Source organism: Lucilia sericata, unplaced genomic scaffold (assembly GCF_015586225.1).
Source record: "Lucilia sericata isolate MDLA Ls3-8-SP2 unplaced genomic scaffold, ASM1558622v1 Contig000006F_arrow, whole genome shotgun sequence".
Classification (NCBI taxonomy): Eukaryota; Metazoa; Arthropoda; class Insecta; order Diptera; family Calliphoridae; genus Lucilia; species Lucilia sericata.
This window is the reverse complement of record NW_023994047.1, coordinates 217,501-1,187,500: the sequence shown is the minus strand read 5'-3', so window position 1 is coordinate 1,187,500 and position 970,000 is coordinate 217,501. Positions and strand designations below refer to the sequence as shown.

Genomic DNA, 970,000 nt, shown 5'->3' with positions numbered 1-970,000 from the left:
AATAGTTTCAGTTTAATGTTTACACAGTTTGTGTATGAAAAAAGGGGTCCTCTTGACACACACACACATACGCTTGCTGTTACATAGATTTTTGTTCAACATTTTCTTTTAATTTTCTTTTTTTTTTTGCCATATATTCTTCTATTTTGGCTTTAATAGCATCTATAAGAGATAAAAACTGTTTCAGTTGCTGTTTCTTTTTAACAACCAGAACCATTTAACATTGTACGCCAGTAATAGCAGCAAAAGTACTAAACAGTAGTAGTAATTCTTGTTTATTTCTTTCTAGTTATTTTTTTTTTTCATACCAAAAGTATGTTTAGCATTTAACCCAAATTCTTATAAAGAGTAAAAGTAATATTTTTTCAAAGTCAAAACTAAGCAAATTTTACACGCACACTTACTATCCTTAACCAAGACCTATAAAATTATAATAAATTTAAATTAAATGTTTATAGTTAAAGCTATAATTTTGCAAATACTGTTAGCAATAAAACAGAACGTGTTTTAAAATATAAATATATATGTTAAGACGTATGATTAATATTTAATAATCCAACATTTAAATAAGTATACGCCGGGGTTGACCTTTTAACAAATTTGTTTTTAATAGTTGTTAACATTGTTGTTAAATAAGTTTATCTTTGGTTTTATACCTCTTGGCAAATGTTGTTTACTTTTGTGATTTTAGTCAAGTTTATATAACCTAAATTTATATTTACTGCTTTCTAAAGTTTCTTTACTTCTTGTATGTTCATTCTTTTAGGTTGTTTTTGCAGTTTTCGTTTTTTTTTTTTGTTGTACACATAATTGAAAATTAACGAAAACAATTTAAATTCAGACACGAAATAATACTAACAATAAAAATAAAAATAACAAACATTCACCCAAAAGACTCACACTTATAATAACACAAATACCCACTCATACTTACAAAAGCATACTCAACGCTAGAACTACTACTGCTACAACACAAACAAAAATATAAATGAAAATGAAAATACTTTCATGCCCTTTAAATACAATTGATGAGTATTGTAAACCAGAAAAAGCATTTGTAAATGAGTTTGTTAAAAGGTTACACGGGAGTTTACATGAGTTTTACACACATCTATACACACACACACACATACTAAAAATTTTATACGATTACAACAATAACACTATGAACACTACAACAACTACGTGTTAAATGTTAACATAAAAGTATTTAACATAAATAGTATGTGTAACTAAACAGTGGAGAGCAAAAAGAAATGGACACAAATGCCAAAGAGAGATTTTTTTTAAATTGCTTTAAAATGCAGATTAAAAAGTTGAAGAACGAAATTGTAGCTGAAAGTTCCTTGCCATCTGCACCACCTGGCTACTTGCTATGCCATTTGTACAATCTGATAAACCAGATCTGAAGTTCCTAAATTATCAATTATGGCCTGTTTTAAAGCATAGAACCTGTAATATTCCTCAGCCAACTTTGACATCGATATGCTTAATTAAACAAAATGTCGTATACAACCTTATTCTAATAAATAACTTGATTTTTATCATTTGATGTCATCGACTCTACAAACATTTTTTGAACATAACTGTTTATTTTTCCACAATTTATAAATATGTAGATTTATCTATCTATCTACAATCTATGTATGTATGTATATTAGTTAGAAATTATCTTAGTATTTGTGTTTTTTTTTCTTCTCTGTATTAGTATAGTTGCAACTTAAAATGTTACAATATTGAGGTCATAAAAAATGATGTCGCTTCTACTTAAACTCTCAGTGAACAAACAACTACACAAACATACATATTTAAACAATTACACATATACATATGCATGTATATTCACATTTATAGATCTTCCACTAACTAGATAAATTCCGAAATTTTACAAATGTAACCAACTTAAGTGGGTTATATAAGAACAGGTAATATAAGAAGATTACAAAAGTTTACATATTTTAAAAAATAATGTAAATTTAAAGAATTTTTATTAATAAAAACAGCATAGAGAATTTTTTTTATTTTACATAAAAGGCTTAAGTTTTTGTAATACCAATCATAAACTAATTCTCTTATATCTCACATTTCAATTTAGCTGGTCACATTTTTTTTCATTATCGCAATAACACACTTACACATACATATATTTACTGAAGTCTATAAACTAAATTGTATATCTATCTTAAACCCTGCATATATGAGCTCTTGTTACTTTATCTCAAAATATTCTATGGCAACATCTAAATTTCCTACTCTAAAGGGTGAAAGAAAGATAGAAAAAAAGTCATAAAAACAGTAGAAACCTACAAGAAAAAAACTATATTTACCCTCAAACACTTGAAGGTATTAGTATGAACACATATACACATTCTGGCACATACTTGCACACACATGTGTGAGTTGTATGAGGTTAGTAATGAAAAGGCTTCAAGTGAAAGGCATCAACAACCAAAAAGATGTGTGTTAGAAGAGAGAAAAAGAAAGAAAACTAAAGACAAAAATTAAAGAAAATAAGTTCAAAGTCGCATAATGATTACTATTCAAGTCGCACCTTGGCTTAACTTACAATTTTCTTCTTGATTCTTATGACTATTTTCCTACAACTTGTACTATTATAGAATTATATATATATTTTTTTTTGTAGGAGCTGTAATATTTTTTCCTACTATTTTTGCTACTTGAAGTTTTTAACATTTAAGAGTCTAAAGACAAGAGTTCTTTATGTCACATATGTATGTGAAGGTAGTTGTGTGCAAGTGTACTAAGGTAAAGTTGTGGTAGTGATGTGTTACAAAGTATACGACATTTATTCATGTTTTATATACATAGTTCAGTTTCTAATGTTTTTTGCTTTAGCTTTTCCTTTAGTTTCATTTCAATAAAACTCTTTTATTTGTAAAAAGCTAAAGGTTTTTATGGCACAGTAGGCGTTCTTTCATTCTGTTTTTTCTTTCCTTTCCTTTCGCTTTTTTGTTTTGTTTGTTTTTGGCCTGCTGTTCGTTCGAAATTTTAAATTATTGCAGCATAAAATCAAAAGTTTTTTACCTTCAAAAGAACGTACACTAACGACAGCAGCAAGAAGTTCATACACTGTCATGTGTAACTAAACTACAAACATGGATAATTTTTAATGCAGCCGCATCAAAAAGCAAACACTCACTCACACATATGCTAAGAAATATCTAAACTCTGTTAGAGTTTATTTAGCTTTAAGATAGTTGTGAAATTTACACAAAAAAAGAGGGTAAATCTATGTTGTTGCTTACAATTTGGATTTTAAATTATTTATGCATAAAATTGTGGAATAAGTTTGTCAAGAGAAGTTTTATAATTTTTACAAATTAGAAAATATTTTTGCTGTAATTTTTAATTAAAATACTACAAATATAAGAGAATTTTTTATTTTGAATTATTTAGACAATTTTTTAAATTAAATGTACAATAAACTAATTATAAATTTTACACCAATCCGCTTTAAATTGCTTTTTTAACTTGTTTGATTTTAACAGACAGACGGACATGTCTTAATAGACTCTGCTATCTATAAGGGTCCAGAGTATTTATTTACCTCATAGGTCGGAAAATTATATTGTGGAAATTACAAACGAAATGACGATCTTGTATATACCCTTCTCACGAAGTTGAAGGGTATAAAAAGTACCAAACTGTATGTACTCAAATTAGGTCCTTTTAAGGCTTAGATGACCAAGTATGATATAGAATATTTCTTTGATAAATTTGAAAAAAATTAAATAACGCTTTGGGTGCCCCGGTAGGCTAGTTGGTAGTGTGCTAGCCTGTCAGTCGGGGGTTTCAGAAAATTGATTTCAATAGACACGAATGTCGAGTGCTTAACGTGAACACCTGCCTTGACGGTGGTCTTTTTCATCCACTGTGTAGTCTAGAGACGGTCTACTACGTGCCCTTAATCCTTTTATGAAGAACTCAGGTGGCAATTTTTGTACATGGCTGAGCCGGTCCAAGTACAAGCACTTTGCTGAAGAACTACAGCCATCTAATCTCATGCCATAGTAGCCCCGTCGCGGAATGACAGGCTGCATGAGATCAATCCCAATGCAAGCCCCGACAAAGAAAAAGCAATCACTGGTCTAAAGTCAATAGTCATCAGGAGAAATCAATTTTCCGGTATACCATCAACTAATGACCCATTCCAGTGCGTTCCTTAACCTCTTAAAGCCCGCACAATCACACTATTAAGATGGCCAATAAATCAGGATATGTAAGATAATGTGACAAAGGATGTAGAAATTTACAAAGTCAATTCGAACCCAATAATTGCCCCGACAAGTTGAATGGTGGACCTCAATCATAAGTCGCGTAGCTTGAAACAATATGAATCCTGTTAAAATGGCCACAGCACCAAGAACTTCCCCGAAGTAAAAGGTCTACTAAGTCAGTACTAGTCTCCTGTCGGGCAGTGGAGTCTTTCCCGATCGTCCACCAATTACATCAGTTCCATTCTCAGACCATAAAGAACGATCTACGGAATGACAGGCAACTACCAAGTGTCAACCTAAAAATTTCCCAACCTATACTGGCGCCCTACTACGCGAAGAGTAAGAGATACTCAACAGGTTCAGGAATCCAGCATAAGTTGCTCACCCAGTGACATCTGTTGAGATGGCAACAGCACTGGAGTGAAAATCCAGACATATTTGACGTTTGGATATATCAGTCCTTAAACCAACATTCTCTCCCCGCGAATTTGGGTATAAACCACAGCCACTACGTGGATCCCGAAGCAATATCAACCAACTGACCAGCCAACAAGTTCTGCGGGCAACTGGCCACCCGTAGTGCCAGATTATATGGTACTCTGGTTAGAGCCCATGTCAAATCATTCCAAGGAAAGGCCAAGGATACATTTGATCATCCCTAGAGGTGTTGGTAGCACCTCTTTTCCCCGGGATATTGCAATAACATCAAGGTGGAGATTTCACCAAGGTAACATGCCCCCGGGGGGATTTCAACAGACAGACGGACATGGCTTAATCTACTTCGCTATCTATAAGGGTCCAGAATTTAACATATATGTATACTTTATAGGCCAATTATATAATATTATTTTTTATGTCAGAAATACTTTTTTTTGTAAAAAAGTATCAAAAAAGTTACGATTTTTATACACTAAACGCATTTCCAAAAAGTACCAAATTTGTTATGAAATTTTATTTCCTTCTTTGCAGCTTTGATGAAAGTTTTAATCATTAAACCAAATTTAACATTTTTGCAGAAGAAAATTAAGTTTTAATATAAAGGGTGTAGGAACTATAAAATTAAGCAGAAATTTATCAAGCTATTTGGCACCAAATTTTAAATTCCCAGGACTAAAAACAAACAATTTTTCTTAGATTGAGAAAAGAAGGCCTAAATTTCCATGCTATAAAACACAAAATTCAAAAAGATATTTTTTATGACTAAATTTGCTTTACCTTCAATATCCTACAAATATAAAAATAACCCAATAGATAAAATATGTATATCTAAAAATATATTTTACAATTTAAGGTAAAATAAGCATTTTTTTTGAAGACCAACAACAAAAAAATCAATTTGGCACTTAAACGTTGTCTTAACTTTTTTAAAGAAAAACATGTAAAAAAGCAACATACTCCGATTTCAAGGTACATAAAAGTTTGATGTTTTCTTGTTGGTTTTTTTCCCTTGATTTTAACAGTCCATGTGAGTGTTTTATTTCAGTTTTTGTTTGTGTTATTCTTATTCAAAATCAATCAATATATTCCCCTTTTTTTAAGTGTCCTTCTTCCGGTTTTATTTCATACTTTTTTTATATGCTTCTCTTTTTATCTGCTTACTGTGCTAACTCTGTTTTGTTTTTTTTTTTCTTACAAGACGTTTTTACGATTTTCAAGAGTTCTGTTGTTATCTTTTGTTAAACGGCAAAAAAAAGGAAAAAACCAACCAGAAAACAAAAATTTGGTAAAGGAATCAAGTTTAGTATGTAATACCAAAGCTTCAAATCAATTTTATGTTTTATATATGCAACGAGTGTAACCACAACAATGGCATATTTAACTGCTTAAAAAATATGTGTTATGTATGAAAAAAAATCTGAAAATAAAAAAATCCTGCTAACAACAAAAGCTCAAAAATAGTGAAAAAATTGTTACTATGTATGAATTTCCATGTATCTTTCAATTTTGTTTTCTTTTTTTTAAGCCACATTTGTAGTCTTTGATGTTTAAACTGTGATATGGTTACCAATATTAAGGACTACAGTATTACACTATTTTCTGCATAGTTTTTTTTTTTTTTTTTTTTTTTTTGATATTTACACACTAGCAGGAGGTGTACAAAGTATAAGAAGTATTGATGAAGCCTGACTGGCTGATTGGCTGACAGGATGGTTTGCCTGACTGCAGGAGAGCTGATAGCAAGCTGTTAACGTTGTCGCTCAACCAGCAAATGTATGAAGTGCTGCCCGGAATTATTAACCATAAATGCTACTATACCATACACTACTACAGTTACAGTGTATGTAGTTTAAAATATACATAGATATTCACACGCACACACACATATAAAATAGATTCCTGCAGTTCGGGATGTTTGTCTCGAACTAAACTTCTAAACGAAAGAGTTCTTATAGAGTTTATGCTATGAATTTGAACCTTGTCATCCTAATCGGGACAGGTAAAGTAATGTCTATGTAAGCATGTTAAAAACGACCGAAATTTTTTGTTTATGATTAAATTTAAAAGATTTTACTACTATACTATTTAGATTACTTGGAGACACAAAAGTGATGACCCTTTCTTTTCTGCATTAAAACAAAAATATAAAAATTCTAGGCTACCATGTACATATTTAGTCTCCTGAAGTAACGGGTTACATTGAAGTCTTTGTAAAACTGCTTGGTATGAGAAAGTATGTCTGTTTAAGTATACTTTTACGTGCCAATTTATATCCGTCCGCTCGTTTTTTGTTATATTTTTTTAAATATTAAAGAACGTATAAATAAAGTATTGTGAGGTAGTAAAATACATGATTACTTTTTTTTCTTCATTTTTCAACATATAATGTTTCTCTACTTACAAAAAAAAATTCTAAAAAGTCGAAAAAGAAATATAACAATGTAAGTGCAACATTTATGATGTGTTATGCCAAGCATCATTATACACACACACGCAGACAACAGCTATTTTTCAAAAATTAAAGTTAAAAACCAATTTTTTTAAAAAGCTAGTGATTTTATTTTTCTACTTTAAAAAAGGGGAAGCAAATAAGTACCCACAAGTAACAGTATCATTTGCTAACCATTAAGAACAAAAATCGATTTCTGGCTGTATATTTTTTTTTTCATATTTTTTTGTAAAAAAAAAACTTAAATACGAATCACAAGTCTGAGCACGTGTAAATGACAGTGCGCTCATATCACTGGCAGTCAACAAACCAACCATATGATAAGAAATAATAACACAAGTAAAAAAAATGAAAAAGAAACAAAGTTAAAAAAGTATATACAAGAGGAAAATAATGGTAATGAAAAAGACTTTTAAGTTTAATTAAGTCTTTTAATCTTGAGTTGCTTTTTTTAAATCCAACAAACAAACAAATAATCTTATTTTTGCTGTACAGGAAGCTACCCACCTAAAAGTAGGCTACTATTTGTGAGGCTGTTTCTTATAAGTTTGGGGAGAGGGATTGGTTTAGATCAGTGGTAGTTAATAAGAGAAAGTTAAAAATTAGTTAGCCAAACAAATAATTTTATTTCTGCTGAATAAAAAAAAAGTAATCTCCTCAAAGTAGGCTGCAGTTATTGAGGTAATTCCTCTTCAGTTAGGTGAGCAAGATAAGCATAGTTAGTTTGAAAGAGAAAGCTTTAAATGATGTTGAAATTTAAACGGCAATGTATTGGTAGATATTTCCTATCAACTAATTTCGTTTTGTATTTGTGTAAAAATTCGTTTGGCCGTACCCTATGTTTATGTTTGGTTCATTTTACTTTAAATTTTCTCCGCTAAAGAGCGCAAAATATCTTTAAGTAAATTTATTGCTTTAAAGTTTATGTCTTACTGGACATAATTTTGAAGGCAATTTGCCTTAACTTTTATGTTAAATTGTTTAAAATTTTATAAAAATTTTCAGAATTTCTATCATGCTAAGTTCTTGGAGCTTGTTAAATAATGTAATTTCTTTATTTGGTAAGCTAGTAGGTGGCCTCTTTTTTCAATAACAAATAATGATGTCAAATAATATTTTTTTGTACAAATTATTACAGGTTGTGAACTATATTCTCACTTATAAGTTGTCAGTGTCTGTTATTATTGTCAAATATTTATTGAAAACTTGTTTGTATCTATTGTTTAAATTTGACCTTTTTTTTATTAACATGTGCCTTTTATTTTAGAATTTATGACACTTAATGGTTTTGAGGTGGGTTTGATTTAAACTGGCAACATATGGTGTCTGTGTATAAGAGGTTTGGTTAAAATTTAATTTTAATTTAAAAGATGTAAATATAAAGTTTTTACAGATATTTATACCCTACACCACTTTAGTAGGGAGGGTATATTGGGTTTGTGCTGATGTTTGTAACGCACTATAATATTGGTCTTATATCCACCTTAAAGTATACCAATCGGCTTAGAATCATTTTCCGAGTCGTTGAAATTTGGTACATGAACTTCCATTATCCCAGGGTCGAATCCTATTGAAAATGGTTAGAATCGGTTCATTTTTTCACCGAGCCTCCATACAAATGAACCCCAGAATAGGGCTTTTAAACCTTGTAATCAAACTACAGGTCGCAATTTTGAAGATAATTAAATAAAATTTGGCACATGATCTTCTATTGTACCAGAGACGAAGCCTATTAAAATTGTTTAACATCGGACTATTATTTCACCTAGCCCCCATACAACTGAACCCCCCGAATAGGGCTTTTAAGCTCATAATTATGTTTAATATACTCGTATCTCTACAAAAAGCTGCACAATCAAGTCCTAGCCCTAATGGCTAGCCTTGATGACCCGTATGAATTTTGTATTAATAGGGCCTCCTTTGACCCTAGCCCCTTTGGAAATACCCCTTCAAAATATGAGTTAAATGTCCATGATTTGCTTAAAAAGACTAACGTAGCGATAAAATTCAGCATAAATACATTTTTGTAACCGTAAATCCACCTACTAAATTTTATGAGGATCCGTTCATATTTCCCCCAAGCTCCATATAAAGCCTATTTCAGAAAATTAGGTTTTCAACAAAAAATGGCTTAAGTATATCTGAGGCAATGTACAATTCAACTTCATATTTTATACTCATAACTAGTGTAGGTCGGCCTCGCTTGACTATAATTTCTTACTTTTTTAAATTTAGTTTTTAAAATTAAAAATGAACTAAGGCAAATGAGAAATTTTGAGCCATTAAAATCAAAATCTGTGGAGTCTAAACGAGATCTCTCTATTAAGCTCATCTGCTATTCCTAACTACATTAAATACCACCCTCACATGCTTCCTGTTGAACGGTTTTGTTTTGTTTTCATTTTTTAAATCAAGTAAATGACACGTTGCGGCAAAACAAAAAATAATCTTACAAATCGTGTGTAAAATTTTAAATAGTAACAACAAGTGAAGAAAAAACATACGCACACACACACAAATACAGACAACTGAAAGCTCAATATCAGTACAATATTAAAAAAGCATTAGATATTTTTATGTTGCCTTTTGTAATTATTAACAGAACATGCTAAACACGTCAAATCTTTTAATGAGTCTGTAAATAATGTTCGAAACACATGTAATGTAATTACATTAACAAAAAAATTTAAAACATACATAAAAAGTTAAACATTTTTTTTAACAAATCATTTGCTAAGCTCTCATAAATCAATTAAATGTTTTAAAAGAAAATAAAAATAATGATTGATTGCTGGCGCATACAAAAAAAGATAAAATTTTAAATAATAAAAAAAACTTTAAACTTACCTTAAGAAAAATTAATGAATTTACAACGTTTGAAGAAATGGAAACAACAAACAACAAATTATTGTAGATTTGCTGCAAAGAAAGAAAAAGAAAACAAAACAGGAAATGAAACAAAAATTCATTTACAAAATATTTTTGTATGCAACTGTATAAATGAGAGTAATGTCATGATGACTTGATTTTCAATACATTTGTATAGTACAAGAAAAACAACATGGAAAATCTTAAATTCAATTGCATTTACAACATGAAAATGGGCATGATGTTGATGATGATGATGAAATTGCTACTCAATTGAAGATAAAACAAAATCAAGCAAACGTACTTCAAAATGGCAACTCAAAATAAGGAAACAAAAAACTAGAAAAAAATGCTTAAGGAAAATTAGAAAAAAAAGGAAAAAAAATTTGCAATCTATATAAGTAAAACCAAATACACATAAGAGAGAAGAAGCGACAGACTAAAATAGACACAAAGAAGTAGAAGAAGCAGAAAAAAATACAAGAAAATTGAATGACTTGCCAACATGGTGAAGACAGCAATGATGAAGTGCAATAAGAAACCAAACGATCAATATACAGACAGTAATAGTTATGGATAGATATAGTCAACACACTTACAAACTCATACACACCACACATACAAACTGAAGTACTCTACTAAAACTGGTTTTACAAAATTATATACAGACAAGTAGTATGTATTTGTACATATGTAAACTCTTAGGTCTATGTTCATATGTTTACTTGCTGTGATTCTGTGTTTTAATTCTGAATAGATATTAAGTCAAAAATACACCCTGGCAAAGGATAAATGTGAAGCCCAAGAGATATGAAGAGAAAAAAAACTGAAAACATGAATTAAGCACTTAATAGCCTTTATAAACTCATACTTACTAGTGTCTTAAAAGCCTCTTATTTTTTTGGACAATTTTTTGTTCTTCTGACTAGCTGTCTTTTGGCCAGCCACTGCGTTAATCCTTGTATACATCATTTTCAACCATTTCTTTGCTTTTTTTCTTGTTAGATTTGGTCAATTATTTTTATTGCTTTCTTGGCAGTCTGTATTATTTTTTGTGTTTTCTCTAGAAACACATTATTATGTATTGTTAATCAATTTTGTTTTAAGGCATTTTTTCCCATCAAACTTATTTGACATGACAAATATTCTAATTTTTCTTAATATTAAATTAAAATGACAAAATTTAATAATACAAAAGATTACACGTAAAATCTAAGATTAGCAGCAAGCAAGATTTATTTCGCTAACAAACATAAGCAGCTTGGAAACAGAATTTAGTATAAATAGATTTTAAATAAGTTAAGAAGACATTTTTGTGCAAAAACCAAATGCTTTTTAATGTTATTAAAAATAGAATATATTAAAAAGTTTGAAGCGTATGAGTGATATTTTCATCTCTAATGGGAATAATTAAATAATAATCATACGCAGTGTGTGTGTGTGTGTGCTTTCATTATAACATGATGTAACGTGTTTCCTTAAGATTTAAATTCATTTAATAGAAATTCAGTGTAAGCTAAAATATAAAGATTCTATTTGTGTTTGTGACACATACACAATAGAGGCAAGCAATGTCCGTCTGTCTTTATAACTTTTGAAATCAACTTCATGTTAGCCTTAGTTAAAGCCACCAACACAATGTATAAGGTATAGAGATTTTTTAAAACAATTTTTTTATTTCATTCCAAAACTTTTTAAAATTTGCTTAATTTTTATACATAGTCGAAAATTAACTACATATTTACTTTAATTTTCGTTTCATATTTACACACCTCTCTGTTAACGGCCATTAAACAATTACTCTAAAATCAATAAATCTCTACTCTGTATTTAAAATAAAAAATTAATACTTTTTCCCAGGCAATACAAATAATTTTTTTTTTGTGAGGTTAAACCAAAATGATGATGATGATTGCTTTCATACGTTTTATTTTTTTTATATTTTCATCAATACACATATCAATTTGGTTAAGTTTTGATCGCCTACATTATGTTTTGGTTAGATTTCGATCGAATTCGTGTTTTTTTTATTATTTTATTTTATATTTTTTTGCTTTTGGTCAAAGTGGTTTATGGGTAAATGAATATAGTATCAGGGTATATGTATGTATAGCAACAAATTGAACATAATGATTACAAATCCAGAAATGAATAAAAAAAAATAACGAAAATTGCCAGCCAGCCAGTCAAGTCAGTCACTCACTCAGTCAGGAAAAAAATTAAAAAAATAAGTCTGTAATAGCATTAAAACTGTATGAAAATACTTCTACTACATACAAATAAACATACAACTCAACAAAGTTGTTCATTGTATGATTTCATTGTACTCATATATTGAATCAATTCCATACATCATCAATGTTTTATAACAATAACAACGAAACGAAAAAAAAAAAACAAACGCAATGAAAGAAAATTGAGGAAAATCAAGGAATATAAAAGAGGAAAATCGTCTGACTAGTACAGTATATGAATGAACTATAAGTCCATAAACAATTTCATTTTTTGGAGTATTTTGTAAAAGAGTACATGAGGGCATGGTCAAACAAAAGGGATTTAACACGGACATTCACATTTTACGTTAATAAAAATGGCAGCAACACGAGTAAAATAATATAAACAAGCATTTCTTTGCAAATAATACTGCAGATTTACGAACTCTTACACAGACACATGCACACTCACAGGATGTTATAACACACACACCTAATATACAGTTAAACAAACAATTGCAAACATTCAAACACTCACAACCCTTCATACTCATAGACACTAATAATGCTCACTTACACACACTCTGTTGTTACACAATAAGCGTAAGAGAAGAAAAACTGGATTACACACATACAATTTATGATTGTTCTTTTTATTTTGCTGTCTGTGGCTTTAACAACAAAAAAGAGTTAAAGTAAACGCTTACTCATATATACGCAGTTTTACACTCGACCCACAGTGGAGGAATTTAGAAAGAAAAAATAATTTTGGAAATTTTAAACAATTGTTGGGATTGTAATAAAATTTCAACTGCCTAGAGAGAAAATGTTAACGGGTTTATGTTTTGAACTTTATCCCATAGATACCCAATCTGGTAGGAAGGAAATTGTTTACCATTTTTGTATAAAAAAGTTCTTATTTTCTAAAAAAATTCTTAACAATAGATCTTATCCATATGTGAAATTAATTGAGAATATATGGTAAATTTCACTGAAATCGGAACAACTGGAAATCGGATATTACACATATAATTCACACCACTGTGCCCTGTTCATTTTATATGAAGGCATGTTTTGGTATTGGTTTCGATTCAAATCGAAACGTAACGAATATTTTGTGCTTATTTTTAATAATATTGATGATGCGGCTGTATGTTTATAGGTTTATATATTTTTGTGTGTAAATTTTAAATGTTTTGTTTGTTTTTATATATGTGAATGCTAAAAAATTAACAACATTGCTGATGGTATCGAATTTGTAGGTCTGTCTGCCTTACTGTTTGCTATACAGAATATATATGTGTGTGTGTTATATACCGCATATTGAGCGCTAAATGACCTTAATTTGTTTCAAAAACCACGCATTTGATATGCAAACTACAGGAATATAGAGTAAGAGCAAAAGGTTGAGAGGTAGTAACTGTATAGCAGTCAATGGAAACAACAAAACTCCATACAGCTAGCAATGTGTAATACATGGACATGAACACGGTCATGCGGTCAAGTCTGTGTGTAAAATTTTAACCATACAACATGTACAATAAGAGTTGACGAAATTTTTAACGTTATTAAGTTTTTATTTTGTTTCTTGTTGTTTTTATTTTTTTTTTTTTTTTGGTAAATTAATATTAATAAAGAAATTAAATGGTAATAAACATTTAACAAATTGCCATAAAAATAACTGTAATAAAAGTAGTATTAAATAAGAGAAAAATGGTATAATATTAAATTCAAATTAATTTACTACAAATTAAAGAAAAAATATTGGAGCAGAAATTATTAAAAAAACACTTTTCACATTTCCTAAAGAAAGGCCTTTTATCCATAAAAAATATTAAAAAATAATTATAAATTTATACAAAACTCTAAAGAGTTTATATAACAAAACAACTTGTTGCAATTTTGTATTATTTCAGTTTAGTACACTTCAATCTCCATATGAATATAAACTATAGAGAGAGTTTTAAAAGTCTTTAAGTGTTTTAAATGAAATACACAAAGGATCTTGCAAAAACTTTTCATTTTGTCATATTTTTTTTTACATTATTTACTTGCAAACATACATACATATGTATTATTGTTGTTATTATTTTTTCTGTAAAACAATTCTTCTCTATTTTTTTGTTTATTTATAGTTTTTTTTCTGCAGTTGTATGTATTAAAATGTTACCAGAGGCAAGCATACTAAATCAACATAAAGTTCTTGTAAACAGAGACGGAATTGAAGATGTTCTTTTGTCATATAAATCAAATATATATTTTTTTTTTAGTTTTTCCATGTAATTGAAAGGCTAAGAGACAAAAAGTTTTTAAGTCAAGAAACTGAAAATCTCATTAATTTTTCTCTGCACTCAAAACAATTTAAATGGTTTAGGGATAAGGGGAAAAAAACTGAATATAAGATTTTACATTTGTTAAATCTTGTTTTAAAAATGAAAGAAAACATCTAACGATCTTAACGGAATCCTATGACTTAACACGTTTTTGCACTAAGCAAATAATTCAAATAAAGTGAATATTTTAAAGTTAAATAAAACTAATTTGAAAGTAATATTTGGTTTAATAATAAATTTAAAATATTTTTTCTTCTTACTGTCAAAAGTGTCACCTTTAAAGTATCTTGTTTAAGCAGGAAAAAAGTACATTTAAAATTTAACAAAATTCCTTAATATTTAAGGTTTGTTTTTATACCTTTCTTTAATGTATCCCTGAAGGCTACAATATTTTATTTTTAAATAAGAGTTTATAACCTCTTAACAGATGAGGAAATTTGCAAAAAGTAACATTTTTATAAGGTACCAATCTTGGAGTTGTGGAAATGCTGAATATGTTAAATTACACTTTAAAATTTAAAATTTTTGTAGAAAATTATTGTATGCGATTTACAGCAAAAAAGCTTAAATTTTCTTTAAATAAAAAGTTAAAATTGTTCTTTACTGAAAATGAGTTTAACAGCAAAAAAAAATCATTTTAAATTTTCCTTTTGGAAAAAGATTTCAGCAATTTCGCTGTTAATTACTTTACATTAAATTAAAATATATTTAAATAATTTACACAATTTAAATACAAAAATCTGTTTAAATTCCATAAAATTTAAGTTCAAACATTTCGCTTGCATAATCACTTAAAACGTATGAGTGTTATTTATGTAAACCAAATTAAATATAACTCATACGCAACATATGTTAAAAATTCAAGTTATGTAATCATTCCTAAACAAAGGAATTAGAGATAAATTTAAACAAATTTTATATGTTTAAAAATTAATTAAAATCTTTTATTTATTAAAAAATTTAGACAATGTAGATTTGTATGTTTAAAAAAAAAGGAACGCAATGTGTTAAAATTGTCACCATTATTCAAGGAATGTTTTGTTCTATGCTTTTTGACAAGGTTTTTTTTTTTTTTGGTAGTAGACAAAAAAAGGAATAATAAATTTTTATTTTAAATTAAAATCTAGTTTTTTTATTAGAAAAAAAAACAAACTGTCCCCACTACGCATCTGCTGTCTACATAAATTTTGTTAGTTTTTTTTTTTTTGTTTCAACAAATTCTAAACAATGCATATAAATTTTAAAATTTTTTTCTCTAGCACACTTCCTGTCTGAGAATTAAACAAATTTTCCATTTTTTTGTTGAGCAAAGCTTTGTTGTATTTGTATTTGATAAAAAATTCTGCATGCGTGTGCTTGTCGGTATGTGTGCTGTAGAGCATGTTATTGTTTTCTTTTGTGATTGCAATTGTATTGCATTGGTTTCTTGTGTATGCTTTGGCTTTTTCCGATTTTTTTTCTTTATATTTTTTTTATTGTTTTTTTTTTTGTTTCAGCTACAGCTTGACTGTTTTCAATTCTGTTGCTTCGTAAGTAAACAAACTTGTAAATATGAATCTTTAAACTCTTTTGCAAAATTCCCTTTGGCTTTTGAATGCCCACACTTGTAGAAACGAAGAAAGTAGAAAAGCAAGAAATAAAGGAAATGAAAATAAAAACAAAATAAATCAACTTTGTTAGTTTATAAAACACATATACATACATATATTCAGTTGCAGTATACCCCCTTAACATGGCAACCTTTCACAGTTGTTTAGTTTTTATTTCAATACTTTATTTATAAGAAATCTACACTTTTTAGTCGCTGTTGCTATTGTTTATAATGCTTCTTCAGCTGGTGTTGACGACAACAATGATGTTGATGCTGACGAGCTGCAGTATGATATTGTTTTTATTTTAATGTTATTATTTATTTATTTTCTTTGTTTGTTTTTCATGCTTTCTATTTACCTTATTGTTTGCCAACGTTAAATTCAACCACTTCCGGTTTTTAGTATTTGCTTTAAACATCTTTTTGTATGGTTAAGACAGGGTATGTATGTTTTATTTTAATAGATGATGTTGGGAATAGATAATGGTTCCTTGATCTTGGTTTATTGTTTTTGTCTCTCCTTGCTTTGGATTCTTGCCAACTAATGTGTATTTACATTGGTGGCTTCAACTTTCTTTTATATACAATTTATTTACTTCTTACAGTTATTTTAGTTTATTGTTGTTATTCTATATAAAATGAATTAAAAATAAAGCAATTGTTTCTGCGGATTTTTTGTGTAGTAGTCTCATTACTTAACTCTAGATTCAAGTTATTATTTTTTAAAAGTGCAAAGGCAACTCACCAGCACATACAACCACACCATGGGTGATAAAAACAATAACATAAAAAAGCAATTTCAACTAGTCATTTTATAGTTTTAAAGGTAGTAGCAGCAGTAGTAGTAGTAGATACAGCAGTTTTTAGACAACGTTTTTTTAGTTACCCTATCTCCCTAGGTATGTATGTGCGTTTTAGTTTGTAGTGGTTTATTATGATTGAAAATCTTTTTATTTGCTGTATCAGCAACAGATTTCCCATTGCGCGTCAGTAACATAGTTACCGCAATGTGGTATCATTAGTATGCGTTTATTTATTTTTTTTAAGCGGATTCATTTAAAAAATTCATCATTTCTGTACATTTTTCTGCGTTTTTTGTTTGTTTTTTTTTTATACTTTTCTCTAACTACCTTTTTTATTTTGTTTAAAAAAACAATGTCCATTTTTATTACTTTTTCTTTTTTACCCTATAAGTGGAGTGTTAAGTATTTTAATTGGATACAAAATACACAAACCCACTTCAATAAAATTTAAATTTTCATTTTCACCGAAGGGAAAATTGCTATCGAAAACCTGTCATGAACAATTCATTTAGAATTATCTATAGACAAGACAACAGTCTAGTCTATAGCCAGGACTATAGTCTAGTCTATAGCCTTGCCTAGTCAAGACTATAGTCTAGTCTATAGTCAAGACTATAGTCCAGTCTATAGTTAAGTCTATAGTCTAGTCTATAGTCAAGACTATAGTCTATTCTATAGTCATGACTATAGTCTAGTCTATAGGCAAGACTATGGTCTAGCGAATACTATAGTCTCGTCAATACTATAGCCTAATCTATAGTCAAGAAATAAAATCTAGTCTATAGTCTAGTCTATAGTCAAGACTATAGTCTAGTCTATAGTCATGACTAAAGTCTAGTCCATAATCAAGACTATAGTCTAGTCTATAGTCAAGACTATAGTCCAGTCTATAGTCAAGACTATAGTCCAGTCTATAGTCAAGACTATAGTCTAGTCTATAGTCAAGACTATAGTCCAGTCTATAGTCAAGGCTATAGTCCAGTCTATAGTCAAGACTATAGGCTAGTCTATACTCAAGACTATAGTCTAGTCTATACTCAAGACTATAGTCTAGTCTATACTCAAGACTATAGTCTAGTCTATAGTCAAGACTATAGTCTAGTCCATAGTCAAGACTATAGTCCAGTCTACAGTGAAGACTATTGTCTAGTCTATAGTCAAGACTACAGTCTAGTCTATAGTCGATACTATAGTCTATAGTTAAGTCTATAGTCTAGTCTATAGTCAAGACTTTAGTCTATTCTATAGTCAAGACTTTAGTCTATTCTATAGTCAAGACTATAGTCTAGTGAATACTATAGTCTAGTCTATAGTCAATGCTATAGCCTAGTCTATAGTCAAGAAATAAAGTCTAGTCTACAGTCTAGTCTAGTCTATAGTCATGACTAAAGTCTAGTTCTTGCCTATAGTCAAGACTATAGACTAGTCTATAGTCAAGGCTATAGTGTAGTCTATAGTCAAGACAATAGTCTAGTATATAGTCAAGACTATAGTCTATAGTCAAAACTATAGTCTAGTCTATAGTCAAAACTATAGTCTAGTCTATAGTCAAAACTATAGTCTAGTCTATGGTCAAGACTATAGTCTAGTCTATAGTCAAGACTATGGTCTAGTCTATAGTCAAGTCTATAGTCAAGACTATAGTCTAGTCTATAGTCAATACTATAGTCTATAGTGAAGACTATAATCTATTCTATAGTCAAGACTATAGTCTAGTCTATAGTCAAGACTATAGTTTATGGTCTATAGTCAAGACTAGTTATATAGTCTTATCTATACCCAACACTATGATCTTATCTTTAGCCAAGACTATGTTCTTATTTAAAACTAAAGTTTTAGTCTGGACTATATTCAAATCTATAGACGGGACTAAGTCTAGACATTAGTCTTGACTGTAGTCTTGACCATAGTCTAGTCTCGACTATAGTCTCCGCTATATGTATATTCTCTAGCCACTTGACACAATAGTTTTGACACACAATTCCACAGTTTTTAACAAAATTTTGGAAAACTTTTATATATATTTTTTGTCATTTGCACAAACAAAAAATTCGTATTTGTCACAACTTTTTAATTTGACATATACTTAAGTAGCGCAAGTGAAAAAAAACAATTTTCCTACTTAATGAAGCGCTGATGGAATATATTTCATATTCTCTTTGAACTTCAAGCAGTACATATGAAAAAGTAAATAAATTTTTTTTTGTTAAATATTGCTTCAAATGATGATGTGTTTGTGTGTATATTTATATAACTTGTCATTTACATGCTCAAGATGAAGAGAGAGAGAAAAAAAAGCTTAAATTGCATTTTTTTATCTGTCATACTTGACCAACGAGAAAATTAATAAAATGGAAAAAATGCGAGTAGTGAATATTTTTAAAATTAATTTTCACATAATGACAAAAAAAGGAAGTCAAGGTAATAAAAAAATTACACTTGGTCATCATTATACAGTTAAGAAGATTTTTTTTAATAAAAATTTATGTTTACTAGCTAATTTGTTATGTTCGTAATTTGACTAAAATAATTCAATTATGGCATTTAAGACTTCTTTTTTGTTAAGAAGAGGTTTTATTTTAAAATTTTTAAATGGCAAAAAATTAATACGTTTTTTGTTACTGCTATTTTCAATTACAATTTCAATTTGTTTCATTTTAATGCGTATTTTTTTCAATGTTAATAAATTTAATTTAAGCTTATTGTTTGTGTCAGTTTTTAGTTATTTTTTCTTTGTGTTTTTTACTATAAACGCCAGCAGTAGCTTCAAACCCTAATACATAGTTATGACTTTCTACTCAAAATATCAAAAAGACAATTGCAGAAATTTATACATAAAAATATATATTTATACTGCAAAAACATGAAAGGTCTGGCAGTTACTCCTGTTGCTGTGGTTTTTTACATATTGAATTTTATTCCATATCAATTCTATTTCATATTCCATTCTGTTTTATTTTATTCTTTTTTTTTTTTTCCCAGCAATACCGTCGTTTTCTGTCATGAATAATGCATAAAGTTTTACTAGAGAAGATTTTATGTAGCACCTTTTGCTTTTAGAAGGTTTTAGTGCGAACCAAAAACTTGATATAGATTACGAGGTTTTTTTTTCTCTCTATATATATTTATAACTAGGGAAAACAATTGTGTTATTAAGTGAATATTTTTTTTATATTTGTTAAATCCCCCTTAAAATGTCATAATCAAACTCAGCAAATTCGTATCAAAGAATTGCACACCATCATATTACTCATATGACTTAAGTGTATGTTTGTTGTTAACAAATTGTTTATGCAAATTTATTTATATGTCGTGTAACAAAAAAGGGGTTTGTTTTTCGGCTATAAATTATTTTAATTTTAATAAAACAAAACAAATTCTTTGACAAATTAAATACAACATTTTAATAAAGAGACAATTTGTTCTTAACAAAATTTAGTTGAATTTAATTTATTTTAAGTAGCAAACTTCTATTGCTTAAAAATTTAAATTTATTTAATCTCTTTAAACATAATTCACAGTAAGTCAGTTAGACAGTCCTTTTGTTGTTACGATGTCTTTAATAAAAAAGGCCTTATCTTATATTTCAAATCATCAAATACAAATTATACTCTTACTCTATACTTAAAGTCGGTTTAACTTTATACGAAAAAAAATATCAAATAAGAAAAAGAAAATCTTAAACTAATTCTCAGCAAATGTCTGAGAAAGTAATGAAGAGAAAAAAGAGTAAAATATATGGTTAGAGTTAAACAGATTTGGTTAAATGCTTCGTTAAGTCATTAAACTTAAATTTCAACTTGACGCGTACTCATACTCAAAATGAAACACACATACTCACACACTTTCATCGACACCAAACTCATGTGCATTCCTACATACTAATCATACACATGTTTGTATGAATAAAAGGAGAAATGTAATGAAAAAAATCTTTAAAATTTTTTAAAAACTTAAAAGGGTTGTTTGATAAATTTTGGTTAAAAATTCTAAGGCTGAGTTTTAAAGTTCTCTCTGAAGGAAGAGTTTAAAATTTGTATTAAATTTTCAAACACTTAGTTTAGAATAGACAATGATCAAAAAATACTGTTGATTTTGTAAAGTACAGTTTTTAAAGAAAATACCGGGTTTTAAGTATTTTTTTGTTGTACTTACTTAATAGGGTTTTAGATAAGTATGTATATTGAAATTTAACTCAAGAGACGAGGAATACTGTCCATTTAAATAGCACAGGTGATCACTGGCTTAAACTTATGCTGTAAATTAATTAATCACATTTGATTGAGGATGAGTTGAAAAAAAAAACAGAAAACTTTTCACAGGACTCAATAATTGTGAAGCCAATCGTGTAGAATTTTTGTGAAATTCATATGAATGTATCAATACTCACACAAACAAACAAAAAAACACATACACACATCCATGAAAAAATAACAAACATAACACATCGACATTTTAAATATTTTTAAACTCATCAACATCATACATAGTCATCATTAACATTAAAGGCATTTTTGTAACTGTTTTAAGCATTGACTGAATGACTGCTGCTACTGCTGCTGTTACTACTGTTACTAAGAATTCAACTGTGTGATAAAGTGTGATTGTGTATGTGTGTGTATGAGTATTTTTAAGCAGAAAATATCATAGTATTATGATGTCGGTTATTCTTTGGCAGTATCAAAACAGCCTCAGTTATCTATATATCTACTTACCTAACAAACAAACAGACAGACCGACCGACAGACTCACCAACTGAGAGACCAGTCAAACAGCCAACCTACCAAAACCACCTACTAACCAATCTTTCTATGTTCTATCTATTGTATACTATATCTATCTTACTACACAAATAACAGACGAAACGAGTCGAGTCAAGCCAACAACAACATACTAATGTCATGACACTTGACATAATTTCATTATGTCTCTTCTAAAACACATATGGAAATTTGAGTGGATGTTTGTACATGTTATATGTACGTACTTACACACATGCACAACAGTATGGTTAATGTGTGTATTTGTGTGAATGTTTGTGTGTGTAGGGGGTATATTTAAATATTTTATTAACTCATTTTAACGGTTGTATAGTTAAGCATCTCAACATATGAATTTTTTCCTGTTTTTTTTTTCTCCTCAGTTAATACAAACATTAGATTTCTAAGATTTTGCTTCCTAGGGGTTTTTTCTACAATCTAGGGGATTTCATATATCGTTGTTTTAAGCGCATAAAACTTACAGACTTGCAAACAAACAAACTGAAAAAGCGGTGTTAGTGGTAGTAGTCAAACTACATACATTGTCGTAACAGACTCTTGACATTTTATGAATCCTTGTAGGACTATCAAAATGGGAAATGATTGTTAAAGGATATTTGAGCTGCAAAAATAACAAACAACGAAATTCTTGCCTCTTTATCCTTTAAACATTTTATAAGCGGGATACTGAGTGTTGTAAGACCTCACAAGCAGGCAGCACTAGATAAAATGGTAGCAAAATTTTCGTCGTTATAGTTGTGTTTTTTTATGGATTTTTATGTTGTCATTGTTCATTTGTTTGTTTATCATTGAAAAGTCGTTAGTCAACAATTTACTGTGTGCCATCATGTTAATTTCATCTAAAACGCACAGCGAGTATTGAAAATGTAATTTGACAGTTAAAGCATGTTTGTTTCAAACCCAACAACAGAAATTCAAATTTCAGAGTTTAACTAGGAAAAGTATCTATGTTGTAAGTGAATATTTGTGTGTTTAATCTAGACTACAGCATCTAGCCAAAATCTTATTTACCATTAGTCTCACTTTCTATTAAATACGCTCGTAAAATGTTTTAGTAAATGAACGATGTTTTTAGTGAAATATTGTGATTTTTTTTCTCATTTCTTGTTTTCTATAATGAAATGGTTTGGCAATCAATCAAAAAATATATTAAAAAAGTACATGTAGGCTAAAATGATTGTGTGTGCATAAATTTATGTGTATATGTCAACAAATTGACATGTCAATAGGTTCAGTTTCTCTTGTTGTTTAATCATAAATATAGATTCATTCACTGACTTACTAACAAAACTGTGTTGTATAGTACACTTATATAATTATGTTTATCTATATATATGAATGTTTGTCAGCATGTATTTTGGAGGGGGTCTATTTTTATTTGTGCTATAAATAACTGCATGAATATGACTTTTTTCACATTGTTTTAAGGTTTCATGTAGAGAAAGATATTATATTGTATTTTTTATATTATTTTATTATTCTTTTTATATAAATATATAAAAGTAATAAAATGTTTCAAATATTTGGTTAACACGAATTTTATCTACCTTAAATGGAAAAAGTTAAAGTAACCTAAAAACAATATTGATTCGATTTAAAAAATAAATAGCTAATTAATGTATTAATGGTGTAATAAATAAATTTAAAGCCATTAGTGATTGGACTAAATATAAAGTGAAATTTTCATTTTACATAAATCAAATATGCCCTGTTTTTTTTTTCTGCATTGAACTGAACTAGATCTGTGAATGTTTTTTTTTTCAGTTTTTGAACTAAAACTGAGCTAGAACTGAACTAGAACTGAACTAGAACTGAACTAGAACTGAACTAGAACTGAACTAGAACTGAACTAGAACTGAACTAGAACTGAACTAGAACTGAACTAGAACTGAACTACTAGAACTGAACTAGAACTGAACTAGAACTGAACTAGAACTGAACTAGAACTGAACTAGAACTGAACTAGAACTGAACTAGAACTGAACTAGAACTGAACTAGAACTGAACTAGAACTGAACTAGAACTGAACTAGAACTGAACTAGAACTGAACTAGAACTGAACTAGAACTGAACTAGAACTGAACTAGAACTGAACTAGAACTGAACTAGAACTGAACTAGAACATGAACTAGAACTGAACTAGAACTGAACTAGAACTGAACTAGAAACTGAACTAGAACTGAACTAGAACTGAACTAGAACTGAACTAGAACCTGAACTAGAACTGAACACTAGAACTGAAACTAGAACTGAACTAGAACTGAACTAGAACTGAACTAGAACTGACTAGAACTGAACTAGAACTGAACTAGAAACTGAACTAGAACTGAACTAGAACTGAACTAGAACTGAACTAACTGAACTAGAACTGAACTAGAACTGAACTAGAACTGAACTAGAACTGAACTAGCTGAACTAGAACTGAACTAGAACTGAACTAGAACTGAACTAGAACTGAACTAGAACTGAACTAGAACTGAACTAGAACTGAACTAGAACTGAACTAGAACTGAACTAGAACTGAACTAGAACTGAACTAGAACTGAACTAGAACTGAACTAGAACTGAACTAGAACTGAACTAGAACTGAACTAAACTGAACTAGAACTGAACTAGAACTGAACTAGAACTGAACTAGAACTGAACTAGAACTGAACTAGAACTGAACTAGAACTGAACTAGAACTGAACTAGAACTGAACTAGAACTGAACTAGAACTGAACTAGAACTGAACTAGAACTGAACTAGAACTGAACTAGAACTGAACTAGAACTGAACTAGAACTGAACTAGAACTGAACTAGAACTGAACTAGAACTGAACTAGAACTGAACTAGAACTGAACTAGAACTGAACTAGAACTGAACTAGAACTGAACTAGAACTGAACTAGAACTGAACTAGAACTGAACTAGAGAACTGACTAGAACTGAACTAGAACTGAACTAGAACTGAACTAGAACTGAACTAGAATGAACTAGAATGAACTAGAACTGAACTAGAACTGAACTAGAACTGAACTAGAAACTGAACTAGACTGAACTAGAACTGAACTAGAACTGAACTAGAACTGAACTAGAACTGAACTAGAACTGAGCTAGAACTGAACTAGAACTGAACTATATTGAACTAGAACTGAACTAGAACTGAACTAATTTTTTAATTTAAAAAAACACTATACAATTTTGAAATATGTATGTACATATGTATGTATGATCATGAGTTCAAAACAAAATATTAAATACAGTCAAAAAACAAAGTAGTTTTATTTCTATCCGAAAATTTTATCACAATTGCAACAAATTTAAGTGAAATATTTTATCTCTCTAAACCAAATTATATAAAAACTGTATATTTATTGCGATTAAAAATAAACTACAAATATAAATTCAATTTTCTATTGTGTTGACTTAATGCTTGATATTTATTAGTATAAGTTCTTGTTTGGGAAACGAAAAATATACAAATAAAAAAATATTAAAATGATAACCATAAACTCATATAATAATGTTATAAGAGTTGCCAGGAGAGTTGGATTTCAGAAAAGAGAATATTGTTTACTTCAACTCTATCGTATTTACAACAATATTCATTTAATTGTAATTTAAAACTTTAGCTTTAATGTACAGTTTTTCCAATAACAATTGCAAACAAAATTAATTAACTTTGGGCATGAATATCAGTAACATGTTACGTATGAGTGATATTTAATATAAATAATATATAATATATTAATTATACGTTGTTGAAAAAATTGCATACAAATTTTTATTTAGAAAGACGACCTTGCGATAATATAAAAAATATAATTTTAAACTAAGCTTCTAATAACACCAAACATAGAAAACTGAGGAAACTAACAAGTACTTGAAAGTGTGTGTTTTTTTCTATCAAAGGTTTTCTATGGAATTTTCTATGATGGCAACACTTAAGAATTGTAGGTAAGAAATAAAAAAAAACAAAGCTTTATAGTAGAAGTACTCATGGTAGCATTAGTGGTAGTAGCTGTACAAGTTGTAGTTCTTTTCTTTTTGTTTGTCAGCAAGCAGCAACCAGAGAGTTAATACAATTTAAGCACACATACATAAAACTAACAATCTATTAGATGTAGGTTAGAAAGTGTGCGTACCAAAGATACAATATTTGTTTATATTTATGTTGAGTTATTTGGTTAGAACATACACACACAAACAAACCTACACTTTTTTCTTTTAAAACAAACACTTAGTTTTACTGACATTTTTTCTTTTTATAAGTTTTTTTTTTCTTCTCGTTCGTAGTTTTAATACATAAACCTTCAGCATTTGAGATATTTATAAGAAATGTTCTAAAATTTGTGTACATAAGTTTATGTATCTAAGTGTGTCTATGTCATGCATATATCTTTTTTATATGTGCTATAAAAACAACAAAAAAAAATACATATAAACAACTGTGATACTTTGCATTATGTTCTACGCTAAGTGTCCTTGAAGTACAAACAAAAAATAAAAATCAAGAAATAAAAACAAATTTTAAAAATAGTGCCAGTCTAAGTCATAGAAATAGTGGTGCTAGTAGTAGTAAGTAGCAGTAGTTGATTGTAATATTTTTGTAGTTTTTACTGGGTATTTGGTGGTGGCTGTAATCATAGATTGTCTTGCGGTTGTATTGTTTTCTTAGTAGTAAAAATGTCGCCATATTGTAGCTGTAGTTTAGTTTTGTTAAGTTACGTTACGTTTTGTGTTGGTGCATTAACTCCTAAACAAACAACTGTAGTACATTTTTTTATAAATGTAGCATATACAGTACATATTTATGTACAAGAGGCGTGTAAAACTGCTAAAGATTTATAGTGAATCTCTACATTTGTCTTCTATTCCCTTTTTACCACCAATATAAAATATACAGACTTACACTTTATATACAATGAATTGCAAAATAGGGGGTACCTTAAATAGAGAACAAATTTTGGTGAAATTTTTTTAGTTCTGTTTTACTTCAGTTCTAGTTCAGTCCTAGTTAAGTTCTTGTTCAGTTCTAGTTCAGTTCTTGTTCAGTTCTAGTTCAGTTCTAGTTCAGTTCTAGTTCAGTTCTAGTTCAGTTCTAGTTCAGTTCTAGTTCAGTTCTAGTTCAGTTCTAGTTCAGTTCAAGTTAGTTCTAGTTCAGTTCTAGTTCAGTTCTAGTTCAGTTCTAGTTCAGTTCTAGTTCAGTTCTAGTTCAGTTCTAGTTCAGTTCTAGTTCAGTTCTAATTCAGTTCTAGTTCAGTTATACCTTTGTTTTCAGGATTACCCTGATACTGTTCTATTTACAAATATAAAGACATTACAACCTACTAAACTTATGTGGTAAAGTCATAGCTATTTTGTATATGTATGTGTTTTAGTATTTTAGCAAACATGTAGAAAATAAATAAATTTATTTTGTTATATATTTTTGGTTTTTTAGAATTTTCGTATAATATTAAAATAATTTCAAATTCAACACAAGAAATTGTTTATGCGACATTTGCTTTTACTTTTTTTATACGCTCCTTTTGTAAAATTTTTTCTTCTTGTTCATTGTAAATCGACAAATAGTTACAAACCCATAGGATAAGTAGTGGTACGAAATAATAATCAAACAAAGGGAACAGCAAAGAAAAAAAGAAACTTTTGACCTTTTTATTTATAAACTTGAATTTCGACACATTTAAGTGGATTCAAAATAGAGAAAAGTTTTTCATAATTTTTTTTTTCAACATCTTTGAAATGCTTTCTTTAACTTTCATTTTTTGGTTAACAAAATGATATATTATCTAGCATAAAGAATAAAAAGCAAAAATGTTACGCTTAACAATTTCTTAAATTATAAAAGATTTTTCATTAAATAGAAAAAATACAAATAAAGGCAAAAATAAATGAAAAAAGAGCAGTAGCATTGAAAAAATCCAAACAGCAATAAGCAACGGAATGACAACTAAATTTAACACTTTTCATTTTAAGTTATTTATGTTGGCTGTTTCCACAAAGAAATTACACACATATATTATATGAACACATACAGCTGATATAAATAAATAATATTTTAAGTTTTCTCTACAGTTAGTGGCTTAGAGACTGCTCTTAGTAAGAGTCCCAGTCATTCAGTCAGTTAGTATGTGCGTGTTATAAGTTTGTCTATCTCTCTAGCTGTGTTTAATTTCCGTTTCCATCATTTATTGCCAATAATCATCATCAGCAACATGATTACTGTCGTCTCAGCTAAAGTTGTAGAGTTTGCCTGGTTGTACTCTAGAGTCGTCAGCATCATCCTCATCGTCTGCAACAGCATCGTCATTATTATCATCATCATTGAGTAATGAGTTAAGTATTTATGGTTTATTTCAACAAAAACGACAATCGATTTCCTTTCAATTCATTTTTATTACGCACACACAACAACACAGTCACTACTTACGTTACACTTTCATACATAAATTCAGACTTGTCATGAAACTATGCTAAAACCTTTGTATTGGTTTTGTAGTTGTTGTCGCTATATATATTTTTTTTTTCGATAATACAAAAGCTAATAAATTTCCTTTACTAAGCAAAAAAAAAAAAATAACAATAAACTACCCAACTGGAAATTAAGTACTAGAGACAATTTCACAAAAAAATAATCGATTCATTAGTTTAAAGGACACCCAGATGAAAATCAAGTAACTCCCGGTCAGAATATATAACCCTAGAACCAGAAAAATTATGACAAGGAGCTGATAGTTTTCCAACCACATTTACCTAAAAAGTTGAAAAATTCAGGACATTACCATAAGGCTTTTCCGGGACAAGGGCAACCAACTTTTGAATTATAATTCCAATTGAACCAATGCAAATTCCCCATTGGGTTTTAATTTATGCACCAATATTATTACAGTATATGTATATAACAACATAGCAACAATTTGAATTTTCACAATAAATTGAAAAACAAATAGCACAAGACTATAAACCAAATAAATAGATTTTCGAAAACTCAAATGCTTAAAATGGAATTTTTTCGCCATTATGTACTTGTTTCAAGTTAAACAGATAATTAAGATTTTAACTGAATGCAGTGATGGTTTTTAAATGAGTGTTCAATAAATAAGCAATTTACTTACCTTAAAAGTAAGCGATGCATTGATTAGCTGGTTGTTAAATGTCTTAAGGGTGTTGAAAAATTCGGATATAATGAGTTGAAATATTTGGAAATAGACATTTTGAAGAATATTTGTTTTTGCTATAATACGATTTAATCTGCAGATTGATATTTAGTGTATTTTTGATTAAGTAGCTGAAAAAGGTAAAAACACTATAAGATTGTTGTGAAATTATTAGAAGTTTTAACAGAGTTTCCTTACTAATCAAAAACTTTTGCTTCCGAAAAGGTGATTTTAAAAAAGTTTAAATTTATATCAGTTATACATATACAATTTTGCAGAGAAAATCTTCCTTTCTGAACAACCATTGGCAATCTTTACCTCTTTTTAAAATAATATTTTTATTTTTGAAATATTACTTAAAATAGTACTCTATAGTCTAGTCTATAGTCTAGTATAGTCTAGTCTATAGTCAATAGTCTAGTCTATAGTCTAGTCTATAGTCTAGTCTAGTATAGTCTATAGTCTAGTCTAGTATAGACTAGTCTATAGTCTAGTCTATAGTCTAGTCTATAGTCTAGTCTATAGTCTAGTCTATAGTCTAGTCTATAGTCTAGTCTATAGTCTAGTCTATAGTCTAGTCTATAGTCTAGTCTATAGTCTAGTCTATAGTCTAGTCTATAGTCTAGTCTATAGTCTAGTCTATAGTCTAGTCTATAGTCTAGTCTATAGTCTAGTCTATAGTCTAGTCTAGTCTAGTCTATAGTCTAGTCTATAGTCTAGTCTATAGTCTAGTCTATAGTCTAGTCTATAGTCTAGTCTATAGTCTAGTCTATAGTCTAGTCTATAGTCTAGTCTATAGTCTAGTCTATAGTCTAGTCTATAGTCTAGTCTATAGTCTAGTCTATAATCTAGTCTATAGTCTAGTCTATAGTCTAGTCTATAGTCTAGTCTATAGACTAGTCTAGTCTAGTCTAGTCTATAGTTTAGTCTATAGTCTAGTCTATAGTCTAGTCTATAGTCTAGTCTATAGTCTAGTCTATAGTCTAGTCTATAGTCTAGTCTATAGTCTAGTCTATAGTCTAGTCTATAGTCCAGTCTATAGTCCAGTCTATAGTCTAGGCTATAGTCTAGTCCATAGTCTAGTCTATAGTCTAGTCTATAGTCTAGTCTATAGTTTAGTCTAGTAGTATAGTCTAGTCTATAGTCTAGTCTATAGTCTAGTCTATAGTCTAGTCTATAGTCTAGTCTATAGTCTAGTCTATAGTCTAGTCTATAGTCTAGTCTATAGTCTAGTCTATAGTCCAGTCTATAGTCTAGGCTATAGTCTAGTCCATAGTCTAGTCTATAGTCTAGTCTATAGTCTAGTCTATAGTTTAGTCTACAGTTTAGTCTATAGTTTAGTCTATAGTCTAGTCTATAGTCTAGTCTATAGTCTAGTCTCTAGTCTAGTCTATAGTCTAGTCTATAGTCTAGTCTATAGTCTAGTCTATAGTCTAGTCTATAGTCTAGTCTATAGTCTAGTCTATAGTCTAGTCTATAGTCTAGTCTATAGTCTAGTCTATAGTCTAGTCTATAGTCTAGTCTATAGTCTAGTCTATAGTCTAGTCTATAGTCTAGTCTATAGTCTAGTCTATAGTCTAGTCTATAGTCTAGTCTATAGTCTAGTCTATAGTCTAGTCTATAGTCTAGTCTATAGTCTAGTCTATAGTCTAGTCTATAGTCTAGTCTATAGTCTAGTCTATAGTCTAGTCTATAGTCTAGTCTATAGTCTAGTCTATAGTCTAGTCTATACTCTAGTCTATGGTCTAGTCTATACTCTAGTCTATGGTCTAGTCTATAGTCTAGTCTATGGTCTAGTCTATAGTCTAGTCTATACTCTAGTCTATAGTCTAGTTTATAGTTTAGTCTATAGTCTAGTCTATAGTCTAGTTAATAGTTTAGTCTATAATCTAGTTTACAGTTTAGTCTATAGTCTAGTCTATATTCTAGTCTATAATCTATACTATAGTCTAGTCTAAAGTCTTGTCAAATCTATAGTATAGTCTAAAGTGTAGCCTATACGTATAGTATCTATATTGCAGTCTATAGTCTAGTCTTTAGTCCAGTCTATAGTATAATCTATAGTCTAATCTATATTCTAGTATATAGTCTAGTCTATAGTCTAGTCTATAGTCTGGACTATATCTAGTCTATAGTCTATTCAATAGTCTAATGTATAGTTTAAGCCATAGTCTAGGTATACTACACTATATTCAAATACAAATTTGAAATGGAAAAAGTATTTAAGATTAAAAATAAAACTTAGTTTTGAAAAAAAAGCATTAATTGTTTCTCAGACAATATGTTGTTTAAAATTTGTTTTTTTAATTAGTATGAAAACACTGCTAATAATGCCAACAAATTAATAATTTTAAAATATTAGTAAATAATTAAACTAAGTTTTATAAAAAAATATATAAAATGTTTCATTTGACAAATTTAAAAAACAAAATTTTAGTAAAGAAAAGTATTTAATGAAGAAAAATGTTCTCTTTAACACAGCAAAGTCTTCAGCCTCTAAAACTTTTCCTAGTAAATTAACAAACAAAAAAATAATAATAATAAAATTCAGACGAAATTATAAATATGTTTTAATTCATAGAAAGTTTTCAAAGTTCTGCTCCATTTGACTAGAATGTTTGCCAAGTCATTTTTTTACATATAATTAAACTTGTCATGACATTTCTGGGCAATAATTTATGATACCACCTTCATTTTCTCTGTAAATATTATAGTGTTTAATATTTAAAAAGAAATAAATTTATTCTTTTGTTAGAAAAAGAAAAAAAAAGCGCGTGTTTTTCGTTTGTTTTTTAAAGGAGTAGGGGGTTCATGGACCATTAAATTTTATTTTTTATATATATTTTTTTCAACAAAAATGCAAATACATATGATGAAGTGATCGTCATAGGCAGTTTTGACAGTATGGCTTTGAGCATGATCAATGACCGCAAGTTATCTGCTTTAAATAAATTTAAAAAAGTGGTGTATGAACCGCCTTCTACATCACGTGATTTTTTTAAATTTTATTTACTGATTTCTTTGATAGTTTTTTTAAATTGAACATAAATTTTGCTTTTATTCCCAAGTGTCCTTGAGATCGTAATGTATCCATTCCTTACCCTAAATTATATTCCATTTTGTTATGTAGTTTTGAAGTAGTTTCAAATTGTTGCAAACCAATTATTACTTTTCAAATAAAAAAGTCGTTTTTATATATTTTTTTAATTTAAAATTTAATTTTATTTTGTTTTTTTTTTCGTCTTTTTTTTCATTTTACTTATTAATTAGTTTTTTTGTTTCAGTTGTTGTAGTAAGTCCATTTTTGTTTTGTTTACTTCTTAATGTTGCCAATTTTTTTGTATGCATTTGATTTTTTTTTACCAAAAAAGTTTTGCTTTTCTTGCAAAATTTTACAAATATATTGTAAATTTAGTTGTCTGTGTTAAATTTTTAAGGTTTTTAATTTTTATGATTATTTTGTTTGGTGTCGTTTTAAATTTGGTTTTGGTCTGGCTTTTAAAATGTTTTTAGACATTTTTTGTTGTTTTTTCTTTTGCTGTAGTCTGTTGTCAAATTTCAACAACACAATTTTGTATTATTATTATTTTTTTCTATGGCAACATACCTACTTATGATTTAAGATTTATTGAAGTAATTAAAAATTACAATTAGATTATTATTATTATTTTATAATTTATGCTACTTTTTTACTTGTTTGTTTTTGTTCGCTAAAGATATTTAAATATCTTATGATAAAATTTTGTTTGTCTGTGTGTGTTTGTGGTTTTATTAGTGATATTGTGTTGTGTGTGTTTTTATACAATTATTATATTTATGTTTTAAGCATATTTTGCTTAGTTGTCCTTAAAGAGAATTGGCTAAAAAGTTTTGTTCTCTTATGTATTTTAATTACATACATATTTCATTATTTTATTATTATGATGATTTTTACTTTATTATTTATTATTTTTTTAACTAGTATAGTGTGGTATTTTTTGTAGTTATTCGTTTTTTTTTTAATTTATTTTCATTGTATGTTTGTTTATTTTTTTAATATTGTGGCAAAAATTTTTAATTTTATTACATTTTTATATTTTTTAAGGAATTTATTTATTTACTTGACTAATTTTACAAACTGTATGCATAAAATTTATTTAAATGTGTGAGTATGTATGCCTTTGATTTACATTATGTAGCTGTGTGTGTGTGTATATGAGTGTTATTAAATGCTTTAAGGTTTATGTATTTTACAAATGAATTTTAAAATTTGTGGGAAATAATAATAAATTAATTAAATTATTTTAAAGATTTATTTCTCTTCTGCTTATACAAGTTAAAATGTCATGTGTCTATATATAGAGAGAAGTTTTTTTATAAATTGACAGCAAATAATTTTAAAAATTTGTTTACTTGCAAAATAGTTTTTTTAAGAAAAACTTTATTTGAAGCGACCATGTTTGGGTAGAAAATTGTTCATGTTTATCCTAATGTCACACATGTATGTCAGTTGTTATGTGTGCAAGAGCGTGTGTGTAAACTAATATTTATTGCCTGTATTGACAAATCGTAGCACGCATCACATATTTAAGTTTAATTCGTGCTAGAAAACAAACATTAATTCTTGCGAGAGAAAACACATTATAGCTCACTTGTCACTTAGAAAACATTTATATCCACATTTATATCCTACTCCTGTTTTACTTTTTTTTATTATTTTTCCGGCTTAATGTTCTTTTCTCTACATCTTTCCTTTTTGAGTTTCAATCATATATGCTATTCATTCGTATGCACCATAAGTCACCAACAACAGCAGCATACATACAAATCTATATTTTATGTTCTTTAAACAGTTGAAATCCAGGGGTAAAAAAAAAAATAAATAACATGCATCAGATACTAAATACTTCTAGATACAGTACAACCAGATTATGATGGACTTAAGAGGGGTTTAAAGAAGTTTAGGATAAAATGTTTCAAAACTTCATTTAAAATTGTTGTAAGAATCTTGTAAAAACAAAGTTTATTTTAATAACTAAATTGTGGTTGAAGGTCAAAAATCCGTGTTTTGTGAAAAAAAAATTGATTTTTATCGATTCGAAAATAGTCTATATAGGGAAAGATTACAATATTGAAAAGAAATCGAGAATGAATAAAGAATCGATTCAAAGAGAGAACTGATTCTTTGATTTATATATTTATCTATAAATAAATAATGGAGAATGAGTAGAGAATCGATTCGAAGATATGAATCGATTCGAAAATTCTCGATAAAGAAGGATTGGATTTCAAAATTCATTATAAATCAAAAATAAATTTCAAAATTCATTAGAAATCAAAAATAAATTTCAAAATTTATTAGAAAATTCCCTGCAAATAGAGAATAAAGTCTATATAAGGAAAGATTTAAATATTGAAAAGGAATCAAGAATGAATAAAGAATCGATTCGAAGAGATAATTGATTCTTTGATTTGATTAATTATCTATAAATAAATAATCGAGAATGAGTAGAGAATCGATTCAAAGATATGAATCGGTTCGAAAATTCTCGTTAAAGAAGGATTGGATTTCAAAATTCATTATAAATCAAAAATAAATTTAAAATTTTTCTAAAAATAGAAAATTTATAAAGATTTAAATATTGGAATGGAATCGAGAATAAGAGAATTGATTCTTTGATTTGATTAATTATCTATAAATAAATAATCGAGAATGAGTAGAGAATTGATTCGAAGATATGAATCGATTCGAAAATTCTCGATAAAGAAGGATTGGATTTCAAAATTCATTATAAATCAAAAATAATATAATTTTCTATAAATAGAAAATTCCCTGCAAATAGAGAATAGAGTCTATATAGGGAAAGATTTATATATTGGAAGGGAATCGAGAATGAATAACGAATCGATTCGAAGAGAGAATTGATCCTTTGATTTGATTAATTATCTATAAATAAATAATCGAGAATGAGTAGAGAATCGATTCATAGATATGAATCGGTTTGAAAATTCTCGTTAAAGAAGGATTGGATTTCAAAATTCATTATAAATAAAAAAATAAATTCCAAAATTTTCTATAAATAGAAAATTTAACCCTGGAAATAGAGAATTAATCGAATGTTCTCCATTAGTAGAGAATTTATTCGATTAATCGATTCGTTATTTAAAATTTTGAAAATTCTCTTAATAATAAACATTTAAAAAAAATCCTTTTCGGCAAAAATCTATTATAAAAGTAATTCACAAATCGATTTTTTTTGCCGATCTGTATGAGAGAGAGAATAATCCTTAAATATTGTGATATTGTATCACTAAACTGAACTATATATTTTTTCCCGACTTTCTGCAAAACGTCATCTAAACAATTTTGAAATCTATTATTTACTACATTATAAAATAATTGTATAAAAAAATACAAATAAACAAAACTATAATAACTAACAAAAACTAAACAAAATTTAAACCTATAGGGACCTGGGAAAATTTGCCAAGTAGTTTTCATTTTAAGCAAGTTATACTGTATTGTTTTGCCACTACTGTTGATGTTGCACAAAAAATACAAAAAACAAAAATGCCACTACATGAAAATGAAAACTAAAAAAATGCCAAAGAGAAAAAAAAAACTATAAAATAAAACAAAAGTTGTTATGACTTGGTTGGTATTGTAGCAAACATCTCACTTTCATATTGTCATTATATTTTGTTTTTATTTTCTCGTCCTTTTTTTAACAAATACTCTCAGACATACACACACACACACAGATGCTTATGCTGCAACATACTCATACATAAAATAAAATTGGAACACTTTAAACCACAATTCACTTGCGGTAATATTCATTTTTTTATTTTTGTTTGTTTGGTTGCACTCACACTCACACAGACATATTCTGCATAAGTCGGTGTTGAAGAAATTTATATGTGAGCGAATGCATACCCACATATACATACTTTTATAAAAGAAAATTGGATTTTTTTAAATAAACTTTTCTTTACTAAAATTTTGTTGTAGTTTATTTTTAAAGTGCAGAAACTAGCACGAGTGTAAATTTTGCTATTGTTACAACCCAGCAAATTTGCAAGTATACTGTTGCCGTATTAGAATATTGTTTGGCAATAATGCAAAAATTTCGTTGGGTTTTAGCAGAGCAAGTGTTAGTAACAGTTGAGACAATGTTTATCTGAATTGTCATACATTGTTTAGAAGTGTGACAATAAAATGTTGGCAATTAGTGAAATGATTTTTGTCATAAGAGAAGTTTGTTTTCTTACCAATTGTTTTTTTATTGTTGCAACAATTAAGGTCGCTAAGACAATAAACTGCTGTTGGTTGTTGTTGACAGCGTCGCGCTATTGTGGCTGTTGTGTGGTTTTGCTTGTTTTTGTTTGTTTTTTTTCCGCCAAGTTTCTTGTTTTTTTTTTCTACAAATTGCACTCAAATGCATCGTTTTGTTGCAAAACAATATCATTTCCTTTTCTTTTGTTTCGCAAAGATTTGCTATTTTTATTGTTACTTTTCTTCGCCTTTTTTGCAATTGACCAATTAGAAATTATAAATGAAATTAAAATTGCAATCTCCCGGGTAACATAAAATCAAAAGCATGAAAATAATCTAAAAAATAAAAATAAACAGAAAAAAGTTAAATTAAATGAAAATGAAAATTGACATTATGTTGATTGTTTTTTTATGAGTAAATTTACATTAATTAGTATTTAAATATTTACAGATTTTTCTAAAATTTAATAAATATGTTTTTCAACAGTTAAGGGAAACAGTTAAAAGTTGTAAAAATTTGATTTATAACTTCCATCCTGCATTAGGAAAGAGAGTATTTTATACAGATCGAAAAAGGATTTTAAAAGAATAAAAGTAATATTTTCCATTTCTATTCAGTTTAAAGAATTGCCTTAACTGTTGAAAACATATTATTTCTTATGTCTTTTAATTTTTTCTTAAATTTCCTTAATTTGTTAGTATTTTATATAATTTATAGTTAATGAAGATATTTAAATTATTTTTTTACACTTACATACAAATATTTTTTCTTTTTTTTTTTTTTTTTGTAAAATTTTATTTAACACTAACACTAAATTTCAGTTTTAAGAATTGTTTGGTTGGTTTTCTGTTTGTTTTTGTAATATCAAGGAAGTTGTTGTTTTGCATTTAAATTTCTATTTAATTTACACTCGTATCACATCACCCGGTGTGGATTTTGTCTTTAGATCACTTAAGCTGCCATCTAAAGAAGTGCGTTCACTGCCAGAACCGGCGGCCGCATCATGATCTTCATTATTTTGTGTGCTACCGCTGAGAGTAAAGACATCATCGCCAGTGGTATCGCCTAACAAACCACTAAGTGTGGGTCATCTTAATGATTCACGTCACATAAAAACATCTCCACCACCACCCACACCAATGCCCGTCGTTGATTTGCGTGGTGTTGTCGGCACTCCATGGGGACAGGTGGAGCCCACCGTTGTGGCCGCACTGCTAGAGGTGGGTGGTGGTATCATGCCTTTTGATTCATCTTCAAAAGTAACCATTTTCTCCCTGGGTTTCATTATGATTTGCACCTGTTGTGGTGGCGGTGGACCGCATAGTAAAGTTTGTGGCGGCCCCAATTGTAGGCCATGTGGCAGTTGCATGCCCGTATTTTGTATAGTAGGTGAACATCTTCGGGGTGGTGGAAGAGCCAAATCACCGACGCCCGACAGATTAAACTCACTTATGCTGCGTGGCACAAAATACTCAATATGATGTTCTGGTATACCCGTTGATCTTCTTATGGGGGTATTGCGCTGGAAATTTGAATTCATGCCTCGTCTGGGCAATGAGTTGTATTGGGAGAAGGTATGGGCTGGTCCAAAGAACATGGTTTGATGCTGGCCCATGGCATTGTTGCCAGCTAAGCTGCCTGCTAGCAGGTCAGCTGTAGGTCGTTGTCAAGAGGATTTGGGCGTCACTGACACCGACACCAGTGAGACATCATCGGTCTGGGGCATAACATGATCCTGTACACTAAAACGTCTCAGCCACATGACCAATTCAGTTTGTATTAAACTAAAACACATGGCCACCACAGCCATGCCTATCAGTATATAGGCCGAGGCCAAATATAAAGTCAAATTGCCGGCAGGCGTAAGCTCTCCAAAGCCAATGGTACCCAAAGAAGTGAAGCAAAAGTACAAGGCCTCCAAAACAGTCCAATTTTGCATTTTGTGAAAAAGTAATGCACCTGATGTTATGTAGCAAATCAAAACCATAACACATATGGAAATGGGCACACTCGGTGAACCCGTTGCCTGATACTGATGTTTACTTAATGAGCCATATTGATGTGTGGCCAACATTTTGCCACTGGCATAATGTTTATTACTGGGATTGTTGTGACTTTTAATGTCGTTCGCATGTTTCTTGTTCGAACCACCGCCACCTCCTGATGTGACAGCTGAATTTGAATTGCCACCACCGTTAACACCTCCACCGCCACCACCACTACTGCTGCCACTGCTAATGGCGCTTTTCGAACGAGCCTTGCGAAATAAACAGCGCATACCAGCTGATAAACCCTCTCCCATGGCCGAAAGATAAAGCAAAACAATGGGTATACCAAATAGAGCATAAATTAAAGCAGCTATACGGCCCCATTGGGTTCTTGGTGAAATGCCACCGTAACCTAAAAAAAAGAGTCAAAAAAATAGAAATATTTAGTACACAAAGCTTTAAATTTACGCTTCATCAAGAATTAATGTTGATTGAAAATCAAATACTAATTAAGTATGTAAGTAGAAAGAGTGTCACTCGTAAGTGTAATTGTAAATTGTATGCATATGTGTGTTTGTGTGTGTCATTGTGTGCGTTAAAAGTATCTTTCTTTGTATGGCTTATGTGTGTTGTTTCTAATTTCCTTTCATCATCTTTTGTCATCATATTGTTGGTTGCTAGTTGTAACTGTTGTTGTTCTTGGTGTTGGTGGGTACACAAATTTGATTCTTGAAATCAATGTCATGAAAGTAGGTACATACGTGTATGTGTGTGTGTTAAAATATCTTTGTAAAATTCATTCATTGCCATACTTCTTATACGCAAATTACTCGAACCACAACAATGGCTTAAATGTTAGTCTTGTAATTTGTGGTTACAGCCATGTGTTAATGTCTAGTGTCATCAAGCTCACACACAGACATACACATTTACTTACAATTTTACATATTTATTCATATAATATCCCCTACTTTTAAGCACAATATTATTATTTTATATATTACAAATATAGAGATGAATTAGTAGTAATTTTAAAAGTTTTGATTCATGATTATTATACCAGTCATTACAAAAGATCGAAATATTACTCCCAAAAGAATATGTTTTCCGTTCTTTATAAAGCTTAAACGCAATCTATCTTAACGTACTTCCCAGTGCGATAATTTCGAAAAATATAAAAAATCGGTTAATTCTAGTTAGTCCCAGGTCCCAAAAAAGTTCTCATATTAGGAATTGTGCAATGCAATGACTTTGAAAATATATCATATAATTATCCCCAAACTTATGAAAGTACTATGTATAATACCAATATATTTACATAAGTAGATGTGTGTATAAATCAAGCATGTGTACGTGTCTAGGTTTGTGAGTATGTGTGATAATGAGAAGAGTGTTATAAGTTGCCTGTTTTGTGGCGGTATGATTGTAGACAGTTTTGTTTTGTTTGTTAGTGGCTGCTTGGTGTTGGTTGGCTGTTTCAATGGCCTTAAGCCTGTGGTCAATTTAAGCTTAATTCACAGTGAGTGTTGGGACATGGTATACATTTTACAACATTTACACCATCAGACAACTGGTTAAGCTAAAGGGCGTTCTCACTTAACCCTTTAGCGGAAAGTAGTAATTATTTTTAAATAAACAACAAATTAAATATTTAACAGTTTATGAATTCTTCCAATATTTTTATGTCAAATGTAATTTTATATCACATTTTATTATATTTTTATCTGTACCCTTTTCTGTATATTTCAAACAAATGGGTTAAGTAATAAAATTACTTCCCTTTAACCAAAACTCTTGGACTTGTAGCAGACAGATAGACGGACATGTAGACAATCTATACACGTAGCTGTGTTTAGCAAGTGTTGTGAATTGTGGAATTAAAAGTTTTGTACTTGAGGCATTTACAGTCTAATAGCCTTTAATGGCTTGCTAATAAAAAACATATAAAAATAAAATGAAACACTATACCAATCAAATAAATGCATGAAGATGTGGATGCTGCAGGAAACTCTAAAAGGGAAAAGGAAAAGGGACAATAAACGAATTTGCCGCCATAAGCAGTCTAGGATATTATACATACATATTTATACATATAAATATTGATACTTTTTGTAGCTAGTATGTAATGTTGCTGTATGCTGACAATTTACCAACTCTTTTACATTTCTTTACTTTAAGTAATTTCATTTCGTTTAACGTTTTTCTCCTTTTTTTTTTCTTTTTTGAGAGCAGACCACAAAAAGTTACGACAGTTTTTTTCCGGTCCTCAATGGTAGCTGGCGGTGTAAACTTTTAATGTGGAAACTTTTATAATTGAGTAAAAATTGTAAAATTTTACAACAGACTCTAATAAAACTACCAAAATGAATGTTTAACTCTCACTCTCTTACGCTCACTCCCTACATACATACATATGTACATATAAACAGCTAGGAACCATATAGACGTATGACCAACACCAAAAAAAGATTGTATAAAAAGTCTTTATTACTCTCTACACACATCAATACGTTTGTGGTTTTTTTTGTTAAAAAAAGATGTGAAAAAACGAAAGGAAAAAGACTATAAAAATTTACAGTTAAAAATTTAACTGTAATTTTACATCAATGTATGAGTTTTATGAATATATAGTATGTATAAATACATCTTTAAAAAAGTAACTACTAACTTTTCACTTCCTTAAATAAGAATAAATATTTCAGTTTTTTTTTTTTGTTTTAATACCAACACAAAAACAAATATGTTTTTCTACATATACCATTCCCTTAAAGCAAATTTGAAAGTGTATATGTTGCAAATGTATGCTTACATTTTTGTTGTATTATGTGTAAATATGTAAGAATTCATTCAGTATATGTATGGGTGGGTGTAAAATATTTTCTTTATATATTTTTTTTGTTATAAAATGCAAATTAAACATTCTGTATTGGTTCAACGTAAAATGAATTTATAAAATTAACTTGACCTTTTGGCTGTGCTCTCAGTACAAGACCACACGTACGTAAATAACATACAACAAATGGGTAACAACGATATTTGTACTTGCTGATGTTGTTGTTGCTGTCATGAGTAAATTTAATGAAGTGTAATATTACATTTAATTTACAACATGTTACTTATAAATAATTATTTAACATAGTAAAGGAACACATATACATACACATGGGTAAAAAAAGCCACAGAGAAAAGGAAAAAGGTCAAAAACTTACATCCTCAAGGTATTTAACATTGGTTAGATGTTATTAACATTTTAGTTTAAGAATATGCAAATTTATTTATAGCTTTTTATTGTGTTTTTTAGATTTTAGTTGCAATGAATGCAATTTTACAAAGTCAACAAATATTTATTAATCCCGAGTTAAAAGAGCAAGAGTGTGGCAGTTTTAATTAGGTAGTGGGAAACAAAGTTATCATTGGATGTTAACTGAAAGGGAGGTGATAAACATAATTCACATAAAGCATTTATGCCACTGAAATTAAATTTTTTTATAAATGAATTGCAAACAATAATTTTGTTCTAAAATTATTAACTTGATTAAGGCGTATGAGTGTCATGAATGCTTCATAAGAATAATCACATATTAATCATACGCAGTGTATGTTTGTTGGAATATTTTAGTTATAGAGAGGACTTTTTTTGTTGAACTGAACTAGAACTGAACTAGAACTGAACTAGAACTGAACTAGAACTGAACTAGAACTGAACTAGAACTGAACTAGAACTAGAACTGAACTAGAACTGAACTAGAACTGAACTAGAACTGAACTAGAACTGAACTAGAACTGAACTAGAACTGAACTAGAACTGAACTAGAACTAAACTAGAACTGAACTAGAACTGAACTAGAACTGAACTAGAACTGAACTAGAACTGAACTAGAACTGAACTAGAACTGAACTAGAACTGAACTAGAACTGAACTAGAACTGAACTAGAACTGAACTAGAACTGAACTAGAACTGAACTAGAACTGAACTAGAACTGAACTAGAACTGAACTAGAACTGAACTAGAACTGAACTAGAACTGAACTAGAACTGAACTAGAACTGAACTAGAACTGAACTAGAACTGAACTAGAACTGAACTAGCACTAAACTGTGCTTAATTTGCACTTGGACTGAACTTTAGTCAAAAAAAAAAAACTTTTAGGTGAAAAATGTTTATAAAAAAGTATAATATATATACAAAAATTATTTTTTCTTAATAAAAATAAAAATTTAATTGAAACATTTGACTTTCAACTTAATATCCTTTAACACAATTTATAGGGTACATTAAAAACGAGCCATTTTCAGTAAAATATAAATCTATACATAAATCTAAATTATGCCAAAAATGTTTAACATTAAATGCAGTGTTATGGGCCTATAAAATTCAAAAATTATTTCTATTAATTTGCATATATTATTAACAATAAATGGTTAAAATAAGCAAATTGTTTCAGCGCATTTCTGCCGTTAAAATTATATATTATCGAAAATGAGAGAAAATAATATATAATAAAAATTAAATAAAAAAATTAATTAAAAAATAAAAATGAAAAATAATTGGTTTTACAACAAAACACTTATAGTAGGTATAAAAGCATATATTTATTTATATAATGAGTATATATTTATGCAACAAACATTTGCCACACACATAAATATACATATTTAAACGAAAAATAGCTACAAAACAACAATGAATATTAAATGAGCAAATTAACAGTTTAATTCAGAAAAAAAGATCAACCAAATAAACTGTCTGACAGCAACAAAAACAACAAGAAAGCAACATATTAACAACAATATTAACAACAAAAAGAAAACCACAAATCAAAATATAAATATGCGTAAAAAAGGTCAATAAAAATAAAACAAAAAAAGATTCTGCGAATTATTAACAACAAGACACAAATTGTTGCTGTTTTAATAAAAACAACAACAATGTCAACAATAAAAAAGAAAAGCGAAAAAAGAAAATTGTATAATGAACAATACCCCGCTGAAACAATACTTTTTACTTGACTTTTTTTTATGACATTATTAAAAATTGATATTGACTGTAATAATAGACACGCACAGGCATGCACAAACACGCAGCACTCAATCACATATTTACAGCATATGTATATGGTACATGTATGCAAGTAATCATATTTCACTTGTCATGAATACTTATATGGAAACACATATACACACAAGCCTATATACTATTAAATTGTATGTATATGTTATCATAAATAAAATATAATCAAAGACAATTGTCAAATATGATGAAAAATGTTTACATCACACAAACATATAAATATTAAAATTGAAGGCTATATAAAGATTCAAATTTATGTACAATTTACACACACATATACCCACTTACATATCCATACATACATAGCAATAAATGCTTTAACAAACACTGCCTCAAATTGCCTTTTTACTCATTTATATCATCAATATAAGCATGAACACAATTGTTATTTTCAATGTTCCCATGTACCCAACAGATACAAAGATAAATGACATTCAATTTTGTCTCTTTTTTTTTTTTTTTTTAAACAACTTTTTTGTTTTTGTATCCCTAGTACCAAGTTTTTGTATGCAGTACACTTTGGACAAAATTACTTTTATTGTATAAATATGATGAAAGATAAAATCTGACTTTGTCTACCAAAATTTAGAGAGAATATTTGATCAAATACAAATTTATACATATTTATGAGATTTTAGTTATGAGTTAAGGATTAGCAAAAAAGGAAAGGATACTAAAAAGGCAAGTGTTCTTTCTATTTACTAAAAATTTTTAAATAGTTTAACAAAATTTTTGTTCAAAGGATTGTAGTCAACGGAAGTGTGTAACAAGATCAGCAATTAAGCATAGGAGCTAGTACTAAGTCGTATAAGTAGAAGAGATTCTATAAAAACGTAACTAGTAAAGTCATCGGAGAAAAATCTGAAAGAGAGGAACTAGCCAATTCAACAATCTATTGCCCATTCTATAGAGTAGACTATTGACTAGTCCTTGAACTTGTCTACACAGAGAGAAAAAAATATACACGCCTCAAAATCCATTGTCAATAGTGAGCTTACCACGCTTGTTAACTTTTAGACAACGCATGTGCATAAACTTGAGATTGCGACAACTAATTGTTGCAATGTTGACAACGTTGTGTGGTCAACATTACATGTTGTTGCTATATGTATGTATGTATATACTTGACAACGGATGTTATTTAAAAATCTGGTGACATGTATGTATTTTGAGAATACGTTGAAATAAATAGAGACATATTAAGACTTATTTGAAAATTTCATGAAATGTAGATCTACACTTTTAAAAATTTCTGCTTATTGCCTTGTAATAAAGTAATTTTGTATTCAAAACAAAAATATTTACTTTACAAACTTTTTTCCTTAGTGTAAAACACAAACTTTACTAACTAACATGATGATTTTATACACATACTTTCTCACAAGGCTTTTTTGTACTCGAAACTTGACAGTGTCACTTGTTTATGCCAAATATATATAAGGATATATATGTATGTATGTAGATGTTTTCAAGAAAGGGAAATATTTATGGCTAGAGATTTATAAGTCTATAGTCATACCTCATTCATAAACACATATTCTCAGATTCAGAATCTTATGTTCGTTCAAATATATTTAACATAAAGTGTGAACTCAGTTGGTATAACAAACATACTTATAGAAACACACATGACTATATACACATGTAAGTATGTATGTATATACTATATAGTATTTGTCATTGGATCATACACATGCTGTGCATATTTATGATGACAGTGGTCATTTAGTCAGAATTTATATAAAAATCAATGAATATGGGCTGTACAATATTCTATAGATTAAACACATACATACAAACACTCACACTCTGAAATCCCTCTTAAACTTCCACATCTATAACCATACATTATCTTTACTATTTTGGCTTTAAATAAAATAATAAAAAATAATAAAAACAAAGTGGCAAAAAAGGAAGAGGAAGTGTAAATAAACAACAGATGTTGTCAATGTATTTGCGAAAGTATGTATGTATAGTTGTAAGAATATTTTTTGTGTGTTGTGTTTATAAAGACAAATTTGAAACCAGGCCTTTGTTTTTTCTCCATTTGTCCCTCTTTTTTTTGTTTTTTTTTTTTTTTCTATGCCAATATAAGGAAATCAGCCTGATTGTTAAAGGAAAAATTGAGAATTGAACAGCAAAAAAAAAACGAAAAAAGAATAACAAGTAAAACTTGTCAACTTTTTAAATAATAAATCCGAAACACATGCTGCAACATTATACAACTACACACACACATTCAAAAAATATTTGTTACATTTTAGAAACTTCAGAGCGAAAAAAAATACCAACTCAATGTAGAAAAAAAATTCAATATGTGTGTTAACCAAGTAAAAGTGTTATATTCCAGTTAAGCTAATTTATATTGTAGCCAAGTTTTTGCCCTTGTTTGAATATAATAACAAAAAAATTGAGTTTTTGCTACACAATGGAATTATGAAAAACATCATAAATATATTACAGTGGAGAAAAGGATTAATATGCATAAAAAAATATTTTGTAAGAATTTTAAGAGGAGTGAACAAAAAAGGTTTCAACAAAAGCATTTTGTTTATTAAGCTTGTCTTTTGAAAATAAAAAAAAAAAATTGTATTATGCAAAATCATCTGTGAACAAAATGTAAATTTTTTTGTAGTGTAGAGAGAAAGGGGGGGGGGTGCATCAGACACCTCCCTTTTTCATTTAGCAGTTATGATCTATAACATCTTTATTATCAAGAATTTTAATGGTTTCACGAAGCTTTTGTTTTTGAAATTGATTCATTTATCAAATCAACTTATCTCAATAATGAGACTAATGATCTCCTTTTTCCGAAACAGAAATTTGTGGCCTCCTAGGTTAGTGTTTTAGTCTGGTAGACCGGAGAAAGTGGATTCGATTCCCAGTTAAGGCACTGGCAAAGGAGCGCACAACAAGCCTGGTTACATTACCATTTATAAAAGATGTAAGAAATTATAGTCGGGCGAGGCCAATCATATAATACCCTACACCTGTTACAAAAATAAAATGTGATTTAGTTTTCATAATAAAGCATTTAAGTTGAATTGTACCTTGTCTCAGATATACTTAAGCCATTTATTGTTGAATAAAATTGTGGACATTTAAGTCAAATTTTGAAGGGAACTTTGTATAGGGGTTATGGTCAAATGAGACCCTATAATTTTGAAGGGGGCTTTGTATAGGGGCTATGGTCAAATGAGACCCCATAATTATAAAATTAATGAGTAATAATGGCTATAACTTGGTTTTGCAGCCTTTTGTCGAGGTACGATTATAATAAACATAATTATGAACTAGAGAGCCGGGTTCAGTTGTATGTAGGGTGATCGAGTCGATTTTTCAACCGGTTTTAAAACCGGTTTTTTCTGCTTTACCAGTGTCGGTTTTTTCTAAATGTTGATTTTTCGAATATCGAATAACCCGGTTTTTTCACTTTTTAAAAACCGGTTTCGAATACTTTTATTTGCTTTGTAATCAAAGATTATTTAAATGAAAGTTTGAAGTAAATAATACAGCCCGTTTAAATTTTAAAAATATTCGAGTCCAGGAACTAGGATATATTTTTCTAAAGCACCTTTGGTTAAACTTTTTTGATTTTCCTAATTAATTAAAAAAATTTATTTGTAAAATTGATAACTGTTTAATAAAATTTTATTAATCTTAAGATTATATTCCAATTACAATAATTAATTTACCGCTGAAATATTATGGAAGTGTTGGAATGCCTATGAAAATTTCCTAAAAGGGCTTTAGAATAAGCTAGGATTACATTATGTTTAACAGAAGTGTCCACTTTTTTTCCTATTTTTTTTTTATATTAAAGAAATAATGTAAATCAGACGACTAGATCTAAAGTTATAATCTGTTAAACTGTTAAAAATCATTTCGGGCCATGTTTTATTAATCAAATTTAAACATAAACATTAATTTCTTCAAATTAACATATATTTTTTTATTTATTATGAAAAACCGGTTAACCGGTTTTTTCTGAATTTGAAAAATATCAACCGGTTTTTTTGAAATGTCAACTATTCGAACTATTCGAAAACCGGTTTTTGGAAAATGTCGAATAATCGATCACCCTAGTTGTATGGGAGCTAGGTTCAGTTGTATGGGAGCTAGGTGAAATCATGGACTGATGTTAACCATTTTCAATAGGCTTCGTCTCCCGTATCATAGAAGATCATGTTCCAAATTTCATTGAATTATCTTCAAAATTGTGACCTGTAGTTTGATTACAAGGTTTACATGGACGGACAGACTTACGGACAGACAGACAGACGGACATAGCTAAGTCGACTCAGAAAATGATTCTAAGCCAATTGGTATACTTTAAGGTGGATATAGGATAAGCCAATTGGTATACTTTAAGGTGGATATAGGACCAATATCATTGTGCGTTACAAACATCAGCACAAACCTAATATACCTTCCCCACTAAAGTATTGTAGGGTATAAAAATTATCACCAAGTGGGACTCGAACTCGAGCCTGAAGAATATTCCATAACTAAAATATTTTTTCTTTAATAAAATTTTGGAAATAACATAAAAAATTTTAATTTCTATATGGAAATCGGTAATATTTTAATTTAAAAAAAATTGTATTTAAAATTCATAGCTGCAGCATGTATAGCTCTCCTTTAACTTATTTCAAAACATTTGATTAGATAATGGAAAAATTATTGTAACCAAATGTAATTATATTTCAAAATTTATTTTTAAATATTCTTATCTTATTTTCTTTCTCTTTCAGAGTTTATTGACAGTTTTATTTAAATCTGTCTGTGGCGAAACAATTTCCAAATACCACCACAACAATTCTGCCGTCGATTTCCAAGCATCACTGTCACATTGTTTTATGTCAATGTATGTTTATTTTTTTTTAATAAAAAAACGATACATTTTTTTATACAAATACCAGGCATGTCTTTAGATTTATATAATATAATATAAAGACGAAAAAAAGGAAAAAAAAGAAAATTTGTTTTCTTTACGCTTATTTTTAGGTCAGTAAGCCCGGCGACGAGACAAAGTTTATAACACTGTCAGTATAATTGGCCGTTTGCCTTAAAGCCTAAAAAAAGGAAAGCTACAAAAACATCACAAAATTCGACAGCAAATGTTTATTAAAATAACAAAATATAAACCATTAAATAAATAGCTGAATCGATGGCTAAATAAATGTATAAACAATATTTGTGAGTGGAATATATCTGTAACCGCCTGCTAAAGCTAAAATAAACTTTAAAATACACACAAATAAAAACAGCCTTGAATTTTATATATATAAATATAAATAAAATAAATAAATAAAAACAAGCAGAAATGAAAATAAATAACAAAACAAATCATTTAAATGTTCATAAATTTCTAGATAAAAAAATAAATAATTTTTTATTACTTTATAGTCACGCATAGCAGTTTAAAAATAGTTTCAATTCAATTAAATACAATTTAATATAATATTTTATTTAGAGAGATTTTTATACAATTTTATTATTAAGAAGACATGTTATTTATTATGGCATTTATTTGATACCAGCATTAACAATATTTTTAATTAATATAAAATAAATAATTTGCTTAAACAAAAAATAAACCAACAAACTCAAAATAAATATTAATAAGCTGGAGCTTTGTAAATTATTTAAAATAGCAAGTGTTTGTTGGCTTAAGCAACAAAAACCATATTATAAAACAAACAAATATGTAGAGAGAAATAAACAAATAATAATTAAATGAAATTTGTAAATTATTTCGTAAAAATCGTTAACAAATTGCCCATTATTTTAAATTAAATTTAGATAAATTAAAATAAAAACAGCAGAAAAACTTTAACAATTATGTGGTGACAAACTTGCCTAAATAATGTACAAAAGTAATTTAGTAAATAAATTATAATAATTGTTACAACATTAACACAATAATAGTTATATGTATATACACACATATGTACAATATACATATGTACATACATACATATGTATGTATATTGTTTATTGTTTATAGAAAAGAACAACAAACACACTGTTAGTGACAAGGGATTAAATTGTTAAATTAATTTTACTCTATTTAAAACAGCCAGGAATAATAAAAAAATTTATATGTGGGGCTATCAAATGCTATTTTTCACATTAGTTTAACAATTATAAAAAAATTAAAAAAAAATTGGGTCATTAAATTTCAATCCTTTAGAAAGAATTCGAATTTGTGTGGAAAAAAAGTTGAAAACAAATTAATGTCCTTTAAACTTAAGCAACATATTTTAAACAATTAAAACAAGTAAGAATTTATAGTCGGGCATGGTCGACCGACCATATGATACCCTACACCAATGATTATATTAAAATTTTTTAGTACTTTTTAATAAAATTTTTACCTTAATTCAGAAATATTTCAACAATGACAAAAAGGGGATTTTCTAAATGAGGGGTTATAGGGGGGGGGGCAGATTGTTAATATGGTCCTATGCTTAAAAATGTTGATACGTCTACATCATCAGTTATTTATGCAGAATATCATTGTGATATTCTCAAGTCAAGTTATTTTCTGAAGGGGACTTTGTATTGTAATGGGGCCCGATCTTTACGAAAATCAACAGTATAATTAAGATTAATAAAAAACAAAGTTTTGCCGATTTTTGAAGTAATACAAGAACATTTAACATATTTATGAGCTCAAAAGCCCTATTCGGGGGCTACGGTTGTATGGAGGCTATACGAAATAATGGACCAATTTTAACCATTTTTTATAGGCTTCGTCCTTGTGTCAAAAGAACAATTTGTGCCAAATTTGATCAAATTATCTTAAAAATTGCGCACAAGGTTTACAAGGACACACAGACGGATAGACAGACAGACAGTCAGACAGACAGACAGACAGACAGACAAACAGACAGACGGACAGACATAGATGGGTGTAGGACTAATATTTTTGGGTGATACAAACATCAGCACAAACGCACACTATACTGGTGTAGGGTATAAATATATTTTTAAAAACTTCATTTAAATTTTCTATAATTATGTTTTAAGCGGATACCACAGTCATCTTCAACCTTATACATATAAATTTATTTTGATCGCAAATGAGATTTATTTGATTCCGAAAGGTATAATTTGCCCCAAAATGGGCAAATCTACTGTCTAGTTAATGGACTAGTCTATTGGTATATTGGTTAATATGTTGTCCAGTCTATGTACTAGTCTATAAATAAATTATGATGGACTAATGTATTGTTAAATATAATATGGACTTGTCTCTTGAACTAGCCTATGGACTTATATATGTACTACTTTATGGTAAAGTTTATGAACTAGTCTTTTAGCTATCCTATCGACTAATCTCTAAGCCAGTTTATTGTAGTCTATAGACCACATCTATTGAGAAGTCTATAGGCCAGTTTATAGACTAGTATACCAACGTGTTCATAAACTAGTATTTTAACTATTCTATTGACTAATCTATAAACCAGTCTTTAGCTGTAGTCTAGTAACTAGTCTAAGACTTATTTCCTGACTCCCCTATATACTAGTCTACGAAGTCGTCTCTTGTTTATGAACTGATCTATATATCAATCTATAGACTAGTTTATAGTCAAATAGAATAAATAATAGATAAATATTGTCTAGTATATACACCTCTTTATTAAATAGTCAATATACTGTCCAACTAAATGACCACAGTTCAAAACAATGCGTTGTCTCTTTAACTTAAGCTACTATATACCTTTTACTTTATAATATTTTAATTCCTAAAATTTTAATAGTTTAACTAACACTATATCAAACTCTTATGTAATCTTATAATACAAATGTTTATTTAAATTTGACATAATTTTCGGCAATTTGTTAAACATGTAGTTATATATATAATTTACTTAAATTAAAGCTTGTTTTCTCTTTAAAATTTTTATGTTTAAATTACCAATAAGAGATTGTTATAATTGTATTTATTGTAAGTAGTGGTTTGTGTTCAATGTGTAGCAATATAATTTGCATATAACAAATACTTATATAGAAATTACGCAAATACATATGTATGATTATAAAATATTATACTAAGGAATACTAAAGTATATATTGATAAATTTAACATGGAAATTGCCTATATCCTTTTTGAGTTTTTTTTTTGTGCTCTCTGCCAAACATTAAAAGCATCCTATAAACACATTAACAATGTTTAATAAACATTAGCTGGCAACCAACAAACATAGTTAAACAACAAAGTATTTTGCCATAGACTACTAATACTAAAGCTTAAACATTACCTAGATTTTACCGTTATACAAACATCCATACTAGTAAATGTTGTACAGTATGCATATTTAGATATAAAGATATGTAGGTATATGAACCAAGTGTTGTAAAGGAAAATAGCCGACAATTTGAAATAATATACATGGATTTTATATAACTACATACAGCTATTAGTTGGATACGTTAGCAGTCAAGTCCTGTATACATTGAACGTCAACACCAACATTAACATTTACAAAAATACCTATTGTTTGCAACCTTAACACTAAGTACGGATGGCTCAATATAAATTTATAAAAAAATATCTAATTATTCAGCTTGTACTAAATGTACAGGGGATGTGAGAAAAATTCTCTAAAAATTATTGAAATTAATAAAGAAAGTCTATATTTTATAAGACAAGTAAGGAATTTTTGATCAAAGAAGGACCGATTCCTGGTACCTTGACTTATATCCTTCTAAGATTTATTTTAAATTTTATAGAAATTAACAGTTTTAAAAGTCTTCGATCAATCGTTTTGGTTGTCTTTTTCATTAAAGTATAAAGACCACAATAAAAGCAAATGTAGATTTTGATCATTAATTTGCCTCTGAACCTTTTACATATACATATGTTTTAACACACAACCCACGTATATTAATCCAAATATGTAGATATTTTTGCATAAGTTTTGTATGTTAATTTGTAAAATCACACAATACACATACATTTCTATTATGATTGTTATTATTATTTGTGATTTTCCACAAAATGAGAACACATAGATACAAATACACATACCGACTGTAATTATTTGAATACATTCATACATACATACATACATATGTATATAGAAGTTACAAAATATACAGAAAAAAACCTATCATTTGATACTTGAATATTTACATATACAGTTACATGTAAATTTAAATTTACAACTATTTTACTCAGCAATGCATTAATGAAACAATGCCATTACTTAAGATAAGATTGGATTATTATTGTGTATAATAATAATATGTAAAAGAAATAATAATAATAAATGATGATTATAATGATGAAGATGTTGTTGCTGATGATGATAATGACGATCTTCATAAAGACAATGACAATGGTAATCACAATTACAATTATAATGACGTTGTTGTTGTAAGTATATAAGAATATATGTATGTATGTATGTATACAATTGTATCTATCTGTATTGCTGGCATTGTCATTTGCTGTGTTAACTATTTAGCATTTGGTAATAAGCACAACAGCAGCAGTAAGAAGAAAATAAGAAAATTTATGAAGATTTTTATGTTGGTAACAAACCGAAAAACAAGAAAATTTTTATCACATTCATATAAACGTACTCTCGCAGTATACACAATTACACTTTTGACATCCTGTTAAAAATTGTGTACATGTATCAATCTGTGTATATATGAAGTGAACATGTGTATGTGTGTTCGTGAATAAGTGTGTGCGTGTTTGTGCAAAATCAGTGTTAAATATGTAGCAGGAAAATTTTTGGGAAATTACATACACAAATGACAATATTGTAATGTGTTATTTTCATTGTTGTTTGCCATTATCAACACTTGTAAGACGATGTGCCAGTTGTTTTGGTAATGTATGTATGTCACTAGTGTGAGCATTGTTTTCTATTTCATAAGCAGCAGCGGGGTTGGTTAATTAAGGACAAATGTACTTATGGTGATCATTTAAATCAAAAAGGATGACAGATTTTGCTTTTTAATATTGATTTTTAGGATAATTTGTTTATTTTTTAAAGCTAAGGAATTACTAACAGTTTTAGCTGGGGGTTCATTGACCAATTTCTTGGAATTCTGCCAAAGTTGTCTGTGAAATTCTAATTTTATTTACTGTTTATTGTTTGATCTTTTTTAAGATTATAGTTTTCAGTAAAAGTGGCTCATTAACCCCAGGATGCATGCTATATTATATGATTTTCTAATTCATAGGGAGCAGGGTTGGTTAATTAAGGACAAATGTACTTATGGTGATCATTTAAATCGCAAGAGATGACAAATTCTCCTTTTTAAATTTTATTGTTTGGATAATTTTTTTGTTTTTTAAAGCTAAGGAATTACTAATAGTTTTAGCAAGGGGATTATTGACCAATTTCTTGGAATTTTGTAAAAGTGGTCTATGAAATCCTAATTTTATTTACTGTTTGATCTTTTTTAAGATTATAGTTTTCAGTAAAATTGGCTCATTTACCCCAGGGTGCATGTTATATTATATTATTTTCTAATTCATAGAGAGCAGGGTTATGTTGATCATTTAAATCACAAGAGATGACAGACTATACTTCTTAAAGTTTATTTTTAGGATAATTTTTTAATTTTTTAAGCAAAGGAATTACTAATAGTTTTAGCAGGGGGATCATTGACCAATTTCTTGGAATTCTGCCAAAATGGTCTATGAAATCCTAATTTTATTTTCTGTTTATTGTTTAATCTTTTTTAAGATTACAGTTTTCAGTAAATTGGCTCATTCACCCCATGGTGCATGTTATATAATATGATTTATCAGCTTACTAATTTGAATTCTATGTCTAAAAAGACAAATTTTTGAAAGGGGATCATGGACCACTTCTTCAAATACTTTAATTATTCCGAATTACTCAAGTTGTCTTTTTGGGCTAACTAAGAAAGCAAATTTTGATCACTTTGTTTTAAATTGTAAAAAGTGGCATGTGAACTTAAATAGAAATTGTAAAACAAAATAAAGATTTTGCTTTTGAATAAAAGTGGCTTCAGTAACCCAGAGGTATTTACTTTATTATATGATTTATTAGCTTTCTAATTACAGTGTCTTATGTTCCCTAATAACTCAAGTTATCTCTTGTTTTGTTATCTTTATGTCTTAAAAAAAACAATGAGTGAAACCCCCCCATTTAACAACCCTGTCGTTATAAACATTATGGCATTTATTTGGAAAATTATATAAGTAATTTCTACAAGTATATATACATATATGAACCCACATACCTTCTTAATTTACATTATAACAACAAAAATGAAAAATAATAAAAACAGTCAACGATTTCCTCTCTAACAACACAAAATAATGCTACAAAAATAAGCGAAAAACATACTAGACTTTTTAATTTAAATAAATATTTGTTTGCTGTTATTACTGCGCTGAAGAGGAAAAATATCTAAAAGATTGTTTATTTTTCTAAATAAATACATATGCACAAATACAACAATACACACTAAATGCTATAAAAAGCCTATAAGTAAGTGTATGTGTACAGAGTGTTTAAGTGTAAATGTATGCGTAGGCATTAATGACAGGAAAATCCGTTTTGATAAACATAACCATTGAGAAAAAGAATATGAAGATATTGTTCTTGGTTGGTTGTAATATGGAAAAAAATCAAGAAAATCGTTAAAAACAATACCATAATTTAAATACAATTCTAATGTTTACAACGCATGCAGTCTTGGTACAATTTCAAATTCTATAAATGAAAACAAAAGTATGTGTAGCTGTGAACAAAAACAAATTTGTTTATATTTGTATGAATGCTAGAGTATTTGACTGTGATAAACTTTTAACCTTCAGCAACCATTATATGGCTTTTCAATTGTCATAAATATTGTACTAAATATCAATAAATGTATTCGTTTATATTTGTTTTTTAACAGTCTAGTGTCGCTTTCTTACCATTTGAGAGTATATGTTTATATGTCAGGGTATTTGGTTGAGTTGCTTTTTTTTATTTTTTATAAATTGAAAGTGTAAATTATTGCTTCAATATTTTCTGTTTCTGCTTTTTTTACGAAAATGACTTTAGAATTGTTTTTTATCTTTGTTAAAATCACATAAAAATTTTGAGATTCTTTTTTTATATATATGAGTATTTTTGTCGTTCTTGTCGTTGTTAAAGAAAACAATAAATATTGTTTAAAATACATTTTAGACTTTTTTCTAATGAATTTATTTCAGTTTTATTTTTTCTTTAGCAGCAGACACACATACGTATGAGTGTCATTTAAATGTTATTTAGACAAAAAATATTACTCATACGTCTGGGGTAGGCTGGTTTTAACACATGAAATATTTCATTGATTTAAAATGTATTATATTTGGTTGAAGATGGGATTGGATATTAAATGGATTTGTTGGTCTTTTGTTAAAAAATAACACACATACATATACACACAAATAATAAGTGCAAATAAAAATAGCAAATTTAAGTGGAAATTCAAACAATAGTATTTTTTTGGCTTTGTAATTTGATTAGTTTATTTGATTTTTAACAAAATGAACACATTTATTGTTATTTGAAATCAATCTTCTTAATGAAATGTTTCTTTTATAGATAAAAACTAGACAAGAAGTGATAATTTTGGATTTAGTTAAAAGATTTTTATTTTTAAATTTTTTAAAAATCTATTTTTAATAGACAATAAAAAAAGTTTGTAGAAATACCTTTTGTATCTAATTTAAACCAACTGTTAATGAGATTAAATATACATGTATTCCTCAATGAAACTACTTCTTTATCTTGTTGAAAACTGTAACATTTTGTAAAAATGTATGCATGATTCTCATCATTTTACAGTGGGGGAAATGTTGAAACTGAAGAAAAACAAATTTGCAAACAGTGAAGAGTAAGTATTGTCTAGTTTAAATTTTATATTTAAAACTCATTATCCCTCAGGCTGCGATTCTGGAAATCCTCAAAGTAGGTCAACTCTGGTATCTAAAAAATTGGTTCCTCTTTTCTTACAAATTCTTTTTTTTTATATCGACAACACATTTTTTCAGTCTTAAAAAATAATTATAAAACTATAGCATTACTAAAGCAAAAGTTATAAAAATTTAAAGTTAAAAAAGTTTTTTAAATTTTGTAAATAGTTTATTAATTACACATTTATTTTGACACTCACACCACTGTTCATCATTAATATTCCTTTATCGACTTATAAACTACACCCATAATTACTGAGAATTGATTTGATTTCCATTGGAGTAAAGCAACTATAGTACATTTCATGACTATAATACAGGAGTTTTTAAATCCTAAAATCTCTCAACAAGTATAAAATGCATCATGCTAAATAACGAGCTATAAAAACAAGCAATTCATTTCAAAATTAATGTCTTTTCAAGACACATTTCTTTCATAAAAAAATAAACTGCAATTTTGACTACAAAGTTTTTTTTTTATTTCACTTCAACTTTTAAATGTTTCTTTTAGCACCTTTGCTTAATCGACTGTTGAAAATAACTGCATGTAGCAAAAGAAAAAGAAGAAATGCCACACAATTATAACATTTGCAACTACTACAGGCAACATTTAAACGTACAAATATATTCAAACTGGAAAAAAAGCACTTAATCTATATTCAATAAATTATCATTTCATTTCATGTATTATAGATAGACGGACAGAGACAGAGTAATAACAGGCAGTATAAGTGGTTGGTTGGGTGGGTGTGCAGTGGTTAGTAAAACTATGCTTGTAGTATTGTTGGCTTCATAGTGTTGTATAATATGGTGCCTGGTTTTAGTACTCTTGATAATGTGGTAATAAATTATAACTATGAATATTCCCATTTCAAGTTTTTTTTTTGCTATTTTTAGAAAATTGCAATTACTATTGAATGAATTTTGGTAGTATATCTATTTTTTTTTTTTTTTTTGATAACTGACATTAACAAAGTTGGAAAATCAAATAATAATAACAAATCGTTTTACACTTACTTAAAGGTCATTTGTAAAGTTCCTCAAAAAAAAAAAAATCTTCGATATTGTCATTTACAGGGACATGCGAGTTTAGAAAAAAAAATCCTTCAATTTCTCTTAAATTGTAATAAATGATAATTACAGTTATACAAAAGAAATAATTATAATTAATTTCGTATAAATTTTTTTAGAATTTTTTTTCTATTACCCATAAATATTTGTACCATTTAGTGCTGGCTATTAGCATTATTATTATTATTATAATGTGGGCGGTGTGGTATGTCTGTTGGTAACCAGAAAATTATTTTTAGATTTGTAGCCTTAAAATCCATATGTATTTGACAGCTTTGTCTATCGTAGAGCTACTGGAAAATACTCAACAATTCGCTCATTCTTTAATACATACAACAGTTTTTTCTTTCTTGTTCCTCTACAGCCAAAAGATGAATGAATTGCCACAGCCTGTCAAGCCATGATGTGCGAGTGCGGTAAGGGATATTGGAATTAGGTTAAGAATGATAATGATGTTTATTTGTTTGAGCTGTTAAACTCAATCAATTACAAAGCAATTTGTACAAAAGATGACGTGGAAAATGATAAAAAATCATGTTGTATTGTTGTTGTGTTTTTTTTGTGAGTGAATGAAATCCACACTGTTTAACATTAACTTACGCTCGAAATATATGTTTGTATGTATATTTTTTATGGAAATTCTAGACAGCTTGCTATGTAATGGAAAAAATAAAAATCTCAGGTCATCTCAAATGTACGGAAAACTCAATGAAAATTATATTTAGCAAACGAAAATATAAGAAAAACAAATATTAACATGGCTGCCAGAAATCGTATTAGCAACAGTCTTATTATAATCATTTCCAACCAGTTACCGACAACCTTAACAAAATCATACTCCCTCACTCTTTTCCTGACAAACATATTTATCCCCATATTGATATAACATTCTACTCAAGAAATATAAAATCCTTACACACGCACAAAAACAACACAGCTAAACATAATAATTTTATAAATCAGGAAAGCAAGAAAAAATATAAAGAAGGAAAATAACCTGACAGCTAGCATACCCATCAAGTGGACGTGGGCTGTTAAGGAAGTATTTTTAGAAACTACCTTCCCGTAAGTTGGACTATAGAGTGAAATTTTTAATGATCAGGTTTAGACATTAGAAGTAACTGTAATTGATTAGTTAAAAATGACAATTTAATTGCAATTTAAGTATTACTTATCAAATTAAACTTACTTGTAATTATAATGGAAATATGTACTAACAATTACAATTACTATTAATTGTATTTGTTTTTACATTCCAATTACAATTATTTTAACTGTAATTTGTAGTTCTCAATTATAATTACTTAAATTGTAATGGAATTACCAATTACTATTAATTGTATTTGTTTTAACGTTCCAATTACAATGATTTTAACTATAATTTATAGTTCTCAATTATAATTACTTAAATTGTAATTGAATTACAATTATTTTAAATGTAATTCAATTACAATTACTTAAATTCTAATGCAATTACAATTACTTAAATTGTAATGCAATAACAATAATTTAAATTGAAGTACAATAACAATTACTTAAATTGTAATGCAATTACTTTAATTGTAATTTTTAATGATTACTATTACATTGGCAAGTACATTTAGGAGTAATTGTTAACGATTAGTTTCGAAAATTTACCAATTACTATAAATTGTATTTGTTATCACATTCCAATTACAATTATTTTAACTGTAATTTATATTTCTCAATTATAATTACTTAAATTGTTATCGAATTACCAATTACTATTAATTGTATTTGTTATTACATTTCAAATACAATTATTTTAACTGTAATTTATAGTTCTCAATTATAATTACTTTAATTGTAATACAATTACAATTACTTTAATTCTAATTGATAAAACTATTTGAAAGTAATCATTATACATATTTTTAATGATTGCTCTTACATTGGCAATTACATTTAAGAGTTAGTTGTAAACGATTCGTTTTCCATTGCAATTACTTGTAATTGTATTATTACCAAGCCTGGTAAGGATCCTGCATTTCAGATTACTTATACCACTACTTGAACATATTTTATTTCTAGAAAAAAACACAATTTTATATTATTGATCTTGAGATTTTATCTCCAAATTTCTTAAACAACCCTCCAACAGCTTATTGTCTTAACTATATACAATTTTTGTCTTTATACTTTAAGTGTATTTTTGTATTTCGTTACACTTAGATAGATTTGATTTGTCTATGAGTGTATGTGTAATAAATGTTAGAATGTATGCACGTTTACATGTATGTATATTTGCTATAATATAAAATAAAGTTACTAATCTTTAAATGAAATGATAAATGTTCCATACACTTCAACTCTGCGTAAAGATTTAAGATGGAACAAAATCAACAGCATAAAATAACAAATAAATGTGGAGTGAAAAAAAGAGGAAATGTTTGAATTGTCTGTGACATGTTAAAGATAATTTTTGTGGGATTTTTTACGATTAGTTCTATTTTTTTTTTTTTTGCTCTTTCTTGTCATTTTCATTTTTATTATACCATAAGAGGTTTTTAGTATTGCATAGAAATCCTATTTTTTCTAATCTTCCTCCCCAAGACATAAAAATAAATGTCAATTCCTTAACAACCAAAAACAATTTAATTTAATTAGTTTTATTTGCTTTTGCCACAATTTGTTTGATATCTTTTTTAATATCAAGACAAACGAAGGCATACAAAAAGATAATTACTTTATATTTTATCTCTTAAGCAAAAACAATTTTATAAAAAAAAAAAAACATTAATTCTTGATCCTGTTAATGATTTTTTATTTTTCAATTCTTAAGTCTTTTGTCATTTTATTACAAGTAATATTAACAATTAATGTAATACACTCCCTCTCAAGCGTAGAAAATAAGTAATGGAAAAAACATTAAATAAATTAATCACTTTGTTATAAATTATTATAGTCATATAAATTATCATTGTATTTCCTTATAAAAGGAAATAATTAATATCACTCATACGCAGTGTTATTCACCAACAATTCATTCATTCACTCATTCATTTATTTATTCATTCATTAGCTTACACACTTACACACACACACAAGAAAATTTATTTATACACAGACTGACTGGCAAGTAATTTAAGAGAGATACAAAAACAATAATAACAAGAGCAAAAAAAAAATCATAAAATAAAAACAACAACAACTATCATGAATATAAATCTTTAGATGGTGTGTTGTGGTTTATTGAATAGAGAGTATGTCTGTAACAGATTAATTAAAGGAAACTATATTATCTCTGTCTGTCTATACATAAGCCAGAGAAAAAGGACCCAAAACATACAAATATATGTAATACGTACATATAGTGTGTGAGGATTATTTATATCTGTCATATTTGCTCGGTCTGCTGTATTAAAGCCAATTAATTATAGTTTTAAAAAATGTTTTATTTTTTGCTAACAAAAATTTAAGTAAAATAGCTACATATTTGTTATTTTTAAACAGACTTTTGTTATTTTCTTAAACAATTCATTTTTGTTTTATTAAGACTTTTGTTAAGACTTTTATCTGCTGCTAAGTAAGTAAAGTGATTAGTTTTTCTTTTCATAAATGTTTTTCTCTTTTTAAAATATGTATATAAATAAATTTTATTTTAAACATGTTTAATACAGCCATAAATTTGTGAAACAAAAAAAAAAAAAAAACATCATTACATAATTAGTTTTTAAGTTTATAAATAACAAGCTATTGTACTTGTTGATAAAATAATCTTTGAGGTAAAATGTCTAATAAAATGCAAACTGTTGGTTAGACAAAAAAAATTATAAAATTTTCTTAATGAATGTCTCATAAACCAAATTAAAATAAATGACTATTTTCAGAATTTTTAAATATTGTGATAACTGATTTAATAAATTTAATAATCTGTTTAAGATATATAAGTCAACTATTACAAACTACAGACTTTCATTGTTATTATTACTGTTATTAAACTTTTGTTTTTATGACAAATTTTTACCCTACAACACGTCTGAGAAATTCTGAATAAAAGCACTTGTCTTCAAATGATTTATTAAAAAACATACTGTTATTTCTTCTATTGTCTGCACTGTACATCATGGTAATTAAACTTTCTGTTAGGTTTAGGTTTAGAAAGGTTATGTACCATAAAAATATACAAATCCACTCGTAGACCATAAGGACGATCGTGATTCCCTTCAAAGAGTGAAGGTTCAAAATTAGAGAAACAAAAAACACTACAAGAAAACCCAGAAAGAAAAAAGAAGATAGGGAACAGGATAGAAATAATAATCAAGTGCCCTAAAGACTGAAGAGATGAGAGAGAAAATCTTTGTCTCCCTATAAAGCCCAGTAGAAGAAGTGACTAATTCCCTTGACAAAACCTAGTAAACTGAGAGGGTCAAGAACCACAATATCCCCCATTTCGTCATGGTACCTATTCTCTAGCCATTTCAGCCTGAGATCCTGTATCCTAGGAGAGTATGCTCGATCGACTCTATTTTCCTCCTCATCCTCGCATCCGACCTGCAATAGTCCACTTACTGACAAAGGCCTTATCTGAGCAGTGTCCCGTTAGCATCCCTATCAGAATACTTAGACTGCATCTATCCAGTCCTATAAGTATTTTGGTAGCAACCATATCAAGTTTTGGCCATAGGGCCTTTCTCCGATCTACTATTCCAGGACTGGTTTATGATGTCACGGAATCTTTCGAATATCAACCTATATTACAAATAGCTAGTTTTACCATCCCTTCGTCCGCAATCTCATTACCATGCACATTGCAGTGCCCCAGCACTCAACACAGTCTAATGACAAACAGTCTCACAATGTCCCTAAGGGCATAACTACAATCTACAACCAGGCGCGAATGTACCGTAAGAAAAGGCAATGCTTTGAGAGCAGCTTGACTATCAACATACTATAAATTGTCATAACTGACCCCGGATCGATATGATTCCGTATCAGTTCTGTTGCTTTCCAGATTGCTAGGATCTCTGCTTGGAAGATACTACATTTGTCAGGGAGTCTGAAGGACCGTTTTATGTTGATATCAGCGATATAGACACCGGCACCCGTGCCGTTCACCATCTTGGACCCATCAGTGAAAACTGCACGCCCATCAAACTACTTTTTGTTACTATGACGAAAATCTAGTTTAAATTACTTAGCAGGGAAATAAGTTATATAAACGTAGTCTTCTTATACATTCTATACTTAATGTGTGCCCTGTACGTTATAGTAATTAAACTTTTTGTTACTATGACGAAATGAGTTTGCAGGGAAATTAATTTCATAACTTATATAAACGTAGTCTTCTTATATATTCTACACTTAAACCTTATTCTACACTTAGCTTATTCTTCTATTGTATTCACTGTACGTTATAGTAATTAAACTTTTTGTTACTATGACGAAAATCTAGTTTAAATGTAATGTAACTTAAAAAAAAAGTATATATATAAGTAAAAGTATTCTACTTATATATTCTACACTTAAACCTTATTCTACACTAAATTAAAATGTTTGTTACTATGACGAAAATTTTGTTTAAATGAGTTTGCAGAGAAATTAGTTTCATAACTTATATAAACGTAGTCTTCTTATATATTCTACACATAAACCTTATTATACACTTATATAGGTTATTATTCTATTGTATTCACTGTACGTTATAGTAATTACACTTTTTGTTACTATGACGAAAATCTAGTTTAAATGAGTTAACAGGGAAATTAGTTTAATAACTTATATAAACGTTAGCTTACTCTTCTATTGTATTCACTGTACGCAATTAAACTTTTTGTCACTATGACGAAAATCTAGTTTAAATGAGTATTAGTTTAATAACTTATATAAACGTAGTCTTATTATATATTCTACACTTAAATCTTATTCTACACTTAAATCTTATTCTACACTTAAATAGCTTATTCTATTATTGTCTCCACTGTACATCATAGTAGTTAAACTTTTTGTTACTATGACGAAAATCTAATTTAAATGAGTTAGCAGGGAAATTAGTTTCATAACTTATATAAACGTAGACTTATAAATTCTACACCTAAACCTTATTCTACACTTAGCTTACTCTTCTATTGTATTCCCTATACGTAATTAAACTTTTTGTCACTATAACGAAAATCTAGCTTAAATGAGTAGGCATTTATTTTACACTTAAACCTTTTAAAACGTATTTGTATTTATTTATATACAAAACCAAAATCTCTTGATATTCTTTAACATACTTTTAAATATTATATTAATAATAATAATCGAAAATCCCTATGACATTAGTAAGCATATTTCCTGATTGACATAAAACAATTTCTCTAAAGCCAGCAAGCAGCACATACAAAATTATTTACAATTTTCCACAGTCACATGCCAAGTAAAAATCAGTCAGTAAGTCTACCTTGGCAAAAAGTGATTTTATTTATAGCTTGTTAATGTTGATTTGTAGTTGAATTTCATAATAAAAAAATTGTATACCAAAGAATTATTTGTTAATCTGTCACGTTTTTTAAATACAACGCGAAAATATTTTCAAAAATTCAATAAATAATAACCGACAAAAAAAACAACTGTAAAACTCATATACCTGACTAAAACCTTACATAAATAAAGTTTAACATTTGAGACAGCAGCTCAAAATATAAAGACTAAAGATTTGTAAGCCAACCACGTAGCTATGGTACACAGAAGTCTAAGGTAGTAAAATGTGTACTTTTTTTCTCTTGATTAGAAAAAATTGTAGACAAAAGATTTATTGATAGCTATCATTAAATAATTTGACATTTGGTAATATGTGCAGTAGATTGTGTTATAAAAATTATTAATGAAAATTGTTTAGAAAGTTTTTTTTTTATGGCTTAAATTGTGTTTATCACAATCTAGGAAAACAATTTCATAGTTGATTGAAAAACTAGAGAAAAAAATCATTTTTTAAGAAAGAAAACTTACCTATCGTAGTTATTAAAGTCAGTGAATATAAAAATGCTGAAGCATAAGTCCATTTATGAGTGGGCGGATTCATTTGAACTCCAGGCTGATGAATTTTTGATTGACGCACTGAACGTAATAAAGTATCCTAAACAATAACAAAAAAAAGAATGAGAAATAAGAATAGAATAGAAATAGATAAAGCCAAACAGAATGAGCACCAAACCAGCAGCACAACAAACAGAATATAAATTCAATTTTAAATGCATCGCAAAACGGAAATAAAAATCATCAATATCACGTACTAGATAACTCAAAATGTTTGTATTAAAAAAAAAAAAACTACATACATGTTGAAAGTATATCTTTAGTATATGTAGTGCTGTTGGTTGTGTGGGTGGTGAGTGCATGAGTTTTTAATATAACTAAAACCAAAACTAACCTGAAAATGTTGCACTTCCTGAGCAGCCAAACGTGTCCAATTCTCTTTGTATAATATATTCAAATCTTCAGTAATCGACCACAAACGATCAACCGTTCTAAAAATACAGAAATGAAAAAAAAATATATATTGTATATAAAGCAAACAATAATGCATTTATAGATACTTGTATATATAGATACAGATATATAATACAGATACACAAATTGTGGCTTTAGGTTTTTTTTAGTTTTTTCTATTGCAATTCATTGTTTGTTTTTCGTTTTTTGCTTGCAATTGTTTGCAATATATAAATATAAACGTAAGAAAGATATAAATAAATTTAAATTCAAATTTGAGTGCAATCAAATGTAAATTCAAATACATACATATAACAACAACAATATGGCAAAATAATGAGTTTTTTTTTTGTGTTTCTCCCCTTACTACAATACTTTTAAAATATTACAAATTCTTAAACAAATATGCAAAATGCTCTTTAACAAATCAAATTTGCACAATTTTTAAAAAATTGACTTTTAAATTTGTGTTTTATAAGTAAATAATTTCAGTAAATATTAGTTAAATTTTATCTTTGAATGCACAAAGAAAAAAATTTACATAACAAATTAAAAGTTATTTAGTATAAATATTTAATCAGCATGATTGTTGACTTTGTACACCTTCATTTTTCAAAATATATGAAATATATAAAAAAAAAAATTAAAATTCAAACTAAAAGTCATCATCATATAGAACAGATTTGATTGGAATATTTATAAAACCATAAGAGAGGGAAACCAGATAAAACCAGTTTGAATATTGCGGTAGAGTTTATGTATAAAAATATAAAATAAAAATTTGCAATTTGTGGGTGTGTGGGTGAGTGAGTGGGAGTTTAAAAGTAATGGCATTATGCAAATAGTTAACATAACATGGACATATTTAGTCAATGTTTTTGAATACACACAAATTTATATATTGTCTATAATAAAGAATTATATTTAGCATACCCTACAAGGGACCTGTGTTAGCAGAGAAAAAAGTAAATAAATTAGATTTTTTGGTTTAGTCAAATTATTAATTAGAGGTAGACAAAAAATAGGGTAAAAATAACAAAAATATAAAAACTTTATAGACTTTGCTTTAAAAAGGTGGTACTTGAGAATAACAGCAATGAACTTGGAAAGCAAATAGCTTTAAAAAGCAACTGCAAAGTGTGGAAGACATTAAAAGAAGTTTGAAGTACTTCTAACAGGATTAGAGAGCAATAAACTTAAAAAAGACTATTTTGGAAAAACATCAAAAGATGATTGAAGTATGTATTTGTTAAACAAAACTAATGTTTGTGAACTAAATTGTAAGTTACAAACTATCATTTAATAATAACTGTAGGGTATTAACAATTCAATAAGCATGTCAAAAAGAATTTGTGTATTTATTTGTATAGGAAAATGTTCAATTGTTTCTGAATGTGTAATCAAAAGTACACACATACAATATGTATATAAAATCAGTAAATGTATATCCATGTATATGTATTGGTATGCAAATAGTTGTGTCATATGAATTTAAATGTACTCTCGTATTTAACTTAAATGTTTATATTGTTTAGTAATGCAAATTTATTGCACATTTTGTTGCTGTTATTATTATTGTTTTCTCTTGTTTTATTAAACAAATATACACATACACACACACACATACATACATAACCAACAGCAGCAGCTTTACAAATGTAAATAACAAAATGCAAAAGAAAACACATGATGAAATCAGGAATACAAATATTCTTGCAACAAAACCTAAGAAATATTGCAAAAAACAAAAAAGACAACACAAGTCAATGTTGAAAAGCAAATGAACAAAAAATGAAATAAATCTTCTTCAAAGTTACTTCCTTATGGAACTAAAAAAAAACATTTACAATTTTGTAGAAAAAAATAAGAAAAAAATAAAAAGTTTTCAAAACATGATGTATTCATTCTTATAGGCAACGCTTAAATAAAAAATATATAAATATAAAGGTAAAGGAAGTGGGTGGAAAAAAAACTAGTAAATATAATAGACTGTAAGTCTATAAAGTACTTAAGGTTTTAAGTTTTCAATTATTATATAAATACTCAGACAAATAGACTTAACGTGATTCGCTAGTAATAGAGTTAAGCAAAATTGCATGATGGAAAACATTTTAAACTGACAGCAGTTAATCTTACTAGACTAGGAGTTTAAATTCTAACAAACACCAGCAAGAGCATAATGTTTGATGGAAAATAAAAGTTTTGGAGAAAACTATAATAACTTTTTAAATTGTCGGCCCTAGAAGCATTATAATAAAAAATGGCTTTTTTGGTGGGAAATGAAATTAATTATAAATACTTGTGTTTAATACAGCGCGTTTAAAGAAAAAATTGACTTTCTTCTACAAAAAACAACTAGCAAATAGTGTTTAATTGAAGTTCTTTTCTGCATTTTCGTTCTACTATGCATTTTCAGCAGAAAATAAAGACCTCTTTGGTTTATACATAAAAGATCCCTATTCTGTGGACTAGTCAATTAACTAGACTATTCCATTGATAATTTAATTGAATAGTCAATTAAGTATGGACTCGTCTATTGACTTGTTTATAAACTATTCTATTGACAATTCTATGGATTAGTTGATTGAATGTACTATGAAGTAGTCTATGCGGCAGTCTATGCTCTAGTCTATGGACTAATCTAAGAACCACTGAGGCAGTGTATGGTCTAGTCTAGTATATTGACATAACTGTGTACTAGTCTATGATACAGTCTATGGTCTAGTCTAAGGACTACTCTAAGAACCTGTCTATTCTATGAATTAAACTACTTAGTAGTTTATAGACTAGTATACTTAATAACTTATGGACTAGGCTATTTTCTTAACTATATATCTACTGACTATTCGATGGAATTATTCTATGGACTAATCTAAGAACCACTGACTAGTCTATTGACTAGACTATGGACAAGTCTATGAGGTAGTCTATGGTCTAGTCTATGCCCTACTCTAAGAACCACTGACTAGTCTTTTGATAAAACTATGGACTAATATATGAGGCAGTGTACGGTCTAGTCTATGGACTAATCTAAAAACCACTGACTAGTGTATTAACAAGACTACGGACTAGTCTATGAAGCAGAGTTTGGTCTAGTCTATGAACAACTGACTACTATACTGACTATTCTATTGATAAGACTGTGGACTAATATATGAGGCAGTGTACGGTCTAGTCTATGGACTAATCTAAAAACCACTGACTAGTGTATCGACAAGACTATGAACTAGTCTATGATACAGTCCATGGTCTAGACTAAGCACTACTCTTAGAACCTGACTATTCTATGAACCAAGCTATGGACTAGTTATTTAATAGTTTAGACTAATATAGACTAATATACTTAGCAATTGACGAACTGGGCTATTGGCTTAACTATAAACTACTCAACTGACTATTTGATGGTCTTATATATTGACTAGTCTATAGACTAATCTATAGAGTAGTCTATTGACTTTTTCTTGGACTATTTTGTTGATTAGACCCTGGATTACTATATTGACTATTCTATTAAGAGGTCTATCGGTTAATTCAATGATTAATTCTCTCTGAACAACATATTACTATAAAGATAAAATTGCTATTAAAGACAATTATAAAAACTATTTTTAAATATGAATTTTAAAAACATTAATCTTATTTAAAAATAAATAAATCCTTAACATTTTTCTGAGAATAATTCTACTTTTTCAAATAAATTGTATAAAAATGTACATGCAACCCTACCACTACAATAAAAATATATTGCTATTGACTTTTTAGTTGTAATTTAAATAAAAATAATAATATATTCCTTTTCCACTCAAGATGCAAACAATATGTTTAGATTATTTTAGGTTTTCTTGCAACGTATTTTTGTGGCAAAACAAAGAGAGAAAAAAATAGGAAAAACCAAAGAAAACCATTAAAATTGAAAGAATTGTATTGAGAGTATTCTGCAATGAATTTAAATGAAAATGACATTTAGCAACAATTCGTTGCAAGTAAGTAAAAGGACAAATCTATAAACAAAATTTCTTTAGCATACAAGAGTACAATTGTTATATTTTATATACAAAAAAACTGCATTTGTCAACACAAAAGTAGTGGAGAGAAAAAAAAAAAGAACTTACAGAATGCAACCACATAGCCTCACACATACATATGTACGAACCACTTTTTTGGGAACAAAAAGAAAACTATCAAAAAAATATAAAATACGAAAAAAAATTAAAATTTTTTTAACAAATAAAATAAAGAACAAGAAGAACACAGCGCAGCCCATAGTATGAACAATGTTCATAAAACTGAACTGAAAAGTTGGAGGAATCAGAAAAAACGAACTGAACAAAAATATATGTATGTAACTCCATATGTCTGGCTGCTATGTCTGTGGCAGTTGCATGTGTATATAAATTTAAAATAAATACAAACTTTATGTTTGTGTATAAAAGGATACATGTATGTACGGGTTTGTGGTACATTATTCAATATATAAATATTCTGTGTATGTATATTAAAGAAACACAAGTGTATAAACATACAAATATATTTTATAACATGTTTTGTACAAATGTATGTATATACGTTTATGTATGGATGGGGATTTAAATCTATGCAAAATTTCATTATATAAATACAGCCTGGGTAGACAGAAAAACAGACGTATGGACGGACGTTTATTCTAGTATGTATATAGAAATCTATATTAAATCTTGTATATGTGTGTATTCAGTTGTACCAAAAATTGAGATGCTCAAAATATAGATAAAGCTGGCCTACAATTTATATTGTGCAAAATTCCATTACAAAAAATTTTTTGTTAAACATTTACCACATTAAAATTGGATACATTAGGGAGATTCAGTTTTCAGTTGATATATATATATATAGGTGTCTTGAGAATATTAAATGGAAACCGAAATGAAGAATTGTATTTAAAATAATTTTATATTAATTTAAGTGAAATCCCTAAAGAAATTTCACAGATTCTCAGGGCAGGTGAAAAAATTTATAAAGGGAAAAGGTTTATATGCACGAACATTAAGCGATTTTTGGTTACTTGCTTTAAAACAGTGATACACAAAGAGCTCTCTTTTTTAGCTATATTGTTCTTGCTTACACGCCTAAGTATACACGCCTAAAACAGTTTGAGGTCTAATTTGGAACTTCCTCCCCACTACTACTACTCAAAACCGGTTTCCGAAGAGAGTATTAAAAAAACTCGCTGGCTGGTGTTAGTGATACCCAAAGAGCTCTCTTTTAGCTATATTGTTCTTGCTTACTCGCCTAAGTATACATATTGTATATAAAACATAAATAAACTCAGTTTGAGTTCTAATTACCGGTGGCCTAAGAGAGTATTAAAAAAGCTCTCTGACTAGTGTTATTTGCTAAAAGTGGGAGCAAGAGTACTATTTGTCAAGCCCGGTTTTAAAAGATTAAATGCGAAAAGTATTGCCAGCAACCCGAATTGCTAAATAGTCCATGCTTAAGATACATTTTTTTTAGAATACCCCCTAATATTCTACATTTGAAAATAGTAATATTTAACTATTATTTATTTAAATACATTTCGCATTTCAAAAAAGAAAAATATATAAAACTAATTTTGGCACCCAACACTAAAGAGGACAACATCTCAGCAGTACCACAATTAACTTTAGATTAAACACTACTATGTAAAAAGGCATTTTATCTCCCCTTGGCTAACCACAGATTCTCTAACAAAACTAAGTAACCATTGGTATTGTAACTAGATCTCTTAAGTATTTGTGTGTGTTTTTTTTTGCTAGTTTGTTGTTGGTCTGTTTGTGTTTTTACTTCAATTAAATTCCTGTACATTTTACTTTTGACTATTAAAATATTACAAGTTTGTTGTTATTCTTTTTTAGTGTTAAAAATATTTCTTTATTCCAGTAAAAAAAAAAGAAAAACAACAACATATTATTAAGTAGTAGTAAATTACAGAATATATTTGCCAAATACATGCACTTGTAAATACATAGTTCTGTTTTATACCTGCAGTACGTGGAGACCTTATCTCTAAAATACTTAGGAACACAAAGGCAAATGAATTCATTACCAAGCATCCCAACTCCAACAAATTATATACAAATATACCAACTAAGTAGTTGGATCGTTGGATACATTGAACACCTATAAAACTACTAGGATTACTCTATTGTCCTTTTTATTAGATTTTATTACTGTATGTAGTTGTTTATTTGTTTTTTTTAGATTTAACCATAGTTTTTTTTTAGAATATCTTTAGTAATTTCAAAAAGTACAAGCACAAGATTTAGAAATATACCAACAAAATATTAAAAAGAAAAATACACTTTGTACTCACTTATGCATGAATGTGTCCCCTCTCTCTCTCTCTCTGTACGTATGTTTGTATGAGAGGATATGCAAGTATTATTTATTTATATATGTGTATGTATACGTGTGACTGTATTGCACACAGGATAATCCACAATATACAAAAATTACAAGAGATACTAGTGGTTGTTCTAACTGCACATTTTTGTACTCATTGCAGAAGGTCAAATAAGTTCCTTTTAACTTGAGTAACAACAACAGAAACATCAACAACTGAACAGAGAAACGGAAATAATAATGAAAAAGAAAACTCCTTGTACATATTCATGAAATTAAATCAAAAATAAAAGGAAATTGAAGAACGGAAGTTACAGTGGTCGACTGGTTTAGGCTAGTTTAATGGTAATTTGTTTTTCAGTTAAATAAAATGGTCATTTAAATAATTATTTTTAAGGAGAATACAAAAGTTTAGAAATAATGTAATATTAAGACATTCCAATACTTGGAAATATAATAATAGAAATTGACCAAGGGGGAATGCAACTTGTTGTTTTGTGATAGAAATTTACCAGATTATACTCTTTGTAAGCCAATTATTGGAGACTTTAGTTTCATGAAAGAGAAAACAACTAAATGAAACCAGTTATGGGCAAACATATTACATTTATAACTTTGTAAGGACGAATGTACTTCCCAGTGATATAAATCAAAAGATCTCTTCCACACAGGACCTTCAGAAGACCTTTTAAGTTATTCTTACAAATAAGAATGTCTTAGCTTATTGCCTAACTCGTCTTCAAAGACTCTCAAATCACTAAACATTTTACTTTCGTAAAATGCACGAAATTTTCATATTATGCATGAAATTTTCGTAAATATTATGAAAAAAAATAGTTACGAATATGGGTAAAAAATTCACTAAATTAGGAATTAAGGAAAAAATAAATATTCCCCTTGTCAGGAAAAAAAAGCTTAACTACAACTACTTTCTATATTTCTATACCGCCACTAATAAGGAAAAACGATGTCATTTTAACAACCAGCCAGTACACAACAATTTTATGTATGTATGAATTTATTTCATATTATGATGAACAATAACACAAGAGTTGAGAGTTAGAATAAAAAAACACACAAAAACGACTTGGATATATAATTGTGTTTTATGAATAAAGACAAGATATATTTAGTTTAGTTTATACCAGGGAGTGCACAACAAAGTGGTTTGGATATGGGTTCAAAAAAAATACAAATATAAATATAAATAAATAAATAAATAAATACAAGAATAGAAATGAGTAAGTAGTATATAGAGTACGTTATAATAAGTGTGTGTACTCAGGCATTGTCATTTTTTTATTTTTTAGTTTATTTTTAGTTTTATGTTGTTCTTATGCCATGTTGGAGACATTTTAATCATGCACATCACTTATTTCTACTAACAGAGTTTGTTTGTTTGTTTGTGTGTAAACGAAATGCAAAATAATAATAAAAACAACAACAACAGCAACAAAAAGAAAATCCAACGATCCAACCAACATTATGACAACTAACAATGATGTACGAGTATTACATTCTGCAGACACATTTTCATGTAATATTCATTTGTTTTGCTTATTTGTCTTTGCAAAAGTCCAGCTCCTAAGTATTGTTATACTATATAGTACTTGAAATTTTTGTACATCGTCATCAGTATCATCCGCAGTAGCAGCAGCAGCAGTATTTCTCTTTATTATGTCTAAATACGAACTCTATGCTGAAGTTATTAGGTTTTATTTATTAAATTAAATACAGCTACAAAATTTCTACAAATGTATGAAAGTACCCTGCAATTCTAGATGTTTGCAGGGAACTAAATATTAAGTCCAACTATATAAAAGTGTATATGAAGTGTATGAAACTCTACCAAAATTTAATCCAAAATTCGATTTTTTGGCTGAAAACATAAAAATCCATTTTCGGGCTACACTAGAAGAGCTAGGGCCAAAACGTTGAAAATCTGTGATCACTTGTATTTCCCACATAAATTCGATTTTTTGCCTGAAAACATAAAAGTCCATTTTCTGGCTAAACTAGAAGAGCTAGGGCCAAAACGATGAAAATCTGTGATCACTTTTATTTCTTACCAAAATTCGATTTTTTGGCTGATAACATAAAAGTCCATTTTCTGGCTAAACTAGAAGATCTAGGGCCAAAACAATGAAAATCTGTGATCACTTGTATTTCTTACCAAATTTCGATTTTTTGGCTGAAAACATAAAAGTCCATTTTCTGGCTAAACTAGAAGAGCTAGGGCCAAAACGATGAAAATCTGTGATCACTTTTATTTCTTACCAAAATTCGATTTTTTGGCTGAAAACATAAAAGTCCATTTTCTGGCTAAACTAGAAGATCTAGGGCCAAAACAATGAAAATCTGTGATCACTTGTATTTCTTACCAAATTTCGATTTTTTGGCTGAAAACATAAAAGTCCATTTTCTGGCTAAACTAGAAGAGCTAGGGCCAAAACGATGAAAATCTGTGATCACTTTTATTTCTTACCAAAATTCGATTTTTTGGCTGAAAACATAAAAGTCCATTTTCTGGCTAAACTATAAAAGCTAGGGCCAAAAGGATGAAAATCTGTGATCACTTTTACTTCCTACCAAAATTCGATTTTTTAACTGAAAACATAAAAATCCATTTTCTGGCTAAACTAGAAGAGCTAGGGCCAAAACAATGAAAATCTGTGATCACTTTTATTTTAGATTTTTTGGCTGAAAACATAAAAGTCCATTTTCTGGCTAAACTACAAGAGCTAGGGCCAAAACAATGAAAATCTGTGATCACTTTTATTTCCTACCAAATTTAGATTTTTTGGCTGAAAACATAAAAGTCCTTTTTCTGGCTAAACTAGAAGAGCTAGGGCCAAAACAATGAAAATCTGTGATCACTTGTATTTCCTACCAAAATTCGATTTTTTGGCTGAAAACATAAAAGTCCATTTTCTGGCTAAACTAGAAGAGCTAGGGCCAAAACAATGAAAATCTGTGATCACTTTTATTTCTTACCAAAATTCGATTTTTTGGCTGAAAACACAAAAGTTCATTTTCTGGCTAATCTAGAAGAGCTAAGGCCAAAACGATGAAAATCTGTGATCACTTTCTTACCAAAATTCGATTTTTTTGGATGAAAACATAAAAGTACATTTTCTGGCTAAACTAGAAGAGCTAGGGCCAAAACAATGAAAATCTGTGATCACTTTTATTTCTTACCAAAATTCGATTTTTTGCCTGAAAACATAAAAGTCCATTTTCTGGCTAAACTAGAAGAGCTAGGGCCAAAACAATAAAAATCTGTAATCACTTGTATTTCCCACATAAATTCGATTTTTTGGCTGAAAACATAAAAGTCCATTTTCTGGCTAAACTAGAAGAGCTAGGGCCAAAACGATGAAAATCTGTGATCACTTGTATTTCCTACCAAAATTCGATTTTTTGGCTGAAAACATAAAAGTACATTTTCTGGCTAAACTAGAAGAGCTAGGGCCAAAAGGCTAAAAATCTGTGATCACTTGTATTTCCTACCAAAATTCGATTTTTTGGCTGGAAACATAAAAGTCCATTTTCTGGCTAAACTAGAAGAGCTAGGGCCAAAACAATGAAAATCTGTGATCACTTGTATTTCCTACCAAAATTCGATTTTTTGGCTGAAAACATAAAAGTCCATTTTCTGGCTAAACTACAAGAGCTAGGGCCAAAACGATGAAAATCTGTGATCACTTGTATTTCCTACCAAAATTCGATTTTTTGTCTAGAAACATAAAAGTCCATTTTCTGGCTAAACTAGAAGAGCTAGGGCCAAAACAATGAAAATCTGTGATCACTTGTATCTCCTACCAAAATTCGGTTTTTTGGCTGAAAACATAAAAGTCCATTTTCTGGCTAAACTAGAAGAGCTAGGGCCGAAACAATGAAAATCTGTGATCACTTGTATTTCCTACCAAAATTCGGTTTTTTGGCTAAAAACATAAAAGTCCATTTTCTGGCTAAACTAGAAGAGCTAGGGCCAAAACAATGAAAATCTGTGATCACTTGTATTTCCTACCAAATTTCGGTTTTTTGGCTGAAAACATAAAAGTCCATTTTCTGGCTAAACTAGAAGAGCTAGGGCCAAAACGATGAAAATCTGTGATCACTTGTATTTCCTACCAAATTTCGGTTTTTTGGCTGAAAACATAAAAGTCCATTTTCTGGCTAAACTAGAAGAGCTAGGGCCAAAACAATGAAAATCTGTGATCACTTGTCCATTTTCTGGCTAAACTACAAGAGCTAGGGCCAAAACGATGAAAATCTGTGATCACTTGTATTTCCTACCAAAATTCGATTTTTTGCCTGAAAACATAAAAGTCCATTTTCTGGCTAAACAAGAAGAGCTAGGGCCAAAACAATGAAAATCTGTGATCACTTGTATTTCCTACCAAAATTCGATTTTTTGGCTGAAAACATAAAAGTCCTTTTTCTGGCTAAACTAGAAGAGCTAGGGCCAAAACAATGAAAATCTGTGATCACTTGTATTTCCCACATAAATTTGATTTTTTGGCTGAAAACATAAAAGTCCATTTTCTGGCTAAACTAGAAGAGCTATGGCCAAAACAATGAAAATCTGTGATCAATTGTATTTCCTACCAAAATTCGCTTTTTGGCTGAAAACATAAAATTCCATTTTCTGACTAAACTAGAACAGCTAGGGCCAAAACGATGAAAATCTGTGATCACTTGTATTTCCTACCAAATTTCGGTTTTTTGGCTGAAAACATAAAAGTCCATTTTCTGGCTAAACTAGAAGAGCTAGGGCCAAATCTGTGATCACTTTTATTTCCTACCAAAATTCGATTTTTTGGCTGAAAACATAAAAGTACATTTTCTGGCTAAACTAGAAGAGCTAGGGCCAAAACGATGAAAATCTGTGATCACTTGTATTTCCTACCAAAATTCGATTTTTTGGCTGAAAACATAAAAGTACATTTTCTGGCTAAACTAGAAGAGCTAGGGCCAAAAGGCTAAAAATCTGTGATCACTTGTATTTCCTACCAAAATTCGATTTTTTGGCTGGAAACATAAAAGTCCATTTTCTGGCTAAACTAGAAGAGCTAGGGCCAAAACAATGAAAATCTGCGATCACTTGTATTTCCTACAAAAATTCGATAACGATGAAAATCTGTGATCAATTGTATTTCCTACCAAAATTCGATTTTTTGGCTGAAAACATAAAAGTCCATTTTCTGGCTAAACTAGAAGAGCTAGGGCCAAAACAATGAAAATCTGTGATCACTTGTATCTCCTACCAAAATTCGGTTTTTTGCCTGAAAACATAAAAGTCCATTTTCTGGCTAAACTAGAAGAGCTAGGGCCAAAACAATGAAAATCTGTGATCACTTGTATTTCCTACCAAATTTCGGTTTTTTGGCTGAAAACATAAAAGTCCATTTTCTGGCTAAACTAGAAGAGCTAGGGCCAAAACAATGAAAATCTGTGATCAATTGTCCATTTTCTGGCTAAACTACAAGAGCTAGGGCCAAAACGATGAAAATCTGTGATCACTTGTATTTCCTACCAAAATTCGATTTTTTGCCTGAAAACATAAAAGTCCATTTTCTGGCTAAACAAGAAGAGCTAGGGCCAAAACAATGAAAATCTGTGATCACTTGTATTTCCTACCAAAATTCGATTTTTTGGCTGAAAACATAAAAGTCCTTTTTCTGGCTAAACTAGAAGAGCTAGGGCCAAAACAATGAAAATCTGTGATCACTTGTATTTCCCACATAAATTTGATTTTTTGGCTGAAAACATAAAAGTCCATTTTCTGGCTAAACTAGAAGAGCTAGGGCCAAAACAATGAAAATCTGTGATCAATTGTCCATTTTCTGGCTAAACTACAAGAGCTAGGGCCAAAACGATGAAAATCTGTGATCACTTGTATTTCCTACCAAAATTCGATTTTTTGCCTGAAAACATAAAAGTCCATTTTCTGGCTAAACAAGAAGAGCTAGGGCCAAAACAATGAAAATCTGTGATCACTTGTATTTCCTACCAAAATTCGATTTTTTGGCTGAAAACATAAAAGTCCTTTTTCTGGCTAAACTAGAAGAGCTAGGGCCAAAACAATGAAAATCTGTGATCACTTGTATTTCCCACATAAATTTGATTTTTTGGCTGAAAACATAAAAGTCCATTTTCTGGCTAAACTAGAAGAGCTAGGGCCAAAACAATGAAAATCTGTGATCAATTGTCCATTTTCTGGCTAAACTACAAGAGCTAGGGCCAAAACGATGAAAATCTGTGATCACTTGTATTTCCTACCAAAATTCGATTTTTTGCCTGAAAACATAAAAGTCCATTTTCTGGCTAAACAAGAAGAGCTAGGGCCAAAACAATGAAAATCTGTGATCACTTGTATTTCCTACCAAATTTCGGTTTTTTGGCTGAAAACATAAAAGTCCATTTTCTGGCTAAACTAGAAGAGCTAGGGCCAAAACAATGAAAATCTGTGATCAATTGTCCATTTTCTGGCTAAACTACAAGAGCTAGGGCCAAAACGATGAAAATCTGTGATCACTTGTATTTCCTACCAAAATTCGATTTTTTGCCTGAAAACATAAAAGTCCATTTTCTGGCTAAACAAGAAGAGCTAGGGCCAAAACAATGAAAATCTGTGATCACTTGTATTTCCTACCAAAATTCGATTTTTTGGCTGAAAACATAAAAGTCCTTTTTCTGGCTAAACAAGAAGAGCTAGGGCCAAAACAATGAAAATCTGTGATCACTTGTATTTCCCACATAAATTTGATTTTTTGGCTGAAAACATAAAAGTCCATTTTCTGGCTAAACTAGAAGAGCTAGGGCCAAAACAATGAAAATCTGTGATCACTTGTATTTCCTACCAAAATTCGCTTTTTGGCTGAAAACATAAAATTCCATTTTCTGACTAAACTAGAAGAGCTAGGGCCAAAACGATGAAAATCTGTGATCACTTGTATTTCCTACCAAATTTCGGTTTTTTGGCTGAAAACATAAAAGTCCATTTTCTGGCTAAACTAGAAGAGCTAGGGCCAAATCTGTGATCACTTTTATTTCCTACCAAAATTCGATTTTTTGGCTGAAAACATAAAAGTACATTTTCTGGCTAAACTAGAAGAGCTAGGGCCAAAAGGCTAAAAATCTGTGATCACTTGTATTCCCTACCAAAATTCGATTTTTTGGCTGGAAACATAAAAGTCCATTTTCTGGCTAAACTAGAAGAGCTAGGGCCAAAACAATGAAAATCTGCGATCACTTGTATTTCCTACAAAAATTCGATAACGATGAAAATCTGTGATCAATTGTATTTCCTACCAAAATTCGATCTTTTGGCTGAAAACATAAAAGTCCATTTTCTGGCTAAATTAGAAGAGCTAGGACCAAAACAATGAAAATCTGTGATCACTTGACTATATGTTAATGTTAAATATATAATGAGGTTTGTGATCACTTGTATTTCCTACCAAAATTCGATTTTTTGGCTGAAAACATAAAAGTCCATTTTCTGGCTAAACTACAAGAGCTAGGGCCAAAACGATGAAAATCTGTGATCACTTGTATTTCCTACCAAAATTCGGTTTTTTGGCTGAAAACATAAAAGTCCATTTTCTGGCTAAACTAGAAGAGCTAGGGCCAAAACAATGAAAATCTGTGATCACTAGTATTTCCTACCAAAATTCGGTTTTTTGGCTGAAAACATAAAAGTCCATTTTCTGGCTAAACTAGAAGAGCTAGGGCCAAAACAATGAAAATCTGTGATCACTAGTATTTCCTACCAAAATTCGGTTTTTTGGCTGAAAACATAAAAGTCCATTTTCTGGCTAAACTACAAGAGCTAGGGCCAAAACGATGAAAATCTGTGATCACTTGACTATATGTTAATGTTAAATGTAAATATATAATGAGGTTTGTGATCACTTGTATTTCCTACCAAAATTCGATTTTTTGGCTGAAAACATAAAAGTCCATTTTCTGGCTAAACTACAAGAGCTAGGGCCAAAACGATAAAAATCTGTGATCACTTGTATTTCCTACCAAAATTCGATTTTTTGGCTGAAAACATAAAAGTCCATTTTCTGGCTAAACTACAAGAGCTAGGGCCAAAACGATGAAAATCTGTGATCACTTGTATTTCCTACCAAAATTCGGTTTTTTGGCTGAAAACATAAAAGTCCATTTTCTGGCTAAACTACAAGAGCTAGGGCCAAAACAATGAAAATCTGTGATCACTAGTATTTCCTACCAAAATTCGGTTTTTTGGCTGAAAACATAAAAGTCCATTTTCTGGCTAAACTACAAGAGCTAGGGCCAAAACGATGAAAATCTGTGATCACTTGTATTTCCTACCAAAATTCGGTTTTTTGGCTGAAAACATAAAAGTCCATTTTCTGGCTAAACTAGAAGAGCTAGGGCCAAAACAATGAAAATCTGTGATCACTAGTATTTCCTACCAAAATTCGGTTTTTTTGGCTGAAAACATAAAAGTACATTTTCTGGCTAAACTAGAAGAGCTAGGGCCAAAACGTAAAAAATCTGTGATCACTTGTATTTCCTACCAAAATTCGATTTTTTGGCTGGAAACATAAAAGTACATTTTCTGGCTAAACTAGAAGAGCTAGGGCCAAAACAATGAAAATCTGTGATCACTTGTATTTCCTACCAAAATTCGATTTTTTGGCTGAAAACATAAAAGTACATTTTCTGGCTAAACTAGAAGAGCTAGGGCCAAAACGATGAAAATCTGTGATCACTTGTATTTCCTACCAAAATTCGATTTTTTGGCTGGAAACATAAAAGTCAATTTTCTGGCTAAACTAGAAGAGCTAGGGCCAAAACAATGAAAATCTGTGATCACTTGTATTTCCTACCAAAATTCGATTTTTTGGCTGAAAACATAAAAGTCCATTTTCTGGCTAAACTACAAGAGCTAGGGCCAAAACGATGAAAATCTGTGATCACTTGTATTTCCTACCAAAATTCGGTTTTTTGGCTGAAAACATAAAAGTCCATTTTCTGGCTAAACTAGAAGAGCTAGGGCCAAAACAATGAAAATCTGTGATCACTTGTATTTCCTACCAAAATTCGATTTTTTGGCTGAAAACATAAAAGTCCATTTTCTGGCTAAACTACAAGAGCTAGGGCCAAAACGATGAAAATCTGTGATCACTTGTATTTCCTACCAAAATTCGGTTTTTTGGCTGGAAACATAAAAGTCCATTTTCTGACTAAACTAGAAGAGCTAGGGCCAAAACAATGAAAATCTGTGATCACTTGTATTTCCTACCAAAATTCGATTTTTTGGCTGAAAACATAAAAGTCCATTTTCTGGCTAAACTACAAGAGCTAGGGCCAAAACGATGAAAATCTGTGATCACTTGTATTTCCTACCAAAATTCGGTTTTTTGGCTGAAAACATAAAAGTCCATTTTCTGGCTAAACTAGAAGAGCTAGGGCCAAAACAATGAAAATCTGTGATCACTAGTATTTCCTACCAAAATTCGGCTTTTTGGCTGAAAACATAAAAGTACATTTTCTGGCTAAACTAGAAGAGCTAGGGCCAAAACGTAAAAAATCTGTGATCACTTGTATTTCCTACCAAAATTCGATTTTTTGGCTGGAAACATAAAAGTACATTTTCTGGCTAAACTAGAAGAGCTAGGGCCAAAACAATGAAAATCTGTGATCACTTGTATTTCCTACCAAAATTCGATTTTTTGGCTGAAAACATAAAAGTACATTTTCTGGCTAAACTAGAAGAGCTAGGGCCAAAACGATGAAAATCTGTGATCACTTGTATTTCCTACAAAAATTCGATTTTTTGGCTGGAAACATAAAAGTCAATTTTCTGGCTAAACTAGAAGAGCTAGGGCCAAAACAATGAAAATCTGTGATCACTTGTATTTCCTACCAAAATTCGATTTTTTGGCTGAAAACATAAAAGTCCATTTTCTGGCTAAACTACAAGAGCTAGGGCCAAAACGATGAAAATCTGTGATCACTTGTATTTCCTACCAAAATTCGGTTTTTTGGCTGAAAACATAAAAGTCCATTTTCTGGCTAAACTAGAAGAGCTAGGGCCAAAACAATGAAAATCTGTGATCACTTGTATTTCCTACCAAAATTCGATTTTTTGGCTGAAAACATAAAAGTACATTTTCTGGCTAAACTAGAAGAGCTAGGGCCAAAACGATGAAAATCTGTGATCACTTGTATTTCCTACCAAAATTCGATTTTTTGGCTGGAAACATAAAAGTCCATTTTCTGGCTAAACTAGAAGAGCTAGGGCCAAAACAATGAAAATCTGTGATCACTTGTATTTCCTACCAAAATTCGATTTTTTGGCTGAAAACATAAAAGTCCATTTTCTGGCTAAACTACAAGAGCTAGGGCCAAAACGATGAAAATCTGTGATCACTTGTATTTCCTACCAAAATTCGGTTTTTTGGCTGGAAACATAAAAGTCCATTTTCTGACTAAACTAGAAGAGCTAGGGCCAAAACAATGAAAATCTGTGATCACTTGTATTTCCTACCAAAATTCGATTTTTTGGCTGAAAACATAAAAGTCCATTTTCTGGCTAAACTACAAGAGCTAGGGCCAAAACGATGAAAATCTGTGATCACTTGTATTTCCTACCAAAATTCGGTTTTTTGGCTGAAAACATAAAAGTCCATTTTCTGGCTAAACTAGAAGAGCTAGGGCCAAAACAATGAAAATCTGTGATCACTAGTATTTCCAACCAAAATTCGGTTTTTTGGCTGAAAACATAAAAGTCCATTTTCTGGCTAAACTAGAAGAGCTAGGGCCAAAACGTAAAAAATCTGTGATCACTTGTATTTCCTACCAAAATTCGATTTTTTGGCTGGAAACATAAAAGTACATTTTCTGGCTAAACTAGAAGAGCTAGGGCCAAAACAATGAAAATCTGTGATCACTAGTATTTCCTACCAAAATTCGATTTTTTGGCTGAAAACATAAAAGTACATTTTCTGGCTAAACTAGAAGAGCTAGGGCCAAAACGATGAAAATCTGTGATCACTTGTATTTCCTACAAAAATTCGATTTTTTGGCTGGAAACATAAAAGTACATTTTCTGGCTAAACTAGAAGAGCTAGGGCCAAAACAATGAAAATCTGTGATCACTTGTATTTCCTACCAAAATTCGATTTTTTGGCTGAAAACATAAAAGTCCATTTTCTGGCTAAACTACAAGAGCTAGGGCCAAAACGATGAAAATCTGTGATCACTTGTATTTCCTACAAAAATTCGATTTTTTGGCTGAAAACATAAAAGTCAATTTTCTGGCTAAACTAGAAGAGCTAGGGCCAAAACAATGAAAATCTGTGATCACTTGTATTTCCTACCAAAATTCGATTTTTTGGCTGAAAACATAAAAGTCCATTTTCTGGCTAAACTACAAGAGCTAGGGCCAAAACGATGAAAATCTGTGATCACTTGTATTTCCTACCAAAATTCGGTTTTTTGGCTGGAAACATAAAAGTCCATTTTCTGGCTAAACTAGAAGAGCTAGGGCCAAAACAATGAAAATCTGTGATCACTTGTATTTCCTACCAAAATTCGATTTTTTGGCTGAAAACATAAAAGTCCATTTTCTGGCTAAACTACAAGAGCTAGGGCCAAAACGATGAAAATCTGTGATCACTTGTATTTCCTACCAAAATTCGGTTTTTTGGCTGGAAACATAAAAGTCCATTTTCTGGCTAAACTAGAAGAGCTAGGGCCAAAACAATGAAAATCTGTGATCACTTGTATTTCCTACCAAAATTCGATTTTTTGGCTGAAAACATAAAAGTCCATTTTCTGGCTAAACTACAAGAGCTAGGGCCAAAACGATGAAAATCTGTGATCACTTGTATTTCCTACCAAAATTCGGTTTTTTGGCTGGAAACATAAAAGTCCATTTTCTGGCTAAACTAGAAGAGCTAGGGCCAAAACAATGAAAATCTGTGATCACTAGTATTTCCTACCAAAATTCGGTTTTTTGGCTGAAAACATAAAAGTCCATTTTCTGGCTAAACTAGAAGAGCTAGGGCCAAAACGATGAAAATCTGTGATCACTTGTATTTCCTACCAAAATTCGATTTTTTGGCTGAAAACATAAAAGTCCATTTTCTGGCTAAACTAGAAGAGCTAGGGCCAAAACAATGAAAATCTGTGATCACTTGTATTTCCTACCAAAATTCGATTTTTTGGCTGAAAACATAAAAGTCCATTTTCTGGCTAAACTACAAGAGCTAGGGCCAAAACGATGAAAATCTGTGATCACTTGTATTTCCTACCAAAATTCGGTTTTTTGGCTGAAAACATAAAAGTCCATTTTCTGGCTAAACTAGAAGAGCTAGGGCCAAAACAATGAAAATCTGTGATCACTTGTACTTCCTACCAAAATTCGGTTTTTTGGCTGAAAACATAAAAGTCCATTTTCTGGCTAAACTAGAAGAGCTAGGGCCAAAACAATGAAAATCTGTGATCACTTGTATTTCCTACCAAAATTCGGGTTTTTGGCTAAAAACATAAAAGTCCATTTTCTGGCTAAACTAGAAGAGCTAGGGCCAAAACAATGAAAATCTGTGATCACTTGTACTTCCTACCAAATTTCGGTTTTTTGGCTGAAAACATAAAAGTCCATTTTCTGGCTAAACTAGAAGAGCTAGGGCCAAAACAATGAAAATCTGTGATCACTTGTATTTCCTACCAAATTTCGGTTTTTTGGCTGAAAACATAAAAGTCCATTTTCTGGATAATCTAGAAGAGCTAGGGCCAAAACGATGAAAATCTGTGATCACTTGTCCATTTCTGGCCAAACTACAAGAGCTAGGGCCAAAACGATGAAAATCTGTGATCACTTGTATTTCCTACCAAAATTCGATTTTTTGGCTGAAAACATAAAAGTCCTTTTTCTGGCTAAACTAGAAGAGCTAGGGCCAAAACAATGAAAATCTGTGATCACTTGTATTTCCTACCAAAATTCGGTTTTTGGCTGAAAACATAAAATTCCATTTTCTGACTAAACTAGAAGAGCTAGGGCCAAAACGATGAAAATCTGTGATCACTTGTATTTCCTACCAAATTTCGGTTTTTTGGCTGAAAACATAAAAGTCCATTTTCTGGCTAAACTAGAAGAGCTAGGGCCAAATCTGTGATCACTTTTATTTCCTACCAAAATTCGATTTTTTGGCTGAAAACATAAAAGTACATTTTCTGGCTAAACTAGAAGAGCTAGGGCCAAAACGATGAAAATCTGTGATCACTTGTATTTCCTACCAAAATTCGATTTTTTGGCTGAAAACATAAAAGTACATTTTCTGGCTAAACTAGAAGAGCTAGGGCCAAAAGGCTAAAAATCTGTGATCACTTGTATTTCCTACCAAAATTCGATTTTTTGGCTGGAAACATAAAAGTCCATTTTCTGGCTAAACTAGAAGAGCTAGGGCCAAACTTGTATTTCCTACAAAAATTCGATTTTTTGGCTGAAAACATAAAAGTCCATTTGGCTAAACTACAAGAGCTAGGGCCAAAACGATGAAAATCTGTGATCAATTGTATTTCCTACCAAAATTCGATTTTTTGGCTGAAAACATAAAAGTCCATTTTCTGGCTAAATTAGAAGAGCTAGGACCAAAACAATGAAAATCTGTGATCACTTGTATTTCCTACCAAAATTCGATTTTTTGGCTGAAAACATAAAAGTCCATTTTCTGGCTAAACTACAAGAGCTAGGGCCAAAACGATGAAAATCTGTGATCACTTGTATTTCCTACCAAAATTCGGTTTTTTGGCTGAAAACATAAAAGTCCATTTTCTGGCTAAACTAGAAGAGCTAGAGCCAAAACAATGAAAATCTGTGATCACTAGTATTTCCTACCAAAATTCGGTTTTTTGGCTGAAAACATAAAAGTCCATTTTCTGCCTAAACTAGAAGAGCTAGGGCCAAAACAATGAAAATCTGTGATCACTTGTATTTCCTACCAAAATTTCGTTTTTTTGGCTGAAAACATAAAAGTCCATTTTCTGGCTAAACTAGAAGAGCTAGTGGCCCAAACAATGAAAATCTGTGATCACTTGTATTTCCTACCGAAATTGGATTTTTTGGCTGAAAACATAAAAGTCCTTTTTCTGGCTAAACTAAAAGAGCTAGGGCCAAAACAATGAAAATCTGTCATCACTTGTATTTCCCACATAAATTCGATTTTTTGGCTGAAAACATAAAAGTCCATTTTTTGGCTAAACTAGAAGAGCTAGGGCCAAAACAATGAAAATCTGTGATCACTTGTATTTCCTACCAAAATTCGATTTTTTGGCTGAAAACATAAAAGTCTATTTTCTGGCTAAACTAGAAAAGCTAGGGCCAAAACGATGAAAATCTGTGATCACTTGTATTTCTTACCAAAATTCGATTTTTTGGCTGAAAACATAAAAGTCATTTTTCTGACTAAACTAGAAGAGCTAGGGCCAAAACAATGAAAATCTGTGATCACTTGTATTTCCTGCCAAAATTCGATTTTTTGGCTGAAAACATAAAAGTCCATTTTCTGGCTAAACTACAAGAGCTAGGGCCAAAACGATGAAAATCTGTGATCACTTGTATTTCCTACCAAAATTCGGTTTTTTGGCTGAAAACATAAAAGTCCATTTTCTGGCTAAACTAGAAGAGCTAGGGCCAAAACAATGAAAATCTGTGATCACTAGTATTTCCTACCAAAATTCGGCTTTTTGGCTGAAAACATAAAAGTCCATTTTCCGGCTAAACTAGAAGAGCTAGGGCCAAAACAATGAAAATCTGTGATCACTTGTAGTTCCTACCAAATTTCGTTTTTTTGGCTGAAAACATAAAAGTCCATTTTCTGGCTAAACTAGAAGAGCTAGGGCCAAAACAATGAAAATCTGTGATCACTTGTATTTCCTACTTGTATTTCCTACAAAAATTCGATTTTTTGGCTGAAAACATAAAAGTCCTTTTTCTGGCTAAACTAGAAGAGCTAGGGCCAAAACGATGAAAATCTGTGATCACTTATATTTTCTACCAAAATTCGGTTTTTTGGCTGAAAACATAAAAGTCCATTTTCTGGCTAAACTAGAAGAGCTAGGGCCAAAACGATGAAAATCTGTGATCACTTGTATTTCCTACAAAAATTCGATTTTTTGGCTGAAAACATGAAAGTCTATTTTCTGGCTAAACTAGAAGAGCTAGGGCCAAAACGATGAAAATTTGTGATCACTTGTATTTCCTACCAAAATTCGATTTTTTGCCTGAAAACATAAAAGTCGATTTTCTGGCTAAACTAGAAGAGCTAGGGCCAAAACAATGAAAATCTGTGATCACTTGTATTTCCTACCAAAATTCGATTTTTTGCCTAAAAACATAAAAGTCCATTTTCTGGCTAAACTAGAAGAGCTAGGGCCAAAACAATGAAAATCTGTGATCACTTGTATTTCCTACAAAAATTCGATTTTTTGGCTGAAAACATAAAAGTCCATTTTCTGGCTAAACTACAAGAGCTAGGGCCAAAACGAAGAAAATCTGTGATCACTTGTATTTCCTACCAAAATTCGATTTTTTGGCTGAAGACATAAAAGTCCTTTTTCTGGCTAATCTAGAAGAGCTAGGGACAAAACGATGAAAATCTGTGATCACTTGTATTTCCTACCAAAATTCGATTTTTTGGCTGAAAACATAAAAGTCCATTTTCTGGCTAAACTAGAAGAGCTAGGGCCAAAACAATGAAAATCTGTCATCACTTGTATTTCCCACATAAATTCGATTTTTTGGCTGAAAACATAAAAGTCCATTTTCTGGCTAAACTAGAAGAGCTAGGGCCAAAACAATGAAAATCTGTGATCACTTGTATTTCCTACCAAAATTCGATTTTTTGGCTGAAAACATAAAAGTCCATTTTCTGGCTAAACTACAAGAGCTAGGGCCAAAACGATGAAAATCTGTGATCACTTGTATTTCCTACCAAAATTCGGTTTTTTGGCTGAAAACATAAAAGTCCATTTTCTGGCTAAACTAGAAGAGCTAGGGCCAAAACAATGAAAATCTGTGATCACTTGTATTTCCTACCAAAATTCGGTTTTTTGGCTGAAAACATAAAAGTCCATTTTCTGGCTAAACTAGAAGAGCTAGGGCCAAAACAATGAAAATCTGTGATCACTTGTATTTCCTACCGAAATTCGGTTTTTTGGCTGAAAACATAAAAGTCCATTTTCTGGCTAATCTAGAAGAGCTAGGGCCAAAACGATGAAAATCTGTGATCACTTGTATTTCCTGCCAAAATTCGATTTTTTGCCTGAAAACATAAAAGTCCATTTTCTGGCTAAACTGGAAGAGCTAGGGCCAAAACAATGAAAATCTGTGATCACTTGTATTTCCTACCAAAATTCGATTTTTTGGCTGAAAACATAAAAGTCCTTTTTCTGGCTAATCTAGAAGAGCTAGGGCCAAAACGATGAAAATCTGTGATCATTTGTATTTCCTACCAAAATTCGATTTTTTGCCTGAAAACATAAAAGTCCATTTTCTGGCTAAACTAGAAGAGCTAGGGCCAAAACAATGAAAATCTGTATTCACTTTTATTTTCGATTTTTTGGCTGAAAACATAAAAGTCCATTTCTAGCTAAACTAGAAGAGCTAGGGCCAAAACAATGAAAATCTGTGATCACTTGTATTTCCTACAAAAATTCGATTTTTTGGCTGAAAACATTAAAGTCCATTTTCTGGCTAAACTAGAAGAGCTAGGGCCAAAACAATGAAAATCTGTGATCACTTGTATTTCCTACCAAAATTCGATTTTTTTGGCTGAAAACATAAAAGTCCATTTTCTGGCTAAACTGGAAGAGCTAGGGCCAAAACAATGAAAATCTGTGATCACTTGTATTTCCTACCAAAATTTGATTTTTTGGCTGAAAACATAAAAGTCCATTTTCTGGCTAAACTAGAAAAGCTAGGTCCAAAACAATGAAAATCTCTCATCACTTGTATTTCCTACATAAATTCGATTTTTTGGCTGAAAACATAAAAGTCCATTTTCTGGCTAAACTAGAAGAGCTAGGGCCAAAACAATGAAAATCTGTGATCACTTGTATTTTTTACCAAAATTCGATTTTTTGGCTGAAAACATAAAAGTCAATTTTCTGGCTAATCTAGAAGAGCTAGGACGAAAAGGCTAAAAATCTGTGATCATTTGTATTTCCTACATAAATTCGATTTTTTGGCTGAAAACATAAATGTCCATTTTCTGGCTAAACTAGAAGAGCTAGGGCCAAAACAATTAAAATCTGTGATCACTTGTAATTCCTACCAAAATTCGATTTTTTGGCTGCAAAAGATACATATAAGTTCATTTTCTGGCTAATCTAGAAGAGCTAGGGCCAAATGGCTAAAAATCTGTGATCACTTGTATTTCCTACCAAAATTCGATTTTTTGGGTGAAAACATAAAAGTCCATTTTCTGGCTAAACTGGAAGAGCTAGGGCCAAAACAATGAAAATATGTGATCACTTTTATTTCTTACCAAAATTCGATGTTTTGGCTGAAAACATAAATGTCCATTTTCTGGCTAATCTAGAAGAGCTAGGACCAAAAGGCTAAAAATCTGTGATCACTTTTTTTTACCAAATTTCAATTTTTTGGCAAACTACAATTTTGCAATAGATTACTTCTCTCTCTATTATCTAGGGTCACTCAAGACTCAAAGTTGACTACCTTCTAGATTACTTAGGCTCTTCCACTCAAAACATATACAATAAATTTTAGTCAATCATAAAGATAGACATTTGAAGAAAAATCTCGTATAAAACTGCTGGGTTTTTACAGCTGTATGGTTTTTATTCTCATCTCTCACACACACTGACATTTTGTATCTTTATTTAAGATTCATTTTATATGTAAAAAAGGATTAAAGAGTAATATTTTAGCACAACCAACAATATTAAAAACAAAAATAGGGTGCTGTAACAGTTCGGTGGTAGTATGTTATATTCTTAGCAGAGAGCACAACAGGCCCGATAGTGGCCTGAAAATGTTCAGCGAGTTTTAGTTCTTTCAACTTTTTTATCGTACAAAAGTCCTACTGCTACATTTTTAAACCTCACTATATATTTATTTGTACAATTTAAATGCATTCGGACATTTGTTTCCTAAAAAGTTTTATTACTTTTTTAATCTTATTTTTGTTTTAGTTGTTTTTCTAGTTTGTGCCAGTTTTAATTTACCAACTAAATTACAACTTTATTTCCGTAAAAACTACACAGATACTATTTGTCAAGCTAAATATTTACATTATCTCTTTCTCTGTCTCCTTTAATACTTTTGACACCTTTAATTTATTTATATGTATCTTTTACAGGCAACATTGAAGTTTTTATATCAAATCCATTAAAGTATTTATTACAAAAATAAAATTTTAATAGAGCAAATAAAAAAAAACGAAAGAAAAACTTTTTCCACGTGTTAGTGTTAATGATTAGGAACTTCACAAACACATATTGAATTTAAATAATTATAGTTTAATTAATACTAATTGAAAATAATATAAAAATTTGCATACGTGTCTTTGGAAAAAAAAGTGTTATACATTTAAGATAATAAAATTAAGTATTTTTTATCAGCATATTGTTGACAAATATCGATTTAGCAAGTGTATGTCTGACTAACTGCTTTTTTGTATTTATTTTAATAAAATTAATTGAATTTATTTTTTAATTTTTTTAATTGTTGCCTTTTGTTTAAATACTGGAAATTATAAGTATTTATATGTTTAAACATATTTATAAAAAATGCAATAGTAATTATTTATTTCCTAAACAAATAAATACAAACAAAATAAACCTAAAATATTTGTTAGTAATACACTAAAAGAAATATTTAAAGTTGTTTTTCTCTTAATTCTTTTCAACTATAATTCAGACTATGGACTTGGCCTGGACTATTGACTAGACTATAGTTTAGTTCATGTACTAATCTATTTTCTAGTATATTGACCCATCAGTTCTATCTAACCTATTGACTAATTAATGGAATAGATTGGAATAGTCGGAAGGACATTATATATATTTCGAAACAAAAACACTCTTGTAAACAAGTTTTACTTCCTCCTCTAAATATGTTCTTTTCCTAACTGAACCTTTTCCAATACCAAGAACTAATTACCCAATTAGTTCTTTATCAGTTATCTCTTCTATATCTAAATTTAATAACTATTATCCTTAATGTGTATTCTCACTGAAACCAATTAGATCAATTTAAGATAAATATTTTAAAAATAATTGAAATTCTATAAAAAAAAAGTAATATAATTGCAAACAGAGAAAGGAAAAAAAAACGAGTTTTAGTTTAAACATGCCACAAAAATGCCATAAATTCTATAATAGTTAATCAACATATTTATTTAATTATTAATTATGATTGTTTAATGAACCCAATAATCTTTTTAATGACATATTTTTTTTTTGTTGATTTTTTTAATTTACCAGTTATTATTATTAACAATAACATATTTATAAATGACAAAAATAAACAAATATTTAACGGATTATAAAAGTTTAATATTAAATTTAAACAAATGAGAATAATAAGTGTTTAATAAGTAAAACAAACAAAGTAATACAAAATCCTTTATGTTAACAAATTATATTTAACTTTTAACTTAAGATTTTTAAACAAATTTCTTTTAAGTTTTGCTTTTTATAATTTCTTGTTACTTTTAATAATTAACCTTAGTTAATTAAAATAGGGTCTTAAAACTAATAACACTTGAAGAAAAGCAAGTAATTTTTAGAAATTTAAATATTTGTTTATTTATTTTTGTTACAAACAAACTACTTACCTCGATCTTATTTCCGCATTGGCTAACTCGTTACGGGGATATGGTTTCGAAGCCGCTACAGCCGTCTCTAAAGAACTAGTGTCATCAAGTTCTCCTTCAAGCGTAACAAATATTATAGAACCCATGGCGGTGTATAGAAGAACTAATATTAAAACTCCTTTAGCAAAAAAAGGACCAAACGAAAAATAAACCATAAAAAGAAAAACAACAAGAAAAAGGTTAGTTTTATTTTTATACTAAAAAATGCTGAACATTTAAAACAGCATTTTATAAAACAAAAGTTATATTATGTAATTTCTAATAGTCACTAAGCGTGTTAATTTCTCAACATACCTGTGGCCGATATGCAATGTGATTTTGGTGCCTTGTGGCAGCCGCACAGACCTGTATTGCCCGTATTTGCCTGATTGTGATGATCACGCTGTTTTTCACTTTTCGCCGGCGTCGAGAAACACATCGATGAGTTTGTCGCACTGTTGGCATTATTTGCCGCTAGAGAGCCAGCATTTGTTTGTGGACCGCCAATAAATGCCGTTATTGGCAAGGGTGGTTTTTTATTCATAATCACCGTTTCAAAATGCTAACAAAAATTTAGCTGAGGTTAATTTTGGCGTTAAAGGGGGCGCACACGTTTATATGTATGATTGATGTTTTATAAAAAATTTATTGTTTAAATTATTAACTCTCTTCTGCAATTTATCATGATGAGGCAGGCAAAATAACGTAAGCTCGCTGTATGATTAAGGCGATTTCGTTTTGAGGCTTAGGGTTTAATGTGAAAAATAAATTAGAATTTATATGTGTGTTTCTTTTTGAATATTTCGTAGCCAATTTATTTTATTTGTATACAAAAAAAGGAGCAAAATTCCCTTATAGCAATTTCCTTTTGCAAACCGGAAGCTGAAAATAAACAATAATAACAAATTGTTATAAAATAATAATAAATATAAAGTGTAATAGCCAAACATAAAGAGAAAAAGGAAGTAAAAGGAATTTCCACAAGAATAGCAACAAAAAAGAGTGAAGAACAACTAATGGCCAACAATATGTAAATGTATTGTAAATTGAAAATATTATTAAATACAACTATACTGTATGGTTGTGTGTGTGTGCTTGAGAGAGTAGCGGTAAAACCCACAATCCTGGCAAATACATCAAAACACAACACAAATGTCAAAGTATTTATGTGTGCATGTGTGATTTTATTAGTGTTTGTGGTTTAATAGTAGCAGTGCTTTGAGCGTATGTCATTCAAACAAATCGTATAAATACAAACATTTTCCTGGCATTTATAATTTCAATGAGTACAATTGCTAAATGTGAACATTGTAATAATCACACTAGAGTGTCACTCTCTCTCTCTCTTACATACACATGTACACATGTTTATACTTTCATTCATGTTTATACTTTCATTCAGAGCTGGTAATCTGTTTTTCTTATCACATTCCAATAAACAAAAGGTCTATATAGTCTAGTCTATAGTCTAGTCTATAGTCTAGTCTATAGTCTAGTCTATAGTCTAGTCTATAGTCTAGTCTATAGTCTAGTCTATAGTCTAGTCTATAGTCTAGTCTAAGTCTAGTCTATAGTCTAGTCTATAGTCTAGTCTATAGTCTAGTCTATAGTCTAGTCTATAGTCTAGTCTATAGTCCTAGTCTATAGTCTAGTCTATTTAGTCTAGTCTATAGTCTAGTCTATAGTCTAGTCTATAGTCTAGTCTAGTCTAGTCTATAGTCTATCTATAGTCTAGGGTCTATAGTCTAGTCCTATAGTCCTAGTCGAGTCTAGTCTATAGTCTAGTCTATAGTCTAGTCTATAGTCTAGTCTATAGTCTAGTCTATAGGTCTAGGTCTATAGTCTAGTCTATAGTTCTAGTCTATAGATCTAGTCGATAGTCCTAGTCTATAGTCTAGTCTATAGTCCTAGTCTATAGTCTAGTCTATAGGGCTAGTCTATAGTCTAGGCAATTGTCTAGTCTATCGTCAGTCTATAGTCCTAGTCTATAGTCTAGGTCTATAGTCTAGTCTATAGTCTAGTCTATAGTCTAGTCTATAGTCCTAGTCTATAGTCTAGGTCTATAGTCTAGTCTATAGTCTAGTCTATAGTCTAGTCTATAGTCTAGTCTATAGTCTAGTCTATAGTCCTAGTCTATAGTCTAGTCTATAGTCTAGTCTATAGTCTAGTCTATAGTCTAGTCTCTAGTCTAGTCTATAGTCTAGTCTATAGTCTAGTCTATAGTCTAGTCTATAGTCTAGTCTAGTCTATAGTCTAGTCTAGTCTATAGTCTAGTCTATAGTCTAGTCTATAGTCTAGTCTATAGTCTAGTCTATAGTCTAGTCTATAGTCTAGTCTAGTCTATAGTCTAGTCTAGTCTAGTCTATAGTCTAGTCTATAGTCGTCTAGTCTATAGTCTAGTCTATAGTCTAGTCTATAGTCTAGTCTATAGTCTAGTCTATAGTCTAGTCTATAGTCTAGTCTATAGTCTAGTCTATAGTCTAGTCTATAGTCTAGTCTATAGTCTAGTCTATAGTCTAGTCTATAGTCTAGTCTATAGTCTAGTCTACAGTCTAGTCTATAGTCTAGTCTATAGTCTAGTCTATAGTCTAGTCTATAGTCTAGTCTAGTCTAGTCTATAGTCTAGTCTAGTCTATAGTCTAGTCTAGTCTATAGTCTAGTCTATAGTCTAGTCTATAGTCTAGTCTATAGTCTAGTCTATAGTCTAGTCTATAGTCTAGTCTATAGTCTAGTCTATAGTCTAGTCTATAGTCTAGCCTATAGTCTAGTCTATAGTCTAGTCTATAGTCTAGTCTATAGTCTAGTCTATAGTCTAGTCTATAGTCTAGCCTATAGTCTAGTCTATAGTCTAGTCTATAGTCTAGTCTATAGTCTAGTCTATAGTCTAGTCTATAGTCTAGTCTATAGTCTAGCCTATAGTCTAGTCTATAGTCTAGTCTATAGTCTAGTCTATAGTCTAGCCTATAGTCTAGTCTATAGTATAGTCTATAGTCTAGTCTATAGTCTAGTCTATAGTCTAGTCTATAGTCTAGTCTATAGTCTAGTCTATAGTCTAGTCTATAGTCTAGTCTATAGTCTAGTCTATAGTCTAGTCTATAGTCTAGTCTATAGTCTAGTCTAGTCTATAGTCTAGTCTAGTCTATAGTCTAGTCTATAGTCTAGTCTATCTATAGTCTAGTCTATGTCAGTCTATAGTCTAGTCTAGACTCTAGTCTATAGTCTAGCCTTATAGTCTAGTCTATAAGTCTAGTCTATAGTCTAGTCTATAGTCTAGTCTATAGTCTAGTCTATAGTCTAGTCTATAGTCTAGTCTATAGTCCTAGTCTATAGTCTAGTCTATAGTCTAGTCTATAGTCTAGTCTATAGTCTAGTCTATAGTCCTAGTCTATAGTCTAGTCTATAGTCCTAGTCTATAGTCTAGTCTATAGTCTAGTCTATAGTCTAGTCTATAGTCTAGTCTATAGTCTAGTCTATAGTCTAGTCGATAGTCTAGTCTATAGTCTAGAGTCTATAGTCTAGTCTATAGTCTAGTCTATAGTCTAGTCTATAGTCTAGTCTATAGGCTAGTCCTATAGTCTAGTCTATAGTCTAGTCTATAGTCTAGTCTATAGTCTAGTCTATAGTCTAGTCTATAGTCTAGTCTATAGTCTAGGCTATAGTCTAGTCTATAGTCTAGTCTATAGTCTAGTCTATAGTCTAGTCTATAGTCTAGTCTATAGTCTAGTCTATAGTCTAGTCTATAGTCTAGTCTATAGTCTAGTCTATAGTCTAGTCTATAGTCTATAGTCTAGTCTATAGTCTAGTCTATAGTCTAGTCTATAGTCTAGTCTATAGTCTATAGTCTAGTCTATAGTCTAGTCTATAGTCTAGTCTATAGTCTAGTCTATAGTCTAGTCTATAGTCTAGTCTATAGTCTAGTCTATAGTCTAGTCTATAGTCTAGTCTATAGTCTAGTCTATAGTCTAGTCTATAGTCTAGTCTATAGTCTAGTCTAGTCTATAGTCTAGTCTAGTCTATAGTCTAGTCTAGTCTATAGTCTAGTCTAGTCTAGTCTATAGTCTAGTCTATAGTCTAGTCTATAGTCTAGTCTATAGTCTAGTCTATAGTCTAGTCTATAGTCTAGTCTATAGTCTAGTCTATAGTCTAGTCTATAGTCTAGTCTATAGTCTAGTCTATAGTCTAGTCTATAGTCTAGTCTATAGTCTAGTCTATAGTCTAGTCTATAGTCTAGTCATAGTCTAGTCTATAGTCTAGTCTATAGTCTAGTCTATAGTCTAGTCATAGTCTAGTCTATAGTCTAGTCTATAGTCTAGTCTATAGTCTAGTCTATAGTCTAGTCTATAGTCTAGTCTATAGTCTAGTCTATAGTCTAGTCTATAGTCTAGTCTATAGTCTAGTCTATAGTCTAGTCTATAGTCTAGTCTATAGTCTAGTCTATAGTCTAGTCTATAGTCTAGTCTATAGTCTAGTCTATAGTCTAGTCTATAGTCTAGTCTATAGTCTAGTCTATAGTCTAGTCTATAGTCTAGTCTATAGTCTAGTCTATAGTCTAGTCTATAGTCTAGTCTATAGTCTAGTCTATAGTCTAGTCTATAGTCTAGTCTATAGTCTAGTCTATAGTCTAGTCTATAGTCTAGTCTATAGTCTAGTCTATAGTCTAGTCTATAGTCTAGTCTATAGTCTAGTCTATAGTCTAGTCTAGTCTATAGTCTAGTCTATAGTCTAGTCTATAGTCTAGTCTATAGTCTAGTCTATAGTCTAGTCTATAGTCTAGTCTATAGTCTAGTCTATAGTCTAGTCTATAGTCTAGTCTATAGTCTAGTCTATAGTCTAGTCTATAGTCTAGTCTATAGTCTAGTCTATAGTCTAGTCTATAGTCTAGTCTATAGTCTAGTCTATAGTCTAGTCTATAGTCTAGTCCAGGGGTCGGCAAACTTTTGAGTCGGAAGAGCCAAAATTTACAGTTTACAAAACATATGTTTTAAAAGAGCCACAAAATTTTAGTTTATTAAAACTTTAAAAATCTTCATATTAAATCCAAAAAGCCCTAAGTTACAAAAAAATCAAAATCGACTTTTTGATTGATTATGACGCACCGTATCAAAATACATGTTCCTGCTAAATTTTACACTCCTACAATTAAAATCAGCGTCCCTATCAAAGAAATTCTAAAAGGTTATGTTCTAAAATTACCTTAAAATTCATGAAAAATTAAAATTTTAACTTCGAAACTGTGAAATGTTATAAATTGGCATCAAATAAAACAAAAATGGCACTTTTAGCGAATCCTTGTAATATAGAGATTATTTTAACAGTTTTAGAATTTTTTCAAAGAAAAATTCCAATTTCCGAAAATCTATGAAAACAAAGAAGCGGCAATCAAGATAAAGTTTTTTTTATGCATACAGAAATTATTTTGTGATGTATTGCAGACATCGAACCATATTTTACAAACCCCAATATAAGGTCCTTTTCAGAAAATGACTAACGATCATAATTGACTTAACAGTAGCAATATTTCAACAAAATTCAAAATAAACAACTTTTATAAGGACCAATATCTATCTTCCAAATCACCACTAGAAAATTACCCTATCGCTCTTAAGTGACTTAATAATAGCAGTAAGCGACGAAATTTGACACAAACAAGTTTTATAAGAACAAAATTTCTCGACCAAATTTTAAGAGGATCCGAACATAATTGACCAATCCCCTTTTATAAGGTCTACTTCGGAAAATGACTCTAACGCTCATAACTGATTTAATAATCCATATTAGTATAGCGACGCAATTCGACACAAACAAGTATTATAGGAAGAAAAATCTCTCTCCAAAATTGTTTAATGATCAGTTCATTGTTGACCATACCCGCATATAAATTATTCTTCAGAAAATGACTTTAACACTCATAACAGGCTTAATAATACCAGCATAGTTGTGAAATTCGTCATAAACAAATTTATAGAAACAAAAATATCTGTACCAATTTTAATAAGATGGGTTCCGAATTGATACTACCAAACAAAACCCAATATTGAAGTTTTCAAATAGACCAAGTTTTTAGTATTTAACTGTATCCAAACTCTCCACATTATTAATTAATTAATTAATTACGATACTTTCAATTTCCAAAACATATGTTAGATAAGATTTACATCTTATCTAATGGCACTTCGTAGGAGCTTTCATGATGCCCCATTCGTTTATAGTGAACTTTTCAATTAAAAATTTAAAGAATTAAACATTTTCTTACAATACTAACTTATATGGCTTTAGAAAGTTTCACAAACGACTCTAAACATTCATTTGTTAGTTGGCTTTTTACCTAACTCTATCAACTGACTTTTAAACTTTGACAATTTTCCATAACCAAAGCTTTACTTTTTAAATTGATCAACTGCATTTCTAGAGATCCAGTACCAATTCCAAATGGCACAATGGTAAATAAAAGCAAGGAAATTACTGAAAACTAATTGCTTTGTTTTCGTTCTTTCTCGCCCAAAAAGAATTTGCTTTATTTTGCTTACGTACAAAACTATTAAACAAAGATGAAAAGTTGTGTATATTGTAGAAACGTTTGCGAATTGTTTTGTTAGTTTTAACAAACACTGCTCGTTAATCGATTCAGAAAGATTTTAAAATATATAAATATTTGTTTATAAAATAAGAAAGTGTTTATGAAACTAAAGAGCCACAGCTTCACATCTAAAGAGCCGCATTTGGCTCGCGAGCCGTAGTTTGCCGACCACTGGTCTAGTCTATAGTCTAGTCTATAGTCTAGTCTATAGTCTAGTCTATAGTCTAGTCTATAGCCTAGTCTATAGTCTAGTCTATAGTCTAGTCTATAGTCTAGTCTAGTCTATAGTCTAGTCTATAGTCTAGTCTATAGTCTAGTCTATAGTCTAGTCTATAGTCTAGTCTATAGTCTAGTCTATAGTCTAGTCTATAGTCTAGTCTATAGTCTAGTCTATAGTCTAGTCTATAGTCTAGTCTATAGTCTAGTCTATAGTCTAGTCTATAGTCTAGTCTATAGTCTAGTCTATAGTCTAGTCTATAGTCTAGTCTATAGTCTAGTCCACATTATCATTTCTATATTCTAGTCTATATTAATATGAAAATAAGTTCATCATGGATTTTGTTATTAAAATGTCTGTAATTGGAAACATTATTACCCATCACTGTTCCATAGACAAATGCACCCACAACCTAGATTGTGTATATTTTTATTTCACGTTCTGTTTTTTTGCGTTTTTCATATGGTTTTTCTACAATGTTCAGTGTCTCATTTTCCCTGTGTTTACTTTCTACATGTCAATAAAACGTCACATGTCACTTGAGTGCTAAAACAACAACAAAAACAAACTGTTACCATTACAATATGTGTGGTGTCTCTATAACTGCGACCAAAATGTTTTTCAATGACACCAAATCCCCACCAAAACTTTATTTACTCAGACTGTCGATTACCTGTTGGCCAAAAAGTGAAAGGGTGTAATAGAGGTGGAACCATAAGGTAATAAATATGTACTCCTCTATGTGTTTTGGTAAAAACAAACAATCTTGAGGAAAATTGCTAAATGTTTTGTACAATGGCATCAAGGGGTAAGAGAGTGTGGCAATGGTAGAGAGTAAGTTGTTTGTTTATGTAGTAGTTAATTTTATTCACTGACACCACTATTTGACTACAAACCTAATGGAAATGTGAGTTTTAAATAATAAATGATATGGGTTATAGCAGCAACAGCTTTATACGAGTAATTAGAAACAGACTTTTGGGATTGGGATAGATTTTGGTTGTTTTTTTTTGTGTAGTTTAGGGTGTTAAATACTAAGTATTTAATTGCTTTTGTTAATTGAAATAAATATTATTTTCTATTTAATATTGCAAAGACCTTTTTAGGCTTGATAATAACACTTAAGAAATAGAAGGTTTAATTATTGAGTCGTATACATTGTGAAGTAATAAGAAACTGAAGTCTCGTACACCTTTGCGGCGGTTTCTAATTGCTGCTAAAATATTAATTTAGCTTACTGTTAATTACTTAATATTTGTAGTAATATTAAAAACTATAAATAGTTTATATGATAAAATAAAATAGGGCGAAAAATTTTTAAAGCCAAATTTCGCCTAAATAAATTTTGCCTAAACACCTGTTTTATTTCTAAAAAACGCAATTAAAGAAATACATTTAGAATGTTTATCATCGTTTAAAGTTTTGTGTTATTGCAAATTAACAAAATCGATTAAGCAGAAAAATGTTATAACCCAAAGCAAAATTAAAACAGCAATTATTATTTAGAAAAATATTACTCATACCACCCGCAGTGCAATTCCTAAACATTGTATGTCAGAAAAAATAATTAAAGAATATGAAAAAAATATTTATTTTTCTTTTTCTCTCGAAAAAAAACCTTTAGAAATCAAAATGTTTTGTTTAACTTTCTCATGAAAAATAAATTAAACAAATCAAGTCCGCGGGTTTTCCATGCAACACACAACTCAAACCTTCAAACAGCCCACAAAACAACAGGGATAACAAATTGAATGTTGTTTAAAAATTAAAGAACTCAAAAAAAAAAATCATAGAAAAAAACTAAATATCAAAAGGAAACTCAGAAAACAAAATAAAAACAAAAAAAAACTTTTTTATCAGGCACCCACAACATGCAAGTACTTATACAGGGGTAAAAACATTTTATCTGTGGCAAAGGAATACGCAGTGAAGTAACTGTAAACATTTCAATTGTTTGCAACAGATTCTCAAGCTTTTGATTTTAGCGACCCACAAAGATAAAAAACTCACCCACATACAGGCAGCAATGACACCTGAGGCAGTTACGTTTAAAGGTAGCTTTATCTCCAAGTTTTCTAGAAAAAAATAAAACGAACAAAAAATATAACCCAGCAAAATATTTCTAAATTGTTTTCAATCAATAAAGTTATATATATTATAGAATTTTTCTCTATCTCTCTCAACACCGCTTAGGAACTGCTGCTGAGAAAAAAAGAAGATAAAGATTACATTTCAAAAATTTATACTGTAAAAATAGTTTAAACAACATGTCTGTGTGCTAAAAACAGCTAGCAACTGCAAAACCAAATTAAAAAAAAATGTATCAAGATTTTTCTAGGGAAAGAAAAATACTTTTGTAGCCACACATCACACGTTATTTTCAGAACGTGATATGTAGCAGTTGAATGGATGGTATAAATACTATTTTTCTCTTTACGTTTGTGTTTATTTTTTTACTGTTGCTGTTGCCATATGAAATTGTAAAAGTAAATGACAAGAAGAATACAATATCATTCACCACACTATTTACAGTGTTTGTTGAAAGAGTTAAGATAATTACGATAAAAGCTTTATTTTATTTTCAATCAATATATACATACATAAGTACCAGGCCAAAGTATAAAACTGATTCTTTGTCCTAGCAACTTTTGATCATGCAATAACAATCAAAGTTTGCAATACTCTAGCAGGGATATACAAATGTACTACAACGAAAATACTCAATTTGTCTAAAACAGCGAAAAGCAATGAGCTCTCAAATGTGCACTCTCTTTACGCTTATGTATGCTCACACATCTATAAATGTAAACACATTTATAAAATAAACAAAACCAGTTAGAGAACTAATTCATTACTCTTTGCCTTTCCCTGCTCTAAATATTCGTCTGGGAGAGTTTATCTCAATCACTTATCAAGAAATAACTAGCGTACAGACGAATTAATGTCGAGTGCTTTACGTGAACACCTACCGTGTTGGCCTATTTCACGGTGGTCTTTTTCAACCATTGGGAGAGCTTTTGTAATGACCCACAAGTATCACTTGTATAAGATACCTTTCACCCATCACCATTCAATCCTACATACTTCTCATTTATCCGACACACTCATAAGAGAACTACATACGACAGACTCACTCTTAGGTATATGCGGGCGGATGAGTTCCGTATACCCCTACATTCATCCTTTATCATATACAATTAACACCAACTCATTTCCCACGTTTGGCCCAACAGTATCTCCTCTATGGGGTATCTGTTGTCAATTGGCAACAGCACCCAAATTATCCCGAAATATATATTTCACCGAGCATCAATCTTTTAACCGCAACTTACTCTTCCTGCGAATTTGGGTTTAAACCACAGCCACTACGTGGATCCCGAAGGAACCTCAACCAACTGACCAGCCAGGACAAGTCCTGCGGGCAACTGGCCACCAGATTATGTGGTTCTCTGGTTAGACCCCAAGTCAAATCATTCCAAGGACTAGCCGAGGAGTAAAATGCATCACCAGTTTATAGTCCCGGCAGACTAGAGGTAATGGAAGCACCTCTTTACCCCGGGATTGCAATACATCAAGATGAGGGTCTTTCATCAAGGAAACAAGGCCCGGGGGGGGGGGTTTCTCATACAGAGTATTAGACAAAGTGGTTGCTTTGGATTATCTCCCTATTTTTAAAGTAAAAATTCTGTCATCGAATCGCTAAGATTTCTCTCACTTATCAAGCACTAATCGGCAAATAATTCTCCTACTATTGGGCAACGTGGTTGTTTTGGGTTATCTTCCTTATTTTCACTTTTGTTAAGTTTTTCCTATCCAATCACTAACAAATTCCTTAAATTGATTTTTAATCATGGACCTTCATATGATCATTAAAAGTTTTTGGTTTGTTTATAGTAGAGGTCTATATTTTCACTTTTGATTCATATGCTATTGAGTTTTTCTCAATTAATTATATCATAAAGTTTTTTCTCAAAAATCTAAGCAAAATGAGATGAATTTTGCTGCAAAGAGAAAACTATGATTTAAAAGAACAATATAGCAAAAGAGTAACATACATTTTGCTGCTAAGAGCAAAATATGTTGTCTGTAATCGGTAAAAAACTAACAGTACGAACACTTTTCTATACAACTGTTTCCCAAAGTATGTACATATGTATTAATAAAAAATGAGAAAATATTTAACAATTTTTTTGTTGTTGTTGTTTTGTTTTCTTCTTTTAATTAAGATTTTTGCTGTCCCAAACATACATTCATGCATAAAAGTATGTTTTTATATAAATTTTTAATTTTTTTCTTTTTCTTGCTTTAAGTAACAAAAACTAAACCGATAAATATGTATATCTGTAATACATAACACAGAAAAGTATGTAATCGAGTAGTATTATCGTATACCCTACAAACACACATTATTTATTTCACAAGATTTATCAGACCTTCATCAAGCTTTAACAACAACTATCAGCACAAATAATCTTAATAACACCCTCTTCAGCTGCTGGTTTCTTTTAAACACTTAATCACACTTTAGTTTTCGAAAAGAAAACAAACAGATTCAGAGTAGTAGCAAACATTAGCAAAAATTATATCTACACATCTGTTTAATATTGACTAAAAAATTTCAAAGAATTTTCTTGGTAAAATTTTCTGTAAAGGTTTGTTAGAAGGTGTTCAGAGAAAGATAAATTTTAAGAAATAAAAAAAAACCCTTAGATGAAAGGCCACAGTCATGTTTATTTTCCAAGCATTAAAAGATTTTCTAACTCGTAAGTGTAAAGGATTTAATAATACTAAGCTGCAGTTGATAAATAGTTGTTGTTATGGGTGATTGTGTGCAGGATTCTTAAAACTTGTTCTCCTTCAAAATTTTCTTTTCATAAAGTCATTATACACATACCAAAAACGAAACAAAAAAAGTTTTATATAAAAAATAATCTAACCATTTTTCTTTAGTTTTGTTTAGTAGTACGCACGTGTTTTTTTTTTAATATTGACCTCAAGATATGTATCTAATCAGATAAAATTTTATGTTTTCGTATCTTATAAATTTTCTGTTGTTTTTTTTTTTCTATATTTTCTTTATCTTGTACGTTTTTTAGAAGAACATGTAAAAATTCTTGGTTATTCATATTTAATTCTGTATAGTCCAGAGTATGTTAAAGTTTAAGTTTGTTTGCATGTGTTTCTATTATATAAAAAAACCTGGCCAACTGTATTTTAAGTTAAAAGTGAACGAAGAGAAAACACAAAAAGTTAAAATTTTTGGTCAATATTTAATATGTTGATTTGGGTTTAAGTGTGGATAGGTGGGTGTTTATGTTTGAAACGTTTATACCCCGTAAACATTTGAACATTAAGTAAACAAACAAACAATCCAGATTATACCTTATTATGCATGAACATTACACTCTTATTATAAATTTAGCTTGAAAAAAATGTGTTTAACATTTAAATGTCAACATTTTTGTTTAAATAAGAAAGCTTTCTGTTAAAATTACTTTCTTTCTTTAAGTACACTTTTCAAGAATTTAAAATTTAATAATAATAGTACTTTCCGGCAAACCAATATCCATCCTTACTCTTGACAAAAAAAACCTTTCTAGCAAATAATGCTTTATCTTAGCTTGTCAAAGCAAAATCCAAAATGAGTGTGTAGGTGGTGGTGTGGAAGGTAGGACAAATTGTTGTAGCATCTATTCTGCATTTTTGTAGAATTTTTAAGCTTTTAACTAGCAAAATGTCATAGTGTCAAATATGACTGTGTGGTAAATAATACAATAAAAAACTTTCATCTTTGACAGATACGAAATAAATAAATGTCAAATATGTATAAACAAACATAATGTTGAAATATGTACTTAATTTTAAATATAAATAATGCTTTTGCAATGACAAATAATAAAAAGTAAAAAAATTATAATTAATTTTTTTTCAATTCAAACTTAATGAAATAAAAACCTTAAGCAAAAACTACTATTAAAGTTAACCAAGGTTTACCATATACATTCTCCATTAAAAAATCGATTATAAATCTTTATTAAATTTAATGTAAAATTGTTTTTGCGATACGACAATTAGAACTCATTTATTTGATTAAACCAGAGTCTCTGGTAGGAATTAAACCCATAACCCCCATACTGATAGACTAACGGGGTAAATTAAGAATTATTTTTTTATTGACATCAAAGTGTTTATAATTTTTTAATAACATCCGTTGTCAAAGTATATACATATGTACGACAACAATATTCGTTGTCGAAATCTAAATTTTATACACATCCGTTGTCTATATGTTAACAAACGTGGTAAGCTCTCTATTGACAACGGATAGTTTGTCAATAGTGAGCTTACCACGTTTGTTAACGTTTAGACAACGGATGTGTATAAAATTTAGATTTTGACAACGAATTGTTACAATGTTGTCAACATTACATAGTGTTGTCGTACGTATGTCTATACTTTGACAACGGATGTTATTGAAAAAATAAAACCAGTTTGGTGTCAATTTAGTACCAGGCGTGTATATTTCTTTTTTCCTCTGTGTAGAGTCCTATCATAGAAAATAATTCTATTGCCCCTAAACAAGATATTTAAAACCCGCTCCTGCCAATATCAACAACATCAGTTATTTATTCTTCAACACAATTCTTTTTTTGTCAATTCCTTAGAAGAGAAGAATTGACAATCATTTCTATTCTCATTTTGTATTTTTTTCATCTTGGAAATATTTAAATGTTTACTAGGTTTTAGCTTATACAACACACTTATATGCATTTATCCAACATACATACATAAAGGAAAAAAAACGAAAATCCATAATAAAAATAAAAAATAAACCCAAAATTGAAGTAAAATGGGATACAAAAAGGAACAAAAAAAAAAAGAATACTGAGAAGAAAAACGAAATGATGTATGCTATTAAGAAGGTATGAATCGTGTGTGGCAGTAGAAGCAACATCAGCAGTGGTGCACAATGGTACGAGTGATATGGTTTTAATATTATGTAGAATTATAAAGGCCAAAACACGTCGTGCATACAAAATTCAATCACTTTTTTCTTGACTGTACTTGAACTTAAGTTTTTTTTTTAACATTTAACAAAAAATAGTAGATGTATTTTGGGGAAAAATACATACATAAACATACATCTACATATGAAAGCATGTGTGCGTATGAAAGAGTGAGATAGTTAGATGTATTAAACTGTATATGAGGTACAATTGCTTAAAACATGGAATATCCAACAAAATGAATGTGAAAAAAAGGAAATATTTAGAAGAATAATATTGAAAATGTGGTTTGAATTTCATTTTATATTTAATAACAAAAAACACAACAACAATAAGAAACAAGTTTATTTATTTTTATCTTAAAACTAAGTTTATTTTATTTGATTTCATTTTTTTTTATTATAAAGTATATATTTCAATAAATGTACCTAAGTAAGTATGTGTTAGTAGTTAAAATTTGATATAGTATGTTTGTATTTGTATGGCTAAAATACATAAGTATGTTTTTATATTTGTTAAAGTATTATCATTTAAAAGTTTTATGTAGTTTTAGTTTATCATTCTCCTATAAAGCAATGAAATCTAGTTTCTTCTCTTTATTTTCTCAATACCGATTTCTTTTCTACTTTGTTTAGCTTTGCTTCAAATGTTATTTTTTCTATATAAAAGTTAAATCAAACGTAAATGATAGATTGACAGCTTGATTAAAAAATATATAAAATAACAACAAAACAATCATTGGTAACTGAACTTTAGCATATGAATTTATAATACAATTTTGGTAATAAAACTAAAAAATTATAAATAAATAAATAAATGCGTCAATATGAATAATGCAAACAGTTTTTAAAATTGGAATAATTTAACAACAAAAATTGCTATATTTGGTTGTCTTATTTATGAACGTAGATAGAATGTTCATATGTATTTTAAGGTTATGTCAATTAAAAAAACAAATAAATTTTAAAACAATTATGTATGTATGTTTATTTAAATATATGTGCATATGTATGTATAGGTGCATAAATAAATATTCAATGCTATCTAGACAAGTAGAATGAGTTATGTACAAAAAGTAGAACAAAAACCAGTTGGAAATAGACTAGACTATAGACTATACTATAGACTAGACTATAGACTAGACTATAGACTAGACTATAGACTAGACTATAGACTAGACTATAGACTAGACTATAGACTAGACTATAGACTAGACTATAGACTAGACTATAGACTAGACTATAGACTAGACTATAGACTAGACTATAGACTAGACTATAGACTAGACTATAGACTAGACTATAGACTAGACTATAGGCTAGATTATAGACTAGACTATAGACTAGACTATAGTCTAGTCTATAGACTAGACTATAGACTAGACTATACTATAGACTAGACTATAGACTAGACTATACTATAGACTAGACTATACTATAGACTAGACTATAGACTAGACTATAGACTAGACTATAGACTAGACTATAGACTAGACTATAGACTAGACTATAGACTAGACTATAGACTAGACTATAGACTAGACTATAGACTAGACTATAGACTAGACTATAGACTAGACTATAGACTAGACTATAGACTAGACTATAGACTAGACTATAGACTAGACTATAGACTAGACTATAGACTAGACTATAGACTAGACTATAGACTAGACTATAGACTAGACTATAGACTAGACTATAGACTAGACTATAGACTAGACTATAGACTAGACTATAGACTAGACTATAGACTAGACTATAGACTAGACTATAGACTAGACTATAGACTAGACTATAGACTAGACTATAGACTAGACTATAGACTAGACTATAGACTAGACTATAGACTAGACTATAGACTAGACTATAGACTAGACTATAGACTAGACTATAGACTAGACTATAGACTAGACTATAGACTAGACTATAGACTAGACTATAGACTAGACTATAGACTAGACTATAGACTAGACTATAGACTAGACTATAGACTAGACTATAGACTAGACTATAGACTAGACTATAGACTAGACTATAGACTAGACTATAGACTAGACTATAGACTAGACTATAGACTAGACTATAGACTAGACTATAGACTAGACTATAGACTAGACTATAGACTAGACTATAGACTAGACTATAGACTAGACTATAGACTAGACTATAGACTAGACTATAGACTAGACTATAGACTAGACTATAGACTAGACTATAGACTAGACTATAGACTAGACTATAGACTAGACTATAGACTAGACTATAGACTAAACTATAGACTAGACTATAGACTAGACTATAGACTAGACTATAGACTAGACTATAGACTAGACTATAGACTAGACAATAGACTAGACTATAGACTAGACTATAGACTAGACTATAGACTAGACTATAGACTAGACTATAGACTAGACTATAGACTAGACTATAGACTAGACTATAGACTAGACTATAGACTAGACTATAGACTAGACTATAGACTAGACTATAGACTAGACTATAGACTAGACTATAGACTAGACTATAGACTAGACTATAGACTAGACTATAGACTAGACTATAGACTAGACTATAGACTAGACTATAGACTAGACTATAGACTAGACTATAGACTAGACTACAGACTAGACTAGACTATAGACTAGACAATAGACTAGACTATAGAATAGACTATAGACTAGACTATAGACTAGACTATAGACTAGACTATAGACTAGACTATAGACTAAACTATAGACTATACTATAGACTATACTATAGACTATACTATAGACTATTATTGAATTAATTTTAAATAGTGTATAACCTATAGCCATGAGTATACACTTGAATTTATTATTTCGTCAGACCATAGACTAGACTATAGACTAGTATAGATTAAATTTTAACTCATTAATAACCTATTGCCTCGAGTAAACACTTCAATTTTCCATTTGGTTATTAATGTTAAATTATAAATACGTACAAAATACCATAAACAGCAGCGCAACAACAACATTTATGGTTAAAGATTATCATTTAATTTCATTATAATCATGAAGAATCATTATTTAACATAATATGTTTTTCAGATTTATAGGATTAAATTGCATAAAAAATATATATATAACGAAACAAAATAAACCCAATCAACAACATCATCATCATTGTCATGCTCATCAAACATTCATATACAGATACTTATATGCAAACATATTTATTTAGCATATGGAAAATCATTTTATATATATAAAAAAAAGAAATCATTTTTGTCAATGATAAAAATCATAAATTATACACACACACTTAAACATAAACTTGTGTATTTTATATTATATAAATACATTATATGTTTGCCGGACTTTTGTTTTAATTTAGTTGTTTAACATAGAAAATATTTGTTGTGACCATTTAAATTTCAACATAATCTCCCCGTATATAAACATAACAATAATAATAAATTATTAATTTAATTATATAATTGTATTGTGCAATTGCACTTATACATATGTATATGTATATGTGTGTGTATAAGGGTCAACAAAAATTTATAGTTTTATGCCAGCGAAATCAAAATCATCATCAGCATCAGTATCATTATGAACAGCATTTTGACAACACGCAATAATTTTATAGAAATTTCAACAACTAATTAATACATTTAGAATGCAATACTACAAAATACGAACTTTTTAGCAGTAAAATACATTAGATTTTGTGGTAGAAATCAGTGAAAATCTAATTACTGCTGGTTTAGCTGATAATTAAATAAATAAATAAATAAATTTTGGGAAATTTCGAATTCAAATGTTACTCAGCAGCGATTGAAAATAATATATTTTTTAAATAACAAAAGTTATGTTAAGTTTGGAAGTACTTTTTGGCACAAAGTACTTTTTGAAAATTTAAGGAAATTTTACTAAAAAATTAAGCTTTTATAAAAACCCTAAGTTTAAATAACAATAGTACCTTTTTTCATAAATTAGGTATATTTAAGTATCATTTTAATCTTTTTTTTGTAATATAATATTACTGCTTGAATAGTCTTTAGCTTCTCCTTTTTTTTGGGTTTAATTGAAAAACTGATCTGTATTATGTTTGTTTTTTTAAGGTTCATTATAAAGTTTCGTGCCACGATTTTCCTTTTTAAATGTTTTATTTGTTTCCTTGTCTATGGTGTTAATGGTTAAATATTACCAGCTATTTTCCAGCTTATTTTCATGCTTTATTTATTTGTTTTATTCTCATTTATTTGTTTAACAGTTGTTTTATTCTTTCCTTTTTAACAAATAACTAGATACAATTACTTGTAACTCTTGCCTTCGTTTTTTACACATAAAATTCTTTTTTCATTTCCTGTTTGCAGTTGTGTGTGTGTGTTTTTTATTTGGTTTTGACTAATTACCACTTGGTTTTTTACAGTTTTTCTACTTTATTTTTGTTGTTTAGAGCTTTTGTTGTAGGAATTACAATGGAAATGGAATGAGGCGTGAATTTCTTAGTAATTATATTTTAATTATTTATCTTGCAAATGTAGAAAAAATAAGCTAAGAAAAAACTGCTTAGTCTGGGAAAAATGACGCTAGTATAAAAAGGAATTAAATACAGGAAACATATTGTAGATGTATAAATAAATATTTCTTTTTAATTTGTATAATTAAACCTACAGCAACTTATATTCATACCGAAGAATTTTAATATGTTTACAAAACTCTTCAGAAAAAAGGCGTGTGATTAATATTTAATTAACATTGTTAAGTATACGTATGTATATGTTGAAAGATTCATGCATAACCTTGCTTTAGGTTTTTTTTTAACAATTTTCTGTATTTTATTTTAATTAATGTATAATAATTTGCTGCTCTTTTTATGTATTTATTTAATAAAAATGAAACACTGCTGGCAATACTTGTGATTTATATTAATTGTTGTAAATACTTGAGTAAAAATAAATGAAAATCATGGAATTTATTGTTTTTTAATAGCAATATAATAATTTTATATAATTTAGTGAATTAATGGATTATTGTTAAAAGGCTAAAAGAAATAATTATATTTTAATAGAAACTATTATGCAGTAATATTTGATGAAGTCTTATTATGCGATTACGGCAAATATTTAATTAACAGTTTTTAATTGTTTAATACACAAGTCATACAATACAATCGGCATGATTTAAGTTAAATATCATTGTATTAGTAAACTATTAAATCAAAAATTATTGAAATTTAATTGTTTATGGATTTGAGAATATTTTGTAGGCTTCTTAAATACAATTTGCTACCATAACCCCAGCTGATCAATAACCTTTAACAAAAATCACCTGTTTTTTTTAAAATCAAAGGTCATGAACCATTTATAGAACAAATGTTTAAAAGTCTTTACATTTTCATTTAAATCAACAACTAAGTAAAAGTTTTTTTGCAATAAAATGGCAACAAAAATAAACGAAATTTTTAAACAATATAACAAAATTTTGCAAATTAATGTTAATCATACGTCTGAGTAGACACTTTGTTAAATTAATTAATGAATAAGACTTTTGAAATTTATGCAAAATTTAAAATGTTTATAAAATACTTTTACAGTGTCATATCTCTCCATAAAATACAAATTATTTTATAGTTAATAAATAATACAAAAGGTAAAAGAACTTAAATTTTAAATGTTATAAAGTAACAAGTAACAACAACTTGTTATTTTATACATCTAATGTATGTCTATATTACAATATTATTTTCTAACTTTAACTAATTTAATAAAAACATTTTATATTGTTTTATAAATACATACATATAATACATACTTCCTGCCACTACTCTCGTCTCATCAACAACATTACAGAGAAAAAGTATGAAAACTAAATACTGTAAAAGGGGGTAAAATTGTTAAGACTTTTTCGAACTTTGGCAATTATTAACGCTAAAATAAGCGTCAAAAACTTTTATATTGTTGGTAGGAAATTAACATTTCAATACAAAACACCAGGGAGTAAAATATTTTAAGAAGGAGGATACTGATGCTGAGGATTACTCTTTCCTTAAATAAAAATAACTGATAACTGAAATATTTAAGTATAAAATTTTCACAAACTATCGATGCTTAAATAAAATAATACAATTTCTTTTGTAAATTATACAACAACAGCATAATGTTGGAAAAAGCTTTTAAACAGTAAAGGCTCCTTACAAAAGAACTTGTTTGGAAGACAATTTTAGCTTTTATTTAACTTAAGTTGCTACTGTTATATAAAGTGCCTTTAGTTATATTTAAGTACTGAAAATAAATACAACAAATATTTTTATAAAAAACCAAAAACAAAAAAAACACTACATGTGTACAGTAAAAAGAGTATTGTTTAAGTTAACAACAAAATTTTGGATTATCTTGGCGAAAACAAAAAAAAAATCAAAGTAAAAAAAGAAACATCACAGTGATGATGTCTTATAGCTGCAGGGTCTATTGATAATAAATAATTTCACTGAGATTTCTTTCTCCATTGAAACTTTAACATTAAATGTTAAATATTTAACAAAGCAGCAGCAAAGGCTGAAGTATTATTTTTAAATTCAAACATTTGTACAACTTTTTAAGCTCTTTTGTTTAAATACACAAGAACAAAACAACAAAGTAAAGTAGCAACATTGAGTTTAATCTAATCAACAAATAAATCGCAGTTAATTAAAATTATATTCTTTGTATTCTATATTAATAATTTAATTAGTAATCAGGGATATTAAATTTAAAGTGAATTTTGTGTCTTTATAGACTTACTATACAAAAAATACTATGAAGTAAAGTTTGTGGCAGGAAAGAGGGGGGAGGGAGGTGGAGTTGACATTCCCATACTTTTGTTGGTAGAAAGTAAAACAATTACCAAGAATTAGTTTTGTTTGGTGTTGTTTACACAGCTGGTGACTAGAAAATATTGTCTAAGTTATTTCTGGTTGTAAATGATGTTGTAATGGATAAAAATACAAGAATTTTAGCACAGTTTATTGTGTAGGAGGAAAAGTGTAAAAAGAAAATAAAGTATAGGATATAACGAGCCAATGGTGGTCATAAAATGTTGTATAACTTAAAGATACAAGACCTCAGTTATATAATTTAGATCCTTCAATTTGGAAACTATTTTGAAGGTGCAAATTTCCTTACACTTATTTAAATCAGGAACCGGCTTTAAATTTAATAAATTAAAATCGTTAATATATTTACTTAAGCTTGTCTTCCTTAGAACAGTTATTATATTTAAACAATTCCTCAAATTAAAGATATTACAATTAAAAAAAATCTTCGTTATGGCAACCAACGAGTTTGTTGTACCTTTATCTTCACAAAAAGAAAGTAAAAAAAAAAACAATTAAAAACAGTTACTTTTTTTCCTGATTAACAATATAATGTTGATGAAATTACAGCAAGATGCAGGAATACATTTACATGACAACAATTTAAATAAGAAATTAATTTAAAATTACAAATGATTCCACCCTAGAAACACTCACTTACACCAAGGATTTCAACAGCTTTTAGGTAAAGAAAACATACGAAAAAAATGCAGTTTCTTTTACGTTTTATGTTTATTATTGTTTCCTTTGACCAAAGTTGTATATTTTATTATTAAATTTTTTTTACAATTTACACTATGTGGCGTACATGGCGTTTGTTATTATTATTTCGCACGATAACTTTTCATTAGGTTTTGTTTCCTTTACTTTCATGTGTTTTTGCTTTTTGTTAACAAACGTAAGAAAGAAAATTACACTACATAAAAAGAAGTACGTGAAATAAACTCGAAGCTGCAAGAAAAAAACAACAACAACTATTTGTGTGGCATGGCCACAAGTATGAAATGCGGAAAAAAAAAACCAAAGGGGGAATATAATAATAGAAACTACAATGGAAACACATACATAGGACAACAAACTGGGTTACTTGGTTAGTTATAGCAACTATAGAATTTACAATAATTTACAGTACACTTTGAATAAAGAAAATATAAAAATAATTTGAAAAAAAATTACAGACAAGTCGTTCATGTTCGTGTCTTTTAAAAAACAACACAAAATATGTACTTTTCTTCGCACAAGCAAACAAATAAATATATACACACTTAGAAAAGTCGTCAAAACATAACAGTAATGAGAATAATGACACCTAGATAACAATAATAATACAAATACAAACACAAACATACTCCTCATGTTGATGCACGCGCAGACATAAATAACAGTATAATGACAGCAACAACAACTCGACCAACCATTTCTATTTATAACAACGCAACACTGCAGAGAATAACAGCAACCAACAACAATATAAAACCTACTGTTATGACAACAAAGTAACTTCTTTGTAGTCTTTTTCATATCCTTTTTAACTAAACAATGTCATTTAGTCTCTTCTCCATAATATGTATATGAAAAGCAAAATAAATATAAATGTATGTATGTTTAAGATGTACAATTTGAAGTATGTACTACTTACTCATAATAGACAGACTTATAGTGCTGGTTGCACTGGTTGCATGCATACAACAACTATACCATCAACAACAAAAACAAACAGTAAACATCAGAGGTACTCACAACAAAAACTCTCATAAATGTCATATCATAAAATAAAAGAAAAAATGCCCAAAATGTTCATACAAACAGTTTCCAGCCTTAAGTTATATGTTGCAATATTTTTTTGGTAGTTATATTTGTTTCTCTTATAATTGGTTGCAGTGTTATAAATATTTACATGGCGAAGAAAATTTTAATAATTATATTGTATAAATATAACATGGCATCAAAGTTTTGCAAATAACGGTCAAAACCTACAAGAATTAAAGAGAAGAGAGAGAAAATGAAAAATAAAAGAACACTCAATAACAATTTTATTTAATCCCATGTTACAAAAAAAACCGGCAAATAAATACAAAACAGCTGCAAAAAAGAAACGAGTGGAGAAATATGACAAACGAAAGAAATTATTTAAAAAAGAAAATAAAGTAAATAATAATTAAATTTTTAAAAGTCATATCAAAAATAAGGTAAATTTGGAAGTCAGCATTGCATTCGTTCTTTATATCAACTGCAGTGTTTAAATATTTTTAGAAATCTCACTTAAAATCGTTATACAGGAACGTTATCGTGTAGTGATCTGGTGATTTTAGATGCTAGTGGTAGAAGCTGCACAGCAGTATTAACCTGTGGTTTCAGTATCTCAGAAATGTCTTATGTAAAGCTAAATCTTAAATCCTTTTCTGCTGCTTAATAGACTTCAATGAAAATTTTTTTCTCAAATGAGTTGAACGATTGTTTTATGTAATCTGTGCATACCCTAAATAATGCAGATAATTTTTCTTGTTAAAACTACATTATAACTGCTGTATTATTAAAGTTTTTACAACAATATAAAATCACAGAATGACAACCTTTTCTAATTTTCTAAATACAATATAAAAAAACAAACAAAAAATCTAATCTTGACAATACTTTGGACATAATTGCTTCAGGCATATCTCTGTGCATACAAAGAATGAGGAACTATTCTTTCAATGACTTTAGATAAATTTAACTTTCAAAAGTACACCGTAAAATCTAATTTGATGGAGTATTATATGATCAATTTTTAAAGTTAAAGTCATAGAAATCTTTTATACAAAAGATATTTTTGCGTCGCCTTTTGCTTACACAAATTAGTGAAAAAGTTATGAAATATTGGTTTCCATCATATTGATTAACGTGATGTTAATACAACATCTGTAGGTCATCACTTTTATGTCCAAAGTTCTTACAATTTCTCAATATTATTTTTTTCTTATCCTTTTAAGAGTAATCAATTAATGATATCAATTTGTTAAAATAAATTTTCTTAAACTTGTCCAATAAACTTTCAAAATTAGTCAGTTGGTCATGTTAAGTTTTATATCTCTTGTTAGTATTATCACCAATGTCCAAAATTCTTTTAATACAAAGGCATGTCAATGTTATATATATTTTTTTTAAAGAACTTCAAGATGTACAAGATTAAGCAAACTGTCTTTAATAACAACAGACACACGCACATAAATGAAAAAAAAGTAGAAAATTATACGGGATAGACAAACTACAAAAGGTTGGCCACAAAATACTTACAGAAAAAAAACGAAACAAAAGACTACAACAACACTGACAGTAATTGCCATCCCACAGATAACAAAGACTTTTTTACACTATCAAACTATAGTCAGTCAAAAATCTGTTTTATTTTTATCTTTTATTCCTTTTTCTATTGTTTTGAGAAAATATTTCCACTAAATTTCCTTAACCTAATTCTATTGCTAGAGTTTACTGTTTTCTTTGAGTGTAAATTTCTTCACAAACTTGAAATTGTTTTCTTATTTGTAAATTAGTATAGTCAAGCTAGAAGGTGCAAAGTCTTTTTTTTTTTTTTTGTGTGTTAGAAACAAGAGAAGACAGTTTTCTATACCATATCAATTGAAAAAAAGCAATTTTCTTTATATTGATTGAATTTCATGTTGACCTTATAGGAATAACAAGAAAAAATAAGAATTACAAGAAAAATAATCTATATTGATGTTATATTTATACATATAATGGATATTGACTAAAAGAAGTTTATTAATTAAAAATAACAAAAAAGTTAAACAAATAGAACATATATATAAATAAATATTACTCTCTAGTTTAAATTTAAGCCAATGAATTGTAAATTTCAATTCAATTAAATAAGAATATTTATTTTTAAATACATAAATTTAAGTTTTTAATTATTCAAAAAAAATTCTTGGTTTTCACTTTTAATAGACTTTATACATATATTTATTTGTCATACAATCATGGTCGTCGAACAGAAATAAGCCTACAAAATTTACTTGTCTAGAATGATAACAACACTTAATATTATTGAATCTGAAGCTGTGGCATGTAAATTAAAAGATTGTCGTTCGCGTTGCAAGAAATTTGTTCAATTGGAAATTGAAATGATAAAAAGACATAAAATGGGAAATGAAACATAAAAACAAGAACAACACATTCACTCGCTCATTCATTCACTCACTTACTCAAACAAAAGCCATAAAATATAAAACAAGTAAAACAAATTTCACTAGTATTTATTATTGTTTTTGTTTTTTGCTCCCATTTATTCTTATTTTCCTTTTCTTTCTCTATCTGTCTTTTGTGTTGTTGTGCTGGTGTCTTTATGTTATAATGCATTATTACAATGTTAATGATCCATGAACCCACCGAAACGAGCATTCAACCAACGAAGCAAGCAACCAAACAACCAACCAACCGCCCGACCGACTGTCATAAGTAGTTACAGTCAAACAAAGACAAAACAGGAAGAGGTTTTTACACAAATTTTAAACTAATAGTAATGGAAGTTTGGTAAATATTCGCCTTTTTTCGTTTTTTGGTTCTTCCATGTCGTTTGCTAGCCTCTGTTCCTTAAATATTCGCCTTTTTTCGTTTTTTGCTTCTTCCATGTCGTTTGCTAGCCTCTGTTCTTTATTAAATCGTTGATCTTCTACAGCATTACAGTTTTATATTCCCATTATTAGGGCGTTTTATCAACGAATGTAAATGTAGCTTATCTCCAAAAATTTTTTCTTTTTATTTCTGTTTACAGCAATTCTTTACATACAATAATGTATGAAAATACAGCTTTTACGATCAGCATACAAATACTTTCTGCAATTTTTTTTCTTTTTATTTCATTTTACAGCAATCCTTAAAACTTACTTTACCGAATCACTTCACAAAAAACATATAACTTTTTTATAAAACTTGTTCGTGTACAATCTTTCCAATTTCACTTGAATAACATACAAATTGATGTCAATAATAATGATGATGTTGATTTGGTTGGGTATTATTTATATATTTTTTTCCATTTCTTCATTCTTTTCTTTTTAGTGCATAAAAAGACGCAATAACAGTCTTACACAAGAAAAAACATTACTTAATTGAATTTTTCAATTTAAAATAATTATTAAAAAAGTACTACTATTAAAAACAAACCAACTAATGAGATGAGAATGAGATTTTAACAAAACGACTATTTAAGTAGACAACTATTAAGAAAATGCCACTTAATATTTTTATAGCTGTATCAAATTTAAATTCTTCAAGGCTACAGTGAAAAAATCTCTGCTTTCAATTGTGCAAATTTATAACTACTCTGATTACGCATTCCGTACACAGCGAAAGCAAGTAAAATCTATAATTTATAAATTTTAAATTAATTTATGAAAAATAGGCACAATATCATTGAATATTATGCTAAATTAAACATTTTTTCAACTCCCTTCATTTCACTACATTGTTGTGACCATTCACCAATGAATACTCTAATGAACGGCATTAGATGATAATGATGATGTTGTTTTACTGGTGATGATAATAATGAGTTAAACTAATTGTATTCCATTCTAATAAATGTTTTCTATTTATGAGGCTGTCACTAAATACACACATTTATGTAGTTTAAATTACAGCTCAAAAGCGAAAGTGTAGCAAGAGAAAAAAACGTAACAGCAAGCAGCAACAAACTAAAAACAAAATTCATATAGTGATGGCAGCTGTTTAATAGAAGCAGCACTGTGCAGCAGGTCTCAATGGAGCAAAAAACAATTACTATAATGCACATTGTAGTAATCTATAGATAAATTTATATCTATATATATAGGCACAAATATTATAGTACATTCTCATTTAACAGTTGGTACAGTGTTGAATAAAACTTTCTAAGGAAAACTAAATGGTTTGTTGTCAGTAATTACAGAGCAATTTTTTCTTTTAAATACTTTTTTAGATTAGATAAGAGTAGATTTACATGGATTTTACGATTAGTAACTTTTTGATATCTGTGAACTAAAATTTACTTAGAACAATTTTTTATTACACTGTAAATACGTTTGTATATCTAAGCAACCAATACTAAATATTGTGAAAATATGGAATTATTTTGACCAAAGACAAAAGATGTTAATTAATTCATAAGTTGCTTTGTGATTAAGTATGTATGGGTTAATCAATTAGAGATAATGTCATATTAAGTGGCATTAACTAGAACTTTGTGTTGCAGACTTTTAGGGTAAAATTAATTTTCGACAGAGTGTTAATTAAACCTAAGGAAACTTAATGGAACATCACGACAAAATATATTTGTGTTAAATTAACTACAAGGTTTTACTTTAAAAATATTAATTTCCTTTTAGGAAATTTTCCAAGAAAGATTTATGCATTAAAAATTAAAAATATACCCCCACACAGACACAATTACTTTATACATTTTCTAAATTTATGGCAACATTTTATTGTTGTTATTTTTCGTTAGAGCACTTACTTCAAGGTTGGCTATAATTATTCTTGACAATGTCAAGTGCACAGCCACTATCTAACAACACTAACCTTCTAACAATTATTGTCAGTCTTTCTGGCCAACAGCATTTAGTCATGTCACAATTTTGTCAAACAGCTGAATATTAAATAAAATGATTTAATTAAATGCGAGTATAAAGACAAGAAGTTAAAAAAAGTATACTTAATGCTGAGAAGAATTTAATTAAGTTTAAGACACACAAATTTTTAAAAATACAACATTTGTTGCCAAAAAGAATAAACAAAGAACTGTTTTTTATTAGATGTTCTGGGAAAAAATTATAGAAAACCTACAAAAAAAAATAATAAAATAAAAACCTTTTTCTCATGATTAAGTGTTGGAAAGAAAAATGTATTTAAATTTTTAGTAGAAACGTTTTATTTGCATTAATTAACCAGCTGTTTGTTCCTCAAGACGGAATTAAAAGAAAAAGGAATACATAAACATAATTCTGTTATATAACATGACGTGACATGATGAGTTATTGAAAATTTTAACATTTTTATAAATTCATAAAAATTGCAAAAGTATTTAAAAATAGCTCACTGCTTAACGTTGTTGCGTTGATATAAAATTATAATATCATTTTATGTACAATTTTAAATCACAAATGTAGTCCTTAAAAGCTTTTCAGGGATACATTTGATAGCACGTGTTGAAATTGTTTTGTTGCAAATAGAAAGTGTGCACAAATTTTTTTAAGAAATCTTAAGTTAATTTTTTAAGAATTTTCTAACAATGTGAGATATATGAAAAGTTAGTGTATGAGTTATACAACAACAAAAATTACTCATACGACTCGTAATTTTCTAAAATTAGAGAGAATAAAAATACTTGTTTTTCTCACTTCAAATCAATTCTTAAATATAACATTTAATATATTTGCAATACCTTTGAGAGTACATACCGCAAGTTTAAGAGAATACAATAAATTCAAAAGGGACCCAGCCAATGAAAAAACATTCAATTTATATGATTGGAAATCATAAAATATGTCACCTTTAAAATAGTTTCGGTCCTAAACTTTTTTTAATATTTTCCATTTCATTATTTACACAAATTATAGAACTTTTAGTCATGTTATTACTCTTTTTTTAATAAATTGCTTTTCATTTTCAATTTGAACCTTTTAAGCAATAACAAAATAAAAATTTCATACCTTTGTGTTATCAACAAATTAACACTCAAACGAATTTTTTATTGTATAACCAACAAAAACATAAATGTGACCTGTAATAAAGCTAAATCAGCTAATAATAATATAGATTTACTTTTTTATTTTGATATTTTCCCATCAAATTATAGAAATTCAAAATTAGTTTGAAACCCAAAAACACATTTGTGAATACGAACCTATTTAAAAATCAAACTGTTAGATGAAAAAGCTAATAAAAATCTAACATAAAAATTGCTTGATTATCGTTGACTGATAGGTAACAAAGTTTATAAGCATTAAGATTTACGATATTGTTAAAAAATTAATAAATTTTAATTTTATTGACAAAACTTTCAACGTCAGGCACACGCATAAATTTACATCTTAACGAGCTCATTGAATACAATACATATTACCTCCTGTGCTATTTGCTTTAGCTCAATACTATATATTGTTCCTTTCTTCGTTACTGCCAAACAACTTCCAATCCAGCTGAGGTTTTGTGTTGATATCTTCATAATGAGCTGCTATTAAATTAGCTCCATTGACAGGAGAAACATTGAAAAGGTAGCCAACCAACCAGCCAGCCATGGACTATTACTACTACTACTCATATGTTTGAATACGTGTATATGGACAACATAACAAGATTTCAGAGTGGAAAAATGAACAGAAAAAAAGAAACTTCCCATTTGCCAGCTTAATATAGGAAGGAAAATAAAAATTTATTACATTTAGCACTACTGCAGGACCTTAAGGCTTAAGCCTAAGTGTATGTGTATAATAGAAATATGAACAAAAAAAAAACAAAGCAAAGCAAAAACCCCAAAGTCTGAACTCTTTTTATACCATTAAAACCAACTAGTAAATGATGTCCCATAAGATTTACTTAAAGTACCATAAACATTTTGATTCTTACACGTACACATTTGAGGTTAAAATTAGGAGTTGAAACTAACACATACATAACTAACTACATTAACATGTATACATACACACATATACTACATACAATATAATCATTTGTGAGGGTTTAAAATGCTAAAATAGCAATAAATGTAAAACCAAACGATAAAACATACTTATGTATATGAATACACACGTTTACACTAGCTACACTTCTAACAATGTTTACGTATGACTATGGTAGTGTGAATGTCAACTTTCCAAACTTAGTCTTAGGTCGGACGGTCTCTTTCGTTTTTTGCTTGTTTTCTATTTGTCCTTTAGGAAATGATGACGATTTTTAGATGGGTTTCCTATGATTTTGGTTTTTTTATTGTTTGTAAAAAAGGTAATTTTGTTATGGTTGCTTTTATGTTTGTAACAAGGCTTTCACTGTGAAAACTGTTTAAAATTCAAATTTGAAAATTTTCAAATATTCGAAAAAGGTTGTTTTTATTGCCAAAGTTATTGTTACATGTTTGTTATCCAGCCTACACTCGCTCAGCTTAGTTTAGCAGTTTTTTTGTGTGTTGTCTATGTGTTTGTTTGTTATGTTGTTGGTCTTGCTTCGTTTTTGTATTATTTTCAATCTGTTTTTTTCTAATTTCAATCATACATGAGCTCCAAAACCATGACTGTAACGTACAAATACAACCTAATATCATCAAGCAATCACTATTAATGCTGCCTGCACATAACAATGAAGAACATACACACACACACATAGTACGAGGGCAAACTGAGAAGTCTTTTAATAACTTTTTTAAGTTTTAAGTAAAGTCGCAATTTGTTATGTATTTTCATAATTTGTTTTAGGTATTGTTGATGGTTTATAAATACGAGGGTTCATCTTTAGTGGATTTTTTCTAGTTGAAATACTTCTTGAGTTTTTTCTGATTGACCTCGTTAATGACAAACATAAAACAAAGCTATTTTTGTTGTTATTTTTTGAAAGTGTGCGAGTGTCTGTGTGTGTTTTTCAGCTACACGTCTGTTGACAGATAATCCTAGTCATATGACTAAACAGGTTTTATGCCATAAATTTTGGTTGTATGTCTATATTTTGACGTTTTTCTTTCTGCCAGTTTTTTTGTAATTTGCATTTAATTTTATTTCATATATATTTTATAGGGAAAAGTTTATTTTCGTGCTCAACTACACACACTCACAAACACTCGTAAACATTTCACCAAAAAAATCGCATAAAAAAAGATACAGGCAATATTTCAATTCCTTTGAGCGCCATCAGTTTTACATTGAACACCAACTGATTTCTAACATGGTGAGGTTAGAAAGGGGAGCCTAAAAGTAGGCTAAATTTATACTCATACATACGTACAGATGTGCGAATATTGCTGTGTGTGTTCATATACATATGAAATGGATAAGGTCTAATTCATGTATGTTTTTGGAAATAAACTGAAAATAGACAAGGGAAGAGGAGAATTCTGCCACATAAAAGTAATGCGGTTATATGCCCAACATACACAAACACATATTCACACACTCGCATAGACAATACTATATGTGCGAGTAAAGTGGAACATCAAATGTCAAAAGTTTAATTTACAACGTTTTGTGGCAAATATGCAATTGAAAGCAGGAAGTATGTGTTAAGAATTGAATTTGCCAAAATTGTGTGAATATATGTATGTATGTATGAATGCATACATAAATATGCATGTGTGAGTTTTTGTGCATACATACATATGTATGTGTATGTATTTGGAATAAAAAAGTCATAAAGTCTGCAATATATTTGTTTAAGAAACTTGTGAGATTTTGTAGTTTTCAATGCAATTAAGTTACCTACACTTCCCTTTCCCCCCACTGACAGCCATTGACTTTCTCTTCGGTTTGTTAGCTAGCTAGTTAGTTAGTCAGAATCTTGTTAAACCGAACAAAATTTAGGAAAAATAAATAATTTGAAAATTATTATATTATGTATGTATACATGTGTATGTAAGTTTTATATGAGTTACAGGATTTTGTTAATAAATGCCTGGGACTATATACTATGAAAAAGTTTAAATATAGTATAACGGATATTGAGAATGTTAATGGATACAGTTTTTTTTTTTTTTTTGTGTTAGGTTCTCTTGTAAAATTGATTACTCTCATAACCGGAGGCAATTTTTCTACATTTTACTGGTACACATGTATAGAATGCATGTATGTGTGTATTTTTTTAATTTTTCGGTCTTATCAAATTTAATTTAAAAGTACTTTATAAATTTTAAATAAATATCCTACATGAACACAACATACATAAACATGTTTAGCTTTTCTATCAATCAAATATGTGTTCATATGTATGTACAATAGAAGGGCTTCAATTGTAGGGAGATGAGAGAAAAGATAAATGACATTATTGAGTTAACTTAACAACGTTATACATCAAATAAATTATTAATATATTTTATTTACGATTAAATCCAAACTTCAATATGCAATCCCCTTTAGCTTGGCTAAAGTAAAGCTAAAGATAATATCAAAACCACTATTATCAAATGACAACTGAAGTCATAGCAGCGAAAAAGGCTTCATGTCCCTGTGCAAAAACATTAAAGTAAAGACACAAGTGGCAAGGTTAAAGAAAAATCTTATATGTTGATCTACCATATTATCAATATGATCTTAAAAATAACTCAAAAAATAAAGCTTTACAACAATGTGTATTAACAAACTGAGAAGGAAAAAAGAGGAAAAAGATAATTGAGTCAAATATAAATTCAGTTTTATACCAATATAATCAACCTTTCAAAGCATCGACAACTTTTTCAACAACCCTCCTAATATGTACATGTGTTTAGGTTCCACTTATAATATTATTATATTGTACACACATAATAATTCTTCCAGTTAAGAGAATTTTAAATAAAATATAAAAATTTTCTTAGAAATAAGGTAAGCAGAAGAAATTGAACATATAGAAAGAATTGAAAGCAAACTAATTCTTTCAACACACAATGTGACCATTTATAAAGAGAAGGAAAAACTTATCTTTTCTGAGAAAAAAAAAACAACCACATTTTTATATTGCGTATTCTAAGATTTTCCATAAAAAACGTACAGAATATACATGCAAAAATTTTAATATTATAAAACTATTAGTTTCATATTATATGGTTGTAGTTTTAGTTTGACTTTATTTCATAATTTCAGAGTAAAAGAAGTGTTAAATACATGTTAATTGTCTATTTTTCTTATGAATAATAACACCTAGTCAAAATATTTTCTCGTTCTCATTAGTTTTTATGTAAATTTATATAAATAGCTGCAATTATGCTTAAAAGCAAGTTTTTAGTTCATACCACTCGTACTACACCACGTATACTTAATAATTATATTTTTTATACGAAGTCGTATTCATCATACGCCAAGTGTTACTAATGCAAAAGTTACTTGCTGAACAGTCGTAATTATGCATAGTGGGAATTAACATTACTATTTTAAAGCAGACTAAGTGAAAATTTATTTCATTCAAGACACGAAATAAACATAATTTTAAAGAATTTGGCAGAACTAATTAGAAATTTTAATGAATAATAAGGAATTTTATTCAATGCAGACATAGTTGAATGACACAATTTTGAAAAAAAAAATCTTTATAGTCAGATTCGAATTTTTCGGTTGAAATGGATTTTTTTTCTTACAGTCATAACTTATACAAAGGAAAGTGTTATAACCGGAAATTTTTGTGTTTTGCTTTAGTATTGAAGTTAAAGGAAAATCCTGTTATAAAGGCATTAAAACTTGAAGCTTTATTTGGTGTAATAAAGATTAAATATCTTTAATAATTACGTTAAGGTTTAAATCGATCAGTGACAAGTTATCACTCCTACCAAAGTACTGCAAATTTTCATGTCCAATTCAAGACCCTTGGATTTAGAAAGGTTTAAAATCTATTATACTATGCGTCTTAGATAAGAACGAAAGTTTTCATTAAAAATTTTATGAAAATGTATATTTAAAAAATGTAACTAATCTCTTTAATTTCAAATAAACATTTAACTATTAAATATTTTTCAAAACTTTAATTGAAATGCCAAAACATGTTTTTCCAACTTTGCAAAATTTTAACAAAAGCAAACAAATCTCTATTAAACTGTACTAGATTTGTTCTCTGGTTTTCCTTTTCTCTATAATTAACTACTTTTTCTGGCAGAACTCAATTAAAACTTTATTTAAAGATAAATTATTATGAAAAATATTTCATTTGAAACCAAAGTCATTAAATGCACTCTACACCACGATGATAAATGTTAAAATTAACTAATACAACAACACTGTTCATAAAACATAAATATCAAAAAAAAAATATTTATAAATTGAAAGAAATAAAAACAACAAACTCTAGTCTTTAAAGCCAAACTATAAGACTCTAAAATAAAGGATAATTAAGAAAAACGAAACCTCAATTAAATAAGGTGGGTGTGTAAGGGATCTAATAAATCTTCACACACACACACACTCTCACTGCATAAAATCCAAGAAAACCAAGAACAACAGCAAAATAAATAAAACTTAAAATAAATTAAAAAACAAAACTTATACTGATTGTACAAGTAGTACTTACCTACAAAATGAATGGCGGTGACACAAATCGCAAAATCTACGAAAACAAAAGTAGCAGCAGCAGTGACAGCAGTGGCAGCAGCAAAGGCAGTGCCAACAACATTTATATTATGCGAGTAATACGAATGAATGCTGAAGATGTGGAATTATAAACGAACACAATTTTTACACATACATATTTTATTTTCTGTTTTCTTTCACTCTTTTTATATTTGTTTTCGGGTTTTATCTTAAACTTTTTGTTTTGCTTAAATAGTTGTTGCTATATTTTGTATTTATTCTAGTTAGTAGTGATGTTGTTGGTGTCGTTATCAGTCTACTTTAACTATGGCTTATACACTCTACCTGTGCGTAAGTTAAATGAATTTATTAAAGGATTTTGGTTTGGGAAGCAATGACAGCTATGATAACAGTAAATGGTATGCGGTGATAACAAACAGTCCGTAAAACCATCCCACAAAAAAATACATAATTAACTTTTGTTGTTTTATTTCTCTCTACAATTTGTTTTTGTGTTATAATTTATTTAAATGTTGTTATTTTTATTTTATTCTTTTGCTTATTTAGCCTCTTCTTTTACTTATGTTGTTGATTTATGGTGATGCTGTTGTTGTTTTTGTTAAAATATATATTTTTTTTCCTGTTCTCTCTGTTAAAATTCTCACTTACACTTACAAGCATATAACATTCTATTGACTTTTACAAGTAAAAAATTTACACAAACTCACAACATTTTTGTCTATTCATGCCACGAACGAAAAGAAAAGTCCTTTTTTTCTTTTGTTTTTTTAACACTCTGTGATTTGAGGCAGAGCTTTAAAGCGTAAAATATTCTTAATTATTTGTAAAAGATTTGAACAGACAAATTTTCTTTCTTTTTAATTATTTATTTAAAATTAGTTTGCAGCATTTTTTTATTTCATTATTTGCTTTATTATTTAAAAAATAATTTGTTTTCTTTGTATAGTACTAATTTGTTTAAATTCTCGTTTGTCTCATAATTGAAATCAATTTTGTTTGTATCTGGTTTTTCCTTTGGGGTGGTGTCACACAAAAGCCACTCACTCACATTTCCTTTACGAAAATACGCACAGACACACATGAATTCCTATACAGAATTCTTGCTCGAAATACCGATACAGCATGATTCTTTTGATTAACCGTTTTCTTTACCAACAAACTAAATAAACAATCAATCGATTTTAAATGAATTTATTACTAATAAAAACAAAAAAATATGTGTCTACCAACAAATTGGTAGTATTTTCTTTTTATTAATCCTTTGGATGGTTTAATCCATTACAAGTGACTTGTTATAGTAATGGAGCATATAAAATTGCAATTAATGACTTTTTTTCTTGACACATACACTCAGTTTCCGTTCGTTTGTTGGTCCAGCAAAGTTGAATGAAAGTATACGACTAAGTAAATGATGCTTTAACTGCCAAGCATGTTAACAGCATAGAGTCGGCTTGTATGTGTTTAAAAATACAGATACGAGAAAATGGAGCAAAATGTAGACTTGTCAAGAAACAGTTGAAATTAAAAGAAAATAAAAGAGCAAATTTTGTTAAATAACGGTCTATAAAAAAATTCCAGTCTACAAAGACGTATACTTAATATTAATAATGATTTCATAACATTTAGCTTTTGAATATATCAGAAATAACAAAGTAAATAAAAAACACAACTTTTTAAATGTTAAAACAAATAATGTCTTAAATATGGAGAAGATATTAAACCATTAACGTAATCATTATAATTAGTTATATTTTAGTAAAATTTAATTTAAATTACTTTCAAGAAATTAATTTGTTTTTGTAATATTCATATGGCATCTCTGTTAAAAGTGTCATTTCTCTTGTTTTCGTTTTTCCCTTTTTGACATCTGCTTGCAAATAGCCAAAACAGCTGTTACTACCTTTTGCCGTACATTTGTTTTGTTTACATTTTGCTATAAATACAATTTTTGTGTATATTTATTTGCAGAAAAAAAACAACACATTTCATTTGTTATTTATAAATTTAGCACATTAGCATAAAAAAGTACGAGAGAATGACAGCGCCAAGTGTTTTATGAGGTACGTGCGCATCACTTCATCACAGGTAAATATGATAGAATGCTAGTTTGATTTGATTTGTTGCCAGGAAAACAAGTGCTTTTTGTGCAAGACCAAATACATAACATCACTACTAAATGCCTTCTCATAGAATATTTTCCAAATCTTTAATACAATCCTACGAGTCTTTAAATTTTAAACCAACCAAGGACTTTCGTAAGGATGTAGTAAAAATGAAAACGCAAACGAATAAAACTATTAAACGCGGTGATCGCATTTTGACGGAAAAACCTTTTGCTTTTGTGTTGAAATCAAAATATCGCAAAGAAAGATGTGACAACTGTTTAAGCAGGTTAGTTTTACAATAAAAAATAACATTTAAAAAATGATTAACAAATTTTTGTTTAAAATTAGTACCAAAGTTTTGAAATGTTCCAACTGCCATTATGTTTACTATTGCAATCGTGCCTGCCAAATGGAGGCCTGGCCTTTACATAAAATCGAATGTCCATTCCTTAAACGCATTTATCCCCGTACCGTACCAGATGCAGCCCGTATGTTGTGCAAGTTGATAATAAAATTAAATAATGGTGGTGACTTGGAGAAAGGTTATTATACAGAAACTTGCTTCAGGAAATTTAGAGATTTAATGTCGCGTAAGTTTATGTTTTTTTATTTCTTAAAAAATAATTAAATGAAGAACATGTCTTTCTGTAGATTATCAAGAAATCAAAAATGATCCAAAACGTATGGAACACTTGGAATCTTTGTATGCTATATTGTGTGAAATGATGCAGGACAGTGTTATTGTGCCAAATCAAATGGAGTTATTGACCATTTATGGACGGGTAATTATTTAAGTCGCATCTAGAATATTCCTTTGTTTGTTGTCTATAAGCTAAAAAGGTACATATACCCTACAATTTGGGAGAAGTATGTTAGACTATTTGATCAGAAAGTAAACTTACTTTAGAGGGATTAAGGAAAAAGCTTTTAACTCCAAAATACTAATTCTACGTTAGTATTAGAAAGCATGGGATGAAAGTTGCAAGATTTCTGTACAAACTTTTTTCTAGCATATTTTGCCGCATTTTCTGCTCCATTTCTCATCAATTAAGATTTTGATATTCCTATATTTTATGAAAATAGAGTTTCCTTTGGAAGCCTAACAATACAATTATTTTTTTCTTAAAAATGAGAATTGTAATTCCATACAAGCTTAAATAATTTGTAATCAGTTTTTGCTATTACTAAAAAGTAGAACTATATGTATATCTCAAACTTTTCATACAGAAAGGGTGAATGAAAATCTATCATAAACGATCATATTGATCGCCTTCTAGAATAATATTAATGCTATTAATTTTATTAATAATACACAAAATACTACAAGTGTATTACGCATTCTGTTTGTGTTTTTTATACAAATTTGGCAATTGGCCAATATTATTTTTTCCTCAAAAAATATAGACAGAATTTTCGATTTCACTTTCGTTTTGTTTATTTTTATACATGTATGTTTGAAAATAGATTGGTTAAAGACCAAGCCCCTTGCTGACACTTAGCATAGTGATGCGGCGCTAATTACAACTTGTTTTCACAATGTAGTTTTTCCTAATATCTTGTTAGTTTAATTAAATTTGTATTGTTTTGTAATTTTGTATTTAGCTGGTAACAAATGGTTTCAACATACTCGATGCTGAAATGAATTCAATTGCCACCGCCATCTTTTTGGGTGTTTCGGTAACCGATCACAGCTGCAAACCAAATGCAGTGGCCACATTTGAAGGTACTACATTGCATATACATGCTACCGAAGAAATGGAATGTTTGGATTGGTCAAAAGTATATTTATTTTTAGTTTTATATTGTGACACAAATCAAATTTATTTTTGATATTTTTAGATTTTCATTAGCTATATTGATTTGCTAAATACCCCCGAGCATAGGCGTAGAGATTTGAAGGATAATTATTATTTCTTGTGCATTTGCAGTAAATGTATAAATGATCAAGAAGCTGTGGAAATGGAATCGGCTTGTTGTATTAATAAGAAATGTAATGCTGCCGTAGATATAAACTTAAATAACTGTACAGAATGTGGTACGGGTATAATACCTAGACACCGCAATACTTTCAAGGAAGTTATGACTTTAACTAAGCAGGAGCTAGAAAGTATGAAAGATGTGGCTTGTAAGTTTAGTTTTTTAACTTTTAAATTATGCATTTGTTAAATCATTTATATTTAACTTTAGACTTGGATGTTTGCAAGGTGTTAATGAAAAAGCAGCAAGAAGTTCTTCATCCTTTAAATGTATGGCATATAAAAACCTTGGATGCTGCCTTTGAGGCGGCTATAGATGTGGGCAAATGGCCCGAAGCTTTGGAATATGGCAAAAAGTTGCTGCCGGGTTTTCGGTAAGTAATCTACTTTACAAATTATTTCAAAATATAAAATTTTTAATCTATATTTATAGCAAATATTATGGCAGTTGGAATCCTTTATTGGGTTTACTTTATCTAAAATTGGCAAAAATCCAATTACATGAGTCATGGCTTAAAGAAGCATTGGAAAATTTTGCGGAAGCTCGCAAAATTCTAGAAGTAACACATGGTCGTGATCATTCGTTAATACAAACACAATTGAAACCGCTGATGTTGCAAGCCATGGCTGAAAGTTCGGATTAGATAACATTAATAATGTTAATATTAATTTATAGTTGCTAAGTATTAGTTATAGTTTTATGTTTACACTATTTACATGTTAGAATTTAATTCATGAAATAAAAGTTTGAAATAATTAAGAAAATTCGAGTATGGAACAATTGTTGAAGCCATTTACTTCTGCTTACTATAACATTTTGGTAAGTAGGTCAAATTTAACACTTCTTTATGAGTAATAGGTTTCCCGACAAGAATAAGAGAACAACACTAACATTAAATAACACAATTCAAGCGAAAGGATTCCACTAGAATTTTACTTTGATTTGACTCTTTGGACTTTTCCAGTGAAGCTAATGTACACCAATAAACCCACTCCTTGCTTACGTAATAAAGCCGGCTATATAGCAAAAACTTAAGGGGCGGTTAAAAAAGCTGTGGATAACAAAGTCATGTCTAGAATGTGAACCAACTACAAAACCTACTTAATTTATTGTAGAAATCATCCAGGTTTAAACAAAATTTTAAAAGAATCCATCTTATCACAATTTTACTTTTTATATCTTAAATATTTATGACTTACATATAATACAGCTTGAAGGAAATCTGCAGCAGTTTACTTTTTTCATAATTATCACATTTTTCTATCGCCACAGTTTACTTTTTTCATAATTATTAAACTTTTGTATCATTTTTCACTTTAAATATTAAATTTTCATTTCAAATGTTAACATTTCTTTAGCACTGATCACCACCTTGTAGAAAATAAAATATAACGGGATTTTTTAACAACCACGCCATTTTAATTGATAAGGAATAACAAACTGACAGCTCTACAGCATTGCCAGCTCTCAATATTTTATTCCTTTCACTAACAGTATTGCTAACTACTCTTTATATAAAGCCGTTAAAGTTAAGCAAACCATTGAAATAGTCCTAATTAATAATTAACCAAACTAATTTTATTACCTTTATCAATATTTTTTGAATCTAGAATGTAAGTAATTTTCTAAACTTATTACAAATTGTTACTTTGCGGTAATTTGTTAAGCTGATTAATTTTAACGGTAATTTTTTAACAAATCCGCCATCGTTTTGAAAGGTTGGCATTACTGTTTCACTGTTTATTATTTCTACAAATACAGAGTTGTTATATCTCATGTTTACGCAAAAATGACGTGTGTTGTTGTTGCACACTTTTGTGCAAATTCTAAATTTTATTGCATTCCTAAGTTGTTTTCTTAAAATATGTTTTTAATTTTAAAACTTTTCTTATTAACAACGATTTTAACACTTCTTCACCATGTTGACGGCTTGTTTGATCCCGTCTCGATAGGTATAGCAGCAGGAGTAGGACTTGGAGCTTTTAAATTTGATTTTCTTAAAGATCAAACCTACTGTCGTATGGCAGAATGCTGTAATGAACGTAGTATACCGGCTGATATTATGGGACTAAAAGATGAGCTTTCCAATACTTTATTTGGCCAGCATATAGTACAAAAGCAGCTAATACCCGCATTGGAAGCACATTTTAATGGTAAACGTAACTCCCGCAAACCATTGGTGATAAGTTTTCACGGTACCCCTGGTACAGGGAAAAACTTTGTTGCCGATCAAATAGCTAAAAAGCTATATGAAAAAGGTTTAGAAAGTAAATTTGTTCACAAATATATGGGCCGCTCAGATTTTCCGGTAGCCCAGGATGCCAAGTTATATACGGAACGCATAAATCGTGAAGTGCGTGAAGGCCTTAAGGCTTGTCCGCGTTCCTTATTCATATTCGATGAGGTTGACAAAATGCCAGCCGGTGTTTTTGAATCGCTAACATCCCTGGTGGACTACAATGCATTTGTCGATGGTCAAGATACTACCCAAGCAATATTTATATTTTTATCAAACACTGCCGGCGTTTACATATCGGACAAGTTGGGTCAACTTATAAGGAGTGGCATATTAAGAGAAGATACTAAATTGGGCCACTTTGAACAGATTTTAGAAAAGGCTGCCTACAATCTGGAGGGTGGCCTTAAGAAAACTAGCCTTATAGAGGCCCATGTGATAGATCACTTTATACCATTTTTACCTCTAGAGAAATCGCATGTCTATAAATGTATAGAGCAAGAATATAAGCGTTGGAATGCTATTCCTAAAGAGGGTGCCATAGAGTAAGTTTTTAATTAGCAGAAACGTTGACATACTTTACTTAATTGCTCTCTTATTTATTGCAGGAATATAATCAATGATTCTATTACATATGATCGCACCAATGGCATATTTGCCACTTCTGGCTGTAAGAAGCTAGATAAAAAGGTAGCTGTGGAAGTTATGTCCACTTGAAAAAAGAAAAATCATTGCTTAACTTAATTTTTTTTACTTTTCTTGTATTTATATAGTTTACTAAGTTTAATAAAGAAAAATTTACAAGTTATAAACGAGTTTCACTTTTACCAGGGATTCTGCCACTTAAGACGAGAATCTCTCTTCAACAAATCTGTATCCAGACGTTTGGGATCATTTTCAAATGATTCCAAAGCTTGTACCCTCTCCTCTACTGGACCAATTTCTTTGGTTACTATACATTCACCATTGGCTTTGACCACAGTGTGTTTAATGTCATTCTCTGTGGGCTCTCCATGGGGAAATGAAATGGGTGTAACTTTAATAAGATGTTTGATTTTCCATAAACGGGCATTTATTTCGGGAATATTTTTTACCACAGTAAAATCACCTTGTTTACCATCCAAACCAAATTCTTTAAGTAAATGTTTCTCCCAATAGGGATTGCCTTTAACGGGCTTAATACGTTGTACTCTGAAAAGTTTAGCAGGTTCTACAGGTGGATCCTGGTGGTTGGGATTTCTGTAAAGATAAAAATAAATTTTATAATCTGTAAAGTATATTTATACATGTGTGGATTTATTTACCTGGGATAGTAAATAATATTTCCATATCTCTGGCCATCTTTGTAAAGATATTTTTTGTTATGTTTACCATAGTGGCGCACAGTTTGTGCCCACACATTATCCGCAGTGGATAATAAAATTTTAAAAGACATAACTTTAATTTATATTAATTTACAATTTAAAAACTATAACTAATTTTTAACAAAATTCCTTCGTACGAGGAAAAGGTTATGAAAGCGAACAACAAAAAAAATCAAACAGCTGTTTGAGACACAGAGAGAGAGGCATGTTTAGTAAGCATAATAGAATTACAACAGCGTTGCTCAAAAGGTAGTATATATTTTATTTTCAGCAAATTTTTATTATTTTTTTTTTTTTTTGATTTTTTTATATTAAACATAATCAAAATAAATAAATAAATAAGAATTAAATTAAGAATTTTATATAATAACATTTCAATTACCAATATATATCACAAGTTATTAATATGTAGTAAATGGGAGGAGTTTTGCCGCCATTTTTTCCTCTGTACAAATAGATTTTTTATCTTTCACGCTATTGGTTATTTTTTTTTACATAGAAATCATCCCCAGGATGGTGATTCCTTCCTATTAGTTGTGTATAAAAGGATGCTGTTGCATAGTTGGAAGATAACAGTTTCTTATTAGAACTTGTGAAGTGCATATCTCAGAATTATTTTCAAATTAACTTTAATTTTAATAAAAACTATTTTTAAGGAATATTATTAGCAGGAATAATTGAAAAAGGTGAGATATTTATTTGTTTTTAAGGATTATTAACATGAAAAATTAGTGTCATTCGCGGATATGCGATTTAATATAATATTTATTGAATAATAAAAATACATTTTAAAAAATACAGAAAATTTTTTTAAATTTTAATTAATTGCAATAACTCAATTAAATGTAATATAGTATAGTAATATTTTCTTATTCAAAAGTTTTTAACCGATTTTAATAATTTTCATCCAGTTAATCCTTTATGGTGAATATCGTATTATTTAAATAAGTGATTTATTAATTATTTTCTAGCATCAATTCGGATCGAATCCATTTAGAATTTTTCTATTTGGATATTGATAACGAAATTTTTTATGTTGCAATAAATTTCAATATTTTTATACTCAAAAATTTGCCACAGATGTCAAAATTTTGGGAGAAATCAAATCAAATTAAATATAAAATTTTTATTGCAAATTGAAAAACGTGATTTTCACAAATTATGGTTTTTACTTTCTGTTCATATCTACGACAAGGTGTTAAAGTGCACAACTGAAATCCCAATAAATAAAGGGTTGTAATAATATTTACACAAACATTACAATACAATAAATATAATTCGAACAGTAAATAACCCCTTAAGTGTATAAATAATAACAATAAACATACAAATAATACATTTTTATGCCATTGGCATATGTTGGAAAAACAAAAAGCAAAATTTCTTTATAGAAATGAAAATTCCCACATAAGATTTAAACACAAATTAAGTGGGCGTTTAAGGGGTTACAGAATTAAAATAAATACGAAAACAAAAGCCTACTAAAGTAAACAATTTTTAGCTAAATTTTTAACACCCTTTTCTATTTTTCCTTTCAGAAACCACAACAATACTGCCAAGACATGGTGTACGACATGACGCATATGGTGCCGTCGCAAAATATAGCCTTGGGCCGTTACTATTTGCAAGATTTGAATAATTTAAATAATAATGTCGAGAATGAAGATTATGCCGATTTTGATTTTGATAAAAGATATCAGGCTCGTATGGATTGCGAAACGCCTATTAGTCCTCAATCGAGCAGCAGCAGTAGACCTGCTCCACCACCTACGCCAGCTCCTAGGCGACGTACCACGCCCATTACACATTTAGATCCAGCCGAATTAGTGGGTTTGTCTCGAGAAGAAAGACGTCGCCGTAGACGTGCTACTTTAAAGTATCGTACTGCTCATGCTACTAGAGAACGTATACGCGTAGAAGCTTTTAATGTTTCTTTCGCGGAACTACGTAAGTTATTACCAACTTTGCCGCCTGACAAGAAATTGTCCAAAATAGAAATTTTGAAATTGGCTATATGTTATATTGCTTATTTGAATCATGTTTTAGAAACTCCATAAAAAGTTCGCTTGAGATCGAAGATAAATTCAAATGTTGCAAATTGAAGTTTTATCAAAATGAAACAATTTCCAAAGGTTTTACTTTATCCGTTTAAAGTCTGAGAACTTAGGATTTCAACATAACTAACCACATCAATTCAAAAATACTATCATTATCGTTTTATTAGATATGATTCCGTACTTTTTAGTTGTCCTGGTTTCAGACAGAAATAGTTAGAACTTATCAGAGAAAAAAATATATATTTTGAAATTTTGAGTGCGGGAACGATTTACTGAAAAACCTGAAATACTGGCGAGAACCGGAATATAATTTTTCTCAAAACCCACATTTATAAAATAATTATATTATCCTAATTAAGCCAAAAAATACTTTTGTTTTTATGCAAAGAGCAGTCAAATTATTAAATAAGTTAAATTTTAAGCATTTAAATAAAACATAATAAACATATTATTATTTTAACTCTATGTGATATGTGTATAATAAATTTAATATTAATAAAACAAAAAATTAAAGTAAAAATCTAAATTTAAAAATTGTGTTTCCTTTATCTAAAGGGTCTCAGTTGGCTTTTAGCTTTCTTATAACAAAATTGTTTAAGTAAGATTATTTAACACATGTGTCCTGTGGTCTATCTAAATAATGGATGCTGTTTAAAACATGCGCATTACCAGTAGACAAATATCTTTGTAAACTCCCACTAATACAGGGTATTAAGTAGTCTAATATTTCAATTTAATATTTAAATATTTCGAATTCTTATAACCAAGGTAATTTTAGTTTGTTTGTAGCTATTTGTTTCCAGAATTCCAATAAACACAAATCGGTTTTATTAACTGGTAACCTTGGGCAACATTTAACAGAAATTCCTTTAAAAGTTTTTAAAATGTCTGGCTGGCTACTGGTAATAACTAAACAGTTGTTGTCTTATTAAGTTCGGGTTTTTTTGTAGTGTATCTATTTTTTTTTCGAAAATTTTCAGTGTGTTTTTAAAATTATAAAACTAAACATAAACAAAATTTTCAAGAATTATTAAAAAAATAATAAATTAACTGCAAATTTTAGCTATGGCTTATAATTTTAGTGCAAATCAGGTATATATTTGCTGAAAATCTTTGTGTATATAACAGCAGTGAAATTTTTGCTAAGAACCCTGTTTAAATTCATTTTCATTTATATATAATATATGTATATACACATTTATGTACATACATACAAATATATAAGAAACGTATATAACCAAAAGCTATTAAACCAGTTCTTCGTTGTAAGGATGGCCGCATTTTTTTCCGACACGGGTTCCCGGACTAAAATTTAACGTCAGTTAGATTTAGACACTAATGAATTAAATAAGTCTTATCCAAACAAAATCGATATGTTTTGGGCACCTCTAATGTACATACATACATGTATAGAATATGTGATGTAGTAAAATATCAGGTGAAAATATCTAAAATATGGGAAAAGAAGTCATAAGTATTAAAAAAAGTTATAATATCATTATGTCTGGTTTAATCTATACAATCGATATATTTTTATGACTGTTTAATGTTTATTTACGTTGCCAATTATAGTTCTATAAACTTTGAACTTTCCTTAAACAGTTACAATTAATTTACTATATATTTTTTGCTTGTTTATAGATAAGTCATTTTGGTAATATACCCTACGTCTACAAAAAGGTGGATCTTAATTATGAACAGCGACTAAAAATGCAAGCAAAAAGGCAATAAAAACAATAGGATTATGCCGACTTTCTCACTACTAAATATCGTTTGAAGATCTCACAATGTATTGATATATATTCTTCACTTGTCTATCTGTACATATCCATTGTGAAGGATTGAAAAAAAAATACAAAATGTTCTCCATTCTAAAATAAGAAAAAACAAAATAGGTGGAACTGGTCGAATATTCTCTTGTTTGCTTAAATTTTGTAAACAAAATTTTAGGTTAAATGATTATTATTCTTACTCTGACGCTTGCGGTTTTCAGACAACTTTGTAAATAAAATCTACAGAAATTAATCAATTTTCGTAATCAATCAACTCAAGAAGTACTGATCCTAATGGGACAAAAACATATATTTCAGATGTCGGAAGGAATTTCTGTGATGTTAGCTGTAAATTTTTGTCAATCACGTTTAAACTTCTGAACCGATTACATTTTAATTTTGGCTCGTATTTAGCGCCTTACAAGTAAAGTGCTAGAGGCCATATTAGGGCATACTCGGCCCAGCTAGTTTTGCATTAAATATAAGGACTATTGAACCAAATATGCCTACTATTTCCAAACAATATATAAAACAATTTAATATAAACAATCAAAATAAGAAAAAAATTTGCATGGCAACGTAAACAAAATATGGAGACCCACGCACATCAAAACTATCAAAATTCCTTAGTCAGGATATACAAATTATTCGAATAACTTTAATACACATGCATACTTGTATAAAAACATATGGGTAAATATTGTGCTGGTACTAAATTAGTTGTCAAAAATATTTAAATACAAATTGGGTCAAATATTTACAGTTACATTAATGTAAACGATTTTTGCCAATCTTTAGATTTAGTAAGAAAAACGCCGGTAAAAGGATAACACATACTTTCGTCAAGCAAAAGCCATAGCAAATTAATGCCCAAAAAAACATTAAGTTAATATCAAAACAATTGAATTGACATCTGTTTTTAACGGGTCAGGACAAGAACTGCATTGTCCAGAGTAAGAGTAGCATTAAATTACTTGGTTTATATCATTTTATAAGTTTTGCAAGTGTTATAAAACTAGGATTATTTGATTGTTACAAGTGGTTTTAGTTTTTTTTTCGTTTGAAGATGATTTTAAGGATACACGTGTTAATACAATTGAATTTATCTTATACTACTAAACAAGGGGTGTTTGAAGGGTGTGTGTCGGTGTGTGAAAATTTAATCCTTGTTATGGAGGGCTGACTTGACTGGTTTTTGTGTTTGTTGTAAATAATCCTCTATTTGAATGTTTGTTGATAAATGTTACCCCAGAGATTTGACATTATAATCATTGACAAAAGGACACTGCTGAGCGAGAAAGAAGACTCATCAAATAGATAAAATTTTTAAACATTAGTTCAATTAAACAACAAGTAGTGAATTCTATTGCTGTATGAAATTTGCTAATTGAGTTTAAAATCAATTTAAATTACATACACTTGCAGTTTAAGGGACTAGTTAAAACGGTTAAATATAGCTGTTAAATCTTCACATCTTGAGAAACTCTGTTAAAGAGATAAGTCGTGTGTAATTGCCGTGTAAATTTAATTATTTCCTAAATGGAAAATGTGTGAATTTAAATGTTTTGGGTTTGGGGTGGCTGTTGTGTAATTTTAATACAAATTTGACTCGTGTTTAGGCGCGTGCCATTGTGGTTTTACACATTGTATTCAATCAAATTTGTTGTGAAAATGTCATCAAGTTCGGTAGTTGTTGCTGGAAATAACAATAAGAAATTATGTAACGTTTGCTTACAGATGATCGAGTATCAAATTTCTTATCATTTGCATATGAAAATTGAAAAACATTCTGGCAAACAAATACACAAATTATGAAAACAGTGGGAAAACAATTATTGTGGTTTTCTGGACATTACCCAACATTAAAATGTAATTTGAAAAATATAAAAACTATTTCTAAATATACATATCGAGGGACTATATCTGTCATTTTCATGAAAATGAGATTTTGATGGCAAAATATTCAGCAAACTATCCCGCATCAGTGATAAAAATTTCAAAGAAAAAAAAATATTTTTTGGCAATTTTATAGCTTTTTTTTAATTTCTCTATCTTAAAAAAAGAAAAATTCTGAATGCAAAACTCTCTATCTTATCCAAAAATTGCTTCAAACTCTATCCCTTTGGATGATTTTCTGTTGCAAAACAAATCTTCTTAATAATTTGGACATGCTGAACACAAATCCGTCAAAATATTTAAAATTGGTCTAATAGTTTTTGAGATATCGCTCATTATGATACTAATTAAATCAATTTTATTGTCGTGTTTAACCATATAACTTTGATTTTGGACGAAAACATTATAATCTGTTGCTTTTTCAACAATTTGGTTTATTTTCCTCCATTAAATTGTATAAAATATAATATTTATTGATTTTAATTCAAATAAAAATTTTATATTTCCATGAAAAACTCTCTATCTGTTGGTTGAATGAATATTTTCGTAGAAAAATAATGATATAAAATGATATAAAATTTAAAATTCTTTTTATATAAGGGTTTAGTATATGGTCGTAGAAATATATTGTAGAAGAAAAAATTTAAAAATCTTCACTAACTAGCGAAATAAACAGTTTTTTTGCTCTCCTGAAAACTTGTATTATTTTAGATAGGGACTATTGAATATAGTCCCTCGATATATTTTTCTAAAATTTATGTTATTTAATTCAAATATGTACTAGATTTTGCAATTTTAAGAATCAAGAAATTTTTTATAAAGTAACGAAGATTTATATAAAAACAAGTTTCGAACAAAAAGTAAATTTAACTTTAATGCCTAAAAATTGTATATTTGTTTTAGATAGTTACTACTCTAAGAAAACTACGACAGATGTAAAACTAAGCTTTTTGTCAAGCCTCTATATAAATCCTCTAAAAATCAAGTTGACTTTTTAAGTGATAAATGATATTAGGGATTAAAATATAAAAAAATAAATAGTACAAGTATAAATGGTAAATTGAATAAATAGCTACAATTGTTCATTTTTTTGAAAAGTAAACAAAGCTTAAATGGTATTAATTCAAATAGTTTTTTACACATGTTCTTTAAAAAACGAAAAAAATACAACAAGAATTACAGCATGTAATTGTCTAATGCCTAGACATACTGCAAAGTTATTTCAATAGTTAGGGATGTTTACCCATCCGCAAATTTCCGTAACCATTGCCTAGTGTACAGACAAGGGGTGTTTTGTTTTATTTGTTTTTTAACAATTTGTACAGGAGGCTTATTATGATATAAATTATGGTATTAAAGAAACAGGTTGTAATACATTTCCTTTTTTCTATTATTATTTTTTAACAGTTTGATTCCGTTTATAAACCCAAAGGTTTAAATAATTGGGAATTGCCCAAATGGTATCCGCCCAGACCACGTCAACGCAAAGGTTCCACTAAAATAATAGCCAATGATGGAGGCCATTTATTGGATGCTACAAAAAAGTAGGTCGATTTTAAATTATTTTTGATTATTTTTTAACTAAAAATTATATTTATTTAGAAATGATCAAAATCCTTGGGGAAATTTTCGCAATACTTATCAATTGCCGGATAAAATAAATCGCAAATTTGTGGAAAATTATAATAAATGTTTGGTAAAGAAAGATAAATGGTCTAATTTTGCTCGGGACACTAATAGCTGTGATATTGATAATAATGATGATTTTGGTATATCAGGCAAAGGTTTAACATGTCCCACGAAATGCGAAACAACTCAAGAGATTTTAAGTTTTGATGCAAATCGTAATAAACGTTTGCTTTCAGGTGGAAATAAGGAGGTATTTAGTGGTATAAATTATTTTAATTATAAGTTAATATTAAATATTTTTTTATTTGTATTTTTAAGAAAACAAAATTCTATTGCACCTGCAAACCCTGTCGGGATAGTATTAAATCGTAGTGAATAACTGAAATATGTAGAATTAACCATAAATTCAAGATATTGCAACAAAAATCGATAAAAATACTTTTATATTTGGCACTGAAATATTTTTAATTAGAGTTTGTTAAGAATTCATCAACTATCTATATAATAAACAGATCAAGTTATTGACTCGGATAAGAACTCGAAATGTTTAGTTGTTGTCCCGTAGATTTCATAAATTAAATAACATCAAAATACTCCAATAAACTTTGAACTGTTAGTGCCAATATGGGCAATATGGGACTTCTTATTTAAATGAAACTTTAAAATTCTTGTACTAAAAAAAGAACTTATAAATATTTCCTTTTTAACAGTAATAATCTTTTTCATTTATATTTAGCCTTTAGATTTGGAATATATACCCGGCGATTTTACGGATTATAAACAACAACATCCCACAAGAGATTTCTTATTAGAAGACAAATATAAACGAGATCGTAATATAGAAACAGATTTGAAATTAAATAAAAACTATTTAGGCGATCATGGGTGTAAACTGGGAGAATGTGAACCGCCGCCCATAAAACTAACACCTTTACTGCCACAAACATCAGCTTTGGTGACTTCAGATTTATCACCCAAATTAAGAGATTTAGATTTATCCGATAAATATAATTTTGAAACAAACGACGATTATTTGAGCAAGGATACAAACAAAATGTTTGGTTCTCATTCCATTACCGAAAAGCCAAATGAACGTTGCCCTTCGCCGGTGGTGCCAGCATATGCCAACTTTGAATTGGCCAAACGTATGCACTCAAATAATCTAGATCACCAACCTTTGCCTGATTGTGTGGCCGATTTGGCATTTCGTAAGCTGCAGATTACTGGTGCTAACCCGGGTTTGGCCTTGGACATAGAACCTATAGCTACAGGTGTAGGGGTTAAAACACACAATGCTGGTCCCACGCATTGCACTAAAATGAAAGTTTATCGTCCTAAAACTAGTGGAGTAGTGCCTCGAGCCTATAATGGTAATAATACTAGATCTTATTCGGCCACTCCTGCGGATAAGAAAATGGGAGCTATGGATTTGGCCATTTGCTGGGATTATAAACCACCTTATGAACCAGCTAGACCTAAGCATATAGACGGCTCTAATGACTCTGCTGGACCAGCTGTGTTTACTTATGTAAAAACTCCTCGCGATGATGCCGCCTTATTAAATACCGGTCGTTCTGCCGGGGTCTTTACTAATACTCTAGGAGAAACTGGTTTCTTTGATAAAGATATTTTAAGACGTAAGACTGATTTTGCGGGTAGAAAAATAGCTACAGATGATTTTACAGCAGATATTGATAACTGTCCAACTTTTCCACGAGCCCGCAGTGTTTCCCGGGACAGTAGTGCGTGTCATAGATTACCTCAAACACGTTTCTCTAAACAATATAAATCAACACCTGATATAATGGCAGACCATGAATACAAATCTTTAAGACAGAAATATCTGGGAGCCGATTGTGAATTTCCCATGACGACTGGAGAAACAGGTTGCAAGCGTTCAGGCTTTTTAAGAAAAGCTCGCTCCAGATTGTGCCATAAAATAGCGCCGGAAATGGATTTCTGTACCCGTACCTGCCCACCTCAGAGAATGAATTGCAGTAAGGCCGCATTTCGTGCCGGAGTACCCAGATATAATGCCGCCGGTAATTTTATTAGTTCCGACAGTGGCTGCAGCATGGGCAGCAATCATTCCCAAAGAGTTTTGGTGGTGCCCAGACCGCGTAACCCCTACTCCAAGCGTAACTATGACATTGATACTCTAGTGCCACCATTTCGTAGTTATGCAGGAGGTGCCGGGGAGGGAGGTTATCCCGAACATTGGCGTTTAGCTAGTGTTTACCAACATGCTTACAAACCTCTAGAATGTCGCAGAAAACCTTTATTGCAAACAGTTTACAAGTAAAACTACAAAAATTACTAACAAATACAAAAAAAGTGCAAATTGAATTTTTTATAATTAAAATATATATTAAAGACCATATAATAAATGTATTCGAAAATGTTTGCAAACTTAATAATAATAAAAAATAAAGTGCAATATTTGCAATTTAAACTTAATAAATCTTTGGGTGCATAAAAACATAAAACTTAATTTATAAAATAAAAAGTAGAACCAGTAAATAAATAATGTAAGTAAAAAAGTAACCAATTATTAAAAAACTGTGTTAATTACTTATTAAAATCATATTCCTCATGTTTTTTATGAAAAACAGATTTCATTAAATGATTGCGTACTTCTCGAGTTGATTTCCTTATACTGTTTCTGAGATTATGTTTCTTTTCATTGGTTAAATCTTCTATTTTTAAATATTCAGTTTCTAATGCCTCCGATTTAAGTTTCATGGTTCTTTCTGTTCCATCTATTATAGAAATTTCACATTCCTTTGTTACAGGCTCTTCATCCTGTACATTCTTAGCGGGTTTTCGACGTAAGCTATGGCGTATAGCATTCATTAATCCGTGTTTTTCATGTTCTGGTTTTTCGTCCAAATCTTTTTCTGTTTCTTTTTGTTGCTGGCCATTAGGATGCATAAGTTTTCTTATAGATTTTCGTATGATATTTTTAACAGTCATGGACTTTTTGTTATTATCATCTGCATCTCCAGATTTATCCGATTTTTCAGATTTATTAGTTTCCAAAGATTCTCTACTTACCGTTAGTTTGGGCTCAGCTGGCTTAGTGTAAGCTCTTACAAATGGTGCTGGTGTTTTAAAATCAAAAGAATCTTCAGCATCCTCCTGATCTTCCTCTGAACAGCCATATAAATCATCAAGATTTTCAATTTCAATTACCTCAGCTGTTTCAGTTCTTTGAAATTGTTGACTTAAGTCATAAAGAAATGGATTAGTTTCTTTTACTTCTGTAACCTTTTGTTCTTCCTTTTGTACTATAACATTAACTTCAATATGATGCTCAGTTTTTGTATTGGCTTCTTCAATTATTTCCTCATTTTCACCATCTTCCGATATACCACTTAGTTTTTGGGTAAATTTGGATCTTTTTTCTGTATCAACTATTTGTATTTGATAATTAGTATCTGGCGGTGAAAGCAATAACTCTTCTTCCGTTACACCATTTTTACGTAATTTTGCTTCATTGATACTGTTCTCCAATTCCAGTTGATAGCGATCTAATTCTTTGCCTATGTCCATGGTAGTTTCTTCTCCTATGGAACCTAATGAAACTTTTGCTTTTGGTACGGGAGAAAATACCAATTTCTCAGCCAGTAATTTGCTGGGTGTTAGTTGCGAGATGGAAATGTCCTTAAAATCGATGCGACAGCCCACTGTGGGCACAAAAGGCAAACCAAGTTTTAATTTACAAGGCTTAGGAGTTGAGAGACCATGTTGGTGTCCAGTTTCCGAAGGTATTTCGAAAGGGTTTAGGGATTTGATATCTTGATCTGGTAACTCACGATGCACCTCAAAAGGATTGCGTATAGCCGAAGCATCTTGTATTTTTAAATTCAAAGCTGGATTGGAAAAACAATTGGAGGCTTTATTTGGTGTAATTTCTCGTACCACCTTTGGAATAAAATAAATACAGGAAATTTAATAAATAACTATGTACCTATATTAAAAATATATATTTATTTTTACCTCATAAGGATTGAATTGTTTTTCTGGTAATTCCAAATTCAAAGCAGGATTTTCAAAACAAGCTGTGGCTTCAGCCTGGCGTTTTTTCTTTTTTGGTGGTTTACGCAGCACCTCATAAGGATTTTGGGGTACATTATCAGCTTCCTCAGGCCTTCTAGCCAATTCAGCTATTGATTTTACTTCTAAACCAACATTTGGATATACTAAGGCATTTTCTTTGTTTGTTTTTAATTGCAGACGCCGTTTGCCCAAAATTTTTTTAGGTGTTGAACTAAAGGCTTCATTTGTAAAACAGGAAGTAGCGGCAGCTGTAGTTTTTAATGCATTTTGTTGTTCTTGTAATTCGCATTTATCAAAATGTCTTTTACGCTTCCGTGAAGGTGTTAAATCCAATTCGGCTGTATTATTTAAGATGTCTAAAGCAGCCATTATTTAATACTTTAATAATTTATATATAATTAACACTTTTTTATTAAAATATATTAATTTATTTCACTAGCAGAGGCAAATTACAACACAGTATAAAATAAACAACTTCAGGGGTAATTTTCATTTAAAAATGGCGGTTGATAATAATTTCATTATCTAGAGTTGCATTTTATTTTACTACTAAAACACAGTCAAGGCGAATTCACATAAGGTGGTGTTATTCAATCAGCTGATTATTTTTCTTCACTTGACTGGTTAAACAATTAATTCCAAATTATATATATATATATATTAAAATTGTTTTAAAAAATTCAAAAAATATCCAAACTTAACACGTTCTTCGTTTGTTACAAATTGTTTGAAGTGCTACCAGAGAAAAACTTGAAGTAAATGTTCTCGTTGCTAGAAAATTGGGATTTGCATTTTATTTTACTACTAAACCACAGTTGATAATTTAGTATGTTTGTTTTAGTGCTTACTAAACACAGCTCATTGAGAATGACAAAAACTCTTTTTTTTTCATGACACATTGTTCTCTTCTATTTTCCACAGCTTTGTTGTAAGGAATTTTTTGTTTTAATTTTTGTTATTTTAGTAAAACATTTCAAAAAAATTATGTTTTAAATCTACAATTACAACAAAGGTTCTGTTAACTAATTTGGACTATAGTGTTTAGAAATGCCCTAGCAACAATTTATACAATAATTTAAGCAAAGTTTTTGTTCCGCCTCACATATGTTAACAAACGTGTATAACTGCACTTCCAACTTGTGTAAGATTTCGTTTGATAAAAGAAAATAACATAAAAGAGAAAACAAGAAAACATTGACATTGAAAATTTTCTTAACCATAGAGCAACGTGTTTAGGCATGAACGAAATACCAGCTCCTTTAGCAGCAACATCGAGTACTTCAGTCAACAATATGGATCGTAGACACTCTTCAAACTCTTTGTTTTCATTGAGCAACATTGCTACGGAACCACCAATGCTGACACCCGAAGAGGAGGAAACAGAGAAGAAACATTTAGAAAAGATTGTATCAGCTCTAAGGTTATATCGGTATGTAACATAACCAATTGATCCGAATTTCCGCTTTAGATATTGATAACAAATGAAATTTATAAATTGTAGCAAATTTTCTCTATCAAGAGTAAATAAAACCGAATGGAATTTAAATCAATTACCCAAAAGACATCAGAAAATGTTGACAAAATATCGCCAACATTTGAACACTTTAAGAGATTGTATAGACAAAAATCAAGAAGTTATCAGTGAAATGCTGAGTGAAAATCCTTTAAGAGATGCCTCCATGAGCAGCAATAGAAAATCGGATGAACATGCTGCAAAAATACGACACATTGATATGGAAAACGTAAGTTAGATTTCATATTCTATTTAACTATCTACTTCAAAATATTTTGTCGGAGGAAGTGTCCCCTTGTCCAGTCAGTTGTATTTAAAAGTTTATGTACATATAGTATATGTTTGTGTGAACGTTTGTAGTTTATTTGAAACTTATTGTTGAAACATTTTTGTTTCTTTCCTCTGTGTGTGTGGGAAAACAAATCATTGTTGATCTGATTTCCCTACATATTGACACTTGTGCTTCTGACACAGTCTGATGAGAATGTTGAACATTTTCACATTTTAAAGGCTCAATCTACACTGAAAGCCATTGCCCGTGACTGGAGCGAGGAAGGGGCTGAGGAGCGTAAACAATCGTATCAACCGATTATCGAAGCCATTGAACATTATTTCGACCCCAAGGAGTGGTAAGTGAGAAAACGTTTGAAACTTACCTTAATTATTAATTTCCTTGTAATGATTACTTTCTTATTGCAGCAATGTGGATCAAGTGAAAATTCTAGTGCCTGGTTGTGGTTTGGGTAGATTATCCTACGAGCTGGCTTGTCGCGGTTACGAGTGCGAGGCCAATGAGTTTTCCTACTTCATGTTGATAGCCTCCAACTTTGTCTTGAACAACTGCTCTCGTGAGAACATGTACACTTTACATCCTTGGGTACATCAACATGACAATAATTTACGCCGATCTGATCAAGTGGCTGCTGTACGTTTTCCCGATGTTTGCCCTTTGAAGAACAGACCAACTGGTATACTATCTGTAGTAGCCGGAGACTTTTTGGAGGTACATTTTTTTTTATTTTCATCTAACTGAAGTTACTTAAACATCTTATCGTTTTAGGTTTACAAAACTCCTGATACGTATAATTGTGTGGCCACTTGTTTCTTTATAGACTGCGCTAATAATGTGGTAGACTTTATAGAAACTATTTATGACATCTTAGTTCCTGGTGGTATTTGGATTAATTTGGGACCTCTTCTATACCACTTTAGTGATATACAAAATGAGGAAAGTATTGAGCCTACATTTGAGGACATTATGATGGTAATCAATGGTGTGGGATTTGAGGTTTTGAGCTCAAAAACCGGAGTACGTACAAAATATGCCCAGAATCCTCAATCCATGTTGAAGAGCGAGTATGAAAGTCTATTTTGGATATGCCGCAAACCTTTGCACAGACCCGGCAATGATGATGTTAATGAAGATGATGATGAGGTGGATGATCATGAAAATGGTTATAGCTTTCCGGGTGGTTTTCAGGGTTCATTTCCCTTGAAGTAGAAAAACCATTCTTTCCAAAAAAGGGCTTCAAAAGATGAATTGCTTTTCATTTCCTGATGTATGTTATGTGAATTTTTCATTTAATTTTTTTATTTTCTTTTTATTTTTAATGTTAACTTGATTTTTTTAACGACTTCCAAGGAAATGTATTGGAAATCATGTTGTTAATAAGACAAATGAATTTTTAATTTTTAGATGCAACTAGAATAAGTGATAAAAAATTATATAAATAAAGACTTTATATTAAAAAAGAGCACATGTAAAAATATTCACTTGTTTTTTTAATTTTCCCCGCAGTTGGAGTTTAGAAATTGCACAAATAATTGAGGCACTTTGTCCAAAGAACTAGAGGTAGCATGGTGGTGTTTACTATAGTTGAGAAACTGCCTGCGCAGTCTATTTAGTTGTATAGCATTCATATTGGCCGGTACTTGAACCTTGATTTCACTATTTTTAACAGGTACTGGACCCATGACGCCAATTTTACGAGCAGCCAATACATTACCCACAATTTCCTGAGTTAAACGATCCAGTTCGAACAAGTAATTAGTAGAACTTAGAGGAGGCTGTAAAAGTAGAAACAATTATGTATATAGCTTTAATTGGTTGTAGTTTTTGTGGAGAACATACATTTTGTGTTGACTGATTAGGAGGCAAAGGTTTAGATTCAAATAAAGCACTAAATATGGCCTCAAATTCTAAATTATCATCTGGGAAAGAGACAAATAAGGGACTATCCCATCTACAATTCCCGTGAGGCTCTTCGAAACGCATACATAAGCCTTCAAATATCTCCTGACTATAAGGAATATTTGAGTTGTCCAATTTAGAAACATCATCCACTTTGGCCAGATCCAACACTTCTTCACCACTTCTCTGTTGATTAAATTCCCATGCTCGCTGTTTTTGTATGCCACAAAACAAGGTGCACTGAGTACTTCTGGCCGCTTTGGTGGCACAAAACAATTCATAACGATAACCTGTCCATAAGAACCAATAAGAATTTCCATTGATCATAAATCATCTGTTAGACAACTAACTTACCCTTAATATAATTGCCAGCATCTAGTATTACTACACTTTCTTTATCCAGCAACCTTAAAGCTTCCGACTTCAAATCACTCCTGACCACCTTTTCCTTTTGGGAATCGGCAAAATAAACATTTTTATGAAACCCCGCCTTGGGTATGGCTTTATTCTCTGAAATGTGATGCACTCGTTTCCCCTTTTCTTCAAAGAATTTCTGCAATTCCAAAGCTCTTTTGGTTTTACCACTTGCTGGATAACCCGAAATAACTATTAAAGGCATTCTTTTTTTATTTAAAAAATTATACACAAAGTTATAAAATTTGTGCGCGTCTAGTAAGCTAAAATGTGTTTTTGTTTATAAAAAGGCGAATTTATAAAGGTGATTGTTTGAATCATAATTTTCTTTTTTTTATAAAGAGTGGTTTTAGGACCACCAAGCCATAATTAAGGCACTCACTAGTCCGCAAGGACAGACCTCTCAATCTTCTCTTCCACTTCAATTTCTCTTCTATGACTTAATCCTAAACTATCTTCTACTATCCTCTACCCTCTTTCTTTTTATATTTTATTATCTTTACAGGTATCACAAAGGGACCAACAGGACCCAAGTGTGCGTCTTTGCAGCCTGAATACCTAACCTAACCTAACCTTGACAGTTCAGATGTTGTGCAGTTTATATAAAAAACTCATCAGCTGTGTATTGAGAGCTAAATGCTGCCACCTTGCATGAATTCTTTGTCTTGCAAAGAAATGTCATCAACAGCTGGTTTTTAGTACTAAAATTTAGCACAACTGTATAAACAAAAGATTTTAGTACGTAACTTTACCCTTTTTTGGTCAAAATTTGTACACGGGAAAATTTTCCCCCAATAAACAACACCAACAGCGGGGTTTTATGTTTTGTTTTTGGTATTTTGATTTTGTTGATATGTTAATGTTGATTTTTCGGAGATTTCAATTATAAACAAATTAAAGTATTTCCACCCTAAACATGTCGGATAGAAGAAGGCGCTACAGAAAGCCCAAGGTATTTTTAATGTATTTATAATATCAACAATCCATTGAACTTTTAATCTTCTCTTTAGGATGACAAACGTGCAATGGGTTTGAGTTCTCAGTTTAAAGAGTTGGAAGTGCAACCTAAGATATTGTTGAAAACCAAAACCGAAACTCCAGCAAGCGCTGAAGTAGCCTCTTCTTCATCTTATGCTAATGCCGAACAACATGTTTCTGTGCAGGTGCCACAGAAAACGATCATTTTCCAAAAGGCCAATATCAGTCCCGCTTCCAGCCCCAATACCACACGTGAAACGTCAGCAGGTTCCAATGAAATTACTATACCACCTAATATAGTGGAACCCGTATATCAGATGACACGACCAGCAACAGTGATTTCATCTACCGGCTCCATAAATGGTGGTGCTAAAAAGCTGCTTATGAAATCCAATACCGACTTTCTAGTTATAGGTGTAGTGGGTACTCAGGGAGTGGGTAAATCTACGATTTTAAATTTGCTAGCCAATGAGCAAATAGATTATAATTATTATGAAAAAGTGTTTGTAGAAGAGGATTCCATATTTCCCACCAAATTAAAGCTGAATAAATGTTCGGCCCGTTCACGCACCGAGTCTACTCATATGTTTATTACCTCCGATCGCATGATTCTGTTGGATACTCCTCCCGTGCTATCGAATGCTTATAAGAAAGATATGACCAATAATGAATTGGAGGATTTGGGCAGTATTATTTGCTTAATGTCAGTTTGCCATTTATTGCTGGTGGTGCAGGATGATTATTTTAATTTAAGCTTTTTAAATTTACTACGCTTTGGCGAACTTATGAAACCCTCACAGGATGTTAAGCCTTTTCTACACGATTACTTTCCCAATATTCTGTTTGTGAAGAATAAAGCTAAACGTTTGGATTTTACTCCTGCCTCCCAGGCCATACAGGAACAAATGTACAAGGCCTTCTTTAAGGATTCTCAACTGCGCATTTATAAGGGACAAATCACTGAGCATCATATAATGCAACAGCAATTGCTACAAATGCAAAATCGTAAAAAGAATCGTATTAGCGAAGTGGAAACAAAAATTAATAGTTTCCTTATGCCGGAGGTAAAAAATCCTTCAGCCACTACGTATCACGATTCTTTGGAGAAGGTTATAAAACAATTTCGCAGTTTAGTGTTTATGACACCGCGCAATCCCATGTACTCGGGAGCCACTGAATTAACTGAAGAAATGTGGTTTGATTGGTTGACCAAAGTGTCCCAGGATAATCATAACTTTTTCTTTAACACTTATGAGGATATACAACGTAAACATTTGGATGTGGGTGTCACTTGTGAAAAGTCCACTGGTTCAGGCTTGAATGCTGGCTCAAGTAGTTCTAAGGATATTGTAGAAAATTGGAGAGAATAAAGGGAAAATTTCGTAAAACAAAAAATGAAATTGTTTATTTAACTACCCCAAAAACTAAAGAATCAGTAAAAATATTTGGAATTTGCAGGTCTGGATTAAAAAGGAAAATATGGAAGGTATTGTGCTATTGAAACAAACGGAAAGTGAATTAATTTGAATGAAAAATACCATTTTTTAGGAAAATCATTCGGAACCTCAGCAAAACTGTAAGTAAACTACAAATTATTATTTAAAATAAAACAACATAGATTTTTATGATTTTTTTAAATTAGATTTTTGTTTATTTTTAGTTTTTGTTCGTCTTCCAGTTCGTCGTTATTTCTTTTTTATATTTTAATATTATTTTAACATATTTGTTTTTATTTTATAATTAATTTTAAATTTCATTATCGTTATACATAGATCATCAGTGTATGTATTTATGTATGTTGTCGGTTGTTTGGTTGTAATTGTTATTTAATTGTAAAATGAAAAATAATTTCTTGCCGTTGCTTCTTCTTTAACGTTAAACTTAATAACTAAATACAGCTTAATGCCATCGTTTTCATTAAAATGCAATTTATTTCTTTCAATCATTCATTATAAATATTTCACTCGAACAGGCAAACAATCATTAAATAATTGCTGCCTGTTGTATGCATCAATATTTGAATATGAATGGTAAATGTAAATATTTAACTACAGTTTCGGTTTTATTTTTCTTTTTATTTAATTAAATTTTTTTTTCTTACTCTGTTGTTTTATGCAGGGGAAATTGTGCATTTGAAACTATTTTTTTTTTTTTTTCGTTAATCTGAGGAAAAAGGTTTTAGGGATCAAGGTTTTGTTTGATATATAGTAAGAGTTTTTGTTTTATTTTTAGTGTTAACAAATTTACAAATAGTTACAAAAACATAAATTTGAATATTTTTTCTTTAAATATAGAGGTTTGGGTTTTTTAAGTTTTATTTTTGGAATACATATATGAGAATTTTAATAGTTTAACTAGAGTTTTTTTTTCTTTTGTTTGTTAAAATTGTTTAATATTTGTTGTGGTTTTTTATGTTTAATATATTTTTCTTTAACTATTAACTATGTATATAAATGTGTGTGTGTGTGTTTTCAGTTGTTTTGTATATGAAATTATTTTGAAAAAAGTTTTGTAAAGTAATTTTTCATTACGGTTTCTGTTTAAAAAGTTTATTTTTTTTGTAATATTTTGTCTTTTCTTTTCTTTTAATTTAAATTTATTTTTTGTGAAATTTTGTTTTATAATTAAATTGAATCACTAACAAGAATGGGAGTTTTATAAACATTTTTAATGGCTATACTCAATCAGCTACAGAATTTTATTTATATGATTTTTGTTGTTGTTTGTTTGTTTTACTAAAATTTTCATTTCATTTGTCTTTCGTTTTTTTTTTTATTTTTGTTTATAATTATTTTGATCTAAAATGTTAATCTTCGAATATCTTTTTTTTAAATTTAATTTAACAACTAATATATCTACTATTTTGTTTTTTTTTTTTCAGTTGTGTGGTTTTTGTTTATTTAATTTAATATAATAAATTATTAAATTTATTTAATTATTTGGTTATTTTCTGTTTAAATTTCTTTTCATTTTATTATTTTGAGGAGGGTTGTCTTAAAAATAATTCTTCTTTCGGTCTTAAATTCGACTTAAGGCTAAATTTTTATGTATTTTATGTTGTATGCATGTTAGATGTATGAAAAACCTTTTGATATCAGGTTCAGTTATCATTGTCTATATGTTATGATGTTTTCTTGTTTTAAACAATTTGAGTTTTACTTTTTGCTAAAAGAAAAACTCAATTTGTGACTATTTTTTTCTGTTTTTTTGTTAGTTTTGTGTATTTTTTTCTTAAATAAAAACAATTTATATAATAATAATTATGTACAGTTGTTTTAAATATCTAAAAAATTATATAATACAAAATAATAGTTTAGCAAAAAATAGGAAATTTGTTTGTTTTTAATAATAAATACAATATAAAAATGAATACACGCAGGAAATTTTCAAATCATATGAATGAAAAAATATCAAAATAAAATTATTTGTGAAGTTTTGTTTTAAAGCTAAATTTACTCTATTTAGTTTTATTAAAGAATTGTACATATTTTTAATTTAAATAGATTAAACTTAGCTTTATTAGTTTCAAATAAATGCTATTGTTTGATTAATTATTTTACTTGATTGCTGGAATGTTTAGGTTTCCAATAAAATTTATTGTTTTGGCTTAAGATTTTCTTTTTAAATTTAATATTCGTTGCCTTTTTTAAACTATATAAAAAATGTTGTATTTTAATTTTATAGACCAAATCTATTTTAAAATTTATAGTTTATTTATAAAAAAAAATTAAATATGAATTTGCATTTTGTTATTTAGATATTCTCAACAGTCTGTCTAACAAGAAAATTAACAAAAAATCTGATTTAAAAATAACGATAAAAGTTTAAAAATTAGTTAAAAATTGCGTTTTGAACAATTTTATCACTTTTTGTTTAAATTCTAAGAAATATTTTAATTGTACTCTGATTTTTAATGAAAATTGCAAACAATTTGTTATAATTGTTTATAGTTTTAGTTATAAACCAAATTTTATTTCCAATTCTTTTGTCTCATCTCTTGTTAAACCGACCATTAGTAGGTATTTTGTGTTTTTTACTCAAATCTTGAAAATTGTTAATTAATACTCTATTAATTTTGTTTTTTTTTTTTTTGTCTACGTTTACATAATTATTTGCATCTGCACAGCAGAAAAATATTACTAACAAATATTTATTACAATGTTTTTATGTTTTTTTATTAGTTATTTTACACATATTTATGTATGTAAATATTTATATACGTAGTTTATACTATAATGTATATAAATATTAAATTTAAACTATGTTTTTTTATATAAAATGTTAACGCAGTGGATTATTATCTAATAAACTACATAATTGTGACTTTTATCTTCAAGTGTAGAATGAGATTTCGAGAGAAAGAGTTAGAGTTAGAGAGTAATAATGTTAATGTATGTATGTTTGGTTTTTTATATATTTTATATAAATTTGTTTTAAGGATCAAGAGAGTACAAGAGTTTAAAATACGTTTTTTTTAGATTTAGAGTGTGAGATAGAGAGAGTTAGGAAAGGGTTAAAGGTTACAAGAAAGAGTATTTTTTTGTATAAACGTTTGTGCTTTTTCCTTTAAAATAAAGTTTTTGAAATAATACAAAAAAAGGACTATAAATTATTTACAAAAACCGGTTAAATAAAAAAAGTATAAAATTAATATTTATATTTATTTTATTTAAAGTTTCAGACCGGTCATGAAATTTAAGATTTTGTAAAAACCACAACAACATTTACTTCAATTCAAAGGTTTTGCATTATATTCCTTAAAGTAAGACTCAGACCTTGTTTTAAATTTTGATGAATCCTTTTTTTCGAAAAAGGTTTCAATTGTTGTTGTAGTTTTTAAATATAATAAATGCATTTTTTGTTAAAAAGACCTGAATTATTGCTTAGACTTTTTTCTTTTTTTAATTTTTACTTGTGTTTTTCTTGTGGTAATACGTACAAAATTGTATTTTATTTTTAAAAATGTGTCTCCTAAACATGTTTTTGCATGTCTTAAAGTGTTTTAGTATGTTTTCTATGTTTCTGTGTATGAGAGAGTGTCTATGAAAAGGATGTTTCTTTAAGGATTTTTTGTTTATAAATATGAATGTATGTTTGTAAGCAAATGTTTTTTTTTTGTATAATAAATATGTATGTATGTAGTATTTAGTAGTATATGTTACGAGTTAATGTTAATGTTATTTTGTAAATTGTTTATAATACGTATTTGTTTAAATGTATGTTGTATTTGTAATTGTATTTTGATTGATTAAATATTAAATATAACTTTTGATGTTGTTTGTTTTGTTTGTTGGTTTATAGACGTCACAAAAATTTTGTTTTATTTTGACATTTCGCAACGGTATTCATAATAATAATTACTTGTTAATTTAAACGCTTTGAATTTCCTTTTCGTTTTTGATTTTTGCTAATTTTTTCTTCTTATAATAATATAAAAAACTAATAAATAAAGTTTAAAAAAGGAATACAACTTATTTTTTTATAAAAAAAAAGTAATAACAAAAATTATTTCTTTTTTGTTTTGAGATTAAGCAATTTGCAATAACGGACTTAATACAATTATCAAATCCAAGGTATTTCTAGAGAGCATTAGAGAGTAAGTTTGGTTGAGAAGAAATCATTGTTCAAGTATTTTGAATGCAACAGAATATTTGTCTCTTGGTTTGTTAAAAAAATTTGTTAAATTATAGAAAGTAGAGGGGAAAAAACTTTGGTTTATCCCATAGTTCTTTCAGGCGTTAATTTTCTCTTTATTATTACATTTTTTGGGTTATAATTTATGGTTTCTTTTGTATCTCTTGTCTGTAGTTTGGAGAGTGCTTTGGTGTTGTAATGAAACAATTGAGCAGTGAGTAAGTTTTTGTTTTCGTTTTAGTTTTGAAGTGAAGTGAAAGTGTGTGATGAGAGTCACAATTTAAACTCCACTGTTGCCACTACAACTGATTTGTTTTCTTACTATAATGATATAATAAAACCTAAACGCTTTTGATCAAAATGATTTAGTAATAATAAGTAATAAAAAACATACCCTATAATACAAATACAAATATTTTGTTTCACAGCTTTAGAGCAAATTTCAATTAATTTTTAGTATAAGTAACATTAAAACTACTAGGCGGAACTAACGGTGCCAATTATGCCAACATAATTAGTTACAATTAAATAAAGCAACAAATCCACAGCTGGTCTCCTTAAAATTATCATTATTATTACAAATCCGCTCCTTTTGCCGCCACCACTTTGGTTACCTTTTACCAGTCACCACCGCCATACTCTGGGCAAATTCGATCGATCGCATTATGAATGAATGTCATTCAAAATTGCCAGCTGTTAGTAGGGTGTTTTTACCACGTTGCCACATAGATGGTTTGCACCCGTTTGGGTGTGGGTGACCCCTCGGTAGTGGGGCTAAATTTTTATGACGTCTCTAAAAATCATACTTTAAATGTTTTTTCACGGCGTTGCTGTTGCCGATGTTGTTGTTGTTGCATCTGTTGTTGCTGGTGATGGTTGTGATGATGCGTTATGCCACCATTGCCCACATTCCCACTGAAGGCATGACTCATGGCTAAGGAGGTATCATCGCATGCATAGCTGGATATGCGATGATCACTGCGACTGCGCTCACGATCATGCGTACGCTCTCCACGATGGTGATCAGCGCTGCTGACCACTAAGCCGCCATTGCGTGCTTGCTTTAGATTGGTGGCATTTTGCGATTGGGATCTTCGATTGCCCAAACGTTTTAGCTCATAATCACGAGCATCGGCCACATCAAATGTGGCAGACCTTTGTTGATGTTTCGTTGATGTTGAGGAGTTGCCGGTAGAGAGGTGAGATTGCCTGGAACCTTGATGGTGAGGCGTTTGGGGCTCATATGCTCCAGGACAATATTCGTCGTATTCGTGGTCTTCGCACTTGTTGGCATTATATGAGGCGGATACCGCCGATTCTCGAGGTTCTCTGCCGCTCGACGAGGAACGTTGGTGTTTCTTGGGCGGCAGAGGTATGGGTGCTACGCATGAACTATTGCCCATTGCTGCGGCAGAGGCATTCGATGTTGTGGAACACTTTGTGCGTCTCACGACATCAACACCACCGCCACAGCAGGCGCATTCCTACAATTCGGTCACCGAATACATGTCATTGTTGGCTTGAGAACCGCCACGTTTTAGCGAGCGATAGTACATCTGTTGTTGATGGGCCTCGACTAACAATTGTTGCTGATGTTGTTGCTTTGTTAAGATGGTTGAATGGTAGTTGTTGTTTGGCGTGGTCGCTGCAGGATGGCGTTGATGATAGCTAGATGGCTGTGAGGTTTCATAAGAATGTTGCTTTTTGACTGAAATGGAATGTTGATCCATATAGGCGGCATTTGAACGTGCATTATCCAAGGTCTCGGAACGTCGTGAACGTTCATGTTTCTCTCGATCGCGATCCCGGTCGCGTTCTCTCTGTCTTTCTCTATCACGTTCACGATCTCTTTCCTGTTCGTAATTGCTCGTGGCCACCTGTTGGTGGCGTAAACTATTCGATTTGGGAGGTAGAGTCTGCATTTGTTGGATATTCGAGTTGTGCTCACGAGATTTGTGACGATTTTTAGGTGGTAGACTAGGTGGTTGCAATTGGATTTGAGGCTGAGTTTGGTTCAATTGATTCAGTTGCTGCTGTGAAGTGGTTTGAGTTTGTGCTGGTAGTTGCAGTTTCTGCTGTTGTGGTCTTTGGAGCGAACGATACTGGTTTAGGTTGGCTGCACACAGGGGCTGGGGTGATATTTTGGATTGCTGGACGGGCGGAGGAGCTGGTTGTGGCTGATTTTGGTGTGTAGGTATTTCGGGTAAAGGTTGATTAACGATTGAATTTGGATTTAGAGAGCGGGGTAGTTGTGGAGGTGGCGCAGGGGCGGCTACTGGTTGTGGAGGTAGAGGTCGTGATGCAACGGAGGGTATGGTTTGTGGTGGTGGTAAAGGAGGAGGAGGTTCATTCTGCTGCTGTTGTATTTGTTGCTGTAATTGTTGTTGCTGCTGTTGTTGTTGTTGTTGATAACTGGAACTCTCGATACTGTAGACCGCAGAAGGTGGCAGAATGTGTGTTGTCGGTGGATGATGCTGAACTGGCAATGGTCGCTGAACTGTAGGTGTTACTGTTACTGGTTGTATCTCTTGTAATTGATATTGCTGAGGCTGCTGTTGTTGCTGCTGCTGCTGAATTTGTAATTGCATTTGTAATTGTTCTTTGGCATATGAACTGCCTACACCCGTAGTGCCCGGTATTTCGGTAAAAGTATTCTTGGGCTTTGGCGGCGGCAGAGGTGGAGGCGGTGGCTGAGTTGCCTGAGGCACTAGCATTTCAGTAGTATTAGCCACGTATGATTGAGGTATGCAATCCGGCTGAGGACAATAGTCTTTGGATACGGTTGAAATTGAAGGAGTCTTGGCACTACGCAAATTAGGAGAAGGACTAGTACCCTTCAAGGATCCTCCATAGCGACCACCATGTGGTCGCCCTAAAGTAGCACACTTATTGGCCGTAGCAGCAGCTAGCACGCTCAGATTATTATTGCCCCTTACCGCTTTCGGACCTATGCTAATATATTTGGGATCGAAACGATTAAAGCTATTGTTGGTAACATCACGTGGATCTTTATCATCATCCAGATCCAGGCCATTGCCAGTTGATCTGCAAACCGTATTCGAAGTTTGGGCGGATAATACAGAACGTAGCGAAGAACCAGCTGAACGCGGTAGAGTGGCTGAGGCAAACATACTTTTAATTGAATTTCTTCCAATACCATTGGAGGCGGTAATGCTATTAAGTCGTATACTGCTATTGCCTGCATTAGAGCTGCAGGCAAGCGAATCTCAGTAAAAATCGTTGGCTTCCAAAGTCTTACATTGTTTGCTAAGTGTGGCATATTTGCCGTTATTAGGACCAGGCATATAGCTGGGTTGCTGATGCGAAGGCAGTCGCCCTAAGGTATGATGGCCCGAGGATCTAAAGGCAGAAAAAAAAACATGTAACAAATTAAAGATTATAAACAGTTGGGGGTACATATTAATTAATGTGTGGTAATGTTTGGATAAATATGATTGACATACATTTTAGATTTTATATAACAAGATTTAAATATTTGTATATACAAACTTTTATAATTGATTTTATTAAAGTGCAGATATTTAGTTATAGGTGAACCAAATTAAAAACATAAATTTAAATTGAAATAAACCTTATTTAACAAACAAATAAACCCGTTTGTGTTCCCCCAAACTAGGCCACATTATTGCAAATAAACTTCTTTTTTAGTTCTCATATAACTTTTTTATGGGAACATAAGGTGCTGTTCCTAATGTGAAATGAAGTACAAAATGTTTTTATGGTTTTTGTTGTAATTTTTTATATTTATTGAATGAATATCGATAAGTTTTCTTAGGGAGCTCATAATATGGTATGGTTTAAAGAAAGTGAAAGTTAAATGTATTAAGAACAGTTTTCCAGGGAAAATATAAAAGCAAATATTGGAGAGTATAAAAATAGGCAGATCAAGAGAAAGACAATAAGTTATATGAAAAATTTTGAAGTATATACTTTTAACTAATGCAAGGTAAGTGATTGATTGATTGGTTTATGGAATGTGCAACAACTTCCATATGTTTGCTATAATTTTGATCTTTACTGTTTATCTGTAGTATGACCTGTTTATTTACATTTGTTCAATAAACACTATTTACGCTTTTAAAACTAGGAACATTTCAATTTCAGCGTTAATCAAATGAAAACTTTATATATATTTCTAGGAGTTGTTAACAATTGGCATGAACTAGTTTATGGACTAACAAAAAATAAGGAAACTATGTTAACCAGGACTTGATGGCCCAGCAAAAATAACTGTTTAATAAAGGGAATAAATAGAACACAAAGTTTGGAGAGCAAATAATGTTTAATACAACACCGACTATGTATTGTCTATCTATTTATAAATTAAACATAAAAAATTAAAGTTTATACATAAAAAAATTAACTTTAATAAATTGTTATTTTACTTGTTTAACATTTATCTAGAATATTTTTTAAAATTTTAAAGGAAACACAAATATTTACAGATTTAAACATGTATGTATGTATAAACAAACAAAAGTTTTGTAAAATTTGAAAAATAAAAACAAACATGCTAAATACGTATGTATATAAAATAATTTTATAACTTCTGTAAAATTATAAAACTTTTTAATTTTAAATGAAACCTTTTACATGTTTTTTTAAATAATTATTTAAAACTCTATTTTAATAATTAAGTAACGTATAACAACAAAAAATAACAACTGTCATTTCCTTTTCTCACTTGTCCAACATTTTAGAACACTTGACAGTTTACTTTCGTTTTTTAGAACATTTAATCAGTTTAAGCGCATTTTTCACACGGTTCGGTAGTAAATTTTTAATGTCTTAGAAAATTAATTGTTTTGTCTAGAAATAATAGTGCAAAGTAAAATATTTTTGCAGAAAAATGTTAATGAAGTTTTGCTTAATATTTGTATATAAAAATATGTTTGGAAAAGTTTAAATTAATATGTTAAAAAAGTGTGTAAAGTTATTAAAAATTTGTTTGTCCATCACTCGCCAATCGTTGTTTTAATGCAGTCACCTGTTGTTGTTGTTTTGTATAAAATGCAAGTAGTTTTGTTGTTGCGTTTGAGTGTGTTGCAAAAAATAAAAAAAGAGCAAAAGAAGAGCATGAAAAAGCAAAGCTCTCATTATGGCCTGTTGTTATTGTTGTTTATTTTAGTGTTTTGTTTTGGTAAAAAGTCAGTTTTATGAAATAATAGAAAAGAGTTCTTTATGTTAAAAAGTTTCTAATTTAAAAATAAATAAGTTTAATTTAAGAAAATAATCTCAATAAGTTTTAATTTGAAAATATAATAATGAAATCAAAAAGAGTAATAGCACATGTCTATGCTTTTAAATGGCCTGTTATAATTTATTTAAGCGTTTTATAAAAAAGTTGTTTTATGTAAAAAAGTCAATTACAAAATATAATATTAATTAATGTGATTCAAAACAAAATCTGCAATAAAACATAAACGGAAAGGGAAGAGATAAATGTAAGTAATTTTCTTTTTTATTTCTCTTAAATTTGTTTTTGCAAAATTAGATTTATCTTTCTATAAACAGTGCAGGAACCTTAATAGAAAATAGGCCCCAGTTTTATTTTGAAATAGTACGAAGCCTTTTAGTTATAATACATATGTACATTTGGGAAAATACTGTAATAAATTGTATTTCAACTGGTTTAGTATTTATGAAAATAAGATTTTAATATTTCAAAGGAAATACAAACATAAATAAATTTTGTAAATTTTTAAATTAAAAGCAACCATGTTAATTAAGTACCTATTTGAAAGACAAATACTTTAAAAATAGTTTAAAAACCTCAAACTTTACATCAAACTATTTAACAGTTTATTAGTCCAAACCTTATTTACATAACAAAATAACGTTTAACAACAAAAAATAACAACTGTCATTTCCTTTTCTCACTTGTCCAACATTTTAGAACACTTGACAGTTTACTTTCGTTTTTTAGAACATTTAATCAGTTTAAGCGCATTTTTCACACGGTTCGGTAGTAAATTTTTAATGTCTTAGAAAATTAATTGTTTTGTCTAGAAATAATAGTGTAAAGTAAAATATTTTTGCAGAAAAATGTTAATGAAGTTTTGCTTAATATTTGTATATAAAAATATGTTTGGAAAAGTTTAAATTAATATGTTAAAAAAGTGTGTAAAGTTATTAAAAATTTGTTTGTCCATCACTCGCCAATCGTTGTTTTAATGCAGTCACCTGTTGTTGTTGTTTCGTATAAAATGCAAGTAGTTTTGTTGTTGCAAAAAATAAAAAGAAGAACATGAAAAAGCAAAGCTCTCATTATGGCCTGTTGTTATTGTTGTTTATTTTAGTGTTTTGTTTTGGTAAAAAGTCAGTTTTATGAAATAATAGAAAAGAGTTCTTTATGTTAAAAAGTTTCTAATTTAAAAATGAATAAGTTTAATTAAAGAAAATAATCTCAATAAGTTTTAATTTGAAAATATTATAATGAAATCAAAAAGAGTAATAGCAGATGTCTATGCTTCTAAATGGCCTGTTATAATTTATTTTAGAGTTTTATAAAAAAGTGGTTTTATGTAATAAAGTCAATTACAAAATATAATATTAATTAATGTGATTCAAAACAAAATCTGCAAAAAACAAAAACGGAAAGGGAAGTGATAAATGTAAGTAATTTTTTTTTTATTTCTCTTAAAATTGTTTTTGCAAAATTAGATTTATATGTATTTCTATAAACAGTGCAGGCACCTTAATAGAAAATAGGCCTAAGTTTTATTTTGAAATAGTACGAAGCCTTTTAGTTATAATACATACATTTGGGAAAATACTTTAATAAATTGTATTTCAACTGGTTTAGTACTTATAAAAAATAGATTTTAATATTTCAAAGGAAATACAAACATAAATAAATTTTGTAAATTTTTAAATTAAAAGCAACCATTTTAATTAAGTACCTATTTGAAAGACAAATACTTTAAAAATAGTTTCAAAACCTCAAACTTTACATCAAACCATTTAACAGTTTTACAAATATTAGTCCAAACCTTATTTACATATCAAAGTAACGTTTAACAACAAAAAATAACAAATGTCATTTTCTTTTCTCACTTGTCCAATATTTTAGAACACTTGACAGTTTACTTTCGTTTTTTAGAACATTTAATCAGTTTAAGCGCTTTTTTCACACGGTTCGGTATTAAATTGTTAATGTCTTAGAAAATTAATTGTTTTGTCTAGAAATAATAGTGTAAAGTAAAATATTTTTGCAGAAAAATGTTAATAAAGTGTTGCTTAATATTTGTATATAAAAATATTTTTGGAAAAGTTGAAATTAATATGTTAAAAAAGTGTGTAAAGTTGTTAAAAATTTGTTCGCCCATCACTCGTCAATCGTTGTTTTAATGCAGTCACCTGTTGTTGTTGTTTTGTATAAAATGCAAGTAGTTTTGTTGTTGCGTTTGAGTGTGTTGCAAAAAATAAAAAAGAGCAAAAGAAGAGCATGAAAAAGCAAAGCTCTCATTATGGCCTGTTGTTATTGTTGTTTATTTTAGTGTTTTGTTTTGGAAAAAAGTCAATTTTATGAAATAATAGAAAAGAGTTCTTTATGTTGAAAAGTTTGTAAGTTAAAAATAAAGAAGTTTAATTAAAGAAAATAATCTCAATAAGTCTTTATTTGAAAATATAATAATGAAATCAAAAAGAGTAATAGCAGATGTCTATGCATTTAAATGGCCTGTTATAATTTATTTTAGTGTTTTATAAAAAGTTGTTTTATGTCAAAAATGTCAATTACAAAATATAATATTAATTAATGTGATTCAAAACTATTCAATGAAATATGTATAAACGGAAAGGGAAATGATATTTGTAAGTAATTTTGTTGTTATTTCTCTTAAATTTGTTTTTGCAAAGTTTGATTTTTTCCTATCAGTGCTGCCAGATTAATAGAAAAAAGTCCCCACAGAAATGAAAATAAATATTATGGTTTCTCTTAAATTTGTTTTTGCAAATACATACTATGTAAGAAATGTAGCTAGGAAATAATAAACAAAAAAGGGGCAATTTACAATTTTCTTTAAATTATTCAAATTTTTAAATTAAAAATAAAAATTTTAAAGTTGTTTATTGATTTTATAAAAGGCGACTACAATTTTATAGAAAACTTTTAGGCTTTAGAAATACATATTTCTAAATTAATAAATTATAAAATTTTTGCTCTGCTCCACTTTCCTATCACTTGTGACTTTTCCTAACGACTATTTTTAGGGTCATATTAATGTATCATATGTATATGTTAGCATTTGTTAAATAATACATAAATATTCGCCAGTTTGTTTTAAATTTCCCTTTTTAAACTCTACTCCTTTTTTTGCATGTACATATGTATATGTACATACATATGTATGTATATATGTAAATAGTGCAAATTCTGTTATGTTTGTGCTTGTATGAGTGCAAAATATCCTAGTGACATTTATATACATATACATATGAATATCCATATACTTTTTATATCTCCCCCCAGATCTGTTAGCAATACATGTGTATGTATGTATCTACTATTGGTGTTAAATAAATATAAATTTATCAACTTTAAATACAAATATTTCCATATAAATATAAAAATTAATTGAGCGTATTTATACAAAAATAAAAATATAAATGTATTAACATTGTTTTAAAATCATATTTTAACAATTATGCAATTATGAGTAAAAAAAATTGTATGATGTAGCATTTAATGTTTAAAGGCACTTCTTTTGGTCAAGCAGTTTTTAAGTGTGAAACTTTGTTAAAGCTGCTCTTTTTTAGAAATTAAAATGATAAAAAAATTATTAAAAATTAAAGCAATAAAATAACTGAAAATGTGTGGTCTTAATAAAAATATGAATCTTAAGCAGTTTTGCTTAAGTGTTTGTATTAAATTGGTGAAACAAATGTTTACAGAGCTTTAAATTAAAAGCTTTAGTTTCTTAAGTAGTTGCCTCCGTTTTTGTAAATATTTAAAAAATATCCTTTTATATTTATAATATTATACCTAGATAGCTTGTTTAGGACACTGGTCCAAACTTAAAACACATCGACCTTGCTAGTGTTTGTATATAGGAAAAATTATTCAGAAATATGCGTGTAGAGAAAAAAATGTGAAAAATTAAATTAAAAAAAAAAAATAAAATAAAAAAAAAATTAATAAAAGCCATGCCTTGTGCCATGCACCACAACATCATAACCTGGCGGTGGTGAGGGTGATAATTTGCCACTACCAGCCGCACCACCACCACTATGTAGTGTGTTAGTTTTATGATGATTGTTGTATGATGCCAACCCTGTTCTCAATCCATTGGCGGCACCATTGCTGCGTGTGCCACCCAAGGTGCCACTATGGCCTACGGCCACGCCATGGGTCTGCTGATGATGTAAAAGGGTACGATTTATAGTGCCCGTATGATGGACTGGTGCTGTGGGTGATATATTTGCACTGGGTGCATTAGAGGGGAATAAAGGTGCTGTTTCGGATTTATCGGCATCCACAGAGGGTCTATAATTATCATAAGAATATAAAATTAATGAAGAATGTAATGCAAGACAGTTTATTTTAAAGACCAAACCAAGTACCTTCGTTTGCTTAAATAGATCCAGGCATGTGAATCGGCATAGACGAGTATGGTAAAGAGAAAAGATGTCAACAGGCCGGCTACCATCATCAGACTTAAACCCAAAAGACCGCCACCACAAAGACCTCTTAAAGCCTCTGAATAGTGGCGATCTATGGCACGTCTATCTAAAGTTGCTGATAATACGGTGAGATTACGTTTCGTTTCCTCTAAATCATTATCCATGGACTCTAATGTTTTGTGTACATCTATACGTGGATAAGTTTCTTGGCTCATTCTAATAAGGGAGTTTAAAAATGTTAAAGAGAATTTTATATTTACATATTACTTAGTATGAAGGAACGTGTGCATTATGCATACGCTTGAGTAAAATCAAAAGTTGCTGTGTATTTTGTCTGCTATTTACCTTTGTATTAAATAAACTGATTCACGAGCACGTTCCACCAGATCACGTGATTCATTCAGGCGTAAAATGAAGCGATTGCGTAAGGTGCCACAGTTAAGGAAGTAAACATAAGGACTCCGCTATATAGGATAAACAAAAGATTTTTAAATTTTACCTTAATAGTGAGGAGTAGATAAAGTTATTTTAAATTGTAAGTTAGCAAATTTAAATGAACAAACAAAATGGGCGTCAGTAACGTTTTTTTGCTGTTTTGTTCTTTTCTTGTTTACCACTCTCTAGCGGGAGTAGCGAAGGGAGGAGACCCATATATTATCATTTTCTGTCATTTCGTTGCAATCTAATGGCTTAACAAGAAAATGCAATTTGACAATGAATATTATCAGCCACATCAAGTGGCCTGTTTTGTTTGGAAAAATGGACGCCGCGTACTGGTATGTTATGGAATAATAGTAGCCAACAAAAAACCCCAAATATAGAAGAAAAAAGAGAACACCAAACTTTGTTTTGTTCGTAGTTTTGAAAATCAAATAAAACTACAAAAGTTTTAAACGACATTTGTTCCGTTTGCAATATGGTGGTTTAATTTATTGGCTAAAAGCCAAGTCTGTCTGTCGGCCGGTCTATGTGTGGTATTTTATTTTTTTATCCATTTTATCTTGTACAACTACTGCCAAGAAACAAACAAAAACTGAACTAAATCTAATTTTTTCTTTTGCAAAGTTAGAAAACTGAAGACCAAAGAAACTTAATACAATTTGTTGACAGATATTTATATAAAACGGTTAGTAAGTTGTCACCGGCTATTGTTTATATAGTCTATGAGTTCAATATAATATATAGCAAATGCTTAATTATTTGCTTACCATTCCCACCTGACGACACATGTACTCATGTGGACGCATACAAAAGTCACCAGCGGCTACAGCCGATGCCAGATAAACGCCCGCCAATAACCAGCAAATAATTATACAAAATAGACCAGCTACACTAAAGAATATCAAGGCACAGCGAGAACGACGTGCCACGCCTATTACCAAAACGGTACACAGCAGTAGTAAAAGCGTAAGGAAACCTAAAGTTGCAGGCCATCGTATCGATTCATAAAGTTCACCCAACTGCAAGAGATAAAGAATATTAAATTAAAATTATGCATTTACGCAATTTAAATAAAACTGTATTTAACTTACATGTAATAAACCCATTAGGGAGGTATCATTTTCACTGCCTTTGGTTTTCATAAAATATAGCACCATGTTATCGAGACTGGTAACAGCACGTGAGGTATTTTCGCGCACTAGACCACACGTTTCAATTAACAACATTACAGCAGTTTGATTATATTGTACTTTTTCTATTTGTGCTTCGAGTCTATGTTGGTTCATTTTAGTTTCGAGATCATGTTTTATGGCTTCAGTCTGTAATGTAAAAAAAAAAAAAAAAGAAATAAGTTTTATTAAGCTGTTTTAATAAAGTTTAAAATAATTTAAGAAAATTTAAAATATTTCGACGTATTAAATACCTCTTTTAAATACTTTATTAATGTATGCTTCACTATCGTTCTTTAAGTGAACGATTTTCATAAATTCAATTATTATTATTTTGAGGTTGTATATTAAATAATATGTAAATATGTGTAGAGATAAGAATTAAGACATAATTAAATTTACTAAATCATTAAAATTATCTTGAAATTTTGTTTAAAAGCATGGTGAATGTGTATTTCTTACACTCTTACACTTAATGAAACCGTTAGTTTAAAAATTACCCGGCAGTTTTAGAAGTAGTCGTTACTACTTTGTTACACTGCTTGATTAGTTCCTTTAAACATTTTATGTGGACTTTATAATGCAATGAGGAAATCAATCTTCACTTTAGCGTCCCAAGTAATTTGGCGCGAAATCAATTGTCACTTTAGTGTTCCCAAGTAATCAGTAGATAAGCAATTTAAACTTTTTTCGGTCGTTTGTAAAGGAAGAAATAGTTTTAAAGTTAAATTTCTCTTATTATGAACGTGTCATAATTTCTAACAGCCTGCTAAGTATGCAGGGTATTTGCAGCTGTATATGTGTATGTATGTGAGTGTAGGTGTATGTGCTGAAAAAACTGTCTATGTTAACTTTACCTGTCAGCTTCAGAACTTTTATGTTGTTCAAAGACTTCAGTCTTCAACTACTGTAAATATGAGTGTTTGTAACTTGTAGGTATAAAGTTTTTAATAACGATGCATTTAAGCTGTTATTAAGTTCATGTTCATAATTTTTTTCCTTCATTTCTCATATACACTGCATGTATGTGTTATATACTAATAGAACATACAGTTAAAGTTAAAAGTAAACTAACGCTTAAATGTTTTAAACTTTCCATTCTAATAAATGCACCTGTAAAATCCTTTGTTTCTTGACAATTTCGCTTTAAATTGATTTAATAAGTGTCTGTCAAATTTCACTTTAAACAAATTATCTTGACAGACATTAATTATTGTCACAAACTGTATGTTTTTAAAACATCTAACAGAACGGGCTGTCATATTAAATTTTCCGTTGTAATAATTATAGACTAAAGTTAACAGATGATTTGTAAAGAGAACTAACGAGGAAAAAAACTCAAAACTGAAAAGCTATTAAGGTAAAGCCATAAACTATAATGAACCTTTTCCTTCCAAAAAAAAGAAAGGAGTTAGTTATGGCATGGTTGGATACTACATAGTAGCAAAAAAGTTACTAAATTATTTTTGAACTTTTTAAACTTAAATTATATGGCAAATAGCTGTATTTTCGTTAACAATGAACACTTTAACAATTTCATTTAAACGTTAATTGTATTAAAATGCACTTTTCACAACAACAACAACAAAATAGAACATTCACAACACAACTGGCGGTTTCTGTTTTATCTCAATTGATGTTCTAATTAGAACTTATCTATAAAATTGGTCTGTATCTTGTTGTAACGTTGGATAACACATTGCAACAACTGCTGCCATTTAACAAAGAGACATCTAAAAGTGTCCTACACATTGAAAACGCTTACAACACCAAAGCATTTTCAAAACCAACCGTAGCCCAACATTGCGCCAAATACAAATTAGAATGTTAAACTTGTTGTTGTTTGGAAAACATTTTAAATGAGGAGAAATTAGTTTGTGTTTAGAAATTAAAATGAATAAATTCTTGAAATATTTTAACAAAATTTTAATAGGTTTTAAAGTGTTGCATAAAGTGAACTAATTGGTAAAGAGATAATTAAGAGTCTAGAGGTTGTTTTGACATGCAGACTTGTTTTATAAACGATATATTACTAAATTTCTTCTAAGCAATGCTAAAGTTATATTGTAGTCATTACAAAGTATGTGAAACAGTTACAAAACAAATTTTTTAAATATTTTAACAAACTTTATTAACTTTCTTGTCCCTACATTTAGTTAATCCTCAATTTCATTTATTTTCTTTTAATTGAATTAACTCTTTTAAGTTTGAAATGAAAACCTTATTTCATTGAGTTACTTTTTTTTTGTAAAAAAAAACTGAAAATGACACCAACTACTTTTACAACAGCATTTAGGACATTGACTTTAGAAACAAATTCGGAACGTTTCACTATTTTTCTGTTTTTGTGCATTTTTTTTTCATTCTCATTGCGAACAATTCAATACCAAAGGGAAGCGAATGTTACTGCCATCACAGTTGAACACAAAAAAGTTATCAATTGCCAAAACTATATTGTGCAAACTATAATCAAGCTTACGGTTGTTAATACAGGGTTAAGCTAAAAATAGAAATTTCAATTTCAAATACTTTGAAATTTCAAGTGGGCGAGATACCACGCCCTTATAACAGCTGGACACCTCAAATATTTTGCGAGTAACTTTACTGTTATTAGAAATATTTATGAAAAATATGGGCGAAACACCAATAATGGGCGTGGCACCAAACACAAAGTAAGAAGAAAATTCGTATAAAAATTTTGTTAGAGTAACATTATTTTGAATACTCTATACAACCTCTCCTGTAAAGTTAATACCAAAAACTAGAAAGCTTTAATAGAATGGCGAAGTACACTGGGTATAGCTAAAGCTTATATTTAAACTTTTTATACACCCTGTTTTTAACATAAATAGGGTGAAACTATATCGAGAGGGTGCCTCTAGTGCTGTGTACATACAGTGATTTAAAAAGGAAATGAATTAACAGAAGAAAAAAATAGGGAAAACTACTAACTTGCCAACAGTTAGAATCCAACATCTAACGGTCACAATTAAATCCTTTCCAGAAAAGTATATAGCGTCAGTTTTAACGCCATTGAAAAATTCAACTCAAAAATAGTAATAAAGAAAAAGTTTTTTTTTTAAATGTGACATTACTTTTATGTTACAATAATATACACATAATATATTTTTCTCAACTCAGTTTATAGAAATGTTTAGACATGATTGCAAAAGAAGAACTAAAGAAAAGAATAGGAAAAACTTTGTTAAGGCAAAGTACGTTCCTTGCTAATTACTTCTATCGTCAATAAAAGTTTATACTTTTGTTTGCAAACTTTTAGTTTATATTACTTTTTTTTATAACAACTTTTTCTCTAACTCTTTCTCTCCTTCTTTCTTCAGACTTTATATTTAAAATTTTATTAGAATCTTTTTATTTTTTTGAAACATTTAAATCATTTTGCTGCTAAAGCAACAGTATTATGGAAAATATATGCATTTAAAGGTGGACTAACTATTACAATTACAATGCAAGTCTGTTAGGATTTAAGTAAAGAAAAAGTTTTTGCCACTATTTGTTTTGCTAACTTTTTGGACAAAATTGTTTTAAAACAAATCCTTTTACATAATTCTTTTCTACAAATGTCCACCTTTTTTGCTGTTGTTGTTGTTGTCAAATGTTTGTAGCAAAAACTAAAACAAACGAAACGAAATTAATATTCAACCCTTTTTAGCATTAACATTAAAAGGTTTAGCATATGAATCATTTAAAGTTATGAATACATACATAGATATGTGTGTATATATACGAATACATATGTAATTTTTTTTTATGAATTTCATAAAAAAGAAGTTGTCTTTGAGCAAAGTCCTTTGATTTAACTGTTTGACAAATTTGTAGAGAATTTACTTAAAAAGTAGTAAGTAGCAAAGTAGAGGGAGAAATTTAAAGTGTTCTCTGTCTCAATCTAAAATATAAAAGGGAAGATAAAAAACTATCTTCAAAATATAATTTAAGCGGTTGTGTTCTTATACATACTTTAACTATGAAATATGAACCAGTAGCCCTTGACTATTGTGCATTAAAACAGAAAAAATCTCTTGACAATAACAATTACCGATGTATTATTTTACTATATATTGAAAGTTAACTTTGATTTCAGATTTCTTTTCAAAAACTGTCTCAGCAATCTTCTTGTTTAAACATGAATTAATAAGTAATTAAAAATATCACTCATACCACCCGCAACACTTTGACTATTGTGAATTAAAATATAACAAAAGACTTGCTGATGGTTTTAAGTTGAAAATTTGTCTGATTTTCTCTTGATGAAGATAACAGTGACATATGAATTATTGTTTTAACTAGAAATTTATATATAATTTAAAAAATTACTCATACCACCTGAAGTCCTTAAAAATTGTGAATTAAAACTTAATAAATTAGCTTATTAAAAGAATTACTAAGAGATATTAAAGTTGATAGTAAACTTTTGCTTCAAAATTACTACCATTTTCTTTTAAATAAAACAAAATTGTGAATAAATTAACTTATTCACTAAAACTATCATAAAAAAAGTAATTAAATTCCTTCAAATATATAACTTCCCACAAAAAAATATTTATAAAAAACCTTTCCAATTAAATCCTAAAATCTTAAAACTCTAATGTCATATGTTATTAAGAAATCTAATTGCAAAACCTCAACCACTCTACAAATAAGTGAAAGAAGAGACCTACTTACTAGGTTTTCTAATCAAAAGATTTCCTTATACTTATGTACATCCCAAAAATATTATCGTTTATTTTTTAATGAGTGGATATGTATAGAAAACTTTCTAAACTTTTATATTGACAGTACGTTGTACTAATTTTTTGTAAATTAAACACATACACTAACACATGAACTCTTATATACATACATATGTATGTATGTATGTTTGTACATAGAAACATTTGTAGGTTTTTGTTTTTCTTCATTGTGCTCTTTCTAAAAGGAAAGTAAAATTTGTAAAGATTTTCATCATTCAACAAAATTAAAGAAAACAAACATTACTCCTAAGAGTCCTATAAGAACTGTAGAAGCAACCCAACCAAAACAGCTCTTTTGAATTCACATGAAGCCAATTTACTAAAACAGACAAATGTTCATTTAAAACTACATAGATACCTTTAGAAATATGTACTTATATGTAGTACATACCTATACATTAGAAACTAGAAAATGAAAACATACATATATGTAGATTTAAGTACATATAAGTAAACACATGCACTTCTCTGGTTAAACAATAATAATAGTAGTTGTAGTAGTAGCAAAATCAGCAGCAATATGTAGTAGTAGCTGAATTAGTATTAGTAGTAGTTTCTCCCCTTTAAACAATATGAAAAGGAAAATCCTTATAAAGTTGTCGTACTTTAACTAAAGAAACGGATGTAAGCTAAAGGTTTCTTTTCTATTTTTTTGTTGCTGTCTTTGCTTTTTCTTTTCTTTACTTTGTTTTTTCGTGAATATGTTTATATTATAAAGAAGTTTAATAAATTTTAAATGTTTTTCCCACTTTGCTGTCAAGAAGAGGATATACAAATTTAGCTATATATGCTCGTATTGCTCTTCAAAACTCATAGATATTGTGGGAATTAAAGCATTTAATTCAATTGTTTTTAAGTGTTTGCTGTTAGTTTTCATTAAAGTTAGTTTTTGCTGCAAGTTATTTGCTTAAGCTTGAGAATAGTAAATTAAAAGAAAATTTAACCTGCTTTTGGCTAAAAAAAACAATTGTTATATATCTTGTTGTTAAGATTAAGGGAAATAGAAAAGTTGTGAAAATTTTTTAAATTTGAAATATAATATCTTCATTTTCATTTGATTACGGCAAAAGTTCTAAAAGCTCTTTTGGTGCTGTAATTTAAAAACATTTGGTCCTTCGGATCGAGTGCTTTATTACTAATGATAATAGTTTGATATATATTATAAAATTATATAATTTCTTTATAGAAAATGAATAACTCCTTAAAAAAGATAAAGTAAAAAAAATTTATAAATTATTTTTAAATTATTAAAGTTTTTCCTTTATACTGTTACAAAAAATAATATTAACTTATTTATATTAAAAAAAAAACTTCTAATTACACAAATTACATTACTTCAGCAGAAAATCTGCAATTAGGTCCTTCGAAACTTAAGAATTCTTTAAAATCTACGAAAAGTGTGACCTCCTAAAGGAGTAATTATACATACTCCTTTAGGAGCTAAGTCTTTATAAGTAAATATTGCTTTATATGTACATATTCAGGCTAAAAAAAACTACATGAAAAAGAAATAATTTTCATAACTATTGTTATACACAGAAAAGTGTGACATATTATGCCAGCCCAAAAGTATGCTAAGAGCGTGCAAAAACTCAACTTGCTACATTGAAATAAGAGTATGCAAGTGTATATGTGTGTGTGTGATTGTGCAACGGAATATAAAAGTGTATGTATGCCAAATATGAATAAATCCAGAAAATGCAAACACATTCAAACAATACTAACATCTTTTAAATGTTTTTTTTTATAATATTTTCCATTTTTTTAGATTTTTTAATATTAAAACAAAAAACTCACATACGTATATAAATATGTATACATATGTATATGTACATATGTATGTATATTTATTTGTATGTATTTTTTATATGTATGTTAAAAAAATACCTTAAATATAAAACTTTTTCGTCATGTTTCCTTTTGTTTAGTAAATAATAACAACATAAAGTTGTAACTGCTTTAAAAATAAGTTTTAAAAAAGATTTTCTAAATTGTATAGAATATGCATAAATTTGCACAAACTTAAAAAAAAGTTAACTAAATTTAAAATTTTTCAAATTTCATAGAAAATCATTTAACTTTTTTATTATATTTCTCTAGGGTCCTTATCTTTTTATATATATTTTTTTTGCACTATTTTAACTGATTTAAATTCAAAGATTTTACTGCTCTCTGTTAGTTTTTTATTTAATAGTACTTCTTTTTAAGTTTTCTCTTACTTTTTTTGTTTACCTTTTTACCACTTCGTTTAAGAAGTTTGTAATGCATTTTTGTTAAAATTAAACTTCCTAGTTATTTCTTTTTTTTATTATTATTATTTTAATATTTACATTTATTGCATTTTTCGTGTTACTACTGGTCGTTGGCACAAATATCCTGCGTGCTGTTTTTTTTTTCTTACTTTTCTTCTGTAGCTTTTCTCTTTCTTTTTATAGGATTTTTTTTAATAAACTCACACAGTAGTTTTGTATAGTGTAAAAGGAGTAAAAAGAAGTGAGAGGATTGCATGTATAAAAAAAAAAGAATGAATGAAAGCAAGAAGCCCACAAGGCAAAGAAGTTTTTGTGTTCGTATGTGTGTGTAAGCTTTGATGGCCTCAATGAATATGTCGCCTGCATTGCAAGGACTTTATAAAATTCCACATATACAAAAACCAGAATCTGTTTTAACATGCCGGTTTTATGTGTGTGTGGGACAGATTTTTTTTGTTCCTTTCTTCAACTCTTATGGATTTCTTTTAAAGTGTAGTATATACCTTTGGAAATACATAGTAAATAAATATATGCATGTGCATGCATAAAGGAAATCATTTCAATACTTTACTTAGATTTTTTTCTAATAAAGAAAACACACAGAGAGATTGAGAGAAAGGACACATTTAAATAAGTATTTGTATTAATACGCCTACACTATATGTTTTCTTTAACTGTAAATTCTAGAAGTTTCCGGATATACACCTCTTATAATAAGTAGAACATAACTATTATTTTCAACAATATTCTTAAGATTTTTATATCCTACAATTACCTCCTATCGGCTCAGAGTCACTTTATAAGGCGATTAATCTATGCCCGTCTGTCCATCTGTGTGTAAACCTTGTGCGCATATTCCAGGACGCAATTTTCACTATGAAATTCGGTACATACTTTTCTCTTGGCCCATAGACGAAACCTATTGAAAATGGTTGAAGACGGTCCATTATTTCACCTAGCCCCACTACAACTGTAACCCCCGAATAGAACTATTGAGTTCATAATTTTGTTTTCGACAATATTCTTATAATTTGTATACCCTACACCCACCTTAAAGAATACCTATCGGCTCAGAATCACTTTCTGAGGCGATTAATCTAAGCCCGACTGTGTGTCCATGTAAATCCTTTGCGCATGCTCCAGGTCGTAATTTTCAGGATGGAATTCGGCATATACTTTTCTTTTAGCTCATGGACCTTTTGAACCTATTGAAAATGGTTGAAGTCGGTACATTATTTTACCTAGCCGCCCTACAGAACTATTGAGTTCATAATTATGTTTAATGTTCTAGTATCTCTACAAAATATTACTGCCGATTTTCTTCACGATCGTTTGATCCTACACAGAGGGAAAAAAAGTATACACGCCTGGTACCAAATTGACAACAAATTTTTCAATAACATCCGTTGCACATCTGTTGTCTAAAACTTAACATGTGTGGTAAGCTCAAAATCCGTTGTCAATAATGAGCTTACCATGTTTGTTAACAACGGATGTGCATAAAATTTAGATTGCGACAATGTTGACAACGTTGCGTGGTCAACATTAAATGTTGTTGTTGTATGTATATACTTGACAATGAATGTTATTGAAAAATTTAGTGTCAATTTGATACCAGGCGTGTATATTTTTTCCCTCTGTGTAGTTCTCATACAAAGTCCCCTTCAGAAAATGTCTTGAAGGAAAATAATTCACTTATAAACTCTAGTATTATAATGAAATTCTTGATAAAGTAAACGTAAATCCCTCTACCAGGTTTCTTCTTTGAATTTCTGTAATAAAAAAATACAACTTTATTTCATATTTTTTTTCAAATTTTATAGATTTAAGCATTCCAATTAAATTTAATTTACAAAATTAATATGAAAATTGCTTATAAAAATTAATCTATATAACTTTTAGTTTGAATTTAAAGCCTGAAAATATTTTACAAAATATTTCAATTATAAATCCTGTGCATAATATTAAAAAAAAGCTTTTCTACCTCTACTATACCAGCATAATAAGACTTTCATATTTTCCAAACTATTAAGAGACAGTTGAATAAATACACCAGTGGTAAAGTAAAAAATATATATTAAAAAACTATTGCAAAATATTCAACACAGAATTTTTTTTTAATAAAAAATATTCTCTATAAAAAGAGCTGGTGGTCATACTTATTTGTTATATAAATACTACATAAAAAATTTATTGATTTTTGTTTATTATTACTTGTTTTACTTTTTTTCAATACTATAAAACATACCTGTCGTTTTAAGCTCAATACAAGTCCTTCCACTTGTTTGCCGGAACTGAATGCTTGTAATAAACCATTATGGAAATCATCGTTGCCATAGAGACCTGTAATATATAAATAAAAAAAATCTATTAAAATATTTCTGATAAAAAAAAAACAAACTAAAAAATTAAACATAAAATTAGTGATAACAAGAGAGTAGATAAAAAAAGCCGACTTTAATACCACCAATGAAGTATCAATTGACCCTTTTTTGTTAATTGAATTTGTTGGGTAAAGTCAATGATCTCAGTCTATGGCTATGGCCATATAATCAATATTAAAATTGAAATTATATGCAGCTAAAAAATAGCACTATTAAACGAAAAACAACAAAGCAATCAGCCAATTCTGTTGAAGCCCTATGCTTACAATACAGATCAAAGTAGAAAGGAATGCAAGAAATTGAGAGAGAAAATAAAAACGTTGGCCCTTTTTTATACAGTCAATTATCATAAAATGTTCTTCAGACACAAGGCGATACAAAATACTGCAAGAAATTGCAATACATATTAAATATGTATGCATTTTCCATTTATATTATTAAAAATAATTGGTATAAACCAGAGGTTGGCATAAAGAGTATTTGTCTTACTCAGCAGACAGGACACGGTTATGTTAAAAGCAAAAAGATTTTTGTGATTTTTGTTTTTAAAGTTTTTTTTTTTTTTTTTTTTTTTGAAATGACTCAGTCCCTGTTGGCTTTGAAAGCCGATCACAGAAAATTTTAAATCTTTGCTGGTTAGTTTTTATTGCTGTTGTGTCTTACTCTTTGTTGGTCCTTGTTTGTTTCCTATATTGTGAGTCAGTGTCTTGGAAATGAGCAAATTATGCGCTTAAATTCTTAACAATCAAACATTTTACTAGATTGTATTACAACAATTATAAAAACAAACTTACATTGTATTCATTCATTTCTTTATTTATTTGTCTATATACATTTATCTATGTATGTAGGTGGGTCTGTTACGAAGAACTCTTACTACCAGTCATCACCCATCATACTCTTAGTGTTGTTAGTGAAATTAAACCACAAATACAAGACGCGAATAAAAAAAATATTACAATTTGTAGAAAACTGAAATAGGGTCGGAAATTGAATTATTTTCCCGCATAGTGAAGTCAGTCCAAACAAAACAAATAAACAAACAAAATATAATAATAATGGAACAGAACAGACAAACAAACAACCAAGCAGTTAGGCAAGGCTAGCACCCAAGCAAACCATACGGTACAGTCAGTCAGTCAGCTTGCTTGTTTGCCTGCATCTATAGACCCAACCAAGCGTTCACTCTGTTGGCATCCTTTTATTTTTTATATAATTTTTTTTTGTATGTCACTTAAGCCCTTAATCCTTAAAATAATTGTATTTTACAATAAAAAAGCACACATACAAAAAACCATTCTCAAAAATATAAAAAATGAAATAATAACAAGAAGACAACGACGACGACGACACACTAACAAGAAGATAAAAAAAAAATATTATTATTTTTTTAAACAACATTTGGAACAGTTGACAAAATGAAATGAAAACAGACAAACTAGGGAAGAAGAGAGGGAGAGCGGCAGAGCAATGGAAAAAACGAATGAAATTGTAGCAATTGTAGCATACAGAACTGATTATAATAAGTCAGTGACAGGACAACATTCGTAGTCCATAATGTTTACACGGTAGATATGACAATAATAAGTCGTCTACTCCTACAATAACTACAGTCTGATGTGGTATGCTGGCTCACTCACCCACAGATTTTAAATTACAATGTTATTTATTGGTGGCATAAGCGAAATGCATTCATTCATTGTCTGTAAAGATGTTATTAAACCTTTAGTAGGGGTGAGAAATTGGATGCAACTTTGCTCTAGAAGCATTTTTACTTAGAGAGATCATTAGATAAGCATAGAATGATAATTTTGACTATTAAGCTTTCGTTTAAACTTAAAGGGGAGGGTATAACTCCTTCTTGATAAACTCCCACTGATCTTGTATGAAGCGAGATCAGATTGATTGAGAACTATTCTTACTTAGATAGATCATTAGGCAAAAAATTTTGTTTAAACCTAATCGGGGCGGGTCTATAGGATTTATATCGGCTTCTTAATATATTACCACTGAACTTGCATGCACCAAGATCACAATGTTCATCATCAAAGGACGTTAATTCGAAAAATCTTTGGTTTAGAAGTATTCTTACTTTAGCCAAGCATACAAAGATCATTTTTACTGTACAGTTTTCCTTTAAATTCTTCTTAATATACTCTCACTGATCTTGTATGCAGCAAGATCGCTATGTTGATTATCAAAGGGCGTTAATTCGAAAAATCTTTGATTTAGAAGTACTCTTACTTAGACAAAGCTTTAATTAAGTACACAATGGTCTTATTAACTATATACACTCTGTTTAAAACTAATTGAGCCGGGTCTACAGGATTTATATCCCTTCTGGATCTCACTGATCTGAAAGTTGATCATCTAAGAAAGTTAATTATGTCTTTCTGTCTCAGGGATCTACTTTACTAGTTTGAACTTTTTTTGCTCCTACCGACTTTTAAGGGTTTAAATATAAATCTGTGTTTTTTCACTTTAATCTTTATGTCCATACAAGTCTTGTATTTACTTTGTAAAAAAGAAGAAAAATATTTCTTTTTGTTTTACTTTTTATTTTCAATTATAAATCTTTGCATTTGTTTCTTTACTCTTCTCTCGTTTTGTTGGTGTTTTTTGTCTTTTTGTTTTCTTGTATAGTACTTACCCAAACCTATGGCAGCACATGTCATCAATGTAATAATCACCAAAGAACAACTTTGACATCTTTGTGCGCTGGGTTTTCGTTGCTTACGGTCACAGCAGCGTGTGAGCAGATATAATAGTAAGCCAAACAGTGATAATATTAATAAACCGGCGGGAATTGAAGCCAAAATGCCCAGACTCTGCAATTAAAATAAATAACAAAAAAAAAAAAGAAAATAAGTTTTTTAATATGCAAATTTATATAAAAAAAGTCATAAAACAAGTGTTTAAAATTAATTAAAAATAAAAATACGATTATTTTAAAAAAATCAATATAAATTATTTTAAGTTAAATTCTCATAATATACTTTTAAGGCTACAAAATCTAAATCATTTATTTACTCTAAGATTTACAACAACCCACACATGAAATTCATTAAATTTGTTTTAATTTGAAAATTACCCTTGCGTAATGAATTGCAATTTAAGCAGACATACTCATACACACACATGTCTAAGCGCATTTGGCCTCCTAAAGCTGTTTTTGACAAACAATAGTAAATGTCAAACACAACAAAATTTTCACAATTTCTGAAACCGGAAATAGTATTTTTTCGTTAATGCTATTAAATTTTGTTGTTGTTGTGTAAACACTCTTCATACCCTTATAAAGAGCAATGAAAGATTTCAATGAATATAATAAAGGGTTTTAATGTAATTTACGAATTTAAAGTCTTTTTTTCTGAATTTGAATTTTATTTCACATTAAATGAAGCAGTAACTTGAGTCTTAATATAGAGTTGAAGGAGGACAATACAAATAACACATCAACACATCTTTTTTTAGCAATAAATACAATAACTAAATAAGTAAATATATACATTTCTATTATATTATACTTATTTACTGGTACATAAAGTGAAGAGCAAGTATCTATCTAACCAAATAGATATTTTCCAACATTTAAGAACAACAACAACATGCACATTATAAATGTTTATTATAATATAATGTGGAAAAATGATTGTAAATAGAATTATCATAATGTCATGGAGTAGCTACTTATGATGATAGTTGAAGTATAGATATATAGAGATGATGACGATATTGATGATGATTGTTTAGAAGAAGAATGTCAAGAAAACATATACATGAAAATAAACCTGAACTGTTTCTTTATACTTTATACTTGTATCTTGTTCGGTTTGGTTGCTACTCATAGTTGTTGTCCATGCATCAGTGCTCAGGATTTTTACAACTAAATCACGTACGTACGAAAACAACAAGAACAACAAGAAAAATCGTTGTAGATGTGTAAAAACAACTTATGAGTGTAACGTGTAGAGTGCAAAAGTTTAAATGCAAAAATTTATTGGTGTGGGAAAAATTCATTTCTGTAGGAGTTTTACTTTAAATCTTCGCACTAACCAGATTGCATTAAGAAATCTTGACAATTATCTCCAAAATTCTTAGAAAAATATTCTTAGTTTTTAGTCTATAGTCTAGTCTAGTCTATAGTCTAGTCTATAGTCTAGCCTATAGTCTAGTCTATAGTCTAGTCTATAGTCTAGTCTATAGTCTAGTCTATAGTCTAGTCTATAGTCTAGTCTATAGTCTAGTCTATAGTCTAGTCTATAGTCTAGCCTATAGTCTAGTCTATAGTCTAGTCTATAGTCTAGTCTATAGTCTAGTCTATAGTCTAGTCTATAGTTTAGTCTCTAGTTTTGTCTATAGTCTAGTCTATAGTCTAGTCTATAGTCTAGTCTATAGTCTAGTCTATAGTCTAGTCTATAGTCTAGTCTATAGTTTAGTCTATAGTCTAGTCTATAGTCTAGTCTATAGTCTAGTCTATAGTCTAGTCTAGTCTATAGTCTAGTCTAGTCTATAGTCTAGTCTAGTCTAGTCTATAGTCTAGTCTATAGTCTAGTCTAGTTTAGTTTATAGTCTAGTCTAGTCTATAGTAGTCTATAGTCTAGTCTATAGTCTAGTCTAAGTCTAGTCTATAGTCTAGTCTATAGTCTAGTCTATAGTCTAGTCTATAGTCTAGTCTATAGTTAGTCTATAGTCTAGTCTAAGTTCTAGTCTATAGTCTAGTCTATAGTCTAGTCTATAGTCTAGTCTATAGTCTAGTCTATAGTCTAGTCTATAGTCTAGTCTATAGTCTAGTCTATAGTCTAGTCTATAGTCTAGTCTATAGTCTAGTCTATAGTCTAGTCTATAGTCTAGTCTATAGTCTAGTCTATAGTCTAGTCTCTAGCTCTAGTCTATAGTCTAGTCTATAGTCTAGTCTATAGTCTAGTCTATAGTCTAGTCTATAGTCTAGTCTATAGTCTAGTCTATAGTCTAGTCTATAGTCTAGTCTATAGTCTAGTCTATAGTCTAGTTCTATAGTCTAGTCTATAGTCTAGTCTATAGTCTAGTCTATAGTCTAGTCTATAGTCTAGTCTATAGTCTAGTCTATAGTCTAGTCTATAGTCTAGTCTATAGTCTAGTCTATAGTCTAGTCTATAGTCTAGTCTATAGTCTAGTCTATAGTCTAGTCTATAGTCTAGTCTATAGTCTAGTCTATAGTCTAGTCTATAGTCTAGTCTATAGTTTAGTCTATAGTCTAGTCTATAGTCTAGTCTATAGTCTAGTCTATAGTCTAGTCTATAGTCTAGTCTATAGTCTAGTCTATAGTCTAGTCTATAGTCTAGTCTATAGTCTAGTCTATAGTCTAGTCTATAGTCTAGTCTATAGTCTAGTCTATAGTCTAGTCTATAGTCTAGTCTATATTCTAGTCTACAGTCTAGTTTATAGTTTAGTCTATAGTCTAGTCTATAGTCTAGTCTATAGTCTAGTCTATAGTCTAGTCTATTCTATAGTCTAGTCTATAGTCTCGTCTAGTCTATAGTCTAGTCTACGTTCTAGTCTATAGTGTAGCCTTTATGCTAGTCTAAAGTTATAAGTTAGTAGTGTTCTAAAATTTTAATTTTTCATGTCTGTAGCAGAAATTGCTCTTGCACCTACCTAATACATATATTTGGAGTGCTGGTACATATAATAATATTTTTATACGAAGTACTTTCATCTTTGTATGCTAGAGTCTGTCTGTCTTTTTGTCCGTCCATTTGTACTTTTGTACAAAAAAACTAAACTAAAATTGAAACTACAACTTCATACAACTTGTATTTACTTAACACGAATAAAAGTTCAATTGTTTGCGATTTTCCTTTTTATTTCAACATTATTCTGTTTGCAACACACACACTCAAAGAACACAATAACCGACTCCATTATACTCTACACTTTCTATGGTGTGAAAGTGAAGTAAATTGCATAGAGCGATGAATGAATGGATGAATGAGCAGTAGTGGGTGGAGTTTTAAAAGCAACCTGCTTTTATATGGATATTAATACAACAACAACAAAAAGTTGAAAATGAAAGAAAATAAACTATAAATACACAAGTTACATGTTTTACAATTTTAATTTAAATTTAACCAAGAACATAAAAGAGGAAATGCATAAACTACCGTATTGACATTATACAGGCGGGCAGCAAGTCAGCACTATAAAAAAAAGTTTTGCTATAGAACGGAAATAAAAATGACGTGCTTTGAATTCATGTAGTTATTCATGAACTATTCTCAATATAATTATTCTAAAGAAAATAATTATTTTTAACTTTTACAAAAATGAAATTCTTGGAAAAGTATTTAGCAAGATTTTCTTGTTGTTATTGTTTAAGAAAACTAAAAGAAATTAACCAAAATAATTTTTAGTATTTTGCTTTTCTGGTTTTTAAGTTTATGATTTCTAGTTTACGTCTTTAGCTTTCTGCTTGTTTTTTTTATGGGAAATCTGCAGTCTGTCTGTCAGTCATTTGTTACACATATGGTTCTTAATTTACTTAAGCATATTGTTTGTCGACTGAACTTCTGCCCCAACATTTAACATTGATTTTGTTTTTTGTAAGAGTGAGAGTATATGTTGGTTTCATACATGTGTATACTCCAGTTTTTTTTTTATAGTGGAGTTTATTTGTTTGAATATTTTTTTTTTCGAAAATATTTCGGTTGCCAACAAGTTATTTTGGTTTGTTTCTTTAAAGGTTGCCACATTTGATGGAAAAAATTAATATTTAAAATCTAAAATTTATAGGATATAACCGGTTTTGACTTGCTAAAAGACTAGCTACATAATAGTACAACGAACTACAGACAAGTAACCGCTTGTGATTACAAATTAATTTTAAAGAATTTAAGCCTATTAGAATATTTCAACTTTTTGAAATTTTCTTGATTTCTTAAAGCCACTTGGCTACCCTGTAGTTTTTGGATACTCGAATCACTATTGAACACTTGTAGACTAGTGCCTTTGTACAACACAATAATTTTGTTATACTTTTTGTTTGTACTGTTTTCCTTTTTATTGTTTCTTTTTTTGTTCAACAAAAAAATATAAAACAATTGCCATTTATATTCCAGCTTTCAATTGGGATTTACGATACATTTTGTTTTTGTTGTTTTACAGTTCCTTTCTTTTTCATTCAAATAAATCATGATACTGGTAAATTGTAGCATGTTGCAATAATACTACAACCACTTTTAACCTGAGATATGCAAAAAAGCATATTTTTCTTTAACATAAAATATTAAAAAGAAAACACTTGTACCATAAACAGATTTCTTTAAAAAATTAATGGATATTTTGAAATATATATTTTAAATATTATTATGATTTGTATATATAATTCCAATTTTTAAATGAATTTTAATTAAAATGAACAAAACTAGAAATCAATTGCCAAATACATATAAACATATTTATGCCACACACACACACAAATATAGTTTCGATTTTGTAGTTATGTTCTTGCCTTAAATAAATAATGTTTAGCCCAAAACTTTTGCAGCAATTTATCACATGTCAAAAATGTTTACAATAACTTTTCAATGTGTCAATAATACTGTCAACAATTGACAAGGCTGCAATTGTATTATTTAATAGAATCTTTAATACAAATTGCATTTAGAAATGTTATAACTTGTATTACGATAAAAATAGATTTTTTGAAACATAAGAAATTTTCTTAAATACATAACAAAAAATAACTTCTCAAGAACTCAATGACATAGGAACGAATGATCTCTTCAGTTTTGTGTTAAACTAGGAATGCATTCACTTCTTTGGAAGGCTTTAAACATCACTACCAAAGTTGTTAAAACAAGCACAGTAGTAATTAAGTCATTCTTAGCCAAGTAGTTCACTTTTTTTTGGTCAAAGTTATGCAAGTTTAGCATAAAATATTTTTTCTTTTTCTTAAAATTTTTCTCAGTGTATTTGTTTTAAAAGTTTTATTTTTTTATTAAAATTCATAGAAACTAATTTTTTTAAATTGTTCTGCTGTTTTGACATTGTCACTAATTACATTTGATTTTATGAGTAATTAAGTTTCTCAGTCATTTGTAAATGTAAAATTTTTTTCTAAATCCAGATTTAGATAAACTAGTACTTAAAACAAGACTGTATAGACACTGTACAGAAGAGAGAAAAATATTAGTTGAAGCTCGTTTAGTGGTTGTCACATGGAAATGAGACTCATCTAAAGACTACTCATATCACGTTAGACTTTGTGTAGGGTGTAGGCAAATAAATGAACTCTCTGTTAATGCCGACCACTAATCTGATTCTAGCTGCATACATACATTATTAGAAGTAGCTCAAGTAGTGGTTGCCATGGACTTACGTTACCCATATTATGAGCTTTGTTAACGTGGTAGTTCACTACACGCGAACTGTCAAGTAAAGTCGAAGAGACTTCGTTTTAACCGGACCACTTCACTCGTCAGATATATATTATTGCATAGTATTAGATCCAGCCTGTAGCTGTGAAAAATCTCAGGATATCATCAAGCTTAGATCCAGATATCTCACTAAGGTTGGATATTAAGTACCTGCCAAAAAAACAATTTCTCTTAACGGCTAGAGCTGGACATTCACAGAGAAGATGGAAGATCATTTCTTCCTTTCCCTGTCTTTGTAACTGCCTCGATATATCCCGCCAACTTCGGTTTATAAAGTGTATTGTATTGTATTGTGTGTTTCTAGGTTATTCCACCTATTTTCAGCCTTTTGAAGAAAGTATCTGAGGATACTGCTCTTGATAAAACCTAATGGAGTCGCTACTGAAAAGGCGTTAGAAATATCAAGAGCAGAGGACCCAAACAAGGGTAATGTCAGACAGGCGACCAAGTCTTGTCAGATCCTTCTTGCATTGTCTAACTAATAGGGAATAGGTAATATAATGCGAACTCGGGCGGAAGGTAAAAAATGGCTCCCATATTTTTTCATTTAAACTTTTAAACTGTAATCAGTTATATAACTAGTTCTTTGTTAATTTGTTAAGACTAGAATTAGTTGAAATCGTTAGTTTACTTTCAATTATGACTCAAAAAAAACAGTGAGTTCTTTCCCTAAGTAAGCATTGAGAACTGTAATCTGTCATATCTCCAAGTAAACAGTTAAGTAACTAGTTCTTTGTTAGTTTGTTAAGTCTAGAATTGGTTGAAATCGTTAGTTTAATTTCCATTAAGACTCAGAAAAAACAGTGAATTCTTTCGCTAAGTGAGCATTAAGGACTGTATTCAGTCATATCTCCTAGTAAACTGTTAAGTAACTAGTTCTTTGTTAGTTTGTTAAGTCTAGCAATGTTTGAAATCGTTAGTTCCCTTTCCATTATGCTTCTTCATTTAAACCATTAGAGCCACAATGAGTTATTTCGTAATCAGTCATATCTCCAAGTAACTAGTTATATAACTAGTTCTTTGTTAAGACTATGACTCAGAACTTGAGAACAGTAATCAGTCATATCCCTATGTAACCAGTTAAGTAACTAGTTCTTTGTTAGTTTGTTAAGTCTAGAATTGGTTGAAAACGTTAGTTTACTTTCCATTATGCTTCTCCATTTAAACTATTAGAGCCACAATGAGTTATTTCAGTTAAATCACTAGATCTTTAATAATTTGTTTAAACTAGAATCAATTAACTAAATGACTAGTTCTTGGTTAGTTTTGATCACTTTAGAATTTAGATTAATGTTTTATAAAAATAACCTGCTATTTCCGGAATTTAAACTGTTGGAGCTATAGTTCCTATCCTTAGTAACCACTTATGTAACTAGTTGATAGTTAGTTGCCAGTCTCTCATAGCTATGATTATATGTTAAAGAAGACACTTTTTAGTTTCTTTTTAAAAACATTTAGAACTAAAATCAGTTCAGCTTCATTTCCTCTTCAACTTTGAATAAGGTTTTGTAAAAAGGAAATACATTTCTTTAACAAGTCTAATTAAAGTTACACAGTTAGCTAATTTATTCAAGTACTTTTCTAATTAAGTTCTTTATTTTTTTAATTTCACAATTCTAAAATGTGCTACTTATTTCATCATAACTTTTCTTTCTATAAAGTAAAGATACTCAAGAGCTTGATAATCTAATAAACCGTTTGTTGGAGATTTTTTTTTATAATTTGTACTCATCTTCTAGGGCTATATAGTGGATAGTCTTTTAAATATGTAAGATGTTGTTTCTATGATTTGTGTTTGTTTTTTTATTATTACATTAACAATTTGTATTTGTTAAATTTATACAATTTTATAATTGTTTAATATTCAACAGCATATGGAAAATAGTTGAACTAACTAAAACCATAAATGGATGCGAGTGAATAAACTAAATATGTAGTTTACAAGCCATGTTCACAGCTTTATGCTAAAGGAAGGGGGAAGGGTATAGCAACAGAAACATTAATAAAAATTATGTTCATTTGCAATGTCAATGAACATACATACTCGGTTAAACATATATATTACCATATTTGTTTTTACATATGTTTTTTGTTGTTGTTGTTGTAGTATATATTATGGCCTTTTGCTTGTACAATGTGTCAATTTAAGGCTTTAATATGACTAAACTCCAACATATTTTTTTTGCTTTAGTTTATTTCTATAATTGTATGTATATTTAGTATATTTTGCGGCTTTAGCGGAGATTTTTTTTTTCATTATAGATTTAAAATAATATAAATATTTTATATTTGTTTTAAAAAAAAAGTTTTATACTTAATACAAATATACATATAATATGTATATATGGTGGTTTTTTCTTATATAGCTTAAACAATTTGTTTAAAAATATATTGTACATGTTGAATGTGATTTGAGTTTATAAAGTTTATATAATAAAACAAGAACTGTTACGCCCACCCTTAGTCGGGGATTTATTTTTTTTTTTAATTTTAAAAACAATTAATTCTCAGTGATATTAATTATATTTGATTTGTACATTTAAATGGTATTTTTTTTACAGTTGATACTATGTACTCACCAAAAAAAAAAAAAAAAAATATTATGTATTTTAAAAATTTGTTTAAAATAATGTTCATAATTTGTTTTTTTTTAATAAAAACTTGTTAATTAATTGCTTCATCTATACACAAACCTTATAACAACTTAACTAATTAAGTATTCTTCCCTTTTAGCAATACAATAAATATAATTTCTGTTATCATTTCTAATAAACCAACTACTTTTCCAAGTACTTATTCATTCTGACCAACTATAGCACTTTTTTTTTTCTAATTGCCACTCAAAAGAGCAAAGTAAAATTTCCCTATATAAATAAATCTAATTGGAATGTAGAACTTTGTTGCTGCTGTGTTGTTGTTTCTATGCCTTGAAAAATTATTAATTCCAGTTAGTAAAAATCATAAAAAAATATTAATCTCAATATTTGTTTAAGTTTTTTTTTTTGCCTTAATTTTTTTTCCTATGCAGTTTTGCATACGAGTAAAATGTAGTAGTATTAGTAGTAGTTTAAAAGTGCTGAATCTTCAATTTAGCTTTAGTCTTATTTAACTACATTCTCTTTGCTTCTGTAAGCAATTTAGTTGGGATTAAAAGAAACTAAAGTTTGGTTAGTAAGAAAGAAAGGCAAAAAAAATGTTTGTTAAAACTATATGAGAAATTGCAATATATGGAAAGAAATTTTTAATAAACGCATACAGTTACATATACTAAGATACTTGCTATACCCAGTGTGCTTTGCTACCCTAAAGTCTATACAAATAAGAAGCCCACGATTTTTGAAAATTCTATCTCTAACAGTTTTCAAGATATATGAATTAGTGTTTTTAATTAATATGGGAGGAGCCAATTTATTACCCAAATATTCACATGGATGTCAAACGTTTTCGTGCACAATTTTAGAATTTTAGCTCTAATAGTTTCACAGATAAACGATTTTTTTAATGTAATTCACTTGGGGGGGTGCTAATCCTCCCTTATGAAAGTACGCCCATTTGCTTTCAAATGTTCACCTAAATGTTAAAGTTTTTCGTACAAAATATTAGGATTCTGGATGCAATAGTTTCCTAGTTAAACGAATTTTTGCACTTAATTCATATGGGAGGTACCACGCCTCTAAACTCAAGTCCGCCTATTTATTACCCAAATATTCACTTGCATGTCAAAGTTGTTTGAACAAAATTTTACAATATTACCTCTAATAGTTTCTAAGATAAACGAACAAGGCCCCCTGTTGCAAGTCCGCCCATTTTCCTCATAAATATTCACATCGATGTTAAAGGTCTTCGTGCAAAATTTTAAGATTCTATCTCAAATAGTTTATCAGATAAACGAATTTTAAAATTTAATTCATATGGGAGGTGCCACGCCTCCTGTTTCTAGTACTCTTATTTTATGTTGATACTAAAGCACCTTCGAAAAAAATAGAGGTCTCTAGCTATTATATTTCCTCAGATATATCAATTTAAGATGTATTTTATATGGGAAGTGCCACGCCCACTGCAGCAATGCTGCCCATTTTATTTCCATGCATTCATATGGATGTCAAAGTTGTTCATAGTTAGTGTGAATTTTGAAGTAAAAAGTAGCCTATAGTTCCTTCCAGATGGAAAATTTCAGAAAAATCGTTCAGGCCGCTTAGCTGTCTATAAAGTCCAAACAAACATACATACATATAAACATATATACAAACACACATTCATTTTTATATACTTATATAGATAGATACCTTCAAGCATTGAATTCTTTAAACAATTTTGCAAGGATAAATCAATTTTTTTATCTAAGGAAAAAATAATATAAATTCGTATGCTTACAGCACACTTGTGGACAGAAAATTAGTTGTAAAAATTTTTATTTGTATTCAAGCACGTTCTTTATTGGCTAATATTCTTATGAGAGTATTTTTTTCTTTTCTAAAGAACTTAGAAAATGTTTTTTGATCCAACATTTAATACCTTTAAACTATGTTCCAGTAATCGGTTTTATAAAACTGTATTAACACTCATACTTGTACACCCAAATGATGTTACAATTAGGTCGTTTGGAATATAAAAACTAAATGGTATATAATCAGGCCAAATTAAGAATATAAAATTATTCTTTTGATTTGTAAAACTTCATATGGAATTTGTTTTTAGTAAAAACAACACAAAAACATTAAAGTCAAGTGTTCATTTTAATGCTGTAATAACAATTTGCCAAAGTTAACTTTGGCGGATATTTGCGTGATTAAAATTATTAATTCTATAGTTTTTGAAATAAAAATTTACATAAGAAATGTACAAAATAGTAGTCGAAAGATCATAAAGAATGTCTAAGTAAATTAAAGTTTAATAACGTTTTAACAAAAATATTTTTGTAGTTAAAACTAACGTTTTAAAACTAACGTTTGAACGTTGTTGCAATGTTAACAACGCAACGTTGTCAACATTGTAACAATTCGTTGTCGAAATCTAAATTTTATACACATTCGTTGTCTAAATGTTAACAAACGTAGTAAGCTCACTATTGGCAACGGATTGTTTGTCAATAGTGAGCTTAACACGTTTGTTAACATTTAGACAACGGATGTGTATAAAATTTAGTTTTCAACAACGAATTGTTGCAATGTTGTCAACATTACATAGTGTTGTCGCACGTATGTATATACTTTGACAACGAATGTTATTGAAGAATTATAAACAGTTTGATGTCAATTTGGTACCAGGCGAGTATATTTCTTTTTCCCTCTATGTATTGCTGAAATTAAAGACTTTAATATATTCTATTAAACAAAAAGTTTTGATACACTTTTTTTTAATCTTGCAGTAACTATTGAAAACTTTGAAACTTAAAGCTTTAAATATCCATTAAAAGTTATTTTTTAGAGAATTTTTCTTTTATACTTTTTTCACATTTAAATAAACTCAAATGACATAAACTGTCATTAAGAAATGAAATAAAAGTTTAAAAAAAGAGAGCAAAATAAACCGTAATTTAAAACGTTTTGTACGTTGAACTATAAAAAAAATTTAACTGTAATTTGTTGACTTTATTATGGCTTTATTTGCAGCAGCAGCAGTAAACAAAACTTCTTGCTACATACTTTTCAAGTTTTAGTTAAATTAAGCTCGAAATGTAAACAAAATTTAAAACAAAAAAAAAACTTATTTAAAAATTTTTTTTGTTTATTTACCAGCAAATAGTTAGCAAGACTGTTGAAAACAAGTTTTTGTTTTATTTGGGATTTTAAGGTTTGTTTTTTTTTCGTGTGCTTTCTTTTTTTTTGGATTTTGTTTTTATATGATTTTCTGGGCTTTAAAATAAACACAACAAACTTCAAATGCTGCAGCAAGATTTTTTTCTACGTCTTTTTTTTTTTTTTTTGGAGCTGTTTATATGTCCCACAGAGAGTGTGGTTGGTGTTGGCTTGTGGTTGCTTGTTAAAGTCATTTGGTATTTGGTACATTTGCTTCTTAACTTCAGATCAAATATCTTAGAAAAAGAAAACTTTACCAAAAAAGAGTTAAGAGGAAAAACTAAAAAAAACTCAATCAGGTTTCTATTTAGTTACTGTTAGTTACTCACACTTATGCTTAGATCCATAGTTTACCCATACATATTTGTGCATATTGGTGTATGGGGCAGATTAAACTAATCTTTTACGAGACACCACACAAAGATGATTAATTATATTTTCGAGTAGTTGTTTATAAAAATTAAGTTGGTATTAATTTATTGCTGGCGTTTCTTTCTTTCTGTCTCTATCTTAAATTCATATAATTTTAATTAATAAATCATGGGTGATTAAAAAAAAATTGGTGGCTTACCGGCAGCTGTTTGCTATTAAAATCAATTTTTATATTTTCTATTAGTTTGCGCACAATTTTTTTAATCTTAAATGCAGTGATTTTATTAAAATTCCAAAGATTTGTAAAAACTTGAATAAGTTTGAGAAAACTTTTAAAAATTTCTCACTGGTTCCTTATCTAATTCTAATCTATAATCTAGTCTATAGTATATTACATAGCCTAGTCTAACCTCTAGTCTATTGTATAGTTCAGCCTATAGTCTAGTCTATAGTCTAGTCTATAGTCTAGTCTATAGTCTAGTCTATAGTCTAGTAGTCTAGTCTATAGTCTAGTCTATAGTCTAGTCTATAGTCTAGTCTATAGTCTAGTCTATAGTCTAGTCTATAGTCTAGTCTATAGTCTAGTCTATAGTCTAGTCTATAGTCTAGACTATAGTCTAGTTTATAGTCTAGTCTATAGTCTAGTCTATAGTCTAGTCTATAGTCTAGTCTATAGTCTAGTCTATAGTCTAGTCTATAGTCTAGTTTATAGTCTAGTCTATAGTCTAGTCTATAGTCTAGTCTATAGTCTAGTCTATAGTCTAGTCTATAGTCTAGTCTATAGTCTAGTCTATAGTCTAGTCTATAGTCTAGTCTATAGTCTAGTCTATAGTCTAGTCTATAGTCTAGTCTATAGTCTAGTCTATAGTCTAGTCTATAGTCTAGTCTATAGTCTAGTCTTTAGTCTAGTCTATAGTCTTGTCAATAGTCTAGTCTATAGTTTAGTCTCTAGTTTTTTCTCTAGTTTTTTCTCTAGTTTAGTCTATAGTCTACTCTATAATCTAGTCTATTTTCAAATTTATAGTCTAGTCTATACTCTACTTCATAGTATAGTCTAAAGCCTTGTCCTAGTAGAATATTTGCAAATTATTTTAATTATTAAAATTTAATTTCTTATCCCTTAAAATTTCAATTACTCAATTAAAATCCCGTTGACTTCGTAGACAGTTTTAAATCCATTTTAAATTCTTACCCCTTAAAATTCAATTATTCTACTCTTTTTTCTGGATTTACTAAAACCATTTAATTTGCTTACGAAGATTAAATGCAATTTTTTAGAAACCATTTAATATTGGATTCTCTTTTATTATCTGCTGCAAAATCTTGCTGTCAAAATACCTACTGGAAAACAAAACTGCAATGGCAGGAATTTACTACTACAACGGCAGACAAACAACAACACAAAAAATACCAATGAATACAAATACAGAAAACAAAATGATTCATAAAAAAAAAACAAAGAATAAAAATGGAACAAAATATTTTTTGTTTCAAAAAAAGGTCCTAAAAACGCCGACACATCTGTTCCCTGTTTATGTGTGCATATTCAGATAAACATCACCAGCAATGCCCGCAGCATGCAGCAGTAGCAGCAACAGCAAACCAACAACAGACGTTCGCCTGGCCGGCAAGTCCAACTGGTATTGTTGCATATTGTTTCTATTCATGGGTAGTTTTTTTTTTTTAATTTTTTTGTTTATTTTTTCCATTTTCCATATTGTTGTGGTAAAGTTTTGTTGTAGTTGCATGATCACAAATCCCCCAAAAGGCAGTTACTAACAAAATGTATGCAAAGTTCGCAGGGAGTAATGGATTTTTTCACTTTTGTTTTAAAGGGATTTCCTTTTAACGTTTATGTATTTGTTTGTTTAACTTTTTTGTTTTTACTATATTGTGGGTTTTATTTGTTTTACGCTACAGTGTTACCTTTGGTGGTGTTACTACTGTAGGTAACATTTAGAAAGATTTAGCTAAATTGTTTATTTTTTAAGAATATTATTATATGGAAGTGATAATTGTATAGTAATTACAATCTCACTTTGAATAAATTGTTTCCCATGAGGAGTTTCTTTAGAAACTATAAGGCAAATAATGTTTAAAATCATTTCTCTGGATCAGTGCTAGACAGAGAATTCTCTGACTTATTACATACATACATATATTGATATGCATGTGTGAGAGTAACTTTGAAAGTGAGAGAACAATAGAGCTTGTAAAAGAGTTTATTTCGTATTCATGCTTAGGTGATGTTTAATTTCTCTCTGCAATGCTTAAGTGACTATAAGTGTAGCAACATTGATTTTGATTGGAGTTTAGTTCAAATATAGCTCATTTGAAATTCGTCCTATGCATCCTATTAACATTTCAATATATTTATTTATTTATTTTTCCATTTCAATACCAACCGATTCGCTATTTGAAACAGATGCATACCAAAACTAAATTCTAAATGTATGTATGAGAAAAGTAAATAAAACTTGAAAAATGGTGGAAGAGGAGGCAAAACTGAATTATTTGATTTATTTATTACTCTTTTAGGTATAGGGTGTTTTTTAATGATAAATTCTATATTTTGTTTTAATATGAATTCTAAAACCAAAATTGTAATAAAAACTGCAAATGTTAAATATTTATTTATTTATTGCACAGCACACACCGGCCAAACGTAGCTAACTGCTAATGGGAATTTGACTCACAAAAAAAAAAAAAAAAAAAAAATTTCAAATACAAAATGGGGAGTTCTTATAGAACATCAGACACTACTTAATGTCTTGAATGAAAAAGAAATCCCTTTAGAATTGTAAGCATCATGGTAAAATTCCCATATGGCACGCACGTGTTGTATATAAACTAGCAAATACTCATATAATAAACTACCGAATACCAGCTAAAACAATAAAAGTAAAAAACCATAATCATCATTATCTTGATCATCAAAAACAATCGTATATAGATAAACAAAAGAATGAAATTTTACGCATCATAGAAATAAAGAATGGATTTAAATGAGAAATGTAAAAGGTACATTTTGGCAATTGGAATTTTTTGGGTACTAAAAAATCTATTAGGTACTTTTATGTAGATTCTACAAACTGCATTTGTCTCTGGTAGGTCATTTTGTGCAAGAAAATTAGCAAATATGTATGACTGAAAGAAAACCATAAAAAGAAACGGAAATGGAAACTTAACACAAACACCTACACATACTCACTAACCCATACTCAATCCTAATGCTCTGTAAACGGTTTTATTTGTGCAAGATTTTTTTTATTTTATTAATAATTCATAATTTAAATATTTTCCTTACTTATGTATATCTATATGTAAATGTTTATTCTTTTAGTAGTTACAATATTTTTTTTTTGTTTAAATACAAAATTTCATACATTTTGTACCAAGTCATACTCAGTCACGCGTTCTCAGTAGAAGAATAATAAAACAAAAAAATATTTTTTTAAAATGCAAATCACGTTGCTGAAAACGTACAACATACAAAAACCATAAACCAAAAATTGAATCACAATTGGAAATTGAGAGAAGTATGAAATTGGAAAATATACACTTCCATGAATAAAAAGTTTATATAATAGTACGAACTTCTTTTTGTGATTTTTTTTAATATTTTTTTTTAACAAAAAGTATGCATATATACCAATTTAAGATCGATTCCATTCATTCATTTTGTTGTTTAAACACTTATGTCAGAAAATATTATAAATAAAACAAAAAATATTGTCTATAAACAGTCATATACATTCATAAATATGTATGTATGTATGCACGTACAGAGGGAATATGTTTATTTATCATTTAGCTTATTTTGACAGAATATTGGTAAATGTTTAATAATTCTCTTTTTTTTTGTTATTGTAGCTGTTATTTATGCACAAACGTTTGCATTTAATGCTATATAATTATAGTATTTATTTACTTTTTATATTTATTTTTATTGATAATTTTGCTGCATTATTGCAAAACTGTTGAATCAACGTATATTTCATTAGCTTGAAGTGCAAAAGTAGTTTTTTCAATAAATTTTGTAAACAAACAATTGTGGGTAATTTTTACGATTTTTTCGATTATAAACACTCCTCTTTTGACTAAAGTCTCTTGATTTTTTTCTATAGCTCCTTGTATAAACTTTGGGTCTAGAGTTCTCTATAGTCTCTCGATTATAGAATTTTCTATAGTTGGTCGATTATAGATAAACTCTTATGAAACTAGTCTTGTTTTTTCTCTTGTATAGTCTTTTGGATAAAAACTATTCGATAGTCACTCGACTATGGACTTTTCTAACTCTCACTAGCCTATGGTCTATTCTATAGTCAAGTCTATAGCCTAGTCTATAGTCTATTCTATAGTATATAGCCTAGTCTAGTCTATAATCCATAGTCTTGTTTATAGTCTAGTCTATAGTCTAGTCTATAGTCTAGTCTATAGTCTAGTCTATAGTCTAGTCTATAGTCTAGTCTATAGTCTAGTCTATAGTCTAGTCTATAGTCTAGTCTATAGTATAGTCTATAGTCTAATCTATAGCCTAGTCTATAGTTAAGTCTATCTAAGTCTAGTCTATAGTTTAATCTTTAGTCTAGTTTATAGTCTAATTTATAGTCTAGTCTATTGTGTAATCTATAGTCTAGTCTATAGTTAAGCCTATAGTCTAGTCTACAGTCTAATCTTTAGTTTAGTTTATAGTTAAGTCTATAGTTTAGTCTATAGTCTAGTCTGTAGTCTGGTCTATAGCCTAGTCTATAGTCTAGTTTATAGTCTAGCCTATAGTCTAGTCTATAGTCTAGTCTATAGCTAGTCTATAGCTATTCTATAGTCTAGTCTATAGTCTAATCTGTAGTCCAGTCTATATTCTAGTCTACAGTTTAATCTATAGTCTAGTCTATAGTTTAGTCTACAGTTTAATCTATAGTCTAGTTTATAGTCTAGTCTATTGTCTAGTCTATAGTCTAGTCTATAGTCTAGTTTATAGTCTAGTGTGTAGTCTAGTCTATAGTCTAGCCTATAGTCTAGTCTATAGTCTTGTCTATAGTCTAGTCTATAGTCTAGTCTATGGGCTAGTCTATAGTCTAGTCTATAGTCTAGTCTATGGCCTAGTCTATAGTCTAGTCTATAGTCTAGTCTATAGTATAGTCTATAGTCTAGTCTATAGTCTAGTTTATAGTCCAGTCTATAGTCTAGTCTGTAGTCTAGTCTATAGTCTAGTCTGTGGTTTTGTCTACAGTCCAGTCCATAGTCTATAGTCTAGTGTAGAGTCTTATATATAGTCTAGTCTATAGTATAGTCTAGTCTACAGTCTAGTATATAGTCTATTCTATAGTTTAGTCTATTCTATAGTCTTGTCTATAGGTTAGTATATTATAAAGTTTAGTCTATAGTCCACTTTATAGTATATTTTATAGTTTAGTTTATAGTATAGTCTATAGTCTAGTCAATAGTGTAGTCTATAGTCTAATCTATATTCTACTCTATACTCTATTCTATAGTCTACAGTTTAGTCTATATTCTAGTCTATAGTATATATTCTAGTCTATGGTCTAGTCTAATCTATAATCTCTACTATATACTTTTCTATCCTATCTCTGATATGAAAGTCTTTCGACTGCAGACCTTTAGTATATCGCCTATTAAAGACTCTATAACTCTTCCCATAAAGTGAATAGTTAAAATTAAAATACCAAAGTGTTGAATGCCATAATTAAATATGGAAAAATTTTATGAAGATGATTTATTTTATTTTTGTTTATTTATCTGTATTTATGCATATAAAGTCTTCTTACTGTCTACATTCCTTATTAAGTCTATAATAAATAAAATATTATTTTAATAATTTTATACGCATTATTGAAGTTGTAAGCAAGTTTTATGTGTTTAAACTTGAGGCACACAATACAGCAAATAAGGAGAAAAATAGACAGACGAACAGAGTTAGGTAAGGACTGACGGATAGACAGACAAAATAGCTAGATAAATAACTGCATTTACAACACAACAAATACTTAATAAAAGTAACTTCAAAAGGAAATTGATTTAAGTAAAGATTTTTTTATTATACATAGCAAACGGAAATGTTAGTAAATAAATAATTTTAATTTCAAAATGCATATATGCATAAATGTATACAAAAAGCAAATAGTATTTAAAACATATTTACCTAAATAAATCTAGGTAGTTTAAAATTATTACAAATATATGTACATATGTATGTATATACATTTAGTTGTGTATTACATTAGGGATTTTGTTTATAACAGCAGCAGCAGATGTTTTATAGTGTGATTGCTATTAAAGTTTTGTGTAATTATTTATTTTTATTTTAAGTGTTTGTGTGTATTTATAAAATTTTTGGGTTTTTTTGTTTGGTTTTGGGTTTTATTGTCTCTCTAATATCAATGACACTTTTGACATTATAAAATGTCAATGAACAGCTGATATTGACATTTTACAAGTAGTTTAAAGAAACCAAATAGAAACAAGACCAAAACAAAAACCTATAAAAGTGTAAATTTACATGGAGATAAAACACAAAAATAGATGGTAAATTCTCCGCTATACTAACTATGAGGTGTAGTGTAATGTAATAAAAATTATAACTGACAGTTGTGGAAAACTTTAGTAACAAGGCAAGTTGCATACATTGTTGTCATATACCTTAGGGTTTAGCTAATAACAAATAGTTTTTATTTTAAAATAATTTTTGTTTAACATTAAAATTCTTTTATTTGAAATGCTATTTTTACGAGCCATAAAATTAAGTTTCTTTTTTTTATTGGTTTAAATAACCTTTAGTTTAAATTGTGTTATAAATATTAAGAGCAATGATAATTAAACCATTAAAACATCATCATTGATTTCATAAAAAATTAAGCCATTAATCTTTGACAAGTTGTTTTCAGAATTTTTTTTTAAGAAACCCTCTTTCTTGTCTGTAAAAAAAAAAGTTCAAGTTCAAAAACATTTTTAAATTGTTATAAATACTTTTAGTAAAATATAGTATAGTTCTATTGTAGGTGGGCGTTAAAATCTATACTAGAGAAAGAATATAAAAATGTTTTTTTTTAACTTTTAGTTTGTGTGTCTTGAACACAACAAAACATGTCTGGTCTGTCTATCTTTCTCACCTACATAGTAAATTGTTTAACAACATCTTTATGTAAAAGTGACTTTTAGTTGTGTTTTCTGAAAAAATATAAAAAATAGTGATTTTAGAATTTGTGTGTGTGTGTATGTCTGAATGTGTTTCGTAGTACATCTCCTTTAAATTTTATACTAGTCTTTTTTATGGCAATAGCAGCATAAATTCTATATTTTATTTTATATTTTTTTTTTCAAAAAATATTATTAATCAATTTTAAAATTGTATGCAGTCTAGCCTCGTTTAAAAATACGCCACATGTCACCATGTCTCTGTACATATGTATATATGTATGTTTATAGTTGTGGCATGTAAATGTCTATTTTTGTGAAATCAAAAAATTTAATTCAATTTATTTCAATTATTATTTTAACGAGACTTTATTCATTTACTATATTTATTAAATCAAATTAAATTAGATTTCCAGTGCTATTTGTCAGTTTTGTTTCTGTGGAGAATACAAAAACATTCGATTTGTATGGAATGGTTTAGGTAAAATAGACTAAAAGATGAGCTATAATTCGACACATGTATTAGCATAATGTGCAATGACGAATTGCTAAAAACCTTAACATTTAACTGACTATTTCAAACAGTGAACATATATGCGTTAAATAAGCTTTTTATAATAAAATATGCAAGAATATGCTTTTATTAGAAAAGAACTTCCATGTAATGTTTAACAGTTGCAGTCTCTTTTCTTGAGTATATGGCGGCTCTCTTTCCTTTTCAGCGTTTAGCTTCTTCTTTCGAGTTGGTAGAGGCTTATTTCAAACACCCTTTTCTTCGAGGTTGTTGTTGTAACAGCAACAAGAGTCGTTGTTGCTGACTCGACAAACCCAGGTCGTTGTTCTTTGAACTCCGAGTCGCTCCGGCACAACGAATAATGCTTATTTCTCTTCCCTTTTCAGAGTCTAGCTTCTTCTTTCGGATTGGTAGAGGCTTTCTTAGAGGTTGTTTAATAGCGACTTGTGTAAATTCAGTGTTGCTGAGTTTACAATCCTTGAACGAGTCGTTGAGGTTGCTAAGTTCAACCTTCTAGCACATCCTTCTCGTTCAACTCCCGCCATGGAGGAAAGGGTACTCAGGACTCCTTTAAAATGTCCTGGAATTAACCGATTACGATCTTTAGGAGCATCTTCTTCAACTTTCTCCTTTGTACCACAGATAACCGATCTACTTAATCCTTGTTTTGATTAGGCATTGTTATTATCAACTGAGGATTCAGTAAGGGAACCATCAGCCGTATTAAACGGTTGAGGTTGCTCAGTTCACCCTTCTAGCACATCCTTCTCGTTCAACTCCCGCCATGTATGAAAGGGTACTCAGGACTCCTTTAAAATTTCCTGGAATTAACCGATTACTATTTTCAGGAGCATCTTCTTCAACTTTCTCCTCTGTACCTCAGATAGCCGATCTATCTTATCCTTGTTGTGATTAGGAACCTAATAGAAATTACTTCTCGTTCAACTCCTACCATGGAGGAAAGGGTACTCACAACCCTAGAAGTCTGTGGTTCATCCTATCGTTATGACCTAGCCAAAACTTCCAAGAGGGCAAAAATATGCTCTTAAAGTTAAAATAAGCAAAAATATGCACTAACAATTATTGCCAAATTTACTAAATTTAAAGACACATTAATCCAATAACTTACTATAAAATTTAATGGCATATTTCCGGTTTCTCTGCTTATCATTTAAAGTTTATTGCACTGCCACTCAAAACTACCCGCATTTTAAAAAACAATTAATCTAAAGATTTGAGTGTAGAATGTACACAAATATGTATATGTTTAGATGTTTATAAAGACTTATGGTCCACATATCCAACATCTAATCAGGAACAAAGTCCTCTATTGTCATAACAACATGCTGGTGATTAAGCAGCAAATTGAAATGCATAAAAACAAGAACATTTGATTACAACAAAATGAACACACATACCACAACTCTAAATGTCTTAATAATTAAATAGAAAAAGCAACAATAATATAAATACAAATCTAATTATAAAACAGAAATTTGTAAAAAAAATTTACTTAATGCAAATGGCAAATACTTAAATACTTTTCAAAGTTCAATTAGTTTTTTTTGTAATAAAATTAGAAATTTGTTTAAATTTATAATGGGAAACCAAGTGAAATACTTATTTAAATAGTTAATGCAAAATTAAATAAACTTTTGTATACTTTACTTTCAAAACTTTATAACTTTTTATTACTTTTTACCACTTAAACAAAAAAAAAAAAAAAAAACTTATAATTAAATAGCTTGCATAAATGTTTTTTGCCAGTAATTATTTTTTATCTGATGTTAATATATTTTTTTATTAAACAAATTTTAAATTTTTCCATTAAAAAGCTTAAAATTTTATACTAAAACATGTGCGTGTTTTAAACAGCCACCAACAAAAAATCGTGTGTGCTACATAGCAGTGACCAGTTAGCCAGTTGAGTTGATCCGTCTCTACTTTTTTTAATTATAAAAACTTGATCCTAATAGACATGCTTTTAATTAGTGAAATTTTCAACATAAATAGAGATTTCAAGTGTCAATTTCAGACTCAATACACACACACATACACATTTTCATATCCCCTCTTTGGCTGCACTCATTTTGTTGAGAGCTTAGACTTATTTGGCTTAGATTTAGTGGATATATACATATACGAAAAATTATTTGATGCAATTTGGCTACAAAGTTTTAAATTTCACACCTCCCTCTTTTTATTTGGTATATGGCAAATAAAATTAAAGCCGATTAGACGATTTGTAACCACAACTATTTGAAACTAATGATAAGTGTGTTTCGACACTTTTGGGGTTTCCCTGAGTCATTCATTTATACATTTATTCATACGTTTAGTTTTTAGTAATTTTCTGTTGAAAATGTTCACTGACTAAACTAGATTTAGTTTAAAATGCAGAAAATATATGTATATATTTAAACACACAGGGCAAAACAATAATTAAAATAGTTTTTTCATGAAATTAAATTAAATTCCTATAATGTATTGCAAAGAGTCTTAAATAAATTAAAAGGGATTAGTGCATTAACTTGTTTAGCCACTAAATCAAAATATTTTAAATATCATTATATAAAAGTTTAAATTTTAGAAAATTTTAAACGATAATTAAATTTTATATTTTTGTTTAGAAAATAAACAAAATGATTAAACTCTGTGTGACTTATACAGGTTTTCCCCTAAGCGTTTTATTTCTCTAGTTTAAAACAGTGATAAGCAAGGAGATCTCATATGAGCTTTCTTACTCTCTTGCTTTCACAAATGCATATGCTCAGAGGTCTCATTTGTCAGTTTCTGCCTATCCCTGATCCTAGTCAAGGTGAAGTCGGCTGAAGTAAGAATAAATCCTATATCTGCAGTTCAAAAGGACTTCGCCTTATAAAATTTCTCAGACAACTTCCTCTCTTCGCCTAGCACCATAAAACATTTAAGAAAACCCAAATCACTATTTACTTTTTTCAATTGTAACATAAAACTAAATGTCACCGTTTTTTAATTCAAACCTTAACTCACAGCCTCAAATGATCCTTATTGTCTCGTCTATATGAGTCATGGTCTGTGTGCCTAAAGAAACTAAAAATAAACACTCTAGTAGACATTTTAAAGGAAATACTTATGTTTTTAACATTCCTTTTGTCTTAATTGCTATTAATTTTACGCTTCATAACATCCATACACTCTAAGGGCAGCAGCTGTTGTCTGCAGTTGTATTGCGCCGGCGCAGATGCCCAAGATGTTTTTAACATGTCTACGTGTCTGTTGTTGGTTTGACTGTCTCTCTGGATGCTGAGTAATGTTGTCATGCCGTTACAAATTGGCTACAGTTTTTATTTCTTTGAACTAAATTTTCAAACTATAATTTCACTTTAATTTGACAAGCCTTGTCAAAAAGACCCTTGGCATTTGTTTTATTTTTAGTCAATATTTGACCCGGCAACAGCACCCTTTAATAAAAACTATCTTTAATTCGTTTTCTTTTGTCAAATGATTAGTATTCCTTTTTATTTTCATTAAAGCTCTTTTCGAAAATAAGCTTATATTCAGTTTAAAAACCATGATTATTTCTTTTATCACTTCTGGGGAAAAGCTATGATGTATATTAAGCTTTTAATTGTAATATGTTTTTCTGTGGAAAAAGCTTTTTAGCAAAAAAGTATAAAATCAACCAGTTTCTTTGCAAAAAAAACTTTTCGAGAAAATTTAAATAAGAAAAAAATTCAGTAAAAAGCTTCTCTAGTAAAAAAGTATGTTAGGAAGAAATCTGTCAGAAAGTTTTTAGTAAAAAGCTTTATATTAAACATTTTAGTAAGAAAGCTGTCAGTGGAAATTTTTTTAAAAGGTTTTATTTAAAAGCTTTATATTAAAAAGATTTCACTAAAAAGCTTTATATTAAAAATTTGTATTGTAAAAGGTTATTTTGCGGGAAAAGCTTTTTTTGTAAAAAAGTTATTATAAAAATTTCTTGGTAAAAGCTTTTGTCGAGAAAACTTAAAGGGTGAAACATTCAGAAAAAGTATTATCTAGTGAAAAAATATGTTAGTAAAAAAGCTGTCAGTGAAAAAACTTTTAGTAAAAATATTTATATTAAAAAGCTTTTAGTAAAAGCTTTATATTGAAAAATTTTATGATAAAAGCTTTTTACTAAAAAAAGCTTTTTACAACAAGTTTTTTATTCACTAGTAGTATCTTAATAAAAAGCTTTGTATTTGAAAGCTTCATATTAAATATTTTAATTCTAATAGGTTTTTCTGTGGAAAAAGCTTTTTTGTAAACAAATTATAAAAATTTCTTTGTAAATTTCAGAAAAAGACTTGTCTAGTGAAACAATATTTTAGTAAAAAAGCTTTTATCAAAAAAATATTATATTAAAAAGCTTTTAGTAAAAGTTTTAAATTAAAAAAGCTTATTATAAAAAGCTTTATATTAAAAAGGGCTTTTTTAAAAAACTCTTTATTCAGTACTAGTATCTTTAATTATAATATTTTGTGAAAAGCTTTTAAGTGAAGAAGGTTTTTGAAAGAAAATTTTTATAGTAAAAAGTTTTTTTGCTATTTCCGCTTATTACCACAGAATTCTTATACAATACCATTAAATACCATAAAAATTTGTTTGCAACATAGTTTCGAAAAGAAGAAATTTATATTATTGAAAGATAGCAAACAATCAATACATTATTTAACATACTGTCAACACTTAGTATCTATTTAAACATTAATAACAAAATAACCATTAGAAACAAATCATTCTTTTCAGTTTACATACATGCATTCATGCACTTTCCATTATCGACATGTAATTCGTTAAATATGACAACTGAAGAAAAAATTAAAAAAAAAACATAAATGAAATGAACCTAAATGTGTGATAAAAAATAAGGCAAAATGTCACTATCGTTTAAGTGTATTTATCAGTAAATTACGTTCATAAATATGAAAACAATACGACCTACAATATGTACACAATGTGTCAGAAAAGTGCATATGTTTTCTTTTGAGTGATTACAACTTAAACATCTTCAACACTGCAGTACAGAGCAGGGTAGCACAACAATAATAATGGTTGGTTACAATTTTTTTTTTCTTTAGAACTTTTGAAAAGAAACCGAGGGAAACACAGAGAGAGTGAGAAAAAACATAAAGTGCAAACAAAGAAAATAATCATGAAATATGGTAAAGGAATTCAATACAATATACTAAACAAATATACATACGATATTTGTCTGTATATTTAATTTATATTTGTGGTCTACATACATACAGAGTAGATATACTTTATCTAACCAGCATATCAGTCATTCTTCATTCATTCTTTTACTCATTCCATTTAGTGTTTAATATTTATTTGAATTTTTGTATATAAGAAATTTGTTGTTTTTCTACAATGAAAGTTTAAACGAGTCCATAGTGTATCATAATATAGGGCGGTGGCGGCATTTACAAAAAAAAAAAAAACAACATCAAGACAAAAACCCAGTAAAAGCTACAAAAAAATATGAATTTAAAAATTTTACAACAAAAAAAAAAAAAAAAAAAAAAAACACTTGAAATTCATAAATGCATATATAAGGCGTTTGTTATCTAAACATATTTTCTTTCAACTTGCATATGTATACATTTCTGGAGGAACTCTTTACAAATTCCCTAGTCTAGTCTGTAATATGAATACATGTTTAATTTGAGAAAAGAGCTCTTAAAAAGTCAAACCAATATTGTCAGATACCGGTTTTGCTATTAACATTATGTTGTTTTGAAGCTTGCTTAGTAAGCACTTTAAATTATAAGTGGGTGTTTTTATAAAAAAACGAAATTAAATGAAAAATGTTTGAAGGCAAAATTTTGAAATTTGATAATTTTCCTATAAAAGTGAAAGTAGTTTATTCTTTTTCTTTTTTTAACCTAAAATGATGTATAAAAAATATTATTATAAATTGTTAATTAATCAACAACAATACCTAACCACCACCTACTTAACCTCAGCAGCACTCACTACTCCTCCTCTTCATATTTTGTAACAGATGTAGAGAAGAAAAATTGGTTTATAAACAAAAATATTTTGACAGTTTGTGTGTTTATTATTAATTTTTTGGTTTTGATTTGAAATAAATTTGAAATATTTTCCACTTAGGTTGATATATGAATTTTGAAATATTTGAAAACTTGCCACACTTTATAAGAAAGAGAATCTATTTTTAAACGAATTTTTATATTAAGAAAATTTTTTATTTAATTTTATTTCTCCATATATTAATATACACATGTCAACAAATTTTGAATCCCGAGGCCAAAGTATCCGCTGAATCCGTATCTGGCCTCAAAATTTCTCCAACAGATCTGGGATTCGAGATATCATGTCCATTTTTGGCCTTTTATGACATATTATAATAGCGCTAAGACTACTCTGATATATCTTCTTTTTTCTTCGAGATATCTTCCCTTACAGCTTGAAAACTCATGGTTTTCAGTATGATCATTAATATAACAATGAAAATTTTCGTAATTATTTTACTATTACAATTGTGTGTAATCTATCTTTAAATGGGCGGGGTCACAAAGTGGGCGTTGCACCTTTTATTATGGACTATTTCAATAAATATTTAACTAATGTATTAAAAAGCAGAGCAAAAATCAAATAATTAATTATTAGTTTATTCTGAATAAAAATGGGCGGGATCTGAGTAGTGGGCGTAGCATTTGCTATTAAAATTAAACCTTTTAATTAATTTGTAGACTGAATCGTGTCTCAAAATTGTAAACGAGTGATTTCATTTTTAAAATAAATTAAAATAGTGGGCGTGGCATTTTCTACAAAAATAAATAGTTATTATAGAAAATTTAGAAATGTTTAACTGTTAAATAGGTATTTCATCGTTTTGACTACATCCTTTGCAATCGAAATAAAAATGGACGGAATATATAATTCATTATTACTTTATTCTTAATGAAAATGGGCGGGATCATTTATTAAAATGAATCCTTTTAATTAATATCTATAATAAATTGTATCCCAAAATAGTAAACGAGTAATTTTATTTAATTTAATTTTCATAAAAATGAGAGGAATTAATATAGTGGGCGTGACACTTGCTACAAAACTAAATAGTTATTATGGAATATTTCGAAATATTTAACTGTTAAATAGAGATTTTTTAACAGTATTTTTATGTCTTGCCTACTTCTTCTGCAATCGAAATAAAAATGGGCGGAATATATAGTGGGTGTGGTGTTTAACTTAAAAATTAACTATTTTATCCTTTAAAATAATGAGTCATATTAAAATAATGTGCACTACAACTATCTTTTTGATTTTTACCGCAATATGTTGTTATTAAAATAATAAGCGGCATCAAAATAGTGGGCGTGGCGTCTACATTAACGGAAACTAGAGGGCAGACCATTTTAGTGGTTTCACAATAACAACATATCAAGTTTATTTTTAAAGTTGGCAGAATAGACTTTCAGATGGTATAAAACATTTGAGGTCAGATTCGGATTCAGCACAGTTCAATCCTTTAGAAAAGTATAATTTGTTCTCGGGATTTTTACTTTTTTTTTCAAATTTTGACGACTTGTTTAATTTAATTGCATCCGAAGATATAAACTTTTACAAATAACATTCGCGTAGATGTAACGCCTCTTTCTTTTTTTTATTTACATGAATGTATATTAAGTGGCATCATTAAATGTAGGTTGCAAGAACAAGTCTTTGCAGCATAAATGTAACAACATTTTAAACTAAACATATGTACAAAAATGAAACTAGGCGTTCAATTTTTTTGCGTTCAATAAACAATAATAACTAATGCCAGCAATATTTTCCATGAATTAATTTATATGAAATCCGATTATTGTATTGATGTATTTATGAATATGTTGCATGTACATATACATCATGTTTTTAACGTACAAAACTACATTAATGTACATATATAAAACATATTTGTAGTTATTTGTAAATCCCTTAGTACAAATTATGTAAATTGACATAATAGTTAAGAAGGCAAAAACAAAAAAAAAAAACTGGCATATTGAAAAGATTTTCGCATATTTTATATAAACATTCAGGTCATGCAACTAGGTCAACCATCTACAATATACATACATACAAACAAACAAAAAAAACTAGTAAAGATGCAACATAACAACCATATCTACCATACTTACATACGTAAATAGTATATTTATCTATCTATAGTTTTCTAGTACACAAAATCATAATGATTGAGATGTTGTAAAAACGCTGAGAGGGTAATGGTTGGTGGTTTGTATTGGTTAGTCTCCAGAGGACATATGGTAGCGGAGAAATATAAAAAGCCGCAAATATGTTGATGAAGATGCAAAAATGAAGGAACAGAAAACTAGTGAACAGCATTAGCAACAACGTCAACATAATCAACAAAGAAATTTGTTACTTTAAGTGTAATACATAAGTTGCAAATTTGTTGGCATTCATTTGAGGCTAAACTGGAACTGTTTATGCACACTACAACCTACTATTCTCAATAATTTTATACTGCAACTTTTCATTTTAATTCCCATATGATCTTTTTAAGAAAATTGAGGTCAAAAAACAGGCTGTAGAGTAAATAATTAGGTGAAGTCTATATGAATTTAAATTTAAAGAGTTTTTATGGGTTTTATTAAAGGACAAAGTGGTTTATTAGAGTTTAAAATCTTCAAAATCTATGGAAATTTATTATAAAAATTTTCCACCTTGATCTTAAAAAATGGAATAGGTACCCATGTGATCATATAATCAGTTATTTTTTGCAACTTCTATAAAAATGAAAATATAGAAATTTTTGAAATTATTACAATTATGTGTATTTTGTATTTATATAGTGGGCGTGACACTTGCTACAAAACTAAATAGTTATTATGGAATATTAATAAATGCTTATATTTTTTCAACAGTATTTAACCGTTTTAACAACATTTTCAATAATGTAAATAAAAATGGGCGGAATTAAAATAGTGGGCGTGGCATTGTCTACAAAACTAAATAGTTATTAAAGAATATTTCTAAATGCTTATATTTTTCAATAATATTTAACCGTTTTGACTACATTTTCAGTAATAGAAATACATATGGGCGAAATATATAAAAATGGGCGGGGTCTGAATAGTGGGCGTAAAATATTTTATTAAAATGAATTCTTTTAATTAATATCTAGAATAAATCGTGTCTTAAAATTGTAAATGAGTAATTTCATTTTAAATTATTTTTAATAAAAATGGGCCTAATTAAAATAGTGGGCGTGTCACTTGCTACAAAACTAAATATTTCTAAATGTTTAATTTTTTCAACAGAATTTAACAGTTTTTACTACATTTTCAGCAATTGAAATAAAAATGGGCGAAATATATAAAAATGGGCGGGGTCTGAATAGTGGGCGTAAAATCTTTTATTAAAATTAATTCTTTTAATTAATATAGTCAATAAATAGTGTAATAAAATTGTAAACGAGTAATTTCATTTTACATTTTACTTTATTTTTAATAAAAATGGGCATAATTAAAATAGTGGGCGTGGCACTTGCTACAAAACAAAATAGTTATTAAGGAATATTTTTAAATGTTTATATTTTTTCAACAGTATTTAACAGTTTTTACTACATTTTCAGTAATAGAAATAAAAATGGGCGGAATATATAGTAGGTGTTACTTTTTCCTCGGAAAAAAACACTCTTTTATTCTTAAATTCTTATTTTTACCGCAATATATTAGGTTCAGAGAAGTGGGCGTGATGCCTAAATTATACAAAAATTGGCTAATTAAGGCATCAAGTTTTTTTAATTTAATGATGCCAGATCATTAAGTTCGACCACTGTGGAAAGTAAACTTTTTGGTGCAGCAGTATGTCATTTTTAACAGATCAAAAGTAGTTTATTGAATATTGACTACATAACTTTAAAAGCCTTGGCTTACTAAAACATTTTAACACACACACACATGGACGTACTCACAATTTTAAGACCCTGCGGTATTTTAAGGAGTCAATGTATCCTTTTAGTTAATATTTAAACCAAATCTTTAATTTAAATGACAAGTATTGGCAGAGAGTAAATGAATTACTCAAATAAGTATCCCTAAAGGTACATAATGACACCACGAACTGTCGGCATATGTAAATTCCTATTTGTATATGTATTCATTACACATCACTATCCTCGTCATCATCATCATCATCATGGAAAAGTTATCATCAATTTTATATTGTTGTTGTCAGTAGATGTTGCTGTTGTTGTTGTGTGAACACTCATCAGTTTGGTCAACAACAAAAATTTTAATGTAGAGTATATATTTCAGTTTTATGTACATGTGTACTACTTTTTTTTTGTTATTCCTTGTTTTCTTTTGATTCTCAATTTATCCTTCTAAAAACTACTCGTACAACTACATACTACTATTACAGCTACAACTACTGATGACGTTTTCTACATTTAAGTAATTTGTTGATGTTACAGTTAAAGCCGTAGTGAGAGGGAGAGTGAGTGGTTTGAAATGAAAACGAGTTGAAAAACGAAAAAAAAACACAACAAGGTTCATTCAGTTTGGTTTTTTTGCAGGATTACCAGCATACATAATAAAAACAACTACAACAATATTAACAATAACAAAAAAACACTATTAAAAACGGCAATAATGGAAATGTTGAAATATATTTTTGTTGTGAGTTTTTGCTGGTGTTGTTGTTAGTTTTGTTATTTTTAGTATTCAAACCAATGACGTGCAATTTAGTGCAAAAACTAGGACAATCAATGGCAAGGATGTCTCTGACGTTTTCGTTAAACACAAAAATGTATGATTTTGCTTTTACTTGCTTTGTTGTTGTTCGTTTGTTGCACTTAAATGCTGCTGAATTAAAATAAACTTCGCTACTTCGGCTACATTTATGGGCTTTTACGTCATAATACAACAGCAATGCAAACCTAGGCCTGCACTTAAATATGGCATAAGAGTAAGTATAGGCGTGGTATGGTGTGGTGTTGCTAATTGAGTGCTTGAAGAGCGCATAACAAAAAAAAAGAAGAATGCCACAAATGACTAACGACCTAAGTAATTGAAGAAATTGCAGACTCAAATAATAAAGAAAAAATTCTTTTAGAAACATTGTTTAATAACAATAACTTTTATTAAGTTTAATTGAACTAAAAAGGTTTTGCTATAAATCTAAATAGAATAGAAATTTTGCTACATTTTTGTAATTTAAGGATAATGTGACAAAGTACATGTTAACCTAGAAAAAAATATTGCTACAATTATGTGTGTAAAGATACCTGTTATGACATTATTTGCATTTTTCTTGAGTGTTTTTTGTTGTAACACTTATGATTGAGGTGTGATTTATAACACAATTCAAGGACTTGTTTTTAAAATGACAAACAATTGTCATACTGATATAGTACATTTCAACGCATACAACTATCCAAACACACACACACATTTGCAACTGTAGTTATTATTGTTGTTGCCTTTATGCCGGCGAGGACATGTCTAAATAGGCAAAAGGAAGTCACTGAGGGGCACTTGAAACAGAGAAAGTCAGCAAAAGATATATGTACCTACATATGTATATGTTTGTACTTGTCACTAGTTTGTTAGAGACGGAAAAATTGTATCCAGTGGCTTTGTATAAGGAATAATAACTGTTACATTATAGCTGTTTTATACTACTACAACTACTATGTATATATAGGATGTAACCACTATACTACTGTCTTAGTGTGTAAAGATAAAAATAAAACTGAAAAAAAAAACAAATGCAAATGAATTTGTCACATTGAAGCGTAAACGTCTTAAATTTTGAAATACTGCATAAATCATAAATCATCACAGCAGGTACTGAGTGTTGTTATAGCTTAAGAAAATATTTAACCTAAACTCAGCAATGTAAATGTCAAAACAAATACATATACCTCTGTTTAATTTCTAAAAACTGTATGCATTATTAATAAACATTTTCTCTTATGTTAAAAATTCAAGGCTAAATTTTTAACACTTATATAAAATATTTACTTTAAAATCTAATTTCTTCTTCTTTTAATTTTATCAACTCGTTTTTTGTGAAATGTAAACATGAGTTTTTATTTAGAAAATATTTTTTTAAAACTATTTGTTTGTTATTTGTTGCAAAAGTTATTGTATCTTCTTTTCTACATACTTGGAAAAGTTTTATCAAATTGTCAACAAAAACTGTTAGAGTAATATTTATTTTTTTAGTTGAATAACGGGTCATTATTGTTTATGTTAACCAGATAAGAATATTTTAAGAAATTAGTTTAAACCAAAAAATTGTTTAATTTATCAAAATCAAATGGGAAAATTTTCTTCAAAATTATTCATTCACAACAGCAAAGCAAAGAGAAAAAACTAGGATTAAAACAAGGCCTTGCGGAACAGGGATCTCAGTCCACAATTACGGCTTCGAAATTGTTACAGATTGTTTCTCTTGATTTCCATTAGATTGTCTAATGGCTGCACTGTTACTCAGGCTGAAATTGATTTAATCACAAGGATCAGCTGAGAACTAAATCTCGAGACAGTTTTGCATATTTCATGACTCGAATAGCGAAAGTCGAAATGCATACACTCCCTGTCATAATTTATTAAGTGATTAACACGTCGATCAGTGAACGAAATTGTTTCGCAACTGATTATTGATCTTGTCCTATCTGACTCAATGATGACTACAGAATCCTTCAAGGTGAAATAACAGCGATCGGATCTAACAGGGATATCATAATTTATACCGATAGTCAAGCTGCTATTAAATCTCTAATTGGTGTGTTTTCCACATCTAGAATGCCGGACGTCTCTCAACGAGAGACATTCGAGACATTGACCCTAATTTGGGTCAAGGGATACGGGAGTTCGTATGACAAAAATATTGCTGACACCTTTGCAATAGCTGGCACCACTCTTAGCGGACTGGGTATAGATCAGTTCTGCGGTTTTCCACTTCTTGTAATAAAGAGGCAAATTATTGAAAACAGCTCCTCTATTGCTCATGACCGATGGTTGCGTGAACACACGTGCTCATTAGGTAGAGGGCTTTGGCCACATATATTTCCATGCAGGTCTAAACATCTCCTTGGACTCCAAAGACCACAACTAGGTAAGCAGGTATCGATTGTCATTGGGGAGTGTAAACCATTCTAGACGTATTGATCTTCCGATCTATGATTTCTGTAGGACATTATTGAAAACTGCTCCTCTATTGCTCGTAACCGATGGTTGCGTGAACACACGTGCTCATTAGCTAGAGCGCTTTGGCCACATATATTTCCATGCAGGTCTAAACATCTCCTTGGACTCCAAAGACCACAAGTAGGTAAGCAGGTATCGATTGTTACTGGTATCTGTAAATTTTAAACCATGCTAGACGCATTGGTCTTCCGTTCTATGATATCAGTAGGAGTTGTAAAAATGCTTCTCTGTAATTGTCCTGCCTTGGCAGAGACCCGAATTCGGCGATATATCCGAATTGTCGAATATGCAAATCTTAGGATTATGGCAAAGATCAACAAATACAACAATGAACAATTTTAAATTTTGTCATAGAAATTTGAAAATTATTTTATTAATTCAATTCTTCGCTGGGTTATCGATTTCGTTAAAAAAATTTTGCTGTAGCAGTTTAGTTAAGTTAGAAAGAAAAGATGTGGGCATGTGAATGCAAACACTTGAATGTTGATACATAAAACTTTATTTTCTTCTACTTTTGTGCAAAACTTTGAAAATTCTTATCACAACAGCAAAAGAAAAACGTAACAACTAGGGTGATCGACTCGATTTTTCAACCGGTTTTAAAACCGGTTTTTTCTGCTTTACCAGTGTCGGTTTTTTCTAAATGTTGATTTTTCGAATATCGAATAACCCGGTTTTTTCACTTTTTAAAAACCGGTTTCGAATACTTTTATTTGCTTTGTATTCAAAGATTATTTAAATGAAATTTTGAAGTAAATAATACAGCCCGTTTAAAAATATTCGAGTCCAGGAACTAGGATATATTTTTCTAAAGCACCATTGGTTAAACTTTTTTGATTTTCCTAATTAATTAAAAAAATTTATTTGTAAAATTGATAACTGTTTAATAAAATTTTATTAATCTTAAGATTATATTCCAATTACAATAATTAATTTACCGCTGAAATATTATGGAAGTGTTGGAATGCCTATGAAAATTTCCTAAAAGGGCTTTAGAATAAGCTAGGATTACATAGTACCTTATGTTTAACAGAAGTGTCCACTTTTTTTCCTAATTTTTTTTTATATTAAAGAAATAATGTAAATCAGACGACTAGATCTAAAGTTATAATCTGTTAAACTGTTAAAAATCATTTCGGGCCATGTTTTATTAATCAAATTTAATCATAAACATTAATTTCTTCAAATTAACATATATTTTTTTATTTATTATGAAAAACCGGTTAACCGGTTTTTTCTGAATTTGAAAAATATCAACCGGTTTTTTTGAAATGTCAACTATTCGAACTATTCGAAAACCGGTTTTTGGAAAATGTCGAATAATCGATCACCCTAGTAACAACATTGTAGACAATTGCTTTAAATTTCAGAAAGAAAAAAAAGATGGCAAAAACAAGAGACAAGAAAAAATCTCAGACAAAAAACAACAGACACTATGCAGTTTTTTCAGCAAAAAAATAAACAGATAAAAAGTTTTTTTTGCTTAAACAGCTTTAATTTTAAACAAACAACTCTAAAGGAGCCAAGTGACACAATCATATCGAGAAAAAAACATAAACTTAATTAGTTGTCCTAATTTAAGGCAAAAACAAAAATGACAACAATTCACTCACCTCTAGATAAACATCGCTGTCCGGATTGAAGGTGTCATTAACCCGTTGAAATGTGTAGTTCACATGCGGTATCGAGTGTAAAATTCTAACAAGTATGCTGGGCTGCTCCATTATGATATTTTCTTTTATATTTTTTACGCTATTATTTTTATTATTTTTTTATTATTACACTTTTTTTGTGTGTTTCTTTTACTTTTTAGCTTTTTTTAATTTTTGTGTCTAGTTGATGTTGTTGTTGTTGCTATTTGGCTTGGAACAAGGTGAACAAAGAGGTTAAGTATGATTCCTGTTTGGGGGGGGGGTTGGTTGGTTGCTGTTTCAAGAAGTACTTGGCTAAAGTACTTGTAGTTGTTGTTGTATGTGTGTGAGTTTTTGTATTTCTATTTAAAATAAAACTCACTCACCAGAAAAAAAACTCTAATACACGCACACTTGCTCTCACTTGTTTTATTTTTGTTTTAAGTTTTCTTTAGTTTTATGTTCTTGTCATTTTCCTTTTTTATTCCTTTTTTTCGCTCGTTTATCTTTTATTTGTTTCGAAACTCTTTTTATGTTGTTTATAGGGAGAGTTGTAACTGTAAATATAGAAGAAGCTTAGATTATGTGGGAGCGTTTGACAAACGCCACAACGTTGTAGGAGGTGGTGGTGTTGCTGCTGTTGGCGTCGTTGTTGGTGGTGTGAAGAAACATTTGAAGAAACAGCAGCAGCAGCAAAGACAATCTCAACATCAACAATATAAAACTTTAATAATATCTCCTCTATGTATAACAACAATGATTACGACTTTTGACGTCACATACACATGCATACACATACATACACATGAACTTCTAAAGAGCTTAACATACACTCATACAAAGCCAGGCTACCAGCCTGCCAGCCAGTCAGTCATGTCCTTTAAGAATTGATTTTATTTTTATATATTTTTTTTATATTCTCTTCTATTTTCCCTTTTCATGTGTGTCTTTGTATCTCTCAGTTTTATTTTATCTTTAATTTGTTGTTGTTGTATACACACTTTTTTGTGTTTATTAAATATTAATTGACTGACAAAATGTTTTTGTTTTATTTTTATAAAATTATTTGCGTTTTACTTTACAGCTTTTGTTGTAGTATATAATTATTTTTTATTTGTTTAATATTTCACTTTTGTTTTCGTTACAAAAAAATGCACTTTTTGTTGTTGTATTTGTTTTAATTTCTTTTAAATGTTGCTGTTCTTGTTGTTGTTATTACTACACATAGAGACGACACACTCAGTCTTATACACTTTATTTACACCTTGTTTTTATGTAACATTTAATCCACCCTAGAGATGAGTATGAGATTTTTGATGATGATGATGAAGGAGGATGATGATGAAAAACAAAATGATGTTGGTGATGATGATGATGTTGAAGATTTTGTTATGGGTATGAAGAATGCTACACAAAAAAAGATCAGTTCAGGGTATAACTATAACGTTTAAATACTATTAGTAAGTATTCCCTTCACCCTGCCTGCCTAACTAACAGCAGTAGTTGCCTGCCTGTTTGTCTTCTTTACTTTTTCGTCCTCGTTGTTTTTGGTCCTCGTAGCTGCTGTGCTAGATTTTCACTTTCGTTTTCACACCCAAAAATATGTACTTATACAACCAACATACATTATTGTTAAGCTCGTAGCTCGAGCAAACAACCGACCGACCGTCATACAGGCATACATACCATTATCTACATACACACATTTACAACTATTTAAAAAAATTCACACACAGACACACAAAACTCTTTTACACGCACTATTTCGTTTAATATTTTTTCTATTTGTAATTTTCAATCATTTAATTTATATATAAATATTATTTACTTTATATATTGTATGATAATTTAATTGCATTTTATCGATTTTTTTTATTCTATTATTTTTCCACTTTTGATTAATATTTTCTTTTGCAATATTTTTTATTTGAATTTGTGTTTCCTTTTTTTATTTTCCTTCCAAAACTACACTCGCGTTTAACCGTGCACGATGTTCTTTCCTTCGCGTATACGTGCGTTTTGCTTACATTTCACTCAAACTGTAATAGACGACATTGCAGTGATGGTTGTTGAGAGCAAGAACGAGAGCGAGAGAGAGTGCAAAAAGAGCGAGCCAGCAAATGATAAGACATTGTGTAATTCACCATACTTTTTTGACAATCATTGTGTTGTATCTCTCTTCTGGCTGTTGAGTTTAGTAGCAATTACTTGTTATCCCGTTAAACGAAGGATACAAATGTTTGTGTGTGTGTTCAAGGCGAATTTGTAGTATTTCAGGATTGCCAAGTTTTTAAAAGTTTAGTAATTACTGTAAAATAAAAGAAAGAGTAATTTAGTGGTTTTGTAATGTAAGTTAATTAAGTTTAAACAAAGTTTGATACCAAATTATGATTTGTTATATTGATTGAATCTTGCCTTAATTTAATCTAGATATTTTAAAATTGACTTTGCAATAATAATGTGTTTAATTCATAGGCCAATTGATATAAATTAGGAGATTTATGATCTTCCAAGTATGAGATCGTATACATATATAATAAAGACTTTATTTCTGTATCTCTGTAGAACTGCTGTCCAGTCTCCGGTTTTTACAATTAAAGGTCCCACTTTCCATTCGCATTAAGGGGCAGTTTGTCAAATTCATATATTGAAGATCTGACAGGTGCGAAGAAGTAAATATATGAGAGATCATTACAGTTCTTGTCGGTAGTACGGCGTCACGTCGTCTCTCTAATAAGTTTCTGAGTATTAATATAACATTTAATCATAAGAGTATGAGACATTTAATCATAAGAGTAATGAGATCATATAACCAATGTGAACAATTCAGATATCGTTCCGGATCTCTGGAGAGTTGTAGTATAGTAGTATAGTCAGACCTGATGGTCTGACAATAAAAGAGCAGATTGTCTGGCAAATAGGGACGCATGGGGCCCTTTTATTGGGCCGCAACCATTTTTTGCTATATTCAAAGGATACATTAGGGAAAAATGCGATACTTATGTTAAATCCAAATTTCTCCGCCACTGGTCAATATCAGGACTCAGACAGGCAAAACGCTAACAAAGGGTAAATTCCAAAAGATATTGTCGCTTAGCAAGAGTGACCTAAGATTACTAACGGGATTTTATACCAGACACTGTGGACTTAGATGCCATTCTTGGTAACAATGTGACGAGGTTATGTAGATTTTATCAACTGCAGGATGAAACCTCCGAACATGTATTTTGTGACTGTCATCTACTATGGCCTTTTAGAGGGAGTATTCTGGGAGGCGCATTTTTATCGCTTAATGAAATATTCAATCTCTCACTGACATTAAGATTCATACGAGAACACAAAGGACCTTAACACAGGTCACAGTGCTTTATGGCCATCTCAATCAAACAAAAAGCCAAATAATATCTGTATCTTCAAGTATCTTTAAAATTGAAGGCTCTGATTCTAATTCGTTATAAATTCAAAACGTAATCTCTCTTATCGGTCTTACAAATATTTCAAAAAATTAAGACTCTTTCTGAAATTTGTTGGAAGTTCAAAGGAACATAGTCCCTTTTTAATCTGTTAATACAGTTTTCAAACTTAAAATAAGCATAAATTAGGAAATGATCTGATACTTCAGTACGAAAAACTATTCACGTTCTGCTAGGCTAGTTTGAGTTCATTAGGCTGAGACCTGTGGTTTAAATATTCTCTATAAAGGGTTTGGTTTTGTATTTTTACATAGGCAATTAAATTTAATAATGCGGTTTTAAATATAAATTTACATTATAATTATTAAACAAAGAAAAAAATCATCTCATATAGGAATTTAAGTCCTTGCGTTCTAAAGAATTTTTAAATTATGAAATCTTTTACAAATTAATTACTTTGCGAATTAACTTTTTACCCATAACCAATAATATTAATTCAACAATCTTGAAGTAAAATAAAAACCTCCATTGTTCATTTCAAAAAAAAAAAAAAAATATTTTAATATCAATAAATTGAATTTCAAACTAGTTTTTTATAATGAGTGTTTGTTATTATGGTGTAATAAGAATGACAACAACAAATACAGAAATAGCAATGACAACAAAAAATATAAAAAACAATTTATGGACAGGGTTATATTTAGAAAGAGACGATTACTCAATGCAAACTGCAATTCTGGTAAAAAAAAAACATAAATTATATGAAATTTGATAGGTGAGCTTAAACAAACGAAAAAAAAAAATTAAAAATAAATTATTTACACCTTTATTTGTTTTAAGCTAAGTGTATAAAAAACTGTGTAATATGAAACTTTTGGTTAACAAAACCATAAATAAAAAAATAAGTATGATGACCTGTGTTGGTAATAATTAAAGCAGCAAAAACCAAATACGGTAATCAAATTACAAATTTAAAAATAAAAGACAAAAATTTTGATTTGGGCATATTTGCGAAAAAAAATCCAAATTATGCTTCAAAAGAAACAAGATTTTTAAATCTTAAATCTTAGTGTAATTTTAAATTCTACTTAAAATTGGCAACACTTTTTTTTTGCCAAACCAAACTCCCCTCTAAACTTTCCCATGCAATTAAACAATTAAAGTTGAAAGTTTTATATATTTTTTCAAATCCTGTCGGCTTGATTAAATAAGAATCATCATCCGGTTGTGAAATTTTTAATGTTTAATAGTTTTTTATTATTATTTTAATTAAGCTTGCTTGCTTTGTAATTTCTTTGATTTTATCCGACTTTTAAATTCATGTTTTCTTTTGTGTTTGATTCCTTTATTGTCTGCTTCTTCTTGTTTTTTATATTCTATACACTAAAAGGTATATTTTAGTTGTTGTTGTAGACTCTAAATGAAAACATTACAATAATACCAATTCTACTACTAACAAACGCTCAAATGAACCCCACAAGAAAAAAACACCATCATTACTCAGAGATACACCTATACAAACAAAGATTTTTCACAAAATTTACCATCACTTTATTGTTTTTGTTCTTTTTTTGTTATTTACTCACTTTTTTCACTTAAATTTGCCGTAAAAACAGCTTGTTTTTTTTCTTCAATTACACCCACTCTTTGAGCAGATTTTTTGTGGTTTTAACTTAATATTTTAAAGCAATTTTTTAAATAATTTTATAGTTTTAATTTATATGTTAAGTTTAATAACAATTTTTTAAAATATTTATTGTTTTTTCAAATACAATTTGTTTGTTTTCGTTATAAATTTTGCGCAGTTTATTCGTTTCCCGTTATTCGTGCGTCCGCGGCGACAGTTGCTGTGATACTGATTTAGTAATAAGCGAAGTAGTTAATGCAACACTAAACCGGCGAATTCACTTAAAAATGGTGCAGCCATATTGTTTTTACCGTAATAGGCGTTTTTCTTTGTTTAATCACTTCCATAAAGTTGAGGTGTGGCAACGCTGTTTTTGTGTTGACAAAGAAACTTACCACTTTGCAGAAATACTAAAGGAACATATTCATTTTTTTGTTAAAATGCTATGATTTCCAATAATTTTGACATATTATCGTGTGAGGTAAATAAAACGTTTCCCAAATTTACCAAATTTGTGGTGAGTTTTGTTATCTATCATAATACAATTCGCCACAGATTTCACCTTGTATAGTTACACCTTGACATCTTATAATAAACAAAAATAAAATTCCCTAACTTTAACCTCCCCACTTTAACACACTTCTTCTTGTAGTTGATGTCCCTGCTTAATACAGCAGTATAGTAACTAGTTCAATGTTGCCAGACCAAAAATGTTTGCCTATAGCCAAGTTTTACACCTTATAGTTTATTTTCAAAACAAGGTTGTATTTCTCTTAGTTAAATCTAAACTAATTTAATTTAATTTTTATTAAACTTTTTCTTTTAATATAAAAATGTCACTTTATACAAAAAAACATTTCGTTTTACAACAACTTAAATTTCGGGATAGGCACTGCCTATTAAACTCTTGCCACGATAACGCCACGAATAGGTTACAACACCAAATTTATTATTACCCAAAGAAACGGGGCAAGTGCGATCAGGTCTCAACTTAAAGCACACCGTATACAAAGCCAATTCCAATTCGGGTGAGGTGCCAATAAACAAAGTATTGACTGGTTTATTTAAACCATTATGGGTAAAGCGTACCTTCATGACTTTGCCTTTCTGCAAAGAGTAAACAGCTCATAAGTCATAACATATTAAAATAAAAATATTCGATTGCTTACCGTTCCCAAATCCAATTGGTTAAGATAACCCTTGTAATCTAAGTGACCCGCCTTTTCCTCATCATGGAAATACACCCAGTTGTGTAGACCAATAATAGTGCCGTTCTTGACTTCATTAACAAAAACATGTTCAAAACCGGAGCTACCAATTTTACCGCTACCACGGGAATATTGAGTAAACCATAATTCTTTAACCAAATCACGGTGGGTCTTGGGATCGGGAGAAACAATACCTTTAAAAAAATAAACAGTGGTTAAAAATGTATTTTAGTAAACATTCTACATTCTTACCCTTTTGCTGCAGGAACAACATGGCTTGTCTCATGACATTGGTGGCCATGACAGCATCAACAAAATCATTTTCCTCTTTACGTTCTATGGGGGTAACATGCTCATTCACCAAAGTATCCTCTTCATAGTTATTGAATAATAAACGCATTTTGGCAATAGTGGGTGAATCTAAAGCTTTAGGGTCAACATCTAAAAGTCTTTGGAAAGAAAAATGAAAATTGTATACTGAATTCCGACCTTCTTAATTAAATCCAACTTACGGTTGTGGTGCCTCATCGGTGCTATCAATGGATCTTGTCTTGCCTTGAGCGTTAACAGTAACCAAGTTCAATTGGCTGTTGACTTCCTTAGTGTAGAGGGTTTCAGTTAGGGAACGAATTTCATCATCAGAAGCCAAATTATTGCCTTGATTTTCAAAACCAGGACGTACGGTGGTAGTGGTGCCGGTATGGGGAACAAACGATACACCACCAGTGGAACCACCAGAGCCAGCCACAGGAGACTTGGGAGTGGGTGAGCGTACGGTTGTAGTTACAGAGCTGCTGGGTACATTAGCTGGTGTGGGCAATGGCTTATTCCAGGCTGAAGGTGATGAAGGATTCAAGGGGGAAGAGGGTGTGGGAGTGGGGGATTTAGGTACAGGCAAGGCGGGAAAATCTTCTTTTACGGAAGGTCTGCGTGGAGCTGGCAAAGAAGGAAACTGGTCTTTGTTGCTGGGTTGAGGAGAAGCAGGCTTTTTCGAATCAAAACCACCACGTAAATCGAAATCCAATTGTTGAGGGCGGGGTGTAGTGGTAGTAGTTGTGGTAGTAGAACTTGTAGAAGTTGACGTGGAAGTGGAGGTCGGGGCGGGTGTTGTCATGGGAGCTAAACCAGAGCCGGGTTTTCCTCCCTGTTGAGGACGAGCATTAAATCCACCACCATAACTTAAATCCAAACCGGAGGGCTGAGACTTGGGTGGATGATAAGGAGCAAATCCGGGAGGCATATTAGGTTGTGCACCAGGTCTGGGTAAATTGGGTTGACCACCAGGTCCATTTTGATTATTGGGCATATTATTAAAGTATTGCTGCACAGGAGGTTTCACAGTGGTAGACAAAACACCACCTACAGGATGTGGTTGTGGCCATTGTGGTGGATTAGGCTGTCCGGCACCGAAAGGTGTATTATGTGTGGTGGAGCTAGCAGCGTTATTAGCATTATTATTAGCCTGAGGCCACTGAGGAGGACCGGCACCAAAAGGCGAGGAAGAGGGCGTATCAGGACGAGGACCCAAAGGCACTAGGGGAGCATTAGATATAACTAATGGTGGAGGCTTATTACTGCCGGCGGACACAGTGGGTATATTTAATGGTGGAGGCTTTTGATTGTTACTAGAGGGCTGGGGTACATTAGCATTTTGTGTTGGTTTGGCGGTGGTAACTTCTAATAGGGGATCTACAGTGGTTTGAGAAGAACCTCCAAACCATTTTTTAAACCAAGATCTTTTGGTAGTAGGCTCCTCGGGAGGTGCTGGTGTTATTTCTACTTCAGTTTTATAAGAAGCTGTAGATAATAAAATTTTCAATAATTTGTGTTTTTTTAATAGAAAAATAAACATTTCTTAGAATATAGAATATGAATATAAATGATAAGAATTAGGGTCATTTATTAAGCAGGGGTAATTATGTATTTTATATATTTTATTATAAGTATATTATTTCAGCTGTTTTGTTTGTTATTTTTTTGGGAATGTTCCAAAGTTATTGTGAAACTTACCTGAAATTTCGCACTGAATCACACATAAAACCACCAACAACACTAAGGTTGTTAATTTTGAAGACTTCAATAACATTTTTTAATGTTTTTTTTTTTCGTTTCTTTTATTTTAATAATTCATAGAGACAAGTAATGACGTTCACGTTTATTTTGTTTACCAGACAAGAGACGTTGTTAATGCGGCAAATGTTTTACTCAAACTAAAATCAAGTTCAGTCTTCTCACACTGTCATTCCGACTTCAAGTGATTACTGAAAATAATTTAATGTTGATCTCATTTAATGTTTGTGTGTATGTAGCTGCTATTTGAATTAAGGCGGTAAATTTAGTTTATCTATGAGAATAAAGGCAGACTATGGACGTGACCATAAAGTATATAGTAGAAACTATAGACTGAGCTCTAGACAGGTTATTAGTAAACGATGCTATTAGCAAACTATAGTTGGGACTATAGACAGATTTCACTCGGGACTAGAATGACTATATTGTCTTTCTAAAGTATTGATTAGTATTACTCTAGTCCTGAGTATAGGTGAGAATAAAGGCAGACTATGGACGTGACCATAAAGTATATAGTAGAAACTATAGACTGAGCTGTAGACAGGTTATTAGTAAACGATGATATTAGAAAACTATAGTTGGGGCTATAGACAGATTTCACTCGGGACTAGAATGACTATATAGTCTTTCTAAAGTATTGATTAGTATTTCTCTAGTCCTGAGAGAAATCTGTCTATATTCCCTACTATAGCTTGCTAATAGCCTCGTCTATTTATAATCTGTTTACAGCTTTGTCTAGAGGATATAGCCGAGATTATAAATAGACTATAGTCAGCACTACAGACAAATTGATGTTGATATTACAGTAAAAGTATTATCGAGACTAAAGACATAAATAATCTGCATTTATTCCAAGCAGATTATTTAGTCTGCGAACCTATAAAAATCAAAGCCTATTCCGCTTATAGGGAGTATAGAGTAATTACCACTGATCGGATGTCCGCACATGTGGGATCAACTTGAATTATAAAATACCGATGTTATTGTTTGTGTAGGGTATTTAAAATTCGTCATTGCCCAACATTTATTTTTTTATTTCAACTACTATACTGTACATATTTAGTAAGATCTTTATAGTTGTTGTTGTCTTTTCTAAACCAGTTTTATACCATAGGGAATTTACTAACGATCAAAAGTGTAAGCAGCGGTAGTAAGAAAGAAAGGGAGCGATTGAGAGAGAAGTATAATGCACAGGTGTAGGTGTTTATGCTAATAACAGGGAAGTTATATTTCAAAAACCGTTATGTTATTTACGTGTCCCGAATTACTTCTCGTTTTGAGCAAGTTGGCAACCCTATTGTTGGTTGTTTTGTTTTTTAGAAATATCTTATCATTTATATTTAAAAAGATGCTCTCTTTTAGGGTCATAAAGTGACAAAAATCTTTTTTTTTTTATATGAAATTCAATTAAAGTGGCATTTTTCTTTTTAAATACTTTAAAACAAAAAAAATATTTAAATGTAAATATAAATTTTTATACTCATTCATTGGATTTTTTGTGTACGATGTCTGCAGTGATGTAATGTAGATCAATTAAATGATCTACAATGAGAAAACACAACGATCTTTATTGATAATGACTTATAGAGTGATCTTTTGCTGTAATTGTTGAAAATAAAACAATTGCGAATTTTAGATTTTCATAATGATTTTTATTAAAGTGATTGATTTTATACTTTTTTGTTAAAGTTTTTTTTTTGTTTTGTTTTTAATTTAATGATCATTTTAGTTTCTTGTAATTTTTTTTTAAAGATTTGTGGTTTTCAGTTTGACATGATCTGTTTAAATAAATTATTTGTCACACTATTTATTTAAAGTTTTTTTTTTTAAGAGAATTTGTTATTTTTTAATAATTTTCATTTGTCTTTGGTGCGATCGATCCAAAATCAAGCCATCAAACTTTTATCAATTAATAAGAATTAGTTATTGTATTACATGCAGTATATTTTTTATTGTTTTAAATGTTGGTTTTAATTTATTTTAATAATTTTAATAACAAATTAAATGCTGTTTTTTTAAAGAAATTATAAATTTAAATTAACTTTCAATGCATGATTTTTTTTCCAATAAATTCCATTTTTTATAAGAAAGTTGTTTAAGTTTTTTTATGACAACAACAATTTTTTTAATTTTTGCTAAATTTTATGAACTACTAACACTTTTAAGAGCTTTAATTTTCTCTTGTTCTCTTTGTTTAATTAAAAGCATATTTTATATGCTTTTACAAAAAATTCTATGGTTGTTCTCAATATTTATAATTTCTCTTTTAATGTTGCTCCTGATAACTAACAGTAGCATATTTTATAAATATGCCACATATTTTATAAATATGCCACACATTTTCTTTATTTATTTACCTCTTCCTGTTGAAATTTTCCAAATCCTTTTCTCTAGTCATGTTTGGTAGTATGATTTTTTTTTGTTTCGTTTGTGGATAATGTTAATTTTTAATATAATTTATTTATTTGAATATGATTTAATACTAGACACTTAAATTTCTTTGTTTCATATGTATGTTGAAATAATTATTTATTTTTATATAATTTTAATTAAGTAAAGTATGTTTTTTTTTTGTTTTGTTAAAATGTTTATTGTTACTATTACTTTACAATACTTTTTTTCTTTTAATAATCGTTAATTTTTTTTTAATATTTTATTAATTTATTTTTTATATCCATTTTTTTATTGTATAGTTTTAAAATTGTTTTATTTTTTTTTTAAGTCTTGTGTAAATAAATAAAGGCTTTTGGTAGTTACATTTTGTTTGACTGGAGGGTAGTAAATATTATAAAATAAATTTAGGTTTAGCATAGTTCCATAGATAGTTAAAGTTTGTTTGTTGTTGTTGTATTTGTTATAAATTGTTGTAACTAAAAAACAGAAACCTTTGGTTTTTCTTTATACATTCAAATACTTTTTTATAGTTTGTGTGTGTTTTTTTTCTAACATCAGACAATAATCATAATTAAAAAAATTTGTTTCCAAAATTAAAGTGCATTTTTTTACATTTATTTTAAACTAGAGTTGTCTGTAAATTGTACCTGAAAAGAATTTTATTATTAGATTTGTTTGTTTTTTTTTTTAAATATTATTTCAAGAAAGCAGTTCAATCTAATTTAGGAGCAGGAAGACAGAGAAATTTTTATATATGGGTGTAAGTTTTAAGCTTAAGGGGTAGATTAATGTAAACACAATGTAAGCGTTAAAAGACAGCATAAAATGTAATTAAAAACGTATAAAACCTAATCGATTAGATTATATATAAATGATTCCTCAGCTCTATCGCTTAATCTGCCATTGATAATCATATCCCAAAAAAGTTCTTTAAAATTGCAGATCATCATATGATCGTCAATTACACAAATTTGCTAACGTTTTTAACTCAATATCTTTGCATTTATATGAGAAATATTTAGTTTGTAAGTTCAACGATCATTGATCCAGTAAGACCAACGGAAGAGTACGCAAAACTGCTCTTACATTATAACGATTAAGACTATTCGACATCCGCTATTCCTTGATCGAATGCAGAGTGTCTAATGATCGTCAACTATACAAAATTGTTATCTCTTGAACTCAATATCGTTGCCTTTATGAGAGAAATATTTATGTAGTTTGTAAGATCACCGATTATCGGTCCAGTGAGACCAACATTATTACGATTGAGACTTTTGGACATTCCCTATTCCTTGAGCGAATGTTCGTAATGTTAAATGTATTCTCGAAGAAACAAGATTTCTGTGCAGAAATTTATTTCTAAAAAGTTCATACTTTATACGGGCCATATGCGAGAGTTCTTATTATCGTGTTGCAGATTGATCCTCATGAGAGTGACATCTAAATGGTTTTATAAAGAAACTTGGTTTTTTGTGAACTTTCTAATGATCAGTGTTTGACAATCTAATGATCAGTGTTTGATAATCGTAAATATCAAATACATATATAACTGATGATCATGAATTATACTCAATGTAGATCACAATTACATACCGAAAACTAGCGAAAGGTGTTGGCGACTATTCAGTCATACTCTCTTTAAAAGACATAAATAAATGAGTCCAACCTTGCCGATCCTATAAACAGTTTTGGGAGGTCTTCAAGAATTTGGTACTGGAATCACGATAAACCTCTGTTGCTGTTTTGCCGATGGCTTCTTTACATATTTGTAATGTTCCGTTTCTCACTGGCCTAAATAATTGATACTGGCAAAGAGCTCTCTTGTTCGTTTGATTTCACACGTACGTAAGATAAGAGAGCTCATTTGTAGAGCAAGAGAATGAATCACATTTCATCACACATTCACACTATTCATGCATATTCTCTTTAAAAGTCTGGAACAAAACAGTTCAACATTTTCGCATTTCAACAACAATCTTATAAAAATTGTTGGGAGATCTTCAAGAATAGGGCTTTGAAATATAAGAAGAATAAGCTTCTGTTATGTATATATGATATCAAATTCTGCCGATGGCTGCTCTATATATTTTGAACGTAAAGAAAAAGAGGTTCTGCAGTCAATGTGAGAATCGATAGAAATAGGCAAAGAGTTCTGTTGTTCGTTAGCTCGCACACTTACGTGGGATAAGCGAGCTAATTTGGCGCTCTTTGCCGTTTGCTGCCTTATATCACACTCGTTTAAAGAAAGATATTTTTCATCAGAGATAGGCAATGGATTATAAACTTAGAGAGCATATTTTTTACTCTCTTCTTAAGTCTACGAAATAAACCAATTCCCACTCATTAAATAGACAATTTTATTTTTCTCTTGCTTGTCTTCCAACACTTGCATTTTAGTCTTCAGAATCTAACCCCTTAGACTTATTAAAAAAGGACTGTTTTCTGGCTCTTTCGTGAGAGAGCGAGTTTTAGTAATTATCATTTCAATTGAGATTGCCTTCTTTGTTCTCTCTTTACTTGGACTATCCATAAATTTAAGGCTTTATTAAAATGTTTTGTATTTTATATTTGTTCTTAGCCCACCACTAGGGTAAATATACTTTTTTGGTCCATATTTTAGGATTTTTATTTATTTACCATAATTGTACCTACTACATGATTAAATATACAGTAAATATGTATATATTTAAATACGTTTTTTATATATATATATATAGTATTATTAATAATTTTTTGTTGTTGTTTTATTTAGAAATAACAAACATACAGGTAATATAACTAACTATGTATATAATTTGTATATTATGTATTTTTGTATATAAGTAATGAGTGTGGGTGTGTATTAGTGATAGAGAGAGACATACACCGTTAGAAAGAGAGTTCGAGCGTTTTAGGGTGTTTAGGGGCAAAGATGTAGTTATTAAATGGTTTGTTAATTATTTGCGCTTTTTTGTTAAATTTTTACTAAGGTAGGTAGTTTTAGGTAGTAATTCGTACTCTTTCTAGTATTTACTTAGTTTTAGTTTATTAATAGTCAAATTCAATTTGAATTCTATTAATAATGTTTTTTAATGTTTTTTATTTATGTAAATGTTTGGGTGTAGATTTAAGTGCTTTTGTTTTATTTTAGTTAATTAGTTATTATTGTTTTAACTATTTTAGTAATTTTTGCTCTTTCTAAAAGTTTTCTTTTTATTTTAATACGTTTAAGTAGGTATAATATCAATTCTCAGTGTTATATTGTGGGTAAATTTATTTTGTAATTTTCTTTCTCACTTATATTTAAATTTTTAATTAAATTTTTAATTACAAATGAAGTTTTAGGTCTATGTCTTTTAAAAAATGGGGAAGTGATGTAATTGACTGACGCTAGTATCATTAATAGAATTGCATTTTTTTTGGTAGAGTAAATTAGTTAGAAAATATTAAACTTTTTAAAAAAAACCTTAGGAAATTGGAAATGTTTTGAAATTTAAAATACAACTCTATTTAGAATTTAATATTAATTTTTTTATTTAAGGGATTTTTTGTTTTATCTCTCTTTTTTTGGTAATATATGTATAAATTCAAGCTTTAAGTCTTTTAGTTTTAGTTTAAACCAGAAAAAATAAATATTTTTTTTTAACCAAAAAAATAGTTTTCTAAAATTTTAGGGTTTAACTTTGTTATTTAGTAATTATTTCTAGTTTTTTTTTTTGTAGTTAATGGTAATTTATTTATATTTTTAAGATTTCTAACTTTAAATCGTCTTATTTTTTTTTTGTGTGTTTTTAAACGAAAAGTTTTTTATGTTCTAACTACTTTTACATCTAATAAAGACATTTAATGTTTTATTTTCTGTTAATAATTTGTTTAATAATTAATTAGATTTGCACATACGTTTTAATAACTTTTATTATTTTTATATATATATATATATTTAAACACCTTTTATTTAATATTAAAGAGACAAAAATTATTTTCTTTTTTAAGGTGGTATTTAGGTTTTACAGCAACCAAGTTCCAGCTTGGTAAAAATTTTCATTTATATATTTTTTTAATTTAATATTAGTAAATTTTTAATAATTTTATTTAAATGTTAATTAAAATTTCGTTTTACGGGTTTTTCAAGTTGTCACCGGAAAAGCCAGTAGTAGTTTGCCGTATAAAATGTGTAACAATGATTTGTTTTCAACACTTTTCAAGAAAATAATAAATAGACAAAATAAATTATAAAACAAAAGTTTATTAAAAAAAAATTATTCATATTTCTAAAATCCAATTTGTGCGCTTGTTTTTTAACTGATATAGAGCAATCTAATTATAAACTTGTATGGTTGAGCCGAATTTTATAGGAAAATTTTAATAAAATGAAATAATATACAGGGCGAGAATCACTTCAAAGCTGAAATTCAATATTTAAATAGATTTAAAAAAAAAACCTTTCCACATTTTCCATAAAAAAAACTTCAATAAAAACCCAAAAAATAAATCACACAAAATTCTTACTGGTTTGTAGGACTTTTCAAGTTTATTCTTAATATCGTTAAGATTTGATATCAGTTGCAATATATATAATTTCTTTTTTTTTGTTTAAATATTATTAAATTTAACTTACACACAAAAATGCAATAAGGTTTATTAATTAAATTAATAAAAAAATTAATAAACTGAAATTAAAACTAAATAAAAAGGACTGGTCTTCTTATTACATTCTTACGTATATAAGTTAAAACTAAAATTAATCTAAATAAATTGCACAAATTATAAGTTTATAAACAAATAAAAATTCAAACTACAATAAAAAAAATAACTAAATTTTGGGAATTTTTAAATTATAAAAGTGATGTGTGTAAAAAATGTGTTAATTTCCATAATATCTAGGATTATTTAGTTTAGTTATTTTAATTATTATTATTTTTTTAATACCACATTGACTACAATTAATAATAAAACTTATTTACAACATACATTATAGGATTGTTTTGAATTTGTAATGGATTGTGTTTGATTTACTAAAAACATTTCATAATTTTTTTTTTCTTTATACTTTTCATCCTTCAAAGGCTTTAAATGGTTCCTTTATAGGTTTGACTAAAATTTGTTTTAATTTTTGTATTACATTCTTTCTTTACTCTACTGTTGGGGGGTTTGCTAAAATGAATGAATGATGATCTTCTGCTGTGTGTTAGCTAAAAAATGCAAATGGATCATGTTTAGTTTATTTGTATATTATTGGCTTCATTATTGATGTTGTCATCATTGTCTTCTTCGTTATTATCATCGTTTTACACATTTTCCGGCTCTGGCAATTTCCGCTCACAACAGTGACACACCAAAGCGCTTAATCTTTGGCCCAAAGCCGACCACATTGTCATCGATATTGATGAGGAGACATTGCAGCTGGACGTTTGTACGCCCGTTGTCGCTGCAGTCACCGACGGCAGACGGTGTTCTTGTTGTTGCTGCTGCAGCAGTGCTGCAAAGGCTCCATTCGAGGAGTTTGTGGTCGTCTCTGAGCTCCCGCGTTGTCAAATTTTCGGCGGTTCGGCCGACGATGAATTACTGGGCATACCCAAATCAATACTTAAACTGGGTTCAGCCTCCACTAGATTTGCAGGTGTTAAAGCTGTCGTTAGTCCGCCGGTACCTATTAGTATAGTATCGCTGGCATCTACACTGCCGATACGTATGGGTGGTGGCATACAGGTGGGCATATCACTACCAGCCCCACTACTACTGTGAAGCGTGTTGTTGCTGTTGTTTTCATCTCCAGTGGCTGTGCCATCATGGCGTGAAGACTTGCGACTGCTGTCGCCTCCACCGCCACTGCTGCTGCTATAGCGGGGATTGCTGCGATTGCAGGGCACATCCAAACTATAAGCTCGATGACGCCCTGCAGCTATTAATTCTTGTTGGTGGGAAACATGTTTCTGCCTTAGACCGGGTGATTGCAAATTATTGGAGATGGTACAACACATGGCGGTTGGTTTACCCGTTAGCGGATCTATATATGTGGTGCTGGTGTCCACTATACCGCCATGGCCACCATTGTTATTGCGTACCGAACAAGGGCTGCTGCGTGTGCTGCTGAAACGTTTGGAATTCTTGTCGAAAGAAAAACTAAAATAGTCCGAAAATTGCTTAAGACGTGCTTTCCACGAACTCTTAGAAGCGGCGGGATTATCTGTGGCACTAGAGCCCACTCCATTTTGTCCATTACTGCCAACAGCGGCTGCTGCAGCTGCCGCCGCGGCAGCGGCACAACAGTGCTGACGCGACTGTGGCAGCTGCGTAGGAGATATGTTGCCATTGGAGAAAGACGTAATGCACATGATGTTTTGTTGAGTGACTGGGGCAGTGGTGTTGGTTGTAGAGTGTGATGCAACCCCTTGGCTAGCAGCGGTGGTTGCATGCAGTGAGGTTACAGTACTAGTGCTGGCACCTTCACTATTTGGCACAATTTGGGAAGTATTTAGCTGCATCGAACCAATTCCCACTCGACCCGTAGCTATGGCCGAGGCTTGAGAAACTGTAACAATTCCAGTGGCATTCATGTTCATGTCCTCCACCACACGACAATTGACTGAGGACACCTCTAAACTGCCACGATTATGGCGATTATAAAAGACATTGCTGTCGGAAATGACCTGTTGCAAACCATCCGATAAACGACGATTATTTGTGCTGTATTGATCTAGACTAACGGCTCGATTAGAGCCAAAATTACTGCGATTGGAGTGGTAGCCATGTATGTTGCCATAAGAGTTGCGTATTCTTTGCCCACTGCCACTGCTGCACATTTCTCCAATCATGGAGGGTCTTTTCTCTCGCGACGATTTACGTGAGGCGGATGATTTGGAACGATTGCTGGTGCCTTCGGTATCTACCTTAAACTTGGAAGTTTTCTCGGCCACCTGCCAAACAAAAAACAAAGAATCAGTATATGTTGTTTTTATGCAGGAACAGTTTAACTTACATCTACTTCAGTGGCAGTCTCAGAATCACCACTCTCACTGCCCTCGGGTAAATCGTGTAATTCGGCTGGCATGCCACCAGGCTCATCTACCGAAGTACGTGAGGCTGATTTTTGGGAGGGTATACTCCGGCGGGACTTCACACTAATGCCCGATTGAGAACGTGGCATTTGGGGTGAAATACTGCCGCCAGAGTTGCCAGCACCCGAAGTACCGACATTAGTACCCCCACCACCGGACGAACCGCCGGTGGTACTAGTAGAGGCGGCATTAGCATCAGAACCGCCACTATTATTCTCGGAAGCCACGGCGGAGTTATTATCGGCCACCGATTTGCGCGACTTGTTTTGAGCATCATTTAAACGTCTAAGGAAAGCAAGAAAATGTTAGTATTTAAGTTGCAAATTATGGCTTGTATTTATATTACCTATAATAGTCTAGAGCTACACGTACAGGAACTATAATAAAATCGATCAGTTCGGGCACTAGTTCACCCAATGCTTCAAATAGCGGCAATAGCACTAAACCTATAAAACGTACTTGCGAACCAGGCCGGCTAACCTTGTCGGGATCCATAAAGGGTGTAACGGGTAGTCCCTCTGATTTCTCGGCCGCACTTTGGGCAAAAAACTCCTGCAGTAAACGATCCAGCCAAGGTTCGGCCACATCCATGGGACGAGCCTCATTCGAAATATCCGCTACTTTAATGAGAATCATGCAAAGCTAAAGGAAAAAAGTTGTAGATAAATGTTTTCTCTATAGTAAAAATCTCTTAACTTACTAAATTAATATGAGCGCGATTGGAATAGTCGAACACAGGCGTGATTTCCTTGAATTGGGTTAAGATCTCATTGTGACGTGCCATGTCGGTGGCCAAAATGCAACGTATAATGCCTTCACGTATTTGGCTGCAAGAAAAAACATGTTTTAAATCATTATTAATCCCTTAAATTCAGGTCATGTGTTTACAATGCGTAATAGTTTTGCCAGCTAAATTTTGAGTGGAAAATTATAGTTGCATCTGGATTTGTTCGTTTTTTTGATGGATTTTCTTATTTTGCAACGGATATGAGTCATTTTATACTTAAACGCCAGTAATAACATGTTTAAGTACAATAATACTAAGAGAAAAAAAAATTAAAAAAACTAAATGTTTAAATGGAAGAATGCAAAACTCAAGAAGCAGCTGCATGTTTTCTGCTAAAAAAGGTTGCTATTTAAAACAAAGGGAAGTGTTGCTAATGAAAGGATATGCAAAAAATTATTTTAATTTCTAGCTATAATTAAATAAGAGCCCTTTCTAAATATATATTATTAATTTAAGTTCGGGATTACTAGTTCTTAGAGACCTTTGAAAGTTGTCACACCTTCCCTTTCTATAACAATTGTATGATTTCTAACATACTTCATGGTTATTTATGCCCTTTCTCCCACTTTATAAGATTCTTAAAAAATTGCTTAAGAAAAGGAAATTAATTTGTTTAAGCTGCAAATTCAAAATCATTTGTAATTTTTTCTCTGTAGTATGCCCAACTCTCCACTTATTTATGGCTAAACCAGCACAAAACATATTGCCAGTTTACACCTTAAAGGTATACAGCGATAATGTTGCAACACCGCAGTAACTACAACTACACTACGAAACTATAGCAGCAAAAAAAAAAACAGAAAAATTGTAATAGAAAAGGAAAGAATAAAGGCAGAACTGCCAGATAAAATCCCATGCATAAAATATTTCACCGTCTATTGTTTTAGAACTCAGTTCAAACAGTACTATACTTTTTATAAATGTAAAATGTATGTATGTATATGTAGTTGTTGACGGTGTTGCACGTTCTCCTTATTGTTTAGTGTATGGTGTGTGAAAGCGTGTAATTTGTTGTGCGTCACTGACTGTGAACTGTGAATGGTGGTGTAAAAGGAGAAGGGGTTTGTTGGTATCCCCCTAAATAGAGAGTTAATATACATTTACACCGACATACATATATCCTTATGTAGGTGAGTGTTATACCCAGAAAACTTTATTAACATTTCCGTTTAATGTTTTTTTTTTTTCTGTTACCGCTGCATGTTATTGTATTTTTTTATTACTGCCATTTTTTAAGCTGTTACTAGTGTTGTAGGTGCGTTGAGAAGAAAACTATATTGTGTATTTTACAATCGGTTGTCACGCTTCTTATACAGACCTTAATATTCTTAGTTTTTAAGAAAAGCAGTAACTGTGGTATTAGCTAAGCATTCACAATAGTCCAGGTTATTGTCTCGACTATAGTCTGGATTATTATCTGGACTATAGTCTTTACTATAGTCTTAACTATTGTCTTGACTATAATCTTGACTATAGTCTCTACTATAATCATGACTATTGTCTTGACTATAGTCTTTACTATAATCATGACTATTGCCTTGACTATAGTCTTTACTATAGTCTTGGCTATAGTCTTTACTATAGTCTTAACTATAGTCTTGACTATAGTATTGACTATAGTCTTGACTATAGTATTGACTATAGTCTTGACTGTAGTATTGACTATAGTCTTGACTATAGTCTTGACTTTAGTGTTGACTATAGTCTTGACTTTAGTATTGACTATAGTCTTGACTATAGTACTAACTATAGCCTTGACTATAGTCTGGACTATAGTCTTGACTATAGTATTGACTATAATCTTGATTATAATCTTGACTATAGGCTTGACTATAGTCTTTACTATAGTCTCTACTATAGTCTACAATAGTCTTGACTATAGTCTTTACTATAGTCTATAGTCTTGACTATAGTCAAGACTATAGTCTTGACTATAATCTTGGCTATAGGCTTGATTATAGTCTTTACTATAATCATGACTATAGTCTTTACTATAGTCTTGACTATAGTCTTAAAGTCTATAGTATTGGCTATAGTCTTATAGTCCATAGTATGGACTATAGACTACAGTCTACACTGAAATCCAGTCTAGAATCTTGAGTAAGATCCAGACTATAGTTATCACTATAATCTAGATGATAATCTGGCCTATAGTACGGACTATAGTCTATACCATAGTTAGACCATAGACAAGACTATAACCATAAATTTATAGTCTTGTCTAGAGTCTGGACGATACTTTTGAATAAAACTTTTTATTGTCGTAACTTTTTCAAACATCTTTGTGTAACTAGTATACCAACTAACTTGATGTAGTGTTTCTGAAAGAAAAAAACTATACTGCTTATAGTTTTTAGTTATATGAAGTATAAACGAACTACACTATATTATTAAGTACATAATACTCGAGTAAAAATGTGTGGTAATTTTGGGAAACATATACATATAAAAAAACAACGTATGTTTCAAATATAACACTTGAGTTAGACATTGGGTGTCTTGAGTTGCTGGTAGTATTTGGCAAAATGAAACAACAACCGGCATTAGAAAAAACTAAAGGTTTAAAGTTTAGTTTTTGTGCAAAAAAAAAAATATGGTAGAAAATATAAAATATTTATAGAAAAAAACAAAAACAAGAAAAATCAACTGCAAGGAGCAGGTTTTATATACTAGAGTAAACATACGTTTATGTATGTTTACTTGTATTTGAAAACTTCCTTTAAAAAAAGTTTATTTTATCTACATACATATGTATGCATATGCTAGTATGTATGTATATTTTTTGTTATTTATTTAAATAATATAATTTTCTTCTAATAGGATTTCTTTTCATATTTTAGCTAGAATTATTAGAAAAACCTCTTATACATACAAGCAGCACTTGCATAAAAAGCTGTATGTAAATGAATCTGTTTTCTCTCTATGTACTCCAATTAAACAGGCAATTAAATTTTAAATTAAGCAAGTTTTACACAAGAAATTAACACTTTACTCTCGTTACACTTAAATAAGGATTTTGTACTTTTTCGTAGAGTGTGTAGTTTTATAAGTTACTTAAAAGCTTGTTAAATAAATAAAATTTTATATAATTATATTTTCTTCTATAAAATATTTTGCAATTTTTCTACGTTATATTTTTTTTTTTTTTCTTATTTATACTTAATTTTTTCATTTCCTTTAAAGCTTTTGATGTTGGATTTTCTTTACAAAATATATATATATATAAAAAAAACGTAAAAGTGCTCATTTAATCTTAATAACAACATGTTTTATGGGGTTTTTTCCTTTCTTTCTTATTTTTTTTCACTTTTCTTAATCAAAAGAGTCTACTCGTTTTCGTTCTTCTTACAATTAAAATAACTGAAACATGCCTGTACTTGGCAAAAAAAAAAACATTTCAAAACATGTTACAAGGGATTTGTTTTATTATAAAAATTATAAATACTTATTATAATTAAGCTGTAGTAAAATGTATATGAAAGTATTAAGAATGTTTTGTTTTTTTCTCCTTTTTTTACACTCTTTTGCAAGAAAATGTAAAGCAGGCATTTAATAAGTAATTGTTAAGAAACATAAAAGATTAAAGACGTCAATTGCCAACTAAATAACAACCTTAACCCTATAATGTGACAAGATTTTTTTCTTTCTGTACTTAAAAGCGTATTTTTAAATTTAAACTTAAATTTTCTTAATTCATTAGATAAAACTTCTTAATAGATTTTAGTGAAAATTTTACATTTAAAGAAAGTTTCTAAATGTATAACACTATAGCTCTATTAACAATAAAAAAGTAGCTTTTTGTTCTCTTATTTCAAATCCCTTTTTACTCCACTTTTATTTGCATTTTCTACTTCCGCCTTATACAAAAACATAAATGTTAAATAAAAACTCTATTCCTATGTCTGTTGTCGTCGTCATCATCGTCATTATTTCCATCAACTCGTCTTTAGCATGTTAAATGAAAATAATTTAGACAAATGATATGAATGGAAACTAAATCATTCGCCATGGGTATTAATTAGCGTCATGATGCATACTCATGAGAAGGAACAAGAAGAACGATTATTTGTTATTATGTATTTTTTTTAGTCTGAAGCTGAAATGTAAAAGGTTCTAACTGAAAGTTTTTAAATTTTACGAGGAAATCAAAAAGTGTAACACAGGTCGGCAATTTTTTAACCCAGGGACCAAAGTATACTTTTCTAAAGAATTGAACGGCATGAAGAATTTCCATCATATCTGGGATTCGAGAGATCCCATTGAAAAAAACTGTATTTTTGGATCTTTTGAGATGTTATAATAGCGTCATCTGAAAGTTCATTCTTTCAGCTTTGAAATATATGCTTAACATCTAACATATATATCTTCCTTCTTCTTCGAGATATCTTAATTTAAAGCTTTAGATTCAATGCGGCTCAATCCTTTAGAAACATATAACTTGGTCTTAGGATTTCGACTTTTTTGTCGGCCTGTGTATTTTTTTTTAAATTTTTTGTTTATTAGGTTCTTTTTCATGTTATCTGACACTACGTATGTGATTTAGTACTTATTTTTAATAGTTTTTATACCCTACATCACTACAGTGTGAACTTTTTATACTTTTGTGCTGATGATTGTAACACAAAACCTCAGTCGTTATACAATAATTTTTGGTGTCGTTTATGCTATGGGCGTCCGTCTGTCCTTCTCCTATTCATATAAAAACGTTTTAAACTTTAGCTCACAGAGAAACCCTATTAATTGTGTTTTAAGTCCGTTAACTTTAGCTCAAAGACAAACCCTATTGATTGTGGTTAAAGTCCGTTAACGGTTTCACATAGTTCCCATACAAATATTCCCCCGAAATTGCAGTAAATCGCGATATAATTCGAGGAAGATCGTTCCATATCCCCATATTAACCCTCTTTCAGAAACAAGTTTTTTTTTCTTTCTATAGCAGATGTAGGGTAACATAAAAACGGTGACGACCAACTACTTGTTTTTATAATACAGTAATATGTGTCTTTTAAGAATTAAAAGTTGAAATAAATTATGAAAGTATGTGACATAAATACAATGACAGCAAAAAGAAAAGAAGACAAAAAATCATAAAAAAAGGATTATAATAGTTAAAGATAAGAATAAAACATGTGAATTATAGAGATAATAAAATGAATTTTTGAAACAATTAGAGATAGTTTAAGGATTATCCGACACTTTCAAGTCATATTTCAATCTGTTAAAAAAATAGATTTTAAACAAAGCTACTTTTAAATAAACAATATTTAATAAATTAAATAATACTGTAAAATGTATGTAGGTAACTTTATATACCCTATTTTCTTAAGCCTATTAATCAAACACCTTTATAAATATAATGCTTTGAATAAATCCTATTAACTTTTAATAAGATTATGAAAAATAATCTGTTATAAGTATTAAAAATTTATTTCAAGTTCAGAGTTTTATTAGCAAAAAAAAAATTAAAGGGAAATCTATATATGAAATAACAACAAATTCAATGAAATAATATATTCCATATATAACTAGGCCTTCTAGAACTAAAGTTATTGGTAATAAACTAAAAAAAAAGCCCATTAAACACGCAAAGTATGCCAATACATAGATATGTATAAAAACATGTAAACATGTGTGTAAGTGTGTACGCAAATTGGCTTATAGAAGCATACTAAGCTTATTACTAACTTACACACACACACACACACTCCTTTCTTTACTATCAGTCCTTCACATGAACACACATACAATACAAACAAACTGTTGCTAACACATATACTTAGGCTGAATACAACAATACAGGCTTAAGTCTGTTTTTCCTCTTTTATATTCCAAGAGATAAAAAATTTTGTATGTACGTATGTATTTGAAAGCATGAGTGTTTGTGTATTTGTATACATTATGACTATAAGTGTCTGTATGTTAGTAAAGTGCCGTGATTTTGTCTATAGAAGATTTTATTTTCATGTTCTTTTTTTCTCTTTCTACATTCCAGGACTAACGCTACAAACTGGGAAGGCTGGCTTTAGTCTTATACCCTTTAAATTCTCGCTTAAGGTATCTTCAGGTAAGGGTTCTTCTTTCTGTTACTTTTTATTTATTTAAGTATGAATATGTATGCTAAGAATCACACAATCTTTAATGTATGTATGTTATTGTTGTTGTTGCAGTCTTATAAAATTGAACGAATGTATGTATATTTTACTAGCACTATTTTTCACATTTCTTGTGCTAGTGCCTTTTTATCTGTTTGCATTTCTGTTTGCAATTTTAATAGAAAATGTGAAGAACGTCGTGTATAGTGGAACAAAGAGGAAATGACTTACAATTTTATCATCAGCTAGAGTTTAATATAATTTAAGGTGTAATTGTGTATCAGGTTGCGCAAATATAACAGGATGTATGTATATGATTTTTGTAATACAAACAATATATAGTAGTTTGTTTTAACATTTAAAGAGTTTATGTGATTTTTTTTTCAGTGGTATTAATTTTAAATTAATTTTGTTAAAGCATACAAAATTATATAAAATATTCTACAAGAAAAAATTGTGTCTTTGCTGCAAGTCTGCATAATAAAAAAGTTGAAAAAATATACAAAAATTCCCCTAAATTGCTTGTAATCATATTGGTTTTTAACCATTTTCAAACTTGACTACCTTTGCGTATACTTAATATTAATTGAAATTCATACAAAAAATATTAAGTATACGCTTGGTTTAACCCAAGATTACCCCTTAAATCAAACATATTAAGTTAAATCTCTATTAAAGCTAAAATAAAGTTTATTTTCGATAAAGATTCTTACTAGTTTTAAACCCTCTTCAAAGAAAAATGTCCCAAACTTTTTTTTTCTTCTGTAAGTAAGAAACCCCTTTTATTTCCGGCAAGATTTATCCAACTAAATATTTTTTGAATTTCTCTTCTTCAGTTTGCATTTTACAGTCACGCTTGTTTTGTCAAAGTATAAGTGTAATACGTAAAGGACTTAAGAAAAATTATTCATGTTTGAAAAGGCAGGTTGGTGGGTCAGGGTGGTGATGGATGGTCAGTTGGGTGTATGGTGAAAGAGTAGCAATTTAAATTAACAGCATTATACTTTGCACTACAGCTTTGAAAATGCACTAATATTTGAGAATTTTCTTCAATAAAAAGTGTGATTTGAAATTGAAAAAACTCTAAGAACTTTTTAAAGAAACTTATTAAAAGCAATAGATTTAAGAATTATATTGTAATTCTTTAAAACTTGTCAACCAAACAGAACAAATCAAGACAATTTCGGTTACCCTGGTCTGAAGTGACTTGTATCCCACAGAGCGTTCTGCAGCGTTCAAAACAAATAGGAATCGGAAGGAACAAGTACTCACCTATAAAGCAGTTAAGGCAATACTTTCTAATCTGTTCTTTCTAAATAGTCCAAATTCTGTTGGATGCATCCTGCTGCTGGAGTTTCTGAAGCTTAATACCATTTAGTATCTTTTGAAAAGTACCTTTTAAAGAATTTAAATGTTACATAAAAAGTACTCTTGGCAGCAAATGCCTTAATAAATTATTCCTAAAAAAGATAAAAACTATAAAAAAAACTATCCCCAAACTATCACAACTGCTATCTATAAACTGTCCTTTTTCATGGTCCTATGACATTTAAGGAAATTAAACATGTGTTTTTATAGGATTCTCAAAAATTAATTGACAGTTTTCATAACATACAGCAACAATATTTGGTTTCTATAACAGAAAACCAGAAGAAAAAAACTACTACAACAGCAGTTTGCAAAAAAAAAGAAGAAGAGAAAAACAACAAACTTGAACTAGTTACTGACCAACTTTATAAAGACTTTGGCTAAAGCATCCTACAACAATAAAACAAAAACAATAAACACACAAAAACCATATAGGAAACCTCAAACAATTTAAGCAAACAATATGTTTTAACTCTGAAGCACAAGCACACACACACATACACATACATGGATGCAGGAATACATATTTTACAACCCTGCAGTTTCTTGTGTCATATAACTTTACTTATTAAGATATAGTGAGGGAAAAGCTTAAAGTTACTACTCTTTAGTTTACCCAGGTACAAAAAAGTGGCAAATAGATTACCAGAAGACAAAAAGGGACTAATGTTTTCCTCTGCACATTGCAAATAGTTCAAAGATATCATAGGATCCTTTGAAACTATTGTACTCTTTGCACTGCAAACAGGAAATCAATCGTCCCTTTGGCGGCCTAAGTAAGTTAAAAGAATTCATTGACTCCTTGTAAAACTGAAGGGTTCAAAATAAATACATACGTTTAAAGACTTTATACATACATAAATTTGATTTTTAAAAGTCGTAATTTAGGGTGACCAAAGGAAATTTTAAACAAACTCAATTTTTAAGATAAAAAATTTTTTTAAGAGACTAAAAGAAGAGTCTTAAGTTTGATTTAAAAAAAAATCCCAAAAATGTCTATATTGTTTATATTAATTTTACAAGTCATGGCAACTCTTTTTTTGCAAACCTTTATAGATGCTGTTGACATGTTTTTGTTTTTTTTGTTTTCTAAAATTTATAAGAGAACTTGAATAAATTTTTAATTTATAAAACAGAACACCACAACAATAGCAACAACAACAACAATTTTACTTTAACGCTTATCTATAAATTTTCATATAAAAAAATACGTTTTTTAATCAAATCAAAAGAGCATAGAATACAATATAACAAGAGATTCAATAATATATTTTTATAGATTCTATTTAAATTTGCTCATCTTTGATTTCCCCATAAAGTCTTATCAGTTTGAATTTAAAAAAAATATGTAAACTAATTACTCTCTCTACAAAAAAAAGAAAAAACTTTGCAAAATAAAAACTTAAATTCAATCAGTTGTTTTAATCAATTCGTAAAGTCGTCATGTTGTTGAAAACGCGTCTGCCATCAATACAATTTTTACTCTACGCCCTTCTAATAATCTTTGTAAAAATCATTAAAGCTAAACATTCAGCTGACCAGCTACAATGTGACTCTGCATTTTGGTCAAATATACAAAGACAAACGGAGCTATATGTTGATGTAGATGAAAAACCTTGTGATGACTTTTGGAAATATGCTTGCGGTAATTGGCGTGCCTCTTCCCAGTTAAGATTTGCCAAACCCACGGATACTTTGGCCACCATTAAGGCGTCCAATAAATATTTGCTGTTGCAATATTTTGAGGAAATGGAAAAGGGCAGGCAAATCAATGACACCGCTAAGGGAGTAGCTACTTTTTATAAATCTTGTCTGGATAAAAGAGCTTTTAAATCTAAAGCTCAAGATGAACAAGCCATAAGGGTGTATACTGATATTTTAAAAAATATTACCAGCAATTGGCCCATTCTGCAGAGAAACTTTAGTGTAAACAATGTGGACAAATTATTCAATTGGGAACAAGTGGCAGCAGAAATGCGTAGATATGGTGCCCAGGCTTTAATGAGCAGTAAAATACAACCCAATTGGCAAAATTCTCAACAATTAATATTCTATATAATGCCTCCCTCTTTTGAGCTGCTCAAGGCTCGACAATCGGATACTAAAGTGGATGAGGAATCAGAATTTTTTTATAAGCGTTATATAAAACTCTTAATGATGGATTTGGGTGTACGAGTAAGAAAAGCCAATCAAATTGCTGAGGAAATTATAGAATTTGAAAAATCATTAATGCAATTGGTCAATAATGAGCGTTCGGTGGTTTTGAAAGAGCCTCAAACCTTAGCTTCCTTAGCTGCTGAAATACCTGACATAGATCTTTTGAAATATTTCAATACTTTAATGCAGGATTTTAAATTACCTGACAACTATCAAGACTCTCTACTAATAGTAGCTGATCAGCAGTATTTAAAACAATTGTCTCGTTTCCTTACAAAATCTAGTGCTGAAATTATAGCCAAATATTTTTTAGTGCAATTCTTGGCCAATTTTCAAGTAAATCTTCATGAAGAGTATAGTTTTATCAAGCAAAAAGAGGAATGTTTAATGCAACTCAATGATTTCATGCCTTCCGAGTTGTCTCATTTGTTCCTGCAACTGCGTCATGGTAATGCTGAGGAATTTTTGCAGCAAACCGAGCAGCATTTAAGCAAAATCTTTGATAATCTTAAGCAGCAATTTGAGAAACTTTTAAATTCCTCAGTGGTATTTGAAAGAGATCCAGCCACCAAGATCGTAAGCAGAGAGAAATTGAGAGCCATGAAATTACTCTTACCCACTTTGGAATTAAGTACAAGAGAACAATTTGTAATGGGAGATAATTATGATGTTAATTTGATCAATTTATCTAAATGGAAAACTACACAACAGTTAAACAAAACTATACCCCATATGGTAAAGGAGGTAAGTTCCCTAAAAGTGGAAACAAAGCTGTCTTTAACTTCTTTATATAGAGACCAATCCTATGGACCCTTAGATATCAATGCCTATTATCGCTTAAAGAAAAATGCCATAGAAATACCTTTGGGTATTCTGCAGTCACCTTTATATGATCAGTGTTTAAAACCAGCCCAAATCTATGGTGGTTTGGCCTATATATTGGCCCATGAAATATTACATGGTTTTGACTATGATGGTCTGAATTATGACAAATTGGGTAATGTGGCCAATGCCTGGGGTGTTAAGGCCATTATTAAGTTTGGCGTTAGATCCAATTGTTATCTCAATGAACGTTACGATAATGGTCATGTTACGATCAATGAAAATATAGCCGATTCTGAGGGTTTACGTTTAGCTTTGGAAACGTTTCTAGAAAGTGAAATGGATGAGTCTTTCGATCAGGAGGATTTGAAATTGTTTTTCCTAAGCTTTGCACAAACCTGGTGTGGCAACAGCAGTAGTGATACCACACAAATACATTTACATGCCAGTCATCGGGAGAGAGTTAATAATGTTTTGGGCAACTTTATGGAATTTGCTGATGTTTATAAATGTCGTCCGGGGAATAATATGCATCCTGAGGAAAAGTGCAGAATATGGTAGTGATAATAATTATAAAAAATACTTTTTATATATGTGATTTATTTAACCCTTAAACGCTACTCATGGAACAAAAGTGTCCTTGTAAATGTAAAGCTTGAAAAAATATCGTTATGGCTATTTTGATCTTGACAAAATATAATTAAAAAGTTCTTTAATATTAGTTTCAATCTTGAAGTACCGGTTAAGGGTTAAAAGTTAAAAAATATTTTAGCTTTACTAATTAATTATGTTTATGTAATGTTAATGTTGCAAAAAAATTTAAAATAAAAAAGTTTATACATTATTAAGATTAATGAGTTTTAATTTAAGTAATTTTTGTTTTACTTTAAAACAACAACAATAACAACATTACATCAGCAGCTCTTTTTTTTGTAAACTGAAAACCCACGAGCCTCAAACCCAAAGCTAAAGAAATACACTCACTTGAGAATAAATAAGCACAAAAAGAGACATAAACTGTCATAAAAGAAATTGAAATATTTTGAAATGTTTTTATTTATATTTTTCTCCCCCTATCCCCACAAATCAAGCAATTTTCCTCATAATATTATTTTGTTGCAAAAAAAGAAAAACTTTTTTTAAACTGAATTTTCAACGCAATGGCTTGATGGTTTACAACAAAACCAAATTGAAAGAAAACAAAAAAAAAACGTTACTCGATGCTGTTAAAGTCATCATGCAATGGCAGTCAGTTCCTTAAGGATTTGCACTTGGCGAATAGCATTTTTCAGAGAGAGAGAAAGAAAATATGAGGCAAACACAAGATGATGTACAAGATACCCGACACATTGTAATCATACTAAATAAAGTCAGCAACATTTACACCCACCCATACATGAATTTACTTTTCCTCTTTCCCTTTCTGATGCACACACACACTTACAATTTAAATAAAAAAACACTTTCAATTAAAAAGATTAAATTACTTCTACAAATAACTGGTTCTCTTATAGTTTGTATGTTTGTCTCTCTGACTATCTGCTTGTTTGTCTTTCTGTCTGTTTGAAATGATAATAAAATAGATAGTGTTGATGGCTTAACTACGCAAAAATAAAATAGTAATAAGAAAAGAAATGAAATATTTTTATAATAAGATAAAAATACAATTTATAAGGGAATTCATTGCTTGTTAAGTAATTTCTAAAGAAATTAAACCATATTTTTAGGGGCTTTATAGGGAGTTCTACAATTTTGATTTATAACTTTATTCCTACTAAAGCGATTTTACTGATTTTGAGAGACAAGCTTTCCAGAGTAGTTACAAATACTCATGATCAATTTCATTAAATTTACTTTTGTATCTTGGTAGTGAGCTTGATTTAAAAAAAAATAGAAATATATGTATTCCAAAATTCCTTAAAATTCCTTTCCTTAATTTAACCCATTTACATATTTATTACTTTATAACAAAATAAATTAATATGTGTATATGTGCTCTGGTTTAATAAAATATTTCATTACTTTATCTCACTATATCTCTCTCTTTCAAAATATGAATATTCAAAAATTTCAAAACCAAAAACCACAATTTGCTATATTTAAACATAAAATAATGAACTTAAGACAAGACAAGTAAATAATACAAGTGGCAGCTGTAGTAATTTTCGGTAACAAAACTCATTTTTGACATTTAAATTTGTAAATTTGCAAGTGTTTATTGCAAAGTATTGAGGTTATGTTGTGTATGTATATGTATGCAAAAAAACACACACATATTTAAAAGGAGATTTATATATTCATTAGACCAAAAGAATATATAGCCTAAAACCATCATTTAGAAATTGTCATAAACAAATTCTGTTTTCTACAATTGCTTTAATATTAATTATTTAGATTTTATTTTCGATTATAAACGTAAATAACTAAACTAAATAAACAGGAGTGTGTAGATATTTATATGAAACATATACATGTGTATAGTTGTTAAAGTAAACCCAGCAAACATTTTGGTTTGAGATTGCTTTGAAACTACAACTTTCTTAGAAGAGATCATAATGGGAAACGAACCCCCATTCTCTACAGTCATAAACTTTAAAATGTTTGATACCAAAATTTTATAATAAGATTTTCTTTTAAATGTTAAATACGTCAATTTTTTCTATAGTTAAATTATTTCATGTTTGTTGGGTTTTTCTCTATTTCAAAACCCTTTTTATGTCTGTTAATGTTTATTTAACTTGTCGAAAATTCATGTTCTGATAACATTTAACAATTTCTAGGAATTTTGTAAACTTTAAAATCTTGAAGATAATATATAATTTATAAAATTTCTATGAATAGAATTTGCAAAATTAAATAAAATGTGTATCAGAGAAAAGTTCACTTACAAAATTATACATTAAAAGTCATTTTAAAGATTTTAAAATAAACCAATTTTGAAGTTTACTGAAAATGGAAATAGAATTCTAGAAAATTTAATAGAATAATTTGTACAGACGAGAAAAAGTAGACACTACAAAAATTATAGACGCAACAGTGAACTATTAGATTCCTAAAACTCAACTTTAGAACTGAAAACTAAACAACTGAACTTGAACTGAACTAGAACTGAACTAGAACTGAACTAGAACTGAACTAGAACTGAACTAGAACTGAACTAGAACTGAACTAGAACTGAACTAGAACTGAACTAGAACTGAACTAGAACTAGAACTGAACTAGAACTGAACTAGAACTGAACTAGAACTGAACTAGAACTGAACTAGAACTGAACTAGAACTGAACTAGAACTGAACTAGAACTGAACTAGAACTGAACTAGAACTGAACTAGAACTGAACTAGAACTGAACTAGAACTGAACTAGAACTGAACTAGAACTGAACTAGAACTGAACTAGAACTGAACTAGAACTGAACTAGAACTGAACTAGAACTGAACTAGAACTGAACTAGAACTGAACTAGAACTGAACTAGAACTGAACTAGAACTGAACTAGAACTGAACTAGAACTGAACTAGAACTGAACTAGAACTGAACTAGAACTGAACTAGAACTGAACTAGAACTGAACTAGAACTGAACTAGAACTGAACTAGAACTGAACTGAACTAGAACTGAACTAGAACTGAACTAGAACTGAACTAGAACTGAACTAGAACTGAACTAGAACTCAACTAGAACTCAACTAGAACTCAACTAGAACTCAACTAGAAACTGAACTAAACTAGAACTGAACTAGAACTGAACTAGAACTGAACTAGAACTGAACTAGAACTGAACTAGAACTGAACTAGAACTGAAAGAACTGAACTAGAACTGAACTAGAATGAACTAGAACTGAACTAGAACTGAACTAGAACTGAACTAGAACTCAACTAGAACTCAACTAGAACCAACTAGAACTGAACTAGAACTGAACTAGAACTGAACTAGAACTGAACTAGAACTGAACTAGAACTGAACTAGAACTGAACTAGAACTGAACTAGAACTGAACTAGAACTGAACTAGAACTGAACTAGAACTGAACTAGAACTGAACTAGAACTGAACTAGAACTGAACTAGAACTGAACTAGAACTGAACTAGAACTGAACTAGAACTGAACTAGAACTGACTAGAACTGAACTAGAACTGAACTAGAACTGAACTAGAACTGAACTAGAACTGAACTAGAACTGAACTAGAACTGAACTAGAACTGAACTAGAACTGAACTAGAACTGAACTAGAACTGAACTAGAACTGAACTAGAACTGAACTAGAACTGAACTAGAACTGAACTAGAACTGAACTAGAACTGAACTAGAAACTGAACTAGAACTGAACTAGAACTGAACTAGAACTGAACTAGAACTGAACTAGAACTGAACTAGAACTGAACTAGAACTGAACTAGAACTGAACTAGAACTGAACTAGAACTGAACTAGAACTGAACTAGAACTGAACTAGAACTGAACTAGAACTGAACTAGAACTGAACTAGAACTGAACTAGAACTGAACTAGAACTGAACTAGAACTGAACTAGAACTGAACTAGAACTGAACTAGAACTGAACTAGAACTGAACTAGAACTGAACTAGAACTGAACTAGAACTGACTAGACTGAACTAGAACTGAACTAGAACCTGAACTAGAACTGAACTAGAACTGAACTAGAACTGAACTAGAACTGAACTAGAACTGAACTAGAACTGAACTAGAACTGAACTAGAACTGAACTAGAACTGAACTAGAACTGAACTAGAACTGAACTAGAACTGAACTAGAACTGAACTAAACTAGAACTGAACTAGAACTGAACTAGAACTGAACTAGAACTGAACTAGAACTGAACTAGAACTGAACTAGAACTGAACTAGAACTGAACTAGAACTGAACTAGAACTGAACTAGAACTGAACTAGAACTGAACTAGAACTGAACTAGAACTGAACTAGAACTGAACTAGAACTGAATTAGAACTGAACTAGAACTGAACTAGAACTGAACTAGAACTGAACTAGAACTGAACTAGAACTGAACTAGAACTGAACTAGAACTGAACTAGAACTGAACTAGAACTGAACTAGAACTGAACTAGAACTGAACTAGAACTAGAACTGAACTAGAACTGAACTTGAACTGAACTAAAATTGAACTAGAACTGAATTAGAACTGAACTAGAACTGAACTAGAACTGAACTAGAATAAAAATAGAATTGAATTATAACAAACAATTTCTCACTCTAACTCTCTCTGTGCCTAATCTTCTTCTAGATCTGAACTATAACTGTCAACTCTCTGTGTCTAAGTTTCTTCGTAATTGGAAATTATTGTTTATAATTAATGTTAATTAAACATTTTAGCAATAAAATCTCCTAAAAATATGCTACAAATCAAAAAAATTCCATAAATTAACTCTATATAAATAAATGAGTAGATTTATTTAAGTGTAATTAGAAATTAGAGAGAAATAATAAAAATATTTCTCATTAAAATATTATTTTAGATAAATAAATTTCTAAAAGTTATTGCTACTGGTGTTTTTTGTATAAAATTTAGTTAGTAAGTGTAATGATTATTTATGAGTTTTATTATATTTAATAAACATTTAAACGTATGTACATACAATTATAAATATTATACACTTAAAATTTACACACTCTACTACCCTTAAGGAAAGATAATCAGGGAGGCCAGTGGTAAAACTTAAACTTTTTTCAAAACTCTAAAGGATTTAATAAAAAAACTAAATGTTACTTTTCAGTAAATTAATACAACATTTTTAAATAAAAACTAAAACATTTTTTAAATTAATTATTTTAATAAAATTTAAAACCTGGTAACCTTTTTTTCTGTGCAAAAAAAAAGTAATAAACTTTTAGTTGCTTGATTTTATACGAGTACCACTTAGACATTATGTGTGTTTTTTCTGTTTTTTTTCCACAAAACTCTAGTATAAAAGTTTTCCTTGTTGAAAATTGAGCTGAACAACAGAATGCATACAAATATTTTTCTTGTTCAGTAAAATAAACCATAAAATAAATGTAATTCTTTTCCTTCGTAGTCTTTTTTCCACATTTAATGTTTTTTTCATAAAATTTTTTTGTGTTTAACTTACTTGAATGCTTCTCTACTAAAGTTTCTAAAAATATTACAGTCTGGATGTTCCAATAAACGAAATGCTATCGAGCAATGATGATTTTCTAAAGGCGATATGTCGTTATAGCTGGAATAAAGATAAAATATATATTAGTAGAAGAAAATTTATATTGAAAAATGTTAAGTTAAATAAAGTTATTCTTTTTATTTTTATAAAAATGATTTATCAATGTGTGTAAGTGAAAATATGTTTTGTTGTGGGAAAAAATTCTTTTAATATAGGAATTGTAGTTATATATAGAAAATGCATTAAAAATAAACATATATTTTGCAGTCAGTAGAGATACATTAAATAATATAATGTAATTTTTTATAGTTTCTTTTGAATTCTATTTAGAAATTTCTTAGAAAAATTCTCCTCTTATTACGATATAGCAAATCGAGACTAGTGACTAGACTAAAAACTAGACTATAGACCAGACTATAGGCTAGACCATAGACTAGACTATAGACTAGACTATAGACCAGACTATAGGCAAGACCATAGAATAGACTATAGACTAGACTATGGACTAGACTATAGATTAGACTATAGACTAGACTATAGACTATACTATAGACTAGACTATAGACTAGACTATAGACTAGACTATAGACTAGACTATAGACTAGATTATAGACTAGACTATAGACTAGACTATAGACTAGACTATAGACTAGACTATAGACTATACTATAGACTAGACTATAGACTAGACTATAGACTAGACTATAGACTAGACTATAGACTAGACTATAGACTAGACTATAGACTAGACTATAGACTAGACTATAGACTAGACTATAGACTAGACTATAGACTAGACTATAGACTAGACTATAGACTAGACTATAGACTAGACTATAGACTAGACTATAGACTAGACTATAGACTATACTATAGACTAGACTATAGACTAGACTATAGACTAGACTATAGACTAGACTATAGACTAGACTATAGACTAGACTATAGACTAGACTATAGACTAGACTATAGACTAGACTATAGACTAGACTATAGACTAGACTATAGACTAGACTATAGACTAGACTATAGACTAGACTATAGACTAGACTATAGACTAGACTATAGACTAGACTATAGACTAGACTATAGACTAGACTATAGACTAGACTATAGACTAGACTATAGACTAGACTATAGACTAGACTATAGACTAGACTATAGACTAGACTAGACTAGACTATAGACTAGACTATAGACTAGACTATAGACTAGACTATAGACTAGACTATAGACTAGACTATAGACTAGACTATAGACTAGACTATAGACTAGACTATAGACTAGACTATAGACTAGACTATAGACTGGACTATAGACTAGACTATAGACTAGACTATAGACTAGTCTGTAGACTAGATTATAGACTAGACTAGACTATAGTCTGTGGGCTTTACTACAGCTCAGTTTGGTATTAAAATATTTTGTAACTATCTATTGTTATTTGTTTCAAAATAAATCAAAAACCTGTTATTTTTAATATCAACACAACACGAGAAAAAAATCAATACATTTACTGTCAATCGATAAATGTAAAACGAATACACATCCATCAATCAGTATAAAGTTAATGTAAACGAGAGGGAGAGATTGTTTACATACAAGGATATACACTTAAAAATGTGTATGTATAGCGGCAACCAAAAGTGACAAAACATTTCAATTTGCAATGCTTTAAGTCATATAAAGACAATATGTGTACTTTTGTGTCATTTTCAACTTTCTCACATGAACTTTTCCCCAAATCATGCACTTGAACTCGAACTCAAGCAGACAAACTGTATTATAAAGTATCTAACAGATACACCAACACTTATGCATGTATGTACATAAGTATGGCACAACAAACATTGGTAATTAAAATGATTTTCCATACACTTATTGGGAATTTAAAGTGAAAACTAATGGACATACACTCAGTCATATATGATTGGCAGTAGTATAGTAATACTTGTCCCTTTTACAGTCCTTTACACTCTCTTTAGAGTATGTTTCACTTACACACACACATTTATAGTTACTACATCCTATTCCATGCTTACCGTAAAGCCAATTCTGTACGAGCATTTATTTGATAAATATTGTTGTAGCCAGGATGATCGAGATCATGACAAATACAGGATACCAACAAAATTAGACACTCCAAATCACCCAAACGTTGTAATAAATTGGCCTGACGTGTTATGCCATACATCTGCAAAAGAAAGAAAGAACAACAAATATATTCATGTAACTTAAGTATAAATGATTAAGTTAAAAACTGGGTAAGAAAAAATAAAAATTTCAAATTCAATTTATTTTGTGTAACTAAAATATTTATGTGAATAACAAGACTTTAAATCGCTAAGAATATAAAATACCAGCTGTTGTTTTTAAGGGGTTTTGTTTATTTTTCCTAACACTCTTACCCTTCAATACGATTTGTCTTGCTTTTTTTACTTCTTCTTCTGTTTCTGTCTGGGTATGTATTTTTTTTACCCAGAAAAAAGTATTAAAAATTATTACTAGTCCAAAATCCTTTTGATAAACAAAAATACAAAAAATTGTCAAAGTTTTGTTTTGTTTTTTATTGCTTTTTTTCTCCTTTAACTTTATTTGGTTTGTAGTGTGTTGTATTTATGTTGATTTTTTGTCTTTATATGTTTTAAATATTTGAAGCAATAAATTTGATAAGAAAATTGGGAAATTTTATTGAAAATATGAAGATTTTAGATCTTAAAACTTTTGGTTCTTCTAAGATTTTTATCCTTCTTTATTCGAATCTCAACACAAGTTTAACAAAAAACTGAGTAAAACATATTGAGTTTTCTTTTGAGTGAAACATTTTTCTGATCAGTTTTTTTTTGAAATCATGAAAATGCTAGTTTTATCAATTGTTTACATTGTTGACAAAATGTAAACAATTCAAAAACCTTATTTATAAAAAAAAATTCTTTACATTTTTACTTTACTTTGTAAACATTAGTTGAACTATAAAATAATCAATTGTTTACATTGTTGACATTATATTCAACTTCAATGTGAAATTTTTTCAAAATTTTACTTTTATGAACCTTATTATATACAAAATGTAAAAAATTCAAAACATAATTTGTTTAAAAAAATACTCTTTACTTTGTTGACATTAAATAAATAGATTTTCTTATGAAATTTAATTGTTTTTTGTAATAAAAATTGTCTTTTAAAATAATTTTTACATTTTTGACATTATGTAAACAATTGAATGAATTGAATATTATAAGTTATGTATTGGATTGTTGTTAGTGTTAAAATTGTCTTTTAATGTAATTAATACAGTGTTTACGTTATGTATACAATATGGCTTTTAAAGTAATTAACATTGTTGACATTAGGTATATAATCAAAAAACTTAATTATTTTTTTTAAATTTTTTAAGATTTAAACTAAAATTAAAAATTTACACAAAGATTTACATTGTTGACATTATGTAAACAATTGAGTTTAAGGAGTTTGATAAAGAAAACTAAATAAAATTAAGAAAATTTCAAACATAAACACAATTTTACTCATATTTTACCAAAAAATTACATTGTTGACATTATGTAAACAATTAAATAAATTTAATTTTAGAAGTTTTTGCATTTTTTTAGTATTAAAATTGTCTTTTAGAGCAATTATTACATTTTTTACATTATGTAAACAATTGAATTTAAGGTTTTTATTTGTGAAAATTGTTATTTGTGAAAAAATTGGCTTTTAAAGTAATTATTACATAGTTTACATAATGTAAACAATTGAATTAAAGGATTTTCAAACAGAGAATTTCTCTAAAATTTGCTAAAAATAATTTGACAAACTAAATTTACGCACATTATCCCCTTTAGAACTGACCTAAAATCACACAATCATTGAGTATGTTCATGTACTTACCAACACAGACAAAGATAAACAAACACATACAGACAATAATTCTGTATTTACTCAAAAACTTTATATGAAAAAAATCTTGCCATTTTTTTTTTTTTTTTTTGCTGTTAACTTCCATCAATATGATACGAAAATAAATTTTGTAAAAGAAGAATAAGAGAAGAAATGAAAAAAAAGCGAAATTCGATCAAGAATAATTTGAAGGATTTCTACAGAAATTGAAACGTAACTTAAGCTTGTTAAAAGTCTGTGGAGAAAACGTTTTCTTGTTATCTTTTTCTTTCTTTTTTTTTTGCTATTTTATTGATGAAAAGTTTTTTAACTGTCAACAATTTACTACAACTTGATTTCTTTTGATTTGCTAAAGTTTTTTTTTTTATTTTTTTTCGCAATGCAATTTTTTTCTTTTTGTTTCTTAACAAAAATAAAATTTCTCACTATGGTAACAGCAGCTATCATTGCAATATGTATTTATGCATTGAGTATGGAGAGTAAAATGACAGGAAATTACAAACATGAGTTTCTTTATTTCTTTCTTAGTTAGTTTTATAAATAAATATATATTTATCTTAAAAGTTGGTGGCAATAATACGACGAACGAAATGTCTCTAGAGTTTAAGTTTAACAATTTAAAGTTATTTTTTTTAGCACCGTAGTGAAATAATAAGTTTTCTTTTTTAAGTATAAATTGGCTTTTTTTCTTAAATTATATGCATCAAGTGTTTAACAAGAAACAAAAAGAAAATTATTATAAATGTTGCAAAATAGAGACAAAATGGGAATTAAGTTGTTACAAAAAACAACATTTATAAAATAAAGTTTTTGAAAGAAATGCATTCACTGTTTTGGTGGTAAAACTAAAGATTTTAAACATTTGACTGGTTTATGTAAAAATTTACATTGTTGACCAGAGGTAAGCAATGTACAGAGTATAGAATTTTTGATGCGGATTAATTATGTTAGGAATTTATTTACTTTTAATGGTTTTTGACAGTATATGGCAATTTTTTACATTGTTGACATTATGTAAATAATGGTCAAGAACTAATTTTTATTAAATAACTTTGCTATACTAAACAATATTGGATTTTATAGTATTTCTTTAATTGTTTATATTGTTTACATTATGTAAACGAGGAAATAAACGCGTTTAAAACTAAAATTAAAAAAAAAAATCGTGTAAAAAACGTAAAATAAGTTAATTTTTCAATAGTTTTTGTAAAAATTTACATTGTTGACCTGAGGTAAACAATGTACAGAGTATAGAATTTTTGATGAAGTTTAGTTAAGTTAGGAATTTTTTCTTTTTTTATGATTTTTGACATTATATGGCAATTTTATACATTGTTGACTTTATGTAAATAATGGTCAAGAACAAATTTTTATTAAATAACTTTGCATATACTAAACAATATTGGATTTTATAGTATTTCTTTGATTATTTACATTGTTTACATTATGTAAACTATGAAATAAACGAATTTAAAACTAACATTAAAAAAAATCGTGTAAAAGAACGTAAAATAAACTAATTTTCTTAATAGTTTACATTGTTGACATTATGTTACTAATTGTCTAAACAAAATTTTTGTTAAAAACCATTGAAAACATTAACGAAAATTATGTTTTCATTAGTATTATAGAAATTTTTACATTGTTTACCTTAATGTAAACAATTTAATAAACACATTTTAAAGTAACATTTTTAACAATTTATTAAAGTTTTATCAACAAAATTATTTTCTAAATAGTTTACACTGTTGACATTGTGTAAATAATAGCCAAATTTTTTACACCTTTTTATTTTATCAAATTAGTGTTAATAGTTTGAATTAAAAAGATTTTTTTTAATTTTTTCATTGTTTACATCATGTAAACAATTAAACATTTTTAATTTTTACACAATAACTTTAATATTTTTTGGCAAAATAATAATTTTGATTAAGTTTATTAATTATTTACATTGTTGACATTATGTAAATAATGTAAATTTTATGTTAATTCTTGAAATTTATAAGAAAAATGTTTAAATAAAATTGTTTTCTTTTTGCTTACTTTGTTGACATCATGTAAATAATGTAAAGAATGTATAATTTGCTTGGATATTTTGCAGAAATCATTATGTTTTGAGGTTTTGAGTAAGTTTATTAATTATTTACATTGTTGACATTATGTAAACAATGTAAATTTTATGTAAAAGCTTGAAATTTATGAAAAAAATGTTTAAGTAAAATAGTTTTTTAGTTGTTTACCTTGTTGACATCATGTAAATAATGTAAAGAATGTAACGTTTGTTTGGAAATTTTGGAGAAATCGTCATGTTTAAGTTTTAATCTAAAATATATTTAAGTAAAATGGATTTTATCGTTGTTGACATCGTGTAAACATTGTAAAGAATGTTAGGTTTGCTTGAACATTTTACAGAAATCTCATCTCTTTTATTCTCTTAAAATCCACACGAAATCATATGCAAGTTTTTTTTTTAATTTTGCAAATTATGTCCCCCTGTTCTGTTCTGTTGCCCTTGTAACTACTAACATCTGCCATTTTGTGGAGTTGTCTGTCTAACTGTTTTACCTGCAACCCAACAAAGTAACAAATTTTATTTAAATTTCTTTTTCAATGTATTCGTTTTTACTCTGTTGGTCCTGTTTGTTGATTTTCCTATTATTGTTTGACTTAAGCATAAATCTGTACTCTTTTAGCCTATTTGCATGCAGATGGAAAATTAGCATTAACAACAACAACAACAACACAAACACAAGCATTAATAACCGAGGCTAATGTAAATGTGTACCTAACATCTATTTAAAACTAGTAGAACGTTTGTGTATTTTTTTGGCCTTTTTTATATGAAACTGTAAATGTGCATTCGATGGTTTGGCCACGAATTGTGGTTTACTAGTTTGCCTTAAATCCTTAAATCTAGTAAGCAGATACAACGAAAAAAATAAACAAACCGACGAGAAAGAGACACCATTACTAAAACAACCGTAAGTTATGTATAGGAGTAAACAAACACACAAGCAAATACAAACAAAATATGCATGATGATGTCCTGTAGCATTTAATGCAAAATATTTTTTCCACATTGTTACAGTTTTCATATACAACATCCACAATACACAGTATGCTGCTCAGTGTTGTATACAATTGATGACTCTTGGCCATATACTGGTCTTGGTTGCAAACAAGCAGCTGTATATGACTTTATGGTCCTGCAATTTTAATTTTATTAAGCCTTTTTTTTTTTGCTAAGTGAGTGTGTATGTGTATGTGCCTCTTGCTTAAAATATTTTGAGGCAAATTTTAGTTGTACTAGTACAATCTATAATCGATAGATTATTTTAATATAATTGAATTGGCAGCATAATGTGTTTATCGTTTAGTGATTCACATTAAGTGCTGTCAGGTCTATAACTTGAAAAGCGAAAATTGAAAAAAAACAAAGATTATGAATAATAAATTTTATGGAGAAAAGAGCATAATTGATGTTGGATTAAAAGGCAATCTAAATGATATGGTTTTAAGGTTAGAGTAATAAATGTGTAAAGTTATTATTTAAAGGAACTAAATTTGTCTGTCTTTCTCACCTTGTAAAAGTTTGCCTGCTAACAGTATATTTAACCCATAAATGTCGGTATATTTTTTATTTTTCTAGGTTAGGTTAGGTTTTTTTGTAAGTTAGATATTTTTCTCCAACTTTCTTTAGCTTAAGGTGTCCTTTACAACAACAACAACAACACAAAAACTGCCTTAACTGATGACAGTTCATTTACTTGTTTTCTAAATAAAAACACTGTCAATGCATCATTATAAAATGACACAAAAACCACATAATAAAATAGTATAATAGATAAAATAAATTACACTTAAAGAAAAAGTTTCAGAATTTAAATATTAAAACAAAAACTAAATTAAAAACTTTTTTATATTTTTTAATATTTTTCAAAAATATAATATATATAAAACCTTGTTGAGCTCATTATTTTATCTAGCTCATTAATATGATAATTTCTTTCAGTGTTTTTGTTTTATATATAAATTCTTTGCACTTAAGCTGCTTTAACCATCATGTATTCATTTGTAGATTCATACATTCATTCATTCAGAGACACCACTCGTAACCAGTTTACATTTACACACATTATTAAGCCAGTTTTCTTCTCATAACTAGGTCGAATATGCTAAAAGGATACTTAAGTCTTTGGGGCCTGCCAGTACTTTCTTTCAGTTTTATTATTATTATCTTTTTTTGCTTTTTGTATTTTTGTTAAAAACATGATTATGATGGCGTTGTAGTGGCTAAAAAATGACGATGATGATGATGATGTCGTTGACGACGACATCAACATTTTTATTTTTTTATTTAAATGTATGAAGAAAAAAAATATAGAACATAAAATACTTGTGCTAAATTTGTTGTACATGAAGTGCATGTACAAATGCATTTGTGTATGTAAAATATTTTTAATGACAAAATTTAAAAAAAACTATACAAATGAGATAATTTTTGGAAATTTTAGTATTTAAAATCAATTTGAAAGTGAGATTTTAGGAAATTTTTCTTAAATTCTCTAATAGATTTTAATAATTTTTGTAATTTATTACACATTTGACCTCATGTAATTAATTGCCCAAATGTAAGTTTTTTGTTAAAAACTTTAAAATCTTATGATTTCTGTAATTATATAATAGTTTCTTATATATTTACATTGTTGACATAGTGTAAACAATTGAATTAATTTAGTTTTATAGGAAATTTTACTAATATTTTGCGTAAATTCTTATAGAAAACATATATTTGTATATTTTACATTGTTGACATAATGTAAACAATTGAATTAAAAGGTTTTCAAAGTAAATTTTAATAAAATTAAATTTATCGATTTAAAATAAAAATTTTTCTTAACTTTCTTAACATTGTTGACATAAACAAAGTCAAAAATTACTTTTCGGTTAAAATATTTAATCTCTTTTATAACTTGGCGATTTTGTGACAGTTTTTTTACATTATTTACATTTTCTTAACTTTCTTAACATTGTTGACATAATGTAAACAAAGTCAAAAATTACTTTTCGGTTAAAATATTTAATCTCTCTTATAACTTGGAGATTTTGTGACAGTTTTTTTTACATTATTTACATTACTTTTCGGTTAAAATATTTAATCTCTTTTATAACTTGGAGATTTTGTGACAGTTTTTTTTACATTATTTACATTGTGTAAACTATTAAATTAATAAATTTTTTTTTTCAGGTTTTTGTTTAAATTTTGTAACTTTGTGACATTTTTTACTATATTTTACATTGTTGACATAATGTAAACAATTACATTTCATAGATTTTTAATTGAAACTGTAACTACTGTAAAATTTTTAAAATTTCTTTTGCAGGTTTTTGTTTAAATTTTGTAACTTTGTGACATTTGTTACTATATTTTACATTGTTGACATGATGTAAACAATTACATTTCATAGTTTTTGCATTGAAACTGTAACTATTCGATGCTAATTAACATAATTTCCATATTTTTTACACTGTTGATATGGTGTAAACATTGGAAAAAAGTGCTTTTGTTTAATCATTGCATTATTTACATTGTGTAAACAATTAAATTAATAAAAATTTTAAGCCCTCTTTTTCTGTTTTTTGTTTAAATTTTTTAAATTTTGTGACATTTTTACTTTATTTTACATTGTTGACATTATGTATGCAATTGATTTTTTATAGTTTTTTTTGCTTTAAAACATTGAACTCCAATGAAAATTAAAATAATTTCCATATTTTTTACATTGTTGACTTGGTGTAAACAATAAAAAAAATCCAGTAATTTGTTTCGAACTGTGTGTAAACAATTGAAATTTAGGGTTTTTAGAGTAAAATCTTCAAATATAAGTTAGAGAAATGTTAATAAAACTTATATTTAAATAGTTTACATTGTTGACATTATGTAAACAATTAGAAAAAGTAAATTTTTAGTAGAAAATTGTAAAATTATTTTCTAATTTTCTAATAGTTTACTTTATAGATCTCATGTAAACAACTGATTTTAAAGGTAAAATTGTTGACATGTTGTAAACAATGAAAAATTTCAGTAATTTGTTTCAGACTGTGTGTAAACAATTGAAATTTAGGGTTTTTAGAGTAAAATCTTCAAATATAAGTTAGAGAAATGTTAACAAAACTTATATTTCAATAGTTTACATTATTGACATTAGGTAAACAATTAAAAAAAGAAAATTTTTAGTAGAAATTGTAATTTTTTTTTTCTAATTTTCTAAAAGTTTACTTTATAGACCTCATGTAAAGAACTGATTTTAAAGGTAAAATTGTTGACTTGGTGTAAACAATAAAAAAATTCCAGTAATTTGTTTCGAACTGTGTGTAAACAATTGAAATTTAAGGCTTTTAGAGTAAAATCTTCAAATATAAGTTAGAAAATGTAAATTAAACTTATATTTCAATAGTTTATATTGTTGACATTATGTAAACAATTTCAAAAAGGCAACATTTAGTAGAAATTTCAAGTTTTTGTTCTATTTTTGTCATTATATTTTACATTATAGACCTCATGTAAACAACTGATTTTCCGGGAAAAAATTTAACTTTTAATGGGAAATTTTACATTTTATGAAAATGGTAATTGAATTTATTACTTTTAATTAAGGGAAAAAATATATTTTGTTTTTTTTTTTCAATTTTTTTTTTATTAAAAACTTAAAAGGAAATGTATATTTAATATATGTACATATGTATGTAACTGTCTTTATACTTCAATATACATATACAACATTTGTATTCAAAGGTAACAAAGTACAAATACATATACAAAAATTGTCATCATATTAATGAACATTTTTGACAAATAAGCCGGAAGCCAAAAACATGTTAAATACAGCAACCAGTCAACCAAACCAAACTGAATCGAACCAAACGAACCCATCAATACCAATAGCATTGCCTTATTGAAATATGAGCCAATGATACAGAGGCTTAACAAATACCCAGAAATGTAATTGTTCGAGTATGATGATGGTGATATTAACCTAAAGCACCGACTAACAAACTGGGCTAAGAGATTTTGTGGTTTTTGTCTATTGAATTAACAGATACATATATTTAAACATTATTTAACATTAAACTCAAATCTTACAAAATTTGTATAAAGTAACAACTTTGTGTTACAGGTTAGCTATTTAATTTAACTTTTTTTTTACTTCTATTCTCTTTATATTTTAATTTTCCATTAGCTATCAGGTTGCTTTTATGTAAAAAAAATCAATATAAATAAGTAGAGAGTGTGTGTGTGTGTATACTTCCTTATTAACTAAATTTCAATTTCATAAGTGAAATTGAAAGGTTTTGCTTTATTCATTAGAAAACAGGAAATATAATAAGCATCAACACACAAATAAGGTTTCTTTTATACATTAACATTAAATTTAAATAATGATTAAAAAGCTTTAAACTTACCATTTGCGCCACACAAAAACAATGACGAAAATTGTGAAACGGCACCTCATTATAGTGTTTGTACACCTCGTACAGCCATTCACGCAAAGTATCGATGGGTAGATTAAATTTCTCTATAAAACCTAATTCGATAAACATAGTTTGCATTAGGTGTATGATATCGGCATCACCCCAATCATAGGAATCGAAGGCGGGAAAACGTAAAGCATGACGCACCTCTTCCGAAAAATTGGTATCGCAAATTTCCAAAAAACGTTTCTTAACCTCCTGATGCTTTGGTAAACTACTTTTACGATGCGGTGGACCCATGGGACGTTTAGAAAGACCTAAAAATTTTTAAAATTAGAAAAAATATTAATAAAATAGTTATTTCTTAAAATTATTTACAATTCATTAAATACACAACAGAAATACTGGAAAAGTTAACTTAAACTTTATTAGTTTTAAAATCAAAGATAAGAGTAGCAGTTTGTTGTTTACAAAAAAATATATATTAAACGGAAATACTAAGGCCAATTGATAACGGAAATTAAATTTGTATGCCACACTGCTCAACGGTATACAGCATACTTTTAGTCTGTAGTAGACTCAACTCTAAAACAACAAACTTACACATATACAGACAAATAAGGTAAATTACCTTTAAATAAACCAGCTTAGACTGATTGAATTTCCTAACACGACAACACAAACTCAACATTTTCTCTACTTACTAACTAATTTTAGTTAAAAGGTAAAAATTTTTTTCTTACTAATTAAATCAATGCATAAACGTAGCAAGTTTAATGGTTAATGGGTTTCATTACTATATATGTATATAAATAAAATAAAGATTACAATGTAGCAACTACAAACGTTTGGTTAGTAATTAGTAACTCCCTACACTGATGCAACAGTTTTTTGTTTTAATTTTAATTTAAGCTAATACATATAAGGTGATTGCTCTCTTAGAGCTCTCTTAAAAAACAAAGAATACAAGAAAACCATAATAAATATAATGAAAGAGATAGATAGAGAAGAATTTAATACAGTAATGTATACTTGTATACAAAATAAAGCCACATTAAAATATAAATTGTTGCAGCTGTTTCAGTCAAATGTTGATGATGCAAGTCATTACCTTAAACCAGCTTAAAAACCCTGAATAAACAAAGTGCCAAGTAGGGGGAAGAGATGAAAGGGAGTGGGGGGAAAAATAAACAAAAGTATAAAAGAAAAACCTTCATTACATTACTTATTGTTAGCATGAAGAGTATGCATACAAAAAACAACACAAACACTATGTTGCAATAATGTACAAAAATAAAATGTGGAAAAATTTTATACAAAAAGTTGCTTGCAACAGCTCCTCAGATCATTAAATTTGCATGAAGCAAACAAAGAAAGAATAAAATGAAACTTCACTTCACACCACTTAAGCAACTCCTACATTGTCTTAAGGACAACCAAATGGTAAAAACAGACAACAGCAACAACAACTACAATAACATATTAAAAAGAAAATATTTATAATAAAGTATCAAAGCCAACCATGTTTATTACATGAAAAGTATGAAAGCAAAACACCTTGGGTGTAAAGTGTTAAATGTGTAAAAGAGAAAAAAGAAAGTGTTAAGACTTTACAAAACAATTTAATTTTATATTTTTTATCGGCTTTAAGCAACCTCAACATACATTCTCCCCTATTCCCTGTCAACCAGTGATTATGTTTGTGTTCATTCTTAGACACCTGCCATGTACATACAGCCAACAACAACAACAACAACAATCAATTTCAAAGTTCATTTTCCTACAGCTTCTTTGCAACACATCACATCAATTCAGTTGAGTTCAGTTTTTTGTTGTTGTATTAAGTTCAATTCACTTCACCATCAAAAAAAAAAAAAACGGTTGCTTTAATTTTGAAAAGTAGAAAACTGCAGACCATTGAAGTAGAAAAGTTACGTGCTTTACAGTTTTCAATCGTCTAAGAAAATATTTTGAATGTTTTGTTAATAGTATATCTCATGCTGGCGCACACTGCCACTAATGCCCAGATAATCATTTATTCTTCCTTGTAGTTAATAGGTTTTAGTAATTCGTTGCTGGAATCAAGATCAAACGCAGTATTTTATTTTTTGTTTCCCTTGACTGAAGATGCGTAGGTGGACTGTAAAGTTTTTAGACTTAAAATCAAAGTCTCAAAAAATTAGAATCTTATACCCTACACCACTATAGTGGACCCAAAAATATTGGTCCTACAGAGACCTTAAAGCTCAGAATCCCTTTCTTAGTAGATTAAGCTATGTCTGTCTGTCTGTCCGTCCATCTGTCCATGCAAACCTTGTGCACACTCTACAATTTTCAATATAATTTAATGAAATTTGGCCCATGCTTTTCTTTTGACCCAAGGACGAAGGTTAAAATCGGTGCATTATTTCGTATAGCCCCTATACAACCGAATAGGGCTTTTGAGCTCAAACATTTGTTAAATGTTCTTGTATCACTTCAAAAGTCGACAAAACTTAATTTTATATAAGACTTAATATCACTGCGGATTTTCGTAATGATCGGGCCTCAGTGGATCATATACCCCATACAAAGTTTCCATTCAGAAAATGACTTCATGGTCAAAATTTCTATGAAAAAGTACTTTCAAGTAAAGCATCAAGGTATCTTCTTATCCTTTTTGAAAATAAATTTTTGTTAAATAAATTAACAAAGTACAAAAGCTCAAAAGTACCTTTTCCAAAAACTAACTAAAAGTAACTTTTCTGAAAAGTACTTTTGTGTTAATTATGCTAAAAATACTTAATTTTATGCATTTTTCCATGAACAAATTAATTTTAGTAAAAAATTAATGAAAAAGTAAATTTTTCCAAAAAGTACTTTTTTGAATTTATAATAAAAAGTCTCCTTAAAATAATGTGTATCGGAAAATGTACAAAATAATGATTTACCATAGAAAAATATGAATAATTTCCTAACAAAACTTCTCAAACATACCACCCACTTTGAAGAGCAGCATCATACACACATACATGAACATTAAAAGCAATCGACTGGGATTTTATTTACGAGATATTAGATAAAAAACCTTAACATAATGTACGAGTATTTGCTGCTGCCCTAAAAGATGTATTAGAATGTTTTTTTTTTCTTCATTCCAGGATGTCTTATCCTTATATACACTCATGAATTATCAGCAGAAACAAAAAAGAAAAATTTCATTAAAATTATTGGAATTGTTTTTTTTTTGTTGGATAGTAAAGTTTAGCTAACGGAAATCGAAAATAAAAGAACACAGGAAATGTTCATAAAATATATAAAGGATTTATTTAAGAAGAAGAAAAAAAAACAAACGCAATGAGGTAGAACAAAGTAATAGGCAAATACATGGTTAAAGCCAAATATAATGAGAAAAAAATCTATTTGTATAGCTTCATTAAAGGATTTTAGGTAACTTTTAACAAAATTTATATTACATAATACCTGAGAAATTTAATTCTATTATAACTTCATTAGAAAAGCATGTTTATTTTATTATATGTTAATTTTACTGACACTTTTCTTTATTTAAGGTTTTTGTTATCAAACTTTATTGTTTGGCTTTCAATTGTATTTAATTTCTATTATAGCTCTAATAAAAGTAGGATTATTTTAATTGTTTGTTATAAATAAATTTAATTTTATACAAAATTTTCAATTAAATGGTTATTTGCTTTTGTCAACTCAAATTAAACAAAAGATCTACACTAACACCTACACTTTTATTCAACTAAACACAGGCATAAAATAACTGTTAAGCTAGCATTAATGAAAATTAATTTTAAAGACTCGTTAAAGGAAAACTTACAAAGAAAGTTTTAAATAAATATCTTTATTTTAATCTTTTTTGATTTAATACTTTTTTGTTGCTTTATTTTGTGTGTTACATAAAATTCAAATTAAAAACAATTTAATACGCGTGTTTTGTGGGCCCAAGATGTTTACCTAAATAGAAAATACAAAAGATGTTGTTTACCAAATCAGACATTAAATAGCACAGTTGAAAGATGAAAAGTGTTTTTGTGGAAGGCAGCCAGCCTTCTTCTTCTTCTTCTTTCTGGGGCCTGATTTACATGGAAATTTAGACATGCCAGTAATTAAGTTACTGAAATGCTGATAATCGCTTTGACAGCCAGTTATATTTGGACAATGGTATTAGTGAGAATTAACTTTGTGGCAAAAATAAATTTTAAATAAGTTGTGGAAATTTAATAGAGTAAGTTTAAGTTTGTGGTTAAAGGGAAGTAAAGGATAGTTGAAAAGTTTAAAGCATTTACAAATAAAATGTTTAAAATGTGTAAAATTCTTTAAAGCAAATAATACCTTAAGATGACTTTTTAAGTATTAAAAGATTTAATTTTCGAGATTTTATTTCAAGTAAACGTATACTTGTTATTTAATTGCAAACAATTTAATATTACGTATACGTAACCTTTTACATGTAAAAGCACATATAGAAGTATTATTGCCTACTTTTAGGTGTTGTAGTTTAATCATTATTTCTTAACGTATACTTAATATGGAATTGACAAGAATTAAATATTAAGTATACGACAGAAAATTATTGTTATCTTTAAAGCAGAAACTGGTGAAAATGGTGTAATTAATATTAAAAATTAATAAAATAAATTGAAAATTTTGTTATTTGTTAACAAAACCAATATAATTTAATTTGTTTGCCTAAATTTTAACATAAATTTTCTTAACATTCCAAAAGCTTTCTTTAATAGAAATAAACTTAGTTGTTGGAAATATTACTTTTCTTAAAGTTAATTGATTATATTTGTTTAATTTTACTTTATCTATATTATTCTCTCTAAAAGTGTTATTTTATAGGTCACTTTAACAAAAAAAATTCAAAAATTTTAAGCTGACAAAAATAGGTTAATTCCAACAACTTAATAAATCAACTCACACAAAAACTTATTTACTTATAGTATAGTACAGTACAGTTGCTTAAGCTTAACACACCGTTTCAGCTAAAATCTATGCAGATTTGTGTCACAGAAAAACCAACTGTTGACATAGACCAAAAAAGCTATTAAACAAACTTTTATTTGTTTTTCAAAAAAAAGAAAACAACTCAAAAAAGTCTCTTACAAATCCCCAAAGGCCGGTTGTATAAACAAAATATAAGCAAAAAATTCTACTAAAAATAATTTGAAAATTTACTAGAATTTAAAAGACTACTTGGCAAAGCACAAAATGCTAAGAAAAACTAAATTAATTTAAGAAAAAAAAACTGACAGCTTTGTTGAAATTTCAATTATTTAATGTTAATGTAATATTTCACTTATTTAGCTTTCTTATTTTGAAAACTATAATGACAAGTTTAAACGGCCATAACTAGTTAATAATGTATAAATATTTAATTACTTTCTTTGCATCAGCTATATTTAATACATGTAAGACTTAAGGAAACAAACACACACAATGGTGTTACCAACAATTGACAGTTAATAATCACTAAAATCCTTTAAGTAAAACACAATTAATTACTGCTAGTATGACCACTGAATATGAACTGTTGTGTGGGAGCTTTTTCTCAAAAGCCTTTATTGTTAGTAATTTGTGGCTTTTAAGACTTAAACCTTTTCTGTTTGGGTTATTATTAATTATTGTTGAAGTTTATTTATGACATGTCTTCACTGAACAAGCTAATTGTTAAACCAAACTTGTGTTTTTAAGTAGTTAATATCAAGTTAAATAAGCAGAACGAATAGATAGTGTTTGAATAGCATAATATTTGTTTAGGTCGAAAATGATAAATATTAGAGAAACGTATGAGTGTGGAGAAATTATGAGAATTTAAATAACACTCATACGCCTGGTGGAATTTAATAGAAACATTTTAAGCAACTTGAATGGAACAACAGAATTCGACATTTTTTTTATAAAAACTTTAATTAGTTAGTTTTAAAAGAAGGATGTATGTTACATCAGTTCCAAAAAATGATAAATTTTAGAGAAACGTATGAGTGCTGAGAAATAATGATAATTTAAAAAACACTCATAGGCCTGGTGGAATTTAATAGAAAAATTTTAAGCAACTTGAATGAAACCTTAGAATTTGAAAATTTTTTCATAAAAACTTTAATTAGTTGTTTTAAAAGGATTAGATACGAATGCTAGAAAAACGTATGAGTGCTGAGAAATTATGATTATTTAAATAACACTCATACGCCTATTGGAATTTAATAGAAAAATTTTAACTTGAATGGTACCACAGAATTCGAAAATTTGTCCATAAAAATTTTAATTAGTTATTTTAAAAGAAGGATGTTAAAGAATGATAAATTTTAGAGAAACGTATGAGTGCTGAGAAATTTTGATAATTTAAATAACACTCATACGCCTATAATGGATTGGAACCACAGAATTCGAAAAGTTTTCAATATAAACTTTAATTAGTTATTATGAAAGGAGTATGTATGTTACATCAGATACGAAAAAATGTTCCTAGGCCACTCTCGGGCCTGTTGTGCTTTCCTGTGCCAGAGTCTCTGATAGGAATCGAAAGAAATTGTATACAATATTTTGAAATACACATTTGTAGCTTCTTTAACAAATAAATTTTAAAATTTATATAATCTTTTTTACCTTTTAACATATTATTTTACATAAAAAAGGTTTTATTTTTTTAATTTAATTTATCTTATTTTAACACATTTCTATCTACAAAAGGGTGTCATATATTACTTCTTAGAACTGGGGAAAATGGTTTACAAATAATTTGTTATAATTAAAAACATTTTATTTTTTTGCCAAGTTTTAATCTTTTTATGAACGTTTTGCATTTAAAAACAAAAACCAGAGATATAATTAATTATTAAACAACAACTTTTAATATTTTTTTTCTCTAACATTTACACAAAGTTATAATAATGTGTGTTTTAAATGAAAATGCTTTACTCATTGAAGAAGTGAAATATTAAGAGAAAAGCAAAAACACATAAACAATGTTTTTTTTTGTAAAGGTGTAAATGTTTGTGGTGTATACACAAACACATAAATAACAGTTATAAATGCATTTGTTTTCATACTCCCTAAACAATAAGATGAGTGGAAGAGATAGAGAGTAAAGAAAAACTAAAAAAATATACATATAGAAATGATGAGCATGATTATATAGACAATAATAAGTATACATGATGATGATGATGATGTTGTTGTTGTTGCCAACTCAGAAAAACCCCCTTAGAGCGTAAATTAATTAATTAATGGATTGTAATTAATTATGAAGCTTTACTGTGGTATTTTATTTACTTTTCTTTATACTTGTTTTATTGCTTAAAATAACAACAACTTAAAGCACTACTGATAAAAGTACTTATTTAAGGGTTATAACAATGTAAACTCTTCTTTCCCTTTATAAAACTTACTTAAAGTTCTCTTGCTCTTTTTTTTATTATAACTTGTAAGTACACTGGCTTTTTTATGTTTTTCCCTTTCCTGTTTATGTGTTTCCTGTATTAATTTATGCCTGTTAAAGTAGTTTAACGGTTGTATTTTTTTGATATGTTTATGTTGGTGTGAGTTTGACAAAACTATTGTAATTAACTAATAAATAAATGTTTTAATAAACATTTAATTAAGTTGTTGTTGTTATTAGGCTATATTTAATATAATACCTATAACAAAAACAAAAAAACTTAATAAAACAAATTATGTATAATTAAAATTGATTAAGCCACAAATAAGATATTAAACAAAATATTCACCATTTGTTAAAGCAACATATAAACAATAAGGCTTATTATCTTTTTAAATGAAGTTAATAATAAAATGGAAAATTTATGATATTTAACCTTTAGTATAACAAGCTACTGCCAACAAATAAAGACATTAAATATTACTTGTACTATTAGCAGTAATCAATATTCCTTAAGGCTATAACAAGGCTGCATATTTTATACAGAATCTTTTTAAATATTTTACTGTTATTGTACTGTTATTTTTCCCCAAACATAAACAAACGCCTACATAAAAATAAACGTTAAAGAAAAAATCATAAAAATATTCAATTTGAAAATTTAAAAACAGCTTAATATAAACATTTAATTATATTGTTTATTAAATTAAAACTTTTTTTTAAGACCAAAATATTTTTATTCAATATTTTAACACATTTTTTTCTCTAAAGACTTTTTTTATAGACCAAAAGAAAATATGTTAAATTTTATTACTAAACATATAGAAACAGCTAAAAAGAAAGGATAAATAATGAGCCTTTGTGTTGCTGTTAAACATTGAAAAAAGAATGTTTAAGAAAAACTTTAGATGTTGTTTTCTTCGGTTAAACATTCTTTTTAATATAAACCTTGTTATCTCACGTACTTTTTTAAAACAAACTCTTGGAAAAAAGCGTTACCGACAGACAGACAGACAGACATCTACATAGACAGCATGTTAGACAAACAATGTAGAACAAAAATGTTTTAAGATTTGGTTTCGTTTACTTATTTATTTATTTTGTGTTCTACAAAACAAAAAGAAATGAAAAACAAAACAAAAAACAATCTTATAGAAATAAAAGAAAAATGCTTGACATCCTTAAACGTTCACATAAAGTAGAAAAATAGTAGGAAAAAAGTGAAAAAAAAACTTTAGAAAATGACTTGTTAACACAGACCTACTTGCAATCATATACACAAATGTACAAATCGGAAACATACACATACATACTCAATATAACCTACATTTAAATAGCTTTAGTGTATTTTTCAGTTGACGGTGGTGTTAATGGTGGTGGTGGTGGTGTGAAAAGTATAGCAATACAATAAACTGATTGTATAAATTTCATAACAATAAGACATGACATAATTTCATTTACATACAAATATTCCTACACAACATACATTTACAAACTCACACTTACACACAGGAGTTTTATAGTCAGCCTCTGTAGACGTGTTAATGTTGTTATTATTACTTGCATGTATGTATGTTGGTAAGTATTTGTATGTATTGAGTATACTTGTATTTGAGTATTTGTATTTAATTTATAATCATATTTAACCTTAATATTGTTTGACTAAAATACATATACATACATATCCTAATACAACATATTTGCATAAAATCTATAATTATATAGATAAAATAAGAGCCTTAGTTTAAAAAAGGGACTAACTAGAGTTTTTCCTTTAAGCCATAATGAAAACAAAGAAATTTAAAATTTTACTTTTTGGAACTAAAACTCCCTCATACTTATTGAAGCCAGTAAAAGCTGGCTTTTTGTCAATAATTTTTTTTAACAATTGCAAATAAGCTGTTTAACACTTTAGCTTTGTCTCATTTATATTTGTCTAAAAGCCTACGGAAAATCCTATTTTATTACTTATATTATCAATTGACAAATAATAAGAGCAAATAAAAGAGAAACTAAGTGGGGGAGAATGTTAAGGGAACAATACTCAACAGCAGCCTCAATACCCTGTTATACATATGATAATAATATAATAATAATATGAAATTGCTATTTATAGGTTGGCTGTATTTTTCAACAAAAATTATTCAATTAGTAAAGCTGTTAATAAGTATATTTTAAGGTTTAAATTCAATTTAACAAAAATAAGTATAAAATTTGTACTTATAACAAAATAGAGCAGAGATAGTGAAACAAATTTTTGAAATAAAGTCTTTTTCATTTAAGCTTTGATTGGTTTAAGAAATCGTAAGAAAAAGTAAGCAGAGAATTTGGAAAAAGTTCCACGATTAAAGCTTTTTTTATAAATTTTTAGCTTTGATTTGTCCAAGAAAGCTTGCGCAAAATGTCGGAGAAAATTAGTAAAGATATGAAAGAAATTTATGAAATAAAGCTTTTTCCATTTAAGCTTTGATTTGTTTAAGAAATCTTAAGCTTTATTTTTTAACAAAATATTTACAATTTGAAACAAATTCAATATTTTTGTTGAAAATTCCTTTACGAATTAACATAAGGCTAAAGAAAGCTTTATCAAAAGCTTTAGAATTACTCTTAAATTTTTACATTTGAAAAGAAGCTTTATTTTCAAATAATATTAAAAAACTCTTAAAGGTTTCTGTAGAAAAACTTTATTTTGAATAATTCTCAATATAACATCGTTTCGAGTAAGTTTTTGTGAAATGTTTCAGAGAAATAGAAAAAATTAAGCGTATAAAGCTTTTTTCAAAATTTAAGATGTAAAGAATTCTTTTTCTTACATTTGAATAAAGCTTTATTCAATTCAATTAATATTAAATTATTCTTAAAGCTTTGTGTATATGAAAAGTTCTATTTTTTTACAATTTGTAATATAAGTTCGATTATAATAAATACAATGAAGCTATGAAGAATGTTTTATTTTAAAAACGAGTAAAAGCTATTTTTATTACATAAAGGCTTCTTTATATTCCAAAAAGCTTTCTTTTTATAAATATTCCCAATTTAAAACGAGTTCAACATTTCTGTAAGAAGTTTCTTTAGGAAATAACGCTAATGATAAAGAAAGCTTCGTTTCCACGACAATTGGATCTTCGCTCTGGAACGACCCGAGTCATACTAGGCCAAAGATTGTCAACCCAGCGACAGCTATATCAACCGAAAGTTTAAACATTTGTGTGAGTTTCTATATCAAAAGCTACTAAGTAATCGTAAATCTTTACATTCAAGATATCTAGCATGTCAGCTGAGGGATAGGTGTATTAAGTTAGAATATTTTGACTCACTGTTTCTAAATATCGTATATTCAACAAAATCGTTAAAGAAAATTATGACTTTCATTTTTTTAGGAATTCCTATGGAAGAGTGATCAATTAGTATCAAAACTACTTGAACTCAAAATCAACTTTATTTATTATACATTTATACTACTTGATGCACAGCTTGAATCCAATTGCATTAAATTTTCATTTCAATCAATTAATTAAAAAACATTTATTTGTAAAACAATAAACAATTTAATTACTTTCTACACAATTATAGCCGTTAGTTATTTTCAGTTAAATACTATATAAATGTGCAAAACTAAAACTAAACTGCTGCAATGTTTATTTAAATTTTAATTAAAGCGTCATTATAACTGCAAGTGAAAAAAAATCAAGTGGAAATTAAATAAGTCAAATTCCAATAATTATTAGGTTAATAGCGAAAATTATCAACTTTCTAGATAAAGTTTTAAACACCCAACCCACTGGTTGTCTTAGAAATTTTATTAAAAAGCTAAATTTTTAAGCAGCTTATACAATTTTGTATAATTTTAAATTAACAATAGTTTATAAGCTTTAAATAACAACAATAAACTTAATGTTTGTGGTGGTTATGTGTTTTAGAGTAGTAAATTAATTTAAAACAAATAACAAACATATTTAAAGGAAACCAACTAATTAAGTTTTTTGAAAAAAGGGTTATTTTAAAACAAATTTTAATTTCCAGATTAAAACAAACTCTACCCCTTTTTATTCTAAATATATAAACATTTTTGTGTCTCTTTTCTTGTTCTTAATCTAAAATGAACAATTTTGTTTAAACAAAATGCCTTAAGTGTTAAAATTTGCGGTTGACATATGTATGATTATATTTTTTTCTTCTTTCACATAATGCGAAAAACTCATTTGTTTTAAAAGAAATTAAATGTTTTATGGTTTCTTGTTAAAGAAAAAATTTTGTTCCTCATAAAAAGCTGTTGCCTTTAAATATTTAATGTTAAACAAAGATCAAACTTGTGGTTTAAATGTATATATAAAACATTTGAACATATTTCCTTCAAGTCTATGTTCCAAAGAAAAAAAATTAAAAGAATTTTAACAATTTTATTTAAATTTCACTCAAGAAGAAACTTTAGCATACAAACAACACGCTCAAACAAACTTATGTGAATATTTCATATTATTTAGAGGTTGTTGTTTATCAAAAGGAATCTTTAGAAATACAAAATATAAATGAATATTTAATTTTTAATTACGCTTAGCAACTGTTACTAATGAGCAGCAGAGAGTAAATTTTCTAATAATTGTGTAAAAAATACCACAGGAAATGTCTTATTTAAATTAAAGGAAGACGACATATGTGTAAACATATTTAAAACAGAGCAATAGAAACAGAAAGAGAAAGAGAGAGTGGAGAAGAAAAAAGCTAATTGTAAATAAACATTAAAATGCTAATTTCAACAAAAGTTTAGATTTCAATTTTAAAAAAAGAAAACAAAAACTTAAAACAAGTTCATATAATTTATGACTTTTTATTAAAAGTAATTTCTTTTGCTTCCTCTTCTACTAATAAGTATAAATGTATGTGTGTATTTATATATTATTTTCTTGTTTGTAGTTGTTTTGTTTTTATGCGAAAACTTACTATTGATTTCCTTGTGCGTTAACTTACCTGAAACAAAAAAAGTATTTAAAAGAAAAAAATGAAACAGAAATAAAAAAACAAACAGAATTTTTATTAAATCAGTGAAGTTTTACTACAGGATTAAGAGAAAATACACACACATACACATTAAACACCAACTAACTAATACTGGCGCGAACAAAAGAACACTACATGCATACAACGATTTATGTATTTTGCAAGAAAAAGGGGATTTAGAAAATTCACACAAAAACACCATTTAAATATTTTAAAAACTATGAAAACATTAAATATATATACAAATTAATAAAAGTAGAGAATGAGTATAAATCCAAACAAAAGGATTTTTATATACATAAAACAAAGAACTAAAAACAATAAAATTTTAAATAAAAATCTAATAACATAAAAACTTTAAATAAATATTTTTTAAAATATTTACAACTTTTTATCAAGTAATGTTACAATCTATCATTTGGTATATAGTCTAGTTTATAGTCTAGTCTATAGTCTAGTCTATAGTCTAGTCTATAGTCTAGTCTATAGTCTAGTCTATAGTCTAGTCTATAGTCTAGTCTATAGTCTAGTCTATAGTCTAGTCTATAGTCTAGTCTATAGTCTAGTCTATAGTCTAGTCTATAGTCTAGTCTATAGTCTAGTCTATAGTCTAGTCTATAGTCTAGTCTATAGTCTAGTCTATAGTCTAGTCTATAGTCTAGTCTATAGTCTAGTCTATAGTCTAGTCTATAGTCTAGTCTATAGTCTAGTCTATAGTCTAGTCTATAGTCTAGTCTATAGTCTAGTCTATAGTCTAGTCTAGTCTAGTCTAGTCTATAGTCTAGTCTATAGTCTAGTCTATAGTCTAGTCTATAGTCTAGTCTATAGTCTAGTCTATAGTCTAGTCTATAGTCTAGTCTATAGTCTAGTCTATAGTCTAGTCTATAGTCTAGTCTATAGTCTAGTCTATAGTCTAGTCTATAGTCTAGTCTATAGTCTAGTCTATAGTCTAGTCTATAGTCTAGTCTATAGTCTAGTCTATAGTCTAGTCTATAGTCTAGTCTATAGTCTAGTCTATAGTCTAGTCTATAGTCTAGTCTATAGTCTAGTCTATAGTCTAGTCTATAGTCTAGTCTATAGTCTAGTCTATAGTCTAGTCTATAGTCTAGTCTATAGTCTAGTCTATAGTCTAGTCTATAGTCTAGTCTATAGTCTAGTCTATAGTCTAGTCTATAGTCTAGTCTATAGTCTAGTCTATAGTCTAGTCTATAGTCTAGTCTATAGTCTAGTCTATAGTCTAGTCTATAGTCTAGTCTATAGTCTAGTCTATAGTCTAGTTCTATAGTCTAGTCTATAGTCTAGTCTATAGTCTAGTCTATAGTCTAGTCTATAGTCTAGTCTATAGTCTAGTCTATAGTTCTAGTCTATAGTCTAGTCTATAGGTCTAGTCTATAGTTCTAGTCATAGTCTAGTCTAGTTAAGTCATAGGTCTAGTCTATAGTCTAGTTCTATTAGTCTAGTCTATAGTCTAAGTCTATAGTCTAGTTCTATAGTCTAGTCCTATAGTCTAGTCTATTAGTCTAGGTCTATAGTCTAGTCTATAGTCTAGTCTATAGGTCTAGTCTATAGTCTAGCTATAGTAGTCTATAGTCTAGTCTATAGTCTAGTCTATAGTCTAGGTATATAGTCTAGTCTAGTAGTCTAGTCTATAGTCTAGTCTATAGTCTAGTCTATAGTCTAGTCTATAGTCTAGTCTTATAGTTCTAGTCTATAGTCTAGTCTATAGTCTATGTCTATAGTCTAGTCTATAGTCTAGTCTATAGTCTAGTCTATAGTCATTAGTCTTTATAGTCTAGTCTATAGTCTAGTCTATAGTCCTAGTCTATATTCTAGTCTATAGTCTAGTTCTATAGTCTAGTCATAGTATAGTCTAGTTAGTCTATAGTCTAGTCTATATCTAGTCTAGTCTATAGTCTAGTCTATAGTCTAGTCTATAGTCTAGTCTAGTCTAGTCTATAGTCTAGTCTATAGTCTAGTCTATAGTCTAGTCTATAGTCTAGTCTATAGTCTAGTCTATAGTCTAGTCTATAGTCTAGTCTATAGTCTAGTCTAGTCTAGTCTATAGTCTATAGTCTAGTCTATAGTCTAGTCTATAGTCTAGTCTATAGTCTAGTCTATAGTCTAGTCTATAGTCTAGTCTATAGTCTAGTCTATAGTCTAGTCTAGTCTATAGTCTAGTCTATAGTCTAGTCTATAGTCTAGTCTATAGTCTAGTCTATAGTCTAGTCTATAGTCTAGTCTATAGTCTAGTCTATAGTCTAGTCTATAGTCTAGTCTATAGTCTAGTCTATAGTCTAGTCTATAGTCTAGTCTATAGTCTAGTCTATAGTCTAGTCTATAGTCTAGTCTATAGTCTAGTCTATAGTCTAGTCTATAGTCTAGTCTATAGTCTAGTCTATAGTCTAGTCTATAGTCTAGTCTATAGTCTAGTCTATAGTCTAGTCTATAGTCTAGTCTATACTAGTCTAGTCTATAGTCTAGTCTGTAGTCTAGTCTATAGTCTAGTCTTTAGTCTAGTCTATAGTCTAGTCTATAGTCTAGTCTATAGTCTAGTCTATAGTTCCTAGTCTATAGTTATGTCTAGTCTAGTCTATAGTCTAGTCTATAGTCAAGTCTATAGTCTAGTCTATAGTCTAGTCTATAGTCTAGTCTATAGTCTAGTCTATAGTCTAGTCTATAGTCAAGTCTATAGTCCTAGTCTATAGTCTAGGTCTATAGTCTAGTCTATAGTCTAGTCTATAGTCTAATCTATAGTCTAGTCTATAGTCTAGCCTATAGTCTACTCTATAGTCTAGTCTATAGTCTAGTCTATAGTCTAGTCTATAGTCTAGTCTATAGTCTAGTCATAGTCTAGTCTATGTCTAGTCTATAGTCTATGTCTATAGTCTAGTCTATAGTCTAGTCTTAGTCTAGTCTTTAGTCTAGTCTATAGTCTAGTCTATAGTCTAGGTCATAGTCTAGTCTATAGTCTAGTCTATAGTCTAGGCTATAGTCTAGTCTATAGTCTCGTCTATGAGTCTAGTCTATAGTCTAGTCTATAGTCTAGTCTATAGTCTAGTCTATAGTCTAGTCTATAGTCTAGTCTATAGTCTAGTCTATAAGTCTAGTTCTATAGTCTAGTCTATAGTCTAGTCTATAGTCTAGTCTATAGTCTAGTCTATAGTCTAGTCTATAGTCTAGGTCTTAGTCTAGTCTATAGTCTAGTCTATAGTCTAGTCTATAGTCTAGTCTATAGTCTAGTCTATAGTCTAGTCTAATCTAGTCTATAGTCTAGTATAGTCTAGTCTATAGTCTAGTCTATAGTCTAGTCTATAGTCTAGTCTATAGTCTAGTCTATCGTCTAGTCTATAGTATAGTCTATAGTCTAGCCTATAGTCTAGTTCTAGTTAGTCTATAGTCTAGTCTATAGTCTAGTCTATAGTCTAGTCTATAGTTAGTCTATAGTCTAGTCTATAGTCTAGTCTATAGTCTAGTCTATAGTCTAGTCTATAGTCTAGTCTGTAGTCTAGTCTGTAGTCTAGTCTAGTCTAGTCTATAGTCTAGTCTAGTAGTCTAGTCTATAGTCTAGTCTATAGTCTAGTCTAGTCTAGTCTAGTCTATAGTCTATAGTCTAGTCTATAGTCAAGTCTATAGTCTAGTCTATAGTCTAGTCTATAGTCTAGTCTATAGTCTAGTCTATAGTCAAGTCTATAGTCTAGTCTATAGTCTAGTCTATAGTCTAGTCTATAGTCTAGTCTATAGTCTAGTCTATAGTCTAGTCTATAGTCTAGTCTATAGTCTAGTCTATAGTCTAGTCTATAGTCTAGCCTATAGTCTAGTCTATAGTCTAGTCTATAGTCTAGTCTATAGTCTAGTCTATAGTCTAGTCTATAGTCTAGTCTATAGTCTAGTCTATAGTCTAGTCTATAGTCTAGTCTATAGTCTAGTCTATAGTCTAGTCTAGTCTATAGTCTAGTCTGTAGTCTAGTCTATAGTCTAGTCTTTAGTCTAGTCTATAGTCTAGTCTATAGTCTAGTCTATAGTCTAGTCTATAGTCTAGTCTATAGTCTAGTCTATAGTCTAGTCTAGTCTAGTCTATAGTCTAGTCTATAGTCAAGTCTATAGTCTAGTCTATAGTCTAGTCTATAGTCTAGTCTATAGTCTAGTCTATAGTCAAGTCTATAGTCTAGTCTATAGTCTAGTCTATAGTCTAGTCTATAGTCTAGTCTATAGTCTAATCTATAGTCTAGTCTATAGTCTAGCCTATAGTCTACTCTATAGTCTAGTCTATAGTCTAGTCTATAGTCTACTCTATAGTCTACTCTATAGTCTAGTCTATAGTCTAGTTTATAGTACAGTCTATAGTCTAATCTATTGTCTAGTCTATAGTTTAGTATAGTTAAGAGTCTAGTCTATAGTTTAGTATAGTTAATAGTCTAGTCTATATTATATTCTATAGTCTAGTCTATAGTATATTCTATAGTCTAGTATATAGTCTTGTCTATAGTATTGTCTAAGTCTTGGCTATGGTCTAGCTTATGTCCGATCTAGTCTATATTCTGATAAAGATTTAGTACCATTTGCTATACTTTAGTGAAGAAACTAATTTCTCTTTGAAAATAGTTCCCGCGAAATTCAGCTTTAAACGATGTTGGTTTTTTAGAAATTAACTTTAATATTATATTCATAACCATATACATATACGTTTGAGGTTATCTCACCATTTATATAACTTTACTAGCTTTTTTAAATAACTAATTTTCTTAGAAATTATAACTTTGACATTGTCAGCAAATTTTCCCAACTTGTAACCTTATTAAAATAGCAAAAAAACTTATGAAGTTATGCTCTTTATCTTCAGTATTACCCATAGTTGTTACTAAATAGTGCTAGTAGTTTACTTACTAAAATACAACTTTTTACATAAAAATCTCTCTTCACTCCCCTTCTCTGCCACTGGCTAGCAACGGAAAACTTATAAATTCTCAGAAACTTTACATAAAAAGCTATGATAAAAATGTGTACGCTCATATGATGAAACCTCTCAATAAATCAATAGTAATAACAACAATTAAAGTAAGATTCCGGGAAAAATATCACAAAGTGGAGGAAAAGGAAAACAGATAAATGATGCTACAACAAGGCTTATTAGGGCTTTAAAAAAGAGCTTGCATTAAAAAAAAAGAAGAAAATTTTCCATGAAATTTTGCTAAAATTTCATTAGTATGTGTACATGTCAATAAATGACACCTCATTTACTTTTTAAATAAAACACACACATCTTACATTCTGACAAGGAGTGAGAGTGAGAAGCATAAATTTTATATGGTTGTTAAATAAGAATCAAAAACCTTCACCTTTAGTAGTAGTGACAAAATCTAACTGACTGGCATATTAATATTGTCAATAACAGCTGATTCCAAAATACAACAACACTTAACTACAAAAGGTACGTGTAAGGATATGTTTTTATATAAATTCTAACAATAACCCAGCAAGCATTTTACTAAGAATTTCAATATATAAGTAATTTTTGTAATATTTGCTTTGCAATACAAAATGCCAGCTGTATTAAATACCTACATACATACACTTACTTGTGTGTGCTTTCATAACAAACCATTTTTATATACAGTGCATACTTTTAGGCACTCTATATGACTATAAACACTCTGCAGGAGCATTTCTGTGTTTATTTTTTTGTTCCTTTTCTTCTCTTGTTGTTACAGTAGAAATCTTCTCTCCCTTTTTAAATCTAACAAAGCTTTAACAACCTCATTACAAATTCAAAACCATCATTGCTGTTTTTTTTCTTTCTTTTTTGAAGTGTGGTGTGATGCGGCATGTTGTAACACAATACTGTATGCTTTACTTTTTCTTTTGGTGTATATAAAATACATTTACACTTGAATGATGTTTTAGTTTGTCATATATAAATAACAAAAATAACTTGAATGTTAGTATAAATATGTATAAATTTATATGTAAAAATACACACATTCTCATAGTGAACTGAAAAAAAATAAAAATAATCATAAAAGTACATAAGAATACTAGTAAGAAGCGTAGAATGTATGTTTAGCAACATACTTTACTTAATAAAGTCGTTACTATGGTAGTAAAAACTTTGTTTTCCGTTTCCCTACTTGTGTTATTTTAATGACACAAACTCTTACACAATACAAGACATGAATTTATTTATAGGGAAAATAAAATTAATGTTACACAGCTTCTAGTGAAGCGTAGTATTTTATCACAAAAACAAAAAAAAAACTAATGGAAAATGAGTAGATTAATATTATTGTTTGATTGTTAATTGAAAAGATATGATAAAAAGCAAAAACATTTGGGTAATTTTGTACAAACAACAAATTGCCAAAGATGAGGACAAAATAACTAACTCATTAATTTTCTGCATATAACTTTTTTAGAATATTTGACAATAAAATAACAAATGAATTGAAAAACTAGAAAATTAATTAATTTCTAAAAAATGTAACAAACTTATGACAAGTTTCTAAATTATTAAAAACATCAAAGGTCACTATAGATAAGAGCAAAGACTGCCAGACTACGTAGGTTAGACTATAAACTATGAACTACAGAATAAACTAGAATACACTAAATACTACGATATATACTAGACTATAGACTAGACTATAGACTAGACTATAGACAAAACTATAGACTAGACTATAGACTAGACTATAGACTAGACTATAGACTACACTATAGACTACACTATAGAATAGACTATAGACTACAATATAGACTAGACTATAGACTAGACTATAAACTAGACTATAAACTAGACTATAGACTAGACTATAGACTAAACTATAGACTAGACTATAGACTAGACTATAGACTAGACTATAGACTAGACTATAGACTAGACTATAGACTAGACTATAGACTAGACTATAGACTAGACTATAGACTAGACTATAGACTAGACTATAGACTAGACTATAGACTAGACTATAGACTAGACTATAGACTAGACTATAGACTAGACTATAGACTAGACTATAGACTAGACTATAGACTAGACTATAGACTAGACTATAGACTAGACTATAGACTAGACTATAGACTAGACTATAGACTAGACTATAGACTAGACTATAGACTAGACTATAGACTAGACTATAGACTAGACTATAGACTAGACTATAGACTAGACTATAGACTAGACTATAGACTAGACTATAGACTAGACTATAGACTAGACTATAGACTAGACTATAGACTAGACTATAGACTAGACTATAGACTAGACTATAGACTAGACTATAGACTAGACTATAGACTAGACTATAGACTAGACTATAGACTAGACTATAGACTAGACTATGGACTAGACTATAGACTAGACTATAGACTAGACTATAGACTAGACTATAGACTAGACTATTGACTATAGACTATAGACTATAGACTATAGACTAGACTATAGACTAGACTATTGACTAGACTATAGACTAGACTATAGACTAGACTAGACTAGACTATAGACTAGACTATAGACTACATTATAGACTACATTATAGACTAGACTATAGACTAGACTGTAGACTAGACTATAGACTAGACTATTGACTAGACTATAGACTAGACTATAGACTAGACTATAGACTAGACTACAAACTAGACTAAAGACTAGACTATAGACTAGACTACATACTAGACTATAGACTAAACTATAGACTAGACTATAGACTAGACTAAAGACTTGACTATTGACGCGAGCCTTCAGTTAAAACATTTTCATTATTTGTATTTAGAATATTTTCTTTAATTTTGTAACTAATACCAAATTTATCAAAAATTTTTCCTACATAATCATAAATCTTTATCAAAATTGCTAAATTTTTATGAACATTGCATTGGTATTTTATGTCAGTGTTAACAAAGGTTTAAAAACAAAGCAAAACGTACACATTTTATAACCCAAATAAAAACCGAACTATTTAATCTTAATAAAAATCTATATTTATAATGTTTTTTGACTAAACAGTGGGCAACGAACTAAAGACAACAATAAATAATTATCAAAAAAGTATAAAATATTGTATACCATTTTAAAGGTTCAACTGTAAATATTCATTTGATATACATATTTTATTATAACTTATGGTCACAGATGTATTAGTATATTTATTACATATAACAAATGTACAAACATGTTAAAGTTTTTCTTATTTTTTTCATGCAAGAAAATAGAGAGTTATACGCACACTTAAACAGACATGTATGAATGTAATTGTAGCTTATTTATAAGAACGTGAATGTATAGATACTAACAACTGAGACAATTTATCCGTTTATTTATACACTTGTGTGACAAAAAACAAAAAGAATAAATGACAAGACAAGTGTGGTTATACATTATATTTTTTACACTCTCCTCCAATGACAGACAGTGTGTGTAGTAACCCGTACTTGTATGTGCCAACGAACGTTTACAATTGTGGTAATAACATTTATACCAACAATCAGCAGTTACCAGTAACAAAAAATGAAATGAATGATTTAATATGTTACAAGTTTTAAAAACAATCAAGAACAAAAATCTTTGCAAAGAGTTCTGCTTTCATTCTACGAACTAGGATACAAAATATGTACAGGAAAAATTTATATTCAAGTCATTTAAGAGGGGGTTAAAGTAGTATCTTTTTACAAAATAAATATTTAAGCAAAATTTCTACATAAATTCCATTAGCTATAACAAATATTTTGTGCTACACATATACATAGAAACGTTTAAGGAAAATTTCATTTAAAAAAGGGGTTAAAGAGATATAGAGAAGGGGTTAAAGAGATATTTAAACCCTTATAAATTATGATAAGTGAAATGAAGGAATAATACAGTTTTGTGTAAGCATAAGTAAATAAATAGAAACGTGTAAAGATCTATTAGATTAACAAGCAGAGATTTAAAAGCTCATTAAGTTAAATAATTTATAGCTTTTTAAATTACTTACACAAAACAAACATAAATTCTTAGATAGAAGTTAAACCCAACAAGCAAAATGTTTAACATTTATGAAAAATTTAATTTTTATAAATAAAGGTAAAAAGCAACAACAAAATCTATTAACTCCATTTCTAAAACTATGCTTATATTATATATTATCAAACTACATATTATGATACCGACTACTAAAAAAAATATTTATTTTTTTATTTTTTTACAGACTTAACCTATTTCCCTTCAGAGCTTTTCATTTGTAAGTTTATCTTTTTATTTCTTTACTGATCAGTTAATTAAGTAAATAAGATTTTATTACTATAATAAAATTGTAAAAGCTAATAAACATTATTTTTTTTTTAGCTAAAAGCTATTGAAATTCCTTTTGATTAGCATAATAATAAGGCTTAGGCTTCATAAGCCAAATATTTGTTGGTAATAAAACTAACTTAATTAAACTTATAATAAAATCCATAAACGTTTAGCTGAAAGGAATTTAAATAGAGATAATAATTTGCGAAAATAGAAAAAAAAATAACATAAAACAAACTATTTTTAATAAATTAAACCAACAACTATTTGATTGAACAGAAAATTACAAACATACTTTAGCAAAATTGCTAAGGATACAGTGAAACTTTAATTTACATAAAATTTTCTAACACTCAGTTGTGAATATATATTTTAGAATTTATATTTTTGTAGTTGCAATAATCTAGGTTTAACTGTACTGTATTTGTAAAGTATTTCCGTCCACTAATGTACATAAAGTTGTAAAAACAATTACAAAATTATGCGCTATTTATAAAAAATGCAAAAAATAATTACCAAATCAAATAATACTTTAGTTTTAAAATTAACAATGAAAAGAGAAAAACAACAAATCGGTGGCACTATAAAAAAGGTAATAAACTTTATTTATTGTCGTGATTGACTAGACTATAGACTAGACTATAGACTAGACTATAGACTAGACTATAGACTTGACTATAGACTAGACTATAGACTAGACTATAGACTAGACTATAGACTAGACTATAGACTAGACTATAGACTAGACTATAGACTAGACTATAGACTAGACTATAGACTAGACTATAGACTAGACTATAGACTAGACTATAGACTAGACTATAGACTAGACTATAGACTAGACTATAGACTAGACTATAGACTAGACTATAGACTAGACTATAGACTAGACTATAGACTTGACTATAGACTAGACTATAGACTAGACTATAGACTAGACTATAGACTAGACTATAGACTAGACTATAGACTAGACTATAGACTTGACTATAGACTAGACTATAGACTAGATTATAGACTAGACTATAGACTAGACTATAGACTAGACTATAGACTAGACTATAGCCTAGACTATAGACTAGACTATAGACTAGACTATAGACTAGACTATAGACTAGACTATAGACTAGACTATAGACTAGACTATAGACTAGATTATAGACTAGACTATAGACTAGACTATAGACTAGACTATAGACTAGACTATAGGCTAGACTAAAGACTAGACAATAGATTAGCACTTGTTATATCTCACACTTTAAAATCACAATAATATGCAAAAAAAGTTTTCATCTGTTACATGTAATAAAATAAATATATATTCCCATCAAAAACTATAGAGTACTCATCACCGGCCACACATGATTCCATTGTTATGAATTTTTTTCTACTCAAAACGGAATCTATTCGACGTCATTGTATTTTATGGCCGAAGAGCTAATAAATACTAAAAGCACTAAAAATAGCAATAATATTTCTGTAGACAATCCATCACTACTGCAAACATGCTAAATACGGAAATATTAGGAGGGAACAAATTAAAAATATTTTAATAGCCAATGCAAAGTATTAGGAGAGTAGATCTAACGAGATGAAGAAAAAAATCTTTAAAAAGGACTTTAGAATTCTAAAACCAAAAAAGATTTATTTTTATAAGAAAAGTAATAACTTTTTTGGGGCTTTCCTAATACACATACATTGAAGCATATACACTTTTATAAAAATACACATACATATACAAACAGCCATAGAAAATTATGCAATATACAGGACTATAAAAAACGTTAAAATGTTTGCTACATATTACGGTTATAAAAGTTTAAAACCATAAAATATTGACAGTCATTAAATGAGACACGAAATAAGAATAATTGAGATAGAATGAAATAGAATTTAAAAAATATAGAAAAATATAATACAACAATTTAACACATTGATTGAAAAGGACTTAAACAGCAGAAATGTCCTAGACACGCCCATTTTTTGGGAGTGGAAATTTATATTAAAAAAAAAAAACAAAATATTCTATAAGGTTTTAAATAAAAAAATTATGGTTACGTCCACTTTAAGAAAGGGGCTGAACCAACTTTTATACATATTTAATTCAATATTATTTTTTTGCACAGTTGTATTACAAAAAACACAATTTTTAATACAACTACAATTAATGTCAAATTAAAAGTTTTACAACATCAAAAATAGTAGTTGAATAGAAAAAAAAAAAAAAAAAACTTCAAAATATTTAACAAACTAAACTACTTAACAAATCTTATATAATATACAAAAAATTTTACATAATTTGTAAATAAAACTTCTTAAAAATGTTACTTACATAACCAATTCATGCGTTCGGTATATTCGACTTTACGCTTAAGATCCTTGACCAGAGCACGAAAGTCTTCATCGTTGAAATGACACTGTATAATGGTGTTATTTAATTGAACAATACTGTACTCGTTGTTGCCATTGGTTTGAGTTGTTGCACCTCCAACGCCTCCACCCACACCCACACCACCACCAACAGCTGCACTATTTGTAGTCGTTGTGACAGAACCATTACCACCTCCACCACCAGCACTAGCATTTGCGCTTAAATTACGCAAATCTGTACTGCCATAGAGAGCGGGATTACTGTTGCCCAAACCGGCATCCACATTGCCACATGATTTACTTAGTATTAAAGTCTGACGATTGGCTATAGAATTGGCTGCTAATAAATGCTCACCGGCGGCTCCACAACTGCCGCGGTGCAAGGGAAATTTTGTGCAATTATTATTTTTTAAAGTAATCTGCAGTTGATTACTTAAGGGTTGACCCGGATGGGAGGGTGTACAATCGCTGGCACGACGACGTTTTAGATTCTCATCCCCCGGTATGGGCTGGAGAAATGCAGTACTACTGCGCTGCTGTTGCGGCTGACTAGAAGTTGTAATATTTGCATTGTATATATGATTACCTTTGGTAAGTCTATCCGAGCTTTCACTGCCTGTAACACCAATAACGCCCACACCACCGCCACCTCCCTCGTCCTCGTTATCCTGTTGTAATAGACGCTCAACACTGCTGCTGGTAGTCTTGCTGCTCATTATGATCAAATGATTGCGTGGTAACTTGGACGTACCACCCACTGCCCCAGCACTGCTGCGCCTACTACGTCTGCGTCGTATTACGGTGACCTTATTGCGGCGATCTTCATACAATTGTATTAAGAGATCTTCTAGTAAGAAAGTTGAAGCTGTGGTTGTGACCGATGTAGATGATTTGCGACGCACTGTGCCGGTTACCGAATCGTCTTCGAATGAACTTTCCGTTTGGGGCAGGCAACAATAACTACTGGCTATGGAACTGGCTGGTGTAAGACTACGTACTGAGGAAGTGCCGCCGGCCGAGCGCAATTTTAAATTCTCACTTTTGGCCAATTCACGTTCGGGATCCACTATCGAGTGCTTAAGTAAGATTTCCTGTAATAAACGTTTCTGTTTGGCCGGACTATAGGGATTTACCAGCTTAAAGTCACCATAGATTTTGGCAAGAAAACGCACGCGCGAAGCAATATAACCGATCTTGCGCAAAAGACGCACATCGGAGTTAATGTGACAACGTGGGGCCGAATTGGCGGTGGTACGTTTCTGGCGTCTCAGACAAGGTGCTCCCACTGCAGGCGCTGCTGCCGCCGCCGAGGAGGAAGATGTAGATGTTGTGCTAGTAGTAGAGGGTCGTGAACGTATCTCGTAGTCGGTGTCACTGCTCGATTCGGAGGGACAACTGAAGCCGTCCTCTTCGTCGTCTTCTAAGGTGGCAGCGCGGGCATGGATTGGTGGGTTATCTAGGGGTAATGATGAAGCTGCTGCTGTTGCGCCTGTGGCTGCTACTCCTGTCTCCGTGGCAATTTCAGCGACGTTCGTCGTTGTTGGTGGTGGCTGAGGGCTGCTACGGCAGCTACTGTCCTTGTACATTTATGTTTATGGGAAACGTGGGGGCGTGTCAAAAGGACAGCGTTTTGCTAAACACACACACACTCACACTCAACAGCACCAGCAACAACAACAAACCCAGCTAACGTTTGTTATTTTTTTTTCCTCTGTTGTTGTATTATTTTAATTTATTTGGTGAAATTAAATTTCCTCTATAAACTGTCATTTAGTGCACTAGTAAATCTGCCATACATAAGCCTAAAATGATAAACAAATTTAAATTAAATTAAAAATTGTTTTAAAAATTTAAAAAAAAGTAAATATGAGTGAAAAAACAACAACACAGTGATGACTGATATTAATAGGAGACAAAAACTAATAATTTAATTTATTTAGCGTTTTATTTTTTTGGTATTATTTTATATAAAATTTCCTGTTTTCCTCGTTGGTAATTATTTTTATTTTCCAGCAAAGACAACAACAAACAATATTCGTCATACCAAAATTCAATACACATGACTAAATAAATGCGTTATTAAATATATATTGAAAAAACGCCAACAACAAGAACAAAAATATACTCATTTTATTTATACAATTCAATACGTAATAACCGATGATTGAGTATTTTAATTGGAAATAAAAATAAAACTTTATTGCGGAATTTCACGTCACAACAAATGTTTGTGATGCAAACAGAAAAGAAGCGAGAGAGAGAGGGAGTGAAAAGGGAGTCAGTAATATGACTCAATGTTTGTTCGGTGAGTTTGTTTTGTTTTGTTTTTATTTCAGTGCTAATTGATTTATTAGCTAAACACACAAACCTGGCCACAACGACAAAACGACACAACCACATTGAATTTGTTTTGTATGATTTTTATTTTTGTTCTTCCTATTTTTTTGTTTGTTTGCTGAATAATTTAAAGGCAAATATTTTCATTGGACAATTTGCCAAAGCAAATTAATTAAATATTTGTTTTTATGAAAAAAAAAAATCTATATCAAAAGAAAAATTCCATTTCCTGAGAAAGAAGAAGAAAAAAGAAAAAAACTTCATTGAATATTCTTAGTGTTGTAATAGAAGTAGTTAATAATTCTGAGGTTATAAGCAATAACAGACTTATTCAAAAATTTTACTTTTTACAAATATAAGAAAAAATTCTACATGTTAAAACAATATTTTGTGTTTAGTTTATAAATCGAGTTAGGTGGTTATAACTTATGACCATCAAATTATTGCTTAGAATGTTTTCATAAACAAAATTCAACTTTACTTTAATTAAAAAATTCTTTAAAAATTAAACATTTACCAGAATTTGAAAAAAGTTGATTTTGTAATAATTTGTTCAGTTTACTAGCACAAACAGTGAAACCTTTATAAGCTAAACTTAAAGTGTTTTCCTCAAATCTATGACTAGTTAAAGTAAAGGTTTCTAGTAAACGTAAGCTTGATAAAGGTTTACTAACATTTGTATTATAAAGGTTTTACTGTTTTTTGTAAAGTACTTAGAATTTTTAATAGTTCAAAGGAAAGTGGAAAAAATAAATACATATTTATGTTATTTACAGTAAAACGATATTGCAAGAGTACAAATAATAACCACAAAAGCTATTAGGTATTATATTGACAATAAAAGCCCTTCACATAAAAATGTGGTTGCAGGACTCTAATGTTTTGGGTCGCATAGCGTCAGTTCAAATGTGAAATGTTAAACAAATTATAAAAGCATCAAGAATTTATACAACTTTTTGGTTTATAACATCATTTGTCGAACAGATTTGTTTGGTCTTCGATAATTACAGGGACTTCAGCTCGCCAGATTATTTTCCTTAAATATGGGCCATATTTTGCTTATAAATGATATTTTCATAGATAACAGAAAGTCTATATAGGTTTGTATGTAAATTTTCAAAGTTCTCAATATGTTTTTTTTTAATTTTTTTACATTTCAATTAACGTAATCAAACTTTGTTTAAATAAATACAAACATATTTTAAAAAAGAATCCTTCAACCCAATACATTCACATATTTTATGAACGTACATACATACATATAAACTGTAACTATAAGCTGCTCAACATTTCCACAAAAATAAAAACAAGTAGATTAACTCTTTTTTTGTTTTCTTTATTACTCTACAAATAAACTTTAAAATAATTTCTCTGTGTGTGTATATACACACAAACTGCAGCTGTGTTGTGCAGCCATCAATTGTCATTGCTATATGTCAGTGTTGAAATCAATACAATTTTGCAGGAGAAAAAAAAAACAAAAATGAAAACATAAAATTGAAAATACAATTCCATAGATAGACCACAGTACCACACATCACACATCATCAATGTTGCTGTCAACATCGTCGCCATCATACACAACACCCCTTTTCAACATTGTCATGCTGGTGTTGCACATCAACACATATAGTTGTCCTGTGTATAGGTATCGCCTTTTAATGTTTCAATATTGTCTACAGTTACACATTTCATAAATTTATATATAATACAAATTCTCTCCAAGTAAACTTTTCTTTGAGTGCAAACACTGAAAAAAATGCTTAAGTAAAAGATGAAAATTGTTTGTTATTTCTCAATTACCACAGATCCATGAGGAAAATATTACTGTGTATATTTTAAATCCTTTTCATTTAGTTTTGTTAAATTGTTTACTTCATTATATAGTCATAGCATTTTTTTGTTTCAGTGTAATAATTCATAAAATAAAATTGTTTTTACCACAATACTCGTTTTTCTGTGTTTTTTTTTTTTAATTTTTTGAAATATGACAATACATCTGTGTACAATACATAAATACTTTTATTGTTAATGGCAGTCAAAAGTGTATGAGAGTGTGTGTTTCTGTGTGGCATACAATTCGTTAGTTATTTATGTTAAAAATGTTGGAAAAAAATATCCTTTTACTAAAATTGAAAAATAATATTAAATTAAAAGCAGCGAGCAACAAAAAAAAAAAACACAAGTAAATCAATTTGAGTCAGACAATGTACACGAGGGCAGATAATATACACATGTAGCTGAAATTAATGTAAAAAAATTTTTGAAATTTGAATATAAATGTTCATTTTTTTGTTTACATAATATCAATAATGTAAAGATAAGAAAAATATTTGTGTATCATTACTTTTTTGTTTACCATTAAAAAGTTTTCATTTAAATCCCAAATTGAGATTGTTTACATAATGTCAACAATGTAAACAATTAGATAAATTGAATAAAATCATAGCTTTTTAAACAATTTTCAAATATTTGTAATAAAAATAACATTTTGGCTATTATTTACATAATGTCAACAATGTAAATTATGTAAAGAAACACCATAAATCATTTCATTAACATATTTTTTAACCTGTACACTTTAAATTGTTTACATATTGACAACAAAGTAAAATATTGTTTCATAAATTAAGTTTTAGTTCATTTCTTAATTTAAAAACAATGTAAACAATAAGAAAAAATCATCTAAAACCATAATTTTGTAAACAATTTGTAATGTTTCTTAATAAAAGTTACTTTGGCAATTATTTACATAATGTCAACAATGCAAAATACATAAATAATAATCACTAATTCATTATTTGAGATTAGTTTTTAAAACTTTTCGATTAATATAACATATTAAGAATTGTTTACATAATGTCAATAATGTAAACAATTAGAAAATTGATTTTATCTTATTATTTATTAGTTTATTTGTCAATATATCTCGTTTACAACCAATAGTACAATTATTTACATTATGTCAACAATGTAAACAATTAAAAAAATTATAGAAAACCCTTATTTTCTGCAAAATGATTAAAAATTTATCATAAAAATTAGTTTTTGGCAATTGTTTACCTAATGTCAACAATGTAAATTATGCAAAAAACTATTATTTTACATTAATTTTTGAAACTTTTTGTTTTATATTACATTCTTTGAATTATTTACATAATGTCAAAAACGAAAACAATTACCAAAAATCATACAAATGCCTCTTAATTTCATTTAATTTATTTTATATTTAAAATAATATTTTTTCAAATTTTATTTTGTTGCCTTGAAGTCAATAATGTAAATTTTTCTAGAAAGTAAACAAATTTCAAGAAATACCCTTTTCTATGCTTCCACATGTTATTTACAAATTTTAAGCTAGAATTTTTTATAATTTACATTTTGTAAAATATGTAAAAAGATCAAAGAAAATGTTAAAGCAAATCTCATTGCGAATATAAAAAATAAAATCCTAATAAATTATAACTTAAAATCCTAAAAGCTGATATTATCTCAAACTCAAAAATCTAATTTAATTTTAATTACATTTCCAAGTACAAGTGTAAGTACTCTTATAAATATGTATGTAAATCACACTTATATTGATTAAAAATCAACATAAAAATAATGTTTCCTTTCCTTCGCTGCCACTCTCATTATGACATAAAATTATCACTGTTAAAATAATATTTTTGAGACTTTTATTTAAACTGTCATACAAGAAAAAAAAAGAACGAAGAAACTAAACTAAAATAATAATCATTATCACCATGGCTGCTCAATCTAATTAAGTAACTTTATAATAAAGCTTTACAATTCTTAACACAACAACAATGACACCTCCCTGTCATTCTGTTTCTCTTGCCTAAAACTGAAATTTAAGGAAAATCAAAATGTGTAAATTAATATGTAGGAGTATGAATAGATGTAGTAAGTTATTAAATTGGTTTTTGTTAAATTAATGAATGAATGTAAAGATGAACACATTAAGATCACAGCATTTTTGATAAGAACAGAAAACCACAAAGTATAAACTTATATATAGAGTATAAGTAAATGTCTTGTAAACAAAGTAAAATCTGGGTAATAATTTTACAATCATGTTAAATACCACCTTAACTGAAATTGTTAATTAGTTTTTTTCCTTTGTTGCTATCATATATTTGTGTTATTTTTGTAACTGTAATAGTATTTATTCCATATACATATTAGATTTTTACTGCTCTTGGCTTCATTAGTATGAATATGAAGGCATTTGGTTGAAATCTTTAAAAAAAAAGGAAACTTCAAACGTTGTAACCTTCTTCAAAACGACACTTCAAGTAGTAGGCAAAAAGTATTGAGGCAGTACTTCTCTTTCCTTTTGCAGTAAATATGAAGTGTAGATGAAATCAGGTTAAAAGCAATTATTAAGTTTATAATTTTATTTTCTATTTTCTAGGTAAGGAAATACTAAGAAATATTTAAGAAAAAAATCTGATTATTTATTATACAACATACAGCTCTTACACATTTATACAACATTTGAAAATATTTTATTTAAAGTTAAATGTTTTATAAATTTTAGGAAATATTTAGATAGATAGATAGATAGATAGATAGATAGATAGTAGATACACATACAGCTCTTACACATTTATACAACATTTGAAAATATTTTATTTAAAGTTAAATGTTTTATAATTTTAGGAATATTTAGATAGATAGATAGATAGTATAGATAGATAGATAGCTCGAGATAGATCGATCTCTCGCTCGCTCGCTCGCTCGCTCGATATAGCTCGCTCGATAGATCGCTCGCTAGATCGCTCGCTCGCTCGATCGCTCCTAGCTCGCTCGCTCGCTCGATCGCTCGCTCTCTCGCTCGCTCCTCGCTCGCTCGCTCTCTCGCTCTCCTCGCTCTCTCGCTCGCTCGCTCGCTGCTCGCTCGCTCGCTCGCTCGCTCGCTCGCTCGCTCGCTCTCTCGCTCGCTCCGCTCGCTCGCTCGCTCTCTCGCTCGCTCGCTCGCTCGCTCGCTCGCTCGCTCGCTCGATCGCTGCTCGCTAGATCCTAGCTCGCTCGCTCGCTCGCTGCTCTCGCTCGACTGCTAGTCGATCGCTAGCTCGCTCGTGTCGCTCTCTCCTCGCTCTAGCTAGCTCGCTGCTCGCTCGTCGATCGCTCGCTCTAGCTCGCTGTCCTCGCTGCTCGCTCGCTCGTGCTCGCTCGCTCGCTAGCTGCTGCCTACTAGCTCGCTCGTTCGTCGCTAGATGCTGCTAGTCGTCGATAGCTAGATGCTAGATAGATAGATAGATCGATAGATAGCTAGTCGATAGACGCACAGACGGACATACCGACAGAAATACAGGCGGCTGGACAGACATACAGACGGATGGACAGACATACAGACGGGATGGGCAGACAGACATAGTAGAATTTGACTTTTGTTTTATTTTAAATTCTACATTTTCTGTATGCTGTTTATACTTTAATATGCATTTGTTCATTCTAACCAAACCCTAAATTCTTGGTTGCATCATCTTTATATAATATTAATTTTCTTAATTTATTTGAAAAATTTTTATTTAAAATTTCACCCAAATATGATTTCATACTAAGCTCTTAAATTTTATATTCTTATTGAAATTACTATTTTTATTTTATTTTTTTTTCACAACAAAAATATTTTTGCATTTTTTTTCGTTGCAAATATTTCTGTATTTTTATTACCCAATTTCCAAGTATATTGCGGACAATAAAATTTTCTAATTGTATACACAAACACAACAATAACAAAGCTACTTTGATATTTATACACAAATGAACAGTTTTTTTTTTCTACACATAAACATTACTATTTCGTATACGTCGTTCTTACACTAGTATATCTCCCCTAACGCCATCTTTGCTATATTAGTGTTGCAAAGAAAAAAAAGCAATACACACACATTAAAAACAACTCTATATAATACAACTACATGTATAAGCTTTTAAACTACAAATGTACACAAATATAAATGTGTTTGTATATAGTGTTAGAATATTTAAAATTTTGACACAATTTTTGGGATGTAGTTGTTAGTAAAAGAGGAAAAAATGAAGAAAGAAAGCAAAAAACTAACGGAAAACCTATAAAACATCTAGCAGTAAAGGAAATTTATATAGACTGCTCTCTTGCTTTCATATTTAACACTCATACATAGATACATACCGACAAAAGCTTTAATATAAAAGATATTTATAAGTATTATACCTGCAGTTCGAAAAGCTGGTATTTCAACTATAACTAGCGGTTATCCATGGTTTTTTGGAATAAGGAATGTGATTTCCTTAGAGAAATTACTACTTTCTAGTCTACTTAGTGCTACTAAAGTGAAGATTAACTAACCTCTTCTTGCCAAATACTTGGCAACCAAAAACATTATAAAAAAGTGTTTGAGATTGAGATTCTTTGGCTCCTTGTAGAGTAGCAGGGATATATGTATCTGTCTCTGTGTATTTTGGTTAATTTTCATATTTACTACGTCATTACATATAAAGTGCATATTAAGAATTCACAGTAGAATTCTGTAAAATCCAGTGCATTATTATTTACAGTTTTTTGATACCCTACACCACTATAGTTGGTAAGGTTTTTGCACTTTTTGAGTCGATTATGCTATGTCCGTCTGTCTGTCCGTCTGTTTGTCCTTGTAAACATTGTGCGCGCGCTGCAAGTCGCCTGTTTATCCATCTATCAGTCTGTGTGTCTCTCTGTCTGTTTGTCCATGTAAACCTGAGTCAATTATGCTATGTCCGTCCGTCTCTCTGTCTGTTTGTTTTTACATGTAAACCTGAGCTAATTATGCTATATCGGTCTATCTGTCCATCTATCTGTCCATATGTTTATCCATGTAAACCATCTGCGCACGCTGCAAGTCGTCTGTCTGTCCATCTATCAGTCTGTCTGTCCGTCTGTTTGTCCATGTAAAAAAGAGTCTATTTTTGTTATACCCTACACCCCTATAGTGGGTATTATGAACTTTCTGAGTCGAATATGGTATGTCCGTCTGTCTGTCCATCTATCTGCCTGTCTATCCGTCTGTTTGTCCACGTAAGCCTTGTTCGCACGCTGTAAATCGCCTGTCTGTCCATCTATATGTCTGTGTGTCTCTCTGTCTGTTTGTCCATGTAAACCTAAGTTAATTATGCTATGTCCGTCCGTCTGTCTCTCTGTCTGTCCGTCTGTTTATCCATGTAAACCTGTTTATCCATGTAAACTGTGTACACGCTGCAAGTCGCAATTTTCAAGATAATGTCATGACATTTGACACATATTTTCCCAAGGAGGATTCCTATTGATAACGGTTGAAATCGGTACTTTATTTCACCCTATCCACATACAAGCACGCCCCCAAATAAGGCTCTTGAGCTCATAGCCCCTCTTTTATAAAATCCTTTTTTGTCAACAAATTTCTTAATCATCAAGACACAAAAACCAACTTAAATGTTTTATTATAAAAAGTTATCTACATTTTTAGCATACTACTCCTCGGCTGTAGGGTATTATAAAGTCCAACATCTCCAACAAAACATTCTTACTTGTTTCTTATTTATAATGTAAAATTTTTAGTATTTATGTTATTTTACTGCTTTGTTGTTTTGGTATTTTTTAATATTTATGGAATGTGTATATGTATGTGAGTGTGTAATTTTTTGCAATCTACACACATATTTGCACAAATTTATTGAATTAATTTGTTACAGGGTTTTATTGAAATCCCTCTTAAGGGCAATAAATGAATATCTTTCTATATGTATATCACTGCCGCATACATTAAATTTGTAATTAGTTTAGATTTTAGTTTGGGGTTTTTATTTTTAATTCTGCATTTACAGCTCTTATCAAATTTCTAGTTGTCATGGCAAAAGCTACTTGTTTAACTAAAATAATGAAGAGATTTGGGGTAATTTTAAAATTTTTAATTATATGCAGCTTAAAAGGGGTTTAATTAAAAAAGAAGACAGCTTAAAGTAAAATAGTTATTTAATTAAAGTCAGAATTTTGCAATAAAACTTTATGTTAAGTGTTAAAATCTTTTGCTTTTCATTTTAAATCTTTGGCTAAAACCCCGTGTCATTCAGCTAAAATTTAATAAAAACATAAACATATTTTGTTATGTTATCGTATTCATATAACACAATTTCCTTGGAAAATGACACACATTACACCTTTTTTTTGCATTAAACTGGTAATATGAGCCAAAAATTTATGTTATGGTTTTTATATTTTTTTATTTTTCTTTTGCTCGCTGGCAAGAAATTTGATTATTATAGTAAACATTCAACTATATTTAATGGTGAAAAAATAAACATGATCTAGTTTCGTAGTATTTTATTATTTCTATTATTTTTTTTCCTTCCAAAGAAATACATCAAGTCATTGTTTAATTTTATCATATTTTCCTTAACATTAATATAATAAAAACAGATTTCTTATAATATTTTTTTACTTTTGGCGTTATTCTTCAATAAGAAGAGTAACAGAGGGGATTCATATGTGTGTGTAACATATTTTTACATTTGTATACATTTCATATAAATTTCCGTTTCCGGTTAAATAAGTTTTTTCTTTTTTTTTTTGCTTTCTTGACCAAGTTATTATTGTTTATGCATAATTTTTTGTTTATTTTGTTTGTACTATAAATATACATATGACTATCACTTACATTGTTTATGAAACATATAAACATTTATTAAGTTTGTCACTTAGTTATGGAAAATTACCAAAAAGCAAAATAATAAGAAAAACATATTTAAAGGAAATACTTTATATTAAAGTTTTTCTCTAGGACATGTTATATTTTGTTTCTTCTATTGAGTATTTTGCTATTTTTACAAATATTATTATATAAACTTATCAAAAAACAAACCATAATCATTACAAACCAATCATGCATTAGATTTAACAACTTAACAACCCACCCACTTGCCTATCAACAATCAACAACCATCAATCTATCATATTCATAGATAAATTATAAGAAAATTATTTTTATTTGCTTTAGAAAAAAACATAAAGTTTTCATGTAGGTACGAAAAACTTGACGAGTAGCTGCCTTGACAACACGTGTATCAAATTATTTTAAACAGAAATAAATAATAAATTAAATATTAGAAATTGATAGAGAGTTCGTTGTCTTCGTAGCTGGTATACATCAGTTAACAAGACATGAAATTGGATAATTAATGTGTGGATTGCATGTATGATTTAAAATTTAAGTAAAAAATTTTATATTTTTAACAAATATGATTAAATTTTATTTAAAATTATGATCTGCACACGTTTGAAACTTATTCATATTTTTCATCAAAATAAAAGCCACCGGAAAGAAAGCTCTTTGCCTAACTGTGTTCTAAAGTGATCCAGCTGTTTCGGTTCATTAGTATTCATGCTCAAAAGGTTATTAAAGGAATTGAGGTAAGAATAATAATAAAAACAAAATTCAAAAATGGACAAAATTGTTTAAAGTTTCAGAAAAACTTGTTCGTTCATAAATGACGCGTTCGAGAGAATGCCAATTAAACAAAAAACGTTTAATACATATTTTCAAGAATTACAAATTCCCCTGTCTAAGTGTCATAAACTTCCGTGTTTAAAATTTTGTGCTTAAATAGAAAACGTTTCTTCCTTCTCTTTTAACACAGAAGTGTTCAAGAAAAAGTATGCTTCGTCCTTGGTTCGAAAGAAGAGTATATTCCAATTTCATCAAATTATCTTGAAAATTGCGACCTGTAGAGTACCACAAGGTTTACATGGACAGACAGACAGGCAGACGGACATAGCTAAATCGACTCAGAAAGCGGTTCTGACCCAATTGGTACACTTTAAGCTGGGTGTAGAGCCAATATTTTTGGGTGTTACAAACATCAGCACAAATGCATAATACCTTCCCCATTATGATGGTGTAGGGTATAATTCAAAATATTTTTCAAAGGGTCTCAGTTCCTTACCAGCGATTGAAAATCATTATCTCAGTACAACATGTTAAAAAATTGTCAGCGATCTTTCCGAAATAGATCTCTAAAATTCCGTAATTGTTTTAAGACCCATTTTGAAAAGCTGGTAGAAAAATTTGTTTATCGTATTGTACTGAGTTCAAATTGTCAATGGCGTGTTTAGTACATTAATACGATTAAAAGGTACATGAGTTTCATAAAAAGTCAGTTACTCGGGACACTCTAATGTACATAGTTTTTTCTAGCTCAGCGGGGGAATAATTTAGTATTTTGTCGTTTTGTCACCGTCACCAACTTACTACTAAAGCACGTAAATAAACTAGGTACACGCGCTATTTTAGTTGTAATAACGGTTTTGCGTTAGTTTCCTAGATCCCTGCAGTTTTGAAAGTAGTTCATGGAAACCTTTAAGGCAGTTTTAAAACCAAAACCCAAAGAAGGCAAACGTTACTTTTGTGGCCCCATGTACTCTATGGGGAAGTTACTTAAAACCTTTATGAAATAGTGAATAAGGACTCTAAGGACTCGGCACCTAACTAACTCTGTAACCTAAAATACAATCACAGACTTCCCGAACTTACAGGATAACAACTACAACTACTATTAGAAAATCTACATGTATATGTGAATTTATTTTGAGCTGCACAACCACATTGAAATAGAAAAAAAGAAATAAAAAAAAAACTTACACAAATACGAAAATGAAAACGATGTATTTTTACCTAAAGGGCTGTCTCTCACATACAAACATACAATATGCATACCGCTAACTCACTCATTCACCCATACTTTGACAAAAAAATATTGTAACTGTTTTTTGGTTCATAATTTCAAATGTATGTATGTATACGTGTATAACTGTTTGCCAGCCATATTTTGTGCAAATGAAAGGATAGTTAGAGAGGGGGAAGAGAGAGAATAACTAACAATAACGGGAGATATGAAAAATAATAAAAAACTACTTTTCAAAAACTGTTTTCATTCATTCAGGGCTTGTTGTAGTAGTTGTTGTTTGTTTGGTTTTAGCAAAATTTTTAACAATATACCTGTGTGTTCGCTCATACATACATACATGCAACAAAAACATAAAGAAGAATAAGAGGAAAAGTTTTGCCACAAAGTCACTCACTGTTTTGAGGTTTAAAAACTATTGATTGTTTACCCTCAATTGCTGTTGTAGTTGTTGCAAATTTTGTTGCTTATTGCCAGTTATAGTTGTTATTGTTGCATATAAAGTGAACATATTGTTATGGCAGGTAGCAAAACAATGGTGCATAAATGAAATTTTTGTTTAAAGAATGAAGGAAACAAATATGTACAGGGTATTTCTAAAAAAAAGGTTTTTTAATTATTTAAAACTAAAAGTTATTTTTAAAATTTCCTTTGTAAAAAAATGCCTTTATTTTAGTTTAACACCCTGTTTTGTTAAAATAAACTATTGCCTTTCACAAAAATTCCTTTATTTACTAACAATTGTGGTTCTTTTATGGCTAAAACAACAATACCTATGTAGTTTATTTTCAGTTTAAAATTTTTATTTTATTCTACATACTTAAGTAATTCCTAGAAAAAAAAAAGACCCCCTTCAATAAGGTCTCTAAGTTATACAAATGCTATTTAATGATTAAACTTGAGTCGTTTTCATTTTCTAACATAACTTGACCTGTTTCTGTTCTCTAGCAAAAAGTAAATATTCTCATCTTTGTTGTTAAAATAATAATAAATACTTTTTGTTATTACATGTTAAATAAAGAAGAAATACCAATCAATAAAGTAAACAATTTTCGGAAAAAAATAAGGTGTAATTTAGTTATGAAGACAAAAATAAATACAAAATTTCCAATTTCAATATTTAAGCTAACAATAAAGTCCTTTTGCTACCAAGCCTTTAGACAACTAACAAATATTTTATATTTATACACTCTAGAACCTAAAGATCATCTTTAAATAAACTTTTTCCATTTTCTTTAACAATGTAGTTGTTGTATTTTAGGCCAACAACTTTTAAAGTTTACACAGCAGACATTTAACATTTCTAATAACAACATATGTACGTTGTTTGTATTTCTCTAAAATGACAAGAGAAATAAATATCTCCTTCATATTAATGTCTTATATCAGTGGTGGGCACAAAGAGAATATATAATCATCTAGTTGTTAAATGTTTGCTTAAATATCACTCAGGTTTTGATAAATAAAAACTAACTGTTATTTTTTTTTAAATTTAATGTTTTTGTTATCGTAACTTGGTGTCTCTGTGTGTCGAGCAAGCACCTGCTTGCTCCTTCTTACTTTAAGACATGTTCACTTTTAATTGGATTATTTTCTTAGAAATTCTTGGACAAACTTCTTTGTTATAAGAAAATTTCGTAGTTGTGTTTTTTTTGTAGTCCTTTGAGATTTTATTCAGACATTTTGTCACTATTTGTAGGATGAGCTTTTCATAAATATTTATATACATACATATGTTTTTATTTATTTATTTTCTATTAAAAATATGTAGACATATTTTTGTTTTAATTAATTCTTAATAGATTTTTTTCCGAAGAAAGTTCAAAAAAACTGTCGATGCCTGTTTAATCGACTTTCTCAAACCATTTGTTATATCCTTCACAAAGTTTATTATTTCATTTTATTTTCATAAAACTAACGCTTATCAACCATAAAATTATTGTTTTTTTTTTTAACTTTTTTCTACAAAGCTTTTCTAAAAGCTTTTTTCTAAAAAGGTTTTCTAAAAGCTTTTTGTACAAAGGTTTTCTAAAAGCTTTTTATAAAAAGCTTTTTTTCAAAAAAGCTTTTCACATCAAAACAAAAAAAGCTGTTTTAGATGTTTTCACTATAAATAATTTTTCACCAAAAGCCTTTTTCGATAGAAAAAAATCTACAATAATAGCTTTTTTCACTTAATAAAAACATAAACATAAAAGCTTTTCACATCAGTATAATATTAATAATAAAGAAGAAAGTTTTTTAGATTTTTCATTATTTTATCAAAATAAACACAATAAAAGCTTTTTTCACAAAAACATAATCCTTTTTCTCAAAAAAGCTTTTTTCACTAGAAAGCTTTTAATGCGGAAAATTTTTATAAAAGCTTTCTTCACTAGCATAATGAAAAAATTGTTCTAAATTTTTTTAATAAAAAGCTCTATTCCGCCAAAAAACGAACGAAATCAAAAAAGTGTTTATAACAAAAAAAAAAAACTATTTTACAAAAACGATTTTTACACAGTTTTCAAAAAAAAATTGGTTGAAAACTATTTTTTATGGTTTTTCTTTTTAAAATCATCAAAGAACTTCAAAACTGTCAAACTTTTTTTATTTATAACAAAAGTTTTTATTGTCACACTTAAACATTTTTAAACACTTCCCACAAAAGTTATACGAAAATTTTAAAGTAAAGAGTTAGCTTTCCAAAAAATTCTGATAAATTATTAAATAATTACCTTATTAAAGCTTAAAATACAAAAAAAATGTTTTGACATAATGCTACCCAAAGATCACAATCAATTATTTTACACAACAACTTCTTATAAACATGCAAAACTTTCAGGGGGAGTGGGTACTTTGTATAACCATTTATTATAATAAACTTCTTTATTTGCCAAAAAAAGAAACACAAAAAAAGGTTTATGAAAACTTTTAATAAGCTTAACTTTGTATAAGAAATTTGTTTTAGTTGTAGTTTGTATTAATGTTGTTGTTGTTGTCATTATGATTGATAACCAGCTGGAAAGGTTGTAGTGTTTTGTTAACACTTCAATAGTTGTGTGTGTGGAAATTAAATTCAGTTAAGAGTTGTCTGCGAGAAAATTATCTATAAATATTTGTTTTCACCTTAACATTGTAATACATCATGTAGTGACGTATTTGAAAGATAAAAAGTAAATGTACAAAAGAAACGAAGTGTTAACACTAGATATGCCAGGTGTAACACTAGGGAATAAAAGAATTGTTTTTTTTATGTGGGTGTTTACAGTTCACACATGAATTTTTTTTCTCATTTTTGGAAAAAATGAAATATAACTAACAATTGTAACGAAAGCTTAGGGCAAACAAAAAAAGAAGAAATCATCATTCATCATCTGTGTGATATTTGTAAATAATGATACCCGGAGGAGACAACGTCCATAATGTTTATTGCCGGTGATAAATCACATTTGACAAAGATCAAAAAAAAAAATTAAATTGTAACACTTATTTGCTTTAGTTATATTTTTAAACAGTAATACCTTTTTTATAAAAAACTTTATGAAAAAACCTTTTAATTTTTTTCAAACAAAAGTTCTCTGTTTGATTTAAACCCCCTTCTCTTCTTTCTTACGTATAATTGTTTTCCTTTCTTTAACAATATATTTCCTTTATATCTCATTGTTATTTTGTTCTGGTCAAAGTTCAAATGTTACATTAATTACGATTTATTACATTATTTATTTGTTAAATCAAGACAACACAAAATTAAATGATTGGTTTGTAAATACTCTGTTAAAACACTAGTATATACAACATATTGTTCCTTTCTCTCTCTCTCTCTCTCCCTCTTTACTGACAGCTTAAATGGTGGTAAATTGTCTGGTAATCCTTAAAGTAATACAAACACCATTAATTTGTCTTAATGCCAGAGTATACACTCACTTAAACATGCTGTTTGATTCTCTGCTTGTTTTATATTGTAAAAGAAATACCACTGAAATACCACATATATTCTCACATTCTAACACACACACTCATAGTTATAAACAGTACTTCTAAAACAAACGGAAACGGATATAGCTGTAGATACACATCATATTTGTTACGTCTAATGCATAAATATTTGGACATTGCTGCTAGTTACTGCATATAAAGCAAACATTTGTAGAATTGTAAAATTGTAAATTTTTGCAATTTGTGGAGGAGGGAAGGGCCACACAGGGGAGGAGCAAATAATTTAAAACAAGTGAAATCATGTTAAAACAAAATAGTTGTCTATAGCATACTAACTTTCCTTTCCTTAGAAACACACACACATTCATATGCAGCAATAATACTTTTCTGTATATAAGTTATTCCCAGCAAACATTTGAAATTACTTAAATATTTTTATAATTCTTTTTAGTTTTAATTTATTAAGTTTTAGAATATGTATGTTTGTATAGCAAACTCAATTTATATTATGAAAATTTATAAAATAATTGTTTGCTGGGTTACGGTATTTGTTATATACTATAAGGTGTTTAGTTATGGATTTAAAGTGTAAAATAAACTACAACTTTATATGTAAGTATTTTTAGCACCACATACATACACTCTCTCCCTTTCTTAAGTTTTCACAATACATATTAGTATATTAGGGTGGCTACAGAAAACGTAAGCCAATATTATCGTAAACCTTAATTATACAGATAATTTGAAACAATTTAAAAAACCAAGACAACAGTTATGTCTCTGGTTCTAAGTCACTAAGTTCACTTTCCTCTAAAGCGAATTTTTTTACATAAGAACCCATACACCCTAATATAAATCTGTCATATGTGCAAATAATTAATAGTAATGCTGTGTGTGTATACCCAGCAGTTCTAGTTCTGCTCTAGTTCTGTTCTACTTCTGTTCTAGTTCTCGTGGTTGTAACCTATGGACTGCAGGGCATATTTAAGGTTTGTATTAGTGGGCGTGTGTATGTGTGTGTTTGTCACAATCAGTTTGCTGTCTATTAAATCTCTAATGAAATGTCACTGCATACTACATTTATATTTGTTTTAAATCTATAGCTTGCTTGGGTGTATTGCTGTTTAGTAAAATATCTTTGGTGTCATCTCATCTGAAAACACACACACATTCATACATACAAATAACAGCAATCACTTACATGCACTAACATGCATTTAAAAGTATTTTAGCTGTAATCGACATGTAATATATTATACTTATGCTCTGCGTTTTGCTAACATTCTATTACTATTTTTCAAAATGATATTGCAGTTGTCCTTAACTGAAATATACTCTGTCTATTGGGTCTGCACAAAGCCCTCGAGATGCTATGACATGTACATACGATTATAAAATCACAAATGTAGAAAATCTTTCAACGCTTTAATGACGATTGCTCGCAGATCTCTAGAACAGTATGGAAACATTTGCTCTTTATAAATGAGTATGCCAAGTGCAATTTAAACCGCAGGTGTGTGTAAAAGGTGTGAGGTGACATCCACGGGCGGTTGAAATTAATTTAATTAAAACATCAACATTTCTTTTTTTTTTCATAGTAGTATTAAATAATTGAGTTATAAAAAATGGGCATTAACAGGATAATAAATTAAAAGCAGCTTAGTTATAGTTAAGCTGATTGGTTAAATAATATCAACAAAAAAATGGAAAATTAATGAATATTTATTAGTGTCATGAATAAAGAATTTTTTCAAATAGAAAACAATTCATTTTATAAAAAAAGTAAATATGTAGGTGGGCGGTTTTTAATTATAAAATATTAAATAAAAACATAATCTCAGTTTTTGTGTGACAAACTTAGTGATGTATAAAATTTAAATAAAATAATAATTATTAATATTTGTCTCTATTATTAACATATGTAGTTTAAAACTAATAACTTGTTAAAATTTTTATTAAATAATAAAAATTTACAAATATTCCAAGAATATTCTCATATTTTTTTCGAGTATCTTCTATTGAACAGTTTTAATAGATTTTCCATGTCAATCTACCTGACATAATGATAAATATTCTCGAAATATATTGTCAATATATTCTCCAAATTCAGAAGAAAATTCAGTAACAGAAACAATTCTTTTGATGTGTTTCTTGCAAAACCGCTCCATCATAAGTAATTACTTTTTTGCCTTTTTATAAATTTTAATATAAATTAAAAATCATTTTAATTTTCTTATCTTTAAATATCTCTCACATTCGGTGATTTTAATTTATTTACTTCAACATCATAGACAACAACCTCTCCAGGCATACACTCTCACACACACATACAGTCATCATACTTTAACTGATTGTAAATGCTAAGGAATCTGTTGAAATTGCTTTTTAAATTTCATAAATAAATATTTTAACAAGTTCAATTTAACGTTTTTAATTAAAGTCCATTTTTTTCCATCTGACAACGATTTTTTTTATTTACATACATATAAGTGTTTGCACAAAATTTTCATTAATTTTTTTTTTCGTATATTTTTCTCACACTTTCTATCATTGTCGGATGTATGATGCCAGAGAGATACAATTAAATTTTTGTTGTTAAAAAAAATATAAAAAGAAAAAAATCAAATACAAAAAAGTGAAATGAAAAAAGTGGTAGTTAACCCTTTGCTCATGATATATTATTGATTATTTTATAAGATAAAAATAAAAAGGAATGTATTTTTGTTATAACGCAGCAAAAAAAAATTTTAAAAAAAATCCAACAAACTGTCCTTAAAGTTTATTCACTTTCCAATAAAGTAGATCGATAGAGCCACTCTTATACACACTTATGTATGTATGAATGTATGTGTAAGTGTGGGAAAAACTTTTTTGTGTGTGTATGTAGTTAAATGTGTGCTTTTTTTTAATACAACAAAGGATTGTTATTTGTTTGCAATAAACTGCAAATATATTGAGAGGGGAAGAGCGAGAGGTAGAACTAAAAAGCATTAGAGTAAGTGTGTGTGTGTGTGTGTGTGTGTAAGCACAAAATTAAATGTGTATGAAAAAGGATGTCGACCTTTTTTTTGGTTCTCTTTTTTAAGTGTTTGTTGGTATTTGTGTGTATGTTGTGTTTGTTTTTATTGTTATTTGTAGTAGCAGCAGCAAAAGTATAGTAAATAACAATAGTCCATAAAAGAAATAAAGCTTATTAACAAAAATTAAATTAGAAAAATTACTTTTCAATTGTTTTAAATAGATAAAAAATCTTAAAATTTAAAGTGCAATTTAATTTACGTAGAAAGAAACCTTAATGGAAAAGATTTAAATGCAATAGAAAACAAACAACTTATGGAATTGTAAATAAACAACCCTAAGGTAATCTTTTTTTTTTTTATTAGTCTTTGTCATTAAAACAAAAGCTATGGGAATACAGAAATGGAATTGTAGTTGGCAACTGAAACAAGAAGTTTTAAAATTATATAATAAGTGTTTGTAAGAATTTCAGTTCTACTTCGGTTTTAGTTATGATCTAGTTATGTTCTAGTTCTGTTTTAGTTAGGTTCTAGTTATGTTTCAGTTCTGTTCTGGTTCTGTTCCGGTTCTATTTCAGTTCTAGCTCTGTTCTAGTTCTGTTCTAGTTCTGTTCTAGTTCTGTTCTAGTTCTGTTCTAGTTCTGTTCTAGTTCTGTTCTAGTTCTGTTCTAGTTCTGTTCTAGTTCTGTTCTAGTTCTGTTCTAGTTCTGTTCTAGTTCTGTTCTAGTTCTGTTCTAGTTCTGTTCTAGTTCTGTTCTAGTTCTGTTCTAGTTCTGTTCTAGTTCTGTTCTAGTTCTGTTCTAGTTCTGTTCTAGTTCTGTTCTAGTTCTGTTCTAGTTCTGTTCTAGTTCTGTTCTAGTTCTGTTCTAGTTCTGTTCTAGTTCTGTTCTAGTTCTGTTCTAGTTCTGTTCTAGTTCAGTTCTAGTTCAGTTCTAGTTCAGTTCTAGTTCAGTTCTAGTTCAGTTCTAGTTCAGTTCCAGTTCAGTTCCAGTTCAGTTCTAGTTCTGTTCTAGTTCTGTTCTAGTTCTGTTCTAGTTCTGTTCTAGTTCTGTTCTAGTTCTGTTCTAGTTCTGTTCTAGTTCTGTTCTAGTTCTGTTCTAGTTCTGTTCTAGTTCTGTTCTAGTTCTGTTCTAGTTCTGTTCTAGTTCTGTTCTAGTTCTGTTTTAGTTCTGTTCTAGATCTGTTCTAGTTCTGTTCTAGTTCTGTTCTAATTCTGTTCATTGTTCATCTAAGTTAACTTTAGTTAAAATTTTATAGTAAAATGAACCAAAAACTTTAATATCATAAAGAAATAAAATAACCTTAACATCCAATAAATAAAGAAAACCAATTGGGAAAAGTGTTTATAATATAAAATGTATTCCTTATACACACATATGCAAATTTTTTGAAATATATATAAAATGACTTTTTAGTTTTATAGACCAACATTAGTTAGAAAAACACAACTAAAATAGGAGAATACAACAAGGCATTTAAAACTATATAAAAAAGCCCACAAATACTTTAATAAATATGTGTGTGTATGTGTAGAAACCTCAGAATTTTCATATTTTTTTCTAAAAATTCCTTTTTAGTCTTCAGATTTTTTTCTACTGTTAGTACAGACCAATTTCATTTGCATTAGTCTGCTTACATCTTATCCTGTTCTTAAGAGTATGATATAAAAAAATACATATTTAAGTACTTTTAAATTCATATTCAAATGTTGTGCAAAAAGAAAAAAACACATTTCTATATGTGTGGGTGGCTATGCATATTATTGTCCCAGGTATAATACTACAACACCTTCTCCTTTTAAACATTTTTACTTTCCACAAACCATTAAGTTAATTTCTGTGCAGCTTGTGTATGATTTTGACTTTTATTTGTTTGTTTGTTAGTTTTTTTGGTTTTTTTGTTTTATTAAAAATTCATACAAATGTAAAATGAAAAATCCTCAAGAATAAACAAAAAAACAAGAAATTACCATAAAGAAATCCTGTGAACAGCAACAAAAACAACAACAATAAGAAAAACAAAAAAATTATATAAATAATATACAGATATTCAGAACAATGAAATGTTTTTAAAGAAGATGTTAGATGAAGATACAGATAGACAGTTACCAGCTTATATTCATAGTGTTTTTATTTATATAAATAAAAAGGGAGCAAAAGAACAAAGGCTGAAGGAGACAAGCAAGGACCTAAAGTAGATTTATGCAAAATTTAATATATTAAATTTAAAAAGAAAATGGCAGATAAATGGAAAATCTTAAATGTATATAATATAAATTTTAATTGCACTAAAACAATTATATTTTTGTAAAAACATAGGATATACTTAACTTGACTATATAGCAATCACAAACAGTTTACTGACACAAATGCTATCAGTACTATGTCTTAGTCATGATCCACAAAATCTCTTTATTGTTAACTTTCTACTGCTACTTCTAAGCCTTTTTAATAACACAAAAAATATTTTTGTATAAAAAACTTAGAATAAGTTTGCTGTAACTCTTCACCAAACCATTTTAACAATTATGTATTTTCGTCTCATTCATAAAAGAAAACTTTTACTATAAAATACAACTACTCTATTTAAAAATAAACTTTACCCTTATTTTCTTTACAGTTTGCAACAATTTGGTCAATATGTTGCTAATCGTGACCACAAAATCCAAAGTAAAATATCTAACTAACATCTACGGACAGCAAAAGGTAAGTGTACTTTAGCAAATGGCTTAGAAACCATTAAATGCATTAAACATTTTACTTTACGATATAAAAAATATAAATTCACTTAAATAGCATTATAAATAAGAAGTGCGAGGGGCATTTAAAAATTATGGTTTTAGTTTAGTTCTAGTTGAGTTCTAGTTCAGTTTTAGTCCAGTTCTAGTTCGATTATAGTTCGATTATAGTTTAGTTCTAATACAGTTCTAGCATACAGTTCAGTTCTAGTTCAGGTTCTAGTTCAGTTCTAGTTCAGTTCTAGTTCAGTTCTAGTTGAGTTCTAGGTTCTAGCAGTTCTAGTTCAGTTCTAGTGCAGTTCTAGTTCAGTTCTGTCAGTTCTAGTTTCCTATGTTTTCGATATAGTTCGTTAAAATCTAGTTCAGTAGGTTTAGTTCATTCTAGTTCATTATAGTTCAGTTCTAGTTCGTTCATCAGTTCATTATACAGTTCATTGTCATAGTCAGTTCTAATCTCAGTTCTAGTTCAGTCTAGTTCAGTTCTAGTTCATTCTGTTCAGTTCTAGTTCAGTTCAGTTCAGTTGTTTCAGTTCTATATTGTCTAGTTCGTTCAGTTTTCAGTTCTAGTTCAGTTCTAGTTCAGTTCTAGTTCAGTTCTAGTTCAGTTCTAGTTCAGTTCTAGTTCAGTTCTAGTTCAGTTCTAGTTTCAGTTCAGTTAGTTCAGTCAGTTTCTAGTTTCTAGTTCAGTTCCAGTTATAGTTCAGTTCTAGTCAGTTCTAGTTCAGTGTCTAGTCAGTTCTAGTTCAGTTCTAGTTCAGTTCGAGTCAGTTCTAGTTCAGTTCTAGTTCAGTTCTAGTTCGTTCTAGTTCCGTTCTAGTTCGTTTAGAAAAAAAAACTTCAGTTCAGTTCAGTTATAGTTCAGTTCTAGTTCAGTTCTGTTCAGTTATAGTCAGTTAGTTCAGTCTAGTTCAGTTCTAGTTCAGTTCTAGTTAAGTTCTAGTTCAGTTCTAGTTAGTTATAGTTCAGTTACTAGTTCATTCTATTTCAGTTCTCGATAAGTTCTAGTTCTAGTTCAGTTCTAATTCAGTTCTAGTTTCAGTTCTAGTTCAGTTCTAGTTCAGTTCTAGATCAAGTTCTAGTTCTAGTTCAGTTCTAGTTCAGTCTAGTTCAGTTCGTGTTCAGTTCTAGTTCAATTCTAGTTCAATTCACATTTTTAAAACTTCCTATTTATCCCTCGTTTATGGTGGAGAAATGATTTCTAGCCTTTCAATACCCCGCTGAGCTGTATTACTCTATCATGACTTTATTTGCCACATGATTTTGTGGTCCATTTGAGAATGGAAAAAAAACAGAAACTCATTGATAATTGCAAATGTGCGAGTGAATGAGTGGTAAAAATAATGCCATGATAAAGAAATAAAAACAGTATGTAGAAAAATCAATTTCGAATTGCTTTAAAGTCAATAAGCCAATACATATAAATGGATTTAGAAAATGGAAAGACATAAAAATAAGGCCAGCAAACAAATATTTTAAGGCCGACAATTTCCCGCAAACAGAAGTATATACTATAAAAAATTATGAAAGATAAAGAAATCTAACAGAATTACTGAAATCCCATATAACAATTTGTTTTTAATATTAAAAAGTATCTAAATTAAAACGTTTTTAACAACAATTACTGGGTTGTCAGCTTTATTTGCCACAACCTCGATTGTTTCCATCTTTCTCTGACTTAATTGTTGATTGGACAACACTGCAAACAAATAAATATTAAACTAAACAAAGTTTCATGCGGGTCTGTGCTGCGTTACACACACACACTCTCTCGCAAACATTTTCTCTGCATGATTAGTTTTAATGAAAATTTATTGCGTTTTTGTTATATGTATATATGTGTTGGTATGTGTTCAAGTTTTCAAACTAAATTGTTGCATGTTGCTTTCAATAAAGTTAAACATACCCGGGGTATGTTTGAAATTTATAGATTGTTAAAAAATACACGAATATTTTCTGTAAAGTTCTACATGAAAAACTCAACATATACATACGCACACACTCATACACAGCCATGTACACATTTAAAATGCAAAAACTCCACCAGGACGACTTTGTTTTTGATTGTTAAATTGAATATTTTATGCAAAAAAAGTGAAAAAAAAAACACATAAATATTTGTGTAAAATACTTACTACCACCTACAGAGACCTGGTTCAGTGTGTTTTTGTGTAAAGTTGCACTTGAGTGACTTGAGTTTTTGTTATGGAAATTTAGTTTACAAATAAACGTTTGAAATAATTTACCACACAGACAGATTTTATTATGGAAATTGTTGTCATTAAAATACCTGAAAAGAAAGATGAATTGTGTTTTAATTAATGATTTGCTTTAAAATAAAATAGTTTAAATTTAAAACTAAAAATCAAAACAATTTTAGTTTGATGTGGTTATTTTCGATCCTAGTTAAGTTCTAATTCAGTTCTAGTTCAGTTCTAGTTCAGTTCTAGTTCAGTTCTAGTTCAGTTCTAGTTCAGTTCTAGTTCAGTTCTAGTTCAGTTCTAGTTCAGTTCTAGTTCAGTTCTAGTTCAGTTCTAGTTCAGTTCTAGTTCAGTTCTAGTTCAGTTCTAGTTCAGTTCTAGTTCAGTTCTAGTTCAGTTCTAGTTCAGTTCTAGTTCAGTTCTAGTTCAGTTCTAGTTCAGTTCTAGTTCAGTTCTAGTTCAGTTCTAGTTCAGTTCTAGTTCAGTTCTAGTTCAGTTCTAGTTCAGTTCTAGTTCAGTTCTAGTTCAGTTCTAGTTCAGTTCTAGTTCAGTTCTAGTTCAGTTCTAGTTCAGTTCTAGTTCAGTTCTAGTTCAGTTCTAGTTCAGTTCTAGTTCAGTTCTAGTTCAGTTCTGTTCAGTTCTAGTTCAGTTCTAGTTCTAGTTCTAGTTCTGTTCTAGTTCAGTTCTAGTTCAGTTCTAGTTCAGTTCTAGTTCAGTTCTAGTTCAGTTCTAGTTCAGTTCTAGTTCAGTTCTAGTTCAGTTCTAGTTCAGTTCTAGTTCAGTTCTAGTTCAGTTCTAGTTCAGTTCTAGTTCAGTTCTAGTTCAGTTCTAGTTCAGTTCTAGTTCAGTTCTAGTTCAGTTCTAGTTCAGTTCTAGTTCAGTTCTAGTTCAGTTCTAGTTCAGTTCTAGTTCAGTTCTAGTTCAGTTCTAGTTCAGTTCTAGTTCAGTTCTAGTTCAGTTCTAGTTCAGTTCTAGTTCAGTTCTAGTTCAGTTCTAGTTCAGTTCTAGTGCAGTCCTAGTTCAGTTCTAGTTCAGTTCTAGTTCAGTTCTAGTTCAGTTCTAGTTCAGTTCTAGTTCAGTTCTAGTTCAGTTCTAGTTCAGTTCTAGTTCAGTTCTTGTTCAGTTCTAGTTCAGTTCTAGTTCAGTTCTAGTTCAGTTCTAGTTCAGTTCTAGTTCTAGTTCAGTTCTAGTTCAGTTCTAGTTCAATTCTAGTTTAGTTCTAGTTCGGTTCTAGTTCAGTTCTAGTTCAGTTCTAGTTCAGTTCTAGTTCAGTTCTAGTTCAGTTCTAGTTCAGTTCTAGTTCAGTTCTAGTTCAGTTCTAGTTCAGTTCTAGTTCAGTTCTAGTTCAGTTCTATTTCAGTTCTAGTTCAGTTCTAGTTCAGTTCTAGCTCAGTTCTAGTTCTGTTCTAGTTCAGTTCTAGTTCTGTTCTAGTTCTGTTCTAGTTCTGTTCAAGTTCTGTTCTAGTTCTGTTCTAGTTCTGTTCTAGTTCTGTTCTAGTTCTGTTCAAGTTCTGTTCAAGTTCTGTTCTAGTTCTGTTCTAGTTCTGTTCTAGTTCTGTTTTAGTTCTGTTCTAGTTCTGTTCTAGTTCTGTTCTAGTTCAGTTCCAGTTCAGTTCCAGTTCTGTTCTAGTTCTGTTCTAGTTCTGTTCTAGTTCTGTTCTAGTTCTGTTCCAGTTCTGTTCTAGTTCTGTTCTAGTTCTGTTCTAGTTCTGTTCTAGTTCTGTTCTAGTTCTGTTCTAGTTCTGTTCTAGTTCTGTTTTAGTCCTGTTCTAGTCCTGTTCTAGTTCTGCTCTAGTTCTGTTCTAGTTCTGTTCTAGTTCTGTTCTAGTTCTGTTCTAGTTCTGTTCTAGTTCTGTTCTAGTTCTGTTCTAGTTCTGTTCTAGTTCTGTTCTAGTTCTGTTCTAGTTCTGTTCTAGTTCTGTTCTAGTTCTGTTCTAGTTCTAGTTCTGTTCTAGTTCTGTTCTAGTTCTGTTCTAGTTCTGTTCTAGTTCTGTTCTAGTTCTGTTCTAGTTCTGTTCTAGTTCTGTTCTAGTTCTGTTCTAGTTCTGTTCTAGTTCTGTTCTAGTTCTGTTCTAGTTCTGTTCTAGTTCTATTCTAGTTCTAGTTCTGTTCTAGTTCTAGTTCAGTTCTACTATAGTTCTACTTCAGTTCTTGTTCAGTTCTAGATGAATTCATATGTTATCATTTATCGAGAATGTTAAAATTTATTTTAAATATAAAAAATTAGTAAGAGAACGCTATTTCAATTAATCCTCATTAAGAAATACAGCAGAGTTCAAATATTTTTCTAATGACCTTAAGTGTGCCAAAGTTCATAGCCATTTAAGTTACTTATAGTACAATTGTTAAGCGTGTAAGAAATAATTAAGGCTATTAGTCTCTTAAAGAACTTGTCTGGAGTATATTTAAAATATAATTTATATTCATTTAATACAAATAGCACGCTTAACATAAATTAACCTTAGTTATGATATTTTGGCCGCAGGAATGCAAATAATAATTTTAGCTAGAAAAAAGCTAGCATTTAAGCAGCATTACTAGAAAATTCCTTTTATATACTTAAGCTAAATAAGTTAATATATATATTTTCCAAATCAATTCATAACGAAAAGAAACTAAACAAAAGTAACAAAAAACCAACATTCAACAGGTAATCTACCAAAGGCTTGTTGCCAGAAAAGAGTTAAACCATTAACCTCCTTAAAGGCCATGTCTCTCTTTCTCTCTCTTTCAAAAATAAACTTTCATAAACCCCACAACAAAATTCAAGATTAATTAACATAAAATTATAATGGCATAGCAACCGATACTTGAAAAACTCCTAGAATTAAACCACATACTCTACTCTGCTACTTTGGTTTTCCCTCAAAAGCTCCTTAACGTTTCATTATTATTATAAATATTTTTATGGTAGAAAAAATCTGGAAAAAATAGAATTTATGTAAATTTATATTTAAGTATAAACATGCATCATAAATCATTATGATTAAAATAAAACATAAAAGAACTAAGAAAATTTTATTTTTTTGTTTGTTTCTATTTATATTTACTTAAGAATTGTGAGAGACTTTTTTCTCATTAAGTCCAAAAAAGTATTAATTTTAGGTCGCAATTAAAACTGGATAATAAAGCTTGAAAAATTATAAATAAAAACTTATATTTCTGGGTTCAAGTATTAGATGGGTTAGGGAAACGTAAAAAGGTTCACCATATGTTTTGTCTTAATTAAAAAAAAAAAAATTGTGAAAGTAAATCCTTTTTTGTAGGAGAATAATAATTGTATTTATAATTTTTTATTTTAAGAATCAAAGGTTTAGGAAAATTAATATAAACAACCTGCATGTTCAGTTAACGATTTGTAAATATATCGTTTGAAAGGTTACAAAAAGTACTTTTGTTTCCACATCCTTAGACTTTGTTTCCAAAATTCCTTAAATTTAACAAAAAAAATCTAAAATTTTAAATCTAAACAATAGTTTTAAGGACATTAAAATTAGGTCATAATAATAATAATAATAATAATATTTTATATAGTTAAAGGAAACGGAAACTATTTCTACATATGTATATGTACAACCTACTCTTTTGTTTTCTTGTGCTAACTGTTCTCTGTAAGACTGCATGCTTAAACATGAGTGGTGGGTAGTCAATGTCATTGTGTCTAACTTATGTGAGTGTTCTCTTATACAACTTTGTCTGTTTGCATTTAATATTATAAATGAATCATTTATACATACAATTTCATGAAATAAATGTTTTTAGTTAAAAAGCTGATTATTGTCAGTGTGTTGTTTTTCTTTTCGTTTTCTTCTTTATATTAATTGCCTACGTTTGTAGAAATTAAGTAAATAATATATAAACATGTTTGCATTGTGTATGCTTTGTTTATTACTAGTTAGTAATATTGTCTGATTTTTAATGATTTCTTTTATTTACTGACTTTCTTAATATTATAAATTATTACAGGTTTTTTTTTTTTTTTTTTTGCTTTATAAGCTAAAAATTAAGCTTAATAATTGCAGTTTTCGAAATCAAAAAAATACAAAAGATTTTTATAAATGAAATGTTAATTAATTGTTTTTTGTTATTATTAAAATTATTGCATATTTAAGTAAAAAGTTAATTGAGTTGTTTTTTTCTTTATTTTGCTACACAAATGAAAATAACATCTTAATAAAACAATAACAATTACAGGAAAACTATTTTTATATTGTGAATATTATGAATGAATCATTAAATCAACACAAACACACACACAAATAAATTCAAGTGAAATCAATCAATCAATTTTAATTTATTTCAATATTTGTTTATTAAATATAAATATTAATAAAACATTGAATACTCTGCAGGCCAACAAATACTACTTTTACTCTCAATACATTTATAAATACTTATGGAGAAATTGTAATATTCTGAAGGCCCCAAATAGTCCTTGAAAAAATAAAATGTTAAATTTACTCATACATCTCGAAATGAGGAAGTTTTTCTTCAAATTTAGTTCGCGTATTTATCTCGCTCTCTCTCTTTCTCTATGTGTATGTATATATGTATATGAATGTATGTATCAATTATTATGTCCAACGATATGATATGAATATATATATTTCTACAATAAACATACATGACTGAGTGGAACATTGTTTTAATTTAATGACAACCACAATTATAATCAGAGATGGAAAATTCAGTACTTTTCTAATTTAGTACATTTTGTTAAGTAGTCCTTAGGCTAGTCATAGACTAGCCTATATATTAGTCAATAAACCAGTCCATAAGCTTGTACATAAATAAGCTTTTTGATTAGTTTACATACTAATCAAAAGACTAGTCCATAGCCTAAATAGTTGACTAGTTCACAGGCTAGTCAATAGACTAATTTATAGAACATAGAAAAGTTCATGGGATAAGCCATAGAATACTTCATAGATTAAGGCAAAGACTAATCTATATAATAGACCATAGACCAGGTAATAGATTACTAGTCAATAGAATAGTCCATAGACCAGCCAATAGACCAGTCCATAGACCAATGAATAGTCTAATCAATAGATTAGACCACAGTCAATAGGCAATAGCTTACTCCATAGGATGATCCATAGATTGGTCAATTTATTAGCATAACTAATAGATAAGCCAATATTATACTTCGTAGATAAGTCAATAATCCAATACGTATACTAGTCCATACACTAGTCTATAAACTATGCCATAGGCTAGTAAACACACTAGTTTTTAAACAGGTTAATAAACTAGTCTATATAGTATCTAATAGTCCACAGACCAGTCAATAGAGTAGTCCATATCATTGTCAATAGCCTAGTGAATAGATTAGTCCACATTCTGGACTGTAGCCTTGCCCACAATAGTAATAGTTTTTTTTTTTTTGTAAACTTAACAATTTCAATTTTCCATGCCTGACTTTACCCAACATTGTTTTTACAAATGTATGTAATTAATACATGTAAACATATCTATATATTTAACATGAAAAAACAAATAAATTGATATTGTTGCTAAAAGTATTTAACAAAATATATAATCAAATTTTTTTTCCTTCCTTCACTCTACTACAGTTTTATTTGTGTAAATGTGTTGAAAAATATTTTTTCCCCAGTTTGCCATTTTCGCTTTTTTTTTGCCGCTATACATGTGGCTTTTAACGTTAATAAAATTTAAAAGTTTTTAATTGTCTATTAAAAAAATATAGCAAAAAAGTCACGCCTTTTCTTACTTTTTTGCAGTTGTTTTTTTACTATTAACTGAAACTAGAACAATGCAAACGCGTGTTTGTACTAAATATGCCAACACTATGACAAACTCCTGCACACAAACACACACACACATAGAAATATATTTGTGTTTTATCCTTAGAGCAAGAGTTAAGGACTTGTTGGCAGTGTAAAAGCCTGGGAATTGTTAATATAGTTCTTTTTTTCCTGCAGCTTTTGCTTTATAAATGACAGCTTTTAACTAATATTTGTGCTAAAGTTTTTGCATAAAACTTTTTCATTGTGTATAGATAGCGTTAAGTTTAATTATTAAAATTAAATGCTATTTTTTTAAATTCATAGAAAAAAAATTAATAATTTTTTTTAATAGAAAACAGGCAATATTTAAAAAATATTAAATAAACAATTTCAGCAGAAAAGATAGATTTCAAACATGTTATTTTAATTGATTTGAATGAATTTTAATAATTTGTGCGTATGATTAATATTAATTATTTAGTTGTAAGTTTACACCAGACGTATGATTAATATTATATACAATTAAATAAGTATTAAACAAATAAGTTTCAAAGAAAATAAAACAGCTATAATCTTCCAGTCAATTCTAAGCCATATTGTTAATATAACCACTTGTTGCTTAACCTCTTTTGACCCCTTTTAACCCCAACTGTTCCGAAACTTTGAGTTCAAATGTTAAACTCGTAAAAAAGCGAAAAAGTAATGTTTTGTGTATAAATATATAAAAATCATAAGTAAACTTGTATGTTGTAAAACATTTTTACGCCGCCAATTTTATTAAATACACGACTGATTGGCGTTACTTGCCCGGGTGGGTGGTCTGTTTATGTGATAAAATTTAATTGGATTTATTTAGACATATTCGTAAGTACCTACAAATGTACACATTTATTTATGAAGAAAAAAAAATCCACATAAATGTATACTTAAGTCGGCGGGTATAAAAACATTTTAATGTAGTTGTTGCTGTATGTTAAATGTATTTAATCCATTGCTACATTGGAATATATCACAGCTGCTACTGCTACATACATACAAATAATTTCAAACATAATATGTGTATTATACATTAAAATACTTGTAAACATAAAATATAAACTCTGCTCTTAAGCCAACAATTAATTGAATGCAATTCACATGATTATTGACTTTAACTGGTTGAGAGTACAGGCAAGATGATACAAATATGGTTTAAATAATAATAAACTAAGAAAAGTAACATCTAAAAAGGTTTAAGCACATTTGTGGCCCAAAAATTGTGGGCAAGTTATTTAATTTTAAATTACAGTCTTGCCCCCCATTTTAATCAGTTTCACTCAAGTTGCTTCTTTGCTTTTATTCTTATCTCCCTGACTGTGTTCGGTTTATATATATGTAGATATGTGGATGTATTTGACGCACTTATACACACACATTTTGAAAATACTAAAAAAATATTGACATCAATTAATTATAATTGTTGGAGGAACAAAAAAAAAATAATATGTAATATTCATAACAATAAAACTTAACATAAATTAAAGAGCAAACATTTGGTTAATTTTATGTAATATTTTTGCGAAATAGGGAATTTCGCAGACTGGTTATAATAAAAAGCAATATATTAGTCTAGACTCGAGGCAAGCCTATAATCTGGACTACACTCTAGACTATATACCCTCTGGCCTATAGACTAGTCTATACTCTAGGCAACAGGCTATACTCTGAAGTGTAGAATGGTTTATAATCTATCTATTATATCTGGACTAGTCTACACTCTGCACTATTGACCATTCTATACTCTGAACTATAGACTTGTCTATACTCTGAACTATAGACTTGTCTATACTCTGAACTATAGACTTGTCTATACTCTGGACTATAGACTTGTCCATACTCTGGACTATAGACTTGTCCATACTCTGGACTATAGACTAGTATATACTCTGGAATATAGACTAGTCTATACTCTGGACTATAGGCTAGTCTATACTCTGGACTATAGACTAGTCCATACTCTGGATTATATACTAGTCTATACTCTGGATTATATACTAGTCTATACACTGGACTATAGACTAGTCTATACACTGGACTATAGACTAGTCTATACTCTGGGCTATAGACTAGTTTATACTCTTGACTATAGACTAGTCTATACTCTGGACTATAGACTAGCCTATAATCTGTACTATAGACTAGTCTATACTCTGGACTTTAGACTAGACTATACTCTGGACTATAGACTAGTCTATACTCTGGACTATAGACTAGTTTATAATCTGGACTATAAACCAGTCTATACTCTGGACTATAGAATAGACTATACTCTGGACTATAGACTAGTTTATAATCTGGACTATAGACCAGTCTATACTCTGGACTTTAGACTAGCCTATACTCTCGATTAAAGACTAGTCTTTACTCTGCTATATTATTTTCCTCTGCTGTAGTTAATATTTCAAAAATTTTCCTTTACTTTTTTTTCTGTTTTTTTTCGTTTTAATTAAAATCAATTTGTATTGTTTGTTTATGAAGGAAAATTGTGTTTGCAATATAATCAGTTCAACTCATGGTAGACTTAAGCCAGTGGATATAAAAAGAAAATAACTGCTGAAAAATCATGTAAGGATTATAAATGAATTACAATTAAAAGTGCGTAAATATATATGGGATGTTTTTTGTAGTAATTACATGACGGCATACGTTATCAACGTCAGCCGATGAGGAGGTACATCTTAATAGGGAGCCCACTAGTGATAGATGTATATTTGCTTAAAGCTTCTTTATTTTTAAATAATATATTTCTATTTAACTTGTTTTATTGTTATTGTTTCTATATTACTGTTCGGGTGACTGTAATTTCTTTAATCCTTTAATTTTATTTGCTTTTAAATAAATAATAATTTCTTAGAATTGACAATTTCCAACGAAAAAGCAATAATAATTTTATATACATTTTTACACATTTTTATTACATTTTAACATAAATACACTCCTTTAGGGAATTTTATAAAACTAAATTTGAAATTTATAAGTAAAACATCAACTACCAGGAAATATAAAAATTATAGTATGTTATAGTTATATCAACAGGAATTGAAAATTATTAAAAAAAAAATAAAAATAGCATTTGTTTATTTTATTTGTGAAATTCATATTTATAAACATATACATGAATAACATGCATATGTATAAAGTAAAATCTATGACATGCTTTTAGGCTTTACTTTGTTTTTCATATTTTTTTGTTAGTACACATAAATAACATTCAAATAACGATACAAAATCATTGTACCGTAATAAAAAAAAATCCTTTTTTTCGTGTCAACCTAGTTGCTCCTTTTTGTGTATATGTGTGTGTGAGTGGGGGGGAGTATGTTAGTGTTATTATGCAAATAAAATATAAATATTATTGCTTTAAATTCCAACAAATTTTCCAAAATACATACTAACATCATATATTACAATAAGAGAAAATATAATATGGGATTACTTTAAACGACACCACCCCCTACACCACTTTGACTCTTTTTTCATTTCATTTATATTTGATTTTCATTTGTGAACAGGCAATAATATAACAAATAAAAATAAAGTGGTAATCGAGAACAGTGGGAGACAAAAGTTTAACTAACGACAACGAAAATAAGTAAAATTTATAAAATACTTTTGAAAGAAAATTGTTGGAAAAACAACTAAAATTTTTAATTTTTTTAAATTTTTTTATACATAAATAACACAATTTGGTAATTTAAGCATATTTTTCTAAGTCACGCCCCTTTCTTGAACAAATTGATTTAAATTTAAAAATGAAGTTTCCTAATAACACGTTTAGCTAAATTTATTTCTTATTATTAGTTTGAAAAAACTTTAATACCCATTTTTGCCCCCCACTGTATGCTGGTATACATGACAAATATTATTTACATAAAAGTACAAACATTAACCATAAAATAAATTTGCATTCTGGGTAAAATATAAAAAGCAAAATAAAACAAGTGTTAAAGTTTTTGAATGAGACTATTGTATTCTTGTTGTTGTTGTTGCAAACAAAACCATCATCATCATCACAGCTTTTTAAAATTGGTATGAAATGTGACAAATACCCACGCATACACTCTCAAACAAACAAATACATACTAGAATCTACAAGCTTACACATATAAAACGGAAGTTACCCTTATAAAAAAAATAGCTTTCTGTAAACGTATAAATGATAAATTTAAATGAATACTAACGGGTTTTTTATATTTTATGACATACTTACATAAATTACTTTAAGCAAAAACAGAAAAAAAACCAACAAGTTTTAACAATTGAACTACTTTTAATTGCAAAAAAAAAGTGAAAAAAAACATTTCAAAAAAACACATTAATATGCTTGATAAATATTTAAATTTAGTTTTTATAACAATAACAAACTTTTTTATATAAAAATTGTAAAAAAAACCTATTAAATTTATTTGAATATTCATTTAAAGTTATAATAAAAAAGTAGGCAGATGTTGTGATAATTAAACACTATATGATTGTTGGATTTAAATAAAAAAATAATTAAAATATTTATACAACATATTATCTGAAGAGTGTTTTTAGCACTTGTCCCATATCCCGCCATAAGTGTGTGAAATGTTTTGACATTGTAATCATAATGACAATGATGATAATTATGATGGTGATGGCGGTAGTAAAATAGAACAAACAAACAAGGTAGATTGACATTAAAACAAAACCTTGTTAACCCTTGTTTTCTGGTGATATTTTTGTTCAAGGATTATTATGAAATTATTTTTGTTTAAAAAAGTTTTGAAAATCCAGTAAATTAAAGTAAGAGAATTATAAATAGAGCTTTTAGACAATTAAAAAAATTGAAATTTTGTTGTTGTTATTGGTTTTAATCGCATGGACTATTCAATAGACTGATTCATAGGCAAATTTAGGCATTGGACTAGTTTTTAGACCAGTCTATGAACTAGCCATTAGACAAGTCTGTGGACTATCTATAGACTAGTTTATAGTCTAGTCATTAGACTAGTTTGTAGGCAAGTCATTAGACTAGTTTGTAGACTTGTCATTATACAAGTATGTACACTAGTCATTAGACTAGTTTGTAGACTAGTCATTAGACTAGTTTATAGTCTAGTTTGTAGACTAGTTTATAGACTAGTTTATAGTCTAGTTTGTAGACTAGTTTATAGTCTAGTTATTAGACTATTTTGTAGACTAGTCATTAGACTAGTTTGTAGACTAGTTTAAAGACTAGTCTGTAGACTAGCCATTCGACTAGTTTGTAGACTAGTCATTAAACTAGTTTGTAGTATGTAGACTAGTCATTATACTAATTGGTAGACTAGTCATAGGACTAGTATGTAGACTAGTCATTAGACTAATTTGTAGACTAGTTTGTAGACTAGTTTATAGTCTAGTTTGTAGACTAGTTTATAGTCTAGTCATTAGACTAGTTTGTAGACTAGTCATTAGACTAGTTTATAGTCTAGTCATTAGATTAGTTTGCAGACTAGTTTATTGTCCAGTCATTAGACTAGTTTGTAGACTAGTTTATAGTCTAGTCATTAGACTAGTTTGTAGACAAGTCATTAGACTAGTTTGTAGACTAGTTTATAGTCTAGTTTGTAGACTAGTTTGTAGACTAGTTTCTAGTCTACTCATTAGACTAGTTTGTAGACTAGTCATTAGAATAGTTTGTAGATTAGTCATTAGACTAGTTTGTAGACTAGTCATTAGAATAGTTTGTAGATTAGTCATTAGACTAGTTTGTAGATTAGTTTATAGTCTAGTCAATAGACTAGTTTGTAGACTAAATTGAGACTAGTTTGAGACTAGTTTGAATAACCATTAGACTAGTCTGTATATTAGCCATTAGATTAGCCTGTAGACTAGTCATTAAACTAGTTTGTAGACTAGTCTTTAGACTATGCAGTAGCTTTGTCTCTGTCTTTCTTATATTTTAAAAAGTGGTAGTAGAGAGTTTATTGTAAGAATCCAAATTTATATTTTAAACAAAATATTGGTTCTTCATCAGCACCACTTACCTTTATATGTATGGAGCCGGCATAAAGAGCATGATCTGTAACAGTGATCTAAAAATTAAAGAAAAAATGACAATTTAGTATAGAAATGAAACAACTAATATAAAGAAACTTAAAAAGTACAATAATACGCAAGAAAGTGATGAACTTAAAGAAGTTTTAAATAAGTTCTCATACACAGAGGGAAAAACAAATATACACGCCTGGTACCATATTGACGCCAAAGAGTTTATAAGTTTTCAATAACATCCGTTGTCAAAGTACATACATACGTACGACAACACTATGTAATGTTACCAACGCAACGTTGTCAACATTGCAACAATTCGTTGTCGAAATCTAAATTTTATACACATCCGTTGTCTAAATGTTAACAAACGTGGTAAGCTCACTATTGACAAACAAACCGTTGCCAATAGTGAGCTTACCACGTTTGTTAACATTTAGACAACGGATGTGTATACAATTTAGATTTCGACAACGAATTGTTGCAATGTTGTCAACATTACATACATAGTGTTGCCGTACGTATGTATATACTTCGACAACGGATGTTATTGAAAAATTATAAACAGTTTGATGTCAATTTGGTACCAGGCGTGTATATTTCTTTTTCCCTCTGTGTACTCTCTCTCTCTTTACTCTTTGCATTACATTGTAAACCTTTTCCCTGATGACTATTTTAGACCCCATTCTTTTAAATACAACACTTGCGGTTATTCTGCTTATATTGTAAAAAAACATAAAATATTTTATGTATTTTTTATCACATTTCTCCAGCAATAAAAATAAAAACCAAATAAAAACCTGTAAAAATTATGTTGCCCAAATTTAATGCCAACTTAATTGCAACATAAGGTTGCCATAGAGTAAAGAGAATAGAGTTTAAAATAATTTTAATTCCCAGAAATTCAACATTAACAACATCATTAAAATAAATTTAAAATATAAATAAAAAACCCCAGGACAATATTTTTCACAATTTCTCTAACAGTAGTTTCCTTTTTATTTGTTAATGACATATTGTTAAATTTGACATGTTACAAAGTTATAATTCTAATTTAATAACATTAAATAAAAAACAGTATAAAAGAATTGTTGAAAAATTGTTATAATCAAGTTTTTGTTGTATCAAAGTGGAGAAGAAAGAGAGGAAGAAAGAAAATATATTGTAACTTTAATGTAACTAAGAGACACGTAAAATAGAAATTGCTCATAAATTTTGTAACTTTATATGTACAAGGTAGAAAAATTACTAACACTACCACTTCTACTTACTACGACTAACTACAAGTTACATGTATAGTCTATTAAATTAACACTAATACAGATACCTAACAACCGGAACCTATAACGAAGAATAGAATCAAAGGTATGGTGTAGTTATTTTAGCATTAAATGTAAAATGAACTGTTAAATTGTGAAAAGATAACCCAGCGAAATGTTAGATAATGAAAAATAAACAACAACTTAACAAAACATCATAAACAAAATTTCAAATTATTTTGGTATAAATGTCCTTTTTTGATACCAAATTATTCAACATAATGAAGAACATTTTTGGCAAATTGCATTCAGTTCTATTTTATAGTTTAGACAAAGATTTTTAAGGAGTTAAAGATACATTGCAGTAGAACCTTCCAATGACCAGGGATTTGTTTACTTAATGAGTAATTCTTAATATTCTACCGGTGTGATGTATCTGCCAAACTTATCATTGTGTTATTTCTCTGCAGTAAATTGGAAATTTGAGACAAATTCAAAAAGAAGAGCAGTCTAAACTAATTTCTTGCCTCAGCAATCAGAAACAACGCTAACAAGTACTTTGACAGAATAAATAATAAAAATCTAAGAAAATTTCAGGTAATTGAGAAAATTTTCTAGAGAACAACTTCAGCCGCAACAAAGTAACAACAAAATTTCAAATATAAACTCACACTCACGCAATATACTTAACAAACGCGTGACTAAAAGTTTAACATTACAAAGTAAATTTACAGCTATATTAAACAATACAATACTGACAAAAAATCAGCTAAATAATAAAAAGGCGACAATACTTCCTGCCTACCTGAGCCAAAACACCTCCCCCCTCAAAAAAAAAAACAACAACCTGAAGGCATTAACTAAAAAAGCAAGGGAGTGTAGAAACTTAAGCATTACTAAAGTAAGGCTATTTTTATGATCCTTAGCACATAAAATAACAAGTAATGTGTATATTAAATATAAAACATATTTGCTTTTGTTCTAAGAAATTCCCTTTTTCCCCAAAGGAAACTTTTTTTGTGTAAAGCCTCCAAGTAGTTGTAAAAAAGGGTAGTAAAATTATTTTAAAAAACATTCATATTTTTTTCTCCATTTTGCCTTCTTTTTTTTGACGTGTTGTGTTTTGCATAAAGCGTCAAAAATGTTAGTTGTTGTTGCCAAGGCAAATCTTAGGAGAATGTCTATAATCCAACCAAAAAAAAAAAGACTACAACAATTTTTTAAACGTTTATTAAGGAGTTAGCGGTAGTAAAAATGGCAGCAAAAAAAACATGAAAGTACTTGATTACGTTTTTTATATGCCTCTGCCATATGATGTTGATGATTATGAGGGGTTTTAAAGTTTTTTTTTTTAACAATATTTTATAGCTCATTGTAAAGAAAAGAAATCTAGTTGATGTTTATTTGTCTGCTTACATGTGGCAAAGGGATTTTGTTACATGAAAAGTAAATTAGAAAATTTAAAGTAGTTTTTTCTAAGTTTTAAATAGCTTTCATGCCCAAAATATACAAACAAAGTTATTAAAACTTACTTATATTATTCACTATTGTGTCAAGCTGTTGGATTGTAAAAATCAGCATAATCGCTTATCTAGTAAAAATTTTATAAACATAAATGTTAGACAAACTCATAAGGGATTGAGACTTTTAAGTGAAATCTCCTGCCTTTGTTGTAATTAGCTTAGTAAATCTTAACCTAAATTTTACTCTCCTCAACATGAAAAGCCAAAGACGTATGAGTATTTAAAATAGTCACAAAATATTAATCATACGTTATAAGCAATTAAGTAAATATAAGAAAATATCACTCATACGTTCAGCAATAAAGTCAAAAGAAAAAATATTACTTATACGTCCATTAACCTCCAGATTCATAAATGCTTAATAAAGTTATTGATGTTTTATTTTAGGAATTTTGTAAGGGTAATAAGCTTAATACACCCAAAAAACGATTAATATCTTTATGAATGCATGAATCACTCCTAAATCCTGCAAAGAAGTCAATAAGTAAAAAGTTATGTAAATTTAACACTTGTTGAATATGTGAATGAAATTTTGAATCAACAGGATTTTTGCTTCAGTTGGAAAGCATGGACAACTTTTAGCCTAACTTTTAAATAAATCCATCAAAAGGAAGATTAGCTTACATTCACCCTCTTCTCTGTCTTTTTGCTCTTCCTCCTTCCCTTTTAATTTTAATTAAATTTTTATGTTACTATTATTGTTTTCATATTATTAAGAGATTAATTTCTTTTAAATGTTTTGCGAATTAATAAGAAAATCGCCTCCCCTAGAAAAAAGGAGTTTTTTTTATAGCTCACTGTTGCTTTATTTAAACAAATAAAATTTTAAATTTTTATTTTTAACGAGAAACAGCATATTTATTTTTATACTGTGTTAAGCGCTCGATAATAAAAAAATTATGTTACAGACACAACATACATACCTACATACACAATAAAACTTAATTTAATTTTATTGTTGTGAGAGCAGCTATTAAAAAATTAATTTTTATTACACAAAATAAAACAATTTTATTTTTGGATTTAACAGGGAGTTAGAAAAATTCCCCCATAACACAGCAGCTGTTTAAAGAAGTTTTATTTTATTAATGAAGCGAAATTTTATGACTTGATGTATGATTTTTAAAGAATTTGTATTTAATGGTCATATAAAAAAGTTGTTATTACATTGTAAAAAGAATCGTATAAAAATTTGGAAAAAAAATATGGCAAAATTTTAAAGTTGAGATGTAATTTGAAATAAAGGACAGTGGACAGGATTTAATTTCAAAATAACAGATGCTTAAATATTTGCTTAAAAAAATCATTATAATTTGATACTATTTTTACATCTACATATGTATTTACATGGGCGTATGAGTAATATTTTTTTCAAAATAAACTCAAAATGTTAATCATACGTCATACAGAGAGGTTGTTCATTAACATCTTATGGATTTAATGCTAATCTAAAATATAGAAAGGTGATAATCTTACAAAAGATATACATTTAACCGTGCAAATAGATATCAATATGAACTGGAAGGTATTAAAAATTGTTATACAGACTCCAACCTTTTTTTACATTTCGTCAATAATCAAGAATTTTTCATAATTTCATTATTTTACATTTAGGTACTTGTACCATTTTATAATTTCGTAGGCGTATGAGTAACATGGTTTACAAATTTACATACTTCAAATATTAATCATACGTTTAGTAAGAAAATTCAAACGCTCAAATCTTACAAACTACTAAACAAATTGAAAAGTGATATTTACAAAAATTATTAAGAAAAACTTAAGCTTTTAGAAAATTATAATTTCAATATCCTTAGTATAATGTAATCTAAGCCATAAACTGTTAAACTTGACCATCGGAATTCATAACCATTACATATTTAAAAAGTACCTTATGCCAAAACATTTAAACAAATTGGACTACTATATATAGAAATTGTAAAGGAGGAGGAGATATGCTTGGCAAAAAAGTCAGTTGATTAAAATCTGAGCTACAAGATATCAATGTTAACTACATATTATCTGCCTTATTCATAAACATTTATCAAAGGTTTATAGAATAAATTTTATATGGAAATTTGATTTATAAACTTTTGATAAAAGTTTCCGAAAAAGACTTAAAAGGTGATTATATTTTTAAATTATTTTAAGTACATAAAATTAAAATTTTACTTTAAATTGAATGCATTTCTATCTCTGTATACATACATACGTATCGTATGCATGAATAACAAGTAAAACAACATCATTTCCTTCCTTCCGTTTAAGGGTTGATAGTTTAATGACATTTTTCTATTCGGTTTTTTTCCCCAGCTAAACGTTGATTTTTATATGATTTTTATGTAAGCTAAATAAAGTCAATAAATAAAACGAAAATAAAACTAAAATACAAAAAAAAAGTAAAACCCACCTTTAACCAAAACTTTTCACATACATATTATGATAACAGACACTTTTAAAAATAGCATAAACAAACACCCTCTCATAAAGCTAAACATATAAATAAAATAAAATAAAAATAAAATATAGTCTAACCTTAGGCGTTTATTAAATGTAACACACTCATACTTTTGCTTTAGCAGCAAAGTAAACTAAGCTAAACTAGTTGCTGTATGTTGGTATGTGACAATGTGTTGGCAATAATAACAAAAAAAAAATAAATAATATTATTTATATACTACAACAAAATTGTACTTACTACTACAACAACAACTAATATAACTAACACAATAAATGTTACGTTTTAATGATGTTTGTCTATAATATCGACCGCAACACAACAACAACAATAACAGTAATAAAAAAGTAAAAAAACAAGACGACCACCACGTAGTAGTAGTAGTAATAGGTACGTCCCGCTGCCAGTTAAACAAACACGAACTCACTCACTTACTTTTTTTTTTGTTTTTTGTTCAGACACTTTTGTTAGTTTGTTGTAAAAAGGAATATATTACAGCTCACACAATTACTATTACAGTTACTAGCAATACACTTACACACTAGCTCTCTAGAGTTACAAACGTTTAGTTTAGTTTGTTGGCTGTTTGGTTAGTTTATTTTCTTTTCCTTTGTTTAGGTAGTTCAATCAAATGACTTTGTATGTCGTCTCTGATTTTAGTTTCTAATGTTTATGATTCACTTTTATGACAGAAAGCCAATATTTAATATTAATTTAACCTATTTTTTTTCGCACACAACAACTAACGCTAGCGCATACAAAGGTTTATACACTCAGTATAAATTTGAATATTTTGTTTAAAACACTAACTTTTAATACAAGTTTATTGCACTTGCTAATAGTCGCCAGGGATTTTTTTTATGAAACAAACACTTTTTAATTTTTAGATTTTTTTTAAAGAAAATTTATTTTTTTGCTTACTTTTCATTACTTTATTTTGCAAAATTTCTATTATTTATGGATTTTTAATTATGATTACTTTTATATCATATATGTGTATGTATTGTTGTTTTATTATATATACATATTCATTAATTTATATGTATGTATATGTTTTTAAATGTGTGTGTTTTTTATTAAATATTGTCACGTTATTATTTTAGTTTTGTCCGCGTTATACTGTAGATAAATTTCAACTGTTGGGATATTTAAGCTTTAAAGATTTGTGTGCTGCCATCAGATTTTAGCTTTTGCCTTGTCTGATGTTTAAGCAAAACGTCAAGGAAATCTACAATAACAAAACAGCAACAACAGCATTGAGCAAAAAGAGTAGGGACTAGAAAGCTTTTCTATATAAACAACAATTGAGTAAATTTTAATGTTTGCCTTGATGCAAAGCATAATATAATAGTAACTCTCCTGAGAGAGAGAAAGAGCTAGGAAGAGAGAGTGTGATTAAGTAAGTAAGTAAATAAGAGAGTTATAAATAAAATAAACCTGTTAGGGGAACAAAGGAATTGAAACAAATGTTTATGAAACGAGAAACTGTAAATAAATATCAAAGTAAAATCATTACATTAAAGATTTATGCAAGGCGTATGAGTATTATTGTTATCTATGAAATATTTTGAAATATTAAGCATACGTATTAATGTTTCTTATCTCAGTGGGATTATTTTAAAATTTGCTACTATAGGCGTATGAGTGATTCTATTTGAACAATTTTGAACAATAATCATACGTAAAAACTTTCTGTTTATACAAAAAGCAGCTTTTTAAACATAAATTTTTTAAACTGAAAAATTTAAAACGGAATAAATTTTAAAAAATATTTTTTTGCTAATTTAAATTTTTAAAAATGTTAAAATTTTACAAGTTAATTTTACTGTAAAAACTGTTAAATTGAAAAAAATTAAAAAAAATACACATTAATTTGAAAAAAAATTTAAAATTAAAAAAAAAAAATTAAATTTAAATTTTCAAAAAAAAATTTAATATTACAAAATATTAAATTTTACAATACTAATAAGCTTTTTAATATTGTAAAATTTAATATTTTGTAATATTTATTTTTTTTGAAAATTTAAATTTTTAAAATTTTTTTTAAATTTTAAACATTAAAACTAATGTGGAAAAATATAAAAACATAGAAACATAACAATTGGTTAAAATTTTCAAAACAATTATTACTTTTAACTATTTCTTAATTTAGTTAAAAAAATTATAAAAAATATATTTGTTTTTAAAAATCTTATCAAACAATTTAGTTTAAGTTAAACAAAAAACTCATTTCCATTGTCCTGGAATTTTATTTCTCTTTCTAAACTAACTCATACAAACTTAATATGTTAATATGCAAATTTTCAAATTCATTTCACGGGTTTTGTTACTTAAGAAAAAGAACGTTACAATCAAATTATTAAGTTATAAATAAATTACCTCTAAAAAAAAAGACTTTTATGATACACAATACCAAACAAAAGCTTTATTATGCTCTTGTCTCTTAATTAAAGCTTTTCAATAAAAATCCTTAATAAAATAAAACTCTTAAAACTGATAACATAAATACACAAGCAATTACTTTTCTCTTAAAGAAAAAACAAACTCTCTTGTAATAAAAAGTAATAAAACATAAGTAATATTACTTATTGTTAAGAAAAATTTTATACAGAAAAAAAACTTAAGGCCTTAACACTTTGCCAGCAGCCAAAACAGCAGTGGCTTGTTATAAACATTGTGATCTAATAAACTTCAATAACAATCATAATAATAACTGTAATTTTAAAATCATTTAAAGCCGCTCTATACATACTCCCATTCCTTAGTTGTAAAGTCTGGTTATAAATAACGTCAACCTTGTTAACTAAATTGTTAAATACAAAAACTTAAACAACAAGTATTTTGGTAAACGAGCAGAAACGTCAAAAATCATTGTTTGCTGGTAAATATGTTTTGTTTTCTAACACACACACACATACTAATATAAAGAAATATGTATGTGTTACTTTTTTTATAAATTTTATATTTATATATAATGGAAGCTGGCAACATCATAATAATAACGAACAATGAAGCATATTTTAGGGCTTTTAACAAAAGCATTTATTTGCATATAAGTGCTTATAATGATAATGTACATATTTTCCGCACTCATTCGCTCTCACACCCACACTCATACATATGTTTGCCTTATTGTTCCCTTTATTTCTTGTTTTTTTTTTCATATAAAATTTAAATAAATTTGTTTTCGTAAATTTTTGTATTTTTTTTGCAGCAGCAGCTTTAAAGGCAAAAAAACACACAAACAGTTTGAGTTGTTGAGGTGACAGTATGATAAAGTTTCGTGTGCCTTAAGGGATTTAATAAAAAACAATGTTCTCTTGTACATCACAAGAGAAAAAAAACAAAAGGAAAAAAATTCTAACGGATAAAAACAATAACAAGCAGCAAAACATTGAAATGTTTGTATGACTTGTGAGCTACTGTTCAACTTCAAATTGTTGTTCTTATTATGCTGCACACGCCAACATAATTTTTTATTACCTTTTCAAGGAATATGTTTTCGTCTTTTTTTTTTTTGGGAAATTTATGTTTAGATGTTTTATATTAAATATTAGCCTTTTTTCCCAGCTTTCATGTCTTTTGTGTCGTTTTTTATACTTATTCACTCAGTTATAAAAATTAACAAATATTTACTTAAGATCTGTTAAAAACAAAAGCAACAAAATGATGGATATTTTGTTGGCAGCATAATGTTGAAATATTTAAAAAAAACGACAGCAATAACAAAATTGTGGTGGCAACAAAAAGGGAAACAAACAAATAATCCTGACTTTTAACGCTGAATATTAAATGAAAAGGAATATGACAAATTAAAATAAAATTAATTCTCTAAATGGGGCATACTTTTAGGAGCTTTTAAGGGAATATATTCTTTTCAGAAAACTAGAAAACTAAACTTTTTTTAATAATCTGTAAATTTTGCTTAAATTTTTTTAACAAAAATTGAAATTTTATTATTAAAGAAACCTTTTTCATGGGTTAATGCTTTTAAATTATAAAAATTGTTATTCATTAATGAAATTGTTTTAAAAAGGGCAAAAAAAAACAAAAATAAAAAAGCGAAAAGGTTCAGTTTCCCTGCCTACAAACAGAAACAAAAAATTAAAAAAAATTAATTAATTGAAATATGATCAACATGTTTACAGTTTTTCACGTTTTTTTATCACATGAATCCTGAAAAAAACAAGATAGATTTAACTTATTTAAAAAAAACAAGCTGCAGTAACTAGATAAATCAACTGCCAGCAACCTTTAACCCGCCTCATTATCTTTTTTATTATATTTATTAACATTGTCATTTATCGTTCATACTCATCCTCAACATCATCGTCAGCATCATCCTTCTCATAACAAAATATCAAAGTATGGGCTTAAGAACAAGTTGTAAACATATACAGCCATTGTTTTTTTGTTAAGACACCAAACATTTTTTTATATTCTCCACGTTTGGGCTTTATTTTTATTATATTATTGACATTTGCATTACCCTCAATTGACATTAAGACGGACAAATGATGAAGACACAGGGTAAACATAGTGATGAACAGAAACCAGTCATAATATGACAAGAAAATTGAGCAGCAGTTGAGAGGCAAAGTAAAGAAAACTGAAAATCCCAGTAAAAGTCTATTACTTGTCTTCAGTTCAAAATAAATTGTAATATTCATCCTTAAGATACATAATAAATATGCATAAAGAAAAAAAAAAAATGCAAAAACAAAAAGAACAATAAGAGCAAAAATATTTAAAAAGGATATTTTTTGTTATAGTCATGATGAGTGTGTCTGAAAAAAAAGTATTATATTATGAGAAGGACATAATGAAAGCATACAACACAAACTTATTTTGCAATTTTACATTTAAGAGTAAATAAAGTTATTGTATGTATGTGTGTGTATCTATCTATGTATATGTAGTAAATGTGTAAAATAAGATGATGTTGAAGAACTTAATTTCCGCACAATTAAATCGTAACAAAAGATTTCTTCGGTCTTTTGTCTTATACTTTGGTTTGTTGCATACATTGTTGGTTTTCTCTATTCAATTAAATTTCTGTTTTTTACACATTATTATAACAACCCCCGAAAAAACGCACAGAAAATGTTAAAAAAGTTAAAAAAAATCTGCCAAAGCAATTGTAGAAATTTTGCATAATATTTCAATTACTTGTTTAGAGTACATGACAGGGCATGTTCATTGGTTGGTTTTCTTTTTTTTCTTAAATACATACAAACATATTTGTTACTATTTTCCTCAACCAGTGTTTGGTGGCATGTGGTGGTCGTTAAATTAAATGTGGAAAACTCAAACTGTCTGTCAGCCTAACTGACAGTTAGTTTGTCAGTCCGTTAGTCATTCAGAGAGCGTAACAGACATTATTTATCAACATTTAACCATTAACGAATTGCCAAGCCATTCATTTGCGTATGACAAAGACAGTGTTTCTGTTTTATTTACTTGTTTTCTGTTCTGTGATTTTTTTGTTTGTTTGTTTGTGTCTTTCCGTTGATTAAAGCAAATGAAATTGTTCGGAAATAATAGTTTTGCCTAATTTTTGGTCATTTAACCCTACAAGTAGTTAAAAATAAAATTTAAAAAATTAAACATATTGTTTCTATTTCAAATGGGAATGAATAACATTATATTGTTGGCAAGTAGCAACAGTTGGTGGCGGTATTCAAAAAGGGGATTATTTTGTAGGCGTTTTGTTAAATCTTTGTTTGAAAATGTTAACAACCTTTCTATTGCTGTAAATTTCTTGAATAAATTACTACCGTACTAAGTGTATTATATACGAAATTTTTTACTATTAATATAATAATATTGTTTTTGTTTAAAATATACATATTCAGCTAGCTGAATAGGCAAACAACTTTAATATTATGTTTTTAGACCTAATAAATTATAAAAATTTTTTTGTTTTCAAACTGTTATTCAGCTAGCTGAATATAAAGAAAACAAAATATTTATTTAGCAAAGTATTTATGAATGCGTATTAAAAACTGCTAATTCAGCTAGCTGAATATTAGAAAAGTTGTTTTATGAGCTAGCTGAATATAAGTAAAACCCAGTATAACTATTAATAAACCAAGCAAGTCAAGAGTTTTGGTTAATTAACAATAATTCAGCAGCTGAATATGTTGAAAAACTTTAAACTTACTTTACTTAAAGTCAAAAATCATTAAAATTAGATTCAAAGTGGTGATTCAGCTAGCTGAATTAAACAAATTCTCTGTTTAGGTGTTAAAAATGTGATAAAATAAGAATTTTGTTAAAACTCTTTAATTAAGCTAGCTGAATGTGATAAAAAGTTTAAACTAAAGTTGTAAAGCGCACAAATTTATGAAAATTCATTTTAAAATATAAATTCAGCTAGCTGAATATTATAAATGTCTATGTAAAAGTTACATAATTCAGCTAGCTGAATTAGCCAAATACTCTGTTTAGGTGTTAAAAATGTGATAAAATAAGAATATTGTTAAAACTCTTTAATTAGGCTAACTGAATGTTATAAAAAGTTTGAACTAAAGTTGTAAAGCGAACGAATTTATGAAAATTTATTTTAAAATATAAATTCAGCTAGCTGAATATGATAAAAAGTGTATGTAAAAGTTGATAAGCTGATAAAATGCCAATATTGATCTGTTAATAATTCTTTAAGTTATAGAATCTAAAGCTTTTTCAGCGCTTTAAGATAAATATTATAAAAATATTTAAAACTTGAACTCTAACCTAATATGAATAGTTTTGAAAAACACGCTCATTTTTAAAGTTTTGTTAAAAGCATAACCTCTTTTCACCATTTACAACTTTCCACAAAGTTTTAAAATATTCATTTTCATTTCCAACCATTGTATCGGTTAAACTTTTAATCCTGCTTTCACGCATAAATTGAAAAATATTGTCTTTTTTTATTTCACAAGTATTTTTAATAAATGTTTCTCCTTTTAAACCTTTAAACTAAATTCGTATTATAAAAAAAGTGTTGTATACAATGAATTGGTTATTTGATCATGACAACAATATTTTTCCTCTATTGTGAATTGTTTTGTATATATATATATATATTTTTTCACCTACATTTATATGGTTTATGCGTTGGTATTTATGGGTTTATTAAACCCTGCAGTTAGGGAATGATGTCCCGGAATAACAATCGCACTTTTTTAAGTAAAATTTAATTAACAGTAGTTTATTTCTGCTGGGCTCATAGTCTAATCTATAGGATTCTTCATATAGACTAGTCCTTAGACTAGTCAAATCCGTAGACTATTCTATAGACTAGTCCGTAGGCTAGACCATAACCTAGTTCATAGACTACTCCATAGACTACTCAGAATAGTTCAGAAATAATATAAGGTATACTTTCCCTTGATTACTTAGGAATGCTTAGAAACTATTCAGTTTCACTCAGCATTTCTCGGGAAGACTTAAAATGATTCCAAAAAAATGAACGAATTCTATTCAACCACTTCTTCAACAAAATTTCTGGAATACATTGACTCCCTTTAAAGATGCTGGGATATTTTCCTTCCATATACACATGTGTATAAATACCTTGAAAGCAAATCCTTGTTTTAATCTTTAACAGCAGCTGCTGGCAATTTTTATTTTCACTTTGATATTCAACCCATTCATTTATGGTTTCACAAAACGTTAATTTCGAAATAAAGTCATCATAAAAAAACCATACTCTCATACAGAAACAAAGAAAAAAATAACAACATATGTATGTGTATATGTCCTATACACGCATTTTAAACTTAGTTAGGTATGCATGTGTAGCTGTTATACAAAGTATGTGTGCATTTGTTGAAAAAGAGCAACAATGTTGTCTGCTGCAACAAATAACCGATATTGTACTTTCAATAATAGTAGTCGTATGAAAAAAACAAACTGAAATGTGAAAACTTTATTTCACTTTTTTCCCAGGTCCTTGGCATACAGGCAGGCAGGCGAAGCAAGGCACTCTCAAACGCAGCTAGAATCTCGCACATACAGCCTAGTATACTGTCTTTCTCCATCCGTCTCTCCACCCTTCTCTGGCTGCCAGTGAACTGTCATTTCAGTTTAAACTTTGTTGTTGAAACATTCATTTTAATTTTTTCTATTTTGCTCTGTTTTGTTTTTCAGTTTTATGTTTTACTACTCGTCTCTTGTTGTTTTTTATTACTTTTTGTTTGTGCCACATCTAGCCAAGGTTCCTATAGAAATGTTTCCTGTTTTTTTTTTTTTTGCATTTTATGCATTTTTTCCTTGTGCTCTTAATCGTACAATTCTATGGCTATAAACTCATTTGTTGCTAAATGTGTGAATGTGTGTGTGGGTTTTGTAGGTGGCGGTGTTGTTAAGGACAATATTGTTAGTATTGGTGTTGTTATTGGTGTAGTAGGTGTTACTAGTGGATAAATGTATTGGTGTTGTGTTTTTGTTGGCTACATGCTATTCAAACATTTGAAACTCTGCTTTATATAGTGTTGCAACAAGTTGTTTAGTTTATTTTTTCTCTCTCTGCCACTTGGCAAATGCTTTTATGATTACAATTTGCAAAAATATAAAGCCAGTTTAAAAACTCTTATATGTATATTTTTTCCTTCGTTCCCTAAAGCTAGAAGTTTAAGTAAAACGGATGTAAAACAAGATTTGAGTTTCTATACCAATTTTTTTCCATATTTGAAAGAAGATTAGCAATTTCTTATTTTGTAAGATTTTTTAATTACAAAAATTTAGCCAATGTTAATAAACTTTGTAGGCTTTTCCCAATCTTTTGCTAATATCCTGCTTAAAACTTTATCTGTTTGCTTTTATAACTTATAAGTAAAGTCTAACACATGCTCTTTTTTTTAACACATTACAAGCTCCACTGACTTTAAATATGTATATAAAAGAATTTTAAGAAATAAATCGTAAATGAACAAGTCACAAAATTTAAAAGTAAAAAAAAAACTTTTCTGGCTAATATTGTTTAGCTTAAGGGTCCTAATATGTTTAGCTGTCCCTCTGTCTTTCTTATATGTAATATATTACAAGTATAAAGTAAAAAAAGGAGCCAATTTAATGACAAAAATAAACTCACAAAAGTATCCCTAAATTAGTAACATTATTATTAACAACAACAATGACCTCGAAAAGGAACAAATATCCTACTTATACACACATAAAAAAACACTAACAAAATTTACTTGAAAAAACTTTGGCTATCCAGGCAATCTTCTAAATTAACAAGATGAAAAGATTAAACGGCAAGAACGGCTCAACTGGGTTTATAATATGTAATTGCTAGAAATGAATTGAAAAGTTAGAATTCAGCTAGCTGCATTCATACTAGTAATAAAGGTTTTAAATTAAGACATTGTTTAAATAATTCTAATTTTGCTATACTTTGATAAATAAAATTAATTCTAAAAATAGCTTTCAAATTCTGATTCAGCTAGCTGAATTTAAAAAAAAAAAAAATAATTTTTTAATGATCTTAACGTTTCTAATTTGAGATTTTATATAAAAAATATTAATTCAGCTAGCTGAATAGGCAACAAACTTAAGCCTTTCATTGTGAAATATAATAAATAACTAACATTTATTTAACAATTCTTATTCAGCTAACTAGAATATTCTAAAAAAATAAAATATATTTTAAAATTATCTAAAGGCTGTAAATTTATGATTTTGTATAAAAAATACTAATTCAGCTAGCTGAATAGGCAAAAAACTGTAGCCTTTCAATGTAAAATATAAAAATTACCAGCAATTATTTAACAAGTCTTATTCAGCTAACTAAAATATTATAAAAGATGTTATATGTATTGTTTAACGCGAATGGTGAATATTTATTGATTTTTTGATGTTTATTCAGCTAGCTGTATATGAGAAAGTACTGCTCAAGTACATATTAACAGACGTAAGAAATCAATACTGTGGCTTCATTATAAATAATACAGCTTAAACATAATATTTTCAAAAACTTATTTAAAAAATGCTAATTCAGCTAGCTGAAAATGAAAAAAGTTTGTTTAAAAATTAATAATGTTTGACTTTAAGAAACTAAACTTAGAAATTCAAATTCAGCTAGCTGAATATAATAATTTTTTTGTAAGCAAGTTATTTAAGTTAAAAATTTGTTAAATTTGGGTTTAAAATTCAAATTTATGTAGCTGAATATAGCAAAAAATGTGTAAATTAAACTTTATATTAAAAAAATGTTTAAATTTATTAAAAAAAAAACTTATTCACCTAGCTGAATATAATAAAAAGTTTGTTAAAAAGTTAATAATGTTTAAATCTAATAAAATAAATTTAAAAATTCAAATTCAGCTAGCTGAACATGATAAATTTTTCATAAACAAGTTATTTAAGTTAAAAATTTATAAAATTTGGTTTTAAAATGCAAATTTATATAGCTGAATATAGCAAAAAATGTGTAAATTAAACTTTAAATAAAAAAATACTTAAATTTATTTTAAAAAAATCTAATTCAGTTAGCAGTTTTCAATTATTAAGCTAACTTATTATTACTTTTCTTAATTCAAATTAGTTTTGACATTTTTTTATTTTTTTACAGCTAAAACATCAATAATGTGAAAGAAGATACTATAATACTGAAATTCTTGCCAGCCAGATTTTATTATGTTACCAACTTGATATGAAAATGGAATTACCTTTGCTGGTGAGTAGTGTACAAGTTTGAAGTGTTAGTTTTTATGTCAGGAAATTAAATTTAAAGTATCTTTAAAATTACAATCACAATATTAGTGATTAAAATTTAAAGGCAGTCAAAGTGATAGGGTAAGGAGCAGCTAGAAGGTAACTGACAAGTGACGTAATTAGATCTAAAGAGGTTCTTGTTCCAAAAGAACATTTTCTTTAAAGGGGAATTAAAACTTAAGCGTGATCCAGCACTAACCTGTATTGTCTTCTTCGATAGCTATCGCTACCTTGCTTGCCAGCGAATATAATAACTTAAGTGCTAATAAAAATTAAAAATAACAACTTGTATAAATTGGCTTATGCGAATTTTATTTTTCGAAGTCTTAAAAAGCAAATTTTATTACCAAAAAAAGTAACTATAAATTTTAGTTGCTCTGACTTAAACTTACACAAACTTTAAGTACTTGTCAATTTCTTTATTTGTTTGTTATACATACTTATGACGTCAAACTATTACTTACGTAGGAAAACAAGGTGGTTTAATATGTAATACTAAACATCTTTTAAACACGAGGGTCGTGTGCTTAATTTGAACAAATTTTATGCCTACAAATCCTTAAATATCTAGAAAGCTTAATAATTTGTTCTTATTATTTAAAGCTAATACAACCCTCGTTTTTTTATATATTTTAACATTTCGTTTGACAATTTTGCTGTTGGCTCATCAGCAAATAGCAAAAAAAAATTGGTTATAAAGAACAACAATCAATTAATTATATTAACACTAATTGTAATCAACAGGTATTTGCACGAACACGAAAACAGACACATAATATTAATAACAACAATAATAATAATAATGTGAAAACAAAAACAATATAATTATTTGCTTTTTTATCAATAAAATAACATTGAAAATAAACAGACGCACAAACTCACGTATGACGTTATAAAATTTATGTTTGGTAACCAAGAGCTACACAATTGTATCTAGACAAACATTTTTAGTTTGCTTTTGTTTTATAGGCAATTATTTAGATTAGTGTTTAGCGGCAAAGAGAACATGCCATATTTAGGTGTTTTGCAGCAGAGGTGGCAAAACAATAACTTGTCCCTTAAACTGAAAGTTTGAAATTATCGGTTATTTTTGGTTATGCTTATAATTGTTTAGGATTATTATGCACCCCTAGATAACATAACTTGACAATGTTTAAACTGCACTTTTACACACTTAAGCAAGTGAGAGCTAACGAAAGATTTCGCTCTTCTTAAAAGATTTGTATGAGAGGTCCTTAGACAGGCTCTTGTTTCAGGATAAATACTAAGTCTGTGATTTTTTGTTGTTGTTTTTTTCGATTTTTTAGCAAACTTTGTTGTTTTATATAAAGCTCACTCATACTATTACATATATCAAAGCTCTTTATTTTAAATGCTTCTTATTTTTCCAACAACAATTGATTATTTTAGTATTTATTTTGCTATATTTTCATCGATTTACGTTTATTTAATTTAAATTATCAATGCTCGTTGTAATAAGATTATTTTTGCTGTTATTGCCTATTAAACAGCAAAACACTCATCAGATTATTTGCCTAATTCAACTTTATTTTTATTATTATTATTAAATACTTAACAAGTGCATTATTATCAGTAATAAAAACAAAATTAAATAAATAATTTACTTAATTAAAATGAATTTTAAACTAAAAATTCACCACTGAAACTGCGAAAATGTTTAAAATAATAATAATAATAATGGTCAAAAAATACTGAAACGTCCACGTTTATGCATAATTTCAAGTTTATGGCAAAAAAAAATTTACTAACAATTCATACATGAAAATTTTGTAAATGCAAGTCAGGTGTCTAAAAAGCTTCAAAACACACACGGAGACATTTGCTTAGGTGATAATGACATTAAGATTTGAATAAGTTTTTTTTTTTTAATTTTCAAAGTCTATGAATGAGTTTGCTGACTGACTGACGTTTTATTGTATTGTGTTTGTGTGTATGTGTGAATTTTATGATCAAATAGACACATCGTTACCAACTTAACTGAACTTAAGTTAACTAAGTATATCAGTTCATTGTTAGATTTATTGGTTTTTGATTTGTTTTGCTTTTTTTCATTTTGTTTAAAGTATTTAAAGATTTTTTTATGAAATAAGCGTTTAATAGTAGCGCTTTTTATAAGTGTCACTTTTAATGAGGGCCATAAAACTTGAAACACACAAAATGATTGATGAATACCAAATTACTTATCTATACAGTTAAAGTATTGTTGTCGCTGTGTTTTTTCCTATTGTATTAAGTATTTTTTGCAAATTAAATAAAAAAAATTGATTTAACAGTGATGTCAACAAATTGCCAAGAATTGGCAGAAAACAAATTTTAAATACTTAACAACAAAAACTAACAATTGTTTAAAAAGGGTCGATCTTCTACATGTTAACTATTTTATATACATACATACTAAAATACGCATGTATTGCTAGAAAAATACATTTAAGTTTATTTGTACTTGTATCAATTTGATTTAATTTAATTGAAACTCATTTAAGGCACTCACACGCATTTAGTCTATAGCAGCAGTCTCAAACAATGAAGAGAAAATATACTATATACAAAATCAGAACACCAGACTGTTAAACCTCAAATCGCAAATTAAAGATAAAGTAGGCATACAGAAAAAAATAAATAAATAAAAATCTCAAACATAAAAGATACAAATGTAACTATTTGTGTGCATAAACCACACACGCCACAGGGTGGCGACAAATAATTGAGAACAAAAACATTTAATTTAAAGAACTATAATTTAGTCTATTGTCGAAACTATTATAGTTTAGGCTATTGTCTAGTCTTTTGTCTTCTTTATTGTCTATAGTTTTAATTATAGTTATATACTATTTATACTCTTCCGTCTAGTCTATAATCTGGCCTATATTATAGTCCAAAGTCTGTACCATATTCTAGTCAATAATCTGGATAATAGTCTAGACTAATTTACAATCTGTAATAAAATTTATTATATAGTCTAGTCTGTAGTCTGGATTGTAGTCTAGTATATAGGCTAGTCTATATTCTGGACTATAATCTATTCCATAGTCTGGACAATAATTTATTTTGTAATCTGGACTATATTCCGGGATATAGTTTAGTCTACTGTCAAGACTATAGTCTAGTCCACAGTCTGGACTATAGTCTACTCTTTAGTCTAGACTATAGTCTACTCTATAGTTTGGACTATATTCTGGTCTATAGTAGATTCTATAGTGTGGACTATATACTAGTCAATAATCTGGACTATAATCTAGTATATAGTGTGGATTATATTCCAGTCAATAATCTGGACTATTACCTAGTCTATAGTCTATGGACTATGATCTAGTCTATAGTCGGACTATAGTCTAGTCTATAGTCTGGACTATAATCTAGTCTATAGTCTGGACTATAATCTAGTCTATAGTCTGGACTATAGTCTTGTCTATAGTCTGGACTATAGTCTAGTCTATAGTCTGGACTATAGTCTAGTCTATAGTCTGAACTATAATCTTGTCTATAGTAGAGATGGTCTAAACAGTAGTCTAGTCTACAGTCCAGAAAATCTGGACCATAATCTAGTATATAGTCATTAGCTAGTCTGTAGTATGCCCTGTAGTATAGTCTATAGCCAAGTCCATAGTCTGGACTATAATCTACTTTACAATTGGACTATACTCTAGTTTGTAGAATATAATCTAGACTATAATATATACTATAGTATGGACTACATACAGTATAGTCTAAAGTCTGAACTATAGTCTATAATCTGGATTATAGTTCGGTCTATAGTTGGGATTACACTCTAGCCTACAGTCTGAACTATAGCCAAGTATATTCCACAATCAGGATTATAGTCTATACTATAGCCATCCATGTCCCTAATAACTTGAACCCTGCCTGTTGAGTGTGTGTAAGCATTAGTGTCAATCTTAAGAACATCTTGCTTTTATTCTTTTATATTTTTTTATATCTTCTACATACACACAATAAATACAACAACAAAACTTAAATACTTGTAAGTACACAATATACATATAGAAAAAAATGTCTAACTGTCTGTCTGTTTCGTCTAGCTGTCAAATGGACGGTTGTTCATTCAGTCTGGCTGGCTAAAAGTTTAACTGAAAATCTTTTTTTATTCTTCTTCTTTAAAGACGGATGAGATTCACGACATCAATGTGTTTTCTCTTTAGATTTGTTAAAAAATTCCCAAATTGAATAATTGACAAAGAAAGAATAAAAGAAAACGTACTCTAGATAGAAATGACATTACAGGCATCATTGTCAGCGTCATCATCATCATCGTCAAACTCATCAGTATAATAATACAGCACCCGCGCTGCCACCCTTTACATCTTGTATGGAATTTTGAAATTGCTGTGCGTGTGAATGTTTGTACATAGATATTTTCAGAGGGGATATACGGGTTGATTGGCTTGGTTCGAATGACTGACTTTGTTATCGTCTGCTAAGTTAGATATGACGACGACGACGAAGATGATGATTTTAAACGTACGTACATATGTTTGTAGGGCGGTTTATCTATCTAAATATGTTTCAACTACGGCATATTGATGTTTATATTTCTTTCTTTTTTTTCATTTTTTGTTATTATTTATCAAGTCTTTCCTTTCATTTCTTATATTATTTGCTTGTTTTTATTTGTATGTTTGAATACCGAAGCTGTCTATGCAAATATTTGCAAAATTCAAAATAATGAATAGAAAAATGATATGAAAGGTAACTTAACGTAACGATACGTAATGTGAGCTTTCCTACCTCTAGTCTCAAACTCCCTCTGACAGATTGTGTAGGTATGTGTGTGTGGCCGTTAGGCGTTGAAAGACAAATAAAGCTATTTATTGTCTTAGGCTCAAATGAAAAATGCAAATAATCTTCAAGGTATAGATAACGTTTGTGAACGAAATGAAGATATTATTTTTCTACTTTTTTTGTCTTTGCCACACTTGTCAAACCAATAAATATGAAAGTGTCTTTATTTTTACACTAGCAGAACATAAGTGTTTGTGTGTTAACAGGAAAGTTTTGTAGCTGGAAAGAAAAGGGAGGGGGAGTACAAACAAACGTGCTAACAATATAAACAACAAACCTTAACACAACATTCCGAAAATAGTTAACATTTTTATTTCAATTCTAAGTAGAAATTTTACTCAACCATAGGTAATTTAATATAATTTGAAGAAATTCTATTAGAAAGGAATTTCTAGAAAAGTAAATGGTCTTAAATAGGATGATTTGAAAGTATTTCGTAATACTACGATATAAAGCAAAAAATCTTTATATCAATAATGGAGAAAAATATACATACATACATATATGCTCTAGTTAAAATCTCCTTTACTTCATTAATTCCCCTAAAGCTTATTTTACTTATAATCTAATCTTAAATTAGTAGGAATTTACCTCCACAACTTGTTATTTTCTTTAACCCTAATTTGTTTCATAAATTGTTTTTAATTTTAAACAAACAACATATAAATGCCCAAAGAAATTAATGTTAAAAAAATGATTAAAAGTGCAATTTTTCGCAGTACAAAGTCCATTTCATTTCATTAAATAAAATACCTTTTTTTTCTCGTTCACTGTATAAGTATGTTGGTATGTAAGAGAGTACATACATACATATATCTCACAGAGCTCAGTGGCAAGTAAGTAAGTATGCACATTAATATGCATTCAAACTGAAAATTGTTTTGTTGTTTTTGTTGCTGAAATTATTTTCTTGCAGCACGCCAAATTGGTAGCTGATGAAGAAAATAATAAAAGAAACAAAAAAAAAACAACGCGTGCTTAACTCGTTTTCTTTCATATGATACCATCTTAAGACAACAGCAAAAAAAATTCAATTTTTTTTATTATGTACTAAAATGTATATATGTTGGTACAAATGTACTTGTCTATATGTATAATTTTATACTTTTGATTGCATGTTGTTTCTTTTATTTTATTCACCATTAAAAATTCTTGGCAAACGTAAGAATTTCTTGTTTATCAGATGCACTGTCAAGCTTTCTCTCTTCGTCTTTCTCTCTCTCTCTTTCAATTACACCAGTAAATACTCAAACACTCTCACGCACATGCTGCACTTCGTACATACATTCGAACGAATGTAATATAATGTTACCTGGTGGTTTTAGGATAAGATAGAGAGCACTAGTTACTAGACTAATCAAAAGTGGTCAATGGAGGGTGGGTTCACTAGGTAAGCTTAGAAATTCAACCCCAAAATGGATGAATTCATCATGAATTCAGAATCTAAGAAAACTATTTAAAAAATCGTTTTTTTGTGATGTTTATTTATGACCTTACACTTCATAGTTTTAGACCAAAAAGAGTATATTACCTTTTATAAGTACTAACGGGTAATAATGTTTATAAATTCATCCATACATTTTGTTGTTCCTTTTTCATTAAAACACCTGAAAATAATTAACTATCAACGACTCCTTATTGAACTATTTAAGAAAAATCAACTAAGAGCTAAATCTTTTATGCTCTTCGCCTTAGTAAACCCAACTATAGCTATAACTAAGCTATATTTCAGACTATGGAGCAAACTATAATCCAGACTATAGATCAAACTATAGTCCTATCAAGACTATAGGACAAACTAAAATAAAGACTATAAGAACTATAGATCAAACTATGGTCAAGTATATAAACCAAACTATAGTCAAGACTTTAAACCCAACTATAGAAAAGACTACAGCTCAGACTGTAGTCAAGACTACACTAAAGACTGCAATCCAAACTATGACAACATTTAAACAACAAACTACAGTCAGATCTAAATTTAAAGCTATAGCTATTATGGTCAAAACTGTATGTAGATCAAACTATGATCAAGATTATTGACCAAACTATAGTTTAGTTTTTAGATAGAGATTTAGATATTTTAAACGAAAAACTTTAAGTTTTAAATACTTTTTCAAGCTTAATTGCCTTAAAAAAATCATTGAACTCTTTTAATGGTTTTACCAGTTAAATACAACTGCTCCTTTTATGAAACTTTCTTACTTCTGCATATAAGGTAATGCCCACTTAATTTGCGTTCTTTTTTTGCCTTTAATGCACCCATAGCAAGGCAACAGCATAAGTTAAATATTTTCCTCTGCCATTCTATAAAATCCCATAAAAAAAAAAACGAACATAAAAAGTTTGTTTTTTTCTCGTTTTCTAAGAGAAAAACTACAATAACATGTTGATCATACACATTCCAGGCGAAGAAAAAAAGTTATCATTGGTTCCGTTCTTCAGACGACCTTAAAGCAGACACAAAGAGTTAAAGAGAGGAAGGAAGAAGAAAATATTTTATTATTTAGTTAGTTAATGCAGTAAATGGAAAGATGAATATAAAAAACACAAAACTGCAACAGTGCAAAAAGACAGACTACTATTGCATGTAGGAGATGTTGCAAGTGTAAGTATAAAAGGGATTTTGGTACTATTTTAATAAAGAAAGTACTTTTTGTAGATTGTATGAAGATGCTTTTTATATACATAGTTCAATACTCAACTAAAGGCTGGGAGATCTGTAAATAAATCAATTTGGTACTTTTCTGAAAAATTAGCTTCGAGTGGGATTTTGCTTTAAATGTGGATACTTGAAATAAGGAGAAATACTAAGTTTTTAAACAACTTTGACTTTTAGAAACATAAGTATTACTAATTCAACTCATACTTATTTCCATAAGGATCCAAAAAGTACTATATCTTCTTTATCCTTGTTACATTTTTTCCAAAACCCATCTCTTACAAGTTACAACAATGCAGTTGAGTAACAAGTGCAATATTCCAACTTAAGCTATAGGAAACACATTAAGACGAGATTCCTGAACAACTTTATTGTATTTAATTTTTTTTATTATTTTTATTTTCTTCATTTATTACAAATCAAACTTAAGCTTGCCAGCAAAAGCAAAAACCATATAAAAAGAACAGCAACAACTACCAGAAAACAAAACACATTGTTGCCTCAAGAAAAAAAAAACTGGTCCATTCAAGCTTGTTGCTCTGCCAGAGTTAGTGTTTAGATTAACCCTTCAGTCAGTCAATACTTCAAGACTGAGGTCAAGATCGTTCGTTGACCAGCAGCCTATAAGCGGCGCGCGAATGCATATATTTATATGTGTTTGTGTGTTGTTATAGTGGTAACAATAATTGTATGTTGCACATTGTAAATGGTTGTATGTACAGACAAATACCAAGACATTAAATGCAAAAATAAAATAAATCAAGAAGTAAAGATGATTAAAAAAATAAATAAAAACAAAATCTTTAACAGCAGCAGCAGCAGTAAAAATATGCAAGCCGGACAGGACAGTAAATAAACCAGTAAACAAGAAATAAGTATAAAATACCCGGCCGTGCTAGGTGTCTGTCCCAAAGTATTTTAAAGTAAACACTGGTTCAACAGTTACAAAAGGGAAATTCCTCCTTCAAAATATTACAGGTCGGAAGTTTAAGTAATTACTTCTAGATTAAAAAGGAACTCTATATTTACGTGGCATCTACCATCCTGCTTTTCAAAGAAAACATTCGTGCTTAAAAAAATTAACAAACAAATGTGAACATAGACTCCTTGTAGAACTGTTGGGCATACATCCTCACTTATACACATGTGTGCTGTAAAATTGTATAAGAAATATTTTGTTTGCTTGGTGGCTACATTGCTGGTTTAGTCAATCTAAAGTTGTTGTTGTTGGTGGCGTTGTTGGTGTTTGGTTCCTTCGTAGTCAACGTCATCGTTAACATCATTGTCGTGTCGACGTTATTGTGTTCGTAAACTTTAAAGTTGTTCTTGTTGTTGCTGTTGTTGTCATAGGCAACTAAGTATAAAGCTGGTCATTAATCTTTAATGTAAGGCAGTGGTCAAAGTAAGCAGAAAAATGTGCAAAAGAACAACAAAAACAATGCAATACTGCTCTTTACTTTATTACAATGATTGTATGTATTTAAGTGTGTCTGCTCACAACAGAGCACAACCATAAAATCAAGTTTATTTTGTTTGCAATAATATCAAACTTATAATTCAATACTTTACTCTCTTACACACACACACTCACATACATACTAATATCAAAGAAATGCATTTTTGTTTGCATTTATGTATAAGTGTGTAAGTTTGTTGTTGTCGTTAAGAGCAACAATACACAACATGTAATTGACAATATGTTGTAAAATAAAATAGGAGTTGAACAGAAGACAAAAACAGCGACAGGAAAAAAAAATATTAAAGGAAAACAAAGCACATGCAAGTTACATATAATAAAAACTGAAAACAACAAAACATGTTTAACAACAACAACATGTTTTTTTCTTTACCATAGAAACTCTACAATTGTTTTTGATTTGTAAACAAGAGCATCGTTCAATTGTACACACAAGTCAGTTAAATGTACATATAGGGTTTTCAGATCGGACTTAATAGTCTAGACTTTAGTAAAGATTAGCCGAAATAATAGACAAAACTGTAGTCCAAACGCTAGTCAAGAGTATATTTCGATCGACTATCAGGACTATATTCAGGACAAGTCCAGACTATAGTCTGATTTATAGTCTAAATTATAGTCAAGACTATAATCAGAACAATAGTCAGGATTATAGTCTAAACTATAGCCAGGACAACAGTCTAGTTTTTTCAGTTTAGTATAGAGCAGGTCTAGATTATTGTCTGGTATATAATCTAAACTGCAGTGAATACTAAAGTGAAAAATTGTTAGGTATGATCAGTTCGTTTATCTATAATCTCCATTGAAAAACACCCTAACTTTACAACAGCCAACAAACGTATGTATGTATTTTTTTATTGTTGCACAAAACATCATTTATTTCTTGCTTTATTTATTTATCTATATAATGTTTTTTATTTTGTTTGCATTTTCTGGTTCTGTGCTCAATTTAATGGAGGGTTTTGAAGAATGCATACATCTCTATTCATACATATGTAAGTTGAAAAGACGACCCCAAAAACCAACACCCTAGTAATTATCTAATAATTAACATTTATAGACATTTCAATGTTGTTGTTGCTACAGTTGCTGTCGTTGTTATTGTTGCGGTTGTAGTAGTCGTTGTTTGTTGTTGTTTATTATTATTGTTATTGTTGTTATTAAACGTGTACATGACGCCAGTTTATTATATGTAATTAGTTAAAATATGCATTCACATACATATATACATGTACAAAACATGCCAATAAAATTTATATACATATACACACTTACACATACCCTCTCTCACATCCATATAATTAATCTATAATAGATTTTTTTTATTAGATTGTGTTTTCATGTGTTTATCAACATTGAGGCAAAATGAAAAAAAAAACTATAATTGTCTACAAACTTTTCATTGAATTAAGATATTGTGATAATAGAGATTATTTGTTTGTGTGAGAATTTTACATAAATTTTTTTTAAATTACATTTACAAATTCTGGCCACAATATGATCGAGCTATTAAGCTTAACAAATTGCAACTAGTTTGTTTATGTTTGTAGATGCCTCTAAACTGAGTGACATGTAATAAATGGAACAATAATTTTAAGTGAATTTAATTGTTTTTAACAACATTGTTGTTTTTAAAAGGAGCCAGCTTATTTTTCAATTTTCAGTAAATAATTTGGAAATTATTTAAGTTCCACTTTATATACATTTCGCCCTGTAGGCAACCACTTTATTTTGGTTTTTTTTTTAATGCGTAATTTCAATAATCTACATTAAATTATGCTGGAGTATTTCAGTTTGTATTAAGTATAATACCGAGAGGAGGCATAATTTAAATTAACGACCGGATGTTTTTATATTTATGCTCATACACACATGCACTAATATATAGTATATACTTAACTATATGCAACATGAGCAGATCAATTCATACAACAAAGTATTAAAAGTCAACAACATTACACACTTAATAAGTGGAACGAGTTCCCCGACCGAGTATGCAGTTCAAACAAAAAAAACCAAAACGAAAGAAAGAAACAAATCCAACTAAATACTCAATGTACTCTAGTACTTGTGTTCCGTTTGTATAAAAGAATTAAATTTCAATTTTCTCTGGGTTTATGATATATTTACAACATCAAATTAAATTATATTTTCAATGTAGTTAAGTAGAGACTTTAATGTTATTAGATTAGATAAATGCTATTTAAGCAGTTGAAGGAGATATTAGGTTAGATTAGAGACTGTTGTATATATTATATATACAAATAGTTAGTTAGTAAGTAAGTAGTATGAAGGGAAAAATAATTCATTTGAAACAGTTGCTGCGAAACGTCACGTGAGTCTGTCATTAAGTTTTAGCATGGAAAATTTGTTTTTATTTATCGTAATATAAAAAAAAACATATTGTTTTAAACAAAGCGAGTAATATTGCCATATTATTTTTAAAAACTAATTGCTACTATTTTATTGTATAGCTCAATTATCTACTTTACTCCTTAGCTTCTCCAGTTCGTTCCCTTCCCTTATCATTTACACAAATGCTTTATTCCTTAATTATAATTACCCTGTAATACAAGGGGAGTATCATAAAAATGTTCTCATAAATCTTTTTTAAAAGTTTTTCCTACATAAAATGCGCTAAAACATTAACACGAAACATTCTTCAGTATGTTGCACATACTATACATACAGTCATTCGTGTACAATACATTCTCCTGCTGAAAACATACATACATTCTTTCATATAATGATGGAAAGTTAACGAACCTTCTTTATAATTCTTTATAAATTTTTCTTATCCTCTTCTCCCAGTTTTTTGTTTCTGTTTCTGTATAGTAGTATTTACTACTAAATCTAATATAAAAAAACTACAACATATAAGAACAATAATTTAAACATCTTTTACCCTTGATAGTAAAAACCACTTGAGTTGTATTTTATATTTAATATACTCTCATACTAGCATAGTTATACAAACATATTAAAAGTTTATCAGTAATACCAACATATGAGTACAGGCGCCCTTTCATTATAAGAAAGAAAGTATTCTGAAAATGTTAAGGTATTTGTTACAAACTTAGGTCGAAATATGCTGCATATTTAATCTAAATTATCGTCTAAATTTCAGTCTATAGCCTAACCCCCTTACACAAACAAAATTTTTATTTTATAAACAGTTTATAAAGTAGATTTTGTATGGAAATTTTGTTTTATAAACCTTTTATAAATTAAAAATGTTGTTTGTGAATAAGGGGATAAGTCTATAACCTAAACTATAGTGACAATGCTGTCTTAAATATATGTAATCCAAACATAAACTGTAATGTCTAAAAATGGTCAAAACTATAGTCAAACTACAGTCTATGATAAATCAGAGATATAACTATAATAAAAACTGAAATGTATTATTAACTATAGTCAGCACTATTATGTAAACATAGATAAAACTATAGTCAAGACTATACTCTGAACTGGGTCCAAATTATGGCATAGGATATCGATCAAAATCTCCATTTAGATTCTATTGAGATTTCGATCGATATCGTATGCCGTAATTTGGGCCCTGTACTCTAAACTATAGTCAAAACTTTAGTCTAACCCATAGTCAAAACATCGGTACTAACTATAGTCAAAATTTAGTCTAAAGTATTGCCAAAACGTTACTCGTAACTATAGTAAATCAAACCTTCAAACTAGTGAAGATAATAGTTTTACTAAAGTCAAACTATAAATATAGTAATGAATATAGTCAAGTCTTTAGACTAGAGTCGAGTCAAAATTATACATAGTTACCCTTAAGTTGGGATTACAGTCAAACCCGCTGTCAAAACTATAGCTATAGTAGGGACTATAGTAAGTAAAAACTATAAAAGCTATAATCAAGAATTTAGCATAACTTAACTTACAACATACTTTTTTTGTTTAATTACAATATCTTTTTTAAAGTTACTGTCATAATTATTGCAATTTAATGTCACTTCTTTAACTCTAAAATATGTATGATTTGTTTTTTTTTTTATTCATTTGTTATTTTTTTATTTTCTCATACCACTGTATAAATTATACTCAAATGAATGAAATTAAATGTTAATTAATTTATTTTGTCGACTTAATGCTAATTTCACAGTATACAAAAGAATTCTTTTTTGCCAAAAAAAAGATGTTTGTTTAAGCAAAAAAACCAACAATAACAATAAAAGACATAAAAATTAAAAAAAAAATACCAGCTCTTTCGTACGAATGAGAAAAAAAGCAATGATAATGTTAAAAGCAATAACAACAAACAAAATACTGGCATATTAAAAAAATCGGTTATAGTCATGACACTTGTTTTGATCGCCAGTCTGATCAGACAGACTTTGACAAATACACACATTCAAAACAAATGTGAGTGAGTAAAATAAACAGAAGAAAGAAAGAAAAAAAAAAACGACAAGCAAATGACAGGCAAAATCATATAAACAAACAAAATGAAACGGTACAGAGTGTGAATAAGAGACTCTAGTCGTAAAACACTTTGTTGTTGCAGTATGAAATACTACATTTAAATACAACAAACTTAGCTATACTATATATAAAGCATTGAACGGCAGCCATAGTCAGCAGGGGACTGAAAGCATGCTGTTATATACTACAACACTTCAAACAAGGAGATGCTATCGGCAGCTTTTTATCTTCCAACTAAGACACATAATTTTAGTTGGTCTCTTTAGGCCGGTCACTGCTATTAACATATGCATATATAAGTATCTCTATATACTTACATATGTATGTTAATAAGTATGTTTATTATTTTATATAGTTTTTATTTAATTATATTATCAAATGTTATTCACTATACAACAGCTATTACTATACAAACGGGTACGAGTGCTTATTTGCCATTTTTTTCTTTATTTTTTCGTTTTGTTTTGTTTTCATTTATTATTTATTTTTTTATTTATTAATGTGAAAATAACAAGTGTAAACATGTGATTAAATAATAACTACAATTATTCTAAATGTTCTAAAATAATTTTTCAAAACCAAATATGCCCTTTTAACTTGTAACAAACAAAAAATTACTTGATGCGTATTAAATTATTTTTTCTTTCTTTACTTTGTAATTGTGATAACAAATTGTTTTCATTTAATATCACTCAAAGTGATATTTATCAACAGGCCACTTGAACTGATCTAACCAATAATTATTTGAAAAAAATTTTATATTCAAAATGATACAATTTTCTTTGTTGAACAATAGAATTGTGAAATTTCCTTATAAGTATTGGAAAGAGAAATCTATAGCTTATGGTCACGATTATTGTCAATATGATAGTTCGGTCTTTAGCCCAATAGTTAACAATATAGTCCAGATTATAGACTATGGCTTATCCAAATATAGTTTTTACATATTTTATAACCTAAACCCTTCTTTAGACAATATTCCAAGCTATAGTCTAGATTATAGTTAAGACTATATTCCATATTATAGGTAATACTATGATCCAGGTAAAATTCCAGATTTTAGTCCAGTCTTTGATCGACCTTATAGACTATAGTCCTAAACAGATCCAGAAAATTTAGCCCTATAGTTAACACTATAGTCCATATTATAGGATATGGCTAGAATATAGGATAGAATATGGTCCAGATATTAGATCAGATTATGATTTTTTACTCAATAGTTAACAATATAGTCCAGATTATAGACTATGGCTTATCCAAATATAAAATAGACTATAGTTAAGATAACTTATAAGAATATAGTCTAATTTATAGTTCTGATTATAATCCAGTATATAGTCAATATTATAGTCTACTTTATATTTAAGATTATAGTCCAAATTAAAGACAAATTTAAAGTAGAGATTATATAGCAAACTTTAGTCCAGACTATAGAACAATCTATAGCTTAGACTATATATAGTCTTAACTGTCTATACTTTATAGTCCAAATTGCATATATACCGGTCTATGGTCTAAACTATACAAATATTAAGTTTTTCCTTACAATCATATTAAAAGTATTCAAATTTCAAGATAAAGTTAATAAAATAAGCAAACATGAAAATTAATTAAAATTTTTGCAAAAAAAAATGCCTCTTACAGTCAGCAAATTCTTTTGATTCTAAACTTTTGTGATAAAAAAAATCTAAAACAAGCAATCACGCGTGAATCAATAAACTTTTAATCACCATCACACGCAGTCAGTCATTAATAAATAAAAAATTTAGTTTTAACATTATTACACAGCCTATTGACAGCCTGCTGCTAAAATTTAATCACAGTTTGATGTGAACAAAAAAATCAAACATTTTTCAAAGCGCGTGGCTTAATTTTTTTTGCTCTCAACACACACACACACGAGGAGCACTCAATTGTGGCAAATGTAAATGAAAATATTCATCAATAGTATTTAGTTTAAATTGATTGATAAACAAATTGTATGTCAAAATTTTAATAGGATTTGAATCAAAACATTTGGACAGTCATGTGTAGTACAATGACATTTTCGAAGAAAATTTTTAATTTGATTGGAAACAATTAAAAAAAAATGGTCAAGAAGAGGGAGGGGTGTTTGATGAAAAGCACGATTATGTTAAATATTTAGGTTGTACACAATACAATTAATAACAATCATAATTTTAGTTAATTTATTTGGCAATTTTTGGTTTGTTGATGTTGTTGTTGTTCTTTTGTTTTTGTTTAAAAATGTGTCGTAAAGTTAGTATAAACAGTGGTGGTTCTCTAAAGGGGATAATTTTTATGTTTATTAAGAAAATTTTTATATAAAACGTGAGCTAATAGAAAAATCTGTTGTTTAAGTGCTCTCTCCCTTACTTCTAAAACATACAGGCATTAAATGTAATTGACTCATATGCTTAGGTGTCAATTATACTCAATGCTGAGGTGACTTTAATTTATGTAAAGTGTTATAGTATTGTATGTTTTAAAAGGAGTAGCCTCATTTATTTAGGGTTTATAATAAATTGATTTAATTTCTAAGGTAACAAATATCTGAAATAATTTCTAAACGAAATTTAACGCCCACTATTAAGACATTTTACTGTCATACTAAAATTATATATGTGGCAAAATTTGTAGGAGTATTGGGCACAAGTATATATGTACTTATACGTATAAATGTACGAAACGTAATTGTACATACGTATAGTATTTTTTGAGTGTGTGCTTATCACGCCAAAATGTGTTGTTCACTTATTTTAATTTATTTTATTTAATTTTTGCTGTTTTTGCCTTTTCTCTCAAGTGTATAAAAAAACAGCAAATGAAAAAATTATACTACTACTCTACACTAAAGACATGATAAGATTAGAGAAAAAATAAATAGCGGAGACAGGTGTAAAAAAAACATTAAAGTCAATAACATAATAAAGACTTAACAAATATCTCGACAACAAGAAAAAAATCCAAAAAAAAAAACTAATGAACTTGAAAAAAATAACATCCTTGCGTCTATATACAATAAAAGTTCAATTGAAACAGAACAATATTAAATTAAAACAACAAAAATTCAACATAAGTTGCAATAAAACAATAAAAAAAAAAGTTTAAATAAAAAATAACTTACCCCCAGGCAAAGAACAGCCGCCAATGGTGACCAGGCAATTGCAGGCTTAACAAATTGATGGGAAGCACAGCAGCTCAAGTTAATTTGATTTAATTTCCGTTACGTTTTATATTGTTTTATTAAGGATATTTATTTCACAACAACAGCTAGGAGTCAATTTTTTCCACTGTTTTTTTAATACAATTATTTTTGTTTGTTTATTTTTTTATTATTGTTTTCTTAGCAAATTGTTTTGTTTTTTTTTTAATGAGCCACTTTAAACAGAAATCTATAAAAATAAATCAGTTTGAATATAGTTAGAATCTCACATTTTTTCTTAATACACAATTGCAAGTTTTTAATATTATTATTTTTTTGTTTTGAAATTCTTAAATATATACATATATAAAAACCTTCAAACAATGTTATATATTTATATATTTTTTAATATATTTTTGCTCACATATATTCACGTTTTTTTATTCAAATTAGTTTTTGTTTGAGAACAAAAAAAATTGTGTGTGTTTACTTTATAAATACGATCGAATATAAAGAATCCATTAGAGGGAAAATAAATAAAACACACACACTCAAAAACACACAGCTATTAACAAGAGAAGACGAAACGACCGACCAAACGACAAACAAATCTGAACAGACTAATACAGAATAGATAAATTTTAAGTTTTACTCATACGAAAATCTTAAAAACGATTTTTCTTCAGTTCTAAAGAAAGTTTTCAAAGAAAATAACATCAAAATAAATACTTTAAGAAATATGTTACAAACAAAATGATCAAAGGCAATAGTGAGAGAGTAATATTATACACACACACCCACAATCACACAATTACTAAGTAGGAGCCAGGGGCTAGGTGTAAACTCTCGCCAGTGGAAGGCAGGGAGGCTTAACCATAAACAAACACCAAAAAAACGGCATTGGCATTCAAATAATAAAATTTATATGTGTGAATATTATTTTTATTTTTGTACCAAAAAAAAAAAACAACAACAATATTTTTAAACAACAACAAAAAACCCCATTAAAAACAACAGCAACAATCATAATAATCAACAAAGTTTTAATTTATTGATGCGTTGAGAATAGTCAATATCTGCGCCGTTCGAGAACACACAGAAGGCCAAGAGGCTACTGGTTAGACAGAACTAAATATTGGGTGTTAAGAACATTTTTTGGCATTTTCAATTAAATTAACCCTAATTAAATAAATTTTAAGAATTTTTAATTACAAGTTAGAAAAATGCAATTGTTTTGCAAAAATTGCCCTGTTACAAGGCAAAATCTTTTATATATTGCCCTATAATTGTCTAATAATGATTATAGGGCAAAAATACTTGAGTAGCAAGCCTTTAGAACTTTTGATTTACACCTCGAATCAGTTTTGAAAAAGAATTTATGGAAAAAAGAAACACTTGAAGGCAAAAAAATGTTACATTTTTGCAAGATAAAAGTTAAAAAGTGTTCATAGAATTAATAAAAGTTGCAATAAAATCTGTAAAATAAGCTTATAAAAAATTAAAAAAACCTTTTTAATAATTAAATAAAGCAAGATTATAAAAACCCTGAAATCTAGTTTAAAACTTTTATATTCCTACAGGGTCATTTTAAACCCCCTTATGTCAATAAAGATTAATTCTGTTTATTGTGGCAATGTAAATAAAATGATCAAAAATCATCAAGAAACCATAAAAATATTAAACGTATATACAATTTAATAATTTAATATTTATTTTCTGTTCATAAAAAATAAATGAATAATGTGTCTGCAATTTAAATTGAATGAAAAGGCAACTTTATGATGACGTACAAAGAAATATTTTGAAATTAAAAAAACATTGTTATAAATATTTTATAGATTACAAGATTTTAAGTTTTAAGTTAAGTTGTTACTTGGTAACTGACAAATTTCTGTCAAATAAACAAAAATTTTTTCGCTGTTGATTTGTTTATTTCATCGGATCTAAAAGGGTTAATCTTCTAACCCTTAAAGAGTTAATTTTAGGTTACATTTTTTTTTAAACAAAACCATCAATATCATCAACAAACCATAAAATAAATTCTTTTAATTAATTCTTAAATAAATAAAAACAATACAATAAAATTTCTAAAAATATCAAAACAATAAGTTTTGAATCAAACAAAAAAATTAATAAATTAGAAGAAGGAAAAAATTAAATTAATTGAATATAAATTAGGTCAAAAACTTTTAAATGACCGCACTCACAAGAAATTATAGTAAACAAATGGCGCATTTTAATTTTTAAAAATTGAAAACTATTCAAATTAGAATATGTATGTTAAATAACTTTTTCTGAAATTTTATTGAATATTTTTTGATTTATTTTTTTTTTATTAATACTACCGATAGTTCCTCAATATGTTCATATGTTCTATAAAAATTGTCTTTAAGTAATAATTAAAAATCGGATCTAGTTCTAGTGAAACTTTCGACAGCAAGCGGCAACGCGTTTTACGCTTTTCAAACTTTTTGCGCTTTATAAGCTGCAAGTTATACAACACGCGTTATTTTGTGATGTTTGTAACACCCAAAAATATTGATCCTACACCCTTAAAGTATACCAATCGGCTCAGAATCACTTTCTGAGTCGATTTTTCCGTCTGTATGTCCACGTGAACCTTGTGTGCACTCTACAGGTCGCAATTTTTAAAATAATTTGATGAAATTTGTCACATACTCTTATTTTGACCCAAGGACTATTGAAAATGGTGAAAATCCATTATTTCGTTTAGAATAGATCTTTTTATAAAGTCCCCTTCAGAAAATGACCTAATGGTTAAAATTCACCTATATAACGATGATATTCTGCATAAATAACTGATGTAGACGTAAATCCATCTACCAAAATTTATAAGGATATGACCACATTAACCCCCTGCCTCCATATTACCCCCCATTTAGAAAATCACTTTTTTGTCAGAATTTCAGAATTAAGGTAAAAATTAAATTAAATACTTTGTTATTAAAACAATTATTAAAATTTGTTATATAATGGCTGTTGTAGTGTATCATATGGTCGGCCATGTCCGATTATAAATTCTTACTTGTTTTAAAAATCAAAATTTTAAGTTTTTGTATATTTTTGTAATATTTTTCTTTCACTGTTGGAGAAATTTATTTCATTTTAGTTTATTTTATTTTCATTCTACACAAAACAAAATACAACTCTGATCAGCTGCCGACGCGTCAAAAGTTGAAAGTTGCTGAACTTTTCGCGACAAACGCGCTACAAACTGCAGTGTGTAACTTGTTAAATTTAAATACACTATTTTAACTTTTTTTGACAGAAGCCTATAACGCGTTGTCGCGTACAACGCGTGTTGTGTACTTCCACCTTAAGATATGTTCGATAGTTAGGTAATATGTATGTCAAAAGAAAGAAACAAATGTTTTGTAAAAATTTCAAACTTTGACCTACTGTAACTAAGAGCTCTTGGAAGATCTCGTTGAAAAATTGTGTCTGATCTACTAACTTATAAGACTAACATTGGTGCAAATTTCATTCTGATCGGAAGACATCGCTTTGAAAAGTTTATTAGCTAGACATGAAATTCTCCATAATTATTATATATATGGAACTACTTTTCTTTAATAATTTTCAATTTTAATCAGTTAAAAAATTCAAAAAACCCAAATTGTATACCTCTAGATAATTTTATATTTTGTCTTGTCATATCTACAAGTATGTACATATAATTTGCCAACTAATGGCCAAAGTAGGAAAACAAAAACAAAACAATACTTTGACAAACAAAATTACTATCTTTAAACATCATTAATATTGATTAAATTTAAAATTGATTTGATTTGTTTACCATACAAACACACACAGATTGCTTGATTTTTAACTATAACTAATGATTTGTGATTTTCCGTTTCAATTCCTACTTATATTGATGATATGTATTTATGTATGTATGTGTGTATCAATTTCTTCCGGTTCATAAATGAAAAGGATATGCAGACAGACCATTACATATATTTTGTATATTTAAATTAATGCTCTCTGTCGGTTAAATCTATAAGTATGTTTGTAAAATGAAGAAGTTTTTATAGGTTATTTCCGTATTTGTTTATCATGGTATTGTTTTATTTATTTTTTTTTTTTTAATATTCAATTGAAAATATTTAAATCTTAGAAATTTAAATAATAAAAACCATTAAATCAGTATTTTTTTATATTTTTGCTTTCCCCCATGCCTCTCTATATAAAAAAATTCTTATTTGAATATTTTGTTTTGTTTTTTTCTCTTCTCTAGTTAAGGGTATTGTTGTTGCTGTCGTTACAGTAATATTTACACAAGCAATTATTATTGTTATTGTAATATGTGTGGACATAAAGAGAAATAAACATATTTACAATTTTAAGTATATGGTGGGCTTGTAAGTATGTATGTAAATTTGTAAATACGTACGTGTAAGTATGTATGTATGTATGTATAAAGCTAATCAGCTGCTTGATTTGTTTCTTTATTATTTATTTTTTTTACTACTCTTCTATTTCTGCTTCTTTATATTATTATTATATTCTCATCTTTTATTGTTATTAACTAGATGAGTACAATGTACGGGAGTGTGTATATATTTCTAAGTAGTTGCTGTCTAGCTGGCCCATTTGGCTCGGTGGTATTAAATTATTGTTGTTGTTGCTCTCTATTGCCTTTTGTTCGCCTTTTATAAATTAATTTTGTTTTTTATTTTTTTCATTGATAATTTTTTCAGTTTAAATGTTTATTTTTTTTTGCTTCATTTGGTGACATGCACTCACTCATTCACTCACTTACTCACTCACTTACTCACTCACTGGGCGCACATGTACACAAACACACGTTTACATATGTATGCACAGTGTATATTTTTTATTCATTTGTTGTTGTTGTACATATACATAAAATGAATCGTGATGCACCACTATCGCGCACCAGGTATGCATAAATTTATGTGCTACGAAACAGAATTTTTCCTTAACTTCCAATTTACTTGCCACTTTTTTTTGAAAATTTTCTTAAAATTGCATTAATTTTTTTGTATTAAATGGTCATTCACACACATAATTTACTACTCTACTTCTTTTGTAGATTTCTTTCCAAAAATGTACATTTTTTATTTGTTTAATAATCATCAAAAAACACTTTATTGTAGAGTATTTAATTTATTTCTTTGTTTATTTTTCTTTCAACTGATTTCCACAAAAGTCTGAACGAGCGTTTCCTAAGCGGAAAACACAACCTTCACGTACGAAATGCAAAAACGCACTGAACGAAACATTTACTGTTTCGTGCTCAATTTTACCACCCGAACCGAGTCAAGTTAACAATGTGTTAAGTTAACAAGAGCATTTTATTTTACTTAGTAGTGGGGGGTACATAATGGGAACAGAACATTAATTAACGTAGTTTATTGTTTGAATTTGAAAATAATTTTCAATAATTTATATATGAAAAGTTTAATGAAAATTTAACACGAAAATATAAGAGGAAATTAATTAATTAAAAGCAAATAAATGTAAAAGTATTTAATATAATAAATGGAAAGCATTAACTTTTAACACAAAGAACTTTTAGAAAATTATTAAAGTATATTAAGGGCCAGTCCTAAATTTTTACTATATCACTTCCAATATTAATACATATTTAAATTCCTCAAAATTTTTCCTAACCGTTCCAGTGGTTTATGTAAAATAGAATAAAATTTCAAATCATAACTCCACCTATCGTATAAATTTTGAACTTACATTATTAAAGACGAAAGTTCGAAAAGACGTTAAAAAGTGATTACTTCCCTGCACTGAGGTTGCGTATAAGTGATATTTAAAGCTTTTAATTCGTTATTTTCTCTCTCAAATTACTTTCTGAGAAAATGTTTTTTTTTGTAATAATTGTTTTCTAAGATAAAAACTAGTTTTTAAATGAAAATTTTGTGTTTTGATGAAGATTTTTTTTAAGAAAAATTAGCTCCCTATTATTCAAAAAAGTATTTGATAATTAGTAAAAAAAAGCTAAACTTAAAAAATATATTTTAAAAAAATATATCTATATTTTTTTTCTTAATGAAAAATTTTCTTTTTAATGTTAATTTTGTCGTGAACAGTTCTTCTTTAAGATATTCTGGTGAAATCAGCTGATTTTTGTATAAATAGAAACCTGATTGTAATCACAAAATACAAAATTATTATTGTTGAAAGCTGGTTGTTTAATAACAATTTCTTTTAGAAAAATGTTGCGACTTAAAAGCCAAATTTAAATATTTTAAACGGCATAAACGTCTTTAATACAATTTTCAATACCACTATCACATATTAAAAAAAAAAAAAAATAATAATAATAAACAAATATCATTGGAGTTCGGCTACTAAACTTACATTTACTCATGGTAGCCTTTAATCTACTTATATATTTATATTTCTGAAGAATTTTTCTTTGTTTCTGTATAACATTAATTTATCATATAGAATTTGTGTAAGATTTATGTTGTATGTAAAAAAATTGTTTTATAATTTTAATTCTGTTTATTGGAAGTTGAAGTCGATTCCCTCACTACGTATCAGTTGTTCTGGGGTTTTGACCATTCGGCGCTCAAGATCAAATGATCGTAACCGTGACCATTAAGGATTTCAATAGCAGCAGCGGCATCTTTGCGTTGGCGGAAATGAACGTAGGCGAAACCTTTACAGAGGCCGGTATTCTTATCGCGGGCCAAATACATTTTGGTATGTTGTCCAATACGTTTGATAAGCTCTTCAAGATCTTGTTCGGTCATAGATTCAGATAAATTGGAAATACGAATAGCAGCGGTATCATCACGTCCACGCATACCCATACCACCTTTTTGGCTGTCTTTAAGGAATGGAGGTACATATTTGCCAGGTTTGGGTGCTTCTGTAACAGCGGTGGCGGCAGCAGTTGCTTTCTTTTCCATAAGATTGGTGTCCATAGCGGTACCCTTGTATGGACAGTAGACGGACCAATGCTCACCATTACAAATACGACACTTGGCAATATTTTTGCTCAAATCCAACAAGGGATCATTTGTCTTCTCCTCTTCCTTGGTGTTGAGAATTTGCATAAAGATTTCTTCAGCCACAATGGTAGTTTGTGAGTTGGGTCCAGCCTTATCGTTCTTGGATTCGCCGAATTTGGCCCAGGTGCGACGGAGGGCAACTGTTTTGGGCACAACTTGCTTGGAAATTTTATATGTACGCACTACTTTAACTTTCTTGTCATCCTTGTCGTACTTGTACTCTGTGACGTATTTGAAACCATTTTCAATTACTTCGGTAGGTGGTGGCAGACCACCGTAATCTAACTCAACCTCATCGGCCCATGAAGATTTAATTGTATCAACGCCTGGCATCTACACACAAATTTCACAAAAAGATAATAGTTAGTAATGTTGGACACACTTTGACAACAATTTTCACACTTTACCTTTAATTTTAATTAGTATTTTGCACAAAAATATGAAAATTTTCTATACGCCACGAGTTAAGCAAATTCAACGCAAATTATGAAAAGAAAATGTCAAATAATTCTCTGTATTACGGCGGCGGCTATTTAAGCAAAACGGCGTAGGTGTCTTTATTGTCAAAGAGAAATAGTAAAAAACAGGGTTGTATTTTGGTGCAATGGTGGTGAAAATTACCATGGTGAATTTACAACCAGAAAACTGAAGATTTTTTAATTTCATTGTAATAAATAATTTCATTCTATAATAGAGTATTGAAATTCGCGAAATAATAAAAACTTTATATTTATTAACTAAAATTCCAGATAAGGATTAAGAAAGTTTTTCAATATTATTTTCATTATTGCATTGAAATATAAATTTTAATTCTAAATTTTAAAAGTAACATTTTAATGAGGTATTTTCTATTTGATGTAAAGATACGGTACAATTTTAATGTAAATTTTAGTGAAAGCTGTAGTGATTTTGGAAAAAAAAACTGTATTCACACATACATTATATTAATATTACCTTCGTATTCATTGGAAAACTCCGGACCTTCAAAACCAGGTAGTAAAATATTTAATCCATTAAAAAATTATTTTAGGCATGTTTTTTAACGTGTATTTTGCTTAAATTTTCATAACATTCAGCTTTTGTATTTATTTCAATATATCTGACATTTCACAAAATCACCTTTGTTATTATTATTTGTTTCAGAATTGTGAAAAATTTCATTTAGTATAGACAGAAAAACAAACTAAACAAGTTAATTAAGAAAATCGTAGTAAAACAGTGTTTAAAAATGAAACAAAAAATTGATATCGATGAAGATGTATCCTCTATATGTGAATCAACAGTAAGTCGAAAGAAATACGCAAAATTCTTAGTTACTAAACAATTTCCTATTTAGGCATCACTGACGGAAGGATGCAGACTCTCGGTGCGAATGCATAAAACAGACGATTGGCCTTTAGCAGAAATCGTTAGTATAAAGGACCATGATGGCAAAAGACAATTTTATGTCCATTATGTTGATTGTAAGTTTTTAAAGCAAATAAATATTCAATTTAATTGATTTTATAATAAACATTCTTTTCAGTTAATAAGCGCTTGGACGAATGGGTGACGGAAGAAGATTTAGACACAAGAAAAGTACAATTTCCTCGCAGAGATGGTACACAGACGGGCGCCAGTACTGGTGTCACCACTCCTAAGAAACATCTTTCAATAGCTGGTAGTGTTTCACGCCCGACATCGCCACAACCTGCTGGTGGTGAAATGGTCAATGGAAATGCTGTACTGGCGGCAGCACTACAGAAAAAAATAAACAGAAAAAGAAAAGTAAATTCTGTTGCAGTGCCATTAAAGGAGGATGTAGTTCCTAAGAAAGATTGTAATGTTTTACAGATCAATTCCACACCTTTGCCTTTGTCAGCACCACCAGTGGTAGCGGCAGCAGCTGCGGCCACTGAATCCTCACCTGCCACTTTACCAGTGACCACAAATGAAGAAGGTTCGCAGGATGGTAAAAATGGTACTCCCAGACAATCAGGTAGTATGGTCACTATACATCAGGATGATGTAGTGACACGTATGAAAAATATTGAAATGATAGAATTGGGTAAACACCGTATTAAACCTTGGTATTTTTCCCCATATCCCCAGGTTAGTTTTTTATAGTTTTTTGTATTTTATTTCGCTGTATCTTCATGTAAGGAATTTCAGGAATTGTGCCAAATGCCCTGCATCTATATCTGTGAATTTTGTTTGAAATATCGTAAGAGTCGCAAGTGCCTGGAAAGACATTTGGTGAAATGTAATCTACGACACCCACCCGGTAATGAAATTTATCGCAAGAATACCATATCATTTTTTGAAATTGATGGGCGAAAAAATAAAGTGTACGCCCAGAATCTATGTTTACTGGCTAAACTTTTTCTGGACCACAAAACGTTGTACTATGACACCGATCCCTTTTTATTTTATGTAATGACGGAATACGACAATCGAGGCTTTCATATAGTGGGCTACTTCTCAAAGGAAAAAGAGAGTACAGAAGATTACAATGTGGCTTGTATTTTAACCATGCCTCCTTACCAGCGTAAAGGCTATGGAAAATTACTTATAGAATTCAGCTATGAATTATCAAAATTTGAGGGTAAAACTGGTTCTCCCGAAAAGCCTTTATCAGATTTGGGTTTACTATCGTACCGCTCCTACTGGGCGCAAACAATATTGGAGATATTTATCAGTCAAAAGCCCACAAATGATGGAGAAAAGCCGACCATAACAATCAAGTAAGTGGTAGAGTAAATTAAGTGAGCAAAAAATATTAATTTGTTATTCTTTCGAAGTGATATTTGTGAAGTAACTTCCATCAAAAAAGAAGATGTTATTTCTACCCTGCAGAATTTGAATCTTATAAACTATTACAAGGGTCAATACATAGTTTGCATTAATCGTGATACTATAGATCAACACAAAAAGGCCATGGACAAGAGAAAAATACGCATAGATTCAAAAGCTCTACATTGGACTCCTAAAGACTGGTCCAAACGTTCCAAGTGGTAATTGCTATTTTTTTTCTCACCTTCCTTAAACCAACCTTCTCATTTACTTGTGTAGTCTAATTCATGCATTTTTTGTTTTTCTTTATTTTTTTTTTTTCATTATTAGAATTGAATGTGTAGAAAGAACCTCAAGATACTTCCCCCACACAGAAATAAACTTAAAAAATAATAAGATACGAATAAATAAATGCACTGCAGTATTGCGGAGAGTTGTCCAACACTCTAGCCAGTTACTGCATATAATTAACATAAAATTGTTTATTTTAATAGTCGTTTTGATCATATTCCTTCAAAAGTTTTGGGTAGTTTAACATATCCAGAGTGTCGACAAAATGATCCAGGCCCTGTATGGTACATTTTTCCAAAGATATTTCTATAGCTTCTATGGAATACTGTATGGCATCGGTAGCGTTTTGAAGATCTACTAATTCCGAACGACGAATAGGTAGATTTTTGTATTTTTCCACTTGCTGCAACATTTCCTTAAAATGTTCCAAGTCAGGAGTGCTAATGTAATCGGTAGCACTACCACTGCTTAATTTTTCTTTAATACTATTAGCGTCCGCGCGAGCTGCAGCAGTAGGTAATTCAATTAACTCATTGCGCAGTAAAACTTTACGTGTGCAGGCCAATTTCACTAAAGTAGCACATTTGGCCACCAAAGTGAAATACTTGTGACGACGTTCTTCAAAAATTTTGAGAGCTTCTTCAACATTTTGCTTCAGAATAATTTCATTGTCTCGGTTGCGTTTTAAAGTTTCCAAGTTGAGTAGTAAGTTTATCTCTTCCAACACCTTAGTTGAAGAATTTCCATTATTAGAACTGCCACTAGCGATGTTGATGCTGCTCAAGGATTTTGATTTAGTGGGTGTGCCAGGCTTGAAATTTGGACGACTTTTTGTTGGTGTAGATGGTTTTATAAATGTAGACATATTTTCTTAATTATTTTAAAATTCTATAAAATTGTTTAAATTATTTCCTGCTTGTTAAAACATTTGTTTGAAGATGCAAAAAATTAATTCACTGGAGTTTAAAAGTTGGCAATGCGACAGTTGGGAAATTTTTCTACACCGAAAGAAAAAACTTTTGAGAAGGAAGTTGTGAGAAAAAATCAAGATGAATAAATATATTATGAAATCTGTGGCATGCTTAAATTAAAATCTCAGAATACCCAGAAAATACATTATTAAAAGAAAAATAGCTCTTTATATAAAATCCGTGATAGTTATATTGAGGAGTTCCATAACTGTTTATTGTAATTAAGAATCTTCTATTTAAGATTCGTTAAATTGTACAGCATCGCCTTGGATGTGACCAAAGTATATTAATAAAGTAGCGACATCTCTTGTTGTACAACAACATCTACAACAACCACATATATTTTGTTTTTGGAATAATTTAAGATTGTGTCAAAATAAAATTTCCTTGAACAACAATGTGAACAAAACATAAATAAAAAATATTACTTTTAAGTTAAAAATATTAACAATTTAATTATATTATTATATATTATACAATTTATTACACTTTTAAACTACTTTAAACCCACTTTTAATTCACTTTTTCAACTTTTCACAAATTTTAACAAATAGCAAAACACAATTTAAAAATGGCGACGTAAACAATGTTAACAATTTTCAAAACAAACTTTGACAACTTTCTTCATTTATCTAGTTTAAAAAAAATAGTCAGCTGTTCAAGTGATGCTACTTTATTAATATACTTTGGATGTGACTTTTTTTCTAAGTATACTTTACTTTTGTTTTATGACTATCAATCTGGCATCTCTTTCACTCAACAACACGTGTTGACATTCAACATTGTTGTTATTCATTGTGCAGAAAAGAAGAAAAATTATTATTTTTACTTAAAATAAATAAAGAATTAAATTTTTTAATATAAAAAATGGGTCGTAAAAATAAATCTAATCCTTTTGCTGCCAAAAAACGTCAAAAGCGCCAGAACGTAAGTGAATTTTTAACAAAAAATTAAAATTTGTTTACATGACCCTTTGTTTTAAAACTAGGCTGAAGAAGGGAAGCCGGAACGCCGCGCAGAACCCTATCCAGATATTGTACGCGATAATCCAGCCTTTATTAAATACTATAATGTACAAAATATATGTGCCGATGAGCAGGAGTGGGAAAAGTTTTTGTTGGCCATACGTGACAATTTACCGGCGACTTTCAGAGTGACCGGTTTCAAAGGGGAAGCTAAGGCCTTATTAGATATTATACAAACTGAATTGTTTACTGAATATGTTAAAGGTGTAGCAGAGTTACGTGGTAAACCCGTAGAGGAAGTCGAACGTCCTCTTTGTCTTCCATGGTATCCTAATGGCATGGCCTATCAATTGGATTTGACTCGCAAGGATATCCGTCGTTCAGAACCCTTGTATCGTCTGCACAATTTCCTTATTAACGAAACAAATGCTGGCGCTATAAGTCGTCAAGAAGCTGTATCTATGATACCGCCTCTTGTTTTGGATGTTAAACCTACAGACAAAGTTTTGGATATGTGTGCTGCTCCTGGCTCCAAAACTGCTCAATTAATTGAGGCTTTACATGCTGAACCAGAAAAGTATAAAATCCCACCAGGTTTTGTGTTGGCTAACGACGTAGATAATAATCGTTGTTATATGTTGGTGCATCAGGCCAAACGTTTGAATTCTCCCTGTTTTGTGGTGACTAATCATGATAGTGCCTTCTTCCCCAATTTGTTGGTATGTTTAGAAAGTATATATTGTGGGAGAAGAATTATTAAACATTTTCGTTTGCTTTTAGAAAACTGAAGCAGATGGTTCTAAATCCATTTTGAAATTCGATAAAATTTTGTGTGATGTACCCTGTTCTGGTGATGGCACTTTGCGCAAAAATCCTGATATTTGGTTAAAATGGAATCTGGCACAAGCTTATAATTTACATGGGTATTTATAGTTGTTATTTTAAATTTTACTTAAAAATAAATTTCAATGAAATTGTTTATCTGTCTAGCATACAATACCGCATTACCAGAAGGGGTGCTGAAATGCTTGAGGTAGGCGGTCGTTTGGTTTATTCCACTTGTTCGTTAAACCCCATAGAAAATGAAGCAGTATTGCAACGCATTATTGCTGACTCTAAAGGAGCTCTTGAAATTGTCGATGCTTCCCATTTGGTGCCTGGTTTAAAATATAAACCTGGCATGACAGAATGGAAATTGGCTTCCAAAGAAGTAGATGAAATCTATAGCAGTTTTGAAGAAGTACCAGAAAAATATCACACTGTCATTAGACCCAACATGTTCCCCATGCCCAAAGAAGAAATTGAAAAATTGGGTTTGGAAAAATGGTAAGTTTTTTATTTGTATTCTTTGTAAGTTTAAAGTAAGTTTACTAATATTTGCTGGTAAAGCATACGTGTATTGCCACATTTGCAGGATTCTGGTGGTTTCTTTGTAGCTGTTTTGCACAAAAAGTCTCAATTGCCTTTCGAGAAAAATGATGTTAAAGATTTGTTGGAAAAACCCAAACCTGAAGTTAAACTGGACGAAAATGGCCAACCCATTGAAGAAAAATCTGTTCCCTGGGGTCCCCAACGTAAGCGTAGACGTCTACATGGCTATAAAGAAGATCCCTATGTATTCTTCGAAGAAAATGATGCTGACTGGGAAGAAATTAAACAATTTTATGATTTAGATGAGTCGCTAAACAAACGTTGTTTACTTACCAGATGTATAACAGAGAAAAAGAAAAATATTTATTATTGCTCTGATTTGATAAGAGATTTGGTATTATTAAATGAAAATAATATTAAGATAATCAATACCGGAGTTAAATCCTTTGTGCGTTGTGAAAATCGTCACACCCAACATCCTTTCCGTTTGGCGCAGGAAGGTTTGCAGACTACAAATGCGTTTGTAGGTGACAGCCGTAGAATACAAGTGGAAAAAGAAGATTTAATATTGCAACTTAACTGTACAGATCCCACCAAACCTCCCTCGACAAACGAACTTAAAGAAGCCACACAGAAAAGGTGTAAAGAATTAAGTAAGTTTTCTTGTAAAACTAAATATATATAATGAAATAAGTTATTAAATATTTTTTATGTATTTCCTTAGGTGTTGGCAGTTGTATTATTAAATATGTAGATGAACGTTTTACTTTGTATATAGTGGGTTGGCGTGGTACTTCCAGTCTTCGTGCTTATGTCGACAGCAATGAAACTTTACATATTTTACGTTTATTGGGTGCTGATCTTAGTAAATTTGGTAAGTCAAGTCATTTTTAAGTTTTTTATTTTATCTTATAGTTATTTTTTGTGTTTTTTTTTTTTTTCAAAAGAGGTTAATAAATATGAAAAGGCTAGAGAAGCAGCAGCTGCTTTAGCAGAAGCTTCTGCTTTAACCGCTGCTGCAGCTGAAGACACTTTAAAAGAGGTTGAACAAAATATGACCCCCATGGAAACAAATGAAACTGAAGAAAACGCTACAAACGAATAAGTAAAGTTTATAATTTTAAATATAAATGAATGTAGGTGTATACATTTAGAAGGTCGTAAGATATACATAATTTTAAATGTTTTGACTCAAAAACTAATTTTTAAACGAGCCTTATGTTTATTTCAATTTTTTAATCTAAGAAGCGTAAATAAAATATAATCTTTAATTTTTCGGTAATTTTTCAAAATTTTTTGTAAATATGTGAGTATTTCGAATTAAAAAATGCGTGTTTTTTAATCATCTTTTTCAGTTTCATTTTTCATTATTTTTCACAAAATCTTCTTTTTTTCATAAAATTTTAGTTACATTTTTCAATTTCTTAATAAATTCTTATTTTTTGAAGTACGGTTCAATAAACAACTATTTTAAATTATTCAATTAATTCATTATCAATTCAATTTAAAATCACCAATTTTTCAATTTTTATCAATTAAGTTGTTTTATTGAATTTTCAAAATTTATAGTTTTTTTGTTTTCTTTTTCATCTATAAACCACTATACCCATCTATTGGTTTATTAATTCAGGATAATTGGCAATAATGTGTATTGCTTTGCTTACATCCGTTTAATGCAAAACGTAGTTCCGGTTTATTTAGCAACAAATTAACTGCAAACTTTGAATCAATCAAAAAACGTATAAATTTAATCAATAAACAAATAGGAATAAAGTATAAAACTAATCAACGAATATTTGAAAATAAATAATTTCCGTTACAAATTTTCAACTAAATTTTTTTATGAATTGCTAGAGGCCAACAATATAGTTTCAAAGTTTAATAGATTTAAGTAAAACTTTTATAACAGTTATAAAAAATAAGTAATAGCTAAAACTAGTTGTCACTAGTGATAATGACTTCTAAAATTTATGACCCTGAAGTAGTTTTTTTTTTCTTTTTAATATTTTACTAAAATTTAGTTTCAATTTTAATTAAAATTGGCGTATCTTTACAAGCATATCTGTATAAAAACTATATGCTGCTCATATATTCATTAAAATGTGAATGGAATGACCGAAACAACAGCCAGCCAACGCTGAGTTTTATATATTGCTGGTTGAGACGTGTGAAAATTACAATTACGTGACTAAAACATGTTAAAAACTCTAAGTGGTGTTTGGTTGAGAGTAAAAACAAACAGTCATGAATCCTTCTTAAAAATGTAGAGATACTAGTAAATACTAGTTATTTGTTGCTGTAGCTACAAAGTTTGTGTGTTTCTGATCCCAGAAACGCTATCAATGTGTTAACACAGTTACACTCACACAGAAAACATATTCACTTTTAGATGTGTGAGTATGTGTAGATAAAATAGCAGGATGGCAAGCAATCATTAAAGCGGAAATAATACAAAACTGTTGCTTGCTTTCCGGTTAGAAAGCAACAGTAGAAAAAAAATACCAAGCAAAAGAAGCACGTAACTATAATTTGGTTGGTATTCGCCACTTGAAAGTTTCTCCATTACATTCATTTAAACCAAAATTGTTGATTTCTAATGTATGTATGTGTATATTTGTTTGCATTTAAAATAAATGTTTGTCTGTTGTTGCATGCATGTTTTTCTTTCGTTTTTTAAATGTACGTAGATATGTTTATGCGAGTGTGTGTGTTTTCTAAAGTATTTGAGTTATGAATGTGTTAAATATTAGATTTGACTAGTTATTAAATATGTTTTTCTAACATACTAACAATTATCAAACAATTTACAAAAGCTATTAATGTTTATCAGTTGTGACCTTCGTATTCGATTTAATAGAGATTAAAATAAATTCTTAATTTTTTTACATAAAGATTACGGAATATTCAAATCCATATTTAAAATATGTATTTCAGTTTCAAAAGAATTTTATATATTTACGGATTTTTAAAATCCGTAATAAAAATCACAAAAATTTCTGAATCGTCATGTTTCCCTGAAAAATCACATACAAATCTATAACATAAAACAAAAGAAAAAACTTTTAATAATTATGGAAAATTGTTAAGGTTCTTTAAAGCTTTAACATTTCCAAAGATAATTTAAACTTCTTAATTAAATCTTTAGAGTGCACAGAGCTATAAACTATATACAAAAGATAATTTTGCTTTATGAAGTGCTATAAAATAATGACAATAACACTTAACCTAGTAATAAATTTATCATCACTTTGTTGTCAATAACTAGGGTTCCAATGAAAGTGTTAAATACTCGAATATTTGTTTGATGATAACGCAACAAGCTTTTATTACAGATCATTTTACCGAAAAGATAAATTTTAATTTGCATAATTTAAGATAAATAAAACAAATTTAAAGAAAAATTGTTAAGGAAAAAATGCAAAGCATTTAGATTTAGTCTTATTAAGACCTGGAAAGAGGAAAGAATGACTTTCAAAAACGCGTTACTATTCCTAGTGTTAGCTATACTGCAATTATCCCAGCAGGTATTATAAACAATTTTCAGTTTTCTTAAAAAATTATTTCTACTTTTATTTTATCTTTGGAAAAAAGTTATCCTTACCTAGTGATCCTACTTACAATGCTGGTGTGGTGGAATTTATACCAGCCATGAATGGCCAAGGCAAAGCTTTAGTTAAAGACAATTTAAAACGCATGAAAGCTATTATAGAATCCGAACAAACTAAGGATTTGGATATTTTAGTTTTTCCCGAATTTGTTTTAAACAATCTAGATATGATGACTTTTGTGCCAGATCCCAAGGATAATATTGCACCCTGTGAATTGCCGAATTATGATTGGTTTCTAACCGAATTATCCTGTGCCGTACGCAGTCGTAAATTGTATGTTGTGGTTAATATAGTGGAAAAGTTTCAATGTCTTGCCTCAGAGGAACATTGTGACGATGATGGTTTAAAGAAGTACAATACAAATATAGTATTTGATCGTGAGGGTCGTGTTATCTCACGCTATCGTAAGACTCATTTGTATCGCTATGAATGGTATAAGGAAAGTGTTTTGCCACAAGCTGAGTTGGCCACCTTTACCACAGACTTTGGGGTGACTTTTGGTCATTTCATTTGTTTTGATATGTTGTTCTATGAACCCGCTATGGTTTTGATACGTCAACTGAATATAACCGATATTGTTTATCCTACTTATTGGTTCTCGGAATTGCCTTTCTTAACGGGTAAGTTAGAAAAGAAAATAACTCTTCATGTTTGTTACTTTAAGCTGTGCTTGTTATTTTAAGCTGTGCAACTACAAGAAGGTTGGGCTTTTGCCAATAATGTGAATTTATTGGCTGCCGATGGCAGTTATCCTGCCGGTCAAAATACTGGTTCGGGTATTTATGCTGGTCGCTTGGGTCGTCTTACTGCTGTTATATATGAGCAACCCACTACCCAGTTACTTACAGCGAAAGTGCCTAAACGTCAAAGTTTATCTAATTACCAATTACCTCCCGTGGTTAAACCTTTATTTGAGCCTCATTTAGAAAGTGTTCGTTACACAAAATTGGATTTATTACGTGATTACAATGTGGATATATTCAATACCACTTTGCTAGATGAGTCTTTTACCCAAGTCAATGAAATGTTATGTCATCATAATTTTTGCTGCAGTTTTCATGTTCAAAGAGTGAAATTTGCCGATTCTAATAAACACAGTACCTACCGCTACCGTTTGGCTGCTTACCAAGGTTCTCAGACCACATTCCAACGTATTGATAGCAGCAATCAAAGTGTGTGCGCTTTAATAGCATGTACTGGTAGTGAGTTGTATACTTGTGGACATATTTTCCCCGAAAGTGTTTTAGTGGGCAATAAATACTACTTCAGTACTATAAATATAACTGGCAATTTTGTGAAATCCAATAGACGTTTAATTATGCCCAGCACTGTTAATTCTGTTATGTTACCTTTGACGGTGGACAGTTTTGAGTGGAAGGAATTGGACAGGTATGTAGGACAGACAATTTTGTAAGTTTTATTTTAAAAAATATAACTTTTATATATTTTTTGCAGTAATTCTACCACCAACATACAAATGAATTTGCTAGGACCTCAACAGGATCTCCTAACTTTCGGCATATGGGCCAATTATTATAGTACTGTCAAGAATACACACAACCTTTATACAGTGACTAAAAACGCACCAATACCAGTGCACAATTCGGCTTTTTCGTTGAACACAGTTTTTAATAATCTGTTAGTTTTGGGTTTGTTAATGTTTGTTGCTAACAATTTGTAATAACAAACTTAATTTTAGGAAATATTGGTCCTAAAATAAATTGTGTAAAGTTTTCACACAAAAATTTTAATGTTATCCTCTTATTTTGTACTCACTGTAATCGTATGCTTGAAAGGGTTTATAACACTGTATGCTCTTATTAAAAAAAAATACATGTACTAATACATTTTTAATGTGGATGTCCTTGTACCTTGACATACACAGAGTGTTTATTGTTTAATCTTTAACTGTTTGTTATTGTTCGTATGCTTTGCTTTTTCCTGGGGCTGTAAGGGGCGGCGTGTGATTATTTAATGAAAAAGGTTGCAAGAGTTAAAGTGCTGGTGATTTGGAGTATGAAATCAATGATAACCTCAAAAATAAAATGATGATGACCAAAACAAAATTGGTCTTCAGATAAAGAAAAATAAAATACAACAAATAGCTACATTGTTGTTTAATATGATGGGGAAAATTATGTTGTTTATCCTTTTTTCGTTTTTTTTTTTTTGACGAACTGCTGGACCATTAATAATTAATGTGCATCTTATGAGCTGCTAGACACTCATACCTGCGACTAACACAACGCTAACGTTAAGAATGATGGATGGCAATGACGACCATGTTCAGAATGTTAATCATATTGACAATGGGTATGAAGTAAAGTGGTTTTGTTGGCTGATTATCTCTCCAATATTTAAAAGAGTAATCACACTGTTGCTTCTAAGATGAAACAAAAAAAGTGAAACCAATTCCAAAGCATGCGTTTTAAGCAGAAGAGCAAAGAGAGTTGTTAACATCTAACGAGAGAGTATTTTCTCTTGTAATACGAATTTAGTCTCCAATTTTTAAAGAAAATCAACAACCATTAGTTTTGTATTTGTATAAAATTTAATTTCCAACAGGTAACACGCTACAAAACTCCTAAAGGATGCTGTTTAACTAATTTTCTTTTTATTTATTAGCACGTCCTCGTCCGTTTCACTGATAGTCTCACCTTACATTTAAAATGGACTGACGTTACACATTTTTGTTAAATTCAGTTTGTTTTTGCCATTATTTAATATTACTTTTACTTGGACAAAAAAATGTGAATATATCGGCCGTAATGTAAACTGTGAACTGACTTGTAGAGGGAATGAGGACTATATTTTAAACACAAACTAGGTCGCCGAGCCTGGGTTGGTGTTAAGTATGTATTTATGTGTATGTGTGCGTGCGTGTATAAGTGAGTGTCTGTTCGTATAACTTTGAGTACCTCAGCAGCAACACAGTTTAAATACTCTAAAATACAAGGCCTACAAAAGCAATGTTTTTTTCTTTTTTATGATTTTTTTCTGTACGGTTCCGTTTTGTTAGGCTGTTGGGTTTATTTGTTGGAGACAAAAGAGCAGGGTGTTTATTGTAGCATCATATGTTGTAAGGCTGCTATTTCTTATTTTTCTGCTGTTATTTTCATTATTTAGTTGTTTTTTCTGTTATTTTATCATGTCGTGTTGTTTGCTTTCAATGCTGGTGCCTGGATAACTTTCATCAACACACACATACACACAAATACTTACATATAAATAAATAAACAATAAAAGGCCTAGTAGTAAGACAACATGTTTGGCTGATACTCGCTTTAACTAACTTGTATCTACTATTAAGGGTCGCTCGTTTGGTCGGTAAAAACAAAATGTATAATAGCAAACATTTACACTGTAAGCAAAAAAGTAATAACGGCACATTTTCAAACGGAAGCGGATGTTCATATCGAAACTTTGTTAACTTGTTGTACAGAGTAGTTGAGTTGTAAGCAAATAGTACAAAAAATGTTGTATTTAATGTTGTCCAAGCGCCTTGTATTCTTGTCTCCTTTTCTTTGAATATATTTTTTTGTATTTGCAGTTATTTTTGTTGTTTCTTTGCAAATGTTTATTGAAGGGTAAATGTTTCATGTTTTTTTTTCTTATTATTATTTGCTATTTGTTATTGTTATTTGTTTTGTCTTGCTAACATTGGGTAACAGGTTGAAATTATGTACATATAAGTTTAAGATTTGACAATATTAAATTTGAAATTATCTTAAAAATATAAAAATATTTATGTTATACTAAATTATGTTTAATAGAGACAGAAACCTAGACTTATTAAATCTAATAAACAGAAATAGGCGGTAGACTAATTTAAACATTTGGTTTATTTTAGACAAAAAGTATTTTCCAGGAATCGTTCTGCATGAGTTCTTAAATCTGTTGTCCTTTTGTTACAAAATAATAAAGGGCAATATTGTGTTGGAAATAAAAATGCCTTTAGGTTAACAATTTAGTTCAGACCATTAACCTAAAGCATGCAATAACTAAGCTACAATTCAAAAGATATCATATTTCAATTTAAAATAAATTCGCTAGCAATAAATAATGTGTAAAATTTATAGTTTAAGGAAATATTAAAAGTATTCTTAATACTTATACAAACTGTTTCTTTTTCACCATTACCCTTTTAATTTTTCTTTCCTGCTACTACATCCTGTCACACAAAAAAAGGACAGACCAATACTTTACTACACAAACCAGGCGTATGATTAATATCATTTGTTGATATTATTTACCTAATACCTTGTATACTAAAGATGCCTAAAATTTCAACAAATTAGACCTAAAAAAAACATTTCAAGTTGGTGTATGTATATTTTTTGTCTAAGGAAAGCAAACGAAGGAAAATCATGACAAATGATCTTTTACTAAAATCGTATTTGCATATAAATTTTGTGTGTAAAAATTAGGAAATAATCGATAACGAATTTTTTTCTGTTTATATTCCCTCTTTATAACAAAACCTTATTTATTTAAGCGAGCATAAACAAAACGTTTCAGGACAAAACTAAAGTAGGAAAAATTGAGGAGAATATAAAAGGATTCAGGACAAAGGCAACAAGTACGTTTAAGGCATACCATAACAAAAAAAGGAGACCCTTTTTATACCATTTCATTATTTCGTTTACATTTAAGTTGCACCTTTAAGCAAAACGAACAAAAATTTAATTTCCGTTTGTACAATGTGATTTTTCATGTTTTTCTTATAACAGATGGGATTTTTTTCTACTTTTATATTTCCATAAGTTTATACACTTTATACACCCTTTTTGGTGCAAAGAAAAAGGAACTATTTATCTTGGCTTATTACTTCTGCTACTAACTACAGCAGCAGATAAGAAAACGTAAAAATAATTCTGTATTTTGTTTTTCCTCTATCTAGTATTTCCAAGTGAATAAATTTAAAAAAAAAGTTATTTATTTAGCACCAAATGTACTAAGTAAATTAGTAAAATTGTACGTTTGTGCCAGAAAAGTTTTTTTTTTTTTTTTCTTCTTTCACAATATTTCCATAACAATAAACATTTGTGTGTATTGTATTTAAGATATTGCTTTAAAATCAATATATTTCAAAAGAAATTCTACCAGTCATTTTATAAAATCTTAAAATTTTTTACCTTTAAAGGTTTTTACTTAAAGGTAGAAAGTTTATTTAAGAGAAAAACTCTTTTTTTTTTTGTATAACTATGAAATTATGGGAATGTGTATCCAGTTGGAAATTTTTATATATTTCGAAAGTGAAATTCAAAATGTATTTGATTGAAAACATGCATAAGACATTATTTTGCTATACAGTTTTACAATTTGAAAACAATTTTACTATATAGAATCAGTAGCTTGTAGTTATTATGATATCGTTGTTAAGATTTTTTTCTAACTGTTATGGTTAATTTCCCACTTGGAATCTTTGAAAATATTCGAAAATATGTTTATATGTATACATATACTGTCACTTATGTACATTTATACATAAATATATACTCTTGTATGTGTCAGGCTGTTTGGATATTTTATATACATACATATGTCTGTAACAGAAAACGATTGTCATGTCATACAATAAAGAATAACGAACTGTGCTTAATATGTACTACTAGTCGATACAATTACGAAAGAGAAAAAATTATATTTTACGTTTTCTACGTGACGTGATCTTATTTGGATTTTTTTTTTTCTTCAGAATTATAATTCACAATGTAATTTTATATTTCTTTTTACATACTCGTTTAGAAAAACAGAATTTCTGGTAATTTATTTATTTTGTTGTAAATGTTTAAGCAAATAGTTACAGTGAAAAAGAAAACAAAACATCTTGACATTTACATTAATATAAAGAAAGTAATTTAGAGTTTAAGAAAATAAAATTAATGTTTTAATTTGAATCTCTATTTACAATTAAACCTACAACTACATTGTCTATCAGGTTTTATTATATGTTTGATATTTTACTAATCAAAGTTTATAAATAATTTTTATAAGATTACAGTTCAACATAAAATACATTTTTAATAACGAACTTATTTAAAATTAACATATTTAAGTAAATAGTAAATTTAACCTCTTAAAAACACTAAAAGGTAAGTTTACATAACGCTTACTAGCATAGCATGCTTTAAAGAACTCTCAAATACAGAGCAGGATTTCATAAATATATATAAATCTAAAAAAACATTACTTTAAGTAAAAAAACATAAAATATATACAATTATTGAATATTGATTCTTATAAACAATTAAAACTACTTACATATTTACAAAAATATTAATATTATCATTTTTATCTTCGACAGCAACTAATATATGTATAAACAGACCAGGCCAATTTATTAATATATGAATAACAATCTGTATACACAAAAGAATAATAAAAATTCCACTTTAAAACGTATAAAAACCTGTGTTTTATTTATATTTTTAACTAAGAATTAGGTTATTTTCATCATTAATCATTCAAAATACTTAAAATTCCTTTCAACTACTTTAAAAAGTCCAAAAACTTCAGTTAAAATCTTAAAATTCAATTTAAATTGCAAAAAGTCGTTATAAATGCAGTAAATTAGCAGATTTTGATCTGGCAATGCTGCTTATGAAATTGTAATTTTTTGATGTTGGCAATGCCGTTTTTCGGCCTAAAATCAGCGCCATCTATTGGTGGCTCAATTTTTGTTTTGTCGAAAGAAAATCATGTCGCTCAATAGATGGCGCTGACCAAAGGTCGCTCCAGGGTTGCCACCTCTCAGAAATCAAGCAAAAAGTGGGATTGTTAAAAACTGGAATATCTCGGAAACCAGTGGACCGATCTCTGTAAAACCATAGGCTCTGGCTAGGGGAAATGTAAGACTTTCCGAAAATTTAATTTGGCAGGGTTACCAGGTTGTGGAAATAGGTAAAAATGTTATATTTATCAAGGTCTCAACAAACCATTTTTTAAAGTAATATATTTCAGGACCTAATAGAACTACTAGGATGGACCTATAGTCTATGGAATGGGTGGCATTTGAGCTTTAAAATTTTATTAGGCAGGGTTGCCAGGTTTTACAAATACGTATAATATTAAATGTTTTTAAGGAGTAACAGAAATTTGGAATAACTCCGGGAATATTGGGCCTACGAAAGAGATTTTTGGACCAGGGTTGTAGCAAGATTTGAGGATTACAAAAAAATAATTTTGACAGGGTTGTCAGGTTCTCTTTATTAAAATATTTTAAAAAATACTTTGGGACATTAGTGTGAAATAATTTATTTTATTTTGATTAAGAAATGTTAACGGAAACCTGGTAACCCTGTCAAAATAATTTTTTTTTAATCCCCAAAATGTTCTACACCCCTGGTCCAACAATCTCTTTCGTGGGCCCAATATTCCCGGAGTTATTTCAATGTATTGCTACGCCTTAAAAACCTTCAATATTATACATATTTAAAGAAAATGGCAACTCTGTCCAATAAAATATTATAGTTCGGTACCTACTATATTCATAGACCTTGGGTCCACATAGATTGGTCTATTAGATCCAAAAATATATTACTTTAAAAAGTGGTTTGTAGAGGCCTTTATAAATATAAACATTTTACCGATATGCACAATCTGGTAACCCTGCCAAATAAAATTTTCGGAAAGCCTTATATTTATCCTATTCATAGCCTAGGGTTTTATAGAAATCGGTTCACTGGTTTCCGAGATATTCCATTTTTTATTGATCCCGCAGTTTTCTTGATTTCCGTCAAAATGGCAACCCTGGAACGACCTAAAATTAGCGCCATCTATTGGTGGCTCAATTTTTGTTTTGTCGAAAGAAAATCATGTCGCCCAATAGATGGCGCTGACCAAAGGTCGCTCCAGGGTTGCCATCTCTCAGAAATCAAGAATAAAGTGGGATTGTTAAAAACAGGAATATCTCGGAAACCAGTGCACCGATTTCTGTAAAACCATAGTCTATGGTTAGGGGAAATATAAGGCTTTCCAAAAATTTTATTTGGCAGGGTTACCAGGTTGTGGAAATAGGTAAAAATTGATTATTTATCAAGGTCTCAACAAACCATTTTTTTAAGTAATATATTTCAGGACCTAGTAGACCTATTAGGACGGACCCATAATCTATGGAATGGGTGGCATTTGAGCTTTAATATTTTATTAGGCAGGGTTGCCAGGTTTTACAAATACGTATAATATTTAAGGTTTTTGAGGAGTAAGAGAAAATAAAAAAACTCCGGAAATATTGGGCCCACGAAAGAGATTTTTGGACCAGGGGTGTAGAAAGATTTGAGGATTACAAACAAATTATTTTGACAGGGTTGCCAGGTTTTTGTTAACATTTCTTAATCAAAATAAAATAAATTATTTCACACTAATGTCCCTAAGTAATTTTTACAATATTTTAATAACGAGAACCTGGCAACCCTGTCAAAATAATTTTTTGTAATCCTCAAATCTTTCTACACCCCTGGTCCAAAAATCTCTTTCGTGGGCCCAATATTCCCGGAGTTATTCCAATTTTCTGTTACTCCTTAAAAACCTTTAATATTATACGTATTTGTGAAACCTGGCAACCCTGTCTAAAAAAATTTTAAAGCTCAAATGCAACCCATTCCATAGACTATGGGTCCATCCTAGTAGTTCTATTAGGTCCTGAAATATATTACTTTAAAAAATGGTTTGTTGAGACCTTGATAAATATAACATTTTTACCTATTTCCACAACCTGGTAACCCTGCCAAATAAAATTTTCGGAAAGTCTTACATTTCCCCTAGCCAGAGCCTATGGTTTTACAGAGATCGGTCCACTGGTTTCCGAGATATTCCAGTTTTTAACAATCCCACTTTTTTCTTAATTTCTGAGAGATGGCAACCCTGGAGCGACCTTTGGTCAGCGCCATCTATTGGGCGACATGATTTTCTTTCGACAAAACAAAAATTGAGCCACCAATAGATGGCGCTAATTTTAGGCCGTTCCAGGGTTGCCATTTTGTCGGAAATCAAGAAAAATGTGGGATTAATAAAAAGTGGAATATCTCGGAAACCAGTGGACCGATTTCTATAAAACCATGTGCTATGGGTAGAACAAATATTAGGCCTTCCGAAAATTTTATTTGGCAGGGTTACCAGGTTGTGAAAATTGGTAAAATTTTTATATTTATAAACGCCTCTACAAACCATTTTTTAAAGTAATATATTTTTGGATCTAATAGGCCGATCTATGTGGGCCCATAGTTTATGGATAGAGCAGGTACCGAATTATAAAATTTTATTGGACAGGGTTACCATATTCTTTAAATATGTAAAATATTGATGGTTTTTAAGGCGAAGTACTACATTGAAATAACTCCGGAAATATTGGGCCCACGAAAGAGATTTTTGGACCAGGGGTGTAGAAAGATTTGAGGATTACAAAAAAAATTATTTTGACAGGGTTGCCAGGTTTTTGTTAACATTTCTTAATCAAAATAAAATAAATTATTTCACACTAATGTCCCTAAGTAATTTTTACAATATTTTAATAACGAGAACCTGGCAACCCTGTCAAAATAATTTTTTGTAATCCTCAAATCTTTCTACACCCCTGGTCCAAAAATCTCTTTCGTGTGCCCAATATTCCCGGAGTTATTCCAATTTTCTGTTACTCCTTAAAAACCTTTAATATTATACGTATTTGTGAAACCTGGCAACCCTGCCTAATAAAATTTTAAAGCTCAAATGCCACCCATTCCATAGACTATAGGTCCATCCTAGTAGTTCTATTAGGTGCTGAAATATATTACTTTAACAAATGGTTAGTTGAGATCATGATAAATATAACATTTTTACCTATTTCCACAACCTGGTAACCCTGCCAAATTAAATTTTCGGAAAGCCTTATATTTCCCATGGCCAGAGCCTATGGTTTTACAGAGATCGGTCCACTGGTTTCCGAGATATTCCTGTTTTTAACAATCCCACTTTTTTCTTGATTTCTGAGAGATGGCAACCCTGGAGCGACCTTTGGTCAGCGCCATCTATTGGGCGACATGATTTTCTTTCGACAAAACAAAAATTGAGCCACCAATAGATGGCGCTAATTTTAGGTCGTTCCAGGGTTGCCATTTTGTCGGAAATCAAGGAAAATGTGGTATCAATAAAAATGGAATATCTCGGAAACCAGTGGACCGATTTCTATAAAACCCTAGGCTATGGGTAGAATAAATAAAAGGCCTTCCGAAAATTTTATTTGGCAGGGTTACCAGGTTGTGAAAATTGGTAAAATGTTTGTATTTATATAGGTCTCTACAAACCATTTTGTAAAGTAATATATTTTTGGATCTAATAGACCGACCTATGTGGACCCTTAGTCTATGGATAGAGGAGGTACTGAACTATAAAATTTTATTGGACAGAGTTGCCATATTCTTAAAATATGTATAATATTGAAGGTTTTTAAGGCGTGGCAATACATTGGAATAACTCCGGGAATATTGGGCCCACAAAAGAGATTTTTGGACCAGGGGTGTAGAAAGTTTTGAGGATTTTAAAAAAATATTTTTGCGAGGGTTACCAGGTTTCCGTTAACATTTATTAATCAAAATTAAACAAATTATTTCATATTAATGTCCCAAAGCAATTTTTACTAGATTTTTACATAAATCGGCCCACTGGTTTCCGAGATATTCCTATTTTTAACAATCCCACTTTTTGAAGGGATCAGTTTGAAAATAATCTTATTTGTGATTTTAAATTTTAAATAAAACAAAGAATTTTAGGAGTTCTTAAGTAATTTTTTATTTTTGTAGTTTTTACAGGTTTTCTTTTTATAAATGAATGAAGTAATTAATCCGTATAGAAATTACTTAGTTGCCAGTAGTTGCAGATAAGGTGGGAATGATATGAGCAGTTGTTTTTAACTAGTAAATGCTAATGTATTGAATTGAACCTTAAAGCATCCTTGAAATTTGATATTGTTTATAACATCTTTTGGTGGTTTTTGTTCAGCATCTGTAAAGAAAATGTAATGATTTTGTGTTGTGATTTAAATTATTTTATTTGTGTCAGTTTTATTGATTTAATTTCTTTGGGGATTACAATAAATTTTCTATGTATTGGCCACAAATATTTAAGATAACATTCTAGAAAATAGTTTAAGACAGTTTTGTTACTACTAATATAAAAAGAAATCAAATTCATGGTTTTGTTACTAACTAAGAAAAAGTTTTATAAAATACATTTTTTATTGTCTTTTTTATAGATGTTTAATGAAACCAAAAAAATATTTATCTAAAAACTTTAATCTTTAATTTTCTGTTTTTTTTATAACATAAAACCTATTTAAAGGATACTAAAACTCGTGCCATATCTAAGGTCCACTAAAAATATATAGATTAATACAAAATAGATATTTAAAAAACAACAACTACTACAACACAATAATAAAAATACCCAACCAACATCATTACCTTTTTGACAACAATAACAAAACCATAACAAATCAATGTGATGAAAAATACGAATAAAATTAATTGATTGCTTTTCCCCCGTTTATCGCCATGTTTACGGATGAATTCCCCAAACATAAATAAATGACTTTTTATTTAAATACTGATGTAATGAGAGACTAACACTGTCAAATAGAAAGAGAATGAAGAGTAAGATTTTACTTATTTGTTGGTTTATTTGATTGTATTTGATGTTTTTATCAGTTTTATTTTTAATACATTTTGTTGTTGTAGTTGTTTATTTTCCATTTTTGCTTAGTTTGTTTACTGACTTATTCGATTATGTATTTGTATTGTATTTTCTGTGTGTGTGTGTATGTGTATTTTTGAGTATTTTTTGTTGTTGTTTTTTTTGGCATGATAAAAAAATATGTTTGTTTTTCTTTAGTATTTAAATGAAAAGTGACAGCTTAGTGACAGGCAATTTGTGGTGAATGGTAAATGAATGTACAATATTTTAAGAGTTGCCAACTGCAACAACAACAACAACAAGAACAGCAATTAAAAAATTGTTATTTAATTAAAATCCTGTTAAGGCCCCTTTTAAATCATTTACAGCAAGAAAATTGTGTCAATTATAATGTTAAAGTTTTTAAAACTTTTTGATATTTTATAGATATAAAAGAAAATTGTAATAAAAAATAAAAATGTTATTATACACTTTAATTAAATTAACAAAATCTGTATACTACTTTGCTAAACCTTTGGTTGTTACTTAATTAGAAAACATATTTTCACAAGATATTTAAATTTTAAATAAATTGAATTGACCCTTAGAAAATATAATATTAAATAGCTTGAGTTATACACTTTTGAACCTTTTTTTTTTGTTTAAATACATTTTAAGATGTAGACAATTAGGCAAAGTAAAGGCAACTTTAAAGCTACGGGTGGTATGATTAATTTCCAAGAGACTATTAATTGAATATTAAGTATACGTAACACATAAGATATAATATGTAAGCAAACATGGACATTTCTGGGAAATACAAAGGATAAAAAAGACATTCTATGGCGAGTTTGTTTTTCTTTTTAAAGAAAATACTTGTGAGAGATTTAAATATATTTAAACAAGTTTATAAAAGTGCAGGGTGTTCTTACTTATTTCTTTATCAAAATGTTTTTTCTACAAAAATTTCCCAGTTTAAGTTTATTTTTAAGAAAACTACTTTGACTTTTAGCCAGCCCCATTAATTGTTAAGTCAATGCTTTTGTATATAACAACCCATCATTTAATATCATTTACTTTTATAACTCTCTGGAGAGCGGCTATTTAAGCTCCATTATCTACCCATTGTAGACAATAAAAGGCACAAACACACACACACGCACTACACATTATCATCATTCACACAAACACACAAAACACTATTGTGTACCCGAAGGCATTTATATAGAATTTAGTAATGATGTCCTGATTGAAGATGGACATGTGATTAAAAAAAATTATACATTTTATTTTTCGTTTTATTTTACAAAAAAAGGAAAAAGTTAATGCGTATATTTATGCAGGGGTTCGAACAATAAAGGAGACATATAAAAGACATACAGTAGGGGAGAAAAAAAGTGCTAGATTTTTTAATTAAATTTTTTAGGCTTTGAAATTTAAACCAAAAATTATAAGAGATCAGAGTAAGTCATGTAAAAACAAGGATTTGTTTGCTTAAATAGTTTGAAAAAACATAAACTTTAAACAAATTCTAAAAAAAAATCAGAAATTTTTTATGTATTTGTATATTAGATACACATTTGCTTTCCATATTAAAAAAATAAGAATTTTCCTAACATGGAAAAAAATGTAAAAAAATTTGCAATGATTAATAAAGAATTTAATTCAACCGACAAACAGCATAAAATTAACGTTTAATTTTTCTTTTAATTTTTAAACATTTTCAAAATTTAAGTAGAAAAAAATATTGCTGTCATATGACTAAAATACCTTAAACTTACCTCCACTAACCCCCATAAATATGTACCATCATGTTACATGCTTAAAAGTTTATTATACGACTGTTTATCACATTCACCTTCTTCCATTCTTTAGAAAATTCCCCATCTCATCCAACAATACTAATAACCAAGACCATGTGTGCAATTCACCAGAACACCTTATGATGTGTTCTTAAGGCATCATCTTAAGCTGTTTATGTTTTGAGTCCTAATTAGAGATAGAGACAGAAAATTGTTTATTTGTTTGTTTGTGTGAACGTCTTACAAGTATGTGTGTACATCAGAGTGTATGTGTGTGATAATACATGAATATAAATACAAATACAAAACACGTTCTTGAAATAATCTTCAAATAAATCGTTTATTAAGATGACAAAATAACAAAAGTAAAAACTATAATTGGCTAATAAGAGGAGAGAAATAAGTAAGAAACATATACAACAAGGACTCGAGAAGATTAGGAGGATACACTTGAATACAGACAGACAATTGCCACTATAGACTAGACTAAAGTCTAGACTGTGGACTTTAGACTAGACTAAAGTCTAGACTGTGGACTGTAGACAAGACTATAGACTAGACTAGACTATAGACTAGACTAGACTAGACTATAGACTAGACTAGACTAGACTATAGACTAGACTAGACTAGACTATAGACTAGACTATAGACTAGACTAGACTATAGACTAGACTAGACTAGACTAGACTAGACTAGACTATAGACTAGACTATAGACTAGACTATCGACTAGACTATAAACTAGACTATAGACTAGACTATAGACTAGACTATATACTAGACTATAGACTAGACTATAGACTAGACTATAGACTAGACTATAGACTAGACTATAGACTAGACTGTAGACTAGACTATAGACTAGACTATAGACTAGACTATAGACTAGACTATAGACTAGACTATAGACTAGGCTATAGACTAGACTATAAACTAGACTAGACTAGACTATAGACTAGACTATAGACTAGACTATAGACTAGACTATAGACTAGACTATAGACTAGACTATAGACAAGACTATAGACTAGACTATAGACTAGACTATAGACTAGACTATAGACTAGACTATAGACTAGACTATAGACTAGACTATAGAATAGACTATAGAATAGACTATAGACTGGACTATAGACTAGACTATAGACTAGACTATAGACTAGACTATAGACTGGACTATAGACTAGACTATAGACTAGACTATAGACTATATAATCTCGACTATCGGCAAGACTATAGCCTCAAAACACAAATCAAATAATGAACACACCTAATACAAATACACACTTAGGCACCTTTATGTGCTTAAGTATTAATATTTTCAAAGACAGAAAACAAGAAGGAGAGTGATAGACCAAAGACCACTAGTAGTACTAGTAGACAATTGTCTATGACTAGGCAGTTTTCTACTTGAAATACATTTAAAGATAAACTAATCCATGTAAAATACTGGTAAGAAAATCTACATTATGTATATAATAAACTAAACAATATTTACAATAAAACATATACAAACAAACACATATTACGAACTATAGTTAATACTTGCACAAACATGTTCAAACATGTTTGCATGTATTTAGAGAGCATTAGTTAATTTACTGTTTGTTTTGAAACTAGAACGTTAGTTGTTGATATGATGAGTGTACGTTTTCGAGCATTTTGAGGCAAAAAAGCAAATCAGTTTTACTACTTGTTTCTTGGTTGTTTATTTGCCAGCCTTTTTATGGTTCTGATTAATGGAAAATGTCTACAAAACATGAGTTTTTAACTGACAGTTCTTAGTTGCAGGCATATGTAAGTAGTATGTCAGTAACTCCAGAATCATTGGTTTTTTTGTAAGTGACATCACATTGGTTTGAGTGATATAATGTGTGTGTGTTTTTTTGAATGAGTTCACGAGTGTGTTTGAGTATTATGTGTTAGTATTTTTCGTTTAAACTGACATCAATTTAGTTTTGTCAGCCCCTGAGGCGTCACTATGGGTTTGTGTTAACTATTATTAAATGGACCTTATATTTCATGTAAAGGGTAAGTGTAAAAGATGTAATTTTTTTCACACAAATAAGAGTGTTTTGTAAAAAAAACGTGGGTTATGTTGTTGTAAAAGGTACATATTCAAAAAAATTTTTAAATTTTTATCAAGAAAGTAAACGTTACAGTTCTTACACATTACATTATATTTGTTTCAATACCCTTTATAGGTATACGGGACTATTCGCTCGTGTGTTTATGCAAAAAAAAAAAAAAAAAACAACAAAAATTATATGAAAAATCTAGTATATTTAAGATTTATTTTCATTTTGACAAGATTGATCAAGATTTATGATGTTACGTTTTGATTTCGTTGTGTTTTAATAGAGTGTCAGTGTATTTGATTACAGCATTCGATAGAAATTCACACGCTCTCACTAACACAAACAAACAAACGCTTACCCACATAATACTGTTAAGTAATAACTCTACTGTTTGCTCACTTTTCCATTGCATACAGATACATTTATCATTCATGCATAAATATACATATAAATACAGTTCCCAATAGTATATTTTTATCATAAGGTTAAATCTATGCAAAAGTATCCTTCTTCCACTACTAAATATATATTGTCGTAACACTAAATTATTACCATTTACGACAATTTTCATCAATTCAATTTGACATGAAATACTCCAAATGAAAAATATGGAGGAAATAAGAAAATGTCGACTGAAAAATGTAAAAAGAAACCATAATCGCATCATCATTGTTTGAAAAAGTGGAAAATTCAATTTGAAATATTCAAATGTTGTTATAACAACAATAAAAACAACGACTAAACGACGACAACTGTTGTAGAATCATCTTGATGATGACGACAACCAACCACCACATCAAGCCACTGAAATTTTCTTTTTAAATACATATAAAGAAAAATTTAAAATAAAACTAGACGTATAAAAATAAAATAAAATTCAAATCGTTAAACCACAACATAACAATGCTTTTCAACTGCACAAGTATGTATGTTTGTATGTATGTAAATATTGTGTATGAATGAATGCAAGTAGTCTCTTGTTTGGTCTGAATATTTGTGTCTAACTGAGACTATTTGCGTTAAAAAACACAATGCAAATGTAATTTGCCCTCTATTCAGAACAACTACTACTACTGTTCCTGCTGCTGCTACTTCACTACTAACATATAGTACTATACATTCAGAAGCGCCACTTAATAGCTGGAAGCAAAAAATACTCTATACACATACATACACTCTTATATACAGACATTGAAGCAAACAGTCATCTATCCGTCTTTTGATATGTATTTTTTTGTGTATACAGTCCTTCAAAAGAAGGATGTTTTTAAGTAAAAGGTATTGTCAGTTTCCTCAAAAACAAAATTTCATTAGACTTACAGCCAATGTACTAGACTGTAAACAAAACTAAAATCATTACCATAAACCAGTCTATAGTCGAGGCTAAACACGATCTATGGACTAGAGTATATGACAGATTTTAGTCGAAACCATAGACTAGACAATTGTCGAGACAACCGAACAGAATATAGTCAAAACTAAAAACCAGACTATAGGCGATACCAGACAACATTCTCGAGTAGATAATAAATTCTTGCCTAGAATATAACAACAACAGACTTGACTACAGTCTCGACTAAAAATCAGACTACATTATAGACTATAATAAAGAATATAGTCAGACTTTAAGCGAGATTTTGACCAGATTATTGTCAAAACTATAGACTAGTATATAGACCAGACATTAGTGGATTCTACAGACTAGACTGTAGACAAGACTCTAGTTGAGATTATGAAGCAGACCAGATATAATCCAGATAAGACTGTAGTTGAGAATTTAGACCTTCTTATTTCCAATAATCAAGAATATAGCCGGAATATAGTCGATATAGGCCAGACTCTAGTCGATATTATAGATCAGACTATAATCATTAATATAAAATAGACTCTAGTCAATACAATAGACCTCAGTCTAGTCAATACTATAGACTAGACTCGGGACTACAGATCAGACTATAATCCAGATAAGACTGTTGTTAAGGTTATAGACCTGCCTATGTACAACTTTATAAACCATACCAGACAGTCGATGATTAATCCATTATTTTCCACTCTGATCACATCACTATTGTCAAGTGTTGGTTGGTTTGGTTTGTTGGTTGCCTGCTTTGTTGTTGAAAGTAGGATGCATGGTCGGTGTTGTATAGATTTCCGTTGCATGCCAAATCTACAACTCATACACAAAAACACACTGATACATGAAAAACTATTTGTTAAAGGTTCTAGCAATGTATGTTAGTTAATGTGTGCATGTATTTTAGTTTACATTTAAGTTTAGGCGACCTTGTTGAGAAAATGTCGTCTTGTACTCCTACGTCTTGCAGCAGCTCAACAAAAAAATTCAAAAGACGACTCTTCCTAGTTGCTGTTTAAATTTATATTTATTTATAGTCTTTATGGTTTTTGTGGTACACAAATGCTACGAAATTTGTTTACGACTCAAAAACTCAAAAAATACAAAAAATGCCTGAAAAGCACTGCTTACAACCCTCAGCAGTAGTTATTCAGTTGCAGTAAGTACATACATAAATACTCACTAGTATAATAAATACCTGACTTGCATCCCAGACTTTTTCGTTTTTTTTTTCATACTTTTAGCTGTATTTTGGTATAATGACATACTTAGTGGCGCGAAGTAAATAATGATGCTGTAGCTTTATCTACATGAAATTTCCATTTCTTGTTGAACAGCAGAGACTCAACACAGAAATATGATCATGAACTGCCACCGCAAGCCAAAGAGACTTGCAATAATATTAATTTTCCAAAAAAAGAAAACCCAGCAGGGGAGTTTAAACGAGTGTAGGACAAAAGTAAAGGTAAGCAAGATATATAAGATACAATATTTTCCATTTTTCAAAATGAACTAAGAAGTATTATTAAAGGTAAATTAATATTTATTAAATGATAAAATTTGAAAAAAATTGCTAATTTGTTACATAACCAACCACAAATCCTTAACTACCTTCTTTATACCGTACAGTTATCAAAATATAGCCAATGCAATAACTAATGGTGTGAATCTGAATTGAAAAGGAAAAGAAATAATAAAAATATATTCTACTTTGGCAATCGTTTGCTAAAGGGAAAAATATCCGTACAAGTTGCAAACTTTTTACAAATTTATTTTATTACATATTTATACAATTTTTTCCTATACATTTTAGTTTCTGTTACAGTCGTCCTTTGAGTATATTTTCGTGTTGTGTCAGTGTATTATATTTGCATTATTTCGTAGATATTGCAATTGGATTGGATTGAAATAAATATGTCATCATACGAGTATATGAGCAAATTTTTTACCTTTTAACTAGATATTTATATTTGCTACAAAGTTGAGGTAGTTTTTTCGAGGAGAATTTTTAAATTTATGTTTGTGCGTGTGTGTTAGGATTTCTTTTATATAGATTCAATAACATGTTGTAAAGGTATTAAACCATAATTTTGGTTGGTTAGAGATCTCAAGGTAAATTTATACAAAATTTATTTATAATATCAAGAGTGAAAAGAAAAAGGAATAGCAGATTTAAAAATATTGCTGAAGTAGGTAATAAAGCACAGAAAAATGTAATGAAGTGAAAAATAAGCATAATATTTAACGAGAACTGTGTACATGACTGCAACAAGTCATTTTTGTAAGTTAAGCATGGAAAGCAAAAAATGCAAAGCATATTTTAAGGTGAATAGAATGCAGTGGAAGTCCTGTCTATAATATCTCATAATAATACAAAACGTGAAAATTTAAGGTAAGTAAAAATATGGTTATAATAACATATGAGTATAAACTTAATAGTTAGATTTATGTTTACTTAAAAAAGATTGCGAAATTTGAAAAAATATGTTCATTAAGTTCACGATTTTTTGTAAAATATATTACGTATTAGAAGTTTGTGTAAAATAACTCGTTTTCTTTCTGTTTTCCCGAAATTTTAGACTAGACTATAGACTGGACTATAGACTGCACTATAGACTAAACTATAGGCTAGACTATAGACTCGACTATAGACTAGACTAGACTACAGACTAGACTATAGACTAGACTACAGACTAGACTATAGACTATACTATAGACTAGACTATGGACAAGACTATAGACTATACTATAGACTAGACTATGGACAAGACTATAGACTAGACTATAGACTAGACTATAGACAAGACTATAGGCTAGACTATAGACTAGACTATAGACTAGACTATAGACTAGACTATAGACTAGACTATAGACTAGACTATAGACTAGACTATAGACTAGACTATAGATTAGACTATAGACTAGACTATATACTAGACTAGACTATAGACTAGACTAGACTATAGACTAGACTATAGACTAAACTATAGACTAGACTATAGACTAGACTATAGACTAGACTATAGACTAGACTATAGACTAGACTATAGACTAGACTATAGACTAGACTATAGACTAGACTATAGACTAGACTATAGGCTAGACTATACTAAACCATTGACTAGAATATATACTACACTATAGACTAGACTATATACTACACTATAGACTAGACTATAAACAATACTATATACCAAAAATAATTCAAAATTTTTCTAACTGTATTTTAATCTTCAACCAAAAAACAACACTTCAGTTAACAAGATAATAATGAGTATTTTAATGCAAAACTAATCATGTTTTTAACATAATTTACCAATTATTTACTCGATGATCCTAAAGGTATACTTCATTATCTTCTCATGCCCAGAAAAACAAGTTATTATTTATTGGTATAGAAAGTGACAAAATAATCTTTTTTTGTCACCATCGACAATGTGTGTGACTAAAATGATTTTTTCGATTTGATTAGATTAAAATTTTTTCACTATGTACATATATAAAAACAAACAAATAAATAAACTATAACAAGAACAACTAAAACTTGTTACTAATTTATAGAATTTAAGTAAAATGACTGGAAGAATTTGTAAACATTTTAATTTAGACTGTGGAGGTGTGAATATCAATCAGTGTTAGAGTTAAGTGCGTTAGACAGATAGTAAAATTTTTAAAATGTTAACAACAATTATAGCAGTAATAGCTTTAGCCCAGTTATCATTACAGGTGTGTCTTTGTTGAAGATTAATAAAATTATTAAATAAAGAAATTTGCATTATAACTGATAAAAAAATATATAAACAATAATTATTATTGTAATTAAGTGCTATCTGTTTAAAGTTTAAATAATAAAAAATGCTTTTGTTTGTATGTATTTAGGCTAGCACAGCCTATGATCCCTTTTACGCGGCCGGAGTGGTGGAATTCAGACCCTCTACTAGCCTTACCGCCGAAGCACGCATGCTAGACAATCTTAAGGGTTATTTGTCTATTTTAGAATCGGAAGATGCTAAAAATCTCGATGTTATAGTATTTCCCGAATCTACGCTTAATAATAATGAAGAGGCCACATTTGTACCCAATCCGGCCAAAGGTTTAATAATCCCCTGTAATGTGAATACGGGAGAATATCATGATTTATTGGTGCAATTATCCTGTGCTGCCAGAAAGTTAGCCTCTTATGTGGTGATTAATTTAACGGAAAAGGAATTGTGTTCAACAGTTCCAGAGGACACACGCCCCTGTGCCAGTAGTGGCCTAAATCTGTACAACACCAATGTCGTGTTTGATCGTAATGGAGCGGTTTTGTCACGTTACCGCAAAGTCCATTTATATGGTGAAAATAAGAATACCACTTTTGCACCCGAAACCGGTTGGTTTGATACAGATTTTGGTGTACGTTTTGGTCATTTTATATGCTTTGATATATTGTTTTACGCGCCAGCAGAATCTATGGTCCAACACAATGGCATTAAAGATTTCATATTCCCCTCTATGTGGTTTTCGCAATTACCATTTCTAACAGGTGAGTGAGTATCCGGGCAGAAATCAAAATGATTCAAGAATTTTTTAATTGCTTTTTTGAAGTATTTAAAAATAGTGTTTGAAAAACAATTTTAGAGTTTATGACCTGTTTTGCAATTGAAAGCGATAAGAAGTTTGCTATCAAAAAACGTGTATATCTTTAACAATTTTGTTTGGGTTTCTATTTCTATGAATATTTTTAGCGGTCCAAGTACACCAGGCCTGGTCTTATGCCAACAATGTTAATTTATTAGCAGCGGGTTCATCGAACCCTTTGGTAGGTTCTACCGGCACAGGAGTTTATAACGGTCGTAAGGGTATTATTACGGCTAAAATGAATCAGGGTTTGGGAGAGCGTAAGCTGTATATAGCCCATGTACCCAAATATCGTCATTTAACCAAAAGATCTTTACCTTTAAGTCCTATCAATCAAAAAAAACTAGCTTTGCCTAATATCACTTTAAAAAGGGATTATTTGCAAAGTTATGAATCCGTACCTCTCAACTTGACTGCTGGTAATAGTGTTAAGCATGAAATGTGTTTTTCCAATTCTTCATTTTGCTGTAAATTCGAAATACAATGGCAACCTTTGTTGGCTGAGAAGGAAAATAAATTCTATCAATATCGTTTGGGTGTCTATGATGGTTTGCGTAATGAAGTGGCGGCCGAAACTAATCAACTTAAAAACTGTGCCTTATTTAGCTGTATAGGTGAAGATATAATGGACTGTGGCAAAACTATGGCCACCGACATCGATGTAGTATTTGAAAATATCACCATTACAGCCACTTACCCCAAGGCTGAACAATTTTTAATTATGCCCAATAGTTTAACTGCTGATATGATGCCGGTGCCAGTAAATCACTTCAAATGGGAAGAAACTGATAAAAAGTAAGTTTTTTATTTGCCTCTTAACCAAGCTTAGGCTAATGATTACATTAAGTAATGATTCAAAAAAATCTAATTACAATTAGATGAAATTGAGAAATACCAATTAGAAATAATTATAATTGGAATTATTCCATTTATAATACTTAAATTACAATTACAATTTAATAATTATCAAAAACAATTACTTTTAATGCAATATAATGCATAATGTAATTAAGTTCCTTCTAGTCTATTCTTAAGAAAACAAAATGTCTATAAAATTAATTAAATCGTAAATCTTTTTAGAAATACTGTACAAATGCGTTATGAACTTAATACCACCACCCCCAATGTCATGGCCTTTTCTATCTATGGCAATTATTATGACTGCATTGTAGACATTAAACCAGACGATGAGGATGACAACAAAGGCGATGGTGGAGATGGTGCAGCTGGTAGCTTAAAGAACTCTTTAGTTGTTATAATAGGAATTTTCCTAATAAACTTGTTGTTATAAATAATCTATAGATTAGTTCTTTAATAAAAAAATTCACGCTCCTTAAAGTAGATAATAAAAAAATAGTTTTGAAAATAAAAGCAAACAAGTTTATAACTCATTAACAACTGATTATTGGGCAAAAAAAGTTTTTTAATCATTAAATATCGTATACCTATATAAAGAGAGTAAGAGAGTAAGAGCGGGAGAGTCGGTAGGTATATAAATCATAAGATATTTGTAATCTTTTGTAGTCGTATTATAGTTTAAATTGTATATTAAGCAGACCTTACTTAAAAAGTATTAAACAGTATTAAAAAGTTGTTGGTTCAAACAACTACTTTTAGGGGGAATAATAAGTGAAAATAATGAAATTTTTTATATTTTTAATAAGTGTTTTATTAATAAGTTTAATCAGTACAGTAAGTTAAAGTAATTTGTTTTATTAACATGTTATTAACAAATACTTCTTTCTGTTTAATGAAAAAAAAAGGTAAAAACTGATGACTCTTATTATACAGCCGGAGTGGTGGAATTTAAACCCCAAGTGGGTGGCATGAATTCTTCCCAATTAATGGACGAACATTTAAAAGCCTATTTGGATATATTAAATTCCGATGAGGCCATTGATACAGATATTATAGTATTTCCCGAGGGCACTTTAAACAATTCATTTAATCTCACCTATGTACCAAGTGTCTCAGATAATATTATACCTTGTCTAACAAATCCTCAACAGCAATATGCCGATTTCTTTGTACAATTATCCTGTGCAGCTCGCCGTTTGCGTAAATATGTTGTCATAAATTTAACGGAAAAAGAAAACTGTCCCTCGACACCCGAAGATTTACGACCTTGTGCCAGTAATCAATTAAATATTTTCAATACAAATGTGGTATTTGATCGTGAGGGCCGTGTGGTGTCACGTTATCGTAAAGTTCATGTGTATGTGGAGAATAAAAATACTACTTTAAAACCGGAATATGCCATATTTGATACAGATTTTGGTGTACGTTTTGGTCATTTCATTTGCTTTGATATGTTGTTTTATACCCCTGCCCAAGAGTTGGTCGATCGTTTTAATATTACAGATTTCATATTTACCAGCCTTTTCTATTCGGAATTGCCTTTTTTGACAGGTAAGTGTAATTTTCAATATGTTATGAACAAGATTTAGAAAAAGAACCGATATCGAATGCATAATCTTTTAAAAATTTCCCAGTAATTTTGGTAAATAATAAAAATGTGATTCATTAGTTTTTCAAAGAAATTTTAAATTTAGTTTTTCAAGTGCAAGCTTTTCAATAATCAAATTTCTAAGAATATTTTTTTTGTACAACTTTGATAAATTTAATATTAGTACATATTATTTTGTGTATAAGACAACCCCTACCTAATTAAATAGGTGAAATTATGTTTGTACATATTTCTCTTGGCGCTCTTTATAGTTTAAGATCTCATTTCATGCTCAGCGTGATCATATTTCATTCAAAACAATTATAAGAGAGTAAATCGTATGATTTTATGTTAACTAATATAAGAGAGGAATTGAATTCGAAGGTAATATATGTTTGGTTTTCTCTATTTTATATATGAGAATGACCCCTGAACCGAATTGTATTAAGGCTGTTCAGTGAAGAAAATTTTATTTTAAATAAAAAATCTTATTTAGAAAAAAACAAAAATATTGAAACAAAAAATTTAAGAAAAATATTAAATAATGAAATACAAATTACTTTGCAGCCGTTCAACTACAACATGGTTGGGCCTGGGGTAATAATGTAAATTTACTGGCCGCTGGCGCTAGTTATCCTGAATGGGGCATGACTGGTAGTGGCATATATGCAGGAGAATTTGGAGATCTAGTTTCCGTTATGGTTAGTGATGTGGGAGAACGTAAACTCTACAAGGCTAGAGTACCAAAAAAAGGCTCTAAATACCAACCACAAAACACAAACCCTACAATTAAAAACCCGCACAATGTAACAAAACTACGCCTCTTAAAAGATCCCCAAATTGAAAATTATAATTCTGTAATACTAGATATAAGTAGCGAAGAGAAATACATCAAGAGATTTTTGTGCGATGAAGATGTATGCTGTACATTTGAAGTAACTGCAAAAATTTTAAATGAATCCCTCGAGCAAAGCTTAAGATTTCGTGTGGGTATATTTGATGGTCGGCGTACTTATGAAAAGGAGGAATGGAGTGATATTAAAGTATGTGCTTTATATGCCTGTGCCAATTCAGAGCTCAGCAGTTGTGGTGAAGCTGTAGTAACCAACAATGTGTTATTCAAAAGCATTAGCATTAAAGGCAAATTTCCAAAAGGAAACAAACTCTTGATAATGCCCTCCATTTTGGATGATCAATTGTATCCCCTGAAACGTAGTGATATAATGTGGTCGAGCAGAAAGCCATAGTATGTATTTTGTTTTGGTTTTTTTTTTATATTTTCTTTTAATTAAAATACGTTTTATTATTTATAATTTCAGTCAAGTCTATGAAGTGGACTTGAAGTTATTGCAAGAACAGACTAACATTATGACTTTCGGCATTTATGGCCAGTATTATGAGAAGTCTGCTGCGGTTTCCACAAGCGCAACAACACACATCTTAATAATTACTTTCTTGTTATTAAATTTACTGGGATTTATAAATTTGTAAATTTTATTTAAAGCTAAAGAAATTAAAGAAAAACACATTGTTATAATGTTATTAAAAACTTTATATTTCTCAAAAACTTTTTGCATTTAAAAAAATTTCATTCATTAACCCTTATATACATATATTATTTTTTGCAAAAAACATAATTTTTACATTGCAGCTTAAAATGTGTATTTGCTCAATTTCAACAGCAAAAACGTAGAAAAAAAAAAACTTAATTAAAATTGTGTTTTTAATGCAATTAAATGAGTCTCATTTAGGTTGTTATGAAGTGGAAATAAAAAAAAGAAAAAAACTTTTTTTATATACCACAATGTTTGCTGAAAAGAAGAGTAGACCGCTCATTAGATTTAGAGGGTTTTTTTCAGTACACATTTTCTTGCCAACAACATTTTCACTTTTTATGACAAATTTTACGTTAAACATTTAATCGTATCTTATAGATGCTAGTGTCCTTAACAGGATTACAACAAAATTTGAGTTTAATCGCAAGCAGTAGAGGCAACGAAAAAGAAAGAGGACCGTATTTAAAACATTATAATGATGCTAATAAAAACCACAGGAGTCGTATGTCATTTACACTCAAATTTTATCCTTCTTGCCATCTTCCCTTTATGTTTTATTTATTTATTTATTTTTTTTTTTTTTGGTAAAAATGGGGCAAAATATGAAATATTTCGTTAACCATGTGAAATTTATTTGTTCATAAATTTGAATACTTTTCTCAAAGACTCTTTAGTTAGTGTTTTGTATTATGTTATTTTTTAAGGATTTTTTTTATCTAAAATTTCATTTTTATGGAAATTTAACAAGGCATCCTTAAAAAAATCTAAAGTTTATTTTAGATGAAATTTATACATGTATATGTGATACATACATACACATTAACCCTAAAGTTGGCAACAAATAAAATGACAACAAAAAAATTCAGATTATAAACCATAGACCGGAAAAACATCCAGACTATATACTAGACTAAAGTCCAGATTATAGTCTCGACTAGATTATAGTTCAGACCACATATTAGATAATAGTCTTGAATATAAACTAGACTATGTACCGACTATAGTGTCAAGATTATGAACATTGTTCATAGTTTGTTCATTGAACAACTATAGTCGATACTATGAACCTATGTTTATACTATGTCCTGACTGTATTCTAGTTTAGAGGTATAGACTCCAGACGGAACGAGAGGAGAGGGAAAACGAGAGACGAGACGGGAGCCGGGCGAGAGAGAGACGGGAGCGAGGGAGCGAGAGAGCGAGCGAGCGAGCGAGCGAGCGAGCGAGCGAGCGAGCGAGCGAGCGAGCGAGCGAGCGAGCGAGCGAGCGAGAGACGAGCGAGCGAGCGAGCGAGCGAGCGAGCGAGGAGCGAGCGAGCGAGCGAGCGAGCGAGCGAGCGAGCGAGCGAGCGAGAGAGCGAGAGAGCGAGCGAGCGAGCGAGCGAGCGAGCGAGCGAGCGAGCGAGCCTATAATCTATCTATCTATATATCTATCTATCTATCTATCTATCTATCTATCTATCTATCTATCTATCGATCTTAGCTATCTATCTATCTATCTAGCTATCTATCTATCTATCTATCTATCTATCTATCTATCTATCTATCTATCTATCTATCTATATATCTACTATCTACTATCTATCTATCTATCTATCTATCTATCTATATATCCTAGTCTATCTGTCTATCTAGTCTATCTATCTATCGATCTATCTATCTATCTATCTATCTATCATTCTATCTATCTATCTAAAGTCTATCTATCTATTCTATCTATCTATCTAGCTAGCTATCTAGCTATGCATATCTAGCTATCTATCTATCTATCTATCTATCTATCTATCTAATCTATCTATCTATCTATCTATCTATCTAGCGATCTATCTATCTATCTATATATCTATCTTCAGCTATCTATCTATCCTATCTATCTATCTATCTATCTAAATCTATCTATCTATCTATCTATCTATCTAGCTTCTATCTATCTATCTATCTCTCTATCTATCTAATCTATCTTATCTATCTATCTACTATCTATCCTATCTATCCATCTATCTATCTATCAGATGGCGCCGAAGTTTTAATTTTTTGTGAATTATACATAAACCGCTAAACAGATTATTTTGAAATTTGATTTGACCATAGTCCAAACTATAGTCTCGTCTATCAACTATATAGTCTACTCTATAGATAAAACTTGTCCACACAACAAAGTGTCGTCTAATGTGTTTTATATTCGAAACAACAAAAACACCCTCTGTTGAAACATTTCAAACAGCCCAAGGGTTAATTAAACACACAAACAAAAATAAAAACGCGGCAAAACAAAACAAAAAATTTATATATTAAATGGAATGAAAGCAACAGTCAGTGGCTCCTTTCTCAACATTTCACATGGAGTCAAATACAAACATCAATGCTCTCGAACCAGCATAAAAAGCCACGCGACCTAGAAGCACATAAATGAAATGAAACCACTAAATATATGTATATATGTATGAGTGTATTTTCATATGTAAATGTGTGTATGTGTGTTACGAGTATAAAATACAAAACGAACAAATAATAAAAACAAAAAAAATCTAAACATACAACAAAGCAACAGCAATAGTAGAAGAACAAGAAGAATTTTAAACAAAAGTAACAACAGAGACCTGGAGAGTGCAGAGAGAAAAATCAAATGAAAAGCGACAGACCCAACGTTAGATAGTGGAACAAATTGACTGACAACAAAACAAATGAAAATACCATTGAGTCAGGTTAGCAAAAGCAGTCAGCAAGCAGGAGAGCGGGAATATTGCTGCTGACTGTGTGCTGCTGATGGTGGTAGTGTTGCTGATGGGCCACAATGCAGGCCAAGTACAAGTACACCCTCATCATCTTGCTCTCTGGGCCTTTAATCAACAATCAAGTGTAAAACAAACGTAACAATTCATTCATTTCAACTGTTGCTCCACTTGTTAGCATTTCTCCAGCCAACCAACCAAAATCAAATGTAAAAGAAACAACTCTAAATCTCTACAAGGTGTGATAAGAGAGAAAGAAAAATAGAGAGTGGAAGGAAATTAATAGTAAATTCCAGGAGAGGTACAATAAAATATATAAGGGAATTTTTTTATAAAAATTATTTTAAATATAAAATAATTAATACAATTTTTTAAGAATTAATTAATTTTTATTGGAATTTTTCTTTAAAAACATTTAAACAAATTTATTTTGAATATTGAAAGTCTCCACTTTGTTACTAACAAAGAGAGCATGGAAAGCAATTCTCCAAAAAAATTTCAAATGCTTTTACGAGTAAAAAGCCACGTCATTGCCATCCGTTAGCAAAATTTTACAAGAGCATTCGTGTGTTGCTGGTGTATACTTGAATCCAGTAGGCTTTTAGCCTCCGAGCGGATAACTATAGAATTTTAACGAAAGCGCAGTGTTTGTGTTTAACAGTGACCAAAAAAGAAGAAAAAAAGAGATATAACTTATAAAAAATTCAAAAAGTTGAGAATTTCAAATTCAAACAGCTAGAAAGAAAATTCAACTGAAAATTTAAATAAAAGCATTTAGTAACAACAGCTTAATAAAAAAAAGGAAATTTAAAAAATTAAAATTAACTCCTAAAAATTTTGTGTGCCAAAAAAAAAGAAGTAATAAAAAAAATCAATTTTGCCTAAAAGAAAAAAATCATAATTACTCAATATTAAATATTAATTAGCCAATACAGTTGCTAAAAATACACATACACTGTAATAAATATTAATTGAAAAATAACATACATAATTACAACTCAAAAAAAAAAACAACATTTATAAAGTAACTAACAATTTAAATTAAAAAAAAATTTTAAAGGTAAAAAAAGGGTTTTAATAAATAAAAAAATATTTAAAGAAATATATTTTTTTAAATAAATATTTGCTACAAAATTTGATTATAAAACCTGTGTATATATAAAACTTTATAGTTAAACGATCGGAAACGAACTTTATATTTCAGCAAAAAAAAGTACTAAATGAAAAAAAAAACGGCCATACAAGCAATACATACAAACAAATGTACTTAATTTTTTTTATATGTACACACACTTACATAAAAACACACATACACACTCACAGTTAAAAAAAATATTAACCAAATAATACTTTGCAAAATACATAATTTTTATTTCATTTTTGTGTTTTTTTTCCATTAATAATTGAATTTAAATCCAATTGAAAAAAAAACAACAACTTTAAAATGCATTTCAATTTTTATGGTCACATGCAGTAAAATTTATTAAAAAATATATTTTTATTAAAGCTATTAATTTTATTTCATTAATAAAATTAATTCGTGTATGCCATTAAATTGATGCAAATTTGAAAATAAATGAAAATTTTTTTAAAATACTTTTTTAATATTAAAGAACTTTCTGGAATATAACACTTCAAATAAAAGAAATTTTTTACTTTAATGAAAACAGACTTTTTAAGAATTCACATTTTTAATTGACTTTTATAATATCAAGAAATGTTAATGGACAATTGATAAGCAAAGTTCGCAGATGTTATAGAGAACAGATACAATTATTAGTTATAAGACCTTGATTGTTCTTGATCAAATTAATTTAGAAATCATAGAATTAACATCGAAAAAGAGATTCAAAGCTGTGTCATTTCGACAACGCAACTTCCTGTTTGACAACATAGTGTTATCACTTTGGTAACACCGTATTATTTTTTTGTTGATTTGAAAACGTCATGTATTTTTTATATTTTTGTTGTCGATTTGACAACTATCCGTTCATACTTTGACAACGATGATGTTATTGAAAAATTATAAAACTTTTGGTATCAAATTGGTACCAATGTAATTTAAAAACGTCTTTTTTGCTTCTGTGTATATATAGAAATAGAACAGAAATATGATTTTCCAAATTTTGTAAGAAAAATATTCAAACTCTCATATATGTCAAAGTACGAAGTAACAGAAACTCAAGCAATAATCGAAATTATTGATTGGTCAGAGCCTGATCTATTCACTGATGATATACATAAATACCAAGCATGAACTCGGTGATGACTTGTAGTTTTAACACCCTTTTTGCAGGTACTTATTTAAGTAGTTAGTTGTAAGCGAGCGTAGTAAGTACTTGCCTCATATGTCATCATTCACTTCCAAAGTAGAAAGTAACAGAAACTCAAGCAATAATCGAAGGTATTATGATTGGTCAGAGTCTGTTTTATTCACCGATGAGATACATAAATACATACTCAGCTACAACTCGGTGATGACTTGTACATACCCAACTACTTACTTTTCAAGGACTACTACATAGCGTCTGCATTACTTTTGAGTACTCTTATCATGACTTTCATATAATCAGATATGTAAGTACATTATTTTGTGTTTTGCGAATTAACGAACAAGAGGCCCAGGATCTTATTCTGTGTGAGCAATTTTTTATGCGTAAAAGACAACAACTTTTCAACACGCTTTTTGCAGGTACTTATTTAAGTAGTTATTTGTATGCGTGCGTAGTAAGTACTTGCCTTCAATGTCATCATCGTGTAGAAATAAGTTTAAATGCTAATAGTGAAAAGCAGGTTTTTAGTTTTTCTTTTTTACTCATTACTTATCAAAGTAAGTTTTTGCTGGGTATGTTTACAATATGATAAAAACTATATATGCTATAGTGGAGAACTCAACGATAACAGTTCAATTCAAAGTTTTTGGATTAGTTATGTGTCAAAAAACTGTGTCAATGAAATGCAAAAAGTTCTGAAAGGTTATCGAAAAGCTAGTTTGGTGGGAAGCATATTTTGCTCTGTCTTTGTTTAAATTCAATTCATGTCTTACAAGTTCTAAAGTTAACCACTAACAAAACGGAGGCCACTACAAGTTCTAAAATCTGCGATAAAATTAGGATCTTTAATAAATACTCTAATTTTCTTGGTTGGATTCGTCACAAAAGATTAAGATTTATTTCATTAAATAAAACCATTTTTGCTAATATTCAACCCCTTTTAATTTTCCATGATTTTAAATTTTGACCTGTAACTATTCCGCCCCATTCTGCAGCAAATTTTTCCCACCACTATACTAATCTCTTTTACGTTTTTTTGTGGCGTAGTTCTTGGCCCACGAAATTATAATAACTAAGAATATTTATTTTAAATTAATAATTTTTTTTGTGTATTGCTTTCATTTCAATGAAATAAACCAGATGAGTTGCAAGCACAAATATTACAAGAGATAAATTTCCATAAAGTGTATAAATAAATAGACTTGAAATTCACTTTTTTTCTTCTCAGTTGCCACCAACAATAACAACAAAATATGTACCAAAAGTATACTCATTAATCGTTTCAATAACAAATAATTTGTTTTGTTAATTTGAACGAATCAAAAAAAAAAAAAAAAATTAAGAAAAATTTCACAACAGAAAATTGTGTATGAAAATATTTATTGAACATGAAAAAGGAGAAAAAAAAACTAAAGAAAATCTTTACATCTGCCATTAAGACTACTTGTCCAATTGTAAGACAGTTTGGAGGAACAATGGCTGTCTCTAATAAACACAGTGTCTGTTTTAATTGCCACACAGATATGAGTAGGAATTATTTTGTTTTGTATATTTATTTATTTCTGTTACTTGGCATTTTGTTTAATTTATTGTTAAAGTTTCTTATAAATGAGTCTGCTTGAACTTTTTTTATATTTTTTATTATCACATAGAGTAAACATACCGTGTGTTAGCAGGAACAATAACCTAGACCTACTTTTATATTACTCCATCATAAAACACAAGAAGAGAAGTTTATTTTATTAACCCACTTGACCGACCTTCACTATTGAACTTTTGCTGGTTGTTCCAGCAGTTTTATGATGAAAAAGTTTTCTTGACTTTTAAAGTTAATATAAGACATAAATATGTCAAATATAGAAAACATAAACAAAATGTTTATGTTTTATGTTTAAAAAAGAAAACATAATAAAATATAACAATAGAAAGCTATAAAAACAAAATTGACTTATTTTCTTAAATGTAATTGAACGCTTTCATAAAAATAAAAATATTTTCCATTATTAGCAGTTACATTTCAATATTAAATTTTAACATAAATAAACCAACAAGCTGAAATTTAAATTCAATGCACTTTGTCTTAAATTGAATTTATTCAATTGACAGCCACAACAAAAAACTGAAACTGTCTAAATAAACCTAATGGAATGTTTTTTTTTTTCCAAAAAATTTCTCTATAACTTCAAAAAAATTTATTTAATATGTCAATTTTCGTTTTTAAATTTAACGTCAAACCATAATGTTCAAAATATTGACGTTTTGTTGAAAATGCGTTTTTATGAAAAAATGATGATACATTTACCTGTCTTAAGGTATAATCACATGAACTCTGAAAATTCCTGAAATTTTCAATTTTACTCGCCACCACATGTGTGGTTAATTTGCGTTTAATTTGTTTTTACGTCAAAATGTTCTTTAAAAATGCTAATGGATGGTTTTTTTAAATAAGTTGTTTATATACAAAAACATCATTATTCAAAATTATATACAATAGGCTTATTTTGGTAGCTTTGTAATATCATTATCTACGAAATTTTCTTTATTTTAAAACCAATCATAAATAATAAGTCCGACAATACTTGTCAGTTACTGTAGCAATTTAAAAAAAAACAAATGTCAAAATATATAAACTTCAAGTAAAATTAAATGTGAATTCCAAACAATTTTTAAAAAGTCTTAAAAGTAAAACCCGGTTGATAGTTTCCAAAAACATAAAAGTTGAAAGTGTGAACACTGTGTGAAAGAAAATGTACTATTAGAAGAAAGTACCATAGCATCACCATAAAAAACTCTTTATGTTTCTGTTTTTAGGCAAGGTTTTAAAGAAAATTCAAGAAATATCGTCCGAATAGGGAAAGTACTAAATAGTAAATTCTCTTAGTTATTGTTTTATTCTAAAAGTACCATTAGAAGTATAAAAAAGTACCAAAAACTCCATTCGTTTCTAATTCAATCATAACTGTGCATGTTTAGTTTCAATATTTTATGCAAATATTGTTGACAACTCAAAAAGTACCAAAATGAACGAAAAAGTACCAAAAATTTCCTTCCTATAGATATAGAAAGTCCTAAAAAGTTCCCCCTTTTAGATTCTTATTCAAGCAGAACCAAGTGTGTTTAAATCCATGTGTTTTGACTCCATTTTTTTAGAAAACTTAAAAAGTACTATTTCCTACATACTGGTTCCTACATGTAAAACTGTATCTTTCTAGGTTCAACATCAAAGTAATTTACAAATATTTTGAAGAACTAAAAAGTTTCAGAAGTTTCCTGAAGTTTATAGCTGTAAAAAGTACCACACATGTTTGCTCTTTTAGATTCTCATTTAATCAGAATCGCATGTGTTTTGATTTCATATTAGAGAAAACTTAAAAATTACTATTCGAAGAATGAAAACGTAACAAGGAATCTCTTCCTATAGATTCCCATTCACTAAGGTTCCTATCACACTAAGTTCCATATGTATAATTTGTAGAACGAAAAAGTACCAAAAAGTTTCTTCTTATATATTTAAAAAGTACCAAACATGTTTGCTATTTTAGATTCTCATTCAAAAAGAAGCGCATGTCTTTATAGAAAATTTAAAAAAGTACTATTTGAAGAATGAAAAAGTACCAAGGATTCCTATTCACTATGGTTCCTATCAAAGTAAATTCCAAATGTATAATTTGTAGAACGAAAAAGTACCAAAAATGTTCTTCTTATAGAATTAAAAAGTACCAAACATGTTTGCTCTTTAAGATTATCATTCAATCAGAATCGCATAATACTTCAAAAGTACTATTTGAAGAAAGTACCAAGGAGTCTCATCCTACAGATTGCCATTCACTAAAGTTTCTACATGTTAAAACTTATCTTTCTAGGTTCAATATAAAAATAAATTCCAAATGTATAATTTGTAGAACGAAAAAGTACCAAACATTTTCTTCTGATAGAATTAAAAAGTACGAAACATCTTTAAGATTCTCATTCAATCAGAACCGCATGTGTTTTGAATCCATATTAGAGAAAACTTAAAAAGTATTATTTGAAGAATTAAAAAGTACCAAGGAGTCTCATCCTTTAGATTCTCATGTTAAAACTTATTTTTCTAGGTTCAATATTGAAATAAATTCCAAAAGTATAATTTGAATAACGAAAAAGTACCAAAAAGTTTCTTCTAGTTCAATCGAAACCACATACATAATACTTCAAAAGAACTATTTGAAGTATTAAAAAGTACCAAGAAGTCTCTTCCTACAGATTTCCATTCACTAAGGTTCCTATATGTTAAAACTTATCTTTCTAGGTTCAACATCATTGGAAATTCCAAAAGTATAATTTGAAGAAGGAAAAATGGCCAGAAAGTTTCTTCTTATAGTTTAAAAAAGTTACCAACAGTTTGCTCTTTCTTAACCACCCTCGCATCCATTACCTCCTGCCAATAGCACTATATTAAAACCATCAATTTTAAATAATATATTTTTACTTAATTTAAAACTCATATGTGTTTCCTTTCAGATTTTTCCCTGCAAATTTATTAAATTATTTTGTTTTGTTTTCAGTGGAGAAAAATGTAATGGAAAAATGCAAAAAAGAAATAAAAACGAGTACAAAGTAAATGTTTACAATAGTAAACAAAAAAACACTAACACACTCTCACTTACAGACTCTCAACTATAATAAGAAAGAAAATTAATTAAATTAAAAATTTCAAGTAAAAGTTAATACTAATAAAAGTAACAAAAAAACACAGAAAAAATTAATATAAAAAAATTTTCAATTAAACGATTAATCAAAAATTTTAAAAGGGTTCAATTCATTTTGTATTTGATTCATAAAAATGTATAATCAAATACTTATTTAACAACAACAAAAATAGAAAAAATAAAAATTTTGTGTACGAAATCAATTATAAGTAGTAATTGAATATACAATTTTTGTTAAAGGTTGAACTTCAAAAAATAAAATAATTGAAAACGAGGTTTTGGTAATTGAAATCGTTTTTCAGTTTTTTCTGTGAACATTTAAACAATTAAAAAAAAAGAATCGAAAAAAGTAATTAAATTTGAAACAATATCAAAAAAAAGACTAAATTAGTACAGAAACAAAAAAGTAATTATTTATGTAAAACAACATTTAATGATCAATAATTTTATTTTATTATTTTTCAGTTGTTATTATTTGTTGTTGTTGTTGTTTTTCATAAATATTTTATAAAGAATCCGAAAAAAACAGTAAATTGACTAAAAAATTTAATACAAATACTCTTAGATAGAAACAGAAATTTGTATATAAAAAAAAAGTACCAACACAACATTTTTACTCATATAAATAAAGAATTTATAGTATGTGAGTTTGTATATGTGAGGAAAATAAGAAAAAAAAAATAAATATACAAATACACACACTCACACACACATTTGCACATTAAATTATCGTTATAAAGAAAAAACAATAATATAGAGTTCGTATACACATCGTATTAAATCGAAGACGGACGGACAGAGTAAACAGCATCAAAATTGCCTTTGATTATTTTATGAAGAAGCCATTTTTCGCTTCTTCTTGGTCTTATTTGTTGCCGTTTTATTTGAGTTTCTCTTTTTTTTCGTGTTTTTGCAAATGTTTACCTAAAATTTTTGTTTGTGCGCTCATGTATTTACAGTTATTTTATTTTTTGTGTTGTTGTTATTGTTGCTGTATTTTTTTCGGACAAACCAACGAGTTGCTGACAGTGTAGTGCAGTATATAAAGAATTTTGAAGAAAAATAATATAAAAATCATAGCAAAAAAGAAACAAAAAATATATGTAAAATATCCCAAATAAAAGAAAATAAATTAAAAGAGCCCAACAAGTAAGCAAATCAAAAATAAAGTAAATTCATTTGTAATACAAACATTTGAAATAATATTGAAATTGAAATAGTACACACAGTGCTACACACCGTCAACAAATTTATTGTAGTAAGTGAAAACGTAGAAAAAAATTTCTAAACAAATATTCATGGAATTCTGGAACAACTAATAAAATAAAATATCAGCAGATTGTTTTGAAAAAAAGGTGAGTAAAATGGGGCTATAATAAAAGAACAGCAAATATAAACATTTAATATAAATAGTTTGAAAAAGTTTTATAAAATAGAATTCACTCAGTTTTGCTAAGAATTACAGAAAATTAAAGACGAAATATTGAAAAACATGCAAACTTAAACTAGTTCTAGTTCAGTTCTAGTTAAGTTCTATTTCAGTTCTAATTCAGTTCTAGTTCAGTTCTAGTTTAGTTCTAGCTCAGTTCTAGTTCAGTTCTAGTTCAGTTCTAGTTCTGTTCTAGTTCAGTTCTAGTTCAGTTCTAGTTCAGTTCTAGTTCAGTTCTAGTTCAGTTCTAGTTCAGTTCTAGTTCAGTTCTAGTTCAGTTCTAGTTCAGTTCTAGTTCAGTTCTAGTTCAGTTCTAGTTCAGTTCTAGTTCTGTTCTAGTTCTGTTCTAGTTCTGTTCTAGTTCTGTTCTAGTTCTGTTCTAGTTCTGTTCTAGTTCTAGTTCTAGTTCTGTTCTAGTTATAGTTCTGTTCTAGTTCTGTTCTAGTTCTGTTCTAGTTCTGTTCTAGTTCTGTTCTAGTTCTGTTCTAGTTCTGTTCTAGTTCTGTTCTAGTTCTGTTCTAGTTCTGTTCTAGTTCTGTTCTAGTTCTGTTCTAGTTCTGTTCTAGTTCTGTTCTAGTTCTGTTCTAGTTCTGTTCTAGTTCTGTTCTAGTTCTGTTCTAGTTCTGTTCTAGTTCTGTTCTAGTTCTGTTCTAGTTCTGTTCTAGTTCTGTTCTAGTTCTGTTCTAGTTCTGTTCTAGTTCTGTTCTAGTTCTGTTCTAGTTCTGTTCTAGTTCAGTTCTAGTTCTGTTCTAGTTCTGTTCTAGTTCTGTTCTAGTTCTGTTCTAGTTCTGTTCTAGTTCTGTTCTAGTTCTGTTCTATTCTAGTTCTGTTCTAGTTCTGTTCTAGTTCTGTTCTAGTTCTGTTCTAGTTCTGTTCTAGTTCTGTTCTAGTTCTGTTCTAGTTCTGTTCTAGTTCTGTTCTAGTTCTGTTCTAGTTCTCTCTAGTTCTGTTCTAGTTCTGTTCTAGTTCTGTTCTAGTTCTGTTCCAGTTCAGTTCTAGTTCTGTTCTACTTCTGTTCTAGTTCTGTTCTAGTTCTGTTCTAGTTCTGTTCTAGTTCTGTTCTAGTTCTGTTCTAGTTCTGTTCTAGTTCTGTTCTAGTTCTGTTCTAGTTCTGTTCTAGTTCTGTTCTAGTTCTGTTCTAGTTCTGTTCTAGTTCTGTTCTAGTTCTGTTCTAGTTCTGTTCTAGTTCTGTTCTAGTTCTGTTCTAGTTCTGTTCTAGTTCTGTTCTAGTTCTGTTCTAGTTCTGTTCTAGTTCTGTTCTAGTTCTGTTCTAGTTCTGTTCTAGTTCTGTTCTAGTTCTGTTCTAGTTCTGTTCTAGTTCTGTTCTAGTGTTCTGTTCGAGTTCTGTTCTGAGTTTCTGTTCTAGTTCTGTTCTAGTTCTGTTCTATCTCTGTTCATAGTTTCTGTTCTAGTTCGGTTCTAGTTCTGTTCTAGTTCTGTTCTAGTTTGTCTAGTTCTCGTTCTAGTTCAGTTCTAGTTCTGTTCTAGTTCTGTTCTAAGTTCTGTCTAGTTCTGTGTGCTAGTTTTTCTGTTCTAGTTCTGTTCTAGTTCTGATTCTAGTTCTGTTCTATATTCTTTCTAGTTCTTGTTTCTTCTAGTTCGGTTCTAGTTATGTTCTAGTTCTGTTCTAGTTCTGTTCTAGTTCTGTTCTAGTTCTGTTCTAGTTCTGTTCTAGTTTATCTCTAGTTCTGTTCTAGTTCTGTTCTAGTTCTGTCTAGTTCTGTTCTAGTTCTGTTCAGTTCTGTTCGGGCAGTTCATGTTCTAGTTCATGGTCTACTTCTGTTTCTAGTTCTGTTCTCAGTTCTGGTTCTATTCTGTTTTCGAGTTCTTTCTAGTTGCGGTTTCTATAGTTCTGTTCTAGTTCTGTTCTAGTTCTGTTCTAGTTCTGTTCTAGTTCTGTTCTAGTTCTGTTCTAGTTCTGTTCTAGTTCTGTTCTAGTTCCGTTCTAGTTCTGTTCTAGTTCCGTTCTAGTTCTGTTCTAGTTCTGTTCTAGTTCCGTTCTAGTTCTGTTCTAGTTCTGTTCTAGTTCTGTTCTAGTTCTGTTCTAGTTCTGTTCTAGTTCTGTTCTAATTTATTTCTGTTATAAGTAGTTGAGTTCTTTGAAATTAAATACTCTGAATATTATTTAAAAGAGTTAAAAATTTTAAAATTGTACCAAAAACGAAAAAAAAATACTTTCTATAATGTACATAATAAGAGCCGGAAAAGTACATTGTAATAAAGTATAAAATAAAAAAGTACTTTTTAGACAAAACACAAATCTAATAAAAACTTAAAATGTATTTTGTAATAACGTGTTTTTAAGTACTTTGTTATAAAATACACTTCTGTAACCAGTACCAAAGTAATAAAAATTACTTTGTAATAAAACATACATCAAAAGGTACTTTATAGCTAGAACAACATTGTATTACTTATAAAATAAAAACTTAAAAGGTTACTGATTTCCCCTTAGTTTTAACGATAAACGTCCCAGTCCGTTTAATATCCCTTAGGTATCATGAAGGGTCCTTTAAAAAAATCTCTTAATAAAATCTTTAAATTATTTGTTGAATATTCCACGTGCTATCTACATGCTGTTTTAAAATTTATAGTATTTAAAATTTTCCTAAAATTTTTTTTGTTCATCTCTTGCATCTTTATCACGGCATACAACCTTCATTAAAATTTATGAGTCATTCAGGTTTTATTGTTTTAATATTTAGTTAAAGAAATACAAACATTAAAGTACTAGATAATTCCAACTAATAAATAGTTTTTTCCTAATAAAAAAGCAACTACATGTTTATATAACTAAGTCCAAGTAAAAATTTAAATAAACATAATTTAAGAATAAATATTTGAAAATATATTTGAGAATATGTTTCAATATTGCCAAATGTTTTTTTTAAAGAAATTAAACAAGAACTTAAGTATTTATTAAATACAAAACAATTAAATAACATTTAAAAAAATTTAAGAACCAAAATCAGGTGTTAAGATTTTTTTCAAAATCATGTTGACGATTGCTATATGAGGTGTCTTTGCCTTTTACGAGTAAGCACACAAAAATAGATTCTTTTAATTTTTTTTTTTTTTGATTTTTTGCTTTGTATAGCAAATAAATTTTTTTGTTTATAAAATTGTTAAATATACAAAAATTGCTTTGAGTTGAAAAAGTAAAAATCAATGAATATTTTGTACAAAAACTCAATTTGCCAACAATGGTATAGACACAACAACAAAACAACAAATAATTTTGGAAAGAAATATTTACTCAAATTTTGATAATCAGATGGAAAACATTTTGTAGTACATTAAATTTGTGGCAAGTTGGAAATAGTTGAAGATTTGTATATGCCTTGGGATATTGAACGAGGGTGGTTAAGATAAGTATTCAAAAAAGTAAGAAATTAATAAAGATTCTTTTTTTTCAGCTTTTAAAACCTAACAAATAGGAAATTATTAATAGTTTTTTTAATTATTTTCTTACTTATTATCTTTCAGAAACTTATTTAAAAAATTTCAATTGAAATTTTCTTCTCTTAAAATTCAATTACCATTCATTAAACCCTGTACTGTAAACATTGTAACAATATTAATAATAATGATACAACACAATAATAGCATACTTTACATATGTTTATATGCAAATGTGCGCAAAAAAATATGCAAAAATAAGTAAAGTAAGGAAATTATGTTAATTTCATTAACAGAGTTTAAATGAAAATAATAATGATAATACAAGTACAGAAAAAAAAACAAGAAAATAATGTTTTTAATATGAAAACAAACCCACCACAATCAACAGATGTACAATAAATACTATTAAAGTACTTTATTTAACAACAATAAGAACGAACATCAGTAGAGATAATATTGAGGCCGTACTGCAAAACAATTGAAATAAATAGTTTTTTCGTCTTCTTTGTTGTTTGTTTTTTGCTGACTCTCGAATTCATTTACAAAAGAAAAAAAAACAAGAATACAAGTACAATGTGCATATTTACGTTTAATTTCCATAAACTTGGCATATAAAATGCTTAACTTTTGTCTACCATCAACATAATAATAAGAATAACAATTACGATAAAAAAATGAAAAGATCTAAAAAATAAACACCTTTTAAAAGAGAATTCTTTAGGGAAGTGAAATGTAGTGGAAGGGGTAAAAATAAACATTTAAAAAGAATCGTTATTACCTCAGTTAATGTAAAATTTAATTACATATGTTTAGTCTACTTTTAGGGAGGATAGCTAAGGAGGTGGTAAATTTCAGTTCAAGTTAAGTTATGTTTCATTTCTAGTTCAGTTCTAGTTCAATTCTAGTTCAGTTCTAGTTGAGTTCTAGTTCAGTTCTAGTTCAGTTCTAGTTCGGTTCTAGTTCGGTTCTAGTTCAGTTCTAGTTCTAGTTCAGTTCTAGTTCAGTTCTAGTTCAGTTCTAGTTCAGTTCTAGTTCAGTTCTAGTTCAGTTCTAGTTCAGTTCTAGTTCAGTTCTAGTTCAGTTCTACTTCAGTTCTAGTTCAGTTCTAGTTCAGTTCTAGTTCAGTTCTAGTTCAGTTCTAGTTCAGTTCTAGTTCAGTTCTAGTTCAGTTCTAGTTCAGTTCTAGTTCAGTTCTCAGTTCTAGTTCAGTTCTAGTTCAGTTCTAGTTCAGTTCTAGTTCAGTTCTAGTTCAGTTCTAGTTCAGTTCTAGTTCAGTTCTAGTTCAGTTCTAGTTCAGTTCTAGTTCAGTTCTAGTTCAGTTCTAGTTCAGTTCTAGTTCAGTTCTAGTTCAGTTCTAGTTCAGTTCTAGTTCAGTTCTAGTTCAGTTCTAGTTCAGTTCTAGTTCAGTTCTAGTTCAGTTCTAGTTCAGTTCTAGTTCAGTTCTAGTTCAGTTCTAGTTCAGTTCTAGTTCAGTTCTAGTTCAGTTCTAGTTCAGTTCTAGTTCAGTTCTAGTTCAGTTCTAGTTCAGTTCTAGTTCAGTTCTAGTTCAGTTCTAGTTCAGTTCTAGTTCAGTTCTAGTTCAGTTCTAGTTCAGTTCTAGTTCAGTTCTAGTTCAGTTCTAGTTCAGTTCTAGTTCAGTTCTAGTTCAGTTCTAGTTCAGTTCTAGTTCAGTTCTAGTTCAGTTCTAGTTCAGTTCTAGTTCAGTTCTAGTTCAGTTCTAGTTCAGTTCTAGTTCAGTTCTAGTTCAGTTCTAGTTCAGTCTAGTTCAGTTCTAGTTCAGTTCTAGTTCAGTTCTAGTTCAGTTCTAGTTCAGTTCTAGTTCAGTTCTAGTTCAGTTCTAGTTCAGTTCTAGTTCAGTTCTAGTTCAGTTCTAGTTCAGTTCTAGTTCAGTTCTAGTTCAGATCTAGTTCAGTTCTAGTTGAGTTCTAGTTCAGTTCTAGTTCAGTTCTAGTTCAGTTCTAGTTCAGTTCTAGGTTTGATCTTAAGCAGGAACACTATACGTATGATTTTTAATTAACTTTTTATAACAATCATACGCCCTCAAGTGTATTTATACTATTAAGAAAATACAATAAAATCTGTTTATATTATTGAAATATCTTCTTTTGACATCATTGTTTAAGCAAAAGTGACTTGCCTAGTAAGTAGTCCATTGCAGTCTTTAATAAAAAATCGCTTCAGAATTTTTCACTAATTAACTAACACACAAAATATGAATGTCAAATAAATATCCTTATAATTTTTAATAATACACTTTTATAGCTGCTAAACTTATTACCAACACACAATTTATAAAATTTTAATGTTGTTTATTTACCTTAATTTATTTACCAAAAAAAATTCCAGCAGTGGTTTATTATAGACACTGCAATTGACAATTTTATTTATTTTCATTATTAAAGCCCCTCCTCTTCTCTCACACTCGCTCTAGTTCGCACAATATAATGTGTCATGTTTTTTTTTTTTTTTTTGTTGTTTTATGTATTTTGTCAAAAGTGTTTATAATCCAGCTGTTTGAGTTTTATTGATGTGACCTTAGATGTTATAAACGACTAAACCAAACCAAACTACCAACTAACCAAACAAACTGACTCAACCAAACTCATTGACTGGCTGACCCATTTCGTGGGTTACTTGAGTGATTGCCAAAGCTTTACTATAATAATGAAGAAATTTACTCTCAAAGAAAAACAACAACCACAGTGACGACAACTTTTAGTATTTACAGCATAGAAAGAAAAAACAAAAACAATATAAACAGTTAAGTGCCTGTGTTTTGTTATTGTTGTTGTTTTTTTGGCAAACAAACGTAAATGTGTTTTTAAAATGCACATACCAACTTACATATACCCAAAGAGCAACAAAAACAAAGGAAACCAACTACTACTACTAAAATAGCAGTTAAAAGCATTTGTAATAAATACCGTTATATGTTTCAAAGAGAAAGTCAGAGAAAAGGAGAGTTAAAACTCAACCATAATTGCCGCCAGTCAGGCGCTTTTATTATTGTTTTCATTTTTATTGAATTTTAATTAATTTCATTATTATTGTCGTTATTACCCCAAAGTTGATTGTCCATTATCATTACGCTCATCTTTCTACCCTCACTTTTTGTTTTTTGGCTGACAGCCTAACAGTTGGGGCCTCTCCAGCAAAAATCATATTTAAATAAATAAATTATTTTGGTTTTCGTTTATTTTTTTTTTTTTTTTTTTTTTTTGCTTTATCAGAAAGTAATTATGACCCAGCAATCTGCTGGAGGACTTTACAAATTGAAATGAACTGTTAATGAGTGTTTGAAATATAATATTTTTTTATCGCAAAATAAATAATATTTCAACTGACAGCGGTAATTTGTAAAACAATTAATTTTGTTTTTAATAACATTTACAGAATAGAGGAAAACATGCTATTAAAGTTTTTTTTTAATTTTTTTAAATTTTCCATATAAACGTTTTGCTATTAACTAAATGAAAAAGTGTGAAATGAAACCTTCAAATATTTCATTATTTATACATTTTTATATACTAGTTGTTTTGTTTTGTTTTAAAAAATTGATTAGTTGTTGCTTTGTTTTCAAAACAATTTAGAATTTATTATATTTATATAGAAATCAATTTTCTAACACTTCATTTTTATATGCCAAGATTTACAAATCAAAATATAATTTATTTTTTTTATATATAGAAATTTACATATTTATTATTTTCATAGTGTTGAAAATAATAGAAATATTCATGTAAATTTTGTTACATACTGCTGGAATTTTCTAATCATTATTTATGTATATTTCTCCCCTTTTATTTTTAGTAATTTTAATAAATATTTGCATGTCAACTTAACATTTGCACTCCATCGTACAAATTGAAAACACGTAAGAATTATTAAAATATCAAATATAAATACGTTTACATGCAGTCATAGCAAAGAACCACAACACAACTGTACAATGGAAAGTACTTTTTGTCATCAAACAAACCCTTGTACAAAATGTTGTCAATATATTTATACGCGTTTTGGGGGCAAATTTGTCACACCGAAGGTTTGTTGTACGACCGAATGTTTGAATGTTCATGTAATTTTTTTATTTCTAATAGGTATTTCTTTTTATAAAAACTACTGATTTGGTAGACTATTTGTATAGCTTAGTATGTAGTCCAGACTATAGCTTAGTCTGTAGTCCAGACTATAGCTAGGTCTATAGTCTAGGGTATAGCTGAGTCTATAGTGCAGGCTATAACTTAGTCTATAGTCCAGACTATAGCATGGTCTATAGCTCAGACTATAGCATATTCCATAGTCCAGACTATAGCTTAGTCTATAGTCCAGACTATAGCTTAGTCTATATTCCAGACTATAGCTTATTCTATAGTCCAGACTACAGCTTAGTCTATAGTCCAGATTACAGCTTAGTCTATAGTCCAGATTACAGCTTAGTCTATAATCCAGACTACAACTTAGTCTATAGTGCAGACTATAGCTTAGTCTATAAACCAGACTATAGCTTAGTCTATAGACCAGACTATAGCTTATTCTATAAACCAGAATATAGCTCAGTCTACAGTCCAGACTATAGCTTAGTCTATAGTCCAGACAATAGCTTAATCTATAGTCCAGACTATAGCTTAGTCTATAGTCCAGACTATAGCTTATTCTATAGTTCAGACTATAGCTTAGTCTATAGTCCAGACTATAGCTTAGTCTATAGTCCAGACTATAGCTTGGTCTATAGTCCAGACTATAGCATAGTCTATAGTCTGGACTATAGACCACAGACCACAGCTTAGTCTATACTACGGACCATAGCTAAGTCTAAAGTACGGACCATAGCTTAGTATATAGTTTAGACTATAGCTTGGTCTATAGACCAGACTATAGCTTAGACTATAGTCCAGACTATAGCTTAGTCTATAGTCCAGACTATAGCTTAGTCTATAGTCCAGACTATAGCTTAGACTATAGTCCAGACTATGCACTAATTCATAGTCCAGACTACAGTCTAGACTATAGCTCAGACTATAGTTTAGTTTTTACTTTTTTGGAACAATTACACATTTTTAATAATTTTTAATAATTCACTCTAGTAGTTTCTTTTAAGGTACTTATTCGGTTCTATATACTTTGTTTTTGTATTCATTTATAGAAAAAAATAAATGTTTCTAATATGATTAAATAATTTTACGTCCTTAGAAATTCTAAAAATAAATAAAGTAATCAATTTGCGGGCAACCACACGAAGGACGATAATAAAATATAAAACAGAAAATACAATAAATACATATTCCATGGAAAAATACTCAATTTTTTTATACTATGTGCATATCAGACTAACAATCACGTTTCACATATAAAAAACAATCAACAAAGTATTTTTCTATAAATTTTCTTCTTTAGTTTTCAATACCGAGTACTGTAACACAATGGCAAAATAATTGTAAAAATAAAAATCTTTATGTGACTTGTAGTTAGAAAGAAGCAAAAGATATTAGTGCTAAGAAAGTCTTATAAATATATATATATTGATTGTACGATGTATTTACTCAAGGTATGAGTGTTTGTTTGTTAAGATCTTTTGCCAATAATGCCCCAACCGCAATAGTTATTTGTCTTAACGTGGTTTTAACTTGTCTGGCTGTAAATCGCATCATTTCTTCCGCTTAGGAAATGAACTAAAGTCAAGTCTGTATAACGACTACAACACAAATACTATTTCTATTTCTAATGTCTACAAAAAAAAAACAACAACAACTAGCAGTGGTGACAAATGTTTTACTGGCAGCTAAAAATTGTTATTGAAAATAAAACTACTATAGCAGAACACAGCATGAATTGAAATAAAGCAAAATATCCTCTAAGGAAATATGTTCGTTATCTATGACAATCAATAGAAGAAAATGGATTAAATTTTATTACAATCTGTTTATTTATCTATTGAATTATTATTAATATTGCTAATCCATGACTGAAATATGAAATACATATAAAAATAGAAATAGCAATAGCAATAACAGGAAAATATTATTATAAAGTTTAGATTTTTATTTTCATTTTTTTGTAAGAAAACTATTATTTTAAATTGATTTTATTTTATAGTAAAGAAAGATTTCGTTTTTTATGGAAGAATGAAATATAAAATCAGACATGAGGGCGTATGATTATTGTGTGAAAAAAGGTGAATTAAAAAATAATCATACGTAGAGGCGTACACTGGTTTTGAAAAAAGGTTAGAAGATAAAAGATAATAAACTTTAAGGTAGAATAGAATACATACATACGTATTTAAAAATATTAGGGAATGATTATTGAAAAGATAATATTAAATTTAAAAGTTTTTTCTTTAAAAAAATTATATTAAAATTTCCCATTTTATTATATTTTCCCAAGATTTAATGTTAAATTTTCCCTTTTAAATTCAATTTAAGACTTCACGCTTTATTTTCATTTTTCTGTCAAAGTTTGTCTTGTTTTGCCAATTAAAAAGTTTTTTTTATGTCTTTTAAAAGTTCATAAACTAAGTTTTCTTTAAATTTAAATCATTTTATATGTATTCACAAAGCAAGAAAAACAAGTAAAATAAAACAAAAAATTTCAATTACATAAAAATATATTATTTAATGAGATCCACAGCACATATTTTGACAAATAATAATTACACTACCTCGTTTTTTACAATAGATATTATACATAAACAAGTATTTGATATACATTTTAAACAATCATTAAGCTTTTGACTTTTGACAAACACTGTTCAGAAAAACAATAAAACAAAAGAGAAGAAGTTTACATATTTTACATAAAAATTACACATACATGTACTCGCAAAAGCTTACTAAATAAACAAAACTACAACAAATATAAACAAAACTGTAAAATATATATAAAAATACAAAATCTACATATATAATATTTTTATACATATTTAACACATACAAAAAGACTAGTAAAAAGAGGATACCAGAGCAGACATGACGAGAAATGCTGGTTATATATAGGGTGAACAGAACACTGACTACAATTTGTATAAAAAGTGACAACAACAGCAACAAATAACAAAAGAGTAAACAAAAGTTTTTAATAAATAAATAAACAAAACACTTACACTCGTAAGCCAAACAACAATATTTATAACAAAAACAACTACACTAACAATAACATCATCACAGTATCAGCATTCAGAGTGTCAGAGTACACAAGTCTATTGGCCCTGTCTATCTTTTTAACCATTCCATTCATTCATGCATTGTTTGTTTCTTTAACAGACAGTTTTGTCTTTTTGAAAATCTTTGATATTGCTTGTTATTTTCTTGTTATTGTTGTTGCTTTACACTAAATTTCATTACATGATATTTATGTACATTTTGTTTGTTTTTTATTAGAGAAATATTAAAATTATGAAAAATTATAATGGAATTTATGTAAATTTCTTTAAGATTTTTATATACATTATAAAACAATTTGTTAGTTTTAACAAGTTTTATGAGCAATATCTTTTGTAAATCCTTAGTTTCAAGTTTTAACTAAGAAAAGTCAAAATTCTAAATTTTCTTTAATCATCAAAAATTTTTCATTTTTGATTTCATTTGATTGACATACCACTATTGGGGTAAAACTGTACTTTCTTATTTATTTAAAACTACTAATTTATCATTTATTTATATTGTTTTCTAAAGAGGAAACAAATTTTGTTAGAATATTGGGTCGTATGATTATTTTGAATAAAAAGTAGGAATTAAATAATAATCATACGCACCCGTAATAAGCAAGGTGCGGATTTCTTCTATTTGATAGATGTAAACGTACCTTAACTCATCATTTATATTGTTTTCTAAAGAGGGAACTTATTGTGTAAGAACATCGTGTCGTATGATTATTGTGAATAAAAACTATGAATTAAATAATAATCATACGCAACCGTAATATACATTTGAGTTAAAAAAGTTTGTTAATATGTATCTGACAAACTATTTATCGGATTGCAACATAATGTTTGGGAAAATTTTAGAGCAGGCACTAAACTTTAAGAAAAATAAAAATAAAGCCTCCAGATGGGACCACAATCCAAGCTATAGACTCTCAAACTAAACTATTAAAGATCAAAAAAATAATAAAAACTTAATTCATAAAAAAATTGTAGTTTTTCTAAAAAATTGTAGTTTTTCTAAACACAATTATCTATAGAACAATTTATAAATAAGACAGTTTCTATACAAATAGAAAACAATTTTTTCATGATTTCTTTAAATCCTTTTTTGAAGGTAAAATCTTAAGTAACTTTTAAATTGAATACGTTTTTTCTTCAATGGCTTTTAAAAATAGAAGTAATTGAAAATGCCCTAAAGTTAATGAATTTAACATTTAGCATCAATTACCAGCTAAAGAGTATACGTATTAAGCTTTTGAAAGTTTAAGTGTTTTTTTTTCATTTTACTAAATCTTAAACCTAAGCAAAGATTTACAACACTTTAATAAAGTAAAAATATTTTTAAGAGAAAATATTTTCAAGTAAAAATATTTGTTGTTATTTTATTTATCACTGTTTACTGCCTTTTTTAACTCTATAGGCATTTACTTGGCTGGCTGACTGGGTAATGGCCAAAAATATGACAATTTGCCAAAAAAAACTTAAAAGCCTATTGACTTTATGGCCTGTGAAAGTGTATGAAATTGAAAATTATGTTGGATTTTAAATAAATAAATTTAGTTTTGTTACAAAAAAAACAACTTTTGAAACAAAAACAAAAGAAAATTTTTTAATTTAATACTTTAGTAATATTAGAGACTTATTTGATATAAAAACTTTTAGAAAATTTAAAACAAGGGGAGTTATTTAAAAGTAAATATATACAATTTACTTAAATGTTAGCACTTTAGAATTTAATAAAAAACTTTAAAAATGCTAATTTATTTACATTTTAACTTTAAACTTTTAGTTGAGTATTAATTGCAATTGCATTATTTATTTTATCTCTCTCTCTTTTTCTCTTTTAATTTAAACTCACAAGGGGATCTTGCTTTTATAAACTGTGGCAAAAGTAAATGTAAACAATACAAGTGTCCTCTTCTCTCCCTTATAACTATATGCATGTATCTGTGTGAGTGTGTTTAATAAATGAAATTTATATGTTTAACTGTAGAGATATGCTAGAAGAGGCAAATATTTATTTTATATACAAATATATACACACATAGAGAGTTAGAGTAGAAAAACTACAACACAATACTGAAATTAAACAAAACAAAATGTAACAAAAAAAGTTGAGTTTGCATTGTTTAGTTTGTATCGAACAACAACCAAAACAAAAAAAAAGGAAAAGGAAACTAAAGTCAAACACAAACAAAATACTGTGTTAAATGAAATTTAACTAAAACAAAGTTAAATACATATAGAGTGGAAAAAAAGTATCGCATACACATGAAAGCACATAAACCAGGTTACAAGGCGAAACATATGTAAATTCATTTTCGGGCTTAAAACAGTGTTATATTACAAAATCCTATAAAACTGTAACACAATTTATTGTATAAATAAAAAAAGTCCAACAACTGCTGCCAGTTTTCAAAAAACAATATTCACCTGTTTAAATAGCAAACAAAAATTTAAAGCAATCACGTCTTAAAAGAATTTTTTTCCAGTTACCCAGCTTTAATTTGGCCATTATATGTCAAAAACATATTTCATACATTTACAAAGTAAATGAGCATCATTTATATACATATATATTTTTTTCTGTTCTCCTTTTCTACTCTTTGAAATGTTGTATACAGCACATTTTTTCTACTTTTGTTTTCCTTTAACCCCGGTCATTTATAACCCAAGTTACTATAAGTATAGTCTTTAACCACCAGCCGTAACTTTTCTTTATCGACTGTTTCATACATTTTCACAAAAAAAAAAACAACAAGAAAACTGCAAAAAGCAACAAAACTTTACAAGGGAAATGCTGTTGTAATTTAACAATGAAAATATTTTTTTGTTTGTACTTCATTTTTTTTCCTTTATAAACCAAAATCAAGAAAAACATGAATGGTTTGCAAAAATTAATTTTCATTTCAAAAAGAAGAAAACTGTCGTTAGCAATTATTTGTTTTAAGTTTAATTGAGAAAAAAAGAGTAAAAATAGCAAAAAACTATAGAGAGAAATAAAGAAAATAGTACTTGGCTGTTTTTTTCTTTAAAACTAAAAATTAATGGTTTTAATCAAGTTTCAAATAACAAACAGAAATATAATTCCTTTAAGAAATAACTGACATCATTAATCAGAAAGTCGTTCGTATAAAACTATATTCAAAAAATGTATTTTAAAATGACAAACATATTTGTATAACAGTTTTGTCGTTAGAAATATTTATGTATTAGAGTTTTTGTTAAAGAATATTTTGTGCAACATAGTTTTTTCCTTGAAATAATTTTTGTATCACAGTTTTTTTTATAGAAATATTTGTGTATAACAGTTTCTTAAAAACAGTTGTATAACACTTTTTTTTACAAAAACTATCTACAGAAAAGTTTGTTCAAAACATTTTCTTCTATAGAAAAATTGATGTATAATAGTTTTTCATTTAGAAAGATATGTTTATAACAGTTTTTCTATAGAAAAATTGGTGTATAACAGTCTTTTTCTATAGAAAATTTATGTATAACAATTTTTCCTTTAGAAAAATTTCTGTATAAAATTTCTGTTTGTTCAAAACATTTTCTTTTAAAAATTGATGTATAATAGTTTTTCATTTAGAAAGATATGTGTATAACAGTTTTTTCTATAGAAAATATGGTGTATACCAGTTTTTTCTATAAAAAAAATTATGTATAACAGTTTTTCCTTTAGAAAAATTTCTGTATAACAGTTTTTCTTTGGAAAAATTGGTGCATAACAAGTTTTCTGTGGAAAAATTGGTGTATAACAGTTTTTTTCTATAGAAACATTTATGCATAAAAGTTTTTTTACAGAAAAAATTATGTATAACAGTTATTACTTTAGAAAAATTTCTGTATAACAGTTTTTCCTTGGAAAAGTTGGTGTATAACAGTTTTTTCTATAGAAAAATTTATGCATAACAGTTTTTTCTATAGAAAAATGTATGTATGACAGTTTTTCCTTTAAAAATTTTTTGTATAACAATTTTCCTTTAGAAAAATTGATGTATAACAGTTTATCCTTTAGAAAAATTGGTGTATAACAGTTTTTTCTATAGAAAAATTTATGCATAAAAGTTTTTTTACAGAAAAAATTATGTATAACAGTTTTTACTTTAGAAAAATTTCTGTATAACAGTTTTTCCTTGGAAAAATTGGTGTATAACAGTTTTTTCCACAGAAAAATTTATGTATAACAGTTTTTTCTATAGAAAAATGTATGTATGACAGTTTTTCCTTTAGAAAAATTTTTGTATAAAAATTTGTCTTTCGAAAAACTGTATAACATTAATGTATAACAGTTTTTCCTTTAAAAAATTTTTGTATAACAATTTTCCTTTAGAAAAATTGATGTATAACAGTTCATCCTTTAGAAAAATTGGTGTATAATAGTTTTTTCTTTAGAAAGATTTGTGTTGAACAGTTTTTCTTTAAAAAAATGGTGTATAACAGTTTATTTTTTAGAAAAATTTATGTGTGACAGTTTTTCCTTTAGAAAAGCTTATGTATAACAGTTTTTCTTTGGAAAAATTGATCTATTACAAATGTTTTATAAAAAATTATAACATATTTTTTTAAAAGAATTGATGTATAACAGTTTTAATGTAAAAAGATTTTATAGAAGAATTAATGTAGACAGATTTGTGTAAAACCGTTTTTCCTTTAAGAAAATCTGTGTTAAACATTTTTTTTTTTTTTTTTTGAAAAATTGGTGTATTACAGTTTCTTCTTTTGAATAATTGATGTATAACATATTTTTAATAGAAGAATTGATGTAAAACAATTTGTTACAGAAGAAAAATTGGCCAATAAAACTTCTTATATAGAAAATGTATGTATAACAATGGTGTATAACAGTTTTTTCTATAGAAAAATTTATACAGCTTTTCATGATTCATGTTTCATTATTCCTCTTTATCTAATTTTCAAAATAATTTATGCGATTCCCCATTACAAAATTGCCTTTTATATAACCTATTTATGCAAATTTCATTTCTCACGTCTGTTTTTAAAGCTAATAAAGAAAATTTATTAATAATTTTATTTCAAAAAAGAACCAAGAAAATTTTTAGATTAAAAATATATGTTAATTTATACAACAACAGCTGAAAATATCCTTGTAAATTGAATTTTGAAATTAATATAAAATACATTACGAACTCACCCCCACCCCACTCAAATCACAATAGCAAATATAACAACAACAATAACAAAAACATAAACATAAATTCTATTCTAATCATATCCTTGAGTTGTGTTGCCTTGAATATCAACAAATTTACGTATTAATTTTTTAACTGTTCATCTTAATGTTTTGCTCGACTACTTAAAAGTAGAATATATGAGTAAATGAGATCTTCTTGCTTTATTTACTTCCCTTTCGCTTTAATGTGTAATGGAATAAGTATCTTATAGAGTGTTTTAATGTATTTAAACTTACACCGTTAAATGTTCTATCACACTCTAACTGCCTCCCACACTCTTTGTCTTTCTTATTTTCTGGCTCATGAAAATGTTAAATAAGCAACAGTAAGGAGTATGGTTGTAGTTGTTGTTTAATGTTATAAGAGTTTGTCAGAACAAAAACAATCAAACACACTTGTAAACTTAATCAACATGTTGTTGCATTTAAAATAACAACGAAAATGTCGTAAAAGTTTTTTCTTCTAGTTTTTTTTTTTTGTAAAGATTTCCTGTTCACCAGGAAGTTGTGCAAAAAAAGCAGAGAAATATTTTCATTAAAGAAAGTATAAATATGTAGGGGTGCATGTGTGTATTTTAAATTGTGTATGCTTAAGCTTGAAAATTTTAAAACTTTTTTATATGTATTAGTGTGGGAGTGAGTAAGTGTATGTATGTCTACTACATTTAAGTAGTTGTTAAAGTATTCTAACTTAAATCTTGCGCCCTTTTCTGTGCAAAAAAAAAAAAACGAGAAAAGAAAATGACGAGAAAATAGCAACCAACATAACACGTTTGCTTTGGGGAAAATTTGTGGATAAATAACAGTCAGCCACAACAGTAGACATGTGTTTGTATGTGTAAATTATGTCTGTCTATTTTGTGGTTCAATATTTTATCACGGCTTCCTTACAATCTGTACACAACCATATGTCAGAGTAAAATTCTTTCCTTTTTTTGTTGTATGAATTTCCCACACACACACCACATACAAACTCGCTTGGTATTTACTTACTAAGGTAAGTGTTTAAGGTGGTATACAACCTTAGACAGACATGCCACATACATATAAACAGGATGCTGTTGCTAAAAGAACCTTGTATTTAAGTTCTACAAAATGTTGTGATATTGAAAACATATATAAGCAGATATTGCAAAGTATTAAAACTTTTCAAACAGTTATTAAGTAAAATCTAAATAAAGCAAGTGACTTTTAACCAAAAGGATAGTTATAACCATGGTAAATATGAAAAATTCCTGTTTTTAACATATAGTTTACATTCCTTTAAATCACTGCCTCTATTAGATCACATACAAGCATGAACACATCATGTACTAAACGTGTATGAAGGTTTAACTAAAATAAAAGTTTACTTGTTTGTTTTTTTTGCCATCTTCTTTATTTTGTAATTTATTTTCTGCTCGTATTAATTATTTTATCGTGTGTATTGCAGCAGCAGCTCATGGTACGCATGGAAAAAAAGTGTTGCTTGATAATTAATTTTGATTTTTTTTTTCTTCATTCATTTTTAATTTATGAAATTTTCAAAAGAATTTCATTAATGAAAACTCATTTCTGGTTTTGTGCTGTTTTAGTTGAAATTAATTTAGAATTTTTTTTTAAATTTATTTCAATGAATTTTAATGAAAATTTCAAAACAATAAATTGAATTTCATTAGCAACTGAAATGTTTAATAACCTTCGCGACAGTTTTTTTTATAGAATATAAATGGAAGATGCATGCAACTGCATGCATGTTTTGTAGTAGATTTATAAAAAAAAACTAAAAAAAAACTGTTATACACAATTTCTCATACAAAAATATTGATATACACAGATCTTACTATAGAAAAAACTGTTATACAAAAATTAGTTTATACAAAAAAAACACTATTATAAATTTTTTTTAAAAAATAAAACTGTTATACACAATTTCTTATGGAAGACCCTATTATACACAAAATATTTATAATAAAGAAGGTAAATATTTTTAGAAAAAACTGTTATACAATAAATTGTAAAAAACTGTTATACACTAAATTTAAAAAAAAAACTGTTATACACTAAATTGTTAATTTTTTCTATCGTAAAAACTGTTTTACTCAGAATTTTCAATAGAAAAAACTGTTATACACAAATTTTGTTTACAGAAAAAACAGTAATATTTCAAGTTTTCTGTATTATACAGCAATTTTTCTATATAATAAATAGTTTCTCTAGAAAACACTCTTACACACAGAATTTTCTTTAGAAATAAAACTATTATACACAAAATTTTCTTTAGAAAAAATTGTTATATAACAAATTTTCCTTAGAAAAACATTTTTATACACCAAATTTTATAGAAATAACTGTTATACACAAATTTAAAACAATTGTTATACACAAATTCTTCCATAGAAAAACTGTTAAACACAAAAATTTTCCACTGAAAATCCGTTTTGAAATTTGTTTATAGAAAAAACTGTTATACACAAGATTGAAATAAAACTGTTTAACACAAATTTTCTATTGAAAAAACAGTTTTGCCAAACTGTTTCTATAGAAAAAACGGTTATACACAAAATTTTCTTTAGAAGAAAATTGTTATACACCAAATTTTCCTTAGAAAAACTTGTTATATTCAAAATGTTATAGAAAAGAACTGTTATACACATATATACCAAAATGTTATATAAAAAAACTGTTATACAAAAATTTTCTACACACAATTTTTCACAAAATTTTCTCTAGAAAAAACTGTTATACAAATAAACAATGGATTCTATAGAAATACAAACTGTTATAAAAAATTTTGCTATATACACATAAAATTGTTTCTATAGAAAAAAAACTGTTATACACAAAATTTATTTAGAAAAATTTTTTATAAATCAAATTTTCCTTAGAAAAACGTGTTTTACTCCAAATGTTATAGAAAAAACAGTTATACACAAAATTTTCTCTACAAAAACCATATAAACCATGTTTTTATGGAAATAACTGTTATACAAATTGTTTATATCGAAAAAAACTGTTATACACACATAAAAAAACTTATATGTTTATAAAAAAACTTATATGGAAGTTTTGTCCAAAAAAAAATCTTACTTTGCTGTAGGAAACTGTTATATACAAATTGCTCTATAGAAAAACTGTTATACTCAAAATTTTTTCTTCATAAAAAAAACTGTAATACACAAATTGTTCCATATATCTCTACAAAAAACATATAAACCATGTTTTCTACAGAAATAACTGTTATACACACGTTTTTCTATAGAAAAAACTTTTATACACACATTTGCCCATAAAAAAACTCTTTTACTTTGCTGTAGGAAACTGTTATAGAACAAATTTTTTTTCTTTAGAAAAAAACTGTTATACCCGAATTTTTCCATATATTTCTATAAGTAATAGTTTTTAAATGCCTTATCATTTCCCTGTTTGCCAAAACTATAAATCTCTATTAATTTATAAAACAATTCCTCTTTTTCTTCCCCTTCTACTGTGTTCATAAATATTTTCTCCCCATTATTTTTAATCTATTTAGCATCATAAATTCATCTTGTGTTATTTTTTTTCTTTTTTGTACTATTAACATTCCTTTACGTTAATGATGACGTTAGTGTCCAAAAAAACATATTTTAATTGAGCCTCCTCCAACAGATGGCTCACCCTTTTGGAAATTTATATGAATATTTTGCAAAATAAAATCAAACCAAAATGCGCACACAATAATGAAAATATAAAACAAAAATATTCCATTATTTTATTTAAGTGTGCCTCAATGACAAATGGGTTTTTCCCCACCTTCTAATTAAAAACAAATTAAAAAAAAAGAAAAAATCAGAAAAATAATAGGCAAAAAAGAATGTTGAAAGCCTTAAAATAAAAAATTATGAAAAATTTACTAATATACTAAAATTTTAAATTTTATTTATTATCAATTCAAATATATTTTGTTAAATTTGTCACTTACTTAAGGTAAAACTTATATTACTCTAAATTTTCAGAGAAGGGCATTCACATATTGTGTTATTTTTCGAAAGAAAACATTTACCTCGTGACAAGTGTGTGAAAAAATTTGGTGACATTTATAAATCAAAAAGGAAAATTATTTGAAAAATTTTCTTTTTTTTTTCGCACAATCTACAAAGAACACACAAGAGGTGACAACCCAAAAAAGAAATACATATATGAGTGACAGATAAAAATAATTTCCAAAAAAACATTTATGCTAAATATAAATTTAAAGAGTAGGAACTATAGGTATACAGTGACGTTTCAAAAAAGAAAACACAAACACAGGCAAATAAATAAATTAGTAAAGAACACAACTAAATCATTTTCTTGGTATTAGTGTAATTTTTAATGAGTTTGTTGGCACTAGTGGTAGCATCAGCAAAACAACCACAACAAATAATTCAGTAACAGCTCAATTAAACACGATGACAATTATTTGAAATACAAAAGAAACAAAGAAGAAGGAAAAAATTTGACAGACGTCATTGACAGCAAACACAAAAATGACATGTGTATATGTATTACAAATTAATGAATGAAATGTTAAGTATGCTTTTTTGTTTAGCAGCTGGAAATTGTTTAAATAAAAAGAACTATTTATTTCTGAAATTGAGGTTTTAAATTTTTTTTGTAATATTTAAGAGATTTAAAAACTTTTAAGAAAATTAGTTGTCACTTGTCTAAAATAATATTTTAGAATCAGTTACCAAACTTACAGGGTTATTTTAGCACAAGACATTGGTACTTATATGTTGTATTTATTGTAAACTTGTGTATCATAAAAAAACTAAATTTGTCTGTCTATCCGTTATTTATGTGAGACACGTGAATGACATGAAAACTTTTGTATTCGCTCATGTTTGGTTAAAGTTTTCTTTAAAGTGCCTTAAGTGTTGAATCAGATAAAGTAAAAGAAAGAAATTCAACATGTTATACTTAAAGGTAGAAAACTGTTAGTAAAAGAAATATATAAAATATATATTTAAAAACAAATAAAACAATTAAAAAGAGATTTTAAAACTTTAAATACTATTTGGAATTAATTTTAAATAACAAACTTTATTCAGCTAAAAATTTGTTTTAGATTTTCAGAAATTTATAGGTAATGTTGGTTTTTACAGTATTTGTTTAGTAAATAATGCCATTCAGCTGTATAAATTATAATTCAGCTAAGTATTTTCATTGTAATTATTGCGGAATATGGTTTTAGACAAATCAAAATAACAAGAATACCTATTCAGCTAAAAAAGCTTCTATTCAGCTACAAATATTCCTTAAACATTTATAGCAGAATATGATTTTTAAGGTGTTTATAACAAAATTATTGCCATTAAGCTGTAAAAAATGTAATTCAGCTAAGAATTTTGTTAGGCGAATGAAAATTATTAAAAAAAACTACAAAAATTAAAAAAAAAATGTTTTAATATCCTATTCAGCTATAAAAACTGCAATTCAGCTAAGAATTTTCACTCAATTTTCAATTTTCACCCTATTCAGCTATATAAACTGTAATTCAGCTAAGAGTTTTCATTCAAATAATTGCTGTATATAAATAAAAAATAATTTAAATAACAACGGTTGCTATTCAGCCAACAAAACTTCTATTCAGCTAAGAAATGTTCTAAGTTTCTCACATGTTTTAAGCAGAATATGAATTTTAAGACATTTATGCAAAATTTATTGCTATTCAGCTGTAAAAATTGTTATTCAGCTAGGAAATTTTCTACGAAATTCAAAAATATTTTAAAAAAGTAGCTATTTAGCTGAAAAAACTTCTATTCAGCTAACCACGAAATTCAAAAATATTTTAAAAAAGTAGCTATTTAGCTGAAAAAACTTCTATTCAGCTAACCATTTTTGGAATTTTCTATGAAATTTTTAATTTTTTAGTGCTTGTATATAAAAATGTTTGTTATTTAGCTGTAAAAATTACAATTCAGCAAAGAAATTTTCTTAAAATTTTACAATTTGATAGAAGTAATTCTATTCAGCTGCAAAAAATACAATTCAGCTGAAGCATTGTGCTGTAAGAATTTCAATTCAGCTAAAAAGTGTTCTAGAAATGTTTGAATTTTAAAGAAATTTGATCAAAAATTCTATTCAGCTGCAAAAATTTTAATTCAGCTGAGAATCTCTTTTCTAAAATTTATAATTAAAAATTGTTTATAAGACATTTGATTTAAAAATTTGCAATTCAGCTAAGAAATTTTTTAAAAATAAGTACAAAAGTATGTAAATAAAACCAAAAGTTATTCAGCTAAGAAAATTTAAATTTTCTAAAAGTTTTAGCAATGATTAATAAGCATCCCATATATATTCCTAAGTCTTCATAAATATAACATATTCTTGTGAATTTTTAATATGTACAATTTATGTAACAACACACACACACACTCAGTCTAAACACTTTCAGTATATTTATGCAAATAAATGACACAACAACAAAGTTGTTGAGTAAAAAGTACCCTTCATTTTATCTAAAAAACAAAACATTAAAAACACACGGTGTGTCCTTTAAGTTGAACAAGGATTATTATTCAAATCATGTGTACTTATGTAAAACTGCTTATATTTAAACAGTGTAAGTTTATCTCTCCGTGATATAAAAAAAATTCTTATATTAAACAAGTAAATCCCTTTCAAAGGCTAGACGTTACAAAAATATGCAAATTTAAAAATTTTAAAAGTTAAAAAAACAATAACTTGGTTTAATAGCAAAAGCAGCCTTTTATTTAAACAGCTTTTGTAAAGATAAACCACAAAAAAATATCGTGGTTAAATGGTTTTAATAGGCTTTTTTTTTCTTTTTAGCCACAATATAAAACATATCTCTTTTATTCGTATTTTATAGGCAGTAAATAGTTGTTGTAAAACAGCCCAATTAGATATTTGGTAAACAAAATACTACATCCGTTTCCTAATTGAGGATTTCTTGCAAAAGAATATAGAAGGAGCAGAATATAGAATGTAAAGCGAGGCAAGTAAATAACAAACAGTTAATGACTGGTTAATATAAGTGTAATCGTAAAAAAGACGGCCAATAATAATAAAACAACAATATTTAGCTTAATAAAATGTAGAAAATAGACAAACACTGCCAACAAAAAACTGATAAAAGTGAAAATGTCTGAGTAGGTGGAAAAGGAAAAATAACTAAAATAAAATAAAATTTAATCCCTCGTATATGATGGTCTTAAGTTATATTTCAGTCAACATCAAATAACATGAAAATCCCCAGATTATGTTACTGGCTTACAAAGAACGAGTGAGCAAAAAAAACACAAAATACAAATAATAAAAACTAAATTTGTAGTAAAACATTCAAAAAGTGTATTTTCTTAGTCTTGTTATAACTACAAGTGGCAGTATCTTTGAAATGTATATAAGAAATAGACAGAAAGAGAGTCGAACTAGCAGACAAACAGACGTTCAACGTTTTGACTTTTTTGCATTTCACTCATTTGTAGCAGAACATATGAATTTGTACAAAGTTAAAGGTACAAGCTTATGCTAACTTTTATTACACAGTTTTACAGTAAGTGTGATAAGAAAAGGTGCTCGAATAAGCATTAATGCTTAATAGACTTTTCTATTATTTAGCGAGGTTTTTACAAACAATCAACAAGCTTTTATAACCAAACAATAGCATTAATGTCTAAAAGCTTCTTGAAAAAAATCCAACAATTAAAAAAGCTTTTAATTTGTACTAAAATTTCGATTCCCAATAAAAACTTAAACAAGAAACTTTTTATAAGATATACTTTAGAAAGCTTTAGAAAGATTTTTACTAAAATTGCTTCACAAAGCTTTTTACAAGTTTAAAAAGCTTTTTCTTATCAAAGCTTTGGCTTTCAAAAGAAACATTTATAAAAGTATTTTACGCAGCATTTGGTACCAAAACGGTTAATAAAGATTTTAAAAAATTTAATAAAATATCAAAAAGTTTTTGCCAAATTTATACAAAAAAGAGCTTTGAGATGTTTTTCCCAAAATATGCTTTAAAAGCTTTTTATAAAAAAAGAACTTCAAAAGGCTGTTTACAAAAAGAGCTAAACAAAAGAGAGCTTTAAAAAGCTTTTAAAATCATTAAAAAACATTATACAAAAAACTTTTTACAGAAAGTGCTTTAAAAGCTTTTTAAAAAGAGCTTTGAGATGTTTTTCCCAAAATGAGCTTTAAAAGCTTTTCATAAAAAAAGCTTCAAATTTTTACAAAAAGAGCTTCCAAAAGTTGTTTACCAAAATAGCTAAACAAAAGAGTGCTTTAAAAAGCTGTTTCCAAAAATCATTAAAAAACATCATACAATATAACTTTTTACAGAAAGAGCTTTAAAAAGCTTTTTTTAAAAAAAGCTTTTTTTTTAAAAACTTTGACATTTTCTTCCCAAAAAGTGCTTTAAAAGCTTTTTATAAAAAGTGTTGGCCGTTTACAAAAAGAGCTTGAAAAAGTTATTTACCAAAATAGCTTCAAAAGCTGTTTACATAAATTCGTGAAAAAGCTTTATTCAAGAAACATTTCTACAAAAATAGCATTTAAAAGATTTAAAAAAAGAGCTTTAGTATTTTTTCAAAAAGAGCTTTAAAAAGCTTTTTATAAAAAAAGCTATAAAAAGCTTTTTACCAAAAAATTTTACATTTTATCAGAAAAAAATTATTGAAAAGTCTCTTCTTTATTTTGCACTTTACTGTAACTATTAAAATGTTCTGCTTTTGCACAAGGGAGCAAAAAAAAACGTATGTTTCTACGTATGCTTCTTCGTATGTTACAATCTTGTATTCACTGTTTAGTTGAATGCCTCATACAGATTCCCTAACACTTTAATCCTTTTTATTATACTCTACATCATAAAATGCAAGTAATATGAGGTAAATTAATACACAGGAGACACAAATGGCAAATGTACAAAGTACCTCAAGTAAATGAGAGACAAAGAGAATAATTGGAAAAAGTGGAAAACTAAAAAAAAAATGAATTTGTATAGAATATATGATAAACAAATAAGCAAGATTTACACAAACTTAAGAGTACGTTGGAGTATAAACATTTTTTTCCAAAGCCAATTATGGGGGAGTTTTTTTTTACAAATTTAGAGGATTTATTAAAGCTTTTTTGTAAAAATGTGAAAATTTATTAGAATGTATTTTTAATTTAAGAATATCCTTGATAAGATAAAAGTTTGTCTTATTTTTATTTTAATTTTTTAATCTTTGTAGGTCATTTAAATTTCTTTGTGGTAACACAAAAAATACTTTTTTAACTTTTGCCACAAACTGTTGACTACTTATCTAAAACTAAGTACAAAAAAAAAAAAAACTTTAACAAAAAAAAAGCAAGTCATACTTTTAAGTGTAGTAAGAAAATTATATTTGCTCAATTGCTTAAAAAAAGGAAATCACCAGGAATAGCCTCAAATATACAATTACAAATACAAAATTACCTTGAAAATTATTAAAGGAAATGAAAAAAACTCAGTATTTACTTGTTCATACATAAATATTTTATCACTTTACAAAGAAAAAAAACTTGTTTTTCAACTTTCTTTATTTTCTTTAGATCCCTGGGTGGTTGGTGTCTGAATTAGGAAATGACTTGGCAATTAAAAACAAAACTCATACACAAAAAGCAGAAGAATAAATAAAAAGAAAAATATATTTATGTGTATATGTTTTTGTATACTATAGAACTACTAATCTTAAGAAATCAAAGAAATGAAATGTCAAAAAATATACATTATAAATTATGGTATGCTTTCAGGCGCCATCATGACTAATGAACATGTTTTTCTTTCTACAGTATTTATGTTGCTGGCTGTTTTTTTTTTTTTTTTGTTAAAAGTGTGAGTGAGTTATTGTTTGAGTTAGAGAGTATGAAAAACAAACAAAAAATCTCCCTTCAAAAAGAAAAAAACAACTACTTACACAAAGGCTCAGTGGAAAATAAAGAAAAATGAGCTAAGTGGTGTTTTGTAATTACAGACATTGATCCTTTTTTTCACCAACATATTGTAATACAAATACATTAATGCTGTTAACATTAAAAAAACAGTATTTTTTACGAACTAATTAGGCTGTACTTTTTTACAAAGATAATTAATAATTTCTTAAAACGCCTAAGGATAAAGGGCCTTATTATACTACTCTCAAATACACTCTGTCATTTAACAAAAAATAAAAATATCCATTGTTAGTTAAGAAAAACAAAACAAGAGACAATAGTTTTTTTTTTCTAAATACTTCCTTAGACAAGCTTTTAAATACAAAAATAAAGGTTTTCCTGCTTCACAAAAAAAAAACCAAAAGTTTCCTTTAAGCTTACTCCCCCTCCTATACTACCTCTCTATAGTACTAAGACGTCCTTCCTACCAGAGTTTTTGCTTAAATAAATACATAAGAATATAAAAATAAATTATAAATGCTTTTTAAGTCTGTTAAAAATATTGCTATTCATTTCACCTAACAAAAACTACTACTATTATTTTTTTTTTTTTGCTTCAAGTTTTCTAGTTTTAGTTAAAGTTTTTGGTTTTGTTTTCACAGTATCATGTCCTAAATAAACACATTTTTCTACAGCATGTACAACTACAAAAAATATGTATATATAAACTTTGCAAAACTCTAAAGAAAATGTATTATTTCAGTTACATTTTTTGCATATTTTTGTATAGAAAAGAAAAAAGATTTAAATACTTCCCAGCAGCCTGTTAAAAAGGCCTGTGTAGACAAATGCTGTGGGCTGTTATTTATTAAAAGGAAAGGCTATAACTGTTAAGGAGGGGGTTTGTCTTAAAACAGAACATAAAGTATTAAAAACATATTTTGTTTTAAAAGGAGGATTTCGCTCTCTTTTCAATTTTAAAGTATTCAAATGCGAGGGTTGTTTGTCGAAGTTAAAGATCAATAATCAATTAAAAGTGGAAAACATGTTTTAGAAATGTTTTCTTGAGTTTTATTTTAAGTTTTTGTTAGTTAAAAGCTTTTTTATTAAAAACTTCATTTAAATAACCGTTTAAAGGTTATGTTGGTAAAAAGCTTTTGATTATTAAACGATTTTTTAAAGCTTGTCAGTAAAAAGTTTTTAAAGCTTTTTAGTCAAAAGTTCAGTGGAATGATCTGACAGCTTTTTAGTAGAAAGTTCTGAAAGTTTTTGTTGGTTAAATGTAAAAAACTTTTTTAAACTGTTTTTGTAAAAAGCTTTTTAGAATTATGTGAAGTACTTAGCTTTTTTGATTAAAAGCTTTTTAAGTTTTTTATTAAGATTTTTTTAATGTTTTAGAACCGTTTCTTGAAGTTTTATAACTTTATTTGAAGATTTTGTTAGTTAAAAGCTTTTTTATTAAAAAGTTGTTAAAGCTTTTCAGTAAAAGGATTAAGATTTTTATTTAAATAGCCGTTTAAGGTTAAGGTTATGTTGGTAAAAAGCTTTTCAATTTTTATTGTTAAACGATTTTTAAAGTTTTTAAAGCTTTTCAGTAAAAAGTAATTAAATCTTTTTAGTCAAAAGTTCAGAAAGCTTTTTAGTGGAATGATCTGACAGCTTTTAAGTAGAAAGTTCTGAAAGTTTTTTTTGGGAAAAAAGCTTTAGATTAGTTAAATGTAAAAAGCTGTTTTAAACTGTTTTGTAAAAAGCTTTCTAGGATTTTGTGAAGTACTTAGCGTTTTTGCCTAAAAGCTTTTTAAGTTTTATTGTTAAGATTTTAATACTGTTTTAGAAACGTTTTCTTGAAGTTTATTAATTTTATTTAAAGATTTTTGAAGTTTTTAAAGCTTTTCAGTAAAAAGTTTTTAGTTAAAAGAAAACTCTGTAGATGAATGATTTTAAAGCTTTTTAGTAGAAAGTTCTGAAGGTTTTTTTGAAAAAGCTTTAGTTTAGTTAAATGTAAAAAGTTTAAAAGTTTTTGTAAAAATCTCTATAGGTTTTTGTGAAATATGTACTTAGCATTTTTTGTTAAAAGCTTTTTAAGATTTTTTTGATAGCTTTTTTTAAAAAAACTTTTTTTTTCATCTTTTTGTTCATAATATTTTTAAACTTTTTTAAGCTTTTTAGATACACATTTTTTATAAAATTTGTAGTGAAGAACTTATTTAAGCTTTTTTGTTAAAAAGCTTTTGAAAATTTTTTAAAAAACGCAATCAATTTAATAGAGCTTTTATAAAATTTGTAGTAAACAATTTTTTTTAAGTTTTTTTTTTCATAAAAAACTTTTGAAAATCTTAAAAAAAACGCAATCAATTTATGAACGCTTTGCTGTAAAGCTACTTATGCCAGATTTCTTCAGAAACAGTCTAAATTGCAAAGCTACTTGATAAAAGTGTAATTTTTTCTAAAAAGCTTTCTATAGCATTCTTGTAAACAGATGTCTATACGTAAAAAGGTTTCGATACCAGTTTCGATTACCAATTTCTTTGTAAAAATCCTGTTAAAGCTTTTTCTAAAATTTTATTGATAATAAATTTGTTGAAATTTTTGCCACTAACAAAAGACAAAATTTATTAAAATTTAAAATTCTGAAATAAAAGCTTTACCAGAAGATGAAAAATTGCTATAATTTTAAAAGTTTTATTTCAAGTCTTTAACCACTCTCGTTCTTTCCATTAAAGTTTATTCTCAAAAAAAGTTTTATTTTACATTTTATAACTTTAAGCTAAATTCATAACAACGTCTCTGTGTTAACAGTACTACCACTCATAGATAGTAGATAAGGAAAATAGATATAAACTGTTGCTTTTTCCACTTGGCCGAAATAATGCTTTGTAGATTATTTTATATATTTTTTTCTTATAAACTTATTCTATCAAATATTAAAAGAAAAAAACTTTTAACAAATTTTCTTACTTAAAAATGTAGCATCTATCCTAAGAAATTGTTCATGTAGATAAAATAAGAAAAAAAAAAACTAACAACAAATTATAAGTTCAGAAAATTTAAACAACACACAACGAAAAGATACTAAAAGTAACGTAAGGATACATGTTTAAAGTACAAAGTTTAAGATATTTTATTGGCAGGGTGGACTAATGTTGGTTGGAAAAATATTTTTTTGGGGGAAGATTTTTGTTGATATTAGGTTTATGATGAACGGTGTAGGGGGAAAAACAAATATTTAGTTACAAAAGGTGTTGTTAACACCTGTGCCACAAGCCACTTATTGATTAGCTTTTTTTCAGGGCTTCCTGTTTGTTTTTTTATGCCAAGTGCTGGGGTCATTTCAACTTCAGCCCTATAAAAACAAAAACTTATGCTCTGGAGTATAATTTATACATTAAATTAATCTTAATCAATTCTTTGGCAATAAAAATCTAAATGTGGAAAAACGCACACTTTTATACTAACACATATTATAGCTTACATTAGTTATAAACGTAACTGGTTACGTATGATTAATATACATTTTTTATACATATTTTTGTATAATTATGTAATTTTTTATTAAAAACATAAAAAATACTATATTTTGAGCATTTTTAAGCACAAGTACCTTTTTTCGAAAAAAAAAGAAAATACTTTCAGATAAAATTTTTCATTTTATTGTTTTTAATTTAACATTCAGGTTTCATTTGTAAAATAATGTTGAAAAAAAAAGGAAAAAAATAAATATGATACGTTATTTTCCCATTTTAACTTTTAACAGAACTTAGCCACTACATTTTTATTCTGGAAAAATGTTCATATAAAATGTAGAAAATACCGTAAGTTGCGTTAAGAGCGGTTAAAGTGGTAGGCCATAAACTACACTATTTCCCTAAAAAAAATTCGGTTTAAAAAAATAACTAAAAAAGTAAGCAAATTGAAATGATATTTTACTTAATAAATATTCCCCCTAGACTTGCACAGCATGTCCTTGTCTTAATTAATTGCTTATCTAATTTGTAATTCATTATGAAACAGTGTTTCGGCTGTCGTTGACTGCCACTACTTTGGCTGCCGTTGCTGCTGTTGCTTTTGAAAGCCTTGGGCATAATGTTATACAGTTCTCTGGTACATTGAATTTTTATATTCATACATTAAATGAAACTTTAAATTATGAATTATAAATATTATATATAGAATTTTTCTCATTTTTTCTCTGTGCGAATAAGTTGAAATAATATGGTTTCTTTTGTTTTATTGTGTGAAATAAAAATAAAAAAATATCAGCTCTAACCCGTTAGTAGCGGAAACAGGGATGCCATTTCCGCCGTTTTTTGTATGAAGTAATTTTATGTTTAAATGAAAATTGAAATTATAATTTAAATTTAATAATGTAAAATAAGCACACAGGCAATACAGACAATTGTTTAAAAATTAATGAATTATGTAATATATATGTATAATGTGAAATTCATAACAAAAAACTTTATTTATTTAAAAACGAATTTTCAAACAAAGCTTTATTTCAAAAAGTATTTTCATAAAAAGTTTTTTTTGAAAAAGCATTTTCATAAAAAGCTTAATTTGAAAAAGCATTTTCATAAAAAGCTTAGTTTGAAAAAGCATTTTCATAAAAAGCTTTATTTGAAAACGCTTTTCATAAAAAGCTTTATTTCAAAACGCTTTTCATAAAAAGTTTTATTTGAAATAGCTTTTTGTAAATAGATTTGAAAACGTTTTTTTGGAATAAACTTTTTTTTATAAAAATATGTATTTAAAAATTTTTTTACAATAAGTTTTTTTTGAAAAAGCAATTTTCATAAAAAAACATAAAAACCTTTATTTGAAACGCATTTTCATAAAAAGCTTTTTTTGAAAAAGCATTTTTATAAAAAGCTTTATTTGAAAAATCATTTTTATAAAAAGCTTTATTTGAAAACGCTTTCCATAGAAACTTTTATTTGAAATAGCTTAAATAGATTATAAAGCTCTTTATTAAAAGTTTTATTTTTTTCTAAAACCATTTTGTTAAAATATTCCCCTAAAAACTAACTTTCACTTAATGTTTATGAAAGCTTTTTTTCAAAAAGCTTTACAGAAAACGTTTTTTTTATGTCTATCAATTCGCATATGAGTTGTAATCAACTACCCAAGTTCCAAATTGAAAAATTACTGAGATATAAGCTTAGAACTACAATTATATTTGAAGACATATATCGAATACTAAGTTCTGTACTTAGAAAATATCCTAAATCAAGCGAACAAAACTTTACAACAGAAATACCTATTTGTTTAGCACTTTCGAGGTTTGGATTGAGCAAATAATAAAATTGCTAAGAAAATTTTTGGAAATTTGAATCCCTTTAGTTGGACTTAATTTAAAGATTTATATAATTTTAAATCTTGTTAAAAAACTTACCGAAAATCCTTCAAGATGAATTTAAAAATAACAGCAGAAAATAGAGCAAAATTTGATACAATTACAGCATTTACCAAACGAAGTGTAGTGTTGTAATAATTTCATTGTGGAAAAAGTTTTCATAAAATTTGTTCTTCTTTAAAAATGGATTTCTTGAACTTTTTCTTTTTGAGTAGCTGTAAGAGAAGAGGGAAGATATTATTTAGTTATAGTTTTAAAGAAAGCTTTCAGACAGCTATTGTTTGTATTCATAAATGTGTGAGCTTTTTTAAGAGTAAAGGCAAGAAGCAAATAGAAGATTCGTTTTATAAAACTTTAATAAATTTTAAATTTTACTATGAATAAGACCTTAAAACATATTATAGACAAATTGTCTTCTTTTATCTTATGAATACCTGCTATTTACACAAAGATTTTACAGTTTATGTTATTTTTTTACATTTTGGCTAAAGCTGTTAATTAAAAGTAAATATTTTGCTTAAAAACAGCTTCTTAAAAAAAATTTAAAAAAAATAAAATAAAACTAAAAGAAATATTTGTTTAAACCACAAAATGAAAAAAAGAAATATATTTAAATCCTACTTGATCTTAAATGAAACCACAGAGAAAAAACTGTAAACACACCCTTGTCCAAAGGACATTTTTTCTTTTTTTCTCCCAACAAAGAGGGTTTTTTATAAAACAATTAAAAAAATGTTTTTTATTTGTTTGGAGAGGATTTTAAATTTTTATGGTATTTTTTGTTTATAACCTTGAAACATTTTGTTATATTAAAAAAAAATCTTTTGAAAAACACCTTTAGCGTAAACTTGTAATCTAGACTAATAACCAAGGACTTTAAGGCCAAAAGCAGAAGAAAAAAACTTGACAGTAAGCATTAGAGAGAACATCAATTAACATAGAATAGACAGACAGTTAGGTATTCAGCCATAAAGATGAATATACTCATTAAGTCATGGCCTCCTGTTTCCCTAGTACTTTATACTTGTAAATTTTCATGTGTCATTGGTCTTGGAGTAAAGCTTTCATGCGTCTGTTAATGTCATTTGAAATCATTATTTATGTGGAAAAATTTGTATTAATGTTTTTGAAGTTTATTTAAATCCAAACATTAATGATTTTTTTGCCAACTACAAAAAAAATGTTAAAAAAACATTTAAATATTTTACGTTTTGCTGTCTTAAATGACAGATCCTTTTACAAAACTCAAGTGTATTTTTTATGAAAAAAAAATAACAAAAAACAATTTCACAAAGACACTAGTTCTGGCAAAAAAATGTATAAAAAATGTCACTTACAAATTGGGGTCATCATCAACACATATTCACTTCTGTTTTTACATACAAACAAATGCATATTGTTTTTCAGTTACACTTTTATGTGTATGTATGTGTAAGAGTAAATGATTTGTTTTATACAAGTTGGTCTTGCGTTTAGCACATGTCAGTGCTTCCGTTTCAAATGTCAGTTGACATTTATATTTTGTTTGATGAGACTACTTTCATTTGAAATACCCTACTTAACAGAAAGAGTGCATAAAACTTTAATAAATAAAATGAAACAGTTCAGCCTGTTTCATTTTATTTATTAAAGTTGCTAAAAAAGTACTTTATTTTAGCCTTGGCTATCACACAAGTACTCAAAAGCATTCTAGTTGTAAAAAGTTGTCATTAGTTTAAATAGCAGGCTCTTATTCCTCTTACTTTTCCCTTTAAGATATAAAACTAACCTATCATATGAAAAAACTGTAGCGTACAAATTCTCTGTCAAAACCAAAAATAAAACATTCTAACTTCCTTCTTCCTTAACAAACATATAAACCTACATTATTATTATTTTTTTTTTTTTTTTTGTTTGCTTTAACATTTTTATTTTGTCGTTACTACTATTGTATTTGATCTCATTCTGTTCTGCTGTTGTTTTACACATCCTTTATAGGCTTTCTCTCTTCTTTATTTGTATCCGTTTCCGTTGGTTGGTTGGTATATGTGTTGTCTCACTGAAAATGTGTGTCATCATGTGTTCATTGCCGTAAGTTGCTATTTAATTTAAGTCAATGACAAAAACAAAAGCAAAAAAAAAAAAACTCGCACATACATACATACATATCTATGTAGGTATAGACAACACAGTTACAAACACCTTTTAACCAGAACACAAACACAACCCTACTTGAACTTTTGCTGTTTTGTACGGTCATGTATGGTCATGTTTGAAAACAAAACACAACAAGAAACAACGAATGTTAAAAGTAAAATGAAACAAATCAAGTAAATATTAATTATTTATTATACAAATGATACACACACATAAACAATCAAATATATATGTATATATTTATATTCTTTTTTTGTTGTAACTGTGTAAAAGGTTAAAAAAGTGGTCAGGGTTTAAATAGTACATTTGAAAGGAAAATAAATCTTTGAAAGAATAAAAGCTTTTAAAAAGCTTTTTTTAAGTCTTAAAGAAAGTCTTAAATGAATGGAAAATAATCACATTTTCTGGTTTAGCCGACAATCAGACAAAAATTTAAATGAAGATTGAACACCAATTACTTCATTGAAACAATTGAGTTTATAAGCCATTTAAAATATTTTGAAACTTTTTGTCTGACCGACAATCAGACAAAGTTTTTCTTCAATAATTTTATGATTTCTAAAACTTCTTAATAATGCCCCTCCCTTTCAAAAATTCGAAAAAAATCATTGGCACAGATTTTATTTGTTAAAAAAAATCAACATTACTATACACTTACCGAGTGTTGTCAGCAACTTGACAGAAATTTTCTTAAACGTAAATTGAGAGAAAAATCAAATGACAACTGAATATTTAACGTTGACACATTAAATGGAAAGCAAGCAAAGAGGCAGGCAGGCAAGCAATAATGCTGCACAATTACTTATTATTTCTCTTCTTTCCCACCAACTATAAAATAAAATATTTATTTATTTTTTTATACTTATGCTCCTATACATTGAACATTTACGAAGGCGAGCATAAATTTTACAACAGTCACGCTACACTTCATTTCTGACAACAATTTAAACTCATTGGGGCTGGCTGAATGGCAAATGTGTCATATACATGCAAACATTTTATGTAGTATGTGCATTTGTTGTTATTAATTTTCACGTTGACTGTCAAAATACTTGAATGTGTCAGTTTTATTGCATGACAAAATGACAATTTGCAGGAAACTAAAATTTCAAATGCGTACACAGAATCTCACCAAACAGTCAGACAGACAAACAGACACACATACACACACACATTCACCTACTCTATGTTATAGACAGCCCAGTGTACAAACATTATGAGAGATTTTATTCGCCTGAGAGATAAAGTTTTGACAATTTAAATGTTATAAAAAAAAATAAAACAGAATACAACAATTTCTGTAAGCTACACTCATAAAAATGTATGTGCAAAATTGTGGAAAAATACTTCTTTTTAAAGGTTTTTATATTTCAAGGAGGAAATCATAAAAACAGGATATACGAGTCATAAATGCAGCAACATACATGTATAATGAAAAAAATGTATATAAAAAAAGTTAAGTGTTTTTCAAATTAAAATTGAAGGTTTTTTTCTCATACATATGCACATATAAAATCATTTTAAATGTTAAGCAGACCAATTCAGCTAAATAAAAATTATATAATTTAAAGCTTGGTAATATTTTACTTAAAAAATTCTTTGTAAATTTTCAATTCAGCTAAGAAATTTTTAATTCAGCTGATTACAAAGACAATGTTTTTGAAAAATTATCCCATTAAACTTGTAAATTTTTAAATTTTTTGAATTCAGCTGAAAAGTTTAACAATTCAGCGGATCTTAAGTTTGTCATACAACAAAAATTTAAAATTTAGATGTACGAAAATCTATTCAGCTGATAAATTAGCAATTCAGCTGAATTAAAATTTAAGATTTTAGTAAAATATTTTTGTAAATTCTTTACTCAGCTCAGAAATTTTCAATTCAGCTAAACAAAAACATAATATTTTAGAAAATATGTCCATTAAACTTGTAAATTCTTAATATTTTGGGTAAACTCCATGATTTTTAATAAAAATCTTGCAATTCAGCTGAGAAATTAGCAATTCAGCTTGATAAACATTTTCAGATTTTAGAAAATAAGTTAAATATTCTTGTAAATTCTTTATTCAGCTGAGAAATTTTCAATTCAGCTAAACAAAATTGTAATATTTTAGAAAATAAGTCAATTAAAAATGTAAATTCTTAATATTTTCGTAATTCAGCTGAAAAATTTTACAATTCAGCACAACCTAACTTTGCAAAATAACACTTTTTGGATAAACTCCATGGTTTTTAATAAAAATCGTGCAATTCAGCTGAGAAATTAGTAATTCAGCTGATCAAAAATTAAGGAATTTTGAAAAATTTTTCAGTTATCCTTGAAAATTCTTTATATTTTTCTCCTTAAGCTGAAAATTTCTAATTCAGCTGAATAAATATTTAAGGTTTTAATATATTAAAGAATTACGCTTGCAAATTCTTGATATTTTTCTTATACAGCTGAGCAAATTTTCAATTCAGCTAACAAAAATTGAAGATTTTTTAAGAAATAAAAATTATGCTTTATAATTTTTCATATTCAGCTTTTTCTAATTCAGCTGAGCAATACTCAATTCAGCTAAACAAATATTTAAGTTATTTAAAAAAAAAGTTAATTTCTCTATACAATTTGTGTTATATTTTTAATTCAGCTAAGAAATTTTCAGTTTTGGCTTATCAAATATATATTATTTCAATAAATTTGCATTTTTCTCGAAATTTCCCAGAAAAAATTAAACTTTCAGCCTTTTTTTTAACTTCATTAAAAAAATATATTTCTAGGTTAAATAAATATATTTCATAAACACTAATTGAATACTGTTTTATTGTTAAAAATGACACATTCAATATATACTAACATAAATATAAAAAAATACACACACAAGGAGGCATTTCAAATACCATAAAGTTCATACACATTTCTAAAATACATTCATGCAGGTTTTCCTAAATAAATATGCCCGGTAATGCAGAAGTAGACTAGTTACTTGACTAATGAAATGAGGACAGCATTTCGTTAGAGCTGGTTAGAGAAGATGAGAATTTACTTCCAATTTAGGGTTGAAGTAGAAAGCTTTTTTCTAAAAGTTTTTTGTAGAAAAATTGTGTAAATTTTGTCTTTGACAAAACTACAGGGAATGTTTCTATATGTTGAAAACCATTTATTTATACATATTGTTAATTGTATTTATTTTAGGTTTTATTCATTTTTTTGTAGTTTATTTTTGTTGTTGCTTTTTTTGGGGGTTGTATGTATGTATGTTGAAAAGGTCAACAACAATTTCTTGATGACATGTAGAAATGTACATATGTATGTAAATCTAATATGTTTTCTATATAAATATTGTAGGATTTTTTTGTTTTTGTCTAACATTTAAAGCAAAATGTTATAGTGCTAGTAACAGTTGTTGTATTTAGCTCATGCTGTGACATTGAGTTGACAGTTGTCATGTTACCATTGTTCTTTCTTCAACATCATCATCATGTTTTAGTACTTAAACCAAAAAAAAACCTAAAATCACCTACAAACTTATGAGTAAAAAAAATATATAGTACAAAATAAGAGGACTAAATTATGAATTGTTTTGTAGGTAAATATACATACATACTTATGTAGGTATACTTATGGTTTTCCTAATATTTACTCCTACTACATGTTCATTTATAAACTTACAACATTCAACAACACCTACAACCATCACCTGCCTCCCCAAAAAAAAAACTCATGTCAAACTAGGCTTGCATTCAAGGTAAAGGTGATATAATGTGGTTTTTTTCTTGTTCAAGAAAAAATTTAAATAAAATAGCAAATGAAAAAAAAAACAAATTAAATATTTAAACAAAAAAGAGAGATTGTCTTAAATTGTTTTTTTATAAAGAAAACTAACAATATAAGCTCCTCAACTGGCACTCAAGGACTAAGATGTGTGTTTTATTTTAAGAAAATGTTGAATAAATTTCAAAAGAAAATTTCAAAAGTTAGGTTTTTCAACGGAATATAATTATAGAAAGATTATTCTAAAAAAAACTATATAATTAAGTTAAATTTGTAAGATTTCTTTTTCAAACGGGTCAAAGTTCAAATTTAATTTATTTAAATTTTGCATAAAGCTATAGAAACAAAAATGTCGTTACCATTTTCCATTAAATTGACATTATTATTTAAAAAATTCAATCATAAACTTCATTTTAATTATCCATTATGCAGCTCAAATATCAATTGACAAACTTTTATGATTTCCCGGAAGTAATTTAAAACTGTCTTCTAAGAAAAGTACTTAAAAAAAGATTCTAAATGAAATATTAAAAAATATTATTTAATAAAGGTATTAAATAACTTTTTAATGACATACATATTTTTTGTAGTGACATAAAAGGTAAAAAACAAACAACAATCAAATAGAAAACAAAACTCTATAAAAATTCAAAATTCCCCTAATATCAGCATCTTTGTTTTTGTTATAATAAATGTTGAAGATATAATAAATATTATTGATTTTTCTGTTGTTGTTGGTTGTTGTTCGCTAATGTTATAATTTATTGTTTAAATTGTTTGTGTATAAATACACGTGTCTTATATTTATAACATACACATGTATTTATTATTTTGACAAAACACACATACAAAAGTAGGAAATAATAAATTTAAATGGCCAGATTAAAGCTCGAAAATTTAGCTAAAAATTCTTAGAAATATTAAATTGACACAATTTATTTAATTTAATTACCATAAACAACTTTAAAAAATATTGTTAAAAAAAATTGTTCTACAAAAAAATTGCTTTACTACAGCTTCCTAGGATCATTGTTAATTGATTTTTTTTTTTCAGTCATAATTCATCTGCTTATTTTCTTTTCTATTTTTTTCAATATTATTTTTCCATACATTAATATTGATATCAATTTACATTTTTCAGCGTTTATGCGTATGTATGTATGTGTGATGCTTGTTGTTCTGTTTCTTTTTTTTTTTCTTTTATCCTGCGTGTATGTATGTATATGTTTGTATATTAAACAATCTGTATTATGTGTCTCACATGTGTGGCATATTTGCTGGCGCCACTTATTTTCTTACTCATTTGATAAGGAAAATCCATAAGTAGAATTTATTTACTTTTCTACTTTGTTTTTGTATTTTCTTCCTTCCATGTCGCTTAATATGCAAATGTCAAATGGCGACAGTTTTTAAATGAAATAAAACCATGTGTATACGATTTTATTTCAATTTTATTTATGAATTTTTATGGGTTGAAAAGGGGAAGGTAGGATAAAAAATATTTAAATGAACAAATTGATTGATAAATGAAACTAGTACTTTTTTAAATCGAATTACCCAACTCTAATACAGTTCTAGTTCAGTTGTAATTCAATTATACCCAATTCTAATACAATTCTAGTTTAGTTCTAGTTCAGTTCCAGTTCAGTTCTAGTTCAGTTCTAGTTCAGTTCTAGTTCAGTTCTAGTTCAGTTCTAGTTCAGTTCTAGTTCAGTTCTAGTTCAGTTCTAGTTCAGTTCTAGTTCAGTTCTAGTTCAGTTCTAGTTCAGTTCTAGTTCAGTTCTAGTTCAGTTCTAGTTCAGTTCTAGTTCAGTTCTAGTTCAGTTCTAGTTCAGTTCTAGTTCAGTACTAGTTCAGTTCTAGTTCAGTTCTAGTTCAGTTCTAGTTCAGTTCTAGTTCAGTTCTAGTTCAGTTCTAGTTCAGTTCTAGTTCAGTTCTAGTTCAGTTCTAGTTCAGTTCTAGTTCAGTTCTAGTTCAGTTCTAGTTCAGTTCTAGTTCAGTTCTAGTTCAGTTCTAGTTCAGTTCTAGTTCAGTTCTAGTTCAGTTCTAGTTCAGTTCTAGTTCAGTTCTAGTTCAGTTCTAGTTCAGTTCTAGTTCAGTTCTAGTTCAGTTCTAGTTCAGTTCTAGTTCAGTTCTAGTTCAGTTCTAGTTCAGTTCTAGTTCAGTTCTAGTTCAGTTCTAGTTCAGTTCTAGTTCAGTTCTAGTTCAGTTCTAGTTCAGTTCTAGTTCAGTTCTAGTTCAGTTCTAGTTCAGTTCTAGTTCAGTTCTAGTTCAGTTCTAGTTCAGTTCTAGTTCAGTTCTAGTTCAGTTCTAGTTCAGTTCTAGTTCAGTTCTAGTTCAGTTCTAGTTCAGTTTTATTTCAGTTCTAGTTTAAATTAAGAGTAAATAAAATACATATGTATGTTTAATAACTTAATCAAGTCATCTTAACAAAAAGCTTTTTTAAATAAATCTAAAGGATGTACATACTTTGCAGGATTTATTTTCATTTAAAAGCATTATTTATAAACATTAGATTTATTTTAGTACTCAAAATCTAATTAATAATAATCTAATATAATGCTACTTAGTCTCTTAACTAATTTATGTAAAATTTTTTTCCTTAAGAAAATTCAAGAAAAGTTGACATTGAATTAGCAAATAAAGCCATTTACTACCACATGCTTGAATTAATTTCTTATTTTATTTCAAAACCATAACAGATTAATAATTTCCAACTAACATCGACAAGCATACATAAAAAAAATACGAATATAAAATTCAAACTATAAAATTCTGGAGGGAATACAAAAACGAAATCAGCATGAAAATCAAACTGGGCATAACTAAAGAGAGAAAACTTGTGATTTAATATTTAAATTTGTATCTTCTGTTTGTATTAATATTGTTTTGGTATTCATTCCACTAATGCCAACGGGAACTTAGCAAAAAAAAAAAAACGAAAATTCAGAAGCATAAATATTAATTTCGAATGCGAAAAAATGGGAAATTATCTGGGGATTTTCATAGCAGTTGCTGAGATTTTTTTCCCTGTTTACTGATGAATACACAAAAATATTTATAAGATTTGTTATATTGAAAAAAATACTCGCAATAAAGTACAATCTCCCTTTTAACCACATTTTAATGTACATGCATGCATGTGTGCGAATGAATGAACGTGGTTTTTCATGCTTAATCTTTGTTTTATTTATTTTTCTTCATTTTGTTTTTGTTTGTTGTAGTTGTTGGTTTGATTAAGCATGTATTTGTATGTTTGTGTATGACTTTCGAGTGTGTATGAGTTTTGTTTCCTTTTTCTTCGTGTGTAGTAATTCAAATACCTCAGGGATGTTAAAAATGATGACAACAAATAATTGAATTAAAGTAGAGATAACAACATTATATTCCATTTAATTGTATTATTATGTTTCTTATTTATATTATTATCTCACACATATTTTCTTTCTGTGTAGATTAAGCTTTGGAAAGAAAGAACTCATACAGATGGAAACGAAAAACTTAAATACATTTTAATTATACTCTAAATAAATACTCAGACAATTCTACCTTTGTCTTTTGATTTAGTGAATTCATGATAAGAGAAAAATAATCTATTGAATTAATACTGAACTAGAATTGTATTAGAGCTGAACTAGAATTGTATTAGAGCTGAACTAGAATTGTATTAGAGCTGAACTAGAACTGAACTAGAACTAAACTAGAACTGAACTAGAACTGAACTAGAACTGAACTAGAACTGAACTAGAACTGAACTAGAACTGAACTAGAACTGAAACTAGAACTGAACTGAACTAGAACTGAACTAGAACTGAACTAGAACTGAACTATGAACTACTGAACTAGAACTGAACTAGAACTGAACTAGAACTGAACTAGAACTACTAACTAGAACTGAACTAGAACTGAACTAGAACTGAACTAGAACTGAACTAGAACTGAACTAGAACTGAACTAGAACTGAACTAGAACTGAACTAGAACTGAACTAGAACTGAACTAGAACTGAACTAGAACTGAACTAGAACTGAACTAGAACTGAACTAGAACTGAACTAGAACTGAACTAGAACTGAACTAGAACTGAACTAGAAACTGAACTAGAACTGAACTAGAACTGAACTAGAACGAACTAAACTGAACTAGAACTGAACTAGAACTGAACTAGAACTACTGAACTAGAACTGAACTAGAACTGAACTAGAACTGAACTAGAACTGAACTAGAACTGAACTAGAACTGAACTAGAACTGAACTAGAAACTGATCTAGAACTGAACTAAACTGAACTAGAACTGAACTAGAACTGAACTAGAACTGAACTAGAACTGAACTAGAACTGAACTAGAACTGAACTAGAACTGAACTAGAACTGAACTAGAACTGAACTAGAACTGAACTAGAACTGAACTAGAACTGAACTAGAACTGAACTAGAACTGAACTAGAACTGAACTAGAACTGAACTAGAACTGAACTAGAACTGAACTAGAACTGAACTAGAACTGAACTAGAACTGAACTAGAACTGAACTAGAGAACTAGAACTGAACTAGAACTGAACTAGAACTGAACTAGAACTGAACTAGAACTGAACTAGAACTGAACTAGAACTGAACTAGAACTGAACTAGAACTGAACTAGAACTGAACTAGAACTGAACTAGAACTGAACTAGAACTGAACTAGAACTGAACTAGAACTGAACTAGAACTGAACTAGAACTGAACTAGAACTGAACTAGAACTGAACTAGAACTGAACTAGAACTGAACTAGAACCGAACTAGAACTGAAATAGAACTGAAATAGAACTGAACTAGAACTGAACTAAAACAGAAATAGAAATAGAACGGAACTAAAACTAAATTACATTTCATTAGTAAAACTTTTCAATCAGATTAAAACATTTTATCCAAACGAACTATTAGTGTTTTTAGTTTTTAATGACATTTACCATTATGGTGTGTATAAGAGTGTTTAGAAACTTTTCCGTTTTGTGGTGTATTATTAAAATTATTGATTTAGTTTGTTAGTTGTCGTTGTGTTACCAACCACAAAACGCATTAGAAAATTGCATTCCTGCTAGGAAAAATAACCTTATTGATTTAATGGATTTTATTGCAACAAAAAAAATAATAATGAAAAACCAAAAGAAAAACTATATTTTCAACCAACAGGACACTTGAATAGATGGTATAGTTTCAAGGTTAACTTGTTTTTAACGTATTTTTTTTTTTTTTTTGCAGTAATTCATCAAAGTGCATACTTATAGTAAAAAAGCAACATTCACTATTTGTTTATATTGCTTTGTACTGTCATAAATGTAAGAGTATTGAAAAATAAGTATTTTTACTCTTTAATAATAAGAACAAATAAAAAATCCTGTTAGAGGGTGGTATTGAGAAAAAAACACTATCAAGGTTATTATTAAAAAAATTTTGCTAGAGTAAATATACCAGGCAGGATCAGAGAAAGAGAGAAACAATATTGCAATGTAATTGTTTCTATACAAAAGCACTTGTATTTGTTTTTACCTTTAGACAACGTACACAAATTTACTTGTAGGTATGTTGAATATATTTTCATATTTTTGCTTTTAATTTTTCCATATTCAAAAGATGTCAGAATACCAAAAAAAGAAGAGGAAACATTTGCTGTTCAAGTGCCTTGTGTACAACAGAAATTTCATTGAGTGCAAAACAATTCACTTGAAAATTTAACCACTTTTTTTACAGTTCTATTCAGTACATATTCCTTTTGATATGTAGTTTTTGGCCCAAATTGTTTGCAAGAAAAAATATGAGAAAATATTTTTACAAAAAGCTGATAAAAAAATATGAAATGTTTTAGTTCAGTTTATTTTTTTTTTTTTATGTGAGCAACTTTTGTTTGTGTCATTGACCTTTGGCAATAACGAATGAGTGATTTTATAAACTGCAAAAAATTTGAGTAATTGTTATAGTAAGCGGTAAAAGTTTAAAGCCTTAATATATTTTAACTCAGTTTGTTATAAAATATAAATATTTAGTTTCATTTGCAAGTTTCTAGTTAAATTCGAAGAATTGTTTTTTCGCATAATAAGGAAATTAAAATTTTAATATTTAATTTTTCTCCATCTGCCGTTAAACAAATCCCTAGGCCTGTCTGTCCTGCCATGACGTTTTGTTTTGTGAACATTTTTTGTAAATTACAGGCAAAAATACACATGTTTTAATGTGAAATTATGTTAATTTGCTTTTTGGCCATAAATCATGATACAAGTGCCTCCAAAATTTGAAAAATTAGCTTTATATTTTTGGGGTTACCTTTGTATGTAATTTAAATATATATTACAAGCAATTTATATTATTTAATTTTTACATTTGTTTTACCTTGACTTGATAAATGCTAAAAATAAATGAAATTTATGCAACAAACAAAATTAAATAAAATTTTTAATAAAAAATGGATTTTTAATGTAAAATACCTTTTAAGAAAATATATTTTAAGGATAATTCCCAAAAAAAAAAAATCATGCAAAAAATATTAGTTAAAATTTTAGACTTTTTTGATTTAAAATTATTACAAAAAATTTATATTTTATATAAAAAGGTCAATGGTCATAAGTTCATAACTTTAATTAAGTAACAGGAAAAAAACATTTTTCTTTAATTAACTAAGAATGTTCATAATAATGAAATATTTTTCAAAAGTTTCAAGGATTTCCTTTGTTGTAAGAAAAACAAGACAAGAAAAGAAAACTTTAGGTTTTTGTGTCCAAATATTTCTGGACTTTATTTTCGGTAATACCTTTATAAAACTTTCCCCACCCCTACCAAATATTACCATGAATCTATGTACACAAGCTTTACATTCAATTACACTTAATTTGCAGCAGATTTTCTAATTTTTCTATTCATTTTTTCGTTGTATTTCGCAACAACTGATTAAACTAAAAAGCAATTCAAAGCATCAACTGTGAAATTCTTACCCTAAAAAGTTAATAAAACTTTCAACAACTGTAATTGAGCACGCGGGACTAAAGTATACAAAAAAGCAAATAATACTTTGTAAGTTTTTTTTTTTTTTTTTTTTGTTTTTCAAAAAGAAAAAAATATAAATAGAAAAACAAAAATTAGCAAAATTCTTACACTTAAATGTTGTAACAACAATGCGAACGACGACTAAATCCAAAACAACAATTCAATGTCAAAAATTTGCTTAAAACAAATACTTTTACTACCTTCAAATTACAGAAAACAAAAAAATATAGAAACAAAAACTCTTCCCTTATTAAATGAATATAAAACAATCACAGTTTCTTTCTTAACGTAGCGAAAATTAATGAGGCGAAAATGGGAATAATATATAGAATACTAAATTCACGCTATAATTGACATAGGTTGGGCAAAAGTCAAAATCCTGTTCTTGACATTTTTCAATTCTATACGAGTCTATTTTCGTTATACTGAGTTCCAGTTCAGTTCTAGTTCAGTTCTAGTTTCAGTTCTAGTTTCAGTTCTAGTTCAGTTCTAGTTCAGTTCTATCGTCAGTTCTAGTTCAGTTTCTAGTTCAGTTCTAGTTCAGTCTAGTCAGTTCAAGGTAGGTTCATTTCTAGTTCCGTTCCAGGTTCAGTTATAGTTCAGTTCTAGTTCATTTCTAAGTTCAGGTTCTAGTTCAGTTCTAGTTCAGTTCCTAGTTCAGTTCTAGTTCAGTTCTAGTTAAGTTTCTAGTTCAGTTCTATGGTTCAGTTCTAGTTCAGTCTTAGTTCAGTTTCAGTTCAGTTCTAGTTTCAGTATTCTAGTTCAGTTCTAGTTCAGTTCTAGTTCAGTTCTGTTTCAGTTCTAGTTCAGTTCTAGTCAGTTCTAGTTCAGTTCTAGTTCAGTTCTAGTTCAGTTCTAGTTCAGTTCTAGTTCAGTTCTAGTTCAGTTCTAGTTCAGTTCTAGTTCAGTTCTAGTTCAGTTCTAGTTCAGTTCTAGTTCAGTTCTAGTTCAGTTCTAGTTCAGTTCTAGTTCAGTTCTAGTTCAGTTCTAGTTCAGTTCTAGTTCAGTTTAGTTCAGTTCTAGTTCAGTTCTAGTTCAGTTCTAGTTCAGTTCTAGTTCAGTTCTAGTTCAGTTCTGGTTCAGTTCTGGTTCAGTTCTAGTTCAGTTCTAGTTCAGTTCTAGTTCAGTTCTAGTTCAGTTCTAGTTCAGTTCTAGTTCAGTTCTAGTTCAGTTCTAGTTCAGTTCTAGTTCAGTTCTAGTTCAGTTCTAGTTCAGTTCTAGTTCAGTTCTAGTTCAGTTCTAGTTCAGTTCTAGTTCAGTTCTAATTCAGTTCTAGTTCAGTTCTAGTTCAGTTCTAGTTCAGTTCTAGTCAGTTCTAGTTCAGTTCTAGTTTCTAGTTCAGTTCTAGTTCAGTTCTAGTTCAGTTCTAGTTCAGTTCTAGTTCAGTTCTAGTTCAGTTCTAGTTCAGTTCTAGTTCAGTTCTAGTTCAGTTCTAGTTCAGTTCTAGTTCAGTTCTAGTTCAGTTCTAGTTCAGTTCTAGTTCAGTTCTAGTTCAGTTCTAGTTCAGTTCTAGTTCAGTTCTAGTTCAGTTCTAGTTCAGTTCTAGTTCAGTTCTAGTTCAGTTCTAGTTCAGTTCTAGTTCAGTTCTAGTTCAGTTCTAGTTCAGTTCTAGTTCAGTTCTAGTTCAGTTCTAGTTAGTTCAGTTCTAGTTCAGTTCTAGTTCAGTTCTAGTTCAGTTCTAGTTCAGTTCTAGTTCATTCTAGTTAGTTCTAGTTCAGTTCTAGTTCAGTTCTAGTTCAGTTCTAGTTCAGTTCTAGTTCAGTTCTAGTTCAGTTCTAGTTCAGTTCTAGTTCAGTTCTAGTTCAGTTCTAGTTCAGTTCTAGTTCAGTTCTAGTTCAGTTCTAGTTCAGTTCTAGTTCAGTTCTAGTTCAGTTCTAGTTCAGTTCTAGTTCAGTTCTAGTTCAGTTCTAGTTCAGTTCTAGTTCAGTTCTAGTTCAGTTCTAGTTCAGTTCTAGTTCAGTTCTAGTTCAGTTCTAGTTCAGTTCTAGTTCAGTTCTAGTTCAGTTCTAGTTCAGTTCTAGTTCAGTTCAGTTCAGTTCTAGTTCAGTTCTAGTTCAGTTCTAGTTCAGTTCTAGTTCAGTTCTAGTTCAGTTCTAGTTCAGTTCTAGTCAGTTCTAGTTCAGTTCTAGTTCAGTTCTAGTTCAGTTCTAGTTCAGTTCTAGTTCAGTTCTAGTTCAGTTCTAGTTCAGTTCTAGTTCAGTTCTAGTTCAGTTTTAGTTCAGTTTAGTTCAGTTCTAGTTCAGTTCTAGTTCAGTTCTAGTTCAGTTTTAGTTCTAGTTCAGTTCTAGTTCAGTTTTAGTTCAGTTTAGTTCAGTTCTAGTTCAGTTCTAATTCAGTTCTAGTTCAGTTTTAGTTCAGTTCTAGTTCAGTTCTAATTCACAACAGTACAAACCCATATCCAAACTTAAACTTAATATACTCTCTTTTCGTACCCAAAATTTCACGTTAGTAAAAGGGTCCGAGTTGTGATTTGAACAAAAACAAAATTAATTTCAAATAACCACTTGAAATTATTCTCATTTCTACGAGCCAAAAGGGGAAAATTAACTTTTCCACTTCTTTTTGTTTCTGGTGCAGAAAAATATTTAATTAAGCAAAAATTCCTTTCAGTCACATTTATTCCCCTGCGAAATCGTTAGAGATCCTTAAGCAAAAGGTAAAACTAGGGAGTCAACACAAAAAAAAAAATATGTGTATAATTTTTGTATGAATTCAATGGGATAGTGGAACAGTTCGTTATTTCAAATGCTAAAAATGAAACAAAAATAAAGTTGAAAACAATTTCTCACTCATATTGACGTTAAAAATCACAAGGATGAAATTATAAGATTTTTGTGAATTCGTGCAAAAAGTTTTTCTTCGTTTCGTGCCCAGCTTTAAGCGCTGACAATAAATTTTTTGTTAGTGTAAGTTCGATAGATAGATTTGGATACCTAAGAATGAGTCTAATGGAAAGTTTCCCATCATCATCAGCAAAAGCATCGTTATGTATTTTTGAAAAATGTTTCCTTGTTCGTTCTAGTTTTAAGTTTTCAGGGTTTATTTAAGCATGTTTGCAACTCGTTTCTTCTACACTAACATGAATTTATATTTCACAAAGCAACAACAGAAAGACAGAGGGACGGATGAATGAACGGACGGACAGACACATTTGTGAAAGACATTAATTTCCATCATGAATTCAAGTGGACAAGTGTTGTTGACGACCACTTGCCAGCGTTATCATGAATATGATGAATTTGAAATATCACCAGTTGGATGTAGCTGGTAGTTTTTCTTTTTTTTTTCTATTTTAGTTAAATCTACTCGTAAAGCCCTTAAGTATTAGAGTACTCCTCCTCTTCTTTTAAACAATTCAATGTAAATATTTTGTATTCATCATTTTTTGCTTTTCTATTCTTCTTCTCATTTCAGTTCTTTTGTGTGGCATATAGATAAAAAAGATGGTCGTGCTGCCTGGCTCGCTGTACTTGATAGTCAAATGACAATAACATTACGAGGCTGGATGCAAACTTAGCTCGGTTTAAACTAAGCACTACAGTCTGGCCAAAACAACAACAACAGCAACAACAAATGCTAGAAAAAAGAAATAGTTGCAACAGTTAAAAAAAAATTTAACAGTAGTAGTAGTTTTGTGTGTGTGTTTGACGGCATTGGAAAGTCCCTTTTAAGTAAAATGTTGCACTCCTCCGTGCAGGAGCAGAACCAGCATGGAAATAACAATAACAACCACAACAATAATAACAACAACCATAACCACACAACGACAACAACACCATCAATGACTTCAGCAAACAGCACAAATTTGAATGCCAATGCTGAGGGCACTAAAACATCAAACCAAGCCATAGAGATACGATCTTTAGCTGCTTCCCAGCTAGAGCAGCAACACAATGGGCAGAAAAGCCACAAACAGCATAACACAGATAACGATTCTCTGGCTGGGGCAGATAGGGCGAGAAGTAGCAGCATTAATGCTGCCACAAGGGCGAGGTTAAGGGAAACATCCTCAAGTACGGGCAGTACAAACTCAAATATAATGCATTCCAATGAAGATTCTGGCATAGAGGCCAGACATCGACGATGTGGTAGCAGTAGTAGTGGTGGCGGCGGCACTGGTAATAATGGATCTCGCAGCAGCCATCGCCATCGAAAAACAAGTTCCTCAAGTGCCAAAGCATCAACAGGAAATGTAGGGAGCAACGTTGGTGCTGGCTCTTCAACAGCAGCAGCAGCGGCGTCTCCCAAAAATCCCTACACCAATACGAGTGATATGACGGCGGCTCCCAAAACAGGTGATGCATCATCATCAACTAATATCCAGCAACAGCCTCCAACAACAGCCTCTCAACGTAACTTACAATCCCACCAACAAAACTCGAATACAATTAAAAACAGGTCTTCTAGTAATCTTAAGAAAAATGCCCGCGAACGCAGTGACGACGAGAGAGTGAGTATAGCCAACGAAAGTACGGAAGAGACGACCAGACATCGTCGCCGTCGTTCGAGACGCATAAGTAAAAATACAACAGCAACCTCCTCCTCGTCCTCATCATCATCCACCTCCTCAGGCTCATCGACGGGTTCCAGTTGTAATGGCTCCTGTAGTTCTGATGATGGTGATTCGTCCACATCATCGGGTGAACCGAATTTACCGTATCCTGGCTTTCCGGAAGTGGCCCTAAAGTATTTCTCGCAAGACACGACACCCAGGAATTGGTGTCTAATGCTGATTACCAATCCATATCCTTTTTTAAACAAAAAATCAATTTTTTTTTCAATTTATTTTTTTCGGAAAAATTTCATATTTTTACTAAAAATTTTATTTGCAACACAAGCTTTCAAATTTTATCAATTCAAGTCTAAGTATTAGTTTTAGTTCTATTTCAGTTCTAGTTCAGTTTTAGTTCAGTTCTAGTTCAGTTCTAGTTCAGATCTAGTTCAGTTCTAGTTCAGTTCTAGTTCAGTTCTAGTTCAGTTCTAGTTCAGTTCTAGTTCAGTTCTAGTTCAGTTCTAGTTCAGTTCTAGTTCAGTTCTAGTTCAGTTCTAGTTCAGTTCTAGTTCAGTTCTAGTTCAGTTCTAGTTCAGTTCTAGTTCAGTTCTAGTTCTAATTCAATTCTAGTTCAGTTTATGTTTAATGTTACTATAGTTGACCTATAAAATTACGCAGCATTTTTTAATATAGTCTAAGCTCTATATTTATTTCATTACTAGAATGTAAACATAGTTCAGTTCTAGTTCAGTTCTAGTTCAGTTCTAGTTCAGTTCTAGTTCAGTTCTAGTTCAGTTCTAGTTCTAATTCAATTCTAGTTCAGTTTATGTTTAATGTTACTATAGTTGACCTATAAAATTACGCAGCATTTTTTAATATAGTCTAAGCTCTATATTTATTTCATTACTAGAATGTAAACATTTTTATATCTTATGTAAATCACAATTATTATTTTGTTGCTGTTGTCGTTGTTATTTGTTTGTAACAAATTAAAAATTAAGCCACAGCAACAGTTCAAGCCACTTTAAATTCTCCAGTTTTGTCACGTTTCTGTACGTAGATATTTTTATATAATTTTTCTATATTATATTTTTTATTTTATACATATTCAGTTTGTTTAACTGCAGGAAAATGCTAAAAAGTTATAGTCGCACCACCAGCTGTGCACAAAATAGCAAAAATAAAAAGGATTAAAGCGTATTAAGTGATGCTCATTAGCCCAACTGTGAATACTACTCCTCATCATCATATAAAGTAAGTGTCTGTCTGTGTGTGTGTGTAAGAGGAAAAACGTCAGTGGTTTTAAAGTATTTCTATGGCTGTGTGTTTAAGAGAGTATCCTGTTTGTTAGCTGGTGTATTTCAAAATGTAATTTTAAGTTGAGGATTTGATTATTTGTTAAGTTTGTGTTTTGTTTAAGGAGATAATCTAAATGGTTGTTGTAACGGAAATTGCGCACTCCATAAAAACCAAGAAAAACACTACATAAATTAAAGAATAATCTGCAAAACATGCGCCCTAATGTAGGCAAAAAGAACATAAATAAAACTTAGGAAAATTTTGTTCCTAAGCAGGCCCTTGTTAAACTAACAAACATTAATCCCTTTGGAATAGTTTGTTTTATTGAGAAATTTAGCGATTGAAAAATGTTACTTTTGATAGTAATTATAAATATTTTTAAAATCTCAGGTCCTTGAGTTTCCGCTGCTGTCAAGGAAAATGTGTGTTTTAATTCATTAATTTTCCCCCACCTTTTTTTACTTTTTACATATTTATATCCCACGTAACCCATTTACCATACAAAGTAATTGCAAATGTTTGTGCATCAAGTGCTGCTGTAATCAGCACATCATGGTCATTATTTAAATATACATCGATACTGTAATTTTCTGTATGAAAGGAATAGGGTAGTTTGGTAGTTTTTTTTAATTTACATTTTGGGTTTTTCGTGTTAACGAGCCACGTTGAGCTTTAATGTTGGTAAACACATATTGGAAGCCTAGAATATGGTCAACCACACAATCACCACTTTCAACGCATATTAAATCTATATACTCGTAAAGGATTTTTTTGTGTACGGTAATTAAACCAGGGCTATTTATTACTCTTGTTCGATAATGCCATTTAATACATATTTTGGCTGACATACACAAACAAACACTTGCTCTCTTATTTACACACACACACACACACAAACATTGACTCTAGAGAAAACATTTGTTATTGATTTGCAAATGTCTGCTATTTGGCTTAATTGTCTTTGATTAACGGTGAATACTATATAGAAAGCGCAAGTGCCCTAAAATATGCAATAATTTATTTCTACTCCCTAGTAAAATCAAGACTTTTATAACCCCGTAAGAAAATCACTGTCAGCTTTATTATTTCTAGATAAAATTTTAATATTTTCTTAAGTGTTTTAAAAAAAAAAAAGCTAAGCAGTAAGAAAACATTTCTTTCACTCGTAAATCATGTTATCGCTAAAATATATAACAGCAAAGTTAAGAGGCTTCGTGACATTATGTTTTTGTTTCTACAAGTGGCATAGTTAAACTTAGATGTTAAATTATATCCCCTTACACTTAGTAACAATGACTCTGCAAAAGTTTATCGAAATAGGGAGAGAAATATTATAAAAAAAAATCACACTTTATACAAACGTAATTTATTTAATACACATCTTAACATTTATCTTTATTGATTTACTACTTGTAGTATATGTATGGACGGACAGACGGACCTAGTCATTGATATAAACAGTTGTGACTGTATGTATTGTACATTCATACATACAACACAATAAACAATAAATAACAACATTTTATTATCATGTTCGAATTGCAAATGGTTAAACAAAAATTTATTATACATAATAAGTGAAGTAGAGATTATGGGATATTCACAGTTTGGCTTTAAAGGAGAAATTTAAAAAAAATTCTGAACTAGAACTGAACTAGAACTGAACTAGAACTGAACTAGAACTGAACTAGAACTGAACTAGAACTGAACTAGAACTGAACTAGAACTGAACTAGAACTGAACTAGAACTGAACTAGAACTGAACTAGAACTGAACTAGAACTGAACTAGAACTGAACTAGAACTGAACTAGAACTGAACTAGAACTGAACTAGAACTGAACTAGAACTGAACTAGAACTGAACTAGAACTGAACTAGAACTGAACTAGAACTGAACTAGAACTGAACTAGAACTGAACTAGAACTGAACTAGAACTGAATTAAAACAGAACAAGAACAGAACTGGAACTGTTTTATAACATTGACAATAAAGAACTATAAAAATGCAGATTTGATATTAGATATTTATGCATTTTTATTTGAAAATTTTCCTTAAAATTCTATTAATATTATTTTTTTAATATTCCAATCCATGTTCGTTAATATTTTCTAAACCTTTCTGCCAACATTAATAAATTGCCGAGTTGTTTGTAAAAGTGCTATTTAAACAAAAAAAAAAAAAAAAAACAAGAAAAAAGCTTTTAAAAATAAATCCCTTACGTTAGGCAATTATTTTTGTATTCCTATGGAAATTTCAAATTATACCTAAAAACCTGTTAAAAGCACGAAACTGTTTTACATTTCATAGATGGAATTTTTTTTATAAAAAAATACGCCACAAATAAAATATTTTTTTTTTAACAACAAATATTTTTGATAACAAAAAAAAAATAAAAATTCTGGTCAAGACTTACCAAATGTAAAGCATCGTTTTCATGGCAAAATATTCCTTTTAAAGAATAAACAGCTTAAAATCTTCAGCTTGTACAGGTTTTTATCCTCTTTTCCCTCCTTATGTTGTTGTCAATGAGTTTTTTCCTTCAATTACACTCCTCCCAGCTGCCCTTAATGGGTGTTGGTGTGTGTGCGTGTGTGAGAGTATGTTATATGGTATATGTTTTTCCTTAACTTGATTTTGATAACTATTGATTTTCTCATCAACACATGGTTCGAGCGCATATCAATACTGGTGATATTATTAAATTGCATAACACTGGGCATGTATCAGCCTTGTGTGGACGATGCCTGTGAATTTAATCGCTGTAAAATACTACAGGTGAGTCTTTTTTTATACACAAACATACATAACTACAGATATACTACAATTCTTACTTATGTATATATAGCAGAGAAGATACTATATACATTTATTTATAGAGCAATATTGTTTATTATTATTTTTTAAGTAAAATAAGGCCAATAACACATGCTGCTAGGTGTATGAATATATAGAGAGACTGAAAAAAATGAAAACAATTTAAAATATTGCCAAGTGTTTTATGTTTTTTTGCTTTTTTGCAAGGGAAATTAATTAAAAGTAGGTAGTGAAGATTTCAAATTGAATTATTTATATAAATAAATCTTGTGTTTTTAAACGAGAATGTTAAAATTATTATATAAAAACATAAATTTCTTATTAATATTACGTATAGACCTGAAAATTAAATAAACCAAATTTGTGTGGTTAAAGCTAAAGTTATAAGAGGCGTATGAGTGTTATTAATTTAGCAACTTAGCAATGTAGTAAGTTATAAGGACGTATGAGTGTTGTTGATTTAGCAATTTTTATATAAATATTACTTATACGCTTGTATAATTTCTATAAGAATTTGTTGTGCAAAAATGTCTTACGTTTTTCATGAAGTATTAAATTTTGTCAACACTTGACTTTTTGCTGTTGTAGATTTTGTTAGTTAGGTTTGTAGACAATAGGGTTTTTTTTAAAAAAGATCGGGAATTTGTGAAAATTCGGGAAAAGGTTTATAATTAAATTGAAAAAAAACTATTTAAAATTCTTAAATTAAGAATTTTGTATTTTTGAAAGAATTGGGTTTTCAAAGTTACGAAGTATTTCCGAAAATTCCCAAATTGAAAACCCTTAATTATCACACATTGGTTCATTAGTCAAAAGCACATAGAAATATACACCATGTATTCCTTATCCTCCTTCAGTGTCATACATACTATACATACATGATATGAAAGAACACAACATGTCTTCATGGCTGAACACTTTAAGAGTAATTATTTTGATAATAAAGTGTACATACACACACATATGTATATTAATGATATAACACACATACACACAAATAAAACAAATGTCTATATGTTTATGTGAGGAAAATTGTTGAAAATATCTTGATGCTTTCTTAGCATTAACAAAAATGAAGCAACAAGACAGACAGACACAAATCAACAAAATATACAATTACATACATATGTATGTACCTACATACATATACATTTTTATATGTATGCATTAGTTTATGAGTATGTGTGTGTGTGTGTGTAAAACACAAGAGTTAATATGACTCTTGTCCCATTAAAATACAATGTTTTATAGATAAAATGACAGTTAAATGGTGTTGTAGTCACTTGTCGCACAAATATTATTTTCACAAACGATATTTTACACACATACATATATTTATTACATCTACATTGGTAATTTATGTACATATGTAAGCAGATACCTTAACATATCTCTTCATATGTTTACTGAATTGTACTAAAACTTTTTATGCAAACCAAAAACGTTAGGAAAATATGTATAAAACAAAAGTTTGTAAGTCGGTAATAATTTAAAAGTAAACATACTAGACATATAACAGTGGTTAACAAATATGGCTAAAGAAAAAGGTTATTAAAGAGGAATATATTTGTTTTTAACTTCCCTTTAGTTCATAATGACTCTAAGAAACTAGTAACCACAATGTTTTATAGTTTCGGTTTAACTAAAGTGGCGATTGCCACTCTGCAGTTTACTGGGAGACACTTAAGTAAAGTAAAAGTAACCATACATGACACATAACAGTGGTTAACAAATATGGGTAAAGAAAAAGGTAATTAAAGCTGAATATGTTTGCTTTTAAACAATCTTTAGTTCATAGTGACTCTAAGAAACTAGTGACCACGCTTTTTTATAGTTTAGGCAATTGCCACTCTGCAGATTACTAGAAATTTCAAACAAGTAACTTGTTAAAACAAAGTCTTAAAGGGTTACATTGACTCCTTGAAAAAAACTGCTGGGATACAATGAATCAACTAATAAATATGTATAAAATGGGGATTTATGTTTTCAGCATACCCCTTAACACTACATATTTTGCTATAAATTTAAAAAATGAAAAAAAAAACCTTTTAATAGTTTTTATGTCAGATAATAAATTGTTGAAACATACGTGATTCATCATCATAACCATCATGTAGGTACAAAAAAAAAACAAAAAAGATTATAAAAACTACACAGATAAAACCCAAATAAACCTGTAGTAAAAAAATTGGTTAGTAGTAAATCAATAGAATTGTTTATATTTATTTTCTGTGAATAATTGAATGTAATTTATAACCAGCCTAAGTAATTAATTACAGAATTTACGTAAGAGATCTACAGCTAAAACTAATTACTACAAATAACTTAATTAAATAGAGTTATTACGTATGTATTTTGTTCTGATATTAAAATAATTTTTTCTGTTTTATTTATTTTATATAATTTAGATATTTGATGACATTATTTTCATTTTCTTTGCGGTGGAAATGATCATTAAAATGGTGGCCATGGGTATTTATGGTAAAAATACCTATTTGGCTGATTCCTGGAATCGTTTAGATTTCTTTATTGTCTTTGCTGGCCTTTTAGAATATGTAGTGCATGTGAAAAATTTAAATTTAACCGCCATAAGAACAATACGTGTCCTGAGACCTTTAAGAGCCATTAATCGTATACCAAGTAAGTAGCACAAACACTTCTTAACATTACTTTAAAAGTAATTAATTATTATTAAATAAATTTAACTTGTAATTGAGTTCCAATTACTGTAACTGTTAAAAACCTAATTTGAAAGTAATCATTACATTTTTTTTAATCATTAATATAAATTTTAAATATTTTGTAATTGGAATTGGTAGTTTTCAATTACAATTACTTGTAAATGTAATTGAAAAAATTTCAATTACTATTGGTAATTATAATGCGCTATAGCTTAATTATAAATTACTAGTAATTAATAATTTTAAAAGAAATCAGATTAAATTACTTGTAATTGAGTTTCAATTACTGTTACTGCTAGAAACCTTATTTGAAAGTAATATTTACTTTTTTATCTTAAATATAAAATTTAAATATTTTGTAATTGGTATTTTTACAATTTCAATTACTTGTAAATGTAATTGAAAAAATTTCAATTACTATTAGTAATTCTAATTATTTTACTATTTGTAATTATAATTTTATATTACAAATAATTATAATTGCAAAGAAAATCAAATTAAATTACATGTAATTACAAAGTAATTGTGAACTGTAATGATTGCTTAATAACTGCAAAATTTTAATTGTTTTTCTTTTTATTTCTTCCTACTTTTCTTTCTAAGGTATGCGTATTTTGGTTATGCTTTTACTGGACACCTTACCCATGTTGGGCAATGTCTTGCTGTTATGCTTTTTTGTCTTCTTTATATTCGGCATTATTGGGGTACAACTTTGGCAAGGTATTTTAAGACAAAGATGCGTATTAGAGGTGCCCGAAGATATACGCGTACCGTTGAGGTAAGTTTTATATTTAATTTATATTTTTAATCAAATACTTCAGTTTTAATAACAACAAATTCATTTTAATTTTAAATTTAAAAATTAAAATTCAATTTAAAATTTCTAACAGTAACTGAAAAAAATATTAATACTAATAATGTTTTCAAGTGTATATATATGTATACTAAACAGACTAATGAACAAAGTTTTTAACATTTTTGATAAATACTACCAAGATTGAATGCCTTTAAACGTTTAAGCAAGTACTAAAGAAATTTCATACAGTTACCTTAAAAAAAAACTAAAATTATTTCTAGGATTTTCTTTTAAATAAAGCAGTTTAAATAGTAAGTCTAGTTAGTTTGGGGTTTAATTTGTATTTCATTTTAAATTAATTATTTTCATTTCTTCTCTACTTCAGCTTTTTTTTACTACATTACCAAACAATTTAATTAGTTAGTAAATACCAATTAGTCATTTGGAAATTTTACTCCTCCTCAGAAAGAAATTTATATATTAAACAAAACATGTATGAACATATTGTACAATAAAAGCAGCATTCATTTTAAAACATATTGTAAAATATTTAAGCACATTCCAAATAACAAACAGTCAGTCAGTCAGCCAGTCATTCAAAATGAATCAAATTTACACAGAAATTACCAGAAAAAAAATGAACAGAAATACTTCAAATTATTATCGTATTACCATTAAATAAAATAAATCAAAAAAAGACAAATTTTCTATAATTGCCAATAAAATTTAAACAACAATAGCATACTCTAGCCAACAACAATGGTTGATAAAATTTGTGAATTATTTACATAAACACAATGACAATGACAATTGTAAAAACATGTCGGGTTATGCTTCTGCCCGATTGTTGTACTCATCAGACAACAAGTGACAGTAAAAGTGTCAGTGTCAGCAGTAAATTTCAAAACTTTGTCAACATTTATTTGAATTGTTTTAGCATACAGAATTAAATTCTGTAATCTCGTCCCAACCACTTTCTCCATCTTCTATCATTTAACCATATACATGTAAACATAAATATGTTATTTATACAGTTATCTGTATATGAGAGTTTATGTATGTGTGTGTGTCCAGTTGTCACCACTATTTTGGGTATAAATTCCTCTCGTAAATGTATTTTCACCCATACAATTAGCGCCACCCACCACACTCCGCTCTCCCTACAAATAGAGCAAAGTTTGTATTTTTGTAAATAAGTATGCTCGTTTGAGTGTTCTCATTGTAAGAGTGAGTGCAGCAACAATGTAAACAATTACCAAAAACAAAAAATAAAAAATAAACAAACAACACTTGTCATTTAGCAACGGATTTGCAAATTTAACAATTAAACACTTTTTGTATGTAGTTGTTGCTTTATAGAACATTTAGTATAGGATAATTAATTAATTATAACACTCATTTATAGATTTATTTGCTTTAATTTATATTTGTATATCTTTCTATTTGAATAATAATTTAAATTTTTTATTTTTTTGAAAAATTTTGTATTTTACTACATCCTTGTTTTGTACATAAATTGTTGTAAATATTGTACATTTAACATTTTTAATTAATTACTCATTTTCTAATCACTGTCATACACAATTACAAATTTGTTAATTAGTAATATAAAAAAGACTAATTATACAATAAAACGTGCTTTTTGTGGAGACCTTTATAAAAGAACTAGAATTAGAACTGAACAAGAACTGAATTACAACTGAACTAGAACTGAATTACAACTGAACTAGAACTGAACTAGAACTGAACTAGAACTAAACTAGAACTGAACTAGAACTGAACTAGAACTGAACTAGAACTGAACTAGAACTGAACTAGAACTGAACTAGAACTGAACTAGAACTGAACTAGAACTGAACTAGAACTGAACTAGAACTGAACTAGAACTGAACTAGAACTGAACTAGAACTGAACTAGAACTGAACTAGAACTGAACTAGAACTGAACTAGAACTGAACTAGAACTGAACTAGAACTGAACTAGAACTGAACTAGAACTGAACTAGAACTGAACTAGAACTGAACTAGAACTGAACTAGAACTGAACTAGAACTGAACTAGAACTGAACTAGAACTGAACTAGAACTGAACTAGAACTGAACTAGAACTGAACTAGAACTGAACTAGAACTGAACTAGAACTGAACTAGAACTGAACTAGAACTGAACTAGAACTGAACTAGAACTGAACTAGAACTGAACTAGAACTGAACTAGAACTGAACTAGAACTGAACTAGAACTGAACTAGAACTGAACTAGAACTGAACTAGAACTGAACTAGAACTGAACTAGAACTGAACTAGAACTGAACTAGAACTGAACTAGAACTGAACTAGAACTGAACTAGAACAGAACTAGAACTGAACTAGAACCGAACTAGAGCTGAACTAGAACTGAAGTAGAACTTAAGCCACTTAAATACAATAGCGGTTTCACTAATGAAAATCTTGTTCATAAAACTAGAATTGAAAATTATTCAACAATTTCTGACTAAAATACTACTAAATTATTATATTACACTTTTAACATTTTACATCTCATTAACAACTTGTCTAATGTATCTAATACGAAAATGAAAATTTCGAAACTTGACAAAGGAATTTTTCTTTAGCGAAAACAATTTAAAACTTGTATAAATATGTATATACACAAACACACCTGTATAAAACAAGAAAACAATTATAATTCCAACACCAACCACTACTTTTACTACAACATTTACACTTGTATTTTAAAAATCAAATATTTTGATTTCATTTTGTAAATTTTCTTTAATTTTTCTATATTCATTTTTGTAATTACTTTCACACAAATAATTTAAGTTTTTTTTTTCTGTTTATTTATTATGTTTTTTGTATAATTTTGTGAACTAAATGATGTCAAAATTCCCAACTCAAATATCATACGCGATTTTTTGTTTACAGGGAACTACCTGATGAGTACAGAGTTCGAGTCCGTGTTAACTCGTAAGATGAAAAAAAGTTTAACATAATTAAGAACATTTTTCTAACTGTCTATCTAAAACCAAAAAATATATAAAAAGTATACAATTATCTGTATAACTCTTTCTCTACATAACTTACTTACTATATATAATATAACTACATAAGAAACTATATAATATTTATATATAAACGTAATTATTTACTATTTTTCTCATATATAAATATTTAGCTAATTCTTTTTTCCTTGTTTTTGAATTTTACATTTAATTTGTTTTTATTTTTTACTACAATTTTCATTTATTTTTGATTTGAATGTTAACAACTCTAAGTAACCAGAGAATTTCTAGATAAATTAAAGATTTTAGCAGAGTAGACAGAGCGCCTTAAGCGTAATTTTTAATTAAGTCTCTTGTAAATTTCATTATTCAAAAAGTAACGTTTTCTTAATATATTTTTTCTCCTAAATTCTCTGTTGAAAAAAATGTTTAGCGAAGAAATGTTGTAGTAACAAAAATACGTACACTTTATATACATTTTTTCTCCTCACTTTCAATAATTTCTGAATGTCGTTATTTTTTCAAAAAAAAATTATCTAGCACTTTTTTACCAGACTATAACTATTTTTTCCACTTCATGTTAAAACATTTTTATTGTGTGTAAAAAATTTTTTTTTTTAATTTTTTTTAATTTAACGAAAATTTTATAATTTTTCTTTTCATTTTACAATTGTAGCTATAGATATCATAAATTTTATTCGCTGTCTCAAGAGTAGTCTTTGTTTTTTTATATTTTTTCCATTTTAAATCAAAAAAATAATAAAATTCGAAATATTTCATTGATGTTGTGTTGTATTTACCACTCAAAAGTATTTGTAGTTTAATGTTTAGTTTCCTTTATGTTGTATTATTTTATTAAATTTATGTTTTTGTTATTTAATTTATAAAAAACTGCCTTTAAATAACTAACATTTTATTTAATTAACATTTACTAAAAGCATAACACTGTTTGCGGATATATCCTCGTATTCATAAAGATATCAATCGTTTATTTATAGTTTATTAAGCACTTTTTCCGTAAAAAAATTCTTTAATAAATCATCAATAACTTTATGAAGTGTTTATGAATACGGGGAATAGAGTTTTATTTTCCTTTTTTTACACTCACACACATTCAATATATGTATACGGGTTAACAAATACATTCACTTTTAAGCACTTCACTCTTCCTCTCTTTTATACAAACACCTTTTCCCGACTACAATGTCTTGAAAAAATTCAATAATATAATCACTGTACTTGTATAGAATAGTACTTCTTATTTTTAGAAAACAGGTTCTTATACTTGGCGAAATATTCCTCATAAATTGAGCTAGAACTGAACTAGAACAGAACTAGAACAGAACTAGAACAGAACTAGAACAGAACTAGAACAGAACTAGAACAGAACTAGAACAGAACTAGAACAGAACTAGAACAGAACTAGAACAGAACTAGAACAGAACTAGAACAGAACTAGAACAGAACTAGAACAGAACTAGAACAGAACTAGAACAGAACTAGAACAGAACTAGAACAGAACTAGAACAGAACTAGAACAGAACTAGAACAGAACTTGAACAGAACTAGAACAGAACTAGAACAGAACTAGAACAGAACTAGAACAGAACTAGAACAGAACTAGAACAGAACTAGAACAGAACTAGAACTGAACTAGAACTGAACTAGAATTGAACTAGAACTGAACTAGAACTGAACTAGAACTGAACTAGAACAGAACTAGAACAGAACTAGAACAGAACTAGAACAGAACTAGAACAGAACTAGAACAGAACTAGAACAGAACTAGAACAGAACTAGAACAGAACTAGAACAGACAGAACTAGAACAGAACTAGAACAGAACTAGAACAGAACTAGAACAGAACTAGAACAGAACTAGAACAGAACTAGAACAGAACTAGAACAGAACTAGAACAGAACTAGAACAGAACTAGAACAGAACTAGAACAGAACTAGAACAGAACTAGAACAGAACTAGAACAGAACTAGAACAGAACTAGAACAGAACTAGAACAGAACTAGAACAGAACTAGAACAGAACTAGAACAGAACTAGAACAGAACTAGAACAGAACTAGAACAGAACTAGAACAGAACTAGAACAGAACTAGAACAGAACTAGAACAGAACTAGAACAGAACTAGAACAGAACTAGAACAGAACTAGAACAGAACTAGAACAGAACTAGAACAGAACTAGAACAGAACTAGAACAGAACAGAACTAGAACAGAACTAGAACTGAACTAGAACTGAACTAGAACTGAACTAGAAGAAGAACTGAACTCAAGTTGAAGCCTTTAGCAAAATTTTCGCCAAGTGTATATTTTGTACTATTTCATCCCTATTACTATTATATTAGAGACACAAGAAAATAAACATGAAAACATTCCTCATTTTTAGTATTTTGTCATTAAAAGTAGAAGAAATAAATACATAGATTCATAAAATTTCACATTTAGTATGATATTCATTATGTTTAAGCTTTAAAAACAAAACAACTGAAGATATTTCTGAGCAGATCATCTTGCAGTTCCCTGTTATTGTAAATAGTTCCCAAAATATATAATTTAGCATTTCAGTTCTTTTATTTTTTTTATAATTATGATTTGATATTTTTAGTAAATTACACGATTTACACGACTTTTTATTTAAATAGAAAACATTTACACTTAAACACAAACTATTAAGTGCAATTTAGTTGTTTATTATTTATTTAAAATATAAATTATTTTATTTTTGTACATAATTGTTTTAATACTCTTAATTAATATATAGTTTAGTGTTATGACCTCATAAGTTTAAAAGATTTTAAGAAAGAAGCTATTCAGTTTTGCTTATCGAATTTTTTTATTCCTACAGACAATTTCATCAATTTACCTTGGGCAGGTATTAAAATGTATTCAATTCAAGAGTTAGACTTAAAAGGCACTTAAAGGACAAATTTTTAAAGGGTTTTATGAAATTCAAAAAAAAAATCATTTCCCCCAGACACCCCCAATTAGTTTGAAAAATCTTGTAGTTTTATAAATACCACAGTTTTTGATAGTCTCGGAGTTTCGTCAATCAATCAATGAAATCAAATCACTTGTCTCTACTACTTTATCATTAACTCTTAGTTTGTGTCTCGCTCTTTGCTCTTAACTCTCACTATTGTCTATTTTCTTATTTCCCTTTATTTCACAAGTGTGTAATTCATGTGTATGTGTGTGCATTTTGCATAAACGTTTTTCCCCCACCCAATCTTTCGAATCTCAAAGTCAAATTTGTTTTTTTTTTTTTGTAATCCATTAGTCCTATTTTCTTTTTTGATGTGTGAAATTCCTTTAGTTATTTTTCAAAGGACAACTAATATTTTCTAATAATAATAATACAAAAGATCTATTATTTTAATTAATTAATATCTAAGCAAATCAAATTTTATAATAAATTGGTTTCCATTCATTACTCATGGTAATTTTCTATCATTCTCTTCTACCCACTACACTTCTATACACTAAAATAAAAATAAAAAACACTTAACAACACTATACTATATACTACGCCCCCAAATGCACACCCACCAACATACAAATTACACCTAAAAAACATTATTAAAATCTACCAACCAACGCCACTACCACAATATAGTGTTTCCTACTACTACGAATTCTCCAAGGAACAGGATTATATATGCTCGATGCCAGAAGATTCTGGCATGCATATGTGTTCAAATCTACCGCCATATCGAAATGGACCCATGGTATGTACAGGTAAGTCATTGTTTCAAAATTGTGGATTTTATTTGGATCATATTGGTGACAAAATATTTTTAAACTATTTTGTACCTTCCGTAGAAGCGGCCATACCCAACTCTAACAATTTACCAACAAATACTTCGTGTGTAGATTGGAACATTTACTATTCGGTTTGTAGGCAAACAGGACAGAATCCATTTCAGGGAACCATATCGTTTGATAATATAGGTATGGCTTGGGTAGCCATTTTTTTGGTAAGTACAAAGAATAAAAGAAAATTATTATTTGATTTACAACTAAGTTAAATTGCAAAGAAATGGACAAAGAACAGCGTTAAAAGTAAAGTAGATTTGAAGTGGAACCAGAACTGAAAAATAACTGAATGAGAGCTGAACTAAAACTGAACTAGAACTGAAATAGAACTGAACTAGAGCTGAACTAAAACTGAACTAGAACTGAAATAGAACTAACTAGAATTAACTAGAACTGCAAAATAACTGAAGGAGAACTGAACTAGAACTGTAATAGAACTGAACTAGAACTGACTAGAACTAGAACTGAACTAGAACTGAACTAGAACTGAACTAGAACTGAACTAGAACTGAACTAGAACTGAACTAGAACTGAACTACTAGAACTGAACTAGAACTGAACTAGAACTGAACTAGAACTGAACTAGAACTGAACTAGAACTGAACTAGAACTGAACTAGAACTGAACTAGAACTGAACTAGAACTGAACTAGAACTGAACTAGAACTGAACTAGAACTGAACTAGAACTGAACTAGAACTGAACTAGAACTAAACTACAACTGAACTAGAACTGAACTAGAACTGAACTAGAACTGAACTAGAACTAAACTAGAACTGAACTAGAACTGAACTAGAACTGAACTAGAACTAAACTAGAACTAATCTTGAACCCAAAACTATTGATTGAAAACACATCCAATCAAATATTCTGAGAGTTTCATTTCAATACATCCCTTTAATTAAAACACCACTATGTATCAAATAAATTACTAATAGATCATAGAAATAAAAAAATATGTTAAAGAGTACAACTCTAATGCAAACATCAAACAAAAAAGGAAAACATTTTACAAACTTTGGTTTTTGGAGTGTTTGCTAAATAAGCTTAAGTAGATGGATTTGGCCAATAATGCTTAACCACCAACAGAGAGTTTGTTAACAACAAAGTTTTCCTTTACGTTACAATTTTATTTCAACCACATGCATAGAACCTCATAGAGAGAATGAGAGAGTGAAAAGACTTGAAACTACTTACACATTCAAAATATATTTACATACAAATGTTTGCTTTTTTTACAATCAACTTTTCAACACAGACAGTTTGGCAAACAGGAACTAAAACTGGCACCCCACTCGTTTAGGTTTTAAGAAAGAACATTTTAAATTCAAGTAAAAGTAACTTGTGATGTGTTTTTTGTTTTTTTTTTTAATTTTCTCTAAAGGTTATATCATTGGAAGGCTGGACGGATATTATGTACTATGTACAGGATGCTCATAGTTTTTGGGATTGGATCTATTTTGTTTTACTAATAGTGGTAAGTATTTCCTTTTCCTGGTTACCTTCCAATTTTCAAATGTATGCTAATTTCATTTAACCCAAATGGTATGTTATTTTATGCTCGAGAAAAAATTTATACAAATTACTTCATTTTCATTAGAGTTATTGTTGTTTATTCTAATGGGTTTTCACAAGAAACGCAATAAAAGAAAATCTGCATAAGAAATAAAAAGGGATGACTTGTTGATTTTTTTTGTATATTTTTTCTTCGTTTTTTTTTCTTTTTCAGTTGCTTAAAGACATTTACGAAATAAAATAAAAGTGTATACGAGAAAAAAATATACCTTTTGAATTCAAATTCTATTATACTTATTCATGAAGTTATGAATGATAAAATTTGAGAAAAAGAGAGAAAATTGTATAAAAAATTGTTTAAAGAAAATAACAGAGCAAAAGTTTCAGTGATAAATTTAAATAATATATACAAGAAATGTATGCTAGCATACCTAAACAAACTAAGTAAAACACACTTGTTGGTTAAACAGTAAGACCTCTAATAACACGATGTTTAAAGGAAAGTTTTAAAAAAAGTCATTTATAACTATTTTGTATAGTTGAAGATAAATAAAAAATGTATACAAACTTTAACTTGAAAAGCTTGTTATAAAAGGAACTACTGTTGAAATATGTTTGTTTGTTAAGTTTCCCTAAATACATTTAAAATCCCCTTCTTACTGTCAGTTTTGGATGGTAAAACCTTATAAAAAGTTTTCGCTAAAGTTACGCTCTAGAGTGGCTGGCAAAAACACCAACAAAACTGTATTTTGTTTGAAAAGCCAACACAGGCACGTTTCTTGCTACAAACATGAGACTTGAACGCGCTCTGCTAAAGTGTTGTAAAGTTCATATGTGGCTGTTATACACACCCCCAGAACTTAAAAAATAAATGAAAAAGTTAAACAATTTGTGTAAACTTAAGCAGCTCAACTAAAACTATAGTAATTGAAACAAGCGATTGGAAATTTTCTAAAATAACAAAAAAAAAACCCAAAACTTATTAACAAATTATCAGCAAATTTTTAATGTTCTCATTTCTTAATTTTTTAGATTGGCTCATTTTTCATGATCAACTTGTGTTTGGTAGTCATTGCCACCCAGTTCAGTGAGACCAAGAAACGTGAAATGGAGCGTATGCGTCAAGAACGCGCTCGTTACACTTCCACCTCTACACTGGCCTCCAGCACCAATAACTCGGAACCGGCCACCTGTTATGCGGAAATTGTTAAATATATTGCTCATCTTTGGCGACGCTTCAAACGACGAATGTTAAAGAAGTACAGATTATATAAGTATGCTGGATGTAGTTTCAATTTTATTTTCAGTTTTTTATTACTTTTTTTAGTTTCACCCTGATTTTCTAAAATAAAAATTAATTTATCCTGGACTTCATAACCAACAAAAAACAAACAAAATAGCACTTGTTCAATAAACATGCATAAAATTACATGAGTTTTACATTTACCAAGAAAAAAAAACGTATATTGTTAACAGTATTTGTAGACAATTGAAAAATTTCCTTTTTATATAAAAAAAATTATTAAAAAATTCCATTTGCGTAATTTGGCCATTTTTCAGTATGTGATTTTGTATATAAAACAAAATTTGCAAGATTTGTATAATAATACAAGCTAAAGAAAACTGTTTTCTTTTTGGGATTAATTTTCGTCTAAGTAAAAAAAAAATCTCTTTCTTCCTAAATGCTGCTTTTTTGCAGTTATTGCAATTATTTCTTCTTCCCAAAGCTTTGTCTTTAATGCCCTAAAATTGCATTATTTTTGACCTTTTTATGAAATTTTGCATTTTTGCAGATTAAATTAACATTACATTTGCCTCTAATAAAAAGGTTTATATTTAAAGAATAACCTTTATGAATGAAAATTTACCCTTTTTGCATAAAATGTTGCCCTTAAATTGCATTATTTTTTCACCTTTTTACGAAAAGTTACTTCGTTGAAACTTTAATGTTGCCTTTTTGCCAATTAAATTAATAATACATTTGCCATTTTAATGTATATGAAGATTATCCCTTTTTGTAATTTAAAAAAAAGGCAAAATTTTCGTTTCCTTTAATAAATTTTGCATTTTTGCCCTTAAATTGCATTATTTTTTGTCTTTTTAAAATAAACCCCATATTTGAAATAGTTCTTTCACACATAATTATATATAATTGGGAAACATTTTTTTCAATAAATGTTGCATTTTTGCCCTTAAATTGCATTATTTTTTCACCTTTTTACGAAAAGTTACTTCTTTGGAACTTTAATGTTGCCTTTTTGCCAATTAAATTAACAATACATTTGTCATTTTAATGTATAATCTTTATATATATTATATTTTCCTTTCCTATATTTATATATATATTTTATATATATATATATATATATATATATATATATTTATATATATATTTTCCTTTCCTTTAGTAAATTATGCATTTTTGCTCTTAAATTGCATTATTTTTGCTTTTTTACAAGAAAACACTTTTATGCATAGGTTCTTTTATGCATAAGTATATAAATGGGAAACATTTTTCTTCAATAAATGTTGCATTTTTGACCTAAAATTGCATTTTTTTTACATTTTACAAGAAAACTCTTATTTGAAAACTTAAATGTTGGCTTTTTGCCCTAAAATTGCGGGGCAATATTAGATTAATATAAGTTATTGTCAAAAAGTTATTGAGTTATTGTCAAAAAAGTGCAAATTATTTTCAATAAAACTTAAATTTTTGCCCTTAAATTGCATTTTTTATGCCCTTTAATAAAATTATTATTAAACTATTAAAGAAGGAAGAAATTAAAATGTTCCTAAATAACTACAGGAAATCCAAGTTAAATGTTTAAACATTTTTCCGAAAACGATTTTCCAAAAGAAAACAGTTTTAATTTAGCAGTTATTAAACCACCACATTAAACTTGCTGTAGGTGTAAAATTTTCCAAAAAAAAAAAAATGGCAAAACAAAAAACTAATCTCATGTATCATTCAAATAAAACTAATAAACTAATTTTCAATATCTTCACATTACTAATTGTTAATATATATATATAACTCTATGGTTCTATTTGTATCCCAAACTTGAAGCAACTGTATATAGAAATTCCTGTAGAGCTAAAGCAAAATATATATAACAAATCCAAAATCCATTTACTGTTTTAAAACTGTATGCGGCTGGCTTTAAACGGACCCTTGGATACGAACATAATTTAATTTTTTTTTTTTTGTAAATTACTTTAGCAACATAAACCTGAGTTCAAAAAAAACCAAAATAAAATTTAAAAAGAAAACAAATAAGTACTTGTTTATTAGAGCTAATTTAAAAAATATAAAAAAATCGAATACAAAAATGAATGTTTGAATAAAATAAAATCATTATTAGTTGAAAAAATTCAGTCAGTCAAATATCAGTCAGTCAATGTTCAATGAATTAGTTGCAACCATTTTTAACAAAAATTTTGGTTTGGTTATTTTAAAAGTTTTGGTTTTTTAAAGAATTTTTTTTGTTTTGAATTTTTATGATTTCTATGCATGCCTTTTGCTGAATTTTCTCTACTATTCTAATCTATAATTAGAGTTTAGTTTAGAATTTGCATTTGGCATTTTATACATCATAATATTTTTCATATTTGTTATAACAACAAATCATTTTTTCATATTCTTTCGATAGTAAGCAAATGTAAGATTGAGAATTTCAAAATTTGTCTTTAATAGTTGGAAGAAAATATCCTAAATTTGTAAGAAAATTACATTTGCTTAAGCTTTCACCATTTATCTCACTCTATACTCAACATATGAACGTTTCTACAAATAGTTAAAAAAATCATTAAAACCTTTACAAAATTTGAAAAATATTCAAACTGAATTTGAAGTTTTTTCGTTATTTGGGGAGAGGCCATATTAAAAGTTTCATGAAAAAAGGGAGTTAGGGTAATGAATTTGTTTAAAAATTACTAATAATCTTTGCAGTATATATAAGACTGCCTAAAAATATGCTAAATTTCAGTTTAAAATGTAAACAAAGGAATAAAAAATTCTTGGAATATTCTTGAAAATTATTGAAATTTATATTACTGAACTTTTGAAACAACTTTTGCTATCTTGACACCCTATTCTCTTTTGAAACTTCCTAATAAAATATCTTTCACCCTTGCAAATTGGCTAATAAACATGAAACATCATGCATATTCATTAGCTAGTTATTGTTAGGTAAATCAAAAGAAAACAATTCTAGAAAAAATATTAAAACTAAACTTATTCCAAACTCCAATCTTTGTTGTTTACTAAATCAACTTAATGTAATAATAATCTTGCTAAATTTTTGCCCAAACAAAAACTTACACAATTTTGTTTTGATTTCCATGTACGATTCATCCTCCTCATCCTTTCCTAACGCCAAGGTACCAACAAAAACAACGCAAAGAAGGTTTATTACCTAATGCTGATAATTTGACATTTTCACCGTCACGCATTAAAAGTCATCATCCTAAATGTCCCAAGTATGCCAGCAATCGTAAGCCCTCCAGTATACAAGATCAAATGATCACGGTAATGGTGCCGCTTAATTCCAATAATAATATCAGTGCCAGTGGTAATAATAACAATCATACACATGTTCAACAACATCAGCAAACACAGCAGCAGAATCAACAACAATTGGGAGCACAACAACAACATTCTACTACACAAACTCCCAGCGGTATGGTGTCCTTAATAAATGGTCTACATAATGGCAATAACAGTCATATTAACACACAAACAGCACAATCACATCAGCATCATTCCTCCTCCGAAAACTCTGAACAATCATTAGAAAATGTGGGTGGAACAGTTGCGACACGCAATAGCAATTATAAAAAGATCTCCAATCAATTAAAACCGGAAGCGGATAACAAGCAACAACAGAAAACTATACTTTTGAAATTTCCCCAAAATCTTATGGAAACCGATCAGTTAATTGTAAGTTGTAATATAGAAATTATTGCTAAATGACAAAAACTTAAGCACTAAACATACTTGAACAAATTGGTAGAACAATTAAAAACTTTTAAACACTCACACACACACCTTACACACATTAATATGTAAATTACTTATTTAATATTATGGCTAAATCTAAGAAAATCCTTTACAGACTCCTAAAGAGTCTAGCAAAATTTATAATTCAGCTTTAACACCACTTATATCATTAAAACTTAACACACAGATTCAACTACTACTTGATTCTGAAAAAAAATCAAATATAATTGATAACGAATCAATCAATTTATTAAAAACTCATCTAATGGCACGATTTCTTTATATACTCTTGTGCATTTAGAGAGAGAGAGAGTTATATAAAGAGAACGTTTATGTCACAAAAAAAACGTTGTTAAACTGCTATTTAAAATACAAATTGTTTCTTTTATTTTACCCACCAAATCACCTATAACTAACTACTAAACTACCACGTTCAAATTCACCAAATTTTGAAATTGTTGTGGCAAATTTTATAGCTCCAGCTGGGAACTCTAGGCAAGGTATTAATTAACTAAATGCAGCACCTTTAAAATCAAAAAAAAAATCCTTATGTAAACTATATTTATACAAATACTTATGCAATTTAACTTAAACATTACTTTATTTACTTAATATTTGAAAATATTTTTAAAAGTCGTTAAAACCTCCCGGCCAATTGTAAATAAATGAAAAATTCATTTCTTCATTTATAAAAGAATGCTTCCTCTTCCAGCTTATTATGTATAAATTTATATAGAAACCACCTTATTTTGTTCATACTTATGTATTAAACCATAAAATTCAGTGTGTAAAGATCATTTTTCTACTATTCATGGAACATTTTACTTTTTATAGACACATCCCTGTACATCCGGCTTTTTAAGTCCCCCCACATCAGCCAGTCGCCGACCTTCTGTCATGTTCAATGAATACGTTTTATTGCACACGCCACCGGCTCTCAAGGAACCGCAATCAAGTGTTGAGAAAACGGTATGTTCGTCGGAAAAGATGACACAGGCCGGCGATGGCAGCATCTGGCAAGTAAGTTAAATCGGGGGACTTTAAAACTACAGCACTGTTCTTTATTCATATGAGTATTTTCTTTTTATTTCTTTTTACTTTAACTTTAGGTAAATCTACCACAGACTCTGGCCAGCATTACAAATCCCTATGCGGAATGTTCAGATCTCGGTATACACGACGCCATGACTTGTCAAGAGCTTTTAGCATTTTCTGTGGCATTTTCAGCGGCCCTACCCACGGGTCAAAGTACACTGGAATCGTTTTACTCCTCCTTGGCACGGTGTGATCCCCATACAGCCGAGGCTATTAGAAATCAACAGAATATAGAAAACTCCAACAACCTGGCCTTGCAGCAACACAATCAGCTACAGCAACAGCAGCAATTGCAGCAGCAAAAGCATTTCTCGGAACAAGGTAAAAAACCTTTCGATGCTCTTAACTCAAATGGTGGCGGTGCAGTTTGTGGTAACGCACCCCCAGCCAGTACCGGTAATTGTATGGAGGACTATTCTTGCTGCTATGACCTGTATCAAAATGCTCTTTCACCACTGGATGACAAAAGAAAAAAACGCTCCCGTCTAATGAAAATCATTATTGCCGCCTATCGCTGCATAATGCGTGTATGCGGCACTGGCAGGCGTTATATTAAACGTTTAGTGGAGCATAAATACTTCCAGCAGGGCATTTTGCTGGCCATACTCATTAATACTCTATCCATGGGCATAGAATATCACAAACAACCCGAAGAGTTAACTGTCATAGTGGAGACCAGCAATATTGTTTTCTCTGCCATATTTGCGGTGGAAATGTTACTAAAAGTGGTGGCTGAAGGACCATTTCGTTATATAGCCAATGGTTTCAATGTATTCGATGGTGTTATAGTCATTTTAAGGTGAGTTAAAAAATGATTTTTAAGGTAATCTCAATAATTTTGAATTGAAATATAATAACAATTTAAGTGCCATTGAAATCTGTCAACAATTCGCCGGCAATGGCACAGGAGGTGGCGGTGGCTCCGGTCTATCGGTTTTACGCACATTTCGTTTATTGCGTATTTTGAAATTGGTACGTTTTATGCCCAACTTGAGACGTCAATTATTTGTCATGCTGCGCACCATGGACAATGTGGCCGTATTCTTTTCCCTGCTTGTGCTTTTCATATTCATTTTTAGGTAAGTTTTAGCCAAGTAATCTCAAAGAAAAGAAAACAATAATAACAAAACACCATACAAAATCCAAATATATAATAAATCCACCTGCTGTGTTAAGGTTCAGTTTTTAAATCGTCTCCTCTTCATTTAATCCTACTAATAACAATTCAATTTTCAAAAACAGAAACATTACACATTTTGTTTATTTCCAAAGGACATCAACAATACATTTGAGAATGCGTGTAAGCATTTGAAAAAACATTTTGCATAACTTCATAAATAACTACTTTTTCATTTAATAGGAAGAAAAACTAAGTTTTAAATTGTTTAAAGTCCTGTGAAACGTTGTAACCTGTAATTGTTAGTAACAACTTGGTGTAGAATTCCCAATTTCCCGTTAACCAAAACTCCAATTGAAATGTAGTTAGATTAAGAGCAAATTCCTTTAGAAATGCTTCCTAAAATATATTAGGAGGAGTGTTAGTAGGATAATTCACATCTCATTTGTGATTTGTTTAACATACATCTGTGATTACATTACAATATCATTGATTCCCTAATAACTAAATCCCCACCTTTCTCTCTCTCTTTCTTTAGTTTTGTAACATTTTGTCTCTAAGTACACTGTTTAACTGTCTGGCTGTTTATCTCTCTTGTTTTATTTTTACTTTTTCATAAATAATTATTTAAAGAGTATATTTGACCAAAAGTGTTTATCGCAAACACAATTAGTTTATAGTAGTTAGCAATTTTAAAGTTTTGCTCCTTTTTCCTCACCTTCAGTAAAGCTGCAATTTGCTCTTCTCTAAGTTCTACACAAACAAATTTTGTCGCCTTTCTCTCTCTGTGTCTCTCTCGCTATCTTTGTGTTAATTTTTCCTTTTAACATTGTCACTCTCTTAAACACTGCTGTTAAAACTACATTACAACAATATCACACACACACACACACAATTATTACTCACTTTTAATTTAAGTTTCAGCTTTTCACATTCAATACTCGTAAATTTCTCTTTAGCTGTTGTCTCTCACACTGTTATTTAATACATATTTTTCATTACACTTTTAAACAAATTCAAAAAAATTTATTTCCACTTCACCTTCTTTTTGTAATAAAACTTCCTTGAAGCGATGACAAAATATTTCAATTTAAAACATCACTTTACAACCAACCACCTTTATCACTTTCTTTATAAAATACAACTCTGCTGCTATTTCATTTTAAATTCAATTTAATACAGTTCAATTTCGTAACGTTCAAATTCAATTTCGTTCAGTTCAGTTCAAATCATTCATTATTTGATTTCATTTTTATAAATAAAAATTACTAATTAATTGTGTGTATTTAGTTTTAGATTATAGCGTTCTACTAAAAATGAAATTTAAATTATATTAATATAAAAAATCAAAATTATCAAAATTTAAATGAAATTTGTCTATTTTTTTGCGAAATTAATTTGTAGACCTTACATGAGATCTTCCTTGATTGATTTGTATCGATAACAAATATATTTATTATACATACATCTTAACATTTTACTATTTAGTTAATAAAGATAATAATTAATTTTAAACTTAATTATTATTTAGTTTAGATTCATTGTTGCCTCTTAACAGTAATTAAAGTAGTTAGTTATTAAATTCTAAATCATAAAATTCATTTAAAAAACAGTAATTTGTAATAATACTATTACTTAACAACTATTTACTGCTATTTAAACTGTTACTACTATACTACTACTATTCTACTGCTAATACTTTTTACAAATTGGAAAAAAATTGTTGCTATTTTTTTATAATTAAAAAAAAAGAAATATTAAGTAATTTTAAATTAAATATTGACAAAAAATATAATTCTCTTCAATATTACAACTTAAGCTTCAAATTTTAAATCAAAGTCTTGATTAATATTTTTGTTTCATATTTTTTAAAGCTGTACTTGAGTTTGAAACTTAAAATTTATATTTTTATTTTAAATTAAAAAAATATATATTTACTAAAGTTTTGTAAGACAGTCCCGGACAGTCCCCATGGTAATGAGTTTTCATTACTCTCTAAATAACATTAAATAGCTGAATAATAACTTCCTGAAATCATTAATATTTTACATTGATCGGAAACAATTATTGAAAACTATTAAGTATTTAAAACCTGATCAGAAAGAAAGCTTTTTTAAAACTTTTCCAGTAATAAACATAGATTAAAGCGAATTTTCTAAAAAGTCTCTAAAGTTTTTTAGTAGAAAGCTTTTTGTCATAAGAAAGCTTAGTTGTAATAAGCTTTTTTGGAAATACATAGCATTTTTGTACGAAGCTTTTATCGTAATGTGCGTTTTTGTAATACATATTCGTGCGAAGTTTTTCTTTGAAAAGCTTAGTTACAAAATGTCGGAAAGCTTTTTCAAAAATCTTCCAGTACAAAGATTAATGCAAAGTTTCTAAGCAGTCTTCAAAGTTTTTTATTAGAAAGATTTTTCTCTGGAGAAAGGTTTGTTGTATTAAGCTTTTTATGGTTATATGAAACTTTTATCATAATGTGAAGCTTTTATCATAATGTGCATTTTTCTACTAAACGTGTACTATGTTTTTCTTTGAAAAGTTTTGTTATAAAATGTTCATCTGCGATAAGCTTTTTCATTGAAAGCTTTCATGTATGATTAAACCATAATAAGCTTCTTCTACAATATAAAATCAAAAAGGTATTTTAAAATATGTTTTATAGAAAGCTTTCATATGAATGCTTAAACCATATCAAGCTTCTTCTACAATATAAAAAAAAAAAGCTATTTTAAAATATATCTAATGGAAAGCTTCTCATAACAAGGTATTCTTTAAAAACTTTCTCCTTAAGTGCTTTTTTTGTAAAAAAGTTTTTTCAGAAAAGCTTTTTTTAAACAGACATTCCGCAAAAGTTTATTTGTAATAAACTATTTTGAAAAAGTTTTTTAAAAAAAGTTCGGCTGAAAAAAACTTTTTTGTAAGAGCCATTGCCCAAAAAGCTTTGTTTGTAGAAAGCTTTTTTCATAAAATTATGTTTTCAAATAGCTTTTCCAGTAAAGCTTTTATAAAAAGCTTTGTTTATATAAAGCTTTTCTAAAAAACTTTGCTTATATAAAGCTTTTATAAAAAGCCTTGTTTGTATAAAGCTTTTTTAGAAAAGCTCTTATTAGAAGCTTTTTTATATAATACTTTTTAAAAAAGCTCTTATGAAAAACTTTTTTTATATAAAGCTTTTTAAGCCAAATAAATATATAGTTTAAACAAAAACAGAAAGTTATTTAAATTTAAAAATTTGCTTTAATTATCTATAGACGCAGTGGGACCCAGTTAAAGATGATTTTTTTTAAATTTTTCTTTTGATTTTTAGAGCATTTCTTTATTTTACTTTCTCTTAACAAAAAAATTCTCTCTGATATTAATAGCATATTTTTCTTATTCTTCTTCTATGACTTCTCTTTCCATTATAAATTTTTCTACTCTATTGTCTAATCTATTTTTATCTCATCTACTTTATAATACTATTACTTCTTAACTAAAACAAAACTAAATATCATTTTAAATTAAAAACATTAATTTAACAAAACTAAAACCTAAATAAAAATAATTTTTTTGTTAAAAAAAAATTAATCAATCAATTAAATTTTTCTTTAAATAAAAATATTTAAAACTATTTATTTTTAATTGAAATCCCTTTAAAAAATATATAAACCTATTTTAATGCTAATAAATTATGTGTTTAATGATTTTCATTTTCTCAATTTTAAATTAATTATTTCATTAAATGAATGAATAATTGATTGATGAAACAAAATGATGAAATAATAAAAACAAATAAATTATGAACGTTGTAACGTGGTACTTTGATTGATCGATCGTATGATTGATCGAAATTTATTATAGTATACTTGGCATGAATCTATTCGGATGTAAATTCTGCGAAAAGGTGGGCGATGAGGTGGTATGCGATCGCAAGAATTTCGACAGTCTACTGTGGGCTCTCGTCACAGTATTTCAGGTAGATTTTAATATTATTTAAAAAAAAAAAAAAAAAAACATTGATATATTTATTATAAACTTTAATGTTAAATAAAATTAACAAATGAAAAAATAAGAAATAAAAATATAACTACAGAGTTTGTTTGTAATGTTTTATATAATTTTTTTTTGTTTTATAATTTTAACATAAATTTTAATTTATTTATGATTAAGATTTTTAGTTGTTGTTTTAAGTTGGCCTGTGATTTTTATTTTAATTTTAAAGCTTTTTAAGTGTTTTTTTGTTTGTTTTGTGTATTTGTTTAACTTTTTTCAAGTTTTAAAAATATTTTAATTTATTTGTTTGGTTTTTAATTTATTTGCTTGTTCTGCTGTTATAGACTTTAAGTTTTTAATTTGTGGTGTGTTCTGTGTAAAACAATTCAAATATAAATTTAAAAAAAAATTGTTTTAGGACACTGTACGTACACTTAGGTTAGGTTTTCAATTACTGTTAGTTTAGTGTAGTTGCCTTAGTAGTAAATTTGCAAGAGTAGCAACGTTTTAAAGTGCCATGTTGAAAAAAAATTAGTTATTTTTAGTTTTAAAATGTATGAAAAGAATATAGTGTGGCTTTTAAACAAAAAATGGACTTATAAATATTTTTATATAAAAGCAAGGGTAAGTATTAAGATTATTTATTTTAAGGCAATTAAAATAAGCATGTTTTTTTAACCTTAAAATCTAATATAAATATTTATTTAGCATAAATGTTTCATGTTTGCAAATTTGCACGTTCATTTGACACTGTAAATGTTGGCAATTAATGTAAATGTGTATTCAAATTCACTCATTTAAGAATTATATATTAAAAATTTAAACTCTCACGTAATCCCTTTAAAATTCTCTCTATCACTCTCTAACATTAACTCACTCTCATTACAATTCTCTTACTCTGTCTTGACATTTTCATTTGTAAAAATATCACTATTAACATAACTCTCTCTCTCTCTCTCTCTACCTCTTTCTCTTGTCATATAAATTTCATGATCTTGTATATCATTGATATTGTATATAAAATTGCAGAATATAGTTAAAATTCATTTAAACAAAAGTTCAAACAATTAAAACATTTTAATATAATATTAATTTATACGTATAATTAATAAGTAAACAAACCATATATCACAAATTTAGCAAAATATTAAGCAAAACTATTAATAAAAAGAAAGGATCTTAAACTCTTTTCTCTTTTAAAGTTTTGAAAATGTTTTAATTATTTTGCTAAAAGTCTGTATAAATAGTAACCCCCCCATCAAGCAACAGTTACAATAATGAACCTCCCTAATAATAATAAAAAAAATTAACAACCCACTTACTTTTGGCTACAAAAAAATTTATCAAAAACATAATTAACCACTAACTATACATTTTTTAACAAAACTTAATAGCAACAAATACAATAAAACTTTAGAAACAGTTATTTAAAGCTTTTATATGCAATTTGTTTTAAAACAATTAGCTAAACACAAGTTTTATTGTATTTTTTTAATAAATAAAACAATATATCAAACATTTGCCTAATTTTAGTTATTTATATTTTATGTTTTTTTTTTCTATTTCAAATTATAATTTTTAAAAAATATATTTCTTTTAATAAAAAAAAATAATGTATTCTAAACAATATTTAACGAAAAAAAAACAATATATCAAAACATATATCATTTTTTATTATCATATTGAAATACTACTACAACAATCAACTAAAAACTACTACCCTACTACTACTACCGAAACTGAATACTACTACCACTACTACTACAACACGCGTGTGTGTATGTGTAAAATATACCAAAAAAAATCCAATAAAAAATAAAAAAAAAAACATTCTATGTGATTGTGTGTATGTGTAAAATGTTGTATGTGTGTTTCATTAAAAACATACAACCTTACAGCATACTGGGCATGTATTTGTTCGGCGGTAAGTTTTGCAAATTTATGGATGAAACTGGACTCGAACGCGAATGTACGTGTCCCGAAATAATCAGCAAACATCCTCAGTGTGAATGTGATCGTAAGCACTTCAACAATATACTCTGGGCCACCGTAACCGTCTTTCAAGTAAGAGAAACTTAGTCATACTACTTACTACTACTCTCTTTGTAAACTCTTTTTTCTTATTCTCTTAAACATTATTAATTTCGTTAACAAAAAAAAAACAATTAAATTTATTATACAAAATTATGAAAAATAATCACATTTGTTTGTTACAAAAATTTTTATCTTCATAGACAAATTGTATTTCTTCTTGGTTTGTTTCTCTTAAGTTTTTAATTTTTTTTTAATTAATTTTTTGTTATAATGTTTATGTTTCAGTTTTTTAATTACACTAAGTGAAAAAAAAAATATTTATTAATAACCATTTAAAACATATATATAGTCATTTTGAAATATCATTACAAAATTAAAAACAAAACCCAAAAACACTTAGAAGATTTTGTTAATTAGTTTGTAGCTAAGATTTTATATGCCAAAACATTTATTATTGGCATTGTAGTAAAATTTTTCCATAAATAGTTGTTAATCATTTTAAAATTAATTTAAATATTTTAATTAACAAATTAAATTAGAAATAATTCTGCACTTAGTAGCAAAAGTTAGTAATACGAATTAAAAAGATCTTAGTAAAAATAATTGATTTTAAAAAATTTCTCTTAAAGAGAATGTTTGTGATATGGAAGTGATCTTTTGTCGCGTCCTGCTTAAAAGCGAAAGTTTAAGAGAATTCAATCTTTTAAGCGAAAATTTGTGATATCAAAGTGATCTTTTGTCAATAGTTACAGTAGCGTCCTGCTTAAAAGCGAAAGTTTAAAAAGATCTTAGTCAAAGTAATTAATTTTAAGAGAATTCAATCTTTTAAGAGAATGTGATATCGAAGTGATCTTCTGACAACAGATAAAGTAACGTTCTGCTTAAAAGCGAGAGTCCTTTCGATATAATTGAAAACTTAACATTAGAAATATGTCCTAAGATTATACTTGATCGTCTAATAGACGCTCAAGCATTCGTCTTAGTCTTAATACCTAAGCGAGACTAAATGATTCCGTTAGATAAATAGATGAGCTTACGTAGGTGTATAACAAAAACATTATTCTTCCCATTTCGCGTGACTTCATTCTGAAAGTAACATATAGAAAAGTCAATATGTTCAATTTTTCATCAAACTATGTAATACCCAGTAAATTCAGATGCCATAATATCTGTCTACACAGAGGGAAAAAGAAATATACACGCCTGGTACCAAATTGACACCAAACAGTTTATAGTTTTTCAATACCATCTGTTGTCAAAGTATATACATACGTACGACAACACTATGTAAAGTTGACAACATTGCAACAATTTGTTGTCGAAATCTAAATTTTATACACATCCGTTGTCTAAATGTTAACAAACGTGGTAACATTTAGACAACGGATGTGTATAAAATTTTGAATTCGACAACGAATTGTTGCAATGTTGACAATGTTGCGTTGTCAACATTACACAGTGTTGTCATACGTATGTATATACTTTGACAACGGATGTTATTGAAAAATTATAAACTATTTGGTGTCAATTTGGTACCAGGCGTGTATATTTCTTTTGTCCACTGTGTAGATCTTGATAATGGATAGTTAAGGAGTGTTCTTACAACGTCCAAAAAAAGTTTCTTATCCAGTAAATTTATTAATACTATTTTAAAAACATTATTCGGATTCATATCCGATTGCTTTTCAAACATTTGCCGTATTCCTTTCCATTCCCAGACTGTGCAGTCGTCTGTAAAAGATTCATAGGGGCATCAAAGATAGTCCAGATGTGAACGTTTTAAGTTATCACGTACAAACTCCAAAGGTGAACAAGGTAATGAAAATAGTCCATACTTCAACACATACAAACTGAATTCTGTAAGTCTCAAATCCATAAGAAACGGTTCTATACAGAAGGGGAGAACTTCTTCATTCACCTTACAATGACACTTAAGACTGATATTACTTTCGTTGTAGAATTCCTAATTCGAAATATATCAAAATGAGGAAGATTTCTGAAATCTTCTTTATCTTACAGTCACCACTAAAGATTAGGTTTAGTTAGATTATCAGATATTCCCAATTGTCATTCGGAGAGTTTACCAAGATTTTCCGACTTCTTTTACTCAGAAAAGTGAACATCAAGATCTATGCACCCTTTTGGCTGGTACAATGGCACTAAAGACGGAGATTACTTTCGTTGTAGGAAATTGTACATCAAGATATATACTCCCTTTTGGCTGGTACGAAAGATATTCACCTTACAACTAAAGACGGAGATTACTTTTGTTGTAGAATTCCTAATCCGAAAGATATCAAAATGAGGAAAATTTATGAAACCTTCTTTATCTGATGATTAAGGTGTAGATTCCTCGCAGATAAAGTTAAATAATCAGCCATTCCCAATTTACATTCGGAGAGTTTACCTAGAATTTCCGACTTCTTTAACTCAGGAAAGTGAGCATCAAGATCTATACTCTCCTTAATCGCTCTAGCGCTTTTAAATATAAATCGAACTTAGTAGAGATGTGTAACTGAAACATATCCAGTATCATTTACAAGATAGATTAATATCTGCTTTTTATAAAAAACATGCACGATCATCGGTGGTGAATTTCGACTAGAAGATCAGAGTTCTGAAACTATCATATTCCACAAGTTTCCAACAAACATTCGACTATCATTTCTGATCAATTCGAATTGGTTTAAATATATATTTTTTACAGAAAGGATTATTAAAAAAAAACAATGCATTCATTGACAACACGTAATAATTTTATAAAAAAAAATTACACCCAAAAAAAATGCATGTAACAATAATTTTTCATTTGATATTTAAATAAAGAAAAAACAATCCACAAACACTGAAAACTTAAAATAACACCGCAATTTATGTATGTAAACATGGAGTGATTTTGTATATAAATCATATTAAACGTAATCGATTTTATAATACCATCATCTCTTAAAGCTCTTAAATCATCATTAAACATTTGCTGAAATCATCAATTAATTAAATAAAGATTTTTTCAATGCAGTTTCGAAACTAACAACTGAGCATATTTAATGCATGTTTTTTAATACAATTTTTCATACAAATTGTTAAGCTTTAAAAAAAAAACTTTTTTTCCTAATAACAAATTATAATCATAAATATTTATCTTAAGAATTCAAAGTATTCGTAATTAATTAATAAGTTCCATTAGGTAGTAATTTTTTTTTAATACAATAAGTGAAAAAAAAGCAATCAAGTTGGCACGTAATAAAGTTCTTCATTTTGTTAATTTTTATTTCTAATTTTTAAGAATAATACTTATTAATATAAAATTTTGTACATAAATGTTGTTTGTTCATAATTAAATAATTATGAAATACATATGAACTGGAATTTTGTTGTAACAAGTTCGCGTTCAAACTAGAGTTCTTCATATACTCGTAACGTCTTTTGAACAAATCACACCACGAATTAAATTCAATTTTAATTAAAATGTTTGGTAATCTTTTTCTACTAATTGTTTGAAGAAAAACATATTTTTTTTATTTAGTCAAGGATGTCACAGTTTTGGCTTTGCTTTGTTTTAATTTTGTTTTAAAATTTTTTATAAGTTTGGACTTTCCTTGACCTTGTAGGCTGTGTGCTGCTAATGCATTTTGAAAAAAATAACGTTTTTTAAATAAAATTAAAACAAAAATAACAGCAAATTGAATTTTCTTTAGTTGTTGAGTATTTTGTTTTTAATTTAAAATAAAATTAAATCTTTAGTTTCCTTAAATGTTTGTTTGTGTGTGTCTGTTTTTGTTTTAATTTAATTAAACTTAATCTATTGACAAAGAAACGTATTCATATCTTTTGTAAATCTACAAAATTGCGTCTATGTATACGTTTCATTGATTTTTTGTTATTTCTTAATTTATTTAATTAATTAATATTTTGCTCGAGTTTTTTTTATTGATTTTCACTTAATGAGCGCAAACATTTTGTAGATTCTAACACAAGAAGACTGGAATGTTGTACTATTCAACGGCATGGAAAAGACAAGTCATTGGGCTGCATTATATTTTGTGGCCTTAATGACATTTGGCAATTATGTGCTCTTTAACCTATTGGTCGCCATTTTGGTTGAGGGATTCAGTTCAGAGGTAGAGTTTTAGCAAAATGAAAAATAAAACAATTCCAAGGCCAAGAAGAATATTTATCGCTTTGAAGACATAAAACAAGTTTGAGCGGCTACTGATACCGAGCAATAAAACACCCAAACACTCCCTATATTTAATCTCACATTATTATTATGCACCTTAAATATGTATTTCTAATTATAATTATAATAGTAGTAATATATACAAAACCCACAAACTTCTTTTATGCCGATGAAAATTCTTCTTAACCTTAAAGCTTTCAACGTAAAATATTCACTCAATTGTGATTTGATTGATAATTTTTGTGGCCGTTAAAGGTCAGCATAGAAAAAGTCTAATTTTGAAATTTTGATTCCCTCAGCGAAATGAACGTCGCGAACGTGAACAACGAGAATTGGTTAAGAAATTGCGTGAGGAAACATTGGCCGAAAATTATAGCGATGCTATGTATGATGAATCGCACAGTGAAGTCGATTCATCATCGACCAATGAGAGTTACTATGAGGTTCGCAATCGTTGGCATAGTGCCGAAGACATACGCAAGGTAAGTTTGTGATATCGTGTTTTTCTATCTCTATAATAACACATCAACAAATTTAACATCAGGAGGCAGCCGAAATGTTTTTGGAATCAAAGAATAATATGCAAAAGCAGCGATTGCAGCAACCTGCCAGTCGAGATCATCAAATAAAAGAAGTTTCATCTTCAGCCTCTACTAATAATCCCTTAAGTAGTAATAATCGAAAATCATCAGAAAAAGATTTACACAAACCTACTGCTCTTGGTAGTGTTGGTGTAGGTGCTGCAAGTGGGGTACCTATTAGTTCCTCCATTATTAGCGATGAAGATCGTAGAGGACTAAAAAAGGTTGACTACTCTCGTTTTTAAGAGTATTTTCCGAAAATACTATATTTTCTTTTGATTACAGACATATTCCATAAGAGATAGACGTGCTGATGTTCCTCGTTTAGCCAAAATTCGACCTATACGTGAACCTCCTATTATAACCACAACTGCTGCTACACCTCAGGACTCGCCAAATACTACTCTGGAAACAGGCACAACTTTTAGAAACTGGGGTCCACCAGACTCTGATTCTACAGAGGTAATTAGCTATTATCCATCACAGAATCTGTCCAATTCTAATGCTCCTTTTTTCACAGAGTCCTGTTTCACCCTCACTCCTAAGGCCACCTACCATATTCAGCGCTCAACGTTCTCTCGACGAAGGCATTCCATCAATAGATCTTATTCCACCATCTCCCGTCTTGCCTCACAAACAGCACATTAATATTTTAAATGCCAGCCAATTGGAAAGCAATACAAACAATTCCTTAAATAATTTTGGTCAGGCTGGAGCCAATACTTCTTTGCTGTCCTCGTCACTTAACGGTAGTGGTGGTATGCAAAGTGTCATTATAGATGACATTTCGAAAAATTCAAACTCGGCTTCAGGTCCTATTTATGTACCCACAATATCTTCAACTGCAGCCAAACTTCAGTTACCTACATATGCACACACCAGAGGTGAAAGCAGTTCGTCAACAGGCCCAGCAGTCTTATCAACTCAAGCCAGTACTTTGAGCTCAAATGCTCAGGAATCTGCCGAACCATTGCAAAGATTGCCTAGTCTTAAACGTTTTCGTCGTTCCAGTTCAAAGAGAAAGAAGGCTGATATTCTAACTGCCGAAGATGTAGAACACCAACTCAATAATGGCAGTGACAATTCCTGCTTATTAACAGATAGTCCTTCGGTAAGAGCGGAGGCCTTCCTAAAACCTAGCACGCCAAATTTATCTGTTAAAAGTAAGGAGACCAATCGCTTAAGTCCTCAGAACTCTATTAGACGCTTGTCAACATCACTGAGTATTGGCAGTGGGCCCGGCAGTAGGCGTGCTTCGGCTTGTCTCTTCAACTCTCACATGTATCAAAATCTTAATCAACCCTCAAAGTTACACAGTGCCCCTGGCAAGCGTAGAATGTCTTCTATAGAACTGGCATTTACGAAAACATCCCACCTGAATCTGCACAACTTGGAACCATCTCGCAAGTCTCTGTCCTATACTAACTCTAAATTGGATTTGGACAAATGGCAGAAAAACTATGCATGTGTTGGTGAAACCGATATGTTGCAGCAGTACATGCAAGAGCGTGAAAGACGTAAAAACTCAATTAGTCAGTATCCCAAGAAGATCATTGAAGAAACTAAGGATCAACAACATTCCACAGTATCGCATTCAGAACGTATGTCTAAAATAAAAATTCTTATTGAAAGACTTGCACCTCACGACTTCACCAACGAACGCAGAACATATTCGCTCTACATATTTCCCGAGAATAACAGGTAATTATCACAAAATTCCACTCTTTCGGAATCATTGTTAATTTCAGAATATATTTCTTAGGTTCCGTCGAATTTGTATTTGGTTTGTTAATCAAAAATGGTTTGACAACGTCGTTTTGCTGTTCATTGCTCTCAATTGCATAACTTTGGCAATGGAGCGACCCAATATACCACCATACAGTACTGAAAGACTCTTTTTGTCAACAGCGAATTATGTTTTTACAGCCGTTTTCACCTTGGAAATGATCATTAAGGTAGGCTTCGTATACATATTTGAATCAAAAAGCAAACAAGTTTGAAATATACGAAATTTGTATTGTCTTCAAGGTTGTGGCTACTGGTATGTTTTATGGCCCAGATGCCTACTTTACATCTGGCTGGAATATAATGGATGGATCACTGGTAACGATTTCAATCATTGACCTCTTAATGTCACTGATTAGTCAATCTAGCCCAAGGATATTTGGGATTTTAAGGGTACTTTATATTTGTATTTCCTTTAAGACTTTCTATTTATACAAAATTGTTCATTGTTTGTTTTCAAGGTGTTTCGACTACTTCGTTCCCTACGGCCGCTACGTGTTATCAACCGAGCCCCGGGTTTGAAATTAGTCGTGCAAACGCTCTTATCGTCCCTTCGACCTATTGGCAATATTGTGCTCATTTGTTGCACATTCTTCATTATATTTGGCATTCTGGGCGTGCAGCTATTCAAGGGTACATTCTACTTTTGCGAGGGCGAAAACATTAAAAACGTTCGCAACATGTCTGACTGCCTTAGCATACCGGGTAATGCTTGGGTCAATAGAAAATACAATTTCGATGATTTGGGTAAGGCACTTATGTCGTTGTTTGTCCTGAGTTCGCGCGATGGTTGGGTCAACATAATGTACACCGGACTTGATGCAGTAGGTATTGATCAGCAACCGATTGTCAACTACAATGAGTGGCGTTTGCTGTACTTCATTGCATTTATATTGCTCGTTGGATTCTTTGTACTCAACATGTTTGTGGGAGTCGTTGTCGAGAATTTTCATCGCTGTCGCGAAGAGCAAGAAAAAGAGGAGAAAATACGTCGTGCTGCCAAACGAGCCCTGCAAATGGAAAAGAAACGAAGACGAATGCACGAGCCTCCTTACTACATCAATTACTCGCCTTCACGCATGTTTGTTCATAACGTAGTCACATCGAAATACTTTGACTTGGCCATAGCGGCAGTCATTGGCCTGAACGTTGTCACTATGGCCATGGAATATCATAGAATGCGGGCGGAGTTGCAGTATGCATTAAAAATATTTAATTACTTTTTTACCGCTGTGTTCATACTCGAAGCCAATATGAAATTGGTAGCCTTGGGATGGCATCTGTACCTGAAGGACAAGTGGAACCAATTGGATGTCAGTATTGTTCTATTGTCCATTGTCGGCATTGTTTTGGAAGAACTAAATACGAAAAAGTTACCAATCAACCCCACAATAATGCGAGTGATGCGTGTGTTGCGTATAGCAAGAGTGTTGAAACTGTTGAAAATGGCCAAGGGAATACGAGCTTTGCTGGACACGGTGATGCAAGCGTTGCCACAAGTTGGCAATTTGGGCCTGCTCTTTTTCCTGTTGTTCTTTATTTTCGCTGCTCTCGGCGTAGAACTCTTCGGAAGACTCGAGTGCTCCGAAGAGATTCCATGTCAGGGCTTGGGCGAACATGCACATTTCGCCAATTTCGGGATGGCTTTCCTCACATTGTTTCGCGTAGCGACTGGCGATAATTGGAACGGCATCATGAAAGACACATTGAGGAATAACTGTGATGACGCACCGGATTGCGTACGCAACTGTTGCGTTAGCTCGGTTATTGCTCCCATCTTTTTTGTGATATTCGTGCTAATGGCGCAATTCGTTTTAGTGAACGTCGTCGTGGCTGTACTGATGAAACACCTCGAGGAGAGCCACAAACAAATGGAAGACGAAATGGATATGGAAGTCGAACTCGAACGCGAACTAGTGCGTGAACAGGAGTTTGAGCAGGAACAAAAACTTTGCGAACAACTGCAACAGCAAACAAAACCGCCTGCGCCAGCCCAACGTCAACTGGGCAAAGTCAAATCACTGCCAATGAACTTTACCTACAACACCCCGTCTCTGGAGAAAAAGTTTACCGGTGTCCTAAACGCCACCAGCAATCGCCGTCAGACGGTCCAGTACTTTAACCAACAGAACGGTCTGGGCCTCGCAGAGATGGGTGGTGCTTTCAAGACACAAGCTCTGACACAACTAATCCCTGAGTCGGCCACAACCGAAGAGAACAGTTTCGACTCCAAACTACAAATACCTCCCACAGCAAGACGTGGACGACGTTGCTCGACAGCTTTGCGTAAACGTGGCACGCTAACGAAAGAACGATCTCTGGACGAACAAGCCATTCGTCGTCGTACCCTCGAATCGAAGCGTATGAGTTCCGATTCTTTGCCTTGGGGAGGCGATGTCGTTGATTTTCGCAGTGGCACTATCTTCGAGAGTCTAGAATCGGACGGCAGTCCTTCCTCCACATACGACGTGCACAGCATACGCAGCGAAGAAGTTCCACGCAGCGTATCCGATGTAGCCAGCATCGTTAGCGCAGTTGTAAGTGAAAAACCGCCCAGTGCGGCTACATCGAGTGCTACCACAACGAGGCGACCATACGGTCGTTCCCTCTCAACCGATCCCACTTTTATGGGTCCTGCACGCACAAATCTACTCTCTGTACCACGTTCCATGCCACCACGTAGTCGCAGCGGCAGTACAAAGCAACTTTTCAAACAACAAGCCCTCGACGAAGATCCCGATATGGACGAGAGCTCCTTGCTGCTGCCAGTGGTCATGGAAAGTGGAACTGATGCCAATACTACGGCTCAAAATGAAAATAAAGCCAGCAACGATGCAAACGGTCGTTTATCCGCAGATATTGCAATAGTCGAAGGTCTGAGCAAATCTGATTCGGCCGAAATATTACGAATTATATCAGAACGTCGACGCATGGATCAACGTGACAACAGCGGTAATGAAGATTCCGACTATAATGAATTATTACTAGTCAAATCTCCTCAGTCATCTATAGATGGCTAGCTCAAGAATTTATATATTTAACGACAACATCATTTATGTCAATGTCATCAGCATGTATCAATCACAATACATACAATACCTGCGGGCTCACAACTTTTCACATTTAAATGTCAATTCTACTGCAAAATCATGTTCATACTCAGTCTTAAGTTTTCAAAACAATTCTTATTAATAATGGTTTTCATTGCTAAAAGAAGATAGTGTATAATGCGATACAATAAGACAAATTCTAATCAACATCATTAGCAGCAGTATCATCAACTCTCTGTGATTAGTTAAATAATTAATTATAAATACTAAAAGATTTTCCTGCATTATATGTAACGCAATTGCTAGATTATTTAGATAGAGCGAAGAAAAACGAACGACCAATTTAACGAACGAACGAGATAATCAAGTGAAAGGGTCTTATATGTAGCTAACAGTATGTGTGTGTCTAGAGAGTCTAGTTGTAAAGTATAAATAGCTACTACAGTGTACATATTAAAGTTATAAATTAAAAGGATTTAAGATTGTTCTTTCTAAAGCACTGCTTCTTCTACTAAATTGTATAATCTTAAGGATAAGCTAAAGTACCTTCTATAGTTGAAGTCTTCTAAACGTGTTACGTTACCTTTAACAAATTACTTCTTATAAAGAAAATTTTATTAATTTTCTTTTGACGTACTATGTATGTATTTAAAATAGGTTAGTATAGAGAATTTTAATGAACTTAAAATCAAGAGCGTTAGTAACAGGAAACCAAAACGTGAGTTTTTTCATTTTAAGTATTTTCCTTCAATAAAAAATACTTTTTAATATTTAAACATATAGAGTGAAAAGAGCTGCTTTGTTGAAACATATAAACTTGGTTAACATTAATACTATTGTGTAGCGTTATTTAGTTGCAATATTTGTCATACATATACATTAAAGAAAATGTTTATTAAATTTATGGCAAAAACATTAACGAAACAATTATTAATTATGGTAAACAAGAAAAAAAAAAAACAAAATAATAATTACAACAATTAGCTGTTAAAACGAGTTTATATTTTAAATAGTAGAACAACAAAACAAAAATATTTAAAAACAAAAACGCATTTATATTGAAAATTTTTAATATAAGAAAAATATTGACAAAAAAAACAGCAAGTGAGTATATGCATAATTGTATTAAAAAAAAATAAAAAGAAAACATCCTACATTTGCATGTTTAGTTTTAGAAAAGTTGAAAAAAATTAGAAATTTGTTTAAAAAAACATTAAATTTTAAACAATATTGTTTAAGTTATATAAAAGTAAATACATTTTTAATGAGTTACTAGGTTCGATGGAGGAGTTTTTTTAACTGTTTAATTTATATAAAACTCTTTTATAGTTTTTAATAAAAAGAAAATTTAAATAAAAATTTGATAAATATATTTAAACAAAGAAAAACTTTAAATAATTTGAAACTTTTTCTAACAAATTTTCATAAAAACAGTTTATTTCAATTTTTTATTTTTGACAAAATAGTTTTATAATTTGTTTAACATTTCAATTTTAAAATTAACTCCATTAAAATCGAACCTTTAAAACACAAATTAAATAAAAAACATTAACTTCAGGCAGTTGCTTAAACTGTGATTTTTTATGAATGTCTTAAGGCTGCCAAGAAGGAAGTTTGTAAAAAATTGTTTAAATCATTAAAAATAAAGAAACAAAACCCAAACTAAAACTAAATATAAAAAAAGGAAACACTACAACAATTTAAATTATCAACGAATTGTGAAATTAAAAAAAAAAAACAAAAAGCAATTTCTTTTTATATAAAAATCTGTCTATATATAAATGCAAAATAAGAAAATGAAAAAAACACTGTCAATTCTTTATCATAAATAAACTATTATATACATATAAACTAAAAAAACAATTTACAAAAAAAAACTTACTCGCTCTTTCACACTACACTATCTAACTAATTTACACTCAAAACTATTTTTATGTCTATAACTCTTTAACTCACTTTTACCTTGTAACTAATTCTTTTTTTATATTTAAACTAAAAAAAAACTTTTAAACAAAATTGTAAATTATTAAACGAAAAACAAAATAAAAAAACTCTTATACTTTTGACTTTACTATACACATAACTCTTTATACGTTAGGATATGTTTTACAATAAATTTTATATAAAACAAATACTAAAAACATACTTTCACACATACACACACACACACACTTACAAAACTCATTTATACATACACATGTACACTCAATATAATACATACTTTCATATACTATATAGTAGATATGTATGTATGTTATAATAAATATGTACTATTTTGTATATAATAGATAATTTCTTCTGTGCCTTCTTTTCCTTAACGATCGATCAATCTATTATAACAAAAGAAAAATTTAAATAAACAACAACAAACTTAAGAAACAAAGCAACAATACTACACTTCCAAAACCTGATCTACAAAATTTTCAAAATTTCATTTATTAAAAAAAAACGCAGTTGAATTTTAAATTAAAATCTATAAAAACTCTGTTTAAGTTTAAATTGTTTAGGGAATTTGTTACTTTAAAAATACATAATTAAAAGCAATGCTGGATTAATAAATATATTTTTTGTTAAACTTTTAGTTTGTTTTAATTAAACTATTTTAAAAAGTTTTTGCTTTTAACTTTTAACTGCAAATGTTTGTTTCTTAAAGTTTATTTAATTTATTATTTAAGTTTTTAGCTGCTTTTTCTTCCCACCCTTTAATTATTAAAAATATAAAATTTCTTTTTTTTTCTTGCATTTTAAACTGCTTCAAAATTAATACATTGCAAAATCTTGTTGATTAATTATTAGGAATTAAAAATTTAAAAAGTAAACAAAAAATTTAAAAATTAAATTTTAATTAAAAAAAATTAGCAATGAAACAAACAATGTTGTATTAAGTAAATTATTTATGAAATTGTTTAGTTTAGCATATAAAAACCCAAAAAATAAAAAAAATAATGAAAATAAAAAAACTAATGGAACAAGAATTGTTTAACTAATAAAAAAAAAGTATAAATATTTAAAAATAAGTAAAACAACAACTACAATAATTATGTAAACCACATTGAGAAATTGTTAAATAACAAAGAAAAGAAAAAAAACAAAAACAACAAATTATTATAAAATAAATTATATTAAAAACTAGGAGTAAAATTTTAGCAAATATTTTAGAATTGTGTAAAAAGTTGTAATTCAATACTTTCGAAACTAAATAAAAATTAAAAAAAAAAAATAACAAAAATGTGTTTTAAATTTCTTTAAAAGAAAACTTCAATAAATACTTAAATTGAATTTTAGCAAAAACCTCACTAATTTTTCTCAATAACTTTTTGGAAAAAAAAATTCGTAAAATCAATTTTTATTAAAAAACTTCAATTTCCTAAAAAAAATATCAACAAATTTCTTAGTTAAATCCTAAAAATTTTTAAAAATTTTGTTTGAAATCACATATCTTCGAAATTTTGAACTTATTTGCGAAGAAATTTTATATCAGCAAAACTAACCTGGTAATCATGAGGATTCATAAAAACATAATTATAGTTTTATTTTGGGGTTAATTTCAAATATAAACATTTTGAAAAAATTTTAAAAAATATTTGAAACTTCCTACTTATTTATGTTCGAACAGTTTTTAAACGTGTTCAAATGGTTTCTTAAATCATGAAGATTTCTTTTATTATTACTTGCGCCCAATTTTTTACATTTTTTAATATAAATTAACAAAATTTAAATGATTTTTCAAGTCAGAATTGTAAGATTCAACTGAAGTTCTGCTTGCGAAAGGTTTACATTAAAAAACATAAAAGCGACAGAAATAAAACAAAAAATGATGAAAGCACAGGATGAATATTAGGCTTAAGGATCAATGTAGAAGAAATTGAGATGAATAAAAGGGTTATGTTAAGATAAAATGAAAAAGCAAATGAAAAAAAAAAAATAATTAAAAATGAATAGGCACAACAACAAAACAACGTTGTTATTAAAGTAGAATTTCAACTTATTTACCCACCTGTGCTTTAAAAGATTTTATAAAAGGAAAAACTTTTAAAGGTACTAAAGATCCAAAAGATCTTTTAAACCATTTGGGAAATATAAAATTTTATGATTATTTCATTAATGGTTTAAAAATATAACGCATATTTTTTTTAAATTTCATATTTTTATTCTGAAAAAACAAAAGTATTTCACCAACAAGGCCATAACAAATTTTCTAAAAACAAAAATACCTTTTAAGTTTTAAGTACTAGGGATCATTGCGGCAAATAATAGAGATCCTTCGTTCTTTTTTTAAAGGTTCGTTGTGGAATTTAGACTCTTCATTAGCTAGAATTTCATGGGTAAAATTATATCTAGCCGTATGGCTAAATAAAAACAATTAAAAAAAATATTTGTAGAAAACTTTCTAGCAGCTTGTTTAGACCTTATTTACTTTAAATATAATTAAAAAAAAAACAACTTTAAACTTACCTCATTATATACAAGGAACGGCGGGGTAATAAAATATCGACATAGAAATTATTTTCTAAAATAGCCTTTGGTTGATTACGATAATTATCTTGTTCATTATTGTTAGTACTAGTAGTTGAGGACTCTTTGGTGCGCACCAAACGCATAACTGCATCCGATAACAAACTTATGCCGGCTATAGTGTGACCACAATACTAAATAGAAAAACAAATACTTAAAAACACAATAAAACACAACTAAATTTCCTAATTACCCTTGTACTGTCCACATGTGGCTTAATAACACCCTGCGGCGCCAAGTCTAATATGTGTATAAATGGCATTATTTCCCCCTCAAATCCTACTTTACTAACACGATCCAATACAGCACGATTGTGGGGATACCAATGTTTGCGTTCGGTTTCTCGAAAACCATGTATGGCCTAAAATAGCAACAATTTTAGCAAATCTTTATCTTTAATTATTAACCATAATATTTACTTACATCATCCCAGTGATCATACTCATAACGTAAACGTTTCATGTAAGGCTCCACCTCTTCAAAAAGTTGAGACTCCTCCAATTCACTTATGAAATCCGGCAATAATTTCATATCCTTTTTAAATTTTTCCAGTTCTTCTAAAGGCCATTCGCCTTTAAAGTCCATTAATGTAAAATCTTTTTAAGAAATAATGGAGAAATATTGAAATTTTTACTAAACTTTTCCCTTGTACAAAACTTACCTTTATTTTGTTTTTGTTCGACATTTTCTTGCGACCATTTTGTTACATTTGTATGTAAAGATTTTGGGCAATTTATTACCACAGTCCATAAGTTATTATTAGAAGCTGTAGCATTTCTACATAATAAAATACCCACCGGTTTAACTAAATTTATTAATTTAAACATTTTTTCTTAAATAAAACTAGAGCAATTAAATAACAATTCCTATCAGACTTAAACAAAATGTCTTCTTCTAGCGCGAATGCTAAAAACTAGTGTTGTCAAATTTGTAAGCAGAAAAAACTCATAATTAAAGAAAAGTGCGTTCACATAAAAAAAACAACAAGAACATATTTTATCTAAAAACCAATAATTAAATATATTTTTTGTTTAAAATCTTCAAATTTTATATATATATATTTGCTTTTTAACTTTAAAAACACGGGAATTTTCTAAAATAATAAAAGAAAACTCTTTTAAAAGCACTAAGTTGACAGTAATTGTTTACATTTAGTCCAGCTGTAAGACACTGCTGTATCCTGTGTTTTAATTATCCAGCTGTTTACCCTGTTTAACCCAGTATTTAGTTCACCCGCCGGCCACTGCCTTATCCAATATAAAAACTTGGCAGCACCTTAACTCAAAATTTGACATTTCTATTTTTGTCCACAGTTGTTTTTGTTTTTTTCTCCACATATGTTTACTTAAAAATCTGCGAAGACAATTTTCGTTTTTTGTGTGTTTTTGCCAATTATTATTTGTGGGAAAAATACGCAATACATATATAGACTACGAATTATAAGTGTTTTTGGCATTTAAGAAATGTACAAATATGGCCACAAACTATCGTCCAGTCTTTGGCAAAGTCAAATTTATGGTAAAACAAACAGCTGGCTGGCCACTGCTTTACAATTGAGAAGTCTTCAATCAAACGCACCACAACAGGACTCCAATGTGTTTCGTAAACGTAAATTTATACCACCAGATCCTTCCAAAGTGGTCAAAGGTGTTGTGCCCAATGAAATTAGGGTGGTAATTTGTGGTGGTGGCATCATGGGTGCCTCGGTGGCTTATCACTTGGCTTTAATGGGCTGGGGTAAGGAAACCCTGCTGGTGGAGCAGGATAAAGTGGGAGGCGAAAATCCTTGGTGTGCCAGTGGTTTGGCGGGGCGTTTTGAACCCAGTTATACGGAGTTGAAACTAGCAGAATATTCTATTGAATTGATAAAAGAACTGAGCGAAAAAGGTCTACCTACTGGCTGGAATCAGGTGGGCAGTCTAAATTTGGCACGCACCTTCGACCGCATGACTTCCTTCAATCGCATGAAATCTCAGGGTGTTGCCTGGGGTATTCCAACCGAGATTTTAACGCCGGAACAGTGTCAGGAAAAATGTCCTATTATTGGAACAAATGATTTGATGGGTGGTTTATGGATACCCGAGGATGGTGTTTGTGATCCCCAATTAGTGTGCAAATCATTTCTGGAGGAAGCTAAACGCATGGATGTGCGTGTGGTGGAACATTGTGCTGTCAAGAAAATCCTAAGCGAACATGGCAAAGTCACGGAAGTGGAGACTACGGCCGGTAACATTCAATGTGAATATTTTATCAATTGTACTGGCTTTTGGGCAAGAGAAGTTGGTACTCTGTCCAATCCTCATGTAAAAATACCTCTAAAGGCTGTGGAACATCATTATTTATACACTAAACCTATTGAGGGTTTAAATTCTAATACGCCATTTGTGCGTGACTATGATGGTGGCATATATTTTAGGGAAAAGAACGGTACCATTTTGGGGGGTAAGTTAATTTTTGTAAATACAATAAAATAAATAACAATTAAGCTTTCCTTTATCCTCAGGTGGTTTTGAACGTGAGGCCAAAGTGGCCTACGAGGGTGGCATTAAACCTTTGTCACAAAAGGAACGTGTTTTACCAGCTGACTGGGATCATTTCCATGAACTGTTAGATGAGCTGTTAAAAAGAGTACCTGCCTTAAGAACCGCCAATTTAGATCGTTTGACCAATACTTTACAGGCATTTTCTCCTGATTGTAAATGGATTTTGGGCGAAGCTCCGGAAATACAAAACTATTTCGTTTCTGCTGGCATGAAAACTATAGGTGTATCAGCCGCTGGTGGTCTTGGTCGTGCATTGGCAGAACTTATAGTTAAAGACACTTGTTTTGTGGACATACACATCCTAGATATACATCGCTTTTTGGGCCTGCACAATAATCGTAAATTTTTAACTGATCGTTGTAAGGAGGTACCCGGCAAACTTTACCAAATATCTTATCCGTTTGATGAGTACAAAACTGGTCGCAATTTACGTATGTCTCCAATTTATCCGGCTTTACAAGATGCTGGTGCTGTTTTTGGTCAAACAATGGGCTACGAAAGACCTAATTACTTCGATGCCAAAAATGTTAAGGGTAAGCTCGCCTCTTTCTTTTGTAACGTTAAAAATTGTATTGTTTTTTGTTAATATGTTGCAGATGAATTTGGTCTGCCCCAATTTCGCATAGCCCAGACCAAAACCTTTGGCAAACCACCATGGTTTGATCATGTGGCAGCCGAATATAAAGCCTGTCGCGAGGGCATTGGTTTAGCTGACTACAGTTCTTTTACCAAATACGATTTTTGGTCTAAAGGTCGTGAGGTGGTGGATCTTTTACAATATTTGTGCTCAAATGATGTAGATGTTCCCGTTGGCAGCATTATTCACACCGGTATGCAAAATCATTTGGGTGGTTATGAGAATGATTGCTCTTTGGCGCGTCTTTCAGAACGACAGTATGTTTGCCTAGGCTCTACTTGAAAAAAAAATTGAAAAATTGATACTGACATCATTACTTGTTGCTTTCTTCGTAGTTATATGATGATAGCGCCAACCATACAACAAACGCGTTCCATGAGCTGGATACGCAAGAATATGCCCGACCACTTGAGGGCAGGTGTTAATGTAGCCGATGTGACTTCCATGTATACAGCCATTTGTATTATAGGTCCTTATTCACGTGTTTTACTCTCGGAATTAACTGATACCGATCTTTCGCCCAAGAACTTCCCCTTCTTTACCTACAAGGAGTTGGATGTGGGTTTGGCTAATGGCATACGAGTACTCAATATAACGCATACTGGGGAATTGGGTTATGTTCTGTACATACCCAACGAATATGCGTTGCATGTCTATTCGCGAATTCATCAAGGTGGCCAAAAATATAATATACAACATGCTGGTTATTATGCCACACGCACCTTGAGAATTGAAAAATTCTATGCTTTTTGGGGACAAGATTTGGATACGTTTACCACGCCTTTGGAATGTGGACGCAGTTGGCGTGTAAAATTCAATGTAAGTTTCCTTTTTAAAAATTTAGAGGGAAATTTTCAAGTTTTTTTTTTTTTTTTCTTCCATATTAGAAACCCATCGATTTTATAGGCCGTGCTGCTTTAGAGAAACAACGTGATGAGGGTGTCAAGAGAATGTATGTTCAATTATTGCTTAATGATCATGATCACGAAGTGGATGTCTGGTGTTGGGGCAATGAGCCTATTTATCGTGATGGCAAATACTGTGGCATGACTACCACCACTGGTTATGGTTTTACTTTTAAAAAACAAGTTTGTCTGGGTTTTGTGCGCAATTTCGATGATGAAGGCAATGAAATGACGGTGACCAATGATTATATCTTATCGGGTCATTATGAAGTCGAAGTTGCAGGCATACGCTTCGAAGCCAAAGTCAATTTACACTCGCCCAATTTACCCACCAAATTCCCTGATAAGGAACGTGAAGCTTATCATGCTACGCGTGACAAACCGGGACAGGCTGATTTGCTATCATTTGGTAATACAGAGACTTCTTAAATTATTTAAATATTTATTCGTTGGCAGTTAGTAGTTCATTTTATTTCTAAAAAAAAGTATTTGATATTTAATCGGCATTTATCTATAAAATCTCATTTTAAAACATATTGCTTCCAAAAAGGAATCCAAACATTTTCATTGTTAAATATGCCTTAAAACAAGCAAAGAACTGCAAAAATTCTTTAAGTTTAACAAAATTTTCTTTAACAATTTTTTTTAATATTTGAAATGTATTTAAAGAAAAGTGTCCTTGTAAATTTTTGTAATTAACTATAGATTAAACAATTTATACAAATTATTCATGTATATGATATGATGTCTTCTCAAATAATATAAAAATATTCAAAATATTTAAGTAACAATTAATAAATTATAAATTTTCCTAAATAAAAAGATGAAAAAACAAACGAAAATTATGGTTTTATAGCAGGAATCGGGGAAATGAAACATTGAAAGGTTCTAAGGGAACTTTTAGAAAATAACTTCTTAAGCTGATTTTAGCCTTTTCGTATCATATACATTGTTTATGGATAATAGAAAAACTATTAAAGATTATGGTCTTTTTGGTTTAAAACTATTTGAGGCGTTTTAAGAAGCATTTTACTAATTTCCTACTTTTCCTAACATACCCATACAGTTAGTTTGTACTACAGTTTTAAGTCCCACTGTGCATATGTACCTTTTTGTAATGTATGTATACCATTGAACATGGGTATTTATGTAATTACAAAAAAAAATACAAAGTACTCGTAACAAATAGTATGTATCTAGCTAAAAAGTATATACACAAAGCTATATTCCAGACCATGGCCAACTATTGCAGCAGATCGATATTTAACCCAGCCAAAGATAGTGCACAACAGATACAAACACATAAACTAATTTGCATGTGGCTACACAAATAAACACCACCATCGCACCGGGAGAGACGAAAACCAAATGAGAGAAAGGACCTGCGCCTTGTTTAGCACAAAAGAGTTAAGGTTTCCTACTCCAATCTATTCTAAACAAATAAATTTCCTCCACCTCCAAGTCAATTTGGGATTTCAGCATTGTTGTGGCGAAAAGAGTAAGTAATTGCACGTAAACTTTTCAGTTCGTTTTTTAGCTATTTGACTGCTGCTACCAACTGAATTGACACGAAAAGTGTAAAAGAATAAAAGAGAATGTGTTCCAAATAGAATCTGGTTGTTGTTGTTGTTTGCTTGGGTATGTGTGTTGTTTTTTTTTTTTTATTTTTTCAATTGAGGTGGTTGAACTTGTACCACCAGTATTCAGTTTTCATGTCCGCAAATGCATGCAATACAAATTTGTTGTGCTGCGCACAAAGTTCGTTTAAAATTGTTTTTTTTTCTTCTTTCAAACAAACAATTGTACTCACTTACTGGTGTTATACCTTTATTATTACTATGATTATTTTGGTGTATGTTGTTGTTGTTTATTGGCTGTATATATGTATGTATATTTTTCAATATTTTGGCGCAAATTTTTGCTTACAGGGATTTTAATGAAGTTTTTAATTTCAATAATTCACCAGGTGTAAACATTTGTTTTGCAACCCCATTTTTGTTTAAACAAAGTTTGTTTAAAAAATAATACAATTTTCAACTATTTAGCTTAAAATAACAGTTCTGAACTTGATTTTGCAGTTGAATAACAAAAACCAATATACATAGATATTAAAAAATTGTATTTTTTTTATTATAATTTTAATATTTACTGACGTCACAGAGTTTGTTATTTAAAGAGAAAAAAAACAGGTATTTTGAACCTACCAGCCAATAATTTCCAAAACGGGTTTGTTTGCATTGATATTGTTCGAGTTGCATGTGTTGAGATTGAAACTTGATAATAATGATCGACAACAATAATCAACCATAGAAATAGATAAATGTTGGCTGGAGAGGAATTTTCATAATCGTAAATCAGTCAACAGGGTTTTTAATATTCTCCATTAGTAGTTGTGTCAATTGTTGTTATTTTATTTGAAATGACAAAAAAACCTGCCTGAGCGGCATACAGAAGTAGGATGGTTTGGATCTAGTGGTTGTAGTAGAGCCGTTACGTATTCAAGGTCTACCACTACAACACGATATTGTTGATTTTTTGTTGTTTATTTAGTTTGTTGTCAGTTTGTTTTTTTATTTTCAAATGCAGCAAGGTGTATTTGTATGTATGTGTTTTAAAATTGTGTTTAATTCAAAATTTAACCGACTACTAAGCCAGGCTTGCCAATTAGCTAAATATCAGTTTAGATTTAATTAGACTGTGAACTTTATTTAGACTTCAGGTATTGAATTGGTTTCAATTTGGGTAAAATTATGACTTGGGTCTTCTATCCATATTTTCATAAAGCTTCAGCAATTAAAATAAACTGACGTGGTGACAGAAATAATGTTCCCGATTTCATTGGATCAATTATTAGAAATAATACAGTATTAACCTTTATTATCCCAAAATTTAAAAATCGTTTTAGGAAATTTGGTCTTGATAAAAACAAAAAGTTAGTTAACTATCAATGAATTTTCAAAAACTATATTTGACCAATCGTACTAAAAATTCAATTAAACTTTTCAATACTCAATATTGTAGGAATAATACCCTTTTAAATTTATCCGAAAATAATGTAATTTGTTAATTAACTAATAATTGTAATATGTTTAACATAAAATGTTTTTACATTTTCCTTATCTTCACCCAACACCCCTATTAAATTTCCACTATATAATAACACCACCCCACCATGCCTACCCCTTCCTAATAGTTTTGGAGAAAAATTACACTCCCTTATAAACATAAAATAGTAATTTATATGGCAATCATGAAATATCAAAAAGCATCAATACATGAACAAAATCGTCACTTGAATACCAATGATGTTACTGAACGTTTACACAAGTGGAATACAAATTGAAATTATGCTAATTGTTTTAAGACGGCAATAGACGACTTGAACAAGTAATCTACGGCAACATTTTAAAGTGAATTCCCGAGTTTTAAGTACTATTTTTGGAAAATTTCATATTTAAAGATAATTTGTAATCAATTTTCTATTTTCAAGATCCTAAAAAAGTTTTTCATTTTTATTAAAAGTGTAGCTCACCAAACAATTCATTATCGTCCAACTCCAACATGCCTCTCTCAATTATAAGATGTGAAACGTAAGTAAAGACTTTTTTCCTTTTGGTCTCTAGTAAAACGTATTTTTTTCACGTAATTGTTGGCATGAATGTATCCTACAATAAAAAAATACACAAATATTAGGGTGTGTGTCTCTGTATAGGTTTAAAATACGAAAAAAAATTAAATGTAGTGAAACATTACTTGGCAATAATCCAAAACACAATATATTCAACGTTGCTAGTGCGTCTTGCGTTGTACGTCTCTGGTTTGTCGACAACTGCAGGCAGACTCAGCAACAACAACACCAACAACAAGAAGAAAAACCACATTATACAAATAGGAATTTTGCATCGGATCCATTGGCACAAAATAACCACATTCCAGTTTAGGTTGAATTTGTTTTTATTATTGTTGTTGTTGCTTTAGTTGTTTTTGTTTTGTTGTTGTTGCCATTGTTATTTTTAATTTTATTTCGTTTTATTTCTTATCATGCTTTTTTCTTATTATTATTTTAATTTTTTCTTGTTACCAGTTTGTTTTGTTTTGCCATTTCTTTGCACACGTACACTCACAGCGAGAGAGAGAGAAGACAAGAATTTTGTATTTACTGTATTCTATGGATACACAAAAGTTGTTTTAGTACCTATTTTTTTTTTTTTTTTAATTTTTGTTTACTTTAACATTTTTCTGTTGTGTTCATCGTTTTCATTGCTGCTCTTCATCATACACCACGTACAATATTACAGCATTTTCGGTATGTACCTATACAAAAATTGTTAAAGTACTCACATATGTACATATGTACATATACACAAAAGACTATCCGCACAAATATTTCTATTTAGTTATTCATCTCGTACTACTCTCTTCTACACCCCTTTTTATTTATTTATTCTCATTCGTTACAAACTCGTAATTTTCCCAATAAACACACACTCTGCTCAAACACATGAGTCCAAACAACAATAATAGATATTTGTATGTTTACTTTTTTGTTCATTCCTTTATCGATTATGTTTTCACTTCCGCTCGTTTGTATTGGTGTGATTATGACGCGCCTCAGCTAATACAAAAAAATCACCAATTTAATACTTACACACTCATTCATACATACGTTAACGTTATGATAGACATCCCAGTTAACATTTTAACGAAATATTTGAGAAGTCTTGAAAAATTTTCCATGAATATAAAATTATAAATAACCCACTTACAAATAGTTAATTTATCGGAAAATCCTCAATTTTCTTGAAGTAGAGAAATTTTCGATTATTTTAAACGGATATTTATTTAATGTAAATTTAAAATGTAACAAACATTTTTTAATATTTTCTTAAAAATACATTAGGAAAAAAACATTATACCTAACTAGGTATCATAGGTACATATTTTATAAAAATCCCAAATAGTGGAGATTTTTAAAAAGTTGGTTTAAAAATACCCTTTAAATGTATTTCAGTAATTTAAATTGTTTTACGTATGTAGTAACCCGCACTAAAGGAATTTAGTTAGAATTTAAATAAAAATGTTTACTGGGCATAACTATCCCACCGACAGACAGTAAGACAAAATATATATGTAGATATAAATCTTGTTTTCTTTCCTAATTCATTCGTAGTGGAAAATGCAAACAAACACATACAGTACATATACAAATGTATTGAGTATTCTAGACATGTTGTGTATGAGAATCATCACCATCGTGTATGGTTAGTTAAAAGGGGGCTGACATTGTCATACTATATAGTAACCAGAGATGGAAAATTAGATATAATATATTATAGATACATACCTACTTTTTAAATTTAATTAATAATTTTTAACTCTTAAAAAACATTTTATTAACACACACAAAATTATAAAAAATTACTTTAGAAAAATATCTATTAAGAAAGCCAAGCAGAATATCAGGTTTACCTGAATATGTATACATAGGTACATGATTAAAATAAAACGAAATTTACAAAAAAATCGCTTCAAATTGCCTTCCTAAAATTTAAGTTTTAAACATTTAGAAAGCTGTCATGTTTTATTTGTCACATTGTAGAAAACATAAAAATGCTGTGAGAATACCGAGTTTTTTAATAAAATTGTCCATAAACTCTTAACTCCCAAACCTGGTGAAAACATCTACATATTTCACAGTAACAGAGAATTTGTCGATTGGTATGTTTTTTTGTTTAATACGTCATAATAAATTTTAATACAACAACGACGGCAACGATCCCTATGGGTCTATGTATGAATTGGAGATAGAACAATAAAAACAACAACTAAAGATACGTAGAATTTTGAATACCAAAACCCTTGTTACTTACTACATTTGAGATTGTATGGGTATAACGACGACGATGGTCGTCGAGTATTGTGCTTTTTATACGATATGAGTACCTGTAATACTTTTTAGCAAAACATTTCCAAATCTAAATATTTCCTAGTTAAAATATACAACATATTGTGACGTCACAAACGAGAAATCATCCATACAATTCTTGTATTGTATACAGTGGTATTGAGAGGTGTAAAATGCAGTCAAATTACTTTTTTGGTGAAATTTTTTTTACTATGTACCTGGTTCTGATATTACATTTCCAAGTAAGTCTTTTTTGAAAAGCGAAAGAGTTAGTAACTTTTGTTGACTTTTCGAATATTCGCTATGGGATTTTTTAGTTCATTCTATATTCAGTCTAGATTATAGTCAGTATATAGTTCAGACTTTATTTAGTTTATAAAGCAGTTTATGGAGAAGATAATAATAAGTCTACTGTCCAGACTATAGTCATGTTAAACCTAGGAAAGCCTTTTAGAATCGGCCACTTATAGCAACGAATAAGTTACAGGACTAGTTCTCTATTATTTTCATCTATAAACCACCTTTTGAGCCACTGTTTGGAAAAAACTGTACTTTGTCATGCGCATTCCGTACTCCTCTATGGCTCGTCGTTATCGTATACATGACGATATTTAGGTACAGTGTCCGTGTAGTTAAACCGCACACACACTCCCAAATACACATAACACAAATATACACACTGATTCTCACAGATACTTGTTTTATTTATTATTGTTTTTTTTTTTTTGTACGAGTATAATATTTTTGAGTACTTAAACCACAAGAGAGCCAAGTATTTTGTTGTTATTGTTCACTATATAACATTTAGAAAAAAATAAATAATATCGGAGTGTGGAGAGTAAAGAAAAAGGGAATAGTATACACACACGCTATTGTGATGATGATGATGATTACGAGTGAGTGATTCACAAAATTTTGCTGTATTCCGTTTTATTCGGTTGCAGACTGTTGAGATACATAGGTAATGCGTCGGTCGGATTTTAATTAAACTTTTCCACGATTTCAAGAGTAATCAAGTAGAGAGGAACATTGATATATCTATTAAGAAAAAATATATATACATTTATATTTGTATGTATAACTAAAGAGGAACAAAAAAAACATAATAGAACATTAAACTGAAAGTACAACAGCAATAACCAGTTTAAAATTTAAACAATTTCAAAATTAAAAAAAGTAAATAATTTACATATCGTAAAAATAAAGTTCAGACAAAAATTAAAGAAAACAATAAAAATAGAGTAAAACAATAATAAAAGAAAGAAGGTGGTATTAGCAAACAAAAAAATAATAAAAAATCAAAAGTGTATTAAAGTGAATGTGTTTTCCAAATTGTTGTTGCCACTCCGCGTAAAAATATTTTTTTGTTGTTTGCTACGCATAAAATGTTCCTTCCTCGATTCGATTTCCTTGCCAAATACACAAAAATCAATAAAAAGGACAATTGAGAACGTATAACAGAACAACAACAACAATACGACTACAACGAGAGGGTCTTATAACGGACAACGGCCTCATGGATTGTGTTAGTTCGTATTTAACGTTACGCCAGTGTGGATGTTGTGTAAAAAATGTGTTTATTTTTCAACACTTTATTAACAGTATGTAAAAATAAATTTTGATCCAACAGGATATAAAATCACTAAACAAAGTTGTAACAAATATCTATTTTAAATAAAGATTTGGAAATTTCCTTAAATTAGAGTGCGTGCATTAACAAATTAAAATTTGTGTTACAAAATATATAGAAAAGAAAACCTTAAATATCCTTAAAAAAATAGAGCTTCTGGTATTGTGTGTATAAGCGTTAAGTTGTGTGGTATAGCTACCTAGTTTTCAAAGGAGAACACAGGTCGTGTATACCAAGAACTGCGCTGATAAACTCAATTCAACCCCAGTGCAAAAACAAAAAGAAGAATATAAAAACAATATAAATAATTTAAAGAATCAACCAACAACCTGCTCAGCAGAAGAGTTACAACTCTTACCATATAAACACCAACCAGTTTTTTGTGTTAATCGATTGCTTGAGCCCAATTTCCAGAGTATCGCACATAGTAATCATGTCATTACAAACTAAACGCCAGCACTGCTATTTGTGTGATCTGCCTCGTATGCCCTGGGCTATGATCAATGACTTCTCAGAGGCGGTTTGTCGCGGCTGTGTGAATTATGAGGGAGCCGACAGAATTGAACTGGTCCTAGATGCGGCCCGACAAATGAAACGTCTGCATCAGGCGGCCAAACGCAGCCATGAAAATGGTGAGGTACAACAGTCATCGGTACAACAGCAGCCTCAGAGTCAGCATCGCAGTGGAGCGCCCATAAGTGTGGGCGTTGTGGGTCAACAACAGCCGCAACAACATCATCATAGTTATCCTTCTCAACGAATAGGACCGCCTCAGGCCACTCTCATGGACTTTCCGGTAAAAATGGAGGCTCACGATGCCAGTGTTCGACCAGTACGCATTTCACACATGACTCCTCATCACATGTCCATGTCGAATAGAGCGGTGGCTGCTGCTGCGGCCGCTGCCAATTCCAACATTAATCCATCCCAGGTGGGTGGACCCGTGCCACCTGCTTTATCGGTTAATCTGAAACGGCCGCCCTCCGAGGAGGATGAACATGCCCATAATGATGGCAGTGGTCCCTCGGGCATTAAAAGGTCAGCTATAGATGATCCTGCCTCCCGACCACCTCTTACTCGTGGCGAATCATTGCCAGCAGCCGTCTCTTTCATTTCGGAACGTTCTTCTGGATTACGCGACAAACATCAGCCGGTCCGGGCGCCCTCATTTGATGCGTCTACCTTTAAACCTGGCGGTAAGTATTTCAAACCTTACTCTCCTTCAAACCCACAACACTCAAAACCCTACTGATTATTAGTTTTTTTCTAATTGTTATTAATAGTGTTGTTGTTATAATTGTTGGTAGTGTGAGTGCTATTGTGACTGCTCGTTGTTGGCCCCTGTTCTTGGAACATTTCTCTAGAAAAAATTGCGTTATTTGCTAATTTACTATCAAATTTCCATTCACATTTCAAGTCAAAGCGTGTTTATCTTATCACAACATGTTTAGAAAAGATAAGTGCTTACTAAAACGATAAACTAAGATAATGAAATCTTATCATTTAACTTTTTACGTTGAAATAAAATCAAAATTTAATTTTTTTTTATAATTAGACTACTTAAACAGTAGTGAGGCGTGCGTACAAGGGCTGTAGAAATTACAATCCAGATAATTCTTATGTATTTTTTTACATTTAGATTGCATTTTTTCTAAATTTTGTATGTGCACAAAGGTATCTGTGAGCGTAGAATAATATTTAAGTACGTGCGACTTTAGGACCAAAAATCTGTTGAGAAGCTTTTAAATCATTTTTTATTTTATATGTATATGAATGTGTATGTATACGAGAGTGTATTTGAGTTTATGTGTATGTATACCAAGGGCTCATATTTGTAACGGTTATCCCGAGACATGTACATACCTATTTGAGATTCAACATAACCCAGGAAACAAAATTGTTTATGAAAATTTAACCGTTTTTGGCAATAGGTAAATAGGAAATGTTCAGCATAACCTTCTTTACCCGCACCAAAAACTATAACATTAATAGCAACCAACAAAGGTATATGAAGTTCTTATAGGTTTTTATACACTAGCTGAATGTGCATCGTGTTATCGGTCGTAATGATAATACCATCTCTTCACGTAATGATCTAAAATTCAAAACTTTTCGGCTTAGCAGTTTAGGTATAATTGACTGAAAATCTAAACTCCGACGCCATTATCGGATAAATTTACAACTGTACACTAACACTTCTCACAATCCATTATTATTTTCTTTGTATATGCGGTATTTAACCAAAATAATATTGACTACCTATGGAATATTAACTATCTATAGATCGAAATGCCGTTTTTGACCAAGTCTGAAATGGATCATTCAAAAGTTATAGGTACCTACATTCAAAAAGGAATATTAAGTAGCAGCAGTGACAAACTTATCACAAACTGTCAGAAATCTCCCCAAACTTTCATCGGTTTTTTTGCGAAAAGCGTCCTTTCGTTTGGCTTTGAAAACAGATATTAAATAGGTCACCAACATTACACTTTAACCATCAAAGAAAATTTGTTCCAATTTCATACTAATGTGTTTGCTGGGTTATAACCGACTTACTGTATGCATATTGTGTGTATTTATGTGTACATACAGATGTGTTCAAAAGTGTATGATACTGTTATACATACACATAAACATGCCTATAAAATAACCCCAAACCAGTTTAGTAAGCCGTGAAAAATGTCATGCGCACTGGTCAAAAAATTTTTGCTAATGTTCCCAGCAAAAAAAAAAAACAAAAACAACAAAAAATTTTGTTAACAATTCACTGGCTGACTACCCCTACCTACACTACCAAAACAAGTTTTGGAGTTTAGACAAGTTAAGTTGTTGTTGTTGGTTTTGTTGGTTGGTTGCCTCTGCTAACATTGTAGACTCATTCACTCACTCGTCCGTACGTACCACAGTCATCGTCACCAAACCAGTTTTTTGTTGTTTTCGTTTAAAAAAAAGTATGAAAAAAACAATGTCTCGACACATTATATTATACACACATAGATACACACATACATGCTCTTAGACTTAAACGAACATGCTGCATACATACGAACATTTATTTTTGTTTTTGGTATGAACGTGTTGTACAACTAGTAAGTTAGTTACAAGTGTATGTATTATAGATATGTATGAATATGTCGTATTAATTTAAAAATAAAAACAACAACATAGAACAAAAACAAGATGATCGTAAGACAAGTCAAGTAAGTGTGGTTTTTAGATTGTGCAGGGGGTTATGGGGGGGTGGTAAGGTATGAAAACTACATCAATACCTCTATTTAAACCCCTCTGCTCTATAAATATGTACATATTTATTCCTCCAGCAACCATAACTTCTCTGTCTCTTGCCTTTACCGCTCTTCCATACACCTCTTCTTTTTGTTATATATACATCGATGTGAGTAGACGTGTGTATGTTTGTAGTATAGTTGTACTATAAGTAAATATGATAAAATATATTTCAATTCTTATTGTTGCTGTAGTATTTGAAAATACTACAGTGGAACTGTAAACAGAGACGTACAAATATAATTGTGCGAGTTTATTTTATAAAAAATATAAATAGACAAGTTTAAATGGATAGGTAAATGTTTATATACAAATTTATTATGTAGTACATACAATAATGTATGTATCTATTGGATAATATTACTATATTAATAATAAACAATTAATAAGTTCATTATTTCAGCATCAGAGGTACATTTTATTGTCGAAGCTAAAGCACTAATTCAAAGAATTTTACAAAGATACCGGTAAAAACCAAATTCGTTTTTTATAGGTAGCTAATAGATTTAGGGATCATAAGGTTTGATCGATTCCTCTTTCTCCATTTTTTTAAAGGTATTAATTTTATTATAAAAAACAGCTGTTTTTAGAAAAAATATAAAACTTAATATCGATCGTATCTTTATTGAAATCAATTGAAATTCGAAAGATTTCGAATATTGCCATTTGCTACCAAAAGTTGTGCCTATATTCGGAAATTAATTACTTTTCTATTAACATTGATAAAAATGTAATTGTAAAGTTCTTTTAATAAAAATATAAACAAAATCAACAGATGTCAATTATTTTTTGAAACTAAAAACAAACCTAAACACAATTTTAAGTCTACGTATCGAGAAATCGTGACAAAAAACTTTACGACAACGAAAAAATTTAATACATAAATATATGCGTGGAACCAGCGAATCGCAATGACCCTAATGAAATATATTTAATATTTCAACAGCATTCGTGTGACACGCTATACGAATAATAATAAAAATAAAAAACTAGCAATAAAAAAAACAAAGCGAGTCACAAATTGAATTTGTAAGAAGCCATACTTGTGACATATACCACTAACAACCAATACGCTCCACCACCTTATTTACCACCCCAGAGAAGTTTTACTTAATGTGAACATGTTGTATCTGTATTTTTGTTTGTCTGTTGGCAAATTTTGGCTTAAACACGTGAAAAAGTTGTTATTGAACATGTTCACAGTATTTGAGAAGTGGTTACTAAATGCGTGTCTATGAACCGGTTATAAAACTAAAACAGAATGTGTGACATCATATGAATGTGTAGGTAGACAAGATCTTGAAAGTATGAATTTTTAATTTGACCAGTTTAATAAAAAACAAGAAAAAACCTGTATAAATAATGCAAAACTACATACATACATAAACAACTATAAAATGTATAGATATTTGTGGCCTTTTTTAATATAACACGTCAAAAACTTGCATTTAAAACTGATTTGTAGCCGATATCTGCCACTAAAACTAGTTATTGACAAAAAATCGTAAAAGGATTATTTGTTTAAATTGTAAATTTAGTCTAGTTTTCTTTGTGATTTTTTTATTTATAAAACCCACTGTTTGATGTTTATTTTTTCATGTACGAATATTTTGATACAACTTTATACTTGTATTCATGAAATCTCACACTGTTATCTGTATAAAAATATAACTGAAGTCTGGTGACTATAAGCCTCTACACATGCAAATATACAATAATGGGTCTTATCTAATCGCAACGGAAAGTTTGACTGATAATTCTCTTATCGCCCATTCGACAGATAACCGACTCTTTTCATCTTATCTCAATGTGTTACTCTAAATAATAATAATAATATTTTTATTATTAATATTAATAATCACAATGATTATTTACAAATGGTATTTATTTTTTGATAAGAAGAGCATGTACACATACTTGTTATAGATACACTAAAAAAACATTCTCGTGTTTTTATAACAATATTATAAATGATAATTTTTTTTATGGAAAAATCAGATGTTTTTTGTTGGGGTATAAAATAAAACAAGTAAATATTGAAACAATCACAAGTTTAATTTAATATTCATTTGAATTATAATGGTAAATTAAAAAAAAAAAATAGAGGAAAAGGCAACTGAGAATAACTTGTTCCGTAACTGATTTATAAAAAAATGCTAAATATTAAAAAATGATACCTCTATTTTTTGGCCGAATAAACTTTTATACCGAAAACTCATTTTTATAACCATATCGTACTTACATCGCAAAAAGGAAAACTAAGATCAATTTTACTCGACCACGTATGTGTAATTCGGCACTTATTTTATTTCATCTAAAAATCATTATTAATTCTATATCAATTATAGTTTAGTCGTATATTGCTTCTAGGTTAGTTGAAGATTATTTTCAATACTTATGTTAAATTCGGTTTTAGATTAGATCTAAATAAGTTGTAAATCAATTCTTGCTCAGCTATATGTCAGATTTTATTTAGTCGTAGGTACATACATATATTACTTCTAGTCCAGTTTTTATTTTAATGTAGATTCTAGTTAAGTTTTAGAACAAGTTCTAGTCTAATTTCAGATTAGTCCTGGTTTAGTTATATTTCTTGTTTAACTGGATTTAGTTCTAGTCCATTTATTTTCGATTTGATTTTTCGGTTACTTTTCACAAGTATTCACACACTTAACAGCCATAAGTAAATTGGAAAGTATGCAGTTTTTACGTTAATTTTGATAAGAATTCTGCTGATTATTTATTTGTATATTTAATTTTGTATAATTTTAATTGAACTGATAAGTGAAAATCTTATCGGTAACAGTCAGTAAAATGTTCTATTGAGATTTGAGACTTTGTGTTAAATATATTGCTATACAAAAGAATAAGATACGTTCTTCAGTTATCGCGTTTTAAATACAGCGAAACATTGTTGAGCACACACTTAAATAAGTTCGTAAAAAACAGTACAATAACGATTACTGAAATCGAAGAAGATATGTATAATATATAAATATTTACTCTAATTTTTAGTAAAATTTTAGCTTTATACCTTAAATTTATTTTAGGAATCGTACCTATAGAATTTAAATAAATCTTTTAGAACTGATAACAGCTTGACGTTATTATCAATTTTTATTTCATTCCCGTTTTAAAGGGAAAGGTGTAATATTTTTTTCGTTGTTTTCAGTTAAGGCAAGCAAATATTTACTAAAACACACATATACCATACATAGATATATTCGTATCAAACATGTGAATGTACAAATAATAAAAAAATTAAATTATATTTTTTAACAAGTTTTTTCAAGTGTGAGTAGAGGTTTTTTGTGTATCTGTTTGAGTAAAAAATAATAAAAACAGTACATATTTCGCAAATTTAAAATTGTTTACGTTTTATCTCTATCGTCAAAGGCCATGCAAACATGCAAAGTTATCGTTATAGGTACCAGAGGAACAAAGTAACTAATATGCAGAACTTTGAAAGAATTGAAAAAATCATTTTTTTTTCTATTTTTATAAACAAGATAAATTAAAATTTATTATAGGTATCTTAATTCATTCAAACCTTTTGATTTTATTAAAACCGTTTCAAAATTTTTTTATAACGTTTCATTGTGTTTTTTCTCTATACAGTTTAATTGTCTGTTAAAAACATGTTTTTTATTTAAAATTAAATAAAATTCATATGCTAAACACGTTTCTTACAATCGTTGCTGTTGTTTGTTGTCGAAGAATGCCAGGAATGAATACAAATTAATAACAAAATTTTCAAAATTGTTATTCAAATCATTTCTTTATATTTTAATGTATAATTAATTGTTTGGGTTTGCAAAAAAAGAAGCAATACCTATTTCTATATGTAATAGATACAAACTTTTAATTTCAGTAAAATAAATTAAACTTTACCTACCTATTATGTTTGTCACTGTTTATTTCATTCATACTATATAGAAAATATTACGACGAATTAATCACACACACTCAAATTATGTGAGACATGCATGTTTATTTATTTTAAGAAAAAATGCATATGCATGCGCTCAGTCTCATATAAATAACTTTTTTTGTGAGTGTGTTTGTACGTGAGTTCTAACACATTTTTTATTTTAGAGTGTAAAGAATTTACTTTATGAAGTGTAAGTTGCAAGATTTTTTTTAAAGGATTTAATTTAGAGGATTTTCTTTTTTGATAAATTTTAAAATTAGTTTTTTATCGAATTTAAAAAACATTTCGTCTGGACTTTAGTCAGATGTATTAGACTATAGTTTGGAATTTAATCTGATTTATAATCTGAGGTAGGTATTTTGTGTAGATTTTCAGTTACAATTGAAAATTTCTGAAATACAAATAGGAAATTCTGAAATACAATTGGAAATTTCTAAAATACAATTATAAATGTTTATAATAGTGCAATTAGAAAGTTCTGAAATTCATTATAAACTTCTAAAGAGCAATAAACTAGAATTTCTCTACTTTGGACCCTTCTGATTCTCAAACCTGAAGGCTTTTTATAATCAAGTTCTTAAAATTAGCTTTAAACATGCAAATTTAAAAGGCGATATTGAAAATACGAATTTTATTAAATTCCTTAACTTTTTCACAAAACATTTGCCAGCCACTGTTTTTCTGTATATATAGTAGTGCATTATGTACTAGATATTTGTGTTTATGTTTGTTGTTGTTGTTGCATTAAATACATAAATTTGCCGCTAATACATTCACCCGCCCTCTCCGCAAACTTTTCTGTACACTTGCACTCACACGAAGGAAAAAAACTTGTAAATATGCCAAAAAGACGAAAAGAAGACAAGCCTCGCAATAATACAAAAATGCCTGCTTCGGCCAATTTTGTTGTTATTTGTAACAGTTGTTGCTTTTCTTAATGTTTTATCCCACCTCCCCCCAACAACAGCAACAAACCCAAGAGAAACAAAAAAATCGTCACAACATGGCATTAGCAATAAAGCAACAACAAAAAGCAAAATACTGAACTTGTGCATGTTTGCATGCCAACCAAAAACAAAAAAGAGAAACAAAAAAATTAACTGACACCATCGCCATTATCGTTGTGTTTAGTGGTGCCAATTTATAAAAATGACGTATGCACACATTGTATTTAGTACTGGGTTGAATGAAAACATGTTGTGTACAGACTAAATCTGAGCGTGCTAGTGTTTGTGTATGACGTTTGTCAGACTGTGTGCATGACAGACCGACTGACAATCGGGCATATAAAAATAGCAACCGCCTAAAATAAATGTTTGTTTATTCAATTGTGGTTAAAAGTTTTAGAAAGAAGCAAAACGATATCGAGATATAATAAATTGTATACAAGAAAAATTTTTAAAATATTGTTTTTATGCCGCCCGAAACCATAGCCCACCTAATATTCGTTTGGCAACCAATTTTTTATTTTGACAGAAAAACAAAGAACTTTGAACCTAAATAGTTGTGTTATATTCTCCATTTAACAAACTTGGTAATCGTTTAAAAATGGAACTAAACCGATATTAAATTGGCCCCAATTGAAATCCTGATTTAATACAACTATTACGTTATGTACATTTTAATAACAAAAAAGTTTTGCACCATCTTTGCCCTCCCTGATGCTAGCAGATGTTGTTCATTATTTGGTGGGTCTGACGTCTGCATTTTTTTGTATGTAATTGTTGTATTTATTTTTTGTTTTGTTTATTTAGAAATTTCTATTGAACCCATCCATTGCTGATTTAATAAATCTTTGTTGGGAGATAAAATAAATAGCAGGGCTGGAAAGTTAAGAAAAAACGTTAACATTTTCATAAAAACTTAATGAAATGTTTAAATTTTTATTTAAACTAAATATTCTATATAATTTGACATGATTTATATTTGAATTTAAAACTACCCCTCTAAAAAGATTAAATCATAAACATGCACTTGAAATTATTTTTTTAAAAATTATAACAGTCACGCAAAGACTTGAAATGCATATGAATGTGAAGTTAATAAATTAATTTTTAATAGAAGTTCTTTTTGTAAAAAAAAATGTTCAAATTAGTTTATTGTTAAGATTTTTTAGGTTAATTTAAATATTAGCACAATGCACTTAAAAAATACACTGAAAATAAAGTGCATTTTTAGTCAGATCACACAGTGTGTTGGTGTACATATTTCTTTGTTTTTTTTCCTTAATGTAAATTGCATAATTTTTACTTATACCTTCTTCTCGTATGCGGGGTTTGACTATTTGTAGTATTTCCAACATTGCCACATCCGGCCGTTTCACTAGGCAATTCGACGCCACCGGCATTACCAACATCTCAGCCACAACCACCTCCGCCACAGTCAATAGCACCACCACCCATGCCACAATTATCAACAACAGCCACCTCAGTTACCCAATTAACTCAAAGTCCAATGGCTAATTTAATGTCTATTACAGAGACATTGCCACCAGGAAGTCCACGTAACGGACCGAGTCCACCCGGACCACCACCACCACGTACCGCCTCAAGAGGTAGTCAACATTCACCGAATAGTTCGGGTGAGTTAGAGTGAAACATAAAATGTTAATTTGAGAGTTTATACTAATTTTTATTATTACAGCAGGTTCATCATCTGGTCGCCGCTCATCCGGTTCACGTCACGTTTCGAGTACAACAGTAACCAGTTCCGAGGTACAGGCCAATCAAACATCAAATGCCCCACCAGTGGGACCCGGTGGTTCAGTGAATAATGTGGGTGTTAGTAGTGCAGCGGCTCCGGGACCTCTGCCGTCACAAGCCACCGGTCCCGATGGACAAGTGACCGGACCTGCGGGTAGCAATGCCTCTGGACAACCACCTAGCGGCCTAAGTAATGCCGGCGCCGCACCAGCAGGCACTGCAGCACCTCCACCCCCTAATACAGCCCAAAATACCACCCTTAAGTGTACGCTCTGCCAGGAACGTCTTGAAGATACGCACTTTGTGCAATGTCCCTCAGTAAATCATCACAAATTCTGCTTCCCCTGCAGTCGGGAGAGTATAAAGCGACAAAATGTAAGTATTTTATGGAGAGGCGAACCGAGCTTTTTTTCAGTTCATTTTTTAAATGAGGCTATAGTATAGTCTATAGTTAGGGCTAAAGTATATTCTATAGTTTGGACTATAATCATAATCATATTGTCCAGTCTATAGTCCAAATAATGGCCTAGCTAATAGTCTCGATTAAAATTTTTACTATTATTATTAAATTGTTATAACATCTTATTTTTTGCCTTCCTCTATAGGGTCTGGGTAATGAAGTCTATTGTCCTAGTGGTGATCGTTGTCCGTTGGCTAACTCAACGATACCTTGGGCGTTTATGCAGGGCGAAATCACGACTATTCTAGGAGAAGAAGTCAAGGTTAAAAAGGAGCGTGAATCTTAATGTCCATTTTACTGCAAAAAGCTGAGGCGAGCTTTGGAAAAATATTAAACAAACAAAAAAAAATTCCCACTTTTTTCCATTTTAAAAAAATGATTGAGGGAATTGAACATCAACTATAAAACTAAAACAAACAACAATCATTTTATTTGAAAGGCCTGATAGAGAGTTTTCCAAAAACATTTAACATCTAAAAGAGACAGCATAATAAAATTATGCTGCCCAAAAAGAAAAAAAAAACTCTTTTTAACTCAGCCCAAAAATCAACCAACTCCTTAACGTTTTTCCTCTTGCTGTTAAGAAATTAGTGTTAATATAACCAATCAACCATTTAAAAAAGTTCCAGTTTAAAAGCAAACATTTTGTTATACTGGATAACTAAATTTGAATTGTTTAATTTGTATAACTAAAGAAAACAAAACGCAAATTTGTCTTAACAAAAGCAGATTTCTCAGATAAGCAGTCGCCCCAGTGGCTGCAGAGAACTTTGATGTAAATATTATTTAAACAAAAAAATACAATATACATATAATAATATTAATTATGCTTAGAGTTATTTAATTATAAAGTAATATTGATAATGATGAAAATAAAATATATATTTAAAATAAAAAAGAAAATAAAATAAAAGTAATATTATAATAAAATTATTGTAGGACTAACTAATTTATGTCTATATGTATATGTATGTATTTATTTATATATAATGTATTATGATGTATTTGTTATTTGTATGAATATGATGAATATCAGACATTTTAATAAATGTTTGAGGTTTAAAACACAAACAAACAAAAAATGAAATATTCTAATAACAACAATCACTTTAAAGAAATACTAATAAATGTGACTATAAATGTATGAATTAATAATTATAATATTTATATTACAAAAACAAACTGAAATGAAATTGTTAAACATACAAAATTTTGTATGAGTAAGCAGACAAAAGTTAACATACTTTATGTTTGTATGTTTGCTTACCAATATGTGTGTCCAAATTTTTTTTGTATGATTATAAAGATACAACAATTTATAGTAGCAGTAGTCGTCAGTCTTGCAGCAACATTAGGTCTAGATATAACGTTAGTAGTTGGATTGAATGCAAAAGTAGTTGTAGAACAAAAGTAAACTAATTCTGTTGGTAAACTTATTTTTGTATTTGAAAAACTTTAGTAAAATGAAACATCTTTTGCTAGTCGACTACTGGGGAAAAATCATACAAAATAAGCCCACACAAACCCCAATTTGAATATACAATTCATGTATGTATGTATTTTTATAGCCATAATGAATGATCCTTTTTGCAAAGAGAGGATTCATTCTAAAGATCGAAATTTTGTAAATTTTTTTTTTTTTGGTAGTTGTAACTAATTGTAGCTCTAGTAATTGTAGTCCAGTAGTTCCGGAAAATTAAACAATCCCAAGTATATGTAATGTACACATTTAAACACACACACACAAATAAATACACCTTTTGCATATGGTTTTAGTTCTAAGTCCAAATAAATAATGAATTGTTTTCAAAATTATATTTTGAAAGGCCTTATTTTTTATAAAATATTTTAGTTTTTTTCTTGGGGTGAAAACAACTACAACCCAGAATGGCCGTAATGTAAAACCACAAAAATTGATTTGAAACTAAAGAAAGAAAAATATTCAAATATATTCTAGAATAGAAATTAAAGACGGATGTATTTGTTTTAATTAAAACAACAAGTATGTATAAATTGAAAAATTTCATAATAATTTTTAAAACCATAAAATTCGAAAAATTTTATAGAATTTTTGAAATTTCAGAAGTTGTTCTTACTACCAAATAGATTTGGTTCTATTAGAAGGTCAAGCATTCCGGTTTAAAAAAAGCTTTCCGAAATTGAATTCCTTACAAATTTTAGGCAAATGTTTTGAAGATTTCTTTTATAAAAAATTTAATAATTTTAATATAATTTTATAAAAAAATGTCAGGATTTCAAAATTTCAACGTAAAAGTTCAAATTCTTAAAATTTGTTTGGAAATTTGTTTCATGAAGCGATTGTTAAAGAAAATTTTAGATTTTCAATACTATTTCATAAAATGTGTGCGATTGGGAAATGGTTTTGGAATTTGTTTGGAAAAACATTTTAAATCGATTCTCAAAAGTTTGGACTCAAAATGTTTTAAATCTTTAAACTATCAAGAAGATGAAGGGCAACAACAGTTCTAAAGTGTTTATCAACAAAAAATTATTGAAAGAACAAAATACATTTTGAATTTTTTTAGAAATTGCCTACATTTTCAACATACCTTTAAAATTCACTCAAATTTAATAAACACACCCACCAAATCACCAACAATACACTGACGGAAAAGTACTTGATTACAACAATGAACTATGAACTTTGATAATTAAATAAAATGTGTGTGTATGAATTAGAATTTAAATTAATATTGGATATAGTTATTTAATAAAAAAAAAGCAAATAGGAATACATTCATTAATTTTTTTGTGATATACAAAATAGTAAACAAGACGACACGTTAAGGACACAATCCTAAAAAAAAACAAATTAACTTACAAAAAAAGCTTAAAAAAATCTAAAAGAACTTTGGAAAAAAAATCTTAGTAACAATTTTATAGAATATTTCGAAATTTTTTTTATATAAAAGAAACTAAAACCAATAAAATTTTTAACAAAATTATAAAGAAATAAAAAATTGCAATAAATTAAAATTTAAAATAATAAAGGGAGTAACTAACTTAAGATAATCAAAAGAAATTAAATAAAAATATCTCTCTTCGCATATTGGATATAGAAATTTGTATTTGAGACAAAAATAGTCCCAATTATAAAAATAAAATTATTTCCTTGATTTTAATTTTTTTTTTTTGTAAATTATCTAAAGCTTTATTACGAATTTTGTAATTTGTAATAAATTTTTAAGGGTATAATCAATTTTAAACACACACACACAGAAAAAAAAAAAAAAAACATAAAAGTATTAGCGTTTAACGTTTAAACGCTGTTAATATATAAATTAATAATTAATTAAACTATAAAGAACAGAAAATTATTCAAAATAATAATATGATTAAATAAATGAAAATAATATGACGATATATGATATGCCAAACAAAAAAATTCACTATAATATAGAATGAAAGTGTTTTATTAAAGTTTATTTTGGAAGGACATCTATTAATTAAGAAAATAAAAGGTAAGTTTTAGGATTTTATTAAAAATCAAGAAAGTATTAGAAATAGTTTCTGTTTAAAATAGTTTTCCTTTTATGATTCTCAACAAAAAATTTTGAAATTTTTACTTTTAAAAAGAAAATATTTCGATAATTTTATTGGAACTTCTAACTATTTTTGACAGTTCATATCTAATTTGTTTGATTTTATTTAGAAAAAATAAAGTTTTGAAATTTTGACTATTTGAAATGGCTTTAAAATTTTGATTTGTAAAAAGGCATTTGACATTTTAGAAATTAAAGTTTGCTTTACAATTGGGATATCCAACGGCAAGCGTCTTTTTTAATTTTGATATTTCTTTAATCTAACAATTCCTCCCAATTTTCCAAATATTTTTCTATAAATTCTGAACACTTCTATCTCAAAACTGAAAGTCTGAATAGTACTGAATGAAGTATGACTAATTAAGGCTGCTATTTTCTCAGTACTACTTAAAAATATTGCTCTAAAAATGATTTAAGTGTTATTCTCATATTTAAATAAACATTTATTAAAAATATTTTATAAATAAAAGACTTGCATACTTGCTTGTAGATAATTTCAAACAATAAACGTTAATGAACGTTTTTATCACACAAAAAATGAGAAGAAAAAAAAAAACGTAATTTCAAAATTTGTATGTAGATCGTTTTAATTGAATGTACATATTTAGCGGAGATGATCATGTGAGTAGAAATATATATCAAGTAAACACCTGTGAGTTAAACGATTTGCTAACAAAACTTTTAAAAATCCTCAAATATAAAACGTTTAGATAGTAACTTTTTACAAAATCTTATATTAAACATAAAAATATATTAAACTATGTTTTAGTTTTTATCACAACTAAAGGTTTAAACAGTTCCTTATTGACAATTTTAACAGATTTTATTTGTAATCAAAAACTTTTTAAACATAACCTATAAATTTAAACAGTGTCGTAATGTGCAATACAACCATTATGCATTTCAATTATAACCGTTAAAATACCTTTTGCGAAATTATTAAAATTTAAACGTTTAATAAAAACCATAAATTACTCACCTCACCTACCCATCTCTGTGGATATTCATTTATTATCATTTGTTTAATTTTAAGTTCAAGTCTGCGTTTAATAAAATCAGTTCACATTGAAATGTATTTAAGGCAAAGTTTAGGTTTTTGTTTATTAGCAATATGTCTAATACAAATCACTGCTGCTCTCAAAGACAAATTACCCAATATTGTGCTTATACTCAGCGATGATCAAGATGTTGTCTTAAATGGTCTTACGCCCATGATGAATGTTAAAAATTTTATTGGTTTAAAGGGAGCTACATTTGAAAATGCTGTAAGTAGTGCAGAAATTTAAATAAAATTTAATAAATTACAGGGTTTTCTTTAAATTACTCAGTTTACCACTTCTCCTTTATGTTGTCCCTCACGTGCTAGTTTGCTTTCGGGTCAATATGTTCACAATCATCGTACTTTTAACAATTCCCTGGAGGGTGGCTGCAACGGTGTACATTGGCTTTCTCAAATAGAAATGGAAACTCTTGCTCCCACTTTAAAAGCTGCAGGTTATACAAATTTCTTTGCTGGCAAATATCTTAATCAATACAAAGGAGCCGAAGTGCCCTCGGGTTGGCAAGAATTCTATGGTCTTCATGGCAATTCACGCTACTACAACTATACCTTAAGGGAAAATTCGAAAAATATTAGCTATAGTAATGTTTATTTAACCGATTTGTTGCGTTCTAAAGTTAAGCGTTTCATTAACTCTCAAGAAGATTTGTCACCATTTTTTGCCATGGTGGCCCCACCAGCTCCTCATGCACCCTATACACCCGCTGAACGTCATCGTAATGCTTTTTCGGGCCAAAAGGCTTTACGTACTCCCAATTTCAATGTTATTGACAAAGGTTTAGGGATTTTGCTTTAATTAAAACTTGGAATTGTCTTTTAAATATCCTATTTTCCAGATAAACATTGGTTGGTTTCTAATACGGAGCTAATACCCAATAATACTTTAGATTTAATCGATAGCTATTACCAGAAACGTTGGGAATCTTTATTGGCTGTAGATGAGCTAGTAGCAGATATAGTTTATACTTTGGAACAAAAAGGTGTATTGGAAAATACTTATATTATATATACCTCTGATAATGGTTATCATATGGGTCAATTTGCCCAGCCATTCGATAAACGTCAACCTTATGAAACCGACATTAGAATACCATTACTTATAAGAGGCCCTACAATACCAGCAAAGGTAAAAATAACTGCTCCTACTGCTCTCATCGATATATTTCCCACTATTTTAGAATGGCTAGAATTGCCTTCCAATCCCCAAATCGATGGTCAGTCTATTAATGCCTTTTTAGCCAACGCCCCGGAATATGATGCTGTTTCAGATCGTTTTTATAGACGCAGTCTTTTGGTGCAACATTTTGGTGAAGGTAATTTAAATACCTACAAACCAGAATGTCCCTGGTCGAGAACAGATCTTTTGGCGGAGTGTACTGTGGAGGCAGCTTGTCATTGTCAAGATTCCTGGAATAATACCTACTCCTGTGTACGCCATTTTGGCTATCAAACCAATCGTTTATATTGTGAATTCCAAGACAATGAGGTAATTTTTTAAATAATTCTTAACCAATCAACGTTAATAAGTACTTACTTGATTTTTCTTATAAAGGATTTTGTAGAGGCTTATGAAATTGACCAGGATCCCTATCAAATGCTTAATATGGTTAAAGATATGCTACCCATCGAAAGGGCTCTTTACAGTCTGGCCTTGGTTAATTTGACAAAATGTATCGGCTCTTCCTCCTGCAGTGATGTAATTTTGTAAATATCTTGTCAAATTAATATTACTTTCACATATTTTTTGTTTAATTTTATTGATGATGTGAGAAACACACAAAAAAGAGAAATAGCTGGTAGAAATATTATTAATTAATTAGATTGTAATCATTTACAGAAGCGACAAATCTATATTATGTCCATGTTTTGACTTGTCCAGTTTTTAATTTGATTTTCTTTTAAGTATCAACAAAATTATTGCAAAATATTGTTATTCATCATTAAAAAAAATAATAATAATAATAAATATGTATTTTAACACAAAATCCATTTAAAATGTTAAGGAAAATTAAAAGAAAATAAGAAATATTTCGAAATTCAAATTTGTTTGTTATAAATTTTGTTGTTTTGTATTGAATTTTAGTGGTCATTGCTGTATTTTGTGGTATTTTTTTTTGTGGTGTCAGTACTCCAAGTCATTGTTGTTGCACTTATAACGTATCTTAAAAAACTAAATTATGGGAGTTGCGCGCTTCGCTGGATATTAGTTTTTGAGCATCTAATCGGCGGCTGCATTCTCCTTGCTGGCAGTGATGGCTTTATCCTCATCGGCCGAGGGCGTATGCCAGGTGAGTCGTTCTTCATAGAACTGTATAACAACCTGGGGACATCTGACATTTGCCTGTTTAGCGGGTACTAAATCAGCTTCGTCGCTACCCTTCCATTTCATCAGGAACATAAGTTCACCCGAAGAATCGGTAGCACCCAAAATTTTAGACGGCTCTAGACCACGATCAAAGCCCACCGTTTTTCTGGTGTCCTTTTCATCTTCGGCTGCCTTTCGTTTAGCCTTAGCTTCGTTGTTTGGTGCTGTCGAAGGTCGTTTCTTGGGCTCCGCTAAAATATAACAGAAAATTATTTGTTTATAAATAATTAAAGGGGAAATTTACAAAAGTATACAAAAACTAACCCTTTTTAGGTTTTATGGACTCTTCATAGGCAGCAATTAAATCCGGGCAGTCAAGATTTTCCACCGGCTCCCATGTGTTTTCACTGCGTGGGTATCCCTTCCATTTAAGATAATATTCAGTCTAAAAAAACGAATATTTTATGGATTATAACCAAGTCTATTAACTTTTTTTGCATGCCTGCGTTACCTACCTTGCCGTTTATAATGCGTTTATCCTCAATTCGTTCCACGGAGTACTCTGCCTCAGGCTCAGGCTCATTTGCAACATCGGCCATTGCTATGCTTTATATATTTGTTGTTTCTTTTAGTTTTGCAAAAATTTTGCCAACTACCAACTTTTGGCTACTTAACTTAATGAAAATGCTCTTCCTGTTATGGCCAGCCAAGCTAATTTCTGAAATAATAAGAAAATATACAATTTATATTGCGACTATCAAACCCAAACATCAATGAGGTTCACGCCAACCGGCCCAAAAATATAGGGGTAAACATTTTATGGCAAAACTTTAAATGGTTTAAAGCTTTAATAAGATTTTAATGTAAATTTCATTTATTTTGCACATTTAATTTACCTTTTTACAGAAAATCCAATTTTCTTGAAGTTAAATTGTATAGAAAACGCGATTTTTTCACTATGTAGAGATTTACAGCTTGCGTCTTCTTCTTGCCTTTTTGGCTTTTTTCTTTTCTCATATTTTCCTTCTGCTTCATCCGTTTAATTTTGTTTAAAAGTGCTGCCACTCTGCTAAAAATTTAACTAAAATAAAGAGTTTAAATGATATACAATATTTTACATTATATTTTAAAAGTAAATTTACTTTAAAAATAACATTATAAATTTAAATGTATCAAATAATTGGTTAATTTGGTAATACAAAAATATATTAAAAATTAGTATGGCATCACTTTTGAGTAATGTTGCCAATTTCAATGAGATTCCAAACGTGTGGCAACATTCACGGTATATCTATAGATAATTTTCATTAATTATGAAAAGGCTATGATGCAAAAGTATAAACAAATTATCTTAATTTTAATTTGTATCAATTAGTTATTATCAACTTAAAAATATTATTATTTTAATAATTTTCATTATTCTACATTTTAGTGTGAGTTATTTGTCAACAAAAGCCAACTTGGCAGCACCTAGCATAATAACAAATGTTTTTCAAACTAGGTAACACTTTTTATTGCCAAGGCGCCATAACTTGTGTGTACTGTTTTGTTTGTTTCTGCAAGAAAGAAAATAATAAAAAATAAAAATTTATAAAAAAATAACTAACTTCTCAACCAAATAACACTAGCAATAATAACAAATTATACGAATTTTTATCTAAAACAATAATTTTTGAAGAAAGTGGCTTAAAAACTGGAAAAGTCCAGCGGTCCAGAAGTTTGCAAACTTCTTAATGGCAGGAATATACTTCCTTTTCGAAGTACAACGAATTAAAGTCCGTTGTACATCAAACCCAATCATACCTTACATTTCCGATGTGACCTGGTCTACCAATTCATGTTTGTTGGTGAGTGGCAGTGACCGTAAAGGTGCAAAATTTGCTCGGATCGACATAAAAACACGTACATCTTTTACCGGGATGACTTTGCTGAGATACCCCCTCTAAGTAGAATGATCAGTTCATATCAAGGTAGATTATTAAGTGGTTCATATAAAAACGGTTTAGCTGAGGCTGAGCTAATTTCCAATTCTCTGAAATGTTGCCATTTAAATTTTTTATTACTTTAGAAAAAATGTAAGTGGCAACATTTGCGGTGTAGCTACGCCTAACACTTCTCATGTTTGTTTTCTAATGACATTTATCAATTTTACTGGGTAATGCCTTTTTAAAAAGCGACTTGTACGGAGTCGTCAGCGAAAATTTCTTTTTTTATTGTAAGTTTATTAAAAAATTGTGAAATTATTGTTAAAATGTCTAAAAATATAAACAAAAACAACAGCTATAAAGACCACAACTTAGAGTGCAACTGCAAGTTGAAATAGTGCGCTAGACAAAAAGTGTATTACAAAATTATTTGCAAAAAAGTTTGTGGTGTGGCATCAGCCATGTTGGCTGCAAAATTTATGTGCACAAAAAATACCTAACCTCAAAAACAATTGCTTATTACTAGTTTATTATTGTGTTTAATAAAAGTTTAATTTTGTGTGCTTTTATTTCAGGAAAAAGACTCAAAAGTGAGTGTGGACTAACAAAACAATAAAAACATGTCACGTTTCTTTGCTACCGGTTCTGACTCGGAAACCGATTCTGGAGATGAAGAGGTCCAGGCACCAATCTACAGCAAAACCTCTGCCTATGTAAGTATATAACAATACAAAATATTATTATAGTAAATAATCTTTGTTTTTATTTTTATCACACCAACAGCAATTCAGTGATGATGAGGAGGAGGTAAAACGTGTAGTACGTTCCACCAAGGAAAAACGCTATGAAAATCTTACAGCGCTTATTAAGAATATTCGCAATCACAAGAAAATTAAGGATATGTCCAGTATTTTAACAAGTTTTGAGGACTTGACGCGAGCTTATCAAAAGGCTTTGCCGGTTATAACCAAGGAAGAAAATGGTATTACTCCTCGTTTCTATGTACGTTGTTTGGCCGAATTGGAGGACTTCATTAATGAAGTGTGGGAGGATAGAGAAGGACGTAAGAATCTTTCCAAGAATAATTCCAAATCCTTGGGTACTTTGCGCCAGAAAGTGCGTAAATACATTAAGGACTTTGAGGATGATTTGGTGCGTTTCCGTGAGAACCCCGACCAAGAAAGTGAGGCTGAAGATGAAGAAGCTGCTTACGATTCGGACAATGAGAAACCACATGTAGCCGAAGTCCGTGATCAAAAACAAGCTAGCGAACAAAAATCCGCTAAATCTGCTCCTGCCAAAACTTTGGAACAAGATCAAGATGACTCGGATGATTCCATTGATTGGGATTCTGATACTGAATCCGAAACTGAATCCTCGGATGACGACAATCAATATGTTAACATTCGTGATCGTTTCTTGAAGAAGCCCTCTGGCAAAGAAGAAAAAGAAGATCGTGAAGAACGCAAGAAGGAGAAGCGCACCAAGGAGCCCAAGGCCCGCAGAAAGCAAGAAGAAGCCGATGAAGAGGGCGAATGGGAAATTGTTGTTAAAGGTCCAGTGGTTGAAAAACCTAAAATGTTCGAGAAGGATGCCGAAATCGATGTTCCGTTGGTGCTAGCCAAATTGAGTGAAATCATGTCGGCTCGTGGTAAGAAACGTACCGATCGTCGCATGCAAATCGACATGTTATTTGAATTACGCGACATTGCTGAGGAACATAACCTTGGTGTAGCTGTGGCTGTTAAAATCCATTTCAACATTATCTCCGCCATCTACGATTACAATCAAAAGATTTCGGAACCCATGAAGTTGGAACACTGGTCTAAATTGCTTGATGTTATGCAAAGCATGATGAAATTGTTATTGGCCAACGATAACATTACCATGAGTGAAAGTGTTTCGGAAGAAAATGAGGAATTCATCACCCCCACTTATTTGATTCGTGGCTGTCCTTTGGCCGCCGTTGAACGTTTGGATGATGAGTTTACCAAATTGCTCAAAGAATGTGATCCTCATTCCAACGACTATGTCTTGCGTCTTAAGGATGAAGTGAATGTTACCAAAATCATTGAGAGTGTTTTGCAATATTTCGAAAAAATTGGCAACAATAACGAACGTTGTCGTATCTACTTGCGCAAGATTGAACATCTTTACTATAAATTTGACCCTGAGGTTTTGAAACGCAAACGCGGTGAAATTCCCGCCACCACCACTACCACTGTTGAGGTCATGGATCGTTTGTGCAAGTTCATATATGCCAAGGATGACACCGATCGTATTCGTACCCGCGCCATCTTGGCTCACATCTATCATCATGCCTTGCATGATAACTGGTTCCAAGCTCGTGATTTGGTACTCATGTCTCACTTGCAAGACACCATCGATGTTGCTGATCCCTCTACCAAGATCCTATATAACCGCATGATGGCCAATTTGGGTTTGTGTGCCTTCCGTCAGGAGAACATTAAGGATGCCCATCACTGTTTGGTTGATTTAATGGTCACCGGTAAACCCAAGGAATTATTGGCCCAAGGTCTTTTGCCCCAGCGTCAACATGAGCGTTCTGCCGAACAAGAGAAGATTGAAAAGCAACGTCAAATGCCTTTCCACATGCACATTAACTTGGAATTGCTGGAATGTGTCTACTTGGTGTCCGCCATGCTCATTGAAATTCCCTACATTGCTGCCCATGAATTCGATGCCCGTCGTCGCATGATCAGTAAGACTTTCTATCAACAATTGCGTTCTTCCGAACGTCAATCGCTTGTAGGTCCCCCTGAATCCATGAGAGAACATGTTGTCGCTGCCGCCAAGGCCATGCGTTGCGGCAACTGGCAAGCCTGTGTTAACTTCATTGTCAACAAGAAGATGAACACTAAAGTCTGGGACTTGTTCTACGAAGCCGATCGTGTGCGTGAAATGTTGGTGAAATTCATCAAGGAAGAGTCATTGCGCACGTATCTCTTCACCTACTCAAATGTGTACACTTCATTGAGTATTCCCTCGTTGGCTCAAATGTACGACTTGCCCGTCCAAAAAGTGCACTCTCTCATTAGCAAAATGATTATTAACGAAGAGTTGATGGCCAGTTTGGATGATCCTACTGAGACCGTGGTTATGCATCGTTCCGAACCTTCACGCCTACAGGCACTCGCCATGCAATTCGTCGATAAGGTCACTAATTTGGTGGATGTCAATGAAAAGATATTCGACATGAAGCAAGGCAACTTCTTCCAACGCGGTAACATGAACATACGCAATCGTGGCTATAATCCCAATCAAAACAACCAAGGTGGTGGCAACTGGGGTGGTCAACGTCGTGATAATCGCAACCAGCGCAATCGCAATCAACGTAACCAACACCATCATCACAAAAACCAACAGCAGCAACAACATCAGCAGCAACAGCAACAACAAAACCAACACCACGAGCAACAAGTTCAACAACAAGTCATTGCCGAAGAGTAGACTCCTAGTCTACGCTTAGGGGAGCGCAACGCAGCAACTACAAAGACAACTTTTTCCTCATAATACCCCAAATTCATAAGTCTCAAATTGCAGAGATTTTATGAAAATGTCATTACAACGCAACAACAACAACAATATTTTCTCCAACTGGCGATTTGCTCCCGGTCTCAGTGGACCACCACCGTGTACAACATTGGGACCGGGAGAGTAACAACAGAATAAAGGTTTCATTTTAAATTTTGTGTATAAATCGAGGATTGAAATTCCTTCATTTTTTTAATTCGAAGGTTGTTAAGAATTGTTAAGAGTTGCTTTGTTGTTCAAAGTGTGTGTATGTGCGCGTGTTTCTCCTTAGTGGTAATATAATTATAAAGTATAGAGAGATCGAGAAAGTAAACCCTTTTTTTGTAATACGTCATACAACAAGTATAAAATAATATTAAAAATAAACAAAACAAAAAAAAAAAACTAAATAAAAACAATAAAAAACAAACTACAAAAAACCCTAAACAAAGAAAAACCAAATATTTACAGTTTTTTTTAAACAAATTTATAAAACGAGGAATTAAGAAAAACTTTAAAGAAAAGCAGTAGTAAAATTAAAAAATAATCAAGAAATCAAGTGGAGTAGTAGCAAGTAACCCAGAAATATTTTTATGCAGTAGTATTATTCAAGAAATCAAGGCAAGTATCCGAGAAACATTTCAAGCAGTAGAAAATTCAAGATCCCAATTCAAGAATCCATTTAAATTTATAAGGCAGTAGCAAAATTTAAGAAAGCAAGTCAAGATATATCAAGAACTGAAGTTAATAATTTTTCTTGTGGTAAGTTGTTGCATTTAAATTATTCAGTAGTTGAGAATTTTTAACAAAGTAGACAAATATTTCAATTTAAGACAAAAACTAATTATGATCTAATCGAATACAAATTTTTCGTTTAGAATTGTTTACATTGATTCTTGATTGTAAAAAATATTAAGAACAATGTCTCATATTAATGTTTATATTTTGCGGTTTAATTGTTTCACTTGTAGCAAGTTATTTTATTAGAAGTCGTTTATTGGTTAGGGATTTTCATCTGATAATGAGTAATTTTTAAATACACCTTATCAATAACTAAGTACAACAACAATTTCAAAGCGTGTTTTTAAAATAAAGTGTTTAATGAGTTCTAGCTGATGTATATAGAATGATTAAAGGAAAATAACTTTTGTATTTAGAAAAATTCGTGACATAATAGTGTCCTTTATACCAATAGTTTACTAATAGTGATCTGCTGTCACCCAGATGGTTTTTGAGTAGCATTTGGGGGAGTCCACGAAGAAGGCTGATGAAATAATCATTGTATAAGTTATTATTTTATTAATCAAGCATGAAGAGTATATGCTCGAGTTCGAGTCCCGCTCGAGGATAAATTTTATTTCAAATTGTAATTAATTTATAAAGAAAAGGGTTCCTATAAACCAATAATTCACAAATGTGTTCTGCTGGGGAGTTCGTAGCAACATTAAAGGGCCCTCCAAGTAATCTTAAAATCTCGTAGAGTTGTATATGGGGTTTCCTCTTACTGGGTCTTATTGTCACTCCTGTTTAAATTGTAGCTTTTAAAACTCCCAGAAGATTCAGAGTATATGATCGTGGTTCGTTTCATTTGTAGAGAATTGACAAGTGTGTTCTGCTGGGGAGATCGTAGCAACATTAAAGGGCCCTCCAAGAAATCTTAAAATCTCGTAGAGCTGTATATGGAGTTTCCTCTTACTGAGTCTTATTGTCACTTTTGTTTAAATTGCAGCTTTTGAAACTCCCAGAAGATTCAGAGTATATGATCGTAGTTCGTTTCATTTGTAGAAAATTCACAAATGTATTCTGCTAAGGAGTTAGTAGCAACATTAAAGAGCTCTCAAAGAAGTCTTCAAATCTCGTACTGCTGTATATGGAGTTTTCTAGTACATACTGAGTATTCTTGTCATTTTTGTTTAAATTGCAGGTTTGAAACTCTCAGTAGATTCAGAGTATATGATCGTGGTTCGTTTCATTTGTAAAGAATTATATTGTCCCAAATTATAGCATGATAGCTGCCTCAAGGCCTATAATATATATTAGCTTCCAATTTGTAGAAAGCTTATGTACATGGTTCCTTTCGATTCTACTGTAAATAGCCCTGCTCTGTAAAGTCATCATCTGATCCTTAGTTTAAAAAATGCCTTAAACTGGTTTGAGAATTCAAAATTTATATATTTTCTGATTCATACTTCACTTCTAGAAAGCTTCTCTAATTCATCTAATTAAATTATAGCAGTATTTAAACTAGTTTGGTTTACATTGTTCTTTTACTAAGCTCTATTATCTTGTGTTAACATTTTGCCTTTTTTGGCAAAAATTCTGCCTTTGAATTGTACTTTTTGCCTTTTAAATGAAGTAAAGGTGAGATATTTTTATATTCCTCTGTCTGTTTAATCTAGTCATATCTAAAAGGTATAATTGACATATTAAGAAGGAATCAGCAACATTTACTCCTCTTATTACTAATTAAAATCTTCTTAATCGAGTTGAAACTTTCATTTTCTGATTTTATTAAAATTTTAAACCTTTTTAATAATTAATTATCTTTATATATATATGAAAAAACACCATTTATTTTTTTTTATTTTTTTCTCAGTGTATAGCACGATTATTATATATTTAGCGATTAATAGCTACAGTATGTGAATATGAATTATTACAAGAGACGATATATACATAAAATAGCAACTACAAAAAGAAAATTTTAGGAAATAAAGAAAATTTTTCTGTGATTTTTTATAAAAGTTGGTGGTTTAGAGCAGGTTTTATTTAGTAGAGTATGCAGTAGTAGGAGTAGTTGTAATATAATGCAGAACATTTCCTTTGAAATTATTTATGACAATTTTGATATACAATACGCTGTTAACAGAAACAAATTTTGTTTTGTTATTTAAACAAAATTAAAAAAAAAAAAAAGATTTCAAAGTTAGTTTTGTATGTCATTATCCTTGAAATCTCTTTTATTGTTTAACTTTCTCTTGTTTGGGGTTTAAATTCATACAATACCTTTAATAACTGTCTGTTTTTTTTTCTTTGCAAAAGTGTTAACCAAATTTAGTTTGGCTGTCTAAGTTTAGTAAATAATTAAGTATTTTATATTATTTGTATATCGTCTCTGCATTAAATAGATTAAAGTAAAATAAACCAAAAACTTAGTAAAATAAATAAGAATCATAATAGCACAGTATACAATATAATAGAATAGAATATTGAAAGTTATTAAAGTTAAAGTTTATAGTTTTGGTTTTTCATTTTCGTTTTTTTTGTTAATAAAGTTAATAGAGTTGTAAGTTTTATAGATCTTTAAGGTTTTACTTAACAATCCTTTTAGCTTTTTTTTCTTTAGTATTATAATTATTATTAATAATAATTATTATTAAATAATTCTTTGTTCTTTTGTTAATAAGTTTTCTGTTTGTTTCAAATATCACATACTGTTGTGTAGTATGTTTGCTCGTACAATATCAAAATTATATTCGATTTAGATGCACAAAATATTATCTACATGGTATTTGTGTGTCCTTTATCTTCTCTTTAGTTTAATTATAATATTTTTTTTTTCAATTTCTGTTTTTTTTTTAATTATTATTATAAATTAATGAATATGAATGGTATGATGTATGTAAATATTAATGCTTAATTAGTGTTGTATGATTTATAATCACTTATTGTTACGAACGGTGTCTGAATGTCTTGTCTGTTTAGCTGACTGTTTATTTTACTTAAATGTATATGAAAGTGTATGTCTGTCTGTCTGTCTGTCTGTCTGTCTGTCTGTCTGTCTATCTGTTAATGTCTGTCTGCTGTTTATTCAAAAGTGTCTGTTTGTTGTGTATTGCATGTTTTTTTTTTCTTTTGTTTTTGGTATATTAGTTGTCTGAAAACTCCTTAGTTCAAATTTCAAATGTCAATTGGCATTTCCTTGGCGTTAGTTCGATGCTTTTTTGTTTGAATTATAATTTAAACTTTATTTGGTTTTTTCTTAATTTCTTTGGTTATTTTGTTAATTTTTAAAGCGAATTCTTTTTGTGTGCATCACATTTATTCTATAAAGTTGCTAAAATGATCGAAAATTAGAAAAATTGTTTTGACTTTATTAAATTCTATAATACCAGCTTATACCGTTATTATATAATCAGTTTAAAGTTAAAAAAACAATTTTTATAATCCACGTTTGCAAATTAGATGAATGAGGAGTTGACGGAATGCTTTCAAATGCTTTAATTATGGCTGTTGTGAGACTTAAAGTTTTTTGTACCAATACAAATAATGTTCACCATCTTCCACCATTAGTTCGTCCACACCTTAAAGACAAATTAGGAAAAAAAGGTGAGAAACTACTTTTTACTCTCCTTTTTCTCTATAACTTACCAACTGGTGCTATAAGCTGATTTCCGGGAGCATTATTGGGATCAGGAAGTTCGGGCAAGCGATAAAGTAACCAATAGTTGTACCTATTAAATAAAAAGCATGTAAATGTTCTAATTTTTAAACTAAATTAAAAAAATTACCCTCTGGGTTCTTCCTTTTTGCCAGCCAAGGTATGCACATAATGACCATTTGGCCATTCTCGAGCTTCAAAGGCAAACCTGGAAATGAACAGGAAATTGTTAATGTTTCTCCTCAAAACATATAGAACATTTTAAAAGTAACAATTTGAAAAGTTTAAAAAATAATGATTTCCTTACCTTGAATCCATTTCAGCCGCCTGGGTCATGGCTTTAAAGAAAGTGGTATTTTTCGGTGAAACTAAAGACAGGGAAATAGCTTCGGTTACGTTAGAGCCTACCCACAGGGTATAAGTGTAAGAAACATTTCTTGAATCAGATTCTTCGGCTGATGTAGTTAAACCATAAGGAACAGCTAACTTTTGCTCACCATTCTCTGTTAAAAAAACCATAGGAAATAATAAAGTATAATTTCACTTCTTACATATAAAATTCTACTCACCCGAAGATGGGTCACTATTCTCTCGTATAACATGATCACATTGTAAAGCTCTAACGGCTCCTAGGCCCTTCCAACCCAAAGCTAAAATAATATCGGCTGTTAGGCCCACCCCAATGTCTGGATCTTGACCATCTTGCAAAGGTTCCTCACTCCAGCCACCATCCTCACGTTGGCGGCTCAAAATCCAACGAGAAGCAGCCGTTCTATTCCAAGAACCAGCGGGATCATGTTCCAGATCCTGTAAGGCCTGCATAGCTAAAGCGGTGCTGCGCAAGGAACCGAAATTACCGCGGGGATCCTGTAAACTGGCTAGACCTCTAGCAGGTCGGCGCACAAAATGCTGCAGATGCCTATGGCGATGATCGGTGACAATGCAGCGTAAAGCCAAAATAACCTGGAAAATAAAGCAAGTTATGAATTAACATTAAAAATTCTTCCCAAAACCACCTACCATGGCAATTGTATCCACACTCTGATCGGTTACCCCACTGGCTATGTCCAATAGTCTACGAATTTGTCTCTTTCTTACATGAGCCGCCGAACTGCAGGCCGACAGGGTGGTCAAAGCAAATTCTATATCTTGTGTGGGTTCATGATGTTGCAGTGTGGCTACTAAATCATGACCATGAAAATGTTTAGGATCTTTACAAAGAGAGCCCAAGGCCAAAACATAACGTGCCAATTTTTCCAAATTCAAAGGCTTAGGTAAAGTATGATGCCTGTCCAACATGGCTAAAATTTCTATTTCCATTTCTTTAACCGACAACATGTCTTCCAATTCCTGAATAACCTGCAAATGACCATCGGCATCGTAGGGATCTCGGGCACCCGACAACTCTTTAGCCAATATAACCACATGGGTGTCATTACCCCAACCATAATCGGGGGCTCTTTTCATTTTTAACCAATCTAAAGCCTTTAAAATGGCCTCTTGTTCCCTTTTATCGGGCCCAGCTGAACCCAGTAGCTCATGCATTGAAGTGGTCGAGGGTGGTGGAGTTGGCTCTACTGTGCTTGTTTCTACTACAGTTTCCTGTCCTACTTGTAGAGATTGTAAAGTAGGTGGAGCATCCGTGGTCATTGAATTAACAGTAGAGACATTTAGAGACGGACTTGTAGAGACACTTATATCTGTTGGTGTAACAACTGTAGCCAGTGATGTAGCCTTTACAAATGATCCATACTGCAGGGTATTAATGTTTAAAATTAAGAATGTTGTTATAAAAAACACACTGACACTGGGTATTCTATTATCCTGAGACATTTTGCTGGAAAACGAAAAAGGAATTAGAGTTTAATAACTTGATATTTTATGAAATTAAAATAAAAAATAGCAGTGCCAAGAACCTGAATTTTTTTTACGAGAATCATATGAACAAGAACGACAATAACACAAAACATCAACAAATAAAAGCTGGAAGCCAGCTTGGGAAACCCAAACAGAGGCATTTGGTTGAGAACAAAGAGGGCGTCTTGACTATCGAGCCAAGCACTTCAATAGCTGCAAAAGAATCTATCTAGTCCCAAACAAACGAATGAAGCAGTTGACAGTTTAGAGTGTCAAAGAAGACTTCGGGTTCAACAACTGGTCCCAATTTTGATATGTCTCTATATTGCTTCAGTTCTCAAATAAACCCAAAGGTAGCGGACTAAGTCATTTCTGCAGAGCATAACCGGCAGCATTCGGAGGAGATTCAATGACTCCAGTAGACCCCCAAAAGCGAACTGAGACTCGAATAGTCAACGGTAACTCTGGAAAGTTGTATAATAATCCTCCAAAATTGTTGGGGGATATTCGGAAAGAGTATTGCGTCCATTTAAAATTTATCATAGTCTGGGGAATTTGTAAAGAATGTCTATCTGCAAAGTTTATGACAAAATCTTTCCTAGTTTTTAACGAAAAGTTTTTTAAAATTTAAAAAGTGTCCTCAAAGAAGTTTTATAACTTTTACTGCAAACTTCATACTGCTTCATGTTTTCGTCATAAAGCAAATAAAACAACATAAAAATTAGGACATTAACCTTGAACGTTACTCGCAATAACGGCATTTAGACTCTCCACCAAAAAATATATATATATAAACTGAAGAGTTCTATAGATATAGTCAACATCAACAGTCTTCTTTCTCTCTATATGATGCAAATCAATAGAATTTCTCACTTGCATTTATTTGTTTAATTAGCGGAGAGGTCATGCAAGTACATGTGCAACGGGTGGGTTGGTACGTCAGCAAAAACATTTTAAAGGGATGACTGAAAATTATCGATTATTTTGTGTGTGTTTATTTAGACAAAACTGAAACCGAAATGACCCCAGAAGAGCACCAATTACAGCTGTTTAAAATGAAATTCAAAAGAATTGTATTCGATAAGAAAACCAACTGAAGAAAGAGGTAGGCAGGTGTATATTGCTTGGAATATACAAAAAAAAAAAAAAAAAAAAAACAAGTTAAATACTCCCATTTATGCACACTTAGACATAAACTCAGGTGTGGTGTGAGAGTGTGTATAATTTGTTATTGTGTGCAGACATACGGATGTACTTGTTTTGACAACGAATGCGACAATAACAAAAATGCAACTCACAAGTTAAAGTTAGCTGGTGATGTTGTTGCTGCTGCTGTTGTTATTTTAATGCAAGTAGGTGTTATTGAGGTTGTTTTTGTAAAAGAAAACTTAAAATCAAAGGTTACATAAGTTTTAAATCCTTTACCCACACAAACTCTCTATACAACTTTGAACAATCAAGCTGTTCGCCTTAAACAAAGAAAATTTTGACAATTTTAAACTACTTTCTTAGAAAAAAAGTTTCTCTAAGCATTTTTAATTACTAGACAAAGGAACACACCCACCCACCCTTGCATTCTTAGGAGTTTTTCCTATAAAAAACACACATAAACTTATGTACATACAAACACGCACTTTTTCATATATACAAATGTATATAAGCAAGAATTACTCATGGCACTGTCCGCAGCAAATTAATGATTCATATTTTTTTCCCTTTTAGTGGCCACTGACACTGAAAAAAAGGAGTCACTGTGTGTTGAAAATTTAATAAAGTAGTTACCCGTTTTTCGTATAGACTTTGTTTTTCCAATTGATAGCTTCTAATAACTTAAAAATGTATTGTAACACTGTCGTTTTAAATTGATTTATTTTCGTTAATTTCGTTTAATAGTTGAAAGTATAGTGTCGCACGTAATGCAATAGATTTTTATTGAATTTTTTATGTAATCGTTTATGATACATTTAGGAGATTTTTCACACACACGCGTTAACTAGTCGTCGCATTATTTCACAAAAATTTTTAAACTCTGTGAACAATCTGGAATATATTTTATTTGTGTTGCAACATTTTTACTTTATTTTTTTTTCGTTATTTTATAGTAAATTTTCTTTTTACAGTTTTTATGAATAATAAGTTTCGTTTAAGTTTTCGATGTTGTCTGCGTTGTGAAATTTTAAGGATGACTTTTCTTTTTGTCGTGTGTCTAAATTTTATTGTTTTTTTTATTATATTTGCTCGTTTGAGTAGTGGTTGTGGTTGAGATAGTTGTATCCTTTACTTCTTCGATTAGGCAATATTTTCTAATTGCGTCTTCTTTCCTATACGGTACTCGTTCGTACGAGTCTTTTGTACTTATTTTTACTTTGACATTTACGAAGCCAACCAACCATTATTATTATTGTCTATGAGTCCTTTTTGACAGCTGTCTAGTTTGACGAGCGTACGTACGAACGGCTGATGGTTGTTAAGTTCGTGTAAGGATAAAGATTTTAATGTCAGTTATATTTAATTTGCAATAGATGTCGCTGTTAATATTTAGTTTACATCCGGTTGTGTGATTTAATAACATCCCACTTTCTGGGGTTTAATATATTGCTGAGTTTATAGAGGTCTCTCTGGTATAAAAAATTGTATCCAATTTTGAATCCCTTAAATATCTGAGTTGATGTTGAAAAAGGTTGTATTTGAGTGGTTTTACAACTAAAATTTAAGTTAAAAACACTCAAGAAATTTTATCACAAAAGGATCTAAATCGTATCGTAATACGATTCGAAAATATACTTTTATAAGAAAAGCAACTCGTAAAGTTAAATGCTCTGATTCTTTTGTGCGCAAATCTGGTTCGATGTCGTATAAAGTTCAGATAAGAAGCAAAAAATACGAGGCAAAAAAATTTGGTAAAATTTTATAAAAAATACACTTGTATGATGGATGATGAAACTTATGTATTGGGAGACTTTTCACAACTTACGGATTAAGATTTTTATGCGGTGTTTGGACGAAAACAAACAGAATTCCCCAAAAATTTTTTGTATGTCAAGCCAATTGCTGTTACGGCAAAAGAAGCCAATCATCGGGCTTAATAAACGCAGAAATATCTATTACAGATTGTCTAATATAGGGGGTTTACCTGATGTGTGGCTGATGGACGATAACAAACAGAATTCCCCAAAACATTTTTTGTATGTCAAGCCAATTGCAGTTACGGCAAAAGAAGCCAATCATCAGGCTTAATAAACGCAGAAATATCTATTACAGATTGTCTAATATAGGGGGTTTACCTATCTTTAAACAGCTCATAGTGTCTTCATATTTCTGGACGGATTTGTAATTCAAACCAAATGGTTTGGACACAAACTGATTCTCATGTTTTTTCGTCAGTTTCTCGGTTATAGTTTTTTAAAAAATTGCTGGAAATGTTATGGTAGCTTAATTGCAGATTACAAATTTCAATTAATTTCTCATCTCAGCTTTGGCTTGAAGGGTAGTTGAGACTGTGGCCCCATACATACTTTCATTGGTTCTCGAATTGGGATTTGTTTCAAAAAGTCTGAGGTGTCTGCTTTACCTTACGTAAAAAATAATATTTATCTACGAATCGTTGTATATTGGAGTATGCCAACCCATATGATCTTCATTAGATTACAATGATATGTGGGCTTTGTGAGTTTTGAGCCGACGGCGTTATTGAATCCGTTTTATTTTAACTGATCTCTGTGCTGTCTTTAAGACCAATCTTTGCAGTAGGTTTCTTAAACGATTAGAGGTGCAAAGTTTACTTTAACTAGTTGCCAAAATCGTGAGATATCATCCATTTTTACTATTCTGTGGTTGAAACCGCTGCCCTAACCGAACAATCTGTAATATAGCGAAATTTCCGTAATAAACATAACCTCGCGTATTGCCTAACATCAGCTACATATATCAATCTGTCTTAACTATTTCCTTCTTCAATCTTTTCAGCTGAAGGGCAGATTAACATTACAATTTAGAACATTTTGTTTCATTCTTTTATCTATTTTCTTAAGCAAACAATTACAAAATTGTATAATTTTCCTAATTACTATAGATTTAGATTATCATTTGACTACAGTTTAAAAGATTTATATAATTATCAGCAGATGTTTCGAAAATATGCAAAATGTAGTTAGTTTGATCAAAAATTAATGATAAGAAACAGTTGTAAAAAAGGAAAAGAATCAATTCATAAAATGTTGTATTTACAACAAAATTAAAGATGTTTTTTACTTTAAAGTCAAATTATTGATTTTTTGGTAGCATTAACTGAACCCATATTAGTGTTTTAAGTAAAAACCGAAGATGTTCTTATGTATACCCACTTCCCTGGCTGTCTATCCCTAATAGAGAGAAACAACGAAAAGTTTCTTTAGGTCCCATTTGTTGAATATACATTTCTTTGTAAGAATTATCCTTAATTAGTTGTCTATTAATAGTTGTGAAACGATCTGTTAATCTTTTTAATGATCTATTAATAGTTTTAATGATCTGGCACTTACGTATCTATAAGACTGGTCTTAAGTGCCTATTTCATGGAGACCGTTTTTCAATCGCTTTTATATTATGTTGAGAAAAGCTCTTGATTAAGGGATTATACACTTGTTGCTTTTACATATGGAACTTGGACCGTAATATCATGTACAATGGGAGAAATTGCCACTAAAATGAAAAATCACGGGGCTTTACTTAAAGCAGTCTTTGCCCACTTTTCTAAAGTATTGGGTTTCAAGTCAACTGTGTGACGATGGTGATTCTGAAAACAGAGGGAAAAGGAAATATACACGCCTGGTACCAAATTGACACCAAAGAGTTTATAATTTTTCAATAACATCCGTTGTCAATGTATATACATACGTACGACAACACTATGCAATGTTGAAAACGCAACGGATTGTTTGTCAATAGTGAGCTTACCACGTTTGTTAACATTTAGACAACGGATGTGTATAAAATTTAGATTTCGACAACGAATTGTTGCAATGTTGTCAACATTATATAGTGTTGTCGTACGTACATATGTATATACTTTGTCAACGGATGTTATTGCGCAATTACAAACAGTTTGGTGTCAATTTGGTACCAGTTTGGTGTCAATTTGGCTCTTACCAATTTGGTAAGAGCAAATTTATCGAAATCAAATCTTCACGAAAAGATATTTAAAAGGAAAAATCTAAAGGGGGCTTAACTTTAGTCGATAGATGGTCTTTATTTGGATCTCTTTTTTGTTCAAACAACAATTATTACATCACTAAATATTGCGATGTGAAAGATGACTGTAAAACTAAAGATCATGTCTAAAACATTTGTTTCCCTGACAATAAGACATTAAGTTAAAAAGAATTAAGAATTGTTATTTAAGCTTTAAATCGAAGATCTTTGTATGGATCTCTTTTTGGTTTACATTCAAACAATTATTACATCACAAAAATCCGCAAAGAATGATAAATAAGAAAGATCTTGTCTAAAGCATTTGTTTCCTTTAAATCTTTTACGAAAGCAAGAGGTGTGTATCCTCTAAAGAATTCTCAACTACCTGTAGTGGGTGCTACAGCAATTCATTTAATCTTTTGTTATTGCATCCTTTTCCTATCGAAACGGAATGTATTGTATGTGTTTTTTGTTATTTATTTAAAAGGAGTCATAGTGAAAGGATGATACCCAAACCATGTCCTGATGTATTCATTCAAACAGCTCGTTTTTTGAAAAGTTTTGTTCTTGTTGAATATCGAAATGAGTATGATGAATATAAGGATAATTGTTGTATGTATGAAGATTTTTTTTTGTGAAACAGGATCATTTTCTGTGATTTAAATATGTTTGTACGATTGTCTGTCTGTCAGTTAGTTTTATTATGTAAGTATGTTTATGAAATTTTGTTTTGTTTTCTTTTGTAGTTATTTTATTTATTTAAGCCGAGAGCAAAGTACTAAAAAAATAATTGCAAACAATCAGATGTGTTGTAGTTGCTTGGTTAAACACAAAAGGATGCACCCTTGAGTATCACAGATACTACACGGTTTATATTATTTTGTTTTGGGTTTTTGTGTGAGTGTTTTGTTATAGATATTTTTTTGTTATTTTCATTTTGCGTAATCAAAAGTGGAAATTTGTGTGCGTTTTTTTATATTTCAAATCTAAACATTTTGAAATAGAAACAGTTAAGTACTTACTATTTTATTTTATTTCATTTCATTTGTTCTCCTTATTAGTTTTTTTTATGTATCTTATTTATGCAATAAAAGCAACTGCAACAACAACTGAAAAAGCCGCTGTGATAAAAATACTGCTGGCAGGCATAACTATTAGCAGATGTTTAAATATTTATGTACTTAAAGTTGAAATTCTGTTGAATTTCAAAACATTTTATTCCATTTTACTTTATTTCATTTCATATCAAATCAAATCATCTCGCTAACAGCATGTAATTGCCTAATTTGAGTTGAATTTGCTAGAGTTTGAGGAAAAGGGAGAGTTTTTAATATTAAACTTCATCGTCATCATCTTTAGATTTAGAAATATCTACGTACGTATATCTATGTACGTTTGTATGTAAATACATTTTTAGTTAAAAATTCAAGTGCTTACTATTTTATATACTTGAATACACTGAGAACAACTTAATAAAGTTTTGAAAACAAATTTGAAAAAGGCCAACATAATTGATGTTGGCTGACTAGACTCTAGTTCAGTTCTATTTCACTTCTAGTTTAGTTCTAGTTCAATTCTAGTTCAATTCTAGTTCAGTTCTAGTTCAGTTCTAGTTCAGTGCTAGTTCAGCTCTAGTTCAGTTCTAGTTCAGTTCTAGTTCAGTTCTAGTTCAGTTCTAGTTCAGTTCTAGTTCAGTTCTAGTTCAGTTCTAGTTCAGTTCTAGTTCAGTTCTAGTTCAGTTCTAGTTCAGTTCTAGTTCAGTTCTAGTTCAGTTCTAGTTCAGTTCTAGTTCAGTTCTAGTTCAGTTCTAGTTCAGTTCTAGTTCAGTTCTAGTTCAGTTCTAGTTCAGTTCTAGTTCAGTTCTAGTTCAGTTCTAGTTCAGTTCTAGTTCAGTTCTAGTTCAGTTCTAGTTCAGTTCTAGTTCAGTTCTAGTTCAGTTCTAGTTCAGTTCTAGTTCAGTTCTAGTTCAGTTCTAGTTCAGTTCTAGTTCTAGTTCAGTTCTAGTTCAGTTCTAGTTCAGTTCTAGTTCAGTTCTAGTTCAGTTCTAGTTCAGTTCTAGTTCAGTTCTAGTTCAGTTCTAGTTCAGTTCTAGTTCAGTTCTAGTTCAGTTCTAGTTCAGTTCTAGTTCAGTTCTAGTTCAGTTCTAGTTCAGTTCTAGTTCAGTTCTAGTTCAGTAGTTCAGTTCAGTTCTAGTTCAGTTCTAGTTCAGGTTCTAGTTCAGGTTCTAGTTCAGGTTCTAGTTCAGGTTCTAGTTCAGGTTCTAGTTCAGGTTCTAGTTCAGTTCTAGTTCAGTTCTAGTTCAGTTCTAGTTCAGTTCTAGTTCAGTTCTAGTTCAGTTCTAGTTCAGTTCTAGTTCAGTTCTAGTTCAGTTCTAGTTCAGTTCTAGTTCAGTTCTAGTTCAGTTCTAGTTCAGTTCTAGTTCAGTTCTAGTTCAGTTCTAGTTCAGTTCTAGTTCAGGTTCTAGTTCAGGTTCTAGTTCAGGTTCTAGTTCAAGTTCTAGTTCAGGTTCTAGTTCAGGTTCTAGTTCAGGTTCTAGTTCAGTTTTAGTTCAGTTCTAGTTCAGTTCTAGTTCAGTTCTAATTCTAGCTAAGTTTTATTATAACCCTAACTTTTTTCTCAGTGCATAAAAAATTTGCATATTGTTCCCTAAAACAACCGTTTGAAGATATGGGCAAAAATGTTTTATATCTTTTTTTTTGTTAGAAATTTTGTCATCATTGTTCGCCATACAGTTTGAAAAATTGATAAAAATGGGAAAAACAAAGAATATAAAATAAAAAAAAAAATCAAAATGGCTTTTCTGCTTTAGATCGTCGTTGGCATGTCATGATTTTTTTCTTGTTGTATTCTGAAGAGCCTTCAGGGAGATAAACGCAAATTAAAAAGACAAAAGTGAAAAGGTTGTCACTCCAAAGTCATACAAAATATAATATTCAATCGCACTGGGGTGGTGTGGTGGTGGTAGTTGTCATAGTCTTTGGTATATAAGGACATACATAGAAACTTACAAAAATATATTTTTGTGTATAAAATTCCTTTTCAACCCCTCAAAATTTGTTGGGTGGTGGTAGCGATGGTTATCGTGTGATGTACTTGTATTTCTTCCTATTTATTATTATTATATAGAAGATTGTACAGGTAACCCTCGTTGCATGGGAATGAAAAATAAAGTAATAAATGCTTTCAGGGTGAAATATTTAATTTTGAAATGAATCCTGTTAAATGTATTTTGATTAAATATAAAAAAACTTGATTAATTTTTCATTTGATCTGAAATTAATAAGGCTTTTGAGCCATTTGTATTTACCGAGAAAAATTAAGTATTTTTTCTTATTATATTTATTAGTTCTAGTTCAGTTCTAGTGCAGTTCTACATCAATTCTAGTTCAGTTCTAGTTCAGTTCTAGTTCAGTTCTAGTTCAGTTCTAGTTCAGTTCTAGTTCAGTTCTAGTTCAGTTCTAGTTCAGTTCTAGTTCAGTTCTAGTTCAGTTCTAGTTCAGTTCTAGTTCAGTTCTAGTTCAGTTCTAGTTCAGTTCTAGTTCAGTTCTAGTTCAGTTCTAGTTCAGTTCTAGTTCTGTTCTAGTTCAGTTCAAGTTCAGTTCTAGTTCTTCAGTTCAGTTCTAGTTCAGTTCTAGTTCGTTCTAGTTCAGTTCTAGTTCAGTTCTAGTTCAGTTCTAGTTCAGTTCTAGTTCAGTTCTAGTTCAGTTCTAGTCAGTTCTAGTTCAGTTCTAGTCAGTTTCTAGTTCAGTTCTAGTTCATTTCTAGTTCAGTTCTAGTAGTTCAGTTCTAGTTCAGTTCTAGTTCAGTTCTAGTTCAGTTCTAGTTCAGTTCTAGTTCAGTTCTAGTTCAGTTCTAGTTCAGTTCTAGTTCAGTTCTAGTTCAGTTCTAGTTCAGTTCTAGTTCAGTTCTAGTTCAGTTCTAGTTCAGTTCTAGTTCAGTTCTAGTTCAGTTCTAGTTCAGTTCTAGTTCAGTTCTAGTTCAGTTCTAGTTCAGTTCTAGTTCAGTTCTAGTTCAGTTCTAGTTCAGTTCTAGTTCAGTTCTAGTCTCAGTTAGTCTAGTTCAGTTCTAGTTCAGTTCTAGTTCAGTTCTAGTTCAGTCTAGTTCAGTTCTAGTTCAGTTCTAGTTCTAGTTCAGTTCTAGTTCAGTTCTAGTTCAGTTCTAGTTCAGTTCTAGTTCAGTTCTAGTTCAGTTCTAGTTCAGTTCTAGTTCAGTTCTAGTTCAGTTCTAGTTCAGTTCTAGTTCAGTTCTAGTTCAGTTCTAGTTCAGTTCTAGTTCAGTTCTAGTTCAGTTCTAGTTCTAGTTCAGTTCTAGTTCAGTTCTAGTTCAGTTCTAGTTCAGTTCTAGTTCAGTTCTAGTTCAGTTCTAGTTCAGTTCTAGTTCAGTTGTAGTTCAGTTCTAGTTCAGTTCTAGTTCAGTTCTAGTTCAGTTCTAGTTCAGTTCTAGTTCAGTTAGTTCTAGTTCAGTTCTAGTTCAGTTCTAGTTCAGTTCTAGTTCAGTTCTAGTTCAGTTCTAGTTCAGTTCTAGTTCAGTTCTAGTTCAGTTCTAGTTCAGTTCTAGTTCAGTTCTAGTTCAGTTCTAGTTCAGTTCTAGTTCAGTTCTAGTTCAGTTCTAGTTCAGTTCTAGTTCAGTTCTAGTTCAGTTCTAGTTCAGTTCTAGTTCAGTTCTAGTTCAGTTCTAGTTCAGTTCTAGTTCAGTTCTAGTTCAGTTCTAGTTCAGTTCTAGTTCAGTTCTAGTTCAGTTCTAGTTCAGTTCTAGTTCAGTTCTAGTTCAGTACTAGTTCAGTTCTAGTTCAGTTCTAGTTCAGTTCTAGTTCAGTTCTAGTTCAGTTCTAGTTCAGTTCTAGTTCAGTTCTAGTTCAGTTCTAGTTCAGTTCTAGTTCAGTTCTAGTTCAGTTCTAGTTCAGTTCTAGTTCAGTTCTAGTTCAGTTCTAGTTCAGTTCTAGTTCAGTTCTAGTTCAGTTCTAGTTCAGTTCTAGTTCAGTTCTAGTTCAGTTCTAGTTCAGTTCTAGTTCAGTTCTAGTTCAGTTCTAGTTCAGTTCTAGTTCAGTTCTAGTTCAGTTCTAGTTCAGTTCTAGTTCAGTTCTAGTTCAGTTCTAGTTCAGTTCTAGTTCAGTTCTAGTTCAGTTCTAGTTCAGTTCTAGTTTCAGTTCTAGTTCAGTTCTAGTTCAGTTCTAGTTCAGTTCTAGTTCAGTTCTAGTTCAGTTCTAGTTCAGTTCTAGTTCAGTTCTAGTTCAGTTCTAGTTCAGTTCTAGTTCAGTTCTAGTTCAGTTCTAGTTCAGTTCTAGTTCAGTTCTAGTTCAGTTCTAGTTCAGTTCTAGTTCAGTTCTAGTTCAGTTTCTAGTTCAGTTCTAGTTCAGTTCTAGTTCAGTTCTAGTTTCAGTTCTAGTTCAGTTCTAGTTCAGTTCTAGTTCAGTTCTAGTTCAGTTCTAGTTCAGTTCTAGTTCAGTTCTAGTTCAGTTCTAGTTCAGTTCTAGTTCAGTTCTAGTTCAGTTCTAGTTCAGTTCTAGTTCAGTTCTAGTTCAGTTCTAGTTCAGTTCTAGTTCAGTTCTAGTTCAGTTCTAGTTCAGTTCTAGTTCAGTTCTAGTTCAGTTCTAGTTCAGTTCTAGTTCAGTTCTAGTTCAGTTCTAGTTCAGTTCTAGTTCAGTTCTAGTTCTAGTTCTAGTTCAATTCTAGTTCTAGTTCTAGTTCAAGTTCAGTTCTAGTTCAGTTCTGGTTCTAGTTCAGTTCTAGTTCAGTTCTAGTTCTAGTTCAGTTCTAGTTCTAGTTCAGTTCTAGTTCAGTTCTAGTTCAGTTCTAGTTCAGTTCTAGTTCAGTTCTAGTTCAGTTCTAGTTCAGTTCTAGTTCAGTTCTAGTTCAGTTCTAGTTCAGTTCTAGTTCAGTTCTAGTTTAGTTCTAGTTCAGTTCTGGTTCTAGTTCAGTTCTAGTTCTAGTTTAGTTCAGTTTTAATTCAGTTCGAGTTCAATTCAAATTCAGATCTAGTTCAGTTTTCGATCAATTCTGAATCAGTTATAGTTCAGTTTTAGTTCTATTAAAGCATAAATCATTCTTTTGGACTAATAAAAGTAAAATTTTTGTAGATGGCTCTATGATGTAAAGTTTTTGAATCTTATCCTCAAAAGCTTTTGTTATAACACCTTCTTCAACTTCCACTACACAGATGAGAACTTTTCAATGTACATTTACTTTTTTGTATGAAATCCATCCTGTAGATATTTAACCTATGTATGTAAAATGTAGGGACATGTACCAATATTTCTTAACATATTTCTAGTATCATATGTATGTCTATCATATGCGTACCATTCCTTTTATTATATCCGGCAATACAAGCTTGTAGACTGTCTTTCATGTATTCCGAACTGTATGATTTTTGAGGGGGACGCAAGTCATAATTGTGCGAAACAAAACTATGTAGTCTTAACGATAGCGAAACGTTTAATTTTTTTTGAAAAAGTTAAAGGATCATATAACCAAGGTGTACTCTGTTCATGTACGAGTATGTTGAGACATACATAAAAACAATTCGCTGTCAACAATCAGTAAGTTTTGTATTTTTGATTTCGAGTCCTTGTTCTTTTTATTTTATTAAGTATGTATATATGTATGTAGGTTTTAAATATACAGAGTAATAGCTAATCTTTGATAGCTAATCAAAACCTTCGTCCAGGCGGTATATTTGCACAATGAAACCGTATCAAATTTCAAAGCGGGCGATAAAGACCGGTGCTCAAACGACCACAATAGCTTGGATGGTATCAATAACATAAGTTAAATTTAGCTGCCCGAGATGAACAATAAAGATAAACGAAAAGGTTTTTAACTTCGTTTTGTTTTTATTGTTATTATTATTTTTAAATGGTTGCTCTAAAAGGAACGGGGACATTTTCTTTTGTGTTGCAGTTTTGCATCTTTATAAGGAGTATGCAGTTGCAGGGAGTAGGAGATATTAATTTTCATTTGGAGGGATTGAAGTTAAGGAATATTATACTAATATTTCTGAAATGATAGATACCGATATTTAATATTTAATCAATTTTATGTTATGAAAACATTTTATGTATGTATGTAATTTACAAAATGTCAAGAGAAAGAGATAAGTTTTCAATAAAGTATAAACAAATTAATTATTCTCAAATAAATTGCCTATTCAAGTGTAATAATACTCATTATAATTTAATTGTTTCTTAAAGTAATCTTTTGTCTATACAAAAGTTTATCGAAATAAAAAATTATATTCCTTTTATCACTTAAAAGTAAAGTTTACATTTTCACACATTATCTTCTTCTTTATTTTGGTTAAAGGCTTTATGTTGTCAGCCATTTTATTACAAACACATAAATGTAATCTTTACACATACACACACAGATTTTATGAGAGACATTTTGTGTGTAACTTTTCAAACAAAAAGTTTTACAGAAAAAGTAAAAGTATGTAGAATTTTTAAACTAATTTGGAATAAAATACAAAATTGTTTTTAATAAGTTTATATTTTGTGTAAAATATAAATATAAAATATGGTCCTTCGGATAGTAATAGTATAAGAGTTAAATCAGAATCTGTGCGAATATTTTCTTACTTCAGGATGAACTATTTTTTCAAGTTTATTTCTAGTTCAGTTCTAGTTGAGTTCTAGTTCAGTTCTAGTTCAGTTCTAGTTCAGTTCTAGTTCAGTTCTGGTTCAGTTCTAGTTCAGTTCTAATTCAGTTCTAGTTCAATTCTAGTTCAGTTCTAGTTCAGTTCTAGTTCAGTTCTAGTTCAGTTCTAGTTCAGTTCTAGTTCAGTTCTAGTTCAGTTCTAGTTCAGTTCTAGTTCAGTTCTAGTTCAGTTCTAGTTCAGTTCTAGTTCAGTTCTAGTTCAGTTCTAGTTCAGTTCTAGTTCAGTTCTAGTTCAGTTCTAGTTCAGTTCTAGTTCAGTTCTAGTTCAGTTCTAGTTCAGTTCTAGTTCAGTTCTAGTTCAGTTCTAGTTCAGTTCTAGTTCAGTTCTAGTTCAGTTCTACTTCAGTTCTACTTCAGTTCTACTTCAGTTCTAGTTCAGTTCTAGTTCAGTTCTAGTTCAGTTCTAGTTCAGTTCTAGTTCAGTTCTAGTTCAGTTCTAGTTCAGTTCTAGTTCAGTTCTAGTTCAGTTCAGTTCTAGTTCAGTTCTAGTTCAGTTCTAGTTCAGTTCTAGTTCAGTTCTAGTTCAGTTCTAGTTCAGTTCTAGTTCAGTTCTAGTTCAGTTCTAGTTCAGTTCTAGTTCAGTTCTAGTTCAGTTCTAGTTCAGTTCTAGTTCAGTTCTAGTTCAGTTCTAGTTCAGTTCTAGTTCAGTTCTAGTTCAGTTCTAGTTCAGTTCTAGTTCAGTTCTAGTTCAGTTCTAGTTCAGTTCTAGTTCAGTTCTAGTTCAGTTCTAGTTCAGTTCTAGTTCAGTTCTAGTTCAGTTCTAGTTCAGTTCTAGTTCAGTTCTAGTTCAGTTCTAGTTCAGTTCTAGTTCAGTTCTAGTTCAGTTCTAGTTCAGTTCTAGTTCAGTTCTACTTCAGTTCTACTTCAGTTCTAGTTCAGTTCTAGTTCAGTTCTACTTCAGTTCTACTTCAGTTCTAGTTCAGTTCTAGTTCAGTTCTAGTTCAGTTCTAGTTCAGTTCTAGTTCAGTTCTAGTTCAGTTCTAGTTCAGTTCTAGTTCAGTTCTAGTTCAGTTCTAGTTCAGTTCTAGTTCGGTACTGTTCATTTGCAATTAAAAGCTGTGAACTTTTTATATGCAAGATGATCCTTCGGATCCGAAAACAAAGGATCATGATATTTACTAACGTAATCAGGGCGACTTCAAAGCATATTTTTTCCGCTAACACTAAAATGAAACTGAAATAATTGTACATCCAAAGATTTTGTAGCCATAAGTTTAAAAATCTCTTAAACAAACGTTATTCAATTAACGACATATTTATTTGGTCACAACAATTTAGTTTAGAAATTAAATCCCTAAAAGAGTTCTGCGTAAATAATCAAAGTTATTGACGACATATTTGCCTTAGTAGATGTCGCCATTTTGTTTTTCTTTTGTTGTCATTGTTTAAGTCTGTACAATCACATCACTCAACATTATTAACAACAAGAAAAGCAACAGCAGCAGTAGAGGAGCAGCATTAACAAATCAACTCAAGTTATTGTGCTGAATATGAAACCTCTCATTATGTTTAATAAGTGTAATGCACAGTCTAAGAAGCTGCAATTAGTTCAACGAAGCATTGTCAGCAACATGACTGCTGGGTGGGTTCTTCAATTCAAATTGAAAATATTCCATCATCAGCAGCAGCAACTTAAATGTTGTATGTGTGTAGGAGTGTGTATGAAAAATAAAAGGACTGATGTACACAAATCACAGAATAAGAGTAAACTTGTCTAAAATAAATGTTCATATTTGTTGAATATACCAAAACGTAATCGCATGATACCCAGATCTATTGCAATAGTAGTGGGTGGTGGGTTAGGTGGAATGTTTTTTGTATGAAAACAGTAAGTCTCTTAGCAGGATTTTATAAATACATACAACTCCTAACTTTACTACACCAAGTGCACGAATGGTGTTTGATGTTTTATTTACATTTCCGTTACTTAATGGCATAAAACTGTGTACCATCAAGTGGCAGCAAACAAATAGCGTCATCATCGTACACTTAGAGAAAAAGAGAGGGTAGATATATTTTTTAAAAAAGTTCTAAATACGACTTCAGATCCAATTGAGAAAATCTACGATCGCTTTAGTTTTCCACCAAAAATAGTGAAATATAATTCCCTTAATTATGGATTTTTAGTAGCAAACCCTAAAATCTGCTTTAGGGAATAAGCGTTCTAATTGAGAAAATTTTGCATCAAATTTTTGTTATAAAAATCCTTGTTTTGGATGTAGTTCCTTCAATAAATTTATCCTTAAATATAAACACTAAAATCTCTTCTAGTTCCTTTAATAAAGCTCCAATTGAGTTCTAAACTTAAATAAGAAATTAAAGCAATTTTTACCCGAGCATTTTTCTCAGTTTATTTGCATACAATTCTATAGAAGTTTATGGTAAAAAAAGTCTCCAATCAATTGACAGTTACACTGTTTAGACCGTTATTTTTTCAATTCTTTTTAGAAGTCAAGCTCCTTTCATTAGAAAAGAAAAAATACTAAATAGAAAAAATGCTGATATTCAAAACAGTTTTATTTATATAGAAAAATCTGTATGTATTTAAAACACATACAGACACTCATATTGAATAATAATAAATACGTCAATTTATACATTTTTTTCTCGTTTTCTTTAAAATTTTTTTTTGCAGATTTTGCAAATAAAAGAAAATCTATTGTATAAATAATAAATATTTTTTTCTTTTGCATTTCATATTTTAGATAAGAGTTCAGACAAATAGTATAAAAATCGTATGTATAGGTATAGAAAGTGTATGTTGCAAACAAAATCATCGTTAGGTTGATCTTAATGTTGTTGCATTTAAATATGTTTGTAGGTATGATTGTGAGTCTGTATGTGGCATGTTTAGCTTAAGTGAATTGCATATTGCAGCGAATTGGAAAAAGGAAGAATTGTAAAATCCTTCAAATTTTTCTAATTGAGATTTAAAAGTATGTATGTATACATATCTGTGTATGAATGTATATGTGTAAGTACGTGTGCATTTGTAAAGGTATTATGTAGCTTTCTCATTGTGGGACAATAGCACCCTCGACAAATCCGCTAACGAATGAATGAATGAATTGAAAATACTGGGAGTACTCGACGTTTATAAGAGTGTGCCTCTTAAACTTTTGTCAGAGGTTTTTATTTTATGTTGATGTTGTTGTTCTTGTTGTATTTCGGTGGGTTTATCATCATGTCGTTGGATGTAGTAGTTGTTGTTGTTGTTGTTTTTGTGTATTATACAAGAACAATATGTCGGTAGAAAAAGAAGTCCTTGACGCGTTCATAATTCACATAAATATATTTTGTAGGAAGTAGATTAATTTGCATATTGCGCACATTTCCACCTTTGAACACGTTCAAGAGTTTTTAGTAATTAAAATCAGGAATCCGTCATATTGTGGCACTTGAGCTTTATACCCAATCCAACCTACAAGCAAACCCATCTTCTACTACTGTGTTGAATTTCAATTTCAATTTTTAATTTCTTTCTTTTCTTTTTGTCTTTTGCCTTCATTCAGGCATATGCATTCATTCGTTAATTTTGTTTTGTTTAGCAAATCTAACCAACCTACCAACCGCCCGTCGAACGAACCCACAAATCATTAACAAGCTGCTCATCAAGTCCTTTGGAAATGATTTGAAATTTTCTTTAACAATCGTCATACACAAGCTCTATATGTAGAAAGCTCTGGTAACAACCATACTTATGTAAAAAAGTATACATACATATGTACATGCCATATGTATGTGATTCTATGTTTTAAGGATTTGTATTATGCGACATTTTTGCAAGTGAGTTGTTGACTGAGTGGTGACATGCTGCAGTAATTTGTTGGGTGTTTTTTTATTCTTTTCTATTTCTTGTTTGTTTTCCATAGGCCTGAAATCATACGACTTTTAATATGTAGTGCCTGCATGCAGCCACCCTATCATCACTGCTCTATCCTTAATGTGAATACATAGAAAAAAAAGCTAAATAGCACTGTTACAATTGTCAACTATTTTGTATTAAGGACTTTTGTGTGCACTTTGTATTAAGTTCACATTTAGGATTTTCCAAAACAAAAATAAGAAAAATGAAAAGCAAAACATGATTTACAAGTATAATGGCGGATTATATTGTTGTTGTTGCTGTTGATTTTTATTTATAGATGTTTAACAATAGAAATTCAAAAGATTTGTTTTGTAAGTAAGGAGTGAGATCGAAAAATTCTTAACATACATATATGTTTATAAAAAAGAAACCACTAAACTTACAGCTTTATTTTTTTTTTTTATTTGATTGAAATTATTATTACAATTTACAAAAAAAAATATTTTTATAGTTTTAATCACTAGTGATGAAATTTTGAACCCTTTTCTGAAACCCTTCCATTAACGTTTTTATAGTGCTTTCTGTCACTTTGCTCGAACATGTAGTCCATCTCCGTTTAAAATCTACCACACTTTTGTACACCTTTTTTGTACTCTTCAATTCTCTTTTAACAAGAGCCCAATATCTCTCCACTGGCCTTAGCTCCGGGCAGTTTGGAGGATTTGCCTCTCTTGGTACAAATACCACATTATTGTTCTTGTACCACTCAAGGGCTTGTTTACCATAGTGACAGGATGCCAAGTCAGGCCAAAAATAAGTGGACACATTATGAAGTCTTATGAATGGAAGCAGCCTTTTTTGTAAACATTCCTTGATGTAAATTTCGGTATTTATAGAGCCCGTTGTAACAAATGATTGGCTTCTTTTGCCGCAACTGCATATTGCTTGCCATACCAAGAACTTTCTGGGAAATTTTGTCTGCTTTTGGGTCCTAAACTTTTCTTCAACATTCCCTCGAGCATCAGCAACATAAAACTTTTGACCTGGAAGTTGCGAAAAATCTGCCAGAACATACGTTTCGTCATCCATTATGCAGCAAGAATATTTTTTATAAAACTTGACTTCAATTTCCGTGCTCTGTTTTTGGCCTCTAAATTTTTAGCAGCGTTCCTGTCAGGAACTTTTTGAGCCTTGTATGTTTTTAAACCTGCATTAGCTTTAACTTTTCGTACCAAATAGTCCGAGCACTGAGCTAACCGGGCTGCTTTCCTACCGGATGTGTTGGGAGCTCTTTTGAAAATGCGTTCTATTTTTTTGGCTTTAGAAACATCATGTGGACCATTCCTTCTACCTGAACCAGGTTTTCTATCAACTGACAAGTTCTCCCGGTACTGTTTAATAACATTGGAAACAGTTTGACGGCAGACCTTTGTATGCTTGGCCAACTTTTTGTAAGACCAAGTTGGGTTTAGTTGAAAATATTTAATAATTTCAGTACGCACTTTTTTCTGGTCACTCATTTTAATCAGATTAACAAAAAAATTAATATAATTGACATTACACATAATAACTGACATGTTTTTTAAAGGTAACTTGATCAAAAAAAAAATCAAATAATACTTTGGTTGAAAAATGTAATGAAAAACGTGTGTTAAGAATTTTTCGATCTCACTCCTTAATAATAAGTTGCAAAATACACACACCCCTCATATAAGTAGTCATAAATACACATAAACTGTTATTTATTAGCTGTTTGATTTAAAGTTTGGTTTTCTTTGTATGCATTTGTATAAACTGTACTTTAAATATAATGAACTTTTTTGATTTAGAAATATGTAAATATTAATCATCTGGTTTATTGAAAAAATTGTGATAGGAAATCTGTTAGATATGAAGTTAGAAATAATAACATTACAAAAAAAATTCAAAATTTCCAGATTCAATCAATCATTAACATGAAAAAGTTATATTGGTTTTGTCATTCCATTTGTAAACATCGAAATATTCGCCTAAGACCCATAAAAGTATATATGTATATTCTGGGTCCTTATTAGATTCTGAGGCAATCTTGCCATGTCCGTCCATATGTCTGTTGAAATCACGATAGGGATGTCGAAGTGCTTTACGTGAGTACCTGGTGTGTAGCCCTATCTCACGGTGGTACTTTTTCAACCACTGGGTGAGTAAAAAGTAAACAACTCACCACTGCCCCTTTGTGTATCTTACACGCAGGTTGCAATTTTTGTACATGGATAAAACCGGTTCATGTACAAGCACTTTGCTCGAGTATTTGACCTATATAATCTCTGACCATTGCTTCCCCGTTGCTTAACTTCCGAGATGTAAAACATCACTTCCGTTTACAACCACGCAGATGGGATGGCCTTTGTTGATTCGGCAACAGCACCTAGAGATGTAACCGGTAGACCGAAGTACGAATCCATCAAATAGGCCGAGACTTTGTTCTTACTCACAGTAACAAACTGTGGTAATTCTGTTATGAACAGAGTTTACTCTGAACATATCTGGACAAGGAAGGAAAGTTCAATGGTATAATTTGTATATGACACCTTTCATCCATCATCAGCACACTACTCATTTATCCGACACATTCATAAGAGAAAAACATACGACACATTTATTCTAGGTAAATGGGTCGGTGAGGCCCGCATACCCCACATTCATCCTGTACCATATACAATTAATACCAACTCATTTCCAACGGTTAGTCCCACAGTCACTCCTCTGTGGGGTATCTGTTGTTTCGGCAACAGCACCGAACTTATCCCGAAATATTGACTTTACCTTACATTAGTCTTTTAACCGCAACTCACTCTTCCCGCGAATTTGGGTTTAAACCACAGCCACTACGTGGATACCGAAGGAACCTCAACCAACTGACCAGACAGGACATAGTCCTGCGGGCAACTGGCCACCCGTAGTACCAGATTATGTGGTTCTCTGGTTAGACCTCTTTCCAATGTATGCAAGGACTAAGTCAAACTAAGTCCCGGCCGACTAGAGGAATTGGTAGCACCTATCTACCCCCGGATTGCAATACACCAAGATGGGATCTGTCATCAAGGATAACATGCCCGGGGGGCGGAAGAAGCTAGACAGTTGAAATTTTGAATAAATATTCTCTATTGATAAGGTTTGTTTGGTATTGAAAATAGACAAAATCGGTCCACGTTTTCGCATAGCCCCCATACAAGTGGCCCCATCGGAAAACAGTTTTCACAGTCATAACTGGTTTAAAAATACCAGTATAACGATGAAATTCTACATAAATAAGTCTTATGTGAACGTAAATCTCTTAACCAAATTTTATGAGGATCGGTCCATAACTGACCCTATCCCCCATATAATGAACCCTTCAGAAAATGTATTTAACGTTCATTACTGGCTCAGAAATGCGAGTACTGCGATGAAATTCGATATAAACAAGTTTTGTATGAGTTAAAATCTCTCTACTAACTTTTGTGAGGATCGGTCCATTATTGACCCTACCCCTCATATAAGGTCCCCTTCAGAAATTTACTTTAACACTTATTACAGGCTCTGAAATAAGACTACCGCGGTAAAATTCAGCCTAAATTTGTTTTGTATGAGCCAAAATCTATCTACTACCTTCTGAGAGATCGATCCCTAATTGTCCCCACTCCCCATATTAGGTCCCCTTCAGAAAATTACTTCAACGCTTATTACTGGCTCAGAAATAAGAATACAGCGACTCTCTACCAACTTTTGTGAGGATCAGTCTATATTTTTGTGGGTATATAAGATTAGGCATGGTCGAATATAACACTCTTACTTGTTAATCTTCACTTGATCAAGAAGTAGGAGCAGTAATCACTCCTATTATTATTATTTGTAAAAAAATAAGCAATAAATCCTTATCTAAAACCTAAAATCTGTTCCATTTACTTTAATATGGATCCAATTCAGAAAATAGTTAAATTATTTTTTCACAAAAGTCGTTTCTAGTTCTTTAAATAATATTTCAATAATATTTTCTCAAAAAAAAATTGATAATATAGCTAAATTCATTTATTAATCCATTCATTCGTTCAAATGTCAACCACATAAAACGAACGATATATCAGAAATTTCGCATACGGTCTTACTTTAAAGCACTTCTATAGTTATGTAAGATGTATTCCAATTCAGGGTGACATGTAGCATGGTCTCTAAAGCAGACCGTAACTTAATTTTCAAACACATTTAGTTTAGAGGAATGGTTCACAGAAATTCTAACATTAAAATATTCAATATCCAATATGTGTTTTAATGGTTCAATGTTTAATTATAAAACGCATCAATCTTTCAAGCTTTCTGAGTGGATGTCTTTAAACTCGGTTCTTTGCCGTTTTAACAACTCTGGAAATTATCTCATACTTCTCATATCCTTCAAAAGCACTAAACCCTATACTGCACCATCTCTCTCACCATTTCGTCTGAATGCTAAAATTCCAGAACTTATAGACATGATAGAACTTATGTATATCATATCGACATTCACGTAATGACCATCTCTGCCTGTGGTGCGTCTGGATGCTAGAATTACAGAACTTATAACATGATAGGGTTTTAAGCTTTATACGTTCAGTTTTGAACCATCAATGTGACTATGTTTCTCAACACACAGGCTTTGAAAGAATGTTGGAAGTTCGTTTTCTGTCCAGAGGCGAGTTGTGCAAGGGTAATGCAGTAAACGAATTTAATACTAGGATCTATACCGATGGTTCAAAAATTAACTACGGTGTTGGTTCTGGTGTGTTCAGGCTGAAAATTTTGACTCAATATTTATAGAAACATTGAGTTCATCGTAGACAGCCAGGCTGGTCTTCTATCATTAACTACCTATACCTGTCAAGGCTGGGTCATCCGCATAGGTCGCATATAGAGTATGCTAAAGCAATGATGGATGAACTAGCATGAACGGGTTTTGCTTTTAATATCTCTCCATTGGGACTTCAGTTGCTATTCCGCTGCGTAGCATCTTCAGATCCTTTCTTCAAATTTCCATTCTTTATCGATTTAACAATTGTGCAAGTTTTCGGATGAAAACTGTATGAACTTCCACGATACGTACATATATTTACGTGCGGAAAACGGAAACGTATTGTAGAAGAATGGGATTCAGATATTCTCACATTATCTCTTTCAGACATCTTCAAAACTCCAAAATCACTTTTGCGATGGGTATCTTTCTAAAGGTTAAAGAGGAACTTACGGAAATGCGAAATTGTCAGGCCTGTCACAGAATTCCATTCCGATCGAAAGTGGAATATCTTATGTATTTTGGCTTCTTCTGAAAAATAAAACGAACAATTCTTTCGGAATGAAACCACTTTCAGTTTTTAAAGTGGAATTGATGTTTTTTCTTAAAAAACTTTACTTAAATACAGTTTTTACAACTTTTTATTTAAATATGATTTTGATAAGCTAAACAGAATCAATTTTAAATAAAATAAAATATAATTTAAATTTTATTGTGAATTATTTATTTAATTCGGAATTTGAAAAAGCTAAAACAAAAACGATCGGAATAACAATGCGGAAGTGAAACCATTCCGATCGAATTGTGTGACAGACCTGTGAAATTCCTTAAAGATCACTCGATTTACATACAATGGAAATAATATAGGAAAACCCTGATAAAATTTGGGCGACTGATATCTTGTAGTGTGTTGCACCTTGCGCAAATGAAACATCAATGTGACTATATGACAGACATTATCTGTCCGACTTTTAATCGATCGATCAACGGTTCCAAGGCGCTAAGTCATAAGAAAGAGAAAAATAAGTTTATAACCGAGTTTGGAAATGATGGGACTTCTAAATGCAAAAATCTGTTTATGTCACGGCTTCTTTGTATATCTAGTACGTGTATCATTTATATTCCGTTTCAGCTAGGAAGATACAATTTTGCTTTTTATTTTTTTTGGAAATATATTTGCTTTCTTTTTTACATTATGGGCCCATTTTAATTAATTACGTTCTTGTTTAGTTTTCTAGAAATATCTTACTTTTTTCGACGAATAATTTAAGTGTTTTTTATTAAAAGGGATTTTTGGTGAGAACATTAGACCATCACAACAGTTTTGCTATAGATACGGGTATTATGACAGCCTAAGCTTTTAACAAATCACAATCAACCCTCTCTTCTATGTTAATTGACAATTTTGAAGTAATACTTAAGGGAGATGATTGTAATAATAGGCATGGGGATATAAAATATCAACATCATTTGGCATTTTGACAGAAAATTTTAATGCTGCATAAATTAATAAATCGGATGCCTTTCATTACAGTTAAAAGGGAATTAACACTCCATACACTTCAATGAATTCATAATGGCGTCGTAGTTTGCATTTTTTTTCAACCCTGCAGCAGTGAATTTTAGCGACATGTTGAACGTGTTATTTACCAAACACGTTCGTTAGCACACAAGCACATAAACACACGTACATAGACTTATAGAGATTTGTGTATACATACCACTACCGTACTTAACAGGATATATACATACATACATACATACATATAGACACATGTACAGATGGCAAACATATCACAAGTATGTATTTACTTAATTATGTACATAACATCATTCTCATCATCATCGTCATCATCGCAGTCATCACTTTATTTGCCACCCCATAAATATAGTTGTCTATATGTATATATACACAGAAATATACATACATACAAATAAAAAGGAAAGAAAAGTTATCTCTGTGTATGTGTCTATTACAAAAATAAAAGATGTATATGTATAAATTCAGAAACTTCTATTCATACATACAGTTGTATAAAAGGACTCCCACCAGTGATGACAGTTGTGAAAATACTCAGCAATGAGAAAAAAATAAGCAATTTTTGCAATAGGGAGTTATTGTATGTATGTTTTATATTCAACCATTTGTACATACATACATATGTATGTACATCCCTATGTATACAGTTGATTTTTTGACTAACAATCTAAAATACCTTAAAAAAGAGCTGTATATGTACATACATATATTAAATACTTACCGAATATATGAGTTACGTATTCTTTGAAATTTGAAGACTGATATATGAAAAAGTAGTAGCTTTCCCTTTTCAACTTTCCGAAACGTGTATATCGCCAAAGACCCATAAAATCATATAGAAGAAATCTAACGGGTCTTAAAGATTGGTTTAGATGCTTAACTCACTAACGATCTAAGAACATGATCTTGATTAAATGAAATCTTATTATCGTTTTGATTTACAGGGAATCAGACTGTTAGAATTTATATGATATATGCTTGCTAAAGATTATATCTCATTAACATCTAACATTTATATAATTCATCGATTTCCCTCAGTGAGAATGTGATCTTGCCTTAATAGAATCATATACATAATTTTTCTTCTGCCTTAGATCAAACGACAGTTAACGATCAGTTTGAGGTATTGGGAATCAGACCCTGAATTTATAGAAAAGTTAAATCCAATAGATTAAATTTTATTGCAACAACATCCAAATGTGACCTCATTAAACGATCTCACTTAGTTATGTGATCTTGTTATTATAGAAATATATAATTTTTCTGCTATAATCATATTTAACTGTACAACTTTTAATTCTAACTCGGAATGACTTGTATATGCTATTATACGTATTAACGAATCATTAACTGATCGATAAACAAGCAAGAATGATCTAAGATCTCGGAAACCGCAGTTTGGAAATGTAATGTACATGTTAATGATCAATTTAAGGTATTGCGAATCAGACCCAGACTTTATGGAAAAGTTAAATCCAACAGATTGGATCTCTAAATGTGGCCTCATTAAACGATCTCACTGAGTTATATGATCTTGTCATTATAGAAATATATAATTTTTCTTCTACATGAACATTTAACCACACAACGTTTGATTATAATTCGGAATGACTTGTAGAGGCTATTTTAAGTATTAACGAATCATTAACTGATCGATAAACAAGCAAGCATTGAATGGTCTAAGATTTTGAAAACCGCAGTCTGGAAATGCATTCTACCGGTTAGATCTATTAGATCATATGTATCATTTAATAATGTGATCTTGTTAAAATTAAATCTGATCGGGTTTCTTTGCAATAAGAATTCAACTAGAATGAGTCAATATGTCATCTATAAGTCCTCAAACATACATTCTGTTTGCGAAACAGAATTGAATCTGGGATTTAAGAAACAACACTGTCCCTGATGTGAATCTATGTTTATGCGACATGTTTGATCAAGTTACATCTTTCTTGATCTAGCTTATCGATCTCATTGAGGGAAGTGATCTTGTCAAAATTATAGAGTTTTTCCTAGAATCTAGATCAAATCATTCTAAAGAAGGATTATATTTTTTTTAGGAAGCTCTCTTGACCAAGTATCCTTCATGTAGGGTACGTTATTGTTAGTATGTATGTGAATAGTGAAAAAAGTTTATAACTTTGGTGTATGTGTTGTGTTCACTTGGGCGCAAATGTTGTCTCGAATATGATGAGTGGTGCTGTCGAGTGTTGCTGTTGTTGAATAAAAGGGATCTCTTTTTTAATGTTTTTTTCGAGATTTTTTTGTGTGTAAATAGATTACAAACGACAAAACAGTTTCCGTTCCTTCGCTTTCACGATGCTGGATTGAAGTTGTTTTTGTTGTTTTCCTATGGTATTTATTCGAGTATTATTTTTTTTATTTAGTTGCTGTTGTTGTGTACATGTTAGAGTGTCCCTGGCGTTACCATTTCACGTCCGTAAACAAGTCATAGTACTAGAAATATGTATGAGATGATTGTATGTATGTATATAGTTATATATATTGTTTTGGAAACCATGTGCATATAAAAGCCATGATTGTTGAGGGGTTGGGTTGGATTGGGTTGTGTACGGCCTTCGGCTGTCAGTTTTTGTCATGGTTTGAGTATGAATTAATATATAAATATGTATGTGTGTTTGTTTGTATGTATGTATATTTATTTGAACGGTGATTTCATTATGGTATATAGCGCTTTTGTACACTTGGATCGATTTCAATATCCTCCCCAGTGGTGTGTTTTGTGTTTTTGTATGCTTACGAATGTTTTCATTATTTTTCCACTTGGCTCAACTGCTTGTCTGTTTGATTTCCGTTGATGATTACACTACTACTATAACAACATACAACTGCCATATTGCTGAATGAATGATGATGATAATGATTATGATGGTTGTTGTAAGGATGATGATGATAATGCTGGCAAAGGAGTTGGTGATGGCATTGTATATAATATTGACGATTTTCCAAGAGTCCATACAAGTTATGATTTTGTTTGGTTAAGCTGCCTTAGAAACATAGCAATTGTTGTTGTTGTTATAGCTGTAGTGTTGTTGGTAGTTGTAGATGTCAGAGTCATATAAATACACCGAAAGACAGACACCCAAACAGACAGACATTTATCCATATGTGTGTAAGTGCTTACTTACTGATACTCTACTCCTGCTTTACACAAGTTGTTGTTGTCTACAAACGTCGGTTGTTTACCATGCCATATCCATACTGGGGTGTGAGGCAAGGTTTCTTTTTCATCTGTATTAGACTACAGCACTCTACTGGGAATTTTGAAGTCTTAATAATCACGCTCGAATAATGAAAACATGTCGGTGTTGAGGGCTTTTAAGGCTTTGCACATGTCAGGGATTGATTAAAACGCTCAGAAATCAATTTTGGCAAAGCGCTTAATATAAAAAGGGATAACACAATATAAATACTACAACAAAAAAGAAAACAAAAAAGAAAAAACTTAAAAAGGAAGATGGTTTTGCCTTTTGTAACGCGTAAATGCGCACTCAACGTATTTTATTATGATGATAAATTGGTATTTCTTAGATATGATATGATACGGATTGTGCTATGTCCATGTACGTTATTTATTTTAGGAAATGTATGTATTTGATTTGGGTGTATTGCCCTGTGGGATATTATTAAAACATATAGCCAGTCGTCGTTTTACTTAACATACCAGCAAATCAGCCAAACCAATCCATACCCTCCCTTTGTATTATTAAGCCAGCAATTAGGATTCATTTTTTTTGTATTACAGATTTTTTCCCATTGTTAATTTGTTGCCTTACGTTTCGATTTCATAATTGTACAACATTTTCCTCCTTAATATTATTTTACATTTCCGTTACATAAATTACGAAAATTTCACATTTATATCAAATACATTCACTTACACATTTGTGCATTCATTATACTATTTATTATTAAAATTATAATTTTAATTAAGCAATTACCGTTGTTGCCACTCCAACTTTTGTAAGGGGTCTCTCTTAAGTCCACAAATTGTTAAAAGTGCCCATCGATTTTACAACAAACATTTTGCATATACCTCAAATACAAATCAAAAGTATAAATAGGAAAAAAGTAAAAAGTATGTACAAAATATAAGAGTAAGTTATGGAAAAAAAAACCCACAGAAATCCTTCAGAAAGAAGGTGTACTTTTCGTTTTATAAAAGGAAATAAAAAAAATAACTGCTGCTTATATTCGTTTTAGAATTAATTGGTGCTGTTGACATTTTTTTATGCATTCATTTATTTAGTTAAATAATCAGAAATACAGTTAAGTTGTATTTATGTATGTGTTATGGTGGACCCGTCTAAAGGTACTAAAATTAATTGAATGCTGCAGTCACTTAAAACTTCAATAGAGATTTCATTATGAAAGGACATTTTTTCTATGCAAAGTTCCTTTGTGTTTTTTTTTGTCGACTAAAGTGCAAATATTATAATTGGTATTATGTAGCTAAGGAACAGAAGAGTTTAAATTGTAAAATTTTAGAGGGAAGAATGTAGCTTGGTGTTCACAATCTTCTGCACCACTGAGAAATATATCAGGAAACTTTGTTAGTTAATGACTCAACATTATCTTGGGTGTCAGCAAATAAGTTGGAAAGTTTTGGCGATATCAATCTGTCAATTGCCAAACTCTTTCCTGGTTTCAATGTTTTCCAATAGCTTACGTTCTTAAACTTTATTAACCTTTAACCCCTTCTAAAAAAATAACCCCAACTGTTCTTCTCAAGACTTGTTTGGCCCTTATCATCTTAAAATCTGACATTTTCTACACAAAACTTCTCAAAAACTTCCCGTTTTATTTTAGGTTTTCTTATAAAAGTTTTTTCATTAAGAACGATGAATTTGGTTTTTGATATTCCTTGAATAGGAGGGAAATTGGCTTCGCAATTCTTTCAAAATTTAAAATGTCTATGATTTTTAATTATGGAAAGATACTCGATTCTGGAACGCTTCTGACCAAAATATTGTATCTACTTTATAGTATATATATTTAAGTTTACTTTTCATGTTAAATTTGCGATTTGGCATCTAATTTTTAAATAACTTTGTTTTTTTTCTAAATGCCAATCTTTTGTATAAATCACTATGATTACATTTCGGAGATCGAGCTGCATATTTGACAGGTTCAAAGGCCAAATCAAGGTGAAATAAGAAGTAAAATGTGTTTCAAACGTAAAGCTTCTATGGTATAGATTGTGCATCATATTCTGAAAACTTCATCTAATGAGATCAGGATCGTTTGCGCAAATCTTGTGAATTGATCATCTACATAGCTCAGATTGGATGAATGATGAATGTCGAAGTGCTTTACGTGAACACCTGCCCTAAAAGCCTTATTTCACTGGGTGAGCTTTTGTGACGACTCACCACTGTCCCATTGTGTTTGTTACACTCAGGTGGCAATTTACATATATGGAAGTTCCGGTTCAGTATACGTGCACTTTGCTCAAGTACTTGAGCTATCTAATCTCTGACCATTGCTGCCCCGTTGCTTAACTTCCAAGATATAAAACATCACTTCCATTTACAACCACGCAGACCGGTAGACCGAAGTACGAATCCATCATCCATGTTGTCTTCTTCTTTTGTCTTCGGCAACAGCATCGAACTTATCTCGAAATATAGACTTTACCTTACATCAGTCCACCACTTAATCTCCCCGCGAATTTGGGATCCCGAAGGAACCTCAACCAACTGACCAGCCAGGACAAGTCCTGCGGGCAGCTTGCCACCCGTAGTACCGGATTTTTTGGTTCTCTGGTTAGACCACATGTCTACTCATACCAAGGACTAGCCGAGAAGCGAAGTGACATCACTAGTTTATAGTCCCGTTAGACTAGAGGTGCTGGTAGCACCTCTTTACCCCGAGATTGCAATACACCATCTATCATCAAAGAAACATGCCTCGGGGGGAACTCAGATTGTATATAAAATTCAGTTCGAATACATAAGAAAGTAGAAAACCTGGTAATAATAATAAAAAGAAGGGACATTAGAGGAAAAATACGATAAGCTAAATATGTAGATAACTTGAAGCGATTGGAAAAATGGGAAAGAGAGTTAGCCTTCTACTTAGTGTGATTATTATCACAACCATTTTGATGCATTCAAAAACGCAATCATCTGATCTAGTTGAACGTTCGCAAGATCAGCAAGATCTGCGTAATAGGCCCTCCCCATTGTTCGTTCCTGATCCATACATAAAGGAGGACAGTTACATAAAATATGTGCTACCATTTTTTCCTCATCTTCTGAAAGCTCCTACAGATATTATTGTGTGGAAGCCCTAAACGTCTGACATGATTACCGAATCTACAATGACCAGTAATGACTCATATCAAGGTACCTAACTAAGATTTTTGTAGGCTTATAAGATAAGATGATCTTAGCATATCCATACTAATCCAAAAAGATCTAGTGATAGCGCAGGAAAGGTTTTGCAACCATGGCTTTTGAGCTTCAATGGAACATATTTTTGAAATATGGCTCTTAGCGGCTAAAAGTGGAAAACCGCAAAATTGGTTTATATCCATGTCCCTTGAGCCATATAAGGGTAACGTTCGAATGTCTCGCCATCTCATTTGGAGACACCCTAGTCGGCATAGATTCCGATATCTCTATTAGTTATCTAATAGTACCTCATCCAGTTCACCGACCTTGTAATTGTTCATATTTCAGCATAAAGAAGTTGCCACCACCAATCCTACACAATATTTTAGAATCGTCTGTGTAAACCCATAAATTTCCCAAATCAGAGAGATTGGAAAAGAGCTCGTCGTAGAGGCATAGAGTCCTCTCCAATTCGTTTGAAGCGTCCCACAAAGTTCCATCTTACTTTTTGAAACTCTACCAATATATACCCTCAACATAACCCCGGCCATTGCTTGAACTTTAGAGGATCTATACGACAAAAAAATTGAAAGCATTCGTGCGAAGTCGTAGCATTTATATGATATTTTGTTTCTCGAATGTTTTATCGAAAGCAATCTTATTACGAGAGACTTATCGTTCGATTGTAAATTGGTTACAGAAATCTTGGTATTTAGTTGCGATTACTAGATTTTTTTCTTCTAGCACTATCGATCAAAATCGATTATGTGACAGAATTTCAAAAAAGTTAACTTCTTGGAATAATGCATTATTTTCTCCAAAGGAACTCGTTCCTGTGTCTAAAATGTGACCATTAAAATTGATAAAGTGGAAGCAATAGGGACATTTTACAGAATAATTAGTTAGTTAGTTAGTTAGTTAGTTAGTTAGTTAGTTAGTTAGTTAGTTAGTTAGTTAGTTAGTTAGTTAGTTAGTTAGTTTGAAAGAAGGATGTACATAGAAACATCAAATCTGAAGAAATACACCTAGGCCTCTATCGGGCCTGTTGTGCGCTCCTTAACCAGTGCATCAGGTGGGAATCGAACCCACCACCTCCGGTCTACCAGACTAGAACACTAACCACTAACCTACCGGAGGCCACTGCAGAAAATTAATAAAATTATTGTACAAATAACTAGCAGTAAATGAGATTCTTTAAACCTAAAAAGTTTACAAAATTAATTCATGTTTACTGTGCTATATTTTCGTTCTTGTATGTAAAATCAATATTTAAAACATATTGGTTGTTGGCAAATTTACTTATAAATTAAGTAAAGTTTTAAATGTATTAAAAAAACAACAAAAATTGTTTGTGTATGTGTAAACGAATACTTCCATACATATGCATGTATGTATGTTGATGTGTATGTGAAAATAACTTTATTTTATTATATGCCATGAAAAAATAAAACATTTTCGGTTGGTCTTTGTTTAAGCGAGAAAGTTAATTGAATATACATTCCTTTCACTTCAACACGCTTTCGATTTAAATTTCAAATTGTTGTTTGGCATCTTTAAATATTCACAACTCAATGAAATTGCCTCAAAATCTAATAGGAAATATAACAATAACAACAAACAACTACAACGAAAACAAAACAATATTTTTTTATATAAAATATTTTTTATTTTTGGGGAAAATAAAAAAAATGAATGGCAAAAATTAAAATAACTATACAATGAAATAATCGCCTAAATACCTGCAAAAATAACAAATAAATTTATACACAAATATACCTGTATAATAAACATATACCTTCATATGAGTTTGCCAGAATGTATATAATATGTATTATATTGTTTATATATCGTGTAAATGTTTTGCAAGTTTTGTATTTTTCGTATGGTTTTTTTTTTATAAAAAAATAGCAATTGTAAATTTGACGTGTGTTAACAAAAATTTTGTGTGCAACACAGAAATCAAAACAAAAATTGTTCAACTTTTTTCGTGTTGATTTTATTTTTGAATAAGAATGGAAGGTATTGAAGCGGCATCGACGCGTTCACTTTTCATATTTTATGATGCTTCATCATTGTTTGTTGGTAAATTGCCTGGAAGCCATTTTAATCGGTCAAAAATTTACAAAATTTCCACTATGCATTTAATTCAATAAAACTATGATATATTTTGCACCTGTATATGCAACACAAAATGCTCATTTATGTACACAAACACACACACATACATTTATATGTTGCCAGGATGTGCTGCAATTTGTGTGTATGTTTATTTGTTCATGTAGGGATAAAAAGCTTTAAGCTTCTTTATGTACTCCTGCTATTAACAAGGCTTGTTGTTCTGTTGAATTTTTTTACATGGAACGTGGATGTGTTTTTTGTTTTTCTTATTTGGTTGCAATTTTCAAGTCATATCCGTTTTCCGGTTTGTTGTGTAAGTGTTATTGGGTTAAAGTTGTGTGAGTTTAATAAAAGTTAAAGAATTTAGCTTGGGTAGTGTTATGTGTTTCAAAAGGCTGTAGGTCAAAATAAAATGTATAAAATCTCGGAAATCCTGTCTATTCGTTTTAGAAATCCAAAAGAAATCACAAATTTGTCTAGATTTTGTTTATAAAACAAGAGTGTAAACTTAAGAATCACTGAAATCTGGGGAAATCCGAGGATCCATGAAGCCAGCGAGGACAAATCGCTTTAAACTCATCTAAACTGAGATTTCAATTGTTTTAAAGATCCTTACCTTGATGAAAGACCACATCTTCGTGTAATTGCAATCCCGGGAAAAATAGGTGTTACCAGTACCGCTAGTCTCCCGGGACTATAAACTGTTGATGATCAAATATAGCCTCGGACTTTCCTTGAAGTGAATTGGCATGAGGTCGAACCAGAGAATCACATAATCTGATACCACGGGAACCGGTAGGGCAGGGCTGAGTTTCGCACTTTGTCTTGTTACGGTTATTGAAGAGGTCCCTTCGGGGTAAACGTGGTGGTTGTAGTTTAAACCCAAATTCGCGGGAAGAGAATGTTGATTAAAAGACTGATGCACGGTGAAATCTATAATTCGGGATAAGTTCGGTGCTGTTACCGAAGTCAACAGATACTAAGCGTTTTAAATGAGTTGGTGTTAAGTGTATATGATACAGGATGAATGTAGAGTTATATGTAGAGTTATATGGATCTTATACAAGTGATACCATTTAATTTTCTTTCCTTGTTCACGGAAGTTTTAGAGAAAACTAGTTTTGTACCAGATTTACCACAGTGTGTCCTCTGTGAGAATAGGACCTCGGCTTATTTGATGGATTCGTGTTTCGGTCTACCGAATACGTCTCTAGGTGCTGTTGCCGAATCATACGCTTTAAAACTGCCGAGTTATAACCATATTGCTGGCACGAGTGAGTCAAAATTTTCATGGCCCTATGATGTTGTTAGTACTTTGCAATACACCAGCAAGTAATCCGTAACTTTGTCCGTCAACAGCTTCGTCAAAAAATTACTCTTGTGACACATTTCTGATGCAATGCGAATGTAAGAATAATTGGTCATATCTTAAATTGGGTCATTAACAAAGAATTTTGAACTAAAGACACGCTATTTCGGAGACCGACAGTTTTAAGGAGACTAACCGAAGAAATAAAACTAGCCTCGATTGAGAACTCACAACCTCTATTTTGACAGACTAGAACACTAACTACTAACCTAAGGAAGACACACTTTAAGAGGACTTAATGAAAAAGTTGTTGAATTTTGGAATTTCACATTTTTGTCTTGGAGATTAGAGATTAAGTAGTTTGAAAGGAGGATACATATATTATTCGGATGCAGATTTATTTCAAAAAGTGAATTCCAATGTTTAGCGCTACATGTTTTACAGCTTGACCAGTTATCAATTAGTTTCTTCGAGTGGTTTGCAATATGTTTCACCATTGAATTATTAAAGTGTTGTAGAATTTAAAGGGAGAATACAGAACTACTACGGTTCCGAAATCCAACGGCGTCAAATCACTTGATCTTGGTTTCCAATTCTAATGTAAAAAGTATGTACGCAATATGGCATTTCTTGTATGACACGTTGAACATACCTGCTAAAACCATGTGAAATCCATGTCGATCGAAAATTTTAATGATGTTTTAATAGAACTTCGGAACACCAAAGCCGCCGGGAAGCCCTCACATATGAATAACAAAAATCTAGTAGTCAAAACAATGTGTCCGTCGGTTACTGTAACAAATTTAAACGGTTTTACGGAAAATACCTTTTAATGAAGACTTTCAAATCAAAAGTAGACTTTAAGGGACAAATCGCGGAATTCGATATCCATCGAACATTATATTTCAATTCCATTGCGATTTCAATTGTTACACTTTTTAACAAATTGCTTTGTTTGCTTATAAAAATTCTTTAAAAGTTTCTATAATCAAACCAAAATTTTATGGAAAATGAAGTCATTAACTCATTTAATAAAATACTACTGTACTTAACTAAATGTTAAAGGAATCATTATTAAATAAAATCACAAAAAACCCTTTCATTAAAATCCAAAAAACGTGTCAATTATAAAGTCTAAATGAATTTTTGCACACTTTCAAAAGAAAATTAATTGGTCTGCGGATCGATTGTGTTAAAAGTATATTTTCTTATTTTATTTTCTTTTGCAACCACTCTCTCTTATATTAATTTCAAGTTTTATTTTTTTGTTTTTGCGTCGGCCATTTGTAAATACAAACATTTTTGTGATTTCTCCATTTTGTCATACATTCTATTCAAAAAGAATGTCGCGTCTCACAAGTATTTTTGTATTGGTGACATTAGGCCTGACAATATATCTCAAATCACCCACCACCAACCGACTAGTTGACAAAAAAAATCAACCCCTAAAATTGTTGTTTAAGTGTTTGTACAAAACACACACATACACATGCTCACAAACTACTTAAGCACTCTACAGCGTAAATTTACACCAAAAATTTGAGCAAACACTTTTGAAATTAACGTTTCCAATTATATTTACAGCCACTAAAGAGGACAAACTATATCCGTGAAGATTGCTAACAAAAACAAAGAAAATTCTTTGCTTTCATTTGGAGTGTAAATACATTTTGGCTGTACAACTCGTAGTATCCTAGTAAGGCTCATATGCTCTTTGAGTTGGTGTTTTATTTGAGTGTTTTGTATGAAACTGAGTGAGTTTGACTATACACCCCTAAAGTTTTTTTTACTCAAATATTATTGTGGAGTTTTTTTCTTGTTGCTCTCACTTTGAATTTGTTGGTTTACTCACAGGATAATTTCAAGAGTTAACGCTAGATGTCACTTGTTAAATTGAGTTTTAAAATCTGCTAAAGTTTTTGGAGTTTAACCACAGATGTCCCCCTACTTTGTTGTAGTACTTCTTTTATTTTGTTTGAGGTTATGTTTTTTTTTTGTTTTTCTCTTCTACTTTTTACATTCCTAAGAAAATCAATGACAATTTGTACAGATGAAATTTGCAAAATTCTTTATGCATGAATATGTATGAATGTACTTGTTTAGTTGTGTTCATAAGTGTAGCCTTTAAATAGAGTTGCCAGAATAAAATTTTGTGAAAAATTCTTTGGAAAAATTGAAAAGGAAAATAAGTATTTTTTTACTTTTTAAATTTCAGAGACATTTTTAAATTCTTATTCTATGCCTTGATCGTATAAGGATGAAATTTTCCCTAAATTTCTCCAAATATTTGGGAAATGGACAAAAATTTTAAACCAAAAAATAGTGGGTTTACAAGTTATGATTCATTACTGTGGATATGTTATTTTTACTTTTTAATATCTATATACAAAGTGTTATAATTCCCAAATAGTTTATATAAATTTTAGTATAAGAGATCAAAGAATTTATGAACAATTCCAGCCAGAACCGAAGTACCAAATAAGTTACAATTGCTTCCCGAGCAACAAATCGTAACCAGAGGAGGCCAAACTAATACCTAATCCAGTAGTTAGTCTATCGAGAACCGAAGCATTTATCGCATTGGATTGTATTTCTTTGCTAGTATTAGCCTATAAGTCGTATTTAGCCGCATCTTATCGGATTGTATTCCCTAGGTAGTCTTAACCTATAAGTCGTAGTTAGCCGACCAGAACATAAGTATTTGACTCCTCGGATCCCATCCGTGGTTGATTTCGTCCTTCCCGTAAAAATAGTACCTGAAGACGGTAGGCAGCTCAGTGGTATAATAAATTTTAAAGGAAGCAAACCTCTGAAGAACTTGAATACAAGTTCAACTGAAATTGGAGTAAAGAGATCTTTGATAACAAAATCGAATAATTCGCATACGTCTTTGGAGCAGCGTATATTTTTCCATAATAAAATGACATAGACTGACGTTTCAAACTGCGAAGTCAATATCACTCCTATCCAAGAAATTTCAAAAGCAAAAGATATCGTTTTTAAACGCACTTTCAATAATTTCCTAGCGACATAAAGGTTATGTCGACCTGGCTATCGGTAATAAATTCCGAATACCATATTACCTAAGGACCTCCTCCTTCTAGTTTATGTAGCTGTTGCTAAGTTGACACTTTTTGGCCGATTGGGAATTGCAGCAGAGATTCTTTAAATTTAACAATGTTTAGAACCTTTGCCCTTTCTTACCTTTCTCAGATCTGGCAACAATAACTCCAGGAGTTATCTTATATGTTCTGACTTAAATTCTACATTTGTTTTTGTTTTCGAAATAGTTTGTTGTTGTTTTTGTTATTCTACATTGTTCATTCTCTACTTGTATGATACAAAACAAGTACCACTTAATGAAGTGGAAAACTTTTATACTGAAAACGAGTCGTCGTCGTTATTTTTGTCATGTTGTTGTTGTTGCTTTTTAATATTTGCAGGCTACACCATCATCATCATCTTCATCGTCGTCGTCATCATCATGGTCATCATGCAAATTTTGTTCGCTCTAATGGAGCAAAATTTTGTCCACAAACGGACGACAACTGAACGTATATAGAAAATATGGACACCGCCAGATACAAACATTGGCCTGGCACATAAACAATATTTACCCATACATATCTACTTATATGTACATGTGGGTATGTACCGAATTCGAGTACTCGTATAAACACGATTAAAGTTCAAAAAACGTAAATACAATGTGCAAATGTTCATGCATTGTATGTAAGTATGTGTGTTTGTTTGTTTGTATGTAGTATATGAATTTTAGTTTAATGTATATGTATGTATGGATATAATCGTATGTGTACCCTCATGCCTACGGTAGGCAACGTTAAATCATGTGGAAATGCTGGGCGAACTTGTTTCGCCTGCGTTTGGGCGAGAAAATTAAATTGGCCAGAGCTGAGTCCATAACTCTTGGCTATACTACGTGTGTGTGTTGTATGTATGTGTATGGAGCACTTTAGCTTTTACATTTTGTTTTCGGCTGGACAATGGGTATGTGGGTGTATGTGTGTGCGTGATTTAGTCCGTTTACAGTTTCTGTACCTTGGATAAACTCTGATGCGTAAATTTGAAGTGTCCATATTTGTACGTTTGTTTTATGTTTGTATTTAAGTGTTCCTGTTTATGTGTGTGTGTATGTGTATTTTTATATAAGTGTGTTAGTTTATGGATACATGTATATGGGGCCCAGTATGTGGGGTAGTTTAATCACAACATGGCTAGCAGCAGCAGTAGTACTAAATTGTAAATGCGTGTATGTGAAGTCAAAGCAACTGATGAGGAAACTTAGTACTCTGCCCTACAAAATGTCCTTAATGTGTATTACTCACACAACTATGCATGTTTTCTATAGATTTACGAGGTGAAATCGTTAAGTGCAAGTGATGATATATTATTCAGACGAGGTTCAGTAATTGTTATGGTTACTTAGAATCTGCGGGCAGAATTGCGATCGAAATCTCTATTAGATTCACTGATGTTCACTATTGTCTCGAAGTTCCTTGCTGCTGAAACGGCATATCGAATAATAATGGCGTCTTACCAACCACACTTCTTGTGATTGGCATCCCTACCAGAATAATGTTAGAAAGTTGTTTGAGGATTTACCGAACCTAAAACTGGGGAAATGTTTAACTCATGGTTAATCAGAGCTTCTATCTGGTATAACGGGTTCTAGCTAATAGCTTCATACTAAGTAAAGACTTCTTGTGGTTGGCATCCCTACCGGAATAATATTAGAAAGTTGCTTGAGGGTGTACGAGACCTAAAACTGGGAAAATGTTAAACTCATGACTAATTAGAGCTTCTATCTGGTATAACGGTTTCTAGGTGCCTGCTGGACTTGTCTTGAAATCCAAATTGCGTCTCGATTCTATACGTGGAGGAATTGGTTGAAAGAAAAGTACTTTTGCTATATTCCACCGACTCATATTCGCCAAATTCTACAGGAAGTATTCGTTATAATTCTCGAGACTGTGTTGTATCATTTAATCATCCTCCTTTTCCGTTTGGGCGACCTTATATAAGGCATCTATCAAGATGGCATCGTTCATCATCTAAAAATACTCTTCATCCAAAGATTTGGGATCTTCAAACCAATGATTCCGTCATCATGGGCTATAAATCTTTCATAAAACAAACTAATCATAAGATCTCTATATCATAATAAGTAAATTGACTCTTTTAAATTATTTTGTTTCCAAACTTTTCGCTCAGCCCTCGTATATAAATGTATGCCTGTGTGTATATGTTGGCATGTATGTGTTTTAATGGATGTTACCAAAAACAAGAGAGAATAACAAAAAACTAAATACGGCATGGAATATGAAATAATGGTATATTTTGGCATACGACTAAATGTTTAAAATTACTTGTCAGCCTATAAGATAATTGACATTTTCAAAAGAATCCTTATATAGTGTTTATAAACCGGTTAACCGGTTAACCGAAAAACCGGTTTTTATTGCATATTTCGGTTTTTCGCAAACCGGTTTTTTAAAACATTGGTTTTCGGTTAACCGGGTTATCCGGTTTTTAAGTCTCGGTTAACCGGTTTCAAAAAAATCTAATTTTTAGTACAAAATTTTATGTTTTCTTTGATATTTTATTGTGATTTTTAAAAATTTTGGATAGATAATTTTAAACATTATTTTCCGTTTGTGCATATGAAAACAGACCTAAGATTGTTAAACAAATATTATCTATATACTTACTTGTTTACTGCGTGAGTATAGTAAAAATCGAGAAGTTTCTCAAACGTTCTCAAAACGGACTTTATTTATCGAAACATAAGGATTGTTGTTGCCGTCCGAGAACTTATGCTGCTGGGGTTTTTCACAAACTGTAATGGCGCTTAGGTTGATTGACAGGAAGTCAGAATGACACCTGTCAATATTCCTAAGCGTCATTCACAGTAATTTGAACAACCACAGGCGTAGTGAGTGGAGGGAGGTCACTGTCTATGTCGAGACAATCGTCGCGAACCTGAACACTGTTTATAGTTCTGGGCATAATTTTTGCTATTGATATATATGGTCAATTTATCCCTCGTATGGCAACTTCCATATACCTAACGAATCAATAATATCTTCAGATCTATATAAGTTTGTTTTCTTATGATATATTAATGTACATATCTATACTAAAAAATGCAAATATCTTATTAAGTAATTTATAATATTTCGCAAAATGACATTTTTCAACTATATATTATAATATTTTAAAGATTTCCAAACATTTCGGTTAACCGGTTTAACCGGTTTTTTATACTCGGTTAACCGACAAACCGGTTTTTTAGAAATGGTTAATTTTCGGTTAACCGAAAAACCGGTTTTTCCAAAAGTCGGTTTTTTATAAACACTATCCTTATAACAACATCAACAACAACAACGACGGCAATAACACAATTGGTAGTACTTGCAGCAACAACAAAATTGTGTTTTGTACATACAAAAGTATCAGGACAATCATCATCAGTAACATCAACATCCTCATACAAATTACATATTCTACACTTACATATGTAACGTTGATTTACTTTAAGAGTGTCTTAAAACAAAATTCATTGTTTTTGTAATTATTACTACTAATCTGGCTTAACTCTTGTTAAAAACAGGTTTTCTTATTCGAAATTGCTGACTTTAAGTAAAAGCTGACTTTAAGTTAATTACCGCAGCCATTTTTCTCGTTAGTATGTTTTCTAAGTTATAACACTCTTAAGTTGAACGGGCAATATGCTAGCATGTGTGTTTGTTTTTGGAAAATTTTGGTATAAAATAAAAATCATTTTTGCCCCATTCAATTATGTTGATATGTCTTTGTCCAGGCATATAACAAATATTCATACATAAACATTTTTTAAGGAATAAATTCTTTGTATTCTGTTGGATCTCTTCGTATTTTTTTCTATCTCTCTCTCTCTCTCTTTTACAAACTGTATAATTTTATTTCAATGAATTTCAATGAAATTTTGTATTTGAAAATATTTTTCTAAATAAATACTTAACTTTTGCTGTTAGCTAATCTAGAGTTAAATCAAAGTTTTAGGCAATATTTATGACAGGCTTATTATTTATGTATGTATTTCCTATAATATTAATGTTAGAAGTTGTCACAACTAGAAAGAGGAGAAGGTGCTGAATGTTATTTTCTTCTATTGTTCCGACCGACCTTATGCTGAAGTATTACTGATACTTGTATTTAATCAGGCGGATATATTGTTAAAGAACGTCAATTAACGTTATTTTTGTCAGAAACATGATGGATTCAGAACTTCTAAGGACCGATTTTTACTATATAGACAAATCAATCTAGACGTTCTCTAAAGAATTATCTTAATTTTCACTAAAATCAGCCGATCATAGAGAGATTGTCATCTAAATTTAGTGGTTTTCTGAAAACAATCATTATTCTTTATGAAAAAATATTCCTGAGTCGTCAATAATCATTGGATGTGATGGAAGACATTAGTTATGTCATCTAGATCCCCGTGTGACTAAACCAAAGATCATTTTGTCTTTCTCTCTCTGAATTTTAATATTGAAAACAATATTGCTGCATCTTGTTTGCTTAGTTTTACGAGTTTAATCATGGTCTTCTCGAATACCGGGAAAGTAATACAAAGTATATCGATCTTCGTGCAATTATTTCAGATTTGAATAAAAAGAGACGATCATAGAGGGTTTACCATCAGAATTTTCTAGTTTTCCGAATACAATCGTGATATTTTATGAAGAAGTATTGCTAAAATCATCAAAATCAATTGTTGTAATAGAAAACATCGATTTAACACTTGGACAAATATTGTCATCGATTTGCTATTGTTAGATCTTCGTGTGACTAAACCAATGATAGTTCATCTCTCTTTGACTTCTAATATTTAAAACAATGTTGCTTCATCTTGTTTGTTTGGTTTTCCGATTTCAATCATGGTCTTCCCGAACACGTGAAAGTCTTCCAAAATCAATTGATACAACATCTTTTACTATGGTTAACGCAATGTGGACTAATTTAACGACAATGAACTGAGCATCTTTCAAGCTACTATTTCAAGATACCCGTGTTACAACAACAAAGAGAATCATTTTGACACCTAATTTTTAGTCTTTCGAACTCATTGACAGATGCCGCGATTATCATCGCAGAGCAATCGATTGAACAGATATTGATAAACCAAAGATAATCTATTGATTATGTCGACGCCAATATCTCTGGAAAGTCATAAAAATACGATGAATAGAACTGTTTTTCTTTCTCTCGTTGACACCTAATTTGGAAGCCACTTGTATTGCTGGTTTTCTGAATTCAGTAGAAATTTTTTCAAGACAAATGCCCTGAAAGTCATACAAAATCTACACCTTTTTGTTTAGTTTTTTTCGATCTCAATTATGACCTTCTCTTAACGCGAAAATCACCATAGCATAGCAGTGGATTGAACTGATATTATTGAATCAAAGATAATCTGTGAATCATTTCTCTATATCTATAAACAACTCTCTAATAGTTTTCTTACATTTCCGAATTCAGTCATAGTATTTGACAAATGTTTCAAAAGTCATCAAAAATCGTTGGATCGAATCGATATTGATATTGTTGAAGTTAATATCGTTGCACCAATCATAGCAACGGATTGACATGATATTGTTGAATCAAAGAGAATATGACAATCATGTCGTTGTCTCACTCCCTTTCTGACTTTCGAAGCCAAATAACTCTGGATCTTGTTTTCTAGCTTTTCGGAATTCAGTCATATTAATGCTTCAAAAGTCATAAAAACAAAACATATAGTTTTGTTTGCAATTTAAATTTATTTTAAAATCTAAAAATTTTGTTTCCATACCTTCAAAGTTCTGTATACCTTTTACACAACTAAGCTTGTATGCATGCTATAATATTAATATGATACTTACGTGAATATGTCCTGTATGTAGTATTATATTATTGCTCAATTTCCTAAGTGCACCATCACATATGTAGCATCAACATGTAGTACATACAATTTGTTTATAATAATACGAAAAATAAAAAATACACTCACTCAACAAAAAACACATAAAAACGTACATTCTCAAAGAGCAAAATAATAAAAAAACAAGAGTCATCTTTTATCCACTTACACCTTAGAACTGTTCGGAAACGTTTGAAGAAAACCGCACTCCAGATTAAAGAATTCTTAGGTTTGAAAAGTGTGAAACTTGAAAAACACTTTAATGTCTTCTACTTCATTCCTTCTTTCTTTCAGCTGATACCAAAAAGAGCTTTTTTTTTGTAATCAGACATGCATAATGGATGACATACGAGTAGAATTAAGGCAATTTGTTTGGGTAAAGCAGCTGAATTGATTCAGTCATACATTAAGCAGGGTATAGGAAAATAAAAAGTGTAGAAAGGTGAGTCAAGGGCCTTATGAGTTTAAAGCTGGGTCTTCATTTAATTACAATTTCATAACAATATTGAAATTTGACTAAAGTTAGATCTTTCAGATTACTAAACTATCTAAAAAGAAGTGTTAAAACTTGAACACATTCAAACTCGTCTTAAGAGAATCTTTTACTATACATCCTCTTCCTAAGGCTTTCTACGAATTTCAATACAACAATTACTCCTACTAGTGATTACAACAAAACGAACACAAGTACGTGTTATGTTTATCATTTCTAGGCACGTGCATCAATTCGCCCAAAAACAAAACGAAAAACATTTTTAAATTCGATGATAAATGGCCTCAATCTTAAAAGATCTCTTAGAGAGAAAATACTCATAAATGTTGTGTCATTACACCTTCTAGATGAAATTTTTGAGATAGGAACTAAAACATGTTTAAGCAAGTGTTGGTTGAGTTTTACAAAGAAATTTCAACTATGAGCGGAAGCAATATAATGTTTTCATTGTTTTAATAGTTTAACAAATGTGGAATAACAATTAGTAGTTATTTTTTTATTAAATGTGACATGTTTTTTATTAGTTTTCTTTCTTTGTTTTTATTAATAGTTGAACAGTGTGTGGGTTTAAATCTTTCCCAGGCTTTATTGGTATGACTCAAACGTAGTTACAATTAAACTTGTTGTACGTTTTGTATTTTTATTTTCCAAAAATTATGTTTAATACATATTTGTGTTGTGAATTTTTTTTTTCGCTGTAATTACATGACCTTGGTAATTAATTAAATAATTGCCAAAGATAATTAAAAATGGGTGATATTTGATTTAGTGTTTGTAGATTAATTAGAGATTATTTAAAAAAAGAAAAATTAGTTCAGGTTGCTGAACAAGATTCCTGCGATTCCTTTTAATCTATTGTCTAATGAAGTCTATGAAGGTTAATCATTGAACAATTTTCAACGATTTTGCTTCCTAAGTTCCGGTAATCTTTGACCCAATACGGCTTTGCGATCTTGTTAAGATCTGTATTCAAGATCAGTTTGTTTTCTTTGACTGTCATAAGATAAACTGAAATCTCCAACCAGGCCACGAGTTTCTCAATTCGAGGAAGTTCTGATCTAAATTTATTGCAGAGATCAGTTAGATTTTTGATGTACATACTTGAATTAAGATTCGTATACTACATGATCGTGCAACGTTCTTCTTTCAGAACTACAAATTGCATAATCTTTGGCTAAAAATATGTTTTCTGAATTCGAGAAATCTCTGATCTATATTCACTCCAGAGATCAATGAGATTTTTGATGTACATAAAGATTATTTCTCAATTCGAGGAATCTCTGATCTAAATTTACTGCAGAGATCAATGAGATTTTTGAATTAAGATCCATAGAGTACATCATCGTGCAACGTTCAATTTTCAACGTGCAACGTTCAATTTTCAACAATTTTCAACGATTTTTCTCTGTTAGTTCCGGTACTCTTTGATCCAAACAATATTGTTTAACAGCTAAGCGATCTTGATAAGATCTGTATTCAAGATCAGTTTTTTTTTCTTTAAAGTGTTTGACTGTCATAAGCGATCTTGTTAAGATCTGTATTCAAGATCAGTTTTTGTTCTTTAGAGTGTTTGACTTGAATTAAGATCCATAGAGTACATGTTCGTGACTGGGCAGGAAACTTCGTGTAACATTCTTCTCACAGAACTACCAGTTGCGAATTCTTTGGGTAAAAAGATCTCTGATCTAAATTTACTTTAGAGATCAATAAGATTTTTGACGTACTTGAATTAAGATCCATTGAGTACATGATCGTGCAACGTTCTTCTCAAAGAACTATCAATTACGTAATCGTGCAACGTTCATTGAACAATTTTCAACGTTTTTTCACCCTAAGTTCCGGTAATCTTTCACCCAAACAATATTGCTTAACAGCTTAGCGATCTTGTTAAGATCTGCATTCGAGATCAGTTTTTGTTCTGTAGAGTGTTTGACTGTCATAAGATAAGCTGAAAATCTCCTACCAGAATACAAGTTTCTGTATTCGAGGAACCTCTGATCTAAATTTAGTGCAGAGATCTATAGGATTTTTTATGTTCTTGAACTTAGATCCATAGAGTACATGATCGTGCAACTTTCTTCTCACAGAACTATCAATTGCATAATTTTTTGGTAAAAAGATTGTTTCTGAATTCTAGGAATCTCCGATCTAAATTTACTTTATAGATCAGTGAGATATTTGATGTACTTGAATTAAAATCCATAGAGCACATGATCGTGCAACTATCAATTGCGTAATCTTTGGGCCAATTGCGTTACACAAAAGGCCCAGCAATTCGTAAAGTATTATGGAATCTTTGCCTGAAAATACAACATTGATGCGAAATTCTTCTTTATATATTTAGATTAAGATCAGTGGATAACAGGATCGTTTATGCAAGAAGAAATATATATTATAAAATTGGATATTAGGAATAATTTCCAAGTATTTAAAAATCATTCACCAAAACACCTGTGATATGATTCCTGAAATTTTGATCTGTAAAGAACATGATCGGTCAATTATGTAGAAATATCTATTTGCCAAGTAATTTGGATAGTATTAGTGTAGTGAAGATACCTAAAGAAAAATTTGTTAAAAAATTTAGGAATCTGTACCTAAACAACAGATAATATATTCGGGAAGCTTCTTTACATATGTAAGGAGGATTTGATCTGTGAAGAACACGATCGTTTATTATAGTAATAATATCTTAACAAACCATTGGCTCAGCATCGAGTAGGAACATTACTCCTAATTCGCCGGGAAATTTACCTGAAACTAAAGGAAACAGACGGAGATTCATAAGTCCTTTTGTCATGAGGAGATCTACTAAAAATAAGACACAATCTAATAGAATCCAGTAATTTCTACCGGGTATTGAAAAATCTATTTCTATTCCAACATTCTAATGCTAATAATTTAATTTTACATATGTAAAACTTAATTACCAACAAATGCACAATACAAATGGAGTTATTTTTTCAAACTAAACATATTTTCTTTGCATTATATTTTTGCTCTCTTTTCGGAGACAATTAAAAGAACTACAAACTAAAACTAAAAGACTAAACGGAAACGGAAAGTTAACCATGTGTATGATGTTCAACACTGGCAACAAAAACACGGTTTTTAGTTTATTTTACAGTTAGTTTACTTGTAATAAACTTTTTCCTACAATGAACACGGTGGCTGCTGGAAGGCAGTGACAATGGTAGTTAGTTAGCTAGTTGGCAGCAAAATATTTTTATGCAAATTAAATTACAAGTTTTGAAATGTTCAGGCAGGCGTTACCGAAATATACTGAAAACTGTAAAACTTTCGGCCATAAGAAATGTCGAGTGACAATCGGAAACTGCCCACAAAAGTGCTAGAGCACTAAACGTTACGAAAAGGCGGACAAACTTCTAGCGCAACTTGCCACATAAATCTTGTTGCAACATAATGTTGGCGGGTCAGCCACAAAATTTACTGATGATGTTTATTGTTTTCTACACTCTCACTCGCACAAATGGTGGAATGTTTTAGTGGCTCTTTGTTGTTATAGATGATGGTAATGGGCTGGCTGTTGGTGGAGCTGCAAATGATGCTGGTGATGATGTTGGTTGGGAGTTTTATATGTGGTGGCGGCTGCTGGGTTACAAATGAATGAATGAATGTAAATGTATGGTCGTTAATTGAAATTTAGCGCTACAACTGATCAAAGGACATTTGCATAGTTGAGTGCGTGTATGTACAGGTATGCATGTGTGTTGCAAGTAGGGACATGAATATGTATTGTATGTAGGTTTTTTTTCTGTATAAATTTCCAATTGCTGGCATGTATTGGTTGTATGTTGTAAGAGTTTCAAATGAATGTATATCTATATATATGTATATATTGGGATAGGATAGGTATGTTTGACTGTTTGTATAAGGTTGATTCTATAAGTATGAAAATGGCGTAGGTGTGTGCTGTTATTGGAGCCACGTATGCCAGCATGTGGTACAGACACATGTGTAGATTTCATTCGTTATGCTTTCATGCAACATTTGTACAACGTTCTCTTTGCTTTTTTGTTGTTGTTGTTGTTCTGACGACATTTAAAATGGCTCGTATCACGGGAACATTGACAAAATTCAATAAACGTTGTATAATTTGGCCTTCTATCTATCTCTACTGTGTACTGACTCGCAGGTTGACGGTTTTTTTTCAGTTTGAAAATGTTTTTTTTTCTTTATTATTTGTGAATTTGACAGTTGTTGTGGTGGTGCGGTTGGTGCCATGTTGCGATGTTATTTTCAATGAAACGGAAATTATGGTAATTTTTCATTATATTGTTTAAAAACAAAAACATCATGTTAATTACGCATGTTGCTGGCAAATGAACAGTGTCAGACTGACAATCAGTCAGAGCAATGTTTATTGCCAGCCACTGCTGCGAACTATAACAAACAACGACACACTCAATAAGTTTTACACAAACATCACTTTTAGCCAGTTATCCTTATAATCCTATTTTTATCATGTGTCAATTTTTTAGTTTGTTTTTTTTTTTCTTTGGGCTGCTTTTTTTGTATGCGTATAAAGTTGTGCCGCCTGCCACACGAAACATTAAACATGCAACCATAATCTTTATTTGAATAATTGCGTTTTTTCCTCTTCTTCGTTTTTCACAAAAAAAGAAAGAGCATGAAACTGCCAAACAAACAGCATTGAAAATTAATTGAATATAAAAAAAGAAAAGAAAAAACTTCAGCTAGAAATTGTGAAATCATTTATTTAAACTGAAATTTTTCTTTAAGAAAATTATATTCTATTTAGCTGACATTAAAGTCCACTTACATATTGTCTACTTTTGTATTTTAATCTAAATTTTGCTGTTTGCCATAAGTGATTTTAAAATCCTTTGACGCAACTACTGCATGTTAACAATCATGTAATCAATCACCAGCTGACATTATAAATGAACATTTAGCCTGCTTAGTTTTATTACAATTTGTAGACGAGACAAAATAATACAAAATTGCACTAATGTTATTATATTGTCACCTATTTTTATAAAGCTGCCTAACTGTCACATATAGTGGATAGTTTGGATTAGATGGCACTGTAATTCGTTAAGTAGAATGAGGAATTGAATTGTTCTTAAAATGAAATTGGGTTAGAATTACAGATAGATTAGAGAAACGTTGAAAAACATATTGAACTGTTAATCAATTTTATTATTATTGAAAGTTAGCACAAAATAACCATTTATTAGTCTGTTTACCTTAAAGGCATAGTAAATTCAACTAGAGCTCAGGGAGGTGATCATCGATCTACAGATTTACTTCGGCATATTGAACTTGTAATATAATTTTCCCATATGCCAGTTTGTTTCCTTTCACAGCTGATTGGGACGAACCGAAATACGAGCTAAAAAAAATTTATTAGGAGAACCTAGGATACGAACTGTAAACGAAATTCTTTCGAGATCGAGTTTGCAAAGCAAAACACTGTGATCATTACCTTCCTGAATCGTTATTTCAAATTCAAAATCCGAAAGAAGCAGATTTGGCGATGGCATCAAGGTTGATGTAAATAAATTTAGGCGATCTTTACCCCCGGGGTATGTTACCTTGATGATCTTTCCTCATCTTGTGTTATTGTAATCCGGGTGAAAAGAGGCGGTACCAATACCTCTGTCGTGAGCATAAACTGTTGGAGTCAAATGTTTCTTTGGTATGAAGGGTCGAACCAGGGAGTCTTATAATCTGGTACCACGAAAACCGGTAACCCACAGGATAGAGTTTCGGACTTTGTCTTGTCCCAGTTATTGGAAAGGTGCCTTCGACATACAAGTGGTGATTGTAGTTTAAACCCAAATTCGCGAGAAGAAAATGTTGATTAAAATACTGATACCCGGTAAAGTCTATAATTCGGGATAAGTTCGGTGCAGTTGTCGAGACAACTGATACCATACAGTGGAGTGATTTTTGGACTAAGCGTTGAAAATGAGTTGGTGTAAAGTGTATATCATATGGAATGAATGTAGGGGTATGTGGCACTCGCCCATCCGTATACCTGGTGTGAATGTTTCGGATGTTTTCCTCGTGTTTGTGATGTGATGGATGTAATCTGTCTTATACAAGTGATACTTCCTTGTACGGGTATGTTCAAGTTTACTAATCTGGTCATACCAGATTAACCACTGTGTGTCCTCTGTGAGTAAAAACATGTCCTCGGTCTACCGATTGTGTCTTAAGCGATCCCATCTGCGTGGTTGTAAACGGAAGTGATGTTTTTGCACCTCGGAAGTGAAGCAACGGACAGCAATGGTTACAGATCAGATAGCTCGATTACTTGAGCAAAGTGCTTGTACTTGGCAAAACTATGTAGAAAAAAAGCCAAGGGTGTGTAAGAAGAACAAAGGGGCGATGGTGAGACGTCTAATAAGCTCTCCCTGTGGTTGTAAATGTTCTAACGTGAAATAAGGCCAGCACGGCAGGTATTCAAGTAAAGTAATTCGACTTCTTATGCGATCTTCATGAAATCTTCTAACAGGACATTCATAGCAAGAGAATTGGCACAAATTTTCGGAAAGCCTAACCAGAACCGAACGTTAATCCCGATAGAATTTGAACAAAATCTGAAAATACATCGATGTTTTATACACATCAACCGATTTTAGTCAATCTTATTGATATTCAAAACAAAGATCCATCCAAGTTGGGATTGTACTCATTACCAAAAGGTGGAGTGTGTTTAAGACTGAGAACAGGTATCATTTTTGTCGCTACGGACTCGTGGAAGATTTGAAAGTTCAAAGGATAGATCCGGATTAAAATCGGTTGGGATAGCAATAGTTTTGCATTGTTGAAAGCTTTTAAAAACAGATCTTTGAGGTGATTGGTCCAGATTTATTATTATATATTTGGAAGTTTGTACAAGTTGGAAAACTGGACCCATTATAGTCCTTACGAACAGGTGAAGAAGCCATTCTTAAAGAATTTTATGTAAAGTGTGAGGTTTTTATGTCTGAAGAAATTTAAATCGTTTGCGGCTGAAACTCGCTACCAATCCAATGCTTTTCGCGTTGCGAAAACTATTCCGATCTTTGGATGTTTAAAAATTTGGAAATAGTTTGAACTTGGGATTTGTCAAAGGTTTTTGAAAAATAATTTCTGAGATGATTGGTTCTGATTTGTGGATAGCTCAAGTGTTCGCTTAAAAGGTTTCGTAAATAATTTTTAAGGAATCTTTATTCGCGAAATGTTTATAAATTCGAAAAATAAAATGTTGGGACCGCCATACTTTTTCTTAATCATTAACTGAGCATGATGAAGTTTAATTAGAAGCGCAGGTGAAAAAGTCAACAGGACTTCAAAATTCTAACATGGCTGTATTCATTAGCAATTTATTACCCAAAAAGGATTGAATTATTTTTACCTTAATTATCGTGCCTTTATGAAAACTCTATTTACTATTTTGTAACACATAAATTTTGACTAGATTTTCAAATAATAATAAAAAAAAAGTTTTATTATGTATCTTAGTTACATGTGAATATTATAATTTACATAGACATACATTATAAAAGTATTTCAAGATTATTTATTATAATTTGTATAAAACAATTTGCTTAACAAATTAACATAAGTATGTATTTATTTCTTGTTTTTTAGTGTGTTATTTTGTAATAAATCATTTAATATTCTTTACATTTGTAAAACTATGTCACCACTAAATATTTAACCACTATTATTATAATTTTTGTTCCTTTTCTGTTGTTGTTGTTGTTCTTTGGCTGTTAGTTTGTTTATTTTTGTGAGGTTAAGGATGGCAGGGTAAAGATGAATGAATGGTTGGATGTTTATAACTTACCCCTTTCATGGGTACGAATTTTTGTTTTAACAATTTGTTAAGTCAAATAAATAAATAATAAAAAAAAAAAGAAACAACAACAAAATATGCGTTGTTAACGTACTAGTATGAAATTGTTGTAGTTGCTGTTAATACTTTGTTGTCATTAAACGCAATTTACATACAAGCTGAAAGATAGTCAGACAGAAGGACGGACTGTTATGCGTTTGTGCTCGTAAAATGTTTTTTATGATAATTTCAACAACCTTTTTGTTGTTTTATTTCTTTCACTTACAGACTAACGAGTACATACCATGTCATTTGTTGTTATTAAAGCTTACTGGCGTTCAAGTATTTATGCTTTAAGTCAATTTGACAATTTTGATGCCAAAAAAAAACGACAAAAACAGCAACGAAACTGTCATAAAAAATACGTTCTTCTTTATGCCCTACATCGCTCTAATAGGGAGGATATTTTGTATTGGTTGAGATGTTTATAACGCTTCAACTCAGATTAGTTTTCCGAATCTATTTAAGGAAATCTGTCCTTCCAGCCCTTCGACTCTGGTCATGTTTTTTAACGTTGTTACCGGTGTACAGTTTACAATTCCCAATATATCAGGCCTCCGATCAACTGCTTGTCTTTGAAAGCATTTTTAATCCGAAAATAACACTGCTCTAGTCGTTTCAATGATCTTCGTCCATCAGAGTCGATTTAGCGACCATCTTCTAAACCAGAATGATCTGCGTCCATCTAAAATCAAGTCCCTAGTCGATCCAACGATCTTCGTTCTTCATCTACTCAACCTTCCGAAAGACCTCCCTCCATCCTAAATCAAGTTTGTAGTCGATTTGGCGATCTTTGCATACCTAACCCTCCAAAAGATTTTCATTCGAGTCGAGTCTTCTAACCTGCTCTCCAAAAGATCTCCGTCCATCTAGATTGAAGTCCGTAGTCGATCCAACGATCTTCATCTATTTAGCTTTCCGAGAGATTTCTGTCCATCCTTGTTCTAATCTAGCACATCGAGCTAGCATACTTCATCTACCCAACCCTCCGAAAGACCTCCCTCCATCCTAAATCAAGTTTCGAGTCGATTTAGCGATCTTCGCATACCCAACCCTTCAAAAGATTTTCATCTGAGTCGATTTGGCGATATTCTCCGCCCATCTAGAACCAAGTCCCTATACGATTTAACGATCTTCGTCTATTTATCCCTCCGAAAGATTTCCGTCCATCCTGGTTCATCTACCCAACCTTCCGAAAGATCTCCCTCCATCATGAATCAAGTTTCGATTTAGCGAACATCGCCTACCCAACCCTCCAAAAGATTTTCATCCAGAATTAAGTGCCGAATCGTTTTGGCGATCTTCGCCTATCCAACCCTTCGAAAGATCACCGTCCATCCAGAATCAAGTCCCGAGTCGATTTAGCGATCTTCGTCTATCAAACCCTCCGAAAGATCAACGTCCATCCTTCTTCTAATCGTCTACTTAACGAGTCGAGTTAGTGTTTTTCGTCTATCCAGATCACCGTAAATCCGATTTAGTGATTTTGCTCTATCCAACCCTTTTGAAAGATCTCTCTCCATTCAGAATGAAGTCGATTTAGCGGCATTCGTCTATTGAGAGATCCGTGCTTGCTTGTTAGCAATGGTTGTAGGGTATTATTAGTTGGTGTTTATGTGTGTAACGCATCGTTTAGATTCCTTTCCCAATTCTCTTTATCAAAGTTCGAAATTTCCAAGATTTCTTCCAAAATATCTGTAAAACTTTACCTATTTTAAGATCTAGTCTCTATATTACAACTTTTTCAAAATCGCTGTAGGGTATCATGCAGTCGGTCTTGGTTTTTTAAAATATTTCGTTCTACATAATAAAACAAGTACATTCTACAAAACTGGTGGGGGGTGGTTTAGCACAGAATAAGAAGTAAGCAATATAAAGGGGTTAATAAATTGGTGACATCATTGTGCTGGTACGTTAAAACTCCAAAAAAAGGCTTTAAAGACCCAACCGAATAACAGTTCCTTAGCTCCAACAATAAGTCAACTGCCACGACTACATTGTATGTTAGTAAAACAGCACCAAGTTCTAAAGTCATAAAAACACTATAAGTAGGCGCTTTTGACAAATAAAACTATTACTCTATCTCTGCCATCTCCTGCCTTTAACTATCTATCTATAACCCTGTGATTGTTTTGCCCCTAAATAAATAAATAAGCCAAGATTTTATTTATTAATGTCGTCGTCGTTGTTGTCGTCTTCTTCGTTGCTGTCATTGTCGCATTAGTCCTACTAGTCCTGCTTATTGAAATTGACTGACTGTATTTGACTTCTTCCTTATGATGAAGTTGGTTGTTTGTTTGGCCGATGATGGTGGCGGTGGCATAAATAATATTTTGAAAATTACTGTGCTGTTAGCAAATTAATTTCCATTTGTGTGCAATTATCGCATCAAGCTAAATATTTCAAATTACCTGGTTAACTCGCATTAAAAGTTTTTTTTTTCTATCCAAGACTGTGTGCTTGTCGATTTTCTATGTGGGTGGTGGCTGGGATGGGAAATATTACTGCAAATTTCTTTTCTTTTATTTGTTTTTTCGGTTTTTGTGGGAAAATCGCAAAACGTTATTTATTTAAGTCATATTAAAAATGCTTATACTTACAAACACACAGCTGTATAATAAACCGAAACAGGCTCATTGGAGAGGTGTATTTAAATAATAATTTTGTTATTTTCCATAGTTGGCAAGTTTTAAAAAAGTTTTTATTGGTTAAGTTAGAAAGTTATTTCATAGATTTTAGTACGTATAGTATGAATGTCTCAGGAGGAAACTAGTTTTATTTGAGTGTTTGTTTCCTCTCGGTTGGGGATGGAAAGTACATCCGTAAACAACCTCGAAGTTGGGAAACTTGACAGGTTACGGCGGATTTATTGCTATCTTAAACTTATCGATGATTTCTCACCATTTTCGGTAGAATGTCTATTGTATGCCATCATTATCCACAGAACGTTTCTGAGGGCTTTTAGCAACCTTGATTCATGCCAAGATCTTTTATGTTTTCCTATATGGAATAACTTTTTTATCGTGGCTTTTGTAGTGATATCTTAAATCATTGTGAAGTCTCAATTTGGCTTCAATTGTGTTCGTTTATGTTGTCCCAGTTGGCACCGAACGTAGTTATATATGTGGAGTCCACATTGTGGAATCAGTTAAACTTCTATTGTACATCATTATATATTCACAGTTTGGCTCCAATTGCAGGAATTAATACCTGAAATTAAGCATCGATCAAGTTGAAATGAATGGTATTTGTAAAGTCCCAGTTTATCTCCAATCGTAGGTCTTTATATAGTGTCAGTTTAGCTTCAATCGTTGGTATTTATATAGCTTTAAATTAGCTCCAATCGTAGGTCTTTATACACTCTGAATTTGGTTGTAATGGTAAAACTATTAAGTCTCCGTTATGATTCAATCGTAGGTTGTCATGTGGTCTTAGATCAACCTTAATCGTTAGTCTTTATGTAGACCAAATTCAGCAACAGTTATTCATACTGTGTTTTGCGAACAGGCCCAGAGCCTAGCTCCTCTAAGGAAACAACCTTGGAGTTGATCAATTTCGCGAGGTTACGAAAACTATATTGAAACTTCCTCATTCTATGACACTTTATGATTTTGGATACGGATTAATATAGTTTGACTTTTGAAGTAGAACTAGTTCGGACCAGAATTGTTCGTAGGGGTTTATATAGTCTGAGTTTGGTTTTAATGGTAAAACTATTAAGTCTCCGTTATGATTCAATCATAGGTTGTCATGTGGTCTTAGATCAACCTTAATCGTTAGACTTTATGTAGACCAAAATCTACATTTATTCATACTGTGTTTTGCGAACAGGCCCAGATCCTAGCTTCTCTAAGGAAAGAACATTGAAGTTGAGGTTACAGAGACCTTATTGAAACATTCTCATGCTAAGACACTCTATGATTTTGTATACGTATTAATATAGTTTGACTTTTAAAGCAGAATTAGTTTGGACCAGCATTGTTCGTAGCATTTCTGAATTCTATCGGGAAATTTTGAAATCGTTTCTTTCAAACAGATTCTTTCAAACTCTAGGTATTCAAACGATTATTAAAAATTATAAAACATTCCAGAAACCAAGAAATGTTATTGTGGATCTATTGAATCTCGTATTCGGTGGTTTTGAAAATATATTGAAAGATCTTATTTATGATAACTTTTCTGGAGAGATGGAAAATGGATTTTGGTCGAATGTTTGCAAAGCGGTATCCCCTCCCAAGATGAATATGAGAGTCAGTTCAGTTTTTTGGAATGCTACTTAGATATAGAAGTAACAAAACTAGAACAATCATGGATCATCCGATATTCTAGGTGCTATTAATCTTAGAGATGTTATTATTTTGGAATTTTAAAACGAATTGATTGTTTCCCAAACCAAAAACTAACAGAAATGTACTTTCCTGCCCAACTAATAAACCAGGATAACGAACGATTTTTGCATGTTTGGCCTTTTTTTCGTAAAGCTTTCCCTCCTTTTGTTTTGGCTAAATTTAGTCTGGAAAAATTTAATTTGACGACACTATTAAGTGGGCGTAACAATGCCGTTATTTTATTCTATATATATATTTTATATAAGTATTTACAATATTTAGCATAGTATTATACATAGTGCTTATATGTATAGTTGTTGTTAACTGTCATGTTGTGGCAATTGCCAACAACAGTTTTTTATTTTCAACTGTTAAACGCAACGCAATTTCGTTCCACAACTTAACGTCTAGTTGACTGCTAAGGCATGTGACACAGGCACCTGTATCCAATTTTTGGGTGGGGTGGGGTTTAGAGCAGCGACAGGAGTTGTTTATCGTTGTTGTGCAATTAACTTTATAATGGGATATAGTAAAAGTTTGAACGCTTTTCAATTGAGTCTTAATAATAAAAATTTACAAATAAGCGAAAAAATAAAATTAAAATGGAAATTATTTTATTCCATTTGATCTCATTATGTTAAAATCAAAACTCGTACCCATTTGAAATTCATGCTTGTTGTTAACCATTCAAAAAACAACTCATCACATTTCATCTCAAGAGTAGTAGATTTTTATGGGCATCCACGTCATGAATACGCGGAAATGTATAAAAGCTCAAGTGTTGGCAAGTACTTACTTTGTTGGGTATCACCCCAAAATCACTATAAAGAAGAAGACACTGCTGCTATACCTCGGTTAAATACAAATAAACATTCAGTCAGTCATTCATACATTTATCGAGTCATCTAGCCAACCCTCCCCTTTTTTTAATAGAGAAACTTATACTTCAAGTACAGCGAACAATTGTGTTTATTCACCGTCAACGATGATGGTGCGTAAGGATATGAAGCAGTTATGGGCAACATATCACCTAAGACATTTACGCTTAAGTGTGAAGCAACAGAAAATGAAGTTCTTCTTAAAACAATTTTCAAAATGTTGCAAAACTTTCCGAACCGAACCTACATTGTCATAAATCGCGCTAAATAGCGTATGTGTTATAAAAGACACCTAAGCAGTATCTAGTTTCTTAAGTAGGAGTCTGTACCGAAATTGAATAACTGCCCATGACAGCTATAAAACATTTAAGTCTGTGTGTTTATTTGAATCCCATTTCCATACAATTAAATTCATCTTTTTGTTGTTGCTGTTGTAAACGTTAACAATGACAACAATACCAATATTAGGAATAATAAAAACATCTCTAATAATTGTAATAATTTTCTTTTCTTTTGTATTATTCTTTTTTACACATATTTTCGTATTTTGCTATTTGGGAAACATTGTTAGTGCTACTTCTTTCTACTCTGCCACCAATACTATGTCTAGCTAAAATACCACATCTACAACTCTCCCCCTGCTGTGAATTTATGAGCCGCAATTGCAAAATTATAAAGAGTCAGCAGAAATTACACATTCATTCATTTAGTCATTCACTTACACACACACACACACATATACACTAAATGTTGCATAGCAAACCTATTTCTTCTTCAGCTGCTTTCTACTTCTTCTAATATAAAAATATATAAAATTTTGATTCGTGGGGTCGCATATTTTTGTTGCTAGAATTTGTTTTGGTAAGCAAAACATGTAGACTACAAGTTTCGGACGTATTATCACAACTCCTGTGGTGCCAAATTTACAACAACAGAAATAAATTTGCATGGCGGGAATAAAGTAGTAACAAAAATTTTGTGTTTGGGGGATGTTCATCATGCTGATGATGAGTATTTGTATTTAAAAGCCGAAAAAAAGTATGAGCGCGTGAAACGCACGAATTATCGCAGCTCCAAATTATTTAAGAAGTTTTCTTTTCTTTTACAAAATTTTATTATTTTATGTTATTTTCTAATGTTTCATTTTTGTACAGCATACCGGGGAATATATCCTATAAAATGTTCTGTAATTTTGTGGTTGAAAGAGTTTTGGTTTTATCAAACCACAGGGTTTCATCGTCTCTACTCATGCAAATTCTGCAAGTAGGTACATACTGTGTTGTATCGCTGTAAAGTGCATCAATGTTGTAGCTTAAAAATGTTTTAATGAAATTATGTTTTCCTGTTTTATTGTTCAAACATGTTTGTTGAATATTGTTTGGGTGGTTCGTTGGTGTAACATAAATCATGGCACCCAGTTAAGTCGCAGCATAAACATAAAATTTAAGCAAATTAGTTTTGGATTTATTGAATTTAGTGGTAAATGTCATATGGGGATATAAAACCCTTTATATATTTGTTAGGAATGCTAACACTTGATAAATAAATTTAACAATATTTATTTACACCAGAGTTTTTTTCGGTCTGCATGGATAACTCATGCTTTCTGAAGTGAAGGAGATTTCTCCCGTAGAATGGATGTGGAAATGTTGAGCAGTTCTTTCTCCGATTCCAAGTGACATTTCAGTTCTTTGAATTCTATCGCTCAATTGTTTTAGTCGTATCAATGGCAGATTACTGATTCGATAACTCAAGAAACACCAAAACACCACGCTCTTCAAAGAAATTTCCGACGTTGCGGAGGACATTTCTTCTCTTTCGATACCGCATTAAGTTCCCTCTATGAACATCTTTCTCTGATACCGAGTGTCATTTCAGTTCCTTAAATTTTATTACTCAATTGTTTTAGTCGTATCAAAGCTTAAATTTGCGCTGAAAAACGAAGCAAATCTTAGATAACTCGGGGGAAAGACCAAAACGCCTTTATCTGATCATCAAAGAAATTTCCGTAGGAGATCTCTTCCACGTTACCTAGGATATCTCTTCTCTTTCGATACCGAGTGTAATAACACATCATTGAACGCTCTCGTACAATTGAATAGACATTCGATTCTTGTTTTAGTACATATTCTTGTTTCCGTCACAAAAACGAAGTTGAAATACCAAAATGCAAAGTTCATCAAAGAAAATTTCGACGACTCTGGAAAATTTCTTTAAGAATGTCTAGTTCCGCAGGACCAAAATATAATTTCAGGGTTTTGAATGCTCTCGCACAATTGAAAAGGCAAGATGATTCTTACTTTAGTCATATGAATGATTTCCCTCAAGAAAACAAAGCTTGAGCTTGGAAAACTTGGGAAACATAAAAATGTCAAGGTCCTCAAGAACGTTTTGGGTGTGGAAATGTTAGGCTCTTGAGTTCCCTCTATAAGCTTCTTCCTCCCATACCGAGTGTCATTTCAATTCCTTATTTTAGTTGTATCAATAGCTTAAATTTGCGGAGGAAAACAAAGGAAATTTCGACGACTCTGTAAAATTTCTTTAAGATTCTCTAGTTCCACCAGACCAAAACATAATTTCAGTTTCTTGAATGCTCTCGCATAATTGAAAAGGTAAGAAGATTCTTACTTTAGTCATATGGATGATTTCCCTTCAAGAAAACAAAGCTTGAGCTTGGAAAACTTGGGAAACATAAAAATAAACGTTTTGGGTGTGGAGTTCCCTCTATGGACTTCATCCTTAGGTACCGAGTGTCATTTCAGTTCCTTACTTTCTATCGTATCCTTGCGCAGGAAAACTCGCAAAAAACCCAAACGCCATGATGACCTTCAAAGGAATCTGCGACGTTCCGTAAGACATCTCTACTCCTTCGATGCCGAGTGTAATTACATGTTATTGAATACTCTCGAGCAATTGTAAAGACATTCGATTCTAGTTTTAGTCGTCTTATACGCTTGGATACGGTTTAGATATCGGATAACCTCAGAGACTAAAAGCTATCATCAAAGAAAATTTCCAAGTGCTGCAGGTTTTGTGATCATGACGTCCTGGAGGACCAAGACATCTTTTGTCGATAGATCTATCTTAAGGATAGTTAACAAGGCTAAGTGCATAAATAAACCGTTCTAAGGACAGGTGCCTGTTTGATCCTGAAAAATAAAATGGAAAAACACTATGTTGATGTCAGAAAATTCCACCTGGAAAACGGAGAAGATATTGGGCAATCCAATAATGGCCGAATACATAAGACGTCTCGGAACACAAAGTCCTCTCATGTCTTCAGAGTACATAATTAGCTCTAGCGTTTCCCATAAAAGAACCTGTGAAGTGAAAATAATTTTGGAAATTTGAACGTTTCGGACATCACCGGACAATAAAGAAATGACTTTAGTGTTCAAGAGAATTCGATTGTAAATATTTCTAGGATTGACCATCAAAAAATCTTGGATTTCATCATAATGAAACTTCAAACAATTGTAAACTATATTTGGAAAGTTCATGAAAATTAATTGGTTCATTTGAATCCTTTAAAGCATTAAAACACATTCGTTTGCTGTTCTTGAACCTTTATACAGAACTGTAGCATACTACCATTATGCTATTGATTTGATTATATTCTTTGCCAATTTCTTAATGAATTAAATCATCAAAGAATATAATCAGTGTACAAGCATTTATGTAGCCTAAAAGGAAAACATTTAAGGATTTACCGCCTATATCTGCCAAAAACCAAAAAAAAAAGTATGATTTAAATTTGAGCAGGCAGCCACATGACATTCGGGTATGACGTCAAAAATTCTGTTTAAGTTCATGTTACGCTTTTATCTCGCATTGACATGTCAATTCATTTAAAGGCCTTTTGTGCGCATCAATACACCAGCAAGAAGTCATCAATAATGAATGTGCGTTAGCGGTTCCTGGAACTTAAGGAACCAACGAGTATGTCAAGTATGAAAAAAAAACAGAATTAGCAATTTCACTAAAACACACACACATCACATCAAGTAATTGTTAAAATACTATAATTTGGAGTGTGTGTGTGTGTGTGAACGAATGTGCGAGAATTGTCCGTTTACTGCTGGGGTGGTTGCAAGAAGAAGGAAGAGATGTTTGTAGCAGAGGCAGCAGCTAAAACTGATGGACTTTTGTGTTAAGTAATAGAAGAGCTAGTGAACATTTAACACTCGATTAAATACGAAATTTATGACCTTTTTTTCATGTGACGGCCAGAACTCTACAGACGAGTGAACACGAGCAGCGTTTGTTGATGCTAATTCACATTGAATTGACAAAAACAACTACAATAACTACTTGTACAAGTCGATACAAAAATAATAAAAAGGCAAAATAATCGATACAAACAAATTAAAGCGATTAGAAAAATTTTACTTAATTTATAAAAACATTGTCGCACAATGAAGAATGATAGATGTGAAAGTAACACCACCAAACTAGCGAACCCATAGTTAAGCGTAGGAGAAAGTAGTCGGTCGTTCGGTCGGTAAAAGAGAGTGTGTGGCAGGACTATAAATGACCGTTATGGTCATTGCAAAATATTGAATGCGTTTGGTCGCTACTAGTGTTCGTTGTGCTATTGACACTTTATTGAGACAAATTGATGCGTTTTGAATGTGACTTGGGTCATTCTCAGTTCTGACATAAAACGCCCATATGTCTGCATTATGCACACACAACTACACTCTTCATACATATGTATACTGGAGTAATTGCGGGGGTTGTCGAAGAGGGAAGCGCGGAATTGTCATTTAGTAAATTAACTGAAAAATAAATGTTTATAAGGATGGTGCTGTTAAGCGATAAAGACATTAAATGTAAAAAAAATATATATATATACACATAAACAGCAAATACAGCCAAGTACCACTGGCAAACCAACTAACCAACACCCTTGCCATATGGATATGGTTTTTATTTAAGGATGTGGCATTGATAAACATCTGGGCGAGCTGCCAAATTGGCAAAAACCAAACCAAAGCCAGTGAGTGAGTCTTCCTTGCTCTGATCTTAGACAAGCAATTAAGTTGATAACACTTTTATTTTATGTTTATTGTCAATGTATGTGTTCGTTTTCTAAGTGTGTGTAGCAGTGGTAGCAATTTATGTTTTAACAGCAATTGTTTTTATTATTTTTTGTAAAAGAAAATCTTCGTCACAAATAGTTGGGCAATTTTGTAAATTATCGCGTGATACCATCGCATACTCACACTCACATTTATTCACTCATTCATTCAATTTATACACTCTGTCATTTCATCAATGTTTGTGTGTGGATCGATCGATTGATGGATCGATCAAATCGATCGATCGCTCGCTCGCTAGCTAGTTCGTACGATTCATTGCACTTCGTTACGTTCGATCACCCAATTGGAACCGATCAATTTGTTTGATATTTTGTTTTCTATTAAGCGAAGACTTAGAATTTCGCTTGAAAAGGGTGTTTTTTGGAAAAGTGTTATTTGTGCGGAAACTTTTTTTAGGGAAACATAGGAGAAAAGTTTCGTGGCAATCTACTACACTAAGGTCCTATACCTTAGTGAGTTGCATTTCACGATGTTTTAAAATTTTAGCTCCAAAACAAACACCACTTCACATTTCTCAAATTAAGTCGTTTATTCTCGGCTATAGCACCCACGAACTTTGAATTTTAACACTTGCATATTTAGGATAGGAGACGACGTTATTATTCTGAAAAGGCAGATCAAGTGTGATTAACTAATGGGTCGAAACAGACAAATAGTAAAACTGGACTGGAAGTCTTTGCAATTTATTTTTTTGGCGAAACAGATCAACCAAAGTGACTTGAAAAGCGTGGTTCTCAGATGGGTCTAAACAGACGAATATTGAGACTGGGTTTCCTATCTTTTCAACAGACTTTTTAGCTCAACGGATCAACCAGATAAGTAGCGTGAAAAGATAGTTTAATCCTGATTCCAAAAAAAGTCGAACAGTTATATAGAAACCTAGCTGAAAGAGTACTTTTTCTTGAGGCTTATATGAGTCGGATCAAGCGGATCTATTAAACATAAACCGAAAGGTTTACCCATTCCTTAGATATCTTCAAACTTCTAAAAGAAACAAAAAACATCTCTTTCCAAAAATCCCTATTTCTGCGTCTTATATTTCCCACCAAAAAAACGGCCCTTCATACGAAATATATATATATATTTTTTTTATTTTGTGGTAAGCTATTCTTTTCATTGTTGGTTGCTGGCTACTGTCTTACTGCTGTTATTGTTGGTCTTCTTCCTTGGTTGCAATACGGGTGTTTTAATTCAAATTAAGTGCATGCAATAACTACAATAATCGTGTGTTTTTGTAACAGAGAGACAGAGAATATGTGTGTCTGTGTGTTTTACTGCTTCCGAATGGTTTTACATCAATAACTTTTTAACCTGAATAATTAAACACATTCAATAGTGCAACAGCTCAGACATAAATACTCGAAACATACACTTTCAACTCCGTTGCATACAACTGACTCGTAGACTTGCTACGTATTGCTGCTGCTGTTGTTGCCTTTGTTTTCATTTATTTTAATTGGGGAAATTAATAATGGTTGCGTCAGTTGGTTAAATTACAAAAATTTATTTGTAGATCATAATTAAAGCCATGATAATAATATTTTTTTCCAAAAGTTTATTTTTACTCACGAACTTAACTTTACTGCTGCCACCATAAAACCTTTTCTTAAGACTATCGTTTGTGTGTGTGTGTTGAGAAATTTCCCAAGACGAGACAATGGCTTGTTGCAAGTGACAGTTTTGTTATTTATAAACCTGTGCCTTGGCATTCAAATATCGATTTAAACCTTAACTTAACTTTTCTTTTTCCTTTTGCGCAAATGAAGAGGATCGTTTGGTACTCCAACAACAGCAGCAGCAGCAGTTAGCATCTATTATAATCGTTGTTATAAAACGAGCGAATAGTTAATTTTTATTTGCGTTAGTGGAATTTGGCGACGCTGTTTGGTGTCAGTTTGATAAGTTGCGATGCCAATGAGTGCAGGACGACAATGCTGCATTCCTTACTATAGAGAACAATTGGTTTGGATTTGCGCAAAAATTCCATTCTTGATTTGTCTGACACTCAATTTTATTATAACGTTGTGTTGTGTACTTTTTATAGCTACCGGCTATCAGGCTGGCAGTCAGCAATGTCTTTTTCTTTTCACAATGTGTTTTGAACGATTCAATAACTTTAAAATTGGACGGTTTATTGTTGTCGTCCACTCACTCACTTTACGCTGCACTCCTCCCCACTTGCTATCCTCCTGTCCTTTAAGCCTTTTCAGTAATCTTTGAGAGGCAATTGCCATTGACAACTTAAATACCTTAATAGTAGTTGTAGCTAAAGATTGTGAGAGAATGACAAAAAAAATAAGTATGTTAAATATAAGTGTTATATTTTATGAAGGTATTCTACGGATGGGTCTTAAACTTTAATAGATTTGTTCTATGCACTAGTTACCTTTGCATACATTAGTATCCTATGAAGTGGTTTGTGAAATTCGAAGTCAAGTGTACAGTTTTGGTAGAAAAGCTAGACGGCTCTAAACGGCCTAATAACTGACATTTTACACCAACAGACTATACAGAAAAAGCAGATCTAAACAGGTCCAAAAGGCGAATGATGTGACTACTTCCTTATCTTTGTAACGGAATTTTTGGAACAATGAACTTATCGAAGAATTGACATGAAAAGGTCGATCAAGTTCATTCCCACGGTTTCCTAAACTTTGCAACTGACTTTTTCGAGCAACTGACCAACAATGATAGTGGCATGTTAAGGTAAATCAAGTATGATCTCCAGATGTGTTCAAGCTGATAAATTATGAAACTAGTTTCCCAGTCTTTGCAACTGTCATTCTCGCAACGGATCAGACAAAGAAAGTGTTAAAGTGTTATATAAAGGCAGGTATTTCTTGCACTGTCAAGGTTCGATTCGAACGGGACAACTTTCTCGACATCAAAGGTCGAGATTTGTTGGATCTAAAGGTTATTCTAAGCAAAATTTATTTCTGGATATTGATGGCATGGTAATTCAGCAGACTGCAGATGAATCATATACTTGTTGAGGTCTACGAGTTTCAGTTTTGAACTCTACTTCATATGGGGATTCAAAGGAGTGCACAAAAGCTCTATTTAAGCTGTGTCCCTTAATCCAACTTAGTTCTGGATTTACTATAGTGATCCTTTCAAGTCCCTGATGCCGTTCAACAACTTCAAAACAATTTGGCAGTATTATTCGTACATGATATGATTACCCTTGTTGAAACACACTCACATACTCTATGCGTTTAAAGTACGAGTCAGCAGAGTATCCACTTGCAAATGCGACCACAAATATTTGTATATTGTAGTTTTATAAAAATATTTAACCTGTTTTTTGTTTGAGAGGAGTTTTGCCTGCTACTGTATTTTGCACATATTTAAATAAATACAAAGTAATATAGATACGTGTGTATATCAGTGCGTTTGTGTTTAATGGACGAGTGTACTTCGACTTCCACGAACTTGTAAGATGATCAATTCAAAATATTTGCTTTAATTGTATTACCGAAGTTCTGTATAAGGCCGCCGCCAATACTGCGCTACCGCCAAAAAGTACAAAAGATAACTAACTATACACACATGTTATGTATTTATTTATATCAAGTGTGTATTGTATTTTATTTAAACGAAAAAAAAAAAATATATATATATATAAGTTTAAAGTGAGCGCTTAATGTTGGGTGTTGATTGGAATTTTAAACGACGCACATAAATTAAGAAGATGTCATTGTGCTTAAATTTGAATATGTATTCAAATAATTTTGCAAAGAAAAAACGTTCAAAAGAGACTTATTTTATAGGGAGTTTAGTGATTTGAACAGATTTTTTTTTAATAAATGTAATGGAACAGGTTATATTAGTAATATTTTAGTATAATTTTAGAAATGCTTACATTCAATTGAAGTTAACTTGATTTAGCTTTACTAGAACCTTTAGTGGAAATGATTTAGCCATGTCCGTCTGTCTTTACGTAGTAATTTTTAAGTTTCTCTAGGCCCTAGATATCTTGAATGAAAATATTAGATATATATTTCAGAATATGGCTATTAAAATGTATACATATGTATTTCCTTATAAACGACAGAGATATGGTTAAAATAAAGTAGAATTTTTCGTTTTTTGGTTGTATGTCATCACTATTGACCAATAGCCTACAGTTAGTTATTCTACAGTCTAGTCTATAGTCTAGTCTTTAATCTACTTTATAGTCTAAATAAAGTGTAGTCTATAGTCTAGTCTATAGTCTATTCATTAGTCTTGTCTGGAATCTATAGTCTAGTCTATAGTCCAGTCTATAGTCCAGTCTATAGTCTAGTCTGGAATCTATAGTCTAGTCAAAAGTCAGTTCTATGGTCTAGTCTACAGTCTAGTCTATAGTAAAGTCTTTAATCTACTCTTTAGTCTAGTCTATAGTCTTTAATCTACTATATACTCTAGTCTATAGTCTTGTCTATAGTGTAGTTTAAAGTCTAGTCTAGAGTCTAGCCTATAGACATTCTAGAGTATAGTCTAGAGTCTATTCTATAGTCTAGTCTGGAATCTATAATCTAGCCTGGAATCTATAGTCTAATCCTAGTCTATTCTACAGTCTAGTCTAGTCTATAGTCTTGTCTATAGTCTAGTCTATAGTCTAGTCAAAAGTCTAGTCTATAGTCTAGTCATAGTCTTCTAGTCTAGTTCTAGTCTATCTAAGTCTAGTCTATATCTAGTCATATCTCTATAGTCTAGTCTATAGTCTACTCTATAGTCTAGTCTATAGTCTAGTCTATAGTCTAGTCTATAGTCTAGTATGTCTATCTCTAGTCTATTCTAGTCTATAGTCTAGTCTATACTCTAGTCTATTATCTAGTCTAGTCTATAGTCTAGTCTATAGTCTATCTATAGTCTAGTCTATAGTCTAGTCTATAGTCTAGTCTATAGTCTAGTCTATAGTCTAGTCTATAGTCTAGTCTATAGTCTAGTCTATAGTCTAGTCTATATCTAGTCTATAGTCTAGTCTATAGTCTAGCATATAATAGTCTATAATCTAGTCTATAGTCTAGTCTATAGTCTAGCATATAATCTAGTCTATAATCTAGTCTATAGTCTAGTCTATAGTCTAGTCTATAGTCTAGTCTATAGTCTAGTCTGTAGTCTAGTCTATAGTCTAGTCTATAGTCTAGTCTAGTCTGTATTCTAGTCTATAGTCTAGTCTATAGTCTAGTCTATAGTCTAGTCTATAGTCTAGTCTATAGTCTAGTCTGTAGTCTAGTCTATAGTCTAGTCTATAGTCTAGTCTATAGTCTAGTCTATAGTCTAGTCTATAGTCTAGTCTGTAGTCTAGTCTATAGTCTAGTCTATAGTCTAGTCTATAGTCTGTAGCTAGTCTATAGTCTAGTCTATAGTCTAGTCTATAGTCTAGTCTATAGTCTAGTCTATAGTCTAGTCTATAGTCTAGTCTATAGTCTAGTCTATAGTCTAGTCTATAGTCTAGTCTAGTCGTAGTCTATATCAGTCTATAGTCTAGTCTATGTCTAGTCTATAGTCTAGTCTATAGTCTAGTCTATAGTCTAGTCTATAGTCTAGTCTATAGTCTAGTCATAGTCTAGTCTATAGTCTTGTCTATAGTCTAGTCTATAGTCTAGTCTATAGTCTAGTCTATAGTCTAGTCTATAGTCTAGTCTATAGTCTAGTCTATAGTCTAGTCTATATCTAGTCTATAGTCTAGTCTATAGTCTAGTCTATAGTCTAGTCTATAGTCTAGTCTATAGTCTAGTCTATAGTCTAGTCTATAGTCTAGTCTATAGTCTAGTCTATAGTCTAGTCTATAGTCTAGTCTAGTCTATAGTCTAGTCTATAGTCTAGTCTATAGTCTAGTCTATAGTCTAGTCTATAGTCTAGTCTATAGTCTAGTCTATAGTCTAGTCATAGTCTAGTCTATAGTCTAGTCTATAGTCTAGTCTATAGTCTAGTCTATAGTCTAGTCTATAGTCTAGTCTATAGTCTATTCTATAGTCTAGTCTATAGTCTAGTCTATAGTCTAGTCTATAGTCTAGTCTATAGTCTAGTCTATAGTCTAGTCTATAGTCTAGTCTATAGTCTAGTCTATAGTCTAGTCTATAGTCTAGTCTATAGTCTAGTCTATAGTCTAGTCTATAGTCTAGTCTATAGTCTAGTCTAAGTCTAGTCTATAGTCTAGTCTATAGTCTAGTCTATAGTCTAGTCTATAGTCTAGTCTAGTCTAGTCTATAGTCTAGTCTATAGTCTAGTCTATAGTCTAGTCTATATCTCTATTCTATTCTATAGTCTAGTCTATAGTCTAGTCTATAGTCTCTTCTATAGTCTAGTCTATAGTCTAGTCTATAGTAGTCTATAGTCTAGTCTATAGTCTAGTCTATAGTCTAGTCTATAGTCTAGTCTATAGTCTAGTCTATAGTCTAGTCTATAGTCTAGTCTATAGTCTAGTCTATAGTCTAGTCTATAGTCTAGTCTATAGTCTAGTCTATAGTCTAGTCTATAGTCTAGTCTATAGTCTATTCTAGTCTAGTCTATAGTCTAGTCTATAGTCTAGTCTATAGTCTAGTCTATAGTCTAGTCTATAGTCTAGTCTATAGTCTAGTCTATAGTCTAGTCTATAGTCTAGTCTATAGTCTAGTCTATAGTCTAGTCTATATCTAGTCTATAGTCTATCTATAGTCTAGTCTATAGTCTAGTCTATAGTCTAGTCTGTCTAGTCTATGTCTATAGTCAGTCTTTAGTCTATAGTCAATCTAGTCTATAGCTAGTCTAGTCTAGTCTATAGTCTAGTCTATAGTCTAGTCTATAGTCTAGTCTATGTAAGTCTATAGTTAGTCTAAGTCTAGTCAGCTAGTCTAGTCTATAGTCTAGTCTAGAGTCTTATAGCTAGTCTTCTAGTCTATAGTCTAGTCTATAAGTCGTCGTATATCGAGTGCAAGTCTAGTCCTATAGTCGTAAGATCTATAGTCTATCTATATCTAGTTAGTCTAAGTATAGTCTATAGTCTAGTCTGGCAATAGTCTATGTCAGGCGCTAGTCTCCACACCGGTGTTTTTACTTCGCGGACCCCTTGAGGAATTTATTTAATTTCACGGACCCCCATACATATTTTGATATCTTATTGTTATAAATAATTGTTCATCTGAAAATTGTCTTAGTCCTGGTCCATAAACCCTATAAAATATTCACGTACATTGAGAATATTTAGTATTTCGGAGATGTTTTCAATTGCATGGTTTTAAATATAGAATGACTTCTAACATGATGTTTAATTTTATGATCGTGAGAGCTTTCATGTTCATTTCTCGTCAAGGCAGCGAAAAGGTTTATTTATAAAGTATTGTCGACATGTGCTTAAAGAGTCATGTTTCTAAATTTTTTTGCGATTGCATAGGAGTGAGCTGAGTATGTAAGCTAAGTTTTCGGGAAAATATGTGAAAGTTAGACTTCTTCGATGTTGTTGCGGAATGCGTTACCCACATAAAATATGACCTGAACTCTTTGCGAATGTACTGTGAATTTGGATCTTAAATTTGAATTTTAAAATACCTACGAATTATTTTACTGCGTGGTTTTGACTATTTACGCAAAACGCTATGAATTTTCTGATGTTGATTTAATAATATTGGACAACAAAATGAAGTTAAAATCTGTGTATCTCGTCGGAATGGAATATTTATATTTAAAATTAACTAGATTAACACTTTTGCTTACAATTTAAAAAAGTATTATGAAATGTGACCTAACTTCATATTCCGGGATACCAGTAACAGTATTTAATTCTAAGGCAAATCATTATCCGTCTGATATAAAAACATTTTTTTCGATACATATACATTTATAAAAATTACAAATCACGTAATACTTTACTTTATAAAAGTGAAACAATAAATTTGTAGGGCCTAGCTTCATCCTGATAAACGACCGAAACAATAAAATTCAAAAAGTCACCAACAAATCTGGGATTATTGAATAAAAATTGTGTATTTTAGTATTTATGACAAATTTGGAGATATTTTTAATATTTTCTAACATATAGAGAATATTTTTTATTCATGATTTTTTTCGTTCGTCTTCGCGGACCCCCTAGGATTTTGCTACGGACCACTAGGGGTCCGCGGACCCCCTTTTGGGAACCGTTGGTCTAGTCTATAGTCTAGTCTATAGTCTTGTCTATAGTATAGTTTAAAATCTAGCCTAGAGTCTAGTCTATAGACATTCTATAGTCTAGTCTAGAGTCTATTCTACAGTCTAGTCTGCAATCTATAGTCCAGTCTGGAATATAGTCTAGTCTATAGTCTAATCTATAATTTAATGTATAGTCTAGTCTATAGTCTAATCTATAGTCCAGTTTATAGTCTAGTCTATAGTCTAGTCTATAGTCTAGTCTATAGTCTAGTCTATAGTCTAGTCTATAGTCTATATATAGTCTAGTCTATAGTCTAGTCTATAGTCTAGTCTATAGTCTACTCTATAGTCTAGTCTATAGTCTACTCTATAGTTTACTCTATAGTCTAGTCTATAGTCTAGTCTATAATCTAATGTTAGACTCTCACTTGTTTAAAATATTTCTTTGATTTATATTTTTATACAATAAAAACAATTACTTATTTCTATATAATATATTACAAAGTCAATGTTTAGTCTAGCACAAATATTTGAAATTTCAATCAAGTATTTAATCAATGTTTAATAAATTATCAAAGTAATTAACAAAGTAATATATGTGAAATAAATTTATATCATTTTCACCATTGACAAAAAGATTTGCTTTAAGAAATATTTATAGAGCAAAGCAATATAATTGCAGTATTTTGTGGCAAGCTTATTGTCAAAACAAAACATTGTAATAACAAAATAACGTTAACAATTCAAAATATTTTTGTATGTTATTATTATTGTTTTTGTTTTTTTTTTTTGCCTTTAATACAAAATTACACTTGAATTATTAAGTAAACAATTGATGGATAAGATGGCAAATTCTAAAAGGCATAACGCACAAGACATTGACCGAACGACAGACAATATTTTGCTGGAGACTCCAGTGTCCACGCAAACATTGACAACTTAAAATGTTGAAATGGTAATAGGCAAAATATTTGTAATTGATGAAAGTCAATCAACAAAATGTGAAGAGAAAAAAAGCTAAATAACTTTACAGGCAAACAGAATTCACTAGTCAATATGAAAATAGTTTTGCAGGCTTGTGTTTTTTTTGTTTTGTTTTTTTTGGAGACAGACGACAATTTTCGCTAAAATTGCACAATTTAGTTCAAAATGAAAATTGGATAATATCGTAAAATTATTTATCTATGCATACTAGTGCACCTTTATAATTTGCTGCTGCCTGTCATTGATGGTTGGCTGTCTGTCTGTCTATATGATTGTCGTGTTACATCTTATGACAGTTTTAAGTTGTGTTGTGTCACTCAGAGTCATTTTGTCAGTTTATATTTGCATGTCATTGAAATTGTCATTTAAAAATATGAAAAGGAATTTTGTTGTTGATGTTGTTGTAATGGTCACTCACTACTGCAACTCTTTTTTTTTATTATTGTAACTAGTATTTTTATGAGGGTGTGTTTTGTCAGTAGGCATTAGAAAGTGGCTTAATGTTGGTTACAGATCAATAGTTATTCATTTATGTTGAGCTGTATCGATAACCTCATTTCCGTATTGATTTTGTATTTCTTTTTCATATTAATGCAACACCAATTTAACCGAGCATGACTTTTTACTAGTGTGTCCCCACTTATTCTTCCGGATGTGGGAAATTTACATATTGTTTTAGTTATTGCGTGGTGGTGGTGGACTTTGGTGATGACATGCAACCCTTTAACACTGTTATTATTTAAGTCTTTTGAAACATTTTTTTCTTTTTTATATTTAAAAGCAATAAATGTTACAGATCACTGAACCATATCAATATTACGATCGCTATTTTATGTTGATTTTCTGTTATTGAACATATCGAAATATTTTTACACTTTATTGCTGTAATTTCTTTTAGCTCATTTGCATTAAAATAATTTTTGTTGGTTTCAAGCATTTAACCCTTTAATTTGTCTTTTTATGCATTTTTATGGCAATGTGTGAATTAAGCATTAACTTGGTTTTGGGCTAGTTTTAAAAAGTCACAGGTGCTTAAATGCAGGAAACATCATTTGTTGGGTGCCGCTTTATAAACCAAAAAGAAAGAAATGAAATACAATAAACTATTTAATAGTTTCCTTAATTCTCGCATTATCAATCATTTGTCAATTGCTTTTCCGAGAAATAAACCCTTTCATAAACAGTTTAATAAATATCTACTTTATTTAAATAAATACTTTAACTTTTGATTTTATTTTTCTTTTATAATTTCAGAAATTCAGGCTTTCTTCCAGCTTTATAATCTGAAGTTCAGATGTTAAACAGCACGTTCAAAAAAGCCATTTATCTATCATTCCAACATTCTACTCGGAAAATAGCTAAGTACAATAGCTGCTAAGGATTTGCTGCAACCAAACAGGATAAATTAATCTCCAAAAATAAAATCAATTTAAACAAACAATAATAAAAAAAAAATTACTTAAAAATTGTATTAATAAATTTTTATTCATTTTAGGTGGTAGCCTGGCTTTGATTTAAACTGATTTGTTTGCTATGTTCAAGCAAATTCAAAAACTTTATATCTCGAGAAATATTTGATGTATAGAATGAAGAATGTTATATCATATGAAATGTTAGGATTTCCGCTACAAGACCATCAACTTAGTTTTGTCGAAAAATAAATCAAAGGTATCTAAAATTGCAATTATATGTTAACGCCTATTTATCACGACAGCTAGTGGGCGTGGCAGTTTTTAGTATATTTTATAAGATTCACTATATTGTAATCTACAAGATTACAAAACTTTATTTAAAAACTCTTAAGAACAGGCCACATATGAATGAAAGTCTAAAAATTGTTTAAGGACAACATTGACAGTAGTTGGTTATGTTCGAGCAAAGTTGGAAACCTTATAACTCGGGAACTATTTGCTGTATGGGCAAGAAAGTTATATCATATGAAAAGTTAGGATTTCATCTAGAAGATCATTAAATTTATTTTGTCGAAAAATTTTTTAAAGGTATCTAAAATAGCAATTATATGTTAACGCCCCTTTATCACGCCAGCAAGTGGGCGTGCTAGTTTTTAACACAGCTTATAGGAATCGCAATATTCCATTCTATCTAATTGCCAAATTTTATTTAAAAATTTTTAAAAATAGGCGAAATATGGATGAAAGTCTAAAAATGGTTTAAGGACAACATTGACTGCTTTTGGTTGTGTTCGAGCAAAGTTTGACACTTTATATCTCAAAAACTGTTGAATGTATATAAAAGAAACTTACATCACAAGAAAGGTTAGGAATTCAGCTTTTAGATCGATAATTTTATTTTGGAAAATAAGAACAAATTTTTTCGAAAATATTCACTTTTAGCTTACGCCCATTTATTTCCCCATCTAGTGGGCGTGGCAGTTTTTAATTTTTGCATATGATTCTTCATATTCTCCTCTATCTACATACAAAATTTTGTTCAATTATCTTACAAAACAACCGAGATATTCAACAAAAACCAAAAGTGGTTTTAGGACACAAAAATTGAAAAAAATTATTGCCAAACATTTTTGTAAAACACCAAGTCACCAGAACCTGGTAGTAGGTGGATTTTCGCACACAATTTTCTTTGACATGTTATATCTCGAAAACTACTTGAGATATTGATATGATTGGTTCACCATATGATAGATTGGAAATTGGTCTACAAGATGGGTAACCTTTGGCCCGCCTGGCGTTTGGACAACCCGGTTGAAAAATGGAATATATAGTTAAGATACGTTTATCTCAGTTGTTAATGGGCCTAGATGGTCATAGTACAGCTTATATGAATTGTAATATTCCATTCTATCTAACTGCCAATTTTAAATTAAAAATTCTCAAAAATAGTCGAAATATTGGTGAAAGTCTAAAAATGGTTTAAGGACCAAATTGACCGTTTGTGGTTATGTTCAGGCAAAGTTTAAATCGTTATATCTTGAGAACTATTTGGTGTATGGACAAGTACATTATATCATATGAAAGGTTGGGATTTCGGCTACTAGATGATAAAACTTATTTTGTCGCAATATAAATTAAAGGTGTCCAAAACAGCATTTATATGTAAACGCCCATTTATTACCCTAGCTAATGGGCGTGGCAGTTTTTCGTACAGCTTATATGAATCGCAATATTCCATTCTAACTAATTGCCAAATTTTATTTAAAAACTCTCAAAAACAGGCGAAATATGAATGGAAGTCTAAAAATTGTTTATGGACAACATTGACAGTAGTTGGTTATGTTCGAACAAAGTTGGAAACCTTATAACTCGGGAACTATTTGTTGTATGGGCAAGAAAGTTATATCATATGAAAAGTTAGGATTTCATCTAGAAGATCATTAAATTAATTTTGTCGAAGAATTGTTTAAAGTTATCGAAAATAGCAATTATATGTTAGCGCCCATTTATCTCCACAGCAAGTGGGCGTGGTAGTTTTTAACACAGCTTATATGAATCGCAATATTCCATTCTATCTAATTGCCGAATTTTATTTAAAACTTTTTAAAAATAGGCGAAATATGGATGAAAGTCTAAAAATGGTTTAAGGACAACATTGACTGCTTTTGGTTGTGTTCGAGCAAAGTTTGACACTTTATATCTCAAAAACTGTTGAATGTATATGAATGAAACTTACATCGCAAGAAAGGTTAGGAATTCAGCTTTTAGATCAATAAATTTATTTTGGAAAATAAGAACAAATTTGTCGAAAATATTCACTTTTAGTTTACGCCCATTTATTACCCCATCTAGTGGGCGTGGTAGTTTCTAATTTTTGTACATGATTCTTCATATTCTCCTCTATCTACATACAAAATTTTGTTCAATTATCTTACAAAACAACCAAGATATTCAACAAAAACCAAAAGTGGTTTTAGGACACAAAAATTGAAAAAAATTATTGCCAAAAATTTTTGTAAAACACCAAGTCACCAGAACCTGGTAGTAGGTGGATTTTCGCACACAATTTTCTTTGACATGTTATATCTCGAAAACTACTTGAGATATTGATATGAATGTTTCACCATATGATAGAATGGAAATTGGTCTACAAGATGGGGAACCTTTGGCCCGCCTGGCGGTTGGACAACCCACTTGAAAAGAGGAATATATAGTTAAGATACGTTTATCTCAGTTGTTAATGGACCTAGATGTTTATAGAACAGCTTATATGAATCGCAATATTCCATTCTATTTAATTGGCAAATTTTATTTAAAAATTCTTAAAAATAGTGGAAATATTGGTGAAAGTCTAAAAATGGTTTTAGGACCAAATTGACCGTTTTTGGTTGTGTTCAATCAAAGTTTAAAACGTTATATCTCGAGAAATATTTGGCTTATGGATAAGAACGTTATATCATATGAAAGGTTAGGATTTCGGCTACTAGATGATACAACTTATTTTGTCGCAATATAAATCAAAGGTGTCCAAAACAGCATTTATATGTTAACGCTTATTTATTATCCTAGATAATGGGCGTGGCAGTCTATAGTACAGCTTATATGAATCGCAATATTCCATTCTATCTAGTTGCCAAATTTTATTTAAAAATACTTAAAAACAGTCGAAATATGGATGAAAGTCTAAAAATTGTTTATAGACAACATTGACAGTTTTTGGTGATGTTCGAACAAAGTTGGAAACCTTATAACTCGGGAACTATTTGGTGTATAGACAAGAAAGTTACATCATATGAAAGATTAGGATTTCATCTAGAAGATCATTAAATTTATTTTGTCGAAAAATTGTTTAAAGGTATCTAAAATAGCAATTATATGTTAACGCCCATTTATCACGCCAGCTAGTAGGTGTGGCAGTTTTTAACACAGCTTGTATGAATCGCAATATTTCATTGTATCTAATTGTCAAATTTTATGTAAAAATTCTTAAAAGCAATGGAGATATGGATGAAAGTCTAAAAATTGTTTATAGACAACATTGACAGTTTTTGGCTATGTTCGAGCAAAGTTGGAAGACTTATAACTCGGGAACTATTTGATGTATAGGCAAGAAAGTTATATCATATGAAAGGTTAGGATTTCAGCTACAAGATCCTCTATTTGTTTTGTCGAAAAACTATTCAAAAGTATCCAAAATAGCAATTATAAATTATCGCCCCTTTATTATACTAGCTAATGGGCGTGGCAGTTTATAGTACAGCGTATATGAATCGCAATATTCCATTCTATCTAATTGCCAAATTTTATGTAAAAATTCTTAAAAACAGTCGAAATATGAATGAAAGTCTAAAAATTGTTCATAGACAACATTGACAGTTTTTGGCTATGTTCGAGCAAAGTTGGAAGACTTATAACTCGGGAACTATTTGGTGTATAGCCAAAAAAGTTATATCATATGAAAGGTTAGAAATTCAGCTTTTAGATCGATAAATTTATTTTGAAAAAAGTAGACCTATTTGTCGAAAATAGCAACTATAAGTTTACGCCCATTTGTTAGCGCACCTAGTGGGCGTGGCAGTTTTAAATTTTTGCACAAGATGTTTCATATTCTCCTCTATCTACGTACAAAATTTCATTCAATTATCTTGCAAGACAACCGAGATATTCAACAAAAACCAAAAGTGGTTTTGGGACACAAAAATTGAAAAAAATAATTGCCAAAAATTTTTGTAAAACACCAAGTCACCAGAACCTGGTAGTAGGTGGATTTTCGCTCACTATTTTCTTTGACATGAAATATCTCGAAAACTACTTGAGATATTGATATGAATGTTTCACCATATGATAGATTGGAAATTGGTCTACAGGATGGGCAACCTTTGGCCCGCCTGGCGTTTGGACAACCCGGTTGAAAAATGGGGTATATAGTTAAGACACGTTTATCTCAGTTGTTAATGGACCTAGATCTTTACAGTACAGCTTATATGAATCGCAATATTCCATTTTATCTAATTGCCAAATTTTATTTAAAATCTCTTAAAAATAGTCGAAATGTTGGTGAAAGTCTAAAAATGGTTTAAGAACGAAATTGACCTTTTTTGGTTGTGTTCAATGAAAGTTTAAAACGTTATATCTCGAGAACTATTTGGTCTATGGACAAGAAAGTTATATCATATGAAAGGTTAGGATTTCAGTTACTAGATGATAAAACTAATTTTGTTGCAGTATAAATCAAAGGTGTCCAAAATAGCAATTATATGTTAACGCCCATTTATCACGCCAACTAGTGGGCGTGGCAGCTTTTAACACAGCTTATATGAATCGCAATTTTCCATTCTATCTAATTGCCAAATTTTATGTAAAAATTCTTAAAAACAGTCGAAATATGAATGGAAGTCTAAAAATTGTTTATAGACAACATTGACAGTTTTTGGCTATGTTCGAGCAAAGTTGGAAGACTTATAACTCCGAAACTATTTGGCGTATAGCCAAAAATGTTATATCATACGAAAGGTTAGAAATTCAGCTTTTAGATCGATAATTTTATTTTGGAAAATATAAACCTATTTGTCGAAAATAGCAACTATAAGTTTACGCCCATTTGTTAGCCCACCTAGTGGGCGTGGCAGTTTTAAATTTTTGAAAAATATTCTATATATTGTCCTCTATCTACATACAAAATTTCATTCAATTATCTTGCAAAACAACCGAGATATTCAACAAAAACCAAAAGTGGTTTTGGGACACAAAATTTGAAAAAAATAATTGCCAAAAATTTTTGTTAAACACCAAGTCACCAGAACCTGGTAGTAGGTGGATTTTCGCACACTATTTTCTTTGAAATGTTATATCTCGAAAACTACTTGAGATATTGATATGAATGTTTCACCATATGATAGATTGGAAATTGTTCTACAAGATGGGCAACCTTTGGCCCGCCTGGAGTTTGGACAAGCCTGTTGAAAAGTGTGATATATAGTTAAGACAAGTTTATCTCAGTTGTTAATGGACCTAGATGGTCACAGTATGGTATATGAATCGTAATATTCCATTCTATCTAAATGCCAAGTTTTAGTGAAAAATTCTTAAAAATAGTCGAAATATTGGTGAAAGTCAAAAAATGGTTTAAGAACGAAATTGACCTTTTTTGGTTGTGTTCAATCAAAGTTTAAAACGTTATATCTCGGGAACTATTAGGTGTATGGACAAGAACGTTATATCATATGAAAGGTTAGGATTTCGGCTACTAGATGATACAACTTATTTTGTCGCAATATAAATCAAAGGTGTTCAAAGCAGCATTTATATGTTAACGCCCATTTATTACTCTAACTATTAGGCGTGGCAGTTTATAGTACAGCTTATATGAATGGCAATATTCCGTTCTATCTAATTGCCAAATTTTATTTAAAAATTCTAAAAAACAGGCGAAATATGGATGAAAGTCTAAAAATTGTTAAAAGACAACATTGACCGTTTTTGGCTATGTTCGAACAAAGTTTGTAACCTAATATCTTGAGAACTATTTGATGTATAGATAAGAAAGTTACATCATATGAAAGGTTAGGATTTCAGCTTTTAAGTCTATCAATTTATTTTGTTAGCTATTTCGGCAAACTAAATAAAACATACAATGTATACTTAAGACGCGTATATCTAACTATATAATGGCCATATGAAGTATAATCATAGTTTTTACAAATCCCTGCTATTTAATTAAATAATGATCAATTACAAAGAAGTGTTTCTGGTTGTAAACTTAATGTGTGCATTTAGTTTAAAAATAAAAGAGTTCAAATTGTGTTGCATACTTTAGTGTGCTATTTTTATTGAGATTGTTAAATTTGTATGGAATTTTTTCAAAAAGTAGCTCGAATCAAAAAACCGAGTCCATTTTCGGATTCAGCGTGGGGGTTTCCGGTAAATAGGGGTTTCCAGCCCAATCGGACGGCACGTTTTCAAGAAAAACGCAAAAAACTGAAAATTGCAAATTGGCTATTTTTGCAAATCGATTACGAACACATAGAGAAAATCTTTCACATATGAGTTATGCAGGTGCTGTGTGTAGGTGTATGGTCTCATTTCATCTCAATGCGCTCTTTTATTAACAAATAAATGGTTTCAATTTGTATAGCATACTTTAGAGCGCCAATTTTATTCAAATCCTAAAATTTGTATGGAATTTTTACAAAAAGTTGCTCGGATCAAAAAACCAAGTCCATTTTCGGATTCAGCGTGGGGGTTTCCGGTAAATAGGGGTTTCCAGCCCAATCGGACGACGCGTTTTCAAGAAAAACGTAAAAAACTGAAAATTGCAAATTGGCTATTTTTGCAAATCGATTACGAACACATAGAGAAAATCTTTCACATATGAGTTATGCAGGTGCTGTGTGTAGGTGTATGGTCTCATTTCATCTCAATGCGCTCTTTTATTAACAAATAAATGGTTTCAATTTGTATAGCATACTTTAGAGCGCCAATTTTATTCAAATCCTAAAATTTGTATGGAATTTTTTCAAAAAGTTGCTCGGATCAAAAAACCAAGTCCATTTTCGGATTCAGCGTGGGGGTTTCCGGTAAATAGGGGTTTCCAGCTCAATCGGAAGGCGCGTTTTCAAGAAAAACGTAAAAAACTGAAAATTGCAAATTGACTTTTTTTTTGCAAATCAAACGCTAATACATGCAGCACTAGTACATGAGTTTGTTTTAATAAAGTTATGTGTGTTTATGTTTATGGACTTTAGACATGATTAAAACTAAAGCAGTTGTGGGAGGGATTTGTTTTTTGTTTTTAGTTTGCATTTATTTTTAATAAATTGTTTATTATTATTTTTTGTTTAGTTTTAATCTTTAATAATTGTATTTTATTATTTAATAAGCCTTTTGGGATATTAATATTACGGGGCGAAGTGATTCACTCTAAATTCCCTTTAATCTAATTAAAGTCTTTTGCTGTTGTGTTGATTTTGATATAAATCTAAATAATATCGATTTAACACCCATTTGACTTTTTACATGTTGCTTTTTTAGAATTTTAATATTTCGTTGTTGTTGTTAGTTTGTCTATATTGCAATTAATGTCGGTTATATCCTGATGTTTGTTTTTTTTTTTTTGCTTTAGGAGGGTGTTTTACTGTTGGCTTTAAGGCTTATCGTTCTAGGCTAATCCACTGTCGCCGCCTAAAATATTGTTAGCTGTTTGGCTGAGTGAGTGAGTTAGTGTTTCGTTAGGTATGAACAAATAGACTTGACATGCGATCAGCACATTTATTCTTTCTTATCGCATACTTAATTTTATGCTTAAAAAGCCATTCGTTATTTAATTACTTTGCCACTTTAGTGGCAGTCACTGCTGCCTATATATATATACTCACTTATATTTTGCTGTTGAGTGGCCAAAAAGGTGCGAAATATTATGGTTGAGTTATTGTGTTCTGGTGTTCGTTTTAATTTTCATTTCTTTTCAGGGCATTTTAATTAGGAAGTAATTACCACCGCACTTGCTGTACTCACTGTACTTCAAATAAGAAAATAGCAGAAAAGCTTCAAATAAACATAATAAAACAATACAGCCAATTATTAAAATTAAAGCTAGACTAACACCTACCAAAAAAAAACAGTAAAACCTGTATAAATATAATTCATAAATTATTTTTAAATAATTTTTGAAATCATTTGCTTTAGTTGCTTTAAGTTTTTTAATATACCCACCTTGTTTATTTATTTTATTTTTGTTCTATTTATCCAGTGTTTACTGTAGTTTTATGGATTTATTACTAATAACCCAATTATTTTTATGTCTCCAAATAAAACTCATATTTGTTTTTTTTTTTTTGTTAATTTTTTGTTTTTTACAATATATTTTCTTTGTCTTTTTTTTGTTTGTTTTCACATAATTATTTAAAATAACAAATTTACATTTGTAACTTTTAATTTTTTTTATTTTGTAAAATCTTAAATTCGAAATTAAAATATTTTTTTTATAATATTTTATTAATTTTATATTAAATTTTAGTTATTTTTTTTTATAAGTTTTATATAATTTTGTGGGTTTGTTTTATATTAAATTTATTTAATTATATTATTTGCATTTTTTTGTTTGTTTATTTTTTTGTTAATATTTAAACTTTCTTTAAGATTTGTGTATAAATGTATGAGTGCTGTGTGTATGTGTGTGTGTCTTTCAAGAACAAAATTTTCTAAATTATAAAAGTATTTTTATTTTTATGTTTTTTTAAATAAATTTTCTTTTATTTTTTAACAGAAAAAAATGCAATTTGTTTTAATATAAATTTATTATTAATTTAGTTTTCTAACATAAATTTTTTCTTTCTTTTATAATAATTTTGTTTTTTCATACCAAACATTATTTTTGTTATAATTCTTTTTTAAATATAAACAAGTCTGTCTGTGTTTTTTTTTTTAATTAATTATTTTATCTTTTACTTACAAAATTCTGTTTTTTATATTTTATTTTATATATATATTTATATAAGAGATATACGTGTTTTTATGCTAATGGTTTTCTTTATATATATAATTAGTTATAAATCTTTTTTAACATACAAGTTTTTTTTTATAATTTTTTCATAATTTGTTTTTCTATTTACACATTTTTATAGTTGTAATTATGTCGTTGGGGACATAGATTAGACTGTTTTTACAAACTTGTTACAATGTACTAATGCACTTGTTTTTGTTTTTTTGTTCGGAAATATTTTTCAATTTAAGTTAATTTCATACAAAATTTCAAAAATCTAACAGTATTAATCGCACACAAAATGGTTGGTAATGGGGGGCCTTTAAAAGAAACTTCAAAAAACTTCTAACAATTTAAAAATGTCGTATGAGTTTAAATTACTTTGTCTGTTTTAGAAAATTATTAATTTTTGAGTTTCTTTCTTCAGTTCCATTCTTGTTAAATATTACCTTCCCCAAAAAGTTTTATTTAAATGTCGGACGTTTAATCGGATATACAAAATATTCTAGGACAATAATTAAAAATCTAGCTTAAAACCATAAATTTTATAAATTTCTGTTTAGAATTGCCATATTTTAAAGCTGTAGCTCAATTTAAGTTGTCGGATCAAGCTATTAACATACAATTTTGTCGGCCATACCATGCTTTGTATGTTTATATTACCTGTATAGTACAAACTACAAATATTTTTGTTCTATTAACTAAAATGTTAAAAGAATTTGCAATAGCTCAACTTTTTTTAAATCTGTACCTCAATTTAAGTTGTCGGATCAAGCTATTAACATACAATTTTGTCTGTCATACATATCTTTGTCTGTATATATTACTTTTATAGTAGAAACTACAAATATTTTTGTTCTATTAACTATATCGTTACAATATATTGCAATAACTCAAGTTTTTTGTCGGCTAAATAGTTCAACAGACAAAAAATTTTGTCGGTTGTCAAATATTTGCACATTTTTGTATATAACATTTTAATTGTAAGACTTTTTAATTTATAACTTTTCAAAAAACCTAAAATTTCTTGTCTGATGTTTTGTCAGACAAAAAATATTTTGTCGGTTTTTATTCGTATTACAAAACTGCATCCATTTTATATAAACAAATGTTGCTTAAAAGTTTTTTCTTGTCGTTTAATATTGTCGTCCGACAAAATTTAACTTATATCAGACATTTCTTGTCTGCCAAACATTTCATTGTCTGTTTATCTTCTATTATCAAATACAAATATGTTTGTTCTAATAACATAATTGATAAAGATCTTTGCTAAACGTTCTTTGTCGGTTAAATAGTTCACCAGACAAAAAATTTTGTTGGTTGGCCAAGATTTCCACAATTTTCTAGTATAACATTTAAATTTTAAGATTTTGTAATTTATAACTTAAAAAAAATGAAATTTGTTGTCTGATGTTTTGTCAGACAAAAAATATTTTGTCGGTTTTTATTCGTCTTACAAAACTGCTTCCATTTCATATAAACAAATGTTTCTAAAACGTTTTTTTCTTATCGTTTAATAACGTCATACAATTTTCTTTGTCGTCCGACAAAATCTTAAAAATCGAACTTAAAGTAACAATATCCAAAAATGTTTAATTTTAAACTGTTAAATTTTGTTACTTTGTTGTCGGTTTAAACTTATATCTGGATTTTCTTGTCTGCCATACATTTCTTTGTCAGTTTATCGTAATTTATAAGTATTAAATACAAATATTTTGGTTTTAATCATAAAAGTGATAAAGCTAACAGTGCTCGATAAACGTTCTTTGTCGGTTAAATAGTTCACCATACAAATTATTTTGTCGGTTGTGGAAATTTTTGAAAATTTTTGTATATAATATTTAAATTGCAAAACTTTCCAAAAAAAAACTTGAAGTTTTTTGTGTTATGTTCCATATGTCAGATAAAATATTTTGTCGGTTGAATAAAAAACAAAGGTTTTCCGTTTCTCTTCAAAATTTTGTTTAAACCAGACAAGTCTTTTGTGAGAGTTTTTGGCTAAAAACTAGTTTAAAGAGAATTCTTTATAAAAAAATCTCTCTCTTTCAGCATTCGATCTCAAAATTTACGTATAACCTTTAAGGTGAATAACTAATGAGTAAGTGTGAACGACTACGATTCCATACTGAAGACTTCAAAAGAAATTTTATGAAATTTTATTAAAATTTAATATTGCTTTGTGTGATTTTACAATTACTGCCAATAATTTTCAAAATTTCTTTTAAATTTTCAAATTTTACTACTCTAAAATACATCCCTGCTAATATGTTATTAATTTAAGCAGTAATTAAGGTGCAATTGTGTAGAATTTAATTTTTCGTTTTTGCAACCATAGTCTAGTGGGATTTTAAACGGGGTGTGCGTTTACATTTGCCATGGATTTATTATGGTTAATGAAATTTAGTTTTGTATGTAACTAGAGGCGAGTAGGAATTAATTATTAAATTAATTCTTCTAAAATAAAACTTTAATATATTTTATAAAACTTATTTATTAAATTAATAATAATTAAAAAATAATATTTATATCAAGTTGACGGTTACAGGAAATGTGATATTTTTTTCTTTTTTTTTTTTGTTATTATTTTTATTTTCTTTAACTTGTAAATTATAAACGTCACTGTTGTTTGACAGTTCAGTTTTAAAGGAACATAATGGATTCAAAATTTCACACAATCGAATGATTTACTCTAAAAAAAATAATACTAAATGTACATTACACAACTTATAAATTTACATTTTTATTGTACAATTAACGTATTTTTTTTAAATATTGAAATCATACGTTTTTTTTATTAAAAAAAAAAGAAAAAATTATTAAAAAAACAAAAAAAATATTGGTCTTTGGTTTAAATTATTAAAATAGAAAAGAAAAAAATTACCAGGATAGAATGATATTTAAAAGAAATTAAAAAGGGAAGTAGCAAATGAAAAGAGGAATAGGAATAATGTTGGACAAAATTATTTTTTTTTTCAAGTTGTAGCAATTGTTGTAATTTAAAACTTAACACAAGTTAGTTATCATTTAAATTCTTACCGTTTATGATCAACAGGACGATGTTGCATTTTGACGATGGGTTGAATAAGTGTAATTAACTCCCCTTAAGCTCTGCCAAGCGCTATTGGGGCCACTAAAGCGTAGCGAGTAACTATTTAGTCACACATCGTCGAGATCGATGACGGACGAGCGATCGTTGTCGTCCCGGTCATACAATTGTCACTGATCCGTTAAAATACAGGGTGACTTTCTCTGCAAATCATCCATGGAACCGCTGGTGCTGCAAACACTGCCATTATGCTGCACCTCTAGGCCATTAACCATGTTTTCGATGCTTTTGAGCTCCGACGGTGAGTTGGTTCGTTTCAGTAGTGACGGTGGTGTGGTGGGCGACATTGAGATGGGACGCGTGGGAGGGGAATGCGAGGAGGCACGCGGTCTGGGACTAGAGCTAAGACTACGTGGTCCATGCTCTAAACTACCCGACCCACTGCACATGGCCGAGGGTCCCTCGTTACCACCGCGATTGGCATTCGAACCGGGTGTCACGGCATCAAAGGCCGAGCCTAAGCTGCCGGGCAGACTATAGGGTGAAAACCGATGACCCTTAAGACCCTGCAGGGGAGAGGTCGGTGTGTGTCCTGAGTAATGACCAAATAAGGCGGGATGCTGGGCGGCTAAGGCAAGTTGAGCGTTGAATAAGAGGCCGGGATTGAGACCGGTGGGATTCATAGCAGCCGCTGCAGCCGGATTGTGCAGTAAACCCAAATGATGTGGCGGGTAGAGACCATGGGGATACAGATAAGGCAACAGGTGTGGCGAGGGTTGTATGGGTGGACCCACCGATATATTGGGCGATGGATATGAACCAGTACCCGCTAAACCGCCGGCACCTTCTTTGGGACTACCCGAGGAGGTGGGACGAAACGCACCACCCGTACTGCCTCCCACACTCTCCGAACAGCTGGAATCACTGCCATCTCTTTCAATATCATCCGATTGTAGACGCCGCCTTAAGGCCTCTTCACTAGCATGATCACTCGCACCGGCCAAGTGGTTAAACCAAGCTGCAAGGGCTTTGAATTGATTAGAAAATCTTGAGCTATTGCAACTATTTCAAATAAAAATAAAAAGAATTTTTGTTTCTATAAGACACTTACCCGAATGCTGATGAGCATGCATTTGCTGCAGCGAATGACTTAAAGGCAATAAAGGACTTTGTGGCGGTCCCACCACATCCAACAGCTTGTCCTCATCATCTTGCTGATTGTCATGTATGGAGGGTAGGGCATGTAAATGATGCGGCGGCCGTCCCGTATGACCCAAATGCAGGGGTGCCCGGGAACTGCTGACATGAGTGGGATTTAGTTTATCCGAATCGGACCCGCGATTCGAGAGTAACGCTTGCCTGTAACAACAGTTGGTACGAAAAAAAGGCTGATTAGAACATCCAATTGTCTAGAGGGATAAAGTGCTATGGTAATAATGGTAATACCCTAAGAAAGGTCAAATTGTTAAGCTCCAAAGCCGCTTAATAGCTAAGGAGAGAAAACACTTTTGTTTTTAAAGAACAAAATTCGAGAAAGAAAGTTTGTCGACAATTAGCAGGGATTTGTTAAAATTAAAATAATCTGGCCTTTGCACAAACACTCAAAAGAAACACTTAAGCTCTCCAACTCCTTGAAAATAAAACTTTTTTTTGATTGTTTTTGTTTGCCCATACAACGGTCGTCTATCTCCCTGTCTACATATAAAACTGGCAAGTTATTAGTAAAGTTGTTTGTCTGTTTGTTCGTTTGATTGTTTGTTGATTTAACCCTTCATTATTTTGTTGCTACATATTTGTTTCAGAATATGTACACATTTAATCTGTGGATGGTGTATGTTACATATAGCCTCGCAATCAACTGGCATCAATTGTCCTGCTTTCAATGTCACCCAACATTTATTAAGCCACAAAATATGTACGTGATTTGTTTTATAGATTCTGTTTTATTTGTTTTAGAACAATAAGTTCTAACAAATTTCTTACTAATTCATTGTCACATAGGGGTTGTTGCCCAGAATGGTTGGGGGGTTCTACACAAATAATCAAATGTGTCTAACAGTTGATTTTGAAAATCAACAACCCTTTCCCGTTTTTAGTTTCTCTATTTAATTTTCATTTTGTGGTTGTATGAAACCATTAAATCCTCTTGCCGTATAATGACACCCAAACCCCGAACATTTTGAGCTAATAATAATTTTGTGGCTTTGCAACAACACCACCCTGTTTTTTCCACATTACACCACAGGATTTTTTTCTTGCTTTTAGTGAGTGAACTCACTTAATGAAAATCTAAAAACATTTCTGTCATTATCGCTGCATGAAGGCTTAAACATTTTTGAAAAGGTATCAAAGGATTACCACACATTCCTGCGAGAAAAAAAAAACACAAGAAAACAATTTTCAAAAATTCTTGCTCTCACTTTTAGCTAACGTAACGTCATTTATTTGAGAAAAGGAGTCAAAGTGAAATTATTACAAAAACATACGCTAATTGATGTTTTCATTTAAAAACTTTTAACGCTCAAACTCTCAAACGGGTTGGCAAAACGCACTTCAAATTAAATCGAAAAATTTTTATAAACGGAAACGATTAAGTGAAATATGCAATCGGATATGAAGGCACTTAAACAGGGTGTTGGGTAAAGGGATGTAAAAAAGGCTTTCATATTCTGTGGTCAATAGGGTTCTTAGTCTCGGGCCTATTTATTATAAAATAGAGTCAATATTCTTTACACTAAAGAGCGCGGGGTCTCTGGAAAACAAAGTCCATAGAGTCGCGGAAATGTCAGAACTATAGAACCTATAGACGCCTATTAATCTAATAGTCTACCATTTCTGGGGTATATTGAGTCTGTAGTTTCTGGTTTATAGTCTCAGGGCTGCTGGTGTACATTGTCTGAACTATTGAGTCTATACATCTTGGACTATAGAGTCTATGGTCTCTGGGCTATAGAGTCTATAGTCTCTGGACTATAGAGTCTATAGTCTTTGGACTATAGAGTCTATAGTCTCTGGCCTATAGAGACTATAGTCTCTGGACTATAGAGTCTATAGTCTCTGGACTATAGAGTCTATAGTCTCTGGACTATAGAGTCTATAGTCTTTGGACTATAGAGTCTATAGTCTTTGGACTATAGAGTCTATAGTCTCTGGCCTATAGAGACTATAGTCTCTGGACTATAGTGTCTTCAGTCTCTATAGTTTTTGGGCTATAGAGTCTATAGTCTTTGGACTGTAGAGTCTCTGGTCTATAGAGTCTATAGTCTCTGGACTATAGAGTCAGTAGATTATAGAGTCTATTGTCTCTGAACTATAGAGTCTATAGTATCAGGACTACAGAGTCTATAGTTTCAGGACTACAGTGTCTAAAGTCTCTATAGTCTATAGACCCTATAGTCTCTGAACTGTTACTGAACTATAGTATATAGTCTCTGGACTATAGTCTATAGTCTCTGGACTATGGTCTATAGTCTCTGGACTATAGAATCTATAGTCTCTAGACAATAGAGTCTATAGTCTCTGGCCTATAGAGTCTATAGTCACTGGACTATAGTGCCTACAGTCTCTATAGTTTTTTGGCTATAGAGTCTATAGTCTTTGGACTATAGAATCTATAGATAATAGAGTCTCTGGACTATAGAGTCTGTAGATTATAGAGTCTATTATATCTGAACTATGGAGTCTATAGTATCAGGACTACAGAGTCTATAGTTCCAGGACTACAGTGTCTAAATTCTCTATAGTCTATCGACCCTATAGTCTCTGAACTGTTACTGAACTGGACTATAGTATATAGTCTCTGGACTATAGTCTATAGTCTGTGGACTATAGTCTATAGTCTCTGGACTATAGTCTATAGTCTCTGGGCTATAGTGTCTATAGTCTCTAGACTATAGGGTCTATAGTCTCTGGCCTATAGAGTCTATAGTCACTGGACTATAGTGCCTACAGTTTCTATAGTTTTTTGGCTATAAAGTCTATAGTCGCTGGACTATAGAGGAACACCCAGTTTAGGTTGCACCCTGTTATTTTTGCAAAAAGTATTATTTGTTTGATTGTGCGTTATTTAACAAATAGCAATTGAAAAATACACAAAAAGATCTACACTAGAAAAGAAGGAAGCAAACATGTCTCGGGGTTATATTTCTTTAAAAAAAACAAACCCAAAACAAATAAAGCCAATGTAAATGGGAACAAGAACTCCCAGTTCAACACACAACAATCAACGTTTTATAAAAACAGATTGTGTGAAAATATTATAGAAAAAAAGAAAATCCCCTCGAGCGATAGTTGACAAAACGTTTGTTTTCGCAATAAATTTGCAATACAAAACGGAGACCAGGATAATTGACAGCCAAACAAAAGGAATATAAAAAAAAGTAAAACGGAATTTTTAAAACTTAAATACAAGTGATCAAAGTAAAGACGACCAACAGCAGCCACCAAACAAAAAATAGGTTAAAAAAAGGGGGAGTTAAAAGTGTAAATTGTTTGAATAAAATAATAAAGAAAACTCTAACTGGAAAATTACAGGGCAAAGTCCGCTTTAAGCTCTCTATATGGTTGTTGTTTCCAAAAAAAAAAAATTGGCAACAAATTATAAGGGTAACACATATGTACAACAATTTTAAGGTGCCTTAATACAAAAATTATCCAAAACCTCCTTCTGTATAACATTATTTATCTATTATAGCTTTCTTCTAAGGGAGGGGAGTTTACAACCCAAAAGTTAAATAAAACAAATTGATTTACTATTAAATTAAGACGAAAAATGCTTTTTTCTTTTGCTACCTATTGCTGTTATATGTTTTTATTATTATATTACCGCTCGTCTCGTTTCGTGTTGCCTTTAAATTAAGCTTTTCTAACATGTTTTAGCAGTAGGATTCACCTCAAATTGCCCAATTTAGCTGGAGTTTTTTTTCTCTCCAGTTTAATATATAGTATTTCTAATGTGTATTTTTTTAAGGCTGAAGAAAATTGTAACGCTTTGATGTGTGAACACCAAAGGAGTTTCATTATTTAATACCTTGTGGCAAGAAAATTGCGATAACGTGTTTCGAATTAATTTTTTATAACGTTTTTTTCTGTTTTTTTATTTGTATTTCTCGCTTTTTCATAAGAGTAGTGTACTTTTTTATAATATTTCTGTTTCAATTAAGGTATAAACTAAACTAAATTACATATATGGAATGATAGTTATAAGGGAAACTGTTTCCCAAGAGATATAATTTTGTAAGAAAACTCAAAAATTTATCATTTTAGAAAGTTTGTAACGTTTTTTATAACATTAGGAAATGGTGTTAAATTTTTGCCATTCTAATTGTTAGGTTTTTCATTTTTAATTTTTCTTTGAAGAAATTTCTTAATTTTATTTTCAAATTTTTTTTTCTCTTTTTTAATTTTTTACGGAAATGGTGTTTTCTATCTTTTTAGCATTCCATAAAAGGATATACAAAATAACAATAATAGGACAATTATCTATAAATGTTGAGTTAACAAGCTTGCCAATATAAATACATACAGTGTAGAGCAAAAAAAGGTCAAAATAAACAGAGACCACCTGATTCAAGGAGAGAAATCTTTAGTATAAGACGTAGACTTTATAATAGTTCAGAAGTAGTGTTCAGAATAAGAGGTTATATTTAAAAAAGGACGTAGTGTTTAGAATCAGAAGTAGTCTTTTGAAAGCACGTAGTATTTGGATAAAGGCGTATAATTTAGAAAAAGTCGTAGTCTTTAGAAAAAGACATAGTCTTTAGAAAAGGACGTAGTCTTTGGAAAAAGACGTAATCTGTAGAAAAAGACTTAGTCTTTAGAAGAATACTACGACTTTAGAAAAATGCGTAGTATTTAGACAAAAACATAGTATTTAGAAAAAGACATGGTCTTTAGAAAAGGACGTAGTCTTTAGAAAAAGGCGTAATGTGTAGGAAAAGACCTAGTCTTTAGAAGAATAGTACGTCTTTAGAAAAAGACGTAGTATTTAGACAAAGACGTAGCCTTTTAAATAAGACAAACTTTATAGAATAAGACAAAGTTATTGGATCAGTATCAGTGTTTGAAATAAGACGTTATTTTTAGAATAAGACGTTTAGAAAAAGACGCGGTTTTCTAAATAAAATGTTGTCTTTGGAATTAGACAAAGACTTTAGAATAAGACGAGTTATTAAAATAAGATTTCATTAAAATAAGACGCACACAGAGGGAAAAGGAAATATACACGCCTGGTATCAAATTGACACCAAAGAGTTTATAATTTTTCAATAACATTCGTTACGCAAAGTATATACATACTTACGACAACACTGTGTAATATTGACAACGCAACGTTGTCAACATTGCAACAATTCGTTGTCGAAATCTTAATTTTATACACATCCGTGGGCTAAATGTTAACAAACGTGGTAAGATCATTTTTGGCAACCGATAGTTTGTCAATAGTTAACATTTAGACAACGGATGTGTATAAAATTTAGATTTCGACAACGAATTGTTGCAATGTTGTCAACATTACATAGTGTTGTCGTACGTATGTATATACTTTGACAACGGATGGTATTGAAAAATTATAAACAGTTTGGTGTCAATTTGGTACCAGGCGTGTATATTTCTTTTTCCCTCTGTGTAGTCTTTAGAAAAGAAAGAGGTTTAAACGATAAGTCATAGCATTGGAAATAAAACGTAGTCCTTAGAATTAAAAGAAGTCTATGAACTCAAATATATAAAGATCATTCGAAGTCGAGTTGGGTCTTTCAAACATTAAAAAGTACAAACCCGGTTTCTCGGCTATAATCACCTCTATCGCCTATTAACATTTTACGTGTAATATGTTCCCTCTACCGCCTATTAACATTTCACGTGTAATATGCTCCCTTTTCACTCTTTTCGTGTACTAACTTTTTAGACATGAAAAAAATTCCTTCTTGCGAAATTTTTTGATGGAATTTTGTAAACAATGAACAGCTGTTGCTTACAAAATCAGCTATTGTGAATGAATTGTTTACAGTAAGTTCATGATAGCAATTTTCCCTTCGAGGGGAATGAAAATTTCACTTCTATTGGCGATAGGGGTGAATAATTCTTTCCTTAAAAGACGTATTCTGGGGTTAAAATCGGGAATTGTGAAAAATGGATGCATACATTTGAAAAAAGCATAATAAAAACTTAGTCTGGAGTTAAGGGCATAAGGTCCTAAGTTAAAGAATAATGCAGTACTACTAAGTAAAGAATATAGTTCTAAAGAAAAATCTCATCTGGTGGTGTTCTTTCCAATTCATTTGCTCACACTTTTGACCTACACTGCTTAATTTAAAACCCCTCTATCTATAGTAAAATCCTTAAGAACTACTCCATAGGCATTCAAATATAAAAATAAAGCCCAGTAATTTTAAATAAACTTTTAAATTACTCAAACAATGTTGTACAGTAAGTAAATAATCTGCCAAATAATGTGAACAGATAATAGATAGCAAAAACAACTTTGATTGATTGATTTTAATTTCCGTTTCTAATAGAATATTTAAACATTACACCACAATATAAATTAGTTTACGAAATATAAATATAACAAAACAATGAAAATAATTATGGTTTTTATAAAGAAATCGATAGCACAGAGGCATAGAATAAATCACAGCAGGATAAAAATCATCAATATCAAACACATCATCTCTCTATATAGAGCTAGTCATCAGCAGCATGTTAAAACCAAATTTACATTATAAAACACATATAAGACAGAGATTGGAAAATAAGGGGAAGTTGAAAAACTAGGAAGAATCAATTGTAAAAATCCGGAAATCCGATACGTACGGCAAAGAAAAAAAATCTAAAGCATACGTTTTTGGTCAACTTAAGTTTTTGGTTTAAGATAAGGGTGCAGCTGGGGGAGGATAAGATTTTGTTGACTTAGCAATTTAAGTCCTGAAAATCACTAAATGTAACAAATCAAATATGTTTTTGGTTCTCAAACGTCATGGTTTTGCTTCAAAATATAACGAAGAAAAAATGTGGCCAGATCTTTTAGCATGATGAATGACATTTAAACGTACAAAAACACAGTGGCGAGTGACTGACTGACTGATGTCTTCATCAGTGCAAATCAATTTTGTTGTTTCCGTGTCGTTGACACCAGCAGCATATAGAATAGATAGAATAGACATGTTGTGGCAGCTAAAATGCTTGTTCACGTTTTCTTTTTCTAGTTGTTTTTTTTTCCTTTCCAAAGGGAAGTAAAGAAGAACTTAAAATAGACAAGAGAAAAACACCAACAATTCAATTGTACACTGTTGTCTAGTGTGTTAAGGGGGGGTTGGTTGCTTTATTGCCACTGATGATGATTACAACTTGTGAAGTCAACTGTCAACTGGAATGAGTTTCAATAACTTGAAATTTGCCAAAACTAGGAAATGCCTTAATATTGTTAATTCACTTCAGTTTTTTGGGAGGTAGAGGCGAGTCCTGCTGCTCCCAATAGCTGGTGTGTTTTTGTTGTTTAAAAACCAGATTACATTTCATTAAAACAACTGTCAGTTGTTTAAATAAACTGACAGACATTTAGGCACGCAGACAGACGGACAGACAGACAGGCGTTAACTTTAAGTTTACAACTGCGGTTGGCATCTTAATTTTCTTTAGCAAATCATGAGAGTACAAGAGTTGGTTCTAGACTTTTGACTTTACACGTTTGAGTGACAATATGTCACTGGCAAAGATTTGTTGGAAATTATCAAAAAATTTGCATTCATACTCGAAGAAATGCAAAAGAGAAAGAAAATAAATATTTTGGAAATCGGTTTGAATGAAACTTTTTAGTATGAGACTCTTCTGAGGTCCTTTTAAAAGTACTTTACAGAAGTATCCAGACTCCAATATTTCATAAAACTTGTTGTAACTAAAATGATGTTGAATCTTGAAAAAAGGATTCGATTTAAGTTTGAACTTTCATGAATACGAAATCACTGTGATATTGAAACTCTTTAGCATAAAAGTATTCTGAAGATCTTTTCAAGTTTATCTATGAAAAGTTACTAAAGCACTCTAATATCGGGGCAATTGGAACTCTTTGACATAGGACTATTCTGAGAATCTTTTCCGGGTCTTAAAAGAACTGACCAGGCTTTACTGAGAGGGAGAGAGAGAGAGATTTTCATTAGATGTAATTATAACTCCTTGGCGTAAGGGTTTTTTAAACGTCCAATCCCTTCCAAGAGACTTTCTATGACTCACCTATTTCATATCATTTCTTTCAATGACATAGAACTCTTCTATGGATCTTCAAACCAAATTGCGATGAAACTAGAGAAACTTTTTCAAATCAAGTTGGAAGTTCGATTGTTTAAATCAAAAATAAATTTCTAAATCTGCCTGAAATCGGTGCAAATTTTGAGCTTAAGACTCTTTTAAATATCTTTAAACCAAATTAAGCTGAAACTGGAGAAACTACTTCAAATAATGTTCGAAGTTCGATTGTCAACGAAGTTCGAACGGTTCAAAGTAAATAAATTTCAAACTTTGAAATCAGTGCAAATTTGTTGCTTAAGACTCTTCTAAGGGTCTTCTACTTATTGAATAAATTATGCTCAAACTAAAAATTTCGGTTTGATACAACTTTTACGGTTCGATGGCATTAAAGATTGCTTTAAGATCTAACAGATGTATGACGTTTTGTTAGCCAAATTGTTCTAAAATAAATGTTTTGATGTTCAAACTAGAAACCAGGTTTAAAGCGATATCAAAAATCGATTGTTTTTAAAAAATTGTGTCTAATTTATTAAAATGTAATTGAAAGAATATCTTTATAAGATATAGAAATTCCTTTTTGCAAGTTGTGTGAAACTTTTTATTTAAATCCCAGTCAGATAAATGTCACTTCCTCATCTTTGTATGTCAAAATTTTTGACATTTCAAAACATTTCCTTTCACTCAAAATTAATAAAAAAAAACTCTATGTAAATTTTTGAATAATTTAAAAAAAAATTTTGGTTTGCTTAACTCTAGTGATACTCACTTCTTTTCCCTTTTACCGGCGCCTGTATCACGAAAACCTTTTGCAAAAGGATTGTTGTCAATTTTCAACTGAGTTATCTGCAAGCAGCCAATATACAAACACATTTAAAGAGCACAAAAAGTAGCAGGAATAAACAGCCATAAAAAGAGAATACAAAAACAAAGAAGAATAAAAAAGACACATTAAATAGTTGTTTATTATGAGTGACAAAAAGTTGTCATGAAGGTACTATATGAATGTATAAGACGTACCTTTTCATTTTGATATGCAGTCACAGCTATGAATTCCGTCTCCTTAAAAACGTATGTCCTGAACGTTGAGTATGGTAGTTTCAAAATATCGTTGGCTCGCACCAAATGAAACCGGGGTTGATATTTATGCATGGAATTGAGTATCGTCTGCAAAGATAGATAGAAAAGAAAACAAAATATTTTGTATGATTTTTTTTTTAAAGAATATTTTGTACTTTAAAAACACATAGAAAAATTCATATAACACATTTGCAAAAACACATACATAGGACCTTTGGCAACAACCACAACATCATCATCATAGCATTCTCATCATAATTTTTGTATCTTGTAGGAATGATGATGATGATGATGTTTTGTAAAAAATACTTGTTTGCAATATAAAAGCAGAATTTTGCCACCCATACATTATGATACAATGATTGGCTGGCTGGCTGTCTGTTCTTGTGGAGTCTGATCAAACTAGAATAAATCGTCAAAAGACGAACAAAACATCAAATGCAGCAATACTCTACGACGACCACCCACCTTACACAACCAGCGAACGAACGACTAAGCAAACTTACAAACGGACGTCGTTGTGTGGCAATAATGTTCATGTCGTATGTCGTACGAGTGAGTATATCTTGTCATATATATTAGATTTAGCTTTCTTGGCTAAAACTGTTGGCTTAACCATTCTCGAGTTTAATGTTTGTTTTTTCTACCTTAAATTCATGTATCTTTTGTAACTTGTTTTTCGTTTCTTGTTAACGTTTTCGTTGGTGTTTTTAAAATGTTTATTAAATTTTAAAAAATATGACAAAAAACTTGCTTATAAAGTATTTAAGCTAATCATAAATATGTATTCGGATTGCGGTTTTTCTTTTGCCGCCACTGTGTGTTCAACTCTTAGACCAAAGACCTCACATTTAGTAATGCACACGACAAGTTGTTTCAAATCCCCAACGAAAAAAAAAACATTGTCCAGCTTATTGGCTGGATTGAAAACACCTTTTAATTATCATATTTTTTTATTTAGTGTTATGGATTCGTTGCGGTGTTTTTAAAAAGACCACACCAACTGTTTAGGCGACCTTCTGTTATACTAGGGAAAAGTTATCAACAGATTTTAGTCATTTTATTATCTAAAAGGGTGGTCCTTTTTATTTTCTTGAAAAAAAAAAAAAAAAAAAAAAAAATTAAGTGAAACATTGTAAATCTTGTCAAAGTGAGTCATATTTGGGGAGTTGCACGAAAAACAGACAGTGTAACATATCAGACTAGCTTCAGTCTGAACATCAAACATTCTTCAGTTGTCTTTAAAGCAAAAGGACCTGACATAGAAAATTTAGTACTAATGTAATTTCTACAGCTTATAAACTTCTGATAAGTAGTCAATAGGCCAATCTGTAATCTGGTCTGTAATATTGTTTGCATTCCAGTCTATAGTCTAATGTAAACTCTAGTCGTAAGTCTAGTCTATGTTATAGTCTATGGTTTAGTCTAGAGTTTAGACAGCAGTTTAGTCTATAGGTTAGTCTATAGATTAGTCAATAGTTTAGTTAAAAGTCTAGTCCTAAGTCTAGTATATAGTCTAATCTAAAGTCTAGTTTATATTCTATTCCATATTCCAGGTTTTGGTCTAGTGTATAGTGTAGTCTATAGCCTAGTCTAGTTTGTAGTCTAATCTATAGTGTAGTCTAGTATGTAGTCAAGTCTGTAGTTTAGTTTAGTCTACAGTCTAGTCTATGGTCTAGTCTGTAGTCTAGTCTATAGTCTAGTCTATAGTCTAGTCTATAGTCTAGTCTATAGTCTAGTCTATAGTCTAGTCTATAGTCTAGTCTAGTAGTCTATAGTCTAGTCTATAGTCTAGTCTATAGTCTAGTCTATAGTCTAGTCTATAGTCTAGTCTATAGTCTAGTCTATAGTCTAGTCTATAGTCTAGTCTATAGTCTAGTCTATAGTCTAGTCTATAGTCTAGTCTATAGTCTAGTCTATAGTCTAGTCTATAGTCTAGTCTATAGTCTAGTCTATAGTCTAGTCTATAGTCTAGTCTATAGTCTAGTCTATAGTCTAGTCTATAGTCTAGTCTATAGTCTAGTCTATAGTCTAGTCTATAGTCTAGTCTATAGTCTAGTCTATAGTCTAGTCTATAGTCTAGTCTATAGTCTAGTCTATAGTCTAGTCTATAGTCTAGTCTATAGTCTAGTCTATAGTCTAGTCTATAGTCTAGTCTATAGTCTAGTCTATAGTCTAGTCTATAGTCTAGTCTATAGTCTAGTCTATAGTCTAGTCTATAGTCTAGTCTATAGTCTAGTCTATAGTCTAGTCTATAGTCTAGTCTATAGTCTAGTCTATAATCTAGTCTATAGTCTAGTCTATAGTCTAGTCAATAGTCTAGTCTATAGTCTAGTCTATAGTCTAGTCTATAGTCTAGTCTATAGTCTAGTCTATAGTCTAGTCTATAGTCTATCCTTTAGTATATCCTAGTCTATGATCTGGACTATCGGTTAACCCTGAAAATTATTAACCAATATTCTATTAAAAAAGTATTTCTGCTTCAATGATCAAACCTTTGCTGAACCATTTTCCACCCAATTAAAACTGTAGGGTGGTGTTGGTTTGACCAGGCTTTTTAGTCATCATTACAATTCTTATTCTCACACAATGATCACTTCATTGGACACTCAATGACAATCAAAGGAGGAAAAAAACGCCATAAAACGTGAGATTCATGGGTTTGTGCTGAGGACCCCACACGTAACACACAGTTAATAAGTGACACAGCATGGTGCGTTTTAATAATTAAGCGACGCCATTTTTTCTTTTTTTTTTCCTTACCAAACTACTTACTACTTGCAAAGAGAACAGAAATAAAAGAAGCATACAAACAAAATCAAAATTGTCAATAACAGAATACAAGTTGTGGTGGCAATTTTATGCGTTCAATAACTTGTCGCCAGCAGCAGCAGCAGAAAAAAGCTATAAAATGCTAAAATTATTAACTGTTTAAAAGCCTCTTTCAGCCAACAAATAATTTTTAATTATTTTTTTTCTTTAAGCTTAAAACACTTGGGAAGTTGCTGGGAGGAAAAATTTACAAAGAATTTCTCTTTTTTTTATAGAGAAAACAAAAGTAAAGCGTGTGAATTTTTGTTGTGCGGTGGGTCCGTATTTTAAATTTTGAACTCCACATATATGATGCGGTACATAATTATGATGTCCCAGTATGTATATCAACAACAAGTCAATCTGTTATGTTGGGTTTAAAATTTTTCCAACAACAATCATTTAGTTTACGGTTTGACACTAATTAGGAGATTACGTGTTTGTTGGTCATATAAATGTTGCATGTGAAAACCTTTAGATGGATGCTTAAGATGGAACAACACCAAGTGACCTAAACTGTATAACAAAAAGAAATTTGTTTTATTTTTGAAATAAACTAATTAAAACACCCTGTATGCTGGAGTTTCCAGCTAAAAAATATTGTTATATTGGAAGTGTTTATAAATAATTGATAAGCTGTGGTTGGTGGTTTTTCTGTTTGTTTGTTTAATTTTGGGTTTCCTTTTGGCGCCAGTTTAAGATTTGTTAAATCTTTTTTTTTTTTGCTGGAACAAGACCTACCAAATCGCTGATTATTAACAAAGTAAATAACTTGCGGCTCTAATTCGTTAGTGATTTATGGCAAAGTTGAGGCAACTTAATGTTTAAGAAATTGTATCTACACTCAAACACATACCAGCAGCAGCACAGTACAGCACATACCACCTAAATGTTTTATCACAATCTTAAGACAAATTGCTGAAAAAATCTTGACCAGTAGATGTTGTTCTTTGTTGAAATGAGTGTTGGTTTGATGTTTTGTTGGAGGGTAGTTAAAAATGAGAAATTACTTTGAATTCTTTATAACAAGGATATGAAATGAGTTAATCTTTTTTTCGGTTGGAATGAATAAGTAAGACAAGTGTAAGATGTGCAGGAGACCTGATTATAGTTGAGACTATAATGCAGTCTATAGTCGAGATTAGAGTCTTTTCTATAGTCGAAACCATAGTTTAGTATATTCTATAGACGAAACTATGATCTAGTTTATTGTCGAGACTATAGTCCAGATTCTAGTCTATGGTCGAAGCTTTATAGTCTAGTTAATGGTCAAGGCTACAGTCGAAACCATATTCTATTGTATAGCCCAAACTATATTGCAATCTATACTCGAGACTATAGTCAAGAGTCTTGTCTATAATCGAGACTATAGTATTGTCTATGGACAAGGATATAGTCTTGTCTATGGCATAGTTTAGTATATGGTCGAGGCTATAGTCTAGTCTATAGTGTAGTCTCTAGTCTAGTCTATAGTCTAATCTATAGTCTAGTCTATAGTCTAGTTTATAGTCTAGTCTACAGTCTAGTCTATAGTCTAGACTATAGTCTAGTCTATAGTCTAGTCTATAGTCTAGTCTATAGTCTAGTCTATAGTCTAGTCTATAGTCTAGTCTATAGTCTAGTCTATAGTCTAGTCTATAGTCTAGTCTATAGTCTAGTCTATAGTCTAGTCCATAGTATAGGTGGCCGAGGCTAAAGTGTAGTCTATGGTCGAGAGAATAACTAGACTATAGTCTCGATTATAATTCAGTCAAGATTAAAGTCTAGTCCTTAGTTGAATCTATAATTTAGTCTGCATTTCAGTATATAGCCTAGTCGATAGTTCAGACTATAGTTTAGTCTATAGTCCAGTTAATAGCTGAGTCTACAGTCTGGTCTATATTCCAGTCTATACTTGAGAATATAGTATAGTTTATGGCATAGTTTAGTACATGGTCGAGGCTATAGTCTAGTCTATGATCGAAACTATAGTCTTGTTTATGGTCGAGGCTATTGTTTAGTCTATGGTTAAGAGTATAACTAGACTAAGTCCAGTATATAGTAGAAACCAAAGTGTCCACTATAATCCAGTCGAGATTAAAAGCTAGTATTTAGTCTAGTCTATAGTTTAGCCTGTATATCAGTCTATAGCCTAGTCCATAGTTCAGAATACAGTCTAGTCTATAGTCCAGTTTATAGCTGAGTCTACAATCTATTCCATATACCAGTCTTTACTCGAGAATATAGTCTAGTTAACAGCTTTTATATAAAAAAACTGATTAATGCTAAAGATCGTTTCTTTCTCAAAACCCAAGCAATTAAAATTTAAACCAATAAATACAAATAAACCTAAATTTCGTTACAAAAAAAAATTAAATAAACATCATGTACACAACCTATATACAACATGAATTCTTTGGGCATATAAAAACTCCAGCTAAAGGTAATCGATCAAGACTGAATGAAAAGCAGTAAAACAGTATTTTAACAAAATACCACAAATACTCGTCCAAGAAAAAAGCAATTGAACAGACACAAGGTCCAGCAACAACAATAACTATACAAAAAACCTAACAAACTGACAATGAGTAGTCAGTCAGTGAGTGAGTGGCAAGCGGGCGCAAAAGTAATCAACACACGATGCATGCGCGGCGTACGCGTTAAGAGGCAATTATTACAAAACCATCAACACTGACATCTCAGAAAAACAGAGTGAACAATTGCCAGGAACCGTTAATGTTAGTAGTAGCAGCAGCAGCATATAGCACCAACATGAAGTGCCAGGCCGGATGGATTGTTGTTGCATCAGTTAGAGCAATACCGAAATGAACAGCATGAATTCTCGCAAAATTGTCGCACCATTTTCGGCATATAAACAACATGTTGTGACTGCGCTAATTCGTTTAAGCGTTTTCTGTTTCATCATCAACAATTCCCAGCTTTATAAGTGTTGCTCTTGTTGTTGTTGTTTTATTTTTTGTACTTTTGATGCGTGACGGAATGGTGAGACAAAAAAGAAGCCACAATAAAATCGAATCAAATGAAATGAAATTGTCAATTGTTTGCACACGCAAAAAGATCGGCAGCAACAACAACAGTTTTCAATTTTATTTTTTTTTTCATACAAAAAGGTTTGATTAATCAAGTAATTTAGTTGTTGTTGTTGTACAACACAGACTATTTCTTGTTTAAAATCAATTTACGCATTAAATCAAGTCTGGCAAATGGATGACATTATTTTCGAAATCGTCATCATCATCGCCAGTGTTGTTGGCTGCTGGCTACTTGCTGGATTGTTGTTTTTTTGTTTATTTTTTTCCACAAATAATTTCTTTAACAGATTATTGTGATAAGTGGTCTGACAAAGCGTGTAATAGAGTTTAAGGAATGTTAGAAAGCGGGGGATTTTAACAGGGGACTGTACAATATTTTGAATAAACTTAGAGCATAGAATATAATCTAGACTATAATCCAGTCTAAAGTGGAAACTATATTCTAGTCAAAAGTCAAGACAACAGTCTAGTCTATAGTCAAGACTATAGTCTAGTATATAGTCTAGTCTATAGTCTAGTCTATAGTCTAGCCTATAGTCTAGTCTATAGTCTAGTCTATTGTCTAGTCTATAGTCTAGTCTATAGTCTAGTCTATAGTCTAGTCTATAGTCTAGTCTATAGTCTAGTCTATAGTCTAGTCTATAGTCTAGTCTATAGTCTAGTCTATAGTCTAGTCTATAGTCTAGTCTATAGTCTAGTCTATAGTCTAGTCTATAGTCTAGTCTATAGTCTAGTCTATAGTCTAGTCTATAGTCTAGTCTATAGTCTAGTCTATAGTCTAGTCTAGTCTATAGTCTAGTCTATAGTCTAGTCTATAGTCTAGTCTATAATCTAGTCTATAGTCTAGTCTATAGTCTAGTCTATAGTCTAGTCCATAGTCTAGTCTATAGTCTAGTCTATAGTCTAGTCTATAGTCTAGTCTATAGTCTAGTCTATAGTCTAGTCTATAGTCTAGTCTATAGTCTAGTCTATAGTCTAGTCTATAGTCTAGTCTATAGTTTAGTCTATAGTCTAGTCTATAGTTTAGTCTATAGTTTAGTCTATAGTCTAGTCTATAGTTTTGTCTATAGTCTAGTCTATAGTCACGACTTTAGTTTAGTCTATAGTCAAGACTTTAGTCTAGTCTATAGTCAAGACTATGGTCTAGTCTATAGTCCGGACAATAGTCTAGTCTATAGTCATGACTTTACTTTGGTCTATGGTCTAGTCAATAGTCAAAACTATAGTGTATTCAATAGTCATGACTATAGTCTAGTCTATTCAAGACTATAGTGTAGTCTATAGTCAAGACTATAGTCTAATCTTTAGTCAAGACTATAGTCTAATCTATAGTTAAGACTATAGTCTAATCTATAGTCAAGACTATAGTCTAATCTATAGTCAAGACTATAGTCTAATCTATAGTCAAGACTATAGTCTAATCTTTAGTCAAGACTATAGTCTTATCTATAGTCAAGACTATAGACTAGTCTATAGTTAAGACTATAATCCAGTCTATAGTCTATCCTATACTCAAGACTATAGTCTAGTCTATAGCAAGAGCATAGACTGGTCAAGTCTATAGCCGAATCTATATACGAAACTATAGTCTATGTTTTGTAAACAGATATTGAAAGAGTAAATTTGAAACTTAATCAAATCAAATATTCAAAATTATTGAATGAAATTGAAAAATATTTTTCTCAAGAATTATTTCTTTAAAAGCAAACAAATCATACTTAAAAATTTTCTAAACGAAGCCCAACCTTGTATGCCTTTGAAAAATAAAATAAATCTAATAAAAGATCTTTGTTACATTATTTTCAAGGTAACAACTACTGCTGGCCCTTGCAACGTACATGACTTTAAAATATTAATCCAGTTAGTTACGTTTCATAAGATTAAAAAAAAAAAAAAACAACAATCTTGAAAATTAATGACAAACTATCTAAACAGCAAATGATAGACCACACATGTCATTGAAACTACATATAAGCTAAAGCTAAACTGATCAGTAGTTTTACTATAAAAGATCTTCGTCCGTACACTTTGTATTCATTATGTAAATTTCCATAAATAAGTACTGCCCTTGTACAGACAAACAAACGATTCAAGCATAAAGCAAAAAGAAAAACAAATTCAAATTTAGATTTTTCTTAAGCATACATGACTTACATGTGTTCATTGTGCACGATTTAAGCAAAAAAAAAAGCTAGAAAAAAATTGCTCAAATCTATAACAGAAAAACGATCCAATGACGCGAGAATCTAGTCACGTTTTTGACTGCATCGATCAACCACTAGCCAACTACAAATAAGCTGCAAGTGTGCAAGAAGACAGGAAAAAATTTGTAGCATAAAAACCGCCGCTGTAGCAGCAACAGCATCAGCATATGCAAACAGCATATGAAAACATATCTTAGCATATGTGTTTGTTATTTTTGCATATTTGTTTTCATTTTAAGATCTTAAAGGGGCGGTGTTTAACCTGTACACAAAAAATTAAAATAAAAATGTTTATACTCTCGTTGTACAAATATGTTGTTCACCATTTTTTTTCTTACGTTCTTTTTTCTTATTTACTTTATTCCTTTACTCTTTCGTATGGTAAATATCAAATGCTTTTTAGTTTAGCAGTAATATTTGCATACCCCAGTCAGAGCAACAACAACAACTACAGCAACAACTATGTTTTAACAACTTTTAACATGGGCTACTAATAAAGCTTATTGAGGATTTTGGAATTTGTAATGACATTTACCTTTAACAAGCTGTGATTTGTTTTAGTTTTGGTCATACAGACGCCAGGAGTTTGCTGTTTGCTGGCAACAGCTAACTAATCAGGGGTATAATTTTTTGGAAAATATACAAAAAAAAAAGTTGAAAGAGTCTGGAAAATCTTGTTAAATTGAGATGATAATTTGGTTTTTTAAGTAATCAAGTTAGGGTTTAATTCAATAAGTAGTATTTACGTCGGGCTGTATTATGTTCTTCTAAAATATCTGCCACTTGAGAATCGATCTTGAAACATTGAGGAATTCTTGTTTAGTTCAAAAGCTGATAGTTATGAAAACTTTCATATATAACACAATTTATATCTGTACTAAAACCTTTCAAACTTCCTATATGATATTTCTCCCGAAACTTTAGGGGATGAATATTCCTTGTTAAAATAGGCAATGCCCTCGAACCAATCGCGAATATGTTGTAATAAAACATACAAATCTGTCTTTAAATTTAAAACAGGACCCACAAATTTTTTCCCTCTTCTCATACTGTACAGCAAATAAATAAATAAAAAAAATTGCTTATGAATCTTTCGCGAATATTTTCGCAATTATTCGTCACTCATTTTAAATCAAATGTATTAAGAGAGAAATCAAACGCTCTCTTTCTTTTCAATACTGCAGTGCGTGGCTAACTAATAAATAACTAAAAACTTGCTCACGAACCTTTCGCGAATATTTTATATTCGCTAATTATAAATTTGATTGTAAATCGAAAATGTATAAAGGAGGTAAACAAACGACTTTCTTCTTCTCAAAGCTGTAGAGCTTTGTTTTGCCACAAAATCTCTTCTCTACAAACAATAATATCGCTCTCATTCATGAATATTTTTGTAGGAATATTTACAATCGAATTTTAAATGTAACGGTAATTGGTAAATTCAGATTTTAATTATGAATATTATGTCAAAATTTATATTGCGAACGTTTAAATATTTTAAATAAATCTCCATAATTTCTTTTAACAAAGTCGTTCGAGAATATATTCTTCTGCTCAGCAGTTTGTAATAAAACATACACAAAGAGAAGTTATAGAGAATTATTTGTTATTTTTATATATTATTGTTATTATTCGAGAATTTTTGTGAATTATTCGTGATTAATAAAGATTTTTTTAAATTCTCATAAATTTCAAAAATATCACGATTAATTCGCGATTAAGAACATTTGTTAAAATCTTGGAACTTTTCTGTGGCATTTCCGAAGTAACGAAATAGTGAATATCATTCGTGATTAAACAAAATCTTGATCATTTCAGTTATAACAAAATGTAGAGAATTATTCGTGATTAATTCATATATGAATATTTTTCTGAAATTTTGTAGTTTTAATAAAATGCCGAGAATCTTTTGCAGTTTATACAAAATATTTTCGAAAAAATCTACAAAAAATAATTTAAAAAAATTCGCTTAGTATTGCAGCCAAAATAACGAGAACTATTCGCGAGTTTTTATATTTATTTAAAGATCAAAAGTTGTTAAGGAAATTTTTGAAAATCAGGGGTCTTCAATGAAAAGGTCACAACTTAATCCCAACATTCTGACTTCCATGGACATAATTAACTTTTTTTTTAAACTAATTTATAGTTTTTGTCTAAAATTAGTGTTAATCATTTATCATTTATCGATTAATTATTGTCTAATTTATCGTTATTGTTTTACACTCATCATTAAGCTCAGAAGAAGAAGAATAAAGATCAGTAAAGAGTTAGGCGCATAAAAGTTAAAAAAAAGATTAAACAGAAATTTTGATAAGACTTAAAGAAAATTAAATCAAATAATTTATACTGGTAGTAAACATACAAACAGACAGACGGACAGACCGACCGACCGACAGACAGACATTTAAACGTAGTTCAATCAATTGCCGGTTGCATCATTTGCAACATTTGACACAATCAGGCTTAATATCAGTTGTTGTTTTTGCTGTTGCTGTTATTTTTAGTTGCATGCATAAATTTTTGTGGCCACCAAGAAGGCTGGCTGGCTGGCTGAAGGCCGTGAAAAGTAGCAGGCAAGCAGTTAAGTGAGTTTTATGTAAAGTAGAGAGGGAAACATGGAGCAGTTGTGCTAAAAAGTAAAGTAAAGTGAATTTTTAGTCACATCGCAAAAGGTGTTTGCTGCCGACGACATTAGCGCCTTGTCCACTCTGTCTAATCGCAACATAACAACACTTCCACACTCACCCCAAAAAAACTGAAAAGAACGAACGCATTTGCAACTGGCTGAAAGAGTTCCTTTTTGTTGTCTCTTAACGATTTTTCTTAAGAAGTTTTATTTTCTTTCTTTTTTTTTTTTTTTGTTTAATGTTGATGGCATTAAATGCGAGACATTTACTATAAAACATTTGGCGGCTTTTAAAGAGGCCAGTGGTAGAACCCAGTAGCTGCAGGATTGGGACATTAATCGATAAAAGTTGAGTATTTTTTCATGTTTCAAAGCGAGCCATTAAAAGATTGTCAGCTCAGAGCTCAGAGAACTCTTAAGTTCGGGTGTGTTTGTATGTAGCGGCTGTTATTGAGTGTGTCGGATAAGCTGTATTCAATGGATATCGGCGACAATAAAAACTTGCGCTAAAGGTGCTTAATGAAATTCTACTTCATGATCACTTTGCTGCCGTTGATAATGTTCGTTTGTTCGTTTGTTTGTTGTGGCTTGCGTGTTGGCCCGTTAAAGCTGCTGCAGGTATGTGGCAATTATTTTCAGACAAATTTATTTGCGACCTGAATACGACTAAATACTCTCGGTTACCTAACCGCCTTAATGTTGTTGTTGTTGCTGTATTTTTTTATATGTTTTATGGGTTTTATTCAAGTACTTTTTTTTTTTTTTGAGAGAGCTTCTGTTTTTTGTTTTAAAGTTGCTTTACAGGTTTGTAGCCATTTACAGGAAGTTCGCAAACATTTAAGGAGTGCAAATCACAAGTGTTAACAAGAAACGGTAAAGTGGGAATTTGCTTTAGCTGGGCTACCGCATTTTTGCCTCATGTTCTTGTTGTTTTAATTAAAACGAATGCTACTTTGACATCATGTCAATGTTAAGGGGAAGGACGGACTTTAGGAAAGACAGACGGACAGACAGACAGACAGACAGCCTGTGCTGGCAACATTTGTATAAATTAATTGAGCTTAATAAGGATGTACAAGTCTCTACTGTTGCCTTAAAACACTAACCACCTACTACATGTTAAAGTTTTATTTAACAAAAAAATATTTAAATTTTTATAAATTTTAAAAGCTTAAAACTTCATTCACACGCACTACTTTAAAAAAAAAACTTTTGTTGTTGGACTGCATTTGTTTAACAAATGGATTTTTTTTTTAATTTTTTATGAATGAATCTTTACATGAAACTGGATTTCATTGAGGAGCCCATCAACAACAACAACAAAAGTGCTTATGCATAAATTTTAAAAACGAATTTTCAACAAATGGATAAATAAATTAACAGCACCTAAAAAACATATTTATAACAAAAGTCTCATCTATAATGGCTGTTAAATTTAAAGCAGCAACAACAGCAGCAGAGGAGTCTGCTTTTCTGAGGCCAAGCAAAGCAAATAAATTTTATGTAAATTAGCACGAACACAAACCAACTCATTGATCCCAAACCAACTGCTGGACCACGCATAGCTGAAGTTCAAACGAAAAAAAAAACTTATGTCTCGATGACACTATAAAGAAATCACTTGAGATAAGCAAATGTCACTAGAAGCATAAAGAGTTTTGATGATGATGCTGCAGCTACTATCAGACTCTACTGTGTGTGTCTAAAGTGAAAGCGGAGCGTTCAAACAGTTCGTTTTTTTTCTTAGTTTTTTATTTCCAGTAGCTAAAGTTTTATGTAAATGCAACCAAATTGACACTGATGATGATTTTGTTTTTTTTGTTGTCCGACTCTTTGTTTCGTTGATGACTTGTCTCTCCTAATGAGCGGATGTAAAAGTGTAACAATAATTTTTAATCTTTAACCAAAAATATGCAAATGAGCACAGGTCCATTTTTTGTTATTTTATGTGAATTTTGATTATAAACCTATAAACAAAACATAGTCTAAAATATTCATGTTAATGAATTTTATAACCCCCGTTAACATTAACTACTGGCTGCAGTAGACGAAGCTTGGGAAAATTACCAATATAAAGAGTATTAATGAAAAAATTAACTGATAATCGATCTCACGATAAATTGATTGGAGCTATAAAAACAAAATTTAGTAATGAAAATTGTTTAACAAAATAAAAAAACAGGTAGTTAAAAGTTTGGGAAAAAATCTCTCATAAACAAGTGAAATGTTTCAAAAAACTTGAAAATCTCTAAACTGTTTTAGTATATGTTTATCTTTTATTTTACTTTAGGTAAATAATGTTTCTATTAAAAAAAATTTAATTTTGTAAAAATATTTCAAAATTTTAACATTGTTTACCTAAAGTTTACTTGGTGTAAATTATGTAAAATTTAAAATTTGTTTAATACTCAAAAATATTTGCTAAATTTAAAGCCAAAATTTGTTATTTTGTTACTTTTTATCCATTGTTTACACCATTATTTATCAAATATGACATTGTTTACCTAAAGTTTACAAAGTGTAAATTATGTAAAATTTAAAATTTGTTTAATACTAATAAATATTTGCTAAATTCAAAGCCACAAATTGTTAATTTATTACTTTTTACCCATTATTTACACCATGTAAATAATGTAAAATAAGCTAAACTACTCAAATATAATCAAGTATTTGAAAATTGTCGAATGAAATGAGTAGGGCAATAGTTATTCTATAGTTTACCCATTGTTTACCTAAGGTAAATAAAGAAAATTTCTAAAAAAAATTAAAATTTTTGCAAAGTTTCTTAAAATTTCATTAGTTTTTGACGTTAGTTTAATATTACTATTGTTTACCTAAAGTTTACTAGGTGTAAATTATGTTTGGTATTGTTTACCTAAAGTTTACATAATGTAATTTACTTCAAAAGTTTGTAAAACTTTAAGTTTTTTACTTTTAGCCATATTTTACACCATGTAACTAATGTAAATTAGGCTAAATAACCCCAACCAAACTTAGTTATTGACATTAATAGTATTAAAATTTTATTTTACACGATGTTTTCATAACTGCAAGCAAATTTACCTTATATTTACATGGTGTAAAAAAATGTAAACTTTAAAATTTTTCAAAAATAACTGTAAATTTGCAAATTCTAAAGCTTTTACTTTAAGTTTTTGTAATTTTTACTCATTGTTCACCTTATGTAAAATATGTAAATTAAAGTAAATGCTTGAAAATACAAGAATTTTTGGAAGTTTTTATAGTTTAATGAAAGGTTTAGTAAATGGTATACATAGTTTACACCATGTAAATAATGTAATTTACATAGTATAAACAAAGTAAATTTCAAGATTTTTTAAAAATAACTGTAAATTTTTAAATCTTAAAGCTTTTACTATAAGTTTTTGTAATTTTTACACATTGTTTACCTTATGTAAATTATGTAAATTAGAGTAAATACTTGAAAATATAAGAATTTTTGAAAGTTTTATAGCTTAATGAAAAGTTTATTTAGTTTACTAAACGTTATACATAGTTTACTCCGGGTAAATAATGTAATTTATTATATTTACATAATGTAAACAAAGTAAATTTCAAGATTTTTCAAAAATAACTGTACATTTTCAAATCTTAAAGCTTAAACTTTAAGTTTTTATAATTTTTACATATTGTTTACCTTATGTAAAAAATGTAAATTAAAGTAAATACTTGAAAATATAAGAATTTTTGAAAGTTTTAATAGTTTACTGAAAAGTTTATTTAGTTTACTAAACGTTATACAAAGTTTACTCCGGGTAAATAATGTAATTTTTTTCAAATTTAAGCCATAAATATGGAGAATGTTAATGAGACTTTTAAAATTTTTAGTATTTTTTTGAAATATCGTGACTTTACCTATTGTTTACATAGTGTATTTACATAGTGTAAACAAAGTAAATTTTAAGAATTTTCAAAAATAACTGTAAATTTTTAAATCTTCAAGCTTTTACTTTAAGTTTGTATAATTTTTACATATTGTTTACCTTATGTAAAAAATGTAAATTAGAGTAAATACTTGAAAATATAAACAAATTTTGAAAGTTTTTATAGTTTACTGAAAAGTTTAGTAAACGTTATACATAGTTTACTCCGGGTAAATAATGTAATTTTTTACAAATTTAAGCCATAAATATGGAGAATGTTAACTTTTGAAATTTTTAGTTTTTTTTAAATAACCTGATTTTAACTATTGTTTACATGGAGTAAATTAAGTAATTTCTTAAAATTTGATTAAAACATTTTGTAATCTTAAGGAATTCCAAAAAATAACTTCATTTTTAAGTTTAAGTACCTTGTTAGGGTATTATTTACACCAGTAGGTTTTGTTGTAAATAATGTAAAATTTCCATATTTTTCAAAATTTTATTAAAAAATTATTTAGTTTTTGGTTTGAAATTGATTTTAGTAGGATTATACGGCTTAGTAAAGAGAATTTATTCGATTACAATGGAATCAAGTAAACGATTAATCGTTTTTTTTAATGTTAACATGAATTTGAACTACTTTTGAACTATAGTTATTGTCAAAATTGAAAGTTTTGACAATTCCCCTTAAATTGAAGAAAAAATTTAATTGTTTCAATTAATATTTTATTGTATAAATTTACAGAGTTCCTGCCGCTAATTTTTGTAATAAAAATTTGAAAAAAATTTTTTAATTGAAAACCAAAAAAAGGCCGCCTTAATTTTTTTTCTTATTTTCCAACTAGACTGTCTGTGAGGTCTGCTATTAAAGACAAGTGGTCTTGGTAGTAGTAGTGTGGTTAAACAAATCCCTACTTAATCTTAGGATTGCATACAGCATGCTGTGTGTCTTGTCTGCTTGGCAGGTCTGGTTTCTTAAGTTTTATATTAAATTTAATGTAAGAGTTGGGGATTTAAAAATTGTAGGGTCTTTGTTTTATAGGTTTCATTAATTAAGTTTTTTCAGAAAAGAAAACAACAACAAAAACTTTATGAGTATCTTTAGGAGAAAAAAAAATCCCACGGCTTGTTGAATGATTATGGCTAATTTTCGATTTTATTTTTTTATAGGCAAGTTAATGAAACGAAGACTTTAGCTATAAGTGTTACACTGATAATATTTCAAAATCCCTTCAAAACAAAATTATAATAAAAATGTTATTTTATTGAAGAAAAATTTTTAATTCTAATCAATTCATTTAGTTATTTTTCAACATTTGTTTTATGTGTGTTCTAGGTCTGTATAATTAAATAAAAATTATGTTAATTATGTTAATTTTATACTTTCATTTGGCTTGACTAAATTGTCTATGCTTTAAAATGCTCATACGCCTGCTTCGACGTCACTACAAAAATTTTGATTTTATTTTTTTTTGGTTTAAATCATGTTTTATTGCCTTGATAAAGAAATATTAACAACAAAACATCTTTTTTTTTTTGTTATAAATATTATAAGCTGTTAAACGAAAAAATAAAGAAAAAAAAAATACAAAAAAAAACCCACCACCATGATTAAACCTAGTAGTACAGCAAAGTAAAAAAGCTGTAATATTTAATAGTAATAAATCAATGATCAGCACTAAGAGTGAACAAGGCAAACACACATACACACACATTAAAAAGAAAACATATAGAAATAATAATAAGGCTTCTTTAAAAGCTTAAAAGTTTTACAAACAATTAGCTTTTTAAACCCTGCTGCCTATAAGAGCCGATCACTGCAAAACAACCATACCATTTTTATAAATATGAGTAAGTGTATGTGTAAATTGTAAAAAACATATATAATTCATATTCATGTAAATCATAATATGAAATCTGAGTATGTGTGTTTAAAGTTTATATTCTCATAATATTTACTCATATGTAAAAAATGTATTGGGTTAAGCCACACAATACAGCATTGTGTCTACATGTGTATACCTCATCCATATACATACATATGAGTATATATTTTTTTTTTATATAAAAGTGTATGCATGTAAATCACGTTTATGTCGGCCATCATCATAATACATACAATTTCGATTGCGCTTTTATAGTTTTTCAAGTGTTGTTTTCAAATATACTCGAAACTAATTTGACTGCAAAGCACTCAAGAAGTGAGAAAATACAAAGTATTACACGAAAAACTATATATGTATGTGTGTGCATATATGTATGTATGTTAGGTACATAAGTATTTAAAATGTCTGAATTAAATTTATTTTATTTACAGAGGGAAGTTTAAAAATATCTAATTGTGGTTGTTGTATCTAGTCTGTTTTGGAAGCTTTATCACTTGCAGCGAAGTGCACACGTGTAGAAATTATTGCTCACGCTTGCTGGGTAAAACAGGACTTTAATTTTAAATATGTATATTCTCAGGGTTCCCTTATTCCCTTTAAACACACTACAGTTTACTTTTACTTTTCCTTTTAAAGCAATAATTTGATATTTTCAACGAATTCAGATTATTTTTAAAACTTTTAATTGAAATTTGTTCAAATAATTAAACAAAATTTCAAGCATGACAATTTATAAATGTTAAATTTGGACCAAAAACTCCCCCCTTTTCCCCTTTAAACCAAACTTATTTTACAATTTTTTTGAAAAAATATTAAGAATTTTTTAAATTTTCTTAAGATTTTTTGTAAAAATTTAGAAATGATAAATTTTTAAGCTAAAAAATAATAATTTAAACTTTTAACTACTAATTTTCTTACACCTTTTTTAAAGAAAATTTAAGGAATTTCCCTTTTTTGAAAAAAGTACTTAAAAGGTACTAATTTTTTGCTTAAAAAATTAGCAAATTTTGAATAAAGCTCATTTATACTTTCAGTTTTAAGCTTTTTAACAAAATTTAAAGAAGTACCAAAAAAGTACTTTTTGAAAATGTTACTACTTTTTAAAAATTTTTGGTCAAAATATAAAAAAATTTTGCATTTTGTTGTTTAAATCGATTTTAAACATATTTTCAGCTTTTTATCAAAATTTAAAAAAGTAGCAAAAAAGTACTTTTTAAAATTTCCACTACTTAAAAAAAAAAAATAGTTCAAAACAAAGAAAATTGAAGCATTTTGTTATTTCAATGAATTTTAAACACATTTTGAACTTTTTATCAAATTTTAAAAAAGTACCAAAAAAGTACTTTTTGAAATTTTCACTACTTTTAAAAAAATTTAGTTCAAAATATAAAAAAATTAAGCATTTTGTTATTTAACTACATTTTAAACATATTTTCAGCTTTTTAAAAAAATTGAAAAAAGTACCAAAAATTACTTTTGCAATTTCTACTACTTTTTAAAAAAATTTTGTTTAAAATATAAAAAAATTTATAATTTTTTTATTTAACTACATTTTAAACATATTTTCATTATTTTTAACAAAATTAAAAAAGTACCAAAAAAGTACTTTTTGCAATTTCTACTACTTTTTAAAAAATTTTTGTTTAAAATGTAAAAAATAGCATTTTGTTATTTAACTACATTTTAAACATATTTTCAGCTTTTTACCAAATTTTAAAAAAGTACCAAAAAACTTTTTGAACTTTTTTTATCAAATTTTAAAAAAGTACCAAAAAAGTACTTTTTGAAATTTTCACTACTTTTTTAAACAAATTTAGTTCAAAATATAAAAAATTAAAGAATTTTGTTATTTAAATGAATTTTAAAGACATTTTGAGCTTTTTATAACATTAAAAAAAAAAAATTATCATAAAGGTACTTTTTGAAAATTGTACTAATTTTTTAAAAATTAAGTTTGAAACAAGTTAATTTTTTCGCACTTTGTTATATAAATGAATTTAAACACATTTTGAGCTTTTTATCTTATTTTTAAAAAAGTACCAAAAAATTACTTTTTGAGATTTTATTGATAAGGAAATTTAAGCAATTATTTATAAATTTAAATTTTAAAATAACTAATTTTCTTGCATATTACTTTAGAAATTTAAAGAAATAACCCGTTTATACAAAAAGTACTTAAAAAAGTACTATTTTTTTTTTTTTGCAAAATTTGCATCATTTTGACTAAAAATCTTTAAAAGCTTAAATTTGAAACATTTCAACATGTTATGAAAATGTACCAAAAAAGTACTTTTTGAAAATTTTACTACTTTTTTTAAAATTTTGTTACAAAATAAATGAATTTTATAGCATTTTGTTATTTAAAGAAATTTTAAACACATTTTGAGCTTTTTTAACTAAATTAAAAAAGGTTGCAAAAAGGTACTTTTTTTAAAATTTCACTATAATTTTTATAATTCTGTAGCATTTTGTTATATAAAGTTACTAAATATTTGTAGAAATAATATAAAATTCGGGTTTTTTGTATAAAAATGACCAAATTTGTTTTTTTCACAACTTTAGAGAAGAACAAGCAAGCTTTGACATTATTTGACGCCACCAAATGTGATGTATTGTCATTAATGTTCACGTTTTAATGTAAGCATTTCAATATAAATAATGAGCCTGTTTTAGCAAGATGTTTGACAATGTTGATGTGATACGTTTTGGGCGGCGGCGTTTGCTTGTTTAGTTGGACTAAAAAGGCGCCTAGTTTACAACAGCTTTTACAAGCACACAGAATGCAAAACTAAACAAAGCGTTAAATATACACACACATATAAGAAAACATAACGAGCTTGTTGGAAAAAAAGCTTGATGAGCAGTAAAATGATGATACTGCTGATGATCATGATGACGATGATAATGCAATGTCGTTTGTTTTAGCATTATTTTTCCAGGTTTTTCAGCAACTAAAAACTAACAAAGTTCTTTTGTTTGGCAATATTTGATTAGTTCTCATACATATGGAATACATGACAACAACTGCGCCCCGAAAACAAAAAAAAAAAGACAAAAGAATACCGCAGGCGCCAGCCAAAAACCAGACATTTAAATGGATGAGCATCACACACACATTTTCCGTTCTTTTTTTCGCTGCAGTCACCACTATTCATGCCAGTTAACAGCATTGAAAAAAAATTCTCCAAAAAAAAAAGGAAGAAAAACAAACGATCAACACAATACAAAAGCTTCACAATGCTGGCCACATTCAAATCTTAACAAGAAATCGGTGTACCTTTGCCACATTTAATCGCCAAGACAAGCCAACAAACAACAACAACAACACAACAACAATAAATATACCTACATAACATACTTAAAACTTACAGGGAGTTCGGTTGTAGATTCTGGAAGATCACACACATCTCTTTGAACGTAGCTAAACAAATTCGAGATGCCAAAAGAGACAAAAAAACAACAACAACAATCCACCAGCCAGCCATTGTCTTGACTATGCTTTGTGTCTTTTAAAGATTTTTAAGGGGCTGTTAACGACAGTCTACTTACTACCGGCTAAAAAGGATGACGATGACTGCCTTAACTCCCTGCCTGCCGGCCGGCCGTCCTTACCTAGTCTTTAAATGTTGCCTGTCGTCAATTGTCCGACCTTCGTTTGTATTTAAACTTTTACTTACTTAAACTTAACAGCGCCTTCGTTGACATCAAAGTTGAGGTCTAAGCAAACAGAAAACAGGTTCTCAAAATTCTACAGCACCTACAAACTACTAATAAACCCTCTATAAAACATAAAACTAGGCGATCTGCTGCCATAAACAGCCAACCCTAACCCTTGTTACAAATTGGCAGCATCTTCTTTTCTTTTAAAGGTTTGTACACCAAATAGTTATCAGCCAAGTTTTAGGAGGACACTGAGAAAAAAAAACAAACATCAATTTCTACGATTAGAAATCGAATTTGTAGCACAGCATCAGTGGGAGCAGTTAACAGCATAACAAGCAACTTGTGGCCGGCCATTCGTTTCCGATGTTGTATGTGTGTGTTAGAGAACACATGTTTCATGCACGCCAAAAAGCCGCCAACAGTAGGTAACACTGTACTTGTGTATTTTGGCAGTTTTTTTTTCTGCTCTGTTTTCTAGAGCTTAGCATCACGAGCAACTAAAGCAAAGAAGTTACAAAAAAGGCTTTAGAAAAAGTGTTTAGGAATGAATTTGCTAGCGGGGGTTCCCTGTTCCTTTTGGTTACAGCTGTAAAGGGATTTGCTACTACCACTACTAACTGCTTGTAAAAACCTTAACAATTGATGTCCGTTATCGTTAAATATCAATGTTTTGATCTACTCTACTATGTGTAATCGTGCCGGGGAGAAGCATAACCGTTTTTTTTTTTTTTAAGAAAAATTTACTACAACTTTCAAGCTTAAGTTGAGCTGGGTTTAATACAAACGGTAGCTTGAAATAATTAATAGTTTTACTCTAATGTTTATTACAGGTGCTGCCAGGTTTGTTTTTAAAATTGTCACTTTTTTGCAAAGAGTTTCAAAAAAGTAACTCCCTGCCAAGACGCCATTGTTATTAGAAACTTTGTTTTTTACACTAATGCTGAGATATTTATTACTTCTTTTATTTTACATCACATTTTGGTTATTTAGTTAGAAAATTAGTGATCGTAACCTTTTGAGAATTTGAAATTATTTTTTTAGAAACTTTGATCGCTCGAATAACAAAATTTCATCGCAGCTATTCTGCTCTTTTTAAGAAAATGGTTGATATTGGTAGATCACTATCCGCAAACTGTAAAACTGTATCAAAAGGAGTCTGTTCTGTCAAGATCACACTCACTTGCGCGATCGCTTTCGAGTGTCGAAATTTTTTCCCAGATATTCTACTCTAATTTAAGAAAATTTGGTGATCGCGGTAGATCACTATCAGAAAACATTCAATGTAATGTCTAAGGGACTTTGTTTTGTCAAGATCACATCACCTGCTAGACGTTTATTTATACCATGATATATACTGATCTTGTATTGTTACTCAATTAGAAAATGAGTGATCGTAACCTTTTGAGAATTTGAAATAATTTTTTTTAGAAACTTCGATCGTTTAGAAATGCCAGAATTTCGTGCTAGATATTCTGCTCTAATTAAGAAAATGATTGATCGTGGTAGATCACTACTGGCAAACAGTCAAGTAGTTGTCGAAAGGACCACACTACTGGCGTGATCGCTTTTAAGTGCAATAATTTTGTCCCAGATATTCTGTTCTAATAACGTAAATGGTTGTTCAAACATATCAGCTTCTTTGGTGATCGTGATAGATCACCAACCGCAAACAGTTAAGTAGTAGTTGAAAGGAGTCTGTGCGCGATCGCTTTCGAATGCCAAAATATCGTCATAGATATTCCACTCTATTTAAGAAAATGGTTGCTGAAACATGTCAGCTACGTTGGTGATCGTGGTAGATCACTACTCTCAAACACACAAGTAGTAGTTGTAGGGACTCTGACCAAATCACTGCGCGATCGCTTTCGTGTGCCAAAATTTCGTTCCAGATTTCTGCTCTAATTAAGAAAATTATTGTAGATCACAAACAGTCGAGTATCGTCGAAGGGACTCTGTTGCGTCAAGAGCAAACCACTTGCGTGATCGTTTATAAATGCTAGAACTTTGTCAGCTTCGATGGTGATCGTGGTAGATCACTACCTGCAAACAGTCAAATAGTATCGAAGGCACTCTGTTTTGCCACTTGCGCGATCGCTTGCGAGTGTAAAAATTTCGTCCCAGATATTCTGATCCAATTAAGAATAATAAATAAGTCTGATTCGTTGTTGATCGTGGTAGATCACTACTCGCAAACGGTCAAGTAGTAGACGTAGGGACTCTGTTTTGTTAAGGTCAAACAATTTGCGCGATCGCTTTCTTGTCAGATATTCTGCTCTAATTAAAACATGTTTGTTTAAACATGTCAGATTCATTGGTGATCGTGAAAGATCACTAACCGCAAACATTCGCGTAGTGTTTGTCACTTGCGCGAATTTTGTCGTTCAAACATGCTAGCTTCTTTGGTGATCTTGGTAGATCACTGCCCGCGAACAAGTGGTATTGAAGAGAGCCTATTTTGTCAAGATCAAACCATTTGCTAGACGTATGTATGATCATTCCCATTATTATATATACTGATCTTGTATTAGATCCAACCTGTCGCAGGGAGTAGATCATTAGATCTATAAATAGTTGCGTAGTTGCCATGGTATCTACATATTTCTATTGGCGGCTAGAGCAGAACATTCACAGACAACGCGGAAGATCGCGTTCCCAGCAAAATTGCAACAGAAGTCGCGGTGGGGTTATGTTCTTTAAGTTTCGGGAGGACATCTTAGAAGATTTTTTTTAAAACTCCCATAGAAAAAATAAATTTCACTTGTGCCAATCTTTTAATAAAAAGAAAACATACAATAATCTTTAAAAGATTAAAAACATTTTTAGCCGGTTAACCACACACACATACAAATAAAACAATAAATTTATGAGAAAAATACAGGTATTTCTTTAGTTTTTTTTTACAAATTAGATGGCAGGCAAAGAGGTCACCGTGGGAACCAAATTTTTAATGATCTGTGGAGATCATCATTACTGATCAATGATGATACTCAAATACACCAGCATGCGTTCAAACAGATTCAAATAAATTTAGCCGACGGCAGTAAAAAGAAACCATAATTATGTGGATTTAAATTTGTTTGTCAATTTTTTTCTCTACTTCTTGAATAGTTAATGATTAATAAATCATTGACAAGATAATGCTTAGAGAAAAAATTAAAAAAAAAACTAGCTTAAGGGGAGGATTTGTGAAACCAATAATTAAAAAGAAAAATACATATAGTATAGTAAGGTTTATTAAAGCGGGAAAAATTTATACAAAATTTATGAAATCTTGTTATGGGAAATATATATGAAAAAAAAATCGATTATTGTCACCCTAATACTAAAGCTCTTGAAGGGCATTAGCGCACTTGAACTGCTAAACACTTGAGCTTGGCAATAATTGCAAATTGTTGTTTTTGTTGTTATTGTATTACTGCTAGATGACAATTCAAATCTGAGCTAATAATAGCACACAGAAAATAAGGATTTGCAAAAAAATATTCAAATAACTCTCAAACACATATATACAGCAGAGTAAACTAGGATATCCGGCAATCAGTAACGAAAAAGAAAAAAAAACAACAACAAGGGTGGAAAAATAAGTGTAAGCACTTGAAATGAAATGCAGAAAAACACACCAACACACTTATAGCTAACACACTTACAACAAGCCAGTATATAAGGCAAATAAGCTCATCTTTTGATATGATTATCTAAGAGCAGCCTAAAAATAGCTAAAATGAACAGGGGATGGATGCTTTTAATTTATTTAAATGTTTAACCCTTTTTAAAATATAATAGAAAACTTCATTGGGTGTGTTAATTTGTTTAGAACAATACACCAACTCCCTCTCTCTCTCTCTCTTTCCCTATTAGGCCAAAACAATCCTTTTTTTTAATCAACCTACAGGAGGAGGCATATCCGTTTCCGTTTGAAATGCTATTTCCGCTAAAGAGAAAAATAAAGTAATTAGCAAATGACAAAACAGCACAAACACTAATACAATGCCACAAAACTGTCACCTCTATAAAAAAAACAACCTATTATTCTTTTAGATAGAAAGTTCTATCAGAAAAAAAAAGATTTTAAAATATTTATTAACTCGCATTTAATTTAATTTTCCCTTTTTTATTTTTATTTCCAAGCATTTGTTTAAACAAACAAGTGCTAAAAACGAAATACAATCAAAGAACTCAGCTCTATCATCATCATATTCTATTCATAAGGACTCACTCACCAATGTTGATAGATACCAGTAGCAGGAGTTTTCATGTTGTTGTTGTTTAACAAAAACAATTGCCATTTGACTCTAGGGAAAAATGACATTTGTATAACGACTATTTGAATGTTTAATAGCTTTTTATTATTTATATATTTAATGTCTAAACTCAATCTTTTACTTTGTTTTGATTTGCTAGGGGGATATAGTAGAAAAAAAAACACATATTTTAATTACTTATTTTATAGGCTATTGTAGCCTCTTAAGGCAACAAATATTACGGCTAATTGTTGTGTAATGTCATAAAATATTTATGGGAAAATTCTAGGAAAGAATCCATTAAATTTAAGGGGAAAATAAAGATAATTACCATATAACTTCTGAAGAAGTAATTGGATAATTGATAGGTAAAGCCACAAAATACTAATGAAAACTTGTCTAAAGTAAATTTTAATATATTGTATGAAGTAAAGCAATTGAATTTGAGTCATTTATGATAAAAAAGAATAGCACTTACTAAACCACTTTTAAGAAGTTATTGGGTAAATGGTGTATAATGCTATAAAATTTGAATAAAAACTTGCCTTTAGTAAAGTTAAAAATATTCTAAGAATTTAATTAAAAGAATTTGAGTCATTTATAATAAAAAGAATGGAGCTTACCAAACAACTTCTTTAAAGTTGTTGAGTAAATAGTTTGCAATGTCATAAAATACTAATGAAAACTTCTTTATAGTAAATCTCCTAATATTGTACGAAGTAAAGCAATAAAATTAGAGTTCATTATGTTAAAAAGGTTAACACTTACCAAACAACTTCTTAGAAGTTAAAGGGTAAATGGTTTTAACTAACAAGCCATAAGTATTGTTATTTATATATGGACTTAGCTACTCCTTTACTTAATCAACAAAAATTTTAGAAGGAAGCAGTTACTTCACTGGTGCTAGGTAATGTAAAGGGTATAGAGATAGATTAATGGCTAAACTGTTAAGTTAAAAGATTTTTTAAACAATTTGTAATTAAAACGGAGACAAAGATTATAACAATCATATCTTTCCACTCAATAAAATCGGTGTAAAAAACTGAATATTGCCTTAAGTTATACTTCCCCTTAGGCGCCATTTATAATAATTTAACCATATATGTTATTATTTACATGACAAAATTTTAACCCAAAAGTAATACCTTAAGGCCTTTTAAAAACTTTTCTTAAACATTTATAAGATTTTTTGAGAAAAAAAAAAACATTTTATAAATAAATTTCATAATAAATAAACATTGACTAATATGTGTGAATAATTAACAGAAAGTTTAAAAGAATAGAAAAGCAAAAAAAATATATAAAACACTTTTAACGTAGGAAAATAGTAATTTATTGATGTTGTTATTATAATTGCAATTGTTGTTGTTATTGTAGCAATTATTGTTGCTAACTCAGATTGTCAGTTGTTACTCAAGGCAGTCATTCATTCAGTCAGCCAGTCAAATAGTTATTATTGTTAATGCATATTGTTGACAGACAGACTCGCATATCTAAAATCATAAAAAACCCTGCAGTTTTTGAAAGCAGTCAAAGTATCCCTTTTGAGTGTTAACTAATTATTTTATTGTCTCTTTGTAATGCAAAAAGGAGATTCACTAAGCTAAACAATCTAAAAGGAGTAAATTTTTAACGAATGACTATTTACTTGATTGACTCTTTGTAATGCAAAGAGTAAGTAAGTTGTCACTTTTGTACTTCCAAGAAATCTAGCAGGAAGTCCTCAAGTGAGAAATCAGTCGGCACTTAAGTAATCTAGTAGAATGTTAATCGTCTACTAATTGTCGCCACATAATACCAATAATAAGTAGTTACTTTAGTGTTCCTAAGTAATCTAACAGGAAGTTGACCGTCGTTTAGCTACCGCCAATTAGATAGCAAGAAGTCACTCGTTACTTAAATGTTCCTAAGTAATCTAACAGAAGTTAATCATCACCTAATTAACGCCACGTAAACTAGTCATTACTTTATTGCTTCTAAGTAATTAAGCTGGAAATTAAGCGTCATTTTGGTATCCCCAAGAAATCTAGCGGGAAGTCAGATGCTATATAAGTGTTACTAAGTAATGTAGCAGGGCGTAATCTAGCAGGATGTTAAGCGTCATTTTGGTGTCTTCAAGGGGAAGTCAGTCGCCACCTAAGTGTTCCGAAGTAATGTAGTAGGAAGTTAATCGTTACCTATTAACGCCACTTAAACTAGCGAGAAGTTAGTTATTACTTTTTGGCTTCAAGTAATCTAGCAACAAGTTAAGCGTCACTAATCTAACGGGAAGTCAGTTGGCACTTAACTGTTCCCAAGTAATGTAGTGGGTAGTTAATCGTCACTTAATTGTCTCCACATAAACTAACGAGAATCCAGTTCTCACTTTATTGTTTCTAAATAATCAAAGGGAAGTTAAGCGTAACATTGGTGTTCCCATGTAACCTAGCGGGAAGTCAGTTACCACTTAAGTGTCCCTTAGTAACAAACCAGGAAGTTAATCGTCACTTATTTATATCCAAGTAATCCAGCCGGAAGTTAATCATTTCTTAAGTGTTCCCGAGTAAACTAGCAGGATGTTAAGTGTCACTTTGCTGTCCCCAAGAAATCTGGTCACTTTATTGCCGCTACGTAAACTAGCGAGAAGTCAGTCGTTACTTTTTTGCTGGTAAGATGTATAACAAGAAGCTAAGCGTCACTTTTGTGTCTACATGTAATCTAGCAGGAAGTCAGTCGCCAGTGTTTCTTAGCAATGAAGATGTATAGCAAGAAGCTAAGCGTCACTTTAGTGTCTATATGTAATCTAGCAGGAAGTCAGTCGCAATTGTTTATTAGTAATAAACCGGGAAGTTAATTGTCACTTAGTAATCTCTAAGTAATTCAGCGGAAAGTTAAGTGTTCTTAAGTAAACTAGCAGGAAGTTAAACGAGACTTTTGGTGTAAATAAGCAAACGAAAGAATAATCACTTATTTAAGCCATTACAAGTAATCTATGGAAAAGTCATTGGACCTATTACAAACAAAGAGAAGTGTAGTTTATAGAGGCTCATAGACTAAATCATAGAAAGCCACTACTTTGAAACAGTTACCCCAATCTGCCGGGTATTTTCAAATAAATATGTGTGTAAATATATGAAGAGAATATTCACATGTGTAAGTTATAAGTAATTTAACAGCAAAAGTCTTAAATATGAGTGGCAAATAAGTAATAAAACTTGCAACTACATATCATTACAAAAACACTGCAATCAACCCACCTACTGCATATACCAGCAAGTCTTACACTTTTCTAAGAGTTTACACTGACCAAAGACACTAGACAAAGTTTTTACTGGCAGAGTTTACAAACGAACTGCAACAATAAAAGTTAGACTTTATTTAGATTATTTGCCAACATATCATAAGTATCGTAAAGTGTAAATAACTGTCAGTTTACAACTTTCACCAGGGAGGGAGGGTGGTTTTCTTGTAAATGATATTAGATTTATAGCAGAAAATCCTAAACATAACTGCTGCTTTAACTAGAATAATTGTTTGTTAAACTTTTCTAACATCTAAACTCTATAGAACTTAACAATGTTTGTATTATAATATTTACCTGTCACAGATTGTCAACACTGTCATAACATGTCTTCTAAATATGAGAAGTAAAAAGTTGTATTTTAAAACTAAAACAACTGGCAATTACATTTATGTAACAAATGTAACATATACTAAGGGTTTATGGTAAAATTTTATCATTAACTAACATATAAACTAAGGAATACACATACATATGAACATACATATACATACATATGTATGTTTAAATGTTGCTACAAAAGTTTTTGTTAAATGTTCGTTAATTCCCACATCCGCCGCTCTTTAACAAACAAATCGTTCAAAATTGTATGTATTTTAGTCCAGACCTTATTGTTGTTATTGTAAATAGAGTTATTGTTGTGAGTGACATTTGCATTAATTAATTGTCGACCCTAAAATGTTATAAAAGTATTTAATCGCTATTTAATACTTAAGGGAATGGGTTAATTATTATAAAACAATCCCAAAAAAAAAAAAACAAAAACATATATAGACAGATAGACAAATACTTAGTTGTTGTGTTTTCTTTTTGTCACAGAGGAAAACGTTTCTAATTAAACCGGAAATTTTCACTTGAATATTTGAACAAACAAGTGTAAACTAAATTTTAAATGTTTAAATGTTCAATAATAGGTGAATAATTAATAATTTAGTTAAACAATTTAGACAAATTAATACATTACTTTATTATAATAAAGAATTTTTAAAAGAAACTTTTGTTTTATAGAAAATTTGAGGCGGGCCATGTTAATTTTACAATTTCATTTCCAATTTTTCGAATTAATTGCATAAAAGATCAATTTTATACAATATTAACTATAATTTTAAAAAACAATAGTTCTTTCTGAATATATCTGCCAAATTTTTAATATTTTCTTAGGAGTTTCTAAATGGCCCGCCTCAAATTTTTGTTAGTATTACAATTTAACACATTTATGTTGCAACTAGATCAGTAGTTGCTAATAAGCAGAAAATTATTTAATTTCTTTTGAATTAATAACAGATGATCGCTTAAATATGTAATTCGTTTGTTTTTCGAACAAATTTGAGGCGGGCCAAATTATAGACAAAACAGAATAGTTCTTTTGAGGGGAAATTTTAAGAATTCTTTTAAAGAACTTGAATTAAAAAAGAAACACTTTTTAGATAAAAATTTTTGTTGAAAAGTCTTGTTTTAGTGAAAAAGTAACTTTTTAGAGAAAAGACACTTTTAACAAAAAAAATAAATTTTTAGTGAAAAGTCGTTTCTTAGTGAAATAATCACTTTTTGGTGAAAATTTCACGTAAAAAAGTAAAAATTTTGATGCAAAGTCTTGTTTTAGTGAAAAAGTAACTTTTTAGAGAAAATGACACTTTTAATAAAAAATTAAATTTTTTAGTAAAAAGTCGCTTCTTAGTGAAATAATCACTTTTTGGTGAAAATTTTAAGCTTTTTTGCGAAAAAAATACTATTTAGTGAAAAAATTTACGTTTTCAATGACGTTTTTATTGAAAAATTTACATTTTTATTTAGTAAAATTCACTTTTTTGTAAAAAGTCACTTTTGGTGAAATATTCACTTTTTTGTGCAAAATGAGAGGTAGAAAGGTAGTTTTTTAGTGAGAAATTTTTGGTGTAAAACATGTGAAAAAGTTACTTTTTTAGTGAAAAATTTACTTTTATTTAGTAAGAAGTCACTTTTTGGTGAAAAATTCATTTTTTGTGAAATAAATCCATGTGAAATGAAAGGACCCTTTTTGATGAATAATCACATTTTAGTAAAAAAAAGTTACCTTTTTTAGTAAAAAGTCACTTGTTGGTGAAAAATTCACTTTTTTTTAATAAAAAGTCACTCTTTGGTGAAAAATTCACTTTTTAGTAAAAACTCACTTTTTGGTGAAAAATTCAGTTTTTTTAGTTAAAAAGACGTTATTTAGCAAAAATATTTTTTCAGTGAAAAAGTCTCTTTTATAGTGAAATAATCACTTTTTTGGTAAAAATTTCACTTTTTAGTGAAAAAATTCCTTTTTTAATGAAAATTTCACTTTTTAATTAAAAATATGATATTTAGTGAAAACTTCACTTTTCAGTGAAATGATCACTCTTTAGTGAAGTTAACACTTTTTAGTGAAATGATCACTCTTTATGAAATAAACACTTTTTAGTGAAATAAAGATGTTTTAGTGAGTAATTCACTTTTAGTGAAACTGTAATTTTATACTAAAAAAGAATTACTTTTTAGTGAAAAAAATTACTTTAAAGTAAAAAATTCGCCATTTCACTGAAAAGATTAACTTTTTAGTGAAATTTTCATTAGGGTGAGCCTTAAAAAAATGTTGAGTTGATTCTAAATTTATATAAAATTAAATGCTATACTTATTTCTTAAACCTAGTTTAGTCCAGGTTTTAGTGTTATTATAAAGTACTCAAATTTTTTTAGTTTAATTCACTAATTCTTATACTTTTCTAATTATAACATTTACCTCTCATTAATGAGCCCTTTCAAACCTAATTTAATGGTTTTATCTGATTGATATGGTATTTTATAACTCAACTGGGTGAAAATTAAAATGTCAGCACTAAAAAGAAATGTGATTAAGAGATTGTTGGGTAATCATGACAATCAACACATAATCAAAAGAAAAATCATCATCATCGTGCTGAGTGAGACCACCCTGTTGCATGTTGATAGGGAAACTTATAACCATGAAAAGAAACAAAAATCCCAAAATTAAAAAAAAGAAGCTACCTGTTTTTTGTTGAAGGTTTTGTTTCAATATCTATAAGATTTAAGTATTGAACAAATCTCTAAAGGGATTATACAGCTATAATGCGGCTGCTGACTAAGTGAATGAGTGACTGACTGATACTAAATAAGCTGCTGGTTTGAGAGTATTAATGAACATGTCATTAACCCCGGATGAATGTCAGTCAAATACACAACAGCATCTTGTGTAAATGAAACCCAAAATAATAATAAAAATAATGAGTTAATTTTCAAAATTTTTAGTTTAATATTTTTGTTGTTGTTGTAGAGTTTTTAAAGCTGGCGCCTAAATTTTAACCATTTAGGGCTGGTAGCAAGCGCCACTTTTTAAATAATGTTACACGTTCATTTTTGTTGTTGTTGTTGTTTTTGTTTATTGCACTATTAATAACAGAATTAAAATGTAATTTTTAAGGTAAAACTTATAAAGAAAACCAAAAAAAAAAAAAAAAAAACAATTAGTGGCAGTTGTTTAGGCAGTTGTTGTCCAACAAAAGCGACAAAACGTGTGGTAATTATAAAAAAAAACTTTTATTACTTTTTTATTTTCTTTAATATTAGTAAAATTACTACACTGTATGCAACTTGTACTAAATCGAAATTATTAAAATTAAATTTCCATAAAAATATTATTTATGACCATTGACAGACAACCAAAAAACGACCAAGACAACAACAATATGCAAGAAAATCTACTGCCAGCACGTAAAAATTCTTTTTTTATTATTATTAATAATGCAACAACAACGAGAAAAAAATCGACCAACAAACGGTTTGAGTTAAACACACACATGATAAAGGAGTTACGCCCTAACGTCAACACAAACACACTCATAGAAATACTTACAGGTACATATACAAAGCCATAGCTGTGCCCCCTCTCTCTATAGCAACAGGCTTAGGTTAGCTTAAAGCGGCAAGTGTTAGTTTTATGCCCCCTTATAACAAAACTTGCCCCAGCTCTTGTAAGTTTTTGTATGAATGAGTAAATGTATTAATCAATTTATTATGCAGACGCATAATAATTTGCGTGCATACCAATGTTAAGACGTTGGCGCCATCAAAAAAAAGTTTTAAAAAATCTAAAAAAATACGGCAGCTTCTTTATTAACTACTTTATACCACTACTACTACCACTAGTCCAGGCTGCCAAGTTATGTTAGGTTTGTTTTAAAAACTGAACAAAAAGTAATATGAAAAGGTACGTGTGCCATCATCTTATTAAGGTAGTTACAAAATTTCGTGCTGTTTAAATTTTGTGTGTGAGTGTATGTGTTAGTTTAGTATCTTCTATATCTTTTGGCTTAATTTGTGTATGTTTTCCAAATAATTCATTAATATTTTGGTAATTATGACTTGACGAGCTCATTGTGCCCTGAATATATTTACAAAATTTTAACCAGAGACACAGAACTATATGAATGGACAGACAGACAATGCATTCTTTAACAATATGTAATAAAATTAATAATAAGTAGTTGTTCAAATAAAAGACAACTAACTAAATATTGGTTTAAGGGTAAAAGACATTTCTTACAAAAAGAAAATTTAGAAACAAATAATTAAAACAAAAACTGCAACAATTTGTTTAAAATTTTTGGTGAAAAAGTCCTTTTTTTAGGGAAAAATAACTTATTAGAGAAAAATTTACTTTCTAGTGAAAATTTCACTTTATAGTGAAAATGTCCCTTATTAATTTAAAAGTCGCACATTGGTGGAAAAGTTGCTTTTTGATGAAAAAAGTCGCTTTTTGGTGAAAAAATCGCTTTTTGGTGATAAAGTAACTTTTTGGTGAAAAAGTAACTTTTTATTGAAAAGTAACTTTTTGGTTAAAAATTAACATTTTGGTTAAAAATTAACATTTTGGTTAAAAATTAACTTTTTTAGTGATAAAGTGAAATTCATTTTTAGTGAAAATTTCACATTATATTGAAAATATTTAGTGAAAAGACATTTTTAATGAAAATTTCACAGTATAGTGAAAATGTCCCTTAATTTTAAAGTCGCTTTTTGAAAAGGTCGCTTTTCGATGAAATAGTCACTATTTAGTGAAAAAGTAGCTTTTTGGTGAAATAATCACTTTTTAGTGAAAAAGTAATTTTAGTGATACATTACACTGAAAATGTTCCTTATTAGTTTCAAAGGCGATTTTTAGTGAAAAGCTATTTTTGGTGAAATAGTCGCTTTTTAGTGATTTAGTAACTTTTTAGTGAAAAAGTCACTTTTGGTGAAAAAATCTCTTTTTAGTGAAAGACATTTTTAGTGAAAATTTTACATTATAGTGAAAATATCTAGTGAAAATACATTTTTAATGAAAATTTCACATTATAGTGAAAATGTCCCTTATTAATTTTAAAGTCGCCTGTTGGTAAAAAAATCGCTTTTTGGTGAAATTGTCTCTTTTTGGGGAAAAAGTAGCTTTTTGGGGAAAGAGTAGCTTTTGGAGAAAAAATCGCTTTTTGGTGAAATAGTCACTTTTTAGTGAAAAAGTCTCCTTTTAGTGATAAAGTCACATTTTAAAAATGAAAATTTTACATTATAGTGAAAATGTCCCTTATTAATTTTAAAGTAGCTTTTTGTTGAAATAGTCGCTTTTTGTCACCTTTTAGTGAAAAATTCGATTATTGGTGAAATAGTCACTTTTTAGTGAAAATGTCGCTTTTTGGTGAAATCGTCACTTTTTGGTGAAATAATCACTTGTTAGTGAAAAAGTCAATTTGGTGACATATAACAGTGAAACTGTCCCTTTTTCATTTTAATGTTACTTTTGGGTGAAAATTATACTTTTTGGGTTTATACATCAAATGAAAGGTTTTGAGCTCCTCTTTACATACATATATAAATTTTGATATCCTGTAGACTTTGTAGCTGAATATGCAGATGTTATTTAATGCTTTTAATGAAGTTTGAAAATGAAATTATCACTTGAAAATAAAACGCCGTGGCATATAAATAAGTTTGATTACTTAAACATTTTTTATATGTCAAGTGAAAGCTTAGTATGTTTTCTATAGAACAATATAAAAATGTTAAATTTGAACCTCTTAAAACCTCAAAAAAGTGACAGTTGTTGTTGAACTCACTAGAGAATTAGGTTTGCGCTTTATTTACAAACAAGGTTCCATTAGAACCTCATTATTTTGCTTATTTAAAAACTTGTTATAACAAATGAAAGCTTTAGACTTTCTCTTAACAATCATATACAATGCCTTTAATAATACAAGAATTCGTTTTTATTATATGTATTTGTTTATTGCCCGAAATTACTAAACACCCTTAACTAATAGTCTCTCATCATATTTAAGCAATGTGGCGACGTGGGCTGGAACCTTTCAATTTTAAGTCTATTAACAAATATATAAATGTAGTTTTAGTTTTTCATAAGTATTGTATGTTTTAGTAATTGTTTCATTGTCTGTCCAAAATGTCCGTCCATCCGTTCGTCCGTCTGTTTGTACATACATAGTACATCTGTATGTCCCATTGAAATTCTTTGTTTGTCTGCGCTCACTCCTGCATGTAATCACCCATCATAATCGCATTTTAACCAGAAAAAAAAACACAAAAACTAACAATATATCAAACCCAAAAACAGAAAACCCTATAGAGAGAAAAAAAGAAAATAATATTAAGTACAAATTGAAAAAAAAGATGTTTATGAAAACCAACAATAATTCATCATAATTTAAATGCATAAGAGACCAGAAAAGAGAATGTTTTCTTATCGATAATAAGAGATAATTACCAGGTTTTTGTTTGTTTTTTTGAGGGTCAATCTCAATTATTTCGATACTTTATACAAAAAGGTTTAAGGGGAGGTATGTAGTTACCAATATTAAAGGCATTTTGAACCAATACAGGGTGTAGCTAGTAGAGATTAAAATCTCATTTAAGAGAGAAAAGGATTAGTTGTTGCTTTAAAATCTCTTGGAAACAAAGATTTAAAAAAAGGGTTTTGAAAACTCAAAACGGGTTTTTTGCATTAATTGTCTGTAATTATAAAATATTTGCAATAATTTTAATTGAAAACTTTTCAAATTAACACTTTTTTTAGTACTGATGTCATCATCAGTACACTACATCATTGTGTTTATAACTGGCGGTTATTTTTCTCGCTTGACGTTGATGTTTTTGTTGACACCCTTGGCGGCCAACAGTGCACATACACATGATATGAAAATGTTGTTGTTTTCTAGCTAATTATCGCATGATTATATTATATGTAACTTATAAAGTGTTTTCTATTGTTTAATATAGTAGTTGTTGTTCTAATTTAATGAAATTTACAAAAATCTAACACATACTCCAACACACATACATACATACGACCAAAATCATACTCATTAAGCTGCAATGTTTACTTTACATTTACTAAATAAAAACAGCACAACCTTACTAAATAGCACACCTGTCCAATAAGCACACATTGTACCCACAAATGTCTAAAAACAAAATTATTTAAATTTTAAAAGAAAAATTAACATTTAGCTTAATAAATCGTTTAAAATCAAAAACGTTTTTAATTACCATTTGAACTATTGAATATTGATTGGAAATTTTTGAAAAAAATTTACAATTATGAAATCAGTTTAAATTAGTGCTAATTAAAAGCTCATATTAAATTATGTTAATTCGTTTATGTATTACAAATTTATGAATGTTTTGAAAACAAAAATTCATTCATAAGTTTTAAAAATTTTAAACATTCATTGATTATGTTATTTTCAAGCTCCAATTTATCTTTATCAATGAATTTTGGTTCAAAATTATCATTTCATTTCATTAATGAATAAATATTTTATTTAATCTCTAAGGTTTTTTTTATTAAACCTTTTGTTTCATTCATAAAATTTAGTTTATTAATTATAAATATATAAATTAAGCTTAATTTTTTAGACCAACTTTAGAAAATATTATAATCCATGGTCTGATCAATGCAGTTTTTGTTTTGTAATCAAATTACTTGATGTGATTTTAACGAGGTTAATGTGATTTTAAGACAAATTTCTGAATGATTTTTTTTTTCATTTCATTGATAAAAATGTTTTCATTGAAAATTAAAAATATAATGAATTTAAAATCATGCAAATCTATGCCTCAGACCACCAAAATTAAACTAGTTTTAATTAATGAAAAAAGAAATCAACTAATTAAAGGGACAAAAGATTTATTAAATAGGAAACAAAAGATTACGACTAAAACCGTAGCCAATCAAAATCTAACAACCGCAACAGATCCAAATCTAAATGAAATAAAACTGAACTATAACGAAGCTATAACTTGGAATTGCAAGAAAAATGAACAGACAATGAACTAGAACTGAACTAGAACTGAACTAGAACTGAACTAGAACTGAACTACAACTGAACTAGAACTGAACTAGAACTGAACTAGAACTGAACTAGAACTGAACTAGAACTGAACTAGAACTGAACTAGAACTGAACTAGAACCGAACTAGAACTGAACTAGAACTGAACTACAACTGAACTAGAACTGAACTAGAACTGAACTAGAACTTAACTAGAACTTAACTAGAACTTAACTAGAACTGAACTAGAACTGAACTAGAACTGAACTAGAACTTAACTAGAACTTAACTAGAACTGAACTAGAACTGAACTAGAACTGAACTAGAACTAGAACTGAACTAGAACTGAACTAGAACTGAACTAGAACTGAACTAGAACTGAACTAGAACTGAACTAGAACTGAACTAGAACTGAACTAGAACTGAACTAGAAACTGAACTAGAACTGAACTAGAACTGAACAAGAACTGAACTAGAACTGAACTAGAACTGAACTAGAACCGAACTAGAACTAGAACTGAACTAGAACTGAACTAAAACTGAACTAGAACTAGAACTGAATTAGAACTGAACTAAAACTGAACTAGAACTGAACTCGATCTGATCTCGAACTGATCTCGAGGTGAACTAGAACTGAACTAGAACTGAAGTAGAACTAAACTAAACTAGAACTAGAACTGAACTACAACTGAAGTAGAACTAAACTAGAACTAAACTGAACTAGAACTGAACAAGAACTGAACAAGAACTGAACTAGAACTGAACTAGAACTGAACTAGAACTGAACTAGAACTGAACTAGAACTGAACTAGAACTGAACTAGAACTGAACTAGAACTGAACTAGAACTAGAACTGAACTAGAACTGAACTAGAACTGAACTAGATCTGAACTAGAACTGAACTAGAACTGAACTAGAACTGAACTAGAACTGAATTAGAACTGAACTAAAACTGAACTAGAACTGAACTAGAACTGAACTAGAACTGAACTAGAACTGAACTAGAACTGAACTAGAACTGAATTAGAACTGAACTAAAACTGAACTAGAACTGAACTCGATCTGATCTCGAACTGATCTCGAGGTGAACTAGAACAAAACCAGATCAACCCCACAATAGAACTGCTTGTATATGAGAAATAGTAATTAACAAAATTAGCCATATAATTCAGATTGTGCAACATTTCCCACTTGTTTTGCAACACTTCTATAATTTTCAATTATGTATTTAAAATTTGCTTTTATTCACTTGAGTTTTTTTTTTTGTGAACTTTTCGTTTAAATTGACAATTTAATTTTGTTAAATAGCAAAATCATTAGCTTAGTGTTATATGTAGTTGTTATTGTTATTATTAACATTAGTTGTTGTTGTAGTCATTTACTATAGAAACACAAATCTCTAACATTAGAAATTTCTAAAGCGTTGAGAGCTCTGACAGACAAACAGATAGAGGTGCACAAACTGTATAGTGCGATGCATTACATTTCATTACAAGGCATTATTATTTATACATATATATTTTTTCAGTTTTTTTTTTGTTTTTGGTTACAAAGCTAAAACAACAACAACAATAATAGTAATGAAAAAATAATGTTATTTATTGTTGTTGCTTTTGTTGTATTTAGATTTAAGTCTCGTTAGTTTAACAGTCAGTTACAGGCATTTAAACATATGTAGAAGTGCAAGTACAACAACGTTTAATTCAAAAAATATATTTTTATTATTTTTTAGCAAAATTCTCTAACATTATGTGGTAAATAATGAATGTATCTAGATATAAGTGAGTAAATTGTTTAATATTAGTATGTGTAGATATATATTGTATATGTAGTTCGTGTGCATCTATGATGTGTTTATATTGACACGCTAAAGCCATGTTTGTGAGCCATAAAACAAGGTGACATCCATCACATGCACAACTCGCTCGACTCAACAAACTGATGAACTGCTATATGTGTTCGACCGTGTTCATGTGTGAAAAAACACAAAAATATACTGAGAAACGAAATAATTTCTGACAAGCCTGAAAACTGCTAAAACTAAGTCTCGATAGATAGAGTAGTTGGCTTGAAAAACGTTTGCAACACGGACAACTAAACAGATATAGTGTATAACAAACGCCATCAAAACACATTTACCCCACATGTAACACTTGTTTTAGTTGTTTTTGCCGTCGGCACCCTTCATTATTTTAGCCTAAAATATCTGTTTTTAGTCACCTATATAAATATACATAGATAGATACCTTAACACATATACCTGTCTGTCTGCCTGCCTTGAAGTATGCAGCAAAATATTCATAGTGACATATAATTTGCGTGTTTTCACTAAGAAAAAGTAACCGCAAATGAAATTTATCAGCCCGTCAGTCATTCATTCAGTCATACGTTTATTCATTCATTTACAAACATTTCGTTCATTTCGTTTCATTTATTCAGACAGTCACTCACGCTGACAGTCAGTTAAATTGTCAACGCAATTTTTTTGCTAAATAAATTTTAATCACAAAAATACAATTAAATTTCTACATATAAACTTATACACACACACATTCTCACGAACATTTATTGTTGATGTACATACGCTCATACTTGTCATATTAAATTATTTACATACACACAGTGAGTGTTAATTTTTTTAATGGAATTCGGGAGGAATATAAATAGTTTTTATTGAAACAAAGCAGAAATGAACCGCTATTCTTGGAAATTCACTAGAATTGAACTAGAATTAAACTAGAATTAAACTAGAACTGAACTAGATCTGAACTAGAACTGAACTAGAACTGAACTAGAACTGAACTAGAACTGAACTAGAACTGAACTAGAACTGAACTAGAACTGAACTAGAACTGAACTAGAACTGAACTAGAACTGAACTAGAACTGAACTAGAACTGAACTAGAACTGAACTAGAACTGAACTAGAACTGAACTAGAACTGAACTAGAACTGAACTAGAACTGAACTAGAACTGAACTAGAACTGAACTAGAACTGAACTAGAACTGAACTAGAACTGAACTAGAACTGAACTAGAACTGAACTAGAACTGAACTAGAACTGAACTATAACTGAACAAGAACAGAACTAGAACTGAACTAGAACTGAACTAGAATTAACTAGAACTGAACTAGAACTGAACTAGAACTAAACTAGAACTGAACTAGAACTAAACTAGAACTGAACTAGAATTGAACTAGAACTGAACTAGAACTGAACTAGTAACGGAACTAGAACTAAAGTAGAACTGAACTAGAACTGACTAGAACTGAACCAGATCTGAACTAGTACGGAACTAGAACTGAACTAGAACTAAAGTAGAACTGAACTAGAACTAACTAGAACTGAACTAGAACTGAACTAGAACTGAACTAGAACTGAACTAGAACTGAACTAGAACTGAACTAGAACTGAACTAGAACTGAACTAGAACTGAACTAGAACTGAACTAGAACTGAACTAGAACTGAACTAGAACTGAACTAGAACTGAACTAGAACTGAACTAGAACTAGAACTGAACTAGAACTGAACTAGAACTGAACTAGAACTGAACTAGAACTGAACTAGAACTGAACTAGAACTGAACTAGAACTGAACTAGAACTGAACTAGAACTGAACTAGAACTGAACTAGAACTGAACTAGAACTGAACTAGAACTGAACTAGAACTGAACTAGAACTGAACTAGAACTGAACTAGAACTGAACTAGAACTGAACTAGAACTGAACTAGAACTGAACTAGAACTAGAACTGAACTAGAACTGAACTAGATCTGAACTGAACTAGAACTGAACTAGATCTGAACTGAACTAGAACTGAACTGAACTAGAACTGAACTAGATCTGAACTGAACTAGAACTGAACTAGAACTGAACTAGAACTGAACTAGAACTAGAACTGAACTAGAACTGAACTAGAACTGAACTAGAACTAAACTAGAACTAAACTAGAACTGATCTAGAACTGAACTAGAACTGATCTAGAACTGAACTAGAACTGAACTGAACTAGAACTGAACTAGAACTGAACTGAACTAGAACTGAACTAGAACTGAACTAGAACTGAACTAGAACTGAACTAGAACTGAACTAGAACTGAACTAGAACTGAACTAGAACTGAACTAAACTAGAAGTGAAATAGAACGGAACTAGAACTGAAATAGGACAAAACTAGAACTAAACTAGAACCGATCTTAAGTCTGTACTATAGACTAAACTATAGCCAACTTATAAATCGTGTTGAAAAATTGCTTTAATTTTGTCACCGACTGTAATCACTTGTATTTAAATCTTAACATATACATTTTTCTATTTGCCTACATATCTATTTACCTATTTTATTATAGATTTTTATTTTCTTTTTGTTTAACTACAGGTGATCGTGAACATTATTTTCAAGGTGGCATTAAACAATGATTGTCTCCATTAATCATAAATCATATTAAAACAACACCAAGCAAAAGCTGTTAAATTTAATTTTTAATCATATAAATAAATTAATAAAACAGACGACAACAGAAAAAAAAAAAACAAAAAAACACTGAAAAAAAATTTCAGTAATTAAGAGTTTTTGAAAGAATTAATTTATGTTTACATAAGATTTTTTTCTTTTCTATATATATATTTGCCTAAAGATTTAAGACACTAAGAAGAGTCTGTGTTTGCCCACACAAATTTAAACACAAAAAAAAAAATAACCGAAAAAAATACACTTAGACAAATAAAGTATTGAAAGTTAATTTAAACAAAATGTAAAGTAGCTGATTGCTGTTGAAGATGATGATGATGGGATCTTTAATGTTTTAAGCAAACAAGTGGCAAAATTAAAACGTTCAACACAATGTTTTGTTGTTGTTGTTGATGTTTTCAAAGCAAATAAGAAATTTAAGAAGCTTGCATAATGGCGCTTTAGGACGCACACACTTAAAGACAAACATTTAGAGCTAAATGTGGTGACAGTGACAGTAAGAAGGGAAATGGAAGAGAAAACAACAAAAAAAGAAGTCACTGCACTTAAATACAGTAAACATACAGTCAGTGATTTTTAAACAAATAAAAACAAACAACAAAAAAAAAACAGCAAGCACTACTATATTTGTATTTTCTACTCAGCCTTAAGTTCCAACGGATACAACAACAAAAGACAACATTAGAAAATTAAAAACCAGTGGCTGTAGTGGGAAGCGGCAGCGGCGGCGGCATGCATTACCGCCTTAGCAAGGGAAGCAAATAAATTGTCACCAAAACCTAAATCACTGTAAACAAAAACCCATCTATGGCAAGCAGTGCAGAGAAACGGAGAGAGAGTGAGTATTCGGGGAAGTTGTCAAGCTTTTGAAATCTTCATTCATTTAAATTTTGTCTGTCGTATAGCTGGGGCTATAGTGAATCATTGTGGCAGCAAGTCTTTGGAAAAATGTAAGAAAAAAATAACAACATTGTGGAGAATAGAGAAGAAACAATAAAACAAAAACAAATGCCAAGTGCCATACAACTTAAATAAAAAACAAATATAAACAAATAAACAAGTATTTAGTAATTTAAATGTTGACAACGACAACAATTATAAATTCAATAACAATAAGAGTTTCGGTTTGAAGTACGAACTGACTAAAGAGGGTTTTCTGATATTTTGAAATCAAAGAAATTTTCTAATTTTAAACACTTGCTTGACTATTGTGATTGATTAGATATGGTCTACTGTGAATAGCACAATCTACAATAAGACTTTATTTGTTGTAAAGAATAAACTAAGACTTAGATAACTAAAATCTTAAAGAATGCCTGGAAATAATCTTTAGGGGATTAAAAGCAATTGACTTCAAGTGCAAACTAACTATTGTGAATGTCGCTATTTCTTAACATTCAATAATCTTTCCCCAGTCTAAAATACAAAACCCTATAAAAGTTTTTAAACTAAATTTGCCACATTATACGGCTAGACAAGCCAAGTTAAAAGAAAAAGTGTATTTTCTAACATTACCCCACAACACAACAATTACAGTCTTTATTGCCTTCCACATAATAAAGAAAATGAAAATTTATATTTTCCGTTTTGTTAACATCTTTCTGAGAATATAACTATATATATACATATAATAATCGTCTTAAAATACATAATTTTCTCAACTTCAATAATTTGTAATAAATCAATAAATAACTAGTTTTTCCTCGAGGCCAAGATAAATGCAAAATAGAAGAGAACAAAAAAAAAATCGTAATTAAAAGTGTCATAAATTGTTGACAGTAGAAAAGAAACAACAAAAGAGCAAAATTTTAATTACTTTAAACCAGTTTTATTTAAGAACTATAAAAGCAAATGAAGTAAACTCCAAGTTTTTCAAGACTAATTTTAAAACTTACTAGATTGACTGTAGTATAGACAAATATTTTCACTCTAGTTGAGCCGCAATCTGAAATATTTTAAACTATAGTTTGAGCTTTTAAAACCCCGACTATAAATCTGAACTATAATCCGGACTGTAGTCTGGATTATAAAGTTAACTTGAGTATAGTCTTAATATATAGTCTGGTCAATACTATCAACTATAGTCTGGACTATAATTTCAACCCTAGTCTGGACTATAGTCTGAACTATAGTTTAAACAATAGAATGGATAATAGTATAAATTATACTACAGCCTGTAATATAGTCTGAACTGTAGTCTGAACTATAGTCTGAACTATAGACTAAACTATAGTCCGAACTATAGTCTGGACCATAAACTAAACAATAGTCTGAACTATAGACTAAACTATAGTCTGAACTATAGTTTGTACTACAGTCTACCTATAATCTCAACTACAGTGTTGACTATAGTCTGGACTAATATATGAACTATAACGTCAACTATGGTCTGGACAAAATCTGGACTAAAGCCTGAATTATGGTCTGAACTATAGTCTGAATTATAGTCTAAACTACAGTCTGGATTATTACCTCAACTATTATCTGGATTATAGTTGGAACTATAGTCTAGGTTATAGCCTGGACTATAGCCAAGATAATAGTCTAAACTATTGCCTCGACTATAGTCTGAACTATAACCTCAGCTATAATCTGGACAATGGTCTGAATCATAGTCAGAACTATAGTCTAGACTATAATCTCAACCCCATCAACTAATTTATGACTACAGTATATAGTGTGGACCATAATCTGAACTATATTTTAATATAGAGACTGGACTATTATTTCCAAAAAGAAATTATGTAGATAACTCCTTTTGCTTCTAAAACTTTCATATGTTAAATTTACTTATTTGTGTGGACCACAATCTGAACTATAGTTTAATATAGAGCCTCGACTATTCTTTCCAAAAAGAAATTATGTAGATAATCCCTTTTGCTTCTAAAACTTTCATATGTTAAATTTAGTTATGCATGACGCACACACAACAAGAAAGTGAATTTTCACCTTCACCATAATGTTGCAACATTTGGCCAATATGTGTGTCTCTCTCTCTTTCTAAACAAATAAATGATATAATACAAAAATAAAATCAAAATTAAAAGCGCCACATAATATACACTGTTATTGTTGTTGCTGCTGCTGTTGCTGATGGGTATTTTTGCAAGCAACAAAACTATTGCTTTTTGAGTATAAAGACGACAACATAATTAAATGTACATGATTGCAGCAAGTCTCTGCTAGAATCTACTCCTGCGGTTTAAGACCACAACAACAATATATTTCTCTTGTTGTTGTTGTAGTTGTTGTTGATTCCTGTTTAGAAAAGCCCAGCTTCTTTTATTTCTTATGATTATTTTTCGCTTTGTATTTTATGAATGTGTTGATGGGTGCGACGACAGATGAAGACAAATTTAAGAACATTTTATGTGCAACAAAGAAGTAGTAGGATAAAGAAAAAGAAGACGATGTTGTAGGCAGTCAGGCAATCAGTCGGGATAAGCAGCAAACCTCAAATCGTGGCCAATAACAAAGAACTCCTGCTGGGTCTGTTGGCGGCGCTGGCTGTAGGTATTGAAAATACTATATAAAAGACAATGCTAATGATGATGATAATAACAAACGATGAGGAGGATGATGATGTAGAAGATTTGATATACACTCGCGCTGGTTGAGCACTCATCACATGAGATAAATGAACAATATAAAAGAGAAGACAAATACAATACAAAAGCAATGATAATAATACTAATGTCAGATACAAACCAAAAGAAAAATGAGAAAAAAAACGACGTAGAAAGATATTCTTTTCCAGCAAAAGGACAACCAAACAAAGAAATTAATTTCTTTTAACAAACAAATGACAACAACAGTGTCTTCCAGTAGTAAATGGTAGCATTAACGACTAATAGTAGTAGTAGTAGTAGTGACAGTGGTATCTATCTCCACAGTAGCGGGAGTTATATTATTGCCACACTAGACAACAATCAAGCCACACAAAAATTGTTCTTTATAGAAACAGGCTGCTGCTATTTTCAGGTTCTATTTCACATTTCTAAGACGTAAAAAGTAGCAGCATCAAAGTGGTATTACCTTTTGTCAGTCATTGTTATCAGCTAAACGATATGACATAGACGATAAGTGAAGAAAGAGCGGCTTAACAACAAAAGGTTACCTAGCAATTTGTTGGGTTTTCTTACGTTTTTTTGGGGGGAACATCAAAAAGGTACACAAATGTGCAGGATTTAAACTCTTTTTTTCATGTTTTATTTTTAAAGCAATTTAAGTGATAAGAGTTTAGTAAGGAAAACACCTTTACAGTTAAAAGGATTTTTTTTAAATTTTCATTTCAAAACTATTGTGAATGTTTGATAAAATTAACAATAAAGGTTTTAAAAGATTTATGGAAATGTTATAGAATAAAAGTACAGAATATTTTCCTTTACGAACATTATTCCTTCTATATATTCAGCTTATTGTGAATGATAAGCCATAGTGAATGGTCAGGTGTTGTTAGAATAGAGAATGTATGTATTTAAATGAGAGTTATTTGCCATGGATTTTATGAGAACTACTCTTTCCTCAACACTTTTGAAAGAAACATTTTAGTGTAATTTAATTGACATCATTCACAATAGTATTTGAATATTGCAAATAAAAGGAGAAGTAATTTTGTAAGAATCTGCCTAAACTAGGGTTTGTGTATAGCAAATAAAGAAAGAAATGATTTCGTGCGAAAACTTTATCTCAGCATTACAGTTGCAAATATTCACAATAGACTATGTAATAAAGAGAGAACAGCTACTAATAACGTAATGGTTGTATATTTAACATAAAGAAATAAGTGATTTGGCAAGAACTGCTTTTTTCTTATCATTTTTAAAACTTAATTCTCTCTAATTAAGTTGCACATTATTCACAATAAAGTTTGTATGTTGAAAATAAAGGAAGAATGGATTCCGTTAAATGTTTATTTAACATAAAGAAATAAGTGATTTGGTAGGAATAGATTTTTTTCTTATCACTTTTAAAACAGATTTCTCTCTAATTCAGTCGTACATTATTCACAATAGAGTTTTTATGTTGAAAATAAAAAGAGAATGGATTCCGTTGAAATCTTTCTAATACAGAAATATGTCTGTTATAGAGTCTCAAAAGTAAAATTTGAGATTAAATCATAATAATATAAATTTTCAAAATAAAAATTCCTTAGAAGGACTATTGTGAATATTAAGTTTTATTCATAATAACAAAGCTTTTGGGGATTTACATAAGTTACTTAAGGAAGTGTTTATTAAAAACTTACGAAGGAAAAAATTGGAGATGCATTCACAATAGTATGTGTTTTCAATGAATAAATAATTGAAAGGTATATTATTGTGAATGAAAACTGGAAAATATTGAAATTTTATCAAAATAAGCAGATTTTTTATGTAATTTAATTTAACTAAGAAATAAGTAAAAATTCTGTATGTAAACTATTGTGAATATTGACATGTAATCACAATAACATACTTATTAAGGATTAATGTTCATTGGGCTCACAATAACCAAATATTTAGTGATTTAGGTGTGAAAAAATATGTATTTCCATTTTGTAGTTGTAAAATTAAAAGTTTTACTCACAATAGTATATGTTGTTTAATTTCAAATAAATGAAAATTTATATAATTGTGAATGAAAATTTAGAAATATTGAAATTGTTTAAACAAATAAGTGGCAGTGGGAGAAAAATGTGTATGTCCATTTTGGAGTTATAAAAGTAAAAGATTTATTCACAATAGTATATGTTTAATTTAAAATAAACATAATATTATATTACTTTGAATGAAAATTTTGAAATATTAATATTATTTGAAACAAATCAGAAGTTTTCTAATATTAATACACTGAAGTCGAAATTAAGTATGAAGTTTATGATGAATTTAGGCATATATTCACAATAACATAATTATTAAAGTTTAATGTTTAAAGTATTAAAGAAATCAATGTTTTTTCTTTAAAATCTGGGCAATTCACCATATTTGTTAATATTGTTCCCTAGAGAATTTAAACGATTTAACATTTACTTGACACAAGGTGTGACTATTGTGATTGTAGACATTATTTTTTTTTATTTATTTTTTTTTTTTTTTTTGTTATAATTTGCATTGTGAAAAACAAATAAATGTTATTAATTTATTACCAAATACACAATGTGTTAGTTAGTGAGCATTTTAGGACTGATTTACATAATGTTTTTAGCACTAACAGTTGACGTTATCGCTAGTCATAACACTTACTTAGTTAGTTAGTTAGTTGGTTGGTTGGTTGGTAGAGTTTTTTTTTTTGGTTAGTGGTGGCTGGCTATGAAATTTTTGTAATTTTCGGGAGTATTTTTTTAATTTTTTGGGTAATTGTGATAATGACCAGCTTTTGTTTAATTTATTAATGTTTGTTAGATTATTTGTTGGTTTTTATGGACCTAGTTAAAATGTCATAAAAAGAACTCTAAACATGCCTCATTAATTTCAAAAGGCGTTGATTATGCTGGTTTAGTTTAGGTCTGGTCTAGGTCTTGGTTTTTATGGCCAACAAACGTTAAAGACACGCGATTAGCTAAGTCTAAATGTCGCCTTTTTGCCTTTACAGAAAATGAAATAAAATTATGAAAAGATGTTTTAAGTTTTACAAAAGGTGTGACAAAACGCCAAAATGAAATATTTTTGCTGCATATTCACAAAAATTACTTAATGGAAATGAAAATGTATTGAAAAAAACAAATAGAAATGAAATGAAATTCCTCAGCTGTAACGTAGAAAAAGAATTTTCATTTCAAACATAAAACATCTAACGAAGCATTAAAATATGCTTGCTGCCAGCAACTTTTACTCTATTAAAATGCTAAAAAGAAAAACAAAGAATGCCTGCCCCAGCAGTAAAAACAAACAAGTCTGTCTAGAGTGTTTTTTCGTTTCTTTTTAGTTTCAACTACATACAAAATGGCAATAGATTTGAAATTGAAAAAAACGAAGAATATTTGTTCAACAAACAGAGACTTCCTAAACATACCTTTTTATATTATTAAAACTTTTGAAAATATCTTTTTTTATAACAAATACATATTTGTTTTTTTTTTTAAATATGAAAAAAACTCACCCCTGTTTTGAAATAAAATTTAGCCAGCTAATGTCACTAGAGAGCATAAAAACTAAAATACTATATATGAGAAAAATTTGTTGCTATCTTAAGTCTGCATCTTGCTTGCCACAATATTCATTCGATTTCTTATCTATTTTCATTTATATACCAAAAAAAAAAAAAAAAAAAAAAACTGCTGCTGTGTACCAACTGCTGCTCTCTTTAACTAAACTCTTAGTGCTGCAGTTATATACAATTTTAATAACAAATAAAATGAAACAATAGAATTTTAAGCAAAATAAGAAAAAAAAGGGTATCATGACCTTTAATACTTTAGTAGCATTAGATAGTTATAGATTTTTGGTATTAGATTAAAGTTAGAGTTACCCTTTTTTGTAATATGTATCTAAAGATGTTCCAATGTTCGTTTAAGGTTAAAACGTTTTGTAGTTTAAAAAGGCATTAGTGAAAAATAGATCCGATTAAACACATGCCTTAATAAAAATAATTTGTTATGAGTATGTGATATTTGTGGTTAATATATATAAATTTAACAAATTATAATGATTAAAGGATGTTAAAATAAAGGGTTAGTAAAAGATATCCTTAAAACTAAACACACAAAAAGGGGGCAGGGGTTTCTCCGAATTGTTAAAATATTATAGGAATTACATTAAAAATAGTCCCCCGGGAACTTTTTTATGGAGGAGATAAAGATTTTTCTGAGTAAGCTTTATATTTCCAAAACTGTTTAGATTTTAGGGCATTTGAAGTTGTCTTAACTTTGAAATTTAATTTAAAAATTACTTTGGAGTTTGTGCTCTAAATTTTTCAAGTTTTTAAAAACTAAATTATTATTTTTATATATCATTTGAAAGGAAATTTTATGTAGTTTTCCAAAATATAAACATTATTTTGTTAGTCTTAATATAAAGTAAGATATGGCGTTTTAAATCTAACTACGTCAAAAGGTCCTGCTCGTTAAAATAGCTTTTAAATACGTTATAGTTTTTAATACAATTTAAGATAATGATATACATTTTATATATCATTTGAAAGGAAATTGTGTCTATTTCTTAAAAATGTAAACAATATTTTATAAGTTGTAATATAAATCCAGATATAACGTTTCAAATGGAATCAAATCAATTTAAAAGGCATGTTTCCTTTAGGAAAAAAAGTCTTTCCAAAAAAGTCCTTTTCTAAGGGAAAGTTTCTTCTTAAGACCTTTTCTATAGGAAAAAAAGTCTTCCAATGAAAGAACTTTTTGTATAGGAAAAGAGACTTCCTAGAGAAGAACTTTTCTATAGAAAAAGAGTCTTCCCAAAGAAAACTTTTCCTATAGGAAAAAAAGGAGGAACTTTTATATAAGAAAAGAGTCTTTCTAAGAAAGAACTTTTGTATATGAAAGGAGTCTTTCTAAAGAAGAACATTTTTATAGAAAGAAGTCTTCCTAACGGAGACCTTTTCTATAGCAAAGGAGTCTTCTTTAAGAAGACCTTTTTTATTGGAAAAAAGTCTTCCTAAAGAAGAGCTTTTTGGGCTTAACAATAAAACAAACATTAAGCTCTTAATCCCGATTTTCTTAAAGAAGAGCTTTCTATAGGAAAAGTCTTCCTAAGGAACAGCCTTTCTATATAATAAGAGTCTTCCTTAAAAAGTCTTTTTCTATAGGAAATGAGTCTTCCCAAGAAAGATCTTTTCTATAGGAAAAGCTTCTTCCCAAGGAAGACCTTTTCTATAGGAAAAGAGTCTTCCAAAGAAAGAGCTTTTCTAAGGAAGACCGTTTCTATTAGAGTCTTCTTAAGGAAGATTATTTCTATATTAAAAGTCTTCTTAATAAGTTCCTCATAAGAGCTTTTCTATAGGAAAATATTCTTCCCAAGGAAGAGCATTTCTATAGGAAAAGAGTCTTTCTAAGGAAGAGCATTTCTATAGGAAAAGAGTCTTCCTAAAGAAGAGCTTTTCAATAGGAAAATAGTCTTCCTAAAGAAGAGTTTTTCTATAGGAAAAGAGTCTTCCTAAGAAAGTCTTTTTCTATAGAAAATGAGTCTTCCCAAGAAAGAGCTTTTCTATAGGAAAAGATTCTTCCCAAGGAAGACCTTTCCTATAAAAAAATGAGTCTTCCAAAGAAAGAGCTTTTCTATAGGAAGACGATGCCTAAAGAAAGTCTTCATAATGAAAACCGTTTCTATAGGTAAAAGTCTTCTTAAGAAAGACCATTGATATACGAAAAGTGTCATCCTTTAAAAATCTCTACTAAAGCTTTTTGGGCTTTAACAATAAAACAAACTTTAAGCTCTTAATTCCGGTTTTCTTAAAGGAGAGCTTTTCTATAGGTAAAGAGTCTTCATAGGAAGAGCTTTTCTATAGGTAAAGAGTCTTCCTAAGGAAGAGCTTTTCTATAGGTAAAGAGTCTTCCTGAGGAACAGCCTTTCTATATGATAAGAGTCTTCCTTAGAAAGTCTTTTTCTATAGGAAATGAGTCTTCCAAAGAAAGTGCTTTTCCATAGGAAAAGGGTCTTCCAAAGAAAGAGCTTTTCTATAGGAATACGATTCCTAAAGAAAATCTATAAGAAAAGAAGACTTATTTCTATATAAAAAGTCTTCTTAAGAAACTCTTCATAATTTTAATTTAAAAAATCTTTAGGAAGGCTTTTTGGGGCTTTTCTTGCTTTAATAATATAACAAGCTTTAAGCTCTTAATTCCACTTTTCAAGGCTGTCCTGTAAGTATATACTTTTATTCCATTATTTGTGCCTTAAATCCAAATTTAATGTCCAGGCTAATTTGCTGTTCATACAACTAATTTATTAGCACTTAAGGACTCTTTTTGAAGAGTGCCAAGCACAAAAAAAATAAATTAAAATAGTTTTCACATAGAAAACTTTAGCTAAATTTAGTAACCAAGGGATTCTGGAGTTCAACATTTTGGATAGAACACAAAAAAATCTAACAAAAATTTATTTTTTCTACCACATAAAAGTAAAACGTGTGTGTTAAGGGACTTGGAAAATAAGAAAGAATGAAGGAACTTTAGCTTAGTATGTATCGACTTAATTGATGCTCAATAACTGATGACGACTGACTACACAATATAATCATCACAAGGATGGATGATGATGATGATGGGGTCTGCTACAAAGCAGACCAATTCAGGCATTAATGTTTTAGAGACACACACCCGCACACACAAACACATGCATATGTAGGTAAGTAATTTGTGGCAATGTCCTCATATGGGATGCTTGTTCAAAAACAATTGAATTAGAAAATCAAAGAAAATTTGGCCAATTTGCTTAGTTAGTTAGTTAGTTAGATATTGTTGTTGTTGTTTTGCTGGCCTCTTTGGTAGTTGTCTGCGTAACCTTTCCGAAACACTCAAACATAATTTGAAGAGAGCCTGTAGAAAATTCATGCTTGATTTATTCTAATTTAAGGCCACATTAAGAAAAGATATACAAAATTTTGAAGATGAATTAATCTAAAAAAAAACAGCCTCAAGGCAACAACAGCAACAAACAGCAGCAGCATTTTATAGCAACAAAAAAAATTTAACACACAAAAGGTCCTTGGCGATCATCTGGAAATATGTTTTGTATAATGTATGTTTTTGAATTGAATTGTTGAATTAAAACTCAACCCCTATTTAACGATCGAACTACAAACAAAACCGACTTGCCACAAAATGTTGAATACTACATACGTTTTTATAATTTTGCTTAAGCCTTACAGGAAAAATAAGGGGGATTTTTTTCCATATTTTTTTTATTGTTGTAAATAAAAGGGTGCGAATGTTGCTCTTCCTTCAAATCAATATGGCCGACATTATCATTATTTAAGTATTCACGCAATACAAATATAGAAGTGTAAAAGTGTAAGTATAAAACACATACCATACAATATTTACATACATTAATATGCTGCAACTATAATTGTAGGGGTAGTAAGTTAGTAAAGTTATGGTAGTTTTAGCTTACAGTTTGAAAAGCATTGCTAGAATTTTTGGGATTAATAACAAAACATGCTATAACCCCACTGGTCTAAGGTCCCCCTCCTTATACCTATAGGTATATTTAAGTGCGTTTCAATGTTTTCATTTTGAAAACTCTTTGGAAGAAAAAAAAAAAACGTTAGAAAAAAATAAACTTTAAAGTATAATTATAAAATTATTACACATGTGGGAATTGCAGGGTGCTGAACAGCTCGGCATACAGTTAGATATTGGGTTATGTTTTGACACGCACTCACTTTCTAGAGTTTAACAGTTCAACAGTTCATTGAGCAGTGCCACAAAACATGCCACACATACATATAACAAACGGCCTCCTTTATAATTTTAAATATAGAAAAACTTTGTATAGCATAAGCTGTATAAGAAGGAGGAGTAGGTGGTTATTTGAAGTCATTTAATTGAACCACACTAATAACAATTCTTATGACACTTTTTCTCCTTAGTTTTTATATAGTTTTGTTTTTTTTTTTTTGTATTTTCATTCAGTTGTGGTTGTTATTTTTATAGTGGTGTTTGAGAAGGTGACAGGTGTTGGTATACATTCCTTAGATGTCAGGGCTTATACATACAAATGTTTTGAAAAGGATATAATTATTATGTGTGTATGTACCGTATAAATGTGTTTAAAAGAAAACAAAAGGATATAATTTGATTTTAACATATGCAGAATGACAGAATGTTGAGTTTTTCTTTAACAAAAATATAAATATCGGGATGTATATATCAAAACCTAGACACAAATGTTGTGGTTAGTATAAAAACTAGAACCGCAAAAAAATTATTGAAGAAAACACTAAGACATTTATTTCTTAAGAATTTAGTTTCTAACAATTAATTTAAATCCTGTGAAAATATTTTACAAATGTTTTTTATATAAAAAAGATCAAGTTTAGGTCCTATTTTTTCCTAAAAAAAATGATCCCAAAAGTTGGAAAGTGATTAAAACAATTTAACACTCAAGAAATTAATTTAAACTGTTCTAAATGCACTGACTAAAGTCTAGTTAAACTGAGTTTAAACGTTTGTTTAATGAACTTGATTTAGTTAAACTTGAATCAAACTTCACAAAGAGTAATATTTTAAATAAAGTTGTCATCTTAAATGTCCTTAGTTTTAATAGAAATAATCTTTGGTTAAGTTAAGTTTGACTTAATCGAGTTTAAGTTAATCTAAGATTAAATATGTAAAAAAGAAAGATTTTATGTGCATAAAGAGAAAAGCAAATTTGTAATGAAAACCTATATGAAATAAATCAAATCAAACATAAGTTTGCTAAAGTCTAGTTAAACCGAGTTTAAGTTAACTATTCTATCACTCAATTACTTGGTAAAAACCCAAAGAATATAAGGTGAAATTAACGTTTAAGAAAACTATTATAGTTTTAAAAAGTTTAATAAAACTAAGGTTTATTTAAGATAACTGTGATTTAATCCAGTTTAAGATAAACTGAGTTTAAACTAATTAACCATAAAATATAGATTTAGAAAGGAAATAGTAGCAAATTTTGTAATGAAAACCATTATAATAATAAAAAAGTTAGAATAAAATAAACCTGATCAAACTAGCGTTAGTTAACGTCTAGTTAAACAGAGTTTAAATTATTTAACTATAAAATATAGATTTAAAATGAAAATAAAACCAAATTTGTAATGAAAACCAAGTTAATACCAAAGACTTTAAAATGAAATAGATCTGATCAAGCTAGATTAAGTTAAAGTCTAGTTAAACAGAGTTTAAGTAAACTATTGAAAAAATCCCAGATTATGAGAAACAGTTAAGATCTTAAGAGAGCCTTGAGTTTGTGAAAAACTGTTCATGCCCAGTTAAACCAAAAATAAATAAACCATAAACCATAGTTTAAATTAAGTTAAACAGAGTTTAGGTTAAGTTGGGTTACGTGGGTTGCTCGTGTGACACCCTTAGAATTGGCATTCCTGATATTGAAAAAAAGGTTTCCCCCCCCCTCTCCCCCTAATTTCGTTGACTACATGGTTCGTTCCGGTGCTTCTAATAAAACCGATCATGTCTACTGGTGACGCATCTCTGAGACATTCCAGATCATGGAAAAGAGCTCTACCTGACAAGTAAGTCGAGTTTAAGTTAACTATGTAATTGTAAAACTATCGAGTAAGTTTGTGGGATTATTAAAAAGGCGGAAGGCTGGTTAAACTAAGTTTAAATAGGTCTCATAGTCAGCTAAACCAAAAACTTTAGAATGAAATAAACCAGAACGAACTGGTCATAGTTTAAGTCAAGTTAAACAGAGTTTAAGTTAACTATAAAAATTGTAGAACTGACGACTAAGTCGAGTTTAAGTTAACTATGTAATTGTGAAACTATCGAGTAAAGTTAGTTAAACTAGGTTAACAGAGCTTAAGTTAATCTCAGCTTAACTAACTAAAATAACTAAAATAAACTTAAGCAACTAGATAAACAAATTTCTACATAAAACTCATTAAACTTAAGTTATGTAAAACTTAGTTAAACAAAGTTTAAGTTAACTATTCGGTTAACAAGGATGCAAAATAATAAATCCGAAAAAACCCAGTTTAAATCTGTAAAAAGTTCTGCCAACTACAAGTTATAAATTAAACTACTCTCATAAATATTTTTGACATAAAACTCAACCCTTGTCTGTTCTGTATCATAAAACGCGTAACGTATTTTATTATTTAAAAATTAAAAAAAAAAAACAAACAAAAAACTATTGAACACAATTCATGCTCACTCGCTTAACCCAAGATGGGATAGAAAGAACACACACCACGACGTATTAATCGACTTTGAATTTTATTGATCTTTTGTCGGTATTTTATCGGCTCTTCTTTTATATTGTCGCTTATTGGGTCTTTACGAGCTTATTGTAGCACTCGCCCCATTACATGCACACGCGACGGGCGGCCAAAATAAGCAAAAAAACACACAGAGAAAAAAAAAAAGAAAGAAAAACTTTTATTTTGGACTTCAGTAGTCTCATCAACATAAGCAAATTGTTGCGTTGCTTAGACTAAAAGTTTCCTCCAATACTTGGTTCATAAACAAAATAAATTTAATGAAGACCATCAACTGACACCAGCACAGATAGGAAACCGAAGAAGGAGTTTAAGACGACCATCATCGCCTTAGCAAAGCCAGTAGTAAGTAGTTGGACGACGTAACTGAAGTAAGTAAAAATTGAATTGGTTGAATGAATGAATAGTTGTTTGGTATAAACATTTTTGCATATCGTAAGCGTATAAACACCATATTCATTTGTATGTTCATTCATTTATTCTTATTCATTTGTCTTAAAGATTCACAGGGCAAAATCTTTAAGACCAACCGACCATCGTCATCAACATCTACCGGCGTCTGCGGTAAATTCAAAGTGTAATTTCTGTTTTATCCCAACGACTGATTGAATAAAAACATGAAATAATGCCGCCGCCCTGTATAGCAACAACAACAACAACCACATACATATATGAGTGTTTTCTTTAAGCTAGAACTTTTTTTATTAAAGACTTGACTAGACTAGAGCAAAAAGAAGATCGATATTAATTCTACCATTTTATCACCGATTTGTTTTGAATACCAACATACATCACATATACATTGGCAAAAAAAAAAGTAAGAACTTGTTTGTATAAATAGGTTTAGAAAGCTTGTTTTTTTGCCACAAAATGGCGTTGTAGTTAATTTTTTTTGGGAAAAAACCTAAATAAAAATTATAATTTGTTTAAACAATTTTAAAAGATTTGCTTTTTTAGCGCTATTAAAGTTATGGCGCCTATGTACGTTATATTTTAGATAAGGTACTTTTTCATTTAAGTACTTTTTTCTTAGGTCTCTCTAAGTATGTGTTAAAAATGTGTTATATAAATTTAAACAAATAAGCAAAAAATTTGCTTAATTGTTGTTGTTTGTATTTTTTTGGTTTAAAATAATATATGTATATAGAAAATGTTGTTATACTTAAGTTAAGATAAATATCGAGAGTTTAAACCCCGAGTTTAACTAAACTTGTTTTTGGTAAACAAAGAAAACGTACAGTACTTACAAATCCATGTTTATCACTAATGTTATTGGTCAGCTTAAGCTTATGGAATGAAACAACCTTTTGCATCCATTGTTCACCGGTTGTGGGTGAATCTGGATGGATATACATTCTTTTGGGCATTTCAGGATCGGCTTTGCCGGCAATCATCCAGCGACTGTAGAAGAAAAACAACAAGGGAAAATTAATAATAATTCATTAAGATAAAACAAAAGAATTTTTTATTTAAAGTGTAATTTAGTTAAACTTTAGTTAACCAAAGTTTAGCTGAAAGTCTTATTATAAGTTAAACCTGGTTTAATTAGTTTTTAATGGAAATATTTTGGAATAGCAACCAGTTTTGTGGTAAATTAATGAATGTCTAGTTAGTCAGTTAGTTAGTTAGTTAGTAGTTTAGTAGTTAGTAGTTAGTTAGTAGTTAGTTAGTTAGTTAGTTAGTTAGTTAGTTAGTTAGTTAGTTAGTTAGTTAGTTAGTTAGTTAGTTAGTAGTTAGTTAGTTAGTAGTTAGTTAGTTAGTTAGTTAGTTAGTTAGTGTTAGTTAGTTAGTTAGTTAGTAGTAGTAGTTAGTTAGTTAGTTTAGTTAGTTAGGTAGTAGTTAGTTAGTTAGTAGTTAGTTAGTTAGTAGTTAGTTAGTTAGTTAGTTAGTTAGTAGTTAGTTAGTTAGTTAGTTAGTTAGTTAGTTAGGTTAGTTAGTTAGTTAGTTAGTAGTTAGTTAGTTAGTTAGTAGTTAGTTAGTTAGTTAGTTAGTAGTTAGTTAGTTAGTTAGTTAGTTAGTTAGTTAGTTAGTTAGTTAGTTAGTTAGTTAGTAGTTAGTTAGTTAGTAGTTCTCGTTCGTTCGTTCGTTCGTTCGTTCGTTCGTTTCGTTCGTTCGTTCGTTCGTTCGTTCGTTCGTTCGTTCGTTCGTTCTTTCGTTCGTTCGTTCGTTCGTTTTCGTTCGTTCGTTCGTTCGTTCGTTCGTTTCGTTCGTTCGTTCGTTCGTTCGTTCGTTCGTTTCGTTCGTTCGTTCGTTCGTTCGTTCGTTCGTTCGTTCTTCGTTCGTTCGTTCGTTAGTTTGTTCTTTTTTTTTTTTTTGTTAGTTAGTTTGTTCGTTAGTTAGTTAGTTGTTAGTTTAGTTAGTTAGTTAGTTAGTTAGTTAGTTAGTTAGTAGTTAGTTAGTAGTTAGTTAGTTAGTTCGTTAGTTAGTTAGTTAGTTGTTAGTTCGTTGTTAGTTAGTTAGTTAGTTAGTAGTTCGTAGTAGTTAGTTAGTTAGTTAGTTAGTTTTTGTTTGTTTGTTTGTTTAATTGTTTGTTAATTAGTTTGAAAGGTGGATGTATGTTACATCAAATCCGAAGAAGTACACCTAGGCCCCTATCGGGACTGTTGTGCGTTCCTTAACCAGTGCTTCAGGTGGGAATCGAACCCACCACCTTCGGTCTACCAGACTAGAACACTTACCTACCGGAGGCCACTAACTTACCGGAGGCCACTAATTTAAGATTAGATAGTTGAAAACTTTGAAATACAATAAAACTGTTTAAACTTTAGTTAACTAAACCTAACTTAAACTGAGTTTAAAGCAAAACTTGTAACAAATTTCACTTCAATCTACATTTAAAACCCACTTACCTATTATGAAACTTATAACGATAATCATCGGCTGCCACAATATCCAAAAGAAGTATATATTTCGCCTTGGCATCCAGACCCGATACCCGAAATTTCATTTGGGGAAACATTTGTCTGTAAAAGAAAAAGAGAAACATTAAAAATAAGAACAATTTAACTTAAACAATGTTTAAACAAAAAAATTTAAATTTTTATAAATAAATTAACAACAAACGGTGATAATAATGATGGTGGTCAAGTATTTTATGGAAGAAGTACAATTATCATTATCAAAACTTTATCATAATCACAAACGTGAGCTCAAGAGCAGAAACTGGCTAAGGTGGCGCCAAGCAAAAAGCACGAAAAATTTAAATTTGTTTCTATATACATATTGTTAAAGTAGCCACACAAGGTAGTAGTAAATTGATATTGGTTTTTAGCCAAAAACAAAAAATAACAACAAAAACAAACACATTGGGGAATTACTGCTGCAACACCATTACTACCACACACACACTACTTTTACACGGCCACACTAAAACTCTAGAAGAACACTAACATGTTGCAACAGAGGAAGGAAGGAAGGACGGTTGGTTGTTTGGTTAGAGGAGCCAGTTTATATGGCTACAAAAACCACCCATTATTATCAACTAATGCTGTGGCTTCATTTGTCCAATTTGTGTGAAATTGTTGTGGCAGCAACCACAGTTAGTTAAGTTAAAACAAACATTTTTATTTGGTCACAGAACGTGTTGAAAGGCTACAGCAGAATGCCAAAGGCATAAGACACAGCTAACAAAACAAACAAACCAGCCAGCCAAGTAGTAAATGACCAACTCACGGTTTAAGCTGGACTCACTACTCATCATCTCAACAGCCACTGAGCCAAACAGCCAACAATTTTTTTTTATAATATTTTTATATTGTGCTGTGTTACTCCTTTGCTCAGTTAAAGTATCTTACAAATATGAAAATTATAACTTTGAGCAGCAATCACTCAATCTTTTTTAGACCAGGTAATTTTGTTAACACACACAGCTCAACAGCAGCAGCAGCCGCAGTAAAACCAACAACAAATCTTTAAAATACAACTTTTATTTTAAGTTTGAGACTCATGAATCAAATTTAACGAATGTCTCGTTCATGAGCAAACAGATCATCATCATCATCGTCAACAATATGGTTATAAGTAATGTTGTTGTAGTTGTTGTCGATGCCGCCGTCTTGGACAACGTCCTCATCACCCATATTATTAACGGCAAACAGACAGTATTTTGTTAACTAAACTAAATACCAAAAGGAACCAACAACAAGACAGACGGACGGACGTACGGAAGGACGGACATAAGAAACGTCTAAACTCGTCGCGACAGACGTCAACGAAAAACCAACAAAACATGCCCACTAAACTGTTCAATTTTTTTTTATTTCCCATTCCTACCTTTATTATACCTTTTTCTTATGATTCTATCAAAAATGTTGCTGTTGTACGTTAAGCCTAAAGCAGAGTTGTCAGCGCCTTAGTAAAATATTTCCATCCCCCCCTATGCTTTAGCTTCTCATAAGGTTCCCTGAAGCTTGTTTTTTTTTTTGCTCCGGCTTAGTTCTCAACAATTAACGAGTGAGTGGAAAGCTGTTGCGTTCAACGCATTTACTACTTTAAATCCTTAAACAAACTTTTCTGTCTCTTCCAACGTCCGTCAGTCCACCACACAAACATCCCTGTTTGCTGCAACAAATTTTTGTTGGTTTCTGCAGTTCTTCTTCTTATTGTTGTTGTTGTTGTTGTCTGTGTTTGCCTATGGCTCATTTTCAATAACTCGTTAACCATTATTGAAAAGTTGGCGCCAGTTGGCAAAACTCACACTAAACCTCTTCCTGCCAAATAAACAGCTCTTGAAAGGGGCCAAATACACTAACAACACAAAAACGACCCACCACACGCGTTTTTTTTCCTTATTACCCAAGAACCATCACAACTCTCCAATTCATTCCTTAGCTTTTCGTAAAACTTTTTCTTGTTTTAGTTTTTGCTGCTGCAACACAACCAAAATGTTTTGTGCCCTGTTTATAGAATTTTGTTGTTGTAAAAAAAGCCAAATTCGTTGTTGCTTCACCTTGTTGAACGCACCAACATATATAACGCTCTTTAAAATATTTATGTATTGTTTCGCGCACATGCATCAATCTAAGATCTCGGTAAGCGCGCCTCTATGCCCCTTTGATGCAGGCAGCAATTGATAACATTGCTTTATACTAATTTTTGCTCGTTTCTGTTGTGTGTTGCGGCGGCAGAGTATGGCTGTTGTAGGGGGACAACAACAAGATACAGATTATTATTTTTCGTTTGTTTTATGAAATTCCCTTAAGTTGATTCCTTGTGATTATTTTGGTCTCTCGGTGTGTCTGTGTTTATGTTTGTAATGCACCCAATAACACACAACAAGCAAGTTGAGAAATCGAACAGCAAGAAAAACACGATCACAACAACATATCTATTGGGTGGATAGAAAAGTTATAGTTGTGCTGGTACATCATGATCATTTTGAATGATATTAAAGAAAACCTTCAACTTTAAGGGAACTTTTGAGAATTTACTGATCGAATGATCTTGAGGATCTATTTTAGAATTCTACAACTTTCCGTTCTTTTTTTCGATTTAAAGATGTCGATCAAGAGATCTTTAGACATAGAGATTATGATCCTTAATAAACTTGAAAATGCCTCTTTAACTCGGCGCTTAGATCCCGAGAGTATAACAGTCCGATTGATCTTGAGACCTCGATATGATCCCTACAATGACAATACGATATTTGCTCCGCAATGAGCTAACTCCGCTGCTATAAAATTTCCTTGACTGATCTCTTTGAAGACAATTCGATCAGTTTTAGAACTTACTGATCATATAACATCGAGGATCAATTTTGAAATTCTACAACTTCCAGTTCTGTTTCTGATTAAAAGATTTGATCGTTATATCTATCTTTCCAGATATTAAAACACATTCCCTAACTTTGACGCTTGGATCCCGAAAGTATAATAATTTCAGGTTGATCTTCAGAGGACGCTATGAACCTTGTGAAGCAAATTGGTCGATCAAATTTCCTTGACTGATCTCTTTGATGACAATTGCATATTTATCAGGAATAAACCGACTCCTATTTATTTGGAGTTTTCATGACTGATCACTACGATCACTACGATAATACGATATTTATTCTTAAGTGAATTGAGAGCCATTTAATCAAAAATTGTCCACCAAGAGGAGCATTTTAAAGAAGATGAAGATCGTCAATTCTTTCCTAATGCTGTACTTGCCAATTTCTATTTCTTTTAACTGATCACCTAGGAGCAAGGAAAATAACTCTAACACCCACCCAATATTTTAAATTTTTTTTGGAACATTTTTGTTTTATTTTTTTTCTGGTTCAAATTTACCCACATCCGTAAATACGTAACAACATACAACATGCATACTTAGTTGCTGGTTCAAATTGAAGATGTTTGTTTGTTAAACGTCTGTCTGTCCGTTTGCTTGTCCGTCCGTCCATCAGTCCGTCCGTCTGTCTGTCCATCCATCCGTCTGCTGAAGCCTACAAACACATGTGCTGCTCTCTCTCACCAAGATATTTAGGAATGATGATGGCTTGTTACCGTCGTGTTGATAAGCTTGTTTGGATATTTTGCACACTTTTGTTCTTGTTATTGTAGTTATAGCTGTTGTTATTTCGTTAAATTCAGTTCAGTTTACTGTCTGTTCTTGCACAATGTTTATTTGTTTTAAAACCCCAACATATAGAGAAAAGAAGAAAAAACCCTGAAAGATGTTGATAAACATTTTTTGGTGCTTTTTGTTGATGTTGTTGCTGTGTTATTGTTTTGTTAATATCAAAAGCTTACATTTTGGGGAATTATAAGGCCAAATATGACATCATGGGTCAATTGTTGGCATTTCTAAGACAAGCGTTTCAAAATTGTTCTTGTTTGTTAAAGCGCGGTTTGTTTGTTTGTTTGCTTTCTACCAGGTATACATCCTTCCCTCTGCCTATTGGTATTGTCAACTTTAAACGCAAGCAAAAAACAGAAATAAAACAAAATTTTTAATGTCAGCCCTGTTTGATTAGTCAATAACTCGTTGAAATGAGTAAATTTCAAAAAAAAAAATATAACAAAATATAGAGAGAAAAAAATTGTAGTCATGTTAAATTCCTTTTTAACTTATTTTCTTTAACACAAATGTTTGAGTTTGTGTTAGCTTGCTTGGCATTCATTCAACAGTTTTAATATTTTTATTTAATATTCTTTTTTTTTTTTGCAAAAAATTATGAATTTTATTTTTATTTTTTTGAAATTTAAGTCACGTTTTCCAGCGTCCTGTCGCACAGATTCTTATTTAATAGTTATTGTATTCCAAGCATATACTATTAAATGTGGTAGTCATTTCCAGACGCTTGTTAAAGTGATTAAACATTTCTTGATTTTCGATTTTTTTTTTTCATAATTTTTCCATTTTGTTTTTGCAACTAGTTAAGTTATTAAAGCAAAGGACCACCAACCAATTTTTTTAAACCAGAGGACTAATTTATTAAGGCTGGTCTTGAAGGAAGTAATGTGACAAGTGTGTGTGTGTGTGTTTTTTTTTTTCTATTTTTTTCAGCTGTCAGCAGCAAGTTTTTAAATATTAAAATTGGTTGCAACTATAGTAAAGGGTGTTGTGAAAAGTCTGTCTTGGATTTCAGAGAAAGGAAACTAGGCTTAAAAAAGCTCTCCAAAGAGGTTTCTTTTCTATATCTTTCTTGTGTTTGAAAGTAGACAAGATGCCTGATCAAACAAGTCGTGTATTCTCGAATAAAGAGAGACTTAAACAAACTCTCATTGATCTTTCTAAAGTTCAAATAACACAGTTCTAGAGTTAGGGACAATACTGATCATCAACGAGACTCAAACCCTTATTAATCTTCCCAAATTGATCAAAAAAGGTTCTATACTTTTCTTTTCGCAGTTTAAACAACACAGTCAGAGATCGATCATCGACGAGGATCATATTCTCATTGATCTTTCTAAAGGTTAAACTATCATGATTACTTCTTTTCTCTATTTGAGAATCATTGATGACAAAAGGCTTAAACGATAACAAGGTGACCAAAAAATCGGAATTTCCGCAATTTACTGATCAAATAAGGTTCTATACTTTTCTTTTCGCAGTTTAAATAACACTGTCCGAGATCGATCATCGAAGAGGATAATATTCTCATTGATCTTTCAAAAGGTCTCTATTTGAGAATCATTGATCAAGCTCAAACGATTACAAGATGATCAAACTATTGAAATTTCCGAACATTGAACGAGAAAATCAAACATAAAACTGATCAAACTCTTCTTTCTCTTGAAAGTCAACAAGATGCATGATGAAACAAGTTTTATATTCTCGAATAAAGCGAGACTTAGACAAACTCTCATTGATCTTTCTGAAGTTCAAATAACACAGTCCTAGAGTTAAAGAGGATCTGTAAAAAGATTCCAATTGAAATTAGATTTAGTTCAACAATAATACAGATCATCAACGAGAATGACTGCCTTATTGATCATCTTCTTTCCCTACTTAAGAATTATTGATCAAAAAAGTATTAATACTTTTCTTTCCCCAGTTCAAACAACACAATCCGAGATCGATCATCGAAGAGGATCATATTCTCATTGATCCTTTTAAAGTTTAAACTACCATGATCACTTCTTTTCTCTATTTGAGAATCATTGATCACAAAAAGCTCAAACGATATCGAAGATTCAGCAATTTGAAAGAAAAAATCAAACATAAAATTGATCAAACCCTTGACTATTAAAGCAGAGTTCAAAACACATTTAATTTACAGCAACTTTGTAAAGACGTTGTTGAATTGACAGAGAAGTTATGAAATGTTTCTTTAGAGATCTTTTCAATTTTCAAAAACAGCAAATGCAGATTAAGCTTTTGATTCTTTCCTTAAGATGCAATCGATGATAGACAGAAACTAGGATCATATAGAAAAGATCATTCTTATATTGAATTGTTTGATCGAGACAGAATAAGATCGTATTGCTGATCAAATCTTTGACATTTGAAGATACTAAAATGATCATGTTTTAGATAGTTTTCGGGAGTGAACAATATTTGATCGGGAGAGAACTACCGAGGATCAAAGCATAACAGATCATTTCAAAGTTTGAACTCCAATAATTTTGTAATGAAAATGTTGCAGCTGAAATTTATGATTCTCTGCTAGAGATAACAAGCTTGGTTGCCCAGAAAGAGACATGATCGAGAGATCAGATCAAAATCATCCTTAACATCTCCTTTAAACATACCCTATTCTTTTCTCCCTATTACACATCAATCGATCATTTATCTTTCTTCTATATATAGAGATGTCTGTGCCAAAGTCACTAAATTTATTTATTTATTTCATTCTGCTCTAAAATGGACACCTGCAACTCTTAAAAGTTGTTGTTGACAACACAATTGTTGGCATTAATCTTTAAAGACTTTGTCAACACGATCGTCCAAGATAACTTTTCAACATTTTCAAGACGCTTTAGGGGGAAAACTTAACAAAAAAGAAATCAAATTGCAACAACCCCAAAGCAAAGAGATAACAAACCTGCAATGAGGTCATACGCTCATCTGCATAAGGGGTTGTTATTTAAGTAAAAAACAATTTGAATATCCGGCAATAATTGCAGTTACTGAAGCTTTAAGCTTTCAAGCACTTGTTTTTCTCTTGCTTTACAATAAAAATCCAATGAATTGACAATTTTTATGCAAATTGTTAAGGAAATTTATTTGACAAATAATAAAATGTGTTTTACCTCAAAGTCTGCTCAATTGTAAAAAAATAAATGGAAATTGATAATTTAATTGAAGAAATGAACAAAAAAAAACAATGATGAAGCTGACGATAGGGTTTTATCCCTATAAAGATTGAAGACAATTGATAAACAGAAAGAAACAGTTTAATAGTTAACGTACAGGTATCAAGATAATAATTGTAATTCTGGAGCTCCAACAGCAGCTGCTCTGAAGAAGGAGTAGTCAACTATTTATGGGTTTAAAATGTTTATTTGTTTAAGGTTTTTTTCAGAATATGTTTGTTGCTGCATAACCACGCTAATTACCAAAATAAACAAGGTAATTTAGGGGTTGGTATAGAGCGATAAAACTGCTATAAATAACTCACAAATTACTGGTGCTTAAAGAAGAAGAAACATATAAATAAACCCACTAACTAGAACACAAACTATTAATTCAGGTGGGCAGCAAACAGCACTGCCAAGAACTGGGGTTCTCAGCTTAATAAAAACCCATAAATAATGAAATTATTTTAAAACCAAAATGATGGAAGTGATTGTGAAAATAAATGACCAAGCGCCACAAAGGATATGAAAAACCCTATAAACTATACTTTAGCATTATATTAATATAATTTTCGTCCACTAAACTAAAAACGTAAATACAAATGTTCTTTTTTTATTATTATTATTAAAGATGCCACAGCGTCTGACTGACAGCTGGAAACTCCCACAAAAAATTAAAACAATCTATAAACAGCATCCACAGAAAACGAAATTATCTTCTTTTTACTTTATGATTGTTGTTTTTTTTTTCAACATCCATGTGTGTTATATATGTTGTTGTATGTCTTGTTATCTTAACTAGGCGTTTATCTTGCATCAAAATGTGCTGTTTCTTGGCCTCTGCGGCGTTCAATGTTGCTGGCTGTCAGTCTTTTAACTACGTTATCAGCAAACAATTAAAACCCAGAAAACATACATAAAACAGTAGAGATACACAATCAAACACAAGAGTTTTAGGCCGTTCAACAGCAACAACAACAACAGCAGCAACTTTAAAAACAAACACAACAATTAATAAAGAACTGAAAACAAGCCCGCAAAGTTACTGGCTGCTCTTTGTTCAATGAATCATTTTTGTTGGCGTTTTAATGTCAACGAGTACATTCAAGAAGATGTTTTCTTTCAGTTTTTTTTTCGGGCTTCTTCGATAATTGTCACTATTGTGAATGAGCGCCCTTCTTCCTCTCCCCATACCAATGTCATAAATCAGCATAACAGCTGTCACTATTGCTGTTGTCACTAGGAAATTTCGGTTTAGATAAGAAAGCACAAACACACTCGCATCTACAATTACTAACAAATGTAACGATGCTGTAATTTCGAAATTTATGACCATTGACTTCTGTGTGTCATAGGAAGAATATGTTGTCTAAGAGTTGTCATTTAGTCATTCTTAGATAAGTTTGAAACAAAAATAAAACACTTGTTCTTTTTTGTTTGTGTGTCACTAAAGATGATTAATTTGTTTGTGTTTTAAACTCTAACTTCTGGACTTTATCAAAAATCTTTGGACTAAAGTAAATATGGGTTTTGAACTTTTAAGCTGTAGTTGAGTTAAGCTAATATTGCTCTTAATGCTCCATGATCTGTTACGATCGTGAAACGCTAAAGTTTTAAATTTATTACAAGGAAAGGAAATGTTCAGGAATCTTAAACGATCGTAGATTTCTTTGACTTTAATGAACTCTTTTCGACTTTGATCATAGCGATGATAGAAGCTTTCCTTGCCTTCAATGGACTCTGTTCGACTATGATCATAGAGAGGGTCGAAAACTCGAACCACTTTAGATTAAATATTTTCGACTCTTTCCCGAAAGTACAAATTTAAATTGAGTGAGAAGCTCTGCTTCTTCTCACGATCGTAAGGTAGGAGATCCTTTCAAAGTTTAAACTGATACTGATGTTTCTTTGGAATGAAGTTAATGTGGGTTTTAACATTGAGTTAAGCTAATGTTGCTCTTAATGCTCAATGATCTTTTACGATCGTGAAATGGTGATGTTTTCAATTTATTACAAATGAAAAGGGAATGTTCAGGAATCTTTAACGATCGAAGCCTGTTCAACTGTTCAACAATGAACTCTCATAGCGAGGATCAACATCACGAAATTCCAGCAAAACTACAATTCCATTTTAGCTTGAATATTTCCGATTATTTTTTTCGATCGAACAAACTTTAATTAAGAGAGAATCACTTCTTCTAACGATCGGAAAGAGATTTTTTCCAAGTCGTTACTGATTTCGTTTCATCTCCTGCTTAACAATCGCTAGAAACCCACACGAAAATGCTAATGTTTTCTATTCCATTTCCGAGTAAAGTAACTTTTCCCGAAGATCCAAATGTAGGAAATCTTTCCAAAATCCGAAACCCTTTAAATTTGTAGAAACTGTCTTTGAATAAAGGCGAATCAGACCATATTATCAAATGGTTAATTCATCTTTCTTTGAATATCGATAAACAAATGTAGACACACTTGGACACTAGGCAATATTGAGCTTTCAATGTCCATAAATAGAAGATTCAACGAGGGAAATTTTTAAGGAACGCTGATGCTTTGACAATCGTCCGAGACGCAGAAGATAATGCTAATGTTTTTGATTATATTTCTAAGTGAAAAAGCTTTAGAGTAACATTATCTCGAAGATCAAAATGTAGGAGATCTTTCCAAGATCCAAAACGCTTTAAATTTGTAGAAACTTTTGGCATATCTAAGTCTTTGAACAAGGGAGAGTCAGATCAGGGACAGTCAGATCATTCTTAAAAAACGCTGAAATAGTAAGTTGAGTTAATTTCTCAATACCATATGTTAAAGGAACCTGGATGCACCAAGGAACTTCGAACACTGTCAGTGAATGGAAATAAATTAGAAAACGAGACTGGAGATTCCACAATTTCCATGATCTAAAGTAGACATTTGAATTTCAAGAACATCAGCATTAGGAAACCTTTTTGAAATCCTAATAGCTAAACACCTTAAAAATAAACTAGAAAACATCAAGGAAAGTCCCCCCAATCAAACGAAAATAAACATTATTCCCAATTTCAAACCACCTACCCTTTCCTAAATTAACTTCCCAGGCATGGAAAATTCTCAACAACTTTGTCAAACTATTGAAAGTTTAATGATTAAATGCTAAATGTTAAGTCAAAGGAAGTTATTTAATTTAATATACAAATATAATTAACAAGCGAGTGTTAAGGTCTCAGCAAATGATAGTTTTAGGAAATTGTTACAAGTATCCATGTGTTTTTTTTTTCTCTTCTTACTCTTGCTAAGTATGTATCCAAATCCTGTATTCCTTTAGTTTTTTCAGCGTATATGTTTAGAATATAAATAGCTTATATACACAGACATTCTATATACACTATATACAAAGAGTTTTTTTTTTTTTTTTGTATACTCCACTATATACTTTAGGGATTCTGTGAGTATATTTTAGACTTAAATGCGCATGTCCTCAACTAATTTCTGAGTTAGTGCTTTGTCTGTATAACACACATACTCTCCCCATTTGGGGATGTTGTAACAAAGTTTTCAATATTATCTTTATAAATATTTGCCAAGTGTGTCCAATATGTCGATAGGGGATGTTAGGTTTACAAGTTCTTTGAATTTCTTGAAATATTTTTTATGTTTAATGGACATTACATAAGTCTTGTATAGTGTATTTACACTGCGAAAACTGTCCACCACCAGAGTGTGACATTTCTTGACCATATACATATGACAAAAAGAAACATTCATATTATTTTTTTTAAAAACTCTGCTTTGGCGATATCTGCCATCTTAATATGTTAAATCATAAATCCTTAAAATACAAAACAAAACCACATGATGATATCCTCTGGACAAATCTCGCTTTTATAGCTTTTGGTAGTGTTGCCCAATTCAAGTGTCGTTTGCTTTGAATTTGTAGTTTTGCTTTTGCAAACATATTGGACTTATTGGTTGAAGACAGACAGTAAGTGGAATTTAATAATATTTGTTTTTGTCGTACGCAGCTTAAATAGCCCACACACATATTAATGTTTATGCGAACGCCTTTAAACGGCGTGTTCTCTCACCAAGTCTCGACATAATCTTGTTCAAGACCTGCCGATAAATCTGCCTCATGCTGTCACACACAGCAAACAGAAAAAAATCATATATGTGCAACAGAAAAAAAATCGTTGGTTATTGCAACAAAATAAACTCACAAAAATTATGTATGAATAAACGAGATAAACCCAGTTTAAATATATATGAGTGAGACTTACAGCCACGCCGTGCAAACTTGAATAAGGTAACATTTGATTCTAATGTTTTTTACACATGCTACAGTTCAACGACAAGTGTTTGGAAAGTTGCAAAAATTTTGCTTACAAATAGAGCTAAGGAACCTTAGGAAGGCATTCGGAATACTTGAACGCTTGACTAGAAATACAATTCTTGACATGAAAACTTAGTCTTCCATGAAGAGAAAAACACGTTTAATTGGAAAATAGTCTTGGTTGAAACCTTCTGAGATTCCATTTCTGACAGTTTTAGAACAATACAATCCTAACCAAAAAGTCGATTACGAAGAAGTAAAGAAGCTTATAAGTTCAACTAGGGATACGAAACTTTGCAAAAAAAAAGAAAACAGGCTTTTATGAAGTTAATAATAAGTTAAAGCAAAAAACAGCCTTGGTAGAATCTAAATAAACCTTCCGAGATTCCAATTCTAACAAATAAGTCCATTGCCGTAAAGCAGAAAGATCCAAGGAAGCACGATGTCAAATGTTCAACAAGAGATTCGAAACTTCGCAAAGTTTTGCAAAAGAAACAGGCTTTTATGAAGTGAAAAAACACATTTAAAAGGAATACAGCCTTGGTAGAATCTAAAGAACCCTGCTAAGATTCCAATTCTAACAAATAAGTCCATTGCCGTAAAGCAGAAAGATCCAAGGCAGCACGATATTAAATGTTCAACTAGAGATTCGAAACTTCGCAAAGTTTCGCAAAAAAAGCTTTTATGAAGTGAAAAAACACATTTAAAAGCAATACAGCCTTGGTAGGATATAAAGAATGCTTCTGAGATTCCAGTTTTAACAAAAAAGTCCATTGCCTTAAAGCAGAAAGATCCAAGGAAGCACCATGTCCAATGTTCAACTAGGGATTAGAAACTTCGCAAAGTTTCGCAAAACAAACAGGCTTTTAAGAAGTGGAAAAACACATTTAAACGGAATACAGCCTTAGTAGAATCTAAAGAACCCTTCTGAGGTTCCAATTCTAACAAAAAAGTTCATTGCCTTAAAGCAGAAAGATCCAAAGAAGCATTAATTATGTCAAATGTTCAACTAGGGATTCGAATCTTCAAAATTTCTCAAAACAGAGTACGTTGAGAGGAAAACAGCCTTGGTAGAATATAAATCAGACTTCCAATTGTGCAATTCTTACAAATTCACACCTTATAGCAAAAGGAACCATTGGAAAACCGATCTTTGTAGGAATATTAACATCAAGACTGTTGTAAATGGAAAAACAGGAATCGACAAGTTTTAGTTCACGCAATAAACTTTATAATTCCAACAAAAACGTCTAGCTTGCCATAACAGAAGGATCCAAGGAAGCGGTTATACATGCACTAACCTAGAATTTCAAAGTTTTTCAAAGTAACAGAAAGTATCCGATTTAAAGAATCTTAAAGCTCATTTAGAACTTTGAAATTATTTGGATAAACATAACTTTTGGATATTGAAAGGTTTCGAAAGTGGTAAGCTGTTTCGTATGAATTTAAAAGCCTATTGCAAACTATTATTTAGAAGATCCTTTATTGACCCTTTTGGACTCCCAAATGTACTATGCTTATGACAGACCTGTGTAAATATGTTAAAAATTTACTGCCCTCATTGCAGCAAACTCATTATACTTTGTAATCCAGCATGTTTTCTTAGGTGCAATTGTCTTTTGCGAGTACAACCACTTATTGAACGTGTTTGCGTGTAAGAAACGAACGTCAGTTGCACTCAAGGTAGTTCATGAATTAACTTCGAACGTCATAAAACATGCATGTGCATGTGCTCAAACAAGTAGTATTTTGTCTGTATTGAAAATTATCTACAGACTTGTGGTTATGAACATAGTGTTGGTAGTAGAGTTAGTAGACTTGGTCCATTAAAAAATAAGCCATCTGTTTAGTTATTAAAGAGTATATTTAAAAGAAATATATATAAATAAATAATTTTTTTATTGTTTCAGTTGAGTTTTTAAATAATATTGAGGCGGTATATTGTCTATGTTGACAAAACAAAATAGTTTTTCGTGACACAGGAAGAAGCTTCAAATGAAAATTGATCTTTATATTTATAATTTTATAAAGAATTGAAAAAAAGAATACCATTTAACAGCGGTAAAGCTAATAAAATAAGGGCTTTGTTTAGGGGCTATAGAATTCTATAGAGAATTGTCTTTCAATTTAAGGTTTAAGAACCCTTTCTTAAAGCTTTATAAAGCAAACAAAGAGATTTTTTTTTGCTTTTTTGCAAACTTAACTTGATTAGCTAATTTTTTACCTTGTTGAACAATATCTGATATGCGTATTTAAGAGTATTTAAGCGCTCAAACTTTTGCAAATAAAACAATAAAATAAAACCTTTACTAAAGAAACAAACCAAATGATCTTAAGCTAAAAACCAGTTTACTGATCATATGGGAGAGTTTGACAAGCTAAGTCTGCTGGCTCTCTGTTTTTGAGGGAATAAAAATGTTAAAATAAAAAAAATCCAGATAAAAAAATTATGAGCCTTTGGCAGTTGATTTAGTTTTTGGGTTCTTTTTTTTTTTGATACTGCTCTGCCAACACAAGAATGATGAAAGACAAACATAGTGAGACGGCCTTAGACTTGGGAAGTTAAGTTTACAGACAGACAGACATATAACATATGCCACAGGCTTGTTAAGAGAAGACAAAGTAGGCGTAGTTGGCACGTAAAACAAATGCCTGTATGTTTAGCTTGTTTCACAACAAAAATAAAGAACATTTCTTAAACCAATACATAATTAGTAAAATACACATCAAACTGATCGGGAGTAGTGAAGCGCTTACGATCAGTAAGTAGCAGTTAAGTTGCCAGACGAGACCTTTTATTTCCTCTCTGTTTGAGAGCTGCTGCAGCAATTCATCAGCCACAACGTAGTTGTTGATCATCATCATCATCTCATTAATAATTCAAACAACAACAAATATTAAATAAAGTTTTGTAATCGAGTTGTTATATGAACTGACAGCTTTAAGAATAAAAGGGAAATTTTATAAAATTGATAAACAAATCTTGGCAAAGCTAAGAGTTTTGTCCAGAAACCAAGAGTGTAAGGACTAGAGTTCTCTTAATTATAAATGAGTTTAATTAAATAATTACTCACTTGAATTAGCCTGGAAAAGCCCTTTCCCTGAATGTCTAACAAACACTCTCTCCAAATCTCTTTCTAAACTTTTTGAAATAAAATCCAAAAAAAAAAGCTTTCGTTGTTTAAATTTCAATGCCTGGCAAAGGAGTGTTAGATATATACCAAACAGGGGCTGAAATTTTGAAAAGTCAAAGTGGAGTGGGTTATATATAAAAACAACAACAACAACAATAATAATTCGCACTTTGTTAAAAAAAGTTTTTCTTTCAAGTTAATTGTACGAGAAAACGCAAAACAAAAGCCCAAGACTCATTGAAACTCACAAAAATTTTATTCAAAAGTGTTTAAAAGTAGACAAAAGCCAACACAGGCAACTAACAACAATGCAGCAACAAACGCTGCCACAGCTGTTAACAAAGCTAACACTACTGCTGCTGCTGCTGTTGATGTTGGTTGTAACTAAACAACATAACTGCAGGTTTTTGCCACATACTTGTTAAACCAAAAAAAATACAAAAATAAAAATAAAAATCCCAAAAACAAAATATAAATTTCTATATGTACGAAAAAAATAAAATGAATGAATGTTGGCTAAACTGTAAAAAGAATGAATGAATGCAGGCATGCATGTCATAGAAGTTGAGTGAAATTATCACACATTCACACCATTTTCAGAATTTTGCCATTGTTTTAATGAAAAACAACAACATACAGAAGAAAAAAAAAACCCACACATGCATTTGTGATTGCAATGATTTGAGGCAAGTGTGTGTTTTACAAGCAGCATTAGAGTAGTCTCCTTCGAACCAGCCACAAGGTGTTTAAGTACGCCACCAACGAACAAACATGTTCGTTCTATAACTTTACCAGCACTGCTGCTACCGACACTGCTACTGTCTTTAACACTCCAGCACTGTAGCAGTTTAAACGTATTATTACGTGTTTAATAAGAATATCAAGGCAGTAGCTGTGGCAGGCTTACATCCAGACAACAAATAAAGAGCACATTGAAGGTGTAAATGAATGAGTGACGATTAGCACCAGAATATAATGATAATAATAATAAGAACAACAACAACATTTATTAAAGCAATTGCACTTGGAAGAAGAAAATAAAGCAGCAGCAAGTTGCAGCTAAATTAGCTGCCTGCCTGCCTGACTGCCACTTTACAAGTCAAGTCAACACAAAAAGGCATCAAAACGTGCTAGCAACCCATAGACTTGAGTCACTTAAGATTCTCTTATAATAACACTCACTTGTTTAAGGCTTTCACTTGAATTTGTTCTTATTTTTTTTTTTTTTTGTAATTATTTGTCTCCCCAAATGGTAGTGTTTCTAGCCTTAGCTATTGTCATTAATATTTTGCTTTTTCTTTAACTCAAAACAAAAGGATTAAATTTACAATACAGCAACAACAACAACAACATAAAACAATTCTCACCTTTAGCAAACAGCAAATTGAATGAACAAATTAACCACAATTCTGCTGCAATTGTCATTTATATTATTGTATATAAATTTTTGTTAAATGTAGTAGCAAAATAAACACAACATACATAACGATATTGTTTAAATACACTGAGGGGAAAAATTAAAAGGTTAATAGAGGAAAAGCTCTCAACTAAAACGTAAAAGCTATAATGATAGCTTGGCAATGCGAAAAGTTTAGACCTAAGATCTGATTTTGCTCCAAGACTATGGGTCAGACATATAGCCAAGACTAGAACAGAACTAGAACAGAACATAACAGAACTAAAACAGTTCTGAACTACAACTAGAACAAGAACAGAACTAGAACACACCTGAAACAGAACTAGAACTGAAATATAACAGAACTAGAACAGAACTAGAACGATACTAGAACAGAACTAGAACAGAACTGGAACAGAACTAGAACAGAACTAGAACTAAAAAAGAACTAGAACAGAACTAGAACAGAACTAGAACAGAACTTGATCAGAACTAGAACAGAACTAGAACAGAGGTAGAACAGAACTGGAACAGAACTGGAACAGAACTAGAACTAAAAAAGAACTTGAACAGAACTAGAACAGAACTAGAACAGAACTAGAACAGAACTAGAACAGAACTAGAACAGAACTAGAACAGAACTAGAACAGAACTAGAACAGAACTAGAACAGAACTAGAACAGAACTAGAACAGAACTAGAACAGAACTAGATCAGAACTAGAACAGAAGTAGAACAGAGGTAGAACAGAACTGGAACAGAACTGGAACAGAACTGGAACAGAACTAGAATTGAACTAGAACTAAACTATAACTGAACTAGAACAGAACTAGAACAGAACTAGAACAGAACTAGAACAGAACTAGAACAGAACTAGAACAGAACTAGAACAGAACTAGAACAGAACTAGAATAGAACTAGAACAGAACTAGAACAGAACTAGAATAGAACTAGAACAGAACTAGAACAGAACTAGAACAGAACTAGAACAGAACTAGAACAGAACTAGAACAGAACTAGAACAGAACTAGAACTAGAACTAGAACTAAGAACAGAACAGAACTAGAACAGAACTAGAACAGAACTAGAACAGAACTAGAACAGAAACTAGAACAGAACTAGAACAGAACTAGAACAGAACTAGAACAGAAACTAGAACAGAACTAGAACAGAACTAGAACAGAACTAGAAACAGAACTAGAACAGAACTAGAACAGAACTAGAACAGAACTAGAACAGAACTAGAACCAGAACTAGACAGAACTAGAACAGAACTAGAACAGAACTAGTAACAGAACTAGAACAAGAACTAGAACAGACCTAGAACAGAACTAGAACAGAACTAGAACAGAACTAGAACAGAACTAGAACAGAACTAGACAGAACTAGAACAGAACTAGAACAGAACTAGAACAGAACTAGAACAGAACTAAACAGAACTAGAACAGAAACTAGAACAGAACTAGAACAGAACTAGAACAGAACTAGAACAGAACTAGAACAGAACTAGAACAGAACTAGAACAGAACTAGAACAGAACTAGAACAGAACTAGAACAGAACTAGAACAGAACTAGAACAGAACTAGAACAGAACTAGAACAGAACTAGAACAGAACTAGAACAGAACTAGAACAGAACTAGAACAGAACTAGAACAGAACTAGAACAGAACTAGAACAGAACTAGAACAGAACTAGAACAGAACTAGAACAGAACTAGAACAGAACTAGAACAGAACTAGAACTAACAGAACTAGAACAGAACTAGAACAGAACTAGAAACAGAACTAGAACAGAACTAGAACAGAACTAGAACAGAACTAGAACAGAACTAGAACAGAACTAGAACAGAACTAGAACAGAACTAGAACAGAACTAGAACAGAACTAGAACAGAACTAGAACAGAACTAGAACAGAACTAGAACAGAACTAGAACAGAACTAGAACAGAACTAGAACAGAACTAGAACAGAACTAGAACTAGAACAGAACTAGAACAGAACTAGAACAGAACTAGAACAAGAACAGAACTAGAACTAGAACAGAACTAAAACAGAACTAGAACAGAACTAGAACAGAACTGAACTAGAACTGGACTAGAACTGAACTAGAACTGAACTAGAATTGAACTAGAACTGAATTAGAACTGAAGCTAGATCAGAACTAGAACTGAAGCTAGAAGTAGTACTGATTGTACTTAGTTGACCTTATTTTTATAAACCCCACTGTAAGTTTATATGTATGTATTTGAGTTTGTATTCATATGTGTACATCATTATGCAGTTTACACTCACAAAAGTGCCAAATGCGATGCAATTTTCAACACGCACACTTAATGCACATTTTCCTCTTTATTCTATACATTATTATTTATTTTTTTTTTAATTTTTTTTCGTATTTTTTTTTTTTACTTTTGTTCTTTACTTTTTGCAAAAACGTATTATTTTGTTTTGTATTTAGATGCGTGCAATAAAAAGGTATTAAAGCTCATTTGCTGCACAGAAAACAGACATATACAATTTTTGTCGATTTAATACTAACTGGCACGTTTTGTATTCATTTTCAAAAAAAAAAAAATTCATTTAATTTTCAAAATGCGATAATTTTTCTGTTCAACAATACGTTTTGTACGTTATATTGTTAATTCAAAAAAAAAAAAAATTATTTGTTATTTTATTATTAAGAGTAATTTTTCTTTATTTTGTTGTTGTGGCTGTTTTTAATGTTATTGTTAATTGATAAGGAAAGTGTTAAATATTTGTTTTTTGGTTTGGAAATTTTTTTCGATGGTTTTGTCTTGAGTTAATAATATAAAGGTTTTTATACTTAAGGTTTATCATTTTTTTGTGTTTTATTAATATTTAGTTTAATTTCCAACTAAAAACAAAACAAAAAATGCATTTATTTCCAAGAAATTTCAATATCGAATGTTGAATACATAATTGAAGAACATAAATATAACACCAACACCTTCATTATGATTAACGTCATTATCATGAAGTGAACAATATAATGATGATGATGAGGTTTAAGAATTTGAATTATGCTCAGGTAAGTGTAGTCAAGTAAGTAAGTAAGTTAATACCCAGCAGTGTATGTGTATTTACTCATTTCTTAAACACTCGCTACGGATTCACTCCCCAAGTTACACTTGGAACAAAACATCAAATTGAAATTCATCATTAAAACAAATCACGAACTCTCTATACGACCATCGCCATAAAAGCATGATTGTTTATGAAATGTTGTAGTATTGTACTCATGTTGTTGAGGATGGTGATGATGATGTTGGTTGGTTGTTGTTTGTTAGCAGTTGTTATAGTGTTTGTTAACTTTTTTGTTTTGTCCATTGGTATCAATAAATTTTGACTTAATTTTTTTTTAAGTTTTATAGAATATTTTTTTTCTGAAATTCTAATTTATTTTTATATAATTTTGGGAATTTTTACAAATAAATATTTTTCATAAATTTCATGGTTTTTTTTGGTAGCAATTCATGTGTAGCTGCTTTGACATAGCACTTAATAAGTGTCATAAGCTGCTTACCAAGCAACCAACCAACAGCAGCAGCAACAGCAACTAGAAGACAACAACAGAAATTGAAACGCAACGCAACATTAATTTAAGTCTTGAGCACGTTCACACAATGTTTTATAGTTGTGGCGTTAAAAATAAACTGCGTAAGCTTAATGAAATTTAAACAAAAAACACACATATTTACACATACCTATACACATTTAATAACTATTTATGTTAATCATTAACGCGTAATTGTTTTGACCATCAACAATATACAACAATTGAAGATGCCATAAAAATGGCCACTTTTTTTTAGCAAATATAGCCAGCCATCGTACACAAATGTCTAAATATTGAAAAATCAAAGTAAACACCCGCCGGCGCACCTAGTTGGTATGCGAAAATGCGCGCCACAAAGTCTCACATTGCTGAATTTTGACTCGCACCTCTGACGTTAAGACTCCACCCTCTCTTTTTTCAAACTTGAAACAACTCAACAACAACTATGAACAGAGCGATAATTTATGCGAACAGAATTATTTGTCTTACAACTAAATAATAATTTTTCCACTAATACTAGGAATTATTTAATAAAGATTATGATTATTATATTGGTTTGACAACAAAGTCATTTTCGCAAATTAGTATTGCGATAAATTAGAAGTGATAAGTACATACATATTCATTTATTCTAGTTCCGGGTGTAGGATTTTGAGTATAAGAACTGGTTTAAGAGAGAGTAATTGGATTATATAACAAGTAGAGGGGAGTGTAGCGGAGAGGATTTTATAATTCTAAGTCTAATCAGCAAAGAGACAAATGATTTTTCTGGCTGGTATTGCTGTATGCCCATACCAGTTCCAAAGCCTTCTCAAGGTTTATCCAAATCATAATAGACCTTGAAGTAATCAAGCTAGAAATGGTTAAACACAAAGTTAGGGATCGGTATATGACGAAAATTTGCGCGTCCAATAAACGGGAGAATTCATTTCCTTGGCTCTCTCTTTCTGCCACTACCACTCTAGGGAAAGGATCCCCAAAAGAAAGCGTTATAACTCCAATAATGGGATCACTTAGAAGATCTTGCTATAGATCCTTAACTCAAGATCACATGGCCACTTTCTGCCACTACCTCTCTAGGGAGAGGATCCCCAAAAGCGTAATAACTACAATAATGAGATCACTTAGAAGATCTTCCGATATATCCTTAACTCAAGATCATATGGAAAAGAAATTTTATCTTTATCAAAATATCATTGCAATTTATCATCATCGACTTCTTCTCCTTTGAATATTTATTAGAAATTTTTAATATCTCATTTTGTCCAAAGATCTCTCTCTCCGTGATGTCATGTCCCGTTTACAACTTTTCGATCTAACCAATCTAAAGCGAAATCTAGTGCAATTGGTGGCCTCTTTAAACTTTCACTTCAAAAGTCTTTATCAATCTCAATTTCTTCCATCGCAAAATCATTCATTTGCTTCCTCGAGCAGTTCTAGACACTCCTCAAACTCTTCCATTGCAATTCTTCTAACTTTCTAACACATAACTTTCGGTTTGGATAAGGTTGTATAAGGAGCTGCTAGAAAGTTCCACTGCGCTGGTTGGGTTCTCTTTGAATTTTCATTTTCGCTTCAAAGGTCATTAATAATTCTAATCCAAATCATTCCATTGCTTCCCCGAACTGTTCCATACACTACTCAAACCCTTCCTTTGCAATTCTTCTAGATTCCTGCAACTTCCTGAACACTGCGAGCAGCTGGTACACTATTAAACCCCTTACAGTTATTATAGATTCCAACTGATTTATAACTCCATATACTTCTTATATCGCCTCAGAATTGATCGCAAACCTTTGGACACATCTAGACAAGATCCTTTTATTAATAATCCAGAGTCAAACTGATTACAGAGAGACTAAACCTATCAACAGTTATTTGCAGTAAGTTTTCCGCTCTGATCGCAAAGAGAGAGAGAGAACTTTTTATCTATAGAGCAAACATCGTCTGATCAAGACAATATCAATTGCTGCAATGTTTTACATTCTTTTGATAACAATGTTTCCCTTGTCCAGGGAATGTAATGTTTCCAAAAGTCGAGGGTATGTAATTTCCACTGTATTATTCTACATTATGACATAAAACGTTTCTGTGGAGTTTCATATTCCTGAGGCCAAATCCACAACACTCCATTTTCACATTAATTTTAAAAGATTTAAAGTTGAAGGTTTCTGTATGGTTGATAGACCCTTTGAGTTAGTTCTTCTCATAGGAAATGGACCAAAGCTGCTGAATTAATTGTTATATGATTGATTTTTGTAGATCCTCATTTTGATGTATTTTCTGTTATAATTTCTATCAATTTCTTATAAGGGGACCAAGAACCACAAGAAACACATTCTACTACAACATTTTTCTACCGGAGGTTGATTCTGCTGTTACTTTAAGAACGATTTCCTTCTATTTAGTTCATATTTCTAGCATAATTTCTTTATAATTGTTAATGATTTAGAAAAATTTCTTTTAGGGGGACCAAAAACCACTTTTGCGGAAGACATTCAATTACAATTTATTTTACCAGATGTTTATTCTGCTGTGATTTAAAGTACAATTTTGCAAAAATTCTCTTTATATTTGAACTCAAATTTAGGGGGACCAAAGACCACTTAATTAATAAGAAAGCTGTGCAGTTTAATTAAACAATATGTTGATGGTCCTACCATTTTATTAATATTCTGATGCATTTTCTAATATGTTTTTAAACAATTTGTTTAGTTTCTAACAAATTTCTTACAATTTATTCCAAGGGGGGTCAAAAGCCACTTCTGCAAAATATATTGTACATTTTCAATTGTGATATGCAGTACGATTTCTTTCCATTTAGTTTATTTGTCAATAATTCTTTGCGATTTCTAATATTATTTTTGTATAATTGATTTGATTTTCAATAATTTATTAAGGGGGACCAAGAGCCACTTCGGCTGCTAAGGTTCTACTATAACAGATTTCATTGTAAAGATTATTTTGTTGAGATTTCTAGTACAATTTTCTAATCCTTAACAATTTGCAATATGATTTTCGATTTCTCTTTCAAACAATTTCATCTAGGGGGACCAAAACCGGGATATATTCCATTATAACTGATTCCATTGAAAGAATTATTCTCTTAAGATTTGCAGTTCTAATTCTCTTCCGTTTAGTTTCAGTTTCAACTTATATTGGTGCCCTCAAAGGGGACCCAAAGCCACTCAATTAATAACAAACTTGTTCAGCAGTTTTGTTAATCTGAACATTGATTCTAATTCCTTAACACATTCCAAACAATTTTATGAACAAAACCTCTCCAAACTTGACCTGTTGGGATGCCAAAATTCAATGCCACTAGAACGTGTGCTTAGCATTTTAATAACATTTTCTAAATAATTTTAATTGTATTCAAATAAGGAAATTACTACCATTCCCAGCCAATACTTTTAAGTATTAGATAAATTGCGTTTTCTATTAAAAAAAAACTTTGCGCAAGTGCAGTAAACACGCGTTAAAAAATATCTATTCATATTTATTTTATAGAGGTTTTATTTATTTTTAATTTGAAAACAATTTTTAAATTAAAGAAGCCGCCGTTTTAAACACTACAACTAATTTTGTTGTATAAACTTATTTAACGGAAGTTTAACTTTAAAACACTTCTAATTAATGACAAAAAAGGTATTAATTGTTTGGTCAAGAGGAAATCATCTATTTTTTTTTAAACAATTGTTTTAATTTAAATTTTTTAAATTTGTTTTTTTAATACGTTATTAAGCTAAACGGTAATGGATTTGGAAACAAGTGACAATTGCGCCACTTTAAAACCTAATTGTTGTTGTTTTTGTATTGAAGACTTCACATAATTAGACCGTCATTGACTTGGGGTCAGTATTTCTCAGAACTTAAGCGACACGTAATATTGTGGCGCTTTGCATACATAAAAAGGTCTTTCCAAAAAGGTTTTCTTTTCACCTTAAAATTAGAGCGCACTTCAGCTGCGCGTGAATTTGCCACGAGACAAAATCACCATTAAAGCTAAACGACAGATTATCTAACTAAGTTTAAAGAAAATGAAACAAAATCTAAAAGGGTTCAAAGTATATAACTTAAGCAGAACTCTAGGTAAAACTATTAGCAAAAACACAGCCAACAGTATATAATGTTGGGGGACTTGACTTAGGCAACCAAATCAAATAATTTATTTGATTATTTTTGTAGTTTTTTTCATTAGAATATCTTTTTTTAAAAGATAACATGATGGTGCTAGTTAGAGGAACTCAACCAATACACAGAGACAGTCTTTTTTTTCAATAAATTTGATGCTGCAAATAATAAGAATGTCTGGCGCAGAGGCAGTCGCAAACTTTGATGTGTCATCGAGCATCTAGGAAATGTTTATCAAATTCATTGAACCACTTTCATTCGTTTTGACATCTTTTGCTTTCTTACTTCTACATTTAGTCCCTTTTTTTTTTTTTGGTTTTCGTGAAGCTGCTCGTTGTTGTTGTTGATAATGTTGCTGTTGCTGGGCTGATGTTGCTGGTTTTTGGCTTGCAATTCTTTGCATGTTCATATTGACTTGGTTTCAATTTTATTTAGGATTTTTTTTTATACTTTTTCACATATTTTTCGTTAACTTTATGACAACTCTTGTCGAATGCGCTGAAAAATCAAAAGCAACAACAACAACAACATGTACTACAACAAATTTATGAAATGATGATGATGATGAAGAAAGGAAAACACACAGTGTTCTTACATGTTGTTATCTCATAAATGCATCATAAACGCGCATCAAGAAGGCAAACAGTTTTGTAGAGGCGACACTTTAAAAAAGTGGGATTGGATTGTAGTTGGCTAGTAGTATGAGGAGTTGGGAATACTGTTTTTTTTTTGTTGGTTTTTGACTTGATGTGATACCTTATTTCTGTGCTGCTCTTTCTTCTTTTGTTGTTGCTTGCTGCTCGTGATGATGAGTTGTTGTAGTATAGTTATTAAAACACCAGCACACGTATTGGACATATTGGGTACACACTCACCCAACAATTCAGCCAGTTAAGTTAAGAAAAGTTGACTACAACAAAGTTCACTTTATTGCCAAATCGTTTCAGTTTTTTTTTAGTTTTTTTGCTTTTAATTTTTTCATATATATATATTTTTGGATTTTTTTATTATTATTATTTTTGTGTTGACGATGATGATAATGATGAAGAGCTGATGATGGTATGTTTGGTAGTTGTTTTGTCTCGAACAAGAACTGGACAATCAAAAAATCTTTGATATTTCACTGGCGCCATGAAGACGGTTTGCTGTGTTTTTTTTTATATACCACTGGCTTGGGGTTCATATATTTATTTATTATGTATTTTATATAGAAGTATGATATAATTTTTTCTTTTAATTTTTGGCTGGTTTTTATTTTCGACAATTTTTATCCTGGACTTTTTTATTTTTAGCAAAAATATGATTTTGTTATATAACGGAGTGTAATAAGAGAAAGAAATTACAGATAAAAGATCTAGTCATTTATGTCTTTCAAAAGGATACTTCTATAGTCGGCTACAGAAAAGTTAAATTATAGAAATTTGGCACTAAACTCATTTAATTAAGAAAATCTTGCTATTTACTCAAGTAGCACAACCTGTTTCTAAAAAATTTAGTTCCGGAACGTCTTTGTTTAAGTAGCACATCCTGGTTTCCACTCAAAATTGCAACGAAACTTACTCAAGCTAAAAGTTTAACCCAAACAGCAGTGATTGCTTGAGTAGCACACACATAACCACCAATTAACAACAATTCGATTCAGATTATGTTGAGCGCTCCAGTTAGTGGTAAATGTGAATGGAAAATGTTATCGTTCAATGTTCGAAAACTCACTTTTATGGATGTTATTCCTTAGGATTTTCCAATTAGATATAGGATATTCGACGAAAGCCTGGCAATGACAGAAAAAGTGTTCATTACCGCAGGGTCTACTTATATTCGTCGGAATAGTAACATTAAAAAGAGAATGTAGGAAAGTTATATCGAATCCAAAGATACACACTTAAGCCTTCAACGCACCTGTTGTTTCTGTTGGAGATCGAACTCACCACCTCCGTACTGACAGACTAGAACACTTAATACTAACCTACCGGAGTAACGTATTCATCTCAAACCGTTCGACTCAGACTTAGTCATTCTGAGGTGGCCTATCGTCCTGCTCTCGTTAGGATATCACACAGAATTTAAGTGTTCTTACCAACATTTCATTATTCCAAGTTTGGTGGCCCCTTACCAAAGTTTCTGTTGGAGATCGAACCCACCATCTCCGTTCTGACAGACTAGAACACTTAATACTAACCTACCGGAGTAACGTATTCATCTCAAACCGTTCGTGTCAGACTTAATCATTCTGAGGTGGTCTATCGTCCTGCTCTCGTTAGGATGTCACATAGAATTTAAGTGGTCTTACCAACATTTCATTATTCCAAGTTTGGTGGCCCCTTACCAAAGTTTCTGTTGGAGATCGAACCCACCATCTCCGTTCTGACACACTGGAACACTAAATACTAACCTACCGGAGTAACGTATTCATCTCAAACCGTTCGTCTCAGACTTAATCATTCTGAGGTGGCCTATCACCCTGCTCTCATTGGGATACCACATAGAATTTAAGTGATCTCACCAAGATTTCATTATTAAAAGTTTGGTGGCATTTAGTTCGGTCCTACTTACGTCGTTGAGTTGGTATTTGCTAGATTAACTATCTCAAGCTGCCTTGACGACTAGCTAGAGTGTTGTGGTACCCAAAACATTAACTCTTCAATCATAAAATATTTCGGTCCAGTAACAAATATTTCACACCAACTTCCAAAGCAAACATTTTCACAATCTTAAATTCAGAAGATTTTCAGTAAAGATCTAAAACGGCCTTCGAATTGCATTTTCCTTGCCTGCGCTTTTGCAAAATTTTGAAAGGTATCGATTAAAGAAATAACTCAAGGTGTTCCGGCTTCGGTCTATTTTAGATACTTCCTTTGGATCTCTAATTATCTAAACCTTTAACAGTTTATGAAACTTCAGCTTTCGGTCACTGTTAGATATCTTTTCTGGATCTCATATTGTTTCATATACCAGATGATATTAGCAAATTCTCTGCAATTTCTATTACATTCTCCGTTAATTCTTTTACAGCTTTAGTTTCACTCGGGCAGTGAATGCCCGAAACGATCTGTTTGCCTTTCAGTTCCCTAGTCAACTTTATGACGTTTGATTATTTGCTCGTTTTCTAATAATACGTTGTTCTATATCTAAAGATTCACGATACTTGACTTGAAATCTTAGACGGTTTACATCATCCATCTTTATACATCTCTTATTTTGCTTCTCTTTCCAGAACAACAATAGTATTCAATCAAGTTCCCCAAGAAATACAGAAAGCTCTCCAGCGGGCCTTTACCAGTGTCTCTGGTAGGAATCGAACATACAATTTTAGAGCTGATACACTAGAACACTACCCTACCAGAGGAACACTTTAATCCCCTATATATTGATACCATTTCTGGGTTCTGTTCCGTAGCCTTTCAATTTTAAACGATAGAATGAGATTTAGTTTCTCAAAGTTTAAAGTCAGAAATCAGGATTAAATTTCTACTGAAAATATTATTTCTGCTATTGTAGGAGAAAGCATGAACTTCTTAAAAGACACACCATACAACCATTGCTGTTTCGAACCAAGCAGTTTAGTACATGTCAGACGCTTCCATTAACCATGTTGGATTTGTCTAAACAGCAAAAGTTTTGATAACCGATTGCTTTTAAGGTAACGAAACTATTGAGACCATTCACAACATAAATATGTAATTCTTCAGCAATTTTGGAATATTTAGGGCTTTTGGAAATCCCGAACCATGGTGGGTTTCATACATCGTAAATTAAATCAGAGTAGAAGACTGATTTAAACTTCCGAAATTTACGAAGAAATTTCCCATTTATACCGGGTAGAAATAAAGGCCATAACACGATTTGCTATCCCAACTAAATCTTAAAGATTTAGGTTTATGGTTCTTATAGGGCTTTGATCAAACAATCTTTGTTCAGGCACTGTCTGGCGATAGTACGATAGATGGAGTAGTGTTTCAGGGTCCCACTTCCGATTCCCAGAGAAAATATAAAATGAAACATAGGGATTACGCTTCATTTATAAAATAGGGATATGTATGCCTTCGCCATCTTGTAAACTGGGATATTTGACGAATACTTTTTCAAATCCCGGGATTTGTATTCCAGTATGGTTTTAGACAATCAAAATTATCCAAAGTGACATTTAAATTTCACTACAATCCATTTTCCTAATAGAGTTTGTTGTAAGCTTAATGCCAAGTGTAAGATAACTTAAATTAGGACGATCAAGTTCATAACCAGCAAAACTTCTTGGCGTGACGACAATCCTTAAGTTTTCCTTTTTCTAAAGGAATAGAATATCCGATAGAGAGATTATAGAATCTATTTAAATCATTTATACTTGTTTTATTTATCACTAGCGTCAAAAGAACTTCATTTCCCAAAGTCAAACGAAAACAAATTTGTCACCAAGTTACACCTTCATTTATTTTCTATTTATTTAAAACACCTCGAAAAACATTGAACAATTCCCAGTAATTTCAATTTATTGATGGCGCACCGTTTAAATCAAAATAACAACAGCAAAAGTAGTAAGCATATCAACACTTCTTTATAACCATTAAAGACGTAACAATTATTCTCGAAAGTAATAAAACACTACTCAACAAAATGTTTTCAAATGTAACACACCTTGGACGTGCCCAAAACAAAACCAAACAAAAACACTTTGTTACAGTTTAAAAAAAAACCGTCGGTAAAATTGAATATAAACAACTTACCTTCCACTTTTTGTGATGACCATTTCGGTGCCAAGTTTATGAAATTTCTCCCACAACTCTTTACCCTCCAGCGTTACCTTGGGATCGTCCACTACACCATCATCTTCCGGTTGTAGTGCACGCAGGGGACGCATGGCAGGATGTAGTTGATGGGCGACCGCAGATGCTAAAACCACGTCTTCGGCTGTGGTATAGGGTGTACCCAGCGGGTGATGAGGATGCGGATGATGCGGTGGAAAACGTAAAGGACCTGGATATAGACCGTGATGGGGACCACCTGGATTACCGGCTAAAGCAGCCAAGGCGGCCGCCGGAAAATAGGGTGGCTGTTGCGGCAAATGGGCGCCCAATGCCGGATGACCAGGTACTGGAGAATGATGTGGATGCGATGGAGGTGGTTGAGCTGGAGGTAAACTATGAGCGGCTGCTGAATGCGCTGCACTTAGAAGAGCCGACGGCAATTGGTTATTGTTGTTATTACTATTACTTAGAGGCCTATTGGATTCGTTACTGCTGTTTGTGCTGTTGTCGTTGGAGTTTAAGCCTTTAACACCACTGGGACAACTGGATTCGTTGTTGTTATTGTTATTATTGCTAGCCTCTCCAGGCGACAGTTGTGGCGGTTGTTGTCCACCCAACGGTGAAGATTGACCGCCAATACAGCCCAAGTGTTCACTTGAAACAGGATTCAATTGCTGAAGATGCTGTTGGTGTTGCTGTTGATGATGCTGTTGTTGTGGTTGTTGTTGTTGTTGTTGCTGGTGGTGATGATGTTGGGGTGAAGAAGCTGCTGGTAACGTTGTAGTACCACTAGGATCAGCTGCTGTTGTCGTTTGGTTTCCCGCCGTCAACAGCGAGGAAACGCTGAAGTCAGTGGGTCGTGACAAATGCAGAAATGGATGATATGCCATCCCATTTGCGAACCTTGCGAATGGATCTTCAGCAGACTGATGAAGTAACTCCTGGACGTCGTATCTCATTACATTACATTCAACGCTCAACGCAAGAATTTACACAAAAATCACACACACTCGACACACGGGCACTACTCAAGCACTTGAACACGCACACTGTAACGAGTACCGTCGTTTAAACAATTTTGTAGCAATAACGGTAAATTTATTTTTATTTATTTTACTTTTCTTTAAGCTTTTTCTTTGCTGTTGTTTTGTTTTAATTTTTAGTTGATTTTTTTTCTTATGTTGTTACGTTTTGTTAGAACTTGTTTGGTTTTGTTTTATTTTTGTTTTGTTTTAAATTAATTGCACATTTATTTCTGGTTGTAGTGAATTTTTAAAGCTTTTGCTTGCAGGGCTTTTTGTTGTTGTTAATTTATTATTTTATGGGTTTAATAATTTGATTTTTTTCTTTTCTTAATTAGACACCAGCTATTGATTTAATTTTTTTTGAGGATTATTAGTCAAATTAGTTGGCGTTTTGTGAAATGTTAACGAAACCAAAACCCTAGCGTTAACACAGGGCCCGGAATTATATAGAAAACGTTGACACGATAACGCTTTTTGGATAAACAACAAACAAAAAGAAAAACAACGTAATATACACACTACACTAACGATACGAGCTTAACGCCGGTCGCTTGCAAACTGGAAATACACATACAAAACGAAGAAGTGCAACCCCCAGAGGTGCGACGTAGAGGTTGAAAAAAAAACACATTTACACTAACATGAACAAGCATGCACTACAGAAATTGTACTCATTATACGAATACACTCTCAACTGTTTGACGTTTATGTGAAAAAGCAAAGAGAAAGAGAGTATAAAATAAACCGGTTTTAATGGGATTCCAATTGGAATGTAAAAAATTACTCAAAAATTTTGTTTTATAGAAGATATGATTAAAACTGAAATATGTTTTAGAGTGAGTGTTAAAGTGTATGTGTTTTTGGAAGAGAGGTAGAGAGAGAGAGTAAGTTGTTTAGGGAGAGCCAGTTAAAGAGAGATTTAGTAATCAAAATTATATAGAGGCAACAACAAAACAATTATTAAAATATGAAAAAAAGTGCTTTGGTGACACAAACACCAGACAGACGTTTACGACGAAAACGACGACACCGAAAAGTTAAACACTAATAAAAAGAGATTTGAACTAGAATGTATAACCCCCCACACTTTTGCAACACCAGGACAGAACAAACAAACAAATTTTGTGTATATAGGGGTATTGAAAAGTCTTTGGTGTGAAAAGAGATAGACTTATAGCACCAGCACCAGGTGACAATAAGTGAAAACATTATTATCAACACATATTTTACACACATACACTGCCATACATATATAGGGACATGCATAGGGTCTTAGCTTTATAATAAAGGTAGAACGATATTTACAGTGTTTTGAGATTTGTTAATAAAAATTGACAAAAAAAAAAAAAAGAAGACAAAATTCTGCAGTAGTTGGGCTTTTAAGGAGCTAGTGACAACTTCTCACACTATAAATGACAAGAAACATTTGCACCTAATGATAAGTTTACCATAAATGGTCTTGCGAATAGAAAGAGATGGCTTTATTTGGTTTTCCTAGGTGATTAATAACACGAACTAACAAACTAACACATCCTAATAAGAAGATAACAAACCAACTATAAAGGAAACCAGGGATAAAACGGATTACAAAACATTTGTCAACACTAAAACCATACTCCCCCCCCCCCCCAAACCTAACCCCAAACGACCAAGAAACAGCTTCAAGAGAAGTCAACTTTGATGACAAAAATAAATCTAGAAGAAAAAGAAAATTAGTCACTTCTTTTTCCTTCTTAATAAGGAAAGCTAAAGCAGCGACAGCAGTAATATAACAAGCGCCAATGTCTCCGATATATACCCCCCCGCCTCACCTCTACAAAACGTAAGAGTGTGAATGAATAGGCGACAAATAAACGAAAGAACGACACAACCATTAGCTGGTTTATGCTCTAAAAAGGGAGAAAGCTTTATGTGACAATTTACACAAGAGTAAAAGAACAAGACGTAAAAATCTTCTAATACACACACTTGCACTCACTAACACACACACACACAAACAAACACTTTACATAATAACTGTTTACGGGAACTCTAAACTCGAGTCAGTCCGAGAAAACGTTGACAATTGCTGAGTAGTTCAAATACTAATCTAAGAGCAAGATTGTGTGACAAGTTTTTACCACAAATAACAACAACAATAAAAAGAACTACACTCGCACACATCTATAATAAAACGACAAAATTTCTGTTAGCAACTCAAATGGCTGAGACATTTTACTCCCTAACAGACACCCCACCAAAAACAACAAAAACAAACAAAAAAGAAATGGTTGGGTTTGTTTCACAAAACCTAACCAGCATAAGTGCGAAAGGGACAAAATGTGACAACCAACACACAGGCAACAAAGATGACTCTCATACATACAAACACTCGAAACAGAAAAATAACAATGCAAAACAAATAAAACAAAAACACCAAAAAGGTGAGTATCTCTTAAATATCTGAATAAATGTGTGTGTGTGTGTGTTTGTATCTCAATAATAAGAAAAAATTCACAATACAGCAACACTGCACTAACCAGAGCAACAAAAACAAAAATAAGAAAAAACCAACAAGAACAAAAGCAAAGCATACAAACAACAACAACAACAGCAAAAAACAAGATGTGAGCGTCAAGAACCACACTCAAAATGGTGTGATTTAGATACTTTGACCAACCAAACGGCGCGGGGATATACCGCGCCATTTAACACATACACACAAACACATATATACACACTTATAAAAAAGAAAAACTGGTTGTAGCTCTATGTGTAAACTGCTGCTGTGTTGTTGCTGCTGCTGCTGCTGCAGAGTACGTACGGAACACACACTGCAAAAAAGACAATTAATGCCAGTGACTGGTGTCAATTTACGCGCGGCATTTTACACAGATCCCTTATGTGTTTTTTATACTTTTTGTTGTAATCTATGTACCTACATACATATGTATGTATGTGAGTAAGTGTGTAAAGTATGTATAGACTGGGTAAATAAATATGTTTAAATGTAAAGTTTTATTTACAAATCAGTGCAAATATAACAGCCAACAACAACAGCTACATATAATAATGACGCTACAGCAAAAAGGGGGAATGTTAATAACGATTTATGGACACTCTCTTTGTTTATACATATGTGTGTGTTTGTCGTAGGGACATTATTTATACAAACATTTCGCATTGCGTTAAACAATGACCATAAAACGCCTTAAATTATCTATGAATTTAAAATAACATACAGCAACAACAGTAACAATAACAACCTCAACAGTTATAATAAAATGTTAAGTAAACAATTGAATTGATTTCTTGTTTTTTTTTATAACAACAACTCCCGCACGAGCCCTTAAAGTGATTTTCAATTTAAAGTTGAAGATTTGTTTAAAAAAAGGAGTGTAAAAAAATTCTAGAAATTTTTCTTGAAGTATAATCATTACACTTTTTTAAGAATTAAGTAACTTTAAAAAGAGACACTTTTCATTCAATGTATGAAATGTTCATAAATAGTATGACATGATGATTTTTCTATTTTTTTAATAAATTTCTTAAACATTTTACTAAAAAGTTTAGATTTTTTCACTTCATTAAAACCAAGAGTTCATAGAAAGACGTTTTTTTCTCAAACTATTTTCATTCAGTATAAGAAATGTTCATAAATAGTATGTCAATGAACATGACAATATATTGTATTAATTTTCGTTAAATTTAATTAAAAATCTTAGAATTTTGAGCAATTCTCCAAAACCAAGAAGGCACAGAACATTTTCATTCAGAATATGAAAAGTTCATAAATAGTATGACATTGAACTTGACATTTTTTTTGGTTTATTTACACAGGAAAGAGTTAATCTATGACTGGAATGAATGTATTAATAAATATACAGTATGAAGCGAACATGATTTTTTCATTCAGAATAAGAAAAGTTTGTAAATATTATGACATTGAACATGACAAATTTTTTTATTAATTTTCTTTAATATTTCATTAAAAATCTTCGAATTTTTAGTAATTCTCCAAAACCAAGAATGCACAGACCGCTTTCATTCAGAATTTGAAAAGTTCATAAATAGTAAAACATTGAACAGGATGATTTTTTTATTAATTTTCTTTAATATTTCATTAAAAATCTTAGAATTTTTAGCAATTCTTCAAAATCAAGAAGGCACAGAACATTTTCATTCATAATATGAAAAGTTCATAAATAGTATGACATTGAACATGACAATATTTTTGGTTTTTTATATAGGAAAATGTTAATCCTTGACTTTAATGAATTTATTAATAAATACACAATATGAAGCGAACATTATTTTTTTCTCAAAACATTTTCATTCAGAATAAGAAAAGTTCATAAATAGTACAACATTAAACAAGACGCTTTTTTGTGTTTTTTTTAGAAATTTTCTTTAATATTTCATTAAAAATCACAGATTGTCTGATCACTGAATGATTTTTATTAAATAATTTGAATCGAACGTAATCTTTCTTCCAAAACTATTTTCTTTCGGAATACGAAATATTCATAAATACTATGACATTGAAAATTACGATTTTTGTTTCGGTTTTCTTAGTAATTATTTTAAATATTTCATTAAAAATCTTAGAATTTTTAGCAATTCTCCAAAACCAAGAATGCACAGACCATTTTCATTCAGAATATGAAAAGTTCATAAATAGTATGACATTGAACATGACCATTTTTTCATAACTTGAACGAATTTTTAAATAAATAGTATGAATCAAACATGATTTTTTCTCCAAAACATTTTCATTCTGAATAAGAAAGGTTCATAAATAGTATGACATTCAATAGAAAGATTTTTTTTACTTTTTTGCAATTCTTCTTAAACAAGAGCACACAGGAAAAAGTTGATTCATAACTGGTATGATTTGTTCCCTAACCATTTTCATTAAGAATAAGAAAGGTTCATAAATAGTATGACATTGACTCTTTCTTAATTTCTCTTCGCAGAAAAAATAACCGAATTTTGAAACAATTTAGCGCCCTCTATATGCAGTCTTATAAACTTCACAAACTTTATTGTAAAGACTCAACTAGTCCAGTACCTTAAATCTTAGATGTTTTACAGATCTGAGTTCTATTTAATTCAAAATTTATATATTTTTTAAACAAAAATTTAACAATCTTTTCGTTTAACTTTGCCCCTTAACAGCGCCCCCTATGTTAAAATTTGGTTTCTAAAATAGCCCTAATCTAAAAGCTAAACTTTGTCTGAATTTCTTCTCCGAAATTTGTTAAGTTTGGAGTGATCGTTAAGTTAAGTTTTATAGTTATTATTAAAATTAAAATAATGTTTGTAAAAGCTCAATAAAATCAAGTTTGACGCTACCTAGCGCTCTCTGTATTCGATCTTAATAACTAAATAAACAGTATTTTGAAACCTTAATAAGTTCTGACTCTATAAAACAAATATTTTATAGATCGAAGCGGTTATATAAAAGCGTTCAACGTTCCCCTTTAACCAAATATATAACATATTGTTATTGACATTATTCTGCTTTCTAAAGGGTTAAAAAACTGCTCCTAGCATAGCTTTATAGCTTTTTAAGTTTAAGTTTAAAAATCTTTAGTTTTCAAGTAGTCCCGTCTCTGCTCTAATGTTTTCGAAGTGAATTTATCAGCTGCCATAATTAACAGTTTTCAAAACTACTGTGCAATTTTCTAAAACATTTTTTCTACTCAAATGTTACGACTTCGGACACTGCTCTGTAACGACTTCAGTCACTGCTCTGCTGCTTTCTAATAGAGTCAAATTTGATATTGAATTTGTGACAGTTACTAATAACTGCTTCTGGTACTAATCTACCACTTTCAAAACTACATATTTTAGTTAGTAATATGTATGTAATACTGGTTTCTGAATGCCACAAATACCGTTGTCGAAACTGCTCAGTAATTGTCAAAATCATTATCATTTGAAAGTATTTCTAATCGAAGTAGAATCTAAAAACTTTCGATTTAAAACTGCTTTGGGTACTGTCTTCTAAAACATAAATGACTGCTTTGCAGGGTTTCAAATCAGTTTCTTTTCGGGACAAAGTAAATTGTGAATACTTCCGATACTGATTCTGTTACTGCTCTGTTGTCTTTTAAAACGTTTTTAACGGTAAAAGTAGACATTGGATTGGTACTGCTACAAATAACTGTTTCCGAAACGTACTTCAAGTTCCTATTTCTAAACGGCGAATAATTTTGGAAGCAATTACCTTTCTGAATTAAGGACCAACTATTCTAAACATTCCTATTCGAAGTTCGCAAAACCATCCATTCTAAATAATAATGTAATTTTTATTCAAGTCAATTACTTCGAGTTATTTGCGATACAAAAATATTTTCAAAATCTAAAAGGTGCTCGCCTGCACACATTTAACATAACATTATGATGTTTGTATGACCAACTTAATCCAATTAGATTTATCCTCAATTTTTTTTTTTTAATTTTTGTACAATTTGTATACAATTTTGTTGGCTATAACTACACATATGTATTTACACATGTTATGCTTTTATATACCAAACACATAAATACTTTTTACAACTCAATGTAAACCTGGTTTACATGCTCTAGCCTCATGTAAGTTGGAAAAAATATTTTTAAAAAATTTTTCTGTATTAAAAACTTGTGCTGTTGACTGCTGAAATTTGGATACCAGCAGCAGCATCATTTACCTAAACACAAAAAGACAGACAGACATAGATACATATGCCTGTATGTATATTCTGCTATTTTTTTGTATTTTTTAATGTCTATACAGTTTTTAAACTACTGGCTGATTGTAGGTTTATTTATTTTTATTTTTTTTTTCCTAGGAACATGCCTTTCGCATCCTTCAACCATCATGCGTTTTGTTGCAACCAGAGCTTGTGGTATAATGTATGCAACCAGTATATTATGCCTCTATATAAGTATTAGTTGTGTATATAAAAATGTGTTTATGTATGAAAGTCTAGGTGTATAAGTATGTGTATATGTATTTAAATAGGTAAATAGTTCGTCCAACACTAACAGATTTGTTTAATTAACTTTACACTCTCTTGCGAGTGCAAAAATACAAAAATAAAAACATAGAAAAAAAAGTTGATCACAATGTGTGAAAAAAAAGTAAAAATTGCACTTTAGTTAGAAAGCAACAAAACAACAGGATAAGGTCAAAATAATAAGGATGGGGTTAAAAAGAAGAAAATAAAAATGGTTTAGAATAGAACAAAGCAGTATTAGAACTGAACTAGAACAAAAACTAAAACATGAACTAGAACTTAACTAGAACTTAACTAGAACTAAACTAGAACTGAACTAGAACTGAACTAGAACTGAACTAGAACTGAACTAGAACTGAACTAGAACTGAACTAGAACTGAAATAGAACTGAATTAGAACTGAACTAGGACTGAACTAGAACTGAACTAGAACTGAACTAGAACTGAACTAGAACTGAACTAGAACTAGAACTGAACTAGAACTGAACTAGAACTGAACTAGAACTGAACTAGAACTGAACTAGAACTGAACTAGAACTGAAATAGAACTGAATTAGAACTGAACTAGAACTGAAGTAGAACTGAACTAGAACTGAACTTGAACTGAACTAGAACTGAATTAGAACTGAACTAGAACTGAAGTAGAACTGAACTTGAACTGAACTAGAACTGAACTAGAACTGAACTAGAACTGAACTGGAACTGAACTAGAACTGAACTAGAACTGAACTAGAACTGAACTAGAACTGAACTAGAACTGAACTAGAACTGAACTAGAACTGAACTAGAACTGAACTAGAACTGAACTAGAACTGAACTAGAACTGAACTAGAACTGAACTAGAACTGAACTAGAACTGAACTAGAACTGAAATAGAACTGAACTAGAACTGAACTAGAACTGAACTAGAACTGAACTAGAACTGAACTAGAACTGAACTAGAACTGAACTAGAACTGAACTAGAACTGAACTAGAACTGAACTAGAACTGAACTAGAACTGAACTAGAACTGAACTAGAACTGAACTAGAACTGAACTAGAACTGAACTAGAACTGAACTAGAACTGAACTAGAACTGAACTAGAACTGAACTAGAACTGAACTAGAACTGAACTAGAACTGAACTAGAACTGAACTAGAACTGAACTAGAACTGAACTAGAACTGAACTAGAACTGAACTAGAACTGAACTAGAATTGAACTAGAACTGAACTAGAATTGAACTAGAACTGAACTAGAACTGAACTAGAACTGAACTAGAACTGAACTAGAACTGAACTAGAACTGAACTAGAACTGAACTAGAACTGAACTAGAACTGAATTAGAACTGAACTAGAACTGAACTAGAATTGAACTAGAACTGAACTAGAACTGAACTAGAACTGAACTAGAACTGAACTAGAACTGAACTAGAACTGAACTAGAACTGAACTAGAACTGAACTAGAACTGAACTAGAACTGAACTAGAATTGAACTAGAACTGAACTAGAATTGAACTAGAACTGAACTAGAACTGAACTAGAACTGAACTAGAACTGAACTAGAACTGAACTAGAACTGAACTAGAACTGAACTAGAACTGAACTAGAACTGAACTAGAACTGAACTAGAACTGAACTAGAACTGAACTAGAACTGAACTAGAACTGAACTAGAACTGAACTAGAACTGAACTAGAACTGAACTAGAACTGAACTAGAACTGAACTAGAACTGAACTAGAACTGAACTAGAACTGAACTAGAACTGAACTAGAACTGAACTAGAACTGAACTAGAACTGAACTAGAACAACTAGAACTGAACTAGAACTGAACTAGAACTGAACTAGAACTGAACTAGAACTGAACTAGAACTGAACTAGAACTGAACTAGAACTGAACTAGAACTGAACTAGAACTGAACTAGAACTGAACTAGAACTGAATAGAACTGAACTAGAACTGAACTAGAACTGAACTAGAATGAACTAGAACTGAACTAGAACTGAACTAGAACTGAACTAGAACTGAACTAGAAACTGAACTAGAACTGAACTAGAACTGAACTAGAACTGAACTAGAACTGAACTAGAACTGAACTAGAACTGAACTAGAACTGAACTAGAACTGAACTAGAACTGAACTAGAACTGAACTAGAACTGAACTAGAACTGAACTAGAACTGAACTAGAACTGACTAAATTGAACTAGAACTGAACTAGAACTGAACTAGACTGAACTAGAACTGAACTAGAACTGAACTAGAACTGAACTAGAACTGAACTAGAACTGAACTAGAACTGAACTAGAACTGAACTAGAACTGAACTAGAACTGAACTAGAACTGAACTAGAACTGAACTAGAACTGAACTAGAACTGAACTAGAACTGAACTAGAAACTGAACTAGAACTGAACTAGAACTGAACTAGAACTGAACTAGAACTGAACTAGAACTGAACTATAACTGAACTAGAACTACTAGAACTGAACTAGAACTGAACTAGAACTGCAACTAGAACTGAACTCGAACTGAACTAGAACTGAACTAGAAACTGAACTAGAACTGAACTACGAACTGAACTAGAACTGAACTAGAACTGAACTAGAACTGAACTATAATTGAATAGAACTGAACTAGAACTGAACTAGAATTTGAACTAGAACTGAACTAGAATTGAACTAGAACTGAACTAGAACTGAACTAGAACTGAACTAGAATTGAACTAGAACTGAACTAGAACTGAACTAGAACTGAACTAGAACTGAACTAGAACTGAACTAGAACTGAACTAGAACTGAACTAGAAAACTAGAACTGAACTAGAACTGAACTAGAACTGAACTAGAATTGAACTAGAACTGAACTAGAATTGAACTAGAACTGAACTAGAACTGAACTAGAACTGAACTAGAACTGAACTAGAACTGAACTAGAACTGAACTAGAACTGAACTAGAACTGAATTAGAACTGAACTAGAACTGAACTAGAATTGAACTAGAACTGAACTGAACTAGAACTGAACTAGAACTGAACTAGAACTGAACTAGAACTGAACTAGAACTGAACTAGAACTGAACTAGAACTGAACTAGAACTGAATTAGAACTGAACTAGAACTGAACTAGAATTGAACTAGAACTGAACTAGAACTGAACTAGAACTGAACTAGAACTGAACTAGAACTGAACTAGAACTGAACTAGAACTGAACTAGAACTGAACTAGAACTGAACTAGAATTGAACTAGAACTGAACTAGAATTGAACTAGAACTGAACTAGAACTGAACTAGAACTGAACTAGAACTGAACTAGAACTGAACTAGAACTGAACTAGAACTGAACTAGAACTGAACTAGAACTGAACAAGAATTGAACTAGCACTGAACTAGAACTGAACTGGAACTGAACTAGAATTGAACTAGAACTGAACTAGAACTGAACTAGAACTGAACTAGAACTGACTAGAACTGAACTAGAACTGAACTAGAACTGAACTAGAACTGAACTAGAACTGAACTAGAACTGAACTAGAACTGTAAACTAGAAATTGAACTAGAACTGAACTAGAACTGAACTAGAACTGAACTAGAACTGAACTAGAACTGAACTAGAACTGAACTAGAACTGAACTAGAACTGAACTAGAACTGAACTAGAACTGAACTAGAACTGAACTAGAACTGACTAGAACTGAACTAGAACTGAACTAGAACTGAACTCGAACTGAACTAGAACTAACTAGAACTGAACTAGAACTAGAACTGAACTATAACGTGAACTGAACTAGAACTTTTTTTATAATTTTCTTCTAATTTTCTCTAATAAACTTCCCTTTTTCCAAAAATTCCCAACTTAGCATTCCTTTGCAACACCCAAAGACATTTCTACAAAATTGTATAAAAAAATCATATTAAAGAAATCTTTTGTTTTTGTACCATTTTATTACGCCATTTCTACTTCAAGTTAAACGTAAGATGTTTAAATATTTAATACACCAAGAAACAGAAAAAATATTTATATCCTTAAAAAAAAAGAAATGAGGAAAAAACATCCTTAAAAGTAGAAATAAGAAGAACGAAACCCGCATTCATCCCTCGTTTTTTAAGTGTGTTTTTTCTTACTTAACTTCAGATCTTAACAAACGGTACAAAAATAGAAGTTTATAGATGGATGAATGTAATTGTACATATAGATACGTTATATGTATGTACCTAACACAAATGTATGTATGTAAGTTTGTATATAAGTAAAGAAAAAATAAAGATTTAATGACGTACGTATACACATTTTTATATATAGAAATAAACTAACGAGAGTTGGAAGAAAAGTCCCCTAAGATTCCCTTATACGTTAAAGAAGTATGTTTTTGACAAGCTCCAAGAATCATATTGGAGTTCTCAATGTATTTGTCTATTTTCCACTAAAAACTTTTAATCTTCAATTCACAGAACAACCCAATTTCTAAAATGACGATGAAGCAAATGAGGAAACTCGTCTCAGACTCCAGAAAACTTCTAAATCATTAGTGGTTTCACATTCCTATTCTAAAAAGTTTTTACATCTCTTTTCTTAAACAAAATCACTGGAATGATCGCTAAACAAGGATATTTAAAGTTTTCTCTTGGCTTACACTAAATTCTCAATGAACGACGTTCAAGCAAATGAGAAATGACACAGATCCAAACATATTTCTGATGTAACCTTAAGAAAAACACACACATACAAATCCTCTATTAAGAGGTTGAAGGGAAATCTGTTAGAAAATATCCAGAAAAAGCACTTTTCTGCCTAACCTCGTATGTATATTTAAACATAAGTATGTACTGTAGTATAATAGGTTCATGTACTGTTTGCTAAATTTATAAGCAAAAAAGTAGAAAAATTATATATCAGAGTATCTACACATTATTAAAGATTAGATTTTTGCTCCATTTGTTAAGTGGCTTGGACCACCGTCATTTGTTTTGTTGGTGTGCTTACACACACCCAGAGTGTCATATAAAAGTTTGTCTTTTTTTTCGCAGACTTTTTTCAACAAATTTTTCTTTTTTGCTACTATGTATTCCTTTCAACTTCCTACGATTTTCCCCTTGTACGGGTGAAAGAAAAAAAAGAAAAATTGAAAATTTATTCTGGTGATTTAAACTCTGGTTGTTGTTTCTGGCTCTGGCACTTTACCAAATGTTATAGGAGAGTGTGTATGTGTATCTGTTTATTATGGACTTATTCTTGTTCTTAAAACTTCGGCCATGTCTCCTCTCTAGCTTTGTTGGTAGTCCATGTGGATGTTTGTTTGGCTGTTTGATAGTGTTGAATATGTGTAGAATAGTCGAGTAAATTTTTTTTTCTGTTTTACTCTGCACATTTGTCTACAATGCGCTTGTTCTATTAACTCTCCTCAAGTGAGTGTAAGTGTGTAGAAAAGTTGTTTTTGTTGTTACAAAAAAAGGGCCGTGGTGTGTGTGTGTTGTAAAGTTTAGTTCATTTTTCCTGCTGTTGTTGTTGCTGTTTTTAAGGCAATTTTCATGATTTAAAACATAATTTTTTGCACAACCTGCAAACACTGTTTTTTTTTGTATATCATTCTTGTTGTTGTAGGATTTCTTGTTGACTTTAGACTCTCTTTAAGTCGAGTGTGCCAGCCAAGTACATTGATGACAATAATACAACCATCCGTTTCGTAAAGAAAAGAAAAACACATCGAATGAAAAGTTTTTTTTTTCCCTTAGAGAATCTCCTCTAACTACCACCACCCTCCCTATTGCAAACATTCTATTGTTAGTTTTTCCTTTGCCGGGCTGTTGGTGTGTTTACTTCACACCAACAGTGAGTGAGTGTCAATGCAGTTGTAGTATGAGTGTTGGGAGACTGCATAGAAATAGCTTTGATTCCAATAAAAAAACAATTCAGAAAATATTGTTGGTGAAGCCGACTATATAATAGCGTACACCGAAACGAATTTTCAGAGGATTAGAACTGAAGTAAGACTGAACTATAACTGAAATAGAACTGAACTACAACTGAACTAGAACTGAAATAGAACTGAAGTAGAACTGAACTAGAACTGAACTAGAACTGAACTAGAACTGAACTAGAACTGAACTAGAACTGAACTAGAACTGAACTAGAACTAGAACTGAACTAGAACTGAACTAGAACTGAACTAGAACTGAACTAGAACTGAACTAGAACTAGAACTGAACTAGAACTGAACTAGAACTGAACTAGAACTGAACTAGAACTGAACTAGAACTGAACTAGAACTGAACTAGAACTGAACTAGAACTGAACTAGAACTGAACTAGAACTGAACTAGAACTGAACTAGAACTGAACTAGAACTGAACTAGAACTGAACTAGAACTGAACTAGAACTGAACTAGAACTGAACTAGAACTGAACTAGAACTGAACTAGAACTGAACTAGAACTGAACTAGAACTGAACTAGAACTGAACTAGAACTGAACTAGAACTGAACTAGAACTGAACTAGAACTGAACTAGAACTGAACTAGAACTGAACTAGAACTGAACTAGAACTGAACTAGAACTGAACTAGAACTGAACTAGAACTGAACTAGAACTGAACTAGAACTGAACTAGAACTGAACTAGAACTGAACTAGAACTGAACTAGAACTGAACTAGAACTGAACTAGAACTGAACTAGAACTGAACTAGAACTGAACTAGAACTGAACTAGAACTGAACTAGAACTGAACTAGAACTGAACTAGAACTGAACTAGAACTGAACTAGAACTGAACTAGAACTGAACTAGAACTGAACTAGAACTGAACTAGAACTGAACTAGAACTGAACCAGAACTGAACTAGAACTGTAATAGAACTGAACTAGAACTGAACTAGAACTGAACTAGAACTGAACTAGAACTGAACTAGAACTGAACTAGAACTGAACTAGAACTGAACTAGAACTGAACTAGAAATGAACTATAACTAGAACTGAACTAGAACTGAACTAGAACTGAACTAGAACTGAAATAGAACTGAACTAGAGCTGAACTACAACAGAAATAGAACTGAACTAGAACTGAACTAGAACTGAACTAGAACTGAACTAGAACTGAACTAGAACTGAACTAGAACTGAACTTGAACTGAACTAGAACTGAACTAGAATTGAACTAGAACTTAACTAGAACTGAACTAGAACTGAACTAGAACTGAACTACTAGAACTAGAACTGAACTAGAACTGAACTAGAACTGAACTAGAACTGAACTAGAACTGAACTAGAACTGAACTAGAACTGAACTAGAACTGAACTAGAACTGAACTAGAACTGAACTAGAACTGAACCAGAACTGAACTAGAACTGTAATAGAACTGAACTAGAACTGAACTAGAACTGAACTAGAACTGAACTAGAACTGAACTAGAACTGAACTAGAACTGAACTAGAACTGAACTAGAACTGAACTAGAACTGAACTAGAACTGAACTAGAACTAGAACTGAACTAGAACTGAACTAGAACAGAACTAGAACTAAACTAGAACTGAACGGATTGTATATTTAGAAAGATTAGTACTTGGACTAGCCCATTGCGCTAGTCAATAAGCTATTCCTAGAGTGGCCAACAGCTACTCTATTGTTCCATGCCCGATGTAGAGTATCAAAACAATAACAAAAACACATTTGCCTTTTGAGGATAATACTAACAACTTCTAAAGCAAGAGGACGACAACAACGACGGCGATGACTATCAAGATGATGATGATCATGTTTGTTGTTGTTATTGTTAATAATAATAATGATGATGCATAGTAGCAATATTTTAGCATTGGGGTCTACATTAAAATACAATTCTTGTTGTTGTTGATTTGTTGTATTTTTATTTTTTCAAAGTTAACAAAGCATTCCAAGTACTTTTTTGTTGCTGTCATAGTGTGAATTGTTGTGTGTACTTTAAGCCACTCCTTCGTTTTTATATATGAAGCTAAGCGTCGCGGATTGGTGTCCCTCAACCAATAGTCTAATGTAAATAACATTGGTTGTGGCAGCATTTACCTTCTTCTTACCCGGGGATTTCTACGACTATTTACAATTTTTACTTTAATTTTTTCGTGTTATTTTTTGTGTCTTCTACATTTTTTGTCTTGTGTCATTTTGGAGTGTGTATTTATAGTGTTTTTAACATCTTTGTTGTTTGTATTTGTTGTTGTTTTTTTTTTGGCAACATTTTAACACCGTCAAAATGTGTTCAGAAAAGTTTAAACTGCATATCATAAATATGTTTATATGTACTAGCATAAGCATGTTGTAGTTATTGTAAATATTTACAAATTGTTGTTATTAAGTTGAATTTTTCGAAAAATTTGTTAAACAATAACAAAATGTGTTTATTAATAAAACTATTAAAAGTATATTGTAAAAATCAATAGCTATTGACAGTTTTAACAATATTCTATGCACTGAGAGAAATTTAAGGGTTAGAAGGTTCAAAATGATTAAATTGGTTGTAATGTTTTCATTTTAGAGATAAAAGAAGCATTCGCTTATGACGTTTAAGCAGTAGAGAAATGCAAAGAGATCCATATAGAAACTGAATGTTCGAAAAGAAAGGTCACTTTAGGACCCTGAACGGTTTCATTTGTTAAATATATGTAAAATAATAGTCGGTCTTGCGAATCGTTACAGCACAACGTTTACTCAAGCAACGTTTAAGCAATAGAGAATTTGGAAGAGATCAATTAAGCTGTAGAGAAGTTTTAAGAGGTCAATTAAGGAGTTCAAGTTTATTGTACAGATTGGCCTTGCGGATCGTTTCACCACAAATTTTATCCAAGCGACGTTCAAGCAATTGTGAAATGGTATGAAGTCAATTTAGGAACTCATGTTTGTAGAACAGTTCTAACTTCATTGCATAAAAAATATATTGCGACGGGAGTTCAAAGATTCATCATTCCACATGATACAAACATCGGACTAATGAAATTGGTTTCTTGATTTTATTGTCAAATAATAGGGTACGAAGTGATATGCAAGAAACCTTAAAAGTCTCTCAAAAAGTGATGCTCATTAAAAAATTGTACATAAACATAACTCACTCATAATCGAAATCTTAATCGATCTTAATCGAATTGTACTATAAGTACAATTTCTATCAGTTTTTAAATACAAGCATCGTTTTACAGCCTTAATTTGAAAGATCAATTCAAACGCGGGATGAACCCATATATTTAATTTAAAACATCACATGGACATTCTTTTATCTATGAAGATCGGTTATCAGTTCTAATGTAAGACGATCCAAATGTCCTTTCGATTGTTTTCACTCATTTTCCCAGTTCAAATAAACCATGGATGATGATGGTATTTGGAAAAATGTCGATCAATATGTATGTTACTCTTGTTAGAAATAACTTTTGATGAAGATCGTGTATGTGCGGCGCAACACCTCGGATCAAAAGATCATTAAAACTAGAACAATATCCAAAATGGTTTCCATTGTCTGTTATCGCTCTTGTTACAAAGACGACAAGAGATGAGGTTACACAACCAATGCCATTAAATCTACTTATTATATGAAATAAGTTAAGAGTACAAAGCATAAGAAGGGGTTGTAGAAACATATTCCTGATTTGAACCGAGACTGATAATCAAAAACAGATCAATTTAAATTAAAGAATTTTAACCTTAACTCAACTCAATGTCAATCCAATTTGAATATTTTATAAAAAATGATGAAGGAAGTTAAAGAAATATTTGTTACATTGTGGAATCTAGTCTTTATGTGTCCTAATTAAAAGTTCGATATATTCACAAAACGATATATTTGAATACAATTGATAAAACTAAAAGCTTTTCTAAAACTTTTGGTTTTAAATTGGATTGGACCAATTAGAAAAATAAATCTGTTCTAACAAGATTGCCAATAAGAAATACATATTCTTGTTCCGAGAGCAGAGGAAAGGAAATGTTCCTTACTAACATGAGATTGTCATGGGAGGAAGAAAATTGACTCTTTGGAGATAGTAAACCCACATATCTTCGATTCGCTTAATTTTGACAGCATAAATAACTATTTTTTGAATTACGAAAAAACAACTTTTAAACGTCTGCTTTCTAGCTAACTTGGGAACAGTAAAGTGATGACTGTCTTTGCTCTGCATTACAAAGATTACATTCGAGACGAAGGACTCAATACATACGAGTTAAAGTCAAACAGAGTCAAAATTACAACTCCTAGTCGAACTCCTTTGATATGATTAAGTTTTACAATAAGTTACTGCGTCCTTTTTTAGATAGTCTTTTACCCAAATGTTTAACTATGTATTTGTCTGAAATGTATGCATCCTTTGGAAGAAAATGTCAAACGTTACTTGTTTAAGTGATTCTAAGTAATGCTGAGTATATTATATTTAAAGGTTATTTAAATCTCCAGAAGTAATCTATTGCCATGACATGGAAGTAGTCTACCAAAGGTTCAATAAATTTCCTGCTGTAACCAATAGTAACTCAAATTTCTAACCAAACTGCTGGGTATTAACAAGAATTAAAAGAAATTGCTCAAGAATTAAATAATAAAATAAATTTAAGAGTATTGATCATGAATTGTTTTGGATGAACTACTCATGTGCCGAAAGTTCTTCTTCTAATGGACACCGGAGCACTCAAAGTTAATCGGCAATGAAAAAGGAGAGGGAACTTGAGGATGTTAACCTGACGAATGTAAAAATTGTTTTTAATATATAGTCCTGTGTAGAATACTCTCCCAGTGGTCAAACTCTGCACATTATGAACTTCAGAACACTCAAGACTAATCGGCAATGATAGTGTAAGGAAACGGCTAATGTTTGGAAAGGGAACTTGAGAAGGTTAACCTGACCTAATGTAAAATCGTTCGACACAATAAGGACAGAATAAAATCATGGGCGTTAGAATACTATAATGACTACTTAAGGTAATTAAACGGTTAGTATGTCTGCTAAAGTCCTACGGGGTGATCCCAATGCAAAAGCAGAACGAGAAAGTTTCTCAGAATAAATAGGTTAGAGGTTAGTATGATGATATATATGCATTCTTAGTGGACACACAGTTTTACGGCCACAACTATACAAAGTAGGACAAACGGATTCAGACGAATATAGAGCATGCGGAGAAGAATGAAACACTTAGACCAAATACGTTATCCCAGAAAAAACATCCTACAGGAACACTGATTAAAAATATGAAAGAATTACGACCAGGACGAGGATATCTTCTTAAAACTCTATATAAGGTTCTTTCCACCAACATTTCCAAGTAAAGAAGCGCACAAAAGGACAGATAGTGGCCTAACCTAGCAATGACTTGTTTAGATCTTACTGCTAACATATATAGGAAGCCTTGTCTAAAGAACTGCCCAACTGAAAAGCATACGGAGAACATAATGAAACACTTAGTCCAAATATGTTATTCCATATAAAACATCCCTTAGGAACACTGATTAAAAATATGAAAGAATTACGACCAGGACGAGGACACCTTCTTAAAGCTCTATATAAGGTTCTTCCCACCAAAATGTCCAAGTAAAGAAGCGCACAATAGGTCCGTTAGTGGCCTAACCTAGCAATGACTTGTTCCTATCTAACTGGCAACATATGGGGGAAACCTTTTCTAAAGAACTGCTCAACTGAAGAGCTTACGGAGAGGAGGAGAGGAGACACTTGATGTGTCATGACCAGGCTTTCGCCGAAATTACATCCAAATATGTTATTCCAGATAAAATATACTACAGGAACACTGATAAGAAATTATTAAGGAACTACGTTCCGGAAACTAAGTTTCCTTCTTATATAAGGTTCTTTCCACCAACATTTCCAATTGAAGAAGCGTACAACAGGCCAGATAGTGGCACAGGTTTATATCTTCACATTTGATGTATTATAAATCCTCCTTTCAACCTAACCCTACTAAGCTATAGCCTTTTCCAATTCTTCTGGCAACATATAGAATCCCTAGCTAAAGAACTGCTCATTTTTTGACGCCAATAACGAGTCGGGCCAATTAAGTATTCCAGTGAGGGAGAGAGTTGTGCATCGATCAAAACAAATTGTAATCGGATACTGCAAGGACTATAAGGTGAAGCTGCCCGACCACTTCTTTCTAAATAGTTTTATTTTATAGATATTGAAACTTTAGGGCGGGTATTGTTGTAACAATGTTTTTAAATGAATCAGTTGCATTCTGTATATGTACCCCAGTGGCAGTATTACCAACTTACAGTACCCTCTTTTACAGAATATTACCTTAGCGTCATGGTTATTTGGATTTGGTAAGAATTCGACCTGTGTGACGGACTTCGCTTATACTTTAGTTTATCGTAATCGATCCAGTTTTTCAAACCCACTAATGATTTGATGAAAAACTAACTTCTGGTTATGGTATTAAAGCTTCTTTTCAGTAGCTTTTCGAAAATGATACTTTGTTGGGTCAAACCTCGACATTTTTGAAGCAAAGATATTGTGTTGTTTACAATAACTAAGTGAGTGGAAATGATAGATATATACACTTCACAATACCCACTAATGATTTGTTGAAAAAACTTACTTCTTGTTATGGTGTTTCAGTAATTTTCGAGAATGATACTTTGTTGGGACAAACATCAACATTTTTGAAACAAAGAAATTGTGTTGTTTGCAATAACTAAGTGAGTGGAAATGACAAAATTATTAAAAACAAAAACCAAATATCTGTTGTGAATCCTTTATTTTAAAGTTATACACCCAATAATTTAGCACTTTTTAAAGATATTTTAGTCTGAACCACATTTGCTATGAAATTTCGGAAAACAAACTTGACTTGTAGAACAAATTCTCTTGCGACAAGTGAAACATTATAAAATCCAGTGTTGTTTTTAACAATTTGAAGAGCATATTTCCTTTACAACCTCAAATAACACAACAATCTCCTTTTTCTTTTGGCTTAAATATTGAGCATATTTACTGTTAATTGCTCTAAGTAAATAAATACTTAAAGTAAAAAACTTTTTTGAAACGAGCTGTTTAAAATTATAGAGAGAATTTACCATTTAGTTGTTTTAAATAAAACACAGCTGATTGCTTTTTTAATGGAGTATATAATAATTGACTTTTAAATCCTTTTTTTTTTTGTAAAGTTAAATTTTTTAGAGATTTTTATAAGATTTATAAAATTGTTGTGGTATATTAACACTTTTTTTATAAAAAATTTTTATTTTTTTTAAAATAAGCACTTTTGGGGAAATTTTTAAAACTTCTTTTAAAAACTAAACACTTTTTTTAAATTTTATTTAATTTTTTTATTTATATAATACAATTTTTATTTGAAATTTTGTTAACAAAATAATTTTTGTTTTGTTTTTTTTTTTTTAATTTAGTTTTTTTATTATTAATAATAATTTTAGTTTACGCGACGGCTTAAAACTTTTTGGAGACACTTAGACAAAGCACAACAAGTACACATAATACTATCAAGCGTTATTGACAACATCTAGAGACGTTTTTAGTCTAGCAAGAAATACGAATAGTTGTTGTTGTTGTATAAACAACAACAAATATAACAAGTAAATCAACACTGTTGTATATTTCCGCAGAGATTTTGCAAAACGTAATGTAAGAAAGAAAACATATAATAAACAACAAAAATATTATCCAAAAGCCAAATGAATGGTAGAAGAAAAACGAAATCACCGTCAATACGAGTATCGAATTGAAACGAATTGAATCGCCCGCGCTACTTATGCTTTTTTTAAAACTCAGTATCAAATCACATCAAAAACGCGCGACATTTGCATTAACAATGACACCACACACAAAGCGAAGCATATTTTCCACCTTCACCCGTTTTGCTGGCTGACTGTGGCTCAAATCAATGGATGCCGGGGCTGGTTGTATGTAATACAACAAGTCCGTCCAAAAGCCTTAAGAGTTTTATTTTTTTTTTTTTCCAAATTGTTTTATTTGTAGTTTACTCTACGTATGATTGCAAAGCGGGCAAAAACAAAAAATCAGCAGCCGCAGCAGCAGCCGTCACAAAAAAAAAGTGAGGATAGTAAATATGGCGGTGTTGTAGTTGTTGTTGGCTGTTACCTTTTTCTTAGGCGAAAATTTTTAAACAAAGCATGTCTAAGATACACGATACTGATACATTGCCCAAGAAAACAATAGCGACAACGTGAATAATGTTTACAGTGGCGTTGACGGCACGATAAGATGCGTCAAGTAGACATTTAGTAAGCGACGAATCTGACAAAAATTCCAGACTCAAGCTAAAAAAAACACAGAGTCAACCAAACTTACTCATACTCATACAGCTAACAAAACAACATGGGTTTTTTTTGCCACAAAAAAAAAGCAGCAAAAACATAGAAGGTGGTCATCACCCATTAACAATATAAAACAACAACAAAAATGCTTATTTTCCCCCAAAGAGAGCGAGTGTAAATGGTGTAGAGAATTCTCTCTCTCAAATAAAAAAAATTCCTATAAGAAAAAAATCCTGTAAACCTAGTTTGAGTGTGTTTGTTTAATTTCCGTTGCACTCTCTCTCTCTCTTTTAATGCAAGCTTGTTTTTTTGCAGACACTGTTTGTAAGAGTGTGTTAGTATAAACTACTCCATATTGCTGCTGCAGTTTTTTTTTAAAGCGCATGTGCAGTTTTTTTCGTTGTTGTTTATGGTTTCTCTCTTACTCATATTAATCCCCTTATTTTTATTAAACAAAACATTAGTTGTCATGCTCTCTCCTTCAAAAATAAAACCCTCTTGAGCAACAAAATTTAAGCAAAAGTACAAGTTAAATTTTCAATATTCACCTCAAAACCCTAAAGAAAATTCAAATAAAATACTCAAAATTTGTTAAATTTAAAGTAAAATTCAAGAATTCTATATAAAATTTTAAGATCTTTTAGGAGGTTTTGTTATTTCTCTGAAGGTTTAGTTTAGTAAACTACAAAACTAGTTTTTAGTTAAAAACTGATCAGCTAAGGACAGAGTTTTTTTTCCTGCACCAGAAATATGATTTATGACATTTTGCAAAATCTGTTTTTTTGTTAAGAAGCCACACCTCCATTTTGTAATGGAAAATTGCAGGTCTTAAGTTATGAAGATCTCAATAAGATGTTGTTAGAAAAATTTATTTTGTAAATAAAACTTAAAATTAAAAATATTAATAAAAAGAAAACTTAAGAAATCTAAGAAAAAACAGATATTTAGGAACTAGTTCTGGAACTAGTTATTTCTTTTTTTAGATTTTTATTTGAAATTTTTAAGATCAAGTCTAATTTTGAGAAACAGTTGAGAGTCAACACTGGAACCAGTTCAATTTTTGTTTGAATTTGTTACTTTAGGAACCTTCTTAGGATTAGATCTGGAACTAGTTCTTTTATAGCGAAGTTTGTTTAAAATTATTAATATCAAGACTAATTAAAAGACAGTTGAGAGTCGCCACTTGATCGGGAACTAGTTCTTTTAGCAATGATTATTGTTCAAATTTGTCACTATAGGAACCTTCTTAAGTTCCAGATTTATAACTAGTTCTTTCATAGTGAATTTCATTTAAAGATGAAGACTAATTTTGAGAAACAGTTAAGATTCGACACTAGCTCGGGAATAGCTGGAATGTAATAGTTCTGTAACTAGTTCTTTAATCAATATTTTTTGTTCGAATTTGTCTCTTTAAGAATCCTCTGAAGATTAGTTCTGCAACTAGTTCTTTCATAGCGCATTTTGTGTGAAATGTTTAAGATCAAGACTAATTTAGAATAGAATAATTAAGTAGCCTGTTCTTTTAGTAATTATTTTTGTTCGAATTTGTCTCTTTAAGAATCAGCTGAAGATTAGTTTTGGAACTAGTAATTTATAGAAACAGTTGAGAGTCGACACTAGTTCGCGAATGGTTAGAATGCAATAGTTCTGTAACTAGTTCCTTAATCAATAATTTTTGTTCTAATTTGTTACTCTTGGAACCTTCTCTGGAACTAGTTCCTTTATAGGGAACTTTATTCGAAATTTTTAAGATCAAGACTAATTTAGAGAAAAAGTTGAAAGTCGACACTAGTTCGGGAATAGTTGGAATATAATAGTTCTGTAACCTGTTCTTTTAGCAATAGTTTTTGTTCGATTTTGTCTCTTTAGGAACCATCTTAAGATTAGTTCAAGAACTAGTTCATTTATTGCGCATTTTGTGTGAAATTTTTAAGATCAAGACAAATTTTAAGAAACATTTGAGTTTTTTTTTTTTTTTTTTGAATTTGTCACCCTGCAAATCTTTTTAAGAGCAATTCTGGAACTAGTTCTTTTTTAAGAGATATTTGTTTTAAATCTTTAAGATGGAGACTAATTTTGAGAAACAGTTGAGAATCGACACTAGTCGGGAATATTTGGAATGGAATAGTTCTGGAACCAGTTCTTTTATCAATGTTTTTTGTTCGAATTTGTCAACTAGTTCTTTTATAGGGACTTTTGTTTAAGACTTTTAAGAACAAGACTAATTTTGAGAAACAGTTGAGAGTCCACACTGGTTCGGTAATAGTAGGAATGGATAGTTCTGGAACTAGTTCTTAAATCAATGATTATTGTTCAAATTTGAATGAGATATTTTATAATTTCTAAAGAACTAGAATATTTTCCATTAAATTAGTGTAGTAGTAATGTGCTAAAGAACTAGTTCTTTGAAAAGTCTTTAGAAATTCTTTGAAATGTAAACAATATTCCACACAATGGGTATCAAAAGTAATGGTGAATTCACTAGTTTAAAGGTTGTTGTTTAAGAATATGAAATGCTTTTGTTTGAACTCATTCTAGAATTAGTTCATTTAGAGTAAATTCTTAAATTGTTCTTGGGTTGAAAAATTTAACTTGGAAAAATTTTTGGTGTTTCCGAAAAATTGTTATTTGCAGCAAAAATTTTAATATTTGGTGAAATACTTTTGAAAATTTAAAAAAAAAAATTAATTGAATACATTTTATTTTATTCCAATAAATTTTATATTATTAAAAATTTAGTTTAAAAAATAAATCAAAATTAGTCAAAACCTTGAGAAATCATTTAACAAAACTTTGGTTAAGTTATCTCCAGTCGTTTAATTGTGAAAAATCTTTGGAATTGAGCATATTTTAGAATTAAGCACATTTTAGGATTGTTTAAAAAGGATTATTTTAAAACCTTTTTAAATTTATTTTTGGTCGAAATATTGTTTTCTTATAAAAATTCAAAATTAGCTTAAAGCTTTAGAAATCATTTAACAAAACTTCGACTAAGTTAGCTCAAACCGTTTAAATGTGAAAATTGCACAAACTCGACCATAATTTTAAATTTTTGTTTAAAATTGGCCTTTTTAAACAAAAATTTTTTTATAAAAATCCAACATTTTGCAGCTTATTCCCTAAGAACAGACTTTAAATTTCAATAAAAGCTAAATTTTTAATAAATTTTAAATCAAATATAACTTGCAGCTTTAATTAAGAACATATACATTTTATAAACTTTTAGTTATTTGTTAATAACTTTAGTAAGTAATAATTTTGATTTCTTATAAAAAATCAAAATTAGTAAAAACCTTTAGTAATGATTTAAAAAAACTTTGATTAAGTTATCTCCAGTTGTTTAATTATGAAAAATCCTTAAAGTCAACCACATATTGGACTAAAATTTTAAAATGAAATTCCCTTTGACTTTGTTTAGTTTTTTGTTAATAACTTTTGTTTTTATAGAAATTTTATTTTCTAATAAAAAATCAAAATTAGTAAAAACCTTTAGTAATGTTTTAACAAAACTTTGTTTAAGTTTTCACCAGTCGTTTAATTGTAAAAAATCTTTGAAATTGAGCATAATTTGTGAATTCATCACAATTTTTAGCATTGTTTGAAAAGGGTAATTTACATATTTTTTAAAATTTATTTTTGGTCGAAATATTGTTTTCTTATAAAAATTCAAAATTAGCTTAAACCTTTAGAAATCATTTAACAAAATTTGGGTTAAGTTATCTCTAGTCGTTTAATTGTGAAAAATGTTTGAACTTGAACACATTTTAACATATCTTTTAGGAATTTAAATCTATTTTAAGAAATTCTGTTAAATTTAAGCAGAATCATTAATTCTTAGATTTCACTGTGATATTAAAGTTATTGGCAAAATTTTTTCTTAAAAACATTTGCAACAGTCCTACAACACTGAAAAACCCTCTCTCCACACTCAGCATTTCAAACACTCATTAAATTTATTACACTAAATAAGAACGTAGAATGAAAAAAACAAAAACAACAAATATTTTTTGTAATTTCTTAAGTTACAATTTAGAAAATCAATGATGATGACAATTCCAAAAAAAAAAAATTAAGAAGAAAATTTATACAGTTTGTTCACTCAAAAAAAAACAAAACCATAGAAATGCCAAAACAAAAGTAAAGCAGAAAAAAAACGTGCTAAAGGCAACGCCTCTCGCGTCAAATGACAACCATTTTCTTGGGAGGGGTATACAAATAAAAAAAATTTAACACACACACTTAAACACACTCTCAAGAAGAAAAAAACTACTCTATAGTTAGCTCTTTTTAATGCGCAGGAACCTAAAGACACTCATTATTTAACAAACAAGACACAGCTAGAGTGAGAGAGAGAGAGGGAGAAAAACTCATCAAACATGAGCAAATATTGTAATTTAACGGACATTAGTGTGGTGAGTATTTTGTTTAATATAAAATTTGGATTGTGGATTGTATTTTCTTGTTATTTAATTATGAAGATCGTTAAAGGCGGAGTTTATTTTTTGAGTTTTTTTATTGTTTTTTTTTTTTTACTTTTCACTCAAAATAATAAAACAACAAACTGCTATAGTTGTCATTTTTTTCACACTTTTTAATCAATAAATAAACTAAGACGTTTACAAACACACACTAACACAGTTACTTCCCTGTTTAACGAAAGTATTAGAAAGATAGATTGTCATGGCTGGGATGTGTGTAACGTTTGTTTTGTGGGATTTTTTGTTGCAAATCCATATAATTTATTAAGTAAAAAAAAAACTAATGGTTACAACCACTTTAAGAAAGTATGTTAAGTAATAATAAAGTAATTTTTATTTAAGAAGTTTAAAAAGTTTAAATTGTATTGTTGGAAGTGTTTCATTTATCAAGATTTTAGAAACAATATTAAAAGAAATTTTCAAATTAAATTTATTTTTAACAAAATTAAGCAGTTTAATAACTAATTAAAAATATTTCTTATAATTATTTAAAAAGAAATTGTTGTTTAAAGAAGAAATTTACTAAATAATTTAAAGAAAATTACCAAAAATCCTTTAAAAAACCATTTTAATATGCACAATCTTTAAAAATTATTGTTGAAAATCTTAAAAATATAAATAATTTATAAAAAAAAACGCATTATATAAGCTACAGTTAAATTTTAGTTTCTTTTTTAAGAAATAAAACAAAAAATATATAAATTTGACTAAATTTAGCTTAACTTTTGTTCTTGTAAAAACATAGTTTTCTTATAAAAAATCAAAATTTACCAACAACTTGAGAAATAATTTAATGAAACTTTGGTTAAGTTATCTCTAAACGTTTAATTCTAAAAAATCTCTAAAGTTAAACATATTTTGAAAATAAAGGAAAATTACCATATTTCCATTTTTGCTAATAACTTTAGTTTTTTTATAATAATGTTATTCCTAAAAAAATCAAAATTTATTTAAACCTTTAGTAATGATTTAAAAAAACTGTGGTTAAGTTATGAGAAAAATCCCCCAAATTAATCAGATTTTACACTAAAGTGTTCCTTAACTTCGTTTAGTTTTTTGTTAATAACTTTTGTTTTTATACAAATTTTGTTTTCTTATAAAAAATCAAAATTAGTCAAAACCTTCAGCAATGATTTATAAAAACTTTGGTTAAGTTAACTCTAACCGTTTAATTGTGAAAAATCCTTAAAGTCAATCAGATATTAGATTAAAATTTTAAGTGAAATCCCGTTTGATTTTATTTAGTTTTTTGTTAATAACTTTTGTTTTTGTAATAATTTCGATTTCTCATAAAAAATCAAAATTAGTCAAAACCTTTAGTAATGATTTAAAAAATCTTTGGTTAAGTTATCTTTAACCGTTTAATTGTGAAAAATCCCCCAAATTAATCAGATTTTACACTAAAGTGTTCCTTATCTTCGTTTAGTTTTTCGTTAATAACTTTTGTTTTTATAAAAATTTTGTTTTCTTATAAAAAATCAAAATTAGCCAAAACCTTTAGTAATGATTTAAAAAAACTTTGGTTGAGGTGTCTTAAACCGTTTAATTGTGAAAAATCTTCAAAGTCAATTCTATTTTGCAATTTATAACAAGTATTTTAAAACATTTGCTTATATTGACTTTAATTTTTTGTTAATAACTTTTGTTTTTATAAAAATTTTGTTCTCTTATAAAAAATCAAAATTAGTAAAAAACCTTTAGTAATGATTTAACATAACTTTAGTTGATTTATCTCAAACCGTTTAATTGTGAAAAATTTTCAAATTCAATCATATTTTGGACCTGTTGTAAACCAATTTACCCACGACTCTGATCGAAAACACAATCTCCGAACAGACAGACCAAAACTCTTCCAACTGAGACACCCAAAAGGCAAAAATTTTTTAATTGCTGCAATTAAATTCTTCGATTTTGAACAACTTTTGTTTGATATAATTAAAATTTGTTAGAGTTTATTATTTTCGGTTTAGATCAAACATTTGTGGTCATTTTACTTATAATTTGGTAAAAATAATTTGAATTTCAACTATTACAATTATTGATCTAAACATTTTCACAATTAAGTTGTAATTTCGTTAATAAAGCAAACAAGTTTAATTGCTTTGAAGGATAATCGAATAATGATTAATTAAAATTATTGTTAACTTAAAAATTAACACTAAACTGGAGCAAACGTGAGCAATCGACAATCGGTTGGAACGACTCAACTCAGTTACAACGACTTTACACGACGTGTCACTGCTACAACAACAACCGATCTTTTCATTTTCACAATTAAGTTATATTTTCGTTAATAAAACAAAACGTTTAATTGTTTTGATGGATGAAAATTTTTGTTAATTTTTTTTGTTTTGTTCAACGTTTGATAGTATGTATTCTGATTTGTTGGTCATCTAAAAAAAACTGTACTGAATAAAACTCAAATTTGATAGTTTTTTCGCTTGATAAAACAAACAAAGTCAACCAAGACAACAGCAAATTTTTGACAAGTTTCATTTCGTTACGTTTGTTTTCACAATTTGTTTCTTTTAAGAAAAAAATACATATTTTCACGTCTTACAAAATTAGCTTCCACGAAGATAAAACAACAAATTTTGGGAAATTTTCATGTACAAACAACAACTATTGTAAAATATTTTTTTCCGAAAAAGACAAAATTGTTAGAAAATAGCAGACAGAGTCCACTTAATATTTGGTTTCTTCATTGAAGCATTAAAAATTGTTGTATGTATGTATGTTGTAAGTAGAAATGTATGTGGCAAGTAGTATGTGAGACTGAGAAACAAATTGAATAATTACTACAAGCATGTTACGTCATGCCATTTTGGATTGCTTTTGCTAGCTGATCGCTGATCGTGGCAAAGACAATTACAACAAAACTGACAGTAACGGCTGAACACACACACACACATACTCTCTTCTAGTTAACTCTTCAGTTACAATAAATATTTAGATACTTTTAACCAGGGAATCAATGATGTTGCACGAGCAATATGTTTATAGTAACTAAAGTAGCAGTAGTTATGAGGTTTTGGGAAAAAACAACAACAACATCAGCATTAGCGTTATTGTGTCTGTTGCATGTACGTGAGTCTAAGCGTAGCGTGTTACAAGCTTTAGAGTTACAGCTCTCTATAAACTAAACATATTGCTATTATTGTTGTACAGTTTAATGTTGTTGTTTTTGTTGTTACTGTTGACCACTAGTTGCATGAATTTGTCGTTTGTGTTATTAGACTGTCTGAACATTTCAAAACGGCAACGAAGCGAGGAAATAATTATGAGATGCGCGTTGAGTTGTTTGCAATTGTTTTGACAAAGTTTGTAAAACCATTATGTACTTTAGATAGATACTTCAGTTACTATATTGTATGTAGGTACTGCCACTGCTATTACAGGCACTATCATTATTATTATTCAATCCAACCAACTTTTCTCTTTTTTTTTTCCTATTTTGTTGGTTCCTCTTCTTTGTGTTTTCTATGGAATATGGTTTTACAAACGGTTTCCAAACAGTCATGCTTCACTACTGCGACATCCATCCCCAACCATGGGAATAGGATCGATCTTGTACATGCATGCATGTGTATTTATGTAGTTCAGTAAATTGAAGTGTTGTAAAATCTTAAACTATCAATTATTCAAAACAATGGTTTTTGTTTAAAAATTAACTGAAAGTTTCCCCTTCATTGTATATTCTCATAAAACCGAGTTTTATTTTGTCCATTACAAGACTTGTAATAAATTTCATTACAAAAAAATTGGCTGTGAAATTGTACAGATTTTGAAACACTCCTATTTTTGTGTAAAAATGGTGGTTTAAGAACTTCCTAGTGTTTTATCATCAAACACTTTTTAACCGGGGTTTGGGGTTTCATTATATCCAGTTTTAAAGGAAGTATTTTATCAACTTGTAATTATAGTTTAACTGATAAATGATCAATAGATCATAAATGTTAATTTTCTTAAAACTAAAAATATTATAACACTCCTCCTTTTACAAAAAAAAAAGAAGATTGCATGTTTTAATAGAACCTCCTAGTGTTTAAAATAAAACTTGTAGAATTATAGTTATAGGAGCATTTTTACAGGAAGCGCTCAAATATCACACAAAACCACAACTCTTAGAATAACTTTAAATCTTATAAATTTAAATTTCATTGCCTTTAAAAATTATTATTTTCAATAATTTTACTTATTATTGACTTCCCTAGAAATTGGGATTTTGTTATATATTTCTGGGAATTCTCAGATGAACCCAAATTCTTTTAATTTTCAAATTATTTATATTAAAAATATATTGTTTAAAAAATCTGTCCAACTTTTAACTCTAAATATTTTTTACTTCTCCAGAAATCGGGAATTTGTATACTATTTTTGGGAATTCGAAAAATAGCTTATACTTGTAGATGTGTATGTGTGTGAAAAAATATCATATTGAACACCTTAAATTGTAACATCAATGACAATATCAGACACGCAAAATGTAAGAAACACTAACCACTAATTATTGACTTAGTAACGGTCTTTAGTTACCACCAAGACTTTGGGAACCAATAAAAGAAAATATTCTCATATCTTGTGGTTAAAAGAAGGAATCATTCAACTTTAAAAATTTTCCTATTTCTACATTTAAAAGCAGCAATGAACTACAACTGGACTAAAAGTTAACTAGAGTTAACATAGAATTGAAATAGAATCGAAGAGAATGAAAATAGAACTAGAACAGAACTAGAACAGAACTAGAACAGAACTAGAACAGAACTAGAACAGAACTAGAACAGAACTAGAACAGAACTAGAACAGAACTAGAACAGAACTAGAACAGAACTAGAACAGAACTAGAACAGAACTAGAACAGAACTAGAACAGAACTAGAACAGAACTAGAACAGAACTAGAACAGAACTAGAACAGAACTATAACAGAACTAGAACAGAACTAGAACAGAACTAGAGCAGAACTAGAACAGAACAGAACTAGAACAGAACTAGAACAGAACTAGAACAGAACTAGAACAGAACTAGAACAGAACTAGAACAGAACTAGAACAGAACTAGAACAGAACTAGAACAGAACTAGAACAGAACTAGAACAGAACTAGAGCAGAACTAGAACAGAACAGAACTAGAACAGAACAGAACTAGAACAGAACTAGAACAGAACTAGAACAGAACTAGAACAGAACTAGAACAGAACTAGAACAGAACTAGAACAGAACTAGAACAGAACTAGAACAGAACTAGAACAGAACTAGAACAGAACTAGAACAGAACTTGAACAGAACTAGAACTGAACTGGAACTGAACTGGAACTGAACTGAACTGGAACTGAACTGGAACTGAACTGGAACTGGACTAGAACTGAACTTGAACTGAACTGAACTAAACGAGAACTGAACTAGAATTGAACTAAAACTGAACTAGAAGATAACTACAATAGAACTATAACAGATCTAGAACTAAACTAGAACTGAGCTAAATTAGAACTAAGTTAGAGCAGAACTAGAACTGGTACAGAACTAAAACTGAACTAGATTTTATATTCTTTTGGAGAATAAAGATTTTATACTTTTAAACTCTGTTACGTAAACTTCCTATTTTTTGGATTTAAGAAAAAAATCAATAATGACTTTCAAAAACAACACAAACATTTTCTTAAGCTGTGAAGCCCCTTTAGACCAACACTTTTATTTACAACAACAACAAAAAAAATCGCTCTTCAAAATTCTATAAAGCGGAAATCAAAACAAAAATGGAATGAATGGCTGAGGACGATGATGATGGCGGTGATGGTAAAGTTGGCAAAGAAAGTGCAATTGTTGTAGAATTACAAAAAAAAACTTTCAGTAAATCTGAAAAAAACACATTCGTCAAAGAACTTTTTTATAGAAAAAGAGAGTGACTCACAAAGACGCTGGAGGAATGTGTTCAGAATTTAAGCACTTGGCTATTTCATGATGGATGGTTGTGGCAAGCTAATTATACATATATGAGTGTATGTATGTACATAAGTTGTGTATAATAGTGTGTTGCATTTACCTAAATATTAACATTAAACAAGTTAAGGATGTATGTATGCAATTTTAATGTAAGAAACTCTACTTACAAGGGGTTTTGTGGAAAAAATGGAAATTGTTTGCTGCTAAAAAAAAATGAACCACATTCTCACACTGCATTGAAAATTAAAAATGGCACCCCATATATAGCATGATGAAATGTATTTAAACCTATAGACTCCACAAATAATAATAACAACAACAAAAAAACAACAGGATTTTCTTGTAATGAGCAGCAGCAGTAGCAAGAACGGCGTGAAATTATATGCAAATACTCGTTGCTCAAGTACCTTACACGTTTATAACGTGTTTTTAAACCAAACCCATGAATGATTGTTGTTTTTGTGTTGATGTTGCTGTAGTTGTTGTATTTTCATACACTCTGCCACAATTGTAAATTTAAGCATACACATTCATATTTACTATACTACCACATGTAATAAAAAAACAACAACAAAAATACAATATTTCGTAGTATAGAAAAAGAATAATGTACTTGGAATGGCAACAACACACATCCGAGTGTTGATCGTTGCACGGTAGCTAATTAAGCCACTTATGTGTATGTGCAACATGAGTGTATAACGTGTAAAAGAGTGTGTGTGTGTATGTATGTGCATCGGGTTCTTTAGGGTTTTTAGTTTTATTTGGTTGCAAGTACGTCAACCAAGCACACCATTCATATTCCCTTTCCTATCCTCGATATATTTATAATAAAAAATAGACTTTCGCATTACCCTGCCACATAATGTTTGCCATAATCTGTGTGTTTTTGTTGCAAGAGTTAATATTGATGCTTTTACCCTATAGCTAATATTTTGTAGTAATAAATCAAAACACAATATAAGCTATAATTATAAATAGTTCAAAATCTAATCAAAATTCCTTACAGAATTTCTAATAGAGACTTCCCCAGAAACAAAAAATTCATTATTTCTGGTAGTGCTTTGAAAATCTCCAAATATTTTTCTCAAATTGTTATTATTTTGATAGTATAATGCAATTTTTTTTAATAATTTGTAATATGTGACAAATTAAAACTTCCCCGGAAATGGGGATTTTCCAACATAATTTTGGGAATTCTTAAAATACCTGTTATAACCATTTCAACATTTATTTGAAACTCAAAATTACACAATTCTTTAATAAAATTATAAATTTAGCAAATTTCAACTTCCCCGTAAGTGAGATTTTTTACATAATTTTTTGGAATTTTAGTTTACACTCAATATTACACGTACACGTTAACGTTAAATTATTTAGTTTACACTCAATATTACACAAATTCTTCAATAAAATGCTAAAATTTAACAATTTTAGTTTCCCCGGAAATTGGATTTTTTAAATAATTTTGGGAATTCTTAAAATAACTGTTATTATCAGTTTTACTATTCATTTTATTCATAAAACCATCTAATTTCTTTCAAAAAATTTAAAATTTGTTTATTTTAAAATTATCCCGGAAAATGGGATTTTTCAAAATGTTTTTGGGAATAGTAGGAATATGTCTTTAAATCATGCAAATAATTATAATATGGACAAAACAACATAAATTATAAAGAAAAGAATCAAATTTCACTATTTTCAACTTCCCCGTAGCTGGGAATTTGTGATATAATTTTAGGAATTCTTAAAATTCCAGTTTTTAATGTTTAATTAATTATTTTATACTCAAAATAACACAAAGTTTTAAAAAATGTTAAATTTTACACATTTAAACTTCCCCGTAAATTGGGAATTTGTTAAAAGTGTTTGGGAATTGCCAAGAAAAATCTCTTAATATTATGTAATTACATATTTTATGCTTAAAATTACGCAAATGTTTCAATAGAATTTATAAATTTTGACTTCCCCGGAAATTGGCATTATCGTAAATATTTTTAGGAATTCTCAGAATATTTGTAATTATCATAAAATTGTTTATTTTATTAACAAAATAACCCTAATACTTAAATGAAATGTTAAATTTTATTAAATTTAACTTCCCTGGAAATTGGGATTTTCGTAAATGTGTTTGGGAATTGTAATAAAAAGTTTTTTTATTTTTTTAATTATTCTTATCTTTGTAAAGTAATAAATTAGCAAGTAAAGGAAATCTCCAAAATCCCTTGAAATCTTTTGCCAACCAACACCACCTTCTTTCCTCTCGTAGGGTATTTTGTACCAAGTATACATTATGACATACGCGATATATACAAAAAACAAAAAAAAAAAAAAATGTATACAAGAATGGCAATCGGAAGAACTGGAACCATAAGTGTATAAATGGCGTAAATGTAGTACGCGCCATAGCACTGGCACTCTTTCCAAAGCCAATTAAGTATGTTGTACGTTATTTTTTTCTTTATTTTGTACTTTTTTTATGGATTTTTTTCTTACTTACAAAATAATTTCAACCCCTACTTTTTTGCTCAAAAAATAATATCTAATGTAATAAATATTTTGTGCTAAATTCTTAATTGTTTTAAAGCAAATACTTATAAGAAGTACGAAAAAAACAACGTAGTAGAGATTTCAAAAGATTTACTAGTTTTTTCTTTTTTGATTTTTGAAAGAATGAAATCTTATACGGGTATTATTTTTTTTTTGTTATTTGGAAATATTGAATACAGACAATACAATACGGAAATTAAGCTTTAAGTCAAAAGTTTTGAAAGCTGTTTCCTATTTGATTAATAGAAGAGATAAACAATAATTTCTTAGCAAAGCCGATACTTCACACTTTTATGTGTAAAGTTTAGTACAGACTTTATTCCAGATTGGACTCTAAAGTATAGTCAAGAATATCGTTCTATAGACTATAGTCTAGACTATAGTTCCGAAGTGTAGACTACAGTCCACTCAATAGTATAGATTATAGTCCAGACTATGGCTTAGACTATATTTTAGAATATAGTTCTGAATATAGTCCAGTCGATAGCCCTGATTATAGCAAAGATTATAGTTTAGACTTAAGTCCAGACTATAGTTCTGACTATAGTGCAAATAATAGTTCAGACTAAATTTCAGACTATAGTTCAATCTATAGTCCAGACTATAGTTCACACTATAGTCCAGACTGTAGATAGTCCAGACTATAGTAAAGATTATAGTTCATACTATAGTAAAGATTATAGTCCACACTATAGTCCACACTATAGTCCAAACTATAGTCAAGACTGTAGTCCACACTGAAGTCAAGACTATAGTCCACACTATAATCAAGACTATAGTCCACACTATAATCAAGACTATAGTCCGCACTAAAGTCAAGACTATAGTCCACACTATAGTCAAGACTAAGTCTATAGTCCACACTATAATCTTGAATATAGTGTGGTCTATAGTCCACACTGTAGTCAAGACTATAGTCCTAACTATAGTCAAGACTATATTCCACACTATAGTCAAGATTATAGTCCACACTATAGTCCACACTATAGTCACGACTATAGTCCACACTATAGTCAAGACTATAGTACACACTATAGTCAAGACTATAGTACACACTATAGTCAAGACTATAGTCACGACTATAGTTCACACTATAGTCAAGACTATAGTCATCACTATAGTCAAGACTATAGTCATCACTATAGTCAAGACTATAGTCATCACTATAGTCAATACTGTAGACAAGACTAAAGTTAACACTATAGACAAGACTATAGTCCAAACTATAGTCAAGACTATAGTCCACATTATAGTCAAGACTATAGTTCACACTATAGTCAATACTATAGTCCACACTATAGTCAACACTATAGTCTTGACTATAGTCATCACTATAGTCAAGACTATAGTCATCACTATAGTCAATACTATAGACAAGACTAAAGTTCACACTATAGTCAAGACTGTAGTCCAACCTATAGTCAAGCCTATAGTCCTCACTTTAGTCAACACTATAGACAAGACTATAGTACACACTATAGTCAAGACTACAGTCCACATTATAGTCAAGACTGTAGTTCACACTATAGTCAAGACTATAGTCAACACTATAGAGAAGACTAAAGTTCACACTATAGACAAGACTAAAGTTCACACTATACGCAAGATTATATTCCAAACTATAGTCAAGACTTTAGTCTATACTCTAGGCAAAACTATGGTCCACACTATAGTCAAGACTATAGTCCAGGCTATTTTCCGTACAATAGTTCAGACTATACTTCAAACTATAGTCCCGACTATAGTTGAGACTATAATCCAGACTGTAGTTTAAACTAGAGTCAAGACTATAGTCCTGACTATAGTTTATACTATAATCCAGACAATATTTTGACTATAGTTTAGACTACAGTCCAGACTACAGTTTAAACTATAGTTCCGATATAGTTTAGTCTATAGATTAGCAAATAGTTAACACTATAGTCAAGACTATAGCCCACACACGTATTATTCCTTAAGGTCACATTAATCGCTTCTTTCGCTTTAAAACTAACGATCTGCTAATCCAAATCCAAATAAAATTCCAGTATACTTTTTTCCCTCCATTTTATTAACCACTTCCTCTTACTTTTACAACTATTTTAGTCTGATTTTTTTTTCTATCTAAATAATTATAATCAAAGCCTGAACTGTTACAACACGTTGCGCTCTAACTGCTCAACTCCATTATTAAAAACAATTATGACAGATGTCCGTCCAGTTCAATACGTTTTGTTTCCATTCTTATTATTGTTGAAAAAAAAGCGCAAAAAAAAAATAACTTTATGGTCGCAAGACATTGGCTAACAACTGCGACTAATAAACACTTTCTGCATTGGTGCACAAAAAAGTTAAACGCCTACTTGAGACTTATGCGAGGGACACATCCCCCTTTGTTTAAAATAAATACATGTCTATATATCTATAATAATAAAACTACAGAAAAACGCATATTGAAAAAAAAACTGGAAAACTTGTTGCATTCTTGCTTAAATCAAAGCTGTGCGAATTTTTATATGGTTTCAGATTGTGTGTGGGTGCAGGTTAAGTTGGAGACCAACTATTTAAGTATGTAAGTACATGCTTATTTAAATAGTTGGTCAAAAATTTGTTGATTTAAGTTGTTGTATTACAAATATTATCAATTGTTTATAAGGTTTGTCAAAGAGTTCACTTCCGGGCAGTATAGGATAATTGCTTAATAGTGATCTAATAGAAAGGATTGTCATATAAGCGACTTCCTCGTTGTTCAATAACTAGTCATGGAGAATGTTCTTTGAATTATGGTACTAGAGTAAAATGATCATTGATCTTATCTTTAGGTGAATATGCTGATCCCTCGCCAATTTGATCTTCTATAAGGAATAATCGTTTAAAGTTTGACAATTCAAGAAGCTTAGCAGTGAAGCTTTTGCTACAACTAGGGGTTTATCCACAAGGAAATCCGCAGCATTTTCTACGACAATTCGATAGTGTCCCCGGAACGATCTGAGTTAGAATTCAAAGTATTTTTGGGTTGCGAAACTTAAGTTTTCTTTGAAAATATAAATTTTCGTTATTTTGACACAAGCTGAAGAGTACAATTATATAGAAGCAAACTCAAGAGTTGGTCTGAATCTAGTGAACTTTCCATTCCATTTTAGTCTTAATTATGAATCAAAGATTTTTTCTATCGTCTTTCTTATAAGTTTCCCCTAGTTAAAGAAGTGTTGACACAAGCTAAAGTTCTTCTTCAATTAGCTTTGAAAGTCTAGACTTCAGTTAGATGCTTTTTTGACACGATCATTAGTAGTGAAACGGATCTGCAGACAGTTTTCTTTAACACGATCTTATTTTGAATAATTTACTCATTGAGAGTAGAGAATCGAATCTCCAAACAGGTGGAGATAAGTCCAGAACTCATTTAGATCATTTTTGACACGATCATTAACAAATTATCTGAGAGTTTCTCTTAATAGTGGAGAAACGGAGATAAGTTTAGACATAATTTAATAACTTTACTGGCACGATCTTCAATTAGATAATTTACTCATTAAAAAATCTGTTGAAAGAGAGAGAGAGAGAGAGATCTCAACTAAGAACTAATTTAGCTCATTTTTGACACAATCGTCAGCGTTACCGTTGAAAAATTTCGAAAAGTTGCACAAAAAGGGTATTTTTCTCAAAAAGTCGCACTGAAAGGGGATTTTTAACACAAAAAGTGTCAACGTAGGCAAAATCATTTCATTTGTATTTAAATATGCATTAAATTAGTAAATAATTAACCATATTTAATAATTAACCATATTTTAATTAGCAATAAAATTATAATAATAATGCTCAGATGTAAAATAAAAATTCTGTCGATGCACCCACTATCAAATAATTTACCCCATCTTCTGCATTTATCGTTGTAATATCTTTCCGAAATAGAATAAACGGAGGCTGAGAAGAGACATAAATTTGTATTAAATCAACGATTTTTATATTTTTTAAATCGTTCTTTAGCTGTCAGCTCTAAGGTTTCAGCGTATTAAGGACATTCATAAAATATTTTTCCAGTTAGACGATTCACCAATTTTGAATATCAAATACTGGGGGTTTACTCTGTAACTCGATTCGAATGAACAAATTTTCGAATTTGTATGTTAAATACATTGTGTTACGAAAGACCTTTTGAATCGAAATACAGAGTAAACTCCTTGATCAACTCAGAATATGTTTGAAAATTCCACTTACCATGCTCACTATTTGTGGGCCCAGTCATGCCTAGAACAGTCAAATATACAGAAATAGATTTATATAAAAGCCTACATAAAATCGTTGAGCGTCTTCTACATGTAAGAACATATATTGCTATAAAATTTATGCGCTCATATCTTAACCGCAAATTACAAGATAATTTTATAAAATTTGGCACATCTTGGACCAATAAATAAATTTTAAGCGATTTTCGGAATTTAATCCTATATTTGACTAGGATTTAATCAATAATACTGAATTTCATTATCGTATATCAATAGTTTCATGAACATCAATACTATTTTCGGAATAGTGCATTCAATGGGGTAAGAACATTTATAGACCGATCCACATAAACATTGGTAGAAATATTTTGGTTTCTTTAAAATTTATTTATCCCGAATTTCATAGGTATAACAACACTTTTAAATCTGTAATGAGTGTTAAAGTTATTTTCTGTAGGAGATGAAGATCATATGGGTGTAGTGTCAACTATAAACCAATCTTCATAAAATTTGGTAAAAAGATTAATTTGTTTATTTTTTATGGGTTAATTATATCTAGATCCTCATAAAATTTAGTATGCAGTTTTCAGATTCTATAGAAGTTAAAGACTGTTATGAGCGTTAAACTTATATTTTGAAGAGGACCGTCTAAAGGGAAAAAGGTCAATTATGGACGGATTCTTATTAAAACTTAACTAAAATATTTCGGTTAATATAAAATGAGTTTTTGTCGAATTTCATTGCTGTACTTGTTTTTCTGGGGGATATACATTTTTAAAGAAAGATACATATAAACAGGTTTATCAAGCCAGTATTTTGCATTAAAGTAATTTTCTGAAGCGGACCCTAAATATGGGAATTGGGTCAAATATGTTCCGATCCTTATACATTTTTGAACAAAGATTTCGGTTTTTATCAAACTAGTTCCGTTATCTCAATCTCCGGTTATCGTTTAACCTCTAGATATTCTGCCGGTTAAAAATATATTTGTATGAAAACTGTCAATGTATCGTTCCGATAAAATATAACTAGACATTGAGAAAGTGGGGTACCTATGTCTGTTAAAGTTGTTTTTCGGAGGGCACTTGTATGGAGGCTATGCGAAAAAGTTGGCTAATATTGTCCATTATCAATACTAAACAAGCCCAACATATAGGATATATATGTGTAAAATTGCTCTAGCTTTTTTCGTTCGGTCTCGATCATGCTTTCAACAGACAGACAGACGGACATGGCTAGATAGTCTTAGAATTCAATAGGACCCAGAATATATATGTATGTATACTTTTGTGGATATACTTCGATGTGTTACAAACGGAATGACAAAAACAATCCCCATCTTTTTTATGGTGGGTATAAGAACACAAAAATGTGTTTTATTCAAGAAGGGGCAAAAAGTGGCAAAAAACGAAAGAAGTCGCAAATTTAGTTCATTTTGACAAGGGGTCATAAAAAGTGGCAAAGCACTCGAAAAAGGGTCAAATTGCGACTTTAGTCTCACAACGGTAACGCTGACAATCGTTAACACATTATTGAGAGAATAGAGAATCTTAATAGTAGAAGAACATATCCCCAATAAGTTGAATAACGGAGCTAAGTCTGGGCTTACTTTAATAACTTCATTGGCACGATCTTATTTTGGATAATTTACTCATTAACAACTCTTTTACGTGCAGTAACTTAACTGACAATTCCACACTGACACACGAGCCTAAAAGTCTAGACCAGTTTCCGCATTTCTAACAGATATTACGGAACTAAGAAGAGGAAGTCTGGCGAGTTTTGTCACGAGTGTAAATTTTAAAACTATTTATCTATTACTCTCAAACTTCCCTAGTTAACTGTAATAATAATTTTTTCAAGAAAAAATCACAATAATTAGTAGCCTGAGTATAACAACTGTAATAAAGAGATCAGATTTTAACACGCGACCCTATTTAATTTAGCAGCTTTTTAAAGTGACCACCAACATTACAGCAGCTGTAGCTTAAACAACACAAAAAGTATCATACAGTGTACAGAGTACATACTTGAACGAAAAAACAAAAAAATTTAGAGTGAAAGTTACGGACTGGGTGGGCAATAACTGACAAAAAAACAAAACAACAACAACAAAAAATAAGTACATGATGGCAGCCAACAATATAAAACTTAAACAATATGGACATTTTAAATAGATTAATTGTGACGAAAATCCGCTGCTCAAAACGTACATATGTACAGTATATAATAAAAGTATGTATAAAAAAAAGTCAATGTATAAAATTTTTATTTCTTCTCATGATCCACTAAAGGGGCAATAATAACAACAACCACAATAAAGGAAAAAAAGTATAAAATAATCATAATAATAATTTTATGTTCGTGCTTTAAGTACCAGAGTAATATTTTATTTTATTTAAGACTCTCACCAGTTAAATCACGATCACTTATGTGTGTTGGCTTTATGTAGTCTTATATTGTATTGTACTCTACAGCATTAAGAGGGTAGGTATCATAGGTTTCTGTTAATGTTTGTAACAAATCAAATTCTCATTCAAAATAATATGAATGGACAAAAACGAGTTTTCAAAGCAAAATTTCACTACATAATCGCAGTTTTTAGTAAACAACAGGATTTTAGTAAAAAATGTAGTTTTAGTACTAAACGTAGTTTTTAGTACAAAACGTAGTTTTTATTATCAACTGTAGTTTTTAGGACAAAACCTTAATTTTAGTACAAAATGTGTTTTTAGAACAAAACATAGTTTTTAGTAATAAGAAGTAGTTTTAGTACAAAACGTAGTTTTAAGTTCAAAAAGTAGTTTTAGTACAAAAAGTAGTTTTAAGTACAAAAAATAGTTTTTAGAACAAAACTTAGTTTTTAGTACAAAACGCAGTATTTAGTACAAAACGTAGTTTTTGTACAAAACGCAGTTTTTAGTACAAAACGCAATTTTTAGTACAAAACGTAGTTTTTAGTAGAAAACGTAGTTTTTAGTACAAAACGTAGTTTTTAGTACAAAACGTAGTTTTTAGTACAAAACGCAGTTTTTAGTAAAAAACTTAGTTTTTAGTACAAAACATAGTTTTTAGTACGAAATGTAGTTTTAGTACAAAACGTAGGTTTTAGTACAAAACGTAGTTTTTAGTACAAAACGTAGTTTTTAGTACAAAACGTAGTTTTTAGTACAAAACGTAGTTTTTAGTACAAAACGTAGTTTTTAGTACAAGACGTAGTTTTTAGTACAAAACGTAGTTTTTAGTGCAAAACGTAGTTTTTAGTAAAAATCGTGGTTTTTATTGCAAGACGTAGTTTTTAGTCCAAAAAGTGGTTTTTAGTACAAAACGTAGTTTTCTTTAACACGATCTTAGTACAAACGTAGTTTTTAGTACAAAAAGTAGTTTTTAGTACAAAACGAAGTATTTAGAACAAAACGAAGTTTTTAGTACACAACGAAGTTTTTAGTACAAAACGCAGTTTTTAGTACAAAAAGCAGTTTTTAATATAAAACGTAGTTTTTAGTGCATAACGTAGATTTTAGGACAAAACGTAGTTTTTAGTACAAAACGTAGATTTTAGTACAAAACGTAGTTTTCTTTAACACGATCTTAGTACAAACGTAGTTTTTAGTACAAAACGTAGTTTCTACTACAAAAAGTAGTTTTTAGTACAAAAAATTGTTTTCAAAACGTAGTTTTTGGTACAAAACTTAGTTTTTAGTACAAAAGTAGTTTTTAGCACAAAACGTAATATTTAGAACAAAACGATGTTTTTAGTACAAAAAGTAGTTTTTAGTACAAAACTTATTTTTTAGTACAAAACTTAGTTTTTAGTTCAAAACGTAGTATTTAGTAGAAAACGAAGTTTTTAGTACAATACGTAGTTTTTAGTACCCTCGCAAATGAGTACAGCATCATATAGTCGATCTTGGTCAACATTACTTTCTTATTCGTTTTTGTACTTATTTTACCCTCTAAGCAGTTGTTTTTGATTTCGGACTTGTAGGTATAGTTTTTTTCTTTTTATTCATTCTCTGGCAGCAATTTATGATGTTATGACATTAAAATAATTGAACTTAATTTGCTGATGGACGTATAAAACGCGTCTCACTCATTCACCCACTATGGTGGTGGTAAAAGTGGAATATATGTAGTAATGAAAGGAAACGAAACAACAACAACAAACGAATTGAACGGCACACAATGGCTCACTTAAGAAGATGAGACATTTGAATAAAAAAAAAACTATACTGGAACTGGTTAAAGATTGTACCAGTACGAGACCACCAACTTGTTGGGTTTTTTCTGAATGAATGTTCAATTAAGATTATTAAGCTTTATAATTTCAGTTACAAATACAACATCAAGTAAAGAATGAAAAAAATAAATACTAAGAAGACCAGAAGAATAAAAATCAAAAATAATCACATGTAGAAAATGTATGTGATTCAATTTAACTTAAGAAGAGACTTATGAAAAAAGAGGAGGGGATCCGGCAGTATGAGAAAGGGAAGTTTTAGAACGTATGAAAATAATAAACAATAATTATGTCAAAGAATCGATTGACTTATTTAGAAAGAGTGATGTATTCAACTCAACTTAACTCTAATTTATTCAAATGTTTTTCTGCTTTGCGTAGAGTCTTTCATGTTCGGCACTTTTTCTGGGAAAAGATCAAAACATTCCAAACGTTCATGTTGAATTGAGGTTAATTTGAGAAGATAGTTTAAATTAACTAGTACGGAAGTGGTAAGGAGCTTAATACTTCAAAGAAAATTAAAAAATAAATCTTAATGTAAAACATTTTAGTACAGAATGTAGTTTTTAGTACAAACCGAAGTCTTCAGAACAAAACGAAGTTTTTAGTACAAATTTTAGTTTTTGTACAAAAAGTCGTTTTTAGTATAAAACGTAGTTTTTAGAAGAAAACGAAGTTTTTAGTACAAAACGTAGTTTTTAGAACAAAACGATGTTTTTAATACAAAATGTAGTTTTTAGTACAAAACATAACTTTTAGAACTTTTTAACTTTTTAGTAGTTTTCAGTACAAACGTAGTTTTTAGTACAAAGCGTAGTAATTTTTAGAACAAAAGGTATTTTTTTAGTATTAAGTATTAGTATTAAGAGCATAACGTAGTTTTTATACAAAACGCAGTTTTTAGTACAAAACTTAGTTTTAAGTACAAATCGCAGTTTTTAGTACAAAATTTAGTTTTTAGCACAAAGCTTAGTTTTTAGAACAAAATGTAGTTTTTAGAACAAAACTTAGTTTTTAGAACAAAACTTAGTTTTTAGAACAAAACGTAGGTTTTAGTACTAAAAGTAGTTTTGAGTACAAAACTTAGTTTTTAGTACAAAACTTAGTTTTTAGATCAAAACGTAGTTTTTAGTACAAAACGTAGTTTTTAGTATAAAACTTATGTTTTGGAACAAAACGTAATTTATAGAACAAATCTTAGTTTTTAGAACAAAACGAAGTTTTTGGAAGAAAAATTTGTTTTTAGAACAAAACGATGTAGTTTTTAGTACAAAGCGTAATTTTTAGTACAAATCATAGTTTTTAGTACGAAACGTAGTTTTTAGTACAAAACATAGTTTTTAGTACGAAACGTAGTTTTTAGTACAAAACATAGTTTTTAGTACAAAACATAGTTTTTAGTACGAAATGTAGTTTTAGTACAAAAAGTAGTTATTAGTACAAAACATAGTTTTTAGTACAAAACATAGGTTTTAGAACAAAACATAGTTTTTGGAAGAAAAATTTGTTTTTAGAACAAAACGTAGTTTTAAGAACAAAGCCTAGGTTTTAGAACAAAGCTAAGTTTTTAGAACAAAACGTAGTTTTTAGGACAAAACTTAGTTTTCTGTACAAAACTTAGTTTTTAGAACAAAACGTAGTTTTCAGTACAAAACTTAGTTTTTAGAACAAAACGTAGTTTTTTGAACAAAACGTTGTTTTTAGAACAAAACTTAGTTTTCAGCACAAAACTTATTTTTAGTACAAAACGTAAGTTTAGAACAAAACGTAATTTTTAGAACAAAAAGGGGTTTTGTTGCACACAACGTAGTTTTTAGAAGAAAAAATAGTTTTTAGAAAAAAAAAAACTTATTATTATATTATTCCTTCTTTAAACCCTTTAAGATCACTCTTACGAATGTTTTTATTAAATCAAACCCACTTTCAACTAACAACATCTACCGCACCCCCTCTTCCTCTAAATCGTTGTCAACCTGACTAACAAAATAATTTCATAAATTAAGTTGTGTGGCTTTGATCAGCCAGCGTAATAAGCAGTCGGTTGTCATACCTAAATTCAACACTTTTCTACGACAAATCCTCAAAATTCTCACACCTTTTACTGAGAATGTTTTCTATTATTTCTTGTCATCATTCACTTATTCATTCATTGGCTTTAAAGCTTCAAAAAGATTTAATTAAATGCATGAGTACTCACTTGTAACGTTTTTTTTTTCATCATCCATTTTGTAGTAGTTGTTCTGCTGTGTATCCTTTTTTTTCTAGGAAAAGTATTTTTGAAAAAAATTATGAAGAGAAAAAACACTTGAGTTTTTGTGATGCTTTAAAAGTTGTCGCCATTATTATTGATTGATAATTCTAAAAGTAGAAAGAAAAGTTAAAGAGTGTTAAGGTTAGTAAAAAATGGGTATGAGAAAATTATTATAGAAATTTAATAAATCTAATGGTTTTTAAAGTAATATATAAAGAGCTTAAAGCTCAATAGAGCTTCCATATTAAGCTTAATAGCAAAGAAAGCTTTAAGTTTGTAACAAATAAGTAATTTTAAGCTTTAAACCTTAAACATAGTTTTGAAAGACAAAATTTAAAGTTTAACATCAAATTACAAACTTGAGTAATGTTTTAAACAGCTTCTTGTTAAATCATTAATTAGTTAGTTTCCTTTCTTCCGGTGTACTAATTATACATAATTTTAAGCTTTAATCGATAAAACAGAATACATTGTAAGACACTCTTTTCTTTGTATTTTCTACATCTAATGCAAAATTTTGCAAAAAAAAAAAAAAATGAAAAACGGCTCCATCAAGAAGTATGTTTGTCTTTGGAACGCAAACTAAACATCTTGTTGATTTCAAAGAATTTTTGCGTTTCAATTAAAAGCAATGTGCAGCACATCTCTTTATTCTTTATATTTTTTTATATATAAATTTTAAGCCTTTCGAAGAAAGTTTAGGGATGAATTGGTTCCGAAACCCGACAGAACAGCAACAACAACAACCACAACAAAATGTTGTAGTATGTTGTTAAATATATATGTTTTTCATTTGTTTGGTTGAGTCTATCAAAAACCATCTTAAGCGTCATCAGTTGTGTAATGCATGAAAGAAAACAGTAGCGCCGCGGCTTTTAACACAAATGCCAAAATTCGTAGAAATCTGTCATCGCGAATGTTTAATGTTGTTATAAGCTCTCATCACACATTGACAACAGTGATGGGGATAAAAATAGCAAAAGAAAGAGCAAATAAAAACATAAGATTTTTACTAAAAACACCATTCAGTACTAAAAACAACGATTTGTAATACAAAATACGTTTTGCACTAAAAACTAGGTTTTGTACTAAAAACTAAGTTTTGTACTAAAAACTACGTTTTGTACTTAAAACTACGATTTGTATATTTTGCACTAAAAACAACGTTTTGTACTAAAAACTACGTTTTGTACTAAAAACTACGTTTTGTCCTAAAAACTATGTTTTGTACCAAAAACTACGTTTTGTACTAAAAACTACATTTTGTACTAAAAACTACGTTTTGTACTAAAAACTACGTTTTGTACTAAAAACTACGTTTTGTACTAAAAGCTATGTTTAGTTCCAAAAACCACTTTTTGTTCTAAAAAGTGGGTTTTGTTCTAAAAACTACGTTTCGTACTAATAAGTAGGTTTTGTACTAAAAACTATGTTTTGCACCGCAAACTATGTTTTATACTAAAAACTATGTTTTGTACTAAAAACTATGTTTCGTACTAAAAACTATGTTTTGTACTAAAAACGACGTTTTGTACTAAAAACTACGTTTTGTTCTAAAAACTACGTTTTGTACTAAAAACTGGGCTTTGTACTAAAAACTATGTTTGTACTAAAAACTATATTTTGTACTAAAAGCTATGTTTTGTACTTAAAACTATATTTTGTAATAAAAACTACGTTTTGTACTAAAAACTATGTTTTGTACTATAAACTACGTTTTTTTCTAACAACTACGTTTTGTACTAAATACTACGTTTTGTACTAAAAACTATGTTTTGTACTAAAATCTTCGTGTTGTACTAAAAACTATGTTTTATACTAAAAACTAAGTTTTATACTAAAAACTACCTTTTGTACTAAAAAGTAAGATTTGTACTAAAAACTAAGCTTTGTTCTAAAAACTACGTTTTGTTCTAAAAACTACGTTCTGAACTAAAAACTACGTTTTGCACTAAAAAATATGTTTTGTACTAAAAAGTTTTAAGTTTTATACTGAACCGGGCTTTTATACTAAAACTGGGGATTTATGATAAAATCGTTGTTTTATACCAAAACCTTGGTTTTAAACTAAAACCGCGGTTTAATACTTAAATATTGCTAACGAAATTATCCATAAATTACTTCTTTAATTGCTCTTATTTTGCCTGTCACTGTTGTCTATACAAAAATCTCAAAAACTTTTGATGTGAACCGGCAGTCAGCTAAATATGAAACCTAGATTGCCAGATTTCCTCAGATACGCTTCATAAGATAGTGAAATTGAAGCGCCAGGCGTAAAGCTAATAAAACAAAGAAGTCTACTGTAGGACATGGACATACCCAGCCATTATACTCTAAATACATTCCAAACAGTAACAACAAAAACATTTAGTACTAAAAAAAAAAAAACTTAAAAACATATAAGCTTGTCAACGCCAATTTTTTGTTGTTCTATGTCGCTAAAGGAAAAAAAAACATATTGTATGTGTCCCTGGCACGTACGCATTATGTCACTGAAGTGTTCTTTGCTTTTTTTTTTTTGCTTTATCATTCCCGTTTTTTTCTTTCTCCTGAAATCTATTTTAGCATCCATGCTCCTCGCTATTAAAATAACAGCAAGAATTACTATTTGTTTAGCAAAAAGTGAATACGCGAGTGACTGATGATATGTTTTTTATATGTTTTGTTTGTTGTTCATGTAAATGTAGCTGTGCAACTGCAACTGGTGCATGGAATTTGACGCTGGCTGATTGCGTTTATTTTCTAACTATTCAAGCGTTACATGTGTTGAAACAGACATTGTCGGGGTGAAATTATCTATGTGTTAATAAAAAAATTTAATATTTTTATTTTAATTAGTTATGCATTCTTTTCATTTTTAATTTTTCTGTGAAACTTAATTCTAGCACAACGCACATTATAAATCTGTTTTTTTTTTTAGAATTTTGTTTTTTTTTTGTGTTTTTTTAATTCAATTAAATTATGATTGACATTTTGGCATTACGCCAATTGAGTTATGTTAGCACTCTTTGGGCGTTTTTAAGTTTTAAATGTTGAAAACAGTTTTCTTTAAAGGGAGGAGGATTGGGCAGAGTTTTACTACCAAGTTTTGAATATCAAAAATTTTTTGTGATTATTGATCCTTGAGAGATATTGGAGATCTGAGAGAGGTGTTTCGCTTCATGTCAGAAATTGACAGAAGTCAGACAACTTTGTAGAACTAAATATACTGATTAAATCATCTAGGGGTTATCTAGAGGATATTAGAACCTCATCCAAATCTAGGCAATTACATCCAAGACATGTTCCAAGAAGTTCAAATATGAATTTGATTATGTAATATATGTATATGACAGCTATAGACAGGAGTCATTTGACCAAGAAACTAAAAGATGGACTGGAGGTTTCTGGGAGATTATCTAGAGGACATCCGAAAATCGGGACATTTACATGATAATCACTCCTAAACTACATTAACTGACTGGGCGGTCAGATCTTGAGGGTTTCAACAAGAAGAGACAAGAAGCTCGTGTTTGAAAATCAATCCAATCGCTGAGTTCAAAATAAATTTAACATTAGAAAATCGGGACATTTACATGATAATCACTCCAAAACTTCATTGACTGACTGGGCGGTCAGATCTTGAGAGTTTCATCAAGAGAAGACAAGAAGTTGGTGTTTGAAAATCAATCCAATCACAACAACTCATTCTTTGCTGAGCTCAAACTAAATTGACTAACTGGGCGGACAGATCTCGGTTTGCTTTGTCAAGAGAAGATTTCGACTCGGACTTTTATATGAAATAATCTTAAAACCAAATAGTTCTAGAGTTGAATTCCAAGAGGTTATCAAAAGGATCATCCAATTCCGTCCGATTCTCCCTAGATATTCTTCTGAAAGTTAAAATTGGAATTTTGAACTTAAAATGAACACTGCAGATGAGATCAGAAGAAATCTAACGATTACAATTTCAAAACTAAAGAGGACTAAAGCTTCTCAAGAGAATGCTCTGTTAGACATCTGCATAAGATCATTCTGAAATCAAAAAGAAAGACAAAAAGATTCTAAGAGGTTATCAAGAGGAATCGAGAATTTCGCTTTTGAAAATCATCCAAATTTGTCCTATTCTTCCTAGATATTGTACAAAAAGTTAAATTGAATTGGAACCTTTTAATAAACCTGGCCGATATTGACATTCGTCGGATATAATTTCGAAACTAAAAAGGTCTTATGATTATCAAGAGGATACTCTTGGTTGAAAATCAATCAAATCACATCGATACATACTTCTATGAGTTCAAACAGAAGTTTAAATAAGAAATGAATATAAAAGACATCTACCTAAGATCATTCTGAAACCAAATGCGAGAACCTCGCATTTAAAAAACATCAAAATCTCGATCAAAAGGAGACTTCTCCCTAATATCACCAAATAGATGGACAAAAAGGTTCTGAGAGGTTATCAAGGAAAGTCGAGATTCTCATTTTTGGATAACATGCATCTGGCTAATACTTCCTAGATATTCCTCAAAGAGTTCATCGATAGATCATCGATTTATCGGAAGTACAAAAGGAATATAAAATATACATGAAAGGTTCTAACTTATGGAATCAATTTAAGGTGTTTAGACTTCTCTGAAGGATATTAGATCATCGATTTATCAGGAGTTTAAAAGCAGTAGAAAATAAACATGAAAGTGCAAATCTCTAGAAAGTTCTCTAAAACTAAAGGGATGGATTTTAAGATCCTAAAAGGTTTCATAAAGGATACTAGATTATGGCAATTTAAAATTAAGTAATATATAAATGATTCGAGGCCCGGTTTTCCAACATTTCCCAGTAACCATTTTCTTTCATAATGACTTAAATTGCCCCCAAACTATCCCTAAATATTTTAGTTATTATTTCAAAGGAAAAACATGCCAAATCCATTATCATTATTAATAAACTAAAGTATTTTTTGCTATATATATTTCAAAACAATACCTGAAAATAATTCAATACTTTATCAAGCTAAACTACCTACAAAACAATATATAGAGATCTTTATATTAACACAAGTACCAAAACCCTTGTTTATATTATTGATACGATTAACAATTGTTTCTTACAAAAACCCGGCCTATAAAATCGAAAATGTAATTAATATTTTTCTGTGCAACAATTGAAAAGGCTAAAATTACACCCTCAAATGCAATTAAATAGATTTCAATAAAAATTTTTCAAATCACATCATCAATATCATTATTGTTAGTAGAGACGGCCTGTATGAAAACCTTTTAGCCCTTACAGCCAACACCCCCTCTCTCTTACTTGCTTTACAATGTTTTTCTTTCAAAATAAAAATAAAATAAATTGAATTGATTTAGAAGTTGGAGCGGAAATTTATTTTGCTATATCTATAAAAAAGAACACAATGCCTCAAACTACCACCACTTTTAGCAAATGCACTTCAAAATATTTGTTAGAAATTCATATGATTGTCTAAAGTCTAACGTAAATCTATTGTTAAAGTTGTTCTATTATTTGTAAGTCATAAATTTTATTGCTTACTGTCGTTTGCAATTAAGTTTCAATAGATCCTTTCAACAAACTCTCTTTACAGCTAGCATGATAGGTAGCTATCCCTCTCTAGCACTCTCTCTCTCTCTCTTTCTGTCTCCCCCTGTCATTAGGGTGTTTTTGTTTGATATTTTTTAAAATCTATTAAACATTTTTTTTTGATTGCCTCACTAAATTTATAGTAGTTTTTGTAATGACATTAAATATTTTGACAAGAAAAATTGTTTGTTGTACTAGTTCTAGTGTGCATGTGCATCCTTATCATCTTGCGGAAAGTAGCAATTTCAAACACACTCTTCCTTCCGTTCATGTGCCGAAAATTGTGTTGCTGTTTCCTCAGTATGAAACTTCCGCTCTCGCTCTCTCTATACGTTTGCCTTGTGACCATATTATATCCTGGCTGTAACACTTACAATTTTTGGACACATTAGAGCTTTGTTAATGTTAATTTTTTATTTTGGTGTTTAGCGGCAAACTTGTCACTATTTGAGATGATTAAGTGTTTGGGAATTAGTTTTAAGAATTGTCACTGTTCGCTGACTGAGTGATAGTGGGAAAAACGGGAAATTTAATTCATTTATCACTTTATTAGATTTCAAACTATGTTTGTCATGTTTGGAAACATTGAAAATATTTTGATCTATCTTTTAGTTCCATACTTTTTTTAAGATCGTTCTTTTAACTGTAAGATCTTGGTTCCAGAATAATTCCAATCTCACTCGTTAAAGTTCTTCATTTAGAACAATCTTAATTTAACTATCTAACAAGTTTAAGTAAGATCTTCAACGATATTAAATGATTCAATGTCAATATAAGCTTCGCTTCGGATCGAACTGATTTTTAACTTTAAAATTACTTCTTTCTTTCTCTCTCTTGAAATCAGTCTTAAATGTTAATATCTTCCACATTATAATGATGTTCGTATTTCAATTAGTTTCTTGCTCTGTAGCTATTCGAATCTCGCTTTAAATTAGTTCAAATTATATGATCCTCATCCTGTAAATTTCTTTCTTTGTAGAGATTCAAACCCCTCTTTCAATTAGTTATTTGCTCGCGAATAATTCTATTCTCACTCACCATTGGAATTCTCCACTTTATATGGATCCTTTCTATGTCAATTTGATCCTCATCCTCTCAATAAGTTCCTTGCTCTGTAGTGATTGAAATCTCTCTTTAAATTAGTTCTTTGCTCGCGAATAATTCAATTCTCATTCACTATTGAAATCCCTCAAATTATATGGGTCCTTTCATTGTCAATTTGATCATCATGCTGTCAATAAGTTCCTTGCTCTGTAGTGATTCAAATATCTCTTTAAATTAGTTCTTTGCTCGCGAATAATTCAATTCTCACTCACCATTGGAATCCTTCAAAGTATATGGGTCCCTCCTATGTCAATTTGATCCTCATCCTGGCAATTAGATCCTTTCCTCTGTAGTGATTCGAATCTCACTTTCAAGCGCTTCAAATCTCACTTTCTATTAGTTCTTTGCTCCTGAACAATTCAATTTTCATTCACCATTGCAATCCTCCACATTATATGGACCTTCCTATGTCATTTGATCCTCATTAGTTCCTCAGTTTTAATCCCATTCTCACTCACCGTTGAAATCCTCCACATTATATGGACCTTCCTCTGTCTATTTGATCCTCATTCTGGACTGATCCGAATGCAATATTTTAAATTATAAGGATGTTCCTATGACAAATAGTTCCTTGCTCTGAAACGATCCCAATCTCATAAGGCAAATATCTTTAACTTTGAAATCTTAAAATCATCTTCAGCGACCTTAGGAGTATTCTATGACAATCGAGTCCTGACACAGCTTCTCTCTATTCTCTTCCAAATCATTTTATGATCTTAAAATCGAATATATTATAAGGACGATCCGATTGAATCTGTGCTTCTATGAACTTAGGATCTTCCACATTATAAGAACGTTTCTTTGACAATTAGATCCTCGTTCTTAAATGGTCCAATTAAATCATAGTTTCCAATTAAACTTTTGTTTTCGACATGCATACATATGTAGATTTCACTTTATAGTTGTTTTAGGACTTTGGATCTTCCACATTTTAGGGATGTTCCTTTGTCACTTAGATCTTCGTTCAGAAACGATCGAATTGAATCTTTCATTTGAAACAATCTGATTTTTAGCAAAGGTGTTAAGTCCGGTTCGACCTCGACGGACTGTCCCGAAACACTTGCTAATTGTCAGTAGGACAATTAGGAAGTGGAATTGGAAAACCTTTCTTTCCAATAACTATTAAAGCTCTGGCAACGATCTTAATATAACTTGGAAATGATTTTTAACTCGACGACAACCTTGGGAAGGTATCTTCAGATACAGACTTCGACTTGAAGTCTTAATTTTCAATCAGTTTGAAATCTTCATGGATTAAGATTGTTCCAATATATTTTCGAAATCAAAATTTAAAACCTACATTGTTGCAAAGGTGCAACGATCCAGACTCTGATCTCTTTCTCAGACTCCCTAGATTAAGATTGTTCAAACTTATTTACGAAGTGAATGGGAAGAAAATGAAACCATATCGGAAAAATTTTAAATGCTCATTGTGGCTGAGGTGCGAGGATCCAAATAAAGAATCAGAAACCAGCAATTAAAAATTGTGTTTAAAGTCGATATACCGATGATTAAGACACAGACACCATCAACTAGAAATTATGCTTAAGATCGATATCCGAATGTTTGAGAAGCCGGTTAAGAAGAAATTTGGTCGACATCCACAAGAAAACTATTCTAAAGGATCAGATCATTTACTTTCAAACTGGATACCAACTTCATTCTCTCTGCCAGAGTCTAGAAGCCAAGACTTATACCTTAACCTTATATGTTCTAACAAACTACCATCCTATACTCCTCCTAATAAAGAAAAACCTAAGTGTAGTAAAGACTTCCGGCCAGACACAAAACACCAGATAAATAACACTGGAGCCTGGCAAATGTTGCCAACAACATTTAAATTTTCCTCAAACGTAAGCCATCAACTGTAATCAACATGTTTAGTGTAATTTTACACTCTTTCTGGAGCAATTTATCAAAATGCAAGCCAAATAGATTAAATTCTAGTTTAATACGCAGCACAAATAATGCAACGCAAATAGTATAACGAAAGTAACTATACAAGTACATACATAGTACATTTGTATATGTATATAAAATAAAAGAATGTATAGAAGCTTTAACTATGTATAGTTTAAGTACCAACCAAGAGTGGTGAAAGATGCAAAAGGAGCTGGTTTAAAAACTTCACTATTCACTCCATCTACCACCATACACAATTCATTTGTACTGCCACATTTACAAGTAACTGACGACAATCAAATTGTCCAAGTGGCGCCTTAGGTAGCGGCTACAAATGTGCGACTGTGCGCGTTTCTGTTACGGCGGCGGCACTGATCAAAAACGTTGTGTTTTTGTTTGAGATTTTTTTCTTCTTTTTTTATTTTTTTGCTTAAATCCTTACGTCGTGTTATTGCTCATGTCCTTTTGCATTTAGGAGTTCATTTGTTTTCATTGATTTTACTTTTGCTTTATTTTATTTATTCCGGTTATTTTTTGTTGCTGTTGTTGCAGGCTTCGTGTTGCAGATACAATACACTACTTTGTTTAAGAAGGCATATCAAATTCTAAGCAGCATTATGTATGTGGATGCCAAATTTGAAAAAGACAAGTTTTGTCTCAAGCTAATTTAAGCTTAAGATTTCATTACTCTCATGTCGGGCTAATTAATGCAAATGCCGAATATTAAGATACTACAGCTCATTGACAACACTTAGTATGTCATTAAGACAAGCCGTGACAGTTGACTGTGAAAGCAAAAGAAGGAAGGGTATCTTAATATTCGGTACTTTTTGTTAAAGAAACATCTGTGTCGAAGTATGTGTGTGTATATTTAAGGTTTCGCGGCTTTGGCTTCGGCTTCTTTTTAAATGTCGAAATTTCAGCTTTGAGCTTTAGCAGCAATGCGCTTTCGTGTCTGATCTTCAAGTGGCGCCAGTCGAAAATTTTCTTAAAACAAAGAATTGTGTTTGCGTTGTGATATCTTTTTGGCTTGTTGTTGTTGTTGTTTTTTTGTTCTTCTCTATATACATACATACTTCTTTCATTACCCTTTGTGGCGTTTGTTTTGTGAAACGACTTATACAAAACAAACAAAAATAAAATGAAAAAGAACTAAGAAACAATAAACCGTAAGTAGCGAATGATTTTCAAGATTGTCATTTTCTTAATGACGTTTTCAAGCAGGAAAACATTCTCATCTTCAAATCTTTTTAATGAAGTACTCTTCTGCATATCAAACATCAAATCAAGCCATTGTTTAATGTTTAGATTTGGTATTGGATACCAGAGTAAAATGCCATACAAACTGACAACCACCTCAATGCGAAAAACAAATAAGTAGTAGTCGTAATCGTCTAAAATAAACAAAATGAATGCACGTCTGTTGTATTGATATTAAATCTAATTAGGGTATTTAAAAATTCAACAACGACAAAACAATTTTACACTTTTATATTGTGTAAATAACAGGCATTTTTACAATCAGCTCTTTTTTTGTTTGTATATATGAAATATGGTTCCATTCTGTTTAAGAAAACACCTTAAAAATGTTGTTCTCAGAATTATGTAAAAATGCCTGCTGCTGCTGTTGTAGTTAAAATGTCGGAAAAAGTTGTTTAAATCGAAATGAAATTCCGCTTTTGCATGGGAATGCAATGCTAAATCTTGTATAGTTTGGAAACTCAAGTTGTTAAAGGAATTTGGGAAATTTTAAAGCATTTTTATAGAAGGTATTGCTAAACGTTGCAGACTTGGTTCCCTTATATGGATATGTAATATGATTCGTTAATCTTGTGCTTATAAATGGTTAATAAGTTCTCTATTATCTAGAAATCCTTCAGCATTCCGTTAAAGTTTAATTCCTTTTTATGGAGAGAAAATCAAGTGGCTTGAAGGAAACGATGGATTCTGCTCCGCCTTCTATCAAATATTCCCATTTAAGGATGAAGAATTTCCGCGTGAAATGAGTCTGAAGTTCTGATCTGATCACATGCACACAATTTCCGACGGTGGTCGCTGTAACAAAGACGATTGGTTAAGTTCTCCATTATCCGAAAAATCCTTGAGCAGCCCTCTAAAGTTAAATTAATTTTTGTGGATCGACTTAAAAATCAAGTGGTTTGAAGTCCCACCGTTTTAACCAAACCCTTTTCCCAGCTTGAATGCTGATCGACATCCAAAAAAGGATTGAATGGCAAGGAAATCGTGAACTTGTGTAAGTATTAAAGCTCTCAGTTTAATCGAAATCGTGAGTGCTGATCGATTTCCAGTCATCCATAGAAGATGATCTTGAGTAAAGATCAAAGCTACTCTCCTCTAATCTAAGTAACGTTTTCACCCTTTCAAAAATCATTCAGATATCTTTATTTAAGATTCCGCTCTAGTTTTAAAACTAAGAAGGGCCTGTGTGTATTTTTCGCTCATGATCTCATATAAAGATCACAGATTTTCAAACTTACATCCTTTCAAAATGTTAGTTTTCTAAAGCTCCAATAGAACCGTCTTCTTTGAAGACAGAATGAAGAATCACAATGTGAAATGAAAACCCATTCGATTTCCAGACATACATAGAAAATGAAATCGAAAGAGACGTCGAAGAGCCTTGAACCTTTTCTGCCGAAGCATTAAGGGCAAACAGACCTATGTATTGCAATTACAGATTGGATACTTAACAGCAAATATATCTTCGCTATTTCTTGATAATCACTCGTCTAAATATTTGTTGGCTTTCCATGGAATAGCTCACTACAAAACCGAAAATTTAATTGCGCAAATTGGAAAGTCAAAAGTGAACCAAACAATAGAAATATAGTTAAGGCTTTTGTTCCAGCAAATTGCATTTTTACTCGTAAAAGCAATTAGTCTTATTTCACTAGGTAGGTAGGATTGGGAAAAATCTATGACTACTGAAGGTTTTTAACGCACGGAAGTCAGACAGATTTTCCGTTCGCAACTACACGAGACTCTATGAATCAAGATCGGTCGGACTCTATGAATCAACGATAGTGATTGTCGCATGGAAGAGAGATTTTCCGTTCGCAACTTCAAGATAGCAACTGCTTAGGAATTATTCTTCCAAATGTTCGTCGACTCTGCGAAGACGCAGGTATATGTTTGAAGACATGGTATATTTCCTTTCAAAGGACATGAGTCTCGCAACTTTGTTTAGGGACAGTATTGGTCGCATGGAAAAACAAACTATATTTGTTCCACAGCTATACTCATTCGTCTTAAAATTGATCCTATCATTAGATCTTTGTTTCAAGGTTGCTTATAGATCTTCTCTTCGAAACTAATCGATAACCTCTTTCGAATTGTTTGACGTCTGTCAAAAAGTTGACAACACCACAGTTGTCAACACCAAAACTTTAGTTGAAATTAAGCGCCGACCAAAACACTTCTATGTTTTTGCTTTTCAAAAGAGAATCTTTATTCCTAGACGGAACGAGTCTCTCCTGGGAATTTATTGCGGAAGCAACTTAAATTGGATCTTTGATCTTTCGTTAACAAAACATACATTGAACAGTCTAACCAGGGACATACATAAACTTAAGAAGATGTTCTTACGTTAAAAGAACCTCCACCTTAAAGCTTAATCGTTCAAAGATTAGAAAATGTTCTGAACATTTAAGGCTTAATCGTTCAAACACTGTGTATTTCATAGTACTTTTCTCACCGAATTTTAAAAATCAATTAGATTTTAATTAGAAACTAATATTTTCTCACTAAACGAAGAAAAATTTCTCTTACATTTCAGTTTTTCAACGCCTAAAGGAATGACAGGCAGATGTCTTAATATAACGATAAAAATCCTATATCATTTGGCATTTACTGTCAGTGATATGTCTATAAACAATTGCTTATCCCATCATCAGCCTATTATATACTAAACATTAAGCCCAGGATTAATTTCAATTTAAAAGAAATTTTTTTCTTTAAAAGAAAACTAAAACACCAAGGACTTTTTCAACGGATTCTAAAGAAAATAACAACAATGAAAGTACATTTTTAAAGTTTAAACGAGGACTCAGTGTTCTTTTAGTTTATTTCCCTAAAAACGGCGCCTGGCAAATTTCATTAAAAAATTTGATATTTTCTTTAAGAATTTACTAACATCATTGTAGATTTTTGTTTTTCTTTATTTTAAGCCCATAATGAAAAGGAAACTTCTAACAATTATATTGAACTAAATACTTGACAAGATAATTAAATACAAAAGATAATCCAAATCCGTACTTATTGTTGAAAGATGCATTGAAATGTTCTTAAATAGCGTAGAAAGAAATTATTCTACCGCAAATATTTAAAAACAGGACTTACACTCTAACAAAGGCAATTAAAAATTTGTATTATTTAAAAAGTACACATACACAATTGTTAAGCCGCAGGAAAAACTGCTAGCAATTTTCGAAAAAAAACGCTCTGTTTCCTAAACAAATTGGCATTTTCCTGGCAAGTGTTGTTTTTGAATAGTTTTCCAAAGATCCGACATTTTGTTTTGCTGGCAGTTTTCATTCTTTGTAATCTGTTTTGTTTTTGTTTTTCTCTTTTTTACTTTTGTAAACAACCGTATTATATACTAAATACAAGGAACTTACAAAAAAGACACATTATTTAAATATAAAATACAAATACTCAGCACAACAGTTGGTGACATATAGAAAACCTAAAAGTTTCAGGCAAAATAATAGTTAAATTTCTTAGGCAATTTTCCTTTAACAGTGTGTATAGTATCATCCTCATCAGCATGTCTTGTTAACATGTTTGTAAGTGTGTGCAAATACAAGAAAAAGTGCACTCTAAGAGTAAAAGAAAAAAATACAGGCCAGTAATAAACATACAAAACGATTTTATGCTTGAAGGAGAAAGAGGATAAGTGTTATCATTTCACTTCATAGTTTTTTGTCTACAAAACAAAAAAACAACAACTGAAACATATAAACAACAAAGACAACAACTGCAATAACAACAACATAAAGCTAAAGAAAATATTTCTGGCAACATTAAACATTTAGAAAAAAAAGAACCAACAACAATTAGACAACAACGAGTAAGCGAAATAGAGGCTGTTTGCCCGAGTACATACGAGCATTAGGATTTAATTGGATGTAAATAAGAACAGTTTTTTTTAGACATTTTTTTCTTAGTTTTATAAGAATTTAATGATTTGTTATTAAGCCGGGGTTAATTTTCGTTATCATTATGTTCTTAAAATTTGGAAAATGTAGGATTTAAAAAGGATTCAACAATCTAGAAACCGATCTTTTGAAATCATTTGAAAGATAAGCAAATCAGTTAACCAATGATTTTCACTTGACTAACACAGTATAATTCTCGGGCGTTCTTTGCCCTAGAGAAAGTATTTTTTATTGTTTTTATATTCCGCTTCCGGCGGCAGTCAAAATTCCCACCTCTTTGGATCTTTGCTCTTAATACTCAACCGTTCAAAAATTGATTAATTGAGCGGCAATTTATTCTTGAATCAGAATGATCAGAAAATAAATATTTAATCAAAGTTCCCAGTTGATTAGATTAGGATCTAGATCTAGATTATTAGATCTAGATTTTTAGATCTAGATCTAGATCATTAGATTAGGATCTAATCGATAATAGGTGGAGTAAAGTTGAATTTTATGATAATTCTACGATCCTTAGATCTCCACTATTAGATCGTAGAATTCTTACTCAATGACAACTTCTTACGTCCATTTCAACATTCATTCAATTGAAAATTCTGTATTGCTTCAACAGCGCTTCTGAATTCCTTAAACTACCAATTCTTTTTCAGTAGATATTCTTCAAAATCGAAATTATTGTTTCAACGGCGCTTCTGAATTCTTTAAACTACCAAAAGAGAAAACCTTTGTCATAAAGTTCATCTTTATTCTCTATCACACTCAATATTTATTTGGTTTCCTCGCTTGTCTATCTACAGGAATAGGAGACACATTCCTTAGGAATAGGAGACATATTCCTGAAGAATAGGAGACATATTCCTGAGGAATAGGAGACATATTCCTGAGGAATAGGAGACATATTCCTGAGGAATAGAAGACGTATTCCTGAGGAATAGGAGACATATTCCTGAGGCTCAGCAACACACAGACACAGTAATATCCGAGCTAATTCTCGCAAAAACATTCTCTTCCTTGTAACCTCTCCAAGAATCGAAAGAGAAGACTATCTCAACTCTACGGAAGTGATTCAAAGCTTAAACCTCGACTGAAGTCGAAAAATCAGCCTTTATTATCTTTCACATTCATTCTTGTCATTCTACCGTACCTCCCTCCCTCTCTCTACAAGAAGGAATTTTCCTCAGCAACTCACCCGTGATCTTTCATCTCAGAAACTCTGCGAGATTGTAAAACTTTCAATGACAACGAAGTTCTAACAAATTGTTTCATATTTAATAGTTTTGAAGGATTTTGATTGTCCAGAAAAGAATCGTTCTAAATCTTTAATCCTTTTAGGATCGATTTTCTTTTATATCTCTTGGAAATGATTAGTTTTTCAAACTTATCAAAATAGATTGTCGTTTCCAAATGATTTACAACAAACTTTTCAAAAGTGTTTCTGTTTTTAATATAATTTCGTCATTCGCCGATAGATAAGTCTTTGGTAAAGAATCCAAGATTCATCTTTATACCGTCAACATTATGGTTATGTTTAGGTTGTTTCCGACCTCAATGACCAAATGAAGAGAAGCGATGATCGTTGATACTTTGTTAGACATCGATCCTATTGGTGATCTTTCCTAAAATGGGTCCTGATCTCTGATCTTACTCAGCTTAATCGATAAAGTCTTTGGTAGAGAATCCAATATATAGATTCACAGGTGTCCGGACTTTTTTGGAGTCTACCGGGTTCCTATCGTTTCTTAATGTCTCATCTTACTCAGTTTGATGAATAAGCTCTTTGTTAGAGAAGCCAGTTTTAAAAGACACATTTTAGTTCCGTCACTATTTCGTCAACATTATGGTTGACTCTATGACCGAATGAAGAGAAGCGATGATCATTGATATGTTGCTAGACATCGATCCTATTAGTGATCTTCCCTAAAATGGGTCCTGATCTCCTGTTAATGTCTCATCTTACTCAGCTTAATGGATAAAGTCTTTGCTAGAGAATCTAATATATAGATTCACTAATGCTCGGGCTTGTTAGGAGTCTAGCGTATCCATCTATCTCTTGTTAATTTTCATTTTACTCAGTTTGACAAATAAGCTCTTTGTTAGAGAAGCCAATTTTAATAGACAAACAAGTGACTGGGTTTGTTTGGAATCTAAAATAGAAGAATAGATCGACAATCAAGTCTCAAACCGATTTTAGTTCTATCGTTATATCGTCAACATTATGGCTATGTTTAGCTTGTGTCCGGCCTCAATTACTGAGTGAAAAGAAGCGATGATCTTTGATACGTTGCAAGCTCATTTTACCCACTTTCATGCATAAAATTTTTGGCAGAGAAATCAGTATGTCAGTTAAAATACATTCAGTAGTTCTCAGGAGTTTGGAGTCTAAAATAGAATAAGAGACCAACAACCAAGATTCTTGGTATTGAATCCAGTCTTTTAGTCTGATCAAGAAATCCAGCATCAAAAGTATTTGGAACTCATAAAAGGTTGTTGGTTCTATTCTTATGCCGTCAATATTACGGTAGAAACCAGGTATAGAGATCAATCTTTCAGTAAAACCCATAAATGTGAGTTTTAGACTGATTATCCACACACAGGCCTGATCAAATTTCAGTCTATAGACCTTTACGCTGAAGTTTGCTTTACAAAAATGATAAAATATTGTCCCTTAAGAATAAACAGCTCACATCTAGATTAAATGTTTTACTTAATAAATAATTCAAAATTCTTTATGGAAACGTAACTCAAACCACTCTAAGAAATTCAAATATTCCAACTAATGTTTGTTCTATTATTTAATCCTAAATGACCGTTATATGTTTCTCGTTACTCTTTTGGTGGTCCCCGTTCGAAAGAACACCAAATGCGCAGTAGTTAAATTCTTAACAATGATTGAATACAGTTTTTTTTTTTACAATTTCAAATGCCTTTGCAAACGAACTACAATAGCAACAACTACAAAAATTGTAAATTCATGTACAAGTCATAAATATTTGATCAATAAGGAAAAACTCAAATCAATGTTGAAGTTTCTATTTCTCATAGAAACAACAGAAACATCACAATTCTTCTAACTAACTCTATGAATTCTATGTGGTCGTAAGATGTACTACGTACTATAGTTGGGAGTGCGATTTTGTTTGAAAGTTTAACATGAAACGCTTCATTTGTTATAAAGATTTTCACAGTAATTGTGATTCGTGTTGCAGTGTATGTTGTTAAGCGACTTACAGCCACAAAATAAAAAAAAAAAAAAATAATTTCGAAAAAAAACGCCCTAATTCATTTGTTCAGTCTTGGCCTGGCGCCTTCTCTTTAAATTAAGCTTTACAAAAGACTACAAGATTTGCAAAAGTAACAAAAAAACTAAAAAAAGAAAAGGAACATGTCAAAATAAAAACGAACATAAAAGACTCACATCTACTAAATGTTTGCTTTAGACTTGGTTGTTGCTGTTATTTACTCCACAGAAGCTTAAGCCAGGCGCTTTAATAGTCTTGCTTAGTGGAGACTCTTTGAAATTTTGTTGGGGTTTTCGTTTTATTTCTTTTTTCTAAAGGAGTCTGTCCCAATGGCAACATGTTTGTTACAATTGCTGGCACTTGTTTGAATCGAATTTGCACCTTTTTAGAAACCACCAACAACAACAATAAGACGCGACTTTACAAAATTTCACAGTCCCCAAAAAAGCTCCCAATTTAGGCTTTTTTTTTGCTTTTCACTAATATGAGTACATGTGTAGAAAACGTCTGTCCCTATATATGTAGGATTGTATATATTGTACGAGTAGTTAGTAACCCATATTTGCAGCATTTCATTATAGCTCTCCAATGCCAGACCTCCCGCAGATAATTGCCCATCATCTCATCTTGTTCCGCCCAGCTATTTAACAACAAGTATACACTCATTTGATTCGATTTCAGCACACACACTGGCTGGCTGGCTGGCTGACTGGATGGCTTGCTTACTTTCTGGCCTCCTCAACATCATCGTAGTCATCATCATCATCATCTTGTTGCTTTAACGTTGTTGGTGTTGTTATTTTCTGTTGCTGTCTGTCTGCTTATTTGTGCCAGCCCAAATGCTGTTTTAAACTACTACTACCAATAACACTCTACTAATTCATCTTTAAAATAGTGTGTTTGATTCATTCAACTAAATGTGACCCTCTCAGTGGGAGTCCAGCCCCACATAGCGGTCATCATTGTGGATTGCGTAAAATTGTTATGATTTTTTGTATTACAATTTTTATTTTATTTTTTTTTTTAATTAAATATAGAAATTATTAAAGTTTATCAAAAGAAAATTTGTTAGAATTTTCTTTGAATAGATCTTTGGAGGGGTTTGATCTTATCAAATCGTTATATAGTTAGTCTGAGTGAAACTTCAAGCTTAATTCTTAAATAAGAAGTCGAAATTCTTTACGTTGTTTACGTGAACACCAGCCCTGTTGGCCTTATTTCACGGTGGTACTTTCCCAGTCATAAGATAAGCTGATCAGACGACTCAATACCGCCCTTTGTGCATCTTAGCGCAGCACACTTTTCATTCCTCCGCCGCACTCATTCAGAAAAACATTTCAAATCATTCCAAGGAAAGGAAGAGGATACATTTGGTCATCTCCAGTTTATAGTCCCGGCAGATTAATGTTACTGGTAGCACGTCTATTTTTCGGGATTCCAATAACACCAAGCTGGGGGAAGATTTATCAAGGTAACATGCCCCTGGGTCTTGAAATCTTGAAGAAGTTTAAGTTTTGCAGTTTTAAGTTTAGCTTCAGGGGTTCAGTTTTAATAAATGTTCTTTTTGGGAACCTGAAATGAACTTCAACCTCTGATCATTATGGAGTCTGAATTTAGCTTCCAACTCTGATCTTAATGGACTTTATGGGCTGTATTTTGTCAAATCTTTATGATATTTAACTTAAGCTTTAATTGAAGTTATTAAAAGAGTCTTTAGGAAGTTTAAGTTTGGATATTTATGAAGTCTAAATTTTCATTATATCGTAGTTCTTCAACGAGTCTTTGGTTCGGGTTCAATAACAGCTTTTTAAAAGGTTTCAATTTATATTTAATCCGAGGTCTTTATAGAGTCTTTAACTTCCATGAAAGCCCTTTGTGGAGTCTAAGTTAGCTTCATTTGGAAATAGTTGCTTTGATTAAAGGCCTTTCTGCAGTCTAAGTTAGCTTTAATCGAAAATCATGATAGTCTTCATTCCATATCAATCGCAAATCTTTCATTAAAGGGCTTTTTGGAGTTTAAATTTATATTTAATAAGATTTTCATATAGAGCCTTTATGAGGTATATTTTGGGTTTCAAAGAAGTCTCACATTAGTTTTAATCTAAGGTATTTCCAGAGATTTAAACTCAAAACTTTATGCAGTTTTAGTTGAGATTCAATCGAAGATTTTTATAAAGTCTATGTTGATATTCCATCCCATATCTTTATGTCTATATGTAGATCCAATCCCAGGTCTTTGCAGAGTTATCATCAGGACTATTTGTAGCTTTAGTCACAGGACGTCGTAGTATTTCAAGTATAAGAAGAGCTTTAATCGGAATGTGCCTTTATGAACTATTAATTAGTTAGTCTTAAAACCTAGATCTTTAGGAAGTTTAACTTTTATCCCAACTTCCGTCTCAATGGCAGTTTTTTATGATAACCTAAATCACTTTCAAACTCTGGTCTTTATGGTGTTCAAGTTAAGCTTGCACCTTAACTAAATAGAGTCTTTTTGAAGTCAATATTTGAGCTTTAATGGGAATTCTTTATTGAGTTTAAATCGTGGGTTTTTATGGAATCTTAGCACAGCTACAAGCCCAGACCTATATGGAGTATTAATTCAGTTTCAATGGCACATTAATTGAATAGATTATATTTGAAGTCAATGTTTGAGCTTCAATCGGAATTCTTTATTGAGTTTTAATCGTGGGTTTTTATGGAATCTTAGTACAGCTACCATCCCCGATCTTTATGGAGTATTAGTTCAGTTTTAATGACCGTTACTTAGGAAGTCCTAACTAAGCTTTAATCGTAAGTATTTATAGAGTTCAAGTTAAGTTTTAAAGAGCTTTAAACGTAAGTATATATAAAATCGAAATTCAAATGCAATTCAAGATCTCTATGGACTATTAGTTCAGCCTTAATGCCAGTTCTTAATGCATTACTTTAGCTTCAATGGCCGATCTTTAGGAAATCAACAGGACATTATCTATATCAGATAATTATTAAGCCAATGATTTGATTGTGTTTCTCTTCAAAAGCAATTCTATATAGAATACAATTTTATTCTCAATCCCTGTTCCTTATTTTTCATTTACTAACATCAACCTATGCTCCACCTAGTTAACGTAGGGTGAGCTGTAATTGAAGCTGTGAATATTTTTTTGTAGCTGTGTCTTGCAGCAGCCAAGAATCGCGCCTAAAGCTTTTGCAGTTGTGTTGGTGGCGACACATCTTTTTTATACTTCTTGCAATTTTTTTCGTGGATTCCTTGCCCGTACTTGAAATTTTAACAAGATTTTCCCTTCGTACAAAAATACGTGCTGAAAAAACGCTGTGGCGCTTTACCTCTAGTTATCTTTAGAGACGTTTTTTTTTCGTGAAATTACGAAAACAAATAAATACTTTGTTAATAAAGCATTTAAAATTATTGGTTGTTGCATTTTACATATAAAATAAGTGAAATAATGCCACAACAGAAAAAAAACAGTTAAAATATTTCAACAAAAATTTTACAAAAAAGGAAATTTTTGTTAAAAAAAAAATCCAGTTTAATCGATTGTTTCAAATTAAAAATCGTTTAACAGTTGTGAATAAAGGTATAGTGGGGTTGTTAGTTGAACAAGAAAATTACACAATTCTTTGGGTTTTATAAAATATTTTTCTGTAAATCTCAAATTACATTATACTGCCTTTTATTTATCCATAACTATTAATCACTTTATCTGATTAAAATGCCATATTTTATTTGCTACCTTTTTTTTGCTGTTGTAAAACTGGTCAAAACTTTCATTCGCTGCGGTTGCTTAGGATGTGATTTTTTTTTGTATATTATTTCTTAACGAAATATAATTTTCAACCCCTAAGAAACTGTTAAACCATTTGTATTATGAAGGCAAATAGATTGAAAGTTTCAATGCATTTTGCGTCCCCTTTTTGGAACTAGGTGGTGGTGTTGCTAGAAAGTCATAATTTTTTTATGTTTATAGTACACTTGCAAAAATTTTAAGTTTAAGTTCTTTTGCCTTTTTTGTCAGTGTAAGTTATACCAACTTCATCATAATCAATGCAGTAGAAACCATTCATTTAACTTTATAGAACTTTATTAAGTCGTAGGTGGACTTTAAAAGAAGTGGGTCTATAGTGTCTAAGTTTGACTTTAATATCGAAGTTTGGTTTCAATCGCAGATTTTCTAGAGTTTAAGTTTAGCTTTCATCGCAACCTTTACAAAGCTTTAGCTTCACTTGCAGATCATTACAGAATCTATAACATCTAAACACAGCTTCAATCCTAGTTCCCCAATAATCTATCGCTTTAATCCTTGCTCTTCATGTAGTCAAAGTTTAGCATCAATTACAAGTCTTCCTTGAGTCAACGTTTAGCTTCAGTCTTGGTCTTTATGTAATCTAAATTTAGCTTTAATTACAGCTTTAACTGCTGGACTTTATACAGCCAAAGTTTTAGCCTAATAACCAAATTTCACCCATAGCTTTATATAGTTTATGTTTTGAATCAATAGACTCTAAGTTAAGGCCGAGTCTATGCTAAGCTAGTTTAAGCTATAATCATAGATCTTTATAGATTCAAAGCATTCACCATGAACATCTAAATTGAGCACTAGACATGGCTTTAATCACTGGTGTTCATACACCATAAGTTTAGCTTCAACAGAGTATAAGTTAAAACCGAATAATTGACCTTTATAGAGTCCAGTTTTTCTCTATCTTAGGCAATAATAGAGTTTAAGTTTCAATTCAAACGGAAGTTTTTTTAGTTTCAAAGCTTCAATCATAGAGGCCTAGGTTTAGCTTGAAACACTGAATCATTGGCCTTTATAGAGTATGGTTTATTAGCCTTGATCTCAGATATTAACAGAGTCTATGCATCAACTCAAACGCAGGTTTTTAAAGTTTAAAAGCTTCAAGCTTAGAGCTCTAGGTTTAGCATGAAACACTTGTCTAAGTTAAGCTTTAATGGAGTTCAAGTTAAGGACGAATCATTTATCTTTATAGAGTCTAGTTTTAAAGTCTTAACTTCAGGCATTAATAGAGTTAAAGTTTCACATAAAACGCAGGTCTTTATAGTTTAAAAGCTTCAACCGTGGAGCCCTAGGTTAAGCTTGAACCACTTGTGCTTATAGAGCCAAACTTTAGCTTAAATGGAGTTTAAGTTAAGATCGAAACATTGATCTTTATAGAGTCTAGTTTTTATGTCTTGATCTCATTAACAGAGTATAAGTTTAAATTCAAACGCATGTCTTTATAGTTTCAAAGCTTCAAAGCTTGGAGCACGAAGTTTAGTTAGAATAACTTGTGATTGTAAAGTCTAAGTTTAGCTTCAATGAAGTCTAAGTTAAGACCGAATGATTGACCTTTATAGAGGATAGTTTGTAGCCTTAATCTCAGACATTAGTAGAGTCTAAGTTTCACTTCAACCAAAAGACTTTACAGATTCAAAGCTTTAAGCTCGAAGCTCTTTGTCGAGTTTCAACCATAGGAGTTTATAAAGTCCAAGTTTAGCTTCAATAGAGTCAAATTTAATATTGAATTATTGAGTTTATATAGTAAAGGTTTTTAGCCTGAACCACTTGTGTTTGCTAGGCTTCAATAAACTCTAAGTTAAGCTCGAATCAATGACCTTTATAGAGTCTAGTTTTAGCTTTAATTTCAGTTATTAGTAGAGTCCAAGTTTCACATCTAAAGCAGGTTTTTACAGACTCAAAGCTTCAACCGCGGAAGTCTATTTTGATCTCTATGTTAAGCTTCGACTGTTGGTGTTTATCTAAGCCTAAGTTTGGATTCAATAGAGTCTAAGTTAAGATCGAATCATTGACATATCTCAAGTCTAATTTCAACTTTAATATCAGATATTAATAGAGTCTAAATTCAAATTCGGGTCTTGATTAATTCAAAACTTCAACTACTTCAGCTCTAGGTGTTTATCATTAAATAGTCAGAGTTTGGCTTCAATTCCAGATCAACATGTAGTCAACTTCTAACTCAATTACAGTTTTTCAAAAACTCTTGATTTAGTTTAACTTTTTACAGAATAGATTCAAGGCTAAGCTTCGATAGTTGTCTTTTATAAAGTCTAATTGGGTTCGAAAGCAGGTCTTCTTTTGCGAATAAATTTCACAACACTCTCACTATTTCTTTCACCATCTAATAACTTTCCCCTTAATTTCCCAACTTCAAAATTCCTCCCATGTCCTTTTTCCAAGCATGTCCTGACACTTGTCTCCGGCGTTGTGTTGCATTACATTTTATAGACCGCAACAAATTTTGCGGGTTATATGATTATTTGTCATTGATTCTTTAGCATGACCAAAAAAGAAGACAACAAAAAAACAATCTACACTCAATCTAATATACAAATAATAAGATTTTATTGTACAATCATCAGAAAGAGCGACACTACCAGAACGTGTGGCAAAGGCGCAACTAATTCCATTTCGTTACACTGTCACAAAATTAAATATTTACATTTGGTATGGTGTGGTAAGTAAACGTGTACGTTCTCTAATACTTTTTGTGGCAACCAAACACCAAAGTTATGAAGGCACATAAAAACAATTTGTTATGGCCTTGATGGGAAAGCTTGATATGTATACAGGATTTTATATGGTTATAAAATGATGCTACTACACTTGTAATAATGCCAGAGACCAATTCGAGACAAGTGGCCAAATGCAGGCAAAATTTATTAACGCCCAATTTGTTTTAAGACAATTTTCATAAATGCAGGTGTCTCAGAAATCAACTGGAAATATTTAGCAAATTGGAACACATTTGCTCTGTTTCAAACAAATAATTATTTGAGCTAACAAGAGAATGTTTAAGGCAAACAAAGTCAACTAAAAGTTGTTTTAAAATAAGATAGAAAAAGATTCACAAGTACACATTTTGTTTTCCACAAATATTTTAATTGTTATGGCAAAAACTTTAATTGAACAAACGTATCTGAACAGATATTTTGTTAAAACAACTAAATGTTTGTTTTAAATACAAATAATTATACGATTGAGTTAATTGTTACTATAGGTTATCTCTGATTAATAAATTAAATTTATTATTTTCTGTAAAATGTTCACTGAACATTATTTCTTTTCCGTTTAATTTAAAACCCAACCATGCAACCATGGGGTCGCGTGTTGGTTTCGCCGCATTTAAATCAGCATTTCAACACCATGTTTATCATGTAACAAATCAAAGAGACAATTTAAATAAACAATTCAACACAATTTTGTGTACAACAATTTTTTTATGAGCATCTCAATAGCGTTTTTTTTTTTTTTGTATTTTTATTGTCAAGTGAAAAATTTATCCAGCATAAACCTTCCCCTTGTGGCATAAATCACTTTAAATAAAATCTAAATATTCACACGCGACTTTTGGCAGCATCATCGTCGTAATAGAAATAAAAGTTTTCACAGAAAAAAAAATGTTTTCAATTAAAACGGGCGGAGTTTTGGTAAACACCCTCAAAAACTTTAACACTCATCCTAATGCTGGAAAAAAATTTAAATGTTTGATGTGACATTGGCTTATAAAATAAAATTTACAATTTGTGGCAATTAAACAATAAATAAAAATCCTTTGAAATCCTTGTAGAAGACAGAAAATGTTTAGGAATGGGAGTATGTAAATTTTTAAAGGTTTTAAGAAGATTTTAAAAGTCTAGAAGTTAAGAGGTTTTTGAAAGAGTTATTTACTTTTACGACAAAATTTTTAGAGGATTTTTTCAGAAATAGTTCTAACAGGTTTATTAGATACTAGGGATCTTAGGAAAACTTTGTCGAAATTCGTATCAGGTTCCAGAAAATATAATTTCATATATTGAGTGAGCGAATCTTTAGATATCAGTTCAGGAAATCTCCGAAATTTAGAACACATATCTGAACGTTTAAGAATGATATCGCACAATTTTGATACAAATTAGAATCTGATAGATCTGTGAACATCAGATCCTTTATCGGCGTTTTGTATCTAATATCTATGAAGAGAATTACTGGCCTTTTAATACAAACATTTTTACAGGTTTTACTGACATATATTTAGAAAAAATAATTTTAGAGGGTCCTAGTTTGACTTCAGTACCAGATCTACATAAAGTCAAACTCTAGCTTCGATAACTGGTTATCAAGCAATCCAACATTTACTTTAATTACAGTCCTTCAAAGATTTATGTCTTTATATAGAACAAGACTAGCTCCAATAGAGTAAATTTTGTGCTCCAATAGCACCAGATTGACTTCAATCCCAGATCTACATATAGTCAAATACTAGCTACAAACACTAGTCTACATGCAGCCCTTCAAAGAGTCTAAGTTTAGCTTAAATCGTTTGTCCTTATATAGAACAAATTTAGCTTTAATAGTCACAAGCTTCATAAGGAACAAGTTTAGCTTTATTAGTAAATTTTTTAGCTTCAATAGATCCAGATTGGCTTCAATCCCAGATCTATATAAAGTAAAATACTATCTTCAATCACTAGTCTTCATGTAGTACTTCAATGGGTCTAAGTTTAGCTTTTATCGTTGGTCTTTATATAGAACAATTTTGGCTTTAAGGGCTCCAAAGTTGAGCTTTAATAGTTAGCCTTCGTCACAGTTTGGCTTCAATTCCTGATCAACATATATGTATCCAAATTATAACTTTTATTAGTAGTTTATGCAGCCCTTCAAAGAGTCTAGGTTTAGCTAAAATCGTTGATCGTTATATAGAACAAAGTTTAGCTTCAAGAGCGCTAAAGTTAAGCTTTAATAGTTGGTCTTTGTCACAGTTTAGCTTCAATCTCAGATCTAGCTTCAACCACTAGTCAGTTCTTCGAAGCGTCCTGATTAAGCTTAAACCGATGTTAATTATACAAAATAAGTTAAGCTTCAATAGAGACTGAGTTAAGTTCAAATAATTGGACTTTTTTAGAGTCTAGTTTAAGTTTAACTCAGGCTTTATAGATTCAAAGCTTCAATTGAGGAGCTTTATATAAAGACAAATGATTAGAGTTCATCATTTGTCTTTATAGAGTCTGACTTTGGCGTCATAATAGACCTAAATATACTCAAAGAGTTTAGCTTATATAACGTCAAACTTGAGCCTCAATAGTTGACTTTTATATAGAACAAAGTTTAGCTTCAAGAGCGCCAAAGTTAAGTTTTAATAGTTGGCCTTTGTCACAGTTTAGCTTCAATCTCAGATCTAGCTTCAATCACTAGTCAGTTCTTCGAAGCGTCCAGATTAATCTTAAACCGATGTTAAATATACAAAACAAGTTAAGCTTCAATAGAGTCTAAGTTAAGTTCAAATAATTGGACTTTTTTAGAGTCTAATTTAAGTTTAACTTAGGCCTAATAGATTCAAAATTTCAATTGTGAAGATTTATATTGAACTTCAATCATTTGTCTTTATAGAGTCTGACTTTGGCTTCACAATATACTTACATATAATCAAACTTTAGCTTAAATCATTGGCCTTCGTCTAACAACTCTCATATTACAGTTTATAGAGTTTAACTTATATAACGTCAAAATTGAGCTCCAATAGTTGACTTTTTTAAAGTCAGATTTCAGCTTAAGTAGCTGGCCTTCATTTCGCTTAAGTTTAGCTTTCTAAGTCTTGCTTTAAAGTTTAGCTTAAATTGCAGATCTGGATGGAGTATAGGTTAAGCTTAAAGTTGGGGACCTTTAAAAATTTAGTGAGTTAGTGATTTAAGGATTGATAATATAGCGATTTGTTTCAAAATATAACTTATCATGTAAATATTGAAAATGCCACCCCTTCCTTTAAACCACAATATGTTAAATATCAAAAATTAAACTGTTTAAACATTAAAACTAATGCAATTTATAAACTTTATTAACCAAAATGGGGGAGTTAGCAAAACAACCTGTTTCTTTTACATCTAGCAGTTCGAAAAAAAGGAAAAACTATTTACCCAAACATTTTGTTTACACAAATCCTGATTTCGTTGCTTAATTTTCTAAACATTTGTGTTTATTTTGTATGTGCTCCCTGTGCTACCAGATTGCTGGTGTTGTTGTTGTGGCTTAACAAACACAAAATTAAAGTTGAATTCTTTATTAGGATAATGATTACAAATCTTCTTAAGCTCAATGAACTTAAAGCATAGAGAAACAACACTTACAACTCATACTATAAAATTCAACATCTTGTACCATCATCTCCTTGTTGTTATATACTGGAAATAATAATACAATTCATTAGCAAAATTTGATTTTTCTTGATTTGATATCCTTGGGTTCTTGATTATTGCTGGCAATCTACTAAATAAACTTAAAAACCTACAACATATTTGGCATACGGATAAGCTGGATAAACAGCATGTTTATTTACGTGCGTGGGAGGTGGAGAGGTAGAAAACCAAAATCAAAAACAAATTGTGGCTAGAGATTAAAACAAATAAAACTTAAATGTCCTAAAGCTGTAAAAAACCCAAGTGGCCTCCCAGAATTAATAATATCTATTTGGGTATTGGCTATTTTTCTGTCTAGCTTTAACTTAGGATTCATTAGACATACAAATGGGGAGTAATACCAATCAATTGTTTGATAAATTGTAAGATTGTATTTGTTATTTTTGGGAAATCTATATAATTAATAGGCAAGACGATTTTTTGTGACCCCTTTTACTCTTACAGTATACATCTGATATTGGCAAAAATTATATCATTTTAAAGGTATTAGTTCGCAGATGTGCACAATATATATATTAATGAGATCGGTTCAGAATTTTAGGAGCTATAAGAGTTTAAATTTGTTACTAATACATAGAAACAATAGTCACACGTACGTATTCTTGAAATTAAAAACAAACAAAGCAAGAAACAAAACAAAAAAAGTAAACAACACGGCTTTTTGAAAAAAGAGAGGAGAGTGCAGAAACGTTTAACTTTTCTGTTGCTGTTTGATTTTTGTATTTTGCATGATATTTGTTTTTGTTGTTGTTTTTAATAAGGCTTAGGCAATGCGAAAATAGGATTTTATTGTTTTATATTTTTGTGTAAAGTGCTAAATTGTGAATGAGATAATGATCTATTTTGTTATAATATCGTTACGATTGGTACCAAATCGAAAGGAATATTTTTATAAGAAGTAGGACTTCAGTTTTATATTCAGAGTTTTCGATTGGAAGTTTTTCGTTATTTAAACTTTTCAAAATAGTTAAATTGAAGGACATTCCCGAGGAAACAACGAACTGGGAATATAAAAACATGCGTAAATAATGCTTGGGGACACCTAAAGAAATGCCAAACAATGTACTGATATTGGTGTTTGAACTGGAAAATTATTGGTAGGACATCAGTACCGGAATTCAGTAATTTTTTTTTTTTTTTTTTAATTTTAAGTATTGATATCTAAAGTAATGACAAATATCAGTTACATTAACGAATTTCCCTAACTTTTTAACAACCGTAGAATATTTTAAAGGCAAATATCGGAAAAATATAAGAATGTCAAAAGTTATGTATTGAAATATTTTTAAAATATAAAATTTTTAACATGAACTTTTAATTTATTTTTTACTTTTTCGATTATGTTTAACGGAAAAAATCGGTGAAATGAAGTTCAGAATACATACCACATATTTTAAATATTTTTACTGTTTTCACAAATTATTTAGAACATTTCAACTCTGTATTTTGAACAGCTAACATTTCTTTACTGGTGTGTACACTGTACAGTAGAGTACTCCAGCATTGTGAACGATGCGTAAATATGTAGGGGATAATAAGAGCGGGTTTTTGAGATGGTACTCAAATGCCAATTATTAATCAGATTAGTTAATCTAAAAATAAATTTAATCTTATGTTATCTTATTGATGTTTTTGAGTACAAGATTAAACTTCGCAGTGTTGCCATACAAAACAACAGAAAATGTCACTGTTTGTTATCAAAACAATGCATATTTTATAAAAAGAAGAAGACAATTGTAAATTTAGTATGAAAATTAATGAAAACTTAAATTAAAAACAAAAAAAATGTATTTTGAAGTGTCCATAATTTATACTAATCAATAAATAGAACATTTTAATGTTTATATTTATAAAAATTTTATTATTTTTTTTTGCATCAGCTGTTTACACTTTTGCATTTCGTGCTTAAGATTAAACCACTTCCATTGGGCGCTTAAACTTGCAAACAAAATTAAATAATTGAGTACTCAAAAACATCTTTCGAGGATTAATTTTAATTTAATGACAATTGAGGTTTTAAACTTCTGATGGAAGTTTTACTAAAACCCATCCCATTTTCTAAAAGAAAACATTATTCAAAGCAAATTATACACTTTGATAATATCAATAAAGTTAATTTTTTACCACAGATTTGAACTACAAAAATAGGATTTTATTTTAGCTTATTTATGCAATTTTTCCAGCATTGGTTCTGGTCGAATTTCGACCGCTGGGCGAACTCTAGTTTCAAAAATTACAATAGTGAAACCTTGAAAATTTTGTCATAATCTTACCAATTTTTTATATTTGCAATAATTTTTCACACAATTTTTTTACATTTTTACATTAACAATTGTAAAATTCTTATAAATTTAAAATTTTTCTATTAATTTTATTAGCAATTAATAATTTTTTAGTTTTTTCTAACGTTTTTTCATTCAAAATTTGCCTCCTATTCTTGAAAACAATCACAATTACTTGTTTGTAGCTGCCAATGCTATTGTGAATGAGTGTTAATAATATAATGGAGTTACCATGTCGTTTTTTTCATTTTTAATTAATTGGCAATATAATTTCCGTTAAATTTAAATGAAATAAGATCTACCTCTAGACAGTTTCCTTAAAACAAATAAATAAATTTAAACAAATCTATGGGAATCTTTGATTTAAAATGAAGTTTAATAAAATTGATTTTTAATAAAAGATTCTTAATAAAAAATTTATTTCTTAGTGAGTTCCTCCGGTGAGTTAGTGTTGTGGTCTATTATACCGGGGATAGTGCGATCGAATCTCATCAGATACTCTGGCCCGATGGGGCATTTTGTGAACATTTTGCTTTTTAGCGAAAACTTTTTTTATTGAAAATGATTATAAAATTTAATAAAAATCAGTATTTGTATTAATTTTGAATTTTTTTGTGAAAAATGGGATTAATAGTGAAAATTTGATTTGTAGTAAAAACTATATTTTTAGTGAAAAAACGTATTTTTAGTGAAAAAACGTATTTTTAGTGAAAAAATTGGATTTTAGTGAAAAATTAAATTTTTAGTGAAAAATTGGATTTTTAGTGAAAAATTGGATTTTTAGTGAAAAATTGGATTTTTAGTGAAAAATTGGATTTTTAGTGAAAAATTGGATTTTTAGTGAAAAATTGAATTTTTAATAAAAAATTGGAATTTTAATGAAAAATTGGATTTTTAGTGAAAAATTGGATTTTTAGTGAAAATTTGGATTTTTAGTGAAAAATTACATTTTTAGTGAAAAATTGGATTTTTAGTGAGAAATTTGATATTTAGTGAAAATGTGATATTTAGGGAAAATTGAATTTTTAACGCAAATTGGATTTTTATGAAATCAAATTTTTATAAGAACCGAAATTTTTAATGAAAATTAATATTTTTTGTGAAAATTTTCGATTTAAGGAAAATATCGGATTTTTCGATTTTTAGTGATAAATTATTTATAAATGGAATTTTTAATTTTTAGCGATAATTCCAATATTTTTGTGAAATGAAAATTTGTAATTTAGTAAAAAACTAATTTTATTAAAATTCTGTTTAAATTTGTAATTTAGAAAAACATCGAATTTTAGCATAAAATGGGATTTTGGTGAAAAGAGTCTTATGTAAAAAATAGATTTTATAAATAGTTTTTTTTTTGTATTTTTTTTATTGATTTTTGTAAAGACTTGATTTTTTGTAAAAAATATAATTTTTTTAAAAAATAGATTTTTGGTAAAAAAAAAATTTAAACAGGTTTTTGTAAAAATTTGATTTTTTAAAAAAAAAAATATTTTTTTTTTTTGTACAAAAGTGTTTTTTTTATTTTTTTTTTTTTAAATATTAATTTTTTGTAAAAAAATAAAGGATTTTGATGAACACTTTTCAATTTTAAAGAATAAAATTATACTTAAATGAAATATTTTATTCGGTGAAAATTGTAACGTTTTGTTAAAAATCGGTTTTATATTGAAAACTTGTATCTTCTAGTGAAAACCCAGAATTTTAGTGGAAAATATCATTGGCAAACAAATCTAAATTTTGTAAATTTAGTGAAAGATTCGGTACAAAATTTAATGTTTTGTTAAAAATCGGTTTTCTATTGAAAACTTGTATCTTCCAGTGAAAACCCGGAATTTACGTGAAAAATTTCATTGGCAAACAAATCTAAATTTCGTGAATTTAGTGAAATATAGAGGAGTACTTTATTCTCTCGATAAACTGTTCTGGATAGGAGTGTTTGGTGAGCATACTAATACGCTAACCCTTTCTCTTTCGCCGGTATCTCAAAGGAATCAATGAAATGAACCTAAGTGTTTCCCCAGATTTAACAGGGGACAAATACGAAATTTTAAGGTTTCAGATATCTAGTTTCTTTCATTTAAATTATATTGCAGTTTAACATGTTTTTGGACATCTGACCGGCCGACAATTTATACTACATTTTATTTTCTGGTTGACTTATTTGAGCCATATCCAAAATTTCTAATTGCATCCCCTTAGGTCATACTCTGAGGACTATCATTTATTTATCAACAGACGGTCGTAGAAACATTTAAAAATTAAAGATATACATTGTTTATCACTTTACTGCTAAATTTCGGAATATTTAATTCAAATTCCAATTAAGCGCTTTTATTTTGAAATTGAATTCTGGCAACTCTCTAAACAGCCGTACAATTACATATGTTCTACAGGGTTGCATTTCAATTGATAGATAAAATAAATGTCACTGCAAAATCATTGTGAAAAAAGAACTTCATCTAGGAGGAAAAATCTTATTGAATTGCTAAGGAAAAATCTATTTAAATTAAATAATTTTATGGAAAATATGTTTGAAAAGTAAACAGAAAAGCCCATAAAACGTATGTGTTAATAAAATAAATAATTATTTTTTATACATTTTAATAAAATTTAGGATTTTAAAGCAAAAGTGTGTTTCGATGTCTGTCATTGAATTCATTTTTTCTTCTCGTTACAGTAAAAGCAGAGAGCAAGAAGAAAAAAATCAAGGAAGAAAGAATAAAAACGAAAAAAAGAAAACCTTTTTTTTTGTAAGAAAATATTTTAAATATTTGCTATTTTTTTAAGTAAACAAAAACATAAAATTATAATATATAAAATTTAAACAAGTGCAATGGAACAAATAAAAGGCTCTTTGGGGAGCCAAATGCAAACACAGCAGCAGCAGCAACAACAACAACAAAATCAATCAAAGAAAAAATCTAAAAATAAAAAGAAAAGCTCCAAAAATGAGTCAAATACAGCAGCGGTGGTGACAACAAGGTCTAACGAGGAACAAGAACAGCAGCCAATTGAGGGGGTGTTGGTGGAAAATGGTCTAACAGATCAACTGAAGCAACAGCTGCATATAGGCAACGACAACAACACTAATAATAGTTGTAGCAGTAGTAGTAGCAACAGCAACAAGGTCAATGGCCTTATGACAGAAAATTTGAAAAAATCTAAAGCCTGCCCTCCCACTACTACAACAAATGATAAACTGCAACAACCTGCTTTAAATGGCCATCATGTGGAGGAGTCTTTGTCAACGACTAATGGTGATAACTCTTGTCCACCACAACAGGCAGTGAATAAGAAATCAAAACGAAAACCTAATAATAAAAAATTAAACACGTCTCTAGAAGATAAAGAAACACAACTGGAGAACGGACACTGCCCTGAAATGGTAACAAATGGTTTTAGCCACCAGGAGCCACAACAAATTTTAGCAAACGAAACAAAACTTAACACTGCCATGACCGCCGTCGCCGCCAACAACAGCAATGCTACTAAAAGCACACCTAGCAACAATACTAATGAAAAAACGAAAGCAGAAAGTTTAGAACCGCAGTCTAAGAAAGAGAAACCGGAAGATGGAAAAGCATTAGAAGCAAACGCTGTAGAGCCGATAGCTTTAAGTAAAAGTCCTGAATTGGATTTGACAAATGTTCATATTGAGTACAAGGAATATGAGTCTGAATTACAAATGCATGTAAGCCTAATTAAAAATTTATATAGATATTCGATTAATTCGTTTATTTATGTTTTAGGATATAATGCGTCTGATACAAGCCGAACTATCCGAGCCTTACTCAATCTATACTTATCGCTATTTCATATATAATTGGCCCAAATTATGTTTTTTGGCTGCCCATGGCAATGAGTATGTGGGTGCTATTGTGTGCAAGCTGGATATGTACATGAATGTGAGGCGTGGCTATATAGCCATGTTGGCCGTGCGCAAAGAATATAGGAAACTTAAAATTGGCACAACATTAGTGCAAAAAGCCATAGAGGTAAACGTAAACGTTGAAATAAAAAGAAAAAATTACTTAGTAGTAGATTTATACGTTATTTGAGGGCTTTAGAAAGTCAGAGAAAGGGATATATATAACTGGACTTATAAAGAAATTATATATTATGATCTATATCGTCTTACGGAAATGCTTTATTTCGGATTGAATTATATTATTCCCTAGAATATGTTGTCATTTAAAATTTACTGTTAAAACTACAAATTCGATCAGAACTTTAGCCAACTAAGAAGGAACAAATAACTATTTTAACCGAAATTGGACTCCTGTTTCTAACTTTTTCTTTTCATCCCTTTTTTAGGCCATGTTAGCCGACAAAGCCGATGAAGTTGTTTTGGAAACGGAAATGAGCAATTTGCCTGCTTTGCGTTTGTATGAAAATTTAGGTTTTGTACGAGATAAACGTCTTTTCCGTTACTATTTAAATGGTGTCGATGCTTTGCGTTTAAAACTATGGTTTAGATGAGATACTTAGTAACACCTCCCAACAATAATAACAACAAAATCAAACAAAACTTGTAAATCATAAAATATTTTTCTTTAAAATTAAGTACTTTTTTTTTTTTTGCTAGAGGAAACAAACACCCCATTAACTATTTAAAACAAAACATTAATAAATTCAGCATACATGTAACAAAAACTATACATTTTTATTTAAATATTAAACAAAAAACATTGGAAAAAAGAGTAAAAATTAAGGTTTTGGCAGTTGGTAATGTTTAAAAAAATATTTTTGAAGATCTTATTTCTAAGAATAAGATTTTAATTAATATTTAGTTAAAGCCAAAGCTGAAATATCTTATGTTTTTAGCACAAACTGAGTTAAATATTTTAACTTATTTTTTTATATATTTAATTAAAATTAAAAGAAAAACCTTGTGTGTAAAAATCAAAATGTAATTATTTATATGGAAATACATTTGGCAAATAAGAACAACAACAATTGTGTGTTTAGTTAAGAGATGTGATTTAGTGAAAAGAAGCAATTAATATTTTGGTCTTAATAACAAATCGTGTGGCATAAGAAAAAACTTTATATTAAAACGTGAAAATAAATACTTTATGTGAAAAAAAAGAAAAAATTTGTATAAATGTGAAACTGTTAGTAGTTTGTAAATTCTTTATAATTTCTTTTAGCATTAATTATAATAATTAGCTGCTTATAAGTATATTAAATATAAACCCTAAAGCTTTTTAACTAATTTCGCTTAAAAACACACACAAAATTGAACAAATTCTTTAGTAATATATGACAAAGTGTCTTAAACTAACCAACAATTTTGTGTTAATTATTAAGATTTTAACTAATTTTTATAAATTTTTAAAAATTTATAAAAAATGCTAAAAAATTTGTTTGAAATTTCTTTAAAATCTTAAGACTGAGTTAAAAATAAATAATTGAAATTCTTATTAAGATTTAACAAAATAAATCTAAAATTCTATAACTTTCTTTAAACAAAGTGTTTTAAAATTTTCTACTAATTTCTCCTTAAAATTTAAGTTGTAAATTTGCAAAAATATTTAATAGCCCCTTAAACCTATTTTGCCTAAAATAACTAACACAAGTAGACCATAATAAGCATATAAAGTAATAACTGTGTAATACATATTAATCATCATATTATAGTTATTGTAAGTTACTAATAAAAAACATTGTTAACAAAAAAAAAAAAAAGAGATTTAACATAATAAAGGGACTAGTTTACCTTTACAGTCCTTTACTAACAATGCCTTTCTATAATAATAACAAAACAAACAAAAATCTATCTCTTTTTTTTTAACAACTAAAAGATATTTGTAAACTTTTAAGTGCAGAAAACTAATAAAACAAAAAGTTATTTACTAATTTAGTAATAATAATGATAAGTCTTGTCGTAATGGTTAAAATTCTAGTAAGTTTCATGTAAATTTAAATTGAGTTCGTATAAAAATAAATCAACAAAACAAATTAACTAATACTTAAAGAAAGTGTAAATATAAATTAATTAATAAATAAATATAAAACTATATATGCAACAAAAACAAAACATGTAATAAAACTTAATTTTTGTCACAAAACTTTTGGGATAAAACGGAAAAACTCAAGTCAAATCTCTATATATTCCTGCTATCTTACATCTTCCTGCTATTTTTCCAACACCCATGAAACTAAAAAAAGTTTTTATGAAAAAAAGTTTTTATAAAAAAGCTTTTTATGAAAAAAGTTTTTATAAAAAAACTTTAAAAAAAGTTTTTTCTTAAAAATGTTCTTTCATAAAAAGCTATTTTATAAAAACTTTTTTTCATAAAAAGCTTTTAAAGAAAAAACTTCTTTTGAAAATCTTTTGTATGCATATGTATATGAAAAAGTTTTTCCTATGAAAAACTTCAAAGCCTGATTATTGAAAAGCTTTATATATGATAAAAATCTTGTTTATGAAAGTTTTTATAAAGTTTTTAAGAAAAAGCTTTTAATGAAAAACTTTTTTGTGAAAAACTTGTATATGTACATATATGAAAAAGCTTTTCCTATGAAAAACTTTAAAGCTTTATTACTAAAAAGCTCTATATATGATGAAAATCTTGTTCTAGGAAAAAAACTTTTTATGAAAAAAGTTCTAATATAAAGAAGCGTTTGCTATAGAAAAAATTATATAAAGAAAGCTTTTTATATGCAAAAGCCTTTAAATAAGTAAAGCTTGGTTTAGAAAAAAACAGTTTATATTGAAAAATATTATATGAAGAAACTATTTTTATATGAAAACAAATATTTTTATATAAAAAAGCTTTTTTATATGAAAAAATTTTTATTTTTTTATTAAACTTTTTATACGAAAAAATAATATTTTATTAAAAGAAAAAAAAACTTTTTAAAAAGAGCTTTTTTATATGAAACATTTTTTTATGTTGAAAAACGTTTCCTTTTATTTGGAAAATATTTTTTATTAAAAAAAAAGCTTTTTTATATGAATAAAGCTTTTTGTATGAAAAAAGCTTATTTATGCGAAAACCTATTTTTAATGTTGAAAAGCCTTTTTGTGTAAAAGCTGCTTTATATAAAAAAGCTTCTTCATGTAAAAAAGCTTTTTCATATAAAAATTAAAAAAAAAATTATTTTTATACGAAAAAGCTTTGAAACCCCATTTTGTGAAAAAGCTTTTTTATATGAAAATCTTTTTCACGTAAAAAGAGCTTTTTTATATTAAAAAAGCAGACAAAAATAAATTTGTTATATGAAAAAGCTTAAAAGCTTTCTTTTTAACTAAAAAATCCTTAGACCAACATTAAAATTTCAACTTATTTTCTTCCAAAAAAGTCCTAAAAATAACGTTAAAGCTTTTATTTAATAGTCACAAAAGAATTTCCTGTTTTCTTTATTTTTTTCTTCATTCCTTTTTTTTTGCGCAAAATAATTAAAACAACATAATTACTTAAAAGTATATTTGTTTTAAAGGATAATTTGTAAAACTTATAACTAAAATAACAAACAATTTTAATTACTAGTTTAGAGTCCAAGGGCAGGCAGTCCAAACGACATACTTAAAATGTCTTTAATATCCTTTCATCTACTTCTTTTAGAGCTTTTAGAAGCTTTCGTCGTATTCGAAGGAGCTGAACCATTCAAACGCATTTGCTTTAAATCCTGTCGTGCATTTGACTTTATGTTATCTATCTGTTGTTTAACCTGATTATTTTTCAAACCCATTGAGGTAGAGGTAACAGAATTGCCGGGGGGCGTAGAGGGCATGGTTTCTGTTTTATCAAATAGATCACTAACTTCTAAAATACGCGGTTTGAAAAACATATTCGGTCTGATAATAGTCTTTTCGGGGGTTTTAAATAAGTTTAACAGGCCCCAGGGTTCTTGTGACTTATCCATTTCTCCATTTTGATATTGATTCTCCACTTCGGATTCCAAAACCCAGGCTGCATTACGCACTTCTATGCGTAAACGTTCACATTCCTCCAAACTAACATTTTTACTCACATTTAACAACTGTTCCAGGGGATTTACTATATACAAGGCCGCATGATCTGGTTTCGCTATTGCTCTTCCCTCATTTAGGGAAATGGCTTTATTTTGAAAGTCAAATTGTGAATAGAACTCAAAGAATTGCAAAAGCAATTCACTAGTTTTACTAGTATTATTACTGCGAAAACCCAACGACTGAAAATCACGGGCAAATGTGCAATTTATACCATCCTCGGTAATGCGTATGTCTTCCTGTTTGGCCGATTTGATAAGGGTATTAATGGCGGGTAATACTGGTTGTTTGGTTTGTTGTAAAAAGAATATTACAAGACAGGTTAAAGAGAAATTGGAAATCCAACGTCCTGGAGAGGGATTGGTTAGACCACAACAGCTAGCCCAACGACGTATGCAGAAAGTAAGGGGCTTAACGCGTTCATCGAATTCACCAAACATGTAAAGAAGTTCCGACATATAAAAACCTGAACTGAAATTGATAAGTAAGAGAGGTAAGTTTTTAAAGATTAATAGTTATATTTTTCTTTGTAATAGATTTGAAGATGTCATGCCAATTCTGGATTGTAGGGTGAATTTTTTAACAGTGATGATGATTTGAAGGTGATTAGTGTGATCTTGATTGTAGTAAAAATATTGACTGATCTTGATTGTAGTTAATTGTAATTGGTTGTGTGTTCTTTAAATTGTTCTAGATTTGTAGTTATTACCCTAATAATGTTTTGATAGTGATATGTATTAAAAGTTTGTGATCTTGCCAACGCTAACGTGATCAGGAAAAGTTCAGGAAATCTTGAATCTTTCTTGGCTCGTTGTTTATATCAAATATAGTTGTCTAATATTGAGTTATCGGTTTTGTTAAGATTAATTTTAGATGATCTTTACATTCAATGATCCTCAAACTATTTTACATTTTTATCTGAAAAAATAGATCGCGTATTGTTTCACATCTAACTTGAGAAAGCCTTTGGTCCAAATTTTTAGTTATAATTCCAACTTAAGTCAAATTATTATGTTTAGTATTCAAAATTCTCAATTTGTGTCATATGTACAGAAAGATCATCAAGCCCGCTTCCGTGATCGGCATATAGTTTATGAAAATGTACTTGATATCTAAATGTTTGAAGTGATCTCCTTGTTCTATGCCTATGTAAACCTAAATAGAGTATTTTTAGTTTATATTTGAAGAATAGATCGCAAATTGTTTCAAAACTGATTTGAGAGAAGTCTCTTGGTCCAGATTTCCGAATTTGAGTCAAATTATAGTGATAATTTTGAAAAATTCTTGATTGTTGTTATATGTATTGATAGATCGTGATCTTGTCAGCTTCAGTGATCGAAAAAAGTTAAAGAAAATGTATTTTATATATAAATATCTGAAGTGATCCTCATTTTCTATACATATGTGATTGTAAATAAACGATTTTTAGTTTCTGTTTGAAGTGTAGATCGCGATTTCTTTGAAATCTAACTTGAGAAGTCCTTTGGTCTAGATTGGTAGTTTTTATCCGAATTTAAGTCGTATTATAGTCATCATTATTCAAAAATCTTGTGTTTTCCTATGTATTGAATCCAGTGTGATCTCCTACTCCCTCCTAAGAAGTCTAGATTCATACTTTTATCTCTACTGAAGTCGACTTATTATAAACTTTTTGACAGATCTTGATCAAATAGAAAGTGCTTGAGATCTTCTATGATTTCATTGCTATAATATGGGTATAATTGATTCCCAGAGATGTTGTTTTGAAGTCTATTTATGTCATCTTCATCTTAAAAAGTCCTTTGATGTTGATCAGAAGTAGATTTATGTTAACTCTATCTTCAAAAGTCCCCTGTTGTTGATATGATGTCAATTTATGTCAAATTCTTCTTAAGGAGTACCGTTGATTCTGATTTAATGCCGATTTGTTCTAATAATTTTAAAATAAACTGGTTTCCCCGAGAATTTTCGATGTCCCAATTAAAATTTGTTTTAAATTAAGAAATTTAGCTAAAATTTTCCAAGATTTTGTAGTCCTGTGTTTAGAATCTTCAGCATTTAAGAGAGTATATTATTAACAAATCTCTGCTAACATAAACTTACATAGAACTATCTCTATTTCTTAAGAGCTTAATGCAGTTCTGTCCAGTTAGTGTTAAAATTACTTATTGTTTACTTTAAACAATATTTATATGTACATATTTACTTTAACACATGTTTAAAAACCATAAACTTCCGAAATTCCGGATATGAGTAAGAGAATAATTGACTAATGATCTACGAATTATTAAGACCTTAAACAAAAAATAATGTTTAAACAAACTGTAAAGGAAAAGGGTCTGTCATAGTAATGTAATATTTTGGTATGTTCTCAGAAGCAGGTGTATATAGTCTACCTGTTCTGTTGTATATATTTTTGTATTACCAACTTCAATGATAATAATTTAGCAATAATTTCTATTATCTTATCTGAGTTTTAATGAGCTCTACATATCTTATCTTATCATTTATTACGATTGAAATGTAAAGCTTTTGTATTGTATGAATTCCTAAACACAAAGACCTACAATGCCATCATCAAATGGTTTAACCATAAGTGAATAACTTGAAGAAAATAATAATACTACAGTTACGAAAAAACGAACGAAAATTTATCATCGAAAAGCTAGATACAAAGCGGAGTACGGACTTTTTCATTTGAAAAACTGTTAATAAAATAATTAAATTAAAAACTTTTACATAAAAGGTGAAAAATATGAAAAAAAATTAAAAGTATTTAAAACAAAATTGAAAGAAAATTTTAAATATGTATATCAAACAAAAGCCATTAATGGAAAATAATTATAACAAAATTATCTAATTGTTATAAAATTAAGCAATTTGGAAGAATCTGTAATAAATAAAACAGCCTTGAAGTGAAAACTTTTAAGAAAATCTAATAAATTTTAAACAAATACAAAGAAAAATTCATAAAATTTTAATTAAAAAAAGCAAAAGAGAAACTGAAAATAGAAGAAAAGTGCGTCTTGAATCGAAAGTTTTTTAAAAACTTTAATCAAATTCGGATTTTTAAGAAGTTGGGAAAAAAATATTAAACTTTTTTAAAATATTGCAAAATAATGAACTCCGTTAATCGTTTTTGAGTTCTTAACTGGTTATACTCCGAAGAAACATATTGAGGATGAAACATTCTACTTAAAAGAGGACTTTTCTTTAGCCTTGCGACAAGTTTCAAATAAAAAATCTAAAAATTTTTTAAAAATATGTTTAATAACTTTCTTTGCTTCGTTGTAATATTTAACAAATTCTTACTAAAACAATGATTTATTTTCAAAATCTACCTGAAAAGTTATAGATAATTTTAACAAAAAAAAAACTTTATCTAATAAAAAAGTGGTTGCACCATACTTCTTGTAATGTATTAATCATCATTTGGAACAGGTTGTTTTACTGATAACGTACTATTATTTGCTAAATGAACAAATATTTTGCTGATAACGTTAAAAAAAAAACAATAAAAAAGTTAAACTCTATATACAACCAAAAGTTTTGTGACAAAATTTTAATAAATAAAAATAAAATAATGAAACAAATATAATTCAACAGAAATTGAAAATAATAATAAAATACTTAAGACTTGATATAAAAAAACGGGTGTGAATAAAATATTGTAATTTACTCTTTATTGAGGCAGTTGTAAGAGAGAAAAGAGATAGAGAAATTTCAGTACTTCTATAACTGAATGTTAAACACTTGCTAAACTCGCAATTTTGTTATAAACTAGACCTACAGTTTTGTTTAGTTAATAAATAATTAATCAAATTTTCACCATAAATTAAATAAAAATTAATTTAAATATGTTTCACTAAAAAAATTTCACAAAATTTCAAAAAAAAAAAAAAATGCATCAAAATTTCATTTGCATTTCTCCAAAAGTGTTTAAAAACTCAGAAAAGTTTAACTATTCTTGTAGAGGTCTTCTTCCCCGCCCACTTTTCTAACAATTTTATTGCTTAAACATAGTTTCTTACTCCTTTCCAAAGCAATTTTCTAACTTTAATACCCTTTCTTTACTTTTCAGCTTCTCATTCCCTAACCTCAGATTTAAACTTGAAAAATGGCTGCCGAAAACACTTTGGAAAAACAAATTGGTTGTATTAAATACACCCTTTTCTGTTTCAACATAGTAGCCTGGATGATAGCTACTTCACTATTTGCCCTCACCGTATGGCTAAGAGCTGAACCTGGATTCAATGAATGGCTACGCATATTAGAGGCCCAAGCCTTATACATAGGAGTTTATATATTAATAGCCACCAGTATTATCTTAATGGCGGTATCATTTTTGGGTTGCTTAAGTGCTCTTATGGAAAATACCCTGGCTTTGTTTGTGTTCATAGGCACCCAAGTGTTTGGTTTTATAGTATCCACCGTAGGTGCCGCTTTATTATTGCAATACAGCACGGTGCACTCTAGTCTACAACCTTTGTTAAGTGTTAGCATTAATCGTTTTGTTAGCACCTCGGAATATTCCTATTCTTCCTATGTACTCAATATGATACAAGAAAATATTGGTTGCTGTGGTGCCACTGGACCCTGGGATTATTTGGATTTACGTCAACCTTTACCCACCTCCTGTCGTGACACCGTTAGTGGTAATGCTTTCTTTATAGGTTGTGTGGATGCTTTGACTTGGTTCTTTGAGGCCAAAACTTCTTGGATTGTGGCTTTAGCTTTAGCCTTGGGTTTGCTTAATGTTATATGTGCTGTTATGAGTTTGGTTTTGGTGCAAGCCGTTAAAAAGGAAGAGGATGAGGCACGTGCTTATAGACATTAAATGGGGAGCACCACTTATAAGCTTTTTTTTTTTTTAAATTTTAAATATATTTTCATATTAATTTTAAGCCGTTTATACATTTTTAAAAAACCAGTTGCACAACACCCACAAAAAAGCCATAAAATGCCGAATGAACTTCTTTTTTACAAATATCATTTCTACTTAAGTTTTGTATTTAATATTAAAAATGAAGTTATTTATACAAATATTTTAATTAAGTTTTAAAAATAACACCATTATTTTGAATAAAATTATAAAAAAACTATTTTTTGAAAATTTTTCTGGTTTAAGAGAAGAATTACAAAAACGATATGAAAATGTGTTTTAAATTAGAGATAACAAGTTTTAAGAACTTTTTAAAAAGTACTTTTCGTACTTTTTGTTTGAGTTTCAGAACCTAGTGGTAGTAAATAGTAATAAAAACTTCAGGTTTAGATAATAACTTCTATGAAAATCTTCATCTGAGATGTCTAAATTGAAACTTTGTCATAGTAATGGTCGAATCAAGAAAATTTTATATATTTTGAGCCTTTTTCTAAAAAGTTCTAATTATTTCTGGCCATTTGAAGCAAATATTAATCGATTTTCATGAGATTTCCAATATGGATAATTTTAACAACAATTTCTTAAATGTTAAAATCTCCTTCAAAATGAATTATTATATGAATAAATAAGAAGAATTATAAATTGGTACTCACAGATTACTCATAGACAAATCTATCTCCAAATTTAAATGCTCATGATGATATTTAATAATGGGTACTCTGGCCTGCAGAATGCGTCTTACATGACACACACCCGGTAGGAATAGTTGCAACATATCACCTATACTTTCCATTTGTCTTTGTGTCTGAGAACGACCATTGGTTAGATTTTCTTTGGTATGAAAGACTAAACGTGAATCAGGTCGCTTTTTAGCTTCGGGACCTTTGCACTCTTGATCCAAACGTAAAATTAAATCTAAATCACAGCCCATTTTGCCAAAACCATTGACCGAGGAACCAAAAGGCAAAGCATTGGCCAAAGGAAACATGCCAACTATAGACTGTTGCACTTGATAGGCCGCAAGGAATCTTAAACGTATGCCCAAATCATTGAGTTTAGTGCCATGATATAATTCGGACATTTGTTGCTCTATGTGTGGACATTCCTTTAAGGTGGCATTCAAATCTGCCAATTCCACTATATTATTGCCATCCACTACATTTAAATTACATTTTGTACTTTCCTCTAATGGCTTACGTTTTAGAGCCTTCTTGCCGGAGGCTCTAAACCACAAAAAAGGTGATCGGGCCGGCACTCCAATCAACTCCTCATTGTAAGCCGAGGAATCTATGGCCTCGGATGCCTGTTGTGGATTTTCATATTCCAATAATATATAATGCTGGACATCATCATGCCTTACACAATAATGATGAGCACCCACTATATTACCAAAGGCGCTGCAATAGTTGTATAACTCGGGAAAAGATTTTTCCGAACTAACTTGCACCACCACACTACGAGTAGCCTCTTGCTGGCGCTGCAACACAAAGTCATCAAAAGACACTTTGTTGGCTAAAAACAAGGAATTTTATTACATTTAACTAAATAAAAAAATTGTTTATAAATTTTTCACACCACCTGCAGGTACGCCAACCGGTGTCGTAGAATATTTATTTTTTAACACATATTTTGAATAATTTTTTATATTACAACACTTTTTCACTATTTTATACATATTTTTCTAGCACTTTTTAATAGATTTATGCACTTATTTTTTCAGTTTTATTAAATATATTAATAAAACAAAACTAAATTTCAACCGAACACTAAAACACCATCCGCCTGTTACTAAAAATTGAGGTTAACTAAAACAGCTGTTGGAAAATTATCAAATTGTCAAACCCCATAGGAAATTTTACGTTTTTAAACAATTGCAAAATTTGTGGGTTTAAAGGTTTTAAAATGTTAAATGATGAATTAAACTTATATTTAAATTTATTTATTTATAATAATACTTATGTCTTTTTGTTTATATGTTTGTAGAAAGTAAGAATTTCAAGTAAATTTGAAAAGTTTGTTATTTTAACGTTTACCAACACTGTGAGAAGAGTGAATGTTAGTAAACGTTAAATTGGCGCAATAGCGGTAAACCGAGGGAAATGTCTGTCGACTTGTCAACTATATATTTTCAAAAAGCACTAATTCAAGAAAAAACCTCTTTAAATATCTTTAAATTTTAACAAATTTTAAAATTTATGAAAATTAAACAAAATTAATATAAATATGCAGGTTCTGATTATTTTTAATAAAAAACATATTAAAAATCGGTTTAAAAACTTAAAATTTTAAACTGTGACAGTAAACGTTTAACAATTTTTAAAGAACTTTTATGTTTTAATAAATCGACGAAAAACACTAAATGTGCAAATTTAAGCTTGGAAATTTTGAGCCCGCCTAAAGTGTTTTTATACAATAATTTGTTTAAATAAAATTATTTTTTCTTTAAGAATATTTCTGATTTTCTTTTATTTTTATTTCACAAGAAAAGCATTAACTTGTCATCACTTCAAAATCGGTATTTTCAATTTCCTTCTGAAAATTGTGAATTCACTGATTTCCTAAACATTTTTAACCAAAAAGTTAAATTTTGACTAATTACACTTTACAATTATATTTTATTTTAAAATATCAGAGATTTTACATCCCTGATTTACAAAAACATGTCAAATTAATGCAACAGCTGATGTAAACAAACACTTCATAGACTAGCCGCCAATAGTTTAAAAGTTAACGCTGTTAGAATATTTTTAAGATTTAGTTAAATTCACAATTTATTGCAAATTTTGTTAAATATTATTTTCAATTATATTAAAAATTTTAATATTTAATAATATAAATCGTTTTTTTTTTAATTTAAACCATTAATTTTATCCGGTCGTTGTAAAGCGCCAACTTCAGTTTTAAAATCAAACGCCGTTACATTGAATTTTGTTTGCCGCCGTTATCTTTTTTCCAGTTGTATTTTTTTATCCGCAAAAGTGCACGTGTGTTAGAATATTGTTTTATTTTCCATAAATTTCTAAATTGTTTAAACAAAAAATTGTGCAAATTTATTATATTAATAGTAAATAATAAAGTATATTTAGTTTTCAAACAAAATGGCTAAAGATAAAGTGTTTAAAAAGGAAAAACAAAAAGCTGAAAATAAAGCCCCCAAAAAGGCGCCAGAAAATGGTGTCTCAAAACCAAGCACAAATAGTGGCATTTGGCAAGATGAACGTTTTCAACATTTGGTGTCGGATCCACGCTTTAAAAGTCTACCCAAGCAGCAAAGAAAAGTTAAAATTGACAAACGTTTCCAGGGCATGTTTACAAATGATAAATTCAAAGTGAAATACACAGTGGACAAGTATGGCAGACGTGTTAACAAATCAAATGCGGAGGATTTGAAAAAGTACTATGAATTGGATTCTAGTGCGGAGGAAAGTGAAGAAGAGGTAGAAAAAACAGAAAAAGAAAGTGAGGAAGATAACTCAAATGCCGGCTCTTCAGATGAAGAGGAGGAGCTGGAGGAAAGAGAAAAGGAAGAAAAGGCTATTACACAGCAGCATAGTGATGCTGATGAAAACGATGCCTTGGAGAGTGATGGCGAGGATGTGCCTAAAACTTTGCGAGAACGTTTATTAGATCCTAATATTGATTATGCCAGAGGTGAAGGTCGCTTGGTAACCGATTCCTCCTCTGATGATGAATCTTCTGAAGATGAAGACCCCGAAATGTATATAGATCATGTATGGGGTGAATTGGCCAATGATGCTGAAAGCACTGAAGAGTCTACTAGACGCTTGGCGGTTTGCAACATGGATTGGGATCGTGTGAGAGCGGTGGACTTAATGGTGTTATTTAGTTCCTTTTTGCCACCCGGTGGCTCGGTATTAAGTGTGAAAATTTATCCCTCTGAATTTGGCAAAGAACGTTTGAAGGAGGAAGAGTTGCATGGCCCGCCTGAATTGGTGGGTTTGTCGAAGGAAGCCAAGCAACAGGTAAGTTTTTGGAGATTATTTTGTTTTATTAAGTTTTAGTTAAATAAACAATGTATTTACAGAAGGGATCTTCTAAAGCCCAAGCTGAAGATGATTCCTCTGACGATGATTCTGAGGAAGAAGACGAATTGGTTCAGGAACAAGACAGTGATGCTGGCGAGGGAGATGATTATCATATGGAAAAATTAAGACAATATCAACTGAATCGCTTACGTTACTATTATGCTGTAGTGGAATGTGATTCTGTGGCCACGGCCGATAAAATCTATCAGGAATGCGATGGCATAGAATATGAAAGTTCAGCTACTAAAGTTGATCTCCGATATATACCCGATGATACCAGTTTCGATGATGATGAGCCCTCAGATGTTTGCAATGAATTGCCAGATGCCAATAGCTATCAACCTAGACAGTTTACCACTACAGCTTTGCAACAGGCCAAAGTAGATTTAACTTGGGATGAGACTGCGGTAGATAGAAAAGAATTGGGTGATAAATTATCTGCCGGTAAATTGGATGGTATAAGTGATAAAGATCTAAGAAAAATAGTGGCTTATAGCAGTGAAGAAGAAGAGGATGAGGAGGACAGTGAAGAGGAGGAACAAGAAAGTGAAAATGAAAAAGAAATTAAACAAGATAAGAACAAATCCCAAGAAAATAAGGAAGACAAAAAAGTAAAAGAAAAACCCAAGAAAAAATCCAATAAGAAAGAAGAAGTTATAAACAAATACAAGGCCTTACTGGCGGAAATTAATGAAAAGGAAGAAAAAGAAAAACAGAAAAAGAAATATGAAATGGAATTCTCTTGGGAAGTAAATAACGATAAAACTAATCCTTTCAAAGATGATGGAGTAGCAGAAGAAGAAACTAAAAAGCCTCAAAATCTAACACCCATAGAAAAGGTTTTGCTAAAACGTAACGAAAAGAATAAGAAACGTAAAGAGGAAAGAAGGAAAAAGAAATTACAAACTACTGGCCAAGATTCAGAATCCGAACTAGATTCCATACCCGATGATATTGATATGGATGATCCCTATTTTGCAGAAGAATTTGCCAACGGAGATTTTATAGATCCCAAAACCAAACGTAGAGAAAAACAGAAAAAGCAACAGCAACTAAAGGCTGAGCAGGAGCAAGAAGATGAAAAACAGGCTAAAGAATTGGAATTACTGTTAGACGACAATAACGAGGAGGATGGCAAACAACATTTCAGTTTAGATAAAATCTTAAAAAGTGAACAAGATACTAAATCCAAAAAGAAACGCAGAAAACAACTCAAGAAATCTAAAACAGCCATCGAGGAATCACAAAAACCTATAGAAGACAATTTCCAATTGAACTTAGACGATCAACGTTTTAAGGCAGTTTTCACTTCACATGAATTTAATATAGATCCCACCGATTCTCACTTTAAAAAAACCAAAGCCATGGAACAATTAATACATGAAAAACTTAAAAGAAGACATGGTGATGAAAAAACTGAAAATCAAACACAAAATGATAAAGAATCCGATGAAAGTGCTAGTAAAAAACCTAAAAAACATACTGAAACTAGTATGTTAGTAAAGAGTCTTAAACGCAAGATACAAATGAAACAACAAGGCAAATAATCGAAAGCTGTTATTGGTGAGTTTGTTTCCTTTTCTTTTTTTTTGTTTAAACAAAATGTAGTTGTAGTCTTTTTTTTAGAGTTATTACAAAATAAATATTTTTGTTATTTAATAATTTGTAATAGAAATTACAAACAAGAACTTGAACATGTTACGAATTTTCAATATCTTTTCCAAAAGTAACAAAATTTAAAATACTGCATCTATCATAGAAAAACTCTGGCGAGATAATTTAGGTGACTATTTTTATAGAAACAATTTTGAGTGAATTTTTTTGTGTGAGTTTTTGTTTTAGAACAAACATTTAAAGTGAACATTTTTGAAAAAAAAAAAAAAAAAAAATTATTTTAGGAGACATTTATTAGGGAAACAATTTCTTGTGAAAAAATTTGCTAAAATTTTTTATTTTATAATTTTGGGTGGTCATTTTTAAAGAATTTTTTTCTGAAATTTAAAATTTTTTATTTTTTAAAGAAACAATTTTTTATAGCAAAATTTTGTGTGGACATTTTTAAAAAATTTTTCGTGAAATTTAATTTTTTTGCTTGAAATTTATGTATAAAAAAAGTAGTGAAAAATTGATTTTATTTGAAAAATAGTTTCGAGCGACTTTTTAGTGAAAAAAAAGATGAGTGAACATTTTGTTTGAGAAAATATGCTGTAAATATCAACATTTAAACAAAACAATCTCTTTTTATTCTCAATAAATCCCGCAATCTATTTAACAAAAACAAAGAACATAACTCTAGGCCGCTATGAATCATTTTAGGGGTTCTTTTTGTTTGTTGTCTGATTATTTTTTGCCTGTTGATCATAAAACTGAAATTCAAACCCTTGTTATAGTTTACACAGTCTTTATAGTTTGAGTGTGTGTATAAGAGTTTTCTCTTATAACCCTCTTACAACATGTTTTGTTTAGTTCTAAACTCAGTTTGTATTTTAGAGTTGAACAAGAAGCATTATTTTGGGCGCTAAGAAATGTTTTTAAAACTTCTCGTAAATTTCTTGGTGATTATATTATTTTGTAATTTTTTGACCTTGAATGCCAGTGATGAAATTAAGGTTTCCTGTAAAAATGAGGAAGGAGAAAATGTAGATTGGTGAGCATAGCAAGTACTGTTTCATTAAAACAAATTGTATTTACGGCCTTTGATTTAGGTTTTATCTCTACAAATTGCCTGCTCATTATTCAACTGATAAAACTGTGGATTATGATAAAACTGGTTTGCGTTATATGTATTTAACTAATGCATCTTATGAGCAATGGAATTTATCCAGTAATAGAATAAATGAAACTTCTTCTATGGTAGCTCTGACATTAGAACCTTTGGTAGCAAATCCTTTGGTCTTATTACTGGCTTATAATGATGAATTTCCCAATGGCCAAGTTATTTTCGATGGTGGCCATACTAAAGGAGTAATAGCTACTGATGGTAATACTGGCATTTGGTTAATACACTCGGTACCCAAATTTCCCTCGTTACCCAAATATGAATATCCCTCAACTGGGGCTCATTATGGTCAAAGTTTTCTTTGTGTTACCTTTAATGCTTCGGAAATGGAAAAAATAGGTGAACAATTGTTATTCAATGAACCGAATATTTATTATGAACGTGTGCCGGTTACCTTAAGTGAAAAATTTCCCCATTTGGAACAAGCCATAAGAAAGGAATGGATTTCAATGGAACCTTTTAACAATATACTCGATTTGAAGTCTTTACAGGGTATTAACTTCAAGTCATTCGCCAAAACTTCTAAATACAATAAAGAACTATACGAAGACTTTGTAGCTCCCACTTTGGACACAAATCTTTTGGTGGAAACTTGGCGCAATGGCAAGGGCAACTTCAATTCCAATTGTTCTCTCAATGATAATGTCTATAATATACAAGCTATAGAATTCAACAAACACAACATACAATTTAATACTACCCAAGATCACTCCAAATGGGCGGTATCGCAAAGTGTAGGTTTAAAATTCTGGCGTTGGCGTTTACCTTCCACCTCCAACTGGATATGTGTGGGTGATATAAATCGCCAACAACATCAGCTGCAAAGAGGAGGTGGTGTTTTATGCCAGCAGCAGAAAAAATTAGCCAAACTTTATAAGAAACTAGTGCAGCGCTACGAATCCTGTTCGTAATAAAACTCCGTGTAATTTAGTATATAGGGGTTTTCATTTTTATTAATTTATAAAGTAAATTCTAATAATTCATATGCTTAACTTTACATATACAATTTCTTTTTTAATTATAAATATTTATCTGCTGTTAGTCTTCTTATTTTTTTTCTACATAAACTTTTTCTCAAACAAAAACAGCAAAATTCAAAACATTTTCTTTAATATTTTCTTTTTCTTTAAATATAATAAAAAACTAATTTAATAAATTGTTTTAATACAAAAGTGTTTTGTGGGGGTTTCTTTTTCATTAAGTGTTAAATACATACAATATATATTTTTAAATAATTTTGGTTTAATGCTTTCATTTGTTATATAAAAAAAAGAACATTTTCTCTTTAGCGGAGTTACTTAAATAGAATTTTTCATTTTAAAAATATATAATAATTACTATAATATAATTTAGGGGGGTTTTTTACAATCGCTGTGTTATTTAACAATTAAAATATTAAACAAAACTTTGAAAAAAAAATAATCAATCAATAAATACAAAGATGGCAAACATCATTTCTTAACTTCGTAATATAAACGAGATTCTCTTAAGAGTTTTCTTTAATCTATTGTCGTCTTACGGTACGTTCTCTACTTTCTTCGCGGTGTAGACCATGTCGGGGAGGAGAAGTACTACCATTACTTAGTCTGGTTTTGCGGGATCTTTTAAATTTGGCCATATCCTCACCAAAAACATCACCCGTTCTTAAGGCCGAAATTAGATCATCAAATTCGCCTTTGTTGTCTCCTTTGGCGGGACTGCCTGGGCCATTGGATGATTTTAAACCCAAATTACGTGCCACTGAGGACATTAGACCCTCCTTGCTTTTGCGCTCTATTGTGCGTTTCTTTAATTCGGCTTCCTGCTTGGCCCGTTTCTCTTCCTCTTCTTGGCGTTTTCTCAAATTCTCATTATCCTGTTTGGCTTCGGCAAATGTAGTTAGGAAAGTATCGAATATACCAAAGAATTCATCGGGCTGTAAAACTGCACCATCTTCACCAAACAATCTAACAGCACGATCAAATCTTGTTTTCATATCTTGGAATTTATCTTCCAATTCTGCAAATCGCACAGAGGCTTGAGCATGGAATTCACGCATAACGGGTAAGAAACGATCGCCTTGTTGAGCGGGACCCGAAGAACGATGGAATTCAATTTCTCGGGCCACATCGGCTAAACCGGTGCGCAACATTTGTATATCTTTGTCCATTTCACCCAAAGACACCTTAGAGGCTTCTCTTACATGGGGTATATCTTCTTCGAGTTTAAGTAAATCTTTGAATTTCTTATCTATGACTTGAACTAAGAAATGTAAGAGTGTAGTGCCCTTGGCGGCACTTGATTTAGTATCACCCAAACGATTCAAAGAAGCCAAACGGAAGCCAGAAGCATTACCACGTGCTCCCCGGTTCATATAGTTTCCTGAGAAAAAAAAAAACACAAATTTATTAATTACTTTTCTTTATCCTTTGGTTTTTGTACTTACCTAAAGCTAATACCAGTTCCAGTAATTTTCTTAAACGTCTGGAGCGTGCTACTTCTCTGGAGGCTTCCATTACACTGGTTATGCGTGGTATTAAATCATTAACCGTGATCATGAAACGTTTCTTGTAATGTAAACTCTTTAATCTTTGTTCGTAATGGGGAATCCTGGGGAAAAACAAATGCAAATACATTAAAAAATCTTTCATTAAAACTTTAAACGTTTCAACTTACTTTGAGATTTCGTATAAGAAACGATCGGCTCTAGCCAAAGATTCTATATCCTCACTATGCTCATCCAATAAAGCTCTTTCTTCGGCTGAAGGAGTAAATTTCAACAATTGCTCTACCATATCCAAAGCTAGTTGTTCATTCGAATCCATAGATAATATGGCTCTAAAACAAAAACAATATAAAATAATCTTCTTTAAGGACAAGATCTGGGTTCTTAACTTACTTGGAGATTTCTTCATCTGACATTTTCAATTTACTCAATAGGATAGTACAATTTTGAGCGCGTCTACCATCAATAACCGATAAAACTTTATTGCGTGGCTTGCTGCCCATCATGCGCAGATCCTCTATGGAACCATCTGTGACTTGCTAAAGTTGGGAAGTAAAATATTTAATTATTTTATTGAAAGTTTCTTCCTCTTTAAAATAGCTGAACACTTACTGCTACACCATTCTTTTGATAGGCTGAGAATAGCTTATCTATTGACTCCAACTCAATATTGTTATACCATTTGGATTCGTCTAACTCACTCCAAACAGTACCTTGAACTTTGGCATCAGGAAGTTTGGACCAATTAAAACTCTTCAAAGGATTTGTAGGCTGTGGCACATTTTTCTTGGCTACTTCGGGTTTAGGAGCTGGTGGGGCTATAAAATTAATAACAAAATCATTATAAGAGTTTAGGGAACTTCCAATTAAACAAATCTTACCCATAGCTTGAGTCATAGTGGGTGGTGGAGGTGGTCCTGGACAAGGTGGCGGTGGTGGTGGTGCAGCCATCATGGGTGGTGGAGGAGGTGGTATTATTTTCATGGGTGGCGGTGGTGGTGGAGGCGAAACTGCTCCATTACAACCCGTTAGACCGGCCACCTTTTGGTCATCGGGTATACTACCCTCGGTAACTAATCTTTCCAAACGTGCTCGTTCCTGCTGTTCGGTCGTTAGTTTATGTTGTAAATCTTCCAATTTCATTTCGGCGGTTTGTGCTCTTTGCACGGCTTGTGAATGATTGGCTGATTCCTTTTCTAAACGTTCACGCATGCGTGCCAGACTTGTCTCTAAATCTTCTTTCTCTTGCATGCGCAAATCGAGTTCTTGTTCTTTTTTGGCTAAACGTGATTGTATATCGAAATTTTCCTTCTCTAATTCATCGGCTCGCTTGCGAGCCTGGGTAAGCTCTTCTTCTTTGACTAAAAGATGTACCAATTTGGAAACATTGATTTCCAAAGGTGATACATCAGGATCGTGTACAGGGGAAATAGCGGTTTTCTCCTTATTAGGATCGTCGGTATCAATATCACTGCGAGGTCTACCCTCGGTTTGTAAAACGATTTGTTGGACCACACGGTCGAACAACAACCAATGTTGGGTGCAGTGGCCAGTGTCTAAAGCAAAGATAAAATATTAAATATCTTTTCAAACTGGAAAAAGATTTAACTTACATGGCAGTAATAACATGTGTTGGAACAGTGACAACATATGAGGATAGGCTGGTGAATGACTCAGTTTACGTCTTAACAACTCAAACATGGCACTGGCACTTTTAGTATCCACATGCTCATGATCAAATTTACGTGCCAATTCTTTTTCATCCTCGGCTCTTACCATTTCAAAGAAGTCCTAATGAATACATAAAAAAAAACAATTAGCGAAACCCCTTCTACAATAATAAATAATTTAACTCACCAAATGCCGATCCAAAGTCTCATTTTCATGCTTCCTTAATTTATCGATAATAGGTTGTATGCCCATCATTAGAAATTCATAACGCAAGTGTAGCCTAAACTCTAGATTCTCTTGTCCGGGACCATAATTTAACACAGCATTAATAAAAGACATAATGGCGGTCTTTAGATTAACATCATCTCTATAGGCTCCTGTAGAGCGATCCAAATCATTAATAATGCTTTGGAATCTAGTTCTTTCGGCTGCAAATTCTTGGAAATTTAACATGGCCTGCAGAACTTTACGATGACCACCCGGCACCAAACAAACTGCACCCAAAATTTCCAAGGCCGCCACTTTAGTTTTAATATTATCGGCCGCCAAAGAGCGGGCTATAGTATCAATCGAAGTGGGATGAGCCAATACATGAGCTCGTCCAGTCTATAAGTAATTTAATTCCTCAATTATTTTACAAATTTCTAATGGTTTTTAATAACTTACCGAATTATTCATTAAAGCTTTAATGCAACCTATAAGACTAGTATGGAATGGACTATTCGCTACGCGTATATCCATTTTTTGCAATAGATTTAGCAGGGCCGGTAAACCCTCAAATTCCACAAATCTCAAAACAAAACTATGGGTCGAAGTTCTAAGAGCGGTTTTCAAAGCATCTAGAAAATGTGTATGGCTTTCGATGCGTGCATTGTATTCATGACAGGGAGAATCTTCCGGACTGACAGAAATATGTGTGGCCAATTCCTTAAGACGTTCCACATAATGTTCTGCCGTGGGTGGTTGTGTTATATTGCTAGCTGGACCGCCATCTATGGTATCCATGGGAGATTTACGCGAACAATATATTTGCCATTTCTTTTGGGGTGGTAAACTTAACATAGCCTCCTTATTGGGAGCTGTCAAATCCAATTCTTCCACTAGTTCAGCAAATTTTGTATCCAATTCATCTACCGAGGGCATGGGTTGTGTTGGTGTCAGAGTCTGTAGTGTGAAAGCTCCTTCAACCACACAAATTTCAGGTGGTTCGTCATCCTGTAATAAAAAAAAATTATAATGATTTCATTTTGTTTTGCAATATTTATATAAACATATGTATATGAGTATCATTTTAAAATTAATTCACTGTTAATAGTGCATAACCAATTAATTATTTGTAAAAACGTAGATAGACCACAACTAACAGAATATAAAAACTCCCATTAATAATCGACTTAAAGTGATTGTAAAATTTTTTTTTGTTATAATAACTCCAAAGAGGTTGTTGATTTGTTTGGCGTTTTTTTTTCGTTGCATATTTGCACCTAGTGCCTGCCAAGTAAGGTTTTTCTTTAGTTTTTCCTTAACAAATGAATGTGTTTTACTTAATGCAGCAAAATATAATCGATAAGTTACCAAAGGCTATAAATACAACAAACTTTGAAAGTCTTATATTGTCTGAACAATATATAGTTTATCTAACTATAAATATGTTTATAATATGAATTTCTAATACAACTCATTTTGTTGTTGTTGTTGATGGTTTTAACATGATAATATATAAAATGAACAGTTGTTTTGCCTATAAACAAGTTAGACGATTAACCCTTTATAGAAGCATTGTGACGTATAACAGAAATCCTCGATTTTCTTTGAGGGGAGTTAGAGAGTTAAAACAAATTCTCAAAGGATTTCTAAACAATTTCTAGGATGAGTGCATTCCCTACATTTTCTTTTCTCCCATCTGTTGAGAATTTCATTGCAACCTTCCTTTGAATTCTAACGCTATTCCTCAGTAGCCAATTTCTTCCCAATTCCTAAAAACTCTTCTGTCATAAGGAGTCCTCTTTAGGTTCCAACTTCGTTTAATTCCCTAGAAAGTTTAGTCTGAAACATGGGCTTGTGGACTAGAGGACTGAAGACCACTAATTCTAAAGCAGACATTTTCAATGTTTAATAGTTCACAATGGATCGAGTGGTGTAGCACCTTAGGGTACATAACCCTTTCTTACCTAACTCCTATTACTATTCACACTTCTAGATCCTGGTAAGTTCATAGAGCCAGAACCAACTCCTCTAGTTTCTTTTATATTCGTTTCAGCAGTTATTTTTTTTAATTATCTTAACAAGTTTTCACTGTTCACAAGAGATTAATCAATCTATTACATGATATACATTTTAGTCTATTTTAGGAAAATCTACTTAAAGTCAAATTAAAATTTATTTCTTTTTTAGTTTTTTACCAAAAAAAGATTTGTTTATACAAATTGTTTAAAATGCAACAGTTATATTTGAAGAATGTTAAAAAATATCTACATTTTTAAAAGGGTTTCAAAATTTTTTATTTAAAACTTGAGTTTCTCTATAAATTATTAGATTAGCAGTTTCAACTACAGCCAACTTCATGACAATGTTGGTTTTGCAAAATTATTTAGCCCCTTGTAAGAGAATTTGGTTTCTTTTTAATTTAAATATATAAATTAATTTATATTAAATCTTTAAATGTCATCATTACTCCTCAGCCTTGTTAGTTAGAGTAGCTGTGGCGTCTTATTTCTTTAAATCATAACAGCTAAAAACTTATTTAAAATAGACAGTCATCTTAAATGAAATTATAAACAAGTTTGTCAAATCATCCCAGCAGAGGTGGGAAAACTGAATTTTTATGCTTGAAGTCTTAACTTAATATGTAGCAAAAGTTGGTGTTACCAAGTTAGCTTTACGAAACTTTTACCGTTTCCAGATCTTAGAAATGATCTGCTAATCTAAATCTTATAGACTAGAGAGAATGTCAAGCAAAAACCTTACTTATCCTTCATTACCTCAGCGATGAAAGCTCTCAATCGTGGTTTAAGTTTCCAGATTGAGTCACAGTTCCTTTGACGTGAGAAGTTTTTCACTGGGGAATCGGGTTGTCCAATGCGAAAAACCAACTGTTGGTCGGATTGTTTGTTTGTTTGGTCGTATTCAGTTTCGGTTATTGGAGAACATTACTCCCCAGAAAAATCCATCGAGGGCAAATCGCAGCAGCTTCTTCGCTTTGGAGAATCAGAACACTGATCATTCAGAATTATATCCTACATTAACTCGGTGATCGTAGCTCTCAGTTGTTGCTTAAGTTTTCTGTTTGAGTAACAGTTCCTCTGCCGTGGGAGGTTTTGTCCCTGGGACATCAAGTTATCCAAAGCGAAAAACCTACTACGACCAATTCTGTCGATTTGGAAAACTTTGGATTTTGGAAAACCTACGACCAATTCTTTTGGTTGTGCTGTATGTTGTCGATTTGGAAAACTTTGGATTTTGGAAAACCTACGACCAATTTTTTTGGTCGTACTGTATGTTGTCGATTTGGAAAGCCTTGGATTTGGAAAACCTGATAAAATCTCAACATTGTGAATAAGAACATTGTCTTATGACAATTCCTTCTTCGCTTAGAACAGTCGTGGCTCAAGTTTCAGTTCTGCTGTCATGGGAAAAGCATGGTCTCATGACAATTGCTTCTCGCTTAGGACAACTCGATCACTTCATATCTAACATTAACTAGTGGATCGTAGCTCTCAGTCGTTGCTTACGTTTGCGGATAGTCACAGTGAAATCGGGGTCCTCTTCGAAATGTCCTTCTGCTGTCACCACTATAGATCTTGGATATTCGAGAAAATGGTTCCCCAGTAAGCAATTAGACCTCACTTTACATGTGCTGACTCGTGAGTTGAACTTGAGTTGGAAGTAAGCTTTTTTGAAGTTGTTGGAAAGAAGTCTTTCTTGTTGTTGATTGAAGATCTAACATGATCAAACTGTTACTGTTCCAACTTGTTGTGAGTTGGAATGATGTCGTAAAGAAACTTCTTTGAGCTTGTTTCTAATCTATGCTGTAATGTGTTTAGTGTGTGGTAGCTTGCTCAAACTTGTTATGAAGCCGCTAGGAATAAGTTGGAATGAAGTCGAAAGTAGTTGGAAACTTTGGAAACTTTTAGTGCTAAGACTTATTGGGATGATAAGTATAAACTTGTTAATGATTGCTTACGTTGCAGAGTTGTATAAACTTAACTTTTTTCTGCTCTGTCATCTTTAATACATTTTAAAGTTAATGCCAAGGTTAAGAATAAATTTATAATTAATTACATTATAATGTTCCTAGGTGATGACTGTAACAATAATTAAACAACTAGACAACTATAATTAAAAAAGCTAAACTGCTTAACCATAATGACTTTACACTTATTACATAATCTAAAATGAAACTCACCTGAAAACACCCACACCAACCACGTCTACCCCTAAACGCTGGCATTTTCTTTTGCTGCTGATGTCTATAGAACTTTTGTAAGGGTGTCTCACGTATCGGTTCGTTTTTACCGTTAGACGATTCCTTACCACCACTTAACTGATAGCCAAATGTATAACCTAAAATATTATTGGCATAAAAGGAATTTGAAACGTCACCACCATCTTTTGGTTGCAACGATGCTGGATCGTTAGGATCGTTGGCGCCGTTATTATTATGCTGTTGCCAATAGCGTTGTAAACTATGTAGACAATTAAGTTCCGGTAGACGAGCTTTTAATTGACTAAAGTCAAAACGCTGGTGAAAGGATGTAGATGAAGTATCGCTGGTAGCACTATTCGTACTGGTATTAAGGTGAGAGTGATGATGATGATGTGTATCGTTGTTGTTGTGGTTTTTGTTTTTATTAGTGGCGTTATGAAGGTTGCTTATGTGGTTTATTTGTTGCTGCTGTAATTGTTGCGTCTGCTGTTGCAGACTGGTCGATTTCTGTAGTGTACTATCTGGTGTGGTCTGCAGCGAATCGTTATTGTTACTCAAAGTATCAGGTTCATTAGTACAGCTGCTGATAGGACACGACTGTAAAGTCTGTAAAGATTAAATAGAGTATTGGTTTAATTATAAACTGATTAAATTAATTTGGGTTAAATTTTGTAATTCTTTAGTTTTAGTTTTTTTCTTTTTTTAAATTAGCTTTAAATATTAATAAATTGTTTAGTTTTTTTAGATTTAAGAAACACATGTTAATTTTGTTTTTTTTACCAAAATTTTTTTGAAAGGTGTTGTTTGTAGTTTTTGTTGCTTTTTTTTTGCTTAACAAGATTGTGTTTATTAGATATAGAGTTGCATATAGTAAGCAAAGTGTTGCAGTTAACTTGGTTGCCTGAGTTTTTTAGGAGCGCGTGCTTTAAGGCAATTAACCCCTTGTTTATAACTGGAAACATATAAAAATACTTTAAAACAAATGTATTTTTAATGTTTGAAAAGTAATGAGATTAAATTTGGTTTATTAGAAATACTTTTTGTTTAAATATTTCCTTTTAAAAAATTTAAATTCCTAATTTTAACTAAAAAAGAGTTTTTTCTAATCCTTTAATTTCATACACCCCTCCCCAAAATTATAGCAAACTGCACAAAACTTTGCATGTTTCAAAACTTTTATTAAATAGTTTTCATCATTTAAAAAATATTTTATCAGTTTTGCTTGGTTAAATCGTTAATTTACTCAAAACTTATGTTTACTTAATTAAACAAATTTAATACATAACATATTGCTACTTAATTAAACCATAAAAGAAAAATGCAAAGCATACATTGCATGTTATTGGATTATTATTAAATACAATAAAATGCTAATGAAGCAAAATTATAAAAACTCGAAAAAATTGCTATAAAAAATGAAAAATTTATATTTCCAAGAAAAAAAAAAAAAAAACACAAAAATTCACAAATAAAAAATTTCCAAAAAAAAACTAATTTGTTAACTAATCATTTAAATGATTTTGATTGTCATCTGAATAATGTGAAAATAACATGCGTTGAAAATCATTGCCTGATGTGTTTAAACTTACATACAATATTTTTATTATTATTTATTATGGTGGCATCTGTTAATGTTGCAACTTTTGCCAACCATCATCATCTTGTTTTTTTCTTTTTATTTATTAAAAGAAAAATTTGTTCATAAGTATATTCAATGGTTACTTTCACTAAAAAAAATCGACATTATAAACTTGAGCATAAAGTTTTTTTTGTTGTTTTTAAGTTAATGAATTTTCCGTTAACTAACAGTTGGAAAACATATGGTGGTCAAGTCTGTTTGGACAAAGTGTTTATTTTCCTGCACTCGAAACAATAATGAAAAAAAAAAAACATGAATATAAATTGTTGTACAACTAACTAACTGACACATAAATAATTAATGTTTTATTTATTTCTTTCTTTCTTCATTTGGGGGAAAAGGGAACTACTTAGTGTGATTGGGTATCCTTAGGGATACCATTCACTGTAAGCGAACAAATTCTTTATCTTGACGAGACTTGACGAGACTTGACCTCGTCAAGATAGATTGCACCTTCCAATCTAGCCACGATCACTGAAGATTGGAAGTCTTGATTTCTGGGAGAACCAATTTCCATCGAAAATGAGAGAGAGACAGAAGGATATAGTGTCATTCATCATCATCTTTGTTAGCACAACATCATGATAATACTTGGATAATCTCTCCCCACTGAACTCTCTCTTTCATGATCCTTTCCGTTTCTCCAGAATACCTTCTTCATTCAGTTAAAATTTCCCATTAAATGTCAATTATATCATTCGGAATTCTTAATTTCTGGGAGAATATTTTGTGAACAGAAAGTGTAGTCGGATTTCTGTCGAATTACATTTCTGTCGAATTACATTTGCTCACGAAATTGAGAGAGAGAGAGAGAGAGAGAGAGAAATTAACGTTAATATCACGGTAATGTTTGGATAATCTTCTCATTGAACTCTCTCCTTCAAGAAACCTGCAGTTTCCTCAGAATACCTACTTCAAACAGAAGGTATTTAAAGGATTGTTCTTAATTCTCATTCGAATCTACCATCTTGCTAAACATATGCTTTTGATAACGGAGAGATATAATCGGATTTCTGTAGAACTTCATAATGCCTCGGTTCTGATTGTTATCGGAGTCTTGATTTCTGGGAGAACCTTTCAGCAACAGAAAGCAGTGCAATCGAATTTCCATCGAAAATGAGAGAGAGAGAGAGAAAAAGATAGTGCCATTCATCTTCATTAGCATGAAGAATACCTTCCTCACTCGGTTAAAATTTCCCATTAAATGTCAGCTATATCAATCGAAAGTCTTGATTTCTGGGAGAATCTTTTGGCAACAGAAAAAACTGCCATCGGAAATTCTTTAGCGTCAATATCTCGGTAAATGTTTGGATAATCTATCCTTATTGAACTCTCTCCTTCAAGAAACCTTCAGTTTCCTTAAATACCTTCTTCAAAGTAAAAGAGAGACTCCTATGGATTGTCATCGGAGTTCGTTAGTATTCTTTCATTTCGTAAATACTGTTCGAAATTCTAACCTCTTTGTACTAAAGGTTCCACCAGAAATTGTTGAAACTGTTATTGTCAACAAAGAAAAAGCTGTACCGCTCGAAAGTCTTTCTTTTAAATATTTCTCGGTTTCGTGTAAACTGATTAATGAAGGGTAGTGAAAAGTGTAGCCTTGATTGTAAATGACTTTTCGCGTAAATTCTATTTCAATTTCCCAGATCTTCTACCCTACAACATTTTGTAAATCTCTGTCTGGAACCGAATACGGCTATTGAGAAACTAAGATCTGAATTGTGGCCATCCGCTATGTTAGTGGTAGGCCGGAGGTGGTCTGAGGCACTGGTTAAGGAGCACTCAACAGGCCCGATAGAGGCCTAGTTGTATTTCTTAGGATTTGATGTATATACATTACTTTCAAACTAACTAAGATCTGAATTCAAATTAAATATTGTTAATTCCAAATTCCCAGATTTTTGCACCTAAAATTAGTTTCTTGGAGTCTTCCTGACTAAAATATCATTCTGTCAAAGGTTTCACGGTTATAAAGGTTCTGTCTCATGAAATAGAATACAAAAGGAGGTCAACTTTGAGATCTTAGGAACTAACCAAATAGGAGACAATCCAAAGAATCCGAAAGGGTAGTTTTCAAGGCAATATTCACATAATAGTTCCAGAAATTACTATGAAAGAACTCTAAATTCTGAAAACATAGAAATGAGTCAATACCCAATCCATCTCAGTCTGCACATTAAGGAACTTTATTAGTTTCTTATCTTAAGAACATTCTATTTCTTCTAATAAGTTATCAAGAATCCAAAAGTTCTCTGAAAGTGTTTTTGAACGATGAATGGAACATATAGAACTCTAGTATATGTAGTTTATTAGATATAGAACAAAATGGACTTGTTCAAATTCCAGATGGACTTATCCAGATTCTTCGTTCAATTTTCTCTAATATTTTTGGTAGAATTCAACATTTATCTCTTGAACTATTTCTTGATCATTTGCTTAGTTGTCTATATTACAAAAAATTAAATAACATTTTGATAAAAATTGAGGTCAAACATGAAACCTAAAGCCCACCATCATTCAACTACAAACTACTGCCTACTTTTAATTTCAAAACAAACAAAATAAGTAAAAAAAATTAAATGCATTAACAATTGATTTTGACCTAAACGTTGCCAACCTTAGTTTGCATAAAAAACCGCCACCAACCTGTTTGTTCTAAATACTTTTTTCTACATTTGTTTTGCCTTAAATGTTGTTTGATGGCCGGTTTGATATGATGGCATCCAACACTCTAGGGTTGGTTGCCAACAATAATAACAACATTTGGGTAAATGGCGATTGTAAATGTTGTTTTGTTTGTATGATGGTGGTATTGTTTTGTGTTGTGTGTTTTTTTTTGGGGGCTTTCAAATGTCGTGCTTACAATTAATTTCGCAAAAATAACATAAAATTTAGCTTCCGTTTGTTTGTTTTAAAACATAAACTACAACATAATATTTAAGACGTTTCAATAGATTTGTTTTCTTTAGTAAAACTAAAGGTTGTAAACATGATTTCATTGCATTGAAAGCAAAAAAACTTTCGGTGTCTATTTATTAGTAATTTAAGGTGTTTTTTTCTTGTTATTGTTGCTGTTAGTTTAAATCAAATAAAATAAATTTTCAACATAAAACTGATGGTTTTGATTTCGTTTAGTTGTTTAAGATTTGTTGTACTGCTACTGCTGCTGGTGTTTTGCAGCAAATTGTTGAGATGGTGGCAAAGATGTTTTTGCTTTGATTAGATTTTAAATTTGTAGTATTTTATTTATTTGTTATTGTGTATTTTTTTGGAAAACACATGCCATTTTAATTATTTATTATTGTGGTTTTTAGAGTGAAGGTTTTAAATTATATTTTTTTTTAGTTTTTAATGCAATTTTTAAACTAATTTCAAAATTTTTAATGAAATTGAAAGTTGTTCCTATTGCTGTAAAGTTGAGGTTCAAATAAAGATAAATTTCCGTTCATCAAATCACATTTAGAGCTTTTGAAAGTCTACCAGATTTTCTTTTAATAATAACAGCTTTTAAAGCTCATTACTCTTGGTATAATTTGTAACTTGTGTGTCCAGTTTCTAATTTCTTTTCTAAAGAGCTTTTATTCTAACTTTTTTCAGCAGATTTTAGAATTTTTTCTTTTAGTATAAGAAATCTTTTTTAGAGCTTTTCAAACATCTTTTAAAAGTCTTTTAAAACTATTTTAAAATAATAGCTTTTTAAGCTCTTTACTTTTTATAAAAACTTTACTCTTCAATGCTGCTAATTGGTAAAACTTTCAAAGCTTTTTGAATTTTTCAAAAGCTTTTCGAAAATATTCAAAGCTTCTTCACAATTTTCCTTTTTGAATAACTAAACTATTCCAAAGCTTTCAATTTATTCAAGTTTTACAAAGTTTTTAAAAAAATGGTTTTAAATCTTTTCAAAATTTTAAAGTATTTGGAACAGCTTTTGAAAATATTATATTGTTTTAAGCTTTTCGAACTTTTTCCAAGCTTTCATGGGTTTTTCCATTTTTTCGTCATTGTAGTTATTAAACTTTTTTAAAGTTTTTCGAACTTTTTTAAAGCTTTTTACATTGCTTTAATTAAGTCTTTTCAGTTTTTTAAAGCTTTTTAAGCTCTTTACTTTTTATGAAAACTTACTTTTCCAATGCTGCTAATTTATAAAACTTTCAAAGCTTTTTGCATTTTTCAAAAGCTTTTCGAAAATATGCAAAGCTTTTTCACAATTTTCCTTTTTGGAATAACTAAACTATTCCATAGTTTCAATTTGTTCAAGTTTTGCAAAGTTTAAAAAAAAACGTTTTTAAATTTAAAGCTTTTTTAAACTGTTTAAAGTTTTTAAAACTCTTTCCTTTAACATAAACTTTACTCTTCCAATGCTGTTAGTTTATAAAACTTTCAAAGCTCTTTGAATTTTTCAAAAGCTTTTTGAACTTTTTAAAGCTTTTCTAAAGCTTTCTATTAAAATTTCTTGAAGTTTTACAAAGTTAAAAAAAACGTTTATAAATCTTTTCAAAATTTTAAAGAAGTTGGAAAAGCTTTTGAAAACTTTATTTTTTAATGCTATTCCACCTTTTTCGAATTTTTTCCTTGTTGTAATAACTAAACTTTTTGCAGCTTTTTTAAAGCTTTATAAACTTTTTTTTGAACTTTTGAAAGCTTTTTAAAATGTTTAAAGACTTTTCAGGTTTTTTTCGAACTCCTTTAAATTTTGTTGTTGTTTTGAAAAAAATTAACATTTCCAAAGCTTTCTAAGTTCTTTACTGTTTCTATCAGAAGTTCTTCTTTCTTCAACAATGTTAAGATAATAATATTTTGAAATTTTTATTTAAAAACTTAATGAATTTATTTTAATTTTCACTTTTATGAGACCTTAAATTATAGCTTAAGGGTTTTTTTTACTAATTATTTCTTTATATTTTATTAATAATTAACACTTTGCCTATAAAAACATTAATCATGAAACCCCTGTTGGCTTATATCGGAATCTGGAATTTGTTAGTCACCTTCACATATTTCTGTTGTCAATAATTTTGATTAACACCTTTCGTTTTTAAAAACCTACTCCCTGTTCCATAAAGGTTAACAGCATTAATAGATCCCCTTAAGAAAAATATTGTAAAAATAAATCAATAATTAAGCGCATTTTTAACAAAGCAATTAATATCTGGTGACATTTATTAGGTGTCTAGTAATAAAACAATAACAAATTTGCATAAAACTACTAAGACAAAAAAAGCAAATTGTAACGTTTAAAACTATATAATTTAAATTTACAATTTTGTGTTTTTTTGTAGCTGAGTAAACATGTAAACTTTACAGTTTAGACAAAGAAAAACCAGTTGCTTTAAAAGTTTTATTATAAATTTGTTTAATAATCATTTAGTTGTAAAAAAAAGAAATCTTTTTAAAAAACAATAAATTGACAATTATATTTATTAAACGGTTATTAATTAAAGTGGTACTAAAAATTATTTAGGAGTGTCTTGTCAGTCTTTAAAATGAAAACTTAAGATAAATTACAAACTAATTTGAAAAAAAAAACTATTGACTTTGAAAGATTAATTTTTATATAAATTGTTGAATTTTTTAAGTAAAACATTTTGCTGGTTTTTATTCCTCTTTAAAGCAACTGTGTTTAGTTTGACATCCCCGTTTTTTAGAACAGGGTAGTGTTTGTGTTGAAATTTCTTAGTTAAAGGGTGGTTATAAATTACCGGTTTTTATGTATAATTTATAACGTTTTTTCAAAGAAAAGACCAAGAATTTTCAATTTTATACATTAAATGGTTATTAAAATCTTATTAAACTTTTAGGAGTGCCTGTCATTAGATTGAAAACTAAGATTGTATAGGGGCAAGTAAAATTTTTTAAATATATAACAATCTTGACATAACAAACTGTGAAAAAAATCGAACAAAAGATTTAAAGAGATAAAGATTTTGCAACAAATTGTTAACTTTTGAGATTTTCTATTAAGATAATTATAAAGTTTAAAAGAAAACTTTTAAATATTAAATACCTTTAACAAGAAAATCAGCTAAATACAAAAGCTGACATCAGCTAAATATGAAAGTTTTCCCATGATTACTACTAACTTAACGCAACTCTGTGTTAGTTTACATAGCAAGTTTTGACACCGCAGCATTTCGCTGCTGCTTAATACAACTATGGTGGGTTTGTTTACTTTGCACCTTTCGCCAGAAAAGGGTTGTTTTTTACATACACTTAGTTTCATTTACTACTAACTTTAAGTAACTCTGTGTTAGTTTACATAGGAAGTTTCGACGTCGCAGTATTCCGCTTCTGCTTAATACCACTCTGGGTTTGTTTTCTTTGCACCTTTCGCATGCACTTAGTTTCTTTTACTACTAACTTAAAGCAACTCTGTGTTAGTTTACATACCAAGTTTCGACGTCGCAGCATTCCGCTCCTGCTTAATACAACTCTGGGTTTGTTTGCTTTGCACCTTTAAAGGGGTTGTAACAACCCGGTTGTTTTTACATAATACACTTAGTTTTATTTACTACTAACTTAAAGCAACTATGTGTTTGTTTACATAACAAGTTTCGACGTCGCAGCATTCTGCTTGCTCGTTTCGCCCTAAAAGGGTTGTATTTATATAATGACACTTTGCAAACAATTGCTTCCACCGATTTTAAAATTATTGAAATGTTTTCCGAAATTGCTGTTCATGACCTCTACATCAATACTTTGCTAATTTTTGGCAAATTGATTTTTAAAATTGCTTTCATTTTTTCTTTATTACAACAAATTTTCCTCTAACAACACTTTTACTCTTGCAAAAGCAAAAAAAAAAAAATTAACAATTTTACCTGCTGATCATAAGTAGCAATATCAAAAATATCAAAAACTCTATAATGCATGAAGTCATTATCGATTAAGTTGCTTAAAAGCAATGTTTGTCACTCAGCTAGAGCCGATCAACTAGTTAGCCAGCCAGCCATCTTACTCAGCATAACTCATCATCATGATCTTTAGCTTAAAATTTTTGATGGCGAGCTTCTCACATGTGTAACTCAAACTCAACACAAAAAAAATGTTGTACATTTTGAAACACATAAATCACTTGAAGTGGGTAAAGATGAGCTTAAACTTAATATTGATTGAAAAACTAGAAAAAAATGAAAAACTTATTTGCAGTTGGCAACATGTTGCAAATAATTACAACGTTTTAAAGTCATTATTTTGATCGTAAAATAAATGTTAACATGTTATACTGCTTACTACTAGAGTCTACATAGTTAGATGGTGGATATTTAAAGAAAATTACTAGACAACATGATATTTTTTTGGAGGTTTTTTCACTAAATGAAATTGAAAATTTTAGTTAAAAGGAAATATATTGAAGGAATGTGTTGAAGAAAAGTGAGGTTTGAGGTTTAAATTTGGTTTAAGGCAGGATTAATTAAACTTAAGGCAAAATTTAAGTTGAAAGATTTCTAATAAAATAATAAAAATCCTTATAAAAGATTATTTAAACCAAGATTTTTATTTAGAGTTTAATTAAACTTAAATTTAAGGTAAAGTTTAATTTAGTTAAACTTAAAGAATTCATCAAAACTAAGGTTGGGAGATGCTTTATATAAGATTGTTAAAGCTTATGAAGTATGAGTTAAACGGAGTTTTGTAGTACGAGTTTATAGTGATTTACATCCCAGGTTTAAGTTTAGTTTAGTTCCTAATCCATTAGAGATTAGTTTATTGACTTCATTCAAACTTTAATACTTATACAGTTAAGTTTTGATATAATCTCTGGCTAATGATTAGTTAATCCAAATGTTAAAGTTTAAATAAAAAAACTCAGTTTTAGGATTAATAAAACTCGTAACATATTCGTTTAAATAATATCCACTTATTGCTGGTTTAATCTTATTCTCAAGATGGTGGGTTAAGGCATTTAATCTAATCAGTCTCAGTTTAATATTTGTTTAAACTAAAATCTACTGTTAAACTTTTGCTTAAATATAATCTCTTACTAAAGGTGACTAATCTCAAGCACATAACAAGTTTAAAACAAGATTAATTGGTTTAAGTTTAGTTAAGCTATAAGTTTAAACGAGAATTGGAACAAAAGTTTAACTTAAGTTTAAGTTAATGAAAAATAAAATTAAGATTATTTGCCTGATTTAAGTTTAATTAAGCTATAAACCATTATTGATTAGGTTAACGTAGTTTTCAAATAGAAGTTTAACTCAAGTTTAAGTTAAAGATATAAATCGTTAGGCATTAAATTAACTTAAAGTTTAACTAAACTTAAATCTTAGGTTGATAAAGTAAACTACTTTAAATCAAGTTTAACTTAAATCTTTATATAAACTCTGTTTAGAAATTCACAAGTTAAAGTTCAGTTAAACTAAATTCTCTAGTTAAACATTCATTAATTTATATATCCAACAACAAGTCACTAAAACTGTATTTCCTTCCTTAGTTTATAAACTGATTAACTGAAATCTCCTATCAAAGGTCAGTTAAGCTCTAGTTTATCTAATACTTAAACTCCAGTTAAGTTTAAGAGTGCTGTAGTTATGTTGATGATATGATGTTCAGTTTAAAGCTTTCTATATTAGATAACTTTTTAGCACAAAAAATATAGATTTCTGTAGTTAACTAAAGTTTAAACTAACGTTAGCAAACTTTAAATGATAAGTTTTAGTGAAATAAATTCTTTAATTGAATTTGAAGTTATAAAGGCTCAAGTTAGTTTAATGAAAATGTGAAACAAAAGATCTGTTAAACCTTATTTTGTTCTATAGTTAAACTCTAGTTAAGTGAACAATCCATTAAAAGATGAGTTTAAGTAAGTTAAGTGCAACTAAATTGAATTTGAAGTTAAATTATAATAATAAGTTTCAAGTTAGTTTAAACAAAATTTGAAACAAAAGATCACTTAAACTTCAATTTGTTCTATAATTAAACTCCAGTTAGTTAAAGGATTTATCTTTTAGTAATATGAAGTATAGTTTGAAATTTGTAACATAAACTAAGTTTTATTTCGACAGATTCTCAACGCCTAAAATATTAATAATTTATGATAATCTAAGTTTAAACTTTAGTTAACTGAAAGTTTAAAAGTTTAGTGTTAGATAATTGAGAAAATTTAAAAAACTTTCAGTTTAAGGTATGTTTAAAGCAATTTTAAACCTTAAACTTAAGTTAAACCCCTATTTCAAAACTAAAACTTTACACTAAATCCAAGTTTAAACTTTAGTTAACTGAAAGTTTAAATGTTCAGTATTAGATAATTGAGAAAATTTACATAACTTTCAGTTTTAGGTATGTTTAAAGCAATTTTAAACCTTAAACTTAAGTTAAACCCCTATTGCAAAACTTACCCTTTTACACTTAATACATACTCAGCTAAAAGTTGTTAAAGAAGAAATCGACAGAAAAAAGGAAAAGTGTTTTGCCACCGTTATTTACACCTTTACTACTAACATCTTTAACTAAAGAAGTTGGAGAAAAAAAAACTAAAAGAAAATCATGTTGCAGTATTTCTACAAATTTTCTTTTGGCATGCGGTCTAACTAGTTTTGCTTGTAACATAAATTTTTTGCCATTTTTTTTTACAAATTCATGGTTGATTGTTTTTTATAGTTTTTTTCTTTTGCCATACTCCATTTCCACTTAATATTTTAAAGGGCATAATAGATAGATGGATAGATAGATGTTTTAAAAACACTAAACTTCCATCATATATCAATAGTTTTTTTGTGTTCGGTTGCACAGCTTGAGAAAAAGTTGCGGTTCAATGTGGAAATTCATGTTAAACATAAAAATTTGTTAGTTAGTTGGCAAGTAGTTGTAGTAAATGTCTTTTTAGCTGTTAGATGTCTGGGTTTTTAGTGTTGGAATTGAGCTGAGCTGCTGCATTTTGTAAAGTATTTTGGAGGCTTGGCTTTTTTTTCGGTTTTTAGTCATGCTTTTTTTAAAAATTTGAATAATGTTGGTGATATTTTAGCAGCTATTTTAAAAAATTCTGAAAATTTTAGTTTTTAGGTTAGAAAGAAATATTAGCCATTTAATTAATTTAAAATTATTTTTTTTTAAATTTTTCTATATTTCTTTTCTTTCTATTTTTATTTCCTTTTTTCTTTTTTTGTATTAAATAAATAAAATTTCATTTATACTGCTTCTTTTGTGACTTATATATATTATTTTACTTGTCACACATTTATATAATCCATTGACAATATATTTTTACATTGACGTTTTATATTTTTATTATTACTTTAACACCTTGTGGTATTTTTAAACGCAATACGAGATGTTATTGTGGTAAAAATAACTATTAAAAAAAAACTTAAAACATTTCCTCAAAAATATATAGATGAGTTTAATAGGCCGCCAAAGCTTTCAAATCAGCGGGAGTATTTGAACTACAACTTGGGTCTCTTTACTTTCAAAATATGTCATAACAGGCAGTGATACATTTTGTCAAATGTGTTCATTTAGCTAAAAACATTAGAAAGTTATAGTTTTCCCAGACTAATAGATTGTGGAGACTATTCTGCTCACTTTTAGCTCTCTTTTCTTTCAAAAATAACTTTTAATGGCAATTTCTGACGTTGTCACATATTTTGTCAAATGTCATAATGACAGGATTTACTTAAAAACAATAAAAATTTATATGTTTCCAAAAGTAATAGATTGTGTAGACTCTTATCCTCACGTTTAACTCTATTTTCTTGTGATGGCACTCTGTGACGTTGTCACATATTTTGTCAAATGTCATAATGACAGCATTTACCTAAAAACAATAGAAATTTGTAGGTTTCCAAAAGTAATAGATTTGGTAGACTATTCTCCTCGCTTTTAACACTATTTTCTTTCAAAAATAACTTGTGATGACTTAACGTCATGTTGTCACACTCAGCATGACAAATGTCAGTAAGACAAATCTAACATTGTCATTAAAAAACTTGACTTGTAATGACTATAAATGTAAATGGCGATTACTCCTCTTCCACGAGTTGCTTGATATTACTGGTGAAATGTCAGCTTGACAAATCATGCTGACAACTGACAAAGACATTACTTAAGCACTCATTGTCAAATTTTTCATAAAAAAATTAATATGTTTATACTTTTTAAACTGAAAAGGATTAAAATAATCGATCAAGGATAGAGAACCTCTTTTTCTTTAATATTTCTCTAAATTCCTTTGCCTCCTAATAGGTTTAACTTAACACCAAAGTCACACTGGTTCTGCCATCATTTATTACATATCGAAAAACAATATTGCAATAACAACAATTAAAGTAACTGTATTTTCTTAATATTAAGGTATTAAACGACCAAAAAAAAGCTTCAAACTCAGCAAAAAAGTGCTAAAATATGTGTTGAAGCAAAAAATACCAAATACAACAAAGTAAAATCGTAATACGTGACATTAACACTTGATTCGTTGCATAAATTAACACTGCATTTTTTTCTTGCAATACATTTATTTAGCGATTAATTTCTGTTTAAAGTTACAATTCCAATACAGAAATACATGAACTGCACAAAGTAGACCGACAGTTTGAGGAGATTTCAAGGTATAACCTAACTGAAAGATAAATATTTAGTGGTCCTAAATTAAAAAGTAATCACTTCTTTGAAAAATTATAATTTTTCCCATTTTTTTAAAAAAAATTTATGTCATGACATATGTTAGGTCAAGATAATGTTCATGTCAGTCTGTCTGACATATATTCTAGCTAGAAAAAGTTCTGTCTGGATGTCTGACATATATAATCTAACTAGAAAATGCTAATTCCAGGCGGTCTGTCACATTTTTGTCTGGAAGATGTTCTTCTCAGAAAGTCTGACATCATTTCTAAATAGAAAAGATTCTGTCAGGATGTCTGTCATTTCATGTCAGGTTGTCTGACATATTTTCTGTTAAGAATATTGTCATGTCAGGCTGTCTGACATATTTTCTGCCTAGAAAATGTTAATGTCAGACTGTTTGACATATTTTCTGTCCAGAAAATGTTCATGTCAGAAACCTGTCTGACATATTTTCTGTCTAGAAAATCTTCATGTCAGAAACCTGTCTGACATATTTTCTGTCTAGAAAATGTTTTTGTCAGACTGTCTGACATATTTTAGGTCTAGAAAATGTTCATGTCAGACTGTCTGACATACTTTCTGTCTAGAAAATATTCATGTCAAGACCGTCTGAAATATTTTCTGTTTAGAAAATGTTCATGTCAGACTATGATGTTCATATCAGAAACCTACCCAGAAAATGTTTATATCAAACTGACATATTTTTGTGTAGAAAAAGTTCATGTCAGATTGTTTGACATATTTTCTGTCTAGAAAATCTTCATGTCAGCCTTATTTTCAGTTTGAAAAGCCTTCGTGGATGGGTCCTATTACCCAAACCTGTTGGGTCTGACATTCATAAAACCCGCAACAAAACAATGCTATTGACAAAGCGGTTAGTTTTTACCACAATAGTGTTTACTACCTGCATTTAGTATTTAGCAAAGTTTTTGATTTTTTTTTAAGTTTAAGAAAATGTTTTCGATTGTTTGTTTTTGGGTCTTATAGATTTGTTAGTATGGCCAATGTTTGTATAAATTTACAAATTAAAAAAACAACAACTAGCTCGTGTAGTTTTAAAAGCAAGATTAAACTATAGTTTTTTATGAAATTTTTCTCTTCTATTAACAGTTTCTATAAGTTCGACATAGTTGGTGTCAGTGTCTTTTAGTTTGTTTATTTTTTCCTGTCGATTTTCTTCTAGTTTTTTATTTCAAGATTTTTATAGAGGATAAAATCGTGTTTGGCCTAAAGGTTTCTATTTCTATTTTTGCATTTTTTTTCTTACTTACTTATTTGGCCAGAATTTGTTTGTTTTTCGTTTTTTTTTATGGTAATAGAAACCGTTAGTTGTTCTCTTAGACAAAAACCACAAAAAAAAATTGTTAAATAATTTGATAATTTATAGTTTTTTTCTATTTACTGCATACACGACATGTAGAAATAAGAGAGATAAATTGTACAACTACATTTTTATTTTGGTCTGTAGACAGTGAAGGAAATTTGTTAAAATGTTGCAGAAATATATTGCAAAATAATAACAAATATGGAAAGGTTTTTTTGAAATAAAATAATGAATTTTAAAAAATATCATTCTGACATATTTTCTAATATCATGACAGATCTGTCTGACATATTTTCGATATAGAACAGTTTCATGTTAGATTTGTGTGACATATTTTTGATATAAAGTTTGTCCAACATATTCTAAATAGAAACATGGTCAAGTCTTAATTCCTGACATATTTTTTTTATAGAAAATTTTCATGTAAGACAGTCTGACATATTTTCTCTTTAGAAAAATTCTCCTGTCAGATCGTCTGACAAATTTTTTGGTCTAGAAAATTTTCGTATCAAATCTGTTTGATATAATTTCTGTCTAGAAAATATCTATGTCATGTTGTCTGGCATGTTTTCTGTTTAAAAAATGTTCATCGCAAAACGTCTGACATATTTTCTGTCTAGACAAGTTTGATGTCAGATCATTTCACATACATATATTCATGCCAGATTATATATCAAATTTTATGTCTACAAAATTATCACGTCATACTTTCTGACCTAATTTTTGTTTCGAAAAATTAGTAATTTTTATACATATAATGAACGAAAATTACATATTTTGAATGAAATTTTCATATAATGACTGAAATTTACATATAATGAATGACACTTTTCTATAACGAATAACATTTTCATATAATGAATAAAATTTTCATATAATGAATGAAATTTTCATATAATGAATGAAACTTACATTTAATGAATGACTTTCATTTAACGAATGACATTTTCATATAATGAATGACATTTTTATATAATGAAGGAAATTTTTATATAATGAATAAAATTTTTATATAATTAATAAAATTTTCATATAATGAATGAAATTTTCATGTAATGAATGAAACTTACATTTAATGAATGACACTTTCATATAACGAATGACATTTTCATATAATGAATACAATTTTCATATAATGAATGAAATTTTCATATAATAAATTAAATTTTCATATAATGAATGAAACTTACATTTAATGAATGACACTTTCATATAATGAGTAAAATTTTCATATAATAAGTAAAATTTTCATATAATGAATAAAATGTTCCTACAATGAAGGATTTTATTTTAAATAACGATTGAAGTTTTTATATAATGAATGAAATTTTCATATAATAAATGAAATTTTCATATAATGAATGTCACTTACATATAATGAATGACACTTTCATATAACGAATGAAATTTTCATATAATTAATACAATTTTCATTTAATAAATTAAATTTCCATATAAGAAATGAATTTTTCATATAAGGAATGAAACTTACATAAAATGAAGAAATTTTCATATAATGAATGAAATATTTATATAATGAATGAAAAAGTAAAAAAAATTATAAAATTTTATACTATTAAAACGAATAGCAACAAAAAATTACTTTTAAATTTTTTTTACTTTTTACACATAAATTAAATTTATAATAAAAATCTTGACAAAAATATTAAATTATTGCAATATTTTTTTTTTGTTTTGGAAATTTCTGTCTTTTTAACACTTAATAAACAAATTAACATGTGCCACAAATGTTTAATTTTACTTCTAATACTCCCACTTTAACCACATTATTAATTCTTTTACTTCATATACGTCTTTTACTACTACTTCTTCTTCATTATCTTTATAATACTTGACGTGTTTAGAATTTTTTTAAAACATTTTTCAACTAATAGCTAAAGCTTGTTGCATTATTTGCATACATATAGTATTTTTTTTATTAAAATTCAATGTCTGCTGGTTTTAAAAAATTGTTAAAAACACTCGCATGTTTGTACTTTATACTTTGAAGGCCACATACAATTAAATTGCGAGTAGAAACCTCTAAACAACGATAAACGTATTTATGAAATAAATTTTTCAGAATGCGTCGTCTTTAAAATTTGTGTTAAAGTTAGAACTAGTTTTAATTTATGATTGGTTTGTTTTACTACTGACCCACAACAACAAAATGTTTTAAAATTTCTTTAGACTTATTGCATCACTGGTGTAATAAAACAACGTTATTAATTGAGTTACGTACGTGTTTGTTATATTGATGTTAGTTTGTTATTGATTTAATCAAATTTCGGTTAATTAGAAGTATTAATTACTCACGCTTCAAATTTGAGCATAAAGTTTATAGATATTTGTAACGGTATCAAAGATTTAAGTTAAAACTTTTACATTTTTTTTTTTTTTTTTTTTTTTTTTTTGATAAAAAAAGAAGAAAGAATATCTTTAAATGATTGATCTTTTCGTTTGTTTTATTTTTATAAATATTTCTTAATATTCTTGGGAAATTCTTATTTTCTTTTGTTATGGAAGTTTTATTTAATTTGCTTAAAGGCCTTATTAGAATCCATTAGTTCCGGTTAGTTTTATATGATCTTTATCTCTCTCTATCTTTCTCTATATAATTATTATCAATGATCATTAAATTTAACCCATTAACCTATTTTTTATCAGTTTCTTGTAATAATTCTATTAGAATACTATACAAAAGCACGAAACATCATTAACATTCATTTATAACAAATTGAAATGTCTTAGATAAATGGTTGCTTAATGGATTAGTGATCACAAGTAAATGAATAAGTTTCCCCTGGTTAAAAAATTATACAAATAACAATAAATAAATGGCTCATTACATATTAACATTAAAATACTAAGAATACCAACAATAATATCTAAATCATACAGAAAAAAAGAAACGTTAGTTGCCAACATTTTCCTCCTCATTTAAAATCTATTGAGTGGGAATGCTGCTCTATGAAAGCCATGGAAAATCGGAAACTTAGAAATGTCTAGAACATGAAAAATAAGTAATTTTTTCCACTACAAAAGAAATTGAGATAAAGTCATATTTGACATCAATAGCAAATTGTTAAATGCAAGTATGTACTTGTATGCTTTCATACATCTTGTGTGAGCATGCGTTTCTAAAGAAAATCATTTAAATGTTTAACTTACAACTAATTGTCTTGAACATTTATGAGTTTTTATGATTCTTTGTGAACACTTTAGAGTAATCAGCCAGCCAGTCAGCCTTTTTTTCATATTCAAAATAAGGTCAATATAAACTAGACAAGTTGGCTGTAATACTGAGTCCAATATACATACACTTGGTTTAATGCCTTTAGTCATGTTTATGAGCATAAGAAAATTAATCAATTACCTTATGTATAAAGCTTTTTTAAATAAAAATTTTTTTCTTATTGTTTTCTGATTAATTGTTTTAACTTAAATTGTTAAATGGAGAATATAATAGAACATGCTTAATCATTTTGTCTTAATAAGTTTCATTTAAGTTATCAATTTTTATAAATTTGAAAAAAAAAAATTCTAAAGGAAATTTAAAACTAAAGCAAAATCTATTGATATCTCACACGAAAGTTATCAAGACATATTTTATGACATGAAAATATCGAATATTCATATGTCAGTCTCGCCGGAAAAGTTTCTGGACAAAAAAATATGATATGAAAATTTTCTAGACAGAAATATGTCAGACAGAATAACATGATCACTTTCTAGACTGAAAAAAACTATAGACTAGACTATAGACTATACTATAGACTAGACTATAGACTAGACTATAGACTAGACTATAGACTAGACTATAGACTAGACTATGGACTAGACTATAGACTAGACTATAGACTAGACTAGACTAGACTATAGACTAGACTATAGACTAGACTATAGACTAGACTATAGACTAGACTATAGACTAGACTATAGACTAGACTATAGACTATAGACTAGACTATAGACTAGACTATAGACTAGACTATAGACTAGACTATAGACTAGACTATAGACTAGACTATAGACTAGACTATAGACTAGACTATAGACTAGACTATAGACTAGACTATAGACTAGACTATAGACTAGACTATAGACTAGACTATAGACTAGACTATAGACTAGACTAGACTATAGACTAGACTATAGACTAGACTATAGACTAGACTATAGACTAGACTAGACTAGACTATAGACTAGACTATAGACTAGACTATAGACTAGACTATAGACTAGACTATAGACTAGACTATAGACTAGACTATAGACTAGACTATAGACTAGACTATAGACTAGACTATAGACTAGACTATAGACTAGACTATAGACTAGACTATAGACTAGACTATAGACTAGACTATAGACTAGACTATAGACTAGACTATAGACTAGACTATAGACTAGACTATAGACTAGACTATAGACTAGACTATAGACTAGACTATAGACTAGACTATAGACTAGACTATAGACTAGACTATAGACTAGACTATAGACTAGACTATAGACTAGACTATAGACTAGACTATAGACTAGACTATAGACTAGACTATAGACTAGACTATAGACTAGACTATATACTAGACTATAGACTAGACTATAGACTAGACTATAGACTAGACTATAGACTAGACTATAGACTAGACTATAGACTAGACTATAGACTAGACTATAGACTAGACTATAGACTAGACTATAGACTAGACTATAGACTAGACTATAGACTAGACTATAGACTAGACTATAGACTAGACTATAGACTAGACTATAGACTAGACTATAGACTAGAGTATATACTAGACTATAGACTAGACTATAGACTAGACTATAGACTAGACTATAGACTAGACCATAGACTAGTCCATAGACTAGTCCATAGACTAGACTATAGACTAGACTATAGACTAGATTATAGACTAGACTATAGACTAGACTATAGACTAGACTATAGACTAGACTATAGACTAGACTATAGACTAGACTATAGACTAGACTATAGACTAGTCTATAGACTAGACTATAGACTAGACTAGACTAGTAGACTAGACTATAGACTAGACTATAGACTAGACTATAGACTAGACTATAGACTAGACTATAGACTAGACTATAGACTAGACTATAGACTAGACTATAGACTAGACTATAGACTAGACTATAGACTAGACTATAGACTAGACTATAGACTAGACTATAGACTAGACTATAGACTAGACTATAGACTAGACTATAGACTAGACTATAGACTAGACTATAGACTAGACTATAGACTAGACTAGACTATGGACTAGACAAGGATATAGATTATACTAAGTTTATAGCTTATGGCTTTTATATTGAAGAGCTTTTATTTATAATACCAATCTCTTGAAACTGACTTCAGCTTTTATAAACTTTAAGTTTCCTAATGTTTTCAAAAAAATATTAAACAAATTCTGTAGAATTAATGAAATCATATCAACAAAATTTTTAGCATTTCTCGTGCAATTTGCTAAGATAATGGAAGGACAGACTACGGACGAAACAATAAAAATCAACAAAATGATTTTATCATCACAATTTTACACTTTAAAAAGCAAGACACAACCCAGCAAACAAAATAACTAGAGAAATGTTTAAAACATTAATAAATTCTTAAGAAAGTTTAAGAAAAAGTTTACTTTTTAATAAGAAAGCTTTCAATATCAAATGTGATCAAAGTTTGCTCTAAAATTTGGGTTTGAGAAAACTTTTTTATTTTATTCCTGCCTTAGAAGTTAAACCTTTTGTTTGCTGGTTAATAAAATTTTTGGAAACTGAGTTAATTGCTGTTGTTTTTGGAGGCATGCTTGGCTGACTAGCTGACTTCATAGCTGACTGAGACATTTATAAATAATGACTTCATTGCAAGTTGAAAAAACAAAAGAATTTCATAATGATATTTAAACGCTCATTTTATAATAATAAATATTTTTTAATGGTTTCTAATTCTAAACTTACAAGTGCAAATCTTTTTTTTTTCGTGTAAACAATTTCTGCTAACCTTATGAATAAATAAAAAATTGCAATATATTTTTTATAAAACATTTGACTGAACAAAAATTTTAAAAGTTTTTCGTTTAATGCCACACCAAACCAAAGATTTTGGCATTTTAAACAAATATAATTTTTTCTTAAAAATTTTCAATACAAACTGGAATTGGAATTGCAAGTTTTTCGCCGAAGGAAACATACCTAAAAAGAGACAAGAAAAACAAAATAAATACAATTAATAAAATGTTTTTAATAGAATTTTATTTTATAATAAAAATTTGTCATTATTTATTTTTAAAAGCTTTTAAATTTCATTTAAAAATAATAAATGATTTTTATGATTTTTAACGTTTCAATTTCAAGGTTAAACTTCACAGTTATAGTTTAATTGTTTTCTTAGCAGAGGAAGTAATTTCTTGTATTTTTTATGTTTTCTAAACCAATATTATGATTTATTTAACTGTTAAACAATTGTGCTTTATGTGGGTTCTAAAGAATCATTATGATTTTCTTAAATCATGTTTTCTGCTTGAAATATTAAAAGGTCAAGTGTTATTTAGATGTTTGTTGAAAGTAATACTTTAATATTTTGGGGGCTTTAATAGGCAATTAAATGAAACATTTTAGGCCAAACTCTAAAACAAAACAATAGGAAATTTTATTAATTTATACTTCCTAGATGATATTGTATTTTAGAGTAAATTATGTAAGCAAAGACGGCACCTTGACTTTTTGATAAATGTTTACAGAAAATAGGTTTTCAGTATAAAAGTCATAAAATATTGCCATTTTTTAAGATTAAGGGTTTCAAAGTGATTTTATGTTTTTAAATAAAACGTATCAATAAATGTGAAATAAAGCTTTTTCAAAAAGCTTTAAGCTTTCACATAAGCTTATGGATTTAAAAAAAAACTTGAAGCTTATTCATAAAACTTAAAGCTCCCTGAACTAGAACAGAACTAGAACAGAATTAGAACAGAACTAGAACAGAACTAGAACAGAATTAGAACAGAACTAGAACAGAACTAGAACAGAACTAGAACAGAACTAGAACAGAACTAGAACAGAACTAGAACAGAACTAGAACAGAACTAGAACAGAACTAGAACAGAACTAGAACAGAACTAGAACAGAACTAGAACAGAACTAGAACAGAACTAGAACAGAACTAGAACAGAACTAGAACAGAACTAGAACAGAACTAGAACAGAACTAGAACAGAACTAGAACAGAACTAGAACAGAACTAGAACAGAACTAGAACAGAACTAGAACAGAACTAGAACAGAACTAGAACAGAACTAGAACAGAACTAGAACAGAACTAGAACAGAACTAGAACAGAACTAGAACAGAACTAGAACAGAACTAGAACAGAACTAGAACAGAACTAGAACAGAACTAGAACAGAACTAGAACAGAACTAGAACAGAACTAGAACAGAACTAGAACAGAACTAGAACAGAACTAGAACAGAACTAGAACAGAACTAGAACAGAACTAGAACAGAACTAGAACAGAACTAGAACAGAACTAGAACAGAACTAGAACAGAACTAGAACAGAACTAGAACAGAACTAGAACAGAACTAGAACAGAACTAGAACAGAACTAGAACAGAACTAGAACAGAACTAGAACAGAACACTAAACTAGAACTGAACTAGACTTGGACAAGAACACATTTCAAGCTTGGAATTAAAATGAAAAGCTTCATTGAAAATAGAGCTTTTAAAAAACTTTTTCAACTTTAAGCTGATAAAATTGTTAAAAAAATTTCTACTGAAACTTTTATTTAAAGAGTTTAAAAAGCTTTTATTATACCCTACACCACTTTAGTGGGGAGGGTATATTGGATTTGTGCTGATGTTTGTAACATACAAAAATATTCGTCCTAGACCCACCTTAAAGTATACCAATCGGCTTAGAATCGTTTTCTGAGTCGATTAAGCTATGTCCGTCTGTCCGTCCGTCCGTCCGTCTGGCTGGCTGGCTGTCCATGTAAACCTTGTGCGCAAGGTACAGGTCGCAATTTTCAAGATAATTGGATGAAATTTGGCACGCACGTTTTATTTGACCCAAGGACGAAGCCTATTGAAAATGGTTAAAATCGGTCCATTATTTCACCTAGCCCCCATACAACAGAACCCCCCGAAAAGCGCTTCTGAGTTCATAATTATGTTAAATATACAGATATATCGATAAAATATGGCACAACTAAGTTTTATAGAAGTCTTGATGACCCTGCCAAATTTCATAAAGATCGGACCACATTTGACCCTAGCTCCCATACAAAGTCCCCTTCAGAAAGTTACTTGAATGTCCCAAATTAACTTATGAACACAAATATCGCGATGAAATTCAGCACAATAAAATATTATGTCAATATAAATATATTCACAAAATTTTATCGGGCTTGGTCCATATTTGCCCCTAGCCCCCATATAAAGCCTCTTTCAGAAAATTAGTTTTTCATCCATAAATTGCTTAAATGTATCGGAACAAGGGAATATTGAAGATAAATGCTTTATTATGAAAAATAAATCACATTTAATATTCATAACTGGTGTAGGGTATCATATGGTCGGTCACGCCCGACTATAATTTCTTACTTGTGTTTTTATTAAAACTTAGAAATTTGAGTAAATCTTGAAGGAATCGTCCTTTAAAAGTAGCAATGACTTGTTTAGTCCTGTGAACATTTATTGCGGCTTAAGCTTTTTGAAGTTTTGTGCCAATTTTAGCTTATAACAGTTTTTTGCAATTAATTTCCTTTAATGTTTCATCTAAAGCGAAATTTAATGTTTGTTTAAAGTTTTCCAATATATAATAGTTTATTATTAAGAAAATATTACGCCAACTTTTATAATTATTAAATATTTAAACTAATTACACGTTTTAAAGTTATTTATTTGAGAAAATTTTAAAGTTTTAATTAAAAACCAAAACAATTGACTCAACTAATAAGAATGCGGAACAAATGACAGCTGAAATCATTTAAAATAAAATATTTCTTAAATAAAATTGAAAGAAAAAAACAGCCAATTAAATAAATTAATGTAGCACTTGTTGCAAATTATAAAGAAACAAATAATAATACAAATAAAAATAATAATAGAGCAAAAGTTAAATAATAAGAAAAAAATACAATTTTAAACAAATACCTAAATGACAGCTTTAAAGCAAAACATAAAAAAACTATCATTTCAAAAACTCTAAACTTTAGCAAATTATTTAAAGCACGTTACTTTTAAACCGAGATTTTTGATTTGAAACACTACGCCCCACAAGTTAAAAAGCACGCATGTGGAGACAACAACAATAAAAACAAGAAAAAAATAAGAGCAATTACTGCTGGAGTACAGAGTATATGATATGTAAACAAAACTTGACTTAGGAGGTAACATAAAATTAAAAACAATAATAGAGTATTCAAAATAAAAACAAAAAAGTCGAGACTTTAAAAGGAGTTGCCAGAGTGTTTAAATAAAAAGGTCAAAAAAATAATTCAAATTTGTAGAATATTACTTCTAAATGTTTTACAATATATCTCCAGTGAAACAGTTTTTGAATATTCAATAATTAGTTTTTTAATATTTACACTACTATGGCAACTCTGTCCATATGACATATTTAACTTTTTCTTAACTTTTGTTTGTTTTAATAGCAGCATTAACTATATTTTTTATTATTTATGAGCTCATATTTACTTTTAAATGGGTGTCAAGTGTTTTAGTTATATTTTTTAAAAGTATTTTACTTATTTGTTGTTGTTATTATTTAGATTTTTTTCCATTATTAAGCTCTTTATAATGAATGGTGTTACGAGTAAAATGTTTTAATACCAACAAGTATTTTGTAAAGCCTAGATCAAGGTAAACATTTAAATGAAAATGTTGTTAAACAATAATTACTAGTTAAAATAAAATTTAATAGAGTATTTAAAAAATCATAATTTAATTGAATATTTTAAATAAAAATTATAATAGAGATGTTGTAAATCAGTTGAGAGGTTAAGAGAGTAATGGAAAATGTCTGAAAAGTTTATTAAAAGTTGAAAAATTTATGCTAGAATATTAGTTATTATGGATGTGAAAAATGTTTAAGCTTTTGCAAGTTTCAAGCTTTAAATTTGAAAGTCTTATGTTTTAAAAAGCTTTTTTAATAAAGATTAATAATAAGCTTTTACACAAAGCTAAAAGCTTTTTATATAAAGCTAAAAGCTTTTTGTACAAAGCTCAAATGTTTTACATTTAGCTTACCGCCTTTAAATTAAAGCTGTTTAAAGCTATCCAAAAATATTACATTATTATTTAAAGCTTTTCAAAAAGCTTTAATTATTAATTAAAGCTTTTTAAAAAGCTTAAATTATTATTTTAAGCTTTTCAAAAAGCTTATAACCTTAACCATTTTCAAATAGCTTAAATTATTATTAAAAGGTTTTTAGAAGCTTATATTATTAATTACAGCTTTTAATTAAAGCTTAAAGAAGTTTCTTTTTTCATAATGCTTAAAGTTTTATAACAATTTTTATAAGTTACAAAAGAAACAAAACGTTCAAAGCTTTTACATAAAGCTTGAAGTTTTGAAATGTATGAATTTCAAATGAGTCAATATTGGTTTCAAAAAGTGTTAAATTTGTAAAAAGCTTAGATTTTTATTTTAGCTTTTAATTAAAGCTTTGAGCTTAAACAAGTTTAAAATTTAAATCTTAAAGCTTTTGAAAATACCCTAAAGTTTTTAAATAAAGCTTAAAGTTTAAATAAGTTTTTTTTCAAAGTTCAAAAATTTAAAGCTCGTTAATTAAATTGCTTAAATCTTTAAGGAGTTCCAAGCTTAAAGTTTCACAAGCTTTTTATAAAAGAATTTACATAAAATTAAATATGAAAACTATAATCTTTTTTTAAGCTTTAGGTTTAAATGGAAAGGTTTTGTAAAAAGCTTAAATTAAATTTTCTAAAGATTTCAATTTAATAATTTAAAAATCTTAATATTTTTAATAGAGCTTTTAATATATAAAATAAATCTTTTAGAAAAGCTTTATAAAGTTTAAAGTTTTTCACGCTCACGTAAAGAATGCTAAATGTTTAAATTCAATCATTTAAAAAGCTTAATATTTTTTAATAGAGCTTTTAATATATCAAAAAAATCTTTTAAAAAAGCTTTATAAAGTTTAAAGTTTTTCAAATTAAACATAAATTTTTTGTAAACTTGTCAGAAAGTTATTTAGTGAACTAAGAAAACGCTTTTTACAAAGCTTTTTTATAAAGCAAAGTAAAAGCTTTTTATATAATGCTAAGTAAAAGCTTTTTATATAAAGCTAAGTAAAAGCTTTTTATATAAAGCTAATTAAAAAAAAACTTTTTTATATAAAGCTAAGTAAAAGCTTTTTATATAAAGCTAATTAAAAAAAAACTTTTTTATATAAAGCTAAGTAAAAGCTTTTTATATAAAGCTAATTAAAAGCTTTGTTATAAAGCTTAACTGTTATAAAGCTTAACGTAACTTAAAAATAAAGTTTGAATGCATGCTAAATGCTTCTTATTTATAAAGCTCGAATTCTGTCTTTTAGGTCGAAATGCTTTTTGTTTACAAAGTTTGAAGGGTAAAAATAAAAGTATAGTTTTAAATAAAGGCTTTTAAGCATAGCTTTTCTAAGTAAAACTTTAAGCTATAAATAAAACTATTAAAATAAGTTTTTAAAAAAAGCTTATCAATAAAAAATAATACTTAAAATTTAAGTTTAAAGTTTTGAAATAAAGCTTAAATTTGTAAAAAAAAACACGAATCTTTTTAAAAAAGCTTAAAGCTTTCAAATAAAGTTTTAAAATAAATTAAACAACCTTAAAATAAAGCTAACGGCTGAAAAGTAAATCTAAAAGTTTCAAGCTTTAGGCTTTAAAATAAGACTTAAAGCTTTTAAATTAAGCTTTAAGATTTTACTGAAATTTCTGCTTGCAAAAATTTTAAAAATCTTTTTTTTTTGTTTAATTGTCTAAAGTTTTTTCATTTAAAATTTATTTCCCCCCTCAAGGCTGCTTCTGTGACATCTGACACAATGTTGTCAGAAAATTGTTTTTATATTTCATTATTTTTACCACTTGACATTGTTGACAAACTAAATGTCAGTTTTAATTGCAATTCTATAGAATTTTTTTTGCTGTCTAACTAAACTTAGTTAAAGTAATTTATCTAAATCTAGCAACAATTAATTGAAATTGTTTACAACAATAAACTGGGGGACAGATAAATTAAGTTTTTGTTTAATAAAATAACTTTATCTTATCATAACAGGGGAGCAGCAGTTAATATCATAAAGATAAAAAAGAAAGCTTTGTCATAAAGATAAAAAGAGTAGCAAATTTTGTGAAATAAAAAAAGGAGAGTGGGAGGGAGAGATGTTTATAAAAAGTTGTTTTTAAAAAATTAACAAGCTTTAGCACAAATTGTTTTGAATTAATAACATGTTTTTAAGAATATTTTGAAATTTTTATTTTTGCTTTAATAGGTTTTTGACAAGTTTTTTGACATTAAAAAAGCTATAAAAATTATATAATTAAAACATTTGAACCCTGACAAAACTTCTTTTGAGATCTTAAAGCATCACAACAGATGCTGTTTGAATAATATTCAAACAGATAAATATTTAATTACGCTTTCATCAATGATTAATTTAACACTGCAAAATAATCGTGTACACAAACCGGCAATGACAGCTTTGAGTGAACAATTTTGTTAATATTTTTTTTTGTTTATTTTCTTTTTGTTTTCAAAATCACTGAAATCGAAAGTGAAACGCCTTCAAAACTTAGTTACAGATGGCAGTGAAGACAATCCCCGTGATCACTCTTTAAAAACACATATTTACAAACTTTGCAATTGTTGGGTGAGTGTGTTGCGAGTGTGTGGATTCAACAGGTTAAATTAAAAAAGATCTTGTTTTCATGAAAGTGTTTAGTTTTTGCACAAAATCTAAATAAAACTTTTAAGTTTTATTTATTTTTTTGTTTTGCTTTGTATGTAAAGCGTGTTAAATGTTTTAAAAACCTTAAGGCGTTTTGTGAGTTGTTCATTTTGTCTTTTTTTTGCTTTAAAACGTTAATAGGTGATTTTGTTACGAGTTTTAAAATTTTTTAAGCCAACATGTAGAGAGTTTAAAGGTTAAATGGTTTTTTTTTGGAGGATTGATTTAAGTCGTTTAAATTGTGGTGTTTGAATAAAAGAGAAAATTGGACAAAGTTTTCTCTGAATGAATAACAGTTCGAATTTCTAAGGTTGCCAATATTTTTCCATCATTTCCCATTAAACTATGTCAAAAAAACCGCCAGATTTAGGTTTTTGCAAAAGCCGCTAGAAAACGTTCTATAGTCTAGTCTATAGTCTAGTCTATAGTCTAGTCTATAGTCTAGTCTATAGTCTAGTCTATAGTCTAGTCTATAGTCTAGTCTATAGTCTAGTCTATAGTCTAGTCTATAGTCTAGTCTATAGTCTAGTCTATAGTCTAGTCTATAGTCTAGTCTATAGTCTAGTCTAGTCTAGTCTAGTCTAGTCTATAGTCTAGTCTATAGTCTAGTCTATAGTCTAGTCTATAGTCTAGTCTATAGTCTAGTCTATAGTCTAGTCTATAGTCTAGTCTATAGTCTAGTCTATAGTCTAGTCTATAGTCTAGTCTATAGTCTAGTCTATAGTCTAGTCTATAGTCTAGTCTATAGTCTAGTCTATAGTCTAGTCTATAGTCTAGTCTATAGTCTAGTCTATAGTCTAGTCTATAGTCTAGTCTATAGTCTAGTCTATAGTCTAGTCTATAGTCTAGTCTATAGTCTAGTCTATAGTCTAGTCTATAGTCTAGTCTATAGTCTAGTCTATAGTCTAGTCTATAGTCTAGTCTATAGTCTAGTCTATAGTCTAGTCTATAGTCTAGTCTATAGTCTAGTCTATAGTCTAGTCTATAGTCTAGTCTATAGTCTAGTCTATAGTCTAGTCTATAGTCTAGTCTATAGTCTAGTCTATAGTCTAGTCTATAGTCTAGTCTATAGTCTAGTCTATAGTCTAGTCTATAGTCTAGTCTATAGTCTAGTCTATAGTCTAGTCTATAGTCTAGTCTATAGTCTAGTCTATAGTCTAGTCTATAGTCTAGTCTATAGTCTAGTCTATAGTCTAGTCTATAGTCTAGTCTATAGTCTAGTCTATAGTCTAGTCTATAGTCTAGTCTATAGTCTAGTCTATAGTCTAGTCTATAGTCTAGTCTATAGTCTAGTCTATAGTCTAGTCTATAGTCTAGTCTATAGTCTAGTCTATAGTCTAGTCTATAGTCTAGTCTAGTCTATAGTCTAGTCTATAGTCTAGTCTATAGTCTAGTCTATAGTCTAGTCTATAGTCTAGTCTATAGTCTAGTCTATAGTCTAGTCTATAGTCTAGTCTATAGTCTAGTCTATAGTCTAGTTTATAGTCTAGTCTATAGTCTAGTCTATAGTCTAGTCTAAAGTCTAGTCTATTGTCTAGTCTATAGTTTAGTCTATAGCCTAACTAGTTGGTCTTAGTTGGTCAGAGGTTGAAGATGTCTTTTGGGGTTAGCAGCCAAGATCATAGCTATGGGTGTTGGGCAGTTACATAAGATTTGTTCTGAGGTTTCATCTTGCAGGCCACAGAATCTGCATAGGTTCATTGAAGAGTTGCCTAGAATGAATTGATGGTATCCTTTGTTATAGTGGGCAGGACAGTCTCGATATTCTAGAAGTGGTGATATTTGACCACCTGAGTTCCGTGTTACTCAAAGCCCAGTTATCTATAAATTTTGATAAGGTCACCAGAGGAGTGTGAATATCTCTTTTGCACAAAAGTTAAGTCTAGGGACTACCCTTTGGTTGAGCATTCATAAGATATTTCATTTCCAATCATCCAATCCAATCATCCTTTGTCGGTATTCTGTTCTTAAATGATCTTCTAAAAAGTGTCTCAAAATCTTCTATTTCACTTTCAACATTTCGAATTTCTCAACTTCATAAAAATTATTAAATTTGCTTTCTTTTTTTAATTTTTCTCTTTTTTTTGGAGACATATTTGTTAATTCAAAGTTCGATTTTTGATTTGTTTTGTCATAATTATTAGAAAAATTAACTTTTCACCTTTTTTGACTGAAATGTTTAAAATACCAAACACGTTTAATTAGTTAACATTTAAAATAACTAAAGCTTTGGTAAGTAAATTATTACAAACCTGACCTAAGTTAACCTTAAATGACATATGGGGGGGAGAGAGAAGAAAGAGAGAAGTTCAATATTGTTGGGACTTATAGTTATTAGCTTCATAAATATGCATGAGAGGTTAAAAAGACCGCCTTAATATCCATTTCCAAAAAAAAAAAAACGTTTTCACTTTCTTTCGTTATCAAAAATCATAAAGACACAACAACAACAAAAAAAGCCAACAATGTAAAAAAGACTACAATAAAACAACATCAAACATCTTTTTTACACTAAAACTAATGACTACAGCTATATGGTAAAAAAAAACGTGGTATCTATACAATTTGTATAATTTACTACCAATACCAAAGTATCTATAAGACTGTGATTGGGGACGCGTTAGTTTTGGAAAATATACGAATTGATAATAAAACTGCTATTTTTTTTTCGGGGTGATGTAAAAAATATAAATCCAAATAGTGACCGGATGGTGGTGTTATGTATCTTATAGATATTTATACTTATTTAGTGAATTCAAGTGTATTTGAATGAATGAATGACTAAGTTAAGAGTGTGTAAAAGTTTTTATTTTTTTAGGCTCGTTGTCTGTCTGTCTGTCTTTTATTATATTGCTTTCTTATTGAAAATGAAAGTGAAATTAAAATAAAAATTGAATTTAAATAAATTACAAATGTTTAACAGCAAACAACAACAACAACAAAATTGAAACAAGAAAAACTAATTGTAAATTTTTAGTTATGTATAAATTAATGTTTGTATTCAAATAATATTCAATGATTTGTATAAAAAATTTTACTTTAAATACAGGGTTTATGCATTTTTTTTTAAATTATATATCACTTTATTTAAAGTGAATTTTTGATTTGATCGATCATTTTTATAAATCAAAATGAAATATTTTTTTGTGAGTAACTAACATAGGTGTGTTTTGTGGTTAAAAATATTTTATTAAATGAGTCAAAATTATTAAATAAGACATGCATTACTCCAATAGATTTTTTTTTAATTTTCCTATAATTTTTAAGTTTAATTTAAAAAAATATCACATTTTTTATACTTTTTTCACCAAAATTTAGAGATGTTATCATGTTCGAATATGTCATCCCTCTTAATTTCCAAAAAAGTAGATTTTTGGGCAATGTTCGAAATTTCGAACATAATTTCGAAATTCTAAAAATTATCTCAAAATGTTCCCTTATAGTTAAACAATATAAATATCATAACAGTTTTATAGTTCCTTAATATTTTCAAGGGTTTTGGGACATTCGAACATGAAAATTTCTTTAAAGAAATCGATTGTTTTAAATTTTTTTATATAAACTTGAAATTTTTAGTCAAAAATAAAGCATTTAATCATTGTTTAATAACTTATCGACTAAAATTTACCAAAATAAGCTTTTTGGATCATGTTCGAAAATTCGAAATTAATTTCGAAATTCCATTTTGCGGCAGATTTTGTTATACAAACTTGAAATATTAGTTTAAAACTAACGATTTTATCATTGTTAAATACGTAAACCATTAAAATTTACCAAAATAAACATTTCCGATCATGTTCGAAAATTGTAAATTAATTTCGAAATACCATTTTTCTGGCAGATTTTGTTATTTAAACTTGAAATTTTAGTTTGAAAATAACGATTTTATCATTATTGAATACCTTATCCCTTAAAATTTACCAAAATAAGCATTTCCGATCATGTTCGTAAATTCGAAATTCTTTTTTTCGGCAGATTTTGCTATTAAACTAAAATAAGCTTTTTGTGTCATGTTCGAAAATTCGAAATTAATTTCGAAATTCTTTTTTTCGGCAGATTTTGTTATTTAAACTTAACATTTTTAGTTTAAAACTAACGATTATATTATTGTTAAATTCCTTATTCTCTAAAATTTAACAAAATAAGCTTTTTGGGTTATGTTCGAAAATTCGAAATTGATTTGGAAGTTTCATTTTCCAGCAGATTTTGCTATTTAAACTTAAATTTTTAGTTTAAAACGAACGATTTTATCATTATTGAAAACCTTATCAATTAAAATTTACCAAAATAAACTTTTTGGGTCATGTTCGAAAATTCGAAATTGCATTTTCCGACAGATTTTGTTATTCAAACTTGAAATTTTAGTTTAAAATTAAAGATTTTATCATTGTTAAATACGTAAACCATTAAAATTTACCAAAATAAGCTTCTTGGATCATGTTCGAAAATTCGAAATTAATTTCAAAAATTTTTTTTTGGCAGATTTTGTTATTTAAACTTGAAATTTTAGTTTAAAACTAACGATTTTATCATTGCTAAATACTTAAACCATTAAAATTACCAAAATAAACATATCAGATCAGTTCGAAAATTCGAAATTAATTTCGAAATTCCATTTTTCTGGCAGATTTTGTTATTTAAACTTGAAATTTTCAGTCGAAAATAAACTATTTAGTCATCGTTTAATAATTTATCCCTTAAAATTTACCAACATAAGCTTTTTGGGTCATGTTCGAAAATTCGAAGTTAATTTCGAAATTTTATTTTTGCCAGATTTTGTTATTTAAACTTTAAATTTTAGTTTAAAACTAACGTTTTTATTATTATCAAATACCTTATTCTCTAAATTTTACCAAAATAAGCTTTTTGGGTCATGTTCGAAAATTCGTTAATTTCGAGAATTCGTTAATTTCGAAATTCGTAAAATCATTAAATTTTTAAACATTTTCCTGAAATTTTTGACTTTCGAACAAAAAAATTTCTTGTTTTTAGTTAATTTTCGAAAATTCGAAGTTAATTTCGAAATTCTCTAAACGATCACAAACTGTTGCTCTACTGCTGTAACATATAAATATGATAAAGATTTCAAAGTTTAACAACTTTTCGGCACAATTTTTTGATATTCGAACATTAAAAATTTTAATAAATTCCATTTTTCTTAAATTTTTACAATTCAAACTTGAATTTTTTTTATCAAAATTAAAGATTTTATAACTTTTTTTGTGTATTTGAAAAAAATCCAATAAATTTTCGTTTATTGTCTTTTGGCATTTTCCTCTAATAAATTTTATTTAAAGTTGAACAAAAAACTCCGAAAAAAACTTTATTGATGAGGGTCAAGACAAGTCATTGAAAAACTTGTTAATATATATGAAAATCGTGACATGATGTATAAACAAATTGTTAAACTTTTTTTCTTAAACAAATTTGGTCAAAAACACATTAATGAACTTGTTAAAATGGAAAATTTGCCAAAAAAACGCACCATTTTTTTGCTGTTTTTTTTTTAACACATTTATCAGTTTTTTATATAATTTTTATTTTTAAAGATTATTTTTATTGTTGTTGTTTTTTTTTAAATCTCAATTAAAAGTCCGCTAATTTTTTCTCCAAAACGTCCTCTAATTTAAAAGGTTTTTATTTAACTAAATTTTAATTATACTTTGTTTAAAAAAATTTAGAAGATTTTAATTTTAATTTATTTAAACTTGAAAAACGTATCAACATTTAAAAACCATACATTATTAACAAAACAGGTTAAGTCTTATATGTACAAATTATAAAAAGTCTCTAACAAAAAGTCCAAAAAGTAAAAAGCCTTACAGTTTCTTTGTTTTATAAAATTTTTCTATTATAAACTTTAAAATTTGTTTTAAGATTTGTTTATATTCTTAAAGAAATTTAACTGATTTTAATTATAATAAATATGTGTTTAATTTATTTTGCTTCTAAGTGTTTCTTTTGTCTGTGCATACCCTGCTATCAGTCACACTTGTGTAAATAAACAATTTTTTTTTTATTTCATAAAAAATTTCTTTAACATTTTTTGTTTTGTTTTGTGTTTTTAGCAAAGTAGTTTATTTGTTTAAATAAAATTATTTTATAATTTATCATAAGGTGTAGTAGACGTAGATAAATTCTTGAAAAACTAATTCATTTAACAAAAACAACAGATTAAAAGTGACTTAAATATAAATATGAATTAAAACGAAAATATTCAACAAAATGTTAAAAATACTGAGCAGTTAAATTTATGGTCAGACTATAGGCCAGATAATAGACCAGGCTCTGAACCAGAATATACACCAGATCATTTTGCAGACTAGAGTCCAGACTACGGAACTTGATAAAATCTAGACTATAAACTGATTAAAATTCAGACTATGACTCTATACTAGACTCTAGTCTATTCTATAGGCTAGTCTATAGTGTAGCCTATAGTGTAGTCTATAGTGTAGTCTATAGTGTAGTCTATAGTGTAGTCTATAGTGTAGTCTATAGTGTAGTCTATAGTGTAGTCTATAGTGTAGTCTATAGTGTAGTCTATAGTGTAGTCTATAGTGTAGTCTATAGTGTAGTCTATAGTGTAGTCTATAGTGTAGTCTATACTCTAGTCTATAGTCTAGTCTATAGTCTAGTCTAGTCTAGTCTAGTCTATAGTCTAGTCTATAGTCTAGTCTATAGTCTAGTCTATAGTCTAGTCTATAGTCTATAGTCCAGTCTATAGTCTAGTCAATAATCTAGTCCATAATCTAGTCGATAATCTAGTCTATAGTCTAGTCTATAGTCTAGTCTATAGTCTAGTCTATAGTCTAGTCTATAGTACAGTCTATAGTCTAGTCTATAGTCTAGTCTATAGTATAGTCTATAGTCTAGTCTATAGTCTAGTCTACAGTCTAGTCTATAGTCTAGTCTATAGTCTAGTCTATAGTCTAGTCTATAGTCTAGTCTATAGTCTAGTCTAGTCTATAGTCTAGTCTAGTCTATAGTCTAGTCTATAGTCCAGTCTATAGTCTAGTCTATAGTCTAGTCTATAGTCTAGTCTATAGTCTAGTCTATAGTCTAGTCTATAGTCTAGTCTATAGTCTAGTCTATAGTCTAGTCTATAGTCTAGTCTATAGTATATAGTCTAGTCTATAGTCTAGTCTATAGTCTAGTCTATAGTCTAGTCTATAGTCTAGTCTATAGTCTAGTCTATAGTCTAGTCTATAGTCTATATTCTAGTCTATAATCTAGTCTATAGTCTAGCCTATAGTCTAGTCTATAATCTAGTCTATAGTCTAGTCTATAGTTTAGTCTATAACCTAGTGTAGTCTTTAGTGTTGTCTATGGTCAAGTCTAATCTAGTCTATATTCTAGTCCATAGCTTAGTGTATAGTCTAGTCTATAATGTAATCTCTTTATATTATAGTCTACGGTCTAGTCTATTCTAGTTTGTAGTCCAACCTGTATAGTAGTAAAGCATAGTCGATAGTCTAGTCTTTACTATCTTTTTATAATTTCTGTCATTATTAAAATCTCTATTTTCTTTTTCATTTCAGCTACTAACTGCTTAACAAGGTGAGTGTTGTCAAATTCCTTCAATAAAAATTCATTTTTTTTTAAGATTTTTATAACAAATTTTAAACTAATTTATTGGCCATAATTTGTTTATAGCAATTTTTATAGCCTGGATATCCTTTTTCCCAGCCTTAACTGATAAAAATATAATTAATTAGATTATTTACTGTCCCAGCCTTGTTTTTCCAGCCATAAAATCATGTATTTTTCAACAATTTTTATTGTTTTTTTTTATAAAATTGTGGAAACAAGTTGTCATATTTCATTAACGCAATTGAATTTAATAAATTCAAGTGATAATTATAAATGAAAAGTTAAAACATAAAATACTACTTAAAATTGTGGCAAAACTTGTATTAAAATGAAAAATTATTTTAAAGAAAAAATTGAAAGAAAAAAACTGGTAATAATTTGAAAACTAACGGTAAACAACTAATTAACCTTGAGAAAAAATTATGTCTAAATTGAATGCATTTTTGCATTCAAATGACAAAAATTTTCCATATAACAATTTCAATATTAAGTTGAGTATTATTAACTTGATCTGGTTTTGTGTTTTGGGTTTGAGATTAAGCAATCATTTTTAATTTTCATAAGAATCTTGTTTTTTTACTTAAAGAATCTAAAAAAAAAATCTAAATGTAATTGATATCAAGAGAAAAATATTTGGTATCTCTTAACAATTGTGGTTTTAATATTTAATATGGAAATCCCACAATAGTTTTGCCACAAATTTGGTCATACTAATATTACAGCTACAAACAGTAGCTGTTATTTAATATTTAAACAAAACAAAAAAAAAAAAAAAATATATGAAAAAATTTAAAACTTAATTTTATTTTTTTCCAGGGAAACACTTTTCCTCTTACTATTTATATTTTATAAAATTTTCTCTGTTAAACTATTTATTTATATAATTTTGCTTTACTTTTGCTATTATTTTTCTTCAGAAAAACACAAAACTGTGTCATAAAACTTTTCAAATCGTTTAACAAAAAAAAGTAGGTGTAATTGATTATGTTTTTTTTCTCTTTTACTTTTAACCAGGTTTATTAACAAAATTTATTTTTTTATTTATTTATTATCGTTTATAAACAATTAAAACAATTTATTAACATGATTGATTATACAGGTTACGTATCTCGTTAACATTTATTCCCGTTTATTTATGGCAACTAACATTTAAGGATATAAACAATTTGAAAGATATAAATACCGTTATAATTTATGTAATATGAAGGCATTTTATTAAAAAAAATTAAAATATTTAGTTGAAAAAAAAAAAAAAATATGTCACAAAATGAAAGGAAAAAGTAATAGACCAAACTATAGTACAGAGTATAGACAAGGATGAAGTAGATCAGACTGTAGTTGAAACCCAGACTAAAGTCGAGACTAGAGACCAGACTAAAGTCGAGACTAGAGACCAGACTATAGTCGATATATGCCAGAGTATTATCAAAATCATAGACCAGACTATAATCGAGACCTTAGAACAGACTATAAACCAGACTATAGTCGAGACCATAAACTAGACTATACCCCTAAATATAGTCGAGACTATAGACCAGACTATTGACGCGAGTATAGACCAGACTTTAGTCGAGACTGTAGACCAGACTATAGTCTATACTATAGACCAGACTGGGTCGAGACTATAAACCATAATACAGGCGTGACTATTGTCGAGACTAAAGACCAGACTATACGCGAAGCTATAAAGTAGAGTCGAGATTAAAGACCAGATTATAGCGAAAGATATAGACCAAACTATAGTAGAGACTAAAGATCAGACCAGACCATAGCAGAGACTATAGACCAAAATGTAGTCGACTATAGTAGACTATAATAGAGACTATAGTACAGACTAAAATCCAGGCTATAGTAGAGACTACAGTCCAGACTATTGCAGAGACTATAGTCCAGACTGTAGTAGAGACTATAGTCAAGACTATAGTAGAGATTATAGTCAATACTATAGTAGAGACTATAGTCAAGACTATAGTAGAGACTATAGTTGAGACTATAGTAGAGACTATTGTCCAGACTATAGTAGAGAGTATAGTCTAGACTATAGTAGAGACTATAGACCAGACTATAGTAAAGACTATAGTCTAGACTATAGTAAAGACTATAGTTCAGACTTTAGTAGAGACTATAATCCAGATTATAGTAGAGACTATAGTCCAGGCTATAGTAGAGACTATAGTCCAGACTATAGTAAAGACTATAGTCCAGACTATAGTAGAGACTATAGACCTTACTATAGTAGAGATTATAGTCCAGACCATAGTAGAGACTATAATAGAAACTATAGTTCAGACTATAGTCCAGACTATATAGAGACTATAGTCCACACTATAGTAGAAACTACAGTCCAGACTATAGTAGAAACTACAGTCCAGACTATAGTAGAGACTATAGTCCAGACTATAGTAGAGACTATAGTCCAGACTATAGTAGAGACTATAGTCCAGACTATAGTAGAGACTATAGTCCAGACTATAGTAGAGACTATAGTCCAGACTATAATAGAGACTATAGTAGAAACTATAGTCCAAACTATAATTGAGACTATAGTCCATACTATAGTAGAGACTATAGTCCAGACTATAGTAGGGGCTTTAGTCCAGACAAGAGTAGAGACTATAGTCCAGACTATAGTAGAGACTATAATAGAGACTCTAGGGGGCTTTAGTCCAAACTATAGTAGAGACTATAGTCCAGACTATAGTAGAGACTATAGTCCAGACTACAGTAGAGACTATAATAGAGACTATAGGGGGCTTTAGTTCAGACTAGAGTAGAGACTATAATCCAGACTATAGTAGAGACTATAGTCCAGACTATAGTAGAGACTATAGTCCAGACTATAGTAGAGACTATAGTCCAGACTATAGTAGAGACTATAGTCCTGATTATAGTAGAGACTGTAGTCCAGACTATAGTAGAGGCTATAGTCCAGACAATAGTAGAGACTAGAGCCCGGATTATAAAAGTGTCTGGTCTATCGCCTCGACTAAAGTATTAACTATAGTCTGGTCTATGGTAACGACTATAATCTGTTTTATTCACCAGACTATATTTGAGAATATGGACAAGATTTATAGTCGAAACTGTGTACCAGGTTTTCGTTTTAATAGTTGTAGCCATCAGTATAGCTTTAGTTTTAAAGATTATTCTCTTGACTATAATCTAAACAAAAGTCAAGACTCTAAACGAGATTAAAGTCAAGACCATATTCAAGATAAAACAAATCCATTTGCTGCTTTTGCTGCAGCCTTGTCGCTTTAATTGTAATTTTAACATTTTATATTCAGTTTACATTTTGAACTTTTTTTTATAACTGCGAATGTGATCGTATTGTAACAATGAACTTTTTTATTATAAGAGGTTGTGGTCATGCCTTATTTTTGTTGTTTTATGTTGTTTTTATTTCTTATATATTGTTTCGCTGTTTTTATGATAAAAAAATTAAGGTTTTGCTCCTAAATCACTTTAGAGACATGAGCATGTTTATAGTGCAAGTAATTGTGTGTCCACGTAATCGCTGAACAGTGCAAAATTTATGATATGTTGGGGTAACAATTTTTTTTATTTTATATTGTTTTGGTGTTTTGATTTCCAAGTTGTGAAAAAAAGTTTTTTTTGGCAAAATTTCGAGACTTATTGGAATTTAACAAGATTTAATTATTGAGTTTTCTTTTTTTTGAAATAAATGCATTATGTATTTAAAGTCTACTTTTTATATAAACGTTAAGTGATTTAAACATTTAATTGCGTTTGATTTTTTGAATTGAAAAGTAGTAGCAAAACTGTCTCTAAATGTGATGATAACCATTGGCTACTCCCCAAATTGTTGTTATTTTTTTTTTCTCAAACATGAGGCCTGAGACATTTATGTCTAGTTTTTTGTTTGTTAATTGATAGACAACGATAGACAGACAGACCGGCTTGTCCTACTAAATATTTATTTTTAAATTATTTTTTGGCTAACAGCAAATGTAAGTCAATGTTTTATTACTAGTAGTAAGTTAAAAGCCAACTTTTATTTCCAATCAAATTGTTTATATTTAAGTATTTTGAGAGAGAGAAAAAAAAAAAAAAAAGAAATTGTTAGTTTATTAGACAAGTTTAATGAGATTCATTTCTAAGCTTAATTTTCTATCATGATTTATTGTTATACATTGTCTCTCTCATCTCCAGCTGCTAGAGGTAGTTTCATTTTAAGTAAGCATTTCTGTTTGCTTTTAATGATTATTTTTTTGGTTATTAGTTCGTGTTTGGGAATTTTGTCTATATATTTTTTTATGGTATTAATTATTATTTTACCGCCTCATTATGTAAATTATGTTATAAATATAAAATATATATATATTTTTTATATTTTTTATTAATTAAAACAGTGTAAAATTATGTATGAATTTTTTAAGCATTAAAAATTTATTTAAGTTCATTAAAAAATTAAAAAAATAAAAGTGATAAAATTTTTTTTTGGGGAATTTGTGAAACATAATTGAGTGAAAAAATATATAATATGCAAATTTTTCAAAAATATTTTAGTAAAAAGTGTGACGCACTAAAAATTAAAGAAAAGACCAAAATGTAAAAATGAGATCAGACTATAGAGCAGACTATAAGATAGACTTTAGTGCAGACTTTAAACAAGATTGTAGAACAGACTATATACCAGACTATAGAATAGACTAGAGGCCAGAATTGTCTATAGTCACGACTATAGATCAGTCTTTAGTCAAGTCTATGGAACAGACTATAGACCAGTCTTAAGTCAAGACTATAGATCAGTCTATAGTCATGACTATAGATCAGTTTCAGTTACGACTATAGATCAGTTTCAGTCACGACTGTAGACCAATCTATTGTCAAGACTATAGATAAGTCTATATTCAAGACTATAGATCAGTCTATAGTCAGTCTATAGTCAGTCTATAGTCCAGACTATAGATCAGTCTATGTTCCAGACTTTAGATCAGTCTACAGTCCAGACTATAGATCAGTCTACAGTCCAGACTATAGATCAGTCTATAGTCCAGACTATAGATCAGTCTATAGCCAATACTATACATAGATCAATCTATAGCCATGACTATAGATCAATCTATGGTCCAGACTATAGGTCAGTCTTTAGTCATGACTATAGGCCAGTCTATAGTACAGAAAATAGATCATTCAATAGTGTAGACTATAGATCAGTCTATAGTATAGACTATAGATCAGTATATAGTCAACACTATAGATCAGTCTATAGTCAAGACTATAGATCAATCTATAGCCAAGACTATAGATCAATCTATAGCCATGACTATAGATCAATCTATGGTCCAGATTATAGATCAGTCTATAATCAAGACTATAGATCAGTCTATAGTCTAGACTATAGATCAGTCTATTGCACACACTATAGATCAGTCTATAGTACACACTATAGATCAGTCTAGAGTACAGACTATAGATCAGTCTATAGTACAGACTATAGATCAGTCTATAGTACAAACTATAGATCAGTCTATAATCAAGACTATATGATATATGATCAGTCTATAGTCTTGACTATTGATCAGTCTATAGTCAAGACTATAGATCAGCCTATAGTACAGACTGTAGATCAGTCTATAGTCAAGACTATAGATCACTCTATAGTCAAGACTATATATCAGTTTATAGTCAAGACTATAGAGCAGTCTATAGTCAAGGCAATAGATCTGTCTGTAGTCAAGACTATAGATCTGTCTATAGTCAAGACTATAGGTCAGTCTATAGTCAAGACTATAGATCAGTCTGTAGTCTAGACTATAGATCAGTCTATAGTCCATACTATAGATTTGTCTATAGTGCAGACTATAGACTAGTCTATAGTCCAGACTATAGTCAACACTATACATCAGTCTATAGTCCAGACTAAAGACTAGTCTATAGTCCAGACTATAGTCAACACTATACTTCAGTCTATAGTCCAGACTATAGATCAGTCTATAGACCAGTCTGTATTCCGGACTACAGATCAGTCTATTGTCTACAATACAGATCAGTCTATTATCTAGACTACAGATCAGTCTATAGTCCAGATCAATATATAGTCTTTACTGTAGACTATACTTTAGTAAAACTTTAGATCAGTCTACTGATCAGTCTTTAGTCCATCCAAAGCTTATAGCAACCACACAAGTCTATACTTTGAAGTAGACTAGTGTCAATATTGAAATCAAATTTATGGTTTCTTTTTTTTTTATTAAATTCCCATCTGGTTTTAATCAATTATACAATTATTTCTTTTGTCAAAACACATGCCAAAAAAAAAATATCAGAAAATTCCTGTTGCCGCATACATTGTTTTGTCTACAAACTTGATTTTTTTCAGGTTTATTTGTTTAGTTAATTTGCATGTGTAATTTTTTTTTTTTTTATATGATAACAAAATAAAAATATGAGATTTGGTTTGCCTTTCTTTCAAAACACTCTCGCTATATAATAACTGCGTCATAATGTGGTCTATGCAGGAAGCGGAAGGTTTTTATAATGAAAATTTTGAAAAAACCATATTGATGTAAAGTTAAAAAAGGGGGGTTTATAAAGAAATTGTTTTTTAATTTGTTTTAACTAAATTAGTTAAATATAGTTTAGTGGAGTAATTTAAATGAAGTGTTTAGAAACTTGTTTAACTTTTAGTTTTAGATATAAATTAATTAATTTATCCATTTGGCATAAATTAGAAAATCATTAACTAATAAATTTTATTAATATTTTTTAGAAATTTTCTCTTTTAAAATTTTGCATATTAAATTGCATAATTAATTTCTTATAGTTTTAGTTTTGTTTTTTTTTTTAATTTTTATAGTATTTTTGTCACTAATTTATGTTGCCTGCAATGTTACAAAAATTTCACGTTCTATTAATTTGTTTAGTTACATCAATGCTTTTTTTTTAACATTTATTAAAGCTAAATAACCATGACTTAATAACAAGCTGGCAATAATGTTGTAATGCTAACAAATTTTCGGGAGTATTACTTTTTTAAACAAAAATTTCCACAAAATTCATAACCTTTTAGGGAGTTTTTGAAAAAAAAAAATTCTTTTAGAAATTTATATTAATTTATTTTTAATAATTATTGCTAAAGTTACTAATTGACACACTTGTGTATATATTTCTAGCTTTTTTAATATTATTTTCTACTTTTTATAAACTTCCGCTTTCAATCAAATTGTAAAGTAAATAGAAAATAATTAAAAATGTACGAAAAAAACAAAAGACTTAAGACACGAACGTTGGAAAACATGAACACTCGCACAAACTCTTAAACTCAGCATTAACTACAGAATGTAAACAATAAAAGACTTAAACAATGAACCTGAATTATATGTAAACAAACTAAACACCAGAAAACAAAAAAAGTGTTACAAAATTGTTAATTTTGTTTAAAAACTAGGAAAGGAAATAAAAGAACTTTTATAAACATAAAAATAATTAACAAAATTTAACAAAATTAAATATAAATTCATTTTAATTAAAACCAATATTAGAATTTAAACTTAAATTAGTTTTTAAAATCTTAAACACTTGCCTTAATCCAACATTCTAAACATACTTCCTGCTTTTTTTAAGCTCAAATTTAAATTGATTTCTTTTGTTCTAACATATTTCTATTAAATTTAAAAGCTTAACTCTTAACTTTTGCTACTTAATCCTTATTATAAAAATTATAAATTTTATTTCCAACATTTCTGTTTAGTTAAACTTGTTATGTTCGTTAACTACAACTTTACTTTACTTAATCTTAAGCAGAATCATTAAAATTCTTTTCTTTTTTTCGCTCTCTCAGTTTTAATAAATGACTTTAAGCTAAATTGTATGTTTTAAAAAACAAAACGTTATTAACCCTACTTTTATTAGGGGAGAAGAGGGGGGAAAAACTAAACATGAAAACTATTTCAAACTTGTGTTTTAAAATTTGGGTTAGAAAATAAAATATGTTTTTTAATTTCGCTAATTATAGAAAAATTTAAAACGCTTGATTTAATTGATTGATGATGAGTGTTTGGCAAAACATAACAAATAGTTGAAGTAAAAGTTTTGGGAAATATAAAGCCAGATTAGAGATTAAAAAGTTCCATAAGATTATTTCAATATGTGGGAAAATTTGCAATACTTAAGACTGATCTATAGTCAAGACTATAGACTGATCTATATTCAAGACTATAGACTGAGTTATAGTCAAGACTATAGACTGATCTATAGTCATGACTATAAACTGATCTATACCCATGACTTTAGACTGATCTGTAGTCAAGACTACAGACTGATCTATAGTCAAGACTATAGACTGATCTATAGTCAAGACTATAGACTGATCTATAGTCAAGACTATAGACTGATCTATAGTCAAGACTATAGACTGATCTATATCCAAGACTATAGAATGATCTATAGTCAAGACTATAGACTGTTCTGCAGTCAAGACAATAGACTGATCTATAGTCAACACTATAGACTGATCTTTAGTCATGACTATAGACTGATCTCTAGTCAATACTATAGAATGATCTATTGTCAAGACTATAGACTGATCTATAGTTAAAACTATAGACTGATCTGTAGTCAAGACTATAGACTGGTCTGTAGTCAAGACTATAGACTGATCTATAGTCAAGACTATAGATTGATCTCTAGTCAAGACTACAGATTGATCTATAGTCAAGACTATAGACTAATCAAGACTATGAACTAATATATAGTCAAGACTATAGATTGATCTATAGTCTAGACTAAAGACTGTTTTATAGTCAAGACTATAGACTGATCTAAAGTCAAGACTATAGACTGATCTATAGTCAAGACTATAGACTGATCTATAGTCAAGACTATAGACTGATCTATAGTCAAGACTATATACTGATCTATAGTCAAGACTATAGACTGATCTAAAGTCAAGACTATAGACTGATCTCTAGTCAATACTATAGAATGATCTATTGTCAAGACTATAGACTGATCTATAGTTAAAACTATAGACTGATCTGTAGTCAAGACTATAGACTGGTCTGTAGTCAAGACTATAGACTGATCTATAGTCAAGACTATAGATTGATCTCTAGTCAAGACTACAGATTGATCTATAGTCAAGACTATAGACTAATCAAGACTATGAACTAATATATAGTCAAGACTATAGATTGATCTATAGTCTAGACTAAAGACTGTTTTATAGTCAAGACTATAGACTGATCTAAAGTCAAGACTATAGACTGATCTATAGTCAAGACTATAGACTGATCTATAGTCAAGACTATAGACTGATCTATAGTCAAGACTATATACTGATCTATAGTCAAGACTATAGACTGATCTATAGTCAAGACTATAGACTGATCTGTAGACAATAATCAATTGATCAATTGACTATGGATCCGTCATGTCTCATGGCTGATCTAACTATAGATCAAACTCTAGTCTCGATTATAGAACAGGCTAAAGTTTAGGCAGCATTTCTCTAGCTCCTTTAAGGGTTAATAGAACTATATTTGCTTATTATTTTAAATCTGCTAACTTCTCTAACTGTTCTAAAACCAAGAATAAGAAATAAAAAGAAAATTGTAACATTAAAGAACGTTTTGTTGGCTGACTAGCTGGTTAAGTTATAAGCCTATAAAATGATTTAGATGTTAAAATTTAACAGCAGCTTTAACTGCTTTTTCTCTAGCAAAATAATGAAAGCCAAACTAACTAATAAAAGTTAAACAAAAAGAAAAAAATAAAAATAATAAAGAGCTTAAAATCTTAAAGAAATTTTTATGTTAAGATTACATTTAACACAAACACAGGTTGGCAGGTTTTTTTTTTAAAGTAATTTATTTTAACGAAGCAAAAATATATTGTTGTTGTTGTTGTTTTTAAGTAAAAGTATGAAAACTAAAACAGAACTCTGTAATTATATACTTTACAAGCCGACTTTGAATGTTATAAATATTTTATAGATTTTCTAAAGAAATTCATAGTTTAACAAGAAATTTTTACTTCCCCCTTTAGGGCTAATTTAAACTAAAAATTTTAAACATGACCTTGCAATTTTTATTATTTTAACAGAGAAAATGAAAAATAATAAATAAAATATATAATAATAAGTTGAAAGTAAATTGTAACTTTTGTGGTGGTGTTTGTGATGTTGTGCAATATCCGCAAGTTGGCAAAAAAACAGCAAGTGCTTTTGGTATTATTTTTCGGTTTTGTGAAAATAAATTAAATAAAAACCATAACAAGTGTAAACACCAACAATAATTTCATATCGCATGCCATTACAATCAATTTTTCTTGAGGTTTTGTTGTAAGTTTGTTTTCATTTTTTTCAGCCATGAATTAATGTCGTATTTATTTTAAATCCCACCTGAAAACTCAAAGTATGTTTTAAACCATAATCCACCTTATAGTTTTTGTTAATTTTTAACATACTCCACCTTAAGTTTTAAGAAGTTGTAAAAAAAAGTTTTAAATTTTTTTATGTTGCCCGTTAATTGTATGCTGCGTATGTAATAAAATGTATCACTATCTGCTGGCAAGTTCATTAATTTTATGTATAAATATCATGTAGTGTTATTGAATTAAAATGGAAAAGTTTTTCAAAAAAAAAAAAAAAGATATATACAAGATGAAATGGAGGCTGGTTTCTTATTAAGAGGTTTCAAGGGACACATACACACACCCACGTTTAAGCAAAAGCATGTTAAAATCAGACTATAATTTCGTTTTTAGACTATAGATTGATCTTAGACTATATATCTATATCTCTATTTATCATTCTCTTATCTTAGCTATGGATCAGTCCATAGTCTTGACTATAGATTAGTCTATAGTCTTGAATATAGATTAGTCTGTCTTGACTATAGATTAGTGTATAGTCTTGACTATGGATTAGTCTATAATCTTGACTATATATCAGTGTAAAGTCTTGACTATAGATCAGTCGATAGTCTTGACTATAGATGAGTCTATAGTCTTGACTCTAGATCAGTTTATAGCCTAGACTATAGATCAGTTAATAATCTAGCCTACAGACCAGTTTGTAGTCTTGACTATAGATAAGTCTTGATTATAGACAAGTTTCTAGTATTGACTATTAGTCTATTTGATTAGTCTATTAGATTAACCTTGACTGTAGATCACTCTATAGCCTTGACTTTAGAATAGTCTATAGTCTTGACTATAGAACAGTCTATAATCTTGACTATAATCTTGACTATAAATTTGTCTATAGTCTTGACTATAGATTTGTCTATAGTCCTGACTATAGATTTGTCTATAGTCCTGACTATAGATTTGTCTATAGTCCTGACTATAGATTTGTCTATAGTCTTGACTATACATTTGTCTATAGTCTTGAATATAGATTTGTCTATAGTCTTGACTATAGATCAGTCTATAGTCTCGACTATAGATCAGTGCATAGTCTGGACTGGATTAGTCTATAGTCTTGACTACAGATCAGTCTATAGTATTGACTATAGATCGGTTTATAGTCTTGACTATATATCAGTCTATAGTCTAGACTCTAGATCAGTCTATAGTCTTGAATATAGATCAGTCTTTAGTCTTGACTATAGATTATACTATAGTCTTGACCATAGATTAGACTATAGTCTTGGCTACAGATTAGTCTTTAATGTTGACTATAGTATAGTCTATAGTCCTGACAATAGATTAGTCTATAGTCTTGACTATAGATTTTTCTATAGTTTTGACTATAGATCAGTCTACGGTCTTGAATATAGATCAGTCTGTAGTCTTGACTACAGATCAGTATATAGTCTTGATTATAGATCAGTCTTTAGTCATGACTATAGATCAGTCTATAGTCTTGATTATAGATTAGTCTATAGGCTTGACAATAGATTAGTCCATAGGCTTGACTATAGATTAGTCTATAGTCTAGGCAATATATCAGTCTATAGTCTTGACAATATATTAGTCTATAGTGAAGACAATAGATCACTCTGTATTCTTAACGATAGATCAGTCTACAGGCTTGACTATAGATCAATTTATAGTCCAGGCAATAGATCAGTCTGTAGTGTAGACAATAGATCAGTCAACAGTCTGGCATATAGATGATATAGTCTAGGCAATATATCATTCTATAGTCTTGACTATTGATCAGTCTACAATCTTGATTATAGATCGGTCTATAGTCTTGACTATAGATCCGTCTATAGTCTTGACTATAGATCAGTCTATAGTCTTGACTATAGATCAGTCTATAGTCCTGACTATAGATCAGTCTATAGTCTTGACTATAGATCCGTCTACAGTCTTGACTACAGACTATAGTCATGACTGTAGATCATTCTATAGTCTTGATTATAGACCAGTTAATAATCATGACTATAGATCGGTCTATAGTCTTGCCTATAGATCAGTCTATAGTCTTGCCTATAGACCAGTCTGTAGTCTTGACTATAGATTAGTCTGTAGTCTTGACTATAGATTAGTCTATAGTCTTGACTATAGATCAGTCTATAGTCTTGTCTATAGATCAGTCTATAGTCTTGACCATAGATCAGTCTATAGTATTGACTATAGATCAGTCTATAGTCTTGACTATAGATCAGTCTATAGTATTGACTATAGATCAGTCTACAGTCTTGACTATAGATCAGTCTATAGTATTGACTATAGATTAGTCTATAGTCTAGACAATAGATCACTCTATAGTTGCGACTATAGATCAATCTATAATTGCGACTATAGTTTGTGTAATAATTTAAAATTGAGGGTGTTTTATTACAAATTTTGTCTGGCGCCTGATCATTAAAACTTTTCACATAAAAATAATTAAAATTTATTTGTTTATTTTCTCCCTTTTTAATAACCATCTAACACCTTTTAAATATTAGAAAAAGAAACACTAAAAACATAAATTAATTTATTAAACAAATAGTTAATATAAAAAAACCCATAAAAAATCTAACATACTGACATATTAAAAGAAAATAAATTAATAAAAAAAATATGCTCAGCAATTTTAAAGCAACATGTTTTGTTTTGATTTTTTTAATTTCGCCTATAAAAACATAATTATTATTGAAAATAAAATTTTCACTTTCACAAAAATTACTTATAACAAAATTTTTATAAAGAAATTTTAATAAACTGTGGTGAATAAAAAGAAAAGAAAATACATTTAATGGAATTTGAAAAATATATTCATGACACAATAATGTTAACTAAAGGAAAATGTTTGATTGAAAATTTTTTAAGGAAAGTAAAAGTTTTATGGTTATAAAGGGGTTTTAAATGGTGTTGTTAAGAAAGATCTTAGAGAAGGTTAAAGGCTGAACTGACGTGAGTATGATCTTTAGAAGAAATCTAAAAATTTGGTAAAATATTAAGCTAGTGCTGGAAATAAGAGTTTTGGAAGATATTTGTAATACGAGCTTTTATAGAAGTTGTTGTCTTGACTAATTAAAGGATGATCTTTAGGGATATGTTTCCAAATTTTTGTTTCAAATAGGGACTATTTGCTGGAATACTTAAAAAATGATCAGTGTAAGTTGGAATTAAAGGAGTTTGCAAGAAATATTTTTAGTAATTTTTACATTAGGTTCTTGTCTTGGCTAAATTAATGAATTTGAGATCCGGATCGTTAGAATTGTTTGAAGAATTCTTTAAAATTTAGTTTAGTGATCGAATTGGCTTTATCTGCTGCGATCTTAATGTTTACGATCAGGTTTCTTCAATTGCAAAAGTAAAAACGTTTTATTTATTTCCAATTTACAACTGCAATTTCTTTTTGATTGTAAAAGTAAACAAAATTAGAAAGTAATGGGTGACAAATATTTATTTTATTAATTTTGTTGTTTAAACTACAACTACTGCAGGCAAACAATATTTAAAATAAATAAAATAAAACCAAAAAAAAAGAGTGAAATGTGAAGAGGTTTTAAGGTAGTAAATGATTTGGTTACTTTTTTATTAACAAAATATATGCTAAATGAATAACTAATTGGCGTGTGAAGCTCAAGTTAAAAAGTAAAGTAAAGAAAGCTTTACAAGTTCCGTTGAGAAATTTTTTTCTTACATTTTTCATACGTTTTTTTTTAGGTTTTTGCTGTTTGCTTAAAAGGTAATCAATGAAGTAAACAAACCATATAACATTATCTATATAAATTTCTTTTTTTTCCCCTCTTCTGTTATTAATATTTAATATATATTTTTTTATTGCTAACACTTGCTGTAATGTTGTCATATAGGTATACATATATTAAATTTAATTCTTATCAATTTAATAACAAACAGTTATGCAACCTTATTAACACATAAATATTGTAATAAATACTACAATAAAACCAGTAAAGAAAAAAAAAAACTACTAAATAACTTTATATAAAAAGAGACATTCACAAATGTAAGACAGACGGACTGAAAAAAACACACAAGTTTAAGAAAGAAAAAAAAACACGACTTCTATATTACAAGTGGGGTATAAATTTCTGTTATTGTTGTTGTTGCTGTTAAGTTAAAGTTATGCTTAACTAAACTCCAACCACCAAGTTTAACCAGTATTTAGTACAAGTAACCAAATCTCTGTTTTTTTTATTAAATTTTGCCAAACAATCCCAACAACTAACTAACCAACCAACCAACCAACCAACCATCCAACTCAGTCATCTATTCAACAACTTCAATTCTGTTAGTTTTTTTCGGTATAAATTTATATTCATTTTTAAAAATAACTTCCAATAATGCAGTCAACCTCTTTTTAAGCTTCATTGGTTGCATATTGTATTGCCTGGTTACTGTTTTCTTTAAAAATTTATTTCATTCATTCAAAATTTTTGAAAAAAAAAGATACAAAATCACAAAATTTTGATGGCTTTAAGTGTGACAACTGTAATTAGAACGTTAAGCGTCTAACGGCTAATTGAGACTAATCAAAGTTGACTATAGAGAAGACTGTATAGACCTTACTTTAGTTGAAACTAAGGCCCAGAATATAGAGAAACTATAGCTGAGATTATACACCAAGGACGTGGCTATAGACCAGACTATAATCGTAAATATAGAACAAAGTCGTGGTTAAAAAACCAGACTATAGTCGAGACTACAGATCAAAGAGAATATAGACCAGACTGTAGTCGAGACTATAGATCATAATGGTCGAGACTATAGATCAGACTGTAATCGAGACTATAGATCATAATGGTCGAGACTACAGATCAGACTGTAATCGAGACTATTGATAAGATTATAGTGGAGACGATAGACCAGAATATAGTTGAGACTATAGACCAGACTGTAGCCAAGACATAGACCTTACTTTAGTCAAAACTACAGTCCAGAATATAGAGAAACTATAGCTGAGACTATGCGCTAAAGACATGGCTATAGACTAGACTATCATCAAGACTATATAGAATAAAGTCGTGGTTATAAACCAATAGAACATATTATAGATCAGACCGCAGATCAGACTCTAGACCAAACAATAGACCAATCTATAATCGATAGTATAGACCAAGGTCAAAGTAATCTAGAATATAGTTCAGACTATAGTGTAGACTACAGTTCAGACCATATTCGGGACTACAGTGCGGATTAGTCGAGAATAGATCAGACTGTAGATAAGTTTATAGGTCCGACTTTAGACCAAATGATAGACCGGTTTGTAATCGACAGTATAATCAAAGTCAAAGTAATCCAGAGTATAGTTCAGACTATTTTGGAGACTACAGACCAGACTATAGTCGTGACTATATTGTGGATTATAATCCAGACTATAGTCGAGAATAGATCCGACTGTAGATCAGTCTATAGTCCAGACATTAGACCAAACTATAGACCAGACTGTATATCAGACTGTAGGCCAAACTATAGACCAGAGTATAGATCTGACTGTACTTAAGACTAAAGACATGAAAACTATAGATCAGACTATAGTCTGATATAGTCGAAAGTATTGACCATACTATAGTTGGAGACTAGAGACCAGACTATAAACCAGACTATTGTCCAGAATGTGGACCAGATTATAGACCAGACTATAGTCAAGACTTTTGAATAGACTTTTGAATAGAATAATCAATACACCAGACTATAGTTCATACTAGTATTCATACTATAGACCAGATTATGGTCGAGACTAACGATTAATAGTTTTAAAAAGAATTGTTTCATAAACAAATGAATCTTAAACCAAAATATCCAACTGTGTTCCACATCCTTTGTTAGAAATCCTATCCTTTTTTCCCTTTTATTCTTCAAACTTCTTTCAAACTCCTGCCGTTTTTAGTCTGTCGCTCCTATTACATTTCTGTTACAGTCAGCATCTACTACCACTGCATTTACAAAGAAACTTTACATTCTCTACTCTATTCCATACTTTTTCCAAGTAAGTTTTTCTTAAGTGTTTTTCAAGCTTTTGTCTTTTATTGTAAATGTTTATTTTTTTCCATAAAAGATTAGAAAAAAAAAGTTTAAACATTTTTTTTCTTTTTCAATATGGAAATGAGGTTACATAAGTCACTGGATTTGAAAGATTCTGGTCTTGCAACTTGTTAGTTTAACATTAAAACCCCAAAACAACAACAAAACAATAAAATGTTATGAAAAAACCGGCATTTAAAGCTATTTTATTTTTATAGATTTTATTAACCGTGCTAGAGCGGTTTATTATTATTTAAGTGTGTTACGTTAGTTAAACGTGCAGTAGTTTTTTTTTCTTCTTATTTTCTTGTTATTAATGCATAATAATTCTTTTTATTTGAATTCTGCATTCTTTTTGCTGTGGCTGGTGTTTAGGTTAACAGGAACAATTAAATGATAGTTCAGATCAATGCTTTAAACAACTATTGATTTATGTGTGATTAAAGTTAATAAATTAAATTATATTTGTTTTTAGCTGAAAGCTAATTATAATATAAAAAATTATAGTTACAAATATTTGTATCAGAAATGTTATAAATTGCCTGTGGGGCAAAAGGAAAAAATCTAGAACATTTTGGTATTTAGAATGGCAAGTTAGAAACAGGTTGATTTGATCTCTCTGCAACAAAAATGACATCATTTTGTGTTATGTAAACTAATAAAAATAAATAAAAATCTTAATGGGTTTCTTCAGTATTACATGACTTAAGAATTCTCGTTAAAAATTAATAAATGACATAATTAGAACGCGAGGTAAACCATAAATGGTTTAAAGTAATTTACATATTATTAAAGAGACTATAATATAGACAGTGCTAGAGGTAAGACTAATGTCAAGACTATAGATCAGTCTATGGTCGTTACTATAGACCAGTCTATAGTCGTGACTATAGATCAGTCTATTGTCGAGACTATATGTCAGTCTATATTCGTGGCTATAGATCAGTCTATAGTTGACCATAGACTAAACTATAGTGTCGACTATAGACTGATCTATTTTCTTGACTATAGACTGACAGTCTATAGTAGTGACTATACGAAGATCTGTCTATAGACGAGACTATTGATCTGTCTATAGTCGGAACTACAGATCAGTTCATAGTCCATACTATAGAACAGTCTAGAGTTGAGACTATAGGTTAGTCTATAGTCGAGACTATAGTTTAGTCTATAGTCGAGACTATAGTTTAGTCTATAGTCGAGACAATAGATCAGTGTATAGTCGATACTATAAATCAGTCTATAGTCGAGACTATAAATCAGTCTATAGTCGAGGCTTTATATCAGTCTATAGTCATCAATATAGATCATTCTTTAGTCGATACTATAGAACAATCTATAGTCGGGACTATAGAAGAGTCTATATTCGAGACTATAGAACAGACCTTGGTCGAGACTATAGAACAGTCTATAGTCGAAACTTTAAAACAATCTATAGTCAAAACTATAGATCAGTCTATAGTCGAAACTATAGATCAGTCTACAGCCGAGACTATAGATCAGTCTATAGCCGAGACTATAGATAAGTCTATAGACGAGACTATAGATCAGTGTATAGCCGAGACTATAGATCAGTCTATAGCCGAGACTATAGATCAGTCTATAGCCGAGACTATAGATCAGCCTACAGTCGAGACTATAGATAAGTCCATAGTCGAAACCATAGAACAATATATAGTCTATAATCGAGACTATAGATCAGTCTACAGTCAAGAATATAGATCAGTTTATAGATGACTATAGATGAAAATCTTGTCGATATTAAAGATCAGAGTCTACAGATCAGTCTATAGACGAGACTATAGATCAGTCTATAGTCGAGACTATAGAACATTCCATAGTCGAAACTATAAAACAATCTATAGTCAGATCAGTCTATAGTCTTGACTGTAGGTCAGTCTATATTCTTGACTGTATGTCTGTCTATATTCTAGTCTAAACTCGATTCTGTCAAATGATCAACTTTAATGTGTTGACGATTAAATTCTTAATTAGAGCTTTAATTCTAGTTTATGATTCATCGGCGAGTGATCTCGTCTGTATTTTAAGATAAATCTCAGGTTGAGAATAAAATTCTGTTTTGTCGAGTTAACTCTTCTCTTGGAAACCTAGATCTTCACTAAAGATTAAATTGTGATTAGAGGCTTAAACCCTTAATCTAGCGTTTAATTCACGAGCGAATTCTTTATGTAGGACTTTATTAGGACTAGTTGGAAGCAATTACTGTTTCTAAAAGGTTTAGTACATTCTTGCTTAAAGTTTAATTTACATTTGAGGTTTAAACTTTGTGTGTGAGTTTAAGCTTTCTTTTTGTAGATATTGGCGATTTAACTTTCAAGGTTATTTCCATAAACAAAGATTAACTAATCTACCGCTTGGTGTTTTAACTCGGATTTGAAGTTTGCTAGTGAACTCGCATTTGAGGTTTAAACTTGTGTTTGAGTTTAAGCTTTCTTTGGCAGATTTAGTCGATTTAACTTTGAATATTAAGTCAATATATAAAGATTTAAGCTAAACCCTGTAGTTTTAAACTCTTAACCTTTTACAGAGTTCCTTTATTATTGAAAAATCTGATCTTTTTGTTGTTTATAAAAGATTTAGAACAGTTTTACAAGTTAAACCCATCTTTGGGGCTTAAGCTACCCTTTGTCGTTTAATCTAGTCTATAAGGTTTAAACTTGACTTTGAGGTTTAAGTTTGCCTTTAATGTTTTAACTCGACTTTAAAGCTTAATTGAGCTTTTGAGGTTTAAACTCATTTATAAAAACTTGTTTTAAGAGTTTAAGAGCTCTGTTCTGGCGTTTGAACTCGCTTTTGAAGCTTAAAAGTTTCTTTTTAGATTAAAACTGTTTTAAACAAAGATTAATTGAAGGTTTAGCTGTTGTTTAACTTAAAAATCAAATGAATTTGTAGTAGTTTATTGCAAAACTTTATGTCTTTTGTTGCTAAATTTGATTTTGATTATTTAGGTTCTTTTCAAAAAACTTACCGTGTTTAATTTCTCCATTAAACTACTCATTTGATTTTTGGAACACATTTTCGTTTAATAATCCTTTGTAGACGTTTGTTAAAAAAGAAACACTTTTATTTTTATTTTTTTATAAAATTAACAAACAATTTTTGTTAATTTTTTAATAAATTTAAATAAAAGTCCATAATGTTTTAGTTTTTGTTTTTCTTTTAATTTATAACAAACATTCCATAAATTTTGGCATAAACAACATAAATCTTTAACTTAAAAAAAATTTTGTAATAGAAATTTTTTTGAAAAAAATTAATTTATGTAAATTATTGTTGCTGCATTATTGTAAATAATTTTGAACTTGTTTTTGTTGTATTTGTTTTGTGTTTAAGTTTAAATATGTTAATTTTTTTTTTTGTTTTGTTAAAACTATATGTTTATTTTAAAAGATTTTCTTTTTAAGATAAACTTTCTTAAAAGAAATGTAGTTTTTTTGTAATTTTTTAACAATTTTTAAGATTTTTTCTTAAGGTGCTTTTTTTAATTATTTTTAATGTTTTTTTGTTTTTTAACATTAAAACAGAGAAAGTGCAATTTGTAAATATTTATTTTGCAAAAATTTTTTTTAAGTTGTTTTTAACATTTTTATTTTTTTTTTTAATTTTTTAAAATTTTTTATTTTAATTGTAAAACTTTGTTTATTGAAAAAAAACGCACTTTTAATAATAAAATTTTCAGATTTTTTTATATTTATTTTTTTTTAAAGATAACAATATTGTGCTTTTAATATTATTTCTATTTTTTTTTCGCTTTTGTTGTTTACGTTTTTATGGTTTTATTTTTAAAGAAAAACTCTAAGTCAACAGCAGCTTTATTTATAGTTTTTTATTTCCACAAGCGCGTTCACATAGACGAAACGTGTATTAAGCTCGACGTTTCAAGACGTTATGTTTAGTGTGGTCAAACGTTAAGACACTCTTAGGCCCACAACTACTTGCTGCTTACTGCTGCTCACAGACAACAGACAACAAACTTACAAAACCGCAATCTACGGTTTGGCTTACACTAAAAACAACATTCATTTTTATATGACTTGTTACTTTTGCATATAAAATAGTGTAGTGTAAACACTACTAGTTGTCTGCTTTACCTCAAGTAAAACATGCATAAACAGGTGCTTGCATGTCTGCTTTTGGCATTAGTTAAGAGTTTTAAATTTCACATTTATAATAAAATTGAGTATAAATTACCAAACGGGGGGAAAAAAAGAGCAACAGCTCTTTTAAAACAACAACAAAAACCTTTACCCGGCTTCTTCTTCCTCTTCTTCTTCTTGTGTCTTATCTTAAACTAAAGTGCGAAATTGTTTTTCTAGACTTGCGCTTTAAATGTAAACAAGCTTATCTCCCTCTAGACTCCCCTCCAAAAAAGAGCTTAATAAGCTTACCAAAGAGTTTAAATCACAATTTAAGAGAATTGTTTTCCCTCTATCTCTATATTTTCGCTTAATACTGTAGCTAATGTTGTTGTTTGAAAAACATTTTAATTTTTTTTGCAAAATTTTTATTTTGAATTTTTTTTTTTTTGGCGTAATGTAATTTTACGCTTTATGATTGTGTTTTATGCTAAATATTTTGTTGATTTTTCCTTTAAACTATTTTAAACATTTTTTTGTTAAAAAGAAACAATTCCTAATAAAAATGTTTAAATCAAAAAAATAATAAATAAATGCTTTAGAAAGTTATTAAAAAAATCAATTAAAAATTTGTATAAAATTAAATTAAATTTTGAAAATTTGTAATGTTGAAAATAAATAAATCAATTTTTTTTTAATTTATAAATATAAAGGTAAATAAACGTAAAAAATTTTCGCTCCAAATAAAATTATATTTAATTATGTAGCAAAAATGGTCCTACGAGCCGTTAATAACTTTTTAATAAAATTATATTTAATTATGTAGCAAAAATGGTCCTTCGAGCCGTTAATGACTTTTTAATATCTTATTCACTATAGTTATTAAATTAAAAAAATATGGCAACGCTTATTTTAATATATTAAACTATAGGTCAAGATGCAATTTCTTCTATATAAAAAATATATAAAAATATGGTCCTACGTGCCAAGCTTTGAATCTATTCAAAATATCTAGTTCTTAGACATTTGTCTCTTTAAAACTATTAAAAGTTTATTTTTCACTCTTTACTATTCGAATACAAGCACATTTTCTTTTTAAAACTATTATATATAATTATGTTGCAAGAATGGTCCTTCGAGCCGTTAACAATTTTTGTATATTTCATTCAATGTAAATTTAAGTAAGAAATATGGCAACGCTTATTTTAATATATTAAACTATAGGTCAAGTTGCAATTTCTTCAATATGGTCCTTCGAGCCATAGCTTTAAATCTGTTTAAATTATCTAGTTCAGAGACATTTGTGTCTTTGAAACTATTAAAATGTAATTTATACTCTTTACATTTCGATTAAGAGCTCATTTACTTAATAAGATTCAAAAATGGTACTTCGGGACCACTTTTATCCTTTGAATCTCTTTAAAATATCTATTCAGGAGTCATTTTAAATTAGTCTTTTTAAATCTATTAAAACCTAATATTTACTGATTACTGAGAATAATAACAAATTTGTATTAAGGTGATAAAAAAATGGTCCTTCGAGCCGACCTTTAACCTTTAATTCTGTTAAAAATACTTACTCATAACACATTTGACTTTTTAAATCCATTCAAACTTAATGTTTACTCTTTATCTTAAGAATACGAAAAAAATTTAATAAAAATATTAAAAAATGGTCCTTCGAGCCGACTTTTAACTTTTAGAAGAATGTTTCATTAATATGCTTCTAAAATGGTCCTTCGTGCCAACAACAACCTTTGAATATGTTTATATTGAGAATAATAACACATTTTTATTAATGTGATAAAAAAATGGACCTTCGAGCTGACCTTTAAATTTGTTGAACATGAGTCATTTGACTTTTTAAATCCATTAAATCTTAATAGTTACTCTTTACCTTAAGAAAATGAAAAAAATTTCAATAAAAATATTCAATAATGGTCCTTCGAGCCGACTTTTAACTTTTAAATCTATTTAGAATCTCTAGTTCTATATCAGCTGACTTTTTAAATCCATTAAAACTTAACTTTTACTCTTCACATTTAAAATGCAAGCAAATTTTTATTAATGAGTTTCAAAAATGGTCCTGCGAGTCGACTTTTTACCGTTGGATCTGTTTAAAACGGTAATTTGTCTTTTGATCCCATTTGTCTTTTAAATTCCATTAATACTTTATATCTACTTTTTACATTTTGATTATAAGAAGGTTTCATTAATATGCTTCTAAAATAGTCCTTAGTGCCAACAACAACCTTTGAATATGTTTAAATTGAGAATAATAACAAATTTTTATTAATGTGATAAAAAATGGTCCTTCGAGCCAACCTTTAACCTTTAAATTTGTTGAACATGAGTCATTTGACTTTTAAAATCCATTCAAACTTAATGTTTACTCTTTATCTTAAGAATATAAAAAAATTTCAATAAAAATATTCAATAATGGTCCTTCGAGCCGACTTTTAACTTTTAAATCTATTTAGAATCTCTAGTTCTATATCAGCTGACTTTTTAAATCCATTAAAACTTAACTTTTACTCTTCACATTTAGAATGCAAGCAAATTTTTATTAATGAGTTTCAAAAATGGTCCTGCGAGTCGACTTTTTACCTTTGAATCTGTTTAAAACGGTCAATTGTCTTTTTATCCCATTTGTCTTTTAAATCCCATTAAAACTTAATATTTACTTTTTACATTTTGATTATAAGAAGGTTTCATTAATATGATTCAAAAATGGTCCTTCGTGCCGACAAAAACCTTTGAATCTGTTGAAATCATCTAGTCATTTGTCTTCTAAAAACTTTTAGAACTTAATTTTCACTCTTTATATTACGAATGTATGAAAACTTTTATTAATAAGATATAAAAATGGTCCTTCGAGCCGCCTTCAACACTTGGAATCTGTCACACAGTATGTTTTTTTTAAAGAAGAACAATGAAATTCTAAATTTCAATGTAGATATTGTTCAAATGATTCTTAGAGCCTTGAAACAGCAATTTTTTGGAATCTGCTTCTCCTAATCTATTAATTTTATCAGAAACATAAAGATTTATAAGTTTCTTCAATTGTTACTTCTGAGCGCTTATATCTTTCTTTGTAATATAATTTAAAACATGGTCCTACGAGCCTGTGAAATCTAGTTTTATTTGTATTATTTTTTTAATAATAAAATGCTTATTCTAATCAATTAATTTGTACAAAGTTTCATCAGAAAAGTTTTGCAATATATTTTTGAATATTTTGTTTACTACAAAAATGGTCCTTCGAGCTGACCATAAACTTAGATTTTTCATTCTGTTATGTTTTTTTTTAAGAAATGCTCAATTTCAAGATATTTAGCTTTATATCGTAAGATAATTTTATTAATTTTCTGCTAAAATGGTCCTTCGAGCCTAATAATTTATTAAAAGTTTTAAAGAACACATAAACATTTGCAAGTTTCTTCAATATGTGTAATTTTGGTGGAAATGCTTCAAAAATGGTCCTTCGAGCCGCCAGCAACTAATTAATTACCAAATTTTTAATGATAAACAGATAAATGAGTTTTCTTATCTATAATTTTTTAAACATATGTACTTGTTTTAATGCTGTTTACTTTTTTCATTCATTATCTATGTTTAAAAATGGTACTGCGAGCCCAGTATAATTTCGGAATTTTATATCAATTGATGTTATTTATAAAGAAAACCATTAAAATTTGTTGTAATACTATAAATTTATTACTTTATCAATTACTTTGAAATATTTGGAATAGTTTTAATATGGTCCTACGAGCCGATCACTACCTTTAAATCTTGAGTCCTTTTACGTGTTTTTTTTGCAATTTAATGTTGTGAAATGTCGATTCTTTTGGATTAAATGTTAATAAAAACACTGTTAACAATTTGATAAATATATTTTTGGAAATGGTCCTTCGAGCCGACCTTTATTTTTTTATCTTTCTTTATATTGAGTTATTTTTTTTTAATAAGTTAAATTACTTAAATGACTAAGCATTTAGTTTCTTTAATTTAATACCGATTATATTTAGTACTTTTTATTAAAGTTTTTTTTAATCCTAAGTATGTGGTAAATATTCCTAGGCTTGTTTTTAACTTTAGTACCTTTCATTAAGCCATTAATATTAAAACTTAAACTGAACATTTTCTAATAACTATAAAAATCTTTGAAAAAAAACAATTTCTACCTTCTTCCTATTACATTAATTACAATTTTAACTATTTTATGAAGTCATTAAACAGCATTTATTTGATTAAATCCTTTTGTCGCCATAAAAACTCCCATAACGAAAAACCCTTTTTTATATGGCGTGCAATCATTATAAAATTTGTTAAAGAATTTTTTTAAGAATTTTAATATCTAAATGTATTCTAAGTTTAATGTTAATGTTTAGTTTTTATGCTTTTTATTTAAAGTTTTGAACCAAAGGATTATTTTAAAGTTTGCTGAACATTTTTTATAAGCAATTTAAGAAAATAAATATCGACTTTAAAAGTGAATACCGCCTAGCTTTAAGCTAAGATATCTAAGCAAATTTTTTTAAGGTTTAGAATTATTTTAAATTTACTTTATTTTTATGTAAGAAAATGTTAAATTTATTGCTCTATTAAGTTTAGCTTAATAGTAAACTGTAGTATATATAACTACACCATTTACCAAGGATTAATTTTAAAATTTTTTAAAACAAAAATGTTTGTCTTAAATTTTATGAAATTAATATTTATCTTAAGAATTTGTGCTAAAATTTACAATTTACTTACTTTTAAAGTTTTTCTTTAATTTTAATTTATTTTAATTTCAACATCGAAAATTTAACAAATTTTCCCACCTTTAAGGTGCAACCTCTAAATTAAATATGTTTCTTAAGTCTTTTGTTTTGTTAGACATCTAAATTTTAAAGAAAAAAAATTTAAAAAAAAAACTTAATTATATTAATAATGATTTTGCAAAATATATACTAAAACTTAAGCTTTTGGCTACCAACAAACGATTGTCATTGGACTTTTTTGGAAACATCTTTTGTTAAGTTATTGTTATAATAACTTTATGTTACTGTTGTTATAATTATTAATAGAACACAATTAACTTTAATAAACTGTTATATAAAATTGTTTGACGGAAATTTTGTTTTATTATAGAAAAAAGTTTTACTCTCATGATAACCACTAACCAACTTGTTAAATATGACCTCAAATTAAGCTTATAAACACTTGATTACCTCCTACACTATATACAAAAATTTTAGTTGGCAGTTTAATGGTTTCCAAATCCAAACAATTAACATACAAAAACTAAATTTGTAAATTAATACAGAAAAGAGGAAAAAATAAAGCAGTAAATTATTTTAATAAAATAACATTATGGGAAAATTTTAGTTTTTAATGCAAATTAGTTTTTTCTCCTAATATTTAGCATAATAATGGCAAAATTCTAATTGAATTAAAAATTAAAACTCACATACTAATTTAGAAAATCATTCGGCTCGTAGGACCATTTTTAATTATTATAATTAACTGACCATATTAATTAATATAAAAATAATTAAAACAATTTTAATTGCTTATAAAGTTCACATCTTTATTCTACACTTCAAAATACTAAATTTTAAAGAAAATAGTCGGTTCGAAGGACCATTTTTAAATTATGGATTGACAAGACTATTAAACAAAATATAACATTTTTAGCTGATTTTAAAGAGCATATCTTTATTTTTCTCTTAAAAGTACTTAAGCGTATGTTAGATTTAAAGATTGTGGTTGGCTCGTAGGACCATTTTCTAATGGTTGTTCCAACATAAAGAAAGTTTCAAAGTTTGATGTTGTCTCTATTCTTTAACAACAAAATTCACGTTATTATTTTCTTAATAAATTAATGAAAGTTTCAAAGATCGAGTTGGGCTTGAAGGACCATTTTTAATACATCATTAACTGACAAAATTTATTAAAAAAAAACTATAACAAGTTTAATTGCTTATAAAAAACACATCTTTATTATTTTTAATTACTTATGAAGAACACATCTTTATTCATCTCTTTAAAGTAACTCACTTAAAAGAAAACATTAGCTCGAAGGACCATTTTTACATATATTATTAAATGATAAACAAAATACAAACAATTTAAATTGATTTTAAAGGAAATTTTTAATTCTTATCCTAAAAGTACTTAAGCGAATATTAAATTCAAAAGTTGTGGTCGGCTCGAAGGACCATTTTTCAAAACTCGATTGTCCACGGATATATGCAGAGTAAAACCTTAGCAATTTTCCCAATCTTTAAACTATTTAACATATCAGAAAAACCTGCTCATTAGGTTTTTATGAAAACGAAGTAGATTAAAGAGAATTTTAAATGTTGAGGTCGGCTCGTAGGACCATTTTTCAAAACTTGATTATCTATGGATATATGCTGAATGAAATCTTATCAATTTGCTGAATCTTTACACTATTTGGCAGATCTAAAAAACCATTTCATTATGTTTTCATTAAAACGAAGTAAATTAATGAGAATTTTAAATGTTAAGGTCGGCTTGAAGGACCATTTTCTTAAACTTGATTGTCTATGTATACATGGAGAGTGAAATCTTATCAATTTGCTGAATCTTTGAACTATTTAACAGATCTAAAGAACCATTTCATTGTGTTTTCATTAAAACGAAGTAAATTAATGAGAATTTCAAATGTTAAGGTCGGCTCGAAGGACCATTTTTAAAAACTTTATTGTCTATGAATATACGTAGAATGAAATCTTATCAATTCGCTGAATCTTTATACTATTTATCAGATCGGAAGAACCATTTCATTATGTTTTCATTAAAACGAAGTAAATTAATGAGAATTCAAAATGTTGAGGTTGGCTCGAAGGACCATTTTTCAAAACTTGATTGTCTATGGATATATGCAGAGTAAAATCTTATCAATTAACTAAATTTTTACACTATTTAACAGATCTAAAGAACCATTTCATTATGTTTTCATTAAAACGAAGTAAATTAATGAGAATTTCGATTAAAAAGGAAAATAATTAAAATTCTTAAAAGTAATTTTAATGAATTTTCTGCAAACATTTTTGCACATATTTTTACACATATTTTCGGCATAGTATAAAAAACTACAAAATTTTAAATTAAATTTTAACTTTTTAGAGTTCATTACTATTTAAAAACAAGCGTAAACTTGTTTTAATTTAATGGAATATTGATTTTATTATATTTCGTGTTAAACATATTAAATTAATAGGCAAAGTTCTAACAAAACATATACACATAATAAAAACTTTTCTTAACACATCTTGCTTGTACTTTTAATTGACCACATAAATTCAATTAAAAAAATTTTAATGCTTTACTTTAAATCTTCTACAACAAATCTTTAACCTTTTTCATTGTTTTATAAACAATTTGTCTACTTTTTTCTGCTTTATACTCTTTTTAAACTTCAAAACAAAAGTCTAGCTTTTGAATAAGTATTTTATGCAAATCATTTTTATTTTAAATTGTTTATCAATAAAAATATTCTTTTGTTACGCAAACTCTGATTACTTTATATAGATTTATTCATTGTTATTCTTTTTTTTATGATTTTAATAAAAATAGAATTGAAAAGAGTTTTACATTGTTTCTTTTTTAACCTTGACCATATAGTTGTTTAAAATGTTAAAAGATTTATTCATGCCATTGATGCTTCTCTAAAGGAAATAGTAAATAAAGTTATTGTTTATTTAAATAAATAATAAAATCTTCGTGAGAAAGTTTTCAAAAAATTTTGATATATAATAAAAAATTCTCATTACCATGTTTTATAAAAATGGTCCTTCGAGCTAAACGAAATCTTCAATGTTGCTTACTTTTAGTTTTATGTATAAATCTAAATGGAATAAATATTTCAAAAATTATTTTAAGCTAAATTTTGCCAAAAACCTTTTTTTTATTATATTTTATTTAATTTTCAAAAAATGGTCCTTCGATCCTAACATCAAATTATTTATAAACTTATTTACTTTTCTAAATTTCTAACGAATTAATACTATAGATCAAAAAAAGGTCCAAAAAGGTCCTTCGAGCCAGAATAAAGTATAAAATTTAGAACAATTTTCCTTTCAACAAGCGAGCCAAACATAACTCCCAAACTTTCGGTTCCAGCAGATAACTTTTAAAGTAAACTTTAGTTTAAAATCGTTATTATTAAAGAGTTCTAACTTTTGCAACTAGATTTTGTTATAAATTTATAATTAATTTTTATTTTTTATAAAAATGGTCCTACGAGCCAGAAAAAAGTATAAAATTTTGCAAATGTTACAGATATTTAAAGTTTTAATACAGAAAGCTTTTGCCTTAAAACCTTTTTTATTTTATGTGTTTCTTAACTGAATTTTTAAAAATGGTCTTACGAGCCAAACATAACTTTAAATGTTTGTGTTTAAACAGGGATTTTTTTTAATAATTTTTATTAAACTTTAGTTTCAGTTCTTTGTTTATATAAATTAATCCTTTTCGAAACATATATTGTTTTTGAATTTCTACATAATTTAAATATTTTTCAAAAATGGTCCTTCGAGTCGAAGAAAAGTTAAAAATTTCGCAAAAGTTTCCTTTAATACTTGATTTTAAAAAAACTATTTTTATAAAGCAGCTACAAATAATTAAGTTTTTCCAAAAACTTTCTTATTTATGACTTTTTTATTTAATTTAAAAAATGGTCCTTCGAGCCAAACATAACCTTAAATTTAGGGTTCCAGCTTTAAATTTATAAAGATTTTAACTTAAGATAAACACTTTAAGTTTAAGTTGCTTATTTATAAAGAAAAAACTGTTCTGCAACCAAATGTTGTAAATTCTTTAAACACTTTCAATTTCCTTAGTTTTAGAAACTCATTTAAAACCTTCTTTTAAACACTTGACCCTGAAAATTATCTTGTTAAAAGAATCACAACAGCACCAGAGAAAGTATTAATTACTATGGTTATTAAACCATTTAAATAGCATGCAAAGAAGATTTGTTACAATTTTCCTACTCTAGAGTTAAAAACTTGTTAAACATTTTTTTAAAACTAGAGTGTAGTTTAATTAAAGAAAATTAAAAGTGTTTTTATTTTTTCTAAAAAAAACTTAAATTACTTTTAGTTTAATAATATTTTATATTAAAAAATAGTTTTGTCTGAAGGGAGACTTGAATGTTGGGTCTTAAACTGTTAACTATTTGTTGTTGTTTAATTGTCATTTAGTTTTAAATTACTTATAGTGAATGTTATTTATTGATTGTAATTTATTGTTTTAGTTTTTTATAAAATTGATAGTTTTTAATTCTTGGTTTTTCTATGGAATATAATTGTCATTTCTAGATAAAATTGATTTAATCATAATATTTTTTTCATATGTTAAGGTTTTAAAATTAAACAGAATTTTTAAAGTTATTTTAATTTGCTACAAATTCCTAGCACGTACTTTAAAATGAGAGCTACTTTAGGTATCTAAAGTTTAACACACCTTTTAACACAGATTTTCTTAAGATTTAATTAATATTTTCAACTCCCATTTTAAAAGTTTGGGTTTTTTCTTAACAACTCCTCTTTTTTTATCTTAAAATCTTTATCAAAATTTCTTTATAAATCTTAAGCTTATAAACTCAACACTTTCATTTTTTAGGAATAATTAATATTCAATCCAATTTTTTCAAGAAAAAAATTCTTCAGTCTACCTTTTAGCCTAAAAAAATATAAATTTATCTTGTAGTCAGCGTACAAGCAACATCATCATTATCTAATAAAAAATTTTTTATAAAAAAAATTTTGATTATTCATTCCAAAGAGTGTGTGGTAATTGTTGAAACTGTTTTTTCCCTTAACTTAATTTTTAATTTTTTTTCTAGCCTTCCAGTTTTTTTTATTATTTCTATGAAATGTTGCAATTATAAGAAATCATAAATAATAATCTTATAAGTTTACTGCTGCTATATAGCAGTTGTGTCTATTTAATCATCACGATTTCTAATGCAAACCATATTTAGTTTCTGTTTTTTTTCACATTACATTTCTTTCACAACTTTCAACTGGCTATGCCCCTCTTTTTTTGGATGCTACTTAAAGATAGGAATGTGCTAAAGTTATTAAAATCTTCATAAAGTTATTTGAAATTAGGGTATATGTCTGTAGAGATTGTATTGATAAAACTGGAGGAAGTTATAAAATTGTTATAAAGTTCTTAACATTAACAACCTAGTATTTCATCAAATAGTTATAGTAATTCATTAGAAATTACATGAATCATAAGATTTATGAATGAATATGAATGAAGTTTTAACATTAAGTCAGTAAAACTTAAAAAAATTATGAAATTGCTTGTTTCTGGTTAAAATGATCCTTCGAATCTATCGCATGAAAAAGAAATGGTCCTTCGATCTTTAATTGTAACTTCTTTAAAAATGGTCCTTCGTATCATAAGATCTTTTGAACAACATTGTTTTTAAAGAACGGTCCTTCGAACTTAAATTGTAAAATGGTCCTTCGTATCACAAGACGTTTTAGACCAAATTTGTTACTTCTTACTTTTAAATAATTTGTAATCTTTTAAAATAGTCCTTCGAATTATAAAATCTTAAAAATTAAGAAGAAATGGTCCTTCGATCTTTGACAGAACAATGTTATGATTAATAATCTTAAATTATAATTCCTTTAAAAATGGTCCTTCGAACCACTTCAATATCTAAAAAATTACATAAAGATATGGTCGTTCAAATCTCAAATATTATTATGAGGAATAAGTCGAAGTTTAGTTGGAGTCATATAGCAATTTTCTTTAAAATGGTACTTTGAATCATAACTTCTAAAAAGACGTACAAAAATAAATGGTCCTTCGGATCATGGTGAAAATGTTTATTTGCACTTGTAATTAAACTATCATTAAAATGGTCTTTCAAACTATAAGATCTGACAAATTTTTCTAGTCTATACATGTCGCTCACTAATTGAAATTTCTTTGAGAATGGTCCTTCGAATCATAAGATCTAAAAAACGTACAAGAATATATTGTCTTTTGAATCTGAAATAGGATGAATTGAAACAAGTTAAATTTGCTTACGTTTTGAAGTGGTCCTTCGAACCCTAAGTTTCTAAAAAACAGACTAAAAGAAAAGGTCCTTCGAATCTGTAATAATAATTAGCATAACCAATTAAAATTTCTTTAAAAAATGGTCCTTCTTTATCCGGATCTTTTTCAAAATATGGTCCTTCGAGCCCGACATAAACTTCATGTCTCTTCACATTTAAACTAAAGTAATTGATGTTAAAACATTTAATCTAATAATAATATAAATTTGGCTTAATTACCTAGTAAAAATCTCTTTCTATAATACTCTGAGAAAAAGGTTCTTCGAGCTGGTCTTAAAAAACAGATCTGTTACATTAAAAATTTCTTGAATTGATTACAATTTAGTTTAATTTATGTCTATAGCAGTAAGCCAATAAATCTTTACTAAAATTTTTCCCGTAAAAGTCTATTTTATCTTTCTTCAAAAAATGGTCCTTCGGACCGCACATAAACTTCGAGTTTATCTTAATTTAAAAGTAAATAATGAATTTTAAATTCTTAAATTTATGTTAAATATACATTGAGTTTAATTTCTTAATAAAACTTAAAAGCTTTTGTGCTTTTGATATTCCGAAGAAATGGTCCTACGAGCCGAATTTAAATATCAAATCTGTCACATTTTCTAAAACTAAAACTTTGTTTCTGAAATTATTTCCTATTTAGTTCAATTTTATTTCTTTAATAGCAAAAAATCCATTAGGTGGTAATGAAACTTCATTAAAAAATGGTCTTTCGGTCAATACAAAATGTTGTAATTCATAAAAATCTTAAGGAAAAATGTTTAAATATTTTATATATAAATATTGCAACTTTGGTTTAATTAATTTATTTCGTTTTGAAATCTTCTTAGATATCACTCTAAAATTTTCCCAAAGTGGTCCTTCGAGCCTATTTAATCTAATTCATAATAACCTCCAGGAAAATTATTAAAATATTTTATATATAAACATTAGTTTAATTAATATATTTTGTTTGGAAACCTTCTTAAATATCACTCTTATTAAAATTTTCTGAAAAGTGGTCCTACGAGCCGAACATTAGCTTTCTAACTGTCATTAGTTTTAAACAAAATTTTTAATTTTAAAACAACAAATTAACATAACTATCTATGGATCAAATTCTTATATATTATTCTATTTTAAATAACAGTTTTAAAACTTTCTTCAAAGTGGTCCTGCGAGCCGAATATTAACTTACAAATTGTCATTAATTTCAAAAGAAACCATTAATTTTGAAACAAATCTAAAAACAAACTTAAGTTGAAATTTCCTTAATCCACTAACAATCTAGGGGGTCCTTAATATACTACGTAGTTATGGTCCTGCGAACCATGTGCCTTAAGCGTTTCCTAAAAATGTCTCTATTTTTTTCTTAAAATTATAAATATTTTTGTAAACATTGTTTAATGATTTAATAACAATTTTAAATTGAAATAATTTTTTACTTTTTATATCTCTGTTGTCTGAATATTATTTACATATTTATGGTCCTTCGAATTCAGATTAAAATCTTTATTTCAATACTTTTTAACAGCAATTTCGGCGGCAATTTTTAACATAAATAAATCCTGTTTTTAAAATTTAATTAAATATTTTTTTTGTAACATCCTACATCATTAATCAACAAAAATTGTTGAAGTAAATAAAATATAACCAAAAAAATAATCACAAACGCTGCAATTTAATACACACCTGTTAATTTAAATGCTGGTTTTTTTATTTGAAGTTAAAGCGTCAAGGAAACACCTTAATTTGTTAAAGCTGCAATGAAAAAAAACGAAATAAAATTAATTATTAATAAATTTTTGCAATAAAATATTGAACAAAAAAAAATTTTATTTTAAACTTTTAATAAAAAGTTTTATTAAAAATTTAATTAAATTTTTTCATTTAATGTCTAAGTGAAATTCTTATTTAACACTCAATAAATTTCACTTTTTTTTTCTTATTCCAAATTAGAAATTTGTAGCGAAATTGTAAACATTTGCTCATAAACATAATAAAATGTATTTCATTTGAAACGCAAACGTTGACATTTAATGTCTAATCATGTTCAACGCATAAGGTCTTAAGAAAACAATCTAGATTTCCTCTCGAGCTGTTAATACAACTAGAAAAAAAAATGTAATAAATCAAAATAAAAGTCTTACTGATGTCTACGGAAACTAAAATACAAACATTAAGTCATGTTGGTGGGTCCAACAATGTATGGTGCCAAATAGCAAAAAATTAATGGAAAAAAACAAATAGTTTAGAAATTGCAATTGTAAGTTTTATGTCTAAAAATAATCAACTACTTTATAAGCATTTTAAAAAAATAGAAAAAGAAATATTGAGGTTTAAAAGAATTAAATCTTTTTATAGTTTATAAGAAAAATGGTCCTTCGAGCTGCACGTTCGTTGCTTGAAACGTGAAGTTTTTTCATAACTTTGTAAGATAGCAGTTACTTTACACTTCTAGTCTTTTGAAATAGTTGTTAGTTTACAACTTGTTGGCAGTTTTCTATGAATTTAGGGCTCGAAGGACCATTTTTATTACAAAGTCCTTAGAAAACCTTTATCCTTAAAGAAATACATAATAGTTCTAGTTTTTAATTGAGAAAACTTTTACCCTAGTTGTTAGTTCAGAACTTGCCAATCTCTAGGAATTCAGGCTCGAAGGACCATTTTTATTACAAAGTTCTACAAAAGTAATTAGAAAGCCTTTTTCCTTAAAGAAATAATTGATGGTTCTAGTTTGTAATTGAGAAAATCTTTCCCTTAATGAAATAATTGATAGTTTAGAACTTACGATTAAGAATGTGGGCTCGTAGGAGCATTTTTATTACAAAATTACACTTCTAGTCTTCGGTAATAGTTGTTAGTTTACAACTTGTTGGCAGTTTTCTATGAATTTAGGGCTCGAAGGACCATTTTTATTACAAAGTTCAACAAAAGTCCTTAGCAAACCTTTATCCGTAAAGAAATAATTGATAATTCTAGTTTTTAATAAAGAAAACCTTTCCCTTAATGAAATAATTGATAGTTCAGAACTTATTATAAAGAATATGGGCTCGTAGGACCATTTTTATTACAAAGTTCAACAAGAAAACCTTTTTCCTTAAAGAAATAATTGACAGTTCTAGTTTTTAATTAAGAAAATCTTTCCCTTAATGAAATAATTCATAGTTCAGAACTTATGATTAAGAATGTGGGCTCGAAGGACCATTTTTATTACAAAGTTCTACAAAAGTAATTAGAAAACCTTTATCCGTAAATAAATAATTGATAGTTCTAGTTTTTAATAAAGAAACCCTTTTCCTTAATGAAATAATTGTTAGTTCAGAACTTACGATTAAGAATATGGGCTCGTAGGACCATTTTTATTACAAAATTACACTTCTAGTCTTCGGAAGTAGTTGTTAGTTCAGAACTTGTTGGCAGTTCTCTAGGAATTTAGGCTCGAAGGACCATTTTTATTACATACTTCTACAAAAATTCCTTAGAAAACCTTAATCCTTAAAGAAGTAATTGATAGTTCTAGTTTTTAATTACGAAAACCTCTCCCTTAGTGAAATAATTGATAGCTCAGAACTTATAAAGAATGTGGGCTCGTAGGACCATTTTTATTACAAAGTTTTTCAAAAATTTCAAGTTTTCTCTTAAAGAAAATTTCCCTTTCCCTCTTAAAGTTTACATACTCTTACATCCCCTTAATAAACAAGTACTAAACATGCATCACCATACTTTAAATAACGCGCTAATAGATTCACTCTACAACGATTAAAACATATTTTTGCCAGTCCATACAAAATAGTAATAGAAAGAAAGCTAAACTGGCTGACTTTTGTTCAAATACCTACTTATTCTCCATTACAAATTTGTTACTTTATCTATTTAAAAAAAAATATTTAAACATTTTTCTAAATACACTCGCAAAAGTCATAATATATCTGTTTAAGAAATGTTTATAGAAAATAAACAGTTATACATGTTAAGCATTTCAAATGACGACAATACTTTTGATACCATCATCGTCATCGCCAAACATCATTGTCGCTAACATAAATGATAATTAACATGATCGTAATGAAGATGATGACGTCGATGGTCTCAGTGAGTGACGCGAGTTTACAGAAGTGGCAAGTGGTGTGATTGTGTGATGATAAGAAAGGGGTATCCGTGGAATGGAGAAAAGAAAAATAATGACAATATTTTTCTGCTGATTTTAAATAACCTTCACAAAGAAGTTTTGTCGAAAAACAAATGGTCCTACGAACCAGATAGAAAACATATTCAAACCCGGAACAAATCTTTTTGGAAGCGAAGTACCATTTCTAGCAGAACATATTTTGATTTCGGTTTATAAAGGTTCGAAGGACCATTTTTGTGGGTGGGACGAAATGGTCCTTTGAACCCGCTAACAAATCTCGTTATAATCGAAAGAACATTTATAAAATTTAGAATCAGTGCTTCAACGAACAAGTTGCTTTTAAAAATTTCCTTGGAAATCAATTCTTATTGGATTCAAAGGATCATTTTTAGCAGAAAATGTTGCTGGAAAACAACAAACGTCACAGAGAGCGAAGGACCATTTTTAGATGAAAATCTCTTGATTTCGTTTTATTAACAAATGTTCCTGGGAATGCGATAAACAATTTCATTGTAGCTGGACAGAAATGGTCCTCGAACCCGATAACAAATCTCATTCAAAATTTAGAATCAGAGCTCTAACGAACAAGTTTCTTATAATTATTTCTTTGAAAATCAATTCTTATTGGATTCGAAGGACCATTTTTAGCAGAAAATTTTGCTTTTAATCGTTTATGTAGAAATCAGTTTCATATTGTAATGGAAAACTCATTCTCATTATGTTCGAAGGACCTTTTCTAGATGAAAATCTCTTGATTTCGTTTTAGAAACAAATATTCCTTGGAATGCTTTTAAAATTATCAATAGGCTCGAAGGACCATAATTGTGGCTGGAAAGAAATGGTCTTTCGAACCAGATATCAAATCTCCTTTGATCCCAAGAATATTTTATAAAATTTTGAGTCATAGCTTTAACAAACAAGTTGCTTTTATCATTTCTTTGAAAATCAATCAAAACTTAAAAATGCTCATTAGGTTCGAAGGACCATATTTTACTGAAAACTAACAAATGTCACTGTGAGCAAATGATCATTTCTAGCTGAAAAAACTCTTGATAGCAACAAATGTTTATTTGAATGCGTTAAAAAATGATCATTAGGTTCGAAGGTCTATTTTTGTTGGTGAAAAGAAATGGGGTCCTTTGAACTCGATAACAAATCTCATTATATTCGTTATTAAGCTTGGATTCAGTGCTTTAGAAATCAATTCGATATCGTGTAAGATTAGGTTCGAAAGACTTAATAGAAATCAATTTGATATCGTGTAAGATAAGGTTCGAAGGACCATTTTCTTTACTGAAAAGAAATAGTCTTTTGAACCTAATAACTTATTAGATTCAATCATACAATTTGAATTCATTGCTTAAACAAATCATTTCTTTAAAAATCAAATAGATCGTCTAGTTCTTAGAATAACTGCCTTCGAAGGACGATTTCTAGCAGAAAATTTTGCTCTTAATCGTTGGTTTAGATATCAATGTGTGTTAGAAATTAGTGTTAGAAACAAATAGTCCTTCGAATGTGATAAAAAATGCTCCTTAGGCTCGAAGAACCATTTTTAAGCTAGAAAAAATGGTCCTTCGAACCCTATACATGTTTTGAGTTTCGAAGAACCATTTTCATAGCAGAAAATTTTGCTCTTAATCGTTTGTTTAAAAACCATTGTGTGTTACAAATTACTGCTAGAAACAAATAGTCCTCCGAATGTTATAGAAAATGCTCCTTAGGCTCGAAGGCCCATTTTCAAGCTAGAATAAAATGGTCCTTCGAACCTTATACAAGTTTTGTTTTATTTCATTAATTAGCGATTTTTTTTCTAAATTTTCTTTGTTATCTCCCACTGTTAGTATTATTTCTCAGATAACTTATCTATATAATATATACTGACAGTTTTCATTTCTATATGCTGCTCCAAACACTCTCATTATGCCTTGGAATATTAGTATAATTGGCAAAAAAACATCATGCTAAAATATTTTTTGGACAAACTCATCCATTTATACATTGACCATGGTTAGTAAAGCCAATAAAGATTTAAGTCATTCAACTTTTAATATAAAATAAAAAAAAAGAAAATTTTACTCGTTCAAAACTTTCTTTCTATTTAGAAATTGTAAAACGAGTAAAAGGAGCGAGAGCGTGCTAAACGTCAACATTTTCAAAAAAATAAACATTTCTTGGGCGTTTTTACTTTACTATGTGTCTGAGCGATGACAAAACGTCTGTCTGTCTGTCTGTCAGTCTGACTGTCTGCTTTGTCTTTCTATAAATTTGTGATTTGTGTGTCTGCCCAAGCAGTGTGTGTGTGTGTGTGTATGTGCTGGTGGTGAAACCAATTTTTGCTGAGCAGAATTTTAAATTAAGGGTTTTGCCGGATGAAAACTAAATATCTAGTCAATTTTTTAAATAATGCACTTTTCACTTTTTTTGTTTTACTTTTTCTAAGTTTATTTGTTTATTATTGAAATGACAAATCAAAAGTTAATTTCTTTTTAACTTAATATTGTGTAGTGGGCATGCTCAGCAAGGGGATTTATTTGTTTCTCTGTTTGGTCACTTTTTTTTATTATTTCAAAATTTTAAGAATTCAGGTGAGTAAGTTTTTTTTTTGAGGGAGTTCAAGTTTTATTATTATTACTATTATTGTTATTAATTTCACTTTCGTTTTTTTTTCTTTTGTTTTGGTTTAAGTTTGTTATGAGTAAATTTTATTAAACAGAAATTGAAAGTTTTATTCAATTTAGAGACATCAGCTACATACCAAAATGTCTTGTGAAACAATAGAATATTTATTGTTTAAGTTAAGCAGTGATTTCATCATATCGTCATAACATAATAATGGTAAAGGTCAGTTCTAAAGTAAGAAAATTAATTAAATAATAGAACGATTAGTTAATAATAAGAATGATTAAAATTTTAAAAGACAAAAAGCTTTTCAACTTTCCAGAATTCATGAGAAATGGTCCTTCTAACCCGTTAATAAATGTTATTGGATTCGTAGGACCATTTAGAATATTTCGAATAATTGCTTTAATAAAGTAATTGGTTTTCTGCTGAAAAGTAGTGGTCCTTCGAATCCACTTAATTTAATTCAATTGATTCGAAGGACCATTTTTGTCAGAAATTAGTTTTATGCAGAAACAAATGGTTCTTCGAATCCATTTAAACAACTTGTTGCATTCGAAGGACCATTTTTAGCAGGAAATTTTTCAGTCCTCCAACAAATCTTCTTTGATTCATAGGACCATTTCTAGCAGGAAATCGGTCAATTCTCCAACAAATCTTCTTTGATTCGAAGGATCATTTTCTGCAGAAATTAATTTTATGCAGCTTTAAATGATTTCTTATGAAAATAAATTGATTTGGTGTCAGAAACAAATGGTCCTTCGTATGCGATTTAACTGCTTGTTGCATTCGAAGGACCATTTCTAGCAGGAAATCTGTCAGTCCTCCAACGAATCTTCTTTGATTCAAAATTAGTTTTATGCAGCTTTTAATGATTTCTTATGAAAACAAATTGATTTCGTGTCAGAAACAAATGGTCCTTCGAATCCGATTAATTTACATGTTGCTTTGGAAGGACCATTTCTGGCAGGAAATCTGTCTGACCTCTAACAAATCTCTTATGATTCGAAGGACCATTTTCGGCAGAAATTAGTTTCATGCAGCTTTTAATGATTTCTTAACGAAACAAATTGATTTCGTGTCAGTAACAAATGGTCCTTCGAAACCGATTTAACTACTTGTTGGTTTCGAAGGACCATTTCTAGTAGGAAATCGTAGCATCGTACTTCTTCAATTCTTTTATTCAGAGAGGACAGTTTTAAAAAGGCATTCGTTTCATTGCTGATCAAATTTTATAAAATTTTCCAATAATTTTTAAACTTTCAGTCACTTATTTAAAGCGAAAAAAAAATCCCAACAAAACCAAAAATATCATTTGGTTTATAAATTTTAACTTTATTAGCAATTTGTTTAAAAATAACGAAAAATCCAATCAATTTACATTGTTGTTTTTGTTTTCTTTAACAAACTACTAGTCGTACAGTAGTAATCCAGTGTTTAAAATTTAAACAATAACAACTTAAAAAAACAACAACAACAACAAATATTTAACATTTCCTAGCAAACTTTAAGACAAGCAGAGATGGGAAAGATCAGTAAGAGAAATCTAAAAAAGAAAATATTCTTGAATTGAAAATTATTTAACTTTAAGAGAAATTTGTTTAGAAAAATATGGTCCTTCGAACCGGATGACAAATTTACAATCATTGCTTTTAAAAGCTTCATTAAATTCTATAATAAAACTCAACAGTTTCTAAGGTTCTTTTTTAGCCATTTCCTTTGAATAAACAATGTTTAATAAAAAAGTGTCTTTTAGTCATTAGACTAGTATAAATTGGTCATTCGAACCTGATTTCAAATTTTACTAAGTTCGAAGGACCATTTGGGAAATTTCTTGGGAAACAAAGCAAGTGGTCCTTCGAACCCAAAACAATTTCATTTGATTTGGAATCAAAATTTCTAGAAGGAAATATTACTAAAAAGTCTTAAACCTTCTGGGGTCCTTAATATTGGTTTGTCCAATTTTAGCTTTTCCTACCTCCAGCTCTGTTTTTCTGCCAATAATATTTGTCGTCTCAATATGTATGGTTTTCAATATTATTATACCAAGTCTCTAGTCTACTAGAAAACTCTACAAAATGCTTTTCTGTCTCCTCAAAAAAAACTTCAACCAAATTACCACACAATAGTTAACAATTGGCATTTTGAGTGCGAAGATTTTGCCGCCAAATGTTATTGTTTTTTACCTTTTCCTTCTATACACATAGATATTCGTTTCAATTTAACAACAACAATGGAAAAATCACAAAACAAAAAAAAATTATATTAACAATTTGTTAAAGTAACAAATCAAACAAAAAGAGCAAATTTTCAAAAATCACAGACAAACGGACGAACAGACAGACAGTCAGAGAAAAACATAAAATGTAAAATAAGTCACCAGGTTTATGTTGCTTTTGTTACGATTTTCTTGTATGTTTTGTGTGTGCTATTCGTGAACAAAGAAAACGAAAAAAAATAAATAAATTGTGATGGATGTGATATTTTAGCATTTTTGTTTCTAGGAAGTCAAAAATGCAATTGAAAATAAAAGTATGAGTAGAAATCATGCAATATGTTTGGGTTTCTTTTCATGTTAACTTTTGTTTGTGATTTGTTTTTGGAGTCTGTTATTAATCAAAAGAATTAATGATGCTAGTTAGACATAGGTATTAATATGATGATGATATCAGTTGGAGTTATAAATAAATTTAGGTTTGTGTTTTCTTTGCGCAATAGGTGTTAAGGGAAATTTTGATTTATTAAAAAAATTAACATTATTCTCTACAGCTAAGAAAATGCCACACTTTTATTTAAACTTTATGACATAGTGGCCAAAGGACCCCCGAGGGGTTTTTTAAGTTTTAAAGAAAACGTTCACAATATCTTTATATTTTACATAGCTTTAAAAGGCTTAGATTCATATGTTTTAACTTTTACTAGAAAATAACCTTTCATAACGGAATAAGGTGCCTAAACCCCAAGGGGTTATAAAACCCATTTTGCCTAAATTTGCTTCTATTAGTTTCTAAATGAAAATTTCCTAAAAAGATCCATAATTTTCAACATCTTTCTATATTTTAGGCTATAGTGTCTAACTATATACATAGTTTTGAGTCTAGTCTATAGTCTGGATTATAGACTAATCTATGGTCTAGTCTATAGTCTAGTCTATAGTCTAGTCTATAGTCTAGTCTATAGTCTAGTCTAGTCTAGTCTATAGTCTAGTCTATAGTCTAGTCTATAGTCTAGTCTATAGTCTAGTCTATAGTCTAGTCTATAGTCTAGTCTATAGTCTAGTCTAGTCTAGTCTAGTCTCTAGTCTAGTCTATAGTCTAGTCTAGTAGTCTAGTCTATAGTCTAGTCTATAGTCTAGTCTATAGTCTAGTCTATAGTCTAGTCTAGTCTAGTCTATAGTCTAGTCTATAGTCTAGTCTATAGTCTAGTCTATAGTCTAGTCTATAGTCTAGTCTATAGTCTAGTCTATAGTCTAGTCTATAGTCTAGTCTATAGTCTAGTCTATAGTCTAGTCTATAGTCTAGTCTATAGTCTAGTCTATAGTCTAGTCTATAGTCTAGTCTATAGTCTAGTCTATAGTCTAGTCTATAGTCTAGTCTATAGTCTAGTCTATAGTCTAGTCTATAGTCTAGTCTATAGTCTAGTCTATAGTCTAGTCTATAGTCTAGTCTATAGTCTAGTCTATAGTCTAGTCTATAGTCTAGTCTATAGTCTAGTCTATAGTCTAGTCTATAGTCTAGTCTATAGTCTAGTCTATAGTCTAGTCTATAGTCTAGTCTATAGTCTAGTCTATAGTCTAGTCTATAGTCTAGTCTATAGTCTAGTCTATAGTCTAGTCTATAGTCTAGTCTATAGTCTAGTCTATAGTCTAGTCTATAGTCTAGTCTATAGTCTAGTCTATAGTCTAGTCTATAGTCTAGTCTATAGTCTAGTCTATAGTCTAGTCTAGTCTAGTCTATAGTCTAGTCTATAGTCTAGTCTATAGTCTAGTCTATAGTCTAGTCTATAGTCTAGTCTATAGTCTAGTCTATAGTCTAGTCTATAGTCTAGTCTATAGTCTAGTCTATAGTCTAGTCTATAGTCTAGTCTATAGTCTAGTCTATAGTCTAGTCTATAGTCTAGTCTATAGTTTAGTCTATAGTCTAGTCTATGGTATAGTCTATAGTCTAGTCTATAGTCTAGTCTATTCTAATCTAGTCTAGTCTAGTCTAGTCTTGTCTAGTCTAGTCTAGTCTAGTCTAGTCTGTAGTCTATAGTCTAGTCTATAGTCTATAGTCTAGTCTATAATCTAGCCTATAGTATAGTCTAGTCTATAGTCTATAGTCTAGGCTATAGCCTAGACTATAGTAGGGACTATAGTCCATTCTATATTCTGGACTATAGTCGAGTTTTTAGTGTAGCCATTAGTCTCGACTATATTCTTTTTAATAGTTAAGTCTATAGTCTGATATAGACTATCGTAGAGTTTATAGTCGAGTCTTTAGTTTTGGTCATAGTATGGACTATAGTCTAGTCTATAGTTGGATTATAGTCTGGTCTGGACTATAGTCTAATCTCTAGTTGAGTATTTAGTCTGGTCTATAGTTTAGTCTATTGTCTAGTTAATAGAGGTTCATAAACCCTTTCGTTCGATATATTTCTTTTCTAACTTAAACAAAGATTTTTATCAAAATCATGCTTAGTTAAGCAAATTGCCAGTTACTTAATTAAAGGGAAAACGTTTTGTTTTTAAGTTTTCCCAACTACTAGTGTTTAACATAATTTTGTAATAATTATCTAATGAAAATGTTTAAAATATTTTGAAAATACTTTTATTTTCTTAAACTAACTGTAAAATATGTAACATTTTATGCAAATATCAACTAAATGTTATAAAATTTTATGATTTTTTTTTTTTTTGGTTTGTTTGTCTTAACTAAACTAATAGTTTTTCTTTTTTGCCAGACAGATTACATGGTTACTTACACAAATAGAGTCATGATATAATAATTATAGCAACTTTTGGTAAAGACAACTTCAATAGCGGGCCAAAAAATTAACATGATTTTCCATTTGCATGTTTAAAATAAACAGCTATTACAAGATGCTTTTGTGAGAGGAAAAGGGGTAGTAAAGCCTTAACTTTATTTTGAAAATGTTGTCAGTTACATTTTTTTGGTTTTAAGTTTGAAATTAAAAATTTTGATAACTTACTTTTAGTTTAATCTACATTTGACATTTTCTTTTGGTTTGTTTTTTGCAAATTTTTTTCTTTAACAGATTGACATTTGCCAACTTTAAAGGTGGCCAAACAAGTTTAGAGTTAAATAATTGTAAGAAACAAATTGTTTATTAAAAAGTAATATAAAATTAAAGCAAAAATTTTGAAAACACCTTATGACTCTTGAGATATTTTTATAAATTTTATTTCCAATTTCTTTTTTACATAATGATCTTTAATTTATTATTTCTTAAATACATTTTTTTAATGTTTTTTTTTTCTTTCTTTTTTTGTAGGAGTTGGGGTTTTTGTAATGAATTGTGGCTTCATTGTCCAGAAAAGTAGTTCAATTTGTAAGTTTAACACGCTATTTTATCATAACCATTATATTTAAATACTTTTTTATTTATTTACTTTTCATTTTTCTTTTAAATCAACAACAAACTTGTTGAAATTCCCAACAATAACAACAAAATTACCTTTAAAATAATTAATAAAATATTTATGTTACTTCATTACATTTTCTGCTTAAATTGCACTTTCTTGTTTAAAATTTTAAACAATTTTATTTATTTAATAATATTTTTGCTTAAATTGGCAAAATTTTTGTTGTCTGCCTTGTCCGTTTGAATGTCTGTCTGTGCCATTTTCAACCATTGCCGTCGTAAATTGATCATAAAAGTGATCGTTAAAATCATCAAAAGTTGATTTTTATAAGTGTTATTGGTTGTTTTGCTTTTGTATTACCTTTTCTTTGACAATTTCTTGTTGGAGAAGTGCTGATGTAGTAAAAATAAATTTCACTTGTTGTTAAATGGGAATTTAAACCTTTTTATCGTTTTTTTATTTGTAACAAATAACAAATTTGATAGTTCAGAAAGGGAAGCTAAATATCAGGAAGATATATTCTCTTAAAAACATATTAAGGTTTTATTTAGTTCCACAAAGTTTAGTCTAGAATCAATTCACTTCAGACCTTATTTAATGGATCAGATTCTCGATTCAAATTGTATTTCGATGCTCTTCACACAGTTAGATCAAACTAAATTTGTTGCATCAAACCATATGTAGTTTGACTACAGCCAAGTAATGCTTCAAATTCTTAACAGTATTTGTGTTACACTTTAGACATTTCTCTCAAAGCTTGATCATATCTATAGAAAAGCTGAAAACATGTTTCTCCTGTTCTTCAAAGCTTTTACGTATAAAAAGGTTTAACTCTGTATCTTCAAACAAGATTTCTTTTAATAAAAAAATGCTTCAAACAAAAAGCAGTTTTACCATGTTGTCATTGAACTACTAAATGTTGCATCAATCCTTAATTTAGTCAGATTTTAACAGAATCAAGAGAAATGTTTAACCATAAAAAGCTTTATGATGTTGTTATCCAATTATTTTCTCTTCAAACAAGATTTCTTTTAATAAAAAAATGCTTCAAACACCAGTTTCATCATATTGTCCCCAAACTACTTAATTAATGTTGATTCAACCACATTTAACAGAAGCTATAGAAGTTTTAAACGAGAAAAAGCTTTTTCGTTTTGTTATCAAACTATTTTCTCTTCAAACAAGATTTCTTTTGATTAAAAGTAGCTTCAAACACTTTATGTTGTCATCAAACTACTTAATGTTGAATCAAACCAGTTTTAAACTAAAATTAGAAAAGCTTTAAACCAGCCCCAAAAAGGCAAAGAATACTTTCATCTAGTTGTCATCATATTCCCATCAAACTACTTAATGTTGAATCAAACCTCAATCAAACTACATTTAACAGGAGCTAGAGCAGTTTAAAAAAAAAAAGCTTTATCGTGTTCTTATCAAACTATTTTCTCTTCAAACAAAATTTATTTTAATTAAAAAAACCGTTTCATAATGTTGTCATCAAACTACTTAATGCTGAATCAAACCAGTTTCAAACAAAAACTAGAAAAGCTTTAAACCACACCCAAAACCCAAAGAATACTTTCATCTAGTTGTCAGCATGTTCCCATCAAACTACTTAATGTTGAATCAAACCTCAATCAAACTATATTTAACAGGAGCTAGAGCAGTTTTAAAACAGAAAAAGCTTTATCGTGTTCTTATCAAACTATTTTCTCTTCAAACAAGATTTCTTTTAATTAAAAGAATAGTTATGTTGTCATCAAACTACTTAATGTTGCATCAAACCAGTTTTCCCTTCCACGTATTATCTTATTCTTATCAAACTACTTTTGTGTTTTGTTGCATCAAACCTCTTGTATATTATGAAGAACATTTTCGGTTATTTTTCGCAAATTATCTCCACAAACAGTTGTCCAAATTAAGGTCTGATCTTCTTCCAGATTATATGAAGAATACTGAAAGAAAGAATACTTTAATCTAGTTGTCATCAAACAAAGCTTCAAACCTTGACTATTATGATCGTATTTTAATGCTCTTCAAACTCAAATATGTTCCCTTCAAACTACTTTTTTTCATGATTTAGGTTGCATATCCCTTCCCCGTATTATCTTATTCTTATCAAACTACTTTTGTGTTTTGTTGCATCAAACTTTTTCTATATTATGAATAACTTTTTTCGGTTGTCAGTAGCCAGATAATCCTTTATTTTCTTTATGAAATAGCTTTATAATTAATTTCTTTTTAAGTGTTGAAAGTTATTGTCATACCTCCCAAGCTATTCAAAATAGTTTTAAAGCTTAGGGTTTTTTTTAAAACTTCAAACATTTCTTTTAATACTCTTTGGTCTTGGTAATTAAATCTTTGTGATTGTGTTTTTAATCTTCTTATTAACTACTTCAAGTGTTAACAAAAGCTTATTCAGAAAAAAAAAAATATTCCGCCCTGACATTAATACCGCTGTAATTATGAAAAAGTACAACTACCACAACAAAAAAAACTATAACAATAGTATAAATCCATTTAGGCTGCTGCTGGTCTTTATAAATCGCTTCTAAATACCCAGCGAACAATGTGATAATAAAATAATAATATTAATTAAATATAAAATATCAAACTTTTAGAAAAGCTTAATAAAATAAAGCTAAGAAAGCTTTAATTTTTTAATAATGTGAAAACCTTTTATAATGTTGGCATTTGTCTATAGTTCTAAGCTTTTAATTAAAGCTTAAAAATGGCTAAATATAACGACATAGATTATTTGAAGAAATAGAAAGTTTCATAGCTTAAATCAAAGCTTTGCTAGAGGGATAACAAGAAAACTAGAAGTCGTTAACGAAAAGCTAAACGAGAAGCTCTACTAGAGGGATAACAAGAAAACTAGAAGTCGTTAACGAAAAGCTAAACGAAAAGCTCTACTTGTGGAATAATAAGAAAGCTTTTATTTCTATTTATTATGAAAGCTTGCCTTGAGTAAAATTATATGCTTTAAGCTAAGCAACAAACTTTTTAAACATTTCGAAACTTTCCTCAAAGCTTTGCTAGAGGGATAACAGGAAAGTTTTGAGCTTTCTAAAGACACACCCACCAAAAATAAAGCTTGCAAATAGCTTTACTTGTGGAATAATAAGAAAGCTTTTATTTTTTTATTATGAAAGCTTGCCTTGAGTAAAATTATATGCTTTAAGCTTTAATAACAAACTTTTTAAACATTTCTAAACATTCCTCAAAGCTTTTCTAGAGGGATAACAAGAACGTTTTAAACTTAAAGGCTTAAGACCAAACTTTGAAAATTTTTGGAAAAAAGTTTCAAACATTCATTAAAGCTGTAAAAACATTTAAGAAAATGCTTTGCTTGAGGGAATGTGGAAAAAGCTCAAGTTCTAGGAAATTTTGTGGGAAAGCTTTGTTAGAGGTATATTACTAAAGCTTTTATTTTGAAGTCTTTGGATTAGAACAAAAGCTTTAAATCGTTTGAATAATATTAAAGCTTTTTTTTTAATGTTGCTGTTAATTAAAAGAGCTTTTATATATAAATATTATGATTAAAGAAATATAAAAGTCTTGTCATAGTTTAGATTTAATTAAAGCTTCAAACATTTCCTTAAAGCTTTAAATTTTGTGAAAAAGCTTTATTTGGGTTTTAGTGATAAAGCTTTTACTATTAAATATTTTAAAAACTTGTTTAAATGTTTGGTTTAAAGTAAAGCTTTAAGTTGTTTAAATAATATTAAAGTTTTAAAGCTTTCCTTAATGTTTTAAAGCTTTCCTTAAAGTTTTAAAGCTTTCCTTAAAGCTTTAGAAAAGCTTGAAAAAAAACTTTTTTTAAATATTATGAAATTTATTGTCTGGATTTGAAAACAATTTTCCAACTTTTTGTTGAAAGCTTTAGTAAAACCTTTTCTAGAAGAATAATAAGAAAATTTGTATTTATAAGTTAAAATCATATTTTATCGGATAATGTTTACAAATTGGTTTGCTGGGTTTTTAATTTTATGGATTGGGATCTATTTCAGCTTGTAAGGTGACGTCTTTAAGCTGCTTACTTATTTAGATCTATTTTATTTAATTTACATTATAAATAAATTTTCATTTCCCAAATTGTTAAACAACTTCATAAACATTTTTATAGCTTGGTTGTTGTTTTTGTTTTTTTCTTTTTTTAAGATGAATCTGTTTATTTTATTTTTGGCAAATTTTAAAAAAAATTTTTTGACCATTTCTTTTTTTGATTAACTAGCCTTTAAAAGAAATGTGGGTCTTTTTAAAGAAAACGAAAGTATTATTTAGATGTGTGTTTATTTAAGGTGCAAGTTTATAGTTTATAACACTTTTATAAAAAATAAGCTTTTTTTCTACTTAATTATTTGTTTATAATAAAAACATCAAAATTATGTAATTTTTTTATAACTTAAACATAAACATTTTTGCTAATATTTTTTAATACTATGATCAATTTTTCAATATTAATCTTTAACAAAAGAAAGTTTAACAAAGAGTTTTTGCTTGATTAAATAATAATTTTTTTCCGGAGTTTGTTTTTATTTTTGTACATATAACAAAGAAAGTTAATAAAAATTTATTTAAAAATTATTATAATGACTTTCGTTTGATCTTTTTTTCGGGGTTTTCGGCACAAATTGCCATTTTGTTGGCTGATATATCAATAAAACCAACATAAATTGAATATAAACAAAGCAAAGACCCAATAACCTTAATAAATGTTTTATAACACAAAAATTCCCACAGTTGTTTAGAAAATAATTCTTTTCTATAATTGTTAATTTACCATGCTGTCTTAAATACTATTGTAACAAGTGCATTTTCCCGCTTAACACAAAATTTATTAAAGCCGTACTTAAGACCAGCCCTTTAAAAACTTATGTTGGCCCTATATCGCCAAAGCAACAAATTACCTCAAAACATGTGTTAAACAAAACGCTTTCACCTTTTTACATGATTTTTTTGTGTTATGTTTTCTTTCAGTTCTTCTTCTTCTACAAAAAAAAAAGAGAATTTGATTGATTACATTTTACATTTGTTGGCCACCACCATCAGCCAGACCAGCAATTTCATTTAACAAGCAGCCAACATATTTTTAAACAAATCAACACATTTTATGTTTTTAGCCCTAATACCTCCAACACTTGTCTTCTATATTGTAACTTTGTATTAATGTCTAAGTTTTAAAATTGTCAACTATTTTTTTTGTTTTTGACGTTCGTGCTTGTTTACCGGTAATTTGAAATTGTTGTTGTTTGTTGCTGCTTGTTTGTTTACAGCCTTGACCCAACTTTATGTTCGACTCTTCACGTTTTGTTACAATTTTTTATTAAAAATACTAATTAGTGTTTTAAAATTTCCACTATTAGGTTATTAAAGGAATTTTTCCAATGTTTTTTAAACTGCATTTAAAAAATTGATTAATGTTTATATGTTAATTACTGCAGATCTTGCATATTTTTTGTTAATTAATTAACTATTTAACACTTGAACATCTTAACTTAAACCTTAAGGGAATTGCATTGAATAATTGGGTATAACCATCAAACTGATTATTTATAAATTCCCCGCTGTAGTATTCCCATCAAACAACTTTTGCTTTTAAATAAGTTGCATCAAACCTGTTCTTAAAATATAATGACTTTTCAAGAATTTCCCCGACTTCATCACTAATTAATCGCCGCTCTTCACACTAATTTTGCTTTAAAATAAGTTGGATCAAACATGTGTGAACATTTTCTTAAATTACCAAAGCTTTCAATTTATATCCATTAGGCTTTCATCACTTTCACAGATTCATGTTACATCACCCATATCCCCAATACCAACTTTATTCTACTAGTTTGATCTAGTTTTTCTGTCTCAGTAAATGTTGCATCAAACCTTGAAAAGCAACAAACTTGTTTCTTCCGATTCGTAGTTTTCTAAAAACTTCTTTGGGTTCCGTAAACTTTAGTCTATAGATCTTTAATCTAGTTTATAGTTTAGTCCATAGTCTAGTATATAGTCTAGTATATATAGTCTGGTCTATAAGCTAGTAATTAGTTTAGTTTATAGTCCAGCCTATAGTCTACTTTGTGGTCTAGTCTATAGTTTGGTCTATAGTCTAGTCTATTGTTTTGTCTACAGTCTACTCTATTGTCTACTTAAGTCTGCAGTCTAGTCTATAGTCTAGTTTATGGTTTATTATATAGTCTTGTCTATAGTCTAGTCTATAGTCTAGTCTATAGTCTAGTCTATAGTTTAGTCTATAGTTTAGTCTATAGTTTAGTCTATAGTTTAGTCTATAGTCTAGTCTATAGTCTAGTCTATAGTCTAGTCTATAGTCTAGTCTAGTCTATAGTCTACTCTATAGTCTACTATAGTCTAGTCTATAGTCTAGTCTATAGTCTAGTCTATAGTCTAGTCTATAGTCTAGTCTATAGTCTAGTCTATAGTCTAGTCTATAGTCTAGTCTATAGTCTAGTCTATAGTCTAGTCTATAGTCTAGTCTATAGTCTAGTCTAGTCTATAGTCTATAGTCTACTCTATAGTCTAGTCTATAGTCTAGTCTATAGTCTAGTCTATAGTCTAGTCTATAGTGTAGTCTATAGTCTAGTCTATAGTCTAGTCTATAGTCTAGTCTATAGTCTTGTCTATAGTCTAGTCTATAGTCTAGTCTATAGTCTAGTCTATAGTCTAGTCTATAGTCTAGTCTATAGTCTAGTCTATAGTCTAGTCTATAGTCTAGTCTATAGTCTAGTCTATAGTCTAGTCTATAGTCTAGTCTATAGTCTAGTCTATAGTCTAGTCTATAGTCTAGTCTATAGTCTAGTCTATAGTCTAGTCTATAGTCTAGTCTATAGTCTAGTCTATAGTCTAGTCTATAGTCTAGTCTATAGTCTAGTCTATAGTCTAGTCTATAGTCTAGTCTATAGTCTAGTCTATAGTCTTGTCTATAGTCTTGTCTATAGTCTAGTCTATAGTCTAGTCTGTAGTCTAGTCTATAGTCTAGTCTATAGTCTAGTCTGTAGTCTAGTCTATAGTCTAGTCTATAGTCTAGTCTATAGTCTGTAGTATAGTCTAGTCTAGTCTATAGTCTAGTCTATAGTCTAGTCTATAGTCTAGTCTATATTCTAGTCTATAGTCTAGTCTATAGTCTAGTCTATAGTCTAGTCTATAGTCTAGTCTATAGTCTAGTCTATAGTCTAGTCTATAGTATAGTCTATAGTCTAGTCTATAGTCTAGTCTATAGTCTAGTCTATAGTCTAGTCTATAGTCTAGTCTATAGTCTAGTCTATAGTCTAGTCTATAGTCTAGTCTATAGTCTAGTCTGTAGTCTAGTCTATAGTCTAGTGTATAGACTAGTCTATAGTCTAGTCTATAGTCTAGTCTATAGTCTAGTCTATAGTCTGGTCTATAGTCTAGTCTATAGTCTAGTCTATAGTCTAGTCTATAGTCTGGTCTATAGTCTAGTCTATAGTCTAGTCTATAGTCTAGTCTATAGTCTAGTCTATAGTCTAGTCTATAGTCTATTCTATAGTCTAGTCTATAGTCTAGTCTATAGTCTAGTCTATAGTCTACTCTATAGTCTGGTCTTTGGTTTCCGTCAAACTTTAGTATACAGTCTAATCTATAGTCTAGTCTGTAGTCTAGACTATATTCTAGATTTCAAATTCTTTATCAGGCCTTAAACTTGCAAATACTTTTCCTCCAGTTAACATCAACTACTTTGGCTATATTCTAAGTTGCATCGAACATCTTTTACAAAGTTTCAAACATTTCAGATGCCAAAACTTATTTTGGCAAACAAAAAGTATAACAATAAATCTCCAAATTCAAACTTCCGTTGCAACTAATGATTTGTTGTAATACATTTGACCTTTTGAAAATAAAGTTGGTAGGAGTTGATAGGTTGTACCTTAAATGACCTTTAAACATAAAATATTAAATCCTACCTTCTTAACTGCCTTAAAACCCATAAAACTTAGAATCTTGATAGCTATAATTAAAATTTTATATTTGAGTGTAAATAATACTCTAAATTTAAACGCCCTCATACGCAAATCATCAGGTTTTGTTTTTTTCTTATGTAGATAACATCGGATGTAATTAAAATTATAAAGTTTATAAAACATAGAAAATAGAAAATTAAAATATAACATGACCGTCTGTCTATAGCTAAAGTTGAGCATTTGAGAAATCAATACTTGACGTGTGTCGGGCCACATTTTATCAAACTTAAAGCTTCAATAGAGCATAAAACATTAAAGAAACATTTATGGACATAGTATGTGGGTGTGGATTTTGTTGTTTATGAGAAATTTTATAATAAATTTACAAAAAAAAAAAAAAAAAAAAAATCATTGATAAACCTAGATGTTTAAGCTACCAAATTGATTGTATTCCAACCATATTTGGGTTTATTATAAATAATTTTAAATGGTTTATTGACAAAATATTTAAGAATATTTATATTAATTTTAAATATTTTATGGTTATTTACTTAGCTATTCATTAATGATTAATGTTATCATTTAAAAAATCAATATATTTTTATTGATATAAATATGATTTTTTTTGTTAAAGATTGTAACAAATATATGTCACTTATGTGGTCTGGGACATAAAGTTTGATAAACATTTTATAATTTTTTTTTACGTTTTTGTAAGGAATGTTGTCTAACATGTTGCCGAAGTAAGCAAAAATTGTATATGTGCCGCATCTTTGCAGTCTGGGTTAAATTTTAAATTTTCTACAAACATGTTTCCTTTTAGCTAAGTTTTTTTGAAAATCATTTATTTATTCATTGCTGCATCATTTGTTGAAGAGAGTTAGATGTGTAGTGACTAGTGGTTATTTGTGGTAAATGTTGCAATTAGGAGGATTACGTTAGTACTTGCACCAGTCCAACACACACATCGGCGAACTCAATAACAATTTCAACGTCATCATCATCATCATGCATGCATGATTGTAATAAATTCGTTTAACATTTTTTTATGTCTATGGCAGGAATGGACAATTTTAAAAGTATATGAAGTAGGTCTGCAGTCTGGTCTGTAGTATAGTCCGTAGTATAGTCTGTAGTATAAACTGTAGTCCAGTCTATTGTCTAGTCTGTAGTCTATAGACTACCCCATTATGTAGTTAACAGTATATTCTGTAATCTGGTCTATAGTATAGTCTATAATCTAGTCTATAGTCTAGTATATAATCTAGTCTATAGTCTAGTCTATAGTATAGTCTATAGTCCAGTCTATAGTCTAGTCTATAGTCTTTTGTATAGTCTAGTCTATAGTCCAGTCTAAAGCCTTTGGTATAGTCTAGTCTATAGTCTAGTCTATAGTCTAGTCTATAGTCTAGTCTATAGTCTAGTCTATAGTCTAGTCTATAGTCTAGTCTATAGTCTAGTCTATAGTCTAGTCTATAGTCTAGTCTATAGTCTAGTCTATAGTCTAGTCTACAGTCTAGTCTATAGTCTAGTCTAGTCTATAGTCTAGTCTATAGTCTAGTCTAGTCTATAGTCTAGTCTATAGTCTAGTCTATAGTCTAGTCTATAGTCTAGTCTATAGTCTAGTCTATAGTCTAGTCTATAGTCTAGTCTATAGTCTAGTCAATAGTCTAGTCTATAGTCTAGTCTATAGTCTAGTCTATAGTCTAGTCTATAGTCTAGTCTATAGTCTAGTCTATAGTCTAGTCTATAGTCTAGTCTAGTCTATAGTCTGGTCTATAGTCTAGTCTATAGTCTAGTCTATAGTCTAGTCTATAGTGTAGTCTACAGTCTAGTCTATAGTCTAGTCTAGTCTAGTCTATAGTCTAGTCTATAGTCTAGTCTATAGTCTAGTCTATAGTCTAGTCTATAGTCTAGTCTACAGTCTAGTCTATAGTCTAGTCTATAGTCTAGTCTATAGTCTAGTCTATAGTCTAGTCTATAGTCTAGTCTATAGTCTTGTCTATAGTCTAGTCTATAGTCTAGTCTATAGTCTAGTCTATAGTCTAGTCTATAGTCTAGTCTATAGTCTAGTCTATAGTCTAGTCTATAGTCTAGTCTATAGTCTAGTCTATAGTCTAGTCTATAATCTACTCTATAGTCTAGTCTATAGTCTAGTCTACAGTCCAGTCTATAGTCTAGTATTTGGTATGTATTTTACAGTCTATAGTCTAGTTAATACTACAACAGTACTTCATTTTCCAGCCCTGCTTTATGGTCTTTGCTGCTAACAACTTCTCTTCTTTTGAGGTTTAAACAGTGGACAAAAATTATTAGTTTAAAACTTGTTTTAATAAAGTATTTAACGTTTTTGTATGAATCAATTGCAACAAAAAAAAAGTTCGCATCAAAACACATAAATTACGCAAAATTTTTTACTCAAGTGTTGTGATGGAAAATTAATAATGAATTTGGCAATAAAATTAATAAAAATATTAAATGAGAAGAGATATTTTTGCAAAATTATCATGTGTGAGAAAAATATGTGTAAACTTTGTAAACGCAATCTTCTTCCCTTAATAAGAACTTAAAACTGGAAAGAAAAAGGAAATAATCTATGGCAGCTTGTCTTTACTGTTGGCTCTATTATTATTTTTAATTGCAAATATTTTCAAAACTAAAACTTGAAAGAATTTTTTTAAATAAAAAAATCTTTTTAAACTTCTTCTCCACTTTAAAAAAAAAAAAAACTTTTCTTTAAAACCGTTCCCATGTACTAACAGTTCAAATTACATGTCCAGTGTTCTCATTATTTCTTTGTAAAACTGTTAATAAGTAAAAAACATAAAAACTTAAGCATACTTTAAGGCGTGTTATTTATTATACCGCACTGTAAACAAAATCAACAAAGTAATAAATATTGTTAAGAAAAACACAAATATTAAAGCATGCTTTAGGGCGGTAATAAAGAAGAAACAAATTTAATTAGTAAACTTTACTTTTTGAACAAACACAGTTTAGATTACAACTAATTAAAGGCATTTTAACAAAAATTAAAAAAATTCAGCAGAATTTTATTTTAACCATTAAATTTCCTTCTTTTTGTTATTAAAGTTATCTTTTAAACCTTAAAAATATTACGTGTTAATCTTACAAGTCCATAAACCACCCACATTTTTTGTGGGATAGAATTACAAAAATTTCATAAGAATGACAATCAAAGCAAAAGTCAATATTGTTTTCAAAGCCATATAATAATAACAAAAAGAAAAATAAGAAAAAGAACCTCTTATTGTTATTTGCAAAGCAGCAGACACTTAAATTGCAAAAAATCTACAAAAGTATAGCAAAAAGATTTTATGCAACTCACAAAAAAAGGTTTTTAAGGATAAAAGCCTTAAGCTCTTAAAAACAGGGTTGTTTTTTGCTCCCCTTTAAGACTTTAATAACAAAAAAATAACCACAAGTTATAGAAAAAAGATTTTCCAACAAAGAAAATAACTTTAAATTAAAGATTTGTGCAAAATTTTACTAGGAAATTCCTTAAAACAACTTAAAAACTAAATCTTCTTTGGCAATTTTTAGTTCTTTTTTTTCTAAAAGCAACTTTAATCTAAAAGAACCCCTTTTTAAGTATTTTTTCCACTCTAGTTGGGGGCTTTTAGATTGTTTTAACAAAAATCAATATATTTCGTCCAGACAAACAATTGCCAAAGCCATTTGAAGATTTCTTTTTGTGGGAGTGAGGCAAGAAATGTGAACAAATTATTACATGTTTACAGAAAAAACATTGGAGCGTGTTTAAGCAAAATATTTTTGCAAATAAAACAAATAAAAACGACACCATAGGATAAGATAGAAATTAGATTTTTGACTAGACTAATTTACAAATCCCCACCACAAGGGAAAAATCAAAAGGAATACTGAAAGGAAGACTGAAAATAATATAAGTTTTTGAGGTAAATTAAAGATTAGACTATAGAGTAGACTATGGACTAGACTGTAGACTAGGATAAATACTAGACCATAAATTAGACTATAAACTATACTAAATACTATAAACTAGACTATAGACAAAACTGTAGACTAGACACTGGGCTAGACTATAGACTAGGCTATAGACTCGACGGTATTCTAGACTATGGACTAGATTATATGCTAAACTATAGACTAGACTATAGGTTAGACTATAGACTAGACTGTAGACTAACCTATAGACTAGACTATAGGCTAAACTATAGGCTAGACTATAGGCTATACTATAGACTAGACTATAGGCTAGACCATAAACTAGAGTATGGACTAGACTATAGACTAGACTAAGGACTAGAATATAGAATATACCATAGACTAGACTATAATATAGAATAGACTATAGACTAGACTATAGATTAGACTATAGACTAGACTAGACTAGACTATAGATTAGACTATGACTTGACTATAGATTAGACTATAGACTAGATATAGACTAGAACTATAGACTAGACTATAGACTAGACATAGACTAGACTATAGGTTAGGACTATAGACTAGACTATAGACTAGAATATAGACTAGACTATAGACTAGACTATAGGTTCGACTATGACTGGAATAGCTAGAAATGATAGACTATAGGACTAGACTAAGACTAGACTATAGACTAGACAATAGACTAGACTATAGATAGACTAAGGACTAGACTATAGACTTAGACTATAGACTCGACTATAGACTAGACTATAGACTAGACTTAGATAGGACTATAGATAGACTATAGACTAGAATAGCACTAGACTATAGACTAGACTATAGACTAGGACTATAACTAGACTAGAGACTAGACTATGACTAGACTCTAGACTAGACTATAGACTAGACTATAGACTAGACTATAGACTAGACTATAGACTAGACTATAGACTAGACTATAGACTAGACTATAGACTAGACTATAGACTAGACTATAGACTAGACTATAGACTAGACTATAGACTAGACTATAGACTAGACTATAGACTAGACTATAGACTAGACTATAGACTAGACTATAGGTTAGACTATAGACTAGACCGTAAACTAGAGTATGAACTAGACTATAGACTAGACTATAGGCTAAACTATTGGCTAGACTATAGGCTATACTATAGACTAGACTATAGACTAGACTATAGACTAGACTATAGACTAGACTATAGACTAGACTATAGACTAGACTATAGACTAGACTATAGACTAGACTATAGACTAGACTATAGACTAGATATAGACTAGACTATAGACTAGACTATAGACTAGACTATAGACTAGACTATAGATAGACTATAGACTAGACTATAGACTAGACTATAGACTAGACTATAGACTAGACTATAGACTAGACTATAGACTAGACTATAGACTAGACTATAGGTTAGACTATAGACTAGACCGTAAACTAGAGTATGAACTAGACTATAGACTAGACTATAGGCTAAACTATTGGCTAGACTATAGGCTATACTATAGACTAGACTATAGACTAGACTATAGACTAGACTATAGACTAGACTATAGACTAGACTATAGGTTAGACTATAGACTAGACTATAGACTAGACTATAGACTAGACTATAGACTAGACTATAGACTAGACTATAGGTTAGACTATAGACTAGACTATAGACTAGACTATAGACTAGACTATAGACTAGACTATAGACTAGACTATAGACTAGACCATAGACTAGACTATAGACTAGACTATAGACTAGACTATAGACTAGACTATAGACTAGACTATAGACTAGACTATAGACTAGACTATAGACTAGACTATAGACTAGATCAGACTAGACTATAGACTAGACTATAGACTAGACTATAGACTAGACTATAGACTAGACTATAGACTAGACTATAGACTAGACTATAGACTAGACTATAGACTAGACTATAGACTAGACTATAGACTAGACTATAGACTAGACTATAGACTAGACTATAGACTAGACTATAGACTAGACTATAGACTAGACTATAGACTAGACTATAGACTAGACTATAGACTAGACTATAGACTAGACTATAGACTAGACTATAGACTAGACTATAGACTAGACTATAGACTAGACTATAGGTTAGACTATAGACTAGACCGTAAACTAGAGTATGAACTAGACTATAGACTAGACTATAGGCTAAACTATTGGCTAGACTATAGGCTATACTATAGACTAGACTATAGACTAAAACGTAGACTAGATTATAGACTAGACCATAAACTAGAGTATGGACTAGACTATAGACTAGACTAAAGACTAGAATATAGAATAGACCATAGACTAGACTATAATATAGAATAGACTATAGACTGGACCATAGACTAGACTATAATATAGAATAGACTATAGACTAGACAATAGACTAGACTATAGACTAGACTATAGACTAGACTATAGACTAGACTATCGACTAGACTATCGACTAGACTATAGACTAGACTATAGACTAGACTATAGACTAGACTATAGATTAGACTATAGACTAGACTATAGACTAGACTATAGACTAGACTATAGACTACACTATAGACTAGACTATAGACTAGACTATAGGCTAGACTATAGACTAGACTATAGACTACACTATAGACTACACTATAGACTAGACTATAGACTAGACTATAGACTAGACTATAGACTACACTATAGACTAGACTATAGACTAGACTATAGACTAGACTATAGACTAGACTATAGACTAGACTATAGACTAGACTATAGACTAGACTATAGACTAGACTATAGACTAGACTATAGACTAGACTATAGACTAGACTAGACTAGACTATACTAGACTATAGACTAGACTATAGACTAGACTATAGACTAGACTATAGACTAGACTATAGACTAGACTAGACTAGACTATAGACTAGACTATAGACTAGACTATAGACTAGACTATAGACTAGACTATAGACTAGACTATAGACTAGACTATAGACTAGACTATAGACTAGACTATAGACTAGACTATAGACTAGACTATAGACTAGGCTATAGACTAGACTATAGACTAGACTATAGACTAGACTATAGACTAGACTATAGACTAGACTATAGACTAGACTATAGACTAGGCTATAGACTAGACTATAGACTAGACTATAGACTAGACTATAGACTAGACTATAGACTAGACTATAGACTAGACTATAGACTAGACTATAGACTAGACTATAGACTAGACTATAGACTAGACTATAGACTAGACTATAGACTAGACTATAGACTAGACTATAGACTAGACTATAGACTAGACTATAGACTAGACTATAGACTAGACTATAGACTAGACTATAGACTAGACTATAGACTAGACTATAGACTAGACTATAGACTAGACTATAGACTAGACTATAGACTAGACTATAGACTAGACTATAGACTTGACTATAGACTAGACTACTGTATTTCCTAATCAATCATGTAAACTTAATTTAATTCTCTTTTATTAAAACATTTGCTTATGTTTTTTGAAAAAGTAATAAAAGTGCTGCCAAGTTGTTTAAATGATGCGTACATAAGAGTACATACAATTTACACATTTATTTAATTAAAACAGCTTTAAGGTGTTGTCCTACAATTTTTTTCATTACAACTTTTCCCTTATTTTGTCCTAAAACTTCTTAAAGAATTGCATGTACTAATGGAAATATTAAAATCTTTCATGGTAGATAAATAAAATATGATTTCATCTTCCAACAATTAGTCATCCTCCAACTTATTATACAAAAAACTTTGTAAAGCTACAATACTAATAGCCATACAAATAATATTGGCGCCATTTCAAACATAAATGTTGACATCAAACATTAGTTTCCTTTTTCTTTCAGTGTATCTAATATACATTTAACTTGGTTCTACTTAAAACGCACAAATTACAACACTGTATGACATAATTTCTTTGAGTTTGTTTTTCTAAAAACACGACTAAACTAAAAATGCCCGCCCCTACTCCAAATGCTCTAGTTTCGCTAGCGTCATTTTTTCTTGCTTTACACGAGAAAAAGTGTAAAAAAAAATGTTGATGAAAAATCTAGGGATCAATATTTTGTTGATGAGTTGTTTAGTTTGTATGCCAAAAAGTTATGATTAAAAAAACCAGGGGAGCAGTGAGGAAGGGCTTCTTTTATGGCTATAAAAGCCACAAAAACAAAACACTGAAAAACCCATCCCATTCCTAGCAACTTTTATAACTATTAAGTCATAAAAAAACAAACGTTTACTTTTAATATGCATGCATATGACATAATTTTTTTCTTCTTTTCAAAGTTGTTGGTTTTTTAGGTCATAAATGAATTTGTTATGAAGAACGTTATGTATTAAGAATTTTTGGTTTCGTACCCCGATTTTTATAGTTAATTTTAAGCTTCATTAAGCTGGAAATATTTCATCAGAAAAAAATGTGTGTTTTTAGTTTCTTAAGAATTTAATTAAGAGGAAATTATTTTTATGAAAAAATATTTATATTTAGTTCCCCTAGCTGAGAAATACTGAAGTGCCTCTTAAATATCTAATCCTTTAAGTGGGCTCTTTAAATGAAACACTTGAGATTTTTATTTTATATTTTTTATAAACGATAATGAACTTTAAAAAATAAGTAGTGCTTTTTTAGATTTTAATTAATAAAAAATAAAGTTCATTGTTTATTAATTCTGAAATTGGAAATAAACTTTTATTAAACAATGAAGGGGTAAATGAACCCTTGGAATGAACGATTTAGATAGAAAATTAAAAATTTCAAGAAATTTTAAACAAAAAATAAGCAAATTTTCTAACAAAAGAATAGCTTAGAATATAGATTACACTGTAGTCTAGTCTATAGATTACACTGTAGTCTAGTCTATAGTTTACACTATAGTCTAGTCTATAGTTTACACTATAGGTTACATTATAGTCTAGTCTATAGTCTAGTCTATAGTCTAGTCTATAGTCTAGTCTATAGTCTAGTCTATAGTCTAGTCTATAGTCTAGTCTATAGTCTAGTCTATAGTCTAGTCTATAGTCTAGTCTATAGTCTAGTCTATAGTCTAGTCTATAGTCTAGTCTATAGTCTAGTCTATAGTCAGTCTATAGTCTAGTCTATAGTCTAGTCTATAGTCTAGTCTATAGTCTAGTCTATAGTCTAGTCTATAGTCTAGTCTATAGTCTAGTCTATAGTCTAGTCTATAGTCTAGTCTATAGTCTAGTCTATAGTCTAGTCTATAGTCTAGTCTATAGTCTAGTCTATAGTCTAGTCTATAGTCTAGTCTATAGTCTAGTCTATAGTCTAGTCTATAGTCTAGTCTATAGTCTAGTCTATAGTCTAGTCTATAGTCTAGTCTATAGTCTAGTCTATAGTCTAGTCTATAGTCTAGTCTATAGTCTAGTCTATAGTCTAGTCTATAGTCTAGTCTATAGTCTAGTCTATAGTCTAGTCTATAGTCTAGTCTATAGTCTAGTCTATAGTCTAGTCTATAGTCTAGTCTATAGTCTAGTCTATAGTCTAGTCTATAGTCTAGTCTATAGTCTAGTCTATAGTCTAGTCTATAGTCTAGTCTATAGTCTAGTCTATAGTCTAGTCTATAGTCTAGTCTATAGTCTAGTCTATAGTCTAGTCTATAGTCTAGTCTATAGTCTAGTCTATAGTCTAGTCTATAGTCTAGTCTATAGTCTAGTCTATAGTCTAGTCTATAGTCTAGTCTATAGTCTAGTCTATAGTCTAGTCTATAGTCTAGTCTATAGTCTAGTCTATAGTCTAGTCTATAGTCTAGTCTATAGTCTAGTCTATAGTCTAGTCTATAGTCTAGTCTATAGTCTAGTCTATAGTCTAGTCTATAGTCTAGTCTATAGTCTAGTCTAGTCTATAGTCTAGTCTAGTCTAGTCTAGTCTAGTCTAGTCTATAGTCTAGTCTAGTCTATAGTCTAGTCTAGTCTATAGTCTAGTCTATAGTCTAGTCTATAGTCTAGTCTATAGTCTAGTCTATAGTCTAGTCTATAGTCTAGTCTATAGTCTAGTCTATAGTCTAGTCTATAGTCTAGTCTATAGTCTAGTCTATAGTCTAGTCTATAGTCTAGTCTATAGTCTAGTCTATAGACTAGTCTATAGTCTAGTCTATAGTCTAGTCTATAGTCTAGTCTATAGTCTAGTCTATAGTCTAGTCTATAGTCTAGTCTATAGTCTATATAGTCTAGCATATAGTCTAGTCTATAGTTCCGTCTATAGTCTAATCTATAGTCTAGTCTATAGTCTTATTCTATAGTCTAGTCCATAGTCTAGCCTATGGTCTAGTCCATAGTCTAGTCTATAGTCTAGTCTATAGTCTAGCCTATAGTCTACTCTATAGTCTATTCTATAGTCTAGTCTAGTTCTAGTCTATAGTCTATTCTATAGTCTAGCCTATAGTCTACTCTATAGTCTATTCTATAGTCTAGTCTAGTTCTAGTCTATAGTCTATAGTCTATTCTATAGTCTATTCTATAGTCTATTCTATAGTCTATTCTATAGTCTAGTCTATAGTCTAGTCTATAGTCTAGTCTATAGTCTATAGTCTAGTCTATAGTCTAGTCTATAATCTAGTCTATAGTCTAGTCTATAGTCTAGTTTAGTCTACATAGTAGTCTATAGTCTAGTCTTTAGTCTGGTCTAGTGTATAGTATATAGTCTAGTGTATGGTCTAGTCTATAGTCTAGTCTATAGCCTAGTCTATAGCCTAGTCTTTACTCTATATTCTTTAACCTGAAAATAAAGAAAACCATTGATTTCTTTGTTAAAATTTTGCAATACAAATATATTTTCCCATAAAAATGATTTTGCTTAAACTGTCCCCAACATTTTGGTCTGTCAAAATACTTAAAAAACTGTCACATGTTTATGACAACTGACAGTAAACTATTAAGACAAACTTTCAAAATGTATAATGTGGAAAATTGTATAGACTAGAAATTTCTTTTGATATTGATATTAAAGTGTATCTGTTTTCTTCTTAGTTTAACATGATTTTTTTTTGTCTAATCTTTGGCAGAATCTTTAATAGTATTGTAATATTAAAATACCGCTATTTAAAGTTATTTTTAGATACCCTCATCATGCATTCATTTAATAGAATACTTTATACCACTACTTCGAGTACAATATTTCAAGTATTGAAACTCATCTTTCATCTAAAGGCAATGTAATATTGTTGGCAACTAGAAGTGGTCGTAGAAGGCCTTAATATTATTATTTATATGGAGGAAGATTGAAGCAAACGGAAAAAAAGGAAAAAAATAAAATACTCATGGATTGTAGCAAAAATTTTTAATGACCATGACAGAACTCTATGAAAAATAAATGTAATATGTGGGGAAATGTATACATAAGGCTAAATAAAATAAAAATACCAGGCCCCTTTTACGCTAAAGTTGGTTGGCTTCTAAGGATTTTTTTCTTTGTTAGTTGTTTTTTCTTCCAGTTTTTATGTTTTATTACTATTTCTATAGTTTTCACATGACATGACGAAAGTTATTATTATATGACTTAGAAATGTCTGGTATATATTCCCACTTTAATAGTGTTATTTTAGTTTAAGACATATAGATTTGATGTTTGTATGCTTTAAGTTATTTCTTTCACTATTTCTAAAGACATTCCTTAAGACTCCCAGAAAAACTTGAAAACTTAGTTTGGTTTGGTAGTATGAGTTCAAAATTTATGTTTGTGTTTTAATATAAGATAATTTAGTAGGTAATTGTAGTATTAGAAATTTATCTAAGTGTTTGCTATTTGCAATTTATAGAGTGTTTTTTCCTCAACAGCCTAATGGCATGTTAAAAGGAAATAAACCATCGTCACTTTTGCATATTGAATTTCAATTTATAATAAATTTTTGCTGTTGTAATAGTTTATCATTGCAGTATGGGTATTTATAAATTCATTCATATTAATGATTTATTTAGTCTAGAGGAAAGGTATTGTAATTAAAGTAGTTAAATATTAAGGGTATTCAAAGTAAGGTGCAAAATAAATCAAACTCATATTTGTTAAAATAAATAACAAAATCCGAAAAAATATAAATAAATTTGAAACCAAAATGTAATAAGTTTGTTTTTAATACTTAAATTGCATTTTTAGCACTTTTTATAAAATTCGAAAATTTTCGAAATTAAGTTCGAAATTTCGAAATTGTCCAAAAATGCTATAATAATGAAATTTAGAATTCAAAAATAACTGTTTTACGTTCAATAATAGAATTCGCAATATTTTAACAATTTTAACAAAGTTTGAAAATTTTCGAAATTAAGTTCGAATTTTTGAAATTGTCCAAAATTGTAAAATAAAGAAATTTTTAACTGAAATCTTATAATTTTTTGTCCTAAAATAATATTTATAAGATTTTAGCAATTTTTACAAAGTTCAAAAATTTTCGAAATTAAGTTCGAATTTTCGAAATTGTTTAAAATGCTATAACAAATAAATTTAGAACTAAAATTTAATAATTTTTTGTCCAAAAATAAAATTTATAAGATTTTAGCAATTTTTAAGAAATTTCGAAAATTTTCGAAATTAAGTTCGAATTTTCGAAATTGTTCAAAATGCTATAATAAATAAATTTTGGCACTGAAAAATAACTATTCTACGTTGAATAATAAAATTTACAAGTTTTTAGCAATTTTTAACAAAGTTCGAAAATTTTCGAAATTAAGTTCGAATTTTCGAAATTGTCCAAAATTGTATAATAAACAAATTTAGAACTAAAATCTAATAATTTTTTGTCCAAAAATAAAATTTTGAAGATTTTAGCAATTTTTAACGAAGTTCGAAAATTTTTCGAAATTAAGTTCGAATTTTCGAAATTGTTAGAATAGTGAAAATTGATAAAAGCCAATATATTATAGTTTGCTCTTAAGTATTAAAATTTTCTCAATTTTAACATTTTTTTTAATGTTCGAAAAATTTTCGAAGTTAAGTTCGAATTTTCGAAATGATAAACATGGCGGAATTGGTAAATTAAAACCCCGAAACTAATTACTTACCTTTTATTAGACAAATTTACAAGTTTAGAACACTTTTGGACATGTTCGAAAATTTTTCGAAATTAAGTTCGAATTTTCGAAATTGTTAAAAATGCCGAAATTGCTAAATTAAAAGCAGGCAAATACTTTTATGCGTTTTGTTAGACAAATTTACAAGTTTTTAACACTTTTGGATATGTTCGAAAATTTTTCGAAATTAAGTTCGAATTTTTGAAATTGTTAAACATGCCGAAATTGCTAAATTAAAAGCAGTCAATACTTTTTTTTGGCTTTATTATTAAAATCTGCAAGTTTGTAACACTTTGGATATGTTCGAAAATTTTTCGAAATTAAGTTCAAATTTTCAGAATTCTAAAAAAATATCGGAAATTGTAGATTTAAAGCTGGTAAATACTTTTTGACCTTTAATTAGATAAATTAACAGTTTTTACTATGTTCGAAAAATTTTCGAAATTAAGTTCAAATTTTTCGAAATTACACAAAATTTGTAAAATCGTTTATTTTAACGTAAAAATGCACTAAAAATGCATTTTCGAACTGAAAAAACTGTTTTGCTCTGATTTAGTGCTTTTTATTCCTGCCTTATTTTGACTCCTTTAAAGGAGTAGTAACTCCTTAAGTGAATTATTAAATTTCCTACTTTTAAACTGTAAAGAGCTCTTGGATTTTTTAATTTTTTTATTATACTTATTAATTCCTCTAAGGGTTAATTAAACGAAAATATGTCAAACCTACCCTACAACAAATAAACTTGTTGTACATCTACTATGCAATATATTTAAATTTGTGTAAATATTATAATTGAAGGATTTACAGTGGCCCAATGTAACATTTTCTTTTTCAGCATATGCAAGCAAACAACAATTTACTTAAACATGGGCAATAAAATATTTATATTAAGGAGTATATTTGCTAAAGGGGGAAAGAGAGAGAGAGAGAGCAGCAGCATTTAAAATCCTTTAGGAGGAAAATGTTACATTTGGTGTCAAATTCTAGAGACAAATTTAAAAACTGCAGTTTTTATTGCTATGTGTTTAACATATTTAAGAGGAACATACATATGCTGACATTTTAGGGGTGGTTAATAGAAAATAGCTAAAGGGCTGTTGTTGCTCATAGCTACAATTAAAGCGTCTGCTGTTTAACTTTAGGAGAAAGTGTAAAGTGTTTGTAAAAACATTTCATTGCCCTGCAGTTTTAACGCTTAACGTTAGCATTATAATTTGTCTTTTATGTTTTTTTCTATTTATTTATAAATAAAAACAAAAAAATTCTATTTACATACAAGTCCTTTTGTAGCAAATAACATCATATGTACATATGTATGTATGTTGTAAAAATAGCTAGAGCATAAATGTAAATTTTGTAAAAACATATAAAGGTCATTGCTTTCGTTCGTCCTGGAAAACATTTGAAAAACATATTTGTCTTTAGCAACATTGTAACATTTGCTGCATTCATTCAGTTTTATCTGAAAGCAGGGTTAAAGCCTTTCTACACCCATTAATTCCCTTTTTATAACACTTTGCATTAGATTTGCTTAAAATTGTTATATTAAACAGGAAACTTAACTTTTTTGCAGTAAAAATTTCCTCTTTTGTATATTTTGCTTATTGTTGCAACAGCCATCAGGGTTGTTCAACTTTTGCATTATTTTTTTTTATTGTTTTGTGGTGTTAATGATGATGATAATAATGTGGCAAAAGAAGAAGATACGCATTTCTATGCCCTTTGGTTGTGGGTGTTTTGCCGAAAGGCATGATTAAGTGGTTTCGTCTTATAATTATATGCTTTAACGTTTTTTTTTTTTTTTTTTTGTTGCTTTTCAAGGCAAATTTTGTTGTTGTCTCTTATTTGGTTGTTTCTTACTTACTAGGCCTGTTTCTTTTTATTTTAGTCTTATCGGTATAGCAAGCTCTTTATTTTATATGCTGAAAGTTCTTTCATTCTTTTTACAATTGTTTGAATTGTGTTTTCATTTAGCTTATTGTGCAAAATACAACAAAATATACAAACAAATTCTTTTTTTTTTTGTTAAGCAGCAGTCTTTCCAGATGCAGATAACACAATCCAGCTGTCTTGCCCTTAAATGACTTCTTTCTCCTTAAAATCATTTGTAAATAAACTTTAAGTTTAATATAAATATTCAATATCTTCTTTAAGTATATAAAAAAAGAAAGATAAAGGAAAGTTTAAAAAAAAAATAATAAAAAAAATCTGTTCTGGAAATGAAGTCTTGGAATCTAAGAAAAGCTTTGTTCAAAATTATTAAAATTCTTAAATTTTAATTCCAAATTACCATAATTTACCTACTTACTTTGAAATTTCAAAATTTTTAAACTTTTTTTTCATATAAATTTTTTTTTTTCGAAATTAAGTTGGAATTTCGAACATGACAAAACTCCTAAATTTGTTACATTTTGACTCTTAAATAACATAAGTAAACATTTTATTTAAAATTTCATCTTTTTAAACTCTTTTTGTTAAGTTCGAAAATTTGCGAAATTAAGTTCGAATTTTCGAAATTGAAAAAAATACTACAAACGTGTTGAATTTTAACTCTTAAACACTTTAAATCCATTTTCATTCAAAATTTCATATTTTCAACACATTTTGTTAAGTTCGAAAATTTTCGAAATTAAGTTCGAATTTTCGTAATTGAGAAAAAGACTACAAAAGTGTTGAATTTTAATTCTTAAACACTATTAAATTCATTTTATTTTCAAATTTCACAATTTCAACGCTTTTCGTTAAGTTCGAAAATTTTCGAAATAAAGTTCGAATTTTCGAAATTGAAGAAAAGACTTCAAAAGTGTTAAATTTTAATTCTTAAACACTATAAATAAATATTTTATTTCTAGATTTCACATTTCTAACACTTTTCGTTAAGTTCGGAAGTTTTCAAAATTAAGTTCGAATTTTCGAAATCGAATAAAAGTGTCTAAAAGTATTAAATTTTATCTTATAAAAACTATAATTAAACATTTTATTTATAAATTTCACATTTTTTACACTTTTCGTAAAGTTCGAACATTTTCGAAACTAAGTTCGAATTTTCGAAATTATAAAAAAGGCTCAAAAGTATTAAATTTTTACTCATAAAAACTATAATTAAACATATTATTTCGAAATTTCATGTTTTCAGCACTTTTCGATAATTTCGAAAACTTTCGAAATTGAGTTCGAATTTTCGAAATTGACAAAACTTCTAAAATTTGTTAAATTTTAACTCTTAAACATCATAAATCCATTTTATTTCAAAATTTCTCATTTTTAACATTTTTTGTTAAGTTCGAAAATTTTCGAAATTAAGTTCGAATTTTCGAAATTGTTTAAAATGTAAATTTTTTGTAATTTAAAGCCAAAATCACAATAATATACATAAAATAAATGAAAATTTTGAAAAATTTTGTACTTTTGGTCATGTTCGAAAGTTTTCAAAATTAAGTTCGAATTTTCGAAATTGTTAGAAATGCAAAATTTTTATAATTTAAAGCTGAAAAAACAATAATATGCATAAAATAAATGAAAATTTAAAAAAAAAATTTTTGGTCCTGTTCGAATATTTTCGAAATTAAGTTCGAATTTTCGAAATTGTTTAAAATGTAAAATTTTTGTAATTTAAAGCCAAAATCACAATAATATACATAAAATAAATGAAAAATTTGAAAAATTTTGGACTTTTGGTCATGTTCGAAACTTTTCGAAATTAAGTTGGAATTTTCGAAATTGTTTAAAAAGTAAAATTTTGATAATTTAAGGCTAAAACTACTATAATATGCATATAATAAATACAAATTTTTTATTTTGTTAACCTTTGCTTATGTTCGAATATTTTCGAAATTAAGTTCGAATTTTCGAAAATATTTAAAATCACAAATTTTTGCAATTTAAAGCTAATCCTTACTATAATATGCATTAATTAAGGCATTTTAAAGAACTTTTGTGTTATTATGTGAAAAAGTTTTTCTTACGATATGGAATAAATTCTTGGAAATTAAAACTTAATTAATCAAAATTAACTTTAAAACTTTATTAGAACCAAATCAGACAAAATGGCAAATGTTTAAATAAGTTTTCAGAATTTCAATTTCCTCTTAATCTTTAGCAAATCATTGATTAATCTTTAATCTGCTTTAATGTTTGGGGTATTTATTAAAATGAACATAAAACAACAACAACAACAACAACAATATTTAACACCTTTTATAGTAAGGACCACTCATGTTAGCAGCTGTTCGCTCCATTGAGCATAATAAGAGATATCTCTAACACAAGAATAGAACAATATTTCTTGTTATATTTTTCTTTTTTCAAACTTTTGCTGACAAATAGCACAATTAATAGCGTTCTGGTTAAGCAGCAGAACTAAAAAAAGAATAAAGAGAAAACCCCAAAGTGGTTTTAGAATTTGATCTTAATACAAGATCTAATCATTTACTAGAGTATTTATGGGAGAGTATAAATAAATGAATGATTCTAACCGTTGTTCAGCATTTTAAATGTTTTATTTATTTATTTTTTCTTTCATTCTTTTTTTTTATAAAAAAAAATATTCTAACAAAAAAGGTAATAAAAGAAACGAATACCAAGTGGAGTCTCAGAACAATAGGCTTACAATAGTAGTAGAGACCCACATTTTGAAACCACTTTTGTTTTGTTTAGTTTGACAATAAGAGAGATAAACGCAAAATGACATTTGAAAAGATGTCCCCAGACAATGATTTGTAAATGATTTTAACAATAGCCTATAATAAATTTTCTAACTGCAACAAAATATTTAACAAAATTAACATTTTTAGAACACTAAATGGAAACAAAATATTTGTATATAAATGTTGACCTTGTTTTGATAAAAATTTAAGCAAATTTCCGTAACAAAATTTATTCTAAATAATTTTCTCTAGAAACTAGTTTATAAAAAAAACCTTAAAAATAACTTTATATTTAAGCTGTCCATTAAATGACGTGTTGTTATAAAAAGCTTAAGCTTTATTATTGATTTAATACTTGTCTCCCCCTGTTTCTACACCGCCCCTTCTTTTCCTTTAATATACTTTTCTCAATAATAATAATAAAAAAAATTTCATTTACATGACAATTTTGTATAATTAAAACTCAAGTCATAATAAAACTGAGAAATTAAACTGTCAACACTTGAGTCATACTAAATGAAATCCAGGGGAAATATTTTACACACAACTAACTATAGTTTTCTATATTTGTTCAAATAGATGAAAACATATGGCACGTGCCTTACAATAGATTTTACACAAAATGAAATTGTAAATACGTAGTTTTTTTCTCAGTTTTATTTAGCTTTTCCTGTCATTTCCCATAAAATTTAATATAGAACCAAAACTATAGTTCTAGGTTATATTTAGTCATTTAGACTTAATTGAAAACACAACAATATTTTGTTAAAGAAAAAGTTCAGTTCAGGTTAAAAATGTATTTTTAAATTGTATTATAGAACGAAAAAAAAAATCCCTTAATTCTTTGTTTTCTGAATCCCCTCTGAAAAAAAGTGAAATTTGGTGTTTTAAAATTAATTTTTTTCTTTATAGTTTCCCTATGTTTTGTTGGTTACTCATTGACAACCCCACAAAACAAACATTTATCATTAGTGACAGTAATTTTTTTTGGGATATAGCCTCAGACAGACAGCCAGACTTATGAGAATATTTTTTTCTTGTATTCCTTGCTTTATCCCCTAAATTAATGAAACAGAAAGTTTTATTTTTTTTTACTTTGGGTTTTTGGAAAAAGAATTTTTGTTTTAAAATTATTGGGAATCATTATTTAAGCATACAGTAGGGGTATTCACAGTTTGAAGTGACTGCAGGCTGATCATTAAACTGATCTACTAGTAATTGATCCAAACTCAAAACTGATCGAGACGGTATAGTGATATATAGTCAAAGTTATAAACTGATTCAAAGGCAGGACTATAAACTGATCTACAGTCTAGTCAAGACTATAAACTGATCAATAGTCAATATATAGCCTGATCTATAGTCAAGACTGTAGACTGATCTATAGACAAGATTAATAGTTAAGAATATTGACTAATCCATAGTCAAGACTACAGACTGATGTATAGACTATAGATTGATCTATAGTCAAAACTATAGAAGTCAAGAATATAGATTGATCTATAGACAGGACTATATTGATCTATTAGATTGATCTATAGAAAAAACGGTAGATTGAGCTATAGACATGATTAATAGTTAAGAATATTGACTTATCTATAGTTAAGACTGCAGACTAATGTATAGAGTATAGATCGATAGACTAATCTATAGTCAGGACTATAGATTGATCTAAAGTCATGACTATAAACTGATATGTAGAAAAGACTATAGACTGAATTATAGTCAAGACTATAGACTGATCTATATTCAACACTATAGATTTTAGATTGATCTGTAGTCAAGATTATAGATCGATCTACAGTCAAGATTATAGATTGATCTATAGTCAAGACTATAGATTGATCTATAGTCTAGACTATTGATTGATCTATAGCCAAGACTGTAGATTAAACTATAGTCGAGACTATAGAATGATCTATAGTTAAGACTATAGATTGATCTACAGTCAAGACTATAGATTGATCTATAGTCAAGAATATAGATTGATCTATAGTCAAGACTATAGATTGATCTATAGTCAAGACTATAGAATGATGTACAGTCAAGACTATAGATTGATCTATAGTCAAGACTATAGATTGATCTATAGTCAAGACTATAGATTGATCTATAGTCAAGACTATAGATTGAACTATAGCCAAAACTATAGATTGATCTATAGTCAAGACTATAGAATGATCTATAGTTTTAAGACTATCGATTGATCTACATTCAAGACTATAATTTGATCTATAGTCAAGCCTATAGATCGATCTATAGTCAAGACTATAGATTGATCTATAGTCAGGACTAAAGATTGATCTATAGTCAAGACTCTAGATTGATCTATAGTCAAGACCATTGATTGATCTATAGTCAAGACCATTGATTGATCTATAGTCAAGACTGCAGACTGATCTTTCGCTAAGGATTTAAACTGGCCTATAGTCAAGACAATAGAGTAGTTTATAGTCAAATCGATAGACTGAGATATTTAAGGCCATCTGTTGTCGACACTGTAGACTGATCTACCTACATATAGCCAATACTGATCTATTTATTGATATTAGTGAACACCCTTAATTTTCTTATACATTTATGTGGTTTTAATACCAAAAACCTCATAAAATTTAATATCGAAATAAGTTTCTATGTTTTTATCATTTCTTATCTATTGATTCTTTGCCCGAAAAAAATTAAATATTTTTTTTAGGAAATACCATTTAAACAAAAAATATTTTTTTTAGCAATTTTTAGTGTTAAGTGCTTTTTGTGTAGTAACAATAGACAAACATAAAGAACAAATTAACAAAAAAATCTTTCTACATAAAATTTTATAAAGAAATAAAAATTAATTAAATGACTTTTTTATTAAAACACAAAAAAAAAAACGAACGACAGAAACACAAGTTTTGTGTTCAATTAATTAAAAATTGTGGCTGGTAGTCTAATAAAAAACAAGAGCCCTAGTCATTTGTCTAAAGGTTGCTGGCACTTTTAATTAAAATATCAATTTTTATCGAACTATTTATGGTCATTTGTGTAATTTTCAATTAAATGATTTCGCTTAACTTTATTCATAAATAAAATGAAATTTTTAATAGAAATATTACTAAAGAAAATGTGTCATTAATTGAAAGAAGTTACAATCTTAATTATGTGTAGAAAAACCACTGCAAATAATTTTAAATAAAATACAATTCTAAAGAATCTTTAGCTTTTAATTAAACAATAATAAATTGTTATATTTTATACCGAAAAAATAGATTATTGAAAAATTTCTGTTAGTTTTTTTTATAAAAATGTGTAACTACATTTTTCTAGACATGTCAATTTTATGGTTTCTATTATCTTTTAATTATAGGAAATAATAGTATTTTGTTGGTAGAAATGTAAAGTATTTATAGTGTGTGTTTAAAATACATATAAAAATTAACCTTCTCATTTAAACCGCATTAAAACCACATTTGATCAAATTATCTTAACGGAATTAGCAGCAATATACCCAAGCAGTAATGTACTTAAATACTTTATTTATTTACACATAGAGAGAGAGATATGGATAACCCAGTAAGCAAGATTAATTCGATCTCTCTCACTCTCTTATTATCTCTCTCTTTTTAACCTGACTTATTTTGAAAAAGAGTTGGTTTAGGAGCATCTCATATATAATCAAGACTATAGATATAGTTAAGACTATAGACTGATCTATTCTCTAGACTATAGACTGATCTATTGTTAAGACCTTGGACTAATCTATAGTCCAGACTATAGACTGATGAAGAGTCAAGAGTATAGACTGATCTATAGCCAAGACTAATGACAGATCTATAGTCAAGATTATAGACTGATATATAGACAAGAGAATATACAGATCTATAGATAAGACTATAGACTAATCTTTAGTCAAGACTATATACAGATCTGTAGTGAATACTATAGATAGATCTGTAGTCAATACTATAGACTAATCTATTTACAAGACTATAGACTGATCTATAGTCAAGACTATAGACTGATCTATAGTCAAGACTATAGACTGATTTATATTCAAGAGTATAGACTAATCTATATTCAAGTCGAGACTATAGATTAGTCTATAATTTTGACTATAGATTAGTCTATAGTCTCGACAATAGATAAGTCTATAGTCTCGACTATAGATTAGTCTATAGTCCAAACTATAGAATAATCTATTGTCGAGACTATAGGCTAATCTATAGTATCTATCTATACTAATCTATTAGTGTAATGTCAAGACTATAGACTGATCTATATTCAAGTCGAGACTATAGATTAGTCTATAGTTTCGACTATATATTAGTCTATAGTCTCGTCTATAGATTAGTCTATAGTCTCAAGTCGAGACTATAGATTAGTCTATAGTCTCAAGTCGAGACTATAGATTAGTCTATAGTCTCGACTATAGATTAGTCTGTAGTCTCAACTATAGATTAGTCTATAGTCTCGACTATAGATTAGTCTATAGTCTCGACTAGTCTATATTCTCAACTATAGATTAGTCTATAGTCTCGACTAGTCTATAGTCTCAACTACAGATTAGTCTATAATCTCGACTATAGATTAGTCTATAGTCTCAACTATAGATTAGTCTATAGTCTCAAGTCGAGACTATAGATTAGTCTATAGTCTCAAGTCGAGACTATAGATTAGTCTATAGTCTCGACTATAGATTAGTCTATAGTCTCAAATATAGATTAGTCTATAGTCTCGACTATAGATTAGTCTATAGTCTCAACTATAAATAGATTAGTCTGTAGTATCGAATATAGATTAGTCTGCAGTCTCGATTAGTCTATAGTCTCAACTATAGATTAGTCTATAGTCTCGACTATAGATTAGTCTATAGTACCGGCTACAGATTAGTCTATAGTCTCGACTATATATTAGTATATAATCTCAACTATAGATTAGTCTATAGTCTCGACTATTGATTAGTCTATAGTCTCAACTATAGATTAGTCAGTCTATAGTCTCAACTATAGATTAGTCTATAGTCTTAACTATAGATTAGTCTATAGTCTCGACTATAGTCTCGTCTATAGATTAGCCTAAAGTCTCGTCTGTAGATTAGTCTATAGTATCGACTATAGATTAGTTTATAGTCTCGACTATAGATTAGTCTATAGTATCGACTGTAGATTAGTCTATAGTCTCGACTGTATATTAGTCTATAGTCTCGACTGTAGATTAGTCTATAGTCTCGACTATAGATTAGTCTATAGTCTCGCCTATAGATTAGTCTATAGTCTCGCCTATATATTAGTCTATAGTCTCGACTATAGATTAGTCTATAGTCTCGACTATAGATTAGTCTATAGTCTCGACTATAGATTATTCTATAGTCTCGACTGTAGATTAGACAATAGATCTAGTCTCGACTATAGATTAGTCTATAGTCTCGACTGTAGATTAGCCTATAGTCTCGACTGTAGATTAGCCTATAGTCTCGACTATAGACTGATCTAGAATCAAAACTATAAACTGATCTATTGTTAAGATTATATATAGAGTGTCTTTATTGGGATTTGAACTTAATTTAGTCATAGGGAAGATATTCCAGAAAATCAATATAAAACATTTGTATTCCAAAATACATAAACCTAAAAGTTTCATTTAAGTTAATTGAGGATTACTTCCCCTATTTCTATAAATAAATACATATACAATATATTTAATATCCTAACTAAGTACTAGACTTCAACTGCAATTAAATACTTCAACTTAAATACCTTAAACCATTACTACAATAAAATTACTAACTAATAAAAATGTGGACAATTTGTAACTAGGAAATGTCTTTTAGACAAAATAAAAATCATGTATTGTTAAAGTATTAACCCTGTATATAATTTATCCAATATGGTTATACAAATGTAGGTCTATATAGTAAAAGAGTTCAAATAAAAGTAGCTTTAGAGCAGTGAACAGCAAGAGTAAATAACAGGGAACAAAAGAAGTAAGTAAAGGAGTAAAAAAAGGCAATTGAAGCAAACATTTGAAATTTTCACTAATAATGATGTTTTGGGAAAGTGTGTGTTTGTCATGTGCTCTTTATGCCTAACACTGCTTTTCTCCTTTAGCAGCAGCCATACAATCATTAACTAATTGCAGTTTGTTGGCGAGCAAACACCACTTGTACTAATAAAATAAAAGTACTTTTATTTTTAGTTCAGTGTAAACAGCAGCAACAACAAAAAGAAAAACAGAAAGAAAAATAAACTACATATTGAAGTGCTAGTACTTCCGTACTTTAGAGTTAATTAAATTTGCACTTGTTGTTGGTTTTTTTCCATTTGTAATAATTGTTGGACTGTTTAATCTTTTCTGCTATTTACAGCAGCAGTTGCAGCTAAAGTACCATGTTTTTAAACTAAATTTACGTTTGCAGCAACAGTACAAAAATAATAATAATAATAATTCAAATGTATTAACAAAAGAATGTGATTTGTTAAGAATACAAATCACTTGCATTGTTTGTTTATATTACGACAAAAAAATTTTAATATAAATATTAGTGGTATTCACAGTTTATGAGGATGATGGCAACAAATATTTAGAACTATTTTCAAACTTTAACTGACATTTAAACATTTGCTTGAAATTTGTTAACGATTTGAAAAGGGTTCATATGGAATTAAAAATTTTCCTTAAACTGTGATTACCCTTAATTGTTTATCTTGTTTTTGCTTTAAAATTTATTTACTACTTGTTTTTTTTTACATATTTGTAAAGTTTATTTTTTGCTTAATTTATTTACAATAAAAAAAAACAATAAGAGCAACAAACTTTGCATATTTTTTGCAGGTTCTTTTAAAAGTAAACATGTAAATTTTTTACTGAAAATATAAAAAAAATCGAATCAAATTAAACAATGGTTATAGTGTGAGAAATTTTTAAATATCACACGTCATAATAACTACTTTATACATAATTAAATTTCTGACGTGTGAAACCATTGTAGTTTGATATAATTTTTTTTAATTAATAGTTGACAAATTGTTCAACAACTTGTTACTAGATTTTGAAAAATTATGTAATTATTGTTAAGATTTCAAAGGAAAAATTGGTGAATAATGTTAAAAATTAATTAAATAAAATGTCATCACAAACTATAACTTAATGTAAAACAGTTTATGAATGATGCTGCAACGTCTTTTCTTGGTTGCTAAGTTGTCGATTTTGTTTACAACTTAGTGAGGTCAAAGTTTAACTGATGAGAATCTTAGAGAATCACTCATTTCTGCCCAACAAATTTTTTTCTGTTTTAAAAACTGTTTTAAAAATATATTGCAATATTTTCTCTCATTGCTTAGTTGACCTTTTAGTTTCAGACTTAGTAAAGGTCAAAGTTCAATTGATGACGGCAGACATAATTTAGGCTCTAATAACTATATATGTATGTATTCTGAAAGCTACTGTAATGTTTACTCTTGATTACAGAATTAAAAATTGTGATTTACACTGAGCGTTCCAAGTTCAACTGATAATGATCTCGAAAATGATAAGTTCTATTCAAAACATTTGATATTATATCTAGACATCTGAATTCTTCTTGATAGGGATAATAAAATGTTCTCCCTTTATCTCTCTTTACTTTTGTTACTATTTAAGTTCACTCTTTAAATTCTCTTCAATATCATATTTGTTGATGTTTTGTCGCTGGTTGCTTGCCGTTTAAATTGTATCTAAACTAAATGTTTTTAAGATATGAAAAGAGATACTGTTGTATACAATTTGCTGTTATATTTTTTTATGCTAATTTTGCAAAAAAAAAAAAAATATAAAACTTAAAATAAGTAAACAAATAAAAAACTTTAGCCGCAAAGTTTTGTACATGAGAAAATTTAAAATTAGATAATTATAAAATAAAAACTAACAAGATATGCGATAATTTGATTGTTTTAAAAGAAGAAGAATAAGAAAAAATGGCAATTTTTCTATAAAAAATAAATTTTACTATAGAAATAAAACTAAGAAACGAACTTTTCTATACGAAAATGTTCAACGAAGAAACTTTTGTATGAGAAAGTCTAGGAAAAAACGTCTATACAAAAGTGTCTGACAAAGAAACTTTTTACGGAATTCCCTAAGAAATAAACTTCCTATAAAAAAGTGTTTAAGAAGACACTTTTCTGTAGAAAAAATATTTTAATAGAAACATTTCTGTAGAATAATATCTAGGGACACATTTTTCTATGGAAGAGTATCAATGAAGAAACTTTTCTATAGAAGATTGTTTATGAAAGAAACTTATTTGTAGAAGAGTGTCTAAAGAAGACCTTTTCCATAAAAGAAGGACTCAGAAGAAGTTTTTATATTGAAAAGCGTTTGTATAAGAACATTTTCTATAGTAGAAGTATCGTAATGACTAAGAAAATACTCTTCTAAAGAGGCTTATTTATAGAAGAGAGTCTAAAAAGACTATTTTTCATAAAAGAGTGACCTACAAGACGTATTTTATAGATGATCAACTGTATAAGAAACTTTATTAAAAAAGAAGTTTCTAAAGAAGACATTTTTCAATAGAAAAGTGTCTCAAAAGACATTGTTTTAATAGAAAAGTGCCTAAAGACGGCATTTTTTCTATGCTAGAGTGTCTAAAAAGACACTATTCTTTATAAGAGTTTAAAAGAAGACACTTTTCTTTAGAAGAGTGTATAAGGAGAGATTTTTCTACAGAAGAATATCGTTTTTCTATAGCAGAGTATCCTAAAAGACAATTTTCTATATGAGAGTGTCTAAGAGAATACATTTCTATAGAACAGGGTCCACAAAAAGATATATTATGTATAAGAATACATAGTTTATATAGAAGATTCCCAAGAGAAGAAATTTTCCATGCACGATTGTCTACGAAGATACTTTATACTTTAGAAGAGTTTCTAGGGAGATAATTTTCTATAGAAAAGTGTCTAAGGAGATACATTTCTATAGATGAGTATCATAGAAGACACTTTTCTATATAGAGTTTCTTTGATAACACATTTCTACAAAACAAGGTCTTTAAAAAGATATTTTCTATATAACAGTATTCTTTTTAGATACTTTACTATGGAAAAGTATCTCAAAAGACACTAATCTGTAGCAAAGTGTCTAAGAAATCACTTATATAAATATTGAAGACATATAACTACCTACAGCAGAATATTTTCTATATAAGATTGTCCATTTAGACACTTTCAGAAGAAGATTTAGAAGACACTTTTCTATAGAAGGATATCTCAAAAGTCACTTATATAGAAGTATAAAACACATTTCTATAGAGAAGTGTCTACAGAAGAATCTTTTATATATAAGAACGGCTTTTTTGGCACTTTACTTTGAATAAAAATAATGTCAGAAGACTGTATTCTATAACAGAATGTTCCAGAAGGCACTTTTCTGTAGAAGAGTTTGTCAAATTACTCTTTTCTACGTAAAAGTGCCTAAAAAGACACTTTTCTATATACATAAAAGTGCCTAAGAAGACACTTTTCTATATAAGAGTGTCTAAGAAAGTCACTTATATAGAAGTAGAAAACACATTTCTATAGAGAAGTGTCTACAGAAGAATCTTTTCTATATAAGAATGTCTGTTTAGGCACTATATATCAAATTACTTTTTTCTATAAAAAAGTGTCTAAGAAGACACTTTTCTATAGAAGATTTTTATAAGGAAAACACTTGTTTATGGAAGAGTGTCTCAGAATACACTTTTTTATGGAGAGGTGTCTACAGGCGGATCATTTATAGAATGTCTTTTTTGACGCTTTATTATGGAAAAAAGACTCAGAAAACACTTTTCTCTAGAAGAAAGAATCTATAAAAGACACTATTTCGTAGAACAATGTTTATATAGTCATTTCTTGAAGGAATTTTCTTCTGAAAACTATCCAAGAAGTTCGCCATTGTTTCTAAAATATTGTTTATTAATTAAAACCATGACAACTCCCACTAATAATAAATAAATTAATTTAAAAGTAAAAACAAACATAGTTGACATTTTCCCAAAAATACTGTTATCTTTCAACATCTAATTGAAAACCCATATATATGACATAGACCCTTGAAACAAAGTACACACTATCTTGGATGATTTTGTGTAGAGGAAATAGCACTTTGTCTGGAAAATTAATTAATTTTCTTAAGAGTCACAACCACAGCTGGTTATTAAGTGTATTCAAAGGATGTTTTCACTCTGTTTCTCTCTCATTTAGTGAATACTAGGCTCCTTGTTTTTAGAAAGAATCCATGGTTAATGTTTACTTAGAATCCTGCTGAGAATTACACAACAAAGAGCCACCCTTATGTAAAGACATCTTCTACAAACTGTCAGCTAGTTTTGAAACCAACACACATGTGTTTTGAAAAACAAAACAACGGTACAAAACAAATAAATTAAAATAAAAATAAAATTTTAAATTACAAAACAATAACACATGCTGTTATTTAACATTTTCAAAAAAAGATGTTGTTGATTTTTTATGGCAAAATTTTTATATTTTTGAAACAATAGTTTTCATAAGGAGAAACGTCCTTTTGGTATGTGTCATAAAATGATAAGTTAAAAAAAATATGGTGTTAAATAATTAATTAACCCTTTTGAAGCTAAAAACAAAAGGGTTAAATTGATAACCAGCAATTAAACATAAAACCGCAAACATGTATAAAATAACATTGAGTCATTTATTTTGATAAATAAAAAAATTAAAAGGATTTTTTTATACACAAAAATAATCTACCCAAACTTTTATGACTCATGTTTTAAAGCACCCTGTTTTCTGGAAAACATATAAAAGAAAGATAAACTGTCAAAAAGTTACTGAACTTTTAGTAATGTGTATTTTTATGCACAAAATTTTAAAAATATATATTTTTGTTTATTGTATAATTAATGTATTTCTTGACATTGAATCATATTTTTTGTATGTGTTTGCTAATTTGCAAAAGAAACAAAAAACAACATTCATTGCGTATGCGTTGCAGTTATCGTTAACTATATATCATGTCAAATACTTTAGCCTCAAGTCTTAAATTTAGTCTCCTTAAAATTTTATATAGAATTGTTTATGCTGTCTGCTCTCTGTACTTTTCATTCATTACAAACTTGTACTGGTAATGCCAAAAACTTAAACTCGATTACCTTGTCACAACATTTAGTGAAGTTACTACAACAAATCGGGGAAAAAAACTGCAAATGTTTATTGTGTTTTTGCACTTTTAATGAAAAAAAAAAGATAAAAACTTTTGCATTGTATAGACAGGAATATGCATAAATATATAGAGAGGAGGAGCAGTGATAGAAAGGAGTGTATTCTTTATACACTACAGTTTTGACTATAGTACAGACTGTAACTTAAACTATAGTTCAGACTATATACCAGAATATAGTTTCGATTATATAATAGTCCAAAAAAACTAGTCAAGACTACTACAGTCTAGGCTATATAGAGTCCTGACTATAATTTTGACTATAGTCTTAACTATAATGTTGACTATAGTCTTGACTATACTCTGAACTATATTCTTGACTTTTAGTCTTGACTAGATTAGACCAGGACTATAGTCTGGACTATAGTCTTTACTATAGTCTGGACTATAGTCTTTACTAGTCTGGACTATAGTCTTTACTATAGTCTGGACTATAGTCTTTACTATAGTCTGGACTATAGTCTTAACTATAGTCTGGACTACAGTCTGTACTATAGTCTTTACTTTAGTCTGGACTATAGTCTTTACTGTAGTCTGGACTATATTCTTTACTATAGTCTAGACTATAGTCATTACTATAGTCTGGACTATAGTCTTTACTAGGCTGTATTATAGTCTTTACTAGTCTGGACTATAGTCTTTACTATAGTCTGGACTATAGTCTTTACTAGTCTGGACTATAGTCTTTACTAGTCTGGACTATAGTCTTTACTATATAGACTATAGTAAAGACTATAATCCAGACTATAGTCTTTACTATAGTCTGGACTATAGTCTTTACTATAGTCTGGACTATAGTCTTTACTATAGTCTTTACTATAGTCTGGACTATAGTTTTTACTATAGTCTTTACTATAGTCTGGACTATAGTCTTTACTATAGTCTTTACTATAGTCTGGACTATAGTCTTCACTATAATCAGGACTATAGTCTTCACTGTAGTCAGGACTATAGTCTTCACTTTAGTCTGGACTATAGTCTGGACTAATGTCTTCACTATAGTTTTCTCTATAATCTGGACTATTGTATTTACTATAGTCTTGACAATAGTCTGGAATATAGAATTAACTATAGTCTGGACTATAGTATTGAATGTAATCTAAAGTTTTAATCAATTAATTCCTTTAATTCTCCCTTTTTTCGCTTCAATCATTAAGTTACTCACTGCAGCTTTATTCTTTCTATTCCTATATGTCTGCCTTAAACAATCGCAGCAACAACAACAACAAACTAAACCGGTACTATAAGGTATCAAAGCGCCAGAGTCTCAACTTTATTTAACTTTAGTTTTAGGCCTAAAAGCAACAACAACAACAAAAACCAAACTAAAAAAGATTCATTTTTTCCAGACCTTCCTTTCAAAAGCGTCTCTGTACTAAATATCGTTTTTTGTTCGGGCTTTTTTGTTGCCCCTCAAACGACTGTCAGTCAGTTAGAATGTGTGGTGTGGTGTTTACATTATTAGAGACTTGTGTGTGTTCTTTCATTATAACAAACATGTGATAGATCCTGCCACGATGTTAATGACAGTTTTTAAACTAGTTGCAAGAAAAAACTATTAAAAAAAAAAAAATATGACAACCTACGCATTTGTAGGTTTTTTTCTTGAAGTAAAAAGACTTCATTTAAATAAAATTTATTTCAATGATTGGAAAAAAAGACGATATTTTAGCTTAAGGCTGAAAACAAATACTGTAGTAGTAGAAATGAAGTTGATTATTAAAAATTGAAACTAAAACAAAAGATTTAACTTAAAGAACTAAGAAATATGGTTCTTTAGTTTTTTCTTTAAGATAAAATGGATGTTCGTGTATTGTAAAATCTATGGTCTGGTCTTGCAAAGTTAATCTCTTGATTAACTGCTTAAACCTTGTTTAAGCTTATGTTGTATATTCTAGATTTAACCGAGCTTATGTTTATAATCTAAGTTTAACCAAATGGATATTTCAGTTCAAAATTGGATTTATTTAAACCTAGATTAAGATTTTGCGGTTTGTTAGGTTAGGTTTAGAAGGTGCAATTCCAATCAGAGAACATAAGGTCCATTGAAATTCCCCTCGTAGAGTATGAACTTCCAAAGCTAGAGAAACAAAACACTAGAAGAAAACAAAAATAACATAAGAGAGAGGAGTAAAAATAGGTCAATTCCCAAGGGGTTTTTAACCTGGAAGTTTTACCTAATCGATTCCCTAATAAAAAATTGTGAGAGAATCTGAGTCCTACTATAAAACGTAGGACAATTAGTCAATTCAAAGAAATGACTAATTCCCCTGATAAAACCCAGTAGACTGCGAAACAGGGAACCTTTTTCCCAAGAATTGTGAGAGAATCTGAGTCTTCCTTTAAAACCCAGTCAAAGAAATGGCTAATTCCCCTAATAAAACCAAGTAGACTGCGAGTCAGGGAATCTATTTCCCAGCCATTTCAACTTAAGATTCTGTATTCTACGACAGTGGCATATGATGTGCTTAATCGCCTCTAGTTCTGCTGCATATTCGCATATCCTGCCATAGTCCGTTATATTACTGAAAAAGTCCCGTAAAGACCGCTGTCAAAATCCAAAAAGGACTTGGTAGCCCCCACATTTAAGTGTTGTGTTTTGTTTAAAAATTTAGCAAACTAAAGTTTAAACTACTGCAATTATTGCTCTAGATTTGTCATTTCTTTATGAAGAAGTCCAACAATGAAGTTTCATAAAAACTTCTATAAAAAAATTCCTTGAAAAAACTTTATATGACTTTTCCTTGACAACCCAACTCCAATACGTGATGCTAGTATCATAATAATAAAACAACAACAGTACAAGAGCTAAATATAGTAAAAAAGATTAAACGAGAGAGTGAGAGCCTTCTAACTGAGAGTTAAACTTTGCAAAAAAAAAAAAAAGTTAAAGCAAACAAAACAGGAACATGCGCCATATGGCCACAAATTTATAAAGAACATGCAACACACGCACCAAAAGATACTTATACCCGGATACAAATATTGATTTTTCCTAAAATAAAAATCAAAAATTGCGGTTAAATCTTATAGAAAAATGTGCAACAGCCCCTTTGTTAGTAGCAGCAGCACACCCAATAACAATTTAGATGATGAGGCCACTTTAAACGCACAAATATTTGAAAATTAAACAGAAATGTGCTAAAAATTTTAATGGGAATAACAGGAAAGCAAAGTTTATCTAATATAAAAAAATAAAATGCTCGGATGCATTGCCCTGGCCTGAACTGGACGAGTGCCTAAAATAATAACAGCACGCGCCAAATAACAATAAAAACAAAGCAAGAAGGGAATTAAAATAAAATGTGGTTGTTTTGTTGTTGTGCAAACTTTACAAAGATTTTTTTTAAATTGTTGGTTTAAAAAAAAAATTAGCAAAATTTTGTTATTTCAAAGGGAACAAAAAATCCACCAAAATAAAAACTGGTATTGTTGTTAAGCTGGAAAAAAAGGTCAGGGTAAATGTTTGCATACAATACAATTTATTCAAAAGGGAGTACAATTGTAAGGGATGCTTTTTTTTTAAATAATGTTTTGAAAATATTAATAAATAGTAATTACCTAGAGAAGAGTCTTTTAAGATATTCTGTTGATTTAAAAATCCTTTTAACAAATCTGTCCAAATAGTAGCTGCTTTAACTTTTACAAAAAGTCCTTGACTTTGCATAAGAAAAGCCAGAATACACGTTGTTGTTTCTCCTTTAGAAAACAGGAACACACCCTTTTTGTTGCAACACAAAATTTTAACACACTTTTCTTTCTCTCTCACTTAAAACAAAATATTTTTAATTTTAAAATAATTTTTTTTAAATAAATTTTATTTAATTTTACAAAATTTCTTCTATTTTCTTTAAAATTTGTAATAATATTCTTAACAGTTGCACTAATTTTTACTTGATACTTCTATATTATTCCAATATATCATACACTTTCGTTCGTAATTTACACACACACACAAACTTCTCTTTTAAATATACAATATAAGGAAAAACAACAACAACTTTATTAATAACTAGGAATAAAAAGATTTTGCAGTTAAAGGAAGTATATAACAAAGCAAAATACAGAAAAAATACCAATCATACACAAATTTTTTTATGTTTAATTTTCAAAATCGTATTCAAATTTAAAACTTAATTACTTTTTTTTAACATATAAATATTTTTTTTAGCAACAATCTTAAATATTTTATTAATTTTTTGTTAAGAATTTTTCTCTTTTTTTTTTTGATATAACAAAATATTCTTCTTCAATTTCTTTTCGTTTTTATCCGTTTCACTAGTTTACCCGTTTGCTACTCCATAAGAACTAATGTTTGCTTTAGTAAACTGTTAACATCTCTGAATGTCAAACAGTAACTGAGAGTTTAAACTTGTAATGACAGAGAACATGAAATTGTGTTAACATTGTTTACTAATGAGACCGGCTCTGTTGGGGTTTTATAATGGGAAGTTAACATGATATTAAATAACATTAGTACACTAAAGTAGAGTTAACATAAAATTTTATATAAGTTTAACAGTATAAGAAACAACAGCAGCAAGGGGTGGATAGTTTGGTACTTATTTAATTTATAAGAAGTTGGATAGAGAGAAAATTTTAACACACAAACAAAATCAATAAAAATGATTTCTCATAATATATATTCTAGTCTATAGTCTAGAATATAGTCTAGTCTATAGTCTAGTCTATATTCTAGTCTTTAGTCTAGTCTTTAGTCTAGTCTATAGTCTAGTCTATAGTCTAGTCTAGCCTAGTATAGTCTATAGTCTAGTCTAGCCTATAGTATAGTCTATAGTCTAGTCTATCTAGTCTATAGTCTAGTCTATAGTCTAGTCTATAGTCTAGTCTATAGTCTAGTCTATAGTCTAGTCTATAGTCTAGTCTATAGTCTAGTCTATAGTCTAGTCTATAGTCTAGTCTATAGTCTAGTCTATAGTCTAGTCTATAGTCTAGTCTATAGTCTAGTCTATAATCTAGTCTATAGTCTAGTCTATAGTCTAGTCTATAGTCTAGTCTATAGTCTAGTCTATAGTCTAGTCTATAGTCTAGTCTATAGTCTAGTCTATAGTCTAGTCTATAGTCTAGTCTATAGTCTAGTCTATAGTCTAGTCTAGTCTAGTCTATAGTCTAGTCTAGTCTATAGTCTAGTCTAGTCTATAGTCTATAGTCTAGTCTAGTCTATAGTCTAGTCTATAGTCTAGTCTATAGTCTAGTCTATAGTCTAGTCTATAGTCTAGTCTATAGTCTAGTCTATAGTCTAGTCTATAGTCTAGTCTATAGTCTAGTCTATAGTCTAGTCTAGTCTAGTCTAGTCTAGTCTAGTCTAGTCTAGTCTAGTCTAGTCTATAGTCTAGTCTAGTCTAGTCTATAGTCTAGTCTAGTCTATAGTCTAGTCTATAGTCTAGTCTATAGTCTAGTCTATAGTCTAGTCTATAGTCTAGTCTATAGTCTAGTCTATAGTCTAGTCTAGTCTAGTCTAGTCTAGTCTAGTCTATAGTCTATAGTCTCTAGTCTATAGTCTAGTCTATAGTCTAGTCTATAGTCTAGTCTATAGTCTAGTCTATAGTCTAGTCTATAGTCTAGTCTATAGTCTAGTCTATAGTCTAGTCTATAGTCTAGTCTATAGTCTAGTCTATAGTCTAGTCTATAGTCTAGTCTATAGTCTAGTCTATAGTCTAGTCTATAGTCTAGTCTATAGTCTAGTCTATAGTCTAGTCTATAGTCTAGTCTATAGTCTAGTCTATAGTCTAGTCTATAGTCTAGTCTATAGTCTAGTCTATAGTCTAGTCTATAGTCTAGTCTATAGTCTAGTCTATAGTCTAGTCTATAGTCTAGTCTATAGTCTAGTCTATAGTCTAGTCTATAGTCTAGTCTATAGTCTAGTCTATAGTCTAGTCTATAGTCTAGTCTATAGTCTAGTCTATAGTCTAGTCTATAGTCTAGTCTAAGTCTAGTCTATAGTCTAGTCTAGTCCATAGTCTAGGTCTAGTCTATTCTATAGTCTAGTCTATTCTATAGTCTAGTCTATAGTCTAGTCTAGTCTAGTCTATAGTCTAGTCTAGTCTATAGTCTAGTCTAGGCTATAGTCTAGTCTTGTCTATAGTCTAGTCTAGTCTATAGTCTAGTCTTGTCTATAGTCTAGTCTAGTCTATAGTCTAGTCTATAGTCTAGTCTATAGTCTAGTCTATAGTCTAGTCTATAGTCTAGTCTATAGTCTAGTCTATAGTCTAGTCTATAGTCTAGTCTATAGTCTAGTCTAGTCTAGTCTATAGTCTAGTCTATAGTCTAGTCTATAGTCTAGTCTATAGTCTAGTCTATAGTCTAGTCTATAGTCTAGTCTATAGTCTAGTCTATAGTCTAGTCTATAGTCTAGTCTAGTCTATAGTCTAGTCTAGTCTAGTCTAGTCTAGTCTAGTCTAGTCTAGTCTAGTCTAGTCTAGTCTAGTCTAGTCTAGTCTAGTCTAGTCTAGTCTAGTCTAGTCTAGTCTAGTCTAGTCTAGTCTAGTCTAGTCTAGTCTAGTCTATAGTCTAGTCTAGTCTATAGTCTAGTCTGTAGTCTAGTCTATAGTCTAGTCTATAGTCTAGTCTATAGTCTAGTCTATAGTCTAGTCTATAGTCTAGTCTATAGTCTAGTCTATAGTCTAGTCTAGTCTATAGTCTAGTCTAGTCTATAGTCTAGTCTATAGTCTAGTCTATAGTCTAGTCTATAGTCTAGTCTATAGTCTAGTCTATAGTCTAGTCTATAGTCTAGTCTATAGTCTAGTCTATAGTCTAGTCTATAGTCTAGTCTATAGTCTAGTCCATAGTCTAGTCTATAGTCTAGTCTATAGTCTAGTCTATAGTCTAGTCTATAGTCTAGTCTATAGTCTAGTCTATAGTCTAGTCTATAGTCTAGTCTATAGTCTAGTCTATAGTCTAGTCTATAGTCTAGTCTATAGTCTAGTCTATAGTCTAGTCTATAGTCTAGTCTATAGTCTAGTCTAAAGTCTAGTCTATAGTCTAGTCTAGTCCATAGTCTAGGTTATAGTCTAGTCTATAGTCTTGTCTATAGTCTAGTCTATTCTATAGTCTAGTCTATTCTATAGTCTAGTCTATAGTCTAGTCTAGTCTAGTCTATAGTCTAGTCTAGTCTATAGTCTAGTCTAGGCTATAGTCTAGTCTTGTCTATAGTCTAGTCTAGTCTATAGTCTAGTCTTGTCTATAGTCTAGTCTAGTCTATAGTCTAGTCTATAGTCTAGTCTATAGTCTAGTCTATAGTCTAGTCTATAGTCTAGTCTATAGTCTAGTCTATAGTCTAGTCTATAGTCTAGTCTAGTCTATAGTCTAGTCTATAGTCTAGTCTATAGTCTAGTCTATAGTCTAGTCTATAGTCTAGTCTATAGTCTAGTCTATAGTCTAGTCTATAGTCTAGTCTATAGTCTAGTCTATAGTCTAGTCTATAGTCTAGTCTGTAGTCTAGTCTATAGTCTAGTCTATAGTCTAGTCTATAACCTAGTCTATAGTCTAATCTATAGTCTAGTCTATAGTCTAGTCTATAGTCTAGTCTATAGTCTAGTCAATAGTCTAGTCTATAGTCTTGTCTATAGTCTAGTCTATAGTCTTGTCTATAGTCTAGTCTATAGTCTAGTCTATAGTCTAGTCTATATTCCAGTCTATAGTCTAGCCTATAGTTTATAGTCTAGTCTATATTCTAATTTATAGTCTATTTTATAGTCTAGTCTATAGTGTAGTCTGTAATGTACCCTGTAGTCCAGTCTATAGTTTAATCTTTAGTCTAGTTCTTATTTTCTATTCTATAATCTCTAGTATTGTTAAAACTATCGTAGATATATCAAACAAAGTTGCAGTTTTCCATCCCCGGACGACTTTAGCATTAAAGCTTTTAACATTAACTTATTTTTCATTTGAGTATAAAATAATGTTATTGTAACAGTTTATGTTGAAATGTTAAAGAATGTCAGTGTTTCCCAAGTTTGAAAAGTGAGCAAAATATTTTAAAGAAATAATAATAACAGAAAGAACTTAGGATGAATATAAAGATCGAAACAAATAAAATAAAATCTGATGAAAAGGATTTTATAAACAAATTTCAAATAAAAGATTGATTATGAGAACCATTAAAATATTTGATGTAAAATATTTTTGTCCACGATTAAATTTTGGATCTTAAATTTTAATTTATTTTTAAATTTTACCTCTACTAATATTAAGAAACTCTGCTTAGTATTTTAAAGGTTTACTTCACAATTATTATATTTTCTGTACTTTTTTCTCTTCAAATAAAACCGTTATACATTTTATTGAACTGTAGAACAAAAGTATAATCTTCAGTAAGAAAAGATCAGTAGTAAAGTAAAATAATGTTTATTGATCCTCTAGTGTTTAAAAGTATATAAGAAAAATGTGTGCAGATTCTTCCAAAAAATATATGTTTGTGTTTTCTTTGTGCGTTCATATAGTGTTTCTTAAGGTAATTATTAAATCTATAAAATTGTTCTTAAGAAATCATGAAATGTATATAAATTGTAGATAATTTTGTTTGATGTCTCTACCCGAGGAGTGGCAGCAATTACTGCCCAACAAAAACAAGAAATTTTGAAATTAAAGTCCGAACTCAGTGAAGCCTTAGAAAGTGACAACGAAAATGTGGCCGCTAAAGGTGTTATAGTACAACCCAATTGGACTCAGGGTGCCGATAAAACCGAACCCAAAGAAACTGCCAAAGTAGAGGTTAATGCCTTAAATCGCCAAGAAGTAGAAGCTTTAAAAGCTGAAATTGGTTTGGCAGTAGCTAAGGATAATTATGCCACTGCAGGAGCTGCAAAAACACAAGATATAAAAGCATTGGAGTCCACATTGGGAATGAAAGAGAAAGGTAAAGAGGCCTTACTATCCATGGTGGGAGCTGGTCACGAAAGTGAGATAGACGAACAAGTGGGAGCTGGAGCAGAGGAACAGGAATCTGATGCCAAGGCTCCTAATGTTATTACCGCCAATATAGGTGATGATTCGGAAATAGATATACGCAAATTACAACGTTTGGTTGTATCCAAAAGACGCACCAAAGAGGTTATGATACTCAAATATATAGAGGAAGATTTCTCTTTTGATTTGGGTCCTGAGGTCCATGAATGGGAACATATTATACATGCTGGTCAGGAGTATTTTATTGGACGTCGTCTTACAGATTTGTTAATTGTGCGCAAAGACACTGCTAAATATGAAAAAGCCATGGTAGTGGATGTGGGTCATCTTATATCCGATATAGAAACCTATACTTATTGGAATTTGGAACAACAGCAACAGGAAGGTGTTATACTTATAGCCACGGGCGATAAAGTATTATGGTATCGTGCTAATAATGAAACCAGACAGATTGAATTATATTGGGACTGGTTGGTGGGTAATACCATAACCGGCTTGACCTATTTTACCCTGGACTCCAAAGATTATTTAACCATTTCCTCTAATCAATCTTCTTTGGCCGGGCATTATGCTCTTAATATCTACCAATATAAATTACATACCAAAGAATTTTGGATTGTGCAACGTTTGCAGTTGGACTATAAAATAGATAAGGTAACATTTTTAAACACCGGCCGAGATGTTATATTGGCCATACCACAAAATAATACGGCCGAGATTTATACTTTTAATCCCCATGAGGCTGCCTTCTCACACATACGTTTTCAACTTAAAAGATCAGTGCCGGCGGAAGGTATTTTGACAATAGCCGGCTTTAAAATGGGAGGACGCAATTATTTAGCTTTGACGGGTTATCAGCCTCAGATATTGCTCTATCAGCAAGGAGACTTTATATCCAAAACTATTTTGGGTCAAAATTTTGGTTTAGTGGAGTTATTTTTCCCCATACCAGTGCGAACATATCGTGATGATCTTATTTTATTGGTGCAGCATAGAGTGGACTTTAGCACCCACACTCTAACAGTAGTGGAAACCTTGATCTGGGATGGTGAGGCTTTTGAGACCAGTATCCCTGTACCCTGTCATTTGGGTGAGCATGTGGTATTTGGTGTTGGCTGTATGCTGGATATACAAAGAGATGAGGGTCTTAAGGGGGCCGCTTTATTAAGAAGTGGTGGTGATATTTCGGTTATAGTGCCCCGTTATAAAGCTGAATCAGGACTCTTTCGTTTTCATACGGAATTATTGGCCAAGAATTCGGAACTTTTAGATTTACAAGAAATATTTGATTTCCTTAAAGACTGGGTCAAAGAACAAGATGAGTTGGTGGCTCAAGCTGAAGCTTTTCTTATAATATCCAATGAAGATTTACTAAATGCTCAACCAGATCTAACCTCTTTAGAAACTTTAAAAACCCCAGAATTTGTATTTAATGGTGAAGTGGCTGAGATATATGTAAATGATTATAAATGGTCGGCAGAAGATACTACTATGGACTTGGAAATGATTATACAAAGCATAGAAGATGTGGATAGATCTTTAAATTCCGGCCGACAAAGAAGAAATCTAGATGATATGTTACATGAAGAATTAGATTTCGATGAGGTTCTGGTGGAAGATTTACAAGTGGAAAATGTTAACGGTCAAAAATTTTTCATACAAAATGGTGATTTAAATTTTGACGGTGAAGTTAACATCTCAGAAATGGAAGTTTTGGATCAGGAACAGTTTAGAAATGACCAAAATCGGAACCTGGAAATTAAAAGTGATGAAGATTTTGGCTTAGAAGGTGATATAGAGTTTGGCTTTATAAATGGTGTTAAATGGTCGGATATCAAAGATAATTTGGTGTTTAGAACTCAAAAACAGAACTTTGAGAATTTGCAAGTGCAAGGAGTAAGTTTTTGTTCAAAGCCTTTTGAGCTCTTTAAATTAATAGAACCTTTACTTTTGCAGGAAGTTATAGTTGAAACTACTTTGAATATAAGCACTTTAAACACTTTGGATTTCCCGGATGACTATATGTTATCCAGTGGTCCTGCCATTTCTATTGTTAGAGTACCCAAACATTTTGCCGGCACTTTGTCGGCCACAGCGGTGGATACTAATGGTTTAATTAATGGCAAAAATCCTTTAGATGCCATTACCTTAATGGATGCCCAAGTATGGCAGGGTATGCCTACTTTTAAACAATTAGAAGTCAAGGAAATATTGGAGGTAAGAACCCTACTCTTTCTCAATTAGGAACTATATAAAAAACACAATTTCTCCCTGCAGCTACATGGTCAATTTCATGGTCGCAATGAAGAATCTTTACCCCAAAATCCCACTTTACAGGAGTCTAAAATAGTGGAGGCTAATTGTCATTTCAATGAGTTATGGGTTAATGGTCCTGTTATTTTAAAAGGAGAAATGGATGATCAATCTTTGGGTTCCCAACTTAAGGATATTTTAATTAAATCTCCGGATCCAGAGGAGGAGATTTTGGTGCCTTCTTTAAAATCATTTGATATGGTAGTGTTTCCTATAGATTTTCAGCTGGAAGATAATACTATTAACCAAATACCAGCCAATGATTTTGTCACCGTGCATACCAATCAAACTTTGGGCATAAGTTCTCTAGAGGGTTATGTTTATTTCTACAATTTAACTCTTAATGGTTCCTATGATGGTGTCAAAGTTGAAGAGGTTTTGAAAGAAGTCATACTTTTGGACCAACCAGTGGATTTATCTTCAACCGAACTAATATTTCCCGAGGATTTAAAAGCCTCTAGTTCCGTTTCTGTTTTAGATACACTTAATCATGAACCGATTAAAGATAACTTGCAAACGATACAGGAAGATTTAGTTCTAAATTCGGCTCAGTTTGAGCATTTGCTGGCACAACAGGCAGACTTTTCCCCAGACATTTTGGGTTCGGGAAAATTAAACAATATCGAATTGCATGACTTTGTACAGGAAAAATCTTGGCACGAGCCACCCATAAGAGGCAATATTTTCCTTAATGAATTGATTTTGCAGCAGGGTTTACAAACTGATGAAATGCATGGTATTAAGTCGGAATATCTTTTGGATTTCCTAAATCAAATAGATGATATGCCGGATATGGTATTAAATGGTCAGATACAGGTGGATCATATAACCGTAACAGGAGATGTACAGCTCCACAAGCTAAATGGTTTACTCTTTGATGAGGATATACAACTAACCACCATTAAATTAAATAAACCCAACTATTTGTCCACTAAATTGACTTTCAAAAACCGTTTGGATTTGAGGGGACATCTTAAAGTAATGGGCGACTTTAGAGGTGATTATTTACCCGATATAATAGATGATATAGTCATAAGATCCAGCAATACAAGTATAGACATAAAAGCTCCCAAAAGTTTCCTCAAGCCAGTAAAAGTTTTGCATAACACCCAAGTAAAAGCTTTAAATGGTAACGATATGGCAAATATAGCCTGGAAGTCTAAAGAAAATCGGTTCCAGGGTTCTGTAAACCTCAAAGGCAATTTGAGAGTACGTGAAGTAAATTTAAAAGGAAATTTGAATAACCTCAACTGGCAAAAGATAGAAAATCTTTTGTATTATGATCGAAATTTACAAAATTTTGTTTTGAAAGATACTGTGGTGTTCCACACCCCACAATATTTGGAAGACCTTACCGTTTTGGGAGACTTGCAAGATGTACCAAATTTGGCGGAGTTTTTCGAAAACCTAATCTTTAAAAATCAAAAATGTGTGTTAAAGGGTAAGAACAGCTTTACAGGAAGAGTAACCATAGATCAGGGAGCTTTTATTACGGACTTAAATGGCCATGATTTGGATTATCTTTTTAATAATTTGGTTTATATACATGCTGCTGAACCTATAATCATACAAAGTCCGGTAAAGTTTGAAGATTCTATTAAAGCCAATAGAATACAAGTGAAAAAGTCTTTGATAGTGAAAAATTTAAATGATTGCAGTTTAAGGGAATGGTTAGATAATACCCTGCGTGTGGATCAGGATCAAAATATACCACGTAAGTTTTGTTATACAAATTAAGCTTAAGAGTTGGATTGATTTAAGAGTGTTACAGATTTCCTACAATTTGCTTCGGGCAGTTTGGATGGTAATACTTTTTCGGTTCACTATCTTAAAGATATAGATCTCTCTAGAGTTATTACTCTTAATACACCCCAAATATTTAATGAATCTGTCCAGTTTTCGGAGGTGTTTTTAAATGGCTTTATTTACACCAAAGGTCAGGTGAATAAGGTTGATTTGGAAGAGGAATTTAATAATACTTTAATGGTGAGTTTATAAAGAAGTTTCCCTACAAATATTAGAGCTAATATAATATCTTTCAGACTTCTGGTTATCAACACATGTCCACTCCCTTAACCATACAATCAGTAATAGTTTTAGGAGATCTTACCGTTCGTGGTTTAGTCAACAACAATAAAGATCTACAAGATGTGGCCACCTTGCAGGAGGAGCTTATCTTAGAATCTCCCCTCTACTTTCAGTCCATTTATAGTCCCCAAGTTATTTTAAAGGATTTAGCTACCGGTATAGACTTTAATAAATGGTTTGACTCAGCTGTAAGATACCAAGACTCTAATCCTCAATATATTACTGGAAATTGGTCCACAAAATTCTTAACTGTTAGAAATGGTCCAAAAGATTTTCAATATATGATTAATGGTTTTGAACCCTGGCAATATTACTCTTACATAAGATCACCCAGAAGTGATGGACAACCAGATTATGAGGAGGAAGAAATATGTGAGCTATTGAAAGATATCCAACAATATATAAACAATAAAACGGTTTATATTAAATATTTGGAAGAAGATTTCAATATAGATTTGGAACAACCTTGGAAAGCCTCAAATGAAACTCTGCGCAAAATATTTCATTTACAAAATAAGCAACAAGACCTATTACTCATCAATTTCCAATGCACATCTTATATCTACAAATGGCGACCACAGGAAAACCAATTTAGTTTTAAGAGTTCTCTTAAAACAGGACCTATAAATGAAATTGAGGTAATACCTGTGATAAATAGCACCTCAAAACTGGAATTTATTACCACTATAGACACCACCCAAGCTTTCAATTGTTCCTTAGAGCCGGTAAATAAATGGAAAGTTTTGAATGATTCTGTAGTTTTTGATGCCAAATTGCCACAAGCCTCCGGTTTGTTATATAAAAAACCTGGCAAGAATTCTTCTTTGTGGTCTCTAGATAATGAGACCGTTAAGGAATTGGATTTGTTACATTTTAATGTGAAACAAAAATGGCAGTTACCCAAGGAGGCGAACAAAACCCACTATAGATTTGTGTCCTTTAAAAATGAGCGAGAAATCTTATTAACCAATGGCGAACGTATGGTATTGATCAACAATCATTTGGATAAGAAATTTAAGAAATCTGCTTTTGATTCCCCAAAACCCGTTCTTATGCAAACTTCATACCCGGAGTTGGAATATAATACTACCGAATCTATTTTAAAACCCAATACCTCCTTAACAAGATCTTTTGTTTTTGCTGATTTTAAACAGGTGGTAGAACGTATTTTAATTGATCTCGGTCAACGTTTAAGTCAACAGGTTAATATAACCCAATTAAGCATACCCGAATCGGATTTATTTGATGAACACTTAGTACCCGACTTCTTGGCCATTATGGAGGAATTGGAAAAACAAAATATTTATCCTGCTGGAGTCTTTAATATCACATTTGATAATATCACTTTGCCAGAAAATCCTGCCCAAGTTTTGGCGGCTCGAGTAGTGCAAATTGCTTGGCCGGTGGTGGTGGAAATAGAGGAAATACATTCCTATTTGAGAACCAACAAGACTCATGATCATCCTTTGTGTTCCTGTATAACCAAATCTTTGGGTTTGTTAATTAATGATGTTTTAATTTTGGCCAATGATCATAATAATACCATGGATGCTAAGGACTATACCTGGGAGTTGACCAAAGTTATAGAACGCATTAGGGTTTTCGAAAAGGATTTAGAGGATTTTGTTAAAACTTTGGAGAAACATAAGGAAGATTCGAATATGACACCGGAAATTAAATATTTGGATAAGGAAACTCTCATGCAGTCACCCACTAATCGAGAATTTAGAGTATTTTCTCATGCCCAGGATGATTTAATGTTTATAGAGAATTCCCATTTACCGGGTTATAAACAAGGAGAAATTTTGTCGCTTAAAGTGGGTTCCCCTTTCAACCCACGCCATCTTTGGGCTGTTACCAATACAAAGACCTCTTTAACAGCTATACAAAATCCTGGCATATATCTCTATCTAAAGGGTCTTCAAAGCCAACTATATCAAGTTATAACTGCCATAAAACCCCGCTCATTACAGCAATTACGAGTTAAACAAGAAACTTTACTTTTGTATATACAAGATTGCTGTCAGGTGCAAGTATTAAGATATCGTGGAGCTCAAGGTTTTCAAAAGTTTGCTGAAATTTTGAGTAAGGAATATATACAACAAATACTTACGGTTTCGCTACCCTCGGAAAAGTTTGCAGCAAAACATTATCTTGTTTTATTATTAGAAAAGCAAATAAAGTTTTATGAATTTGTTATAGAGGGCCTTAAATGGGCAGCTGATTTTCCTCCTATTCCCTTTAATTGTTTGTAAATTTATTAATTAATTATTCTTAAATTGTTTTATAGAAAATAAATTTATTTATTTCATTTCGTTTATCAAACTTAAAAACTAATTTTGTGTGTGTGTTTGACTTTTATTAAGATAACTCCATACTTAAATTTTTAATATCTTGAGTCCAGATTTGAATTATTTGAAAACAAGGCCTGATGCGATACATTTGTTTTTTGTAACTGTATCAAAGCGTTATTATAGTAAAATTCGTTTAATATATTTTTTAGTTTGTTTTTTTTTTTTAATAATAAATAGTATAATTATCAAACTAATAATTGCAACAACAAAAAAATAAAATTCCACTAGATTTCCAGGCAGTAGACCTTAGACGAAATATTATGTTCGTTCACCATAGGACAACTGCTTAAATTAACTTAAAGAAGAAAAAATTTGCTCAAATATTTACAAGTGCTTATCAATTAGTTAAGTTACTTAGTTAGCTGTCTAAAGTCTAAGGTATTTTGACAGGTAAAAATAGTCTAGGATCGCCTATCTTCGGACTTAAACGTACTACCACTTGATCATCACCATCACCCACCTCAAGGAAGGAATTCCAATCGGCCAAGAAATAGAAACCATTTTTCTTTTTGGGTGGTGGTGGTGCTTCAGTTATGGGATTGGGACCAAATGAATCTTCCAAATCGGCCAAGGAACCATTGCGTGACTCTTCAGTGGTGGTGGTAGTGGCAGCAGTGGAGGTTGCTGTTTCACTATTATTTGTGTTGTCTGTATCACTATCATCTAAATTCAAATTTAATTGAATTCTAGCGGATTCAGTGGTTGTGCTGGTGGTAGTGCTGCTTTCTGTATTGGAGGTAGTGCCCTCTGTAGGATTGGCACTTTGTCTTCTAGTTTTGATGGTATCATCGGCTGCTGTTTGTTGTTTCTTTAAATTTTCCAAATATTTAAGATCTGCTTGTCTTAGCAAAGCCTTGTCATTGGGACTTAGGTTGAGATTTTTCAATTCTTGTAGATTTTTAATAAGTCTTTGTAATTCATCTACATTGGCCGTTAAGTCTGGTAAAGCGGGCTCTGGTGTTCCCTTTGTTTCTGGCAAGGCTACTTGTGCATTTACTTCGCTGTAAGCGCCTTGCAGATCCCTGTTTCCAGATTGTGTTAAGGGCTTGTCATCGGGCAATGCGAATTGATAATTAAACTCACTGAAATCTGTCATTAAATCGGAGTCTGAGTCCACACCCAGCATCATGTCCTCCTTAGTTTCCTCTACCTTAACATCTTCTCGGCGTTGGAATCCTTTGGGACCTTCGGTAGAAACTCCTATTCTATTGGCGGCTCTTTTAATGGCTGCCTCTATGATCTTGGTGGCACTGAAAACCGGCAATTCCACAGAGCTTTCAGTGGTAGTTTTGGGTGGTCTGGGTGTTAAGGACTTCATGGTGGTCAAAGAGAAAACCGCTGTTCTTTCACTTAGTTCCTCTTCTTCCGAGGAAGCGGTGGTGGGTGTAAACACCACACTACTCTCCGTTTGGGTCGGTACATTTGGTCTATTTTCATTATTCGACAAACCAAATCTTTGCAGATATTCCTCTAAACCAGCCGCTTCTTTTTTATGTGATTTTGTGGGTTCTGCTGGAGGAGGGAGTTTCTTAAATCCAGTATAACCATTATCATTTTGAGTGAATTTTGTTTCCAATTGTTGCGTTAATTCTTTGGGCAGAGACACTCCCAATTTCTTCAGTTCTTGAGCATTATTAAGCAATTTTTGTATTTCCTCTAAATCACCATTGGACTTAACTGTCTGTTTAACTTCCTTGGGACTCTTGGTGGCGACAAATCTGGGTGGTTCTTTAGTGACAGTTTTGTATATCATGGGAGGTTGTAGATTTCTATAGGCTTCTCCTGCACCTGAAGATTCTGGATAAACTATATCCTTTAGTTCTTCCGAAGAAGTTAAATCTTTAGTTTTACTATCACTAGCGAAAGGTTTCTCTGTGGTCTTTTTATAGGCTGGCAAATCCAATTTCAAATCCTCGGTTTGGGAATTTTTCATTAGTATATCCTCTACCTCTTGGTAGTTATTAACCTTAGTGGGGTAAACGATATGGGCTCCATTGATATTTTGCACATTTTGGGTTCTTTGTGAGGCGGCTGTATCTAGATTTGGTGCCTTGGTTGTCTCATGATTATAACTGTTCCTAGGATTAGCAGTGGGAACATTAATTCGTACTCTCTCGAGTTCTTGCACCTTACTCAACAATTTCTGCAATTGAACAAAATCATTAGGATCCACCTCCTGCAAACTGCTGCCAGAACCGGTATCATTGGTAATATCTATAATACGCTGGGCAAAGTTTTGTGCTTTGCGAGTGGCTGTTTCCAACTGCTGCTCTTGATAGGCCTTTACAGCAGTAGCTTTGGTGGATATTTCTATGTCACTGTGAGTTAACTTCTCAACATCTTCCACTTGTTTGTATAAGGTTCTTAAATTTGCAAAATCATTGATAGGTAAACGATAATCGGGTTGTTTTTCGGTTGTAGACTTAACATTGCGTGTTGTGAAGCCCATATAAGGAGACAAGGGAGTTTCAGTAGGTTTGGGTTTCTCTAGTTCCTTCTGTTGGGAATTCAAACGTTCCAATTGTTGTACACGATTGATGAGAGCCTGTAATTCACTATTTTCCGTTGTTAGTTTCTTGGGTTTAGTTTCGTAATCAAAACTGGAGTATTGCGGAATTACTGGTGGTTTAGGGGTGGTAGTAGTTGTTGTGGTTGTTGTAGTGGTAGTTGAAGTTGTGGTTGGTCTAGGTGTAGTAGTGGCTCTAGAGGTGGCCTTTTCCAATTCCGCCAGATATCTTTGTAATTGTATTAAATCATTGACAGATGTGGTGGGTTTTTTGGTAGTACTAGTGGTGGTCGTAGAGGTGGTAGTTGTAGTAGTGCTGGTTGTAGTAGGTTTGGCCTTCGCCGTTTGTTGCTGTTGTCTGGCCTTGGCCTGTTCAAATAGTTTTTCCAATTCACTATCATCGGTTAGAAGTTTTCTTAACTGCCAGAAATCGGTAGGTCCTAGTTGTCCCTGTACACTGACTGGTCTTTTGGTAGTGGTAGAAGTAGTGGTCTTCGCATTATTTCTTTCGTAAACCTGCAGTTGTTGTAAAACTTTTTGCAATTGTTCCAAATCGGGAGTAGTAGATCCTGATTGGGCCTGCTGCTGGAATAGTAACAATTGCTGTTGGGGCGTCAAGGCTTGCATGGCATTAAAACGATTGGTTAACACGGAGGCGTTTAAAGGTGCTGGCGTTTCTACGGCCACATTTCTGGAGGCAGCTGTATTTGCTCCTTTATTCGAGGAAACTGTAGTTTTCAAAGCTTTTTCGGGATTAATTTTTAATTTTTCCAATTCCTGTAAATTTTCCAATAACTTGGAAAGTTCATCGGCTGGTGGTGACTCCGTTTGGTGGTTACCCATATTGGCGAAATTGATATCAATATTAGGATCTATGCGTCTTCTGGGTTTTTTAGGCTCCACCAGCATGGGCTCACCATTAGTGATTAAAGATGCTGAAGAAGTGGTGGGTGGTGCCGCAGTAGTGGTAGTCGTAGTTGTTGTGGTAGTAGTAGAGGTGGTTGTTGGTTTAGGTGTGGTGACCATGGCGGCTGGATTAACATTTAGCCTTTCCAGTTCTTTAAGATTTTCCAACAACTTCTCCAACTCCGGATTACCCAAACTGGGAGCTCCTTTTTTGGCCTTCACATGACTGGAGGGTATTTTAGCGGTAGCTATTTCACTTTCTTGTGTTAAGGGCTCCAAACTATTCTGTGTGGAAGAGGCTTCTGATTTCTTATAAGCCTTGCGTTTTCTACCTCCAACTATGCCAAATCTGGTTAAATATCCCTCCACCTCAGGTTTAACACGTATTTCCTCGCCTATATTTAAAGGCTTAAACATGGAATAGGCATCTGGTCGAATTTGGGGACCCAAACCCTTTAAATCAGCAACACTTACTACTGAGGGCTTGGGAGCACTCTCTGCTGCATAGAAATCCTCCATACCCACACGACTTCTAGTTTGTGTTGTGCCCGTTACTATGCCTAAACTTTCCAAAACATCAGCCACCGGTTTGGTGGTGGAACGTAAGGAATGATGTTTCTTTTTCTCTGTGCCCACCTTAAGAAACTCGGCATTTTTGGCACTATAATGACTGCTGAAACGCTGAGGTTTTGGATTTAACTCATAAATCGGGGGTAAATCGCTAGTTATGGGCTTAAAGGGTACATAATTGGGCTCACTTACTGCCGGAGTCATGCGATATAAAACCGAAGGAGGATTGGAGGGATGATAAGTAGTGGGATTAAGAGGCATTGTTCGGGACTTAATGGGAAATGAAGGTTTATAGGTGGTAGCATCCATTTGACCCACTATTTTGGTTAAAAATTTTCCCTCATTATTCATAGAGGGGGTTAGAAATTGTATGGGCTGGTGTGAGCTATAGGAATCCACCACTTTGGTGACAGGAGGACGTGTAAAAAGTTCCTAAAAAGAGTTTTGATTTATAAGGGTTGTAGTTTAAGTTTGTGTTAGAACTTACCTGGAGGTTCTCCTCGGTATTGTTATCGGTATTATAGGGCAAGACCAACATCAAGGCTCTCATGCTATCGGCTCTAACTTTGTCACCAGCCTTAACACTTTTTTCATATTCCTCTCGAGTAACTTTCTCATATAGTTCTTCAATTTCACCTCTGTAAAGAATGAATTGTTTAGTAAAATGTATTGTCTTTATAAATTTCCATTACCTGGTCAATCTGGGTAGGGAGGGATCCTGATTCAGAATCCTTTGCACTTCATGTATGGTTTCCTCTAAGGCAGGCGGTTGAAAATATATTTTATCCAAATTTTGTATTAAGTTTCCCTGCAAACTTTGTGGCACTGTGGGTAGTGAAGTGGCCAACCAGGGCATCACAATGAGGAGGCATAGTGTTAAACTTATGTCTAGAGGTGGCACTAATTTTGGAGGATAATGCATGATAACTATAAGAGAAAGATAAGGAAGTGAATGTTATTGATTATAGTTAAGCTGTCATGAATATTTCCAGGGGAGGAACTGAAAAGTTGAGTTAAAGAAGTAAAACTTATGATGAAGAAATTATTAGTTGAGAGAAAAAGTTTGTTACTTAACTTAACCACAGTTTAAATGAAAGTAAACTTTTACTTTATTAAAGAGTTAACTATTTCATAGCATTATTGTTTAAGGGTGACAATAATTTCGTTGCTTTATTGTTGGTTTTAAAACAAACTTTCTAATATTTTTTTCAATATACTACTTTTTCCCTTACCCAATATTGCAGAGTGTGTGTGTACGATTTCTTATAAAACTATTCAACTGGTTTAACATGTACTAATTAAATGTTCATCATAAATAAATCAAACAGAGAAGAAGCAAAAAAACTTAATTTAACAAATTTCTAAGGATGATATTTTTTGAAGTTTTCTTCATCTCAAATAGAAATAACTAGTTTCAAAAAGTTTTAACAAATTATGAATTTTTTCAGGCATTTTTTATAAATATTTGTTTAAACTATTTATTACCTTAAAATAACTGGTTAATGAATTTTATTTTAGCAATTTTTATGATTATTACAATTACGTTTTATTATAGTTTTACATAAAATTACATAATTTCTTTGCAAATTAAAAAAAAAAAAAAAAATACTTTGAACTCGCTGTCCTCGTTTTTAAAAACTCTTCAACTTTTAATGGGCTGTTGGTTTAAAGTTTAAAAAAAATTCTTTTAATATAATGTTTATACTAGTTTTGCAATTAGTTTTTTTTATATTTAAAGTGATTGTTAGATTCTTTATTTTTTTTCTTCTTTGAAATCAAACTTTAATATCATTTTATATTTAAGTTGTTTGAACAACATATTGTTGCTTTTTAAGCATGTCAAGGTGTAATTTATTAAACAAAAATATTTTTTTTTGTTCATTATTAATAAACTAAATACATAGATATGTTAATTACAAATTGTTGTTGGTCTTTGATCGGTGGTGTTAAAGTTATTTGATTATTGCTAAATTTTTGGTATCGATCAGCAATTTAATGCGAGCTTTAGCATGCTTGAACATGAATATGTAAAGTATTTAATTGTAATATTTGGCAGAAGGCTATATTTTAATTACAAGATTAAACAATTTTAGCTGAATAATTAGCAATTCTTAATACAATAATATAGTCTGGACTATGGTCTAAGCTATACAATAGACAATGGCCTGGACTATAGAATGTACTATATATATATATATAATAAAATATAGACTAAACTATGGAATACACAACAGACTAGACTATTAAACTATAGAATAAACTAGACTATAGACGCTATAGACTAGACTATAGATTAGACTATACTATATATGTACTATAGATTAGTTTATAGACTAGACTATAGACTAGACTATAGACTAGACTATAGACTAGACTATAGACTAGACTATAAACTAGACTATAGACTAGACTATAGACTAGACTATAGACTAGACTATAGACTAGACTATAGACTAGACTATAGACTAGACTATAGACTAGACTATAGACTAGACTATAAACTAGACTATAGACTAGATTATAGACTAGACTATAGACTAGACTATAGACTAGACTATAGACTAGACTATAGACTAGACTATAAACTAGACTATAGACTAGACTATAGACTAGACTATAGACTAGACTATAGACTAGACTATAGACTAGACTATAGACTAGACTATAGACTAGACTATAGACTAGACTATAGACTACACTATAGACTAGACTATAGTCTAGACTATAGACTAGACTATAGACTAGACTATAGACTAGACTATAGACTAGACTATAGACTAGACTATAGACTAGACTATAGACTAGACTATAGACTAGACTATAGACTAGACTATAGACTAGACTATAGACTAGACTAGACTATAGACTAGACTAGACTATAGACTAGACTATAGACTAGACTATAGACTAGACTATAGACTAGACTATAGACTAGACTATAGACTAGACTATAGACTAGACTATAGACTAGACTATAGACTAGACTATAGACTAGACTATAGACTAGACTATAGACTAGACTAGACTATAGACTAGACTATAGACTAGACTATAGACTAGACTATAGACTAGACTATAGACTAGACTATAGACTAGACTATAGACTAGACTATAGACTAGACTATAGACTAGACTATAGACTAGACTATAGACTAGACTATAGACTAGACTATAGACTAGACTATAGACTAGACTATAGACTAGACTATAGACTAGACTATAGACTAGACTATAGACTAGACTATAGACTAGACTATAGACTAGACTATAGACTAGACTATAGACTAGACTATAGACTAGACTATAGACTAGACTATAGACTAGACTATAGACTAGACTATAGACTAGACTATAGACTAGACTATAGACTAGACTATAGACTAGACTATAGACTAGACTATAGACTAGACTATAGACTAGACTATAGACTAGACTAGACTAGACTATAGACTAGACTATAGACTAGACTATAGACTAGACTATAGACTAGACTATAGACTAGACTATAGACTAGACTATAGACTAGACTATAGACTAGACTATAGACTAGACTATATACTAGACTATATACTAGACTATAGACTAGACTATAGACTAGACTATAGACTAGACTATAGACTAGACTATAGACTAGACTATAGACTAGACTATAGACTAGACTATAGACTAGACTATAGACTAGACTATAGACTAGACTATAGACTAGACTATAGACTAGACTATAGACTAGACTATAGACTAGACTATAGACTAGACTATAGACTAGACTATAGACTAGACTATAGACTAGACTATAGACTAGACTATAGACTAGACTATAGACTAGACTATAGACTAGACTATAGACTAGACTATAGACTAGACTATAGACTAGACTATAGACTAGACTATAGACTAGACTATAGACTAGACTATAGACTAGACTATAGACTAGACTATAGACTAGACTATAGACTAGACTATAGACTAGACTATAGACTAGACTATAGACTAGACTATAGACTAGACTATAGACTAGACTATAGACTAGACTATAGACTAGACTATAGACTAGACTATAGACTAGACTAGACTAGACTAGACTAGACTAAGACTGGACTCTAGACTAGACTATAGGCTAGACTAGACTAGACTAGACTATAGCCTATAAACTAAACTATATACTAGACTATAGACTAGACTATACTATAGACTAGACTATAGACTAGTCTATAGACTAGACTGTAGACTAGACTATAGACTATAGTATAGACTAGACTATAGACTAGACTATAGACTAGACTATAGACTAGACTATAGACTAGACTATAGACTAGACTATAGACTAGACTATAGACTAGACTATAGACTAGACTATAGACTAGACTATAGACTAGACTATAGACTAGACTATAGACTAGACTATAGACTAGACTATAGACTAGTCTATAGACTAGACTATAGACTATACTATGGACTAGACTATAGACTACACTATACTACAGACTACAATATAGTCCAGACTATAGACTGAACTATAGACTAGACTATAGATTAGAATATAGACCAGACTATAGACTGGGCTATATACTACACTATACTACAGACTAGAATATAGACTAGACTTATAGACTAGACTGTAGACTAGACTTTGGATTGAATATAGACAAGACAATAGACTAGACTTACGACTAGACTATAGGCTAGAATATAAAGTAGACTATAGTTAGTTGATAGTGTTCTAGTCTATTAACTGCCATATTCATAACAATTTATCAAACGTTTATAGAACAAAATTTGTATGAAAATTTGTCTTATAAACATTTGATAAACTGTTATGAATAAGGCCTTAATAATTTTACAAATAAATAGTGTATTTGTTTAGGAAAATTATATTAAATTAAAACAGAAGCAAAATTTCACAAAAATTTTTAATTTAATTTTTCCCAAAAAACATTTCACGCAAATTTAAAAAAATTAACTTTTTATAATAATTTTTCCAAAAAAATACACTTTTGTATTTTCTCAAAACAACCTAAAAGAACTGAAAGTTGTCAAAAAAATTTAAATTTTCGCAGTCAAAAACAAAAGACTTAGGAAACAAACTTTCATCACTTGATTAAGCAACTTGCCAGTAACGAGACTATTTATTTTAAGCAAAATTATATTTTAAATTAAAATTAAAACAAAAGCAACTTAATGTCGATTAATTGTATGCTTAATGTCTTGACTTTAACGCCGCAATTATGTTATTAAGTATTTTTATTATTTATTTGTTAAAAACAAGACAAAAACCCCAAAAAAAAACTAAACAAAAACATTGTAAACATTATAAATAATTATAAGACAAAAAACGAAGCCACACAAAATTCATCTACATAAAGTTTGCTAAAAAAAACTAAAACTAAAAGTAGTGAAGTGTTTCTGTGGTAGCGGTAGCAACACGAACATAGAAAGAAGAAAACAAAATTACGTCAACAAACATGTTTATTATTGCAGTTTTAAAAAAATTTACACGCAATATTATGTAGTATTTGGTATGTTAAGAAAACTAACACAAACAGAGAAAGAAAAAAAATCCAAAGTATTAAGCTGAATGTAATGGAATTGTGTTTGAAATTTTTGTCGCTTTTTATTTAAACATGCACTCTATGTAGCTAGAGCAAACAGTTGTGGTTAATGGGGGGAAAAACACAATAAAAGCGTTAAACTGAAAATTTTGAAAGTTTAAGAATTTTTTGCTAAAATTTTGATGTAACAAATTCCGAAATCAGAAATTTGCTTCTAGTGACTGTTTGAGAACTCTTCTGATGTTTGTTATAAAGAAATAAACAAACTAACTAACTACTTTACTGTTTACTTAGAGACAATAAAGTGGAAATTGTTGTTAATTTATGTTATCTAGCATGCGTGAAGTAATGTTATGAATCCTTAATAGATTTAAAACTGAATAAATATGTGGAAAATTTAAGGAAAAGTTTAAATTTATTTTTGTTAAGATTTTTGTCGCTTTGTCGCCTTTATTGCAATTTTTGTGTATTTTCAAACATTTTAACTTTATAGCACGTGTTAAAATGCGCTGCTGCTTTTAAAAGGAGAAGAAAAATAAAACTAAATACAATTCAAAGAAATTGTTTTTTTGTCGAAGCAAGTAATTTGTGTGAAAAATTATAAAAAAAAATATAAATGAAGAAGCTTTAAGTAATAAATATATAAAAAAATTAGTAAATATAGAGTTTAATGTATTAATCAAGATTATTGTGAAATAAGGAAGTTTGTTTATAGATTGCAAAAAAAAAAAAAATAATTAAATAAATAATAAATAATTTCCAAGTAATTGACGGCAAAAACTATGTATAACACTTATTTATAAGCAAAAGTTATAATTAAATGTAATTTTCTGTAGACAAATTTAAAACGTGCTGACAATAAATAATAGATTTGAAGATAAAGATTTAGATGAAACAACATTTTGTAATAATACCCTACACCACTATAGTGGGGAGGGTATTATGCGTTTGTGCTGATATTCGTAACACCCAAAAAAATATTGATCCTACACCCAGCTTAAAGTATACCAATCGGCTCAGCCCATCAGTCTGTCTGTCCGTCCGTCCATCCGTATGTCTGTCCGTCCATCCGTCTGTCTGTCCATCCGTCTGTCTGTCCGTCTGTGTTTCCATGTAAACCTTGTGCGCACTCTACAGGTCGCAATTTTCAAGATAATTTGATGATGTTTTTGGCACATACACGTCTCTTGACTCAAGGACGAATCGGTCCATTATTTCGTATAGTCCCCATACAACCGTAGCCCCCAAATGGGGCTTTTGAGTTCATAAATATGTTAAATGTTCTTGCATCACTTCAAAAATCATCAGAACTTAGTTCAATATAAGTCTTAATGATACTGTTGATTTTCGTAATGATCGGGCCTCATTTGACCCTATCTCCCCTATGTAAAGTCCTCTTCAGAAAATGACTTGATGGTCAAAATTCACTTATAAACACTAATATCACGATGATATTCTGTAGGGTTTCATATAGTCGGCCATGACCGACTATAAATTCTTACTTGTTTTTTTTTGCCAGAATGTGTTTTATATAGAGCACAGACAGCCATTAGTCTGTTAAAATTACAAAATTTTGAATTTTTATTTCGGACACAATGTTATTTAGCAAATGTTTAATTATGCGGCAAAAGACGTGTCTTACTAAGTAATGACTTAAAATGTTAATTAAATGATTTATTTATACTCATGTATTTGTTATTGGACTGGACTAAAACTCTCTACAACTTTACAACAAGATTTACTAACCTTTAGCAAACTTCAGCGCTATAAAGAGTTGGCTTTCAGCTTAGAATCACTTGTCCGTCCTTCCCCTTGACACAAAATATATCCTTCAGAAATTCTTAAAAATTTGCCAAATTTTAGTTTCCTTAACACTTCTTAAGTCATTGTCTCATTTATTGTCAAATACTAAAACTAATTTACTTTTAAATTTTTATAATTATGCAATTTTTGGTTTATTATAATTTTTATGTGATCGTAATTTTTTCCATTTTATTATTCAAACACATTTAAATGACTTAAGAAACCCCAAAAAGAAAAAAAATTGTGTTCACACTTGTTGAAATTTTGTCGCACTTTTGCTTATTGTCGTCATCATATTGTTGAAAACCTAAGTTAATATCAGTTTTTGTCAAGCGACCTTACACACCATAAACGTTATTACTGAAAAATAATGATGAATGTTTATTTACAGAGAAACTTTTAAAAATTTTACGGAACTCAATTTACAAATAAATAAATTCATGTTTTATGAGATGTTTAAAGAAAAAGGTTAACAAAATAATGTAATGGTTTTGGTTTTGGACGAAATAATAAAAAAAGGTTAAAATTAAATAATCTAAGCAATTAAATAAAGTAATTGTTTAAAATTTATTTAGCAAATAAAGGTGACACTAGGCAACAGTCTTATGAAAACAGAAATTTGTTAAGAAAAAAAAAAGTGGAGTAATGTAATTTTATTACTAAAGTTAAAATTTTGTAACTGAGAGTTAAAAAATTTAGCAAATATAATAAGTTTTTGGTAAACCTTTACTCCATGTCTAATGAAAAGTGAAAAGAATTGCAATGATCGTGTAAAATTTATCGAAATTGTCTGGTTTAAGTTTAAGGCTTTTGATAGTCTACCAGAAATCGAAAAGTGACAAGTTATAGCGCTAACAATCGTGAGAAATTGATCGACATTTTCTTGCCTAGTTTACAACAAATCGAAAAGAGAAGAGTTAAAGCATTCGATATCGATCGAAATCTGAAGAGAATGTAAAGGAAAATTTCGATCGAAATGATCTTTTATTACATACGATATCGATCAAAATATCTATTGAATTCTATCGGCTCTCTATACATTTAACATCAGTAAACCCTCTCAAATGATTTAAATTTTAGATCGATATTGAATGTCTGCATTCATTCGCAGAAGGGATCTCATTCGAGATCGACTACTGAGAGCATGATTCGTAAGTTTAAGGCTTTTGATAGTCTGCAACAAATTAAAAAGAGACAAACAAGTTATAGCGCTAACGATCGAAATTTGAGTAGAATATAATTAAAAATTTCGATCGAAAAGATCTTTTATTACGATCGATAACGATAGAAAACTCTATTTCATACTATCGGTCGTGATCGTGTAAAATTGATCGAAATTTTCTTGCTCAAGTTAAAGGATTTTGGTAATTTACAACAAATCGAAAATAACCAAGTTATAGCGCTAACGATCGAAATTTGAGTAGAATATAAATGAAAATTTCGATCGAAAAGATCTTTTATTACGATCGAAATCTCTATTTCATACTATCATTTGTGATATTGTGAAATTGATCGTCATTTTCTTGCCTAATTTACAACAAATCGAAAAGAGATGAGTTATAGCATTCGATATCGATCGAAATCTAAAGAGAATGTAAATTAAAATTTCGACCGAAAGGATCTTTTATTACACTCAATATCGATCGAAATCTCTATTTAATTCTATCGACTCTCTTTACATTTAACATCAATGAACCGTCTCAAAAGAATGAAAATTTTGTCATTATTTGTCAGTATTGATCTGCAGAAAAGAAACCATTTGAGATCGACTACTGAGACCATGATTCATATGCTGCCAAAGAACTCTGAAAGAACCATCAAATTAATGAAAATGTCGATCGAAAGGATCTTTTATTACACTCAATATCGATCGAAAACTCTTTTTAATTCTATCGACTCTCTTTACATGAACCGTCTCAAAAGAATGAAAATTTTGATCGATATTGAATGTCAGTATTGATCTCCAGAAGAGATCTCTTTCAAGTTTTACTACTGAGACAATGAGTCGTATGCTGCCAAAGAACCGCTATCAAGGTTCAAGCTTACGAATCATGGTCTCAGTAATGAAAATTTCGATCGAAAGGATCTTTTATTACACTCAATATCGATCGAATTCTATCGGCTCTCTTTACATCTATAAACTGTCTCAAAAGAATAAAAATGTTGATCGATATTGAATGTCAGTATTGGTATGCGGTTATTTCATTAAGCTGCCAAAGAACCGGCATCAAATGAATGATCGATCGATCAATAGCGAATGATAGAATTGGCCTTCAGATAAGAAAAGTTAGTCCATTCGAAAATTATCGAAATCTCCATTCGATAGTATCGAGAATTTGATCGAAAGCCTTTAACACAAATCGGAACCAAAACTTTAAACTTTTTAGAAATAGTTTTCATTCACATTCATTCGACTCTCTACTCATTCAACATCAAAGAACCGACATCAAATGTAGCAACTTTTCCAACCTCTCAGTCTTCTGTTAAATTATCGAAAATGGAAATTTTAGAATAAAAGTGCTCATAAATTAACCATTTAATGATCAAAAGTAAAACTTTTATTATACTTTTCTTAATGTATTTTCAAATTCCATATAAATCAATAAAAAAAACTGTTAAGAAAAACATAAAAATACTTTTCAATCTTGTTTGTAAAACGTTACAAAAGTGTTAAGAAAACACTTTTGAAATTTTTATTATTTAAAAAAATTTACTGTTATATGATTCTACATTCTGTGATCTTTTCTTCAGACAGCATTTTCTATAGAATTTTATTCAATTTTTGAAAACATGTTGTAATATAATTAAATAATGGGTTTATCAACTTCTCTAACTTAAGAGAAATTTTGCTTTTTATATTACTCTCTTCAGCTCTGTAATGCTCTTTGTGATGGTGATTTTCCAAGAGAATTGATCTTTTGTTTCTCAATTTTCTTAAATTTATTTAATTTCTTAAAACTGCATTTTTAAATCCATATTTTTTTTATTTCAGATAATTTTGTAATACAATTCTAGAATTAAATTTTGGACTCTAAACAATTTAAGAGATTTGTCTTTTAGATTCAGTGATCTTCTTTTTTTATTACTCTTATTTTTGTTTATTTATTTGTTTCACACAGAACAAGTTTTTTTCTTAATTTTATTAAATTTATTTTGTTTTTAAAAAAAGACATGTTATGCTTGACCTTAGACAACTTTTAGAGGCCTTAATAATCTCATATCGGAGATTAAAACAAATCATCAAAAAATCCACATATTTTTTTTATTGACAACCATTATTATGTTTTGGACTTTTAACTGCTGACGGTTTGTGAATGAAAAAACGTTTAAAAATTTTAACAAAATAAAACTTGTATATAAAAGCCTTTGTTAGCAATTGTTTTAAAATAACTTAATGGTTTTCAACAAATCAGCTAAAGAGTTAATGAATGTGACTTGAAATAAGGTAAAAAAAATATAAAAACTATTAATTAAAAAGGGAGTTATTGTCATTATTGTTATCATATCAGACTAAAATGGAACTAATTTCATATATAAAAACAGATTTGTTCCTTTTCCTTTAATTTTTAATCCTTTTTATCAGCAACTTTTTTCTCTTTATTCTCTTCCTTTGTTTTCTTAGCCACCTGCTTAACCTCCTTCTTGTCTCTAACAACATGTCTCACCAACATATCCTGATAGGGTATCAATATTTCTACCTTTTTCTCATAAAAACCTCCATACATTTCATTGATATCCCTTAAACGATCAAAAGGTCTGCGTCCTTTATACGTAGTATATATGGAATAAATAATTCTAACCATTTCCTTAAATTCCGCCAAATTCAAATAATCACGATCACTTTGTGCCAAACAAAGATAGGTCACTCGAGGCATATGCATATGACGACAAACCTCACAAATTGCTTTAAAAAATCCACACATAAATTCTTTATTCTCCTGTAATTCCTCACAAACATGAAAGGAAAATAAGTGCAAACTATCACCTCCCGGATTTTGAGGATGTCTTATAGTCTGTTGCTGTAAACACCAGCGTATCAGATCACACAACTCTCTAAAACGTTCATTTTCTATTAGTAACTGTAAAGCCATCCAGGAGCGCCATTTTTGTGTCATACACATAAGTAGAGCCACTCCCTTGATTTCATTATTTCTTAAATCCATTACCAAAATACTGCTTTCATTTTCCAGAATATGTTTGACAATCTTTAGGAACTCTTTTTCTATATCTGCTTCCTGCTGTAACTTCAATACTTGAAATATTCTATGATTATAGAAATGTTTTAGCAAATATTGCTGGACTTGTTGGTGTAACTTCTCATGGACATCTAGAATTTTGTAGTCGCCATAATCAAACCAATTTATTTGGTTTTCCATGGGTTTTTTTAGGAACACGAAGAATTTGAAACGAATGAAATTTGAAATAAATTGACAAATATTGGGAGAAATTGAAATATAACCAGCAAACATATCTATAATAAACATAAACATATCTATCTATCTATCTATCTATCTATCTATCTATCTATCTATCTATCTATCTATCTATCTATCTATCTATCTATCTATCTATCTATCTATCTATCTATCTATCTATCTATCTATCTATCTATCTATCTATCTATCTATCTATCTATCTATCTATCTATCTATCTATCTATCTATCTATCTATCTATCTATCTATCTATCTATCTATCTATCTATCTATCTATCTATCTATCTATCTATCTATCTATCTATCTATCTATCTATCTATCTATCTATCTATCTATCTATCTATCTATCTATCTATCTATCTATCTATCTATCTATCTATCTATCTATCTATCTATCTATCTATCTATCTATCTATCTATCTATCTATCTATCTATCTATCTATCTATCTATCTATCTATCTATCTATCTATCTATCTATCTATCTATCTATCTATCTATCTATCTATCTATCTATCTATCTATCTATCTATCTATCTATCTATCTATCTATCTATCTATCTATCTATCTATCTATCTATCTATCTATCTATCTATCTATCTATCTATCTATCTATCTATCTATCTATCTATCTATCTATCTATCTATCTATCTATCTATCTATCTATCTATCTATCTATCTATCTATCTATCTATCTATCTATCTATCTATCTATCTATCTATCTATCTATCTATCTATCTATCTATCTATCTATCTATCTATCTATCTATCTATCTATCTTATCTATCTATCTATCTATCTATCTATCTATCTATCTATCTATCTATCTATCTATCTATCTATCTATCTATCTATCTATCTATCTATCTATCTATCTATCTATCTATCTATCTATCTATCTATCTATCTATCTATCTATCTATCTATCTATCTATCTATCTATCTATCTATCTATCTATCTATCTATCTATCTATCTATCTATCTATCTATCTATCTATCTATCTATCTATCTATCTATCTATCTATCTATCTATCTATCTATCTATCTATCTATCTATCTATCTATCTATCTATCTATCTATCTATCTATCTATCTATCTATTTATCTATCTATCTATCTATCTATTTGTCTGTCTAACTATTATACTTTAAGTTTATATGGACTCAATCTATTTGTTTTCTGATTTAACGTTTAAAAAGACAATTTCTTATTTTCTATAACAAATATTAACTAGGGCCTAACAAAAAATTGCTTTTTAAACCTTTTCATTACAAAATTGTATTTCATTATAATACTTTCTTTCTGGTCAATATAATTGATAACTAGAGTTTTGTTTTAACGGTTAACTAAACTATATTAGCATTCAAGCATGACAGCTTGAAATATCTTTTTATATTTATAAAGATTGCGACAAATAGTTATTATAAAAAATGTATTTGTTTGTTACAACTTTTATTATTAAAGAAATAATACAAATTTCGCAGTTTAATTGTTTGATTCATATACAAATTAGAAAATTTGTCAATGGTTTATTAATAATATTAATAATTTATTAAACGTTTTTTTGTTTATGTTATTTGTTTTCTTTTGTTTAAAATAATTGTTAAGTTACAAATTTATTGAAAAAACAAAAGTCTTTTTACCTATAATTTGTTTTAATAAGGGCGGAATTGTTTTTTTAACTTATTCATAACTAAAATTTGAATATTTTTCACAAATTCATAACTAAATTGGTATTATATGCATTTAAAATGTTTGTTAATGATAATAAAGGCTTATTTAGCGAAATTTCTTAACAACATTTTTGTTAAAAAAATCTTTGTAATTTTTACTTTATAAATATGGCTATTCCATTTTTATGTAAATATCTTTCTATCTTTATCTTTCTATCTTTATCTATCTATCTATCTATCTATCTATCTATCTATCTATCTATCTATCTATCTATCTATCTATCTATCTATCTATCTATCTATCTATCTATCTATCTATCTATCTATCTATCTATCTATCTATCTATCTATCTATCTATCTATCTATCTATCTATCTATCTATCTATCTATCTATCTATCTATCTATCTATCTATCTATCTATCTATCTATCTATCTATCTATCTATCTATCTATCTATCTATCTATCTATCTATCTATCTATCTATCTATCTATCTATCTATCTATCTATCTATCTATCTATCTATCTATCTATCTATCTATCTATCTATCTATCTATCTATCTATCTATCTATCTATCTATCTATCTATCTATCTATCTATCTATCTATCTATCTATCTATCTATCTATCTATCTATCTATCTATCTATCTATCTATCTATCTATCTATCTATCTATCTATCTATCTATCTATCTATCTATCTATCTATCTATCTATCTATCTATCTATCTATCTATCTATCTATCTATCTATCTATCTATCTATCTATCTATCTATCTATCTATCTATCTATCTATCTATCTATCTATCTATCTATCTATCTATCTATCTATCTATCTATCTATCTATCTATCTATCTATCTATCTATCTATCTATCTATCTATCTATCTATCTATCTATCTATCTATCTATCTATCTATCTATCTATCTATCTATCTATCTATCTATCTATCTATCTATCTATCTATCTATCTATCTATCTATCTATCTATCTATCTATCTATCTATCTATCTATCTATCTATCTATCTATCTATCTATCTATCTATCTATCTATCTATCTATCTATCTATCTATCTATCTATCTAT

The 970,000-nt window shown here is 29.7% G+C and overlaps 39 protein-coding genes and 3 long non-coding RNA genes across 75 annotated transcripts in view; 23 read left to right on the top strand and 19 right to left on the bottom strand.

Moving 5' to 3' along the window:
- Positions 1 to 15,879: 15,879 nt before the first annotated feature.
- Positions 15,880 to 16,707, bottom strand: LOC119601576. The gene is made up of 3 exons (XR_005231242.1): positions 16,490 to 16,707; positions 16,242 to 16,411; positions 15,880 to 16,142 (listed from the first exon to the last, which is right to left on the bottom strand). It is a non-coding gene; the product is annotated as an uncharacterized LOC119601576 (long non-coding RNA).
- Positions 16,708 to 36,861: 20,154 nt separating this feature from the next.
- Positions 36,862 to 126,103, bottom strand: LOC119601541. The gene is given in 6 exon segments (XM_037952534.1): positions 36,862 to 38,512; positions 64,149 to 64,275; positions 64,570 to 64,666; positions 90,839 to 90,995; positions 91,172 to 91,738; positions 124,697 to 126,103. Coding segments are annotated over 5 exon segments (1,905 nt in total). The 5' UTR covers positions 91,401 to 91,738; positions 124,697 to 126,103; the 3' UTR covers positions 36,862 to 37,217.
- A 499-nt stretch (positions 126,104 to 126,602) lies between these two features.
- LOC119601546 (histone-lysine N-methyltransferase SMYD3) lies at positions 126,603 to 129,575 on the top strand. Of its 3 annotated transcripts, none has more exons than XM_037952554.1 (8): positions 126,603 to 126,776; positions 126,844 to 127,107; positions 127,170 to 127,411; positions 127,473 to 127,603; positions 128,424 to 128,600; positions 128,661 to 128,946; positions 129,009 to 129,171; positions 129,231 to 129,546. In XM_037952554.1, the coding sequence occupies exons 2-8, from the start codon at positions 126,893 to 126,895 to the stop codon at positions 129,439 to 129,441; spliced, it is 1,425 nt and encodes a 474-aa protein (XP_037808482.1). In that variant the 5' UTR covers positions 126,603 to 126,776; positions 126,844 to 126,892; the 3' UTR covers positions 129,442 to 129,546. The 3 variants fall into 3 exon arrangements, with proteins under 3 accessions (XP_037808482.1, XP_037808491.1, XP_037808475.1); XM_037952563.1 differs by having other exon boundaries at positions 126,604 to 126,801; positions 126,907 to 127,107; XM_037952547.1 differs by lacking the exon at positions 126,603 to 126,776 and having other exon boundaries at positions 126,815 to 127,107; positions 129,231 to 129,575.
- Positions 129,576 to 130,587: 1,012 nt separating this feature from the next.
- Positions 130,588 to 131,846, top strand: LOC119602126 (torsin-like protein). The gene is made up of 2 exons (XM_037953488.1): positions 130,588 to 131,579; positions 131,643 to 131,846. Exons 1-2 carry the CDS (start codon positions 130,663 to 130,665, stop codon positions 131,749 to 131,751), a joined length of 1,026 nt encoding a protein of 341 aa, XP_037809416.1. The 5' UTR covers positions 130,588 to 130,662; the 3' UTR covers positions 131,752 to 131,846.
- On the bottom strand, positions 131,775 to 132,597 carry LOC119602137 (39S ribosomal protein L30, mitochondrial). Its single transcript, XM_037953499.1, has 2 exons — positions 132,339 to 132,597; positions 131,775 to 132,273 (listed from the first exon to the last, which is right to left on the bottom strand). The coding sequence occupies exons 1-2, from the start codon at positions 132,467 to 132,469 to the stop codon at positions 131,859 to 131,861; spliced, it is 546 nt and encodes a 181-aa protein (XP_037809427.1). The 5' UTR covers positions 132,470 to 132,597; the 3' UTR covers positions 131,775 to 131,858.
- A 383-nt stretch (positions 132,598 to 132,980) lies between these two features.
- On the top strand, positions 132,981 to 135,011 carry LOC119602343 (helix-loop-helix protein 1). The gene is made up of 2 exons (XM_037953809.1): positions 132,981 to 133,084; positions 133,937 to 135,011. Exon 2 carries the CDS (start codon positions 133,961 to 133,963, stop codon positions 134,453 to 134,455), a length of 495 nt encoding a protein of 164 aa, XP_037809737.1. The 5' UTR covers positions 132,981 to 133,084; positions 133,937 to 133,960; the 3' UTR covers positions 134,456 to 135,011.
- A 416-nt stretch (positions 135,012 to 135,427) lies between these two features.
- Positions 135,428 to 142,054, top strand: LOC119601304. Its single transcript, XM_037952145.1, has 4 exons — positions 135,428 to 135,547; positions 139,531 to 139,667; positions 139,726 to 140,002; positions 140,489 to 142,054. The coding sequence occupies exons 1-4, from the start codon at positions 135,521 to 135,523 to the stop codon at positions 142,052 to 142,054; spliced, it is 2,007 nt and encodes a 668-aa protein (XP_037808073.1). The 5' UTR covers positions 135,428 to 135,520.
- A 184-nt stretch (positions 142,055 to 142,238) lies between these two features.
- On the bottom strand, positions 142,239 to 146,075 carry LOC119601445. Of its 2 annotated transcripts, XM_037952386.1 has the most exons (3): positions 145,981 to 146,075; positions 143,752 to 144,189; positions 142,239 to 143,676 (listed from the first exon to the last, which is right to left on the bottom strand). In XM_037952386.1, exons 2-3 carry the CDS (start codon positions 144,178 to 144,180, stop codon positions 142,321 to 142,323), a joined length of 1,785 nt encoding a protein of 594 aa, XP_037808314.1. In that variant the 5' UTR covers positions 144,181 to 144,189; positions 145,981 to 146,075; the 3' UTR covers positions 142,239 to 142,320. The 2 variants fall into 2 exon arrangements, with proteins under 2 accessions (XP_037808314.1, XP_037808320.1); XM_037952392.1 differs by lacking the exon at positions 145,981 to 146,075 and having other exon boundaries at positions 143,752 to 144,555.
- On the top strand, positions 144,693 to 147,080 carry LOC119601459 (carnosine N-methyltransferase). Of its 2 annotated transcripts, none has more exons than XM_037952412.1 (6): positions 144,693 to 144,952; positions 145,034 to 145,240; positions 145,313 to 145,553; positions 145,835 to 145,953; positions 146,024 to 146,327; positions 146,385 to 147,080. In XM_037952412.1, the coding sequence occupies exons 2-6, from the start codon at positions 145,050 to 145,052 to the stop codon at positions 146,823 to 146,825; spliced, it is 1,296 nt and encodes a 431-aa protein (XP_037808340.1). In that variant the 5' UTR covers positions 144,693 to 144,952; positions 145,034 to 145,049; the 3' UTR covers positions 146,826 to 147,080. The 2 variants fall into 2 exon arrangements, with proteins under 2 accessions (XP_037808340.1, XP_037808331.1); XM_037952403.1 differs by having other exon boundaries at positions 145,799 to 145,953; positions 146,385 to 146,896.
- Positions 146,894 to 148,499, bottom strand: LOC119601471 (protein KTI12 homolog). Of its 2 annotated transcripts, XM_037952430.1 has the most exons (4): positions 147,870 to 148,499; positions 147,456 to 147,805; positions 147,099 to 147,391; positions 146,894 to 147,026 (listed from the first exon to the last, which is right to left on the bottom strand). In XM_037952430.1, the coding sequence occupies exons 1-3, from the start codon at positions 148,132 to 148,134 to the stop codon at positions 147,107 to 147,109; spliced, it is 900 nt and encodes a 299-aa protein (XP_037808358.1). In that variant the 5' UTR covers positions 148,135 to 148,499; the 3' UTR covers positions 146,894 to 147,026; positions 147,099 to 147,106. The 2 variants fall into 2 exon arrangements, with proteins under 2 accessions (XP_037808358.1, XP_037808349.1); XM_037952421.1 differs by having other exon boundaries at positions 146,894 to 147,391.
- A 220-nt stretch (positions 148,500 to 148,719) lies between these two features.
- LOC119602313 (protein SMG9) lies at positions 148,720 to 150,302 on the top strand. The gene is made up of 2 exons (XM_037953749.1): positions 148,720 to 148,881; positions 148,940 to 150,302. Exons 1-2 carry the CDS (start codon positions 148,846 to 148,848, stop codon positions 150,275 to 150,277), a joined length of 1,374 nt encoding a protein of 457 aa, XP_037809677.1. The 5' UTR covers positions 148,720 to 148,845; the 3' UTR covers positions 150,278 to 150,302.
- Positions 150,303 to 151,729: 1,427 nt separating this feature from the next.
- On the bottom strand, positions 151,730 to 217,545 carry LOC119602336. The gene is given in 11 exon segments (XM_037953787.1): positions 151,730 to 155,757; positions 156,289 to 157,901; positions 163,714 to 164,049; positions 164,127 to 164,402; positions 164,532 to 164,650; positions 165,395 to 165,646; positions 165,719 to 165,946; positions 175,048 to 175,142; positions 177,834 to 178,011; positions 212,258 to 214,583; positions 217,275 to 217,545. Coding segments are annotated over 10 exon segments (3,624 nt in total). The 5' UTR covers positions 212,369 to 214,583; positions 217,275 to 217,545; the 3' UTR covers positions 151,730 to 155,341.
- Positions 162,257 to 357,286, top strand: LOC119602341. Its single transcript, XR_005231334.1, has 7 exons — positions 162,257 to 162,377; positions 236,807 to 236,878; positions 280,343 to 280,375; positions 305,376 to 305,461; positions 335,282 to 335,386; positions 356,237 to 356,368; positions 357,173 to 357,286. It is a non-coding gene; the product is annotated as an uncharacterized LOC119602341 (long non-coding RNA).
- On the bottom strand, positions 218,083 to 220,809 carry LOC119602285 (poly(U)-specific endoribonuclease homolog). The gene is made up of 5 exons (XM_037953720.1): positions 220,534 to 220,809; positions 219,036 to 220,320; positions 218,776 to 218,972; positions 218,485 to 218,717; positions 218,083 to 218,422 (listed from the first exon to the last, which is right to left on the bottom strand). Exons 1-5 carry the CDS (start codon positions 220,607 to 220,609, stop codon positions 218,189 to 218,191), a joined length of 2,025 nt encoding a protein of 674 aa, XP_037809648.1. The 5' UTR covers positions 220,610 to 220,809; the 3' UTR covers positions 218,083 to 218,188.
- On the bottom strand, positions 226,689 to 357,240 carry LOC119602269 (high affinity cGMP-specific 3',5'-cyclic phosphodiesterase 9A). Its single transcript, XM_037953698.1, has 11 exons — positions 356,770 to 357,240; positions 351,958 to 352,225; positions 319,477 to 319,524; positions 282,761 to 284,600; positions 258,767 to 259,092; positions 249,445 to 249,596; positions 247,355 to 247,462; positions 230,728 to 230,854; positions 230,374 to 230,669; positions 229,949 to 230,312; positions 226,689 to 229,886 (listed from the first exon to the last, which is right to left on the bottom strand). Exons 4-11 carry the CDS (start codon positions 284,382 to 284,384, stop codon positions 228,501 to 228,503), a joined length of 4,383 nt encoding a protein of 1,460 aa, XP_037809626.1. The 5' UTR covers positions 284,385 to 284,600; positions 319,477 to 319,524; positions 351,958 to 352,225; positions 356,770 to 357,240; the 3' UTR covers positions 226,689 to 228,500.
- LOC119602274 (neprilysin-3) lies at positions 239,695 to 242,101 on the top strand. Its single transcript, XM_037953709.1, has one exon. The coding sequence runs from the start codon at positions 239,718 to 239,720 to the stop codon at positions 241,812 to 241,814; it is 2,097 nt and encodes a 698-aa protein (XP_037809637.1). The 5' UTR covers positions 239,695 to 239,717; the 3' UTR covers positions 241,815 to 242,101.
- Positions 357,287 to 358,314: 1,028 nt separating the features above from the next.
- LOC119602320 (eukaryotic translation initiation factor 3 subunit G-1) lies at positions 358,315 to 359,547 on the bottom strand. The gene is made up of 2 exons (XM_037953763.1): positions 359,405 to 359,547; positions 358,315 to 359,330 (listed from the first exon to the last, which is right to left on the bottom strand). Exon 2 carries the CDS (start codon positions 359,328 to 359,330, stop codon positions 358,521 to 358,523), a length of 810 nt encoding a protein of 269 aa, XP_037809691.1. The 5' UTR covers positions 359,405 to 359,547; the 3' UTR covers positions 358,315 to 358,520.
- A 593-nt stretch (positions 359,548 to 360,140) lies between these two features.
- On the top strand, positions 360,141 to 362,247 carry LOC119602296 (histone acetyltransferase Tip60). Of its 3 annotated transcripts, none has more exons than XM_037953728.1 (6): positions 360,141 to 360,279; positions 360,334 to 360,460; positions 360,523 to 361,088; positions 361,140 to 361,720; positions 361,778 to 361,990; positions 362,100 to 362,247. In XM_037953728.1, coding segments are annotated over exons 1-6 (1,542 nt in total). In that variant the 5' UTR covers positions 360,141 to 360,225; the 3' UTR covers positions 362,101 to 362,247. The 3 variants fall into 3 exon arrangements, with proteins under 3 accessions (XP_037809656.1, XP_037809668.1, XP_037809661.1); XM_037953740.1 differs by lacking the exon at positions 362,100 to 362,247 and having other exon boundaries at positions 360,523 to 360,764; positions 360,831 to 361,088; positions 361,778 to 361,994; XM_037953733.1 differs by lacking the exon at positions 362,100 to 362,247 and having other exon boundaries at positions 361,149 to 361,720; positions 361,778 to 361,994.
- LOC119602329 lies at positions 362,058 to 363,064 on the bottom strand. Its single transcript, XM_037953773.1, has one exon. It carries the CDS (start codon positions 362,923 to 362,925, stop codon positions 362,257 to 362,259), a length of 669 nt encoding a protein of 222 aa, XP_037809701.1. The 5' UTR covers positions 362,926 to 363,064; the 3' UTR covers positions 362,058 to 362,256.
- A 689-nt stretch (positions 363,065 to 363,753) lies between these two features.
- On the top strand, positions 363,754 to 366,638 carry LOC119602108 (tRNA (cytosine(34)-C(5))-methyltransferase). Its single transcript, XM_037953453.1, has 7 exons — positions 363,754 to 363,958; positions 364,020 to 364,715; positions 364,777 to 364,919; positions 364,987 to 365,322; positions 365,386 to 366,020; positions 366,092 to 366,241; positions 366,315 to 366,638. The coding sequence occupies exons 1-7, from the start codon at positions 363,899 to 363,901 to the stop codon at positions 366,470 to 366,472; spliced, it is 2,178 nt and encodes a 725-aa protein (XP_037809381.1). The 5' UTR covers positions 363,754 to 363,898; the 3' UTR covers positions 366,473 to 366,638.
- Positions 366,639 to 368,765: 2,127 nt separating this feature from the next.
- On the top strand, positions 368,766 to 370,855 carry LOC119602057 (vanin-like protein 1). The gene is made up of 4 exons (XM_037953385.1): positions 368,766 to 368,891; positions 368,959 to 369,595; positions 369,659 to 370,364; positions 370,431 to 370,855. Exons 1-4 carry the CDS (start codon positions 368,832 to 368,834, stop codon positions 370,654 to 370,656), a joined length of 1,629 nt encoding a protein of 542 aa, XP_037809313.1. The 5' UTR covers positions 368,766 to 368,831; the 3' UTR covers positions 370,657 to 370,855.
- An 8,862-nt stretch (positions 370,856 to 379,717) lies between these two features.
- Positions 379,718 to 498,142, bottom strand: LOC119601645 (alpha-ketoglutarate-dependent dioxygenase alkB homolog 7, mitochondrial). 7 transcript variants are annotated; one of them, XR_005231257.1, is made up of 8 exons: positions 497,871 to 498,141; positions 497,633 to 497,805; positions 497,403 to 497,570; positions 497,150 to 497,343; positions 436,588 to 436,763; positions 382,403 to 382,610; positions 380,414 to 380,577; positions 379,718 to 379,955 (listed from the first exon to the last, which is right to left on the bottom strand). XR_005231257.1 is itself a non-coding variant. In XM_037952727.1 (6 exons), the coding sequence occupies exons 1-5, from the start codon at positions 498,034 to 498,036 to the stop codon at positions 496,926 to 496,928; spliced, it is 819 nt and encodes a 272-aa protein (XP_037808655.1). In that variant the 5' UTR covers positions 498,037 to 498,140; the 3' UTR covers positions 496,725 to 496,847; positions 496,909 to 496,925. The 7 variants fall into 7 exon arrangements, 3 of the variants coding, with proteins under 3 accessions (XP_037808637.1, XP_037808655.1, XP_037808645.1); XR_005231256.1 differs by lacking the exon at positions 380,414 to 380,577; XR_005231259.1 differs by lacking the exons at positions 380,414 to 380,577; positions 436,588 to 436,763 and adding an exon at positions 457,661 to 458,006 and having other exon boundaries at positions 497,871 to 498,139.
- LOC119601630 (vanin-like protein 1) lies at positions 389,445 to 391,773 on the top strand. The gene is made up of 4 exons (XM_037952684.1): positions 389,445 to 389,580; positions 389,734 to 390,379; positions 390,582 to 391,269; positions 391,555 to 391,773. The coding sequence occupies exons 1-4, from the start codon at positions 389,530 to 389,532 to the stop codon at positions 391,763 to 391,765; spliced, it is 1,596 nt and encodes a 531-aa protein (XP_037808612.1). The 5' UTR covers positions 389,445 to 389,529; the 3' UTR covers positions 391,766 to 391,773.
- Positions 392,006 to 394,469, top strand: LOC119601636 (vanin-like protein 1). Its single transcript, XM_037952696.1, has 4 exons — positions 392,006 to 392,166; positions 392,238 to 392,883; positions 393,488 to 394,166; positions 394,240 to 394,469. Exons 1-4 carry the CDS (start codon positions 392,113 to 392,115, stop codon positions 394,409 to 394,411), a joined length of 1,551 nt encoding a protein of 516 aa, XP_037808624.1. The 5' UTR covers positions 392,006 to 392,112; the 3' UTR covers positions 394,412 to 394,469.
- On the top strand, positions 397,797 to 495,832 carry LOC119601592 (voltage-dependent T-type calcium channel subunit alpha-1G). 10 transcript variants are annotated; one of them, XM_037952636.1, is made up of 25 exons: positions 397,797 to 398,267; positions 405,128 to 405,523; positions 452,870 to 454,198; positions 457,911 to 458,022; positions 460,470 to 460,701; positions 461,346 to 461,520; positions 464,462 to 464,503; positions 468,168 to 468,289; positions 468,374 to 468,528; positions 469,751 to 469,843; positions 470,914 to 471,140; positions 474,262 to 474,820; positions 475,357 to 475,380; positions 475,715 to 475,900; positions 475,990 to 476,774; positions 476,842 to 477,054; positions 482,963 to 483,128; positions 487,064 to 487,219; positions 487,578 to 487,760; positions 487,823 to 488,083; positions 488,145 to 488,321; positions 488,380 to 489,560; positions 489,622 to 489,814; positions 489,888 to 490,037; positions 490,106 to 495,832. In XM_037952636.1, exons 3-25 carry the CDS (start codon positions 453,132 to 453,134, stop codon positions 492,662 to 492,664), a joined length of 9,018 nt encoding a protein of 3,005 aa, XP_037808564.1. In that variant the 5' UTR covers positions 397,797 to 398,267; positions 405,128 to 405,523; positions 452,870 to 453,131; the 3' UTR covers positions 492,665 to 495,832. The 10 variants fall into 10 exon arrangements, with proteins under 10 accessions (XP_037808564.1, XP_037808549.1, XP_037808540.1 ...); XM_037952621.1 differs by having other exon boundaries at positions 405,198 to 405,523; positions 470,914 to 471,155; positions 490,106 to 495,831; XM_037952612.1 differs by having other exon boundaries at positions 470,914 to 471,155; positions 490,106 to 495,831.
- A 378-nt stretch (positions 498,143 to 498,520) lies between the features above and the next one.
- On the top strand, positions 498,521 to 502,131 carry LOC119601662 (pyruvate dehydrogenase phosphatase regulatory subunit, mitochondrial). The gene is made up of 5 exons (XM_037952757.1): positions 498,521 to 499,651; positions 499,713 to 500,285; positions 500,349 to 500,646; positions 500,725 to 501,208; positions 501,277 to 502,131. Exons 1-5 carry the CDS (start codon positions 498,673 to 498,675, stop codon positions 501,721 to 501,723), a joined length of 2,781 nt encoding a protein of 926 aa, XP_037808685.1. The 5' UTR covers positions 498,521 to 498,672; the 3' UTR covers positions 501,724 to 502,131.
- A 2,413-nt stretch (positions 502,132 to 504,544) lies between these two features.
- On the bottom strand, positions 504,545 to 505,862 carry LOC119601666. The gene is made up of 3 exons (XR_005231260.1): positions 505,522 to 505,862; positions 505,376 to 505,460; positions 504,545 to 504,959 (listed from the first exon to the last, which is right to left on the bottom strand). It is a non-coding gene; the product is annotated as an uncharacterized LOC119601666 (long non-coding RNA).
- Positions 505,863 to 508,117: 2,255 nt separating this feature from the next.
- On the top strand, positions 508,118 to 522,335 carry LOC119601338 (interferon regulatory factor 2-binding protein-like A). 4 transcript variants are annotated; one of them, XM_037952227.1, is made up of 4 exons: positions 508,118 to 510,025; positions 518,525 to 518,626; positions 518,692 to 519,122; positions 519,353 to 522,335. In XM_037952227.1, the coding sequence occupies exons 1-4, from the start codon at positions 509,263 to 509,265 to the stop codon at positions 519,491 to 519,493; spliced, it is 1,437 nt and encodes a 478-aa protein (XP_037808155.1). In that variant the 5' UTR covers positions 508,118 to 509,262; the 3' UTR covers positions 519,494 to 522,335. The 4 variants fall into 4 exon arrangements, with proteins under 4 accessions (XP_037808155.1, XP_037808123.1, XP_037808144.1 ...); XM_037952195.1 differs by having other exon boundaries at positions 518,336 to 518,626; positions 518,689 to 519,122; XM_037952216.1 differs by having other exon boundaries at positions 508,132 to 510,025; positions 518,689 to 519,122.
- Positions 522,336 to 523,768: 1,433 nt separating this feature from the next.
- On the top strand, positions 523,769 to 525,861 carry LOC119602087 (N-acetylglucosamine-6-sulfatase-like). Its single transcript, XM_037953416.1, has 4 exons — positions 523,769 to 524,035; positions 524,099 to 524,606; positions 524,667 to 525,316; positions 525,383 to 525,861. The coding sequence occupies exons 1-4, from the start codon at positions 523,841 to 523,843 to the stop codon at positions 525,536 to 525,538; spliced, it is 1,509 nt and encodes a 502-aa protein (XP_037809344.1). The 5' UTR covers positions 523,769 to 523,840; the 3' UTR covers positions 525,539 to 525,861.
- LOC119602095 (chromobox protein homolog 1-like) lies at positions 525,569 to 527,159 on the bottom strand. Its single transcript, XM_037953428.1, has 4 exons — positions 527,032 to 527,159; positions 526,651 to 526,853; positions 526,460 to 526,580; positions 525,569 to 526,386 (listed from the first exon to the last, which is right to left on the bottom strand). The coding sequence occupies exons 2-4, from the start codon at positions 526,732 to 526,734 to the stop codon at positions 526,049 to 526,051; spliced, it is 543 nt and encodes a 180-aa protein (XP_037809356.1). The 5' UTR covers positions 526,735 to 526,853; positions 527,032 to 527,159; the 3' UTR covers positions 525,569 to 526,048.
- Positions 527,160 to 528,092: 933 nt separating this feature from the next.
- Positions 528,093 to 531,999, top strand: LOC119602381 (eukaryotic translation initiation factor 3 subunit C). The gene is made up of 3 exons (XM_037953879.1): positions 528,093 to 528,350; positions 528,636 to 528,773; positions 528,844 to 531,999. The coding sequence occupies exons 2-3, from the start codon at positions 528,681 to 528,683 to the stop codon at positions 531,529 to 531,531; spliced, it is 2,781 nt and encodes a 926-aa protein (XP_037809807.1). The 5' UTR covers positions 528,093 to 528,350; positions 528,636 to 528,680; the 3' UTR covers positions 531,532 to 531,999.
- Positions 532,000 to 534,145: 2,146 nt separating this feature from the next.
- Positions 534,146 to 540,181, bottom strand: LOC119602392 (uncharacterized protein CG3556). Its single transcript, XM_037953890.1, has 7 exons — positions 539,615 to 540,181; positions 536,996 to 537,812; positions 536,545 to 536,938; positions 536,283 to 536,478; positions 536,106 to 536,183; positions 535,966 to 536,048; positions 534,146 to 535,898 (listed from the first exon to the last, which is right to left on the bottom strand). Exons 2-7 carry the CDS (start codon positions 537,806 to 537,808, stop codon positions 535,837 to 535,839), a joined length of 1,626 nt encoding a protein of 541 aa, XP_037809818.1. The 5' UTR covers positions 537,809 to 537,812; positions 539,615 to 540,181; the 3' UTR covers positions 534,146 to 535,836.
- Positions 540,182 to 617,685: 77,504 nt separating this feature from the next.
- Positions 617,686 to 737,498, bottom strand: LOC119602013 (optomotor-blind protein). 6 transcript variants are annotated; one of them, XM_037953337.1, is made up of 8 exons: positions 737,383 to 737,498; positions 716,343 to 717,730; positions 688,199 to 688,312; positions 686,588 to 686,750; positions 630,986 to 631,132; positions 630,735 to 630,811; positions 621,834 to 622,090; positions 620,893 to 621,749 (listed from the first exon to the last, which is right to left on the bottom strand). In XM_037953337.1, the coding sequence occupies exons 2-8, from the start codon at positions 717,320 to 717,322 to the stop codon at positions 620,893 to 620,895; spliced, it is 2,595 nt and encodes an 864-aa protein (XP_037809265.1). In that variant the 5' UTR covers positions 717,323 to 717,730; positions 737,383 to 737,498. The 6 variants fall into 6 exon arrangements, with proteins under 6 accessions (XP_037809280.1, XP_037809288.1, XP_037809296.1 ...); XM_037953352.1 differs by lacking the exon at positions 737,383 to 737,498 and having other exon boundaries at positions 617,686 to 621,749; positions 621,834 to 622,087; positions 716,343 to 717,933; XM_037953360.1 differs by lacking the exon at positions 737,383 to 737,498 and having other exon boundaries at positions 617,686 to 621,749; positions 621,834 to 622,081; positions 716,343 to 717,933.
- Positions 737,499 to 794,161: 56,663 nt separating this feature from the next.
- Positions 794,162 to 797,431, top strand: LOC119602118 (N-alpha-acetyltransferase 30A). Its single transcript, XM_037953475.1, has 4 exons — positions 794,162 to 794,304; positions 794,421 to 795,434; positions 795,493 to 795,738; positions 796,058 to 797,431. The coding sequence occupies exons 2-4, from the start codon at positions 794,577 to 794,579 to the stop codon at positions 796,220 to 796,222; spliced, it is 1,269 nt and encodes a 422-aa protein (XP_037809403.1). The 5' UTR covers positions 794,162 to 794,304; positions 794,421 to 794,576; the 3' UTR covers positions 796,223 to 797,431.
- Positions 797,432 to 799,083: 1,652 nt separating this feature from the next.
- LOC119602065 (poly(A) RNA polymerase, mitochondrial) lies at positions 799,084 to 806,402 on the bottom strand. The gene is made up of 3 exons (XM_037953394.1): positions 806,161 to 806,402; positions 805,236 to 806,094; positions 799,084 to 800,192 (listed from the first exon to the last, which is right to left on the bottom strand). Exons 1-3 carry the CDS (start codon positions 806,255 to 806,257, stop codon positions 799,298 to 799,300), a joined length of 1,851 nt encoding a protein of 616 aa, XP_037809322.1. The 5' UTR covers positions 806,258 to 806,402; the 3' UTR covers positions 799,084 to 799,297.
- On the top strand, positions 802,265 to 804,847 carry LOC119602075 (tetraspanin-2A). Its single transcript, XM_037953405.1, has 2 exons — positions 802,265 to 802,446; positions 803,782 to 804,847. The coding sequence occupies exon 2, from the start codon at positions 803,818 to 803,820 to the stop codon at positions 804,535 to 804,537; it is 720 nt and encodes a 239-aa protein (XP_037809333.1). The 5' UTR covers positions 802,265 to 802,446; positions 803,782 to 803,817; the 3' UTR covers positions 804,538 to 804,847.
- A 1,133-nt stretch (positions 806,403 to 807,535) lies between the features above and the next one.
- The window catches only part of LOC119601520 (pre-rRNA-processing protein esf1), a 168,517-nt gene continuing 6,052 nt past the window's right edge, over positions 807,536 to 970,000 (top strand). Inside the window, exons 1-4 of one of the 2 annotated variants that reach the window (XR_005231240.1) lie at positions 807,536 to 808,565; positions 808,628 to 810,191; positions 855,034 to 855,052; positions 898,906 to 898,962. Coding sequence is in view for 1 of the 2 variants with exons in the window: in XM_037952488.1 (XP_037808416.1) it covers positions 807,681 to 808,565; positions 808,628 to 810,175 (2,433 nt within the window). In the remaining variant the exon portion in view is untranslated. Of the gene's footprint in view, positions 808,566 to 808,627; positions 810,317 to 855,033; positions 855,053 to 898,905; positions 898,963 to 970,000 lie in introns of those variants that run through there. The other variant, XM_037952488.1, reaches the window with a different exon arrangement.
- LOC119601532 (plancitoxin-1) lies at positions 811,119 to 812,340 on the top strand. The gene is made up of 2 exons (XM_037952503.1): positions 811,119 to 811,275; positions 811,334 to 812,340. The coding sequence occupies exons 1-2, from the start codon at positions 811,154 to 811,156 to the stop codon at positions 812,316 to 812,318; spliced, it is 1,107 nt and encodes a 368-aa protein (XP_037808431.1). The 5' UTR covers positions 811,119 to 811,153; the 3' UTR covers positions 812,319 to 812,340.
- Positions 812,345 to 874,908, bottom strand: LOC119601511 (disheveled-associated activator of morphogenesis 1). Its single transcript, XM_037952476.1, has 11 exons — positions 874,473 to 874,908; positions 819,969 to 820,595; positions 816,230 to 816,778; positions 815,750 to 816,169; positions 815,506 to 815,683; positions 814,774 to 815,448; positions 814,505 to 814,710; positions 814,286 to 814,431; positions 814,063 to 814,224; positions 813,833 to 813,996; positions 812,345 to 813,768 (listed from the first exon to the last, which is right to left on the bottom strand). The coding sequence occupies exons 1-11, from the start codon at positions 874,518 to 874,520 to the stop codon at positions 812,912 to 812,914; spliced, it is 4,032 nt and encodes a 1,343-aa protein (XP_037808404.1). The 5' UTR covers positions 874,521 to 874,908; the 3' UTR covers positions 812,345 to 812,911.
- LOC119601485 lies at positions 943,965 to 951,450 on the top strand. Its single transcript, XM_037952441.1, has 6 exons — positions 943,965 to 944,252; positions 944,312 to 946,603; positions 946,664 to 946,924; positions 946,985 to 948,734; positions 948,792 to 949,006; positions 949,063 to 951,450. The coding sequence occupies exons 1-6, from the start codon at positions 944,184 to 944,186 to the stop codon at positions 951,361 to 951,363; spliced, it is 6,888 nt and encodes a 2,295-aa protein (XP_037808369.1). The 5' UTR covers positions 943,965 to 944,183; the 3' UTR covers positions 951,364 to 951,450.
- Positions 951,400 to 970,000, bottom strand: part of LOC119601491 (mucin-5AC) — a 22,574-nt gene continuing 3,973 nt past the window's right edge. Inside the window, exons 1-5 of one of the 3 annotated variants that reach the window (XM_037952464.1) lie at positions 962,740 to 963,005; positions 956,137 to 956,371; positions 955,932 to 956,082; positions 951,817 to 955,876; positions 951,416 to 951,757 (exon numbers count right to left, since the gene is read on the bottom strand). In XM_037952464.1, the coding sequence (XP_037808392.1) occupies positions 951,836 to 955,876; positions 955,932 to 956,082; positions 956,137 to 956,366 (4,422 nt within the window). In that variant the 5' untranslated portion in view covers positions 956,367 to 956,371; positions 962,740 to 963,005 and the 3' untranslated portion in view covers positions 951,416 to 951,757; positions 951,817 to 951,835. Of the gene's footprint in view, positions 955,877 to 955,931; positions 956,083 to 956,136; positions 956,372 to 962,739; positions 963,006 to 970,000 lie in introns of those variants that run through there. The other 2 variants (XM_037952451.1, XM_037952457.1) reach the window with 2 other exon arrangements.
- LOC119601537 lies at positions 965,540 to 967,206 on the bottom strand. Its single transcript, XM_037952519.1, has one exon. It carries the CDS (start codon positions 967,170 to 967,172, stop codon positions 966,363 to 966,365), a length of 810 nt encoding a protein of 269 aa, XP_037808447.1. The 5' UTR covers positions 967,173 to 967,206; the 3' UTR covers positions 965,540 to 966,362.

What these genes read in the sequence shown, in the direction of transcription:
- LOC119601546 (XM_037952547.1), top strand. Translation starts at nt 126,893, where the DNA reads ATGCCTTCTCATAGAATATTTTCCAAATCTTTAATACAATCCTACGAG. An exon ending in ATTTAGAGATTTAATGTCGC is followed by an intron (nt 127,412 to 127,472) that starts GTAAGTTTATGT and finishes GTCTTTCTGTAG; the next exon opens with ATTATCAAGAAATCAAAAAT. An exon ending in AAGTTGCTGCCGGGTTTTCG is followed by an intron (nt 129,172 to 129,230) that starts GTAAGTAATCTA and finishes CTATATTTATAG; the next exon opens with CAAATATTATGGCAGTTGGA.
- LOC119602126 (XM_037953488.1), top strand. Translation starts at nt 130,663, where the DNA reads ATGTTTTTAATTTTAAAACTTTTCTTATTAACAACGATTTTAACACTT. An exon ending in CCTAAAGAGGGTGCCATAGA is followed by an intron (nt 131,580 to 131,642) that starts GTAAGTTTTTAA and finishes TATTTATTGCAG; the next exon opens with GAATATAATCAATGATTCTA.
- LOC119602137 (XM_037953499.1), bottom strand. Translation starts at nt 132,469, where the DNA reads ATGTCTTTTAAAATTTTATTATCCACTGCGGATAATGTGTGGGCACAA. An exon ending in AATATTATTTACTATCCCAG is followed by an intron (nt 132,274 to 132,338) that starts GTAAATAAATCC and finishes TTATCTTTACAG; the next exon opens with AAATCCCAACCACCAGGATC.
- LOC119602343 (XM_037953809.1), top strand. Translation starts at nt 133,961, where the DNA reads ATGGTGTACGACATGACGCATATGGTGCCGTCGCAAAATATAGCCTTG.
- LOC119601304 (XM_037952145.1), top strand. Translation starts at nt 135,521, where the DNA reads ATGGCTTATAATTTTAGTGCAAATCAG. An exon ending in ATAATTTTAGTGCAAATCAG is followed by an intron (nt 135,548 to 139,530) that starts GTATATATTTGC and finishes ATTTTTTAACAG; the next exon opens with TTTGATTCCGTTTATAAACC. An exon ending in TTATTGGATGCTACAAAAAA is followed by an intron (nt 139,668 to 139,725) that starts GTAGGTCGATTT and finishes ATATTTATTTAG; the next exon opens with AAATGATCAAAATCCTTGGG.
- LOC119601445 (XM_037952386.1), bottom strand. Translation starts at nt 144,180, where the DNA reads ATGGCTGCTTTAGACATCTTAAATAATACAGCCGAATTGGATTTAACA. An exon ending in AACAATTCAATCCTTATGAG is followed by an intron (nt 143,677 to 143,751) that starts GTAAAAATAAAT and finishes TTTATTCCAAAG; the next exon opens with GTGGTACGAGAAATTACACC.
- LOC119601459 (XM_037952403.1), top strand. Translation starts at nt 145,050, where the DNA reads ATGAACGAAATACCAGCTCCTTTAGCAGCAACATCGAGTACTTCAGTC. An exon ending in TCAGCTCTAAGGTTATATCG is followed by an intron (nt 145,241 to 145,312) that starts GTATGTAACATA and finishes TATAAATTGTAG; the next exon opens with CAAATTTTCTCTATCAAGAG. An exon ending in TAGCCGGAGACTTTTTGGAG is followed by an intron (nt 146,328 to 146,384) that starts GTACATTTTTTT and finishes TTATCGTTTTAG; the next exon opens with GTTTACAAAACTCCTGATAC.
- LOC119601471 (XM_037952421.1), bottom strand. Translation starts at nt 148,134, where the DNA reads ATGCCTTTAATAGTTATTTCGGGTTATCCAGCAAGTGGTAAAACCAAA. An exon ending in TGCTGGCAATTATATTAAGG is followed by an intron (nt 147,806 to 147,869) that starts GTAAGTTAGTTG and finishes TCTTATGGACAG; the next exon opens with GTTATCGTTATGAATTGTTT. An exon ending in CTAATCAGTCAACACAAAAT is followed by an intron (nt 147,392 to 147,455) that starts GTATGTTCTCCA and finishes CTACTTTTACAG; the next exon opens with CCTCCTCTAAGTTCTACTAA.
- LOC119602313 (XM_037953749.1), top strand. Translation starts at nt 148,846, where the DNA reads ATGTCGGATAGAAGAAGGCGCTACAGAAAGCCCAAG. An exon ending in GGCGCTACAGAAAGCCCAAG is followed by an intron (nt 148,882 to 148,939) that starts GTATTTTTAATG and finishes TCTTCTCTTTAG; the next exon opens with GATGACAAACGTGCAATGGG.
- LOC119602285 (XM_037953720.1), bottom strand. Translation starts at nt 220,609, where the DNA reads ATGTTATTGAAGTCTTCAAAATTAACAACCTTAGTGTTGTTGGTGGTT. An exon ending in GATTCAGTGCGAAATTTCAG is followed by an intron (nt 220,321 to 220,533) that starts GTAAGTTTCACA and finishes TATTATCTACAG; the next exon opens with CTTCTTATAAAACTGAAGTA. An exon ending in ACCGATGAGGCACCACAACC is followed by an intron (nt 218,973 to 219,035) that starts GTAAGTTGGATT and finishes TTCTTTCCAAAG; the next exon opens with ACTTTTAGATGTTGACCCTA.
- LOC119602274 (XM_037953709.1), top strand. Translation starts at nt 239,718, where the DNA reads ATGTTGTTGAAAACGCGTCTGCCATCAATACAATTTTTACTCTACGCC.
- LOC119602269 (XM_037953698.1), bottom strand. Translation starts at nt 284,384, where the DNA reads ATGTACAAGGACAGTAGCTGCCGTAGCAGCCCTCAGCCACCACCAACA. An exon ending in CGAACGCATGAATTGGTTAT is followed by an intron (nt 259,093 to 282,760) that starts GTAAGTAACATT and finishes AAAAATTTTTAG; the next exon opens with GTCTTTCTAAACGTCCCATG. An exon ending in TTTAGTAGAGAAGCATTCAA is followed by an intron (nt 230,855 to 247,354) that starts GTAAGTTAAACA and finishes TTTTTCTTGCAG; the next exon opens with CCAAATACGTGAAGGCATTA.
- LOC119602320 (XM_037953763.1), bottom strand. Translation starts at nt 359,330, where the DNA reads ATGCCAGGCGTTGATACAATTAAATCTTCATGGGCCGATGAGGTTGAG.
- LOC119602296 (XM_037953728.1), top strand. Translation starts at nt 360,226, where the DNA reads ATGAAACAAAAAATTGATATCGATGAAGATGTATCCTCTATATGTGAA. An exon ending in ATTTTTCCCCATATCCCCAG is followed by an intron (nt 361,089 to 361,139) that starts GTTAGTTTTTTA and finishes TCTTCATGTAAG; the next exon opens with GAATTTCAGGAATTGTGCCA. An exon ending in AAGCCGACCATAACAATCAA is followed by an intron (nt 361,721 to 361,777) that starts GTAAGTGGTAGA and finishes ATTCTTTCGAAG; the next exon opens with TGATATTTGTGAAGTAACTT.
- LOC119602329 (XM_037953773.1), bottom strand. Translation starts at nt 362,925, where the DNA reads ATGTCTACATTTATAAAACCATCTACACCAACAAAAAGTCGTCCAAAT.
- LOC119602108 (XM_037953453.1), top strand. Translation starts at nt 363,899, where the DNA reads ATGGGTCGTAAAAATAAATCTAATCCTTTTGCTGCCAAAAAACGTCAA. An exon ending in CCTTCTTCCCCAATTTGTTG is followed by an intron (nt 364,716 to 364,776) that starts GTATGTTTAGAA and finishes GTTTGCTTTTAG; the next exon opens with AAAACTGAAGCAGATGGTTC. An exon ending in TGCTGATCTTAGTAAATTTG is followed by an intron (nt 366,242 to 366,314) that starts GTAAGTCAAGTC and finishes TTTTTTCAAAAG; the next exon opens with AGGTTAATAAATATGAAAAG.
- LOC119602057 (XM_037953385.1), top strand. Translation starts at nt 368,832, where the DNA reads ATGACTTTCAAAAACGCGTTACTATTCCTAGTGTTAGCTATACTGCAA. An exon ending in TACTGCAATTATCCCAGCAG is followed by an intron (nt 368,892 to 368,958) that starts GTATTATAAACA and finishes TTTGGAAAAAAG; the next exon opens with TTATCCTTACCTAGTGATCC. An exon ending in GAGTGGAAGGAATTGGACAG is followed by an intron (nt 370,365 to 370,430) that starts GTATGTAGGACA and finishes TATTTTTTGCAG; the next exon opens with TAATTCTACCACCAACATAC.
- LOC119601630 (XM_037952684.1), top strand. Translation starts at nt 389,530, where the DNA reads ATGTTAACAACAATTATAGCAGTAATAGCTTTAGCCCAGTTATCATTA. An exon ending in GCAATTACCATTTCTAACAG is followed by an intron (nt 390,380 to 390,581) that starts GTGAGTGAGTAT and finishes GAATATTTTTAG; the next exon opens with CGGTCCAAGTACACCAGGCC. An exon ending in TGGGAAGAAACTGATAAAAA is followed by an intron (nt 391,270 to 391,554) that starts GTAAGTTTTTTA and finishes AAATCTTTTTAG; the next exon opens with AAATACTGTACAAATGCGTT.
- LOC119601636 (XM_037952696.1), top strand. Translation starts at nt 392,113, where the DNA reads ATGAAATTTTTTATATTTTTAATAAGTGTTTTATTAATAAGTTTAATC. An exon ending in TAATAAGTTTAATCAGTACA is followed by an intron (nt 392,167 to 392,237) that starts GTAAGTTAAAGT and finishes TGAAAAAAAAAG; the next exon opens with GTAAAAACTGATGACTCTTA. An exon ending in GGAATTGCCTTTTTTGACAG is followed by an intron (nt 392,884 to 393,487) that starts GTAAGTGTAATT and finishes ATTACTTTGCAG; the next exon opens with CCGTTCAACTACAACATGGT.
- LOC119601592 (XM_037952621.1), top strand. Translation starts at nt 453,132, where the DNA reads ATGTTGCACTCCTCCGTGCAGGAGCAGAACCAGCATGGAAATAACAAT. An exon ending in GATATACGCGTACCGTTGAG is followed by an intron (nt 461,521 to 464,461) that starts GTAAGTTTTATA and finishes TTTTGTTTACAG; the next exon opens with GGAACTACCTGATGAGTACA. An exon ending in TTGAGGGATTCAGTTCAGAG is followed by an intron (nt 487,220 to 487,577) that starts GTAGAGTTTTAG and finishes TGATTCCCTCAG; the next exon opens with CGAAATGAACGTCGCGAACG.
- LOC119601645 (XM_037952709.1), bottom strand. Translation starts at nt 498,036, where the DNA reads ATGTTTAAATTAATAAATTTAGTTAAACCGGTGGGTATTTTATTATGT. An exon ending in AGTATGATCACTGGGATGAT is followed by an intron (nt 497,571 to 497,632) that starts GTAAGTAAATAT and finishes TTGCTATTTTAG; the next exon opens with GCCATACATGGTTTTCGAGA. An exon ending in CACATGTGGACAGTACAAGG is followed by an intron (nt 497,344 to 497,402) that starts GTAATTAGGAAA and finishes TTTTCTATTTAG; the next exon opens with TATTGTGGTCACACTATAGC.
- LOC119601662 (XM_037952757.1), top strand. Translation starts at nt 498,673, where the DNA reads ATGTACAAATATGGCCACAAACTATCGTCCAGTCTTTGGCAAAGTCAA. An exon ending in GAACGGTACCATTTTGGGGG is followed by an intron (nt 499,652 to 499,712) that starts GTAAGTTAATTT and finishes CTTTATCCTCAG; the next exon opens with GTGGTTTTGAACGTGAGGCC. An exon ending in GCGCGTCTTTCAGAACGACA is followed by an intron (nt 500,647 to 500,724) that starts GTATGTTTGCCT and finishes CTTTCTTCGTAG; the next exon opens with TTATATGATGATAGCGCCAA.
- LOC119601338 (XM_037952195.1), top strand. Translation starts at nt 509,263, where the DNA reads ATGTCATTACAAACTAAACGCCAGCACTGCTATTTGTGTGATCTGCCT. An exon ending in GTCTACCTTTAAACCTGGCG is followed by an intron (nt 510,026 to 518,335) that starts GTAAGTATTTCA and finishes GACTATTTGTAG; the next exon opens with TATTTCCAACATTGCCACAT. An exon ending in AGAGTATAAAGCGACAAAAT is followed by an intron (nt 519,123 to 519,352) that starts GTAAGTATTTTA and finishes CTTCCTCTATAG; the next exon opens with GGTCTGGGTAATGAAGTCTA.
- LOC119602087 (XM_037953416.1), top strand. Translation starts at nt 523,841, where the DNA reads ATGTATTTAAGGCAAAGTTTAGGTTTTTGTTTATTAGCAATATGTCTA. An exon ending in TTTCAATGTTATTGACAAAG is followed by an intron (nt 524,607 to 524,666) that starts GTTTAGGGATTT and finishes CCTATTTTCCAG; the next exon opens with ATAAACATTGGTTGGTTTCT. An exon ending in GTGAATTCCAAGACAATGAG is followed by an intron (nt 525,317 to 525,382) that starts GTAATTTTTTAA and finishes TTTCTTATAAAG; the next exon opens with GATTTTGTAGAGGCTTATGA.
- LOC119602095 (XM_037953428.1), bottom strand. Translation starts at nt 526,734, where the DNA reads ATGGCCGATGTTGCAAATGAGCCTGAGCCTGAGGCAGAGTACTCCGTG. An exon ending in AACGCATTATAAACGGCAAG is followed by an intron (nt 526,581 to 526,650) that starts GTAGGTAACGCA and finishes TCGTTTTTTTAG; the next exon opens with ACTGAATATTATCTTAAATG. An exon ending in GTCCATAAAACCTAAAAAGG is followed by an intron (nt 526,387 to 526,459) that starts GTTAGTTTTTGT and finishes GTTATATTTTAG; the next exon opens with CGGAGCCCAAGAAACGACCT.
- LOC119602381 (XM_037953879.1), top strand. Translation starts at nt 528,681, where the DNA reads ATGTCACGTTTCTTTGCTACCGGTTCTGACTCGGAAACCGATTCTGGA. An exon ending in ACAGCAAAACCTCTGCCTAT is followed by an intron (nt 528,774 to 528,843) that starts GTAAGTATATAA and finishes TCACACCAACAG; the next exon opens with CAATTCAGTGATGATGAGGA.
- LOC119602392 (XM_037953890.1), bottom strand. Translation starts at nt 537,808, where the DNA reads ATGTCTCAGGATAATAGAATACCCAGTGTCAGTGTGTTTTTTATAACA. An exon ending in GAATAGTGACCCATCTTCGG is followed by an intron (nt 536,479 to 536,544) that starts GTGAGTAGAATT and finishes TTTTTTTAACAG; the next exon opens with AGAATGGTGAGCAAAAGTTA. An exon ending in GCGGCTGAAATGGATTCAAG is followed by an intron (nt 536,184 to 536,282) that starts GTAAGGAAATCA and finishes GTTCATTTCCAG; the next exon opens with GTTTGCCTTTGAAGCTCGAG.
- LOC119602013 (XM_037953337.1), bottom strand. Translation starts at nt 717,322, where the DNA reads ATGAGATACGACGTCCAGGAGTTACTTCATCAGTCTGCTGAAGATCCA. An exon ending in GTCATCACAAAAAGTGGAAG is followed by an intron (nt 688,313 to 716,342) that starts GTAAGTTGTTTA and finishes TTTCTTTTACAG; the next exon opens with ACAAATGTTTCCCCAAATGA. An exon ending in CGTTATAAGTTTCATAATAG is followed by an intron (nt 686,751 to 688,198) that starts GTAAGTGGGTTT and finishes TTTCTTCTACAG; the next exon opens with TCGCTGGATGATTGCCGGCA.
- LOC119602118 (XM_037953475.1), top strand. Translation starts at nt 794,577, where the DNA reads ATGGAACAAATAAAAGGCTCTTTGGGGAGCCAAATGCAAACACAGCAG. An exon ending in AGTCTGAATTACAAATGCAT is followed by an intron (nt 795,435 to 795,492) that starts GTAAGCCTAATT and finishes TTTATGTTTTAG; the next exon opens with GATATAATGCGTCTGATACA. An exon ending in TAGTGCAAAAAGCCATAGAG is followed by an intron (nt 795,739 to 796,057) that starts GTAAACGTAAAC and finishes TCCCTTTTTTAG; the next exon opens with GCCATGTTAGCCGACAAAGC.
- LOC119602075 (XM_037953405.1), top strand. Translation starts at nt 803,818, where the DNA reads ATGGCTGCCGAAAACACTTTGGAAAAACAAATTGGTTGTATTAAATAC.
- LOC119602065 (XM_037953394.1), bottom strand. Translation starts at nt 806,257, where the DNA reads ATGTATAAAATAGTGAAAAAGTGTTGTAATATAAAAAATTATTCAAAA. An exon ending in ACCGGTTGGCGTACCTGCAG is followed by an intron (nt 806,095 to 806,160) that starts GTGGTGTGAAAA and finishes CCTTGTTTTTAG; the next exon opens with CCAACAAAGTGTCTTTTGAT. An exon ending in GATTTGTCTATGAGTAATCT is followed by an intron (nt 800,193 to 805,235) that starts GTGAGTACCAAT and finishes TATCAATTTCAG; the next exon opens with TTCAGGTTTTTATATGTCGG.
- LOC119601532 (XM_037952503.1), top strand. Translation starts at nt 811,154, where the DNA reads ATGTTTTTAAAACTTCTCGTAAATTTCTTGGTGATTATATTATTTTGT. An exon ending in GAAGGAGAAAATGTAGATTG is followed by an intron (nt 811,276 to 811,333) that starts GTGAGCATAGCA and finishes CCTTTGATTTAG; the next exon opens with GTTTTATCTCTACAAATTGC.
- LOC119601511 (XM_037952476.1), bottom strand. Translation starts at nt 874,520, where the DNA reads ATGTGTTCCAAAAATCAAATGAGTAGTTTAATGGAGAAATTAAACACG. An exon ending in AGACTTTGGATCGGCATTTG is followed by an intron (nt 815,684 to 815,749) that starts GTGAGTTAAATT and finishes TGTATTCATTAG; the next exon opens with GACTTCTTTGAAATGGTAAG. An exon ending in TTCTTATACGAAATCTCAAA is followed by an intron (nt 813,997 to 814,062) that starts GTAAGTTGAAAC and finishes GTTTTTCCCCAG; the next exon opens with GATTCCCCATTACGAACAAA.
- LOC119601485 (XM_037952441.1), top strand. Translation starts at nt 944,184, where the DNA reads ATGTGTGCAGATTCTTCCAAAAAATATATGTTTGTGTTTTCTTTGTGC. An exon ending in AAGTCAAGGAAATATTGGAG is followed by an intron (nt 946,925 to 946,984) that starts GTAAGAACCCTA and finishes TTCTCCCTGCAG; the next exon opens with CTACATGGTCAATTTCATGG. An exon ending in AATTTAATAATACTTTAATG is followed by an intron (nt 949,007 to 949,062) that starts GTGAGTTTATAA and finishes AATATCTTTCAG; the next exon opens with ACTTCTGGTTATCAACACAT.
- LOC119601537 (XM_037952519.1), bottom strand. Translation starts at nt 967,172, where the DNA reads ATGGAAAACCAAATAAATTGGTTTGATTATGGCGACTACAAAATTCTA.